We start from the raw sequence: 1,153,433 nt of genomic DNA on the forward strand, positions 1-1,153,433 counted from the left end.
CTAAATGCCAGTGGCAGCATTTTGCATCTTGGGGGTTGAATTTTCAGATAAGGACAGTTCATGCACCATTGTGTAAAGTATTACACAACAATAGACTTGACAATGTGCCAACTGGAATTATGAGGTAGGTGTGCTTACAACAACATACATTCAAATAATATGTGCCAAGCATTAAAAACAGAACAGCACAGTGTTTATCAACAATTGCCGATATAGAAGATGAGATGTTTTTGGGAAGGATCAATGAAGTGGAACATTTTCTGTATGAACAGATGTGTTATTTCTGAGTCTAAAAAAACTTCTGATGAGGATGTTTAGCATGATAAGCAATAAGAACTGTAATACAAATAACTTGACATGATTTAAACCAGTATGCCTCTTTTGTACTCCATTTATATTGTTTGTGATTGTGTAGAGAAAGGAGCTATTAAGAGTGATTGGTTGAAGAGAGTTGTCAAGTTAGTGGCACCAAAAGGTTTAAGGACTGCTGTGACTGAGCTGTAACATGAAGCACACCAAGGGATCAGCACAACTATGCAAAGGATCAGGCGTGATTACTATTCACTGGTAAGGATTTCCAAATAGAGCATAAAATCAGGGAGCAAATCGGGTGTAACAGAAGTGGCAAAGCCTTACATGCACGTAAAGCACTTTTCAATTGAGTAAACATTGCTAACTGGCAATGGGAAAGAGTATGTTTGGCTATTTTGGACCCAATCAACACAAGATGCTCCCAGGAGTAATGCATGTGTTTGAGAGATCATCCATATAAATAGGCAGACTATGGTTTTACATTTGCCATAAGAACAAAGAAACAAATGCCTTTTGTAAGAGTTGTTCCAGAGGAAATAGCATCCCTCATTATTGACTGACAACGGGGTACAGTTGACCTTTAATGAAATGAAAGAATAGCTCAAAGCTAATGATAGTGATAACAAAACCAGTACAATATATCACCCTGAAGTAAATGGTGTTGTAGAACGATTTAATGAAGTTATCAAAGATGATGTCAATGTGGCAGGAATAATGAGCAGTGATTGGAAAAATGAAGAAAAATGTTTTATCACACAGGTCCTGTGAAAAATATTCAGCTAAGTGGTCAAACTTACACAGAGAAATACCTTACACATGTACTGATATTGGTGCTTTTTCTCAAAATAGTCTCCACACTGAGGTTTGTAAATCGCATGAATACAGTGGGATACTTATCTTACAAGAAGCACACTCTGGATCCTAAATAATCATTATGTTGCTTACAAACTTCAACATTCGTATGACACTAAGCATATATATTTGTGGAATAACATCAATACTTGTTTTTTAATGTGCAAATCATGACATTTTTACCAATGGGTTCTTTGTCTTCCACATTAAAAATACATCTTCTTAGAACACATTATACAATGTAATAAAGACGTGTTGGTTTCACCTCGTCTCAACACATTTCTTAATCCATCTTCAGGACATCAAATCTGTATGAATCATTAAGATCCATGTACATTGAGTCTATACAATACATACAAGTATTCTTTCATTATCTATCAAATTATGTTACATTATATGTCATTTTACAAGCCAATAACATTGAGCGAGTTACACAGATATACTTTTCAGATTCCCCCACTTAAATATATGAGTGTATATTTATTTATTTATTTATTGCATTTGTTGATACGCCCAAACACGGAGGTATCACAGCGTAGGTTACAGTATAATCATAGTACTTGCTGGTTACAGAGAAGAAGTAAGCACTTAGGGCATAGAAAGATACATTGTGTGTGTGAAAGAAATTGGCTTGATATATGATTCTTACATTTAATTTGATCCTGTTACAGCTGTCCAAGGGTCTAGGTAATACACAGTTCTATTTTTTCTGCTCAGAGGTGTAATCTTTGGACATGGGTTATGCCACAAATTGGGGGAAGAGTTTTATGCCAACTGTAAAACTTTCCATGCGCCTGGTTTTTCTTACAATTCGAAAAGTGTCACAGCTAGTGTGGGGCAGAAAAAGGGGACTTTTAACCCCAAGACCTTGTGAAAACAGTTACAATATTGCTCCACAGTTTACAAGACTGTGCCACACTTGAAGATGTTGGTGAGATAAAGTATCTTTAATGTATTGCCCTTTGAGGATAACACGTGTTTCGACACACCAGTGTCTTTTTCAAATCAGGGCTAATGGTGAAGCTAAATCAAAAATATCAATCACGTGGTTTAGATTCACAGAATAGGCATATGTTGACCATTGATAATGTGAAAGTGAAGTAAGTGAAAAATGCAAAACATGAATAAATACATAAATACATAAAAAATATATATAATCATAATGTGATGAAAACACAGAGAAATAGGAGGGGGGAAAGGGAGGATGTTGAAGGTAGGTACAAAAAACAAAAAGCAAAAAAGGCCACATTAATTGGTATTCTGTAACAAGGATTATATAAGAAGATCATACCAAAGTGTCTAAAAATGCTTGGTAAAGGACAAATAATGGGCCTTAACTACATTCCAAATCTAGATTTACAATTAGTTGAAGCATAAACAGTCACGGGTTGAATCCCCCTGTGGAAAATAGTGCCAAGAAGTCCCAAATTAGATATCAGAAATTCCATGTAGGTTACATCCTTAGGATTAGATAAACAATGATGTGGTGGCGTGTAAGGCTGTTGGAGACAATGCGCCTAATGTATGGTGTTGTATATAATCTATAGAAATATCAAGAAGGATGGTGGCATGTCAATTGTGCTTACATTGATAAATAATTCAACGCAAAATATGCCGTAATGTAGGCACCAATTAGTAAATGGGCCCTAGATATACTGGTCCCAGTGATATGATCGCCAGTGAGTTATTTGTGTTAATATTAATCCCGCACTATTCATGATGACAGTTTGAATTTGTGCCTGATGTTGACTATTGTTAGGATTATGCTAGTACATGCTCAGCGCGCCCTTCACATAGCCATTTAGCGCGTGTGTTTATATAAAACCGATTGCCTCAAGATAACGGCAAAAGAAAAAGCTGCTTGTGTGATCGCGGTGCTAACAATCATTTGTTCGCGCCCGTGCGATTGCTTCGGGTGTAGGCGAATAGATTCTTTAATAGAATGCATAGAGTTATAAGCGTAGGAGCTTACCTTGCACCATGTACGCAATCTCCTGCCATCTGAGAGAAACGCTGTGGCACTAAGTCTACGTTTACATAGGTTGTCTAGGCCGCAGTAGTCCTACAACCATTTCTATGAAGTCACGTATGGAGGGTCAGACAAAAAAATAAATAAATAAATAAAAACACAGCCGCCATATTGCAGTGAATTCGAACTCACGTTTAGAATGGAATTTGTCCTGGAATAGACGGTAGTGATCCCATGGTTTCAATGAGAATGTTACAAATATTAAGGAAAAACCAAGTTAGATGGAACAAAGGTTATATGGAACTAGTACATGATGATATTTATATTGATATTTAAATTAAGCTGCAATCATCCCACGTGTGCAGCATTGCCGGTTGGTTAAAAGCACAGCATGAATACACATCCCCATAGATTATGGAAGATGAGAGTTAGAAAATTTGTGGGGAAACAAGGGACACATTCCAGAATGCACATCTAGAGTGGTACTAATTAGAAAACAGACACATCCTACATAGCTGGTTTGGGACAAAAGGTGTTGTAAATCATGGTTACTCATTATTTTAGTGCTGAATCAGGGACATGCTGTCAGATACAGTGAGGTATAACACATTGCATTGAAGTCACAAAGAAAAATAGTAAGGAGTATTAGTTTCGTAGGAGATACACTGTGAGTTGTTGTTTTGAAAGAAACAAACAAAGATATATGCTTATACATAGAGGGATTTTTACAAAAAATATGCCATTTCAAGGAGTATTAGTTTCGTAGGAGATACACTGTGAGTTGTTGTTTTGAAAGAAACAAACAAAGATATATGCTTATACATATAGGGATTTTTACAAAAAATATGCCATTTCAAGGAGTATTAGTTTCGTAGGAGATACACTGTGAGTTGTTGTTTTGAAAGAAACAAACAAAGATATATGCTTATACATAGAGGGATTTTTACAAAAAATATGCCATTTCATGGTCCTGATTCAGGCCAAACTCTTTAACTCGGAATTTGCAAATGGTACGGGCATCTATAGGGCATAGGAGGACTTCTCTATCTCCGCCTCTCTCACCCAGAGAAGCCTGTCGAAGTTCAATGAATCTCACATTCATTTTATTGTCCAATTGATGCTTAGTTTGCCAATGTTGGGCAAGCGGTAGTGTGGAATCAGATTTGCTCATTGCATAAACATGCTTACGTATTCTGTATCTCAATTCCCTGATAGTGCTACCAATATATATGCGTGAGCATGTGCATATTATGACATAGACTATATATTTGCTGCAGCAATTGATAGTATCTTTAATTAGAACAGTAGTTCCTCTAAAGTCAGTAAAGGTCTCTGTATCCTTATGCACCATTTTGCACATGGTACATGATCCACACTTCCTAAATCCTGTTGATAGTTTAGGTAACCACGTATCTGGTCTGGGTGTTGGTAACTTCGGCAGTAGGGATGGCTAAGGATGTTTTTGAGAGATCTCGCTTTTTTGAAAATTAATTTCCATTTTTCATTGATGAGGTCTTTGAGGTGATCATCAAGTTTCAGTAGGTGCCAGTTACTATTCAGTATTTTTCTGATTTCAAAGTTATTATGTGAAAAGGTTGTAATGAAGCTGGTTTTGTTGTCTTTATCTGTTCTTTGACAATTCTTTAGACAGCTTTTAGGTATGAGGGTTGTGTCCCTGCTCATATTCTTGACTTTCGTGTGTGCCATTTCAATATCCTTTTTGTTGTAGCCTCTCTGGTGAAATCTGTGTTTAAGAAGGTCACATTCCTGTGTGAAATCATCAGTATTGCCACAATTTCTCCAGGCTCTTACAAACTCACCCTGAGGTATATTTCTTATCACTGATTTTTGATGACAACTTGATGCAAACAGGGTTGAGTTTGCCTCAGTATCCTTGCGAAAGGTTTTCGTTAGTAGATGGCCATCCATCACATATATGGTAAGGTCCAAAAAATCTAAGCTGGTATCACTTGATGGTCCTGAGAGGAAAATCCCTTCTGTATTGCTGTTGAGTCGATCTTTAAATTCAATTAGGTCTTGATCATTACTGTTCCAAATAAGCAAAATGTCATCAATAAATCTGGTCCACATCACGATTTTATCTTGTGCATTGACATCTGTGTAGACATATTTGTCCTCAAATTGGCTCATGAACAGGTTTGCAAGAGCGGGTGCGTATTTTACACCCATAGCCACTCCCTGTTTCTGCTTATAGTAGGTTTGATTAAACAAAAAGATATTGTTTTCCAACGTAATTGTGATCATTTCTTTCAACATAGTCACATATTGGTATTGTGAAGCCGTTTCCCCACGAAAGGTGTAATCAATGGTTTGAATAGCTGTCTCATGTCTAATGGAAGTATATAGAGCTTGGACATCCCAGGGGACAAGTTTATATGTGTCCTTCCAGTCGATAAGTTGGAGTTTCTTAATTACATCGGTAGAATCTTTACAGAAAGCTCTGATTGCAGGTACATGCGGACTAAGTATGTTGTCAATGAACTCGCTGATTTTCTCTGTGACCCAACCCATGCCGCTAACAATCGGTCTTCCTTCCGGAATGTTATCAAATGGTTTGTGCACTTTGGGTAGAAAATAAATGGTTGGGACCACAGGGTGCGAGACAGATAAATAGGCTTTTTCATCAGCAGTAATAAGACCTTTTCTTTCCCAAGATTGGATCTGTTCAGCTATTTGATTTTTAATTTCAACAACAGGGTTTTAATGAAGTTTTTCATAGCAGAGGGGTTGTTAAGTGATTTAAGACCATCCGTATGTAGTCTGTATGATCCATGATTATTATTTTTCCCCCCTTGTCGGCTTCTTTAATTACTATGGACTGGTCCATTTGTAAGTTGTTCAAAGCTTTAGTCTCTTCCAGGGTAAGATTGTTCTGTTTGGTGTTAAATCTGTGACTGGTCTTATTCTTGAGTTCAAAAAGGGTGTTGATATCCATTTGTACTGCCTTGTGGAAGGCGTCGATCATATTATCTTGGCTCAATTGTGGGGTAAATTTGGATTTCATTTTCAAATGTTTTGTAGGTATACTGATAGGTTGGATTCTAAGATCATGAAGTGTTTCATGTACTTCCAATTCTTCTAGTTCAAGGCTGCGTAGTAAATGGATGTTCTCAATATCTTGGATAGATAATGATGTTGGTACTGGCTTCTCTTCTCTAGGACGATATTGTTGAACTTGCGTAGCAAAGAACATTTTCAATTTCCTTGTAAATTTGAAGAGATCAATTTGAGTTTGAATATGGTCATAACTATATGTCGGTGCAAAGGAAAGGCCTTTGTTGAGTAATTTTATTTCATCCACTGTCAGTTCTTTGGATGAGATATTCATCACGAGGTTATTGTTGAGTTTGTTGGGTTTGTTCCCGTAACTAGCCGGGCCCTGGCTCTTGTCAGACGTCTGTAATCTTCCAAAACATCTGGATTGCCGCTGTCTTGAACCCCCCGCCCCCTCCTTCCTCTCCTCCTGTTGTAATAGGTTTGTTGGTAGATTGGTTTGAAAATGGACTTGCTTGATATTGGTTAATCTACTTCCCTTTTTGAATCGTCTAATTTGGTTAAAAAAACCTGAACCTGTAATATTGTGTTTGCCTTCCTTCGGTTCATCCTTGTCGGTCTCTGAGTCGCCATCAGAACTACCAGGTGAAGTATTAGGTGTGCTCTCCTTAGAGGATAGTTTCGATAATTTGCTATATTTTTCTTGAAAGGTATATACTTTGTCTTCACGATAGTCGCGTTCATCACGGTAAAATTTGATTGCAGCTTAATTTAAATATCATCATGTACTAGTTCCATATAGCCTTTGTTCCATTCAACTTGTTTTCTTAATATTTGTAACATTCTCATTGAAACCATGGGCTCACTACCGTCTATTCCAGGACAAATTCCATTCTAAACGCGAGTTTGAATTCACCGCAATATGGCGGCTATGTTTTATTTTTATTTATTTTTTTGCCTGACCCTCCATACGTGACTTCATAGAAATGGTTGTAGGACTACTGTTGCCTAGACAACCTATGTAAACGTGGACTTAGTGCCACAGCGTTTCTCTCAGACGGCAGGAGATTGCGTACATGGTGCAAGGTAAGCTCCTACGCTTATAACTCTATGCATTCTATTAAAGAATCTATTCGCCTACACCCGAAGAAATCGCACGGGCGCGAACGAATGATTGTTAGCACCGCGATCACATGAGCAGCTTTTTCTTTTGCCGTTATCTTGAGGCAATCGGTTTTGTATAAACACACGCGCTAAATGGCTATGTAAAGTGCGCGCTGAACATGTACGAGCATAATCCTAACAATAGTCATAATCAGGCACAAATTGAAACTGTCATCATGAATAGTACGGTATTAATATTAACACGAATAACTCTTTGGCGATCATTTCACCGGGACCAGTATATCTAGGGCCCATTTACTAATTGGCGCCTACATTACGGCATATTTTGCGTTGAATTATTTATCAATGTAAGCACAATTGACATGCCACCATCCTTCTTGATATTTCTATAGATTATATACAACACCATACATTAGGCGCATTGTCTCCAACAGCCTTACACGCCACCACACCATTGTTTACCTAAGGATGTAACCTACATGGAATTTCTGATATCTAATTTGGGACTTCTTGGCACTATTTTCCACAGGGGGATTCAACCCATGACTGTTTTTGCTTCAACTAATTGTAAATCTAGATTTGGAATGTAGGTAAGGCCCATTATTTGTCCTTTACCAAGCATTTTTAGACACTTTGGTATGAAATTCTTATATAATCCTTGTTACAGAATACCAATTAATGTGGTCTTTTTTGCTTTTTGTTTTTTGTACCTACCTTCAACCTCCTCCCTTTCCCCCCTCCTATTTCACTGTGTTTTCATCACATTATGATTATATATATATTTTTTATGTATTTATGTATTTATTCATGTTTTGCATTTTTCATTTACTTAACTTTTACATTATCAATGGTCAACATATGCCTATTCTGTGAATCTAAACCACGTGATTGATATTTTTGATTTAGCTTCACCATTAGCCCTGATTTGAAAAAGACACTGGTGTGTCGAAACACGTGTTATCCTCAAAGGGCAATACATTAAAGATACTTTATCTCACCAACATCTTCAAGTGTGGCGCAGTCTTGTAAAGTGTGGAGCAATATTGTAACGTAATCTTTGGAAATGGTATACTCGCCTTTTTGAGACAGTGGGATTCATTACAAGTTTGCCGGTCCAGAAATAAAGGTGCCGGTAAACTCACCGGCACCCTTGTTTCCGAACTGGCAAACTATGGGTTGGCCTGCCGGTGCCGCTGTGCCCGATAGGTCTGATCCACAAAACCTACCACCGCAACCAACACCTGGTGTGGTACCCCGATAACTACAGACCCTATCACAGAGCCTCAGGCCTGACGAAACCTATTTACACTACCTAGAACCTTGCCAGACCTGAAACCCGAATCACAGTGGCATGCATGTGCCTGACAGAATTTATTCATCACCTCATTGGCAGGAATTCCATAAGCTCGGAGGCCCGAGGATATTTATCGCCATTCATCAGGGGCACCAATAATACTCACGAGCAAGATCAAGGCTATGCGACTATGCACTGCGCAATCAGTACAACAAGGCTCTTGCCTCCTAATTCTACGCACCAGGAAATCCTAGAGCAGAACTAGATACTGCGGGGCCATCTAAGCAGTTATTCTGCTAATTACACCTATCAGTGAAGGTATATAGCAGAACTACTGACAGGTAATTTATCTAGCAGAACTAACAACCAAGCATGAATAGCATATAAACTTGATCATAGCCCTGCAAATATCCACTACGCTATTAATCCAAGAAATTCCCATACCTGTTAATCCTTCACCCCTGGAATCCACGTGGAGAATAACATAGCAAGGAACATTCCAGTGCTTTCTCTTTGCCAATCCTTAATATCTGGGAATGTCCTAGTAAGACTACCAATCAGGGATTCTACGTAGCAGAACTGCCAAATTCGAGCGAGGGTGTCGCTGGCGCCTATACAGTAACAACATGAGTTGAGACAGATCTGCCAGACTGAGTTGAGAGTGAAACTGTCTCCTGCTGTCTGACACCCCTGGTGCCGGTGCTCCCTGGGCTTGGACCACACCCCCTAACATCGAGGGAAGGAAGCAGAGGAAGAGTTAAAACCTCCTCCTGTGGGCCCTTGCAGCGTGGGCCCGATGGAGTTGAGAGCGACACTGTCTCCTGCTGTCTGCCAGCCCCGTTGCCGGTGCTCCTAGGGCTTGGGACACAACCCCTAACATCGAGGGAAGGAAGCAGAGGAAGAGTTAAAATCTCCTCCTGCAAGCCCTTGTGGCATGAGCCCGACAAACTTGAGGGCGACACTGTCTCCTGCTGTCTGCGCTGGCATTTAGTGGAGTGCTAAAGGGTCTGTGAGGTAAGCGTACTGCCCAAACGACATTGAGAGCATAAGAGCATAAGTGGATTTGTTGTTTATTTTTTGCATCGCTTGATACTGAGTGAGGCACAGAGTGTTGGTTTGCCAACCAACGACACACACACTCTGAACCCTGAACTGAACTGCCAAACACTTGAGCTGTGCAAACGCATCAAGTGGGCACAACATCCATTTACCTCACCTTCGGGGAGGAGAGGGGGGGAGAGATGGACTACGGCAGCTCTTTAAGCTGTCGGGAATTCCCTGCCTCCCGGTCTGGTCTGTGACGGACTGTGAAACCTATTTCACCCACTGTGCAAAACATCAACGCAGGAACAGAGGATGTGAAGGGGAGAGGTGTAGAGTAGTGTCCCCATTTAGGTGTCTACGCTGACCTCAACTGTTATATCAACACTCTGATTAATCTACCACTGGGGAGGCTCCTGAGCGCTGCAAGCGTGCTCTCCCTCTGTATGGCTGGCTGGTGGCTAATCGGTAATTGTGATCTGGGACTGGGGCAAATTCCTGCGGACCTAAGATTTGAGACTGGGCTTTTTGTTGTGCTGCTCCCTGCTCCTCACCTGGTGTTAAATTAATGGGACCTCAGGAGTGATAAAGCAGACCTACTGTGTGGCTGGGGTCTAGCAGGATATCAATCATAGTAAAACGTAAAGCTACCACTAGCCTCTTGGCTACCCAGGATCTCAAGAAAGTTAGAAAAACAAGGGGCAAGGGAAAATTCCCATTAGAGAATATTGTGGCATCAATAGAGGGGGCACCCGGGGTGTCACAGGGTCTGAAAGGAGGGGGCGGGGGGACATTGGATTCCTACTTACAAAAAGTCATAGGACTAGATGAGCAGATTAGGGTGGCAGAACAGGCAATTGTCTCCACAAGGAAGTGGGCAGCCCTTCCTCAAACTGCCTGGGCAAACCCCTTAGAGACAGCCGGACCTGTACTTGCGGTGGGGGGTGGCCCATGTGTTGTGGCTGGTACAGGCACGTTGTCTGGCCAGGATGTTGTATCAATAGCCCCTGTCCCACCTCCTTTGATGGGTGGCTGTGCCCAGGCTATCCGCCACAATGTTTCCCAGGAGGGCAACAGTGCTCCTCCCTCTTTAATAATGGACCCACAGGGCTTGTTGGGAGGAGGTGGTGCCAAAGGACTGAACAAAGAAGTGATGTTGCCCCTGAGGAACTTCCTGACGAGCTTTAAAACAGATAGTATGAACACCCTGTCGATCCTGGATGGCCAGGTGGGGTCTCTAATTTTTTTTTAAAAAAAGAGGCCGAGACATTAATTACTGAGCTTAGGTTTTGTATGACTTGTAACATCCCAGGGAAGGAGATTGCACAGGGAACCCGAAACCCCATTGTAGGGCAGATCATAACCCTGGAAACGGGCACAGGGGTGAGTGGGGTGAATGCATTGAGCCAAAAATTAGTGGTCCTGTTGGAAATACACGCTCCATCTAACTGCCCGCCCAGCCAGCATGTGTCTCCCCCAATGTCAGAAGGATTGCAGCCACTACCCCAGCATTTGATACTGCGGGGTACTCAAGGAGGGGTACAACCGCCAGTACAAGGGAGGAAAGATCCAAGGTGTTCCCTAGCTGTAGCACTAAATGTGGCAACTCTGGGAACTGGGCACAGTGAGGACTGCGTGGCTCAGATTAACAAATCAGCACAATGGGTCAACTCACATATCCAAGGGAGTCTTATAGATCCCTGTTCGATCCTAATGGACCGCAGAGTACCGTGGTGGGGCTCCATGACAAATTAAATTGCGGGGGATTGTGTGGTGGGAACCTTTAAGTATGCAGAGGTGACCAAGTTTCTGATAGTTGGGTACGCCTAGCCATGAGCGTAGGACCTGGTTGGTACCTCTAAATTATTTTTACCCCCAGGACAGGTTAAGAGGAGGGGCATCAGCTAGGGGCTAGGGTCATGACAAAGTAAAAATGCCCTTGGGGCCATGTCTTCTCAGTGGATGAAATCGGGAAGGCAATTGGCCAACAGCGCTGTAACCGTGCTCCAGGCCCAGACAATGTGCCGGCTGATTTGTCATGGCTCTGGACTTGTGGGCTCCCATACTGACCCAAGGGTTTAACGCAATACGTGCTGGCAGGCCCATTCCCCCGTCGTGGCTTATGGCAGTTATTCAACCAATTTACAAAAAGGGTCCCCGGGTTTCTCCTGCTTCATATAGACCCATATCTCTCTTGCACTCTCTTTAAAATACTAGGTCGTGCCATTCTGGCCCGACTGGAGGATTGGGTTACGAGTAGCGGAATCCTTTCACCGGTCCAGCTAGGTTCTAGGCCGGGGTTGGGCACAGCGGAGCAGGTACTCAACCTCTACCTGGTAACAGTGCATTCTCTCTACCTGATGGAAGAGCCCATCTACCTAGCATTCATGGACCGGAGCACGGCATTTGACAAATGTAATCATACCAAGTTGTGGGATATGCTTAGGTCCATGAATTGCTGATGGCCTTTAGTAAACTTGTTGGCCAGGTTGCATGCTTCCACGCAGGCATGTGTCAGGAGTGATGGTAATGGCCAATGCACAGGCTCCTTTCCAGTCAAACTGGGGGTTAGCCAGGGATGTGTGTTGGAACCCCTGCTCTTTTCTCTATATATAAATGGGCTCCAAAACCACCTTCTAAAGGCTTCTCCTGATGTCCCAGAAATGGCGGGTCGGCCGTAACCAGTTCTAGTATATGCAGATGACTCTGTCCTGATGGCCCGCACACCAAGAGCTCCAAAGGCACTCATCTCGGAGTATGCCACTTTTATGAAGGTCTGGACTTGGTAGTAAATGCAGCAAAATCAGCGGTGATGGCTTGCTGGAAGGGGAGAAGGAGGATCAATTTTAGGACTATGTATTGCAGGAATACTGTTAGCCCCAGAGTCTACTTTTTTGACTACTTGGGGATCAGATTCTCCGCAAATGTTGGTGCCATGGCACACATACCTAAGCAGGCATTGAAGTTCAAGCAGGTCTTGGGCGAGGTCTCAAGGGCTATGCCTATGTGTAAAGCCAAACCTATCGCCCCGTTGCTGCAGTTATGTAACGTTAAAGCAGCATTGGTGGCCAGATTCAGGATGGAATTGTGGGATCACTCGAATGTTGGTGCGGTCCAGACTCTGGAGAACCAATTTTTTAAGCACTTGCTTGGGTTAGCTACCTCCGCTCCAAATTTTGGAGTGCACATGGAGCTGAGCTGCACACCAATTGGGGATACGATCTCCCTGCAACCAGTATTACATGATAAAGCCACTTTAATGGATGAACTGTTCATCTTCCTGTTAGATATGGATTTGGGAGATAAGATTCCATGGCTGCTCAATATCAAGATACAGTTGAGGGGAATCAATACCATACACCTGTACCCTCTGAGCAGTACACTCTCCCGGCAAGAGATAAATCGATGGACATTATGTCTGTTTGAATCTGTGAGACTAGAGAGAGAAAGTTCAGAAATGGCGAAACCTAAGAATCGTGGCCTGATGACCATAATGTCTTGGGCGTTCAACGCTATTTGCTCTGGGCAGAATTCCCTGCAGATCGTGTGCTCATATCCGGGGTAAGGTTTAACTGCATCCATCTAAGAGCCGTGGTGGCAGCATGGTCGGGGGGAGGGCGGGTGGACTGATTTTGTCCATTATGCGATGCTAACTATGAGGATCTGGCTCACTTGATCTTTTTTTTGCCCTGTTTATGCACTGAAGGCGGCTCATACAACCCTTATTGCAGGAACAGGGTTTTGTACAGTATCGGCCTGCATTGATATACTTTTTGTGGGTGTACTCTCCACGCATGGGCTGATCCCTACTCTCATTTCTGAAAAGAGCATTGCACCAAAGGAAATGTTTGTTCAGTATATTGCCTTGAAATGAGCTAACACACACCGCCTAATGAATTGTACTTATAATCCTTTTTAGCTGTTATTATTCGCTGTCCTTTTTTTAATTAATGTATGCTTTACTGAGTTTTAATTCTTAGATATTCTTGGATTGTGCACCGTTTTTATGGATTGTTCACGCATATCCGAAATAAACATTTGCCCGTCAGTCTTCACCAAAACAATCTGCCTTATCAATATACAGGGAGATACCACGCCCTTGACAGGCACTGGAAGCTGAACAGGACCAAGGTCCCCCTGAAAAAACACACAGACACTCTAACACACCACTATGCTAACCCTTGCCTCTGCACCAACAAACAACAGAATGCAGCTACACCCCTCCAATAGTTTGGCCTAGCTGCACACATACTTACACACCGCCACGTTCACCTCAACAGTCTTTAGAACGCAGCTATACCCCTCAAAACCGTCCTAGCTGCACACATAAGATCACTCTCAAGCACCAGTGCCGCCATAAATGGAGACAACATAGTCCATTGGTCTTGCTGCACACATTTTCATTAATCTTACACAACCACTGCATCACACCTGGCACCAGTATGTAGCTACACGCCACCAATTGCACACTGGCTACACACATACCAAGTGCACCGAAAGCATGTTGAATCACACTACTCTGTCTACTGACCTGGACTGCGGTCCCCGAGGGCATTCAACCCACAACGCTTTAGAATCATAACATTGGTAAAAGGTGCTGTATAGATGCAAAATAAAATAACATAACAAATTCACATGCTACAGGCATAACAGAAACCTCAGATCAGGGTCAGCATTTCTTCTCGTAATTCCAGTGACAAAATCAACCTGTATTGGGCGGTTCCTCCTTCTCGGCCCAAGCACCCACCATCTGAAACTCCCTCCCATTAACCAGCCACTGCATAGAGGACCACCTTGCCTTCAGGAAGGCACTCAAAACCTGTCTCTTCGACTCGGCACCCTCACACACTTAGTCAGGATCTCGTGCCCAGCTCGAGAGCTATCTGCCACCTACCCTCCCTCATGTGGAATCCAAGCGCACAAAAGGAGTCGGTTAGGGGGATGCGCTCCTTCCCACACCTATACAATAGGCACTGCATGTCTAAACTAATATGCCTCAGTCATTCTTTACAGGACCCTCGTGCGCTGTGTCCCTAAAGAATTCGGTCCAGTTGTTTACGTAGCCGCACACCTTTGGGATACACACTATTTGTCTATACCCTGTCCTAAACACATATCACCCTCGACCCCATACACTACAACCCATAGAATACAGCTGAGATCCACACAAAATTCTGTCCAGCAGCTCACATAGCTTGACAATTTGACACAGCCCTCGTTGGTCACGCCTTGGTAATATGGACTGCTGCTGGAGACGTAGCCATTCTCAACCTACCTTCTATCTGACTATAAATGCACACAGTCATTTTACCACTCCTTACATTAATCTCAAACGACTATGGTCTTCTGAAGGGTGTTCACCCTCACAGCGCTTCTAGGCCATACCAATGGCAGCAGGCGCTATACAAATACCACCTAAAATAACATAACATAGAAACAAGCCTATTAAACATTAGTCATTTTACTCAATGTTATTACACCACTACTGAACAGGATTCTGTCAGCAATCGATGCAAAATAGATCACCGAAGATTTGGAAAATATTTCTGTTCCTCTTGCATTCATTAACATTTTAAATTTAATGTATTCAATCATTCAAAGTGTAGAACGTTTCTGAATCTGTATCCGGTAGTGGCCACCTCTCCAGGGATCATCGCCCATCCCAGCCTTTCCCCACTCAGTGTGCGAGGACCATTGTGCACAGAGGGATCCATGGATAGCGGCGCAGCACTTGGTATAGCTCCTCTACCAGCCTCTGGTGGGCGTCCATGTGCCCACGATCTTCCCATCCGAATGGATGTAATAGACAGGGTGCATGGCGGCTGTGGCACAGGACTGGAAAAGCAAAGACAGAAAAGACAACATCACACGTGATTTAAAGACATAAATTATAATACCAACTTGTTTTATACTACAAAGCTCACTGCCACCGTTTTGCAGCCGCATAGTGCCATGAAACAGAGGGAGTCAATGATACTCCTTTTATCAACTCCTGCAAGATGAAAGGTACCGACGGCTTTGGAAATTAATTTCAGACCTCTGCAACAGCAGTTCAGGCAACTGAGCTATTTTACCAGGCCTCTAGCCCTGTTGGTTTCACCAGTTTCCAATGCTAAACATTTTATTTTATTTATTGGGTATTTATAATGTGCCTATACAGCAAATAGTGTTTCGATGCGCATCAAGACAAAGGGGGGGGTAACAGGGGTGAAGAAATAAAAACAAAAGCGTTCCTACTAGGCCCTGAGACATTCGAATTGTGCAAGTGCTGTAACATGAAAAGCAGGAGGAAAAGTGCAGGAAGGGGAGGAAGGAGCAACGCTCAAGAAGGAGGGGAGTGGTATATTAAGTGCAAGTGAACAGGTTCAAGCACACACAAGACTGGAAATGCAGAACTATTGCACTGGGTGCACAATCTGGGAAAACCTAATTTCATGGTGCCGGGGGCTACATCAAAATATGCAGGAAGAAGTAGGAAAAAAGCAACATTGGACTGCCTCTCGTCCTGGTGCGGCGGGCTACATCAAATTATGCAGGGACAAGTAGGTAAAAAGCAACATTAGACTGCCTCACGTCCTGGCGCAGGGGGCTACATCAAAATATGCAGGAAGAAGTAGGTAAAAAGCAACATTAGACTGCCTCACGTCCTGGCACGGGGGCTACATCAAAATATGCAGGAAGAAGTAGGTAAAAAGCAACAATAGACCGCCTCACCTCCTGGAGCGGGCGGCTACTTCAAAATATGCAGGAAGAAGTAGGTAAAAAGCAACATTGGACTGCCTCACGTCCTGGCGCGGGGTCTACATCAAACTATGCAGGAAGAAGTAGGTAAAAAGCAACATTAGACTGCCTCACGTCCTGGCGCGGGGGGCTACATCAAACTATGCAGGAAGAAGTAGGTAAAAAGCAACATTGGACTGCCTCACGTCCTGGCGCGGGGGGCTACATCAAACTATGCAGGAAGAAGTAGGTAAAAAGCAACATTGGACTGCCTCACGTCCTGGCGCGGGGGGCTACATCAAACTATGCAGGAAGAAGTAGGTAAAAAGCAACATTGGACTGCCTCACGTCCTGGCGCGGGGGGCTACATCAAACTATGCAGGAAGAAGTAGGTAAAAAGCAACATTAGACTGCCTCACATCCTGGCGCGGGGGGCTACATCAAAATATTCAGGAAGAAGTAGGTAAAAAGCAACATTGGACTGCCTCACGTCCTGGTGCGGGGGGCTACATCCAAAATATGCAGGAACCAGTAGGTAAAAAGCAACATTGGACTGCCTCACGTTATGGTGCGGGTGGCTACATCAAAATATGAAGGAACAAGTAGGTAAAAAGCAACATTGGACTGCTCCATCTCATGGTGCAGGGGCTACATCAAAATATGGAGGAACCGGAAGGTAAAAAGCATCATTGGACTGCCTCACCTCATGGTGCGGGGGGGCTACATCAAAATATGCAGGAATAAGTAGGCAAAAGCAACATTGGACTGCTCCATCTCATGGTGAGGGGGCTACAGCAGCTATGCAGGAATAAATAGGTAAAATGTAACAATAGGTTTAGTGCACAAAAATTGGGAAAGCCACGCTGCATGGTACGGGGGCTACATCAAATAGGTATGTAAAATAGGTAAAATGCAACATTAGGAAGGGTGCACAAAGAGGGAAAGCCACGCCTCATGGTGCAGGGGCTGCAACGTTGTGGAGAGGACACAACAAAGTCTTTCGGAATAGCTACGCCCGAGCAGCGAGTCCACCTATTTTGTTTAACTTAAAATATGTATTTCCTCGCTACTGGGTCATACAGTGTGGCTAATTATTGGTACTTTAAAGTATGCGGCGGGGCACAGCAACTGTTCTTTGGATGTATCAAAGAGAGGCAAGGAGGTGGCAACGTTCTGGAAGGGCGGTGTTTCTCTGTCATCTGCTTCATGAGATTAACACAAACAGCATACATAACAACACCGGCCTCCCCCAACGCCTACCTGACATTAGACCTCCAACTCCTTGAACACCTTCTTTCTGGAAAGGCCCCACAAGTCAGGATCAAGCTCCCTTAAGCTCACTACAGTGTCGCGGCACATCTTGCAAGAAACCTGCTATCGTGTCCATCTCATGAAGCAGATTACAGTGAAACGCCGCCCTTCCAGCACGTTGCCACCTCCTTGCCTCTCTTTGACACATCCAAAGAACAGTTGCTGTGCCCCGCCGCATACTTTAAAGTACCAATAATTAGCCACACTGTATGACCCAGTATCATCCAACACAGTCTCCTCGGACACAACGTATGCTCCAAAACGTGCAGAAAACATTCTACGCTTCCATAAACTCCTTTTCAGCCGTCTACCCGGAACACAGCAGCACCAATCAGTAGCGTTGTGGGTGGGGGTATGGCGCAGGACTTTAGCGCCATGTCAATTTTACGTTTATTTGCTTTCACCTCATGCACATGATGGGATTGGCGCAGGGATTGTGGCGCAGAGGATTTGCATTTATGTTGTGCATTTCATGGATATTTTGGGGGTGGCGCAAGAACTTTGCCGCCATGACGTTATTTAAAATTATTTTCATGGGATTTATATGTTGTCCTGTGTGTGTGTTCTGTTGGTTGTTGTTTGTAGGGGCATGTCCCCTGGTTATGTGTGGATGATGCTGGTGTTTTAAAGTGGTAGTGAGGTGATGCCTGGTTAATTTAAAGGGTGGTTAGGTGCTGGTTATTTTAAAGGGCAGTGTGGTGCTGTCTGTCGTTTTTCAGGGACTGGGAGGTGCTGTCTGGTTGTTTTTAGGGGCAGTGAGATGCTGTATAGTGTTTTCAGGGACAGTGAGATGCTGTCTAGTGTTTTAGGGGTAGTTGGGGGCTGTGAGGCAGTGAGGTTTAGTGAGCTGCTTGTGTTTTGCTGATGTTGATTTAAGGGCAGGAGGTGATGTTTGTGGTTATTAGAGGTGCAGTGTAGTGAGGTGTTGTCTGGGTCATTTTTAGGGACGGTGAGGTGCTGTCTGGTTGTTTGTAGGGACTGTGAGGTGCTGTCTGGTGTTTTTAGGGACAGTGAGGTGCTGTCTGGGTCATTTTTGGGGGCAGTGAGGTGCTGTCCATCAGGCAGTTAGGTGCTGTCTGGTGTTTTTAGGGGCAGTTTGGTGCTGTCTGGCTGTTTTCTGGTGTATTTAGGGACAGTGAGGTGTTGTTTGGTTGTTTTAGGGGCATATGCGAGTGCGCCCTGGTTGTTTTAGAGTTTAGTGAGGTGCTGTCTGGTTGTGTTCTGGTGTGTTTTGGGTGTTTTAGGGCAGTGAGGTGGTGTCTGTAGGGACTGTGAGGTGTGGTCTGGTGTTTTTAGGGACAGTGAGGTGCTGCCTGGTGTTTTTAGGGACAGTGCGGTGCTGCTTGGTGTTTTTAGGGACAGTGAGGTGCTGTCTGGGTAATTTTTGGGGGCAGTTAGGTGCTGTCTGGTGTTTTTAGGGGCAGTGTGGTGCTGTCTGGTTGTTTTCTGGTGTATTTAGGGACAGTGAGGTGTTGTTTGGTTGTTTTAGGGGCATATGCGAGTGCGCCCTTGTTGTTTTAGAGTTTAGTGAGGTGCTGTCTGGTTGTGTTCTGGTGTGTTTTGGGTGTTTTAGGGCAGTGAGGTGATGTTTGTATGGACTGTGAGGTGCTGTCTGGTGTTTTTAGGGACAGTCAGGTGCTGTTTGGTGTTTTTAGGGACAGTGAGGTGCTGTCTGGTCGTTTTAGGGGCAGTGTGGTGCTGTCTGATTGTTTTCTGGTGTATTTAGGGACAGTGAGGTGTTGTTTGGTTGCTTTAGGGGCATATGCGAGAGCGCCCTGGTTGTTTTAGAGTTCAGTGAGGTGCTGTCTGGTTGTGTTCTGGTGTGTTTTGGGTGTTTTAGGGCAGTGAGGTGGTGTTTGTAGGGACTGTGAGGTGTGTTCTGGTTGTGTTCTGGTGTTTTAGGGACAGTCAGGTGCTGTTTGGTTGTTTTAGGGGCAGTGAGATGCTGTATAGTGTTTTCAGGGACAGTGAGATGCTGTCTAGTGTTTTAGGGGTAGTTGGGGGCTGTGAGGCAGTGAGGTTTAGTGAGCTGCTTGTGTTTTGCTGTTGTTGATTTAAGGGCAGGAGGTGATGTTTGTGGTTATTAGAGGTGCAGTGTAGTGAGGTGTTGTCTGGGTCATTTTTAGGGACAGTGAGGTGCTGTCTGGTTGTTTGTAGGGACTATGAGGTGCTGTCTGGTGTTTTTGGGGACAGTGGGGTGCTGCCTGGTGTTTTTAGGGACAGTGAGGTGCTGTCTGGGTCATTTTTGGGGGCAGTGAGGTGCTGTCCACCAGGCAGTTAGGTGCTGTCTGGTGTTTTTAGGGGCAGTGTGGTGCTGTCTGGTTGTTTTCTGGTGTATTTAGGGACAGTGAGGTGTTGTTTGGTTGTTTTAGGGGCATATGCGAGTGCACCCTGGTTGTTTTAGAGTTTAGTGAGGTGCTGTCTGGTTGTGTTCTGATGTGTTTTGGGTGTTTTAGGGCAGTGCGGTGGTGTTTGTAGGGATTGTGAGGTGCTGTCTGGTGTTTTTAGGGACAGTGAGGTGCTGCCTGGTGTTTTTAGGGACAGTGAGGTGCTGTCTGGGTCATTTTTGGGGGCAGTGAGGTGCTGTCCATCAGGCAGTTAGGTGCTGTCTGGTGTTTTTAGGGACAGTCAGGTGCTGTTTGGTGTGTTTAGGGACAGTGAGGTGCTGTCTGGTCGTTTTAGGGGCAGTGTGGTGCTGTCTGGTTGTGTTCTGGTGTTTTAGGGACAGTCAGGTGCTGTTTGGTTGTTTTAGGGGCAGTGAGGTGCTGTCTGGTCGTTTGTAGGGGCAGTTGGGAGCTGTCTGGTGTTGTAAGGGACTGTGAGGTGCAGTCTGGTTGTTTTAGGGGCAGTGAGGTGCTGTCTGGTGTTTGTAGGGATAGTGAGGTGTTGTCTGGATGCTGTCCATATGCTGTTAGGTGGGGTAGCGAGGTGTTGTGTTGGCTTTAGGTTATTGAGGTGCTGTCTGGTGTTTTAAGGGACTGTGAGGTGCTGTTTGGTTGTTGTGTGGTCAGTGAGGTGCTGTCTGGTCTTTGTAGGGATAGTGAGGTGTTTGGTTGTTTTAGGTGCAGTGAGGTGCTGTCTGGTTGTTTTAGGGGCAGTGAGGTGCTGCCTGGTGTTGTGGGGATAGTGAGGTGTTGTTGGTTGTTTTAGGGGCAGTGAGGTGCTGTCTGGTGTAGAAGGGGCAGTGAGGTGGTGTTTGTAGGGTCTGTGAGGTGCGGTCTAGTGGTTTTAGGGGCTGCGAGGTGTTGTCTACGGTTGTAGGGGCAGTGAGATGCTGTCCACATGCTGTTAGGTGGGGTAGCAAGGTGTGTTGATTTTAGGACAGTCAGGTGCTGTTGGTTGGGCAGCGAGGTGCTGTTGTTGGTTTAAGGTTTATTTAGGTGCTGTCTAGGGCCCGGTTAGGGTTAGTTAGTGTTGCCATTGCTGTACTTAAGGGGTTTTGAGATGCTGTCTATGTTTTGGGTAAGGGCAGCTAGGTGCTGTCTGGTCATTCAAGGGGCAGTGAAGAGATGTTTGGTACTTTTAAAGGGCAGGGTGGTGCTGCCTGTGTCTAGGTTAAGGGGTAGCCACAGCCTGTGTCTAGGTTAAGGGGCAGCTAGATGATGTTTGGTCATAAGTTTTATTTTTGGGTTCCTTTCTCCTTTGTTGTTATTCAGCTGGTTGATAGCGGAGTGCCTTCAGGCTTTGGGGAGGGCCTGTGGTTGGGTTCCAGCTGTGTGTTGTCAATTTTACAGATTATGGGTTAGAATTGTGGTGTAGCACAAGGGCTCAGTTGGGAGCTGTTCGGATATGGTATGAGCCATTTAGTTCGGAGCATTGATTGGCGGTATTCATCCATCCTCAAGGTGGGTGATGTCATGGGTGTTGTGATGTGTCAGTGCAAGGGAGGGAGACATATGTCATAATCTGTTCTGGGCCTGATTATGGCTATTAGTATTGGGTTGGTTGAAGAGAGGGACATATATGTCATAATCTGTGTGGGATTGATTATGGCTATGAGTGTTGTGTTGTGAAGGACGGTGATGTCACTAACATTCTAGGTGGAGTGTTGATGTAGTGATGTCACTGGGACTCTAGGTGGAATGTTGATTTATGTTTGGTGTGCAGGGTTCTACTGATGTCAGTTGGACCTAACATACTGGACCAGATGGATGTCCCAGTGCTTTCTCTACTTTACAACTAAGAGAAATAAACCTACATGTAAACTACTTAGCTTCTGGTGTTCATGTTTGGGAAGGAGGCGTAGTTTATATCAGGAGTCCTAGCCCCTATTAACTCCCATTTCATTTTTCATGTTTCTGGATAATGGGCCTTCACTGTTAAGGTATTTGTTTGCATTGGTATTTATCTATCTTGGGTCACATAGTGCTTTGCACGGAAACACTACGCAAAAGAAACAATAGTAGGCAGAGCTTTGCTGTAGTAGGGTATTGGAATACAGATAAAACAACTTGATGGGGGGGGGGATAAGAGGGAACATGAGACAGTGGGTGGGCAAGACATACCGAGTATGGACGTTTATCTAATGCACATTCATTTCGTGACAGTTCGATTAAATACATATGTTTACAAATATGTAGAGCAACGGGCAGGGAAGATGATTAAAGGGGTGGGAGTAACGCCAATATATGTGTTGGAGACCCTTTCCAGAGATAAAAGGGGCTCTTGATCTTGGAGCATGTTTTATTTTAGGGGGTGGAAGGTGTACTCTAATGGTAGGGAGGAAGGTGGGCGAAGGGATGGAAGCAGACTATATATAGCAAAGGGAGAGTGGGGTACAGAAAGGTTGTGGGGATCTTGTGGCCACAAGGTTTAAGGAGGGACATCCTAGTGGGATGTGGAATTAGGTAGGTCGTGGGCATCCCATGCATGAATTTAAAGACCAGAATAAGGAACTCAAACAGGGACTGGCTGAGAATGGTGTTGGTGGAGGGGCAGAGAGGAATTCCCACTATATAGGCACGCCTACTGATACCCAGAGGAGGGATTGGGGTTCTAGCAAAGTTAACGGCGAGGGAGGGGCAGCTTTTGCAGGTGTTTAGTATGTTGAGCCTGGCTGCTGTAGCCATGGGGGTTGTTATATTATCTTTTGGTTTTGTAGCCTTTCCATCAACATCAATGCAACGGGCAGCATATCAGCAGATGATTTGCCTGACCATGTACTGGTTTTAGGACTGGAGTTCTTTCTCAAACCCACTCCCTGGCTTCACCCACTTGGTTTGGGGGCACTGGTGAGTCCTTATGGCTGCAGAAGGACTTCTTTCTTCCATTTAAATGCAGTTTGAGTAGAAGAACTACTTTATTTCATGGGGACTTCTTCAGGCAAGATGGGTTTGGTCTCACTCTCGACTTGGATCAAAATCAAGAGAAACATTATTTTGTACAAGTAACTGACTCATTTAGGAGATACCCAATATAGCTGGTATGACCAAAATTGGCAAAGGGTACCCCGGGATTCCCCAGGAATCAGGGATTGGGTGATTGCGTGCAATGAGTTTCATGCCAAGATGCGACTGAATATGGACCCATGGGAGAATATAACCTTAGTGAACAATTCATTTGTTAAGAGGGCTTTGGAGTGGGATCGCATTTTCAACATAGAATATTTAAAAGGAAAGAAAATGTTAAAGTTCTACACGGAGCAGTGCTTTCCTTACTCCCTCCCATATCCTTACCTTAGTTTATTTAATAATCCAAAGTTGAAATATTCAACCTGAAACTGCCCTTTAATCTTCTCCCATCATTAATGGCACTAGGAGTAAGGAAGCATATTCTGCAGGCCGAACGAAAATATAGGATATGGAAGTTGGAATTGGAAACCACTAAGCATCTCCTTACACAATGCGCTAAGTTAGGAGTAGCACATGGAAAACTGTACGGTGTACTGATGCAATGGGGGTGAAAAGATGCTGGGAATTCTTTATGGACTAGTATATTCAACCTAGGCTGCTTACTCAAGCTGCATATAAGGTATGGTGTCACGCTATAAATGAGATCACAGAGAACAGTATTGACCATCAATAATTAAAAGTGAAATTAGATACTGATGACCAACTATTGCAGAGAACAAGGAAGGACATGCTCAGAGTTATGATGATTATGGTTGAACACTGATGGATATGATAACAAACAGAGTGAAGAATTGCCTATTATAAGGCTCAGAAGATTTTCTAGATTGGCTTCAATGATTTAATTCATGATTCATTTAGATTCATTTATCTATTAGGTATATGTATTTTATGATGCGGATTGCACCATTTGTATTTTACAGTGACCCAGCAATAGTTAGAAATAAGGTTGGTTTTCAGTAATTGACAGGATTGTAAGGGTGATGGTATGGAGAAGGGTGTATATTGTTTACCTGTATAATGTTTGCATTGTGAAAAGGATTATTTTAACCATATCACTTAATAACTTTTTGAATGGCTAAACTTTGTGCTTTAAGCCTGGTCTTTGTTGTTCTGTCCTTGGTAGCGTTCTTCCTCCAATCAAGGGGCAGAAGGGGCATATACGGCCATGTATTCGTGTAGGGCTCTTGCAAGAAGCCTAGATGCAGACATCCCCAATACACATTCCAGCCACATACTAGGAGGATATCTGAAGCCGCTCAACATTTGACCACAGTAAAGATTCCAAAGAAGAGGCGAGTACATGACAACTCCGCAGGACTGCTTCTGTGAAGTAACGGGGCATATATTGAGAGGAATTAAAGTATATTTACTATTATATAACTAGTAGTAACAATGGTTGTTTTACAAAGATATATAGCTTAAATAAGGGGACATGAACAACAAGCGTCTTCTCTCTCCTTCTTCCCTTCAACCGTCTCTCTCTCTCTCGTATTCTAAAATGGAACTCTTCCTTCTCCAGTCTCGCTTCTATAGCTGTTCTCTCACGTGCTGTGTACTTTGAAGTAAAGACACTACACATCCCCTCCCTTATGGAACATTAATAAAAACACACTAGTTCACATAGTCCAAAAGATGTCTCGGTCGTCTGTATTTTCTTCCAGCTCTAGATTTCTTCCTGAATCCTTCTGAACAGTCATCTGGACAATTTTCCAAGGAAAACGTACTGTGAGAACATCTGGCCATAACATGTCCTCTCCCATCCTCTCTCCATTCACCATCGCTTTGTCTGATCCTTTCCCCATACACATCACCTCTCTTCTTCCTCACACCATTTCACCAGTATTGCTTTCCAAACATTCATCTCCTAGGACCATCACTCTTGTTATTCCATACCCTGCCATCATTGGTTTTCACAGCATGTGAGTACACCTCCACCACCCTAACCGGTTTAGACCAGTGACAACCATCCTCCCTCAAAGGCACTGGAAGTTTAATTCTCACTGAACAGCCAACATGTGGTTCTAGTTTCCTCCTGAAACTCCTGTTATCATGCAATCTCTTGTTACTCAATTGTCTCTGTTCAACGCTCTTTTTCACTCCTTCTAAGTTCACACCATTCCCAGTCACTGCATTCATCCACCCAGGGAAAGGTTTTGTATTCGCCTTTCTGCCCTTCTCAACTCAAAGGGGTAAACCCCTGTGGTGCTGTGAGGGATACATCTGTGAGCTAACAATGTTTCTGTAACCACCACTTTCCAGTCTTTTCCAATAGCCCACGCTAACTTGATGGCATCCTTAATTATTTGGTTGTATCGCTCCACAATGCCGTTGGATTGTGGATGATATATTGCACAACACTTATGGGTTATGGACCTTTCACTCAAATATTTCTCCATCACTTTAGACTTAAACTGCGAACCATTGTCCGTTAGTACTTCTTCAGGGTAGCCTTCCCATTCACACAGTTCTTCCAAGAACCCAATAATCTTCTGGGTAGTAACCTGTGGCATGAAGGCAACTTCTACCCACCTGGTTAACATGTCGATGACCACTAAACAGAAAGTGGAACATCCACTACTCCATATCGGACCAACCACATCCATCGCAATCTTACTCCACGGACTATCAGGAATGTCTCTCAAAACCATAGGATAACTAGCACCCATGCACACTTTATCACTTCTCGAGCAAAGGATACAACTCCTAATCAGTTCCTCGACTTGGCGATCACATCCGGGCCACCAATATGTGTTTCTAATCCTTCTCTTCATTTTTACGATGCTGCGGTGACCTTCGTGGGCCAGCTACATTATCTTCCCTCTGAGACCAGTAGGAGGTACCATCTTGTCGCCCCTCATTAGATATCCACTCTGCAGGTATAGGTCATCCCTGACATCCCAGAACGAACTGACTCCAGTGCGAGCCATCTCCTTTCTGCTCCATTTTCCTTCTTCAACGTTGTTCATGACATTCATCAGTACCTCATCATCTTTCTTCATCTCATCATTCCAATCTTGTTTGGATATAGCCTGGACTGATACCTCACAAACAAGCTCTTGTTCCTCGAAATCATCATCCACATTATTGAGACCAGTCAGACGTGACAAACAATCGGCTGTAACGTTCTTTGATCCAGAGATAAGCACCACTCTGAAGTTGAACTCTTGGAGTCTAGACACCCATCTCCTGATCATGCTGGAGACCTTATCAAGACCTTTCGTGTTGAAGATTTCTACTAGTGGCTTGTGGTCTGTGTGTATGTTAAACTGTATTCCCCATACAAAACTCCTAAACTTTTCTGTGGCCCACTTTATTGCTAGCGCCTCCTTCTCAATTGTGGCATAATTCTTTTCTGCTCCTTTGAGGAGTCTGGATGCAAAAGCAATTACTAATTCTCGCTCATCAAGATATTGAGATAAAGATGCTCCCAGCATTTGCATCTGTTGTAATTATAGTTTTCCTTCCTCTCACATAGCTTTGGAGAGCTGGAGCCCTAGCCAGAGCTTCTTTAATGAAACAGAACTCCTTTTCACTTTCATCATTCCACGCAAATTTCCTATTCATTTTCAGCAAACTCCTCAGCTCCACTGAGTGGTCAGAATAGTTCTCAATTAATTTAGCATAGTATTCCGCCATGCCTAAAAATGTTCTGAGTTCCTCCTTGTTGCTTGGTGCGATCATCAATTTGATGGAGTCGGCCAAATCTTTCTTCGGTGTGATTCCTTCTGCCGAAATTGCGTGCCCCAAGTACTCGATCTCTCTTCTGTCTATCTTAGATTTGTCTTTACTTAGTACCATTCCCGCCTGATGCAGTTTCTTGAGTACTCTGTTCAGTCTCAAATTATGTTTATTTCGATCATTAGCATATACTAGTACATCATCTTGAAAGAACACGACCCCTTCTTCTTCTCCTAGAATTTTATGCATCTCTCTCTGAAAAGCTGAAGCAGCAGAGATCAGGCCAAATGGCATCCTTCGATACTGATAAAGGCCTTCTGGTGTTATAAAAGCTGTCAGATGTTTGGAGTCGTCATGTAATTTTATCTGGTGGTAAGCAGCCGTGGGGTCCAAAGTAGAGAATATCTTTGCAGGCCCCAACGTCGATATAGGTTCTTGTATGTTAGGCAAGGGGTGCCTGTCTGGGATTACGCACTTGTTCAATTCTCTCATGTCAACACACACTCTTACTTTCCCTGAAGGTTTTCTCACTACCATGATCGGCGAAACCCACTCGGCGGCACCAATCTTCTCGATTATGCATTGGTACTCCAGCTATTGTAGTTCTTCCTTTACTTCACTCCTAAGAGCTAGAGGCACGTTCCTAAGTTTTTGGGTGACAGGTCTGGAGCCTGACTTTAACAATATGCGATGTGAAACCCCCTTTAAACAACCCATTACGTTATCTTTAAATATTTCATCCTTAATCTTCTGAATGTTCTCATCGCTCGCTCCATCAACTTGATATACTGTGTCATTGGCATTAGGGTCCAACCACACCTTCAATAGCTTCTGATGAGTCCAGCTAAGCAAGGCAGTCTCCCCTTTCTTTAAGACATAAATGCAACCACTTGCTTGTCTGTCCTTGAATTCTATGGTGGCCATAAACCACCCTATTAAGTCTATTCTAGCTCCACCATAAGCTCTAGGCTTCACATCAACTTCACATAGATATTCCGGGCCACATGTTCTCCACACATCCTCCGGAATAAGGGTGTATTTGGCACCTGAATCAACCATCATCACAACGGGAAACCCATTCACAGATAGCTATGGGACTTTCAACTTGTGCTCCTTCATCGGAGACCATGAATACACATTCCTCTTCTCCATCGTTATCTCCAATCCAATTGGAGGTTGAATCTTCATGTTGACTGCTCCTACAACACTTGGCAAGATGTCCTTTACCACCACATTTCCTGCAGATAATCTTGAGAGCTGGACACATTTGACTATTCGCCCAATGGGATGGGCTACCACACCTGTAACATCCTCTTTGTTTGGTTCTTCCCCTTCCACTATGGGAAATGTGTCCCTTGTATTGATATTCTCCGCCTGGTGTAGGCGCTCTATTTGTCTCGAATCTATCAGATCTTCTCATTTATAGTCTATCGGGTCTCTTCACCGGTGCACGATTTCTGTACATTTCCGATGTCCCGGGATTTCTGCGTTGGAGAGTGTTGGAGTTAAGTGTAGGTCTCTTTCTTCCATCCCTTATTACTCCTATTTCTTCATCTTGATCAGACTGAATAGAACTGATTGATGGTTTGACTGATATGTCCTTCACCCTGCTCTCCAAGGTTAATTCACACGTTTCTGTGTGTTAGACTTCTTTAGCCAGCCTTAAGACCATGTCAAGTGAGGGATCGTCTTCAGACCAGAGTCTCTCCCTGACCTTACTACACCTGCATTCAAGCATGAATTGGTCTCTGATCCTCTCTTCAAGTTGCTGATTGAATTTGCAATTACGGGCCAACTTCCTCAAGGCAGTGACATATTGTTCTACTGTTTCATCCTGTTCCTGGATCTGCTTACCAAACTTATATCTTTCAAGTATGGTACTAACTTTCTTGTCATAGTGCTTGTTAAGTTTCGTGATGGCCACCTCATATTTGTTCATGTCCCCTATTTCTTCGTCTAAAAGATCTGGGAGATCTTCATATTTCTCCTGTCCGGCAGGACCCAAACAGTGCAACAGCAACGATTTCTTCCTTTCAATGCTGTAGGTTGCCCCACAGACAACATGCGCATAATGCTCAAATGCTTATAGCCAACGTTTCCACGGAAGAATCGCTTCTCCTACCTCTGGCAGGAACATGTGAGGAGGTTGAACTCCCTGCATCGCCATGTTATTATCTGAATGTGTCACAGTTTATGCTGGGCTGTAATTTACTACAGGACTGTGAATTGAAACGTAGTAGCGTTCCTACAATTCTTCAATGGTCAATTTGAACAAATGAACCACTATCGAATATTTTATTTAACAACTCACTGGGAAGAGGATGAGCACGAGGAGTTATGAGGAGTATCCCAGCAGAACGTAATATCTGACTGGGATTTGTCCAATGATTCACTGGGAGGAGTATGGGTGCGCACCAATATAGTGTGTATCCAAAGCGGTGAAGCACGGATTTGGTCTTATGCAGAGCACGAGATAATACAGTTGTACGCTTTCTTGTTATATTTTTAACTTGCTGTCGTGCTTTGGTAGTAGCTGGTGTCATGACTAAATAGCAGCTGTTTCTCTCAAACACGTAGAACTCAGTGTGGGGCTTATCGGCGGAGGCCCGCCTTCTTTAATGTCTTTCACTCTCGGCAGCCAGTGAGAAACATTGACGTCTATGACAGTTCAGGTGTTTGGCTCCACAGGCCAATGAGGGACCTGTAGTAGAGTCCACCCCTCCCCTTATTATAGTTCAAAGTGCAGCCCGTCGGCGGGGACACGCCTTCTTTATTATCTTTAGTTCTCGGCAGCCAATGAGAGACCTGGACGTCTGCGACAACACGGATGTTAAGCTGCGCAGTGTTGGAGCCGCTGGCAGCTGGGGACAGAAAATGTTTTCAAAGTGTCCCCGTTACAGAAGTCGATGGCGGGGTAGGGTGCGCACAGGGAGGCAGCAAGCGCGATCAGGTGGACGGGAGGTGGGGCGAACGGACGGCGGAGCCGATCCTACCTCACTTACGGCCGGAGATCCTTCTCAACGGCTGAAATGGATTTGGTGATCCTCGTCGTCCATGAAGTAACGGGGCATATATTGAAAGGGATTAAATAATATTTATTATTATATAACTAGTAGTAACAATGGTTGTTTTACAAAGATATATAGCTTAAATAAGGGGACATGAACAACGAGCGTCTTCTCCATCCTTCTTCCTTTCAACCGTCTCTCTCTCTCGTATTCCAAAATGGAACTCTTCCTTCTCCAGTCACTCTTCTATAGCTCGTGCATGTGCTCGCTGTTCTCTTGCGTGCTGTGTACTTTGAAGTAAAGACACTACATTCTGGAACCACCACTGGCCAAGACTTTCCAGATAAAGCTCTGCTCTTCAATGCCGGGGGAAACCAGTCATTGGTGCCTCCCTTCCTTAGACTAGTTTCATGCTGCTCTGCTGATCCTCTGGCGCTTGGAAGAGCCACTGGGCCTGTTTTAGTTTTGCATCCTCTGGAGGGGGGGGGGGGGGATTCCTCAGCTGCACAGACTTTGTCTAGTGCTCCTGCTAGAAACTTTATTTCTGTGGTTGGCCTGGAACCTTGTTGCTCTGCTGCTGTTGCTCTTTGTCCAAGGGGGCGGTCCTTCCTGATGCCTCAGCCTAATGATCCTGTTTTTTCATGCCTGCTCACCATGTGTAAGGTCTCAACTACTGACCATGCCCGAAGGTGTCATGGGGGTCTTCCAACATAGCGGGAGGTATCGCAGAGTCAGGCTTCAGCAAGGCCCTGCCAGCTGGTGATTTATTCCCACAAGGTATTTAACACAGACCGGAAGCGCTGATTCACCAGACCCAGCCATGGAAGTTGTCATCACAATAAAAACAACAATGATAATGTGTTCTTATATAGTGCTTCACGCCAGTCTCCTCCAGCTTTTAAGTGCATTAATAACAGGTGCTATCAGAAGTGCAAATGGCCAAGTCCGCTCTGCTGCGGGATTTCAACTTGAGAAGTGCAGGTCGCCTCAATGTCATACACCAATGATTTACTCATGTAGCTATCCACCCTTTGTCCGATGAAGACTCTGCAGCTGCGACCCCTAGGCATACGATGACTGAACCAATGGTAAGTCTAGTTGTCCTCAAACTGACTTACTTGGCTTTGTTACTTTTCTTGATCAGAGTTCAAGGGGCTTTGGTGCAAATGTGTTTTTAAGCCCCTCCCTCTTCACCATTCACTCCTATAAGAGTAAAGTCCACTTCTGCAGCTACATGGGCCTCACATTTAGAGGTGGAACCCACATCTGGGCACCCTGTTGGGGTTCTCTTGGATTTAAAAAAAAAATGTATTTGGCATTTGTAGAGTGTGCCGAATCCTTTGGTATCTGGGCGCTGGACAGTACATAGTCAATACAGGCATCAAGCAGGGCATGCAGTGTTCACATAAAATATTTACAGTATTTAGCAGCGAATGAGGATCGTAAATAACAAATTGCGTGAGGTATTACCAGAGTGTGCTGTGGGATCTTAGATCGAGGAAGGTCAAAGGGGAACGCACTGGGCATAAGTTACAGGTTGTGGGTTACGGAAGGAGGAGTGTGAGATACTAAGATACATCGCTGCCCCTCTTCTAACTGGGAAACTTAACTTGCATACACTCCAAATGTTTTGTCCTGACTATAGGACTACCACTGCATCATGCCGCTTGTCCCCTGAAGGACAACTGTGAGTAACATTACAAAGTATCCTAAATGTAATGTGAACTAGGTCACTTACCTTCAACATTGCTGAACCTTTGACCCTAGGATACGTTTTGGACTTGTGAAGCTTAATGCTGAAGATTAGTGTGCCTTGCATCCCTATAAGGACTCCGTGAGATTGCCAACCATCTTTTCTCCCAGTACAAGCTATTGTTACAGTGGTACTGCTCACGCTGTATAAAATGCAAAATTAGTTGTATGTTCCAATTTGGACACCTAACTGTGATGTTGTATATGTACATATGGCTTTTACTTACCTTTTAGTATCTTTGAACTAAAGCATATGTGTTTGTTAATTTTACTTTACACCAAACCCTTGATCTTCTAAATAGCAGCCTGACTGCTTATCCTCATCAGTAGTACCTCTGTGTCAAACAACTAGTGGTTCTGAAAACACCTGCTCTCAAAGGTAATAAACTGTTGGCGGCTACTATCAAAAAGAACCCCCAAATGGCAAGACTTGGGGCAGATTGGCTGAGACAGTAAATTGAAAATGAGATAGCAGTGGGAGAAAGGGTGGGGTTTTAGGAGCATGAAGTGAGATAACATAGCTTTCAGAAGTGCTGAGCATCATGCCATCCCTTGACGGATGGCACGGGGGCTGTTGGAGATGTGTCTGGACAGCATGGGGTGAAGGAGGAAAAGGAGAATATTTTCTGCTCAAATGTGTTAGGAAAAACGAAAGAGGTGATGGTTGGAAGGTTTAGAATCAATCCTAACCTCTGCCATTGCTCTGGTCGGCCCCCCAGACCATCATTCTTCACCTGCCAAGTGTGATGAATCCTGCAGACTCATCATTAAATCCCAGCCTAAAGTCTCCTCATGTGTCCAGGGGAAGGCAGCTGCTACCTGATCCTAACCCTGGGGGTGGTGTCAGGAGGGAGGATCACATGGGAGGAGATGACTGTCAAGGGGAAGTGGTGACTCCTTTAGGAGAGACAATGTATTCATCCTGTATGGAGGATGAGAATCTCATCATTCCCAAATACCTAATGACATGCTGTCATTGTTCAATTCCCTTCCATGAAACTACCCAAAGAAAATGCAATCAAAAGTCATCCAACCAGAAAAAGGTATGCACCTTAGGAGTTCAGGACTTAACTACAACATTGTCTAATTGTCAATTTCAATGTACTATTCTTGGGAACAGTGGTTCACAGAAGGAAAGGTATTTAAACCTTATGAGAAGTCTAAAGGATTTCTCAGTGGCACTGCACTAAAGGTGCTGTGCATTACCAAAAAGTAGATGCCTATGCAGTTTTTCAGACTCCAAAAACAGTGGAAACACATAATCCAAATCAGGTCAAAATACATGGAAGAGTGAGAAAAAGGTCTCACTCATTCCAGGATTAAAATTAAACAGTCTAGCAAAAGAGCTTGGGGTCTCTAGGTTGAAGGGAATTAGCACATACATTAGAATTCTCCCTAACACCCTTCATGCTACCTCTCCGCCCTACAACTCCATCGCAAGAGATAGCAGACGACTGGCAGTCAACCCACATGCAAGAACCAAAATAATTGTTGACACCATCTGGAAGCCAAACCTAGCACTAAAAAAAAAAAAAACATCCCAACTCGGATAACATCTTCGATAATACACCAACAAGAATCAGGAAGAAACTCAAGTCCATAACTTTCAACACGCCCTACATTACCAAAGGACCAACACTCAAACAACTTAACAACCTGTATGAATCTAAACTAAACAACCCTGCCATCAACCTAATCAGACTACTCGACAAAGAGATGGAACACCCAAGATCAACCCCAGCCAGCAAGCACAACCAAGATAGAACACCCAGTAATGGAAACCTGACCTACACCACACTGACTCAGACAGACAAAAGAACAAACAACTAGGGAAAATAGACAAATTAAACTGTAGCCTACAGAACGTAAGATTCATGGCATAACACACATCAGAAATCCACAACCTCCTAAGGGAGGGAGGCACAGGCGTGCTCTTTCTTACAGAAATATGGCTATCATAAAACTACAGAACCACTGCGCACAGTCATACTGGACAGTTTCAAATTAATACACGTCAACAGAAAACCAAAGAGGAGGCAGAATCGCAATGGGGCATAAAGAACACATCTGCACCTCGCAGCTCCCCTCAACAGAACATTGAAGACGGTTAATCCCTCCTCGTCAATATCAAACTCAATGACCAAGCCAACATAGTGTTCCTTCCGATCTACAGACCGCCATCCTACAACCCGAACTTTGCGACGAAACTAGCAGACTCCATCGCCATCCTATCAACCTACCATGACAACCTAATCATATCGGGAGATTTCAACATCAGGTTTAAAAGAGAAAACAAAAACTCAGCTAATTCACTCTGTGCACTTCTGGAAACACTCCACTTCAAGCAAGTAGTAAACGGATCCACCCACAACGCCAGACACACCCAGGATGCAACCTTCTGCAGGGGACTCTGCGCATCCACCCCACCAACACCAATGGTATGGAGTGATCACTACCTGATACTATTCTATATCAAACTCCAAACCCGCATACCAACCAGAAACGCAATACTACACGCCACTAGGAAAAGAAACTGGAAGAGTCTAGACTTGGAATCCTTAACAGATCAGCTAGAATCAAGGCAACAAACACCATGGAGCTGAACGAAATGACCCCAGACTCAGCAGAAAACATATTCGGCAGGTGGATCACAGAGGCCTTAGATCGACTAGCACCAGCAAAACCTTTCAAAGCAACGTCAAAGAAATTGCCACAAGATGGTTCAATGAAGAGCTGAAAGAACAAACAAAAAACAACCGCAAATTGTAAAATATATGGAAAGAATATTACAACTGACTGGACAAAATAAAATACCAAAGACAACTCAGATTATACAAATCAACAGTGCTCAAAGCAAAAAGAAAATACTATACCACAAGAATCGAATCAGCAACCAACCCACAAAAATAACTCTTCAGAATCATCAAAGAGATTTTAAAAAAAACTTCATCCTGCAACAAAGATGTCATCCCAAAACAAGCACTATGTGACAACATCACCAACCACATCATATAAAAAAATAGAACTAATCCAACTGACCACCAAGACAAACCGAGCTAATACAAACACAACCACTGAAGCACGGATAGCTGTCGAAACACTGATCACAGTAAGACTTATTTGCTTTGAACCAATAACTGAAGAAACGATTTCCACACTTATAAAGGACACCAACCTCGCAGGATCCCCAAGCGACCCTTCCTCACTGGACATCTACAAAGAAATCCTCAACCACAAAACCCCAGCGTCACACTTCTGCCACCTAAAAACCTGTCGCTAAGTACAGGAATCATCCCAAACTCCTTCAAATCGGCATAAATCAAACCACTGATAAAAAAGGTAATGGAAAGTGCAGAGGATCCCAGCAATTACAGACCTATATCCAACCTGCCCTACCCGGCAAGAGCCATGTATACAAAATCTTACTAAACTACGCTAAAACAAATGAAATAGTTAGCAACTCGCAAGTTGGCTTCAGACAAATTAAAGGAAGGGAATCAGCACTCCTATCCATATGAGACGACCTTAAGAAAAATGCAGACAACAGCGTTCATCTGCCCTCATACTACTGGACAGCTCTGCAGCATTTGACACAATTAGCCACACAACCCTAATACACTAATAAAAATACTGGTGGTATGCGGAATAAAAGACTGACCTAAAATGGCGAACCTCCTTCCTCACAAATCTAACCGAAAGAACTTACCTACCACCTTTCACCACAAACACCAAGAAAATCTCCCAACCGGAAACTTCAAAAGTGATAAATAACATAGGAATGCTCATGGACAACAGACTATCCCTGGAACTGTGAGTCAATGCTATCATTAAGAAGTGCTTCTATTGCCTGAGACTCCTCAGGGGGATGCTCCCATACCTCTCTTTTCCACATAGAACCCTTAAATGAATATCCCTGATATTAACAAGAATCGACTACGCAAACAGTCTCTACCTAGGAATGCCTGAAAGGCCCACCAAAAACCTTCACTGCATCCAGAACTCTTCAGCAAGTGTACTGCTGAGATTAAACAGAAGAGACCACAACATACCAGCTCCGAGAAGCCTATATTGGCTACCAGTAAAAAAACACATTCAATTAATTCATTTTCAGACTTATTCGGTGTAAACCATCAAGCCAGCATATACAAACATTTTCATAAAATAGACAATGGAATAGAAATAATAAGAAAAAAAAGAATACACAACAATACAATTTGTTAAGAGGATAAAATAACAACCAATATGCATTGCTTAACCAAGACCCATGAATACAGAATATAAAATTACTACGAAATAGTAGCCCCTCTGGCCCACCAGATCGCCACTTTCTCCCCTCATTTCCAGTGTTACGCAGACGACACACAGCTCTCTTTCAAGCTTCCTTCCCCTACCACCACCTCCTCCTCCTCCCTCATACCGGACTGTCTGACTGCTATTCAAGAATGGTGCTCTGCCAATGAGCTCTGCCTTAATGCCAGTATGTTATGGAACAACTTACCGGATATGATACCAGTGAGAAACCCAACTTTGCAATCCAATCTGGTAGTTTGAACAAAAAGTCTCAAAGGTGATCTTCTCCAATTCAAGATGATATAGTTTAAGCCAATCCTTGGTGGTCCCTTCCCCAAGCTTTAATTTGCACAAACCAAACAAAAAGGATCTCTGGAGTTTGTTCCCAAGAGAACAAGTTTAATACCTCAAACCTCAGGATTCCCTTCTGAAAGACTTCACTTGCGTCAGTCTTTTCGAAAGTGTTGCAGTGGTTTTATTGGGCTTTCTTTGTGGTGTCCTTTAGTTTTCAGCATTCAGGGCTCTCTGGTCTAGGCGCATTTATCAGACTGCACGGTGCACCCATCACAGGTCGTGCAACCAGGATCCCTGGGTTCCTTAGCCCACATTCAGGTTTCTTGGCACTGGCTACTGTGAACCAAGTCACCTTCACTTGACTCCTTGTATTGGCCTCTTGGCTTTAGGATGTACTCTTACATTCCTCTGGCTTCACCTTGGTTGTCTCGTGGCTCTGCCACTATGTATCACACACCCCTTTCACTCAATCATTACAGTTCATTGTTTAGGATTCCTCCAGCTTTTAATATATTCAACTTTCAGGTTAAGTATAACTCATTGTGCACCATAAATTCATTATGGTTGAATTTCAGTTCAGTGTTCAAAAGTGGTTTTATATTGCTTAATTATATTTGGTTTGAACCGTACACTTGTTTGCGGCAAAGCCGAACTATGAATGAGTTTGATATTCAATGTCTTTTTTCTGAATGTTAAGTTTTCATATAGTTTGGCATTCAAGATATATTGTTTTTCTTTCAAAGCTAAGTTTTCATATAGTTTGGTATTCAATATATGTTCAATTGTTAAAGTTCACGAACCGTTATTCACTGGAGGTCTATTAGCAGCTTCCCGATGCTGGAGCGTCCCTCCAACACTCTCAAGCCTCCTTTGGGTTCTTCCGATGGTTCCTGCAGCTTCCTTACAGCTCCATAAGCGGAGAAACCCACCGGTACGAGCTACACCAGCTCGCTGCATAGTTTCTCCTTTGCGCCGGCACCTCTGATGCCTGTTCTTAGACGCAGCCCGCATCCTCAGGGTTGCGCACCCTCCAGCAGCTCCTGCTGCTTGTGCCAGGTTTTGGAGATAGAAATTAAAAAGCCCATTCACCTCGGGTGCCACAAGTCCTTTAGGTCTTTTGCCGGCATCTTGGTGCTTCCTCCTAGACCACCACGGCTGTCTCTTTACATGGGTCTCCTGTTGCTCCTCTGCTCTCAGGTCTCCCTGTTGCTCTCCCCTTTTCTCCTTCCCCTTCTCTTTATACACCTGCAGCCTCTTGACTGGCTGTAGGTATGACAACCTGATTGGCCCTGCCTGACCAAGATTAGAGGGCCATGCCTGACTCATGGCTCCTTACAGGCATCTTCTTCGTCCCAGTACCAAAGTGGTGAAAAGAGGTCATCGCAGTTGCCTCTTCTTCGTCTCAGTACTGTCAGGTGTTTTATGTGGAAATATGGGGGAAGCTGGTTTGTAACAGTCCATAAAAGTCGGGGGAGGGTTAGGTTGATTGTCACAAGAGAAGGAGGGATACAATGTCTCACCCAAGGGTATCCCCACTCCCAATCATCAGGGACCCTCCACCCAGGTGATCCTTGGTCACTTCTCCACACCAAGGGTCAGGATCCAAGAGCAATGGTTTTTCCCTGGCCACCTGCACAGAGGATCGCAGGGGAGTAGGAGTGAGAAAAATCTGCTTTTGCAACGTTTCCCGCATTAGGGTTCCACAGTTATCCTTCAGAAGAAAATTACAGACTTGGTGCAGGGTAAATGCCTGGTGATAATTCTCGCTCTTAGGTAGGGCAAGTCTTTCCAGGTCAATGTCCCCGGATCAGCACGCGCCAGGGGATGCAAGACTGCTCCCAACATCCCACAGGAAACCCATAACTGATTCCTATAGTGCTTTAAGTTCACTTGCACACAACCTCATAGTTAACATCTGAGAAGGCTAACAAATCTTATGCGGTGCACACATTTCAGCCACATTCACATTACCGCAGATGGAGAGGCTCAACTTCTCCATCCTCCAGAAATCACTATTTTGCTTTATGGAAGCTTTCTCAGTGTTTGAAAATAGTGCAATTGGAAGCAGGTTGGCGAGAGAGCATGCCCTCTGCTGTACTGAAATGTATTTTATGCCTGGCTATTTTTCTGAAATCTTCCATTACTTTTAGTGGCCCTGGTCCCAAAGTCTCAGGATTAGAGAGAAATTCTACGGTGTCGCCTGCATATTGCATATACACCATCTCATGACAGCGGTGCCAGAGATAATGTCCCTCTGTCCAATTTCTTCAGCAAGTGGCTGGGGGAAGCAGACAGCCTTATCATCCGATTTTCTCTAATTAATCTAGCCTGTGAGGGTAACATTACTCATGATTTTTGCTTATGCTCCATTGTGTAGTATACTAACTGGATCATAAACTTGTCCCCAAATCCGACTTTTCTGTCTGACTGATGGCAACGGTCCAGTCTATTCAATAGAGATCCATATCGGAGTCGAGGAAGACTCTCTAGGCTGGACTACTGCAACAGCCTCTTTCTAAATCGGTATAGGCCGATTTGACCGACAAAAAATGGTCGCAATGACCAAAAGTTCTAAAAATGCTACCACCAAAGGTTCGAACACCAAAAGTTCAAACCTCTGGTGGTAGCATTGTAAAAAAAAAAAAACAGGGGCTGTCATCCGCATCGCCCCGCTCACTACACTTCATGGTATAGTGAGCGGGGGTTGAACCCCTGCAGCCTTCCGTTTAAAAAAAAAAAGAAAAGGACCCTGTGGCGCTGGTTCTCGATCACAGAAGTGAAAGGGAACTGGCGCTGCAGGAACCCAGCGTGAAGATGAAGGTAAGTGGGGTTTGTTTATGTTGGGGACGTGGGTGGGGGTGTGCTGAGGCTGTGGGTGGGACGTGTTATGGGTGTGTTGTGTGTGTGGGTGTGAGTATGTATATGTGTTCGCATGAGAAAGGTGCAAACTTTTGGTAGTTTGCACCTTTCTCATGCAAACGTTTCAGCCGCAGTACTTTCTACCACGGCCAAATCACTTAGATTCTCTAAATCTGCCTGCCTTTACTCTTCGATCTTTACAATTTATCCAGAGCAGGACTGCAAGACCTGTCCTTGGCCTCAAGCCCAGGGATCATATCTCTCCAGCTCTGAAATCCCTTCACTGGCTCCCTGTGGCTGCAAGGATCAAGTTCAAGGCCCTTTGAATCGTCCACAAGGCTTTCTGGGGCCTGGGACCACACGACCTCCAACTTTCTCTTCCTAAACATCTTCTTTCTCGAGCTCTCCGCTCTTTCACCGCCAACTCTCTGAGGGTCAGACGCTTCTCCAAGCGCAGAGTGGGGGGCAGATCTCTCTGCTCAGCTGAGGCCTCCCTCTGGAACAGCCTCCCTGCCTCTCTTAAACTTGAGCAGAACCACATCCGGTTCTGGAAGCAACTCAAGACCTTCATTTTTGCTTCTGCTTTCTCTCTTCCTCTCCCCTGCTGATGTCCCTGAATGTTCTGCGCACTGGTCACTTGGCTACCCTCTGAACTCTGGCCCAGGCTCCTGCATGTCCAGTTGAACGCACACTGCCTCTGGGCTCCCCCAGCATTTAAGAGTCTGTACCTGCAATCCTACAGTCCCTTCTCTCTGCGTTTATGAGCCACCCGCTGGCTGCACTTATTTTGTTACCTGCATTTCTCCCTTCCCCACCCCCTCTGGCACTTTTCCCCTCCCTCTTCCCCGCACTTGCACAATCTGAAGGTCCTAGTAAGATCATTGTTTTGTCCTCCCTTTGTTTCCCCCTCCTTGTCTTGTTGTGCCTAGAGACACTTGTGTACAGGCACATTATAAATGCCATATCATATCATATCATATCATATGGCTGATGGTTCCTTTCTTTCCTTCAAGTTGGGCTATACATTCAATATAGTCCTGACTTTGTGCCTAATTTTGACTTTGGCAGTAACTCACTTACTGTCACTGCCACTCTGCCTCGTGGGATTACATTAAATGGGTCAATGGCGGTGTTAATCCCCTTTTTTGGAAACTAAAAGGACTCCATGGGGATTTGGGAGAAATGACTGTTGGTAGTAATTCCATCTGCTGTAATTCCTTAAGCTTTGGCCAGTAAAGTGGAGGAGATGGCCTCTACTTTACATCTAAAGTCACAATTCATTGGCGCAGAAAAGTGGAAGTAATGTAATTACTGCCACTTTAATGCCACTTTTAACATACTACCTAACCTGTAATGAGGCCCATCGCCTGTATCACACCGGTTAACCATGAAACCAGATTAGGAGTGGCGGATCAACTTCCAAATAGATTAACCTAATTTATGAGCATAAAATTACTAAGATATTTGTGCAAACATCTAGGTGCAAAATGGGTCTATAATTCTTGCCTATGGGATGACACACAGACTTATTAATAAGGACAATGACGGATTCACTCAAGGATTATCACTAGTATCCCTGGTTGATACAGAAGTTGAACATTTTACAGAGAAAAGGTGTCGAGAGTTTCAGAAAAGTCCTCTAAAATTCATTTTTTCCTCGAATGGCCTCACCCATCACCAGGTCCTTGATTGGTTAATCAAGGAAATCCATGCATGTTGGGTCAACTTTGAAAGGGCAGCTCTGAGAAAAAATAAGCAATAATTCATCCAAAAGGTGCACCTTATACCGGAAACTGTAAAATACTACAAAATGCTCAGTAATATCTCCCAAGTCTGTGACAATTGTTACAATCTCTGTCTTAAAATCATTGATTGTGGGAGACCATCCGGGGGCGCGGGCCAAGGTGGCTGCGTAGAGACGGAGCTCCGTCACACACCGTCGGTGTAGAGATTGCCGCCTTACCCCTAGCACCCGTGAGACATTGCACAGCGCTATTGGGCCGGCAGAAATCAGAGGCACATACCCGGAGCAGAACGACAAGCACCCCCCCCCCGACGGCGAAGGTGGCGGATGCCCCGAGATGTTAAGAGCACTGAGGCGGGAAAGCCCCGGGCCCCAAGAGGTGAAATCCGACCCTAACCGAGTCCCAGCCACAGGCCTGGAAATTTGGGCCCAAGGCCCTCCACGCAGCGACCCACAGGCCCAGCAGATCAGTGAGAGGGATTCAGTGAGCTATCTGGGTTATGAGAGGCCCGGGAGATACCCGGGATTCACCAGGCACTTGGGACCGGGTTCCACGCACCACCCCTGCCCGTGGGGCATTGGGCACAGCATTGCGAACAATGTTATCTTGGAGCTTATCCACCCTTCCCTTGAGATAGCATATCGCTGCTTGGATGTCTGTCTGGATAGCCTTCATTTCTTTGATATATATTTTAGGTCGTCTCTGGTAAGGGCCGGGGTGCTCCCTCCCTCAGCCGTGATGTCCTTCTTGCTCGAGATGTCCCCCGGGTCCCTCCCTGGGTCACTCCTGAAGTGCTGGAGGGATCTTATCCCCAACCCTGGACTCCTCTGCCGTGGAGCCAGGCCATGGGGGCTCTCCAGTGTGGCTGGGTATATCAGGGTCGGGTCGGGCCTGTGCCTGGCCCCACTCTCCTCTGCTTGCCTGGGCTTTGGGCAGTCACTTCCCGGCTTGTAGTGTATCCCAGTGCCTAGGGCTTGGCGCTCACCAATAGTGGCGGCTCCCGTGGCCTTATTGTACCCCTGTGCTGTTGGTCGGGGCACTTTGTGTCTCCCTAGGTCAGCGCTCTCAGGGTCCCAATGCGCAGGCTGTGTTGGCAAAGCAGTTCCGTTGGGGGGATATGCGGCTCACTGTTACCCCTTGCTATATAGTTCAGGCCCTCATTTCGTCAATCCATATGCTTTTGTAATCCTGTATTGCTTTAATATCTCCCTAGGTGACAAACCGGTTCCTGTTGGTTGACAGTGCATCACATTGGCAAACGCTCATTCAAATCCAAATTGATTTGGATGCTTAACTAACATGGCTGCATTTGTCAACATTTAGTACGATGTTGGTATAACATTTAAAGTAATAATTAATGCATAATTATTGGTTCATAATTTGTCCTTGCCGTGGTGAGATGTTCCAAAATCAGGAACTCAACTCAGTTTGGGCCAACATGCACTGTAAAAACATACACACTGATTGCATGAACATCTTTGCTAAGTTTGTAGCCAGTTACACTTTTACCCTGCCATAATCAACATTCACAAGCTATAGTAGTTGAAATGTGTGTTTTGACCCACAATAGGTTTACGACAGAATACAATATCTTAATATCTTAGAAAATTGCAAGTATTAGAGGGTGACTTGTACAGCTTGAAATGTTTGTTAGATCATCTAACCACATGTTAAAATAACGAATCATGCATAATTGCTGGCAAATGGCAGCTATGGCAGATCCACGTCTGCCTACTTTTGCCAGCACTAGCAAGGACGGAGCCTCAGCCATTTCCAAAATCTGCTCCTCTATTGGGACTCCCTCCGCTCGCCAATCATGAGCACCCAAACGTTTGGATACACACAGGGACAAGTGTTCAGCAATGCTTTGGGGAGCTATGTCCCACGCCCCACATCAAATGTTAAGAAACTCCAAAGGGCTAAATATAACTCCTGGTTAGCAGATAATTGACTGCTAGGATGAGGGATGTGACTGTCAAATGAAATGAGCGCCAAGCTTGGTGTTCTTTACATGCTCTAAAGGATTTGACTCTTAAATCAATATCATAGACATTTTTGCTGAATATAAAACCGTTTGGCAATTCTGGTGTTCCATAAATGCTCGTTTTTGAATAATTGCATTCACAAATGTGTGACGCTCTAAAGTTCCTTTGCTTGCAGAATAATGAAATGTGACACATTCCTTTTGCATGAAACTTCATTTGTTTTCTAATATTGTACAAGCATAAATGATGGGCTGGTATGACAAAGAGCCAGTTGAAAATGACAGAATGAATTTAAGGTACATTACTGTAAAATGTTCCAAGTAAAAGTGACAAATCCAGCTTTAACAACCATGAAATGTGGAACATTGCGTATACAAATTACAATCTTTTATATATTTTTCACACTGCCGGCCTGGAGGCCCAGACAGCCACCCGCCGGCCACATACACCATTGTCCCTTCTGCATTTTTCAGAGCGACATTGCCTTCATTGGCCTTGCCCAACCCCAAAATATAAAATCGTCTTCCAACTCGCCCATTCCTTCAGTGGACTCTCCAAAATCCGTCAAACCAGCAGCCACCGACCCTTTCTGCTCAGCCCTTATTCCCGAAGTAAATGACACAGCCATAAGCGACCCTATATCGCACTGTATTAAGCACCTGACCCAATGAATGGATATCGGAACAGAAGTGTCAGAACAGATTCTCTTTCTTCAAAGAAACCCATAAAGTCAAATACAAGGCGGTTTCAGACTTTAGTGCTCTAAAGTAGCTTCAAGGCACGAATTAGGCGCCATCCGCCAAAGAAACATTTTGAAAGGCACGTCTTCCTTTTTCTGTTTTCTCCTCACCCTTTCCCGTCTTCCCTGATAGCGCTCTGAAATGGGCCCCTGGGTACTACATAAGTCGCCAAATAAGCCAACAGAGATATGTAAAATTCACATTAAGCATTCACTGGCAAACTCAAGAGCTTTACCTTTTGTACAATGGTATGGTTTTGAGTATGTCTGGGTACTGTCACCAGACTAGTTGCCGCCTGTAGAGTAATTCCAAAGCAGACCTGAAAGAGGCCCTCAAGTGCTGCCTCATTTTGCCTCATTTTGCTCCGAGTCCGTGGACTTTATTTGCTGTCAGATTTACTGTGGTCCGTCTTCCGGCTGGGGCAAATGGAAACGATGCAAGACCTTGCGCAACGCAGTGCTTAGTTATTAGAGACGTATTGTCGTGCATTTTGAGGGATACACACACACACACACACTTATATCCCAACTGATGCCAGAGTGTGGTGCATTTTCTGAGGGGTAATGCTGCTGCATAAAGTGACATTACTCCGCAGCGGTGCCACCGCCAGCAGCAAGGCGCTTCTGCTGTAACCTCGCAGGCGGATGCAGGTTACCGTCGTGCCTTCAGCAGGTAATATCTGCGCCATATCGGATTACTGAGGGGGCGGGGCTCTAACAAACGTGCACACATGAACGCACTGGTAAAATGTGCCCCCCGAAATCACACACACAATCGAGTTTTCCAAGGGCCCCAAAAATACCCTCTCTAAGCCGGCCTCAAACCATGTCTGGAATCTCTCTGGGTTAGGAATCGCGTCTGACTCCCGGGACTCATAGATGTCCAAGCAGGGAAGGCGACGTTGTGATCTCCCTCATTTCCAACCCTTTCCTTCAAATGTTCCATATGGTCCCCAATATGGTATGTTTACGAATTCTAAGGGGGATTCTATCTCTTGGTACCCATAACCATTCTCCTACTGTAGCTAGTTGCAGGTGACGGTTGTCCAGTGCAATCCATTGGAGGTCCCCCTGGGCCCTGAGATGTGGTATAAGAACCCTCAGTTGGGCTGCCTTCTAGTACCTTTTCACATCCAACAGGCGCACCCCACCTTTTCCCTTGGGGAGCACAAGTACCTTCCATGCTATTCTGGCCTTCTTACCATGCCACAAGAAACTCGATAGGGAACGCTTCATCTCCCGGAAGAATGATGTTACGCTCACCTGGTCTCCACAGGGGCGCCGAACGAAGCTGGGCAGCGACTGTCTCCACCAGCGTCACACGTAGCGGAGTTGTGAATGGCTGCATGTGCCCTCTCTGTTTGCCCTTCCGTCACAAATGAAGACTTGCCTAAAATGTTGAAACAAGATATTAACTAGCCATAAGGAGGAGGACCGGCTCCCACCTCCCGTGACCTCCTTGTGCACCCCTCTATGTCTCACCTTCGAATTATGAATGGGAGACTCTACATCCTCCGACTGTATGCAGGGGTGCGTTGCTGTTCAAGGATCTAGTTACTTCACTGATCCTGTGGGTTACTTTAGAGTCCTGAACAACTGTGACTCTATAGGTAAGTCTTTATGCCAATAATTCTTAGTATGGTTTGCTTAGAGTTCAAGTTGCCAAAATGCTCACTACTGTGCTTGTTTCTTTGCAGATGCGTTTTTTGATGCACCCGATGAAGAGTGTCTCCTCTCCACAAATGATGAGCAGAATTCCAAAGGTGAGTTTCAACTCTAGAGCAATGTGACAATGTCTCAAATACGGTATTTGTCCCTCCATGCAACTTACCTGCTGTTCCTTTTCTGTACTGCCGGTGCGGTGACTCCGGAGCGGAGATCGCGTGATGATGTCTCGATGGATCGCAAGAGTGAGCAGCCTTCAGGTGAGTATTAGCGCTGCGTAGTGTTGAAATGTCTTTAACTTTTGCTCTGCGCGGCTAACCTGATGTTTCTTTACTGTTCGGCAGATGCGGCGGCTCCAGAGCGTCTGAAGATGGAGCGTCAGGTAAGAACTTAACTGCTGTGGTGTCCTTGTTTTTCTCTCTCTCTTCCTTTCTTTCTCCACAGGCAATGGTTCGTGAGGACCAGGACGGGCGTGGCTGAAGACCGGGTTAACTGAAGCTAGCAGACACAGTGAGCGTTACGCTGCAGGAGTGCAGAATAACGCGAAGTGTGTTCTGTTCTTAGGGTGTGGTTTATATAGCCTCATACAAGTAGTCCCAAGTGAAGTAGTCCTTCCAACCACACCCTACACAAGTAGTCCTAGATAAAGTAGTATCTCCAGCATGCCTCAGACAGGGCTGAATGTGATTCCTCTTCCCCTGCAAGCTGCCTTACTTGAAAGAGCATTAGGAGCCTGGCGCCAACGGCGCCAGGACAGAGTCCAGGAAGTCTTTAGGCAACCCTTTGGGGCCTTAAAGGTCCCCATAGGTGCCGGTACCTGTGGCAGGCTGGTCTGCTCCTGATGTCTGGGGGCAAGCACCGTGATAAATGAGTCTGGGACACTGATAGGGAGCATCTGAAATAAATACAAAGGTCTTGGGAGGACAACCATTTCTATTGCGTTGAGGTGCCCCAGCCATGACACTGTGAGCTTACTCCATTTCGCCAGGTCCTGTTCAACCGTGGTCTTCAGTGGAGTGAAATTGGCATCAGAGAGCTCTCCTAGGCCTTTGGTAAGATTAATGCCCAGGTATCTTAACTTCCCCCCACTAACCTGCATCCTCAGGGGCGCAAATCTTTCTGTGTCACCCTCTCTATTCTTGTCCCCTGTCCAGAGGAAAGATAATAGATTTGGATTTGTTTATCTTCAGTCCGGCGAGTGCGCCGTAGGATTCTATCTGGTGGACTGCCACTGGTAGGGAGGTCAGAGGGTTCACTAGGTGCAGCAACATATCATCTGCGTATTGGGCGAGTTTATATTCTTCACCTCAAACACATATTCCCTCCACTCTGTTGTCCTCCCTAATCATCTGCGCGAGGGGTTCCAGGGAGAGTGCATACAAGGTCGAACCATCAGGAGTATCCCCCATTCACCGCTAAACAATCCCTTGGGGACGTGTACAATGCCATTATACCGCGGAGTAAGCCACCCCCAATACCATATTTGACAAGGACTGCTTCCAGAAATTCACATTCTAACCGATCACATGCTTTTTCAGCATTGACCGAGAGAAGGGCTGAATCCCCTTCCCCACCACAGGCTTCATGCATCAGGTGCAAGGTCTTCCTCAGTGTGTCTGTGCCATCTCTGCCCTTAATAAAGCCCACCTGATCCGGGTGGATCAAGCGTGCCATGTAGTCCTCAAGTCTTGCCGCCAGTACCCGGGTGTACATTTTGGCATGCTCAATGAAAAAAAATACATCTTCCATCATCCTGTGTCTGCTGCTGGGGACGTGTTCAACATCCTAAATTTCCGAGATCCTAGCATTCTTTGTCTTTTAGGTCCCTAAATGCTCCATCGCCCGGGCCTCCTGCTCCTTGGCCCCCTGTGGGCCTCCAGTGTCACCTAGTAACTCATTTGTGGCCCTCCGTATCTCCTCATTGGACAGTTTGTATTTAGTTCCATCAACTTCGAAAGACATGGAGAACGGGAAACCCCATCTATATCGAATTCCCTTCTCATTCATCCACTTCGTTAGGGATGAGCACAGGCATCTCCTTGCAAGAGTTAGCGAGGACAGGTCTTGGAAAATAGTAACTCTGGAGTTACCATGCATCACCATGCCCTTCTTTTTCACCTTCTCCAGGATCTTTTGCTTGTCCAGGTAGTTATGAAAATGGGCCAGAACCGATCTGGGACCCCCCTGCTGGATCCTCCTGCCCTGTGGATCCTTTCAATTTTGGCCTCATCAATGGTATCGTCCTCAAAAATGAGTTTGGTCACTTCATGGAGAATTCTCCTCAGATCCGTCTCCCCCTCCTTGTCCGGGATCATGAAGAGCCTAAGGTTGTTCTGCATCCCTCAGTTTTCTATGTCATCCATTTTCAGCATGATCTCCCCCTCTCTTCTTTCCATTTCTGACATTCTTACGTCCATTTGCATCTCCGTGGCATCCAGAGATGATTGGTTGTGCTCCACTTCTTCCATTTTATCGATCCTCTGGGTTATCCCGTCGACCCTTCCCCCGATGTCAACCCGCATGCTCCGTATGTAGCCGTTGATTCCTCCCCCCCAGGTCACCATGGTGGAGGGGCGCGTTGGTTCTCCCTTCGGGTGTAACCAAAGCCAGATAGTTTAGATCTCGCTTCCATGTGATTCACCTCTCCACCGGGCGTGTTGTCCCTTGTGTGTGGGGGCACCTCTGCAATGGGTCGACCTGCTCCCAAGTGAGTTTAGACGGGGGGCCTCGTGTCCTATGAGTTGGCCACCAAGCAACTGTGACTCTTTCGGGTAACTCAGCGCAGGTTACAATGCTCACAGGCAGTCAACACCAACTGCCCTCACTTGTCCCCACGCACACCCACTGATGGGGGTAGGGGAGAACACTCTGGCACGTTGTCGGTTGTCCTCCTTGCGCCACCAGAATATTCTCCCCTCCCTGAGGCCCAGGTTCTAATGAGCCTAGCTTATGAGGAGGTGCACGCCCCTAAGTAGGGGGCCCTCAGCTCTATGTTATCTTCTCCAGTGTCTCCATGTGGCCACGGCCCCACTGGGAGCACTTCCTTCGTGCTTTACCGGCCCCACTAATCTTTTCCAGCTGCTTCCTGTGGGGTGAGACTGGGCCGCCTCAGGGACAAGCCCCCAAGAGCTCCTGGGCCCCTCCTGGAGGATCTCGAGGTGCAGATCCTAGTGGGCAGGGCGTGGTTATTGTGGTGTCCCCCTGGCTTGGGGGCCCTCACCTCCAGATGGTCTCCTCTGGCAACAGCACTTAACCCCCAGGTCCCCCGGCGTCTCCTCCTTTACACTCCAGTGGCGCCTGTGTTCTTCCCCGCTGCTTCCTGGGACGAGCGGGGACTGACTGCCTCAGTGGCAAGTCCCTCAAGATTCACCCAGTCCCCAGACTTCCTGGGAAGGGGTCCCGCACTCCTCTGTCCTTTCAGCTGTGGTTGGGAGTGAGGCGTCTGGGTGGAGGGCCCACGCCCCAGTGCTGGGGGCCCACACCTCCCCCTAGCCTACTACGGTGACTCCACGTGGTCCCCCTCCTCTGGGGACCTCCTGTTCCACTCTTCCGCTTCCCTGCACCTCCCCCCATTGTTCAAGAGGGGGCGTGATTGTGCGGTCCCCGGTGGCGGTCGGGCCAAGGCTCTCTGGTCCCTCAGCTCCCTGGGGGTCGCTTGGGCCCTCTGTTTGTTTCACGTGGGGGCCTGCTGGGGGGAACCAGGCACCCACCTCAGTGCCTCCTGCTGTAGGCTGTGGTGTTCCCCCGGCACAGTGTCCCTCAGCTCAGCATCTCCCGTCAGGCCACACCACCCGGATCACCGGTGCCCTCTCTCCAAGCGTCGGAACGCTCTGAGGAGGGGGCCGCTTGGCGCTCCTCCGCTATTGGTGGGCCTAATGCCCCTGGCGTCCAGTGGCACCGCGGCCGGCTTCCTGTGTGCCGCTGCAGGTGCTCTGCCCTTAGCCTAGGGCTGCCGCCTCAGTTCTTCGGTCCGCGATCAGTGGCCATAGCTCGGCTCCCAGGGGGTCATTTCTGTCCAGGTTTCTCTGGAGCGTGCCCTGGGTGCTCCCACGGGTGTCGCTCCAACTCCCATGTTTATAGAGGGGTGTTTAAGCGGGGGCTCTGATCCCTTTTAGACCCAGCATGTGGGGAGCATAGCGCTCAGGATGCTAACATCAGCGCGCCGCGCCCCCGGTGGACCGCATCTGTAGTTTTTAAATCCCACCTTTAACTGCAGTATAAAAAAACTGGACATTAAAGTTCAGATAAAACACAAGATACTTTTTATCAGTTTCCTACTTCCGCTCCCTCCCCAGAATTCACTTGGTGCCAGGTCTCTTTTTGATTCCCTTTCTAGGGTTCATGTGAGCAACCACAGGATGATTACAGGCAAAACTGAAAAAAGGGCACTCTGTGGAAACTGCAATGAGTATTCATTTATTTTAGTCGTTACGGCAGGCATTAGAATGCTGCCGATAAAAGCTCTGACTGTGGCATTCCAGTTTTATCCTCCATAAAGTGGTGTAAAAGGTAGATGTAATAGCTGGTGAAAAGAAGGGGTGTATATGCAGGATACACTGGGCCTCATTATGAGGAGTGAAGGAGTACCATTACACTTGTTTACCGTTAAATCTACCAAAATTATGAGTGGCAGGGTGGTAGTGTTGGTCTTTATTTGGAAATCCCATAAGACTCCATTGGTGTTTGATCAATTTACAGTGGGTGATCATTTCACTCCCGGTAAATATCTCGATGCTCCAAAACCTCTAAATATAGTGTTGCGATTGTGAGGAATTCGACCATCCGCACAGTGGGCGTGCGCTCACCTGGACTTTTATGAAATTTTAAATGAAATTGAAAAAGGGTAGATCAACCTCTGGAAAATGGGTGGGGCTAGTCTGCACACATTTTCATATGCTCACCGCACAACATACGCATAGACCAGGGTACTCTGGGTGGACACAGCCTACTGGCGCATTCTCCCCTGTCATATTTAGTTGGGACATGAGGAGAGGAGTACCTCTGCACCTAGGAGGATCACTTATGCCACCTGAAACAAGTGCGTCAGCTGCTGCAGAACGCAGGTCTGACTATCAAGGCCACAAAGTGCCAGATAGCGGAGGGCACAATGACTTCCCTAGGCCACCTGGTCGGTGGAGATAAGAAACAACCACTCGATGCAAAGGTACAAGCTGAGAAGGATTGGGACATCCCCACCACGCAGACACAGGTGAGAGCCTTTCTAGGTCTCACGTTATACGGTCATTCATCAAGGGGTATGGGACCATTGCCAGGCCCCTCAATGATGTAATTCCAAGAAGATGCCAAAGAAGGTAATTTGGACCCCCGCCTGTCAAACCTCCTTTCAGAATTTAAAGGATGGATTGTGCAAGGCCCCAGTTCTGAAAGTGCCAGACTATGGTCAGGAGTTCCTTATCCAGACAGATGCATGTGATTCTGGGATTGGTGCAGTGTTAGCCCAGTTGAACTCTTAAGGGGTAAAGCAACCTGCTGCCTACATTAGCAGGCGATTGACAAAAAGGGAAAGGAACTGGGCAGTCGTTGAAAAAGAGGCTTATATGGCCGTCTGGGTGGTAAAGAAGCTGAAACCCTACATCTTTGGGTCGCACTTTACTATCCAAACAGACCACTGGCCTCTTAGATGGTTCATGGCCATGCAAGGCGAGAACCCTAAGCTTTTGCATTGGGCCATATCCCTATAGGAATTAGATATGGACATCAAGTACAAGCCAGGCTCCCAGCATGGAAATTCAGATGGCCTCAGCCGGTACTTACGTCTTGATGATGAACCAGACCCTCTGTCTGGTGGTGGTTTACGTGTTGAGGCTGGGGGGCATGTGAGGAATTCGACCAACCGCGCGGTGGGTGTGCGCTTGCCTGGGCTTTTTTGACATTTTAAATGAAATGAAGGATGGTAGATCAACCTGCAAAAAATGTGTGGGGCTATTCCGCACACATTTTCCTATGCTCACCGCAAAACACACGCATAGACTCGCATACTCTGGCTGGACACAGCCTACTGTCATATCTAGTTGGGATATGAATGGAGAAGTATGTGATGCATCTCCAGAAGGGGGAGGGCGAAACACCCCCAATGCCATGGCCAGCCTAATTAACTAATAAAGGCTCCATGGATCGGCTCTGTCCTTTTGTTGGGCCATGCAGCTGGTGGCAGTGATTTGCATACTAATCAGAGTAATTCAAACAGGCCCACATGGGGCCTGGCTGCAGAGGATAACAAATGAGACAGGAAACCACAACAACCTTTCATTTGCAACTTTGTCAACCTGAAGCCAGCTCCCGTCCGCAGTATCAATTGACAGTGAGCTCTCATGTCTGGGACTGCGTGTTTACGGTAGTTCACCCTGCAGGCGGACCCCATTCATAAGGTATGAGGATGTGGTTTGCCAGAGCCAGAGAGTTTGGTCTCGTCCCAGCTTCAAGGGAGACCTGCCGCTTTAATCAGGAACCACCGAGAGCCCCTTCAAACCACAACAGACAGTAAGATGGGTGGGACTTAGTATTATATGTTTTCAACCCTTTACCTTTTCTGTTGCAAAGCACTCTGGTTATGACCTCACGTATACAGGAGATTCTTGGTGGGGACTAAGGATTGGTTCATTAAGGTAGGCTTAGCCTACACCAATCGCTGTGGTCCATTTGGCGTTAAAAGGGGGCGGAGCCTCTCTTTTGGAAGATTATATGAAGGCTTCACCAGAAGCAGAAGGAAGAACTTATAATTGATTGATTGATTGATTGATATTGTATTTCTATCGCGCTCGTACACGTGTTTCAGAGCGTGACAAGGCAAGGGAGGGGAACAGGGGAGAGCGAAACAGCGATCTTACTATGCCCAGTGACATTGAGAACGCGCAAGTGCATGGGAGAGGGGGGAGGGGAAAAGTGCATGGAAGGGGGGAGAGGTGGAAAGTGCGAAGCAGAGGAGAAACAGATAAATAACAATAAATAAATAATAAAGGCAACAAACAGTGGTAATGCAGCCAGCAATTTGCAAGTGCTAGGTTTAAGGCAGCAGACAGGGTAGGTCCGATAAGTGCAGGAAGAAAAAGGGGGGGCTGTATGGGTACAGATAAAGACCCCAGTGCAAGGGGTGGCCCGGAAGCAGTGCGGGAGGGTGGAAGGATGAGCAGGTACCTGGGCCCAAAAGACAGAGGATGGCCAGGTGCACGGTGCCAAGAGAGAACAGATCAGCAGGGGAGAGGGGGAGCGAAGGCAGAAGAGGTAGGTCTTGAGGTGCTTCCGGAACGGGAGATGGTTCTCCTCAAGTTTTAGAGTGGTAGGGAGGCTGTTCCAGAGGGAGGCCCCAGCCAAAGACAGAGATCTACCCCCAGCTCGTTTCTTAGAAAAACGACTGACCCCGAGTGAGTTGGAGGTAGAGGAGCGAAGAGCTCGAGAGGGGAGGTATTTGCGGAGGGATAGCTGAAGGTATTTCGGACCCAGGCCCCAGAAAGCCTTGTGGACAATGCAGAGGGTTATGAATTTAATCCTTGCATCCACTGGGAGCCAATGGAGAGATTTCAGAGCTGGAGAGATACGATCCCAGGGCTTGAGGCCAAGGACAAGTCTCGCAGTCCTGTTCTGGATTAGTTGCAGAGGGCGGAGAGTAGAGGCAGGTAGATTTAGAAAGAGGCTGTTAGAATAGTCCAAGCTAGAGAGAACCAGAGCTTGAGATACCATGAGCTTCTGGGGGAAGGAGAGGAAAGGCAGAGTACCTCTGAGGGGGTGAAGTCGGAAATTTGACTTTTTAGAGACCTCAGAGATGTGGGTGGAGAAGGAAAGGGAGGAGTCAAAGATGACCCCAAGGTTCTTAGCCTTGCAGGTGGGGGTAGGAGGAGGGCCCAGGGAGGCCGGCCAGAGAGTGAGGGGAAAGGATGGTGAAGGTGTGCCGATGAGGAGGATCTCCGTCTTGCTGGCATTCAGACAAAGATCATTGGCGGCACACCAATCTTGAATGGCAGTTAGCCAATCAAAGATGAGAGAGGGAGAGGAGGTGGCAGAGGGCAGCTTGAAAATGAGTTGAGTGTCGTCAGCGTAGCACTGGAAATTTGAGCAGAAAATGGCAATGCAGTGGGCGACAGTTGCCAGGTATTGGTTGAAAAGCCAGGGCGAGAGGTTAGACCCCTGGGGAACACCACAGGTAGAGAGGAAGATAGATGAAAGGAAGGACCCAAGTTGGACCTGGGAGGGTCGATCTGAGAGGAAAGAGGTCAGCCAGGCCAGAGCCTGATCAGTGATACCCAGGTTTTCACATAGACGGTTGAGCAGGATGGTATGGTTGACTGTGTCGAAGGCAGAAGAGAGATCGAGGAGGATGAGGACAGGGAATGTTAGAGTCATGGTTGGTGAGCAGATCTTCACGGATGTTTAGGAGAGCAGTCTCCGTGCTTCTAGCAGCTCTGAAGCCAGACTGGTGGTCATGGAGACAGCCAACAGAATTGGAAGGAAGGTTAAGCTGAGAGATGGCCAACTTTTCCAGGAGTTTGCCAAGAAAGGGAGTAATGGAAATTGGGCGATAGTTCGCTGGACAAGAAGGATCAGTTGTGGGTTTCTTGAGAAGAGGATGCACAAAGGAGTGCTTCAGACGGGAGGGGAAGGATCCAGAGGCAAAGGAATGGTTGCAAAAATCAGTAAGGGCCGGAGCGAGGGTGTCAATGTGGTCCTTGATGGTTTTAGAGGAACAGGGATGAACCTGTTTTGAAGAGGCTTTCATAGATCGGACTTGTCTAGCAACCTTGTCAGGGGTGAAAAGAGGAAAGGGCGAGAAGGATGGTGGGAGGGTGGCTAAAGGAGGGTCAGCAAGCACAGATGGAGAGGGAAGAGGAGGAGTGTGGGTGGAGAGGGTGGACAGGATGTCCTGGGTTTTTGAAATGAAGTGAGAGGCAAGGGCATTGCAAAGAGCCTGTGAGGCAACAGGAAGGGTAGAGACTGCAGCAGGGTTGGCCAGCTCCTTGCAGATTTTAAAGAGTTCAGCCGAGTTGTTAGATGCCACAGAGACACGAGCTTGATTGTGGACTCTCTTCTTGGTGAGGACAGAGAGTCGGTATTGGACCCTGTGTGAAGGTACAGTCTGCCTTACATCTTCTCTGAGTGAAGGAAGGCCAGGACCTCCAAGAGGGAAGCAAGATCACTCCCCTAAACATCTCCCAGGGAGCAGAGGGAGATGCTGAATCCAGAGGACCCTCCAGCAGCTCCAGAACCAGTACCCAGCCAGCACACAGTGTGCCCTGCTAGGCTCTATAGCAAGCTTCCTGGGTGAAAAGTGCCAGAGAGTCTCTGAACCCGAAACCAAGGACAAGGCAGCTGCCTGCAACTCACTTCTCAGCTTTGGCCCGTCCGCCTTAAAGGACGAAATAAGCACAGTGAAGAAGCTAGGGTAAGTGCCTCAACGAGCATCTAACGACGTCCGCCTTAGAGGACATTTCTGAGCCAGTCGAGTTCCTCGAGCTGCATTCGACTGCAACGTTGATGGTTGTTATGTTACAGTCACTCAAAGACATCCGAGACATCTCAACCAGTGCTTCAGAGCTGCCGACTAGAACTGAGACAACAATTCCCAACCCTGAGCCGCTGTGTAGGCCAGCCTGCAGTTGTCTGTCCAGCTTCACTCGCCAAACTGTTTGCTGCCCGATACCCGCAGCTTTCTCCTGTCTTGAACTCTGTCACAGAAGCTGCAAATCGCCCTGAAGCCGACGTGACCCAGTTGAACATCAAGAACATCTACAGCACAAGGTACATTGTGGTTCTGTCCCCCTGGTCCTTCCCAGACGGCCCCTAGAGACATTTTAAGACTCATTGCTCCCTTAGCGCTGAAGCCAAGTAACCTTGAACTCTTGTGATTATTTGCTATACCGACCGCCCTACTGTCAGTATCCAGAGTGCATTCCTTTTTCTTCATTGAAACTGTATGTCCTCTGCATTCCTTTACAGGGTGGGTTGTATTTCGTAGTGTTGCTAAAACTGTGTGTTGTGATAATAAAGTAGATATTTTCATACAACCTGGACTGGACAGTCCCTTTCATCATTGGGTAATAACTGTATTTTCGCTGTGTTGTATCTAACCAACGATCCATGACCTTTCAGAGATAAGCCTGTTGTTCCATCCACGTTACCAAAATTGGACAAGGAGATTTATAATTTGCTTGTGTTTCCAATCTGTTCGAATCCCGTCTGGTGTACTTGAGGCATGTGGCTGATTGATGCTTCAGAAACTGACATTAGTCCCTGAACCACTGGTGCCCCGGAAGTTGATTCGTCACAGCGATAAAAGTGAGTGTAAATCTGTTACCGCCACTGCTATACTAATAATGAAGGTCAGTGTGTTCCCCTGTAAAAAATGAACTAACATAAAAAGGGAACACACAGCTGGCATGTGTACTACTGGCAATGTTTTAAATGTTGCCTTTGTGTGCAGGGGGGATTTGATGGTAATCAGCATCGAGTTCTATTGTGTTGTGTTCTGCTCTTTGGAGAGAGGCACAATGTCATTGGTGGTGGGTTTTGGGTAACCATTTCTTTTGTCAGTTTTGTTGCACAGCACATATCTACACATAGGCACACGTTGTCTGGCGAGCTCCACTTCCGTGCCACCACAATGGGCGATACCTACAGGGTGAAATATTCGATAATGACTTTTTCACTTTCTCAAACCTCTGTAGTTTGCTCCACTTTGGTTCTCAAATGAAATGGTATACTCGTGTTTGAGGTCCATGGTTTCCTTGACACGCAGTCTCACTTCCTGGTCAATTGCACTGCTGATGCCCTGAAAAAGGTCTGTGTTGAGGCAGGATGTCTTCCAGCTTGTCCTCATACACTATACATGCAAAGTGAATGAGTTCTAGATCCTCTGACTAGTCTCCACTAACTAGAACGGATAAGCTGGCTCATAAAACTTGCAGTGTATGCTTATGTCTTTATGGGCAGGTTTGGAGCGGAGCATGCCTTGTAGGGGAATCGGTGTATCACTGCCATTTGTGTAGACTAACACTTTTGTGTTGTAACAGGGCTCGGGCCATATGAGTTGTGTGAACTGTGATTGTCCCATTATGTTCACTGATGCCCCAATGTCCAGAATGGCTAGAATGCACGTTTCTGCGATCTGAATGTGGCATTTGGGTTAACAGCGACAATCCATAGTGTCTTGGATGAATGCCTATATCAGAAATACCTCTTGATTGTCAAACGAGTCATTTAAGGTATTAGTGTCCGAGTGGTATCCCTTTCCTCACCCTCTGAGCCTTTCGCTTGGGTGTGTTGTGAGGGTGGTCATGATCTGGGTAGGTCTGATAAACCTTATCAAAATAATCTAGGCAGCCGCACTTGGAGTATTCCACTCATCTGGTAGGGTATCTACCTTTGTGTGGTAGAATGCGTCCACAAACGTCACATGTATGAGGAGGACCAGTGCTGCAGTAGGCTTTTCACTGCATGGACAACAATTCTGCAACTTTGAGATTGTGGAGCACTGCTTCCACATGTTCCCCTCGTGCAGCAGCGACCGCCCAGATTCCCCGAGAACCTGCTGATGCAACCTTGCCGAGCAATATCCTTGGATGAGCTCTGCGCTAACTTGGTCCGATTCACCAGTCGGGGGGCATGTAGAGACCAGGTGTTGGAAATATGCATGGTAGGTTTCAATGGATTTGTGTGCAAACTATTTAGCTTGCCACAGTTGAAATCGCTCATGGGCTGCGTTTGCTTTCAGATTAAAATATTCTGATAGTGCAGTCATTGTAGCGACATTGGACTGGGCAGCAGGATTCAGAGTTGTGAATATGTTGTGCACCGCAGTACCTTCATTGAGATAGTAGAGAGATATCATGGCAGTGTTGTCAGTCTCCTTGATGGCTGTAAAATACATGTTCACACACACGACCTAGGGTCCATCAGGGACCAAGCACAGATGGTACAACATGTACATTGAATTCTTGGACAGCAGTAGAGGAAACTGCAAATTATGTAGACTGATGGGCTTGCCCGTGTAGACGTGGTTCAATTGGCAATTATTTTGCTCATCACTGGCCATCCTCGTCTGCCATTTGATAGGTGCTTCTCCAGGCTTGATGTGTGGCCTGCTGTGTTAAGCGCAGACTGGGTGAGTCCTGGGGCTGTAAACTGAGTGGCACTACAAATACACAGGAACCAGGGATAATTCAAGTCTTTCTTGCTTCAGAGCAGGAGTCTAATAGTTTATTAATGTGGGGGCGATCACCAGGTCACCATGCGTAAGGGTGTATGTGTGCCTATATTTGGGGGATCCCAATGCTATTTCCTCATAGGTGGGGTTGCCTTATTGAAATGCAGCTGCAATAGAACATGCAATTACAAAAAGTGTGAGCAAATAGCTAGTTCTATTCCCTGGGGTGTTCTGGAGCACTGCTCCTGGGATTCACTAGTCTGCACCCATCCTGGCATGGGGTGAAGGGGAATGAGCGGCAGGGAACACAGATCGGGTGGCAGCTTCAAGGAGTGAGAGGATCTTTGCCGATCCTCTCACTCCTTGAAGCTGCCACCCGATCTGTGTTCCCTGCCCCTCATTCCCCTTCACCCCATCCCATAGCTCCACTGTGGACATTGATCTTAAGTTACACATATTTAACAATGGTCATGAACATAATGTTATACTTATGTAGGTAGTATGCATGCCACCTTCAGAGGTAGGTTCAAATTGGGCAGGGGGACTTCCTCCCTGCATTCTTATGCGGTTGTTAAACTGAGTATCATTGCATTGTGTAATTCTAACATCTATTAGCACATGGAAGTCGTTATTGACCTCCTGTGAGCCTATCAAAATGTTTAAAGTGCAGTCAATACCTCCAGATAATGACTGCATTGAGAACATATGTCTTCAGAAGCAGACGGGGAAACAACAATGCAATTCCCACTCAATACTTTGCTTCAACAAGACACTTCCACTCTAGCAGGACCTTTTATTTTCTTCCTTTGCTACAAGATGCTATTTAACACACGAAATAGAAAGATCCAACATTGGAAAATGCTTTCACTTTCTTACAGAGAAACCATTTACTTTTACATGACACCTAATTTATTTATTTAATTGTTGTTTATAACGCGCCTAATACCATACCTAAGTTCGGTTTCTAAGCGCGGATCCGAGATTCGAACCTCTGTTGCTCGTTGTGGTCTTGATTCCAAAACCAGTGCATTTCCCCTGCTCCAGTTCAACCAAGTTGCAATTAAAATGCTAAACTTACTAAGACAACCATGTTATTTAAATATTACAAAATAATAGAACATTTCATTTACCAACTCCGTTTGTCCGTTTACTTTACTCACTGCTAAATCACCACTTTTTACTTCACCAAGAAAACTACAACACATATATTGCGACTACTACTATGTGCTAATAGCTTTACAGACCCCAGGAGGGGTAATTATCGCTTGAGATAGATAATGACCCGCCACCAAGTTATGACCCGAGGCGAATTACCCCTCCCTCAGTCTATAAGGCTATATTATCATAGCACATGAAAGCTGGAGGAATTGAACATGAATAGCTACACTCATTCACAATATTTATACTCTTTTGTCATGTTTAGGAGCATGAAGGTGCTGTGGGACGGATTGAGAAGGAGAGTGGATCTGGCCTGGCTGGGGCAAATTGCCACAGCCCGATAGATCTTCTGATGCTACAAAATTCAGATGTTCCCACGTGCGAGTTCAACAGTAATAATGCTTCTCAATTTTTAACTTTTACATCCCATCAAAACATGAACAACTAAGCTAAACGGGCAGTGATTAAGTTGCAAAGTGTACCAATTCTGCCTTCAACGGCTAATTTGCCCCACCCATATCAATGGTGATAGTTGAGAGGATGTCCTCAACATGTTGCAGCTCAGATCTAAACAGACGGACTAGGTCTGGCAGTGGAAAGTGCGCAGGTGTATGCATGCACAGACCGGCCTTTGTACGGCGAGTCCGGTTCCATGTTCTGTCAGAAGTCAGATCCACGGTGACCGGCTCTGGCTTTCCGAAACAATGACGGCAGATCGGGAGTGGGTACAGTGCCTGCTAGCCTGGACTAACATGATGATAGCCTCCTCCCATGAGATTATGGGAGCTGCTTACTTAACGAGCATTACTCCACCCTAAATAAAAAGGGGTCTCTTAGTAGGTGTGGCTCCAACCCCATAATCTAACAAGTCTCTGAGGCAGGCAACACTCATTTCAAGCCCTTCACTTAAGGCCTGGACCATAGAGGTATTTCAGATCGATGTAAGTATGTGTGGAGTTGATCTACAGTAAACTAGACATCATACTTTCTACAAGTGAGGTATCAACTTGCCAATCGCTTTCCACCACTTACTCAAGGCTCTTCCTATTTTCTTATCCTTTTAAAGTATTTCCCTTATTTTATCAAATCATTTGACTTCAAATTCTGGAGTTGAAGCACAACTCCCTCAACAGTGTGCCATTATAAATCCCATCCTTGACCCTTCTGATCTGGCATACCAAGCAAATGTCATCACAACCCATAACAAGAACTGTAAATTCAAGGCCAGGGTCTTGGCAGTGTATGCATCCTCCTCCTCTTACAGACATGACTGGTTGCTGCGGCTGTGATACACACAGCTGACATTGACTAGTTATGAAAAAGCCTTCCTTATTTTTGTGTGCAGATTTTTTTTCGCTAGGTTTGTGTGCCGTTAACACCAATTGAGACACGCCCTATAGCAAGCTGGTGAAGGGCCTTCTTACCATTATCTAGGTTCAACACTTACGTGGTAAGGAATGAGACTCAGGAGGCTTCCCAGTGGAAACTTGGAAAAATCCAGCTCCCCGGAGATTGGTTGGATGCGTCCATGTTCTTGGGTCATGCCCACTAGCCTGTCAGAGAAAGCAAAGTGTCAGTGCAAATTGTAGAGATTAGTCCAATCGCGTCTGTTCGCAGCCATTCCCGCTAATTTCTTTGAAATAATCAGGCATGCATCAATTGCCAGGTTGATCTCATCTGAGTGCAGGAAATGGCCTTCAAGTCTTTCCTGTGGGCAGACAATAAGACCCCTAGAAGAAAGGGAAGATCGATCGGCATCAGAACGGAATGAAGCGGAGATGTCATATCTGGGCCTGTTCTCCACCATTCTCATTTTGCCAGCCAAACCGCAGCAGAGCGTACCTCAAAACTGAAAGAGGTGAGACCGTAGTCGGGGTTTTATGTGCATGAGGGGGGATTAAAGGATTGGTGCTGTGATTGGAGAAGGGGGCATGAAGATGTGCGTGTCACAAAATGTTCCAGGTTATTGGGTGTTTCTAGTCATGTCGCATGTCCCCTCCATCATGTTGGGTTCATCCCCGATCCACAACACCTCCGCCTCACAGCACTCACTCTGATATCATATTTGGGACATGCTCCCTTTGCAGTGCTTTTATGCTGTGTTAAATTATTCTCCGGCTTATATGCAACACTATGCCATGTTTTGACATGCAGTTGTGCTATACTTCCCTATGCTAATTTTGCGATGCTCTGCCCTGCTTTAAGTGCTATGCTTTCTGGAGTCTGGTATGCTGTGATGCGTTATGCAGGGTCATGTCATATTACGCTGTTTTGGCAGGTCATGAAATATTGATCTGTCAGGATCTGTGTGTTTTGGTCCGCAATGCACCCTTGCTGACATGTTAAAATGAAATTGTCCTTTTCGATAGACCCCTTCCTTTAGCTTTCATGCGGGTGTCCCCTAAGACAAGTGGGCCTACAGCCTCCTTCTCAACTATGATAATGTTGAACAACTCGAGTGCCTACATATGGGCGTGTCTTGGGTCATGTTGCAAACCCTGTAGTACACAAAAGAGCGTCTTCCTAAATGTACAGAAAGTAACGCCACTGTTCGTTCTGTGCAATGTCACCAAGATTCCCTCCATTATTCGGGGCCAACTCCTTCCATCACTGTGCCCTTGATGCTGTGATAACATGAAATCGTACATTTATGTATGCTTAGGAGTAAAAAAAAAAAAAAAAAAGAGCAGCAAGCAAGACGTTTCCGTATTGCGCTTTAGCTTTTTTTAGTTTGTTTTATTATTTTGATGCAGAATCATATAAACCAATGCAACACATAGAACAACTGTTATCATATTATGCATGGTAGAGCGGCGGTACACATATCAGACATAAAATGCGCAATACGCTTAAATAAATTTGCCAATATCAACGGGGCTATTTGGGAGGCAGGATAGCTCAGGAGCAACGCGTTTGTCTTGGAAACAAGACAACGTGACATAACAGGTTCGAATCCCGATCCCACGCTTAGAAACCACTCGTTGGTATTAAACACGTTATAAATGAACACTTATATAAAACAAATCAACATTGAGAGTCCTGGTCCGGGCTGTCCCACCACCCCCCCCCCCCCCCGCGCCGATGTATAGCTGCTGGAGACAGGGGGGGCGCCAGGATCGTGGTGCAGCACCCCCGGCGGCGATCAGGGGCTCCCGTAGTGGCATGAGAGAGAAGTAGCCCCTTGTCCACGTGCGGCGACCGAGGACCAGTGTGCGGGCCTTCGAAGAAGAGCTGGTGCCCGGTGACTGAACCGGAGTGGTGCGGAGGAGAGAGTGGGGGGAACGGAGGGCGAGTGGGGTGCCGCGGGGCTGCGGGTCTGGGATAGTGCGGCCTCCGCGGGGCCCCCCTTCCCCGGCGGACAGGACACCTGCCGCAGCCCGACTTGCGGGAGGATTAGCAGACCCCGGCGCCGCATTGGAGCTGTACGGTGAGGGGTGGGGAGCTCTGTCTCTTCGCCCTGAAGGAAGTGCTTGGGAGGTCCACGGCACTTGGGGGAACCCGGCCCTATGAACGCTGAGCAGGACCGCATTATCTGTTGGAGCACGCCGGCTCACTTGGAAGATACGTGAGCTGAGCTTGGGGGGGGCTACCCCCACAGAGAGGCGCACACACCGGAGAGGAAGAGAGGAGGCACCCATATCAGTGGCAGCGACGACCCCTCGGGGGTCTCATTGAGAAATTGGTGATTTGGGGAGGCCCTGAAATGGCAGTAGACAGAACCGCCTGGAGGGGACTGGGACTGGGAACCTGTAGAGCGGCCTCGGGCACTCCTCCCCCTCCCCCCTCGAAAATCAATTGGGTGAGCGGCTGCTGGATCCCGCCGGGAGCCCCACAATAGCAAGGGGGCCCCTGGTCGGACACGATATATCAACAGTTTGGCCCTCTGGCGGGGACAAGTAGATAAAAGAACAACATTTTGGTTGACTGGTGCCCCTGGCGAACTGAGACCACCAACTAAACTAAGCGAGTGGGCCCCTGCGCTGGAGAGAAAGCGTGGGGGGCTGAGTGGACCGGGGTGGTTGGCCATTCTTAAGGGGAGGGGTCAAGCGTTTGCAGAGGTGAGAAGGCAAATGGGCCTGTTGTAAGGGAACTGGCGAAAAAGGGGATAAGGTATAAATGGTCTTTCCCCTTTGGATTGGTGTTTGAGTGGGAGGGGACCCAGAGGCGTGGCACTTCCCTCCAGGAGGCAGCGGGTATAATCCGGCTAGAGATGGGGGAGGGCGAGGAAGGTCAGGGGAGTGGCAAACAAAGGGGGAGAAGTAGACCATGGGAGTGGTCCACGGTTGGAGAGGGCCCCCAGGGGGGGAAGGAGGGAGACTTTACAAGGGCCAGCTGTGGAGGGGTCCCGCGGAGCTAAAGTGGGCAACGGGGGAGCCGACGTGGGCTAGAAGGGAGAATGGCTTCACAGTTAAGGGCTTTGTGCTGCGGGTGGTGGGAACAGGGGCTTTACATGGGGGCCTGGGTGGAAGGAGCGGTAAACATCCTGGATCGAGAAAGGGCAGGAGTGTCTGAGGGGACGGGGGGCAGGCAAGGGGGGTGGGGGCGAAGGCACCCTAAATTGGGATTTCAGGGTGGGGCTGGGGAGGGGGGAGAGGGGAAAGGGAGTAGGGGGAAGCTACGGTAGTCAGTGGAGTAAGTCGGTCTCGGGGGGGGGTGGCAGGATGGAGAGGAGGGGGACCTTAGGAGGGGGAGATTGTCAGTGCCCTTGCATGAGGAGAGGGGAAGATCTACTAAGGGTGAACCCTGGGTGGGCCAGGCGAACAGGTAGCAGGAGGGGCCCTGTGCCTGCGCGCAGCCTTTAAGTGGTTACCACGTAATGTGCGGGGGCTAAACTCCCCCCTTAAATAAACAAAAATGGAGCACTTTATCAGATCCCATAAGACGGATGTACTAGCGTTGCAAAAGACGCATTTACTATGGAGGAACAAGGGCCGCTTGCGCCTGAAGGGCTTTACGCAGATACTGTTCGCATCGGGACAAACAAAGAAAGGTGGGGTAGCCCTGGCCTTTGGGAGGAGGATCAAGATTGTCTTAGAGACAGACAGTTGAGATACATCATGCTGAGGGGGGAGATAATGGGCTCGTGTTACACCATTGTCTCGGGCTACGGTCCTAATGTGGGTCAAGATCAGTTTCTGCGGGATACCCTGGGCACTCTTGAAAACTTTGCGAGGGGGCAAGTGATTATAATGGGGGACTTCAATCTTGCTTTGGATGGGAGGAAGGACCGGTCTCAGTATGAGCGTAGTGGAGGGGGCGCAGTGGCCTCTCCCTGATTGAGAGAGAGATGGGAGGATGCCGGGCTACGAGATGTATGGCGTGTTTTAGGGGGAGATGAGGAGGGGTTTACATTCCTCTCCGATGACCACCGAACCCAATCCCGCATTGAATATATCTGGGTATCCGCCAGCCTCCTAGGGGCAGTATAGGCGGTCGAGGCGGGCCCCCTGGGGATAGCCGACCACAAGGTAGTTTAGATGAAAATGCGGCTCAGGAGGCGAAGGCCGGGGGTGTGGGGCTGGAAATTCCCGGGAGAAATCCTGAGGGATCAAGTGGTATGGGTGGAGATAGGAGGCAAGATCCGGGACTTCTTCGAGAGGAATAATGGCCTGGACACAAGTCAGAGCATAAGGTTGGACGCCTTCAAGGCGACTTTGAGGGGGGAACTCATTGCTATAAAGGCGGAGAGAAACAGGCTGCTGAAAGGTTTAGTAACCCAGCTGGAGGAGGAGGTCGAGGCCGCCAGGGCGAGGGTACGGGAGACCCCTACTAGGAAGGTCAGTTGGGGATCCTGAGGACCAAAAAGGCTGAAGAAGCAATGCTGAGGGTGAGGCAAAAATTCTATGCAAAGGCCAACAAGGCAGATTCGCTCCTGGTGCGCCTCCTGAGGGGACAAAGGGACCAGAAGGTTATAACGGCCATCAGGGACGAGGGGGGTAAGAGTATCACTCGGGCAGAAGAGGTAAAGGGGAGACTAGTGGAATTTTTACGAAGCGCTGTTCTCTTCACAGTCCCCACATCTGCGGCCTCAGTCAGAGTTCCTGGGGAAATTGCCTCTCCCGCGATTATCCAGGGAGGAAGGCGAGGAGCTGGGCTGACCAATTACGGAGGATGAAGTGAGGGCCACCATAGTGTCACTCCCCCACAATAAGGCTCCAGAGCCAGACGGCTACCCAGCCTCCTTTTTATAAAGTATATTCACACCTTTTAGTACCCCATCTAACAAATTTATTTAATATGTTCGGCGCGCAGAGCGGAATTGCCCCTTCGATGGAAGAGGCCAAAATCACCCTCATTCATAAAGTGGGGAAGGATCCGGAAGAATGTACCTCCTATCGACCTATTGCTCTTATTAATACAGAGGCAAAAATCTTAACCAAAATACTGGCAAAGCGCCTTGAACAGCATCTACCCTCGCTGATCCATGAAGATCAGTCGGGTTTTGTCCTGGGAAGGCAAACCGCCGATAATATCAGGAGGGTGGCCCATTTGGTGAAGTCCCGTAAGACAACTACTCCGGCAATCCTTTTGGCACTCGACGCAGAGAAAGCGTTTGATAGGGTGGAGTGGTCGTTCTTATTCCAGGTGATGGAGAGAATGTGACTGGGGGCGGGTTTCTTAAACATGGTTACCGCTAACTATAAAAACTCTGTGTCGCGCATCTTGGTAAACGGGGAAATGTCTCAGCCATTCAGACTGACGCGGGGGACGAAACAGGGGTGTCCCCTCTCCCTTTTGCTCTATGCAATTTACCTGGAACCACTTCTCCTGGCAATACGAGAGGCAGAAGACATTCGGGGAATACCATTCGGAGGGGTCCAGCATAAGGTTGCGGCTTTCGCCGATGACATGTTGCTTACGCTAACAAACCCGAAGGAATCTATTAAAGGTATGCAAAGTACTACTGCCCAAATTTGGGGAACTCTCAGGTTTGCAAATCAACTTCCAAAAGTCAGAGTTAATGAATATGTCCTTAGGGGAGCAGGAAGCAAGGGAGACAAGGACAATCTCCCCGTTTAAATGGAGTCCAAATGGGTTGCGATTTTTGGGGGTCAGGATAACTCCCTCGCTGACGGGCTGGTATGGGGCAAACTATCAGCCCATGCTGGTCGCGATCAAAAAAGACCTAAGAAAATGGGGTGCTTTAAAGATATCCTGGTTGGGGAGGGGGCAGTTCTCAAAATGGCGGTTCTCCCCCGGGTACTCTATTTGTTTCAGGCCATTCGCCGGTGAAGTGGCACAGCGAGTAGAGCGCTCGCTTTGACATCCGTGCAGAGCCTGCCAACACAGGTTAGAATCTCGGCGTGGCCAAACTCAGCCTTTCATCCTTCCGAGGTCGATAAATGAGCACCACACACCGTGGGTAATAAAAAGCAGCGCTCAGATACCTGAGGGTTCGTAGCGCTATATAAATGCCAAATGATTATTATTATTATTATTATTATTATTCCTCTGGCGGTTCCAGAAAGTTTTTTTAAGACATTAGACCGGGCGGCCAAGGAATTTGTTTGGGAGGGTAAGAGACCCCGCCTGTCCAACCGACTACTAATGGCGTCAAGGGGGCAGGGGGGGCTGGCTTTCCCCGATTTTCACCGATACTATGAAGCGGCACAGATTTGGGTGATCAGGGAATGGTTTTCGGCAGACTATCTTAAGCACTGGGTCAAAATGGATCGAGCTGTCGCTTGGCACCATCTGGGGGAAGTACTTTTGGCTCCCACGCAGGCTGAGACCGTCCCATTTATACTTAAGTGCGATTACGAAGGCAGTGGTGGACTGTTGGGATAGGGCGTTGGTGAAGCGTCCGATTATGACCTTCCCCTCGCCGTTTACTCTGATCTTCAATAATGGGGACTTTACACTGGGGTTGGAGAAGGGGGCTTTTGCGAAATGGGAGGATGGGGGCTGTAGAAACCTGAGGGATATGTTTAGCGGTGCAAAGGTGATTGCGTTTGAGGAATGTAAGCAAAGATTCGGGGTAGAGGAGCAGGAGAGGCACCGATACTTTCAGATCAGACACTGGGTAATGTCGGCAGAGGTACGTAAAGCTGCGACCCGAGAACTAACTCCATTTCAACGGTTTCTTACAATGCATGAGGGGTCCAGAGGGCTAATCTCGGACTTATATAGGCAGCTAGAGTGTGCCGGCTCGAAAACCGGCTGGGCCTACATGAGGAGGTGGGAAAGGCTCCCGGGAGTTAGAATGGAACAAGAGGACTGGGAAAGGTTATGGAAGCAGATTCCAAAGGTGGCAAAGGTGGTCCAATTGCAGGGGCCTGGTACAAGTATATATTTGGCTGGTATTACACTGCAGCCCGCCTACATGCGATGTACCTGGCAACTTCAGGGAAGTGCTGGAGGGGCTGTGGGGATGAAGGCACTGCTCCCCACATATGGTGGGAATGCCCCATTATCCGGACCTTTTGGGGTGATATCGCACACGCTCTTACCCAGGCACTGGGTGAGGGAGTCAGCCAGGACCCCGGGAGATATTACTGGGTAAAAGAGGGCAAGGGGGTGTCAGGGAGAGGCAGGGTAGCTCTAAGGCGAAAGTGGTGTTCATACTGGCTGCGATGGCCCTTCTTGCACAGAGGTGGAAGTCCCCTACGACTCCGACAGAGCAAGACTGGCTAGGAAAATGTGGGATATAGTCACGATGGAATGGGCAACCTATGCAGCCAATAATACGTTGGAGAACTTCTCTGCAGACTGAGGAGAGACACTGGACTATCTTAAAGGGGAGTTTAGGGAACAGTGGTGCCCCCAGAGACTCAAACTGTTGGACATCTACCGTTAAAGGTGGGAAGGAGAACGTCGAGATGGGAAGGACCATTGGCGCACTGGCAAGGTTTTTTTTTTTTTTGGGAGGTGGGGGGTGGTTTGTTTGTTCTTGGTTGGGTTGGGTTCTTTTCTTTGTTTACTATGAAGAAATTAATAAAAAGAAGATAAAAATAAAATCAACTTTGCATGCAATTTATAAAGTGAAATGTGTTGTCTAAAAAATATGATATAAATAAAATAGCCCATGGGAAGGCATAACATACAATACTTAACACCACAAGGGGAGGGGATGGGCCAAAACACACGGAGATGTAATAGATAATCGTGCAAAGCAACAAACCACATTTTATATCATATTAATAACACCTCCAAAAAGATAATAGCCTTATGCATTCACGAGTTATGTGAGGACATATTTTCAATATGCTAGAAAATCATTAAACATAAGCCATTTTCATTCATATTTAGCACGAAGATTGGACTAACTGGCAATAGAATATTCTAATATAGGTATATGGAAAATATTATTCCACAAACCAACAGTGGTCATATTTTGGAACTGTTTCAAATTAGACGTGATCATTCTGATGGCAATAGCAATAAAAAGATCATACAAAATGCATGAGTAGCTGAATTCAAGACCATTAAATGCCATATTTCCAAGCCAGGCATTAGCCCTTGACAATGGAATATTTACTTTAAAAAATAATGTTCATACATTTCCATACATCTTTCCAAAACCTTTGAACATATATACACTCCAACATACGTATGAAAGAGCCCAGAATGTCTTCACAAGACCAACAGTTCCCATCATCCACACATTTGGCTCTACGTAATTTCATAGGAGTTAAATATGCTCTGTGCATAAAGAACAAGTTGTTCTGTATGATATTAGCAGATGAAGAAACCATTTTAATATTCTTTCATATTTACGACTATGTACATTCATCAAATACTACATTACAGTCTTGTTCCCATTGAGATTCAGATGTGCATTTGTTGCCAGGAACTCTTCTATGCATTATCAACTTGTATATTTTGCACTAAGCAGTGTGTTTGAGCAAAGGCCTTGTAATCTGGAAGCATCTAGAACTAATCTATTCAAATTGAAGAGGTTACATTTGTCTAATCCGTAGTTCACTAGTTCATTATACGACTTGTAACCTGAATTTAATAGTGAGAAGGTATCTTTAAATTCATGGAAAGACATTTGATTAGACCCCGCAAACAAGTGATACACAAATGTAATCCTTTTCTTTAGCCAATGCTTCCACAAAACCGGTCTTCCATTAAAAGCTATATTTTTATTACACTCTAAAAAAGGGGAAAACAATTGTGAATGATCTTTTGTCAAAGGAAATAGAAATTCTTCAAGCTTTGTGAGTGTCTAGGAGTAAGCAACGGACATACGGGTGGCATGTTGAATGGCAAACACTTTTATTCACAAATGAAATAGGGGGACGGAGGCTGGAGGAAATCCTAGCTATACCTAACTCTAAGAGGAGTTTCCCAGCCTCAACAGAACTAGCTAATGAAACTGTCAATGTCGGGATGTCCATAATAACGTTTGCCATCCTGTGTTCAAATCCTAACCTCTCCCTCACAAGATAAACTGAATATAAGGCGATAGGGGAATGTCTCTTGGCTCTCGTCCTACAGCCCAGCTTTCCAGCTTTCAAATAAAAGTTCTAAAAAAAGGTGTAGACAAAAGCAAATGAAATAGTTCCACACGATTTAGGGGTTGATCCCCAGTTCTTCCAAAGTCTTTACAGCTTTACACAAAATGAATCCTGTGTCTTCACTGGTTACAAATTAATCCTTGTCTGTAGCTGGCAGCCTGCTTTCCCAGGTGCACCTCAACAAGGAAAAATGGCCTGGATTCTTTCCCCCAAGTCGTGCTTAGGTACTTGACCTCCTTTATTCAATACTCCCAGTAGAGTAATTGACGATCTCTTTCTCACCGTCTGACCTCAGTCTTACCTAGAGCCTTTGTATACTCTCCCTGCCAAGGTCCATGAATGTTTGTTGTGCAGCTCAATCTAGTATTCCTCTGTGTTAGTGCTCTAGATGCCTTCAATTGGTCAGTTCCGCAATTCTCTGTATCTGCTTTTACCCCCTTCCACAGCCTTCGCTTACTCTCTTGCCAAAGTCTATGCGGTTAGCTTATGTTTGCTAAGTTCATATCTCTCCTTTTCCAAGTTTGGGGTGTGCCTTCCCAATGTAGGTCCCAGACCCCCTTTTTACAGTTCCCTGTGTTCCCTGGACTCGGTAAACATGGGTCCACTTCCGATACAAGCTGCTTACCAGGAGAAGTTCTCTCTGCCTCTTGTTTGAGTCCCAGACCCAAGTTCCAATGTTCAGGGCTTTTCGTAACTCACCCGACAGTGCTTTGTCATCCCAACCCTCTCCTGTCGGCTCACCAGTACTTCTTCTGATGTTCTGGCTTCCCCGACTCTGCGTTGATGCTTTCTCGCCTCCTTCGGCTCTACTCAGGCTTCTCCAGCAGGCAGATGGTTCTCGTTTGGCGTCCCACCTCCCTCGGCCATCAGGAAGTGCCCTTGGCTTGTCCCTGTCTCGGTGCAGCCTCTTTGGAGCTCTCCTGGGCACAGCTGTCACCGGGCTACCGTCTTGCTCCGTTCTGCCTTTTCCGTCTCCTGCGCATTCGCCGGTAGCTGCACTCCCAGTCTCTGCTGAAAGCAAGAACATTGCCATCTCCCATTCTCGCTTGGGTTTCGAATGAACTTGCACCAATTGGGTGAACGAAAAGACTAAGCAGAGCACTTAGGTTCTCGCAAGTATTCTACACTACTCGGTCGCTCTTCCTCGTCTCAGTACCTTTATTCAGCCCGGGTTCAACAGGGTTCTCGGACATCTTGTGAGTGTCTTTGACCTCTGCTGCAGACATGTCACAAAAGTACATTGATGTATTTAGTGAAAGGGTGAGAGAAGGGGTTACAGGAAAGGTGGGAGGGTGTAATCCTTTAAAAAAATGTAATATCTTTGACTAAGAAACATGGAGTCTATGTGGAATGCAATCTGGGTGTAGTGGACATTTTCCTCACGCCTCAGTAAAGGCTTCATTTTAATGTGACCCCTAAATACTGTCTGCATTATTTGAATCGCTAGAAGTCCCTATGCTACTTTGCTGTGTTCAAGGGCTGTTTTGAGTTACTGCCTGATAACGTTGCAGGAGCCGAAAGCAAGCTCTTTCACGCTTCCATGAGAAAAAGAATGTGTTTACCCCTTGTGGTGTTCCACATTTTGGCTGAATGTCCGTGAATGCCAGCACCAGGTGAATTTTCTGGAAAATGCTATTACGCATTTGTGTAATGTTTAAATTGGAGCGCACCGGATTAGGTGGTCTGAGAAAAGGCTTCAGGGCTGGAGAAAAGGTGGACGCATCTTTTCCGGTCTGTCCAGTTGTGAAGATTCTCTCTGCCAACCTGGTCTGGAAGCTGTCCAGTGAAGTACTTGGTGAGATGAAATGGCTCACAGCTTTGCCAACGGTGATGTATTTTATGTAATCTTCTTTTTTATTGCATTTTATTCACTTACGTATGCTTTTGTTTTGGGTTAATAAACAGCCATAAAGAGCCAGTGTTACAATCTAGCTGAGAGTCTGAGTGAATTTTAGCGTTTCAAGTGTACAATGCTTTTCTATTTAGTGTATTGGGGACAGGAATAATAAGTAATATGTATATAGACATCTGTGCACTTCTTGGGAGAGCAGAACAGAGGGTTAAAGGGATACTGCGTTATTCCCAGATGTCTGCACTGTCTCTCAGAGGGAAACTCCCGGCCCATGTGATCTGCCTGTTGAGTGTTACACCCAGGGGAAATATCTGGTAGCAGACTCACTTTTCTGGCATGAGGGGAAGAGGCTTCCCCTGTGGAAGCAGTGACAATGCCCCGGGATTCGTCACAGCTTTGTAGAGGTTGTTTTCATAGAGTTAGAGAGTCTGGAAGTAATATGACCAAACACATACAATATATCACATGTACTTATTGGTGATTCCAGCTCCTTTTCCACCAAGAGCCATGTGGACTGATCCATCAAATCCTTTAAAGAGAACCACATTTGTGCTTGTTTTAATAAGATTGCACTATGATAATTGAAGTCTGGAAAGCAAACTCCCCCATTATCATAGGGGGTTTTCAGTTTAATTAACACAATTCTTCAACTTTTCCCTGTACCCCATAAAAAGTTTAACAAAACAGAATGTATGGACTTAAAAAATGAGGTGGGTTGCGGGACAGACAGCATTTACAAGAAATATAAAATTATTGGTGACACCATCATTTTGATGGTTTCTATATGTCCCTCCCAAGATAAATATAATGTAGACCAAGCTGATACTAAGTCTCTAAGTCTACCTGAGTTTATTTTAATTGTACTAGAGACAGAGGGAGCAATTTTCAAACCAAGATATTTAATTGAGCTGATACCATTTAAGTCTATAAGCATCTAATTCATGCCTAAGGCAATATGTATTAACAGGTAAAACCTCCGATTTATCTCTGGTTAACTTATAACCTGATACTGAGGAGAAAGGGTCTAATGTATGCAATAGGTTTGGAAGAGGTGCTACTAGGGGTTTTTAATAGTATAAGTATATCATTAGCATAGGCAGCCATCTTGGCCTAGAATCCCTTGCATTTAATCCCTGGAATGAGTGCATCATTTCTAATAAACTCTAATATGTACTTGAGGGATAAAACATATAAGATAGGCGATAAAGGGCATCCCTGTCTAATCCCTCTTTGTAGTAAAAAACAACATTGTTTGACCATTGATAAATATAGATGGTCTAGGATCAGAATATAACAATTTAACTAGGGATATGAAAGGCATGCCAGCATAATGATTGGAACAGGTATGCCCACTCTACACTGTCAAATGATTTGTCAGCATCACGAGCAACTGCAGCATAACCATCCCTATCCTTTTAATTCACTTTTATTAAAGTGCTTAACATTAAATAGTAATCTAGTATTAGATGTGATGTTTCTTCCCTTAACAGATCCTACTTGGTCAGGTCTGATCATTTTGGAAAGGAACGATTCAAGTCTATTCGCAAACATTTTACACTCAATATTAATCAGTGATCTAGGTCTATAATGCTTGGGAAGTTCATCTTGGGAAAAAGAATGAATAGTGCCTCAGCAAACGTGCCAGATGACCTACCTACATTAGAGAAATATGAATAAACTGCTTCTAATTTAGGGGACAAGATTGCAGAAAAGTGATACAAAAATTATATGGAAAGGATGTCAGGGCCAGGGGCTTTGCCTTTTCACAGGTCATTGAGGGCTTATCTAATACACTCAAGTCCAAATGGGAGTAGGAGTCTCTACCAATTTTGTTAAAGAAAGAATTAAGATTATTAGGGAAGTACGTTTGTTCAGAGGAATATAACTTTTGATAACATCTTCTAAAGGTATCCATTATAGCCTTACCATTAGATACCGTACAACCCGCATCATTTTTAATGTGCGAGATAGTAGCTTTGTCCATTTTAACTTTTAGATAAGAAGCAATTTCAGATTTCAGAATTATCCCTGAAGCTTGTTCTGTTCATTTTTAATTAATTTGAGTACAAAGGGACAAGGCAGGAAGTAGGCACTGTTCTATAGGATTTTGATAATATATTTTCTTGCAATTATTGGGTTATTGATAAAGTGAATCTAGCTATCTCTTCTGCTCTTTTTTTTGGTTTACATGTGTGATAATATGACCCCTCAATGCTGCTTTATATGCATCCCAATTATTTACCGTGAAGGTATCTTAATCATGATTGTTACCCAAAAATTTGTGATGGAAAGAGAGGAAAGATCACACAAATTCTCTATCTTGTAGTAGGAGATTGTTAAATCTCTATTTATTTGAGTTTTTTTAATATCCATAAGCACAAATGATGTGATCACTGGGGCATGGTCAAATATAATTATGCTGCCAATTTCAGAATCAATTATAGCCCTGATAAAGTTTTAGTAACACACAATCTAAGTGGGAAAGCATATTATGGGGTAAGGATTTGAAGGTAAAATCAGTCTGTGGGCTGAGTCAAGCGTCATGCGTCCAACAATCCTGTTTCTGAGAGGCACTATAAAACACTATGTTTTCTAGAACTCTTAAAGATACATTTCGATTTTTTGTCCATAAAGGGTTCATTACATTTTTAAAGTCACCTAATACAATTCGATTTTTAAGATCTGACTTTTATGTTTTCTACTGCATTTAAATTGGAAATGCATTTTAATATCTTAGGAGTCATTTCAACTGCTATACATTTTAATGTTGTGTGTGCTGTGTGATTGTGTGCTTTGCCCATTTTGCACAAAAGTTTGAAGTCACTGACTTCAATTCCAGCAGACGCCAGGCAGTCGTGCCATTTTCCCAGGCCGCAGGGTCAAAAGAAGCCTGTTTGGGCCTATTCAGGCCAATTCGATGGTCGGCGAGGGGCGCTGCACGTTTATAAGCAGCGGTATGTATTGAACTTAACTTTTTCAAAGTGTTCACTTGTAAATCACGGCAATCGTCAAACTGGCACCACGTCGGCTCATCTCAAAAGTTATGCGATTTAACTGATTTCATATTATCTTGGGAATATCTATGTCGGTTTTGGGGGAGAACATGATGATGCAGTATACAACAGATATTCTGCAGGCACTTAAGAAAAATAAGCATGGTACTACTAGTTTAAGGGCTTTAGATAAAATTAGGCAATTTAGCATCTGCTACAATATCTATGTGTTATCTTTACACCCTGCATTGGCCATGCAGGTGGCTATGATTAATGCCAGATCTGCAGCTAAGAATGCTCTCACACTTAATGACCTTATTATATCGTCTAAGTTAGATATTCTTTTTATAACAGAATCTTGGTTCAATGTTAACTCTGCAGCAGATTTCCATTTATTGGCCACAGAAAAGGTCCAAATTAAATGGGCAAATAGAAAGTCGACGAGGGGAGGAGTTACCATTATTGCAAGGTCCTCCCTGGAGCTACTTAATTTTCAACTGTCAACTTGGGATACAATTTCTCAAATTCTTACCTGCACTTTACATATATCCCCTAATGATTCCTATGGAACAAGTTACTTACCTGTAACTATTGTTCTCCAGCATGGGTCTGGCATGGATTCACATGCTCATGAATATTGGCTGTCGTCAGGCCGGGAATCCTTGGTAAAAGAAAACTGTTTCACTTTCACTTACGAACTGTATTTCTCCTCTAAACCAATCGCTGTCCTCTGGGTCATACTGCCCCCAGCCAATGACAGTCCTCTCCCTAAGCCCCTCCCCTGGCAGCCATCTTCAGTTTTGGTTAAGCACGTAAAGGGGCAGTCTGACCAAGAAGAGCCGCAGAGGGGTAGGAGGGAGGATTCACATGTGAATCCATGCCAGACCCATGCTTGAGAATAACAGTTACAGGTAAGTAACTTGTTCCTTCACCAGCATGGGGTCTGGCATGGATTCACATGCCCATCAATAACGAATACACAGCAGTCCAACATTTTTACAACCACGGGAGGTGGCAAGGATCAACAGAAGAAATCAACTCTTACCTCTGAAACAGAATCACCTCAAGCAAACACATCTTGGGTAGCACTGCTTGGCCGACTCTGGACTCCTCCCAGGAATCCCGGTCGATGCAGTAGAACTTTGTGAAGGTATGCATGGACCTCCAAATAGCAGCCCTGCAGATGTCCAGCAGGGGCACAACAGACAGGAATGCCGCCATTGCTCTTTTGGAGTGGGCTCTCGGACGGCCGGTCAACGGTCGGTTCGCCAACCGATGACAGTGCATGATGCAGCCGGAGAAACACCTTGAGATGGAAGCCTTGGACAAGGCCTTCACATGGTTCGCAGGACCAAAGTTCACGAACAGTTGAGAAGTCTCCCGAAAACTCCTTGTGCGTATCGCGTAGAACTTCAGGGCACAAGCAATGTCCAGCGAATGCACGGCCCTTTCAGACTTCGGGTAAAACCATAGGTAACACCAAGGGGCTCGTTGAGGTGGAATTTCAACGGAACCTTTGGCATAAAAGAGGGGGTGTCCGCAGCACCACCCTTGACTTGTGGAAAGTCTGATATGGCTGTTTGCAGGGTAGGGCCTGGATCTCACCCACCCTCCTGACAGAGGTGATGGCCACAAGGAAAGCCGTTTTCCACGAGAGGAACTTGAGAGGGGCCTGATGCATAGGCTTCAGGGGGCACCCATGAGCCTCGTCAGCACCAGGTTGAGTTCCCACACTGTGGCAGGAGCCTTCACTGGCGGGAAAGATTGAAACAGTCCTTTGAGAAACTCCATGATGAGACAGTGAGACCAAAGGAAAGATCGTCCTGGAGACCTGGTGTAGCGGGAGATAGTGTTGTGTCTTGACTGTCGTGTAGAACGAGAATACCTCCGTCCACAAGTGCCGCACAGAGAGACTACAAATGTCACTCTCTGTACAGCCCTTGGGGCCACAGGTGGGAGATGGTCTTCCGGAGCCACAGACTTCTGGGAACCCCTGGGCCACTGCAAATAAACACTGGTTAAGTAACTAGCCACAACAATAATCACAAACCAAACAACAAGAAAGGAACGGTTTTACCAATGGCTGATAGACGTAATTCAGTTGAACCTAGTGAGGGGTTCCGGGACCCACCAGTGTCTTGCCTTCGATGCAGGTTGTTCCTCCCCAGAAGGTAGGTGGAGTCCTTTGAAGGCACCGGGCCCAACTGTTGATGGAATCCAGCAAGAAGTCCAGAAAAACAAAACCAAGACGAGTATCAGAATGGAAGACCAAAGGCAGTCCATGATTCGTAACCAGAGTTCCAATATCCAAGATCCAGAACACAGGGCAATTCAAAAAACAGTGCGTGAAACAATCCAAGATCGAATTCCAAGCGAGCCAAAGATGAACGTAGCGCCAAACAGTAGTCACTAGAACAGCTGTGAAGCACTGAACACTTGTATTCGAACGTTTAAATAATGGCGCTACGTTTCTTTTCTGGTCACGTGGTCCGAACCCGCATCACGTGATCGTGTTGTTGTTACACGTGAGCGGGAGATGTTGGTCACGTGACGCGGAAGCAGGAAACGCTGTTGATCCCGCAGCCACCACGGAATACGCCAATGGAGTGGGCGTCCGCGTTGATGGGCTGGCCGTTGGCGCTGCCGCCCTGGAACACGGGAGGAAGGCAGCGGTGGGTCCCGGATCCTAGCCTGCGGATGGGGCATAGAGGAGGTATTGGGTCTGGGGTTTTGGGGGGTGACATCGGGATCAACGGGAACTCCTAGGGACGTGGCAGATAGCCACCAGAGGCACCTTGATAGAGGCGTGCACCAGACCGGCCTTGGACAAGGATAACAAGTACGGAAGAATCTGTGGGCCATGATTTTCAAATGGGTGTTCTTCTGCGACCTGCACAACGTAGTGAAACGCTTCCACTTGTGACTGTAGCACTTCAAAGTCGACGATGCACTGGCGTTGGCAAGGGCCTCCCTGCAGTCCGCTGGCAACTCACATCCTCCAAACTCTAGGGCTGCAGGAGCCAAGCCCTCAGGTTCAGCGATCCTTGGTCATGATGCAGGATTGTGCCTCCTTCTCTGGTAAGAAGATACAGGACTACCAGCAGTTTGACCAAAGGCGATGCTGACAGGCTGAGAAGGTCTGGGTTCCAAATCTGCCTCGGCCACGCCGGGGAGATGAGTACCATCCTGCATCGGCACTGTTTGAGTGTGTTGATGACTCGTAGCAGGGGAGGCAACAAAGGGAACGCGTACAGAAACAGGTCTTCCCACGGGAAGGGGAATGCGTCCCCCATGCTCCTCGGATGGTGAAACCTGCTGGCAAACCTATGGCATTTGGAGTTTGCTGCCATCACAAACAGATCGATCTGGGGCCTGCCCAACTTAATGAAGATGCGGTCCACCAGGTCCTGCCGAAGTTCCCACTTGTGACAGGTGTGCAACTCCCTGCTGAGGGAGTCAGCAATGGTGTTCATGACTCCCTGCATGTGAAAGGGGCCGAGGAACATCTTGTGTCCGACGGCCCATTGCCACAAGTCCTGCACCTCTTTGGAGGGCACTGGGAATCGAGTGCCCCCCTGCTTCCTAATGTAGAACATCATGGTGGTGTTGTCTAGTAAAATCCTCACCGCTTTGCCCTGCAGAGGTGGAAGAAATTACTTGAAGGCCCAGAACACTGCCCATAGCTCCAGAATGTTGATGTGGAGATCCTTCTCCTCCGGCGGCCACAGGCCTCTGGCATGCAGACGTCCGGTGTGTGATCTCCAGGCTTCCAGGGAAGCATCCATGGTGACAGTTTCCTGGTAGGGAGGGTTTTGAAACCCTGTGCCCCGGGGCGATGTTGGAGTGAACGCCCCAACACGTTATAGCCTGACGGAACTCTACGTCGAGCAGGACCTTGTCTGCGAAGCTTCCGGACACCTGTACCCAGCGAGCATCCAGGAACTGTTAGTATATTGCAGCGGCAGGAAGATCATTGTGCAAGGTGAGGATCGCGGAAGAATAGCGTTGTTCCCCCTCACATCCCTCCGGTAAGCCTGAAATGTCTAGATTATTATGTCTAGATAATTATGCCTGCGCCTGTTTTCCAACTCTGCATTATGTTTTTGAAGTTCTTTTACAGCTAATTCTAAGCGTGCCACTGTGGGCGACACATCATCTACTTCACTTATCCTGTGCTGCATTTCCCTCATCTCTGCTTCAAACGTGGCCCGCCTGTCAACCAATTGTTGAAGTTTGCAGTTCATGACTTCCATAAAGGGTTTGAGTGATCTTAATTCCTGCAAAATTGCCTCCACACAGCGCGGGGAGGATAGCTCAGCTGCAACGTGCTCGCCTTGGAAGCAAGACAAAGCAGAGCAACACAGGTTCGATCCCCGGGTCCGTGCTTAGAAACCTCTGGGTACTAAGGGCGTAATAAATAACCAATTAAATAAATTAATACCAGGGTCTGACAAGGATAAAGGCGGATGGGGGTCACTTTTAGCCCTTTAAGCGTGGCATAGGGGGTTGGGCCAGGAACATCTTTTACCACAAAGTTTTTTTAACCCCCCTCTCAATGATGCCATTCTAACTATTGTGAATTACATTTTGATTATGCACGTAGACAGTGTGTAGTAGGTTGTGCACTTTCAATACACACACACACACACTCTCTCTCTCTCTCTCTCTCTCTCTAACTCTCTTTCTCTCTCTCTCTAATCTTTAGGCCTTAAAAGACTCTTTTCATCAGATTTTTTAACTTATATTATAGAGCAGTAACCACACAAACTAATTATATAAAGGAGAGGAACAAGTAGGACGTGAAATATGTCTTTCCTTTTGTATATTTCATTTTGTCCTTGTGATGGCATACTTGAGAATGAAGAAAAAGAGAAAACAAAAACAAGGGCTCCGAAAGGACGCGTCCTTCCTTCAGACCCGTTCGCCACGTCCCGGACACCGGCCTCAGTAGAGCTGACCCCGCTCTAGCTTCACAATACTGCCACAGTGACCTGGGTGTATAGTGAAGGAAGCCAATTCACGAGCAATGAAGCTCACCCTCAGTCAGAAAGCATTGTGGTACGTTTTCCGCCACTTAGGGCGCCATATCACACCCCCTTGCGCAGTATGTTAATTTTAAGGTAAATGCAAGTTGTTGCCAAAGGGGAATTTATCTTAGTTATTAAGACGCGTCAACACTTCACTCACAATTTTGTGATGTTCACGTCAAATTTTGATGGAGCTCCCAGCTAAGCAGCAGAGCATGCAGGGAGTGGCCCGGGGTAGGAGTGTCTACAATTGATAAAGGAGTTCACACCAGAAATATGTGCCACGTCCTACTGTTGAACACACAAATGCATCTTACAAAGTTCTTAAAAAAATATTAGGCAACTCTTTCTAAAGCTGCCATCCAGTGAATGTATGAAAGTGAGGTGGCATCCTGCAAAGTCAAGAGAGGGAAGCAGTGGGGAAGAACAGGAGGGTCACACCACTTTGTTCAGGTGTGACACAGAGGATCCCCCTGGCTCAGCCCTCTATCATCCTCAGAGGGTGGGGCAAGCAGTTCCCCTAGCTGGGTGGGACAATCTCCACAAGTTTAAAGCGGTCTGTAAATGTTGCTTATTGGCCATCATCAACACTGGCCAAGGAAGATGGAGTCTTGATCAGAACTGCAAGAACATTGTACAGACTCTACCCTCGCTGTATCCAGGGTGTAGGATGAGGGACCACGCAGTGGATGGCATCCGCCCACTATTTTGAGAGGGCGGACACCGTCCCCCTGAGTGTATAAAACGTTTTAAATAAATAAACATTAATAAGTGGCTGGGAATTGAATCAAACCCTGGCCTCGCGCCTCTTAGACCGAGACTTACTGACAAGCCCATGGCAATAGTTGGTTGCTGAACTGAAAAGGTCTTCTATTGACATGTTAATATACAGGACATATTTTGTTACATGTTCTCGGATTTAAACGTTTATTTCATTTTATATTTAACCAGGAAGGTAATATGAAAATATGTTCTCTTGACAAAAGTTTTTTTGTCTTGTGTGATTTTGTTCAATTCTGAAATGCAAGCCAAAATTAAATTAGCATATTTCACTTTGATGTCCCATGACGTCACTTCCCAATGCTTGTCAGGGTCCCCCCCTCCCGCTTTTAAGACTCAAGCTCTGGCTGTATCCCTCCCTCAGAACCGTCCCATGCAAAATCAATTTCAGTGGCCACTTATGGTGCAAATGTTGGGGGCACGGAGGTACTAAAATAACTAATGTAGAGGAAAATCAGTTTTTGTGAGATTTTCTTGGCCTGTCTCATTGTGCACCTGTGCTCCCTCTGCACATGGTATGTGGTATGGGCTTTGTCTCAAATGTAATTATCTGAGACTGTTAACATTTTGGCTTTGCGCGTGTGGGAAAACACAAGCAATCACACACACACAGCATGGTAATTAAAAATTAATTAGTACATGGGTTTGATTAGCAGCTAGTTAAGATATATTAAGTAGGAATTTGTCAATCTGGGATAATCGCATATGTAGCAGAACCCTTCTTGGGCCCATGAAATATTCGCACAAGCATTACCGCAGAAAGAGCCCCTTGTCCCGTAAGGATATCTTTCCCCTGTGGTGAGGTGGAGTAAGGAGTCTGACAAATGGGTGGTATGTTTCAACAAGTTTTATTTGTAAAGATAAAGAAAAAAATCCTACCTCTCCCTATTTCTACAGGGTTATCCCTACCTTAACCAATATCCACTCGGGTACTTATCGTCAGGATGTTTGTCTAAATCAGAGGTCGCCAAATGGTCGATCGCCGGCGACTAGTAGTTCGCCTGAGCCTCTTCAGTCTCCCGCACTGGGGATACCGAAAAATAAAAACTTTTTTTAGTTACATTTTTTAATGGTCTGTTTTGCAGCTATTTTCTGAGCTTAGAATCCAAACCCTGGTCGTCCTAATTGCAGGCAGGGAGCTTGGCTGTTGTGCCACGTGAAGCTGCTTGTAGATTCACTGGCAGATGTCAGTATTACGTTCTGCTTTTGCAGGCTGCCTGTAGTAACACATTTGGCCTTGTGCGCCCTCACGACAACTGTCTTGCTTAAGCAAGCTGCTCTTGTTTGCCAGAGATGTCGGAGGGGCTGGGGCAGGATCAGGATCATTGTGACCATGTAATAAAAATATCACAGTAGCACTGCCTCTCGCCTGGAAATGTTCAAAGTAATATTTAAAAAATGCTGCAATGTATTTCATGTGGCTTCTTTCCAAACTCCACACTGTACATTTCCAGTTTAAATCACTTCCATGACACAGGTACACCCACTTTTAGTACATTAAGCGATCCATAGACACGCTGTACAGTAAAAGCCTACCAGGGAAGCTCAGCAGGTTGACAGACTGATGCTGAGATGTTATATATTCAAAACTACATGTTAATCGTATGCCTTTTTGCAGTGCCTTATTAAAATAAAGTGTTATAAAATGTGCTTGGCCGGAGCATGGGTTGGGCTGGGTGCTTGCTTATATTCAGGGAGGAGGGGGATTTTTCTGCCCCTGTAGTGAAAATCAAAAGTTGGCACCCATTGACCCACAGTTTAATTTCCTAAAAACTGCTGTCAGCACAACAGAAGCATTTATTTGTGATTAACCAGTTTGACAAGCATATAACATCTTTATAAATATAACCTGTGCTAAAACACAGAGGGGCACACAAATAACAGAGTATGTGTGGTGTCTGACAAAAAAAAACATTTCAAAGAAAACTAGTGAACGCAAGCAGCATTTTTCAATTTGGAAATTACTGTATTTTTATGGAAGTGTGAAATGCACATTTGGAAAATAATAGTGTGCCTAGCATGTAGAAAGCCTGCTTAAAACGCAAAGCAAGAGGCGCAAAAATTACAGGATATTTGTGTGGTAGTCCAACAAATATCTGTCTTTTTGAGACAGCTACTAATAAATAATAATGCAACAAAGAGGTTTTTGAAGTTCTTAATATAATCGTGAAGGCATATGTTATTCCATCTGTTTATAGAGGGTAGATAATTGGGCCCAAAAAATATTGGTTAAAATTCGGAGGTTTGTATACATCCCCACTCTGATATTGCCCGCTAGTAGCTCTCCACTGTTGGCCTCCACTACAAGTAGCTCTAGCTAACATAAAGGTTGGAGACCCCTGGTCTAAATGAAAAGTGTCCGTCCTCTGTGCAAGAACCTACCCTAACCCTACCACTAGTTTATAATAAAGTTAAGCATCCAAATGAAAGTAATACCTTGAGAATGACTTCCTTCTCCTGGTGAACTGGCTATGTCTTCATCTCTTTTGCACTAACTTCTGATTCAACAGAGAAAGTGTGGCCAGGAGAATGACTCCCTTTTCCTGACCCACCTCATACCACCTTGAGGGCTGTCCTGGGATATTCTTTAGCAATTGTCCTCAAAAGTCTCTTCACTTCTTCCACGGGGGCTTCTAAAAGCTTGCTTTACAATTCCAGTAATTCTTCCCTGTCCTATGACGTTATGAAGATTATATCCAGATAGCTCTTGTTGTCTAATGTCCTCTTTAAACGTAACTAGATTACCACTGTGACAAGGGAGATTCCACACGATACACTCTTTACTCTCAATTCTCTGGATGTCACTACTATGATGAGGGAGATTACTCCCAAGGCTTTTTTGACTCTTGGTTCTCTGGATACCACTACTGCAACAAGGGAGATTACTCCTGAGGCTCCTGTGACCCTTGCTTCTCTGAATGTCACATACAAGGGAATGTTGGAGCATTTGGTCCTCAGCCGCAAACAGTCAGGCATACAACAATGGTTTGATTCCGAACAAGCACAAAAGACAGACATCAACTTCCCTGTACAGCTTAACGAGGAGGAGAAAGGGATGCCCGTGGGTCTTGAGGTAATTGGAGCAGGGAACTATCAGCCTTTGGGAGGAGGACCAGCAGTAACAAACACAGCGATGATGCGGCACGTAAAATGGCAGATGGGTCTATTAAGGGCTCGGTACGGTCCATGCCGAGACATGCAGGCCAGCCAGGACAGCCAATTCCTGCAATCAGGTTACTGTTCTACGCATCTGAGTGTGGTTTGGGGGTGTTTGTAAACGCTCCGCCCTGACCACGTTTCTGTAAAGGCCATAAGCGTTTTATGCTGAGAAAGCGTGTTTGAAGGGCGAAAGTTTCAGTGTAGTGAAGAGGGGAACAACAGGAAGAGGAACAGAGGCGATGAGGACCACATGGAAGAGCATGTTCGTATTGATGAGGTGAAGGAGGAGGGAAGTGAAAGGAGGGGACGTAAAGTGAAGAGAACGAGAAGAAATGAGCTGGAAGATGCGAGGGAGGGTGGAAAGGGTCCAATTGTTATGAAGCACTGAGGAGAAAGCAGGTAAGGCACAAGAGTAAGAGGGAGATGAAGCCAGGAGACAAAGGGCATACCCAGAGGTACCTGGCAGTGGGGCACCTGGCAATCCAGTACTAGCCGAGAGTGTGCAGAGTCTGCCACCAGCACCCCATGACCTGCAACACAAGATGATGTCTGGTGCCGCCTAACCGAGGAGTGGAAGCATGGTCAGCCACCCAGGACCATTCAAGCCCAATAGGTGGAAGGGAACAACTAAGAGTCACACATCCTGACGATTCCATGACATGGCAGCCACCTGCCAGGACAAGAAAGAAGTGCATCAAGACACCTGAAACCACACAGTCATTTAACGGCCAGGAGGCAGAACCAAAGGGAAGAGAGGGATGGATTAGGCAAGTGGAACTGACCATTTTTGGTTTCAATTGTTTTGCCACATTCCTACACCGAGTCCACCCGAGGCTCTTGGTACTCCAGTTGTGTGTGGATTCCTCGGGCGCGACAGCCTGCCCCACCACCTGACACCTGGAATTACATGTGAGCCCAGGCTAGGCAGTTGGCGAACATTTCTGCAGCTCGTTCACCTTACCAAGCCAGCCTTGCACCCCTCAGTTCCATAAAGGCGCACAATGTGTCTTTCCCTACCACAGCTGGGCTTGGAAGTCCCAGGATTAAGACACTTGGTTGTGTGTTGGGGTGGAAACTATGCAAACAATCGTCCACGCTTCAAGGGAATGCTTGAGCACATGTCCAGGCCATCACTCAGCCACAAATGTACAATCCACTGAGTACAAAGTATGTGCCCTCATGGCAATGTTGCCTTTGGTTATAGGCCTTCGACAATTGCCCTCCTTTTTTCTGCACTCTCATCTCTTTGAGCTGCACCAAGTCTAAAAGCATCTACTACGTAACAAACACTACCCTCTCCCAAACCTTCCTGACATCGGATGTCCAGTTTTCCCGGCTCTCACTTTTCCCTGCACCTCCATCCTTTTTTTCTTTTCTTTCCTCTGCACACCAGGATATGAATAGGGACAAACTACGCCACTTAAAGAACAAGCTTCTGCTCTGTGAGACCCAACAGTGTGACGAACACATTACAATTTGTCTAGAGAAAGCACAGTCTCCATGAAGAAGTAACAGCTGAAAAATAAGGCCAATTCTCAGAGATTCCGTATCCAGTGCCATAATTCAATAAGAAAACAAAGACCCAATTGCCAACCACAGGGAGAGCCAAGTGCAAAACGTACTGGTTTTCAGTCATGCCACTGGTCTACGATATACAATACACAGGGACAGTCTATGGACTAAGGAATAGCTGTGAACCACAGCTTTAACTGTGGGAAGGATGTGTGCAAGAATACTCAGTGTGCTGCTATGCTGACCCTAGAACTTGAACCTAGACGGTGGCTCAACAGTACGCTAGCCCGCGGCAGGTACCAGCTTCTTCGTTATTAAGTAGCAGTCACTGTACTCGCGCTATCAAGCACACATATAAAAGCGCGTAGTAAATGTCTTCTCGTATTGGTCGGCAAGCAGTTTGTTGCCTAACAGAATTAAGTTAACCAAAACCCTAAATAGGAATTCTCAATAAGAATAAGAACTTTGGTCCAAGTGAAACAAGAATTGTTCTACATTTATTTAAATAACAATAAAACTAAGTGTAGATATAGTAATTGTTGATATTCATGTATTCAAAACCCAGCACAATGTTTACTCAATTTGGGTAGTGTGCCCAAGGAACCTAGGATTCTGTTTGGTTTTTACGATAGGTGTATTCGCATTACACTTAATGAATTCAAGACACAGGGCCTCAATACAAGTTTGGTGGTCCGGAAATAAGGGTGCCGGTAGCAATGTACCGGCCCCCTTTCCAGACCACCAAATTAAGAGTCTGCCGGTAGGGGCCTGGAACTCCCAGCTGGGAATTCAGGCCCCTACGGGCAGTGTTTTCACTGAAGCACCAGTGACCCCAGGCCGATGGAGTCCTATGGGACTCCACAGGAATGGGGATTTACTGTTCCACCGCCTGCCATAATATCGCGTGGCAATGGGATGTCAGGCAGCGGAAATGGTGTTACGGGGTCGGCGGTAGCCCGCCGCCTACCAGCAGGTTCTACTGCCGACCCCCTAATAAGGCCCACAGACTTGTTATTTAAAAGCACTGTTAGTAGTCTATTTATTCTATGACCACGATTAATCATATAGATGAAATAGCAACAGCCATATTTACTTCAAGTCAGGGTGTCCCTCAATGATGGCATAGCCAGACGGAAGCTTCCCCAGGCTGTGTAAGCTTATCCCCGTCCAACCACAGTCTACCAGCAGCTCGTTGCGATGTGGATAGTGACCAATCACCCTGGTCAGCACCCGGACGGCGATATCCTCCATCTTGCAGGAGCCTATCATCATCTGCTGAGCATCTGAGGACAAGAGAGAGAGAGAGAGAGAGAGAGAGAAAACAGAAAGTATTAAAAGGCTTATATGCCATGTAAGCAGATGACAAGGGGTGGAGGAGAGATTAATCTTCCATTCACTCCTCTTCTGCTAACATCTTAAGCAATAATGTGTCCCAGCACAGTACAGCATCCCAGCTGGCACTAGGTGAGGTGGGTATGGGATACATTACTCACTGTTATCGTATTTCTGATGCTTGTATCTGCTTAGAATCACATGCTGTGCATAGGCCGACATCTAGTGGAAGCTGCAGAGTATTACAGTTGTTGTTTTCGAAACTCGGAAAGGGACGTCGACAGGGCATGCCAGTAATACTATCCCTAGTGTGACGTCCACTGTACCTATGATCCCTCACGCGTCGTGGTCCCTCAGATTATTTTTCTGACATGAGGTAGCATGAGGTGTAGCGCGAGTACAGTTGTATCCAAGCAGATACGTATCAGACAAGCTCATAAGCATCCATGCGCCTTCTCTCCCAGGGGAGGAAGGGTGTGTTGCATGTGAATCTAAGCAGATACAAGCATCAGAAATACAATTACGGTGAGTAATGTATCCCTTCTGAGGCTTGTGGAATCTTCTTAGATCACATGCCGTACATAGATCAGCAAGCAGTGTTAGAAGAAAGAGGTGGGATGTGAGAAGGTTCATCAGCAAATAAGTGTCTTAGAACTGCTTGTCCCACTTGTGCATCTGTCTTGGAATGAGTGTCAATGAAGTAATGCTGAGTGAAAGTATGAATTGAGCTCCATGTAGCTGCTTTGCAAATACTGTCTGAGGGGACATTTGCAATGAAAGCCAGGGTGGCTCCTGTGCCTCTAGTCGAGTGAGCCATGGGCGTAAAAGGCAGTGTTTTATCTGGTAGGGAATAGCACAGTTGGATACATCTGACTATCCACCTAGAGATGGCATTTTTTTAAATGTGGTCACCTTCTCTGCCTGGCGCTATGGAGACAAACAGTTGATCTGTTTTTCTTAGCGGTCTGGTCTTGTCTACATAATAGAGGACCACCCTCCTCACATCTAGTGTGTGGAATTTCACCTCAGCTGAGCTGTTGGGTTCCTGGAGGAAAGCCAGTAGCTCAATTGACTGGTTAACGTGAAAATTGGAGATTCATTTAGGGGACAACCTAGGGTGAGTACGTAAAACCAGCTTGTCTTTGTGTACGACAAAGAAAGGATCCTGCACTGACAATGCTTGTATTTCACTCACTCTTCTTATGGAAGTGATAGCCACTAAGAAGGCGGTTTTGTAAGTCAGGTGTTTTAGACTAGACTTGTGCATTGGCTCGAAAGGGGGTCCCCCATGAGCTTAGCGAGTACCACGTTGAGATCCCATCCTGGCGGTGGGTTAGAAATAGGAGGGTGGTGTCTTTTTACTCCTGAATGCCTTGATGACAGGTACCTTCCACCATGACACCTCATTATGGGAAGTGGTGTAGGCTGATAAAGCTGCCAGGTGGACCTTTAGGGAGTTGAATACTAACCCTGCATCTAGTAAATGGAGCATATAAGTTAGAATGTGGGAAGGAATACATTCAATGGGGTTGATTTGTTTAGACTGGCACCAAATTATAAATCTTCTCCATTTGTCAAAGTAACAGTGTCTAGTATTTGGTTTTCTTGATTCCTTCAAGATATCCATGGATCACTGTGGCAGATTAACATGGCCAAACTCTATGACTTCAGGAGCCATGCTGCCAAGTTCTTTGAGTGGGGCTGCGGGTGCACGGTTAGTCCCTCCTGCTGAGCGAGTAGATTGTACGGGCATGGGAGTTTGATAGAATCGCACATCGTCAGTTTGCGCAGATGTGGATACCATGGTTGTCTTGCCCACATAGGAGCAACTAGGATAAGCGTCATCGGTTCCTTGTGGATCCTGTTCACCACCTTCCTCATGAGAGGTGTTGGGGGGAAAAGCGTAAGCATATTTCCCTGACCAGTTCATCCATAGGGTGTTCCCCTTGGAGCCTGGCTGGGGGAACCTGGACGCGAAGTCTGGGCATTGTCTTGTTTTCGCTTGTAGCAAATAAGTCTATTTATATGATGTTATGCTAGAAGGCTTTTATACTACACCAAATCACTACCATAGTAGTTTCAGTGCACCTAGGCTGGTCTGTTGAATGGCACACTATGTTCCCCACCAGGGGCAGCTCTACAGATAAAGGGTGTATCGCCCACTTTTACTCCATAAAAATAGGCAAATGCCTTTCCCTGCAGCCCCCAATTCCATGGATATCTTTGGACCAGTAGTGCATGTAGCACAAGAGTAAGAAATTACTATTACTGCCTGATCAGAAGAAGTAAACATGCATCTTTTGATGTACATGAGTAAGCAGGTGCAGAGAAATAATTATTACAAAAACATTTTTGTTATCCTGTTAAAACATTTTTACTCGCTTATACAATACTCCCATTGGGAAATGGACTTACATGTTTACTCCCCAAAAAATAATTTTGCTCCCAACTTAAAAAAATAGGGAGTAAAACACTACCACTTCAAAATCTTACCTGAAGCACTGGCCAGGGGTATCCAGACCGCAGTCTGCTGGAGGAAAGAGCATGAGCAAAGCGAAAATGAGAGGATGGGAAAGTGGAAAAGAGATGCTACAAACATAAAAGAGGGAGGGATACAGTGGGGAACAATGTATTGTGGTAGCATGGGTGCATGTCGGTCATGAATGGTGGACCATAGTTTTGCAAAAGAGCAGTGCAGGATATGTCCTCGAGCATTGTGAGAATTGGTTTGTGTTTCCATGGCAGATTTTCGAATTTGGAAGTTAGTGGCTCAGGAGAGAGTGCGCAGGCAATCCTGGATGTTTGGTGGCTTATTTGCCCAGGCAACTCCATACATTGTAACACAGGTCAATGAGATAAGTTTGTCAAAGATAAGAACAGACTGTGTACAGAGGTCAATGTTTTGGTAACAGAAAATATGGGACTAGAGTGGTCCAACTAGCACAGTGTTCAAGAGATTGTGTGAAAGGCAGCTGTGGGAGTATGATTACCAGGGTGGGTAGGGAGAGAAGGGTCAGTTGTCCGTCCTCCTGCCTGTATGCAGTTACAGTTTGACACCCTTTTATGTAAAATGATGACAGCAATATGTCTTTGGCCCAGGGATGTCATGCTGTTAAGCCTTCCACAAGACCGGGTGTCCGAGAGCCTGGGTGTGTTGAAATCGTGCAGAAAGGAACAGAAGAGCACATGCCCTTCTGCTTACTCTCAATGCCCCGAATGGCCAGACTGTATAGACAACAACGCTGGGAGGAACTACAAGCACTTTTAAATGTGGGTGGGCATCGAACTTTGGACCTATGCCAGCAAATCCGCAGGCCGGGTTCCTGCAAGATCTTGAGAACTTCTGGACATTCATGGGGATGGTCATAGTTGTGCGAGAGGCAGGATTCTGCTTGTGCTCAGGTTGGCTGGGCTTTTCTGGGAGTTCATCTGCATAATACAGCCTTGTATGACCTCCTCAGTCTGGGGCTGCAGTTACTTTTTCCTGTTAATAGATAGCAGTGTAGGTCTCTTCAGTCCAAAGGGGGTGTAGAGCCTGCGTACCAGCGACCATTTGCAGGTGCACCTCAGGTGTTATGCCCCTTTTCATGAACTGAGTGCCACGCATCTGTGTTATGTATTTATTTGGGCATTTTGTGGAGTACTGCCTCCCACCGAATGCCTGCTTAAAACAGTTGACATTTGGCTTCAACATGAAACGAAGTAACAAAGGATAACATCACAATATAACATCACATACCACTTCCTAAACAGCTACTGCCACAAAATGCAGAGGTAAATAAAGAAAAAATAATACAATAAACGAGTACGAAAAATGAGCAAAACGCCCTTGCAAACCAAGAATATTGAAATTCAGTTACAAGATTGCAATTGGGAAGGGAGAATGAAAAATTAGAAAAATATACAAGGATGAAACAGGATTAGGTTTAGATGCAGTGATGAAAGAAGGAACAAGTTACTTACCTGTAACTGTTGTTCTCCAGCATGGGTCTGGCATGGATTCACATGCTCATGAATATTCCCCGTCGTCAGGCCGGGAATCCTCGGTATAGAAAAAAATCAATATCAGTTTTGTTTCTGATCTGTCTTTCTTAGTAGTAACCAATCACTGGTTTCTGGGTCATACTGCCCCCAGCCAATGACTGCCCTCTCCCTAAGCCCTGCCTCTGGCAGCCATCCTCAGATTTGGTAGCACGTAAAGTGGCAGTATGACCAAGTGAAGAGCCGCAGAGGGGTAGGCGGCAGGGTTCGCATGTGAATCCATGCCAGACCCATGCTGGAGAACAACAGTTACAGGTAAGTAACTTGTTCCTTCTCCAGCATGGGGTCTGGCATGGATTCACATGCTCATGAATAAGAGAATACATAGCAGTACACACATGCACAACCACGGGACACCTTGAGCAACAGGCTCAACATTAAGCAATACAACAACTCAACATTAAGCAACTCTTACCTCCTCACCAGGCTCACCTTAGGCGAACAGGTTGCGCAGCACTGCTTGGCCGACCCTGGACTCCTCCCTGGAGTCCTGATCGACGCAGTAGAATCTTGTGAAGGTGTGCGTCGACCTCCACGTCGCAGCCCTGCAGATGTCCAGCAGGCGCACACCAGACAGGAACGCCGTGGTAGCAGCGATCGCTCTGGTCGAATGGGCTCTCGGACGGCCGGGCAGCTGTCGGTTTGCCAACCGGTGACAGTGCATGATGCAGCCGGAGAGCCATCTGGAAATGGAAGTCTTCGAGAGAGCCTTCCCTTGATTCACAGTCCCAAAGTTCACAAACAGCTGTGACGTCTTCCGAAAACTCTTCGTGCGGTCCACGTAGAACTTCAGCGCTCTAGCTACATCCAGCGAGTGCAAAGTCCTCTCGGCCGGCGACAAAGGCGACGGGAAGAAAACTGGCAACACCAAGGGCTCGTTGAGGTGGAAATCCGACGGCACCTTGGGCATAAAGGATGGGTGTGTCCTCAGCACCACCCTCGTGTCATGAAAAGTCAAGTATGGAGGCTTGCAAGATAGGGCCTGGATCTCTCCCACTCGTCGTGCGGAGGTGATGGCCACGAGGAAAGCTGTCTTCCATGACAGGAACTTCAAAGGTGCCGAATGCATAGGCTCGAATGGGGCCCCCATGAGCTTGGTCAGCACCACATTAAGTTCCCACGCCGGGGAGGAGCCTTCACCGGCGGGAATGATCGGAATAGTCCCTTCATGAATACTTTCACCAGGCGATGAGACCACAAGGACGCCCGACCCGTCGTCCTGGTATATCGGGAGATTGCAGCCAGATGTATTTTGATGGAGGCGTGAGCCAGTCCAGCTTTGGCCAGCGACAGTAGGTACGGCAGTACTTGAGGGGCTGTAATCCGTAGAGGGTTAATCTTCTGTGCACGGCACCAGACACAGAACCTCTTCCATTTATGTCCGTAGCACTTGAGAGTTGAGGACGCCCTGGCCTTTGCAAGAACCTCTCTGCAGTCGGCCGGGATGTGGTACCCTCCAAACTCTAGTGCTGCAGGATCCAGGCCTGCAAGTTCAGCGACTCCGGGTTGTGGTGAAGAATGGCGCCTCCTTCTCTGGAGAGAAGGTCTGTGTCCGTCAGCAGCTTGACTGGTGGGGACGTTGACCAGTCCAGAAGGTCCGGGAACCAGATCTGTCTCGGCCACGCCGGTGCGACGAGGATCATCCTGCACCGGGACCTCTTGAGCTGGTTGATGAGCCGGAGCAGCAACAGCAGCAGAGGGAACGCATAAAGAAATAGGCCGTCCCAGGGGAACGAGAAAGCATCGCCCATGCTTCTCAGCTGGGGGAACCTGCTGGTGAACCTCTGGCACTTGGAATTCATCGCTGTCGCGAAGAGATCGATTTGGGGTTCGCCCCATCGTTGGAAGAGTCGATCCACTTGATCCTGGCGTAGTTCCCACTCGTGTCACGAGCGCAGCTCCCTGCTGAGTGAGTCGGCATTCGTGTTGTTTATTCCTGCCAGATGAAGAGGCACCAGAAACTTCCCTTGGGCGACGGCCCAATGCCACAGATCCTGGGCTTCCTTGGATAGGGCCGGGGACCTGGTTCCGCCCTGCTTCCGGATGTAGAACATCGTGGTGGTGTTGTCGGTGAAGATCCTCACCACCTTGCCTTGAGGGACGGAAGAAAGGACCTGAGGGCCCAGAACACTGCGCGGAGCTCCAAGATGTTGATGTGGAGAGTCTTCTCCTCCGGGAGCCAAAGGCCTCTCGTGTGAAGATCTCCGGAGTGTGCTCCCCAACCTTCCAGGGAGGCGTCCGTCGTCACCGTCACCTGGTGAGCTGGGGTCTGAAAGTCCATGCCCGCCGACAGATGAGAGCGGGTACCCCACCACCGGATCGCCTGACGGAACGTCTCGTTGAGAGGGATCCTGTCCCCGAAGCTGCCCACCGACTGGATCCAGCGGGCGTCGAGGAACTCCTGTAAGGGTCTCATCCAAAGCCTGCAAAGGCGCACCAGATAAATGCAGGAGGACATCATCCCGAGGAGGGACTTGATAGATCTTACCCTGGCCATGTCCGTGGCCAGCAGACGCTGCACCTTGCCCAGAATGGTCCTGGTCCTTTCCTCCGACGGCGAGGCTAGCCGCGCCACTGTGTCGAGCTTGGCTCCCAGAAACAGGGCGGCTTGCGACGGAACCAGGTGGGATTTTGGAAAGTTGATGGAGAATCCCAGGTCCGTGAGCAGCTGGACGGTCTTTGCAGTGTGTTCCACGGTGAGCTCTCTTGTCCTTGCCCGGATGAGCCAGTCGTCCAGGTAGGGGTAGACGTGGATCCCCTGTAGGCGCAGCCGCGGCGCCACCGGTGCGAGGCACTTGGTGAACACCCTGGGTGCCGAAATCAATCCGAACGGGAGGGCCTTGACCTGGTAGTGCCGCCCTTGGACCACGAACCTGAGGAACTTTCGGTGTCTTTTTAGAATGGGGATGTGGAAGTACGCATCCTCCAAAGCCAACGACGCAGGAAATCGCTCTCCTCCAGCTGTCCCAGCACATGCTGGAGGGTGACCATACTGAACTTCTGTGCCTTGATGTACTTGTGCAGTCGTCGTAGGTCCAGGATGGGTCGCCATCCTCCTGCCTTCTTTTTTACGAGGAAGTACCTTGAGTAAACTCCGGAGCCCCGAAGCCTCTTTGGGATGAGCTCGATGGCACCCTTCTTGAGCATCGCCCTTACTTCCAACAGTAGTTGAGGGACGTGATTTTCCTTCCTGGCCACGGGTGAAACGCAAGGGCACTTCTTCTGAAACTCGAGGGCGTGCCCTTGGGCCAGGGCGTCCAGCACCCAACGGTCAGTGGAGATGGACTCCCACACGCTGACGAACCTCGCCAGCCGGCCTCCCACCGGGGTGCTTCGGCGGGGGCCCGACCCCACGGTCAGTTCAATCTTGTTTGGAGGCCATCCTTGCCCCTTTGACCTCCTTGTCGACGACGACGGGCACCACCTGACTTGCCGTGTCCCCTGTAGGCTTCCTGGGACGAAGATCTTGCCGCTTGGCGGTAAGTGGAGGAGCCACTGCCGGATCCCTTGGAGGCACCTCGTCTGCCTCCGGAGCTCCGAAAGGACGGCTGTCGTTGTTGGAGCACTCCCAGTGCCCGGGCAGTCTCTGTGTCTGTCTTGATGGCCTGAAGGGACTCATCAACCGCCTTCCCAAACAGGTTGTTCCCGTCGAAGGGCATGTCCAAGACCTTAGTTTGTACGTCCTGGCGGAAATCTGTGGCCTTGAGCCATCCTCGTCGTCTCAAGCAAACGCCATTGCCCAACTGACGGAAACCGGTGTCGGCGATGTCCGTTGCCACCATGATGGCGTGGTCCGAAGCGATCTCCCCCTCCTGTAGGATTTCAAGGGCCTCAGCCCTTTTGACGTCCGGAAGGAAGTCTAACAGAGGGGCGATTTTGAACCACAACTCCCTGTCGTAGCGGGCTACGATAGCCAGGGCGTTGGCCGCCTTGATAGTCATCGCTGCGGATGAGATGATCTGTCGCCCCATCGTGTCCAACTTCCTGCCCTCGCCGTCCGGCGGGGAAGTTGATGTCGAGGCTGATGCCCCCCCAGCTTTCTTCTTTGCTGCTCCGAGACGACCGAATCCAGGGTAGGTTGTGCCCGAAGGCACAAAGGGGCAGCGTCGGGGACCCTGTACTTCTTCTCGTACTGGTCCCTCTTTGCCAGTGCCGTGGCAGGGTTCTTGAGGAGGGCGAGCCCCTCATCCCAGATGTCATCAAGAAGCGGTACGGCGAGGACCGTCTTCCTTTTAGCCTCGCGCTGTTGGTAAAGGAACCCTTCTTTGTTCTTTTCTTCTGGGCAGAGCTGAAAAAGCTCGGATGCCCTGGAAATCATGGCATTAAAGGATCCAATCTCGTCGGGCGGGGACGCCCAAGCAGGGGGCGACGGGGGACACGTCCCGTCGTTGCCTCCGTCATCATCTGTACCTGTCGTTGCCGTGTCCGTGCCTGTATCATCCCCGTGGGTAGTAGACCGGGGGGAAGGCAGAGCAGGCCGCAGAGGTGGGAGAGGTGGCGTAGGATGCGTCGTCCTCCTCTTATGCGGTGGACTCTCCGAAGGTCCTGGCTCCGGCTCCCCCGTCGGGTCTGGCTCAGGTACCTCCGTTGGGGGAAGGGGCAACCTTGTCCTCATCTCCGAGCATAAGGACTGAATCGCTGACAAAATGGCCGCTGAGGTGTCCTGCGGCACCGGAAACGACGGGCGCGAGGGCTCTTGAGGAGCCTTGTCGGCGACACCGTCGCTCTCGTCGTCACCCTCGTCGGGATCCCTCCCGATGGGCTGGGCCTCTTCCACGACTTCGATGAGCTCTTCTTCAGAGGTCGTGTCCGTATCCACGATGGCCATCAGCCCCTCCCCCACCTTCTCCAACGAGGACTTTGTGGGGGTCTTCTCAATGGGCCTGAAAGACGACTCCCTCCGCTGTGGCAGGGAGACTCTGGGTCCTGAGGGCGCCTCCACTGGTGTAGCTTCCACAGGCTGAGCCAGGGCTGCGGCGACATCCTCAATCGAGGTCTTAGCAGGGTGAATTAAGGCCATCGCCACCTTCTGGACGCCTGGGGCCTTCACTTTGGGGGGAGGGTCCGAGCCTCGCTCCCCCTCTGCCTGAATCTTCGAGATCGACCAGGGCCTCTCCAGAAGCTTCGCCGGGTTCTCGGACTTCCTCTTACCCGAGCCAGAGTGTTGGCTCGTGGTTGATGGTGCCGGGGAGGATGCGCCCTGCCTGGCAGCCAAGGAGCCCGACCGTTCGGCGCCCCCGGTGCCCGCGGTGCTTAGCCTTTTGTTGGGCCCCCGTCGCCGGGGCACCCTCATAGGACTTAGAAGACCGCTCGGACTTCTTTTTCTTCTTCTCACCTGACGGGCTCTTCCCTTCCAGCCAGTTGGCGAGACGGAGGTGGCGTTCCTTCATGGTCCGCTCCGACATGTTCCCACAAAATGCACAGTCCTTCTCCTTGTGCGTCTTGTCCTCATGGAGACAGTAGAGGCATAACAAATGCTCGTCCTCCTTGAAAACATTCTGAAGCTGGCATCCAGGGCAGGTCCTGAACAGCTTCCCGGGCGTCGAGCTTCCTTTCTCCTGGGCCATGTCCGGGGTAGGCCTCAGAACTTCTGGAATCCTCCAAAAGCGTAACTCGACGAAATCTTCACCCTTGAGGGGTGTAGAAAACTCTGAAACGGATCCCCGTTGATCGGATGTAGAAACGGTGGAGCTTGAGGCTCTATTTAACCGAAAAAATGAGAAAAATCTCCTGAAAAAGCACGAAAACGCAGCAAAAGCTCGAGAGCTACAGCATGAGGACTCCCAACACTTGAACGTGCGGTAAAAATCTGAGGATGGCTGCCGGAGGTGGGGCTTAGGGAGAGGGCAGTCATTAGCTGGGGCAGTATGACCCAGAAACCAGTGATTGGTTACTACTAAGAAAGACAGATCAGAAACGAAACTGATACAGATTTTTTTCTATACCGAGGATTCCCAGCCTGACGACGGGGAATATTCATGAGCATGTGAATCCATGCCAGACCCCATGCTGGAGAAGTGGAAGTCCAATCAGGATATGTGTCTGGGGAGAGCGGGTGTGGCAGCGACACAAATTCAAAGGAAAGGTGTACATCAAAAGCACAAATTTAAGCTAACCCTTGCATTTGAGAACAAAAGACACAGACCCATATTGCGCAATATGTTTCCACAGCATAATTATGACATGGCGTAGCACAACGTAACAGTGCAGCATACCAAACCTCTGACAGCTTAACATGGATAAGCAGGGCAGAAAGTAGTGCAGAGAGGTAGCATAGCACACTCACATAGAAAAACACGTCATAGTTTAGCATAATAAACAAATATGATTATAATCCTGAATAAACCCACTAGCCCACCACATAGCTAGCATGTCCCAAATAAGATATCAGTGCGAGTCCTGCAAGCAAACTTCTAGATTTTAGGTCTGTTTCTCTGGAGCTTGACTGTCGAAATGGGAATAGAGATCTGCAGTGGGGGGTGGGAGGGAGGCCCAGAAATCAAAGACAAGCGGTCTCCCCCTTTCATGCCTTTCCTTCATTCCACCCTGGCAAATGATCTTTCATTTCACTACGAGGTGCTAGCTCCTGACTTCAGGAAGAAACATTGGGTGCTCTTTCTGGCAACTTCCTGTTCTTCCCTGGATATTTCTGCAGCCTGGGTGATGGTCGAGTCTCAGGCTCCCTCATCATGGCAGCCCGGGTGAAGCGAAGCCATCGGCTGCTGCCATGCAGAAGCAGACCAGGTGAAGCTTCAGCAGCCCACCTACTGGGAAGCCAAAGCCAGCCGCAGGCACAGCAGTGAATATCACTGCATCCCCATTACCATGGGGACGTCACCTGAACTTAAGATGGTGGCGTGTGGATGTGGCAGTGATGTGGGCTGGCCCCACGGCAAAAGGACTGTCCAGAACAGTTGAAGTGGCTGCAGAGCAGCTTCGAGTGTGGGTAACCCGCCCCAGCCTATGGTGGACACCTCTGAAGATTAGAAGAAGACTGCGGGTGCGATGGTGAGAGCAGGTGAGTCCCTACTCAGGCAGTAGGCCATGCAAGGACAGAAAAAGGAGCGCAGACTGCACGGTGAGTGTGGGTGGCCCCATGTGGTGGATGGGGACATCCAGAAGAAAGTAGCAGTGGGGCCAGCCCCCAGATTCATCAGGGGATAGGCCCCTATCCAGCCACCAGAGACAGCCCTTTAAGGTACTGATAAAAGGGTGGCTGACTGCAGCAGTCACCCCTGTGTATACATATGGACCAATAGATGAATAAAGACAATGTGCTCCAACTACTTTTTCATAAATTCACAAAAAATAATTTTATTTCCTCACATAACATGATATAGCAAAATCAATATCTAAAACAGAGCTCATAACTTTTATCCCATCATTCATACACTTTCATACAAGCAAACTCACAACATTGTTTCAAAACAGTATCATAAACAATGTCACCATATCACACAATTAAGTACATATACTGTGATTGCACCCTTTCTCATTGACAGGTGTGTCCCTCTGTGTCTATTACAAGGAATCTAACAGTCGACATGCGTTTCGGTTGATATTGGACAAAGCATAACATTTCTCGCCCTTCAATTCTTCAACCTTTGTCAGGACTGAGGACAACTACACACTATGTATTGCCTCGCAGGTGTATTGGGTGAGCAACGTGATCCCAACTGCACAGCTGTTGGAAGGGAGTATACATTTTCTGGGAATAGATCCCATATAGCCTCTGTCCGGATTTGCGTTAATTTGTTTGTGTTCTTATTAAATCTTGGGCGCTTTTTCTAGTCATCCAATCATCATCTCATGGGTTTTTAGAATGATCATCAACTTGGTGATGAAACTCCTTACACAGATGTAAGATATCTCTGATGTTTAAAGCTAATAGTATTTCAAATGGCTTCTAGGTCACTCAGCGCATTGTGGCTCTATTGTCGGTGTGCTTTAAATAATTGTCCAATTGCTTACACAGATGTAAGATGTCTCTGGTGTCAGGGCTAATAGTATTGCGAATGACTTCTCTGGTCACTCCGTGCCTTGTGGCTCTATTATCAGTATGCTTTAAATCACTATGCAATTGCTTGCTACTATTGCAAATGCCGGCTCCTCAACAAAGCGTTTTTTCTCTGTCGTTTGACGACCCTGGTTTCATGCCCCGATGACACACGTCCTTTGTCAGGAAACAGAATTTGTGTTCCATTACCAAGCACTTTGATACTAGTTTGGTACTGGGTGAATACTGGAATTGCGTAACCTGGGAGTAGACTGGGTTTGGCCAAAAATGAGAATACTGGCATTACCAGACTTGGGATATGCAAACTGGGAGTATAGTGCCATTGTCAAACTTGGAACATATTGGAAGTGGGCACAGGTGGAATATAGTGGGGTTGCAAAGTCTGAAATATGCTGGGCGTGTCAAATGGGGAATTCACTGTGGCTGTAAAGTTTTTGACTAGATAGTTATTTTCAAACTGGCAGTGCACTGGAATTGTGCAAACTGGGACAATATTGGGGTTGTTCACCTCACAATAAAATAGGGGTTGTCTAACCCTCTCACAAGTAAACAAGTCAACACTTCACACGAGAAATGTCAAAAATGTCCTCATTTTTTCTTGTAGAAAATATTAGCAATTCAGAAAGAAATTCCTCAGTCTTCCCTCTCCGGATGATAATTTTTAATTTTTTTTTTATTTACTTGTTTATAATCAAAGCACAATTTGATTTTTACAAGAAGTCGTTTCACATAAAAGAAACAGGCATAGGAGTATAGAATACAGATAAGATGGAAAAAGAATCGTAGTTGAAAGCAGATAAGCCGTTCTTTGCCAAGAAAGGCAAGAGTAAAACTGCGGTAAGTGATACTGGCTTAATTGGCAGTCTGTTGGTAGTCTAAGTGCAGCTTCCAGCATCTTAACTGCCGCCGTAGACCATTTTGTTTTTTCACCTGAAACCAGGCGGCACCACCATGTGTCTTCCTCTCGGAGCGATGCGTCATACATCAAGGGTAGCAGGTCTCGCAAATGCGCGGTTTTAGCACAGTTCAAAAGTAGATGTCTTATGGTTTCCACCGTTTCCGTCTCTGAACATAGTCTGCAATTTCTTGACACTGATTTAGTCCGGATAGCTATGATTTCTTGAGTTGGCATTTGGTTGAATCTCATTTTCATAACTATTTTCTGCAGTCTTTTGTTAGGGAATTTTATACAGTAATTCAGAGGTAAACTCAACGTGTTTGTTGTTAGGGGTATGTGAGCAAGTAAATTATTTGCTGCTGTTGTCTCACACGTTTGGATCCAGTCTTCTTGGGCTATTTTTGTCTTTATCTTATCAGGATTTTGCATGAGATCCTCAGACGTGCAGGCCAAGTCTGACAGCTTTTTTGTGAGTTTGTGCTCCCACTTGTTCAGTGCGTTACAGCGTCCTTGGTTAAGTTCTACCTGAATCAATTTGTATATCGGAAGAGTGTCTGGTGAAATGATTTTCCAAAGGAGTCTCATCTGACTTTGTTCGACTGATGCTTTCAATGATAACAGGCCCAATTCACGTCTGATAGCTGATATTGATGATGATTTAGGAAGGCCCAATACGGCTTTCCACAGGAAAGCTTCCAATTTCGGCCATATAGTATCATGAATATTCAAGGCCACGTCCATACCGTAGGTTACCGATGGAATCACCTTTTGTTTATAGAATTGAATTGCAGGTAATAGGGAAAATTTCCCATATTTCCGGTCTACTAGTCTAGTTTGGGTTGTCAATGTTTTGATTTTAGCCCACAGCGCTAAATGGATTGCTTTTTCCGATCTTGTTGAGTCAATCATTATTCCCAGGTATTTTATACTAGCGACGGTCTCTACTTTCGTATTATTCAAATAACAGCGTCCGTTGTCTGTAGTTGTTGATCGACTTTTCCCCATGATCAAGATTTTGGATTTGGCGATGTTTATCTCCAGATCGTTTTCATATATGTATTTGGCCAAGTTGGTTAATTGGCGCTGAAGGCCTATTTGGGTCTGGTCCATGAGGATCGGGTTGTCTGCATAGAACTATCTTGATATTGGGGTATTGCCCACTTTGGGTGGGAAGGCTCTTACCGCTGGTTGAGTATGTTGGAAATCTCCCATAAATGCAATAAAGAGAGCCAGGGCGAGCGGACATCCCTGCTTCACACCGCGTTCCGATGAGAACTGGTCCGATAGCATTCCTTGCCTATTTAGACGGACTCTGAGTTTTGTATCCGGGTGCAGTGCAATCACCGGATCTAAGATTTCCGCAGGACAGTTCCAATTGGATAATTAAATAAATGCATTCATGATAAAGAATAAAGACACTTTTTTCTAGCAACTAAGATAAACAATAACTTCTCGATATTTCTTCCTTACTTTCAGCAATGGGTTCACTTTTTCGATTGAGAACGGTTGCTTTTCCGAACATTTCAAAATTGCTCATGTGTCACCATTGTTAAAAAAAAAAAAATCAATCTAGATATGAAGTACATGGCCAATTACAGACCTGTCTGTTCTTTACCAGTGTTAGGGTAGTTCATCGAGAGAACAGTATCAGACAAATTGAACAGGTGGATGTCCGATCAGAACCTGTTCGCACCCTTTCAATCTGGTTTTTGTACAGGGTGTAGAACGGGAACAGCCACCCTGCACATTCTTGATGATATGTAAAGGATACTGGATGATGGCCGTTCCTATTTACTCATTTAATTAGGTTTATTGGCAGCATATGATACCATTGATCATAGTGTTTTGCTTGAGGCACCATTGTACAGGATGGGAAATAGAGGTCACGTATTCCAATGGTTTTACTCTTTTTTGAATGTCAGAAAGCAGATGGTGGTGATAGGTCAGAATCGCTCTGAACCATTCTGTACTCCGTAAGGCGTTCCTTAGGGCTCCATTTTTTTGCCATAACTTTTTCATCTTTCTACGGAGCCTCTGGGCAATTTGATTTCAAGGTTCGGCATTGATATGCACCAATATGCAAATGATACACAATTATATATTAGAATTTCTCCTGAGAAAGATACATCGTCTATAGGTGAATGCCTTGCTGAGATTGAAGCCTGGATGTCGGATCACTTTTTAAAATGAAATACGTCTAAGAATTTCTTTTAGTGTCTCAGTCTGGTAATGAACCTCTTTTTCCAAATTGGTTTTTAAATACGAACATTTCAGGCTCACAATCAGGATTTCCCCAGTTGGTCAAGACGGTGGGTTTTATGCTAGATTCTCGATTCACTTTGATTCCACATATCAATGCAGCTGTGAAATCCGCTAATATTCATCTTTATGCACTGTAGGCAGTGAAACCTTTTTATTTCAACATGTCATTTTCTTATTGTAATCTCTAGTTTTAGCACGCGTTGAGTGTGGAAATTCAATTCTCTCTGGTATTCCACATTCTTGACTTGCTCCTGTAAAGGCTGCCGTTAAAGCAATGCAGCAGCCCGATAGCTGGTGGGAGCGTGGAACTTTGAGCACATGATGCCGATCCTCGTTTCTCTGGACTGGCTTACACTGGAAGTGAGGATTACCTTTAAGTTATTATGCATCACCTATAAAGCAATCCATTGGCAAAACCACATGTTTATCCCATCTGAGGAAGCCTGGCTTACAAGAAACAGGAAGACATACAAGCCTGGGTCAAATTATAGAAAAGAGTGGTATAAAGGACTGCTGAAAAGCTACTATGAAAGGGTTAGAAGAACTAATCCAGAAGGTGGCAAGAGAGTATTTAAAGATTTCATAGAGAATTTTGGAATAAAGAAGAGACGTTTTCCAACAGTCAAACTAGGAGAGGGGAGACATTCTCCTAGGCTAATTTAAGTTAGTTAAAATAATGGTAGGTTCACTTAGAACTAGATTTGAACGGTGGAAATATTCCTTTAGGACTTCCTGATCACTGACAAGCACCTTTAGCCATTGACATAGGCAAGGATGTCCCTCTAGCAATAGGGAAAGATGGGCCTTACCCTTTTTATGAAAATAAATACCATTCAAAATATCCGTTAAATGTCCGCCTCCTTCTTCCGATCCACCACGCTACCTAGAACCATACCGGCACTCACAACTCGGGTACTTCCGGCTTGCGGCCATCAATATCACTGAATTCACAGCATCCTCTCCTTCTATCCCATTAACAACCCCTCTACCTCCTTTCTTGCAGTAACGTGCACAGCAAGGCCCCCAAAATGGCAGAGGTGCTCTATACAAGACCGCTTCACGTTACAGTGTGCAAATAGGAGTTATATTGGTAATATGAAGCGGTAGTATACAGAGGTTATTGCACTGGAATTATATGGGATATACTGGGATTGTACTGGGGGAGCCAATATGGAAATATAAAGATTAAGTGAAACTAGAGTATTAGAGAATTGTCAAACTGGGAATCTACTGGAATTGCGTAAACTGGTAATGTACTGGGATTGTTCAAACTGGGTTGTCATAATGGGAGTGTATCGAGGTTATCAGACTGCGAATATAAAGTAATTCCAAAAGTAGGAATATACTGGGAATTTAAAAACTGAAATTTGATAGGTGAGGTATGCTGGGATTGTCAATCTGGGTATATAGTGGGATTTGGGCAGACTGACTATACTGGAATTGTGCAAACTGGGTAGATGTTGGAATTATTTTACCATTAAACTCTGAGTAAAATTAGACTGTTGAACAGAACAGTAGTAGTATGCTGGAATTGTGGCAACTGGGATATACTGCTCTTACATGTTCCGAAAGCATACAGTAATTGTGTATGCCACGTTATTGTGCACAAAAGGAAAATGCTCAGGTGTCAAAATAAAAATATAAGAATTGCCAGCCAACTATAGTCCAATTTTGCTACGGGATGCCGGGGCAAAATCTCTGCCCGAGCGATCCTCACCCATCTGGAATCCTGGATCAGTGACAATCACATCATCAACAATTGTCAAGTAGTGTTCTGGGGTGGCCTGAGCACGGTTGATCAAAACCTGCAGCTGAGATCAATATGCGACAAGTATGATGTCCTTAGAAAGATGAGTGTCTATGCTATTTTTGACGACCTTCAGACATCATTCGACACAGTACCCAGGAGTCGGCTGTGGGAGGTTCTTGGTGGATTAAAAATTCCATTACAGCTGTTAGAAGCCATCCAGAATGTGTACTCTGACAACTTGGCCATCATCCGTTGCGGCACAGATGGAAGTACCTCACGGTCCTTTAAGATTGCGAAGGGGGTTTGTCAGGGGTGTGTACTCGCTCCCTAGCTATTTTGCATCTTTATCAATGGAGTAATCATTGAGCTGCTGTCCACCTATTCAGATGCCCCCACGCTAGCAAGAGACAAGATCCCAGTCCTGATGTTTGCTGATGATGCCGTTGTACTGTCACTAACACTGGCAGGCGTGGGCAAGCAACTGAGGATATTTGTGGACTTCTGTAAGAGTAATGGCCTGGCTCTTAACATCTCAAAGAGCAAATCGCTGATCTTCAGTGCAAGAAAAAGGAGGAAACCAAGAGGACTAAGGTTGGAGTTGGAAGAGGGCCTATTGAGAAGGTTGTTTTTTATGACTACCTGGGGGTAAGGGTACTGTCATCCTGTAGCTGCAACATGCATTTGGACAAAGCAAGAGTCACCTTGGCATGGTACAGCAGGGCTCTTTCGAGATTCACTAATGAGCAGGGAAATGGTGCTGTCTGTGTCTCCCTAAGGCAGTGTTATCAAACTGTGGGCCACAGCCTCATGTCCAGGGGGTCGCACACCCATAGTGTTACTTTTATTTTTTTTATAAATCTTTTTAAATTTTTTTTAATACCATTTTTTTAGTCTATATTATAGACCAAAACAATCTGGTCTTCAGCATGCAATAAATATTCTGTGTAATGGTACCATTTATTTGCATACGGCTATCATTGCACATGATATTTATTGCATGCTGAATACCAGATTTAGCATATAGTATAATGGCCACAACATAATGTATTGTAGCTCTCTACACTATTGGGCATTGGATCCTGCATGTTCTGATAAACCATACCATTAGTTAAGTGTGTTATTTAAAATGCAGACATTTAAGGAGCACTGAGGGCAATTGCTGCGCAAGCTAAGGGATTAGCACCCGTCAAAGGTCTTTCTACAGGATACCCACCTTTATAAGCTTGATCAAACATATTTAGGGCTTCCTATTTTTGTGTTTTTTTTTTTATTCTCGGGCTGACGTTTTTTCAAAGCTTTAAATGAATGTGAAATCTGCTTCGATTTATTTTCGTCACAAACAAAACATGGCAAACAAAACAAGCTTTGGCAAAACCACTGTCAGCTCTTTCATAGCTATGAGATAGTTTGCCAACTACTGCCATGCATATGCTCAGGTACTCACACGATTCGCCCGCTATCTCCATCTTATGGACAGATACCACTGTTAAGGTAGTGCCTGCAAAGGCCTATCTCCTTCCCACACAAAAACCCCATCTGTGGGCTTAATCACTACGTGTTTAATCATGTCAGCTTAGGTTCGTAAAGACTGCATGTTAGTGCATTGTAAAGGAAAAGGAGAGACATTTATTAAATTATTCATTCAGTTCAAATATTGTACCTTGATGTCGCCAGCAGCCACTTCAGAATGTTTTTTTTTTTGCAAATAAGGTTTTTATTGTTTGAAACGGAACAGAAACCACAGGAAAAATGCATTTGATAACAACCATTATCCATGGATACAATCTTATATTTCTGAGAACATCCCTTCCGGGTCCCTCCCAACCCTCCACCCACCCCGGCAAGATTCCTTGGGGCCTTTTTGTACCAACTGGCTTCATAACATTAAGAAATTCCAACATGGTGCACAATTAGCAAAGACATTTACCCTTGTGGGGTTCGGGCATCTCGTCCCATGCCAGAGCCTCTGTAGATTTCATGAAAATTGAGCCATTCACACTCTATCGCTGCACTCCCCCCATGTATTGCGGCTGTGATCTTTTCCATGAGGTATATGTCCTTAGCTTTAGCAACCCATTCCTCCAGGCGTGGGAGGCTTGTCCTTTTCCAATGCCTAGCTACGCATGCCCTGGCAGCTAGCAACAGATCGTTTACCATATGGGTTTTCCAGTGGTAATTTTCTCTCTCCAAGCCAAATAGCATCAACATCGGGTTCAATCACCGGTCCATCCCTCCACTCTTTGATCCAGCCCAGGATTTTGGGCCAAAAGACCTGAACCCTTCGACACCCCCACCACATGTGCCAAAAGTCTGCCCTTTCCCCGCAACCGTGCCAGCATAAAGGGCTCACATCCGGGAACATTTTTGACAACCTCACCAGATCGTATTGCCATCTGTGCAACAGTTTAACGCCGTGGAGATTAAATTGACAGGCCACTGAGGTCTTGAAGACCCTCCACATCAATCCCCATAAATTGTCCTCCATCTCTCACCCCAAGTCCCTCTCCCATTTCCGTCGGAGTTCCACCATTACATCCTTCCTCACGCCCAGCAATGCCCCATATATTAAGGAGATGAGGGCCTTCATGTCCGCATGTGTGTCCAGAATCTTCTCCATCGGGGTGAGATCCCTCTGTAGCAGGTCCCTCCATTTCTCTGCCATGAGAACCCCCTTAGCCTCAAGTAAAGAAAAACCGGCAGCCTTCCCAGATTCAGAGCTGTATCCAGATACTGTAGCCCAATAAAAAGCCCATTCTGTCATAATTGGTCCACCCTAGTCAGCCCCGCCTTGAACCGCCCCTGGTCTCTCTCAAGTTCGGGAATATCATCCCTAATTGGTGGGGCCCAGATGTGACTCATCGGCGAGGGCCAGGAAGTGACCCCTCTCATACCCATGCCCCGCCTCCACACCTCCCATTGGACCCCCAGGTTTGGGTGCTCTCTGATTCTTCTAGGGATCCTTTCCCGTGGGGCCCAGAGCCACAATTCCGCCATCGCAAGGTGTGGGTTCTCTAAAAAGACCCACTGCTTATCCGAATCCTCCTAGAGGTGCAGCACCATTGCCCTCAGTTGGGAACCCTCATAGTAAAGGGTCAAGTCCGGGAATCCCCCCCCCCCCCCCGGTCCTACGGTAGCACCAAGGCATCATAGGACATTCTGGGTTTTTGCCCTTGCCAGAGGAATGTGCCCCTTCGCCTCCCCCAGAATCTTCTCCGGGACCCACACCGGCAACATTTGGAACAGGTATAGTATCCTTGGAAGGAAATTAATTTTCATAGGCCCTCATTAGGACCTTGGCGGAGGACCATGGCGCTATTAGCACCATGGTCCATGGCGCTAAGCTGCCAACTCCGCCATGGGGGTTAGCGGACTTACCGCCCCATTCCGACCTTGGCGGGGCGGTAAGTCCCCAATCCCCATTTACCCTTCCCCATTCCCATTTTTGCCCCATAGGGTATAATGGGAGTGGGGAAGGCGTTAATTACGCCACCGTAAATTACGGTGGCGTAATTAACAACAAGGTCCCTTAGCACCATGGATTTTAACGCCTGCTAAAAGCAGGCGTTAAAATCACCATGGCGCTAAGGGAACTCGTACTCAGGCGGTAAGGGGCGCCATGGTTTACGCCGGCGTAAACCCCTTACCGCCTGGGTCCTAATGAGGGCCATAGTGTTTAGCCGCCCCATCCATGAAATGCTGTGCTTGCCCCATTTCACCATATAATTTGTTCAGCAGAGGGGGAACATTAGCCCCACTAAGGTGCCCCAGAGCCCTTGTGATGTTGACAGCCAGGTATAGGTATTGCCCCTGAATTTCCATCCCCAGACCTCTCAATGCTTCCACCTCCCTCATTCCGTCTCTAGCAAACGGAAATAAGACTGATTTGTGGCGGTTCACTTTAAAGCCAGAGAAGGACCCATACTGCTCCATTAGCAGAATGTTGTTTTATATAGAAGTGATATATAAGGAGCCATTTGGTGCCAAGCATTCATTTCATAGCACAGGGTACTTGCTCTGTAGGTGTCATACGTGCACACTAGGTTTAGTGGGGCATTTTCCATTGGAAATCAGGGAGCACTGTTGATCACAATTAGGTGCAACTTTAATTTTTCAAACAGAGCTTTCAAAGGGGAAACCTGCTCCGGCACACCACTATTCATCAGGTGGCTGTTGCTGAAGACACATGATTTCAACTCACACCAGAGAGGACACCTCCACTTGGGGTCTGAGACAAGTGTACTGTCATTGCAGGTCCAAAACATGTGAACCTCAACAAGGAAACATCCACCCTGACACCTACAAAGAGATTTGTACACAAGTTGCTTCTTCTTTCCGTCTACGGTCTCACGTGATGACCCTTGTTCTAGAAAGACTTGTTAATAAGCTGTGAAGTTTAGGGATGGGAGGTAAGAGTGGTAAACATGCTTCATTTTAAAAAGGATGCTCTAAAATGCAGCATTTTAACCCATTATTTAAAAAAAATAAAAAAATACTGGGAGCAGGGTGCGGCAACGGTGCATGATAGTTCATAGCCATTTGGACGTACTATCCATTTGGTATTTCTGGGAGGTCCCGGCCTGCCTACATTTTGCTCAAGGGGGGCCAAGGCCAAAAAGGTTTGAAGACCACTGCCCTAGAGGATTACAAAGCTCAAGCAAGACAGGCTGCAATCTATGGGGCAGAGCTGTTGGGGCAGGCAAGTACCATTTCCTTGTCTATAGTAGAAAATAAGTACCTAATGAATAGCCTGGTTTTACCCTACACTGCGCCCAATTTACCTGTACTCCTAGAAATAGGGATGCAATGTATTGTATATATCTTCCGCTTGCGGCGGGTATACTATTGGGCCTGCCTGTGGTTACATTATTCCTTGCTTACGTTCAAAGAAGCTATGATGAATGTCCTTTTATCAATCCGGGGGTCCTTCTCTACCCTGGTTCGTTCATGTTAAGGAAGTGTTATTTACAGTGGGCCTGGGAGAGTATTGGTTGAAGCACAGCGCTATAACTAGTTCAGCTGAGGAAGCGATTAAGGCTGCGTCTGTGCTAAAGGTTGATCGTGATAATTGCATCCAGGCAGCAGGATCATCATTCCTGATATGGTATTGGAGTGTAAAATTGAACCAGGGTTAAGAGGATTACTTGAATTATGTCAATCCCAAATACGAAAGAGCATTGCTTATATACATTGCGCTTAGGGATACTCCGGATTGCTTCTCTTCACAACAAATGGAATTACGATGCATCCTCAACATGCCCAGTATGTGGATGCTCGAATGAAAGCATGTTCCATTTTTTAAGGATTTGTCCTGTAAACTTGCCACCAGGAAAACGCTGCCTAAGGCCACTGCTTAGGGCCCGAGGTTGTCGCACGACCGCCGAGGCACTGGCTGTTTCCACTAATTCCAGTGATGCTCTAGCAGTTTATACGACTTGCACATATCTTGGTGGGCCTGGAGGGTAAAACAGAAGAAGGTACAGGCACATTGGTAATGTTATTATTGTATTGTAATGCTTGCAGCGAATTTGTTTTTATCTGTTGCAAATTATCTTATCAGGAGGAGACCATGAATTGATTTCATGAATTGCAATGTGATGATATTGTTGCTTTTATGGCATTTTGATTGTCGAAATAAAGCATTATGAACTGAACTGAAAAAAATAGGAGGATTCAAAGAATTGGGATATAGTGGCACAGTGCAAATTTAGGATATACCAGGACTGTTAAAACAGGAATATACTAAGGTTGTAAAAGGTAGGATTTTCTTGGGATAAGCAAACCCAAAATATATTGCCATTGTGCAAACTGAGAATTGTGGCATTCACCTACTCTTGTCACTTCTCACCAGGGAGGGGCCCCTTTGCACAAGGCTACGGGGGTGAAGCCGCTACCCAATTGTTCCCCTAGGGGTGGTAACATGCGTGAGGACCTCACAGAAAGGGACTCCTCTCATCGGGTTAAGGATGACTACCTGGGTCACAACATCCACAACACACATGCCCACCATTCCCTTAGGCCAATGCCCCCTTCCTCTGACACCCTGGATATAATCTACATGTGCTATTGTCATCCATTAACTATATCAAGTAAAATACCTACTGAGAAGTAGAAGATTACAGAAAACATGCCGAGTACGCTTCACTAAAATACTGGCAAGAAAAGGATGTGCAGATTTATGAAGACTGGCCAATGGAACTGGAAGAAACATTCTAGTCTTCCATGCAGGAGTAGTCAACAAAGCAACATAAAAAGGGAAGAAGGACTTATGGGAAAGCATAGCCAACCCCGGAGCAGCAAGGGGGGGTGAGAAGGAGAAGAGATTTGGAGCGCGAGAACAAAGAAACGGCAATGACCAGGAAGCCGAAGACCCTGGCAGAAAGCAGAACGTACCTATCTGGGACCTGATGTCGATGGTTCCAGGTGGAAATTGGCGAGGCATTGGTATGACCTCCAGGAGGAGGAGAACCGGGCGGTCCACAAACTGTACCAACACTGCAAGGAGCCACAAGACGTGGGGAGAAGAAGCAGACGGTTACGGAAGGCGAAGCAAAGACAAGCTCCATTCCCTGCAAGAGACACCTCCATTTGGCAAAGCTGGCGGCCCGGACACGGAAGTGGGTAGCGTGAGATGATCTCCGGGAAGCTCGCAATATTATTTGAGGCTTAGTAAGGGCCTAAGAAGGGTCTGGGACCCTACAGCATATGAAGAGTGTGTCCGAAGAGGACATTCTCATCCCAGTGGCATACATAAGGCCACGGACATACAGAAAAAGGGTATGAAACCTTACAGTATATGAAAAGTTCATACATGGGGTGTATCCTTGTCCCAGTGGTCTCTAGGGGACCACTGAAAGACAAAGAAGGGTCTGGGACTATGTGCAGTGTGAAATGAATGCAGAAGGAGAGCCAGTGGAAGGTAACCATTGCCTCTGTTCTAGAGGTTCCAAGAGGAGGGTCTGAGACTCTCTCTAAAATAAAACACAGAATTCACAAGAGTCCCAGAAACCAGGGGAAGGGAGTCATTCCCTGTGGGTTACAATTGATGAACATTTTGAATAGTACATACAGGCCAGGAGAACAGAGTCATTCTCCTACCAGTTGAATTGCTGAGTGTATTCCACAAGGATGCCAGGGCAAGGGAGTTATTCCCCCTGGCCCATGCCTTTTGCTTAAGAGACTTTTTTCCAAGGAAGCTTTGGTACAATCTTTTTAAAGGAACTTTCATATCCTCTTTTCGTCAACAGAACTTTCAACATTGACAAGGGGAAGGGAGTCATTCCCCTGGTGTGAGAACTTTACGTTTATTAGAACTCTTAATTAGAGACACGGGATGGTGAACTTTCAGTTGACGGATGTTCTGACTGTTTTCCTTTCCTTTTCGTTTGGGGGCAGGGAAACCTCTCACAGAGATAGGGATAGGTAGGTTTTTTCAAAGCTCAATAAAGCTTTGTAGCCCAAATAGGACATCTCCTGGCCAGGTGCCTTCATCTGCACCCTTACAGAATGTGCAGGTATTGTGTAAAGCAATGATATACCATCACGCACATATCTTCTGAGACATTGTCCTGGTTTGCCTCCTATCCCTGAGATCATGGCTCACTATGTTCAATTAAACTGGGCACTGTCCCCATCACTAACCTCACTTTGAGTATCCTTTTAGGGCCCATCCTTCACTCATTTACGGTTTGATATTTATATTCAACCTGTCGCCAATATTTTTGTGCCTTGTGCCTTGAGAATCATGTGCTCACTCATTCTCTGCATAGCATTTTCCCATTACTAACCAAATAGATACAACTGTTTGTAATCTGGTATCCACACTGACTCCAAAATGATCCCCCCAAAAAAGAAACCAAATCTCGTTTCTTTGGTGAGAGGCCCGGTTTCAGCAGCGTCACCAGTAAATCTCCTGCTCCCAGGAGGATTGGCACTTACCATAGAATATATAATTTCCAGGGTGCACCTCTGTGAGTTTGCCCATGTCTGGGACAGGGTGACTGCAGGAAGGTGTAGAGCCAATGCTGGTCCGAGGGCACTTCACTCCAGCCTTCTCCAACCTGAAAGTAAAGAGCAAGCAAGAATTAAGATTGAGCCAGATAACAACGCTTAATCAGCAAAAGGGTGTTAGTAGGACAAATCAAATCAGTAGAAGGAAAACCGATAGGGGTTAAAGACTGATGATGGTGCTCCAAGTTGTATGTGGACATTTTACTTGACAAATATGTTGCAATTCCAATAAAGGAGCGTTGCGATTGGTGTTGAGTGCATTTCTTTGCAACTAATGCTCAGTCAAGCAGTAGGAGTTTGATATTGATATTGCAAGCCATCGAAGTTAGAATAGAAATCTGCATCACAAATGGAGTCCAGAATCTTCAAGTTCTGAGTAGTTAGTAAGGAACCCAGACTCCTACCTACAAGGCACTGGACCACACTACAATGTTCTAGCTGATCATCCTGTGAGATTATCATTTACACATGTCTTCCGTGTAAGGCAGGAGATCTAGCCTAGTAGCCAAACCGACGACAGAGAAACAGCTAAATCAGAACTATAATCTCAAGACTGCCTAATAACTTTGTCGGTTTTGCTGTCCGGTTGACCTACTTTAGCTCTAGAGTCAACTGTAGGAATGAGCTACTAACTGTAAATCATAGATCTATTTCATACTCTTCAAGGAATACCCCCAATGCCCGTTTCAAATGCCTTTATTTCCCCTAAAGTTGGCAGAGCCCATTCACAAGGTTGCCAGGCTCTCTGAAATGTGAAGTGTTGTATAGTGCACCACTGCCATTGTTTCATGTAACCCTGCAAGAAAACAGGTCCACACTACTATTCTACTGCTCTCCCTGCCGGCATATCACACCTTCTACAAACACTTCCATTTGCCTTGGGCCAACCCAGAGCCCTTGTTCCTTCAATTTCTTACTGTCTTCATTACCACCTCTTCCTTAAATTCGCCACCTCCTCCAAATATAACAACCTCATCCTGACACGCAACACTGCCTCCTGTACAACCACCGCCACCAAACTATTGCTTCCTCCTCCTATTACAAGCACTTGCTCTAGATTCTCACCACCTTCTCCTGGCTCCTACTTCCCCTCTATAGCCCACCGGCCTCCTCACCCCCACTTCTTTCCTTGTGTCTTACGCAAACTTGGCCAACAGAAAGTCACAATCAGCACCAATAATCCACACTGGCGTGTGGCAGTCTCTTTAAAGTGCTGTATACCCCTCCTCCCCCACTCCCTTGGGCTGGACATCAAGCAATGGTCTGCAGCTGTAGCTCTAAATTGCTGGTGGGCTATCGATTATTGTTCCCAGCCTCACGTGGGCTAAATTGAGGCTGGACAGTCCAGACCAAACCTATAATCAAGTCCATCAGCTGTCTTGGATTTCTGTGCCTAGATGGCTTGTGAAGGCTGTGCGGGAAGAAGACATCCCTAACTCACCATCGAGGGCTGATAAGTCCAGCATTGTAGGGATGTGGGTGTTACTTGATCCATTTTGGGATCTCCCATGGTGTTCATGGATGTACAATGGGCAAATTCATGGGTTTGTGGCCTTGCTAACGAGTCCATGGGCTTCACAGGCAATGGGCATGCCGGCCCGTAGATCCACGTGGGGTCTGCACACCTGCTCACTGGTGCTTTTACTTATTTTGGGCCCCACCTTAGAGCCCAATGTCACCAAGGAGGGAGTCTGAAGTTCCCCCATGTATGGAGAGGCCCTGATGGGCACATAATCTCTGCATCCTGCCCAAATGACTAGGATCAAGGAAGGGTGACCAGAGGGTCCTTCCCCATCACCCCCGGGCCCATCATTAACTAGCTTGCAGGGGCACCCCACCACCTGAGTCACCCCCTTGACAGACTACAGAGTCAGGCAGAGGACTTCATCACAACAGTACAGACTTCTTTCTATTTCACAAACCACTATAGGTTTTGCTAAAGCAAGAGAATACATGAAACATCACTCATCAAAAAGGAGGGGTGCCATCTTCCTGCTTGGCCTCTCGAAGCAAAAAACGACCCCAATAAATTGCCATTTGTTTGATCATAGTCCATCCCAGATAGTGGTTCAAACAAGGCCACTGAGCGTACACCTTGCATCACGCTTCTAGTGTTTAAGATGCGATGAACCCCCCTCTTCAGGGGCACTTGCTACAGAGGAGAGCCCTAATGCCGAGCTCTGTTGCCTATTCCCATGCTGTTGTGACAATGGAAAGCAAACTCTAGCTCAGTTTCTTCAGTACTCCCTAGTGCCTGTTGCATACATTAGGCCTCATTCCGACAATGGCGGTAGCAGCATCTAGCATTGGCGCCAGATTACGGGTACCGGCGTAGCAGTATAGATCTCCATTCATAGAGTCCCATAGGATTCCATGAGGGGATTTGCTGTCATTACTGCCACTGGCAATGCCAGTGGCCGTAACGAGGGCTTTTTTGGCTAGTAGGGAGCCTGGCTTACCTCCTGCATTTAGCTGGAGGTAACACAGGCTCCCCACCGACACTCCTGTAGTCGGGCTGTCCGGTAAAATGCTGGTATCCTATTCCCGGACCACCCGACTCAGAATGAGGCCCGTTATACGGTTAACTCATTCATAACGCCAAAGTGTTTTTGTGCTGTATAGCAGTGAATATAGAGGTCCTTCAAGGACATGAACTTAGAATACAAAGAAACCTTTCTTCAGAAATGTGTCCTTTTTTCCAGGTGTTTTCCTGTATATTTCCTTTCATGGTGATGTGGCAGTTTTTGCTTTTGTGCTGGCAGAGTGATTGATGCTTCTGTTTTATATTATTTTGTTTTCCTGTTTGCCCCCTATTTCCCTTAAGTAGACAATTCTGAAGCCTAATTTCTGGTGCAACTCTATTCCATTTTTAAGGTACAGGATGTGCACAGTGCATACCTGCCTCGCTGGGTATCAGAGAGGTACAGCACTTACAGATGTATGTATAATTTTTAGGACTAGTAGACACAGTGAAGCGTCTTCTACAAGAATGTGATGGCATTTCAGGGGGTTATTTCAAGGGTCACCTGAGAGGGTTCCATGTGTTAAAATTGCTGCAAAAATGGCCATTTACACAAAAAGTGCGGCAAAAAGGCTGTGGTTTTGCCGCCGCAATCCATGTAAAGGATGCAGGGGACACCCCTGCAACCCTCAGACCCATTATACCATTTAAGGGGAGCGGGGGAGGGACACCCCCGCAACTCCCGCTCCCCTTAAATGGTATAATGGTGTAACCTTTACGGGTCAAACCACGGCATTTCTGCTGCAATTATTTGTAAAGGTGATATTTTTGCCGCAATTGTATTACTGCATACCCCTGAGAGGGAGTTGCACAATGTAATCCAGTGGATTTTGTGAAACAGTGAATGCTGTTGCCTCACTTGGGTATTCAGAGCATGTGCCTCCTTTTTAAACCAGTACCTCCAACCAATATTCAATGTCAACAAGTCAAGGCAGAGAAATCAAGCCATTTGTATTCACGTCATGGCCCATGCAGGCAAATACACAGCAAGAGGCTGCTCCTGTTGGTCAGGTTCCTTTCTATTACAGTACCCAGCACTTCCACTCAGTCTCAGTACGCAGCTTTACCTCAACTCTGCGGTTTTTTTGTGCCTTAGCAGAGTGTGTTGCTACAAATTCCACGCAAGTCCCATAAATGCTACGAGCCAACATGTGCTTCTTGCCACAGCTGAGGAGGCACAATGTAAATTGAAGAGCAAAGCTGACCTTCAACTCCCTCACCTGGAAATGTGGTTGTGTCCCTGACTAACCGAGGGTGCCCACCCAGGCCCACTGTCAAAGTCCAACGTCTATCCCGCAATGTGGTTATTATTATTATTTGGGTATATATTGAGTGCAAGGGAGTGGAGAGCGAACAACGGGAGAGTGGGCATTTTGGCAGCATGGGATCTAAAAACAACTAGAAGACAGAAACGGGGGGGTGGGTAAGGGACCCAGTCTCAGGTTAGGAAGGAAGTGGAGGGTATGTGGACCTTGTTAGGAAGGAGCAATTCTTTGAAGAGGAGGGTCTTGAGCTCCCTCCTTTAGTGTTGAAGCAAAGCGAGGGGGTATGGTTGGGGTTATAGACAGAGAAGGCCTGTCTTCTGTTTCTTCCCTTCCTGCACTGGCCGAGTTCATGTCTGCACATGTCCTTACTGCTGATGGATCGCAGGCCTCCACAGATTCAGAGTTTCTCAGTGAAGTAGCTTGGGAACTTCAGGGTGACAGCCTTGTAGATATTGCAGCAGGATTTGAAAATGATACAGGCTTGTAGTGGGAACCAGTGGAGTTCAAGGAGGATCGGGGGGATGTGGTAGAATTTCCAGAGTCCCTTGATGAGTGGTGCTTCACTTCATCATGTGGGATACATCTCTGGGGTGCCATGGCAGTTGTCGGAAGGTCTTCCAAAGGGCAATTCTACCATCCAGGTGTGAGAGGAACAATGTTTGGGCAGCAGATGTAAAGTCTTTTTCAGGGATTAAGGGCATGACTTTCCACAGGAGGGAAAGTTGCTACCAAGCCGTTTGTATCTTCCTTGCTATGTGCTGCTTGAAGGACAGGTGTCTCTCGATGTCTAACTCAAGGGACTTGGCACAGGTGGTCAGCTGGCGTCTGAGGCCCCTGCGGTTCGTAGTGGAGAGCCAGGTCTAGATGCCAGAGTGTTTGGTGGTGTTGGTCAGCAGTAGGAATTCAGTCTTGTAAGGGTTGAGCGACAGGTAAGCACTGGACATCCAGGACTGGATCAATGCTACAAAGAGGGTTCATAACAGTTCAACGTAAAGGTTGAAGATCACAAGAGAGAGGATGAATCCTTGCAAGACTATACAGGTGATGGGTAGTGTTGGCAATCTGGAGGAATCCATTTGGATGACATGGTGACGGTTCGCGAGGTAGGGTTTGAACCAGCTGAGGACGATCTCGCAGATCCCCATGCGGTGACGTAGAATGTCGGTGACTGTCTTGTGGTCTACTGTATCAAATGATGCAGAGAGGTTAAGAAGAGCCAGGAGGCAAGGATGGGCATCATAGAGGATGTTCAAGGTTTTAAATTGCCTGAAGTACTAAGCACTATTCCAGAAACCTATAGACAAAGATGCAATCTTTTCCAGCATACAGCTTGGCAGAGAGGGCACAGTGCCAAATATGAAGCATGGCACTATTTCAGAGTTTTCCAAAGTTGTGCTCCGATATTTCTGTATGAAAGGGCCTGTGTCTTGATTTTCAAGTGAAATCCTTCAATTAAGGAATAATAGGCGCTGAGTGTTGTCAAGCGCGGCTGGACCATGGGGGTGGGTGGGGCAGAGCCAACCATCAATGACACCCCCCACCATGTCCACAAGTAACAGCAAAATCCTGCTACTCATGGGCATGGTGGGAGTTGCACTGCATGTGCAGCGGGGAGCACTAAAATCTGTCAGCCCTGCTGCACATGCGCACTGCAGGCCCTCCCGGGCCAGCAATGAAAGCCGATAAAATAGGCTGGAAAGAATGCCTGGGAGCGTTAAGAAAGAAGACTTTGCAGACCCCAACCCAGTCTTTGCAAGAGATAGGACAGGGGGCGGTGTGCTGAGGGAGGCTCAAAGTGATGTCAAAGTGGGGATCCACTTATGTGCAGGAACTGAAACGAAACCATACAAACTTCATAGGCCATATTTGGTTTCGATTCTTAACTTCCTGCACGTGGGTCTGGCTCCACAGTCCACATTAATGACCGGAGACGAGAGGCAGATGAGCTAGCTGTACCAGACCCAGCACAGTTAAGTGAATGTATTGTCTTTTAAGTCCCGAGTTCTGCAGTGCAGTCTCTGCCCTGCAGAACTCGGGACACGGTCATAGACACCCCTCCCCAGGACTGCAAAAGTCCTGCTTTTGCTTCAGGCTGTGTGAGAGGGGTAGAGCCACTCTCACACAGCCTGAAGCAAAAGCAGGGCTTTTGTAGTCTAGACATTTTTTTTTAAATGTCCAAAGTTCTGCAGTACAGACTCTGCCCCGCAAAACTCGGAACCAAGTGATAGCCACCCAGAGGGTCCCACGCCCAGACCCCCTCTTCTGGATTCCAAAAGTCCCGCTTTTGCTCCAGGCTGTGTGAGAGGGGCTCTACCCCTATCACACAGCCTGGAGCAAAAGCGTTTGCAGTCCCGTAGGGGGTCTACCGGTGCGGGAGTCGGGACGGACGGCCAGGGGCCCATGGTTCACTCGCTGTGAAGTTTGAACACTGGCCTGGGGCACTGCACTGCATTTAAAGTGCAGTGCCCAGGCCAGTGTCCAAACGTAACAGTGAGGAGCGTGTGTGCACTGCAGCGCAGACAGCTGCAGAAGTGAGAGTGGAACGCAGTCTGAGGCACTGGTGGGGGGCAGGTAAATCATTAATGTCTGCCACCCCCATGGGTGCCTCAGACTGCTTTCCACTCTAAGTATACACAGTCTGTGCTGAGCACAGTCTGTGCATTTAAGTGCAGTGCCCAGGCCAGTGTTCATGTGTAGCCGTGCACATTTTAATAAAATCACATGGGCACAGGCACACTAGAGGGATATGCGTGCTGCTTTGGTATGTGTAAACAGGGGCACAACAAAACCTAAATTTCGGGGGGGGGGCGGCCTAACCTTTCAAATGTTGGGAGAGGCGATAACTTCAGAGACGGTGGGGGAGTGGCAAACTTGTCTGTGGGGTGCATCTAACTTCTTTATGCATTCTGTTGAGACTATTCTAGTGCAGCTTAGCAGCTTACTCTCTCCATCGAGTTTGAAAACACCCACTTAAGGACTGCGGTGAGAATGAGCTCTCCTGCCCCCTATCTACCCTTCTACTCACTCCCCTGACATTAAAACACTAACCCAACTTTCATGATTTCGATTGCCTAAAAATGTATGCATATGAATGCAGGTGCTAACAATGAAATGCTCACGTTAGTAATTGCCTGCGCCGTTTATCATGTGTGTCCTATTTTGTCCGGTAAATGTGAACACCGTGGAGACTACAGACAACTAATGCATAATATATTCTTTCCTTACAGAAAAAATGTTCCCTTCAAAATTGTGTGTGCCTCTAATGGTTATGCCTGGGTGGGAGCGCAAGGAAAAATGTATTTACCAAGTCAGATCAGTCCCTTTGTACTTCTTAAAATGAGAGACTGCTGGTAGGTGTCCGAAGTAAATTAATGTGCTACGGTTTCACCTGGGCTAAAATGTTGTCTAGCGTTTTGATTGAGCATATTTTCTTAATGAAATATGCTATGCTACATTGCAAGCATACATTTTTTTTTCGTAGATGCAATATGGGTTTAATGTTGATTGGTTTGACAAACAAGAATGGTGAAACTCAACTAGACTGGCATTTTGGATATACTCTTGCACTGCGGCATGCATTTTGGTAAAGCCAACAGGAGGATGTTGTGAGGGTACTGGCATAAATTGGTAGAACCAGTGGACATATTGTCTTATAGTATCATTATTGACATTATGCGCAAAGCAAACCTGAGTATGTTCTTATATGCGAATACTGACATATATTGGTGCAGCCAGTATGGAAATGTATGGGTACAGCCAGCGTGAACATCTTTGTTATACTTGCGCATATTGTGGGCAAAGGCATCATTAAAACCCTGTGCACGTTGGTGATTTGCATCTATTGGATTTTTTTCACGAGTTACCCTACAAAACCCAATTGCAAACTGTTTCGCTTTTTACCCGATTTTTGTAAAAAGTGTGGTCCAAAATGCACCATTTTCACCCATTATTTTTAAAAAAGTTCTCGGGGGAGAACCCACCAAACCTCCCTTGGGTGGTGTGGGCTTCCTCGCTACGGTCGGTCGGCATATCGGGACAAATACTTACGCCCCTTCAGTTAAAAACGTCACCCGCCGCCACTGGAGTTAACGTTCAGAGGCATTTGTGAAATGCATATCGGCCACCGGTGTAGCCCTGGAGTTCCGTTGGGTTTTCCAGAACCTCTTTGCCAGAGCATTGGTGCGTGGATGGAAGAATGCGTGGCTGGAGTGTGTCCTATGTGGACCCCTGTTGCGTGTCGTGTGTGATTGCCAGAGATGCTGCGCCGATTGTGGAGCTGCGTTTCTATTGCGTGTCTTCAACAATGCTAGGCACATGATAGAAAAGCTCTGTGCCAGTCCAGCCTGATGGATCCAGGGACGGAATCTATGTGAGGTTAGCAGGTGCCGTGCATTATGACGAGATTTGCCATGATTACGGTGCTGTACAAATGTCAATGTTTCATGCTGTTTCCAGGCCCCACTGGAGGTAAAGCCGAGTTGATTCTGAAGCTTGAGGATCTGGTAGAAGAATTAATTCCACAGCCTGAAGAAGCAGCTGTGATTATTGGATACGGAGGCTTGAGCCTCATTACTCCATCCTCTCAGGTGGAGTGTGTGGTCGTGGGTTGGATTTCTTCATGGTGTGTGTGGACTTGTCACAGTAAAGCTGGTTTCACAGGGTCTTTGCCGTGATGGGGACCAGGTCAAGGGTAGGGGTGGGAGTGCATTTGTAGGAGGGTTAAAAGAAAGTACCAAACACGCATAAACATAGAGGAATGACTAGATCCTCCATGTTGCACGAAAGGGTGGTTTGTAAGGTCTGTCTGGGAAGGCGACACCACATACATGCAAGGATGAAGGATAATGAAGATTACCCCTGCTAACTGCGCAGGGAGTATTAATTCTATTAAAGACTAGGAGGCGAGCATTATGCTTCATCTTCATTTATTACTACTCTTCAGCAGTTCAACAAAACATATATAAAACCTTTGAAAAGTGTCCCAAAACTTTCTCCTTTTCAAAACTACAAAATCCATGAGTCTCTGTAGTCCAATACCTCTCAGCCAGTCACAACCCACTTCCTGTGCTTAGACGACGACTCTGCTTTTACTTGCTCTGAAAACTTCATACTTCCATAACTTGCATAACTCTCATAACTGATCTCTGCCAACGATGCACAGATTTCTTTAACTTGAAAACTTAACTGCCGGCAAATCTCTGACTTCCTGAATCACTCTCTTCAGTTATTCTTCTGATCTTCCCCTAAGAGTCAATACAATAGAAGAATATTAGGGTGGCGTCTATGTAGTGTACTTACTAACATAATACAATGCAATTATAGTCAGTACAATACTCTGGTGGGAATTTAATGCTCGCCTCCTAGTCTTTAATAGAATTAATACTCTCTGCGCAGTTAGCAGGGGTAATCTTCATTCTATGACAAGACTGGAGGCGAGCATTATGCTTGTTCAAAGCTTCCCCAGCACTGTTCCAGCTAGACTCTCAGCTGGCTTAAAATAAAACTCTTTAAATGTCTGATCACTTGACCAGTCTGCTGCTAGCATAATCTCACTTAAGGATACACCTGCTCTCGTGGCATTCGAAGCCATTGCTCCTCTCACTGAATGCGCTCCATATATGTCTACGTTCACACCTGCTGCCTTGCATAATTTCTTTGACCCATCTTGCGATGGTAGCTGTAGTAACCGCATGGTAGGGCCTCCTGCGCGCTATTAATAACTGTGTGGTACTTACTGCTCTACTCTCTGCCATCCTGCTCTCGTATTCCTTAATATATCGTGCTAGGCACCATTTTGTATTGGTCGGAAAATAGGGATAATGGACTGTAGTAGTCCTTGTCTTGGTCCTCTTGACTATAGCGAAAGTCACTCCGTCCGGCCCAAAGGATCTACTGTTAATTTCGAGGGCTCTAACGTCGGACACTCGTTTACACGAGATTAAACACAGCAACACGGCCAGCTTCCCTGATAACTGTTTCAGGGAAAGATACTTATCCGACGGCCAATCCGCCAACAATTTTAGCACTGCTGACACGTCCCATGTTGTATTATATCTGGGCTCTGGAGGAGCTCTGAATCTCACCCCTCTGATGAGCCTCACCACTGCGGGGGGTTCTCCTGCCGGAACCCCTTCTATCAGCAAGTGTCCAGCTGATATCGCTGACCTGTACACACCTATTGTACGGAAAGCTCTCCTGTACTGTAGTAAGTTTGCTAGAAAATTCAGTATCTCCACTACAGGTGCTGAAACGGAATGAACACTTCTGTTCTTGCACCAGCTTGTCCATTTCGCCGAAGCTGCATCATAGCTCCTCCTAGTGGATGGAGCCCAGGATTCAGCGATGAGTTGTGCAGCCTGCGCCAAAATTCCTGGCAGTGCCCAACGTCTCCTGATATCCTGCACACGGCTAGCGGGAGTGTCCCTCTCACTCTCAGAGGATGACACGACGCAGCTGGGTCCGTGAGCAGACGCTCTCCTTCGGGAAGGACTCTGGGTATGTCTGTCACCAGTTCCATTAACGTTGGAAACCACACCTGTGACTTACATAAGGGTACAACCAATACCAACTCCGCCTTCTCCCTCCGAGATTTCGCTAGCACTCTGCTCAACATCACAAAGGGGGGAAGGCGTAGTGCGGGCCTCCTGTCCACTCTTGCAGGAAAGCATCGGTTGCTTGCACTCTCGGGTCCAGCCTCCAGCTGTAGTATCGGCTCAACTGTGCGTTGAGTCGAGAAGCGAATAGGTCCATCTGTAATGGTCCCCATCTCGTGTTCAGCTTCTGAAACACTGCTGGATTCAGTCTCCAATCGCTGGAATCTGTCAGGTACTGGGAATTCCAGTCTGCTACTACGTTCAGGTACCTGGCAGATACTCCGCTGTCACTGATGTCTCTGAACTTAGGCAGAAGTGCCATAGGTCCTTCGCTAGCTCTGCTAGCATCTTGGATCTTGTACCACCTAGGTGGTTGATATAGCGCACTGCTGATATGTTGTCCATCTTCAGCAGCACACAAGATTTCACCCTTTCTCTCGTGAAAGCCTTGATCGCGAACGATCCTGCTAGGAGTTCTAGAAAGTTTATGTGAAGGGGAAGCTCCTCTTTGCTCCATTTGCCTCCGGTCTGTACAGTTCTGCATCTGGCACCCCAGCCCTTCCTGCTGATTCTATCACCAAATCTGGTCTGTCTCCGAATATGGCTCGCCCATTCCAGGCGTCCATATTCTTTAACCACCACTCTAGCTCTGTAATGGAGTCTTGATCTAGGGGTACGTGCTGATGGTACTTCAGGCCTTGTTGTAGATGCTTTATCTTCAACCTCTGCAGCGCACGGTAGTGCAGAGGGCCAGGGAATATGGCCTGAATCGATGCCGCCAACAGCCCTACTATTCTCGCTAATGTTCTGAGAGATACTTGCTGTTTCTCTAAACACTTCCTTATTTCTCTCTTGATGTCCTTTATCTTGCGATTCGGAAGCTCTAATGTCGCCTTCTTGGTATCTAACACGAATCCTAGGAAGTCTAATCTCTGTGCTGGCGTGGTATCAGACTTCTCCGTATTCACCAGAAATCCTAGTGATTCTAGCAGCTCTTGCACCCATCTTGTCTGGTATACTAATACTTCCCGATCTTCCGCTAGGAGTAAGAGATTGTCTAGGTAAATTATCAGCCTGACGCCTTTCTCCCTGATCGAGGCTGCCACTGGCTTCATCAGCTTCGTGAATGCCCAGGGAGCTGATGCAAGTCTGAATGGCATTGTCCTGAATTGCCAGAACTGTCTGTGCCATCGAAAAGCTAGGAATGGTCTGTACTCCTTGAGTACCGGCACTGTAAGGTAAGCGTCCTTCAGATCCAAACGCGTCAGCCAGTCTCCCTCTCTCAGAGAGTCTGTGAGCTGATGTATGCCTTCCATCTTGAAGTGCCGATATACGATCCAACCATTCAGCTCTTTGAGATTTATAACTGGACGCACCTTCTCCTTCCTGTGCACCAGGAACATATTGCTGACAAACCTCGGGGTCGTCTCGCATCTCTCTATTGCCTGCTTGTGAGCTAAATGTGCTATCTCGCTGTCTAGGGACGCCTGTTCTGCCTGCGCTAACTTCTGATTCTGCGGCCTGCTCACCTGCACTGGTGTCTCTATGAAATCTAGCTGAAGACCTCGTACGGTCTGCAATATCCAGGAATCGCTTGAAAGCTTGTGCCAATTTTCTAAAAACATGCGCGTCCTCCCCCCTACCGGGGGATACTGCATCGCTCTCACCTGGTGTAAAGCCTTGGCCTCGTCCTTGTCCTCTGGATCTGCGGCCCCTTTGGAATCTCCCTCTGGAGGGGAAGAATGTGTCTTGGCCCCTGTTTTCCCAGTATTGTGCTCTGGGGTTCTGGGGTCTTCTCCCTCCTTGATAACGACCGGCTGCACGACCCCTGAAGTGGCCGGTCCCTCCAAAAACTCTACTTGGGAATATCTTGCGAATCGATGCTTGTGCCTTTTCCAAGAGGCGTATGTTCCGACAAATCATCCCATTTCTTTCCCGAAACGCTCTCCAAACAGGAGGCCTTGGGCTCCTTCCCCCGCTTCAGACGATGATAGATCGCTCAGCTTCGAATCTATCTTGAGCAAAAGGCCCTTTCTTCTTTCTGATGCTATGGTGCAATTTGCATTCCCGAGAAGACAAACTGCTCTCTGAGCCCACCCTGCGAGAGCTTCAGGGTCCACTTCTTCTCCTGTGTCCCTTGCCCTCTCTGCGAGGTCCATAATCTTGGCAAGGGGTCCTGCTAGGTCTAATACCTTTTCCTGGCAGCTTTTCCAAGACCTATCGATTCCTTTGCGGGGGTCTTTGCTCGTTTTTGACACGAAAGTCAGCATCTTCGGGTCGAGCTCGGGTGCTTCCGCGACCTTCCCTGGCAGGTCCGGTCGTGGACACTCTGCTCGCAGACGTTGTCTCACCTCTTTGTCTAGAGGTTTGCGCAGCATTGCTGCCATATATTGCTCTACTCCAGGGGATGGTTGCCACTCAGTGGACCTCGGATTGCGGATGCTGTCCGGGTCGAACATATCGTCTTGCGCTTCCAGGAGGTGTTTCTCCTATCCCGCTCTCTTGCCTCCACTGGGACACGCTCAGTCCTCTTCCTCGGCCTCCTCCTGCGAGGCCTGGTCCTCTATCAGCTCCTCTTCCGAGCCTGGGTCTTCTCCAATGTTGTCATCCCCAGGAGTGGGGGTCGTGAGGTTCGGAACTGCCTGCCTTTGTAGATAAGCTTCTTTCAGCTTAGAGAAAGCATCAGGCACCTCCGAGGCCTTGTCCTCTGCCTCCTCCAAAGAGCCCCTGTGGTCGTCAGAGGCTTTCCTCTTGAGGGCTATCTTACTCCCCTTGTGTCCCTGCTTCAAGGGATCTGTGGGCATGCGCTTCCCGTCTTTGGTGCTATCACTAGGCTGCGAAAGCATAGCTTCCAATGTCTCCAGCCTCTCCTGGAGGGGCCTGACGCCCTCTGCCACTGCGTCAACCAGCAAGCTTCCCAGCACTTGCTTAAAGCTGGCAGTGAGGTCCTGAGACTGGTCCTCCTTGCTCCACTCGAATTCTGACATTTTCTACTGTGCTGTGTGCCTTAAAATACCAGAATCAGGTGTCTTAGCCGCCCACTGCTCCTTTTGCTGGCTGTGTATTCTTTTTTTTTTTTTCAGTGGCTGCACCCTTATATGTACTCTCTTTTGTTCAAGGGGCAATGTCCTTCTCTGCAGCGTCAATCTTCAGCTGCTCAGCAGTGTAGGGGACTTGTATCCCTGAGTTCTGCTCTACCGAGCATGTGTGGTGCTGTAAATCTGTGTGCCCTTCTGCACTCACGGCGCTGCGGCCTTTATGATCGCTGTATTCCCTGGAACTTGTTTCGTGGGTAGGGAACCATAAAACTTTCAGCTCGTATGAGCGTTTATTCAGCAATGCTGCTTCAGAACAAATGTCACGTAATGTGACGAATTTCGACGCGCGCGTGTAGGCGTGCTAACTCCACCCACCCGCGGATGGGGGCTAACGCTCTGGAGTGTAGATCTCTGCCGTTGTCTCGCGTAGGCACGCCCACTCGCGGGTGGGGCTGTAACCGCGAATGCTGCTCCGGCACGCTGCTCCTCTCGCGGGCGCTGGCTCCTCCCACACGAAGTTGGGGGCCTCGCGAGTGCAGCTCGAACCGTGCAGCGTAGTCTGCGAGGCTGACAAAGCCCCTGAGGTGCTGGGCTTACGACACGGGGCCGTCAGCCTCGCGGACCGGCTCCTGAATGAACAGGGAACCTTGAGGGTTTGCCTGCCTGTCACTCGCGGTACTTATAAACAAAAACGCCTAATACTGTACGCGGATGCGCGTCTGTGTCAAGGCTAAAAGAACGTCATATTATATGTGTGTATATATATATATATATATATATATATATATATATACTTTTTTTTTCCAATTAAAACACCTTAGCCCAATCTCTCTCTCATACATGCACTGCGCCTAGTCTGTGCATGATAAACATACTCTTTATACTAATCTTCCACTCAAACGTAGTCAATTGCTCACTAACACACGGAGAGGGAAGAAATGGTACTTATCTGCTTGAAGAGCAGTAAAAGAAGAGGAGGAGTCCAAGCACAGGAAGTGGGTTGTGACTGGCTGAAAGGGATTGGACTACAGAGACTCATGGATTTTGTAGTTTTGAAAAGGAGAAAGTTTTGGGACACTTTTCAAAGGTTTTATATATATTTTGTTGAACTGCTGAAGAGTAGTAATAAATGAAGATGAAGCATAATGCTTGCCTCCAGTCTTGTCATAGAATGGGGTAATGTATGAAGACAGGATCCTTATTTCAATCAAAATAAAACTGCATATAATTTAAGAACCCAGTTTGTCAATTAACTCTCTCATTAGTAAGCTAACGTTTTATCCTTTAGCTCCAAAACAGGCATTGCTGCTACCACTATGTGCTAATAGCTTTTATACCTACAGAGGGGTCATTATCGCTTGGGATAATGATTCCCCAACTTATGCCGGAGGTGAAGGGGTGGTTCATTATCCTGCGATAATGATCCTCCCTTGGTCTATAAGGCTATATTATTACAGTGTGTAGAAGCAGAAGGAATTTGGCATTGGCCCTATATAAAAACCTGATATTATTACAAGATCAATTAACTACCAGGGATGAAACGGTATTAGCTGCCGGTCTCAATTGTTTCTTTCCTTTCCTCCCTCTGGTTTGTGAAAGTTGCTGGCTCGTGCCTCGAGGCCTTGGGGCAGGATGACGCAGAAGGAAGTCCCGGCATCAGCATCTGGGAGCCGGTCCTTCTCGAAAGGGGTTGCACCCCGGCCATTGAGAGGTGCATTCACAGCTGTGTCCCGAATGGGACCTTGATGTGGTTAAAACAAAGGGAGCCAACAATTTAGGCCCAAGAGCCCACAAATCGGCCCTCGGCGGGGAGGAATCAACGTCATCACTTTGCTTCAGCATACATCGCTCTCCTCACTCTGAGAGCAGGCGTGGCATATTGGGCTACTTTCCGCACAATTGGGCTACTTAAAAAACGGAGGGGCTGGGGGCGTGCGGGATAGGCAAAGTTAGGCCATTTGGGGCTACTTCGAAGTTCGAATGGCAGAGGCAAGAAACATCTTTTTTGGCTACATAATAGTTTCATTCCACGTCGCACAAGACAAGGGGGTGAGAGCTAACATAAAATGGCGATGAACGTGAGAGACGCGAAGGACGTCACGTGAAGGTGTGAGAACAGGAAAGCAGTGGAGTGGAGACGGAATGGTGGCACGTGGGTGATGATGAATGGAGACAAGACACCAGAGGCGCGAAGAAACAGTGAGGCGTGTCTTGCAGTACGCACCTGCGTGTGTAACCTCCACCCTCTCCAGCGTTGTTCCCACGGGCTTTAGAGAAACAACGGCAGCAAGCTGTTAGTTTTGTGTGTGTGCATATGGATGAAAACTGTCACCGACCCTTCTGTTTCGACAGTGAGGGGCCATCTCAAGTTTAAAGCCAAATCTCCTGCTCGGCCAGGATAAATTCGGCACTTTCAGCTGAAAACCAAATTTGCTTTGCAGCACTGTCCATTTTAATCACACAGCCCCTAACCAGCTGCACCACAGTTTCAAATACTTGTAAAATCAGAAGATGTTTCCTTGCTAATGCAAACTCAAGTTAGTTTACACATATCTCAAGCTGTCTTATTTCACTTGCATGTAGACCACAAAGCCCTGCCTTTTATTTCATCCCGTCCCAGCCTTGCTTTTAAAATGGTATGGCAGAACTACAAGTACCATAATGCAAAGAAAAAAGTAGTAGAGGAAACAGGCTTGCTCCTCACGCAGGGCACAGTTCTATTATTTGGGTTATTAAATACGCGCGCACATATACGTAGAGTCATCCAGTCCACAGGAAAGGCCTTAATACGAAAACAGACCTGAAAAAGTATTTTAGTAAGCTGAGACTACAGCACTGTAGGACCGAAGGTCCCTCTGCTGCTAGCTTACTATGTCACGTCAGGGTAACTGCAGCCAAGTAAGGGAAGGTGGGAAAAGTCTGGGTTATCTATTGTCACATGGGCGAAGGAACCCACAACTGCTGACACCAGAATAAGCTAAAAGTGTTTTGTTAAACAAAAGTAAAACATACAACTGCCGTATGTAATTAGTTCAGGATGGCTGTTACCAAAGGTTCTCGGGAAACTGTAGTCCTTAAACGTAGGATGACATCAAAACCAGTCTATTTGTATGACACTGCACCTGTACCCTCCCTTTGCATCATCTGCTCTGGAGCAAACATGCTGTCGTTACCCTCATAACTACCTGTATGTATCTGTGTAAATGTAACCACGTAACATGTACCATGTAATCTTGCTGTTGGACGGCATTCCTGTAACCCTGAATTAAGCCTAACTACTCTCTCCTGTAACAGCGCCTCGATGCCTGTGGGCTGTAGTGCGCTCTAGAAATAAAAAAATATAAATAAATAAATATGATGGATAGCACAATAAAAGGCATACTATTTATTTATTATGTGTTTAGTTTACACAAAAACCTTGCACAAACAATACAATTAATACTAAAATAAAATAATGTTAAAAAAGATCCATAAAAACATACACATCATCAAGTGACTGCACAAATACAAGATACAAAAATACAAAATACAGAAGAATTGCTTAAATTTCCTAACTCAAAACACTATCAAAATCACTCCTAAAAATGATTGTTGCGTAAAGTCCTAAATATACTATGGGGGTCATCACGAGTTGGGCAGAGCGGTAACATACGGCCTTAACGCTATTACCGCTGCATTTACTACTCCGCCCAATCCTGTGATTCGGAGCATTCACCTCCAGCTCTGAGTTGAGGTAAATGCACCAGCTTCAAGGTATTTTCTGGCGCTATCACTGCCGGCGCTGTTACCATTGGCGTTAATAGTGCCCCCCCAACCCAATTTGGGTCTCAATGGGAATGGGGAGTTACCATCCACCCCTCCCCACAAATTATGCCAGACTGAGTTACGGTAACGCTAATTGCATTGGGCGGTATCCCGGTGATACCAGCTAACTCATGATGATATTAAAATGCTATATTTAAAATTCAATCAAATGTATACTTAGTAAAAATGGATACCCTGCTTTCCGTAGTTTCCATGAGGCAGAATCATGCAGATGTGCTCATAATGTTTCCCAAGAGGACAATTGCAAATCCTCGACATGGCTATCAAAGCACGTCCTTCTTTTAGGCAGGAGAGAAGGACACCAAAGCATAATATAAGGGTTTCCCCTTCTGCCTTGCAATGACGACATATACCATCGAAGTTAGCCCTTTTACATAAAAAAGCTGTTTTCTTTCGTCAATAGCAAGTTTAACCTAAATCGTAACATAGTGAGACCACATTTTCTTGATGGAAAGCAAATTAAATAGCGAGCACATATACCCAACATCTTATGTACTCTTAATAAGTCAGGCATTCTTTTGTACTTTACTAAGTCTTCCCCAGTAGCACACCAATCATAACGCCACAGACTGGCTTTGAAAGGACGGGCTTCTCAATCACCGTCATATAATCAAAGCCACACGTTTCCAACAGTGAGACCGCCATACAATTCTTGACCTAATAGTTTACGGTAACAGCAGTTTTGACCGCAGCAGAATTCGTCAAAGAAGATTTCGTCGATTTTTTTTTACAATGTATTTTGCTGAAAATGTATGTGGGGTGGGTTTAGGATAATAATGAATGTAGGGGAGATAAGGGGGTGAGTGGGCGAGGGGTCGTCCGCTTATATTTTGGCAAAATCAACCATTACAAAAAAAATCAACGCAATCTTGTTCGATAAAAATAATTCAATGAAATCACACTGTAGTTTACGACATTCCACCATGTTAGTTTGAATCTTTAAAATAAAGATCCACACAGGGATCTTCAGATTTCTTGCATAAAATAATTTTTCTTCCAGAGCACTCGTGTTTAAAGAGAGCAACCCCAATCTTAATGGAATCGCAGCCATGGGCGTAGAGGCAGGCAAAGATAAAACAGCTTTCCAAAATATGCCTTCCAGGAGAGTAAAATCATGAGGGGAAAAAAGAGAATGATGGATCCCCAGCCCATAGATCATGGCTTGAACGACTTTAATCTCATAAAATAAAATGTTATGACAGGCAGCAGGCTAATCGAACCATACCTAGCGTTAAAATGCTTCATCTGCGATGCCAACTGTTTAGCCTTCCTGGTCAAGTGTTTTAAAAGTGCCATTTTACTGGGATGTGCAAACATTTTAAAACCTAGATTCTTAAATTCATTGACCGTATCCACTTTACTTCCATTAAGCCGCCAGTTCTTCTGCTTTAAAAGGCATATCGAAAGTTCCAGTCAGGAAGGCCCCCTGCTTAGTGATTTGTAGAGCTCAGACTTCCTTTCTTTTCCGAGTGTCCCAAAATTCCTCCCCTTCTTGGGGTTCTCCTTTCCGTTAGTTATTCCGTTCTTCCAGGGCAAAGTGGCACCCACCCCTCTCTGCAAGTCATCCCCTCTCCAGGGAATTAGAATCCCACTCTCTCCATCTCTTCACTGTAGCATATGCCTCTTATGGGGCTCCTGGGCTCTCCTCCTACCCCTCGTCAGGGCTCATCGGCTCTCCTCTTTCTCACTGCAGCACACCCCTCGTCAGGGCTCATCAGCTCTCTTTCTCACTGCAGCACACCCCTCGTCAGGGCTCATCGGCTCTCCTCTTTCTCACTGCAGCACACCCCTCGTCAGGGCTCATCGGCTCTCCTCTTTCTCACTGCAGCACACCCCTCGTCAGGGCTCATCAGCTCTCTTTCTCACTGCAGCACACCCCTCGTCAGGGCTCATCGGCTCTCCTCTTTCTCACTGCAGCACACCCCTCGTCAGGGCTCATCGGCTCTCTTCTTTCTCACTGCAGCACACCCCTCGTCAGGGCTCATCGGCTCTCCTCTTTCTCACTGCAGCACACCCCTCGTCAGGGCTCATCGGCTCTCCTCTTTCTCACTGCAGCACACCCCTCGTCAGGGCTCATCGGTTCTCCTCTTTCTCACTGCAGCACACCCCTCGTCAGGGCTCATCGGCTCTCCTCTTTCTCACTGCAGCACACCCCTCTTCAGGGCTCATCGGCTCTCCTCTTTCTAACTGCAGCACACCCCTCGTCAGGGCTCATCGCCTCTCCTCTTTTCCTTTTTCTAACTGCAGCACACACCTCTTCAGGGCTCATCGGTTCTCCTCTTTCTCACTGCAGCACACCCCTCGTCAGGGCTGATCGGCTCTCCTCTTTCTCACTGCAGCACTCCCCTCTTCAGGGCTCATGGGTTCTCCTCTTTCTCACTGCAGCACACCCCTCGTCAGGGCTGATCGGCTCTCCTCTTTCTCACTGCAGCACACACCTCTTCAGGGCTGATCGGTTCTCCTCTTTCTCACTGCAGCACACCCCTCGTCAGGGCTCATCGGCTCTCCTCTTTCTCACTGCAGCACACCCCTCGTCAGGGCTCATCCACCCCTCGTCAGGGCTGATCGGCTCTCCTCTTTCTCACTGCAGCACACCCCTCGTCAGGGCTGATCGGCTCTCCTCTTTCTCACTGCAGCACACCCCTCGTCAGGGCTCATCGCCTCTCCTCTTTCTCACTGCAGCACACCCCTCGTCAGGGCTCATCGGCTCTCCTCTTTCTAACTGCAGCACACCCCTCGTCAGGGCTCATCGGCTCTCCTCTTTCTCACTGCAGCACACCCCTCGTCAGGGCTCATCGCCTCTCCTCTTTCTCACTGCAGCACACCCCTCGTCAGGGCTCATCGGCTCTCCTCTTTCTCACTGCAGCACACCCCTCGTCAGGGCTGATCGATTCTCCTCTTTCTCACTGCAGCACACCCCTCGTCAGGGCTCATCGGCTCTCCTCTTTCTCACTGCAGCACACCCCTCTTCAGGGCTCATCGGCTCTCCTCTTTCTCACTGCAGCACACACCTCTTCAGGGCTCATTGGTTCTCCTCTTTCTCACTGCAGCACACCCTTCGTCAGGGCTCATTGGCTCTCCTCTTTCTCACTGCAGCACACCCCTCTTCAGGGCTCATCGGTTCTCCTCTTTCTCACTGCAGCACACCCCTCTTCAGGGCTCATCGGTTCTCCTCTTTCTCACTGCAGCACACGCCTCTTCAGGGATGATCGGTTCTCCTCTTTCTCACTGCAGCACACCCCTCGTCAGGGCTCATCGGCTCTCCTCTTTCTCACTGCAGCACACCCCTCGTCAGGGCTCATCCACCCCTCGTCAGGGCTGATCGGCTCTCCTCTTTCTCACTGCAGCACACCCCTCGTCAGGGCTCATCGGCTCTCCTCTTTCTCACTGCAGCACACCCCTTGTCAGGGCTCATCGCCTCTCCTCTTTCTCACTGCAGCACACCCCTCGTCAGGGCTCATCGGTTCTCCTCTTTCTCACTGCAGCACACCCCTCGTCAGGGCTCATCGATTCTCCTCTTTCTCACTGCAGCACACGCCTCGTCAGGGCTCATCGGCTCTCCTCTTTCTAACTGCAGCACACCCCTCGTCAGGGCTCATCGGCTCTCCTCTTTCTCACTGCAGCACACCCCTCGTCAGGGCTCATCGGCTCTTCTCTTTCTAACTGCAGCACACCCCTCGTCAGGGCTCATCGGCTCTCCTCTTTCTAACTGCAGCACACCCCTCGTCAGGGCTCATCGGCTCTCCTCTTTCTCACTGCAGCACACCCCTCTTCAGGGCTCATCGGTTCTCCTCTTTCTCACTGCAGCACACGCCTCTTCAGGGCTGATCGGTTCTCCTCTTTCTCACTGCAGTACAACCCTTGTCAGGGCTCATGGGTTCTCCTCTTTCTCACTGCAGCACACCCCTCGTCAGGGCTCATGGGTTCTCCTCTTTCTCACTGCAGCACACCCCTTGTCGGGGCTCATCGGCTCTCCTCTTTCTCATTGCAGCACACACCTCTTCAGGGCTCATCGGCTCTCCTCTTTCTCATTGCAGTACACCCCTCATCAGGGCTCATGGGCTCACCTCCTTCCCACTGGAGCACCCCCTCCTCTGTGGTCCGAGGTGCTTTTCTCTCCCTCACTGAAGAACAATCCTCTTCAGGTCTTTAAGGGGCTTTTCTCCATCGCACCCTCACTTGAAGACACCCCCCTTCTGCGGTTTAAGGGGCCTTTCTCCTCCCTAAATGGAGCACACCCCTCTTCTGGGATTCAATGGGCCTTTCTCCCCCTCACCGGAGTACATGTTTCTTCTGGAGTCCAATGGGCTCCCACCCCCCTCACTGGGTTCTGTGGTTGAAGGAGGCTTTCTCCTGGAGCACACCACTTTTTTTGGAGTTCAGGGGCTCTTCTCTTCCTAACTGTAGAACACCCCTATTCTGGGTCCAAAGGGCTACCTACCCTCTGCTTTGAACCCAAAAGACACAGGGCCTCATTACGAGTTGGGCGGTAGCCCTTAAAATGCGGCAGTAACGCTATTACCACTGCATTTAAGGCTCAGCCCAACCACAACTCTGTCAGCATTTACCCCCAGCTCTAAGCTGAGGGTAAATGCACCAATTTAACGCCCATTTTCGGGCACAATTTTAGCACATGCTAATTGCGCCAAAAATGACCCATTGACCCAATGGGGAATGAGGAATACACATTACCGCCCAACCCTTGATCGGGTGGCGGTAACACTATTAGCCTGAGCGGTATCCCGGCAGTAATACCACCGGGATACTGCCCAGCTCGTGATGAGGCCCACAGTGTCTGTTTCTTAGCCTTAGTTTTAAAGCCCCGCCCTATCTGACACAGAGGATAGCCAGACAAGCTATCGCCAGACCCTCTAGGGCAGCATATGCCAACCGCATCACTGTTCCACACACACAGAGAGTGCGCGCGGGAGGCACCAGCTTCCCCACTATGGCGGCTGCCCTATGGAACAACCTCCCAGCTCAGATGAGGTCAATCGACTCACACACGGCCTTCCGCAAAGCCCTAAAAACCAAGCTCTTCATCTGAAGAGCCTTTTCCTCCTAAGTATGCACTATTACTGTATTCACCATGTATAGGAGAGCATAAACCTAGGCAGGAATACTAGTAACCAACTGTAACAATGTTTTATCATCTGTAACCATGCAAATGTGCTTAAGTGAATGTATTTAAACAGACATTTTGGGGCCGCTTACTGTAACCCTCAAGCAAGCCTTCTTAAAACTTCCTTATAGCGCCTCGTTGCCTTTGGGCTGTAGTGCGCTCTACAAATGATAAAATAATAATAATAATAATAATAATAATAATCTCCTCACCTTCCTCCCATTGGCTGAGGCAAACTTTTGGTTAATTAGCTTCCTATTCCGAGGTAGGCAATAGAAGTCTACAACAGGCTTGACGTCATTTTGGATTTCGTTCAGTTGGCTTCCAGATCAGGAGCAGTGTTAGTCTGCTGCTCTGGCTTCTACTTTACCTCCTGGCTGACCCCCCTTCAGAGAAGTTCGTTTTGTGGGTTTCTGAGGTTTGAAAAGCCATTTTAGGGTCTAGCACAACCTCTGTTAAAGTCCTCACTTGTGCAAAATAATGTTTTCTTTGGGACGGGGGAAAGATGCATTTCTCTCCTTCAATGCTGCAGCTGCAGGGGAAAGGGGGAAAGCGTTCTCCCTTACAAGCACTGCTGCTGGGTGTGGGGTTTGGTTTTCCACTTCACGGATCTCCACCTGTTGTCTAAGTGGTCTCTTTGAATATGCTCGTGTTTCCCCAACGCAAGCATCTCCATCTGAACCTGCGATAGACATTTCAGAATCCACTCTGGGATTTGGAGCTCTAAACATAATGCATCCCAAATAACCTACTTCTTTCAAATCTGGGCCGTCTAACATCCTGGGTGTGATAGAGATCCTTTCTAGAAGGGTCTTCGGTAAGAATCCTGCGGGCTTATTCTGCAAGGGCCTCCTCCCCCTAGATGTGTAGCAATTCTTCGCCTTGCGCCAGAGGATATTCAGGATGCTTCTGAGGTCAGGGACAGGATGCATAGTTGACCCTGTGACTGTCACACTAGACAACTCACTGAGGAGCTATGCCTCAGTCGAGGATTGATCAAGCTTCTCTCCACAATATCCATCCTCAAAGCATCTAGCAAGACTAAAGAACGTTCAGGTCCAGGGCCTTGCTCTCAGAGGAACCACAGTTTGAAGCCCAAATTCATTTAAGAATACCATAGTGCTACACAGGTTTCCTACTCATAGATTCTGTCCTTTTCGGGGTATAGGGAATGAGCAAGAGGGTATTTACTCTCGTGTCTCCTGTAAGTTGCTTCTATAAACTTAGACCCAGACTTTGCAGAAGGCCTCAAAGCCTGACCGCCCCTGCGCCCAAAATGTACTTGCATCGTAATGTAGGGCTTCCAGGAAGTGGCACAGCTCTTCCCCACTGGGAAAATCCAAGGTTACGCACATTTGGTAGTCTTTGCATAGCGCTGGCACAAAAAAAGACCCTTCCCCACGGCCTTGCAAACCTTACTTGCGTTCAGATCTCTGTGCCCCCCCCCACCCCCTAGCATTTCACCGGTGATTGCTTTCCTGGATGGTGGCCTATGGCGGAGATGGGAAGTAGTGGAAGAGTGACAGGAAGTGAAATGGGTTTAAAAGTGACTCCGCCCCCTGGTGATCAGTGTGTACAGGAAGGGGAATTGGAAGAAGGTGCCATAGTAGTCTTCCACTGTCTAATGATCCCATGCCATTCCTGAATAAGTACAATAGCAGAAACGGAACCGGTCTAAAACGCCTCTCAAGTATACTGCATGCTCAGCTTGAATTTCTGAGAAATGCCTTCTGTCAGCCACATTTATAGCAAAACAGAACAGTTAGCACAATTGTGTTGGGGCTGCTTCTGTTTGTTATTAGCATGTAAAGACGCACATTTTCAACAGTGAAACTGTAATTTTTCAGTTTGTACTTTATTATTTATACCCAGGGAGAAAAGATATATATATATATATATATATATATATATAGAGAGAGAGAGAGAGAGAAAGAGGGTGAGAGAAATAGAAAACGAGAAGGACCGAGTGATTGATAGTGGCAAAGTAAGAAGGTGAAATAGGACAGGCCAGCAAGATGGCAAAGGTAGGAGTGCCAGGAGGCACCAGATTCTTCTGCCTTTATAGGGCCTACTTTCCTCTTCCCTCTGTCTAACCAAGCCCTTTCTAAAATCACACCCACCTCTCCCCCCCAAACTCCCATGCATAGCCACCATAGGCCTAGACATCAACACTGATCAGTCTATGACTAAGCTCTCCTGTTTAGCCCCATCTCTCCCCAACATCAACAGCACCTTAGCGCGGCAGTCTATCAGAACTTGGTCTCTTCTCTTCAGATAACGTGCTCTCAAGTGTCTTCGGCTAACCCATACAAGCCGAACAGCACTGAGATCCCAGATACGTCCAATCTTCACAAATCAAGACCACCGGTTTTGCACCTGCCTCTCCTGCTTTTCCCCACCCATGACACCTCCACGCCCCAATTGATCTTACAGAGCCATTTGCGGCGAGGCCAAAACACATGGCGGATGGGCACTATATAAGACCACTTTACATTGTATGCGGGTGGGCTATTTTTGGGTTTGTTCTGAGCTCCATCTCGGGTACGAGATGGTTTCCTTTTCCTGGAAACCCTGCGAGAAGTATCAATCGCAAAAAACGCTATTTGAGAAATGAGCGGTGGGCAGAAGGGAAGCCCGCGTTTCTCCCCCAGGGCCACTGGGCGCACACGTCTCAGGCCAGCTGATTGGCCTCTCGAGTGTCACATGGAAGGATGAAGCAATGTTTCTCATATGCATGAACCCGGAAGTGATGGAGGGGTAGTTCAGGCAACCCGACCACTGGATAAGAGATGCAGGTAAGAGCAGGTTATGAGACGGTGGTGGTTTTCTCATGAATCACTAGGAAAGATGGAGGGTATGAGGAGCATGGAAAGAGTGGGGAAGAAATGCCTTCGAAAGAAGCGGGGCGAGGTGAACGAATTTCTAAACAACAGGAAGAAGGTAGTTCAAGGGGAGCGACTCATGCGAGGTACCCAAGAAGAGCTGCGTTATTGTATGGCTCACCAGCAGCATACGCTTCCAGGTGACCACCTAAGACCCACCTCTCGTGGGGACGAGAGCCAAAGGAAAAAAGGGGTAAACAGGGCATGGTGGAAAGGGACCAAAAACGACACCGCATACATTGGAAAGGTCGGGTGAGAAAGGGGAACGAAGATAGAAAGGAAAAGGGGATGGCAACGACTGTACCGTGAGCAACTGGGACAGGGCACAGAGTGGCCCAACTCACTCTGGGACCCATCCCAAAATGCAGAACAAGAAAGTTGTAAGAGCAGGGGAATTTGTTCAGCACAGAAGGAAAGAGTTAAAGAAGAATGTGATGGGCCACAGGACAATATATCTATACCGGGTGCTGCAAGCTCTGGAGACAAAATCACGTCACGTCCTGCATGGACAGACAATTGCATGTCAGCTTTCTAGATCGATGCAAACGACTCCCGTGAAGCGATCCCATAGAGAAGTGTGGCTGGCACAGATGAGCTTTGGGGGATAACTTGGCTTTGCTATGACAAAGGATTCTAAAGACCTGTTGGGGAGGATCCGCCTGTGACATGTGAAAAGCTTGACACTGATTTGTGGTTGTATTGGGTGGAGTCCACAAAACCCTTGGCGGCTGCACCTACAGCCATTGGCTGGCCTATTTGGGAACAGCATACCAATGAACAGGTGAGGGTGACCAGAGGGCCTTCACGAGGGGCGGGAGAAGCAAGTTAGGAATTCAGAAAGGGGTAGCGTCATGAAGAGAATACATGCAAGTTTCGGCACAAATTATCATAGTATGCTGGTAGACAGCTGGCCACACAATGTTAGGGTCAGGGAAAAGGGCGATAAATAAAAGAGAGCTTGGGTGCGGCAAAACAATTTATGGAAAATTCTCCAACACCAGTTAGCTTAGTTAAAATGTCATTGTTTTTAACCATTAACCCAACAATTCTTTGTTCTTGTGTAGTGTGCAAGGGGAATTAAGCAGTTTTTTTGGATCAATTTGAAGTTATGGCGAACAAATTAAGAGTACTGTTGGATGCAATGGTGTCAGGTCTACTGTTGGCTTGGCCAAAAAGTATGGGGGAGTTGGTGGAAGTAGCATTGAGTTGAAGTGATATTCTAGAGTTCTTCCTTGTCCTAGCAGTGAACTGGTAGGTTTTAGATCAGGTTTGTTTTGCAGCGTCCAGCGAGAGTGAGAAATGGTCTACTGCATCAGAATGGATGGAGGATTTGCAAGGAATGTCTTTGTTAGAAAATGTGATTTTGTACAGGAATAGAAAAAGCAATCTTCATGAAGAGATTTGGGGGAGGTTTTTGAAGTTGTAATGATTGTTTTGTTTGCCAACTGATTAAGAGGGAAGGAGGGAGGGGTCAAAGTGTATATACTGTCTAGGTTTGTAAAATTTGCATCAATATTCAATAAATATGTGAATACAAAAAAGAAGACAGTGGCCAAGCTTCCATGGTTTGGCAACAGTGGAGCAAGAGCGGCCAGTGAGGATCCCACAAAAATTGTGGACTCACAGCAAATGAAGGCCCTTGGGTTGGTACAGGCCGCGTTAGCAAAACACAAGCAAGATGTACAAATGGGCATTGTACAAAATCTTGGCAAATGGGGCACAAGGGAGACAGAGTGGAGGGGTGCATTGAAAAAAGTATTGATGTTATCAGATTTTTGTAGGACGTGTTTGAAAGGAAATTAGCAACGATGACTGGTCGTGCAAAGTGTGTTGTGAAAAATGGTGCTGGGGTTGCAAACCTTGGTGGTTGGGAGTAGATACTTAGTTGGATATTGGAGAGTTGGGATACAATACCAGGCAGGACATTTGGTACAAGAAAAGCAGTTATGATCACGTTTTCGACCAGGATGGCATGTGGATTGGAGACAGCATGTGGGTCACGTTTTGATACGTTTCTTGTAAAGCAATGCTACAATAGATTTTCTGGGAGGCGCTCTGGGTGTCAGAATTATTGGAGGGAGAAGGTGTGAGGGTTTGTGCATGGCAGATGTAAATTGGGGCAGAGGTCGATGACCTTATTGTGGAGAAGGTCAAAGACCGAACAAATGGGGAGAGGTCATACGATCAAAATGCAGGTGGTTCATCTTCACAGGGTATGTCTGATGCAGGCTTTGAGGGAATATTTGAAAGTGAACATGATGGAGGCAAGAGTTTTCTGCAACACCACACCAGTGTGGATTTGAATAGAAGGCAGGGATTAGTGGTATTGTGAAAGTGCATCAACAGTAAGGATCTGGGTGATCATCGAAAGGGCCCAGATAGGTTAACGCCAAGGCGTTTTGATGAAAGTGGATAGCCTGAGGTCAAGGTGGAAACATGGTTATGTTATAGAATACCTGGGGCATTGAAAAATATATCACGCGAAAAATGTTCTCCACCTTATATCGTAAAGAAAATTATTTCTTATATTTCTCAATAGGAATATATTTTTCAAAAGCATACACTTAATCCGATGGTACTGTATTTCTGAGATTCATACATATACCAGCCCATCTTCTGCAACACAGAGAACTAGAGCCCCAACCTTTTAATATATATACATACAACACACATACAAAGGTAACTGCCCCATCACAAATGTAAAGAAGATAGCATTTCAAGAACCTCCAGATACACAGGGACAGGTTATAATGCAAGAGGAAAGAGGGCAATGAGAAGGAAAAACAAAATAAGAAAGACTTTTATTTATAATAACCCACTCGAAGATCAGAACAGACAAATACTACAATACTAGGCAAACAGAAGTCCCTGAAATACATCCCAGAAATCTTTTCAAATGGTGTAAAAGTTGTAAATACCAGAACACAAATCAGTCAACCCCACTCTACTGCAAAAAGACAGCTCCTCCCCTTTTTTAGCGCAAAACTGCGGTTATTGAGACAGCACCTTCCTGATTTCTATAGAGTAGAGACAGCCCATCCTTGTTCATATGCTAATCCCTAACAACCCCTCCCTATACTTGGAATGATTGTCCTTAAAATTGCATGAATATTGCATGCCTGCTATTGCCCTGGCTTCACCATTTAGCGTTTGCAGAAGGCTTTGCAAGGAACTCTGGCAGAGAACCCTTACCTACCAAGGAACCAAGAAACGACAAACTAGAGACTGCAGTGTTCTTGGACTGTGACTGTGCATCCTAACCCCCAGACAAACTCTCTTACTTTCACTCCTAGCATGCTCCTCTCCACCTTCCAGCAGCCGCTGGCCCCTTTTTAGACAAAGGAACGGTGCACCCATAATTGTGGGACCATTTGGGAAATCCAACACCCAACCTACGTTTGCTGCTCAGCTTTTCGTTGTGATGAACACACTGCAGGAAGGTCTGGTGCTGCCTAAACTCCTTGTGATCATGGCTGTCATGCGCAGGGGGAATTTCCTTTTGGCCTGTGGCTGTGTGTTTGTGTGAGAGGTGTTTGAAGCTTGTGAGAGACAGCAGGATCATGGTAGACCTCTGGGAGGAATGAGCAAGGATTCTGGCCTTGCACTGATCTTGATGGGAAATGCCATAGCGGGCTAAAGTCCCAGCAGGCCACTGACCACAGCACCTGAGCATGTTAAGAGTGAAGTTGAAGGCAAGCAACATGCTAAAGAAGATGAACGGGTGCATGGGGTCCTTACATTTCAAGCAGCCCTATATCTCTCAAGCAAAGGTTCTTCTCTCCCATAACCCTTGCATGTAGAGTATGCTAAAGAGTGGAATTTCCAGATGGCTCCCTTTTTTCAGGGGTCAATGCACACATTTTAGTTTTGCTGCACATGTGATACAGAGATTGACAATGTGAATGTGAGATAGTAAAGTGGGCCATGTATGCAAGGGGCTAGCGATAGGAGTGCTGGGTTGCAGGTTGTTTTGCCTTGTCAGACCTGTTCACCGGACTAACCAACTCCCCTAAGATCTCCTACAACCTTCCAATGCACACACAAATCCACCAGAGGCCTAGCCATTAGCACATCAACACATCAGTGGCCAACCAGACTGAAAGCGCTTTAGTCTCTCAGATCTTAAACTCTTCCCTATGGATACCATACTGCCAAGTCTTTCCACCAGACTCATAAAAAGCAGGCTAGCACATAGGAACCATGTGCTTCTGACCTGCACCCATCAACACCACAGGTATCGACTAAGCCACCCTCACAGTCCCACAAATATACCCCTTTTCTGAAAGAACCATGCATAGCGAGGCCACCAACAGTGGCAGACTATTGGTCAACTGAAGATACAAGGCCACACAAAATTTCAATGCAGACGATTGAAAAGTTGGGAAACTTGCAAACATAATCATCACTGGAAGAAGATGAGTTAAATGACATGCGCAGATTGGTATCACAACCTCATATAAGACAAGCGACGAAAGAATTTCCAAACAGGAAGTGCACATCTTCGTTTATTACATGAATGCCTACACATGTTGCAATCACCGTATGTGACAGCACCAGTCTATGGAAGTGTGGAAAACCTTCAACTGGTATTGTCATGATAATAGCTGACAAAGGAGGAAATTGAGCTTTCCTAACAAAAAAGGAACATATTAAAAAGTATTTGTCTCAACCTAGAAACCCATCACTGTTATGTAGAATGGACCTCGGATCCAACTTTTTAGGTGGAGAGAGGAATTTTATTTTTTAAAGAAATCAGTAAGTGAAAAGAGAAGGTGTATAGTTCTTGAATGGCAACTATTTATTTCTTGCTCAAATTACATAAACCATACCCAGACTTACCTGTTGTCAGTCAGACCCATAGTCAGTGGGATAGGTTCCCTTACTGAACTACTCATTCACTACTTTATTGACAATTGACTACTTCCTGCCGTGTATGTTTTGCATTCCTATATTCGAGACAGCATGGATCTACTAAATGAGCTGGACATGTGCCAGCGGAAAGCACATTCTTGGCTGGTGAGGCTGGGTGCATCTGCATTGGATTATTCAATAGAACACTGACTAGAAAAATAAGCATTGCTCTATTTCCATCAGTTTCAGCCTCATACTTTGAGCAACACCAAAAAGCATTCAAGAGATGTTGGATATCCCTCTCCACAATATCTTCGTCATCTTCAAGGGGACATTAAACAACTAAGAGTAGTGGCTATTTGGAGGGTGGGGGCAAGCGCGCCCCTCATTAGTTAATATTTATATGGGCCACTTTGAACAAGCGAATGCACTCAATTACATATTTACATCCAGTGAGCGACCATATTGCTAAATGGCTGAGATACATACATGCTATTTTTAACATTTGGCAAGGCACATAATGAAAGCTCCTAGACTAGGTAGGGGAATTGAACAGACATGAGGTTGGCATCAAACGTACCTTGACCTTTGTAAAAACAGAGGCTCCTTTTTGGACATCAGAGAGAACAAGTAAGTCACTAAGATGTACAGCAAGCCAAATGAGCTCAGGTCAATGTTGCACGCAGATAGTAGTGATATGAAAGATGTGAAAACCAATATCCCAAAGGGGGGTTTCAGAAGAGCTAGGATGAGGATCTCACACAAGCACTCTCAATCATTAAGAATAGCTTGATTCAGTGAGACTGCCAGCCAGTTGTGATTAAGAGCGCTATAGATGGAGTACTTGCACCAAATGAACGTACACAAACAAACACCACCGGCTCAAGAAGTACCTTTTATTGCACAAAACTTAGATGCCAATGTTTATTGAGCAGTCTATATAAGATCTGTTATGCCAGGATTCCGTTTCACATAATAATGTAAAGTAACGACCAAGAATTATGTAGAAGAAAGCAATTTTCTCCTATTCACTTCAAGCCAACACGCGCAAAGGCAAATGTACCTGGTTGACTCCAGTTAAAAGTGGCTTTTACAAATGTGGTACATTGGGCCTTATTAAGACTTCAGTGGCATCTGTGTGGTAAATCTGGCCAGCTGCCACCAAACTGTATTAACGTTACCGCCACCTGGTCTGGGGGTATTTCCGCCGGATCACAAGTGCCGTTGGTGGTGTAAATCCCAATTTTTTGAGTCCATAAGACTCAATGGAGCATTTTTGCCAGAATTACTGTGCCGGTAATTCAGCTGCAGTTATTTTGGCATAATCTGTCAGAAAGCTGTCAGATTTACCTCATAGCTGGAGGTGAATCCTCCAAATTTCTGCCAAGGTTATAGTTGAGCGGTGCGGTACTGCGTCGGTATACAGTAAAACCGCTGCATTATTCCTGCATCGCCCAACTTGTAATGAGGCCATTATCATTATACCCTAACTAATATGACTTGTTTATGCTGTCCTCATCATACGTCTGAGATAAAACAGTTTATCAACTATAAAAGCATGTACGTAGTTTGCAGTATTGATTGTCTATGTAATAAATTGTAATACAACTATCTCAATAAGGGAGTGTCTAAGAATAAGGGATAAAAGGAGTCACCCAATACTTGATTTCTATTATCACCAAAAAAGGGGAAGACATTCTGGTTTTCCAACGTCGGTAAGCTTCCCTTTTTTTGTCCCTCATGAAGAACTGCGCTGTCCCCACTTTAAAAGACTTTTTCAGCCCCTATGATGCTGTGCACCCTATCAAAAAGGTATAAGAGAGTCATACAAACATTTCTAACAAACTAACAACATATACACTTAGAAGGCTGTCAAAAATCTATCATCTATTCTAGCTTGACCTGGAGCATGGATGACAAACAAAAAAGGAATACATTCAGCGGGGGAATTATTTAGGTCTTTAATCTACCCACTCCTAAGTGTGTATCCATGTCCACTACTAACTCAATTAAAACATTATTGGCAAGACAGGGTACCTCAAACATATAAAGGATATCCCATCAAATACAGGTCTACCGGTTTCTGGAATCGCTTCCGTCAGGTTGCATTCGTCGGGACAAAAACTATTCTTTGAGAATTTTCGTAGATCAGTAAGCCGTTAATCTTATACTGGTGTTTTGCTGCATAGCTAGATACTATCTTCATCTTATAAGAGGCAAAATGTTTCAGATCAGAGAGTATCTATATATTTTTGGAATGCTATTCAAATGCTATTCATTGCTGCTAGTCAAGAGTAGGAAAAGATTATTTTTGTCAATAAAATTATTTGGGGCCATAATTATCTTGTTTACAAGGTCAGCGAGTGTTGAATTCACTCGTCCTTCAACTTGATGACATTTTCTTTTTTTTATAACTCTGTTTATTGAGTTTAAACAACACAACTTAAAGGAACAAACATGGATGAGACATGAATCATCGTTATACATAGGATGAAGGCAGCATGGCAATAATAACAACTAGCATGGGCCCCCTGGGTCAAGGGCCGCGGGACGTCAATAGGCCGAGGCCAGCAAACAGTGCTAACAGTACTACCAATGTACCCCCACCCGCAGGTCTCAGTGAAGATCTAGCCATTTACCCCATATTTTTTCAAATTTACGGGGGCAGCCCCGTGCGTTATAAATCGGGCGCTCTGTGGCTGCACACCTGTCCAGTTCGTTGCTCCAGCGGTTTAGGCTCAGTGGGTCGGCAGATCCCCAATTGGCTGCGATAAGTCTTTTGCTTGCCCCCAACGCAATTGCCAGAAACAATTTCTCATATTTAGATAGCTCTACTTCCCCCCCGATGCCCAAGAGTATCATCTTGGGATCCATAGGGATTGGTGTCGCCAGAGCGGCTGAGATTGTTAACACAGTCCACCCAGAAGGCGTGTATCACCCGGCAGTCCCATATCATATGGTAGAAGGTGGCGAGTTCGTTTTTGCATCGAATGCATGTCCCGTCTTCTATTCCACCCCATCTGGCCATTACGGCGCGTGAGTGGTATGAGCGATGGAGGATCCTCAACTGTATTAGTCTGAGCTTGGATTCTATGCCAATTTCTCTGGGGAACATTAATGCTTCCACCCAATCTTCAGGTTCCAGGGGTCCTACGTCCCTTTCCCACTTTGCTTTGAGCCCGTCAAGCTGTGCCGCCCCGAATGAGTTAAGGGCCTGATAGAGAGTGGAGGTGACCTTAGAGGAGATGTGCTGCGGGAGAACATTGGTCTCAATGGGAGAGCAGGGGGGTATGATCGTCATGTCAGGGAATTGGGTGCGGATGGCGTGGGTCAGTTGCGCATGCCGAAACCGGTCCATGGGTGCAAGGTCGAATTGTTCTCGCATAGTTTCAAAACCCAGGATGTGCCCCCCTTGTATCACATGTGCTAGTGTGTGTATTCCCTTTGCTTGCCAGTGATCAAAGGAGCCAATTTTCACTATTTCCGGGAGGAGCGCATTGTGCCATATGGGTTGTCAATGTTGGCTGTCCTTTCCAGCCAATTAGCTTGTGCGCGTCCCGCCAGGCGCGCCGGATGTGGTGGGTCATTTTGGGCAGCGCTGGGAGTTGATCGTGGGTGGCATAGAGGATTTGCAGCGGTGTTAATGGGGCCATGGTCTCCAGTTCGATGCGGGTGTGCGGTAGTGTGTGGTCTGCGTGCATCCAATCATTCACCACCCCTATCTGTGTGGCCAGGTAATATGTGCGTATGCAGGGTAACCCGATGCCTCCCTCCCATACTGATCTCTGGAGGGTATCAAGGGCGATCCTGGATTGTTTCCCACCCCATAGCAGTGTGCGCAGGTTCTTGTCAATGAGTGCGAAGGTTTCTCGAGGGATGGGGAATGGGGCATTCTGGAGGACATATAACAGTCTGGGGAGGGTCATCATTTTGAATAGTGCGGCGCGGCCCATTAGCGACAGGGGGAGTGATTGCCAGTGGGGGGTGTCTCTATTAAACCGCTCAATTACTGGTTGAAGGTTAAGTTGAAGGAACCTTTCGAGTGTCGGATCAAGCCGTATACCGAGGTATTTAAGTTCCCTAATAGAGACATGGTATGGACAGGTCTCCGGGATCGCAGACTCGCCACCCTGAATCGGGAAGAAGATGGTTTTGGCATCATTGACCTTTAGGCCCGCAAAGCACTGATATTCTCTGAGGATGAGGGAGACAGCCGGGCACGAGATGCTCGGGTTACTTAGGTATATGAGCAGGTCATCCGCATAGAGCGAAAGGCGGTCTTCTCCCCCTCCTGGCCAAGCAAAACCGGTCCAGTTGGTGCTAGCTCTAAGTTCAATTGCTAGCGGTTCGATGGCCAGGAGGAAGAGGAGTGGAGATAGCGGGCATCCCTGTCTCGTACCCCGACCCAAGGGGAACGATTTTGAGGATCTGCCGTTCACCCTCACCGTGGCCTCCGGGGATGCATATAGAAGTTTAACCCATGATATAAATGTCTGCCCCAGGTTCATCCTAGCCATGATCTCCCACAGGACATCCCATCCCACAGAGTCAAACGCCTTCTCAAAGTCCACCGCCAGGAGGGCGAGTGGGGCTGGTATTTCCTTTGCCCTGGACAGTGCCAACTGGACTCTGCGTAAGTTCATTCGGGTTGATTTATTGGGCATGAAGCCGCATTGGTCTGGGTGGACGAGGGTCTCAATAACCTGCAGTAGTCTGTTAGCGAGTGTTCTGGCGAGGACCTTTGCTTCGCCGTTAATCAGGGATATTGGGCGGTAGGAGGCGCATTCCTCCGGGGGCTTCCCAGGCTTGTGTATAACTACTATGCATGCCTTCCTGAGGTCTGGGGGGAGTGCTCCTAGTTCTCTGCTGCGTAGGAACATGCGGTGCATGTGGGTAGTTAGCATGCCACCGAGGTATTTCCATGTCTCTGTCGGGAACCCATTGGGGCCCGGGGTTTTCCCGGGTTGGAGCTGTGCCAGCGCCTCTTGCACCTCGGTATCAGTGATGTCCGCATTCAGGAGATCTGATTGGTGCTGTGGGAGTATCGGGATCTCGATTCGGTCGAGGTATCGTGAGAGTTCAACTGACGGGTTCCCGGTGGGTGGGGAATAGAGATGTTTGTAGTAGGCGGCGAATGCCTCCACTATGTCAGAATCCTCTGTCAACAGTGTTCCATCCTGAGATCTGATGGCCCTTACGTGTCCCCTGCTTTGTTCGCATCTCTCCAACCAGGCCAGAGTCTTGTTAGCTTTGTCGCCCCGTTCATATATTTGGCTCCGGACTAATTGGTGCGCAGTCCGTGCGTTATCTAGTGATAGATTACTAAGGGCGTCTTGCGCCGTGAGCATCGCCTCCTTTGCTTCTTGGGTGCTTTGAATTAGGATTTGTCGTTCACACTCCAAGACGCGTGCTTCTGCTTCTCTGACCTCCCGGACTTGACGTTGTTGGTAGGCGGAGACCGCTGAGATAGCCTCCCCCCGAAGGACTGTCTTGTATGCCTCCCAGATCGAGATCGGGCAGTCCACGGAGCCCTCGTTGAGTTCAAAGTATTCCACAGTCTTTTTTTCCAGCTCCTCAGCAATTTCAGGGAGACGCAGATGATATGTGTTTAGGCGCCAATTACGATCTGGGCGGCGGCAGGAGTTTTTGATGGTTAGAAGGAGCGGAGAGTGGTCTGAAATTCCCCTCGCGAGGAATTCAGCGTCGAGAAGCCTGTGGTCTCTTGATGACATTTTCAATGTTCTTTTTATTTGGTGGGGATCAAGGTCATTGCATCGCTATCAACAATACTGCTATCCTCTTTCCTTCAGGGTGAACAATTACAGCCCATCGTCATGATGTGCTTATGGCATAGATTCTACTCCAAATGTTGCAAGGACCAAAAGAGTCCAAGTTTGACTATATGCTGTCTGCATAACTTTTTGTGGGTGCTTTTAACCCGACGGCTGCGGTTCGGCTTGTTATTTTTCCCTTTCTTTCTTTCTTTGTTTCTTTCTCAAATGGCAGTCGCATGTTTTATACATATTTAGATGTGTGCCGGCTCATGCGTATGACATCACTGTACGTGTGACATTAGCCTTACGGGTGTCGTGTACAGCTGGGTAAAGAGATTTCAATCTGACACTTTTCTAATAGTTCAGTGCAACTTGGAAATATTCAATATGATTGTAATGTATGACCTGGGCCCAAGTATGCATATGTGGATACACTCATGCCAGCTATCATATGTTTAACAAGTGCCATTGAAAATCTTCTTTTAATTCAAATCTATCAGGTTTTAAAAGAAAAATACATTTTTGTTTGTTTGTTTTATTTGTATGGCGCTCCAAACCCAAAGGTATCTGGGCGCATTTGTACAAGTTACACACAGTAGTTACATAAGGTAAAGAGTATACAGTAGTTACCTCAGGCAAGGAGTATAGGTGAACAAAGATTACAGTTAGCATGGCTTAGACCTAGCAGGTTGCAAGAAGAGCAGGAAGGATGTTACAGTGGAAACCAACGCAGCTCTGGGGAAGCCAGCTAGAAGCTTATGTTGAAGCTCGAAGTGTTCAGGTTAAAGACAGGGCAGGTCCCAATGTCAGTGTGGCTTGTTGCAGGAAGGTAGATTATTCCTGTGCAGCTAGCCAAGATCTCAGTTTCTTTCGAAAGGAGAGGTAAGCTGTCTCGGATCTGATGTCAGCAGGCAGTGTGTTCCAAGTTTTGGCAGCCAAGACAGGGAAGCTCTTTCTTCCGGATTTTTCTAGTTTGTATCTGGGGATGGTGAGTTGGTTCAGCTGGGCTGGTCTGGTAGGTCTGTCGGAGTGGTTTTTAGAGAACTTACAGTTGGAGTATTTGGGGGCAAAGTTGGCTAAACATTTGTGTGTCAAAGATAACGTTTTGGAGATGATTCTGTTTTTAACCGGAACCCAGTGGACACTTTGACGTGTGACAGTGATGTGGTTGACTTTAGGTATATTCAGGGCTGCTCTTAGTGCGTTATTTTGTAGTACTTGAAGTTTGTTCAAGTTGCGCAGTTCAAGTTGCGCAGACTGGTTCCGTTGTAGAGGGCGTTGCAGTAGTCAACTTGGATAAGATAATTGCTCTGGCAAGGATGATGCAACTGTTGGGTTAGAGGAACGGTCAGCAGGTGGTGATAAGTTTGGCAGTGTAGGCAACTGAGGATGCAGTGGCGATAATTTGTTTGGTAAGGTTGATGTTGGAGTCTAGAAAGATTCCCAGTGTTTTAACTGATTTGGCGACTTGAATGATGTTCTTATCGATGGTGAAGGAGTGGAACTGGGGGGATAATTTGTTTAGACTGTTTTGTGTGCCAATCAGAAGGAGTTCCGTTTTGTCGTCATTCAAGCATAGGCCATGAATGGCCATCCAAGCTTGAATGACTTGGTAGATTTTATTCACGAGTGTGGAGTCTGTGTTGTAGTCGCTGGAGAGACGGATGAGTATTTGGGTATCATCTGCATAGTTCGTGTAGGTGATACCCAAATAGTCTAAGTGGTCAAAAAGGGGCTTTGTAAAGATATTATACAAAGTTGGCGCGACGCATTTTCATTGCGGTACGCCGCATGGAACTGGGGCTGGATCAGCAGTGGCTGTGGTGGAGAAGACTCTTATGGTCCTGTTGGAGAGAAAGGATTTGACCCAGGCGGTGGCCTTGGAGGAGAAGCAGGCAGCAGAGGACAGATGCTCGCAGAGGACTTTATGGCTGACCAAATCGAATGCTGCAGAGAGATCTAGTAGGAGAAGGAGGGCTATGTTCCCATTATCTCTGAGCTCATCCATTTGGGTTTTAAGGTCGATGATTGCCGTTTCGGTCCCATGACCTTTTCTGAAGCCTGATTGGCCGAGGCCCAGAAGATTGTTGTTTTCGAGGTGATTTTGTATTTGGAGGTAGGCCGCCCTGTCTAGGATTTTGAGGAGGAATGGTACCATGGTAATGGGTCTATAATTGGTGGGGATATTGGGTTCATGAGTCTGTTTCTTTAAGAGGGGGAGGGCCCCAACCATATTTAAGGTTAGTAGGTATTATGCTACTTTCAAAATAGGAGCTGATGAAAGTCATGATGAAGGGTGCAAGATTAGCTGCAATTTCTTTGATGAAGGTGGGGGGCAGGAATCTCCCTGACTTCTAGAGGGTTTAAAACTTTCAATGATCTTGGTGACTTCTAGTAAGGAGATAGTTGAAAACTGGAAGGGGGTGACCGTGTTCGGTGCACTGTATAATGTGAACACTGTTCAAGGAACAGACTATGCTTTTTTAGTTCAATTTTACTTTGGAGGAGGGTGATTTTGTCTAGAAGTGCTTTTTGGATGTTAGTGCACCGCAGAGTGTCTTTGGTGCAGTGATAATCTGGAGTTACAGGTGTTTCTAGTTCCTGGATGATGGAGAAGAGTTCTTTGGTCCCTGATTTGGCGTTACTGATTCTCTCGTTGTAGGTATCACGTTTAGTTAGGTAGATGGCATTTTTGTAGTTGTTGGAAGCTAAAGCGAATATCTCTTTGTTGGCGGTGGACAGGTTAATTTTCCAAGCTCCCCCAGCTGCCCTCTTGGTGCTATGGAGTTTTTTTAAGGCTGATTGTGTACCAAGAGTTGAGGTGGGCTGCTTGTTTTGCTTTATGCATTTTTAAGGGGGCTACTTTGTCTAGGGCCGCAGTGAGGGTGTGGTTGTACAGGTCTACTACCTTTTCAGTGTTCAGGTTCGAGTAGTTTTGTGGGTCGGTGATGGGCGAAAGTAGCTGGAACATTTTGTCTCTGATGATGTGTTTTTTTTTACTTGTTAGGGCTGGTGGGGCCAGAGGGGGCGAGGTGGGGGTGGCGGGTGAATCCTGAATGTTGAACATGATCACATGTTGGTCTGACCAGGCACATGGCAGGTTGGATAGGATAATAACATTGATGATACATCGGCCCCTCTTATAGTCGGTCTTACTTGTTCAAGGATAGTACAGGACAAGGTGTTCTGGACTGTCTTTGAACAACTAACACGTCTATTTGGAATTGCTCAGCCTAGATTTGCAATAAAACGAAGAAAAAAAACAAAAGCACTCTGATACATGACGTTGAAACCAGGAGGGACAACATTTCTAGGGGAACCTGACCAAAGACAGCTTTAGACAAACACAAGAGTAATGGGACATCCTCCATGGGGGTGTGTGTGTGTGTGTGCTCCGTTTGTGCACAAACCAAGTGCAATAAAAAACCTGATGTCGGTCTTAGGTATCCATTCCTGGATTCATGTATATTGGCATATGTGTTTGTTTATTTTGTTTATTCATTTGGTAATGCATACCAAACCCTTGGGTAGCTGGGCGCAACAGTACAAGTAGACTCAAAGCTTAGTTACAGTACATATTACAAGCATATGCATACGTGTACATACATACATACAATACAGTGCATAACATTTGCATAAGATTACGTGTGCATAAATACATACCGGGAATATTTATTACTGATGCCACCGGTTACAGTATGGTGGCGGCAGGTGCTTACATATTAGGTGATGCATAGGCAGATACAATAGGTGCGGTTAATCGTGTCAGGAGGGGAAAGTAGCGGTCGGGGATAAGGTGGGTCTGGTTATGAGCCATTAGTGCGGAGCCATTTGAGTACATTGTGTCTGAATTTAGGGTAGGGTTGTTCCAGTCTGAGGTCAGGTGGGAGCATATTCCAAGATTGCGCGGCTTTAACTGGGAAACTGGTTCCCCCAGCCGTAGAGCGTTTGAATCTAGGAATCTCAAGCATGGAGGCATTGGCAGATCTCGTGGGGTGGGTGGCTGCTCAAGTGAAAAGTGAGCTAAAACATGGTGCCGGTAAGCGGCCATTTTGGACATTTGTTTCCAACCGCAGTGAAAGTCTGCATTTTGCGATGAACCCTTTTAGAAGGTAAACATGATTTAGCAGCAGTATTCTGGTGAGAAGCGCATGAGTTCACTGCGTTTAGATAGTTTTGCATTGCTCATTCAAGGACGAGCTACGAGAAGAGGCTGAGACGAGCAAGTGCACTGATAAGGGTGCTGGGAACGGGGGGCGTGGCTAGGACGGCCATGTAAAGGGACGTGCTCCGGAGGACCTCCTTCGAGCCTGTATTGATCCTGGGGATAAAGTGCGCGCACGGTTGCCTGCCAGCGCGGTGAATTAACATCCGTGACTATGAAGGTGGGGGCCGTACTCGCTGAACTTTTGGTGCACATGGGATGCACAGACACAAAGTTCTACCCATTTGCATAACTGCGGGCCCCGACTCGAAAAATGGAAACAAAATGGCCGCGGGAACAAAGGGATCATCGAGGGTCATGGGCGCTCTGCAGCGATAGCTGATGGAAGGATCAGACGGTACCAGTAATGGATTTCAGAGTCCTGTTTTAAGTAATAGACCCGAAGGGGCCGTGGTGTGGAGAAGTGGAGGAGAGAAGGCAGACTGCGAGCCGAGAGACAAGGTCGAGACAGCAAGACGCCCGAAGAGGCGTGCGTCCGGAGCCCGAATGCGCATAGATGGTAACTGACGAGACCTGCCATGAACTCTCAGCTGATGCTGGGCCCGCAGTGAAGCCAGACTGAACTTGGAAGGCGCCCCTGGAGAAAGGCAGAGACCGGGGTCACGACACCGAGAGTGCGCAAGTACGTGGGTGGCCTGGTGCCACGCAGACCTTTGTGCAGGGGAGGTGCAGCTGGCTTACGCCCGGACAACACGGCAGGATGTCTAATAAAGTTGTCAGACCCAGGACAAAACAGCTCACGATAGAGGCTACACCAAGACGCCCCCAGGTGCGGAGGGAGGCAAAGGCAAGGAGACCCCCACGACAGAGGCGGAGGCACCGGGCACGATCCAGGAAGTGCTAGCAGCAATTGCAGACTTGAAAGTGGCCTGGGAGACTAAACTGGGCCAGGCAATGGACGAACTGAAGGTGGGCCTGGACCTCAAGATCGGTGCGGTCCAAGAGGAAGTGAACCTGCTGAGACTGGACGTGCAGACGTTAGAAGGAGATGGCCCCGAATACTGTGGCGTGCGCCGCACATGGATCGGAGCTACATGCCCTCATGCAGCGGGTGGGCAACCTGGAGGACAGAGCGGAGGAGGCGGAAGGGCGGGCCAGACGTAACAACATACGAATTGTCGGTTTGCCGGAAGGAATGGAGGGGCCCAACCCAACAGAATATGTGGAAACCATGCTCCTGAAGGAGATAACTGGCGGGGCGCTGACCCAGGGGTTTGCGGTTGAAAGGGCGCACAGGGCCTTGACAAGAAGACCGCCCCCGGGAACCCCCCCGTGACCGCTGATCGCAAAAATTGTGAACTATCGAGACCGGGAGAAGATACTTGCATTTTTTCGGAAGGGAGGAACGATCGAAAGGGGGTCGGCAAAAATCACAGCATATCCGCACTATACGCTGCACGTACAGCGAAGCAGGATGAACTTTGGGTCGGTGAAAAGAAGATTAAAAGAAGCAGGCCATCGTTATATGTTGATTTACCCAGCCACGTTGAAAGTGTTCTACAAGAACAAATCCCTGTTCTTTGAGACGCTGAAGGATGCGATGGAATGGCTGGATATGCAAGGCCGCCCTCAGGAACCGGATATCCAGATGGGGACTGCAGGAGATAAGTAGCACGCAGATGTGTCCTCCTCGGGGACATGGCTGGGACATTGGGACTTGAATATAGAGTTCAATTAAGCTTGTGGGGAGTGCGCGGCAAGATGAGCTGGCGGGATCCGCTGGGCGCAACAACCCTAAACAGATAAGTGGGAGCACCTAGGAGGCATCCCTTGAACCCATTAGTAGTATACCTAGTTAGGTCACTGTTAAATCGGTGACGCCCTGCAGGGTCCTAGTCCTCGGACGCCAGATAGGACCAGATGCGGGTGGGCCTGAGATCCAGGGATGGAGCTGGGCATTTGTTGGGGTAGGGTAGGGTGGGGGGAGGGGTTGGGTTGTGTGCATTGGGGTGGAGTTGGGGTACAGGGGGGGGGACTGTTGAGGCTGGGAAGGGTAAGAGTCAGTAAACGGGCCATCACGGGAAGCATCTGAGGGAGGAGTGGACTGGGAGCACACCGATTAGATGGCATCGGGTAATCTTAGAGTGGTGACCTGGAATGTGCGGGGCCTAAACAGTTACTTAAAACGCAACAAAGTGATGCTGTATCTAAAAAGGATGCGTATTGATATAGCCTTGCTACAAGAGACCCACCTCACTAAGGAGAAGCTGGAGGTGGTCCGGAGAAAATGGAGGGGTAGTGTTATGGGGGCCACGTATTCGACTTATGCAAGAGGGGTGGTCACATGGGTGGCACCGCACGTGCCGTTCCAGGTGCTCAGTTCAACATTAGACCCAGAGGGCAGAATGGTGGTGGTAACGGGACTCCTGGAGAACAGAGAGGTGCACATCATCAATTTGTACACCCCTAACCATGATACGGCGGCTTACTTTAAGTCCCTATACAGTAAGATTAGCCCCCTGGCGGGTGGCGCGATAGTGTGGGGAGGGGACTTTAATTGTACCCTGAATCCTAGAATAGACAGGTCAGATGACAAATCAGGGAAGCAGTGCTGGGGACAATGTTGGAAGACCTAGGCCTAGTGGATGTCTGGAGGAAGCTGCATCCATTGGATAGACAATACTCGCACTACGCAGCACCACATGACTTGCACACAAGGCTAGACTATGTGTTTGCAGCGTCCGAGATATTGGGAGAAATGATGGGAGCGGAATATAAGGCTCAGGTATTATCCGATCACTCGCCTCTGGTCGTAGAGTAGCGATATCAACCCCCCAGGGCGCGCATCCCGACATGGAGACTCAGAACTGAGGCGTTACAAGACGCGGGGTTTAGAGAGGACCTGAGGGAGGCCATCGAGGAATATTTTGAAACTAACACGGGCAGTGTACGCTCTGTGGGTACAGTGTGGGAGGCGTTTAAGGTGGTGGTGCGGGGGGTCGCTATATTGAAATCTAAAAGGCTCCAAGGGGGCATTGAACAGGCACTTCAGGAATCAGAAAGAGAGCTGGAGGGTCTCATGCAAAATGAGGAGACAACCCGGGAGAACAATGCCAAGATAAAAGACTTACAGTTAACCTGCAGTGGACTCTGGGATAGATTATGCAAATTAAATTACAAGAAATACACAGAGAGGCTACATGCAGGGGGGGATAAGCCGGGTAGATTGCTGGCCTGGCTGTATAAGAGCGAGACCCCCCGCTCAGTGATTAGAGAGATCAGGGATGCGGAAGGCCGAACCCATAACACCCAGGAGGGGGTAAACAAGGATTTCCTCAAGTATTATAGACAACTATATGAGGACACAGGGGAGGATATGAACCAAGACATACTGGGAACAATAGAGGATATAGGGCTGCCCACCCTGGATGACCTAGAACGTGCGGATCTGGATGCTCCTGTTACCTCGGACGAGCTGGAAGTGGTGATCCAACATCTGCCCATATGTAAGGCGCCTGGGTCAGATGGGTTGCCTAGCGAGTTTTATAAGACATACAAACAGGAGCTATACAAACAGCTTGCCATGTTTAATGAAGCCTACGAGCAGGGGGAATTGCCACCGTCCCTCCGCGAGGCAGTGATCATCCCACTTCTGAAACCAGGCAAGCCAGCCATGGAGTGCGGGTCCTATAGACCCTTGTCCATGCTCAATCAGGACAGTAAAATACTCACTGCAGTATTAGCCAATAGGCTAAAGAGGGTGATTGGTAACTTGATACACCCAGATCAGACAGGCTATGTCCCTGGTAGGAATATCACAGACAATCACAGGAGGCTGCACCATATCATTGATTACACTGGGGAAGACACGGGTGAGTTGGCTATCGTGTCGCTAGACGCGGTCAAAGCCTTTGACTCGGTGCGGTGGCCATGGTTGAAAGCGACCATGAAAGGTTACGGGATGGGCCCTGGATACATCAGGTGGGTCCAGATGTTATATAGCACCCCGGTAGCGAGAGTTAAAACGGGATCCACAATTTCAGACAAATGGCAACTCAGCAGAGGGACCAGACAGGGATGCCCCTGGTCACCCATGTTATACATACTGGCACTAGAGCCGCTGGCAATATGCCTGCGACAACAATACGGGGAGGTGGGGATTCGTACAACAAGTGGCATGCACCTGATATCGCTGTATGCAGATGATAGGCTCCTCTATTTGCGCTACCCGTATATGTGCTGGAGGTGATGGATCGTTATGCCACCCTCTCGGGCATATCAGTGAACCCCGGGAAGTCTAGCTTGCTCCCCTTGGGAAGGTACAAGAGTGTCCCGTTGGTGAGGCTGCCTGTCCTGCAAATACCCTGGCAACCTGAGACATTTAGGTATCTGGGAGTAAACATTTACCACAGGACGGAAACAGAGCACGAACATAATACAGAGAAAGCGATCAAGGGAGTTAAGAATAGTATGGTGTTCTGGTCTAGATTACCCCTATCTATGATGGGGAGAGCAGCTCTGCTCAAAATTGTGGTTTTGCCCAGACTCTTACATTTTTTTGTAAATGTCCCGTATCTGATTCCCAGAAGTTTTTTCAAGAGACTTCATGGTATGTGCAGGAGCTTCATATGGGGCAACTCCAGGAACAGAGTGGCCCTGTGGAAACTACAGAACGCGTGTGACAGGGGGGGCATAAACTTGCCGAACTTTGAGCTTTATTATCTGGCGGGGCAGCTGTTGTTTGTGGCCAGGTGGTTGTCGTTAGAGGACTCGGCAGAAGCTAGACTCTTGCAGGGCGACTTGGCTCCATACTTTCTGAGAGAGACGGTGTGGCTACAAAAGAGTAAACTGGTGGGAAGAGGGAGACTATTGGAGCTGGGTTGGGAGGTCTGGCGCAGGACGTGGAGAACGGTGGGTGATCCGGATCCGCTTTCCCAGCAGGTTCTGCTGGTGGCGCTGTGTGGAAACGACTCCCAATTGCTTGAAGTAGTCCGTAGATACTGGGAACCGGTGGGTTTGGCCACCCTCGGGGATATATGGCAGGAGGGGGAGGTATTGGAATTCCAGAGTTTGCAGGAGGAGACAGGGGTGCATAGAGGCCAATATATAACTTATACCAGACTCACGAAACGGGTGAGGGAGAGGTGGTCTGAGACGGTGTTGGCGGGAGAACCTGATGCCGCCCTGGAAACGATGTACGATGTTTCGGAGGGCGCGCACGAGATATCCAGGCTATATGAGCTCCTGAGAGCTAAGGCTGGGAAGGAACTGCTTCAACTGAGGCAGGACTGGGAGGAGGAGGTAGGAGGACCCATGACAGAGGGGCAATGGAAGAGAGCTCAAAGGTACCATAAAAAGGTGTCCCGAAATGCGAGACTCCAACAGATCCAGTTGTATGTCACTCATAGGGCTTATCTGACCCCCGGGAAAATAGCCAGGTTTGGAGGCTCGGCCACGCAGAAATGCCCCAGGTGTGGGGAGGTGGAGGCGGGGCCTGTCCTGAGGTGCACAGATTCTGGGACGAAATAAAGACTAAGATGGCCGGTGGGGGAGTGGTGCTAGATGTGGGGTCGGCTTGGGCATGCATTCTCTGGCTTTTTCCCAGGCCACGCAATCTAAAGCACATAAGCAAGATGAAGGACCTGGCTTACATCCTGGCCAAGCGCAGGATCGCAACGGGCTGGAAGGCGGCCCACAGACCCAGGGTGGAGACATGGTGGGTGGACCTCCTGAGATGAGCGGAAGCAGAATCAGTAGTATGGTTTGAAGCCGTTACCAGGAGGGGTGAGGAGCAAGTGGGCCCCCTGATAGCCTGGCGACAATTAGTGACCTCTATGGTAAACCCCCACCAGGTTAACCATGAAATAGAAGACTCAGATGAGTCTACAAGCACTGTGACTCCCGAAAACGCTCCCGTAGATGACACGGAAGAGCCGGCTCAAGTTCATGGGGTGGGTGGGGATAGGATGGAGAATAACACTGTATAATGTGATGGTTTGATATTGATTATGTACGTCCCGAAAAGCTGTATTGTTTGTTGGTTTTGTTTGTTTAAAATAATAAAAATACATTTTTAAAAAAAGGGTGCTGGGAACGGGAGGAGAGTAACATGAGATGGTTTTTTTCCACTGTCTGATTTTTCCACTCTAAGGGTGCCTCCGATGCTTGCTGTCTGTCACTCTGGCCGGAGACATTCAGTAACCTGTGGAAGGTGGAGACTCTGACCAAATAAGTAGAGTGGGGTAATCCACTGAGGTAGAAGGAAAAGTCTCACTGAGGAGGCGGACGCTCCATTCCAGACCCGTTCGCTGTGGTGTTTTCTCTGCCTACCTGCTTTGGGGCTTTGCAGTATAGTGCCAGGCGAGATTAAGGTTTTTTTCTACAGCTGCACTAATGGTAATGTATTAGCTTATCTTTTTGTCATTTTATGTCTTTATCTGTGATACGTAACATTTATTCCTTTGTATGTTGTTTGTTAGTAACTGTGAATAAATGGCCTGTAAAGAACCAATTATATTCTAACTATTGGTCTTTGTTTGTGTTATTGCCTCCCTGTGTCCAAGAACTTCCATTCTGTACAGTGGTGTATATATTACTAATCTGAGGTCCCTACACATTTTGGGGAGCCAAACGCATGTATGGGTAGGACCCCATCTGAGGCCACACTCCTGCTTGGCCTCACCAGTAGGCCCCAGCATCCTCCATGTTGTTCCCATTCGCCTTTCATCCCTTCCCCTGCTTCTGACCCTCCCCCCCTCTCTCTCACCCTTCTGTGATTGGCTGAAGACTTCCAGGAAGGCCATTCACACTGTGTGTTGTGCATGGCAAGCTCCGTTTGCAGCTGAGCCCTACTGTAAGTAAGCAGTACCCTCCAGCTGTGCTGGTAAGGGTAAGACCCCCATCTGAGATCACACTCCCGCTCTCCCTCACATGTAGGCCCCTGCATCATCTGTGTTGCTCCCAGTTCGCCTTTCATCCCTCCCCCTGCTCCCAACCCTCCCCTCTTCCGCCCACCGCTCTGCGATTGGTTGAGGCCTTACAGGAAGCCCTCTTCACCTAGAGCGCCAGGGCAGTCTTGCCGGGGCAGCCGACTAAGAGCACCTGTTAGACCAGAAACGACCATATAGTACAGGCGATCAGAACGAAACCTCCTCGCAATGTAAGTGAAGGTGCACAACACGAAAATGAAATAATGAAAGAATGTATGGCAATTAATATTTCTGATGATGATTACAGCAGTATGGTAGTTCGGAATCGGACACGTGGTCCGATGAAGACGTGATGTATGGATGATGCTCTTGGTTTACGGCTAAAAGGAGGGTTTGTTAGACCAGAAATGACCCTATAGTATGTAAAGTATGTTGGCCAGAAACCAATCACATCATGTGACAAACATCGCGATCAAAGAATCGTCAATGTAACCAAAGGGCGTCCATTTTGTATAATGCCGGCCATTCGCTTTTTTCCTTTCTGTCAAAACGCTTTGCAAATGTATTCTATGCTTCAAACTCGCACACAGTGCGAGGCCACGGCCTGAATGCTGAAATACTAACACAGACAGGAATGTCAAACTATGCAGAAATACATTGTTTTTCTCGCTCACTAAAGTCCTTGAAGCCGAGCAGACGCTGCAACTAATCAGTAGTCCAGGTGCCGGCCTGTCTTGCAAATGCTGTAGTAAAAGGCAGTTAAACCATGAATTATGTTCTAGTGGTGCTCCTTCGCAGAGGGTGGTATTTTCTGCTTCAGAACTGTCTGATCCTTAGCTCATGAACCGAGACATACAGATAACGTACTAAGGAATGTTTCTCTGCTAAGAACATGATATCTTTGCCAAGCTAAGAGCTCTATGTTCCCCATAACAGAAAGCTGTCCCTGCTGCCTTTGCTAGAATAACTATGTTTAGACTGAATGAAGACTTGTCATAACGTGTCATAATTGTCAATCACCGAACGCTAGCCTGAATGACATGTTTGTGGGCGGATCGAATTGCCTTCGTAAAGATTATATGTAATTTATATATATTGCTGGTTGAGTTTTGCTCGCTCTCTCGCATCTCACGAGGTCTTGGAACACACGTCGTGAGGCGCTGAGATCCAGTCGGCCGACTGAGAATACTTTGAAATTAATCAGACTTATTTGGAAATCGAACCTTGTGTCTGACGTGTCACTATAGTGTATGGTTATTGTGTCTTAGTTTCCATATGCAGTCTTTATGGCCTAGCAAATATGGCGCCCAAACAGGGACCCTCCCACTTATGCTCCATTGTATACGTTGAAGTTTGAAGAAGGCAAAAAACGAGTCGGGGATGAAGCTGTCGAACCGGGATTGGAAGGTGTTCGGGGCGCCCCTGTAGAAGTGATGAGACTCCTCCGCAGATCTGTACAAAGCCGATCCCTGATCGACGAGCAGCGGCCATAGAGCATCAAGGCGAGGGTCCTGGAACGAGGCAGATTGAGCCAGACACGCAGTCACGACGATTCTTGGTTGCGTCTGTATACGGACGAATTGCATCCTGAGTGACGAATTGGTTGATCAGGTGAGTCGTGCCCCGATTCTTAAACGTCCTGATATTGGTTGAGAGTTGGTCTTGCAAGATCAAACGCCCAGGGTAAGAATTAACCATGCCTGGGAAATTGTCTTCCTATTTACTGAGGTTTTTTCGCTGTGGCAGACAATCTTTAGAAACTGGACAGGTCGCGCCACCCGAGGTGTCGCCGGCACATGAAATATATATTAAGTACGGTATAGGGTCAATAGTGTTTAATGTGATTTGGCCCAGGCAGACCAGACGTGTATCAGACCTTCAGTGGCCTAATAATGGGAGCTTTGAAATAGCACGTATAAAACACTTAGAATCAGTATTGCTATGCAAAAAGGCCGGACCAGCAGCGTTCGATGTTGTGAGAGACTGGAGGAAGGAAGCTAATCTCCACGACGAAAGTTTGGGAAAGGAATAATTACAATTAAGAGAACGTTTTGAATGCAGACCAAATAGAATTACGGGAAACACAAAAAGGCAAACGTGGTGCAGTTCTCCTGACATGAGATGGGGAAAACCTGATACCAGACCTGCCATTAAGACTTTATAAATAGAACAAGAGGGCAATTGTGGTCCAATTATCCTGACATGAGTTGCTAAAAGGGAGAATTTAGAACCAGCATTGCCAAAAGCCAAAAAACATTGTAAAGAAGGAAAAGGTTGTGCAATTCTCCTGACATAAGATGTCAGATGCGAGAAATTTGAAACTAGCCTTGTCAAAAGCCAAAAGATATTGGAAAGAGGAACAAAGAAGAGAAAGCTTGTTCAATTCTCCTGACATGAGAGGTCAGTTGGGAGAAAGTTTAAACAAGCATTGTCAAGAGCCAAGAGACTTTGTCAGAAAGTATAATAGCAAGAGCTTCAGAAACCTTCATATAAGCGATATCTGTATGGGGAGATCGGTCCAAGTAATAGTGGAAGTCAACAAAAGTGTGCTTGTGAGAAAACACTGTTGTGTGATACTTGGGAAGAAAGTGAATGTGAAGAGAAGCCTGACAAGTGTATCAAGTAGTGAAACCTTTTTGGAAACAGATACCTAGCAGAAGAGTAAACCAGGAGATCTGAGTGAACCAAGAGGGGGATATTCCTGGCAGGCGAGTAAATCATGATATCCAACGTTTTCATTTTCAGTTGATGAATTTCCTGGCAGGAGAGTGTACCGGGAAATTCATGTTAAATTGTTGTGTTTAAAAGACATTTTGTCATATTACGTTTTTATTTATGTATTTATTTATTTTTGCATTTATTTCAGCGCACAAAATACAGAGGCATCTAGGCGCTAGTTACAGAAAGTGCATAGTACATTACAGAGGTGCAAGAGTATGCATATTGGTTACAGACATGGTGATTGTATACAGAATAGCGAAGCCTCACCTCATGGTGCGGGGGCTACATCAAGTATGCAGGTACAAATAGGTAGGATATAGCATGAGTAAGGGTGCATAGATTGGGAAAGCCTCACCACATGGTGTGGGGGCTACATCAAGTATGCAGCTACAAATAAGCAAGATGCAACATTAATATGTGTGCACAGATTCAGAAAGCCTCACCTCCTGGTGTAAAAAGCATCACCTCGTCCCCAAGATTTACTTTCAATAGTTTACTTGTTTCTTTTGCCTACCAGTTCACAAAAGATCATGGGATCTAGTTGGCCCTTCCTTTGGTTAACTTCATCAATGATTAACTGCTTTGCTGCTTTTTAACCTTTTGTGGTTTTTGGTCTAGGTGCAGTTAACAGACCACACCTTCCACCCATCACAGGCCAAGCAACCAGCAACCACATGTGCTTTGATTCCTGATCTTGAAAATGTTTGTACTGGGAAACATTCTGGTCTAGGCGCAGTTGTCAGGCCGCACGGTCCACCCATTACAGGTCATGCAACCATGCATTTCCCAAAGCTAATGATTAATAGTTAACAAGACAATGCTTTCATTTCCTTGCATGATTTCATATGTCTTTCAGAGTGTTTTCTAATCATGAGACACTTCATTTCCCCAGACTGCTCTTATAGTTTCTAACACTTTGCAGTTTTGTTCAAGTAGCAAGTTTCTTGTCGAATATATCCAGGATTGCAGAATTCACTTGGTTTCCCTCTCACCATGCTTTCCTGTTATTCAATGTTCAAGATATATAGCTTTACGCTGTGTGGGCTCGAAATAATGTAATTTTAACAATTCAGTATTCAATAGATGCAAGTTTTACTTGTACGTCCTCAGCAGCCCCTTTCATCAAGTTTGGCATTCAATATTCACAAGGCTTACTTATGCAGACTCAGCAGCCCCTTTCATCACGTTTGGTATTCAATATGCATTGCTTTTACTTGTATGGGCTCAACAGTGCCTTTCATCAAGTTCAGCACTCAATATTCGCAGGGTTTACCTATGTGGGCTTAGCAGCCCCTTTCATCAAGCACGGTATTAAAAATTCACAAGATTTACTTGTACAGGCTCAACAGCCCTTTTCATCAAGTTCGGTATTCAATATGCGTAAGGTTTATTAGTATGGGCTCTACAGCCCCTTTCATCAAGTTCGGTATTCAATATGCGTAAGGTTTACTAGTACAGGCTCAACAGCCCCTCGGAGTGCCCCTGAGTTCCCAGTCTCTTTGAGAGCCTTATTGGGTTGCTGCTGCTCTGCTCAGCGTCTTCCTCGTCTCCACATGTGAGAAGCAACTTGCCGATTTGCCGGCTGCTTCCTTCCGGGTTCGCTGGCCTTCGTGCAGGGCTCCATCTCCGCTCATCAGCGTCTTCTGCTCTCCGCCTCCCTCCACAAGCGTTCCCGGTCCTGCTCGGTCCATTCGCCAGGACTCCCGGGATCTTCAGCGGACGCCTTAGCGTTTCAGCTTCCTGCCTCTCAGCAAGGCACAAACTTGGCTCTGTTCTCGTTCTGCTCCTGTACCACCTGCATCTCTCACGCCCAGTACACCTCTCTGACTTCCACATTTTATACTCTCATTAATAATGGGCTGCAGGTGATTTTCTGACCTTGTTTAAGCCCATGATTGTGACATGTCTGATCCATCTTCTTCGTCACAGTACCAGAGTAGTGTTGGCCATAGGAAATCTGCACTGCTCCTAGTCACCTCGTCTTCTTCTCAGTACTTAAAGGAAAATTACTGGGGATGATAGAATGAGATTGGTAATAGCCCATAAAAGGTAAGGGAGGGCAGTGTAGATCAGTATTAGAAAGGGGGGATACCATGTCTCACCTTCAGGTACCCTCTCTCCAATCCCCAAAGACCCTCGACTCAGGTGATACTCCCTCGCTTGTCGGGATCCAAAAGCGAAAGCCTTTCCTTGGCCACCTGAACAGAAGATCCCTGGGAAGTGGACGTGAGAGCACCTTCAGGTGTTTCACAATACACAGATGTGGAGTGAACAGTAGAGTGGCATGGTTGTAGTATCAAAACTGCAAGATTCTGAAGTGGTGTGAGTGATCAGAACAGGAGGGGCGACCATTAATATTAGTGCTATAAGAACGATATATTTTGTTCAGTATGCAGACCGTGGGCATGAATACATCGAGCAAATCGAGTGTGATGAGATCATACTTTACGAAGCATTAGGCGGTATAGGTAGGATTGTGATCCCTGTTCCTGTATTGAGCATTGACTAATTTGAAGTATGAGATGACCCGGTGTTTAGAACTTGGTAGAAAATTAACATCCTGGATACTCACCATCTTAAAGCAGCTCTACAACTGGTGAAGTTGTTCGGGCAGTTTTAAGAACAGACCGGTCAGTCCAAGAAAGGACAGATCACAAGAATAGATAACAATTACACCTGAAGAAGGGACAGATGGTCCCAAAACACATAGTGTGGTGTCAACAGGAAGCACCTCATTGAGAAAACTTAGTTTTGCTGATGTGGCACTGCTTGCACTGTACACAGAACTGTTATCTATACTCACACACACACGCGTACAATTTCCTTTGAGTGCTTTAGGAGAAAACTGAAACTTTATGTTTGATGATATCGCTTCCGTATAATGAATTGAGAAGAGTAATATTTTTGTTGATTTTAAGCTTTATTCTTACAAGATGACAGCAATTTGCTGGTCATCCATGAACGATTGATTTTGCATAAATTATCTTTGTATGTTGAAACAATCAAAGACTTATTTTTTGTGTTAAGAAACACTTCATGAAAAATATAAGAAGGGGTTAGCCTTGACCTCATGAGTGACTGGGTTATTCACCAGTGAGGCTGATGAGTTGTGGTAACTCCATGCTAACCACCACAACTCCAATACCCTTATCACACTCCTCCTCTGCACACTGTAGGTCCACTGGAAGCCTGGACAAGCAATCTGCCACAACATTACTTTCTCCTGGTAAGTATGTTACTGCAAAGCTAAAGCCTTGCAGTCCCAGTACCCATTTGGAAATGCATGGCAAAGCATTCATCCATCAATTTGATGAAAACAACTGAACCGCTGGTTTATGGTCGGATCTCACTACACATTCATTGCCCTATTGGTAGAACTTTAAGTTATTCACAGGCCATGGTACTGCCTGGGCCTCTCTCTGAATCACTGAGTAATTGCACTCTGCCTCCTTGGGTGGCACTGAAGCAAACTCCCTCTCTCTTCTCCTGTCAATTCAGCTCGCGCCAGTGTGGCTCCTAGGCACAGTCCATTGGCATCCACAGTTACAATAGTTCTCTTTCCTTCCGTAAAATGACCCAGAGTTAAAGCATTAAATGTATCCTTCTTAATGTTTTGGAATGCTCTCTCACAATCTTCTGACCCCACAAAATAAGCTCCCTTCTTCAATAATTCTCTTAAGGGACTTCATTGTAAAACCTTTACAAACACATGATCGTATTCTGCCAGGCCCAGAAATGAACGCACTGGATCCTTGCCACGTGGATTCACGTGGCGTTGGGGCCAAAGTTATCCCTTCAACTAGCGTCTTCCAAGGTTTTACACCTGCTGCCGAACATTCTGTGTACAAGATACTCTACTCCTTCTACTCCCAGTTTACATTTCTCCTGTTGAATTGTCAGACCTTCTTTCAAGTGCCTCAATACTGTGTGAATACTTTCATCATGTTTCAGATTATCATGTTTCAGGTTATCCTATAAACCAAAACATCATCCTGGAATACCATCCCATTTGGCAGACCTTCTAACAATTTGTTCATTACCCTCTGAAACACAGCTGCAGCAGATGCCAACCGACAGAATTGGTATGCCCCCATGGAGGTAATGAACTAGGTGTTAACAATCTTCAGACAGTGATACGCTGCTGATAAATCAATCAAACTGAACACCTTTGCCATGCCCAATGTAGCCAACATCTCTACAATCTTTGGTGGGGGATACTTCTCTACACAGATTGACTTATTTACATCTGTTAAGTCTACACACATCTGTATCTTGCCATTCAGTGTTACCACAATTACTATGGGTACCAACCATTCTGGTGCTTCTAGCTCTTGTTAAAGAATCAATTATTTTTCCAAACACGCATGGGTGAGTCCTCAAGGCCGCTACATAATTCTCTACTGGTTCTTCTGTACCTTGAATTCTTTGGAATAATTTGAGGCGTTCGAACACTAGTCTTAGGCCCAAAGTATTTTTTTCTAATTTCATAACTGCAATAGTAAACTCATCCACATCACCTGCTTCTATCACAATTTCTTCAGGCAGACCATCATAAATTGAGCAGCATTTACTGCCAAGGTTGTAGTATTGCCTCTTTTCTTGTTGGAGAGAATCCCCCTCCACCTTTCCCCCTCATGGCCACAAGCTATGAATCAAACAGCTTCTTCCACATGAGAACCGGAGTGCCAGGTTTCCAACATGGCCGTTTTCAACTATTTGTTTTTTAACTACATATGTGTTGTGTAATTGGGGCAGAGGATTGGAGGGTGGGTGGTAGGGAGCAGTTGTGGGGCGAGTTGGATGGGGGTTGACAGGGAAGCCCCCCATAAAACAAAATGCAAAAACAACTAAAGTGAAAACTACATCGTTGAAATGACAACATGTAAAATGCCGGCAATGAAAACGCGTCCACCTGCAGCTGCCTTTTTGGGGCGGTTTATAATGCACACAATATTAAAGGTTTAATTGCTTTACTCCTTGAGCACCAAGGAATGTTTCTGTGTTAGGCTTTTATAGAACAACCATCCTTTTGTATATAAAATCATTATATCAAGCTAATTGTAGGATTAGTACCGGGATAGTATTCGTCAAATACAACATAAAACATACAATAAAAACCAACAACTGCATTCCCCATGTCTTGGCTCAGATGGTCAATATGTATTGATTCCGTTGACGTTCCGCTGGATTTTAAGTTTTCATGATTTTCTATGTGGTAGACATTTTACACCCACTTTTGACATAGCTTACTCTTCACTCGGATACTCTTGGGTTTCAGGGTTGGCAGACCCAGGATAATTATTCCGAATTTGCCTTAAGGGAGAATTTAAATGTAACCTAGTGCAAAAAGCTAACACACCTCGAGGACCCTCTTGAGCACATCTCAAGTCCACCACAAAGCCACACACTGCTTGTTATGAATTACCTATGTATTTTGGAACCTGCCTCACATATGCAGTCCCTTTACCTCCAAACACATTAACATATTCAATCGCAAGTTCTGCAATCGTGACCGAGAATCCACTGAACCCGGATCTTCATGCACCCACGCCACCACACACATGCTACCTCTGCCTCCATCAGGTCTCAAGAGAGTTTTTATCTTTTTTTGCCATTTTAACTGTTTTGTCCTATCTGCAATCCCTTTTCCACACCCCTTTCTCTCCCTCCCTTTTTCTTTCCTTCCCCCAGACTAATCTAGCTATCCCGGCAGCGAGCAGGATAGACCAACCGCACGGCACACGGAGACGACTATGTTGGTTATTTGGTTGCAGTAGAATGGCTCTGTCACGGAGGGCATTGTCATACCTTTCATACCGTTGACATGCTTTAAAAATACCAAAGCTATCCCACCAACGTTGCAAGCCCTTTGTGGTGGGATTCAGGGGTGTTACTAGGTCTGGAAAAGATCAGGGGCTAAGCTAATGTTGAGACTGGCGGGATTCGGGGTCAGCTATAGCCTTTTGGTTGTAGCCCCTGAGCTTCTATCTGGGGCTACAACCAAAAGACCCCGGGGCTATAGCCCCTTCAGCGACCCCCCCCCCCCAGCAACGCCTCTGGTGAGATTTCAACTGGAATCAAGACACAAGTGGAATGGATGGGTATGCAAATTATCACTAGCTCCCATGATTCCAATCAAAAGCTAAAAATCTCAAGAATCGAAAAGGCAGGGTCATTTTTAATAGGCCTTTTTTCATCCACGGTCAAACAACTCAAGAAGAGATTTACCAACCACAGGTGCAGTTTGCCAACTTAGCGACACTTTAATGTAGTTCACATGCTTATGATGTATGGCACTCGATGAGTGACTTATGGCAAGCCACGTCAATGTTATGTCGGGTAAAACAAAGGAGGAACAAGTCGCAAATATCCTGCCTGCAAACTGGGGCCTGCCACCTTTGGCTCTCGAGATGTTTTGGACCACAACTTCCATCCGCTCTGCCCAGAACAATCAATTGTCAGGGATAATGAGAGCTGTAGTCTAAAACATCTGAAGAGCCGCAGATGGCAACCCTCGATTTAAGGACACTGGTAAAAGGCTAGACAAAACCACGGCCTGTCATTAAAGACGAGCCTGGTTGCTTATTTAGCAGCCTGACTGAGAATACACGTCTGCTGCTGGTCCTGATTTTCCTGTTGGGCTGAGCACCAGGACAAAGCAGGTATTCACGGGAAAAGGTTTAAGGGCGAGGTAAAAAAAATAAAGACTCTGTGGCTCACCCAACTCCTGTGGCCTGAGGCCTGATCTTAAAATGGTGCATAGGAATGCAGAAAGGGGGAGCAGCTGGAATGACATTAGAACACAACTCATTTATATAGCAGACTCCACAAAATGAATTGTATTGCAATGACGTCATTTTTTTGTCAAGAAAGGCTGACGTTCTACGGGCGACCTACGAACGTTACAGTAGGTTAGATAGCTCAGTGGTTTGAGTGCTCGTTACTGGGATCTGAGAGTGATCTGCAGGTCGCAGGTTCGAATCCCGGTAAAGCCAACTCAAGCTTTCATCTTTCCTTGGTCGATAAATGAGTACCAATTTTGGTTGGGTGATAGTGTATTTAAATATGTGCTACTTAAAGCCCTTTGGCTTAAGGCGCTATATAAATAACACATCATTACCTCCTCGTCCCAGTACTTACTTCATGAGGAGGACCCTGCCTCCGACACAAGACCTTCTTCTATTTCTTAAAATTCCTATAACTCCTCCCCCACATCCACGTCACTCAGTTTAATTTTTCCTGCCTCCGGCAGGTTGGACTTTTTCTTCCCGGTGCGGGGCACTGGGGAGCACCGATTGCTGCCCCCCTGGGGGGGGGGGGCTGTGTGGCGGGGCCCTCGGCTCCCTCAGGTGCGGCGCTGCTCCTGGGCCACCTGCGGGGCTTGGGGTCACAGTTGAGCGGGATTGCCTCGCTCGGTTCTTTGCTGGGCTCCGGACCGCAGCGTGAGCATTGTGTCCCGGGCCCTGCATGGCCCGGGGGAAGGTAAGGAGAGGGGAGGACTGGGCTTGATGTTTTTCCCCTCTCCTCCTGTTTTGGCCATCTTGATTCGACTTGGCAGTATGGGCTAGCCTTCCCTTTTGTTGTGTGGCCTCTCTGCTTCTTGTCGTGGGGTGACAGTGGCAGAGAGTCTTTGAAAGTGCGGGGGCTCTGTTCTGTCGCAGGCATGTCACATAGCACCCGCTCCTCAGACACACACAGCACAGGGTGCACCGGATGTTAGCTGCATTCTCTGGGGGAAGGTAAGGAGAGGGGAGGACTGTGCTTGATATTTTTCCCCTCTCCTGCTGGTATGGCCATCTTGACTCCTTCAACATGCCGTTTCCTTGTGCTCTGCATACACATCTTTATTGGAAATAATGGCAAGCACTTGGCAGTATGGCCTAGCCTTCCCTTTTTGTTGTGAGGCCTCTCTGCTTCTTGTCGTGGGGTGACAGTGGCAGAGAGTCTTTGAAAGTGCTGGGGCTCTGTTCTGTCACAGGCATGTCACATACTACCCGCTCCTCAGACACACGCAGCCCAGGATGCACCGGATGTTGGCTGCATTCTTTGCGTGCAGCCTGTGAAAACGGCGCAGATTTGGACACGTCTGCAAGCGGCCTGAAGGGTACCGGCCTGGCATAGTCTACACTTCGGGTTTGAGTCTGTGCGGTGCTGACTCGGCATTTCATCCTTCCTAGACCGACGCATTGGAACGATTTAGAGCTTGGGGCTACCAGCTACTGGATACAGGGCTCAAGCCACCTCTCAGTAATGTGGCGAGTTAGTGGTGTGTTTGGGTCTGTGCTAGCTATGGACGCAGACTCCTTGTCCTGTCCTCTTCCTCTGAACTGCACGAGGGAAGGTCAAAGGAGATGATTTTCTTTTCCCTTGTCCGGCATGGAATTATAGAAAATGCATCATGGAAGTAATGGCCATTCAGAGGGTTCCCAGTGTCTCTTCTTTTAGGGCCTAGGTCCTCCGGTGCTGACGTGTTGCTTTCACGCCTCCTCTCAGACTTGTGGGAAGTGATATGGCACATGGTGGCACATGTCTGTGCTTAGAGGGGTTCTCAGAGCCCCTGGTGCCGGTGGAGGGAGATGTCACTTCAGTGGGTTTTTCCAGTGTTGGAATACCCCAGGTGGGGGGTTGCCTTTGATGTCTGCTATCCGGGATGGATTGCTTTGCCCTGCTTTGTGACAGTACTCTGCCCTTTTTGACGCCAGCCTGGTGGTTCCTCTGTCGGCTGGGGGGGGCCTGGTCTGCTGGACTTCTGGGCTGTCCTGTATCTTCCTTTTGATAAGTCGGATCTTTTTGTGGGCTGACAAGCATGCTGTTATATTGTGGCGCAGGCATGCTTCAACGTCCTGTGATTTTCCTCTGGTGCAAGTGCAGTGACTGGCGGTTTTCCCTGGCTCCTCGTCTCTATCTTCTCTGAGGTGTATGGGACCGGTGGGGTTCGGCTTCCTGGGTAATGGGCTCCTTCCGGAGGGGGGTGTCGGTTGCAGTTCCTGTCTCCTCCTGTCCAGGTTTGCATGGTTAGGACTTTGGTACCCAGCTCACGGTCCAAGTAGTTGGCCATGGGATCCGATCTCTAGGAAGGATTGTTGTGGGTTACCGTCTTGCCCGTTCCTCTCCCTGTTCAGGGTCAAGTTTTCTACTTGCGGGTGTTCCTGGTCCCTATGCCTTCTAGGATGTGTCACCTGCTTATGGGTCTCAAGACCCTGGACTGCTTGTCTGGGGAGAGTGTACTCTGGATGTTGTGCAGGGGGGGCGCTTGCTGGCTGGTCTGGGCTCTCAGAAGGCAGTGTGTCTCGGCTCGCCTGTTGCTGAAGTTACGGGGCACGTGGCATCTTGTGTTTTTTCGGTTCCTTGAGCCCGTCTTAGGTTATGTCCCCTGGTGTCTTATACTCTCTCCCACTGGTTTCCGACGTCTCGGCTTTCGTAGTTGTGTTTTCGGTGTCCCCAGCGCTGCGAGTCTCCCTGCTGTGGTGGCGGGGGGTTTCAGGTCTACAGGCTGAGGTGTGCATGGTCCATCATCCTGTGGCCTCTCTTACTACCGACGCCAGCAGAAAGGGTCTACATTGGGGGTCCTCTCAGCTCAAGGGTTGTGAGATCTGGGGAGAGCCGGCGATCATCCAATTGGCAAGAGCTGTGCCATTGTCCAAGCTCTGGTGTACTACAAGGAGTTGCTGGACGGTCGGCGGTTTTGAGCCGATCGGACAATACGACGGCCTTGGCATATGTCAACTGCAAAAGGGGTTCCGGCTGTTCCTTGAATGCTCTGGCAGCGCTGATAGGCACCTGGGAGAAATCTCATCTGGTGTCTCTGGTGGCCCCACGTATCAGAAGGGTGGACAATGTTCAAGCGGATCTTCTCAGATGCCGGTTTTCACTCCTTGGCGGAACTGGTCCTGTTGGCCCAGGTCTTTGCAGTGACCTGTGTCAGATTAGGGTCCCCGGTTCTAGACCTGTTTGCATCCCCGGCCTCAGCAGAAGTTCGCCTCTTCTACTCTCGGTTTCAGGCCGGGGGGATTGGGGAATAGACGCCCTCTCTGTACAGTGGCCTTGGGGTTTTCCTTTATGCCTTTCCGCCTATTCCCCTTCTGCCCCAGGTGGTTTGGCGCATCAGAGTGTCCAGGGTGACTGTGTTGTTGTTAGCTCAGTTCTGGTCCCGCCGGAGTTGGCTCCCCTCTCTGTTGGAGCTTCGGTCCTAGGAACCTTGGCTGATTCCGAGGTGGCTGTGTCCCCTTCAAGGGGATCTGCGGTTGGAATTCCACTGGATGCAATGGGCAGTGTGGCTATTGCTCAGTCTAGGTTGATATCTCAGGGGTTCTCAGATCCTGCAGTTGAGTACATAATGGATGCTCTTAGACCCTCCACTCTGAAGGTGTTCTGATAAAGGGCTTCCCCCTTGGGATCTCCCTCTTGTATTACGGTTCCTTCAAGGGCCTCCTTTTGAGCCCTTTTTCCGAGATTGATATCAAACATCTTACACTGAAATCTGCTTTTCTTATTGCCTTCGCTTCTGCCCGTAGGCTTGGGGAGATTGGGGCTCTCTTATGTCACCCTCCTTTCCTGAGGGGGCTGCCAGACTCGGTGCTGCTGAGGTGTGGTCCGAAGTTCCTCCCTTAAGTTGTATCTCGGTTTTCATACCTCTCAGGATCTGGTTCTCCCTGACTTCTTTCATGATCCTAGAATGCATGAGGAGGTGGCTTGGCTTAACATTATGTCCGGCGGGACGTGTTGGAGTATTTGGCTAGGTTTGCTTTTTCCCACCAATCTGATAGACTTCTGATTGCTTGTGGTCCGGCTAGGGCTGGGCAAAACGCATCTGTGGTTTCCATTTTCCGATGGTTCCGGGTTGTGATCCCAGTGCCTATATGGCTTTTGGCCTGCCTGTGCCTGCGCACGATCAGGGGCGGTCCGCCAGGGGTTTGGCGGCTTCCTGGGCCGATGCAAGGAGGGTTTTTCTCTGCAAGAGATTTGTATGGCTGCCGCCTTGGCTGGTCTAGGGATTTCCATCAACTGCTATGGGTTGAGTTTCTCCCACTCGGGGGGTTGGTTCCTTCGTGGTTGGAGTTTTATCTGTGGGGATGTGAATTAAGAGTTATTGTGGGTGTGTTTGCTGCACTGTTTTTAGCTCTGTTTCTCATTGGGACCTTTTCCCCGTTGCTGCTTTGGTATACCTCATGAAGTAAGTACTGGGACGAGGAAGAGTGGACGTGGAGGTAATGCTCTGATTACTTACCTGTAATCTTCATTACTCCTAGTCCTACTCTTCCTCATCACAGTACTGGCGACCCTCCTCACCCTCCCTGCGGGGAAGGTCCCATGCTCTGGCTTGGTAATATGAAACTGAGTGACGTGGATGTGGGGGAGGAGTTATAGGAATTTAAAGAAATAGAAGAAGGTCCTGTGTCGTAGGCAGGGGCCTCCTCATGAAGTAAGTACTGTGACGAGGAAGAGTAGGACTAGGAGTAATGAAGATTACCAGTAAGTAATCAGAGCATTATCATTAAAGGCATGTAGCATGGCCATAAACCCATAGGTATCACTTTCCAGGTAAGGAACATTTTAAGTGACCTATTGTGTTTTAGGTATAATTGTGATGAATCATATGTTTTTTAACATCTGTACATTTTAATATGCATTCTTGTTTTTGTAAAAAGCTGATGATCGGCTAAACACAATAAAAAATGTTTTAAAAAAGTGCCGCATGCACAACTTGTACTGAACATCGTGAGCGAGGTCGGTAAAGGGGACTCATGCATGTGGTTAATCATTTGATCATTTGCTTTCATAAAGCGCTTCCTGCACAAGCGGAGCGTTTCCGCTTCACAGCACTGCCCATAATAATTGTAACCATCACCCGACTCACAGGTACTGCATTTTTGTATGTGTTTTTAGAGTGATGAACACTATCTTCTGGCGGCTTGAAAGCACTGTCCGGTTAGAGGAGAGGAGTGGAGTGGGTGCAGGGTGCGACAGAGGGAAGAAGGGAAAGAAGAAGGGTGAGGTAGGACGAGAAATTGGGGTTCAGGCTTTACAATGAAAAGAAGCTGGGTCTGACAGTGAGTTGGAGCTTAGTTAAGCAACATAGTGAGAAAGGAACTAAACTATGCATGCAGCCCTCTCCTCGTTCCCACATGGTGCCTGCAGGCAGGAGCTCTCGGTTTCCTGTCTCTATCCCTGCATACTCTAAGGGTGCAGAGGTACGAGTCTGACACAACAGTGGCCTGGTGATTGGCAAAGACATGGTCAGGCAAAAACAAAGAGGAAACCTAACCCGAGGGGTTCCCCTGCCTCTAACAAAGAAATAATGAGTCGGCCAGAATGTCCAAGCAAATAGAAAGTGTCCACCTTGTGTCAAAATACCCACCTCTATCCCTCACACTTATAACTAATAAGAAAAAATGATAGTGGGTCTTCTTGGTCCGGAAGAAGGACTCCCTCCTTCTGCACAATGCGCCACCGTTCCAATCATAGGGGGAATTTTTGCATGTGAGAATGACTCCCTTCTCCACGTCTCAGATCCTTTCTGAGGAAACAAAGTTCCAGCTTGTAGTATCTTAAGTGTTCAGTTCCAATGCAAAAGAAAAAGTCCCAACTTAAACTTAAACATTAGTCCTTCTTGAACATAGGTGTCCTTCAATATTGGGTTCCTGGAGAATGCCTCCCTGCTCCAGGTATATGGTTCTTAATGTCCTCACGGAGCCCGGGGAAATGGCTCTCTTCTGCTGGCCTTCTTTTGACTGGTTTCACGTTACCTAATCTTCTGGGAAGACAGCGCAGGAGGTACAGTCTCCTCCTGAGATCTCCTTGCTTTTCAGTTTACAAGGACTAGGCGGAATGACTCCCTTCCCTCAAGCCCTTCTCAGACTTTCACAATCTTCAGGGAGGAATGCGTCCCTTCACCTGGCTTGCTTTGCACTTCAAAGGTTCTAATTTCACATGAGGTCCCAATCTTAAGGATGCAGGTCCCAGGCCTGTGTGTTCATCCTGACTAGGTGCGGCACTCCTGGTTCACTATCCTACCAGGTACTGATACTATGAAGATGACTGTTGTTGATCTTCAAAAGAAGATACAGGTCCCAGACCCATGGATTCTTCCCTTTTGGTGCTGCAACCCTGGTTCACTATCCTGCCAGGTACTGTGACTATGAAGATGAGTTAGGTTACTCTTCATAGAAGGATGCAGGTCCCAGACCCGTGGGATTCTCTCCCCTTGGTGTTGCAGTTCCTTTTCACTAGAGATCTTAGCTTGTACCCCAAGACTTCCCTTAGGCCCCAATATCGTAGCTCCAGCGTCTGTCAGTGCCTTCTGGTACCCCTTCCAACTGCCCCAGTAGCCCTTATGCCTTTAGGGTAACTACTGTCTCGGTCCGCTCAGTCTCGGGGTTCACCGACTTCTGCTTCAGCCTTCTCTAGGTTCTCTGCAGCACTCACAGATTCTTATCCGGTGATCCTTCCTGCAACTGTGCGGCCCTTCTGCTTGGCTGACCGGGACATCTGCTGCTCTGCTTCGCTGGATGGTCCTTCCACTTAAGACCAGGTAAGAGCCTCTCTGCCTGCCCGGTAAGCTCTTCTGCAACTACTCGAGTCCTTTGCTGAGCTGAATGTTCGCTGCGCTTGCGGTTCCTCCAGGGAGGGACTCTCTCTCCTTCCTGGTTTCCTGCTTCAGCTTTGAATGGGTCTCGCCCAATTAGCTTTCGGGAACAACTAGACTGTTCATTCAGGTTCTCATCAGTGCTCTCTATGCTTCTACACTGCTTCTTCGTCCCAGTACTCATCTTTAGGTCTTCCAGTGAGTCAATTGGTTGTATTAGTCAGTGAGTCATCTCAGTACTTAAGGGAGGAGGTGTCTACACTCTTCATCGTCCCAGTACTTCCTATATTGGTGGTATGACAGAGAAATATAGGAACACTAGGGAAAGTGATGGGGGTAGGAAGGTATGTTACGGTTAGGTGGGCTATGGGGACACCATGTTCTCCCCAGGTTGTCACTACTTCTTTAGGGAGCTTCCCTTTCCATGAGATCCACCCTTTTGAGTACCACCCCCAGGGGGACTGTCGAGTGGCGGCGTCACCTCCCTGGCCTCATGGGAAGGGGGTCCTACTAATACATTGACCTGGAAAGTAACAGGAAGATCAGAGCATAAGCGCCCATCTTAAAGTACTGGTTGAGATAAGATCTGTCAACAATATCATGGGACGCTTCAGAGGCAGAGACTATTTTTCTTCTTGGACATTTAAACCAATTGAGCAGTGAAACATGTTCGTGCCTCATCCTCCTTTAAAAAAAAATCAAAATACGTTTTTCAATTTTAATTACTACAGCACAAACTATATGTGGAAATAGTAAGGACTGCACTATATGCTGGCTCCTCCAATGGGAAATCGCGTCCAAGCAGCTCCATGTTTTGTGTGGGTTGTGGAGAGTGGTGCTTGTTGTCCCCCCGCATAAAGAACCTGCTCCTGAACACCTCATGTTTCTACATTACAACAAGAAATACCCTACCAGCCCCAAAGTGACAATCCTCAGTAACCACACCTGTAATTACCGGATCCATATTTTACAGCTGCAGTGTCACCCTGGTCATTAGTGGTCCTCGTAACTACATTTTGGTTGCGAATGATTGGTTTACAGCATTTTGGTCGTGAGTGGCCACTGTAACTGCATTCTGGTTGCTAGTTTACTTTATAATTGCCTTCTGGAAACCAGCGGACTTTTAAATGGCACTTAGCTCGCTAGTGGTTTTTGTACCTCCAACATTTTGGCTTCTCATCTGTTTCGTAACTGCTCTTTAGTGGATAGTTTATCAATACATGACTAAGCTTGCTGATAGAACTGCTCTCAGAACTGGTCTTTCTTCCCTTTTTAATGGCAGTTAATGCAACCAGTGACATGAAGTGTGCCTAAAAAGCCACATAATGATAATGATGTGTTATTTATATATCGCCTTAATCCAAAGCACTTTACAGAGCACATATTTACATACAATATCACCCAACCGAAATTGGCGACGTCCTCTGGGGAAGCTGTGCAATTAGCGATGGAGCAAACCTCAACAGTACATGCAAGCAGAGGGGGAACCCAAGTTTCCTTATCCTGCTTGCGGACGTGGCAAAGCAGAGCTGGAGTCTCACTGGTTGTTGGAGGCATAGAATGCCAGCAGAGTAGGATAAGGAGAACACCCCAGGCGAGTGGCGAGAACCCTAAAGACGTTGACAGTTAGAGGCCCGCAGAATCAAATATTGTAATAGGTATTCTATACTAGCCGAACCACCACAAAGAAACCTGTTTCAATCAGCATAGCCACGAATGAGAACCGAGCGAGTAAAAGGACCCATATGAAATACCACAGGAGGCAACAGGGAGAACCCAAGGAGATCAACTCAACTAAAGAGAGGACTGAGGGAATGAACCTGAGACAGAGGGAGCCAGTTCAGATGACGGAGTAAAGTTGCACATCAGTATCTCGTTTAGGGGCCAGATGCGCATTGGCAAAACAAAGGTCAATGTATTCTGCAAAATGTTGCATGCTGGGACACTGAGTCTTAAAGCTCAGAGCGAGCCTCAGAAATACAGAATGTGCGATAGAGGGAGCCAGTGAAGATCATGGAGTAAAGCTGAACATTGAGATCCGACTCCTGGCGGCAAAAAAAATGTTAATCAATGCTGCAAACTTTGTGCAGGAGAAAACATCCATTACCAGCCAGTCCCCAAGATGATACAAGAGAAGTTCTGATGGACCAGCTTCGCTGATAGCGGACGAGCATTTTGTTGGAACAGAATCTGTTTCCCAACATTGGGCATCTGACAGCTAGGTGAGGGGAGTGCCATCTCTAAGTCTAAGGGATGGCTTACCTTATTGGGGAAGCAGGTTTTACCTTCCGATTGAGAACCAGCAGCTGTGTGTCTTACTAGAAGAGACAAAGTTACCATTAGCTGGTGCCCAGCATATAGCAAAACACTTGAATTGCTTCTAAAGTGAGTGCTTTGGGAGGAAATCAAGCGTGAAATGCTGAATTATGTGGGAACGTGCTTGATTTGTGCACAAGCCAAGTCTAACAAGGGAAGCCAGCAGGACTACTTGAGCCATTACCCATCCTTCTCCGGCCCCTAGCATATCATCTCCATGGATTTTATAACATATCTGCCGAGTGATTGGGGGCATACAGATTTCTTGGTAGTACTTCACTGGCTCACTAGCACACGACATATTCCTTGGATGGGGAGTAAGATCAACTGCCTCATGGGAGGGGTTTCTCCAAAGCATGGTTCGGTTTCAAGTTCTCCCTGAGACAATAGTCGCAGTCGATGTGCCTAGGTTGTATTCCAGTACTGGCAGTCTTTTTGGAGCTGGGAATACAGGTCCAGTTGAACTTAGCCTAAGTGCACATAGAAAGAGTGAATCAGGAGATGAAAAAGTATTTGAAGGTTTTTTTGCCTTTGAGGAAGACTTGGCTGGACCTCATTTGGATGGCATTGTTCTCCTACAGCCAATTCATATGGATTGTATGGCTTTTGTAATCAGGGCCATCACCACCGGTTTCTTAGGGAGTGTAACCTGAAAGAATCCCTGCACGTAGTTGCGGAAGGCGCATGAAGGAGACTTTGGAGCAGACCATGAGGGTACTGCGAGTCGGTGAGGAGAGAACAAATGTGCAGACTGGAAAAGGTCAATGGCTCCCAGGTATCAAGGAGGGGATTTAGTGTGCTGGTCCACCAAAACCATGAGCCTAACAGGCACACAAGTTGAGTCCCCAATGCATCGGGGCCTGTGTAATCAAAAAGGCCAGAAACCGAGTAGGGAAAGTTGAAGCTTCCCTGGCGGCCTCACATGCACTTGGTTTTTCATGCTAGTCTTCTTAAGTTGGTGCAGCCCAGAGTAAGGCTCTCCGGAAAGCCTTTAGCTGACTTCGAGATATGAACCATTCTATATTCAAAACATACCATGGAAAATTACAGTATTTACTCGATTGGAATGGTTTTGGGACTAAGGCACAGTCCTGGGAGAATGCAGGGCAAGCATTTGCCCCTAAGGTGGTAAGGGAATTCCATGCCCCGTACCCTAGTAAGCCAGGCCGCCGAAAGAGGGCGTTAAGAGAGGGTTAATGCCAGGGCTTGCTAAGTTAGAAGGATTGCCTGAGCAAAGTCCAACAGTGAGACGGGTGTGCAGTCATTTTTCTCTCAAGCCAGGAATGAGAAACTACTTCTCATTTAAGAATAAACTACCTATTCATAATTTCTTTTTTAACAAACAATTTCAAACTTTTTTTACTTCACTTCATTCATCATTAGTGCTCCCAAAGATTTCGAGTTAAACTTTTCTGCAGGTGGGTAAGAACCTGAATGAGTCAAATAAAGGAATATCATCTCAGGAGGATAGCTCAGGGGAAACATGCTCGCCTTGGAATCAAGACGACACGGAGCACCACAGGTTTGATCCCTGGGTCCGCGCTTAGAAACCTCTAGGTATTAAGCGCGTTATAAATAACCTATCATATCATAATTTGCAATAGCTGTATGTTTGTGATATATCAAACATAGGCCTCTTGGGCGACACACATTGGACGTCATCACGAGGTTGGCAGTAAATCAACAGACTTACTGCCATAATAGGTTACCATTACCACCACTCAATCCCGTGGACTTGCCACCGGATTCCGAGTGGAGGTATGGTGATGCTATAGTCCCCATTATCAGAGTCCATAGGACTCCATGGGTATTTTGGTGGATTTACTGCAAGTGTTAATTTCGTCACCGTAAATCCGCTCAGTTAAAGTGGAGGATTTACCTCCAGCATTAATTAAACTAGTTCATTGGGTTCCATGTAATTTCATCGCGGGATGTTTTTTCGCAGGTTTTTTTACCGTGAATTTCTTTATGGAAAATGAGTGAATTTTGTATGCCTTACACCCACACCCCATACATATAATTTTCTAAACCCCCCTAAAAAATTCGATGAGATTTTCGTTGAAAAAATCACGGGAAAAAACCCTACAAAAAAACATCCCGCGATTAAAGGACGCTGTACCGTTCATTGATACACAGTAAAAATGGCTTCACATATAAAAAGATTGAAGTAAACAGAAAACATTAATACACTATTAAATCACAGCCTATACTTTATTAATCCATTAGAATAGCACTTTCCTGCAGACTACAAACTAAAATGTCATTCATTTCAATCAGTTTGATTGCTACTATGTTAAAGGGTCTCATGCCTTGCGGACAACCTTTACCAAAATTCATCAGTAGAGAGCCAATCAACATGATGCACAAATCTCTCAGAAAATAGTGCTGCATAAGGAGTTCGGAGCAGGACATTCCACCAAATAATTATGCAGAGATTCAATTGTCTCCACATCCTTGCAGCGTAGGCAAAAAGCTGGCAATGTGTTATTATATAGAGTCTCGGGAGGATAGCTCAGGGGCAAGGTGCTCACCTTGGAAGCAAAACGACACAGAGCACCACAGGTTCGATTCCCGGGTCCGTGCTTAGAAACCTCTGGGTGCGCTTAGAAACCTCTGGGTATTAAGCACGTTATAAATAACCTATCATATTACTACGCATACTAATAATCTCCTGGGTTAGAAGATTTAATTAAAATCACAAAAACGGATTTCTCCAGAATGCGTTGGTAAAATTCAATTAAGTAAGGTAGCATAATTTTGTTAGCCTTTTCTGCACTAAGGAAAACTGCTAATTGTTTATTATTACGTGTTCTCCTAATGATTGCTCACTAATCGGATTAGAAGAGTCTTCTTTAGACAGCTAAGTAATCCGTATTTAAACTAGAGGGTGCTAAACTCAATGAATCCAAGATAGCATCACAAATGTCTTTGTAGTGGGCCACTGGTTTAATTTTCTGATCGTACAATACCTTGTGAAGGTCGATATATAAAGAGTTTTGGTCCAACAGGAGTTTGTATAGTTGAAGCAGTTTCCAATCATAGCAGCATTTCAGTGATTCCAAGCCCAGCTCATATCCAAGGGCACTCACTGGAACACAATTAGGTAAAGACAGAACTTTTTTTCATATTATACTTTCTATTTTGGACAGATCGATAGTGGTTACCTGGTGGCAGACTTGAAGGCCAATAAAAAGTGAAGGTATAACCTTACCTTTGTAGAATCTGATCAGAGTAACTACAGAAAACCTCCCGTATGTTCTGTTTCTTTTTTCCATATTGGAGAACAGTGTAATTGGCTTGTTCTTTAGGTTAATATAAATTTCATTTCTGCTTGGTGAAGCTCTAACCTTGAAGCATAAGTATCTCATTTCATTCATAGGTAAAATGTGCTGGGAGTCCAGTTGCCAAGTGTGACCCATCCATTCATTCAGTGATTTAGAAAATGTAATAATGGTGGTTTTTGGTAGATTTAGTTTCCAATAGTTGCATTTGGTATATAAATGTAACACATTCATGAGGCGCTGGAGACCTACCTGGGTATGATCCATTAAAATGATGTTATCGGCGTAGGCCAACCAGAAAATGCTTATCAGGCCTATGCGAAGGGATAGAAAAGATGCTTCTTGTAAGGAACCACTAAGATCAGCAATGTACACATTAAGCAGGCAGGGGGCAAGAACGCACCCCCGCCTCAGCCCATTATAGGTTGGTAACTCCTTTGTTACAGCACCTTGTTGATTTAGTCTTGTTTGTACCACTGTGTCTTCATGAAGATGAATCGTGATATTCAGCAACCCTTCGGGGATCTTCCATGCCATCAATGTTGCCCAAAGCAATGATCTGTTTACAGTATCAAAGGCCATAGAAAGAGCTACACTAGCCAGGTAAAGAACAGCAGAATCTGTTTCCCAAGCCTGTTGCTGTAAGACATCAAGTATAAAACCATTTAAGGTTTACCAACCTCTGTCTAAAGCCCAATTGGTATTTGGTTAGCCTGCCCGCATTAGAGGCCCACGTTTCACGCTCACGGAGCACTAGAGCTGCAAATACCTTGCTGTCAGCGCCCAGAAGGGCTATGGGTAAATATTTATGGAGATTTTCCCTATCTCCTTTCGTATATATTGGTATTATAAGCAACGTTTTCTAGGTATCAGGAAAGGACCTACAGCAGATAAAATTAACAAAAGGTATGTGTAGAATTGAGCTACATAAGTTTGGATACAATTTAAAAGCATAGTTACTTAATCCATTAGGACCAAGTGCTCTGGAGTTAGACGATGTTCTAATGAAGAAGGCAATGGGCCTTATTCTAAGTGTGGCGGTCTGGAAATAAGGGTAGCGGTCGCACCGAAACGGCACCCTTTCCAGACCGCCACACTCCAACTATTCCTTGCAAGGGCCCTTGTGCCCGGCAGGTCTGATCGGCCGGGCGCAACAGGTATGGGTGGCAGAGTTTTCACAGAAGCACTGGCACAGGTTAACAACGGTGCCAGCGTTTCCATGTACCCATTCCCATGGAGTCCTATGGGACTCCACGAGAGTGGGGACTTCCCGAATCCGCCGCCTGATATCCCCGGCCGCCGGGACTTGTAATGTCCCGTTGGCACTGGGATATCAGGCTGCTGATTCGGGGTTATGAGGACGGCGACAACCCGCCAGTAGCACCGGCGGGTTACCGACGTCCTCGTAATGAGGCCCAATGACTTCACAAGAGAAGTTCAACTCCCAATGTGAAGTTTTAGTAAGAATGGAGTATGAAGTAACGGGGGGGCTTATATAGCTCCCCAATGCGAGAGCCCCATGCGTCTTCTGAAATTGGAGTACATGAACTGTCCAGTGTTTGACTCATGCTATTAATTATGTTCCAAAAATGAGAAGTCTGTTTAGCCATTATAGACTTTAGCATTGCTTCACTGCCCATTTACCTCTTTATTGCGGGGAAGTGATTTTATATTTACAGCTGATGGTGTTTGTCAATGTAATGCATTGTTGATAACAATGGATTTCTTTTATATGACAAAAATAACAGACAAGGCAGCTGATACAGAGGAGGAAGCTACACAAGTATACTCGTTCTTGAACAAACATGGTAACTTATTCAAAGGTACATCTTAAAATACATCCGTTAAAAAATTACAGTATCTAGTGAACAAACACATTTGTGGGACGATGGATGCCATTACCCTTGGAAAAAGCCACAAAATTAAAAGAATTCCACGTGGCCTCCGAATCTTGCTAAAGCCAATGCTTAACAGAGGGACTAGGCAATTTGAAATTAATTGAAATAAATGTTCCTTGGATCTAATGTTTCTTCATTTACAAGAGCTGTCCCAATTCAAAGGCAATATTGACAATTGCAATGAACGATGTGAAAACTAAATTACAAGCAGATAAATAAATATACATAAGAAACGAAAAAATGTAAGTACGATCTGGATACAATTATTGACAATTATACGCAAAAAGTTGTTGGCTACAACATTAAGGAAGTTGCGATACTAATGACTACAACTAAAGGGCATGTCAACCGGTGGGTTGAGAGCAGCCTCGCCCTTCTGTGCACTGGAGCAGTGCTCAGAAGGACATCTTGGGACCACCATTACACTGTCGCTATACAGAGATACCGTCAGGGCGTGTGGCCAGAGCAACTCTGTGTCTGTTTGTTGATGTCCACATTTGTCAACTTGCGAAAAGGCGAACCGAGTTGCTAATGAGAACTGCTCGACAGCTCCTACAGTAAAGAAGGGGGCCCTGTCTGAAGATGTCCAGTATGAACTTAAACCCAAACTCGGGATAGAGGAATAACCCGTTTTCAACCAAGCCTGGCTTTGTTAAAGATCAGATGCAAATTCCAAGAATGCCTTCCCTTAATCACGATTAAAGTGGTAATTAAACTCAAAGGCTTCATTCATTATAAACGACAAAATAAATAAGGACACGCTGTTGTTGAATTCCATATGCTCCTCAGACCTCCTTGTTCAGTGTGGCTAAACTGTCTAGCACCACACTAGAACCCTTAAGAACTTTTTTTATTGCTCCAGGTCCCTCTTCTCTCACACACTCGAGACTTGAAAACAAGTGCTTTAGGCTGTGGGAGATGATATTTCCATTAACAAGCCACACATGTCCTGGGAGGATAGCTCAGCGGCAACGTGCGAGCCTTGGAAGCAAGACGACAAAGCATCACAGGTTCGATCCCCAGGTCCACGGTTAGAAACCTCTGGGTGTTTAAGCGTGTTATAAATTATGCAACCAAAAAAAAAAAAAACATTCTGTAACAACGTCTCGATGCCCGCAGGCTGCATGAATACTCATGTCACAGCACCACCTGGCAGCCATCCCAATAAACTCACCTCCAGTTCAGAAGCCACAGAACAAAGACCCAATTAGCAAGGCCAAGAAGTGGGATTAGAGGGACCTTGCATTCTGGGGTGGCCACCTGCTATGAGATGTGGTATGTACTTGCTCTCAAGACCCCCCCCCCTCCTTCCAGCTAACTTAACCAATTTTAACCAATTCGAAGTGGTATTGGTGCTGGCGGTCTGCAGGCAGGTGCAGCACGAGCAGGGTCAGACTGGGGCATAAAATTGTCTCGGGCACCAATGAAAAAGTGGTCCCCAGTTGCACATTACAAATCATTCCTTTTGTAACAGACTGTTTGAGTAGTACCCAACGGGGAGGAGGTTGTTCATCAAATTGTGCATTTTAAAGAATATTTATTCAGTAACACTGGTCAAAACTACTAGCCACATGGTGAAGTAACTTATCAAACTGGCCCACATGTGCCAAAAAAGTGGCCCACTTGGACCAAAAAAAAAGCCTGCCCCTGACTAGCTTTTTGTGTTTTTGGTTCAGGCATTGCCCTATTGGCCTATGGGCAAGGCCGAGCCTGAGCACCAGAAGGGATGGTGCGAGTGCAGAACATGGTCTGTGCCATGGCGGCAGTAGCCTGACCCAGTCCCAACACACACCAATAGGTCCTCCAGACATGATGACTGAACACCCCTCCCAACAGACATCAAACAAAAGAAGGCTACACCTCTCCAACCGTACATGTCAGTCTCCGACCCATGACGGCACACGAGGCTCCCCTCTGGACACCGAAACCTCAAGTGTTCTCCACAAAAAAAACACTTCGAAACAGGTCCACACAGAGTACACAGCTACTTCTGAATTACATGCATCAACACAACAACAAAGCTCACTTGTAGTTTGTTCTTGCACCACTAACTAACCCCAGCCCCCACCCCCTCATTTCAAATCCACCAGAGCACCAAGATAATAGACCAAACAAATATCATTTGAGCGCAGCCTAAAACCCAACAACATAGAAAAGTAACTTCATGGCAGTCCCGGGAGGATAGCTCAGCGGCAACGTGCTCGCCTTAGAAGCAACAAAGGTTCGATCCCCCGGGTCCGCACTTAGAAACCTCTGGGTATTTAAGCGCGTTATAAATACGCAATTAAGACAAACAATTACGCAAAAAAACACAAACAATTGCTGTAACAGCGCCTCGATGCCCGCGGGCTGTGTGAGCGCTTTAAAAATGAAAAAATAATAACAAATAATAATGGTGGTATAAGCACGGCTCAGCTCATTGGTCATACATACTGTGCCACAATTGCCAACCTGTTGCCCATCTCTGAGTGAGCACCCGGCATAAACAAAACTTTTACAGACTTCTCTCCTGTAGCGCCTCAGGGCGATTCCTCCCCTTGACTTTGAGACTCCTTTGGCTCCCCAATGGATTGGGGGTAGGGAGCATGTGTTGTGGTTGGAAATACCATTAAACCAAGCCCAGTTTTTTTTTTCATCCCCAAACACGATTCTCAAATGAGCTTGTTCTTCGGGCGATGTAAAACTCCCCATTAAACTCGCTGGAAACCCCTTCCCTGCCGCGCCAATCGGGCCCCGGCCTTGCCGAGAGCCATCCGCGTGAGAGGGCGCCTTTGTTGCTGGAATCTGGCGCTGGGCCGCTGCCTGGAACAGGCCTTTACTTAGCAGATAATTATTTTTTTAACAATGCCAAATTCTATTTGTGTTTCGTACTTGGGCACACTAAAGGCTCTCACACAGACAGGCATACAGAAACGAGGGGGTGGCTCTCTGCTTTGGCGCGCGGTCGGAGAGCGCGTGCCTAAAACTGCCAGTGGGCAGCGCCCATCCGGGGAAGTCTGCCGCCTAACTGCGGTGTGCATGCACTACACTGCCTGGCCAGGAACCCAGATGGCTACAACAACAAAACAGATAGCCCAAGCTGACCGTCCCCGAGACCACCACACCCTTTGTGTGTGCCTTGTTTTGTGACTGACAATAACACACGAAGCCTGAATCGCCAGGGCCTTGTAGCGGATTTGGAAAGTGGGGCCACGCTGCTTCCGTGTTCCCTCCTTGTCCAATAAACCAACTGTCCCCAGCCCAACTCCTCACTTTACGCAGACTAAGTTCTGGCGACACTCCGGCTGTGTCACAATATGCCACTTATCGGACAAGGCCGGGTGACGTAAGACTGCTATGACGGTGATGTGATGGCGCAGTATAATTATTGGAGAACATAAACAGATCACATAATGTTATGCTGCGCAGCAGTTGTAAAGCGCCCCTCTAGTATTCACAGGACCATGCGGCCCCGAGGAACTGGACTGTGGAAGGGATGTACTGGGCGAGGCCTGTGGGGTTGGTGGGTGAGGCCGTCAACATCCCCGACCTGACTGGGTTTCTGTAATGACTGGTTGTTGAAGCGTGTGGTCATTTTGTGCTACAGTGGAAAAACTACTACGAGAAGGCGCCGAGGGAAAAACATGTTCGCAAAATACTTCATTGTTAATGTTGCACATTATAGTGGAAGGTGGTCTTACTCACACCTCACATTTTTTGCACTGTAGTAAAACCTCACAGTTTGTAGTTTTGACAGTTTAACACACTTACTGGCTATAGAAATCACAGACAAAAATGTCAATTAAAAGTAAGATTTCAAAAGTTTACAAAGACTCAGTGCCATTAAAGCTGAAAAGGTGAAGCCGCTGGAAACCAAGGCCTTCCTAAAGCCTGAAGCTCCGGAGAATGCTGCTGCCAACATTATGAAAAAAGGCATTTTTTTAATAAAGCCTGAAGCTCTCGCACTTGAGCAAGAGCTTGAGGCTTTAGAAAAAAAAGCCTCAGGCTCCAGCAGCCCAGGCTTCCAGGGGACAAGAGGGAGCTCTGGCAGGTCCCCGTCTCAGAACCATATTTCTAAACCCCGGCTAGCCCCAGCCACGTAAAGCCCTTCACCTGCTACATTAAGTTAGGTAATAACCGCTTTCCCCAATATGCTCCAAAGCAGATCTTTGGAACACGTTCTGTGGAATGAGCGCTTCACACCAAAAAAGGCCTGCTATCCCACTTCACACAATCTGTGCATTGCTTTTGAGTTCAGAGCTTGCCATTGCTGCAGGACTTCTATAGCTGCTCACATCCATTCTCCCAAACTCGGAGATGCGCTGTGACATCACAAAGTGCATCACTGACGTCAGCAATGACATCACTCTTGCCATTCCTAAAGACGTTATCCATAACCTCCCAGAGGCATCACCAGCGTCACCCCAGGCAACGCCATCAGTGGCATTCTGTGCAATAATTAATTGCATCCTACATGGCAATGCCAATGAGACAGACCACCGATAGCATTGCCAACATCATTACTGACACCTCTGATGGCATTAAATGCAGCTTCAGCAGTGTCATAAATGATGACATCACTAATGGAGCTTTACTGTGGACTGAACATTCCCTCGCCCTCTGTTCTATGCAAGAGATCTGTCCAGCGCTGTGATGTTTCTAATTGATATGTTGTGATATGATAAGTTATTTATAATGCGCTTAATACCCTGAGGTTTCTACCCCCAGCGCTGTGATTTCTGTGTTCGTGTGACCGCCATCTGACGAGAAATGTCCATGGGGCTACAAAAACTCACGCATTATTCTGTCTCGGCATAATATTTTCAGCTAGTTCAATAACAGGTATTCAAACTCAGATTATTTGCCTCTTCAATGAAAATGGTGGAATTTTTCAAATGGAGATTGACATCAATTACAATATCCAGTGGCGGCATTGATCGCACGACACATGGCATCCCCGGTGACATTACTGATAATATCAAAAGCATCATCATTTCCATCACTAGCCACATGGCATATGACATGACTACTTTCAGAAGCAGCATCACCCAAGACAGATTGAATCAGCAAAGCCGCCCTCCACTGCATCACCAATCAAATTACAAATGGCATCACCAGTGCCGCGACCAACGGCCTACTGGATATGATCAATCCCCTCACTAATCACACAAGATATCGCCAAAGTCTCGACATCTCATACTGTGTCACAGGTCATATCACACAGGCTATCTATTAGGTTTAGACCAAGGACAGGCAGGAGCCAGGTCCTTCATCTTCATTCTTCTTCTTAGTTGTATCTGGCACCAGGGAGCCCGTGCTAAGGGCCAGCGGCAGCATCCACCTGTCGCCCTCACTGCTCCACATTTCCCACCAACTGGCACTCAAGGAACTCACACAGGTCACAAAATCAGGTTTGCATGCATCGCACCATTCCCTGACTCCCTCACTCCAGCTCCATACACCCAAGCCATCCATCCATGCATCCAAGATGCAGGAAATGCTCCCGCTTTCCACTTCTCATTGGACGAAAGGCAACTGCTGTGGCCAAAAAGCATGAGGGCACTTACCAGAAAAAGCTTTATTTGGCATAGAAAACCATGATCATAAACACATTTCAACAATTATATATATAAAACAGAGTGAAATGTAATCAATACAACAAAACAAACCAGTACAGACACCCTATCCAGAACAATCTCAGCCAGGCGCACCAGAATATGCTACACCAATCAACTCACTGTCCCGCGCATCAACAGGGCTAAAACAGGAGGGATAGGCCTCCCATACTTAGCCCCAAAGCTCTGGAATGCACTCCCCACTGCCTTCAGAGCAGAAACTTCTCTCCTTGCCATTCGTAAAAACCTGAAATCTTCCCTCTTCAACTAACAACTCTCCCTCCTCCTTTTAGCTTCCACCTCACCCATGTCCTATGTAAACTGTTTTATACAAAATGTACAATAAGTATGTCTGTTTATATGTAACTAAGCAATGTTCACTCTCTGTAACAAGCGCAACGATGCCTTCGGGCTGTTGCATGCTCTACAAATATGAATAAATAAATAAATACATTTCAATAAAACAGAGAAGAACCCTATTACAGATATTATGTCATCGTTATCTGCTAGCAGAGCACGCTTGCAGCTTCATGATGGTATTTTCCTGTTTTTGGCTATTAGAGCTGGTCAGCTCCTTTACAACTTCGTCTCAATAGCCCTACCCGATGCACATACCTTGCAGATGCAAAAACAACTGTCCTATCAATTGAGCATATTACAAATCGCATAGCTTCGTTAGCACTATGTATCGTTTGTTCATTTGTCTCAGGAGGATAGCTCAGCGGCAACGTGTGCGCCTTGGAAGCAAGACGGCACGGAGCAACAAAGGTTCTATCCCGGGGTCCGGGGATAGAAACCTCAGGGTATTAAGCGCATTATAAATAACTTATCATATCACAACATATCAATTAGAAACATTTTCAAATGCAACAGCCTTAATTCCAATGTAACAGCAGGAAATTAGCATGTAGCGCGTGTTTCATTAGCAGAACCACACAGTGGACATAAACCTGACCATGAGCGTGTATACCATGCAGTATGGAGTATCCCCAACCTCATTTGTACATACCAAGAACGTTCATAGGGTGGATACATTTCATCCAGAAGGCTCTTTACATTTCCCTACATTTCACTATGCAAAAACTCTGGGCAATTCTTCAAAGATGCCCTTTCCACTTCCAGCTTTCCATGCATTTCCTCTTGGCAATTACTTTAACATCTGCTTTTGAGGTCTTCTAACAATCTAGAGGATTACCCCCACAGGGGTCCTGCGTCCCGCATATACAATAGATATTTTACATGGGCCCGTCAACCACAATTCATGGCCCCCACCAGTGCCAAAGTTCCTTAGAGCCTTCCGATATACTGGCAACCCTGGCATGATCCAGTGTCCTAATCCAGTATAGCACGGGCCCAAGGGCAATCTGGGCGGCTATAGGGAAAACATTAAGGTCCAGTAGAACCAGCAAAGTGGGGGCACCTTTAGGCAACAAAAGTAATTTGTTCATGAGCTTGTTCTCAATACTGGACAGGGGGTTCGGGTTAATATAACTCCACAGTTCTGATCCATAGAGGGCTGCTGGCAGAGCTTGTTTATCATATAAGTTCGAAGCCGGCGAAATCGCCCCACTGCCTTGACTAGTGAAAAAAGAATGTATACCCCCGCTGTATTTCCCCAGGCTATCCTTGGCCTTGGCAAGTTGCTCAGACCAGCCCCCTTTATTCGTGGAACCTAATCCCCAAATAGTCATAAAAATGGACTAGTTCCAATTCAGTGGGGTGCTCTTCGCAAACAGAGGTTTAAAGACCATCACTTTGTTTTATTTTTGCATCCAGTTCCAGTCCGAGCTCAGTACTCTTACTCTTGAAGATAGCCAGTGATGTCTCCAGGCCCTTCGGGGATGTTGTCAGAATTATTGCATCATCTGCATAAAAAATGGTCGGCCATCGCTTTGCTGCAATTCTAGGGGGATCAAGAGTGCCCTCTTCCAGTGCATCTATTATGCCTTGTATATAGATTAAGATGAGGAGGGGAACCAAGACACAGCCTGGCGCACCCCTCTATTCACCGCTAATACATGACATTTACAATAACTATGTGGAAAAATGCATAAACTGCGAATAGAATCATAAAAACATGGAGGTGGAAATTCCTGTCACAGACATTTTAAGGGTCTTCACGGAGGAGGTGCACCTGCTTATGCCCCTGTCTGCTTCTCGACTGGTTGCATGGTTCCTTCCGAGTCTTCAGGACACCAGCCCCCCCCCCCATTCCAGTCTACCCCTGCACTTGGTCTCCCCACACCCCCGCCCCCTCAACCTGCACTGCCCTTCAGGGCCCTGCCCCCCGCACTTGCCCGGCAGGGCCTGCACCCTTATAGACCTTCCAGCCCCTAACCTTGCACTTACCTCATGGGCCTTCCTTCCCTTGCACTCTCTGCTTTCCCCAGGCTCTGTCCACCTGGCCTCCGCCTGGCACTCGTTTTCCCACGGGCTCTCCACCCTGACCGGCACTCCCCCCCCACCACCGCCTTCTCTTATTGCACTTGCACATTCCGAATGTCACAAGGCCTAGTAGGATCGTTTTTTGTTTTCCTCCCTTCTCCCACCACCATGTCTTGTTGCGCCTTGAAACACTTTGTGTATTGGCGTATTATAAATACTTAATCAATAGATCCTGCAGGGTGTCAGGAGCTGGCATGCAAGGGGGAATACCCCAAGATGCTTTTCACCCATCCATTTAGTCATGCACTCCAGAGTAACACCTCTGCATAAATGGAGTGTGATAAGCAATACACGTTAAATCAACGTGTCCACGGCATGAATAACCTGACTGAATCTACCTTCCGCCTCGGTTTGCCAGCTGAGAAATTCCCAAATCAGCACAGTATAACGTCTTAAAACGAATACCTGGCGTTTTCTTACATATACAACCAACAGTACATAAAAACTGCCTGCGATACACTCTTTTTTTGGCAGGTACAAAAATAATGCCTGGTGTAAATATTGACAGGGGTAATTACCGCTGGTGGTTAAAATACACCGTCATATTTCAATTTCTGCGTCTGTCCTGTAACCCCCTGGACACAAACCACTCCTACATCATCACATGCGTGTCACGTGTGTATAGCTCACTCAAGACCCGTTGGTCATACAGCGGGTTCTATCTTTTTTAAGACCCGCTAAAAGCTGGTGTAATTCTGGGCGATAAACGCAGCCAATGCTTAGCTTCCTTTTCTTCCATGCGGGGGATTACCGGAAGTAAAAGAGTTTTGATGGCTGCATACTTACTGGCTTTGGCAATTGCCACTGGCAGTTTTTACCTCCAGCAGTAATCAGATGCAGCGGGTTTCACAGGCGGAAAATAGTTTCACATTCGGTAATAAGAATTTCACTGAAGCTGGCAAACACGGACATTTACTGCCTGGTCTGCAACGATGCCCTAAAGTACTCATATGTTATGATATGATATGATATGGCATTTGTAACGCGCCTATACACAAGTGTTTCAAGGTGCGACGAGGCGGGGGGAGGGGTGGGGGGACAAAGGGGAGACAAGACAACGATCCTACTAGGTCAGGTGTCATTCAGATTGCGCAAGTGCAAGGGTAGAGGGGAAGGGAAAAGTGCAAGGGGGAAGGGAGAGGGGAAAGTGCAGTACATGGGTAGTAGAATAACACGAAAAATAATAAAGGCCAGCTGGTGGCAAGTGCAAGGTAAGTGCAGACAAGTGCTGGGAAGGGGAGGGGCTGTACGGATACAGAGACAGTCCCGAAGTGCAGAGGTTGCCAGGGAGGCAGTGCAGGGGAGAGTGGCTGGGCCAAGGACCGAGATCGGTGAGTGGCCCAGTTGCAGATTCAGTGTAGTTTCAGTAATTTTAGCAGGGGAGAGGGGGAGACTAAGCGGAGGCAAAGAGGAAGGTTTTGAGGTGCTTCCGGAACCGGAGATGGTTCTCCTCAAGTTTCAGGGAGGCAGGAAGGCTGTTCCAGAGGGAGGCCCCTGCTGCGGAGAGAAATCTACCCCCAACTCGTTGCTTGGAGAAGCTGCTGACCCTGAGGGAGTTGGAGGCGGATGAGCAAAGAGCTCGAGAAGGAAGATATTTAGGAAAAGAGAGTTGAAGGTATTTTGGCCCAAGGCCCCAGAAGGCCTTGTGGACAATGCAGAGGGTTTTGAACTTAATCCTTCGCAGCCACTGGGAGCCAGTGTAGCAATTGCAGTCCTGGAGAGATACGGTCCCTGGGCTTGAGGCCAAGGACAAGTCTCGCAGTCCTGTTCTGGATGAGTTACAAAGGGCGGAGAGTAGAGGCAGGCAGATTTAGATAGAGGCTGTTACAGTAGTCCAGCTTCGAGAGAACCAGGTTTCTAGAGACAGTGAGTTTCTGGGGGAAGGAGAGGAAAGGAAGGATACCTTTGAGGAGGTGTAGCTGGTAGTGTGACTTCTTAGAGACGGCAGAAATGTGAGGAGAGAAAGAGAGTGTGGAGTCGAAGATGAGCCGGAGGTTTTTTGCTTTGCAGGTAGGAGCAGGAAGAGGGCCAAGAGAGGCCGGTCAGAGAGCTGCAGGGAAGGAGGGAGTGGGTGTGCCGATGAGTAGAATCTCAGTCTTACTGACATTAAGGCAGAGGTCATTTGCGGCACACCATTCCTGGATAGCAGAAATACAGTCAGAGATGAGGGAAGTAGAAGAGGGGGCCGAGGGTAGCCTGAAAATGAGCTGGGTATCATCCGCATATCACTGAAAGTTGGGGCAGAGAGCGACGATGCGGTGGGCAAGAAATGCCAGATACCGGTTGAATAGCCAGGGGGAGAGGTTAGATCCCTGGGGGACACCACAGGTAGAGAAAAAGATGTCAGAGAGGAAGGACCCCAGTTGGACCTGGGAGGGTCGATCAGAGAGGAAAGAGGTCAGCCACGCCAGAGCCTGACCAGTGATACCCAGCTTATCACAGAGACGGTTGAGCAGGATGGCATGGTTGACAGTATCAAAGGCAGAAGAGAGATCCAGCAAAATGAGAACACATGGAGTGTTAGAGTCAAGGTTCGAGAGCAGGTCCTCACGGATGTTCAGGAGAGCAGTTTCCGTGCTTCTGGCAGCTCTGAAGCCCGACTGATGGTCATGAAGACTACCAACAGATTCGGTATGGAGATTGAGCTGGGAGATGGCCAGTTTCTCCAGGAGCTTGCCCAGGAAGGGAGTGATAGAGGTTGGGCGATAGTTAGCCGGGCAGGAGGGGTCGGAAGAGGGTTTCTTAAGAAGGGGGTGCACAAGGGAGTGCTTGAGGGGGGATGGGAAGACTCCAGAGGCAAAGGAGTGATTGCAGAAGTCAGCCAGGGCAGGAGCCAAGGAGTCGGTGTGGTCCTTGATAGTTTTGGAGGAACAGGGGTGGACCTGTTTAGATGAGACTTTCATAGATCGGACTTGTCTCGAAACCTCATCAGCAGTAAAAAGGGGAAAGGCAGATAAGGGGAGAGGAGGGGTGGCTGCAGAAGGGCCAGAGGAAGAGCAGGGAACAGAGGGGGGGAGGTGGTAGGAGGAGAGTGAGGACAGGATGTCCTGAGTTTTTTAAATGAAGTGAGAGGCCAGTGCCGTGCAGAGGGCCTGGGAGGGGACAGGAGAGGTAGAGACTGGAGCAGGGTTAGCCAGCTCCTTGCAGATTTGAAAGAGTTCGGCCGAATTGTTAGATGCCGCAGAGATGCGGGCTTGGATAAGGGCTCTCTTCTTGGTGAGAACAGAGAGCCGGTATTGCCTTTGGAGCAGGCGGCAGGCCAGTTTGTCAGAGGATGAACATGAAGCACGCCATTTCCTCTCTGCCACCCTGCACTTGCGTTTAAGGGTGACGAGATCCGAGTCATACCAGGAGTTACATTTGGCTTTGGGCTTCAGCCGGATTCTCATGACAGGGGCAAGGATATCAAGAGTATCAGATATAGCAGAGTGGAGCGTGGAGAGGGCTGTGTCAGGGTGGGAGTCAGCCGAAGGGGGAAGAGGGGTGGAGAAGGTGGCAGCAAAAGCCTCAACTGACACGCGCTTCATGGGTCGGATGACCGAGGAGGAGGGTGGCAGTGATGAAGGTGGCTTTGCCTGTGGGGTAGGGAAGGTGAGGTGGGAGGATAGGAGAAAGTGATCACTCCAGAAGAGAGAAGTGGAGAGAGGGACAGAGAGGGGAAGGTCAGAGGAGATCAGGGCATCACGAGTGTGCCCTGCAGAATGGGTCGGCCCAGACGGGAGAATAGAGAGAGAGAGAATCTCCAGTTTCCATACCTCGAACCCGAATTAAAGTTGCCCTATGTGGAAACTGGAGATTATCCACCCGATTGAGAGATTTTCTTACTCCGCATTTTCAAGTCCCATAAGACTGCGTGGGGGAATGGAGATATGACTTTCGGAGGGGATGAGTCCTTTTCTGGAAGAAATACCTATATGCACATGCTGTTGCTCTTCTTTCTCCCTACTCCACCTCCGCTCGTCTTGCTCCTGCACTACCTTCGGTCCCCTTTCCCCGTCCTCCTCCTCTGCTTCGCTCGCTCTCTCTTGTTCTTTCTCCTCACTGCACCGTCCCCTCTATCCTTAAACTCGCTCCAAGAATGTCTGACTCTCACACTTCTCCCTCCGCTGGTTTCCCTTTTATCCTCAAGGTAAGGGACACAGAACATAGTTATTAAAACTTCTGCCCTATTTATATAGTCTAATTTTTAGGAAATGTCATGAGTCCAAAAGGGATATCATCTGAACTGAGAGCAACACAGATCATCCCGGCAGCACCAGATACACTCTTTCCATCTGCCAGAGTCTGCCTGCAGATGCCATGGGGCCTACAAGAAGCATCCAGGGCCGAACTACAGACTGTTCACGTGACCTCTGGCCCCAAAAACGTCATCTTTGAACAATCTTTCCACCTCCAAAAGGGGCTTCAACTGGGCTGAGGGCAACAAGGAGCTCATCACAACAGAACCAACAGGGACTCATTCCATCTGTCTGAGGCTGCCTGCAGAGGTGGCCGCTGAGGCGGCCTGGCCTCCCCACCAGCTCCTGCTGTTAATTTGAGCATCAAATTCCCCTTCCTGTCTGCTCCCCTGAGCTACCTGCACAACCGTCAAGTGACGAACAGGGTGCCTGGGCCAGGAGTCAATCTACCTGCCTGCCCTACTCTCTAGCCGCAGGCTGGTGGTTCCACTTCTCCTTCCCGCCATTGGATGATCCTCATCACTTCCAGTACTCGACTGCCTTCCTTGTGGCGACACAGCCCCAGGCGACCCAGCAAAGGGCAAACAGGTAAGGGCCAACCTCCTCTTTGCCTTTGAGCTAATGCTTTTCTGTGTCTTCCTACTTGCTTGTCAGTATCAATGACGTCTTTGCTCAGACCTGCCCTCACAATGTATTGCTCTTACTATCTCTTCCTTGTTCTTCTACTTCGTTCTTCATTCTCATCTGTTCAAAAACTCAATACATCCCTATCATCTCATTTCCACGACACCAACCCTCTTCTCGCGTACCTACTCTCTCAATTTACAAACTCCCCAACCCTAATTTTCATCAGACTTCATCTTCTCGCATCTACCCCCTGCACCTCTCTACTTCGCAGACTAAACATCAGTACGCTTCTACATCTCACTCTCTTTATTTTGCTCTTTGGAATGCACAATCTGTATGTAACAAGATTTCCTTCTCATCTGACTTCCTTCTTTCCCTTTCTCCCTCTCTTGACCTTATTACTCTTACAGAAACTTGGATTTTTCCCTCAGACTCTGCAACCCTTGCTGCCCTTCACAACCCTGCCTACACCTTCACCCACTCACCCCGTCCAACTGGTAGGGATGGTGGAGTAGGACTGTTCGCATCATCCTAACTTCCCATCTTTTCTACTCCCCTATCTCCCTCTTTTTCTTTCTCATTCGAATACCGAATACACTGTCTACACAATCACTGCTCTCTATGGCATTGATATTATCTCTCTCAATCGCCCACATAGTACTGCTGGTAAATGTATTGACCACCCCTCCCAAATGATTGAATTCCTTCCTTCCCATCATCACGGCATTGTCACTGGTGACTTTAACCCCCCTCTCTCTCCACTCCCCTATCCACTGACCTTAGCTCTCTTTTCCTTAACCACCCTGAAAACAACACTGAGGAAAAACCTTTGCACTTGGTAAAGATCTAGACACTCCTCAGATCTCCAACTCTACATTACTGCTCTTCAAAACTACTTCTCTGCTCACAACTCTGTCAAATGTGACGCCTCTCTCTCTCTCATTTTGTCTCAATCATCTCAACCCAGGCGCCTCCAAACATCTTTCAACTCAATTCTCTCACCTCCTAAACTCTCCTCCATCTCCTCTACTCGTTCTACTAACGATTTAGCTCTCTACTTTGCTTCAAAAATGTCCAACATTCCAAATACCCTTCTATCCACCACCTGCTCATCTTTCTCCACCACCTCTACTCTCCTCTCCTGTCTTGTGGCAATGTCCTTCTCTGCCCCCACTAACCATGATGAGATTCTTGACCCTCCCCCCAGGGCTAACCCTTCATGTATCCCCATCTACCCTCTATCCCCTCACAAACATTCCCACACAAGCACAAAGCTCCCTGTGTTGCTCCATATCTTAGCTCCCTTTTCAAACTCCTCTCTTGACAGTGCCACTTTCCCATCATCCTACATGTTGGCTACTGTCCTCCCCATCCTTAATGAGACGTGGCCTAGATCATAACTGTTCTGCCAACTTTCATGCTCTCTTCTAAATCACAATTCCAAAATCCTAGAGTGTGTCGTTTTCAACCAGCTCACAGAGTTCTTTGACACACACACAACCCCTACGATTCTCTTTAATCTGGCTTCCATCCTCTCCACTCTACTACGTCAGCTCCCCTCAATGTCAGCAACTACATCTCTTCTGCTCGTCATGCTAAACGTTAATCTATTCATATTCTTCTCAACCGCTCTGCTGCCTTCGATACCATAAACCATTTGGACCTTTTCTCAACACTACTTCGTACTGTCAACCATTCTGACCTATTCTCAACTCTACGTATCCTATGCATCAGGGACAAGACCCTCGCTTGCTTTGCTTCATATCTTGCTCCCACACACTTCCAGGTGTCCTGGAACAGCCTTTCCTCCCCACTCACCCCCTTTCTGTTGGTGTTCCCCGTGGGTCCACTTCTCTTCACTCTCAATACCTCTGCTCATGGCACCTTGATCTCCTTCTATGGCTTCTTCTATAAACTCTTCGCTGATGACACCCAGATCTTCTTATCCTTTCCCTCCGTACCTGACGAGCTACCGTAAAAAATGTCTGTCTCTCCGCCATCAAATACTGGATGAAAACTCACTCACTCAACTCCACTAAGGCTGAAGTTCTGCACTTCCCACCCAAACAGGCTATCTCTTCCTCTCCCCCTCTTTGTCAGGAATAGGTTCGCAACCTGTTCCCACTGGCGCAAATGGCAATACAGAGCTCTTTGTTCCGTGATAATCACTCCAAGATGGCAACGGTTGTTGCCGTTTGGAAACTATATGCTGCGGAATAGTGATTATTCAACATGGCCACCGTCTGCAAAGTGACCGGGAGCAAACGCAGCTTCAATCCCTTCTTTAAAAGCAGCCCAAAGGTTAGGACCTGTGCATCCATTCTTTTTCAGAAGTACCAACACTTACTGTCTCTGTGCCTTATCTTACCTGGCATGCTCTCCTTCTCAGCTTCCCCATCGCCCGTGGTTTCCTTCTCCACCTTCTTTCCTTCTTGCCCTGGCTACTTGGTCCTGCTTGAGGCTCGCTTCCCATTTTCTTGGTTTCCCAATCCCTCCAGCCAGCTCTCTCCTGGCTCCACGCTCCTCGCCTCCTTGCTACACCGTTACTGGACTCTCATCTTGCTGCTGCTGTCCTGACGTCGAGCACCTCATCTTCCAGCAATCCTGCAGCTGAACCGTCATCTCGCTGCTGTTCTCCGGGCTGTGTGGTCCTCACCTCACCTTCCAGCTACCTCTGCAGCAGATCAAGGGTTTTCTTCCCCATTGAGGGTTTCCCTAGGGGTACACAGCTCCCTGTTTTTGTCATCAGGGGCTGTATATTCCAAGTTAAGTCTTTGATGTAATCAGCCAACAGCACCTCAGATCAGGTCAGTGGTGGCTTCTCTGACAACTGTATTGCCGCTGTGTTAGGTTAGGTTAGTGCTGTTGTGGATCCTAAAACTCTTGTATTCTTCTCTCCTGACTACCTTCCCATGTCTGTTTCTGCTCGCTTGATGCTTGGTGTCATCTTCAACCCATCTCACAACTTCTCACTCTTCATCACCAAATCTGCCATTGCGGCCAGACTTAATCTCCTCAACATGGTATCAGGTAATAATGTCCCCAAAAATAATGTCCCCATACCGAATGTCGCAGGGAAAAACCATTGGCGACATTATATATGGTGACATTATGTATGGGGACGGGTTGCAGGGATTTCCCAGTTCCCCTTGTAAAACAAACAACAAAAAATATCAGGGGTTGCGGGGGTGTCCCCTGCATGTTCAATGTAATAATGTCCCTGCAAAAAACTGTGACTTTTTTTGTCAGGGGACATTATAACATGGAACCTTCAACATTAGGAAAATAAGACATCTTCTTCCCTTCAACACTGCTAAGCATCTAATCTTGTCTTTAGTACTCTCTCGTTCTGACCACTGTGTCAGTTTACTCTACGGCCTTCCCAACTATGCTTTTTGACCTCTCGACAATGTCCTCAACTTTGCCGTTTGTACACTCTTGGTCCTTACCTGCTTCACCTCCACCTCCACACCCCATTATGAGTTAGGCTATCATAGCTATTAGATAGAGGGCAAAGTATAAACTCATTATCATCTTCAAAACTATGCACACACTTGCCCCACCATACATATCACCCATCTCACTCCTTATTCCCCCCGTCGCTCCCTACGATCATCCTCGGCTCAAATCCTTGCCACCTCATGTGTCTATTGCGCTCCTCTCATTTTGCTCTCTTCCTCTCCTCGTTCCCTTACTCTGGAATGCTCTTCCTCTCCCTCTTCACACTACTCCCGCTCTATCTCTATTTAAATCCAACCTCCTAGCTCTCCTCCTTTCTGAAAAACCTTTTGCATTTCATCCTACGCCACCACATCTCCCTGTTCTCCTCTTCCCCTACCTATCTACAACAACGCCACAACACATGTCCCTTACTGCTTCATCATAAAACGTCGCACTTATTCCACTATCCCATTCCTATATCATGCTCTAGTGTCCTTGTGCCTGGTTCATGTTTCTACCTCTACTGCATCATCTGGTCTTAGATCCACATCCGCTCACGCATTGTTAAGAACACCGATCTTCCGCTCTGTATGTCAATGTTAAAACGTTTTGTAAGCATTTTTGTGCTAAAAATGCATTGTTTTCCCTATAATTTTCAATAAAATAAAAAGTCATCGACTACTCTTCAATTGATAAAGTACACCGTCTTGAAAGATCTCAGATGATGGGCAAGCAGGTTTTTGTTCTGGGGATAGCAAGGAACTTGTGACTGAAATGTTGGATAACATATGATGGATGGTAGATGATGGCTGGAATGGAGTCCATGTGCTGTTGGATATGTCATCAGCTTTCGATAGCATTGACCGCTCGATCATTCTGGCAGACTCCAACGTTTTGGGCTGCCCAGTTCCGTAGTCTGTTGGCTGAAGGAATTTCTACTATATAGATCCCAATCTATATCTATTGACACTTTTAAGTCACCCCCAAAATCGTTGCTACTGAAGTCCCACAGGGTGCCAACATCTCACCTATGCTATTCAATTGCTGTCTGTGGCCTTTTTCTAAACTGTTGCTAAAATGTGGCCTGCTATTTTGAACCTATGTCAATGACACGGAAAATCTACTCCAATTAGATGAACACATTGCAATCAGATTCCAAGCTTTCTGCAGGATTAAAAGCGGTAGCAAAGTGGATGGACACAAAACCAGTTGAAGTTCAATACTGGGAAGACTGCATTTCTTCCCTGTGACTCTTGCTTATCCAAATGGTATCCGTCCATCAGGCCAGAATCCCTAGTTCCCCGGCCACTTCCACTGGATGAAGTCTGCAATTTAGGTTTGACAATTGATGATACTGACAAGAAAAATGGACTTTCCCGGAAACTCCTAAAACTGGTTTTAAAGTGTAAACATGAAACATTACATTCTATCACGTATACCTGTTACATGAACTGTGAATCAGTCTTATTGTGTATGACATTGTGTACAGAAACTGATGTACCGAAACATCTCACAAATGCATAGAAACCTCAGCATCGCCAAAAAAGGAACTAATAGAAAAAAGAGAAAAAACACCTATAAAAGGTCAGTGATGTGAAGCCAAACGACATGCAAGTCCATTCATTCCATTGCTTGATGTGCAGGTAAGTTTCCTAAGCCAATTATATCCGTCTCCGGTAAGTAAAAATACATTCGCTCATAATCTGGGGTTTACATCAGCATCGAGGATGGGGAAGCCTGACATGTTTCATTCCGCTGTGACATTAGCGGAACTTATTCAAAGGAAGGTGGACTTGTGATTAGTGAACTATAACTAATGAGAGGGGAAACTGATGTACTCACTATTGTGTACAAAGGTAGGTAGGTAAAGTGAACATAGTCTACTGGTGGGGGCAAATATGGAGGAAAACATGTTTACCATACCCAAGAAAGGCTTGTAACATTATGATCATTCAAGATACAGTGAGTACAATGGGGAGCCAAGATCTTTTTTCTTTCTTGGCTGCTTCCGTTTGGAACACATTACTTGTCTCTTAAAAGGAAGAAAGACACCAGCTTACATTTTGGAAAAACTGAAAATGTTATTATTTCCACAATACCTCTGATTGTCATGTCTTCAATATAAATATAATTTGAGAGATCAACATCGTTTTATGTCTATATGTGCTAGAATGGTCAGCATCAGCCTGTCCCTATCCTGATGGTGGTGGGCGGCTTTCCTCACTTTAAGTCACCGGTCATGGTCACCTCCTCACTGCTGTAGCGTGTGGACGGAGTTCTCTGAGCTTTAGTTACCCCTCCTTCTTGTGCACAGACAGCATGTGTTGGAATCAGTGGTCTATATGTTGTCGAGCTGCCTGCATCAATTGCAGACTTAGACACAGGCGTGAGGCTGCGCTGGGCTCTTTGGAGCTCCTGCCAGCACTTAAGGGGAGGCAACATAAACAGCACAGCAGCACTAGTTTGGGGTTGTTAACAATGATGAGGGATGCACAGCATGAAGGAGAGGGTATCCTGAATCCACTGGTGCAGATAGCAGCAGTAACACACATGACACACACGGCAGCATTGCACATAACACACTGAGTGCTGCCCTGGCGGTTTATGGAAGCTACCATTTCAACTGGCAAATACCCAAAGCTATTTTTTGAACTGCCAAAAATATATTCCAAACTTCTTTTGGGAGAGTTGTACTTTCCATAGAACTCATCCATTGAAGTGAAGGAGCAGTCCAAGGCAGAGGAGAGCTCTGACCCACTCCCAGGGCAAATTGAGGGTTATACTTGCTGTGGGTCAGGACCTTCCATTCTGCAACAGAATCTCACAGGGCTGGGAGTGCAGACCCTGAAAGGAAGCACTCTATCCTCAAGCTGCTGAATTGGGTCTCTGCAAAGGCCCCCCATTCCGCTGCCTTGCAACTGGTTGGACTGCTGTCGAAGCTTAACTCAATGCCATTGAAGTCGACCTTGATGCCATAGATGCAGAGGAATCCCACCAGTGCTAACATCTGGCACTAGCCCGAACAATTGCTTGCACATTAAGCCGCTCAACAATACATTGCGCCCTAGTTGAGCCTGTCAACTGCCAGATTCAAATCAGCCACTCGACGCCAAGACCTGACTCGGAACTCTGGAGAGTCACTTGCCGACTCAAATCAGGGGTTACGCCACAAGTCGACCCCACTCACCTCTCAAATCTGCTGCTTTGTTGGACCGCACATTGGAGCAACAGTATCACCATTTCGCCCACCACTGACTTGAACCACTGGAGCATAATGTATCGACCCTTCTCAGCAATTACAACCCTATTTGACGAGGCCCGACCTTGAAGAGATCCTGCATCCCCAAAAGCTGCTTTTGAGCCGCACAGAGCTCCTGCATTTGAACCTGCTTGACACCTGCTTCCTGCCTGGGCCCACACGAGCTGGGCCTACATGATCCACCATACCTGAACTGTGCTAGATCTGCTTACATCGCTGCTGAAAGCCGGGTTCCACGCTGCCGACCCGCCACCGACCCGAAACTAGCTATTCTTGAGCAATAGCGGCTGCTTAGTCCATTTGGGCCCTAGACGCTGATTAGGTCCCTTTTGCACCTTTTTTCACCCAAAGACATGGGACCTTATTCCAATTGTGCCGATGCGGTAACAATGGTGCTGGTAAGCCTACTGGCACTGTTGTTACTGGACTCTATTGGAATGGGGATTAAAATTTTACCGCCGGTGCTGTAATGCCCCGGTGTTTCCGGCAAGCCAGTCGCTGGTAAAATTCACAAGTCCGGCGGCAACCTGCCGGTTTTACCAGCATGGTTATCGTTGGACTTGTAACGAGGCCTATAGCCTTTTTGTGGTTAATAATTTGCCTAGCACGGTGGTATTCATACTCTGAGTGCTACATTCTTCTATCTGTTGCATCTTCTCTGTTCTTTTCACAGGGGTAGGTTTTGTACAGTGCTTTCTAGATAGTTCTATTGCGAATGGTGTGTTTGATTAAAGTAAATATATTTTTACAGAACCTTGATTGGACATTCCCTTTATTTTGAACTGTATTAGAGCACAGCCTTCACTTGGCCCATGTTACCACAAAAGGTGAAGGAAGGACAGAAGAAGGGACTCACCTTGCCCCAGAGATCCTGGTCTGACTCTCCCACTGACTGCAAATCGCAGAAAGCAGTGTAAAGCCTGTCTATAGCCATGATAGACTTTTCGAGCTGGCTCGGCCGTGCTCGATTCACTTTGAGCTGCAACAGGACCTACAGTGCTACCTCTGGTACTCTAAGTACTTCGAACCATTTAGCTGCTCTTCAAGCAATCTATATGTGAACTCGACCCACTAAAGCAGAGCACCTCAACTTGATCGCTAGCTGGACTCTATTGAAGAAGCCGATATGCTTTTTGACCACCGACTCAATCCAACTGAAGCACTGGCCTAATTACGGGTCTGGTGGTAACCGTGCCGGTGCTACCGGCGGGTTGCAGCGGGACCCGTAAATATTTACTTGCGCCTGACTTCCCAGTGCCACTGGAGATTACAACCCTGGTTGCCCGGAAAGTCAGGCGCTGGTAAAATGTTGTTACCCATTTCCATACAGTCCAATAGGACTCTATGGGCATGGGGACATGAAAGCACCGGCACCGTTATTCCATGTCGGGTCTGCCTACCGTGGCCGCTGTGCCCGGCAGGGTCAGACCTGTTAGGCACGGCATCTCCGGCAGGCAGGCCTGTAATATGCTGATCCAGAAACAACGGTGCCAGTAAGTTTACCGGCACCCTAGTTTTCGGACCGGCAGGTCAATCACGATTTGGCTGCCGAGTCTACCCATATAAAATGCTGACTCAACCCACCACAAACCTTTGCCTCGGACATCATTGATGCTGGCTCACCGTTGGGAAAGCAGAACTCAACCTTGATTGAAGTAAAGTTCCTAGATGCCTGGCTGAACCCTGTTGTCCCCAAAGACCAGAAAGTCTGCTTTCTCTGTGTTTTCTCTAACAGGGGTGGGCCAGTAGTGTTTTTATTAGTTGTGCACATTTTTGTAAGTCTAAGAGCCTACTTTATGGAACCTTGGTTGGACTTACTTTTTATTCGGGACCCTTGTACGATTGTTGGGTATGTTGCATCTGTGCCAGTTCACACCCCTCCTGAAGAGTACTGTCTACCCTCCGCCCATGTGACCAAAATAGGCGAAGTGGGTATACCCGACTCTTTCACATTTATGGTTGGGATGATTCAGTGGTAGTGTGGTGCTGAGTAGGCGCATTAGCCTCTACTTATCCTAGTACTCCCACGCAGAGTGGTAGTTATTTTGTCACACGATCTGCTACAAAGCGATGGGCGGCTAAGTAGGTTTACCAAGGCTTTCACTGAAGGTGGTGGAGAAGGTGCTTCTGGGGGTGTGTCAGTGGCAAACAGCAAGGTGAAACCTATATGACTCAATCCCAGAGCCCCACAAAGCCTGAGTATTAGGATCAGCCCCAAACCAGTGCAAAGAAAGGAAATGGACAGGACAACCAAAAGGGTCATAAAAGCCGGCTTGCAAGAGCAGAGAGGGGCAGAACAAGGCACTTGAATCCGACACGAAAGTGGAGAGAGCAGAAGCAGACCACAGCACAGCTGGAAAAAGTAGATGCAGTCCAAAGCAGCTGAAGGCTGGGAACCAGTGGTCTAAGGAGTAGGCCTTTTGGGAGAAAGGTCTCTAGGGTCTGTAGTCATCGGGGGAGGCTCATCTAACAGTGGTGGCAGACACTGAGTAGGGCTTCCAGAAGTTGTAGCCCATTGGTAAACTGGGAGAGACATTGTGCATGTGAAAAGGGCACCATATCCCTCATCGGTAAACTGGGGGACTGACGATATATATATATATATATATATATATATATATATATTTGAATGACAAACATTTTAATGTTAGTGGGTTATGGAAAATGAAACGAGTAACAAGCATAGGGTGCATTATGTACTTAGTGATTCAAGCTTACAACCCTTTTAACACAAACATATTTTTCTAATATAAATATCTGTAGTCCTTCTTATGTTCCCAAAATTATCTTTGATTTTATGCTCAGCCTTTCCCCTTTCTCATAGGGGTATTTCAAAAGATACAATAGGAGTGTACCATATCGTCCATCTTGGAATACTAGCCTTCTATATCAGACACTTTATGTGGTGTGGCGATCCAGAAGAAGGACTCAAGACAATTAAGAGTTCATTCTATAGAGGTTTTATTAAAATAAAAGAATCAAAACGCCTAACTAGCCCTTTAGCTATGAGGGAAGTTCCCTACCTAAAATAATAGACGCTAAAGGTGTGCTTTAAAGTTCAAAATAAAGTAATTTGGTTCGAACTAGTCAACTAACTGGTCCTACCACTTAAAACAAACCATCAAATTAAAAAGGAAATGGGAGGCTTTGAACAATAGCCTCGCCAGGGGGGCGTCTGCCTGGTCCAATTTATATTTGCTGTGTTCAGGGTTTCTAAAGTTCATTTTTTAGCAACACTGGATATTCTTCCCAGTCTTTTTTTAAATCAAGTTAGGGTTTCAATTTCTCCTCTTAACAAAGTCACTTTCTCTTGTTGCAAATATTTACATTCCTTCAAGATTTCTGGGAAACAAACAAAAAAAACCTCCTCCTTCAAGGTTTTGGGTTCTGCCCAAAATTCTGTGATCCTCATATATGTTATTTCCTTGTATCCAAGTTGTTTCAGATAGGGCGGCTCTTCACTCTGTCTTATCAGAGTTCTGTGCCTTCTGTTGCTTTCTCAGCCTTAATTCAAAGTGTCCATCTTTCTTTCTCAATCCCACCCTTTTTTAGGGTATTTGCACACTCAGGTTTCTCGGCTCCTGTAACCCAGATAGCTTTTCCAGCCGTTAATCGCAATATTCATATCTTTATCACTACCCCTTTCATAGAGTATTTGCACACTCAGTTTTCTCAGGCTCCCGTAACCTTGATAGCTTTTGCAGCTGTTAATGTTTGTACCTTGTAACGGTATATTCCCTGTTGGGTTTCTCAGGATCCCATAACCTGTTCGGCTTTCGTAGCCTTCACTCAATGTCTCGGTCTGGTTTCTCAGGCACCTGTAACCTTGATGGCTCTCCCTGTTGCTACTTGGCTTCGTAGCTATGGTCTGACATGTGAGGAGCTTAGGGATCAAGGCTCCTTCAGGCGGTGTGGTCTCGGAGTCAGCTACAGGCCTGCTTGCGCACCACAGCTTCTTCATTGTCACGGCACCAGATGAGACAATTGTGTCTGCGGGCCTGCCTCTCCTTCAAACTCGGCTTCCTGTTACGGTAGAACGCCAACTCTCAGGCGTTCGGTTAGCACTTCACTCGCCACAGGCCCTGCAGGCGTGCGTGGCTCTGCCCCTCCAAGACGTCGATTGTGCGAAGGCTCGCCTCTGCGTAGCAGTTCACCTCCCTCGGTAGGAGTCTCCTCTCTTATATAGGTGAGAGGAATACACAGAACAATGTCCTTCTTCCCTGGTTATGGCGATCAGTCTGCGTTCAGCATTGCTTGGCCTTAAAAAGTATGAAAGTATGATAGCTCTGTGTTGTAGTCAAAGAATTTGAGGAATTGTCACCATTCAGTAAATCCAAAGTGAGATCACAAATAAGTGGGTTCTGTTGATGCTCGTTGACGGTGGCATTCAGGAGATCTCCCCTGAAGTCAACAGATAGGAGAAATGCCACTATTCTGTGAATTCAAAACAGAAGTACTAACAGCCTTTTTAGTTTCAATGTAGGCAGATGGCACGTTCCGGGCAGAGAGTTCTGCTCTGGAATGGGAGTCCTTGTCCCAGAGAAGGGAGTCACTCCCAGTGAGGTCCCACTTGTCCAGACCAGGAAGGTCTTGCTGAGCAGGCTCACCTCCCTAGCCTCAAAGCGGGTGGCTCCCCCCTGGGAAGAAGGGACGAATACCCTCGATACATCACAGTGGTTATTCTAGGTTTTGATAATGTGCTTTAGTTAGTAAAGCATGTGAAAAATATTTCTTATTATCAATTAAATATACAGTGGAAGTGATCAATAGAAAAGAACATTGTACAATTTAAAAAGCCATTATACAATGTTAGTGCAATTAAATAACTTCCTTTTTGTATAGCTGCTTTTGCAAGAACATACACACACCCCACCCCAAGATATTTGGCCTCATTACGGGTCCGTCGGTAACTGTGCTGGTAAAACCGGCAGGTAGCCGCTGGACCCGTAAACAGTTACCAGTGCCTGACTTGTCGGGTACGTCGGGGTATTACAACTGGCCGGAAAGTCAGGCGCCGGTAAATTGTTGTTCCCCATTCCTATAGAGTCCCATAGGACTCTACGGGAACGGGGACCACGGAAACACTGGCACCGGTAATAACGGTGCAGGTGCTTCTGTGAAACACTGTGGGCGGGTGCCGGTCCACCCGGCAGGTCTGACCTGCCCGGCAGGAGGGCACCTGCCCTGCAGAGTTGTACTTTGCCGGTCCGGAAACAACGGTTCCGGTAAGCTTACAGGCACCTTTGTTTCCGGACCGGCAAGTTTATAATGAGGCCCATTGTTTTCTGTCCTCTAGCTGTGCAGCTTTCAGGAACGGCTGGGGTGGCTCTAGCAAAACACACCTGACAAAGGGACCACCTCCCCATAACAATTGGCAGAGTGAGACAGAAAGAGGGTCGAGGAAGAGAGAGCGCTATAACAGCGCATGATATGATGGATACAGTTTGTGCTTATTTTCTTTTTTAAAGAATATGACACCTAGTCTCCATTTCCATTAAAAAGAGACTAATCAATGAAATCATAGGGTTTTAATAAATGGTTTTCCTTGATATAATCTTAGTTTATTTGTTTCATTTGGGGGCATTTATATAGCGCTCATAACACTTTGCATCTGCTTCAGAGTACTGTGGTGGCAACAAAAGGGAAGAGTACTTAGGGGCTCCAGTCTCTTGGGGGCCCAATTACCCATCCAGATGGCATGCCATGAAGATGGGCTTGGGCGGCCGATGGCGAGCCACCTTGGCATTGGGCTTCTATGTCACCTCTATATATGCAGTCCCAGCATGGTGGAGATCGCCTCTTAAATTCCTGCAAGCACATTCCCAGTTCAAGCTGTAATGTTTTTCTTGGTACGTGGCATTCAAACAAAGTTTTAAAATAAACTAATTAAACACAGCGGGTTGCTGCACAGATGTGGAAGCACGCGAGCCCCCACTATGGCCAGATACAGGAGGACACAAGGACGAGAGCGCTAAGGAAGCAGCTGCACCCCTTGATCTCTTACAAAAAGAGAACAGCCTGGAATCTTCCAGAAGGTCTTCGGAATGTCCTGCGGCAGGCAGCTTGCTCAGTCCCGCTGACCTCTCCATTCTAAGAAGGGAGCCCAGCGTACTTCCATGAGGAGCCACAGTACATTTTAATGTGCCCACCAGTGCAAGAAGAAAAACATTAAAGCATAGCTCCTTCCACAGCAGACATTAACTGATGCTTAAATGCAAGCGGAGAATATACAAAATTGTAGCTGGGTAGATATCATCTAAAGGGTTATATTGCCACATGTCCATGATATCACTCGGCACGCCAAGATGGACCGCACCCTATAGCTGGAAGCTACCAATCTATCATTGTATGTTGTGTATGGCCCCTTACTCCCTTATCTACTGCATGCCTTCTCTGCATGCACCAGCATGCTGGAGGGCTGTGGGGGGTGGGGGGGTGAGGGGCATGATGGAACTATATCCCATATATTAACGACCAGGTTCCCCCATCCTGGCACCCCACATCTACTCAATAAGGGGAAAAAAAGCCCTGGCAGAGAAAATGCTGTATTCCACTACTGTGATGCCACTGCAGTGGATTATGAATTCCATAATCATCCACCATGACGTCACGGTAGCGTCACGGTTCTCGCAAACATAACTTTCTCATTCGTTCGTGCACTAAAGCACTGCCTGGGAATCCTATGGATTTGTATCAAATTTTTTCTGAAATGTGTGCTCTAACAATTCACCATTTTGATTTATTTGAAAAAATGTTCGAGGGCAGAAATCCACCCCAAAGCCCATAGGTAATATCTGCACTCTTTCTTCACATGAGCGCTTGTGCCAAACGGGGGAACGCGTTTAAGTCCCACCGTCAATATTTCTTTTACCAGCAAAATAGGCCACCCTATTCTTAGGGCATTTTGATACAGCACAGACCTAGCTCTAAAGAGCAGAGGGGCGCTGCCTACATTTATATATCTCAAGCAAATGGTGGTACATCAGTGACGTCACTTGTGATGTCATCAGTGAGCTCAGGGGCTGTGCAATGGGGGCCTCAAAGTTAAGGTGGAATAGCTTCCAACACCAGCCGAATGTATGGGGCTTTGTGGCATTAAATCTTCCCTTCAAGTCAGTTCAAGAAAAGATTTTTCCCTGAATTTCAAGGATTTCATTGCATCAGATTGTTTTAGCTTATCGATGCTTCAACTAACATTTTTCACTACATATATCTATGTTTAACGTACCATCCACATATTTACATGCCGTTTTGAGCCCCACAAAGGTGACAGGATCTGGCTGTAAGCACACTAGATTTGATCATGCGCTGAACAGCTGAAGTAGGATTTAGAACCTAGAAATTGAGGTTCTAACGTGAGCAAATTAACCACTAAACAGGCCCCCCTTTGAGGTATGCAATGACATGTCAAAAGCTGCACCCAGACAACTGTTCATTCATTTGTGGGACTTTTCAAATAAGCATGCGTGCTGTCAGAGGGAAGACGAGCACAAACTGCTTAATCTGTGCCCCTTTGTTTTCATAGTTGAGAAGCCCACACAGAATGGCTCCTAGGCTGGCCTACTAGCCCATGGCGATAAAGGAACCCCCAGTGGGAGCTGAAGGCACGGTAATGCAGCCTCATGACGTTGTGTACACAATACAAATGCTAAGCATCCCATTGTGCCCTGTGAGAAACCTGAAGGTGTCTCACTTGCTAGTCCCCAGGAATCTGTCATCCAGGTGGCCAGGACACGTCCATCGCTATTGGATCCAGTTCCTGGGGGTGGACCAGTGAGGGAGGATCACCTGGAAAGGGGGTCCTGGGGGAGTGGAAGTGGGACACAGAAGGGTGAGACACGGTATCCCCTTCTTTAAAGTACCTTTTACTCATCCTACTCAGTAGGATACATCAACAACTCACCCCCCCTTCCCAACACAAACGCTTTCTCACAGATCGATTACCCTGAAAAACAATAGACTAACACCAGAGCCGTATACCTGACATGTCCCAACTCAAGGGTCAGGCAGAGTTAGGCAATTGCCACTAATTTCACACACCTGACAGCTCTTTCCCTTCCCCATAGGGATAAAAGGCAAAGCACGAGAGCACACTCTGAGCAAGGCTGAACATATGAGGAAGTAGTCATTCAAATAGAGGAGAAAGGGGGTGTGACCTGAAAGGACGTCAAGGAGGGAATTGCCTTTGCCCTTTTCAACCGAGACCCGCAAAACCTCTAAACAAAGAAACGTAAGACTGGGAATCGCAGCTGGAGGATGGTGTGATGTATATCAGCGGTACATGGAACCCACCCGCACTGATAGCCAGGGTGGGGAAACGAGGTTACCATTGTTGTACCGTCCTCGACTACAGCGGCAAAAGAAACACCAATGAGTTCAGCACAGCCAGTGAGTCGGGAGGGAACCTGATAAGAGCCAGACTGTGTTAAGCTTAAGGTAGCAGTGGCAACACGAAAGAAGATTAAAAACACTACAAGTACCAAGAAGCCATACGGAAGGCCGATGGGAGGTGTCCGTCAAGGTGGTCATACAAGAGTGCTGTCAAATTCCTTGTACAATCGAAAGTCCTTGTCATGTTGTAAAAGGACAAAGAATTGTGAAATTGGCGCTTGCACCTGGCTGAGGGCTAAGAAAAGAAGCCTGACTGGGGACTAAGAGAAAGCCTGACTGGGGGCTGGAAAAGCTAAGGGATAGTCTGAGCTCGGCTGCAAGCAAGGTGGTTGATTAAAAAGACATTGAGGTGATTGAACTGTGGAAGGCATGAACCCAACTGAGGGATGTCCACAGTGCTATTGGTTGGTATGAGCCCGACTGAAGGAGACTAACGTTGAAAAACAGATCAGAGCCCGGCTGTGGGGGATCCATGGTTGAAGATTAATCGCCCAAACAGAAGAGAAATAAAAGGAACTTGTTTGCGATACACCAGGCCCTCTGAAGTAAGAGACTTTGCTTGAAATAGTCTTGGACACAGAAGATCCCTGATATTGTAAAAAGGAACTGTAACCTCGTACTGGAGAAGCCCAGGAGTGTGCTGTGCTTAGGAGTCCCACCTTTGTACCATGCTAGAAAACGTGGGCACGGGAGACACCATAACATCCTGATTTATCATTTGTGAACATTATCGAACGTATTATTTAGCGATAAGGATTGACAATAGTTTTATTTTTAGTATAGGCCCCTTTATGTTGACCGCCACCAGGACTGCCTGATTATTATTTGACGGTCGTAGCTTGCTCCCATCTTAGATTTAGGTTAGGCGTTTTTCTCACCCATTTATACAGTTTAATAAACACCCTTGAACTCTGATCACTTGTGTCCATCTTTACTGTTGCCACCATGAGTTCCTTACAGCCCGCCACTGTGTTGCCAGTAGTGTACCTTCTAGGTCCACTACCCACATTGTAATGTTCGGCAGCTGTGCACAAGGCCCTACTTACTTCCTGGTAAAGAGGCCATGGGCAGCCAACTATCAATCTTTTGGCCACAAAAGCAAAGACCCTAGATCTACCAGCCCGACAGCATCAATTGTTTGCTGCACGAAGTGCCTCAATACGCAACAGCACAGGATACCTCGGCCCTCAAACTACAAGCTCTGGGAACATCCCATCGAAGATCAACTTTGTACTGCATACCTGCATGTCAGCTCAGTGGAGGTGGCAAAAAACAGAGCCAGCATGCACACAGATCATAGTCTAGTTAGGGGCTCAACACCAATGACAGTGGTAGACAGCAGGCAAAGTGGGCTGCTCTCGCCGAGGGATGGCTGCAAACACTCCACCTGACACCAAAATGCACCTGCAGGCTGGAAATACTTTCAGGATTGAAGACACTCCTACTCTGTGAGGTGCTGGGTGTCTACACAGCTAGAGAACCGTTGCCACGGTTATAGGTTATAACGATGTAGTGCTGCCCCAAGGAGAAGTCTGGAGTTAGTTGGTAGAAATGGAAAACGACTCTTTGATCTTCAGTTACAGCGTAGTGCTATGTCCGGAGTCAGGCACTTAAACGCAGTCGACAAGCCATTGGGCATCCACCCTGCAGTAGCCTTGTTTCAACGGCCACTCATAGAACACAACATTCCGCTCGATTTGTTTGGTGAGTAAATCAGTCTGCTGCGTATTCGAGGAACCCACTAAAAGAACGGCAAGCAAATGCATGCTGTGCTCAAGTGCCCACACATACATTACCACAGAAAAGAAGTACAACTGATGGCAGTGGATGCACAGTTTGTTCTTGTAGAACATCGGCATGGTGTTTTCCCACCACTAGAAAAGATTACGTAAGAAGAATAATTTAAGAGGACTAGTTGTGTGAGGACAGATTAAACCCAAAACATGTAAGTATGAGAATCTTCTGAATTAGTCTTGTGGATCCTTTCTTAAAGAATTTTTGGAATGGGGTTAGATTGGAATTTAAAAGAACTGAAGTGAGATGAAAACTGCTTGATCATTACTGTGAGAAACAAGAAGGTGTCTCACCAACTAGTCCCCGGGGATCTGTCATCCAGGGGGCCAGGACACGGCCATCACTTTTGGATCCAGTTCCTGGGGGTGGACCAGTGCGGGAGGATCACCTGGGTGAAGGGTCTTTGGGGAGTGGGACACCGGATGGTGAGACGCAGTATCCCTCTCTTCCCTGTTACACCTCTGCCCCCTTTACCCCATCCTACCAGATGGGATATTTAGAAACTCAACCCCCCTTTTTTCTGCATGAAAACCTTTACACAGACAGCCCGCTCTGGGAGAAAACAGACTCGCGCCCGAGCTGTGTACCTGACATGTCCCAGTACCATAATCAGGCGAGGTCAAGCAATTATCGACGATCACTAATTCCTGACTTCCATTACACTTCCCCACGCGGATAAAAGGCAGAGCACAAGAGCACACTCTGAGCGAGGCAAAGCACACAAAGGTACAGCAGTTTCGAGTCGGCAGCTGAACGAGAGGAGAACGTCTGCAAGGTACGAGGGGTTTGTGAGAAGGGCAACCCCTTGATCTTTTCGGCGGGATGCAGTTACTTTGAAGAAACCTTCAAGGCAGAAAGCGTAATACCAGGAAAACAGGCTGAAAAATCCTGCAGTGTGTGTCAGAGATATCGCGGGCCCTTCCGCTTAACTGACCAAGGCGGGGAGGCGCTGCAGATGCCTTGGTATCATCCTTGGCTCCAATAACAAAGAAACAACAGAACAACACAGCCAGTTTGTTGGGGAAACCAAGGCCAGACTGGTCTGTGATGAAGCCAAGGTAGAAAGCAGCAACATTGTAAAACAGACAATTTTGTTAAACGTGTGTGATGAAAGACGTGAGTAAAGCAAAATTGCTGCTGAATGTTTGAACTTGAAAGGAAGGATACGATACCGTTGACAGAGTGGTCCGGCACAGTGACTGTGCTCAATTGAAGGTCTCTGTACAGTATCCTGACAAGAAGGGAAACAAAAGTAGAAGATTGATGTAAAGTGTATAATTGTGTAAAGGAAATGAAGTGGTCCTGCAACGGTTCAAACAAAACCCATCACACATTCGAAAGTCTTCGATACTGGTGTCAAAAGGGATCTGAGCCCGGAATAGGGGGATCCATGATCCGAGCCCAGATAAGGGAGACCAATCGTGAACTTATGAATGTGAGAATCTTGACAAAGGCAAGGAACTTTTGTGTTTTGTTTGCTAAATCAGGCCCTCTCCAATAAGAGACTGTCATTGCGAGAGAGATTTTGGCAGAAGGCCCTGATGCCTATCTGTTGAACTGTTAACTCGTGGCCAAGAAGCCAGAGTTTGTGCAAAGCACGCACGTGCCGCCTTGCCCCGTGCTGAAAACGTGGGGAAGGGAAGCCAACTGCTCAACTATCCTGACATATCATTTCTTGAACACTTTTCTTTGCATACATTGTTATCCCACACCATTTTGTATTTAAAAGTAAGGACTGGCAAAAGGTTTATTAGTATAGGCCCTTTTATTTTGATAGACTCCACTAGGACTGCATTATTATTATTTGATGGTCTTAGCTTGCTCGCATCTTTAAATTTAGGTTTAGATAGGCATTCTACCAAACCATTGAAGTTCAATAATCACCTTGAACTGTGATCACCTGTGTCTGTCTTCACTGTTTGATACCATGCCTTCATTACATTACACAAGTACAGACTTTGGGATAGGAGGACAATACTGTAAATTTATTAACCACGTGCACACCTCATGTGCCCAAGCCCTGCCGAGTGCAGGAGATTTTTGTTTTATTAATAACGATAAGCAAGAAAGTACTCAAGTCCGACATCTTGCACCTCTGACAATTCACAAGTGAATGAAGGCAGTAACACAGTGCTGAGATTTCGGGATTACACAGCAATATTCATAAAGGGCCATGACACAAAGACTGGGTGCAAGTTCCATAGGGGAGCCGTTTTCCTCTACTTGAAGCAGATTGTGCTTACTTTCCAACTGAGCAAACCAGCAACACAAGCATAAAGAGACTCAAAGTGAAATGAAGTGGCTCGATAATCCCCCCCTTAGCAATGAATTCTGGGGAGAACTCGCCTATGCGCCACCATAGACCCACTAAAAAGCGATATACACCAAGAAGCAAGGAAGTGCACGCTTCCACCAGAAACCTTCCATCAGCCAAATGTACCCCTATAACCAAAATGCCACCAATAACAAGTGTAAAGAGACTTATGCAAATTTAAGAGAGGCTCCCCTACCGTATGTGAGGAATCTGGCAATATCATCACTCCTTCCCTGGGGAAAGTCTCTCCCCAGGTGGCCAGGGAAATGCAGAAACGACCTGATCCCGACCGTGGGGGTGGCTATCTGGGTGAGGACTACAGGGGGGGGAAGACGACCCTCATGGGGGTGGAAGGACATCGGCAGATGAGACATGGTATCCCCAGGTCACCTTTTGCACTGCCGCCCCACCCCCCACATGCTGTAACTACAATGTTGCCCCTCCTTTTGAAACTCCTAATATGTTTATTTCTGGAATTAGTGAACACTATGCAGTGAACGGGAGGAAAAGGCACCCACCCATCTCTGAAAAGCCTAAACTAATATGCAACTACAAAAATATACTCATGTGATGTCCTTTTCTCCAGATATGTTAGTCATCGTTCCGCTAAGAAGGCTCAACTTAACAAATTAGCCAACTATAGTTTTTTTCCCCGACAGTACTGAGACACGGAAGAGGGATGGAATAAGGAAGATCACTGGAAGTTGTAAGCTCATGGCACGTTCTAGTCTTTTCGAAAATGTTAAATAATACTGGGAGGTTTAAAACTGACACCGCTGACTAGAATGAGAAAGAGGGGCAGAGACTGAAACTGTCGATAACTTCTCTGACGCCGGTCGGAACGCTGAAGGCGAACAGACTGTAAAAGAGCAGTACAGAGGCTGACACGAATGCGTGTAAGAAGACCAAACTGAAGGAAGTTCACTGCTTGATGGCCTTAAGCAGCTGAAGCTGCACAGAGCGGAAGAAGGCAAAACGAGGGCTAACCGGCTAACGGAACGCACACCGAGTCGTGCTGCCAGAAGAATCTAGGGGAAGGGAGATCCTTTTCCTGGTGGAACTTTATTCTTTCCTTTTCGCCACCTTAAAACTGCATATTTTTGAACTCTGAAAGAAAATCTATAAGTGCATAGCTTATAGAAATCCCATTGTATACATTATTTAGAGTTTAGAGTTTAAGGGTCAGTTTAGGGTTTTTGGATACAGGACGGTGGACATGATTTTGCTTAACATCCTGACAAACGATCCTTATTTTAATTGAGGCATGGAAACCCCTCTTAGGATTAGGGATAGAGAACTAGGTCTCAAACTCACCACTTCAAAGACGTCCTTAGCATTGGGACGAGTCCGACCGCATGTTACTCTTAACTGTGGCCCAGAGGGAAGAAGACAACTAACCCCAACCAGGCTAAAAATTCAGGATAACAGTTTTTGGATCAATAGGTGGACAACAACTGCCCATGCCCCAAAACTGAAGCAGAAAATCAGTACCATGTGTCCCCTATGCACTAAGCTCCAAGAAAGAACCTACTGAGCTGCTTGACAGGTAATTGTGATACAAGACGCGGTCTTTCGTATATTCCCACCTTTCTTAAGCTAGCACTTAAGTAAAGAAGATGATGTGAAATATAGCACTAAATGCACAACACAAGTGACCTTTTCTTTATGTTATCTTAGGTTATCATCTCTTGCAAAGGGCTAGTCAGCAGCGTGATCTAAAAGAGAAAAGATTTCAGTTGACAACAGAAGTTGAGGTGGTTTTCAATAAAATGAAGAAGCTAAAGTGAGAGTGTTCCAGAGAGAAGAAGCTGCAGCAGAAAAGGCACGCCCACCTATTCTGGTGCGCTGAAACCTGGGCACCTGAATAGATAAGGTAGAAGCAGAGGGATCTAACAGGTACATAAGGAGGAAATTTGTCCTGGAGAAACTCTGCGCCATGCCCATATAATGCATGATGTACAATACAAAGTGTTTTCGGATTTAATTCTGGCAGCCACAGGGAGCCAATGCAGACCCTGTAAAATGGGGGAGATGTGGGCACGATAAGAGGCACCAGAGGCCGCTCTAGCGGCCAAATTCTTGAGGACCTGAAGTATGTGGAGGCGGTAAGCCAGTTGTGCAAGATAGAGAGAGTTTCATTAATCTACGTGTCCAAATACTGCCTAAGCAAAAACCTGTGCACGAAGATGGGATGGGATGAAGGGAAGATCTTTCCGAAAAAACCCCAAGTTTAAAGTGACCAATCCGACAGACAGAGCCGATCTAGGACTCCTTAGACATGGAGGCCGAGGTCTGAATGCCAAAGTCTTTCACAGATGACACAGGGGAAGGAAAGGGAGCAAGTGAATAGGGCCAGAACTCTGTGGTCCGGAGTGACAACTCAGTAGGCTGCCCAACCACCAAGCCCTTGTTTTTTTTGTCCACTGTTAATCTTTAGCCAGTTGAGGCACATCCAGCTGCCCATTGACTCAAGACAGGCTCAGAGGTTGGTGGCCGCATCGGATCAGCTAAGATCAAGATGGACCACAATTTGTGTATCGTCTGCATATGTGTAACACCGAAAGCCATCTGAGGTGATAAGATTAGCAAGAGGATGTACATATGCATTAAAGGGAATGAGGGAAGAGAGCCGACCCCTGGGGGACACCACAAGTGACAGGGACAGAAGCCGACTTAAAATGGGGGAAGAGAGGGACTAGGAACGGTCCATAAGGAAGGCTCGAAACCCAGACAGAACATGCCCAGTGACGCCTGTCCCAGACAGCCGGCCGTGCAGAATGGCATGGCCGATAGTATTGAATGTTGCCGACAGAACTAAAAGAACCAGAGCACCCACACCACCACTGTCGACCAGCCTGGCAAGGTCATCAACCACCAAAACTAGGACTGACTCAGTACCCCAGCCAGAATGAATCCCAGATTGAATGGAATAAAAAAAAACAGAGGTACGTTCAAGAAAGGAAGAGAGTAGGGGAGTGATAAGACGTTCAAGTAGTTTCATGGAAAACTGAAGCAGTGAAATGGGTCGATAGTTAGCAGGAAGAGCCGGATCCAGTGAGTGTTTTTTGAGCAAAGGGTTCACCAAGGCGTGTTTAAGCAAAGGTGAAATGCAACCCTAGGATAAAGATTGATTGACTGCAGATGTTAGACATGGAGCCAGACCTCTAAACATAGATTTAAGAACAGAGATAGGAATAGGGTCAAGGGGTGACACAGACTTAAGACGGTTAACAGTCAGAATAACATCAGTGGTGGTAAAAACTGGAAAATGGGACCAGACATGAGAAGGCATTCAGGAGAATGTTGGAGACAAGCCTGATTGGAAGCCATATTGTGATGAATAATCACAATATTTTCAATGAAGAGGACAGCGAGTCACAGAGTTCCTGTGAAGGGGGAATAGAACTGGGCAGGGGCAGACCGGAGGATAGGGACTGCACTACTTTGAAACATCTTTCGATGGATTAGGTGCCCCGAGCATACCGTCAGTGTAGAAGGCCGACTTAACTGCTAAAATGGCCTTATGGTAGAGAAGAGTGGCAGCCTAATACTGGGATTTAGCAAGTGGGCAGTAATTCAGGCACCATTTCCTTTCGGTCTGATGGCGGAGAAGACGAAGTTCAACCAATTGTGGAGAGAACCAAGGTTGAGAATGACGCGCGCAAGGTTTCAGGAGTTTCAGACGAGCATGGCAATCAGCAGCCTCTAGAAAAGACAAACAGTTGAAATCAGTGCATGAATCAGGAGGAAGAGAGTGGCAGGCGGTCTCGTTAGTGGTCAGACCCTTCGATGAGAATGCTCTGCAACAGATGACCCAGACGGGGAAACGGGGGGCGGGTGATGCAACGGCAGGGATAGGGAGGGCCAGAGAGAAAGGAACAATACAATTATCAGTCCATAAGACTTGGAACAAAGAATATACTGTGGCTAGGATGGCAGGAGCAAACAGGAGATCTAATGTATTTTCCAATATATGCGTTGGCTCAGTCACAAGTTGTGGAAGTTCCAAATCAGCCATGGCTGAGTGGAAAGAGGTGGCAAGAGGAATAGAAAGTTGAAGGGAATGGACTTTAACCAAGATCCAGCCCCTAAATCAATGCATGGTCTGGTTCTTCAGAAGATATTTGCTTTTTCCTGTACTTTTCATGTGCTGGTAATGTTACTCACTTTACTTCTCCCCACCCCCTCTCACTCTTCAAGCACTCACTTGCTTTCCAGCTCATAAACTGACACATTATACAGATGGGATTTAACCAAAATCAAGTTAGCCTTAATAAATGGACTTGTCAGCCCCATAAAACTGTCCTTAAAGCAGATTGCAATAGATCCCATCCATTCTTTGTCTTCCTCCCTACCTCCAGGTTTCATGTTATTTCTCACACTTCCTATTTTCACCTTTTTCTTCTTGGTCCTATTGTGTTAAGTACTGAAGGCTGAAAAGTTTCCAGAGTTAAGAAAAATCACCTTTAACTCTAGAAGGTGTACATGCGCGTCAGTCTGTTGTTGGGGAAAATAAAGGAGCTGAAGTTGAATCCCAGCAACAGACCGGACAACGCAACCTCCATATATAGAGAAAGGCATTACTTCTATGGAGAATGGTCCAAAAGAGACAGCCAAGGAAGATTCTGCTGAACAGCTGGAGACAAAGAGTCAGTCAGGGGTCCTGTGCCTGCCAGAGGAATATCAGTAGACATCTAGGCCAAAGACCGGGATTCCTTGTGCTTGCTAAGAATGCTCTCTGGCTTCTGGGAGAAGAGCAATGATGAAATCTGATATCTATTCCCACATCTTGCCACAGCAATCGTCGCACTGTCCGGCCAGAACCTTTTTGGTGCTGCAGCTTCCAATCTAAAGGAGTAGTTGTGCAGGCAACTGAGCATTGACATCCTATTCAGCGCTGCAGAAACTACTAATCATTGTGCTAGGCGCCACAGGGAGCCATCAGTAGACCTGCCAGGGAAGGGGATGTGCTCGGTATTGCTTTTTATGCTCTCATCTGATGCAAAGTGCACCTTCTGCCAGATTGATGCTGCAACACTAAGGGTATCTGGTTGCAAGGGAATTCCTGATTTGTACACCATCCATACGGGAAGAACAGTTTCTAATTTAAGGAGGGGGTGATCTTCTTGCAGGCCAATCCAAATATTGTTGTTCAGGGTGAAATAAAACTTGGATTTTCCTAAAGATTCCTCTCTCGGGTCATCCTCTGGCAGCCGGGATCCAAAGCAAAGAAGAATTTGAATTTAGTGAAAATATCCCTAGATACAAGCGCTTCCCAAATAAGAATAGAACACGTTCCCATTTTTCAAATTTGTATTCCTACTCATAAAACTCAACATACAAGTTTAGCAATTTGAGAGTAAGTAAAAAGTGTGATCGAAATAATACATGTCAGTTCTGAATAAAATATTCGAAGAGATTTGAAGAGATATTTTTAGGGATATTTAGAGATATTTCCACTATATGGTATTTCTGTATGTGCTCTAGGATGTGGACCAATTCCCTAAGGTAGCAGCTCCCAAGACCTTACAAAATATCCAAGTGGCGCAGTCTCATTCGCCCGGACAACCAGCTTTATTCAAGGTCACTGTTGATGAGTCATCTGGTCAAAGGATATGGTACAAGTCTCATAGAAGGGCTGGAGCAGTACAGGGTCCAGAACAAACTAGTATTGATGTCGGGGCAACAAAAGTCATCATTTCAGATGTTACGACTTTCTAAAAGGGAAACACAACTTGGCCGCACACCTTTGGGTCGCAGTCGGAACTGACCGACAGGAATTCTGGTTCCTAGGATTACAGGCATCAAGAGGTCCATAACTTCAGTGGTACACTGGAAAAAGAACCCCACAAAAAAAGAGCATGACCGACATAAGGAATTAAAAAGAAATAACCTTCACTGAAAGTAGAAAAGCTACAAATTGAGAAACCAAAACAAGGACTCGAATATTCAATAGCAGAGGTGTGCTTTGAAGCAGGTGAGGAGGGCGGCAGAGTGCAGGTGGACACAGGGAAGTTTAGCTTCACAAGTGGAAAAGCATAGGTGAATAGGGCAGAGTTGACCTCGATGGAGGGTATTGCTCCCCATTCATGCTATTAAATCACTCAGAAAAAGCATGTTTAAAATAAATACCTATTTGGAAAAAATGTCCTTTTGCATCAGAAAATACAAGATTACATAACGTTTACTTTCATCCTTTAAAATGTGTATGTCCTGCCCAGAGCTGCGCCAGAGGTTAAGATTAATTCAAAACCGTCCAGCCATCCCCTTTTGTGTTGCATAAGTCAACCCGCGAGGGAAGGGTATGCCCAGACGTGGGTCCCAAGCCTGCTGGGCCTAGAGACCCAATGAGGCCGAAACATGTTTGGGGATGCTTGTGGTCTCATGCAGAAGGGGTGTGGCCAAGCAGTTCGGACTGGACTGCCCCTTTTAAGGTGGGACCAAGCCAGGTTTGCTTATAGTTTTCCCCTTCTGTAATGGCCTGGCAGGCTGAAGAAAGATGATCTGGAGGGTTGCCCAGAGCTATGCCAGAGGTTAGGATTAATTCCAAACCTTGCAGCCATCAACTTTTTTGTTTTGCTTAAGAAAATACAATATTACATAATATTTACTTTCATCCTTTAAAATGTGTATATTCTTTCTATTTAAATACATTTTGTTATACTTATTTGCACTCTTCATTTTCTGTCTGGGTTTTTGTTCCTGTATTTCTGGGCTATAATAACACAGATCCGGCCAGGGCAGTGGGTAATACTGGCGGCAGCGAGTACACATGTGATGGCCAATGTGCTGTCAAGAATGGCAGGTGAACATGGCAATGCTGATCCAGAGCAAGTCGGATCTGACTAACCCAGGATGAATATGTTGCCTCCCGGGCAGTAGCACAGATGCAGACGGAGGAAGGTACATAAGTATGGGGACAAGTCTCAAATATAGTGAGAGAACTTGTTCAGTGATGCCAGTGTCAGAGAGTCTCAGGGAGACTGTGGGCCTCATTACGAGTTTGGAGGTAGCCATGGTGCTATTAGCGCCATGGCTGCTTCCAAACTCGGGTTTGGGTTTCTTGAATGGGGAATTTACCAGGCCATTCCAACTTTGGAGGACCCGGTAATTTCTCATTCAAAAAACCCATCCCCATTCCCATTCGAGCCCTTATAGGGCTCAATGGGAATGGGGAGGATGCTAACAACGGGCCCGTTATTAGCTCCCTGGTCCTTTAGCGGGAGCCGCTAAAGGACCTCGGAATGCGGCGGTAAGGGGTTTACAGCACCGGCATCCTTAACGGCGCCGTTAACCCCTTACCGCCGCACTCGGAATGAGGCACTGTGTGCCTCTTTGGTAAAGAGAGACCTGCAAACTACTTGGAAAGGGCCGCTGGCCAAGTACCTTTCAGCCCTGGGTCAGCAACTAAACAGACAAGCATTGGCAATGCCAACAGTTTTGGCTTTTGTGTAGACCTGGAAAAGGTATTTGTAATTGTACTAACTGGCCATTAACTGTAGCAGCTGATAAATGATGAACTTACAGCCAAAACTGTTGGCTTTGACAATGCTAATTTTAACTGGACCTCAGTGAAGGACATGCATAATGCTTCTAAATCAAATGGCTGAAGGCAGAGCCGGTTAAGATATTTTTATTACACCAATCACACGTTTACAGCACTAATTAAACCATTTGTTTTCAGAAGACTGCTTTGAAAAGTCCCTGGCAGACACTTTGAGCGCGAAGTTTGATTTTAAAGCTTGATAAAGGTAGCTCACAGCGATCCCAGGAGGCTGTGATTTAGGGCGAGGAGGGCAGGGAGTGGGTGGCAATGGCCACAGGGACCAGCATGGCCATGGGCAATCAATGGGTGGGTAAATAAGCAAACAGCACAAGCCCTGTGTCCTTTCTCATATGCCATCTCTCCCTAGCTGTACTCTATTAGTCTCGGCTTACAGGTGGCGCTGAAGTGCCACCTTATAGCCTAAACTAAAAATGGCAAAAGAGGAGGGGAAATGGCAAATGGGGAAACGCGAATGAAAGATTGGTGCACATAAGACTGCAAATGTGCAAACGTGGGATAAGGATGGAGTGTTTGAAACTTTGAGTTCCTGTAGAGTCTCATAGGACGATCAATGCATAGCACTGTTGAGACAATGGCATATGCTTAATGCTCTCGCAAACAAGAGTGTACATGTGTGGGCAGTACTTACAGGAAAATACTGAAATTAGCCAGTGAGTGGTTGCGTGATGTGCTGGATATCTGCTACAGGGCACTCTTGAGGTATGCCGGATTGTTTGTCTCTTAGGTGTTACTGTAACAAAGCCTCCAAATTGTATTACTTAAGCAATATTACCCAAGCAGTGGGGGCATTACCGGGCCAGGTAAAGCCCCAGGGCAGCGGTTTCAAGCCCAAACGAAGTGAGGGCTTTAGCGTAAGCACTGGAGCATTACCAGGCCTGTTAATGCTCCCCCTGCTCGGGTAATATTGCTGTTAGTACCCAGACACAACTTAAAAATAAAAAAAAAACAAGATGGCTGCCATGGATCGGGACAGAAGGGACCACTACTGTGATGAATCAGAGGTGATCATCCCAAACAAACCTGCTCTGGAACCCTTCTCATGTGACCAGGGAAAGGCAGCTGCTACCTGATCCTGACCCTGGGGCCAGGAGCCCATGTGGAGCAGCGAGTACTCCACTTACATACAGCGCCAGCAGAAGAAGGCTGACGAGAGTTTGTCAAACGTCGGGAACACCCTAACGTGTGAATCAGAATCAGCAAGTCAGACAGAGACGCCAGGACGTACCAGTGAGTTGGCCTAATAGGGGTGACCCCGGGTGCTCCGAAATAGACCAGAAAGTGCACCATTTGAATTTCGAACCTTTAAACTAAAGCTAAATGGGCGCAACTCTCCTGTTGCAAGATATCAAACAGGAGGCAATAATTAAACAGAGTGAAGGTAACCTCCCAAGAGAGATGTTGTACAGGGGAATATTATAAACTGTATTGCCAAGGCCAAAAGGGGGCAATAATCAAACCAAGTGTTTTCCAAAAGGGGAAGAGAACTGCAAGCTGCATTGCCTATGGAAAACAGATCAATGTGAGAATCATTGTCCTTTTGGACAAGAAAATGCATAAGAAGTTGGAAGCCAAAAGACTTAACCAAGAAGCAGTTGTTGGTTCAATTTCCCCATTAAACAGTTAAGTGTGGAAAATGTGCAGCAAACCATACGACAGAGTACAAGTAGTAGTAGTAGGAGCTTTATCCTGGCAGGCGAGTACATCAAAAATGCGCAACTATTGGTTAGTCCTGGGATGCGAGTGGACCAGAAAGAAGATTTAAAGTATTGTGACTGTGGCAGAAGGTTGTGATGTAAAAGAGGTGGCAATTCCACTATTGTGTTATGATGAACTATTGTATAACCCATCCTGACTAAAGTATTGCTTATGAACAAGAAATGCACTGTGGTAGAAGGTGATTGGTCTTTTTGAGGAAATAACTTTTTTTCTATTGGTTTTTCGATTTGATGTATGAAGAAAGAGTCCTTTTGGTACACCAAATAGAAGTTGTGAAATCTTTAACAACTGTCTTAAGAGTGAGAAACCTTTTTGACACTGAGATAGTCACTTTACCAAGTGAAAGACATACTGGATGAAAAGAACTGTGTATTCCACTTGGAGTGGAACTTGGCTAGTGAAAAGAACTTTCCTACAATTGAATGTCGATTTGAAATATCCTAAATGGATCCAGAGGAAGAGAATCCAACCCTGGTAACAAGGATTCCTATTTTCTTTTTGTTTGAATGTATGTTATTTTTACAAAGTTGAAACAACCAAATGATCCCTGTATGTGTATTAGTGTGAGGGACAGCCAGTTTGGATGTGTTAGGTTAGGGCAAAGTTAGGCATTTGTCTCACCCTTTATTATTTAATAAATGACAATTTATGAGAAAACTCTATCATTGTGTCCATCTCCCATGTCTGACTCCTCACACTACATAGTCCATTCTCCCTTTCCATGGTGGCAAGTAGAGCGTTGGGACGTCTCGGGAACACTACAGTACCCTGCCCGGGTGAGGGTCATGGAAGTGGAAGGTAAGTGTGGCGGTGGTGGGAGGGGCCGAAAGGTGTGCAAATGGGGGAGGGGTATGGGGACACAGGGAAGCACTTACCTAATTAACAAGCGGGGGACGTTGGCAGCCTCCAGCACTGAGGATGCTTGGAGCAGGGACTTTACCGTGTGGTAAAGCCCCCATTCGAAACCTCTTCATTGGCTGGGAGGCAAAGACCAAGCCACACTGGGTACTCATTTTGCATATTTCCAGATGTAGTTGTAAGGAAGGCATGGTATCAAAGCAAGACAGACACAAGTGATCACAGTTCAAGGGTGTTTATTAAACTGTACAATGGGTGAGATAAACTCCAAATCTAAACCTAAATCTAAGATGGGATCAAGCTACGACCATCAAATAATAATAATACAGTCCTTGTAGTGTCTAGTCCAATAAAAAAGGGCCCATACTAAAAAACATATTGCCAATCCTTACCGCTATGCTACAAAATAGTAAGGGATAATGTTCACAAGAAAAGAAAAAAGTGTTCACAAAATGATAAATCAGGATGTTATGGCCGGGATCTCCCTTCCCCACGTTTTTAGCATGGGACAAGGCGGGACTATGGAGCACAGAACACTCCCGGGCTTCCCTGGCACGAGCTTAAAGTTCCTTTTCTCTATATCAGGGCCTTTTGTATCCAAGTCTTATCTCATGCAAAGTCTCTTGCTTCAGAGGGTCTGATATGCCAAAAACAACAAAACAAACGGTTCCTTCTAGTAAGCATCACGTCAGGTGATTACTCTTCATGATAGGATTCCCCTCAGCCGGGCTCCGATCCTTATTTCAGCGTTAGACTCTCAAAGCACTTGCCAACTTGAACACAGGCTTTGGAAGGGCAATCATGTCACGTTGGGTCACTCTTATTCTATGGCAAGTGTGTGTTTCATAATATCATAGTTCGCACAGCATTCCCCTCAGCCGGGCGCAAATGCCTGTTTCACAATTCCCTCAGTTCACAATTCCTGAATCTCATCAGAAAGCGGGGGTCCCTTACCCTAGCTTTCTCTTGGCATCCCTCCATCGGGTTCACATAAGTCTGGGTCTCAGTCCCCAGTCAGGCTTTCTCTAAAGCCCCCAGTCAGGTTTCCTCTAAAGTCCCCAGTGAGGTTTCGCACAGTTCATTCATCACAATGTATGCGCAGGCAATCCGTCAGTCGGGTTCACATCTGCCTCCACAACGTGTCAAGGACTTCCTATTGTACAAGGGGTTGGCTTGATCCTTCTATGACCACCTTGACATCTCACCCCGGCCTTCCCTATGGCCTCTTGGTATTCAATGCTTCTACTGGTTCAGGAGAGGGGGCACCAGCAAGAGACCTACGAATGAGCGCCCACGTGGCGCCGGGCCACTATCTCTGGTGCCAGTTTCTCTCACAAAGTTCACAAGACTCTCCCTCTGTCGGGCTCGGACCCCTCTCACAAAGTTCACAAGGGTCTCCCTCGCTGGGCTCGGACCCCTGTCACAAAGTTAACCATCTTCAAAAAGGGTTTGGGGACTTCCAGTCCCAGAATGCACTGTCAGGATTTTGCTCCCACTTCTCAGCTCCCCAAAACGACACTTGGCATTGGGAGCTGCAGGAGTTAAAAGGGGGTAATGTTCTGAGGTCAGGGTCTCCTCTGCCGACCCTCAGAGACCTGGGTTTGCCTGACTGGCCCAGGGGAGGAGTCTGCTGTGGGTACTGCCAGACAACCCCAACTGCCCCATGTCTTGCCTTCTGGAGGTACAGCTCCCTCTTCACAGTGTAGTCTCCTCTAGACTCACAGGCCCAGTGTCAAGGTAGTTTTCTCCTCCTCCAGGTCTCTCAGGGTCTGTGCAGCTCTTTGGGTCTTCTTCCAGCTTCCCCAACTCGCTCAAAGTGTGCTTTCCTGCCCCGCCTTGTATACTTCCTGGGAGTGGTGATTTGGTTCAGGTGTGCCTGGTTGTAAGGGAAGGCCAGACTTCACCTGTTCTCGTTAGTAGGACAAAATGGTGGTCGTACATGGGAGTAAATGGCTCAGGGATTCCTATGGGTAATCCTCATTCCTCCTTGTTGCTTCCTCTTTTTCACAGTACTTGAAAGACAGGGTGAATGAAGGGGATTCTGGGAAATGAAGTAAGATGTAGATTTTAGGAGAAAATTGGTTGGATATTTAAAAAAAGGTTTGTCAACAAAAGAACGGGGATTATGGGGTTTATAGTGTTTGTCTGAAGAGGAGGGAAGGTTATTGTCAGAAAGGGAGGGAACAGATGGGTCGTTGTGGATAAATATGTTTTCTCCTGTCTTTTTTTAAAGGGAAGTACTGGGGTAGGATGGGACTGTGGTGGCAATATCCCATGAAGATGGAGGGGTTGTCAGGTAGGGGTGTATCACAGAAAAGAGAATACAGTGTCTCACCCGAGGGCTTTCGTTCCGCAGTCCCCAAGGGCCCCTTGCCTAGCTGATCCTCCCTCGCCTGTCCGTCCCCAGGGTCAGGATCCAAGCACGATGGCCCTCCTCCCCTGGCCATCTAAACAAAGGATCCCCGGGGTCTACCAGTGAGCACACCCTCAGGTTTTTCACATAGTTCCGTGTATACATCCCAGCCAATAAACAGTTGTTTTACTGTTTTCAATGTATTGTCCATCCGGGAGGAGAGTTCACTCTTTAAGCACTCGCCTCAGACAAGGGGCTGCTCTGCAACATGCATGTTCCAGTCTCAGCAAGGGAGGCTCAGACCTTTATCCTGACAAGGTTGATAAATGTAGTACCGTTAAAATAGCTAGTAACAGGTATACATGGATGTTATTACTGTCCTCCACTAAGCCAACTTGAAATGCTTGGAATGCAGTCAATAACTATTGGTATTGACTGTATTCCAAACATTCTGGCTTCAGGAACACAGAAAAATGCCATTAAGCGTTTCTCTACATACAAGAAATAGCAATATAGTTTCCCAGTAATATTTCTTTCAACTAGTGTGATATTTTTCACTATGCAAATTTAATGCAAAAACACAAACATGAAAACATTGTTTCTTTTTCATGAAGAGAAATTGTTCACTTTCACATCACTCTAGTGCATGCTCATGTTAAAAACAGTTCCAGTTCAACCAAGCTTAACATTAAAATGCTTACCTTATAAAGACAACCATGCTATTTAAATATTACACTATAAAACCACGTTTAATTTACTCACAAGTTTTGCCAATTTACATTGACTATATTGACTACATTTGTACTATATTTACTATTAAAATTATTTTATCAATGCAATAATGACCCCTCCCCACTGTCCGACTGGGGTTTGATCAAAGGTCATGATGTCATCGGCAAAGGCCAAAGACCCCACTGAAAGATGTTCGACCTTAGGCTGAAAATGACAGATGGTTAAATAAGTCGGACAGGTACAGGTTGAACAGGCAGGGTGCCAACACACAACCCTGCCTCAAACCCAAAAGGGTTTGAATTTCCTTCGTTTTAGTACCGGTCCTGTTGATGTGTACCTGTACCGTAGTATCAGTATGTAGTAAGAAAAAAACTCTTGCAACATTATCATGTGTTTGGTATGCTACGCTCTGGCATGGTTGCCAGTTATAGGGTCGAAAACAAAAGGATCGATCGACAGTCAAAGGACCGAAAAAAAGGGTCGCATTTTTTTTGGGGGGGGTCATGGGGGGTTCCCCCCCATCCCCCTGTTTTCTTTATTAAAAACATTTTTTTTACCAACCCAAACTAAAAATATATATAAATAAATAAATAAATAATCGACCCTTTGTTTTTCAATCCTTTGACTGTCGATCAAAAGGTCATTCGATCCTTTATTTTCGATCCTTTGACAGAACACCCTCTGGCATGTGTTTGCTATGTGGATGTGCTATTCTACCCTATGTCATCTTCGCTATGCTCTGGTGCCCTACTTTGACTTTAAAATGCTATGCTCTTAGATGTGGTAAGATGCTCCGTTTTAGGTTTTGCTGAACAATGTCATGTTTTAGATTTCAGGGATATGTTGCGCATTGTTGATCAGTTAGTCTTTGTGTGCTTTGGCACCAAATGCATTTTTTGTCAGAATGGTGAACTTGAAATTGTGCTTTTAATCTATACTGCCCTTTTGCTTTTAGGTTCCTTCCACCATCAGCCCTCTACCCCCACACAGACACACAAACCCCTGTCTGGACTTCCACTTCCTCCCTCAATTCCAATGCTGCTCCACCCTTGTGTTTATCCTTTGGAAATTCCCCATCCATAATTGCAATCTTGTAATCAAATTTGAATTGTTTTGAGTTGACAAGGGAATTGTGCGCCCCTTTTTCATTTTCATTTATGTATTGACCTACTTTTTTTTCTTTCGTTCATTTTACTTTTTGGCACATGAAGCACATTTTACTACCTGATTATGGTCAGGTTATATTATGTCACGTTATGTTACACCATGTTTCATTTTTTTTTATTTCACAATAATGTCAAATGTCAAGTGCATTGAATCAGCCATAACGAGGCATGCAGCACTCTACAAAAAACCTAAATAAATAAATAATACTTTAGCGTCTCAGGTCAGAAGGAGGAGTCAGACACACTGGACATGTTGACTTTCTTTTAATGAAATTATAAAGAAAATGCTAATGTCTCTCTATTGCTAGATGGGATTCCCTGCCTCGCTAAAGTAACTAAAGGTGATCGTCTGTCCTCAGTCCTAAACCTAACTCTACCTGACCCTGCCACTAAAAAAAACAACTAAAGTCGCCCAAAAGAATGTCTCTCATCTGCTGGTCGTTTCCCTTTGTGCCTTCTTAGCTGTGGCTTTTTCTCAAGGTTTTATGTAGGCTCCTTATATTGTCAATAACCAAAAAGTCTCTGGGCCTCCTTATGAGCTTGCCAGTCTGGAAACAAGGATGCCGGTGAGCTTACTGTTTCCGGATCGCCAAACTACGTGTCTGCCTACCATGGCTGCTGCGCCGGACGGTTGTATACGAATTGTTCGAATGTCAATTGTTCGAATAACAATTGACCTTCTGCACAATTGACCGAATTTAAACGGTCATTTAGGATATATATGTGGGGGGAAACACCCTGCAGCCCCCCACCCAATCCAACCCCCACCCCAACCCCCCTCCCAATCCCCTTATATTATTATTACACCAACCCAACCCATAATATATATTAAAATGACCATACGGTCAATTGTGCAGAAGGTCAATTAGGACCCCTATTATTCGAACAATTGTGTCATTCGAACAATTGTAAACGAACAATTCGGGTAATACTGCGCCGGACAGGTCTGATCCTGCCAGGTGCAGCGGCCACGGTAGGCAGACCCTTCATGGAAGCACCACACCGTTAACAACGTTGCCGCCGCTTCAGAGTCCCCACTCCCATAGTGTCCTATGGAACCCTATGGGAATGCAGACTTACATTTTACCGGCGCCTGACTTCCCAGCCCACCGGAGTTGTAATCTCCCAGTGGCACGGGGAAGTCAGGAGCTGGTAAAATATTACGAGTCTGGCAGCAACACGCCGGTAGCAGTGATAGGGCTACCACCGGACTTGTAATGAGGCCCTCTGTTTTAGAGATATGTTACTTATGCTGATCTTCTCTGACACTCTTGGAGTTTCATTCATGAGCTCTTGTAGCTCATCCCAACTGTTCATCAGTTGTTTACTCTTTTTAGTGTTATGCTTCTAGCAATTCACCTGAAGATACCGTCTCACAGATTTTACTTTGCTTTCAGGTTTCTCACGTTTTTGAGATCCAACCTTTCTTAGGTTTTGTAAGATTTTATCTGTGTTAGGAATCCCCCTCTCCTGGGTTTTCTCAACTGGTTTCTGTCTCTTGTTATGTAATTCACTTGCCAGTTTCAAATCATAATTCTTATTACACTTGTATATGCAGTGTCTTCCCCGACTCCTCAACACTGAGCTCCTTTCGTTGTTTCCACTCTTCCCAGGGTATTCGTTTCGACCTTTCCTCTCTTGCCTACTCAGCCTTCTTTGTCAAGTACTTTATTTTATCTTCACATATTGACTTATTTGGCTTTATTGTTAGCGCCCTATTGTTAGAAGGGTGTCTGGCCTACCACAGGGAGTTCTTTGTCACGCCACCACATCGGACAGGTTTTGTCTTCCCATCCTCACAACGGCTTCCCAGTTGTCTCCTTCGCCGGACCTCTGGCATCTTGAGCTGCCTTTCTTTGCTTTTCAAACTGTTGCAGCTTCAGCTGCTTTCTCCTGGTCCTCCTCTCCAAGGCGTGAATATGCCAGGGGGCTTCCCCTGTGCACTGTACTCTCTCTCCTCTTGTGATATACTCATCCCAGTTACATACATATCTCTTCTTAAAGACATATTCTTTATGGATGGCAGTTCCATACGTGCAGATACGGTGGGTGGTCTAGAAAGACCATGTTCCCTAAGGGGGAGTCACTCACAGTTAGGCCCCACTTGCCCAGACACCTAGGGAGGGTCTTGCAGAGCGGGCTCACCTGCCTAGACTCGAAGGGGGTGGCTCCCCCCTGAGGAGAAGGGACGATTGCCTTTGATTCATCACACATCCGAAGTTGAACTTCAAATGTAAGCTAGTAAACATAATCTAGGCCCCTGTTGGACCTAAGAGTCCAACATTGCCCTTAATTAAACAGGACAAGTTAAGTAGACCAGTTTGAGAAGGGTAGAAAAGGCTGGATTATGGAATGTAACTCTTAGAAGAGCCTAGAATCAGCCCAAGAGAAGTCTTGCCTCCAACACCACTATGACTATCCTCGAAGTTCCTAGCAAGTCTCCAAGGAAGCCTGCTTCAGGGCTTTTCTCCCAGAGGAGCCATAGTTAAAAAGCCCACCCTGATTTAAAGGTGCATGTCGTTCTTCCCAGCTTTCCCATCTATAGAACCTGCGAGTTCGGGGTATAGGGAGTAAGTAGAGGGGCGTGGGGTGTGCTCCTTTTCTGATGTGCATGGTTTCAAGAAACCCAGGCTCACAACGGCACCCTAGAGTTGTGACTACCATTGCGCCAAATACATACACCACCATTTCACCCCAAAGGGGTGCCATACTGCCACAGCATACCGAAGGACAAATACCGGGCCCTTCTCTTCCTATCTACCCTGTCTGTTGTACATCCACATCTGCCTTTCACACAGTCTAACGCGCACAGCCTGCAGAGGGAGCTCAGGGTATACTTTCCCACTGTAGATGTTGAAGCATTACTATATTTTATAGCCTACTCCCAAGTAAGGCACTGCCCTGCCTCACTGGTTTAGCATGAAACAGAACACACTGTTCATAAAAACATTTTTGACATCAAGGTGTCAGGCATTTTCAATTTCACCAGATTAGTTTGAACACTCCATGCCCTTCCATTCAGTTACCAAAAATGCAACTTTATTCACAGTCCATTCTTGATTAGGCTACTCCTGAAGAATTAACATTGTGGAGTTTGACCTGGGTGCAACGTGAGATGCCTGGTCAAATAAGCCACCAAACTTCTAGGATTGCCCGAGCACACACTCAAATCCCAAATGCAGCCAACAGTACATTGTGTACTTACAATTCTCCAAATCTGCCCCGGAAACGCAACCTAGTGATCTCTTTAGGCCCCATCTGCCTCATCCCTTTTGCAGAGCTGTGCTCCACCTAATTCATCCACTTCTCAGTTCTGTGTCCTCTGTGACTCCCGCTCGCGCTCTATTCTTCCTTCTGGCTGGACCCACTCCGCATGTCACACTCTGGACGCCCAAATTTCTGGTGACATCCCTATCCCTAATCCGGTCACCACCCCCCTTTCCTGGTCTGACCACTCTCTCCTTTCCTCCCATCTGGGGCCCCTTGACCCTCTATCTGAGCCACCCCCAGCACTGCCAGCCTGCTTTGAAGTTCAATCTGACCTATGAAACGAGTGTCAGTCGCTGCTTTCGCCTCCACCTTCATCCCCCCTCCCATCAACACTTCTGACACTCCCACTGACTCTGTCCTTGCTAACCTGCACCTCTCCATCTCTAACACCCTTGAAATGCTTACCCCCGTCATGAGGATCTGCCTAAAACCTGCCTCCAATAACATCTGGGACGACTCTGATCTAGAATCTCTGAAACGCAAGTGCAGAGTTGCTGAACGGAAATGACAGACTTCGGGTTTACCCTCTAACGAACTGGCCTGCCGCCTGCTCCAAAGGGAATATCGCTTCTCTATCGCCCACATACAAGCCTGCACCTCTGGGGCCACTAACAAAATGGCCACATTTTTCTAAATCTGCAAGGAACTCGCCAATCCAGCTGCAGTCTCCACCTCTCTTTCCTGCCCAGGCTTTCTGCACCGCTTTGGCCTCCCATTTCACTTCAAAAACTCAGGACATCTTGTCCTCGCTCTCTTCCACACATCACCACTCCCACACCTGCTCCACTGCTTCCCCCCTCCTTTCACCCCTCTCAATGTCCTCCCACCTGCCCATAACACCAGATGAGGTCTCTAAAGTGGTCCGCTCTATGAAGGTCTCCTCGAAACAGGTGCTCCCTTACTCTTCCAGAACCATTAAGGACAAAATCTCCTCTCTCGCCCCGGCTCTTGCTGATTTCTATAAGCCCAAAAACCTTGGGCTCATCTTCGATTCCACCCTCTCCTTCACCCCTCACATCATGGAACTTACTAAGAAGTCCCACTTCCAGCTCCACCTCCTCATAGGCATTCTTCCTTTCCTCACTTTGCCCCAGAAGCTCAATGTCTCCAGAGCTCTGGTCCTCTCCAGGCTGGACTACTGCAACAGCCTCTTTCTCAATCTTCCTCTTTCCTCCCTATGCCTCCTCCAGCTAATACAGAGTAGGGCTGCACGACTTGTCCTTGGCTCAACCCCTGGTACTGTATAGCTCCAGCCCTAAAATTTCTACACTAGCTCCTGGTGGCTGCAAGGATCAAATTCAAGACCCTCTGCATCATCCAACAAGGCTTTCTAGGGCCTGAGACCACACTATCTCCAACTCTCCCCCTCTAAACACTCCCCTGCTAGAGCCCTATGCTCCTCTAACTTCAACTCTTTGACTGTCAAATGCTTCTCCAAGCACAGAGTGGGGGCCACGTCTCTCCTCGGCTGGCACCCCCTTTAGAACAGCCTCACTGCCCCTCTCAGAATTGAGCTGGACCTCCTTAAATTCTGGCATGTGCTGAAAACTCTGCTATTCTCTACCTTTTTCCCTCTTTTCCTTCCCTGTTAACTACCCCACTGCCACAGTGACCGGTGGTCTGATCCTCATGAACCTCTCAGGATTCCAGGCCCTTCTTCCCAGTCGATACCAGCATCCCCCACTACCCCCCCCCCATTGCACTGCCCTTGGTGCCGTGCTTGGCGGCTCTGCATCCCACCCTTGGGAGTCGCCTGCACTAGCACTGAGCCCGAGGTTCTCCTCCTTGGCTCCCCTTCGCACTTCCCTCCCTCGCCCTCCGCCAGCACCTGTCCACTCCTCTGCTCCCCCCTCCCTATCTTCTGCACTTCTCCTCACTGCAGTTGCATGTCCGAATGCCACAAGGCCTAGTAGGACCATGACTGTTGTTTTAATGTTTTTGCCATTGCTATCATTTCCCCTGTTCCCTTCCCATTTAGCCACTTTGAAACACAATTCTGCTGGATAAAGCGCCGAACAAATGCTCAATAAAATAAATAACTAACAGGTCTGACATGCACCCCCATTATCACCAGACTTTCTTCCCCACTACATCCCTTGGTATTCCCCATCCTCTGATCTTCACCTTACTTATTTTCTTTCTTTCCTCCAGCAGACTATGGTCTGCATACTCCTGCTAGAGGTTAAGTACTCCACGATCAAACATAAGTACTGTCAAAGTACTATGGTGTTGATGTTGTGCAGAATTAGTGCGTATGAACATGATATGTAATAACTTGACAAGGACCTCTTGAGATCTGAGCTTAGTTTAGTATTTAGACAAGAGCACTCATTTTGTCCTGGATCCATTATGAACTGGTCAGCCATTCCTTTTTGTTTAGCTCACGTTGCATTGCATTCTGGTAATTGTAGGTCCGCATTCATAATAGCAACATTACTTCTACAATAATCAAGTTAATAAAAACTACATTCTAAACATGCCACGCCTGGCGGTGTTCTTATTCTGACTGCTAGCAGCTTAAAAAGAGGCGAGGAAGCAAATGCCTCTACGAGACGGCCCTAGATCACTGAACTCACTTGTACAGCTTGAAAAAAGGGCGGGAAGGTAAAAGCATTGCTGCAGCCACCTTTAAGGAGAGTTTGTATCTACTGGCATAAGACATGCTGCAGCTGGTTTCAAAGATGCAAACGTCATGAATGAGGACGGGCCTCAGACTGTACCATTCTCAAAATACTTAAGAAACAAATATTTTGAACAAAGCTCGGATGAAACACTCCTACCTTGAATCCCCCTTTTCATCTCGTTAATTACTTTCTTGAATCCGTTTTCCCCTCACAAGTTTAGCAGTATTTTCACAATGTTCCTTTTCCCTTTCTTACAGATCAAATTATTATAGCATTTCAACAAAGCTGTCATCAGTTTGCAGTTGACCTTTGACCGCTAAGGAAGCCTCATGTGCACAAAACACGCCCCAACTCCGTGCTGCATGCTATAGAAGGTGTGTTTTCGGATTTTAAATTGTTCCTTTAACATTTTGATAAATGGCAGTTTTAGTAATACAAGTTCGTTCATCAACCTAAAAGAATAGTATTCCTTTTTAAATTGCTGTAATTTTGAATCAAGTTAACTATTGGCTTATTTCAGCTTTGTGCACAAATTGACCATGCAGCTTCATCTTATGTGACATTTGGACCGGTAAGATAGCTCCGTGGGTTGCCCGCCCACTGCTGCGATCTGAGCGTGATCTGCAGGTCGCAGGTTCGAATCTCGGCGAATCCCAACTTAGCCTTTCATCCTTCCGAAGTCGATAAATGAGTACCAATTTCGGTTGGGTGATATTGTATGTAAATGTATGCTGTGTAAAGCACTTTGGATTAAGGCGCTATATAAATACCACATCATTATCACATCATTTAACTAGCACTGTCATGAATAGGAGTAGGGCATGTTGCCGAAACAGGCCACTACAGTGAAACGACCTGCCAACATCACCAAAGATGTAAAATGCATGTAAAAACGTAGCCAATAAACAACCAACAGGAGAACAGTGTTCAACCCATCTGGATATTCAACGTGGGAAATGGAAGAAAGACTCCATGCTATCCTGGGAGGCTGCACAACTCTACAATGAGCTGTCAAGACCAGAAAATCAGTACACAGAATGTTTAGTGTGGCGGTTGAGAGTGAAGGAAATGAGCAAACTGTTTCTTCTCCCAAAATTAACCCAGAAAGAAAGAGCTTAGCAATTGCTCTGCCAAAATTAGAGGTATGGTTTAATTAATATTCCAATGTAGGTTTTTAGAACCTGAACATACATTCTTTTTGTTGTTTTGACATTGTTTACTACTAAAGAGTTCTCAATGTGTTCACTGTCAAATGGCCAACGGTTCGACGCATGCCGGCTGGGTATACACTGGATGCAGCTTTCGGCAAAAAAAGGTCTGATTACTCGAGCGCCCTGTATTGACCTTCTGCAGAGTGACCAACTCATGGTACCTTTTGTTATCAATGCATCAACACACAGGCTCCCGACTCAGAAAGGACAACCGGCCATCACCAGGAGAAGCGGGAAAACACTAATGGAGGAAATCAAGACGAGCCCTCTCACTTCCCAGAGGAAATAATACAGACGCTCCAGAAGAACATCTTGGAAGCAGGGGACATTCACACACCTTTGAAACAAATCGCCATTGCAGAAAAAAGACAGCAGCAAGGTGCTTTAGCCCCCAGTTACAAACCTTGAAGAAAACCAACCGGAAACTAGAACATGCATGCGGGAAATATTAGAGCCAGCAAAACAAAGCAGCGTATCAATTACAGTTCTGAAACTACAAAGCAGCAACGTGAATGGCTACAAAATGATACCACACAGAGCGCATCGGCAAGGCAAACACCCTGAGGGAACGGTATGTCCGAGATCATCAAGGAAATTAGAAACCCTACGCCCTGCAGCAAAACACTCACTCATACTCTCGCAGAATCATTACAATATCACCAAATCATCCAAAACAAGGGGAAAAACATCCAGCGAGTGAGACACACCACAAATCTGCAGAAATGATAAAACATCTCACATGACAATCCAGCCATAACCCCATCAATCAACCAATTCAAACCAATCACAGAAGTGGACATCAGAAAACTCACAGTTCTGATAAATCACAACGTTCCTGTACACAAAAATGATATGTTCCTCTTGGGCCTCATTATGACTTTTGCATAATGGGTTAACGGGCTCTGCTAATGGAGGCGGACCTGTTAAACCCATTACGCAGAATTCTGAGGTCCTTACCGGGTCCCGCGAGGGGACCAGGGAGCTAACAATGGGCCGGTCGTAATCAGCATGTTGTTAGCTCCCTCTCCCATTCTCATTGAGCCCTATGGGGGCTCAGATGGGAATGGGGAAGGTCCGGGCCCTGGTTCCCAGAGGGAGGAATTACCGGGCCCTCCAAACTCGGAATGGCCCGGTAATTCCCCATTCTGGGAACCCGGACCCGGTTTTGGTGGCAGCCATGCCGCCAATAGCGGCATGGCTACCGCCAAACCCGTAATGAGGCCCCTTGTCTTTCACCCACCTGGCTTTCTTTCACAGTCTCAACAAACCATGCAGCTTATCAACATTGCCTCAGGGCAAAAAGGACACACTCCTGTGCCCCTCCTCACAATTCCAAACTTTACATCTTTCTTCCCTGCGTGTAGAACTTGTTTTGGAATGTGCTCCACTTGTTCAAATGTTAGCTTTGGCTCACCGCTTCAGGTCGATTGTTCCCTGGATGGGATGATTTTTGGTGGTCACGCATGGACCTGTAGATTCAGATTCAAGTGACTGACTAGAGTTCTCTAGCTGCTGCGTGATGCTTTGTTTGTCTGGCCGATCCAGCCCTTTGCCTCAGACGTGTCTCTCCTTCAGAAAGATGTCTTTCACATATACCCCTCTCTGGCTTTTTCCTCCCCCCATCTAAGGTATATGCTGTGCGTTCAATCCTTTGTAGGGATTCCTTTACTTCCTGGTTTCTAATAATCCCCTTTTCTATGTGGGATTCTTGTTCCCCTTCTTTGGGTAATTCAAACAAGTATTCTTCGCTAGGCCAATGGGTCCTCGGAGTTACTCGAGTGGCTTTAGTATTCTGAGTCTCTTGCGTAGCCCGCAGAGCTTAACTGCCCTCCTCCTTGGAGCTGCAAGTCTCCGGCACTCCTGGGCTCGGCAGCGTTGTGCAGGGTCTCTGTGCAGCACGTAGATGTTGTGGTCCTGCTTCCAGGCTGCGTGGGCTCCACAACGTCCACTCTGCGCGGCTTCTTTCTGGTTAGCTGGGTTCGCATCAGCTTCTCTTTCCCTCCAGGTAAGCATCTTGTACGTTATATGCCGGTCACTGAATTGAGAGACACTGTTCCATTGACTCTGGGGCTTCATCTTTAAGAAGGGGTCAAAAGCCAAAAGCATGTGCGAGTGCCTGATTACATTGATATTATCATCTATTCCCATTGTGACGAATCTCAAGATATCATTTCTGCTTCCATAGGGGGAGCCCCTTCCCATGAGGCCAGGGAGGTGAGGCTGCTACCCGATAGTCCGCCTGGGGGTGGTACTCAGCTGGTGGATCTCAAGAGAGGAGAAGCCCCCTGTGGGACCAGTGATGAATACTGTGGGAGAATGCAGTACTCACCTAATCCCTACACCGTTCTTGCTCCCCCACTCTCTCCACCCCTGTACTCCTATCACATATGCTTTTGTAGCATACACGAAGTAGAGAGGACTAAGACGAGGAAGAACCGGGGTAACTATCATGAGGATCCAACACAGGAAAGGACTAAGATGATGAAGAGGCGCAGATCCACAGGGATCGCTCAGGAGAACTTACCCAACAGTCTAGCTTCCAACTACAGACCTTGATGGGAACGAACAAACACTGACAACATACTTACTCTAATGTCAGATGCACCGGAGAGGAACTGCGAGAGGGACTGAGGCTCGGAGACAGGGACAGCAAGAACAGACCCAGGTGCAGAGACGCTGAAGTGGTGTTCTCCACCGGACCCGCTGTGAAAACCGATAGGCTTGCTGCAGGAAGCGCTAGCAGCGCAGCTCTGCTGAGGGCACGTGGTCTGTAGAAGGGAGACACTGAAGAGGGTCTAAAGCCGCAGAGCGCTGGCAAAGCAAAGAAGGACACAGGGAAGCCCCCGCCCGACCAGAGGGCGAAGCCAGGACTGTAAAGGTATTTTGGTGGTGTGAGAAACCTGAGGGTATTCTCTCAAGTAGATCCTGGGAATCCCTTATTCAGGTGTGCAGGGAAGAACTGATCCTCTCTTATCTCAACTGTAAGGGTAGACTAACAGGTAAAGATCACCTTGGTAGGGGAACCGAGGTTATGCATGTGGAAATGCCCCAGGTGAGACGCGGTATCCTACCGGAGAAAGGGATGAGGAAGACTAGCTTCTTGAAGCTTTTATAGGTGGCACCAACTCAACCTCCCTTCCAACTAAAGCATTTCCCTTATCCAAAACCAACGACCCCTCCATATCTGGTGCATCCCCTAGGAACCCAAACCCCGGTATATTCGAGAACCAGAATTTCCAGAATCCCTGTTTTCATGCTGCCCACCAGTATACTCCCGGTCATTCTTTGTCACGTCCTTCTGATTATTATTTCCTGCACTCCCAATCTGCTCTGTCATTTTAAGACAATAATTCCGGTCATTCCAGTTTGCTTCACAAACCCTACCAATCTTACCCTTCTGAATTTTCCAAAACCCCTAGGACAAAGAATATCATTCCTCATGTCACCCCCCCTTTTCAGACACAAACACTTTCTCCCAACACGAAAAACAATGGACTAACACCAGAGCAGTTTACCTGACATGTCCCAATACAAGGGTCAGGCAAAGTCAGGCAATTGACCAGAATCACAAACACCTGACGGCCCTTTCCCTTCCCCACAGGGATAAAAGGTGGAGCATGAGCACAATACGAGCAAGGCAGACCGCACAACAAGAGAGCTAACTCAGCACGGCAGTTGAAGAGGAGGAGAAAGGCGGCGAGAGGCTGACAAGGAGAGATGCGACCTTGCCCTTTCCGACCCAGACCCGCAAGACCTCCGTGGAAGGAATCGTAAGACCGCGAACAATAGCCCAAGAGTGTTGCAGCAGATGTCAATGGTACACAGAGTGTGCCTAGGCTGCTGAGCAGGACAGAAGGCAACACCTGCTACCATGGTACCGGCGTTCACTCACGATACCAAGAAAGCCAAGCGGTTCATCACAGCCGGTGAGGCGAGGGGAGAACCCATAAGAGACCGAACAGTGTTGAAATAAAGTCGCAAAGTGCAACATTCAGGAAAGTTCAAAGAACTGTAAATAGTTATGGGAAGACCAGCTGCAGAGAAGTCTGGCACCACGTGGGTGCTCACTCGAGAAACTCTGGTCAATCCCATGTTTGAAGGAAACTACTGATACCAGAAGGCCAGAGGAGAGGTCATACAGGGGTCTAGCAACATCCCTGTATGGTCAAAAGTCTTTGACCGAAACCCCATTGAGAAACACAAGGGAAGTGAATCCCACATTAAGAGAAAGCACAAGGAATTGTGAAATGGCAAGAGTGAATCCGAGGGAGGGATACCAATAAAGAGGGGTGAAGCATCAAGTCCCAATGAAGAGAACTGCGAGAGAAATACATATGAAGACAGTACTTGGCAGGGGAGCAAACCAAGTCGGTATGTGAGTTCCAGAAACCATAAAGAGAGCTGTGGGAATAAATCAGAGGAACACAGAACTTGGCTGGTGAGTAAACCAAGTCTGTGTTTGGAACTAAGAGACCATAAAGAAACCAGGTCTGCCAATCAGGGTCAAGGACCCATCAGAATTTGGAGAAGCATCCACACTCCTCTCCTTCATCGCAGTGCCTGGTAGGAGGAATCCAGGTCGGTCAACCAGGGTCAAGGACCCACCACAGCTTGGAGGAGCATTCAAGACACTCTTCTTCGTTGCAGTGCCTGGTAGGAGGAAACCAGTTCTTCCAACCAGGGTCAGTGACCACAGAGAACGAGATGAAACCTGAGAAGGGCCAGTTGGGAAGCAGAGACATTTCCCACCAATTGTTGAACTCTGTTATAAGCCTGAACGAAGCTGGGGAAGGGAGACATCCCCAGCAGTTGATGAACTATACTAGAAGCCTGAGGAAGGCTGGGAAAGGGAGACATTACCCCAACACTTGAGGAACTGATAATTCCAAAACTGTATTTTTGTCCAGAGGAAGGGAGTCAATCCTCTGGGATATTTGGTTTAACTTAGAGTGTGAGGGACAGAGCTAGGATTCTGGCATTGGACACCCTTACTGGGACATTAGTTATTTTGGTTGAGGCCGGGAAACCCCTTCTTCGAGTTAGGGTAAGATAGGGGTTTCTTTTCATTTTCTGACTTGAATAAAAGTGCATGCCAACCACCATGACCATTCTGTGTCAGAGTCTTACTTCTGCAGCCTTACACCATCATATTCAGAAAACACTTGGGACGTTGGGGCTAAGGAGGATGTTAAAACCTTGTTCAACTGGGAGTCCTTGTCCACCAAGGAAGGGGGGGGTCACTCCCGGTGGGATTCTGCTTGCTCAAACCCCTATGATGGGTTTTCCAAAGCAGGCTCAACTCCCTAGTCTCACATGCGGTGGATCCCCTTGGGGAGAAGGGACGAATTCCCTGGATTTGTCACAGATGACGTTAAAATAATTGCAGACGTCATTGCAGACTCCTTTTGACAATGTCAACCACAGATCATTAACAAGGAGACTAGATGAAGTAGATCTCCACAACACAATGCCACAGTGGACGAGGACTCTCCTCAGGAATAGAACAGGAATCACCTGGCTTCCTCCATTCCGATCCAACTCACGTAACATAACGTGTGGGGTCCCCCAAAGCCAAAGTGAATCACCTCCCCTTTTCAATATGTACATGCTCCACTTCTGAAGCTCATTGAAAAACACAGACTCACTTGCAACAATGACGCAAATGGGACACAAATAATTTTCAGAATGACCAGCAATAATGACATTAACACTACCCTCACCAACTCCCTCCCACAAGCGAGCACATGGGTGTTGATTAACAACTTGCAGTCTTGACAAAACAGAAATTGTGATTCCTTCACCCAATGCCACCCCAGAAGCGTCAAAACGCTGGCCTGCAGTAATGGGCACCTGCCCAACAACCTTAAAGGTGATCACGATACTCAGAGTCCTTATGGACAATGGACTTCACTGGAACCACCAATAAACATATAGGTAGATAAATGCTTCTTCCTTCTTCGCTTAATCAGACACATTGCTTCAATAATTAGCCTCCCAAACACTCTTGCTGTCACATGACTGTTTTTTAATCAAAAATGGACTATGCCAACAGCCTGGATCTCATCATGCCAAATTACCTCACTAAAACACTACATCACATTCCAGAACACGGCAACAAGATTACTGCTCAGGCCCAACAGAAGAGAACGCATTATGCCAGCTTTAAGACCACTCCACTAGTGTTTGTCCAAAAATGAAACCGCTACAAAGCAATCTGCATCACTCTCAGTGCCCTTCATGGGTGTGGAGGATTCCATCCAAGGAAGAAAACCCAGTACCAACCAAGAAATAACACTAAGATCCAGTGACGATGTACTTCTACACACAACGTGCTACACCAGAAAGGAACAGAGGATTGGCTTTCCTCAACATGGCAGCTAAGCTCCTTACAAACCAGCATCACCTTAACTTCAGGAAAACACTAAAGAGCAGGCGTTTCCACAGCAAACCACCCAAGATACCGCCATGCACCCAGAAGCCCCTCCACATTTCGCACAAACCAGCAACACAGGCTGGCACACATAGTTTATGCGCACCCTTTGAGCCTCAACCAAAAAACAAAGCGACACACTTTCCGGCTACTCTCTACCATAACATCATTTGCACCGCAATGTCACTCTGCTTCCCGTTGTCCCACAGAATACCAGCGTTGCTGTCGCTCTGTGCCACCCTAACTTTCCCATAGTGTCAAATTCGGGCCTCGCTCCATGTGCCAAACCATAATAGAGCACCACCATGTGACTAGCTCCCTGGCTGCTATGCAATGTGAGCAATGAAACTGTATCTGCCCTCTAACCTCTCACTCCTGCTTTTGCTAAGCCCGCCCAGTAAGTACTCAACTGTTCGAACACGCCACAAGCAAACCAACTAAACCACTCTTGCATGGCCGCTCACCAGATGGCAAACAACCGAACACTACGCCTCTACAACCAACGTGCATGCCACAACCTCGACTAGGCACACTGTGGTATAAAGATGCACTGGAGACTGTGGCATGATTTGATGGACTCCTTTATTGTGGCTCCTGATTGACTTTATTGATACAGTTCGCACTACTGTCCATGAACTCTGGGCCACAGGCCCACAACAATGCTTACAGCAACATAAGAAAAAATGTCCATAAATGTCTCAATACTAGTTCTGGAGAGAAGCACTGGGAGCTGAACCTGCTCCGTGCCCTCTGCTCCGGCTTCTGGCGCCTCGCGCTCTCCAGTGCTTCCACTTCCTTGTTTTCGCGGTAGCAGGTAATAAAAATGCGGCAAAAATGTCACTGGGAAAAAATAATTGTGGCAAAAATGCTGTGGTTTCACTTGGTAAAGGTGTACCCCATTATACCATTTAAGGGCAGCAGGGGTTGCAGGGTTGTCCCCCGCATCCTTTACATGATTGTGGCGCAAAAAACCATGGCATTTTTGCCACGATATTTTGTATTCACGGCCATTTTTGCTGCGATTTTAAGACATGGAACCGTTTTTGCGAGATCTCGCGAGACTACGTAGTCTCGTGATATCTCTACACACACAAGCTTTCCTTTCTGGGCTCGATGCTCCTGACACAAAACACTTTGAAGCGCACCCGCACAAGCGCCCCGGCGTGTCTCGTCTGGAGGCCTCAACACAAGAGCAAAGCTATTTAGCATGTTCCCCTCTCCCGCACTAAACAAACCCGACCATTCGGTTTCAGATCCGTGTGCGGACCCTGCAAATAGCAGTAGTGTGCAGCATCCCGACAAAATGACATAACGTAACATTGCCAGGTGCGTGAGTTTAGCCCCCCCCCCTAATTTAAGTGCATAGCTACAATAACAAGGTGCAAAGAAAAACCGACGACTCAACGAGCCACTCGCAGCTGATATGGGTTGAAGGAGAGCTGTGCTTCAAGCAGGGCACTGGTTTCACAGTCGTCTTGGTTACGTTATATTATGTTACGTGGGATTTGTAAAGCGCATGTCTGCCATGTGTATGGCCAGTGGCGGCTGCTATCATGGGGCGGCCGGGCGCCGCCCCCCCCAGAAAAGAAAAAGGAAGCTAAAAGAGATTCAATCAGAGAACTTCTCCGATTGAATCTCTTTTAGCTTAGAAAATGCCTGCATTTCCTTTGCCAACAGCGCGGGGGCGCTGTGGCAAGGTAATCATGTATCAGGGCCGGGCCCGGCTTTAACAGCGGGGCGCGTCCCAATTTAGTTTATTTTTTTCCATAGTAGAGTGCGTGGAGCTCCTAGCCCCACGCACTCTACGTAGCCCCTTTAATTGGAAGCCTGGCGGGGCGCTTCAGGGCTGGCCCCGCCAGTATAAAATGTGCGTAAACAGCGCACTTAAATTCAGATTCCCTCCCCTGCCATGGATACAGTAATGTCATTGGCTGGCAAACAGCCAATGACATTACTGTATGATGACTCACTGGCGGCGCAGGGTGTGTACGTGCGCCTGCGCCGCCTTCACACGTCTGTTTCTCTTTCTTTTCTTCACGGTGCAGTGGGTGCACATCAAACACGACTACGAGTGCTGCTGCAGCGGCGCCGCGGTAAGTACCATGATCCGGCCGGGCCATCCCCATGTTTGTTTTACTTTTTCTTTCTGTTTGGGACCGGGGACTCGGGAGTGTTACTTACACTCCCCTCCCCGGGCCCAAACTATGTGGTCCACCACGGCCCCAGGCCCAGTCAACACTGAACGACGTGTAGGCCTTGGCCTACACGTCGTTCAGTGTTGCTGCCGAGCTGCGAGCCTTGGTGGTAGCGGGCCGCCCGGCCCGCTACCACCAAGGCGAGGGCCGCTGCCCTGGGCCTATTTGTTTTAACCCCGGTCCGTGCCCCATGCCGGACCGGTGCGCAAGGCCCAGGGCAGGCACTGGCCGTGCGCTGCTGCTGCCCACTCAGGCAGCCGCGGCCTGCGACCATGCATCTGCTAATTGTGCCGTTTTATATTTTCGCCATTTTCCGAAAATAAATGCTGAAAATATAAAACGGCACAAATAGCAGATACGTGGTGGCGGGCCGCGCTGGCTACAACACAACTTCCAAGAGAGTCTGGAGAGCAGAGCATTACGTGCCGAGGTTATTTGGTGCATTTAAATGCGATGCTGTACAAGCACCTGGACCTAAGTTACCCCCTAAGAGCAGTGACCACCGAATTCATGTTACTGTAATGCACAGGTTACCCGACGCACACGATTTTGGATTGTGGTAGTTGTCTTTTAGGCAAGATGGGAGAGAGAGAAGTTACTATAATACTCAGTTTGCTCAACCTATTTCTATGAGGGCTTATAGATATGTCAAATTTGTTTATGATTTGTGTACTTTTTAAGTCATTTCTTTGAAACAGAGTGTATTGCTAAGCCAAACATTACACCACTTCACCATTTAACTAAAGTTTGTTATCCTGGATAAATTGTTTTTATCTCACTGTGACATCACTTATAAGTTTTCACATTTTTCACAGCTTTAAAACATTTTTTATCCCTTTACAAAGGGGGCAGATGTAATTAGCACTTTGGGCCTGTTTCTGTATCCCTACAGTCCCCCCCCCAGCTCTTGACCTCTTATGTCTGCACTCACCCCTGCACTTGCCACTTTTACCTACTGTTTTATTTATCTAATTTATTTTTTACTGTTGATCCTATATGTATCGCACTGCCCCCTACCCCACCACCCCGCACTTTCCCTATCCCACCTCCCCTGCAACTGCGCAATCTTAATGTCACCTGGCCTAGTAAGATCGTTGTCTGTCTTCCCTCTGTTCCCCCTCCCTTGCCTCGTCGCGCTTTGAAACACTTGTGTATAGGCATGTTATAAATGCCATATCATATCATAGGGACAAAATGGTCTGTGAGACCGCCGCTCAGAATTGCGTTATTGTGGCACTGCCACTCCCTCAGTGTCACACCACTTGATTTGATAGGCAGATATAGACCCGCCAGTCGGTGTGCCGCAGATGCTCGTATAGCAGACTGACTGCAGCAGAACTAACATTCACATCCCTTGTTGCTGCCAGTCACAGAAGTTGCTCGGACCCCCCAGAGTCCTGCCACCCAGAAGAATGAGGGAATCACTGTACCATGTCATGCTATGCTATTGAGTCTTCTATAGCACTGCTGCTGTTTATACGGTTTCTTGGAGCTTGTGGCTCTGCAATAGGCGGGGTAACCGACTAACATTGGAACATATGTAGCAGATCAAGGTTGCTGTTGTTAGATATTTTGTGAGTTGTCTGGAGCAGCGGTTTATGCATGCTCCGGGCTGCTAATGTAAATCGTTGGTGTGATTATCTGTCGTATGTCAGTGTGGTGTTTAAGGAGTGTGAACCACCATTAGAATGTAAAACCTAATGCTTTTGTCATATCTCGGTGGGTTTTTGGACAGTAAATTGCACATTTTGGAGCCCATTTTCCCAAAAATGTCCCCCCCTTGGGTGTTGTGGCCTCACGCGCTGCGCGTGCTCGCTCAAAAATTCGCCCAGGGAAATGTACGCCCCACCAGCTTTCAAACTCACCAGCCGCCACTGTGTATGGCCTTCGTGGGCATTTTGTTTCAGAATGTCACTTTCCTCTAGACTAAAAGGTTTTCTGCAATGTTACCTGTCCATGGGTGTTGCCGAAAACCATTTTTAAAACTTACCAAAGGATCCATTTACACTCAGTCAACATTTTCCTGGAAATGTAACCTATTGGGTTAATGCAGTCGCAGCATCACCGCCTAAAGGTCTCTGGGTTTCATACCTGATTGGGTTGACTCAGCATTGTAACTGTCAGAGCTTGATAAAAGGAGTACTGCTGAATGAGGTCATAAGACCGCCTATTATCTACCGTGCTTTAAAGCTGAGAACCCACTGCAGAGTTATTATCTTTTGGCTGGTGCTAGTTCTGCCAGTCCTATTGCCCCTTTGCATTCTGATACTTGTGAAAAGAAAGCTTGGAGGCAGTGTTTTAAAATCCCACTAAATTCAAGTTTTGACACCTTTTATTGGACTAACTGAAAATATGATGTCGATAATAAAAAAAAAAATGTAGCATTTATATAACCCTTAGGTATCTGAGCACTGCTTATTATTACCCACGGTGTGTGGTGCTAATTTATCGACCTGGGAAGGGTGAAAGGCTGAGTTTGGCCCTGCTGGGATTCGAACCTGGGTCAGCAGGCTCTGCACAGATGTCAAAGCGAGCACTCTACTCGCTGTGATATCGAACTGGCTATCGGACCCATGGTACAAGGCATTCGCTTTCAACGTCCTACAGACTTCTTCATTAGATGGTAATCGTGGAAAGAATAAGTAACATAGAAAACACACACCAGACATTTCCATCATGTACGTACAAAAATAATTGCTCTTGAAACTTTGTTGGGGGGAACTGATTCACGGCTCGAGCAGTCTTGGGGATCCTACTTCAAGATGGCACACATTATTCCAACAAACAAACAAGCGTTGCACATAGTATTTTCACAGATTGAGCACAGGCATCCCCAAAGTGGGACCCATCGAGTTTGAAACATTGCCCCTTGTGCCCTAGAGTCACACTGAAATGAGGGATTCGAAAACACACAGACATTGAAAGCATGGAATGCTGCTTCCAGCCTTCCCCGCAGGGAGTCGAAGGTTGTTAACAGCTATGCTTAAAAGGTCATTGCTGGAGACAACCTTTTTCTAAATAAAACATCCCCCTGTAGCTTCCTGAAACTTGTAGCCTTGTTGTTACCGGAATTGAAGAACCCCAAGAATACTCATTCAGAAGATGGGTGGCGAGGGCCAACCGCTGCATCAAAACGTGTGGCTTCTAGAAGCAACAACGGGAACTGGGCTACTGCAGAGAGAATTGGCACTTACTGGTGGTCCAAGCCAAAATGCAGCCTCCAGCCTCCCAGAGCTACACCAAGCCACAAGAAACCTTTCAGATCCTTCTGGGTGGCAGAAGCCAGCCAGGACCTGCTGCAAAAGGGAGAGGTGAGCCCATCCCTTCCCCCAAAAGACTACAGCAAATAGCTTCCAATGCCAGAAGCAAAAGCGGACAGAGAACTACTGACAAAAGCAACTGAAAGCATCATCAAACTCCCACCAGTGATCGAAGCAAAGTTCTTCATACATCAACCATGTTGCATGCAGCTTCTCCCAGTCCCTTTGTACGTGTTCCTCACTCTGCGACATGTCACTCAGATTCGTCGCTAGGGTGGGACTATAGGCCCGGGTCTTTTGGTTGTAGCCCCGGATAGAAGCTCAGGGGCCACAACTAAAAGGCTAGCTAGCCCCGAGTCCCGACAATCCTGATATTAGCGTAGCCCCGGATCTCTTCCAGCCCTAGCAACAGCCCCGATTGTCTCTTATGGAATGTTGACCCTTGGTGTGCCATCCAGGACCATTGGAGATCTGTCACCTGGGTGGTGGGCCCGGGTGGGTTCCTCATATAGGTAGCTGAACTTAATAACAGACTTACCTGTAAACTCACCGGAGGCTCAGAGTACTCCATGGACTTCATAAATGCCACATCGCAGAATCTGGCCCACAATATTTGTCTCTGGTTGGATGGCCACTTAACAAGCCAATTCAGGGCACCTGTGCACTCTAGAGGCACCACTGCAGCCTCACCCGAGCTGATTCACAACCAAGTCATTGGAATTGCAGGCAAAAGCTTCCTAGTTTCCAGACACTCAGTGCAGGACATCTCAGAAGATATCATTTCTGGCTATATAGCACATCGCCATCAAGAAGTTGAAAACCAGTCGATGATGGTCGCAGGACTTAAGCGCAGAGCGGCATTGTCCCGCCGGGAGCAGGAAATGTGGCCAGCTATTGGGGGGTGACCAATGGTTGGCATCATCTTTCTTGCTCCCTAGCCTTCCGCGCACACTCCTTCCTGAACTCTTCTTGTGGCATCATGTGACTGCTTTGGCCCTCTGCGGCCCTATATTTTCTTTTCACCTACAATAGTGCTGGCTGTGAGGTAAAGCTTTCTTCCGTCAGACCTAAAAAAAAAGTGCCATTCTTATTTATTTGCATTTTGATAGCGCTCACACAGCCCGCGGGCATCGAAGCGCTGTTACAGGAATTGTTTGTCTTAGTTTCATATGTATAACACGCTTAAACACCCAGAGGCTCTAGGCGCAGACCCAGGGATCGAACCTGTGTTGCTTACTGTTGTCTTGCGTCCAGGGCGACCACGTTGCCACTGAGCTATCCTCCTGGTGAAATCAAAATACATTAAAATTTAGAGACGTGGTGATTATACCTCCATCATGCTTAGCAACATGATGGGGGACTCTAAGAACTTAGAAGGAGCCGATCGGCTGCATTCTGGCAGGGAGTCTTGGGAGGATAGCTCAGGAGCAACATGCTCGCCTTGAAAGCAAGACGACACAGAGAAACACGGGTTCGATTCCCGGGTCCGCGCTTAGAAACCTCTGGGTGTTAAGCGCTTACAAATAATCGATCATGTCATACATAAAACACCAAAACAGAATCGGCAATCGGGTCCCTTCCCTCGCCACCCCCACCTGCTGCCTGGATTCAACCATGGTGGGAAAGTGTGTAGAGAACGCTTAATCGGTGGAAAGCGCTGTGTGTTATGAAGCCATAATTCTATAAAACTGATCTACTGCATGTCGTAATGAAACCTGCACGCGAGTCACGTGGGAAGGGACCTGTGGCACGGGGAGGGGAAGGGCGAGAAAGGAAACAGATAAGGAGGAGTCAGCTTGGAGTGAGGGACACGAGAATAAAGACATGTCTGCTTCTCCGTGCATGGTTTGGTGCGAGTGAGGAGCCGTGTGAGTAATGCGCAGAGCTGACAGCTTGCCAGATATCATACCAGGCCTATCAGGATAGCCCCTGGCATGCTGGTGCAGCTGTAGGCAAGTGGGGCTGCCACGTGTCAGATGCAAACTCCATCCTTTCAGAAGCACCTTCCTTTTGAGAAGCGTTCGAATGATTGGGTTGCAGCCATTGGAGTGATTCTCTCCCAACCCTACTGGCCCCCTGCTCCCATCGAAGCCTTTTCCAAGAGCAGACAAAACAAGCAACCTAAAGAAAGTCAAGTTCCCCACCACGCCCAGCCCCTGCGCACCGTTCTGGAAGAAATGAGCAGGCATGGCCCTTCTCGGCTGAGAGGGGTGTGGGATGCGTTCCCCAATGCAAACAATTAACTGTCAAAACAGAGGCTTCCAGCTAATCCCCTTTGCAGAAGGTGTGAATTGCAATTCCCACACCCAGGCCTGTCAGGGCTCCTCTGCACAGACAGAGGCGGGCTTCCGCTGTCAGGGCGCCAGGGCAACTAAGGGGACCTGAAGGCAGTGGCTCTCGCGAGGCTTTGCCCTGGCGGCTACCTGCCCCCACTGAATGTGTGGCCTTTTAGCCAATGGCGATTTTTAGGATAGGGCCTAAACTGTTGTCAAAAAGGGGAAATTGAAAGCTCGGTCATAGTTAGAAGCAAGGCTTCAAGTGGGCCGGGGCTGGCCAGTGTGGGGTCGGGGCTAGCCAGCGTGGGGTGGCGGCTAGACGATGCGTAGCTCCGACAGGCTCAGAAATCTGGTTCTGGGACGAGGCCCTGACGGGGCTCCCTCTTGTCCCCTAGCAGCCCGGCCCACTATAACCCAAGGATTTTTTTTTTAAAGCCTGAAGCTCATGTGCGAGAGCTTCATGCTTTAGAAAAAAAAGCTTTTTCCATAATGGTGGCGACGGCACCATAGAAGCCCCTGTGCCGGCGTAACAATTAGCCCCCGTGTTTGGTTTCACAGTTTAAAGTTCAAGAAAAAAAAATGTGTCTGTATTCTTCCTCCTCTTCTGGCAGCCGAGTAGCTAGTTGAGCTATACATCTCAAACAAATAAATGAATACTAGAAAGCAAAGACACGCACAAGCCTCAATGGGCAACTAACACTGGAAATGGGACAACTAGAAAGGTTTGTTACTGCATCATGAGCCAAGGAAAAGGCACATTATCTGTGTCTCTCTGCTCCCGACACAGCACCCCGATATCCCCCATGCCACATCAGGCTTTAGCCAATTAATAAGGCCCAGTCAGATGGCAATGGGGGGATAATGGCAGGCAAAACAAATTGTGTTTCATTAAGGCGGTATCACTGTATAAAGGTGAGATTTTCATGTGTGAATGAATGGACACCAACACATCTGGTGGGCCAAAAAGCCGTCAACGGGAAGCACTAAACCGGGACAAAAATATCTGAAGAATTCCAACACTTTCAAAATGTTCGCCTGCTCAGAGGCCAACCACTGGACCACGAGCCCGCGATGTTGGATAGCATAACACCTATTATATACTTTTGCCCATCGAAGCAGGGTCAGACTGGGGCAAAAAATGGTTTCTGGCACCAATGAAAAAGTGGCCCACAATTGCAAATGGCAATTCATTCCTTTTGTGACAGACTGTTTGAGTAGTACCCAAGGGGGAGGATTTTGATAACGCGTGATGCAAATTGTGCATTTTAAAGAATATGTATTCAGTAACACTGGTCAAAACTACTAGCCGCACAGTGAAGTAACTTATCAAACTGGCCCACATAGGTGGCCCGCTTTGGCCCACACTAGCATTTTGCGTTTTTGGTTCGGGCATTGCCCTATAGGCCAGTCCGGGCCTGCATTGAGGTGCACACTTTGCCAAAATGAGTTCTGTTATGTTAGGCGAGTCAGATCTTTCATATGTAACTTTAGACTGGTAGAATATTCTCACCCATGGTGTTTCTACTTGTGTTGTTTTAACATAATGTATATGTTTTATGTACTATGATCATTTTTATGATTGTTTTATGAAATGTATTGAATCTTAATAACATTTTGTGATAATTGATTCCACTTGATGTGGGGAGAGTGTTTAGTGACACCTATTTAAATATCAGGCTTTCTTTTTGTATATTAAAGTATATGCTCACAGAGCAAGAAGTCTGTTTATCCCTACCTGTGACTCAGAACCGTTTTGAGAATAGAGAATATTCTCAGAACCATCAAAGCTCTTTCATGCCCATTATACCTCTTGGGCGCAGCGGCTGTGGTGGCAACTCGTAGCAACGCAATCCAGTAACCAAGTGACTGCTTCCCGGACTCCTCCAAGAACTGAAAAACAAAACTCTGGGAGAGATGCCCTAACCTGCCAGCACGCCGGGTGTCTTTTACTGCACGGCGCCCCTCGCCCCGGGCTCTAGTGCAGACAAAGATCTGGAAAACCGACCCAAGCGCATAAAATAGGAGCTTTGGGGTGTGACAAAAGAGGGCAAGGTCAGACAACCCTGCCCCAGAAACAAAACAGCAACAAAATGATACAAAACATTGCGAATCTGCTGCAGGGATGAAAGACACACCAGTAAGTAGGGGGTGCGGAGCAGCTACCGAAATGATACAACCAGCCCTCATATTCGACTAAAGACAACACTCTTAGGGCTAAGGCCATGCTTTTTGCTTCACATTTCAAAATAAGCTAGGCATTTCTGTACTTGGCGGTTCTGTGTTTGACACTGTCGCCTTCCCAACACAAAGCTCTGACCCCCGCTCCCCTTTGCTTCTCATAACTGGCTCTGTGGACACAACCTCTCGCTGCTGAGCTAGTCCAGGGGGGTTGAATTTCTTACTGCGGCAATGGTACCCTCCAGTAGCCGAAAACTTCCAAAAATGCTTAGGGCTTCCAAATTGGAATCCTGGACCATCTTGCGGGATACAAACACAGTAATGGCACAATAGTCAATTTTCACTTTCTGTAGAATGAACCCAAATCCCGACAATATCCCTTAATCTTGAACTGCAATGGGAAAACGGGAGGCGGGTCAAGCAGAACATTGAAACTCCCCTTTGGCCGTAGAAATCCAGTGGGGAATTTTCAAAGCGTGTCCACTCCCTCACATCTAGTGCTGTATGCCGCACAGTCCAAAATGACAGTAAGGGGGTGAGGTGCCCAGGCAGAAATACAGAAGGTGGTGGTCTGAGCCCCTAATAGAATGATACATACTGATGCAAAGCTGTGGCAAATTTCCAGATAAGCCAGTGCTTCTCAAATGTGGTAGAGTGGGCACAGTGATAACATGCTGGTAGTGAGGGGGTAACCAAAACACACTTACTAGGGAGTGGGGTACCTAGCACTTCCCTTGCCTTCCCAGCCCCCCTCACCCCCACCCCTTTGATGAGCTAGACTACACCGGTGATCAGGCACCCCCAATTTCCTGTAATGTATGACGACCATGTTTGGTCCCTCTTATCCCCCACTCCTTCAGAGTGTTCAGACATCCCTTCTGGCGTAAGGCCAGTCCTTTGTGCTTACGCCCCCCTAATTAGCTCTGGTCTTTTCCATGCCTCCCCTTCTGTGTCCCTGCAAGAGACGCCTGATCCAGTTCAGTCACTCGGAACTCCCGGATTTGGTCCTTACATGGAATCACGGTCCTGGTGAAGATGGCTCCAATTTCCCTTGCCATTGAAACCGGTCGACCCAAGAGGTCATGAGAGCTCTCATGACCCAAAACAAATATCCCCAACAAGAGGAAAAGGATATTGCTTTTCACAATTGCTCTCACGCACACTTATGGTGAAAGTGTGTATTTTTATAAGAGCCTCTTTTACACCTCAAGGGCCCCTAGCCCTTTTATCTTTACCTGTTTCCAGGCATTTCCAATTATTGAACTGCTAGTTGCTCCTTCGCATGTGACCTACGGGCGAGAATAAAATTTAATACGGAAGAAGGAACACATACAGTTGACCTGCTCTCAGGTCTTTCCAGTCACATCCAGCCAGCCACAGAATCTAATCCACAGCTCTGGACTTTGCTGTACATAAACGCAATTGGATCTGCCTACAGTACTGACGACTGTCTACAAGATTGAAGATTGAATACAAATCTTAGCTTTTTGTGCGTTGGGTGGTGCTTCCTTTGAATACACTGGTCACCAGTATAGAGTAATAGGGGCGGCCCTTCTTTCTATTCCTGTTAGACAGGCGCCACCACACATGCTACCTAGGGATAGGCACTCCCGCTAAGGACAGGGTGCTCTTCCTTAGAGACAGGCACGCGGAGTTGGGTGCCCTTTTCCCCGGCCCAACATCCCCTCCCCCCCTCCGCCCCTCCTCCACTCTGTCCGAGTGGTTTAGAATACTGTTCTTTCAATTACAGAACCTCTGAGTCACTTTTTCCTACAAAACCGTTGTTTTTGTGATACCATGTTCACCCTGTTAACGGTGAAAATTATTTTAATGGCTTGCCTGTGTTTTTTTGTTTCTACAATAGCCTATCCTGTCTGTTGTTACTTTGCTTTCAGTTCCAGCAGCACGGGAGGACCCCTGAGAAGCAGCAGACCGGAGCAGTCACAGAAGAGTCCCTGGAAAGGTTCAGCAGGCACTAAGGAGCAGCGCAGTCAAACTTTGTGTTCCAGAAGGCCCTTTGTCTTACTGAGGGATGGCAGCAGCAGGTGGACATGGTCACAGCAGTAGTATGAGGATGCCAGAAAGCTTTCCAGCGGAGAGGCAGGAAGCGCACCATGCCACCATAGAGCACAGGTATAAGCAGTTGCAGGTCAAATTCAGAACCAGCAATGACTCACACTATGGAAAAGTGATGGGTGCAGTGCAGGGCTTTAGATTGGTTGCTCCAAATAGACCAGAGGAGGAAGGAACCTATTTCAGGTCTTCACAGTCAGCTTGAATGTAGATGTCTGAAACGCAGTGGTTGGCTTGGTCAATGCTGGTCGCAGCAGTGCTCTGGTTGGTCCCTGGTGGCCCTTTGTCTTCAGATGCTTTGATCTTGTGGCAGATGATCTTGAATGACTCCAGGTCACCTCCTTTTATCCAGGATTCAGGATGGGGGTTGTACCCGCTGTAAGGAAGGCATGGTATCAAACAGTGAAGACAGACACAAGTGATCACAGTTCAAGTGTGTTTATTGAACTTCAATGGGTTGGTTGAATGCCTATTTAAGCCTAAATCTAAGGATGGGCGCAAGCTACGGTCATCAAATAATAACACAATCCTAGTGGAGTCTGTGTCAAAATAAAAAGGGCCTATACTAATAAACCTATTGTCAAGCCTTACTTCTAAATACAAAATGGTGTGGGGCAAAAATGTATGCAAAAATGAAAAGGGTTCAAGAAATAATATGTCAGGATAGTTGAGCAGATGGCTTCCCTTCCCCAATTTTTCAGCACGGGACAAGGCGACGCGTTTGAGCTTCGCAAACAATCTGGCTTCTCTGCCACGAGGATACAGTTCAACGCATAGGTATCTGGGCCTTCTGCCAAATTCTCTTTCCCAATAACAGTCTCTTATTGCAGAGGGCCTGTCGTAACAAACAAGCACCAAAGTTCCTTTCTTATCAGGATTTTCACATTCACAATTGGTCTCCCTCGATCGGGCTCGGACCATGGATCTCCCTCCTTTGGGCTCGCACCCATTTAGCACTATGTTCCTATTTGGTTTCCTCGATCAGGCTCGCACCCATTTAGAACTATGTTCCTATTTGGTTTCCTAGATCAGGCTCGGACCACTTTAGCACAATGTTCATAATTGGTCTCCCTTATTCGGGCTCAGACCATGCAATCTCACTTTCTTCGTTTTCCTCTTTATATCAAAAATAAAAGACTTTCAAATCTCTGTTGGGTTTTGATTAAACCATTGCAGGACAACTTCGATTCACTTCACTTATCATTCTTCTGCTTTTGTTTTTGTCACTTCTTAGTTGGATACAGGGACTTTCGAATGAGCACCCTTGAGGTGCCGGACCACTCTGTCACTGGCATTATATCTTTCTCCGTAATTGTTCAAACATCCATCAGCAATTAAGCTTTCCTCACGTCTTTCATCAGAAGCGTTACCAATCTTCGTTCTTGCACTCTTTATATAATGTTGCTGCTTGCAACCTTAACTTCAACACAGATCGGTCTTGCATCGGTCTCCCCAACTCACCGTCTGTGTTGATCTCTCTGGTGCTGCTTTAATCTTGGAGCCAAGGAGAGAACCACAGCAGCTGCTGTTCCTCCCCAACTCGGTCAGACATGCAGGAGGGCACCGGGTATCTCCAACACACAATACAGGATGCTTCTGTTTGGTTTCCTGGCCTTACATTTTTTAATCTGAAGGATTCTGGAAAGTAATAGTTTCTCTCCGGAAAGATCAAGGGTATCTTCCTCCTGGCGTGCCCTTCTTGGTTTGCCGTCTTTATTCCTTTGTTCAGCTGCCGTCGGGAAAACACGGTTCCTTTGTGTGCTTTGCCTCGCTTAGAGTGTGCTCTCATGCTCCAACATTTATCCGTGTGGGGAAGGTTAATGGAAGTCAGGTGTGAGTTATTACCAGTAATTGCCTGACCTTGCCTAATCATAGCAGTGGTACATGCCAGGTACAATGAGTCTGTTTTCTCCCAGAGCGGGCTGTCTGTACGAAAGTGTTTGTGTAGGGTAAGGGGGAGGGGGTAAAGTTACTAAATATCTTACAGGGTAGGATGGGGTAAAGGTGTTACAGGGAGGTGGATACCGCATCTCACCATCAGGTGTCCCACACCATGAAGACCCCTCACCCAGGTGATCCTGCCGCACTGGTCCACCCCCAGGGTCTGGATCCAAAGGCTATGGCCGTGCACTGGCCACCTGAGCGAGAGAACCCTGAGAACTAGCGGGTGAGGCACCTTCTGGTTTCTCATACCACACACTTAGGGGCCACTGCTACACCAGTGGTGGGGATCTCTATTTCAGCTGCCCTGTGAGAGGGGAACACCAGAGGTAAGCTAGTGGAGTGGGTGGAGTGCAGGATTTCATCATTTAGATCTAGAGCTTGGGATGTGCTACTACATTTTTTAGTGGGCATCCAACCATGATAAAGCAAGTACGTTATGTGGCTAGACTGGCATTTTGGTGGAGCCAGTCTAGCCATTTCGTACTGTGGCATGACGTTTTTAAGGAGCATTTGCTTCATTTCACTTCGTAATTTGTATAGCGCCTTTCACCATGGATATGGTCTCAACGCTGAAGTATGGGAAAGTTAGGAGGTGCTAGTATGCTTCTGTGCATAATGGCCACTAAAGGGCATGAGGCCCTTGCCGAGTCCTAGCTAGTCACTCATGTCTAATTGGCATGTGTATGGGTGGAGATTTGTACACTAGGGAAATAAGCTGGAGGGTGTGTGTGTAAGGAAGGCATGGTATCAACAGTAAGATGGACACAAGTGACCACAGTTCGAGGGTGTTTATTGAACTTCAAAAAGAGTTAAAAAATCACCTATCTAATCCTACATCTAAAAATGGGAGCAAGCTATGACCATCAAATAATAACGCAGTCCTAGTGGTGTCTTGTCAAAATAAAAGGCCTATACTAATAAGCCTATTGCCAATCCATACCTCTAAATACAAATAGTGTGTGAAAGAATGCTATGCAAAAGAAAGAAGTATTCAAGAAATAATATGTCAGGATGTTCAGACGGTTGGCTTCCCTTCCCTGCGTTTTCAGCACGGGGCAAGGCGGTACACTCGGGCTTAGCACAGTCGCTGGCTTCTCCAGCACGAGGATACAGTTCAAATATTAGCATCAGGGCCTTCTGTGCCCAAGTCTCTTTGCCTTTCAAAGTCTCTTCTTTCAGAGGGCCTGATGCGACAAACAATACGTTCCTTTCCACTTAGGTTTTCACACACATAATTCCTCAGGCGATTCACTGTCCACCTCGGAATTCACCTCAGCTGGGCTCAGATCTTGTCTACACAATGCTCGTTAGATTTTCACGCATCCAATTTCTCAGGTGACTCACTATTCCCCCTGGACCTCCCTCAGCCGGCTCAGATCCGTTTCAACACAAAGTTCAATCAGTTTCCCTCCGCTTGGCTTGGACCAACTTTGATTCTCTTTAACACAAACTTGCTTTATCCCAAAAGCTTCCAATTGATCTCTCTCCTCCAGGCTCAGACCAACTTTCTCTACTGTGTCATTTCAATCAGTCTCCCTCCTTTGGGCTCGTACAGACTTTATCTATGTTGTCATCAACTTGCTTGGTAGTATCAACATTGAAGTCTTTGGATTGTGCACAGGGTTTTACTTGACCCACTGCAGGACCACTTTGATGTGCAGGTCATTTGTCAATCTTTCACATTTCTTAACTCTCAGTTGGATACCCTACAGAGACTTTCGAATGAGCAGCCACCTGGTGCCAAAACTCTCTCAAGGGCATCATCTCTCGGTTTCAAAGTTCAATCACTCATCTATTGTTCACTTTTTACTTGTGTTGGTTATCATATGCGGTTCATACACTGTTCACTTCAGTGTTCACCATACAATGTTGCTGCTTGCAACTTTGGCTTCAACAGATACAGGTCTGGTATCAGTCTCCCCAACTCACCGGCTGTATTGATTTCACTGGTGCTGCTTTGGTGTAGGAGCCACGGATAGTACCACGGTGGCAAGCGATTCTCCCCACCTTGATTATCGATGCGGGAGAGCCCCGGGTACCTCCGACACACAATCAGGATTCAAAATGCAAAAAACGGTGTTACTTTAGCTAGTATCATGTGCCCTTGTCATGGAGGAGACAAAGAAAGACAAACACTGCCTCTTATTCTCCAAATTGTAGGCTTTGAGCTTTTAATTGTGCATTGATTTGAAAGATTGCCCTTTAAGATTACACGTGTTTCGACGTCTGCATCTTTTTCAAATCAGGGCTAGTCAGTTCGGTTTACAATTCATAAGTTGAATAAGGTTTGGTTCGAGCTTCCCCGCTATGTTCGGTCGCTCTGGTATAGTTGTGGGAAATGTTTATGCCCCTCCTATTAATCAAATGCACCAGCCACTACTGGATGAGTGGCTGTTGAGGTAATGGGTATGAATGTGTACATGCATGGATAGGTCCCAGGCAAGGGGCATCGAGCATGGACGTTTTCTGACATATTTTACTGCTGTTTTTGGGGAAAGCCAACATGATGACTGTTATTAATTGGAGGAGGGTTTGGGGTGGGTGGGGTTTATAGCACAATTGGGCAGGCAGACTGGACATTTTCTTTCTGTGGCATGGCATCTTTTACTGGCATAAGGGGTGAGACCAAAATAATGTGTGTTCTTACATGGGGAGGGTGGGGACATTCGTATAGTCGGCAAATAAATGTCTTCTTACTGTGGCATGGCATGTTTTACTGGTGATAAGGGCAAAATCAACATGAGTGCTCTCACGTGATGGGTGGAGGCATTGGTGCAGCCAAACAATTAAATGGTTCCTTACTGTAGCATTGCATGTTTTACTGGCATTGATATGATATGATTGGTTATTTATAACGTGCTTAATACCCAGAGGTTTCTAAGCGCGGACTCGGGAACGAACCTGTGTTGCTCCGTGTCGTCTTGCTTCCAAGGCGAGCACGCTGCTGCTGAGCTATCCTCCCGAAACAATTGAGGGTAAAGTCAAAATTAAGCGTATTCTTACATGGTGTTGGGGGCGCAGGGATGGGCAAGCATTTGTGCAGCAGCAATAACATATTTTCTTCCTGTGACAAGAGATTTTTACTGGCATTCAGGGCAAAGCCAACAAGAAAATGTTCATACATGGGAATGCTGTCATATACTAACAGAGCCTGCATAAACATGTTTTCTTACGGTATAATTACTGTGCGTAATATTACTGGCCATGCACAGAGTTGGCTCGTGAATTAGGGTGTCAGGACTCAGACACATACTTGAATCTTTCACGTAGTGCAGCGTACAACGAGCCACTGCAGCAGCAGCATGATCATCATGTGCAGGGCGGTCCAAGCCGGCGTGGAGTGCAACAGGCCTGTGATTTAGTTGCCGAGTTGAGGGTGGGTCTCAGCATGGCTCCCAGGGGGGCATCCACATCAGCCAGGCTTGCAGGGACGCACCGCATTTTGTGTTACGCCACCATCACCCACTTTAGTAAGTCGGGCCCATCACAAGACAATGCCCTTCCATGCAGAGCTACCCACATGTGGAGTTCCTGCTATTGCCCCCACCGTTGTCTGCCAGGTACCTTCTTCTGCCCACTTTCACACGATGCAGATGATTCAAGCGCTCTCGCTTGCACATTGGGAGGGAGCGTCAGTGCCACCCATGTCCCATTTTCAAGAAACATAGAAGAAATCTGTGTATCCCAGCCACTGTAGTTTATGCAGCGTTACCATGCAGCAATGATATATATGATATGATTGGGTATTTATAACGCGCTTAATACCCAGAGGTTTCTAAGCGCAGACCCGGGGATCGAACCTGCGTTGCTCTGTGTCGTCTTGCTTCCAAGGCGAGCATGTTGCCCCCGAGCTATCTTCCCGAGACAATGTAACTAATGTAAAGTAGGGGAGGAAGGATAGCTCCGAGGCAACGCATTTGTCTTGGAAGCAAGTCAACGCAGTGCAACACAGGTTTGAATCACTATTCCCGCGCTTAGAAACCCCTCCTCTGGTATTAAGCGCGTTATAAAAGAACAATTATAATTGTAATCATTAAATTACCCACACAAAAGAGGAGCCTGGTGCAGAGGCCTACCGGAAATCTCCAGACTTGGCTGTAGACCAGTCCTGCAATGCTGGAATGGGGGCAACTTCCAGAAAAGGATTCTTCACTAAAAGGCGCATCTCCAACTTGTGGGCGTCAGTGCAGAACTCGCCCTCTCTCCACAGAGCTGTTACCTCTATATATGTGTTCAGTTGCAGGGGTACTTGGGGAAGGCCCAAGCACAAAAAGGAGCTGATCCCTCAATAGTAAGGATTTGGGAGCTGCAATGTTCATATCCTGGGGCCCACTAAAGGCTTTTCCCAGAAGGAACCCACCAGAAATGAACCCTGACCCGGAAGCAATGTTTTCCAGAAGTGGAACATCTCGCTTGGAAATAACTAGCAATGGAGCTTCGGGAAGTGAAAGCTTAAGCCTAGAGGTAATGAATTCAGTCAGATAATTTCACAAAGCTGCTATTTGAGGGATTTTCCATAAATGACGTAGATTTGGACTAAATCTGCAGCCTAGTGTATTCCCCTGGAAACAGCGAAATTGAAATGTTTAATTCCGATTCATTACGGCAATTCGAAGTATGCTTGTTCAGGACGTTAACCAATGAAGAGAGTGAGTACTTGTTAATAGTTCGTCGTGCTTGCTTCCCCCGCGTGCCCTCGCCCTCGCATTAGACTCTTGCTTCTATCCGATTCGCAGCCTTGCTTCTCGGATTGTTCTCAACACAGAACGCCATGTCAGAGATGACTGCTTAAGGTCGGTGCTGTCCACCCCCTTGTATGATGGGTCCGTGTATTTCTAAGAATTGTTAGGAACCGGAAGGTTAAGTGACTTGTTGTCCAGTGGCGAGAGCCGATGTCTCCTGGGTCCACAGCGGCAAATTCCCCTGTAGGCCGCAGTTTTTACCGTGGCACCCTAGGGCCTCACCACGGAACTATGGAAATGCTACCCTCTCCAGAAGGGCCAAATACTGCTAGACCATAAAAAGGAATCTGTTCACCGCCGATTTACCAGCACCCTTAATATTACTCCCAGTTTTAAATCTGTGCTACCACCAAAACCCAAACATAGAAAAACGTCATGTGTAAAAACAGCACTAATTACCACCGAAAATAAGATCAGCTTAACCTTGACTTACCAGTTAGCAAGTTAAACTGTGTTACACATAACACAAGTGTTTTGTTTTGCTCTTCCTTCATTCACCCCCTTTTTGATCCCTTCAGCCAGTGTCCTGTTCTGCTTCACCTACCTGCACCCTTACACTGACTTTTGATCCTTGCTGTGTTTTGCACTTTCCTACCCTGCATCACTGTTGGAGATTGAAACTTTGCGTTGTTTTGCTTTTGACCTACCTGCAACCATTGATGGTCTTGAAAACTTGCTATGTCCTGAGCTTGACTATCCTGCAATCACTTTTGACTTTAGAATGTTGCAACGTTTTGCATTTGACCCACCTGCAACCATTTTTGGACTTCCTTGAGGCAAGGCTTTGCCAGTCTATAGCCATTCTTCACTGGTTATTCTAAAACTGCTATCTGCATGCCTGATGTAGCCCCTCATTCCATGAGGCAAAGTTTTTCCTGCCTGTAGTCACTTTCACCTGCTTGTCATAATTGCATTTCTGGTCTTCCTTAATGCAGTTCACATACTTGTTCCTGCACTTGTCTGGTGTTTTTGCTTTTTACCTCTCACCTGCTCCCCCTCCTGCACTCCCCTTCCTGCCCCTTTCCTCCTTTACAAGTCTCAACACTTGCACGTTCTAAATCATCTCACGACCTAGTCATTGCGTTTTGTCTGTTCTGTTGGTCTTCTTCCCCTCTACCCCCTCACTACACTTCCCCAGCTCCCGCTCTTACCTGCTCCCATGCTTTGGCACTTGCACATTCCCAATGTTTCAAGACATTTTAGGAACGTTTTTGTTTTCACCTCCTTCCTCGTCCATACCCCCACCTGTCTTGAAGCGCCTTGAAACATGTTTGCTGTATAGTCTGCATTATAAATAACCAATAAATGAATAAATGTAATAGAGCCCCAAGTCTTAGGGAGGATTTTCATTTTATTGTGCCAATTCCCCTCAACCGGAGAGACCACTAGCACTTAAATTGGGCTCCTGAGTCTTTTTTGCTTTACTCTCCTGAGTGGGACATTTTGCCACTCACTCATTCTTTTGCTCTGAGTTGGGAACCCGATGTTATCTTTATGGAGTCATGCTTTCCTCCGTGTATTTCACTACAGGCATCTATAACAATTTTTTGCAGCACACAGCACCCCAGATGCAGTGCTGCTGAGGAGTCCCTTGGGCTTCCCTTCCTATTCTGTATTACTGTGTCCTTAGAACTACTGTTCTCAAGGATAGTAGGGTACTTTTATCTTACCTTTCTTTTTGTGGGATCTGCACACAACACCTTATGTGTAGTACTGAGGGTCTACATTGTAACTCCTTTCCCACTGCTCCAGTAACTTTTATAGTTACAGAGACAGACAAATCTAAACGGCTGGTGGCAGTGGATACCTTTTGACAATTTCTGGCGTTTGTTGCTCGCATGCTTGTACAGCACCCATGGGCGACAATTTTCCCAAAATGGTCTCAGTCTTTTTTATCACCATTTTTTATTTGTGTGATTCTTCTTGGCCCTTATACTACCATTTTAGGTGGGGACGGGTCCTCTTTGGATTGTGCTTTTGGCAGTATCCCTTTGTGAAGCCCGTCTAGGCACCAATGTGTCTGCCGAGTCAGGAAGTGAGGGAGGATCCCAAAACTTCTCTGGCCTTTGTCTGAGGATATGCCTGGCTGGAACTAGTTTGAACTGGGTGGCTGGCTGTCCCAGGTAATTGACAGGTCCATAGGACTGAATGAATGGGTTCCTGCATAAAAGGCGAGGCTTTTGGGACAGAAGGCTAAGTCAACCACTGGAACTGAAGCTCCAAAGAAGATGACCCGAGACGCCTGCAGCATCTCCAGCAACTGTAATACCACCGGCTGCTGTCCTGACCCCGTTTTTGGATCGACAGGGAAGCTCCGCCAAGGAGGACTTCCTCTTTTGGGCTGGTGGGCATAACCAGCATCAAGACACTCTTCAATTTGAGCCGTCCCCTGACATCATGTGACCTTCCTGGGCTGCAAAATTCCAATACCCGAGGTATCTCAACCACCTTGAAGTGCATTGCCTTGCCGTTGATAAATCTCGCTGGAACTTCGGTGCCATCCGTGTGGATCGCCCGGAACACGAATCCTCTCCTTCCAGCCCCCTCACCAGAGTGCAGGATGGACCAACCAAGAAGATTCCAACCGGCAGTGATCGTTAGCTGCTGGTGCTGAGAAAAAAGTGCAAAAACCCTGAACCGACACAGGAGTACTAAGATTTCTGTGCTGGCGAGTCCCTTGCTGGACTGCTGCTGCAGGAGCCCATCCAAGGTACCCTCTTTCATCACAACAACCAAGGGCTAGTTGACCGGGTTTGCAGCCGTGCATCTAGAAGGGTCCTGCTACATCTTCTTCACTCTCGAGGTTCAGTGAGGCTTAAGGGAAACTTACCTGAAGCCGTTTGTGTCACTCCTTTTCTTTTGGAGCTCTGTTTGGGTGGGCACCCATTTGCAGTCGACCAGGCCTAACAGCCTGTGCCCCTCCAGGAAGGCTTTTCCGAAGCTCCTGACCTTTTTTCCAAGCCCAACTAACTTGTTACTTACTAGCGCCAAGAAGATTTGAATCCGAACTGTCACATTCCTATTGACTTGAGCAATGCTGGTTTCCTAACGGTAAATCCCCTGAACCTCTTGGCTTGGGCGTTGCTGGATTCCCTCCAGAACCTGAACTGAATACCTCCTTTCTTGTTAGGGAAAAGACTGCCTAAACCTTACAAGAATCGCTGCAGGTATTGCTTACCTGTGATTGTTGCTCTTTACATTCTTGAACTTGCCTAAACCTGAATACTTCAGAGTGGATTTAAAGTAAGGACGTTTACTGACCTTAACTGGAGTCACTCCATGTGAGGATAAGAAAAGAATATAACAAATTACTCACCTGCTTTATTTCCATACCATTTTAAATGAACATTTGATGTTGCTAATTGATACAATATTTCTTTGAGTTTATAACTGCCTTGTGTGTATATAAAATAAATATGTGTGCAAGTGTTTCTTTGGGTCTTTGTATGTTCTGATTTCTTTGTACTGATTTACAGTTCACATTCATCCTCCTAAGATAAGCTTGGCTGCTCTGCCCCTCTACCAACCTTGGGTATAGGCCTCTATATTAGAAGTTAGGGCCTAGACACCAAGGGATAAGTCTTGTAGAGTCCAAAATCAATTGGACTGTACAAGAAGGTACCCAACACCTTAACCCCCGAGATTAACCATCATATTTACTTATGGTATTTTACTCCTGAATTACTGCCAGTATATTTTTTCCAGTGGTGGAATTCAAGGCGTTGCAGAGAAGGCTGAAAATATGTGCGCAGATCTGGCAGTATTTCATAGCATCAGTAACACCAAATTTAGCACCTCTGATCAAAGGCGGTGCTTGAAATATTTGTGTAAGGAGGCCCTATATCTTCCGGGCAAGACCTATGGGAAAAAAACTCTTCCAGCTTCCATCTGCTGTGGCGAAAAGATGCACATGGGCGAGCGCGCTCCATTATAACATGTGAATGACGCCATCTTGCCTACAGCACCCTCCTTCAGAAGGCGTTTGTGCAGATTACACATTGGAAGGTTAAACATCGTGGGCTTGTTGTTGAGGGCTGGGGGGCTCTCTCTTACCATTTTCAACATGGATGGCGCCAGAACCTTTCAACCTTTTCAATTGATAAGGGCCTTGAGGCTCAAGGCCCCCCAAGCAACTACCACTGTGTTGCCAGTCATTAGTTGTATAACGCTGATATAACATTTTGGTTCTGGGCTTGTGTGTTTTGCAGCGCTCGAGTTACAAAATTAATTTGCCATCAGTTCAAAGTGGCAGCCTGAAGGACTACAGCTACTGACACTTGTAATGCAAGCTCTGGAAAACGCACATTTAAAACAAAGAAATACACCAAGGGTTAATATCTGTGGATTAACACTAGACGTCCAGCTAGCAGGGAGCTAAAAGACTAAAGGCCCACTGAAAAGCTACAAACCCATCTTTGTCAGCAAGGGGCTGATGAGAACGAACCAGTGTTAAAAGGCAATGAAGATATAATCCATGGGCATTCAGTGTTTCTCCATGATGGCTTGCCGTCTCGTGGTAATCAGCGACTATTGACCACCAGGTGTATTTCTTTGGCTCTCTTATAATGTATGAACCCCAGGTGTGCCCTAGCCGGTCTTCCACTCCAAGCAAAGGGGGCCCCCCAACCATCATGTTGAAATTGGGCCCCTGGACATCTACAGCCAGGCATGACTTTCAAGGTCGGCTTATGCCAGTAAGATAGTTCAGTGGGTTGAGCGCTCGATGCTGCAATTTGTGTGTGGTCTGCTAGTCGCAAATTCGAACCCCAGCACGTCCAAATCAGCCTTTCATCATTCTGAGGTTGATAAATGAATACCAACTTCGGTTGGGTGATATTGTATGTAAATATGTTGTGTGTAAAGCACTTTGGCGAAAGCGCTACATAAATAACACATCATTATGAAGATGATAACTTGTTCAGGTTTGTTTAGAATAACTATAGTAAGAGACGGCTGAATGGCCTCTGTGATAATGTGTATAGGTTGATTCTTCATGCTGAATTGCTCCAGCTTCAAAGCACTCTAATAACAGACTTTATAATTCCCAAAGGCATTGGCACTCAGTTTATTATCCTTGAAAGGTTGAAGGGTCAGCCGAAAAAGGGATTCAAACTTGAGAAGTGTACTATGCGCTCACCCCATGAGAGGCGTGCCTTTAAATCGTCACCAATTCCTCCAGCCTTTGTATATAGATATTTGATGTATTTTTGGTCTTGGCATTAAGTGGGATTCCCTCACCACATTTTATCATCTTTATAGAGAATTTGTATTGCACTCATCACACACCCAAATAACCTGCATCAACAGGCTCCCACTCAAGCACTGAAAGGATGAAAAGCTGGGCCAGCCCACCGAGGATTCAAACCTGTGCCTTTCTGCATACTACTTGCTGGATACACAGAGGTCTCATGCGGGTGCGCGTGGTTGTAATTTTAGGGGGAGCCAAGGGTGTTTGTCCCCCCACCCCCAACTTTTGCGGCACACCATTTTGTCCCAGTCATTTTGCATAATCAGTGGATCCAAGAGACTGTGACTGCTCCCCAAAGTTATGTATAGCCAATGATGACTGAAGCTTTGGGTAAGTGTTGGCAATAAATGGCCATGGTTTTTATTGTGCATACATAATTGCAAAAACATATTTTGTAAAGTTTCTTCATCAAAGTCACACAAAACAAAAAGAAACGATGTACACTTTTGGGCAAAAGGTCCAGGGGCGTGTACCTGGTCTGTGCAGCCACACCTGGATGGGTTGCCGGCCGTCCAGGTTCCCCCAAAAGTTTCTCATCTACATTCCCTTGTGGCCAGACTGCTTATCATTTCCGCATAGAAACTGTCCATTCCTTTGTCTGATAAATGTGTCCCATCGCTGTGGAACAGCTCCGGGCCAGTCAGTGAAATAGCACTGTGCTTGATGAAATGGATTCCCCTACTTATGCAGAATTTCTCCACCTCCCTATTCACTTTTTTCCTTGCAATGTCGATAGCTTTATACGAATTTGCCCCAACAATGCCTTTCAGGGCAGCATTGCTGAGTAAAATATCTCAGTCTCCCTCCAGTTGTGTGCAATGCCTACCAGGGATGCACATGTGTCCGCTAGCAACTGTTTCCTTCCTTGTTCCACCAAGTCATTGCCCCTGAGGTGTATAATCATAGGCTATTCTGTACTTCATCCCACTCTATCACAGGGCGTACCGCCATTAGCATCCTAAACTGCTCGTCATAGGTGGTGAGCCAGGCTTCTCCCCTAAAAACATACCTTACTTCCCGGATTTTATCTAAATAAGCAAATAGCATGCTGCCTTCGTTTGGGGATTTCTCTAAAACGACTGTTGCCATTATGGCAAAAGCTTTTAACCAGTTGTTCCAATTGCGCTCCACCTGTGATTTCCTGGCCAATATTTTCTCTTCGATTTTCTTGGGATCCCTAAACACATCATCCCTTTTTTGTTGAGCCTCTACCAATGAAAAAATGTCTATGTACTCTTTCCTCCAGATTGTTTCTTTAACCACCTTGTCAATATTACAGACTAATGATCTCTTAAATCTGTTTAATACCTTTTTTTCTAGATCTTTTAGAGTTTCTAGCAATTGTGGGGCTGTCACCACCGAGCTTTGGTCTTGTGGGGCGTTTGAACTGGTGACAGTGACTGGCGTTGGACCTGTGGCTTCTGTTAATGGTACCAATACTGGGGCCCCCAACATGGTAGGGGATACTGTGTCGCTCTGGTCGGCGCTGGGACCTCCTACCAATGCCCTTAAATGGCCATGCTCACTTTCCCTTTTCTCATTACTCCTGTCTGACCCAGTGCCCATTAGCTGCTTTGCCCGCAGGTCAGTCACCATCTTCTCTAATCTGTCAAATCTCGTATTCAATAACATTTCTTGCTGCATGAAAAATGTGTTTGCAAAATGTTCCAACATTACATCTATGCGTGCTTTGTCTGCTGTCGCTTGATTCACTGGCGCCGCTGGGCTCTTGCTCTCCTTGACCTTCTTTTTTGGTGGTTCCTCTGCCTCCTCCAGCTCTACGAGGTCGTCCTCTCCCTCCTCTGAATTTTCTCCCAGTCTTTTTCTTACCCAGGCCCAGCCGTGCACTTTTTCAGCTGCTCTCGTCCATTCCAGCAGCTTTGAGCCCTTCTTGCAGGTTGATGCTCTGCCCTTGTCCTCCATTGCCAAGTAGTTTGTTCCTCACAGTAGGGCTCACGCTATGTGACGGTGCTTTTTCCGCCTTCTTACTGCCTCGTGTTCAGATTTTTGGCGTGGCCGTTTGAGTCCGTTATTTCTGCTTCTGGTCCGCGCGTGCGCAGTGCTGTCCGGGCGATCTGCCACACTTGCAAGGGCCCGAGTCACAGAAGCCTTTTATAATGGTGCAAATGCTCTGTGAATAGGTCCCAGGAGTGTAAGCTTCTAGTTAGCACTCTGCTTTTCCTGGGCAGTTGCTCGTTTTGGCCAGAGAAACAAAAGAAACACACCCCTTCCTCGTCCAAAACTCTCCTGTTTCTTGTGCACGCCGCCGAAACCTTACGTTTACGTCCCTTGGCAGCAGGCTGCACTGTACGCTGGATGGCGCCTTCTGCCGTTTCCTCGGCAACGCCGGCCGGGGCTGGCACTTCCGTTCCTCTTTGCTCAGTGCGCCACTGTTGCTCCCTCCGTACAGGGAAGCTTTCCACTCGGTCGGTCGGCCGGCCAGGACCCAGCCACGAGTGCTGCCCGAGCAAGGTGAAGCTCGAGGAAGCGAGAGTCTGACTGGAGCAGCAGGACAATGCTCGACAAGGAAAGTCTTCTGCGTGTGCAGAATGACTGTGGTGCACTGGTGCTCCGTCCGGAGTACCCAGGAAACTGATTCTCTCCTACTACCTGATGCCCCGCTTTTATCCTACTGGACTTGCCCCTAGGCAAGGCATGTGCTGAGGGGGGGGGGGGAGTTTGTTGCCCCCCTTTGTTGTTTCCTTTTGCAACTCTCCCTGCACTTCCTGACTTGGGCGAGCCACTATCTTGGCACCCTGGTGTGCTTGGCCCCAGGTCTCGCATATATGCTAAAACAGCGGAGGCAGTGTTGTGTGGCCTCCTGTTATTTCGGTCCACTTTGCCCCCCAGATTATTCTCCTGCGCGTTTTAGGTGCGGCGCTGGCCAGGGGCGCATTTCATGCAGATGTCAGCCCCCCCCCCCCCAATGCGCGCCCCCCAACATTTCCAGCAAAGCTACTCCACTGCAGTGTGCGCTGTTTTACCAGCTGCCCCTCCCTTATCAAACAAGGCCAAAAGGGGTCGTCCAGCCTGCACACGGCCCTGGAATTGTATACACTGCTTTGTTTCTTGCTCCGTCTTTGCGCTTAGCCCACAGTTATTGCCCTCTCTCCTTCGCCATTACACTGCGTCACTACCCCGCCCCCTCCCCCTCCTTCCAGAGAAGAGTCGGTCGCCGTGCATATATATGACTTGGGAACCACATGCCGCTTCCCCCCGGAAACCTCGCAGGTCGGTGCCAACAAACACCAAGCCCCGCCCCCCTGCGAGGGCAGCCACTTTCATCCCTCGGACTTTTCCCCTCCTCCTGCCTTTGTAGCTTTGAAGAGAGGCTTCAAAGGATGTTAGTTCACCTGAAGGCTTTATGTGTACGTTTTTTTGTTTTACAGGCAAGTAATGTAGAGGTGATGGCTGCTCTGCCCCCAGGGTGAGGGGGGGGGGTCACTGGAGGAGTGAAAGGAAAGCCCAGGAAACGTGATTTCATGGGCCCTCTGGCACAGGGGGTGTAATCTATTATCACACACGAAAACCAGCAGAGAAGCCATCATATATGATATGCTGTCAAGCGCGAAAGTACTCTGACGGCCGCCCTCTGACTGCCTCCTTGTTGGGATGTTTGTGAGAGATTGATTGCGTCGCTGGAAACTCCAGGACATCTGCTGTGGCACATTGCCTCCTGATTCGGGGTGGCAAATGGTGAGCGCAGCCCCATTGCGCCTGTTGCACCTTCCGTAGCTCAGGCGGTTACTGCGCCTGCAATTGCGCTCTCTATGCAACCTGCAGAACACATGTTATGATAGCTCAGTGAGTCAATGCGCGCCCAATGAAAAGACCAGTGCGTAATGAGTCGGTGAATGCGTCAGCCTCCCGAATAATTGTTGCGAGTTCAAAGGTTCAGTTGGAGGCGGTCAATACGTCGACTGTGCGTGCGTTAGAGATCTGTTTTTTTAAAAACTGCTTTTCACAGATGAGTGTCCTTACACGTTGCTCTTGTCGGATAATGCGGGGGTTGGAGTGGCGAACTCCAATCTGCCAATCACACAAACGAACCCTGGAGCTGCTCGCCATGTTACTGAATAACACCCATACACGCCAACCAGGCCCATTCCGTTCGGGGGATGGTTTTATCTTTGCATTTTGGTACTTTTAGTTATGTTCTGTTACTTTTGGTTTATATAGCGCGTGGCTGCCAATGTTCCACTCGAAGCGCTGTGGCTCGGTTATCTGCAACCGACCGCAGTCTGAGCATACATGAAATAATGAAATAAAACTGCATTGCTTTGCATACAAATGAGATGAATTGAAATATTGTTCAATTACAGGCAGAGTGGACTAGAGCGGTAGCATGGGTGTATGGACCGCATGTTGCAGCCTGTGGATTTGCGCTGGTAGCTGGACGAAATCCATCATGGGGTTCCGTGGTACATTGTAGGGCTGGAGCCGAAAACAAACCTTAAGACCAAAAGCAATATTATCAAAGAGAAATACCGGACTACACGCCCCAGAATGCAAAGTTAAAATCCGGACTGGACTACCAGCTCCCGAATGGAATGGGGCATTATGACATGTATGTAAGAGGGGGTGAGGTTGTTGCCAAATATCATCGCAGTGCACAGCCTGGCAACGCAGACAAGGAAGCAAAGCAAACAGTCCAAAAAAGCATCGCTGTCAAACAACACTTCACAGAATGTAAAGTTAAAACCAGGAGTGGACAAACATTTCCCGGCTGGAATCCGGAATGGGGCATGAATTAAACTGTCCGCAAGATTAAAAAATAAAAAAGGCGGCGGTACCAAAAGTAATGGCAGCGAGGTCCGCGGCCGCAGGTGGACGGATGGGCAAGGTGTTTCGACCACCGGACCAAGTATTACATAAAATACGTGCCTTATTAACAGGGCACACCTTGTCCTAGCCTCTGCACGCACAGCACTGTTCCACATCACAGACTGTTTACTTCTTGCGTGAGCTTTGCGTCCTCGGCCTCAGAGAAGGCGTCTGAAAACCGAGCATGAAAACAAACCCCAGGCGAGGGTTTGAACTGAGCGAGGCTGCCAACACCCAGGAACAATGCCCTCGTTATTCTGGCCCGCTCTTCGGGAGCGGATTCCGCATGGTCTCCAGCTTTGACCTTGAGCACAGGTTTCCAGGGTTGTGTTTCACGGCTGATGCGACGGCGAACAAGTGGCTGGATGAGTAATTGGACAGCAGCAGCGCCGGGCCGAGAGGTGGCCGGAGTTACTAGCCAGAGGCTGTAGGACTGGCAGAGAGCGCAGGGCTTGCCGGTTGGGTTCCGGGCTGCCTCTGCCCCGAGGAAAACCGGAACCTTGCAAGCTTGAACCCTGCAAGGCCAGCATCCGCCCGAGGTAGATGGGTTGAATAATTGTAGTAGCGGTTATAACAGCGACTGGAAGCAGGAGGAATAAAGTGCCAAGCGCTTTATACAAATCTGATATAATTTAGGTCTCTCAAACACTTAGGAGGGGGGCAGGGGCTATTGTGCACATGGAACTTGTAAATACATCTGTTAGAGTACAACACCGAGACGGGTTCGGTATACATGACAACGCGGCCCGCAATCGCACACTATCCAGAACAGACGGAGTATTATTCAAAGTTTGTTTTTGCTAAGATATATTGCGAATGCATTTGAAAACCTATTTGCTTTGTAACATTGGTTAAAACGAGTGTAGTAACTTATGAAACTGGCCCACTCTGGCTAAAAAAAAGTGGTCCAAAAAACGAGCCCATACTAGAATCACAGGCTGGCCCTCCAGGCATTGCCCTGTTGCCCCCACAGGCCAGCCCGAGCCTGCACCAACAGTAAGCTGCACTCCTTTCGTGTAAGGGAGGCTGGTCTGCACTGTCAGTTCAGAAAAAGGGGAGATTAAGTGCAGGAATAAACTAGTGGGAAACGTGCGGCCCGAAGAGAAGAGAATGAGGAGCGGATGGGGGCAACAAAAGGGGCACCAGACGGTGCCAGCGCTAGCCAGGCACTGAAGCATGCATGCAATGGAGACCTAGCTTGTGCACATGCATGCTAATAACCAACCCTACTAAAACCTCATCCCTCTCCATACACCTCTTCAACTCTGAACACAACCATACCTCTAAAACCACAGCAACCCGCACGCACTTCACTACACCATAACAACAAACAAGCCACACAGGGCCTTACACATCAGCACACGACGAACACCGACCGTATACCATACCAAAAAGCAGTGGAGTAACTTTGCTGAAGAAGTTGGGGGGGGGGACATGGCATCTGAAGAAAAGGTGCCCCAGCCAAATGAAGGGGGAATGGTGTGCCATGAAAGTTGGGGGGACAAACACCTCTGCCCCCCCCCTAAAATTATGCCCATGCCAAAAAGCTGGGCGAACGGTGTTCACCGAACTGAAGCTGTCAACAGCACATCACAGCTCCCTTGCTCTTTCTCCAAACTTTGTCCTACTAACGTACCCCAAGCTACCCTCGTTTTTTCAGATCCACCAGAGTGCCATGGGACCACTCCGGTGGTGATAGTGTGCGGTATAAATATCCTTTAACATTTACTTCTGAAACCATGCGATAGCAAACCTCGCCACCTGGTCAGTCTCTCCAGAGCAGGTGGTGCTACCTGTGTCTAACAAAACCAAGGAGGTCCCTTGGGTGCCTTGGTTCTTTCAATACAATACCCCATCTATGCTATATCACAAAAATGAAAGAATCCAGTTTGATTCATGAGGGCCCAAATGAGTCACTATCTCTGCCTCCAGAAGTTAGGGTTAGTAGTACACCAAGCACAAAGAACTATATTTGCTGAATAGATCCTGCTTGTCCGTGCCTTTTTTTAACATTTATTTTTTATTTATTGTGTTGTAGCCTTTATCCACAGACCTAGATGAACTTCGAAATAAAGTTGATATGGTCATCATGGATGAGGTGAATGTCATTTTTTATCATTCGATATCACAAAAACAAGTTGAAGAGAGTGGACTGTGTCTCACTCAAACTTATTGTTGGTATTAGTGCAAGCATCTTCTGCTGTCCCATATTTTAGACAGGCGGCACACCAGCAAAACACTAGGGCCAGCAGTTTTTTCTGGAGGGAGAGATGGCTACTTCAGTCTAGCCTGCTACAGCACATTGAAGTCTATAGAGGGCTATGGGGCTTGCAATTAAAAGGGCCCGAGGCCTAATTAGGCAAGGTGCACTAAAGGCAGGTGAGTGGAGCTGTCTGATGAAAGTCCCAGGCAGGGGTGTTGCTAGGTCTGGAAAAGATCCGGGGCTACGCTAATGTGGGGTCTGTCGGGATTCCTGTTTAGCTAGCCTTCTATCCGGGGCTACAACCAAAAGACCTTGGGCTATAGTCTCCCAGACTTCCTTAGCGACGCCTCTGGTCCCATGACTGTCCTCCTGCCTGGGCCGGAACGATATGCTCATCAAGTCCACACGCGTCTCCACTGTTCCCAAATGTCCTCAAACTGACTTTCCTTCCATTGGCTCGTAAACCTCATCTCACACTTCATGCATCCATTGGCGGGCATTAGCTGATAGATTAGCCAGCCATTATGCAAAGTCCTGCTCTTCCTCGTCACAGTCCACACACACAGAAAGTGCTAGCCTTCACTCCAGTCCCCCCTCTTACCACTATATAATAAACCCTCCCCCTGGGTATATATATTACGGCCCAACCCTCTCGTACTCGGGAGGGAGAGGCGGGATGCTAGACCTGTGATAGGAAGAGCAGGCCTATGCGTAAAGATTACCAGTAATGAATCCATGCATTACCTCCATGCCCTCCACTTCTGCGTCCCAGTCCTCACAATCTGAAGATTGCCCAAGAGATCTGACAGAAAGATCCACCCTAAAAGCGCAATATTGCAAAACCCAGAGTAACTAATCCGGAAACCCACATATTCAAGGAATGGCTGCCTGGAACACTGTGGAAGCGAACACCTGATCCATGGTTACATGTGTTTGCAACGACAACAAAAATAACTACAACTTTTTTCAGTGACACCCAAATAATGAAAACATTTCGACTATGTTTCTCTATATTCATTTGGGGGCCTCCCCCAATACACCCGTTTCTACAGCTCCCCCCACCACCCAACTACCCTCACACTTTTTAATACTTTACCCCACCCCTATATATACTTTTACTGAAAAATGTGTTATTTAGGTGTCACTGAAAAAGTTTGTCATTTATTTAACACTGCATACCCTGATCCACCTGCCTCGGGATACACAGCCTATAATCGTGGGAGATGGCCCATTTGGGCGCCCTACAGATGTCTAGACGCGAGGCATTCCTGGTCTCAGCCCAGGAAGTGGTGATCCTCTCGTTGAACGACCCGCCACTTTCCCAGTAAGTAGGACACTCAGAGTAGAGTACCCCAAAGCAGTCGTGGAGTGAATCTATCCGCTAATATTAGGTGAAGAAGCCTTCCAACCCCTTGTTGGCCCCCAAAAGTGATTAACAGACTGCTGGAACATCTGACGAAGGCAGACCTTATCAAATAAGCAAGAAGCCCCTCCCCCACACCCAGCCCAACCAATTGAGACGCCACCTCTGTGGGAAGATCCCCCGGAGGAGCAGGAATCGCTACCTCCTGAGAAAGAGGAAAAGCGGACACCACCTCCAGGTGAAGCGTACGATTAGTTCACAATGTCACTGCGTCTGGAGAGTTAAACAAGAAGGAGAGCAAAGAAGTGCTCCCAACCCCCTCACCTGCAAGCCGACTCCACAGTCATCAGATAGACAGTTTTAAAAGTCAAATACTCGATGTCGGATGACCCCCAAGCGCTAGTGGCAGCTGTAGTAGATGAGGGAGCACCGACCCCCAGTACCCTTACCCATTATGGAGGAGTTGATCCAGCCCAGTGTAAAATCTGAGTGCTCCCTCTGCAGCTTTCTGCAGCTGGGGGAGAGCTCCTGGGCCGACTTAAACTGTCAAAGGAAAACGTGATTTCCCTTTTCCAGTTTCTTTCTCCAGCACGGGTGCTGAATGAGCCATGCAAGGCTGGGGGCATTTTGCTTCCCCATCCTTGCATGGCCCATTGGGGATGCAGACTGGGGAACGAACTGCACCTATGAACGTGCGTGAGGGCACTCCAGCACCTCCCTGCACATTCAATACGTCTGGGCTGGCGATAAGGTAGGGCTCGGGCGTGCATGTGCAGGAAGCAAGAATGGCTGTTTGTTCCCTGGCTCTGGTTTGTGTGCTGAGGGAGCCTGAGGGCTTCTATGTTGCTGCCAGCGCGTGGAGAGGAGCAGAGTCAGGACCGGGATTGAAGGTAAGGAATGTATTACGTATGTGCACATGCGTTCGTGTGTGAATGAATGAGTGTATAATGCATGGCCAGTTGCTGGGTGCACGTATGATGGAGCCGGTGTATGGGTGCCCGAGTGAATGCTGTGTGGATGATTGTGGCGGTCTTTGGTTGTGGCAGGCCGGGCTGCTAATTTTGGGGTGTGGTGCCTGCAAAATCAAAGATGCCCAGGAAAAAACGATGTTAAATGAATGCTAGCAATGCGCCCACCTCTCCTTTCGAGAAAACGGCCACATCTTGTCTACTGCCCGCCCCCTGCCAAGAACTTAGGCCTCGCCAGGTGAGCCCCCCCCTTGATTTCTCAACCCACTTAAAGCACTGGCAATAACTTAGATTTTGAATCAAGAATGCAGCCAATTTTCACCCACATCGCTTTGTCCAGGAGTCCTTTTGCAGCTCAGCTATTTTGAGTAACTTCAATATTCACAGGTGGTCTTTGGCAGTTCGCATGCTGACAATGCAGGTGGGCCATTCTAGTTAACTTCAGAAAAGGGCACCCTTAATCCAAGTGCACATGCATAGATTGAAGTGTACAGAAAGCGCTCTTTACTTGCAACTGGAGCAGTAAGCGGCCATGGACATATTGCAATCACATTCCCAAGAAACTTCCCTTGTATCACAAGGGAAATACTGAAAGAGGATGACCATCCTTTGCCAATCTCAAAAGTACTTTATTTGACTTTCACACCGGGCATATAGGGGTGGACTGGCCTCTATGGAACTGTGGAGATTTCCCGGTAGGCCTCTGCACCCTGGGCCTCTCGTGTGTGTGTGTGGTAACCTATTTTATTTCTAAATGTTCCCATCGGAAAAGGGTTGGGCTTGCTGAAAATGGGCAATATGGGGCCACTTTGAACATTATTTCCAGGGCCTCTTCTGGTTCCCAGTCCACTGCTGCGGACATAGATAGTCCAAGGTTGAAATTCGCAACATACCTTTAAATGTTTTCAGTCCTCAAAGCCGGTGAAAACAGAATGTCGTTTTTTGGCGGCTGAGAGCCCCTTGGAGCACATGGATGGGTAAGGGGCTTGGCAGGTGAGTAAACGGATTATATGGCGGGTGACATCCGCCAAAAGCGTGTGAGTTGGGTGGTAGGCTGTAACTGGATCCAGTAGGAACCATTTGCAACTGGTCAATTGGTATTAATACCGTGACATCTGTCCAGGTGTCTCATCTTTGCCCAAAATCTCAAAGCATAGGTGCAAAAATGTGCACCAGCATAATCGTCCGCCACTGTGCAAAAGCAACACATTTTGCATCAAAGAATGGCATGACAGCAATTCAGGTTGAGCCGCTCTGTAACCTGTCGATGGACATTCTCTGAGCTTGCGCTCCCACGTGCTCAGGAACAGGGCACACAACCTCCCGCTGCCGCTCTGCGCTCCTCTCCCACAGTTTCAAAAGAAGCTCTCAACGTCCCAAGGCCAACCAATGAGTCTATTGACTAAACGTATAAACCTTTTTAAGTGCCAAGAAAGAATGGAATTTGTGGTGTGGAGTATACATGTCTCGGGAGGATAGCTCAGGAGCAAGGTGCTCGCTTTGGAAACAAGACGACGGTCCGATCCCCGAGTCTGCGCTTAGAAACCCGTTAAGCGCATTATAAATAACCAATTACATTTATCTGCAATCCGGTATTACTCTGAGACAGCCACATAGCTCCCAGCTCCCTCTTCGCCTTTTGGAAGGACACACATCCCCTGTTTGAAAACGAAAACTCTCATGTCTTGGGTATTTTCCCGCTTTTTTCTTCAAACCTTACCCGTGCAGGGGTTGTACTCGTGTCTCTCGTTTCGACCCTATAGTGAACCCCCACACACTTTGAACTTTCTGAGGGTGGGAGGGTATGCAGTTCATTTAGAGGAGCAACAAAGAAAATCTACCAGCTTTAGTCAATAGAGAAAATCAAAGCCTTAAAACGCGGCGGAAAACATGATATCCACGGGCCTGTCCGCCACATGTGTTCTGAAAGCAGCGAGATGGCTGTGCTGGGGGAAGGCTGCTTGGGCGTATTATAGAGGCCTTTTCTTAATAAAGACCTTAAAGGGGAAACATGGGACCAGGGGGGCAGGCGAAACAGCCATCTGCTCACCAAGGCCATCCAGGATTTGATACATTTTCAATGTTTTTGTTGTTATTACACATTGGCGAGGGCACCTCTCCTACACCCATGAGGAACCTAGATGGTTTACCAGTGCTAAGTAGTTCATTCTTGGTTACTGCTGCGTAGGGAGGTGGGAAAGCGAGATAATTCATGGGTAGAACCAAGCCAGAACTGCACCAGGTGGTGGTGGTAGGGGATGTGGGTTACCAGGGCGGGCCTAGCTCGGTTCTAAGAGCCAAACACAATCAGTCGACAAAAGACCGATACCTGTCGTCCAGCCTGCACACCTCCCACAACGTGAGGGAGACAAAACTGGGGACGGAAGCCTTCTGCTGGGCTCCCCAGTAGTAGGGTTAGGTGAACAGGGACCTCCTGTGGGCACAGGCCTCTCTGAGGGGACTGGTGGCAGGTAGCCTCTAGTGGGCATACCTCACAATGACTTATCTTTTGTTAATACGTTTTGCACAAGTGGCGTGTCCAGACTGGGGTAGCCCAAGTGGGCCACCGACTTATGCAGGGGTGGCATGAAGTACGAGCGCACACACACATAATGATCATAGTTTAGGATAATCGGGTGGCCAATCAGATACCAGGGGTAGCACGGGCTACTCAGTGCCACTCCCCAGGCACGCCTATATTTTACACTTCACCAAATCACCACCACAGTACAGTGCCAGAGTGCCTAGGCTTGTCTGCGGCACGGTGCACTATTCCCCTGCAAGGGGTGCGCAGCCATTAATCTGCTGGAAGGAGATAGAACGAGCAAGAAGAAGATAATTTGACGGGGACGCAGCAAATAGATGCTACACAGGAAGGAGGCGGTACAGTGGAGAAGAATGTTTTCTGATGGTCTGGGTGCGTCTCGGTACTGTTAAGTGAGAAAATCTATAAAATGGGTATGTGCCAAGTCGGATATGCCTTAAAGCGTGGTGATGACTGGGTTGCGTTTCCAAGGCAGATTTGGAGAATTTTAAGTTAGCAGAGAATGTAATTTTGAAGCATTAGGGGTGTGTGCATGCAATCCTGGGCGTTTGATGGCTTATTTGCCGGGGCATCTCTAGATGCCGTACCCGAGCCTTGGTCAACGTCCAGAATGTTACGTCTGCGGCAGCCAAGCCTGAACCAAGAATGGCATAGTCAAGAATATAAACTGTGTATAAGGGTGTATGTTATCAGAAGAGAAGAGAATGGAGTGGTCAAACTACTAGAGTAAAATTGAAAAAATTCTGGCAGCTTGATGTCAAAAAAGGTTTTTAAGGAGAGCTTGCTCAATGCCATGTCGTGCTCGACTTCATAGGTAGAGTTCCATTATGGGCTCAGACTTCTCTGCCAGCTCCATGTGGTCCCAGGTTCTTCTCTGGAGGCTGAGAGCAACATAGGGGCCATGGTCCTGCTCTTGATAGTGGCCACAAAGGGCACCATGTGGATTCTGGACGGTCCTTTTCTGGAGGCTAGTGACAGAGGGCCACCTGTGGGCCTGGGTCATTCTCTGGAGGCTGGTGACAAAGGGTACTCATAGGTATCAGGATCTAAAAAAGGCATGGGTGATGCCAATTCTGAAAAAACCTGGATTGTCACCCGATCTGCCTAACAGCTACAGGCCTATCACTAATACTGCCTTTTTACTGAACATTTTAGATTGTGTGGCGTATGAACAAATTTCCGCCCATCTAAAAACCTACCCTGTCCTCAATGATCACCAGTCGGGTTTCCGAGTGGGATTTGGTACTGAGACGGCACTCCTTGAGCTTAAAACGAAGCTACTCACTCGTATGGAAAGAAATTAAGCTTCATTATTAATGCTTTTGGACTTATCGGCTGCTTTCAATCATGTCCACCAGGTTAATGGATGTCGCAAACTTTTCACCACTTGCCACTCAATGGGTGTCTTCCTTTCTCTGTAATCGTGAAAGTAGGGTCTACCTTGGAGAAGCCAAATCGATTCTAACTAAAGTTAACTGTGGAGTCCCCCAGAGTGCATGTACCTCACCATGCTTTTATAATATCTTTACTGCCCCACTGTTTGCTAGGCTGGCTCATGAGGGCATAGTTTTTACAAACTAAGCCGACAACACGCAATGTGTCATTCCATTAACTGGGAATCATGAACAGGATGAAATAGAAATTAACAAAACATTTGACTTTATTGAGTCATGGATGATTCATAATAAACTAGCACTCAATAAGGACAAAACCGAGCTGATGGTAATTGGATCTACTCATATGATACAGAAACTGGGCACAGAATATGAAAGCTTTCATATAGAAGCAGAAGTTATTACTCTGTTGTAGAAAGTAAATACTTGACCAGCATCTCACTATGAGACCTCATATAAGCAGTTTGGTATCATTATGTGCATATTACATTAAACTATTGGCTCACTTAAGATCTTTGATTTCCCAAGAGAACGCGGAAACGATTGCCAGAGCTATCATCGGAGCAAAAATCGATTATTGCTCCAGCCTACTCATAGGCATTGATAAGACCATTCGGAATAAACTCCAGGGCTGCCAGAATGCAGCCGTTAGAGTTATAATAGGGCTTAAACGTAGAGACCATGTTAATCGGCCAGACGGTCCCTACACTGGCTCCCGACTGAAGTGAGAATTTGATTCAGAATTTTAACGATCGTCCAGAGAGGTAGACTGGGCATGATGCTGGAATATCTACAGCAGCTATTGGTGACAAGATCTTGTGGCAGATTACTAAAATCTAACAATCAGAACTTTTTTACCATGCCAAAATGGCGAACACAGCCTTCTCTGTAATTGCTCCTAAAACATGGAATAATCTTCACCCAGAGCTAAGAAGTCTGAAGTCTACGGAAATATTTAAAAAGAAATTGAAAACCCTCCTGTTCTCATAGGTAACGTATACACCGACAGCTGGAAATAGGACTCCACTTGGGCCTACTTGTATTTATGTTGAGTGTGTCTGGTTGCACCCTAAAGCCCCAGGGTCCATGGATGCAAGTAATACATGTTTTAAAGTAAAGATTGGGGTGTTTCTTTCCTGGGGGGTTGGTGGCTGGGAACCAGGCCCTCCAGGGAGCTTTTGTGGAACTCATTGCTGAGTTTTAGTGCGTGGGAGCAGGGCAAGCTCTTAAGATTTGCGAAGACGTGTGGCATAAAACACGTGGGTCAGTTAATTTGCATATATTCACATCACAGGAAGTGACATCAGTCTTTGACGCTGGAGGGTATAATTGAAAGTTGCATTTCAAGAGGTTGCCATGAGTAAACCATTATTAGCAACAAATACGTATATTAAACCACAAGTGCGTTGTTCTTTGGGGTTTTAAGAGCGTACACTGGACTGGATCACTTCTAGGGACTCCATTTTGCTGGAGAAGGCATACTGATTTGCCAAGGATCAAACATTTAATTTAAGGGGTAACATTGGGATTTGGGCTCAGTCTGCACAGTAAACCTTTGACTAAATACCTTTGCAACTCTAGTGAGCACAAGTATGTGTTCATGTACTGGCTTCAGGGCATGGGGCGAGGAGGGTCGTGCATATGAAGCCTTTATAATTCGAGCAACTTAATTCACATTTTCCGTTATCATTTTCATATTCATTGTAGTGCTAAAACATAAATCCATATAATGATATTGCATCTTGAACTGTCCAGGTGTTTTGGACTACAGCTCCCATCAGCCCTAGCTACCTTAGTCAAAGGTGAGAGATCATGTGACTCGCAGTCCAAAACATCTGAAGAGATACAAGTTGTCGACCCCTGTTCTAGAGGAATAATTAAAACTGGGATGCTTACGGATTTCAAAATGTCACCCCAATACAAGTAAAACAACCCTTGGATAGGATTGCGAATGCCCATAGCGAAACTGAGCAGATTCTTGAAAACTAATGGGACTAGCTGATTTCAGCTTACCAAGCAACCATCCTATAACCCGACAGCCGTTTTCTGCCCATTGCTTGCATCTCCTCTTCCCATTCTCCCAATCAAGCCTGGATGTGGCTGTTCGTTTTAGATGGCCTCTGTCTCAGCAATCCCAGGGTGCTGACTGAGGGGTCGTGGGGGTGGTTGTGAGGCTCACCCACTTCATCATTCTAGCCACCATACTAAAGGGGAAAGCTTGAGCACACCGTGAGCCCATCATGCAAGCATACACATCCTTAAGAGTACTATTTGAACAAAGTACTGTGAGGGGTCAGAAATGTGAGGCAGTCAACGTTTTGATGATTTCTCAAAATATGCCATTTCATTAAATCATAATTTTCAATAAACGCCTCATTAGTCCTACCCTGACGAGGATTTCCCTTCCTAACATAAACTGATAGAGACACTCTGACAAAGGATATCTGGCCCTTACAAAAATACACAAGAAAATATATGGCAATTTACAACAATTGCATATCTAATGCATTCTCTCTTGATAACCTGGGTGAACTTCCCTTCCGCAGGTTTTAAGTTGGATACAGTTACAATGTTCAACTAAAAGAAACACGGCAATCCGGGTTTACAACAAAGTTCCAACACAGATCTTTGCACCTTCAACTTTTCAAAAGAAGTTAATGGCTTGGTGTAGGTCACTTTCTCATATGCCAGGGACCAAATCGGTGTAGACATCAATTAGTCTGAACACAGGGGAGGGGGCGGAGGAGCCATCACCACTAAATCGCCCTGCTGACAACCCACAACTCTGCACAGAATATAGGAGGGAGACCCCCCACAGCACACCACAATGCAAGACCCAGACAGTGACACGTGGCCAAAGCGGAGGGGGTATGATGGAGTGCCACCACTAACCAACCCACTAAAAAAAACTCATCCCTCTGCTTACACTTTCAAACTCTAAACAGAAAACAACCATACCTTTACAGCACAGCAAACTGTACGCACTTCATTACACTGCAACAAAGAAACAAACCAAACATAGCCTTGCGCAACAGCACATGAAAACTACAGACCGAAAAATCACTCCTACGCTCAGTGAACACCGTTAACTGAACTGAATCTGCCAGCAGCACATCACAGCTCTCTTGCGCTTTTGTCCCACTCAGTCTTACTAATTTACCCTTACCTCTTGCTTTACAGATCTGCCAGAACACCACGGGACCACTCGGGTGGTGATAGTGCGCGGTATAAATACCCTTTAATATAACATAGTGTTATGGTTGATGCTGGTCTGGCCGGGAGTGAGCAGCCTTTGGAGCTAGTGGAGAAATGTGAACCGTATCAACCCCCTACTGTGACCGGTATAAGAACATTCTGGTCCCCACCCCCCTGGTTGGGGGGGTCAGCAGAGTCCAGGAGACTGGAAGAGAGGTATACGGAACTCTGACCTGTTACCTATTACTTGGGAAGTGCTACAGGCACTGACGCACAGGTGGTCTGGTAGGAAAGCGGCTGACAGGAGGCTGTGTGGTGGATCTGAAGGTTAAGGCTATTTGTACCGCTATGGTGTAACGGTGTAACGTGGCTTGTGCTCTTAGATAAATATTATTGCACATGTAAGTGGTAAGAAGAGTGTGCAGAGTAACTGCAGTTTTACCGTAATTTTATCAAAGGTGCGTGTTAGAGTGTGGTGCAGCTTGGTAGTTCGACGTTGTAGCCTTTGCTGAACATTTCAACTTGCCCAACTCTACCTCCAACCAGAAAACATGGAACCAATCGTCAACTGCATTGCTGCACTTGTGATTAAAAACAGTGGGTAGGAAATAGAGAATCACCGGAAATAAGGGGGAGTAGGTGAGTGCCATAATTATCCACTGAGCTGAGTAAACATATGCAATATAGGACTTTAAAATGCAGAGAAATATGTCCCAAACTTTGAGGGGAAAGACTATGCCTTCCCACATTGAGCACCGGGAGATTATACATTCTCTGGCAGGGCTGGCTCCCAAGGAGATCTTACGGGTCTAGCTATGCCAGACCTCCAGATGATTCCCTCGCTTACCCAGGAGGGTGATATGACCTCTTTTGTTACAGGCATGCAGGTGTCCTTGACACTGATGCCTACAGAGAAACTGCCAACATTGAAAAATACAGCTTTGTAAATTACCGCCTATTTGATCAAATCTGCAAGTGGGTCTCGTCCAGTTGAGGAAAAGCAAATAGTCTTGAGTGAAACTCTAATGTCTAGTTCCATACCATCAGTCTCTCCGAAAGGGATCGAGGCCCCCCCTGAACTGTGAAGGTAATGACTCTGTAGCAACGAGTGCATTTACAGAGGCCAAGGGAAACAAATTGGGTCCGGTGGAAATTGATAGCCATTTAGATAATCTACATATATCCCCTACTGGGAGGGAAGAGATGAATTGGAATGTATGAGAAAGTAGAACACTAATGGAGGAACACGGCAGACAGAAGGGCCCATTTGTTACTCACCACTCCGAAATAGGCCCAAGATGTGGAGGAGTGCCCTTGGAGATGACGGTGGTACAAGAATCGATATTCAGCCTTCTATCCCAGCTCCCCTGAGTACAAGACTCAGGCTTCCTCAAAGAGGGGCTCTTTTCTACAATGTACCTCTCTGCTGTTTCAGTTGGGACAGACAGAGGTGTCAATTGAATAAAAGAGCGGGGAGAACACACACCGCCAATACCAATGCTGCAAAGGAATACAAAGATATTAGACAGTGTTGAAATTAAACCAAGTAATCAGAACAGTTGTATTTTACGGGAAACTACCTAGGTAAGTATTGGAGTGGAGCTTCCCCGGGGTGGATCTACAAAAAATGTGAATATACACAATGAGTGGGATAATTCTAAAAAGCCTTCCTAAAGTATCAATCCACCTAAATATCGAACCAATAACAACTAACCTGAATAAGGAGATCTTGAGGAAAGTAGTCCATGAAACAGAAGACAACGAAAGGAGAAAATAACAAACAGGAATGTTAGTATAGGGAAGTAGCCCCGAGCGGCATGAGGGTCGCACTAGTGCCGGGTTGGTGCAGTTTCAGCAGAGCGTTTATATGCACTTGAAGACAAGTTCACAATATAGTCACTCAATGTCCCAGAATCCAACAAAAGACAAATATCCAAACAAGGTCTTGGAGAGAAATAATAGCAGAGACGGGATTTGTCAATGATAAGTATGTACCTGAGCACACACGCATCCAGAGTAAGCGTAGAAAGTTCCAAATTGTTGACAGCAAATCCTCTGCGAGGAAGGTTTTGTGGTTCCGCTCCCAGAAGCGGCTAAATGGAATGTAGTACTGCAAGAGACAGCAGGAAGCCGAATCCAATAACGTTCCGAGTCAAAAGTCAGACGAGCACGACAGGAATAAAGGAGGAGGCAAGCCAATCCAGAAGTCAGGCAAGCGTCAAAACCAGGAAAGCAGATAAGGAATTCGTGTGGAGGGGACACAAAGTAGTAACGGACGTAACCGCTGTAGCTTGTAACGCTAATTAGCAGCAACAAGCCCCTTGAAGGACGGTGGTTTTAAAGCCATATGGGGGCGTGTCTTGTCATACGTCTTCCACGTACAGGACATGTCAGCTGGCACGGAGTCCGTCGTAGTTTGTACAGGCGCCATGGCAACCTGTATCTGGTCCACAGAGGAGCTTGTAAAGAAGTCGTATTCTGCAGGGAAGACCGCAGGGAAGCCCGAAGTGTAACAGCATTATGGAATAGGGTCTCTCGATCGTCTTCACCAGTTTTATATCCTGATTTAATTGCGGATGACACTTTAGAGAATTCGATGTTGACAGAAACTCGACCCCCAATACAAAGACGAACAACCTCGGTCATGCAACTTAATGAGAGCAAGAGCCCAGTCTTCCCAACCTACAATTTAACAATAACAGCTCTAGTAAAATGATACGATTCCTTAAATGAGAAAATTGGCGATCAAGTCGCATTGTGGTCAGGCTTAAATACAAAAATCTCTTATATTAAAGGTTACATCACTGCTTTACAGGCTCAAAATGTTCCACCAAAAAAAAAACATCGGGGACAGGGGTTACACTCTAGACCAGTCCCAGACATCAACACGTCTATCAGAACAGCTTATTATTCCAGAGCGGTTGGGAAGCCCTTTGTTAAGCAGGGTGTTTTTTTTATGTCATAAGTTGAACACATCGGTAATACGATAGATAAACCTGAAGAAATGTTATCACAAAGACCAGACTGTAATTTGGAAGAAACTGAGGATCCTTCAATGGGGGAAAACCTGGCTGGTGAGGAACTGTCTATTCCCAGTGCAATTTCAAGTATGCTAGCCAACCCAACAGATGGTACAGCAATTCATAATCTTTTTCTAAACCGAGGCAAGTCGAGAGCGAGAGGGAAAAAGAAGTCGTCACGTCTGGGGAGGAAATAAAAGTATGAAAAAACTCCCTCCAAAGCCCTCAACAAAGACTAGCTCAAATATCTAAGGGCCTTGGCCGCCCCAACCCACGAGAAAGAATTCACCCCTCTGGGGAAAGGAAAAAGACTAGAGAAAAAGAAACCCGATGATTAACCATCAGGAACTGAAGCTGTTGTAACAAGGGGAACTGATGAATTGAGAGAGGAATTAATTAATCAACTTATTCGATGCAGAAGCCTACAGGAGTGGAGTCTGCCTTAATTGAGCCGGAAGAAATACGCGTCTGTCTAAGAGCTAATGCAGAGGAAAAAGGTGGGAAGCGAAATCCTAGAAATATTTCAAAACTGTGCCCGACCATAAAACAATTGAAAACATCAGAGGCTGCCCGACCCTTTTGTACATTGGAACAAAAAAGAAAACATTTAAACCAAAGTTAAGAAAATTGGAATATTGTTTTAAAAATTGTTATTATGTTTTTAGTGCACAAAGTACATTGCACAAATAGGAAAGCAAGGTAACCAAATACACACTTATACCATCATTAAAAGACAAATATACATTACAAATTATCAAACATTTAAAATATACAGAGAACACTGTCTTTTACAGACATTAATATCTAATGCCCACTCAAAATTGATATACTATACAACTTCAATATTCAAAAATATGTTAAACAGATTTCCAAGATCCAATTTCTAAAGCTCTAAAACGAAATGACCTTGTTCTAATTCTGCCTTCAGTTCTTCAGGTTTTAGAAGACATTTTGACAAAGCCAAAGTAGTTGATATATGAGAGCCTGTCATAAGCCTGTTCCAGAAGCTAATTTACAAATCTTCAGACATTGAATGCACAAAAGGACCCAGAAGTTGAAGCCCAAGTTTATCTACACTTGGACATTCCATAACCACACGATGGAGGGTTTCTAGGCACTCGTTCTTACATAATCTACAACTCCCAAGCTCTTTCCGAATCCCTGATTTTGGTCCAATCACTGCAGGTGTGGGTAGGCAATTTAACCTGAATTTTATAAACCAACCCCTTGGTAATTTAGACTGACATTTTCGAAGATAGGGTCTGATGTCATTGGTAGGTATGTAGTATATGCAATTATTTTTATATATTTTTAATCTTTGAAAATCTTCCACATCCGATATTGTATGCCACCTTTTTGATTTGTTTTTATCACCATCTGTAAATGTGTAATAGATATATCTACTAGCTCCATAAACCTTAAGCACTCGTTATAGACATGTTGCAGGCATCTGATATAACCATTCACCAGCATCTCACAAATGTGAGACGCAAGAGAGAATTGCTCAGAATTTAGCATTTTGTTATATAGAAAAAAAATGTTTTTCATGTGCTGTGCCCACCAAGATACCAGACCCATCTCCAACCTGATGACACTAAAAGGTACTGACTTTGGTACATCCAAAACCTCTGTGAGAATGCTGCCCTTCAGACAATCAAAAACTTTCTGGTTGGAAGCAGCATTAATTCTGATCCATACAGACACATGGGAGTGACCTTCATACAGTAAAAGTCTAACAAAGGGGACAGTGAAAAAGCGCAGAACTTTCAGTAAATCATTTTCAGTAAAGATAGACTTCACCTAACCTTCTCTTCCACTTTCATCTTATATTTAGGAAGTGCGCCTTTTACTGAAAACACGAAGCCCAAGAAAGAACCAACCTCCCTCACTACTCCTTCATTAATGGACCACTTGTGCCTCATCAGTTTTCTCCTTGCACTGACCGTCATCACAAACAATTTGGTTACATGTATCTCTAGGGGATTATTTCCGAGATAAGCAGTTGCTCCATTCAAGCAACGTTGCAAGCCTGCAGGTGTATAGTCCATCAAATTTATGTCATCCGCATATCCAATACAGGACACATGTAGACTCCCACACTTCAGAGGATAACCTGCCCACCTTTTACATTCCGTCCATAAGTCTGCCAAATACAGATTGAATAAGGTTGGTGCGATTACGCAACCTTGGTGGACCCCACGACCAACAATATTGGGCTAGACAATATTCCTGAGGTATTTGACCTAATCCTGGCCACATTGTTCGTTTACAGCAGCCGCATCATATGTAGCAGTTACAGATCTATTCCCCCACCCTGTACATTTATACCGCCAGCGTGTTAGGTCTGCATTATTGAATGTGGAGGAAAGACCCAGGACCGCCGCATTGAGTACTCTGCCCATCCTCTCAATAGCCAAAGGCATACTTGAAGCCAGTGCAAGGCCACTCTCGATAGTTTGTACACCCCTTCTATAGCCTGTCTGAAATGGACTAAAATGAGACTATACACTCATCTGAAGGAATCCATACAGATTAAGGATCAACGACAGGAAAGATGTCTCCAGCTGGAAGAATTGCTTTTATGTAAGACCGCTCTAAGCTTGAACAGAGCAAATTTATTACAGCTATTTGACACCATACCGGCCCAGTCAAGAAACCTTTCTCAGATTGAGTTCTGTGACGATAAACACCTAGATAAGGTCTTTTTGCATATATCTTCTAACTTAATTAGATAGATAATTTTGGGAAATGGTTCTTTGTTTTTGCCTATGGGTTTCGATTAAACAGAAGTTATGAAAGATTCCTTTGTGAAGGGCTTAAACCATGCCAAGCATGCTCAGGCAAATACTACAAACCTTACCTATTATGGCCCGCTTAGAATTACATGCTCAATAGCAAATCCCAGGTGCAGAAAAACACAAGGGCTTCCGGCACCAGACCATTTAGTGGAAAAAGAGGACAACTGGTCAATTAGACAGGTGGGGGTGGGACAACCAGTTATTCAGCTGAGTTCCTGGAACAATATGGGGTTCTCCCATTTGTATAAACCTTGAGAGAAGGTCCACTCCACTAGTGATATAATTCTTCTCCAAGAAACTTGGCTGATGCATCAAGCCAGTTATGGACGGCTATACAGGGATTAGAAGACACCGAAGTCCGGTCTATTAACTGTGGCAAAAACGGATAATGGCCTCAGGATGCAAGTCTTGAAAGCCCCTAATATATTTATGCAGGTGGTTACAATCATTCGAGATCCTAAAACGTGTCCTACCTTGGGTCATTTTACACTGCTACATTTTAATTAGAACCCTGAAGTTATAAAAGAGAAGGCATTTCTTGATGGAGTGGCGGCCTTAATTGATAATAGCCTCTGTGATCCTACAGTGATAGCAATCATCATTTGTGGGGATTTATATATAACTTCTGCCCAACTAGATGCACAATTCCCCCTTGCAAACCATCACAAAAGGAAGCACACATAGAGGGGGGTCAGCGCTGGTGTGAATTAATATAGCACAGAGGCTTGTACTTGTTGAACGGGATGCCTGTGGGTGATATACCCCAGAGACCAGCATGGTACAGGATGAAACAGGCTATGCAATGGAGCTGCATGTAATCCCTACTGCCAATAGTGATCCTACATCTTGGATTTCAAATGGTCTTACCGAATAATTAACACTCTTGCTTACTATATACTCCTCGCTTCGCTGGGGCCTGTAACTATGGGCCCCAGGGAATTACCTGAAGCGGTACAGCCCACCAGCTCAGGGCTTATTGCTTAATTAATAAATCCTATCACTGAGGAAACTTGGGTGGAGCATTTTCTTAGTATATTTAAGCAACAGCCTGGTAATGAGGAATTGGAAACTGTTGACAAGGAAACAGTATGGCCCCTCCATTTTGATCAAAATGATATCATCAGATTAACCCTGAAACGTAGTAGTTCGAGGGTGCCAGAGCTCAACAGACTTTCTAATTCATTTTTAAAGAGGTTTCCTGAACTATGGGCAGAGATTTGTTTTGATATGTTTAAGATCATTATTAAGACAAAGCAAATCCTGTCCTCTTGGAAAGTGCTGGCTGTAGTCATCGCTATCTTTAGAAAGGGTTTGCGAACCTCTATCACAAATTACAGAGCAATTGCGCTCCTAGATGCGCCAGGAAAACTGTTCGCATCACTGGTATTGCAACATTTGAGGAGATGAATTATGGAGACTCACCGCTTTGACAGAAATCAATCAGGATTTGTCAAATGGGTGGGCACGTCCCTTAATAGGTTCATACTAAACTACCTTAAAAAAGGGCTACGACTAATGGCCCACCACTATATTTGCCATTTATTGAGTTTGCTGTCGCTTTCGACAGGTCTGTACTTTGGTTGCAACTCAAAAGATGCACATGTCCGTCAGGTTTACAGTAACACCTGTGAGGTTGATCAGCGGGGCAAGTTATCAGAACAGATTTCTTTTTATTATTTATTTATTTGTAATGCCCAACCAAGCCCTGAGGCAGCTGGGCGCTAGTCTTACAAGTTGCCGAAATTATATAATATACAATAGGCATTATGAAGTTACAGGTTGCATAGATAAAGACTATACAGATATATACAACAAATCAAATTGCATAGACATGAAGTTACAAAATCCCAATGTTCCTGGGGGGTGCGTCATTAACAATGTTTATAGTCAGAACACAGTCATAATTTTACATGATGAGCGTGCATGACTAGGTATGCATGAATGCGCAGCGAGTGCAGAGGAATGATCCTTACATGTAATGCAGTGTGCTGACAGTGTAGGTGAGGAATAAGTAAAGAGATAGAGGCAGGTATTTACAATGCTGATGGAAGTTAGGTAGGTTAGTTTGGCTCAGTTGACTGGTTGTTGTCCTGTACCCGGAACCAGCTTTCTACCTTTGAGCGAAATTGTGCAAATGAGGGTTCTTCTCTGATGTGGATGGGGAGATTATTCCACTTCTTAGCCGCGAGGACTGGGAAGCTGACTCCTCCTGCCCGTTGTTGTTTGAAACGTGGGATGGAGACACTATGTGCTTGGGCAGTTCTGGTGGGTCGCATCGGGTTGTGGCGTGAAAAAGTGTCCTCTAAGTAGGTTGGAGCTTGGTTATAGAGGCACTTATGAGTGAGTGAAAGTGACTTAAGGTCTATCCTTTGCTTAATATTGAGCCACTTTATGGCTTGTCTGGTGGATGTGATGAAGCTTTCTGGGGATGCTACAGGCCGCTCTGACGGCATTATTTTGCATGATTTGCATTTTGTTGATGTTCTGCTGAGATGTGCCCAAGTATAGTGCATTGCAGTGCTCAAGTTTAGATCAAACTAATGCTTTTGCTACTGAGGTGCATTTTGTCGATCCCTACCCATAGAGACCAAAGGCAGGGGTATATACTTGCCCGTTTCCCATTTAATCTTTTTGTAGCGGCTCTAAACGAAACAATGGGGCTCACCAATGCATACCCTCCCAAGATAATGTGGAAGGGTATCCATTGGTTGTTCTACGCATACGATCTTGTGTTGCTTCATCAGACCCGGATTGGGCTACAAAGATCTCTAAAAGCTCAACAGACGTATGACGTGTAGTAAACTGTCAAAAAATGCCTCCAAATTGAACGTGATGGTGATAAGGGCATCGAGAGCTCAAAATAATCCCCCCTAAGGTGGCTCACAATGTCACGGGTGGTGGAGCCGGGATTCAGTGACCTTAATCCCTCACTAACATTGGCAGGGACGGTCACTAGTTTGGTACCCAGGCAATGGCAAAATGTTCTTATAAAATACAATTCTGGTTGTTGAGAGGAAACTGCATTCAAAAGTATAATTTCCTGAAATGTTGTTTCCACGTGTGTACCAAGTTATTTTAGCCATGTGGCATCTAAAAAATAAATAAAACGGCAAGTATACCCAGACCTTGTATGGTATGTAGTCCCTTATAATACTTGCAGCCACCAGCACATCAGAATACAAAAGGGAGGTGTAAAGTGGGGCGTAATTGCCTGTACGGCTCCCATCTGCACGCAGCCATGCATCTAACAGGCAGCGTTTACAATGGATTCTTATGGAATCTGCATGTGTTTTGCCAGTGTAAAAAACACACTGATTTCACACGAATCTGCAGCATTTACGCCTGCATGAAATGTCATGCTGGCGTAAAGGCTGACGCGTAAAATAGGATCCTGCCTAACAAATGCATGAAAATTAGGTTTAACGTAAAATATACGCGTAAAAGTTGTGCTTATGACTTTTGCGCATTCCTTTTACACTGCGCCTCATTCGGCATGAGCCCTCCAGGTATGAAAAAGCAGTCAAAAGATCCCCTTTGATGAGCGGAAAATATGGCCTCTGCTCAAACTGAGGTGTGAACAGAAGGCGAGGCGGTCCTTTCGGGAGTATCTGCCCAGATCTACCCCGCCCTCTGGGCACCGGGAAACTTTGAAGAGTGGCCTCCTGGACATTGCAGATAAGGGACCCGACCCGCCATAAAATGCGAGACTGATAGTAGATTTAACGCAACGCTCTGGATGCAAATGTCGCAGGTCAGCCCCAGAGTCTCATGGCTCAGAGAAGCTACAGCGCTTTATCTGCCCAAATATAGTCATTTCTTGCGAGGCCTGTACACCGCCCAGGGAATTGTTTCCGGGTCATTGGTGTACTTGCCCAGACTCCCTGCTCGAGCCCGCTGTCTCAATAGATCTGTGATAATATGCTGTCCTTCGAATTCTCCAAAACTCGGGTCACCCGGAGCAGTTTCCCAGGGCCATCGGCCCACCCAGTTTCCACTTTACCCTGGTAACCACGGGTGCCAGTCCACATATCTCCATACTTCTGAAATGTGGAGCACGTTTTACCAGAACCATCGGCACCCACGTGATCAAAAAGCAGCTGGCCCTACGTCCCCACTGATGTCAATGCCCTATTCCAGCAAGGGCCTGTCCCTGACCTGCTCACACCGGCCATCGTGCCCACAACCCACTCGAGCCCCTATTGGTGGAAGGCTTCTGTCCATCCACCCCCAGGCTCCTCCCTCCACGCCGATCTTCAAAAAGGTGGGCCTTTAAAACCCCAACCCAACATCCATTTAAACAAAGAACATCGAGTAGTCCCTGCTTAATTGGGCTTTAGACCAGGGACGGCAGTACTAGATTTTTGGGGGACATGGGAGGCACTTCTGCAGACACTCTTCCTTAGCCCGTCTGTGCAACAACTTGGCATTCTAGAGTCTGTCGAACCCGCCAGTCTACAATGGCAACATCTTGAATCAGTCACCCGAACCTCCCCTTAACATGCTTCAGCAATACAATGAAGGCAGGTAGATAACAGGCATTCTCTATGTTAGCTGCAGATAAGGGGGCCCCCGGGGGGAACGCAAAGCGTTTCCCCCCGGGGAAGTTTTTGGCGCTGCACACGGCCAGCGAGTGGCCTTGGGGGCAGAGCGCCTCCCGGGGTATTTAAGGGGCCAGGGAAGGTTCGGGAGGCAGGTGACGGTTGTACTTGGCGATTGTCAAGTCCTGTTGCCTGCTCCCGAGCCTTCCCTGGTAGTAGCTGGGCCTTCAGGCGGGCGAGATAGTAAGGTGAGGTAGGGGAGTGTGGGAAGAGCGGGCGGTTAGGTGTTTAAAAAAAAAAAAAAAAAAAGAAAGAAGTATAGTGCAGATTGGGTGTGCACTATAGGAGGGTTGCCGTAGATAAGACACCCCTCGCTTCTTACCGTGGGTCCCCGTATCTCCGGGTTACATCGCGGGTGCATTGCAGGAGGTCGGGGGGGCTGTAGGGCTCTGGGGATGCCGTTAAGGAGTGTCGGCGTGTCACGCTTCCTCCGTTCGTGTGTCGGCAGGGTGGGGGGCCAGGGGAGGGATTGAGCGCAGGTTAGCGTATTTTTCCCGCAGCTGTGCTGTGTATCTCCCGGCTTCGGCGACGAGTGTGGGCGCGGTGTCAGCGCCGTTCAGAAAGGGGGCAGTGCAGCTCCGTTAAAGGGGCAGTGTTTGTTTTCCCTGGAAAGGGTGCGGTGCTGCTTGTGCACCGCCAGGTGGCAGTGTGCCTGGGCATTTCTACAGCACTAATTGGTGCCTGTGCTGGTGGTTCTGGGCTCTCTTTGTTTGGGGAGCTTTTCAAGGTAGAAGGGTTCTAAAAAATAAATAAATAAATAAATAAATAAAACAAATAAATAATAGATATAAAAATATATATATATATATAATAATTATAATAAATAAATACTTAAAAAAATAAATAGATAAATAGATACATAATTAAAGAAATACATATCTGTCTGGGTTTCATAGTACCAGTGGGTTATTATTTTTTAATTTTACGCTGTGCAAAGTTAGCAGTGTTGGCATTTTTGGTATAGGTCCACGGGTAGGTCTTGGCTCGGGGGCTTAGTTAGCTAGCCTGACTGGGAATACCCTTGGTGCACAACTAGATTGTTGGGCACAATGGTGGGCCGGGGAGCTGGCAAGGAGGGATTGGTCGATGCCAGGGCACTGAGGGAGGCCCTGGCAATAATTAGCAGGGCATCTAGGGCCCAGCTGGAGGGGGCGGTGGGGGAGGTCACGGGTGAGGGGGAGAAAAGTGGGGGTAGGCCGCAGCGCAGAGCGGCAGCCGATGGGGCTCTCGCGGCAGTGGTGGCTTGCACCCCCGCGGCGGGGAGAGGGGAGGTGTGGGAATCCAGGGGCAGGAAGATGAGGAGGGAGATGGACAGGAGGGCGTCCGGGGAAGAGATGATTTTGGGTGGGCAGCCATGTGGGGAGGGAATGAAGGATAGCACTAAGGAAGCAGGGAGTGCTCAAAGGGAGGGGGCTTGAGGGAATAACGGCGGGGCTAGGGATGGGGCACAGAAGGGGGTGCAAGGGCAGCAGGGAAGAGGGGGGAAATACCTGCGTAAGAGTGCGGGTGGGAGAAGGAGGGAGAGGTCCTCATCAATTGAGGTGGATAGGGTGGGGTGCGGAACGGCCCCCCCGGGTAGGAGGAGTGAGGGCGGAGGGCGCTGCTCAGCCCCCGCTGGTCAGGTGGAGGTAGAGGGTTTGGGAACGGCCCCTCCTCGGTCAGCGTACGGAGAGCCTAGAGCAGTGATCCCCAACGTGTAGCTCGGGAGCAACATGTTGCTCGCGGCACCCTAAATTGTTGCTCGCCAGTTGCTCTGGGCCATGGTGTGGAGGCCTAGAAGGAGATGCTAAGGGGATGAGAGCTCAGTAGCAATATAGTCAGGACAGTGCAAGCATGTTGGCCAATGAGCCTACTGTGTTTCCAGCTGGCTTATTTTGATACATACAAGATGTGTGTTTGTTACAATAGTTTTCATCGTTTGATACTCTGCCCATCTGGCACATGGATGATAGGCAGATAGGCAGATAAGGTAAATGCATGCCACATTTTTCATAGTTAATTTGCCCTATATGCAAATTCAATTAAGTTCATGTTAAGTTTACGTTAACAAGCCAATTAATCCAAATACTTGGGTTTCATGTGTTAAAATCGCGGCAAAAATGGCAGTGGACACAAAATATTGCGGCAAAAAGGCTGTGGTTTTGCCACCGCAATCCAAGTAAAGGATGCGGGGGACACCCCTGCAACCCCCGGACCCATTATACCATTTAAGGGGAGTGGGGGACACCCCGCTCCTCTTAAATGGTGTAATGGGGTACACCTTTAACGATTTTTTTGTACAGGCAAGATTTTTGCCGCAATTTTATCACTGCATACCAATACTTGCTTAACACCACAACCCTCTATGAAGTGGTCATCAAATGCTTAAAGTTTTGAAAAATGTTTGCCACTAATTCTTGTGTAAAATCCATTTCGGGTAGAGAAAAGAGGCTCCAAATGCATCAGAAAAATAATATTTTTATTCCCAACCACTTTTTCACCAATGTAACAGGCCTCAGGAGCTTTAAAATGCACTATTTGCCATTACATGCCAAAACTATTCTTAGGAGGTAACCTCCCAACCCCCAGTGAAGTAAACTTTAATACCTACCATGAAATGACCAGTATTAATCAATCAATATTTATTTAATTGTATTTCTACATTAAGTTAGCAACATTTAAAAGCATGTTTGATATTTCATAACATTCACATAGACAGAGCTCAAAATAAAAAAGCAGCTGTTACATACTCCAACAAGCTAAATATTTAATCCTCATCATTATAATTAATTATGTAAAACGGCTCCAATGCATGTCCACGCTTATGCAAAACGGAGCAACAACGACAAACTAACATAAAATGAATCAAATTTTCATCAACTGCTATTTTACAGTTACACTTTGTGCTTCTTTCTGCACACCTGTTTAACCTCATGAGCGGTGGGTATTGTCATTATCAGCCTCCTTCATTCTGGGGATCTTTTTTCACAGATTGCCCCTTGCCATCTTGTATTTGTAATTACGTCTTTATACAAAGCTAAAGAGGTAAGCATATGTATATGTTGCCCATCAGACAAGGTCTTGGTTTAAGAGCTATTTTGAGTTGACTTATGTGCCAAATTTAGTTACATCCCACCCCTTATCCAAATGGACAGTACCGTACAACCCACCGTACCACAACCAGGGGCGGCTGCAATAGCACTAACACTGACAGTCACTTCATCTTTATAATTAGCAGAAAATCCCTAAGTATAAAATCGTAACTAGCCTCACACCTTTAAACTGAACATCCCCAATTCAGCTCATAAGGTGCTACCATGTGTATCTGCAAGGAAACCTGCAATTTGGCACACACATTTATTTTGCAACCCCTCCAGGACAAAACAGTTTGAGTCACCCTAGATTGTATTGCCATTAAAATCATGGAATAGACTTTTGCATTATATTCCTCCAGGCAATCAGAATGCCCCACACTTGAAATAGAATTGTAAAAAGCCATTTAATCCTTAATGATGCCCTTTCAGCTGTCTTCTCTAAATGATTGTCCCAAGCACCGCTGTTTGAGAAGAGTAGGATGAAATAAAAAGGAGACTGCCCCCTCATCTCTGCATTCATTAAGAACTAGCTACAAGATTCCACCCTTTTAACGAACACCATAATTTTTGTTTTTATTATATTTAATTTATAACTATAGTTCCCAAAAATGTAATTTGTTTTTAGCAGGCCCTGTTGGAGACATGCTGAGGTTAAGTCTAAAAAATAGCTGTGTCTTTGGCAATAAGAAGCGGGCTATAAAATGCACCCTTCTGAGAGGGTGGATTAACTTTCCTAAGAGAAGTACTGGAATCAACGTCTGAAAAGAATACATTGGGGCCAACTGACATCCCTGCTTTTCACCTTTATTGATCTTGTATACGGGCAGATGCTGAGATGTCTGCATATCACAGTTGGATAAGATTTTATAAAACATTAGGGACCCCAATAAAATGTAAATTATGCCACACTATGTTTCAATCAAATCAAATTCTCCAAATCTGAAGAAAAAAATAATCTCCCTCCCTTAACCTTACTGTATTTCTCCATGATGGTGCTCAGAGTGAAGCAGTGGTCCACTGTACTAAGCCCTCCCCCGAAACTTGTTTGGGAGGGCTTCAAGATATTGTTACTTTGAGTCCCCTCCTCCAGTCTGAACAAAATATATTTGGAGAATATCTTGCTGGCAATGTCCAGTGAGGAACTTGACCTATAACCGTGGGGTTGCTGGTGGTCCAAGGACTAATTTTCCAAGGAGATGGCATAATGCCTGTCTCGACAACTGCATTAAACATAAAACAATTTGGTGTCCTTCAAAAGGCTCCCATTGTTTCTTAAGAAATTCTTTTTTTGTCTTTTGGAAATTTCTATATGACATTTTGAAACTATAAATCTGACCAGCCATGTGCACACCACTCATTAAATCATGGTTCAATTTTCTTTTAGAGATTCTCCATCCAACCATGAGGCCTCCCTTTCTATAACCTGGAACTCCTGAATTTGGGGATGCCATTTGCTGGTAAATCTGTCCCAGGTAGTTTCAACCAAAGACTCAAACTAGCACTTTCCTTTGTGGCCTCTAAACTGCTTAACTGTTTTAAGAGAATGTCTTAATTTCTTGTGATTTAGTAATTCTATCCAATTGCTGCTTGTTGAGATTAGGCATCGCCAACCAGCCCCTCTGGCTGTCAGACATCTTCTGAGTGGTGCCTACTCTGCCCATTGGAAAATTTACTTGAGAGTATAGTGTTCACTCTTTGTTCAATCAGAAATGCAACATTTCATAACATTCCTGAAGAAAAAACATTCCACTATACAGTAATCTGACTGTGCAACACTATTGCTGATCTTGTATGCTTAGAAGTGCACCATTTGCCACTTAAGACCCAGAAAATCCCCACAGAGAATCCTAAAGAACACCTGAAAATCAGTGCTCCATTTGTGCTCAATTTTTGCACTACATTTCTTTAAATTATTTTGCTTGAGAACCTGAAACCCCTGGTAATGTTTATTTAGTCCTACTATATTTCTGAACAACTTGACTGGTTCGATTAAAAAAAAAAAAATATGTACTACTGATCACTCAATGTCTTCAACATTTCCTGTAAACAACCACTTAATGTCAAATGAAGTTAAGAACTTGCAAATTAACTTTTCTAGAATTGCATGTGGTCTAACTATTATGTACTGCGAATTAAAATGTTCTATAAGCAGCCTTAAGTTTATTACATTTCTAACTTGTGTTAGAATCATTTGTTCACCATTTCAGCACTGATATGTTCTGTTGAAAAATGGATGTTGCTCACCATTTCATTTGATCTGCACATTTTGCTCATTGCGCCCAAAAGGTTGGGGACCCCTGGCCTAGAGGGTTCAGCACGGACCCTAGCAATGAGGACCCCAGGGCGGAGGTCGGAGCGCCTCATCGAGTGAAGAGGACCAGGCAGGGGTTTCTACGGCCCCGCCGAGAAGACGTCAAAGGAGTGGCGGGGTGGACACCCGGGCTCGCAGGAAGGAGATCAACTCGTCTGGGGCACGAGCTCGCAGCCACAATGGTATTGGACGGGTGATGAAGTTGGTTTTGAGGATTATGTGGGGCAGTGGGAGGGGGAAGGTTATAGGGAGGTGGGGGAAAGGGGGGAGGAGAGAAGATATTGGGGGTGGGATCTGGAAAGGCAGGTGCAGGGGGGTAAGGGGGTAGGAGGGCGGGGGAACTGTTGGCTGGGTGAGTCTGCTGACATGTTTTGTCCCCGCAGTAGGAGCCTTCTAAGAAAAAAGATGAGGAGCATTGGTGTGGACGCCAGACCGCAGACGGCCGGTGTGGAAAGAGGTGAGCGGGAAAGGGAATGGTCTTCTGCATGGCAGAGAGGGGTCACAAGAAGGGGGACGGGAAATGAGGGGTCTGGATTGCAAGGGGTAAGGAAGGAAGTTGGTGTGCAGGCCATTGGAGCCTTGGGGGTTGAGAAGAGCAGTTGCTCAGTGGAGATTCAAACGGACAAGGTGGTGGAGCCATTGGGGTTCGAGGTGCAAGGGGGAAAAGAAAAGGAGGTTGAAGGGAAAGGAAAGGAGAAAAAACTGCCATACATGGGGATAACAAAACCGTTGGGGGCGCACTTGATGGCGGCGACCAGGGAGAAGATTCAGGCGGGGGAATTTGTAGACGTTTTTAAATAGCTCCATAGGGAAGTGAGAGCTAAGGAGGGGTCTAAAGAAGAGGAGAGGGAACTGGCTGCGCGACGAAGGGTACCGGTGACCATTGAGAATTGGACGTCGGCATTTATCATTTATGCCAGTGTTTATTGTGAAAAATGTCCTGAGAGGTGTGTGGCCCTACTTATATAAATGGACGTAATTAGGTAGGCTTTCACGAGTTTCGGGGGATTTGCCTGGGTAAGGTATGATGAGGAATTCAGAGCGAGGATGGCGGAGGACAGTCAGGCGGTCTGGGGGGAGATAGATATGGATCTTTGGCTGCAATGGATGGCCCCAACGAGGCCTGCCCCGACATTGCACACTGCAAGTGGGCTGCCGGTGCCCTTCTGGCCCTTTCTTGGTCGCCCCACCCATGAAGGGGCAGAGGGCAGTCCTCAGCAGCATGTTGGGCGTTTAATAAGGATGGCTGCACAAGGACCCTGTGTAGGTTCAGGCATGAGTGTAGCAAGTGTGGAGGAAAACACCCTCTCACTCAATGTTTCCAACAGGGGGACAGGGGGAGGGGGAGAGGTTCGGGCAGAGGGGTTGTGGGGAAAAGCTTTTACGCCAATTAAAGTGGGGGTTCTGCAGAAATGGTTGCAATTCTATCCAGACAGGGAAGGGGCGAAGATTTTGAGTGAGGGGTTTAGTGAGGGTTTCAGATTGGGTTACCAGGGCCCAAGGGTGCGCCGGTGGGCTGAAAATCTGAAGTCAGCCAAAGAAAATGTTGAAGTGGTAAGGCAAAAATTGAGCAAGGAAATAGCGGCGGGAAGGATCGTAGGGCCATTTGATGACTTGCCGGGTGACTTGGTTATATCCCCACTGGGGGTGGTGCCCAAAAAAGCTCCGGGGGAGTTTCGTTTAATACACCATTTTTCTTGGCCAGAGGGCATGTCGGTGAATGATTTCATTGCCCCGGAAGAGTGTGGGGTTGTATATGCAAGTGTTGACCAGGCAGTGGAGCTGATAAGGAAGGTAGGGCGAGGGGCCTTCATGGCCAAGTGTGACATCAAGGCGGCGTTCAGGTTATTGCCGGTGCACCCGGAGGATTTTTGGTTGTTAGGTTTGCAGTTTGAGGACCGCATATACATAGACAAAGCTTTGCCAATGGGGTGCGCAATTTCCTGTGCGCTGTTTGAGCGATTCAGCTCTTTCCTACAGTGGGTTTTCTCATTTAACTCGGGTTGGGAGAGTCTGCTGCACTACTTGGACGATTTTCTGTTTATTAGCGGGGCGGATAGTGAGGGGGAATGCAAGGGAATGCTGAAGTTGTTTCAGGAGCTAATGGAGGAGTTGGGTGTGCCGTTAGCAGAAGACAAAACGGAAGGGCCGGCAGTGGTGTTGACATTTCTGGGAATTGAACTGGACTCAGTTGCTATGACCTCACGCTTGCCGCACGACAAGGTGAGCAAACTGGTGGTGTTGCTGGAAAGGGCGGTGGCGGCCAAGAAAATGACGCTGGTGGACATGCAGAGTTTGGTAGGGCATCTGAATTTCGCATGCAAGGTGGTGGCCCCAGGGCGGACGTTTTGTAGGAACATGGCGAGGGCTATGGCGGGAGCAAAGTGCCCGCATCACCGGATAAGAGTATCGGGGTCAGTGAGGGAGGACTGCAGAATTTGGCTGCGTTTTTTGGAGAAGTTTAATGGGGTGTCGATGTGGTTGCAGGGGGACCCGGTGACATGGAAAGTGCAGATATTTTCGGACGCAGCAGGGGGTTTCGGAGTATTTTGGGGGGGGAAATGGTGTGCGGAGAAATGGCCTGATCGGTGGATGAAGGAGGGAAGGAGTATAGCATTCCTGGAATTTTTCCCATTACTGGTGGCATTGGAGTTGTGGGGGAAGGATTTGCAGGATAGGAAAGTGAATTTCAATGTGGACAATGAATGTGTGGTCCATGTGGTAAACAGGCAATCAGCAAAGGATCAGAGGGTGGCAAGACTCATGAGGGAGTTTGTGCTGCGTTGCATGGAATTGAATGTGGTGTTTAAGGCAACACATGTGCCAGGGAAGGATAATGGCATCGCTGATGCATTATCTCGTTTTCAATGGCAGAGATTCCGTGGATTGGCTCCAGATGCGGATCAGGAGGGGCAGCAGATTCCGGAGGAGCTGTGGAAGATAGGACGATGAGAGCGCTGGATTTGGTGGAGGGTTCATTGGCCGGGGCGTCTAGGGAGTCTTACAGGAGGGCCTGGGACGATTTCATTGGGGGGGGGAGCGCGTAGTTGGAAGGGCAGATGGGATGCGGAAGAGAGGAGGAGGGATGATGTCATGAATTTCCTGAGGTGCATGGACAGGGGCTGGTCAAGAGCAACTATAGCGGGGAAGTTAGCAGGAATTGCTTTTTACGGGAAATGGTTTTGGGGTTTCCAGCCGAGTGGGGGGAAATGGGGAGTAGGATGTTGGAAGGATGGGCAAGAGAGAGTAAGAGGGACAAGGACAGGAGGAGGCCAATATCGGCGGAGTTGCTGCAGAGGTTGGTTAAGGTAGTAGGGGGAGTTTGCTGGTCGGTATGGGAGGGGGAGCTGTTTGCGACCTGTTTTACATGGTTGTTTTTCGGGGCTTTTCGGGTTTCGGAGGTGGTGGGGGGGGGAAGGGGCATCTGGGGGATTGCAGTGGGAGGATGTGCAAGTTACAGAATTGGGTTTGGACATCAGGATTAATAAGTCTAAAACGGATCAGAAGGGGAAGGGTTCCTGGGTTTTGTTGGGGCTGGGGAGCAAGGATTTATGCCCAGTGCGGGCAGGCAGGCTGTGGAAGGAGCGGTGTGGGGGGAAGACAGGCTTGGTGTTTAAACATGAGGATGGGTCACCGGTTTCAGCGGCACAAGTTTTGGGGGTATTGCGGAAGGCTCTGTGGGAGGTAGGAGAAAACGGCGAGGATTTTGGTACACATTCATTCAGGATGGGCGCAGCATCAGAGGGTAATAGGTTGGGTTTCACAGAGGATAAGGTGAAAAGTTTGGGGCGTTGGAGGTCTGGGAGATACAAGGGGTATGTCAGGGAATTTTCATAAAGGGGAATTTTAAGGAAGGGGATAAAAGTGGGCTGACAACAGCGTGGGGGTTGTATGTATTGTGTTGGTAATTTTGTAATTTCTTATTCAGATGCTGTGCGAAAGGAGGGGGAGTTGGCGCAAGTGTGGATTGTCGGCCATTCAATTGTTAAATGGGCGGGGAAGGAAGCAGAGAAAAGGGTTATGGGCAGGCAGCTGGGGTGTAGCTATAAGGATGTGGTGGTAAAATGGCAAGGGTTAGGGGGCCTGCGCTGGGACCAGTTGCTGCCTATGCTGGCGGGGATGCGGGAACGCTACGGGGCGTCGGAGGTGTTGATTATTCACGCTGGGGAGAATGACCTGGTTAGGGATACGGGGGTGGCCCTGCTAAGGAAAATGAAAAGGGATTTAGTTTGGGTGCGGGAAATGTGGCCTCAAGCAGAGGTGTTGTGGACTAAGTTGTTGCCGCGCAGAGTGTGGAGGGGGGCGAGGAGCGAGGGAGCGATAGAGAGGGCTAGAAAGGGGATTAACAGAGAAATGGTAAAGTTTTGTGCCTCTGTGGCAGTGCAGGTGATGGATCATAAGGAAATAGTGTATGAGGGCTTTATGATTTTTAGGGAGGATGGGGTGCACTTGTCGGTTTATGGGAACAACCACTATTTGGCGGACCTGTGCTCTTGGCTGGGAGATTGGTTAAAGAGTTGGAAGTAAAGGAATGTTGTTGGGGGGGGGGGCAGAAGGAACACCTCGGGGAGGGTTTTTCTGGTGCCGGGGGCATGGCCCCTTTTGATGTGGGGGGAGGGAAGCACAATGGGGGAATGACACGGGAAAGGATGGGGTGGTGCTGTTTGCACAAGCGGGCCACCCCGGGGGAACAGGTATTGAGCCTGGAGGGGCATGGCCCCAGGGAGAAAGCGGGACGCCTGGAAAAGGGGTAAGGAGATGGTAGGGTCCAAGGGACAGGTAGGGAGGAAATGGCTTTATTTAATTATTTAATTGTTGGGGGGAAATGGAAAGGTGTAATTAGTTAATCGGTTGTTTAAATATTTCTTTAGTCTGTAAGGCCATTGGGCCAGGTAAGCGTTTTATTGTAAGCTTTGGCCTGTCACATTAAAGCGACCTTTTCCACTTTTAAATGAGTCTGGGTTTTTGTGCAGTAAGCCAAAAAGAGTAGCGTGGGCATTCTTGTTTATTAAGGAAAGTTAATCGTTTTTTTTAATAGGATGCCAGTCTCTCCTCTCTATGCAATTATGTTTTTTTGGGATAAGTGTACCACTTCTTGACGATGAAACTTACACAAGGCTATATACCCCAAATGTATAGAAATAGTAAATTAGATCATCAACTCAATCAAAAACTTTGTAGTAAATTATGCACAGCGCGTATATTCAGCACAAAAAGGTAACACAATCGGGATTTACGTCAGACATTCCAATTGTGTACTTAAATGACCAGTTGTGTGCCAAGGTGCCACTCAGGCCTAACACTAGATCTAACTTCACCCCCCAAAAACCACACACACACACACACATAGCAGGCCAGCAGCTTTCACGGGTGCCGCAGTGGTCAAGGTGGATGCTCCAGGAGCGCTCTTGCTTGTGCATGTGGAAGGGCTGCCCTACCCTCCACACCATTGAACGGGAGCAGCTTGGAGATGATCACTGACCAGACCCATATGGTGGAGGGGAGTCTGAAGATGCTGACAAAGTCCACCTTGGATGGGAAGGAGGTGTGTGATGATGAGGCCCGGCCATGTGGATCGATGCTGGAATTTTGTGGACTCAAGTAAGGGGGCTCAACCAACATTGTGGATGCTCACCAAAGTTACCAATGGCTGATTGGTCAAGCGGACACTTTGGATTATTTTCCACTTTCTCTTTTGTTTGTAGGTCAGCTCGACCCTTGCAAATGTATCTTCAGAAATCCACAGACTGTTCTACCTACGGTATGTACAGTAACCATGACTACAGAAAGGGGCTATCAGCATTATAATAATTTTCAATTTAACATAGTTTATTCACTGCACGATTACTTTGTTTGCTCACTTCACTTGTTTATCCTTATTTTATTTCTACCTAGTGCATTATTGATAACGTGAAATTGGATCTGCCGTCAAACCCATTTCAGAAGTAATATGATTTAAAACATACCAGTATTATCAATCCTTACATTTGAAAGACGTACTTTTAATCCAATGATACGTAGAATAAAATCTGATATCAGCGCTACACCAAGCGAATATCATCAAACTCGGCGCTACAGTCTCTCCACTGTTGTTGTTTGTGTGTTGTTTTTTCTAAAAATTCTGAATTTTGCAGAACCGTTGGCTATGAAAAGATTTGCCTGGGTTGCCGGCTCAGGAACCTTTTGACGGTGACACCCCCTTCCCCCCTCCCACCTATAAAGTGGGAATCTCAATGTACTCTTACCCAACACTTTCATTTAGGATGCAGTGCTACGTTTAGCCCCAATGCCACAGCTCCTCCTCGATTTGTTGTCAATCGGAGGAGCTTGAACTAGACTTCCTGGCCCCGATGACGAGAGAGAAGAACCTGAAGGTGACAGCAGATTTTGCAGAGAGGAGCATGGAGTGGACTTCACCACCTTTGGTGATGAGCGGAAGGATGCTTTGTGCAGCCAAAGCTGATCGTGTGAATGAGATATATGATATCATATGATAGGTTATTTATAACGCGCTTCATACCCAGAGGTTTCTAAGCGCGGACCCGGGGATCGAACCTGTGTTGCTTGCTTCCAAGGCGAGCACGTTGCTGCTGAGCTATCCTCCCGAGACAAGAAAGAGGAGCACGAATTTGAGCCAAACACAGTTCCTGATGGAAAGAAGAAGTGCAGAGGCGAATTAAAGCAACCCGGAAAGGCGAGAGAAGACCTTGCAGGTGTATCAGTGTATAGTTTGGGTGTGAAAAAAGGAGCTTGTGAGTGACTTTCTTTTGCAAGCAGAAGGTCTGAAAATAAAATGGACGTTGTGAAAAAATGACTACTGCTCTGCAGGAGTACAGCAATGACATCTGTCCAAACCGCCAACACAGCCCCATACTACTACTAAACCAGCAGTGACTCCAATCATAAAGGTGAAACAGGCACAGCCGAAAGGTATACATACCACCTTCCACTCTTTTGGTAGATTGGGACGAGGGTAGGCTATTCAAACAGGAGGGATGCGAGTTCCTATAGTTGCAACACAAACAATAGTATAGTGGTACCAAAATAAAAGATTGTCCAATCAAGTGTCTATAAACATAGGAACCTTAATGGAAACAATCCATGAAATCACCAAGGATCCACACCTGCAAGAGAAGCAGATGGAATGCAGACTTTGGGGAGAAAGGGCACTCTGGGTTGATAAGCAGGGGTGGTTAAGGCAGGATATTTCCTCAGCAATGTTAATGTTCAAGGATATGTACTCAAAGTATAAGAAGGGAACATAAAAGTTACCATGGTCCCTTAAAGTGAACCAGAGGAACAGGGCCTCTTTAAAATACCTTTAGTTCTTGCCTTGGTTGCTCGACAGCATTGAGCTGGGCTTCTAGGTGCTAGGTGTGATCTAACCACGTTTAAGATGTTAGAGTCATGCAGTCCCACTGGCGAGTCGGTGTTGACTTTGTTTGAAGTTCGGGTTCCCATTGATTAGAGTCAGCATTTGAGGTGGTTGAGACGATTGCTTCCAACAGTTTGAGGCGGCAGTCGTACTGGCAGCAAAACGATGCTTCTGCTGGGTCAAGTCAGTGTTCGAGATGGTGGCGAGTGGATGGCTTCTAGTAGGTCAAGTCAATGTTCGAATCAGTTGCTTCCACAGAGTCGAGCCGACGATTAGGTCGAGATGAGGCTGTTCACATCAATGGGTCTAGTCAGCGTCTGGATGCCTCGAAAGGCAGGTGAGCTGTTCCAAGGTGTGTAAAGGGCCAAAAGCAGCAGAGCAGCTCCTGTGGTGGCTCGAAGTGCGTAGAGCTTGTGGTTAAACTGGCTGAAATGTTTCTTGAGGTGATGAAACTGGGATCCAGCCACTTCTTAACTTCTGGGTTGCTGGGAAACCCAATCCAGGATCTCCAAGGACAAGGTGAGTTCTTGGTTCTGCATTTCCAGTCCGAGAAGTTATCTGCCCTTCACATCCAGTGAGCAGGATCCTGGTTCCAGTGCCACAGCTATCAAAGGCACCTAGGTCCATAACAGTATCACCACCACTATTTCCTGTGGATGGTTAGGGAGCAAGGCTTGCCTCTGCCATGGATGCCTTCTGTCTTCACTACCTGTATGGCAGAGGACTTCAGAATAGGTTGTGTTCCCAACAAAGGTCCAGTAAATCCTTGAGGGTCCAACGAGTATTCACTTAAGGCAGAGATTCCCCTCATTCTAAATGCAAAATGTCACAGAGGGATTGGTCCAAAGAAAGCCTGCTGTAAGGGGTACAATCCAGGCTTTGCCTTCTGACATCATACGGTGACTACCTTGTCTGCAGGAAATGGTGAAGACATGAAGTTGTAGGGACAGGCAGGCGATGGCTAGCTCGGTGTAGCTCACAAGTGTTTCAATGCAAGAATCAGGGCCCAGAGTTGTTCCTGCACTTCCGTGTTGCTGGGAGTCCCAAACCTCCCAAACAGGGCAAGTCCTTACTCTGTTTTACTAATACACAGAGTTAGGCTGGCACCTGCAGGGTATCCTTCACCTCCAGTAAGGATGACATGCAGGATATCTTGATTGCACCGCGTGCCTCGGTTACAAGGAATGAGAGCTTCTTGTTGATCCACGATGGCTGTGATAACTCCCATTCCACTCATGCGGTATGGTACGCAGTACCACAAACCCATGCCCCACCAATCCAAAGGATTTACACCAGGATAAGAGGGAAGCAAGTTCCTCACAACACATGTCTCACAACACATGTGACACCACCCTGTTAACGTGGTGCGAAGACAATGCAAGCAATGAAGGGGGTTGCCAACGGGGACACTAGAATGAATGAATGGACAAGAATTGGAGACGCTGGTAGGTAGCAGACGCCATGGAGAAGATGACTGGAGATGGGTGGCGGGAGCCGAAGAACATGAAGCAGAAGGCGGCCCAACAAAAGGTAGGCAGTGGGCAAGTAGCAGAAGGAAATAAGCACTGGAGGCAACAGTAAGGTGTAGGAGTTGAGTGCATGAGAGCCAAAGGAAGAAGGGCGAGCAACAAGGTTCAGGGCAGAAGGAATTATGAGGAAAGCATGCTGGAAACAACAGAAATGGTAAACCGCACAAGAACAACTGAGGAAGCGTTCAGACGCAACCTCCACTCGACTAAGGGGAGTTTAAATATGTGCCAGGAACAGGATGATGGGAGCCAGTTTCCTGGGCCCGATTATCATGGTGTTGAGGAGGAGCCAAGTACCCCCACCTCAACCATTTCGCTTATATTGTCTATAGATTGGAAACAGAGTATGTGACTCACACTGAGCAGTTGAAACAACAAAAGGCAGAGTATGAAAACCGTGCAGTATTTTTGAGAATACCAATACCTAAGAGAATCCTAGAAGCAAGATTCCCATTGAGGAAGCCATACCTGCATACGAGAAAATATGATGGTCATTTGAATGAAATCCATGAAGAAGCAGAGCAAATAAACGGCAAAGACGAATGGTGACATCACACAGAATCGAGCTGACGTCGACAGAAGAGTTGCAGAGACCAGAGAATGCAGATATTCTATAAGGCATCAAGAAAGTATCAAGGATAAGTGACACCTTGGGATCAAGGTGAAGAAGCTTATACCACAGAAATAGATGAAGATATCAAGCTAGTTTAAACATGTACAGATGCAAGAGAAACGCAAGCAGACAAAGTAATCATGAGGCTAGCTTTATAGTGAATACATTGCGGCAAAGCCAATATATATATATATATATATATATATACACATATGGACGAGTAAAGGATGGATGTTTCCACTACGCATTATGGCAGTGCTGGCCATTAGCAAGAAGGCCTCATTTCTAGTTTGTCGCAGTTAAAAAACAAATTGAATCACAAAATGAATCTCAGCAGAAAGAGTTGGATGAGCCAAAGAAGTCAAGGTCTTATCAAACTGGAGTAAGCTGACATTGGATACAAATCGTGTGAAAGAACAGAGCTCCTGTTCAGAAGGCATGAATATAACAAGAAAGACGTCGGAGGTTCATTAGAAAATTGTATTTAAATGCACCAGAAGCAAGATTCCATTGTCCACAGTCACGTGGAAGAATGAAGTTGGATGATCGAGGTGGTCACGCCTACGCACGAGTGCAGAGCGTTCCCTCACTCCCTGAATTTCTCAGAGCACAGTACAAACTCAAGGCCGAGCTTCAAAGCCCTAATTGACACTAGACCATTGAGGTGATGATGGATTGATTTGCTAATTAGTGGGAAGCTAGTGTTAAGACGAGCTCACCAGCACCTGGATGTTCGGTCTGCATGTTGCTAGACGTAGGTAGAGAAGTACTAACAAAGGTTAGAAACCAACCAATAGTAGAGGACCGGGTAACTAAGGGTCCTATAGTTTGTGTAGCCAATGGGACGTTATAGATTTAGTGACGTTCATAGTGGCCATTTTGAGGGGAGGGCTTAGTTGCCCCACCTGGTGTTTAGTACCCTATCACTTTCATTCACTGTCACATACGGATATGGAACGTATGCTTAGATATTCACTTAAGAGTCTATCACCACTGTTCATAGGCTTTTGTAGTTTGCCATGTAGGATGACGTTGGTAATGACGCAGGTCAGCATCACTAATGACGAATTTTCTGCATAAAACCTTTGTTTTACTAAGATCCTTTGAGTAAGAGGATCGAGCGAGTGCGCTGATGTTCGTTATACTCCCTGTTTTAGATAAATGACATTAAAACAGTTATGCTTTTGCCAAACTACCTTAGTCGTTTTAATTATTGATGTATGAATAAACTCTGCATCCCATCCATCTCCATGGTATTGCTACTCGTCTTACTGGGCTGGGAATATCCAGTTCAATGGGAACGTCAGTGGTCCATTGGGCTTGTAGGGTGGTCCTATCATGACAGCGCCCCTCTACTGCTGTGTCCTTGTGGCAAATTGACTTCTGCCTTGCAGGAGTACAAGGATGAGACGAGGCTAAAGTGCCTAATCAGCCCTCACACTTCTACCAACCAAGAGCCAACACAATCATAAAGGTGAGACAGGCACAGTTAAGAGAGATACCTCTTTCGCCTTTTGTGGTAACATGGGCCAAGAGAAGGGTATACACTCAGAGGGGTGTGAATTTGGTTCAATATCAACCCAAACAGCGAAGTATTTACAAATGGAGACTAATTCAGTGCAAGAAATACAGTAGCTCTATTGCATCCAAGTTACTTGTCATGAAAATTACACTTGATTGTATGTTCATAAAGATTACTAGTCGACATGTGTTTCAAACCCTAGGTCTTTCTCAAGACTTTTATACTCTCTCAACATATCCTTTTAACCTCATAGAAATTATTATCCAATATTCAGTACCTTTAGCATCAATTCACTGCGTTAGAAAAGCCGATTACTGGTCCTTTCATACGATCAGTTAGATTGGCTGCTGTCCGTGCTTTTTCCCGTAAAAGTAAGTCCCATAGTCTTACGTCCAATCATTCAGGTAAGCTCAGATTACATGTGTTCCTTCATGGACTACCCTGATTAAGGTGTAGTCTTTCTTAGGATCAGCGCTCCCAGGAAAGACTACACCCTAAGAGTATAAAAGTTTTGAGAAAGACATAGGGGTTGAAACACGTGTCGACTACTAATCTTTATGGACACAGAATCAAATGTTCTTTCTATGACAAGTTTCTGGGATGCAATAGAGCTGCTGTATTTCTTGCACTGAATTAGTCACCATTTGTAAATACATTCCACAAATCACAACCATTGGAGTGGCGCAATCATTACAGTTGATGTGATTACTGGTTTTACAATAGATGTAGGGTAACAGCTATATTAACTGGGGTTGCAGCCTTTCTACAAAATATTAGAAGATACCAAAGCGCACGTGCACATTGATTTTACCCTAACGGTATTTGAGTGAAACAGCGAAGTATAACAGTAAAAAATGAAGGAATGTCCAATCAAGGTTCTATAAAAATATATACTTTAATTAAACACACCATGAACAATAATAATTAACTAGAAAACACCAAACCCACCCCTGTAGAAAGAACACAGACATGCAAGATAGCAAGATTCAGCACTGTGGGTAATGAGACAGGGGAGAAAAGCCAATAAAAATCACAATGTTCAAAGGATATGTTCCTGAGCTGCAAAAAGGAATTACTGTGACTTGGCCAGTCTCCAGAGCCCAAAATGGACTGGGGCAGATATCAGTCAATAATACTTTTGCAGAGTCTTGGAGGTTCGACAACAGCAAGCCAGGCTTTTCGGTACTGGCTGGCAGTTCAAAATGCGGCTGGCGCGGAGGTCCAATGGCAAGCTGATGTCAAAGCAGGGTTGAACTGAAGAAGGCTGCAACATGGTGTCTAGTCAAAGGATCGAATCTAAAGGGTCGACAGGTCAAAGGATCGACACCAAAGGGTCGACAGGTCAAAGGATCGAATTTTTTTTTTTATTATATATATTTTTTTAAGTTTTCGTTTAGGGAAAAAAAGTTGTTTTATCAAAAAAATATATATGTGAAAAAAAAAATAATAATTCGATCCTTTGACCTGTCGACCCTTTGGTGTCGATCCTTTGACCTGTCGACCCTTTAGATTCGATCCTTTGACTGGCAACCCTGCAACATTACTCAAGCAATGCGGATCATGGAAGGAATCAGGTGTGGTTCATAATTCGAGATTCAACAGCAGATGGGCTGATGATGGGATGCGCAGGCAAAACAGTTCAGTGCGGTGGCTTGAAGGACGCAGTTGGGGAAGAACACCAGGGTCAGTTTGATCAGCAATTCGTTCTGCTATGAAGAAGCTGGTGGACCAAACAACGTTCCGAGCAGTACAGATGTACCAGATCTTTGTTCGAGCAGACGTAAAGACGTGCTTTCAGATGGCATGGCGCAGCATCAAACAGTTTGAACGTGCAGGACAGCTGCTTGAATTTCAGCGAGTGCCAAAGGCAGCACCAGAGGGGTCTTGGTGGGTCAAACACAAATCATGGCTCGCAGTAGTTCGACAGCAAAATGTCTCTGAGGAGCTGCGAGTCCCACTCCTGGGTCTCAGGGACAATATGAGCCAATTTTCTCAGGCTCCCAAACATGGGGGATGCAGGCCCACACCTATAGTGGTCCTTCAAACCGGTGAGGTCCTGGGCAGCAGTGCGGCTGGCAGAGATGCAGATCTTGTTCCAGCAGCAGCTCACCCCCAATGGTCCCTGGGATGGTTAGGGAGAGAGAGCTTCCATGCCTTGTAACAACACCTGCCTTCATCTCACAACTGGAGGACTTTGGAAAGGACTGCCCACCGAACAGGGTCCAATGAAATCCTCTTGAAGGGTTGAAGTCCAGAGATCATTCAAAGAAGTGGTGAGAGACGCCTTCTTTTAAAGACAAAAGCTCTCAGGTGATTGGACTAATGCTAGGCTGCTTTACGAGTCCAATCCCTGATCTTGGAACAGGTGGACTTTGCCATCTAACATCACACCCACAGTGTTTTGTGCTATAGAAGATGAAGGGGACAGGAAGGAAAGATAGAGGCATAGAAAAACAAGATGGAGGAACCTTTGTCCAGCTGTAAAGAGCTCCTTCTGTCCACACGCACCCTACCCCTTCCCTTCTCAATAGAATTAACGGTCTTTATATATGCAGCACCCTGGTTTGAGGCTACTCCTGTTTTGAAAGGGTGTGCCCTTTGATTCCTGTTTCAAGAACAGCTTCATGTGGAGTGGCATTTTCTCTGGGGAGGGTGTTAACTGCCCTCACAAATGAATAAAGAGAGGCAACCTCCCCACCCACAAGGCTACAGTCCTGCCAGCAATGGCAAGGTCCAGCCTGTCTGGGGAGAATACACAATTATTTTACAGCTGAGCTGGGCTCACATGGCTGACACATGTGATATCAAATGCATGTGGCTCGGATAACTATGAGAGATGATGGCCACCATACCCTAAACTTAGGTATGGCTTATACTTACAGTTGTGTGCACCACCCATACAGCAATATCACAGTTATGTACAGTTTGGAACAGGGTGCATATCTTAAATGCATTCCCTGCGCTGCAGAGGCATAGCTGTCACTACAGCTGTCAAAGGGGCACCTGTGACTTCTGAACCTGCTCTTTGCCACTGGAGAGCAGGACTAAATCTGGGATGTGCTTATGGGGTCTGATTCCGCAGAAATAGAATCACCTGCATAATTTTATCAATTAATACAATTTTTAAAAAGCCAGGCCTTCTATATCCTTGCCAGATGGCAATTCTTCACAGTCCTCCAATGATGACGGCCTGCACTAAGCATGCAGGCCTGGTCCTGGACCAGGATACGGTCTCCACTGCATATAAACTGGCCCTGGTTATCCCTTCCAGGTACATTTGGGGGTCCCGGACTCCTCTGTGATGCGTGCCGCATTGTTGGCTGCATGACAGAGGAGCCTGGTTCCAGTGCATCTGGTAGAGTGGCAGACATTGGTCCACAGAAGGTCTCCCCTAGGTTCCCTGGGGATGCTTAAGGGCGGGGCTCTCCTGTGCCTTGGATCCATCTGTCATCACCTCTGTGGAAAAGTACTCTGGAATGAACTGCAGTGTCAGCAGGCTCTAGAGATGTCTTTGTGATGTCCAGGAAAGAATCACAGAAGTAGTGAGAGAATACTTCCTTATAAACGTAAAATGTCACAGGGGATTGGACAAAAGCAAGCCTACTGTAAAGTGTCTAATCTAATCTGCTGTAACAAGTGACCCTTGTCTTCTTGCATCATACCCAGAGTGCCCTGCTGCAAAACAATGGGAGGGGACAGGAAGGAAATAGAGCCCCAGAGAAAAGCAAGAGGGGAGACAACAAAACGGGGTGAAGCAGTTAAAGATTTAAGAGGAGGGAAGGAGGCAGAAGAGGCCAGAGAAGACGAGGAACAGGAAAAGAAAATCTGCCAGATGAGACAAACCACACAGTAAATAAACACATTAAATAAAGTACTATTAATTTGAAGATTTGTGGAAATTCCCCTTTATTCCCCATTCATATAAGAGCACAAAGGCTGGAGAAGGTGCTTTAAAAAGCTCTTTGAACTCCTTAAGCACTACCCATGTGGCTAAGTGCCCAGAACACTCAGCCAATTTCAGAGTGCGCGATGGAGCAATACATTCAGGATTCAGCACTACGACCATGAACTGGCTGCACAGCCAGGAACCTTTACTTAGTTCAAGTGGCATTTTAGTGCCAAGTCAACCAACGCTCCTCATCACCGCCACGGGTATGGCGGCCCTCCTACCAAGAGGGTAACAATGCTACGGGACACACCACCACAAAACCCTTTTTCCACCCTCTGGCTCACATTGTCTCGCCCTGGCTGTTCACCCTCCATTCCTCTCTTGTTTTGTCTCTGTTCTCAAAACTCCTGCACATGCCGCACGCGCGTCACCACAACCACAGTGTTCACGGCATGTTGAATTCCATAAAAAAAACTCGTATGTGTTGGCAACCTATAACTTGATTGGATACTGTCTGTATTACTCCGAAATTAACTTGGGCCCAGGTTTCCCGCCTTTGCTGTGGTGTACGCATTAGCTGCAAGAATAGCACAGCCGACAGTTAGACCTGCGTCAGAGCTCAGCCGCCAGGCAGATGGTGCGCAGGGTCTGCAGTACCGGCGCGCTAGGTCCCTTCTGATGGTTCCACAAAGAGTGGCTTGGAAATGATTGAACAGCAAGCCCTATAATATCAATCAGAGCGAAAGTTCGTTCTTAAGTAACATGTTCACTTTCACAGTCAAAACTGCACAATTTACATGATATATTATAGATTTTTTATATAGAGGAGCATACCTGCCTACATATAAAAAAAACGAGATCCACATGAACCCAAGGCCCTGCCCATACCCACACAAGACCACACCCACATGGTTTTTAAAAAAAAAGGCAACACCAATGATGCAATACAAGAAACGGGGCAGGATTTGCTTGCACTGCTATGTATCCGCCCACACCTCCATGCGATTGGCCACTAACAGTATGTTTGTAGCCAATCACATACAGGTGTGGGGGGGATTTGCTGTACAGAGGTTAGGCGCCACATGGTACACACGATCTTCGGTGGATGGGGGAGAAATTGATGGGTGCAAACTTATAAACTGGGGTGACAATTACATGGAACCATGTGCACATGATGCCAGTTGGACGGTGTGCAGGTTGCCGAGGGGAGGCCACTCCACGAATTCAAGGGGGTGGTCAGTGGCAGTTTTAAGTCAAAGGGCCCGTGGCCAAGACTAACAGAGGGCCCTGGGTAGGTGGGGCGTGGGGTGGAGCCTAAGGGTGGGAGGAGTTAATGACTGAAGTGAACACACAGAGGAGTTCAGGTGAATACACCTTACTTCAATCATTTTTATGAGGTAGGCAAAAAGCTATTTTTGCCCTCCAACCACCAATTGATGTCCCTCGTTGTATGGTTAGCCCTAGAAGAGCTGGCACGCCAATTAACTAGGGTTAGGGGACAGACAGAAGAGGATGGCCCTAAATTAAAGCAGACCAATGTCTCAAAGAGGGTATCTAGTCATAGCATCAAATGCCAAAGCATCGCATGCCTTACCATCTAAAAAAAGCGTTGAAAAAAAAAAGCATCTAATGCAGTTTTTTTTAAGGTAAAGGGTTTATTTGAATTGTATTGGGTTTTGGTTTGTAAAGGGTAAAAAAGTGGGGTTGGGGGAGACCCCCCCCATTAAAAACAAAAAAAAAATGCATTTGATGCTTTTTTTTTACGCTTTTTTTTTAGATGCTTTGGAATTCGATGCTATGACTATAAACTGAATGTGTTGGTAATGAATACCACACTGCACTAACACCCGGGAAGGCCGCAGCACAGAAGGGAGTCAAACCCAATGTATTTCTCCCCAATTATCTGCTCAAGTATAACATCTCTACACAAGAATAATTTCACCAGGATGTCTGATTAGTAGTGAGGCATTCCGTTTATCTATGGTCACAAGTGCAACAAAGGTTTCATGTTTCTAAGGGGTCCTTTCTACTATTGGAGTTGTGTATTTAGGGATGAGACAGTGTGGTCGCCTCATCAGGCTTTCCTGACAATTTGATTTGTCCAGGATCAATCGATTTGTTCAAGGGGGAAATCGGCTCTCCCTTTCTATCTGCTCATCCCTTCCAAAACCGCATGCTCTACAGTACCCCTTCCAAAATGTTCTGCTCCCCTCTTCCTCTTCCATCCGCTCCTTTGTTTGATTCCATAAGCCCCAATACGTTCACCTTTCATTCACTACTCTCTTCAGCTTCCATCAGTCCCACATCCCTCTCACTTTCCATCTACTATTCTTTTCACTTCCATCTGCCCCCCCTTCTCCATAACGAAAACTATTGCACATCATGAAAAATTAAAAGTGTGTAATGTAGCCCCCTGCGCAAGTTTTCGAGAGTTGAATCTTAATTAATCATGGCCTAATCATGGCCTAAGAACAAAGGTTTGTACCTTTTATTCAATATAAGCAATACTTGAGCTATAAAAACCAGTTCAACCCCAGACTAAATGAGAAGCAAGAAAAATAGTGTGGCAACATCAATCTACTGATCTTCCTTTCCTATCTGCTTTACCCTTTCTATTCCATGTGCATTGAGGGCCACAGCCCTTATGCCACCGCAGATGCATTGCACTCAGCAATGCCACCCGGAACACTGTGGCTACTCCCAGCAGGCCACGAAGGACGTACAGTGGTCAAAAGGCAGAACCCCTGCCCCCACTCCAGAATCCTGGAATGTGACATTTTGTGGCTTACAAAATGACATTTTGAAGCACACAATTTTATTTTCTGTGACTTTTTTTGCAGTACATTTTAATGGAGTTTAGACTTCTTAGGAATGACATATACTGCAAAATGAATAACATCTGGGGGAATCTCACTTTGGCAGTTAAGGCACCATGAGATTAAAGGATTTGCTCAGGATCAAAGACTACATAGTATGACATTTGGGGACTTGACCATGTTTCTTCAATACAAATATGTTAAAGTTTGGGTACTGTGAAAGCATGAAGGCATATTGAAGAAAGAAACAGATACCATTTTCTGAATACAATGGTTTATTTTAAATGTCAGGATGGAGTAAGGCTTAACGTACCCTATGCTAAGGTGGGATTTCACTAGCTAAAGAAACTAAGGATAGTCTGTGTCAGTAAGTCCACCTCAAAAGTCTGTCTGTGTCCTAAAACTAGAATTGCCTTCACAACTAAAGACATAAAATGTGTAGGGATGTCAGCAACAACAGAAACCGTGTTACAAATAAAGTTCCAAGCTCCTTCCAGCTCCTGGCTTATTTTCAGCTTCCCCTTCCCCAAGTTCAAAACAGTTCCAAAAGACCTTGGGGTTCCCTTCTCCAAGAGTTCAACAGAGTTCACAAAGTCTCAGGGTTCCCTTCCGCAAGGAGTCATTTCGGTGTCCAGTCAACTGGTCGACAACAAACTGGTCGACTGCAATTTGGTCGACACCATTTGGTCGAATGCCAAATGGTCGAATTTTTTTTTTTATAAAAGAAAAAAAAGGGGGTTGGGGGGGGGGACCCCCCCCAAAAAAAACCAAAAAATGGGTAAAAAAAAAAAAAAAAAAAAAATTCGACCATTTGACTGGTAACCGTCATTTCTTCCAGCTTCAAAACCACAATCATTTTAAATCTCTTGGCTTTCAAGAACAGTTCCAGTTCGTAATTATCCAGGCTTTTCAATAGTTCACACGGATTGCTCTCTTTCTCATTCCGTTTAACAACTTGTTATACAATACAGATTCTTTAACTTGGCTTTCCTTGGTTCTTCCCAAGCAGGGGTCACTCGGTCTAGGTGCAGTTGTCGGACCACACAGTTCACCCATCACAGGTCAGGCAACCGATAACCCGTGGCACTTTATTATACTTTTGTATCCTTCGGGCTTTCTTGCCAAAACAGGTTTTCTCTCTCTGCACCTGTATCATCAGTTAACACTCAATTCTGATTTGCCTTGGCAGTCTCTTGGCTTTGCCACATGTATTTCACACAACTCCTCCTTGGTGTTCATCCTTTTCCACCACCTTGCTTTCACATTCTTCATACGTGCTCATCACTTGCTTTTCACCTTGTTCATAAATGCTCATCACTTGCTTTTCACCTTGTTCATAAATGCTCATCACTTGCTTTTCAGTTGTGCTGTATTTTCATATGCTCATCATATCTTTCCATTAGTCCGTATTAATACTTGTTGCACTTTTAAAAGTACTGATACTCATACAGGGGGCACTGTTGTGCATGCCGCAAGATGAGTGCTCCAGCAGAGGCTCACTAACATGGTTAAAATTCCTGCGGTCCTGACATTTACTCTGGTGGAAATCTGGCTCAGTGAGGTTTCAGAATATCTCTGGAGTGGGGACTTTCTGTTACCTGTCATCACAAGCCCGTGGATTGTGAGTTACGGGCTGTCTCCCTTGTTATCACTGCGGCTGTTTTTGGCGGGCTTCCCCTCCCCCACCGGCAGCTCCTCTACCCGGCTTCTCTTCTTCGTGGTGTGGAGGGGACCATCAGCGGCAATGGAGTGGGGGCCCATGCCCGTTTCCCCCTTGGTGGCCGGGCTGACTGCTTCTGTGGGGGTCGGTGCGACAGGACCTGCTGGCGGCTCTGGTGGTCCATGGGTCTTGGCCATGCAGCGGCGGGGACGCCGGCTGTTTGGTCTCGGGTGCCTGAGGAGGCGGCCTCTCCTTTCGAGGAGCGGCACAGGCTGGCCCGCCTTCGCCGGAGCCCATCACCCATACAGGAGGGGCCGCGTCCCGTCTGGCCGCTGGTGCTCGGTGCACCTTGGAACTTGCTGGGTCCTCCTTCTCCACCCAACTCACTGGTTCGCCGTCCTGTTAAGCGGTGAGTCGGGTGGCTGCTGGGGGTGCACTTCTACTCCGGGGTGGGGGCGGATGAGACGATGGACCAGGATTACCATGCTTGGGCAGCCTAATTGTGTCACCTGCGGGTCCGTGCCCTCCCCTTCCTTCCTTTGACGGCTGTTGGATTTGTGGCACTGAACTGAGGGGGCACTGTGTGGGGGGCCCTGTGCTGGGGCCGCTGGTTGCCTGTGTCCTGCGGTGCTCTGCGGGCCTTGCAGTGTGGGGCTGGTGGGGTGTATCGCAGGGTGTGGGGTGTAGTAGCCCCATCTGCCCGGAGGTTGCTGGAGGGCCGTTGTCCCAATTGGACCTGGAGATACCTTAGACTGGATCGGCTGATTGAGATACTGAGCGGCTCAATTGTGTCACCTGCGGGTCCGTGCCCCCCGTTCCTTCCTTTAACGGCTGATGGACTTGTGGCACTGAACTGAGGGGGTACTGTGTGGGGGGGCCCTGTGCTGGGACTGTTGGTTGCCCGTGTCCTGCGGTGCTCTGCGGGCCTTGCAGTGTGGGGCTGGCGGGGTGCATCGCAGGGTGCGGTGTGTAGTGGCCCCAGCTGCCCGGGAATTGCTGGAGGGTCGTTGTCCCGCTTGGACCTGGAGATACCATAGACTGGATCGGCTGATTGAGATACTGAGCGGGGACACTCCACGTATTTCCAACCAATCATCGGCAGGAACCTTCTAGATCTGGGACTGCTCCTCTGGGGCTCATAGTGGACCGCCCGACCATCGGGGGTCTACCACTCTGCCTTTCTACCTGGATGGCGGGTGGTCCCCAGGTGGGAACGTTAGGACCCCCGCTCAGCTGCGCGCCCTTGCCCTCCTCCCGGACAGTCTGTGTAACACCTCACAACCTGAGGGCTTGCCTTCATGTGGTTCGGGTCTGCCTCCTGTGCCCAGAATGGGCAATCAGAAGAAGCAGGCAAAGATGGACCAGTATGCCAGATTGGGTTCTTAGCAACAGGAGTCCGAGACTGGCTCTTCTCAATTCGATTTTATGGCTCTTAACCAGACCCTGTTAGCACTGAAAGGCAGTACGGACAGTTTGGGCGCTAAAATTGACGCACTAACATGCAAAGTGGACGTGTCAGCTGCACAAATTGAAAAATTATGTGGAAGGATGTCCGAGGCGGAGCATCGGATTGGGGAGGAGGAAGGACAAGATTGCAGTACATCAGCGCGAGGTGGCGTCCCTACAACAAACGGTGAAAAGAGTGGTGGCTAGGAACGATGACTTGACTTGGAGGGTCGGTCCAGAAGAAATAATATTAGGATCACAGGGTTTGCTGAATCCACCCCCATAGACAATATGGAGGTATTTGTGGAGAAACTGCTTCGCGAGGTCCTTGACGACCCTCCTGTCACAAACATGTTCATGGTGGAGCGGGCCCACTGCTCCCTGGCGGCGAAACCCCCTCCGGGGTCACCGGAGAGAGCCATCATCGCCTGTATATTTAACTATTGGACCGGGATATCCTGCTCCGCACCGCTAGGGAGAAGAAATCTCTCCGGTGGGGTTCTGCTACATTTAGACTTTTCCCGGACTTTAGTCTGCAAGTGCAGGACTTGAGGAAGCCTTTCTTAGCGGTGAAAAGTATTTTACGAAAGAAAGACATCCGCTACTCTATGATGTATCCCGCCAAACTCAGGGTCGTCTATCAAGGGACAACATTATTCTTTACGACACCGGAATCGGCAGAGCAATTTGCCTCTGAACTACCGGATGCGGGGGCCTCCCCCCGCCAGCCATCCTAGTCCACCGGTCTTTGGAGGCGTATCTCATACAATTGCGTCCTGTTCGCGGGATCCTTGGCGAGCCTTGGGGCCTTGCTGTGCAGTTATTGGTTTCAGTTACAAAGAGTGTTATTTCAAATATGTTTACTTAATATGGTAAATGAGCCTCTTGCTATTGGGAGGTACAGCGGCCGCCGGCATCCCCCATGCCCAGCGGCGCCTAAGACTTTGAGGTTGTATGATTGTTGTTAGGTGGGTGGGGGTGGGTTTTGCTGGCCGGTAGGTTGGGGTTTCTGGCGTGGGTGGAGGGAGGAGTTGTTTTTTTTTTAGTTCTTCAATTGTTGGGGGGCCGTGTACGGTTGCTCCCAGTTCAAGGGGGTTGCGGGCGTGGGTTTTCCCTTCTGGGCCTTGTACGCTCTTTACACGTCATGTTTTAGTAAAATGTCTTTGCAGTCCTTTACCAGATGTTTTCCTTGTGTCACAGGTTTTTCCAAGTGCTTCTAATTTACTCTTAATGTGACCGCTCCACTGGGTCCCCACACTCCTGTTCATTCTGAGATTGTTCTACTTACATGGAACATTCAGGGTTTCACCAATGCTAAAAAGACACGTCTCATCTCCAACTATGTGCGGAATCACCATGTCAATGTCTTTTGCATACAAGAGACTCACATAGGCAAGGATCACAAACTCCCTGCCCTGGCTGGGTGGGGTGTTCATAGGTATGGCTCCTCCTACTCGACTTATTCTCGGGGATGGTAATCTATATACACCAAACTTTGGAATTCAAACTACACAGACAGGTCTCAGATAGTGAAGGTCGGTTTATTCTGGTGGCTGGTGAGATCGCGGCCTGGTCTGTTTTATTCGTAAATACGTACAGCCCTAATTATGACTCTCCCGATTTTCTCCTATCATGCTTGGAACACCTCCGGACATTTCCGGGGTACGAAGTGGTTTGGGGGGGGGGGGGGAGACTTTAACCTAGCCCTCTCTGCCACGTTAGACAGGTCAACATCAGCCCCGAGGCCACTTACTCGGGCAGCTCAAAAATGGCACTCCATAGCTACACACTACTCCTTGGTTGATATTTGGCGTTGGCATCATCCAAACGCCCCAGAATATACATACCATTCTAGTGTACATGGGAGTTCCTCTATAATCGATTATATCTTCCTGTCCCTGGATCTATCACGGGTGGTGGACAAAACGGCTATTTTCCCTCACACTTTGTCAGATCACTCCCCGGTACTGGTGACGTTTAAAGGCCCTTCATCCCCCCTAGGCAACTGGAGGTTCCGAGCTCGCGCTCTGGAAGATGGGGCGTTTCGGAAAGATCTGCTCCGGGCCATTACAGAATTTTTTCAGCTGAATGATGGTTCAGTCTCCAGTCCTTGTGTCCTATGGGAGGCTTTTAAGGTCTATTTGCAGGGTTGGTGTATGTCCCAGTGGGGGGCGGAGGGGGGTTCTGAAAGGCATTCACGGGTAAATTGCCTGCATGGAGAAAGACATTAAAAATATTGAGCTCCTTCTGGGAAAGTCCAACTCCCCCTCGCTTCAAGCCGACTTGTCGGCGAAAAGGCGAGAAATCCGCTCTCTAATGGACAGTGAGGAGAGGTTCCTGGGCGACCCAGTGCCGGCGGCGAGATATGGGGAGGGAGATCGTCTGAGTAGGGCCCCTGCCTGGGCCATAAGACAGGAGAATTGCCAGGAACCCATACTAGAAGTAGAATTCCCCAAGGGGGCGGCAGTCAGAGACGTGGAGGGGATAAATGGGGTATTTCGGCAGTTTTATGAAAAGCTGTATACCACCCATAGCTTGGCCGGGCATGATGACATCACCCAATACCTTGATAGGGTAGCCCTGGGTTGGCTCGACTCAGAGGTTGGGGGGCTTCTTAACGATCCCCCCACAGTAGAGGAACTTCGTATTGTGATACAGTCACTTTCGAATGGTAAAGCCCCCGGTACGGACGGGATCACGGCTGAGTTATATAAAGCTTTCCCTGATTTGCTTATCCCCCATTTATGTAACATGTTCGAGGAGGCAGCCTCCTCTGGGGTACTCCCAGAGTCCACTCGGACGGCCTTGATCACGGTACTGCTTAAACCTAACAAAGACTCTATCCTATAGCCCCATGTCTCTGATAAATACGGACAATAAAATCCTAGCGAAACTGCTTGCGGACCGGCTTCTCCCTCATATGCCCGCTCTGGTCCTCCCGGATCAGACGGGATTTATCCCAGGCCGATCGACACAAAACAACCTGTGTAGGTTATTTACTTTAATACATAATGTGAACCCGGACACCCCTATCGCTGCGGTGGCTTTGGACGCAGAGAAGGAAGTTTGATTCTGTTGAATGGCCTTTTCTGTTCGAAGTGCTCCGGTGCACGGGTGTGGGTAACACGTTTCTCCATTCGACTAGGCTTCTTTACTCAGCCCCACGTGCCCTGGTACACACAAATGGGAATAAATCCTTTCCTATATATCCTACTCGGGGTACTAGGCAGGGGTGCCCCTTCTCCCCCCTCCTGTTCGCTCTATCTATCGAGCCGGTGGCCTGCGTCCTGAGAGAGTTCCATTCCCGCCGTGGAGTGATAATCCGTTCTCATGTATCTATTTTCTCCCTCTACGCGGATGACATGTTATACATAAAATACCCTCGGACTAACTTACCACCTGTGAGGGAGGAAATATCCGCATTCGGGGCCATCTCCGGCCTACAAATAAATTGGTCTAAATCCGAAGTCCTTCCACTCACATCAGGGGTCTGCTTGCAGGATGTCGGGGAAGCCTTTGCTTGGTGTCCACAGGGAATTTGCTACATGGGTATAAGGGTGTCCACTTCCCCTGCAAGCCTATTCGAGGAGAACTACATCACGGCTCTGCAACACTTGCAACATAGGGTAGATGCCTGGATACGACTCCCCCTTTCTCAGGCGGCCCGCATCTCGTTATCTAAACTGATTATCCTACGAAAATGACTATACATCTTCAATAACGTACCAGTATGGCCCCCTTTATCCTTCTGGAAACGCGTAAGAGCTCTGATGTCCAAACTGATCTGGGCTGGGAAACGTCCTTGCATATCCCTACGCACGTTGTGCTGCTCATACGCTCAGGGTGGGCTGGAGGTCCACAATCTTTTTCTTTACTATTTTATAGCTCAGATCCAATATTCGACTTGGTGGTGGTCCCCCACGAATAGCTATCCCCATTCTCAACTCGAGAGGGCAGCCGCTCAGACCGATGATTTACAAGGCTTTCTTTGGGCCATCCGAGAGCGTCATGGGAGGGCAGAGGTTCAGCCCCTGGAGATCACGTTGAAGGCCTGGGATCAGCTGGCGAAATGGGCAGGGTTGGGTCCTTGGTACTCCCAGATGATGGCCATATACAGGGTCCGCGGGATCACTCTCACATTCGAGCACATTTTTATTCAGCACTTCCAGACCCTGCGTATCCATACTTTGGGGGATGTTGCGCCCCTTGGTAAATTTATAACTTGGGAGGAACTTAAGTCCAGGGGTGACTGATCCCCGATCACTATACTACTGTACGTCCGTCTTCGTGAAGTGCTGAGATTAAGATGGCCTGATTTTCCCATGGCTCCTGCGGTTTCCCCAATCTTGGAATACGTTACAAACCCGAAGTCTACTAGAAGGGTGATCTCATCCCTGTATGGTATGGCTTGATTGTTGGTGCCCCCTCATCATCCCAATATAGGACTAAATGGGAAGGCTGTTTATCACGTTCCCTGTCAGAGACTCAATGGGGTTCTACACTGGCTCAGTACAAATCGATCTCCATCAACAACAGATTTTGCTTGATCCACTACAAGTTTCTATACCAGCTGTATCACTCCCCTCTGTCCTTGCACACATTGTTCCCACTTAGGTCCTCGAACTGCAAGAGATGTCAACAGACCCGAGATGATTTCCTTCATGTGGCCTGGCTCTGTCCTCATATTCAAACCTTCTGGATGGTCATTGCAGAAGTTATGGAGAAGGTAATTGATGACCCAATCCCATTTACTCCTGAAACCTGGTTGTTGGCATTGGTGGAATTGCAATCTAGTAGTGATAAACGCTTTGTGAGCATGGCCTCTGTGGTCGCTGGGTTTTTGATGGCCCGTACCTGGGGGGCAGCTGCAGCCCCACCTTACACCACTGGGTGAACTCTATGTCGTTGTGTGAATGAAAAGAAACACAGTACAATCAGACACTCCCTCTCAGTGGCAGACCCATGGACTATTGGGTGGCCTTCAGGAGCTACATATCTGATGGACTACGCTGTGAGAGTGTTTCACCATCCCAGGGTGCCCCGGAGACTACTCCGATAATGTTTTGAAGGAACTCAGCCACTGAGTCGGAATGCTCTTTTTGTTTTGGTGTGGGTCAACCTCGGGGTTATAGCCCCTATAGAAATAGTGCACCATAGGTTTTCATCTTGTTGGAACTCTGGCTGTGACTCATACATGCTGACGCATTATTGTGGTTTACATGTGGGGCCCGGAAAGCGGCTCGGTGGGGTGGGGGTTGGGGTCAGGGGGGTGTTATGCCCCTTGTAGGGGGGGCTCTGTTGTATTTTATGGATTGTAACGTAAAAGCCAATAAAAACAGTTTAAAAAAAGTACTGATACAACTTTGCAGTTTGTTCTGCAATCAAAAACCCTCAATTTGGTTTCCAAAAACCAACTTACATAGTTTTCTGTTCGTTTGGCATTTACATATGCCTGCTTCCAGCCCCTGGAGCTCCCCGGTAAGAGTGTTTCCTTCTTGACACTCACCGGTATACAGCCGCTCCTGCGGGCGTCTGGTTTATCCTTTCTGGCTTCCCTTTGCTCTGCTTGTGCTTCTTGGGAGCCCCAGCGAGCTGTGCTCGCCATCCTCGATCCTTGCAGCAGCGGCCTGCATGCTCAGGAAACCTCAGTGTCCGACAGCTCAGGCTGTGGACACACGGCGCAGGGGAATGCAGGTGCCTCAACCATCTCATGGTAGCGTCCTTCCTGCCAGCCCCTCTCCAGCCTGCTCCACGTCTGCCAGCCGCATCCTCCTCTCCAGGAGGGTTGCTCTCTCTGTTTTCCTGGCGGTCTCTCAATTTATGCACCTGGAGCATGTTATATGGTTGCAGGAGCAAGTCCTTTACTTCAGTTGCCTGACCATAGTTGAGCCTATTCGCTGGACATGCCTGGCTATTCCAATGGTACTACTTCACCGTCCTCTTCCTCGTCTCAGTACTTAAGTGGTGTGAATGAATGGAAGTGTGCATGCCTCCCAGTTGCCTCCTCCTCGCCCCAGTCTTAAAGGGAAATGGCTGTGGGACATGTTGTGAGTAAGAAAGAGGCAGGGGAAGGGTAGGGTTCATTCTGTCAAGAGAAAGGGGGACAGCATGTCTCACGCAAATTCTCCCGCTCCCCAAAGTCCCTCCACCCAGGTGATCCTCCCTCACATATACACCCCGAGGGTCGGGATCCAAGAGCCATGGTCTTTCCCGGGCCACCTGAGAGGAGGATCCAGAGAGAGTAGAAGTGAGGACGCCCTCAGGTTCCTCACAGTACCTAAAATAATACTCAATTTTATACAGATTACTTTAAAAGTGCACAAGTCACATGACAACCAACCTGGCAATGTATGTACATCATTGTAGAAACTTGTTGATCAAAAAGAGTAAGGGTGTCATTTTATTTTGAATCCTAAATTGCATGCATGGGGTAACTCCTGTTTGTGCTTTTATACAAACGGGCCCCTCTATGCAATTATAATTGCTTCCATCGTGTAGTGGAAAAGTAAATAATAAAACAGACTAAATTGCCTTTGCTCTTTAATTTTCCACTACGTGGCAGGAAAAGTGCAACTCTAATGCAATTACTGATTGTGGAAACCATCCAAAATGGATCGCTTTGGAATCTGCCTGCTATTAGAGGTGTAAAAAAGTCATGCAAAATCCTGCTATGCATAAACATTAGTGGTAAATGCATTTACCTCCAATTTTTCCACTCCACTGGACTTGGACAATTACTCCCTACAATTGTAGCTTTATTGCCCACATCCTGAATGGATGCGAGCAGGTTCCATCATGCAAATTAATAGGAAACTACATACAATCTCTTACAAAGACAATATGCCATAAAATGCATGGCAAGGTCATTGTTTCACACAGATTGGAGCATGTTCTGTATTCCCATCATTTCTAACCACCCAGCAATCACATGTACATAGCTTATTAAAATCTTATATCTTTTAATGACAACACTACCACAGTAATGGTCACTGCCTGTTCCCATCTCTTGTAAATGGTCTTCTGCGGAGATGTGTTAAAAATATAAGACCTCACTGGCAGTCCCTGTTCCGCCCGGGCAGTTTATCTATGAGGGACCAAGGCAGAGGAGGGGGGGGGGCGTGGGCATTGTTCCCTTTTACAACTGTTATTTCCACCTCCGGTGGTGGTGAGTGAAGAGGGCTATAGTAAAGTTGTTAAGGGACATGGCACATCATAGCTGCTAAAGTAGCTTAGCAAGTTAATCGCCTTAAAGATCTTTGAGCACCTTGCAGTCAATGTTCAATGCATTCCCTGGATAGCTCAGCTCTTCATTCTTCTTTGCAGAGGTGGATTTAGATAGTGGCCACATATGAAAAGCTGGTCAGGCCTGCCCGCCAAGCCACTGTCCTACCTCTTTCTCTTTCGCGACCTCTGCGACTCTCTCTCACTCACTCGCTCTTCTCCTGTCTGGGCCGACTCATTGTGCAGGGCACACTCTTGATGCTCTGATCTCCTCTGACCTTCCCCTCTCTGTCCCTCTCTCCACTCCTCTCTCTTGGAGTGATCACTTTCTCCTCCTATCCTCCTACCACACCCTCCCTACCCCACAAGCAAGGCCACCCTCATCACTGCCACCTTCTTTCTCGGTCATACGACCCATGAAGCGCGTGTCAGTTGAGGCTTTCGCTGCCACCTTCTCCCCCCCTCCTCCTCCTTCGGCTGACTCCCACCCTGACACAGCCCTCTCCACTCTCCACTCTGCTATATCTGATACTCTTGATATTCTTGCCCCTGTCATGAGAATCCGCCTGAAGCCCAAAGCCAAATGTAACTCCTGGTATGACTCGGATCTCGTCACCCTTAAACGCAAGTGCAGGGTGGCAGAGAGGAAATGGCGTGCTTCATGTTCATCCTCTGACAAACTGGCCTGTCACTTGCTCCAAAGGCAATACCGGCTCTCCGTTCTCTCCAAGAAGAGAGCCCTCATCCAAGCCCACATCTCTGCTGCATCTAACAATTCAGCCGAACTCTTTAAAATCTGCAAGGATTTGGCCAATCCTGCTGCAGTTTCTACCTCTCCTGTCCCCTCCCAGGCCCTCTGCACAGCACTAGCCTCTCACTTCTTTTCTAAAACTCAGGACATCCTGTCCTCACTCTCCTCCTATCACCTCCCCCACTCTATTCCCTGCTCTTCCTCTGGCCCTTCTGCAGCCATTCCTCCTCTCCCTTTCCCCTTTTTTCTGCTGACAAGGTTTCGAGACAAGTCCGATCTATGAAAGTCTCGTCAAAACAGGTCCACCCCTGTTCCTCCAAAACTATCAAGGACCACATCGACTCCTTGGCTCCTGCCCTTGCTAACTTCTGCAATCACTCCTTCGCCTCTGGTGTCTTCCCATCCCCTCTCAAGCACTCCCTGGTGCACCCCCTTCTTAAGAAACCCTCTTCCGACCCCTCCTGCCCAGCTAACTATCACCCAATCTCTATCACTCTCTTCCTGGGCAAGCTCCTGGAGAAACTGGCCATCTCCCAGCTTAATCACCATGCTGAATCTGTTGGTAGTCTTCATGACCATCAGTCTGGCTTCAGGGCTGCCAGAAGCACGGAAACTGCTCTCATGAACATCCGTGAGGACCTGCTCTCGAACATTGACTCTAACACTCCATGTGTTCTCATTTTGCTTGATCTCTCGTCTGCCTTTGATACTGTCAACCATACCATCCTGCTCACCCGTCTCCGTGATAACCTGGGTATCACCGGTCAGGCTCTGGCGTGGCTGACCTCTTTCCTCTCCAATCGACCCTCCCAGGTCCAACCGGAGCATTTCCTCTCTGACATCTTTTTCTCTACCTGTGGTGTCCCCCAGGGATCTAACCTCTCTCCCTGGCTTTTCAACCAGTATCTGGCACTTCTCGCCCACCGCATCGCCACCCTCTGCCCCAACTTTCAGTGCTATGCGGATGATACCCAGCTCATTTTCAGGCTACCCTCGGCCTCCTCTTCTCCTTCCCTCATCTCTGACTGTCTTTCTGCTATCCAGGACTGGTGTGCCGCCAATGACCTCTGCCTTAACGCCAGTAAAATTGAGATTCTACTCATCGGCACACCCACTTCCTCCTTTCCTGCAGCTCTCTGGCCGGCATCTCTTGGCCCTCTTCCTGATCCTACCTGCAAGGCAAAAAACCTTGGGGTCATCTTCAACTCCACACTCTCCTTCTCTCCTCACATATCCAACGTCTCTAAGAAGTCACACTATCAGCTACACCTCTTTAGAGGTATCCTTCCTTTCCTCTCCTTGCCCCAGAAGCTCACTGTCTCTAGAGCCCTGGTTCTCTTGAAGCTGGACTACTGTAACAGCCTCTATCTAAATCTGCCTGCCTCTACCCTCCGCCCTTTGCAACTCATCCAGAACAGGACTGCGAGACTTGTCCTTGGCCTCAAGCCCAGGGACCGTATGTCTCCAGGACTGAAATCACTATACTGGCTCCCAGTGACTGCGAGGATCAAGTTCAAAACCCTCTGCATTGTCCACAAGGCCTTCTGGGGCCTTGGGCCAAAATACCTTCAACTCTCTCTTCCTAAACATCTTCCTTCTCGAGCTCTTCGCTCATCCGCCTCCAACTCTCTCAGGGTCAGCCGCTTCTCCAAACAACGAGTTGGGGGCAGATCTCTCTCCGCTGCAGGGGCCTCCTTCTGGAACAGCCTTCCTGCCTCCCTGAAACTTGAGGAGAACCATCTCCGGTTCCGGAAGCACCTCAAAACCTTCCTCTTCGCCTCCGCTTTCTCCCCCCATCTCCCATGCTAAAGTCACTGAAACTGCACTGAATCTGCAACTGGGCTACTCACCGTTCTCGGTCCTTGGCCCAGCCACTCTCCCCTGCACTGCCTCCCTGGCACCCCTGCACTGCGGGACTGTGTCTGTATCCCTACAGCCCCCCTTCCCAGCACTTGTCTGCACTTACCTCGCACTTGCCACTAGCTGGCCCTTGTTATTTATCCTGTTTGCTATTAGCCCTGTACTGCACTTTCCCCTCTCCCTTTCCCGCTTTGCACTTTTCCCTTCCCTTCTACCTTTGCACTTGCACGATCTGAATGACACCTGGCCTAGTAGGATCGTGGTCTGTCTCCCCGTGTTCCCCCCCGCCTCGTCGCGCCTCAAAACACTTGTGTATAGGCGCGTTACAAATGCCATATATCATAGCATATCTTTGGCCTCATGGCACAGAAACCAGGAGCACACAGGTTGACGTCGCAGTAGCCAAGGCTCCATGTTGCCTACTCCAACTCAGGCACACTGTATCCCACCTTCCTTCGCCAGTCACCTCGTCAGTCCATGGATTTCAGGCACTGGGGCCACTGGCTCATGACATTTGCATGAGGCACCAGGGGAGGACCTTGGGAGGGTCCCCTGCCGGGAGCAGGATCAAGTGCTGTCCTTCCCTATGAAAGTTGAATGTAGGTTTTCCCCTCTCTGTAGAGCTCCAGAGGGCGAGTCAGTTGCCAGCTAGTATGATAACTTGCAGCAAAGGCCCACTTCCAACGCTAGGTCTGGATGCAGGGGTTCTCTGGATACCATTGTCTGTCCAAACCTCTGTGATGTATCAGAGAGGAGCCTATGCCTGGAAATTATACCGCCATATCCCATGCATCATGTTTCATTCTGCCCATTTTTGCTTCCTCCTTCTATCCACACTTCTTGTTCCACGCTCCTCTTCCGCGCTCCAGGCACTCGAAGCACATTCAAGTGGGCCTTTCATGGTCGATGCACAAATTCATGCTTGCAGCAAAGTGCCATTTTGGCAACGCCTCTCTCTTAAAATGAGGGCAAATGTATGTTTTCACTTCCAAAATAGCACCCCCTGGTGGTATTATGTGCCTTACACTCTAGGCACCTTCGTAGAACTGCCTTAGTGTAGCACTGCCCGTGGGCACTTTACAAAGTACAAAAATAAAAACATCTCGACCTCCCCTTAACCTTTTTATGTCCTCTACGCTCCCCCTCTTCACTCCCGCACCCTCCAAATGCCCCTTTACCCACCTCTGCTTTGAAACCATATACTCCCTCAAAAATAATTAAAAGGGTTCCTGGCTTCCTTTGACCCCTCTTTGTCTTCTAGTGTAAGGAACAAGTTACTTACCTGTAACTGTTGTTCTCCAGCATGGGTCTGGCATGGATTCACATGCTCATGAATATTCCCCGTCGTCAGGCTGGGAATCCTCGGTAAAGAAAAAACCAGTATCAGTTTCGTTTCTGATCTGACTTTCGTAGTAATAACCAATCACTGGTCTCTGAGTCATACTGACCACAGCCAATGACTGCCCTCTACCTAAGCCCCACCTCTGGCAGCCATCTTCAGATTTGGAAGCACGTGAAGTGGCAGTATGACCAAGTGAAGAGCCGCAGAGGGGTAGGCGGGAGGGTTCGCATGTGAATCCATGCCAGACCCATGCTGGAGAACAACAGTTACAGGTAAGTAACTTGTTCCTTCTCCAGCATGGGGTCTGGCATAAATTCACATGCTCATGAATAAAGAATACATAGCAGTACACACATGCACAACCACGGGAGGTGGCAAAGGCTCAATATTAAGCATCACATCAAACTCAACATTAAGCATCTTACCTCCTCACCAGGCTCACCTCAGGCGAACAGGTTGCGCAGCACTGCTTGGCCGACCCTGGACTCCTCCCTGGAATCCCGGTCGACGCAGTAGAATTTCGTGAAGGTGTGCGTCGACCTCCACGTAGCAGCCCTGCATATGTCCAGCAGGGGCACACCAGATAGGAACGCCGTGGTAGCTGCGATCGCTCTGGTGGAATGGGCTCTCGGACGGCCAGGCAGCGGTCGGTTTGCCAACCGATGACAGTACATGATACAGCCGGAGAGCCATCTGGAAATGGAAGCCTTCGAGAGGGCCTTCCCCTGATTGACAGGTCCAAAGTTCACAAAGAGTTGTGACGTCTTCCGAAAACACTTTGTGCGGTCCACGTAGAACTTCAGCGCTCTAGCCACATCCAGCGAGTGCAAAGTCCTCTCAGCCGGCGACGAAGGCGACGGGAAGAACACAGGCAACACCAAGGGTTCATTAAGATGGAAGTCCGACGGTACCTTGGGCATGAAGGAGGGGTGCGTCCTGAGCACTACCCTCGTGTCGTGAAAAGTCAAGTACGGGGCCTTGCAGGAAAGGGCCTGGATCTCTCCCACTCGGCGTGCGGAGGTGATGGCCACAAGAAACGCTGTTTTCCACGACAGAAATTTCAACGGAGCTGAGTGCAGAGGCTCGAACGGAGGTCCCATGAGCTTGGTCAGCACCACGTTGAGCTCCCACGCCGGGGCCGGAGCCTTCACCGGCGGGAACGATCTGAACAGTCCCTTCATGAACTCTTTCACCAGACGATGAGACCACAAGGACGTCCGCCCCGTGGTTCTGGTGTATCGGGAGATCGCAGCAAGATGAATCTTGATGGACGCGTGTGCCAGTCCAACTTTGGCCAGCGTCAGCAGGTACGGCAGTACTTGGGGGGCCGTAATCCGTAGAGGGTTAATCTTCTGTGCGTGGCACCAGACAGAGAACCTCTTCCATTTGTGTCCGTAGCATTTAAGAGTCGAGGACGCCCTGGCCTTTGCAAGAACCTCTCTGCAGTCGGCCGGTATGTCGTATCCTCCAAACTCTAGCGCTGCAGGAGCCAGGCCTGCAGGTTCAGCGATTTCGGGTCGTGGTGGAGGATGGCGCCTCCTTCTCTGGAGAGTAGATCCGCGTCCACCGGCAGCTTGATTGGCGGGGACGCTGACAAGTCCAGAAGGTCCGGGAACCATATCTGCCTCGGCCACGCAGGTGCGACGAGGATAATCCTGCACCGTGACCTCTTGAGCTGGTTGACGAGCCGGATTAGCAGTGGCAAAGGAGGGAAAGCGTAGAGGAACAAGCCCTCCCAGGGGAACGAGAAAGCATCGCCCATGCTCCTCGCCTGGGGAAACCTGCTGGCGAACCTCCGGCACTTGGAGTTCGTCGCCGTCGCGAACAGGTCGATCTGGGGTGTGCCCCACCGTCGGAAGAGGCGATCCACTAGATCCTGCCGTAGCTCCCACTCGTGGCACGAGCGCAGCTCCCTGCTGAGTGAGTCGGCGATGGTGTTTTTTATCCCTGCCAGATGAAACGGCACCAGAAATATCCTTTGGGCGATGGCCCAATGCCACAGGTCCTGCGCCTCCTTGGACAGTGCTGGGGACCTGGTTCCGCCCTGTTTCCTGATGTAAAACATGGTGGTGGTGTTGTCGGTGAAGATCCTCACCACCTTGCCCTTGAGGGACGGAAGGAAGGACCTGAGGGCCCAAAACACTGCACAGAGCTCCAGGACGTTGATATGTAGGGATTTCTCCGTCGGGAGCCAAAGGCCTCTTGCGTGCAGATTTTCGGTGTGCGCTCCCCACCCTTCCAGGGAGGCATCCGTGGTCACTGTCTCCTGGTGGGCTGGGGTCTGGAAGTCCAAGCCCGCTGTCAGATGTGCGCGGGTGCCCCACCACCAGATCGCTCGTCGGAAACTCTCGTCGAGTGTGATCCTTTCCTCGAAGCTGCCCGTCGTTTGGATCCAGCGCGCGTCCAGGAACTCCTGCAACGGGCGCATCCGGAGCCTGCACATGGGAATGAGGTAGATGCAGGAAGACATCATTCCGAGGAGGGACTTGATGGACCTCACCTTGGCCGCGTCGGCCACCAACATCCGCTGCACCTTGCCCAGGATGGTCCTGGTCCTCTCCTCCGACGGGGAGGCCAGAAGGGACACTGTGTTGAGCCTCGCTCCCAGAAACAGAGCGTCTTGCGCGGGTACCAGGTGGGATTTGGCGTAGTTCACGGAGAATCCCAGGTCCGTGAGAAGTTGGACCGTCCTTGCCGTGTGAACCACGGCGAGCTCCCTCGTCTTGGCTCGGATGAGCCAGTCGTCCAGGTAGGGGTAGACGTGGACCCCCTCGCGGCGCAGCTGCGCCGCCACCGCTGCGAGGCACTTGGTGAATACCCTGGGTGCCGACCGTAGTCCGAAGGGGAGGGCTTTGAACTGGTAATGACGCCCTTGGACCACAAACCTGAGGAATTTTCGGTGCCCCTTTAGGATGGGAATATGGAAGTAGGCATCCTCCAAATCCAACGACGACAGGAAGTCTCCTTCCTCCAGCTGACCCAGGACGTGCTGGAGGGAGACCATCCGGAACTTCTGCGCCTTGATGAACTTGTTCAGACGTCGCAGGTCCAGGATGGGGCGCCATCCCCCCGTCTTCTTCTTCACGAGGAAGTATCTCGAGTAGACTCCGGAGCCCCGAAGCCTCTTTGGGACGAGTTCGATGGCGCCCTTCCTGAGCATCGCTTTTACCTCCAGGAGAAGTTGAGGGACGTGAAGTTCTTTCCTGGCCACGGGGGGGACGCGCGGGCATCTTCTCTGGAACTCGAGCGCGTGGCCCCGGGCCAAGGCGTCCAGCACCCAACGGTCGGTGGAGATGGACTCCCACACGCTGACGAAGCTCGCCAGCCGGCCTCCCACCGGGGTGCTTCGGTGGGGGCCCGACCCCACGGCCGGTTCAATCCTGCTTTGACGAGGCTTTGCCGCCTTGACCTCCTTGGCGACGACGGCGGGGTCCGCCAGACTTGCCTCGTCCTCTGTAGGCCTCCTGAGACGACGAGCGGGCCGCTTGACGGTAGGTGGAGAAACCGCCGCCGGAACCTTTGGAGGCGCCCTTGCCTCCGCTGCTCCGAAAGGGCGTCCGTCGTTGTTGCAGAACTCCCAGGGCCCGGGCCGTCTCAGTGTCCGCTTTAATGGCCTGAAGGGAATCGTCCACTGTTTTGCCAAACAGGTTGTTCCCATCGAAGGGCATGTCCAGGACTCTGGTCTGAACGTCTTGACGGAAGTCCGTAGCCTTGAGCCATCCACGCCGCCTAAGGCAAACGCCGTTGCCCAACTGGCGGAACCCAGTGTCGGCGATGTCCGTCGCAACGGTAATGGCGTGGTCCGAAGCCACCTCACCTTCCTGCAGGATCTCCAGGGCCTCTGTCCTCTTGTCGTCCGGCAGGAAGTCCAGCAGGGGAGCCAGTTTGTACCAGAGCTCCCTGTCGTAGCGGGCCACGATAGCCAAGGCGTTGGCCGCTTTAATCGTCGTCGCTGCCGACGAGATGACTCTGCGTCCCATAGCGTCCAATTTCTTTCCCTCACCGTCCGGTGGGGAAGTCGATGTGGAGGCCGCACCCCCCCCGCTTTCTTCCTGGCCGCCGCGGAGACGACAGAGTCCGGGGTAGGCTGCGCCCGGAGGCACAGGGGGGCCGTGTCCGGGACCCGGTACTTCTTCTCGTACCGGTCTCTTCTAGCTGGCGTCGTGGAAGGGTTCTTGAGGAGGGTGAGGCCCTCAAACCAAATGTCGTCCAATAGAGGCACTGAGAGGACCGTCTTCCTCTTGGCCTTGCGCCGCTGATAAAGGAAACCTTCCTTCTTCTTCTCCTCAGGGCAGAGTTGAAAAAGCTCGGATGCCCTGGTGATCATGGAGTGGAACGATCCAATCTCGTCGGGCGGAGAAGCCCTGGTGGGAGGCGACGACGGTACATCCTCGTCGTATACCTCGTCGTCCGTACCCGTCGCTGCCGTGTCAGTCCCCGTATCATCCCCTCGGGTGGACTGGGAGGAGGGCTGGACGGGGCGCGACGGCTGAAAAGGAGGTGGAGGGTGGATCCTTCTTTTCTTAGTAGGGGGAACACCAGAAGGTCCCGGTTCTGGGTCCCCCGACGGGAGAGGTTCCTCCGTCGACAACTGTAGTCTCGTCCTTATCTCTGAGCATAAGGACTGTATAGCCAACAAAATGGCCGCCGAGTTGTCTTGCGGTGCTGGCAGAGGGGAATCCGACGGGCGATCAGGGGCCCCGTCGGTACCCTCGTCGTCACCTGCGTCGGGGTCCATCCCGACGGGCCGGTCTTCTTCCACGCCGAGGCCGTGGCTTAAGACCTCGACCAGTTCCTCCTCCGAGGTTGAAGCCGAATCTACGACAACGCCCTGCCCCCCCTTTCTCTTCCCCTCGGGGGATTTCACGGGGGTCCTATCGATGGGCACAAAAGAGGACTCCCTCCGAGGTGGCAGGGAGACTCTGAGCCCCGAGGTCGCCACCACTGGTGTAGCCTGCACAGGCTGAGCCAGGGCCGCCGCGACAGTTTCGATAGAGGGCTTGGCCGGATGGATTAAGGCCTTCACCACCTTAGGTGCGCTCACCGCCTTATCCTTGAGGGGGGGGACACCGCCTCGCTCCCCCTCCGATGGGGCCTTCGAGCTCGACCGGGGCCTCTCCAGGAGCTTCGCCGGGTGCTCGGCCTTCCTCTTACCCGACCCAGAGCGTTGGCTCGTGGTTGATGGTGCCGGGGAGGGTGCGCCCTGCCTGGCGCCCGTAGAGCCCGACCGTTCGGCGCTCCCGGTGCCAGCGGACTCGCGGTGCTTGGCCTTATGTTGGACCCCCGTCGCCGGGGCGTCCTCAAAGGTCTTAGAAGACCGCTCAGATTTCTTCTTCTTCTCGCCGGACGGGCTCTTCCCTTCTAGCCAGTTGGCGAGACGTTGATGGCGGTCCTTCATGGTCCGCTCCGACATGTTGCCGCAAAACGCACAGTCCTTCTCCACGTGCGTCTTGTCCTCATGTAGGCAGTAGAGACAAAAAGAGTGTTCGTCCTCCTTGAAGACGTTCTGCAGCTGGCATCCAGGGCAGACCCTGAACAGCTTTCCGGGCGTCGAGCTTCCCTTCTCCTGGGCCATGACCGGGCCTGAGAAACTTCTGGAGTCCTCCAAAAGCGTAGCTCGACGAAATCTTCACCCTTGAGGGGCGCAGACGAATCCGACACGGGTCCCCGTTGATCGGATAGAGAGTCGGTGGAGCTTGAGGCTCTTTTGACCGAAAAAACGAAGTTTTTGAGAAAAAACGTGAAAAAATAGCACTAACGCTCGAGAGCAATAGCACGAGGATCCCAACACATGAACGTGCGGTAAAAATCTGAAGATGGCTGCCAGAGGTGGGGCTTAGGTAGAGGGCAGTCATTGGCTGTGGTCAGTATGACTCAGAGACCAGTGATTGGTTATTACTACGAAAGTCAGATCAGAAACAAAACTGATACTGGTTTTTTCTTTACCGAGGATTCCCAGCCTGACGACGGGGAATATTCATGAGCATGTGAATCCATGCCAGACCCCATGCTGGAGAAACACTTGTGTATAGGCGCGTTATAAATGCCATATTATATCATAGCTTTGCCCATACGTAGTCTTTACTATACGTTTGGGCCTCATCACGAGTCCGCCGGTATCTCGGCGCAATTTCCGCTGAGTGGAATTTATGTATTTTTTGCATTGATACAGGGCGCACAAGGCCCATTGGCTGGGGAAGTTCTCAGTTCAAGATTAGATAGTGGTACATAGGTATTGGTAGGTACAAAGAGTAGGTGTTTAAGCATAAAGGTACAGATAAGGCAATGTTTATCCATAAATGACAGACAGTACAGTTACCATGCCAAGACTGCTGATGTGGGCGGTGATGTCCATCGTCAATTAGTTCAGGTGAACAGCTAGGTTTTCAGGGCTTGTCAAAAGGCCCAGTAAGAGTTTTCGGGCCTTAGGGGCTGAGGGAGAGCGTGCGACTGTTTTGCAGCTAGGACGGGGAAGCTTGCCTCTCCTGCTCTGGTTCGTTTGAATTTGAGTCGGATCAGCCTGTGAGTGTAGGGTGTGCTGGTGGGACTACCAGTTTGGTGGGGAACAATTTCCGGAGCTAAGTATGGTGGGGCCACTTTAGATATGCACCTGTGGGTGATGGTGAGTGTCTTGAAGAGGATTCCTTGTCGTATCGGTAGCCTGTGTACTGCTTTCCTGGCCTCAGATATATGGTGATGTTTGGGCAAGTTTAATGCTGCTAGAAAGGGCATTATTTTGAATAATCTTGAGCTTATGTATGTTGTGAGAAGATGTGCCTGCGAAAAGGACATTGCAATAGTCCAGTTTAGCGCCTATCACTGTTTGTGCTATAAACTGTTATCTTTAGATTGATATGGTCCGGCTGCGATGAGAAGTTTAGTGGCATATGTTGCAGATGAAGATATGGCATTGACTTGGCGGGAGACGGAGAGGGCAGCATCTAAGTAAACCCCAAGAGTCTTCACAGCCGGTGATACTGTGATCATAGTACTGTCAATGTTGAATGCAGTGTAGTCTGCGTTCAGTTTGTTTAGGACTGAGAGAGGACTGACCAGAAGTAGTTCTGTATTTTCAATATAAGGCAAAGGCCATGGGTTGCCATCCATGCCTGGATGGTGATGTATGTGGTGTTTAGCAGGGCAGAGTCTTGAGTGTAGTTACCGGATAGTGGGAGAAGGATTTGTGTATCATCTGTGTAATTAGTGTAAATGATGCCCTGAGCACCTAGGAGGTCGAAGAAAGGCTTAGTAAAGATATTATACAACGTGGGAGAGACACAAGAGCCTTGGGGTACTCCACAGTTGATGGAAGCGGGTGCTGCGCTAGCTTGGTCTGAGAATACTTTCATTACTCTACCTTCAAGGAAGGAGGTGATCCTTCCTTAGCGTTACCGCCAAGTCGTGCTACGGTATTAGCGCCGAATCACAAACTGGCCTAAACGCGCACCCCACTCTGGTGGTAACGCTAATACTGCCTGGCGGAAACTGCACCGAAATAAGGCACACCGCTCAAAAATCCGCACCAATAGCGCTAGCCGAAATAGCGTCATCGCCAGAACGGAAAGCATGGCGGCGACCATCTTTAAAAATACAATCCAACCAGAATCACCCACTTCCTGCAGCCATCCGGACCCACAAGACAGCAAACATGTCTCAGCAGAGGGCTCGAGGCAAGGTGTGCGAGAACCGGCTGCGAAAGGCCAAATTTAGTGAGAGTGAACTAGTGGTCCTCACTGATGAACTAGTGGCCCACTGCAACAAACTCTATGGCAGCAGGCAGAGAAAGACAACGGGCCAGCGCAAGACTGCCATCTCGCATGCCATCAGCCAGAAGGTGACAGCGGTGGCCAGCGTCCCCCATGATACTGAGGACTGCAGAACGCAGTGGAATAACCTCAGGGTGTGGGGACTCCTGTCCCAACACCGTCAGGAGTCCCTGGCAACTGGAGGTGGAAACGTCGAGCCGCTAGTCCTCACGGCCTGGTAGGAAAAATGCAGCACCATCATCGATATCGATGGAGATCGCAGGCGAGTGCCAACAGCCAGGAGGTGAGTCAACCCCGCCCCCCACAACACAACAAATGACCATGCATAAATGTCAGCCCAGCAGAAGACGCCGTAGTGGACAGGGACACATGCCAGCTGGGCCGGCCAATCAGGCCGGCCAATGGGCAAAATCACCTCGCTTCAGTAAATAAATACATTCTAAACAAGCTGTCATTTGCTCCAAATCCCAGGATACCCCCTCCCTCAGCAATCCTCCCCAATACCTTCATTCCTACCATTCCAGTTCCAGCCCGATGTCTGAAACGGAAGTAGCCCGCCTCATTAACGGCCTCAAACCCTCATGACGCAAAGGTGATATCTGCCCCGCCCTACTAGTAAAGGGGCATCGTTTCGGTGCCGGTGCTTCCGTGAAACTCTGCGAGTGGGTGCTGTTCCGCCCACTAGGTCTGACCCTGGCGGGCAGGACGGTACCCGCCCGCAGAGTCGTAGTGTGCCGGGCCGGTAACAACGGTGCCGGTAGCCTTACCGGCTCCTTTGCTACCGGACCGGCACACTTGTAATGAGGCCCAAGGACTGTGCAGAAGTTCTCATCACTGCCATCATTAATGCATCCTTCGCCTCTTGCTCCATCCTGAGCATCCTCAAGGAAGCCTGGATCTCACCAATATTTAAGAAGCCTTTGCTCGACCAAACCATCCCCACCAACTACTATCCCATCACCACCGTCCCCTTCATCTTTAAAATTGTAGATCGAGCAGCCTACCACCAGAAAATTCCTCGTACTCCGACAGTCGGGCTTTCGTCCAGGACATGGTACTGAATCAGCAGTGCTGGACTTAAAAAACAGGTTGATGACATTACAGACTCTCGCAAACTGGCCCTTCTACTTTTACTAGACTTCCCTGCTGCCTTCCTTCTCATCAACCACCAAACCCTCTGCCACAACCTTACCACTGCCTCTAACCTTTCCCCAGAGGTAACAAACTGGATTGCCTCCTTCCTTGCTGAAAGAACCACTGAAGTTTTCGCCGTTGACTCTGCAGCCCCTCCAACCCATGTCTCATATGGTGTCCCTCAAGGCTCCTGCATCTCCTACACTCTCTACAACATATACACAAAACCTCTCTTTGATTACCTATATGCCCTCAGTGTTACATACACTCATTACGCAGATGACACACAGATCCTTCTCCCCCTAACGGGCAAATACCTCCAGCATACTACCACACTCAACTCCATCTATGAGATTATCCAAGCCTGGAGGGCTTCCCACCTTCTCTGCCTAAACGATGAAAAAACTGAACTCCTCGTCGGCTCCCAAGCCCTACTCAATAAATTAGACTTATACTACTGCTCCTTTGTCATAGATGGGACTACAATTCCAGTTTTGCAGACTGTAAAACCATTCAATGTCTACCTTGACGCCACCCTACACATGACGAGACAAGTAAGCGCCATTCCCTCCTCAGCTGCCCACACCATCAAGCTAATGCCTGCAGACCCTTTCTCTCTACTGACCACCGTCTCACTATTGATTGAACCATCATAGGAGCCAAGCTAGACTACTGCAACGCCCTTCTAGCAGACACTACTACGATACATTAAACTGTGCTCTAGCAGTGCTGGGTTGTTTTCCCCTTCTCAAGCAGATGTAAGCGAACAAGAGAACACAAATCCGTACAAAACACTATTTGCTGAAATGACGTCTCACAAACCGATTAATTCCTGGTCAAATGGATGATAGAGATAAGCATGTCATGCATTGCAGGCAGCCGAAGGAGTAGGTAGAACAACACATATACTTCCTGTTCTTTTCTAATTAAGTTTGCTAAACTGCATTTACTATTTTAAAACTTTTGGGACAGATGAAGTTTAGTTAGTTGTATCTGGTCTTTGCAAAGTATGATTTGTGTGTGTTTTGTTTTCTGCTAAATGTACTTTAACCACTAATAAAGTTTCCAAAAGTGACTAGGCATGTTTAATTTTTCATTGAATGTACTTTAGCCATGGGCGCAACTACCAGGGGGAGTAAGGGTGTCTTGACCCCCTCAAAATTTGGAACATTACCTTTAGTCCACCCCAAATATTCCCCCCATCCTTTGCCACCTGTTCCTTACTAATTTTCCAGTGTTTGCATTTGGACATCTGTGGTTCAAGCAGGACAGCCTAAACCTCACAACCAAGAACAAAGGCTGTCAAAATATATATGTCCCAGGATTTGCAGACATTTTACCATTAGGGTGAGAGTTCAGAGCTTGCAAAATCTACTAGGCCACTAGCACTGGAGAGGGGGAGTACCATTTGCCTTGCTGGTGAGTGTGGGGATGTTAGAAACTTTTTTTTCTTCATTTACTGCTAACACAAATTGTTTGCAGTGAATGACAAATACAGTTTTCACTGTGCATGCTTGACAACATTGCAGCAAATATGAAGTGTACTTATGGCGATGCACCGTTTTACAAAGAGCACTGGTAAATATGTTGTCACCAGTCACCTTGGGGCGTGTGCTTTTATCTTAGGTTGATTATTTAAACTCATGAACTTGCCTTGCAGGTCTAGTGGGATTTTAAAGAATTTGCAAGTCCTGTTGTTGTGACAAATGAAATGTGCACCAAATCCAGTGCACATTATGTGCTTAGAAGAATTTCTGCTAAAATCACTATCAGAGACATATTTCAAACGAAAACACCTGTGGTCATTCTGATGTACCCAACATGCCCTTTGATTTATTGCAAAGGGGAAATTAGATATTTGTGACTCATCTTCTTCATATGTGATTTATTTACAGAATGAGGGCAATTTACTTAATGGAGCTACTTTTAAAAGCCATAGGGCTACATAATCAAAAATTAACCTAAATGAAAGGAGCGCAGAGAATGTGCTCGTTTCAAATGCACTGTTTTTAGAACTCTCTGGTCACCTTATTTACAAAGGTGACCTGGGCATTTCAATAGGCGATGGGCAGTGGTGCAAAGATGTGCTGGTCAGTGGCAGTGCAGGTGAGAGTTCTGTATACATTGTCTAAATTGTCAGTACATTTTAAGTATCACAAGATGTTTTTAGCTACAACAATAGATACACATGTGATAATTGACTAGGATGTTTAGGCACAAAGTCACAATTGTCTTTTTGGAATATATGTTTTTAATGGTTGTGCAATAAAGAAGATTGATCCAATATAATTTGTAAAATACGCAGAGATAATTAATGATGGTGACTGAGGTCTATCCGAAATTGACCCTGATCAACAGTTGTATGTGAATATATGGTTCCTGGGAGATCAGGATTATTGCTAGGCAACCCTGTGAATGTATAGAGAGAGTACTGTGGGCCTTCGAGCCTGAGAGATTAGATACTATTTACATATATGTTAATTCCAGAGGACTATTTTGTGTTCAGATGTTCTCTGCTACTAGATTCAAGCCACTGTTTTTGTGTAGCATGTCCTGCTGGGGTTCTCTTTCCTGTGGTAATAGGTGTTATTTTTAGCCAATGTAATAGTATTAGTAATAGTATTCCATTTATAGACCTCAAATTGGCAAAAGGCTGAGTTGGACTTTCTTGCCTTCTAACCAATGTTCTCTAGGATAAAACCAAATGTCTGCGGCAAGTGTTTAACTCGCCAAGCTATTTTATAGGCTTAATAAACCTGAAGCTATCCTTTCTGCATGTGACCAGTTCTATTTCCCCTCACTGGATCCTTAGATGACCATCCTTCTCTAAGGCACTTTTTTTCTTCCATTGTAATTGTGGGTCATTATTCCACCAGCACATCTGGCAGAGGTCTTCAGGTTTGTCTATGCTACCCATGTGTAAACTAGGTGTGCTATGCAGATTAATTTGGCCAGTCTTTGACTGTGGTTTCATAAAAGGAGTGCTGTGGGATATCTGCTTTTGTCATTAAGCTTACAGCCACTCTCCCAGTTTGCTCCTCACAGGTCCTCTCCCTCTGTCTAAATCCCTAGAGGCGTCCCTCTGCCAATTGGCCAATTTCTTTGACTCTGGTGAATACCCAAAACACATCTCTCCCCCAATTAACTAGCGGATTATCCTTGGTCCACTCCATAGAACCAATCCTTCCTAGACGTAACTTGTGTTTCTATAGCTCTTACTTGCACAGTTTCTAATGACCGGTTATTTCTCCTTGTGCTGAACCCAACAGCCCATTCTTTTTACAGGCAGAAGTTTATTTGGCCATCAGCGAAAATCACACACCCATCCTTCCTACAATTGACAGGTTCTTTCTCCATAGGGGAATCCCAGAACCACTACTTACTAACAGGGGAAAGTAGCTTGATCCCTGGAAAAATTCCCAGAATCCACACTTCCTACAAAGGACAGATTGCCCATCCCTCAATAAATCAGAAAAGCCATTTATCCTTCAGATCATGCTTCGTTCCTAAGAAATGCAAATTCCACCGAACCCGCTATTTCAACAGATAAATATGTTCCACATCCTTCCTTCCTTTATGTGAGACAATGCCTAGAATCCAACAGATGAAATACAGTTCTTTAATCCATGGATCAATGGGCAGAATCTATACAGTGCACAATGCTCAGAATCCATCAGCCATTGTGGGTGAAGGGTAATTGCCCATTAGCAAATGCCCAGACTCTATCCTCCAAAAATGACAATTCTCTTTGCATAGGTGAAGTCATAGAGTCCATCAGTTTTTTGCGTGCAAGACCTTGGGGCTTGATGAATCCCCTTTGCTCATGCATTAAAAAAACATATCTCAAAAAACCCATCCTTGCTAAGTGAAAGGCCGTCCTCACTGAATCCATCCATCCTACAGGAAACGGGTACTTCATGTCTGCCAGCAGGCTGCAACCATTTTGTCACTGCACACTACTAATTTACTTTGTAACAATGAATATACAGTGATTGTGCATAGTAATGCTGCTATACCACTCAAACACTGAAATCCTAAACCTACATCTGGCAATATTGGTCTCCAACAAAAATTCAACTGTGGTTGCTGTCCTGAGTTTAGCCAGTAACAAACTTCCCAAATGGGGTTATGCTTCTCTGTTGTCGCTCAGCACAACTGTGTATTTGTGAACATCTGCATGCAATTACGAGTGTGCAAAGAGTTTTAGCTGCAAAAAGAATTGGAGGGAAATGTCACCCACAAAATGGATGGTGCAGGCAAAACTCTTTGCGAAAAACTTCTCAACTTTGTGTAAATGCGAAGTGGGGAACTTTGCAAAATGGACCTGATGGAAAAATAAAATGTGCACATCCCCTGTATGTGCCCGGAGAAACAAATGAAATTTTCTTGGTGGAAGAAAATGGATTTTGCCTATTTGAACTCCTCCCAATACTCTAACCTGAAAGGCGATCATGTGCCAGTCTAAATCCGCCCAATCTGAAGCCAGTCTTTCCAACCCATCTGGACGCAGGAAATGCAACCCTTCCTACCAATCAGGAGGCCAGAATGCTGCATGTGCACCGATTGGCTGGACTAGTACACTTTTCAGCCAAACAGAGCACGTGGAACCTTAGCCCCTCCTTTTGCATCCTGCTTCTCTGATGAGGCCATTTCTACCCATTCAGAAAGGCAGGTTGTATTTGTGCAAAAAAGTCAATACTTTTTTTATTATTATTTTTTATTTGTGTTATTGCCTGCTCTTACCCAACCATACACAATAAAATAAAAACAATTCACATAAAATAGTTGACAAAATCCACGATACAATTAAACCAATGCAAAATAAATCAAAAAACAATAAATACATATCTATACAAGTCCATAAAAAACAGAAAAGAGAAAAAAGAAAGAAAAATAAATAAAACATATCAATCCAGTACATGTTATAGGAAATAACCTTATCATTTACAAGAAAGAAAAGAAGAAGAAATACCCGATCAGCAGAACATTTTCTGCCTCATGCCTAAAATATAACTTCAGAAAATCGCAAGCAGATTCATAGAGAATGAGGTGGGGGTGAGGGGGTGTTAACCAACAATAAACGAGAGCTGAAGGAGATCCTTCAGGTTACCACCTTACCTTGACTAGGCCAGTCTCATCAAGCATCTTAATTACTGCTATTGTGATAACTGTTTCATCCCCACTTGATATACAGATAAAGAAGATCTCATCATCTAGCCCTGCAAAGGTATGTATGAAACTACCCAACAAGAGAGATCTTTGTTCTTTTAGTGCACAGCATTCCAGAATAATGTGTTCTCTACTCTGAACTACATTTAAATCCTTACACAGGTTGCAGCCCGTCATCTCTCCAATCTCTGAGATGTAAATAATTTGATGTTAACCGTTGCATCCATTGTGAAGCCCAAATATGTAACTGCTTGGGTGGGTATTATAGCTAGGTTACCCATCTGCCAACAATAACCCATATTCTTTTTGGGGGTACTTATGAACCTTATAATGGTGGTCAATGTTCTCATTTATACAAAGTTCATTTACAGATGAGTATTCCAATATGGCATTGAGTTCCGTTGTAACCTAACCTGGGTTCTATCAAGGAGCGGGACATTGTCTGCATGCTTTAAGTACAGCACTATCAGGGTTGAACTCCTAGGTGGTGCAAACGCCGACCTCCCCAGGAATTCTGCCAGATCTAACAGGTAGAGATTAAATAGGCAGGGAGCCAAGACACATCCCTGGTGAAGACCCCTCTCTGGACGGAAAGTATCTGTCCGTGCTCCCTGCCCATTCAGTTGCACCTGTAGTGATGTATGGTCATGTAATCTGACCAATATAGATAGTAAATGCCCTGGAAGGTGCCAGTCACTGAGCTTACACCACATTTCTCTTTATACAGTCTACCGCTGCCATAAATAGCAGTTGGCTCCCAGGCGGTTCAGACTCTTGTTTAAGCCAGCCCATGCCGGAAGCCGGTTTGGTATTTCTGTAGGTGACCCGTTGCTGTGGCCCATTCAACCCTCTTTTCCTAACACAAAACCCACAAATATTTTGCTTTCACTTTTGCTATCCGGACTAGCTCTATCTCCCTTCTATTTCTTTTTTTTAATTTGTGTTTTAGTCCAAAGAACTTTTCACAAATTACATATTACATACAAAAAATACTTTTTTTTCAATTATAAAATATGTTAAAAGGGAATGGGAATAACATTGAAATTATAAAAGCATTTGTCTATTCATTTTATACAAGTTTCTATTTGTAGTTGTTTTATGTACTTTGCTTCTGCCACTTGAACCATAGGCAGCTTAGAATGAAACGATCTTCCCCACAAATCTTGTGGTGTTAGAATGGTATATTGGTCAAATAGAGGTTTAATTAGCAACCATTGCTTTATCATGAAAGCATTGCATTCTGTTAACATATGACATTGCGTTTCCTTGCAGGTTGGAATATTGCAGAATCTGCAGTACGACTGCTCTTGTTTTATTTGCCGCCGTTGCCTCATTATGTGTCTAGTTTTGATCACATTAAATCAAAACCTCACATAAATTTGTCTATATTCCGGTGAAGGAAATTTTAGCAAATACTGCTCCAGTGTTTTAAAAGCCTTCTCCATTCTTGTGAGTTCATGATAAATGGTATGGTTTTTACATTGTTCAATTGTACGTATCCAATCCATAGGCCACAATTTAGATGTTGCTTTGTTGGGATTTCCAATCAATGTCTCTGCAGTGATATCTGCCAAATCCATTACAGTTTTTGCAAGTGAACGCCATTGTCACAGAAATGAATGATCAGATGCAAGCATATATTTGGCTATAGCACAAATTAGTCGTTCACCAGTAGATGTCATAAGTAATTTCCTAAACAGGCTTAACACCTTCCAACAATACATGGCATAGAGTGATAGCAATCCCAATTTGTCACGTACAGCAGACATCGATGCACATTGTGGTAGACCCAAGATTTTCTTCCAAATTTACTTTCCATGCAAGTCCAGAACTGATACGACATAGGACTTTTAGAATCCGAACCATATAAGATAATTGAAGTTATCTTCTGGGTATAAAATGTTATTAGCGGTGCATAAGAAAACTTACAGTACTTATGTTTTAGGAGAACCGTCTGTGATGTTGCAGTTCACGTTTTTTCCTGAAGATCTTGATAATAAAGCAGATCAGAGTTTCGCTCTCTTATATTAATTCCAAGATATTTATACTGCTTTTTCTGTTCCAGTTCATTTCCATTAAGTCTCCATTTATATGAGCATTTCCTTTTGGTCATTGTACTTATTAACACTTTTATTTTTCCAGTGTTAATTTCAAGATGATTTGACTCAGCATAGAGTTCCAACTCATTTAAGAGTTTTTGGAGACCAATGGGGGTTTTAGACAAGAGCAACAAATCGTCTGCATAAAATAGCCAAGCTACCAGAGAAAGCCCTAGATGGGGTGGATCTGAAATTATGGAAGAGAATGAATTACTCATATCATGTATTAAGAAATTAAACAATATAGATGCAAGTGCACACCTCTGCTTAAGACCTTGTTCAGTCGGAATTGAAGATGAAAGTTTACCATCAGCAGATAACCGAACCTTAATTGAGGTATCAGTATGGAGTTGTTTTATTAAATTCAACAGATTTGAAGGACAACCCAATAAGCCCAATTTATGGAATAAAAGGGTCCTGCTTACAGAGTCAAAAGCCGACCTAAAGTCAACAAATGCCATATATATATATAGTTTGGATTTTGCTATATGATGTTGTATGGCTGAGACTGCAATTAGGTTAATCGAGGTGCCCATCTAAGGAACGAAACCCGTTTGATAGGGGTGAAACAGATTATCTCGATTGATCCATGCAGTTAGCTCTGGACTGTGATAGTTTACCAATGTGCATCTTAATATCATCTATATCAAATTTCACAGGGGGAAACAATAGAGCGGCAAATACAGTATGTGGTTTCAATGCACTTTGCATGAAACCCGTTTATGCTGAAACCCGTAAAAATGTTTTAGTCCACTTACTTTCAGGTAGTGCATTCACCTGCAAAGAAACTTGCGACGTTAAAGTACATGAGTTGAGAAAATGCCATATAGCACCAGAATTTCTTGAGGCAACAGCTCTAAGCATTGTTTCACCATCGTGTTGATATATTAATGATCTTCTAGCTACTACCCAATTTCTATATTGTGCTTTAAAGCTCTTGATTTCCCGAAGTGTAGCATTGTCATGCAATGTTACTTGCCGTATTGCTTTTCGAAGTTCTGTTTTCTTTAACTTGATCTGTAAATCAAAACTATGCTTATGCTTAAACATCGGTTTCAACCACCTGCTAGATGTCTCTTGAAGTAAATACAAACTTGAGGTATAGTCCTGCTGTGTAGAGCGTGCAGGCTTAGCATTATTACTTTGAATTTGTAAGGTCAAAAGCTATTTCGTTTGGTGTTACAAATAAGTCGATTATGACCATTACTAACCATCACTTCTCCCTCATATCTATGGTGTTTGTACGCAGGGACCCGACAGGCCCATGCCCAAGTAACCACAAGCTGTTCGTGATCACTTTGGTTTTGAGTGTGAACTGAGAATCGACTTGTATGTGGGAATAATTTACAGTCAGTATAGATATAATCAATAACCGATTGTTGTTGGTCACAATGCCAAGTAAACTTAGCTGGTAAATCACCCTCAATGGCTCCATTGAGCTTGACCATCTGTCGGCTATGCATTAAACTGTTCCATCTTTGTGCTCGGGGTGGCTGATTTTGTTTGCTACCATGTAAACTATTTAAATTTAGGTCACCTGCGAGAATGATGGCAGTAACCTCTTTATCCGTGGAAATGAGGTCAAAAACAGTAACTATGTCAGTGAAAAAGACTTCATCAGTGATGTTCAAATGATTCCAGTACACATTTATCATTGCGATGCAATGTTGTTGGAAAGTGATCCTCAACAATTGTATATAACTATTGATGAGAATCCATTCATTCAGACACAAACCCATTGAGTTTCTTGTGGCTACCAGAAGGACGGCCTTTAGATTTGGATATAGCTGGGTTAATAAGAATAGTATGCTCTTCCCAAACTGGGCTTTTTTTCGACAACCAGGTCTCTTAAGTATTATATCAGCACCATCAAAATTGCTACTAATCTCATTAAACAGATGTGATCGGCCACGAGTATTCCAAGAAAGTAACATCAAAGATATGTGTTGAGATTCAGCTATAGGTCATAGATCTGAGGAATATCATTGTTGTTGAGTATGAAAGTGGGGGTGGGGTCACTTACTCGTGATGCTTTTGTCTTTAGAGATGCAGCAGAATACACCCTATTCGGCCCAACTTTCGAACCGATGTCTAAATCAGAAGATTGGCATATAGGTCTTTTCGTATTTTGGACTGAATTATATTGTTCACATGACTCATAGATAAGGGTGAATCCTAAGTCAAAAATTTCTGAGCGAGATTGCCAAATCAGATTCAATATGGCTCCTGATCGTATCCATAATCTTACGTAGGATAGATCAGTCTCATGTAAAAATTCCACTTGATCTATATCGCTAGTCGATATATCTTCAAGAGCCGGTATATCTAACAAAACATTCAGGACTGATGATCGATTCAGGTCATATTTTTATGACTTGTTTGCACGGCAACTTAGGATCACTATGCGATAATGTAATTGACTTGTTTAAGCTTTTTTAATGAGTGGTTCAGCATTTGCATGTTGGATTTTGGGTTGCTGATTTTGAGGAATATTACAAGGCACTGTCATGCTCTCTCCCTGAGCATGTAAGGATCTCTCACCAGAACCTGTAATAAGGGAGCGTTGTACAACCTTCTCTATGTCTGCCAGTCTTGCTTCCAGAATTTTCACAATTGACTTTGATGTCTGAACAACACTTGGTATCAAACATACATTTTCATTTTTTATTTCTGCGTTTACCTGAGCAGACAATTTTTTGGGGAATTCGATAGCTCCTATCAATTCATCAAGTGACTCATGCGCCGTCAATTGATTTTTAGCCAAGTGCAAGGGTGCTTTCACTTTGGTGTTTTGCTTAGCTATTTGCTTATACTTAAAAGTGATTGCTTCACTTGCAATTTTCTTTTGCTTTGACGGTCTAGTAAGCTGTTTTATGAATTGTTTTGACCCAGAAGCAGAAGCTGCACTAGGCAGCATTTTCATGTTCTTAGATTTTTTCATTTGTGGAATTGACTTTTTCTTATCCACTTGTTTAATCGGAATTTTTGAAAATATTCCAAATTGGGTCATTAATTGTGCCTTACATGTCGCTGGGGTTGAATCTGGGCCATCACTCCCCATAGATTCGATGACAGTCTCAACTACTATCACAGAATCATCCACGGGTAATGCTTTGTCGACCTCGTCTAGTGGGGGATGTGACATTATGTCATTATGCTGGGATAAGATATGTATATTTTTTTCATTTTTTTTCCTCCCAATTATGCCTTGAAACACACCTAAAACAGAAACACAAAAACACAACTCGGTGTGCTTGACAGGAACTATTGTCAATGTCCAAATGAAAGTCCACAATTATCAGCGTAACGTGCTGCTTGAAAGTCCAGTAGCAGATGAAAAACGCTTGCATGCAGCAGGAGAATACGCCCCAGCCCAGCCACAGACCAGCCTCAGAACAGCCCTTGCAACAGGGCTTACACACAGGTGCGCGTACATGGGCGCGAGGCCCAGTCCTTAAGAAGGATTGTGGGAAAATGGGTGGGAGGTGTTGAACTAGAAAATATTTGCACAAAAAAAAAATTATTTTGTTTTTTCCTTTTTTTTTCCTCCCCACTTCGTTGGGAAAAGGCAATCATGCCTGGAAACACACCGTGCTGCTTGAAAGTCCAGAAGCAGATGAAAAACGCTTGCCAGCAGCAGGAGAAAACGTAGGAGAAAACACCACAGCCTAGCCACAACACAGCCTCAGAAAGAACAGCCCTTGCAACAGGGCTTACACACAGGCGCGCCTCCCCTCCCTTCTTGTAGATGGGCACAACCACCTCTCTGGTCCATGATGCCGGTATTTCACATGCTCCCAATACAGAGGCAAAGAGAATAAACAGTATTAGTGACCACAACTCTGGGCAGAACTTAAGGACTGCATCGGATAGACCATTAGGTGCTGCCGCCCTAGAACTTGATGATATCCTAATAAGCTTCCCAATGGACTCTGCCGAAAATGACAAATCTCAAGCAGATTCCTCCAATTCAAACCTGATATCTCGGAGAGACTTCCTAAATACATGTTTGAAATGGGCAACCCGCTCACCCTCAGATATCGGGTTACTTGGTTGGCAGACTTGTGGTTTGATCATGCCATTTATCGATCCCAGAACTTCATAGTGTCGTATTGGGTCAGGATTTCAAGCATTCTAGTCTCATCTTTATGTAGCGGAGTGTACTTGTAGCCCCTCGCCCAGTTTTTATATGCAAGTGTGAGGTGTAACTCGATGTGGAAGGGCATATGGGACACCCCGGGGTCGTGGCAGTTAGCCTGGAGGGGCAAAATACACACACATCCCACCGGTCCTTACCTGTGTTCACCGAGGCCGGCGTCGGGAGTTGTAGCCCAGGGTCGGGGCTGGAGACAGCGAACCGACGGGAGACACGGGCAACCGCGGAGCAAAGACCCATGCAGCCCGGCGAGCTCCACTCGCCGCCCGGAAAGATACGGAGAGAGAGGCGGCTTGTTCGGTGAGGCGGGCCGCTCTGCAGGAGTGAGGATGTGTTGGCCCACACGGAAGGAAGGAGGAGGAGCAACGAGGTTATCCATGAGGTGGGGGCATCACGGGACGAATGGGACTGTGTACGGGTCTATCCTGACAAGCGGGAGAATCAGGTAATACGGAAGCAGGTGGCAGCCTTTAAAGCGTGTTTACAGCAATGGCGTTTGGAGGATTATCTGGTGGCACCTGAACCACGACACTCGGCGAACTTTGTGGCTTTGTTGTCCATTTCGGATTGTGTTTGAAGAGTTAGAACTCGACACAATGGCCGATCCAAGGAAAGACCTATTACTTTCTTCAAAGGTTTACTCTCTTTTGGGAACCCATTTGGTTACCGCACCTTTCAAGTGTGTTCTTACTCAATATCCATTGAAAAGGATTATTATAAGCGGCTGAAATCCGGCTGGATGGAATTGTATAACTGACTACATTTCAACAAAATCAAGATTTTTTTTTTTTTTATAACTCTACATTGGATCCTTGGAATACACAAATCCCAAGATTGCATTAAAGATCAAGTTCAGATCCATGCCCACCAGGACTGAAGGGGACGATTATTGTAGAATTTCAAGAAGAGCTACCCCTGCTGTATGTCAGACATCTGAGAGTCAACAGACAGAAACATGTTGGGTTATATGTAGAATGCAACATATGAATTTTGTACTGATGTTTGTATGTTAAACGTTGTTTTTTTAGTTAATGTGGAATGGTTGTTTTTTCATTTTACATTGATGTTGTGTATGTAATCGTCCTGTTTTTTGATAACCTGGTTTTAGGGTTGTTCCTTAATCTGTGGATTATTTAACACAGTTTTAATGAAAATGATGTCTTTTTTCTATAATAAAAACACTGTTCTTAATGATTACACCTTTCCTTCCCATTAAAATGTGAATTTGAACTGTTTTCTTCTATACTATGAAATACCGGTTCCGCCAGGGTTGTAATGGCCCTGTATTTCCCCATTACCAGGGGCCAGAAAAATGTGCAGGTTTGGGGGCAGCCTGTCGGTTTTACCGGCAAGGCTACCGCCAAACCTGTAATGAGGCCCCTTTCTGACAGAATGTGGTGCACCACTACGTTCGATTTAAAATCTAGCTGCACACAATCGGTTCTGTCATCATAAAGAAAGAAAACCCTATCAAGGTCTCTTGAACGAATCAGGCGCAACTGAGGAATCTCATGTAAAAGGATTATGACACTTTTCCTATTAAGAGGTACTTCACGATTTCCACCCTCCAGTCCTTCAAGGAGAGATCTTTTGGTGGACTCCATCTCCTTCGGCTTCCTGTCCACCTGCTTACTAAGAGCAGTTGGGCCTGCTGGACCTATTGTCAGGTGATTGTTTTCTTCCTTGTGAAGGGCACTTCGGCACTCCAGATGTTTCCAAGCATCATGCTTCCTATCAGCCCCCATTCATATTTCGATTTCATGATTCAAGACACCCCTCAGGGGTTTCGGTGGGCTCATGTCTTCACAGGACCAAGCCGGGCGGGCATATACCCATTCCCCTAATTGTTCACTCAGCGCTTCCTTGTTGATACATGGTTTCGGCTGTGGGACACTCAATGAGCATTCAACACAATCACCTGCAGGTTCTATCTCACATTGCAAGTCCATATCATGTTTTCCTTGGTTTAGAAATGGACATGGACATGAAGGGAGCCAAAAGATTATCACTTTGCCTCACAAGAGATGTTTGCGTAGAAATTGAAATCCTCTTCCAAGGATTGGGAGCACTCCAGATACCATCTGGGGCACCTCCCACAGTTCTACTGGAGCTAGCTTTGCTGTTTACCGTCAGCATTTTCCTTCTAGCCCCTACCAAAGCTAAGCTAAGATCCAAGGGGCCTTCTTTCCTGGTTGCTATAAATAGACCAGAACGATCTGCCACAGGCCCTTTCTGCACAATTTCTGGAGCTAGGAACTCTGCAGCCTTTCTATTATCTTTTGAGCCAGAAATGGCCGGTGTTTGCATTAGTCTATCCTGTTGCAAAGGTCCCCGGCACCACACTGGACAGCAATTTCATGTGTCTCACTTGATTGATCACCCGTAGAATGAAGGCCACGTGTTTCTTCTTTTCTGTGTGACTTGTCAAAAATATGGTTGTTTTTTGGCCAGGATAATACTAAGACATCACCCTTATTACTGGTTTTGGTTAGGACCGGCTCTAAAATAAAGTGTTCTAAAGGTGGACAAATGTGATCCTTCTCCATCAATACACTTTCGATTGGACAACTTCTGCTTACAATAACGATTGGTCAGTCCGTGGGTATGTCAATTGCTTCGATATCCTGGTCTGCACAAGCCACCTCCTCGGTAAGGCATAGGTTTTTTAAAAATGTCCTTGAATTGGTGTGTTGTGCTCTTTTACCTTTCTCCTTCTTCCCTCTTCTGGGCGCGGTTTCCAAACCGCTGCCTGTCAGAGCCATGTCCAGCACATTAGCCTCATCAACCATTTTTCCTGTTGACTCTGATGTATCAGGTAGAGAAAGCACTGTTCCCATAGGGCCCCCTGTTTCCTTCAACTCTGATCACAGTACACATTGTCTCTAGATTTAACTTTATCTCACTAAGTTGCAAAGTGTGAGTAGACACCTCAAGGTGAATATTATCACAGAGTGACGAAAAGGAGCTTAGGGCCAAATTCAAGGCAGAGATTTCTGGAGCTGTAAGTCTGATCTGATTATCCAGATCTCGAAGAGTAGAGTGGAGTTTTTCTTGCCGGTCGTGAGACTGTGATCTTGGATTTCTCGTTGTGATCTAAGCTACTATGTAAATGTTCCCGTGAGGAATGACCATTGGTCCTCAAAGGCCATCCCCTTGCATGGGTTCCCGGCTACTTCCATAACTGGGGAAAGCCTTTGGTCAAGGTCGATGTGGGGGCCCATTTCTAGTCAACTTTGATCACTGATAGAATATGAACGAAGGGAGAATATTTTCACCTCCAGTTCTCTCTGTCGCTCCAGGTCTTAGGTTCGTGCTGGTTCTAGAAAGGTCCATACTGTGAAACTGGATGAAGGATGGCAGAATGCCTGGCCTTGTTGCTACCTCCGGTTTTAGAAATCCTGGAGTCAAACGGGCAATATTCTGAACCCTGCACCATCCACTTCTCCTGGACACTCAAAGAAAAAGAAACCAAACCTAGGGAAAGGAGCAGGGTGTGAGGGGGTGGTGGCCTTTTGATGTAGAAGCCTAGGCCATACGGTCCTGGAATAGGAAAGGATCAAGGGAGGAAGCCACAAGTAACTTGGCACCCCCTCTTCCTCAATCCCGAAGTCCATGTGCTCGCAGAAAGCCCTTCCCAGGGCAACAATGGGGATGTAGTCAGTAGTCCTTCCAGCCCTTTAGGTATTCCTTCCACACGCAGGTTTTTCTGCTCTGTGGTCCACAGGTCAATGTATCTATTATTGAGAGAAAGAAGGACCTAGAAGGTTCTATCGAAATTATGAAGAGAAATCATCTGCTTGGGCTGCCTCTGGCCAGCCAGTGCACCCCTCTTACAATCCTCGATCCCCCACAATTCTTCCCACTGGCGCTGCCTCACTTCTCCCCAAACCTCAGCTTCAGTTCATCCCCCACTCTCAGGTTGCCCCCCTTGAGGGTCATTGCTGCAAATTGTTTATTACTCTGAGCACATGATCCACAAACGAGAAAGATCAGCGAGTTAAGCTCTCCCTTCTCACATCTGTGAGCAGGCTGCAGTCAGAGGGTCACTGCCGACAGGGAGACGTTAAGCCTTTATCCTTCTGAGGTCGACAAACTGAGTAACAATAAAATGGGGTGAAACAGGTCCTTATGACAGCTCTCAGTAGCGGTGGCAAGAGTGGCAGTGGCTGGAGTGGCTCCAGAGAATAGCTCAGGGGCAACGCGCTCGCCTTGGAAACAAGACGACGCGGAGCAACACAGGTTCGATCCCCGGTTCCACACTTAGAAGCCTCTGGGTATTAAGCGCATTATAAATAACACTTTACAAGTGCTATGTAAAACATGATACTATTGTTATGTATAAGGTTGTGCAAAATGAAGTGTGCTAATGATTGTCTAGCACGGTCCCAAAAACAGACGCCCTCTGTCTGTGTCTTCAATTTCCCTAATTACGCCATATTTGCCAGCGGCGAGGCCTCGCCCAGCCTAATCTTTGCATCGAGTTCCAGAGGGAGTGCCCAGTCATGATAGACTTCCGACCCAAAAAGATGTTTGGTTTCTTTATGACCCAACCAGAAACACAAATTCACAATTGAGACTTTGTGCCGGCAGCATTGCACACCCTCCACAGGGTTGACACTGGTGCTAGAAATAAGGCCAGAACAGACGTCTAGCAAAAAGGTGTCTCACTGGTGCATTGCTGTGTGGAGATCATACCTATGCTGGCCCAGCAAAACTGCTGGGTCCCTTCTGCCTCCTTCCCAGAGACAGAGCTCAGCGGCGGGCACCCCTTACATGTCCCGGTGAAGCCCCTGCCTCCCATGCTGGCCCACCCAAACTGCTGGGTCCCTTCTGCCTCCTTCCCAGAGACAGAGGTCAGCGGCGGGCACCCCTTACATGTCCCGGTGAAGCCCCTGCCTCCCATGCTGGCCCACCCAAACTGCTCGGTTCCTTCTGCCTCCTTCCCAGAGACAGAGCTCAGCGGCGGGCACCCCTTACATGTCCCGGTGAAGCCCCTGCCTCCCATGCTGGCCCAGCCAAACTGCTGGGTCCCTCCTTCCCAGAGACAGAGCTCAGCGGCGGGCACCCCTTACATGTCCCGGTGAAGCCCCTGCCTCGCAGAGGCATATTTTTTTTGTATTCACATAAGTCTTGTATACTTTATAACCATGGATACTATGTAAGTTTTATTGTACATATTGTATTTCTATGTAAGCTGTGCATTTTCTTACTGCTGCGCCCTGTTACTTACGGGTCTGGTGCGCATTATAAGTGAATAAACAAACAAACAGATGGCCAGACCTGTGTTCAACAACTATGAAAGACAACCCAGCCGTATGTGCTTGTGACAATGCCTTGCACTGCTGTGGGAAAAAACTTGTAGGCCCTAAGCCTCAGGTGAGAGGGTCTTCGTGCCATGCAAGGCAAGGTGTGTGTGCTTGTGCCATGTTGGGCGCCTGCTGCCCGCCAGGCACAGCCTAGGCCCATCTAGATGCATTTCAGGGTGCCTCGCTGAAGCTGGAGGAGGGGAAGTGAGCTGCAGCTGCACCCGTGAGCTGTAAGCATCCACGCTTGAGTGTACCGAGTGTACTGCTTGAAACCCGTCTCCTGCCTTGCCAGACCCAATGTTATATGTTCCCCTACATATTCTAAATTCTACGTTTTAATCCCACCTTTTCCTGAAATCTTTGCTGAAAAAAGTTCTGGGTGTAGAAGCACGCTTCCTCATCCCTCCTCCCCCCTCCCCCCCGACCCCCACCGCCGCCCCGACCTCCACTGAACGGTGAACGCTTCAGAGAAATATAGATGCTCCCCCGCTTGGAAAATTCATCAGCAAACGCTGCCAGGGGGAAGACCCCATACTGTAAAATACCCACAATTCTTCTCAGGCCTCATATCCGAGTGTCCGTGCACCTCAAATCATTTCTAATGCTGGTGACCCCTCAGGAGCCCCCACACTCATGGCTGCATCCTCCACTTGGAGAGCTATGTCCCCAGTCCCCAGGTGTAGACAGGAAAAGGAAGGAGGTCGTTTGCTTGCACCTCACGGCTCCTTCCAAAACATGCCGCCCTGGCCTTGGAGCTAAGCCAGTGAGACAATGCAATGGCGGCCACATCTAGTCAACTCTACGGAACACAACATATAACTTTCTACACCATTCAATATAGTGCACAATCCTTGACACCCCTAACATCCACCGCACACACCAGGCAGTGGGCGTTTCCCTTTGCTTCACTGCATATGAACCAAGCTGGTATTGCCATGCCTTCCGGTTCCTTTAAGCTACAAATCAAACGGGTGCACACACCGGCTGCCTTTTCAGGGGTGATCTCGGAGCAGCAGCTACCATTGTTGCAGAAGCCAAACACTTCTGGACAAAAAGTAGTTTAAAAAATCCCCCCCCCCCCCCCCCCCCCCCCCCCCCCCGCCACAAGTAGAGCCCGTCATTTTTGGCAGCAGGGCCGGAAGAACTTAAAGGACCGGAAATGACCCAGATCAACAGGATGTACATTTCATTCCCAGAGATGAAGGCCTCCTGCATGTCATTGTTTAGGGTGGCCTGCTTCACTTAGCAGCACTGGGATTGCCTGTAAAATGACTTTGTAGAATACAACTGCGGCCTTTTTTACTTCACACATGTCCAGTCACAGCTGTTAGATATGTGTGCCTTCACAGGTGGTCTTAGTCTGGGCTAGCCCCACAATGCCTACGAGCCAAATTGAAGCAGCCAACATAGGGTTGTGTCCAATGTAAAGGGTGAGAGATGTTTTTTTTTAACCAAAAGGAGGGTGGACCATGAGAACACCTAATCTGCCCTCTTGCCAACCAACAGGCATACTATGGACCACCGAGGGGACAAAGTGACTGACACGGGCAGTAAACTACCGAACCACAACACACGCCACAACATCCCTATGGAGAGCTCACACGCCAAGCACTTGACTGAGTTGGGGCAAACCCACAGTTCCCAAAGTTGGGCCGACTCAGCAAGTCCTCTTCTCATTAAAAATGAGTACCATAAAATTGGGCAACAGTAACCATTATTTTTACAGTGCTTAGAAGAGGGAGGAACCTGATATTAGCTCTGTATGAAGATAGAAGTATTATTCTCATTTCTGTTCTCGGGTCGGCCCGAAAACATGTGCTTTAATCCAGAAAGAAAATGTTTTCTCACCATAGTGACTTCTGTACTCCTGGTCCATCGGCCCCTTTCTTCCATACGTATGTGTGTCCGGCTTGGGGACGTGACCAAAGCACTTTCTGTGCAGCATAAAGGATACAATTCCCCTTTAAAAGATTTTGCGTTTGAAAAAAGGCACAGTTGCATGGGCGTGGCCAGCTGTGCTCATGCAACACCCGTCAGTCCTTGGAGCGACTAGGCGAGTCACCTGACTAACATCTAATACTTAGGGGGGCATCGGGCAAGGCATAGGGAGGAAAGGGGTCTATGGACTAGGCGACTAGAAGTCCCTATGGTGAGTAACTTTGTCTTATGCCTTCGTCCCGTCTAATTTTTCCTCCATACTTATGGGAGATTAAAAAGACTACTCAACCCAGGGCGGCTCAGAGCTAATCTTGGGCAAACAGGTTTTGCAGGATCGCCTGCCCAAATGTGGCATATAACCTGGCCACCGTGTCCATGCAGTAATGCTTGCAAAAGGCGAATGGGGAAGACGAGTTAGCTGATTTGCTCACTTCCCAGGGAATATTCCTCTGAAATGCAAAAGCTAGCCCTCACTGTTTGGGCACTGACTTTTTCTGTAGCTTGTAAGTCGCTGCGATACAGGACACGATGCATCGGGCTGCGGTAGTCTTAGACACCTGAAGACTGTGCTGCTGCCTGCCAAAGTTTACAAAAGGACTGTCATCTTTTCTGAAAGACCTTGAACAGTCTAAATAAAATTGACCGGCCCACCACACATCCAGAAAATGTAAAGTTCTTTCTCCCATCAGTTTGAGAAGGAAAGAACGTAGGCAGAATAATCTCTTGATTTAAGTGAAATGGTGAAACATCCTTAGGTAAACATTTAGGAAGTGTTCTAAGCACTTATGCTTATGAAAAGCCATGTACGGTTTAGATGCCGACAGGGCCTGAATTTCACTAATCCTTCTTGTCGCAGTTACTGCATCTAAGAAGGCAGTTTTCCAAGATACCAATGTTATCTCTTAGTGGACATGGGTTTAAACGGCCTATGCAATATTGCTGCTAAGACTACGTTAAGCTCCCCTGCCCGATGAGGTTTAGACACCGGTGGGTGAAGTCGATGAATGCCCTTGAAATGCCTCCTGATAAAAGGATTTGATGTGGAAATCTTAAATTCTGGAGCGCTGACGTAAGCTCCAATAGAGTATAACTATGCATGACAAGATTGAATGTTAACTCCAGACGAAACCAGGAAAGACAGACTATTGTCTAAGGAAGGATGTTAAGGATTCAAATAACTTTCTAGCATTGGCAAGCAAAAGCAAGCTCAACTGCCCTTATCCTGGGACCTCGTACATGGCTTCCTGGTCGCCCGCAGTATCCCCATATTTTGATGTGAATGGCCTAAATGAGCGAAGTTTAGCTCCTCATGTTCCAGGCAGCTACTTTCAGTCATATTGGGGAGGGATGAACCCTCCCAGCCCCCGTTGTGACAGAAGGTCCTGAATCACCAGAAAAAGTAAGGGGCCCTCCATGTTGAGATGTAGACGGTCTGAGTCCCAAATATAGGTTGGCCAGTATGGAGCTACCATTAGTGTGATGAATCAAGGTGCAAAATGTTGCCAGGATCTTTGGGAAGAGCAGCAGGGGGTGCAACACATAGCATGCTACGTTGTCCCACGAGATCGGCAGAGCATCCCCTCCCTAAACAGGAAGAGAAATTTTGCATGCTGTGTTAAGCGTCCAGTCCCGTCGATGCAGAGAAAGGGACTGAGAGGTGTTGTTGGCAGGCAGGGTCAAGGGGCAGTTCGACTGGGGACACCCAATCTTTTAAATGGGAATTACATCTTTTATGCTGTGCAAAAAGAGCCCCAGGCCCGTGCCAAAGAACGCACACCCATACGTATGGAGGAAAGAGGACGGGACGTAGGACATTGCAGGCCGTGCATAGCGCTAGGAGGCCATACCAATGGCATACTGCACTCCACGAGCGCTGGTTACATGACAGAGAAAGGTCAGGGTGCTAGACGGCATTCGCGTCTCTTCCCTCCCAACCAAAGCACAGATGTTAAGGGCAGGCAAAGGGGATTTTGGGAAAATCCCACATGCCAGAAAAACCAATGTTCCATACAACTTAAGCACCACGCCCGCGTACCTCCTCACTCAAGAAGGAGGTTCCTTCCTGGCATGGCTTGCGTGCAAGAATGGAACCCATCTTGGAGAGAGCTTTCGACCACAACAAGGCCCTGTGACCGGATCAGAAGCTAATAGCCGATGAGTCTCATTTCCTGTCCTCATTTCCAGAGTTGCTGCCAACAGACCAAAGAGAACCGCGTTTGTACACCAGTTAAATCCTCGTGAAGCCCTTAAGCTAAGCAATTTAGAAAATGTCCCCTCTTTGTGAGAGTTACACTAACACACTGCATTCTAATCCCTCTTATTACCCCCCCCTCCCTCAAAGCTCTCGCGTGGATAGTCATCACCGCGGGCTTTGGCAGCTGGTTTCCATTATACACTCCTTCCCTTCTATACATACTGACAGGGCCCTACTTGAAGCCACTTACATTTACAGTATGGCATAACTCTGTAAACAGAGCTGGGTGTTAGTTTAAACATTGCCTCGAAATGGAGGAGCGGAAGAACACGGTGTATTTCCCCCCCATTTCATTCTGTGCAGGATGTAGTGCCCTCCTTTGTCAGTTCCTGGCCCAGACCAAGAAACAAAGATGATTTTTTTTGTATATAACTTTATTGATTGAGTGTAAGCTTTCAATCATTACTCGCAAAGTTTGCAGCTGGGCCAAATGAGGCAGAACTTGAGATATGCACATGACCGCACCTTTTTCATGGGGGAAAGTTGGCACACTGCCGATACTAAGCAAGCAATTGGCCAACAGACCAAATCTTGTCCACTGCACGACATGTGATCAGTCCGTTTACTCCAGGAACAGTTAAGTGCAATGGCTGTGTGAACGGATTTTTTGTTTATATATAAATGCGTAATGTGTACTCTGCATGCTTGTAGGCACTATAACAGTTTTAGGGATACCAGCCCCAAGAGAAACGAGAACGGTTAAGGGGGTCTGTGGGTACACAATGGCCAGCAGTTTCCCCCAGGGGAGCGAATGCATTTAGCACCAGTCTATGGGCTCGAATGTGTTGAAAAGCTGTGCAAAAAAGGAAAACGCACTCCATTGGCTTCCCTGAAGAGCGGGATTGCTATGGAAACCTGGTGGCACTGAGATGCCGTGCAGGGGCAGAGAGGGATGCGCGGTCAGGAAGGCCCCAATACGCATGGACAGCACGCCGTAGAGCCGCATGCGGAGGTGCAGCTGCATCGTACAAGCGGGGCTGTCCTTAAGTCAGGGCCGCCAGGTCGACCGCCCAGGAAGCCATTAGCACCCCGCCACGCCAGCTCGGGGGAGTCTTTCAAGGTCCTCCTCAAGCTTGTATGGTGGTAGAAGGCGCGGCAGGCACCCATTTGAAATTAAATGCGCACCGTTCTCGGGAGCGGGGAGCATTTAATAACAATAGGGTGCTGATGCTTTCCCATCAGCGCCTACTGAAACATATGGTCCCCTGCCTCCCGTGGATGACCAAGGACGAGGAGGGAGTACCACATTTTTATTTTGCTACCCGAGGCGCTGGCGCCGCTCAGGCCAGCCCTGCGTGCAAGCATAAGACAAGTGCCAAAATCGGAGGGAGCCATGTAGAAGCGAGGGACGGGGAGCAAGGACCACAAAAGTTCCTCGGGCAAATGTGATCAGCAGGGGTGAGCATACAGGTCATGGTGAGGGTGGGCACCGGGACTGGACACAGGCACAGCTCGGGAACTGCACTGGGAAAAAATGGGCGTACATGGAGGTAAGAAACAAGGAGAGGAGAGGAACACAGGACAGCGAGAGCAGTGGCACAGATTGGGCGGCAAAGCTCGGCCACAAAGGAAGTTCCAGGCAACTACTGGCAAACAATGCCCAGAATTCCTGAATCCTGATTGGTTGAGCACTCATGAACCTTCTGAAAAGGGGTGCTAACTAAACTTTATGGACCCGGTCCGAGGGATCTATCGGGAGTAGACTTCATGGGAAGGACCAATCCCGGGGCCGAACCTGGGGGTCTGACCTGACTCTTACGGCCAAATAAGAGCAGAGCCAGGGAAATGGACGTGCTAAATGGGGGAGGAGCCTGTATCAGGGGGGTGGGGGCAAGACAAAGGGCTGAAGGAGGCATGGGGCAAGAAAGGGGGCTAAAGGGCAACAAAAGGGGTTACACAAGAATGGGGCATCAAAAGGGGCTGAGCGCAACAAAAAAGGCAAAAGGTACGAGACAAGGGGCTAAAAAGGCAAAAGGGACGAGACAAGGAGCTAAAAGGAGTGGGGGTGAGAAAAGGAGCTCAACAGGCCTAGGGGTAACACGACAGGTTAAAGGCGGTTGGGAGCAACAACAATAGCAAAAGGGGCAAGAAAATTGTCTAAAGAGCATAAGGTGAGAAAATGGGCTAATGGGGGCTACAAAAGGGATTGAGGGGCAAAATACAGGGCTACACGGGACTGGGGGATCCAAAAAGGTGCAGGCAACATGGATCTTGCGCAGTTTATTTTATTATTGCATTTGTGAAAGACCCCAGACCCCAAGGTATCATGGCACTTGTACCGTGTGAGGGTGGAGTCAAAGCAGGGTCAAAGTCATACAGGTGGAGGCCTGGATACGTTTGTGGGGCTGAGTAGTAGGGGTGGGACAGCCAGGTTTGTAAGAGTTTCCTGAGGGTGAGGTAGGGTGGTTCACCTTTGACGCGTGGTAGGAGGGAGTTCCAGAGAGTGGAGGCGGTGATGGTGAAGCTGGAGTCACCGGCTTGTTTTCTGTTGAATCTCAGAGTTTGGCGGCAGGTGGAGGAGGAAGAGCGTAAGATGCGCGGGGTGGCTCTTAAGGGGTTAAGGGGCAACAAAGAGAACTAAATGGGACTGGGTAAAAAAAAAGGGCAAAATGGGACTGGGGCAGCTAAAGGGGTTAAACAAAACTGGAGGCAACGAAAGGAGTTGGGGAAACTAAGGGGGCTAAAGGGTACTGGGGGCAAGAAACATAGCTAATGGTTAACAAGGGGATCACTTACCTTTTCAAATTTGCTGCTGATGCACAGCACCACCAGGAAGCGTTCCTGTCCTGCCCCAGCCAATCGACTAGTGGCTGGGGTGGGACAAAAAGAAAGAAAGACCCGCTCCTGGTGTGCCGTCAGCCCTAACAGGAGCGCATCTGCCTGACTTGCGGTCCTGCCCCAGCCAATCAATGAGTGGCTGGGGAGGGACCAGAAGTCAGGTGGCCGATACAAGCAGTTGGGCAGACATGCCCCTGTAAGTGCTGTTGGCTCTACAGGAGCGCGTCTTTTTTCAAGCGGAGCAGTTGGCGGGCACCCAGTGGCGCTCGTGGCTGACCCCTGTTTTAAGCAGGCACTGACCGGAGAGGAGGGTCAGGCCAGGGCCCTAGGTGGAGCATGCGCCTGCCCAGGCACTGCCCGGCTCGCCAGCTCTAAATAGGAACTATGGGCCCTGAAGACTGAGTCAATGGCAAGAGTGCAGCAAGGGCATTACAGAAGGTTTTTGGGCTCATAACTCCTGCTGCGGCCCAATAGTAGGGTCTACAAAGCTATTACAAGACCACACTTAAGAGTTTATAGTATGTATAAGTATGAAAAGATGTAGGGAATTGGCTCCCGGAAAGCTCTGTGCTGTCTGTAGCCTTGGAATGTATCATTCTCAACTATCTGCAGACTATATCAGCTCATAAGAGCCCACATCCTGTCCAATGAGAACGGTCTTTGAAAATGTCAAGGTGATAATTTGGGGTGGGTGAACTGGCTTGATACAAGCCTATCTAAACAACGGAGGTTTGAATTGGGTCAAACGATTCAAACCATTTGGAGGTGAAACTTGAAATGATTTGAAACTTTAAACCGGAAGTTCAAGCTGCTCATATAAAAATAAATATATGATGGTTCAACTTGGCTCAAATAAAGCCTTATCATACTACTGAATCCTGATCTACTGGTGGCTAATGTAATAATATCATAGAGGCAATTCTGTTGCAGCAAGAGTAGACAGACAGACTTCTAAGACTCACCTGCTTCATCTAAAGACATCTTTTTCTCAAAATTCCACCCACTTTAGAAATTGCAGTTCATATTTAAAGTTAAATCCATTTCTTTTAGCAAAAACTGTATTTTGGTTTACTTTTGTTTTAATGCTTCTTAATAGAAAGACATTGCTGACTGGTTCATTGGGGGTCTTATGAGTTTAGTGGTATTTCCTGTGGATATACTGCCAATTGCGATTTGCAAATCCTTTTCTTTCAGCAAAAACTGTATTTGGGTTTAATATATTTTAATGAAAGAATACAGAAATTGGGGACTGGTGTACCGGGGCTCACCTGCTGTGCTGATGGAATGGTAGCATGCTGGCACGAGGCACAGGATCTCAGCCAGGACTCATCACCCTCTCACCTGTCCTTTTCCTTGATTGTTGGGGCCTGGTATGAAACCGACTGAAGGGAGAACCACCCCGTGCCCGAGCCTTTAGGCTTCCATTACCACATTGTCCATCTTCCTCGAGCCAGGCCTCAACAACGAGGGGCTTCCTCTACTGAGACCAAACCTAGCTGTTCATGAGGGTCATTCGAGTTTGGAGGCAGCCATGGTGCTATTAGCGCCATGGCTGCCTCCAAACTCGTGTCCGTGTCCGGGTTCTTTGAATGGGGACTTACCGGGTCATTCCAACCTTGGAAGACCCGGTAAGTCCCCATTCAAAATACCAATCCCCATTCCCATTCGAGCCCCCATAGGTCTCAATGGGAATGGGGAGGGAGGTAATAACGGGCCCGTTATTAGCTCCCTGGTCCCTTAGCGGGACCCACTAGGGGACCTCGGAATGCGGCGGTAAGGGGTTAACGGCACCGGCATCCTTACCGGCGCCGTTAACCCCTTACCACCACATTCGTAATGAGGGCCCATGACTTTACTCTATACATCTTAGTGCAGCAAGATCCTCCCCATCCGGTGGAGGGAATGCATGGACCACCGCCATCCCTACACTTCCTGTTTTGTCTGCTGTCGCGGACAGTGGGTTTCTCACCAACTCTCTCGTAGTTTATTGACAGGCGCACCTCTGGGCTTTGAGGAACCGGCTATGGCGGTTTTGTTGAGGCGATGGAGAGGGTCAGTAAGGTGTCCTGCAAAATGGTTGCCGCAAATTGCCATGAAATGGGTCCAATGGCACGCTGGACTGAGACGCTCTGCTCTAGTGAGCGCATTCACAGTGACGGCACCCCATAGTGCGGTACATTTGTCGCTGAATGAGTAGTGGTGCAATTGAGCATGGTATGCTTTATCAGGGAGGCGGCCTGTTGCTTTTATCTGTCGCGGTTGTCTTTGCACGTACTTCAGAAATCTGAACTACGAGAGAAAGTTCCATGTCGCTTCTATACGAGGCAGTGAGGAGCAAGTAGTTGGATGATTTGGGAAGGCAGGATCATTTGCACGGCTGTGCCCGAAATGAAAATAAAAATTTACAGAGAAGCAAAAATGAATAATAAAAGCGCAAGAGTCAAGCGTAAATACAATTTAAAAAATGTAAAATGTTTTAAAAAAATTTAAAAACTGCCCTGCAAAACCTAAAAAAGTGAGGGGTGCGCTCAACAGCAACACAGAGATGCAAGGATGAGTAAGAGGATATGGCTCAACGCAGCATTATGGAAAGAGGCGCAACTTCAACCGCAGTGAGATGACTCCGATTGCCTTTTCCACATGTATCATGACCCTCGAGTTCTTCATCTGGGCATGAACAGTTCAGAATGTGCGACACCACTGTACATCCTGAACCCTGCGGTTCCTGAAATTCCTTGTAACTTTTTTGTGTCAATTGATGAGTTTGCTTAAGATTATTGTCAGATCCTCCTTTTGGGTCTCATATCTCAGTGCCTTACGTTCTCCTCAAGTTAACGGTTCCCACCTCGAGCATTCTTTCTGGCAGGGGGATTTGGCGTCATACTTAGAACAATGATTGGATGATTAAGACAGATTCTCTCGTTTTGGCTTTAGCTCATGCCATAGGAATTTCTGACCTCGGCTGAGTAACATTTCGCCAAATCTCATCTGTCTCCCGCCTAGAATCTGGAGGTCATGGGGCAGTTTTCAGCTCTTCCAGTTGTAAAGTGTACTTTCCCGGTCAGTCAATCTAAGAAGTTACAAAATCAGCTTAAAATCATCCTTGTTGACCATGCTCATTCAGTCCATCTTTAGTTACATGGCAGGGGTAGTTGGCGTTTTGGGCCTTCACTAACCTACGCGGGTGAGAGAATTCATTTAAATCCACTGAAATGTCTTCTGTACCCCTTACCACGGGTTTGGCAAAGTCCCTCCTTTGATAGTTGGCCATCGACTATTTGTTCAGGGGCATCAGAGATTTGGTCACAATTTCCAGTTATGCCAGTCTCAAAGGAGTGCAACTCTTGCATCTCAGTGGACTCATGGTCGACGCTCTGCAGCTATCACCTTACTTTGCTCTAATCAGGGGGTGGAGATGGTCGTCTCCTGGGGCTCTTCTGTGACTGCTCCCCTGAGCATCTCCAGCATTGAGCTATTTCAAATAAGAAGCATTGTGGCCAGGATATTTGTTAATCACCCTAGAGTAAACTGGTCCAAGAACATCCAGACTTGGCTCAAAGATTGAGAACTTGGACATGCAGCCATCTTGTGCCTCAGGTGGCAGCTTGCATTCCAAGGAAAGGGACTATCTAGGTAGACATTCAAGAGTAGCATTTCCAATATTCCCCTACTTTTGTGACTCACCAAAATGTCCTGTGTCCAGGTTTTTGGGGCCACTCCCAGGAACCACAAGCTTGACCAGAGCCTGACCTATCCTTTTATGGGGCACACCAGCTGATTTTATAAGGACTGGTTCGGCTTCTAACCCGAACTTCATTTAATTCTCTACGGGGAAAACAGCAGAACAATAGAAAAGCCAGCCTCTTGATGTTACGTCAGATGAGTAACCAATCGGAAAGGAGTAGCCACACAGTCCGTGGATTTCAAATACGCTGGGGAGCACATTGAAGAGAGCGACGATCAGAGAGACAGAACTCCAGATGTGGTGGTGCACATGGAGGTCCGCACTGGGAGAGTGCAGCGCAGTCCGGCAGGTGAGAAACCGGACCCATGGGGTGTGGCATCCCGAGGGAGAACAGATTACCTCAGTAGGCTGGGGCAGATCACGCAGAAGGAAGCTCCCAGAAGCTCCTGCACTGAGCAAGCAGGAACCAGGAGACGCCCACCAGTGTGGAGTTCAGTTGAGGAGTCACATAAGCAGCTCCGCAGCAAGATGACAGGCAGTCAACCTACATAGCCCCAGACTCATCAGATACAGTTACACGGTGGTTTCCAAGTAATGGGAGGCGGGCGGCAGAGCCAGAGGAAGGTTCCCGAGAGTGGGCAGGACGGAAGAGAAGAGCCCCAGCGTGGGGAGAGACTGAGAACACCCCAGAGTGGGGAGTACTAAGGGGAAGTGCCATAAAGTGGTGAGTATGACAGAGAAAAGCCCCAGGTTGGGGAAAGAACAAAGAAGCTCCAGAGTGGGGAGAGAAACAGAAAGAAGCCGCGGAGTCCAGAAACAAGAGAGAGAGAAGCCCACTGCGGGTGAAAGAACAGAGGAGTCCAGAGTGGGAAATGAGCAAGAGCGAGCCCCAGAAGGAGCAGCTGCAAGAACCCTAGACTGCGGGGAGGGCAATATGAAATTCTCCCTGAAGGACTGTGAGGAACACAAGTTTCAAAGCGAACAAGAGAGACCCGACTGGAACCCTGGGACGGCTCTCCAGCCGTACTGTGAACATAGGCAAGGGCCTATGTAAAAGAGACACAGCGGTGGGGGTCAGAAGCAAGCAGCCATCCCTTTCCCTTTCCCTTGGGAATCCCTTTTATATTTCCTTTTGAGCAGTAGGGAGAGAAAATAGATTAAAATAGGAATCCTGGACTTCATTTATGTTTGACCATCTTGGCACACTAACGAGCACCCCTTGTTACCTTCAGTTGTATACAGTAGGGCTAAGTATCAGATTTAGGGCACGATTAGGTGTTTTCGAATAAGAAGAGGAAATAAACCTTTTGAAAATCCTGTCTGCTTGTCCGTTTCTTGAATCTGACCTACCACAAAACATAGTACCCAACTCCCTGCCCATCAGCGATCTTGCAGGAGTCAAAGGCACAGACACCAACACAGTGTCGGAGGCAGCTTTTGATGTCTGGTAGACAGGCAGTTCCTGAAGGGGCCCTACCTACCTAGCACTGTACATTAATCAACGTCTGTAGTGACGAGTGAATATTTTTATTGACGGGGCAATAACATCTCCCAGGTAGCACGAGAGCAGAGCACAGCAAAGAAAAATAATTATGCAGGTGGGTTTGGCGAATTGAAATGATGCATTTTACAACACAATATTTGGGAAAATGCAGTAAAATCTGTCCAATTTACAATTGATTCTCTAGGGCAACACAGGGAAGGATATCCAGTAAACACCAAACACAACACAGGAACATTTCACACCATTTTCATGATGCCTGTGTCGACAACATATGCCAGCATTGCATTTACAAGTCACTTTAATGCAGCTGCGCACATACAACATATGCTGATATTGCATGGTCACTTTCATGCAGCTATGCTCAGAATATATGGCAGCATTGCCACTATAAATCACTTTCAGGAATCTGCAGCCACTATCTATGTCAATGTGGCCACCGAAACACTTATAAGATGCTGCAGCCACAATCTATCTATACTGCTACATCACTGTGAATCACTTTGAAAAACCTGTGAACACAATCTGGCTATGCCTGCATGGCCACTGTAAATCACTTTCACAGAGCTAAAGCCACAATAGATGTATGCCGCCATATCGACTGTGAGCAAGGGGTCCATGTCTGGATTACCTTGGGTAGTTTAGGGTTAAGCCCCTAAGTATTACAAAATTAGCAAACGTTGTGGGAGCCCATCTACTAAGAATAAACACAGCCAAATAGTGTGTTGTTTGGGTAGGTTCCCACTCACAAGGGTCTGCTATCACGTTTTAGCTCAATATTCCCTTCACAAAGGAGAAATATCCATTTGCATTTTTGCCTTCCTGAAGCCCCAGACCAAAAGGGCAGTGAGGGCATGTCCACGACAAATAAAGGTACGTTTTGGTTTTTAAAGTATGCGTGTTTGCCTGCGAGAATTTGAATGCCTGCGCGTGTGTGTGTGCAAGCAAGTCTGCGTTTGTGAGTATGCATGCATGTGTGTCTTAGTTTGACATGAGGCCTGCACTGGCAGGATGGTGAATGGTCTTTTGTTCAGAGGCTTGCAGAACACATTGTGGGCACTATACTGAAAGTGTTTTACAGTGGCAATCCTGACTTTATTTGGCCACATCCAGCATGCGCACCTGTCTTATAGGGCCTTGCTGGCAGAAGCGTTGTGAAAATGTATATTATATTTGCATGATGGCATACCTTGTGGGCACCATCATGAAAGTGCTTTACATTAGCACTAGTGCCATATATGTGGGCACAGCCAGCATAAGTAAGGGATTTAGAGGGCCGTAATGATATATATTCTGGACAGAGGTACAATAAAGTGGCATGCGGGCATATATTGTGGACAGCATCATGAAAGTGTTTTAGGGTGCCAATACTGGCATATATTTGGGCTACGCCAGCCTGAACGAGTGTTTTACAGGGCCATGCCAGAACACATTGTGGACAGGGGCATCATGCACATGTACTTTACAGTGATATACTGGCACTACATAGAGCTCCTCTAGGGATTGATGAACCCCCATATACACGCTGCTTGCTCCTCCTTTAGAGCAGCACCCCATATTAGACTGACATAGCAAACCACACAGCACCCAATAGCAAATATAATGTTACTGAACCTGTCACCTCTACCAAAAATAGTCATGTGTCTGTCATGTCCCCTTCCCCTGGCCCTGTCCACCCGGCCGCCCCCCGGCACTCGCCTTTTCACGGGCCCTTCTGCACATTATAAAGCACCAATAAATAAATAATTATAAATGTTCAGTTACATACAATGCTTTCATATACATTCAGCTGCTTCGATTGTCTTTTGCCAACATCTACCTACTGGCGCACGTGCAAATGTTTCGCCCTATGCAGGTTTCCATCTAGGCAAAAACATTACTTCTATTAAAGATTTGCAGAACCAAAACGACATGCATTGTGCAGTCTTGTCCATCAATTAAGTCACACATAATGCACCAAGCTCAAAATTGTTCTTTCAAAGATATGGGCTGGTCCCCACGAGAAAGGCGGCTTTGCGAAAACAGGCCTGCAATCTTCACTGATGCGTTCTTAGAAGTGAGAAAAGTCTGGCCCATCCTCACCCGCTCGTGTCTAATAGGCTCCCGTTATGTCGCATGCCCATTTTTACTTGGGCTTTCCGTGTGATTTAGAACAAGTACCCTGGTTTCTTTAGCACACTCACGGAAAGGATTCCTGGCATCTGCCATTGAGGTGAATAATTCTTTCAAAATGGGCCGGCGTTCCGCGTGTTGGAGGTCTTCTGCAAAACATGTAATTGAGGGCACCAAGACCGGAGGTTTCTCTTTGCATTTTTTTAACGAAAGTATGTGAACCCAATTTACAATGCTCCCGTCTCCCATCGCTATGAACGGCGGCGACCCTCACAAATTCAGTGGAAATATCAATGCACTGACAATTAAAAATAGAAACTGCCCCAGCCCTTGAATTCTTTGTAGTTGAGATTCTCCCTATGAGGAAGCAACGTCACCGTCACTGTCACGGGGGCCTGGAGGTGTAACTCGGAGAGAGGGAGGAAACATTGCCTGGTAGTGGCAGCAAGAAGAGAGGGGGGGGCGGGACAGAGGATGCCGGTGAGCATGAGAGGAAGTTGAAGAGAGGGCTAAAGAGAAGAGGAGAGGAAAGAGGAAGGAAGACAGAGGAGATTGACACCTGCCGAGAAGAGGGGGGGAAGTATGAAGAAGGAGTTTGGAGTCGACATCAAGGGAAAGCAGGAGGAGATTAAGATGGAGGCTTGAAGTGATGTCAAGGGAGAGGAGGTGGAGCGTGTTCAAGAGGAGGGTGAAGGGACAGCGGGGAAGAGGAGTGTTTTGAACAGAGTATTAAGGAGGACGTTTGAAGGAGGCTTAAAGAGGAACACATTCAAGAGGGGTTTGGGGGAGAGACAGGCGAGTATCAAGGGGGGGTTGGAAAAAAGAGTTAAAGAGTATTTGGAAAAGGCTAAGAGAGAGAGACGGTCAGAGGTGGAAAATAACTACAATCAAGAGAAGAGAGGTTCTCACACCCTGCGCCGAGGGGCTGTGGCAGGAGGTTGGGTGGAGATAGAAGCGTGAGGCAGAGCATGGAAGAGCTAGAAGGAAGAAGGCCAGGAGAGGAGAGTTTAGGAGTTGAAGAGGTTCCCAAAGTCACAGGACCATTACAACTCATTGAGGCAGTAGACAATAATGGAGTGCTGGCGACAAAGGACAGGACCAGAGCCACAGATGTGGGAAGGAGACGCAGGTCAAGCATATAGAGAGGGTCAAGTGGCCATCCTCCTGTAGTAAGATGCTGTTACATTGCTCGCTCCTGACATTGCCAAAGCCTGATGTGCAAGTAGGTCCGCAGACCGATAAGTGGGGATCGCCCAAGAGGCGAGGACGAAAAGCCGAGGAGCTGAATATGCAAACGGAGGAGCTAAGAGGGAAGAGTGGAGACTGCGCAATGGAGAGGGTAATCCATCCAGGGAAAAGATCCCAGATTTGAGGAGTACAAACCTCAAAAATCATTTGACCCCAGAGACTTTGTGTAAGCCCCAAAGACTTAGGGTTGGAACCCATAGCCTTTTGTTTGAGGCCAGAACCATTTTTCTAAGCACAGAGCACGTGCCTTTAAACCAAGGAGGCGCCATCCTGTATAATATTGAGGAGAACACTCAAATGCCCTCCCACCACCATGACTACAAAATAAAACTACTTAAAACATACTTTGTCATATGTAGCATTTCCTACACTCCTCAATCCACCGCCCCACTCCCCAGGAAACAAAAGCGGCATCTGCCACGGCAACAACGAGGTGGCACGCATTAAGTGGGATTGATTCATCCAGCGCCCGTCGTGGTCCTTCCAGCGTGCCACGCTCAACCCTCGTCCCCTCCATTCAGGAGAACATTTGAGTATTATTAAAAAAACACACCTCTGCCTCCACGTGAAAGCGAGAGTCCAACACACCATTATATCCTGTACCAAATACATGCAAACGCCTTCCAGATCATGGCGATTGAGGCCCCCTGAATCCCCCAGCAAATCCACAGGGATGCGGCATAAGTGATGACCACTGCCGTAACCGTCATGCTGCTCCATTTTCCGCCCAGTGGAACAATACCGCATTTGGCAAGCCTCACTTTAACCATCCTGGTTTACTTTACTCCACATATCAGGAAAGCGTCTGTGACCCGCATGGCGAGTTTGGTGGTCATGGTAAAAACAGGTGGTACTTGCAAATGGCGCCCATTTTCTTCCAACCACCAAATTATGTGATCAGTGTTATTTGCTGTTTTCAGTATTCATAGGACTAGCTTGCGGTAAATATGTTATTATTATCCCCACCCAAAAGGTGGCTCTTAATATAGCAAAATCCACCCCCCACTCCCAAAATGTTATTCAAATTGTTATTTTTACCTTCTATGACGCAGAGCAAAGGCACTTCCCTGCACATAATTGATAAAATGGTGTTCTTAAGGCCACCTTCACACCCTCCCGCCAATGGAACGTAGAGACGTGTGAACAAATTTACAAAGATCATTCAGCGGAGGTACGATGTGCTACTGCGCGCAATCCATTTCCAGCCTCAACAACGCGGGTTGAAATTGAACGCAAGCAGATTTTCAGAAATACAAGATGTGGTATTTCTGAAAATCCCCAAAAGGTGCTGTCAACTCAGCGGGTTTCTGATCTAAGATTTGCTGCATGTAGTAATGATAATTTTACATTGAAAGTAATGCAAACAGTAAACATAGCCCACTAATCATTTAACTTGTATTTTTCTGAAGAAGGCATTTCATCCTAAAAATATGTTTTGGTTTTAAAAATGTGTTTTTTCATTTTTTCTTCATGTAATAGTATGTGTAGCATCTCCAGTCTCTACTGGGGACAACGCACCACCAGAAGCCAGGACACGTGCAGACTTCAAATGTACCGCAGCATAAAAGGAAAGGACCAGAAAACAAGCCTTCTCTGCCTATGCCACAAGACTATGCAACCTCCTCCCCGTCAGCATCAGACTTGCCCCCACGCTCATACAATTCAGAAAAGAACTCAAAACACCTCTTCAAGGAATCTCTCCTTCTCAACACCAAGGCCATTACGTCGCCCCTCGCACCACCTGACTCGCTAGATGCCACCTGCCCCTCTCCTCCTAGCCACCCAGTACTGCTGTACCCCTCCTCTGAGCCCCTCTGTAGCCTACCCCAGCTGTCTATCTATTGTTACCTCTGTAAAGCGCTCCATCATGCATCTGTACTGTTATATACCTCTGTAAAGCACTCTGTTATGTATCTGTATTGTTGTATACCTCTGAATAGCGCTTTGTTATGCATGCATACTATTGTATACCTCTATAAAGCACTCCGTTATGCATCCATACTGTTGTATACCTCTGTAAAGCGCTCTGTTATGTATCTGTACTGTTGTATACCTCTGTAAAGCGCTGTTATGCAGCTGTTCTGTTGCATACCTCTGTAAAGCACTGTTATGCAGCTGTACTGTTGTATATATCTGTAAAGCGCTCCATTATGCATCTGTACTGTTGTATACCTCTGTAAAGCGCTTTGTTATGCATACATACTATTGTATACCTCTGTAAAGCGCTCCGTTATGCATCTGTACTGTTGTATACCTCTGTAAAGCACTCTGTTATGCATCTGTACTGTTGTATATCTCTGTAAAGCGCTCCGTTATGCAACAGAAACTGCTCTCCTGAACATCCATGAAGACCTACTCTCCAACCTTGATTCTAATCGCCCCCTCTGTCCTCATCCTACTCGATCTCTCTTCTGCCTTTGACACGGTCAACCATGCCATCCTGCTCAACCGCCTCTGTGATAACCTGGGTATCACTGATCAGGCCCTGGCCTGGCTGACCTCCTTCCTCTCCAACCGTCCCTCTCAGGTCTAACTTGAGTCCTTCCTTTCCTCTATCTCATTCTCCACTTGTGGTGTTCCCCATGGGTCTAACCTCTCTCCCTGGCTTTTCAATCAATACCTGGCACCGCTCGCCCTCTGCATTGCTACTCTCTGCTCCAATTTTCAGTGCTATGCGGATGACACGGAGCTCGTTTTCAGGCTCCCATCTGCCACCTGTTCTCCCTCTCTCATCTCTGACTGTCTGTCTGCAACCCAGGAATGGGGTGCCACCAACATCCTCTGCCTTAATGCCAGGAAGAGAGAACCTCCTCATCGATACTCCTGCACCTTCCTTTCCTGTCACTCTCTGGCTTGCCTCCCTTGGCCCTCTCCCACCTGTGAGGCTAAGAACCTCGGACTCCCCGCTCTCCTTTTCCCACACATCTCTGACGTCTCTAAGAAGTCAAACTACCAACTGCACCTCCTGAGAAATATTGTTCCTTTCCTCTCCTTCCCCCTAAGGCTCACTGTCTCTAGAGCTCTTGTTCTCTCCAGGCTGGACCACTGCAACAGCCTCTTTCTAAATCTTCCTGCTACCACTCTCCGCCCTCTCCAACTCATCCAGAACAGGACTGCAAGACTTGTCCTTGGCCTCAAGCCCTGGGATCGTAGCTCTCCAGCCCTTATCTCTCTTAATTGGCTCCCAGTAGCTGCAAGGATTAAGTTCAAGACCCTTTGCATTGTCCACAAGGCCTTCTGGAGCCTGGGTCCTCAATACCTTCAACTCTCTCTTTGGAAATACCTTCCTGCTAGAGCTCTTCACTTCATCACCTCCAACTCCCTCAGGGTCAGTCGCTTCCCCAAGCAACGAGTTGGGGGTATATCTCGTTCTTCAGCTGGGGCCTCCCTCTGGACTGTGAAACTTGAGGAGAACCATCTTCGGTTCTGTAAGCACCCCAAGACCTCCTCTTTGCTTCTGCCTTCTCTCTTCCTCTCCCCTGCTGATCTCTGCCTGTTTCAGCACCAGGCACCAGGCTACCCTCTGATTTCGGGCCCAGATCCCTGCCAACTCAGCCGCATACCGGCACCGCCTCCTAGAAACCCTTGCACTTGGGTCTGGATCTGCAACCCTACAGTCCCACTACCTGCACTTATTAGACACTGTTTGTCTGCGCCTGATTATTGCACTGTGCCACCAGCTGGCCGCACTACCGGTTGTTGCTTAGATCATGTGTTCAGCACTTTCCATTCCCCCCTGCCCCTTGCACTTTCCCCCTTCCCTCTCCCCTGCACTTGCACGTTCTCAATGGCATAGTAAGATCGTTGCTTTGTCCTCCCTTGTACCCCGCCCTTGCCTCGTCACGCCCTGAAACACTTGTGTGTGGGCGCGATATAAAATAAAATATCATATCATATCTGTATTGTTGTATACCTCTGTAAAGCACTCCGTTATGCATCTTTGCTGTTGTGTACTATCTGTAAAGCGCTCCGTTGCTTCTCGAAGCTAGATCCGCGCTCAATAAATACCATCCTAATAATACCCCCAGTTCAACTCTGCACCCCTTATTTGCACAGACCTATTTCCATCTGTGAAGGTATACTTCCAAATCAGGGCGGACCCCTCCCATCATGCATCTTTCCAACACTACACACTACTCTGCCCCCTCACTTACCCTTATCCAGGCTCCTCGTGGCCTAAATTGTTTTGTTTTTTTTAATGCATTTTTTACTTTCTTTATTGCATGGCGCAGTTGGGTTATTTCATCTTTCTTCATGTCAGCATAACTCTTTTAGTAAACGTCTTTTTGTATTACTTTATTTTCACAAAGTGATGTTCACGCTGCACCCTCGGAATACATGACTGTCGAGTGCGGTTGGCCTTGTTTCAATTTCACGCGTCGGGTCATAAAACACGTTTTTTTTCTTCTAAAAATGGTCTTCAAGGAGCGAAATAAACGGTGACAAAAAAAATCTTGGTTTTCCACCATTTCCTCCACCTCCCATCACAGAAAGCCCAAGAGCAGAGGAGACATGAGAGGGCGGTAAATTAAGTTCTCCCCGTGGCCCTGTTCGGCAAACCCATAAATCCTTCGCCTAATCATACGTGTGCGGATAGGGTCGCCCTACAATCTGGCGGGGCCTTTGAACGTCAGAAACAGCAGCTCAGCACTCAATCCCGAACTGTCTGCAGGGCTGGGAAGCCAAATAGGCTGAAATAGCCTGACCCTCCCCCACCCTTTTTAAAACAAAAAACCTGGCCGCGAGCCCACGGAATATAGACACGTGAAATTAATTGCATTGTTCCTCATTCTCCCAAACTGGAACCAGGAGCGGTGTGGGGGGGATGGGGGAGACCCGCCTTTTATCTCTTTGAAGTTGGCTGGGCCCTCTCTTGCGAGGCTCTCGCGTTTCCAGCGTCAGTTAATAAGTGGAGTCAGCCCGCGCTTCAACCACAGGAAGAAAAATGATGCCATATTCGGATGTCAACCCTCAAGTGGTTCAGGCAGTCGTGCTGTGGTGTCTTCCCAAAGCGGCGCTTCTCAAAGTTCAACTTCCAGAGGCAATATCGGAGGCACGTACAATCGGACGCCAGATCAATGCTATCAGGCCTTCCACGACTGACAAGGTCTCGCGTTAGTTGATCACGCTGGCCTCTAACTTTTCCCTTGCTTTCATATGCCTCGCAATATTGTTTGTTTACAGCATGCGTGGGACTTTCAGCTGGGCATTTAGCTCAGTGCCTCGCTGTCTACTACAGCCTAGGTGGTGTTGTGGGCTGTCTCTGGTCCCCGGGGCAGCCCACTGATGGTGTCGAGATCACCCAACACTAGCGGTGCGCCGGCTAGCAGCCGACGAACCTTGCGCAGGGGAGCCCCTACGGCAAGACTCACGGTGTGGGGGTTTCACCCCCGGTTTCCACAGCCGAGGCTCCGAGGGCCCTCGGGCCGCAGCACACAAGAGGCCACGTCCACGTGGCAGGCCCACAACCCAAGGAAAACACAGACACGAGTTGCCACTTCCTGGGGCTCTGCTGCCCTGCCCTCGCAGTGCCAGCAGAGCCCCTTTTATTAAACGAGCACATGAGTGTCATGACGCAGTCACAGCGCTCACGTTGCCAAACAACTAGACCCCCACACAACAGGTGGGCCCCTTGGAGACAGTGCATCATAAGGATAGCAAAATGGCAACCAAAGGTCAGCAACCACTGCGACAGCTGTGTGTGAATTGCAAGTCACACTTCCGGTTTCCGGCAGGCTTGAGGATCACTGAGCAATCATGTCACATTCCGCGGGCATTACCACGTGGCAACGGCCTAAAGCAAGAGTGGTTAACGAGAGCCAAGGCACATTACCATCTGCTAACGGGCTGAGGAGGATGGCATTTTTGCTATTAGAACATTCCTCTCAATGAGGGTAGAATGTTATCTTTAAAACTAGGAGGTACAATTCTCGGGAGGATAGCTCAGGGGCAACGTGCTCGCCTTGGAAGCAAGATGACACGGAGCAACACAGGTTCGATCCTCGGGTCCGTGCTTAGAAACCTCTGGGTATGAAGCGCGTTACATACAAACAACATATCATATCAATTGAGAAACTTTGGAATGTTGGGACAAAGTATGTAAAGGTGCAGAAGGCGGAGACTGACACACAGGTGGCATAGAGTTTGCTACAGACTTTTATTCACCAAAAAAATAAAAGAGAAAACCTAACTTTCCCTATTCATATGAGGGGTTTCCCTACCTCAACTGAAGTGCTAATGGGTCTGTCAGAATGTCCTTATAAATTAAAGAATCCACTGTCATGTGTCCAAATGTCGAATTCTGTCTCTTAGACTTGTAGAGCAGAAAGTGGACCCATTCTCCCTTGTCACCGCCCCCTAACCTCTGCTCTATTGGGATGACAAACAAGGAGCCACAATTGGGAACCTATGCACAGGTTAATGCGACATGTCCAAACCACATTGATTATACGAAAGGCGATATGCACCCAGGCAGTCATTCAGAAGATACCCTCACATTGAAACAGTGGAGGAAAGCTACCAGGAAGGATGCCCCTTGCAGTTACCGAAATGCAGCCATGAATAAAATGCTGCGCGACACGGATGTACGTTACACCAAGTCTAATGACAGCAAAGGAATGTCCCAAAGAAGATATATGGATCTATGCTGAAATGATACGAACAAACTTAAGAATAATGATGTCACTAGAGTACTAAGAAAAATATGTGCTCTATGATACAGTATGTATGAACATAAAGAAGAATTAAGAGACCCACTGGTCAATAACTGTAAGTATCCTGAAACGCAAGGTAGAAATAATACGTAGAAGCTTGCTTATGTAAGGGAGGCATGGTATCACAAATACGACACTGACATAAGTGGTACAAGTTTCAAAACCTTTATTCATTTCTCCTACTCTGCCCTATAGCTATTATGGGAGTAGTCTCTACCATCAACTAATAAAGACACAGTCCTAGTCAGTCTATGTCAAATCAAATTGACCTGAAAAACCTAATGCCTCAGTGTTGTAACAAAGGATCAAGATGGCTGAGTCAGCTCTTCTCCCCACGTTGTACAGCACTGAGTAAGGGAGCCCCTGAAGAGCCCCTGAAGACAGGATGAAACACTGGCTCAGGTTATCAAAAAAAGGCAGTTCAAAACGTGGGTTGAGGCCCGCTTGGCCTTCCACGTTAAAGTCACTTGAATTCACCAAAAAGTAATATCACAGTTCAACAAAATTCACATAGGTCTCCCTCTGTCGGCCTCGGACCTCTCAAGGCATCAATAGTTCATGCAGGTCTCCCTCAGCCAGGCTTGGACCTCACAATCACAGCACTTGTAGGGGTTCCCTTCCCCAAGCTTTATTCACACTCAACAAAAGTACCTGATCAGGTCCGTGCAAGGTGGAGAGGGTCTGGTCAGTTTAGGGCGTCACTTATTTCCCTCATGCCCATCCCAGAGCGTGGAAGGTTGATGGCCACTCTGAAGAGAGAGATAGAGGTGGGCACCACAACAAGTTCATAAATGTTCTTAGACCATATTTCTGATGCTAGAGAAAACTCTTCAGGAGCTATGGGACTTTGAATGATCCTATGCCACCACTCACAGGTTGATGGCCACTGCCACACCACCACGCTCAAGTGCATAATGATGACATAGTTCATGAAGCAATAGTTGAAGTAATGGTTTGTCGCATTTTGATGGTGTAAGAGAAGGAACAATAAATGCAGCCTAATGCCTTCCAAAGACTATTTGTCTCTGGTGTCCCTCACTGGCCCTGGCGACTTCACCACTCACTGTGCTATCTTGCTTGAGCCCGGGAAGCTTGAGGCCCAGTGTCATGATGCCTACCCCCGGAGCACCAGGACAGGCCCAGCACCCCCGGGAGCAGGCATCATGCCCTCGGGTAAAAGCCCAGCGGCCCCTAATAGGGGCTCTTTGGACTTTGTCCTGGCGCCTTTGGCGCCAGGCTCATGTTGGACATCAGTCCTGGCGCCATAGGCGCCAGGCTCATAAAAGAGGGTGTTTGGTGCACTTACCTGACGCAGACCATGCTGCATGAAGCCTCAAGCCAAATGAGGCTTAGGAGGGACTATTTTATCAAAGGAACTATTTTACTTGGGTGGGGACCGTGGAAGAATACTTACCTGGAACTTCTTCCAAGGCTATTTAAACCACGCCCGGACTGCCACACGTGCTTCGCATTGCTCTGCATCTAGCAGCTGAACGCTCACAGTGCCTGCTCCTGCATCTTGCCTCCAGCCACGCCGCCTCGATCTTGGGATACCTGAAAGGAAGGAAGGGAAGAGAAAAGGTGAAAACCAAGAACTTAATCTAACTTCCTACCTGTGTCCGGAACCATCACGCCAGCGATCCTGAAGATAGACATTCTTTAAAAGCATTGTGCTACTTGTTGCAGCGCCGCGCATCACTCACCTGCCTCGTGGGCTCTTCACTATCCACCGCGACCTTCTGGGCATTCCGCCACATCTCTGCACCTGCAGGGGAGAAGAAGAGACAAAAGGTGAGCAGAAGGAACAAATGAGGAAAGCCTGATTTTCCGTCACAAGACTTACCTGGCCATATTTAACGGAACCACTCCTCATTTCGGGTCGGCGCCACTTCTTGGCCTGGTACCGCACCCCGGCCCTTAAGGGGAAAAAAGAAAGACATTACTAGAGGGATTCAAAGACATTTAAAGGGATCATTTTATCACAAACTCACCTGAGTTTATCTCCGGCAATATCTCTCAAAGCATCACTTCCACTCTGCACCTGAAAATAAGGACAGATCGCAGGTTAAGAAAAGCAAACAAAGAGAAGACTCTACTCTGGAACTTTTTAAACTGCATACTTACGGCATTTCGCCTTCCGAAACCAGTGAAGTAACTGGTCAAATACGCGCCCCTGCACCAGAAGCAGGATGGAGAGCTCATCCATTCAAACATTAAGGTGAGCCTTGATTGGGGATTTCGGAGGTGGTCAGAGAAGAGCAAAGGGGAGGTGGGAAGCAATCACATTACTCTGCAGTCAGTTAATCCCCTTTCTCCACCTACAGAAAGATTTTTCTACGGGCCAGACAAGCCAGATTTGGGGGTCCAGTTCAGTCGGTGTTTCGAATCCTGCGCATCACGCTTGAAGCGGTCACAGCAATCCAGACCAGGTCAGCGCCTCCGTGGGAGCCAGGTGAGCATTACAGAACGCAAAGCCTTCCTACAAATTCCCATCCATGCGCTATGGAAACTTCTGAGACTGATATGTTCGCCCAATTACTGGGGGAATTACGGGCCGAAGTACATGCCGCTCGTCAAGAGACTAATGCCCTCAGGAAGGAACTAATCGTATCTAAGGAACGAACTGATGACCTGACTAGGCAGGTATTGCAAGGTCAAGCTGGGCAAACCCCTCTACCTGGTTCTGGGGGGAATTCTGTTCCTGTGGCTTCAAGTAGCCCTGTGCAAATCAATCTACCTGGAAATATACCGCTGGCCCCACCTGAACGCTTTGCTGGGGACCCCAAACGGTTCGCCGTATTCATGAATCAATGTCGTTTGCACTTCCTATGCAGACCTGGGGCCTTCCCTAATGACCAGACCAAGGTAGCTTTTGTGTTGTCATACCTTAGCGGCTGTGCTGCCGATTGGTCAGTACAACTGGTTACTCAAGATGACCCAATCCTCCGGGATTTCCAAGGATTTCAAGCAAGCATGGAGAGATTATTTGCTCGACATTCTCAGGGACAAGCTCTGGATGATGAACCTCTATCCCTGCGACAGGGCAACCAAGACCTCCTCTCCTACATAGCAACCTTTAACAGACTAATCGTGGAAACTGGGTGGCCAGAGGATAAAAGAATCACATTATTCTATCGGGGTCTACGCGGAGAACTTAAAGATGTCTTGGCCCAAGTTGTAAATCCGCCCCAAGAATGCACAGAATATATAGACTTAGTGGTCCAATTGGATCACAGGCTCCAAAACCGAAAAGCGGATCGGTCCAAGTTTGAAACCCGGGTGTTGGTCAAGACCCACGTCACTCCCAAGGGTGGCGATGTCTCCGAGCCTATGCAAATTGGAGGGGTTAGAGGACCTTTAACCCAAGAGGAATGTGAAAGGAGGCGGCAGTTAAAATTATGTCTTTATTGTGGGAACGCTGGACAATTTCTACGAGATTTCCCGGCAAAACCGCCCAAGAAGGTGGTAGGAGCCGCTGATAAAAACCATGAAGACTCTGTTTCGGGAAACGACTCCGCCCGACAAGCGTAGGGGTCCGCTTGCCGAGCTTGAAAACTAACTCTCAGACCTCGCATTTCATTGTGCCAATGGTTCTCGTAGATCCGGAACAGCCTAAGCGGTTGCATGCAATAAAGGCAAATTGACAAGGGGGGTCCTGGGAGTCTCTCTGCCAGACATTAGTCCTGGTTACGAGAGACTTACCCAGAGTCTTTAGCACACTATCTTTCACAGAGAAGAAATATCCCAAACATATCAGTCATATCAGTCATTTTATTCCGTTGAAAGGATTACCTTCAGCTTCTGTCCTTGCTAAGGAATTCCTCGAAAATATCATCCGCTTGCATGGATTCCCGTCCATATTAGTCTCCGACCGGGGAAGCCAGTTTATTTCACATTTTTGGAAAAGGTGTTGTCAACTGGCACAAATCGACGCAAGACTCTCAACCAGCCATCACCCACAGACCGATGGTCAGACGGAGAGAACGAACTAGACCGTTGAACAATACCTACGGTGTATGTTGCACCAATCGGAGGGTAATTGGAAGGATTTGTTATGGGTGGCCCAATATGCATACAATAACTCGGTGCACTCTGGAACTGGACAAAGCCCCTTTTACACCCTATATGGACATCACCCTCGTACTTCAGACCTGGACTCTCCTCTGAGCCTTGAAATGCCCGCAGTAGACCATTTGCATTCCACTATAACTCAAGCATTCAAGAATGCAACTGCCCATTTGCAACAAGCGAAAGAAAAATACAAGAAAAATGCAGATCTGCATCGGAAGGAGGCGCCTTCATACCAAATAGGAGACCAACTATGGTTGGCTACCAAACATTTATTGCTGAAGGGACCTCGAACGTTTAATCCAAGGTATTTGGGCCCTTATTCGATCAAAGCTATCATTAATCCAGTGGCAGTCAAGCTCGATCTGCCAGCTAACATGCGGATTCATCCCGTTTTTCATGTGTCACTTTTGAAACCAGTGCAACCAGGAACCAGATTAATAAAGCCACCAGAACCAATTCAGATAGATGGGGAGCCTGAATTCGAGGTGAAGAACTTTTTGGATTCTAAAATTTCAAAATCAAAACTTTTCTATCTAATTGATTGGAAAGGGTACGGGCCTCAGGAAAGGTCTTGGGAACCCAGCGACCACATACATGCACCTCGGCTGGTAAAAAAGTTCCATCGGGATTTCCCAAACAAACCGAATCCTCCAGAGGGAACGACCTTGGGAGGGGCCTTGGGGGGGGGGGGGGGGGGGGGTGCTGTCATGATGCCTACCCCCGGAGCACCAGGACAGGCCCAGCACCCCCGGGAGCAGGCATCATGCCCTCGGGTAAAAGCCCAGCGGCCCCTAATAGGGGCTCTGTGGACTTTGTCCTGGCGCCTTTGGCGCCAGGCTCATGTTGGACATCAGTCCTGGCGCCATAGGCGCCAGGCTTATAAAAGAGGGTGTTTGGTGCACTTACCTGACGCAGACCATGCTGCATGAAGCCTCAAGCCAAATGAGGCTTAGGAGGGACTATTTTATCAAAGGAACTATTTTACTTGGGTGGTGACCGTGGAAGAATACTTACCTGGAACTTCTTCCAAGGCTATTTAAACCACGCCCGGACTGCCACACGTGCTTCGCATTGCTCTGCATCTAGCAGCTGAACGCTCACCGTGCCTGCTCCTGCATCTTGCCTCCAGCCACGCCCGCCTCGATCTTCGGATACCTGAAAGGAAGGAAGGGAAGAGAAAAGGTGAAAACCAAGAACTTAATCTAACTTCCTACCTGTGTCCGGAACCATCACGCCAGCAATCCTGAAGATAGACATTCTTTAAAAGCATTGCGCTACTTGTTGCAGCGCCGCGCATCACTCATCTGCCTCGTGGGCTCTTTCACTATCCACCGCGACCTTCTGGGCATTCCGCCACATCTCTGCACCTGCAGGGGAGAAGAAGAGACAAAAGGTGAGCAGAAGGAACAAATGAGGAAAGCCTGAGTTTCCGTCACAAGACTTACCTGGCCATATTTGACGGAACCACTCCTCATTTCGGGTCGGCACCACTTCTTGGCCTGGTACCGCACCCCGGCCCTTAAGGGGAAAAAAGAAAGACATTACTAGAGGGATTCAAAGACATTTAAAGGGATCATTTTATCACAAACTCACCTGAGTTTATCTCCGGCAATATCTCTCGAAGCAACACTTCCACTCTGCACCTGAAAATAAGGACAGATCGCAGGTTAAGAAAAGCAAACAAAGAGAAGACTCTACTCTGGAACTTTTTAAACTGCATACTTACGGCATTTCGCCTTCCGAAACCAGTGAAGTAACTGGTCAAATACGCGCCCCTGCACCAGAAGCAGGATGGAGAGCTCATCCATTCAAACATTAAGGTGAGCCTTGATTGGGGATTTCGGAGGTGGTCAGAGAAGAGCAAAGGGGAGGTGGGAAGCAATCACATTACTCTGCAGTCAGTTAATCCCCTTTCTCCACCTACAGAAAGATTTTTCTACGGGCCAGACAAGCCAGATTTGGGGGTCCAGTTCAGTCGGTGTTTCGAATCCTGCGCATCACGCTTGAAGAGGTCACAGCAATCCAGACCAGGTCAGCGCCTCCGTGGGAGCCAGGTGAGCGTTACACCCAGGCAGAGAGGTCTGGCTTTACATAGGATGTTTGCATTCACGGATGAATCCACATCCTGTGCAGTGGCCTGCAAAGAAGCCGGGCAAGTTTAAATATGGTGACTCCCACTAATGAGGTGGCCTCCAAATGTTTAAATTGATGCCTAGGCCCAACCAATTCTCTAAAATCTCGCTAGATCTGCAGGTCGAGTAACTTAGACAAATGCACTCGACCGCATGGCACCAGAATTTTACTAGCATTTCTTGTAAAATGGTGCATGTTACGGTTAGACCAATTCATGTATAGAACACTGCTGCCACCCACATTTGTTTTGCAGTATAATGTCCAATAAAAGTTTCAAACATCCCAGAATTTCATTTTACTCGCCAGCAAGGTTGAGTACCATTCAAACGTTTCTCGACCTTCATAAAAACTACTCGGCTACGCGAGTGGTCATGTATATTTTGCACAGCCTGATGCCTATGTGGAGACTGAGCTTGCACTCAGATTCCAATGTTCCTATACAAATCGCAGAATCTGCATCTAACCTTTATTGTTGCTGAATTGAGTATCAAAGCGCAGTGAAGCAACCTGTACCCAGAGAGGACCTGTGGAAGTTCCTCTGCAGCAACATGCCCAAGATCACACTCCGGTGCGAAAGCACCGAAGGAACCTGCACAGTTCTGAGAGACCAGAGGGAACCATAAGCGGTGCTCCATTCCTCGACCCGGCAGGACCAGCGGAGTTGCAAGCCTCCTACACCCTTCTGCCCCTAGAGGACACTTTGCAACTTGCCCTGTGCAGCCTGGCATGAAGTGGCGGGAGCATCAGATGCTCGGCTTTGCTCTGCCATCTCCTCTGGCCCCTTTAGAGCCCCCCTTCCTTTTTTTGTAGCACGGGCATCCTCACAACCAAACTGCGGACGATCTCTGCCACTAGCCACATTTCCACTCCGCAAACGGTTTCTAGACGTTTTGACAGCTCCCCATTGCTTTCCTATTAGTTTAATAAGTAACTTTGGGGGGGAAATGAAAATCCCAATTAAAATGCAGGGTTTACATACAGATTTTGCAATATACGGAATGAACTAAGCAAGCATCTGCTGGCACACAGCAACTGTAGGGTAGGGTGACCAGACGTCCGGTTTTGCCGAGACTGTCCAGGTATTTGCACCTCCGTCCCGGGATCCTGAGACTTTTTAAAGTTTAAAAACCCTGTCCCGGGATCAGGTGGCTACCATCCCAGTTTTGGGCCAGTTATTTGGCAAAAACCGGGATGGTAGCCCCCCATCCCCAAATGCCCGATGGTTTTTTTTAAATCAAAAATAGACTCGGGACCCCGGCGCTCCAACATGACACTGGACAGGCGACCCACGGTGTGCAGTCATAACATCGAAAAAAAATGTCGAATTACACAAAAATCGAAAAAATAATGTCGAAAAAAAAAGTCAAATGATTTATTTTTTGGGTCCCGCATGTAAAAAAAAAAAGTAAAAAAAAAAGTAATAAAAAAGAAATTCGACTTTTTTTTTTTCAACATTATTTTTTCGATTTTTTGACTTTCGATATTTTGGTTTTCGATGTTATGACTAGTAACCCCCACCCACATAGAAGTAGGACTACAGTTTCACCACTGAATCTGTAGTCCTACTTCTTTTTCAGTGGCCAGTCCCGGTTTTTTATTTTCAAAATCTGGTCACCCTACTGTAGTGCCTGCATTTGAAGCCATGTAAGAGGTAACAGGCAGCATTTAGCCAGCAGGCCCGAATGCTGATTGCAGGATGCGTCAGCAAGGCCAGAAAAAAAAGCGCATACTTCTTATGGATTAAATGTGACATTGTCTCCCCCGCTGCCTATTGAAAGGTTACTCTGTAGCTGGCAGCTTTTTGCTGGATCTTGTTCCAACATGCACCCAGCTTTCCTGTGCACTTAAAAACAAAGTACAGTTACAACACGAGTAGTCCGTAGCAACACAAGGCCCTGCTCCATGCTACCAACGCGGCTGTAACTCCAGTGCAGGTTTTAGTTCACTGCAACAGGACTGTAAAGGAAGTTGCACACCTACATAGCCGGGGGTCAAAAATAGGTCACAAAAAAGTGAAAAATATTAAACGAATTTCAATGAAAATAAATGTAAAACTCACATACATCTACATATACAATGGTAACATCTGTAAAAAAAAAAAAAAAGAAATGAACCAGGAGTCCGAATAGGGCATGGAACCTGTTGTGAAGTGAAAGTGGACAAGATCCCTTTAAGAGGGAAGGGCCCAGGGAAAAGGAGTGGGAGGAGGGAGGAAAGAGGGGGAACGAGGAGGGGACGTTCAGTAGTATGTAGAAGGAGATTAAAGAAGGTTGTATGTAAACCTGGCTCCCGCATTGTATGTTGAGAGGGCAGGGCGGGCCACAACAGAACCCAGGAAAACCGGAAGGCATGCAGCAGTGAGATTAGGGAGGAAGCGAGGTAACAGCTTCTGCCGTTTTGTAACAAATAAAGCAGAAGTGTCAATATTAAAAACAAGAAAAAAGAAACACATTTGGGTGAATGGACCTACAAACATGTCATTGAAATTGCTGCATTGCAGAGGGCACTGGGAGAGAAGATTGTCATTGAATTAAAAGCCCAAGACTGGTGGGCTGGAGTAGAAGGCTGGAGAATGCGGGGCCAGTTCGGATGTATAATTTCAAGCACCTTCCCAGTAAAGGCCATTACATGCATACACGGGCGCCACCAAGGGTGGCCAAGGGGGACCATGCCACCCTCATGAAAACGCTGGCCCCCAACCGGCCGATTCAGTTGTGTGTGTTTGTTTTGGTGTGGCCACGGCACCCCTAGGAACAATGTCTGAGGGCGCCACTGCATGCATAGGACGCTCCCTCAGCTGGAGCAGTGTAGAGGAGAGACAGAGGACCCACCGCAAAATAACTGCGACACACTGCGACACACACACAGGCACTGAGGTAAGTAACGGTTAAAGCGGGAGACTACACTTCTATTACCGGCCTCGGTGCTTTGTTGAGCAGTGCCAACCGTTTCAGCATCAACTAGAACATCGCTCCCTGCCCCCCTCACTCCGCGGAAGTGTCCATGTCATGACGAAACGCCCCAGGGGCTGGCTCCGCTGACATCTGTTTGCACTTGGACTGGCAGACTGGGTGCCAGAAGCCGAGTGCTCCCTTCAGAGGTTATCGGTCCATCCACGAGGCTGAAGGGCATCCTCCAGCAATTTTTCCATCTCCCCCTATCCCCCCCAACCGCTAATGGCCTCCATCCCCTCCATTACCACAGATCTGCCCAAACTCATGTCATTTTTCAAGACATATTGACCTCCACAAATATCCCCCGAGGGAGGGGGGGGGGGGCGGCTTTCCTAATCACGGACAGAAAGGGACTGTGGGGTATTCGTGAGAGAACTTTGATTGGACTGGCAGAGCCGCGAAAAGGAGTCATTGAGCAGGACCTGAAACACTCAGCACAGGTGAATTGTCTACTATTAAATTGAACAAAAACAATATTATTATAGCAATAGGAATCTCAAACATTCTTTAATTAGGGCAATAAAGGTGCCTTCCTCCATTTCTTAACCAGCGCTCTGAAGTCAGATGCTTGGCATCTATGTGCGTGATACATTACCAACAATAATCTGTGTTATTTATATAACGCTTTCGCCAAAGCACTTTACATAGAACATACTTACGAAACAATATAACCCAACCAAAGTCGGTACTCATTTATCGACCTAAGACGGATGGAAGAGTGAGTTGGTCTTGCAGGGATTCAAACCTGCGATCAGTAGATCACACACAGATTACAGCAGCGAGCACTCAAACTGTTGAGCTAGCTTATCGGCTGAAAATAAATATATATATATATATATATATATATATTACACGGCCTGCGGTAGCGGCTGTGTAGTTATGGTTAAGTTGCTCAAACCAGTGGAAGAGCACTCTTTGGGAGGCTTATAACTTTGCCCCCCCGTGGACGAATCTGAATCCTCATGAAACTTTGCAAAAATAAGTATATGGACCGTCAGATGGATGCTGCGTAGGTGAGGTTTCGTGGAAGGGCGGCAAAGTTATAGGAGGGTCCCAAAATGTTTTTTTTTCCCATAGATGCAATGGAAAAAACATTTTGATCATGCCTACAGCCCAAACTGCTGGATGGATTTTCACCAAATTTGCAGCAGGAGCGGCAACTTGGTCCCGAAAGCGTGCTTTTGTAAATTTGGTGTAAATCCGTACAGTATTTTTTTTTTTTAAACTGCCAAAAATTTGGTAAAAAAAAATGTGGGATATCTGGGTTCGGTCCGCGGACTTACTTCCCTGTTCGGTCGGCGGACGGGCCTCCGATTGACTCAGAAGATGGCATGATGTCTGTGGTCATCGGACGCGGCTGCTGATTGGATGGTGAAAAGCATGAGGTGCATCAGATTTTTGGAAACGCCCGCCATGTTGAATTCGCAGACAGCCACCGTTTTTCCGCGAACATCGAGATAAAAACAGAACATTGCACTTGTAAAACAAATGTAACAATCTCTGAAAAGGTGAGGAGTGATGAGGATGGGGTGGCTTTTCGACTCCGATGTCGTAAACCGTCCGGATGCCCGGGGCAGTCCTGTGATGTTCGCGAACCACTGAGATGCATATTTCTGCATTCCAGGGACGATGAAAAGCAGTTTTTGTATGGCTTATAGCATTGGCGCCACTCAATGAAACTGTATGAAATGTTGGGATTTCATTCTAGACCTGACTCTGAACGGTTGTGCAAAGTGTGTGCTGATTTGTCAAGAGGGAACAAAATTAGAGGGGGGGTCCCAAAACATTTTAAAGGCATATACATGTGGTGCCATTTGATGAATCTGCACAAAAGTTTGCAAAAAGATTTTAGACCTAGATATTAATGTTTTTGCAAGGTTCAGTGGGATTTTGTCAAGAGGGGGAAAATTAGAGGGGGGTCTCAACATTTTTAGATGGCTTATAACTTTATTGCTGTTTGACGAATGTGGACAAAAGATTTCAGAAGGATTATAGACCCAACATTGAATCTTTGGGCAAAGTCTGAATGGATTTTGTAAAGTGGGGGCTAAGTTATATGACTGTGCTATGTATGTACATTTTGACACTTTAAAAAATAAAACATGGCAGATTTACAGCAAATTTGTGAAGGAGCATTGGCAAAGACCTAAAACGATGGTTTTGCAAATGTGCCCATGTTTATATTTTGAAAAGTGTCTTAATGTAGGTACAGAAAATAGTGATATAACTTTGGTGACTGAGGTATAGCCTGTAGCCATGGGCAGTGGCCAGATTGTCCGGGTCGTGGCCTAATCTGGCTACTGGCTATGACAACTAGGGACCAACAATGAATGGGGGAAAAAATCTGCTCTGCTCATGGGTACAGGTTGAAATGCTGGATGGGATTGCAGCAAATATGCACGAGGAGGGTCAGCAGGAACTCCAAAGCATGGTTTTGCAAATATGTCCTGTGTTTTATTTTTTTGAAAGTGTGAAAATGTAAGTACACAACACAGTGATAAAACATTTGTGTCTGGGCAATGGGCCTGGCTGCCAGCACGGAGAAATGTGTACTGTAATTTGCTTATTGGGGCATGCAGCATGGCCCAAGCGGTAGGTTTGAATGGGAAAAATATTCTGCTTGTGGTTACAGCCTGAAATGGTGTAACTTGCGTGCCGAGCATCAGCAAGGAACTGAAAGCATGTTTTTGGAAATATGTCTTGTGTTTTATTTTTCCAAAGTGCAAGAATGTAAGTAGAAAAACTAGTGATATACATTTGGTGTGTGGGTAGTAGGCCTGGCCCTGGACAAAACGCAAATGTGTACTCTGATTTGCTCATTGGGGAATGCGGCATGGCCGAAGCCTATGCCCCAAGGATTTGGAAATTGGCCATGGTTGCAAGCCATGACTACTGGCTATTGGTTACATTATTAGGGTATAGTGGACATTGAGCTAGGATGTAGGGTAGGTGCAGTGAATAATAGGGGTGGTTTGGTTGGGCTGGGTTCATGGTTAAGCCTTATGCCGTAGGCAATTGAACAATGATTTGTTTCCCCAGCATGCGCTCCTGATAACGACAAACGTCTCTGTTGCAAAAAAATATGCTTATTAAAAGGAGGTTTATAGTTATTTCATATATATGAAAAGAGGAATTTTTAGTAACTCATATACAGTGATGTAACACCATGAAACATTTTCACTTATAAAAACCGATCAAAATGACAGAAAAACTTTGTTAAAAGGGATGTTACTGTTAAGATGCATCCCACCCTGGGGACTCCTCTGCTCCAGTGGTTAGCCAGTGGCGTTCTCCCTTGGAATTTCTCTCCTAGGTTCTCATGAGCACTTGCCCATCCATACTGCCTCTTCCGGTTATGCTCTTCTCTCACTGCACAATGCATATGTGCATTTATAGGAGCACTGTGTACAATTGTTATGCATAAGTAAGGGAAATGCAGATGCAAAAGATTATTAGAAGATTGTGAAGTGGCAGTTGGTGTGTGGAAGCTTAATATGGTCATAGGGTTATATGTACCGTTTTTGGAAGTGATTGGTGGATGGATGTGTGATTGTTTGAAAGCAGGCATTGAGGGAGTGTTGCAAATATAAAATAAAAAAGGGTAGAAGGGCTGCTCTGTGCGATGGTGTGCACATGCCATCTGGGTCCTTTAATGATCCATGGCCTGGAAAGGGGACTGTGGAGACCACAGATAGTTATTAAGGTCCACAAATTATGGTTCTTATTGTATGCTAGAGAAAAGTATTTGGGACAGAAAATTGTTTCTGTCCTTTTATATTTTTCTCTAGAAACAATTGTCCATTATTCCCATCAGCATAACACAAACTTCCAATTAAAATGTTGGAGAATCTTATTGAGTCTAACCACTTTAATGAGAAATGTAAAGTAGATGGAGTCTATAAGATTATTTTTTTGTTCTATTTTTTAACCGTGAAAGGTGGTTCATAAAGGAACCTGTTTTGTCTGTTTTTTTATTTGATTTTTTTGGTTGCAGCAGAGGTCAGAAAGTAAGGTGGGGGAGGGAAATGAGGGAAGAGGCACCAACCACAAATATGGAGGAGCAGGTGGACAGGGAAAGATGTTGCACGTTTGTTACATCTAAGGTAGGGGGCAGTGTTTCTCATGCTCCTGGATTACAGCTTCAAAAGGACTTCGAAATTGCTCCCCCTGCAGAGTGGTGTGTTGCAGTATATACAGAGTACTGTTGTCTTTGAAAGATATGGATCATGAGCTTATTTTATTGCTTGGGAGGTAGCTGGTGGGATTTTGTGTCCCGCAGAAGTAGGCTGTGTGGTTAAAGTATTGGCCGAGGAAGATGAGGTGGAGGAAGACAGACTAAGAAAGGAACAACCTTTCTGAGAGCATTGCGGTTGTTGGATTTGGTGTGGCGGCACACTGAGGTGGTCCGTAGGAGCACTGTCCAGGTAGTCTGCGACTGTTGCACTCAGTGCTTTTCACTTTGGTAGCTTTATCCTTTGGTACATTCCAACAGTGGTAAAGAACTGCCACACCCATGATTCTCTCTGGGTGCTAGAGGTAGGCACTTCCTCTACCTCATCTTCTTGGTCCTCTTCATTGTCTTATGAAGTAGTGTGCTTTTTTGTTGTGTAGGTCCTCCAGCTGGTGGTGGTGGCTCTTGGGGAGGAGGGATGGCAATAGCTGATGCCATTTTTAAGATAAATAGCAGTTTTGCTTATATTTTTCCAGTTATGTGCTCTGTGCTAGATTGTTAATGGCTAATGAGTAAAAATAGGTGTAGGAGCTGTGCAAGGGTAAATTTTGAGCTTCAAAGTTCTTAGATCAGCAGGGAATGCAGTTCTGAACTGTTTGCGAAGCACAGACCCATTCACGAAGCACATACGCGTTCGCGGATACGTCGTCATGCCGCGCAAGAGCAGGCGGTCACGTGACACTGTCCGAAAGGTCTGTGATGACGTCAGACATTCACGAAAGTCGGCGAACACAAAAACGGTGGAAAAAGTTGCAAAAGGTGTATAGAAGTGTTAAAAATGATGCAAGATGGTGGGGAATTTGTAAATTGGACAAAAATATTGCTATATTGGTGTAAGTATGATATTAGTAAGTTGTAATAAATTAAGGGTGCACTGGTAAAAACCTATGAAATTCACTGAAAAAAACTTTGCTAGAGGGACATTATGGTTAAGTTGCACTAACAAAAACCTATGAAATTCAATGGAAAAACTTGTTTAAAGGGACGTTATGGTTACAAGTAAAACTGAAAAACCTCTGACATCACATATTAAATTATTTTTAATAAACAGTCCCTACAAGGGGTTGAGTTTATAATGTTGGAAACAAGATGTTAGGGGTGATTGGAGAACTATCATTATTATTATTATCATGAACTACTTAATGTATCAAAGAATGTTGTCATTAAACAAATCATTATATTCTAGTGTTGTTAGTAGAGGAACCTAATCATACATGCATATAGGCAATTGGTTGCAGCATGCACCATAGAAGTACAATATTATTAATCTGGTAATTTCCGATAATAAAATAATAAATGCTACCTTATGAGAGTTTTGAGTAATGTTAAACATGGAATAAATAGATAACAAGTGAAAACTTACCACACACTTGTGTTAGTTGAAAAATTGCATATAAAAATGCACAATGCATACAAATTAGAGGCACATACAGAGAAACTAAAGTAAGGAAGAAAGAAACAACAGCAACAAGAAAAATGACAATTACAGAGTTAATCATGTACACAAATGAATTGTGTGTTTGAGGCTTGCTTATTGCCCTATGTATGTGCACTATGAGTTCAGATTAAACTCTAAGGAAAGTACTTTAAGAACATATAAATGGTTAATGTTTAGATTTATAGCATTTTTTACATTTTGGAAATTCTAATTGTCAGTAAAAAGACAAAACTAGCCTAATCATTAAGTAAACAAAAACAAGTGGGCCAGATATGCGATGTCATCAGTGATGTCATCAATGACATTTGTGATGCCATTTATCGTGTCCTGGGGGTTACTCTTAGCAGTGCACGGTGGTGGCGCGAGTTATGGTTGCTTAGTGTACCATAACTAGTGAATTTGTGAGGTTTTTCGTTTTTACTTGTAACCATAATGTCCCTTTAACTAAGTTTTTTCAGTGAATATATATGGGATACAATACTCACCGTAATCTTATCTCTGATTCAAAGAAAAAAACGTTGTTAAAAGGGACGTTATGGTTTCAAGTAAAATCGGGAAAAAAAAACAGAAATTCGCCAGTTATGGTATGCTAAACAACCATAACTCGCGCCACCACCATGCACTTCTAAGACTAACACCCAGGACATCAAAGTTGACATCACAAATGTAATTGATGACATCACTGATGACATCACATATCTGGGCCACTTGTTTTTGTTTGACATATATAGGCCAGGTGGTTTTGTTCACTGGCGGTCAGAATAATAAAATTGAAAAGGGTGCTATATAGCTAGACGTTAACCTTGTTATATGTTCTTTAAGTACTTTCCTTAGGGTTTGGTCTCAGCTCATGGTGCACATACATGGGGAAATGAGCAGGCCTCAAACACACAATGCATTTGTATACATGAAGATAAACTTTAATGTCATTAAAATTTTCTGATGATGCAGTTTCTTTCTTCCTTACTTTAGTTTCCCTGTATGTGCCTCTGATGTGTATGCATTGTGGTTCTTCATATGTATTGTTTGTACTAGCACAAGTGTTGTAAGTCTTGAATTGTTAGCTAGTTATTACATGTTTAACATTACTCAAAACTCTGATACAGTAGCATTCATTATTGTACTATCCAAAATTACAACATTATAAGTAGTGTACTTCTATGGTGCATTCTGCAGTCATTGCCTATGTTTATATATGATTAGGTTTCTGTATTAACGACAACACTCCAATACAATGATATTAGATGAGTACATTATTTAATAGATTAAGTAGTTCATGATGGGTCTCCCGATCACCCCTGACATCTTGTTACCAACAATATAAACACAACTCCTTGTAGGGACTTTTCATCAAAATGTATTTCACATGTGATGTCATCAGTGATGTCATCAATTACATTTGTGATGTCAACTTTGATGTTATGGGTGTTAGTCTTAGCACTGCACGGTGGTGGCGCGAGTTATGGTTGTTTAGCTTACCATAACTGGTGAATTTCTGGGGTTTTTCGATTTTACTTGAAACCATAACGTCCCTTTAACAAAGTTTTTTCTTTGCACTTCATAGGTTTTTATTAGTCTAACATAACCACAATGGCCCTTTAACAAAGTTTTTTCAGTGAATTTCAAAGGTTTTTATTAGTGCAACTTAAGCATAACATCCCCTTAACAAAGTCTTTTCATTGAATTTGATAGGTTTTTATTAGTGCAACTGAACCGTAACGCCCCTTTAACAAGGTTTTTTCAGTGAATTTCATAGTTTTTTTTTACCAGTGCATGCTATTTTCCTACAACTTACTAATATCATACTTACCCAATATAGCAATATTTGTGTCCCATTTATAAAGTGTCACCTTAAAACTCTGCCATTTCCCACCTTCTGGAATCATTTTTAACACTTCTATACACTGTTTGCAACTAATTCAACTAGTTTTGCATCGGTAGCCGTCTACGAACATCTGACCTCATAGCGGACCTTCCAGACAGTGCCACATGACCATACGCTGGCGCGCGGCATGATGACGTGTCTGAGAACCCGCCCGCACTTCACGATAAGATCTCTGCTTCGCGGACAGTTGAGAACTGCATTTTCTACTGATCTAGGAACTTTCAACTTCAAAATTTCCCTTGCACAGCTCCAACACCTATTCCTACTCATTATCCATTAACAATCTTGTACACAGTACATACTTTTAACAAAACTGCTATTTATATTAAAATGGCATCAGCTAAGACCATCCCTCCTCCCCAAGAGACACCACCACTGCTGTAATCAAGGAGCATGAGAAACACTGCCCCTTACCTTAGAAATAACAGACACGCAACATTTTCCCCTGTCCACCTTCCCCTCCATATTAGCGTTTGGTTCCTCTTCCCTCATTTCCCTCCCCACCTTTCAATCTAAGCTCTCCTGCCAAAAAAAATCCATCCAAAAACAGAATAAATTTTCCTTTAGGAACCACCTTTCACAGTTAAAAAATAGAACTAAAAAAAAAAAAAATGCATAGACTCCATCTACTTTATATTTCTTAGTAAAGTACATAGACTCAATAAGATTTTCCAACATTTCCATTTGCATTTTGTGTTATACTAATGGAAATATTGGGGCGATCATCCTCCGTTCCAGGGACTGGAACGTTGGATACCGGCCCAGCAGCCCAAGATATCAGCCCAAGCGAAGCAAGGGTGAATAACGAGGTCTCTGGACCATTATCCCCCCCATTCCAGCCCCTGAAATGGGGGATGAAGGCCATTAGCAGTCTAGGTTCTCAAAGCGGGAACCCAGGGTACTAAAAAAGAGGATTTGTCGTCCTACACCGGCACGCCTGTGGCGTCCCGGTTTAGGAAGAAAAATCCTTTTCCAAGATGGCCACCATGGAAAGGGAAGGCGGGGTTTCCATACCGGGCCCCTCTTCGCTTTCCATGGCAGCCTGCAGAAGGCAAAAAGAGAACCCTATGACCATATTACCACTAGGACATTTTTCTTCCCTTTCAAATCTATCCTAATTTCGAATAACTTTACAACAAAGCCAGTCCCAGGTAGACATAACCACTTTAATCCTATGTTTTGTCCCTTCTGGGCATGGCCAGTACCCAGATTGTCCGGCTCATGACCTTAACTAAAGCAATACCGCTATTTCTTTTAACTAGTCAAATAAGAAAACACTGCCACATTTGCAAAACCATGCTTTTAGATCCTTGCCAATGCGGTTTACACATCCACCCATGTTTTATTTTTTCAAAACTGTCAAATGAATGCACATACAATCGTCATATAAGCTCTGCACAAAATCCCACCAAACTTTGTAAAGTCATTCGAAATCAGGTCAGAAATATCCCACCCATCATCATCACCCCTCACCTCCCCTGACATTATTTCATAAGTTTCACAAGTGCAATGCTCAAAAAATATTATTGTCCCGAGGGTTCGGCCATGTATTTTTATACATACGTTGATCTATCGCAAACATTTCCAATTCACCTTATCTCACTTTTCCTCTTTTAAAAACATACAAAATCTGGCATCAGGGCGCGTCCATCTTGTGCTATTCTTATCCATTGCTGCATCTGCCTAAGGTAAACTGCCCTGACGTCACTAAATCATATGCCCCGCCCCTGACCCTCACATCACCAACCCTACACCTTTCTCGGAGACGTTCCTCTTCAGCATAGCCATAATGCTAGGCGCCCATAATCACCTACGTCACGTGACGCAGAAACCAAAAATCAACACACATCCACTAACAACACAGCACGTCCCAATTCGGAATATTAAACCGTACTTTAAAAGAAAACAATAACACTGTACAATTTGTAAAGTACTTTTATTTCACAATAAACGCTCCGAGAACATCTGACTATTGCCATATTCAATCAAATTGCAAATTTGTTTCTTCGTTTGTGATCTAAAATGTTTATCATGAGGCACACGTTGTTCCTTTTGCGTACACAAAGTGTTAGTTTTCGGTAAAAGAACCGCTTGGGTCGCACAGTGAATTCCAGTGCTTCTGCATCAACCTGGGCCTAGACCACCATAAAGGATGTTATGTTGCTCCTAATCGCTAGTAGAGCGTACGGGCACATGGGCCCTGGGCGATCGTCCCAAAAAACAGTCACTGTGATCCAGGCGTTGACAACTATGTGCAGCTGCCGAATGAAGAAGCCATCAGTCGGCATCTGGAATCTATGACAATCGCAGAAAGGCAGGATGTAGCTAGTTCGAAAACATAACAGAAAATGTGTCTCAATACCCGAACTTTATTACAATGTATCTATTGACTTTTTAATTCGGCATAGAGTTTAAACTAACGATTAGCACACACATCAAACAATCTCAACAAAGAGAAAACAAGGTTGAAACTGATACGCAATTCGATATGGTCATACATGACATTTTAATGAAATAGTAGCGTTGAACCTGGGTAAACCTAGTGCCTTACATTGCAATAAGCAACACAGAACAAACAAATAGAATATAACCCAAAATTAATCTTCAAATAATAGTAAGTTAATGCTCGTTCCGGTATACAATTGTCAAAATCAAACTTACATTATATTCACCATTTCCATTCTCTTGGCGTAAATCAGACCGTAACGCTCACTGCGTTCACGCCAAAGATTCTTCATGAACTGAATTTTACATGTTCCTTACACACTTTTGGAATGCATAACCTTATCAAATGTTCATTATCACAAACCTCCTTTCATTGCAATCCTTATGGAATGATCCCTTTCTCTCAAGGTCAAAAAACAATTGAACTTTATACTGTGTGTTCCATGCGTGGGCTTCCTTAGCTCACAACCAAAAATTCAAAGCTGGTGACTTCCACTCAGAATCTAAATACATTCTCACTTTGCAAAAACGTATCTCACAGACACCATGAGAACTGTTATTCTCAAACACATACAGGGCCGCTCTTTGCATCAGACACTGCAGGTGGCTGCCTAAAATGCCAGACTCTAGGGGCCGCAGTCTGACTCCTTTATTATTTTAAATACATTTTAACACAGACACATTAGTTCTTCGCCTGTACTTTACACACATTATATTGTGGAACACCTCCAAATGTACCGTATGACTTTCGTGACAAAAAAAACGCTGTCTTTTGCTTCTTGTTGCCATATCCCATCCCTTCCCATCCTCATCAACCCTCACCTCCCCAGACAGTATTTGATAAGTATAACAAGTGCAATGTTGTGTTTTTTTTAATATGTTTTTGCGGTGATGTCCACGGACACCAAAACACGGATCCAAGATGGCAGGCAAATCAGAACAATCTGATGCACTTCACGCTCCTCACCATCCAATCAGCGAACATGTCACATGTCCGCAGACATGACACGAGCCGATTAGCCAATCGGTGTCCTGCCCGCGGGGCGAACAGGGAAGCGTCTCCGCGGAGCAGACATAGATATCACTAATTTTGTTAGACATTTTTGATCATTTAAAAAAAAAATACTGGACGGATTTTCACCAAATTTACAAAAGCACGCTTTAGGGACCAAACCGCTGCTCCTGCTGCAAATTTGGTGTAAATCCGTCCAGTGGTTTGGGCTGTTGGCATGTGCAAAGTTTTTCTCAGTCTATGGGAAAAAAAAGACATTTTGGGACCCCCTATAACTTTTCCCCCCTGGACCAAACCTCAGCAAACTTTGCAAAAAAATTCAGAGTGGGCCATTTACTTTTTTCTGCAAAGTTTGGTGAGGATTTGTCCAAGGAGAGCGAAGTTATAAGCCACCCAAAAAGGGCTCTTCCTATGGGATTAGCAATTTAACCATAACTACACGGCCACTACTGTGTATCTGCTTACATTCACATGCTATGCATAGGCCAACATCTAGTGGTAGCTGCGGAGTACTACATTTTTTGTTTTGGAAACTCAAAAAGGGGCATCAACAGGGTGTGCCAGTAATATTAGCCCTAGTGTGACGTCTCCTGTACCCATGGTCCTTCATGCGTCGAGGTCCGTCAGATTATTTTGTTTCTGACAAGAGGTAGCATGAAGTGTAGCGCGAGTACAGATGTAATAAAGCAGATATGAGTAGATAAAGCCAGAAAACATCTGTGTACCTTCTACTCCACAGTGGAGGAATGGGTGGGCACATTTGAATCTAAGCAGATACAAGCATCAGAAATACGATTACGGTGAGTAATGTATCCCTTCTGAGTCTTGAGGATCTGCTTAGATCACATGCTATGCATAGACTAGCGAGAAGTGTCTGGAGAAGGTGGTGGGTTGTGAGAAGGTACGGCAACAAATAGATGTTTTAGCACCACTTGTCCCACCTGTGAATCTGCTTTAGAATGTGTGTCAATGCACTAATGCCGAGTAAAAGTATGTATGGAACTCCATGCAGCTGCTTTGCAAATGTCGTCTAGAGAGACGTTTGCAATAAAGGCCAAAGTAGCTCCTGTAGCCCTGGTAAAGTGAGCTCTTGGTGTGAAAGGCAGAGTTTTGTCTGATCGAGAGTATCAGAGCTGTGTGCATTTCACTACCGATCTGGAGATGGTGTTTTTGAAACATTATCACCTTCCATGCCAGGTGCTATGGAGACAAACAGCTGGTCTGTTTTTCTTAGCGGTTTTGTCTTGTTTACATAGTAGAGAACCGCCCTCTTTCATCTAATTTATGGACTTTTTCTCAGCTGAGTTTGAAGGATTTTGAAAGAAAGCGGGTAGTTCAATGGATTGGTTAACATGGAACTTGGATATGAACTTAAGTGAAAACCTAGGGTGTGTTCGTAGTACCAACTTGTCTTTGTGGATAACAAAGTAAGGGCTTGCACTGACAACGCTTGTAGCTCACTGACTTCTTATGGAGGTGATGGCCACCAGAAAAGCTGTCTTCTATGTTAGGTGTTTAAGGCTGCATTTGCGTATAGGCTCAAAGGGAGGACCTCTCATCTTTGAGACTACCACATTGAGATCCCACCCTGGAGGTGGGTTGGAAATGGGGGGGGGGGGTAAAGTCTCTTTACTCCCTCCATGAAAATCTTAACAGGGACTTTCCACCAGGACACCTTATTTTGTGAAGTGGTGTATGCGGATAGAGCCGCTAGGTGGACCTTGATGGAGTTGAATACTAGGCCAGAGTCTAGTAAGTGGAGCAAGTAGTGAAGAATGTGTGATGGAGTACATTCAACAGGGTTTACATTTTTTGACTGGCACCATATTACAAATCTGGCGTTAGGTTTACGTGCCTCTTTGCAGATTTCCATACACCTTTCAGGTAGTTTTAAATGACCAAACTCTATGACTACAGGAGCCAAGCTGCCATGTTTTAGATTGAGGATGTGGGTGTAACGTCTCTCCGTGTTGGATGAGCATGTTGAATGGGTACAAGAGCTTGATTGGGTTGCATATCGCCAGTTTGAGCAGATACGGAAGCCAAGGTTGTCTCACCCACATTAGAGCAACCAGGATTAGAGTTACTTGTTCCTGGTGCATTTTGTGCACTATTCTGCTGAGGAGCCATGTCGGTGGAAACGCATAAGCACATTTCCCTAACCAGCTCATCCATAGGGCGTTCCCCTAGGATCTGGGTTGGGGAAACCTGGATGCAAAGTCCAGGCATTGTGCATTTTGGTTTGTGGCAGACAAATCAAAAGGAGGATAGCCCCAGAGAGAACGGATATAGTCTAATATTCCTCCGTTGATTTGCCACTCGTGTTCTTCGGGTAGGAGATCTCTGCTTAGAAAGTCTGCTAGAGAATTGAGTTCCCCTGGAACGTGTTGAGATACTAGAACATGTTCCGCTTGATTGCCCACCTCCACATTATTTGGGCTATCCTGGACAGACTTGGAGAGTGTGTGCCTCCCTGCTTATTTATGTTAAACATGGCAGTGGTGCTGTCTGTGGGGACTTGCACTGTCTGACCTGTTAGAATGCACCTGAAAGGCTAGTAGCTCTAAAAGGTTGATGTAATTTTGGGCTGTGATCTGTGTCCACAGGCCATGCACTGTGTGGTGGAGGTAATGGGCTCCCCATCTGGAGAGTGAGCCGTCTATTGTAACTATCGCTTACACTGGAGGATTGTGAAAGAGTTTTCCCTATAACAGATTTTCCTTTGCCTTGAACTAGGGTTAGCGAAACAACCACTATATTGTCCCACTGACTGCTTACCTGAGACCACTGTTTCGCTAACCACTCTTGCATTGGGCACATGCGCAACTGTGCGCGAGCAACTAGGTAAATGCATGAAGCCATCATCCCGAGCAAGAGCATTGCTTTGCTTAAGGTTATTTGGCGACCGGCTAGATACTGAGGTATTTGCAGCAGTATGTTTTGCACTCTTTCGTTTGAGGGGGAGACTAAACCCTCTTCCGTTTTTATGGTAGCTCCTCAGAACTGTTTGGTTTTGCTTGGAACAAGACTTGATTAATTCTTGTTGAATGAGAATTCCAATTGGAACAGAAGATTGATTGTCCTCTGGGTATTTTGCTTGAGGGGATTCCCCTGTTATCAGCCAGCCGTCTAGATAAGGGTACACTGGGATTGATTCTCTACATAAGTGTGCCGCTACTACCACCAATACCTTGGTGAATACCCTTGGAACAGAGACTATGCCGAAGGGTAGCACCTTGAATTGGTAGTGTTGATTCGCTATTTTGAAGCGCAGGAATTTTCTGTACGCTGGGAACATTGAAATATGAAAGTATGCATCTTTCATGTCCAAAGTTGCCATGTAGTGCTCCTGTTTTAGCAGTGGAATTACTTCTTGTAGCGTAGTCATGCAACATTTCTGAGGCTTGACATATGTGTTTGCAGGGTGCAGGGAGCAGGTCTAAGACAGGGAGCATTGTAAGGTCTTTCTTTGGCAAAAGGAAGTACATTGAATAGATACCCTTGTTTACCTGGTTTGCTGGGACGATTTCTAAGATGTCCTTTAGAAGCAGTGCCTTGACCTCTTCCAGCAGAATGCGCTATTCCTCCTGCGTCGTTTGTCTTTTGCTTGGCGGGTGGCTGGGTAGTGTCTGAGTTCTATGCAATAGCCTCCCGCCACGGCACAAAGTACCAACTTGTCTGATGTGATCCCCTTGCATGCATGGGTAAAATGAGAAATGCAACTTCCTACTCGAGAGGCATGGGAGGAGACCTAGAGCGGGTGGTCATTGCTTTGGTGGGGTGGAGCCTCTGGAGGAGGAGGCGCTGCCTCTACTTCTCCACCTTCTTTGGCCTCTTTGAAAAGTTTGTTGGGAGGATTGCACCTGCGAGGAACCCCAGGATGAATGCCCACACTGGTTGTAGTTGGAGGACAGCTGGGAGTTTTGTCCTGGGTATTAAATACACCCATCTGCACAAATTGTTTGTTTGTGAGCTGTCCCAGGGATTTGAGGGTGTCATAACCCTCCTTAGCACTTTTCAGTGCGTTCTCGACCGCTTTCCCAAATAGGGTGTTAGGCTCAATTGGCATATTTAAAAGGGTGGTTTGGGTCTCCAGCTTGAAACCCGATTGACGAAGCCATGCATGGCGTTTAATGAGGGTACCCTCAGGTACTATCCTGCCTGCATTATCTGCCGCGTCCAGATTCTTTTTCAGGATGCAGCTTGCCACCGGTTTACCTCCAGCTACTGTTTTTAAACGCTGTGTTTTCAGGGGCTGTGGGGCAGAGTCTATTTGTTGTGAGATCTCGTCCCACTTCTGGCAATTATAACTCACCACAAGCCTAGTGTTGGCTCTTCTTACCTGGTAAGCAGCGGAGGAAGCTACTTTCTTGCCCAGTGTGTACATTTATTTGCTCTCCTTGTCAGGAGGGGCTTCATCAGAGGCTAAAGGTGTGCCCGCTCTTTTCCTTGTGGTCTTCACCACGAGAGAGTCGGGCTTTAGCTGCCCCCTGATGTACAATAGGTCTGACAGGGCTGGTCCAAACATCTCAATGCGGGGGTTGACTGCCCTTGTCAGGTTGGGGGTAAGTAAAGAAGCCTGAATGTGTCTTTGGATAGATTGGAGCAGGGAAATGAACTGTGCTGCACATCACTTATCTCAGAGGATGTCCTCTTCAAAGTCTTTGTCGACTTGTGCCTCCTGGGTATTGATTTTAAAATGTTCTGCAGCTTTTAAAAGGAGATCATTATCCTGCAGCTGGTTACCCACAGAGGAATCAGCCACAGGTTGGTCAATTTGGTCTGGAGATTGAATGATGTATACATCATCATCATAATATTGGTCTTGGTCTGCTATTGAGCCAGGGTCGGGCACACCTGTAGTGTCAAAGTAGTATAGGTTTTCAGATATGTTTTGATAGATAGAGGTACTAGGATGTGTCCCATCTAGGCGGGGTCTTCAGGCATCGGGCTGCTTATTAAGCGGCTTTGCCTCGAGGGGGCCCCTGGAGGTTGGTAAATTGATCAAAAAAGTTAGCAAAGCTAGACCTTCTCATTACTCTATCAAACTGTTCTGGGGTCCATTGAGTGGAGCTTGGTAAAACTGTGGGAACAGGGGTGGGGAAAGGCACTGGTGCAGGGGGGGCTGTTTGTGGTGCATTGCCCCTGAGAGAGTGCCACTAGGGGAAGTGTGTTTATCCTTTGTAACCAGTGATCTTGAGGATAGGGGTGTCGAAGATTTGGAGTTTGACGTTTTACATTTGAGGAGAGTGTCCGGGACGTGTTTTTTAATGAGTTCTCTCATTTTTTAATTATTAGCAAGGACTGCCACTTTGTCTTTCAATGCACGATCGCTGGTACACGAGGACTTGTCCGATTTGCTTGCGGTGTCGGAAACAGACTTTGGCATCTGTCTTAGGGGCCGGTCATGTAGCGAACGCGATGGCCTTGAGGACAGGGATTTGTCAGACCTTCCCTGTGACACCACGTGTGGCTTATCGGTTGACGACACGGTCATCTGTCGGCCATGGGGGTGTTTAGTGTGGCATGCAATGTGGGTGTTTGAGCCGCCGTGTGTCGTCTCTTAAGCATAACCGCTGTCCTGCCTGTTGAAATTGAGGGCTGGCACGTGGGAATCCGTCGGGTCCCGATCACCCTGAGCGTCACTTTGGACGCTGATGCTGCCATCGCTGGAGGCTCCCTCAACGTCCATGGCAGCCTCGGCCTGCATGGAGTGGTGGGCCGAGCGTTTAGTCTTCCGGTCCTTTAGTGCCTTTGGCCGAAACAGTTTTCAGTACTTGCAGTATTTTTCGGAATGGTCCCTAGGAAGGCAGAGATTACACACCCTGCATGAATCCTTCCAGGGAAACTTCCTGTTACAGGAAGGACAACATTTAAATGGTGTGTTTTCCATTATATGGAAAGATCTCAGCTTGGTGATGTAAAAGGAAGAATAGGGAACCAGGCATTCTCTAAATGAGATTAATTATGACCTCCCCCACTTTCCCTACTGTGCAGAGCCGAGGCCCGTTGGCACTAAGGTAGGCTGCAGAAAAGGTTTGTTGAGACGGGTGAGTCGTTGTCACTGCCAAACGGTCTTGTCCTCGAAAGCCATTGCTGTAGATCTTGCGGTGTTCGGCCGTCGAAAGGATAGAAAGAAAGTCTAAATTTAAACTTCATATAATTAAAGGCGTTAGCCAGAAGAAGGAACTCCACAACTTGCATCTGACTATAATGGCGGACAAAAATAATCAGAGGGACCTCGACATGTGAAGGACCATGGATACAGGACACGTCACACTTGGTATAGTATTACTGGTACGCCCTGCCGACATCCCTTTTCGAGTTTCGAAAACAAACAATGTAATACTCCGTGGCTACCACTAGATGTCGGCCTATGCATAGCATATGATCAAACCAGATCCACAAGCCTCAGAAATATTTATATTCAAAAACTCAGCACATCCTCTAGATGCATGGTGTTAGGAAAGGAAAGGATTCCCGTAGGTGCAATTTTCCCTCCATTTGTGAACCCTCCTAAACTTTTTGATTTTGTTTGGCTTACCTAACCTGACATTTACCAGTGGAGCACAGCCTTCAGCTGTACTCCTCTGGGCTTTTGCTCATTTGTTATGGGGAATCGGACACGTCTTTCAGGCTGTCAGTACTGAGAAACTACGTTTCTCTTAGTCTTCAACTATGTTGCCCTTTCTTGGTAACTTTTTATCTATGTGCCAAGTACCTTACAGTACCGCGCATAGGGGTCCTTTTGTTTTATGACCTTAGCCACCCTCCAAGGATGTTCTGGTGTTTGTACAAGTGTGCCTAGGACGAGCTGGTGGAAGCAGTTTACTTTTAAAGTATTTCTACTTGTGTGTTGTGGGAGAATGCATTGGAGGTAGAGGGAGGAAAATAGAGGAGAGAGCCAGATATAGAGTGGGGGAAAAATGGGAGGAAAAGAAGAGGGAAGGTCGAGAGGAGCTGGAGAGGGAGGGGTAGAGTGAAGAAGGAAAGTGCACATGGGAACCTGCGGCTTGACCCGGGGCATACGCCCTCAGAAGAGGTGGAGTGCAGGGAGTTCAGGGGAGACAGGGGTCTGCAAGCCCAATGTAGGTCTCCCCCACACCCATCACCCTATGAAGTCTTTGGAGATGGGGAGGTGTTTAAGCATGGAAGAGATAAGTCATATACGCACTCCAGGCTTAAGATAAGGGGCAGATCTTATGGCAATAAAATGTTTATGAAAGTACAGGTGCAGGGGAGAAAAAAACAATTTTGGCACAAAGATTATATATAACAAAAATAAAATAAAAGTATCCTATTATGGAAGATACTCCTATCCCCTGCACGCTATCAAATGCTGATACAGGTAAGTAGATATTTCGGATGATTTCAAAAATAATTACATTGAAAATGACATACACGTTCTTAGGTTGATTTAAGGCAAGAGGTTTTTGCAAGTTTAGGATATAAGCTCTACAGTACAATATCATCCAGTAATTGTAGGTAGGTAATCTCTAAGAGGTACATTTATTCATATTGGTATCATACAGAATTTCATAGCTCACTGCGTTTCGGTACAATATTGTCCCTTCGCAAGGAGCTTCATTTTCAAAGTCTGTTAAGTGAAGAACAGATACAAGAACAATGTTTTAGGAAAAGAGTTCTTAGGTAGTACATAAAGTCTTTAATGTATAATTATAGCTTATAAGCTTGTGTGTTATTATTAAGTCAATTAACCTTTTGGAAGAAGACTTTCTATATCTTCATGTAACAGCAATAATAGCTCTTAACATTGGGGTAATTTGGCAAATCCTTTTCAAGTACCAATTTCATTTTATAACACTCCATACACAAGACTAAAATATGAAGCACCACATTTCTGCCATCTGAATGCAGCTACGTCCTACGACAAACAATTTGGTCGAGCTGGACACACAACGAGTCCCTCATACGCGCGCACTCTCATGACCACCTATCAGCACCCATCCACATGCCTGACCATCATTGGTAGCTTACTTGGGCTTGGCCATCCCACCAAACTCCCTATTTTGGCCAAATGCACATACGCATTCTAACCCTTCTGACAATGTTCCCATACCTTGGACTTCAGTCCCCCGAGGGCATTCCCCCACAAGCACTTTGAGGCCATACTAATGGGATAATTGTGCTATACAAACTACTACATCTTATTTTATCATAATCTTGTGTTTACCATATTAACCCACTTTGTCCCTAATTCATTATGTCAATACACTTTTTTGTCATTGTACTTGTTTCAGTTTCAGATACACCTGTCTAACCACGATGACGTCATTGCGTCTTAGGCATAGATATGCCTATCTTATTTCTTTCATTCATTCATTACCTTTATGCTGATATTATTTTATCATCCAGCATCTTTTTCCTTATTTTATTTTATGACCATAGGTCCCTTATTTGTGTGAAGTTTCGTCAGATGTCAGAACGCCATAATGCTTATTGCTATTACACTAATATAACGTCGATACGCAATACAGCTTACGACGCCACACACATATAGCAGCCATACTATCTGACACCCATTACGTGGCGTTCACCATTGGCTATCAGGCCCAGCTCAACATTTGCTTGCTTTATCAGCCCTAATAGATGGAAGTCATTACATATTTTAAGCCTCAACTTCTATGTATTAAATACGTTCTCGTTTTATCACTACTCTAGCCTTATTAGTTCGAACTATTATTTGTTTCAGACCCTTCCATACCGCCTTATATGCATAACATTTGTACCTACATCACCTTGGAGATGTATCTAGGACAATCCTACTTTGTAGATTTTTCCTTTCATCTCCTAATTGGAGGTAAGCCTTGTTTCAACCATTCTTATATCTCCATTATCCATTCACTAATTATTCATGAATTCTTTTGCCTGTTATTCTTAATGCTACAAAACTCACTTAGTCTGCTTATAAGAAATTTGTACTTGAAAGGATTCACCAGAATACCCAAATGTTAGGAGCTATTATTGCTCTGCTACATAAAGATATATAAAGTCATCTTCTAAAATGTAAATTGAATTATAACACACAAACGTATGAACTATAATTGTGCATAAAACAGTTTATGCTACAAGTTTCAAAACCTTTATTTAAGTCTTGGGGTTTGGAAAACTCCTACTTTGCCCTATAGCTATGGTGGGAGGAGTCTCTACCCTCAAATAGTAAAGAAAAGTGAGTCCTAGTCAGTCTATGTCAAATCAAAATGGCCTATACTAAAAAAAAGAATGCCTGCCCTATCTCTTATACAAAAATTGTGTAATGGGAAGGAAAGTCAGTGTTATACTATAAAGGATCCAGGTAGCTGGAGTCAGCTCTCCACCCACGTTGGACAGCACGGAGTAAGGCGGCCACCGTAGACAGGAGGGCACACTCTGGCATACTCTGGCCCAGGTTATCAAAAAAGGCCGTTCAAAACGTGGGTCGAGGCCCAGTTGGACTTAAACGTTAAAGTCACTTGTTTTCAGTTCATCAAAAGTTCTTTCACAGTTCAACAAAAGTTCACGTAGGTCTCCCTCTGTTGGGCTCGGACCTCTCAAGGCATCAACAGTTCACATAGATCTGCCTCAGTCAGGCTCGGAATCTCTCAACCAAAAGTACCTGATTCAACACAGATCTCCCTCAGCAGAGCCCAGACCTCGTAATCACAGCACTTGCAGGGATTCCCTTCCCCAAGCTTCATTCACATTCGTTAGGGGTTCTCTTGCCCTAACTTGTTTTACATTCCAGGTCTCCCTCAGTTGGGTTCGAACATTTCATTGATGTCGAAGATTTGAGTCTGTGAGGTTTTTTTCATAGACCTTCGCAGGACCACTTTGACTTTCATTTCAGCTCTCCCTTATGTTATTTGCCCCAGTGTTTCTTGGTCTTAGTAGTTCCATAACACAATCAGAAAAGTTCAAAGAAATCTTTCTCTTAAAGCATTTGCCTTTTAATTTTCCCTTTCGTCTGGATTAACCTTGACCATTGCACATTTCAGAGTTTGTTGTCGCTTTATAACAAGACTTAAAACATTTCGTGGAGACTTTTCGAGTGGGCTATTTCCTTTCGCAGGTCCACTTCGCTACTCTTCACAGTTAGCAGTAAGTTTTAAAGTTCACTACTGGTTCGCTTTCTTTCACGTCTCATCAGCACACGCGCAACCTTCAATTGTGAGATACACTGTTGCAGCTTAAATCTTTCCTTGACACATACCGGCCTTTCATGTTTTTCGCTAGCTCACCGGTTGTATGCATTCCCTTGTTTTCTCTGTGGCTTTGATTCACGAGTCAAGGTCGATACCACAGACTTTGCCTCACCTCCCCAACTCTGCCGTTCACCTGAGAGGGTCGCTGGCATCCTTGAAACACAACGCAGGCTTCTTCTTGTCTGGGATTTGGCTTTCTCTGTGTATCCTACACGGTTTCCCAGAGGCAACAACCTCTCACAGGCATCTTTAGGGTTTCCCTATCCCTCACTCTGGTCCCTCGATCGGTCGTCATGGTACAGTGGGTTTGCCTTTGCCCCGGAAGATCTGCTCCTTCTAGTGCCTCACCTTGCTCAGACTGTGTCTCAATGTTCTGCATTTTATCCGTGTGGGGGGAGCTAATGGGGATCAGCTGTATGTAACTAAGGTCAAGTGTCTGACTTTATTAACGGGACATGTAATGGGACATGTCCACTGACATATGCAAGTGTTAGCCTCTTCACTCTCAGTGCTCCTTTTCCTCGGCCCAGTGTTTGTGTAGAGAGGGGACTGGGGGAGTTGGAACGTTGGAGAATCCTATAAAATTGGATGGGGTCTGGGCATGGGAAAGGGGGGATACCATGTCTCACCATGAGTTGCCTCACCCGCACTCCCCGAAGATCCCTCACCCAGGTGATCCTCCCACACTGGTCCAGCCCCAGGATCTGGATCCAAAGGTGATGGCTGTGCCCTGGCCTCCTGAGAGAGAGAGAGATCCCCGGGGACTCGCAAGTGAGACACCCTTTGCTTTCTCACACTACCTACAATTGTCAGATGATATTGTACAGTAGAATTTATATCCTAAACATGAAAAAACCTCATGCCTTAAATCATGCTGGTTTGAACCTAAGAATGTATTGATCATTTTCAATTTATGTTTGAAGACATCCGAAATATCTACTGTAAGGGTATAGGAGTAAGACTCAGACACAGAGTAAAGTACACCGTCCTGTGTCCAAATCCTAACCTATCCCTTGCATGCTAAACTTAACCTAATGTGAAAAGGGACAATGTCTCTTGGCTGGTCACCAACAGCCCTGCTCTGCAGATCTCAATCAAGATTCAAAAAGAAGAAGAAAAGGGTGATTTAAAATAAAGTTCAAAGGGGTTTACGTCCCTTCTCGTTTGAGTCTGTTCAATGTTCATAAGTTAAGCCAAACTTAGGAGAACCTCTTGCTGGGTTCCTGGTTCCACTTGCCCACAAAACAAAGTTCCTCAAAATCCTCTGGGAAATTCCTCTTCCACAGTCTTTAGCAAAAAAACAATCCTTTCCTGTCTTTTGTCAGGCCTGGTTCACTTAACTGCCAGACCTCACCGTAGACATTTCCAATAGGGTATCAAGTCTGGTTTACTCGACTGCCAGGCTAGATTTCCACAACTTTCAATTCCCAAGATACTTGTGGTTTGGGCTCCCGGTCGCTGGTTACAATTCTTCTTTTACGGAGGTGGGTTGTCAACACTTATGCATTCCACTGATGGGCTTCGACAGTTTTCATCTGATTCCCAGACCCTGTTTCTTTTGCAGGACCCTTGTCCCTTTGTTACCTAGTGTCTACTTGTACAGACCTGGCATACTCCCCTGCCAGGTACTGTCCATCCTAAGCATACTCTCAATGCTCTTATCTGAATGTAGGGCTCTTTTGTGGTTCCATTGTGTCCCTCGGGATGTGTTTATCCGCTTCACACAGTTGATATTATATTGTACCTTCTTTTTCCCACCCCCTTGTGCTCTTCAGGATGTTCTTATTTGGTTTATAAAGCTTGTATCTATTTGTATGCTACCTTTTATTATTATTATTATTTATTTATTGTGATGTAGTTTAAATTATAAACTTTACACAAAGGATAAGAAATAAATTTCATAAAATTAGCATAACATTAAAATATGCAATAAAATAAACAAAGATAAAATATCATCTTCATGAGTCCAATATTGACCATACAGTTATCTATAATACATATATTGAATTACAATTGTTCGTTCCCTACAATTATTTAGAGTGTTATGTCCAGCCTGACTTCAATCCTCAGCCAGATAGTATACAATGCTGTCAACAAACGCATACTGTTAGAATTGATACAATGGTTCCAAAAAAGATCATCCTTAATATACTCATTGTTGAAAACATATTTGTCCAACAGGGGTTTGAATGTGCTGGCCATCTCAGTGCATTCCGTTAGAAGATGCTTTGCCGTTTCCAACAAATCTAGAACTTTACATAAACGGCATGTTCGCAAAGCAGTTGCCATCTTGGCCTTTCTTCCCGTGACAGTTAGCGTAGGCAATTGATCCAGTCTGAGCAACAGGATAAACCGTCTAAGTCTAACTGATGGACATATATCAAGATATCTCTGTGGTTTCTTAAATTCGTAGAGTCTATGTTGAACGAATTTATAGCTTCTCAGCTTCCCTAGATGCTCAAAGTTTTCAATCCAGTCCCAGAGGTCAATACGTTTACACAGAGCCCTTTGAGCTCTCTCTGAGTAGCCCCCCTCCTTGTTTTGCCACCCAATGTCAGAATACAGTTTAGTCATTTGGTCAATTGTTGTGGTACTCGATTTCTCCCTGGCTATTTCTTGATGGACAGCTGTTAATAAACCATTACTGGTATCTCGAGTCATTTTTAAATAGATTGATGCTCGCTTCTTCAGTACAAGTGCCTTTAGAGAAATCCTTTTTTGGTATGCTACCTTTTTTATCCCTTTGTAATGTTCAGGGTGCTTTTATAAAGTTTGCAAAGTTCGTACAAAATTGTATGGGATCTCCTTAAACCGCTTGGGCACTTCAGGATGTTCTCATACAGTTTCTCAGCTCCCTTAATGCCTCCTGACCTGTCTGGCCCTTTCCCTACCTTTGGGAAGTCTCGGGCGGTCTCCGGTCTCTTCCGGAGACAGAACAGAGCTTCTCCATTCCTGCCGCACGCAGCGCTCTCCCTTTGTTGCAGCTCCACAGCTCCAGCGTCTCCCTCTCTCTCGCTTTCAGCTGCCTACGTCTCTGTTCTTAGTTGGTTTTCCCTCATCTGGCGTATCCTCCTTTATCGCTGTTTAGGCGCGGCCAGTGGGTGAGAGGGACGTGACTGCAGGAGCGGCCTAGAAGGGTTCATGGGTCTAAGTGTATGATGATTCTTATTGATGCGACAATGTTTTCACTGGTGCAGTCCTTAAAAAGATTGGCATGCTATTTACTCTCTCTGTGTGGCCAACCAGGAAGACGTTACTTCCATTAGCACCGCTGTTTAATGTTTGAGGGGAACATCTTTCACACAGAGCGCTCAATGCTTTACTTTCAATAAAACTACAACTAAGATGGCTGCCATCGAAATGGGGGACATGGGATCAAAGCAGTGCTCCTCTTATTTCCATGAGCGACTCTGGCTGTGTAAAGTGGCTAGAAGTGAAGGAATGTAAGTCCTCCCGATTAAATTGGGTACGTGGGTGGCAAGACCTGGGCAACAGAAGACAGGGTGAATCAGGGGGACATAAAGGCAAGCGGGTACAGCCATCAGGCTGCTTGGAGGTTAATTTCATCTTCTGGGCAAACGGGTTGGCTGGATTGATACAGTCCTACACCACTGGAACAGCAATGACTCGGATGGTGTTTGCGATCAGTAGGGTGCAAGCTGAGACTGGGCAAGTTGGGGCACTGCGCTACTTTTAGAGCTATGTGATATGCAGGGTTTGGTTGCTTAGAAGATTCTCTAGGAGCCTACTGTTGGGGCAGCCATCCGGTTTGGGAGTGGAGGCCTCGGCAGGATGCAAGGCCACAGGAGGCTCGAGGTGGGCTTCCATTGTGGGAACTGGGATGGCGATTCCATTAAGGTCATTAGAGGCAGCCCTTCAGCTTGGGAGTGCGCTTTGGGGCATTTTGGGGACCAAGGCACAGGCGACGCGGTGAAGGAAACCGGTTGTAAAGCCCAGGTTTAGTCCACTGTTGCCCCTCTCCCCAGAAGTAGCAGTTCTGGATGAGCTCCTCAGATCTGTACCTATCCTCCAAAGCTCCAGGGAGATAAACCGCTTCCATCTATTAGATAGAAAAATAAATAAATATCAATCATCTGAATAAGTCATGGACATAGCATCAAAGCCCATGTCTGGAGCCCTAGGCTCAGGATGGTGCTCTCCTTCTATCTCTGTTACCTAGAGGTAGGGGAGCCAGAGATGTTATGGTAGAGTGTAGCAGGCTGAGCCAGATAGCCTGGCTGGTCTCTAAGAGCACAGCACCCATACCCGGAGTCCTAGCCCCTCCCTTTCCATTCCAGGACACTAAAACCCTATCAGGCATACTGAATACCAATTCCCCTCACCAATAACCAAAGACGCATACCTGGCACCCACCCGCCTTCAGCACAAAACTCATACCTGGAAGCCTGCCTCCTCACCCACCACAACGCACAACCCACACCTGAAGTCCTGCTCCCCCACCTCCCTCGAAATAGAACCAATGCCTGAGGTCCTGCTCTTTGCAAATGGGATCATACACGTAAGTCGAGGTGAATCTGGGATTTGAGACCAGCCTGCACTTTCGATACTGGACCAATGCTCTTCTCAGCTCTAGCTGATAAAATGGCTTTAAAGAGCTAAACACAATAATCCTCTCCAACCTGACAATTACATAAACCGTCATTTTTAGTGAAAAGAGTAGGATTGTGGTTTTCTTTTCCCAACTTGAACGGAACACTAGAGCACCAGAAAGAAAAGTAATATCCGTGCAACGACAACAAATAAGTCTCCTCTGGGTTTTGCAACTATATTTTAAAGACAAAGCAAGAACAAACATGTGTGACAAGATCAGCTGCTTACAGTCATTATTTGACGCCCTCATCTTGGTATGCGTACTGTGAAAAAATGGGAACACAAAAAAGAAAACTTGTGTGCGTGTCAAGCAAACCATATCAAATACATTCAGTAGACAGTTTACAAAAGGAGGTTTGTTTTGTAGCTCCGTTTAATTGTCACTGAAGAAGGCATATATTAAGTTAACTGGAGCAGGAGTGGTGGGTTTTTAGGCACAGTCAGTTCTAATGACCAGAGATACACACACTAGCCCTCCTTGCGATCTACCTGACCGTGCAGCTAATGAGCTTCCCATTCAAATACCCAACGGACTCAACATCGAGTGCGCTCAAACCTATTAGTACCTCACTGAGAGGCCCTGCTCGGCGTCACTGAGGGCCAAGACAATTACGTAGCTCAGTACTCAGGGCGGCCGTCCGGCACACAATTTTAACATCCATTCCAATGTGTTATTTATGTATTTAAGGCAAGTAGGCAGGGGCAGTGCTCCCGTTTTCAGGGGCCACTGGCTTGAAACTCGAGGGAGGCACTTGGCCCGTGCCATGCCGAGACCCTCGCCGCGGGTTCACCCACCTCTACTGTTCTCCACTGGGCTCCATATTCCGCCCCTCAACCCGGCCAGGCATCGGTGAAATTAAGCCAGCCTCTGACGCTGCTCCACGTGACCACCTTTCGAGCCAATCACCGGGGAGGCGGCCATAGCACTCTCGCCCTCTCTCCGAGCAGTGCGCGTTATCCGGGATGGGCTGGCCTCTAGGGAACCCTGGAGATTTCCCGTCAGGCCTCTGCACCCTGGGCCTCTTTTGCAAGGTAACCCATTTTATTTCCAAATGTTCTCACAGGAAAAGGGTCGGGCTTGCTGAAGATGTGCCATATGGGGCCACTTTGGAAATGATGTCCTGCATAGCTCTCAACCATTTGTGTCGAAAAGGCGGGTGAAATCACCCGATTTTGTTTTTGGCGGGTGAGACGCCCATTGAAATGAATGGGCGTGCAGGAGGCTTGGCGGGTGAGTCAGCTGTTTACAAGGCGGGTGACACCCGCCAAAAGCGTGTGAGTTGAGAGCTATGTGTCCTGTGCCTCTTTTGGTTCCCTGCCCAGCCCTGCACATTGGGCAGCGTGGCAGCATGCATACCGTTTTGCAGACGACATGCTGTATTCATTGAGGGCAATCCATGGGGAGCTCCACTGGGGTTGAGTGCAGTTAAAGTCAGGGTGCAGGGGAGGAAGATGCCTTTACCCTTCAGTTGCACACAAAAAAATGGTGGCTTACAAAGTGAACTTTGATGATGTAAAGAAATACCAAGGTCGTACGTCCGGACTGAGCGCAATGTTTATAGATATCCTGCAAATGAAAACTCGATTTTAGAATGTGATATATGATATGATAGTTTATTTATATAGCGCCTATACACAAGGTGTTTCAAAGCGCCTCAAGGCAAGGGAGGGAACAAGGGAAAATACGACATTCTTACAGGCCATGAACAGTAAGGATGTGAAATTAACTATCGTACTCGGCCTGACGACATTTCAGATAGTGCAAGAGCTAAGACATAGATAAGGAAGGGAGGGGGAGAGTGGGAAGGAAATGGAAACAGACAGGTGACTACCGTACTCGGCCTGACGACATTTCAGATAGTGCAAGAGCTAAAACATAGATAAGGAAGGGAGGGGGAGAGTGGGAAGGAAATGGAAACAGACAGGTGACTACCGTACTCGGCCTGACGACATTTCAGATAGTGCAAGAGCTAAAACATAGATAAGGAAGGGAGGGGGAGAGTGGGAAGGAAATGGAAACAGACAGGTGACTACCGTACTCGGCCTGACGACATTTCAGATAGTGCAAGAGCCAAAACATAGATAAGGAAGGGAGGGGGAGAGTGGGAAGGAAATAGAAACAGACAGACGACTACCGTACTAGGCCTGACGACATTTCTGGTAGAGCCGGAGAAAAACAAAAAGGTGAGGGAGAGGGGTGCCGTGATTTATTTGCGAATAACATTAAAGAATTAAATGAATGAACGTATTATGAATGAGCAGTGTCCCATCACTGGCTTGAGAATGGAAGAATAAAACCAGCTGAATGTTACAGCAATTAAACTAACTTTCCAGTAGCCTGCCGCCTCCAGTTCCACACAAGCACATACTAGAAACACTGCCGCTCACATTATGGCACTCGCCACCATGCCAGTAACTCGCACAGCTTACCTGCAACTCGTACTAACAGCGACGGTGACCTTGTTGCATCCAAGCCTTCGTGTACTGCCTATGCCAATAATTGCTTGGCACTGTGTCTGTATCTCTTGCCCTGTTCTAGGACTGATTATGGTTGCCGACTGTCACCTGCTGAAACTAAACCTTCAACCAGATGACCCTGGGTTCGGTGCGCTTTATAAATGTCAAAATAAATAAAAATAAAATAATATAGAACCGTAAATGAGTAGCTAGCAACTCCTGGGAGTAATATGCACAATTGATCAGGGACTCCACACAGCTCAGGGAATCTTGCAATAAATATTACTTTCATAAAGTTTCACATATAAATGTTAGTGATCAAATCGAAACAGTCCAATACATGAAATGGTAATGAACCAAAATTACACAGGACGGGAACTGTACATAACATAGCAAATGTACATGTGGCTTCCAAAAGAGCCAAAAGTAGCCTCTTTAAGTCTGCTAGCCCAGACAGGATAAGACTGCATTTGCAACCACTGGTGCCCCCCTGGCAAGTGAGTCATGGGGGTGCACGCTAGATGGACCAGGGGGCCGGTTGGAGGGCAGGGGGGACTGGTATACAATAAAGTACCACTCGCAACACACATGGCCGACCCCATCGTGTTTAGAGCTGACCCTGTGCAGGAGGGGCTAGCATCGTTGCCCAAGTGGGATAGTCCAGGGGCAACGTGCGCACCTTGGAAGCAAGACGACACGGAGCAACACAGGTTGGATCCCCGGGTCCGTGCATAGAAACCTCTGGGTATTAAGCGCGTTATTATCATATCATATCGTTGACAATACACAGATTATCTTCAACACCCTCATCGTCCACATTTCCCCTGGGTGCAGCGAGTCTATGGGGGGTATGGGGGGTAAGGGGAGGGGAATAGTGCCAATGTTGCGAAATCAGATTAAAGTCCCTGCCTGATGGTAAGCACGTCATCTTGTTTAACTTTAATGACTATTGGGGCTTTTCCTGCTCAGCAACCCCTCCATCCCCTGTAACCAATTTGGTGGCGCACTGTTCGCGGGGTGGAGGCCTGGTCTTGCCATCGTACTCACGTGTTCGTCTTCATCTATGCCAGTTGTGGGGGTGGCAGGAATGTCAGAGCTGGTCACCGGTTAGTTGTTGGAAATCAAAAGTGAGATAGTTAGAGTAGTGTCATCATCACCCCCTGCGCAAGGGTTAAATCCACCTGGGCCGAAGGACAGGCCCCTGAACCGGCCCTCTAACATTAATAAACCAACAGTGTAATTATCTGTAACGTTGTCTGTCCCCCGGCGCCTACGGCTGCGCATGACGGCGCTGCTACTGCTGGGGCATGGCTTTTTCTTGACTTCTTCAACTTCGTCAGCTGTGTCTTTGTCACCCCCAGACGTCCTGATTAGCACCAAGAAACTGATTAATGTCCTTGATCATGGCATAAGCATCTCCCTTAAGTCTTATGGGACTGTGGGACCGTTTCTCTTTGGCGCCAAATAAAGAGAATTCTGTTTGGATTTTCCGTTGTGGTATCGCGTGACCGGACATGGTGATAGGAGGGTGATATGCGCAGTGGGGTAGTTCTCTTGGAAGTTGACAGTCACGGCACGATGGCGGGGGGGAGGGGCGATGACGGGTGTAGGCCTCTCCTCAGCCCAGCCTCTCAACTGGTCAGGCACAGGGTGTATCACTTCCAGCGGCTCTCTGCCCTCTGCCTTTCTTGCACGTTGTTTTCCACAATCTTGAGGTGGCTCCCCCTGCAGGCGCCAAACAGCCATGTCCTATGTTGGACGCCTCTGAAGAGGAAGGGGGCGTGGCCTACAGGAATCCTGGAAGTCAGGGTCAATGGTAAGACTGTAGTGTCCCCCAAAGAACCCCCCACCTCAATGTGCTATGCACTGTGTGCTGTATGCTGCATGCCAAGCCAAGCACATTGGTTTTGAATTGAGAAAATAACCCTGCGGTTAGAGCAGCACGATTTACAGGCAAACAGAGAAACCGCCACGTCCGCGTAAAACAGGATTGTCCTGTAAGGTGACACCCATTTAGATGGTGATACTCTACCATTATCGTTTACACCAGGGTTGTCCAACTTCAGGCCTCGAGGGCCGATTCCATGCTGGGTTTTCAGGATACCCCTCATTAATATTCATGAGATAAATTTGGATAGAATCATTCTAAATATATGCACATTGGACCTCATGAATATTAATGAAGTATATCCAGAAAACCCACCAGGATGTCGGCCCCCAAGGCCCAGAGTTGGACAGCCCTGGTTTACACCATTAAGGAAACCAAAGCTCAAGAAGTTAGTGATGTCACATGGAACCCCGAGGTGGGACACCCCCACAGGTGTAAAGCTAGCCTTCTGTAATTTTATGTTGCGTAGGTCGCCCCAGCATCCCTTTTCCAATCCATGCCCCGTCTTCATGGTTCAGCATTGTATATAGGAGGCACGAGGGTCTGAAAAAAGGCATACTAAAATACCAGGTCCCAGATGGCAACCCAAAAATGCTGGCAGAGAAAATTCCCCCTTCCCCCACACCCCAACCCACTATAACCTCATGGCATCGATTGTGGATTTCATAATCCTCAGCCATGACGTCATAGTAGGGGGATACAGCCGGCAAATATCTGCTTAAGCCATACACAGGAACCGTATACAAGCCACTGAGCGCATATAGTAAGCGCCTCGCTCCGAGAGAGCACTGAGGAGCCCTTTCAGTAAGTGTCAGGCAGCCAGTTCAATAAATCCTGAGGCGATGCCCAACTGCTGGATTGCATCTCCAGCAGCGGCCCCATGCAAGGCAACACTGGGTCTACGTTACGGTATATTCCGGTCTCATCAATGCTTACAGGTGCGAGAGCACCGCTATAGCATCTCCATTAGCTAGCATAGAAACATACTTCTGAACGGTACACCCCATTTCGTTGACGGACGGTATGGCGTGGCCTGTGGTGCGACCGGTCCGAGCTGGCATCTTTTGGCGCCAGCATGTTTCAGCACGGCAGGACTATTTTTTAATACAATAAAAAAATGAAATATTAATGCTCTCTCAAACCCTGGCCTACAGGGTTGCGAGACCGAAGAGCTAACCACTGGGCTATGGAGATCTTATCAGTTGGAGCTGCACCAGTTACTCATGAAGAACACTCGTAAAGCGCCCTGCAGGCCAGGGTTCACGACAGCCCTAATTCCATACTTATTTTTTGATTTGATTAAACGTGCACTGTTAATAAAAATTTCGGCGAAGTGGCCGCGCCAAACAGGCTCTTGTGGCAAAACATCCACGCCAAATACTGCTCCGACTTCCAAAATCACTTTTGGGGTATTTTCTGTGCTTTAGCGACACACAGTGGCTGAAATGAGAATAGCATCCAAAATTGAACAAAAGAAGATTTTTCTTTCAAATGGAGGTCAACCGGACAATGCAAATACTTTCATGTATAAAATAAATGGAAGGGAAGCTCCATGCCAAGTGCACAACATGCACGTGGGTAAAATAAATATAACACTACCCACCTTCTGCCCTGCCTCTTCCTTCCTGCTCTTAACTCTTAGATCAAAGGTGTCTCTCGCCTGGGCGTCTAAAGGGAATGGCAATTCCTGTTTGGACCTGTTCGGACCAGGAGGATCCAGGGTCCAAACCCCTGCTAAGTCAGCAGGTAAGCATACACCAACATGTGTTTACACCCTCTGTCCCCACAGGTCATCCCCAGCCTATCTGGTCCCCCGTGTTGTTCCCTTGTGCCCCCCCCCACTTCACACACACAGGACCTCATAAATTCTGGTTTGACCATCACTGTCTTGTGGCCAATGCTGGATTTTACTTTATGGACTTCATTGATTCACGGTGCGGCACCCTTTCTCAACTCTCATGCTGGACTTCCTTTGCATCTTGTACTCATGGTGGCCCTGAATCATGCTGTTCCCATCTTCATCTTGTATCCAGGCTTGAAACATTGTTACTACTGACTTCTGCAATTGTATTCGCTCTCCCCTCTTGCTTCTCCACTCTTTTTGACTGCTTACTCTCTGTTCTCTCCTCCTCTTCCTTTCTCCCTTTTCCTATCTCCTCACCGCCTGCCCTTACTTTCTTCTCTGCACTTACTCTATCAGAATTGTCACTGGACCTAGTATGATAGCAACCTTGTCTGTCGCTCCCCCATCCCCTTGCTGTTTCCCCCACCCCCCCTCCCTCCAGCACTATCTGAAATGTCGTCTGGCCTAGTATGATAGTTGCTTGTTTTGTTCCTCCCCTCCCTTTCTGCACCCCTCTCCCTCACCTTTTGTTTTTCTCCGGCTCTACCAGAAATGTCGTCAGGCCTAGTACTGTAGTCACCTGTCTGTTTCCATTTCCTTCCTACCCCCCCCTTCCTTATCTATGTTTTAGCTCTTGCACTATCTGAAATGTCGTCAGGCCGAGTACAATAGTTAATTTCACCTCCTTACTGTTCATGGCCAGTAAGAATGTCATTGTATTTCCCCTTGTTCCCTCCCTTGCCTTGAAGCGCTTTGAAACACTTTGTGTATAGGCGCTATATAAATAAACAATCATATCACATCATACAGTTATTCACAAGGCAGCCAAGGGGGAAAAAAAACTGCACCATATAAAAAGTTTTAACTTGAAAGAAATGTGCCGTTCATCGGGGCTTGGGCCAATATCTACTGTCTAATGTGGTCAGAAACAAAAGGCTCTTGCCATGACAGTCCGGGGGGTAGACGGCGACGTCACCCGCGATCCTACGTCAGCAGAGGGTCACGGTCGCAGACGCAATCTGCGCCGGGCGCCGTGAAGCCACTCGTCGCCTTTTATGGTAATGTTCACTTCTTGTAGGCCAGGCATAGCTGCTCACATCTTTAACTCGTAGCGAGCCCTAGCGTCGTTCACGTGGGCCTCCTACTTAGTTTTACTTCCCCACTGTAGTGGTTACGGCTTGAATTTTATTTTATTACCCAGGTCGACATTGTTTTTGTTTTTCTATGGCATATAGTTGAAATGTCTGCTTCGCATACAATGTGGTTTATTAATATTGTTTGGGGTACTATTTAAGCAAGCCCTGTTCTGTGCTTTGTATTGCTTGGGGTTTTATTAATAATGTGTAATTCATCCTTTTAAATAAAAAAAAAGTGAATTGGCGTAGTTGTTTAATATTGCACTTTTATGGCTGCACGCCGAAATAAAGTTTTATTCACTGAGAAACATTTCCGTTGCTGAAGCAAAATGGAGGAACGACTTTGTAAATCCCCGTGCACAGAAAGCAACCATGATGTGTTCAAAACACGCAGCATAAAATGTGGATAGCGTAGAAAACACCAGTTCAACCGAATAGAGGGAGGTCTCGAACGCGCCCTGTGAATTCACTGCCAGATTTTGAACCCATTTTCTTACTCTTTTGGTGCCAGCTGCGTGCGCCACTTTCCCAGATCAGTTTTTATCAATGAAATTCATCAGCAGCAGGGTACATTCCATTTTCTTGTATGGTCTTCTATAGACTATTGTATAGGCCAGAGGGTGTCCAACCGCTGGACACGGGGAGAGAGGCAGCATGCATTTATCTTTTAGGATGTGTGTGCATTTGGGAACAGAACAAGTGCAAAGTCATCCTCTGCCTGAGACCCGGCTAGGATTCTTAGGAGGGAAAGGAAACCTTTTTTTGTTTAGGAGTGGCTGATGTCGATATCATTTTATCATATGATCCTATCCCCAAGGCTGTCGGAAATCAATGCACTTGGTTCAATATTACGAACATTTCAATGTTAGGGTTAATGTTGTGAAACGTTAAATGAGCACCAAGATCAGTGTGCATTATGTGTGCAGTGATTGAAGCATACAACCCATTTATCACAAACTTTTTTTTAAAAATCTAAAGATCTTTGGTCACTTTTGTTCTCCCAAAAATGCTCTGATTTTATGCAAAGCAGGCTGGAACTCTCAATGGTGCAATTTGCCCCCTTATGTTCAGGGACGTCATTTCACCAAAATGCCAGAGGTAGCGGAAGTGACATCGCACGACCCTTGAACCCCCTGATGACATCACAGGAAGTGATGTCATTTGACCCCACCCTAAAGTGATATCGCGGGTAGCGATGGAACAAGACTTTTCACCCGTTGACAAAACAGGAAGTGGCATCACATAGCATTGTACACTACGAAAAATATAGTTACGATATCACTATGTGATGTACATTCATACAAGAATGGATCGCCATATGTATCATTAAGTTCAGTGTGTATAGGCCCATATTACCAAATTACTGTGAATGTAAGCAGACGTCCATGACCAAATGATAAGTGTAAGTGCTATATAATAACACATCATGAAGCGCTTTATATAGAAAAAATATACATACAATATCACCCAACCTGTGTTGGTACTCATTTATCGACCTCAGAAGGATGAACGGCTGAGTGAGGCGTTTAAGAACAGACTAAATCAGTGACTCACCCCCTGAAGTGTGCCTGAAATAAACCTTTAATGAGTCTAGCAATTATTGTATAGAATTCCAGAAAGACACATTATTTGGTATTGCTATTCTTTCTCATTTAGGGTCAGTGTTGAAAGTGTTAGAAGAAAAATAAGAACAGGAGTGCCACAGGTATTTTTTTAAGGGGCCTGAACAAGAAAGCCAGCCACCCCAGAAGTAAAGAGTTACAGCCCAGGAGCTTGCATTACTAAAAAAAAAAAAAAAAAAAACTAAATGACGTCCCTGCTTATGTTTTTGCATGAGGATCTTTTGAAAGCATACAATAGCAATGTACCAGACTGTCCATCTAAGATTGATAACCTATCAGAAAATTATTTACATGGTTATTTTAAATTTTGAGAACATGCTTTGCTCATTAAGACACATTTATTATGACTACAATATATGTAGGAACTGATCCTCATATTAAAAGGGTGACATTTTAATAAGAACCAGTTTACAATGTTATTAAAATAAATTTCCTTTTTTAATAGCTGCCTTAAAAAAAAAAACACAGTCTCCCCTCCCTCACCCCAAGTACACGTTTTTCACTGTTTGCACAGCGGTCAACAAGGGCTCTAGCTAATGCACATCGAACAATGCAGCTTTCACCCACTTAGAAAGAGACCAACTCGAGTGACACAGAGAAAGGGAGCAAGAGAGAGAAAAAGTGCACACAGTCCGAGACAAGAGCTTGGTGTATGACATGCTGAGTACATCTAGTTTTATATAAAATAATCACTGAAAGTAATAAAAAGAAAAGCAAATAATACTGACAAACTACATACAGATGAAATCTGGAATGTGTAGGATGTACAAATAAAGCCCAGAATCAGAAGGAAGGAAGGCCATCTTGAAATCGACATGATGGAGAATGTTGCTCTTATTGTGATTTGTGTATTTAGTGAGCGTGGTCCTAGCTTCAGGAAGCAACAAAGCACTGAAAGGGATCACTACAAGGGGGCAAAGAGATAACACGGGGCAGGCAATTTGGCAGCGAGGGATATACAAGAAATCAGGGGAGGAAACAGTGGGGAGCATATCACCCAGTCTTAGGTTAGGTGGGCAGTAGGGTGTGCAGACCTATGTTAAGGGAAGAGCCATTTCTTGTAGAGGTGGGTCTTGAGTGCCTTCTTGAAATGTATAAGTGAGAGGGCGAGTCTGGTGTTGATGGGAAGGAGGTTCCGCAGTCTTGGGGCGTAGACAGAGAAGGACTGTCTTCTGGTTTTCTCCTTCCTGTACCATGTTAGGAAAGCTTTCATACGTATATGTAATTTTCCCTCCATGTGTCAACCCTCAAACGTTTTGCTGCTGTTTAGACACCACTGACTGACTTTGCCAGAGAAGCACAGCCTTCAGCTGCACTCCTCTGGGCTTTCGCTCACTTTTTATGGGGAAACTGACCTGCCCTTTAGACAGTCGGTACTGGGAGACTTTGTTTCCCTTAGTTCTTTTCTCATGTTGCATCTCTTGTGCAACATGTAACAAGTGTGCAATGTATCTTACCATACAGCACACTTGGGTCTATAGTCCTTTCCAAAGGCCCTAGATAGTCTCGCTGGACTTTTTATGAACTGTGCAGATGTGTCATGGACAGGACTGGTGGCAGCTATCGTTTCGCATTATTTTTAACCCTTTCCTGCCATGTTAACCGTGTTAACTGCGTTTGCCACAAATAGGTGGCCTGGCTCCAAAATGGCCATGCCACGAGGTTCTTTGTCCTGTTCTTTGGCCATCTTGCCCCTTCACCTTCCCCAGCTGGAGTCGACCCGGGCCAGTCCTTATTTGGCCATGCATTTTCCCGCAAATCCCAATGCTTTCGCTGGCTTCTGCATGCCTTGTGTGTGTGCCTCTAGGATGTGGGCTGGGATGTCCGGTCCCAATACACATCCTGGGTGCCAGAGAGTCTGGAGTGTCCTGAATGCCTGAGACCACCGTGGTCTGTGATTGGTCCACGTATGGAGTGTGTGTTTGTGAGCAGATCTCCCATTGGGTCCTCTCTGTTTTGGCACAAAGGGAACTTTGGATAAGAGAAGGCTGGAAACACCACTACCATGTCGATCTCCTGAGTTCTCACTGAACAAAGGATAGGATCCAAGTATCCTGCAACTACGAAGCCGAGTTGAGAAACCGCTGGTGACCCGCTGGAATGTTTGGCACCCTGAGCCCGCTGTCGCCCCGTGAGACCCCTCTGCATCTGGCCGTCCTAGAAGGTCTGGGAAGATGCTTCGACCCACTGGAATAGTGGGACCAACTATTCTCGGCACCTTCACCAAAACCTGCAAGTAAGCTTTCTCGGAAGTGTCCCTGGGCCAACCAGTGGGCTGACCAGCTTACGCAGGACCTTTGCTCGGTCTCCGCCGTAGTTTTGAGGAGGCCCTCGAAACTTGGTATACTGCTAGCTAGCTCTGTTTCCACGGCAGCCTCACACCGAATTTCGTATACTTGGCATTCCCAGGTCTGAAGTGAGACGAGTGCGCCCAGACCGGATTAAACGCGGTTACCGTGTTGCCCTGCTGCAGCAACGTCCTTTGCAAGTCTGCTGCATTTGCGACCCTCTTGCCCCTGAAGCCTGCTGCATTGAAACTGGGGCAATTCATCCACCCTGAGCAGAGAAATCGCCACTGTCCTGTTTGGGAATCCTCGCTGGATCTCAAGAACTAAAAGATGCCGAGACGTCCTTTTTGCCGCATTCGAACCTGCAACCGAATTGGACTAACCTGCCGAAGTTTGGGTCTTCTTGCATCAGGGACCGGTGAGTAATCAATACCTCAAATCGGTGGCCCCTAGCACAAGAGCCCATCTTTACGCACAAGTGGCCTCTGGGGGCCCCTCTCCTATCCACTGCTATTGTGAAATAGCGACTCCATCCCCAACTGCCTCTGCCTTCAAGTGGAGGTCCTTCTTGAATAGTGGGAACCTATTCTTCATCACCTCATCCACCTTCCCAAGCTGCTAGAGACCCCTGAAGAGACCCCGTTTTGCCCATTGGAACAACCGCGTGCGCTTGCACAGCATGTACTATTGAGCCCAAGGCTCCCCTCTTCTTAGGGCTTGGACTGCCTCTTAGTTAGGAGAATAATTGACGTCGAACTGGGCCTAAAAGATTAACTGCACTGCCGTTTCCTTCCCATCTAGGTTGTCACATATTTCGTGCAGTCACCCCTTTAGACCCCCCTGATCTTGTATATATACTGTATTGAGTGTGATGTATTGGTTTATTTAGTGTTACTGTGATTCTTTGCTATGCTCTATGTTACAAAGGCCTTGTAATAAATGTGTCTATATTTTTGATAGAACACCTGTCTGGAGTAATTTGTAAGTGTTCTTGCTCTGTGTGCTCATTGAGGTCTTTCAGTCACCCTCCCCCTCTTCAGACTTAGTCTTGACCGCCTGCCATAGCTACCCTGATTGGTCTGGCTTGTCCAGAGGTTACCCTGTTCCAAGAAACTAGGTTGGCCTTCTGAACCTCTGCCCCTCCTGGTCAGAGTTCAAAAATCCTTCTGATCATACCAGCAGAGTTCAAGTCTGCACATGCCCTGGCTTGTAGTGGATAGTAGGCCTCGGGAGATGCTGAGCTTCACAGCGACGTAGCTAAGGGACTTGAGGGAGACTGCCATGTGGGTGATGAAGCAGGATTTCAAAGTGACACGCAATTACAACTGTAGCTAGTGCAGTTTGATGAGTCGTGCGATTTGGTCGCATTTGCCGGGTCCTTTAATGAATCGTGCCTTCCAAGGGGCAATGTCACCATCTAGGTCCGAGAGCACCAAGGCTTGGAAGGCAGATCTGAAATAGTTTGCTGAGATGAAGGGCTTGGTTTTCCACAGGAGGGAAAGTTGGTAACCTGCCGTTTGTGTCTTCTTTGCTATGTGCTCCTTGACAATGTAAAACCCCAGTGGCCTGGCACAGACGTCCGGTGGGTTCTGAAGCCCTTCAGGTTTATAGCTGAGAGCCAGGTCTGGATGGCAAGGTGTTTGGTGCTGTTGGTCAGCAGTAGAAATTCAGTCTTGGAGGGGTCAAGCTTCAGGTAAGCAATGGACAGGCAGGACAAGGAAAAATGTGAGGCAAGCCTTGAGGTGGAGGAAGCCTTTTATGGAGGATACAGTGAGATAGAGCTATGTGTCTTCTGTATATTGATGGATGTTGTGTGGATCCAGGAGACTTTTAGGGTTCCACGTAAAGATCGAGGGCGAGAGGATGGATCCTTGCAGCAGAGCACAGTTAATGGATAGATTTGGTTGTCTGGAGGAATCCATTTGGAGGAATTTGTTGCGATTAGCAATGCAAGATCTGAACCAGCTGCGGAAGTTCTTGCTCATTTCCATGCAGCAATGTAGAATGTGGTGAGTGTCTGGTGGTTTACTGTGTTGAACCCGGGTTTGGGCGTATAACAAAACCATAAAAAATAAATATTTTAAAAAAATAAACCCAGCTGAGCGGTTAAGTAGAACCAGGAGGGAAGGATGACCAATGTCATAGATTTTGAGGTTATTGCTGATCAACTTGTTGGGACTGAAGTCACATTTCTAGGACAGATAGTGGTTGCAAGAGTTGCACGGCTACTGCTTTCTCAAGGATCAAGGAGAGTTGAGGTGAAGGGGCCTTGAGAGAGAAAGAGCGGTTGATGATTGCCAGGTAAGGGAAGAATGCTTCAGTCGGAAGGGTCTTCAGTATGGTGGCAGGGAGGATGCCATCCACATATTATGTGGCGTTGAGAGATGCCAGGGTGACAGTCAGGTATTCCATGGGCAGTGTCTTGAAAGTTGCCCAGATAGTGGTGGTTTTGCGAGATGGGATGTGTGGTGTGTGGTCAGCTGAGCTGGGGCGAGGGTGTCTGTGCTGGCGGACCATGCTCATCTTGTTGATGAAGAAAGTTGATGGTGGTGGCTTTTTCAATGGGGTGCAGTACCGGTGGGTCAGGGAGAGGGTTGATGCAGGCTTTTGTGTTGGTTTAGGTCAGGGAAATGTGGTGTAGCCACATTTGTTGTTCAGTGTGAATTTACCACAGATATGCATTCCTTGACACCTCATTTTGCGGGTCACATCTTCATTACAATGCTTTTGGACTCTTTCCCTGTGTTGCTCTCATGCAACATCCCTTGGTCTGGCTTTGTCGCACAATTTTCTGTTCCGCTACCCTCTCATGGCCTATTTTTCCCCTTTTCCTTAATTTCCTCCCCAGTGTCACTCAGCCAAGCCACTGGGCTTGCAAGAGGGAGAACACATTTTCCCTGCGTTCTGTAGTTATTTGAGCAGTTGCCTTTCTGTTTTTTCCCTGAATCTTCCCAATCGCTCTCTTGCATGAGGGACACTCATGTGACCACAGTTTTCGTTTGTTTGCCCCACTACTCCTACATTGTAACCCTTTCTTTTGGGGGCCACTACTCATGCTTCCCCACTCCCCCACCACCTTGATACAGTATTCTGTCCTTGGCCAGCTAATCCACTAATGGCTGCAACAGGGATGGCAAAGGTATGGGGACTTCGGTAAGACAACCCGCTTCTTTCCATGATGGGTAGGCCAAATCCACTACAAAGTGAGAGAGAATAAGTTGGAGGAAAATGAAGTTTGCAAAGATAAGAGTTAGTAGGTAAATATAGAAGGAGCAAACAGAGGAACAGAGAGTAGCCGACAAGAGAATGCAAATCAACAGAAGAATTACGTTCATGTGTGATCAGGGATATGCATATTGTGCCTCCGCGTTGCTCTTTTAAGGACGGAAACAGGGTGACTCCTACCATGCGGAGTCCTAAAAGCACAACTGTTCAAACAATACATATGGTACCCACTTATACATTTACTCATTCACACCCACACCCGGCTCTCTGCTATGCACCTTGAAGGCTTTACCACCCAGCTGGACACCTGCAGCAAGCCCCTTGGGTTCGACACCGACAGACACCTCTCCTTCAAACAGCACATAGCAAGGAACAAACAAACGGCTTGGTACCAACTTTCTCTCCTGCGAAAAATGAAACCCTTCCTCTCATAAAACAACTTGAGATCTGCTGTCCCAGCCTTGGTCCTCTGCCACCTGGAAGGTGGCAGTGCCCTTTTGGAAGGCCTTGCGGCACCTACTCTGATTCCCCTGAAATGTGTCCTGCATGCCATAGCACGACTCATTAAAGGACTCCACAAATTCGACTACTTCACCCAACCTTCATTGATCTGCACTGGCTCCCGCTGCAAGCCCATATCATCTTTCAATCCTGCTGCATCATCTACAAGGCTGTCACCCTGAAGTCCCCAAGCTACCGCACTGAAAAACCCCAGGATCCCCGGAGGCCTACGATCCAGCAGAAGCAAGGACATGTGCAGACTTGAACTCTGCTGGTGCAGGAAGGAAAGAAACTATGCCCCAAGACTCTGGAACACCCTCCACACCAATATCAGACTCGCCCCCTCGCTTTGACAGTTCAGGAAGGCGCTCAAGACCTTCCCCTTCAAGGAATGGCTCCACCTAACACCTAGGCCCATACAGCGTCCACACCCCACCTAACCTGAGACTGGGACAATCTGATCTCCACGGTTTCCTCCCCATGGATACGCGCAGATCCATTGCTGACTATTTGCCCTCCTTCTGCTGTTAGATCCCCATTCCCTTCCTTCTCTGCTCCCTAACCTTATTCTTCCCCCTCTCTAAAGCACTCTGTTTCCAGAACCTAGGTCTGCGCTCAATAAATACCCTAATAATAATAATAATAATAATACTCATTGTTACTTGGGTTTTGTTGAGTGCAAGCCTAACCGCGTGCAAAGAGTGTTGGATTTTCCAAGTACAAAGTAACGCATGGAAGTTAGAAGTCAGGGCTGGAGGTTCCATGGAAGGATTTTTCTAGAACAGGGGCCTGCAACCTAGCCCTCCAGATGTTTCATACTGCAACTCACAGCAGCCCTAGCCAGCATAGGTAATGGCCTTAAAGATGACACATCACATCTTAACTATGATGTAGGCCTGCGAGAACAGTCACAGCACATGTATCAGGGTCAGTGTAATATGTCTGGATTTTCTCTGTTATTCGGCTGCATGTTGGCCATTCTGCAAAGTTGCCAGTGTTATGTTGGGGGACCAGACATCTTGACAACCAGAGCCTAGATCGTGAATCTAAAACCTACGTCTGGTTTTATGTTTCACTATAGAGGTAGCTGAAAACAGACTGTGATAACTTTCTCAGACACTTGGTTCTTGAATGGAGGTTCTTTACCAAAGGTTTAATTTCCTGCATGTTGTTGTGGTGGGGAAAGTAGGGTACGACAATATCAATCAGCTACATCTGAAAAGGTAATCTTTGGACCTGTGCTTGTTTTTTGCTGTTAGTTACGAGTGTGTTGGTGGGGTAGTTGTGCTTCGGATAAGCACCCAATACCCGGTCCTGGATAACCGCAAGACATACCTTGGGCCAATGAATCCCTGCGATTGCGGAGGCCTTGACGTATAGTTGAATGTCATTGGCATATTGGTGGGTCTTGGTACCAGCAAACAGTTCCCCCAGTGGTTCCTCGTAAAGATATTACATTACCACAAATAATGTCACTAATAGTTTGTGTTGGCACGGTAGATAGTGGGATAAGGCTATGGATTGTCTTTTAACCTGCAAATAAACTTTAGTCTAAGGCCAGAGCAAAACATACATAAAATGGTGGAATAATGTCCCTGCCTAGAATTTAACCGGCAGTCCACCCCTCCTGCTGTTTCTGAATGCAGCGTCTACTGGTGGCCTGATGGCTAGCACTGTAAGATTAGAGAAAAGTCCCTGTGGTGCTATCAGTGGAGTGCTCCCCCACCATCTGTAGGTGTCAAGCACGTACCATATCCTATCAACGCTATATGCTGAAAGGGTAACTTCCAACTTCATTTCTGAAGACAATCTTGCCATGGCGCCATCAGATCAAGTCAGATAGCTGGACGTATCTTATCTGGACTACTGTAATAGCAAGCTGGGAAGGACCACCAAAGAAGGACCCCAATCAATTACAGCCAAGCAAAACATCACCCTAACCCGGATGTCCCTTCACTAGCTCCTGATGAATAGAGGATACACTTCAAGGTGTTATGTATCACCCACAGGGCCTTAAAAGACATTATGGTCAAAGATGTGGCCAAGCTATATACACCAAATAGCCCAGCCAAAACCCTGAGATCATCCATGCAGCAGCTAGAATGCATGCAACCAGTTTTACAGAGGTGGGAGAAGACTTGAGCGAGTACTTGCCCTACTCGGCCATATGCTGTGCAATCACTTTACTAAAAAATGAGGTTTTAGAAAATAATTGTCTTCTTGCTGCTTTCCCTCCATAGACATCAATGGGACCCCCTATGTTTTGCTATTGTGTTTAACCTTTCCTGACTTTTGGAGGTAAGTGAATCCTTTTTGATTCACTTACCTTGCTAAGCAAATCTGTTTTGGGGGAACTTATCACTCCCTATGGCTATGAGTGCAGGAGAACCATGGTCTTAAATGTTAAATTCTGATTATTTTTGCGATACAGCAACCCTTATTTTTGGTAACTTTTTAACTACATGCATGATTTATCCAGGATAAGCTGGTGGTGGCGGACACCTCTGTTTCATTTTATTTTTTATAGTCTTGTGCGTGTTTGCATTTTACTGCTTTATACCATTTAGAGTAAGGTACGAAATGTGCGTAGTTTCGGCTGGCTGAGATTAAGGTGGCCATACCGGGAAAGTACCTTTCAAGACACCAGATGGAAAGCAGCCGTAATCTGCGTGGTCTCTGATGTGGGGCCCGGTGGTCCTGGGCCACGGTGGTAGCGGGCCATGATGTGCGGCTCCACTGCTTGGTGCGCAGCACTGGCGCCGTGCATAAATGAGGCACTGACACCGGGAGTTGCTGTGGTGATTAACTGCCGAGCGGCCCTTTTGTTAGAGTTCCGACACATCTCCCGCATGTCCCAGGCCACGTGTGCGCTGCCCGAGCCCAGGAGGGGCTTTGGGCATAACCTCTCATGCCAAGGGTATAAAGTGAAACAACACGCACAACAATTAAAGTATACAACAATACGCACAAATAAAAACTTGGCTGTTCTCGCAAGCAAACTAACTGTACCACAGCTACTATGTGCTATTGGGACTACCTGACCTAGCTATCCTTCTTGACTTGCCATAGCTTAGCTCGGATACGCCAAAGGGCCAAGTCTGCCCATGGCTTAAACTCTATGAACTTATTTATACTGTATATAGCCTCCACTATGTATAGATCTGTGTAATACCATATTCTACTACTGTAAATTCTATTGCATATATTATTGTATGTTGTATAAACATTGTAACCATGTACCCAAGAAATGCGTCCAGATACCTCGAGGTTCGGTGCGCTATATAAGCAAATAAACCAAACCTAAACCAAGAGTACCATAAACTCTAAAATGGCTGTGTACCAAGATTTTCTTTTGTTCTTTGGCCATCTTGTGGTTTAGCCTTCTTCCTGCCCTGGAGTGGCTGCATATTCCATATATGGTAAGCGCCGTCCCGGGGGAGCCATAACTCATGGGCAAAGTGGCGGTCTGGGTGTTGGCCGGGCATTGCGGCCAGGTCTGTCTGGACCCAATCCACATCCACACTTGGGTGTGTGCGCTGCTGGGCAGATTCAGTGCCAGTTTGAATGGTGAAGATCCTTGTCATTTGTGGGCTGGGAGCAACTCCAGCACAGACCCTGAATAAAAGGCTGCAGCCAATCCGGAGATCATCTTTGGAGTCAAAACCCCTACGAAGGAGAACAGCCCGCTGTAGACCCAGAACTCTGTCATTGGAACATCACCAGGAGCCCCTCCTTCAGTTGCCCAGTGAAACCCTTCTTCTCTGCAAACCTCATGAAGGCCTTCATCTGTGCTTCGACCCATGGACTGGTGGGAACAACCAGTCCCGACCTCTACGCGAAGATCCAGCCACTGGAAGTAACCTGACCTATGCACCTGCAGTCCCTGGACATCCGTCAACAGAACCAAGCCCCAAATCCAGAAGGCCCAGCAATTTTAGGAACTCGCAGAGAAACTCAAACAGTGGTCCCTCAGTGAGTCAGATTACAGGGGTGAGCAAAGATACCTAGTTTTGGCCAACGTCTCCATAGGGTTGTTTGGCCGTAAAGTCCTAACTATACCTCTCCTTTGCCTAGCGCTGAACGGTGGTGTTCTGGTCAGGTATGCTCCCCTGGGTCTCCCCTAAGGTGGTTGGATTGGGAACAGGTCTTTTAAAGACATTCCCTTTTGTTTGTTTGTACTTTAGAAAACGTACAAACAACTTGTAGGTTCAAGCCCACACTTGTTCAAACGTCCTAAAGAGACACAGCTTTCTGAAAAGACTTATTGGGACCTGTGACTCTAAGGGCACTAGGCCCCTTCTTTTCTTGCTAGGGAACGACATTTCATCAATAGTACCTTATTTCTAAGGTTTTCATGGTGTTTGCGAACTCCTTTATTTTCAACCTATTTGTTCTAAAAGTTGTGATTACTTACCGGTTCTATTGCTTTATTCACCCGCTTTATTACACATCAAGTATTCTAAAACTGATTCGAACTGTATTTTAAAAGTGAAGTGTTAGCGCTCTTAGCAGAACACACCAATGTGAATGTGTATATATTAGTACTGAATATTTTAGGGTGTTACTTAGCTGTGCTTTCTCATTGAAAAGAGTTTGCCTGAGTCCTAAATAAATAACTGTACTGTATCATTAAAGGAATGGTGCGCTCAAAAATATTGTTGCCTTAAAAGATGGGCAATAATCCAAAACATACATTAAACATATTTTTAATGACAGTTGCTATGTAAACTTTTGAGCATACGAGGCTCATAGCGTTTACATGGGAGCATCCATTTTGTAATTTCAGGGAGCCTTCTCGCTCATGTTAAGCTCTGCCCTGGTGGCACTAAACAAGCAGCAAAAGCCCCCTACTGGGAGCTTTTGCTTACTGCAGCCAGAGCAGAGCTCAACATGAGCTGAGGAGGCTGCCTTCACTTTCATTTTATGTTTTCGGTACTCCCCAAGCCCAGAGAAGCACAGAAAACGTAAAATGAAGGCAAAAAGCAAAGGCACAGCAATTACAAATACAACGTTGTTGTATTTGTGATTGCCGTGGTTGGAAAACCACGAAAAATCATAAATACAAGAACGTTGTATTTCTGACGGTGGCCGCTTTCGCATGGAGTCTCCTGGGCTCCACCAGCTTGGGGGAGCCCAGGAGACTCCAAGCGAAAGCCACCGCAGTCAGAATAACAACATTGTTGTATTTGTAAATACTGCAGCATTTACAAATACAACAATGTTGTATTTCTCACTGCAGCGGCTTTCGCTTGGAGTCTCCTGGGTTTCCTCAGGGTTGGGGGAGCCCAGGAGACTCAAAGTGAAAGCCACGGCAGGCAGAGATAAAACGCGGTTGTATTTAAAAATGCTGTGGTTTTTCATTCTTAGTTTCTCTGGCTCCTCCAGCTCAGAGGAGCGTGAGAAACTTAGAAAGAAAACCGCTGCGTTTTTAAATACAACAACGTTGTATTTATCTTTCCGGTAGCTTCAGCTTGGAGCCCAGAGGACTCCAAGCTGAAGCCACTGCAAACATAAATTCAATGTTTTAAAAGCTGCAGTTTTCTTTCTAAGTTTTCCGGGCTCCTCCAGCCTAGAAAACCTAGAAAGAAAACCGCAGCTAGTGCTCATTTAAAAAAAGAAATAAGCACATACCTAGATGCAGCTTTCCTGCCTGCATTCTCTGGTCTCCGGCACCAATGAAGCAAAAGCCACCCAGTGGTAGCTTTTGTTTATTACAGCTGGCTGGCTTTTGCTTCATTAGTGCTGCAAGGGCAAGCACAGGAGGCTCATCCATTTCACAAAATGGATACCTCCTAGTGCTTCACATTTTTGAGTTTGAGCTTCATTTGCTCCAAACTTTACATAGGGACTTTGTTTAAAAATATTTTTATAGATATATTTGATTATGGGCCATCTTTTTAGCCAATAATATTTTAGAGCACACTACTCCTTTAAAAGTGCTCTGTGTGTGCTTAACTTAGCACTTCACCACTCTAACATCCTAAGTCTAAGTCTTGCTCTTCAGTCACACTGCACAGATAGAGGTTGGCTAGACATTAGTGTTTGTCCCCGTTCATCTGAATACAGTGGACTCAGAGAATCTGTCCACAGAGCCGATTCTGACAATCCATCTGAACACTATGCGTCCTTCCTTGTGCCCCTTAGAAGTGTCCTACACTGGCCGCACGCCTCCTCAAGGGTCTACGTAGATACGACCGCATCACCCTAGCCCTCATCGACCTTCACTGGCTCAACTGCATGCACAAATCACCTTCAAGTCGTGCTGCATGTATAAGGCAGTCGCCCCCAAGTCACCCAGCTACCTAGCGGAGAAATGCAGCATCTACGGCAGACAGCGCACCACCAGAAGCCAGGACATGTGCAGACTTGAAATCCGCTGCTACAAAAGGAAAGAACCAGAAAACAAGTCTTGTATGCCTACGCCCCAAGACTATGGAAACTCCACCCCATTAGCACCAGGCTCACCCCCAAACTCCTACAATTCAGAAAAGAGCTCAATACCCAGCTCTTCAGGGAGTCTCTCCTCCTCAACACCTAGGCCATCACGTCGGCCCCCCGCGCCACCTGATTCGCTATATGCCATCCGCCCCTCTGCTCACCACCACCTTAACTGTACCCCTCCATTCTGCCCCTCTGTAACCTACCCCTGCTGTTGATCTGTTCTGTTACCTCTGAAAAGCACTCCGCTATGCATCTATTCTGGTGTAAACCTTTGGAAAGCGCTCTGTTGTGTATCTGTATTGTTGTATACCTCGGTAAAGTGCTCTGTTGCTTCTCGAAGCTAGGTCTGCCCTGAATAAATACAAAATTAATAATAATAATAATAATATGCATCAAACAAAACCACCTGAAGTTCAAGAAGTCACTAAAGCCTGCCACAGCTCCCCGACCTGACAGCCCTACTCACCAGTCCACCTGCACTAACAGACCAGCCCCTCACCATGGATAGCGCTCTGAAATTTTAGGGAGGATTGGAAAAATCCTTTCTTTGACAGCAAATGGTCCCCCGCCTCATCTTCTCCCTCTCCCTTCCCCCTGATACATTAACTGTTGACTGTAAGCGTGTGCGTTGGTGAATCTCTATTAGCATTGAGTTATTCACTCCAGTTGGGCACCAAGAGTGTAACACCAGCACCTCATATCGATGGTACTTGGGACATCCTCACAGCCGGTTTACATCCCACTCTCTAACTGGCACAAGTGGAGCTAACAACATCTACATGACTCACTCGTGGTCAACCAGAAACGTCAATGACCAGAAAGCTGCAGTTGGTGGAATGTAGCTTCAGCTGGGATAGATGTGTTTTTTCGACACTGTATCAAAATCCTGTGATGAATCCGAGGGTCTCGTCACTGCTTCAGATGGGGGAGCCCCTTCCCATGAGGCCAGGGAGGAAGGCCGCTACCCAAGATTCCCCCTGCGGGTTGTGCTCAGCGGGAGGATCTCCTGGGGAGGAGGGACCCCATTGAAATCGGTGGTGAACCTGTGAGAACGGAGTATGCCCTTAACCCACCCACCTTCCCTCAAAGCCCCTTCAATTCCCCAATACCGAATGTCCCCATGTGTTTTGACAAGACATCTCAGATAGAAACCAATGGGATGCGGAAGAGGCAACGAGTAAGGACGCCAACACAAAAGGAAAACCCCATCCACCACCGTATAAAAAAGATTTTGAAAATATTGATATTATTATGGACAGTGTTACGAAACGTTTAATGTACAATAGTGTTATGTTATGGGTATTTATACTGTACACCGCTGCGATTTGCATGTTCTCCAGGTGCTCTCGTGCTTCTTGTGGGATTAGATAGTTTAACATAAAAAAATAATTTAATATATTTAAATAAAGAATGACGGGTGGGAATTTCTCTAGCAGGTGGACTCTCAAATAGGAACCAAAACGATATTGCTCCGCCCCCATGATGTCATATCACCCATATCTCCTAGTTTTCTTTTTCTAGCGGACATCATAGGTCCCCTGTTCCCTTTATTTTGACCATAGCTTGTTCTTTCCACAAATCATAGGAGCGTGCGCTTACTGATGGATCAAAAAGTTCTGCTTGGCAGAAACTGGTGCCAAGGCCGGAAATTATTATTCCTAACCAAGTTGTCACGGGCGGTGGAGGTGCAGTGACCTTCGGAACTGATTGAACGACCCAAAGCCGTCAAATGATGCCACAGCTGGAAAGGAACCCCGTGAACGGACCTTCCATTAATGAACCAGGTCGTTGTTTTGGCGGGAGGTGGGATAAGTGTGCCGGAAAAGGCTCGGAGTGACATTCTTGAATTTTCTCAGATCAAATAACCAGTATTCCATGAAGGTAAGGGGTATCAAGGGCGGGGTGGTCGGTCAGTCGGGTAGGGTACCGTTTACATGCACTATACAGTTTTTCATTGACTTGCAAGCCAATTAATACATGCCTCCGTTTGCCATTATTCAGTATTGATGTGCGAGCCTGGTTTCTCCAGCAAGAATGGGAGTTGTGCTTATCGCTTGGTGCATAGAGTCAGGAGCAGCTGGTGTCTGTGTGGGTCTATTCTAAGGTGTATATGGATTTGTGCAAAGGAGGCATTTCTAAGGTGGGAGAGTTCATGTGTTTCACTTGTTAGGTTGCTTTTGCCGGTGGGTGAGGATTGCACATTGATTTAAAAGATGAAGATTTGTGAGGGTTTTGGTAGGGGGAGACGGTTTTGTCTAGCTTTTTGTCTTGGTGTAATTGGTGAGCATTTGTTGTGGTAGCGTGGTTGAGTATGATGAGTTTGTTAGTGGGTTCATGTGAGGTTGTTAGTGGGTGAAGCACTTTCTTACGGATAACTAGATGGGAGACACAATGGGGCTTATTACAAGTTTGCTGGTATTCTGGCAGTAAATCAAACAGAATACTGGCAAACAGATTTACCAATACTGCCATTCAGTCCAGTGGAATGTCTGCCAGATTTTGAGTGGTGGTAGACTGTGTTAGTCCCCATTACATGGAGTCCCATTGAACTCTGTTGGGGATTTATGCCAGTGAGGTGGCGGAATGAGCTCCAGCTCTTAGCTGGAAACCTGCACTCATTGCCAAATCTTCGATTTTGCTTGATGTGAAGCCCTGGGATGACGAAACTGATATGGCTATTAGCTGGAGCTCATTCCGCCACCTTAACAGCAAACTAGTAGTTGCCTGGTGCGGTAATCTAGCGGTATAAATGAATACCACCATGTTATTACCACACCAGCCAACTCGTGATGAGCCCCAATATATGGCACAGTATAGAACAAAACAATGCACTTTCACAGTTCACAGGGATACCTCAATGTGAGACATGATATATGGCATAACATACCAATAAAGCACTTTGAGGGACACCTAGATCCTAGATGTGAGATACAATATATGTCACAATGTCAAACAATGCATTGCGCCTTGCCCTGGAAGATTTAGGACTGATCCTAGTTGGGGAAAGGTTTAGGGGATATGGGAGCACGAGTTAAAACTTGAGATAGGTAGGGCCTTAGTAAGAGTAGGAGAGCTCTGGAGTAAAGGTCTTGTCATCCTTACCTGACTGCAGTAGAGTCAGGATCTGAAATCAGTATAGGGCTTGGACACCAGTCAAACAGGCAAACAACCGGGCCCCTTGGCCTCCAGCCTTCAATGGCTGCCCGGGCAAGGCTGCCCTAGGATAACTGGATAAATGGCTCTGGGGAAAGTTAGGCGGCTTCCTCAGCCTATGGCAGGCCTTGATTTCACAAGGGGATTGTGGGAGAGGGGTGGGAAAGCTGGGCATCTCTTTCTAAAGACATACATGTAAATAAATATAGTTTTAAAAGTCTGGATTTCACAAGGGGATTGTGGGAGATGGGTGGGAAGGATGGATGCCTCTTTGTATAGCAACAAACTGGTACACAGCACTGCTTTCATTTCTTTAATCCATAAAGCTTACATGGGTAAAGTGGTGTGAGTGCAGGTGTACATAAGAGAAGTCCACCCCCACTCCACCATGTAAAAAACAAACATTGGGGGCTTCATAAACTTTTTACCTCTCTCGGGGGTGGGGGGGTAAAATTGGCATATTTGTATTTGTACAGTTTTACTCATAATACCGTCTGCAGTATTCCACTGGAATGGCACCAGAGGCATTTCCCTACACACCTCTTAAAATGAAGGGTGGTAAAAACAGCAGTATTTGTCAAATATGCTGTTTTTACCATTATGGCCCAACTAGTAATGGTGCTGTGAGAATCATGCCTTTGCCATTAAGGTCATTGTTTCCTAGAGGTGAGTTGCCTCTGTGTAAGTCTCCTTCACTACTCACTTGTCAGTGACCCAGACTATCAAAGTTTCCACTGACACCTTAAATATTTTGCTACAACAAGAAAAATCATGATGCCATCCTCACTCCCTACCGCCTCTGAATGTGGATTTTCGCCAGTTGCTCATATAGCAACGAGCTGCAAACTGCCCCTGTCCTGGTGTTTTGGATTAGGACTCCTGTGATCCTGGACCATGGGTTACTCTGGCTAATAGGAGTTGTAATACAAAACAATTGATGAGCCAAAGGTTGCAGACCCCTTATATACAGATGCCCACTGCATTTCTGGGTAAAAAGCTACAGGAATGCTAGCCTCCTTTTGAGAGTTTGGCGCACAGTAAGGTGCCAGCTGATTTTCAATTCGCCTAAATAACCATAGTTTCCACTGGGTAGTTCTCAGTGGTTAGATTATTTATTTTATTGTTTCATTTGCAGAGGCGCACTTAACCCATTGGAATCTAGATGACTTGTAAAAGTGGACTGCAGAAAATGTTTAGGTCACAGGTCACTAGTCTGATTGTACAATATGTTCCTTGCAGTCAACACCCTTTCGATTTCCTGTATACACATCAGCTCTTCCTGTTGTCTAGATACAGGAAGGTTGGATGTTGTACCTGTATTTAAATGGGCCATGAGGCCTCTATAGTTCATCGCTACCATTGGATATTTTTTTTGGTCCTCATCAATAGGTATTGCCATTGCACTATTAGTATAAGGAGTTCTTATTCCATTAAAGATGCTTTATTCTCACTTTTTTTTTGCCTCAAAATGCTACTAATACCAGAGCTCTGTCCTCCATTAAGGGATCAGGTCCCCCTACCGGGCCTGTGAGGAGCATCATAGGATGACAATTCCAGAAGTATCCAAAACCAGGCCTGGGTAATTCCAAAGGGGGGGGGGCACTAACAGTACTATTATGCTCCTCCCTCCTACCTTTCGCTAGCATCCATGCTATGAGGAGAAAATCATACTCTGTCCCTTGACTCCATCGGAGTGGGAATTGTAAGTAACTCATGGTGGCAACAGTAAAAACAGACACAAGTCATCACAGTTCAAGGGTGTTTATGAAACTATATAAACGGGTGAGAAAAACACCCAACCTAAACCTCATTCTAAGATGGGAGCAAGCTACGACCATCAAATAATAATAAAGCAGTCCTAGTGGTGTCTTGTCAAAATAAAAGGGCCTATACTAAAAAAAAAACGATTGCCAATCCTTACGCTAAATACAAACAAAGAGTGTGGCACTAATCTCAAAATGGCTAGCCCCACGATGGGGGACTCCCAGCCTTCCTGCCTCGTGGGTATTCACATTAATTCTACAAAAAGGAAGATAAACAATCAGTGTCATCACTACCAATGACAGGGAGACCTATACATCATTAGGCTGATACCCACAATTTCATAATATTTTTTAAAAATACAATTTTATTAGTCAAACAATCAAAAATATGTGTTTTAAAACATTAAAAATAATGCATAAAACCTGCTTTATACATTATTTTTAATGTTTTAAAACACATTTTTTATTGTGTTTATGACTAATAAAATTGTAATTTCTTTTAAAATAATGAAATATTGGTTTCAGCCTAATGGTGTGTACCTCTCCCTGTCATGGGCAGGGATGACACTGATTGTTTACCTTCCTTTAGTAGAATTGATAAAACAGTGTGGGACAATGTTCATAAGAAAAAAAAAAAGAAGTGTTCACAAAAGTCACGATGCTATGGCCGGGGTCTCCCTTCCCCACGTTTTCAAGCACGGGACAAAGGCGGTACTTTCAAGCCCTGCAGACTCCTGGGCTTCTCCTGTACGAGATTACAGTTACTTTTAACAATATCAGGCATCTTCTGTATCCAAGACTCTTTCAAACAAAGTCTCTTACTTTAGAGGGCCTGATGTATCGTCAACGACAAAACAAAATTTCCTTTGATTTCTCTTCACGTTGGGCAATTACTCTTCACCCGTGGATCCCCTTAGCCGGGCTCCGATCCGTTTTTCAAAGTTCGTCTCCCTCAGTCGGGTTCAAACCAACCAATAGCACTGCGCACATCTCTCTGTTGGGTTCACGTTTGTCCGCACAATGTATTTCACTTAGCCTTTTTCACACTGGGGAATTCTCTTATCTTCTCCAGCCCCCAGTCAGGCTTTCTGTTAGCCCCCCAGTCAGGCTTTCTCTTAGCCCACAGTCAGGCTTTCTCTTAGCCCACAGTCAGGCTTTCTCTTAGCCCACAGTCAGGCTACACAGAGTTCGCAATGCGTTCCCCTCAGCTGTGTGCAAGCGTCTGTTTCACAATTCTTTGTACTTTAACAACGTGTCAAGGACTTTCGATTGTACAAGGGATTTGGCTGCACCCTTGTACGACCACCTTGACACCTTCTGTTGGCCCTCCCTATGGCCTCTTGGTATTCGTAGTTATATCTTTAATCTTCTTTATATACAGTTCAAAGGATGTCTTTTCACACTTTCGCCACTCGCAACTTTCTTTTGATACAGACCGTTATCACACAGTTTCTACGGACTCACCGGCTGTATAGAAGGCTTTGCTTGCGTCTTTTTCTTCACCACTTTGTCTCCCGCTGTCAGGCTTGTACCATTCTTAAAGTTCCTCAAGGGTCTCCTTCGGACGGGCTCGGACACCTTTCTATGGTTCAGCAAGAAAGCTTCCCTCAGCCAGGCTCGAGCCTCCTTTCAAAGTTCACAATTTCAAAGAAAAGGTTTTGGGACTTCTAGTCCAAGAATGCATTGCTAATTTTGCTCCCACTTCGTTGCTCCACGAAACGGCATTTTCTGTCGTTGGGAGCTGCAGGAGCCAAAAGGGGATGTTAGTTGGAGGTCAGAGTCCCGCCCTCTGTCCCTCGGAGGCCTGGGTCCGGCTGCCTGGTCCAGGGAAGGAGTTTAACTGTTGGTACCGCCAGGAAACCCAAGCTGCCCCTGGTCTTGCCTTCTGGAAGTACAGTTTCCTCCTCCACACTGCAATCTCCTCTCTGGTAGCAGGGCCAGTGTTTGGGCAGTTTTCCTCTCATCCTCCAGGTCTCCCAGTGTGTCTGCAGCTCACTAGGGCTTTTTCCTTCTCTCAGGCACCTTCCAGCATCCCCAACTTGCTCAAAGTGTGCTCTCATGCTCCGCCTTTTATACTTCCTGAGGGTGGTAATCATGTTAAGGTGTGCATTGTTGGAAAGGGGGGCCTGACTTTGCCTGGCCTCGTTAGTGGGACAGTCTACTGTAAAAAGAGGAAAGTCTGTTCTCCGTGCCTGTGGTTCTATGCTGATAATCCTCATCCTCCCAAATCTCTCTCCTCCTCGTGTCAGTGTGTGATGTAAAAAGGGGGCGGGAGGAGAGTTGAGAAGTCAGCAGCTCCTGTAAAATAGCATGTGGAAGAGGTGTAAATGGAAAGGGGATACCATATTTCCTCACTATGTGCCCCTAACCTGCCGTTCGGGTTCTGTATAGTGAAAATCCCTTAGGTTTTTCACAGAATGCATCTGTCACCACTGTGTAGGGCTCTGGCCTCAATTTTAAGAAAAGCAGCATTTTGGGTCCTGAGTGTTTAGGCAAGGTGGCTTGTGTGAAAAGAGCCCCAGAATGAATAAACTCCCAAAAGACCATCTTGTCTAACTTGCAGTTGCTGGATGCTGGCAAAGGCAATAGTACCTAAAACCTTTCGGCAATTCAGCCAAAAATCTAGACTTCATTGTCACTCACCGATTGATGTAGCGCACTGTGGACACATTGTCCCTCCTAAGGAGAATGCAGGCATCTACCCTTTTGCTGCTCAATGACTAGATCAACAACCCACCCAGGAGCTCAAGGCAGTTGTTGTGCAAGTTGACCTCAGCTTGGGATGACTTTCCTACTGTGAAGACATCCCCGTAGCAAGCGCCTCAGCCCAATCTGCTTGCATCCAACTCAATAACATCCGGCGCTATAGCAAAAAAGGCATTCCCATTTCAGGACGTCATGTGATCCAGCCACCAATGTAGTTCCGTAAGAGCATTCTGGTCTGGGGCACTAAGTCATTGCAATAGAGACCTTTGCACGGTTGTATACTAATTGACCTTTTCACAATTGACCTCGGGTGAATTGACCTAATTTAGAAGGTCAATTAGGACTATATGCGGGGGGAACCCCCACTGTAGCCCCCCCACCCAATCCAAACCCCTCACAACCCCCTAACCCAATCCCCTTATATTATTTAAAATCCAAACCAACAAATACATATATAAAATAACTAAAATAATATAAAGGTCAATTGTGCAGAAGGTCAATTAGGACCACTATAATTAGGTCAATTGTGCAAAAGGTCAATTGTAAAAGGTCAATTTGGGTAATACCCTTTGCACAGCTGCTTTACTTTGCGCCAATGGAAAGGCCTGTGGTAGAGGATCCCAGGAAAAATTGCTTTGATTGCTGAAGCCAACATACCCACAACCCTTGCTAGAACTCTGAGGGACCCACATCGCTAGGAAATCATGGCGCACAGCTCCAACTTTCTCTTCCTCCTGGGGAGCTGCAAAGTACCAGCTACTGAGCCCACTTGAAAGCCCAGTAATTCCAAAAACCTTGAGGGTTTCAGCTCCAACTTCTCCCAGTTGATCAGGACACCTCAGCTCTAAAATGGTCACAGCCATCACTACGTGGAACTTAAAGCCGGCGCCTCTTGTCTAAGTAAAGTCACATGCTGATGCCCTGTATCCTTAGGGCAGCAGCCGCCAGCCACATCAGCTCCGTTAAACACTAGCGAGGCGATGGTGGATCAAACAGCAGGCTCAGGAATTCCCACACCTAAACGCTCCAACTTGATCTGTAGAAAACTCTTGAGACTGGCAAATTAGATCAGTCAGGCAGGGGTTAATTGAGGCAAGGCCAGGTGAGCCAATTTACCCTTTCGATACCTTCCATCTTGAAATGGCGATACTCGGCGCGTTGTATCCGTTGTCTCTTTAACGCTACCAACACTCGTAACTCTGCCGAGTTTACTTTGTTCTACATTCCCTTCTAATCCTTCCCCCCAGACTTCTCTGGTCTGTGGGCTTCCTCCGTTCTACTTCTTATTCCTAAATGTAGTTAATTTGCCTTCCTTAGTATACGTTACCCCCCGTACCTTTCCGGCTTGTTTTCTCACTATCCTCTTTGTATTCCTGCTTTCTAATTTTCGCTGTGTAGGGCTGTTCTTCTTTCCTATTTGTCTAACTACGTGCACATACTTTCCGGCTCTTTGCTTTTTAGCCTTTAGGTTCAAGCAGCAGTGGCAGTCGGTCTGCTTACCTCCTTCCACCGCTGCCGCTTACTTCACGCCATGGTTCCCCGATTCTTCTCCGGTAAGTGGGTTTCCTTTTCTCCTAGCGACATTCACGGACTCCTATTCTTTCTGTCATTCCTCGCTGCACTTCTGTATTCTTCCTGGTCTTGTTTGGATCCCTTTGGGCTGGAAGAACAATCTTCAAGGATTTCCCTTTTTAACCGAGGATCACAATTCAACTGACAAACTGTGGCTACAGCTCCTGAATCAGATTTCTTTGGTTTACACCATCTTCCGGCACTCAGATCATAACTTCCTGCCTACATTGAAAGTGCTCCGTGGATCGGTCACTAGTCTTTCTTGCGGATTGGATTCCAATATACACAACCAAGAACAATATTCGGCTTGAAGACCATACAGGGTTTTTTATTGCCCAGAGGCTTTTTCCCTCGATTCTTTGGGGTCTAGCTCCTCGGGGTTCACCTTAGACAGGTTTCACTCCCTGTCAACGTGGCCTCTGAGGCAGCTAGGCCCTATCTGCACGATAAAAACAAGAAGGCTACAAAAAGGAAGGATTGGAAGACTCCAGCAAGTTCCAAGGACAGTTCATCTGAAGGTCAAGGTGAGGAGGAGGTTGGGGAGAATAGACCGTTACCTGGCAGTTCCCCACAAAAAACAGGGGAAAGAAAACAATGCTGTCCGGTGGGCTTGAGCCGAACGGCACGAGGAGGCAATCTAACACCAGGTACATCCAAGAAGTCCAAAAGAGGAAAACCCCACAGTAAACGCCAATTCAAAAGGAAAGTCCAAAGCCAGTCCAGTGCTCGGTCTGGGGTCAAAGGGAGAATATGTGCCAAATCCTAGGGACAATCCAAAAATCAACCCAAGGCAGAGTCCAGGGTCAGATCCCCGATGGGCTCACAGAGGGGTAACCGCGCAGTCTTCCTGTGATAACGTGAAAAAAAACTGTATGAGGCCGGGTGGGTAGGGGGGCGCTCGCGTCCAGGGTGAATGTTATATGCACTGCCTCCATTGGCACACTGAAACCAGGTGCATGTCTTGGGGGGCCATTGCAGGCAATGCGCACACTGCTGGTACACAGGGGCTCGCTCCCAGGGACTACTATAAAGCTAACTGAGGCCTTGGGAAAAACTCAAAGTGGTGCGGGCATCTCTGCCCTGTGGGCATGATTTAAGGTTGTGGGCAAGTGCTGAAGGCATGCACCTGTAATAAGGTGGTAGCTAAGAGGGGCGCAGAGCGAATTGGCGCTGCTGGCGCTGTCAGAGTAGTACATTTCACAAAATCAATGAGTGGAACCCAGCAGGAACAACATTCATCCTATTTATAATCAACATGAATTAAAAGAGTTAAACATCTACATATATCATATGTAAATATTCATACACATACACATAACCCATGGCAATTCAATAGGAGCATCTGTAAATGGGACATATATGCTGAAAGCAGCAAGACAGATGGAGGACAGAGGACAGGAAATGATGTCATAGAGATGGACCAAGTCATTGGACAGTTGATACCACGTGTTTTAAAATCTCAACACCAGAAATGCCCAGGGAGGAATGGGGTCTGTAGTTTGTTTTTTAGGTGTTCCTGCTGTTGAAAGTAGCAAAGAAAGTGAAGCATTGTGAAGAATCAAGCGCTGCAGTTCTGGAAGTGCCCTTCTTGGTGCAGCCGCGTTGGGTGATCGTCTCCTCTACCATATCCACCCCCCCCAAACAACGCAGTTATTTAGGGGTGACGAAACATTACCAGCAGATTTTCTGAAAACCCCCGTTTTAACATTTCAAAAGGCAGCAGTCCCACAATACAGGGAACCCTCCGATTTCCACAAACAGGAATGGTAGGTACTGCATGCAAAAATCATGGACCAAAATCAAATTCCTAATGAGGCCACAAGGGGGCCCCCTTCATTACCAAAGAAATTGCCCAGATCGCAGGGTTCTATGTGAAAATGTCCCCTGAGAAAAAGTCGCCAGGTAGGCCATTTCTTCCCCCTGCACACCTAAAAGCCTTGCCCCACATATCCTAGGACCAATATTATTTACTATTCTAACTGCATTCCTAGAATATTTGGGTAAAAAGTGCTTGATATTCTTGGAAGTGCAAATTTGGGGAAATGTCGACCCCAGGTGGCCTTTTCCCAGGCGACTTTATCACTGGATACCGATCGGCAGAGGTGGATATAAATATTTTTTTTTTCAACAAGTTGTGTTTAAAAGGCACATGGTTTTAAAGCCAAGGAAATATCACTTACTAAAATTGCCCCTTTAACCTTAATTAAAAAAATAATAAACGAGAAGGGTGTCCTGCAGTAGACGTCGTACTCACTGGCTGGCAAATTGCAGAATCGATGTGGTTGTTGACTGAGCGACCACCTCAATCGCCTGCTGCCCACTGCAGCTATAGGTGTTCCCGCAGTGGGCATAGACTCCTGCCAGCTCGGTCTCCTCCTGCCGGGCAATCTCCTTTGCTAATTCCAGGGCGCCTGGGTCTGTGTGCTTCACACCAGCTGAAAGACCAGAAAGAGACAAGGAAAGGGTGGAAAAGAGCACATTACTAGATGTAGCGCTATGAAAGGCCAAGGTGCTGATACTTTATAACCAATCTTTCTAGATATAGCGCTATGAAAGGCCAAGGTGCCGATACTTCAGAACCAAGCTTTCTAGATGTAGTGCTATGAAAGGCCAAGGTGCCGATACTTCAGAACCAAGCTTTCTAGAAGTAGCGCTATGAAAGGCCAAGGTGCCGGCTGCATAACCCAGCTTTCTAGATTTAGCGCTATGGAAGGCCAAGGTGCCGATACTGCATAACCAAGCTTTCTAGATATAGCGCTATGAAAGGCCAAGGTGCCGATACTTCCTAACCAAGCTCTCTAGATGTAGCGCTATGAAAGGCCAAGGTGCCGATACTTCCTAACTAAGCTTTCTACAAAGAAATACTACAACAGGTACCTTGGCACTTTACCATTTTCCTTGACACTCAACAATTTACCATGGCAGTTTACTAGGCGCCTAAGCACTTGGTTCTTTAACTTGGTACCTTAACAAGTACCTCAACACTTGACCTTGGCACTCAGCCATGCTGCTTGGCACTGAAAAATGTCCCTTTGCAGTTAGGCGTTTAACTTGGTACCTTATCGCTACCTCAAACTGGCAAGATATGTCAGCGACTTGAGCCCTCGCCCAAGACATTTGTGTTCAATCTACAGAACACATGTTCAACTACCACCAATCATTCCTCTGAGGTCCTTATGTTGAGTGAGTAGCAATAAATTAGACAACAGCATGAATTATTGCAGTGCTTAGGTGCGAGCGAGGGTGGGTGGGTTCCGATATGAAGCACTGTTAAAAAATTTGACATTTATAAAACCATATATCTCTGCATTTGAGCATATAGCTGACACACTGTCAGGAAGTATGTCTGGGTGCCATTCATTCATTTTGTCATTTGTATAGCGCCTTTCACCATAATTAAGGTCCCAATGCGCTGTTGGTTGAACGCCCGCGGAGGAACCGCATACCACAAATGAGGGAGAATTGGGAGGAAGGGTGCCCAAGACCCTGCTAGTTACCCATGTCTAAATGGAGTGTGTATGGGTGCAGCAGAGGTATACTATGAACGAAAGGGGGGTTGTGTTTAAGGAGATCAAGGGTTATGTGGGAGACTACAGTTCGAATTTGTCATTAAAACTAGCTTCATTCCTATGGCAGAGGTTATGTGCTTAGGGCGTGTGGAGTGAGCCCGTGCCTTCCACTAAATTGCGAAGGTGCCGTGTGCAAGAGAAGAAATGGGTTAGCTGTACAAACAACAATGTTTACTTCCTGGGTTCCATCTATGGGCAAGGAGCAGTGCTACGCTTCACAGGCGAGCTAAGTGCTAGATGAAATCCCCAAGGTGCTCACCATGAACGAAGCAAGCACAGGTCATCTTCCAAGTGCCGCAGCTCACCTTTGGTAGCTTTGGTCAAGCAGCCAAGGCACACTTCTCTGTAGGTGAGTGAGGTGACAGAAATACAGTATATAAGGCATTGGTTCAAATAAAGGAATGTCCACACAAGGAGACATTTCTACGGTTGCAAGCAAGTAAGAATGTTAATATGCACTTATCAAGCAGGTTTATCCAGTCCCCTTATTCACCCACTACAATGTCGTCAGGCTTTATGCGCGTCATTTTTCTTGTCAACTCATCTCACCCCTGCAGGCAAATTCAACCCATTATCTCCTCACAGTGCAAATGCACGCATATTTTCGTGTAGCTTCACTGCCCTCTGCTGGTCAGTGGGCAACGTGCAAAGTCATTTTTTAGAAATGAGCTTATCTCACACCCTTCTAGAGACATGTGAGGGGTCCAAAATGTGAGGCGAATGTACCCTCGTACTGAAAGAGTGGAAGGATGTCGGCTCACTCCTTTGGACATCCTATAACGCTGAGTGAAATCTGATGAGGCCAGAGTGATGTAATTCAGAAGATATACGAGGACATACTGAAATGATATGAAAAAACGTAAGAATAACGATGTAACTGAAGTGACAAGAGAACTGTGAAGAGCATATATGTAGTGACAGGAGTGTGAGGAACTATTCTAAGGGAAAATACTACAAAGAGAGGACCACAGAAAGCACACACCCAAGAGTTATCTTGAGGAACTACAAGAGTTGATAAGAAAGACTATCAAAAGAGATTACGCTAAGTAGTATATAATCCAAAAGGAAACCTATAACAAGGACTATCCAGAACCAAGGGAAGGCAAGGCATTCTCCGGGCATATTTACTTCAGTTCCATTTAGTGGTAGGGTCAGATAGGTTGCGTTTGGACAGAAAACATAGACACTTTGGACTTCCTGACATCGGACGAGCACCTTCAGTTTTTTTAGATAGGAAGGCTTTTCCCTTTAGCCATAGGGAAAGATAGGCCTTATTCTTTAATTTCAATAAAGAGAGTACAGAATGTCCCCAACGTGTCCGACACCTCCTTCCAACCCACCTCACCTCTTACAGAACCGCTCTACAACTCAGGCATGCATTTATACACATATGCTGACCACACCGAGATTCGAGTGCATCTGTATGGAATGTGGTCATCCTCCAATTTGGCGCTTTTTATAGGCAGAAGTGGGTGAACCAACATCACTCGAAAGCCAATGGGTGCAATGAAGATTTGTGGCCCCCAGATAGTTCAGTGGAGCTCTACCTTCTGGCCAGCTTCTCTTGGGACATTAAAGTTTGAAATGTAGGCATTAGAATCCCCAGCCAAGTCGCTCTAGCACCTCTGTCCAACAAGGTAGTGGGTGCTTCAATTATCCAAACACACCAACTACAGAAATTCCATCAGCTGTTTTCTTTTAATCCCCAAGTCCAGTTAATGAATGCATGTGTAGCCTCTTGACTGTAATATTGCAATTCAGTATACCATGGCCTCCCAAATATTTACCCTTAAAGGAATATTGCGGTCAGAAATAGTATTGTCCCTATGATTCGGCCATGTGTTTTTAACCATACGTTGATTGATCGTACAAACATTTCCTATGCACCTTACCAGAGTTTTCGTCTTTTGAACACAAGCGAAATCAGGCAGCAGGGCGTGGTCATCTTGTGATAATCTTATCATTTGCCGCATCGCGCTGGGTGAACTGCCTTTGCGGCACTAAATCATATCCCCCGCCCCTGAGCTTGACATCACCAAATCATTGATATTCTACGCCTCTCTTCGTGACGTTACTGGGCAGTGTAGCCAAACGCGCCCAGTCATCACCTACACGACTGGACGCAGAACCCGAAAAACACCACACATCATCTCACAACACAGCGTGTCACAATTCGGAATATGGAACTGTACTTTAAAAGGAAACAGCAAGACTGTACAATTGGTAAAGTACATTTATTTCACATTAAATGTTTCGAGAACTTTCGGCGATTGACATATTCAATCAAAATTGAACTTTTTTACTTTTGCTCTCGATCTGCAAATGTTTATCGTGAGTCAGGCGCTGCTCCTTTTTGGTACACAAGGTGTTCGTTTTGGGTAAATGAAGCACTTTGGTTGCACAGTGAAATGCAAGGCTGGTGCATCAACTTGGCACTAGACCACCGTAAAGGTTGTTATGTTGCTCCTAATCGATGGTACAGCGTAAGGGCATATTGGCCCTTGGCGATCGTCCCAAAAAAAAGTCAAATAAATCCAGTGATTGACATGTAGCTGCATCTGGCGGTTGAAGAAACCGTCGGTTGGGGTCTGGAATAAATGACAATCGCAAAATGGCAGGCTGTACCTGTTTGCAAAACATAAAAATAGAAATGTGTCTCAGTAGCCAATCTTTATTACAATTAATCATTTTATTTATTAGCGCAGAGGTGACACAATGTGAACCGAGAGAACACAACGTGGAATATCAAAGTACTCCGCTATTTGCTTCCGAGGATAGTGCAATGGAGTATGTTCAGCTCTAAACGTAAGGCGTAAAATGAGGCAACAATTCGAGGTGCACAATTCAATGATTTATTAGCGTTGAAATAAGGGGGAACCGAGTGGTGGTCTACATGCGTGTCGATGCTGGACTGCACATGTGCCCGGTAGAAAGACCAGCACACAAGGTTGTACTTGCACTTCATTGGAATATGCCACACAGAACGAACAAGTACAATGCAACCCAGCAAAAACGGTCAGCTATTAGTATTTGGACTAGTTCTGTTATAAAATCGTCTAAAGAGAAACTTATATTATATTCGGCATTTCCATTCTCTTGGCGTAATGCAGACCGTAACGCAGACTGTGTTCGTGTCAACGATCTTTCATAAACTGAACTTACATGTAACTAGGTCCAGTTTCGGAATGGACAACCTTATATCTTACGTTATTACACCCCTCCTTCAATTCAATCCCTTTCGGAATGGTCCCTGTCTCTCAAGGTAAAAAAAACAATAGAACCTTATACTGTGTGTGTGATGCGTGGGCCTCCCCAGCTCCAAAGCAAAAATTCAAAGCTGGTGACCTTCACTCACAATGAACATACATTCTTAGTTTGCAACATCCCGTGTCAACACATCCATGAGAACAGGATTTTTGAAGCAGTGGCCTTGGAGAAAAAAAATTGGGGGCAACTTGCCAATGACAGGATGCGCCCTACTCCAAAATTGTAGTCGATGAAACACAAAAACGGAGTCAAAGTGTGTCTAGCAATAGCCCCACCTCTGGTTATGTCACGGCCTCCTACCGCATGGCATGTTTTCACAGTCAGTACTTCTTGGGTGCCTAGTATCTTATGTAGCCTAGGTCTCATCCCTTTTGTGTGACAAGCAGATATTCAGCTGTTTGGGGAACTGTATGGCAAGGCAACTGCCAAAACCCAAAGATTCTTCCACACTGTTATCCATCGGGCACTTACACGATAAATGAAGGTCCCACAGTAGCTCGACTAAACTGAAATGTGAAAACAGTGTTACATTGTATGTCAATCGTAATAATTGTACTATTTCTTTTTTAAAAGGACTAAGAGGAGAGATTTGAAATGAAAAATTGCATACTTTATTTGGAAACTTTATAAAAACATTTTTGGCAAAAATAAATACAGATGGTAATCATTTGTACCGGGATTTGAACTGTTCAACGAGCTCTGCTTTCGGTGGACATGGCACGTTGGCAATGTTTTTTGGCAATGTATGTGTGCTCTGAACAGATTCGCGCGCAATTCCATGAGTATGCATCTCTACGACATTAATAAGATATTTAACAAAATCGAATTCCATTTCCTCATATACTGGTTTCACCACCCATTTTTTGCTTCTTTTCGTAAAGGCCATAGTGTAGCGGAGCATCCCTAAATTTCCTGCAGTCCTAGATTATTCACGGCCTACATTCTCGTTATGCGCTAATACCGCTAGTAATGTCCTATATTTCATCCCTCCGATGCCGAAATGCAATCTCTTTGGCCTGTACTTTAGGCACATATTGTGGCACTCCTCCAAATCTCCTGTGTGACAGAATTCTGTGAGTCCCTTCAGATCTCTTGATAGAGTTTTATCAAACACAATCTTCTCAAGGGCTTTGTGTGGAGGTGAAGATGGAATCAACCACTTCTTCCGTGCCTGCTCCGGGGACAAAGGGCCATGGTCACATTGGTGGAAATGTTGGTTTTCTGTCCAGTGGTGAACGTTGGAACAGTGGTGCATTAGTGACTGCCATTTTTCCAGTAGAATTTCCACTGTGAAATACTTTCCAAACCTTTTTTTTCCCTGCAGCAAATATTTTTTTATTGATTGATTTGGCAACATGCCATACATCAAATTGATGTTTAATATTTGGAAACTGTCCTCTCATTGTCTTGGCTATTGAAACGTGTCTGCCCGTGGCTATGAGGTCGATTTGCATTCCCCTCGATTATAGATCTTCCAGTGATTTTATAAAACCAAGTTTCTCCATTGCCACTGAGGATTTACATTCGGACACCTGCACGACCACCAAACTCACAATTTTCTTACTTTCCATGTTCTGAAAGTGGTATGTGCAGTACTTAGCAGAAAATCCGGGGCTGTCACACTGTCCATTGCCGGCTAGCCTGAACCGTTTGTCGGAGAATGTACTTTGAATAGACAATTGTTCAATTTTCCAAGCTTCACTAATGGCAGGAAATAGATAATCACGTTGATATTTGTAGTACTGCGTTTTAGAAATTAAATGGAGTCCCACAAACTGACAGGAACTGGATAACTTCCTGAAACTAGAGCCACTGAAAAGTAAAGCTGCTGCACACAGTAGATTGCCAGCTGGCAGTTTCCCCAGCATCGGTTGAGCGGACCATGAAAATGTTTTATGTAAATATTGACAGGTGGCATGTATTTTGAGGTTACTGCCTTGTGTTAGACGAGTCACATTCACCAATGGCTTCCCACATACTTCCCCTCTCACTGAATGCACACATTTCAGCATCTTTATAATCTCCATCAAGCTGCTGTCGAATACTATGTATTTGGCCTCCTTTATTAGACTGTCATCCTGCATCACTGTTTCGGACTGAACCGTTGTGGACATAGCCAAACTGGACATACTATAGTTGTGATCTTTGTCTAGTTCGTCGGTCAATTGGGTTGATGCTTCAGTCTCTGTCATTTCAACATCAGTTACTTCACCGTGGATAGGAGAAAACATCAATGTCGACTGCTTTTTGGGTGGAATTTTTTTTGGCGGGCGTTGATTGTGTCAAGTGCTCTGCGACTAATGTAAAACTATCTTCTATACGTTCAGTTTCATCTTCTTCTGGTGGTGCAGTCGCATTGTAGCAATGGTCCAAAAACACTTTGCAGGATTTGCCGGTCACATTAAATTCATTTCCTGGCCATTGGACAAAGGCATCTCGAGTCTGAACACGCCGTGCCTCAATTAATAGTTCCTCCATGGTGAAAACAGTTTGGCAAGCAGCATTTCTCATTTGTGTCGCTGTCTGTGTCTGCATAGTGCGTACTCCATCGGGCAACTACAGGACAGATAGGAAAAAGTATATTCAGTGTAAATACAACATACAGTATCGTACAATTAACATTAAAAAAACATATAATGAAGGCCTCAGCACAAAACAATTGCTAAAAATATAAACTGTTTATAAATAACCTTATTTTTCTTTCTTTTCTTTGAAACCTTCTTTACTCTAACATCACCCTCAGCAAGCTGGTGCACCGACTCAGATCCACATGCCTCCAGTTTAATATACGGATCTTGTATACATCCCTAGAAAAGAGTATCCATTTAAAATAAGTCATTTGGATTACACATAAAATTAGACCGACTTTCTTTCATTAGAGGGTACTGTCGGTACGCATACCTCTGGCTCTGGATCGACTACAAGGTCTGGCTCCGGATCGACTACAAGGGATGATGTAATTGTAGAGGACGCTCCAGCAACTCCCTGAAAAACAGTACTTGCATTAGTATGGATTAAAATATTGGCAACTGAACACACACTTTGGGACTACGACAAAGGTACATATCAATAGCAAACCACGAATGAAACATTGTGTAAAACAATTACACGATATGTAAATATGATCAGATTATCTCGTTCGATCTAACTCTCAGTACCCATACATCTGGATCAACTACAAGGGATGTTGTAATTGTTGACGACGCTCCAGCATCTCCCTGAAACACAGTACTTGCATTAATAAAGATGAAAATATTGGAAATTGAACACACCCTTTGGAAAGACGACAAAGGTACATATAAATAGCAAACCACAAATGAACCCATTGTGTAAAAGAATTACACAATATATAAATATGATCAGATTATCTCATTCGATGGAACCGTCAGTACCCATACCACTGGCTCCAGAGCAACTGCAAGGGATGTTGTAATTGTAGTGGACGCTTCAGCATCACCCTGAAACACAGTACTTGCATTAATAAGGATGAAAATATTGGAAATTAAACACACACTTTGGAAAGACGACAAAGGGACATATCACTAGCAAACCACGAATGAAACATTCGGTAAAAGAATTACACGATACGTAAATATGATTACATTATCTCAAATTCCATGCATATATGATTACATTATCTCAAATTCCATGCATAAAACAAGTCTGGAACAGAATAGCTAAGTAAGATTACCTGATACGCGCTCGAAGTGGTTGGTGATTCCAGGCAAGACATGGATGTTGAATCTTGTTGCTTCATATTCGGTGGATAGTCATGGAGTTGTAAAGGGAAAGTATTATTTGATTTAGAAATGCTAATATTAAAAATTGCCATGTAAGGAGACTAAATATGAGAAAATTATGCTTATGTAAATGCATAATATAGCATAGTTATCTGTGCCCATAAATCAATTTTCTATGAGGGTTCTAAAAACAAGGACTGATGTTTAGCAAAATGGTCATTATTTAAAAAGCTATACAATCATATAAATATCTAAAGTATTATAAGAGACATTTACACCTAAAATACCAATCAATCCATATGGTTACCTGCACACTACCGCAAGGCCTAAAGCTACATCCGGAAGCGTGACAAAGCTGTGGCGGCATGTGAACGAATAAAGTCGTAATAGCATTTAGGAGCAATTTTCGAGTCGTTCTCAATTGATTCTTCTTTGTGTACAAGGATGTGTCGTACATATTCGGGGTAAAGTGCAGGCAGCAGATGCGGTATCGATCACCGCTCTTGTCCTCCAAGACTTTTTTGACTCTACTTTCAAGCTCTGCCGGTGCATATACGCAATATCTGACCCATTCTCTAATTCGATCTACAGTTTTAGGGAATACATGCATTGTAGTACCTTCAGATTTGTCATGGGTCTTCGAAGGGCAACTGAAAATCGAACATAACATGCAGGCATTGTTATAAATTATGCAACAACAAAAAAAAAAAAAAGTCGGTCAACATTATTCGAAATTTACTTTGCGTAAAAATGTGAGAAAGAAGGAATTAGACCATACATTCTTCAATGCAAGCTTTGTTTTGGTCACCACAGCAAAACCAGTGCAGCGTGGGCGGCTATATTATAGGATATCTTTCATAAACAATTCATTGATGTGACGAAAATCAGAACATGTTACTCGTGCCTTGAATGTACTATGGTGCATGAGAAGGAAACATGCTTATATTATAGACACGGTCCGCAAAGGATGCAATTCGATGCCAATTGACACTGATGAAAATTGATATATCGATAATATAAAAAATGAAACTCAAGTCAATATCAATGAGACCAATGAACATAGCACTACTGAGTATGTGACTTCGAAATAGACAGAAATTTACAGATGAAGGAGATAAGATTAGGATACATGCCCTTACCATGACCAACAAACAGTTAGATTCAGCAGGCAGAGTGGCAGGAGAACAGGGAGATGTTCACAGATATCACAACGACGAGAAGATTAGCATTGGTCACTGGGGTTCTCAGGTAGCACGTTCACAAGTTGACTTGCAGTGCTCAAAGATGTTCTCATGATAAATATCAAGTGGTTTATAAAGAATTACAAAAAGGGGTGTGTTTGTGAATGAATGACGTGTATATGTCGTGGTAGTATGTGGATTGCAGGGGCGCGGCCTGCTTCAAGGGGAGCCTGCCTGGAGACACAGGGTTTGAGGAGGCCATGTGAACAATGACCCCTGCGCGAAAGATAGCTTTGAAGTGTACATGGTCTTTGGCACCTTGGACATTCGTGCCCCTGACAGCACCCCTTGGCAGCGCCATCCACTGGTGTGAACTGCCTTTGATAGTGGAGGGGGGATGGATGGGCCTGGGGCGTGCAGGCAAGGCACCGGAAAACACTGCTGAATGGAGACACACTTATGTGGATTGCAGGGGCGCAGCCTGCTTCAAGAGGGGCCTGCCTAGAAACACAGGGTCTGAGGAGGCCATGTGAACAATGACCCTGCGCGAAAGATAGCTTTGAAGTGTTCGCGCCCCTGACAGCACCCCTTGGCAGCGCCATCCACTGGTGCGAACTGCCTTTGGTAGTGGAGGGGGGATGGATGGGCCGGGGCATGCAGACAAGGCACTGGAACACATCTGAATGGAGACACATTTGATTCACTTAAAAACTGAAACAACCATTGATAAAAAATATGTTGTGTTTTATTTTGTTTCTTATTTTGATGGCACAAAACTACTACACATTGTAAAGATCTGGTTGCAGCACAGCGAGGGAAAATCCCCTGTACTGACCGCTGTCACTGGGTAAAGTTTCTCTAATGGCACCAACGACACATGTTGGTATTACTCGTTGAACGTGGTGTCCAAGCCTCCCATGAAGCCACCATGTAAAAGAACAATATGCCACCAGCCGCTACCACCTGTGAAAGAGAAAGATACAAACTGTTTTTAAATTACCAAGATATGTGTATTAAACCTTAGTTGTCAATGACAATTCTTGGATCCAATGGCATTTTTGCCAGGACAAATGCTAACTGGACACTGCACAATATTGAACGACTTTTATACGACGATTACTAGAGAATTGCAAGACTAAATTGATATGACAATGATATATTGAAGTTACGAGAATATAGGAGACAACCATGAAATAGTAGTGGCCTAAGTGACATCACAACCAGAGTATGCTTACTCCTTACTTGGATTACAAGGGCGAACTGTTGCACGAAGTTCGTGCATAAGCACCATCAAAATCCTCAAAACGGACCATGTGAGGCATGCTGCCGTGAAGTCAGGCATCTCGGTAACGCATTGCGGCTGTGGCTCCCCTTACGATATGTAGGACAAGCATCCAGAGTTCTCTCAGCAGCAGCAGCAGTGCTCTTCCTCGGTTGGCATTAGCGCGCACCTATTGCAGGTACACCAGGTGGAAACACCGTCCATGCGACTAGGCCCAGGCTCTTCATCTGTTGAATCGTCCTCCCAACTGTCGTCCGAAGCCCCATCGTTTCCGCATCTTTCTCTTTCCAGTAATTCCTCCTCGGAATACTCGGGCTGGTAGTGGTAGGGCATTATTGTTGCCATTGTGTGGTAAACAAACGAAAATAATTTATAGCGATGGTACTGGTATCTGTTCACACGGGCATCAAGCAACGAGGGTAGCTGACCAGAGCACAGAAACAAGTCACAGAATACTCAAAGAAATACAGTAAGAGCAATGGAATAGAAAATCTGCTGTTGTGTGTTGTGAAACGGTCGGTTTATACTTATTGAGGAAAGAGGCGTCCTGCCATTTCCATGGCGACACGTAATTAGCTGAAGCGCAGAGAATGTTGACACAAGACATGCTTTGGCGTTGTGAAATGGGCGGTCCGCGTCTAGTGTTGTCAGGCTCAGGGGATATGATTTAGTGCCGCAAAGGCAGTTCACCCAGGGCGATGCGGCAAGTGATAAGATTATAACAAAATGGCTGCGCCCTGCTGCCTGATTTCGCTTGTGTTCAAAAGATGAAAACTCCGGTAAGGTGCATAGGAAATTTTTGTGCGATCGATCAACGTATGGTTAAAAACACATGGCCGAACCATAGGGACAATAATATTTTTGACCGCACCATTCCTTTAAGACTCCAGAGAATTGAGCATCTGCTATCTCGAATCTTGCTCAAACTCCCCAAGAAGGCACACACCTCTACCAAGCTTGTGTTGGCTTCCTCTAGCTGAAAGTAAAATTCAAGGCCCTCAGCCTTGGGCACAGTGGCCTCAATCACAAATGCCCTGGATCCCTCACAAAAAGTAAAAATATGTATTCCATTACGCTTCCCTAGAACAGAAACATATTAGTACCTCCTTAGTACTGACTAATGAAATGTGATGGCCAAACCTTTTGACTTATTGTGTAATCCTCTGAAATTCACTGCCACAATCTCATAGGAAGGGAAAAAAAAATCACTGATCTTTCAGTAAAAAAAGCTTACAACTACTCGGTTTCCCCAAAAAGTATGAATTTCTTTTTAACTAGAAACATTTCTGCCGCCACCCTTTTGACTGATGATACCAAGAGCTCGTTGATAGATGTGTCAGGTGCCAAGATGCACTTTGGGGCGTAAGCCGAGATATAAAAGTACATTTAAAATTTAAACTACAAACTTAACTAAGAAATGCACTGTGAATACACCCCTTTTGCTTATGCTGGTGACATAGAAGGCCCAGTGTTGGGGCGAAGAAATGCTTATGAGTAGCACATGGTGGACACCACAGACCCTTTCATTATGCCCCAAGTCGCCATGTCTTCAAAATCAGGCCGAATATGAAAAAGCACCTGCCCACTGCCCTGACATTAGAAGAAGAGAAAGGAATGGCACTGTGAGCTTTACAGAAGCCCCTGTCACATATAACTCCAAGCCCATTGAGCACGCAGACAGGCACAAAGGAAGTATCAGAGAACTTTTGACCGAGTAGCCCTTAGTCCACAGTTATGTTCTGACAGAGCATGTGTTGGTTCCTGCGCCCCACCTACGGGGAAGAAACTAAGAACTCAGTCTCCCGCCATGGATCCCGGGAGGTGGCACAGGCACTTCCACATAACCCAAAATGGCGGCCTGGGTTTTAAACTCTTGGTTGCTGCCAGGAAAGACACAATTGAAACTAATGCCGGAGAGGAGGAAAAGGGCAGTCCCAGGTGGGAAACTTGAAAGGAAAAGCCAATATAGCACAGAAAGCTGAACTTCTGCTGATTGGATCGCCTACCACTTTGGGCAACCTGGATAATCAATACAGCTCCTTTACCATTGATAATATACCGACTGCAGTGTCCCAAACTGTAAAACCTTTGTGCGTCTACCTTGACTCCGACAGGACTATGAATAGACAGGTTAACACCATTGTCTCCTCTTTGGCCTACTTCTCCAAACTACTAAATGCAGCCAAACCCTTCCTTTCCCTACCTAACTGCCATACCATTGCTAAGGCAATAATCAGGTCAAGACTGGACTACTGCAATACCCCGTTTGTAGGGACGTCCGGAAAAAACATTGCCAAACTCCAGGTGGTCCAGAACAATGCCCTTAGGGCCGCTACTGGGATCTCCAAGAAGGACCACATCTCCGATGTGAGAAGGCAGTTCCTCTGGCTTCCCGTCAAAGAGAGGATTGTCTTCAAAACTCTCTCCATCACGCACAAATGCCTCCATGATCTAGCACCCCCTGACTGGCCCGAAGAATTGAGAAGCACTCCTCCTCCAGGCCCACGAGAATGGCTTACTCCAACTTGATCTCCACTCCCAAGACCCGGAGAGTGCCTGCAGGCGGCACCAGCTTCCCCGCCATGGCCGCCTCACACTGGAGCGCTCTTCCCACGCACATCAGGATGATTGACTCCCATCTTGCTTTCCGCAAAGCCATCAAAACAAGACTATTGGTTTGACTGTATAACTCCAGTCCTGCTCTGTTTCTCACATCCCGCCGTATTGTGGCCAGGTGTCAGCACCGTTGAGCACGGATCTCTCCCTTAATGTCTTATTTGCAAAGTATTGTATGCCAACTCTGAAGCCTGCCTCCCACTCTTGTATCATTCCTGTAACTGTCCCCATGAAAGCTGTGTAACCAAGAAAACTTCTCCTTGTAACTCTGAATCAAGCTTACTTATAACTTCATGTAAAAGAGCCTTGATGCCTCTGGGCTGTAGCGCACTCTACAAATAAAATAAAATAAATGTTGGCCCAGGAGAACGACCCACAGTTGGTGGGCGAGAATTTCGCAACCTAAAAAAACACGAAATACGGGGGGAGAAATACTTGCTGGTAGGTTACAAGGTGTTACCCTTTACCCAGGAGTGTGACCCATGGCACGAGGGTGCTAATAGTCAGGCATATGTTGCTTCACTAAGCAAAGAAGGAGACAATGTTTGCTGGTCGGAGTGTGCCGTCAGGTGACTTGGCCAGGCAGAGCAACCCACGGCTAGAGAATGCTAATATCTAGACCCGAGACGTGCCCTAATGCAAGAGGGGAGACATACTTGCTAGTACCTGAAGTCGGGAAATGTACTAAGCACCATATCCCAGGGACTGTGAAGACAAGAAGTGAATGGGGCACCATTAGCGAAGTCTGTGCTGGAGTCGGGAAACCTAACACAATGACTGGTGGTCCCTTAGATGGGCCATCGCACCATTTGGGTAAACCCAGGTCTACTCCGTTAGTATAGTGGTCCGTGTTCTTTGCATCTCTAGAGTCTGTAGGCATTCATCCCAGCCCCTTCCATTTGCAGACTGGAGCTTGTCGGTAGACTAGAGAGCCTAAGGAGAGCAACATCCATGTGTACAAGCGCGATATAAATACATCATCATATCATATCCTTACCTTGCCAAAAAGGCCCACTTCCAGCTGCACCTCCTTAGAGGCATTCCCCCTTTCCTCACTTTCCTCTAGCAGCTCACTGTCTCCTGAGCCTTGGTCCTCTCCAGGCTGGACTACTGTAACAGCCTCTTTCTCAATCTGCCTAAATCCTCCCTTCGCCCCCTTCAACTAATCCAGAACAGGACTGCCTCAAGCCCAGGGAACATATCTCTCCAGCCCGGACCTCTCTCCACTGGCTCCCGGTGGCTGCAAGGATTAAGTTCAAAACCATCTGCATTGTCCACAAGTCTTTCTGGGGCCAGGGACCCCGCTACACCCAACTCTCTCTTCCGAAATACCTTCCTTCTAGAACCCTTCGCTCAGCTACCTCCAACTCTCTGAGTGTCAGATGCTTCTCCAGGCAGACAGTGGGGGGCAGAGCTCTCTCTTCTGTAGGGGTCTCCCTCTGGAATGGCCTAAATGCCCCTCTCAAACTTAAGCCGGACCACCTGAAATCCTAGAAGCAGCTCAAGACACTCCTTTTCTCCTCTGCCTTCTCTCTCTCGCTCTCTTGCTAACTTATTGGTCTGCTATGCCGACTGGTTTCTTGATTCCCTCAGTGTTTCTCTGGGTACCTGGCTCCTCCACGACCAGTCTTCCTTGCAGCGCCACATGGCCTGCTGCGCACTCAGGGGCTGTAGCTGTACCCCTACACCCCACCAATCCCCCGCTCCTGCACTTACCTAGAGCCACGCTGCCCTGACTGCACTTACTCTGAGACATGCTTCCCTGATTGCACTCCCCCTCCCTTTGCACTTCTACTGTCGCACTTGCACGATCTGAATGACAACGCCTAGTAAGATCGTTTGTCTTGTCCTCCCTCGGTCTGTCCTCCCTTGTCTTGTGGCGCCTAGAAACACTTGTGTACAGGGGCGTTATAAATACCATATCATATAGCATTAGATTAGAAACATTTTTTCCCAACACCGCTCGGGGAAGCATATTCTTTTCTGTTACGACACACCCCTTCAACTTTACAGGCATTCATCCACCCCATCCTATTATTACTTGTAAACTAAAGATATTGAACTGCATTTCAGACTTCTGTGCTCTGTTGAGCCTACATCACATTACTTATGCGGCTTGGAACACCCTCCGACTGCCCTTGCAACGACTACAGCACCACTTCCGCTTCCGGTTTGGTGCGTTATGGAACGCCACGTTTCATGGCTGTGCTCTTTGAAGCAGAGAGACTGGAGCCAGCGCCAACAAGCCTTGGCCGACAACTGCAGGGGAACCCCCATCAAAGCCCAGGCAGGTGCTTAATGGGGTAGAATGTCTTAGCGGGCGCCCCCTCACCTGGAAGCGCAGAGCAGGACCCATGAATGAGGGGGTGCCAGAGGATTTACCAAGAACAACCAGACAGGCCAGGAGGGTCATTTGGGCAAAGGGGTGAGTGTACGTGCACTTCCTTTTGGGGGAGCTGACGTGTTGGAGGTTGGTTGGAGGGGACAAGCTTTTCAGTAGTTGTTGGAATATTAAGAACCTTTTGGCTACTAAATTATTGGCCTACTGAGGCGGAAGCGCATTAACAACTGTTATGAGGGTGAGGGAGAAAGGAGTAAGGCTGACAACTGAACTCGAAATTGTAATTTTCAGAAGGCAGGAGCCTTTTCACAGTACCTCTTCCATTTTCACAATCCACCTTCAGCCAGACCAGCCACCGTTTGCTGTTCGCCAGCTTCCTCTGCCTCAACTGCTGGAGGGCCTCCTGGCTGTCCACCAGCACGTGGAAGGCCTCCAGCCTCTCAGCCAGTGCCGCACACTCCTCCACCTTGTCAAAGGGTAGTGGGTACGCGTACAGGATGTCGTCAAAGCCGCTGTCTGCGTAAAAGCGCGCCTCAGCCAAGGTGGACACCACAATGCATCGCCGGGTGCCGGCAGTCATAATCTCGCCACACTCCCTAAAATAGAAAATAGGAATAATATTAGGTTTCCAAATAGCGCGTCATGCGGATTCCCCCACTTCTAGTTGCTGTTTTAACTATTATTACTCAATGTAATGGTACTCAATGGACCCCATTAGGAGTATGGCGTTAATGGTAAAACGTGGCAATTCCAAATATTCCCCTCGATTATGGGTTTATAAACCCTTGAGGCCTTAAAGCCGCCTGTCTGTGGTTTTGAGGCCTTGCCTCCACTCACACTGGGGTAATGGTACTGGTTGGATTACTGCATGAAGTAATACGACCACTCAATGAAGTATGGGACTTCAGAATGAGGAGCAACTAGTACCCATAATTAATTAGTCAGTGAATTGCCATTACCACTGGCGCCAACAGGAATTCAGTCTGGCGGTAGTACCAGTGCTAATAATGCCAAACTCTTAATGAGGCCCAAGTTTGCCAACCTGGTAGGATGAATGGCGAGTCTGCCCTACCAGGATTCAGAGTTGCTAAGAGCAGGCTAGAACCAGTCACGACTGAAGACATGGCGCCAGGGATGAACCAATCAGGACTAAAGACATGGCGCCAGGGATGAACCAATCAGGACAGAAGAACCATTCACGACTGAAGACGTGGCGCAAGGGCTGAACCGTTCAAGACTGAAGACGTGGCGCCAGGAATGAGCCATTCATGACAGAAAGCATGGCGCCAGGACAGGAATGAACCATTTGGCATTATGTATGGCACCAGGGATGAACCATTCACGATAGAAGGCATGGCGCCAGGACAGGGATGAACCATTCACGACAGAAGACATGGCGCCAGGGTTATGTTCTGTAATCACCCAAACCATCTAGGGTCCGTTTTTATAAATGGAGGGAAATGCTAGACGTCATGTGAAGTGTAAAACGTGCACTCCCATTACCACTGGCTTTTGAGTTCGGCTTTGTGAACCCAAATGCCTGCCCCTCCCCGCCCAAAACACCTCCTCAGGGGAACTCTTGAGCTCGCTTCAATCAAGCCTTAACATCAAACTTTGCACTGGAAGTGCCTGCCAGTGTTTTTCCAAAGCCGTGTTCTGAGAGGTAATGACTTCACTGGAGCAGTAAACAAACGACAGGTGTAATACAAATGTCTAAAGCAGATCTGCCTTCAGCCACTGTTAAAAACAAGCATTGGCAAATCCAACCTATTTGGCCTGTGTATAAGTAAAAGGGATTTTCCAGGCACTGATATTATATGAACAGGTACTGGCACCATTTTACATCTGCTCAAATCAATAGCCAGTTAATGTCAATACGGCACTGGCTGGCAAATGTCTTTCCCATGCTTACACAAAAGCCCAAACTCTCGGCATTGCCAATGCTTGTTTTTCTTGTCTCCAGTGAAAGAAGTACCCAGTGCTCCCTTGCCTCGTCTCCGTACAAGTCACCTAATGTGAATTGATTTATAGTTCAGTGATACACTGCATGGAACCAGGACATCTCAGAGCTCCCAACAACAAGGGGCACGAGCAGGTGCCTCACTGGCAGCACGAACCAGTCCCGGAAGGATAGCTCAGCCGCAACGTGCTCGCCTTGGAAACAAAACGGCACCAAGCAACACAGGTTTGATCCCCGGGTCCGCGCTTAGAAACCTCTGGGTGTTAAGCGCGTTATAAATACGCAACTAAGACATATTCCTGTAACAGCGCCTCGATGCCGCCGGGCTGTGTGAGCGCTTTAAAAATGCAGATAAATAAATAAATTAAACCAGAGATTCCAGCAGCTGTGGGGCATGGGCTGTTGGCCTTCCTCCCTTCCTCAGCATCCTATTTCCAGGATGCGCCATTCAAAGGGGTTTTGGCAAAGGCGCTGGCCAGGCCTCTACACTAATGTGTGGTTGGTGGCGCCTCTGGCGACCTCCCTGGCCCGACTAGTCTGATGACTAGTCTGATGCAGTGTGCGGAATGAATAAAGACACAGCAGGGGCGACTGCAGGTTTATAAAGGTTCCGCGCATTTACCCTTGACCTCGAGTTGTCAGAGGTCACAAGATGCATGAAGATGCTATTCCAGTGCTCAGATTAAAACAGCAGAAGTCCTTCTCACAGACAGTGGTTGAAGTCAGGGGTGCAATGACACCTACATTGGGGGGCTAACTGGTGATGGGAGGGGCCACTATCTAAACTGGGCGTGGCAAACTTGGAGGCTCCACCCCCTCTGTTCAACCCCAAGGGTTGTCTGGCATGGGGCCCAAGTATCAAAAGGTAGCAGCCTAGCATTGCCAGGAATCAAATCTAGGAGGGGCACAGAGGGGAGCCAAAGACAAAAGTGTGGGGGGCGCCTATGAAAGGTAATGTGTGACATCACAAGCACTCCTGCAGAGAGACTGTTGTGTGCACCAACTACCCACACTCCACTGCACCTCCCCTCCCATCCCATCAGAATGCAGACACGAAACCATTCAGTGGCTAATGGCCCATCATTAGCAGTTTCGTGGCTACATTCTGGTGGGAGGGGCTGCAAGCTGCTCTGCACACTATGGAGGTCGCTGTGCAGAAGCCGGGCAGGAACACCCGAGAAGTGGCTCGTGCTCATGTTCATACCGATGCCAGAATGCATTCCAAGATCACTGCTAGCTTTGAGAGACAAGGAGAGTGCTTGCCATGTGATATGCAGACATTTGCCTCAGTGAGTGTCACAAATAACACCACGAACAGAGAACACTGTCACTGCTCGCCTTAGGCAGGGGGAGCGCAAGGGGGGGCGGGGGGTAAGGATTTCAGAGGGGGGGCACGGCCCCCCACACACCCCCTAGCGACGCCACAGAGCATTCCATATAGGCGTTCCCGCAATTACACATGCATTTACTTAAACATCCCATTCATCATCATACAATCACGCATTTACATGCACACCCGGCCCCCAGCCTGGTCAGCCGAACGCTGCTGCAGCCCGAGATGAAGTGCACGGGACAGAGGGAGAAGCAGGCAGTGCAGAAGGCCCTTGTATCGCAGACAGTTTCTGACGCCTCTCGGGGCCTCACATCCAAAGGCCCTTCTGCTCGGCCCTGCCCCAACTTCTGTTGCTTCCATACCACCAGATATGGAGACCCGCGCTACGGCAATCTATAGTGGCACCTGGAGCTAATGCACTATTGGACATGTGCTTCTCCCGGGGCCCTTGTGCCCCTTTACCTGTTGCGCCCGAAGTTCCCCTACAGGAAGCTACCCACCATGGGAGGCACTAGGAGACCTCAGGAGCACACCCTTGCAGAGTTCCTTACAGGAGCAAGATGCCCAACAGAACCTTGACCCTCGTGCTGGGGCGGCTCATTCCTAATAGGAAATGGTGCACCCACCTGCCACCCTTGCTGGATGAGCCGGTCCAGTAAAAACACTGAGCGCTCCCCCAGCTACAGCAAGTAGCTGAGGCGGTGCTCCTGGGCTGGCTTTAACAGACAATTTCGGTTCCCCAGCGTGCGCATGCCCAATGAGTGACACAAGACATGGGGCCCTTTTCTTTCCCAGCCTTACATGGCTCAGTGAGGTTGCAGGCTGGGGAACAGCGGCATTACATTCGGATTGTTCTAGCTCATCCAGACAGGTGCAGGAACCAGGAAGCTGTCCCCGCTTCCTGATTCCCGTTGTGTGCTGCGTAGGAGCCAGAGGGCTTTTGTGGCTGGCAGTGTTAGGATGAGCAGAGTCCAGGCTGGGCTTGAAGGACAGAACAAGAAATAATGAATGTGTGTGCATGGGTTGTGTGTCTGTAAGTGCATGTGTGAATGAGAGAGTGCATGGTGTATGGGTGGCTCTGCATGTGAATGAGCGGGTGCATGCAGTATAAATGGGTGTGCGCATGCATTTATGCCAGGCACGGGGGCTGCTGATTTGGGGTTTGGGGGCATTTGACAGTACGGCTATATTTTCGAACTGTGGCATGGGATTTTTTTTTTTATTTTTTACAGGGCATACACAGTAAAGCAAACATAAATGTTATTACATGTCTAGACTGGCTTACATTGGTGCAGCCAGTACGGACATTTTTTTTACTGTGGTATGGCATTTTTTGCTGGGCATCAAGGGTAAAACCTACATTCAGCATGTTCTTACATGGTCATACTGGCCTACAATTGTGTAATCTGGACATGTTTTCTGATTGTGGCATGTTATTTTTTACATGAAATCCAGCAGGAGTATGTTCTTTCATGGGGATACTGCTATATATTGGCAGAGCCAGCGTGGATATGTTTTATTATAGTATCATTACTGACATTAAGTGCAAAGCAAACATGAATCTGTTCTTATATGGGAATAATGGCATATGCTGCTGCATCCAGCATGAAAATATATGGGCACAGCCAGCATGAAATTGTTTTTTATACTGGCATTTACTATGGGAAAAGGCATCATGAAAATGCTCCTGTGCACCTTTGGTGACTTGCATCTATTGGATTTTCTTCACCAGTTACCCTACAAAACCAATTGCAAACTGTGTGGGTTTTTATCCAATTTTTCCCCAGAAAGTGTGCTGTAAAATTCACCATTTGAAGCCAATCTTTTAAAAATTTTCTCGCGGGGACAAAACCCCATACAACCAAACCACTTGTGCTTGGTTCAGGCTCCCTCACTGCGCCCTTTGTCGCTCCTGCATATTCAAGGGAAACATTCCCGCCCCTTCAATTAAAAAATGGACCAGCTCAGCTGCCACTGCACTTGCACTCTTTCTCTGCTAGAGGAGGACAACAGCAGGTATTGTTAGGCAAAGTTTGAATGCAGTACCCGCTGGGAACACTACAAACAACTATGACTACAGGTATAGGTAACCCAACCTTTGGTATAAGCTTGTACTACACGGTTTTGGTAGCGTGTTGAGCAGCCAGGCTTATCTCAAGAGGGGAAATGTGAGCTGTAGGGGAGTTACACAAAGATTCACAGTTATAGATATTCAAATAAACTCTTACACTCAAGGTTTCTGCATAAACACTTAATAATTTATCAGTCAGTTATAAAGCCGTCTTTAGAATGGAGCAATAGAATAGTAACACACAAATATACTTCAATACTGTACACTCAGTATCTGGATCAGACAAGGCCCTTTTGGGATGGCCCACAGACACAACCTACAACCCCAGGTGACTTCAGTAACAAAGGTGCTGGGGACATTAATACCTTACTGTTGCCATACAGAATACTCGCAATGTAAAGGTTATTATAACAAAAGAAATAACAAATATTCATAAGCAGGGCAATTACTTTCAGATAGCACTTGGAAGAGTCATTCAATTCAATAGGCTGAGCCAAAGTCAATGGGCAAAAGTCTTTGCATAAGATGCAGCACTTCAAATAGGTAAATGGAAAAGTCTTTGCACAAGTTCTTAGGAGTCCTTGATAAAAAGAAGAACCAAATGTAGGGCCACAAGCTGATTAGACTTGCGAGTTGCAGAAGTTACAAGCACTTCCACAGTAAGAGGCAAGTTCTCTTAGGGTAGTTTTACAGTACCTTAGTAAAGAAGAAAAAGATGCAGCTGATGACTTCTGTTCCTGTACAGATCTGCAGATCTCACTGTTCCTGGGCCTCAGTCGTGGGGACAAGAGGGAGGACGTCGGGGGACTCCTGCACTGTATTGGCACTATCAAAGCTGGCAACTGGCAAACTTTACTTTCAGTGGCTGTTTTTGCATTTCAGCTCCTTGTGGTACAACAAATAGCAATAAGATTGGTTCCTGGCTATCAAGGTGGAATTTACCCACATCTGAAGTCCTGCACTCAACTGAGGGGGGTCAGGCTTGATCAGTCCTGCTTCGTGGGAGTCCAGAGGATCTTCCAAAAGCTTTAGGCCAGCTTACAAGGAATGCACACAATCTGGTGTCCCTCTCCCTGGTTCTACGGTTTCCTGCAGCAACTCTGAGGAAATTCAACCAGCTCCGAGATGGGTGTCCAGATGGCTTACTTCTGAGTTGATTGGTCCTGCCAACTCAAAAGGGAGCAGTTGTCCTTTGCAGGGCTTCTCTGTCGATGCAAACGTGGCGATTTGGACCTGCAGCAAGGGCTTCACCGGGCAAACCAACAGTCCAGGAGTTGCAGCAGCCGTACTCAAACTTCTTCGTCGGTTCCTTCGTCCAGTGGTCGACTCGGCCTTCCAAGCCAAGAGACTCGACTTTTATTCAATTCCCTACAATTCATTCCAGCCTAGCTGCCACTCACCCAGCAGGGTGGCTGTCCTTGATGGACAGTCAGCCAGCCAATCATCACAGAGTGCAGTTGGGTCTCATAGGAGACTAAGCATAGGGAGTTTCAGGCACCCCCCTGCCTACCAAAGACACTCTGGAGCCAGGGGTGGGTTTCACTCCTGAAGCCTGCCAAAGGCGAATGAACAAGTATACCAAACCTGGTTTGGCGCGCAGAGAAAAACTTAAGGACCTTTCCACAAAGAAATGGCAAAAAAAGAAGACCAGGGACCATTTTAACAAAGGAAGCTCAGCGCCATTTTGAAAAACATGGCTCCCGCGATTTAACTTTACCGGAGCTGCAAACAGTTTGCGGTCAGGGTAAATCATGGTAGTTCATTGTAAAACCACTGCCACCAACCATTTTGAGAGAAAGGGTAACAATGAATGCACCATTCCTGCTCTCTGCACTCAATTCGGCACGTAGTATCACGACTGGCTCACACCCCTAAGCCTGCGCCCAAAACACTGACAACTATACTGTTGCATATCATTTTCTACCACTGCTTAGTAGCATCAAGTTTGCCTACACCTGCCTATTAACACCTATACTGACCCCCACATCTGATATCGTATGGAGCACCTAACTCTGTATCGTAATCCCAAGATTGCTACATTTGCATATTGATAACCGCATTGACCATGGCGCTCGATATTGCTTGTATTACATTGTATTGCAATCCCATGTCGGTTTCTACACCTGCATATTGACAATTGTATCGACCACTGCGCTTAATATTGCATGCATTATATTATATATATACAGTCATTGTACATTACTTCGTAATGTAACCCCGAGAATGCTTTTCATATTTGCATATTGACAATTATATTAACCATTTTGGTATTGCACGCAGCATCCTGACACTGCATTGCAGTCCAAGAGTGGTTCACACCTGTAGATTGACAATTGTCTTGACCATTGCGTTTGCTATTGCATGTAGTACCTGTAGACACACTGAAGACCCAAGATTGTTTTTACACGCCCATATCGACAACTGTATTGACGACCTCTGTGTCCAACCCCGCATGCAGTACCACGACATTGCATGTCCGCAAGCCTGTAGCTCTTGTAGCCTCAGCCCACAGCACCAAGCCTGCCTATGCCCAGCATTCTGATCCCATGCCCCCAAGGACCTGGCATCCTATCAGCTACAACATCACCCCTGCAACTATAGCTATGCTAACTTGGACTATTGCCATTATGTTTCCCTTCTGCCTAATACCCATTGACCTACCTTGCACAGGACCACACTTCTTCTCCCACCCTAATGGTCTTAGCAAACCAGTATGTCCGAGACACCACCCCATCCCCTGCCCATTCTTACCCAATATTGCACCATTCCAGCCTGCCCCCACTGAGCACCACCCCTTGGTAGACACATGCAGTACCCTTAAAATCATGCACACCACCAGCCCTCGCACCCACCACCCCACCTCCCCCCAAGAACAACACCACCAGAAACTCATATCCCAGTATAGGCACATTCAGACTTGACCGCCTCCGATCCAGGACATACACAGCCTTGACCTCTCCCAACACAAGACTAACTAAAAGTAAAGCCAAACCCACACCAGTCAATCACCTCACATGTAGCCCACCAGCATCTCCCGACCAGTCCATTCCTCAATCCAACACCTCCTCACCTTGCACACAACAGTAAACCAAGTCAAGCGACCACTGAAATAATCAAAGGCGCACTCATTAACGCTAGATCTCTAGTCGCACATGCCCTAGGCATAGCCGACATCATTTCTCTTAACGACTTAGACTTCATAGCTATTACAGAGACCTGGCTCCACGCAGCATCAGGCCCCACCCTAGCATTAGCCATCCCCGATGACTATACCATCTACCGAGCAGATAGACAAACTTCTAAAGGAGGTGGTGTAGCCATCATTGCTAAAAGCTCTATCAATATAAGACACTTACAAAACCAATCACTTCCATCTGCTGAAATACTCACTATCAAACTATCCACTTCCAACACTAGCACAATCACCACCCACCTCATCTACAGACTGCCGGGCCCATATCCTCATTCAACGAAGACATAACCCTCCTGCTTTCCAATAACACCAAACCCAACTCACGACTACTTATTCTTGGGGACTTCAACCTCGGACTCAATGACGAAAGGGATAACATAGCTAGTACCATCGCTAATACCATCTCAGAATTAGGTCTTACCCATCACATCTCTCAACCCACACACAATAAAGGCCGCACACGGATTGGATAGCAGACCTCAACTGTAATACCACTATCCTCTCCAACACACCATGCGGCTGGACCGATCACCACCTCGTCACATTCACCATCGACAAAGACAAACAAAAATCTGCCCCCCTCCGTAACGCTCCACCCACATTCACCAGAAAAAATATCACAGTCGACAAACTCCTCCCTCTACTCCAACCCATCATCAACCTTTCACCCACCATGACCAACCCCACTGAATTAGTTGAGCTTTATAACGCCACCATTCTCAAAGCCATCAACACTGTAGCACCACTCAAACCACGTAAAGCCAAACCACGCGCCCACCTCTAATCCTGGTTCACCCCCAAACTAAAAACTCTCCGCAAAATCAAAAGACAAGCGGAAGTAGCGTGGAAACAGTCACCCTCAGCAAACAACAAAACCTCCTACTCCCTAGCCTCCAATACCTACAAGACGGCAATCATCCAAACTAAAAAAAACTTGTACAACGAGCGAATTTGTAACGCCAAATCCAACACCAAAGAGCTCTTCAACAACCTAAGAGACCTCGAGTCCCCTTCTCCCATCCCCGACACATGCATCAAAGATATTGCATGGTGCTCTAACATGCAAGAAGCACTCCAAAATTGCTATGTTACAAGCCAAAATCGAGTTAAAGAAAGAAAGCCTCACCCTCACAGAGAACTTGAACCCTCCCACCCTCGCCTCAGGAACGGACGACTCCAACCTATTCCAATTCTCCTCCATCACCACCAAAGAGGTTGAAGACATAATCAACTCTCTGAAACCCTCCAAATGTCAAGGCGACATCTGCCCAGCGCCAGTCATCAAGGAAGCTGCCAAACATCTCACCCCCTTCATCACATCTTTCATAAATGCATCCTTCACCTCCTGTACAGTACCCGACAACCTAAAGGACTCCTGGGTTCTACCCCTTCTCAAGAAACCCACACTTGACCCTAGTGTCCCCACGAACTACAGACCCATTACCACTGTGCCCTTCCTCCTAAAAATCCTCGACAGAGCTGCCTACGTTCAGATCCAGAATCACCTAGAGAAAAACAATTTACTTGGATTAAGACAGTCAGGCTTCCGCCCCAAACACGGCACTGAGACAGCCTTGATCGACCTTAAAACACAAATGGATAATCTCAGAGATAACGGCAAACTAGCCCTCTTGCTCCTCCTCGATCTGTCGGCCGCATTCGACCTGGTAAACCACGACATCCTCTGCAATCACCTAGCCTCAGCAGCCAACTTTTCCGACAAAGCCAATGCCTGGATTCAGTCCTTCCTGAATAACAGATCTATGAGGTTCTTCGCTCCTACAGCCTCTGCCGAACCAGCACCCGTCACATGCGCGTCCCGCAGGGCTCCTGTGTTGCCCCCACATTATATTATGTGTTTACTAAACCTCTTTGACATTTTGGACCGCCTGGGCGTCATCTACACGAACTACGCAGATGACACCCAAATACTCATCCCACTGACAGGCGACTATGCCACTGACAACTCAGTTCTCAACAACATCTACTCCATCATCCAAGAATGGATGGCTAAACACGGCCTCTGCCTCAACGACGACAAGACCGAACTTCTTCTCCTAGGCTCCCAATCCAGACTCAACAAACTTGACAAACCCTAACAGGCATTCACCATTGATGGAAACAACATCACAGTCTCTAACAATGTCAAAACTCTAGGGATTTACCTTGACTCCTCCCTCACACTGACAAGACAAATCAATGCCATCTCTTCCGCCACCGCTTACACCTGTAAACTCATCAACGCCAGTAGACCTCATCTCTCCACCTCCAACTGCATCACATTAGCCAGAGTACTAGTACTCTCCAAAGCAGATAACTGCAACGCCCTCTACCTGGGCTCTAGCCAAAAGAACGTCAACAAGCTGCAAGTTATTCAAAATAACGCTCTTAGAGCAGCCATGAACATACCCAAACACGAGCACATCTCTGACGCTAGACTTTCCTGCCACTGGCTTTCCATACCTCAGAGAATCAAATATAAAACACTCTCTCTCACACACAAATGCCTATCCAACCAAGCACCTAGATACCTATCAGACAACTTCACCCACCATATCACATCTCGCCCAACCAGATCAGCACAAACACACTGGCTAAACATCCCCAGATTCAAGCTCCAAAAAGCAGGAGGCACCAGCTTCCCAGTGCTCGCCGCTAAACTCTGGAACTCTCTACCAGTCGATCTCAGATCCGAACCATCCTATCACCGCTTCAGACACATTGCCAAAAACTGGCTTTTGACCAATAAAGTCTAAAATTCCAACTCACCCGACTACTGCATTTACTGCCTGCATAGTGTATTTTGCCCAAAGCGTGCAAATATGTAGGATGTGCATATTACTGTTTTTTTTCCTATCTAAATGTATGATGAACATATTGGCTACTTTGTAACTGTACTAAGCGCCTGCATGACCCTGGGCCTGGCGGTGCTATAAAAATAATAAACTAAACAACATGAGTAACTAGACATAGGAGATAATAAGTAACCCCTCCAGCACTCTATTGTAAGATAGGGCGTACTGGGTCTAGAATTGTATAGGACTAAGTGAAGAGTCTCACTCTCTCCAGGTTAAAAAAATCAAGTCCTCAAAATCCAGCAAAGTTTTTGGGGGACTTTAAGGTAGAGGGAATTAGCACATTTTTGAGAATTCTCCCTAACAGGTATGACCCGGCGATGTGAGGGGCTTTCCCTTCTCCTCAGTATCGCAGGAATGCGGAGCCCAGAGAACGCCTTCACACCGAAATTCTAGCCGAGAATGTTCTCGATTGAAACCTTTGAGGAGGAGATTCCCTCTACCGTTTATGGTCGACTCCATCAGACCGAGCTTTGCGGTCAAGACTGTAGCATCTTCCTAAAACGCACCGCCCACAGATAACATTGATAAAATGGCGCAATCCCTCCCTTAAACGAGGGCAGCCTGCCTGCAGCTTTATCATGCAGGCCGAGGCCAATGCTGCTTTCACGGCCCACTCTCTTCTCCTTGCTGGGGCTTCCCACAGCGTCGGAAGAGGCCCTAGCCTCGGGTATAGCCGAGAGATCACGGAAACGCAGCTACACATTTCCCCGGATAGTCCCTTGATGTTTTACGGGCTACAGTGCTGGTCCCTAGATTGGCAGTGGCTGCAATAAGACAATTTTCGCTACAAGCAACAACCTCTCCAAGTTTATTTTTGTTAAACTTCTCTTTATCCCCGTTCATTAATAACTTAGAGCATTTTAGAGCCTCTCATAGGTTCCATCAGGAAGGACGATGAAATAACCGGGACGGAATTGTCAGTCTAGAAATACGGATACCTCTACTTTGAGACCGCAAACGCATTTTGGTGGCCGTGGACCAACCCTCTCATGCACGATACGACAGAATATAGGTTTTCGAGTTTGCCAATGAACGGCCATTTTGATGTAACACAAATCGCCATTTTGTTTTCTAACCATTGCTCATTGCTTTCTGTTCCTATTGCTTCGGCAGTATATTTTCCGCTTACACTGCTCGACTGTGGAACATTGTTGTCTGTATGTGAAAAGGACAAGGCCGCAGGGCCGTGAGGATAACAAGAGTTCGCTGAAACACAAACGTAGGCAGCGCCAGGAAGAATGCCCGGCTCCCTCCCGAATGTAGCCTTGAAGCAGAGCTGCAGGGCATTTAATCATTTCACAGCTGCCAGCCAGTCTCGTTATATGGTAGAATATGTTAGAATAATACAGCTAAAGGCTTGAATTACGCTGTTCTAACGGCCCCCCTTTGCTGAGCCCGCTAGAGCATGTCGGCTCCCAGGACGCGAATAGCACCTGATAGATAGCAAGGTCCGGAATGCAACCCCCCCAGTATGTAGTTCGCTTCCAAGAACAAAAGCGCCGTGTTCTATTCAATAACCAAAAGATGCCTTCGCACCCACAAATTACAAATTGTTACTAGAATAGATGTTTGAAGGTGTCATATTGGTCGGAGATGTCCATCATCACACCAAGTTCAAAGAAACCCAATAAAGGGGGGGGGGGGTGTTAAACATGTCATAGCTGATTGTTTGATATGCATTTTGTATATATGTAAATGATGTACGTAATTCACTCTCTTGCGTCCCTCGAAGTCTAGAGATACACGTCGCGGGGCGTGAGACCGAGTTGGCCAACTGAGATTTTTGCTTTGCAATAAAACCCTAGCATTGGGAATACAACCTCGTGTCTGGCGTCTCTATCGTGTGTGGTGACCCGCCTTGTTTCCATAGACGTCAGGGTCCCCTAGGGGCCCCTTTCAAGATGGCGCCCGAATAGGGACCCTCCCCCACTTGTTCCTTCACGTAACGTTGTAATTGAGAAAGGCAGAGAACGGCAAGGATGGGACGATCGAGCCGGGATCAAGAGGTGTTCGGGGCGCCATGCAAAAGTGATGAGACTCCTTTGCAGATCTGCACACATCGGATCCCTGATCGACGTGTCTGGCTAGAGAACAAGGAGGCGAGAGTCCCGAAACGAGGCGGAAGCCAAGAAACGCAGACACAACGTCCTTTGGTGCGTCAGTATACAGACGACTTGATTTATCAGGTGAGTCATTCCCCGATTCAAAGTATCCTGATATTGGTTGAGAGTTGACTTTGCGAAATCAAACGCCATAGGTAAGGTTGATTAACCAGGGGGAAGGTTGAGATGTATGAAGTATGGAGTGGGTGCGATAATATTCTGTGAGACTTGGCATAGGCAAACCAGAAAGCAACAAGACCATCAGTGGCCGATTAATGGTAGTTTTGAGATGGCGAGGATAGATAACTTGGAAAGGGTGTTGATACGAAAGAAAGCGCGTCCTGCAGCATTTGAGACCATTAAAGACTGGAGAAAAGAAGCAATGCTCCGATTTAAAAGCAGAGCAAAGCATGCGCGCAGGCATAAATCAAAAGGTGAGGTAGCGGAAGAAAAAGAAGAGGAGGAGTGGACTGAGAGTCTAAGAAGGGAAGGCAGGCGTGACCAGTTGAATATAGAAAAGATATACACACAGCGAGAATTGCACATGGCAGATGAATTGATAGAAACTATATTGACCCATACAAAACAAGGCCCAAGATCAGAAGTAAGACCAGACACGTCAGTAGCTATTGCCCAGACCCCCGCCCGTAACCCAAGCTCCCCCTTCGGTAGCTCAAGCCCACCCACAGCCACAGACTGCGCACGTAACACTTCTGACTAGCCAACCAGGCCCACAACAGACACTCGCTGTTCCCATTGTCCCATCCGCACCTCCCGCCTTAGACACAGACTCGGTACCGTCCTTTCCTCCCAGGGTTGAAGTTAAAACCGCGGGGGCAAGAGGCAGGACTGACCAACGGGAGTGCACGAGGGTAACCCGCAGCGCAATCAGCAAAGAAAGGAAGATGGAATTGCAGCAACAGGCAGATATGTATATAGACGGGAATGGTGGGACGGCAACATTGGCTTCGATATATGACTTTCGTAGAAGCAACGAAAGACAGGTAGTGTTGGAATGCATGGGTGAATATTTGGTGGAGAAATGGAAACAGCTAATTGGGAAATTACCACCGCAGCGATTGTTAGATTTGAATGCATTAGCACGCTGTAGGGAGAGGGATGAAAAAGTGAGAGAACATGTGTATAGACTTTTTGAGCTTAAGGATGAATTAGATAATGACTATGCCGAAATGTTTACTACACCTGCGTACAGGAGTAGGGAAGTCGGGAGACCTGGGAAGGGGGAAAAGGGGGTCGCATAAAAAACGACAGCAGTTACCATCGCCGGGGCAGAAGGAGATGGTGAACAAATTATCGTTGCTAAAACAGGTGGGGGCAGACTTGAAGGATTGTCTAATTAGAACACAGGTACTAATGCAGCAAGTAGTAGGACATAATAGAGGACGAGGGAACGCACAAGGAAGGAGTAGTTCAAATATGCATGGGGGAACTGTGGGGGCGAATCAGTGTGCATATTGTAAAGAGGAAGGACATTGGCGAGCGCAATGCCCGCATCTACAGAATAGATAAGGGTCTGGTCAGAGGAGACAGCATAGAGGACACCCAGGAGCGAATGGATCAAATAGGAATAGTATGCGCAGCATCATAATAACGGAGGTAATCAAAACCAAGGCCAAAACCAAAATGCCCCAAACCAGAGTCAGGGACAGCAAAATCAACAACATGGAAATCGGAGTGGGGGGAAATAGAGGGAAGAGTGGAAATGTTTTCGATACACAGCCAAACACGTATTACAGCAATAGTAATGATTACACATCGGACGATGTGTTATTTCCCCAATAGGACAGCCCAGGACAGGGGTCGGAACCAGTGTCTATTCCCGTGAATCAGAGAGGACCCTACGTAGAAATGAGAGTCGGGAATGAGGAGCACCGCTTTCTTGTAAATACAGGAGCACAGAAGTGTTCAATAGACCATCACTTGGTTCCGAATATACCACTGTCAGGGCAAAAGAATATTTCCGTAGGGTTCGCAGGTACACCAGTCATAAACCCAGTGTCCAAACCAGTCCCAGTTACCATAGGACCATTTACCGAACATTGTCCTTTCCTTCTAACAGAAAATTGTGGAGAAAATTTGTTGGGATTAAATTTGTTGAAAAAACTAGGTTCTGTTATACATTGCACGGCAGACGGAGTGTTTCTAACGATATGGCCACACGATGCCCCTGTGTCAGAATTCATGTCCGAAGCGTTACCAGGGGAACTAAGTAAAGTACCAACCTGTATATGGGCAATGCATGACAACGATGTAGGATGTTTAAAGATAGAGCCAGTAAAGATTATTTTAAAAGAAGGTGTTACCCTACCGCAAATACCCCAATACAAAATTTCGGTTGAAGGTGAGAAAGGATTGAAGAGTATTGTTACCGATTTGGTGAAATTAGGGGTAATAGAGGAAATCACAGGCAGTAAATGCAACAGCCCGATTCTTCCGGTTTATAAAAAAGGAGGTAATGAGGTACCATACCGTTTTATAATTGATCTAAGTGCATTGAATAAGATAGTAGATCCGCAATTTCCTCTAGTGCCAGACGTCACTACAATATTGACAATGATACCTGTTTCAGCAGAATATTTTAGTGTAATAGATTTGAAAAACGCATTCTTTAGTATTCCAGTGGACAAGGACAGTAGATATTTGTTCGCGTTCACATTAGGACGACGATCATTTACATTTACGCGGATTCCGCAAGGTTATACGGAAAGTCCAAGTATTTACAGTAGAGCATTAAAAGAACAGCTAGACATGCTGGAATTACCCGTGGGTTGTGTACTTTTGCAATACATAGACGATTTATTGCTAGCTGCAGACACAGAGGAGATTTGTAAAGAAAGCACTGTATTACTACTGTCACACCTAGCGGCACATGGCCATAAAGCTAGTTTGAAGAAATTTCAGTATAATCGAAAGGAGGTGGCTTATTTGGGTTACCTACTTTCGAAAGAAGGGAGAAGGCTAACGCCAGAACGCATAGAAAGTATTTCTTGTATGCCTATTCCAAAGACACAAAAAGGAGTCAGAGCCATAATAGGCATGGCTTCATATTGCCGACAATGGATTGGTAATTTTGCGTTAATTGTGAAACCATTAGTGAATTTAACTAGAAAAGATGCGGTTATGCTTTTGCAGTGGGATGAGAAATGTCAGAGAGCATTTGATGGATTGAAAACTGCATTATGCTCGACTCCAGTTTTAGGTACGCCGAACTATGAGAACATTTTTAGACTATTTGTGTGTGAAAGTGAAGGATGTGCATTGGCGGTTTTGACACAGGAACAAGGTGGAAGAAATAGGCTGGGCGGCTATTTTTCTTCTGCGTTGGACCCTGTAGCGCGCGCACTACCACGATGTTTGCGACCTGTCGCGGCGGCTGCTGCGTCAGTGAAACAAACGGAAGGGATGGTATTGGGGCACACTTTAATTCTGATGGTGCCATATGCCATAGACGTTCTATTAAATATGACACAGACGCAACACCTCACCTCTGCTAGATTGACAAGATATGAGATTATCTTGTTCGCGCCCCATATCCAAATTATGAGGTGTAGCGCTTTGAATCCTGCAGAATTAATGCCACTAACCATAAAAGAAATTGGGAAGAATGAATCACCCCCCCACAATTGCTTAATGGTCACCGAGGAAGAAACCAAGGGAAGAGTTGATTTAAGTGATATTCCACAGAAAGAGCCGGATGGAGAGTTATTTTGCGACGGCTCATGTTTTAAATTACCAGATTGCACGACAACTGCCGCATACGCTATCACAACCCTAGAGAGTGTTGTAGAAAGTAAAAGAGTCCCCTATAATTCAGCACAAGCCGCGGAAATAATAGCAGTAACCAGAGCCTGTGAGATTTCTGAAAATTTGAATGTGAATATATATATACTGATAGTCAGTACGCGTTTTGGAGTGGTTCAGAACTTTGGTGGACACTGGGCTGAGAGAGGGTTTCTGACATCACATGGTGCCAGAATTCAACATGCCCTTTGATTGTACGATTGCTGTCTGCACTCACGTTTCCAAAGCGCCTAGCAATAGTGAAATACGAGGCACATAAAAAAGTAACATGCAAAATAGGAGAGGGAAATGCGTTTGCAGACAGAATTGCGAAACAAACTGCCACTGATTTGAATACCAGGATGATGACGGTTCAGACAGAGGAAGTGCCCTGTATGATAGAAGATGGAGTTGCGACTGCCAAAGAAATGCAGGCCGAGGCTACGGCCGATGAAATACAGGGATGGGCAGAGGGATCTGCTGAGTTGGATTTGGAGGGTTTTTGGGTGGACAAGGGAACTAGAAACTGGATGTTGCCAAATTCGTATGTGACTGCAATGGTCACTATGGCCCACAGCCCTACGCACATCTGTGCAAAGAAAATGATACAGCACCTTTCTACAGTATGTCAGAATGTAAACATAAAAAAGAATGCAGAGAGGTTGGTGCAGAACTGTATCACGTGTTTACAACACAATGTAGGGAAGGGAACAGTGACTCCAACAGGCAGTTTTGGCCTGCCCTCCATGCCGTTTGAGGTAGTTTATTTTTATTTCATAGAGATGGAGAGGTGCCAAAACGTAAAATACGTCTTGGTGGTAATCTGTGCATTCAGTAAGTGGGTGGAGGCATATCCTTTAAAAGATTGCACCGCAATAAGTACGGCAAAAGTAATGTTGAAGGAGTATTTTTCCAGATTTAGCTTGCCCCGGGTCCTATGGTCTGATAATGGACCGCATTTTGTGGGTGCAGTGGTATTACAGATATGTGCTGATCTCCAGATTGATAAGAGATTCCATAGTTCAAGGCATCCGAGTTCTGCCGGTCTTGTGGAGAGGCACAACAGGATTCTTAAATCAAATATTAGCAAGATTTGTGCGGGAAGCAAGTTGAGTTGGGTGGATGCATTACCAATAGCACTATTATACATGCGTACGTCTGTACAGGCTAAAACTGGGCTCTCCCCGTACGAAATCGTAATGGGGAGGCCGGCAAATGTTTGGTGCGCACCTCAGCCAAAACGACTTAGTGAGATAGAACATCCTGTGCTTAGTACTTATTGTGGCCTTTTAATGCAGAAATTGTGTTTGATTCATCAGCAGGTGCAGGAGGCATTACCAGTACGGTATACCGGTCCGGAGCACACGCTGGAGCCAGGAGACTGGGTGCTGCTTTGAAAGAAAGTCATCATTAGCACCTAGGTGGCGCGGGCCCCATAAAGTACTTTTGGCAACGCAGACGGCAATACGGGTGGATGGAAGGAAGTCATGGATCCATGCCACCCATGGCAAAAAGATTCCAACTGCACTGAAAGTCTTGCCTGATACTGATGACCGGAAAGAGACAGCGGTCCCAGAAACAAAAGAAACTGTTGCCAGTGAGCAGCCACCTAATCTGCCAAAACGAGCCGTGAAACTCGAAACAAAGCCTGAGACGATTGCCAAAAAAGGGGAAGGGCAAAGAGTGCCCCAACGTTGCCCAGCAGAATCAACATCACTGCTGACCGACGTGAAATCTGCCTTGCAGATACCAGCAAAACCAAATCGTGTACCCCTTTGGCACCCACCAGCACGCCAAAAAACAGATCTGCATCATTGGCGCGGCGCACACCAGCACCTGCAGTAGCGCCACAGGCTGACTTCAAGCCTGAATCTGAAAGTGCACTGAGGAAGAATACTCTTCCTCAGTGGTCGAACGTCCATCACCTCCCTCAATTTAGAGCAGAGGCAGTTTGCTGTGGAAGTCTGTCTACTGTGTTCATTGCTACAAGGTTTAAAAACCCATTTTGGCCGCGGAGCGGCCGCGGAGAGCTGCGAGGAGGTGCAGTCTGGCAGTCCGGCTACTGGCGCACTGTCCACTGCGTAACGACTATGCCTATCAACCCAAAAGAGGATTAAAACAAAGTGCCTAAATCGCACACACAGAACAGACAAAAGTACTGGCCTCTATCCTATCGACTTTGCCCGATCACTACTAACTCACCTCCTAAGAAAAAAACATCTAAAGTATTGGTGACTGTGGCATCATGGAGGATATCATTGGGGCTAATAAGCCTCGGCCAAATTAATACGAAGAAAAGGGCCGCGTGTTAAGGAGCGGCGTACAAAAAACAAAAGAATCAGCGTCGAGTGAAAATAAAAAAAAAAAAAATCACCAAACAAAGCAACAGAGACCGCAAACTTAGGTAACAGCACAGCCTCTCCTCTTATACCCCCCCTCAGGTCCCCTCACCAATATGAGCCACCTTGGAGAGAAGAAGTTGATCTTGAGCTGGGATGCGTCGGATGTGAGCGGCCGCTGATCTTGGAGGGGTGTGGGCTCCGGAGTGGGTGTCCGCCGTCTCGGTCTCCATGGGGTGAGGCCGGCGATGAAGGAGGTGAAGGATTCCTAGAGAGACCGAGGTTGGCTCCGCCGTCGCCCGTTCTTGATGGGCTGGGCTCAGTCAAGGGGGCCAGCGGTGGTCGAGCGAGAGATCGCGATGAGAAGGGAGAGGAGGCAAGAGGAAATGAGGCGGATCCGGCACATGTGGTTCTAGGGCTGAGCGCAGAGCTCTTGGGGAGCGGAGCCCGTGGGCCCGCCACCGCGCAGGAGGAGGAGACATCCGACGAGGCTGCAACGAAAGAGCACAAGTACACAGACATGGGCGTGGAGCCTGCACGGGTGGTTTCAGGGCTGAGCGCGGAGCTGTTGGGGAACGGAGCTCGCGGGCCCGAAACCGTGCGGGCTGAGGAGACGCCCTCTGGTGGCGCACTGAAGGAGTGTAAAGATACGAACAAACTCAACGGGCCATACACAAAAGATTATAAAGGACTCAAGAGAGCTCACAGACAATAAAGCGACAAAGATAAACAAGAGGCTCGTTCTAAATGATATACAAATATGCAAAAGTGAGGTCCATCCAGTGACATTGCGATCCGACTTACCCAGCCCGGAATGGAATCAATCAGAGTGTAGAGACACTAGCTGTCAAAACATCACTCTATCATACTCGGAGGAACAAGAAATGGGAGATATGGAAGAATTAAATATTCTGAGGGAACACAACTGGGCTAAAACACATACCTACTCGCATTCAGAAACTCAAGAAGAGGAGCCTCACAAAACAGAAATAAAACACCTATTTGAGGACAACAGGAAAGAAAATGAAGTACAAACATTTCCTGACAATAAAGAAAACGAATTTCTAATGGATCAACAAACAAAAAGACAAGGAGCCAATAAATACAATCCAACTAATTCATCGACTCTGAATAACAGACTACCACCAAAACTACAAATGAAAAAAACGGGAAAATCAACACTCCCGTATAACAACCCGATCGGAGGATTCTTTGAAAAATTAGGGAAGCCTCCTATAGTAAATCGTTTTGAACTTTCCGATTTAGAAATTCTGGCAGGAATCCCACCATCCCCTCAAAGAAACAAAATATTCTCATCAAAGTTAGAAAAGTCATCAGAGGGGGGAGTTTTACAATCGCATATACGTTGGCATCCAAGCCAACTCCCCTCACGTCAAAAGCCAGAAACAATTAAAATTGGTACAGATAGTGGAACTAAAGAGAACAGACCACAGGTTTTTGAGGAAGATAAGAAAAATTCAACATTGCAAACAGTAATATCAGAAAAGGACAAAGAAAATAAACAAGAAGGCAAACCAAACTCCGACCAGATGGGAGAAAACAAAAGGACAGAGAAAAAATAAAGATAACAAATAACGAAAATGAAAATCCGGTGCTTACACAACCAGCTAATTCAGGGGAAAATAACATTGAGATTGTACTCAATGAAAATAAAATCGAAAAAGAGGAAAAAAAAGCAGACAGCTCTACAAAGCCAAAACCAACCCAGCTGTGCAACCAAGAAGAAATAAAACTGGCAGAGGCAATATTGAATTACAAAAAAATGCTAAAACACAGAGAGAATACCCTGGGCTGGAACCACCCGCCGCTACACAAAAAACGAGATGTCTCGGCAGATGCCATACGATTCCTGTTTCCCACGCCACACAAAGCGAAATTGGAAAGTGAAACCCCATTGAAAAAAGAAAAAAACTCACCCGTCAATAAGGTGGACATTTTACCTGTTATGTCAGTTGTGACCATCGCGCACTGGCACCTTTCGGGAAATTATACGAAACAATAAATGAGACATTAAAAGACCATACTTCATTATTAGCAGCTTGCAGTATGAAGCTAACACACTTGGAAGGATACATAACAGCCTTAGAGGCATGGAAGGCATCCTCAAAGGAGCAAGGCACCATGACGGACAAAATGGAGGTGTTCCAGTTTAAAAAAAAAGCAGTATCCTCTAGTTCTCAAACTGACCAGATTGAAAATAAGAAAAATGGTTACGAAGATGAACAAACAGAAATCACAGCAAAAATAAACTGGAGACCGACTAAAACCAAAGAGAAAAAAGAAACGAACCTAAAGAAAATTGAAAAAGACTTAAAAGAGGAATACAAAGAAAACCAGTCGATGAGGGACCCAAATGAGAATGACCATCAATCTCAAAGAAAGAAGACCACAAAAAATAGCTCATGCCAAAAAGTAAAACTAAGTGCAAAAGGACCAACTGCAGAGGATAAACAATGCATAGAAAAAATGTAAACTTATGCATGTCCAAGTGGATAGCTGGGACTGACCGAAAAACTAAAATTGCAGAAAGTGAACTAAAAGAAACAAACACGAAATCAACACATAAACATGTGGAGGAGAGTTCGCTTGATTTGGCAGACCTAAGTACATATTCGATCGAAAACTCAGAGTCGGAAATACCCCGCCCAAGTGGAAAGAAAAGAAAGGTGCCCTTTGTGGAAGATACTTCCCCAAGAACAGATCCAAGAGTTACAAATAAGCCGACACAATCAAAGGCATCTGGAAAAGAGAAATATAAAACAGATGACCTAAGATATAGAAGAAGTCGGATAACTCCAGAAAGGAAAACGCTGTTCCGATTGGCTAACACAAAGATAAACAAAACCAAATACGAAAGTGATAAGGATCGCCCTACACAGACTAAAAAGGAAAAACATGAGGACGAAAGGGCTGATAACACACCGAATAGTGGAACCCGTCATAAACAATACTCTCAACACAATCAAAATGCAAGACAAAATAAAACAGAAACATCCTCACATAGAAAAAGTGCAGAAACACCAGAAAACCGATTCGAAAGAAGAGAAAAAACTAGCTCAGGTGACAGACACTCAGAAAGAAAAACCAGAATAAACAGAAGACCATTGGACTACTCCATACAGTTAAACCCCACTCGGACATCAACAATTTTCACTCACAAAAGTAACTCATCACGTACCTTGAAATTAGAAAAAAGTGACAAAAATGGGGAAAGGATCTTACTAAATAGAAAAGCAACTATGAGGCTACTACAAAAAGTGCACATAGGAGATCAAATTAAAAGTGTGGATTTAAACATAGTGGAGTTTGCACACAAAGCCCGGACAGACAGCATCTTCCTGCATATTACATCTTATACAGTGAAAAAACTCCTGTTATCTGTGGCAGGAGACCTAGTCAAAAGAGGGTATACCTTAAGAGAAACTACAGCAGACGAAAGAGGGCATAGAAGAGACGATCTGCACAATGCAAGAGTAAAACGCAGATATGAGACAAATGAAAAAGAAACAAGAAAAACCTCCCAGATAACACCTATAACTGAAAGACGATCTAGAACAAAGAGAAAATTCAATCTAACATTTGAAGAAGATGAGCGAAAAGAATCAAGAGGATATTCGTAAATCACGAGAAACATTAGATCAAAGTGGTTCAAAGAAGAAAAATGACAAGGAAAGAGCAAAGACCAGAGAAAACTCTCTTTCCCAAGATAGCTGGACGAAAAATGACAAGAAATCACAAAGACCATCTCCAAGAAAGCCTAAAGGTCCGCTTCTTACACAGATCACCAGAGAACAAGAAAAACGCACCACCTATGGAAATGTCTCAACGCAGATGCAGACGAAAAAGACAGAAAAGAACCTTAATAAATGGGCATGGATCCCTTCGCCGTTGACAATATATGTGAGGAAATAGCAACCAAATCGTCCCTCTGACAACTTAGATGGAGAGACGTTAAAAGAGCATCAGGCGGCTGAAGAACCAGACCAAAACATCATTATTGGCTCGTGGAACACAAGAGGCCACATCCACCTGACTTATTCAGGAGATGTGAACCTTGGCCTATTTGACCCGATACGTTTACAGGAGACCTGGTTACTATCTCAGCCGAGCCTGGTTGGCTTTGAATTATTACTCTCTCCGGCACAAAAAGGAGAAAGTGGACGTCCTACCTCAGGCCTGTTGACAGCTGTAAAAAGCGGTTGTGCTCTCAGAATAGTTCACAACCTGATATCTCTGACAATTCAGGCAACACTGTTAGAATGGAATAAAGAAGAGTCTACGCAAAAAAAACTCAAGCAGGACCTTATCCTACTACTAAACGTCTATTGGAATCCGACGGTGACAAAGACCAAGAGTTTCATAAATAACGTGGAGAAAATTCTAACAGATGCAACTGAGAGGTACGACATGGACCACACCTTGATATGTGGCGACCTAAATGCCACCTGCCCTGCATTTGAGATGGAAAGGACAACTCATAACATGGGCAATGCACAATCAATAGCAAGAGGTGTAGCATGGACAAAACTGATGGAATCGTGGGATCTGTACAACCTAAATTCCCTAGAATCGGCCGAATCCAGAATTCCAACATGGGAAAGTGCTGGCAGAAGAAGCACAATTGATTATATCTTTGCCTCAAAAGAGCTATATCTCTCAACCAGAAGTTTCAAGGTAGTGAAAACCACGGCGAGTGACCACAATCTACTAACTGCAATGTGGCCAGCAAAAAAAAGGATGCCGGTGATAATGCCAAAAAACCTGGAACTAAACCAACAAGGAAATCGATTGAAAATTACAACAGAAAGCATAATTTCTATCACGGCAGCTTATAATGGACAAAAAACCTCAAACGCTTCAAAAGAAAATCTGGATTACAGCCCTCTTTTGATCCCTTATCTACACCCACAACGCATACGAGCAGATGACAAAACACATTTACATGTTTACAATGAAGAACTGAGGTTAAAGAAATCAAATCTAAGAAAGGCTACTCGGCTTGCACGAACAAACCCAACACAGACAAACGTAGACTTGGCATCCAAAACTAAAAGACTGTACAAATCGTGGATACAATCGACACGCTGGAAATTATATCAAGTGGACGCAGAGAACATGCTGAGAGCAGTCTGTAAAAAAAAACTCAAGATTTTTGGGCAATCATAAAACACAAAACCTCGCCTACGGACACAAGAACTATAAACAGTGTTGCAGAAAAAAATGGAGAACATTATACTGACCTATACAAAGATCCTATCCCAGAAGAAGCAACAGCGACTACCCAAGATGACGCAACCTGGATAGTATGCTCAGAGGAGGATATTTTGACAAAGATTAAGAATTTGAACAACTCCCGTGCCCCTGGCCCAGACGGCATCTCCAACGCCCACTTGAAACAGAATGCAGAAATTTGGGCTCCAATAATATCAGAAATCTTCAGAAGATCAAGGCTTTCGAAAAACCATCCCTGATACGTGGAAGACAGCAAACATGGTCCCAATTTATAAAAAGGGCCCAGGGCACGATCCGAGAAATTACAGGCCGATTGCACTATTAGACGTGCTCGGCAAACCTTTCGGATCCCTGTTGTTGGATGAATTTCAGATATGGCAAAAAGAAGCAAAAACAACTGACCCCTTCCAATCAGGATTTGAAAAGAACTTGGGAACGTCAGTAAACATTATGCTGATCAGTATATTAAAATCAAAAGTCTTTGAGGGGCATCCATCAATATTCATTGCTTCAATTGATTTGGTCCAAGCTTTTGACCGCGTGAATAGGAATAAACTGTGGAGAAAACTGGAGAAACAAAAATGTCCACCATCCATTCTTGATCCAGTGAAAGCGCTATACAGTGAAACGTTGATTAAAATCCGGCTCAACGAAGTAGGTTGGATGTCTGAAAACATAAAAACGGCCAGAGGTGTGAAACAAGGCTGCCCTCTGGCGCCGGCGCTGTACAAGGCCTACATGGCCGACATAGCAGATTCTGTGACACTCGATCATTTCCACCACAAATAGGTGATTCAAAGGTGATAAGACTGCTCTATGCAGATGACATTCTACTGCTTGACCAAACAGCAATTGGACTCCAGAGACAAATAGACAGTTTCACAGCCTACTTGAAAAAAAACGACCTAGAACTTAATACATCAAAAACAAAAATCCTGATCTTAGAAGAACCAACAAGACCAAAAAAAAGATCGCAATGGTTCGCAAATTCTGAGAAACTGGAAACAGCTAAAAGCTGTACTTACTTAGGGGTGAAACTCTCGTCCAGTAAAATCGATAAAATGATGCAAGAACATCTCATAACCAAAACAAAAACCTTAGCAGCACAGGCAATATCGTTGGATAGAAAATGTGGGAAATTTTCAATTCTTCCTTTAATAAACTTCTACAGAGCAAAGGTCTGTCCAACTCTGACCTATGGAGCAGAAGCTATGTTAGATCTGCCGAAGACTCTATGGGCTAAACTTGAAGGTACATTTTGGCGTAGAGTGCTACGACTTCCAAACTCCACTCCCGTTGCAATTATCCGACGTGAACTGAGCCTTCAATCATTGGAATCCGTGGTGACGAGAAACAGCCTATTATTGCTGGGTAAAATCATAAGGCACCCTAGACCAAAAATTCTGGAGATCATACTCCAAGAGATGAGGAGCGAAAAAAACCCAATGTTAACAAGTGGGTACAGCAGACTGTTGGAACAGGTGGCTAAAATCGGATGTTCTGAATGGGATATAGAAAGGATCCCTGGAAAAATAAAGAGAAAACTTAAAATACAAGACTGGATTGAGACTTTAGACAAAGCAGAAGATCTCCCAACTTCCACACATCACATAATGAACACCCAAAAAATAGATGAGGTCAGAAACTACTTAAAAAAGTTTCCAGACAAACGATTGAGAACAACTTTTTTGAGAGCAAGGCTGAATTTACTGAAAACCAATGAGATTCTTTTTCGAAGAAAACAGTCGACTACTAAAAACTGTCGATATTGTGAGATGATTGGAAACAAAACATTACGCCATCTCCACCTTCATTGTTCAGGAACAAAAAAGCTGCGAACTATCTATCTTAATCCACTCAGAGCTCGGCACCTAACGGCAAACGAAGAAACTTGGTGGAACATGCTAATGTGTGGCAATTCCACATCTTTGACTGTGGCAACAGCAAACTTTTTGAAAAAATTGAAGCTAGAGGGAAAAAACCAATAAAAGAAAGCTCCAAACTTTGTAACAAACAGAAAACTACACAACAGTCACAACGAGAAACAACAAATAAAGACAGGAAAAATCAGGACAGAATTTGTAAAAATTGTAATACAATTAAACAAAAAAAAAAAAAAAAAAACAAAAGTGCACCGGCACTGTTCACGGATCATACGATACCAAGATCAAGGCGATATAACCTGCGGCCTCGGAAGACAAAGTGATCCACATTCTTTTTTTTTTGGCGTTTATGTCAACCTGTGGTTCAGCTCATGGACGGAGAAGGAACCAGGGGTGTAGAGGAGAGAAGCATGAGAATTGTGCAAATCGGACAATTCAAGACTCGCGGCTCCTCGGTGCGATCGTAAAAAGTACATGTGTCGGAACCAGAGCGGACAAGCTGGGCGCACATGGTACTATGGCAAGTGAGATCATTGATTAACAGTACATGTGTCTGGAACCAGAGCGGACAAGCTGGGCGCACATGATACTGAGGCGATAACTGATCAAAGGTCCTCTGAGCAGTATAAGAAGGGACAAGTGATCTCGCCTAAAAAGGAATAATCGAATCCAGGCTAAAAAGAACAGGCAAAACTGAACTGTGAGAATTCCACTGAACTTATAGACATCAGAGCAAGCGCGACGAAGAGAGATATCCACAACGAACTGTGATAAGGAAGAAGAAAGACGACGAGAAACATGCCGGGACCGGTTCTAGCCTCCTCCTGCACCGCAACCGCTGAGAATGAGTCAGTTATAAAGACTATACGTTTAAGGAAAACGCATGGTAAAACAAATTGTATACCAGCACTAACGATAATAATGTGCTTTATGAGCGTGGTAGCACCAATATCGACAGCCCTAATATTATGGTGGGTAGAAACAATACACCCATTAGAAATGTTTTTACCAATAATTAATATATCCACTACTGAAAGCCCGGTTCAGGTGATCACTTATACCCTACCCCCAATGGAAGAAAAACACAGAAGGTTTTGGAAATAACACCTTACTACTGATAATGAACATAACACATGCAATCCTGAAGAAAACAAACTGCTGGGTATGTGCCCATTTACCACAGCATGCCAGAAAAGGAATAGGGTGGTATGTGCAGCCATTACCATTAAGTTCTGCATGTAGTGCATCTTTAGGTGCAATGTTCTATGGGAAGTGGAATGAGAGTAATACGGGTCAGTTAGACAGAACCAACATGAATGAGTTTGAGGAGATAATAATGAAGCCTGTGGGTTGTTCCATTTTCCATAAAACACAAGTAATAGCCCCAGAGCCCACGAGGAAAAGTACACGGAAGATAACATGACAAAATAGACGAGATAGATTGTCCCCGCCAGAAAAAACATCTGTAATGACGTTTCATGTAAGAACAGAAGGGGACAAAGATGCAATTCCCCCATCTTACACAGTGAATTATAGCCCAAGAACTGTCCCTTTTTGTCTAAAAAAGAAAGGCTCTTTTTCAGTCGGAACATATACTGGTTGTATGAATACAGTGGTACTAAAATGGGAAATAGAACCAGTATACGTAGGTGATCCAGTTTATTTTATATGTGGAGAGAAGGCATACCCTTGGTTGCCCAGAAACTGGGGAGGTACTTGTTACCTAGGGCTACTGTTCCCAGGAGTATTCCTCTTAGAAACAGCAGCCATGGCCAGATTATCCAGAACTAGAGTCAAAAGGACTGACAAAGGTGTTTTAATAGCAACTGATGTAGCGAAATCTTTCATTCCATTCTTATGACAGATAGTGAACTCTTATAATATAATGCAACTGTCCAGAATCCTAAAGAATACAATAAACACAACAACAGATATATTATTTAACATGACGTTGGAAGAAAGAGGAAACAGGTTAATGACGCTGCAAAATAGAATGGCTCTCGATGTGCTCCTGGTTGATCGTGGGGGAATTTGCAAAATAGTGGGATCAGCATGTTGCGTTTATGTCGATGACTATTCCCCCACGATCTTTGAAGCAATAAAGAAAATGCACATTCTAAGCTCTAAACTCCCCACGGGAGAAGGGAGCTGGGGAATAGGATCTTGGTTTTGGGGAATACTACGATCTTGGGGATGGAAGTTGATCTCAATATTAGTAGTGGTGTTCGGAATATTCCTAACGTGCTGTTGTTGTATACATTGTTTACCCATAGTTTGCGCAGAGGTAACAGAGATGTACGGAAGGATGCATGCATATGATAACAAAGAAAAAACAACCTCATGATCGAACTAGCCCAGACCCAAATGAGATGAGAGCAGTGAAAGAGTTGATGGCAATAGATATTGATGAAGACAATGATGTCCACGATAGCATGCAAGACTCAGACATAACTACTTCAGATTCATCACCACTAGAGGAGGTTTCAATAAATAGATGAGACGTTTGGCATACGGCCAAAGGAGGGTTTGTCAGTCTAGAAATACGGATACCTCTACTTTGAGACCGCAAACACATTTTGGTGGCCGTGGACCAACCGTCTCATGCACGATACAACAGAATATAGGTTTTCGAGTTTGCCAATGAACGGCCATTTTGATGCAACTAGAATCGCCCTTTTGTTTTCTAACCATTGCTCATTGCTTTCTGTTCCTATTGATTCGCAGTATATTTTCCGCTTACACTGCTCGACTGTGGAACATTGTTGTCTGTATGTGAAAAGGACAAGGCCGCAGGGCCGTGAGGATAACAAGAGTTCGCTGAAACACAAACGTAGGCAGCGCCAGGAAGAATGCCCGGCTCCCTCCCGAATGTAGCCTTGAAGCAGAGCTGCAGGGCATTTAATCATTTCACAGCTGCCAGCCAGTCTCGTTATATGGTAGAATATGTTAGAATAATACCGCTAAAGGCTTGAATTATGCTGTTCTAACGGCCCCCCTTTGCTGAGCCCGCTAGAGCATGTCGGCTCCCAGGACGCGAATAGCACCTGATAGATAGCAAGGTCCGGAATGCAACCCCCCCCCCCATATGTAGTTCACTTCCAAGAACAGAAGCGGCATGTTCTATTAAATAACCAAAAGATGCCTTCTATGCAAGAATATGCAAGTGCGGCTTGTGTGCATGATGTCCTGTTGCTCAGTGGCGGTTTGTGTGCATGATGTCTTGTTGCTCAGTGGTGGCTTGTGTGCATGATGTCTTGTTGCTCAGTGGCGGCTTGTGTGCATGATGTCTTGTTGCTCAGTGGCGGCTTGTGTGCATGATGTCTTGTTGCTCAGTGGCGGCTTGTGGGCATGATGTCTTGTTGCTCAGTGGTGAGCCACAGGGGTCCTTGATGGGCCAGCTAGGGCAGCAGGATTCAAAATTGCTGGGAGCCATTTAGCTCCTGCTTCTGGCCTAATAGAGCATGATTCGCTTGAAAAGACGAGTTACCAGGAGCTACATTTGGCTTCCCCGAGCCAACTGGCACTTTATAAACATGCATATGTCACACTACCTTTAAGTGTTGCAGAATGGTAATAAGAAGAATAAAAGCACATGTAAACATGATGGGGCTCATTACGAGTATGGCGGTGCGGGGAAAAATTGGCAGTGAGAGAATTAACGCCACTTTTCCTGCTCCACTAAACTACGAGTAAAGGCTCTGGCGTATGGGATTTACCTCCAGTGTCCTGGTGGAGGTAAAACCACCACTTTCCACCACAAATCGGCACAAACAGTAAAATTACCACATTGGTAATTCCGCCAGCAGTAATTTCAACAAAAATGGCCCATAGAGTCCAATGGGCTCTCAAAAAATGGGAATTAACTCTGCCCCTTGGTCCAGCGGTAATTACGCCAGACCAAGTGGCAGTAACAGTAATTCCATTGGGCGATATTCCAGCGGATTTACAGCCAAAATACTGCCCAACTCGTAATGAGCCCCATTGGGGAATGATATAAAATGGGCTCGTTCCAGTTTCCCTACTGGTAGCTCCTTCCTAGTGGGGAATGCCAGACGGCCAGGAGCCGGCTGTAGCTCCAATTCATCAAATCTCAATTCCAAAGCCTGTGGCATTATGGCAGGATCTCAGAATGTCTCGCTCATTCCATAGAGGTCATCTCGTGGACGCGGGGTTTAGATCGTGTGAAAAGGGAATCAAGTGTCAAAGAATAGAGATTTTGGCGGGACAGCGAAGTGTGATGGTGCATGAAGAAAAACGAAGAGGGAATGCATGAGGTGGTCACTTATCCACTTGCGTTTGTGGGATAGAATAGACATTGACATAAATGTTGCCCTGCGGTGGCAGTATATTTACAGGAGTAAGTAAGCGTATAGTACTGAGAAGACGATGTTCAAATAAAGACACTCTAAAGAGAAATGGGTTCGGGCTCATGGTAGTGTGACCAGATTTAAAAAGTAAAAAACTGGGACAGGGCAACTAACATAAAAGTAGGACTAACTCTTAAAAGTGGCTGTCAAGGCAATACACTTCAGTAGCGTTTGGAGGAGAAGGGGGTTTAAGTGTTACTGTTCAAATAAACACAGGTTATAATCAATTTATACAAACTAACACCATCTTAAGTTGTAAAATGCAGCATTTCTTCTGTGCGAGCTGTGCCTGCCAGCTATGAAGACCTACTACCAAAAACCGGGACCGGTGTAGTTTCCAATGGGAGCCTAATCTTCAGAAAGGGGGACAGAGCAGCCAAAAACGGCGACACTCCTGGTAAAACTGGGATGTCTGGTCACCCTATCTCATGGAGCGGGCGGAGGAGGGTGTGTGGGGTGGCCTCTCTCCCTCCTGGAAACGTTTGAATGGTTTCAGGCGGGAGGCTTTGGTTTCCCAGGTTGGTAAAGAAATAAAAGGTCTTGTTTTTCAAGCAAGCTATCTGAACAGCTGAACAAAGGTCAGTGCAACACGTGGAGGGAGAGAGGAGAGATAGTAGCCTAAGACCCCTCATGGTGAAGGGGTGACGGATGTAGATGCTGGGGTTTAATCTTGGGCACAAGCCACTATTAAGAGTTGGGGCAGGTAGGCGTACACTGGTCTAAAGAGACGATACAGCAGAATGCTTCTTTTATGGCAAGGGGTAAACGACTACAAAGGATGTAATAGATAAAAGGAGGCCCAGTGGCATTAGATCAGGCCCGGGCAGTTGGATTCATGTTGAGCATTTAATTTTTGAACTTTAAGTATAAACTGGGCTATCTGGAAGAGGGGAAGTATAATTTGCTTAAGGAAATTATGGAGAGGGTTTGTGAGGCGATAGTCCAACTCCAGTCCTTGAGGGCCGGATCCATGTCAGGTTTTCAGGATATCCCGCATTAATATTTATGAGATACATTTGGATACTATGATAGAGCAATACTTTTTGGAAGAGGCACAACCAATTCACAGGTGAGTAAATTAACCTTATATATACTTTTCAGAATGGCACAACACACATTCAAGGTAAGTAAGAACTTTTGTAACTGCTCACTCTCAGCGTTACAGTTACCAACTAACTCTTTCACAAGTAAGTGCTTTTCAATACTTGTACTTTTCAAGACAGAATCCTTTTACTTATCCATTCCTTCCCTAGTCTATTGCAGGAGTTCACTCATATGCAGACGAGGGACCCTAGTGGTCTAGGTGCCAGCTGTAGGCAAGGCGAGATAGGGTCCTGTTGCAGGCAACAGAGTTCCTGTGGAAGACTGTTCAAACAAGTAATTAGTTCACTTTAAAGTTGGTTAGGGTCCAGGGACTTCTGGGAAGACACCCTAGGAGGATTACAGCAGGGGCCTGGGTGCGCTGGATGAGAGGACTCCCAATCACAAGAACAACCTAAAGCTTTACAGAAATCACAAAGGCTTAAGGTAAGTAAGTACCCCAGCCCGCACAGTACCTTAGCACGGAAGAAGAGTTCCAGCAGGCAGACTTCAGGATCTGCAGCCAAAAACCTGGTTGTTGAATTCCTTTATCATGAAGATTTAAGACAGGACAATGGAAGGGTTTTTGTAGCAGGGTTCACGGGGAAGGCTCTGGGCAAGAGGTTCTTCACATGGTTTATTCAGCACAGAAGAAGAGGTGGCAGCTGGGGAAACGTCAGGATCTGCAGCCAAAAAACCTGGTCACTGAATTCCCTGTCATGAAGACTGATGATAGGACTGAAGACAGGACACTGGAAGGGCTTCTGCAGCAGGGTTCAATGGGGAAGTGTCTGGATATGGCTCTGTGGTTTTGGCGCCCTTTTCAGTAGCCATAAGAAGACTAAATATCGCCGGTCGGATTCTTGTCATTTCCAAGGTCCAGCACGAGGGTGAAGGGACCTTTAAGACTCGACTCACGTCTCTGGAGGGCCAGCAGGTTGCCAGCAAAGTTTCAGCTTGATTTGGAATTCGGAACACCAAGCACAGCACAATGGCTTGAGGTCTCGGGGTATTGGAGCAGTGCAGCCACGCAAGGTTGTAGCATGACATGGGATTGCTCACAATGCAGGTCCTCTTAAGTTTTGTGGATCCCACCAGGCTCTGGGTCAGGGTCATCATTTTTGGAGTCCCCAGGTCATTTGGAAGGAAGGGTAACAACAGGCTCTGGTTACACAGCAGGGTCTACAGTCGCTGGAAATCATCTCAGCCGCAATGTCTTCCTCTTCGGATTCAGGTCCAGTGGGCAACTACCTCTCCAGCTTCCAGGATCTGACTTTAATCAGGAACCCAGCGAATCGAACAGACGTGAAACATTCAAACTTGGGTGGTTGGTAGTCCTTTCAGGACAGCCAGGCTCCCAGTTTGAACTGGATTCTCACAAGCAGGCTGGAAGACAAAAGTGGTGCAAAGGTTTGGAGTCCTCTCTCGCTTCTTGCCTTCACAGATACTGTGGAGCCGGGGCGGGCTTGACTGAGATCTCCCACCGAAGATAGAAATCACACAAAGGACCTTCCTGCCCTGGAGGGCAGGGGATAATCCAAGAAAGGACAAGGAATGCTAAAATGGCAGAAAAAGAAGACAGGGGGGCCATTTTGGTAAAATTAGCATCCATGGGTGCCTTTACCAGGGCTCTGGAAACAGCCTGCGGTAAAGGTGCACCAAATTAGTAAAAAGGTTCACTGCCACCAGCCATTAAAGATAAGCTTGTCCCTGTAACAACATTGTTACAGTGCTAGTGAGAAAGGGGATACATTGTGTCTTCCCAGGACTCCACATAAGGTGGGGTGTGCCATAGAAAGTTAAAGGGGAGCCCCAAGGGCAACCATGCAACAATCAAAAGGTATATACCAAAAGTTGTCAAAGAGGATAACATTAAAAGGACGCCATGTAGAGTCTTAAAAATGACACCCACAAAAAGAGTAAAAGATTGTGCGAGTGTGGAATAAGGTTCCCACTCACTGAGGTTATATGGAAAAATAATTCACTAGTAAAGCAAAAAGTTTTGGGGTTCTCAGAAGTGAGGTACATTTTGCACCAAGGTTAAAATCTTACCGAACACCAGGTCTAAACATTTTTTAAAGTGTATTTATCTGCAACAACCACTTGCACTTATCTGACCCAGACACACTCTTCGGTATCGATGATCGAAAGGCCCCCCTCGCCACTTACAGAGTCTTATGAGTTTTCATGTGCGGCCTCAGCTGCACCCCGAGGGCCTGGAACCGGTCGATCATCCTCTGGGCATTCCTCTGCACAACCTTCACGTCCACCGTGAAGGCCGGGGTGGGCAGCTTCGTCAAGGTCTGGCCGGCCCACATCGTCCAATGTTAGGCCCTAGTGGGAAAGAAGACAGACAGAAGCCTAATCAACATCGGAGGAACAAGGCTGAACAAGAGGGCCCGACTCAAGCCTGTTATGAGCGGCGAGCTGGGGCGTCCTGAATCCATCGCCCATGAATTGAGCAAACTTAGTCATGACCAGGGGTGGCCTGAGAACCAAAAGAGGCCCTGGAAATAATGTTCAAAGTGGCCCCATATTACATATTTTCAGCAAACCCAACCCTTCTCCTATGAGAAAATGGTGAAATACTGCACAAAAGAGGCCCAAGGTGCAGAGGCCCACCAGTCCAGAGTTGCCTATAGGCCAGACCATGTTCTCTGCTTTTATTAGAATTAGAACCCACAACAGGGAGCCAGCCAATCAGCAAGCTTGGATCATGGACTGTTTTAGCTGGTGCAAGCTGGCGGATTGTCTGCAGTGTCTTACTCTCAGCCCAAACAACAGCTCTCCTTAAAAAAAAAATAATAAAAATAAAAAAAACTCCCCAAAAAAAAAAAGAAACATGAAAACATGCCTCACTTTCTGGCTAATCGTAATGAAGATGGTAAAAAGACTGGATAAATACAGGTGCAGCAAGAAAGGGGAAACATGGCAACAGGTATGTTTTATCTGTTTAACGTTTATTAGCACCAGCCCTCATGATTTTCCGAGAGCCAACTTCACAAATGTATTTGTGGGGCCCAGGTAGGGACGTGAAACCTCCAAAACTGGAAGGGGGGGCCAGGAGGTCTCCTGTTTTATGAGCGCCCAGGAAATTTGCTCCAGCCAATCATCTGTGCATGATCGCGTGCTTTATTAACAGATGCAAGTCCATATGCAAAGCTGGCGCCTTATCCACCGATGCCCTATTTTTTGGCCTTTCCTTTGACCCCGCTGCTGACCCTCTTAAACCGCCGCCCACCTTTCCAAAACGCAACCCTGTGCAGTTCTAGTCTTCAATATCTGTCTCCCTGTCTTCTGCTGGCACCTCAAGGCCCATGCCATGGAAATAGAAGTGGTATTCCGCTCAGATCCCCGGCTTCTATTTGCATGGCAGCCAGGGATGGTTGGTTGTCAAGTCAGAATACCCTAACCCCTATGTTCAAGCTGTGTATTTAAAACAGGCTCAAAACGTGAAGGAATTCTCGCTAGTGGGGATAAATATATCCTGGCGAGTGAATATGAGGCAAAAGACACATTTTATGAATTCAATCACAAAGGTGATGGATGAGGCGATTTGTGAAGTGGGAGAGGTGAAGTGAAGATCTTGGTTGTGGGGGATTTGAATATCAGGTTGATGGCTAAAGGGGGAAGTGTCCTGGTTAAAAGTCAGTGGAATGAAAGTGCGAGGCAATGGATGATGAGTATGAAGCCTAGGCAGATGCATATGGTCAATGGGCAAACTGAAGGGGACATTCCGGGTCGCCCAACGTGGTGAAGTGGAAGCAGGGTGTCATGTATTGATTATTGTTTCGTCTCAGAGAATTTGAAGGAAAAGATTTGTTATTAGACCTCAGAAGATGAGTGACCACGATTTGTTAGACATCTGTCTTAGATGGGAAGGGGAGAGGGTGAAGCGAGAGAAGTTGAGTGAGTGATGTGGTCTTGGGGGAATTGTGGCATTCGCCTATGCTTAAAAGCACAAGAGGTAAAAAGGATTGATGAATGACTCAGGATTCAGTTAAGGGAAGACCCTACTAATATTAACTATAGAGGTCTCCTAAAAGAATGTTCCAGACCGATGGGTAGGGGTCAAAAGACCCAATGGTCACAACAGCATGTTTATGATTTGGAATTAGTAAAGAGACGAAAAGGCCTGAGAACGGCTGTGAAATTGATTAGAGGGGATGCTAAACCCGGTAAATCGGAAAGGATCAGGAAACTCCGGCAAGTGTACAAAAATTGGTGTAGGAGCTCAAGATCTCTGAGGGCCCAAAAGGATGCTGAATGCACCTTGCGTGCAGTGTGTGAGAAAAATTCAAAAAGCACCTGGGAGTTGATTAATAATGGTGGTGTGTTTAGGGAGGTTAATATGTTAGCCATGGTAGCAGAGAGAGATTGGATTAAACATTACCAAACTCTATACACCGATCCTGGAGGAGATCTGAGTGAGAACAAGGAGTGAATGTGCCCAGGTGGATTTACTTATTTGACGAACATGATGCAAGTTCAATGATCGGTAATTTGAGTGCCTCGAGAGCGGCCGGACCCGATGGCATCTCAGAGCAAGATTTGAAAAAAAAGAAAGATATTTGGTGCAAAATCCTTGTGATCATGTTCAAGCAAATTATGAAAAATAAGACGATAACCCCCCCCCCCCCCGTCATGGAGAGAGGCATTGATTGTGCCTATCTTTAAAAAGGGCGATAGGGCGGATCCTAGAAATTACCGCCCTTTCGCCCTTTTGGATTCTATTGGTAAGTTATTTGCCTCTGCACTCTTGCAGGACCTGAGAATGTGGGCTGTGAAGGCGGGGATCCTAGACCCAAGACTAACAGGGTTTGTAAGGGGAGTGGGCACGCCCCGCAATCTCTTTATAATCAACTTTTTAAAGGCAGAAAGACTAGATGCGGGTTCTAAACTGTTCTTGGCATTTATGGACCATGAACAGGCCTTTGACGGGGTCATCAGGGGGCGCCTTTCGGCTAAACTCAGAGCATGGGGATGTCCAGGAGACTTAGTGGATGCCATAGAGGCCCTATATACGGGTACCTCTGTACAGATTAGGTTGTCTAAGAAGGGAACATTAACTAATAAAATCCTTGCATTTAGGGGGCTAAAGCAGGGATGTGCCTTAGCCCCGTTGCTTTTTTGCCTGTATGTGGTGGATCTAGCATCTTCTCAGATAGCGGTACGTGCTTTCCCGCCTTAAATCAATGGACGTGTGGTTCCCTGGATTCTATTTGCTGACGATCTAGTTTTTCTGGATCTTACCCCTATTGCACTTCAGCGCCGTCTGATGGCCTTCGAAGCTTACCTAAATAAATATGGCATGAAGATCAATGCAAAAAAAATAAATAAAATTCTTGCCATTGGAAAGGCAGGAAAAGTAAGAAGGGCAACGTATGCGTGGAAAGTTGGAGGCTCCACTCTAGAAAGGGTTGAATCAATAGTATACTTTGTAGTTACATTAAGTAAGAATCAAAACGTCTCGGCCCAATTGACCTATTTCTGGTCAAGAATGATCTCTATGGTAAATCAGTGTAGAGTGTTTCAGTGTCGAAATGGGAAATTCACCCTCATACCTATAACAACCTTTTATAAGCAAAAGGTTGCACAGAACTCACCTATGGGGCTGAGGCGGTACTTTGGCTATCTTGTGATTGCTGGAAAAAAAATGGAGGGCCACTTTTGGCGTAAGGTAATAAATCTCCCCGATAGTCTGACTGCGTGTGTAATAAGGTTGGAACTAAGGTTACAATCATTAGAATGGATGGTGGCATGGAAAATCGTGTCCTTATACAGGAAATGTTTCCTGTCGGAGGACATGAAGCCCTTTGAGATTTTGGCTCTAGACAAAGGCCTGGTAAAGGGGCCGTTAGAAAGGTGGAGGATGACGGTGGAAACATTTTTGTAAAATAAGGTGGTGCAGATAAAAGACTCTTCTGCACAATCATATAGCGGTTAAGAAGAAACTGCTGATTAGTGACTGGGCCTCTATGGTTGAGCAATGTAATGATATGAATTCGAGAAAATTGGTGAGGGTGGATCCGGGAATGGTTAATGTATTGCCAATGTATTTGAAGAAATTTCCCCCGCCAAAATACTGGGACATCCTGCTCAGATGTCGCCTAAATATTTTAAAGACCAGAGAAGTACAATGCAGAAGGAAAATGCCTGGGGTGGATACGGCAGCTTGTCGGTACTGCAGATCGTCTCTTTCAATTGAGACCCTGCAGCATTTAATAATGCATTGTGATGCCCTATCGGAGATTAGGTCCTTCTTCTTAGAGGAATTTAGTCATCTGGGAAAAACCTTGACTAAAAGTGAATGGTGGGAATGGGTGCTGATCGGAGATCAGGCTAGGTTGATCATTGCTGTTATGAAAATGTTGGCCACAGTTCTGTTCATACATGAAGATCCGTGAAGGTCGAGGATTATAGATGAATTGGAGGATGTGAGATTTTATGAGGGAAATTTAACTAAGTGAATGTTAAAGGTTTTAGTTGACATGTGTGTTTTTTAACTGTATGATTAACCTGTAACCAATAAAACATTTAAATTTAAAAAAAAATATTTGCCTGGCAGCCATATTTCTTTTTTTCACATGAACTGAATACATGCATCGAGAACTTGAACTGTACAAACCTTTTCCTCCGTTATCACACCCGTAGCATCCTGGGCATTTGCCCCAGGATGTAAATAGCCATAATACCTTGTTCTTGGATGCGGGCCATTACCAGTTAGTATGGACCTCATAAGGTTGCATTATTGCTTGAATGAAGCACTGTATTCCCTCCCTCACTCAATGCATACTCTCTTTCTTGGGCACTTTTTAGACAATACAGTGCCAAGGCTGAAACACTGCCATGCACCCCATGTCACACAAACACTGAACTGAAACCCTACCCCGAGATTATAAAATCAGTGGCTGTAAGATATGAAAATATCACCGCATTATCATCATTATCCCACTGTCCAGCACCGTCACCACATAGTTTGGGACTGGAGATATATATATTTACCAGTCCTAGAATATTTTGGGTTTGCAACGAGAGCTGCTTGCAATTAAAGTATTTAAAAGTAATGCATACACACTGCAAAGTAAGCACTACTGCAAAATAAAATGTACATTCATAATGTCAAATATGTGTTATCTAAATCACGCTCTACTAGGCGTTTTATTTGCAAACGTGTCTTTCGCCGCTGCGTTGTCCATTTTTTCAAACATTGTGCTCTCAATTGAAAGTAGAACTAGAGACAATGGCCGCATTATAATTTACTTAAACTGCTCTTACCCATTAGTAACAGCAACTGTCGCTTAGAGCCTCAGGGTGACCCGGACATTTGGAAACAACAAATATATATATTTTTATGGTGAGGTACAACGTTCACTAGTCAACTTAAAAAAGGACCTGGGGATTATTTTTAACAGAGTACAAGAATGCGCCCCTTAAATAAACAAACTATGTTTCCAAAAAGTCTTGACACCTCTTTTTGCTATCACCTATAAGGTCAAGGACCCCTATTTTAGGGGCCAACCCACTGCAGGGACTGTCAGTACCAAGCAACCGGAGAGACACTCTACAACTACGTATGGAAATGACCACACTAAGAGTCAATTTTATAAATATAGACTCTCTAAAATAATTTTTATGAATTTTTTTAAAAATTAATTCATAAAACCAATATGCAAAAAATTCATGTTATCATTATTAAACACATATTAGAAAAAGAATGAAAAACCTACATATACACAAAACCTACTGTGTATTTAGAAAGATAAATAAACACCACTATGAGCTAGCTTTACAATCACAAACATCAAATTAAACGTGTTGGGAGACGAGGTACAACGTTCATTCATCGTCTGTTTTCTTTCCGCAGAGTTTTTGCCAAGAAATATAATAAATATATGGGGTGGGTAAGGGCATACATATAAAGGGGTAGTGGGAGGATAGAGTAAATAAAAGAGAAGGGGGTTTTGAGGGGTAACTCCCCAAATAAAACGAACATTCAATTATTTTTTCAGTGACAACATTTAGGCAGAAAACTGGCTGTGTTAATGGACTGGAGGTCCATTGTAATGCATCGTGTTGTCACTTACTGGCCCCTCTGGCTTCACTGATGACTGAGGTGAGAGAGTTGTTTGGGAGTCTATGTATTGTTCCTTGGGTGAGGAATGCATTGTAACCAGGCAGGAGCAGACACCTGGACCAGATACTTACTTTCCAGCTGGCCGTCGGTTGGGGGGCGGCACCTAGACTGAAATAGTACAAATCCTGATACCAGTGATACCGCACCTTTCCCGATTTATCATTTCAACTAATTACATTTCGCTGCATTTTGTTCTGCAAAAAGATAGATATAGATGGTGGGTTTGTTATATAGAAAGGAGGGGTTGTGTGGGGTCTCCCCCTGCTTTTTGCAGTAAAACCAAGCCCAAAAAAAAAGTACAAAATAATTTGGCTAAAGATTTGAGAAGAACCCTCATAGAGCCATACCAGAGTCAGGAAATCCAGATTTCATCTAAACCCCAGATGGGGAGAATCTGATGTCATACTGTGACTGTGTGGCACACAAACATTTTGTCAATTGGATACTTTGTGATTTGCCGTCCCAACCACATTCTCTTTTAGTACAAACCACCTACCTGCCCAGTCATAAAAGATCTGCTTGAAGCTGCACCAACCAGGCAAGCTTAGCCCAAACGTTTGGCAAGGAACCAGTGCAGTCCACTATAGTTTACACCCCGAATCCCAGTTTGCCATGTTAGGCCTTACACTGAGGGTCAATTCTAAAAGAGGAGAATTGAATTGGTCTGCAACAAGCACTGGTGTGAGAAGCATTAGACCCACAAAGAATGTGGTGCAAGGAATGCTGGGCCTGCAAAGAGAGCTGGAGGAGCGACGCGAGACCCCGAGAAGGCATCCAGTCACTAAACTCTCGGAAATGTAGTTTAAGTGCCCACTGAAGAGTCTGAAAAAAGCTCTGCAAGATTAAGAAGGCGTTGTGATGAATGTGATGGCGTAATCACTTCTTCTCCTGGGGCAGCCTCTTCCGCTGTGGCCAGGGGACAGCAGCCGCTATCTGATCCTGACCTTGGGGGTGGCTACATGAGGAAGGACCACACTGGAGAAGGCGACCCTTGGGGGGAGGACAGAGCGTCGGACAAAGTTGCATACCACCCATTCCCTTTCAGGGATGTTGCATACTTTCCTCAGATTTCAGACACAGGATATATTTTTGCTTTGGACATCTTGACAAAGGACAGACCCATTTGTTTGGGTTGATGTTGGGAAACCCTCTTAGAATAGGGAAAGAAAGGCATTTTCCAACCCCTTTTATCATTTAATAAACGTTTATAGCTAGAACATAAATCCTATGTTTCCGTGTCTCATTCCTGTCTCGTCACAGAGTCAATACAGTGAATTCTGAGAAACGTAATTAAAGTACTAAGGTGTCTGCTGGGAAGACTGAAATGTCTGCCAACTACAGCCACAAAGAGCACAGGAGGTGAGATGCTGGTGATTAAGAAGGCATTAAACCCTGGGAAATGTAAGAAAAATGCCAAAGGGCATGGCGAAGGGTGTGCTGAGAGCATATGATGAGAAGAATTAAACATTAATGAAGAAACTCAACATTAAACTCTGGGAAAGATAGAGAAAAGTACCTACGTGTAGAGTGAAAGGAAGGGGAAGGAGCAAAAAAGAAGTGTTGAAACCAGTGAAGACATGAGAGAGAATAAAAAGGCCTGGCTATAAGATGTGAGTGGTCAAGAAAAAGGCCCAGAAGTCCTTAGATAGACACCAGGAGGCAGTCATTGGGTTGGCTGAGGCGTTAAAGGGGAAGGGAGTGAGAAGTTTTCTCAAAGGTCTAGAACATTCCCTGGTAATGGGAAAAATGTAGCCCAAACTCTGGTGTTAAGAGTTGTGGGACCCTACAATTACTATGCAGCTAGTTAGAGAGAGGAAGTGTGTGGATTGCCATCTGCAATGGGGTGAAAGCCCTCTCCATTTTGATTTTCATCAAACGATGAAGGTAACTCCGTCTCTGTGAGATAGACGGAACAAGTTACTTATCTGTAACTCCTGTACTCCAGCATGCGTCTGGCATGGATTCACATGCTCATGAATAGTCCCCATCGTCAGGCTGGGAATCCTCGGTAAAAAAAAATGTTTCTCTTCGGCTTGATAACTGCATTTCTCCTCTAAAGCAATCACTGTCCTCTGGGTCATACTACCCCCATCCAATGACAGTGCTCTCCCTAAGATCCACCCTTGGTGACCATCTTCAGATTTAGTAAGCACGCACAGTGGTAGAACCAAGAAAGGCCACGTAAGGGAAGGTGGGAGGGTTCACATGTGAATCCCCAGACCCATGCTGGCGAACTGGAATTACAGGTAACTTGTTCCTTCTCCAGTATGGGGTCTGGCATGGAGTCACATGCTCATGAATAAAGATTACACAGCAGTACATATAAAACAACCATGGGAGGCAGCAAGGCTCAATGGAAGTAAAAACACTTATCCCTGGAACAGATTCACCTCAAGTGAACAGGTTGCGTAGCAACGCTCAGAGGCGTAGACAGCATAGGGCCTGAGAAGGCAAGGCCCCCCCAAAATCTATAAATGCCCACTCAGCAGCGCTGTGTGGGCATTTGCAGCGTTAATGTCACTGTGGTGAGCTCAACTACATTAGCTTCAGGCCCCACTTGCAAGACGATCCTGGCTACGCCTCCGGCACTGCTTGGCCGACCCGCGACTTCTCCCTGGAATCCCTGTCGACACAGTAGAATCTCGTGAAGGTGTGCGTGGACCTCCACGTAACAGCCATGCAGATGTCTAGCAGGTACACACCAGAGAGAAACGCTGTCGTTGCTGCAATGCCTCTGGTGGAATGGGCTCTCGGACGGCCAGGAAGAAGTCTGTTAGCCAGCCGATGACAGAGCATGATGCAGCCGGAGAGCCACCTGGAGATGGAAGCCTTTAACAAAGCCATCCCGTGATTCACAGGACCTAACTAGATGAACAATTGAGAAGTCTTGCGAAACCCTGTGTGCCACATAGATCTTCAAGGCATGAGCACTGTCCAGCGAATGCAAAGCCCTCTCCACTGGCAATGACTGATTCGGAAAGAAAACAGGCAATACCAAAGGCTTTTTGAGGTGGAACTCTGACAGAACCTTCGGCATAAAGGTCGGGTGAGTTCACAGCCTCTCAGGAACTCCTTAATGAGTCTGTGCAACCACAGGGAAGGCCTACCCAGTGTCCTGCTGTAACGGATGATAGAGACCGGGTGCACCTTCATGGAGGCGTTAGTCAGTCCAGCCTCGGCCAACGAAAGCAGATATGGCAGTAGCTGTGGGGACTGTGACATGCAGAGGAGTAATCTTCTCAGTCCGGCACCACACGGAGAAGCGCTTCCACTTCTGGCCGTAGCACGTCAAAGAAGCTCTGGCCTTGGCCAGGATGTCCTTACATTCCAACGGCTGGGAATAATGTCCAAACTCTAGGGCTGAAGGAGCCAGGCCCTGAGGTTCAGTGACACCGGATCGTGGTGCAGAATTTCCCTGCCTTCTCTGGCGAGAAGATTGGGAAGTAGAGGCAGTCATATGGATGCGGCTGCCGACAGACGTAGTAGGTCTGGATACCAGATCTGTTGCGGCCACACCTGAGTAATGAGTATCGTCCTGCGGAGACACCGAGTCACTCATAGCAGGAGCAGGAAAGAAGGAAAGGCACACGGGAAGAGTACCTCCTACAGAAACGAGAAGGCATCCCAAATTCTGCTTGGCCGCAGGAACCAGCTGGCAAACCTCTGACGCTTGGAGGTTGCTTGGTTTTCTGTGCAGAGGGGACCTGGCCTAGCAGTTCGGGCTGGGCTGCTACCTTCGGTGGCGGCAGCTGCTGACTGATTTGCACATGGCTGGTCCCCTTTTGCAATGGCGCAGACGGCTAAAAAACGGTGGTGTGGAAGGTTGTCCAGAGCAATTGCCAGTGGTTTAGATTCATTCGAAACCATACACCCATCACTTTTGTGGTCAGTTTGTTTCTCCTTGTGAGAGAGGGTATGCCCAGACGTGGGTCCCTTGCTCGCTGCGCCACAGGGAACCAGGCTGCACCTCACTGAGGAGGTCCAACAAGGCCGAAACATGTCTGGGGTTGCTTGGTTTTCTGTGCAGAGGGGACCTGGCCTAGCAGTTCGGGCTGGGCTGCTACCTTCGGTGGCGGCAGCTGCTGACTGATTTGCACATGGCTGGTCCCCTTTTGCAATGGCGCAGACGGGCTAAAAAACGGTGGTGTGGAAGGTTGCCCAGAGCAATTGCCAGTGGTTTAGATTCATTCGAAACCATCCACCCATCACTTTTGTGGTCAGCTGGACGCAGGAACCAGCTGGCAAACCTCCGACGCTTGGAGTTTGTCGCTGTCGCAAAGAGGTCTATCTGGAGCTGACCCCAGTCGTGGAACAGATGAGCCACTTGATCCAGGCGAAGGTCCCATTCGTAGCAAGAACACAGCTCTCTGTTGAGAGAGCCTGCAATGGTGCTCTTGGTGCCTGCCAGGTGAAAAGGGGCGAGGAACATGTCCTAAAGAATGGCCCAGTGCTACAGTGCCTGAACCTGTCGGAGGAGACCCAGACAGCGTGTCCCACCCTACTTACGGATGTAGAACATGGTGGTGGTGCGTCTGTGAAGATCCTCACCACCTTCCCCATCAGTGATGGTAGGACCGATTTGAGGGCCCAGAAGACCGCCCGAAGTACCAGGCCATTGACCTGAAGGATCTTTTCTTCTGGCAGCCAGAGGCCTCTGGCGTGCAACTGTCCCGTGTGGGCCCCCCAACCTTCCACTGAGGCATTCGTGGTGACCGTTTCCTGGTACGGAATGACTTAAAATAGAGCTCCTTGCGTGAGGTGGGGGGCGCATGCCCCACCAGTGGATCGCCCGCCGGAACTCCTCATTGCGGGGGATCTTGTCCATCCACGAACCCGAGACCTGTAGCCACCTCATGTCTAGTAACTCCTGGAAAGGTCTCATCTGTAGTCTGCAAAGTGGGCCGAGTTTGATGCAGAAGGACATCATGTCCATCGGCGGCTCGTACTGTAGCTGACCATGCTGACGACAGGTGCTACACCTTCCCTAAAATGGCCATCACCCTCTCTTCCGTGGGGGATGCCAGACAAGTGGCGTGTCAAGTCGTGCACCCAGAAACCAAGGTTTCAGCAATGGCTCTAAGCAGGACTCGAATAATTTATGGAAAACCCCAGATCCATCAGCAGACGCATGGTCCTCGCCATGTGGTGGCCTGCCAGCACGTGGGAGCGGGCGCGGACGAGCCAATCATCCAGGTATGGGTAGACGTGGATGCCCTTGAGACGAAGATGCATCGCCACCAGAGACAGGCACTTCGTAAATACTCTTGGGGCCGATTTCGGGCCAAAGGGGAGCACCTTGAACGGATAGTGTCGTCCCTGGACCACGATCCGCGGGAACTTGCAGTGCTTCTGGTGGATGGGGACGTAAAGTAGACATCTTTCAAATACAGCGATGCCAGCAAGTCGCCTTCCTCAAGTTGCTCGGGCACGTGCTGCAACATGACCATCCTGAACTTCTGATACTTCAAGTACTTGTTGAGGCATCTTAAGTCCAGGATTGGCCTCCACCCTCCGGACTTCTTTTTGACCAGAAAGTATCTAGAGTACACTCCTGAGTCGCAGAGGTGCTGGGCATGGACTCTATCGCCCCCTACTTTAACATGGCATGGACCTCCTGTAGCAGTTGCGCCATGTGCTGTTCCTGTCGAGCCACAGGAGGCATACAAGGACACCTGCGTTGGAACTCCAAGGTGTGCCCTTGCTTGAGAACATCCAGCACCCATCTGTCCGTGGTGAGGATCTTCCACGTGTTGAACTCCGCCAGCCAGCCTCCCACTGGGGTGCACATTTGGGGGCCCAAGTCCACAGCCGGTTCAGGCCTGCTTTGGTGCTGGCACCCTGCTCTGCAGGTGGCATCGACGCTGTCCTGTGCTGCTGCTGTATTCCTGCAAGCTGCCTCTGTACACCTCTTGCACCGTGGAGCGGGAAGGCTGTCAATATGGGATGGTATACCCTTTAGAGGACCCGCTGGACTTCCCTCTTGAGGAACAAAAGAGCGACGACCAGCGCTGTTGTAGGGTACCAAACTATTGTGCCGTCTCTGTGTCAGTCTTGATGGTTTGCAGAGACTCGTCAATGGTCTTGCCAAAAAGGTTTTCTCCATCAAATAACATATCCGGCACTTTGGACTGAATGTCCGGATGGAGGTTGGTGGCCTTCAGCCATCCTTGTAGACAAAGAGATACTCAGTTGCCCATTTTGCAGAACCCTGTGTCTGCAACGTCCACCACCATTGTAATGGCGTGGTCCGAGGCCACCTTCCCCTCCTGGAACAGGGCCAGGGCCTCAACTTTCTTGTCTTCAGGCAGGAAGTCTAGAATAGGGCCCAGCGTATACCACAGTTCCTGGTCATAGCTAGACAGAATGGCCAAGGCATTAGCAGCCTTAATAGTGGAGGCTGCAGTATAAATGATCTTCTTACCCATCACATCCAGTTTCTTCCCCTACTGGTCGGGGGCACCACGGACGCATATGATGGATTTGCTGAGCGCTCCCAGGCTGCGGCAGAAACCACAGAGTCAGGAGAAGGCTGAGACCTCAAGCACTTGGGGGCCGATTTCAGGACCCTGTATTTCTTCTCAAGTCTATCCTGCTTGGGTGGAGCGGTGCTCAGAGTCTTCATCAATGCAAATCTCGCCTCCCAGATATCATCTACATTGTTGGTAGAGGAATCCCTCCTTTTTAGTCTCCTAAGGCACCAGATGAAAAAGGTCTGAGGCCCTGGACATCATGCTGTGAAAAGAGCCAACCTCATCCGATGCAGAGGCACTGTGGGCTCGTCCACGACCAACGGCTTGCCGTCAGCTTGTATGGTTATCTTGCTCGGTGTCCGTCACCATAGAAGCCATATCCGTGCCCGTGTCTGTGTCTGTGTGCGGTGCCAGTTCACCAGTTGGAGTTAAATCGCGATGTGGAGAAGGTGTAGGAGGTGTCGGTGGACACCTTGGGCCAACCAGGTCCTTAGACTTCTACTTGCACCAAGGTGGGCTCCCGGCCAGAGGCCTTGGGGTGCTCTGCGGTGGGGCAGCTCCCGGTGAAGGGGGCAGCCTTTGCTGGATCCTCGACACTAGTGTGTGCACCGTTGTTAGTATGTCCAATGACATGTCCATTGGCTGAGAAGTGAAAGGTTCTAGCGGCGTAGGGTCCGGCTGACGCGCCTCCTCTGGTGCCAGGAGGATCAGGGCTCATTGTGGTCTGAATAATAAATGGATAATAGTTACCTTCGTCAGAGCTTGTATAGATGTGCACTCGTTTCTCTGGAGCGGCACGTGGGCCTGCACCCTTCTTAGGGTCTGCAGGAGGGATCCTACTCCATTCCTTCTCCTGGACTTCTGGAGTGTAGTGGCAAGGGGAGTTGTCCCCATCCCTTGGGTGCCAGTTGCCCTAGTCAGTGCTGTCACCACTGCCTCATGCCATGTCAGTACGGACTCTTGAGGAGTAGCCGCTGTCGTGACTGTGGCCCCACCTTTGTGGCCAGGCCCTCCTTCGACAGAGAACGGGGTGATAGCAGAGCTTTCATCAACGGTGTCGTGCTTGTCATCGTTGAAGTTGCTTTGGGAGGCTGAGCAGCCGATGGAGTCGCCGTGGACTATGGCGCTGCCGAGGTTGGCAGCGAATGGCCGCCTCTAGATTTCTCCTTTGTCGGCCTGTCTGCCGATGGTAAGCAGAGCTTTGAAGGAGTCAGGGACTTTCTCTTAGAGGGAGCACCCCTCACAGGTAGGCTCTCTGTGGAATCAGTTGGTGACAGCGACCATGCCCTCCCCGAGATTGGACCTGCATCGGCGGCAAACCCAGTGGGACTAGCGTTGTGGAGCTCGTTCTTCTTTTGGACCCCCATGGGCGGGGCATCCTCAAAGGACCTAAACCTCTTTTCCGAGGGAGTTCCTGGGTGAGGCATGACCATGCACAGAAGCAGAGTCAGAGGACTTGCCTGACTTGAGCCACAGTGCCAGCCTGCTGGTTTTCTTTGAAAATACCCACGACAGACCGCGCATCACGCCTCATCATGGTCCGGATGCAAGCAATACAGACATTTATGATGTCAATCCTCTACGTACACATTCCTTAGACCACACTTGGCGCAGAGTTTGAAGAGGCATCTCTTCTCCTCGGTCATGGTGGAAAGGCACGAAGTAGGACAAAGTCTGGGCCTTCTCGAAACTTCAATGGAAGATCTGCGATGTAAGATGATCAACAGCAGCAGGCCCCGCTGCCGGTAATTGACTTTTTCGGTCGAACGATGAAGCAACAATCGAATAAACATTTTTCAAAATGTGCCGAAACAACTCAAAAGATGAAAAAATTGCTTAGAGAGTAGGAAGAGGACTCGCAGCGTTGGTTACAGGCCTGCTCAGCCCTATGTGTCTTATTACTTTTCTTTCCCCCTCCAAGGGTATTCGGTCCTTCGGGTCATTAGCCCTGTGTGCGATTTGGCCTTGATAACCCCAGTGCAGTCTGTTGCTTCTCTTACCCTGTTGGGATGCAAATCCAATGCCCCAAATGCGAGAGAAAGTACTGGTTAAGGACGTTCGTATATTAAGGAGAGTGGGATATTTATAGGGTCAGTGATTCTGTCTTTGTGTGTGGCTACTTTGCTACATATTAGCTGTGTGCAAAAGGTAGCGCCAGTAGTTGAAAGGCTTGTATGTAGTGTGACAGACAAATAGGGGCAGATTGCTTAAAGAATATTTGTATTTGTATTTATTTATTTGTATTGCGCACCTTGCCCGGAGGCTTGCGGGCGCATGTTTAGTAGGCAGTTACAAGTTGCAGAGGAGAAGTTACAGGTTCCAGGAGAAGAGGTTAACAGTTACATAGGTAGTGATACAGTATAACATGAACGGTGAAAATGACAATGATACAGTATAACATAACGGGTGAAAATGACAGATAATAACAACAAAGTAGCAGTACCCAAGGTTACAGTAGAAGGGTACGCGCTGTGAGCAGTTACAAATTTACAGGATGTCTTGTTCCCGTAACCAAAGTTTAGCTTTGGTTTTGAATACGTGGCAAAGCGGAATGTTCCTTAGTGCATTGGGGAGTGAGTTCCAGAGCTTGGCAGCAAGGACCGGAAAACTTGACCCTCCTGCCGAGCGTAATTTGAAGCTGGGGATGTCCAAAGTGTGCGCCTGGGCAGCTCTCAAGGGTCTGGTGGCTGTGTGATGCGAGAAACGTGATATTAAGTAGGCTGGAGCTGCATTGTTCTGTGCCTTGTGTGTGAGCACAAGTGATTTGAGTGATATGCGGTGCAAGATAGGTGACCACTGGATGTTGCGTCTGATAGTGGCTATATGATTCCGTCTAGGTATGTTGAATGCTGCCCTAATGGCGTTGTTTTGTGTGACCTGTAGTTTGTCCAGATTTCTTTGGCTCGTCCCAAGGTATAGGGCATTGCAATAGTCTATTTTGGATAAGATGAGGGTTCTCGCGAGGGTCAGACAATTGTCTGGAGTCAGGAATGGCCTGCAGGCTGTAATCAATTTGCAGGTGTAGGACGATGCAGAGACAACTGCATTGGTTTGTCGTGTGAGGGACAGGGTAGAATCAAGGTAGATTCCTAGAGTTTTGGTGACATTGGCCACTTTGATGTCAATCCCGTCAATAGTGAAGGAATTGTAGTTGGCGTCAAGTTTCGCGAGTTTAGTTTGGGAGCCCAGGATGATTAACTCTGTTTTTTCGTCGTTAAGGCAGAGCCCATGATTGGCCATCCAGGCCTGGATGACGGAGTAGACCGTATTAAGAGATTTTGAATCGGTTACAAAATCACCAGTGATAGGGATGAGTATCTGGGTGTCATCTGCATAATTAGTGTAGGAGACACCCAGATAATCAAGGATATCAAAGAGTGGTTTAGTAAACACATTGTAAAGGGTGGGAGATACACAGGATCCTTGTGGGACTCCACAGGGGACGTGGGAGGGGTCAGCCGCTGCTAGTGGAGAGAAGACCCTCATGGTTCTGTTGGCAAGGAATGAACTGATCCAAGAAGTGGCTGCTTCCGAGAAGTGGGCGGCGATTTTGAGATGATGACAGAGAATTTGGTGGTCAACCAGGTCGAAGGCAGCTGAGAGATCAAGGAGGAGCAGGAGTGCCAATTTGCCCTTGTCTTTCAGGTCCTCGATTTGGGTTTTCAGGTCCAGTAAAGCTGTCTCAGTGCCATGCCTGGGACGGAAACCAGATTGTCTCAGCCCTAGTAGATTGTTGCGTTCGAGATACTCCTGGATTTGGAGATAGGCTGCGCGGTCAAGGATTTTAAGCAGGAAAGGCACAGTGGTGATGGGCCTGTAGTTTGAAGGGTTGCTGGGGTCAAGATTGGCTTTTTTAATTAATGGTATGACCCAGGCATCCTTAAGGTTGTCAGGTACGGTGCTTGATTCAAAGGAGGCATTTATGAAGGAGGTAATAAATGGGGCGAGCTTGGGTGCGGCTTCCTTAATGATGACAGCGGGGCATGCATCACCTTGGCAATTGGAAGGTTTTAGTTTAGATATAATGATTTCTACTTCCTTGATGGAGAGGGGAGAGAAGCTGAATGGTTTGAAGTTGTGATTGAGTGCTTGTATTTTATAATTCAGGGTGGTGCTCGTTGAACTTGAGAGGTAGTTTTTTTTTGCTTTGATTTTAGTTTGGAGAGTGGTGATTTTGTCTAGTAAAGCATTTTGGATGTTTGTACACCAATCAGTGTCAGGGGTACACTTATTGAGAGGAGCGATAGGGGACTCCAGTTCCTTAAGTATCTTAAACAGTTCCTTAGTGTTAGAGCGGGCTTGGGTGATTCTTTTATTATAAGCTTCCTTTTTGGCAGCAAGGATGGCTTCTTTATAGGCCAGGGTGGCTAGCGTAAGATTATTTTTGTTGGCCAGGGAGGGGATACTTTTCCATGAGGCCTCTGCTTTTCTTTTTTCTTTGCGTAGGTCACGTAGTTGCGGAGTGAACCAAGAGTTCAAGTGGGTCCGTGGTTTTTGTTTACGCAGTTTGATAGGGGCGATAGTATTAAGGGCTTTTAGCATAACACGATTATAAGTGTCTACTAATGCTGTGGGGTCAGTGCAGGACTCTGAAGCTGCGTGCAATAATGGGAGGATGAGTGGTAAGAGTTTCTCAACAGTGATGTCTTTTTTAAGGAAACCTATAGAGATGGGTGTTAACAGCAAGCAAAGGTTCTTGATAACATGGAATAGGCCACTGTGGAGATTACAGAGGACTAGGCCACAGAATGTACTCAGTCACAGCTTTCTGCAGTGAGTTAGGCTTCACTCTTGTTAGTTTTAGCTGGTGCACAGACAGGGCAAGCATTGTTGGAGCTGGTATGAAATGCTGTGCATTGATTGGTTGAGGGGGTAGGGAAAAGTAGGATCCCAGGCGTTGAACAATGGCTGATATAACAAGTAATGTTTCAAACCCATAGCCAACAATCCAGAAGGCGAAGGACACAGGTTGATGAGAATTTGGAAGCCGTATAGGGTGTGACTCTACTGCCCTCACTGAAGGAATGACCGCTCAATTGGTACTGCAGAAACTAAGGGAAACAGCTGATAAATTCAGGAAAATATTCTCACTTGAGTGGTGTCTCAGTAGGGTTTTTTATAAAGATTGCTTGTACCCATGGTAAGAAGAGCTCTAGAATTGCAACGTTTCCAAAATGAAGTCACAATATGAGCTGTCAGTTATACAGCTACATGGGTGAGAACCATCAGGGAGTGGCAAGTGTTCCGGTCGCATGGGAACAGGATGAGGTATTTGATTTTGTTGTCACACTGTCTACATCTCACAAGGGGATTCGTTAAATCTGAGGGGTGAAGGCACACCACGAGACACTCAAGGGTGGGCTGGCCAATGAGAGAGGGGTCCGAAAACAAATAAAGTGAACCTAAGGCCACTGGCCAATGGGTATGAAGAATTGGGTTTTGACCCGGACATTAGAGGACTGCTAGAGGGAATCTACTGGCCTGGTCACGAGGGAAGGGTTGAGCCAATAAGTATAATCAATATATGGTTTTCTGTAGGGGATTATTAGCATCAACCAATGAGATTGCAATGTTTTCATGTTTTGAAACAATGTCAACTTTTTTCTCATGACTCTCTCCTATATATACACACCACCATTTAATAATACATTGAACGAAGCTGGTCTTTTTTCCCAGCCGAGATTGCATGTAATAAAGTTTGTTTTTCTTGCAATTTATGCACACATTTTTGCTCTTTGGATTGATTTTGCTTGTTCTGGGTTTTAGGTCTACCTTACAGCCTCCTTGTTTGGCATTTGGCTTCTCAGCCTTGTGTGGGTTTCAGGCTTCTGTAGCCCAGTTTGTGTGATGGCTTCTATCACCCCTCCTGGGCTATTCAGGTCATTAATCCCTGGATGGGCTTGAGGCCTGCTCAGTCCGTTGTGGTCTGTGGCTTTTGACACACCCTCGCAGGGTTGACATACTCTCAGCCCAGCGTGGGCGCAGTTGCGGCTTCAGCACCCTACAGCTGCTCCTCAGATGCTACCACATACCTTTACTGCAGCAGCACTGCTCTGTGGTGGAGGTGGTCTCTCAGCCCATGCAGATCCGCGTCCTTGCCTTTCCTCCGGTCTGCATTTTCACATTGTCTCTCTCTTCTCTGAGCAGCAGCGGAGCAGGACACTGGTGAATCCTGTTTCAGTCTTCTGCGATCCCTGTGCGGTTGGAACTGTCACCTTCTCATGAAGCGGCAGCGCTCCGCAGGTTGTCTTGGGTCTTCATCCGCCATGCTGACTGTATGGCTATCAGCTTCTGTGCTGGGGCGTCTCCCTCTGTTGAGAGTCAGCGCACACCGGCCTATCTGTCTAATTCCCTCTACCTCTGTTAGCATACAGAAGGATTTAATATTCCTCGCTGTAACAGAGAGGAAGATTCTATTGGTCCTGGTCTTCCTCAAGAGGCAGCAACAAAAACAGGTCAGAAACCGAGCCATTCACTTTAAAGGAGCCCTGGTACCTCCCTAGTACCAAAGGGGGTAGCTTCCCCTTGGGGAGAAGGGACGCATTCCCTGGATTCATGACACCACCCATTGACTATCCATGGCCATGCCAATCCCTATAGACATTCCCACACACTTCCGAACCCTCCCCACCCAAAACAAATCCTCCTGGGATCTCTTTGAGCTAGCTTTATCAAGCCTTACCGTTGAAACGTATGTTCTAAGTGTCTGTCGGTGTTTTTGAAAGCAATCTTCTGAGAGTTAATTACTTAACTGGAGCTATAAATGTGGTACTGGTATAATAAAAAATGTCAACCAGGTCTGCCTTCAACCACTCGATTTATAAGTACTATGTGTGACCTTCACTTAAGTCCTGTTAAAAGCATTGGCTCCATCAAGGATATCCACAGGCTCAAAACCTGCCTCTCGCAGATCCAGTCTTGGATGTGCAGTGCATACTTTCAACTCAACCCCTCTTAGAACAAATTCCTTCTCCTCACCAACAACACCGAACACCCAGACATACAGACCGAGCTATCAACCATGAACCCTGAGGGCTTCACACCCGAGCTCACCTCATGCGCCAAGTCCCTCAGGTTCCACATCAACAAACACCTCTACTTCAAGACACACATAGCTAAAACTCAAATAGCTTGGTATCAGCTCTCCCTCCTTCAGAAAGTCAAATCCTTCCTCTCTCTCGACAGCTTTCAACCCACCGTTCAAGCACTCTTCCTATCCCACCTGGATGGGGCAATAACCTCCTTGAAGGCTTCCTGTCGCTCTCCCTTGTGCCCCTGAGAAGTGTCCTTCACACTGCTGCATGCTACATCAAGGGTCTATGATATGATATGGCATTTATAATGCGCCTATACACAAGTGTTCCATGGTGCGACGAGGCAAGGGAAGTGGAACAGAGGGAAGACAGACAGTGATCTTACTAGGCCAAGTGTCATTCAGATTGCACAAGTGCAAGGGAAGGAGGAAAGGGAAAAGTGCGGTGGGGAGGGGCAGGGGAAAGTGCAGTACATGGGATAATAAAATAACGAGATAAATAAAAAACGGCCACCTGGTGGCAAGTGCAGGGTGAGTGCAGACGTAAGTGCTGATGGGATGGGGGAGGTGGGGGGGGGGGGGGACTGTAGGGATACAGAAAACAGTCCCCAGGTACAGGGGTTGCCAGGGAGTCAGTGTAGGTGTGCAACAGGCAGGGATTGGGCCCGAGAACAGAAGGGTGGCCAGGTAACCAGTGCAGTCTCAGTATCTGCCAGGAATTCAGCAGGGGATAAGGGGAGGGAAAGCAGAAGCAAAGAGGAAGGTTTTAAGGTGCTGCCTGAACCGAAGATGGCTCTCCTCAAGTTTCAGGGAGGCCCCAGCCGAAGAGAGGGATCTACCACCAACTCGTTGCTTGGAGAAGCAACTGACCCTGAGGGAGTTGGAGGCGGATGAGCGAAGAGCTCGAGAAGGATGATATTTAGGAAGAGAGCGTTGAAGGTATTGAGGCCCCAGGCCCCAGAAGGCCTTGTGGACGATGCAGAGGGTTTTGAACCTAATCCTCGCAGCCACTGGGAGCCAGTGCAGAGATTTCAGTCCTGGAGAAACACGAACCCTGGGTTTGAGGCCAAGGACAAGTCTCGCAGTCCTGTTCTGGATGAGTTGCAGAGGGCACAGAGTAGAAGCAGGCAGATTTAGAAAGAGGCTGTTGCAATAGTCCAGCCTAGAGAGAACCAGAGCTCTGGAGAGAGTGAGCTTCTGGGGGAAGGAGAGGAAAGGAAGGATACCTCTCAGGAGGTGTAGCTGGTAGTGTTACTTCTTAGAGACATCAGAGATGTGAGGAGAGAAAGAGAGTGTGGAGTCGAAGATGACCCCGAGGATTTTAGCCTTGCAGGTGGGTGCAGGAAGAGGGCCAAGAGAGGCCTGCCAGAGAGCTACAGGAAAGGAGGGAGTGGGTGAACTGATGAGCAGAATCTCAGTCTTACTGGCATTAAGGCAGAGGTCATTGGCGGCACACCACTCCTGGATAGCAGACAGTCAGAAATGAGGGATGGAGAAGAGGTGGCCGAAGGTAGCCTGAAAATGAGCCGAGTGTCATCCGCATAGCACTGAAAGATGGGGAAGAGAGCAGCAATGCGGTGGGCAAGGAGTGCCAGGTATTGGTTGCATAGCCAGGGAGAGAGGTTAGACCCCTGGGGGACACCACAGGTAGAGAAAAAGATAGCAGAGAGGAAGGACCCAAGTTGGACCTGGGAGGGTCAGTCAGAGAGGAAGGAAGTCAGCCACGCCAGGGCCTGACCGGTGATGCCCAGGTTATCACAGAGACAATTTAGCAGGATGGCATGGTTGACAGTGTCAAAGGCAGAAGAGAGATCAAGTAAGATGAGGACACAGGGGTGTTAAGAGTCAAGGTTGGAATGCAAGTCTTCACGGATGTTCAGGAGAGCAGTTTCCATGCTTCTGGCAGTTCTGAAGCCAGACTGATGGTCATAAAGACAACCCACAGATTCAGTGTGGAGACAGGAAGGGAGTGATGGAGATTGCCGGGCAGGAGGGATCGGCACAGGGTTTCTTAAGATCTTAAGAAGAGGGTGCACAAGGGAGTGCTTCAGGGGGTGGGGGGTGGGAAGACTCCAGTGGCGTAGGAGTGGATGTAGATACAACCACATCACCCCGGCCCTCATCAACCTTCACTGGCTCCCACTGCATGCACAAGGCTCCCACTGCATGCATGAATCACCTTCGGTCTTGCTGCATCATTATTTATTTATTGAACATTTGTTAGGCGCCTATGCAACAGAATGGTGCTTCAAGGCGCCACAAAGCAAAGTGAGGAGGTAACAAGGGGAGAAATAACCTTGGAAAAAACAGGAAGTATACAATTGTGGTCCTACTAGGCCTTGTAGCATTCTGACGTGCAAGTGCAGTGAAGAGAAGAGAAGTGCCGGAGATAGGGATGGGTGGTGGGGTTTGGAGGGAGGGAGCAGTGAATGGACAAGTGCTGCTGGGGGCCCGGGAAGGAAGTGCCAAAGGAAGCCAAAGGAGGGCTTCAGGCTAAGTGCTAGGGAGAACGAATCCCAGGGTGGGATGCATAGCCGCCATGCAGGGGGCCCGCAGGGAGGCAGTGCTCAGTGGGGGTACTGGCATTGACTGGGTGGAGGGCCTCGTAACCGGTGCGATTAATGAGGACCAGGCCACTGGTCTCAGCAGAGTTTTAAGATGTTTCCGTAACTTAAGGAGGCGGGCTCAAGTTCTAGAGGGGCAGGGAGGCTGTTCCAGAGGGAGGCACCAGCCAAGGAGAGAGACCCGCCCACCCCTCTCTGCTTGGAGAAGCGTTTGACAAGCAGAGAGTTGGAGTTAGAGGAGCAGAGGGCTCTTGCAGGGGGAGGATTGAGGGGGGAAATTGGAGATAGCATGGTCCAAGGCCACAGAAAGCCTTGTGGATGATGCAGAGGGTCTTGAATTTGATCCTCGTGGCCACCGGGAGCCAGTGGAGAGATTCTAGGGCTGGAGAGCTACAGTCTCTGGGCAAGAGGCCAAGGATAAGTCTTGCAGCCTTAGTCTGGATTAGCTGAAGGGGGGTTTAGGGAGCAAAGGGGGAGATTGAGGAAGAGGCTGTTGCAGTAGTCCAGCCTAAAGGACCAAAGCTCTGGAGACATTGAGCTTCTGAGGGATGGTGAGGAAAGGGAGAATGTAACTCTGTGCCTGGCTGTGAGTATGCTTCATGACTAACGTTGCTATGTCGTGGTGTCACTAATGATGTCTGCACAATTGTTTTCCGTTGTTAGTCAGTCTGATCGAGGCATTTGAATCCATGATCAGGGTAGTGGTACCTGTCTCCATAAAGACGTTGAATGGATAAGGTTTGAATGGGCGTCTAAGAGAATATCTGTTTGCATAAGTGGATGTCACTGGCCCTCCTGGGGGCTGTCCAAACAGTTAGTTGCTTTGTGCGTTCCTGACTTTTTGGGCTGTCATATTCATGGGGGTGAGAGGGGCATTCCAGGGACCCTCTCTTCAGCCTGTAAGGGGATGAAGCTGGAAGTGGGCATTCTTGGCAAGGGCCAAGATGTGAGGGGTGAAGGAGAGAGCGGAATCTAAGATAACACTGAGGATTTTGGCCTTTCAGGATGGTGAGGGTAGAGGGCCCAAGGAGGGCAGCCAGGGGGTAGGGGGAAAACAGGGCACAGGTGACCCAATGAGAAGGATCTCTGTTTTACTGGCAGTAAGACAGAGATTGTTATCTGCACACCATGCCTGGAGGGCGGTCAGACAATCAGGGATGAGAGAGGAGGAAGAGGAAGTAGTAGAAGGAAGTTTGAAGGAAAGCTGTGTGTCATCAGCATAACACTGGAAATTAGGAGAGGAGGAGATCAGGTGGGCAAGAAGGGCGAGATAGATATTCAAGAGCCACAGCGATAGGATAGAGCCCTGGGGGACGGCAAAGGTACAGAGTGTGGTGGTGGAGGAGAAAGGGCCCAGTTGCAACTGGGAAGGGCAGTAAGGGAGGAAAGAGGTCAGCCAATGCAGTGTCCGGTCTGTGATGCCGAGGGTATGATAGAGTTGTTTTATGAGGATAGAGTGGTTGACCATGTCAAAGGCAGATGAGAGGCCAAGGAGAATGAGAACAGCAGGCGAGTTAGAGTCAAGATTTGCAAGCATGTCTTCACAGTGTTCAGGAGAGCAGTTTCCATGCCTCCGGTGCCCGGAATCCAGATTAATGGTCATGGAGGCAACCAACAATCTATAAGGCAGTCACCCAGCTGCCTTGCAGAGAAACTCAGCATCTCTGTCCGACAGCGCACCACCAGAAGCCAGGACACATGCACACTAGAAATCTGCTGCTGCAAAAAGGAAAGGTCGAGAAAACAAGCCTTCTCTGCCTACACCCCAAGACTGTGGAACCTCCTCCCCGTCAACATCTGACTCATCCCCACACTCCTACATTTCAGAAAACAACATACTCAAGACCCACCTCTTCAAGGAGTCTCTACTCCTCAACGCCTAGGCCATCACGGTGCTCTCCACGCCACCTGGCTCGCTAGACGCTGCTCGCCCCTCTCCTCACCACCACTCTGTACAGCTGTAGCCCTCCTCTGTGCCCCTCTGTATCCCACCCTCAGCTGTATATCTGTTCTGAAAAGCGCTCCGTTAATCATGTGCACTTTTGAAAACCTCTGTAAAGCGCTCTGCTGCTTCTCGAAGCTGGGTCCGCTCTCACTAAATACCATTATAATAAAAGGTAAACACGGACAGGCGTTATTAGCAGCTTTATTTTGGTTATTTTTTTTTACAGCAGACTCATCAAAGCACACGCATTGCTAACTACATCGAAAATTAGACCGCTTTTAAATTAGGTTTCATCTTCTACCCCCGTTTCGATTTTGAACCTTGTTCTTTCTCCCCTCCTCTTTATGCCGAGGGCTCCCAACCTACCACTCCTTTCCCCTCCCCACCAAGACGCCTATCCGCATGACACCCACACATCCGCCTTATTGACAGTGGGCGCGTCCATCCAATTTTGATAAAGAGAAGCTTTTGTCTTGTTCGTTAAGCCTAAACAAAAAAATGCATAATCCCTAGTACTTTAAACCTTTCAAAAAAAGTTACAAACACATGAAATCCCGAAATAAACGTATTCTAATATCATAATTTTTAATAATAATAATTAATATGATATGACATAAAAGCATTCACGTTGAGTTAGAAGCACATTACGGGTGTGGGCACATTTCCTCCTAATTCTGAGCACAGGAACGACTGGCAGAGTCTCTGACCTCGAACTGGGACGGAGCACATATACCGGGACACTAACACGCAGTGCAGCTTGATCAGCACCTTGGAGAGCATCTGCGAGCACTTCCAGGTCAGGGTCCATACAAACGGAAGGACCTGGCCCAAGTGGCGGTGGACATTTACTCGGAAATGTAATTCTTGCTTCTGCTGAGCTGCTGTTCCAACTTTGCTCCTGACTTCTTCAGGCAGCAAAGAGACAACCTTCTAAAGTCGCACTCCTCAGAGACGTGCTGCTCCAGCGGGACACACAAGAAGCACACAACTACAGTACCATGCAGCAGTCACAGAACAGAAAAACCCTCCTACAAAAAAAGACCACATACCCAACTGAAACAGACAACAAACACCAAAGCGTGATACAGCTACAGTATTACAGGCCAATCCGATACACTGGCCGACTGGAGTGGCCCTGCTACAGTAAAACCCTCCAGAGGGCAACATTACAACAGTCGCACACTGATGACACATTGGTGTGCGTGTCACTGTAGCAGAGACGCCGTCTCACTTGTGCACACACTACAGAGGCAGATGGGTTGGCCACTGTAACAGGCCAAATGTACACCTCCCTCGTAACAGACGAGATACACGTTACCAGGGTAACAGTGAGGTATCGCGAGAGGGTGAAGCTGACCCAGCCGTAGGCACAAGCGGCCTGGGAAAAGGTCCAGGGTGCAGTGTTGATGGGTGGCACCTGGACGCATAAACACCCGCCTCATACCCCATTCATTTGTTTATTTCTCCCCCCCCCCCACACCGGACATCCCTATGCTGGGTGCTGCGTCTGCCGAGAAGAGGGAGCGGGGGCATATGTAGTTATGTTCAAGGTGCTTATACCGCGCACTGTTGCCACTTGCGTGGTTTCTTGGCGCTCGCTCGCCCATTCATACTGGACAATCCCGGCTCTCATTCTAACCGCATGATCTCAAAACTGGGGGCGGGGGGGGGATTTGCAATCAAATGTTATGAAGCCGCAAGTGCCAACCTGCATGTGCACGCGTGCGAGCAGGCTTCTGGTTGAGAAGTCCGCTTTTATTTTCAAAGGTAGCTGGAAGCATTGTGTCATTAAGTTTGTCAACTTCACACATCTTAATTCACAGCATGTTTCCTTCCTTGCATTTGACATTTCACTTGGTAGAATACAATAGAGCAATTGCTCACGTTATAACGGTTTAAGTGCACTGCCTTTTACAGATATGTATTCTTCTTTACACTAATTTTCCCTCTAAAAGTGAACCATGCTTGCTGTGCTTAACACGTTTCTTCGTTCACTTCGTGTATGTTGTCAGGTTCACCTCTGAGCCACTGTCCTTCCAAAGATAAAAATAGATGCCAGATGTGTTACTTCTCCAGGTTGCAAGTGTGTGATCCTGGGCACATCGCCTGCTCCCTCTGTGCCTCAGTCCCCTTAAATATGAGAATTTGGAGCGTTATAACACCGTGGCGACCTTAAGAAGGGCTGCAGCAAAACCAATAATTTTTGCTTTGGTCTAGGCATTGCAAAGATGGTTTGTGACGATTGAGGGCCAGTGAGGGAAAAAGGAGCAGTGCGTGGAAAGGGGGCAGCAGTGCCGGATTAAATCCTGTGGATGCCCCTAGGCTGTCGAAATGTCACCCCCCCCCCACGCAAATTATCTCCAAATACGTTTTTAATTTTCTGCACTGCTTTATTTTGATCCGTTGTCACGGGGCCCCTTAAAGGAGTGGGGCCCATAGGCTGGTACCTACTTGGCCTAATGGATAATCCGACACTGGGGGGCATGAAGGGAAAGAAAAGGTATGAAGGCAAGGGAAAGAGGGCAATGATTGGCAAGGGAAAGAGTGAAGCTTGCATGGCGCTGTCTGCAGTTGCACAGAAGGGGGGGACCCGGGGGGAACGCGAAGCGTTTCCCCCCCGGGGAAGTTTTTGGCGCTGCACATGGCCAGCGAGTGGCCGTGGGGGGCAGAGGGCCCTTTCTGAGGTATTTAAGGGGGCAGGGAAGGTTCGGGAGGCAGGCGACGGTTGGACTTGGTGATTGTGAAGTCCTCTCGCCTGCTCCCGAGCCTTCCCTGTAGCTGGGCCTAGGGCGTGTGTGGTGGAGGTAGGGACTAGCAGGGTTTTAGTGGCGGGTGGTCAGGTTATAAGGGCAGGGGGAGGTGTGACGGCAGCGGCGCCTTATATTATATAAACATTTTTTTAAAAAAGAGGGTGGTGTCGCGGGCCCTACATAGTTGGGGGTATCGTACATAAGGTACCACCCCCTCTTACCGGAGCCGCCATCCGCAGGTTATTTCATCAGGGCGGGCGGTTTGGGGCCAGTGATAGCCGCGGTTTTCTTTTCCTGGGAGGGAGCTGGTGTGACGCGGGGAGCCGGGGAAGTGGGTATCCCTCGCCGGCTGTAGTGTGGGCCCGGAGGGTTGTGCAGTTCAGGTGCCGGCCCTACTTCGCGCGTGTGCGTGGGGGGCGCAGTGGTTCGGCTGGGAGGGCCATTGGTTTCGAGCCCGCGTGTGCTGGGCTCCTTGTTCCTCGCGTGCGGTGGCAGCGTTCTGCAGGGAGGGGGCAGAGCGGTCCTCTTAAAGGGACCGCTCCCCCTTTTCCTTGTAGAAGGAGGAAAGGCACTGCGGTGCGGCGGTTGGGCCACCAGGGGGAGGGCTGTGGAGCTGGTTTGGCCCGGAGTGGGGCCTAAATAAAAAAAAATAATAATAATAAATAAATAAATAAATAAATACATTTAAAAAAAAAAGAAATAAAGAAAGAAGGAAAACGCATTGTAGGGAAAGGAAGGGGTTTTGATAAGGGGTCATTAGTATCAGTGGTGGGTGGTGCGGGGGCCCTGTGGGGGTTTTTTATTATAAGTAGCTCGGCAAGAGAATGGTTAGAAGGGGGGGCTATCCAGGTTTGGGGGGTGGTTGGCTAAGTGGGGGGGATTTAAAAAAAATATATATATAAGTATTTTTATTAGATAAGAAGGTTGTTGGTAAGAAGGGGTTATTTTATCTATTTTAGTATTTAGTGTTCAGAGTGAATTTTGTGGGGGGTTTATCGGCGTCCAGGGTTTTTTTCTGGCCTCGGGTAGGTTCTGGCTAGGGGCTTAGGTAGCAGGGTGCAGCAAGGGGCATAGTTAGGGTGCCAGAGAGGTTAGTGCACGATGGTGGGACGAGGTGCAGGCAGGGAGGTGTTGGTGGATGCGAGGGCGCTGAGGGAGGCCCTGGCCATAATTAGCAGGGCATCTAAGGCCCAGCTGGAGGGGAGGTGGGGGAAGTAACAGGTGAAGGGGAGACAAGTGGGGCTAGGCCGCAGCGGAGGGCGGCAGCTGATGGGGCCCTCGCGGCAGTGGTGGCTTGCGCCCCTGCAGGAGGGAGAGGGGAGGTTTGGGAATCCAGGGGCAGGAAGATGAGGAAGGAGATAGACAGGAGGGCGTCCGGGGAGGTAAGGCTTTCGGGTGGGCAGCCACGGGGGGACGGACTGAGGGACAGCACTAAGGGAGCAGCGAGTGAGCAAAGGGAGGTGGCTCAAAAGAACAACGGTGGGGTTAGGGAGGAGGTGCAGAAGGGGGTGCAGGGGCAGAGGGGAAGAGGGGGGAAATACCTACGGAAGAGTGCGGGTGGGAGAAGGAGACCGAGGTCTCCATCAATAGAAGTGGAGAGGGCGGGGATCGGAACGGCCCCCCCGGGTAGGGTGAGGGCGGAGGGCGCTGCACAGCCCCCGCTGTTCAAATGGAAGTAGAGGGCTTGAGAGCGGCCCCTGCTCGGTCAACCTATGGAGAGCCTAGAGGGTGCAGCACGGCCCCTAGCAATGAGGACCCAAGGGTGGAGGTTGGAGTGCCTCGCCCGAGAGAAGAGGACCAGGCAGGGGTTTCCACGGCCCCGCCGAGAAGACGTCAGAGGAGTGGCGGGGTGGACACCCCGGGCTCGCAAGAGGATGAGCAACTCGACTGGGGCACAGACTCGCAGGAACAATGGTATTTGATGGGTGATGAAATGGGTTTGGAGGATTATGTGGGGCAGTGGGAGGTGGATGGTTATAGGTCGGCGGGGGAAAGGGGGGGAGAGAAGAGGTTGGGCTTGGGATATGGAAAGACAGGTGCAGGGGTGTCGGGGGGGCAAGCGGGAGGGGGAAACGTTGGCTGGGTGAGACTGCTGATATGTTTTGTCCCCGCAGTAGGAGCCCGATAAGGAAGGAAGTGAGAAGCATTGGTGTGGACGCAAGGCAGCAGACGGCGGGTGCAGAAAGAGGTGAGCGGGAAAGGGAATGGTCATCTGCATGGCAGAGAGTGGTCCCAGGGGGAGGGACGGGAAACGAAGGGACGGGTTTGCATGGGCTGATGAAAGAAGTTGGTGTACAGGCCATTGGAGCCTTGGGGGTTGAAAAGAGCATTTGCTCAGTGGAGATTCAGACGGACAAGGTGGTGGAGCCATTGGTGCTCGAGGTGCACGGGGGAAAAGAAAGGAGAAAAAATTGCCATACATGGGGATAACAAAACCGTTGGGGGCACATTTGATGGCGGCGACCAGGGAGAAGATTCAGGCGGGGGAATTTGTAGACGTTTTTAAATTGCTCCATAGGGAAGTGAGAGCTAAGGAGGGGTCTAAAGAAGAGGAGAGGGAACTGGCTGCGCGTCCAAGAGTACCGGTGACCATTGAGAATTGGACGTCGGAATTTAGCATTTATGCCAGTGTTTATTGTGAAAAATTTCCTGAGCGTTGTGTGGCCCTACTAAAATATATGGACGTAATTAGGAAAGCTTTCACGAGTTTTGGGGGCTTTGCATGGGTGAGGTATGACGAGGAATTCAGAGCGAGAATGGCGGAAGACAGTCAAGCGGTCTGGGGGGGAGATAGACATGGATCTTTGGCTGCAATGGATGGCTCCAACGAGGCCTGCCCCGACATTGCACACAGCAAGCGGGCTGCCGGTGCCCTCCCGGCCCTTTCTTGGTCGCCCCGCCCATGAAGGGGCGGGGGAGGGGGCAGAGGGCAGTGCTCAGCTGCATGTTGGGTTTTCAACAAGGACGGCTGCACTAGGACCCTGTGTAGGTTTAGGCATGAGTGTAGCAAGTGTAGTGGAAAACACCCGCTTACGCAGTGCTTCCAACAGGGAGACAGGGGGAGGGGGAGAGGTTCGGGCAGAGGGGTTGTGGGGAAAGGCTTTTACGCCAATTAAGGTGGGGGTTCTGCAAGAATGGTTGCAGTTTTATCCTTACAGGGATGGGGCGAGGATTTTGAGTGAGGGGTTCAGTAAAGGTTTCAGTTTAGGGTATCAGGGCTCAAGGGTGCGCCGGTGGGCTGAAAACCTGACGTCGGCCAAAGAAAATGTGGAAGTGGTAAGGACAAAATTGAGCAAAGAAATAGCGGCAGGAAGGATTGTGGGGCCATTTGATGACCTGCCGGGGGACCTAGTAATATCCCCATTGGGGGGGGTGCCCAAGAAAGCTCCGGGGGAGTTTCGGTTAATACACCATTTGTCTTGGCCAGAGGGCATGTCGGTGAATGATTTCATTGCCCCGGAGGAATGTGGGGTGGTATATGCAAGTGTTGACCAGGCAGTGGAGCTGATAAGGAAGGTAGGGCGAGGGGCCTTCATGGCCAAGTGTGACATCAAAGCGGCGTTCAGGTTACTGCCGGTGCACCTGGAGGATTTTTGGTTGCTAGGTTTGCAGTTTGAGGATCGCATATACATAGACAAAGCCTTGCCAATGGGGTGTGCAATTTCCTGTGTGCTTTTTGAGCGATTGAGCTCATTCCTACAGTGGGTTTTTTTCATTTAACTCGGGTTGGGAGAGTGTGCTGCACTATTTGGACGATTTTCTGTTCATTAGCGGGGCAGATAGAGAGGGTGAGTGCAGAGGGATGCTAAAGTTGTTCCAGGAGCTGATGGAGGAGTTGGGGGTGCCGTTAGTGGAAGACAAAACAGAGGGGCCTGCAGTGGTATTGACATTTTTGGGAATTGAACTCAGTGGCTATGACCTCACGCTTGCCGCACGACAAGGTGAGCAAACTGGTGGTGCTGCTGGAAAAGGCAGTGGGGGCCAGGAAAATGACGCTGGTAGACATGCAGAGATTGGTAGGGCATCTGAATTTTGCATGTAAGGTGGTAGCACCAGGTAGGACGTTTTGTAGGAACATGGCGAGGGCTATGGCGGGAGCAAAGTGCACACATCACCGGATAAGAGTATCGGGGTCAGTGCGGGAGGACTGCAGAATATGGCTGCGTTTTTTGGAGAAGTTTAATGGGGTGTCAATGTGGTTGCAAGGGGACCCGGTGACATGGGAGGTACAGATATTTTCGGACGCAGCAGGAGCGGGGGGGTTTCGGAGTGTTTTGGGGGGGGGGGGGAATGGTGTGCGAAGAAATGGCCTGAACTGTGGTTGAAGGAGGGAAGGAGTATAGCATTCCTGGAGTTTTTCCCACTACTGGTGGCATTGGAGCTGTGGGGAAAGGATTTGCGGGATAGGAAAGTGAATTTCAATGTGGACAATGAATGTGTGGTCCACGTGGTAAACAGGCAGTCAGCAAGGGATCAGAGGGTGGCGAGACTCATGAGGGAGTTTGTGCTGAAATGCATGGAACTGAATGTGGTGTTTAAGGCAACACATGTGCCGGGGAAGGATAATGGCATTGCTGATGCATTATCTCGTTTTCAGTGGCAGAGATTCCATGGATTGGCTCCAGAGGCGGATCAGGAGGGGCAGCAAATTCCCGAAGAGCTGTGGAGGATAGGAAGATGAGAGTGCTGGCTTTGGTGGAGGGTTCATTGGCCGGGGCATCTAGGGAAGCATACGGGAGGATTTTATTGGGGGGGGGGGGTGAGCGCTTAGTTGGAAGGGCAGATGGGATGCGGAAGAGAGGAGGAGGGACGATGTTGTGGATTTCCTCCTGAGGTGTATGGACAGGGGCTGGTCAAGAGCGACTATAGCAGGGAAGTTAGCAGGAATTGCTTTTTACGGGAAGTGGTTTTGGGGTTTTCAGCCGAATGGGGGGGAAATGGCGAGTAGGATGCTGGAAGGATGGGCAAGGGAAAGTAAGAGGGACAAGGATAGCAGGAGGCCGATATCGGCGGAATTGCTGCAGAGGTTGGTTAAGGTGGTAGGGGGAATTTGCTGGTCGGTATGGGAAGGGGAGCTGTTTGCGACATGTTTCACGTGGTTATTTTTCGGGGCATTTTGGGTTTCGGAGTTGGTAGGGGGAAAAGGGGGAGCTGCAACGGGAGGATGTGCACATTACAGAAGTGGGTTTGGACATAAGGATTAATAAGTCTAAAATGGACCAGAAGGGAAAGGGTTCCTGGGTTTTGCTGGGGTGGGGGAGTAAGAATGTATGCCCTGTGCTGGCAGGCAGGTTGTGGAAGGAGAGGTGTGGGGTTGAGACAGGCTTGGTGTTCAAGCATGAGGATGGGTCAGCGGTTGCAGCGGCACAAGTTTTGGGAGAACTGCGGAAGGCTCTGCGGGTGTTGGGAGAAAAGGGCGAGGAATTTTGGTAAGCATTTATTCAGGATGGGCGCAGCATCGGAGGGAAAGACGTTGGGTTACTCGGAGGATAAGGTGAAAAGTTTGGGGCGGTGGAAGTCTGGGAGATACAAGGGGTAAGTTAGGGATTTTCATAAGGGAAAGTGTTGCGGGATGGGGGGTTTGAGCGGGGCTGACAACAACGTGGGGTTGGGGTATTGTATTGTGGTAGTAATTTTGTAATTTCTTTTTCAGATGCTGTGCGAAAGGAGGGGGAGTTGGCGCAAGTGTGGATTGTCGGCCATTCAATTGTTAAATGGGCTGGGAAAGAAGCGGAGAAAAGGGTTCTGGGCAGGCAACTGGGGTGTAGCTATAAGGATGTGGTGGTAAGATGGCACGGGCTAGGGGGCCTGCGCTGGGACCAGTTGCTGCCTATGTTGGCAGGGTTGCGGGAGCGCTACAGGGCGCCGGAGGTGTTGATCATTCACGCTGGGGAGAATGACTTGGTGAGGGATACTGGGGTGGCCCTACTAAGGAAAATGAAAAGGGATTTGGTCTGGGTGTGGGAAATGTGGCCGCAAGCGGAGGTGTTGTGGACCAAGTTGTTGCCGCGTAGAGTATGGAGGGGAGCAAGGAGTGAGGGTGCTATAGAGCGGGCTAGAAAGGGGATCAACAGAGAGATGGTGAAGTTTTGTGCCTCGTTGGCAGTACAGTTGATGGAACATAAGGAAATAGTGTATGAGGGCTTTATGATTTTTAGGGAGGATGGGGTGCATTTGTCTGTTTATGGGAACAATCACTATTTGGCGGACTTGTGCTGTTGGCTAGGAGATTGGGTGAAGAGTTGGAAATAAAGGAAGTGGTTGGGGGGTGGGGCAGAAAACACCTCGGGGAAGGGTTTTTCTGGTGCCGGGGGCATGGCCCCTTTTGATGTGGGGGGAGGGAAGCACAATGGGGGAATGACACAGGAAAGGAGGGGGTGGTGCTGTTTGCACAAGCGGGCCACCCCGGGGGAACAGGTATTGAGCCTGGAGGGGCATGGCCCCATGGAGAAAGCGGGACGCCTGGAAAAGGGTAAGGAGATGGTAGGGTCCAAGGGACATTTAGGGAGGAAATGGCTTTATTTAATTATTTAATTCTTGGGGGAAATGAAAATGTGTAATTAGTTAATTGGTGGTTTAAATATTTCGTTAGTCTGTAAGGCCATGGAGCCAGGTGAGCATTAATTGTAAGCTTGGGCCTGTCACATTAAAGCAACCTTTTCCACTTTTAAATGAGTCTGGGTTTTTGTGCAGTAAGCCAAAAAGGGAGATGGAGGGTGATTCAGTGCTCAGGCATGGAAAAACATAGCACTAAAACTGTCTTCAGGACAAATAGTTCCAGTAGAAATAATTTGGAAATAGTAAAGTGGAATATCCACCAGCACGCCTACCTTCAAGTAAACAAAACCCAAGGCAAGGTAGAAAAGGTTGGTTGTGGTCGGAGCATTATATCCAAAGTAGCACTATGGCAGCTACCATTAGATCATGCAAGTGACACTTCTGTTTGAATCGACATCCAAGACATGGCTTCTGCTGGATCCAGGTGTAAAATAAGGATTTTAATTAATGGAATTTTCCTTATGAAATCCTTACGTATTCTGCATTTCTTGTTAGAAATGCAGAATACGTACAGACACCCATCTGTGAGCAACTTGATCCATTAGAAACTAATATCATCGTAGTATGTAATAAAAGGCCAGATGTACGTTTGTCTGAAGCTGCACTACCCGCTTTGTCTGTTGTTTCACTAGAGGGAGCTGTTGTCTAAGGAAACATGTAGTGGTCCTACTATGTGAATGAAAACCTAGGAGACTGCCCAAACGGACAGATGATTGGATGTGTAGTTCTGCAGGCTTTCGGCTATTACAGGGATTGCAATGGACGTTGAAGTGAAAGTGGAACCGTGACTCCAAACGCAGAGGGAGAGAGCAGCCCTGTCACACCGCGCAATGGTTCAGGTCAGGAGAAGAGGAGTGAGGTGCAGAGAGCTCAGGGTGGGAGAGAGCATCTGTGCCACTGGAGCACAGAGCACCAGTGGTGTGACTCCAAACGCAGAGGGAGAGAGCAGCCAGGTCCCACCCATGCAACGGTTCAGGTCAGGAGTATACCACAAAACTTACTGACCATTCTGAAAATGTCTTTCTTCACGCACTTTGGCCCGTGTACATTAGTTGGAAATAATCAACCAGAATGTATACCAGGGCACCCGATGTTCAGTTAAAAAGCCTGCAACAGTAGAGGCCAATTACAGCAAGGGTGAGAGAACTTAGTTGAAACTACTGGATCCAGTTGCAGAAATGTACTTTAATTGACAATCAGGTAAACTGTTTCCAATGGCAGAAACTAAATGTGCAGCCTTTTTATGCACCATCATAAAAGACTGTGATGCACTACCAACACATTCACACTTTGTTCATTAAATGCAGAACACACAGATGGTCAGAAGTGAACATCCAGGCACCTTCAAAATTCATTCAATAAAAGACATTGGGCCTCATTACAAATACAGCAGTAAGTCCTCCACCTGATCACAAAAAAACATCCAAAATACCCACAAAAATCGGTGAATTACCACCAGGGGCAATTCCACCAAAATCCCCATGGAGTGCTATGGGCTCCAAAAATGGGGATTACCACCACTCTGCCACCACTTGAATTCCTGCTGTAAATCCACAGGATCAAGTATCAGTAACAGTAATTAAATTTGGCGGTAACTTGTCAGATTTACCACAAAACTCGTAATGAGGCCCGTTACATTTTACCGAAGTGTAATTTGAGAGCATCTTTGCAATATAGTTCCCGTTTTAATCAATGTTTCTTGGATGCCACCGTTAAACTGCGTTTCGCAGGTTTTTCATTTGAAATATAGCATAGAGAGGCAAACGCAGACACATCGTGGTTTGTCATCTTGATTTAAAGTGTGGCATTGAGATGCTTATCGGCGATTAGATTTTTTTTCTTCCGGTAGTGGTGCCAAATACTGTTTCACAAATGGCACTAGCTGGGCAAAGGCCGGCCCAGAGTTAACCTTTCCTGCTCCTAGAGGCATCGGTGCCCGGGCCAGCCGGGTATATGGCGCTGCCGCAGCTTGGTGCAAAGTCCTGCTTGCAACAGAGCGAGAGTGCAGAGCTCTCAAAGGGCCTGTATTCGGGCCCCAAAATGCCATTCAACCCCGCGTTCCCTCCCCCCACGGGCCTTTGAATTTTAGGACTTGCTGGTTTTTCTTTCCCACTTGATAACTCGAATTCCAAGCAAAAACAGGACTAGGTGACTCTGGAGAGGTCTGCACTTAGTCCACATTTTCAGAACTTGCTTTTGCCAAAATGTTGTTCCTGGTCTGCTCTGGCAGCTCACTTTTTTGTTTGTGCGCAGTTCCATGTCTTCCGAGACATGTGCAGCGGCCCAGAGTGTTACGCTTTTCAGGAAAACAAACCTCGCCGCCGATATTCAAGTAAGCCCGCCCCACAAATCCACTAATGCAGGCATGCGTCAAAGCTGCGTGCCCTGTTAGCAGAGCACCTCTGCGCCCCGCCCATTCGCCCCCCAGTGTCCTACAAGCATCGCCCCTCTACAGACCATTACACTGTGCAACTCTTGCCTCTCCTTGCACTCTTTTAATGCCCACCCCCTCCTCCTCATATCCCTAGATTTGACACAAGTAATGTCAAAAGTTGTTATGCCTTCTGCTGTTCATCTAACCTACACGTAACACGTCTGTTTAACCGGTAAAGCAACTCAACGAACAGAAATACCTTTCTTTGAACTCCTCAGACCGCCTGCCCTGCTCGGGATCCTCGGGTCACCGATGAGGGAGTAAAGTGCAGGTCTTGCCTCGGAGCTGGATGAGTAGTCACGTGGCGTGGGAGTCTTAGCGAGCACCCTTTAAGTGCCAGCATGATTGTCCTGTACTTCCTAGGTCTATTGATAGTAGGGGCTCAAGCCGAGGATACGCGTGACGCCAGTGGATAAGGCCCACCCCACGTTTTTCAGGAGTCCCCCACTTTTTTCAGAAGGCAACCTTGATATGCTAATTTCTGGTGACGCCACATTCAGCCACATTCAATCGGTATGTTATTGATTCGCGCCACTTGTTTGACCTAACCCCGGTTGATAGCTCTTCCTACGTGTATGAACGTGAAAATTATATTTTCGCGTGTACATCATTGAATCGTACATGCTAGAAAACCATCAATTCCATTTTGTAGACGAAAGTCGATTCTCGGTTTAACTTTGAATTCTGGGACTTGTAGTCCTGGGTTTCTAACAGGGAAATCCAAGACGAGGGGTAGGGCTTTAAGTGGGCCGGGTGCCGACAGTCTCCACAAAGGGCTCCCGAGCCCCAGCCAGCCGACACCTCAGGCACCCCGTGTAGAGGCTGCATGGTTACACGAGCTGCCTGCAGGTTTCACCACTTCGTTTTAGAAAAAAGAAAAGGCATTGCCTTTTGTTTTTTCTAAACCGAAGTACTGACAGCCGCAAGCAGCAGGCGTAACCGTGCCTGATGTCTACGTCCTCGAAACAGGAGGAGGGCTGGACTGCCCAGCTCTCCTTTTCTTTCAAGTAACTAAATAGTCATTACCTCCATGTCCACTCTCTTCTTCTTCGTCACAGTACTTACCTCAAGAGCCACTGCCTCCAACACAGGACCTTCTTTTATTTCTACTATCCCCTATAACTCCTCCCCTCCAACCACTTCACCCAGTTTAATTTTTCTTGCCTCCGGCAGGTTGGACTTCTTCCTGGTGCGGGACGCTGGGGAACGACGATTGCTGGCCCCCTGGTGTGTCTGTGTAGCGGGGTCTTCGGCTTCATCAGGTGCAGCAGTGCTCCCGGGCCCCCTGCAGGGCTAGGGGCCTGGTTGAGCAGGAGTGCCTTGCTTGGTTTTTGGCGGGGCTGTAGACCGGCGCGGATCATCACAGCCCGGGGCCAACAGGACCGGGGTGTGGTAAGGAGTTGGGGTGGATCACAATAGCTCAACAGGTAGAGCATGGGTCCACCAGGAACGACGAGTTGGGTTTTTCTAAAACCCCTGATCGGCGCGCATCCGAAGTGCTCCGGAAGTGTGGCTGTTGGGCTGGGAGCTCTTGGACTGGTGATTCCTGCAACTGGTCTCCTGAAACTGCACGGCGTTGGCAAGAGGAAGCTTGCACTGCTGTGAAACGCGCTGCTGAAAGAGCCCGCGTTGCAGAGTGACTGTTTTACACTCCATTGGAATTCATTTAGCCCTGCCCAGATTGCTCCGCCTCCTGTCTCCCGCCCGCTCTCCTCCCACAGCCTCTTCCTCAAAAGCACTGGTGCACGCGCATCTCATGCGCGCATCCGAAGTGCTCCGGAAGTGTGGCTGTTGGGCTGGGAGCTCTTGGACTGGTGATTCCTGCAACTGGTCTCCTGAAACTGCATGGCGTCGGCAAGAGGAAGCTTGCACTGCCGTGAAACGCGCTGCTGAAAGAGTCCGCGTTGCAGAGTGACTGTTTTACACTCCATTGGAATTCATTTAGGTGATTATTGCTAACTTGCAAAACCGTGGGTTTTGCTGTGTCCTGTTGAGCCGTGAGGGTGTAACCAACTCCCTATTCTCTTTCCTTTCTCCCAGCCCTGCCCAGATTGCTCCGCCTCCTGTCTCCCGCCTCCCGCCCGCTCTCCTCCCACAGCCTCTTCCTCAAAAGCACTGGTGCACGCGCATCTCGCGCACGCTTCCAAAGTGCTCCGGAAGTGTGGCTGTTGGGCTGTGCGGCGGAAGTAAGGAGCCCCCCTTTTTCCATCTAACAAGTAAAACCTGTGTGCATTGAGCAACGGGATTGTTAACATCAACATTCTAAAGCATATGATTAATCTGCGGGGCTGTTAAGAGCATTGTGTTCCAATTCATGGTCATCTTCCATTTGTCCTTTCTGTAAATAAGCAATATATTACTATCTTTGTGCTTGATTAGGAATGGTGAATGGGCTAAGAAGTGGTAGGAAACTGAATGATCTACAAAGCAGTGCAATGTCCAGTAATACTGAGCATGAGACTAAGCCTGTACTATCTGCTGCACCATTACTCGAGTCTCCTGCCACGTCATCAGTGGTCATGAGACTAGATGCTGAAGAACAAATAGGTGTAACCTCAATTATGCCACCTTTAGATGTAAGACTTGGGACTCTGGAAGAAATGGGTATTACCTCTAAATTTAACGTGCCCATCCTGATACACTGTCCCAATCATGATAGTATTTTAACAAACAAGAAATGTAAGTTAAAGGACCTAAACAAAAGTAATCAAATGGGCACTTCACAATCTACTCTGTCACAAACTTGAGACAATGGTATGTACAGTCCTACCAATGTAATTAATAATGATGATACGGTTGATTGTTCATTGATGGGCCCGACAATTGAGGCAGAACTAGGTAAACGTATACGTCTCTCTCTTGGCCCTTCCACGCCAGCTAATCAACGACTGGTTGGACGTGAGGACGTTTTTATGTTGACCACTCCTGCCAAAAAAAAATAACAAAAAAAAATAACAATAATACTCTACCTAATTACAATTCTGATGTTCCGGGTGGTGAAAAGTCCAAATTGGTATGGGAAACTGATTATATTTCAGATGCATCACTTATCAAACCCATGGTAAGTTCCCCAAATGCAAGGAGTGCTCAAATTGCACTCAATGAACAAATGACCATAGACATTCAGGAATTTCAATCAAGCCTGAATGATAGAGATAAGGAAATCTCTGCTAACGAGGTCCGCTCAGAGCATGTTACTCTTAATGTCCCATCATTAAGTCCTGATTTCCCGGTATTGGCGAGAATCTTGGACCTACTTGATAAAGGGCATGTGCGCTCGCATTACGAGATAGGCATTATGAGAACAGCAATTGGTGAACTCACTAATAAAACTTACAGAATTGAGGGTCTCTTGTTTGCATGTGATACTGTTGCCACTCTATCTGAAAGACATACTACCAGGAAGATCCTGATTGATAGTGCTAACCAATTTGATGGGATTTTTGGTATCCCACAAAAACAAACACGATCCTTTGCCAGTGTGTTGACACCAATTACACAACACTCTACTTATACACAGACTGAAGGGAACGATGAAGAGATATCTAAAGTGTTAACTTCTGTTCAAAGGATTGAATGTCATCTGGAGCAATTGAAGGTTGACTTTGGCGTTGTACCTTCGCTGAGACAGATTCCTATTCGTGCAGAGGAGGTGAGTGACAATGTTATAGAACTAAATAGTCCCTCCCCTCTGACTGACCTGATTAGTCCCTCCCCTTTGACTGACCTGATTAGTCCCTCCCCTTTGACTGACCTGATTGATCTTTCTGAAGAGTGTCTAGTCAGTAATTCACCTATTCAACTTGATCAAAAAGAAAATGATGCCCTACCTAAGCATAAGACCGTTCTAACTCGTAAAGAAAAGAGACTAGCTGGGAGGGCAATGAAAAGGAGGGCTAAAGCATTGGCACTGACAAAAAAACAAGCAAGGGCAGCGTCAATTGACTCAACAAAAATTCCGACTAGTATGTTAGAGAATGAGGTGGTCATTGACCTCTCTCAGTTGGATGATGAATCAAAAGCTTTATTGGACTTAAATCGTCCTAACACTAACCAGGAATTAAATAAGACAACCAATAAAATAGGGTCTAAAAAGAATGATTGCAAGACCACTACTGGAAAAGGGGGGATAAAGGATTGCAAAAACCTAACACCAAATAGTCCGATCCAACTTGGTATCCTGACTGGGGGGGTCACAGCTGTCTCTCTCTCAGTTTTACCCTATTTCTCATAAGCAAACTTCCTGTAACAAAAGCAAAATTATTAAAAAAGAAACAAGTGAAACTGAGCCGAAGACAGTGGATGAAGGTACAGTTGTTAAGGTGATGAGCCATGGATGATGGGTGTGCTGGGAAATGATCCAGCACAACCAAAACGGCTAACGCACAATATGAATGCATTATCCATTATCAATGAAGTGTCATCTAGTTACCTATGAACATGATGGTCCCGCCTATAGATGGTATAACAACTGACCTAAATGCTAAACAAAATTATATCATTCATGACCTTGATCTTATTAAAGACCCACCTTTTATATTGGGTTGGGAAAGTGATCCAAAAATCAATACTAGACATAACTTGAATCGCTCTTCACTTTTGAAAGCCTTCCATACCATCCCTTGTCTGAGAACAATTGGTTCGGAGGATATCGACTGGGTTAGATTGGCTACTATTCAGAGTGATAGGATGACCTGCAGATTTTATTCTAGGCTGATTATGAAGCTGGTTTGGGAGCAAAGAGAACATTTTGCATATGTAGGCCTAACTCCCTTCCTTCTATACTCTGAATCAGAGGCAAAAAGCTTTTTGGAAAAACCGGTTGCTATTACTGCTATAGTAAATCAAAACATGGAGCAGATACAACCAACTTACATTAGCGAAGAGTTTGTAAAACAGATATTGGCTATGGCTGCAACCCTGTCGGGGTATAATAACCAGAGTACAGTAGTGACTGCACCCGCCTTGGCTGCAACATCCTAGTCCTACGCAGCATGATCAACCCTTTGAATGCTTTTCCTGGAACAGCTGTGGATTAGCTAACTTTAATAGATGGTGGGGTACAGTGGATGTTAAGGCTTATCCCGCTGTTATCCTACTCCAGGAAACTATCACTTGACTCACTTTAATCTGCAAGGATATGATTGCTATACTCAGCCTACGTTAAGAGGGGAGAAGGGCCGACCGTTAGGGGGGCTAGCAATCCTTGTTCACAATGCTTGTAGATTCATTACGAAATGTATATATAAGGATGCTTTTGTACTAGCTGTTGAATTAACTACAGGTACACCATGTAAAAACTCCTTTCTAATCATGTGCACATACTGGAATAGGATTAAGACAATGTTTATTGAAGCTTGTAGTATACTTGATGCAATTCTTGAAGATGCATTTGCCCGTCAAACACATTTGGGTGTTGTGGTTGGCGGTGATTTTAATTCCTCCTGTCTGTATGATGACAAGTGTATGGGGCGGAATTTATTAAATGCTAATCACACTATAAAGAACGGTAAACAATGGGTTGACTTCTTCCAAAACTGGGACATTCAGGTAGTCCCCATTGATGAAAAAGGTCCTGTTCACACATGGTGAAGAGGAGGGTTGTATTCACACATTGATCATTTTTTTCAATCCTCGTCTTTACAGAATTCCCATGACTTAATTAATATAAAAAAGTTGGGTTTTAGTGATCACCATGCAATCTCCTTGAAAGTGAGAATAGACAGTTGGTTTTTTGAATCCAACAAGGTATTGACGTTAGTTGAAAATGATCGTGTTGGCCTTTCTGTAAGATGGAATCCATCTATCTGCCATCAGCTGACAATGAGAATGAAAGCTGATCCGGTGATGAACAGGGTTGTGACTAACTTATGTCTGGATCCAAGTAGTGTCGATACATTATTAGCTGAAAGGATTGAATATCAACTTTCTTCGATGTTAAGGAAAAAAAATTTGATCACGTACAAAAAAACATCATTTACATGTCTTTAATATTGAAGTTTTCCGTTTAAAGCAGAATAAGAACTATAAGATTCGACAACTCGCGAAATTGGTACTTGAACCGCATGACTACTATTATTTATAAAACAATATTCTCTATAGTTATAAAACTGCAGTGAATAATCTAAGAACAAAACTCTACCTAGAAGACAATCGTAATATGATGCATAATTTGCTCAAGAGTGATACACGACAACTCGCGAAATTGGTACTTGAACCGCATGACTACTATTATTTATAAAACAATATTCTCTATAGTTATAAAACTGCGGTGAATAATCTAAGAACAAAACTCTACCTAGAAGACAATCGTAATATGATGCATAATTTGCTCAAGAGTGATACACGGAAAATATGGTCAATATTGAGGACATTGAATGCCTGTAATGATGGTCCAATGGAAAATGGTATATCAGCTGACGTATGGATTCATTTCATCAGATCAAAATATGATATGCCGAATCAATTCCTAAACTATCCCAGATCTGACATGGGTAAGGACATACCTACAACTTCATCTTGGGGACATGAAGACATATCCAGGGCTATTATGAAGCCAAATCCTTCGAGGGCTACTGGTTCCTGATGGCATTCCTGCATGCCTTTATAGATCTGATACCGATCTATGGGCAATAATTTTAAAGTATAGATTTGATGCCATTTTTTTTTACAAGAGATACCAAAATCATGGTGCTCGGCTATTGTCATTCCTATCCATAAAAAAGGTCCAATAGATGACCCTCTCAACTTTAGACCTACTGCTTTAACAGACTCCTCTTCTAAGGTTTTCTGTCTATTAATTCTCGAAGAACTTCAGGAATTTATGACTAAGAATTCCATATTGTCAAATTATCAGACTGGGTTCAGACGTCGTATGGGCTGTTCCTTAAATGCCACCCTATTATCCCATATTCAATTGAATTCAAAACACCATCATTTAGGAGCTGTCTATATTGCAGCGTTAGATCTAAGCTCTGCATTCGACACGGTATTATGAGATTTATTATGGGCTAAGATGCTAGCGATGGGTTTCCCACGTCATTTGGTAGCGCTCATTGTCTTATTACACTCACACACCAGTTATAGAGTACGACTAAATAAGGAGGGTGCTCTTACTGAACCTATTCCATCTGAAATTGGGTTAAAACAGGGCTGCACACTGGCAGCTGTCTTATTTAACTTATATATATGTGATGTAGAGGATTGTTGGGCTAATGAAATTGTCTACCCGATTAAGTTAGGATGCCTTAAAATTAACTACATTGGTTTTGCAGACAATATCCTAATTCTTGACAAAACCCCCTTTGGTCTACAGAATAAGATTAATGCATTTAACATCTTTGCTGCATCTCCTAAATTAAGAGTAAATCATTCTAAGTCATCAATTATTATATTATCTGATGGGGAAAAAAAACAGTGCTCCTATAATTGGTCGATTGATGGAAGACACATTGAAATAGCATCTGAGATCAAATACCTGGGTTATCCTATAACTGATGACTTTTCTAAATCCTGGTGGTGGGAAAAAATACAAACCAGAATCAAACCTTTGATATCACAAATGCGTATAATCATGGCAAAATATTGTGAATTTTCACTTTTGCCGATCATACAGTTTTATCACTTAAAAATTGAGCCAATAATTATTTACCTAACTGATATGTGTTTATATGAGGTTGATGACATACTGGACACAGTTCAAGGGATAATATGGAAAAAGGTACTTGGTCTAGCCCTTGCTGTACCGAATTACATTTTTCAACATGAATTGGGTCTCCTACCATTATCTGCTAAAAGAAACTGGCGATTGCTGAACAACTATGTTAAAATACTTGACCCTCCGAGCAATTCTCTTTATGAAGACTTAAAAAACCTGCTGGAAACAGGGAGTGAGATCAATAACTGATTATGCGGATAAAATGAATGACTTAATGACAGTATTGGGAATTCTAAAAGAAGACTTAATACTGGGACTACCAAGCTGCAAACGCAAATTGCACTTATATTACTGGTGCTGTCAAGCGGACAGAATAGGGCTATATAGTTCTTATTATGAGTATGCCCAGTATAGAAGAAAATGGGGGGAGAGGTTGAAATACATTATACAATTTCCATCCTCTGTTGCTCAAAGGTTATATCTTCGCTTCAAACTCAACTTGTATCATACTAATGAAAAGTTACTCCAATGGGGGAAATGTGATGTAAAGTCTATGTTTGGATCATGTAGATTTTGTAATCATGCCAAGGTCTTGGAGACCCTCAAACATTTAGTTATATATTGTACATTTTTTGAAGACTTGCGTCAATCTAGGTTCGGTCATTTTTTGGATTCTGGTATAATTTTGTCTCGTGAGGCACTATGGCAAAAATGTATGAATGGCAATAGTACTAAACATATTATAAGATTAACACAGATCCTAACAAATATTGATTCTAAACTAAATGAATTGAAATTTTGCGAAATTTGATATTTAAAGAGAGGGGAAAAAAAGAAAATAGAATGTGAATTAGCATTTTGAAACATTAATTGCTCTAAGTTATTGTTTTATATGTTTAATATCATTTTATGGAAAAATAATTGTTTAATGTATGATTTTTTAAATTGTTTTATATTATGTGACAAATTCTGTATTAAACTTGTAAAGGTTTTTTTACCATATACAATAAAAAAAAAAAAACCCTGATTGTCCTGCCGGTGGGGCTGTACGTTCTCAGGCGGCTTCCGGCTCTTTGTGATTTCACCCAACGTTGCTCCGGAGGCAGGTGGTACTCTGCCTCAGGTGGGTAGGAGCAAGATTACCAAGGGGACTGATTGCATGGGTTTCCCTATTGGTTATGGCTTCTGGTCTCGTTGTAAATGGCGGCTGGTAGCTTTCTGTTAGTTCTCTATGATCCCACAGAACAGGGGACTGCAGTGGTGAAACAGTCTTCCTTAGGTCTCCCTTTACAGAATTCTCACTATGGGTAAACATTCTGCAAAACGCAGGCATCTTGTCCTGTCCCCTTCTTCATCTGAGTTGTACAATAGAAGAAAGAAGAAGGCAAAACGTTTTTCCCTGACCAGAAAGGAGTTGAAGAAGCTGCTTAAACATCATGCAGGAGGTCACAGCCATGTGCATGGACACAAGCACTGACGTCCGTCTTCCTCATCCTCCTCTTCTGGCACTAAGTCCTCAGCCTCTTCCTCTTCCTGTTCCTCATCGGCTGATTTAGAAGGGAAATATCTGGACAGGGAAGGAGTAGAGGAGGTGCTTGCTCAAGTTTCGGACTGCATGCAGTTTTCAGAACCCCTGGTACCGGTGGTGGGGGCTGACCCTTCCATTCGCCAGTATAGGCATATCCCTGGGAGGGGGTTACCATTGGTATCTGATATCCGGGATAAAATCCTTCAGGAGTGGCGAGACCCAGAGAAGATTGCGATACCCCGCTTTATGACCAGACTTTACCCATTGAAAGGGGGTGAAACTGTACCGTCTGATCCAGTTGAGGTTGATGATATCCTCGCCAGCCTGGTGGGTCGCTCCTCTATGTCGGCTGAGGAGACGGCGGTCCAAGACCCAGTGGACTGAAGGGTTAATTCATTAAGAAGGTTCATGCGGGGGCACATCTGGCCCTTAGGGCAAATATCTACGGTTCCTACACAGCTGAAACTGAACATGGGTTCAGCAAATTGAAAAAGGCTGTTGATGGGGGTTCTGATGGTGCCCCTTTGCTATCTGAAATGCAGAGACAGGTTGAACTGTTGTCCGACCTGGCTTTTGATGTAGTGCGTGGCTCGGCCATGGCCATGGGGGCTGGTGGGTCTGCCCAGAGGCATGTGCATCTGCGGGATTGGAAGACAGAAGGTTCGCAGAAGGTGGCTGCCCTCAAATTTCCTTTTGATGGGTCCAAACCTTTTGGAGATTCACTTAAGGATAAAGAAAGTGTTTAGGGCTGACAAATTGCAGCGCAAGTCTGTTTCGACGGCCAAGAAGTCATCCTCTGGTGCTGGTACTGTAACCAGCAAGGTTTTCTCTGGCACCTCATATTGTTCTTTTCGGAGAACAGGGGTGGGCCCTCCATGCAACTCTAACCCTGGTCCGGTACAGAAGTCCTGATGGTATGGACATGCCGGTAGACTGTCGCTGCAGCAGTTTTTTTTATGGGACCTGTGGTGCTCAGATTACTGGGTTCTGGGCACAGTTTGGAGGTGTTATCAAGTATTTTTCCTGTCTCCTCCTGTCCAAGGGTGCATGGTTCGGACTGTGGTTCACAAGTGTCGGGCCAAGAGGTTGGCCATGGAAACCGCGCTCTCCAAATTGTTGTTGAAGGCTACCATCATGCCCGCTCCTCTCCCTGTTCGGGGTCAGGGGTTCTACTCACTGGTGTTCCCGGTTCCCAAAACTTCAGGGAAATATCGCCTAATACTGGACCTCAAGGCCCTGAACTGTTTCTTTTGGAAGGACCACTTCAAAATTGAGACTTTGCAGAAGATTCTCCCAGTGTTATACAGGGGGGGATTGGATGGCATTTCTGGATCTCCAGGATGCGTATTACCACATGGCTCTCCTCCCCAGGCACATGAAGTTCTTCCGGTTTACAGTTGGATCCTGCCATTTCAATTCAGAGTGCACCCGTTCGGGTTGCGATCAGCCCAGAGTGTTCAGCAAGCTGGTGGCTCCCCTGGGGGAGCATGTGCACCTGAGGGGCATTCAGATTTTTCCCTACCTAGATGATTGGTTGATCAAGGCGTCCTGCCGGCAGACAGTCCTGACCCATCTCCAATTGGTCTGCCAAGCCTTACAGGACTGGAGATTCCTGGTGAACTGGCAGAAGTCTCAGCTGGAGCCTTCTCAGGATCTGGTTTTCATCGGGGCACAGATTTGCACCAGGATGGGGAGGGTGTTCTTGTCCCAGGAGAGGGTTCATCGCTTGCTGGCTGTTCTGGGCAGGGTTCTCACGAGGCAGTTTGTCTTGGCTCGCCTATTGCTCAAGTTGCAGGGGCACATGGCGTCTTGTATGTTTCTGGTTCCATGGGCCCGTCTTCATTTACGTCTCTGGTTTCTTATCTTCTCTCCCACTGGCTCCCAACGTCTCAATCTTACGAGGCTTTGATTCTGGGGTCCCCAGCGCTGTGGGACTCCCTGCTGTGGTGGTTGGGGGTTCCGAATCTCAGGGCAGGGGTGTCCCTGGTCCTTTCTCCTGTGACCACTCTTGCCACCGACACCAGCGGAAGCGGTTGGGGGGGCAACATTGGGGGTCATCTCAGCTCAAGGGTTGTGGGATCCAGAGGAGAGCCGTCGATCATCCAATTGGCAAGAGTTGTGTGCCATTCTCCGGGCTCTAGTGTACCTCACAGTGTTTTGGAAGGACGGGCGGTTTTGGTCCGGACGGACAATACGACGGCCTTGGCATATCTGAACCGCCAAGGGGGTTCCGGCCGCTGCTTGAATGGCGGCAGAGATAGGTTCTTGGGGGGGACTCGCATCTGGTATCCCTGGTGCCCTCACATGTCAGGGGGGTGGACAATTTCGAGCAGATCTTCTCAGCCGCCGGTTCCCCCTCTGCGGAACTGGTTCTGTTGGACCAGGTCTTTGCAGAGATCTGTGTCATATTCAGGACCCCTGTTCTAGATCTGTTTGCGTCTCCAGCCTCGGCAAAGGTTCCCCTCTTCTGCTCTCAGTTTCAGGCCAAGTGTGATTGGGAGGTGGATGCCCTCTCGATGAAGTGGCCTCGGGTCTCCTTTATGCTTTTCCACCTCTTCCCCCTTCTTCCCCGGGTGGTTCAGCGCATCAGAGTGTCCAGGGTGACTGTGTTGTTGGTAGCTCCATTCTGGCCCTGCCGGAGTTGGTTCGCCTCTCTGTTAGAGCTTCGGTCCCGGGAACCTTGGCTGGTTTCAGAAGTGGCCGTGTACCCTTCAGGGGAATCTGAGGTTAAAAGTCCAACAGATTCAATGGACAGTGTGGCTATTGTACGGGCTAGGTTGATGTCTCAAGGGTTTTCAGGTCCTGTGGTCCGGTCTATCATGAATGCTCTTAGACCTTCTACTCTGAAGACATATGACAGGTATTGGGGCCATTTCCGGGACTGGTGTGGGTGGTCTGGGATCCCTCCCCCACGTTCTGGCCTCCCCGCTATCCTTCAATTCCTACAGGAGGGGTTTGACAAGGGCCTGGCGGTTTCCACGCTTCGCTCTCAACGGGCCTCCATAAAATTCCTATTGTGGGACACTGATGGTCACTTGGATGGGGAGGTGTTGGCGGGGAAATTGCTCAGGGGACTTTTTTCTTCCCGTCCTTGTACTTATAAAGGGCTTCCCCCTTGGTATACCCCTCTTGTCTTACGGTTCCTTCATGGGCCTCCTTCTGAGCCCATTCCAAGATTGACATCAAACATCTTACACTGAACACTGCCTTTTTTATCGCCATCACTTCTGCCCGTAGGCTAGGGGAGATTGGGGCTCTGTTATGTCACCTCCCTTTCCTGAGGGCGCTGCCGGACTCGGTGCTGTTGAGGTGTGATCTGATGTTTCTCCCTTATGTTGTATCTCGGTTTCACACCTCTCAGGATCTGGTTCTCCTTGCCTTTTTTCAGGATCCTCAAACACCAGAGCAGGTGGCTTGGCATACCATTGATGTGCGGCGGGCAGTGTTGGAGTATTTGTCTAGGACTGCCTCTTTCTGCCAATCTGATAGTCTACTGATTACTTTTGGCCCGGCTGGTGCTGGACACAAGGCCTCAGTGGTTTCCATTAGCCGGTGGATCCGTGTTGTGGTCTCCATGGCTATTGTTTGTACCTGCGCACATTCAGGGGCGGTTCACCAGGGGTTTTATGGCTTCCTGGGCTGATGCAAAGGGGGTTTGTCTACAGGAGATTTGTAGGGCTGCCACCAGCACTGATCAAAGCACTTTCATTAACCACTATAGGTTGAATGTCTCCCACTCAGGGATTGGTTCCTTCAGAGTTGGGGTTTTGTCAGTGGGGATGTGAATTTAGAGTTATTAAAGGTGTGTGTTTTTTCTGCACTGTTTTTTGGCTCTGTCTCATTGGGACCTTTTCTCCGTTGCTGCTCTGGTATACCTCATGAGGTAAGTACTGGGACGAGAAAGAGTGGACGTGGAGGTAATGCTCCGATTACTTACTGGTAATCTTCATTACTCATAGTCCTACTCTTCCTCATCACAGTACTGATGACCTGCCTCTCCCTCGCTGCGGGGAAGGTCCCATGCTCCGGCTTGGTTATGTAAACTGGGTGATGTGGTTGGAGGAGAGGAGTTATAGGGGATAGTAGAAAATAAAAGAAGGTCCTGTGTCGGAGTCAGGGGCTTCATGAGGTAAGTACTGTGACGAGGAAGGGTAGGACTAGTAGTAATGAAGATTACGATAAGTAATCAGAGCATCACCCAGCATGATGCTGGGTGATGACTAGTTACTCGAAAACAAAAGGAGAGACTGGGCCCTGCAGCCCTCCTCCTGTTTCAAGTACAGACCTTTCATTCAAGGAGCCTGTGGTTAAAGCGGGCTCCTGGAATGAAAGGGCTGCCTGCTGCGTGCGAGCTGGGGCACACTGGTGTTACACCTTTTGGTGCGCCCAGCCTTCTTTTTAAAAGGAGGGGCTGGGCGCATCAAAGGTAATAATGCCAATGTGCCCCATCTCCAACTTTTACCAGCCCCCTGCCCTTTATTGAGGGGGGGGCTCGTTAGGGGGCGTGTCCTTAGGCCACACCCCCTAGCTAGGTAAGCCTACCAGCACCGTTGTTACCGGACCAGCACACTCCGAGTCTGCGGCGGCTGCCGTCCCGCCTGGCTGGCGGGCCAGCACTCGCCCGCCAACTTTCCAAGAAGCATTATTACTCCATCCTCTCAGGTTGAGTGTGTAGTCGTGGGTTGGATTTCTTCATTGTCTGTGTGGACTTGTCACAGGATGGTTTCACAGGATCTTTGCCGTGATGGGCCACATGTAGCGCTCAAAAGTGTTTGCAGTGGTGGCAGTGAGTCTCCTGATGAGAGGGTCCGCGTTCGGATCAAGTCTTTGGCAGAAGTTCTTGCTCAGCTTTGCTAGATGTTCGTCCAACATCTCTATGTCCAGTTCTCTGTGAAGGTCAGCTGTCCTTGTGAAAAGTGAAGCTCCAGCCGCTATCCACAAGGCCTTGTTCTGGACTCTGAGTGTCGCTCCTGGCAGGTCATCCATGCTGGGGAGGCATACGTCAGCGTAGGTCTGATGATTGCCTTGTAGATATTGCTCTTTGTCCGGAGGGGCATGGTCTTGATCTTCAGAAGGTGGTACAGTGCAGCAAGGAAGGGAACAACCAGGCCAATATGGCGGATGACCCCCTAGCATCACAAGCGAGGGCATTATGAGAAGATGTCACCTCGACCAAAGCTGCAGCAGAAGGCAGTGCAACTAAATGCCTACAGAGGCTCAAAGCCATTACCGGTGAAGGGATCATGCAAATCGGAGCTGACATACAAAGGGGAAAAGTACAGCACCCAGATCTATGTGGTAGATGCAGGCATAGAAAAGCTCCTCAGTTACAAAACAGCTGAGCGCCTGAAGCTGATCCACTTTGCGTTCAAAATACACACCCACAAGATCGAACATCTGATGAGAAGCACTCTGAACTATTTCAAGGTATCGGGTGCCTCAAGAATTGCACCGTCAAGTTACACATTGACCCAACAGTGGAACTTTAGGCGGTGAGGCACAGGATCGTCCCATTCCATATGAGAGCAGCTGTGGAGGCCTCCACATTATCGAAAAGATAAGGGCCCCATGGTAGTGACAGCTAAACCAAAACAACCATATGCTGTCTGCATATGCATTGCCAGCCGGCTGCCCAATTGCCTGGGAACAACACACCACACCCATAATTGACAAACTCATTGTTGACCTAACGGGGGTAAAGTCTTTCAACAAACTAGATCTGCGATCTGGCTACCACCAGATAAATCGTGCGAAAGACTCATGATACATCACAACGTTTTCATCACACCTGGGCCTGCAAATGTATCAGTCACTCAACTTCGGAATATCATCCGCCGCCGAGGTGTTCAAAATAAAATTAGAAAAGTGCTCTAGGATCTACCTGGCATAACAAAGGACAGTGATGAGATTCTTGTATATGGAAAGACTGAGGGTGAGAATAACATCCGATTGGCGGATACATTGCAGCATCTCAAAGACTCGGGGCTCATGCGCCACGTCGATAAGTGCGAGTTGAACAAAAAGGAACTTGTGTTCTGTGGGCACATATTCAATGAAAAGGTTGCCGACATTAAGAATGTCAAATCGCCAAACGCTGCAACGAAAGGCTGCCGTTTGTTAGGGATGCCACATACCGGCAGACCACGCACTCATCAACACAGGTGAGCCCAGCCACCCCGATGTTTGGAGTCCCCATACAGGTTGGCCTCCCCCTTCATCAGACCTTGACGGCTCCAACTATGAACAATGAATGGGTGGAACAAGCACACATTGAACAGGAAAGTTGGGCACGGTACGCCACCCTGAGTAGATTCCAGGTAGGAGGCATGGCCCTGGTCAAGAAGAGGTCAACATGAGGAAAATGGATCTCTCCTATGAGTCTCAGCCCTGGACAATTGTAGGGAAAGAGTATAGTATGGTGACCGCATCGCAAGGGAGTGAAACAGTGACTAGGAACTCCTCTCAAGTCAGTAAAGTACCACACCTAATGTGGAGAGAGAAACAAGATACAATCCCTGTGAACAACAGAGAACCCCCTTCAGAGGTTGAACCACTGCACGAAACAGAAGACACAACTGCTGAGGACCCAGAAATCTGTCCACAAATCCCCCCAGACAGCGAGCAAAGACTACCCGACACGACAGTGACTCCATGCCAAGATGGTCAGCCTTGATACTCCCTTCAGAGAAGACCACAGCCCTCCAACAGGCTCCCATAGTTCATTCTACATTGAATCTATCGACCTCCAAGAACATTGAGTGACCATTGAACTCTGGCACCAGGGGTGGGTCTGGGTCCTATTTGTTGAAATGTTCTCTTTCATCCAATTTGGGGAGGGATGCGATGTAGTCATGTTACAACCATGAAGCGCCATGATGAGAAGCCTCATGACATGTGTAAAAACAAAATGGAATAAACAAGGGAGAAAAGCCCAGGAAGCTCACTTGGTGACTTCCAGTATTACACCTGGTGTGCACCTCTGTCATTTACACTGCGCATTCATAGTGGCCCGCTGGACGCCCGTATCACACTATGTACTCTCTTTGGATCTCTCCCTTCACAGCAATGGTTCCCCAGCACTCCTGGGATAGGTGTGCCCCTCTCATGTCATGTCCTCTGACCTCCTCATCAGGTATCTGTTCCATCCTCTTCCCTGTCCTGGTACACCAAGTCTTCTTCCTCTCTGTTCATTACGTGTCCTCCTAAACTGTAATACGACAAACGTTTGAACAAGCTGCGGTTGCGGGTCACTTCTTCAACTTGTGCCCGTGCTATTACCATGTACCCCTTTCTTCCTGTTTTTGTCTGCCTCATGAGGGAGATCTGTTTCTTAACAGGGCTTCTTCTCGCCCTTGTATCTGGAATGTATGAGATGTCTACACCTCAATTCTCATTGTTCGTTCTCTGTCTCTCACACATTTCTGTCACATCTATATCCGCGAACTCGCTCAATGATTGTTCTGGAATTGTTGATCTGACTTTCTGTTGTACCAACGCTTCCACCGACGATACACCTAAGGAAGTGTGTGGAGCTTCCAGGAGCCATCACGAACATCATTAACGCCTTTTTCGTACCCTTTTCCAACACAATACTGAACATTTTATTTAGCGTGCGTATAAACCGTTCCACATCCCCGTTCGCCATGGGCCAACACAAGTTGATGCAGCGATAATTAATGTCAAGGAACTCCATGAATTCCTTGATGTTAGCACTCTGAAAGGGAGGACCATTGTCTGTGTGAAGGGACTTTGGCAAACCATGTGAAACAAATATGTCCTCAATGACTGGTATTACCACCTCTGCTGCTATGGAAGCCACACATCTGGCCACAGGATACCTGAAGAACACATTGAGAACAACTAAGAAAGGCCTGTTCTGCTGAATTGTGAAGTGGCCCAATGGTCCTACAGCTGCAACATCCATCTTTCTTATCTGAGTGGAGGTTGAAGCTTGACGTATCAGCAGTAATGGTTGTGATCAGTGACCACCGTGATGGGGCGGCCAAACGCATATACACGGAAGTGACGACAGTCCCATAATACCCACCAGTGCCTATTGCTCAATTTGTGAGTACCGACGTGGGAGTCGGAGCCTTTCTGGGAAAAGCGATGGTACGTCTCACTCTATCTGCATTCATTTGGGCTAACACTGCCCACAGCCGTACTGGGATTGCATCCACCAGGATTTCAGAGTGTCGAAGGGGGTCGAAAAACCCCATTGTGGTGTCCTTGGTTAAAGTGGCTTTGGCATCTTCAAAAGCATTGTGAGTGGCTGCATTCCATTGCCACGCAGTGCCCTTGTGGATTAGATTCCTCAGATGTTCCGCAAATCATCGCCAGGATCGAAAAACATCTTCTTTACAATGGGGCAGACTTAATCGTCTTAGGGACAAAATGTATCCCATCGGGCTTCTATTTGTGGCCCCTGAGACCATGATCTAGAATTGTATTATCGTTGTACTAGCTCTCCCTCCGTCCCATAGCACTTGATTTGACAGGCAGGTATATAGTCTCACCAGCATTCAGTGCACCAGAGACTCCATTATAACGGACTGACTGCAGGAGAACTAACATGCATTTCCTCCCCCACTTCCGCCAATCACCGAAGTTGCTTGGATGGCCCAGAGAACTTCCACACAATTACACACCTTCTGCTGTTTTCATAGGTTCTTTGTGTTTTATGGTCGGCAAGAGGTGGGGTAGGAGCCTGGAGTAGGGGAGCAGGCTAAGGTTGATTTGTAGCAATGCTGATATGTGCAGATCTGAAAATATAGGGCTTTCTGTGGTGTGTAAGTTTTAAGTATTTTGTGAGTTGCCTGGAGTAGTGTTTAATATACGCTCCAGGTTCCTAATGTAAATTGTTTGTGTGGTTATCTGTGGTGCCTCTCAGCATAGGCGTCGAGTAGACAGGGCCAAAGGGGGGCAGCTGCCCCTATTCTCCTTGAACAACAAGGGCAGGAGGGTCACTTAGTCCTCCGTGGAGATTATGTAAGTACTCTTTGCAAGTGGGAACAAAAACAAAAAGAAACAAAAACACCTGGATTTTCATGGTCTAATAAACAAAAGACTTCAAAACAAGAACAAGAATACTGACTCTGCTTTAATATTTTTTGGACCAATAATACCCATCCTAAAATAAAACCTATGAGTGACAGCAACGTTGATAATGTGTTTATTAAACAAAGCAGTCATTACCTGTTTACATCCACATTAGCAAAAGGCACATTATCTTATTTCCCTACTCCAAAGATGTTCTAGTAGTCGTAGTTTAACAACTGCTAAATGGTGACCAACTCTGATAATGTATTTCTTTCCCAGCTGCTAGGCGCCCTGGTAGTTGCAGTTGGTCAGAACGCCCTACTTCAGAACTATGATGCAGTCATAATAACAAGATAATTTAAAAATCAAGCAAAATCTAGAAATCCGTTAATTCTCAAAAGTGCGTTGCCAGGATCTCTCATAGTGTAGTAGTCTCTTGAGCATACAAGGAATATTCCCAAAACCGGAGACAGTTTGATGAGAAAATACAGATTTCTTTTATTTGAAACACCACGATCGTGTGCAAAAACAAAAACCTTTAGCACCCTTGCAACAGAAACAAAATAACAATTCAATAAAGATCACAACAGATTTAACGCGATCTGAGTGGCAACAATAACAAAATATAAATTTCAGGGCCTGCGGTAGCGGCCCTGTACTTATGGTTGCTCAACCCGTAGGAAGAGCACTTTTTGGTTGGCTTATAACTCTGCCCCCGCTGGACGAATCCTTAACAAACTTTACACATAAAAAAAGGATATGGTCCCGTCAGAATTGTTCTGGGAAGTTTGGTGAGGTTTTGATAAGGGGGGCAAGGTTGTATGTGGGGGGGGAACTCAACATTACAAGTAAGTTTTTTCCATAGATGCAATGGAAAAAGAATTTGCTCACGTCTACAGCCCAAACCACTGGAACTGATGTTTACTGAATTTGCGGCAGGAGCAGAGGCTTGGTCCCGAAAGCATGCTTTTGTAAATTTGGTGTAAATCCGTCCAGTAGTTTATTTTTAAACGGACCAAAAGTATGTAAATAATGTTTTTATATCTGGGTTCAGTTCGCTGACTCGCTTCCCTGTTCGGTCTGCGGACGGGCATTCTGATTGGCCTAGAGGGACATTGGGCGCGCCCAATGATTGAATGGGAAAAGCGTGAAATGCGTCAGATTTTTGGAAATGCCCACCATGTTGGACTCGCAGACAGCCGCCGGTGTCTGCAAACATCGCTGTAAAAACATATTAAAAAAACACAACATTGCACTTGTCAAACCTATCCAACAATCTCTGGGGAGGTGAGAGGTGATGAGGATGGTATATGGCCGTAAGAAGCCAAATAACTGGTCTTTTTCTTCCCTGAGGTCCGCGAACAGTCCAGATGTTGAGGTACAGTCCTGTGATGATCGCGAACACTTCAGATGTTCGGCGGCATGTTTGCCTATTTCTGCATTACAGGGTTGGTGAAAAGCAGTTTTTGGATGGCTTATAACTTTGGTGCCACTCAATGAAACTGCATGAAATTCTGAAATTTTATTCTAGACCTAATTCCGAATGGTTCTGGAAAGCGTGGAGCAGGAGGTAACAAAATTAGAGTGAGGGATCCCAAAATGTTGTAAAGGCTTATAAATGTGGCGCCATTTGACGAATCTACACAAAGGTTTGCAAAAAAATATTAGATCTAGATATAAATGATTTTGTAAAGTTTGGTGGGATTCTGTCAAGAGGGGGCTAAATAAGAGAGGGGGGTCTCAACATTTTTAGATGGCTTATAACTTTGTTGCTGTTTGACAAATGTGGACAAATGTTTTCAGAATGATTATAGACCCAACCTTGAATGTTTGTGTAACGTCTGCATGGATTTTGTCAAGTAGGGGCTAAGTTATATGACTATTGTATGTACATACATTTTGACACTTTTGAAAAGATAAAACATGTGCAGATTTCCAGCAAACTAGTGTAAGGAGCATTGGCAAGGACCTTAAAGCATGGTTTTGCAAATGTGGGCGTATTTTCTTTTTTTGACAAGTGTCATAATGTAGGTACAAAAAATGTTGATACACATTTGCTGAGGTATGGGCAGTGGCCAGATTGTCTGGGTCATGGCATAAGGTCATCTGGCTACTGGCCATAACCACGAGGGAAGACAAATGGAGTTAAAGTGGCCATGTCCACCCGGGACCCGCTATGTGGTAAGGTTATTCGAAAGTGGCATAGGTTTGAAAGGGAAAAAAAATCTGCGCTTGGTAATATGGTCATAGGGTTCTAACTTTGCCTTCTGCAGGCTGCCATGGAAAGGAAAGAGGGGCTATGTACGGAGCCCCACCTTCCCTTTCCATTGTGGCCATCTTGGAAAAGGATTTCCCTTCCTACAGCGGGACACCGCAGGCGTCCCGTTGTAGTAAGAAAAATCCTTTTTTTATGGTTTGGGAACCCGGGGTGCTAGCGGCCTTCATCCCCCATTGCAAGGGCTGGAACGGGGGTAACGGTCCGGAGCCCTCATTATCCACCCTGGAACGGGGGATGAACGCCACATTATTCCCATTAGAATAACACAAAATGCTAATGGAAATGTTGGAAAATCTTATTGAGTCTATGTACTTTACTGAGAAATGTAAAGTAGATGGAGTTTATACATTTTGTTTTTAGTTCTATTTTTTTACTGTGAAAGGTGGTTCCTAAAAAAACCTTTTTGTTGTTTGTTGATGTATTTATTTTTTTGCAGGAGAGGTTAGAACGTAAGGTGGGGAGGGAAGAGGCACCAAACACTAATATGGAGGGGCAAGTGGACAGGCGAACATGTTTCGCGTGTGCTACTAGTAGGGGGCAGTGTTTCTCATGCTCCTTGATAACAGCTTCAAAAGCACTTCGAACTTGCTTCCCCCTGCAGCGTTGTCAAGTCACGTGGCACTGTCTGGAAGGTGTGCGATGGCGTCAGACGTTTAAAAGTGTAAAAATTGTGCTAGAATGTGGGAAATGGCAGAGTTTTAAGGTGAAAAATTGTAAATTGGACAAAAATGTTGCTATATTGGGGTAAGTATGATATTAGTAAATTGTAGGAAAATAGCATGCACTGGTAAAAACCTATGAAATTCACTGACAAAAACATTGTTAAAGGGACGATATGGTTAAGTTGCACTAATAAAAACCTATAAAATTCACTGAAAAAACGTTGTTAAAAGGGGCGTTATGGTTACAAGTAAAACCGAACAACCTCAGAATTTGCCAGTCATGGTAAGCTAAGCAACCAGAACTCGCGCCACCACTGTGCACTGCTAAGACTAACACGCAGGACATCACAGATGACCTAACAAATGTCATTGATGACATCACATGTGAAATGAATTTTTATGAAAAGTCCCCACAAAGGGTTTTGTTTATAATGTTGGTAACAAGATGTCAGGGGTGATCGGGAGACCTATCATGAACTACTTAATCTATTAAAGAATGTACTCATCTAAACAACTTTGTATTGGAGTGTTGTTGTCAATACAGGAACCTAATTATACATAAACACAGGCAATGGCTGCAGCATGCACCATAGAATTACAATATTTATAATCTTGTAATTTTGGATAGTAAAATAATGAATGCTACCTTATCAGAGCTTTGAGTAATGTTAAACATGTAATAACTAGCTAACAATTCCAAGACTTACTACGCACTTGTGCTAGTACAAACAATACATATGAAGACCCACAATGCATACAAATCAGAGGCACATACACAGAAACTAAAGTAAGGAAGAAGAAACAGCATCATCAGAAAATGTTAATAACATTAACGTTTATCTTCATGTATACAAATGAATTGTGTGTTTGAGGTCTGCTTATTGCCCCATGTATGTGCACCATGAGCTGAGACCAAACCCTAAGGAAAGTACTTTAAGAACCCATTTCAAGGTTAACGTCTAGATATATAGCACCTTTTGAATTTTAATATTTTGACTGTCAGTGAACAAAACCACCTGGCCTAGATTTGTCAGTGAACAAAAACAAGTGTCCGAGATATGTGATGTCATCAGTGATGTCATCAATGGCATTTGTGATGTTATCTTTGATGTCCTGGGTATTAGTCTTAGCAGTGCACGGTTGTAAAAGTAGATGTATTTAGCATTATGATGTTGGCCTAAGCACATACACATTGAACCGCGCCGTCGCGGTTTATGAAAATGCCATCTTGGCTGCTTTGCTCTCATTTCTGAGTTTTCATTCTGAACGCGGTGAGAGCTCATAAAGTCACCGCTTCAGAAGCTTCCCTTAACATGCCCCTACACAGGAATGCTGAAACCGCTGAACACGCTGAACTCTGTAACAAAGAGCCTTGAAACACTGGCACAGACATAGCTAATCTGTAAATTAGGTGCCATCCTGTCTTCTTTAACACTCTTGTTTTCCGCAGCTAATTGTGAATGTGCAAGCCAAAGAATTTTAGCGAGGCACATTTGACAGCATATTCTGTTTCTGAAATGATCAAGCTACTGAGTACAAATACAGACTGACCTTTTAGTCTAGCAATAACATAGATAAAGTAGCGCAAGGAATGTTACCTTGTGCTGGAGAACACAATATCCTCCTGCACCCCTCCCCGCTTTGCTTCCCAGAAAGTAAATAGTCTGCAGGGTGACATGGGGTGTTCGAGCACATGTTGCCATGGTAAACTGCCGACGTCCATAGGTCACAAGTCATTACCACGTGATGAGCTTGCCCAAATCCGTCACAGTATTTCAAAGGTGCATAAAACACATCTACGCCCACACGTTTTTGCTCACTTTTCCTATGCCTGTATGCCATGTGCTGTAAAAGTCGAGTCCACTCCAGTGTGCATAAACTGTTGTTTATATATTTGTTCTTCGTGACAGGTGTGTCTTCATTTATTTGCAGTAGCCTCCTATTTTTGGACTAAGTTTTTGGCGCGAGTTATAGTTGCTTAGCTTACTATAACTGGCGAATTTCAGAGGTTTTTCGGTTTTACTTGTAACCATAATGTCTCTTTTAACAATGTTTTTTCATTGAATAAATATATGTATATTAGAGGGTGGCGATGCCGCCCTATAGTTAAGGTGAGTCGGAGACACAATGGAACCCCTCAAAAGTCTATTGTTAATAACTTTTGATTCAGGTAATGGATTTGGCTGAAATTCCGAAAGTGATTAAAAAGTCTGAGCCCCCCCCCCCCCCCAGACTGCAAAGTTTGGTAAAGAATTGTTACAAAATAAAACAGTTATTAAGTGTCTCCTAAAAAAAATCTTCTCCAAAAGTGCGGTCTACTTCCCATTCATTTTCTCATAGAGAAAAAGGGTCAGTTTTTGCCAAAGCGAACAGCCTAAACCGCTGGACAGATTTTGACCAGGTCCAAAACAACTTGGGCATGAAGCATTGACTTGCAATGCCGTAGTTATTTTAAAATTTGACAGAGAAGGGGGTGTCCCTTCCCCAAAAATTATAGTTATATCTCCCATGGTGCATTGCAGGATCATGGTTTTCAGAACTGAAACGACTGCTATCTTGTTTCTCGATGCGAGAGATATTCGAGGCTATAGGAAAATGGAACACAATAAAAAGCTATTTGCAGGTAAAAAAAAAACAAATGCCATCAGGGTAGAGGTGGTGGGATGGCTAGAAAGCACTGAGTGAAATTTGGGAGTTGGAGGGGGTCCAGGGACTGAGTTCGCAACACAAAGCTTTCTGTAGCCTCAGATAGCCTACATCTGAAAGCAAACTGCATACAGAAGCAGCATTTATTTGTATTTGTTTATTGTTTATATCGCGCACCAAACCCTGAGGTAACTGGGCACTTGAAAAACTTAGAGGTTACATACATGGTGAAGAACAGCACATTACAATCAAGTGTGGAGACAAGGAGAGGGACCCTAGTTACAGGTGGGTCAGATAGCAGGAGATGATATATAATGCAGCAGGAGATAATGTACAACAATATAAATAACCCGGAGATGGTGAACAAATGCATAAGTAGGCAGTGGTCAGATAAACATAATGGTGGCATCTTAGTGAGGAGGCTTATTGCTCAGCCAGTTTTTATTCTGGCTTTGAAGGTGAGGAAGGAAGTTTCCTGTCTGATAGGGATGGGGATAGAGTTCCATCGTTTGGCAGCTTGGAATGGGAAGCTGGCTCCTCTGGCTGTTTTTGAGATTGAATCTCGGTACCACCAGGTTGTGGGAATGGGAATATCTGGTGGTGCGTGCGGGTTGGTGTTTACAAATTTTGTCAGACAGATATTTCGGGGCTGAGTTTGTGAGGCATTTGTGCGTGATGGCCAAGGTACGTAGTGTGATTCTGTCACGGATGGGCAACCAGTTGGCATTGTGTCTGTGATTGGATACACGGCAGGATCTGGGAAGACTAAGTGCTGCTCTCAGAGAGTTATTCTGGAGTACCTGGAGTCTGTTTAGATTGTGTTCAGGGGAGCCTAGGAAAAGTGTGTTACAGTAGTCGAGTTTAGACAGTGCAAGTGCTCTAGCTAATGTTAGGCAGATGCTTGTAGATAAGTACGATTTACAACTGTAGAACAGTTTTTTAGTGTAGGCCGTGGAAGAAGCCACACTACTGACTTGTTTTTTGAGAGAAAGTGTTGAATCAAGGTAGACCCCAAATGTTTTTATCCCTTTAGATACATTAATTATGTTACCGTCAATGGAGATGAGAACCTGGTGTCAAGTTTATTCAATCGTGCCTGAGTACACACGATCATTAACTCAGTTTTGTCGTCATTGAGGCATAGACTGTTGGTGGCCATCCAGGCTTGGATTTCAAGATAGATATCTATCAGTAGTTTGGAATCATGGTCCTAACAGCCAGTGAGGGGGATAAGGACTTGAGTGTCATCTGCATAGTTGGTGTAGATGACACCCAAGTTGTCCAGACGGTCGAATAGTAGCTTCGTAAATATATTGTATAGTGTGGGTAACACACAGGATCCCTGAGGGACACCACAGAGTATGGGTGTGGGGTCTGCTGAGACTGAGAAGACTCCGGTTGTCCGATTTGAGAGGAAGGATTTGACCCAGTCAGAATCTTCACCCCATATGCTCTGGGGTGAAAGGGAGAGGGCAGGAGAGGGCAGGAGGCAGTCTGGGGAACTTGGTGAAGGCCTATGGGGACAGGGAAGCATTTTTCTTCCTCCAGCTGTTAATTCACTGACCAAACTTTGCAAAAAAGAGTATATGGCCCACTCTGAATTTGCAAAGTTTGGTGAGGTTTGGTCCAGGGGGGGCAAAGTTATAGGGGGGGTCCCAAAATTTCTTTTTTTTACATAGACATAATGGGAAAAAACTTTGCTCTTTGGCGGCTTGGTCCCGAAAGCATGCTTTTGTTAATTTGGTGTCAATCCGTCCAGTAGTTTTTTTTAAATGACCAAAACGTAAGGCAAAAAAAATGTGTGATATCTATGTCCGCTCCGCGGACACACTTCCCTGTTCACTCTGCGGACAGGACACCGATTGGTTAATAGACTTGCGTCATGTCCGCGGACTCACAACGTGTTCACTGATTGGTTGGCGTGAAGCGTGAGGTACGTCAGATTTTTGGAAACGCCCGCCATCTTGGATTCGCGGACAGCGGCCAGTGCCCGCGGACATCGCGGTAAAAACAGATGAAAAAACACAGCGTTGCACTTGTCAAACTTATCAAATAATCTCTGGGGAGGTGAGGGGTGATGAGAATGGGATGGAATATGGCTGCAAGAAGCAAAAAAACGGGTGGTTTTTGCCACGAAAGTCCACGAACAGTTCGGATGTTCGTGAACAGTCCTGAGAAGTTTGGGGACACTTTAGATGTTTGGGGGCAGTTTTTGGATGGCATATAACTTTGGCACCACTCAATGAAACCGCATGAAAATTCCCGTCCTGATTCCGAATGTGTTTGCAAAGTTTAGTGGGATTCTGTCAGGAGGGGGAAAATTTAGAGGGGGGTCTCAAAATAATGTAAAGGCTTATAAATGAGGTGCCATTTGACAAATGTACACTTAATTTGGCAAACTGATAATAGAACTAGATATTAATGTTTTTGCAAAGTTTGGTGGGATTTTGTCAAGGGGGCAAGATTAGAGGGTGGGTTCCAATATAATTATAAATGAGGTGCAATTTGACGAATCTACATAAAGGTTTGCAAAAAGATTGTAGATCTAGATATAAATGTTTTCGTAAAGTCTGAATGGATTTAGTTTTTTGACAAGTGTCATAAAGTAGGTACATAAAATAGTGATTTACCTTTGGTGACTGAGTTGTAGCCTGTGGCCATGGGCAGTGGCCAGATTGTCCGAGTCATGGAATAAGGTTGTGGTCCGGACAATCAGGCTATTGGCCATGACCACGAGGGACAACAGAAGGGGTTAAAGTGGCCATGTCCACCTGGGACTGGCTTTGTGGTAAAGTTATTCAAAATTGGGATAGGTTTGAAAGAGAAGAAAATTTTGCTTGTGGTTATATGATCATAGGGTTCTCTTTTTGCCTTCTGCAGGCTGCCATGGAAAGCGAAGAGGGGCCCTGTACGGAATCCCGCCTTCCCTTTCCATGGTGGCCATCTTGGAAAAGGATTTTCCTTCCTACACCGGGACGCCATAGGCCATAGGCGTCCCGGTGTAGGAAGAAAAATCCTTTTCTTAGCAGCTAGCACCTAGAACCTAGGGTGCTAGTGGCCTTCATCCCCCTTTACAGGTGCTGGAATGGTGGGGATAATGGTCCGGAGACCTCGTTATCCACCCTCGCTTTGCTTGGGGTGATAACTTGGGCTGCCAGGTCGGTATCCACCGTTCCATCCCTGGAACGGGGGACAAATGCCACAATATTGCTATTAGCATAACACAAAATGCAAATGGAAATGTTGGAAAATCTTATTGAGTCTTTGTACTTTACTGAGAAATATAAAGTAGATGGAGTCTATATGGTTTTTTTTGGTACTATTTTTTTTATTGTGAAAGGTGGTTCCTAAAGGAACATTTCTTTTATTGTTTTTGGATGCATTTTGTTGGCAGGAGAGCTTAGAATGAATGGTGGGGAGGGAAATGAGGGAAGAGGCACCAAACGCTAATATGAAGGGGCAGGTGGACAGGGGAAAATGTTGCGCGTGTGTTATTTCTAAGATAGGGGCAGTGTTTCTCATGCTCCTTGATTACAGCAGTGGTGGTGTCTCTTGGGGAGGAGGGATGGCATTAGCTGATTCTATTTTAAGATAAATAGCAGTTTTGGTAAAAAGTAGGCACTGTGTACTAGGTTGTTAATGGATAATGAGAAGGAGTAGGTGTAGGAGCTGTGCAAGGGAAATTTTGAAGTTGAAAGTTTCTAGATCAGTAGAAAATGCAGTTCCAAACTGTCCGCGAAGCACAGATCTTATTGTGAAGTGCGGACGGGTTCTCAGACACGTCATCATGCCGCGCGCCAGCATATGGTCATGTGGCACTGTCCGGAAGGTCAGCAATGAAGTCAGATGTTCGTAGACGTTATAGTTAAGTTGCACTAATAAAAACCCATGAAATTCAATGAAAAAAGTTTGTTAAGGGGACTTTATGGTTAAGTTGCACTAATAAACACTTATGAAATTCAATGAAAAAACTTTGTTATGGGGACGTTATGGTTAAGTTGCACTAATAAAAACCTATGAAATTCAATGAAAAAAGTTTGTTAAAGGGACGTTATGGTTAAGTTGCGCTACTAAAATCCTATCAAATTCAATGAAAAAATGTTGTTAAAGGGACGTTATGGTTACAAGTAAAACCGAAAAACCCCTGAAATTCACCAGTTATGGTAAGCTAAGCAACCATAACTCGTGCCACCACCGTGCACTGCTAAGAATAACACCCATGACATCAGAGATGACATCACAAATATGATGCCTGGGGGGAGCTGTTGCACGCCGAACAAGATGGCCACCTGATCTACTAGCTCCACGGCACCAAAAACCCTGAAGCGTAAATCCTGCGGAGAGAGGCGGCTGCTTGCACTTCCCTGCTAGCTGGAGGGTTTATGAATGTCCTCTACATAATCAGAGCCAACTACAGAACCGTCCGAGGCCCGGTTGCTGAGAAATACCGTCTGCAAGATTGGTCGTCCCACCTGATGCCTGCGCGCCAAAATCCTTCCGTAGCCCTTGTCGGAGAAGCAAGCGGGACCCATCCACCCTCCACTGTAACCTCATCGCTCTACGTGCATTGCGTGGAGGCGGCAACGGTCCCTCGACCGCGGCAGGCCAGGACCGCCCCCAGATACCACCCTGCACTACGGGGCACCGGACGACATCTTCCTGACCCAAGCTCCAGAGACGCTGCCGCTCCGGGTAGTAGCGGGCCTCTAGGGCTGGACCGAGTATGTTAATACGCTCAGGTCTCACCGCTCCCCGGAGGGGATAAGAACATCACGATGCTGGAGGCGGACATTGGCTCGGTGCAGCCACTAAGGTACGCGCGTGGAGGAGGGCAACACCGCGGCCCCCCAAAGCACACAGGCCGCGGTCACCCTACCCCACAGCCCTTCCATAAAAAAAAAGAAAAAATCTGAAAACAACTTGCTCCTCTTCATGGCCCGAGTCCGATTGACACTTTGTGTGCCCCATTTCTGCGGTATCTACCCACGGCGCCGCTGGTGGGACAAAGGGGTTCCTCAAGTGTGGCAACAGTAATGATTCGGAGCTGCCTTCACGCCAAGTTATAAAACATCCAAAACTGAAAGATTGAAAACTGGTAAACAGGGCCAAGACAAATCCTTCCTTCCAGCTATACACACTGTCCTACTAAGGTGCTAACACAAAGTCTGATCTCCTAGCACCAGATACGGATGCTGTCCAACTAAATCAGACTACCAACTCGTTTCCAAGCTCAACTATAAATCCATAGGCCTGAGTGACTAAGCTAAAACAACTCACACCCATCACATGATCATGGCAGGCAGCGCCAAAAATAAGGAGAAGAAAAAAGGTCCCATGGACGCATATGCAAACTCCCCCATCAAGAACACAACGCCGAATCCATCAAATCATCTGAAAATCCGCCCCCTGACCCCTCAACACAAAGCACGATCCCCCACATGGCAGTCATGGAAAAAGGATTTGAAGCCATTAATGCCAAACTGGATGACATTGGCGACAATATCGCCTGTATCCGCACAGATATAAAAAAACTAAACACTAGGGTTTCTGAAGCGGAGGATAGGGTCTCTACCCTGGAAGATACAACCAGTACCCAAGGCAAAACCATGGACAGAATGCAAAAAGAAGTTAAGATCCTCCAAAACAAATGTGAAGATTTAGAATCTAGATCTAGGCGAAACAACATAAGGGTGGTCGGGGTGGCAGAACACAAGTCCAATATCCCCATGGAACAATTCCTGGAGGTCCTACTCCACTCACTATTTCCAGATGCGCAGTTCTCAAAACAATTCTTGGTGGAAAGAGCACATCGGGCACCAGTCCCGCCACCTAAACCCGGTGCACCATCAAGAACGATTATAGCTAGGCTACTCAGCTATAGGGACCGCGACCTCATTCTCCGCCTGGCAAGAGAACACGCCCCACTAACATTTGAGTCTAACCGTGTCCATGTTTACCCAGACTTTTCAATGGGAGTACAAACTGTCCGAAGATCCTTTGACCCTGTGAAAAGAACACTTGGGGAACGGAAAGTAATCTACGCAATGTTATTCCCCGCCAAGCTGCGCATCAAGCACTCAGGCAAAACACAATTCTTTGAGTCACCAGAAGATGCTATGTCATTCTTCAAGCGCCACATTCTGGAAGCACCCAGCGAGACTTGACACATAGGCCTCCAACTAAGGCCACAAAAAGGACAACAATTCCTATAAAGCACAAAAAACCACAAAACAGCGATACGTTAATCCACAAGCCAAATGAAGCCGTGGTAACGTAACAGGAAGGCCCACATGGCCCCCCTCCTCCATTGTAGTTAAGTTCCTACTTGCAAAGTTGCATATGGTTTTTGGGGATACATATGTCATCCAGAATCGCTACCGCGGGTGGCGGCTCCTTCCACGTTGGAGGCTAACCGGCAGGTAGAGCGGTATAGTCCTTTCTTTGTGTCTAGTATTGATTAGTGGCCAATCACAGCACTGCCGGGAGTTCACCTGCCCTTCAAGCCCGGCAGTCGCTGCGTTTCAACCTATTGCTGGCCCTCGCTCCAGCGGCTCTGGTTCTTGCGCTCCCCCAGCGTCTTGCCCTCTGCTCGCCTCGGCGTGCGGCGGGTCTTCTCTGTCTGCTTGTCCCCGGCCCTGGGGATAAAGTTTCTTCTACGTACCTGTTGGCCGTTTTTGTTTTCAGCAGCGGCCTCTCTTTTCACAGCCTCTTCTTTGCCGATCCCTCGGCACTTTCCTTCTCGTCTCACCGCTCCGGCGGCGGGCGTTTTTTCTTCTCTCCTCTTTGCCGCTTTTTGCCCGCGGCTCTCCAGTTTTCTCTTTTTTCCGTCTGTTGCTGGTTTTTTCTCTTCTTTAGTTTCTCCCCATGGATTTAAGGTCCTTGGGCCGGTAGTTTTAGGCTCCCTTCACCTCTCATTGGTGTCGCATTGGGCTTCCCTCCCGTGTTCTACCCTGCGGACCTCGCATCTGCTTCCAGTCCTACAGATTTCAATCTTGGATCTCCACCTACCTCGTTACCAGAAGTATCCTAAGGGTTTTTTTCCCACGTGTGGGTTTTTTTTCCTTTGTCCGGCCTGATCCCGGAAAAGGGGCCCCAGGACGGCTGTATTATCAGCAGTCACTGTGGCTTCTCACCGAGACAGGCAAGTGCTACCTAAAAAAGGACAGGACTATCTGAGCCGGCGGAATCTACGGAACACAGGCCACTCTGAAGACTCAGGTGAGGAGAGTGTGGAGGGACGGGAAGACGAAAGGGTTCGACAGCTTTTGCAGTCACAGATTGAAACGCCCAGAAAGGCCAAGATGTCAACCGAAGAACAAGTTCAGGAGTTATGGAAGGCTTTTCAGGCCATGTCACTGGAATTACAGGGGGTAAAGACTGAGAATGCCCTTCTAAAACAGATGGTAGCGGTCCGGGAACCCTCACATCCCCCGGAATTGCCTCCCATGGCTCTATCTTCAGGAAGATTTGATGGCTCACCTAAGAGGGTAAAGGAATTCCTGGAGGCCTGCAATGTGTACTTCACCTTCAGATCACATACGTTCTCCATGGACCAAGCCAGAGTAGGGTTTATGATTTCAAATATGACAGGGAATGCTTTAGCCTGGGCTACTCCGCTAGTTACAAACAGTAATGCTATCTTACAAGATTTTTCGGGGTTCCGGAACCTACTGAAACAGACTTTCGAGCGACCTGAATTATCTTTTACTGCAGGTGAGGACCTGCTGGATGGACGACAGGGTGCTCTAGATGTGCTGTCATACATCTCCTCCTTTAAGACATTGGCAGCAGGAGCGGGATGGTCTGAACAAGCACAATATACTGTATTCCGGAGAGGGTTGAGAGATGAGATCAAAGACGAGCTAGCCAGATCTCCACGCTCCCCCACATTTCCAGACTTACTTACTGCCGCTCTCCACATCGAGTACCGCCTCCAAGAGAGAAGGGCAGAACGCCGGAAGAAAAGAGGATCAGGAAATCCCATGAACCCTCCTTCACACTCTCCCTCTGGACATTTCTCCTCTACTCAGAGCGAAGAACCGATGCAAATCGGAGCTACCAGGGCACCTCTGTCATCAGCGGAGAGACGGCGAAGAAGAGAAAGAGGGTTGTGCGCCTATTGTGGTTCCGATCAACATGTACTGAAGGATTGCTCTGAGGTACCGGAGAGAAAGGCGGGAAACGACTACCCTCGGCGTCAATAGGGACGGGCAGCCGGGGGTACTCAGATCTTTTTCAGCGTCCCTATGTCACGCTTTCGGTGACGGCTTCACAATCCCAAGAGGATTCCAGACTGATGGTACTATCTATTGCCTTGAATCTAAATGGAAGACCAGTGGAAACATTAGCCTTATTGGATTGTGGAGCGGCAGGGAATTTCGTGGACACTCTGTGGGCTGACAAGATGGGACTCACTCGGATAGTTCGCAAGGTGGGTCAAAAGGTGGAAGGAGTGGACGGTACACCCTTATCGTCTGGACTAATCACTCATACCACTGAACAACTCTCCGTGGTCATCAACCAACACACAGAAGCCCTGCAGTTCGACATTATTAGAGCCGCACATTTCCCCATAATTCTAGGCATTCCTTGGCTGCGCAAGCATAACCCGTATATCAACTGGACGGAAAATCGACTAAGTTTTTGTTCCACGTACTGTTCAGTCAACTGTCTTCCTTCCGATACTAGGGAGGATCAACAGTCGGTTAGGGTTCTCTCCAAGGATCATGTGAGTATTCACGCGCTTCCTAATTTTTGTGCAAAGTTCTCCAGGGTGTTCCAAGAGAATCTCCATGCCCGGCTACCTCCTCATCGGCCAGAAGACTGCTCAATCGATCTCGAGCCTAATGCACTGGTTCCATTTGGGCGCATGTTCTCTCTCTCTCAGGCCGAAAAGAAGGTATTAAGAGTCTATCTGGATACCAACTTGGAGAATGGTCTTATTCGACCTTCAAGGTCACCAGCTGGCGCCTCTCTGTTCTTCATCAAGAAAAAAGACACGACTGACCTCAGACCCTGTATCGATTACCAGGGCCTCAATAAGGTTACAATCCGTGATCGGTATCCCATGCCACTCATAACCGACATTATTGAGGCAGTACAAGGGGCTCGAACCTTCACCAAATTGGATCTCAGGAACGCATATCATCTGCTTCGCATCACTGATGGGGACGAATGGAAAACGGCTTTTCGAACTCCATACGGTCTTTTTGAGTACAGAGTGATGCCATTCGGCTTAGTGAACGCACCGGCTGCATTCCAGAGATTCATGGATAGGCTATTTTCAGATCTGCTGTCAGTCTCGGTTATAATATACCTCAACGACATTCTGATTTTCTCCCCTAACATGGAGGAACATATCCAACATGTCACCCAGGTTCTGTCTCGCCTTCAGGAAAACCAGTTGCTGGTCAAGGGCGAGAAGTGCAAATTTGCGGTATCCTCGGTTCACTATCTCGGATTCATTCTTTCCAAAGAAGGGGTGGCCATGGACCAAACCAAGGTTGATGCTATTCTTGAGTGGCCAGCTCCCACTTCAGTCCGAGAAGTCCGGAGATTTTTGGGATTAGCAAATTACTACCGCAGATTTATCTCAAACTTTTCGGAGGTAGTATACCCGATTACACGCCTACTCAAGAAGGAGGCAGTTCCGTTTTTTTGGTCTGACGAGGCAGAGAAGAGTTTCGAATTTCTCAAGAGATTGTTCTGTACTGCCCCCATTCTCCAGCATCCTGATCAATCACAGCCATTTATTTTGGAGACCGACGCTTCTGCGGTAGCGGTAGGAGCGGTATTGCTCCAGACCATCCAAGGAGTGGAACACCCCGTGGCATACATGTCAAAAACCCTTTCTCCTAGCCAACTCAACTATTCAGTCCTGGAGAAAGAACTTCTGGCCATGAAACTTGCCTGTGAAGAGTGGCGCCATCTCCTACTAGGAGCCAGACATCCATTTCTGATTAGGACCGACCATAAGAACCTCAAGGGACTACAAGAATTGGAGTGTTCCAATTCCAGGCAGGCCAGGTGGGCCCATCATTTTGCACAGTTTGACTTCCAAGTCTCGTATATCCCGGGATCACAGAATAGTCTGGCGGATGCCTTATCGTGCAAAGACTCCACCAAGGAACACCTGGAGACCAAAAGGGAGTCTATGTTCAAACGCAACCAAATCCTGGCCTTTGTTGGTTCTTTTATAAAAGAGGTGAAAACTGCTCTCCTTCAGGAAAAGCACCAACTACCCCTACGGATTACCTCTCCTTTTCAACAAAGAGGAAACTGGCTTTTCTACAAACAGAAACTGTACATTCCCAAAGGTTCTCTTTGTGCTAGAATCCTGAAGTGGAGTCACGACTCTCGCTCGGCAGGCCATAGAGGGGCCGAGAATACCCTTGAGCTTCTCTCTAGAACGTTTCTTTGGCCAAACGCTAGAAAATAGACATACGAGTATTTCAAGGCTTGTCCAACTTGTGCCAGAGCAAAATATCGCCTGGGAAAACCTTTGGGTCTGCTCACTCAGGTCGAACTTCCAACACGCCCCTGGGGTCTTATATCTACCGATTTCATTGTCGATCTGCCGGTATCGGAATCCTGTACCTGCATCATGGTCACGGTAGACGCTTTTTCGAAGTTGGCACATTTTTCTCCCCTTCCAGGGCTGCCCACTGCGGCTAAGATGGCAGAGGTTTTCTCTCGAGACATTTTCAAGCTACACAGTCTCCCCGATAAGATAATCTCGGATCGGGGAAGTCAATATATCTCAAAATTTTGGACTGCCTTCTGCAACCGTTTGGGCATTGAAAGAGCTCTCTCTTCAGGGTTTCACCCGGAGACCAACGGTCAGATGGAACGCCTGAATGCGACCCTGGAACAATACTTAAGGTGTTACATATCTCAACAACAAGAAAATTGGGTCTCGCTGCTTCCCACGGCAGAGTTCTCGTATAACAACACCAGGCATTCCGCCACGGGACTCTCTCCTTTCTTCTGCTCTTATGGGGTTCACCCTCGTGCCGTGTTTCCGGAGGTCCCCAGTTACACCAACTCCCCGACAGTGGAAGAGGTGTTAGGGAATATTAAGGAAGCCCAGACTTCAGCTATGCGGAGTTTAGAGGTCAGCAGAAGACGGACAAAATCATGTGCCGATCAACATCGGAGGGAATGTCCGGTATGGAAGCCAGGTGATCAGGTGTGGTTGTCCACCCGGTTTCTTCCCAGATGGACAAGGCCTTCTAAACTGTCTCTTCGTTTTTTGGGACCTTTCACTATTCTCTCTAAAGTCAATCCGGTCACTTTTCGCCTTAGGCTTCCTTCCTCTCTTCGCCGCATTCACCCAGTCTTTCATTCCTCTCTTCTCAAACCTTACTATCCTGACCTTCACCATAGAACCATTCCCAGAGCTATCCTGGCACGGTCCTCGGAGCCTGATGAGTATGAGGTATCTCAGGTCCGTGATTCCAGGTATTATCGCGGACGTCTTGAGTACCTCTTGTCCTGGAAGGGATACCCTGAGTCGGAGGATTCATGGGAACCGGCTTCTCAGGTTCATGCTCCAAGGTTGTTGGCGACTTTTCACCGCCGCTATCCAGGGAAGCCTGGGGCGGTTAGGTGGGGAGGGGGTCATACTGTCATCCGCAATCGCTACCGCGGGTGGCGGCTCCTTCCACGTTGGAGGCTAACCGGCAGGTAGAGCGGTATAGTCCTTTCTTTGTGTCTAGTATTGATTCGTGGCCAATGACAGCACTGCCGGGAGTTCACCTGCCCTTCAAGTCCGGCAGTCGCTGCGTTTCAACCTATTGCTGGCCCTCGCTCCAGCGGCTCTGGTTCTTGCGCTCCCCCAGCGTCTTGCCCTCTGCTCGCCTCGGCGTGCGGCGGGTCTTCTCTGTCTGCTTGTCCCCGGCCCTGGGGATAAAGTTTCTTCTACGTACCTGTTGGCCGTTTTTGTTTTCAGCAGCGGCCTCTCTTTTCACAGCCTCTTCTTTGCCGATCCCTCGGCACTTTCCTTCTCGTCTCACCGCTCCGGCGGCGGGCGTTTTTTCTTCTCTCCTCTTTCCCGCTTTTTACCCGCGGCTCTCCAGTTTTCTCTTTTTTCCGTCTGTTGCTGGTTTTTTCTCTTCTTTAGTTTCTCCCCATGGATTTAAGGTCCTTGGGCCGGTAGTTTTAGGCTCCCTTCACCTCTCATTGGTGTCGCATTGGGCTTCCCTCCCGTGTTCTACCCTGCGGACCTCGCATCTGCTTCCAGTCCTACAGATTTCAATCTTGGATCTCCACCTACCTCGTTACCAGAAGTATCCTAAGGGTTTTTTCCCACGTGTGGGTTTTTTTTCCTTTGTCCGGCCTGATCCCGGAAAAGGGGCCCCAGGACAGCTGTATTATCAGCAGTCACTGTGGCTTCTCACCGAGACAGGCAAATGCTACCTAAAAAAGGACGGGACTATCTGAGCCGGCGGAATCTATGGAACACAGGCCACTCTGAAGACTCAGGTGAGGAGAGTGTGGAGGGACGGGAAGACGAAAGGGTTCGACAGCTTATGCAGTCACAACATAGCCCGATTGGGGGGAAGGTAAGGGTGGGGGAATGAGAACTATGCTGGCCAGTTGCCAGTATAGGGCGAAGTTTTGTTGTCTAAATGTTCACAAAGTTAATACCTGTTTGTACAAAAATGAGAAAACCCTGGCATGGGTACAAAGAAGAAAAGATCACTACAAAATGGAAGAAACAACATGCACATTGCAAACAATTTTTGAATGGCGCAACAGCAAATAACCAGAGGCACTAAACTGCTGACGTAGAACGTTGGAGGCCTCTTGAACCCGATTAAGGTCAGGAAAATAATTGCATATGGACAATCACGTGGAGTCCTAACACTTATTCACTGCAGACTGGGTTTCCTGGTGCAAAAAACTAAACTAGATGAGAACGGAAGATTCTTAATAATATGGGGCTCATTGAATGGCCAAGAACTGATCATTGTGAATACGTACAGCCCCAATGTAGATACACCCCGAATATTACCAACAGATAGTGTCCCTGATATCTCTAACGGAAGAAACAACTGTAATATGGAGAGGCGACTTCAATACTATACTAGACCCCTTGCTAGACAGGACAACCATCACGCCTCGGCCAAACCCAAAATCACCATAAAACAAGCCATGTCCTCTTTACTACTGGCAGACGCCTGGAGAGAAATGCACCCTATCTCTAGAGACTATACATTTCATTCATACATCCATGGGTCGAGCTCCAGAATCGACTACTGGCTCTGTTCCACAAGCCACATCTCGGGACTGAAAGAATGCACAATACTCCTTAGAACACTCTCGGATCACTCACCAGTGGCACTTGAAATCCAGATTGATCCTCCCTTACCAGAACGCCAACTATGGAGGATGCCTCCAGGTCTCTTGCGTGATGTCTCACTCCATGAAGCGCTCCGTGCTGAGGTGCAGGACTACTTCGACCGGAACCATAACTCAGTGAAATCTCACCACACAATATGGGTATCCTTTAAGGCATGGCTGAGAGGACATTTGATCTCCAAGGTCCATGGCACACTGAGAGACTTACGCAACCAGCTATCCCTAACAGAAGACCACATCAAAGAGGTGGAGACAGAATATACTAGAACACCAGAACCTGCAACACTAGCCAGACTACACAGAGCCCTAGCCAAATTCACGACACTTGCTGAACAAGAGGTGTGGTACACTGCGCAACCGATCAAAGCCAGGAAGTATGGAGAGGGTAATAAATCTGGCAAGCTACTAGCTAACCTAATCAAGACAGAACAGGGCTACAGACAAATCACTAGCATCACAGACGATCAAGGAGGGACCGAGGTGGACCAACATAAAGTGAACAAGGTGTTCCGAGATTTTTATTGCAAACTCTACACAAACGCGGACCAAGTAACGGCAGAAGAACTGCAATACTACCTTGAATCCTTCCTGCTCCCCAAACTCACTAACGAAGAGAGCGCCACTATTGACCTGCCACTAACCCTAGAGGACCTACAGCAGGCAATTAAAGACCTAGAGGTGGGCAGAGCCTACCGGCAGACCTTTACAAAATCCTCAGAGATGAACTGGCCCCACAGCTCCTAGAAGTATGGGAAGAATCTCTTGAATCCGGTACTCTTCCACCCACAATGAGAGAAGCCATAATCACAGTACTGCTAAAACCAAATAAATCAGCGCATTGACCCTCCTCATACAGGCCGCTATCCCTTATTAATGTAGATACAAAAATTTTCGCTAAAGCCCTAACCAACAAACTTAATCCATACATGACCAAACTGGTACATCTGGACCAATCTGGGTTTATTACCGGGCGCTCCACCGCCCTGAACCTCAGGTGCTTCTTCACCATCACCTCCCAATTGGATCATCGGGCACAGACGGTAGCAGTCACACTGGAATCAGAAAAAGCATTCGACTCCATCTCGTGGAAGTTCATGTTGGGAGTCCTAAGCAAAATGGGGTTTGGCGCAGGCTTTCTCCGCTTCATAAATATACTACACCATAACCCCACAGCTAGAGTACGAACCAACAAAATACTATCGCCCACCTTCACACTACAAAGAAGAACCAGACAAGGCTGCCCACTCTCCCCGTTGATATTTGCACTGACAATAGAGGGAATGGCAGCACATCTACGGCATAATCATGCCTGGAGAGGAATCTGTATACTGGGAATCCCGCATTTCATCTCTCTGTACGCAGATGAAACGATTATATACATCAGGAACCCCAATACCCATCTCGCACCAGTATTACGAGACATAGCCAAATTTACTAGACATTCCGGATATAAAATTAACCAAGCCAAATCTGAAATAATCCCGCTGACCGTATCCACTATCCAGACAGCAACCATGGAAGGCCTACGCTGGTCCCCTACCACTGCAAGATACCTGGGCATCATAATGGCGCTGGACAGAAGAACCCTGTTTGCCAACAACTACGCCCCATACCTGCTGCAACTGGAATATAAACTCAATGCATGGATCAGGCAGCCGCTGTCTCTCTACGGCTGCATAGCTCTACTAAAAATGTTGGTAGTCCCAAAACTACTATATTTAGCGGAATCCCGATCTGGCCGGGCAAGAAATTCTTTGATACGCTACAAAAGCTCGCTACACGATTCGTCTGGGGGGGACAAAGTCCTAGAATAAGCTGGTCCAAACTATGCGAAAATTATGACACAGGCGGCCTTGCAGCCCCGGATTTTCAACTATACTACTACTCGGCACAAGCACACTTCGCAAAATACTGCAGAAAAATTCGCTGCATCCCCCCTAGAACTCAAAGGTATGATGTTTGCCAAAGTACCCAGAGAAAAATTACTAGCAGACCCGATGGAATCAACAGTGCGAGCATGGGTGCTGATCTTTAAGAGAGTAGGTTGCGAAGCTGTATACTGGTCACACTCACCCCTATGGCACTACCCAGGTCTAGAATCCACAACGGACCGCTCCATACAAGCATCTTGGGATCCTGGAAAACATGCCAAAGTTGGTGACCTATTCCCGGGAGGTCAGTTTCTCAAGCTAACAGAAATTCAAAATAGGGCAGGAAAAGGACTATCCACGACGCTACATTACCAAAGACTAAAGGCTGCCTGCAAGAAAAAATGGCCGACCTTCCCGGACACCGCTCCAACCCACAAATTCCTAACGGAAATCCTTACTCAGGAAGGTTTTATAGGCAATGGTTCCATGCTATACAGGATAACACAATCCAACACACCATCCAAGAATGACATTAAAACCAAATGGGAAAGAGATTTGAACGTCCAGATAGAAGAGGAGCAATGGACAAATTACTGCAGATACACAAAAACGATCTCCCTCTGTGCAAACTTCAGGCTTATCCAATTCAAAATACTAAACCATCTGCACATTAGCCCCAAGCAAATCTCCAAGTTTGATCCCTCCAGACCACAGAAATGCCCTAAATGTGGTACACTGAACGCTGCAGCCAGACATATGTACTGGGAATGTCCACCAATCAATCAATTTTGGAACGAAGTGGCAAAAACTATGAACTCGATCCTGAACTCAAATATTACACCCACTCCGCTGAAATACCTACTGGGAGACATAGGGAAAGCATTGGTCAAGACCCGCAGACTGTTTGCAGTGGGGGGTGCAGTGGTGTCACGACCCTCGCCCAAAACCCCCTCTGGCAAACCCATTGGCCAGGTGGAGTCAGGACTCGGGCCTCAAGAGCCTGGCATCCTCTTCAAAAGCCCTCATGGGGCCAGTTCTGGCACCTATGTTGCCAGGCTCATACACCATGAACATATGCCAACAAAGAAAAAGTTGTCCCCTTTCCCATCGTACAGATTATCAATTGCCCTCCTTACATTGGTGGGGGCATCAACTGGTTCCTGCCTTGTCCCTGTCTGAATCTACACTAAGTCTTGGACAAGGGGACTACTGAGAAACTTGCAACATTCCTCTGCGTTGGTCTCGGTCCATGTCTCTATCTGCAGTTAGTACTACGCCCCTATTGATTCAGGCCCTGTACGTACCAAACTAGAAGACAAATGACCATATATAACCAAGTGTATTGAAAAAATAATTTATATGGAACAGGTGTGTGGTAAAATACTGACACATTCACAGTGACACATAAATACTGTGTTCAAAACAAAAATCAAATATAACCATGTTTCACTTTACATATTCAATGCCAAGGATTTGGTGTACAACATAGAGAGAAGCATACATTTAGCTTTAGTGGTTCTTAAAAAGACATATTCCTTGTGACATAAAATTGCATTTAACAATTAAAGCATAACCGGGAAGTTGTAAGTGATATGAGGAACACTTTTCTTTACGATTAGTCATTTGAGAGGAATTTTATTGACAGGTCTCTCATTTCAGATGCTCAGAGTAATTATTTGCTGAAAAGAGGTCCAAGTCTTTGGACTTAAAAGATATCTCAAATTTTAGCCACCATGAACAACAATGTGCTTGGGAACTACTTTATTGTATTGTCAGCCAACATGGAGGCATCCACATAGCTTGGTTCCTAAGAACCAAGCTATGCAGTCTAGTGTTTTGGGTGTGGCAGGCCTGGAACTACTTTCCCTGGTACTACTTTACCTGGGCTATATAAACCACACCCTGACTGCAGAACATGCTTCGTGTTACTTTGCAGCTTGCAACGTGACGCTTACCGTGTCCAGCTATTCCCTCGAACCTCAGAGAAGCAGAACCTGCAAGGAGACGAAAGGAACATCATTAGCAGCAGCATCTTACCTGCAGTCTTCGTCTTTAAACACTCGCAGCTACTGAGAACAGCTTCCTCGAATCTGCACGCCTCCTGGACAGAACGACATGAAAGAGGAAGATAGAGGCAACATTAAAGAAAGCTGTAGAGACATTTACAAATTACGAACTGCTCAAAAGGCTTACCTGGCTGGTTGCCTCTCGGCTGGCACCACTCCTGACATTCCACTCGCGCTGAAGAACACTGCAACCTATAAGGAAGGAAAACACAGGTTAGCAAAGGCAAGACTTCACAGCGCTGCGCATAGCGCTTACTTACCGCATCATAGCGCTCTTAATGCGCCATCATTTACCAGCGGGGCTCAACCTAGCCAGTTCGCCGCGCTGCAGCTCCACATACCAAAGGGAGAAAAAAGAGACATTTTAAACAAAGAAAGGCATGTAGGATAGCACCAAAACTTAAGAACAGCAATAAGACCTACCTGAACAATATCAAACGGGCCGTCGTCAGTGAAGTAACTGGACCGCACTCGCCCATGAAAGACAACGCGCCCATGCAAAGAAGACAGGACGGAGAGCACGCCTAATTCTACCACAGACAGAACCTTCCCCGCAGACCACATCAGGGCAAAGCTGAGAAGCATACCAGCGAGTAACCCAGCTGGGTGGCGTCCCTGTGGATACCAGGTGAGCGTAACAGAACACGAAGCCTACCATAACAAATCCACCTGGGCGCCATGGAGACATCAGAAATGGACCAATTGGCCCAATTACTAGGAGAGATTTGTGCTGAGGTTCATTCTGCCAGACAAGAGATTAATGCCCTCCGGAGAGACCTAATAGTGACCAAAGAACGCACTGAAGAGATTAGCAGGCAATACTTGCAATCACCGGCAGGACAGACGCCTCTACCTGGAAGCAATCCAACCATGCAAAACCCCGCCATACCACCCACTACGGTACAGATCACGTTACCTGGAACAGTGCCCCTGGCACCACCAGAAAGGTTCTCAGGCGATCCACGGAAGTATGCGGCATTCATCAGTCAATGTCGCCTTCATTTTCTTTGTAGGCCTGGAGCATTTCCAAACAACCAACTCGGGTAGCTTTTGTCTTATCATACCTGAGTCACTCAATGTCTACCACAAGAGCAACATTAGTTCTCACTTTGCCATATTAGTTCTTGGCACCTTTAAAACCTAGTGCCACTAATAATTCTGAATGCATCAAGCCGCTCCTGTGAGGCTGTCCTACTGTGGATGCATGCATACCCTTGTCTTTGTGAAATCATTTCTCATTTCTAAAACCTCTGTGTCACTATTCATTCTGTGTTTGCATATTGTTGAATCTGCATGTGGGTTTATATGTACTTGACCTCTGCAGTAAATCCATTTTTTTTCATACAGTGCACTTTACTTATACAAAATACAACGTATTCTACTTTATTCAAACTAAACCATGCCTCACACTCATTGTGGCATGGTTCTTTTTTATTGACGTACTCAAGACAGTGTAGCTATCCTATCACCCTACTATAATGACTACTGGGAGTCGTAGTGCTTGCTCCCACTGAAATGATATGATATGATATGGCATTTGTAACGCGCCTATACACAAGTGTTTCAAGGCGCGACGAGGCAGGGGGGGGCACAAGGGGAGAAAGACAACGATCCTACTAGGCCAGGTGTCATTCAGATCGCGCAAGTGCAAGGGTAGAGGGGAAGGGAAAAGTGCAAGGGGGAAAGGGAGAGGGGAAAGTGCAGTACAGGGTTAATAGCATACAGGATAAATAACAAGGGCCAGCTAGTGGCAAGTGCGAGGTAAGTGCAGACAAGTGCTGGGAAGGGGGGCTGTAGGGATACAGACACAGTCCCGCAGTGCAGGGGTTGCCAGGGAGGCAGTGCAGGGGAGAGTGGCTGGGCCAAGGACTGAGAATAGTGAGTGGCCCAGTTGCAGATTCAGTGCAGTTTCAGTAAGTTTAGCAGGGGAGAGGGGGAGAGAAAGCGGAGGCAAAGAGGAAGGTTTTGAGGTGTTTCCGGAACCGGAGATGGTTCTCCTCAAGTTTCAGGGAGGCAGGAAGGCTGTTCCAGAGGGAGGCACCTGCAGCAGAGAGAGATCTGCCCCCAACTCGCTGTTTGGAGAAGCGGCTGACCCTGAGGGAGTTGGAGGCGGATGAGCGAAGAGCTCGAGAAGGAAGATATTTAGGAAGAGAGAGTTGAAGGTATTTTGGGCCAAGGCCCCAGAAGGCCTTGTGGACAATGCAGATGGTTTTGAACTTGATCCTCGCAGTCACTGGGAGCCAGTGTAGTGATTTCAGTCCTGGAGAGATACGGTCCCTGGGCTTGAGGCCAAGGACACGTCTCGCAGTCCTGTTCTGGATGAGTTGCAAAGGGCGGAGAGTAAAGGCAGGCATATTTAGATAGAGGCTGTTACAGTAGTCCAGCTTCGAGAGAACTAGGGCTCTAGCGACAGTGAGCTTCTGGGGTAAGGAGAGGAAAGGAAGGATACCTCTGAGGAGGTGTATCTGGTAGTGTGATTTCTTAGAGACGTCGGATATGTGAGGAGAGAAGGGGAGTGCGGAGTCGAAGATGACCCCGAGGTTTTTTGCCTTGCAGGTAGGCGCAGGAAGAGGGCCAAGAGAGGAGAGGATATGTGCGGAGAGAAGGGGAGTGTGGAGTCGAAGATGACCCCGAGGTTTTTTGCCTTGCAGGTAGGCGCAGGAAGAGGGCTCTCTGGTCGGCCGACCAGAGAGCTGCAGGGAAGGAGGGAGTGGGTGTGCTGATGAGTAGGATCTCAGTCTTACTGGCATTAAGGCAGAGGTCGTTGGCGGCACACCATTCCTGGATAGCAGAAAGACAGTCAGAGATGAGGGAAGGAGAAGAGGAGGCCGAGGGTAGCCTGAAAATGAGCTGTGTATCATCCGCATAGCACTGAAAGTTGGAGCAGAGAGCGGCGATGCTGTGGGCGAGAAGTGCCAGATACTGGTTGAAAAGCCAGGGAGAGAGGTTAGATCCCTGGGGGAAACCACAGGTAGAGAAAAAGATATCAGAGAGGAAAGACCCCAGTTGGACCTGGGAGGGTCGGTTGGAGAGGAAAGAGGTCAGCCACGCCAGAGCCTGACCAGTGATACCCAGGTTATCACGGAGACGGTTGAGAAGGATGGTATGGTTGACAGTATCAAAGGCAGAAGAGAGATCAAGCAAAATGAGAGCACATGGAGTGTTAGAGTCAACGCTCCAGAGCAGGTCCTCACTGATGTTCAGGAGAGCAGTTTCCGTACATCTGGTAGCCCTGAAGCCAGACTGATGGTCATGAAGACTGCCAACAGCTTCAGCATGGAGAGTAAGCTGGGAGATGGCCAGTTTCTCCAGGAGCTTGCCCAGGAAGGGAGTGATAGAGAATGGGCTATAGTTAGCTAGGCAGGAGGGGTCGGAAGAAGGTTTCTTAAGAGGGGGGTGCACAAGGGAGTGCTTGAGAGGGGATGGGAAGACTCCAGAGGCGAAGGAGTGATTGCAGAAGTCAGCAAGGGCAGGAGCCAAGGAGTCGATGTGGTCCTTGATAGTTTTGGAGGAACAGGGTGGACCTGTTTTGATGAGACTTTCATAGATCGGACTTGTCTTGAAACCTCGTCAGCAGAAAAAAGGGGAAAGGCAGAGAAGGGGAGAGGAGGGGTGGCTGTAGAAGGGCCAGAGGAAGAGCAGGTAATAGAGGGGAGGAGGTAATAGGAGGCGAGTGAGGACAGGATGTCCTGAGTTTCTGAAATGAAGTGAGAGGCCAGTGCTGTGCAGAGGGCCTGGGAGGGGACAGGAGAGGTAGAGACTGCAGCAGGGTTGGCCAGCTCCTTGCAGATTTTAAAGAGTTTGGCCGAATTGTTAGATGCCGCAGAGATGCGGGCTTGGATGAGGGCTCTCTTCTTGGTTAGAACGGAGAGCCGGTATTGCCTTTGGAGCAGGAGACAGGCTAGTTTGTCAGGGGAAGAACATGAAGCAATCCATTTCTTTTCTGCCACCCTGCACTTGCGTTTAAGGGTGATGAGATCCGAGTCATACCAGGAGTTACATTTGGCTTTGGGCTTCAGGCGGATTCTCATGACAGGGGCAAGGATATCAAGAGTATCAAATGTGGAGAGTGGAGAGGGCTATGTCAGGGTGGGAGTCAGCCGAAAGGGGAGGAGGGAGTGAGAAGGTGGCAGCGAAAGCCTCAACCGACACGCGCTTCATGGGTCGGATGACTGAGAAGGAAGGTGGCAGTGATGAGGGTGGCTTTGCCTGTGGGGTAGGCAAGGTGAGGTGGGAGGATAGGAGAAAGTGATCACTCCAAGAGAGAGGAGTGGAGAGAGGGACAGAGAGGGGAAGGTCAGAAGAGATCAGAGCATCAAGAGTGTGCCCTGCAGAATGAGTCGGCCCAGATGGGAGAATAGAGAGTGAGAGATAGTCGCAGAGGTCGCGAAAGAGTCCAGAGGGGGGACAGGAGGCATCCAGGTGGATGTTGAAGTCTCCAAGAAAGAGGAGGTGAGTGGTAGAGGACAGGAGTGAGGAGGAGAGGTCCGCCCACTCGGAGAGGAAGGAGGAAATTTGACCAGGTGGCCGATAGATAGTAGCCACGGTAAGGGAATGGCTAAGAGAGAGAGAGAGTTGGCAGACAAGACATTCAAAAGAGGAGTAGATCTGCGTGGGAGTAACAGTGGCAGGAATCCACTCAGGAAAGATAAGGGCCACAACGCCCCCAGCACGGTTGGGCCTGGGCACGGAGAGGATCTTGTAACCGTTAGGTAAGAGTGTGTCAAAGCTGGTGACATAGCTGGCCGTGAACCATGTCTCAGTGAGACCGAGTACGTCAAGGTCCACTTCCTCAAGAAGGCGGCAGATATCAGAGGAATGTTTGACGGCAGAGCGAGAGTTAAGAGTGGCAATGTGGAGAAGGTTGCCATCTTTGAAAGACTTCCGGGGAGGTGTACAGATCAGAGGTACGCCCTGTGGAGGTGAAGAAGGAGAGCGAGAGGGTGCAGGGAGGGAGTGTGGAGGCAAGGTAGCTGAGGACAGAGGAGGGGGGCCAGCAGGAGAGGAAAGGAAGTTGATGAGGCGCGGGAAGCGTCTATCAAAGAGGTGAAGGTTGGCCTGACGGCCTTGGACCAAGACAGTCCCATTAGTGTAGACACTAATGATGGCCTTAGAGGAGTGGAAGGAGGCCAAGAGGACATCCCAACGGGTGCCACCATTAATGGGAGAAGAGGAGAAAGGAGAGAGCACAGAGACCATATGAAGGGTCCATAGGTCAGGTGAAGGTACGTAAAAGAGGATGTCAGTGAGAGTTTCGTTGGAGGAGGCACTAGTGTAGGTGTCAGCGATAGGGAGGCCTGGGTTGGAGACTAGGATGTCCTTTTTAAACTTTTTCCTACCAGGTTTAGTGAGGAGAGCAGGATAGTCAATGGAGAAGCAGTTAGAAAAGATAGGTGGGATAGAGAGCATCATGGAATAGGAGGGAGTGGGGGGGAGACAGGACGAGCGCAAGCGGACAGGAAGAGAGCGGCAAGCCCTAGATAACCAAAATTCCGACACAGTGAACACAGTAATGCGTATCAGGTACCCAGTGGAGAGGCCACCTAAGTTTGAAAATCTTGTGAGGGGAGAAAAAACCCTAGTTTACCACAATTTCAGAACACAGTGAACACAGTAATGCGTGTCTTTTTTTAAAATTTTTTTTTTTATTATTGCATCGTTTAGTTTCCAAAGTAAAACTTAAATGCAAACATGTAAGAAAAGAAAAAGTCAATAGTACGGAGTAGAAACAAAAGGAAAAGACAAAAAAATGAACCAACTCTAGGAGGGGAGAAAAAGTTAAAAAAAAAAAAAAGGAAAAGAAAAGTAACAGACAGGGAGAAAAAACCCTAGTTTACCACAATTTCAGAACACAGTGAACACAGTAATGCGTATCGGGTACCCAGTGGAGAGGCCACCTAAGTTTGAAAATCCTGCGAGGGGAGAAAAAACCCTAGTTTACAATGAATAGCTGACACAATGAGGTGTAGACACCCGGTGAAGAAGTGAACAGATACGGGTGGGGTGGGCCTGGGTGAGCAGGTGGAGCTCACTAGAAGGAGCGGCGGAATGGCACCTGGTGTCCCCTGCGGACACCTGCAGACACAATAGGAGCCGCACCCGTAGAAGCCGCCCTTTGCCTAAGGGGCCCTTAGCCAAGGGGGCTGCCGGGCAGGGGGGCTGCCCAGGGTGAACAGTTATAAGGCAGAAGGAGAAGGAGGAGAAGAAGGGTAGGTGGGGTGTGGGCGGGCAGGGAGGTGGGCAGGGGGACGACGACCAGGAAGTGGCTGAAGGGGGAGGGGGAGTGGACACAACGACACACTCGGAGCGCGGTCAACAGATTATGTTAAAAATGCCTACAATCACTCACATGAGGCCCGCAGGGCCTGGAAGGGCTTGGCTGGCCTGCAGTCACCGACGGCTGCTCTCACCCGCTCCACTGAAACAAAGAAGCGAGCGGGGGGAGCAGCCGTCACATAGTCCAGGAGGGACTAGCCAGACAGCCAATCAGAGGGGGGTGTGGGCGGGCAGGGAGGCAGGCAGGGGGACGAGGACCAGGAAGTGGCTGAAGGGGGAGGGGGGAGTGGGCACAACAATGCGCTCGAAGCACAGTCAACAGATTATGTTAAAAATGCCTACAATCACTCACATGAGGCCCGGAGGGCCTGGAAGGGCTTGACTGGCCTGCAGTCACTGGCGGCTGCTCTCACCCGCTCCGCTGAAACAAAGAAGCGAGCGGGGGGGATCAGCCGTCGCGTAGTCCAGGAGGGACTAGCCAGACAGCCAATCAGAGGGGGGTGTGGGCGGTCAGGGAGGCGGGCAGGGGGACGAGGACCAGGAAGTTGCTGAAGGGGGAGAGGGGAGCGGGCACAACAACGCGCTCGGAGCGCGGTCAACAGATTATGTTAAAAATGCCTACAATCACTCACATGAGGCCCGGAGGGCCTGGAAGGGCTTGGCTGGCCTGCAGTTACGGGTGGCTGCTCTTACCCGCTCTCACTGGTCTATATACGCTGCATGCTGCATAGGAGTGCCGCCCACTCAGGGGTCACCCCTCCTTTTCCAACATGCTAGTTTTGCATGTACTGTCGGCGCCACATAGGCGGGGTCACTGTACACCATCACTTCTGGGTCTACAAGATTTCTCTGGTGCGACAATCAGCGCCCCTAATTCAGCAGCCTGTGACAAAAAGCAAAATGGTAGGCATACATTTTGTCAATACCTCAACCATCTCCATTAGTTGTGCCCTTTACCACAGAAGCACCTGCATTTCTAAGTCTATTATCCTGATTGATTCTCAAAGAACCATCAAAAAAAGAGAATCTCCCCAACTGCCACTATCTCTTCCTTTACCCTCTGGGGCTCATCTTAAAATTTCTCAAAATGCAACCATCCATGAGCTTGCTCAGTTTCTGCCAGTGCTTTCCGCTGCACCCTTGGCAGAATTCTCTATTCTATGTCTGACTATTTGATCGCCAGTTTTAACACAACCTCCTCATAGGCAGTAGCCCTTGGAGATGCCAACATACCCTCAGATTTTCCTAAACAGAAAAAACCCTACATGTTCAATACATTACGTCACAAAATCATCTTATCACGGTACTGTCAGCCCTCATAATGGCATACTCAACCGCTGTCATTTTCTGTTGCAAACGGAGTGACCCCTTATTACTGGGTCCAGAAAATCCCCCTGTAGTGCATACGAGGCCCACCCTAATCTGAGTCTGTGCATGTGCATATTTATTATATCAATTCCATATGGCAAAAAGGAAGTTTCCTCAGCATAGTTTGAGCATCTTCGAACTGGATTTTACTCAGTATTTCTTTTCTCATTCATCAAAGGCCCTCGTTGATGTGTGAGCTATACCCTAGGGGGTGTGCTGTTCCCCCATCTCGAGATTTCTCCATTCTGCACGAATCCTTGCTTCTACACATCCGTGCACGGTATTCTGACATACAGCATGTCCAACATACATGAGGTCTCCTAACTTGCCCCTCCCGCATGTTTTGACTATTCTCATGCGTGCTTTGAAACCAACCTTGGTTACTCTGAATGCTTCCCTAACTATTCTGAAAAACCTCTTCCTCGCGGAACAAACCCATTATAGCCCCGATCAAACTGCCTTCGGTTCTTTACCTGCGGCATGCATGCTGCCTACCATGAACCTGAGCCATCTCCACTATTCACATTGTCCTTTCAATGGTGTATTTCAACTTTTTCTTCTGCACTGATTTCACTTTTTCATTTCCTACTAGCATCATTTTCTTACGATTCTTCTCTTACAAGATTCTGCACTAATGCACAATGGTCAGCTGCATCTCTGACCACGGCCTTGCTTCCAAGTCCACTAATTCTTTAAGCTGCGCCAGCACAACCTCTGACAGTCTTTGGCATTTTAATAGCTCTCCCATCTGGTGTGTCTGGATACAGCCCTATAAGTGCTTTCCAGACTGCCGCCCTACTATTGTTTAAACAGCACTCCGTCATGAGCAATAATGCTCAAATGTCCTACCTTTGACTAACTGTCATCGGCTTTGTCCCCAAAAATAGCGGCTAGAAGACTTTTACTGTCTTCTGTAGCTAATGTGCCTCTTTCTGACACTTCTTAAAAATGTATTAATACATGTATCCACTTCTCAGTGCTAGAAGTCAAAACTCGGGAATTTGTCCCTTAAATTACCCTTACCCATCTGGGCTCAAGGTACATACCGTGATCTGACTCGCCCTTTCTCTAGCAAGGTAAATTGTGAAGCCCCAAACTCATTCTCATTTCTCATTGTCTGTCTGTCCATAGCGAGGGCAATGGCTCTGCACCGCCTTCTACCTGTCAATGATCTCAATTTTGCTCACACGAGGTGGCACTTCCCTGCACTCATCATGAGGTTACCTTCTAAGTTGCTCTAACTTAGCCAGTGATTCTGAAGCCCGAGATACAAATGTATCTAAACCTGACCATCTTCTTTTCTATATACTGAAAAACACCCTTCATGGCCACACTGTCATTTTCTCCTTTTCTACACTGAAGGTTGCTCTGTCCTGGCCTGCATGCTTGAGGCAGAACAAACCTTTCGCATTTTCAATCTGCATTGATGCAAGCTATTGATTCAAAAGCCTGCCAGTGGTGCACTCACTTGTATGTGATTTGGAACTCTTCCCATCACTTCTTAAATATTTTCTCCGTTTAATCAGCTGTGGCCTTCGCAAGCTGTTATGTACAAATGCCTGCTTAATTATTTTGTCAGTAATGCGCGAATGCCACATTCTTGAGTCAATTTTAATTTTGCCAGAATTTTGCTCAAGGCAGCTCCATCGTGCGGTATTGTTGCATTCCTGTCCTGTAATCTAAATACCACTCCCTTGTGTTTTGAAACAGCCTTTGCCTATGACTAGAGTGTAACACAATTGCTGTTTTTCATTCTTGCTTGCGCACTACAAGAATCTCAATATTTCTAAATATAAATACACAAATCTCTGCTCTTTTTGTTTTTTTCTTTCAAAAGGGACTAACTATTGTCTATGTCAACTTCCAATTTAACTGAAAATAAAAACCATTTTGTGTACTCACTAGTGTGCACTTTCAAATGTGCGTGCATGTCCTTTTTCTCATGTTAGTGCAACTATATGCATACCTTCTCATGTGCATGCTTTCACACTTCATGCTATTACAGTGCACTTTTCCCAATTATGGGGCATATGAAAAACCCATGTCATTTAAAATCACCTGAGATACATATCACCAAATAGCCTATAATTCTTTCTCATAATGCATTTATCAAAAGGCATCCATTATCAGCTTGTTTTTAGCATAATCAAAATACTCTTCTCATGCTTGGGACACAGCCCACATACCTTATAAAAAGGTATTTGCAGCAATATAAAATCAACCCAAAACTCTTCAAATCTCTAATTTTAAAACATCAATCTTTTCAACAGCTCAGTCCCTTTTAAAAGCGAACTTGCTTCATCTTTAAGCAAAAACCTTCCTGACATCGGTTTCTACATCACTGCCACGCACACAACACATTCCATTCCAAAGACCGTACACTGTGAACATAGCTCCTCTCATTTTAACTGCGTAGCTCGCTTTAGTGTGGGCCTTATCTTGGCCAACTGTCAGCTACGCAGTTTCCTAAATGAATATTTTTCCTCCTTCTTAAGCCGTGTGTGTATCTCAACTCCTATTCTTTAATTAAAGGAATGCACTAGTACAATTACAACTCTCTCTGCTGTGAGTTACACACCCTAAATTAAAGCATAATTTCTCACATTTTTGTCAGTTCTTATCTTCCACTCATTTCTATCAAAATGGGGTTCATTATATAAATTGGCTTGCCTAGTCCATTCAGATCGATGGATTTCATGTCTTTAGTCAAACTACATACTGAGCAGGAACCGCATTTATAATGGCCTTTAACAGGTGGTAGATTCCACAAAGTTAACTGTCGGTCAGGTAGTGCAGAGTGTTCTGTGTAGGTGTTGACTAGGCAATTTTTTAAATTCCTACTGCGCTTGAAGGCGAACCGAGGTTTTGTTGGTTTGAAGGATTCAGTATGAAGGATATCCTAGTGTTGTAGGATGCTTTTCTTGATCAGATTACTCAAAGGGGTAAAAGTAGTCACGCAGGTGATCGTATCTTTACAGACTTTGCGTGGAATACGAGAAAGGCATAATTCTCTACTTGTGTTTTTGGCTCTTTTTTTAGCTCTGTGGATGATGTGTCCTGGGTACCCTCTTTCTTTTAGTCTGGTCGACATGGTCCGGCTGGTTGTGTCGTAGTCTTCTCGTGTTGTGCAGTTGCACCTGAGGCGAAGAAATTGGCCAAAGGGTACATTTTCTTTTAAGGCTGCTGGATGGAAGCTATGGAATTCCAGAAGTGTGTTCTTTGCGGTGGGCTTGCGGTATAGAGTGGTGGCCAGAGTGTTTGAGGTTGTTTTATAGATGGTTAAGTCTAGAAAAGGGATGGATAGTTTATCAGACTGTATGGTGAACTTGATGCACGAGTCTGGGGTATTGAGCCAGGTGAAGAATTCTTGCAGTTGTATTTCATTTCCTTTCCATGTCATCAGAACATCGTCGATATAACAAATCCAAACTCCTATCTGTGTTTTAAAAGGGTTATTGATGTCAAAAATGGATTTAGCTTCAAAATAGTCCATGAAGAGATTTGCTATATCTGGCGCAAAAGTAGCCCCCATGCTGGTACCATGGAACTGTTGGTAGAATGTTGTTTCAAAAATTAAATAGTTTTCTGTTAGAGCAATCCGAATGCATTCAAGTAAAAAAGCTGTCAGTGGTTCCAGGGTAGTTCTTTTGTCGAGGTATGTTGCCAAGACGTCAATGCATTCACGTTGGGGGATGCTGGTGTAGAGTGATTCAACGTCAAGAGTGACTAGCAAATCTTGCTGGTTGACAAATATGGTGTCCAGTTTCTTGATTGTGGATCTTATCTTTACAGACTTCGCATGGAATAGGAGAAAGGCATAATTCTCTACTTGTGTTTTTGGCTCTTTTTTTAGCTCTGCGGATGATGTGTACTGGGTACCCTCTTTATGAGCGCATCTGGCCAATAAATGGTTGTAGAAAATGGTCAATGTAAATTGACAAAGGTTCTAGGACTGATCCTATGCCGGCCACTATGGGTCGACCGGGTGGGATTTTTGTGTCTTTGTGAATCTTTTGTAAAAGATAGAAGGCTGGTAGGATCGGGCTGCGATTGATCAAAAAGAGTTTCTCGTCTTCATCGATCCATCCTTCTTGCCATGCGTGGCACATCACACTTTCTATTTCAGTGAGAAGTCTAGTTGTAGGATCGGTAAGGATTTGTCGGTAGAACTTCATGTTGGTGAGGTGTTTCTGGACTTCAGTATCGTAGAGAGTCTTGGCCCAAAGGACGATGCCTCCGACTTTATCGGCTGGCTTTATAAGAAAATCGTGGTTATTTTGCAGGTTCTTAAGTGCTAGACGTTCGTTCTTGTTCAAATTGTCTGGATATTTTATGTTTTTGTCAAAGAGTTGATTGATTTCTAGAAGGATGCGATTTTCATAAGTAATATCTTTGCAGTGGCACTGACAATTGGGCCTGGCTTTTATTGCTCATTCCGACAGGGCACAGGAATGGCAGAGACCCATGCATGGGTTATCCATCCATGCACATTCGTCCATGATGTGAGAGATTGTGTATTTATTATTTATTTAATTTTAATTTAAATTGTAGCTCCCCCAAAACATGGCCCGGCTGCAGAAATATATTGCTAAATGGGGCAGCATGCAAAAAAGCATGGTTGTGTAATCTTCAATCGGGTCGTTGGTTTACGCTTCATGGTAAGTGGTTGCCGACAGCACATTGGCGCCTGTGTAGCTTCTGGCACGTTTTTCAGAAAGAGGCCAGCAGCCAGTCCATATGTATTCCTGCCTAGTGCCGTGGACTGTGGCTTTGCAGTTGTTGTATTTTATGTTATGATGAAGGGATAATATTTGCTTTGATATGCAGTAATTTTAAGGAGCTGGAGACTGTGTTCGGCCTACCAGTCAATTATTACGCATTGCTATAAGGAGCAAAAACTTCATGAAAGTATGCATCGTTAAAAATATTTGTTTTTTTCAACAAATGTGCATGATCATCACTGACTAAAAACAAACTGGCCAATTTTACTCTGGTTTGTGTCTGTAGCCCAAGGTGTCCCCTGTCCCCTTCCCCCCAGATTTTATGTCTGCTATGCCCTTGATGGCTTACCTTATCTTCCAGGTTCATTTAGTGCTGGAGACATCAGCTCAGGACTCCTGGCTCTAGTGCGCCAAATGTTCTGGATAGTCCAACCACCCCACCCTCTGGGCCTTGGCTTTTCTTGGGATCAGGAAGAGACACTGGAGAAAGCAGGACACTCAGACTGGTTTCAAGAAGTCATCAGGTTTTTATTTCTTCCAACAGGCACATCATACAGCAAGGGCATCTCTGGAATTCTGCTAAAATTACTAGGCTCACCCATCCTTATGTACACATCTAGGGAGGTGAGGTAATGGTCTGGTCACAGGTGCAACCCCTTTCTAGTCTGTGATTCGATGATGTATATGGCATGATATGGCATGATCAATGTGCTGTTCCTCTTCCTACTTGTGATTCACCGGCCTATCTGCCATTCGGACCTAGTCTAAACCGGTTCTAACCACCTTTTGTCCCCTACATGAACTCTTTATAAAAAAGATCTCCACTGGTGTCATCATGACTCGCAGCAATCCACCATTTTAGGAATCGCCTGACCGTGCCTGAGTCTGTCCATTAGTCAACGTCATCCATCAAGGCATTTGGTTCCATAACCACTGTTAAAGCACCTTTATCCATAAAGACATTCACTGGATAATGTTTGAAATAGCTGTCTGGGAGAATATCTCTCTGTATACGTGTCAGTCACTGGTCCTCCTGGGGCCTGGCCAAATAACAAGTGACTTTGTGCATTTTTTACACTTCGGGCTTTCTTGTTCATGGGGGTGAGGAAGGCCATTCCAGGGACCCTATCTTCAGTCCCCCCCTGTGATCGACATGTTGACCAAACCTCCACACTTTGTCACTCTTGCTTTTGGTAGCCATATCTTTGTTACTCCTCCAAGATGTCCATAGTAATTTGCATGGTCATCGAAACTCCAGGTCCTAGAGCTACAGTCTCCTTCAAGGTTGCACCATAACCATTTCGCCCTGTATCTGTTGTTATCGGATGGATTGTCGAATGTTATAATCTTAGTCAGGAACAGTGGACATTCCTTTATTCTTGTTCTCAGGTTATTTTGTTCTTTTTGTTCTTCTACTATCTTGTCTTTTTCTTCTTCCATGTTCACATCCACTAACACAAACGTGCAACAGGAACTCCCATTCTTGGTGCAAACTCCTCCTTCCATTGCTGTGAGAAGGTCTAGAACATATCTGTTTTGGAGTGCCATTAACCTTACTGCTCAGAGCTCTTCTTTTATCACATTGAAGCCATTCACTCTAGAGTTTATTGTTTGCATCAGCTTCCATCTTGTTATCTGCAACCATTTCGCGTTTGTGTACGTCTGGACAGCTCAAGCTATTGACTCAACGAACATTTCTGTCCTGCTGAACAACCGATGCTCGGGTGGTACATCGTCTAGATATGCTTCTGATTCTGATGAGAAATAGTTGTCTCTTTTCACACTACTCACTTCTACAGACCGTTTCATTCTTCCCTTTTATTCCACTTCTACTGATCTCTTCTTTCATTTGTTCGTATCCATTTTAGGGAAGTTGTCTATCTTCACATCCTTCTTTGGCACTACCAGTGCTGGCATATTGGTGTGCACCAGCGAGCAAACTCCTCCCCAGTTGGGTGTAAGCTTCTCGTATGCCTTAGATCCACACGGCCAATAGTGGTCCATTAATACTGCTGTGCCAACCTTCTTTGCTGGATGCTTTTCTGTGTACCTACGCTCTGTTTTATCTCCAACCTTTACTGTACTGTCATACTGGTAACATAATGCTGGTTTCTTAAATGGTATTATGGGCATTGGTCCAGCTTCATTGTCTGCCCAGGTGAGCAACTTGGTGCTTGCACCCCATTCTTCCAGGCACTTGTTGTTTTCCCCTTGCACTGTGTTTACTGGTGCTTGTACTAGGTGTGTGCTTTGCTACCTACTACTCCCTCATTTCATCCTTCTGCTGTGTATACTTGGCCATACACGAGCATCTGTGGTCTTTCCCAGCATCCTGGTTTGCCTCCTATTTCCTTGACCCCCTTCTTCAGACACGGCAATTTCTTCAGTGTTATTGTTTTTGTCTCTCCTTTCTGTGGGCCATCAGTTATGTATTGTATAGCTTTCTCTTATTGCTAGTAATTGTTCATCATGTCAAGAGTCTTTATATAACTGTCTTCATAGGGGAATTTTGCCTTGGAAATCCATCTCAATGTTGCTGTTTTCCCTTGGAATTTTCCTCGGGTTGTAACCATGGATAGGTACATGAGGCATTGTGCTCTTGCTGCTGGTATTTCAGTTGCTATAGATGTTCTGGAGGCACCCGTGGCATACGGGATTAGTGAGCAGACATAGCAGATCTCCCTAGTGGTTTCTTTACCTACTTTGGTCATGTGCTTGTACCACATGTTGTTAGACACTCAAGCTTTGTCAGTGCGATGTAGGTCCACCCCCTGACCCCCCTCGCCAGTCTGTATCATGTAAGGGAGGCATGGTATCAAGAATAGACATACACAAGTGATCCCAATTTAAGGGCGTTTATTGAACTGTATAATGGGTGAGATGAACGCCTACTCTAAACCTAATTCTAACATGGGAGTAAGTTACAACCATCAAATAATAAGGAAGTCCTAGTGGTGTCTTGTCAAATACAAGGGCCTATGCTAAAAACAAACTATTGCCAATCCTTACAGCTAATTTCAAAAGAGTGTGATATAATGTTCACAAAAAACGAAAGAATTGTTCACAAATGATAAGCCAGGGGTCGCTCATCCCCACATTTTTAGCACAGGATAAGACAGGACATTTGAGCACAGCGCACTCCTGGGCCTCACCAGCACAAGGTTACATTTTGTTTCCAAAATATCTGGGCCTTCTGTGGCCAAGTCTCTTTCACCCAAAGTCTCTTGGTTCAGAGGGCCTGGTGTATTTAAACAAACAACCAAAAATTTCTTCAGAACATCAGATAGTTTCTCTTCACCCTAGGATCCCCCTGTGCCAGGCTCCGATCCTTCTATCATTACTATAAACAAGAAACCAAAGTTCCTTTCAAGGAATCTTCATGTTGGGCGATTAATCTTCACCTTTGGATCTCCCTCAGCCGGGCTTCTTTCCTTCTCTCAATATTAGCCTCCCTTTGTCAGGTTCACTACGGCCTTTCATTCACCATATCCCCACCTGGTAACATTCAAGAGTTTCAATGTGTTTTTAGACAACCATTCACTGTGGCCATCCCTCTGTTGGGTTCACGCTTGTCAACACAATGTTCATGGGTGCATTCCTATTCACCTTTATTCGCAGGCATCCCTCAGCCTGGATCACGTTTGCGAAATATATTAGAGTTCACTTAGTGTCAACATCATGTGGGATTCACTTCCCTTGGTTTTCTCTCGGCATCCCTCTGTCGGGTTCACATAGCCATTTTAATACAGTTCATGATTTGCTCAGTCTCATCAGAAAGCGGGGGTTCCCTTCCCCTAGCTTTCTTTTGGCATCCCTCCGTTGGGTTCACACTTGCCTTGATTCACAATGTTCACAATTTCATCAGAGAGCGGGGTTCTCTATCCTGGCTTTCCCTTGGCCTCCCTCTGTCGGGTTCACACTTGCCACAGTTTTCACAACTCACTTGGTGTTCACCATGTATCAAAGACCTTTGACTGTATGAGGCATTTTACTTGACCCTCGTATGACATCTTTGACACTGCTCACAGCCTCCCTTAAGGTCCCTTGGTCTTTGTAGTTTCGTTAGCAAAAAACATTTCTCAGTACAATACTTTCTCTTTCTTTCAGCAATGGAACACCATATAGAGTCCTTTGATTGAACATCCACGTGGCGCCTGACCACTCTATGTATGGTTGCAAATTCACTCACAAAGACCCCTGTCGCCAGGGGACCACTCTGGTGGTGATAGTGTACGGTACAAATATCCTTTAACATTAACATTTTATCCTCTTTTGGTATATACAATGTTGCCACTGCAACCTTGGGCTCAACACAATCCGGTCCGCTATCACTGGCTTCCGAATCACCAGCTGGGTTGACCTTGTTGGCATTTCCTTTTGTCGCTGGAGTCAAGGGCGGTACCATGATGAGAACCGTCTCTCCCTGCCCTGGCAATCAGAACGTGAGGGTTCCTTGTACCACAGACCTCCGATACGCCACTCGCCAGCTGTGACTCCCGGTATTAGGTTTGCTTTCACAGAGGCTTCACAAGTCTGGGTTGAAAAGGTGAAGGGCAATTCTCTTCTGGTCATCCTTTCAAATCGCTCTGCCTTTTTCCTCCTCTTGAAATGCTGGTTCAATATAGCTGCTTCCTTGCGCATTTGGCCTTGCTCGAAGTGTGCTTTCATGCTCCACCTTTATCTCTGTGGGGCAGGGCCGTCGGGTGTGCATAGTTATGGGTAATTGCCCGACTCTGCCTGACCCTTGTTTTGGGACATGTCAAGTAAATGGCCCGGGTGTTGGTCCATTGTCTGTCTCAGTGTAGGAAAGAGGTTGTGTTGGAAAAGGGGGGTAGAACTTCAGAGTATCCTACGAGGTTGGATGGGGAAAAGGTGTTATATTAAAGGGGGTACCGCATCCCACCCGTCGGTGTCCCACTTCCATTCTGCGAGGACCCCTCATCCAGGTGATCCTCCCGCACTGGTCCACTCCAGGAAGTGGATCCAATAGCGATGGCCGTGTCCTGGCCACCTGGATGACAGATCCCCAGGGACTAGTAAGTGAGACACCTTTAGGTTTCTCACAATCAGCACTGCGCTCACCTCTCCTTACTGCGCTTACAGTGCTCCCCTGTCCATTTGACATGTCGTTCCACCTGCTGGAGTTGGGGTAATGTTAGTAGAGGATACAGCGGTAGCACTAGATACAAAGGATATTCGCCAAAAAAAGAAAGCAAAAACACCACTTGGAAATAAGAGACAAGACAAGATGAGCATTTTTTTAATAACCATTTCCATTACCTGTGCTGCTTGGATCCTGGTGCAGCTTGAAGTTATCAGTTGCCCGCCTGAAATGCACAAAAATGAGCTTTAATGTATCAGTAGTATAGTAGTTCAAGCTCTGTAAACCATGTAGTCTGTCATGGCAAAAATGAATAGTCATTCCACACAGCCTTAATTCTAGGGTCTCTGAGGACTGCAAGGACGGATGGATTTCCTCTTTCGAGTTGTAGGTAAACTTGGGCCAGGTATGCTATGAAGGCATGGAAATACACATTAGGCTGGCATGCTCGAGATCTGTTGGACCTTCTAATAAATTGGACAAATTGGCCCTGGGAGGTGTCAGGTTGGGTATTAGTCGGGAGCATGGGAGAAATGCAATGAAAACAGTCCCACTTTCACGATGAATGTGTGCAGAAAGAACAATAACAAACAGTGTACGCTCACTTGGATGTATAGGAAGTCCTTGCCCTAACTCTGCTGCCCCTGTGCGAGTAACCATTGCTTGGCAGTGCTGATTCCAAATTATTCCTCTGCTCTTCTTGCTGAAGATCGTTGGCCCTGTCGATGTCGATGCCAGGTGAGGCCACTGCTTTGTAGGGCTTATGTCACCTAGGTGATTCCAAATGTTCTTCCCAATTAGTTTAACGGCTCTCTAAGTTATTGCTTCTATGGTGTGGTGGCCCGTGAACCTTGGCACACCCCACCTGTGGGAAAAATTCCTCATGAGATCCTGGTTATAAGGGTGGCTGCTTAAGTAAGTCCTTGTGGCTCTCGACGTTGTCATTTTCTTCTCTGGCTTCAGGCCTCTCCTGGTGTCTTTGCAGCTGGCGAGAAATAAAAGAGGCACTAGCAATCAAGGAAGTCGTATACTCATACATTTCCTGACCCAATACATAAGCCACATTCCCAGCATCTTTCACTGCTCTAGTGGGAGTTGCCAGGGGAAGGTACCACCTCATGTCGGGTTAAATGGTGGTCACACCCAAGCTTATTGCACAGTTCAAACAGGGCTACAAGAAGACAATGCAGCCAGCTTTTGTTCAAACTTTTTTTAGTCTTGGCTATAGCTTCTTTAAGCAAGCACACCCTGTTTGCTTGTGGGTGATAGGCACAGGAGAATGTGTGTTGGATTCCCAGCAAGGTTGTAATATGCTGGAACATCTCATTGGCGAAGTGAGGGCCATTGTGAGACTGCAGGACCTCACACATGCTCCATCGTGGGAATACTTCCAGGACCAGGAATTTCACAGATATAAGGGTGTCAGTATGAGAAGAAGGACCAGCCTCAATCCGACGGGAAATGGACACACGACCACCATCATGTAGCGGTACCCTTGGAAGACTTGGATTATGTCGACATAGTTGATGTGTAGGTGTTGGAATGGACCCACTGGTCAAGGTATGGCTCCTCTCACTACCCTTAATCTATGACCTGCAGTATATTGTTTACACACAAAACAATCATGAATTTGGCCACGTGTTCTGCCGAGTTAGGACAGACCCATTTCCTCCAATATGGGTGGCAAGCACCTCCTTCCCTGCATGGGTTGGATAGTGTAATTGTGCCAGCGCTTTGTGCAATAATGCAAGTGGCATGACCACCTTCCCTGTGTTGTTTTGCTGCCATAGGGCGCCTGTTAGAAACACTGTACATCCCCTCCTTAGCCTCAGTTTCTTTTCCTCCTCTGGTGCTGCTCCATGCAGCTCCATAATTTGTGTTGCTGGTAATATGTTGTACCCTTCTTTTAGTATTATAGTTCTTGCAGAGTGGCAAGCATGTGACAAAGCCTCAATTTCTAAAATGGCCCCAAAGTAGGCAGCACGTTTTGCCTCTGTGTCTCTCCTTTGTTACCTCTGCAGGTAGGATCCTCCCCTTTTGTGTGTGCTTTGCATGTCACAATTGCTATTCGCTCTGGGAGATCTATCGTCTACCAATCTGCCCATTAGGAGTGCTTGCTGCACCGGTAACCCATCAGCACGTCTGAAGCCCCTCTTCATCCAACGTGAAAGCCCAGAATGCACTGTGGATTTCACATAGGCTGAATCTGAATACACTGTCACTTCCTTCTTCCTGCTGCATTCCAATGCCAACATTAAGGCTACTAATTTTGCTGCTTGTGCTGAATAATGTGATGGCAGGCGTGCGCTCGTCACTACCTCACTTGTCCCATCCTCTCTCATTCTTATGACTGGTGTCCCAGTATGTCTTTTCCCCAGTCGTCTGGTCAATTTTCGAAGGCCCATCAATATAGAGCACATCTCCCCGCTCAAGTGCTTCCTCCTGTACTGAATTCTTCTAGGTTCACTGTGCAGTCATGTGCATAGTCACCCTCATGTAAAGCGTTGGCGAGAAAGGTCGCTGGCCCAACAAGTTTGCACCTATCTATCGTGAGAGCTGGGTTAGATAGTAACACCTCATACTCTGAGGCTCTCTGTGTTGTCAGTGTGCTCTTCGGTCTTTCCAGTACTGCAACGAGAGCATGGTCCATGTAGAGAGTGGTGCTGTAACGCTCACCTGGTTCCCACGGAGGCGCGGCGTCGAAGGCGCAGAACTCTGAAGATGGACAGGAAGGGCCCCTCTATTCTGGCTTCCCTGGCTCGTTGGATACCCTCCTGTGCGTGAAAAGGGAGTATTACCAACTGTGGAACAATGCTCAAGCCTCCCACTCCCTTCCAACCCTCCACGATACCTCCTCCAGGATTCCCCGTGAAGCCTCACCTTAGGGTTTGGAAGGATGAGCTCTCCATCCTGCTTCTGATGCAGGGGCGCGTTGAAACCCAGTTACTTCACTGGATTGAGGATTGATGGGAGTTCAGGTAAGCTTGACTGTTCAGGTAAGGCGCTGTAAAAGTTCTGTTCAAAAGTTCAAGCTTAATAATAATGTTCGTTGTCTAATTGCAGCAAGCGCTAATGCTTATGTCTTTTTCCCCTTAGGGGCCGGGGTTCGGAGTGCCGGAGATATGGCGCCGACCCGAAGTGAAACAGTTCTGGATGAGCGCTCAGGTAATGTCTTTGCATTCGCTCATTCAATGTCTTTGTCTTTTTTCCCCATAGGGGCCGGGGTCCGGAGATGCCTGGAAGCGGCAGGACCCGAAATGCAGTGGGAATAATCCAACAGGTAAGACTTAAAAGGAAACTGAGCTTTCCTTATTCCTTTTCTCCCTCTCACCTTTGTTCTTGTCTTTTTTCCTCTAGGCGCCGGGGCGTAGCTGAATCCGGAAGATCGCTGCTGAAGATGGAAGCGCCTTGCAAAGGTGAGTAAAATGCAGCGCTGCAGCGATCGAAACGAAATGCCTTTAAAATGATGTCTTCCTTTTCAGGGCCGTTGGAGAAATGACTCCGGGATGCAGATTTAGCAGGTAAGGGCTTTTCTTCTCCTATTCTCTTCCTTTCTCCCCTTGCAGGTGTTCCAGGGTGCTGGCAGGCGTGGCTGAAGTCAGGATGCAGGAGCTGACACAGTGAGCGTCCAGCTGCTAGGTGCAGAACAACGCGAAGCATGTGTGGCTGTTCGGGTGGGGTTTAAATAGCCTTGGAAGAAGTTCCTGGTGTGTATCCTTCCACCAATCAGGTATGTATCCTTCCCCGACCACACCCGGGTGGTGAAGTAGTCCTACAGGTTAAGTAGTCCCATTCAGGCCTCAAGAGGGCCTGGATGAAGCAGCAAGGTCTGCATCAGGTAAGTGTGCACCCAAGCACTTAAACACATATCCTCTTCTATGAGCCTGGCGCCTAAGGCGCCAGAACTGGGGTCCGCTATGAGCCTGGCGCCTAAGGCGCCAGGACTGAGTCCAAAGGGCCCCGACTTGGGCCCGCTGAGACTTCCCTGGGGAAAATGATGTCTGCCTCTGGGGTTGCTGGGCCCGGCCTGGCTCCTTAGAGGTAGGCATCATGACAGTACCCCCCCTCAAGGCCCCTCCCAAGGTCTTTTCCTCCGGGGGTTTTGGTTTGTGCGGGAATCGTCGATGGAATCTTTGAATTAATCGTGGTGCGTGAACATAGTTACTGGGTTCCCAAGATCTTTCCTGAGGTCCATATCCTTTCCAATCAACAAGATAGAAGAGTTTCGACTTAACTATCTTGGAATCTAAAATGTCTTTCACTTCGAATTCTAATTCTCCATCAATTTGGACAGGGCCTGGGGGCTCAGACAGTCTGGTTCTAGGTTGTACTGGTTTTAGAAGAGATGCGTGAAAAACGGGATGAATCCGCATGTTGGATGGTAAATCGAGTTTAAAGGCCACTGGGTTGATAATAGCTTTGATGGGGTAAGGCCCAATGAATCTGGGATTAAAAGTTCGCTGACCCTTGAGGGGTAGATGTTTAGTTGCTAGCCATACCTGATCTCCTACTTGGTAAGCAGGAGTTTTACTTCGGTGCAAATCAGCGTTTTCTTTATACTTTTTCTTGGCTTGCTGTAAGTGGGTTATAGCTTCTTTGAAGGCTTGGGTTATTGTGGAATGTAGGTGATTTACTGCAGGCATCTCCAGGGTCAGAGGTGGATCTAGGTCAGAGGTCCGAGGATGGTGACCATACAGGGTATAAAAAGGAGTCTGTCCGGTTCCAGAATGCACTGAATTGTTGTATGCATATTCTGCAATCCAAAGGATGTCCTTCCAATTCAACTCGGATTGGTGTAACATGCACCGCAGATATTGCTCGAGAGTCTGATTGGTTCCCTCGGTTTGTCCGTCGGTCTGGGGGTGGTGGCTGGTGGATAACCGCACGTCTATTTGTGCTAGTTGGCAACATTTCTTCCAAAAGTGGGAGATAAATTGACTTCCACTGTCTGAGACTAATATGGAAGGGAAACCATGTAACCGCACTATATTTTCCATAAATTCCTTGGCCAAGGTGGAAGCTGACGGCAATCCTTTTAAAGGGATAAAATGGGCCATTTTGGAGAATAGATCCACTATTACGAGAATCGTGTTGTAACCACCACAAGGAGGCAGGTCAGTTATAAAGTCCATTGACAAGGTGTGCCAAGGTGCTGGTGGAATGTCCAAAGGTTGAAGTAGGCCGGCTGGCCTTTTCTTTTGACTCTTATTTTGGGCACAGATTCCGCAAGACAACACAAATGACTTTATGTCTTTTCTCCAAGAAGGCCACCAGAAGTGGCGTTTGATCTTTTCTTCTGTTTTCGCGATACCGGGGTGTCCTTCCATTAATGATTCATGATGACGGGTAATGACAAGTTCCTGCAATTCTTTACTTGGCAGAAATAGCCGCTCTTGGAAGTAGGGTAAATCATCCTTAACGGTGTAGTGAGGACCCTTTTGACTCCATTCCAGTAAGGCAGAAGAGTCAAAAAGCTGTTTTACTTGAGCTTGGATGTCCTCAATGGTTTGCAATGAAGTCAAGCCCAGAATTCTTTGTTCCGGTATGATTGGCACAGGTTCTAAACTCGAATTGGGTTCTTCCATGCCTATCCGGGATAAGGCATCTGCCTTACCATTCTTGCAGCCAGGGCGATAGGTAATTACAAAATCAAATTCCGCAAAGAATAAAGCCCATCGGAGTTGTCGCGAAGATTGAGCTTTGGCCGTCTTTAAATACTGCAAATTTCTGTGGTCCGTAATTACGGTGATGGTGTGTCTTGCACCGAGAAGATAGTGACGCCAAGCCTTGAAAGCTGATTTAATAGCCAGTAGTTCTTTGTCGGTAATTGCGTAATTGAGTTCAGGTGGAGAGAATTTTCTGGACCAAAAGGCTACAGGGTGTAGTTGGTTAGTTTCTGGGTCTCTTTGCGACAGGACAGCTCCCATGGCCGAACTGGATGCATCGGTTTCCACGATGTAAGGGAGATCTGGGCGCGGGTGCTTCAATACAGGTGCAGAGGTGAATTTGGTTTTCAGGTCCTGAAAGGCTTGTTCAGCCTCAAGAGTCCATTCAAAGCATTTATTATTCTTTAGGAGAGCTGTGATGGGTTGAACAGTTCGAGAAAATTCCGGGATGAACCTTTGATAGAAATTGGCAAAGCTAAGCATGCTTTGCACTCCCTTCACAGAGCTAGGAGATGGCCATTTGAGAATGGCGTCCACTTTCCGCGAGTCCATTCGGATTCCTTGAGGTGTCAGGATGAATCCGAGAAACTCCACTTCTGTGGTATGAAAAACGCATTTTTCGAGCTTGGCAAATAATTTGTGCTGGCGCAATTTCTCAAGAACTGCCCTAACATGGTTTCTGTGATCAGATTCTGAGGAGGAATACACCAGGATGTCGTCAATATAAACGATGACACAAACATCGATAAGTTCCCGAAGAACATCATTCATGAAGTACTGAAAGGCGGCAGGTGCGTTGCACAAACCGAAGGGCATTACTTGATATTCGAAGAGCCCAAATTTGGTGCGGAATGCAGTCTTCCACTCGTCGCCCTCTTTTATACGTACCAGGTGGTAAGCTCCTCGGAGATCTAGCTTGGTGTACACACGAGCATCTTTTACTTGGTCGATAAGCTCAGGTATCAGGGGCAAAGGGTAACGATTCTTAATCGTTATCTGATTTAGGGCGCGGTAGTCAATACAGGCCCTAAGGTCTCCTTCCTTTTTAGGTACGAAGAACAAAGCGGAAGAGACTGGTGACTTTGAGGGGCGAATGAAACCATTGGCCAGGTATTGATCCAAATACTGGCGCAAATGCAGGTTCTCAGGTTCAGTAAGAGCATAAATCCTACTACAAGGTAGTTGTGCATTGGGTACCAAGTCGATTTGGCAATCGTAAGATCGATGGGGAGGTAAGGTGTTAGCCTGCTCTTTCTGAAAAACGTCTTGGAATCCTTGGTATTCAGATGGTAGCTGTACAGGGGTGGAAGTTACAGAGGCTAGACCCATAGCTGGATTACTTGGGTAACAGGTTGGTTCACAATCCGGAAAAGTTATCTTCTTTGCTCGCCAGTCTATTCTCGGATTATGTGTTTCTAACCAAGGGATTCCAAGAAGTTCTTGAAATTGTGGGGCCTTGATCACATCAAACACGATTGCTTCCCGATGTCCGTCCTGACCCACCAGAGTGATTTCAACTGTGGAATGCGTTACAGGCCCTGAGGCTATTTCGGTTCCATCAACTGTAGTAATTACATCTTGGGTTACTTTCGGGCGGAGAGGAAGCTTAATCCTGGAAGCCAATTCACGGTCTATGTAATTTCCAATAGCTCCACTGTCTATGTATGCTTTTATAGCATGCAACTGCTGAGGCTGTTTTGGGTTCACAAGCACCATTGGCATGACAAAATGCGAGGTCAAAGAGTTTGTTTTCAAGCTCGGCAAGCGGACCCCTACGCTTGTCGGGCTAGGTCGTTTCCCGAACCAGGTGTCAATAACTCGTTATCAGTGGCTCCAACCACCTTCTTGGGTGGTTTAACTGGACAACTTTGAAGAAAGTGACCGGAAGTTCCGCAATACAGACAAAGTTGCATTTGCCGCCTTCTCTCTCGTTCCTTCTGCGTTAATGGTCCTTTAACACTGCCAATTTGCATAGGTTCGGAAACGTCAGTACTCTTGGAGTTAACGTGGGTCTTGATAGGTACTCTGATTTCATACTTGAGCCGATCTGCTTTTCTATTTTGAAGTCTGTGATCAAGTTGAACCACTAAGTCTATGTAGTCTGCGCAGGCCTGGGGTGGATCTACTATCTGAGCTATAACATCTTTAAGTTCTCCGCGCAGGCCTCGATGAAACAATGTGATCCTTTTATTTTCAGGCCATCCGGTTTCCACAACTAGTCTATTAAAGGTGGCGATATAGGACAAAAGATCCTGATTACCTTGTCGTAAGGATAGCAGTTCGTTGTCAAGGGCCTGTCCCTGCGAGTGTCGAGCGAACAATCTTTCCATGCTGGCCTGGAAGCCCTGGAAATCCCGGAGAATGGGATCATCCTGATTTACCAATGGAATAGACCAATCGGCAGCACAGCCACTGAGGTAAGATAGTACAAAGGCTACTTTGGTCTGGTCGTTGGGGAAGGCCCCGGGCCTGCATAAAAAGTGTAAACGGCATTGGTTCATAAAAACGGCATATTTCTTGGGATCCCCCGCAAAACGTTCCGGCGGGGCCAAAGGCATGTGTCCAGGTAGATTGATTTGTACCGGGTTATTCGAACCCATTGTTGTAGAAATATCTCCGGAAACAGGTAAAGGAGTGTGCTCTGCCTGGCCCTGCAATAACCTTTTGGCCAGATCATCAGTTCTTTCCTTGGATAGGATTAGTTCCCTTCTGAGAGCATTAGTCTCCTGGCGGGCTGAGTGCACTTCTGCCCGTAATTCCCCTAAAAGATGGGCCAGCTGATCTGTCTCGGAAGTCTCCATAGCGCCCAGGTGGGAAATTGTGGTAAGGCTTCGCGTTCTGTAATGCTCACCTGGTTCCCACGGAGGCGCGGCGTCGAAGGCGCAGAACTCTGAAGATGGACAGGAAGGGCCCCTCTATTCTGGCTTCCCTGGCTCGTTGGATACCCTCCTGTGTGTGAAAAGGGAGTATTACCAACTGTGGAACAATGCTCAAGCCTCCCACTCCCTTCCAACCCTCCACGATACCTCCTCCAGGATTCCCCGTGAAGCCTCACCTTAGGGTTTGGAAGGATGAGCTCTCCATCCTGCTTCTGATGCAGGGGCGCGTTGAAACCCAGTTACTTCACTGGATTGAGGATTGATGGGAGTTCAGGTAAGCTTGACTGTTCAGGTAAGGCGCTGTAAAAGTTCTGTTCAAAAGTTCAAGCTTAATAATAATGTTCGTTGTCTAATTGCAGCAAGCGCTAATGCTTATGTCTTTTTCCCCATAGGGGCCGGGGTCCGGAGATGCCTGGAAGCGGCAGGACCCGAAATGCAGTGGGAATAATCCAACAGGTAAGACTTAAAAGGAAACTGAGCTTTCCTTATTCCTTTTCTCCCTCTCACCTTTGTTCTTGTCTTTTTTCCTCTAGGCGCCGGGGCGTAGCTGAATCCGGAAGATCGCTGCTGAAGATGGAAGCGCCTTGCAAAGGTGAGTAAAATGCAGCGCTGCAGCGATCGAAACGAAATGCCTTTAAAATGATGTCTTCCTTTTCAGGGCCGTTGGAGAAATGACTCCGGGATGCAGATTTAACAGGTAAGGGCTTTTCTTCTCCTATTCTCTTCCTTTATCCCCTTGCAGGTGTTCCAGGGTGCTGGCAGGCGTGGCTGAAGTCAGGATGCAGGAGCTGACACGGTGAGCGTCCAGCTGCTAGGTGCAGAACAACGCGAAGCATGTGTGGCTGTTCGGGTGGGGTTTAAATAGCCTTGGAAGAAGTTCCTGGTATGTATCCTTCCACCAATCAGGTATGTATCCTTCCCCGACCACACCCGGTTGTTGAAGTAGTCCTACAGGTTAAGTAGTCCCATTCAGGCCTCAAGAGGGCCTGGATGAAGCAGCAAGGTCTGCATCAGGTAAGTGTGCACCCAAGCACTTAAACACATATCCTCTTCTATGAGCCTGGCGCCTAAGGCGCCAGGACTGGGGTCCGCTATGAGCCTGGCGCCTAAGGCGCCAGGTCTGAGTCCAAAGGGCCCCGACTTGGGCCCGCTGAGACTTCCCTGGGGAAAATGATGTCTGCCTCTGGGGTTGCTGGGCCCGGCCTGGCTCCTTAGAGGTAGGCATCATGACAGGTGCTGCATCCTATGGTAATACTCGCTGATTTGTCCACTGCGGCTGCAGCCAATGCTTGTTTGCATGGATAGTGTCCTCTCATTACTGGGTCTAATTTCCCGCTGTAATAAGCTAGTGGCTTGTGGCCCAAGCTGGTCTTTGTGCCAGTACTGCAGTCATCACTACTCTGTCGGAGTGTGAGAACAGAAATCATTCCTTTTTTCTCTGACACTGGAGCTGTGCATATTGCTTTCTTCAGCTCGTTAAATGCCTTAGTCATTTCTGTTGTCCATTGTATCATCTTCTCCCCTCTCTGTGCTTCCTTTAGTGTATCTATTAAGGGCCTAGTGTAAGTGTTGTAATCAAATACCCATGCCCTGCAGTAATTACATAGCCCCAAGAACTGCTGCATCTCTCTGACTGTTGTGGGTTTTTCTGTCCTGCGTATTGCCTCTGCTCTCTCTGGTGTCACTCATCGGGCATTTTGTGAGATCATCGGTCCAATGTATAACAATTCTGTCTGGCAATATTGTAGTTTAGCCTTGTCCACCTTGTAACCCTTTTCTGCTAGTACTGTCAGCATATGTACTGAGTCATTTCTACACTGTTCTTCTGTCTTGCTGCAAATCCATATGTCATTTTCGTACTGTAAACCGTGCCTTCCCTCTCTACATTGCCTGGGTCTATTTGGAGGACCCTATTGAATATGTAAGGTGATTCACAGTACTCTTGAGGAAGTCTTATATGTTTCCACTTCTTATTTCTATATAGAAATGAAGTTAAGACTTGTGAGTCTGGGTGTAATGGTATAGAGAAGAATGCATTCTTCAAATCTATGACCGGGAAGGGATCTGTGTTAATTGTTCGTAATGTAATTGCTCGTGGGTGAAGGGGTCACGGTTAATCAGACCGTATGGACGATTTGTTCAGAACCGTGCCATTCACATATTAAATAAAACATTACCACAGTTTATCATTTGTATTGTAAAAAGGACACGTATTAGATAAATAAACGGAAGGGAAAATATAATGACTGCATAACGAGTCGAGAGATATAAAGTCTCTGGATGACAAGTCTCGTGAGATTTTTTTTCTCAGAAGTTAGCGTATTGCAGGGGGCGCTGTTGTGCAGCAGACCAAGATGGCCACTGCCTGAAAAGCTCCGGCAACGACGACAAGAATCCTGCTTTGAATATCCTATCCCTCCAGCCCTAGCTCCCTAATAATAACGGGACTGTGGCAGTGAATTATCCGGGCGCCAGCAGACAGAGTATAGAGGCGAACCACTGTCGGGGAGACTGCGGCGAAGAAGTGTGGAGCTGCGACGCTGTTGTGGGGCGAGTGAGGGAGGGACCGCCACCCCGTCCGGAGAGCAGAGCGAGGAACGCGCAGGCTGGTGTGGATCGGCGTGTGGCGGGGACTGCAGGGATGTGCCCAGAGGTGGTGGAGCAGGGCTCTGCGGTACGGCAAATAAAAGACCCGGGAGTGGGAACGAGTTAACAGGGCCATTTGGCTGGACCGCCCCCTCTGGTGGTTGGAACTGCTGCCGCGTGGCTGCGGGCCTGGTTGGCGGTGGCGAGTGACGGTGTGACCCTGCTCGCGTTGCGCGTATTAAAGCGTGCATAATTCCTTCACTCCTGTGCCACCCGCCTCGACCCGCGGTCTGAACTCCCTTGCTCTTGTGCCGCCCGGCTTCCACCACGAACTGGACTCCTTCGCCCTTGCGCCGCCCACCTCCCCAGCCCCTCCCCCCCTGAGGGCAGGAGACCGCGCTCTGGCATCTAAGGAGCTGTGGACTTGGCCTGTTCCCGGCCCCTGGGAACTGTGTGACACCGCAGAAATCTGCCCGGTGCGGTGTTGTGGGGTGGCAGGGAGGCAGCCTTAAAATACCCACAGAGAGGTTGAACTGCACGCTTGGCTGCTGCCAATCCTAAAAACCTTGTAACGGTTGAACATGACTTAGACTCAATCCCCTAGACATCTATTGTGGATCCGGCACCCGCTGTAGGATTGGATATCTATGAGGACCCTGCAGGGGGTTCTCAACAAAGCTGATTAGATGTTGAGCATACGAGTTGGGGACTTGTTGATATAGGGAGCAATCTGCATTAAAGTTAATATTTCCTACCTAACATGGCGCAGGCAGGCATCTGTTCACCATAAACAAAGCTCCACACTCATTTGAATGGACAATTGCAGAGTACTATACTCACTGTTGGACAGTCTGTGGATGGGCTAGTGTCCTACACTCCTCTGGATGTGTTGCGATTAGATTGCAGTATACTGTGAGTAGCTGGTGGAGCAGGACTGGGCGGCTGGGTAAGCCTGTGGAGGAGAGGAGGGGCAGTGCTGGCGGAACCTGGTGTACTGGTGGTGTAGAGTGCCCCCCTGTGGAAAAGCAGACTTTAAGTGCTCCTAAACAGTGCCAAGCAGTGTAGAGTGGATTGGAACACTGTGCTGACGCTGGGTTTACCTAGGTGCTGGTGGTTGCACCGGGAAGCTGGGAGGCGTGGAGGTGGCCTGGTCTGACCTAGGGGTGGCGGCATGGTCAACCAGAAGAAGCAGGCGAGGATGGATCAGTTTGCTTGCACGGACCAGGCTCAGTCCTCTGCAGCTATTTCGCAGTCACCAGTGCCTGAACAAGTAGATATGGCTGCCCTGAATCAAACCCTGCTGGCACTGAAGGGAAGCACGGATATGCTTGGGGTTAAAATTGATGCCCTTACCTGACATCTCAGCTGTGCAGATAGAGAAACTCTGCGGGCGCATGGAGGAAGCAGAGCAGAGTATTGGGACTGCGGAAGATAGTGTTGCAACACTTCAGCGCAAGGTAGCAAGTCTGCAGCAGGTGGTGAAGAAAATCACAGCCAAGAATGAGGACTTGGAGGGGCGTTGAAGGAGAAATAACATTAGAATTCTCAGAATTCCGGAGTCCACTGATATTAGCAACATGGAAAAATGTGTGGAGCAGTTGTTACCAGAGATACTTGACAATCCCTCGCTGTCCAGTATGTACATGGTGGAGCGTGCTCATCGCTCGTTGGTGAGCAGACCACCGCCGGGAGACCCTGAGCGCCCCATCATAGCGAGAATCTTTTGCTACCGCGACAGAGATGCCATATTGCGAGCGGCCCGAGAAAAAGGGGAGTTCAGATGGGGAGGCTCCACTATACGGCTGTTTCCTGACTTTAGTCCAGCTGTCCAGGATCAAAGGAAGACCTTCCAGATGGCCAAAACCATCCTGAGGTGTAAGGGCATGAAATACTCCATGATGTATCCGGCTAAGCTTTGGGTGCAACATAATGGGTCGGTGGTGTTCTTTACTGCGCCGGATGCAGCGGAACAGTTTGCTAGGAATCTGCCGGCAGTGGACGGATCACCGCGGCAACCGTCTTGAGCTGGCCCCAACGCCCTGAGTTACTGGTGCTGCAAATGTGACAGAAGAAAGCTGCCCAAACTGGGTTCTGTGGGGGCTGGGGGAGGGAGGGTGATATGATGTATGCTGGTCCTTTTGCCGCAAGGAGCTCTTGGGTTGCCTTCGGGGCCCCAGTTGCCGTAGACACTGCGGCATACTCCAGGTGTTGGTGGGGGGGAGGGTAAGGAATGCCGGTATGTTCTTGTTTCTGGCGTGGGTGGGAATGGGGGGGATGGGGTTCATGGTTTGGTTTCATTGTTGGGATGGGCAGGGTGGGTTGACTCCAACTTTATCACAGAAGTGTGCGGTGGTCCCCTGGCATGTGTTTTTTCAAGGGGGCAGAGCATTTATAATGTACGCCCATTTGGGTGGGGTCATGGTACCGCCTTTGTGTGTGGGTGGGATGGCCCAGACTACCCGGAGGGATGATCGCAAAATGGTCATATTATTGATGTCCTGAAATGTTCAGGGGTTTACCAATCATAAAAAGACGCGGCTGATAGGCAATTATGGTAAGAATTATGGGGTGAATATATTGTGTTTACAAGAAACTCATCTAACTAAGGGTGTGCCTCCTCCTAAATGTGCAGGGTGGGGCTCGCATAGGTATGGCTCCTCCATCTCCTCCCATTCTAGAGGAGTAGCTACTTATATACCCAGGTCGCTGCAATTTAAGCTGCATGAACAGGTGCAGGACGAGGATGGGCGGTTTCTGCTGTTGGCGGGTGAGGTTTTGGGAAATCGACTTCTGATCATAAATATATATGCACCGAATATGCACTCGCTGGAGTTCTTCTACAAGTGTGCCAGTCATCTCCCCAAATACACTGAGTATGAAATAATCTGGGCTGGTGAATTTTATCTGGCCCTTACGCTATCCATGGATAGGGCTTCGTCAGGCCAGCTTTCCGTCTCTAAGGCGGCTAAGGCATGGGGTAGTATCGCTCAGACAAACGACCTGCATGATGTGTGGCGCTCTTTGCATCCTGATGTTAGGGACTACACGTTCTACTCAGGGGTGCATGGGAGTTCATCTAGAATAGACTATGTGATGTCCACCACTTCAATTTTTAGAGCGGTCATGGAGGCAAGTATCCTACCTCGGACTTTGTCCGACCACTCACCGGTACTAGTCAGATTGGTGCCTAAAACTCGAATTCCCACTGTGTTGCGCTGGCGTTTCCGGGCTGCAGCAATTGGTGACAGAGCGTTCAAGACTGAAATTGGGGTGGATATAGATATCTATTTTCAAACTAATGTGGGTTCAGTTTCAGACCCGGGGTACTCTGGGAGGCCTTTAGGGTTTATATTCGTGGATGTTGTATCTCCAGAGAGGGAGGGGTTTTAAGAGCCATTAGAAGGTTCATGAAGAAGCAGAGGATGTTATTAGAGGGGGTGAACAGCAGCAGAGTATTCAAGATACACCTGAACTGCGTAGTGACTTAAGGGCAAATAGGGAGAGGCTATGAGAATTGGCATGCAATGAGGAAAGGTACCTGGGAGATCCAATACAGGCGGCAAGGTACGGGGAGGGGGATGGGCCTAGTAAGACGCTGGCCTGGGCCATTCGCATGAGAGTGATCGCCTGTTAATTGTCACGGGATGACACCCTGTAAAGAGAGGCACAGGACACCCAAGAAGGGTTTTGGTTGGTTGTGCCGAAGTAAGGTGGACAGATAAGTACACACACAGCTGAAAGTAATGAGAACGAAGAGTAGGCAAATGTAGCAAGGAATAAGGTACAACAGAATGGATTCCCTCTAGGGTTGTATGCAGATATAGGAAAAGAGTATTCCACGAACCTTAGGAAAAACTCTAGCCTTCTGCACAGTTTTCTATAACAGAGGCCCACGCTGTTTGCTCATGGCTTGGAACAACAGCTATGGGTGTCTGTAACGTAGAAACGAGACAAGGGAAGGGGCAGAGGTTGCCTGATGGAAACCAACAGACAAGCTCTGTACAAAAAGGGTCTACAAACAGTACAAGAGAAGATACTTACAGACAAATCCAGGAAAAGGAAGTTGATAGCAAACTAGCAGAAGGAAATGAAGGGAAAGTTGTATAACAGGATTGGATAGCAGAGGATGGTATGAAAAAAGGTTGAGAGCTCATAGGAGCAGGAAAGCAATGAGCAAGCCCACAGGAGCGGGGCTGTAAGGTAGGGAGCCCAGAGGGAAAGGGCTTAGGGCAGCAGAGTAAAGCAGGCTGCACGGCACGGAGCCCAAAAGGGCCGGGCAGCAAGGAGTGAGCCCTGGGGGGCAGGGCCACTGACCGTAGAAGGCTGCAGAGGACTCTAGAGGGCTGCTAGGCTGAGAACCCAGCGGGCAAAGGCTGTAAGTAACAAGCAGCGGAGCGTGATCGGCTGCAAGGTAGGAAGCCCCGAGGACAAGGGCTGTTGGCAGCAGAGAGAAGCAGGCTGCGTGGCAAGGAGCCAGAAGGACCAGCAGCAAGGAGTACGCCCAGAGGAGCAGGGCCGCTGACTGTAGAAGGCTGCAGAGGACCATAAGCTGCAAGGTAGGAAGCCCAGAGGACAAGGGCTGTAGGCAGCCGGAGTGAGGCAGGCTGCAGAGCAGGGAGCCCAGAGGACAAGGGCTGTAGGCAGCCGGAGTGAGGCAGGCTGCAGAGCAGGGAGCCCAGAGGACAAGGGCTGTAGACAGCCGGAGTGAGGCAGGCTGCAAAGCAGGGAGCCCAGAGGACAAGGGCTGTAGACAGCCGGAGTGAGGCAGGCTGCAGAGCAGGGAGCCCAGAGGACAAGGGCTGTAGGCAGCCGGAGTGAGGCAGGCTGCAGGGCAGGAGCCTGGAAGACCAATGCGGAAGGTAGCAGCTGAGCGTGATCGGCTGCAAGGCAGAAACCCGGTAGGGCACAGGCGGAGGCTGGAAAGCAACAGAGTGTGATTGGCTGCAAAGCAGAGAGCCCAGCAGGACAAGGGCGGAGGCTGGAAAACAGCAGAGCATGATCAGCTGCAAAGTAGAGAGCCCGGCAGGGCACTGGATCCAAAGCCGGAGTAAGGAGGAACCGCATACAAGATCTGAAGCTCGAAGCAAAAGAGGTGCGGAAATACTCCTAATGCAAGAGACTGAGCTCCTGCAGGCAGCAACCTTTATACCACCAAGCCCAGCACAGAGGCAGGCTAATTGGGCGCACCTGGCTAAGCACACCTGCAGACAATCGGCCACCTCCCTCTCTGTTCCTGAATTGGTGGAAGCAGAGCAGATCCCTAGGGCTTCTGGGGATTGCAGTTCCGAAGATGACGAATAGGAATGGGCAGGAATAGATGGTTATAGCCAAGTGCATTGTGGTAAGTGTAGTTTGTTGGGAAAAATAGAAAAGCACCAAAGTCTCGCAAATGGGAAATAAGGTCCATATTGATCTTACATGTATGCGCCCATGGCGCAGGCATGACATTAATATAGCTGAAATCGTAGATCGGAATGGGAACCGGGTGCGGGATCCTGAGGGAATCAATGAAGAATTTCGTTCTATGAGCAGTTATATACGTCCTGGCCTACGCCTGGGCACAATGCTCTGCTGCGCTATCTGGATGAGGTGGCATTGGGTTGGCTGGACCCTGAGCAGGGTGCCGCCCTTAATGGGCCTATTACAGAGGAGGAGGTGCGTTTGGCCATAGAATCGCTTCCCAATGGTAAGGCACCCGGTCTGGATGGTATCACTGCCAAATTTTATAAGGCGTATGCGGACCGTGTTATTCCCCATCTCCTTGCAATGTTTGAAGGTGCCATGGCCAATGGCATCCTCCCGGAATCTACACAATCTGCATTGATAACTGTGCTGCCGAAACCTGGCAAGGACCCACACTGTCCTTCATTTTATCGGCCCCTTTCGCTTATTAACACGGATAATAAAATATTAGCTAAGGTCCTTGTGAGTCGGCTCCTCCCGCATCTCCCAGCCCTGGTACTCCCGGATCAGGCCAGGCTTGTGCCTGGATGCTCCACTCAAAATAACCTACTCTTATGCATAATGTTAACCCTAGCATACCAATGGTTGTGGTGGCCCTGGACGCTGAAAAGGCGTTTGATTCGGTTGAATGGACTTTCCTTTTTGAGGTACTTCGCTGGTCTGGCCTGGGTTTGACGTATATCAAGTGGATCAAACTGTTATATACGGCCCGAGAGCAGCAGTGTACACGAATGGGCTCATTTCGGAGAAGATATACCCCACTCGTGGAACTAGACAAGGGTGTCCCAGCTCTGTTCGCTTTAGCGATGGAACCCCTGGCGTGTCATGTACGAGAGCAGCATGCGCACCGAGGTATTCTCGCACGTTCACACCTTTCGATCATCTCATTGTATGCTGACTATGTTCTTCTCTATGTCAAACACCTGTGCCAAAACCTCCCCCCGTTGATGCAGGAGGCTGACCAGGTTTGGAGAGTTCTCTCGGCTCAGGATCAATTGGGAGAAGTCTGAGGTTCTCCCTTTGACTTCGGTAGTTCAGAGAACGGATGTGGGGGATGACTTTCAGTAGGGACCGGAAGGCATACAGTATTTGGGGATCATAGTGTCTACGGTGAGGGAAAGGCTGTATAGTGACAATTATGTTGTGCCTTTGGAGAATTTGGAACTGAAGGCAGAGGCATGGATACGATTGCCGATCTCGCGGGCTGCCCGTATGTCGCTTGCGAAGAGGGAGCTGGTTCCTAAGCTTTTGTGTGTGTATATATATATATATATATATATATATATATATATATATATATATATATAACGTCCCGGTGTGGCCCTCTGCTGGTTATTGGATTAGGAGGTTGTTCACTAGATTGGTGTGGGTGGGTTAACAACCTAGGATAGCCTACGACACCCTAGCCCGGCCATATGAGATGGGTGGAATGGAATATCCAGATGTATATTTATATTACCTTGCAGCTCAAGTGCAGTACATAGCTGGGTGGAACCCTCCCAGATCTGAATCCCAGCATGCAATGTTGGCTAAATCCCTTGCCCATGCAGATGCTCTGATGAGTCTGTTGTGGGGAGGGAGGGACACGGTCCGAGAGATGAAGTCCAGCCTGTGGAGATAACATGCAGGGCCTGGGGAAGATTGTGTCAATTATTGCAGTCTACGCCTCCCTCCCTCCCAGAGTTACCGATGTATAATGTGGTGGGGATCCCGCTAACGCATGAGAGGTCCTTTAGGACCGGTTTCAAGCATTGGGGATACAGACTTTGGGGATCTGATTCAGGAAGGGCGCTTTATACAGTGGGATGAGCTGGGAGCTAGATGTGACACAGAGGCAATGACATTACTACACTACTACAGGCTGAGGGGCACCATCAGGGCTAATTGGCCCGAGTTTCCTCGGACCCTGCCCGCCTGGCCAGCCCTGTGTTATATAGTTCACCCGATGTCAGGGGGGAAATTGTTGTCTACCATCTATAAGCTTGTGAGAAAGGAGAGGGTTGTACAGGAGCTGGCATGTAAGAGTGCATGGGAGGCTGCATTGGGGAAAACACTAAGTGGGGAGCAGTGGAAATCCATTTGCTTACAGACGCGATATATCTCTTTAAATTTGCGATACAGGCTGATCCACTACAAGTATATTCACCAGGCATAGTATTGCCTGCTCGCACCTAGTAAATTCTTCTCTGACCGACGTCAGTGTGTAAAAGGTGTGGTGCAGATCGAGCAGATTTTTTTCATGTCTGTTGGAGTTGTCCTGGTATTAAGCCCTATTGGGGAAAGATTGAGGAAGCCATGTCGGTGATGCTGCCATCTTCCCGAAGTTACCTACCTGAACTTTGGCTTTTAGCTCTGATCGAGGGGGGTACACGTACTGAAAAAAAGCTGTTAGGCATGGCCTCCGTTGTGGCTAGATAGCAGGTGGCCAGGGCTTGGGGGAAGGCAGCTCCTCCCATCTTTTCTAGCTGGTTAGAATGCATGGACAAATGTGAGCGACGGGAGGCTATGTATGCTTCAACACTACCGTGCACCAGCCGTCCGTTGGATTATTGGTCCCCTTACAGACAATACCAAAGGGACAGGATGCAAGCTGCACAGACCCCTGGATCATCCTTGGACTGATATGGGAAATGGGCCATGTATTTCATAGTCCTAATAACTGGACAGGTGTAAAACGTTTCTGTTGCCCGACACGTGCTTGGTTTTTTGAATTGTGCTTGTACTTCCTGGTTGGGGCAGAATGGAATGGTAAAGTTGATAGTCAGGTGTTGGGAGAGGTGGGGGGGTTACAGTAATGTGTTGAGGTTAAAAAAAAAAAAAAAAGTTAGCGTATTGCATGCTAGGTAGTGTGAGAGACCTGAAGGTGTCTCCCTAGCTAGTCCCCGCGGGATCTGTCATCAAGGTGGCCAGGACTCGGGCATCGCTATTGGATCCAGTTCCTAGGAGTGGACCAGTGAGTGAGGATCACCTGGATGGGGGTCCTCTGGGAGTGGGACTCGTGAAACGCGGTATCCCCCTTCCTTTAACACCTTTCCCCCATCCTTTTTCATAGGACGTTCCAAACCACTGTCCCCGCCCCTTTTCCAACACACACAACACAAAGGACAACAGACTTAACACCTGAGCCATTTACCTGACGTGTCCCAGTGCAAGGGTCAGGCAAAGTCAGGCAATTGATCAGAATCACACACACACCCGACGGCCCTTTCCCTTCCCCCACAGGGAAAAAAGGTGGCGCCAGAGAGCAAATGACGACCAAGGCGAGCCCAGCAGACAGTATGACGAGACAGCTAAGCAGGCGTGGCAGTTCAAGCGAAGGAGAAAGTTGGCAGGAATCGAGAGGGTGGCGAGGAGAGAAGTGACCTTGCCCTTTTCATCCCAGACACGCAGAACCTTTGTGGAAGAGAGTATAAGACCATGAACAATAGCACCAGTGTCTTTTAGCAGATGTCAACGGTACACGGGGTAAGCCTACGCGATAATCAGGAGCGAGGGAAGCTCCAGCGATCGTGATACCAGCCTTGACTCCAATGAAGAAGAAAAGCCAAGCAGTTCATCACAGCGGGTGAGTAGAGGGGAGAATCAATAAGAACCGGGCTGTGTTGAATGAGAAGCGCAGAGTGGCAAGTTTGAACCAAGCTTAATGAACTGTGTAAAGAACTGTAAGAAGTAATGATGGGAGACCAGCTGCAGAGGGAGAACCAGTACCACGTGGGTGCTAATTCAAGTGACTCTGGTCGATCCCCCATCTGAGCGAAAATACAGGTGACCAGAAGGCCGTAGGAAAATCGCTAAAAGAGGTCAAAGTGCTCATACAGGAGGTCTAGTAAAATCCCTGAACAATTGAAAGACTTTGATCGACAAACTATGTGAAAGCAAGGGAAGTGAATCCTGCATTGAGAGAAAGCAAGGGAAGAGAATCCCACCATAGGAGAAAGCAAGGGAAGTGAATCCTGCAATACAGGCGAATGTGAAGTTGGCAAGAGTGAGCCCGACCGAGGGATGGTGACGAGAAGGAGGCAAGTCTAAAGTCCCAGGAAACAGTGTGTCGATATTGATATTACAATTGACTCAAACCTAGAGGGTGCGTGCTATGATGATACTGTGATCTATTTCACGCTCAGGAATTGTTCTTGCAAGAATGATTCACATCTAGTAAGCTACTTTAACTCACCTCTTGAAAGTACCCCCTCTGATAGCACTATGACTCAGGTGCATACACTGCACAATTAGAACCGCTCTCGCCCGCTGGACTTGCAACTAGAAAATGCCACCTGAGATAGTTCTATAAATTACTTACCTATGTTTTAGATCAAAACTCAACCCAAACTCTCACCTCCCATATCACTATGCTTACTCTTCTCTACACCATCAATCATTTAGAATGCAGCTATACCCCTTGATCAAATTCGGCCTAGCTGCTCACATACGAACATTAACACATTAAACCCTCATCATTCTAATAAAACGCAGCTATATTCCATGATAAACCGGCCTAGCTGCTCACATAAGTTTCCTACAGGCCCAACGCAGCCAGGACCCAGTCTTGGTGTACACCCGCCAGACTGCACACATTAAACTGATATCAATACCACCACACTGCTAGGATGCAGCTACCATAAGGCAATTACGCCAGCTGCACACATAACTGGTGCACCCAAGCACCCTACAACACCTTATTCTCTCAACTGGCCTGGACTAAGGTCCCCGAGGGCGTTCAACCTACCAGTGCTTTGAGATCAAACCAATGATATATAGAGCGCTATATGAATGCCAAATAACATAACATAAGAGTGAAACCGGTGGAGGGATGTCCACTAAAACTGTTTTGAAAAGACATCAAGATTTGTGAGCAAAGGAGAAGTCGTTGTGAACCCAGAGAAGGGAGGTTGAAAGAGGAGGGGGACCCAGGCGTGAAGCCATCAGCCTATGGGAAACTGTGGTAAACAATTGAGAAGGTTCAGTGCCCCGAAGAGGGGGGCCCAGGGGTGAAGCCCTCACCCTGCGTGTAGCTACAGTAAGCAATTGAGAAGGGTCAGCGCCCAGAAGAGGGGGATCCAGGGATGAACCTATCATCTAGTGAACATTGGAAATAAACTTTCATTTGTTAAAGGAACTTTATTTTAGGAACCAGAGAGGCCCTCAAAAGCGAGAAAACATAGCTATCCCGGGTCTTCATATCATTAAAGAACTTTTCGAGGGATTTGCACCCAGAAGAGGGGAATCCTGGGGTGAAAGTGGTCACCCAGAAAGTCCATGGAAAAGAGACTGTGGCCCTCATTCCGAGTTTGGAGGTAAGTAACGTTCCTTACCGGCATGGCGTAAATAGCGTGTCCGGGCTGTCACCAGTCCGCTAATAAACTACTATTACGATTTTGCGGGCACAAGCTTTACGCCATGCTGGTAAGGTCATTTGCGCCATGCCGTTCAAGATACCCAAAGTGCCCTTAGCGGCATCAAGCATAGCGCAGATAACACTACCAACATTGCCCAATGCGGCATTAGCGGTGACCGTAAATAGCGGTGACCGCTAATAACGATCACCGCTAATTATGGTCACTGCTAATAAGCAGAACCGGAAGTAGCGTCATCACACAGGAACGGGGAGGAGCATGGCGGCCAGCTTTAAAAACACAATCCATTGCCATCCTCACCACACAGGACCCCTGGGACTCTGCTGATTTTTGGAGAACATCCACCTCTAACACCACTATGCCCAAGGCCCTGAAGACGGGAGCTGCCCGTCAGCGGAAAGAAAGGTTCAATGAGGATGAGGTGCAGATGCTGGTAGACAGACTGCAGGAGTATGCTGCCATAGTGTTCTCAAATAACATGAAGAGAGAGACAGTACTTAAGAAGAAAGACACCTGGACACTTGTTGCCCAGAAGGTCAGTGCTGTGGGGAACACCCCCCGCACAAATAAAGACTGTTTCAAGCACTGGGACGACCTACGACTAAGGGTACTAAACATCCTCTCAGTGAACCGCAGTCAGGTTGCATTACAGACACATGCAGATGCCTGGTGCAAGGCAATATCGTACATGACACATACCATACAAAGATGTAAATACCATGAGTCACACAGCGTGCATGGCCAAAAACTATGCATGTCAGATAGCACTGCTCTTGGGCAACATGAGTGACGCCGACGTATGCCTGCACAAACCACCCATGTAACAAAGAACGTGCACATCCAAACACAAATGCCTATTACCCCTAATTGTGTGGATGAGCAATTGGCTCAATGTATGCATGATGCCTATCAAAACATCACTCATGCCGTCCCTCTCTTCGACCCCCACAGGCACTCACCATGACAGCGATGGCGAGGACGCAACCCCTGCACAGGCCACACCCCGGAAGAGGTCCCGGGATGACCGCAACCGGCCTTCGACCTCGAGGGGAGAACCCAGGGGGCACCGTGTACCAACAGAGAAGCCACCCCAGGTACCCATTACACTGGTGCCACCAAGGCCCGTAGAGGGCAAAGCACCACCACCACCACCCATTGGCCGCCCTGATGATTCATGCGAGGCACCACAATCCAAGGAGTCGAGTTTGGCTGGGGAGGTGGCATTCATGGCACCCCAGGCTGTGAAGGACACACAGGATGACATTTGGGCGCCCATGGAGGACGATGTTTCAGAAGTTGTCCATACCCCAACTCCACCGGCATCCCCCCCAAGTATCGTTCCTCGATACAGAGCACACCACCACGCCGCAGCAGTCTGGTCAGGAGCAGACGGAGGGACACTTCAGTCCAATTTACATGACTAGGGAGGCTGAGCAGGCTGGGCAGGACAGCCAGGGGCCGACTACCTCCACAGGTGCACCCGCAGGGCCGCAGTGGTCTGACCTGCTTACTGCCCTTGTGCGGGAGTTTGTCCAGGACAACAGACTGGCCAGACAGGAGTGGCGTCAGGACTTAACTGCTCTAGGCAGGTCCATCACGGACAACACTGCCTCCATGGCCAAATCATTCGCTGACAATACCAGCCGCCTCTGCGAGGAGGTCTCGGCCCTCCGGCAGGTGTTAGGCTGCATAGCGGATGCCATGGAGGCAGGGCATCCCGCTACACAATCACAGCAGGTGGCCACACCGTCTTCCTCCAGTTCTACACAAACAAGCCTGCTCTGCAGGTCGGCATGTACCCTGCACCGGCAAGACATGCCACCCCCTGGACCAGGGAGTGCCAATTAATCATCAGGGCAGCCTCATGTAGGCTTTGGAGACTCAATGGGACATGTGTGGGGGAGTTGTGGGGGGAGGGGGAAGGTTTGTGGGGGTGTTGTGGGGGGAGGGGGTGAGGGTGTGTGGGGGAGTTGTGGGGGGAGGGGAGTGAGGGTGGTGGAGGGATTTTGCACTTAAGTTTACATTGCTACATTTAATACACTGGTTGTGTAAAAAATAAGAGCTGATTGGACATTCATCATTGCGCATGTGTCATTTATTCATTTACAGTGCATAGTGTAAATGTACCCCCACACACCCAGTGCCCTCTGTCCAACCATCATGTCACCCTCTGCAGCCATGTGTGTCAGTAATATTGTGCAATCACATACTGGCGCACAGCACGTCCCTTCTGTGCATCGGCACCGCTATGATGTCCAGCCACATCTTCTTCTTCCCCTTCATCATCACCAGGTGGTAGTAGTTCAATGTCAGGGGGTAGGTGCACGTTCTGGCGGATGCACATATTGTGCAGCATGCCACATTCCATGATGATCTTGGCCACCTTCTTATGCCTGTAGAGGAGTGCCCCACCCGACCGGCTGAGGCAGCAAAATTGTGCCTTCAACAGGCTAAAGGTCTGCTCGATGACCACACAGGTACGGGTATGGGAACGATTGTAGTCCTCCTTGTGCCTGTTCTGTGGATTTCAGACGGGGGGAGGAGCCACGGCTTCAAGGGATAGCCACTATCACCTGCATGAGAGGCAATTAAAGGTATATGTCAGCCGAATCATGATGGACAGCTATACTAGTAACACATGCCTCCATGTTTACGTTGGCCACATGCACATGTCCATGGATGTATTGATGCCTTTTTCAGTCCCTCAATGTGTACTGTGCCATGGACTGATGGTGTGGGTTACATCTTCAAGATGATACATGGTGTGCACTGACGTCTTGTTGCACATGCATCATGTACCCATACAGCTGTGCCAAATTAGTGAGGTGTTGTGTTCTGTGATACTGCGTTGGCAGTAGTCTGTGCAATATTTGGCAATCAGATTTGATCATTCCCATGGTGACATGCAGCACTCCTGAGTGTGCCGGCCCTGTGCCAGACAGTGGATTCCCTAGTAGGTTCAGTTTGATGCACTCACAGGGATGCTTGTCCTGTCTGGTGATATACTGGAGACAGCAACATAGTGCATATGCACTGCATGGTGCAGGATGGCGTTACGGAGGGTGAGGGCCGCCGATGAGTGTTGCACGTGTTGTGGGATGTGGGGTAGTTTCCTGTTAGTCATGTAGTGATAGGTGTCGACCTTAATTAATTCCCATGGGATTTGGGTGTCATGTACCGTTTGTGATGCTCCTGGGGCACAGTGTTCGGTGATGTGCACATCGTGCAGTCACATCAACATTGTCAGCATGGTGGTGTGTGCATCTCTCCCCCCCAGTTCAATGCCATGTGCCAGTCATGCAACTTACCAAGAAGCCAGGCACGTCGTCCAGCATGTCGCTCCATGAAGCGTGGTAGCATGAAGTTCCACAGGACTATAGAGTCATGAGTTGATCCGGGATATCCGGCAGAACAATGTGTGATGATCATGCTGGCGTTGCATACCATCTGCACATTGATGGAGTGGTATTGGTTGCGGTACACCACCTCCATGGCATTCGGGACCACCAACTCCACATGGGTGCAGTCGAGGGCACCTACACAATTTGGCATGCCTGCCAGTGCATGGAAGCCAACTTTTGTATCAAATATCTCCTGGGGAGTCCGTGGTAGGGATATGTAGTCCCTTGAGTGCTTGAGGAGGGCATCCAGCACTTGGTTCAGTATCCGGGAAAATAAGGGTTGTGATATGCCATGCATGTGCCCCACTGTGTGCTGGTAGGTGCCTGTGGCAAGGAAGTGGAGCACAGACACCACCTTCAGTAGAGGGGGGATGGCGGTGCGTATTTCAATGAGGCTCACTATGTCGTCGTGTATCAGGTCCACTATGGCGGTGATGGTGTCCCGGTCCAGACGGTACAGGGTGTGAATCTGCTCAGGGGTTAGGTTGAAAGGACTGGCTCTGATGTGAGGGATTGGGGGCTGCCGGCGTGGTAACAGTGGCTGCACTGGTTGGGCATGCTGGCCTTGTCTCACCCTCCTTCTCCTCTGTGGTGGCGGCTGTTGTTGATGTTGTGGCAATGCAAGCATGTCCTCCAGCTCCAGTAATGCTACTACTGTTGGAATCATGGTGTGGGAGGGGGTGTGGTGTGTGGGTGTGCTCCTTTTGTACTGTGCCAGACTCCATTGCCGCCACCTGTGCCGATTGTGTGCACCTGTGGCAGTTGTGAACACTGCTCATGGCATTTTACGGTAGGTCAGCGATGCCGGTATTTACGGCATGCCGGTAATCACTTTTTCCACCTTCATGAAGCCATTATTTGCATGTCCGCTTCACTTGTGATCTACTCAAGTTTACTGAATGCCGCTAATGCCAGCATGGTGGGTCGCGTGCCCGCGCCCAGACCGCTATTAACGGCATTATACTTTACAATGCCGCTAATAGCGATCGGGCTGGTCAGAATAGCCTGTAGCGGTAATTTATGCCGGTATTCTTTTACTGGCATCGTTGTTCCCTTACCACTAAGCTCGGAATGACCCCCTGTGTATTTGTTTATGTTAGTTGAATATGTCAGGGTCCTCGAAAGGCAAGAGACATTCAAGAAAACGAGACTTGGCTATCGACGGCCCTAAGAAATGCCATTGGAACTGTCGTCTCGTGCTGGAGAAGCCAGAGACTGTACTGCTGGGCTCCAAGCTCCCATCTTGCACCATGCCCAAAACGTGGTCAAGGGAGGCCCAGGCTACTGCATCCTGACACATTATTTGAGAACACTTCTATCCAACACCCCTTTTTGTATTAGTTGTGAGGTTTGGCAATAGGTTTTTTAGTATAGCCCCTTTTTATTTGACACGACGACACTAGGGCAGAGATTTTTCATTTGCTGATCAAACCTTGCTCCTATCTTAGATTTAGGTTTAGAATAGGCGTTTTTCCAACCTGCATACAGCATTAATTGTTCAATAAACACCCTTGAACTGTGATCACTTGTGTCTTTCTTACTTGTTGCCACCATGAGTTTCTCACAGTAGATTAGGAGTAGTGTTGGTGAACGAGAAAGTGTGTGAAGAGAAAGGGTGCGCTTCACAAACCACACGATATACTATTGAAACGATTTATGAAATAAGGAATAAAAATATCTCCTTTAAATACGATCGTTCGACACCTGGAAATGTAGCGCGCTTATACAGTTCCAAGTTAAAAACAGATTTAAACATGGAAAAAACGCACTACATTTAGTGCGTTATAAATGTCAGTTAAATAAAAAATAAGGGAATGCCTACGATAGCCAACTTGTTATTATCATATTTAATTTATGACAGATTAATCATTAAAAAAATGGAAAAGGCAGAGTATATTATGTCAAGAATAGGCAAGAAACAGCTGCGACCTAATGGCCATATCTATAATTTGGAACAAATGGCAAATTATAAAAATTGTGGAAATGTATAGAATACAAAAAGAGTGATTGTAGAGGAAGAGTGTGCACTAAAGGAGAGTACATAGAGCATACTAAAAAACATAACCACGATGCAAATGTGGCACAAATTGAAGTAAATGAAAACATTTATGAACTGAAAAGAAAGGCAAAAACGGAAGCAGGTACTAGCGGATAAACGGTGTGGCAGATACTGGGGGGAACGACCTCCACATTTGGCTGGTGAGATGTCATGTGGCAAATTGGTGAAGAGACAGCTAATGTGCCAAAAAGCAAAACAATTCAGAAAATAAAGTACCAAACCTGCCAAAAAAAAGCTGGTGATGTGGACTACCTGAATACCTGAGAAAAGTCATTACAAGGAGACAACGTCTTGTATTTTGACCACTGGAAAAGAAGAAAACAGATGTAAATGTTGCTACTAATCAAAACATGATGAGATTAGGATTATCTAACAATTTGATGTTAGATGGAGCCCTAAGCCATCCAAGCAGCTCTATGGTATACATGGCGCAATAGAGATTACATTGCTCCTATTAGTTTACATATTGATGGCTGAAAAGAGTGAAAAATGTTACTGAGAGGTATTTGGAAAAGCGAAGGAAGGTTTACCAGAGCAATACGAGACTACCAAAACATGCAGCATGGACTGCGAATTAGCAGCCATAAAAGCAATCAACCATATATATATATATATTTATATATATATGTATTTCTTTTTAATTGGCATTTAGTGAACATTTGTCAACAATACAGCTTCCCCACCCCACTCCGCTGCCCTCCTACCTGAGAGTAACCGCTACCCGCTTCTATGTCTTCTGGCGTGTTTGAGTCTTTTCTCCATTGCGTTCTTGTACATGTATCCATATATCAGCTCATGTCCAGCACCCGTATGTTTTGGGGGCACCATTGTGGCACAAAGTCGCTTTTCAAAAATCTTAACATCTCTCCCCATTCCTTCTGGAATCTTCTCCGTGTCTCCTTGAGCCCTGTACATCATCCATTCCATCGCCACTATGTCCCAGAGTTTACGGTACCAGCTGACCATCGACAGGGGGGAGCTCTGCGTCCAGTCTTTGGCTATTACCATCAACGCTGGTAGCAGCGCCGTTGTTAGGACTCTTTTCTGTGATTTCGAGGTGATGTTCAGCTCTGGATTCACGGCCCCCATCATAGTCTCTGCTAATGTCAGGGGAAGGGCTTCCGGGACTATTTCCTGAAGACTGTTCAACATCTCCTACCAGCATCTTTTGATCTTCCTGAATGAGGAAACTTTTAAAAAACATATTTTTGTGCAATGAAAATGCAGGCAACCCTAACCAGATTGTCTAGCACAACTGGTCTTTCAGAAGCACATGCTTCTCTGTAAATGTCTTTTTCTTATATCCATGTCCACTCTTTTTGACTGCTTACTCTCTGTTCTCTCCTCTCCTTTTCCTATCTCCTCCCCTGACTTTCTTCTATGCACTTACACTATCAGAATTGTCCCTAGGCCTAGTATGATAGCAACCTCGTCTGTCTCCTCCCCCCTCCCGCCTCTCCCTAGCACCCCCCAAACCCTCCTCCAGCACTATCTGAAATGTCGTCTGGCCTAGTACGATAGTCGCTTGTTTTGTTTCTCCCCTCCCTTTCTGCAACCCTCTCCCTCACCTTTTGTTTTTCTCCGTCTCTACCAGAAATGTCGCCAGGCCTAGTACGGTAGTTGCCTGTCTGTTTCCATTTCCTTCCCACTCGCCCCCTCCCTTCCTTATCTATGTCTTAGCTCTTGCACTATCTGAAATGTCGACAGGGCGAGCACTATAGTTAATTTCACATCCTCACTGTTCATGGCCTGTAAGAATGTCATTGTATTTTCCCTTGTTCCCTCCCCTGACTTGAAGCGCTTTGAAACACATTGTGTATAGGCGCTATATAAATAAACTATCATATCTTGGGGCAGCCCCACCAGATGTGCATCCACTCCCCCCACCCCCTTGCATCCCCTCTAGCACTCCTCGGTTGCAGATCGAAACATCTTGTGCAGTTTGCTGGGGGAGAAATGCCACTGGAGCATCATTTTGTACCACGCCTTGTGCAGTTGAAGTGACCTAGTACATTTTGTGATGTTCTTCCATAGCTCCTCCCAGTGTCTCATAGGTATTGCTTCCCCTAGTGAATTTTCCCAAGCGACTTGATACGGCCAAGGTCTTAAATTCGGACATTCTTGTAATTGTTTCTATATATCTGCTACCAGGTGTTTGTCCCCAGAGTGTGAGGCGATGAATATCTCAAATTTCGTTAGTGACTTCAATGCCGCTTGTTGAATATGCTTCTGCTTCAACAATGTCTGAGTTGGGTATATTCAAATTGATCTTCTCTCACTCCTACTTGTGTTTTGCATTCTGCCAATGACATCACTTGCCCTTCCCAAAGCATGTCTATAATCTTCTCGCACCCCCTTTCCTTCCATTTTTTAAATGCACCTTTTGTCATCCCCGGAGTGAAGTTGGGGTTGTCGAACATTGGGGTGAAGGGAGATGGTATTGATGCCAAATGCCCTTTCTTGAGTTTCCTGTACCAAATGCCACGTCATTCGGCGGACCCTGCTCCGGCGTGCAATCGAAGGTCTCTCATTCCCCTGTAAACATAGGAGGCATTCCTGCTACCACCCTATCCATGCGCGCCCATATTTTATCTGTACATCCCGAAAACCATTCCCTAACCACCGTGATTTGGGCTGCTTCATAGTACTGATACATATTAGGAAGCCCTATTCCACCCCTATCTATGTCTGTCTAGGAGACCTCAGTACATCCATGGCTACTCTCAGGCGTTGATTCTGCCAAATAAATCTAGAGATTAGTGTGTTTAAACTTTTAAAAAATGCGCTTGGGATAGCTATCGGCAATGTGTGAAACCTGTACAGTATCCTTGGGAGGGTCACCATCTCAACAGTGTTTATATGTCCCATCCAGGAGATTCGCATTGGGGACCACTTTGCAAATTCAGTCTGTGTCTGAGTAGGTCAGGTAGGTTTGCTTTGTATAATGCGGCCATCCTGCTTGTCAGTTTGATGCCTAAGTATGCTAAGCTGCCCTCAGCTACCCGGAATCGGGAGCACTTCTTTATATGACTGCCATATCCCTTGAGAGTCCCATTTCTAACATCTCTGACTTCCCTATGTTTATTTTTAAGCCTGATAGCAGTTCCTGTTCTTTGACGGTGGTTACTATGGATGGGTCGACTTCTCTGGCTCTACTAACGTAAGTAGCATATCGTCTGCATATGCTGATGTTTTGTGTACCCCCACTCCCTACCCCCTAAAGGGTACCCCCTTAATGGCCTGTTTCTGCCTTATTGCCGCTTACAGGGGTTCTAGGTAAATAACATATAGATGAGGAGATGGGGGGCACCCCTGTCTCGTCCCTCGTTCTATGTGGACTGCTTCCAAGATTTGATCTTTTATTGCCAGGCGGATCAAGGGGGCGCTATAACTTGCTCTAACCATTTCTATGAATTTCGACCCAATGCCCATTTGGATCATCGTCTGAAACAGATACGGCCACTCTACTCTATCGAAGGCTTTCTCAGCATCCAGCGAGATGATCGTGGCCGGTATCGGTTTCATTTCTAATTTTTCTAGGAGCTGTGTCACCCTTCTGGTGTTATCCCACGTTTGCCTCCCATTAATAAATCCTGATTGGTATTGTCCTATTATCCCAGGGAGAACCTCCTTTACTCTCTCTGCTAGTGTCCCAGTGTAGATTTTGGCATCTATATTCAATAGCGCAATAGGCCTTTATGACCCACAATTTGCGAGGTCTTTATTTGGCTTCCCAAAGAGGACTACTTTTGCTTCTGTCATGGAGTTTGTCACCCCTTCGTCCTCCATAAATGAGTTGAACAGCTTTGCTAAGAATCCCTTAACCTCTTCGCAATAGACCTTATAGTATTCCCCTGTAAAGCCGCCTGGCCCCGGTGCTTTATTGCTCGGTACGTGTTTTTATCACCCTCTCCACTTCCTCTTCTATTTCCCAGTGGAGGCTCTCCCTCTCTTCCAGTGTCATCTCTGTACTTCTCAGGAATGCCCGTATCTTTTGTACGGCTGGTTTCCCCGTAGGGTACAGCTCCTTATAGTATGCCTCGAAGGCCTCGGTTATCCCCTTTGATTCTGTTGTTAGCCACCCACCTGCTAGCTTTATTCCTTCTATATGCTGCTGACCCTTGTGTTTCAGGAGCCTAGCAAGAACTTTTGTCTGCTTTATTTGCGCTTACATAATACCTTTGTTTAAGCTGTAACATGGCGCTTTCCGCCTTAGATGTGTTGAGGAGCCGGAGCTGTCTCTGTGCCTCTTTGACTTTATTGTAGTTCTCCCTCAATTTCAGTCCTGCTAATATGCTTTGTGCCTGCGTCAGTGCATCCTCTAGATCCTTTTCTAATCTGTTTTTCTTTTTGCTTTTGGGCTTTTCAAGAGATTAGCGCCCCCCTTCAGCACGGCTTTAAAGGCGTCCGATACACTCCTCATCTGGGCCCCAGCTATATTGTTCAGAGTAAAGTATTCCAGTATTTTACCTCTCACCTTCTCTCGCATTACCAGATCCCTCAATAGTTTGCTTGGGAGCCGCCATGACCATAGTGGACTATTTGATTTTATATCCTCTAGAGAAATCCTCATCAAGGCATGGTCTGATAATTCTACCGGGCCAAGTTCTATATCTTTAAGTGTGCACAGTATATCCCAGGGGTCCCCCATACGTAGTCTATTCTTGAGTATGTCTGATGCACATGCAAGAAGCATGTGTACCCTGTCTCCTGTCTCTTTTTCCCCATACATAGGTCATTTAACGCCAACCCCTCCATTCTATATCATAATGCCTCCGAGGTATGTACGCCCTTATGAGTATTCTGGCCACTCTTATCGATCTCTGGGTCCCAACTCATATTAAAGTCCCCTGTGATTAATAGTTCCCAGACTAAAAATTGCTCTAGTTTTCCCAGGACTTGCTTGAGAAATAAATCCTGACCCGTGTTTGGGGCGTAGATGGTTCCTATGGTGATGGATCTTTGTCCTATCTGCGCCTGAATGAATATGTATCTCCCATTCCGGTCCACTAGCGTATTCATTATTTTTGACCCCAGTGTGTTCTTGAGGCCAATCATTACTCCCGCCGTCTTATTGCTTGCATTTGCCTGGTACAGTTGTGCATATTGCTGAAATTGTGTTTTGTGTTTGTCGTCCTTCCTTATGCGAGTCTCCTGTAGTAGGAATATGTCTGCGTTATGTTTCTTTATCCAAGATTGAACCTTCTTCTGTTTTACCGGCGTGTTCAGGCCCCTCACGTTTTGTGAGAGACTCAATAGTGGCTTCCCCATTGGTCTGTCCTTCCCTGCTGCCCCTTATCATTGTGCGCAATATATATCCCTCCCCTCTCATCCCTATGCCTATATGGATGCAGTTCTTCTTGCCCCCCTTCGCTCTCCCCCCTACCATCCTCCCCCATGCCCCCTTGGTCTGACTCGGTATCCGAGGACTCTTCCCACCTGGTGGGCACCAACTCATGTTTCACCCGGGCCCCTAGGTAACTTAACCTGTGCGATTCCAAGTGGTGCCTCTCCTCATCCCCGCCGGGCCACCTTGTTGCTGTTTCTGCTCCATTATTCTTACGTGTGTCCGAATGGGGGTCCCCCCATTTCCCCGCTTGTTTCAGTCTCATCCGGGTGTCTACCACTGAAGGGCCGCACTCTTGCCTTGAGTCTCTTCTCCTTCATTTCCAAGGTTGGGGCCATTCAATTTCTCACCTCTTTTCCCATGTGCAGTGGACTATTCCTAGGGCTTAGGTTCCCGTCTGCGTTTTTCACTGCTTCACTCTTCTGCGACTGTCTCCTCTGTTTGCATCCCTAGAACTGCCAATCCTTCGTCACAGGTTGTCACCCTTTGCTGTTTCCCCTCCCAGGGGAATATCAATCCAAAGGGCAATGTCCACTGATAGGGGACTTTTCTTTCTTGTAGTTTCCTGGTTACCGGGCCCATCGCTCTTCTTTTTTGTTGGGTGGCTGTCGCTAGATCTTGGAATAGGCTGTCATCCGAAGCATTTATTGTTATTGACTCTTGCCCCATTACTGCTTTCAATATTTTCTCCTTCTCTTTGTACAAAGCTAAGGCTGCTAGGATTTCTCTGGGCCTGTTCCCTTCACGACTCCTCTTTCGGCCCCACTCTATGTACCCGGTCTATTCTTTTCTCCTCTGGGGTGGTGTCGCTAGCAGGGTGGTGAAGCAATGTTAGATCATGATTTTTAGCTCACCATCCGAGGTCGCCATGCCATGCCTTTGATCCTAATGTTAGAGCGCCTTGAGTGGATTTCCAAATCCTCTGTTTGGATCTCAAGGTTGTGTGTGGTTGAGTCAATCTGTTACAGAAGTTCTGCATTCTGGCACACCTCCTTTTCCATTTCTGATAGCCCCTGCTCTGTCATGTCCACTCTGCTACCCAGAGAGCTGATATTATCCCTGATTTCTTTTAATGCTTCCTTTAAGTCCTCTTTCAGACCTCCGATGTGTTGCTGGAAGGAGGCCGTCATTCTTTCCTCAATGCCCAGCAGACATTTTTGCAGATCTTTGTTTAGGGCCATGGCTTGTGTCCCCAGGGTGTCTTCTTCTGGTTCCGCCTGGCATGATTGCTCTTCCTGCGCTGGTTCCACCGGCTCCCTGTGCCAATATCTTTCTAATTGGGCTTTCTTCTGCCTTTTTATAAGAGGCTGCAGGCCCAGGGACTGTTTCCCCTTTGTGCCTGGCATATGCAGGTGGGGAAGCAAGCTCCCAGAACTGCGTACCCTCTTCACTCCCCTGGTGTTGCCTTCCTTGGGAGGGTGGAACTTCCCCATCTCATTAGCTCGTTGTTTGCCCCCGCTTCCCTCTCCTTCCTTGAGGTGTCGGCTGTGCCCACCTAGCGGCAGTCTTTGAATCCTTCTTATCTGCACCTTCTGGGTACACCTTCACAGGGGGTCCCTTCACCTTATGTCTCTGGGCTGATCACAACCTTATGTTATGCTCCATAACGTTTGGTGTCAGTCTTATGGCGGTTTCCCCAAAAGCCCCCGCTGCACGTTTATTTACTTTACACTTACGGCCCCAGTCCAATTCCTGCCGTGCCCCCCTGATGTCGTGTGAGCTCCACTTACTGTGAGTTGTTGGCAACGGGTGTCACATGGCCAGTCTGTCTGCTTAGCTGGTGCTCCTCTGATTTTTCTTTCGTCGCTTCCCCCTCGCTTCACTATTACCGCTGGGTGCTTGATGTATGCTGGGCCTGTGAAGCCGGGTGTAATTGGAGCGGCACGCTCTATCTGCCTATGCCGCCCTTCAGCGGGGAGAGGTTTCGGGCTTTTACGTTGGGAGGGCGCCTCTTCTCTTCCTCTGCCACCCGTTCCTCACTGCACCTCCGGATCTGCCTCTGTCCCGTCTTCCTTCGCTGCATCCACCCCGTTCAGCTCCTTATGGTGGGTCTCTCTGTTGGCTGGGCTCTCCTTCGCCTGTTCTCCTCACCTCCTCCGTGCGGGGTTATTCTGTTGGCGGGGCTCTTCTTCTTTGGTGGTTCCCTCTTCACCTGCTTCTCCATGGGTCCACGCCATGTCTGGGCTCCTCCTCCAGGGCAACCTCCGGGTGTCGTGCCCGTGGTCTGCCTCCTACTGTGCCGGCTCCTGGATCACAGGGCCCAAGGGCTCCCTTCCTCTTCTACCCCACGGGGGTCGGTGTTCCCCACAGCTTCCTGCCGGACCGCATATGCCTACTCTGGTCCTTGCCGCTCATCTCCGCGCAGCCCAGATCCGATCTTCTCTTGGGGATTTTCAGCACCCGTCAGGCGTATTTGCTTTCTTCGGCGGGTTTAAGACAGTTTGTTGTCCCTGTCAGTTGCTCTGGAGGCATGGAGATGGACAGCTTTGTTATATTGCTCCCCAGGGAGCTACATTTGTCTGCCACTGCTTCTCCCTCCTTGGCCGCTCGAATGCACACCCACGCCGGTCCCAGCACTGCCTGGGTCTGTTCCTCTCCGGCAGGTTCTCAACATTCGACCAATGCTTCGTCATCTACTCTAGGCGTTCTGGGCTCCCCCTGGGTAGTTATCTCCTCCTCGGGTGGGGACATGCATTTGTAATAGCCTTAATCCTGCTTATATTTCACATTTGTTAAAGGCCCGACCGCAAGCTCACAGGATTACACCCTCACTCCACCGCGGGCATCTTGGAATCAATCAGCCATATTTTCCCTAAATACAGGGTTGCTATTTTCATTACAGCCAAGCACTGTGGTGCAACTTGCAAAAACATGGATTACAGAAGAAATATTGTTCTAATTGTAAATTTCAGCACTATGTGCTGAAGCATTGTGCTCTTGCATCCCTACCCAAAGAGGATGAAATTACAAGTTACCTGACAATCATAAATGATACATACTAAAAAAAAATGAACTGGAAATGGTAGATTTTTTCAATTACTGTGAGGAAACGTGGCTTGGAGCGCAGACTCGTTTTGGACGCAAAATGCCTAAAATCAAAACAGATTACTGGAATTGTTTCACAGACATATTAAACAGGTCACCAAAAACAAATAAACTGGAAAGGTGGGATAATGAACTTAATGCGGCAATGGGCCATGCCAAGACAACATTAAGGAAATTCAATGTGTCTTGCAAACTGAGCATGGGATGTAAGAGAACACAATAATTCAAGAAATGAGTGGAATCAATATGCAAAAAAAACCTACAAAAGTGTGCAAAACATTCACAAACTAAAAGATTGCAGAAAAGTTTCTTTAATTAAGTTTATGTGATTATTTGACTAGCATGACTTTTGCGGTTAGCTTTATACCATTGTAGCTGACCAGAGCAAGCAAAATGATAAGAAACAGTGTAGACATTTCAGAAAAGCATGCTTTTGAATTACAGGCAATGTTTAATTTTTTGTGTTGATTTTTGCTATCAATTGTTCTCCATTACCAATATGAAACAGTTATTTTTGAAACCGTTTATGAGTTTTTGAATCAATTCTTTAAATGATTTATTTTGTAAAGCTTATTTAACCGAAAAGTTAAAAGAATAAGTATACAGAAAAGTGAAAAGGAATAATTAAGAATGTAAAATGGATCCAGACGCTAAGTGAATAAAAGGTATGTTTTTATGTAGGTCAAAATGGTAGAAGGTAAAAAAAGTACATCAAAAAAACTATCAAAAAGGCTAAATAATAAACAAAATGCAAGAAAATTGGTCAATACCCCGGGAAGTAGGCAGCTTCCATAGGGATGCTGCACAGAATTGTCACCGGGTTCGGAACTAAAGGATATTCTGCTTCTACAATATGGTTAAGAGGGCGCAAGTCCTGTATAAAACACCATGACCCCTCTGTTGCCGTTTTTGACAGTCATTGATGAGGCAGTGGTCCTGTTTGATGATGGGGTCATCGACTGAGCTTTTGATGGCCAACCCGAAGACCTCTCCTTCGTAGACTTGTCCTTGGATGAAGATCTGTGCTTCGAAGGGATCAAAGACTTCCTTGCGGAAGGCAACCCCCGCGCCCCCCGCCCCAACTGGTAGTCTTGGGGTTGACAGAGATGGAGACAGGGAACAGGCCCTACCCAAACTAGGTCCCACCATGCGGTGACTGTAGCAGGATCATCAGCGCAGTGTTTAACCTTCTTTTGGATACCCTGGGAAGGGGCATCTTCAAAGAACCTCAATCTGCTTTTATCAGAGGGAGCATGTTCTTGGGACCGGCTGGTCCTGGACGAGACATGAATGCGCCCGGGGGCTGAGTCAGAGGCCTTCTCCTCTTTAAGCCACACCACAAACTTCGATAGTGGTCACGCTTCGTCTTTGCCAGGAATCCACTGCAAATCTTGCATCCATCCTTGTTGCGGTCTGGATGCAGGCAACATAGGCACTTGAGGTGCCGATGCTCGGCATAAATGTTCCTTAGTCCATATTTTGTGCAGAGTTTGAAGAAACTCCTCTTCTCCGCCGAAATCGTCGCTGTGCGAAGTAGGCCCATGCCTAGGCTTTCCAAAACTCAAAGAGAAGATCTGGCAATGAAGGTAGGTCTTCGCTGACAACGCGTCCCTGCTGCCGGTAGTCGATCAGCGGTGGACGATCGAAAGATTCAGTGAAAAAATAACAAATTTATTTGGAAAAACTCAAAAAATATCAAATACTCTAAGAGCAAGACGAGAGGACTCACAACAATGAAACATACAGTAAAAATCAGAAAGTGGCCTCCAGGTGTGGAACTTAGGGTGACGACTGTCATTGGATTGGGGCAGTATGACCCAAAGGACAGTGATTGGTTATTGGGGAGGAATGCAGTGTTCAGGCTAAAGTGAAACTGTTTTTCTTTTTTTCTGAGGATTCCCAGCCTGACCACGGGGAATATTAATGAGCATGTGAATCCATGCCAGACCCCATGCTGGAGAAAGACAGGGAGCTTGTGCATGAGAGAACGGTCCATGGTGTCTGTTGCTGGCACAACAAAACATTTCCTGTTGAGAAACCTAGGGAGTGGTAGCTTAGGGCACCTGAAGCCGCATCCTGGAGGGAGCCAACTGGAGGTTGAGAGAGGAAAGGCTATTGGAGTACCCTTTCCACAGCCTGACCATAATAAAAACAGTGATTTTGCATTTTGAAAATAAAAACCCATGAACCACCCTTCCTAGTCAGGGAGTTATTGAAGCCATCCGTGACAAAGGCCATTGCTACTTTTCAATGCATCCTACTCCGCAGGAAAAGGGTGTAAAATGGGGCTAAGAAAGCAAGACAAATCGGTTACAATTAATCAGGGAAAGTGTTGAGAGCAGGTGGGTACCAGAGAGAAACTACAGAAAATGTACTTGATAACCATTGTGGAAGTACAGAAAATGTTGCGTTGTGTCTCAATTCATGGTGTAGTCACAGGGCTTTTTCAAAATTAAAATAGGTTTAAAAATAGGTGAATGGCAAGTAGCACTTTTTCATGCATCAAACCTCAATCCAATCCTGGTCTTTCCCATTTCATGCATGGACTTAAAAGTATGGATGAGAAAACCGCTGGCTCGAGGGGTTGTGCATGACACAGAGCAACTTGCGCAGCTACTAAACACTCACAAGTGATGCGTTTCATTTTTTACAGGGAATGGCAAGTTAAGATTCTGTGAGCTGTTATCTTACTGTCTTCTACATAAACTGTCGGTAGACTTTTGAGTTGGCAGAGTTTTGCTCTACTGCTCAATGGGTTCTTCAGGAACCATTTCTTAACATTCCTTCCTAATGGCTAGCTGCTGTTAGTGATGACGGTGGACTCCCGAACGCCAGTTTACCCGCATGTTATTATCGTTATTTACAGCGGCGCATTCCTCTGTGAACTGCAGGTGAAGATAGAAAATATATTGCAACCTACCATCCGAGTTGTCGTACTAGACTAGCAATGTGTTCTTGTTACTTGGTTTCGCTGATAACTTGATTTATTTCTTACTTTGAAATGCTACAATTCACACCACAATGACCAACATCTGGATTGTAAAACAACTTTGAATCATGCAAAGATATTGTCACCAACACATGTCTGACTTTTTTCAATAAGACTTCGGTATTCACAGAAACCTGGGTGGATACTAGAAAAGATGGTTTACAATTTAGGTCATTTTTTTTCATGTGCCTAATGATCACTGTCCCAATGTTATTTTTTCAATCAATATTTCTACTATCACCCAGCGGCAGCAGCTATTTGGAAACTTTTTCTGCCCCCAGATCGCTCCGCGTCGGTTCCGTTGTACGCGCCCCACACCAGACACTGTCCGGCAAGTATATATAGAGGCGCTGCATCCTGTGACCTCAGTGCCACCCTTTTTATCTAGCACTCCAACACTGAGGGACCGCATAACTAAGGTGTACTAGCTACCCCAAGAGGGGCAGGTAGGGAGGGTGATGAGGAATCCTTGGGTGGAACGTCCATCAGAAAGAACATTACCGAGAGGTGAGTAATTTGTTCTTCTTATGGACTCCTACCTCGATTGGATTCCTCAACTATGAAAGACTCCCAAGCAGAACAATGACCTGGAGGAGGAAGGATAGCAAGGACACCACCTTAAACTATAAAACACCGAAGGACAGCTCTGCAAAACAAGCGTCCTGACCAGGCATAGAATCCAAACAGAATTGTAGGATATAGTGAGCTGGGTTTTGCGGGGGACAGCCCCACAGCACACACGACACCCCGCTCACTATACTTTATAGTTTAGTGAGCGGGGGTTGCGGGGGAAACCCCTGCAGCTCCCAAAAAAAACAAAAACAATAAAAGAAAAGGACCCTGTGGCGCCGGTTCCCGATCACGGAAGTGAAAGGGAACTGGCGCCGCAGGGACACAGCGTGAAGAAAAGGTAAGTAGGGTTTATGTTGGGGGTGGGGGTGTCATGGGTGTGGGTGGGGGGTGGGTATGTAGGGGTTTTCAACGTGTGTTTGCATGGGAAATGTACGAACCTTTTGTGGATCGTACATTTCACATGCAAACTTTCCGGCCGCGGGAAAATCATCGGCGGTCAGATCACATAGATCCATCCAAACAGTAATGCTTAGCACACGTGTGCAAGGAAGCCCACTTGATGGCTTAGCAAATATCCAGATCAGGCACTCAGCATTGCAGAGCGAGGTGATGACCAACCCTCTGGTGGAGTGAGCCCAGAGACCCCCAGGAGTCCTCTTGAAGACCAAAATGGCTGCAAGATAACCCTTCACTGCACCAATATGTAGGCCTGTCCGGGCCAAAGACAAAAGAATATCCAACACAGAGGAAGTGGAGCAAGTAAAAGGGTCCAGATCCTTCTCCTGGCACGAAACTGGAAACATCCACCACATGCAGGCATAAATGGACTTGATGGTGCGTCTTCTAGCAGATAGGAGCACGTCCAGAACGTCCTCAGACGAATTCCACTCCTTATGCCTCAGCCTTTCAGCAACCAGGCATGAAGATTCAGGCTGTGGAGGTTTGGGGTCAGGACTCTCCCCTCCGAGTGAGAGCAGAGGACCCTTCTCTGTGGAAGACGCCAGCGAGGGCAGAGGTGCCATGTTTAACAACTCCGGGAACCACATTCTCTGGGTCCAGTCTAGAGCAAACAAAATCATTGTAGACCCGAACAAACACAGTCTCCTTAGAACCAGCGGAATGACAGGGATTGTTTCGCGAACGCATAGATTGTGTCGGAAGGCGTCCCCAGGATCCCCCGGACGAGTTAATTCCCTGGAGCAGAATCACCCGCCACTTCCCATTTACACTGAAAGTGAAGAGGTCCACCTGGGAAGTACCCCAGAGGGGGAAAATCCCCTCCTGACCTACCTGGCAGAGCTCCCACTCATGGGAGGATGAAGACTGTTTGCTCAGTTCCCCAATAGAGTGTTCTTCTTGCCAGCCAGATGGGCCGCAGTCAGTGACAAGCTGTTCTCCAGAACCCCGAACCACAATCGCATTGTTTCTCTGCACAGTGGCAAAGAGGCCATGCCACCACTCTTGTTGAGGTAATGCATGGCTACAGTATTGTCCTTCTGGGCCAGCCTCATCGTCCACAGCTCCAGCAGATTCATGTGCTCCCAGTTATCCGATGGGGTCCACAGTCTGCTCACTGTCAGATCCTGTAAGTGAGTTCCCCAGTCCTTCAGCCACGCTTGACTACAGTCACTTGTGGCCACGGTTAACGGAAGACCCTTTCAGAAGGTTGCCCTTCACGGACCCACTTACATAGGTAGGGTCAACCCCTACTTCCACTGGTGACTGGGGTAAGGCACAAGCCCTTCACGGACCACCATTGTAGGTCGCCGGACACTCTCTCAGGGACCAGAAGAATGTCCGATGTCTGTCCCTGAAACAGACTATTGAGAGTTCAGGAGACACTGTAGCAACCTCATGCACAGACGGGCCTCTGGTGCCACCGAGATGCACAATGTCATAAGACCCAGCAAGGGCAGAAAAGCTAAGGCTGGAACTTTTGTCTGAGGTTGGAAAACCTGATGTTTACCACTCTGTCCTCCGATGGGAAACTCTGACCTAGGTGAGTGTCCAAGACTGCCTCAATGAATCGGAGGGACTTGGGAAACCTGTGACATTTTGTAGTTCAGGGAGAAGCCCAAGCAGTGAAACAGGCTGCACATCTGATACAGATGTGCCGAGGCCAGATCTGGTGAACAGATTTTGTGATGAATCTGATGGACTCATCACTGTTTTCCCAGCGGTGACCTCCTCCCATGTGGCCAGGGGATGGCAGCTGCTAACTGATCTCCTGATCCTGGGGGTGGGTGTATGAGGGAGGATCACATGGGGGGTAGCCTGACTCCATCGGGTGAGACGCATTATCCACCTTTCCCCTTTAAGGATTAATCCCCCATTTGTGACAGTCTAATGACCCACAGTGATATCTTCCCTCTTTCACTCATGGATAGTAGTAGAAAGCTTTGGTCACATTGCGAAAGCAAATTCTCACCTAACCAGCTTTGTAAAATTATGAAAGACACTTTTTCCAGCTCCACATACTCTAAATATAGTTTGACTTCAAAAACTATGGCAAACATTCCTATAATATTCTCACTGTTCTCACAATCCCCACAACACTGGGACAAAGAAGAGGAGTAATGATGATCACTTCCCACTGTCCGCAGTATACTTCTTCCCCAAATCCTATTGGCCAGAGCTAATATAAGAGAAAAGACTCAGGAAGAATGTGAGAGGCCCTTCCTGGAGGACATAGCTGCACGATTCCGTGTGACAGAAGAGAAGAAACTGTGGACTGCTGTTTGGCAGTTGGGGTGCAAGGGTTCCCCTTGGCTCTGATCCAAAGTGGAGTTGAGAAGTGCTGGAGGAACCAAGAGGACCAGTCTGGTCCCTCCAGAAAGAAGGGGAACCCCTGGGCATTAGCAAGGTGTGTAAGGAAGGCATGGTTGCCAGAAGCACGACAGACACAATCTAAGGGTGTATATTAAACAGTATAAGGGTGATAAAAATGCCACATTTCTGCCTAAATCTAAGAGGGGAGCAAGCTACAACCATCAAAGTAAAGAAAACGCTGTCCTAGTGGTGGTGTGTAAAAACAAAATGGCCTATACTAATAAACCTATTGCCAACTCTATACAACAAGAGGGTGTGGGACACTGATATGTATAACCAAAGAGTGTAGTGCAAACTGAAATGTCCAAAAGGGTTTCCATAGTTCAGGACTGCTGACTAGTGTACGCCCTTCCCCACGTTACATCATGGGGTAAGGTGGAACAGTGGCATGACTGTGAGCACCCCTTGAGTCTATAGGCATCAGGAAGCAGTTTCTTTAGAAAAGGCAGGTTCCCTTGATTTAATGTCTTTTGCTTGGCATCACAAGACTTTTTCCCAAGCTCTCATCATGCGAGATTCCCCTCTTCCCTGGCTTCCTCGCGCTACCACTTTCCCTTGCTTTCACTTACCATTCCTCCGTCGGGTTCATTGTAGCCTTCAAATCATCAGTTCTACTATCTTATAATACTCAGGAACTCTTAATGGCTTTTTAAAACAAATATTTGGTGTGGCATCCCTTCGTCGGGTTCACATTTGCCTATCATCTTTATCACAATGCGGGATTCGCTTCCCTTAGCTTTCTCTTGGCATCCCTCGGTCGGGTTCACACTTGCCTTTACAACATAGTTCATTTAGCTTTACTTTACAATTGTTCACTTCGTTTCCCACTTGTCAAAGACTTTTGATTGTATGAGGACTTTGCTTGCACCTTCGCATGACCGCTTTGACTTTCTTTTACTTTGGTTGGCCTTTCCTAAGGCCTTTTGGTATTTGCAGTCTTTCCAACGATCTTACTTTCAATCTAGCAGTTCCACTCTGGTTGCGGAGCCTTTCGAGAAGGTAATATTGTATTACCGGACCACTCCATTATTCTTAACATATTTCAATCTTAAACACATTTGCAATGTTGCAGACTTCCCTCACGGTTTTCTAAGACACGTGCAGCTTCTGCATTCATCGTTCTGGTTACAATGTATTTTAGTTCACAGTTTCACGAAACCCTGCGAGCCTCATCAAACGCTTTGGTATCTTTCACTCGATAACACCAGTCGGCCTCACAGTTCACTCACTGGTAGCGCTCAATACCATTCATCCAGCATTTCCGTGAAGCCAAAGCTATCAGCACAGCATGGCTCGCCTCCTCCCAACTCCCTCGTTCACCCAAAGGAGGGCCCACTATCACCTTGTGCATTAGCGGGAAGGTTTTCTTTGAAAAGTCTGCATGACCTTCACTCTGTAGCTGGCCGGACCACGGACCTTCTCTCGCCTCTTGACCCTTTCTGCTCTGCTTCCATGGTCACTCCAATTTCACAGGATCTATTCTCCTGCCACTCAGCTGTTTCTGTTTGCCTCTCTCGCCTTCACACACGGGTGCTCTTATGCTCCGCCTTTTATCCCACTAGGGAAAGGGAACAGGATTTGGGTGCCAGTCATCAAGATTAAGTGCCTGACTCTGCCTGACCCTGATATTGGGACATGTCAAACGGACTGATTGTGTGTGAGTCTGTCTTTCTCTGAGGCACTTTGTCTGTGCAGCAGAGTGTGTGGAGAAAAGGGGGGAGGGATAAGGTTCCTAGATAGTATATAGAATGAGGGTTTTCTACGGGGAAATGGGTGTAGGGATTCTGCGTTTCTCCTCCGGGTGCCCCCGATGCAGGTGATCCTCCCGCACTTGTCCAACCCCGGCATATGGATCCAATAGCGATGGCCGTGCCCCGGCCACCATGATGACAGATCCCAATGGACTAGTCGGTGAGACACCCTTTCGTTACTCACAGGTGCCTCAGAGATGCATTTTCTCAACCCATTTCCATTTTATAAATATCTTTGATAAAAACATGACAACCCTGTGTCCGGCTCGTATCTCCGACACTTCACAGTTTGGAGCCAGTCATCCAGGTAGAGAAAGACATGAATGCCTTCCCTTCTGAGTCGAGCCACCACTACTGCTAGCCGCTTGGTGAAAACCCTGGGTGCCGAAGACAGACCAAAAGGAAGGACTTTTAACTGGTAATGACAGTTCCCCACTTTGTTCTGCCCTCCCCCCAGTTGGTTGGCGCTAGGGTTTGTGGAGGGCACCAAGGAGGAGGAAGCGCCTCCTCTAGGGGCGCGGCGTCCCCTACCCCTGTACGGACAGCATTGTCCTTGCCTGCCTGGGGAAAACTGACTTCCACCCCTCTAGGAATAGGAGGTGAAGGGACGAAAAACCCCTGCCCCTACCGGCCAGGCTTCCAGGACGCTGTACATGCCAGCCCCAATGACTAGACTGTCCCCTCAGAGGCTTGGAATTTCTTGAGCGACTTCTTGCTGAACAAGTTCCTGCCATCGAAGGGCATGTCCAGAAGCTTCTGCTGGAAGTCAGTGGCAAACACTGACATCCACATCCAAGAAACGTTTCTGGTAGCCAATACGCTAGAGACGCAGTCTGCGGTGTCCAGGCCAGAATGCATAAAATATTATGGGAGGCATCCTTGCCATCCTTAATAATGGCCTGGAAGCTGTCCTGCATCTCCCGGTCTGGGATGTGCTCTGCCGCCTCCGTTATCACTGACCAGAGATAAAAGGAAAATGTAGCCAGAGTGCAAGAGGCATTGACGCACTGTCATGAAAAGCCTCTAGGTTCTTGCGGTAACCTGCATTTGCGTTAACCTACTGAGCTATCTTGCATGTATTTAGAGCTTATTCGAACCATGGAAGAAAATGCTGAATCAGCCAGGACTCTCGAACTGAGTGAGCCTGCATGCTTGCGAGGGGTTAACTACGAAGGCCCTTCTTGAAGACAAACATCTAGTTTTGCAAGAAGCCCTGAGCAGCCTTTTGGAGCCAGGCACTGCCTTGCTCTTCTTCGCTCTGCGAGTCAGGTGCACTGATAATGCAGGAATCCTTCCCAAAACAACGTACACGGGGCCTGGGAGCCAAGACTGGCCGTTTCTAGTTGTAACTTTCCAGGCAAAACATGTTTTGCTGCATGAGAGGTTGGGCCCAGAAGATTCTCGAAGAGCTAGTCCGTCATAGTGATGGACATGCAGCCCTTAATAAGAAAACTTTACCTGGGCCAGTGAGGGAGGGACCCTTCCTGGGCTGTTCGTGAGACGCGCACACGGAGAAAGACAGCACCTGGATGACCAGCCAGCACTAGAGAGCAGAGGCCCCTAGCATCACATCCCCGCTCTGGTGCAGGCTTCTGGGGGCTAGGCCAGTCCCCTCGCTCCAAGGGGTGCCGGGCACACGAGGGGTGCCGGGCACACGGAGTGGCGTGGGTCCTGGGTGTGATCCAATCGTATCTCCATCCACGATTACTAGGAGCGTAAAATCCATAATTGCATATTCATCTGTGAATGACAATTTGTATTATTCAGCTTGCACTTTCATTCCCATATTATTGAAACTGCTGCTTAATTCCGACTAGTCACTGTAGTAATAAATGCAAGCATCAAATCTTCTGTGTGATTGGTTTTCTTCCAGACTGAGCTCATTGTGCTTCGCATAAATACTTACTTGTGTGGTAAAGTGATTAGGTGTGATTACTGCACCAAGGGCTGGCCCCTGGAAGCGATGCCTGGACCGAGCACCCCTGTGGCGTTGCCAGAATCTCCTATCAAAGTAGCACCCGCCTATGATACATTGACAGAGGAAGAACAAAATCTTGCATGGTTCACGGATGGCACAGCAAAGTATGATAAAGGGCAAAGACACAGGCAAGCTGTTGCATTCCAGCCCCACTGAGAAACACTACTGATGAGGGAAGGTGTGGGAGGATCCAGTCAATATGCTGAACTGCAGGTGGTGGCCTCTGTGATTGAACAAGTGAAAGAGACAGAAACTGCATACATATACACGGACAGTTGGGCCACATATCAGGGCCTGATGCATTGGGCACCGGCATGGAGAAGAGACGGCTGGCAGATCAAAAACCCTCCAATCTGGGGAGGGCCGGACATCTGGGAAGAGATGTGGCGTAAAGGTGAGAAGTGCAAAATCTGCTTTGGGCATGTCGATGCACACATGCCCCCCCGACACCTCACTAGCTGCCCTGTTCAACAAAGAAGTGGATCAAATGGCAAAGATTGCCCCAGTGACAACAACTGAAGAAGCTGAAGTATTACAAGGAATGGCAGACTGGGCACACCAAACCTCAGGGCATCAAGGGCAAACAGGAACCTACCAATGGGCTAAGAGGAGACAATTGCCCATTACCATGGATCATGCCAAACAAGCTGCCTCTCAATGTTCCGTGTGCAGTGAAGTGAAGCAATATCCACTGGAGAGGAAGCCTCAAGGCCCTTTGAGAAGAGGTGAAAGAGCTGCTAGCGTATGGCAAGTTGACTACATTGGCCCTCTGCCGCCCGAGAATGGGAAGCATTATGTGTTGACCATGGTAGACACATATTCGGGACTGCTGTTAGCCTATCCAGTCACCCATGCAGATCAACGGGCTACCTTACAAGGAATGGAATACCTCATCAGGCATTCCAGATGAAATTCAATCAGATCAAGGCAGCCATTTTGCTGGACACAATGTGCAAAACTGGACACTAGAGCAAGGCATCAAATGGACACTGCACATCAGCCGGTACCCAGAATCCTCTGCTCTGGTGGAACGCAGCAATGAGCTGCTCAAGCAACAAAAAAAGAAACTGACTAAGACTCACACTCTCAAGGGGTGTTCCAAACATATGGCACAAGCACTGTTTGAACTGAACAATCGTCCACTGGGAAACCGGCAGACACCCTTTGTGAGACTGACAAGTGAGAAGGTGGAATCCACAAAGACTCTTATTGTGCGGAAAACAGACAAAGAAGCAAAGCTGCCTGTGCAAGCCACGGCGGGTAGCATTGGACTTGATTTATCTACCTATGAAGATGATGTTATACCAGCGGGGCAAACCAAATCCATATCACTGGGTATTGGCATCAAATTGCCGGCTGGCACTTATGGATGCATTGCTGCATGTTCCAGCCAGGCGAAAAAGGACATTGACATTTTGGGAGGTGTGATTGATCCTGATTATAGAGGTACTGTTTCGGTACTTTTACATAATGCTGGTGCATCTGCAGTACCATTAACCAAATATGACCGAATTGCACAATTGATTTGTGAGAAAGCAGTCGTTCCCCTAGTGGTTGAAAGTAAGCAAGCCCCAGACACTACACTGAGGGGGGTAGGAGGCTTCGGTAGCACGGGAAAAAGGTGTGGGTTCACCATCCAAACAAAAAGCCTGAGGCTGGGGAGGTGTTAAGTCAAGGTGTGTTAGAATTACTTATGTTGTACTTTTGCAGAATTCTGACATGCCTGTTTATATTCCTGCTACTAGGCTCACACCACGAACGTAGAGCAGTATGAAGGGGATAGGACTTGCCTTGCTATGGGTGCTCCTGACCTGCCAAGCAAACGCTTTCTCTGTACAGAACGGGTTGATGCAAGACGCTACATGGACTCTGAGAATCGCATGCACTACGCCCGATCCTCCAGTCCTGCATGATGCCGACAATCGCACCGTAACCTGTGGGAAAAGCGCTACGAATGAGTTTCCACATGGAACTGCTAATGTGTTAGCTTGGCATATTGTCGGACACCTTTTATCACTGACTCACATGACTGGTGCTTATGAAATCCTAGGCCCAAACGTTTCAGTGAATGGATCCAACAATTTGTTTGATGTTTCATGTTTTTTCTGCCCCAATAACTGCAGCAAGTGTACTCGCCAAGATTTTTTGTACTATAACTTGACTAAATGCATTTCATACAATTGTGCGATGAAACAGCCACTACCGGATGGTAGTATGCTGTTTGTATCTAAAACGAATATTTTATATGGCAGGCATCTCACTTGGAGAATGATGTTTTTTTTTTAATCACACAAGGTAGAAACTGTGAACATGCTAGATTTTCCAGTAGTAAGACAACATTTAAATTGCAAGCATGTAATGCACGCCTCTATCATTACAGAAGTACATTTAGACATAGATTTATCACAAGGCAATGTTTCCTTATTACAACCAAGCTGCTACAAATGGAGTCAATTTCTATGGCCCATCGCCAAATTGCACGTAGCTAGGGGGCTAGATTCCTTGATTGCGGGAGCCGCAGGGGTGGGAAAAAGAGCTTTAAATGCTTTTGATATAGAAACTGTGTGCAATAAGTTAGCCACCATGGGTTCTGATGCCAGCACTGCTATAAAACTACTGGCCCAGTGGGGCCCATTGATAAGCCCTGCCCTGCGTAACACTGCTACAAGTATTGGCAACCATTGGAGATGGCAGAATTTCAGCTATGAAGACATCTTTTCTGCAATAGGGCAGGTCAATAAGACTGCTAGAGACACCCAATGCATTCTATGGCAAACCTTGTTAAATCAGCAGGTGTTGGCTTTTCGCTTCGAGTGGGGGCGACTATCCTCAACCCACTGGCACACAGAGCTACAATTACCAGCAAACATATGGATTAAACCACTTGCTTTTGATTGCATGAATAACAGATGCCATGCTTTAATGCAAGTTAGTAGAACCGCTTATGCTTTAGAAATATGGTGCCCTTTTATAGTCTTGCTATGAAAATAAATGGTTCCTGGTGGTTTCCGCAGATACAAGGGGAATGGTTAGACAGCCAAAACTACACCATCCACAGTCATACCTGTATGCCCTGGGATCAGGGGTGGGTGTGTCCCCGAACTGGGAGGATTCCAGACCCATGCATGCATCCCATAGCAGGGGAGTGCACCTGGATGCAATACCACATTAATGGGACTGACATTTTCCAGATAGACCAGCATAAGGCTTGCGTAGTTGCTAATCATTCCTTGCTTATTAACAATTATAGGTTATTAGGGAACCCACAAGTATTTTGCGTAGATCAAGTTGTGACTATTGTAGACATTGTTACTCATACATTATATTCATTGACCTGGTGGTCTCACACTACTCTGCATGCCGAGCTAACGCAACTGCTTAACTGGACTCTACCCTATGGAGTAATCACTGCTAGGCTTCAAGCCATTAGACAATTTGCTCAAACCGATTGGAAGAATTTCCAAACGTTAGCTACCTCGGTTATCTCTGCAGAGTGCAAGATGATGATTGACAGAAATCAATTAATCAAAACTGCCGATCATCTGCAGTCAGTTATTACTCACCATTGGTGGGATGTATTCACTGGATGGTCACCCTCCTCTACAAGGCTGCTTAATATAATGTTGCATCCCTTGCTATGGCTGCTGATTTCCCTAATACTCATTATTATAGTTTTCATTGGGCTCTTGCGCAGAATGACCTTCCTCTATAATAGAATGACTGCGCTAGAAAAACGTTTGATCGGTCTACAGCACACCGTACACGCTTCTAGGTCATGGAACTGAGTCAGCATTTTTCAGGCCTCACTTCGAAAGGGGTGGAATGTCATGAAAAGCCTTTAGGCGCTTGGGGTAACCTGCATTTGCGTTAACCTACTGAGCTATCTTGCATGTATTTAAAGCTTATTCGAAGCGTGGAGGAAAATGCTGAACCAGCCAGGCCTCTTGAACTGAGTAAGCAGGCATGCTTGTGAGGGGTTAACTGCGAAGGCCCTTCTTGAAGACAAACATCTAGTTTTGCAAGAAGCCCTGCGCAGCCTTTAGGAGCCAGGCACTGCCTTGCTCTTCTTCGCTCTGCGAGTCAGGTGCACTGATAACGCAGGAATCCTTCCCAAAACAACGTACACGGGGCCTGGGAGCCAAGACTGGCCGTTTCTAGTTGTAACTTTCCAGGCAAAACATGTTTTGCTGCATGAGAGGTTGGGCCCAGAAGAGCTAGTGCTTCATAGTGATGGACATGCAGCCCCTAATAAGAGAACTTTACCTGGGCCAGTGAGGGAGGGACTCTTCCTGGGCTGTTCGTGAGACGCGCGCACGGAGAAAGACAGCGCCTGGATGACCAGCCAGCACTAGAGAGCAGAGGCCCCTAGCATCACATCCCCACTCTGGTGCAGGCTTCTGGGGGCTAGGCCAGTCCCCTCTCTCCAAGGGGTGCAGGGCACACGGAGTGGCGTGGGTCCTGGGTTTGATCCAATCGTATCTCCATCAACGATTACTAGGAGTGTAAGATCCATAATTGCATATTCATCTGTGAATGACAATTTGTATTATTCACCTTGAACTTTCATTCCCATATTATTGAAACTGCTGCTTAATTCTGATTAGTCACTGTAGTAATAAATGCAAGCATCAAATCTTCTGTGTGATTGGTTTTCTTCCAGACTGAGCTCATTGTGCTTCGCATAAATAATTACTTGTGTGGGAAAGTGATTAGGTGTGATTACTGCACCAAGGGCTGGCCTCTGGGGGGGTGTGGGTTCCCTTTTTCACTACACGCACCAGAGACCTAGGCTCGAAGAGCGGAAAATCTTCCTGCTCCATGCATTCATGTCTCCCTATCCGGAGGCAAGGGTGGAAATAAGGTGGTTCTTGAGGTTCTTCATAGTGGCGGGCACCACTCCCTGGAGAAGCGTGGTTAGAGAGAAAAGGGGTCTGAAGGAGCCGGCCTGTGCGTTTTGGCCAGTTCACGGTCCACCGTGAGGACTGATGCTGGTTTGGCCCACAGTTCCACCAAGGGCCCCTCCACTGCCTGATTGAAAGACAGCTCGTTCTCCTTCTTGGGAACCTCGTCCAGAATATTGCACCGTACATACTGCACCTTAGGATGCAAGGGAGCATACAGCCCAGGGTGTTGACCATCAGGTGCTGGAAAGCCACTTGTGGTTTTTGCCAGGGGTAGCAGAAGGCAACATGTCAACCTCTGGCAAGGTGTCCATGCCACATGTCTCCTGCAAGTCAGCTTCTAGGTTCACCAAGTCACCCTGTTCCCTGTAAAACTCTTCTGGGAAGTACCTCATCTCCCTGGGGTGGAAGGGTTTCAGACCGAAAGGGACGCCTCCCACCCCTTACCATAAATATCCTCCAAATGTGACATATATTCCCTTCTTGGGAGCAGAAGCAACTCTTTTGCAACACTGATGCCATTGGTCCGGGGCCATATGTGAGGGGGCTGACATCCGAAGATGGAACGTTGTGCCTCTTCTTTGCAATCTTGTAACGTTTTATTGTGGATTCCCTGCCGGCACCTCCAAGCACGGTCGGATCTGCTGGCTCGGCCAAACCAGAGCTGGCAATGCATCAGTGTCGTTCAGCATCTTTAAACAGAAAGTCTCCCATTGCTCTGGTGAAGAAGACTTAGTTGGAAACTGTACTCGTGGTGCCTCTTTATCTTGGTCTTCCTTGGAGTGATGGCGACTCTTCTTCGAAGACTGAAGAACTGGCGGGTGACCTGGACCTCTTGCAGTGCTTTGTTTTGTCCTTCCGGACAGGGGACCACTCCTCGGTGCCATGCTCCTGGTGATCTCAAGTGAGTCTGCATATTCCCTTTCTCCTTGTGGAGAAAAGTGAATAATTTCACATTGCATTCACGGAGTGTCTGTGTTTGTCGACTGCATTACTGTGCAGCCCTGCACGTTGTGGCCTTCAAGGCAGTAAAGGCATATACGTGCGGGTCCGGCATGGACATTGTATGCACACAATCCACGCACGTTTCAAACCTCAAAGACCTAGTCGGATTCAGTATTGCAACAAATTCAAGAAGCGAAGCAACAACTTTGGTTATAATGAAAATGTAGCTAAGAAGGGTGTTTCCAGTAGCGAGCAGAGCGTGTTGAAAAAAGGAACCGAGGTCATGGGACACGGCGCCTCTATATATACTGGCACCAATATCATGCCCAGAACGGGTGCCATGTGAAGCCACGCTGCACCCCCTAGCAGCGGAAAAGGTTATCCAAAGAGCAGCTGGTGCTGGGAGATAGGTATCATAGATGAGGAATCCGTTGGAGGAAGGAGTCCATTAGAAAATAGGGATGTATGCTTAACTCACCAAGTACGTAATATACACTGGGTTTAGTGCTCATTTCATTATTCACTATACTCACCACAACATTTAAACGTTTGTAACATTGAAGCGTATGTACAGGATTTGGCTGTGAGAATAAAATGTGTGCAGTATCAGTCAACGGCAGACCACAGGGGCCGGAGCTGCCGGCCCCTTGGCAACTATGTCAAGCATCATTTAACGGAAAGCCTCCCATTCCTGCAGTGAAGAGGATTTGGTCAGAAACGGTACATGTGGGGCCTCTTACTCTTAGTCTTTTCTTGTAGTGGTGGCACCTCTTCTTCAAAGGCAAGTGATGCCATGAAGAACTGCTGGGTGTCCCCGACCTTTTGCAGTTCTTTTTCTTTTTGACCTTCTGGACAGGGGACCACTCCTCAGTGCTGCGGTCCTGGCGACCTCCAGCGTGTCCGCTTAGCCCCTCTCTCCTTGTGGAGAAAAGTGAATAATTTCACATTGCGTTCACGGAGCGCATTCGGGTGCATCAACTGCATGTTTGCGCAGGTCTTGAAAGCAAGACCACGCTGTGCAAACAAAGGGTTCGAATCCCGGACCCGTGCTTGAAAGAAAAAGAATAACTAGCGCGTTATGAATGAAACTAGCACCTAGATACCTACGGGTTATGTGCACTGTAAATAAATGCAAAAATAAATATAAAAGGAACTGAGGTCACGGGGTGCAATGCTTCTATATATACTGGCCCTGACATGTCCACAAGAGGTGCCACGCGGAGGCTCCATGCACCCTGCTGGCAGCAGAAAAAGTGTCAGGAGAGCAAATGGCACTGGGAGATAGATATCATAGATGAGTCCGTGGGAGCAAGGAGTTCATTAGAAAAAAGTGTTGTATGCTTAACTCTCCAAGTATGTAACACACACTAGGCAAGTGATCGCAAGGACACAAGAGCTGGGAGAAAAACTCCCCTCTGGAGTTCCTCCTATGAGCCCTCCACGTGTGAAGACCAGGGAGGGGCAGTGTGAAAACCAGGGAGGGGCAAACACGGGCAAGGCCCATGGCAGACTTGAGAAAGAGACTCTGTGGGCCAGAAGGTACACGGGCACATGTAGTGAACGTGTGTGCATACGACAGGATTTAGGACAAAGTGCATGAGTCATGGGGCCCTTACAAACGTGGCAAATTGAGGTTGTGTTGTGAATGAAAAGAAACATCTCATCAGTCTCTCCATTTCAATCTATGGGCTGTCCTGAGATAATGTTTCCTTTCCCTGCACAGAATGTTAGCTAGTTCCCAGGGTAAGGATGGTTCTGCACATGCTCAGCTCCCAATGAACAGACATCCTAATAGAATGACACATCTAGGATAAATGTAGACAATTACACATTTCTTTTAAAAAAAAAAGATATTTTATTATTTTTTCGGGTTTTTTTCTCAAAAGACCACAGACACCATACATAGCAAAACCAATAAGGTACAGAGAGTAGAAAGTAAGGCATTTGTATTCAAGTTTAAGGCATTTGCATCTGATTGTGCTTATATTTGGAGAAGACACTGAGTGGATATATAAAATCATGTGTGCTGTTTTTTAATTGTTTTAATACAAAAGCTGAACACCTCGTAGAGAGTTGGCCTTCCTGTACCTCACATTCCTCTTGCTGTGCACGGCCTCTTACCCAATAATACAGACTGTCTAATAACAAGAACATTCCCTTTCCAATTTGGAGCCCTGACAATTCACTGGAAGCACCATGGAGTGTGTATGCAAACTTTGCACTCTTTTTAGGATGGTTAATATTAATGTAATAGTACTGGTCACCATACTAAAATGATTCCAAAATCAAACAGAGAAACAAAAGCATTTGCGTGTGAGAGCACTACCTGACAAAACCAGCAAGATTGGAGTACCTAGAACCAGAAGGTTTCTAATTCCAGAAAAAGTGAGAACTTGCTTCTAGAGCCAAGCAGTAGTTCGGTTCTGGAAATTCAGGCTTCATGGTCTACACCCTGCATCAGTGCCTGCATTGGAATTTCCGTTGTTGCTGCAAAACAAATTCAAAAGGTCCAGACTCCAGTGGGCAGTAGGGGCAGGGTCGAACTGGCCATAGGGCAATAGCAAAAACAAAGCTCTGATGGCTGGAAGGTTTAAACTTCTGCCAATTGCTCTGGGCAACCCTACAGACCATCGTTCTTTGCCTGCCACGCCATCGCAGGAAGGGGCACTGCCCCAAGTGCAAGCCCACGATTCTAGTGTGGGCGAGTTTATTTTTGCCAGAGTGGCCCACTTTTTTTGGCCAGAGTGGGCTAGTAACGTGTTACTGCACTAGTTTTAACCAATAGTAGTAGTAAGCAAATATGCTTTTGAATGCATTATTTGCAGAAAATGTAACAAACATTCCCTTGCGGAGCACTCAGTCTGGTCCGAAAGGAAACTAATTGCAATTTGCGAGTGTGAGCCACTTTTTCATTGGTGCCCGGGCCAATTTTATGTCCAGTCCGACCCGGAGCAGCACTAGAAGGTACCATATAGAGAAAGCGCCCAGTTAGCACTCCGTTTCGTCTCGTGGTTTGCGGACTATCTTCTATCCACAAGATGAGGACAGTAAAAATGATGAAACTGTGATTAACTTTATATACCAAAGATGCGTTCTATCTGCTTATTGAAAAGCCATTTCTGAAAAGATGTTTTAATCTCGTATCATGCAAGCAAAAATAACTATGGAAGACAGTTTTGCCGATTTCCCAGATGCCTTTCAGAACCACTGCATAACTTATTCCAATCAAGCAGGTGCTGTCACAGGCAAACATCTTGTTTCAAAATGTCTACATACCATCTTTTGTTTCCATGGCTTTACATCTACTCCATTGCATCTCTATGCATTTAAATGTGTGCATTTGCATCTTTTCTCTTTTTATTTAAAAAAAAAAATAGAGGGAGAAGGCCTGCTCGCCCCATACCTTTTAATTGTTTCTACCCCATTACCATTCTTACATCTGTTTTACTTGTACCCTGAAAAATAAATGAAATCGAGGTAAAGGGAACAGATGAAAATACAAATGTAAAGACGTGTCAGCCCTCTTTCTTTGAGGCTTATTGACCCAGATTGGGGAAATTCCATTTGGTATTCGATGAAGAGTTGAGCTACAAAGATGGTTTGCTAAGGCACCGAGATGTTCCATTGAATTGGTAGAGTGTGAACACTTGGATCTGTTCCTTCCCATCTCTTGAACAATGAAGGGTTCCAAGTAAGAGGTTGCATAGTGGCCACATTACCTGCTATGGAACCGAGATAAACATGTTCCATTCCTCACTGAAAAATGTCTAACCAGGACGAATGACTTGTTCTCCAGGTGGTTTGTGGGGTCTTATTGTGCAAATTGGAAACATGTAAAAGCGGACTACCAGTATGAAACACTACATAAAAACAAAGCACCGACCATTCTTACTGATCCAAATAAGCATGTTCCGAAAATTCATTATTTGAGAGTTACAAGACGGATCTTATATGAAACCTATGACAGAGGGGTGCAAAGCCAATACAGTAAAAGGGGCTGCAAATTACACAGCATGAAGCCAAACTAGTGAATTTCATGTACACAAACAAAATGTGGTCTATTGGTCCACAGCCAGCTGCAACATCTCTATTTACCCACAAAAACAAATAAGCAAAACTAATGCTAGAGCCACATAACTTTGCCATTCCAGAAACATTTGAAGGAAACAGAATGGTGATGTCATGATGGTGTATTTGTATTTTGTTTGTGTGTTTTATATGGGGTAACAGCAATTTACGGCTCTCCAGATGTTTTGGACTTTCACTCCCAGGATGCCTCATCATTGACTGTGCTGGTTCGGGATGATTGGGGTTGTAGTTTAAAATATCTGGAGAGCCAAAGGGTGCAGACTTTTGCTCTAGAGCAATGGAGTGTTGTATAAGAGTTCAAGGAACAGTAGGGCAGTTCATGTGTCCGTAGTGGTTGAAAACCCAGGGACAGTTTCATCGATCATGCCTGGGAATTACCAAAAGTCATGGGTTTTTCGGTTCTTTCCTGAACTGCACACACTTTTAAGTGTTACTGATTGTCACCAGGATGGTGACCCAGAATGCCAGGGCACAGCAGGAGAAGGACTGAGTCCTTGTCTTCTTTCTATGGGATACTAGTTTAATTTGCAGCCTATCAATGTCCTTGCTCCTAGAGGAGGGCGTACCTTTGCAGAGAAGTATCATCTTTTACATATGGAGTTTTAGGGTTGCTTAGTTGGGATTAAAACATTTAAAACAAATATTTAATTGCACAAATTAGCCATGTGGCATAAGTGTATTTCTGGGCAACCTACAGACAACACATTACCGCTACGGTATGGTTAGCTCTAACACGCACCTATCAAGCAAAATCCACATCTGCTTCTAAAGAACTGTTTTCAGTAGTTTTGGAGCACCAGAGAATTACAATAGGCATCACAAAAACAATACAGGATTTAATGGCCAAATAACAAATCCAGAGGCATACCAACCAGCAGATAGCATTAGTAAGACATTGGATCCCAGCACAGATTCCACCTGTGTCAATAGAAGACAGCAGCCTCTATAAACACCAGGGATGGCCCAATGTCTTGAACAATCCATTTGCAAATTGATGTGCAGAATCACACCAAAAGGACAAAAAGTATGAAATCTTTGAGGCTCAAAAAAAGGAAATTTAAATCTAGGCCAAAATCCGGACATTTGAAATAGCATTCAACATTTGCTATACAAACTCTGGACTAATAGACAAACAAATACCGGTTTTCCTGGCACAATAATTACACCTGGATATGTGACGTTACTGAGATTTATACCGTACACTGCTTCCATCTAGGGCAGTGATTGCCTACTTGACGATTATTATGGTAATTTTTTTTGCACCGATGGCTGTGCTCTGTGCACTGGCCGCGTATGAAGCTAAACAAAAAACACAGATGGCAAAGCACACCTCTACAGCGGGTCAACTATTAAGTCCCAATGCACCGAATGGGCCCACACTGGTCTGTTGAAGAAATCAGTGGCCATTTTGTAACATTACATTGTGTAGACCTGTCCAATGCCCTTTATATGCATGCACTGTCCTGATTTCCTTGGACCATAAATGAAATGTTTTGTGCTATAAGTAAAAAGGTCTCCATTCTAAAATATTCCTATTAACTACACAGGTGGGAGAGGACCTTTTTACATGCTGCACTCTATGATACAGCATAATTTTGATGCACATTCTAGTGTACTCTGCCCCTGATCTAAGCAGGGATTCCTTTTTCTTCCCTGGTTTAATTACTACGTCATATATGCTAGTTCTTGGGAAGAAGAGCGACTTGGCCATAGCGGAGAGCAGTAGGAACCACAAAGAAACTCATGGGCAGGGATTTGGCAGCACACCAATTAGTGGCAGGGACATCATTTACAGATCACCCAGGACTGATCTCCTAGGTTTCCTCAGGGATCTTCTATGTTGTTTCACACTTACAGAAGAATTTTGAATCCACTTCCTCAGATTTCCTCAGGGTCAAAAGACTGCGTGATAGTACTTGTTACAAGGTAATCAAGGTCGATGGTACTGTGATGTCAATTTTTGTGATGGATCTGTTGTAATTCATGAAGCTTTACATCCCTCGCATGTGGGCAATACCACCTCGAAATGGCCTTGAAGCACAATGGATGCTCATGGAGATCACGAGCCGGTGGAGACCAAGGGTGGGGGCTATACATATATTAGTATCCCTGGTACAAGCTATGTGGGACATGGTGGCCCAGTACACAGCCTAACATGGAAGTGAAGGATGAACTGTGGAGAGCATCACTTGACATAACCATGTGCACCGACGACGCAAGGAAGAGGAGGTGGGAGAGAGGGGCGAGTTGCATGAGAGTTTGGAAGAGGGAGCGGAATCTGATAGCCCTGTTCACAATCCGTAAGGAGGTAGGGTTAGAAGCTCTTGGGAGAGAGTAGTGCGCGGACAGCGATGGGAGGAGTGTAGGAAGAGTGTGAGGTGAATAGCACGATGACCAATTTGAAGGCTATACCAGTCTGTTTAGCCCACAGATTGTCCAACATGGAGCACTCCATTCAGCAGGGTTCTAATTTGTAATATTGCATTTTGCATTGTGATTTATAGCTGGTGTTAATTACGGGAACATCTTTTCAAAAGGTTTCAGTGAATTGGCGTATTGATTCATTGTTACAGCTGCATTTGTACAATGCACCTTAATGCCATCACCTGATGATTTCACCATGATGAAGCCTGAGTTTGAGCAAAGGTGATTTAGGCAGACTGCTCAATTAATTAATTGCTATCGTCCAGTTGTGGGAAGCATAGTTATTCCTTCTATTACTATGCATCCCTTAGGTTTCTGCTTCCTATTACCCGGGGAAGTGGAACGCCTGAATGTGAGCATGGATAGAAGGCGCAACAGATAATATTTCTGCGCGGTTATCAAAAGCCAAAGATGTGATTTCGCTTTGTCTAGTCTAGGATTTTGGTGAAATGGTTACAGAGAAATAGGCCGATTTTTAATTCTCTCAACTCTGGAGTGCGAGTAAGGGTGGTGGTCCTTTCTTCACTAGGGTGTCTAGTCTAATTTCAATTATCTGAACAGATGAATTTAACCTGTGATTACTTTCATCTTAGGCTTGTTTTTGCAGGTATGATGTTTGCATGCGCTGTGACATTCTGCCAGCATTGTCTCCTGAATCTGAAATCGGTCATATTGAGGAAAAGCAAATAGGCTGGAACTTTGTGATCTGATATACTCCACACGGAGCCACTTGCTGCATGTCCTCTTTGGGAAAGTTTCTAAACTCTTTATCATAACTCTCGAAAAAGGTTTCAATGTTGTGCTGGTCCAAGAGAAAAAGGATTTTCTGGCAGTGATTATACCTTTTACTGTACCAAAGCAATACCCTTCAGATAGCCCTGGCCCAACTGAAATAAGCTCCCTAAGCCACCCGACCGTGTTCTGGTGCTGTAAAGTGAGTTGCATTCAAGAACTGGTTCTGGGATTCTGTAACTGAGCAAACTAGCCAAAACAATGCTTGAAACCACAACTCAACGGCAACAAATGAAATTCAGAGTACATTGAATGGGTAAACTGTGTGATACTTCAGATTTCCCAAAGCCACTGAGATGGCAATTTGTCCTTGGAACACAAATGTAACCTATGAAAGACATGGGCATGCGTCAAACCTTTATGTTAGTCGCATGCAGGGGAGGAAGCACCAGATGGGATATTAAAGTGGAACTTTTTCTAAAAGGTTTCATCCTGCCCTTTGTCCATTCACAGAAGCTTATGATGGGAAACAGTGCCCCAATGCAAAGGAACAAATAAGGTCAAGGCACATGATGAACTAAATACAAATAAATGAACTACATTTTAAAATCATGTTCAGGACTGAATGTCCTACATATTGTCAAAATGTTGGATCAACCTAAAAGAGCTGGGAAAAGTACAACACTGGTCAGCTGGGTTTATTGATTACCCAACAACCCAACTGAATGCACTATTAAAGCCCAAAAGCTCGATAAGGATGCACACTCCATGGTCAAGCTATCCAAGGATGGTCCCGCTGCCTAGCAGGACTGCACCATCAATGGTCTGACTGCTCAGGAAGGATAGACCTTCAACATACCACTGCTTTGCAGGGATCCACACCCAATGGGTGGCACTACCCAATAGCAACGCATATTTAATTTTCACAATGCCCAGCTTGTTGACGTACTTAATGTTCCTGTTGTTCATTAAGGATGCACTCCATTATCCCACTGGACGGGTGTGATTGCTCCACCTTTAGAGTCAAATGTTCAATGGTCCCGCACACCCCTGTATGCGCTGTTTGACTGAACCACAGGAATGCACAAGGGTCACAAATTGTCAACTAGAGATAGTCAGTGGCCTAACTGCCCATTAGGGATTCACCATTACCCAACAGCATGAACATTCAATATTCCAAGTGCCAAATAGGGATGCACACATAACAGCAGTAGTTCCCAGGAGGAAAGCACACTTGGTCAACCTATTGCCTTTTGAACTACTCCCTTCACCATAAAACAAACTATCAAAAAAGGAATGCATAATGCCAAAGTCAATGCCAGACCATTAGTGCTATAGGACGTAAAGACTCTAGCAGCTCCACACTGTACCGCAGAATCACAAGACTGAACTGCAACACAAAAAACCTTTTAAGTTCATTTTAAATGAAGTTTAGATTCTTTTGTGCTAAAGGGAAGTAAAAACAATGCCTTCCCCATGGTGCACACAAGTTGCAACTTGTGTTACCCTCCCGCCCCAAAGAACATTAAAAACAAAGAATATGGAGTCCTGTTAATTTCCCAGGCAAATTTCCAATCCCTTATGGCCCCACCCAACAACTACCTTTTCGGAAACAAGTACAATATATATATATATATATATATATATATATATATATATATATATATATATATATATATATATATATATCAGAAGCTTTGGTGCTTTAAAGGAAGCTGCCCTTTGGAATTTTGACCTATGGTCCCATTTACCGCTTAGGTTTTTCTCGGATTGTTATCGCCTGCTTGAGCGTAAGGCAATACAAATGGGGTAAACTTCAAACCGTCTGATGCAGCAGAAATCCACATTCAACATAAGTAACAGGACACGTCCAAACTCTCGTAGAAGAATCAGTGTGGTTGGAACAACTCTATACATTGTACAAACAAAGACATTAAAATATGTGCCTATGTAACATAGGGGAGATTTGAGGCGGACTGGGATATAGGAAATAAGGAGACATCTCAAAGCGAACTACCGGAGCCAGACATGTGAACAACTCTGTGCAAGGCACAAAAGGCATTCAGATGCCTCCCCCTGTCGGGAGCATTCCCCATTTGTCTACACGCCCTTCTGCTTGTGGCTGAAGAATGTGGCACTGCGGGTATCGTAGGGATCATACGGTCCCCGAGATAAGCATTTGCAAATTGGGGCATGCGATCCAGTGATGTGACAGTATAAAAACAGGGGAGGGGATTATAGGGACATATGTACATAGATTCAGAATAATCATACAGTAGTTAAAACAGTGGGCAGAGCGGTCTCCGCCACTGGGTACAACAGTGCAGAAGAATGCAACAATCCTCGAAGCCCAGAGTGGACATCCCTTTTTTCAGAAATCTCAGTAGGAGGCAGAGCTCTGCCTAAACAGTGTTTGATCAAAGTGCAAAAATGTTAGATTTTTTCAGAATTGCTGGTTCCCTAGAGCTGGAGAAAATTGACAACAGTTTGTGTTCAGTTTTTTCGGAACGGCAGGGCCCAACAAAAACCGATGCTCCAGACAGTGCACAGAAAGAGCAAAGTCCAACCGACGGGCAGAAGAATACATGCAGGAGCTGAAGGCCCACATGGGAACTGGTCAACCTGCAGAAATTGGAAGCTTTGGGGTAGATTCTCAGAGATAGGCTCTCTGGTCCGCCCCCACTACAAAATCACACATTGAAACATGATCACAAAATACATCTTAAGATGCGACCGCATGAAGAAAATAGCTACATTGCAGACCCACACACCACCAAGTATTATTTTCTCCCTTCGTTTTTGGTACAGTTCCGTTTGTAGTGCAACACGCAGCTCTTATAAAGGTTTTCAATGCGGAATGACAGTTTCACCACACAACATTGCTCTGCACTTGCTTTCTTCCGGACTGTAAGCTGCTTGTGCACAAAAATCCACGGTCTGCTAAGGCACCACCTTGTGAAATCCACTTTAAGGTGACAGACGTAAGTAAGAATGAGGGAAGCAGCAGACTCTGTGCCGTCAAATGGGGCAATTCTTGGTAATGTTTTCTTTTTTTCTCCAAAACCCAAGCCTTAGCACTCCTGTGCTTCTTTGGATTAGTCAAGAACTATTGCAGTGAATAGTGGAGGGTGATCCAACCCCCCCTTATGCGGACCCTGAGAGGTAGGAGGGCAGCCATATGCTGCGGCGGGACCTCGCTGGACCCATGCCTAGCGCCTGCCATCGGACGGTAGGCAAGCTGGGACATGAAGTTTCTCCCCTCCCCCAAACTCGATTGTCATGATGCAGAACCTGTTCAAGACTCTGTCTGCATTTGTCGTTAGACCTCCGGGTGGGTTTGTCCCCTTCTTTTCAATCTATCAAGGACATGTCCATTACTTGGTCTCCGTTGGGTTATATTCGGTTTCCCCAGATGACACTTGAGATATTCGTCTTGTGGAGCCCCAAAGTCGTCTTGAGAACTGACCTGTCCTCACCTGTAGAAAAGAAAGCAAATGGAATCACTGGTTGGGCGATTTACCACTCCAGAAACATTTAACCGCAAACACCCGCTTTTAACTACAGAAAATTAGTTTGGGGATATGAAGATGTCCAAACTGGTGTAAGGGAGTGCTTTTGTTTCATGTGTGTACTTTTCCTTGCAAACTATGCCCCAACCAATCACCCATCAACATCAGAGAGCTAGAGACCAACTATAGGCCTGAGAGGATTTAATATAACAGGAGTGAAAATATTGTAGATTTGAACATGGGGTGATAAAACAGAGGCATTTACACATAGCAGGCAGATAAACACAACTGAGGAACTATGCCTTCAACTCTGCTAGTGTGACACTAGAAAAATTGGTCATGCAATAAGATTCGTTCTGGGGGAGATTACGGAGCAAAATTAGGAAGAGGTTCTTCAGAGAGGGTTGGACACTGTTCCTGCAGGAGGGGAGGGACGGGTTTGAGCCGTAATAGAATTCAAAATAACACGTCAAAAAAGGGCGTAATCACACTTTAAGGGCAGTGACAGAGATAAAGACTAAATAGTGACAAATTGGGTTACAGGTGTGAGTATAGGAACACTAAATGGGCCTGATGGTCCTTACATGTCGTCACTAGAGGTAACTACACCAAAGAGGTGTAAATAGGTTAATTTCAGAATATTTATAATCTCACACTGCCATACTTTCTTCCAATTTTCAGCAAAACATTTAAATGTGGAAACCGAAGTTAGAAATGCAGGGTATTGCTTGGGCAGAAAGGAGAGACTGGGCTGGATTGAGATCAACAGCAGGAGAAAGGCTGATATTGAGTGTGTTAGAAAGGATGCGAGGGACAGAGACACATATAAATATATATCAGGGAAGTGAGAAAGCCCAAGTTTGGAAGGAGAAAGGGTGAGTCAGAAGGAGGGCATTTTAGCAATGTAGGAGAAAAGCTGAGCAAGAGTGAAGATTTGTAAGACAGTGGCAGATGAAGAAAGCGTGACGAGCTTTGAAAGTGATAAAGGTTGAATGAAAAGCGCTGAGTGAGGGGAAAGGGCTCTGTGAGTAAAAGAGACTGGATAAACAGGGTGGGAGTGGAATTATCCGGAAAAAAAACCAGAGAGACCAAGGATGAGGTAATAAGGACCTCTCAACATAAGATGTCCCTCAAGGAAATAAAGTGCCAATGTCGGCTCTCACCTCGGAAGGCTGCCCAGCGCCCACCACGATGAGCTTGCCGTCATCCAGTCCCACAAGGATGTGGCTGTTGTCTTTGGTTACAGACACACAGTGAATTGGAACCTTCATGGGCATCGGGGGCACCGCAGCTTTGAGACTGAAAAGAACAATAGCACACCCATAACAAATCAAGGATACAAACAGCAAGAACAGGCTAAATGACTATCCAGCAATCCGTAGGTTGTACATTGAGTGGCAAATGTGAAAGGGTATTTCGGGGAACCCTAAATACAAGTTCCAGCAGTCAAGTGCAGCCACTGTGGTATGACAAAGCAAGCCAACCCTACACAACTGTATCACATTACCTGATAGGAGCTTATTAACCATAGCATTGCCCCCACTGTATTTATGACACTTCCAACTAGGCACAACCATGGGCCAGTTTAATAATAGTGGTGCACAGCTGCAAAAACATTCTGAAACACACCAATCCTAAATTATCCACTTTTCTGGCTTCATAGAGCACAAACTAGTCCCCCTAAAGGAGTTCATGTTTGGGTTATCGCTTTTTGAAACCCGTTACAAAGAAAATACAAGCATTCTCATGCATCTTTTAACAGTCCAGTGGTGACAGTAATGCACAGGTAGGTTCCTCAATTCATTGTTCTTATATGTGGAAAGTAATGACTGCAAGTGAGGTTGACTACGGATCCCAAAGGCGGCCATAGTGAGCATTCAGCCTGATGGCTCAGCCAGGACCGTATCACAGTGACTTCTCAACGCCGAGAATACACAGCAGAAAACCGGCTCAATATGTCATTAATGAAACCCCTTCAGTAATTAATCAACAAAATTGAAAAATTAGGTTTTTTTTCATGAAAAAATCTGCTGTAAAAAACCCTGCAAAAAAACATCCCGCGATGAAAGCACGTCGTACCATAACAAATACCATTAAGCTTAGCAGCCTTAAGATTTGCAGCTCGAGTTTCAGAGATGGAGAAAGTCTGTGATTTTGTATTGAGAATATATATTTTTATTTATGGTGTTAAATTGTGTAATGAAATTTGGAGTTAATTATGTGTAGAGAACATGTATGAAATATGTGCTTTTATAATAGGAATTGTTAAATGGAATGAGTAAGGTTTCATTTTAACTTTTGCACGATATACATAAATAATAAAATAGGTGCCGTTTTGAATGGTCTCCACTGGCAATGTGGGGTCTTCTTTGTGTTATTTGATGTGGAGTATATCCAGGGACAAACACATTAATCTATTTCGCTTATATCATTAACTAATTTAGGCATGCACGCTTCACTTTGTTACAAACTAATCGCAACTGGTGGATGAACGTGACATCATCATAAGATGATGGCTAATTGGGGTCTGGTGATGTGCATTGCTTTGATTTGTTTTTAGCTCTAGTGAATAGCTGAACTGTGTTGATTTTTGGTGGTTGAATCGCCATCATGTAAAATATGGAGATACCGGCATGGAGAGGTGGGAGTGTGTTTATTTGATTCTGTAGAAACCATGTATAAACCTAATAGATTATGAACTGTGTGGAATGTTTGTACATGTGAAATGTGACAACACATATTCAAGGGAAGCGTCAAGGAAAACCTTTGGTCCAAACCAGATAGTACATAGGGAAAGGGGGCACTGGTAGAGTAGTCTAGAGAGGCAGATGTACACGTCATTTATAGAGCCCATCCCCTCACCTCCGCCATACTAGAAGAACAACAAGAAAGCACTGTGTTTGACACCTGGTATTTTCCAAATACCACATAAGAAGGTATGAGAGATGTTATACGCTCAGACAACCGCATCGAATGTACCCCCCAAAAGATGCGGCAGACATGAGCCTGCAAACACCATTGGATATAGAAGAACTAGAAGTAAAATCTGGTAGATGTAAAGTGACGTAATTAAAGAGAAGATAAGTGGACGACCTGAACTCGGTGTACGGATATCTAAAGAATGAAGATGTGATTGAAGTGACGAAGTAAAAATATATGACAATATGAAAAAAAAACATATACACTAAGATGATAAGTGACAAGAGATGTGATAAATGTATATATGCAGAAACGCAAGGTAGATGAGACACATAGAAGCTTGCTAAAGTAAGAGATATAACATGAGTAAAGCAGCCATGCTAAGAAAATGGATGTCAGCATCATATAAGAGTAGGCAAGAAGTCGCGAGAAGGGAAACTAAGGCTGCAATGCTGACAGGCACTGGAATACAAATATGTGCAAGAACAAAGGCTCAGAATCAAGGATGCAGGATTAAGAGCAACTACATGGCTCGAAAGGAGCCGAAGGGGATAAGCTACATACACAGGACATATTTCTCTTACATTAAGTAAAGGAGTGAACAATTGCGAATGCCATGTATTTTTTAATTAATGATGCTTAAAGCACATGCACCATGGAGCAACCAAGTCTCCAGAGGCCAAGGAAAGTAGTAGCACTCAATATAATTGAATCAAATAGCACAGGATGGGGGTGGAAAGACATAGGTTGGCTCTGGCTGAGCTGCTCATTGGGCAGGAGACCCACGTGTGCTGATGGATGGGGGGGGCTCAACTGGATTTGTGGAATCAGAGCTTCATTTATGGGTTTACCATAATTGTTAGGCAACCCTAGTTAAGGCTTTGTCTGCCGTTAAACCTGGACCAGATGTTGGTGCTCTTTGATTCCCACCTAACAATGATGCGAACCCAGAAATGAAGGTACCATTCCGCAAACCTTTTGAAAGATACTCAGCAGCTGAATTCGGTCTTGGGAAGATAGCTCAGCGTCAACGTGCTCACCTTGGAAGCAAGACGAGACAGAGCAACACAGGTTCGATCCCCAGGTCTGTGCTTAGAAACCTCTGGGTATAAAGCGTGTTATGAAGAACCTATCATATCATATATCATAACCGCTCAGCCAGCTGGGAGATGGGGCGCATTGGAGAAGTCACCCACCCCGTACTAGAAAGATGGATCTAGTACAGGTGAGTCCACTTTTCCCAATCACCGGCAAAGCAGGGGAGTGGGTGGCGTATGGCAGACATTACTTACCCAGTAATAGTCTTTCTGTGGCTTGCATTTGTTTTGGGTCACATGCTTTGCACAGGCCATCTATTGGTTGGCCTGCAGAATTACGAGTTGTTTACTTCCAAACTAAAAGGGCGTTGACAGGGGGCTTTCTTGTCACACTGTTTCTATCCATGTGTACAGGGGCTTACTATGCTTCACAGGTCTACATCCTCAGATCTTTCTGCTATCGGTTGATGGCGAGAGTGCAATTTGATGTCAACGGTGTTAGGAAAGATTTTCCCTTTGCACATTTCCCTCCATAGATTTCTATGGGACACCCCTTCTTTTGAACCCTGTCCTGACTTTTTGGAGGTAAGTAAAGCCTTCTATTTAACTTCTCTTGACAGTTTTGCTCATCCTTATGGGCAAAGTTACTGGCCCCCAAGACTGTCAGTACTGAGAGATGATATTGTTACAATTGCACAGGCCACCTTACATTCAAGTGTAGTTGGATATTTTGTATCCTTATATCTTTTTATATAACAGCTTTTTTGTTACTTTTACAATGTGACAAGACAAGCTAGTGGCAGCTGTGAAAGTTTACCATTTTATTCATTCTGCTTGTGCACTTTTGCATTTACTGCAAACGGCTAGTGAAGCTGGCCGTACCACTAGGTTGTTTGGCCTTCTTCCAACCTTCTCAGGTTAGGAAATGCCTTATATGGAAATCCCTTTCCCAGGGAAAGTTGTGGCTTTTGCAGGCTAGGAGAGGAGAGAGGAAAGAGAAGAGAGAGGAGAGACACCAGGGACTGTCTAGTCCCAACTCACATCTCTGGTGCCCAAAATGTCTGTTGCTGGGCTGATGTGGTGACCAGTGGCTGGTTGAATGGTGCAGTTCCTTACCATTCGTGGGCTTGCTTCCAACCTGAATCTTGGATCAAAGAAGGGCTCCTGCAACTATTCAACAGATCATGGTTAGAACCAATACTTTTACGAAGTAGAGGAGCTTGTTGATGACCAGAAAATGACCCCTGCAGCTGATCTCATGAAGGTCTTTGTTGATGCTTTGACCCCTGTACCAGTGGGAACAACCAGTCGGGAACCTTGCTGTGTGTCAACAAGTAGTCACCCCGCCTCCTAGAAGGAACACAGGTAGGCAGGAGGCGGCTACCCTGAGTTGACAAGTCTCCAATAATGAGGAAAAATCCAATACCGGGTAAAAACCTCACAGTGAAAGGTGGTAGGATCACAGGATACCAGAATCCACGGGCGAGGTAACAAGACCATGGCTTTAGTAGAGCAGAGGGCTAGTCTGCCAGAGTTGTTCGATAGAAGAGGAGAGTGCACTGAACAAAAGACCAAAGATCTCAGGACTCTGACATCACCACTTTACGACATGGAATACATGGACGCCATCTTGGTAAGGGTTGAAAGCCCTTCCAGCGGTGCCATATGTATGCAGACGTGTGCAGCTGCAAAGCCTGGGCCCAATTCCTAACACTGTGCTGCTGCTGAGCCTTCAGAAGTTGTCCTGGACCAACCTATAGACCAACAAGCTCTTTTCTGGGCTACCTCAATGGAGCAGTCTCCTTTCCAAGCAGAGTCTTGGAATTTTGCAGGTCTTCAGCTTATGCCACAAATTGCTGCTCCTCCATTTTCAGCTGTCTCACTGCAAGGGAAGCTGTGCTTGGCATGTTTCTATCTTGGCCACCTGAAGATCGTCTGTCGCCACAGGATGACATTGGGCGAAAAAGTGCTGGCTCTAACCCACTATTACCTGACCTTTGGTGGTAAAACCTGGTTTAAGGATCCTTCCCTAAGCCTAACCTACTGTATTGGATTGAGTTGATTACTTACCTGAACTGGATTTGAACTATCTAATTTTGGAACTGTTGTATTAAATCATAACCACTAGCAATTCTATTCCTATAAGAACTTACCTGAAAAAGTATATGCTTTGGACTGGTGACTTTTGGGCATAAGGCCCCAAACCATTTTACGGTTAGACTTTACAAGAAGTAGAGAAGCGATTTGTGTTGATTCTAGAGTTATGTCTATTTCTATGCATCTGACTACTCACCTATGTTGCACTGGTAATCGATTCATATGCAATTCTATTTCTCCTAACGGCGGATCTATATATAAAATGAAAGGTTTTGTGTGACAATATTTGCCTGTGATTTTTACCTGGTTAGCGTGTGAACCAAAAGTCAAACAACTGCATTTTCAAATACTTACCTATCTAAATGGAATTACTGGTGTTGTTCTAGATGGACTCATTGTAGCCCTTGACCACTCCCACATCCTTTCCGAAACTAAGTCTTGACCGCTCTGCTACCTCACACCTTGTTTGGGTTTGGCTAACCTCTCAATGTCTTCCCTGTTCATCATAATAGGGTGGCCTCCCAATATCCTCCCACCGGGGCTAATTTTGGAAATCCATCTTAACGGCAACACCACAAATTCCCACAGATTGATGAGTCCCAACTCCAGCAAGCTTTGAACACTGCACAGCGTAATAATAGGGATAGTGCGGTGGTCAGGGTTGAACACTTCACACCTTGAGAATGCCTTCTGCACATCTTGTAGACACCTTTTTCACCCAGCTGTAAGTTCACCGGGTGGGGGGCTGCTTCCCAGTTGGTAAGACTTCTGAATAGAGTTTGGTTCTAGTTTTAAGGACTTGCTGGCCGGGTTTTGGGAGGATGGACTCTGAAACCGTGGTTCGTTTATTCCTTTGGTATCTGGTTCAGGAAGTTGAGCTTATCCCAAGGCAAGATGGAGGGGAGATTCCAGCCTCAGCTTGATTGGTACCTTTAGACAATGTAGTACCTTGTTAAGGGGTGCTATAGCTGTCCTTCATGCCTTTTCAGGTTCCAGTTGGGAGCCTAATCAGAATAAAAGATCCAGTTGCATGAAGGTTGTTCCTATCAGCTTAGTGGAACAACAAAACATCAACAGCTGCTCATTGGGACAACTCAAAGAACAGTAGTGTGAGTGCAGCCTTATTAAGGTGCATAAATATTAGATGGACGTTTATGAGAGACTGTTAAACCTCCAGGGTGTGCAGGAAAAGATTCTTAAGAGAAAAGTCTGTAATGTTTGCAGTACTTCCTTCAAGCCTGGAGAAAGGGTTCAGGGTTAACGTGGAGCTTTGCACACACAGGCCTAGCTCAGGCCCACCTGCGCAGTTTTAATTGGGCTGCTACTCTTAACGAGCAGGAGCAGCAATCCAGCCAACTTCCTTCCTATCTGAGACTGCTACACCCCATATTACAGTAAATGTATCTTTATTTATTGATGGGAACGCAAAGAGGTCTGGGCCGGCAGTGATAGATTCAGGAGCCACCGGAAATATTTGGGGTTTGGCAAATTCTTTTGCGATTTGTTTGATGTCCAGAACCCAGAAAGAACAGGCCCGGGCAATTGTTGGGTCACAACTTTCTTCAGTACCAATTAGCCATGAGACACGTCTTCTGTGGATGATATATATGATATGACATTTATAACGCGCCTATACACAAGTGTTTCGAGGCGCGACGAGGCAAGGGAGGGGAACAGAGGGAAGACAGACAGCGATCCTACTAGGCCAGGTGTCATTCAGATTGCGCAAGTGCGTGGGAAGGGGGAAAGGGAAAAGTGCATGGGTGAAGGGAGAGGGGAAAAGTGCAGTATATGGGATAGTAGAATAAATAAAACAAATAAACGGCCAGATGGTGGCAAGTGCAAGGTAAGAGCAGAACATAAGTGCTAGTAGGGGGACTGTTGGGATACAGAATAACACTCCCCAGGTGCGGGGGTTGCCAGGGTGGCAGTGCAGGTGTGCAAATGGCAGGGCCTGGGCCCGAGATCAGAAAAGAAAATAACCTGTGCAGTTTCAACCAGGAATTCGGAAGGGGAGAGGGGGAGAGAAAGCAGGAGCAAAGAGGAGGGTTTTGAGGTGCTTCCGGAACCGGAAAAGGTTCTCCTCACATTTCAGGGAGGCAGGAAGGCTGTTCCAGAGGGAGGCCCCCACCGAAGAGAGAGATCTACCACCAACTCGTTTCTTAGAGAAGCGACTAACCCTGAGGGAGTTGGAGGCGGATGAGCGGAGAGCTCGAGAAGGAAGATATTTGGGTAGAGAGAGTTGAAGGTATTGTGGCCCCAGGCCCCAGAAGGCCTTGTGGACAATGCAGAGGGTTTTGAACTTAATCCTTGCAGCCACTGGGAGCCAGTGCAGAGATTTCAATCCTGGAGAGATGCGATCCCTGGGCTTGAGGCCAAGGACAAGTCTCGCAGTCCTGTTCTGGATAAGTTGCAGAGGGCGGAGAGTAGAGGCAGGCAGATTTAGATAGAGGCTGTTACAATAGTCCAGCCTGGAGAGAACCAGGGCTCTGGAGACGGTGAGCTTCTGGTGGAGGGAGAGGAAAGGAAGAATACCTCTGAGGAGGTGTAGCTGATAGTGTGACTTCTTAGAGACGTCAGAGATGTGAGGAGAGAAGGAGAGTGTGGAGTCGAAGATGACCCCGAGGATTTTAGCCTTGCAGGTGGGAGCAGGAAGAGGGCCAAGAGAGGCCGGCCAGAGAGCTGCAGGGAAGGAGGGAGTGGGTGTGCCAATGTGTAAAATCTCAGTCTTACTGGCATTAAGGCAGAGGTCATTGGCAGCACACCACTCCTGGATAGCAGACAGACAGTCAGAGATGAGGGAAGGAGAGGAGGAGGCCGAGGGTAGCCTGAAAATTAGCTGGGTATCATACGCATAGCACTGAAAATTGGGCCAGAGAGCGGCGATGCGGTGGGCTAGGAGAGCCAGGTATTGGTTGAACAGCCAGGGAGAGAGGTTAGATCCCTGGGGGACACCACAGGTAGAGTAAAAGATACCGGAGAGGAAGGACCTAAGTTGGACCTGGGAGGGTCGGTTGGAGAGGAAAGAGGTCAGCCACGCCAGAGCCTGACCAGTGATACCCAGGTTATCACGGAGACGGTTGAGCAGGATGGCATGGTTGACAGTATCAAAGGCGGAAGAGAGATCAAGCAAGATGAGGACACACAGGGTGTTGGAGTCAAGGTTGGACAGCAGGTCTTCACAGATGTTCAGGAGAGCAGTTTCCAAGCTTCTGGCAGCTCTGAAGCCAGACTGATGGTCATGAAGACAGCCAACAGATTCAGTGTGGAGATTAAGCTGGGAAATGGCCAGTTTCTCCAGGAGCTTGCCCAGGAAGGGAGTGATGGAGATTGGGCGATAGTTAGCCAGGCAGGATGGATCGGCTGAGGGTTTCTTAAGAAGAGGGTGCACAAGGGAGTGCTTCAGGTGGGATGGGAAGACTCCAGTGACGAAGGAGTGATTGCAGAAATCGGCCAGGGCAGGAGCCAGGGAGTCGATGTGGTCCTTGATAGTTTTGGAGGAACAGGGGTGAACCTGTTTCGACGAGACTTTCATAGATTGGACTCGTCTAGAAACCTTGTCTGAAGAGAAAAGGTGAAAGGCAGAGAAGGAAGGAGTGGGGGTGGCTACAGAAGTGCCAGAGGAAGAGGAGGGAATGGAGGGAGGGAGGTGATAGGAGGAGAGTGAGGACAGGATGTCCTGAGTTTTTGAAATGAAGTGAGAAGCCAGTGCCGTGCAGAGGGCGTGGGAAGGTACACGAGAGGTAGAGACTGCAGCAGGATTGGCCAGTTCCTTGCAGATCTGAAAGAGTTCAGCTGAGTTGTCAGATGCCGCAGATATGCGGGCTTGGATATGAGCTCTCTTATTGGTGAGGACGGAGAGCCGGTATTGCCTTTGCAGCAGGCGGCAGGCCAGTTTGTCAGAGGATGAACATGAAGCACGCCATTTCCTCTCAGCCACCCTGCTCTTGCGTTTAAGGGTGACGAGATCTGAGTCATACCAGGAGTTACACTTGGCTTTGGGCTTCAGGCGGATTCTCAATGACTGGGGCAACAATATCAAGACTATCAGATATAGAGGAGTGGAGCATGGAGAGGACTGTGTCAGGGTGAGAGTCAGCCAAAGGGGGATTAGGGGGTAAGAAGGTGGTGGCGAAAGCCTCAACTGACACGCGCTTCATGGGTCGGCTGACCGAGAAGGTGAGTGGCAGTGATGGAGGTGGCTTGGCCTGGGGGCTAGGGAGGATGAGCTGGGAGGATAGGAGAAAGTGATCGCTCCAGGAGAGAGGAGTGGAGAGAGGGACAGAGAGGGGGAGGTCAGAGGAGATCAGAGCATCGAGAGTGTGCCCTGCAGAATGAGTCGGGCCAGAGCGGAGAATGGTGAGTGCGAGAGTCTCGCAGAGGTCACAAAAGAGTCCAAAGGGTGGACAGGAGGCATCCAGGTGGATGTTGAAGTCTCCAAGAAGGAGGAGTTGAGTGGATGAGGCCAGGAGTGAGGAGGAGAGGTCCGCCCACTCAGAGAGGAAGGAAGAAATCTGACCAGGTGGCCGATAGATAGTAGCCACAGTAAGGGAATGGCTTGGGGAGAGAGAGAGCCTGCAGACAAGGCATTCAAAAGAGGAGTAGGTCTGCGTAGGGGTGACAGAGGCAGGAATCCACTCAGGGAAGATAAGGGCTACACCACCAGATCTGTTGGGCCTGGGTGCAGAGAGGATCTTGTAGCCATCAGGTAGGAGCGTGTCAAAGCTGGTGACAGAGCTGGCCGTGAACCAAGTCTCAGTGCGACCAAGGACATCAAGGTCAAGTTCAACAAGAAGGTGGCAGATGTCAGAGGAGTGTTTGACAGCAGAGCGAGAGTTTGGAGTGGCAATGTGGAGAAGGTTGCCATCCTTGGAGGACTTCCGGGGAGGGGCACAGATCAGAGGTACGCCCTGCGGAGGTGTAGAAGGAGCCCGAGAGGGGGCAGAGAGGGAGGGGGAAGGCAAGGTAGCTGAGGAAAGGAGAGGGGGGGGATAGCAGGAGCAGAAAGGAAGTTGATGAGGCGCGGGAAGAGTCTATCAAAGAGGTGAAGGTTGGCCTGAGGGCCTTGGACCAAGACGGTTCCATTAGAGTAAACATTAATGATTACCTTAGAGGAGTGAAAGGAGGCCAGGAGGACATCCCAGCGGGTGCCACCATTTATCGGAGAAGGGAGAGAGAACAGAGACCATATGAAGGGTCCATAAATGAGGTGAAGGCACCACAAAGAGGATGTCGGTGAGAGTTTCCTTGGAGGAGGCACTGGTGTAGGTGTCAGCGATAGGGAGGCCTGTTTGGAGACCAGGATGTCCTTTTTAAACTTCTTCCTACCAGATTCAGTGAGGAGAGCAGGATAGTCGATGGAGAAGCAGTTTGAAAAGATAGGAGAGACCGAGAGCACCATAGAGTAGGTGGGAGAGGGAGAGACACTGGCGAGAGTAGGCAGACAAGATAGCGAGCAGCAAAAACCAAGTAGCGCAACAGGACAGGCTCTCAGGGTTAACAAGCTCAGATGCTCAACTTTAGAATCGGTGAGAGGCAGTGCAACATTTTTGAGAGATAAAAGGTGGAAACAAGGAGGAGTTGGTATTTTTAGTTGATTGATACACCACCATTATTGCTTGTATTAGGTATGCCGTGGCTTACTTTGCACAATCCCAGTATAGATTGGGAAAAGATGCAAGAAATCTTTTGTTCTATCTTTTGCAGCACCAACTGTTTGGGAAAGGCAGGATTTGACTCTTCAGAGATTCTGAGTGATAAGATTGAAAGTTGTTTGGATGAAGTGAGATTTGATGGCAGTAGTATTGGAGGCATGACAGGGAGCTGCCCTATTTGTTACCAGACTTTTTCTGAAATGTTCAAGGAGGTTAGCCACCTCCTGTTAGGACTGATGATGGTAAGATTGAGTTAGAGGCAGGTGCACTATGCCATGCAGTAGAATTTATGATCTTACTGAGAAGGAGAATGAACATTTAAAGAAATATTTAAAGGAACATTTGGATAAGGGCTACATTTGTCATTCGCAGTCTCTGGTGACATCTCCACTTTCTTTGTTCCGAAGAAGGATGGTGTCGTACGGACTTATACAGACTATAGAGCCTTAAATAAATGAACAATCAATAATCTCTTTCCTCTTCTTTTATCATCCTTTATGTTAGATCGAATTCAGGTAGCTACCATTTTCACTAAATTGGATTTACAAGCGGTTTCCCATTTGATTAGGGTGCAAGAAGGTGATGAATGGAAGACAGTTTTTAGAACCAAATTTGGGCTTTTTGAATAGCTGGCTATGGCATTTGGTTTATGTAATGCACATGGAGTCATCCAATTTTTGATCAACTAAGTCCTCAGAGAGTTTTTTGATGTGTAAGTATTTGTAAAAATCAACATTTTGATGTATTCCTCGGATCTCATATAACATCAAGAACATGTGAAAAGATTGTTGCAGAAGCTTAAAGAGAATCATCTTTTTGCTAAATTGCTAAAAAAGCCATTTTCACAGAGGTGGTGGAATTCCTGTGGTTCGTGATATTGCCTAAAGGACTGTAAATGGATGTCTGCAAGATGCAGGCGGTCAGGGATTAACCTTTCCCCTCCAGTGTAAAAATTGTGCAGATATGTTTAACATTGGCTAATTTATACTGACGGTTTATTAAAGGTTTCCCAAAAGGTTACGCCAATCACTAGACTTCATTAGAAGGGAATTACGTTTTATTGAACAGACCAAGTCTGCTTTCCAACTATTGAATAAACCATTTATGCTTTTTTGACAATGCATTTATGGAAGGTGTAAAACACAATCCCCACCCATGGAGGATCTGTCACTGGCTGGGATCTAAACATGGTCCTCAGAAGGCTTATGGGACCCCCTTTTGAGCCATTCTATAAAGCATCTTTAAAGGACTTCACTTAGAAGGTGCTTTTCATCACAGTGATTATGAGAGTAGGTGAACTCCAAGCACTATCAGTAGATGAAGCTGTTGTTCCAATACCCCAACAAAACAAAAAGAAATGTTTATATGGCGCTACTGTGTAGACACACACACGCAGAGAAAGATTTATAGACACACATCAATTTTCCACTGTTCCTTCAGCTCACCCACCGCCATCTTCAGGTACTGCTCACCAGTCTATGCAAAGCATGCAAGTCTAAACAGATTCACAAACCCCAAAAAGCAGATGCAACAACCCAGTAATAGTCTTTCTGTGGCTTGTATTTCTTTAGAGTCGCATGCACCCTCCCTGCCTCACCACATGGGAGCTGACGGGTACATACTGTGATTACTTTGCTCATGTTATGTCCAAAAACATAAGCAGCATGTTCTCCATTAGGAGTGGCAGCCTACAAATGAAAGTGCAAGGAGATTCAAGGTTGTATCATCGAGCACCCGTCTCTGCATTCTCTGTGCTGTAATGCTATGCGGTGGCCGAAGTTTATCCGGGTCAGGCATCATCAATAGGTGTTGATTCTTGGTGTCGAGGCACATGCATTGTCGAATTTTGTTCACCCACATCTCATGCGATCCACGGATTTGGAAAAAACTCATCCTGAGGAGGGTGACAGTGAAGTGTCATTGGTATCTGTACATGCATGATGTGCACAGTGTAAACGGAATGTCCCTGTTGGCACCCTATTAATTTGAAAGTAAACTTGGAATACTCCAGACCAGCCATAACAGGATGTGTGATGAAATCCCATCTGGAAAGTCCTGACTTTTTCTTTTTTATTAAATAATAAAATGATGTAGGTAATTCCATCTCTGAAAGGGTAATCTACTGATCAGATTCCCCTTTCAAAAGCTTGATGACAAACGCATAGTGAGAATCTGTTTCATGCTGCATCAGCACCATTATTTCCAGCGCCTGCTCTACCAATTTGACAGCTAAAATTACAGCCACGTCTCTTCAGTGCAGGGGCAGCAGTTAAGATATGCACCCCTGTGCTAAAACTATGATGATCATAATTAGCCCAAGATGATGGCAGGGTAAACTCTAAATATAGCTATGCCCAAGTTAAGGCGTAGCCAGGATTGTCTAACAAGTGGGACTTGAAGCTAATGTAGTTGGGCCCACTGAAGGGACCTTAACATCTGTAAATTCCCACACAGCACTGCTGAGTGGGCATTTACAGATTTTGGGTGGGCCTTCCTCACCCAAGCCCTACCCCGTCTACGCCTCTGTTAAGGCATGGTGCATGGCACTTCTTATGATCATTGCAGCCATATCAAATTTGATATCACACATGTGTTAGCTTTTATGAGTCAGCTCAGCTATGGAAGGTTATGTGCATTCTGGTCAGGCAGGCTGAGTCTGCCGAATAACAGGACAGGAACCTGAATGGCCATGACCCCTCTTTGATCTCTGGGAGGCAGGTAACACCCTCCACCAGAGACAGCTGCACAACAGGCAGCTGTCCTGTGCCCAGGCATCAAAGGAGCAGACCCATTCAAAGGGATTAGCCTCACACTAGTGTGCTGCATTTATAAAGGACTTTGGATCCTAGGGTGAAGGGTAGGGGTCAGAGTAGATAGAAGGGCTCTATACAGTGGAGGAAGACTTCCACCATCTTGCTTCTCTCTGCCTCTATCTCTCCTTCCTGTCCCCTCTATTTCCTCTAGAGCAAAGTACTTTGGGTATGATGTCAGAATGGCAAAGTCTACTTCTTTCGAGAACAGGCATTGGACCACTAAGGCAGGCTAGCTTTAGTCCAATCACCTGCAGGCATTTGTTTTAAAAGCAGGGGTTGCCCACCACATCTTCGAATCATCTCGGAACCATCTTTTGGACTCAAACCTTTCAAGAAGATTTCAGTGGGCCTCTTTTAGGAGAATTGATCTTTCCAAAGTATTTTGCCAATAAGGTGAAGACAGTGTCCAAGGCAGAAGAATATTCTGTCACCCAACATTCCCTGGGACCACTGGGGGCAAAATGATGCTGGAACAAGCACCTGCCTCTCTGCCAGCCAGTGTACCAAGGACCCAGGCAGTTGTGTGCCAGCCTCTGACATGTCTGGGAGCATGAGAAAAGTACTCATGCTGCCCCTCAGCTCCTGGATTGGCACTCACGGCACCCCGAGAGCCAAGATGGCTGGGATCCTAGTAGTTCCACCATTGAACTGCTTGGAGCTGTGTTTTCAAGAACCGCTTAACACATTCGACCCACCATGAGCCTCCGGTGCTGCCTTTTGCACTCTCCCGTTCTTCAAATCGCTCATGGAGCGCCAAGAAATCTGTTTCGCCAAGAACTGCAAAAAGGCACTAGTGGCTATTCACTGCAATAACGTCTGGTTAGGTCACCAATTCCCTTTTTTCATCCAAGAAACATATCCTTTTTAAAAGGACATTGTGGTTTTTACTTGCCTTATACCCCGTATTCATTACCCATAGTGCAGCATTGTGCTATCCTTGCTTATTCTCGGTTCTTTCCTTCGCGGTGGGTTTTGTGTAGTGTTTATCTAGTTAGTTATTTTGCAGATGGTGTTTTTTATTAAAGTATATCTTTTTTATTTATAGAACTGATTGGACATTCCCTTTCTTTTGGACTGTTATGCTTGGCTGTTTGGATCGCTACTGAATCACATTAACACCCCTCCTAAGAGCGTAGCTTTCCCTCGGCTCACGTTACCACAATAGGTCAATGAGATATCTCTTAAATGTAATCTTCGATGAGTAACCCTGCACCGTGTTTTTCCAGTTTTTGTGATTACAGGTTATTCTATTACGAACAAGTCATTATAGAATGTGAGTGGGGTGCAGACCCACGATTTAGTGCCTCCGTACTTGGCACACACATTGTGGAAATGAGTGAAAGGACCTAGGCTGAAAAGCCTTCAGTGTGGGTTACACACCCCCATCATCCACTATGTGGTTGAATTTTCAAGTGTAAGAGTTCCTTTGGTAGCTGCATACATTTCGTGATGGTTCAAATGAGGTGTAATACATAGCAATCAAGTTTCTTGTATATTTTAATAATTCAAGTGATAGCACAGATGCTAATCAGACCAATGTATTTCGGACATTGCAAGCCCTTCTTCAGGGTCAATAGCTCTCATCTGATGCAGATCAGTCAATCATATAAAGTATATATGAACCCTGCCATTTGTTTATTTTGGTCCCCACCTGTCGGGATGCGGGTCTGCGGGCCATAAAGGCCAGACAGGTGTGTCCAGATTCTTCTGGATGGTTCGTGGCAAGAGCTGTTGCATTGGGTTATTTGTTAGAAGTGGTGTATGGGAGCTAATTCACTATTTTGTTTTCCTTGACTACATGTTACCAGACCTCGCCATGATGAGCCACCCCACAGAGATCTAGGAACCATGTTTACACCAGAACAAGGCTCCTGGTTAAGAGCAAGCCCTTGACATGTCTTACTTTGGACACGTGCTGCCAATGGTAATCTTAATTTTAACAAAGCTTCAGGATCCAGAGCACATGGTGGTTCATCTCTCCTGCTGGGCCTCTCACTTCCCTTTGGAAGAACAATTACATGCCTGCAGCCTTTTTCCGAAGCAAGCTGGGAGCAGAGATGCTACTTCCCAAGGTTTGGGAGAGGCGTACAAATAGATACTTTTTAACTCAACCTGAAGATTAGTGTTCAGCAGCCCAAGCCCTTGTAGATAACTCCGTTTGAGAGCAGTTTCTAAAGTTTGTAGGGATTAGAGCTGTACATGCTTATTGTTTTGGAGGGAGGTCAGGGTCAGAATGGGGCATGAAATAGGGTTGGCCATGAAATTGGCTTGGGTGTAAATAAAATAAGTAGCCCACAGTCACAAATGGTAGTTCATTCCTTTTGCAACAGAATGTTTGAGTACGCAATGAGGAGTTTTATTTGTTCATTAACACTTGCCGTCACACCTACTAGCTACATAGTGAAGTAACTAAAACTGTTCCACTTCGACCAAAAAACTGGGGCGCTCACCAAAAAGATCAGGCTTTGTTTGAGATGCGCTTCGGGCATGGCTCTACTGACCTATACTGCCCTATAGGCCAGTCCGAACCTGCATCTGGCAGGAAGTTACATCCTATTTTTAGAAAGAAACTGGAAGTTAAGTCAACTCAAATAGTTCAGGAGGAAAGAGCCTTAAATACTGTTGTAAAGCTCTCTCAATTTGGAACTGTTCAAGTAGGATCTATAGTTCCTTGAATATGTGTTTTAGGAAAGGTAGAAGTATAAAGTTGGCTACAAGTTTTCTTACCTCGATTAGTGTAGGGACGGGGTGGGTAGATTCCAGCTCTAGGCAGTAAGTTGGGAGTGAAACAGGTATTTAGTTGCCACATAGTATGGAGCTTGTGAGAAACCTGGGGGTATTCTCCCAGGTAGAGCCCAGTAATCCCTTATTCAGGTGGCCAGGACACGGCCATCGCTGTTGGATGTAGTTGCTGGGGGTGGACCATTGGGAGAGGATCACCTGGGTGAGGGAGACCAGGGTTATGCTTGGCAGGATATCCAAGGTGAGGTGTGGTATTGTACCAAGGAGGGAAAAAGAGGACGAGATTCCCCAAGGCCTTCGTAGGTTACAATACATCTGCCTCCCCCCCTCTCTTTAGATCTCTCCGGCCCAGATCCCATAACCGCCCCCATATACAATCAAACCTCAAAGGTCCCAAACACGGTAACACTTGAGAACTGTGATCAAAACTGGGCTAATGTTAAACCTGTTTACCTGACATGTCCCAATACAAGGGTCAAGCAAAGTCAGGCAATTGATCAGAATCACACACACCAGACGGCCCTTCACTTTCCCCACAGGGATAAAAAGGTGGAGCCAGAGAGCACAGTACGAGCAAGACGAGCACGGCAGACAGGACGACGGCACAGCTACGCAGGCGCAGCAGTTCAGGAGAAGGAGAAAGGCAGCAGGAATCAAGAGGATGGCGTGGAGAGAAGTGAACTTGCCCTTTTCATCCCAGGCCCGCGGAATCTTTGTGGAAGAGAGCCTAAGACCCCGAACAATAGCATGAGTATCTTGTAGCAGATGTTAAAGGTACATGGGGCAAGCCTATGCCAATAAGCAGGAGCGAGGGAAGCTCCCGTGATCGTGTTACTGGCCTTGACTACAATGAAGAAGAAAAGCCAAGTGGTTCATCACAGAAGAATACGTTCTGCAGCCACAGACCCAGAATGGTTCACAAGCCCCAGTCCTCCTTTGGTACCAGAAAATAGTTGTGGTACCACCCCCCTTCCTCGTTCTGAGCAGAGAACAAGCTCCTTGGTGCTTTTCGCCAGAAGTTGACAGACCGCCTACAGGAGGACAAGGTCTGGAGACAAGGGGATAGCCAGAGGACCGTGGTCAGGGGGGTGTTAAGGTGTGTGTCCCTAGGGCGGACAGCACCTGTCGAGGCGGGACTCTTGGATGACGTCTGTACTGGAGAGGCCAGGCTGAGGGACTAATCACTGGCTAAGGTACCAGGTAAGTGCACCGATTCTTCTGGAGCGGTGACCACCAATAGGTGGGATAACTTCAAGGGGCAAGGTACCACAGAGAGCCAGCGGAATCCCAGTAGGCAGGAGACCAGGGTATAGGGATTGGCTTGCCAATGGTAACAGGAAAGTCTTAGTAACCAAGGAGAGAATGAATGCAGGGTGAGAATGCAGGGTGAGTCCAAAAGGCAAGAGAGACTGATTCCTGGTAGGCAGCCAGAAAAGGCTCCCAGATAACCCCAGGAGGGCAGGGTTCGGGAGAGCCAACGTGGACCGAACCCAGGAAGGAGAGCAGGCAAAGGGACCAAGAACAGGAACTCAGGCTGGAGGCAAAACAGAAGGTAGGCGCTGCTACGGCTGGTCAGGAACAAACCGCGTTAAGACGCGATTCGTTACCTGACACAGCCGCTATTTACATCCCTCGGCATGAAGCCGAGGCGTGGAACGCAGGCCGCCTTGCGCATGCGCAGCCCGTAAACCCCGGAGTGACAACGAGGCTTGAAGCGCAAGCCGTTGGACTCCGCGGGCCGTGGCGCATGCGCACAACGGATACTATCCGAGGAATCGGGTGCCGGGAGACTCCTCTCCCTGCTAACCGAAACCTCGGATAGATCCTCCAGGACCGGGAGCGTCTCCCCCCCCAGGTAGGTGGCCTAACACCATAACCCCCCACAGAAAGGGCAGGAGAACCGGGTTTCCAAGGATGAGAGAGATAGAATTCCCGAACAAGACGAGGGGCATGAACATTGATGACCGGTTCCCAGGTGCGGTCACAGGGGGGATAGCCCTTCCAGTCCACCAGAAATTGCAATTTACCCCTATAGAAACGGGAGTCACAAATCTCCTGGACCTCAAACTCTGGCGTACCCTGAACATCGACGGCTGCTGGCCGAGAGTGGGAACGACCAAAGGAATCGGGACGATAGGGTTTTAACAGGGACACATGAAAGACCGGGTGAACACGCCAGGAAGCTGGTAAAGCCAGTCTAAAAGCTACCGGAGACACTTGCTTAGTGATACGAAAAGGACCATGGAACCTAGGGGCCAATTTCAACGGAAGGTTTCGGGCCGGGAGATTTCTGGATGATAGCCACACTAGGTCTCCTACATGAAAAACCGGACCAAGTTTGCGATGCTTGTCAGCGGCCTTTTTCATACTCGCCTTAGCCACATGCAAGGCACTCAAAACCTGGCTATGACAACCTTGTATATCGGCTATCAGCTGATCAGCTGAGGGAACTGGACTGGGTTGTACGGGTGAGAGTGGTAGGAGTTTGGGGTGTAGGCCGGAAGAACAATAGAAAGGGCCAAACCCAGTAGCTGAGTGCATGGAGTTGTTATAGGCGACCTCTGCCAAAGCTAGATTAGACACCCAATTGGATTGGGAAGCATTGGTGAAACAACGTAGGTATTGTTCCAGAGTCTGATTGGTTCTTTCCGTCTGCCCGTTGGTCTGTGGGTGGTGGCCAGAGCTGAGAGCCCTGTGTATACTCAAATGGCGACAGAGTTGACCCCAGAAGGCGGATACAAATTGAGAGCCCCGGTCAGATATAATCTTCTCTGGCAAGCCATGTAGATGATAGATGTTCTGTAAGAAAGACTGGGCCATCTGAGTAGCTGTGGGTATTTTCGGAAAGGGAACGAAATGTGCCATCTTGGTGAAGCAATCCACCACTACCATGATGCAAGTCTGACCCTCGGAGCTTGGCAGGTCCACGATGAAGTCTGTGGCAAGTGTGTGCCAGGGGTGAGGAGGAATTTCAGTGGGTTGCAATAGGCCTACAGGTTTCTGTCTAGGTGTCTTGACCTGGGCACACACTGGACAGGTCTCCACATATTGCTTGATTTGTTTAGCCCAGCCAGGCCACCAGAATTGACGAGCTATCTTCTCCTGTGTAGCGCGTACCCCACGATGTCCTGCAACTTTTGAATCATGTAGTCCTTGTAATATGGCCCTACGGAGTTCTTCAGAGGGTACGTACAATCTATTTCGGAAGAGCAGGAAGCCGTCCTTTTCGCACACTTCCGGGTTCTTCAATAAAGTTGTACGTCTTGGGTCCGCAGCAGTCTCCTGAGCGACTTTCTGTAGATAGGGTGTAAGAGCCAGAAGAAAGTGTTTCGGGGCTAGCACAAGCTCTCCCTTGTTTTCTTGTGCTACGTCATCCTCCAGTGAGCGGGATAATGCGTCAGCCCTGACGTTCTTGTTGTGGGGTATGTATGTGATGTGGAAATCAAATTGCGAAAAGAAGAAGGCCCATCGAGCCTGACGTGATGTTCTACATTGTAATGAACGTAGGAACTGTAGGTTGCGGTGGTCGGTGCGCACTTCTACAGGGAAACGTCCTCCCAATAGATGGTGGCGCCACTCTTCGAAAGCAGTCTTGATGGCAAGGAGCTCCTTCTCGATGATGGGATAATTACGCTCACTGGCGGTGAGTTTTCTGGAATAGTAAGCTAAGGGAAGCTCCATCTCTTCGTCTGGATCCAATTGCAATAAAACTGCTCCCACAGCATAATCCGATGCATCTGCTTCAACAATGTAGGGTCTATCCTCCCGTGGATGTTGAAGAATGGGGGAGGTGCTAAAGGCTTCTTTTAACCGCAGAAAGGAAGCAGCGGCCTCCGGTTCCCACAAAAAGGATCTCTTACTGCTGGTCAAGTTAGAGAGCGGGGCTGCCCATTTGGAAAATGAAGGGATGAATCGCCGATAAAAGTTTATAAACCCAAGGAAGCGTTGCAAGGATCGTCGGTCTCTGGGAGGTTTCCATTCTAGGATGGCACGGACTTTCGCAGGGTCCATATGTATTCCCGTAGCACTGATAACATAGCCCAGGAACTCCACTTGAGCTTGATGAAAAAGACACTTTTCAGGCTTGACGTACAGATGGTTCAGCTGTAGCCTCTTGAGAACCTCTTGGACTTGGACTAAGTGTTCCTTGCGGTCTTTGGAATACACAAGGATATCATCCAGATATACCCAGACTGATACTCCGATCAAATCAGCAAAGACGTTATCCATAAAGCGTTGAAATATGGAGGGGGCATTGCACAACCCAAATGGCATCACGCGATACTCGTAATGACCCATCGGGGTCTTAAATGCGGTTTTCCACTCATCACCGGTTCGAATCCGCACAAGATGATAGGCCCCTCTGAGGTCCAGCTTCGGGAATACCCGGGCTTCATGTAACGACTCCATCATGGTACGTATCAAGGGGAGCGGGTACCGGTCTTTCTTAGTGATGTCGTTTAATTGACGATAGTCAATGCATGGCCGAAGAGTGCCCTCCTTCTTCTTAACAAAGAACAAAGGAAATCCCGCAGGAGATGTGGAGGGTATAATGTATCCCTTTTGAAGGCATTCTTGTAGATATTCCTGGAGAGCTTCCTTTTCTTGCACTGTTAAGGAGTAGACCTTGCCATGTGGTATCGTTGTGTTAGGAAGGAGCTCTATCGAACAATCGAAGCTCCTATGCGGAGGCAATGGAATCTCTTTGGGTTCAGAGAATACCTCGTGGAATTCCCTGTATTCAGTTGGTATCGTAGTGACCGAGTAGAGACCAGTCCTGTTACCTACTTCGGTCTGAGTAGAAGACGAGGCCTTCAGAGCCGGATGATAGTGGTCAAAGCATTCCTGCTTGCAATGGACTGAACAGAATTCCAGTGTCCTGGTCTCCCAGTTAATACTGGGGTTGTGATGTAACAACCAAGGCAAACCCAGGATGATTGGATACAAAGGAGTTTTGATGACGTCAAGAGAAATCGTTTCCCGGTGCTCCTCGATTTGAAGTTGTAGTGTCCCAGTATGCTGATGGACCGGTCCAGAAGACAGAGGAGTGCCATCAATGACCTCCACCATGGAGGCGCAACGTTTCTGTAACAAGGCAATCCCGGTCTTGGCAGCGAAGTCAGCATCGATATAATTCCCGGAAGCCCCACAATCCAGCAGCCCAAGGACTTCTACAGGGTCATTTCTCGCCCAGGTAACATTGATCCTCAAGGCCATGAGGACTACTGGCTGCATGGGTTGTTTCTCCCGGTCGTTCTCTGGAAGGACTGATAACAAAGAAGAGGGGCCTGTCGTCGCCTTCCTTACATACGACAGGCCGTTTAGTTTTCCGACCTACGGAGAGGACGTTGTGGGCACGTGGAAAGGTAATGCCCTGAGGCCCCACAGTACAGGCACAACCGGAGATCTCTTCTTCTTTTCTTTTCAGCTTCTGACAGGGGTCCTCTCAGAGCTCCCAATTGCATGGGTTCGGATGCTGGTTCTTGTGAGCCTTGGACTTTGGGAATGTCTGGCAGGATTCTAGGAAGTGGTTTGTCAGATCTGCGTCGCTCATTTCGCCTCTCCGTCAATCTATGATCAATACGCAGGACTTGTTCTTGTAGTGCCTGTAAGGTCTCAGGTTCTGGGATATGTAATAATTTGTCTTTGAACTCTTCCCTTAATCCTCTACGAAAGAGGGTTTTCTGGGTGACTTCTGGCCACTGGGAATCTGTGGCTAACTGACGGAAACGACTGATGTAGGCAATGATATCACTGGTGCCTTGTTTTAAGTCCATTAACTGGTTCTGTGCTGTTGCTGCTAGGTTTGGCGACTGGAAGACGTCCAAAAAGGCCTTCTCGAAGGCTAAAAAATCCTCCAGAATCGGGCTCTTGGCTACAACCAGGGGCGTAGCCCAAGCCAACGCATTCCCAACCAGGTTACCCAATATATATCCAATCTTGGCTTTGTCCAGACTGAAATGGGTTGGGCGACACAAAAAATGAATCCGGCAATGGTTGCAGAACTCTGCTACTCGTCTGGGATCTCCATCAAATTTCACCGGGCTGGTCTGTGCCATCACAGACTCTGGCGTTATATTTGCTCCGGATCCTTGAGCAGCCATCTGCCGTAAGGCCACGTTCTCTTGGTGGAGTACCGTCATCTCGGCTCGTAAGGCTCGGATCTCAGTTCTTAATTCCTCAATGTCATCCATCCCTGGAACAGTACAGATTGGTAGGCGTCTTAATCTGTTAAGGTGTGTGTCCCTAGGGCGGACAGCACCTGTCGAGGCGGGACTCTTGGATGACGTCTGTACTGGAGAGGCCAGGCTGAGGGACTAATCACTGGCTAAGGTACCAGGTAAGTGCACCGATTCTTCTGGAGCGGTGACCACCAATAGGTGGGATAACTTCAAGGGGCAAGGTACCACAGAGAGCCAGCGGAATCCCAGTAGGCAGGAGACCAGGGTATAGGGATTGGCTTGCCAATGATAACAGTAAAGTCTTAGTAACCAAGGAGAGAATGAATGCAGGGTGAGAATGCAGGGTGAGTCCAAAAGGCAAGAGAGACTGATTCCTGGTAGGCAGCCAGAAAAGGCTCCCAGATAACCCCAGGAGGGCAGGGTTCGGGAGAGCCAACGTGGACCGAACCCAGGAAGGAGAGCAGGCAAAGGGACCAAGAACAGGAACTCAGGCTGGAGGCAAAACAGAAGGTAGGCGCTGCTACGGCTGGTCAGGAACAAACCGCGTTAAGACGCCATTCGTTACCTGACACAGCCGCTATTTACATCCCTCGGCATGAAGCCGAGGCGTGGAACGCAGGCCGCCTTGCGCATGCGCAGCCCGTAAACCCCGGAGTGACAACGAGGCTTGAAGCGCAAGCCGTTGGACTCCGCGGGCCGTGGCGCATGCGCACAACGGATACTATCCGAGGAATCGGGTGCCGGGAGACTCCTCTCCCTGCTAACCGAAACCTCGGATAGATCCTCCAGGACCGGGAGCGTCTCCCCCCCCCAGGTAGGTGGCCTAACAGGGGGTCAGGGAGACAATAAACCTGTCAGGTGACCTGTAAGGCCCAAGCATCAGATGTGGTTTTCGACCATTCCGTGCTGAACAAGGGGAGTCTCCTACCACTGGAGACGTGTGGCAAAATGCGTCATTGATGTTTGGCAACCGGAGGTGGGACGTGGACAATGGCCAAACCACCCCTCCTGGCACCTCTTCCCCCTACCTCTCTGGAAGCATCTTCCTCTTCCTGGGGCAAATTGACCACGACCATTCTAGGCCAAAACCCCTGCCCCAAGGTGATGGTTGTGCGGAGGAGAAGTCTCAAGGACTTAATTGCCGCTTTTGATGACTGGACCTTCTGGAGGGCGTTGTCAGCCTTCGTACCAAAATGGTTGTTGCCCTGACATCCTCTATCAGGAGTAGCAAATGACCACTGTGCTGGAGGCCATGTACCCACAGAGTCTGCTGTGTCCAGCCCTGATTGCATTATTTGGCGCGCTGCCTCCTTGCCATCAGAGACTATATAGTGGAAACCGTCCCTCATCTCTTCCTCCGTTATGTGCTAGGCCGCATTGGCCACTGCCATCCAAAGGCCGAAGGAAAACATCACCATGGCGCAAGAGGTATTCATGGCCCGCAATGCCAGACTGCCTGATGTGAAAACCTTCTTGCCCATATGTTAAACCCCTTACTCTCCCTGTCCGGTGGAAGGGATGGGAAAGTGGAGGTCTTCAGGCTAGCTGAAGCGTGTGAGGAGAGAAAGGCTGGGTCCGACAGGCGCATTTCTTTTCCTTGTCTCTGTTCACAGTTGGGACAGAGACAGACTTCTCCCACGCCTCCAGTAGTGGTGCTTCCACCGCCACTTTGAAGAACAGGAGCATCTCTTTCTTGGGCGCCTTCACCAGAATGTCACAACGTTCATATTCAACCTTGGACATGGATGGAGTCAACCATTCTAGAGTACTGGCCACCTTAGCTATCAAGTGCTGGAACGTGGCTTGTGGCTTTTCCGTTGTGGGAGATGGCAATAAATCAATTTACGGGGAGGCGTCAAGACCGCTTGATCCTTGCAGGTCCTGAACCAGTGCCAGCACATCCTAACCTTCCCGGTAATATTCCCCTGGGAAATCCCCCACTTCCCTAGAGCACATAGGTTCTAGCCTAAAAGGGACCCAGTCACCCTCATCATCATAGATGTCAAACATGTTTGACATAAAAGCAACTATAGGGAGTGGGGCGTATTCCCGTTGAGCCGTAGTATGCACGGCACCGATTGGCGCCGCTGACGGTCCCAGCACCTGAAGACTGGGCCTGTTGTTACCGAGTGGCGTTGCTTTCTTTTTAGTCCAGGCGCGAGTCCTCAGGCATGCGCGAGTGGTCCCATGCGTACACCGCCGGGCGCAACATATACAGTGGAACCCTGCGGCACCATGGCCGAAGGGAACAGTACCGTCGCTTTGCACCACAGGCACTGAGGCCGCATCTTCAGGCGAAAACGCTCCCATTCCTCCGGTGTGGAGGATTTGGTCAGAAAAGCTACGTCCTTTTGCCGTTTAGGTGAATACCTGGAGCAGTTGTAAGCAACCAGAAGGAGGAGACTGATACAGGAGTGGCGTATTGGTTGGCATAAACTTTTATTCATCAAAAAGAAAAGGAGAAACCAAACTTTCCCCAATACTAAGAGGGGTTCTCCTGCCCCAACAAAAACTAAGGATTCTGTCAGGATGTGTGTCCAAAGAAAATAGTCTACAGTCATATGTCCGTTGCATGGGGGAATGACTTCCTTCACCAGTTTTGTTAATTTTGAGGATGTAAATGAATTGAAATGGTGTAACAAAAAGTTCCAAAAGTGTGCAAACCAAAGTGCCAAATGATACAAAGTTCTTAAAGAAAACCCAGTTCCAGCCCTTTGCATTGAGAAAATGATTCTCTACTCTTGGTCTGGCTGAGGCTTCTTCAAGTGGCAAGATAATGTCTCCCCTCTCTTGGCTTTCAACTACTTATCAGGATACTGTAAATAGGTTAGGCAACAAGAAGTATTGTGCTTCTCTATCTTTGCCATTCTCCACAGATGCTTCACTTGAGCTACTTCTTCTCAGGATTGGATAATTTTGTCAAAGCCTTAACTTCTGTTGTGGATGTGGGTTTCAGACTCACACTGGCTTCTTGCTGTGTCCTGTCCATCTGGTATACTCACCTGCCAGGTGTTGGGACTATGGTCATTCTCATGGAGGCCTCGATTGTTTCTGTGAGTGTGGGTCCCAGACTCACACTTATTTTTCTTCATAGTCACAATATCTAGCAGACTAATATATCAGGTGTTCTGTCCACCTGGTATATTAGTCTGCCAGGCACTGTAACTATGAAGAAGTTGTTGGAGGCCTTGATTAGATTTGTGGCTGTGGCTCCAATTATGTCCACCTGGTACACTAGCCTGCCAGGTACTGTGACTATGAAGATCTCCTTGGTTGGCCTGATTGTCTCTGTGGGAGTGGGTCCCAGACACACACTGGTTTCTCTTTGGATTCTGTTCACCTGGTACAGTAGCCTGCTAGGTACTGTACCAGGTGAACATGAAGATCCCCATGGAGGCACCTAACTCGCCACGGGTCCAAGACCCTTCTTTTGTGACTCTCCCTTCTTTCAGTCCTCCCGCCAACCGTCCCGGCTTCGCTGACCTCTACGGAAGGGCTACCGGTGAGCTTCGGGTTGTCTGCAGGTGCTTCCTGGCTTCGCGGCCACCCTCTGCTTGCTCCAAGGAATGTGGTAGCTCCGCAGCAATTCCCTACTTCTGGACTGCACCATGCGCTCCAGCCTTCCCATTCGGCTGGTTGCCCAGGAGTCTGCTGCTCTCAGTCTTCAGACTTCAGACCACGGCAGATTGGTTAGGGGTGCCTCTGCAGACTGGCAAGCATTCCACTCCCGGTGTCCCAGCTCTTCCATCGGAGTTCGAATCTCCTGCTTCCTCCTGGGAGGGTCTCTCTCTCTCTACAATGTCCTTCTTCCCTTTTTATTTATCATCCATATTTGGTTAATATAAATTGACTTGTACGTTTGTACTGTTTGTGTAATAATCCACATTACTCTGTACTTCTTCCTCGTCACAGTATTACCGTCATCATTGTACTCAATGTTCTTTCTTGTCTCAGTGTTTCTTAGATAAGTGACATTGTCTATTCTGTGGATATACATGGAAGTGTGTGGGGTTATTGCGTCCTGTGCAGGATAACCGGGTGAGGGACATTGGGGTCTAGTGGAACTATACTCCGTTCTCTCTGGCTTGTCCTCCCCTTTACCATATGGTTTTTCTGAACGCATGGGATCCTTCGATGGTGCACCACCCCCAGGGCGACTATTGGACTGTGGCCACACTGCCCTGGCCCCATGGGAAGAGAGTTCCACCTATGGGAGAAGAGACAACATCCAAGGATTTGTTCACAGGTGGCTCGTCGTCTTTTAAGAGCAAGATGAATGTCGGTGTAAGGACTCACTCGGAGAGCGGGACCTCTTCTGATCCTTCTTCCTATTCTTCTCCTTTTCCTTGCACGGAGCTGCCCGTTCTTCAATGCGCTGATTCGCACCATGTGACCTCGACCGAGAGATCACGTAGCTTCAACCTTGCCTTGTGGACGAAAGTGAATATATTTGCCACCCTCTACCGAAGGGCTTTCGGATGCATGGACTGGCACGACCCACAGTCCTGGTTGTGGTGGTCCTCGCCTAAGCAGTATAAATAGACCTGGTGCGAATCCCAGACCGAAACCTTCCGGCCGCAATCTACACCAGGCTTAAATCCAAATGATTTTGACGGAGTAGGCATGACTTCGGAGAAAACTTGAACATGTTCCCGATTAGCGAACAGAGTGGGTGGAAAAAAGGAACCGAGGTCATGGGGTGCACCGCCATGATATATACTGGCCCCAACGTCATAGCCAGCGCAGGGTGCATAAAGACGTCAGGTGAAGCAGACGTGGTGCCAGGCTCTGCCCCCTGGTGGCGGAAAAGTTTCGAGAGAACAGCTGTGCTGCGATGAGGCATCTGTGGGAGGAACGAAACCATTAAATATAGGGTTCTGCTGCACCACTCTCTTAAGAGAGGTAGTAATGTTGCACAATTTACTTAAATTGGGGACTGGGTAGATTTTCACTGGTAGCCTGCCAGTGCCTCCAAAACAAAGTGAGTTAAGCAAGGGAGTGACGCTTAAAAGTACCTCACTACTGAAATTTAGCCCAGGGTCTCAAAATACAACCCGACTAACACTTGGTAAAGGTAGTGGAAAAAGGAGATAATCACGCAGGCCGAGGATGGATGGGCAGAGATGAAAATGACAGCCCAATATTTCCCACATTTCCCACAATTCTGAACCGACAAAATTTACAGCCTGATTCATGGAATTATTTCCACAAAAAACACAAATTTGCGCGCCTTTCTGCCTGAAAATCCCTGTTTGAAGTATGGGGATTTTCAGGCAGAAAGGCACGCAAATCTGCATTTTTCACGCAAATAATTCCATGAATCAGGCAGTTAGTTGGAATAATTGGTGCAGAGTGGAAGAAATATCACCATTAAAGGCATGGCAAAGTAGGCAAGTTTATGTGTGTAAACCTTACTATGGTGTTGTGTCACTGATAACCTAATTTCAGTGTTCAGGTAAATTAGAAGAGAAGCACAGGGTTGCAAATTGAATGGTACACTCAAAGTCTTAACATGCTGTGGCTTGAAAACATGTGTTTTCACGCAAACTGTAGCTAAGGTTTTAGGAGTGAAACAGAACAAGAGGTATTATATGTGCAGCCACCTACATCTCCCTATGCTCCAAACATAAGTACTTTAGACAGAAAAAGGGAACCTTACCTCTGGAGGTCTCGGATGTGCAGAGAACACTGCATTGTCCCCAGGACCACATACTCCTGAGTGATGCACAAGTCTGTCACCTGTTCTTCCAGAGGGACTGAGGACAAGTGTTTGCCGTTCACAGAGTAAAGGTGCAGGGCATATTTATCCTGCAGAAAATCAGAAAGGGAAAAGCTGAAATAAGTTAGGTGGAACTAGTGTAGGGCTTTGTCCAATCCCCTTTCAGATAACATTTGCAGTATGTCTCAGTAGTCATGCACAGTCCACAAAGAAACACACCGGGTATAGAGATGCTAGGAAACAACCAAAAGCTTAAGACAAACAAGGTGAACTCCCAAAAGACAAAAACCTTGCACTTTATTTAGAAGGGGGTCTGCTGCTCTTTGAAATCAACCTGATGTGTGCTATTCCCACTGCACAAGAGTAGACCTGTCAATATGGTTATGCCTGAATGACAGCATTTTACGAGCATGACATCAGCGCACACGCAAAAGGGAGGTGGAGGTTGCCAGACAGGAAGTGTTTCTTAACTGAGGTTGCCTCGTAGGAGCAGCACAGGTCACTATGGGCTTGATAAAGTGCAAACCCCCACAAGCCTTTACCAAGCATTCTCATTAAGACAAAAACATTGTATATTAATTTGCTTTGGTCTTGGGAAATTGACCAATGTGCGTATGTCTGAAGAAGCCTTCATGGCCAAAAATCTGATTTGCATCTCCAAACTCGCTCAATAATTGAGTCTCCACTCTAAACCCTCTATCAGCCACATCCAGCATCAACAACGGAGGTAGTCTTTTCAAATTGGGACTCCATCAATGAATACTCAGCATTTTCATGCACCTTCTCCTTAACTTAGTTTTATGAGCACATTTCATATTTGTTGCACTGCCACATAACATTGTAACTAAAGAAATGCCCTTATTCAGAAAGGCAAACCCATAACTTCATGCTCCTATTTAGCCACTCAGTTAATGCCTCACTGGCCGGTTCCATTTATATGTATTCATAAGGATCAGACTTTCACCTTAGGGTTTCTCGGTGCTTGTCACAGGTTGGACATTTGGGACCAAGAAGTATGCCAAGACCAGATGCGCAAAGATCAACAATTATTTAGGAACTGTGTACAGTGGTGGGACAACTTAAACATAAATATGATCCTTCACAAAGAAATATAGAAACGTAGAATGGCCTTCTTCCACAACTGTGTCTTGCAGGAGCTTTCCCAATCTTAGGCTGAGTGGTCAGGCTTTCTAATCCTCTGAGAGCTATGTGCAGGCTTTTCCGGTGTCCTGTACCCTGAGACTAGACCAGTCGTTGATGTTCTGCAGGACTCTCAGGGCTCTCAGAGATGGTGTTAGGGTTAGCCAGGAGGAATCACTACTAGCCTTCCATTGTGACTCTTTTCTTCCCACCTGCTCTCTCAACTGTCACTAGGCTCCCTGACCCCCGCTGGAACTTCCTCCCATCTGTTAAACCTGACTAGAGCCCGACTTGGCCCTCCGGAAACTCCTACTTCTAGCTGATGTGAGAAACCTGAAGGTGTCTCACCCGCTAGTCCTTGGGGTTCTGTCATCCAGGTGGCCAGGACACGGCCATCGGCATTGGATCCAGTTCCTAGGGGTGGACCCGTGTGGGAGGATCACATGGATGCGTGGTTTTAGGGGAGTGGAAGTGGGACACCGAAGAGTGAGACGACACGGTATCCCCTTCCTTATAATACTTTTTCCCCATCCTACCAGGTAGGATACCTAGAAACTCAACCCACCCCCTTTTCCGACACAAACACTTTCTCACGGACAGTTGATCATGAGCGACAATGGACTAACACGAGAGCTGTATACTGGACATGTCCCAACACAAGGGTCAGGCAGAGTCAGGCAATTATTGATAATTACACACACCTGACTTCCATCAAACATCCCCAAACGGATAAAAGGCGGAGCACAAAAGCACACTCTGTGCAAGTCAAAACGCACAAGAAAGCAGCAATTCCGAGATGGCAGTTTAAACCCAGGAGAAAGGCGGCGAGACCGGAGAGGACGATAAATTATAAGTTACTTACCGTAGTGACTAGCATACTCTTAGTCCCCTTTCCTCCATACTGCATGGGCGTCCCTTCGAGGGGGCGGGAGACGGAACCTTTTTCACCTTTAAATTTAGAGGCGCATGGGGTGCTGCCCTAGGAGCATGCGCTGCCCTGACTCCGCCCTCCGGCGCCACACCTCCGTCCCCATTGACGCGTCGACAATAGATTTAACATTGCCTAATGACACCAGTATTATTAGGGTGGGTGGATGGTGGGACGTATGGAGGAGAGGGGACTAAGAGTACGTTAGTTACTACAGTGAGTAACTTATAATTACTCTTACGTCCCGTCCCTCCATACTGCATGGGCGATTACAACTGAATGTAGCCCCAGGGTGGAAACGAGGTCCTCCTTAAGCAAATAGGTTCCTGAGAACCGCCTGTCCGAAAGCCGCATCCGATCTAGAGCCGGCATCTAAACAGTAAGCTTGCAGAAAGCAGAGGGAGTGGCCGCCCTGCTTATGACTTGCCAAGGGACATGGCGCTGAAATGCGATGGCCGTTCCCTTGGCACTACCTGTGTGGGCGTGCATGTTGGCCCGGAAGCGGGATGTGCTGGCCCTCATAAGCTTCCTTGATGGGTGAGACCATCCAGTGGGATATGGAGGCCTTGGAGGTCTGATAGCCTGGTCTTGAGCCTCCAAACGTGACAAACAAGCCCTTGGTCCTGTCCAAGTAGAATTTCAGGGCACGCCTGACATCCAGGCAGTGCAGCAATCTCTATGCCTCGTCCTTAGGATCGGCAAAGAACGTAGGAAGGACTATTTCCTCGTTCAAGTGGAAAGCAGACGGCACCTTGTGCAGAATTGCTGGGTGTGTCCGCAGGACTACTTTGTCCCTGTGAAAGGTTATATATTATTCCAAGGCGACCAGCGCCTGGATTTCGCTGACTCTATGAGTCGAGGTGAGGCCGACTAGTAAGGCCGTCTTGATGGTGACGTCCGACTAGACCAGTCGTTGATGTTCTGCAGGACTCTCAGGGCTCTCAGATGGTTTTAGGGTCAGCCAGGAGGAATCACTACTAGCCTTCCTTTATGACTCTTTTCTTCCCAGCCTGATGTCTGCGGACGCAATTGGCTCAAACGGTTTGTGCGCCAGGGCGCCCAAGACTATGTTGAGGTCCCACACGGGGTGCAGCCTCTTGACAGGCGAGTAGAACATTGCAAGCCCCGTCAAATGTTTCTTGATGATAGGATTGGAGGAGGAGAAGATCCCCTCCTCCAAGTTCCTGTAAGCCCTGATTGCTGCAAGGTATGTACGGCAGGTGTCCACCTGCACACCAGAGTGGGCGAGGTAACCTGAGAGGGAGAGCACGTTGTCCGAAGTACATGCCAGGCGGTCGATTTCCTTGTAGTCTGCCCAGTGGCAGAATCTGGTCCATTTGCTTTTATACTGGGCCCTGGTAGCCTTGCTCCTTGTGACCTGTGTGATTTCCAGATTAGCCTGGGAGAGGATGAGGTGCCAAAGCGTTACCTGCTCAGGTACCACGCTGTGACGGCTAGTTTCTCTGGCACTGGGTGGAGGACCCTGCCCCCTGCTGTGCCAGAAGATGTGCTGGGCCTGTCGGGAGGTGAATCAGTGGCATCTCCAAGAGCCTGAGCAGCTCCGAAAACCATGGCCTGGTCGGCCACCATGGAGCTATTAGAATGATGTTGACCTGGTGAGACTCCTTGATCTTGTAAATCACCCTGTGAATCAGCTGTGTGGGCAGGAAGGCGTAAGCCTTCATGCCATTCCACTGAAGCTGAAATGCGTCGCCCAGGGAGCCGGGGCCCTGTTCCTACCAGGAGGCGAACTGAGGGCACTTCTTGTTGTGCCAGGTGGCAAAGAGATCCATCTTGGGATGACCCCACCTGTTGAAGATCTCCTGAATAACTAGGTTGTTTAGCTGCCACTCGTAATTGTCTGCTCCTAACCTGCTGAGCCCGTCCGCCTCCAGGTTTGACTCCCCCGGGTGGTGGACTGCCGTGAGGTAGATGTCGTTTTCCAAGGCCGACTCCCACATGCTGATTGCCAGTCTGCACAGAGGAGGGGATCTGGTGCCTCCCTGCATGTTGACCTAGTACATGCTGGTCGAGTTGTCTGTCTGGATGAGGACAACCTTGCCCCTGAGAAGTGGTAGGAATGCTCTGAGCGCTAGCCAGATGGCGTTCCGCTCTAACCAATTGATGTGGTATTCCTGCTCCTGTCGAGTTCCAGGTGCCGTGGATCGAGAGGTCGTCCACGGTGGCTCCCCAGCCCTCGAGCAAGGAGTCTGTGGCGATGGTGGCCTGCGGGGTGGGCGGTCGAAAGGGCTTGCCCGTCCACAGGTTGCAGTCCCTGAACCACCATGTTAGGTCTGGGTGAAGAGATGGAGGAACGTTGATCATCTCGGATTGAGAGCCCCGCTCCTGGTTCCATGAGGCTGCGAAGTGCAGCTGAATCCTCCTCATCCTCAATCTCGTCTGTGGGACGGCTAACAGGACTGCCGCCAAGAGACACATGAGATGCTGATACCACCATGCGAGGAGGTCACCTCTCTGCTGAGGAAGTGGGTTGAGGCCTTCTTGATGGCCAAGATCCAGCACAACGCTCAGGCCCGTCTGGTTCTTCTTCTGAATGGCGAAAATCCTGGAGTAAAAGCCCAAGCCTCGCTGGGAGGCTGGGACTTCCTCCACTGCCTGGCTCTCTACGAGCAACCGGATCTCCGCCAGAAGAGTTGCTGTCCCAACTTGAGGGAGTGGAGGGGAGAAGGGAGGAGAGGCTGGCATGGGAAGGCGGTACCCCGTGGATACTACGGAGAGGATCCAGGGGTCAGTGAAATTCTGGTGCCAGAAATGTGCATGGAGAGCAAGCCTGCCCCCGCACTGGAGACATGTGGACCCGAAGGGGCGTGTCATGCCTTCTTTCCCTCGGAGGCTGTCCCGAAGGAGGGGGACTTGAAAACGCCCTTACTCCCCCCCCCTTCTTTGTTGCTTGCGCCGGTTCTGAGATGGAGAACGGTCCAGCTGCCTGGATCTCGTTTCCTGGAAGCCACGGAAACCTCCATACGTACGCACCCTGTCAGAGCGCTGCTGTGACTGGGTGTACGACTTGGGTGTGGTCTTTGTCAAGATGGATAAAGACTTGGCGTTTGTGAGCTGTTTTTATTCTTGTCCAGATCTTTGTCCGTGGTGGAGTGGAAGAGGTCTCCCCCCCCCCTCCAACAGTAGATCTAATATGCGTTCCTGGACATCCGGGTTGAATTTCGTCGCCCGGAGCCAGGCTGTCCTTCTCATGACCGTGGTGATACAGATGGCACGGCCAGAGGTGTCAATATGGGCCACGGTGGATTCCATGAGGTCCTGAGCAACCAGATTGGCCTCAGCCAGCCCCGCCTTAAAACGTGATTGGCTCTGCGTAGGGAGTTCCGGGAGAAGTCTGCAATTTCCCGCCATAACCTTTGGTTAGTGGCAGCCAGCATGGCACTGGCCTGACGAAGATACAATGATGCGTTGGAATAGAGTTTCTTCCTGTACACCTCCAAGATCTTCTCCTCCTTGCCTAGCAGCACTGCAGAGGAAGAGGCTGAGGACGACTGAGGCTTGGAGTATAGTGATGACGCAGCAATAACCGAGGAGTGCGGCTGAGGATCGGCCGAGAGCAAGAGTATATTCCCCTCCATCTGCCTGTACTTGGCGTCCAGGCATCGTTTGACCGGCTGGACAGAGTGGGGCTTGAGCCAACCCTTCTTGGTCAGGGAGACTACATCGGCTTGCAGAGGTATCCCCGTTTTGGCAGAGGGGCATCGCGTGAGGACTTCAGCCAGAACCCCCTCTGCCGGCTGCTCGACCTCGGGTTTGGGTAGGCCTAGGTACTACGCCAGCCCAGCAAGACGTTAGTGGAAGGCCCTGGCTGAGGATGGTGTGTCCGGATCCTCCTCCTCATCCGTATCCTGCGTATCAGGGATTCCTGCGGAGGTGGAGGAGTAGCTGGAGCTGGAGGCTGGGGTACAGTGACCGTGGCCGGAGGCTAAGGAGGAAGCAGAGGCTGGCACGGAATCGCCTGACGAGTCGGCTGGGGAGCCAGAGGCAGCGGCAGTGCCGGGGTGGAGGCACCGGCGGAGGCGCTTGTGGTGCCGCTAGCATCGTAGGGAGGACTTCCCTGATGGCATCCTCGAAGATAACCCGCATCCGAGGTGACTTCATGAGCCCCAGGAACCTCTCGAAGAACCCCTCTTCACTGGCCGGAGAGGTGGTAGGGGGTACTGACGAGGTAGCCGAGAGCTGATGTAGCCACTGAACACCCTGCCCGTATGGACACAGTGGAAAGCTGCCCTGTGCATAAGAAGGATAGGCTGTAGGTCACGTACCTGCTTGAGGCCAGTCCCACCTTGACACTCTTTCTTCGCCGAACTCCTGGAATGGCGTCAGGCGGGTGCCTCTGTCTGGTGCGGCAGCCATCTTGTCGAGATGCCTGCCACGTGCCTGTGACGTGTTGCTCGGCTCACTGGGCCCAGCCTCCTCCAAGACTCTTGCGTGTGGATCACAAGGCCTGCCCTGCTCCTTGGGCCTAGGCCCGGTAGGTGTGACACCCTCGACTCGGGGGTTGGTAGAGCTGCGTTTAGGCGCCTCCTCAGATGGATTGCCGGTACTAGGGTGTAGCCCCTTGGCCATATTGCCGGTATAAGGGCAGATCCCCTCGGATGACAATCAGGTACAAGAACCTTCCGGTCCCTCAACACTGCCACCAGGAGGATCCATGGATCCCTCGGCCCAAAGGCCGGTAGCTGGAGCAGCCTCGGTGCACATGCTGGTACAAGGACCTGAACGGTCCCTCCCGCGTGGGAGAGTCCTTGGGAAGGAGTCTCCTTTGCGTGGTGCAATGGAAAATAGCTGCCCTCCCTCGGGCCTGGCTCAGTGTTTCACGAAGTTCTTGCGGGCCTCTGGAGGCGACTTCTGGGAGAGCTTCCTCCACCTGGCTAGTCTGTTCTTCAGCGCTTTCGATGACAGCAAGCCACATGCTGTACAAGCCTGCCAACAGTGGTCTGGGCCAAGGCAACGTAGGCAGAGGGTCTGAAGTTGGGAAGAGCCCGTTGCAGGATGGGCACCTGCTGAACCCTGTGGAAGTCGACATGCGCCGGGGAGGAGCGTGGCGCCTGAGGACAGAGTAGCTGAATGATAAAAAGACAAAGAAGTAGTATCCATGCGTGAAAAGACATGGCCGAAGCCATAACCAGGAGCGCTGGTGAATTCGGCCCGTTCCCGTCGATTCAGAAAAGGGGACTGAGGTGTGGCGCCGGAGGACGGTGTCAGGGTAGTGCATACTCCCAGGGCCGCACCCCTGCGCGCCTCTAAATTTAAAGGGGAAGAAGGTTTGTTCTGGTAAAAAAGGTTCTGCCTCGTGTCCCTTGGAAGGGACGCCCATGCAGTATGGAGGAAAGATGACGGACGTATGAGTAGGAGGAAATAACCCTTACCCTTTTCAATAAAGGACCGTGACTTTCAAAAAGCCCCAAGGAAAAGAAACATAAGACCGGGAATTGCAGCTGGCGGACTGTGTAGTGGGTCAAAGGTACATGGGCCCTCCCGCATTGATAGGCAAGGCGGGGAGAAGCGATTGCTACCGTGGTACTGTCCTGGACTTCGACAGCAAAGCAACGCCAGCGAGTTCAGCACAGCCGGTGAGTTGGAGAAACTGATAACAGACCACACTGTGTTATGCTCAAGGTTGCAAGCGACAACATTGTATGAAGAAAGAGAACTTGTATACAATTGAAATGTATGAAACCAAATAGGTACCAGATACAGAGTGGTCCGGCGTCACATGTGTGCTCACTCGAAGGTCTCTGTTTGGTACCTTCCTGAGCGGGTAAGAGTTATTGAACTGTGAAATTGAAGTGGTCCTGCAGCTAGTTCAGTTGAATCCAGTGCACATTAGAAAGTCTTTCATTGTCTCTAAACTGAAATTGGTCTGTGCCCGGCTGAGGGGAACTAATTGTAGAAAAAGGGGTCTGAGCCCAGAAGAAGGGGATCCTGCATGAACAGTACCACACCCGAGAAGATATTGCTGTGGCAAATGTGAACCCGACTGAGGGATGCCTACAAATTAAAGCTGGTCTGAACCTGACTGAGGAAAGCTAATTATGAAAATAGGATCTGAGCCCGGCTGAGGGGGATCCAAGTTGAAGAGTTAATAGCCCGACTTGAATATTTGAAAAGGAAAAGGTTTTTGTTGTGTCTGGCACATCAGGCCCTCTGAAGTAAGAGACTTGGAACGAAAGAGACTTAGGCGCAGAAGGCCTTGATGTCAGTAAAAGGAACTATGATCTTGTGCCGAAGAAGCTCAAGCTTTTGCTGTGCTTGAGTGACCTGCCTTGTCCCGTGCTAAAAACGCAGGGAAGGGATGCCTACGGCCTAAACATCCTGATTTATCCTTTTGTGAACACTTCTTTCTTTTTGTGAACATGATCCAACACTATTTGTAGCATAGTGGTAAGACTTGCCAATAGCTTTTTTTTTATTTTTTAGTATAGGCCCCTTTTGTCTGTCTTACTTTGATACCATGCCTTCCTTACACTGACTTGCCCCTCTCCACAATATCTTAAAAAATTCCAATCTCTTATCTCTATTGCCTTCTACTTTCTCTTCCAATACACGTCAACCCCTGGACAATCTGCTTCACTCTGCTCATCTGAAGACATATCTGGCTGACCCCCTCCTCCTGCTGATTTGTTACTGTCTCCTTACTACTTACTGCCTTGCCTGTTGTTGCTGCTTTCTACTCTACTCCGGGTCTTACTTCCTCCTGCCTTTCCTCTGCTACTACAGACTTCTACTCCACTCCTGGTTTTTGCTCCTATCTCCTTTATCCCGTTCCTACCACTGCCTTTCACTCTGTTACTGATTTTACTTTCCCTCCTTTCTTTCCCTTTAAATCTAACCACTTTGTCTTCTGTAGAGATCACCACCTCCTCTCCCCTGCTGCACTTCTCCAGCTCCCCTCTGCAGCACACTCCAGTCACCAAAGTCTCTGCAACACATCTTCTCTCCAGCCATCTTCCCTCTCCAGCCTTCTCCAAACAGGAATCCTTTGCTCCTGTCAGCCACCAGACTGGCTTAGGATTGGCTTGTCTATCTCACTTCCTGATAGTTAGACTGAGGCTGAAGGGGATGTGTCCATTTTTTTAAGAACCCTCGTGGACATTTTGAAACTTTGTGTGCAGGGAGAAGCTAAACAGGCTGCTTGCGTGGAGGATATTGTGCTCTGCTGCTATTGGGAAGGCAAGTGTCTTATGGTGACTGCAGAGGGTTTAGGTTTCCCCCAGGTTCACTCTGTCCTTTAAGGGTTTTACTATGGCCTCCCCGTCCATGTAGGGAACATTTATTTTTCCTGATGCATTCTAGGTTTTCTGGTTGGGAGAGAAGGGCATTGTGGTAGATCTAGTCCATCTAAAGGTGGTTTGGCTGCATAGGTTTGATGTTTAGGCCCTGTGGCAGGCTTTCTTGTGTCTTTCCTGTCTTAAGTGACAGGACTGGGTATTGTGATGAATCTGGACTATTTGTCTCTTCTTCCCAGAGGGAGGCCACCCCCTTTGAGTCTAGGGATGTGAGCCCGCTAAGCAAGAACACCCTCCCTCGGGGTCTGTGCAAGTGGGACGTCACTGGAAGTGACTACCTTCATGGGGACAAGGACTCCCATTCTGACAGGGAACTCCCAGTCCAACACATGTTATCAGCATGTATGGAAACTGAAAAGACCTATTACTCCTGTTTTGAAACCACCAAACAGTGACAGTTCTATCACTTTGCCTTCAGGTAATGCTGGATCTAGCCTGAACGCCATGGTCAAAGAGCATCAACAGAACCCCCTACTTGTAATTCACTGAATAGTGTTGTTTTCTCAACCACTTTGGCTTCATCTTGAGCATCATAGTCAAAGAAGAGCACACCCTTTTTGTTTGTGAGCACTTATATAAAACCAAGAGGAACTTTGAATCAGAGAGAGACTTGTGCCGAGGGAGGAACACCACTAAGCAGAGGCGAGTCTCTATATTGCTGACGTCCTGGAGTGGCAGAGCCACAGTGGGCCGTGGAGCCTGTGGCAGCAAGGAGGGCGAGTGAATCGCTAGCCGAACGCCTGGGGGCTGGTGTCCTACCCGACCGGGAAGCCAAGGTCAGAGGAGAGGCAGAGACAGAGACACAATTGTCTCACCTGGTGGTGCAACCATAAAGAAGCTGTGGTAGGCCGGCAGTCCTGCAGCGGACGCGAGACCAGACCGCATGAGGGAGCCTGGGTCCCCGAGCTCCTCACACATTGGACCAGAACTACCAAGCCAAGTAGCAACAGGGAGAACCAACGAATTTATGGGAGCCTGAGAAACTGAAATGAGAATATACTGTTACAAGGTATGAACATTGTGTGTAACAGCTGCAAAAGCTAAGGTTACGGGAGTCTGAGAAACTCAAATATGCAAATACCATATGAAAGGGGGAGTGATAAAGATACGAACATTATGAATAAGAGCTGGGAAAGCCATCAAGGCTACGGTAGCCTGAGAAACCTGAATGTGCAAATACCCTATGAAAAGGGGAATTGAGAAAGAAAGATGGACACTTTGAATTAAGGCTGAGAAAGCAACAAAAGGTACAGAACTCTGATAAAACAGAGTGAAGAGCCACCCTATCTGAAACAATTTGGATATAAGAAAACCTGTATGAGGATCACAGGATTTTGGGGAGAACCCAACACCTCTACGGTAGAGACAGTTTCTTTGGTAAATGGAAAAACTAGAACCCTAACTTGATACAAAGAATGTTCTGTGGTGCCAAAAAGGAATTTTTGAAAGCCTGAACAAACCGAATATAATTGGACCATGCAGACACCCTGGTGAGGCTATCGTGCAAAGCCTTCCATTCCACTTTTAGTTAGATGTTTTTTTCTAAAGTGGCAGCGCCCATTAGTTGGATAGGATTCAGACGGAAGAACTTTATTTTTGACTTTAAAGCACACAGTAGCTTTTATTTTGTTAGGTAGGGAACTTCCCTCATAGCTGCAGGGCTGGTTAGGCGTTTCGACTTTATTGTGTTTAATTTCATTTAGAACTTTTCACAAGCATAACAGTTTACTTTACTTTACATTCACCCAAAGAAACAATCATCTGAATTATATCACAATTTCAATAAAAGCATTAAAAGTATTCAATCATATAACCAAATTCAAAAAGGTCTAAATATATATATAAAAAACATATGTAAAACTTTAAACTTTATGTTTCATTGACATACACCCATCAAATCAATTTCCTTAACTTGTTAGTAATAACGTTCTTTTCATTTATTTAGGCATCTTCATAATCGTGTCCTTTGCTTTAAGTCAAGTATCTCACAACATGTGTCCATAATCGATAAAGTGCTATGTGCATAGAGGTTGAGTCAGTGTTTAGGCAGAATTTCCAGAATTCTTGAGATTTAATCGCTTCGTAGTGAAAAACAAATTTGCACAAAGTACACATTTAAAGTGATCCAAGTTTGATAAACTCTGTAAACACGCGTTTGGATGTTTCTAACTTGTTGGGCATCTTACATATGCGACAATATCTGAGCTCACCAGCCAAATTCAACTGAGGGCCGCATGTTTCCAATAAAGATAGCTGGTTTGTGCAGAGTAGGCACCTCAGCTTTCGTACTGCTGGGTCCGGGCACTGGGTCTGGAGTAAATAAAGCTGTGAATTCTTATAGCAGCGTATTACAGGAATGATGCCCCCGTAGTTGTATAGCTTCGATAGATATAAATAGTTATTACTCCATTCCCATCTATCAAGCCTTCTTTTAAAGACATCCTTCAGGGTTTCATAGATATTCCGCCATTCAAAATGTGGGGTCCAAATGATGCTCTCAGAGTTCAGCGTTCAAGTCATTGAAACTCCTGCCACTAACAACTGACTCATGGTTTTTGTCAATTTTTGTCAATAATGGCCATTTATGGGAAGCTCTAGATTTCATATAGAGTTCCTCTCTTTTTTTCAGGACTTGTCCTGTCAATGAAATTAAGCCTAACTCTAGACGGAGATATTCCATGGAGGTGGATGTGGACAGTCCCAGGAATCTACGCCAGAAGAATTCTTCTAGTTTATTCAGGAAACCAAAATCCTTCATTGACAGAACAACAAGTCCATAAAGTATTGTGGGGCAAAAACATTGTTTGTATAGGATTAAGATACCTTCAAGTGAGTAGCCCACCTACATACAAGTGTAGGTCTGGTCGAGCATGACCAAGTCGTCGGCACTGCAATGGTTCACGTTTGGCAAATATTCGGGGGAAAATTAGCTTTCTTTCCCAGCCGTGTTGGTCGGACAACTAAATATAAGTGGAATAAAGGGGAACCAGCACACAACATTGGTTGACTCCCCCGTTTGCTACCACCAGGCCAGAAAATAGGCCCTTGTTGTCTAAACAGAATTTAGGCATAGTATTACTGTCAGGGTTTTTCAAATAAAGTGTATGTTAGTTTTATATTGGGTGGTGTGTTTGGGCTGGAGAATGAATTGGCAGTGAATGTTTGTATGCAATTCATGTTTTCATGGGAGTTGGGCCTTAACTACCTTGTTTAGAGTGTGGACACCTGCCCAAACCAAGATGGAGGAGCTAATCATTGATCCGATTGTCTGAGGAATTCCCAAAGGCAGTTGGAAAACATTCTCAACTGCCTTTCATTGTCTATGTTCCAGCTGAGTAGGTCAGGAACAAGGAGGCTCCAGGAATTGAGGCCTATGCATTTGGCCTTGTCAAGAAATTTGCCAGAACAAGAACTGCTTCCTACATGAATGTCGAATGTCCTGAGGTTTCTATGAAACTGTCTTCAATTTCAGAAGCTAAGTGAACTCTTAAAAATATTACACGTCAATTTTCAGTAAAAAGTAAACTTTCTGTTTTATTAAATCAGAAGTTAACCCTGTTATTTTCAAAATAAGGAAACGTGTAAATATGTTGGTTCTTTATTATTTTCCTAATTACACAAATAGTAACTGACTTGGCGCTTTGCTTTTGCGCTCCGCGGTATGTTATTTGACAGAATGCACTGTTTAAGTTATTCCATTAAGGCTAACAGAGCGGGTGAGGCGTTTGCTTCTCTTCCGGAGCAACGATATTGACAGACGGAATTAGCTACTCCGTCCCTCATTCGCAGGCCAAACGCTTGTTTTGTTGTCACTCGAGTGTACATATTAATGTTTTGGTTTCCGTAACCGCGGCCTTCTTTTCTTTCCTTTGCCGCTCGGAAACTAGTGAGAGAGAGGTAGCAGAAGATATCTCAATGTGAATTTCATTCGCTTCCATGCGCGAACGACATTGAGCAAGCCAGCCTCCTTCTCATGCGGCAGCATAGCATTTTAGGAGTTGGCTTACAGACGCTGCTTGTTCTCAAAGCAAAGTAGTCAGTTTCTTCCTTTTTAAAAGCAAACATAGAAACTGTATGCTGTGTTACTCTCCTCACCGTACTGCTCATTTCAGGAGCCAGAATACCGATGTTGCTTGGACTCCCCTGTCAGCAACTAGTCAATTTCATTTTTTCTTTTGCTTTCTTTTTTCCCCTTGCAGGAAGCGCAGTGACTTTACTTATGAGCCAGAGGAGACAGGAGAGCGTGGCAGGGAGCGGGCTACTGCAATTCTTCCAGTCAAACTAATGAATTCAGGAGGCCATTATCATTTAACCATGTGTGGGCAAGGTTGGTCCTGAAAACACAAACTTAAATTGCACTGAGCAGGAGGGATCTTGTGATTGCAAAAACTCTTTGGACTCAAGTTAGTTCTGTCCATAGACAGGTACTTTAACCAGATTAAGAAGAGTTGTTTAAAGGCATGGACCTATTGGTTATTTTTGAGTGAAAGTAAAATGACAACAAGGTCAGTGTTCAGGAAGAAAATATAAAAACTCTTCCAGTTCATCGCCTGAAGAGAAAACATTGTTCATCCTCTAAGCAATCAACAGAGGAATAACAGGTATATGCATAATTAATTTTTGACATGAGTGATAAGGCAGGAAATGGTAGTTTGTAAATTAACTGTTAATCTCTCTTTCCTTACTACAGATAATCCTGTGGGCACATAATGAATCTGTTTCTTCTCTTATTTTATCCACTTCCCCTTTCCCCCACGGGTGTTATGCTCCAGGTGTAATTTAGATAGTTGAGTGCTCCATGAGGGTGCGTCAGTGTTCAGCAGCTCCTGCGGATCTTCAATCAAGACTCAGCCTGGCATTTACTAAGCAATGAAATAATCATATTCAATAGCCAATTTGGGCATCCGAGATTTCTCAATTTTCTCCAAAGAATGGTGTGGTTTACTTGGTCAAACGCTGATCGAAAGTCTACACAGGTTACATATGGAGAGGGACCTCTTCTATGCCGGGGCTCATGTGGAAGAGTGCCAAGCAGTCTTCTGTTGCGTGTCGTCGCCGAACCAGGACAAACCCAGTTTGAAAGGGATATAAAATGTTGTTCCTCTCAACCCAATTTTGCAGCTCCTTTAATATAAAGGACGCAAACAATTTCCCAGTGAGGTCCAGCATGGACAGCAGTCTTTAATTCTCTGAGATTGTTCTGATCTCCCTTTTCGTACACCGGGATCAATACAGACTCTTGAGAATGACTTCTAATCATCAGAGTGCTCCTTCTCGTTCCCAACAGTATTTTGCAAGGTTTTCTCTCTTCCCCAGCCCATAATTACCCTTCGCAGATCCAGTCCGGGTTTTATTTCTGAGGGGCATTGTGAGAAATGTATTTTTTTCAATGCTGGCTTATCAAGCACCCAGCTCCCCAAACCTCCTCGCTCATGGTCACTAGACGAATGTCCCGCCATGGGATTTCATCACAGTGCAACAGCAAGAAAAGGCGCTTCCTTCCGGCACGTAGAATAAACAGATCCAGCGGTTATCATGTTACCCTTTGAACAGCCATTTCTTTCCCGGCTTTTGAAAATGTAGCAAGCTCATTAGTTGATCTTATTGCTAGTGGTAGTAGGCACCACGATTCCGCTGCCTGGTATCAGAACCCGTCCCCAAAGCCTGCCTCTTTTAGATCAATGAATTTGAAGTAATTTGCTTTTTCACGTTTCACCCCTTGCAAAATATAAATCAATTTGAATTTACGAGTAAGAAACAGAGGTTTCTATACAAGCCTTCTGGGCTAAGCAGATGGCCTGGACTAGACTCCTAGCAGTCTGCAAGACCCAAGCAGAATGCATTACTAAGGACAAGTCTTGACAAAACAAGGCTGTTCACCAATAGGACTGGGTCACTGAATTAGAAAAAATGTAAAATCCTATATTCAAGCCTTAGCTGAAAAAGCCTGCTTTTGCTACAGCTGAGGTTGGTGATGGTAAAGTGAAGTTGGCACCAATTTACACCCAGGTTTCATGCTCTTTGGATAGGCTTTGGATGCAGACCTATGAATGAGAGCCAGAGAGAGGAAGTCGAGACGTGTGATTTGTCTTTTGATAAAAGCAACCCCAACCTTGTTGCCATTTAGCTTCAGGTGATTTATATGCATCACTGATCCACAGCCATCATACAAGCTTTAATATCTTCGATCTTGTGTGTTTTATTGATTTAATTGAAGAATTATTGGGGTATTAGCTGCGTCATAGTAAAATTGAAAGCCACAGTACTACACAAGTTCAGCTAGCAGGGAAAGATATAAATTAAAGAACCATGAAAGTGCAGAGCTCTGTGGCACTCCACAGGTCAAAAGGAGCTTGCTTGACTCAAAGGTGCATGTACAGACCAATGATCGAGACCTTCTTTGCAAGTATGGCCTTAACCATTCAAACACAGAATCCGGATAGCTGACCTGAGAGAGCTGATGGGGAAATAGTTTATGATGCACCTGTCTGTGCAACTACATTGAGTGCCACTGTCCTATTGCAAAAACAATGTTTATTCACTCCTTCAGTCATAATCACCCATTTACTCATTCTCCCATTCAGCACCCTTTCACCTTCATCCCAGCTCAACACAAAACAACATACTGAAACTAGAGCTTTTTTCCACTTTCCGGGACTCACCTTGAGGGAAGACCGGCCTTCAATGGTGGTTTGGGCCACAATCTGTCCCTCCAGACCAACCACCAGATTGGAGATGGTCATTGGTAGCGTGCTTTCACATGGAGGCCTTAGAGATTTCATGAACTGACCCCGGCGTAAGGTGTGAACAATAATGGTGCCATCCTGGGAAAGAACATAAGATGTAAATGAAATGAAGAATAGGAAGCTTCATTCTGGAAACCAAGGGCCCTACCATGCTACAAGAGTAAATTGCATGCTAGACCCATCCATTCAGCATTTGTGGTAATAATGCTATACAATAATTTGATTCTGACATATAATTCAAACATTTCCTTCAACCTCATCTTTGGGCGCAATCCAACAAAAAAAGTATAAAGTACCCCAAGAATGTTCACACAGTCGGATTAAACATAGACAAGCCCAGCAGGTTCTACGTCATTTCCTAATGAACGTAACTGAAGAGCAAGAAGGAAGAAGACAAGAAAACACCTCCCACAGACAACAGGATTACCATCCCACCCAGAATGCAGCAGAGTTCCCAGTATTACTCCTTCACCTTCCAGCAATATTGGCAAGTTCTCTACTGCCCAGAGTAATGTCTTTCCACATTGCCATATATGTCCCGGGCCACTAAAAGTCCTCCCCGCCACACGCACAATCGATGCCTATATTCTGACCACTTAAGAGATTCAAGGGACCTTTTTTGCCAGTAAAGGGTGACTACAAGCAAGCTTTCAATTAAAAGGTCCAGATTAAATTGCATTTGATGTGGATCGTATATGGATATGCCATCGGAAGGGATCTGGGGGTCTTAAATACATTACAAGAGAGCTCCTGACCGGACACCAACCTAATTCTTACCTTTGATCCAGACACTGTCATATCAAGTTCTGTGCTTATGGCAACACACGTGACCTCTTCATCATGTCCATACAATACTTGCACAGGCTTAGGGGCCAGGCCACAAGAGAAGCCACCCTGATGGAGACAAATACAAAATAGGAGAACCAATACAACTTCTATGTTATAACAAACCATCATAACGTAGGCAAGGTTATGCATCCCTTCTGTAACGTGACATGTATCATTTGAAGCTAAGGTAGGTGGTCAAATGTTTTACTATGCTTTACCACAACCAATGCCAAAGTCTGAAACTAGAGACAGTGTGTCAAGTGATGCAGTGGGAAAGCATGATCGAGACATGTCTAACATACACTTGAACTCAAATTCTCTCTTCTGTCAGTAATTCCAACTCACTGTGGTCACCTCTGCCTCAATGCAGTCCCAGAACAGTGAAACTGAATGGTAACATACTATGACAACAAAGTGTGAGAAAACATTAAATATGAAGTTTCTGCCTTCGAGTGAGAGGTCCTAAAGAACTTGAACTCGGCAGCATGTAGATCAAATTGAAAATATGCAAAGCCTCACATGCTCCCTGTTTGGAGAATTGCCTAACACATGAGCCTATTTTCCACATATTGATGCCAGGCATAGAGCTTCCTGTGAGTTCATTGTTGTGATTCTGGTCTGAACATAGGAGCGAAGCAGTTAAAGATGACTTTGCACTTTCCTTTCGCAGAGGAATCTGAGTGTGTGATATTGCGCTGGATATGTGCATGTGGTAGTGTACACTAGAGTGAACATGTGCATCTTTGTGCGTGTGAGAGACAGAGCCTGTAAGCGAGGGTGTGATTGTATGAGTAAGTGTGAGGTTGTATTTAAATCTTGGAATACCCTTGACAGAAGATTGTGTTTGCCAGACAGTGAGGCTATGCAAGCTAGCACATTTTGCGACAATTCACAAATTTGTGTTTGAGTTCTAGTTAAGTTTTTTTTTTTTCTGTTTAGTAAAAGAAACTGTATATGTGTGTGCACCCACGAGTGGGCATGTCTCCACTGTATAAGAACACCTTTGACTGTAAAGTGTCTTGAAGTCTTGAAATCAGAAAGAAGCAATATCCTCACCTGCTGTAGGACCTGCCACACCATGCAGGTGGTATCCCGTGACCCAGAAATGAGGTAGATTCCGCAAAGGTCAAGTGCTAGGCATGTGACAACATCTGCCAAGAGAAATATAGCATGCATTACTGCCTTTGGTTGAATTATACTGGTTATTGGACAGCGACCCATCAGTTATGGAGGCAGTGTGAATGAAGAGGTAATTCAGAGCCTAAAGCAACAAGCAATTACATTTTGTTCTATAAAGCACTGTTTTCCAACAAGCAGGTAATATGTTATTCATTGATTTCCAGCATAAAAGTAGCACAATTTTGCATGAGAAATGCAAACATGTGCATCTCCGGCCACACTGTGCTTGGGGTTACAGGTGGGAAAGCATGTTATCGAGGACAACATCTATGTGACAATTGAACATAACACTCTCCCCCTGCTTGTCGGCCTTTTGAATCATCAGTGTGTTCAGCAGTGCAGAGAGCTGTGCCACACTAAATAAAATGTGAGAGTGGGACAAGACAGCCAATGATGGTAAGAGAAGATGAGCAAAGCAGTTTGTGAGCATTGCAGTATACGCAGGGGCTAGAGGGCAAGGAAGAATGCTAGTGCAGAAGCAGAGGTGGTCACAAACCATCAACTCAGGAGGGAGACTGACACTGACGGGGCCAAAGCGAAACATCAGACTGTATAACGCACCATGAATGGAAGGATCAAGTGTTAAAAAATGCTCTCGTCAAATACATTTCATGACTTTTCATTTACAATACTCAAGTCAAGCTAATCTATATTTCGGCATACACCATAAAAGCATAATATAAAAAATGCATACCATTCAACATGACTATATAAATACATATTCAAAACAAAAGAGGTGATGGCTGGAAGGTTTGGAATTAATCCTAACTTCTGGAATTGCTCTGGGCAACCCTTCAGACCATTGTTCTTAGCATGCCAATCCATTACAAAAGGGGAAAACCATATGCAAATCAGGCTTGGTCCCACCCCCAAATGAGGCAGTCCAGCCCGAACTGCTTGTTCACATTGCTTCTGCACGAGACCATAGGAATCCCCAAACATGTTTCAGCCTGTTGGGCCTCATCAGTGAGGAGCAGATTGGGTCTCTAGGCCCAGCAGGCACAGGACCCACATATGGACATACACGTCCCACTCTGTGTGACTTAAGCAAAACAAAAGAGGTTTTACATTACTCATATTCACATCATCTATTGCCTTTCACTTTATACAGAATCCATCAAATATGTCTGGTTTCGCCCCATCCTTTTCCAAGGCTTTAAAATCAGTAATAATAGAAGTATGCTATCTGGAGTATTCCGCTGCATAATATGAGAGCACATAAGTAATTAAATAAGGAATAATTGTTCAAAGCATTCATGAAGATACCGAAGAGTACAGAGGAAGAGTAATTTGCGCCTTGCATAAAAGCGATTCATCAAGAGCTCCGAAGTTAACCACAGAAATGGCCAAGCATGCAGATAGTTCCCGTAAAAAAAAAAATTCGGGATCTTATAATAAGAACTCAAGACCATTTTCCAGAATTAATGTCAGTAGGGTTTCCATTTCAAATTAAGAATGCTCCATTTGTGAGATTCAGTCATATATTTGGCCATTTTATTTTCGAATCTGCAAAATTTGTGGCACAATATTTATGTATTGTGGCAAAAAAAATGTATTAAGTCTGAAGTCTACACTTCTCACAGAAACCTTAACACAATTGCTGTCAGCAGTGAAGAAATTTGCAAAAGATGTAAAGACTAATGCAGCTGTTTTGTCTGCTTTTTTCAATTGCAAATTTTGCAGTACATCAAGGACTCCGGTTTTCCCTACCTGGAGGATGAATTAACAGTGGAAACAGTGTTACCATGGCTCTAAATATGGCGCAATGATAAAAGCAGTTTTGACTCGTCAACTCTTTAACCATCTAAGGTCATCAGAATGTGATTTTTTTGTATCTTTCCCGTGGCTACGTCATATCAAAAGACTGTCAAACATGACAAATGTTGAAAATATTTTTCACAATCCTGAAGCCATTACTTCACAGTCTAGTTTGCTCTACAGGAAGAGGTTGCTGCAGACCATTGCAATGGAGTGTGAATCCCGGGAACCAATAAAACCATCTAATCACTTGCATGAAATGTTAAGTACTAATTCTCTTCCAAATTATTTTAGTTGGCCCAAATTGTTATATGAACGCTCGGTTATACCAAAAGCTGGGTTCAAATGCTTTTCCTTTAGCAGCAGTCACTGAAAAATGGTTGCTAAGAAGAGTAAATAATACAAATTACGAAGTATGGAATGATGGTCGGAAGGCATACGCAAGAGTTTGTAAACGTCCCATGACTCCTTTACTGCAGAACTAGGCTGACCAGACCTGCAATGTATTAGATTTTAATGGGAGAAACCCTGTTAATTGCACATACTTTGTTTTCTTATTTAAGAATAGCAATACATATTGGAAGAACATGTGTAACTGTGTGTCTCTGTAATGTTTTTAAAGAAGTCACTTCTGAAATAAACTATTCTTGACTGACTGGCCTCTCAAGTCGAAAATCAACAGACTTGGCAAGGGATAAAGCCTAGGAGTTGGCATTAAAAAGGCAAATCAGGCATCAGGAATTTAAGTGGCTTAACTAGCCACTGTGAGACCACGTCAGTGGTTATAAAAGAGAAATACATTCTAATCTCTAAACCACTCGACAGAGTTTTTATCATGATAAAGTTACCATAGCCTGAAATAACAAATGAAAAAAGGTACCCATTTCCTAAGACACGGCGCATGAAAATGCTAAAACCCTGGGGATATTTTAGGATTTAACCTAAGGAAATTCAAAAGTAAGGTAAAAAATTGCTCGGATAGCTTTTGCAATGGACCAACGAGACCCTTCTTTCGGTGACCTTTGCTCCTACATTTACTCTAAAAAGATGCTTTATTGAGCTCCCAGACCCAAAGCACAGAAAGACATTCTTGATTTAAATGGGATTCATGGACGTTTTTGTCTTGCCTGGAGCTTGGAAAAACATCTTGAGATCCCATACAATGCCATACAATGTTTAGGCTCTGTAAAAGTCCTTTGGAGACAATATGACATGCTCCATTTGCTTGCCTTAAGATGTACCAGGAGAGCCAAAAACGTAGTAGGAGTAGTTTTCCAATCACTTAAAATAATAACCTGCAAAAGGGTGTTGAAGTATTTGTATGTAGGCGAGTTGAATTATAAATGTACTGTAATTGCGCTCTTCTTTTTACTACTTTTTAACTAATTGAAGACTGATTGGATTGTTTTTTCTTTTTTCCTTTAAAACCTACTGTATTGTTTTTATATTCTCAATGAATGCGATTTTCTATTAAATGCGCAATTAAGCAATAAAAACCAAAGTGGGTGGACATTAGTTTGATGGTAATACTCTGGCACGTGGGATTTATTGCTATTTACACCCTGGCATGCTTTCTGGGGGGCCAATAGTCTTTAAGTGGAGAAATAGAGCGGTTGCCATTTTTCCACTTTTAAAAAACTACAAACCAAAATGCCTGCCATGGGCGCAGGGAGAAGGGAACTACTGCCTTCTCACTTTCGATGACACCCATGGTTGCAGGGGGGAAGGCTTGGAACAGCAAGTGTTCTGGACTACCAAAGGACGAGGTGGCCGTAGATAAGTGGGGCCGGATAGTGGGTAGAAGATGTGAAAATGGTGAGTTTGGGTGGAAAGGTAGCATGGGGCACCAAGAGCCTACCTGGTCAGCAGGGAAGACGGGGCCTCCTGCTTCTGAGGATCAGAACACAGACAATATCATGAGGTATAGCCTGCCTTCCGCGCTTCCAGATTGACTGCCAGACCCCTGATCTCTTCACCCCTCTCTGCCTGCAGTGTGCTAATAATAAAATAACATTATGTTGACTTGGACACAGACGTGGCCTGAGAATCAAAATTGGCCCGGAAATGTTTTCAACATGACCCAAAATTACAACTTGCATGATGATCATGTCCCGCTGTTAGCAGTTTAGTCCTTCCCCAAATCTTATTGGCCAAAGCTGGTATAAAAAGGAGGAAAGACCCAGGAAGTGTGAGAGAGGTCCCTGGAGGACCTGGCGGCTGCAGGAAGCCTGTGCCGGAGAAGGAAGGGCTGAAAACTGCTGTGCCAAGAGAAGTAAAGGGTGATCCATTGCCACCCAACTGCCTGTGGGGAGCTGGAAAGCACTGGAGGTGGCAAGGAAGCCGGTCTACTCCCCCCTCCCCCAGGAGGAAGGGGAATGCCTGGGCATCAGCAGAGTGCCCCAACCCAGAAGAGACTGTAGTATCCCTCACTGAGGGAGAGACCCGTTGAAGTCGATAGTGACACCAGTAAAGAACTTTGCTGGCGGGAGGGGGCTTGTCCAGAAACTGCAAGAGGGTCCCTGGGTGTCCTGCGGCCAAGAGAATGTCCTTACCGGGAGCAGAGGAGGAGCCAGCATGCACGAGCAGAGCCACGACAGAAGCTGAAGAGATGTCAAAGCCGCCCAGAGTGGGAAATAAGCATCAAAGGTACACTGCGTAAGCACAAGCAAGCCCGGAAATGCTACAGAGAGCCAGTGAATTTGCCAGAGTACAGTGGGGATCCCGGGGAGTTTCAGCGACCACAGCACAGAAACATCTAACATTGCGAAATAACGGAAAATGAAATAATGAGAAGATTGTTTGGAAAGGGCTGAGCGCCCACCCAAACCCCAATAATGAATTAATGCAAATATGGAGAATGTTTAAAAAGAGCAGTGAAACACAGATATTCCAAGCCAAGAAAGGTAAATGCAACTATGGCATACAGAGGAACTTTAAGATATGAGAAGTCCTGCCAGTAGAGTACACCAGGCACGTGTGAGTGCAAGAGAAGTCCTGGCAGGACAGTACACCAGGCATTTGGAAGTACATGAAGAGTCCTGGCAGGGGAGTATACCAAAAAACGAATGAGCAAGGTCAGGTCAATCTCTGCTGAAGAGTAACCACTGCTACACCCTGAGTGGGTGACCCCTTGTGAGGGTGGTCACAGAGTTCTCATGAAACTGTTCTTCTGCACAAAAGGGTTTTATTTTGAAGTGCAATGGTGTAGTAATACACTGGTATTTTTCAAAAAACATAGGTCATTCACATTTGAGGACATACAAAGTGTAGTACCTAAGTACGAATGATCAAGTAGTCAATATTTCAGACATCTACTTGTACAGTTTGGTCATTCTCTATAGGTTCCTTGGGAAGGAAGCTTAGAGAATTCAGTGGAATCATAAACAGGTGAGGGACCCATAAAGTGTAGGCACAATCAAGAGTTGAACAACAACATATAATACATGTCAACTTGACAGTGTTTCGGCCATTTTGCGTGGAGCTAGGTGAGCTCTAATGGTGTAGGCCTTCATCAGGACAGGAGTGTCTTTACGAGTGGAGGGTCCTATGTGGTTGAATCCGAGGAGCTTAGTGGCTCAGATTAAGAGGTGGAAGGATCCACTTCTTTAGGATGCAGTCGTCATCTTGTCAACAGGCGCGGTCACGTCTATTGTCAGTGCATTCAGCTGCCAAGATCGTTGAAGCAGCAGTGTGACGTCTCGGATGTCGAGGATGCAAGTGTCAGTAGGGCCTGCATCAACTCCAAACAGGCATTTAGGTAGTCACCCCACCACAGGGCCCCTGTTCTTTAACATGGCCCTGGCCTGCACTTAACACACCATTAGAGCTCACCTAGCTCCACGCAAAATGGCCGAAACACTGTCGTGTTGACATGTATTATATCTTGTTGTTCAACTCTTCCCAAGGAACCTATAGAGAATGACCAAACTGTACAACTAGAAGTCTCAAATATTGACTACTTGATCATTCGTACTTAGGTACTACACTTTGTATGTCCTCAAATGTGAATGACCTATGTTTTTTGAAAAATACCAGTGTATTACTACACCACTGCACTTCAAAATAAAACCCTTTTGTGCAGAAGAACAGTTTCATGAGAATTCTGTGACCACCCACACAAGGGGTCACCCACTCAGGGTGTAGCAGTGGTTACTCTTCAGCAGAGATTGACCTGACCTTGCTCATTCATTTTTTGATATTATTGTACCAACCTGGGCAGAGCAAGGCAGTAACCAGGTACCCTTCAGAATACTAGGGGAGTATACCAGGCAAATTGCAAACTTACAAGGAGTGTCAAGTAGAAAGGGTGTTTGTCAAAGAACGAATGAACTTTTGTTAAAGAAGAATTTACAAGGTTGAACAGTTTTCATCCAACAGGATTGTTGTGGGTCAAAGAAGACATACAGAACTGCCATACCCAAAGACATTTGTGATACCAGTGAAGAATCAGGGAAGAGAATCTCCCTTTGTAATTAAGGTATTTCCTTTTTTGGAGAACATTACGTTGGAGCTGTTCTATTTTTATTTAAGAACACTTTTTGCAAATACCAGGTTAAAGACAGGATAGCATGTTTGGAAACAGCTTTTGATTTATGACATCCTGACAAAGGCTAATCCTCAATATTTGGTTTTAGGTATGGAATCTCTTCTTAGAGCAGGATCATAGAGGCATTTTCCCAACCTGTTTAAGTTAATAAAAGTCTTTAACCAAAAACATGACAACTTTGTTTCTGGCTTTCATTTCTGACCCCTCAAACCTCCCAGAATCTACCCAGCAACATCCAAGCACCTGGCGGGAAGAGGATTTTGGGGCTTCTTGCAAGAAGCCTGCCAAAGTCCATGAAGAAAAGGGATATTCCCCCTCCTGGCAAGGTATGACAGGCCTTCTTCGACAGATCTCAAAACACTTAGAGAGGCCATTTTGAGTATATAATATGATCCTTTTAAGTGCATTGTAGCTGCTAAAAAGACAGCACAGGCTAATGCACCTAGAAATAGGGTACAAAAGTAACACCTTTGAAGCCAAAGCAAAGGGGAAGAGGACTCCACCACACTGGAACCTTAGAAGAAGGGTTCAGTGTCCTGAGAACAAAAGTAAACGCAGGAGGTGAGCGAGAAAGTTTCACTGACCTTCAAGTTAAATGAAAACAATCTGAGCAAGTCCAGCAGTAGTGCTGGGAGACTCAGGACAGAGGGTAAGACTTAGAGAAAAAAAAATCTCCCCAAATACATTATTTAAGGATTAGAGTATGGAATGTTAGCAAAACTAATCATTTTGATTTAGTCCTCATCAGTTGTTTTGCATGGGTGAATGTGAAGACTTTTTCTAAAGTGCTTTCCTTAACTAGATTTGCAACCGGCAGTCTGGGACCAGCCCAAGATGGTGAGAGTGGTTCCAAATGCTAATTGCTTGATTAGATGAGAGACTTAGTGCAGGAGTCCTGTAACCTGCTCCAAAGTTCTAAACTGCCTTTCATTGCTTGGAGTCTTGGGAGAAGTTCCCTTTTTGAAAAACTGAAACTTGGAAGAACAAATTAAAGAATAAAGACGTTAGAAAGGAAAGAATTATCCAGCCGTGATTTCGTGGGACAAGATCAAGATGTTCCAGTGGGGACAGACTATTCAAAAACATTATTTCCCACCATCCTACATAGTATTACTGGTATTGTGTCAGAGAACTAGTGCCTTTTGCAAAGATTAGCTAATCTCACCAGAGTTGAAATAAAAGTAAAAAATGTTGCGTGTGTTAGGTTAACAGAGCTAAGGGGACCCGTTGAATTGTTTGTGAGCGGTATGCCACCCAATCCAAGGTCCGCGCATGCTTAGCCGCAAAACCGCTGGAGGGAGAGAAATAAACAAACCTGTGAGGTCAGGCCTGTGTTCAGAGCTTCAAGAACCACCACCAGGCAACCACAGTTGTAAGATACTACTTAACACTCCAGAGAGAGGAAAAGAGGAGTGTTTCAGTAATTAGTGGAAATAGCTCGTTAAAGGTTGTGCAAAGTGAAAGCAAACTTCTACAAAGCCACATGAACAGAGAAATAGAATAGTGATGGAAGAAATAGGGTTTTAGGTTAAACAAATAATACTATGTGATAAATCAGGGAATTAGAGGAAGATTCATGGAATGGTGTTCCCCAGGGAGCATTTTGAGAGTAAGACATGTTTGGAATAAAAGCCTGAAGAAGAAAAGAACCTACTATTGAGAAAGAAAGTCATTTTCAGATCAGTTTTAAAGAAAAAGTAGTACAGAGCATGAACTTTAATCTTATAACTGCTTCAGAATAGAAAAGGTCCATACTTCATTGAACGAATCTCCAAGCAAGAAGTGGACATGTTTCAGGTATAGATCACCGCCATGCAACATAAATAAATAAAAATAAATAAATAAATAAATAAAATAGAAATTGCTGAAAAAGGGCCGTTTTTGCCTGGAACATTGTTACATGGAACATGCAAGGGACACCCTTGTAACCCCCAAACCCTTTTTTTTTTTCAAGGGGAGCGGGGGCCACCCCCGCAACCCCACGTCCCTATATATATGGTCACCTATATAATATAGGCACAACCTTTCCCAGTGATATTATATACGGCGACCATATATATAGGGATATTACCTCCCGATACCGATAATGAGACATAAATGCTTTGCTTTTTTGGCAGATATCTCTTGAGAGGAGGAGTGTCTAAATTTGTTATGTTGTCCCATTCCCCTTTCTCCCAGGGGTGTTGTAGGTGAAGCAAGACACTGAGAAACTGCTCAACATTGAACACTTAAGAGGGTTTGTGGGAACAGTGTCATCTGCAGGATCTTGAAGGGCTGCTCCTGACAGAATGAAAGGCCCATGCTAATTTATTACTGGCTCAGCTGACATGTAATCAGAAACCATTGTGTCAAGTCTCTTAGAGGGTTTGAGGTGATTAGAGAACAGTTGGCAGTGAGTCGTAGAGAAAGACAAGGGTGGAGTCACCGGGAGGAGACACTTAGTCTTAGAGTGAGTGAATGCAGGCCTCGAGGACCCCTCTTCCGTCTGAAATTGACTTTCCATTTGAAGGTCCAGAGTTATTTCCCATGGAGGAGTCTACCAAGGGAGAGATTGGTGCCAACAGACCAGCGTTAAAGGGATGCTCTAGAACTGGGTATGTGGCTACCCCTTTTGCTCCCCCGGAAAGGTTTAGAGGAGAACATTTCAAGTATTCCTTACCTAGTGCGAGTTACATTTCTCATGTAGGCCAGAGACTTCCTATGGAGGCTGTCAGAGTGGCTTTCATTGTATATTACATGACAGGGGATGCAGCTTCTTGTTCACTTTTCTGTTGGCACGAGGAGGACCCTCCCCATACTCAAGAATATCACTCAATTTAAGGCAGAATTTCAGTGAATGTTTGATCAGCTGTACCTGTTGCAAGCGGTAGTTAGGGAATTACTAGACCTTAAGCAAGGGAGTAAAGATTTGACCAACTATATTGCCCATTTCAAGACCCTACTTTTGGAAGCTGGGTGCCCAAGAAGGAGATCATTATTTTATCAGGGTCTAAGGAATGAGGTATAAGATGGCCTTGCCGTGGTAGCTAAAAGGCCAGAATCTTATGAAGAATTGATCAATCTGCTTATGCATTTAGATTTCAGACTAGGAGAGAGAAGGGCAAAACACCAGAAGGTAGCACCTGAGCAAGAAATTTGGCAGATAAATGATTGCCCTCAGGGGGACATAAGCCTCAAGGAACTTAGAGTGCAGGATAGTTTTACTAGACAACCAGCTACACAGACGCATGCCTCTTTATCCAGAGAGGAATAGAAGAAAAGCGGTCTATGTCACTACATCGCCAGTTTTTTTCTTGATGGGTTTTTTGCAGAGGTTTTTGCTGAAAAACGCAAACGTTTTATTTTTTATTTTTGGGTGGGGGATTCCCCCAATCTCCTAATCCTTTCATGTATACTGCCTATTTCCCCCCCCCCCAACTCTACCGCTTATCCACCCCCCACCCCGCCACCCCTGCCCCAGATCTTTCAATTTGTTTTTTTGGCAAAATTTTGGCAGATGGCACTCAGCAGTTGCTCATGTCACCCAAAATGAAATGAAAAGGGCAGAACACACATGGGTAGTTGATGGTACAGAACTCAGGTCTTGAGATACAATGATGACACTAGGGGACACTAGAGGAGGGACCGTTGTCATGGATGCCACAAAATCACTCTGAATCGCTGGGATGGTTCAATGGTTTTTATTGATAAGTTTGTGGGCTCTAGAACCAGCTCCCTCTCTCTTGTCCCTCTTGGGTTCCCTCTCTAAACCAGGCGTCCATAACCCCAAGTTAGTGCTATTGATTGGCATCCCCTACTGGCCAATTCTGGTCTTAGGCTGCTGGAGTATTCCTAAAACAATGGCTATTCTGAACTTTCTCAGGGTATTCCTGGTTGTACCTACACTAGCCAGTTGGTGGTGTTCCCAAGGGAATAGGGAGGTGCCTTGCACTTAACTCAGTTGGACACCTTACCTTTTTCCTCTACTCTTACCGTCTCACTGCCCCACTGTACTCCACACACCACTCTTGTCCCTCCAATGCTTCACTCTTCTTGACTCCGCCCTTTGATGTTACCACTCGTCCTACCCCAAACCACCACTACAACCACGCTGCTCCTCCCTACTACTACCCTCACCCCCACCCTACTACTGCCATAACTCCTCCCTACTACTGACACAACTAATCCTTTTCCCACTATTGGCACTACTTTTCTCACTGCTACCACCACGCCTTTCCCACCACTACTGCCACACCAATTCTCACCACCCAGCAAGTGCAGGGTGGCCGAGAGGAAATGGCATGCTTCATGTTCATCCTCTAACAAACTGGCCTGCCGCAACGGCAATATCGGCTCTCCGTTCTCACCAAGAAGAGAGCCCATATCCAATCCCGGATCTCTCCAGCATCTAACAACTCGGCTGAACTCTAAAATCTGCAAGGAACTGGCCAACCCTGCTGCCATCTCTACATCTCCTGTGCCCTCCCAAGCCCTCTGCACGGCACTGGCTTCTCACTTCATTTCTAAGACTCAGGACATCCGGTCCTCAATCTCCTCTTCTCACCTCCCTCCCTCTATCTCCTGCTCTTCCTCTGGCCCTTCTGCTGGCACCCCCCTCCCTTCCTTTCTGCCTTTCCCCTTTTCTCTGCAGATGAGGTTTCTCGACAAGTCTGATCTATGAAAGTCTTGTCAAAACGGGTCCACCCCTGTTCCTCCAAAACTATCAAGGACCACATCGACTCCCTGGCTCCTGCCCTGGCTGATTTCTGCAATCACTCCTTCGCCACTGGAGTCTTCCCATCCCCCTTGAAGCACTCCCTTGTGCACCCTCTTCTTAAGAAACCCTCTGCCGACCCCTCCTGCCCGGCTAACTACCGCCCAATCTCCATCACTCCCTTCCTGGGCAAACTCCTGGAGAAACTGGCCATCTCCCATCTTAATCTCCACACCAAATCTGTTGGTTGTCTTCATGACCATCAGTCAGGATTCAGGGCTGCTAGAAGCACGGAAACTGCTCTCCTGAACATCCGTGAAGATCTGCTCTCCAACCTTGATTCCAACACCCCGTGTGTCCTCATCTTGCTTGATCTCCCTTCTGCCTTTGACACTGTCAACCATGCCATCCTGCTCAACCGTCTCTGTGATAACCTGGGTATCACAGGACAGGCTCTGGCGTGGCCGACTTCTTTCCTCTCCGACCGACCCTCCCAGGTCCAACTTGGGTCCTTCCTCTCCGATATCTTTTTCACTACCTGTGGTATGCCCCAGGGATCTAACCTCTCTCCCTGGCTGTTCAACCAATACCTGGCACTCCTTGCCCACCGCATCGCCGCTCTCTTCCCCAATTTTCAGTGCTATGCGGATGATACCCAGCTCATCTTCAGGCTACCCTCGGCCACTTCCTCTCCCTCCCTCATCGCTGACTGTCTGTCTGCTATCCAGGAGTGGTGTGCCGCCAATGACCTCTGCCTTAATGCCAGCAAGACCGAGATTCTACTCATAGGCACACCCTCTCCCTCCTTCCCTGCAGCTCTCTGGCCGGCCTCTCTTGGCCCTCTTCCTGCTCCCACCTGCAAGGCTAAAAACCTTGGGGTCATCTTCGACTCCACACTCTCCTCGACTCCTCACATCTCCGACATCTCTAAGAAGTCACACTACCAGCTGCAGCTCCTCAGAGGTATTCTTCCTCTCCTCTCCTTCCCCCAGAAGCTCACCGTCTCCAGAGCCCTGGTTCTCTCTAAGCTTGACTATTGCAACAGCCTTTATCTAAACCTGCCTGCCTCTACTCTCCGCCCCCTGCAACTTATCCAAAACAGGACTCCGAGACGGGTCCTTGGCCTCAAACCCAGGGATCGTATCGCTCCAGGACTGAAATCTCTGCACTGGCTCCCAGTGGCTGCAACGATTAAGTTCAAAACCCTCTGCATTATCCACAAGGCCTTCTGGGGCCCCATTACCTTCAACTCTCTCTTCCTAAATACCTTCCTTCTCAGGCTCTCCGCTCATCTGCCTCTAACTCCCTCAGGGTCAGCCACTTCTTCAAGCAACGAGTTGGTGGTCGATCTCTCTTTGGCAAGAGCCTCCATCTGGAACAGCCTTCCTGCCTCCCTGAAACTTGAGGAGAAGCATCTCTGGTTCCGGAAACACCTCAAAACCTTCCTCTTTGCTTCTGCTTTCTCTGCCTCTCTCCCCTGTTGAAACCCCCGGCCTAACCTGCACTGGTTACCTGGCCACCCTTCTGACCTTGGGGCCAGGTCCCACCCTTTGCACTCCTGCCCTGCCTCCCTGGAAACCCCGCACTTAAGTACTGTTTTTCTGTATCCCTTCAGTCCCTCCACCAGCACTTCTGCTCTACCTTGCACTTGCCATCCAGCCGTTTACCTATCGTATTTATTCCTCTATCCCATGTACTGCACTTCCCCCTCTCCCTTCCCCCACGCACTTTTCCCTTCTCCCTACCCTTACACTTGCGCGATCTGAATGACACTTGGCCTAGTAGGATCGTTTGTCTGTCTTTCCACAGTTTTTTTTCCCTCCCCTGCCTCGTCGCGCCCTGAAACACTCGTGTATAGACGCGTTATAAATACCATATCATATCATATCACTACTGCCACACCAATTCCCACCACTCATGACTGCCAACCTTCCTCCCACCACCGCTGTGCCTCGTCATCCCACCACCGCCGCCCCTCCTCCACCCACTACTACTACTACTACTACTCATTCTCCCACTACTACCACTCCTCCTTCCACTACTACCACTCATTCTACTTCCACTCCCCCACCGCTCCACAACATCCACACCATCCTGTTACTCCCACACCACAAACACCCGTTCGTCAATGTCATTTGGTCCACAATCACTCCTTCTGCTGACTTCTACTCAATTGCCACACATCCACACTCTCTACCTTCTCTTCAACTACTGCCACCATTAATTGCTTTTTCTTTCCTCCTGCTAGTCTCTTGGTCCTCCTAAACCTCCACTGCTGACTTCACCGTTCCAACACATACTTCCTGTTTCCTGTTCCCTACTAACAGTTCCCTTCCTCTGTTCCAATTGGTCCATGGCTCCTGTCCAATCTATGTCTGGCTCCCCCTCCTGAGAACTGTATGTGTAGTTAGAAATCTTTAAAAAGGGTCTAAGCTCCACCCACTCTCTTAATTGGTGCTCAGTAGTTTCCCATGGTGGCTCTGGGATCTTCCCGTTCCCCTATGGGTCTGGGGCCCACGGTCTGTAAATCAAGTCTGGGTTGGAGTTTTGGGATTCCCCTCCAACTCCTGTGGCAATATGCACTCTCACACGGCCAGCCGTATGCCACCAAAGTCAACAAAGGCTACGTGGTGACTGGTTTTGCCCTGCACAACCATTTGGCTGGCTCGGACTGTGCGCGTTTGACTTTGCGTATAGTCTGTTTGCGCTTCGGCAAAAGAGAGAGACAAGGAGTCGGAGTCTTTTCAACCAAACCCCAAGGCGGGGTGAAAACAATCAGACGCCCAAGGTGGGGTTAAAGAAACCAGGCTCCAGGGCGAGGTGGAAAAAACTAAACCTCAAGGAGGGGTGTCAGACTAGAGACCCCTAGGGAGGGGTTAAAACCAGGACACAGCTGAGTGGTGTGACGAATCTGAGGATGTTGCCCCTTCTTCCCTGGGGGGGGGGGCTTCCCCATGGGGCCAGGGCAGTGCAGCCACAGTATAAAAATCCCCTTGGAAGTGGTGCTCTGGGTGAGGATTGCAGTGGAGAGCAAGCCCCTTATGGGATTGGAGACACCCTTCCCCAGAGAACACAGTATCCCTGTGTATCACCCACCTCTAGACCCCCTTCCTACAACTCTAAGAACAACCCCTTCCATAATAGGCTCATGACCTCACACCCTGCCCTTCCCCTAGAAAGTACGGGGAAGAGGAAGAATAGGATTTACCTAAGTGAAAGTCACTTTTCCAGTGACTCACAGGGGAGTCATTCAATTAATACTGTGATGAGGGAGAAGTGTGGAAGCATGAGGAGTACCAGTAGGAACCACATTGAGCAGTCTAGTGTTTCCCCAAGTCCTATTGGCCAGATGTAGTATAAAAGGGAAAAAAGACTCAGGAAGTATGAGGGGAGCCCTCACTGGGGAAGCCATGTGGAAGGAGTGAAGCCAGTCCAGATAAGCCTGAAAAGGGAAGACCAGGACGCTTACCTAGAGGCAGTGGGGTCCCTGGCAAATCCATGGAGGAGAGATTGGCCCAGCAGAAGGAGAGACTGTCATCCAGCTGAGAAGTAAAGTTGGGATTCACAGTCTGCTGGTTTTTCACAGACCCAGGAGGAGAGTGTTCCACTGAGGAGGAACACCGGGAGCAGTGCACAGGAGAAGCGGACGCGAGCAGCAAGGGAAGCCGTAACTGGAGGAAAAGGATAACCCGAACCTGGTCTACGACAAAAGGACTATATAGGTTGCTGCCGAGTGAATCCTCCGAGCGCCCTAGACCCCAACGAAGCGTGAGAAAGGGAGAACGTGCAGCCAGGAAGAGTCAGAACACTGCAAAGTCGATGCAGAACCCCTGGATACTCTAACGCTACTGGAGCCTCGAGAAGGGATGCAGCTACCCGGGAACCACCAGTACCTACGAGAAAGAAGCAAACAGGTATGCAGGTTACCCAGGAGGTGCTAGAGGTCCGGCAAGCAATGGGATGAAAACAGAAGCCAGAAGAAGAGGGTCCGAGACTCTGATCGCAAACAAAACAGGAAGAGGTTTATACTTGGCAGGAGAGTGAACAAAGCAGATACAACTCTGCAGTGCGAGTCTGGGACCCGCACCCAAATAAGGGGTTGAGAATAAGAGGGTCTGGAATCCTAAATGCAAATGAAGTAAACCAGGAAGAGTTGGTATGCTTGGCAGGAGAGTGAACCAAGTGGATAGAATGCAACATTGCAAGTCTGGGATCTGCACCCAAATAAGAAATCAGGGATAAAAGGGTCTGGGTGTCAGGTCCTGTCAAACTTGTCTGCAGGAGCTGCTGGACCCCACAGACCCTCCAAAGTGTTTGGGCAACTGCTGACCCCAAAAACAGCAGAAATCCCTACACTACCGAGGGAAAGGGGAAGTGGAGAAAAAAAAAACACAGACTTCAATCTTCAATTCAGTTGAGAATCTGCAGAGGAAGAGAAAACAAAAACAAGGTTACTTATTCTACTCACTGACACTCCTTTCTTCCCCCAGTTACAACCAGTACCTGTTCAACCTCTTTGTATAGCTGAGATGTGTAGATTTGTATCCAGGAAGTCTGGAAGAGTTCTTTGCACACACAAAAGGAACTTTTATTAGAGAAGACTACTACTTGACTTAACTTTTTCACTCTTAAGAAGATTTTGACGTCTCTTTTTAATATCTATTTAACTTTTCCAGGTTTAAAAATGCTGCATCTAAAACTTAAAATGTCCAAGGTTACTCCTAATTAATTAACTGTTCTTTAAGGAGCTCCTTGTGTCTACATCCAGATCCAATACTTAGTTCCAAGAAGTAACTGTCTCTCAGCGTAAACAGGTTGCTTTAATTGTGTTTCTTCCTAGGATTTCACCACATTTTTGAGTCAGAAGAACAAGTAACTTTCTTACCTGGTAACGTTCTTTCGAAGGGATGTTCCTCCGACGTATTCCACATCTATGACAGGTAATCACCACAGCTGTGCTGCTTTGGAAAACTTTTCAGCATCTGTGTCCTGTGTCAATGACGTCGATACGCTCCCTCGAGGGCCTCCGTCGAGCCGACGTCACTATATGTTATAAGTAGGACGCACGACGCCCGTAGCCTCAGTTATAGTTTTTCCCCAGAACGTGTGACCACCAATCTTCTGCCAGTATGACTACAGAAAGCCTTGCGGAAACGTAAGCTGCAATTGCATAAGAAATTCTGTAGAGGGGCAGGTCAGGAGGGTGCGATGTGGAATACGTCGGAGGAACATCCCATCGAAAGAACATTACCAGGTAAGAAAGTAACTTGTTCTTCGAGGGGATTGTGTCCTCCGACGTATTCCACATCTATGACAGACTACCAAGGCAGTACCAACGTATGGAGGTGGGAAAATAATTTGGAATTTTACAATGCCCAATCAAATTGCAGAATAGAGGACTGTCTTACCAAAGGCCAAATCTTGCCTATGGATAGAATCCAGGGAGCAGTGTTTGACAAAAGTATGGACAGAGGCCCATGTGGCTGCTTCACAAATGTTATGAATGGGAACACCCCTCTGCAGAGCAGTAGAGGCAGCCACACCCCTAGTAGAATGGGCACGTAAGCCTACCGGAGGGTCCTTACCTGCCAAACGATAACATTCAGAGATTGTCAAGATAATCCATCTAGACAAAGTCTGCTTAGTGATAGCTTGTCCCAAACGCCTTCCAGCGTATCCCACCAAGAGCTGATTGTCCACTCTGAACCGGGACATGCGTGAGATGTAGAAACTTAAAGCTCTCCTCGGATTCAACCTATGGAGCCTCTTCCTTCCCAGGACGCGGAGGAGGATAGAACGCCGGAAGATTGACATTCTTGCTCAAATGAAATTCTGACACTACCTTCGAAAGAAAAGAAGGATGAACCCTAAGAACAAACCCTGTCCTTATGGAACTCCGTGAAAGGTAGCTTGGCGGATAGTGCCTGCAACTCACTCACTCTGCGAGCGGAAGTAACCGCAACCAAAAATACAGTTTTAAAAGTCAACAGTCTCAAAGGACAAGAATGTAAAGGCTCAAACGGAGCTCCCGTCAGGAACTTCAACACTAAGTTCAAATCCCAACCAGGTACCTGGAAAGGTGATGGTGGAAACACATTAGTGAGCCCTTTAAGAAACTGAGAAATCAAAAGGAATCTTAAAATAAGAACACTCCTCAGACGAGTGCTTAAATATGGACAGCGCCGCCAGGTAACCTTTAATGGTACCTGCTTGCAGGCCCTTGTGGGCTAATGAAAGCAAAAAAGACAGAACCACAGGAATGGCACATGAAAGAGGATCCACATTCTTTACCCTGCACCAGTCGCAGAACTTTCTCCAACGGCAATGGTACAAGGACCTTGTTGTGGGCCTTCTGGCCGAAAGCAACACCTCAATCACGTCTTCGGGGAGGTCCCAATCCTTATACCTCAACCTTTCAGAAACCAAGCATGAAGGTTGAGAGACTTGACCTCTGGATGGAGAACCTGACCACCCTCCCGTGGGAGCAGATCGTCTCGGTAGGGAAGACGGCATGGAGGGCAGATGGACATGTCGAGAAGGTCCAGGTACCTATTCGGGAACTGTACTTCTGTAACCTCTGCAACACTTGCGGAATGACGGGGACTGGAGGAAACGCGTACAGCAGTGGGAAGGACCACTCCACTACGAACACGTTCCCTAAGGCTCCTCTTGGAGGAAATTCCCACAAGCAGAATCTTTCGCACTTCCTGTTGACACTGGTGGTGAAGAGATCCACTTGTGGGGTCCCCCAAAGGTCGAAGATCTCCAAGAGAACTTCTTGAGCCAGCTCCCACTCGTCAGAGACCATGCTCTGCCTGCTCAGAGCGTCTGCCGCCTGGTTTTCGTCTCCGGCCAGATGAACTGCCGAGATCGAAATTTCTTGCTGTATGGCCCCGAACCAGAGCTGCATCGCCTCTCTGCACAGAGGGAGTGACCCTGCCCCCCCTTTTTGTTGAGGTAGTGCATGGCCACTGTGTTGTCCGTCAGAATCAGGACATTCTTCCCCCGCACAGCCGGCAGAAAAGCCTTCTGGGCTAGCCTGACGGCCCTCAGCTCCAACAGATTGATATGGAGTCTGGACTGTCAACTTGTTGGCATGAGCTCCCCATCCCGTGAGGGATGCGTCCGTCACGATCGTTACCTCCGGCCAGGGTAGCCAAAATGGTGCACCCCACATCAGATTGCCTTCGACGGCCCACCACAGAAGATCCTGGGCGACTGAGGGCGGCACCTTAACGGGATCCGACATCCTGCCGGAGGACTGCGACCACTGCATCTTGAGAGCCCACTGCAGAGATCTCATCCGCAATCTGTCCTCTGGCATCAGTAGAATGTAGGATGCCATGCGGCCAAGCAACCTCAAGAACTCGAACGCCGGGAGACTCTGGGCATGTTGAAACTTGTTCACCATCTGCAGAATGTGATGAGCCCTTACCTGCGGAGGCGAACACTGCCCCAGGGACGTGTCGAGCACTGGTCCGATGTACTGGAGCCGCTGGGTAGGTGTCAAGTGGACTTCTTTAAATTGAGGGAGAAGCCCAGCTAGTGAAGGGAGTGGCAGGGGACTAACAGATGATCCAGGACTTTCTCGGGAGAGCGCGCCCTGATCAATCAATCGTTGAGGTAGGGGTAGACGTGAATCCCCCCTTTCCTGAGATACGCTCCCACCACCACACGAGCTTGGTGAAGACCCTCGGGGCGGATGTCAATTTGAACGACAGGACCCGAAACTGAAAATGCGAGTCGCCAACCGCAAACCTCAGGTACTTCCTGTGCTTGGGATGAATCGGCACATGAAAGTAAGCATCCTTGAGTTTGAGAGACACCAACCAGTCCTGAAGTTGAAGGGCTTGGAGGACTTGAGAGAGAGTCACCATCTTGAACTTGTCCTTCCTGAGGAGCTTGTTCAACCCACGCAAGTTCATGATGGGTCTCAATCCCCCGTCGTTCTTCGAGATCAAAAAATATGGGCAATACCATCCCTTGTTCCTCTCCGCTACAGGCACCAGTTCTATGGCGCCTTTCTCCAGCAGGGATTTGATTTCCTGCGCAAGGAGCGCATCTGGACTCTTCAAAGAGAGCTTCCCCGGTGGATTGTCGTGAGGACTCTGCCGGAAAGGAAGACAGTAGCCGTGGGATATGATCTCCAGAACCCACACATCTGAAGTAATGGCACGCCATTCTACAAGATGCTGCGCCAGCCTTCCCCTAACCGGCAAACCATGGGACATGGCCTCATGACTTAGCTGAAGCGGCTGCGGCAGTGCCTGAGGGCAAAGAGGCAACTGCCCGGGCGGTTTTGGCACCTCGAGTACCTTGTTTTCCACCTCTGGTACTCCTACGTTGGCCCCTTTGACTGGCAGCCCCCCTCGATCTACCAAAGGTAGAGTAGTATCGAAAGGAACCTTCCCTCCATTGCTGTCCCCTAGGACGAAAAGGCAGAGGTTGACGGACTGCAGCGCTCAACCACTTTGCTGCAGCTTTGGAGGTCTGCAACCTCTCAAGGCTCTTGTCAGCCTTGCTGCCAGAAAGATGTTCACCATCAAAGGGCAAGTTGAGAAGCTGGGCTTGTACATCAGGAGCAAACCCAAACCTCCGCAACCACGCAAACCTGCGCATCACGGTGCTCGCCGCCATGGACCGGCTGACACAGTCTGCCACGTCCAGACCCGATTGAACGGATTCACACATGGCATCCTTGCCATCTTGTACAAGGGCAAGAAAGCCATCCCGTTCCTCCCCTTCGTAAACATGTTCAGCCGCTAAAGATACACAATTCCACAAAGTGCGAGTGAAACGTGCTAAGGCACACACAGAGTTGGCTGCCTTCAAAGCCATACCCCCTGAAGAAAATACTTTCTTCGCCCAACCGTCAAAACGCTTGTCGTCCCCATCAGGAGGGATGATAGGGTACGACGCCTGCTTTGCTGGGGCCGTAGCCACCTGCACCACCAAACTCTCCGGAGTGGGGTATGCTGACAAGGAGCAGGGGTCGCCACTGGCTGGACAGTTCTTTTTCAGCAACGACTTACCCACTGCCGGGAGACTCTCCGGAGCAGTCCAAGTTGCTGTCACCCTTCTTTGCAAGGCCATATGAAATGGCAGTACCGGGTCAGTTGGTGGACCATGGTCCAAGATATCTGTCAGGTCATCCTGCAGAAAATCCATTGGTGGCGCAGACCACCCCAATTACTCCGTCACCCTCGACATGAGATGCCGGCATGAAGACTCGGCGTGCGTGCCAGGTTCAGACCTACCGAACTCAACCTACGGAGAGGTGTCCAGACCACTGGTGTTGTGCAAAGACTGACGCAGGTCTTCCCTTTGGCTATGACCAGACAATAGTTTGTCAGGAACCTCATCAGGAACCAAACCTTCATCAGACCCTTCATCCACCTCAGAGATGTAATCCAGAGGCTGGAACAAATCCCTAGATGAGGGCACAGAAAAAGGCTCCAATGCAGGCCTTACTGACTTCCTCAGGGCCTTCTTCAGGGTTTCCACCACTCTCCGGGGCACCTCCGATAAAGCCTCCTCAAAGGGCGTCGACGGCTTCGACACAGGCCTCGAGGCCGGAGCCCTGAGCATGTCCTTCGACGGCCTCGGCACCAATGGCGTTAACGACTTCCCTCGGAGGCGGAGCCTAAAGAGAGTCCCTCGACGGACAAGGCGCCGATGGCGTCGATGTCTTCTCAGAAGACCTCATAGGCTTCGACGGTCTCGAGGGCGTCAAGGACCGGGACCTGGAGCGGGCATGGCTAGAGCAATCTACCTTGTCTGCTCGGGACCTCGAAGGTTCCCGATGATCGCGCCGACTGCCCCAGCCCGAAGGCGTACGAGCGGTGGCCCTAGTGCGTTCCTTGCCGGCTTCTCTCGAAGGCGCGGACGGAACTGAGCCCTGCGATTCAAAAATCTCCATCTCCTTGCGAAAGGCGTCCCATTCCGCAGGAGATGAATGCTTGTTGGGACAAGCTACCCGCCGTCTGGCGGAGTCCTCGGACGAGGACGGGGAAGGCGACCGGTGATGGCGCTTCCACAAGTGCCTAGAAGAGGCAGAGGAATGGCAGGAACCACTTTGGGACCGAGACCCCCTGGACTTACGCCGACACGGGGAGTCGCCCCTCGAATCGTCAGTCGAAAGCCCAGTGAATCTCGACTTACAGGGTTTGTAAACCCTACCGACCGTCAAGTTCTTCTTCCGCTCCCGCAAGACCTTCGAAGTCAAAGACTGGCAATCATCACAGTCATCGGTGGCATGGTCCTCGCCGAGGCACCACAGGCAGACATTGTGCGGGTCTGTAAGCGACATCTTGGAACCGCAGCCGCGGCACTTCTTGAAGCCCAGCCGCGGGGTAGAAGAAGTCGAAGACATGATTCACAATACCAAGAACAAAGAACCGATTCAATCTAGAGAAGAACCGAGGCGTGCCGAGATCTCCGAAGCGAACATGTTCGCGGAAAAAACGGAACAGAGGCTACGGGTGTTGTGCGTCCAACCTATAACATCTGGTGACGTCGGCTCGACGGAGGCCCTCAAGGGAGCGTATCGACGTCATCGACGCTGGACGCAGATGCTGAAAATGTTTCCAAAGCAGCACGGCAGAGGTGATTACCTGTCATAGATGTGGAATACGTCGGAGGACACAATCCCCTCGAAATGTTCATGTTGATTCAATAAGTGCACAAACTAGGAGACTGCTATCGCACAGAAAAATCCCTCCAGACTCTACTGTCGTGCGCAAACTGAATTTGCCGAAAGAGAGACTGGTCTCTCGGCACCATCGCGTTTGAAAATGAGAACTGAAAGTCATTAGCAATGCGCCCATGAGAGCGGTTTCTTTTCAGGACTCTTGCTGGTCTCTCGGGGCAGGCGCACTTGGAATAAAACCAAAGCCGTAGTTCAAAACTATGCGTCCAGGAGAGACGTCACCTCAGGGATCATGCGCACCTAGAATTACTCCGAATGTTACTCAGAGATCAGGCACACCTCGAATTACACTGAACGGAAATTTCGGAAACAAAGTGCGTGAGGATTTATTCACTCCTTTAAATTCAATGCCTACTTTAATTAGTACAGTTACTTGGCACACTACTAGAATCCTAGCTAATTACCTAAACTATTTATGTACAAAGATATTTACAGTAAGTTTCTACGATAACTAGAGCGCTGCGCTCCCACTTATGACTCAGCTGACTTGTCCCACGCAGCTCAAAGCTTGGATGTTTCCAATTTCTGACTCTGCTTCCTTTGTTCCAGAAATTTGGCCTCAAAGTTAAGGGATTTACAACACAAGACCTTCCTACTTGACGAAAGACAATGAAAGGCAGTTCAGAATGCCTGTTCAGATTCTAAGTTCACATTGTACCCTCTAATCAGCTGCCCAGTTCCTCATCTCCAATCAGCTGCTCGGTCCTTCACAGCCATGATAGCTTGGGGAGCATTCTTTCTGCAGACAAAATAGTTAAGGGCCATTCCCAATTGAAGGCAACATTTTGAATTCCCCAATTTCAAAATAAATAAACCCCCCAAACTTCCAAACCTAAATCACTCATGTCTCATGACCCAGACCGGACAGGACCCCCCCCCCCCTCAAGCCCTGACTCTAGGGCCTGGTTTAGTTGGAAACCTCTTGTGAAATCTGGTAACTAACAACAGGGCGTGAACATCTTCAGCAACTTCCTAAGATCTCTCCTCCGGACCAAACACTTCCCAGTTAATCAAATACTGCAGTTTTCCTCTTGATTTTCCAGGATCTAGTTTTCACCTCATATTCTTGAGTCAGAATAGACTAACACAGGTTGGGAAACTGGATCTAATCTAGTTCCTTTAGTCGCAGGTTTAAGCAGACTGACATGAAATGTCGGGTGAGTTTTTAAACTATGTGGCAAGTTCAATTTAAGAGCCACTGGATTAATTACTTTTTCCACTTCAAAGGGACCTACAAACCTTGGACTAAACTTGTTTTTCCCTTAATCTTCAAGAATCTCATGGAAAGCCAAGCTAAATTCCCAACACAATACTTAGGGGACTAGGTTTACGTTTTCTGTCTGCAAACCTTTGATAACTTTCCTTACTTTGTTGTAAAGCTCTAGTCGCCCTTGCCAAACCCTCTCGCATGGTTTGTAATCCATCCGCCACAGCTGGATTTGACGACTCTTCATTTACCAAACCTAAAAGGAATTGAGGATGAAAATCTCTACTGCAGGAGAAAGGGGACATAGAAATGTAATCTTTCTTAGAATCATTATATGCAAATTCTGCCACCCAAAGAAGATCAACCCAACCTTTTCCCTCCTGCCAGTAGCATTGTAAATATTTCTCCAGCTCTTGGTGGACTCTTTCGACTTGAGAGTTCATCTCAGGATGATAGCCAGAAGTCAACTGAATTTCTATCCCAAGTTCCTTGCAAAAAGTCCCCCAGAACTTGAAAACAAACTGCTCCTCGATCCGAAATCACCTGATTAGGTAAACCATGCAGTCATACAACTCCTTCATATAATCTCTGAGCAAGATTAGAAGCTGAAGCCTGCCCCTTACCTGGAATAAAATTACCTTCTTTAGTCAAACAATACACCCCCACTAGAATGGTAGAACATCCCTGATCCCCAGGAGGACCCACAACAAAATCTAAAGGTACAGTGCACCAGGGACGTGGCGAAACAGGTAAAGGTTTCAACAATCCCATTGGTTTTCCAACTGCTGCCTTGGATTTTGCACAGACTTCACAGATCTTTACATAATTGAGTGTCCTCCCTCATATTCTTCCACCAAAAATGTCTTTGCACCAACTCCAGAGTCTTCTTGAACCCAGGATGATCCGTCAAACCCGAATCGTGACATTCCTTTAAGATGCTTTCAACTTCTCGCTCAGAAGAAATAATCTGGTTCCAACATAGGGTAAATTCTCTGAAATGGACCGAACTGGATCATGACGAGCCCATTCTTTCATTTTCTCCATTTACGACTACACAGATATCCAAGAATTCCCTCAGTGAGACTTTGATGATAAAAGAAGGAAACAAGGGAGAGTTGTATGCTTGGCCAGGGAGTGAATCAAGCAGGCACAACACTACAGTGCGAGTCTGGGACCCGCACCTATGTGAGAAAGCAAAATATAAAGTGACGAAGCATAAGAGGTTCTGGAACTCAGAGAGCAAACAAGACAGTCCATGACAATACACTGGCATGGCAGGAGAGTGAACCAAGTCTTTCTGCGAGTCTGGGAACCTCACCCATATGAGAGACTAGGAATAAGAGGATCAAGAATCCTAGAACTGGTAGCAGAGTGTGCCGAGTTGGTAGGATGAAAGAACTACAATCCTACACTTGATAGTGAACTGTGCCAAGTTGGTAAGATACAGAATTGAGAATGAAAGACACATTCCCTTGTGAATTGCCCAGTGACACTTTACCAAAAGGGATAAAAGCAGCTCAGAAGCCCTAAAGGAACAGAAGATAAGCAAAGACTATGGGAAAGGAACACAACTCTAGCATTGGGGTCCTAGGATTGGTAGCGGAGTGTGCCAAGCTGGTAGGATAAAGAACTGTGAAGTCAAGAAACAGTTCCTTATGAGTTACCCAGTGACAAGATAAGAAGACGACAAGGGGAAAAGAGTACAACCCTAGCATTGCAAACTTGCATTTCGGAACATTATTTTGTATCACTTTTTAGTACCAGGGAGACTGGGAACTTTTCTGTTGGTTGAAAACACAAATAACACTTTATTTTGAGAAGAGATCATCCTTGCACAGTTGCTTTAGATAATTAGTGTTGGGGACGGAGGTAGGCTTTCAGACACGACAGTGACAGACTTTTTAGTTTTGGACTTCCTGACAATTATCTCCTTTGTGAGAAACCAGAAGGTGTGTCTCACTAGCTAGTCCCCGGGGACTTGTCATCCAGGTGGCCAGGACACGACCATTGCTTTTGGATCCAGTTCCTTGGGGTCGACCAGTGCGGGAGGATCAACTGGGTGATGGGTCCTCGGCAGTAGGGTTGGGACACCCGTTGGTGAGTTGCAGTATACCCTCCCTTTACCACCTTTACCCCATCCTACCTGGTAGGATATCTTAAGACTTCAACTTCCCCTGCCCCCTTCCCTACACAAACACTTTCACATGGACAGTGCGCTCTGGGGAAAGACAGACTCACACCCGAGCATTACATTGGACATGTCCCTCTAATCGAGTCAGGCAAAGTCAGGCACTTGAATGTAATCACACACATCTGATACCCATTAGCTCTCCCCACACGGTTAAAAGGATAACAGTGACAAACTCTGAGCAAGGTGGAACATGAGAAGGAGCAGAACATCCGGGCCGATTGCGAACCTATTGGAGCAGGACGACCGATCGAGGGACTAGAGCAAAGGTTAGGGAAACCCTAAAGATCCCTGCAGAAGGTTGTTGCTTCTGTGAAACCGTGAAGGAGACGCAGAGAAAGCCCAATCGCAGACAAGAAGAAACCTGCATTGTGTTTCAAGGATGCCAGCGACCCTCCTGTGTGAACGACAGAGTTGGGGAGGTGAGGCCAAGCCTGTGGTATTAACCTTGACTCGTGATTCAAAGCCACAGAGAAAAGGTAGGAACGTGCACACCTGGTGAGTTAGTGAAAGACATAAAAGGCCGATTTGTGTCAAGGCAAGATTGAAGTTGCAACAGTATAACTCACAAGGGAAGGTTGCACACGTGTTGATGAGATGCGACAGAAAGCTAACCAGTGATGAACTTTTAAGTGGCTGATAACTGTGAAGCCACTGATACAGAGTAGCAGAGTGGTCTGGGGAAAGGAAGTAGCCTGCTCAAAAGACTACACAAAATGTGAAATGTTTTGTTATAAAGCGGCAAAGTGAACCAACTCTGAAATGCATAATGGTCAAGATTAACCCCAGCAAAAGGGAAGTGAAAAGGTGAATGCTTGAAGAGAAAGATTTCTTTGAACTTTTATGCTTATGGTGCTGAACTACCAAGACCAAGAGACAAATAACATAAGAGTGTGAGCTGAAGAGAAATTCAAAGTGGTCCTGCAAAGGTCTATAGTAAAAGCCTTGCACATTCGAAAGTCTATGACATCAGTGAAAGGTCTGAGGCCGACTGAGGGAGACCGGAAGTGTGATAAGTTAGGGGAAGGGAACCCCTAACGAATGTGAATTAAGCTTGAGGAAGGGAACCCCTGCAAGTGCTGTAATTGCGAAGTCTGAGCCCGACACAGGGATATCTGTGTTGAATCAGGTACTTGTCGAATGAGAGATCCGAGCCTGCCTGAGGGAGACCTATGTGAACTGTTAAAGCTTTGAGAGGTCCGAGCCCGACGGAGGGAGACCTGCATGAACTTTTTTGTTGAACTGTGAAAAAACTTCGGAATGTTGCAAAAAGAGACTAACGTGGAAGGCCAGGCGGGCCTTGATCCACGTTTTGAACTACATTTGTTTTGAGAACCTGAGCCACAGTGCGTCATCCTTTCTACGGGGGCCGCCTTACTACGTGTTGTCCAACGTGGTGAGGAGAGCTGACTCAGCCACTTTGATCCTTTATGTTATAACATTGATTTTCCTTTGCATATATATTCCCCTGTACACACTTTTTGTAAGGGCAGGCAATAGGTTTTGTTAGTGTAAGGCATTTTGATTTGACAGACACTACTAGGACTGCATTATTATTTGATGGTCGAGCGTGCTTCCATCTTTAGAGACAGGAGTTTATCCAACCCTTTTGCTCAATAAACAGCCTTCAAGAGTGTATCTCTTGTGTCTGTCTTCACTTGTGATATCATGCCTCCCTTGTACCTTTGAGGTAGGGAAACCCTTCTTAGCTTTAGGGATAGCGAGGCCCTTTTCCATCCCTTTCTTAATTAATGAAAGTCTATTGCCAGAAATATGCCACCATTGTATCCGAGCCTTACTTCTGCACCCTTACAGTGTAGAAAGTACCACAAGATTCCCTGGTGGGGAGCCCAGGAGAGTACCTGGTGTTGACTTACGAACCAGGGGCCAAAAGGTAGGTGCCAGGGGGAGAGAGATTAACAAAAGACTGGTACGCAACAGAGGAGGGGAAGGGGACAGGGACATTTGGAACCTTTAATTTAACTATGCAACGGGGCAAGAAACCCCTTTCTGATAAAGAGACATCACATTGGAGTCAGAAACCAGCCACTGTTCTTTTGGTTGGGCAAAGGCCCTTGTTGTACCTTTGTTAAAGTTAGGATCTTTTAAGTGTATAGTGTTAGGGACAGGATTCAGGCTAGAGCAAGTTTCTGGACAGCAGACTATTTTGTAGGGCATCCCGAAAAGCACTCTTTTAAACTCCTTTCTTTTCTAGAAGAGTAGGGTAAAGAAACACAGGGATGGCTTAGGGTTTTTGGTGTTTAAATAAAGAACTATTTAACCCAAAATTCCACCTTACCCATCTCCTGATTTTGATTTACCAAAGTGTTTACTGTTTGTTTTGTATTGGAGGATGTGAAGACATTTTTGTAAAAGTGCTTTCCTGAAATAGATTTGTAACCAGGAGTCACTGCCTCTCTCATGCCAAGATGGTGAGGAAGTTTACGAATGCTTACTGGATGAGAGGAGACTTGGCACATATACCAAGGTTCTAAACTGCCTTTCATTGCTTCCAGTTCTGGGAGTAGGTCTCTTTTTGAAGAACTCTGGTACTTGGAAGAAGAAATTAAAAAACAAAGATGGAAAGGGAAAATAAATCCAGTAGTGACTTTGTGGGACTAGATCCAGATGTTTTCCAGTGGGAGCACAGATGCTAAACTTTTGACAGAACATTTAAAAGCATTAGCTCTCACCATCTTGCACAGTAATACTGATCTTGAGTCAGACAACCAATGATCTTTCCCATTGCCATCTCAGTTGAAGTAACTTATCAATGCCGCATTTTGTAAGGTTAACAGAGCCGGAGTACTGTTTTTTGAGTGGTAAACGTCCCGATCGAAGGTCTGCACATGCTCAGTCATCAACCGCTAAGCAGTGAGAGAAATAAATGGAGTGAGGTCAGTCCTGCATACACCGCTTCAGAAACGGGCATCATTCAACAGCAGTTGTGTGACAATACTTGTAACTCCAGAGAGACAGCTCTAGGAAAAGAGCAATGTTTCAGTAATTGGTGCAAATATCTCATCAAAGGCTCTGCAACATGAAGGCAAATTTCTACAGATCTGCATGAACATATTGATAAAAATAAGTGATTTGGAACAATTACATTTGTAAATAGTTAGAAAAATGGTTACATATAGTTAGAATAGGGAAGGAAAAAATAGGTTTTTAGATTAAACAAATAATTGTGTGCTGATTTAGGGAATTAGAGGCAAATTCATGGAATGCTGTTCCCCAACGAGCAGTTGGGTGCAAGTCATTTTGGAATAAACACCTGAAGAAGGAATAAATAACCTACCTATAACTCCTGTTCTCCAGCATTGGTATATTTCATAGATCCACATGCTGTATGAATATTCCCCGTCATCACGCAGGGAATCCTCAGTAACATTAAAGCAGTTTTCATTTGAATCTGCAGTCACTTTAGTGTTCTCTTAGAGTCGTCGTGTCGTTTTGTGTTCTCTCGCCCCATACCCAATAGGCAGAGTCTCCATTAGCTCCACCCCTGGAGGCCATCTTCAGATTAGCATAGGGCACGTGAAAGTGACGAGATGAGCCTAGAAGACCCATATACGAGTTAGGTGGGAGGGTTGCATGTGAATCTAAGAAAGATACCAATACCGGAGAACAGGAGATAGGGGTAAGTAACCTATTCCTTTTCCAGCATTGGATCTTTTGTAGATTCACATGCTGTTTGAAAAGATTATAAAGCAGTATACACACACTCATACAATGCAAATGGGCAGAGGAAAAAGGTCTTACCTTCAGAAAAGCCCATCTTTTGTGAACAGATGGCGAAGCACTGCTTGTCGGACCCTTGACTCGTGGAATCCAGTATACACAGCAGAACCTTTTTGAAGGTGTGGCCAGACCTCCCTGTGGCTGCCCTGTAGATATCAAACAGTGGGGCAACGGAGAGGGAAGGCCATGTTAGAAGAAAGGGCCCCTGTGAAATGCGCCCTAGGCCGACCAGGAAGCCGACCTGTTAGCGATGCAGTGGCAGTGGGAGATGCAAACCGATAGCCATCGGGAGATAGAGGACTTTAGATAGCCCCTTGCCCACAGCCCTGGGGTGTGATGATTCGCATGGTGTTGTCACTTCTCCCCAGGGGTAGCCCTTTACCATGAGGCTAAGGTGGTGCGTCCGCTACCCAATAGTCCCCCTAGAGGTGGTTTAATGTGGAAGGACCTCATAGGGAGGGACTCCCCTTTGGTGACAAGGATGATCACCCGGGGAACAGCCTGTTGAACCACGTCACTCGCCAACATTCCCTAGCCCCCTCTTTCACACCAAGCCAATTCATAGAGATTAAGCCCTTGTATTTTTGTAGCACATGGGATATTGCCAGAACAGAACATACTGAGACGAGGAAGAACACAACAAGTACTGCCACAGGGTGGCTTACCAGGGAAGCATGAGGAATGCCAAAGGGAATTTACCTGCAGGTGTTGATGCTGCGTTGGGGCAGAGTCCTGGAGATAAGAGGAAAGAAGAGGGACTAAGGAGTGGCCTATCGCAGGGAAGCCAGGAGCCTGCTGGAGCCCAGGAGTATCAAACTCTGAGTGAAGGCTGGAAGAAAGGCTATGCAGGGGATTCCGGCGGCTGCAAGAGTTCATTGCGGGTCATAGGGGAGCAGACCCAACTGTGAGGCCGAAGGAAAGAAGCACTGGTGGCATGATCACAACAAGAGGGACCGTCTGGTCCTATAGCGAAGCCAAGACTGTAAGGTGCGGAGGATCGCCGCGAAGGTGCACTGGGAGTGTCGAAGCAGACAAAAGAGCAGAGGAAGTCGCCAACAAAGAGCCCCATCACTGGAAGGACCTGTGACGTGCTGCATCCGGTGATACGGTAAAGGGAGGCAGAGAAAGGGACAGAACATAATGTTCCTCACCCCAGTGGCAGCTATAGAGCTATTGGGGAACAGAATTGTGTAGAGTGCATCAGGGAGAATCTCCCTTGTCCCAGTAGTAACGAGGTAGCTACTGGACACTGGAAGAGTGAACCAAGCATCAGAGAACTTCCTTGTCACAGTAGCAGCAATAAGCCCACTAACCACCAGAGAAGTCTGGGACCCTAAGAGTGACCAAGCATCCGAGGGGAACCTCCTTGTTGCAGTGGCAGTAATAGTTCCACTGACCACCAGAGAAGGGTCTGGGACCCCAACCAAAAGGAACTGAGCATCCAAAGAGAAAGTCCTCGTAGCAGTGGTAACCATAAACCCACTGACCACCAGAGAAGGGTCGGGGACCCCAACACAGGGGATCTGCGAACCCAAGGAGAACTTCCTCGGTGAAGTGGCAAGTAAGTCCACTGACCAGCAGAGAAGGGTTTGAAACTTTGCTGGTATCAAGAGAGAGTGGCAAAACGGACAGCAAGTTGACAATCAATGACACATAATTTTCAAATACCAGGAGAAGGGAGTCACTCTCCTGGGGAGGACACAAAAACACTTTGAATACAATAGAGGGGGGACACTGACATACTGCTGTCCAGAGTTCTGAAAGTCGAGCGAAGGAGCCAGAGAAGCATAGCCATACCCTAGAAAAGGCCAGTTTGTCTAACAATTCTATGGCATGATATCTCAGGCACTGGGAGAGACCAGGTCAGCAGGAAAGTGTACTAAAAGTCTGCTGAGGGCTATATCTCAAACTCTGGGCAACCGTCTGTGGTGGGTAACATTATTACAGGCTGACGAAAAACCTAGGTATGGGAAAAAAAATACTTACTGTAAGAAGTGTATGAAAATGATTATAATTAGCCCAGGATGGATGACTCACTGCTAGAGGGTGTAAATATCTAGTCCTGGCACATACCCTAAAGCAAAGGAGGAAATGGGGGAGTGGTTGCTGGTGGGCAAAGTTAAAAAGTGAGTGAGCTGGGTGCTAGATCGCTGAGACAGTTAATTTGAGGCAAGAAGGAAGCCGGACGCTATATCTCAGACTGTACATTAGATGTGGGAATTCTGGCAGGGCTGGTGGTCCATTCAATAGGCCTTAGCACCAACTTCAGTCATCTCAAACTAACATTTGATCTAATTAATGTTCAATGTGTTTTAGTTGAAAAATCTCTTGCCCATATGGGCGTTGAACCCACCCGTGTTGACCAAGTTAATAAAAACTTGTCAAAAATGGCATTTCTGACTCTCATGATCGGTTGATCCTACATCACAAAGTATGCAACAGCATCACACTAACAAGCCATAAACAGGCTTAAGAAAATCATTGGGTCAGTAGCGACAGCAGTGATAATTGCCTATAAGAACATACAGAATTTGATGAAAGACATTGGGCTCATTCCAAGTCGGGCATTCCGGTAAAAAAGTGCTGGTATCCAAGGATACCAGCACTTTACCGTACCGCCCGACTACAGGAGTGTCCCGGTGGGGCACCTGGGTTACCCTCTAGCTAAATGCTGGAGGTAAGCCAGGCGCCCTACCGGATAAAAAAGCCCTTGGGTAACAACGGCAAATCCCCTCATGGAGTCCTATAGGACTCCATGAATGGGGATCAACACTGCTCCACCGGCACCCATAATCTAGCGGCAATACCGCCGGACCGGGTGCTGGAAATGGTATTCACATTTGCTGGTATCCTGGTGGCTCTACCGCCAGGATAACGGCAGGGTCGGAATGAGGCCCATTATGCCTAATTAGCAACCGTGGGAGAGCGGCTGAACAATCAGGTGGCTGGAAATGCAGACTCCATTTTGGTTCTGTCATATTTCTGCATTTTAAAGACGGAACACAAAAAAGGCAGATTTGTTTCGGCCGTTTTTGTGTCAGCTTTGAAATGCGGAAATAGGACATATACTCTTCCCCACTCCCCCACCCTCTCCCACTACTTGTTTTCTAAATCGGAGGGTTGTAACCCCCAACCCCTCCTTTTCCCCACCAAACATTCCCTTCCCAGCACTACACACACCGACGAGCAGTTACTGGCTTTATCAGCCCCCACATTGTGGGGTTTATCAATATATTCAGGTTGTATTGTGGTTGCCTGTAGAGTAAGTTCCTCATGCATTAACCCCCCTTACCTATGTGCCGGGTGATGTGTCCAATGACCTTTCCTTTGCTGAGCGAGGTGACCCGTAGGCTGTTGTCCCAGTGTCCAGCACTGAAGAGCAGCTTTCCATCGTGGGAAACGGCAAGGGTTCGGCAGGACAGCTCCACTCCCTGGGCAAAGGGCCCATATAGAAAACGCTGCATTCTGTCAAGACAAAGAAGATGCCGTCAGTGGTTCCATCTTTGACAAACCCTGTCTTCACAGCTGCTGCCACCTGCCTCTCACACAATAATCTCTGTGTTCTATTAACTCAGGGGAGGAAGCAGCAGGTTTCAAAATGACATATTAAGCCACGCTTACATTAGTAGTCTGAGCTTATTCCTGTAATTGTTTTCTGACTAAACTACTTTAGAAAACAATAAGTACATTCGGTTTATTTTAGTCCAAATAAATGACTCTCCAACACCAGTCATGCTGGGTAGGACTTTCGCTCAAATCATTCAAAGGAAATACGCTCTAAAACTACTAAGGTGGCGATTTGGCGCAGTACAAAAACTCATTAACAGAACACAACTTAATTTTTTCATAAACTATTTGAAAGAAAGCATAGTGTAAAGTTTCATCAATGGTATTCAAAGGAAGAATCAGAACTCTATTTGCCACATGTTCACTCAATTGTGGAAAGAGGGAGGGAATAAGAGGTGGAGACAGAGAAAAGGGATAGTCTGTCTACAAATTTGGTTGGGGAATGAGTGAACTCAACTTCTTAGATTTACATAAAGCTAAAGGGCGGGAGAGCCTTGTTCTAACAAAGGACATTGTGTCAAAGGATCGGACATTGCGTCAAACCCAGGGAGTGGAGTTATATAGCAACATGTTATGGGAATATGCAAACTTTTAATAATTTCTTTAAAGGTTTCATTTTATTTTCAGAGCAAGAGGAGAGACTGTTCCAAAAGAGTCATCAGATTGAATGCAATTTAGTGCAAAAAGTAGTTGCGATTGCTTATTTTTTTCTTTTCTTTATTTTGTTTATGGTTTAAAAAATATTTACAAATAAAACAGTTTACACTTTACATTAAATTACAAATCTTGTTAATAATACAACCTAACAGGATGTTATGATTAAGAAGAAATTCAAAGCAACCAAAAAAAAAGCGAGAAACAGTATAAACAAGCCATAAAAGAAATATTGAACAATTATTAAGTGGTTAAGAAATGGTTACTACATATCATTAATAAAATGTTCTAGGATCATGCATCTCAGACGAAAAAATTAAAAGGGGTTGACAAGTGATTTCAAATCAATAGTTTTGAAAAAGGCTGCAACTGCTATTGTGTCATGAACACTATCCATAAACAAACTTCTCTCCCAGTGATGTTCTTCTGTGTGTCAGGTCCCTGGGTAGATTACATGCGCATTAGATCTGTATTAAAAAATTACCTTAATTCTTTTGTACAAATCTTTGCTTTTAAAATCCCTTATGAGTTTGGTTTGGGCATTGACTTTTGTTTCCACAGTGTTGGTGGGTTCCCTAGCCAAGATGGAAGAAAGGAACAGGCTTCCTGATTGGAGGATGAAAGAACAAAGGGAAAAGAATGAACATTCTAAACTACCTTTCATTTTAGATTACCAGTGAAAAGGTCATTTAAAACTCTGTTCCTGAGTTTTTAGGCCTAGATCTTCAGTAAGGCAAACCTTTCTTCAGGAAGTAGTTCTTGAATTCAAATCTGTCAACTTTATGAGGAGGTGAAGAAGATTTCACAAGTTTCATGAAAGAAGAAAACAAAGAAAGAGAAGAAGTGATATATTTTAAGCTAAATAGCTTTACTCACCCTGACGTAGAGTATGGTAAATTGCACTCTCACTTGGTTGGGTGGAATAGTCAGGGGAGGAGATCGGATGCTCATTATGACTCACTTGTGAAAGATAGTCAGTCAGTTCTGTCCGTGATCCAATTTTTGAAGCATCACAAGTCTGTTGGATGACACGGTTTGTGGTCTCGCAGATTGTTGGGAGTAGGACCGAGTCTGCATACTCCATCATGCGTAAGTCTGTTACCACATTCATCTGTGTGCAGTCTATAATAACAGACTTTCTAATTGGCTGGGAGTATTTGACTTTGGTAATAGTCCCTGCAAGTTTAGGAAAGTAGTCTATTATACATTGACCCACTATGGGAAACATTGGGAATGAGGGGCCTAGTTTCTTGATAACAGGTTTTGCTTTGGTGCCCTTCAATTTTGTTTCGGTGGCTGCTGTTACCATTAGGTCTTTTGCATTAGTGTTTGTTACTCCAAGATTGTATCTTAGGGCTGCAACAATATCTGCTTCACTGCTTGGTCTCTCTCTCTCTGTATTTTCAGTACTCAGTTTCTCAACGTTTTCAATACGTGTTCTAGGAGAGTGACAACGAACCTTCATGTTTGGCAAGTCTTTTGGATTGGGCAGAAGCTAGAATGGCTCTGTAGCAGTGATTTGACTTCTAAGATTAGTTCTTGTAGACCTAGTTTAGGATGATGAACAACAGGTCTGTAGAAACAATGTATGGAGGAGAGGAAAAGGGGCTGAAAGGAACAGAGCTGCAATCGCCCAATCCAGAGATTCAGCCTCAATGAACAATAGCAGTAGCCCCGCAGTCACGCAAAAGAACTGAAAGGGCTCACAACAATGCTGCCAATGGATTTTACTTGCAGTAAAAATCAGAGTATTAATACCAAGGGTTAGAAAATTACTCAGGCAGGAGCCTGTGATCGTCGGTTAAATGAGATAAAATAGACGCGGTTCACAATATCAAAACATTTTTTTTTAAATGTCCCTGCAGTTGCTGAGAAAAGTTATAAATAGGAAGGCAATAAAAGGAAGTCGTACAGTTTCCACAGCTAATAAGGGTGATACATGGAAATGCAAAAAGCAAGTTTGTATCGTGGAATGGTGTCAGTGTAGGTAGAGCAACCTTAAAAACGTCTGGGGGTCGTCAGAGTCAAAGACAGTCCAAGACAGGTTGCATCAAAGGGAGCTTCTATGAAAGATTAGGGAAAGGTGCCTCGCATGTAGGGCTGGGTTGCAGTGAAAACCAGTAGGAGGGAGCTGCTGGGAAGGAAAGAAAAGAAAGGGGGAGGCTGCCTCGCACAAGGGGCTAGGCGGGGTGCAGTGTGCACTCACCGCCTATTAGCATGGGCTCACCGACTCAGCCCTAGAGTCTTTCTATATTTCTATTATCTAATTGTACCTCTACCTCCAGAATTCCACGGAACCTCATGGCACACCGCTGCCAACTGCTGCCCACTGCCGCCAATCACCGGCCTCTCGCCAACCTCCCTGGCTCATAGGAGTCAGGCGCTCTATTTCCACAAACAGCGGTGGCGGCGACAGTGAACGGCAAACAGATGTTTGAGGAAATTACCTAAAAGCGTCCTTCGAAAGTGCTGAGAGTTGAGTCAAACCTCACTGCACTTCGACCAACCAAGCAAAACGCAGCCACTTCTGACACACTACCTTATTTGCAAGTGCTTATGCAGAGCTGCTCTGTACTGGTACACAGGACACTTGGGGGGCAGAACCCAGACAGCCCCTTGCCATGCATCTGCCATCCTCTGCTCTTTTCTCAAACTGGGTGCATTGCATCGATTCTAAACACAGCAAGCAGGCGAGCCATAGAGAGAAAGAGGGGACAATGAACATGCGACTGAGGATAGCATAGTAAACAGGCCACCATACTGGGTCTTTTCATGCCTTTCTACTGTATGCCTTCTCGTGCATTATGCCATGCCGTGCCATTCATTTCTGGCCATATTACCCAATGGAAAGCTAACCGATACTATGTCAGGTCACACTAAAGAAGAGCGGGAGTCTCAGAACCCACATTCGGTTTGCGAGGCCACCCCTTCTGACTGCCCACAATGGCACCACACAGATACTAAAAAAACATCACTAAGGTTTACGTGGGATGGCGATATGTGACCGGACACACTGAATTGGCACAATCACTTACATATGCAAGCAAACACCACATTGTAACCAAACGCATTGCAAGCACAGGATTGCCATGCGGAAACGCACCAGTGAGAGATAATGACTACACTCTGTGATTTGGTAGGGAATTCTGCATGCTAATATTTTGCTCATGCCAATTTGCAAAGTTTAAAAATGCCCAAAGTTTACCTTTCTACAACTGCATTACCAAATGTCTATTATTATTCACAGATGGACCACAGATGAAGGGTACAGGTTTCAGCACACCATGGCATTGCCTCGCTCAAAGTCAATACTAATTACAAACCGAACATGTCCATCCTCTCACCCTAACCATCACCACATCCCTCAACACCAGCATAACACCAAAGAAGGCCAGGCCCAACGGCTTCAAAGCACTTGATGGTCATGCATGAATACTACTGATTCATCACACAAACATGCACACGTAATATCAACCATACCCACCCTGGGCTATAACCCGGCCATGTCTAAATGGAATTCACACTTCAAAAAGCACATGGAAATGTTCATGCACACCGGGCCAGGTGCCACTGATCTGCAAGCTCTCTACACTGCAGCTACAGCGGTCTTGCTTGCCCCTCTCTAGTCCTACTAACTTCCCACCCCACTAAACTCATCACTTGCATGCCCCCGAGTGCCAGGAGGACATGAAAGAAAGCTGTTGAACTCAGTGATGGAAATGGACACAAAGTACTGGGGGAACTCCCTCCCAATCCTTTGCGTGAGGATGAGGGAGTAGCTGGGTGGTGGTGGGTGCAGAATGACTTCATAGGCTCCTTTAACAGGAAGACTACTTATTTGGACAGCAAGAACATCTAACAGGAGGTGGAATTTTTTAACAAGAAGCGGAAGCCATTGCTCGTTGCTCATTCCAACATCATTGCCAGTAAGGAGGATACTAGAAAACCTGGAACTGGAACCCCCAAGCTAGCCCCCTCTCGGCCCTCTTCCTCCAACATTGAGTGTGCCAGCAGGAAGATGGGAGTGGAGGGTTCCACTGGTTACATCTGGCTGCCCTCCGCCTCACCCCCACCCACGCCATTCTATGATAATGCGCCAAGAGCAATCCCCTAATTGATAGCTTGAATGATTAGGAGTGTCACACTGTATCCTCCAAATTTTTTGTTTATTGATGACATTTGAACAAGGCTGGTTGCTAATGTTTGTCTTGAAAGAGTGCGAATAGAGATCTCCCACTTTGTTTCAGAGTTAATCACTGGTTACCCAGAAAAGAAAGACTGGATCCTGCCAAACAGAACTCAACCCAGGCGATTGCACCTGTTCCAACCTGACAGCAGCCTGCCGGGCCACTCCAGACCGCACTGTTTCCGGCCAGCAGTCCCGCTGGGCCCGACTGAGCTACATGAGGTAACCTGCCGGGGGACACAGAAAAGGAGTACGCATAGTCACTGCCCCTGTAGCCGCACGCCCTGGGCACATCACTGCATCCATAGTAGATGGTGCCTGCACTGTCACAGGGCACCGTTCCACCTACTCAGCCCAGACCTTCCCACGATGGAGCAAGCAGCACAGGACGCAGGGGCACCACAGGCCACCATGGCATCCAACTCCAGGGCAGCAATCCTCCAAAAGCGCTCCCTTTCACATTGATGCCCCACAATGACAAAGGCCCGCAATGGCTGGAGTGGGTGGAGGATTTTGACGACTTTGTCAAGGTGGCGGGGAGGACAAATCACCTGCACTATTCAAAGTATTTAAAGAACTGCATCACTACGGGAGTATATGTCTGATGTAAGCAACAAAAAAATGAACGTATGCATTCATGACATGCAGGGAACGTTTCCTGATTGTCAGCTAGATCTTAATTTAGCACAATCGTTTACCAAAGTGCATATCTTCAGAAAAGTTAAATGATTCACTGGTATTCAATACAAATGGCCATTAATTAAGCGCTTGACATAATTGTCCCTCCTTGCAAAAAATAGATTGGTGTGCATCAGAAAACTGGTGTTGATGCCACCTGTGATTTAAAAACTATTTTCATTGTAGCCAATCTATTTAGGGCTTTAAGGAAGTTTAAGGCGATTTGGGGAGGTCACTTAAAAAGTTAGGAAAGTTATTTAAGGAAAAAAGAAGCCTTGGGATTATCAGGCTGGAAAACGGAAAATAGATGAAAAGAGGGAAGCAAGTCTTCTGATAGTATGCCCCTTCTACATTGGCACATAACCATGCTCAGCAGTAAGGCATTCTCCCTCATGAATTTTAGGAAAGAAATCAAGACTCTTATTCAAAGAACATCTGGTCAGGTACTGATGCTGAATCCTGTTCAAACCTTTCTCATCCTCTCCTAAACCGTCCTCTTCCAGCCGTTTACTGCATCCTCTCCCTGCACTGTACTCTGCTCTACTGCCTCCCAGCTACAGCCTTGCAATAGAAATTAGCTCCCATGCCATGCCATCAAGGTGTGTGTGGGAGGACAAACGGCTGAGCCCCACCATCTGCTATGTGATCTCGGGTTCCAGAATGGTGTGGGAAGGACTGCCACATTGAATGTACACCCACTACTGCCCTTAAAGGATCTAGCATAAGAGGCAGAGACAAGCCACAGCTTGTTTTCATGTGGATCTGTGAAATATATGTACTGACATTAGTCAGTCACAGTTTCAATCCCTGGCTCAACCTATCTCCCGTGAAAGTAGTGGCCTGACATCAGGACCCAGGAGTTGCAGGGCCCATGGCCTCACCTTCCCGAACTCTGTGTATGTGTTTCCCCACGCATGTGCGAAATGATAGTGGACTGGCCCCTTAAAGGGTTAAGTACCCAGCAAGGGAATCTCTGAAGTCTCACATTGTAACCAATTCCTAGCCAGAAACGAGTACCAGACACACATACAAGTCACAGACAAAAGCCGGGCCCAGACCCGGCACAGGGAGAGAAAGCCAAGCTCTAAAAAAGCCTAGGCAGAGATAGAGGGAGAGGGTGTTTGGAGTAGCAGAGCAGCAAGCAGGGGAAAGGCAGTGGTGCGGAGAGCTGAAGGTTCACAAGGAGGCTGAGGTGCAGAAGGAACTAAAGGTGCTGGAGTTAGTGGAAGGGAATAGAGCTACAGGAGGTGGACAGGCAGAGACCTGAAGGCTCATGAGGAGGCAGAGGTGCAGACATAACTGCAGGTGCTGGAGGAGATGAAGTGAAGAGAGCTGCAGGAGGTGGACAGGCAGAGAGCTGAAGGTTCATGAGTGGGCAGTACAGAAGAGGTTGGAGGAGGAGAATACTAAGGAGGAGAGCTTCACAAAGGAGAGAGAGAAAAGAGGCTGTAGGAGGTGAACAGAGGGTAAGAGAGGCAGAAAACCTGCAGAGAGGAAGGAGGAGGGCAGGGAAGGAGGAATGCTATTAAGGGGCAGGAAGGAGCAGGACATTCGAGAGGATGTGCTCGGACAACTATAGCCAGAAAGAAAACCAACTGAACAGTAAACCCATTTTCTGGGAAAAGTGGGCGGAGGAACATGTTTGTGGCAGAATAGTGAGGAATATAGTAGGGAGCCAGCTCAAGGGTTAAACTTATAAACAGGCCCATAGGCACGAGTGAGCATTGAAATGATAAAAGCTAAAGTAAGACTGGGTTGGATGACCTTCAGATTGGCATCTGGAACAGGAAAGCGAGATGGACAACAACCTGGAACATAGTGACCGTCCTGACATACCTCACCTCCAGAGGAACTATGTGCCTTTCTGTGACAAAGCCTGGAACTTCAACGCAAATATCTGCAACATTTGACAGGGCTATATGCAGTGGTCAATAAGGAAGGATCATTGAGGACCTCACCTATGTGAGCCGCTGTGCACCTAGAAACTGGCACGCCAGGGAGAGACCCAGATAAACTTTTGGAGAAACGTTTTTGAAGCAAAAGGACTGCCATTTTGTTGCCAAATATTGTATATACATCCCTGAATACAGAGGTTGGAAGGAGACCTAGATGTTGCGTGCTCTGTAGAGTGCACCTGACTTAGTAAATATGTATGCAATGTGAGTTACAAACAGTTGGAGTAATTAGTTAGAATGGCTAAAACCTACTTCGGAGTTTAGAAAACGGTGGGTGTACCATTTATTATATGAGTTTTAAATGTGCTGGGACAATTAGTTAAAAAGTAGACATGCTATATAGGACATTTAAACAAGTTGCAATTGTCAATTGGTTATTTACAAGGTTTAATAGCATTTTGGATAGTTAAAACATGTTTTTAAGAATATTATTAGTTACATTATTTGGGAAATAGATTTTCAAAACAAGTATGGTTAATTAACTTTTTTGTGAAATAGTTGAAATAGTTACAAGAGCGGTTTTTATTTTTAAGTGAATAGGTTTTTAGATTGTTAAAACAATTACAAATGAATGAAGCTAAAAATATTTGGGATTTTATCTAAAAAGTATCCAAATTATTATTTTAAAAATACATTCTGAATGCTTAACTAAAATGAGGGTAACAAAATGGAGCTAATACCAGGAATTTTTGAGTGAAGGAAAAAGTGAACTCTCATCCCCGTTTATAATCTTTTAAAGGTAATTCTAAACATGTTAGGCGTCATGGATCCAGAAACAATTTTGAAGTGGAAATGTTTTGCTTTTGGAAGCTGGGAACAAAAACTAACTTTGTCAAATAACAATATTGCCATTTTAAAATGGGGACATTCTGCTGAATCTCAGGAAAGGAGGCGAAGTCTGGAGGCGAAGTCTGCTCGTGGCCATGCAGGAGCCTGGAGGGACATGAATGGATTTGAGCTCCGTCAACTGGGCAGTCCCTGGGAAGTTCCATGGTCAAGCGCCAGGTGTGAGGTGTCAGAATTGCGAGGCAGACAACTTGGTAAAGGTTTTTCACAAGTAGACATATTAAATCATAAGGGTGAGATAAACACCTTGCATTACCTAACCTAACAAATTCTTCCCTGTCTATAAAACTAAGACTAAAGGAAACACTCCAACATCAAAACATCTCAAAAAATCTCTCTCCCTTACACTTATATATATAACAAAATCATACAGGAATTGATATAGCTGTTCAAGTTCAACAAAATAACAATTGTATTCAAACGCATGCTATACAACCAAAATATCCTTGTAACCAGCATTGGATCCCCTTCCCCAAGATTAAAGCAGGATTTTCTAAAATCTTTCTTTTCAATGGTTAAAATCCACTTCAAAGATACCCCAAAGTTCCTTTCAAGTTCTGTTTAACTTGGCACCTGGATTATACAAAATTCATCACTTAACGAAATAGGTTTCTACAAGCTCCTGCTTATCAAATTAAATGTCTTTGTTTCATACATCCAATGAATGTTTCAAAAGAACTTTTCCTCTTTGGAAAACACAACTACTTCACAATTCTTCTTTATAAACACAACTATGTTTTCGTCAGGGTGGTTTTACCACAGTTCATCAAACACTCCTGTGGCCTTGCCACTTTCGTTCCACCACAACCTTGTATCACAATGTAGTACTTCAATATCTCCTTCCTGGTTCACTAACCTGCCATGGCTACCACTAACAATCCCTTTTCTGGTATACTCGCCTGCCAGGATAAAACTATCACTACTTCAAGTACTCTGTGAGGAGGTTCACTTCAAACATTAGCAAAGTCTTTTCAGTAACTTTGAGCTTTACAACTTCTTCCCTACGAATACAACACCCATTGATGGGAATTGTTTCCCCTTCCCTCTGTAACATTCTTTCTTTGGTTTAGCCAAAGCTGGTTGTTATTGGTTTCAATATTTCCCGACTTTGGAAATATGGGTTACAGTTTGGCTTCAATGTTGCCTCCCTCTTGCCTTTGGAAATATGGGTTACAGTTTGGCCTCAATATTGTCTCCCCTGGCTTTGGCAATGATAACTGTAAACCTCCTCCTCTTGTTCCCTTTTAACATAAGGTGTGTAGCAAAAATACTTTCTTTCATTAGTTCGGCATTCAAAACAACTACACAAAGCAAGAGGTCTTTCATGGAGAACACAGGGTTCACCTATCACAGGCATACTTAACTTCTTTGTCTTCACATTCGTAGCTTCCGACAACTCTGGTTGGGTTGCTGTGTCCTACGTCTCTCACCGAAGGAGCCTGCATTGCTCCTGGTGTTCTCTGATGCTCGACAGCCACTGGAGTTGAGAACATGTAACAGAGAGCTTCTGGCTCCTATGCGGCAGCATGTTACTTCAACGCTTCCCGCTGAGCGATCTCTGCAGTTTAGGCTTCTCACTCCTGCGACTCTCTCTGCCTCATAATCCGCTACACAAACATCGGTGGTCCCGGCGTCTTCATTCCGCTGACCCCGCTGCATACAGAGCTGCTTACTGCTTTTCCAACTGCTCCTGCAACCGCTTATACCACTTCTTCTCACTATTTCTAATGGCCTGCACCTGAAGGGGTCTTAAATTGCCAAAGGTACCGCTCAGGTGTGGGTCATCAGACACACTAGACTGTATACTGCAGTTCTGTGCTTATAAGCCCCTCTTCCAGGTCACAGTACCTACGGCATTATGGCACTTGAAGTCCCTAATGTATGGGCTTCTTTTTATTTTAAAGCCCTCAGTTTTAACATTATCTAGCTCACTTGGTTTATGAAAAGTACTTTTAGAAGAGGGCTTTAAAGTAATTAATGGTTGATTCTTGTTTTCAGGGTGGGAATCATATCAGAGGTAATGCAGGCATGTAAGTTTGCTGGTGGTCGTGCAGGTTACTCACTGACCAGGATTCTTCTGCTCTATGAACAATGCTTTGTTCCATCGTTGTGGTATGGACTCGAAGCATTGGCCATGCAGAACTTTTCCTGGCTAAACATCCTGGAAGGTTTATTCTGGCGAGTGATGCTGAACCTGGGCCCATCATGCTCGATGGAATATCTACGCCTGGAACTGGGTCTTTCCTCTTTGGGGGGCATGGCAAGTCTGGCAAAAGGGTGTTTCTATTTAGAGTCCCGTTCTAACCCAGGATGTGATCTGTTGGCGGCAGTTAGTAGGAATCTCAATTCAGAAAAAGTTCTCACAGGATCCAATTTTCAATCATAAACTGAGATATTCGACGAGATTAGCTGGTCCCCTAATTTTAGCTTAGGCACTCCATACATTCATTTAAAGAAATTCTTTGTAAAAAAATGTGTCAGATGGGATTAGTGTAAGAAATATATACACTTGGCCAATTTAACAGGATATGAGGCAGTGTCAAATGTGGTCCACGGCTACTGTAAAACGCAACCCTACTTGTGCTTTGTCCAGATCCGGCCATTAGGACCTTAATACTCAAACTCTGCACAAATCAGTTACCAGTGCGCACAATGACAGGTTCTCGGCTGGGTCTGGTTCTCGGCTGGGCTATATACATGACTAACTTTGGGAGTCATGTGCATAGGTATGAGGCTATTCTCACTGACTCTTTTTGGGACAGGTGCTTGAATACTGACTCCATTAAACAAAAAATTGCACTCCTACGAGTATGGTGTCACGTGCAATCCTTCCTGGTCTAGAAGGGTATATTTGGTCTAACTCTGCACTCAGTCTGCTTTTTATGTGAACTAAGCCAACATAAACACTCCTTTTGGAGTGAATATGGTAATAACGGATAATCTGATAATGACATGCGTGCGATTTCACAGGATGTATGAAAGAATGATGGGAGATCAACTTGACGGAATGTGATGGTTTCACTTATTCAAATCCATGCATGGTGTATATATAGCTAGTTCATCAACCTCATTAATGACGATGTCTAAGTCTATGAGAAGACTAAAGCTAGACCTTCTTATACTTTGATGAATGAGTTAGAGGGTTGTTTATATTATGCCTCAATTTCCTAATGCCCTAATGTGCACATATTTTTATAATCCCCCAATATGATAAATGACTGTGCTCACAATCTATTTAGATTTTATTTTAATCTTCACCACCTACTGACTGCATGGCCCTTGGACAGACTCCAGAGTATCTATTGGGAGAATGTTGGAATTTGGAAATCCCCCTCAGGACCCTCAAGGTGTAAAATAAACAACTCATTTCAATAAATAATTGACTGTGAATGTAAAGCAACGAAATTGGCAGCTCAGATGTTGGTCTTCATATAGACCTAGATATGCACTGCATGTTTTAATTGTTTTAACAACTTATGTGCTATTGTGATATGTGTTTTATCTGGATTTTAATGGTATAGCGACTGTTGTAGATGTTTTATTCTATATTGTTTGATGGATTGTTGAATGTTTGTGTAAAGTTCTTAATTGAAATAAACCACAATAAATAATCTATTATTATTATATCAGAAGTAATGGTATTGACTTTCTGATCCTTATATGTTCCATTCCCATGTTGACCATAAGGGCTTTTTCTACCAACACTTTTGAGTGCTTTTGGAAAGGGGAGCCTGACTATGGCAGCACGCCATTATGTATTTCTGTATTATTGAAGTCTCACCATCCAGAGAAGATGAATACTGCGTCTCTTCTAACGGAGTCACCCTTTCCCCTGGTGGCCTTCTCCTCTCAGGTGATCCACAAGGCAAATACCAACCCCAGCGTTAGGATCAGGAAGAGTGTGCCTTTCACTTGCCACCTGGGAGGAGACTTTAGGCAGGGATTCTGTGAGGACATAACAGGACTCATCACACAGGGCACAGGAGACCGAGCAGGGAATGGGGCAGAATAGTCTGAGAGAAAATGGAAACTTGCTACCCCTATATTGTTGCTCTATTTGGGCTTCCTGTGATAAATGCAGCTCAGTACATCTATAGAGCTAATGTTAAAGTATGTCTCAAATTGGCATAGCTTCACTAAGGGTCGCTGGTGGCTCGCTCACTTTGATCTTTCAGCATCCAGACTAGTTACAGGATCCCTATTGAAAGGGAGACCTGAGCAGCAAGTATGCCTTTTTCTTTCCTACCAAAATGATTTTTGATGTTGGCTGCCTCTAGTGGCCAAAGATTCTAGTAACAAACAACAGAGGCTAAATGTTGGTGGGAGGCATAGTAACTTCAGATGGGTTAGGCTGTCTTCCATGTTACCGAAGAACAAGTTACTCACCCAAGTAACGTTCTTTCAACTGGATGTTCCTCCCACATATTCCTCATCATTGATACATCTCATCAGCTTTGCTGCTTCAGTAAAAAACATTCTGAACGTCAACATCATTGTCAGTACAAATAGCCCATGCAGTGCCCGTTGGCTTCAGTTCTGTTTTTCTATTCTACTTTTTCGAGGAATTAACCACGCGTACCCAAGACCGCAAGCTCTAAGAAAATGCAGAGTGTAATACATGTAAATTGTACAGCGGGATAGGCTGGGAGGGGTGATGAGGAATACGTGGAAGGAACATCCAGTTGAAAGAACGTTACCTGGGGTAAGGAACTTATTCTTCGAATGGATTGTGTCCTCCCACGTATTCCACATCTTTGATAGACTCCCAAAGCAGTGACAATTTGGAGGTGGGAGTATCAATTAATGTAGTCATGGACTGAATGGAGAACGGCCTTAGCAAAAAGTCTTCCTTGAGTAGAGGAAGAGTCTAAGCAGTAGTGTTTGAATAATGTATGAATGGACAACCAAGTGGCTGCTGCACAGATGTAATTTACTGGGACACCCCGTGAGAGAGCCGCAGACGTTGCCATGCCCCTAGTGGAATGAGCTTTTAGCCCTACCTGCGTGTCCTTACCCGCAAGTCTACAACATTCTCCAGTGACCAGTATGATCCACCTGGATATAGTTTGTTTGGTGATTGCCAGGCCCAATTTGGGCCGGTATACCCAATGAAAAGTTGATCATGCCGAAATTTAGCCATTTGTAAAAGCTTAGAGCCCTTTTTGGGTCTAGCCTATGAAGTCTCTCTTCCTCTTTGCCTGCATGAGGAGGAGGAGGAGGCGGATGAAATGCTGGTAGCGTTATCTTCTGCGACAGATGGGAGTCAGAGACTACCTTCGGTAGGAATTATGGTTTTACCCTTAAGATAACTTTGTCCTTATCAGAGGCGTAGGCGGGGCAGGGTCTGATGGGCAAGGCCCACCCAAAATCTGTAAATGCCCACTCAGCAGCACTGTGTGGGCATTTACAGATATTTTTGTCAGTGCACTCGGCCCAACTACATTAGCTTCAGGCCCCATGTGCTATACAATCCTGGCTACGCCTCTGGTCCTTATGGAAAATGGTATGAGGAAGCTTGCAAGAAAGAGCCTGCAACTCACTTATTGTGCGGGCTGATGTTATTGCAATAAGTAGGACTGTTTTCAATGTTAGGAGCCTTAAAGTACATGAATGCAAAGGCTCGAATAGGATTCATGACAGGAATTTTAAAACAAAGTTTAGGTCCCAAACAGGTACATGAAATGGGACTAGAGGGTACACATTAGTAAGTCCCTTCAGAAATGGTACAATCAAGGGTATTTTGAAATAGGAGACCTCTTCACAGGAGCGCTTAAAAATAGACAGCGCTGCCAGGTATCCTTTTATGGTTCCAATCTGGAGCCCCAGATTGGCTAAATGCAACAGGGAAAATAGCACCATAGGTGTGCCACATTGGAATGGATCCACATTCTTATCCTTGCACCAGTTACTGAATTTATTCCAACAACACCGGTAAAAGGATTTGGTTGCTGGCCTTCTGCCCAAAAGCAAAGTCTCCATTATGTCATCGAGGAGGTCCCAATCCTTGTATCTCGGCCTCTCAGAAAACATGCGTGAAGGCTAAGTGTTTTGACCTCTGGATGGAGAACCTGACATTCCTCTTGCAAGAGAAGATCCTCTCTTTATGGAAGATGTATTGGTGGGCAGATGGACATGTGCAGAAGGTCCGGGTACCACATCCTCCTGGCCCAACCCGAAGCTATTAGGGTCATGGATTGTCCAAACTTTCTCAGCCTTATGATCACGTGAGGGATGACGGGGACTGGAGGAAACACGTACAGGAGTGGAAATTCCCCGTCCACTACGAACGTGACCCCTAAAGCTCCTCTTTGGGGAAATTCCCAGGAGCAATACAGTTCGCACTTCTGGTTTGTACCAGTCGCAAACAGCTCCACTTGAGGGGTTCCCTAAAGGGTGAAGATCTCTTGAAGGACTTCCTGAGCTAGTTCCCACTCGTGGGAGACTGTTCTACCTGCTCAGAGCGTCCGCTGACGTGTTATGCTCTCCGGCTAGGTGAACTGCCGATAGAGAGATTCCTTCTTGTATTGCCCAGAACCAAAGCGGCATTGCCTCTCTGCACAGTGTAGTGACCCTACACCTCCTCTCTTGTTGAGGTAGTACATGGCTACTGTGTTGTCCGTCATTATCAGGATGTTCTTTCCTGTACAGATGGAAGAAAGGCCTTCAGTGCTAGCCTGATTGCCCTCAGCTCCAACAGGTTGACATGTAGTTTGGACTCCGATGGAGACCAACGACCACTGATTGTCAGTTCGTTGGTGTGGGCTCCCCACCCCGTGAGTGAGGCGTCCGTCACTACCATTATCTTCTGCCATGGTTGCCAAAAAGATTCTCCCTTGAGAATGTTGTCTTTACAAGCCCACCATAGATGGTCCTGAGCAACTCTGCTCGAAACCAGCAGTTGGTTTGACATTTTCCCTGAGAATTGGGACCACTGAGTCCTGAGAGCCCATTGAAAGGATTTCATTCTCAACCGGGCCTCTGGCACCAGAAAAATGAGGATGCCATGAGACCGAGCAACCTCCTAAAATCGAAGGCCGGAAGATGCTAGGCATTCTGGAATTTTGTTACCATCTGCTGAATGTGTTGAGCTCTCACCTCTTGAGAAAGTATCCAGGACTGCTCCAATGAATAGGAGTCTTTGGAATGGTATCATATGGGACTTCTTGTAATTGAGGGAGAAGCCCAGTCTACCGAGATGTTCTTGGGCTTGTTCGGGTGAACGAGCCCTGATCAGCCAATCATCCAGGTAGGGGTAGATGTGAATGCCCCCTCTCCTGAGACTTGCTGCCACTACCACTTCCACTACCACCATCAACTTGGTGAAGACCCTTGAGTGAAGGTCAGCCTGATTGGCAGAACTCGAAACTGATAATGAGAACCGCCAACCTGAGGTACTTTCTGTGCTTGAAATGGATTGGCACAAGAAAGTAAGCATCCTGAAGGTTCAATGATACCAACCAGTCTTGGAGTTGGAGAGCCTGAAGGATCTGAGAAACGGTTACCATCTTGAACTTGTACCTCCTGAGGAACTTGTTCAAGTTTCTTAAGTCCAAGATGGGTCTGAATCCTCCGTCCATCTTTGGGATAAGAAAGTAGGGGTAATATCAACCCTTGTTCCTCTCCGCTACAGGTACATGTTCTATTGCACCTTTCTCTAGCAGGGTTAAAATGTCCTGCACAAGGAGCGGATCCATAATTTTGACAGAGTTGGATCCCGGTGGATGATCTTGAGGCCTTTTTTGAAAAGGAAGGCAGTAACCCTGGGACACTGTTTCCAGTGCCCAAGCATCTGAAGTAATGCCCCGCCATTCGTTCAGATGCTGAAAGATTCTGCCCCCACCGGGGTCTTGTGGGTCAAGACCTCAGAGTGGCTTAGAGGTGGCTGCAGCAGCGGCTGAGGGTAAATCTGCTGCTGCTGATTTAGCACCTCTTCCTCGTCCACCACAAGGGAATCTTTTTTGTCCCCTTTGTCCAGCCTGTCCTCTTCCCCTTCCAAATGAGGAATAGAAACGAAAAGGACGACCCCTCCAGCAAGATGAGCCTGAATAGGGCTGTTGTTGAGGTTGTCGAATGGAGGTGCTAAAGGATTTAGCTGCTGCCTTGCAGGTCTGCAGCTTTTCCAGATTCTCATCCGCAAACAACCTCGAGCCATCAAAGGGCATATTGAGTAGTCTGGCTTGCACATCCAGTGCAAACCCCGACTTCCTCAACCAGGCAAATCTGCCCAGTACGGTGTTAGCAGCCATGGATCTGCTGATGCTGTCAGCAATATCCAATCCTGACTGGAGACATTCTCCCATTGCCTCCTTTCCATCCTTAACTATAGCCCGGAAGCCGCCTGTTTCTTCGCCTTCCGGGAGGTGATCAGCTGTCATGGCAATACAGTCCCACAGGGTATAAGTGAACCTTGAGAGACATTAGTAGATTTCAAGGCCATGCTGCCGAACGTGAAAATCTTACGTGCCCAGGCATCTACGCTCTCGTCATCTCCATCTTGGGGTATAGAGGGATAAGCAGATTGCCTGGTTGAAGTGGTAGCCTGAACTACCAAGCTCTGAGGTGTGGGGGGCTTGGTGAGGTATTCTGGATCGCTGCTGGTAGGTCTGTGCTTCCTAGCAAAGTTCCTGTTAACAGCAGGTCCAGAATCCAGGGCAACCCAATTTGCAGCAACCTTCCCCTGAAGGACTTTGTGGAAGGGTAAAATTGGGTCCTTCTGAGGACTTTGGTCCAAGAGATCAGTCAAAGATAGGAGAAGCTCTGCTCCAGCCCATATACTCTGTTGCCCTATTCATGAGATTCCTATAGGTGTTATCTGCTTGCTCAGAAGAGTCGGGTCTGCCAAATTCCAGCTCTGGCGAGGTGTCAAGACCACTAGCCAACTGGAGAGGGTCATAAAGGTATCTCATTTTGGATTCTTCATTAATGAGCTCCTCCAAGTGCCAAATTGCAATCCAAAAGGAGGGGAATCCTCTTCCTCTTCATCTCCTACTCATATATTGAGGATACAGACGTAAAGTCTCACCGGAATAGGTCTGTAAACCTTGTCCGGAATGGGTAAAGGCCTTGACAAAGTCAAGGCCTTTACCCTTACCCTTTTCCCCACTTAGCAAGCCCGCCAACCTGGTGCCTTCCTGCTTGTCGCTCTTTTCCCTACTTAAGGAGCCCTCCAGCAGCCTCTTTTCCTTTGCAGCTGGGGAGCAGGTGCAATTGGATCTAAGTCACCTGGCCTAAGCCCTGCCCACCTGGTGCCTTCCCAGCTGCCGCTCTTTTTCACCACTTAGCAAGCCCTGCCCACCTGGTGCCTTCCTGCTTGCCGCTCTTTTCCCTACTTAAGGAGCCCTCCAGCCTCCTTTCCTTTGCAGTTGGGGAGCAGGTGCAATTGGATCTAGGTCACCTGGCCTAAGCCCTGCCCACCTGGTGCCTTCCTGGTTGCCACTCTTTTTCACCACTTAGCGAGCCCTGCCCACCTTGTGCCTTCCTGCTTGCCGCTCTTTTCCCTACTTAAGGACCTCTCCAGCCTCTTTTCCTTTGCAGCTGGAGAGCAGGTGCAAGTGGATCTAGGTCACCTGGCCTAAGCCCCGCCCACCGGGTGCCTTCCTGCTTGCCTGCCTCTTCCTTCTTGCACTTAACTCTTAGATCAAGGCCATCTCTCGCCTGGGCGTCCCAAACGAAGGGCAAACAAAGAAAAGGGCAATTCCTGTTTGGACCTGTTCGGACCTGGAGGACCCAGGGGCCAACCCCCTGCTCAGACAGCAGGTTAGCATGCATCAAAATGTGTTTACACCCTCTGTCCCCACAGGCCACCCCCCCCCTCTGGTCCCCACGTGATGTTCCCTTGTGCCCCCCTTCTCTCACACAGACATTGCTCGTTTTACTTGATTCATCTACCTGGCGTCCCCCCTGATCCCCTCCAGCCTACTTCTGCAGGAGTCTGTCCTGATACATTCTGGTTTCACCATCACCGTCTTGTGGCCAATGCTGGATTTGACTTTTATGGACTTCATTGATTCACGGTGCATCACCCTTTATCAACTCTCATGCTGGACTTCCTTTGCATCTTGTACTCATGGTGGCCCTGAATCATGCTGTTCCCGTCTTCATCTTGTATCCTGGCTTGCAACATTATGTGCTACTACTGACTTCTGCAATTGTATTCCCTGTCCCCTCTTTTTGACTGCTTACTCTCTGTTCTCCCCTCCTCTCCCCTATCCTATCTCCTCCCCACCTCCCCTTACTTTCTTCTATGCACTTACTCTATCAGAATGGTCTCTGGACCTAGTATGATAGCAACCTCGTCTGTCTCCTCCCACCTCAACTTACTGTACACCCCACCCCCTATCCAGCACTAATTGAAATGTTGTCGGCTTAGTACGATAGTGGCTTGTTTTGTTCCTCCCCTCCCTTTCTGCACCCCTCTCCCTCACCTTTTGTTTTTCTCCGGCTCTACCAGAAATGTCGTCAGGGGTAGTACGGTAGTTGCCTGTCTGTTTCCATTTCCTTCACTCTCCCCCCATCCCTTCCTTATCTATGTCTTAGCTCTTGCACTATCTGAAATGTCGTCAGGCCAAGTACGATAGTTAATTTCACATCCTTACTGTTCATGGCCTGTAAGAATGTCATTGTATTTTCCCTTGTTCCCTTCCATTGTCTTGAAGCGCTTTGAAACACATTGTGTACGGGCGCTATATAAATAAACTATCATATCATAACATATCATATAAAGTGACCATCGATAGTGTCGAAGGCAGCTTCGGCAATGGAGCCGGCTTACTCTGCACCGTCGTCGAGTTCGGCATCAAAATGTTTGACTTAGATGGAGTCGACAAAGACGTCAAGTTCTTTGACGACTTGTGTTTCTTCTAAGGTGTCGAAGAAGAACTCGATTTCTGAGTCGACGTCCTCAACGACTTGTCATCGGGTCGAGAACTTTCTCAACGTATTTTGCCGGCTTAATGCTTGGCTTCGAAGTAGTAGCCTTCGACTTCCTTAAATCATCTGAAGGAGCGACTAGGGCATGGCTCTTGCGCGATTCTTTCGAGGGGGTCGAGACCACATTCTCGAAAATCTGCATCATTTCAGATTTGAACGCTTTCCGTTTTCCAGGGGAATCAGATTTAGTAGGGCATTGGATTACCTCAGTAGAGGAATCGGAAGATGAAGAGGGAGACCAATGGCGTCTCTTCTTCGCCTTCTTTGATGAAGAAGACAAAGACTGCCTCGGTCGTCTCCTCGACTGGGACCCCTTTGACTTTTTACGCCGGGATGAAGGTTCACCAGACTTTTTATCTTTCTTTGAAGAAGACTCCGAAGCACCGCTCCCCACCGCCAGTTTACCTCTGCGCTCCCCGAGAGCTTTTTCTGTCATGGCCTAACAACACCCGCAGTCATCGGTACGGTGCCCGGAGCCCAGACACCACAGGCAGACTCGGTGAGGATCGGTAATGGACATCTTCGACCCGCAGTCGAAGCATTTCTTAAATCCAGACTTAGGGGTCGAAGGAGTCAAAGATGAAGACATTTTCTGTGAAGAAAACTGAAGCGCACCATTTTAATTTTTTTTATTTTTTATTTGTCTTTGGTTTGAAACAAACCTTTAATAAAATTTAAGAAAATAATATTCCAGCATAAAACCGATAAAACACCAGACAATCATAAAACATAGATCAGGAATACAGTCCTCAAAAACATAAACGTCCTTAATTACAAAGTGTTTCAAATAAGCATCATCACAAATAGAGAAAAGAAGCGTGCCATTAAACACTTTAAGCAAAAGCTTTCGGAAAACATAACTCAAGAGAACGGGCGCTGCATGCGCTACTTGTATTGACGATGACATTGACGGTCGACGGATCGAGTGATATTGATGCAACACCACGACGTCATCGCATACAGCGCCCTCTGCCGAGAATTTGTTTTCCGAACCAGCAAAGCTGATGAGATATAATATCAAAGATGAGGAATACATGGGAGGACACAATCCATTCCAAGTGGAAGATCTGAATGTGGCCCTTGTAACAACCACCCTACTTGCAGCGCGAAGGGAGAGAAGAACAAGTTACTTTCTTACCTGGTAACGTTCTTTCGATCGGATGGTCCGACGACGTATTCCATATCTATGACAGGTAATGTCCACAGCTGTGCTGCTTCGGAAAATCTTTGGCGTCTGCGTCCTGCGTCGATGACGTTGATGCGCCGTCCCCGAGGACCTCCTCCGACGGCCGACGTCATCCGATGTGATAAGTAGGATGCACGACGCCCATAGCATCAGTTATAGTTTTTTCCCAGAACGTGTGCCACCAGTATTCTGCCAGTCAGACACACAAGGCCTTGCGGAACGCAAGCTGCAATCGCAAAAGAAATTCTGCAGCGGGGAAGGCAGCGATATGGAATACGTCGTCGGACCATCCCATAGAAAGAACGTTACAAGGTAAGAAAGTAACTTGTTCTTCAAGGGGATTGGGTCCTCCGACGTATTCCATATCTATGACAGACTCCCAAAGCAGTACCAAGCAAGGAGGTGGGAAAGAATTTATAATACAAATTTAGCATGCCCAATCAAATTGCGGAATAGAGAACTGCCTTGCCAAAGGCCAGATCTTGCCCTCTGATGGAATCAAGGGACTAGTGACGTACAAAAGTATGTACTGAAGCCCAGGTGGCTGCATCACAGATGTGACGAATAGGCACTCCCCTCTGCAGGGCAGTAGACGCAGCCACTCCTCTGGTAGAATGGGCCCGCAAGCCAGCCGGAGGGTCCTTACCCGCCAAGCGGTAACACTCGGAGATAGCTAAAATAATCCAATGAGACAAAGTCTGTTTCGTCACAGCTTGTCCCAAACGCTTTCCAGCGTATCCAATGAAAAGTTGTTCGTCCACTCTGACCCAGGACATGCGCGAAATATAAAAGCTCAATGCTCTCCGAGGATCAAGCATATGGAGCCTCTCCTCTTCCTTACCAGGATGTGGAGGAGGATAGAACGCCGGAAGAACAACCTTCTGGCTCAAATGAAATTCCGAAACCACCTTCGGAAGAAAAGGAGGACGAACTCTAAGGACAACCCCGTCCTTGTGAAACATAGTGAAGGGTGGCTTAACTGAAAGTGCCTGTAACTCACTCACTCTGCGAGCGGAAGTAACCGCAACCAGAAACACAGTTTTCAGAGTTAACAGCCTCAAAGGGCAAGAATGTAAAGGCTCAAACGGAGCACCCATAAGAAACTTAAGAACAGGGTTCAAATCCCAGCCTGGCACCAGAAAAGGTGACGGAGGGAACACATTAGTGAGCCCTTTCAGAAACTGCGAAATTAAAGGAATTTTGAAATAGGAACACTCTTCAGACGAGCACTTAAATATGGACAGCGCCGCCAGGTAACCTTTAATGGTCCCCACTTGCAAGCCCCGGTGGGCCAAAGAAAGCAAAAAAGACAGAACCATGGGAATGTCACATTGAAAAGGATCCACATTCTGAACTCTGCACCAGTCGCAGAACTTTCTCCAACGGCAACAGTACAGAGATTTAGTTGCCGGCCTCCTGGCCGAGAGCAACACCTCCATCACGTCTTCAGGGAGGTCCCAATCCTTATACCTCAACCTTTCAGAAGCCAAGCGTGAAGATTGAGGGATCTGACCTCTGGATGGAGAACCTGACCCCCCTCCCGTGAGAGCAGATCGTCTCGGTAGGGAAGACGACGTGGAGGGCAGATGGACAAGTCTAGAAGGTCCGGGTACCACGTCCTCCGGGCCCACGCCGGAGCAATGAGGATCATCCGGGAACCGAACCTCCGTAACCTCTGCAGCACTTGCGGGTTGACGGGAACTGGAGGAAACGCGTACAGCAGTGGGAATGACCACTCCACCACGAACGCGTCTCCTAAGGCTCCTTTTGGAGGAAATTCCCGCGAGCAAAACCTTTCGCACTTCCGGTTGACACTGGAGGCGAAGAGATCCACTTGAGGGTCCCCCAAAGGGCGAAGATCTCCAGGAGAATCTCCTGAGCCAGCTCCCACTCGTGAGAGATCGTGATCTGCCTGCTCAGAGCATCCGCCGTCTCGTCGTCGTCTCCGGCCAGATGAACCGCCGAGATCGAAACTTCCTGCTGGATCGCCCAGAACTCGAGCTGCATCGCCTCCCTGCACAGCGGAAGTGACCCTGCCCCCCCCTTTTTGTTGAGGTAGTGCATGGCCAAAGTGTTGTCCATTAGAATCAGGACACTCTTTCCACACACAGTTGGCAGAAAAGCCTTCAGGGCTAGCCTGACGGCCCTCAGCTCCAACAGATTGATATGGAGTCTGGACTCCGACGGAGACCAACGACCGCTGACTGTCAGCTTGTTGGCATGAGCTCCCCATCCCGTGAGGGATGCGTCCGTCACGATCGTCACCTCTGGCCAGGGCAGCCAAAATGGGGCCCCCTTCATCAGATTGCCCTCGACGGCCCACCACAGAAGGTCCCGGGCTACCGAGGGCAGCAGCTGAACAGGGTCCGACAGCCTGCCGGAGGACTGAGACCACTGGAGTTTGAGTGCCCACTGCAAAGATCTCATCCGCAGACGAGCCTCTGGCACCAGAAGAATGCAGGATGCCATGAGGCCGAGCAGTCTCAAGAACTCAGACGCTGGGAGATTCTGGGCAAACTGAAACTTGTGCACCATCTGCTGAATGTGAAGAGCCCTCACCTGAGGAGGAAAACACTGCCCCTGGGACGTGTCGAGCACTGCTCCGATGTACTGGAGCCGCATCGTTGGTGTCAAATGGCACTTCTTTAAATTGAGGGAGAAGCCCAGCCTGTGAAGGGAGTGGCAGGTGACGGACAGATGATCCAGGACTTGCTCGGGAGAGCTCCCCCTGATCAACCAATCATCCAGGTAGGGGTAGACGTGAATCCCCCCTTTCCTGAGATGCGCTGCCACCACCACCATGAGCTTGGCGAAAACCCTCGGGGCGGAGGTCAATCCGAACGGCAGGACCCGAAACTGAAAGTGCGAGTCGCCAACTGCGAACCTCAGGTACTTCTCGTGCTTGGGATGGATCGGCACATGGAAGTAAGCATCCTTGAGGTCGAGAGACACCAACCAGTCCTGAAGTTGAAGGGCCTGGAGGACTTGAGAAAGAGTCACCATCTTGAACTTGTCCTTCCTGAGGAGTTTGTTCAAACCGCGCAAGTCCATGATGGGTCTCAATCCCCCGTCTTTCTTTGAAATCAAAAAATAAGGGGAATACCATCCCTTGTTCCTCTCCGCTACAGGCACCAGCTCTATGGCGCCTTTCTCCAGCAGGGCTTGAATTTCCTGCGCAAGGAGCAGATCCGGACACTTCAAAGAGAGGTTCCCTGGTGGATTGTCGTGAGGCCTCTGCCGAAAAGGAAGACAGTAGCCGTGGGTTATGATCTCCAGAACCCACAAGTCCGAAGTAATGGCTTGCCACTCTACAAGATGCTGCGCCAGCCTTCCCCCAACCGGCGAACCATGGGACCTGGCCTCATGACTGAGTGGTAGCGGCTGCTGCGTTGCCTGAGGGCAAAGAGGCAACTGCCCGAGCGGCCTTGGCACCTCGAGTACCTTTGTTTCCACCTCTGGCACTCTTATGATGGCCTCTTTGACTGCTAGCTCCTCTCGCTTTACTGAAGGACGAGTAATAGCGAAAGGAACCTCCCCTCCATTGCTGTCCCCTAAGACGAAAAGGCGGAGGTTGGCGAACTGCAGCGCCCAACGACTTCGCTGCAGCTTTGGAGGTCTGCAACCTCTCAAGGCTCTCGTCAGCCTTGCTGCCAAAAAGGTGTTCACCGTCAAAGGGCATGTTGAGGAGCCGGGACTGCACATCAGGAGCGAACCCAGACTTCCACAACCACGCAAACCTGCGCATTACGGTGCTCGCCGCCATGGACCGGCTGACACAATCTGCCAAGTCCAAACCCGACTGAACGGCCTCACACATGGCATCCTTGCCATCCTGAACCATAGCAAGGAAACCATCCCATTCGTCCCCTTCGGGAATATGTTCAGCCACCAATGAACACAGTTCCACAGAGTGTGTGTGAAACGAGACAAGGCACATATGGAGTTGGCCGCCTGAAGCGCCATACCCCCAGAAGAAAACACTTTCTTCGCCCAGCCGTCAAAACGTTTGTCGTCCCTATCCGGAGGGATGGTAGGATACGACACATGCTTTGCCGGGGCCGTAGCCGCCTGCACCACCAAACTCTCCAGGGTGGGGTGCCTAGACAAGTAGCAGGGGTCGCTACTGGCTGGACGGTTTTTTCGCGACAGACTTGCCCACTGCCGGGAGACTCTCCGGAGCAGTCCAAGCCGCTACCACCCTTCTCTGCAGAGCCATATGAAAAGGCAAAACCGGGTCAGTGGGTGGACCGAGATCAAGGATGTCCGTGAGATCATCCTGAACGAACTCCCCTGGGGGAGCTGACCAACCCAAGTACTCGGTAACCCGAGACATAAGGTGCCGATATGACAAATGGGCATGAGTGCCAGGCTCCGGCCGACAAAACTCCACCTCCGGAGAGGTGTCTAGTCCACTGGCATCATGCAGTGACTACCTTAGGTCATCAAACTGGATATGGCCCGAGATAAGGTCATCTGGAACCGTAACCGGAACCAGGCTGCCATCAGAGCCTTCATCACCCTCTGAAATGTACTCCAGGTGAGGAGAGGAAGACCTCTGTGGACCAAAGCAGTGCCGGACCTTAGCCATAGCCTTTTTTGGGGCAAACCCCGTGCCATGGGGCCCCTCCGACACCATCGCCTGGAAAGGCGTCGAGGGCCCGAACGAGTTGGCGCCGGCGTCGACAGAAAAGGTGTCGAGGGCGCCGAACGAGTCGGCGCCGGCGTCGACAGAAAAGGCGTCGACGTCAGCTGCAACGCCTCCAGCATCTGCGGCGTCGACACAGTCCTCGAAGCCGGAGCTCCGAGTGTGTCTCTCGACAACCTGGGCGCTGACGGCGTCGACGACCCCCTCGAAGACGGAACCTCGAGAGAAATCGTCGATGACCTCGGCGCCACAGGCGTCGACGTCTTCTTCGAAGACGGCACAGGATCACGCGGTCTCGAGCGCGTCGAGGACCGGGGCCTGGAACGGGCATGGCGAGACCGGCTACCCTTGTCCGAGCGGGACCTCTCTGGCGAGCCGTGCCGACCACCCGAGCCCGAAGGCGTACGGGCAGTGTCTCTTGACCGGTGCCGACCGACCCCACTCGGAGGCGCGGACGGACCGGTGCCCTGCGATTCTAGAATCGCTAGCATCTGCTTCCCGAAGGAAGCCCATTCCTCCGGTGTCGCTTGCATGGTGGGATAAGCGACCCGCCGACGGGCGGAGTCCTCAGAAGAGGACGGGGAAGGCGACCTATGCCGCCGCTTCCTGGAATGCCTAGAAGAGGCGGAGGAGTGGCGCGACCGACTCCTGGAAGGAGACCCACCGGACTTCCGACGACAACGCGGAGAGTCACCCCTCGAGTCATCGGTCGAAAGCCCCGCAGACCTCGACTTCCGAGCTTAGACACCCGGCCTACCGACAGCTTCTTCTTGCGTTCCCGCAAGGCCTTCGCAGTGAGCGACTGGCAGTCGACACAGTCGTCCGTATCGTGGGCCTCCCCGAGGCACCAGAGGCAGGCATCGTGCGAGTCCGTGACCGACATCTTGGACCCACAGTCCCCGCAGTTCTTGAAGCCCGGACGCTGGGTCGAAGATGAGAAAGACATCGCCACGAACAGGTCTTCACAACCAACCAAACAGGTTCACGAACCGAGAATAGAAAACAGCAACTCCAACGAGTCGAGGCATACCGAGATTCACCAAGCGAACACGTTCGCGGAAAAAACGGAACTGAGGCTATGGGCGTTGTGCGTCCTACTTATCACATCAGATGACGTCGGCCGTCGGAGGAGGTCCTCGGGGACGGCGCATCGACGTCATCGACGCAGGACGCAGGCGCCAAAGATTTTCCGAAGCAGCACAGCTGTGGACATTACCTGTCATAGATATGGAATACATCGGAGGACCAAATCCCCTCGAAGAACAAGTTACTTACCAACTGTAACGTTCTTTCGACTGGATGTTCCCCCCACGTATTCATCATCTTGTGATAATTCGTTATCGCCAGCTTCACTGTTTCAGAAAAATGTTTTCAGTAGAGGGCGCTGTGCTCGAGGTCGTGGCGTCGATTGTCCCTCAACGGGATCCATTCTGCGTCGACGTCACTGTTGGTATAAGTAGCTCGAGCCGCGCCCGTTGGCTTCAGTTCTAATTTTTCGAGGAAATACTCGTGGAACATCCAGGCGTATGCTGTGACTGATAGGCCCATCATGAGAGAAAAGTGTAAGAAAACGTAAACTGTACTGCGGGGTAGGCTGGGAGGGTCGATGAGGATTAAGTGGGAGGAACATCCAGTCGAAAGAATTATACAGTTGGTAAGTAACTTGTTCTTCGAATGGATTGTGCCCTCCCACGTATTCCTCATCTTGTGATAGACTCCTGTAGCAGTCATCAATTTGGAGGTGGGAGTGCTAGTTTTTGTTTTCATGGACGGAGTGAAGTACCGCCCTGGAAAATAACCCCTGATTGGAGGAGGCATCTAAGCAGTAATGCTTGATAAAGGTATGCATTGATGCCCATGTTGCAGCCGAGCAAATGTCTTTTGCAGTAACTCCCCTCTTCAAAGCCGCAGAAGTAGCCAATCCCCTAGTGGAATGAGCACGTAGCCCATCCGGTGGGTCTTTTCCTGCTAATCTGTAGCATTCCAATATAGCCAGAATGATCCAGCGGGATATAGTTTGTTTTGTCACTGCTAACCCCAATTTACGACCTGTGTAACCCACAAGGAGTTGGTCATCTTGACATAATTTTGTCATTCTTGAAATGTAAAAACTGAGGGCCCTCTTGGGGTCCAGTCTATGCAATCTCTCCTCTTCTTTTCCCAAATGAGGAGGAGGATAGAATGTTGGTAAAAATAATTTTCTGTGACAAATGGAAGTCAGAAACTACTTTCGGTAAGAAAGATTGTTTAACCTTAAGAACTACCTTGTCCTTGTAAAAGGTGGTATATAGAGGTTTACATGAGAGAGACTGTAGTTCACTAACCCTTCGGGCTGATGTTAATGTGTTAATGCCACAAGAAAGACAGTTTTTAGTGTTAAAAGCCTCAATGTACAGGAGTGCAGAGGCTCAAATGGTATACAAGTTAGGAATTTAAGAACTAAGTTTAAATCCCAAGTTGGAACATGAAACGGTATTGATGGATATGCATTGGTAAGTCCTTTCAAGAACTGTATGATTAATGGAATTTTAAAGTAAGAAACCTCTTCTGAGGAGCGCTTAAAAATGGACAGCGCAGCAAGATATCCTTTGATTGTTCCGATCTGGAGCCCCAGATTGGCTAGATGTAACAGGAAAGAAAGCATCATTCGGGTGCCACATTGAAAAGGGTCCACATCCCTATCTTTGCACCAGTTACTGAACTTGTTCCAACGACACCGGTACAAGGATTTTGTTGCTGGCCTTCTGGTCGAAAGCAAAATCTCCATTATGTCATCCGGAAGATCCCAATTCTTGTATCTCAACCTCTCAGAAACCATGCTTGTAGGTTGACTGTCTTGACCTCTGGATGGAGAACCTGACCTTCCTTGTGCTAGAGAAGATCCTCTCTTTGTAGAAGACATATTGGAGGGCAGATGGACATGTCCAGAAGGTCCGGGTACCACGTCCTCCTGGCCCAGTCCGGGGCAATTAGGATCATGGTTTTTCTGAACTTTCTCAACCTCCTGATTACTTGAGGAATCACGGGGACTGGAGGAAACGCGTACAGCATGGGGAAATCCCAGTCCACCACGAACGCGTCTCCTAGAGCTCCTCTCGGGGGAAATTCCCTTGAGCAATACTGATCGCCCTTCCGGTTTACTGTGGTTGCGAACAGATCCACTTGAGGGGTTCCCCAAAGGGCGAAGATTTTCAGAAGGACTTCCTGAGCTAACTCCCACTCGTGGGAGACTGTGCTCTGCCTGCTCAGAGCGTCTGCCGCTGTGTTCTGCTCTCCGGCTAAGTGAACTGCCGATAGAGAGATTCCTTCTTGTATTGCCCAGAACCAGAGCTGCATTGCCTCTCTGCACAGAGGAAGTGATCCTGCGCCTCCTCTTTTGTTGAGGTAGTACATGGCCACGGTGTTGTCCGTCATTATCAGGACATTCTTTCCCTGTACAGAGGGCAGGAAGGCCTTCAACGCCAATTTGATTGCCCTCAGCTCCAATAGGTTGATGTGTAGTTTGGACTCCAATGGAGACCAACGTCCGCTGATTGTCAGATGGCTGGTGTGAGCTCCCCACCCGGTGAGTGAGGCATCCGTTACTACGGTTATCTCCGGCCATGGTTGCCAAAAAGATTCTCCCTTGAGGATGTGGTTGCAAGCCCACCATAATAGATCCTGAGCAACTGCGCTCGGGACTTGCATAAGATCTGACATAAATCCCCTGAGAATTGGGACCACTGAGTTCTGAGGGCCCATTGGAAGGATCTCATTCTCAGTCTGGCCTCTGGCACCAGAAAAATGCAGGATGCCATGAGGCCGAGCAACCTCAGAAAATCGAAGGCCGGCAGATGCTGGGCTTTCTGGAATTTGGTTACCATCTGCTGGATGTGGAGAGCTCTTACCTCGGGCGGCGAGGCTTTGCCCGAGAAAGTGTCCAAGACTGCTCCGATAAACTGGAGTTGTTGGGATGGTATCAGGTTGTGGAGGAAGTGGCAGGTGATCGACAGATGTTCCTGAGCTTGTTCTGGAGAACGTGATCTGATCAACCAGTCATCCAGGTAGGGGTAGACGTGAATCCCTCCTCTCCTGAGACTCGCTGCCACTACCGCCATCAGCTTGGTGAAAACCCTCGGAGCGGAGGTCAGCCCGAAAGGCAGAACTCGAAATTGATAGTGAGAACCACCAATTGTGAACCTCAGGTATTTTCTGTGCTTGGGATGGATTGGCACATGAAAATAAGCATCCTGAGGTCCAACAATACCAACCAGTCTTGGAGTGTGAGAGCCTGAAGGATCTGAGAAAGGGTTACCATCTTGAACTTGTCCTTCCTGAGGAACCTGTTCAATTTTCTTAAGTCCAAGATGGGTCTCAGTCCTCCGTCCTTCTTTGGGATGAGAAAATAAGGGGAGTACCAACCTTTGTTCCTCTCCGCTACAGGTACATGTTCTATTGCACCTTTCTCTAACAGGGTTAACATTTCCTGCAAAAGGAGCGGGTCTGGAATTTTGGTAGAGCTGGCTCCTGGTGGATGATCGTGGGGTCTTTTTAGGAAGGGAAAGCAGTAACCTTGAGCTACCGTTTCCAGTGCCCAAGCATCTGAAGTAATGCCTCCCCATTCTTTCAGATGCTGAGAGATTCTGCCTCCCATTGGTGTTTTGTATGATAAGACCTTAGAGTGATTTGGAGGCAGCTACAGGAGCTGCTGAGGGCATAGATGCCGTTCCTGAAGATGGCTTTGTAGTCTTTTCTCGTCCACCACGAGTGACATTCCTTTTGCCCCTTTGAAAAGCCTGTCTTCTTCCTCTACCAACAGAAGAGTAGTATTGAAAAGGACGACCCCTCCAGGAAAATGAGCCCAAATAGGGTTTCTGAGGCTGTCGCATGGAGGCACTAAGGGATTTAGCTGCCGCTTTTGAGGTCTGCAGTTTTTCTAGGCTCTCATCAGCCTTACTACCAAACAGCCTCGATCCATCAAAGGGCATGTTGAGAAGTCTGGTCTGCACATCTGGTGCAAACCCCGATTTTCTCAACCACGCAAATCTGCGTAGCACTTTGCTTCATGCCATGGATCTGCTAATACTATCAGCAGTATCCAGTCCAGACCAGAGATATTCCCCATTTGCCTCCTTCCCGTCTTTGACTATATTCACGAAGCCTTCCCTTTCCTCGCCTTCCAGAATATGTTCAGCCGCCGCTGAAATGCATTCCCACAGGGTATGTGTGAACCTGGAGAGGGTACAGGTGACATTGGTTGATTTTAAGGCCATGCTACCTGAAGTAAAAACTTTATGAGCCCAAGCATCAACCTTCTTATCCTCCCTATATGGAGGTATGGTTGGGTATGCCGTCTGTCTCGAAGTAGTAGCAGCCTGAATAACCAGACTTAGGGTGTCTATTCAGATATTCTGGATCAGAAGTAGAAGTTTTGTACTACTGCAGCAATGTTATCAGGTTTTCCCAGTTCCTTTCAACTGTCCTTTTAAGCGCCGTATGGAAAGGGAGAAGGAACAAGTTACTTACCTGTAACTGTTGTTCTCCAGCATGGGTCTGGCATGGATTCACATGCTCATGAATATTCCCAGTCGTCAGGCTGGGAATCCTCGGTAAAGAAAAAACCAGTATCAGTTTCGTTTCTGATCTGTCTTTCGTAGTAATAACCAATCACTGGTCTCTGCGTCATACTGACCACAGCCAATGACTGCCCTCTACCTAAGCACCGCCTCTGGCAGCCATCTTCAGATTTGGAAGCACGTGAAGTGGCAGTATGACCAAGTGAAGAGCCGCAGAGGGGTAGGCGGGAGGGTTCGCATGTGAATCCATGCCAGACCCATGCTGGAGAACAACAGTTACAGGTAAGTAACTTGTTCCTTCTCCAGCATGGGGTCTGGCATGGATTCACATGCTCATGAATAAAGAATACATAGCAGTACACACATGCACAACCACGGGAGGTGGCAAAGGCTCAACATTAAGCATTACATCAAACTCAACATTAAGCATCTTACCTCCTCACCAGGCTCACCTCAGGCGAACAGGTTGCGCAGCACTGCTTGGCCGACCCTGGACTCCTCCCTGGAATCCCGATCGACGCAGTAGAACTTTGTGAAGGTGTGCGTCGACCTCCACGTAGCAGCCCTGCATATGTCCAGCAGGGGCACACCAGAAAGGAACGCTGTGGTAGCTGCGATCGCTCTGGTGGAATGGGCTCTCGGACGGCCAGGCAGCGGTCGGTTTGCCAACCGATGACAGTACATGATACAGCCGGAGAGCCATCTGGAAATGGAAGCCTTCGAGAGAGCCTTCCCCTGATTGACAGGTCCAAAGTTCACAAAGAGTTGTGACGTCTTCCGAAAACCCTTCGTGCGGTCCACGTAGAACTTCAGCGCTCTAGCTACATCCAGCGAGTGCAAAGTCCTCTCAGCCTGCGACGAAGGCGACGGGAAGAACACAGGTAACACCAAGGGTTCGTTGAGATGGAAGTCCGACGGTACCTTGGGCATGAAGGAGGGGTGCGTCCTGAGCACTACCCTCGTGTCGTGGAAAGTCAAGTACGGGGCCTTGCAGGAAAGGGCCTGGATCTCTCCCACTCGTCGTGCGGAGGTGATGGCCACAAGAAAAGCTGTTTTCCACGATAGAAACTTCAACGGGGCCGAGTGCAGAGGCTCGAACGGAGGTCCCATGAGCTTGGTCAGCACCACGTTGAGCTCCCACGCCGGGGCCGGAGCCTTCACCGGCGGGAACGATCTGAACAGTCCCTTCATGAACTCTTTCACCAGACGATGAGACCACAAGGACGTCCGCCCCGTGGTTCTGGTGTATCGGGAGATCGCAGCAAGATGAATCTTGATGGACGCGTGTGCCAGACCAGCTTTGGCCAGCGTCAGCAGGTACGGCAGTACTTGGGGGGCCGTAATCCGTAGAGGGTTAATCTTCTGTGCGTGGCACCAGACAGAGAACCTCTTCCATTTGTGTCCGTAGCATTTAAGAGTCGAGGACGCCCTGGCCTTTGCAAGAACCTCTCTGCAATCGGCCGGTATGTCGTATCCTCCAAACTCTAGCGCTGCAGGAGCCAGGCCTGCAAGTTCAGCGACTTCGGGTCGTGGTGGAGGATGGCGCCTCCTTCCCTGGAGAGTAGATCCGCGTCCGCCGGCAGCTTGATCGGCGGGGACGCTGACAAGTCCAGAAGGTCCGGGAACCATATCTGCCTCGGCCACGCAGGTGCGACGAGGATCATCCTGCACCGTGACCTCTTGAGCTGGTTGACGAGCCGGATTAGCAGAGGCAAGGGAGGGAACGCGTAGAGGAACAGGCCCTCCCAGGGGAACGAGAAAGCATCGCCCATGCTCCTCGTCTGGGGAAACCTGCTGGCGAACCTCCGGCACTTGGTGTTCGTCGCCGTCGCGAACAGGTCGATCTGGGGTGTGCCCCACCGTCGGAAGAGGCGATCCACCAGATCCTGCCGTAGTTCCCACTCGTGGCACGAGCGCAGCTCCCTGCTGAGTGAGTCGGCGATGGTGTTTTTTATCCCTGCCAGATGAAACGGCACCAGAAAAATCCCTTGGGCAACGGCCCAATGCCACAGGTCCTGCGCCTCCTTGGACAGCGCTGGGGACCTGGTTCCGCCCTGTTTCCTGATGTAAAACATGGTGGTGGTGTTGTCGGTGAAGATCCTCACCACCTTGCCCTTGAGGGACGGAAGGAAGGACCTGAGGGCCCAAAACACTGCACGGAGCTCCAGGACGTTGATATGCAGGGACTTCTCCGTCGGGAGCCAGAGTCCCCTTGCGTGCAGATTTTCGGTGTGCGCTCCCCACCCTTCCTGGGAGGCATCCGTGGTCACGGTCTCCTGGTGGGCTGGGGTCTGGAAGTCCATGCCCGCCGTCAAATGCGCGCGGGTGCCCCACCACCGTATCGCTCGTCGGAAACTCTCGTCGAGCTTGATCCTTTCCTCGAAGCTGCCCGTCGTCTGGATCCAGCGCGCATCCAGGAATTCTTGCAACGGGCGCATCCGGAGCCTGCACATGGGAATGAGGTAGATGCAGGAAGACATCATCCCGAGGAGGGACTTGATGGACCTCACTTTGGCCGCGTCGGCCACCAACATCCGTTGCACCTTGCCCAAGATGGTCCTGGTCCTCTCCTCCGACGGGGAGGCCAGAAGGGACACTGTGTCGAGCCTGGCTCCCAGAAACAGTGCGACTTGCGCGGGCACCAGGTGGGATTTGGCGTAGTTCACGGAGAATCCCAGGTCCGTGAGGAGTTGGACGGTCCTTGCCGTGTGGACCACGGCGAGCTCCCTCGTCTTGGCGCGGATGAGCCAGTCGTCCAGGTAGGGGTAGACGTGAATCCCCTCGCGGCGCAGCTGCGCCGCCACCGGTGCGAGGCACTTGGTGAATACCCTGGGTGCCGACCGTAGTCCGAAGGGAAGGGCTTTGAACTGGTAATGACGCCCTTGGACCACGAATCTGAGGAATTTGCGGTGCCCCTTTAGGATGGGAATGTGGAAGTAGGCATCCTCCAAATCCAACGACGATAGGAAGTCTCCTTCCTCCAGCTGACCCAGGACGTGCTGGAGGGTGACCATCCGGAACTTCTGCGCCTTGATGAACTTGTTCAGACGTCGCAGGTCCAGGATGGGGCGCCATCCTCCCGTCTTCTTCTTCACGAGGAAGTATCTCGAGTAGACTCCGGAGCCCCGAAGCCTCTTTGGGACGAGTTCGATGGCGCCCTTTCTGAGCATCGCCTTTACCTCCAGGAGAAGTTGAGGGACGTGAAGTTCTTTCCTGGCCACGGGGGGGACGCGCGGGCACCTTCTTTGAAACTCGAGCGCGTGGCCCCGGGCCAGGGCGTCCAGCACCCAACGGTCGGTGGAGATGGACTCCCACACGCTGACGAAGCCCGCCAGCCGGCCTCCCACCGGGGTGCTTCGGTGGGGGCCCGACCCCACGGCCGGTTCAATCCTGCTTGGGCGCGGCCTTGCCGCCTTGACCTCCTTGGCGACGACGGCGGGGTCCGCTAGACTTGCCTCGTCCTCTGTAGGCCTCTTGCGACGACGAGCGGGCCGCTTGACGGTAGGAAGCGAAACCGCCGCCGGAACCTTTGGAGGCGCCCTTGCCTCCGCCGCTCCGAAAGGGCGTCCGTCGTTGCAGGACTCCAAGGGCCCGGGCCGTCTCAGTATCCGCCTTGATGGCCTGAAGGGAATCGTCCACTGTCTTCCCAAACAGGTTGTTCCCGTCGAAGGGCATGTCCAGGACTCTGGTCTGGACGTCCTGCCGGAAATCCGTAGCTTTGAGCCATCCACGACGTCGAAGGCAAACGCCGTTGCCCAGCTGGCGGAACCCGGTGTCGGCGATGTCCGTCGCCACGGTGATGGCGTGGTCCGAGGCCACCTCACCTTCCTGCAGGATCTCAAGGGCCTCCGCCCTCTTGTCGTCCGGCAGAAAATCCAGCAGGGGAGCTATCTTGTACCAGAGCTCCCTGTCATAGCGGGCCACGATAGCCAAGGCGTTGGCCGCTTTAATCGTCGTCGCTGCCGACGAGATGACTCTACGTCCCATAGCATCCAATTTCTTTCCCTCGCCGTCCGGCGGGGAAGTCGATGTGGAGGCCGCACCCCCCCCGCTTTCTTCCTGGCTGCCACGGAGACGACGGAGTCCGGGGTAGGCTGCGCCCGGAGGCACAGGGGGGCCGTGTCCGGGACCCGGTACTTTTTCTCGTACCGGTCTCTTCTAGCTGGCGTCGTGGAAGGGTTCTTGAGGAGGGAAAGGCCCTCATCCCAAATGTCGTCCAACAGAGGCACTGAGAGGACCGTCTTCCTCTTGGCCTCGCGCCGCTGATAAAGGAAGCCTTCCTTTTTCTTCTCCTCAGGGCAGAGTTGGAAAAGCTCGGAAGCCCTGGAGATCATGGAGTGGAAAGATCCGATCTCGTCGGGCGGAGAAGCCCTGGTGGGAGGCGACGACGGAAAATCCTCGTCGTATGCCTCGTCGTCCGTACCCGTCGCTGCCGTGTCAGTCCCCGTATCATCCCCTCGGGTGGACGGGGAGGAGGGCTGGAAGGGGCGCGACGGTTGAAAAGGAGGTGGTGGATGGATCCTTCTTTTCTTGGTAGGGGGAACACTAGAAGGTCCCGGTTCTGGATCCCCCGACGGGAGAGGTTCCTCCGTCGGTAACGGTAGCCTCGTCCTTATCTCGGAGCATAAGGACTGTATGGCCAACAAAATGGCCGCCGAGTTGTCTTGCGGCGCTGGCAGAGGGGAATCCGACGGGCGAGCAGGGGCCCCGTCGGTATCCTCGACGATGTCGTCGTCGTCACCTGCGTCGGGGTCCATTCCGACGGGCTGGCCTTCTTCCACGCCTAGGCCGTGGCTTAAGACCTCGATCAGCTCCTCTTCTGAGGTTGAGGCCGAATCTCCGACGACGCCCTGCCCCCCCTTCTTCTTCCCCACGGAGGGTTTCACGGGGGTCCTATCGATGGGCACAAAGGAAGACTCCCTCCGAGGAGGCAGGGAGATTCTGGGCCCTGAGGTCGCCACCACTGGTGCAGCCACCACAGGCTGAGCCAGGGCCGCCGCGACCGTTTCGATAGAGGGCTTGGTCGGATGGATCAAGGCCTTCACCACCTTAGGTGCGCTCACCGCCTTATCCTTGAGGGAGGGGGCACTGCCACGCTCCTCCTCTGCCTTAGAGCTCGACCGGGGCCTCTCCAGGAGCTTCGCCGGGTGCTCGGCCTTCCTCTTACCCGACCCAGAGCGTTGGCTCGTGGTTGATGGTGCCGGGGAGGGTGCGCCCTGCCTGGCGCCCGTAGAGCCCGACCGTTCGGCGCTCCCGGTGCCAGCGGACTCGCGGTGCTTGGCCTTATGTTGGGCCCCCGTCGCCGGGGCGCCCTCAAAGGTCTTAGAAGACCGCTCGGATTTCTTCTTCTTCTCGCCAGACGGGCTCTTACCCTCCAGCCAGTTGGCGAGACGTTGATGGCGGTCCTTCATGGTCCGTTCCGACATGTTGCCGCAAAACGCACAGTCCTTCTCCACTTGCGTCTTGTCCTCATGAAGGCAGTAAAGGCAGAAAGAGTGTTCGTCCTCCTTGAAGACGTTCTGCAGCTGGCATCCAGGGCAGACCCTGAACAGCTTTCCGGGCGTCGAGCTTCCCTTCTCCTGGGCCATCTCCGAGACCGGGCCTGAGAAGCTTCTGGATTCCTCCGAAGTGTAGCTCGACGAAATCTTCACCATTGAGGGGCACAGATGAATCCGACACGGGTCCCCGTTGATCGGATGTAGGATCGGTGGAGCTTGAGGCTCTTTGACCGAAAGAATCGAAGTTTTTTGTGAAAAAAGCGCGAAAAATAGCACTAACGCTCGAGAGCAATAGCACGAGGATCCCAACACATGAACGTGCGGTAAAAATCTGAAGATGGCTGCCAGAGGCGGTGCTTAGGTAGAGGGCAGTCATTGGCTGTGGTCAGTATGACGCAGAGACCAGTGATTGGTTATTACTACGAAAGACAGATCAGAAACGAAACTGATACTGGTTTTTTCTTTACCGAGGATTCCCAGCCTGACGACGGGGAATATTCATGAGCATGTGAATCCATGCCAGACCCCATGCTGGAGAACTGGATCTTTCTGGGGTCCTCGGACTATTATGTCCGTCGTATCATCTTGCTCAAAAGAAGGTGAGGCTCTTCCCCAACCTATATATTCTATCACCCTGTTCATCAAACTCCTGTACCCTGAGTCTGCATGTTCTGCAGGATCAGGTGCAGCAAACTAATTCAGGTGATGTGTCAACACCACTAGCAGAATGTAGAGTTTCGCATAGGTCTCTCATTTTACTTTCAGGGTTTATAAGTTCCTCTGGAACTTGTCTAGTGCCATATTTTACTCCAAAAGGAGTGACATCTTCATCCTCCGAGCCAGATTCTTCAAAAATGGAAGGCATGGATCTAAAGAAATCTGACTTGGGTAAGGGTGTAAACATTCTCTCTTTCTCCTGATATTTTTTGTCGAAGGAATAGGTGTTTTCTTTGAAGGGGTCGAAGGAACCTTCGACATACTCGACAAAGTCTTCGATTAGGGCGTCGAAGATAGTGTAGGCTTCGATGTCGATGGCGTCGACGAATTTGCACTCGACTTCGACAACTTCTGCCTTTTATGAGGGTTCGGAGAAACGCTCGATCCTCGAGGATCTCTCGACGAATTGTCGACTCGAGTTTTATGGGTACTACTGGGTTTTACCGCCGTAGTTCCAGACTTCCCAGTGTCGTCCTGTGGAGGTTTCTTTGAGGGGGTTGAGGCCGCATTCTCAAAGACCTGCATCATTTTTCTTCTAAAATGTTCCCATTTTCTAGGGGAATCCGATCTTGTTGAACATCGAACCAATTCAATCGATATATCGGATGATGATGATGGAGATCTAGGTCTCCTTTTTAGTTTTTTAGAAGATGACGAAGAAGATCGTCTCGATCTACTACGAGATCAGGATCTCTTTGAGTGTTTTTTATGGCGTTCCAATTCCTTTGAATCTGACGATTTCTTATGCTTTTTCGACAAGGCCTTCTAAGTGGCCTTTGACGTCTCCTGCCCCACCGCTAACTTACTTTTCCGCTCACGGAGGGCCTTCTCCGTCATCGACTGACAGGAGCCACAGTCGCCGGTTCGATGATCCGAAAACAGACACCAAAGACAGATACGGTGAGGATCAGTGATAGACATCTTCGACCCGCAGTCGATACACTTCTTAAACCTAGTTTTGGGTGTAGAAGCGGTTGATGATGAAGACATTTTCTGACAGAAAATCTCGAAGCGCACCGTTCACGAGAGCAAAGCAATTGGAAAAACGGAACTTAAGCCAACGGGCGCAGCTAGAGCTACTTATGCCAACAGTGACGTCGACACGGAACGGAGCCCGTCGAGGGACAATCGACGCCACGACCTCGAGCACAGCGCCCTCTACCGGAGAAAAAATTCCGAAGCAGCGAAGCTGGCGATAACAAAATATCACAAGATGAAGAATACGTGGGAGGACACAATCTATTCGAAATGAGAGATGTACATCCCTCCTGGGCCCTTCATCGCAATCCGTGATGTATCGCAGATTTGAGAAACATTCACTCAGACAACCATTCAAACCGTACTCAACTGACAATATGGAGGAGATACAGTTGTCATTGATTGAACAAGTTGACTGACTATAACCTCGAAAAGCTGATGACAACACTACTGACATCACAACGTAGATGCATTAGACATGAGGCATATAGGCATCCATGCATGAAGCTTCGAAGACATCTAGTTTATTGCAGATGGACACAAAACAAATGCTTATGACTCATAGTAGAGGACTGACACACTTACACCAGTACATCTTTAGCTTAGCAGAAACAGCAAGATGCCAAGAAAACCTACACATGCTTAATTGCAACTAACATGGACGGCCATACCAACAAAGATGGAAGCCATAGGTGCATTGAAGTGAATGGGGAAGCAAGACGGACTTCGAAAACATGGATAGGCTGACAGCTTGATTCAGCTTAAGGCAGACAAACAGAGCTTCCAGCGCAGGCACGATGCACATACTAGCCAAAAATGTGCACCTTTCGGCTCCCTCTCCTCCTCAAGCTGGATGTAAGTTCGACAGCAGAAAGTCAGGGATTTTACCCTTTAGAGGAATTGAAAGCAGCAGCAGGATACACCAAACCCATTTTTGCACCACCTATGTATAGCAGCGAAGACACACTTAGCGGTGCAAATCAGGTGACTATAAAAGCAGAAGCTACCAGTGGTGAGCAGAAGGAGCGCAGCGACTTTCAAGCGAAACAGAGAGAGGTCGATGAGGGATGGACAGGACATAGTCGGGACATGAGGCGACAGTCCTGAAAAATGAATTAGTAGGCAGACAGATACTGCTTAAACTGGACGGGAAGACCACAAGTGAGCTAGGACATACGGGAGAGGAAGCTCCAAATCGTAAAGGTGAAGAGGAAGAAGCTAAAGAATGGGCAAAGATAATGGAAAAAGTACAGAGAAGAGAAAGGGAAGAGAAGGAGGAATACGACAGGTTGAGAAGAAAATGAAAGCGAGCAGAAGAAAGGGAAAAAGAAGAGAAAAGAAAAGCAGAGGGAGCTAGAGGAGACAGCGATGTGAAAGGCTGAAGAAGAGAAGGAGAGACAGTTGCAAAGGGAAAAGAGAAGGTTGTAAGTCGAGCGACTTGGTAAAGAGCGCCGGCACAGAGAAGAAAGAGGATAGGGGACGTGAGCGCGAAAGACATGAAAGTTTAGAGAGACATTCTAAGAAAACAGCAGGCACTAAGACGGACTTAACATGTCTGAATGACGATGACAGAGATGGGACACGAAGAGTAGGGGAACTTTATAGGAACCGAAGAGACAGTTCAGTTGCCCCAAATGCGATTAGGAGTACAGCAGGGTCCTTGTTGAGCGGGGAATGCGATTTGTCAGATAAAGCAAAGGGAAACAATGGGAGAAACCGATATTAAGGAAGCTCAGCTTTGAGGATGAACGGGAAGGAGACAGTGATGATGGAAGTAAGCCGTGATAGAGACACATTGTGAGGAGAATAGGAAGACATGGAAAGAGACGAGGGAGAACCCGAGGGACGGCTGGAGCATCCGAGGGACAGGTCACATGGTGCAGACGAAATTACTCCATTTGCGCAGAGGCTCAGAGCCCTGCCAGGACAGAGACGGGTAGAGATGGCAAGGGTGTTCACAGTCACTAAAGACATGGGGAGCCATGACGGAGGAAGACAGTTTCCGTTACTAGAAAAGGCTGGTGGGCGACCACAGTATATACTGTGGCAACAGATGGATAAGGATAATTTGAGGTGTAAGCTACCCTTGTTGACTGCAGGGGCTGGGAAATGGACTTATGAAATAGAAAGATTGATAGGAGGGACTACAATGGCAGTGGGTGACATGAAGAGTCTCCTCTCTGCCATTCTTGGGGAGGTAGCAGAGGACGTTTGGAAAATAGAAGGATATCCCAGGGTGACAGCACAGAACATGGTGCACAATGGTGTACGTTCAATAACTGCCGAGTAGCCGCATGGCAAGCTCTAAGGGTACAGTACCCAGACACATCTGACATGAGCACGATGATGGCACGCAAAATGTGCGAGTACAAAAACTCACTGAAATACATTCAGGAGATTCAAGAGGATTGGCATCTTGAGACGAGAGAACCATTAGACAAAACAGTGGGATTATTTGATCACATTATGCCAAGGGCTGCCAGAACAGGTGCAGAAACAACTGAAGAAATTAGTGGGGATGGAGGCTAAGCCATGATCAGAGATCCAGCTAACTATAGTGCTCTATTGTCGGTTAACGCAGGAGAATGCGATAAACAAGCATGAAGAGAGAAAGCAAGAATATGCAAAGTTAGTGCAGAAGAAGTTATCAAAGTGCACAATGGAAGGGGCGATGTTGACCAGTGGAGAGGCAATAGTTGCCCAGAATACACAAAATCCACCGCAGACAGTAGAGGCAGGCTACTGTGAGAAACCAGACGTATTCTCCCACCTATTCCTTCGGGATCCTCTATTCAGGTTGCCAGGGAAGGGCCATCGGTTTTGGATTCCAACCCTGGGGATGGACAAGCGAGGGATGACCACCTGAGTAGAGGGTCATAAGGGATTGGGAAGAGGATGTCTAAGGGTGAAACCTGGTATTCCCCACATTCCCCATAATACCCCAACCTACGCTCCCCAAGCCTTCATGGGGTATTTCCAATCTCACCACATCTCCCTCTCCCCCTTTCCAGCAAACTGAGACGAGGAGGATGCAACTAGGATCAGTGAAGATTACCCATAGAAACAACATGGGGAAAGTAAGGGCAACCTACTATAGAAAGAACACCAGTTGTGTCACTAATGGAGTCAAGAAGTGTCAGGCATTTGGTAATGACCACTCACACCTGACTCCACTTGAATGTTCGTTCAACTAAAAAGGTGTGGTTTTTCACAGGTAAGAGAGCGAGCTGGGGATATTGTCCGGACCAGAGAGGCCAAGGAGCAGAGAGCAGCAGGACCTGAAGCGTGGAGGAGAATGGCGTGTCCACACTGGTGTCCAGTGAAATGCTTGATCCCTTGGGACTGCTGCCTGCCCCAAGGGTGCCTATGGGGCAGGTGGCTAGACCCTGACCTCAACCCATGTATCCAGAGAAACTGCTCATCAATGTAACACTGCCCTGCGAGTTTCATGCCAGTGAGAAAGAAACTCGGGAGCGTGCGGTTGATTGGAGTGGAAGAAAGACAAATCGCCACATTACGGGTCCGGCGGTACCATGCCGGTAAAACCGGCAGGTAGCCGTCAGACCCGTAATGAATTACCGGCACCTGACTCCCCGGTGCCATCGGGCTATTCCAAGTCCGGTGGCCAGGAAATCAGGCACCCGCAATTTTGTTAGTCCCCATTCCCATAGAGTCCCATAGGACTCAATGGAAATGGGGACATGGGAGCACTGGCACTGTTAACAACGGTGCCGGCGCTCCCGTGAAAACTCTGAGTGGGTGCCATCCCGCCTGGCAGGTCTGGCCTGCAGAGTTGCACTGTGCCGGTCTGGAAACAATGGTGCCGGTAGGCTTGCCGGCACTGTTGTTTTCGGACCGGCACAGTTGTAATAAGGCCCAAAGTTTGTAAAGCGGCATGGCACAGAAAAGTGAGGGAAGGCTTATAAAGCGGCACAGAGCGGAAAGCAAGAGGAAGCTTAAGAAAGCTGTTTAAGGAAAGCAGAAAGAAGGAAAAGGAGCTAGCAGCGCAGAGGGAAAGTAAAGCCATTTAAAGAGTGTAAAAGTGTGCAGAGGCATGGGAAGAGAACGAACAGGTGCAAATGTGCACATTAACCAGGTGCAATTGTGCACGGTAAAGAAAGGAAAGTGTGCAAGAGGCCCAATACCGATAGATCAAAGCAGAGGCAGGTGCAAGAGTGCACGAAAAGTAAAAAGAACAAAGGAAAGCAAAAAAGGGGTGCAGGAAGCACTGGAAGGTGTGAGGTTAAAAGGAACAGCAAGGAATAAATAGAGGGGCTGCCAATCAGAGTCGTCACGCCCAGGAGAAGCAAAGAACCTGGCAGTGTCAAAAGTCTCTGACTGTACCGCACACGTGAAATGTGTATGAAAGAATATATAAAAGGAAAGGTACATCCTGACAAACTGTACTTGTGTTTGAAGAGGGGCTTGAGCTTGGGGAAGGGCAACTCTGAGAGGCCTAACAAAGTGGAATACCTATTATTTTGTGACAGCTTAACTTGTGTTTGAGTCCAACAGAAGTGGAGTATTTATTGGTGTTGATGCTCAAGGAGTTACAGCTTGGGGAAGGAAATACAGAGGAGCTTGGAAAGGAATTGTGTATATTTCTTTTGATTGTGTTTTGGAACATGGAAGAGTTAAAACATTGGGAAGGGAATCCCAAGGAACCTGAGACATTTGAAAGTGTAAGACTGCAACAGGAACTATGGAGAAGGTCTGATGAACAACCTTTTGTTGATTGAACTCTTTTGTGAAGCGGACCACCCCACACCTGATGAGTAAGTCACCTGAAACCAACCTTGGTTTCCAATTTTCTGTTGAACTACTATTTTTCTTTTTTGAAGACTTCCGAACACATTTTTGTAAAGAGTGTGGGCAAGCATAGGTTTAGACACAGATGGACTATTGTTTTGGACTCTTAGATATTGGCGGCCCTTAGAAACATCAGTTAAGTGAAACATCCCTTTAGAGTTAGGGCCAGTTAGGCATTACACCAACCCAAGAACCTTAGTAAATAAAGGTGTTGAAACTAACATCTTTGGCCCATGAGACAGGCACCACAAGCACGAGAACATGCGCAGCCACCTCAACCAGCACAGCAAGCACTGATGCAGCAGAACATTGTAGCCACGAAACACACAGACTACACGATGTAGACTCCCATTCGGAAGTTGGCAGGAGTGACTGAAGTGGGGGGCACTCCTTTTACTGGGACAGGGATATATATGATATGATTTGGTATTTATAAGGCACCTGTTTACAAGTGTTTCTAGGTGCCACAAGACAAGGGAGACAGAGATAAGACATGACAAACGATCCTACTAGGCCTTGTGTCATTCGGATTATGCAAGTGCAACAACGAGAAGTGCTGGGGGAAAGGAGACTGCGGAAGTGCAGGGGATAGGGGAGGGGGAAGTGCGGTCAGGGCAACATGGCTCTGAGTAAGTGCAGACAGGGCAGCGCGGCTCTGGGTCAGTGCAAGGAGTTAGGGGGGCTGTAGGAGTTGCAGTTTACATGCCCTAAGTGTGCGGTAGGCCAGGAGGGAAGCAATGCAAGGATGACTGGTCATGGAGGAGCCTGGTACCCAGTGAGGCTCTAAGGGTACCAAGCAACCAGTCAGGGGAGAAGTCAGGTAGGTTAGCAAGGTTAGCAAGGAAGCGAGAGAGAGAAGGAAGAGGAGAAAAGGAAGGTCTTGAGCAGCTTCCGGAATTTCAGATGGTCCGACTCAAGTCGGGAGGGGAAGCCATTCCAGAGGGCGGCATCTGCAGAGGAGAGAGATCTACCCCCGACTCTCTGCTTGGAGAAGCGTCTGGCCCTCAGAGTTAGAGGTAGCTGAGTGAAGGGCTGTAGTAGAAAGGTATTTAGGCAGAGAGAGTTGGATATAGTGAGGACCCTGGGCCCAGAAAGCCTTGTAGACGATGCAAATGGTCTTGAACTTGATCCTTGCAGCCACTGAGAGCCAGTGGAGAGATTTCAGGGCTGGAGAGATGTGGTGCCTGGCCTTGAGCCAAGGATAAGTATTGCAGTCCTGTTCCGGATTAGTTGCAGGAGGCGAAGAGTCGATTTAGGCAGATTGAGAAAGAGGATGTTGCACTAGTCCAGCTGGAGAGAAGCAGAGCTCTGGTGACAGTGAGCTTCAGGGGAAGGTGAGAAAAGGTAGAATGCCTCTGAGGAGGTGCAGCTGGAAGTGGGCCTTCTTGGCAAGGTCTGTGATATGAGGGGAGAAGGAGAGAGTGGAGTCGAAGATGACATCAAGGTTTTTTGCCTCACCGGAAGGTGAGGGTAGAGGGCCCAAGGAGGGCAGCCAGAGTGAGAATGGGAGCGGGGTTCCAATGAGAAGTATTTCAGTCTTACTGGTATTGAGGCAGAGATTGTTGGAAGTGCACCATTCCTGAATCAAGGATAGACAGTTAGGAATGAGCGAGGAAGGAGAGGAGGCTGAGGGACGCCTGAAGGGGAGCGGAGTGTCATCCACATAACACTAAAAGTTAGAAGAGAAGGTGGAGATCAGGTGGGCCAAAGGGGCCAGATAGACATTGAAGAGCAGGGGGAGAGGATAGAGCCCTGGGGGACACCACATGTGGAGAGCGAGGTGGTGTTCCCCAGGGATGACATTATAAACACAATAGGACAGCCTAGAGACAAAACTGATGTGTTCAATCCTATCCGTTACACCCACCCCAAACGAATAACCACGTTTAAGGGTGACAATAGGTGACAAGACTTTCTCCTTTCTCATGGATACGAGGGAAACTCAATCCTGTATAAGGGAAGGACGATACCTGATGTCAGGCATTGCCATAAATGTGCAGGGAATCTCTCGGGCTACAGATTTGGTTCCTTTTACTGATGAACTTCCGATTTCCATAGGAGAACACGACCTGGCTATGCCATTGTTATATTCCAGACAGACAACAGTAAACATAACGGGTAGGGACATGATGAGCCGACTGAACATGACCATCTCATTCACTGATCAGAGGATATTGTGGGACGACTGTACAGAGGGGTGTGACACCAAACCTTGAGATACAAGGCAAATTGCTACGTATACCCAACAAGTTTTTGTTCAGACCAGAGGTTCCCCTAGATGTGAGGGGAGGGCAGGTGATACCAAAAGAACTAGAGGTGGTTATAGTAAAGGACGAAAGAGTAGTATTGCATGGGACTGACAACTTAGGACTAACATGGGGGACAGTAATCATGGTAGGAGAAGGGCACAGACTGACTGACTGGACAGACGAGGAACTGTTTCGAGATGACCGTTCAGATCCCAAGACTGTTTTTCATGAGCATTACTCATTGGGAGAGGATGCATTACAGGGAAGTACCACAGAATAGTTTTGCTGAAAAAGCCACTACCACCATTTCTCGAGGAAGATCTGGCTTGAGTACCCCATGTTCTATGGACTAGCAGTCCATATGACGTTGGCCTGTTAAAGGGAGCAAAAGCTGTCAAAATAAAGCTCAAGCCAGGGGTTATCTTTCTGGGGGCAAGCCAATAGCCCTTATTCTAGGGAGGCAGACAAAGGCATTTATGAGATGATCACTGCTTTAGTAAAGCAAGGCATTCTAGTCTCTTCGGAGTCACAGTGTAATACAGCAGTGTACCCGGGGAGAAAGGCGACAGGGGATTTGTGGCATTTTATTCAAGATCTACGTCCTTTGAACCAAATTGTTGAGGCAGAATTTCCGTTAGTTCCCAATCCAGTGACAATTCTATGTAGTGTTCCGCCAGAAGTTACCCATTTCACGGTAACAGATTTGAAAAATGCTTTCTTTTCTATACCACTCCACGAAGAGTCAAGGGACTGGACTTCCATCCTATATGGAAACCGGAAGTGGAAACACAAAATTACCGCAGGGGTTCTGTGAATCACCCTCATCTTCAATAGGGTCCTTCAAATGGACCTAGGGAACATACAGGGGGAAGAGTACCATCATTCAGTATGTGGATGACATTTTGATCTGCAGTAGGTTCGAAGAGTAGTGTTGAAATGACTCAGTGCACTTGCTGACGATACTAGCAGAAAAGGGTCACAAGGCAGAGAAGGCAAAACTACATTATTGCCAGGAAGAGGTCTTGTACATTGGACAGTTGCTAATCACAGGAAGGCTGAAAGGTAACTCCAGAAAGGGCAGAGGCGATCTTCAGAACAGTGAGAGAGATGCAATTCTTGGGCCTCTGTAATTATTGCAGAACCTGGGTATTCGATTACAGCACATACATGAGACCCCTCTTCAGCAGGCTTTGCGAGGCACAGAGAGGAGACGGTAACCTATCATGGACACACAAAATGACTGAAGCATTCAAGGATCTGAAGAAGGCAATATGCACAGCTCCAGTGTTAGGAATACCCAATTACAATGACTTATTTTATTTGTTCTCATACTCGACGGAGTAGTGATGACCGCTGTACTCACACAAAAGACAACCTTAGGACACAAACCGATGCCTACTATAGCAGACGTTTATACCCAGTGATGAGAGGACATTACCCATGAGAACAAGCTGTGGCTGCTGCTGCTTTCGCAGTAGAAAAGTTGGCGAGTATCATAATCGGGTGCAGCACCACACTTTACGTGGAGCATGCCCTCTTTGCGATCCTCGAAAAGCCCAAAAGCACAGACTACCCAGAGAGTATCTGGATACGAAGTGATCATTTCGAATCTAGTGATAAAGGTAGTGAGATGCAAAATTGTAAACACCAGCAACATTTATAGCTGAACAAGTGGAGGATGGAGACTATGTGCACGACTGTACTACGTACATGGAACACTATGACTGCATTCCTAAAGTGGGGGTGAATACCCTTGAGGGGGGAGAAATACTTCTTATTGACGAGTCATCAACTATAGACCGGACGACGGGAGAAAGACATACTGGGACAGCAGTGGTGAAAATGAAATTAGACGGGAAAGCCGACATAGTAGCAAGCTTGAGATTGCCTTCACATTTTTCAGCACAGGCAGCAGAATAAGTGACTCTTACAATGGCATTAGAAGCGTTCAAAGACAAGGAGGTTACAGTGTATTCCGATTCGGCCTACGCGACGTCTACAGTACATGCCGGACTGTCACAATGGCAGGAGAGGGGTTTCCGACGTGCTGACGGCACACCAGTGCAGCATGCGACCCTATTGGACAGGCTCAGACACGCTACAACTCCCATCAGACATAGCAGTCGTGAAGTGCCAAGCACACATGAAGGGGGAGGAATTAGTCTCCCATGGCAACAAAGCCGCAGATGGAGAAATGAAGCACGCAGCATATTTCACAGAAATAAATGACTTTGACACTCCATCTAAAACACGCATACGCGTATGAAACCCGAGAAATAATTGATATTAAAGGAAGGGTATAGCTCATTACCTGCCACACAAATAATGACATTTCAGGGGAAGGCACCATTAGAAGAAAAGGAATTATGGGTCAGGAGGGGTTGTTCAATATCCCCTACAGATGGGTTATAGTGACAGGAGAGCACCGGCAAGCTAGTGATTCCAGTCGCATTGTTGCAGATTGCACTCACGCAACTGCATCATCCCTCCCACTTAAGTAGAGAAGTACTTGCTGCACACTTTGGGGAAGAGTGGTTCTGTCCAAATATGGCAGAGCATGTAGCTGCATTTATGGAAAATGGTAATGTTTACAAGAAGTATAATGCAGGCCATAAGAAGTGAGTAGTGCGAGGAGCAATACCCCGCCCAATTGTGCCATTTCAACATCTCCATGTAGATTATGGAGACATGATCCAAGTCTGCCAAGGCTACCGCTACATGACAGCAGTGATATGTCCTTTTTCCTGATGGATCAAAGCTGGTCCGTGTTCAAACCCTGATGCCCTCAGGGCGGCTAAAGTCCTGGTTTGATAGGTGATCCCGCAATAGGAGGTGTGCAAGGTCCTGCGGTCTGACAATGGACTTCATTTTGAAAATGAGACTTTTCAACATATAACAGCCCTACTGGGGATCAAGCACAAGTTGTCATGTGCTTTTCACCCGCAAGCGAATGGAATATGCGAGCGCTTCAATGGCCCACTGAAAGAGAAAATAGCCAAAATCAAAGCCACATTGTAAAAAGGATGGCTTCATTGCCTGCCCCTAGCTTTGTTTGCATTGTGCAATCAACCTGGATCCGACCACCATTTAACCCCTCATGAAGGGGTGACAGGGTGACGCATGCGACTCCCACTTACTTCTCCAACTAGAGCACTGACAGACGCCCATAGATCTGCTGTGGGCGTAGGTGATGAAATGCATGATTACCTCGCTTCGATGATGGCTAGTGTCTTTTCTCTCAACAGCTTCAACATCGGCGGAAGAGGTCGATGAAGATTGAGGTAGACAATACACCAGAAACAAACTTTGAACTGCTCAAACAAACAACACTTTATCTAGGGATTTGGTATATCTGCAAACATTCATCGGGCCTTGGTTAGAATCAAGGTTTGGGGGACCCTTCCTGTAGAGCAGGCCACTGATCCTGCAGTGAAATTGAGTGACAAGAAAGTCTGGAATTACATTGGAGACGTCAAGCCCTGCCGAGGCGAGACCTCTTCCCATCAGTACAAAGAGTATTTGATGCAAGAAGAACTAGACAAAGGAGAAGCACAACAACAAAGATTGACCAGATTGATGATTAGAGTTAGGGAAGGCCAAAACACAGAGCTAGATGAGGCACACTATCTTCTCTCCACACTAGGTATTCAACGTGAAAGTAAAAGGACTGCTTGAAACACATGATTCCGTACCTGTATATACCATTTGAGGAGCACTATTAGATTCGTAATTGAGACAGAACGAAAGATACCACCCAGATTGTTCTTTCATGCCTCTCTTCTTTATGTGGCCCAAACGTATACACTATTGACCCACAGAGACCCATCTGTCATCACGTTATTAAGCAGTACCAGAATCAGTTTGGTGTGGGAATGATTGTTTTTTGCAGGTCTTGCCTAATATTATAGAAGAGCTTAACTAACACACTAAAACAATAACCAAGAGTTGAGGCTTTTCAGGTGATTCTCACGGACTTCCAGGACATGCAAAGGACAATTCTGGTACTACAAAAACAGGAACAGTAATTGGAACTGCTGTATTGATGTTTTGTGCCTTCCGTTGTCTCTAACTCTTTACCCGCCTTACATTATGCAGGATTTTATTTTGGCATACACATGCTTTAACTCCTACTAATGCAACCCCTATCCATGTTCTTATGGAAGCCATATCTGAGCGGATGACAAATGCTGCTAAAGAAGTAAAAAGATTTAAACGTAGTGCAGATTCGCCCGAAAAGCTGATGACGTCACTACTGACATCACAACGTAGATGCATTAGACATGAAGCATGTAGGTATCCGTGCATGAAGCTATGTAAACATTGTAGTTTATTGCAGATAGACACAAAACAAATGCTTATGACTCATAGTTGTTAGAGGACTGACACACTTACACCAGTAAGTCTTTAGCTAAGCAGAAACAGCAAGATGCCAAGAAAACATACAATTAGCTTGCACATGCTTAATTATGACTAACATGGATGGGCATACGAACAAAGATGGACACCATAGGTGTAGTGAAATGAATGGGGAGGCAAGACGGACTTCGAGTACATGGAGCGGCTGACAGCCTGATTCAGCTAAAGGCAGACAGACAGAGCTTCCAGTGCAGACACGCTGCACATCCTAGCCAAGGAGAGGCAGAGACAGGTTTCCAGTTTACCAAGACGATAAGACACCGGCAAGGAATATAAGCTAAAATCCACATAATTACAAGCAGGAGAGCTCCATTTTGTGGTCCACACACACGTGACCTGGAAGAATAGGACAGTGCCTATTCATGCAAGGCAGATGGAGGAAAGCTGTTCCCAACTAACCAGAGGTGGAAAGATGCAATTTCTACACTGGTTCAAAGCTGAATTTACGCTCCCAGGGCTTAGGCGATCAGAGATGACAACTTGTTGGGAACACACATCATCTCCGTGATCATTCCCATTGCCTTGAATAGTTTCACTCAGCCTGGTAGCTGTTCAAGGTCGAGAAAGCCCGTTCTGCCCAATCCTTGACTGCCTCTCATGCTAAGCACACTATGTTGCATGAGCCTATTACCTTTCAGGTAACTTGTAACTTTGTATTCCTGACACTTATAGATGGACCTAGGAGGAGCCATCAGCTATGGCGATCCAATAACCAAACGAACCCCTATGGATTACATATATAGTTTACCTCGACTAACTAATTCCCTTCTCTGATATGTTCTGTGGGTGTAACTTGTTTTTATGACATCACTAGCCTTTAAAACGGTCCAACCCACGTTTGGAGGACGAGAACATCTGGAACGAGATGCTGTTCTAGTGTGATCCCTGTAATTTTGATTGATAATAAAGACAGTAAACTTTGCCCTATGGTGGAGTCTTCCGTTCTTGTGGTGGGATTTTGTTGGGGCCCAAGTACCCACTTGCTGGTAATCAGGGTAGCTCTAAGAGTGCCCCTGCCGCTCCTTTACATTGCCATCGTCCCATTTGGTCGAGGTGGATTGATGTTGGGTACAACACAGCATCCCAGGGCCTTATAAGAATAGACCCTTGGAATGTAGCTGGGTTGGAGGCAAGTGGAAGGACCACTGCTCTTTGAGGGAATCCAACATGAATATCCTGCAAGGGATATCAGCTAAGGACCGCCATCAGAAACCATATCCATACTATGTGGAGGCTGACTTACCATGAAGAATAACACAGGATCTACAAGTGTGATGCATTTTTATAGACACACTACTCATTGTCTTTCCCCAGTGGGCCCCTGGGAATGTCTCTTATGATTTTTAATATATACTCACCCCAGCATATAGACAAATGCTCAGTGCCCAAACGTCAATGGAAACACTGGAGTAAATGGTATTAAACCGGCAACGACAGGTAAAGGTGAAAAAGCATGTATTCCAATGAGTGAGGACAGAAAGGCATATTTTGGGAAAAAATAATAAAGTAGGAGAGAAGCAGTTAGAGCATATGGTTTTCCTGATCCCATTACACACTCTTCAGTACCCATGCGTGCAGAACTATTTTTTTTCTGAATGTAAAGTATGACTAGTCAGCTAGGCTTACTTACTTTGGCAAAGGCTGGAAAAGAGTTCTGGAATAATTGTACTCATCAGTACAGGTGTGGGGTACTGTTTTAGACATTAAAGTGACCGGCAGGAACTAGGTCGACCACACACCATTGGTTGTAAAAATGGCCCGTGCACGCCATGCGGGATAGCATTTTTTTTTTTTTAAGAGAAGACCCCGCTCATGAGGTTTTGCTGGTAGTAGTAAGATGGTGAGTGGCAACTATGCTCATCCCAACAGATTAGCATGAACACCAAAGCCCACCGGACCCCGGTTTTGCCCCTTTACTTCAGGAAAGGAAGACATCTTGGTAGCTTATTGATGAATTTGTAAATATAGTTAGGTACCATGTTTCCATGCGACACCGGTCACCTGCCAACGAGTAATGGGGCATTAGGCAGGGGCCTTGCTACGGTGAGTGGGCAAGGCCCGGTCCAAAATCTGTAAATGTCCACTCAGCAGTGCTGGGTGGGCATTTACAGATGTCTCTGCCCATAGCTGAGCAGCAGGGCCCACTCTCCGGATCCTCCATGCATGTCAGGAACCAGAAAGCTCTCCCCGCTTCCAGGTTCCGATTTGCATAGAGTGCAGAAGCTGGATGTCTGGAGAGAAACCGAGGAAGCAGTGGTGTTGCGTCTAGTCTGCGGGGAAACGTTTAAGGAATAATAACCCAATGTTGTCTGTGTGCATCGAGGACTGTATGTGTGCTTGCATGCAAGGGGGTGCTCGAGCTAATGACAGAGAAACTGTTTGGGAGCATGCTGTCTATGTGTGCGTGCGCGCTTGGCCCATGGGGGATGCAGGAGTGGGAGCCAGTGGGCTTGATAATCTCATGCCTACAACCTGGGTTAAGCTGGGGGGGCACTATGGAAGCTCTGCTTGCAGCATCACCAGGCGTTTTTTAAATATTGTCAAGAAAGGTTTTGAATATAAGCACCGCAAGCACGAGACCTAAACCGAGAGCAATTTCAGTGGTTATGATTAATTAAAAACCTTTCATCCATCGCTCTTCTAAATAAGTGGGAGGAGATGTGTCTCTTCTCCAAAGAGAGTGGTGTGGGAACAAGATCTGTGTTGAATCTATTGCTGTTATCAATGTTTTGAGTGACAGCTGAAAAACATAGTGTGGATAATTCAGCAGGGTCGCTGGCCCGCCCCTGTTCTGCCCTATGTAGATAATGTAGAGCTCCTTGCCCGCACTCCCCCTTGGAGCCCGGAGGCATACTGCAGAGAAACAACGTTAACTACAAATAGCAGAATCTACTAGCCTCATCATGGCGACAGGAGTCATGCAGTTATGGGAATTTTACCCTGGACGATAGTCTCCTGGAAATGGCTCTATGGTTTATGTATCTGTGACTTCTTCTGAAGCTCTGGTTAATGGCCAGGCAGGAGGCGAAATCAACTGCATTGGAAGGGAAACTTTGGAGACCTGTATTAGGATTACCTAGTGGTGTACCAATAGAGGCAATACGATGTGAGCTGGGGCTTATTTCCCTGACGACCTTGTGGAAAATAGGATGTTGCAAATTGTACTTCAGAATTATGATGCGGGAGGGGGAGAAGGAAACCTACTGAATCTAATTGTAAAACATATAATTTTTGGTAGGATTTAGAATTCCTATATACTAAGCCTGCCAAACATCGTATTGTCCTTCCTCGAAGACTTAGGCTTGAATGTAACAAAGGAGAAAGAAGATGTTATTAGAATTTTTAAAAACCTAAAGAAAAAAGCTATCATTTGGGACCTATGTGAAAATCAGTCCTATCTTTATACTAAGACACGCTATGCTGTCTATGCTCTTCAGGGACTTAAACCGGCTACTCCAAGAGAATATTTATTAAAAACAGGTAATGGGGAACTGAGAAGATTCATTTTGCAATTACGTATGAACACCCTCCTGTGCTACAAATTTATTGGCGCTTAGGCAAATAAACCCAAAGCAGAAAGATTATGTAGGCACTGCAAAATAGAGGTGGAGACTGTAAGGCACATTCTTACGATGTGCACTGAATTGAAGGAATGGTACCATAAAGGGTATGGAAACACCTGGTTAGGGAACTGAGAATGATTGAATCGGACCAATTTTGGGCAATTATCTATGAAGGGGAGATCAAGGTTTACATTGGGGCAGCTTTTTATATTTGGAAAATAGCCATTTGTTAGGGAATCCTTTTGTACTTCTTTTAAAGGATTGTATGATATAAACTACACTGTTTCGTTTTTAATAATTAGAATTCATCTGAAATTGATCTGCAAAAAGGTGATGAAATGTTAATCAAAGTATTCTTTTATTTCACTGTATTCTTGGTTTACCTAAGACTGTGTTATTAAGGATTTGTATATATCTGTTTTTGCTTATAGTGTATAAGGTTGTTATTAACCAAATTGCACTTTAAACTAATTAAAAAATATATACTGCAGAGAAAGAACTAACTATAAATAGCAGAATCTACTAGGCTCGCCATAGCGGCAGGAGTCATGCAGTTATGGGAATTTTACCCTGGACGATAGTCTCCTGGAAATGGCTCTATGGTTTATGTATCTGTGACTTCTTCTGAAGCTCTGGTTAATGGGCAGGCAGGAGGCGAAATCAACTGCAGATCTGGCCACTGGGGGTTAACATGCGGCGCATTTACAGGGCACAGGTGGTTGAGCTGAAATAAGCAAAGAGTAGCGAGAAATTGAGTGAGGCCCAGGCTGCTTCTTGAGCGCCAGACTCTAGCCTCACTGTTGGCCTAAGGTCCAGGCTCGGCAGGCTGCATTATATGAGGTCAACTCTCATTGCCACAGATTGCGACGAGGTCTGGTCTAGATGGCAGAGGAGGCCTGGAAAGGGCAGTACTTGCCCCTCTAAGGGCTTGCTCATGGGATTTAGCTGATGAAGTGCGAGTTCTGAATCTGTGCTTAGATCTAGCGCACCGCCCTATGATGGAGCAAGCCAGAGCTGGAATGTTAAGAGTATCTCATAGCAACAGGGGCCATGGGAGCAGACATGTGTTTGCATGTTAGTTAAAGGAAGTGCCAGTTACTGCTTGGGAGTCTGATGCAGCAGGAGGGGAGAATCAGCCAGGGACCCACTTCCCCCTTGCTCTGCAAATGGTTGTAGTGCTTGAAGTCGAGAGGACGTTCCCTAGTATGTGAAGCTAGGGGTGTTTGCACTATGCACGAGGCGCTGTTAACGAGGAACCTGGCATGGTCGGCAGGAGACCATGCCTTAATCTAGGCCACCACTTCGGGAGGGCCTGACAGCAGCGCCCTCGTTTGTTCCCGAAAAGCAGATATGGACAGATGTATGCTTAATCTCTAGTGTATTTTGAGGGATGGAGGGACTGGGGAGTCTTCACATGTTGTTTAATTATTATTTGTATTTGGTTTTACAATGTGCAATTTTATTTCTAGGACCAAGTTCCGAAAAAAGGTGCATTTATGATATTTTGAAAAGAAATGCACTTAATCATGTTGCTAAAATGTAGCACTACATGTTCGACAGGCATACAAATCTGTCTTGACTCTATCCAAAATGGACCAGTCGGCCGAAATGGACAGGCCGCATCCCTTCACAAAGGGACCACAAGCAACCCCAGACATGTTTCAACACGATTGTGATCATCAGTGAGCTATAGCTTTGGACTCCAGGCACAAGCAGCTTTCCACCCACCCCTATTTTAGACACCATGAGCTGGGTAGGTATGCCCAGGCGTGGGTCCCAATTCGCTCTGCATAAGACCCCACGCTAAGAATCCTGGTGAAGTGCATAGATGCTGAAACATGATGTGAGTCACTTGTGCAGAACAGATAGGATTCGCAGTTCGGGCTAAATAGCCCCTTTTTGGCCGAGACCAAAGCTGGGTATGCTGCCTTTTCCCCTTCTGTAATGGCACAGTGGACTAAACAGCAATGGCATGGAAGGCTGCCCGGAGACATTATGATTCATTCAGTCGATAGCACAACCCGCAGTTCTGTTTGACAAACGTCCATCTGCACAATACTCACCGGACGTTGGAAATAGTGGGGTCCTTCGTGAAGGTGAAATAGTTGGAGATGTTCTTATCGTAAGGCAGCCATCCATGGATGCCCAGCAGCCCGTTGGCACTCACAGTGACCTGGGGTGCGAGAGAAAATCAAGCCAAGAAACTTAAATAGAAATTGTACAAGAAACACAGTAAATAACGACAGTAATAACAGCAGGCACTAATGTTATACATAGCACAAACTGGTATTTGGTGCTTAGATATGAATGCCACGCAACTGAATGAATGTATTGACTTTATGAGGCTGAGTGGCTGAGCGACGCTTGTTGGGATTCAAACCAGTGACCTGAAATGTACATATAGAAACTCTACAGCATATGCTTAACCTACCACAAGCGCTCACGTCTACTCAGAAAGAGTAACTGGAAAATGCACATTGCTTCAATGAACAAGCATCTGCAAAGCCAACAGTTTTGGTTTTTGTGTAGGCATTTCCCAGGTACTGCTGAAATGGTACTTCCTGGCCTAAAATGGCAACAGCTGCCAGATGGTGCGAGTGCCGGGTCATATGATTGTATTGTCAGGCAAATGCCTATTTAATACTTATACTTGGACAATGCTTGTTTTTATCAGGACTACGAGGCAAGGAATAGATCTAATTACATATACTTTGCTTAAGTATCAACTAAAGGCACAGTTGCTTAAGACATGTTTATTACACCAGGAGCTGATTTACAGCTGTAATTAAGCCTTTACTTTTTAGAAAATCACTTAAATATAAAAGCCTAAAGCTTGATGTTACTGCTTGATAGCCCTAGCTCAAAGAGATCCCAGAAGGGTGCGTTTAGGATATCAATGGGTCGTACTTAGTGGGAATGGTATTAGCATGGCCATGGATGTTCCTTGGTGGGTAAAAATTTGAACACCACACGTGCCTCTCCTTATATCCCATTTGCCTAAGGTGTAATACTAGACTCAGTTTTCGTGAGAGCATCATGTTGGGATACAAGCTTGCAAACGTGTTAGTTGAATCGCTATAACGAATAACCAAGGAAATTGCAGTGGAAACCGACATCCATTTAAATTCCAACACTTACAGGAGTATCAGCAATACGCAACGTTTAAAGTATTTAAGAGTTCCCAACTGGAGGTTTTGATGGGAGGAACATTCAATAATTACGGGCACAAGGGACCTTTGCCCCACAAAAATATCACATTATTATCTCCAGTTTAGTGATGCAAACATTGAGCAAGGATTACATTGCGAACAGAACGACACTCCCTAGACAGAGCCAAGTGGGCCTGTGATACGATGGCTGGCAGTAGCTCGCCATTGGTGGCCATACGTACAAGAGCTTTTGCTTTGAATCATCTACATTAAAACGTGGTCGTCTCCCAGTCAGAATGCCTACCCACAGGCTGCAGGAGGCCGAGTGGCGAGTATAAAGGTGGATATTTATTCTAGGCTGCAAATGATAGAGACTGCATCCATTCGTCTAGTGCTGTCCGGAAGGCGCGGCCTTTGGAGGGACTGGGGCCAGAAGTTCAGTGCAAATGACAATGATCAGAAAGGCGCGGGGAGGCGTGGGTTTGCTAGATGTGCCCGAGTGTGCTAGCAAGTAAAGGGAACCCCAGGGGGGCTAAGGCTGATGTTGTATACATGGTAGAGCCGGAGAGGGTACGGACAGTGGCAGGACAACATGGCAGCATACAGATGTGCACCGTGTACCAAACGTAGTCCTGGAAATGGTTTTCAAAGTGGCACAACTTGACACCATGCAAGGGTTGGGGGGGGGGGGGGTTCTCTTGTAACTTTAAAGCATAATTGTTATATGCAGGGATTACAAAGTTGTTCAGCGTAACAAAGGGATGTGGGGCATAAGGAGAAGGGGGAGTGGGTAGGATGCATGGTAGAGGGGGCAAGAGGATCTAAAAAATAGGGTACACACAAAAGAGACTCATGGTGCAGTGGGCCACTGGGAAATCTCCAGAGTTCCCTTTAAGCCAGCCCACTGCTGGTAGCATAAGGAAAACTGTGGGACCAGGGGTGTTCCTAGGTCTGGACAAGATCAGGGGCTAAGCTAATGTCTGGAATGGTGGCACTCGGGGCTAGCTGTAGCCTTTTGCTTGTGGACCCTGAGTTATATCCGGGGCTACAACTAAAAGACCAGGGGCTATAGCCCTCTTAGCCCCCCCCCTAGCAAAGCCTCTGTGTGGGACCTATTGGCGCGTGTGAGATAACCTGGGTGTGCTGGGGCAGTATTAGAGTGCTAAGAGCAATGTCAATGCACTAGGGGCAAAATAAAAGCAAACAGATGCCCAGGCCATTATCGGAGCACAAGGGCAATGTTAGGATGCAAGGGGCAGTGTTGAGATCCACCGGGGGAGCCTGGAGGGCAAGGGAGAAGAATGCTAAAGGAAAGTATTCAGGTATAAGAGCAGCAAAGTGTTGCTAAGTGTGTTAGGAGAAGTTTCAGTTGCCTGCTGCAGGGTATGGAGTATCTGGGCGTAGGACTGTGGTGCTAGCCGCAGTCAGGATACCGGCAGCGTGGGGTGATAGAGCTAGCACTGACCGCTGGGGGTATGCTAGAGGCAATGCAGGTGTAATAGGGCAACAGAGGTGCTCCGGCAATACTGTGGTGGTGCAGTCAACTATAGGGTTCTTGGGCCAATGTGCAGGTAAAAGAGGCAACTTCCTAGTGCTAGGGGCTGGATCACTGTGCAAGAGGAAGTGACAGTGGTAAGGGAGTATCAGGGTGCTAGGCTGAAGTGGAAAGATTCTAGTGAAAGCCTCAGTGGATGTGTGGATGCTCAGGGGGCAGTGTGGTCCTAAGTAAGGGAGGGGCCTCTCTCACTGACTTACTGGAGTATAAACGTGGTTCTACGAGATGCAAAAGTCCTTACCAGCACATCTGGGGATCCTTGGGTGATGAAGGAGTGCGCCTGGTTTTTGGGTACAACGGCTTGTACCAGGGGCTCGCCATCCATCATTCCCTGCAACAAGTAAACACATGATGGACACTTTGTAAAACCTATCTTTTCCAACAAATCCATTACATTATCTACTGTAGCATTGAGCGTATTTACAAAAGATAGAATGACATAATTTGTCACGAAGAGCTTGAATATTTGGTTTCATTATTAACCCCTGTGGTGCATCAGTTATTGCTATTCTAATAAGACCCTGGTCCTCTGAGTCATCATGCCAAACCTCGCATCACAGGGTAGGGGCACTTGAGCCCCTTCTGCTCTACTTCATCCGTCCCTACAGGAGCCTCGCAGTCCAGGAGAATAGGTGCACGGCAGACCTGGGGATACTAGGAGTCCCACAGATCAACCTTCCACACTGAAGAACCCTCTCTATAGACTTGTACAAGGGATTGTTGCGTCCAACCCCCCTGCAGTTCTGCAGAACAATTACTACGTACACATATTAGAACTTTATAAACCACCCTGCTGTAGTGCAGGAACACTTGTGCTAATTTCTTAAATGTATTCATTCATATCCATAAGATCTTCATTCTGATAACCATTACGAGTGTCTAGAAGTAATGGTCGAGCTCGACAAGGATTGTAAAGCTTGACATTGCTTGCAAAACGCAGCACAACCCGTTACTCTAGAGCAGGGGTCTCCAACCTTTACATTGACAAGAGCAACTTGTAGTTAATGGCCAACAGGCAGGAGGAACGAATGAAGTATATAGAAGGTACTGGTACAGGGCTGTATCTTGTTGTGATCCAAGTGCAAAATCCCAGGCAGGCAAAGATATTTAGACTGCGCAATACATTAGCAGGCAGCCTAGTACTAGTAGTTCTCGTTGGGTGTGGCAGAATGTGCATGCATCCATTTTTAGTTAGTTTTGACACATATTAGAATCATCATTATCATATAGCCACACAGAAAATGCAGCAATGTTATGTTGTTACTTTGCATTTATATAGCGCCTTATGTACCATTGATATGGACTGAAGGCGCTGGTAGGTTGAACAAGGCGCGTGTGAGCACCGGATATGTGTGCAGCTGGTGTTGCATTCGTGTAATAGCTGCTTCTTAGTGGTAGGTTTGGTGGTTGAGAGATCAGGAGTATGTGTTCGTTCTGGCAGAATTTATCCAGACCGAATGTGGCTGCATTAGGCCTGAGGAGAACGCCTGGCTGGGGGGTGTGTAACCAGTAGTGTTTAGAGTGATGGGGAGTATGCAGCAGAATATTAGTATGAGAACAGTTGTACTGAATGGTGTCATAGTATCTCTGTGTTCTAATTGAATGGTGGTGTAAAGAAGAGAGTAAGCGTGGTGATGTGATATGATGGGTTACGTGCTCTTTCAAACTTTCCATGCACTTAAAACATTCCATGTCAGTCACGCACTTTCCATGCACTCTAAAACATTCCATGTCAGTCACGCAATTCTATGCACTCCAGTCCGCCCCACGCACTCCAGTCTGCCCCATGCACTCCAGTCCGTTTCATGCATACAAATCTGTTCCATTTACTCCGATCCGTTCCGGGTATTCTAGGTTGTTTTATGCACTTCATCCACATATTTCACCAGTACCATCTACATACTTAATTCGTTCCATCAATATTTTTCACACGTTCCATCCATATACGCCACCCGTTTCATCCTTATACGTCGCCCGTTCCATCCACATACATCACCCGTTTCATCCACATATGTCATCCGTTCCATCCTCTCTTTGCATTTAGCGGCTCTACGTACTCATCCGCTCTTTGCAATCATCCGTTCTATGCATTCTTTCGCTCTACGCAACTCGTCCGCTCTACGCAACTCGTCCGCTCTACGCAACTCGTCCGCACTAGGCACTCGTCCGCACTAGGCACTCGTCCGCTTTATGTATTCACGTAGAGCGTGCTCTACGCACTCATTCGCTCTACGCACACTCTTAAGCACCCCTCCTTTCTTACGCACACAATCGCTCATATGTACTCGTCTGCGCCATACACTCGTCGGCTCTACCCCCTAGTTTGTTCTACGCAAGCATCCGCTCTACACACTCTTCCATTCTTACAGACTCCTTCGCTCGGCGCACTCTTCCGCTCTGCTCACCCATCACGCTCTGCGTACACATCCACTGCACGCACTCATCCACTCCCTGCACTCATCCACTATGCATTCTTTCTTTCCACGCATTCATCTGCTATATCCACTCATCTGCTTCACCAAGTCGTTCGCTCATACGTGGTCCTCCGCGCTATACACTCCTCCGCTCTATACACTCATTCGGTCTGCACATTAATTTGCTCCAGCGTTCTACACATTCATCCGCTCTGCACATTCATTGGCTCTATGCACTCCTGCGTTCTACATACTTCTCTGTACTTACACATTCATCCGCTCTACACATACTCATCCCGTCCACACACTCATCCTGTCCACACACTCATCCCGTCCACACACTCACCCCGGTCTACACACTCACCCCGGTCTACACACTCACCCCGGTCTACACACACATTCAGTTAGGCGGATGTGAGGTGGGAGTGCGTTCCACAGTGTGTGGCCAAGGCTGAGAATGATGACCCTGCTAACCTGACTGAGTTTGTCTTAGGTATGACTAGGAGGCCGGCTGAGCTTGATCTTAGAGTGCGTGGAGGGTGGTAGGGTTTTAGCTTATCTTGAAGATAATGAGGTCCAGTTTTATGCAATGCTCGATGGGAGATGCATAAGGTTTTGAAAGTCACCCTTCGGGCCACTGGAAGCCAGTGCAGAGTCTTAAGGCCTGGGGAGATGTGGTCCCTTGCGCCCAGTGCAAGTAGCAGTTTGGCTGCAGCGTTTTGTGCCCTTTGAAGTTTATTCAGTTAGTAGGCGTGGACTCCGAGGTAGAGGGGGTTTGCGTAGTCGAGTCTTGATATAACAATTGATTGGACCGCGGAGAGTCTGTTGGGAAAGGAGAGATACGGAAAGATGCTTCTAAGGGTTTTAAGGTGATAGTGGCAGGACTTTGAGACGTTGTTGACTTGGCGCGAGAGTGTTAGGTCAGAGTCAAGGGTGCCTCTCAGGTTTTTCACTGAATTAGAGGGGGTCGGATGGCCAGGGTAGTGGGTGTGGAAGAAGTCCAGAGTTGCCACATACCATGATTTCAGTTTTTGAGGGGTTTAACAGGAGGTGGCTTCGGGTCATCCAGATCTCTATTTCAAGGAGGCAGGAGGTGAGGTTAAGTCGGCAGTTGGGTTTTGAGTTCAGGAGTTTTAGAATTAGTTGAGTGTCATCTTCATAGTTGTAACACAGGATGTTTTGTGAACGAATTATTGGTGGGAGGGTGATCAAGTAGAGATTGAACAGGAGGGCAGATAGGCATGCTCCTTGTGGGACTCCGGTGTCGACTAGTCAGGCTTGGGAGGAAAAGTGGAGAGTATCGTTTTTTGATACCTATCTTTGAGGAATGAAGCTATCCATTTAAGAGCGGTTCCACAAATTGCTAGGGAGTGGAGGCGGTCAAGGAGGATTGAGTGATTGATTGTGTCGAAGGCGGCGCCTAGGTCAAGAAGGATTAATGCGGCGCATCCCGCGGAGTCTGCGGTCATTTTAAGGTCATCCCAGATTGAGGTTAGGGTGGTTTCAGTTGCGCGACGGGCTCTGAAACCTGATTGTGCGGGGTCTAGGAGATTATTGGCTTCGACAAAGGTATTTAGTTGGGAGTAGGCGGTTCGGTCAATGAGTTTGGCAAGGAACCTGGTGCTTGAGATGGGGCGGTAGTTTTTGGGTTCGAGAGGGCCGAGGGAAGGTTTTTTATTAGAGGTTTGACATGAACCGTTTTGAATGCGTCCGGAAAGATACCTGAGGAAAGGGAGTCATTTATGATGGATCTTGCGTGTTCTCCTGCGCAGGTGGAAGCGAAAATTTCTTTGAGGGTTGTGGCCGGGCAAGGGTCTAGAGGAGAGCCGGATGGTTTGCGGGCAGATAGAATTTTGAGAAATTGGTCTGGTGATATTGGACTAAAGGATTCGAACGTTGGTTGCGTAGTCGTCCCAGGCAGTGGGTTGGTCGGTATGTGGGGAGGGTTGCCTGGTGGATTTATGAGAGCCAGTTTAGTGGTTAGAGCATTTGTTATTTCGAGAGCCGTGGCGTAAAAGTGGAGAGAGAGAGAGAGAGAGAGAGAGAGAGAGAGAGAGAGAGAGAGAGAGAGAGAGAGAGAGAGAGAGAGAGAGTGTGTCGCACAGCGATTGTGAGGGGGTCGGGACGGTCGTAGTGCATGCCGGTTTGGTGAATTCGGAGATGATTTTGTGAAGTTCTTTGCTGGGGTTTTTGCAGTTTAGGATTCGGGAGTTGTAGTGGGCTTTTTTTGCTTTCCGGATTTCGGCCTTGTACTGATGAAGGTGTCGGGCCAAGGTGGCTCTGCTCTCATGGGTTTTGTCTTTCTGCCATTTGTGTTCAAGGTATTTATATAGTTGTTTAGTGGTCTTCAACTCAGGTGTGAACCATCTAGGGAACAGGCCATGGCGGGCTGATGGTTTACAAGAGGGTGTGAGTCGCACTACTGAGGTGTTGAGCCATGAGTCTGAGGCGTCAGAGTCTAAGGCGTCATGGGTTAGTTGTTTATTGAGTTGGCAGGTAGGTGGTGGGGACTGGAGGAGTGCGTCTGCTAGGTCAGGAATGATTATTAGTTTTTTCAGCATTTGCGTAGCTTCGGAGGTTCAGGTTCGAGTACGGGAGGGGAGGTTAGGTGAGCGAATGGCGAAAGAAACAATGAAGTGATCGGACCAGATGATAGGGGTGGGGGTGGGGGGTTTAGATGTATCCGGTTGTGTGAGCTAAAGATGGCATCAAGAGTGTGTCCTTTGTAGTGAGTCGGGCCGTTTATGTGGGGTTGGAGGTTTATTGCATCTAGACCATCAACCAGAGAGTGTGTCATAGGATTGGTGGGGCTGTCGAGCCATATGTTGAAGTCTCCAAGGAGGGTGAGGTTGGGATGGTTTAGTTGAAGGGTGGCAATAGAGTCGCAGAGGTTGTTTGAGAATTGTCTATCGTAGCCAGGGGTCTGTAGATTCTTAGGAAGCTGTGTGAGAACGACGGGGAGAGGAATAGTTTAACGAGGAGTGATTCGCAGGAAGGAATGGAAGGTTGGTTGTCGATGATTGAGGCATGGAGGTGAGACTTGAAGACGAATGCTATTCCCCCACCTCTAGAGGGTCGGTTCAGTGGGATGAGGGAGTAGTCAGGGGGGAAGGCTTCATTGGCAACTGGGGCGAAGACGTCAGAGAACCAAGTTTCGGTGATGAAAACCAGGTCCGGTTTGTCAGATGCGAGCAGGTCAAAGATGCAGTGTCTGTTTTTTGCTACGGATCGGACGTTAAATAGGATGCAGTTCACTTCGGTAGGTGTGGTTGGTGTCGGAGCTGGAGCAGAAGGGAGTGGGGGCGGGAGAGTGGAATCTGGAGAGGAAGAGGGGTAGGGTGGTTGATGATCGATGGGAAAAGTGGGCGAGCAGAAAAGTTGGGGGTTTCAGGTGGGAGTGGGTGGATGCGTGTGTTAGGATGATTGGGTTTGGCCCGGGGGATTTGAAGGTGGGGTGTGGGCGGTTAGGAGTTTCAGTTGCAGCTGGTGAGAAATCGAGGGAGAGGGTTTCAGGAAGGGTGAGGGGAGGGGAGAAGGTGGTGATTGGGGGAAGAGGTGGAGGGTCGAGACAGGGGAGGCGAAGAGTGCTGAGAGATTGAGGGAGACCAGGTATGTTTCCTCTTTAGTGTCTTTGTTGCGATTGGTGTCTGAGCGAGGGTAGGAGGGTCAGAGGGGGAGAGGGATGAGGCTTCTGTTCTTGCTAGGGCTAGGAGTGCAGTTTTTAGGGAGGGGAAAGGGTGTGGTCTGGGGGGAAGATGGTGGGGGTTTGTGGGGAAGGCAGGGCGTGGCCGATGGCAGGGCGGGGTGTGTCCGGTATGATGGTGAGGGGAGCGGCGATGATCAACGTAGGCTGGTAGGTGGTGGGGTTTGGGGAAGCAGTGGTCTAAGGGTGGTTGGCTCGCCATCGTGCCCCTCTGGCTTGGTGTTTGGAAAGGGGAAGGGTAGGCGATGTGAAAGGGGGTGGGATGATTTGGGTAGGGGGGGGGGGCGGGAGGCGAGGCAGACCAGAGAGTGGGGGCGGTCCGTGGTGGTTGTTTCCGGCAAACCCTGGTGGGGTGGGTGCACTCATGGTTAGTACGCGCTATTAGGTGTAGTTTCAGGTGCAGCTTACACTTTATTGGACTTTATAAGTTCGGCTATATCACTGGGTGAGATTAGTCTTGGTTTCAGGTTTCAGCTAATCAGGGTGTTGTTATTCACTTATTCTAGGTTTTAGTGTATTAGTTGTACTAGGCTGCAGATATTGGGTCGATTTGAAGTGTAGCTAGACCTTAGGATATGTTGATTAGGCAGACTATTTAGTTGCAACTACAGCACAGTTACGCTATAGGGTAGGGTTTCTTCTAGTAAGCTGGAACACAGGTAAGCTATTAAGGAGAAATTGAATGTAGCAACACCACGGGTATTGCTTTTAGGCACATGTCTAGATTCAGCTTTACATAGATGACATTAGACTATTAGGTACACTTCCAAATTCAACTGAACACGGAGATGATGTTAGGCTATTAGGTATGCTTCTAAGTTCAACTGTGCACAGAGATGATATTAGGCCTACTTCTAAATTCAGTTTTGTACAGAGGGGAATTAGATTATTAGGCAGACTTCAAAATTCTACATTACACTGAGGTGATATTAGGCATACTTCAAAGTTAAACTTTGCACAGAAGGGATATTTTAGGTATTTCAACTTTGAACAGGGAGATTATCAGTGGCACAAGTCAGTTCGACTAGGGAACACTATTGGCACACTTCTAAATTCAACTTTCACAGAGAAGCTATTGGGCGCAATTCTAAATGCAACATTTCACAGAGGATATTGGGCACACTTCTTAAATTCAACTTTTCACAGAGGATATTGGGCACACTTCTTAAATTCAACTTTTCGCAGAGAGGATATTGGGCACACTTCTAAATTCAACTTTTCACAGAGAGGCTATTGGGCGCACTTCTAAATGCAGTTTTCCACAGAGGATATTGGGCACACTTCTAAATTCAACTTTCACATAGAAGCTATTAGGCGTTCTTCTTAAATTTAGCTTTCACAGAGAGGCTATTGGGCGCACTTCTAAATTCAACTTTTCACAGAGGATATTGAGCACACTTCTTAATTTCAACTTTTCACAGAGGCTATTGGGCGTTCTTAAATTTAACTTTCACAGAGAGGATATTGGGCGCACTTCTAAATGCAGCTTTTCACAGAGGATATTGGGCACACTTCTATATTCAACTTTCACATAGAAGCTATTGGGCGTTCTTCTTAAATTCAGCTTTCACAGAAAGGCTATTGGGCGCACTTCTAAATTTAACTTTTCACAGAGAGGCTATTGGGCGCACTTCCAAATTCCACTTTTCACAGAGAGGCTATTGGGCGCACTTCTAAATGCAGCTTTTCGCAGAGGATATTGGGTACACTTCTTAAATTCAACTTTCCACAGAGAGGCTATTGGGCGCACTTTTAAATTCAACTTTTCACAGAAGGCTATTGGGCGCACTTCTAAATGCAGCTTTTCACAGAGGATATTGGGCACACTTCTAAATTCAACTTTCACATAGAAGCTATTGGGCATTCTTCTTAAATTCAGCTTTCACATAGAAGCTATTGGGCGCACTTCTAAATGCAACGCACTTCTAAATGCAACTTTTCACAGAGGATATTGGGCACACTTCTTAACTTCAACTTTTCACAGAGAGGCTATTGGACGTACTTCTAAATGCAACGCACTTCTAAATGCAACTTTTCACAGAGGATATTTGGCACACTTCTTAACTTCAACTTTTCACAGAGAGGCTATTGGGCGCACTTCTAAATGCAACTTTTCACAGAGGATATTGGGCACACTTCTAAATTCAACTTTCACAGAGAGGCTATTGGGCATACTTCTAAATTCAACTTTCACAGAGAGGCTATTGGGCGCACTTCTAAATTCAACTTTCACATAGAAGCCATTGGGCGCACTTCTAAATGCAACGCACTTCTAAATGCAACTTTTCACAGAGGATATTGGGCACACTTCTAAATGCAATTTTTCACGTAGGATATTGGGAACAGTTCTTAAATTCAACTTTTCACAGAGAGGCTATTGGGCACACTTCTAAATGCAACTTATCACAGAGGATATTGGGCACACTTCTTAAATTCAACTTTTCACAGAGAGGCTATTGGGCGCACTTCTAAATGCAGCTTTTCACAGAGGATATTGGGCACACTTCTAAATTCAACTTTCACATAGAAGCTATTGGGCGTTCTTCTTAAATTCAGCTTTCACAGAGAGGCTATTGGGCGCACTTCTAAATGCAACTTTCCACAGAGAGGCTATTGGGCGCACTTCTAAATTCAACTTTCACGGAGAGGCTATTGGGCGCACTTCTAAATTCAACTGTCACAGAGAGACTATTGGGCGCACTTCTAAATTCAAAGGTTATTTTCATGTATTATGAATGCAACTATATCACAGACATGTTTGTAAATGCACACTCCAAGATGTAATGCTACCACAATATGAAGATTTTACAATGGTTTAGTTTCTAGGTTGAGTGGTAGGGTGGTATGGTGGGAAGTAATTGCTTCTGAACCTTCCCTTTCCACACTTACTTATTGTCGGCTTCTTGCTTCTCCTGCAGATACCTGCAGATACGTAGTGGAGTCGTCACTGTAGGAGCCGTCCTTTGCCTTGGGTCCTTAGCCAATGGGCTGCCAGGCAGAGGGCTGCCTTGGGAGAACCAGCAATGAAACGGAGAGCTTCTCGTCTGCATCAATCAGGGCCAAGGAGGAAGCGGTCGGGCCTATCAGGGGTGGAGGGAGGCGGGACACGGGACAAACACAGAAGGGAGACGGTCTGGGAGGAGGGAGAGCACGGAGGGCTGCACGGTGTGGAAGCGGGATAGGGGCATGACCAGTAGGGTCTGCGGGCATGAGGAAATTAGGCCTAGAAGGGTCTTACCAGGCACAAACACTCACTGCAGTGTAGGACAAAGTGGGCAGCACGAGTGCAGCGCGGGCCGGTAGGCTCAGCTGCTCTGCGTTGGAGCACCAATCAGTGCCAAGGAGGAAGCGGTCCGGCCTATCAAGGGTGGAGGGAGGCGGGACGAGGGACAAACACGGGAGGGAGATGGTCTGGGAGGGGGAGGGCTGCACGGGGTGGAAGCGGGCTAGGGGCACGACCAGAAGGGTCTGCGGGCACGAGGAAATTAGGCCTAAAATGGTCTTACCATGCACAAACACTCACAGCAGTGTAGGACAAATCTGGGGACGCTTTGCCTAAGAACAGGTGGATATCAGGTCAGAAGTCCTCATTCCTGGACTACTTCGCCGTCTTGACGGCCTTGCTCTTCCATTGTGAGGAAATGTTAAGTGACCATCACATGAAGTACCTCATACCAGTCTATCCTGGCTCACGAACCAGAGAGGGAATAGGATTTCTAGACATATTGTAAATGGCCAAATATAATAAGGCTGTTTCTGATTTCACATTGTAACAAAAGGGAGACATCATCAAAGCAGCCTCATTTCAAGCATTTTTAGAAAGATTTAACGAACCAGCGGGGAAAGAAAAACTTGTTTGACCCTCCCAAAAAATAAATAAATAAATAAAGGAGGGACGTGCGAAAGGGTCTTCGATTAAGAAATTGTGGCTATAGCCCAGTAACATATGTGGTCAAGTGAAACTAAAATTGACATAATTGGATGAGGGGTTATAAATTCATTCAAGAGCATAAGGAGGGGTCCAACATGCTAGATATTTTACTCCAGCATGACTCCATGTGAATTATCAGATCCCATAAATGTCTGAACTCTTCGCAAGGACCTCTTCAAAGCAATCCTATACCTGAAGGCTCCAATGCATTTACAGAAGGTCCAGGCGTAAAATCGAACTGGCAGATACCTCATGGCACCTGCGACTGGCAACTTGATCTATATAGGGCCTCATCCAACACAAGGACGGCTGGTCCGAATGGTGTATCCAACGCACTATTAAAATCAGATCGAGTTGTGGTTGCTAATTCTGTTCATTTTGTTTGATGTGGTATTGACCTGTGAAATTCCAAGTTCTGGTCTAAAGCTATTGTAGTGCCCACTTACAAGAGGGGAAATAGGGCAAAACCAGACAACCATCGACCTATCCCCTTCTCGATAGCGAAAGCAAGATCTTGGCAGGACGAGTTCTGGGAGAATTGGTTAACTGGGCCACTGAAAGTGGTTGACTCCAGAAATACCAGTCAGGTTTTTGCAAAGGTCTGGGCACATAACTAAATGGAATTGTTGGCTGGTTGAGAGGAATCTGGAGGCTCCCCATAGCTCATGGCAGCAATAGATTATACACAGGCCTGTGACTGCAACAATAGACATTTACTGTGGTGCACATCCCTGGGCATTTACTGGCTATTCTGGAGAATTACACGAACATACTGTTTTGCAGGTGAGATTGAATGGGCAGGAAGCCCTGAGAGAGGGGTCTCCATCAGGGTTGTGTCTTGGCTGCTTTGTCTGTTGAATCTAACTGTCCGATTTTTTTGGCCTTTCTATCAAGCATGGATTTCATTCCACCAAGAATTTCATCAGTAGCCGTCCTGTTTTCCTAGATTGCAGAATAAATTAAATGCTATATCAGAATAAGAAGGATAACAAATTGCTCATGGGTTGAATTATGCTAAAGGCGAATCAGGCGGCCGCTCAAATGAAAAAATGAAAATAAAATCAAGGCTCGCTTTCGTAGATTCTCGATTTCTCCACTCCTAACCTTCTACAACATGAAAGTGGTAGCTACAATTACTATATGGTACAGCGACAGCAGCTGGCCTGAGAGCCCTAGGCTTATGATAAAGTTGAGTCCAAGGTATGGAAGAACTAGTTACTCTTACCTTGTAACGTTCTTTCGATGGGATGTTCCTCCGACGTATTCCTTATCTTAGATAGAAATCCTTCAGCTTTGCTGGCCTCGGAAATTTTTTTTTTTTTCGCCAGAGGGCGCTGCGCGTCGATGATCGCCGAGTCGATGACCCTCGACGGCCTCCGTGCCGACGTCGACGTCATCCTGCCTATAAAGGCCGCGCGCAGCGTCCGTTGCTCAGTTCCGTTTTGTAGTCCCCAGTAATGTTTTTGGATTAGACTAATCACCTTGAAGGAGCATAGGCTGCAAACCCACAGGAAGTCATACTGCGGGGATGGATGGGAGGGTCGATAAGGAATACGTCGGAGGAACATCCCATCGAAAGAACGTTACAAGGTAAGAGTAACTAGTTCTTCGAAGGGATTGTGTCCTCCGACGTATTCCTTATCTTAGATAGACTCCCATAGCAGTGGTATTGTGACTGGAGGCGGGAGTAATAAAAGTTATGTTACCCTTCCAGAATGGACAGAGTGTAACACAGCCTTGCCGAATCTAGTTTCTTGACTAGAGGAGGAATCCAGGCTATAGAATTTGGTAAATGTATGTGCGGACGACCATGTGGCAGCCGCACATATATCTCGAATTGGCACCCCTCTTTGAAGGGCTGAGGATGTTGCGATACCCCTGGTAGAATGAGCCCTTAGATTTTGAGGAGGCTCCTTTCCTGCCAATTTGTAGCACTCCAGAATGGCTAAAATAATCCATCTGGAGATGGTTTGTTTTGTTATTGGAAGGCCCAACTTATGTCCTGCATAACCTACAAAGAGTTGGTCTGCTTGTCTGATCTTAGCCAATCTGCTGATATAGAAGCTCAAGGCTCGCTTAGGGTCCAGCCTGTGCAGTCTCTCTTCCTCCTTCCCCGGATGAGGAGGAGGGTAGAAAGAAGGTAATATAATCTTCTGAGTGATGTGAAACTCCGAGACTACCTTCGGGAGGAAGTTAGGCTTCACCTGAAGAACAACTTTGTCCTTGTAAAAGATTGTATGTGGAGGTTTACACGATAAGGCTTGCAACTCGCTAACCCTTCTAGCAGATGTCAATGCTATTAGCAAAACAGTTTTGAGGGTGAGAAGCTTCAATGAACAAGAGTGTAGTGGTTCAAAAGGGGCACCCTTTAGGAAGTTTAAAATTAGGTTTAAATCCCATAAGGGAACTTGAAAAGGTTTCGGGGGATAAACATTAGTTAATCCTTTTAGGTATTGTATTACCAATGGAATTTTGAAGTATGAAGGCTCCTCTGCAGTGCGCTTAAAGATTGATAGCGCTGCGAGATAGCCCTTAATTGTGCCAACCTGTAGGCCTGAATTAGCCAGGTAAAGTAAGAATGACAACACCATAGGTGTACCACAAGAAAAGGGTTCAATATTCTTTTCTCTGCACCAGCTGCAAAATTTGTTCCAACGGCAGCGGTATAGAGTTTTAGTTGCCGGCCTTCTGGCCGAAAGCAACACCTCCATAACATCATCCGGAAGGTCCCAATCCTTGTACCTCAACCTTTCAGACACCAAGCGTGAAGGTTGAGGGTCTTGATGGCTGGATGGAGAACCTGACCTTCCTTCTGCGAGAGAAGATCCTCTCTGTATGGCAGTCGAATTGGAGGGCAGATGGACATGTCTAGAAGGTCCGGGTACCACGTTCTCCTGGCCCAATCCGGGGCAATTAGGATCATGGTCTTCCGAAACCTTCTCAACCTCCTGATCATTTGAGGAATGACAGGGACCGGAGGGAACGCGTACAGAAGTGGGAACTCCCAGTCCACTACGAACGCATCTCCTAGAGCTCCTCTCGGGGGAAATTCCCTTGAGCAAAATCTGTCGCACTTCCTGTTGATACTGGTGGCGAACAGATCCACTTGAGGGGTTCCCCAAAGGGCGAAGATCTCTTGAAGGACTTCCTGAGCTATCTCCCACTCGTGAGAGACTGTGCTCTGCCTGCTCAGAGCGTCCGCTGTCAAGTTCTTCTCTCCGGCTAGGTGAATTGCCGATAGAGAGATTCCTTCCTGAATTGCCCAAAACCAGAGCTGCATCGCCTCTCTGCACAGTGGTAGTGAGCCTACGCCTCCTCTTTTGTTGAGGTAGTGCATGGCCACTGTATTGTCCGTCATTATTAGGACGTTTCTTCCCCGTACAGACGGCAGAAAAGCCTTCAGCGCTAGTCTGATGGCTCTCAGCTCCAACAGGTTGATATGTAGTCTGGACTCCGATGGAGACCAACGACCGCTGATGGTCAAGTCGTTGGCGTGAGCTCCCCACCCCGTGAGTGAGGCATCCGTGACTACTGTTATCTCCGGCCATGGTTGCCAAAACATTTCTCCTTTCAGGATGTTCTCCCGACAGGCCCACCACTGAAGGTCTCGGGCTACTTTGACCGGGATCCGAAGGAGATCTGTCATCCTTCCTGAGAACTGTGACCACTGAGTTCTCAGTGCCCACTGGAGGGATCTCATTCTCAGGCGAGCCTCCGGCACGAGGAATATGCAGGATGCCATGAGGCCTAGCAACCTCAGAAAGTCGTAGGCTGGGAGATATTGGGCATTCTGAAATCTGATGACCATCTGCAGAATATCTCGAGCCCTCACCTCTGGTGGCAAGGCTTTTCCCAAGGAAGTGTCCAGGACTGCTCCAATGAATTGGAGTCTCTGTGATGGTATCATCTGTGACTTCTTTAAATTGAGGGAGAAGCCCAGCTTGTGAAGGAAGTGGCAAACATAATCTAGTTGTCTCTGAGCCTGTTCCGAAGATACAGCTCTGATCAACCAATCGTCTAGGTAAGGGTAGACATGAATCCCTTCCCTCCTTAGACTTGCAGCCACAACCGACATTAGCTTGGTAAAGACCCTCGGGGCGGAGGTTAGCCCAAATGGCAGAACTCGAAATTGATAATGAGAGCTGCCAATTGCGAACCTCAGGTATCTCCTGTGCCTGGGATGGATCGGCACATGGAAATAAGCGTCCTGGAGGTCTAGAGATACCAACCAGTCCTGAAGCTGGAGGGCCTGAAGGATCTGAGAGAGAGTCACCATCTTGAACTTGTCCTTTCGGAGGAATTTGTTCAATTCCCGTAAGTCTAAGATGGGTCTCAGTCCTCCGTCCTTCTTCGGTATTATGAAGTAGGGGGAGTACCAACCCTTGTTCCTTTCCGCTACAGGTACCAGTTCTATGGCACCTTTCTCTAGCAGGTCTAAAACCTCCTGCAAGAGGAGCGGATCTGGAAGCTTCAAAGGGTTGTTCCCCGGTGGATGACTCTGAGGGATATGTAGGAAGGGCAGGCAGTAACCTTGGGCCACTGTCTCCAGAGCCCAAGCATCTGACGTAATAGCCTGCCATTCCGTCAGATGGTGAGTTAACCTGCCCCCTACTGGTGTTCTGTGAGGGGAGACCTCAGAGTGGTTTTGAAGCGGCTGATGCAGTTGCCGAAGGTAAAGTGGCTCCTGCTCCTGCGGGTGCGGCTTTCTTTCCCCTACCCCGTCCACCACGGGTAAATCTTCCTTGGCCTCTTTGAGCCGGTCGTCCCCTGCCCCTTCCATATGAGGAATAGTAACGAAAGGACCGTCCTCTCCACGATGATCCCGAAGGACGAAAGGTATTCTGACGGATAGCAGCTCCCAATGACTTGGCTGCTGCCTTGGACGTTTGCAGTTTCTCCAAACTGTCATCCGCCTTCTTTCCAAAGAGGGTAGAACCGTCAAAGGGCATATTCAAAAGCCTGGTCTGCACGTCAGAGGCAAAACCAGACTTCCTCAACCACGCATGCCTGCGGATTGTGGTACTTGCCGCCATGGCCCTGCTGATACTGTCAGCAGAATCTAGGCCAGTTTGTAGGGTCTCGCACATCGCATCTTTACCATCCCTGATGATGTTTAAAAATGCGTCCCTTTCCTCTCCTTCTTGGAGGCAGTCAGCCGCTGATGAAGCGCACTCCCAAAGGGTGTGGCTGAACCTAGCGAGCGTACAGGTCGCGTTAATAGACTTTAACGCCATGCTACAGGCAGAAAAAACCTTCTTAGCCATGGCATCATACTTTTTGTCATTCCTATCCTGCGGAGCAGTGGGGTATGCAGATGTGCTGCCTGATGAGGTTGCAGCCTGTACAACCAAGCTCTCAGGAGTAGGGTGTTTTGACAAATATTCAGGGTCAGAACTAGCCACCCTGTATTTTGTTGACAGTTTTTTATTTACTGCCGGGATAATTTCTGGCGTTTCCCAGTTTGTCAAAATCCTTCTCTGTAGAGCAGAGTGAAATGGAACCACAGGATCCTCCTGTGGGCCCTTGTCCAGTATGTCAGTGAGGTCATCCTGCTGAAAGGCAGGAGAAGGTGCAGACCAACCCATAAATTCTATGATTCTAGACATCAGAGCTCTATATGGAGTCTCCGCATGTTCTCCTGGGTCTGGTTTGATAAATTCTGCTTCAGGAGAAGTGTCCAAGCCACTAGCTTCCTGAAGTGCATCCTGAAGATTTTTTAATCTTCCTTCCTCAGAGGCGAAAGTCTCTGGCTCTGGTGATGTGGTCCTCTGTAAATCAATATCTTGGTCTGAATCCTCCCTTTCCTCAAAAATCGAGGTTAAAGGGGGATACATTGGTTTTTGGAATGGTATAAACCCCATTTCCAATGCAGAAGGAGCCATCATCACAGGCCTTGAAAACGTCGATGTCGTCGACACCGACGTGAAAGTACTCGAAGGCGCCGTGAAAAGCGTCGAGAAATGTGTACTAGGCCTCGAAGAACTCGAAAGGATCGGAGTCTTGCTCGAGAACGACGTCGACGTTCTCGGCGTCGAGTCGGAGGTCTTTTGTCTAACCGTTGGCTGTGGAGTAGCCGTGGTTCTTTCCTTCACCGGCGTCGATATCGGCGTCGACGTCGGCGTCGACTCGATCGACTGATGCGCCGATGAATCCTTCGACAACGGCGTCGATGGCGCCGACCTCTGTTTCGAAGGAGTTTTCGACGATGGCGTCGATGATGCTTTATCTCCCGATGGCTCGAGGCGCTTTCGGGTTGACTTTTCCGCCGGGTACTGCGACTCGCGGCGTTTAGATTTTTTGGGTTTTTTACCCGGGGTATCACCCTCAGCTGTCTTCGAGGGGGACGAGGCCGCTTTCTCGAAGACGCTTAGCATCTTTTTCCTGAATTCCTCCCACTCAGCTTGCGAGCTGCGTTTTGTGGGGCAATGAACTCTCTCAGGAGAACTCGACGAAGATGACGAAGGGGATCTCCTACGTCTCTTCTTCGAGTGTCTCGATGTCGACGAGTGGTGGGAGCCACTTCGTGATCTAGATCGAGAGTGTTTTTTATGGTGAGGAGACGAACGTCTCGACTCTACCGAAGAAGCTTTCGAGGAAGTTAAAGTTGACCTACCTCTCTCGAGCTTCCCCCTACGCTCCTTCAAGGCTTTCGCCGTCATGGAAAGGCATTCCTCACACTCCGAACTCTGGTGCGTGATTCCCAGACACCACAAACAGACCCTGTGAGGGTCCGTCAACGACATTTTCTTCCCGCAGTCTCGGCACTTTTTGAAACCGGACCGAGGGGTCGTCGGGTCGGAGGAGGATGCCATCGATATCGAGGTAAATAGTAGTTATTATATACGTTATCTTGACGAGAACTGAGCAACGGTGTTCCGAGGCACAACGAAGCGCGGAAAAACGGAACTGAGCAACGGACGCTGCGCGCGGCCTTTATAGGCAGGATGACGTCGACGTCGGCACGGAGGCCGTCGAGGGTCATCGACTCGGCGATCATCGACGCGCAGCGCCCTCTGGCGAAAAAAAAAAAATTTTCCGAGGCCAGCAAAGCTGAAGGATTTCTATCTAAGATAAGGAATACGTCGGAGGACACAATCCCTTCGAAGCATACTTTGGGTCTGCCAGATTGCATACCAATTTCACCTTTAGGATTTGAACTAGGACACTCGTCATTAAGTTGCAGGCTGGTCTGGAGAATTGTCAAAATGTTAAAAGGTATTTGTACCGCGCACCGTCACCAACGGAGTTGGTCCCCAGGCGCTGTGGCGTATCTGCAAATGAGAAGGTGGGATGGGTTAGTAGGTGAAGCGGGAGTAGGATAGGGAGAGGAGTGCTGTTCTGTTGGCAGCTTCAACTCGGTATACACCGGGTGCTGAGCTTCGTTGCGAGTACTGGATCGGTGTCAGTCCTCGTGTGCTGTTGGTGTTGCTTATGTGTTGTTGCGGGGTCTTTATGTAGAATAATGCTGGTTCCAATAGTAGGCATATTATACGAATACATTGCTGCCATTCTGAAGTCAACATCAATGGATGCAGTTATCAGGCTAAAGAGCAGATCGGGTGTTGACCGGGATCAAGATTGCACAAACGACATCATTGACCAACCGAAATAGGTAACGATTCAAAATATTTGAGAAAATTCCAGAACAGATATTGGGCCGCCCATTCTTGCAATACAGACTAGACCTCTTGCCAGCACAATAAGGTGCTGTAATCTATGCCAAGACTAACATAACAGAGAACACATCCTTCTGAACACAAGACTGTAGATCTCAACGGCCGGGTAGGTTTGTGCACAACACTATTGCTGTATGAGGAAACATTATTTACCCCCATTTCTAGTGGGGAGGAAATTTATTATAACAATTGGTGTAACGGTATTACATCATGCCCGTCTCGTTATGGTGTTGATTTGGACTGTATATTGCATCTTATCTTCACCCTTTGAATTTGCCACTTGGAAGCCTAGGAATGTTACTGTGTACTGGGGAAATCAGATTTTTGATTTTCTCTCAGCTAAAAATGAATAATCGTCCTCTTTTACCATAAGTAGGGAGCAAAGATTTTATTGCAACTTATTAGGGGATTGTTTATATAAGTTTGTTTGGCTTTATGAATTTATTCTGTTTTAAGTACATTGAATATTTTAATGTGCATACATTTTCTCTTTTTTCTAATGTGCAAGGTTGAGTATGTACAGCCAATAACAATTAAAAACAATGATTTGTTTAGCGATGGAGGCTTATTAACATAGTAAATAAAAACGAATTTACCTGGAACTATGTAGCAGGTCTCACTGGATTGCGATGAATGGTAATAAATTCTGCAGAACCGAACGAACATCTTCATGGGGTCGAATCTGGATGCAGAGGTTAAAGATAGGGTGATGTATTTTGCATGCTGGACCGCTCGCGGGACCCGCTAAGGATGCCTGGTAAAACCAGGCGCCCTTAGCGGGTCCCACGAGCGGAACTCGTATTGAGGCGGTAGGAGGTTAACGGGGCCGGCAGCTCTACCGGCACAGTTAACTGCCTACCGCGAATCTCGTAATGACCGCCTAGGTCTCTTGACAAACACACCATTAGTGTGGCGGACCATGTCCGGGATGAACATATTGATATCATGTGTATCACCGAGACATGGCTTAAAGATTCAAATGGTCCGAATACAGAGCTTGTCACCCCGGAAGGCTATGGGCCTCATTACGACCCAGGCGGTAGCCGTGCCCTTGGTAAGGTAATGATTTTTTACCGGGTCCCAGAAGGGCAATGACCGGGTCATTCCGACCTTGGCGGACCCGGTAATTGCCCTTTTCTGGGACCCTTTAAAAAATCAATCCCCATTCCCATTTGAGCACCACAGAGCTCAATGGGATGGGGAGGATGCTAAAGGCGGGACCCGCTAGCAGGCCTCGTACGTAATAGGGCAGCCCGTAATGAACGGTGCCGGTCCCGTCACGGGACCGCCAGGGTTCTAATGAGGCCCTATAGCTTTTATGCTCTACATAGAGAAAATGATTGGGGAGGGGGAGTGGGGTGTATTGCCAAACAAGAAATTGTTTTCTTTCAAACACCCATTTCATGTACTAGGTGTGAAATTATATTTTTGAAAGTTGTAACTTCCCCAAATGAATATCTAAATCTTATTTTGATTTATCGTCCACCATCTGAGATGCCTATGTTTTTGGACAAAATATCAGGCATCTTGTCAAATCTCAAAACACCTAACAGCCCTTCAGATATACTGTGAGATTTAACAAATGGTTGGGCAATGCTAAAGATTTGGAAGCTATAGAATTAGAGCAACTATTATGCAATAATGACTTTACTATCCTGAGCAAAGAATCAACACATATACATGGCAACGCCCTTGATTGGGTTGAAGCCAGAAACGTACACCTACAACTTCTTGGTATTAAACCTTGTGTCTGGTCAACCATTACGCAGTGACCATCGAGTTACTTCTTCGTAAAAAGGAACCTTACAAACTTGATGAACCGCAAACAGTCACTAGTAGGAATTTTAATAAACTCACACCTGATGAGTTACAGAAATACATCAATTAATTGATGACTTCCACATCAGATCACGACCCACCTACTATACTAGCATCTAAGTATGCTCAAAGTACTTGTGAATTACTTGATCAAATTGCACCTCTGAAAGAGAAAAAAGTCAGGGAAAGAAAAAATAACCAGAAATGGTATACAGCGCATCTGGTGTCCTTGAAACAAGATAAGAGGAAAGCTGTATGGCTGTGGATTAAAACCAAATCCCAAGGTAATACAGAGAAATTCAAGGTTTTAGGGAAAAGCCACCGGACATAAATCGTCCAAGCAAAAAAGGGCTTCTTTGACTCCAATTCTGCCAGTGACACAAAGAAGTTATTTGAGATTGTCAAATCACTGGAAAAACCAAAAGCCCAAATAAAATACTTTATTCCAAATAATATGGATTGTGAAGCAGTAAAAAAAGCTTTTTCAGATAAAGTGTATAAAGCGCAATGCACTATTGCTAACGCAAAAGAGACCAATAGTAATTTTATTGCTCAGAGTTCCACCTCTCAATCTCAGTCCCATGTTAATCCTGCTTTCTCGTTTCAGACTATTACAGTGAACTCTCTTATTAAAATTTGTAAGGAAACGCGTCCTACTACTTGTCAGATGGTGTCATAAACTGTAATTCCCTCCTGAAACAACTCCTCACCTGGATCCTCAAATGAACCTTCTTGTGTCTCGGAATCCTTTTTTCTCCGCAGTCTCCTTTGCTCCTTAGTCTTCTTTTCCTTCTTCTGGTGCAGGTACGGGCGAGCTCCCTCGGTGGCCATCTTGACTGGAGTGGGAACCAGGTTCGGGGGACCCCCGAGGAACAAGCCCCCAAAAATCAGGGAAAACGCCTTTAGGCACAAAAAACCTTGAACGAAGATGTAACAGGATCTGGTCTGTAATCCTTGATATGGCTGTTATAGTTCAGATGCTTTTGAGTGGTTTCCCCAAGGGCAAGGAATAGTCTTGCGTTAATATAATGTTGGATTGTTGGAAGAAGACTCCTGAGAGGAAGTACAAGTGCTGGAACTGGCAATGAGGTCACTGGACTCAACACAGTGCTGAATTATATACTGCTATCAAGGAACCATAAGAACGGGTTCCGGCAGTAAGTAGAAAGACAGCACCGATCAATGAATAGAACAAGACAAAGAAAGAAGGCTGCCAAAATAAGGGATACCGCAGCAGCAGTAAAAGCGGACAGAAAAGGAGTAGTAGAAGCGGTAGACAGAAAAGACCAGGGGTAAAAACGAGCACAGATACTAAAGTCTGAAGGGCAAGGAATAGCTAAGCGCAAGAAAACAAAGTGATGGTAAATAATCTGAAGATGGAATAGGGAGAAGGAAAGCTGAATACCAATAGAAAACGGAATGTAAGAAACCAAGGAAAGGAAAACAGAACCGTGAGCGGCAAGCAGATACGTAGAAGAAAACTAACAGAAACGAAACAGAAAGCAAGGTGGAACTTGATGCGGAAGGAAGTCCGCAAACAGAGAAAAAGGAAAGTCAGAATCGTGGGCAAGCAAAGTGGGAAACTCTGCGATGGATTACCTTAAGAGAATTTCACCCGAACGTGCAAATTTAGAAGGAAGGTAGAATGCACAAGTTGGATAGAGGCAGTGGCATCGCCAGGAATGAAATTTAGGAGGGGCACAGAGGGGGCCAAAGACAAAAGTAGGGGGGGACAGACAAATGTAAGGGGAGAACATGGTCACTGCTCGTCTTAGGCAGGGGGGCACAAGGGAGGCACATGGTTTCACAGGGGGGCCCAGGCCCCCCTGTGTCCCCCCCCCCCCCCGAGCAACGCCACTGGATAGAGGAAGGCAAAGGGAAACACTGGAGCACTGAACAAACAGGAACTGGCAGCGTGAACCAATGAGACGGATACAACGCAAAGAGGAAGGGGATTCCTCACAGTATAAAGCATCGGTGGCCATCTTGCAGGAGGACTAGACCGTCAACACGGAACAAGAGGAAACCATGTTATGTGAGTTTGAGTATTTAGAGAAATCAAGCATTCAGCACCAGCGTCAGTCTGGTTTTAGGACTGCACATGGGACGGAGACTGCTATGCTCGATTTACAAACAGAAATGCCAGATATTATGGATGATAGTGGATCAGGGTTCCTGATGCTTTTAGACCACTCCAAACTTCTAACAATCATTCAAGAAATTGGAAATTGTTCTCCCAATACTGTTGAATGGCTTCGGACATTTCTAAGTAATAGAAAGTCTAAGATTGTCTGGGGAAATGCGTCATCTAACTCAGAGCCCATTACATGTGGAGTTCCACAGAGAGCTTGTCTGTCCCCTGCCTTTTCTAATGTCTCCTGTTGATCATTGTGTGATCTATTAGATACTATGGGATTATATTTCACCAACTATGCTGATGACACTCAGCTTCTTTTTAGACTGAGTGGAGAATATGCAAAGGACACAGAACTTATCACATCTGTATACGAGAAAATGTTTATCTGGATGATGGAAAATGACCTCAGCCTTAATAGTCCGAAGACTGAACTCATGATTTTTGGCTTAGTTAAAGCAAGAGAAAAACTAGGAGTGATTTATGACAAGTTATGCATTGACCAACATCTACATACAGTCAATCAAGTAAAAACTCTTGGTGTTACCAATGAGGCATCGCTTAATGCAGACGCTCAAGTTGTAAGTGTGACAAAAACATACAATTTTATTTTTATTGTTTTAGCTGTTTTAAACAACTTTTCAATACAAATTCATAATTTTTCAAAAACATACTAAATATTCAATTTACAGTGTACAGACTCAAGCAGCCAAAATATAACCTTTCACTTAACAGCAGACTCACATATATACATGATACTAGTTATTAAAATTAGGACAGACAATCAGACAGTAGGTAACAATAAAAAGTTTTTACTTGTCCGATAGGCTTAAGTGCTGCTTGAGACTTTGTAAATTCCACTCATAAAGTGTTTCCCAAATCCAAAGCCATTGAAACTTTAGTCAATGCTATCTGTGCCCAATAATTATTAGAACACAATAAAAAGGACCAGCGCATATCATGGTCAACAGTTTCTATGAATGAAATCACTTTTGAGAAGTGCATTAATCTTTGAGCAGTTAATTGAGCGCAATCACAGACCAAATGTTCTAAATATTCAATGGTATTCGGATCTCTACAGAACACAAGTTCCTGAGGTCTCAAGTTTCGCCTTGCCTGGACTTGATAAGTAGGCCACAGATCAAGTTGTGCTCTCAAGAACCCTGCTCTTAATATTACAGATGGGAATTTTAACAAGTCTCAGGACTTTTTACTGCTTTAGACCAGAACCGAAACTTACATGGCTGACGATACTTTTCACATTTATCTATGGTAGTAATCCAGTCTAATTGGTACATGTTTTTTTTCGACTTCACTGGGTTAGTAATTAGCACATGGATAGTTATATTTGCATTTGCTAGATTTTCCAAACAAAAGTCAACCCATAGTTTTGCAAAGACCTTATCTGAAGACAGCATATAGTTGGCAATTGTCGATAGCATATTTACTTTTTGATTTGCCAGTAAACATTTGCGGAGTAACATACAACAACGCCAAGTATAAACTGCATGCATAGAAATCAGGCCTAGTTCATAACGCAGCCATGAGCCGGGAACACATTGAGGCAAGTTAAGCACTGCCCGCCAATATTTTGCTTCAAATCTATCCAAATTTAGATTTTGACAATTCAGGAGTGTTTCCACCCCATATAGGATTGAGGGGATTACTTTCATTGTCCAGAACATTATCACTGGTTTTGCAGTAAATTTGCCAAACTTGTGTAGTATAATTTTGGTCTGTGAAATGGCCGTAGTCAACTTTGCCTCCATGCGTTCCACTTGGCTACATGGTTTAATGGAACCTCCAAAATCAATGCCCAAATAGGTATAGGTTGTCACAGTTTCTAAGGGTGTGTTATCTATTGACCATTTAAACCTGTACTTATGGAGGCGATTTGCCTGGTAGACTACAATCTGGGTTTTCTTAGTATTAACTACCAATTGGTTCTCGGATAGGTACGGGTTAAACGCATCAATCAGATTCTGTAAACCCTTCGGCGTTTTTGATATAAGGACTATATCGTCCGCATAATTCAGATTGGTAATTTTTTGCCCATTAAGGGCTGGGGCATCAGATGGAATTTGCAAAAAAAACGAACTTAGGTCATGTATAAAGTAATTAAAAATTGCAGCAGCTAATAAGCAGCCTTGCTTTAGACCACGTGCTGTCTTGATTGGAGCAGACAGCAAACCCTCCAGAGTTAGTCTTATTCGAATCGATGTTTCGGCATGGAAGGCACAAATGATATCTTGAATATCTGGAGGGCAGCTGTCTCTTGTTAATTTCGCCATTAATAGAGCACGAGATACAGAATCAAATGCAGCGTGTAAATCAATAAACGCGAAATAAACTGATCATTTATGTGATTGACAAAGGGCTTTTATGGCATTCAGGGTTAGAAGATTAACACAGGTGCCTAGACCCGCGACAAAACCCGATTGTTGGCGATCTCACTTGCCACTAGATTCAGTCCATTGATTAAATTCTGCCAATACCAATTTTGCAAAAAAGTTTCCTGGGGCGTCCAAGTAATGCAATCGGACGATAATTTTGAGGGTTAGAGCGGTCACCCTTCTTATATATTGGAACTATTACAGAGCATAGCCAAGATGCCGGCAGCTTGCGATGGGCCATCACTTGTTGGAAAATTGCATTAAGGTTTTTGGCCCAAAGCCTTGGATTGTCTTTCAAAATGGCATTATGGAGACCATCAGGGCCAGCAGCTCTCGATGAGCTTAACTTTTGGATCAGCTCTTCGAGTAAGAGAGGTGAGCATTGGATATTCCAAGAGATGGTGGATTGGATCTTATAGTTTTCAGGCAGAAAGGTTGGATCTCGATATAAATCAGAAAAATGTGATATCCAATCGTCTTCTGATATCGCACTAGTTTGTACATTGCTTGTGACGAATTTGGATGAAAATTAAGAAGGCGCCATATTTCGGCTGAGTTTTTTAAGCATGACTTCACCATCTTGTTGGAAGATCCAAGCTTCACGCCCACGAATCCAGTTCAAATATTTGCATTTAGCCACCTTCATGGCGCTATTTATGTTAACAATATTTGTAGCAATGATTTGTCTCCTTTCTTTGCGGCATTCAGCCTTTCATAATTTAATTTCAAGGTCAAACGAATGCTTATGGGTTTTTACCTTTGGGTTTTGCACAATGGTATTTCGAAATGGTTCCAGAAATCAGTGTATTCAATCAATTTATATGAGCTATCTGACTTGTTTATTGCATGTGAAAACTTCATTAAGTTACCATGTGACCATTTTAGACAAAAACATACAATAATACCTCAGGCTGTTTCTTTCAGTAACAAATTGTGCTACTCTAGTTAGAGCCTTAATCATGTCAAGATTAGACTATTGCAATGCGTTATTAGGCGGAGCAAGCAAACGTTGTGTTAAAAGATTGCAGATCCTACAAAATGACGCTGTGAGAATCATTAAAAATGTTTCAAAGCGCGACTATATATCATTATATAAGATAACTGCACTGGCTTTCTGTAGAAGCGAGAATAGAGTATACAATCAACACCATGACTCACACATGTTTATTTGGTGATGCCCCGATATATTTGAAAACTCGTATCAATAAGATTTCATTAGAGACACCAGATCGAAGGACTCCATGCGATTGATATGCCCTCGACCCTGACGAATCAGCGGAAAAGAAAGGTCATATTCTGTAAAAACAGCCATTGCATGCAATAAACTGCCTGTAAATCTGCGCTGTGAGAGAAGCTTATCGGCATTTTAAAATGTATTGAAGACTTTGTTATTCTTTTAGCCTGACCTAATACTGACGATTTCCTATTTCACATCTCATTGCTCTCGATCTCTCTCTTTCTCCACGCCCTGATGTCTACGGCAAGTTAGAAATAAATAAATAATAAATGCACACAGAAAGCTTCCTGCCCTTGTACATAAATGTATTGGCATCACTTATGCTCCTCCCGTCCCAAGTGACGGTAGAGCCCCAGCACGTCCTCCCACCCCTTATCTCTTTGGGAACTCAGGTATCCATGAATAATGTGATCGAGGCACCACCCTTATGCTTGAATTTCGCTTATTTATTGATCCCTGGAGTGCACGCAGTGCCCGCAGTTCAAAGTGGATGACCGCTCTTTAGTTGAGGGCAGTAGTGCTCTAAATCTTCAGCAGGATTCTTGGCATTGCAGACCCCCATGCCCTCCGCACATGAATTCAAATTGTATATAGGTTTTAGCCAATGGGGAGTGTGGGTCATGTTGTAATCTTTTTTATGCATAGATTTGTTAATTTGTGGTTTTCCACTGTAAAAGTTGTAACTCCTTTGGGCGGGGCAAGCTCTGTGTTAGTTGAGTTCTACGGGACTGTCTGATACTTTTGCATGAAATACAACTTTGTTTTCCTTGCAAACAGTGAGTGCATTGATTATTTGGCCGATTTGGGATTGTTTTTATCATTTAGGTTTTGAGTCATTCACCTTACAATCTCTGGGGCCTCAGATTCCCTGCCACAATCTCCCACCCCCGGGAAGTAATCAAAACACTGTCTCAATTCCGATGCACTACTCACACTTCTAGTGACAACCTGGCTTTCCTGTTCTTCCGTCACACTTCGCAAGAGGACACCCCTTTTTATACTCTGCCCTGTCACCCAGCTTTTATATTGTGCCAAATCATCACTGTAGTTGTCTCAGAGTGCCTGGGCTCATGCCATGTATTTGTGGATTTGCACATGATTTACATCTTCTTCAGTTGGCAGCAAATCTCTAAAGTGCACAGGCATGCCTTTAGTTACCAGTCTGCAATCTAGCAGTCTGACCCAATGATGTGCCAGGCTTAGAGCACAACAAATTGAAACTAGCGTAATAATAGCCCTTTGTACCGCGATGCTTTTCCAGACAACTGGATTCTGAGAGAATACCTGTGTATGAAATTGAACCTAGTTAAGACGCATGAAGTACTGGATGCTAGGTGGAAACAAACTAGAGAAGGTGGTCCTTGTCGACTATGTGGCTCCTGTGAGGTGGAAACTCTAAGACATCTATTTTAAACTGTGGGAGCCTTAGTCAAATACACATAACACCCTTATTGGTCTATGGGAGAACACCCTTACTGGTCTATGGGAGAAAACACTTACTGGTCTATGGGAGACCGTAAGTACTTCATGGTGATACCGAAGAGCAATGGGTGGCCTTCTACCAGGGTAATGATATTTCTCTGATGTACCATTTGACACATTTTTGGCTATTCATTAAGCAAATATTTAAGCTTGTCTGTGCTTGAACGTATTTATTTTATGCCTAGGAGTTCATTTAATGTCTGTTGCTTATTTGTTCTATTGTATGCATTTATAAAAAAAAGCCTTATTGGCTGTATTTATGATAAACAAAACACACACATCAGGCACAGCCCAACGCGCCTCTGTGACGCAAAAGATCAGAAAGAGAAGACATACCTCAGCGAAAAATGATTTCAGCTCCCCAAGATTTTCAAAGACATTGGGGGAATAGGTGTCCAGCCTGGCCAATCGTCTGGCTGCGTGTAAAGCTGAGAGGCGTGCAGGGTGTGGCTCCTTGAAATAGAAACAGATTAGAAAAGTCAACCACACAACAGTGAATTCTGCTTTGGTGAACACTACAGGTAGAAATGATAAATATAGGGTCAAGAAATGGCACATGGCAGCTACACCTGATGCTTTAAAGACATACCTTATACATATTCTCCTAGGAATATCCGCTCAACCAGCCTGCACCACTTTGTGGATGAAACTATACAATGCCAAAAAACAGTGTCCCTTTTTTGAACAAACTCAATCAGATCATTCAGGAACCGTTTACTCAAACATTCAACTGCACTTTTATTGGTAGAAAACAAACATCACTTGCCCAGTGAGAGACGTATTTCTTTTCCCCTTTAATGTAAATGTCCAGATGTAAATTTAAATAGGCCAGTTACCAAGGATTAGCCTGCTTACGCACTCTCACATATTTAAACCCTGGTCAGAAAAGGAACTGCGGCAAAAGCGAGTTTATGTTAATGTTATATTATGTTTATGTTAGATCATTTTTATGCTTATTTAGGAGTTAAATTAGAAACGTGTACACTTGCGCATAGCATGTAATAATCACAAAAAGTGCAATTCAAAATTGAAACCCATTTGACAATAATCAATGTTTTAATAACACAGTGAATTGTTGTGTCCTGCACTCTTATGCAAAGTCTTTTTTATTAATTCTAACAGATATATATATATATATAATTACACGGCCACGTGTACTTATGGTTAAGTTGCTGTTTCTATAGGAAGAGCACTTTTTGGGCGGCTTATAACTCTGCTCCCCCTGGACGAATCCTCATCACACTTTGCAAACAAAGTATAGGGGCCACTCTGAATTGTTTTGCAAAGTTTGGTGACGTTTTGAAATCTGAGGCCGCCACCTGGACTGTCTGATGGAAACAGCGGTTCTGGAGGCGTATGGGAGTAGCGGTTCTCATGATTGGATTCTCATATGTTGTTGCAAAGTGAGAATATATTTGCCTTCTGAGTGAAGGTCACTTGATTTGCTTTTTTGGTTGCGAGCTCAGTAGGCCCACGCATCCAAGTGAATCCATAAGGGGCAATTGTTTTTTGACCTTGAAAGAAAAGGAAACTACAAACGCAATGCAAGGAATGAAAGCTTGGAATAAATACCATTCGATAAGGTTATGTTCTAAAAACGTTTGTAAGGAACATGAAATATCAGTTAACGAAGATTCTTTTGTGCGAATACATTGCTGTACGAATTGGCCAAAAACAATGGAAGCAGTAAATATCATGTAAGTTTAATTTTGACGACTCTACACCGAACCGCGTTTTAATTTTATATTACTGAAACACTAATTGTGACAATATAACTGAAGTATTATCTTTCTGCGCAGTTGTAATTTTCCTCCAATAACGGAGAGTTCTGATACTCCGCGTTTGCAGGCTATGACTGGAGTCACCCTTGTTGACCTTAATATTTCTTCTTTTAAATGTTATGCTTGCCCACATAGCTTTGTGTATCACTTAGCACGTTCTTTTGGTCTTGTTTAAAAAGAAGAGATGTCATTTTTTCTTGCTTGTCCATTCATTTTGGCTTCATAACTGAATTACCATCTAACTGTGTAGTTGCCCTTTTTTTAAACCTTACGGCGAGTGCAGATTCTCGCGTTTGTAGGCTGTCACTATATTTACCCATGGTCAATGCTAATAATTCCTTAAAATGCCATGTTTGACCACTTCGATTTGTGTTCTACTTTGCACAATCTTTGTGTCTTTTTTTAAATATATTGCTAAAGGTTGGGTATTGACACATATTTTCTCTTACGTTTTCCGCCTAGCTACATCTTGTCGTACTGTGCGTGCCATGGTTTCCAGATGCCGAGTGATGGCATCTTTGGACGCCAGATGCAACTGCTCGTGACCGGCTGCCTGTCCATTACAGTGTTGTGGGATAACAGGCCAGGCCCCCTTTGTCCCTATGCTGAACTAGCCATTAGGAGTAACATAACATCATTTATAGTGGTGTAGGGCAAAGGTCATGGCGCCGTCTTGGAAATCACTGTGCAAACAAAGCGGGTGCTTTAACAGAAACACATACTTTGTGTATGGGAAAATAACTACGTGTGCCTCACCATGAACATTTTCAATGACATCCTTAGAACCATTGTTACAATTTAATTGAGAATGGGATTAGTCCGATGTTCTCTGACTGTTTGTTAAAAAACTACTTTACAAATTCTAAAATGCTAACGTTTTCTTTTAAAATCCAGCATATCATTTGAAAATGTAAGGTACCACGTTGAACGTCGCTGTATGTTTATTTACAGGTTCTGCGTCACGGCACGTACTTTTGCTTTTTGCATGGTGTCATGGAAAGCGAAGAGGGGACATGTATGGAACAACCGCCTTCCCTTTCTATGGTGGCCATCTTGAAAAAGGATTTTGTTTTGTAATCGCTGTATTTTTATTTACAGGTTCTGCGTCACGGCACGTTCTTTTGCTTTTTGCAGGCTGCCATGGAAAGCGAAGAGGGGCCATGTATGGAACAACCGCCTTCCCTTTCTATGGTGGCCATCTTGAAAAAGGATTTTGTTTTATAATTCGGCCCGCCACAGGCGGGCCCGATTATAACCAGAGATCCTATTTTTCAGTAACACACATTATTGCTTTGCAAATCTATACTATTACTGGCAAATCTTATTGCGTCTATGTCCTTTACTGAGAAATATAAAGTACATGGAGTGTATGCAATTTTTTTTTTTAAAATATACGTACACTGTGAAAGGTGGTTCTTAACGGAACATTTACTTTGTTAACAGATGGCTTTCTTTTTTGGTAGGACAGCTAATAAGGCAATTTGCAAACCGAAATGAGGAAAAAGGCACCAAACAGTAATATGGGGGGGTAGGTGCACGGCGCAAAAATATTGTACGTTTGCAATTTGTAAGGTTGGGGCAGTGTGTGTCATGCTCCTTCATTACAGCAGTGCTGCTGTTTCTTGGGGAGGAGGGATGGCCTTAGCTGATGTCATTTTCAGATAACTAGAACTTTTGCTAGAAGTATGTAATGTGTACTGCATTGTTAATGGCTATCTACCAATACGTGTTGGCGCTGTGCAAGGGAAATGTTGCAGGTGGACGTTCCTACATCAATATAAAATCTGTTTCCACACTGTCCACGAGGCATACATCTTACTGTTAAGTGTTTACGGATTCTGGGACACGTCACCGTGCTGTACACCAGCATATTGTCATGTGGTATTCTCCGCAAGGTGTGTAAATAAGTCAGAAGTTACTTTACGTTATGGTTACGTGCCACTACTATAAACCAATGATCTTTACCCAAAAATCTTTGTAAAAGGGATGGTATGGTTAAGTTGCTCTACTGAAAACCTGTGAAATTCAGTAAAAATAACTTTGTTAAAGGGACGTTATGGTTAAGTTGCACTACTAAAAACCTATGACATTCACAAAAAAAAAAACTTTGCTAACGGAACATTATGGTTCAAAGTAAAACCGAAAAACCCCTGAAATTCGCCAGTTGGTAAACTAAGCAACCATAACTCGCGCCACCACCGTGCATTGCTAAAACTAACACTCAGGACATCAAACATGACATCACAAATGTCATTGATGACATCACATGTGCATTTAATTTTCATGAAAACTCTGTACAAGGGATTCTTATTATAATGTTGAAAAAAGTGTCAAGGATCATTGGAATAAATATCATGAGCTAATTAGTGCATTAAGCAAAGCATTGATATAAATAGCATTCTATTATGAAGTTCTTTGCAGTATAGTAAGCTACTCATGTATAAATATAAGCATTGTGTGCAGCATACATGATGGAAGTGCAATAATCATAATTTTCCTATGTTCAATAGTGAAATAATAAATGCTTTCTTATTACAGTTTTGCGTACTGTGCAACATGTAACACGTAGCTAATAAAACCCACTTACTACATAATTTCATTATTACGTACAAAACACAAAGAAAAAAACAAACCATACAAATATGAGTATATAAAGGGAAAGTGAACTACGCAAAAAAGAAGCAGTAGAACCAGAAAGTGTTCATAACCTAACTGATTATCTTTATGCACAGAAATGATTGCTCTGCTTGAAACCTACTACTTCCCTATGTATAACTATCACATGATGTGACTGCACCCTAAAGAAAGTAATGCGCATACAAATATGAGCCTATCTAGAGAAAGTATAGTAAGACGAAAACAGCAGAATAATAAGAAAGTGTTGATAACCTTACTGATTGTCTTCATACACAGAAAGCATTACTGTATTTCAAGTGTGTATTTTCCTTATGTATATGTTTCATATGCTGTGAGTGGACCCTAAGTGAATTATTGTAAGAAAATATTTGAAGTATAAGTCTACAAATATAGTAGTTTTTTAATTTTTTGTTCTCAACTATTACTGGCCAAGATATATCACTAAAGGAAAAGTGAGTCAGACATGTGATGTCATCAGTGATGTCATCAATGACATTTGTGATGTCATGTTTGAAGTCCTGGGTGTTAGTCTTAGCAATGCAACGTGGTGGCGCGAGTTATGGTTGCTTAGCTTACCATAACTGGCAAATTTCAGGGGTTTTTCGGTTTTACTTTGAACCATAATGTTCCATTAGCAAAGTTTTTTTAGTGAATTTCATAGGTTTTTAGTAGTGCAACTTAACCATAACGTCCCCTTAAAGTATTTTTAGTGATTATATATATATATACATATACTATTCATGCTGCCTGACAGATATATCCTACGTATTTACTGCTGACATGTGTTTCGACTTAACATACATTTTCAAAGGCAAATTGCAAATAAAAAGGGTGATTATGTGACAGAACCACCCTTTATATTGGTGGTGTAATTAAATTATCAATGAGTCAACAATATCATACACTAGGCATTGAGCCACAGAGGGTTAACATAATGTGCCTTAAAAAAGACCGGTTGGTCGAAACAGGTGTCGGCAGTAGATTCATAGCATATATCTGTTAGAATCAATCAAGAAGACTGTGCATTAGTGTCCGGGACACACCACTGTATTGTGTGAGACAGATTATCAAATGGGTTTCAATTTTGAATTCAACTTTTTGTGATTATTACAAGCTCTGTGCAGGTATGGACATTTGTACTTTAATCATATTATATTATGACAGTTGCAGTAGCATACCTCAAATGTACAGATGCAGCTAAGTAAATATTAGATTTTGCAAGTTGGTTATGGGCAGAGAACCCAAACAGGGCCCTACATGTTTTACTTTTCTACAGTATATGTAGTTATTGTATGTATATGCTATGTTGAATGTACTCACACATGTCTTCAATTTGCATGGTCTTCAGGAACCCTGTTGGGTCTGAAGAGGTTTTCCAAGGATAACACCATTTGGTCAAGTATTGGTTAAGCATGTTCTGCAATTGACAACGCAGCCACTTGATCAAACCCTCCAACGGAGTCCCCCTGGTGAAACCGAGTGTGCCAGTTGACGGATGTGAGCCTTGCCACTTTTAGTTTTGGCTTGCCACTGCAGAATGAAATCATGGCATAGGGGCTGTCTGGAAATGTCTGACTTGAGCAGGAAAAGCAGGCTCTTTTCAACCAAGTCGACTATACCTGAACCACACGGGTGGAAGGAGGGGTTGCATTCCTGTTCGAATGTGTTGTTGTTTGTGAAATGACAATGAAAAGTTAATGAAAAAAAAAAAGAAAGTGCTCATTGTTAAAGCACAATATATTAATATCTTCTCAAAATGATCTTCAAATACCAGCAACACAAAAGTAAACAAGACCCAACCAGGAAATATGGCCCATGTCTTACAAATAGGCTGGTTCACCAGTAGTCTCTCAAAGGATTTAAGCCCACAGTTAGGCCTATCATTGGAGGTCTTCAGAAGAAGATGGTCTTGCTCTTTGGAAGCCTTTTGATGCAAGGAAGTTCTAGGACCCTCAGCAGGATTTTATACCGCCTATCAAAAAAGTCAACTCTACCTGGCAATCTTACTTTCATATCCATCTTCCCGATATATAAAATTCTATTAACGAAAACAAATCTATAAATTGTCCTCTAAGAACTACACTAAAAATCCCTAGAAAGACTTGTAAAAAAGAAAAAGAAAAGACATCCACTCTTCTTACTAACCACCACTACATACTTAGCTACAGTATGGAACTCGGAGAAACCCACAGCTGTAGGACATACATTTCTGAGTAGGCTTCCTCACCCATATCTTTGTGAGCACTGCTTCTCCTAAAGGCAGGGAAGTCTAAAGAAAGGCACAAACCGCCCCTGAAGTGGGACAATGTTTTGTGTTTATTGTGTCTTTTTGGAGGACGACCTTAGACGAGATACCTTTTTTGGGTCTGGGTTAGTACATCATTCTTCCCTCTTCCAAAGAAGGGATTCTTTGGAAGGGGGAGGGTGTCCCACAACTTGGACGGCTGTTGGCCAAAGATCACTTCCGCTTCAGGCGCACGCAGGGCCTTGCGATCATTGTCTGACAGGAACCACAATCTGCAATGTTATTGTCGGGCCTAAAACACCAGAAACAGATCTAATGGGGGGTCGGTAATGGATATTTTGGATGTATACTCCTGCCCCATTTTAACCTGAGATTTTAGCCGCACTCAGCATAATGATGCAGTTTGATTTTCTGCCAGGAGAAAGACCCCTCAGTTGTAGCGTGCGAAGCAAGTGGAAAAAAATAACAGATCATGGGGCATGCTCTGCCTGTTATTTAGGTGAGCTGCCATTACCTTCGGGGCCAAGGAGTGGACCAGTGAAGGGGTTTGGCACCAAGGCACACTCTGCACTCTTCTGGTGAAAAACGTCCTGGTGCCACCATAGCTGTCTATGAAACTGAGGGATCTGTGGGAGGATGCAATCCATTTGAAATGCCACATTTTTAAATAATGTGTGGCACTACCTAAATGCCACCTTCACTCTATATTTTTCCTGCTTGCCTGTCTTCATCCTCACAGGTTATTTTCGCTAAAACAAATAAGAACCCTAACCCACAATCCTAACACTTAACTGATTCAATTTTGACAATGGTTACATTTTGGGAGGCCTTACTTTTGGTTGGTTAACTTGTTGCAGTTTCACGGTCTGTTGATTTCTATTTGGAGGTGACCCTTGATGCCAGATGCACAATGGGCACTAGTACAAACACAGTAAACCATGCACTGCAAAATGTTTGGCGTTCCTTGTTGATTAAAGATTTAAGATGATCTACTGTACAACACCATGACTATCTTTTTGACATACTCATGTACCTTTAGCAGCTGGCATGGAGTTTGGCCAAAGTTACTGATGATTCCCTCCAAAGCCTTCCGTTCCGTCTCATCTGCGATGGCATCCAGGTCCACAACACCTACAGAACAAAGAAAAAAGGTCAGGAAGAGAAGGCAACGCAGCCCATAAAGAAGCCTGAGGGACTGAAGGAGACGCAGGTAAAGCTGCTAGAAAGTAGAGAAGACTGGTAATTGGTGTCCAGTTTTAGCATATTCCATAGCTTCACATGCTCTGTGGAGTTCTTACCCGGCATCAACCCTGGAATGATTATCACATGAAAATCTATGGGAAACAATTTGAGGGATCTATGAATGTTCCTTAGGGCTATGCATGACCACCTCCTACAGCACACACTCACTCGCCTGGAAACTTCCCAAAGGACATCGGGCACCCCATGATGGGGGAGCTACCGCATGCTGTAAACTCTCCAAAATTCTGGAAAATGACCAAAATTCTGCAACACTACCAAAAATAATTCGAGGCATTCCAGTTATGTAAGCATTGTTGCGACAAGGAATGAAGAAGCTCCACTTGGATCCAGCTTTAGCGGCTAATTACCGTCCCATGTCACTTATACCAGTTCTTATGAAAATTATGGAAGTAATCACACCTCTACATTCTTTTTAGTCCGGTTTTAGACCTCTTACGGTTACAGAGTGTCATCTTGCTTTTGGACGATCTGGCATTGCTTCAGGACTGCAGTGAGGTGCGGGTGTTAATCCTTTTTTACCCCTCTGTGGCCTTTGATACAGTCGATCATGGCATTATTCTAGACCGGCTTGAACAAGTTGGGGTTTCTGGTATTCCATTGGCTTGGTTCTCATAACTCCTCACAGATCGCATGCAAACTGTCCCATTTCGCTCCGGTCTCTCTACTCCTTTCTCGCTTTCATGTGGTGTCCCTCAGGGATCTTCTCTGTCCCCTCTTCTCTTTAATCTTGCCTTGAGTCCTTTGGCTGATCTCATTTTTTAACATGGGCTGCATTTCTACACCTATACCGACGATACACAGGTTTATGTCTTTAGCTCACCCATAGCGGATCGACTGCACACGCTCTGCAATTGAGGACTGGATGGCAAATAATGGGCTGAAGCTAAAAGGGGAAAGAACAGAGGCCTGCGTGGTTGGCCCTTCTAATACCAGTGCTTCCTGGAGTTCAGAGTATTGGCAAGACTCCTTGGGCCCCTTCCCTGTTCCCAGTACTTCAGTTAAAAGCCTGGGTGTTAACATTCTGATGTCTGGCTGAAGAGATGCAGATTTCATCAGTATGTAATGCTAGTTTCACTAAACTACAAGTGCTTAGAAACATTCTTCCCGTTCTTGCTGCGGAATGCAGGGCAAAGGTAGTTACTTCTTCCATCATGGGTTCGACAGACTCCTGTAACAGCATAGACCTGGGGCACTCAGCTTATCAGATCTAGCGCCTACAAATCCTTCAAAATTCATCAGCTCAACTGGCTTTAGATGTACAGACTTACCTCTTCCCGATTTGTGCTGCGGCAGCTTCATTGGTTGCTGGTGAAATCCAGAATTGAATTCAAAACCCTGTGCATCGTTCATTGGCTAATTCATAATACAGGTGCACACTGTTTGCAAGCTAAATTAGAAAGTTACCGCCCTGTCAGATGCCTCTGTTCAGTCTCACAAAGCCTACTTTAATTGCCATGCTTTCACAGAGTATGTGCAGGTAGACATGCTTTTTCGGCTCTCACCCCCACTGTGTGGAATGCTCTTCCTTCTTCGCTGCGCAAGATTGATGATCATCTTAAATTTCATAAAGAAGTGTGTTTTCAATTATTTTAGTTGTGGCCTCTTTTCCCACCGGCAACTATCCTCTCCAGCGCCTGGATGTCCTTGCGCCTTAGTTTTGTGCTCAAATCCTATTCCATACCATACCAATCAAGAGACTGACCAAGTGGTGCTGTAGTGGTTGCTATAGACTTTATTAAATGATAAACCAAACCTATCTATCCCCAACTCTAAGGGCGTTTCCCTACCTAAATTCAAGACACTTGGGTGCTCGTCAGGAAGTCTGTTTGAGTCAATACAAAACGGCACCACCCCGGTCACAAAGGCTCCTACTTCATCCCCGTCACTACAACAAAACAACATAAAGTCCAGCTACTGTTCGTAATCCAGGAGAATGACACCCTTCTCCAGGATGTAAAGCGTCCATACGCCTCTCAGGTTGTTCAAAGTAAAAGTTCCACAAAAGTTCTGAGTTCTCTGTAATCCAACAGAAAATAAACAAACAATCACACAAAGTGCTCGTGGGGCTAGGAAAATGGCTCCCTTTTCCTAGCGGGTGCCCAATGTCTTTCACAGCTCTTAGTAATGTTTGTAGCTCTCTTATGGAGGTTTTCACAATCTCTAGGTATCGCACAATTCTTGCAACGCCCCCACTAGGATAAGTCCCTCCCGAATCTCCAGCACCACACTCCCATAGAACTGGACTATAACTATCACAAAAAGGTTTGCGTTTTTCTCTATTTTCTAAGGGTTTACAGTCTCAAAGGGTTTTCTATTCTTCTGGCTTTTCAAGCACAAAGAAAATGACAACGATAATGATTTTCTTCTCATCTTGAGGAAGGCATGGTTAAGGTCATGAGCAGAAAAGATGGGCCTCTTGGCAGGATCTGGTGTTGACCAATCAGCAATGTGTAACAGACTGATGACAGAAGAGGATTGGGGTTTGGCTCGATGGACCAGCCCTGTATGACTCTGGGGTGTGCCCAAGAGGACATTTAAGTCTCTATCAACGATTGCGCTCCTGAGAAATCTGTTCTCGTCAGTGATTGTCCAGAAGACTAGTTGACATGTTTTGGTTTCTTCGGATTGTACCCAAGAAGGTAACCTCTTGACTACATGTCAAGGGGCGTCTGGTTTCCAGAGCAGTACGGACAGACTTTAATCACAACTGCCAAGGTGAGGGTTAGCTTTTTATTGTACTTTGCGCGTGTTCACCGAATAGTCCTTTACACCCTAAGGTCTCTTAGGTTTCCTTTGGCCCTCTCCCGGACTTGACGAATTCCTGTTACCTGGTACTTTGTCTCAGGAGTCTTCCACCGGTTCAGGTTGGGTTTTTGGGACAGTCAATCGCCTTTTCCCACTCTCGTCGGGGTTCGCTTCTCAGAACTGTACAGCTGGCTGTCGGAAGCAGACCAGGGACTATACCTTCCTTCCCTGTCTAGAACATCTAGCTGCCACCACCACTCTGGATACTGTTCAGGTCTGTGTATGCAGCTGTACGAATGGGTAGAGTCAGAGGTTGCAGCGCAGTTGTTGGACCGCCTGGTCCAGCCATTATACGTCATGCCAACCCAACCCAATCTCCGTCCTGGTAGGACGCTTTCCCTGTGTCTTATGAACAATGCACCTCTGGTTAACCAGGGTGTTCTACCACTACTCTTGTTTAGCTTGTCTCTCTCCCACCGGCCACCAGCTTTCAGTTGTATAGCGTTCTGCCTCCATGAAGGACACCTATTACCTTCTTTGTTTCTTCTTTCTCCATGACCAAAACCCCAGTGGCCTGTGAGACTCCTTGACCAACAACCTCTGCGTCTCTTGCTCGAGCTTCTCTCTGTTCTCTTGGCTTCGATCTCGCTCTGGTTCTCGACTTCTTTCTCCACCTTGACTGCTCTCTGTCTTGTTTTCTCTCTCGAGTTCGCTCCTGGGTTCTCTCCCTGGTACCCTTCTGGCTTCATTTGTTTCTCACGTCCTGATGTAGTAGGTCCCGCCCTGACGTAACGTCCATTCCATTGGCTACAGCTGTTTTGGTGTTTTTCCTAGTCGCCTTTAGCATTCAAGAGCTTCTTCGTCTCAGTAACTAAACCATCAGGGTGGTTTGATGTTTCACAGTAACACATGGTTTTAGACATGAGTTTAGACCCATAAGGTTCAGGTCCGATCGTCAGCCAATCAGGTTGGGATTTAAAGGAGCTGTGTTTCCCAATCGCATCCTTATCCCCAGGAGAGGAGTCTCTCCTTCATGTGATTCACCAGCATATTACCACCCCTTAGGGGACTATTGGTTAGTGGCCTCAACTCCCTAGCCTGATGGAGAGGGGTTCTCCCCTGGGGAGAAGTGACGCCATCAGAAGGATCGTCACACAGTCCAGCAAAAACTAAACAACTCCAGGCTCATCACTTGAGCCCATCAACAACCACTCAGAAGGCCTCTGCCAAATTGGCTGTGTAGCCTTACCAGTGATCCTCTTATGTGCCTAAAACAAACATGGCAATGGCAGAAGAAGAGTTTGATGCAGAGGGGGAAAGGGGCTCCTCACTGGTGTAATGAATCCTGAGGTATCATCACTGCTTCAGATGGGGACCCCCTTTCCATGAGGCCAAGGAGGTGAGGCCGCTACCCGATAATCCCTCTGGGGGTGATACTCAGCGAGAGGATCTCATGGGGAGGCAGGACTCAATTGAGAGCAGTGCCTATCACAGGAGAACACAGTATAACTTTCACCCTCCCCCTTCCCTTGAAAGCCCTCCAGTTCCCCACTACCTAATGCCCCCATCTGTGTTTACAGTAAATCTCAGGCATGAACTACTGGGAAGAGGATCAAATAATGAAGATCACTGACAAGAATGATTGCATGTGTTGTAGCTTTGGAATAATCCTATTAGTCAGCTGTCATTCCAAGTCCGCGAGGGAAGAGAAGGATGGAGTCTTCGTTGTCGGCTCTGAATGAGCCCTGGAAAGGGCTCAGGTACAGGAAGGACTGCAAAGCAGAGAGGCAGAGGGTGTCCGAAGGAGGGATGCCCTTGCAGAAGACCCCTGACACAGAAGGCAGACCAGAGAAGAGGAAACATACCCACCAGTGACTGAGGCCGCTGGAGTGCAAGGAAACCACTGCTAAACTGCAGAGAAGACACACAGAAGATCTGGAAAGGTCTCGATGAGCCAGAGAAGCTGCTGAAGGTCCTGGGAGACCTGTGAACAACCGCATGGTGATGGCCAAGGCCCTGCAGGTACAAGGGTGGCTAGTCCCAGGGTTGGGGAGACCAAGAGAGTACTGATGTCCTTAAGCGAAGAACAGAAAGAATACTCACTGGGGCATAGTAACCTAATGAAGGGGGTCTGGGACCCATATCAGAAAGGCATTCCCCGACCAGTAATGAAGGGGAATACGAACTTTGCATATACAAGTGGTACTCGCACACTTTGGCAAGAGAGTAAACCAAGGCTGTGGGTTGAAGAGAGAACAGAGAGAGGGAGAGAACTATAAGCGCAACCAAGCGAAGGGGGTCTGGGACCCATGGCGGGGTCATACAAACCAAACAGTGATTGCAAAGAATACGAAGCTTACATGTACAAGTGACACTCGGAAACCTTGGCAGGCAAGTAAACCAAGGCTCTGGGTGGAAGTGAAGTCAGAGAGAGCAAACTGTGGGAGCAAGAATGTTGAGTACCCTACTTGGCAGGAGAGTGGACCAAGGAGGTGTGAGAAAACTGAAGGGTTCTCACCCGCTAGTTCCCGGAGATCTGTCATCCAGGTGGCCAGGACACAGCCATCACTTTTGGATACAGTTCCTGAGGGTGGACCAGTGTGGGAGGATCACCTGGGTGGAGAGTCCTCGGGGAGTGGAAGTGGGACACCGGAGAGTGAGACGCAGTATCCCCTTCCCAATAACATCTTTCCCCATCCTACCAGGTCGGATACCTAGGAATTCAACCCCCTCACTTTTCTGACACAAACACTTTCTCACAGACAGTTCACCGGGAGCGACAACGGATTAACACCAAAGCCGTATACCCGACATGTCCCAACACCATGGACAGGCAAGGTCAGGCAATTACGGATTACTACACACACCTGACTTCCATCACGCTTCTCTACACAGATAAAAGCCGGAACACGAAAGCACACTCTGAGCAAGGCAATCCACACAAGGAAACAGCAGTTCCAAGATGGTAGTTTAATACAAGGAAAAAGATGGCGAGACCAAAGAGGGTTACAGAGAGGGAAGCACCCTTAACCTGTAAAGACTATTACTTTTGTGAGCCTTGGAAAGTAAGAAACCGAAGACCAGGAACTAAGCCTGATCAAACCTGCATAGTGTGTCGGAGGTACCCGCGGCTCTCCAGCGTCGATAACCAAGGCGGGGAGGAGCGATTGCCGCTGTGGTAATGTCCTTGGCTCCTACAACAAAGCAGCGTCAGAATAGACAGCACAGTCAGTGAGTCGGAGAGACTGCTATCAAACCAGCTTGTGTTTTGAACCAAGGTTGCAAGCAGCAACATTGTACAAAGAGAACAGTGTCTGAGGCGTTTGCAAAGAGCGACGTAAATATAATTGGAACCAAAGGAGTAATTTAACTTTACATTTGGAACTTTGGGAGGCCAACAAAAGATACTGTACTCAGAGTGGTCCAGCGCCACGTGAGAGCTGATTCGAAAGTCTCTGTCAGGTATCCAACTAATGCGGAGTGTGAGAAAAAGGAATAACGAAATTGAAGTGGTCATGCAACGGGTCAAGCTAAACCCTGTGCACTTTTGAAAGTCTTCTATAGTTTAAGGTAAATCACAATTGGTCTGAGCCCGGCTGAGGGAGATTAATTGACCGAAAGGAAGGGATCTGAGCCTGGCAGAGGGACATCCGGGGTGAACCGTGAGTCACCCGAAAAATAATTCTCTGAACTTTGCTTTAAAAGGGATCTAAGCCCGCAAAAGGGGGATCCTACTTGGAGCTTATGAAAAGGATCTGATCCCAGCTGAGGGAGATCCAGGGTGAGCACCCAACTTTGAATACATTTAAAATTCAAAGAACGGTTACGTATTGTTTTTGCACAGCAGGCCCTTTTGAGTCTAGAAATTTACAAGCAGTAAAGAGGCTTCGACCCAGAAGGTCCTGAACTGCGAAGATTGAACTGTATCCTTGTGCCGCAGAAGCCAGAGTGTGCGCTTTGCTAGAGTGAACGGCCTTGCCCTGTGCTGAAAACGTGGGGCAAGGAGGCCAACTGCCCAATTATTCTGACTTCTTCTTTTGTGAACACTTCTTTCTTTTTCATGAACTTCATCCCACACTATTTGTATTTAGCGGTAAGGATTGGCAATATGTTTTTTAGTATAGGCCCTTTTATTTTGACAAGCCTCCACTAGGACTGCATTATCATTATTTGATGGGCGTAACTTGCGCCCATCTCTAGATTTAGCTTTAGATAGGTGTTTATCACACCGCTGCAAAAGTTCAATAAACACCCTTGAACTGTGGTCACTAGTGTCTGTCTCACTCACTGTTGTTACCATGCCTTCTTTACAGAGGGGGTACTGAGAGTAGGAGCTGGGACAAGTAGCAATTGAGAGGAAAATCAGATCACAGCTTGGGGAGAGAGAACCAGGGTATTCATTATCATCGCAATATGTGGGAGTCTGTCTGCCCACCAAGGGGCTGGGACCCTGAAGACATCTTGGAAATGCCGTCCAGGCCATTCTTTCTTGTTGCAGGGCCTACGAGCCAGGCCTGCTAAGTAAAGATAAAGACTTATCCTGACCATTAAAGATACATGAGACAATATGGAATGAAGTAGAAAGACTCAGGGAAAAGGGAGTCAACCCCATTAGTCTTGTAGAACTTTTGTTTGCTTTTATACACTTTTTTGGAACTTTTATTTTTAACAACAAGGCCGGCCTGCAGATCACCAGTCAAACAAACATTTTCCTTTTTCACCTTATGTTGAGTTTAGCTTGTGAGGGATGGGTTAGGATTTGGGCACAGGATGCCAAACTTTACTTTGGACATTCTGGCACAGACCGTTTCATTAGCTAGTTTTGGTGAGGCAGGCAAACCCATGTCTGAGGTAGGGATAGTTAGGATTTCCTCCAACCCGCCTCTGCTTTGGTAATTAATAAAAGTCTTTGCCAATCAACATTCCACCCTTGTGTCCGACTCTTACTTCTACACCCTCACAATGGGCATTGTTCAATGCCATTTCAATATTTTTGTGAAGCAGAAGGGGGTGGGATATCAGAAAACCAACACCACTGCGGACGTCAGCTACCCTACCAGGCCCCCAGGCCAATAGCTCTGACACAGACATAGGGTACAACAGGTCATCTACAAATGACCTTGGCTCTGCAAGCTTAATTCATATCCTGTTGTAATATGCAAACCTTTGTATGCTCGTACATAATATGATACTTTATGGCCAAAATAATACCCGGGAAGCCACAGTGTAAACACAAACATGCTCATCGTTTAGTGAGCAGACAGGGAACAGGCACATGGACACGTTTCTGATCCAAAAACACACAATGAGCCTAAACATGCGTTTTGTGGCAATACCATTGAAATTGCTAGCAAACTCATTTACTGTTGCCGCGCTTCTCTATCTCGTAAATTTACTGTTGGATTATGAGTGGTGGTAAAGCAGTGTCGAACAAATTACTTACCTCTCAGTAATGTTCTTGCTGATGGCTGTTCCTGCCACGGATTCCTCATCTATGAGATCCATGTCCCAGCGCAGCTGCTCCCCGAAAACGTTTCCGTCGCCAGCGTGTGCAGCGCCTGGTCTGTCTGACGCCTCTATGCTTCCCGCGCCAGAAATTATATCAGGGCCAGTATAAGTAGCGGTGACACCATGACCTCAGTTCCACACTTTTCCCCTAGCATTCCGACGCTGAGGGACTGTAGAACTGAGAGTGTACTAATTTCCTGCAAGAGGGGCAGGTAGGGAGGATCGGTGGCAGTAACATCCATCAGAAAGAACACTACCGAGAGGTTAAGTAGTTTTTTCTTCGAATGGATTCCTTCCTGCCACAAATAACTCATCTATGATAGGCTCCCAAAGCAGTAGGTAATCTGATGGTGGGAGGAAAGCAAGGACACCACCTTAAACCAGAAAACTCTGGAGGACTGGCCTACCAAAACAGGCATCCTGGCCCGCAAGGGAATCAAAACAGTAATGCTTAGCGAACATGTGCAGACAGTAATGCTTAGCAAACATGTGCAGAGACGCCCACGTTGCTGCCTGGCAAATGTCCAGGACAGGGACCCCCCCCACCCTATGCAGGGCAAAAGTGGCATCCACTCCGCCTATTGAACGAGCTCAGAGACCGTCTGGCACATCCTTCTCAGCCAGATCGTAGCATTCTGAGATGCAGAGAATGATCCACCTGAGCAGGTTCTGTTTGATCACACCCCTGCCAACACAAGAACCAGCATGACCAACAAAAAGTTGGTAATCTTTCCAAGCCTCTACTCGACGTAGATCTTAAGGGCATGTACCGGGTCCAGTCGATGAAATTGTTCATCTACTTTGGAGTGGTGAGGTGAAGAGAAGAACACAGGAAGATGGATCTTCTGAGAGATGGAAGTCTGAGACCACCTCCAGCAGAAAGGAGGGCCTCACTCTCAAAGTCACCCTCTCCTTGCAAAAAAACAAATAGGGAGGTAAAACAGACCCCTGGCGCTCACTCACCCATCTCGCGGAAGTGATGGCCACAAGGAAAATCACCTTACGGGTGAGCAATCTGACAGAACAGGAATGAAGGAACTAAAATGGATAACCATGAGAAAGGTTAAAACTAAATTCAAATCCCATGCCGGAACCACACACCGGCAAAGAGGAAACTGATTACACAAGCCCTGCAAGTAATACATAGTAGTGGGGATTGCGAAAAACGAGCCCTCTTCGCGGACCTCTTGAACATGGAAATTACAGCAAGGTAACCCTTTACAGTGCTGATCTGAAGGCCTGCTTGGGTCAAAAAAGCAGAAAATCCAACACAGGGGACAGAGGACAGGATAAGGGATCCAGGTCCCTCCCCTGCCACCACAATGAAAATGTATGCCACATGCAGGCATAAATGGACTTGTTGCAGGTCTCCGAGCTGAGAGGAGCACATCAAGGACGTCATCCGTCAAGTCCCACTCCTTGTATCTCAGCATCTCAGTAGCCAAGAATGAAGGTTCAGGCTGCTGACGCTCGAATGGAGGACCCACCCCGCTGATTGGGAGAGCCAGTCGACTCTACTCTGAAAGCGCCATGGGAGGGCAGATGGACATGTCGAGCAACTCCCGATACCATGTTCTCCAAGCCCAGTCCGGGTTGATCAGGATCAGCGTGGTTCCAAACAGACGTAGTCTCCGGAGGACCAGCAAAATGACCGGGGATCGACTGAAGTGCATAGAGGAAGTCTTAAGTCCACTCGATCATCAATGCAACCCCCATCCCCCAAAGCTCCCTGAACAGGAACATTCCCTGGAGAAGAACAATTTGCACTTCCTATTGACACTAGAAGCGAAGAGGTCCACTCGAGGAGTCCCCCAAAGACAATCTCCTCCAGAACATCCTGACAGAGCTCTCACTCATGGGAGGTTGAGGTCTGTCTGCTCAAAGCATCTGCTGTTATGTTCTCATGTCTGGCCACATGAGCCGTCATCAAGGAGACGCTGTTCTCCAGAGCCCAGAACCAGAGCCTCATTGCTTCTTGGCACAGAGGCAAGGACCCCACTCCACCTCATTTGTTGAGGTAGTGCATGGCCACTGTGTTGTCTGTCAGGATCAGCACAGTCCTGTGTTTTAAAGAGGGGAGGAAAGCAGCCAGGGCCAGCCTGATCGCTCTCAGCTCCAGCAAGTTGATGCGCGCCCAAGACTCTGCGGCAGATCACAATCTGCTAATTGTAAGATCTGACAAGAGAACACCCCAACTTGCCCGAGATGCGTCCATGACTACCGTAACCTGGGGCCAAGGTTGCTGAAACAACACGCCATTCAGCAAGTTGTCTCACCAGGCCCCCCACGCTAGGACCAGAGCCCCCTTACTCAAGACCTCCAAAAGGTCCGACATGTGGCCCTGGAACTGCGACCACTGGCAACAAAGAAGCCACTGAAGCGATCTCATGTGCAACCTTGCCTCCGGAAACACTAGGATGCAGAAGGCCATAAGGCACAGAGGCCCAGACTTGTGTCTGTGATTGAAGGACATTGACCATCCAGAAAATGATCACCACTCGATCCTTGGGCAGGAAAGCCCAGCCCAGGGGAGTGTCCAAGACTACCCTGATTATTCGGAGACACAGACAGCAGGAACTGAGACTTTTTGAAGTTCAGGGAACAGCCCATTCTGTGGAAGAGAGTGCATGTACGTAGTAGATGTTGTGACACTAGCTCCGGTGAGCGAGCTCGGACAAGCCAGTCGTCAAAGTAGGGAAAGACATGGATGCCCTCCCTCTTGAGTGGAGCTGTTACCACTGCCAACATTTTGTTGAAAACCCTGGGTGCCGATGAAAGACCGAACGGCAGGACCCTGAATTGGTAATGTTGCTGGCCTACCACAAATCTCAGGTACTTCTTATGCTTCAAATGAATCGGCACATGAAAGTAAGCATCCTGAAGATCCAGGGAAACCAACCAGTCCTGCAGATCGAGGGCTTGCAGAATCTTGGCTAGAGTAACTGTCCTGAACTTGTCCTTCTGAAGGAACAAGTTCAGAAGATGTAGATCCAGAATGGGGTGCAAGCATCCGTTATTCTTTGGCATAAGAAAATGGGTAGAGTACCACCCCCTTCCTTGTTCTAATCACAGAACTAGTTTGATTCTTTGCCAGAAGCTGATGGACCTCCTCTAGAAAGATGGGGTCCGGAGAGAAATTGGTGGCCAGTGGGCTGTGTTCTGGTGGGCATTGGAGCAAAGGAAAGCAATATCCCTGATTGATGACCTGTAGGGCCCAAGCATCGGACATGGTCTCCGACCACTCCCTGCTGAACAAGTATAGCCTCACCCAACCGGTGAAGGGTGCTTAGTCCAACATTGAGGTTTGGTGCCCTGGGGAGCCGAGGGGACACTGGCTGCTGCAATACCTCCTTGCTGTGAACCTCTCCCTCTGCCTCCCAGAAAGTGTCAGTCTTGGCCCTTTCCCAGGAAAGGTTGTCCACAGCGCCACTGGGCAAATGCAGCAAAGGGGTGAAAACCCCCGACCCGTGACGAGGATTGCACGGTGGGCTGCTGGACCACGAGCCCCAAGGACTTGGTAGTCGCCTTAGAAGACTGGACTTTATTGAGGGCGCTGACAGCCTTAGCTCCAAATACTTTGTCCGTTAAAAGGCACATCAAGCAGCCTCGACTGGACGTCGGCTGCAAACCCGGACATCCTTTCCCATGAATGGCACATGACCACTGTGCAAGTGGTCATGGATCTGCCCATGCAGTCAGCCGTGTCCAGGCCTGATTGCAGCATCTGTGGTGCTGTGTCCTTACTGTCTGAGACCAAGGACAGAAATCCACCCCTCATCTTGCCCTCTGGGACGTGCTCCGACGCACTGGCTCCAGTCAACCAGAGGCCAAAGGAGAACTTTCCCATGGCACAAGAAGCATTCACAGCTTGCAGTAGCAGACTGGCTGACACAAACACCTTCTTGCCCCACACGTCCAGCCTTTTGCTTTCTCTATCCGGTGGAAGGGATGGAAAAGTAGGTCTTCAGGCTTGCAATAGCTGTCTGTACAACCAGACTTTCAGGTGATACATGGACGGAGAGGAAAGATGGGTCCGATGGTGCAGGACAGTGCTTCCTCACCAGATCCCTGTCCACTGGGCAACAGAGATAGGTTTCTCCCACACTTCCAACACTGGAGCTTCCACTGCCACATTGATGGGCAGCAGCTTCTCTTTCTTTGGGGCATCGTCCAGAATGTCGCAAAGTTTGTATTGCACTCTGCACCTGGACGGCGCTGAGGGACCCAGCGTATCGGCCACCTTTGCCATCAGGTGCTGAAAAGCAGCCTGAGGTTTGTCTGGGTTTGGTGCTGGCAGAATGCTCAACTATGGGGCAGTATCAAGACCGCTGGTCCATTGCAGGTCAGCTGTTAGGTCCAGCATGTCTCCACTCCCATAGAACTCCTCAGCAAAGTCTCTCTTCACTGGCACCCATGGGTTTAAAAGCAAATGGTCACCTTCTTTGTTGCAAATGTCATACATTTTCGACATAAAACGTCTCTGAAAAGTGTGATGTATTCCCAGAGTCCACAGCGCTGACAACGTCTAAGAGGACGCCGCAGCCGGTGGAGCCTGCTGGCCCTGAGCGATCTTGCTCTCCTCTTGGAACAGGCCTGAGCCTGTAGATGTGTGGTAGTCATTTCCGGAGGTGAAAACCTTCCCATTACTCCTTCGTGGTGGATTGGGTCAGAAAGGGAACATGCGCCGACTGCTCTGGAGAACCCTTAGAGCAGTGGATATTTTACTTAGAGGAGGAAGACGAGTGCTGGTGAGAGGACTCAATGAGAGAGGGCAACCTCTTACAGCGTTTCTTCTTCTTCTCCCTCTGCCTGCACGGAGCCATTCAAGCTTCGGAACAACGATACATGCTTGGCGGCCGAGACCAAGACCGCAGAACCTTTGCATTCTTGATGAAGGTGAATCATTCCGCCGCCTGCTCCCTTCGGGTGTTTGGGTGCATCAAGTGACATGACCCGCAGTCCGGGGTGTCGTGGTCTTTGCTCAAGCAGTACAAGCAAATATGATGTGTATCGGAGACAGATATTGGCCTACTGCAGTCCGCACATGGCGTGAACCCAGGGGCCTTTCACGCAGTCGGTATGGAGAATCACTAGAAATGCTTGATGAGCACGTTCCTGATAAGCAAGCAGAGTGTGTGGAAAAAAGGAACTGAGGACATGGGGCGCAGCGCTGCTACTTCTACTGACCTGATGTAATTTCTGGCACAGGGTGCGTAGAGGCATCTGGCGGGCCTGACGCAGAGATGTATGGTGCCCCCTGGCGGCGGAAAGGTTTCCAGAGAACAGCTGCGCTGGGATATGGATATCATAGATGAGGAATCCGTGCCAGAAACGAATCGATTAGAAAATCCCCATTTTTGGAGTCCATAGGATTGAATGGGAATTATGCCAAATTGACCGCAAGAGTTAATTCTGCCGTGGTTAATCACATTTTTGAGGTACAGTGGAGGATTTACCACCAGTTTCATACTGGAGGAAAATGTTCTACTTCATCTCAAAAGTCGCAATTAGGTGGTGGGGTAAATCTGGCAGTAATTCCATTACCCACTAAAAAAGTGGCAGCAGGATCCACCAGGGGGCGCAGAGATGGACTGACGCATCTCCGCTCGTCTCCTCGACAGGGCACAGATCGCGGGACCTGAGCCCCCCCCCGACGCCCCAGGAGTGAGAAACCGACACCACCCAAGCCTGTAGGAAGGTGTCGGGCACCCCCAGCCCAAATTTGAGCTTCGTAGGTGGAACCAGTCCGAACTTCTGAGCACTTGCTTCCCTGCGGGACGGAAGCCCCTCCTCCCCGCGGCGCCGCGGCTCCGCGGAAATCTACGACGAGCCCGGGCCTGAGCGCGCCCCTTGCCAGTGGATTCCTCCCCCCGCCCGGGTCTTTCTGGTGAAGGTGACCCGCGGCTCGCTCCTTGGAGAAGAGGACAGGCGCATAGCACGACGGGCGGCCAAGACAAGGCCCGCACCGAGAGGAGCAGGGATTCACCCGCAGGAGCAGGCGGACCCCGGTGAGCCCCTTCGGGGCACAAGAGGTGAGCCCCCCACACCCCTGAACGTAACAACGGAAAGGATCAACGCGGGTGGAAACGGGCGGACCTCCGCTAAACCCTTGGCCCGGAGAGCACGAGACACGGGAGGCTATCACCTACGTAATAAGGCCTGGCCTGAATAGTTCCCCCACCATCCACAGAGGGAAGCTCTTTGGCCCCCAGTCCCTCGCGGAACGGAGTCGCCGCTTCAACCTCCGAGGCTGCCTCTAGCACCGCGATTCGCATCCCGGGCCTACTGGGGCTAAGGCCTATGAACTGGAGGGAATCCTTGCAGAAGTTTCATCGCACGCCCCCCGTAATGGCGGCCCAGGTGCAACAGGAACCGATGGACGCAAACCCAGTCACCAGAGGTATGGCGGCCCTATTGGAAGAAATTAAGGGCTTCAGAGCGGACATTACATTACGATTAGACACCCTAGACAAAAAGGTGGATAACTTGGACGATAGGGTCCAGGCACTGGAATCCAACACAGCCTCAGCCGACGTTGAAACCCAATTTGACATGCGCTTGTCGGAGCTCGAGAGAAGGGAAGAAAAATGCGCCCTAAAAATGGACGATTTGGAGAATAGAGAACGTCGTTGCAACCTACGTTTCCTGGGCTTCCCAGAACGCGACGGCGAAACGCAGGCAGACATTATCAAGGCCGTTAATGTGGTAATAGGAATCTTATCTGAAGGGGCTAACACCAGCGAACCCACCATCGACAGAGCCCACAGAGCAGGGGCACCATCCAGAGGCCCCAGATCGGTGTTAGTCCGCTTTCACTACTTCTCGGAAAAAGACAGGATCATCGAATTGGCTCGCAAGAAGGGGCCGGTGGAGTGGGAAGGAGCCCGGATCTCGATATATCAGGATTTGTCGGCCTTTACCCTCGCGAGACGCCGACTCTGTGCTCCCCTGACGAAGATGCTCCAGTCCAGGGGAGTCAGGTATAGGTGGGGGTATCCTTTTTCACTCTCCTTTGAATTCGAGGGCTACAAGTACGCATTGATCACGGAAGACGATATCCAGAGAGTGTCGGGCGAACTATTAGACAATCCAAGTATGGAAACGGAGGACCAGAACTGTGTGCGACCCCCGACAGGCCCGAAAGGGAACAAAGCACCGAAGGAAAGGCGCAGAGTCCGAGGCCAAAGAAAGTACAGGAGAGTGGCCCCAACGTCTCCAGCTCCCTTGAACGGTGGAAACGAGCCACTGGTGCCTCACGAAGCAAGTGACACTTGACTAGGTGAACAGAAGGGGATGTAGTAGTCTGTGAATTGTATTGTAACCGGGGATAGGGGGGGGCTCGAATCATAAGTTAAAAGAAGTATATGAGCCCGGAGGGGGGAGACACCGGTGGCCTGGTTTGGATTGTCCTGACAATGTCACGAATCAACCAGGCGATCAGGGGGGAGGCGGGAGGGGGGTGGGACGAGGGGGGGTTGGGGTGTTGGGGTTACTGCTGTTGCGCGCTAAGTCTTTGGACTACTCGTGCGCCCCGGGGGCTCCTCCGAGCCTGTTGTGGGCGGCAAAGACATTGTGGGAACTGCGACGCTTGCGATTCAGGGAAGGGAGTTAGGAGCCTTGACATCTTTTTTCATGGATGATCCACTCCTATCCTTAACAGTGGGGTCACTAAATGTCCGTGGGCTCAACTCGCCTACAAAGAGGTCGTTGATCCTAAGGGAGTTTGCGAAGTTACGTCTTCATTTCCTTTTTGTACAAGAGACTCACTGGGTTCGAGGTAAAGAGCCTAAGCTCAAGGCCAAAACCATAGAGCATTTGTTCATGGCCTCTTCACAAACGAAGAAGCGGGGAGTTGCCCTGTTGGTAGCCCCTGGGGCCCACTTTAGGTTTAAAGCCTCGAAAGCAGACCCAGAGGGTCGATATCTCATGGTGAAAGGGGAGGTGCGGGGCCGCTTGTTCACCCTGGTCTGCATATACGCCCCGAATGAAGCACAAGACACCTTCTGGGAGGGTATGAGAGGAACAATATTGGCATTCTCCGAGGGCACCCTATTGGTGGGGGGGGACTTTAATATGGTGCTTTGCCCCGAGCGGGACAGGAAGTCTGCAAATCCCTGCCCCAACATCCGTCACCATAGGAAGTTGGCGAAGGCCTTTCAGGAAGTGAATGGGGTGCTGGGGTTGTGCGATACACATGTCACTGTACAGGGCCGGAACCCCGACTACACTTTCTACTCCAAGCCTCACGATGCTTTTTCACGCATAGATTACATCCTGGTGGACTCATCGTTGCAGGGAGAGGTCACAAGCTCAGGGGTAGAGACTGTCCCTTGGACAGACCACGATATGGTGACGATAAAGATTGGCCTCCCCCCCGCCCCGGTAGCTGAAACCCGATGGAAGTGCAATGACCTCCTCTTACAAGATAGGGAGATACGCCAAACCATCCTGGTAGCCATAGAAGATTACTTTGCCCTGAACGACAATGGAGAGGTAGGCACCATGGGAGTATGGGAGGCATTTAAAGCAACCATTAGAGGCACACTCATAAGTATTGGGTCCAGAAGGAAGAGGGTGAGGGAGCACGAGGAGAAACAGCTGAAAGGCAAGATAGCGGCCATCCAACCAGGGGGAAAACTGAAAACGCAGATGTTCCCTGGGCAATGGGAGGAATTGCAGGGGTTGCGAGCTAAGCTAGCCGACCTTCAAGTGGGACAAACGGAAAGGAAGCTTTCTTTTTTGAAACAAAAATATATGGAAAAGGGGGAAAAGGCGGACAAGATATTGGCCTGGAGACTTCGGGAACTCAGGAATAGTAGGAGGGTCAATTCGGTTCGCACCACGGAAGGGAACCTTACCGCGAGGGATGCCAAGATCGCAGAGCAATTTAGGTTATACTATGAAAAATTGTACAGTTCAGAATATACTGGGAATGGGAAAGACATCGACCAATTCCTGGACTCTCTCCCCATACCGGGCCTTCTCCCTGAGAAAGCCGAGGCACTAGAACACCCCATCTCCCCAGAGGAGATAATCGACACTATATCCTCTTTAAAGAGCGGCACCGCCCCGGGAGATGATGGCTTCACAGTCAAGCTTTATAAGACCTATAGATCAGCACTTGCTCCATTCATGGCCAAGATGTTCAATGCCGCGCTAGACCAAGGCACCCTCCCCTCCACAATGATGTCAGCTATGATTGTAGTTCTGCCTAAGGAGGGTAAGGATCCCGCGCAATGTCAATCTTACCGCCCCATATCTCTTCTTAACACGGATGTTAAGATACTGGCCAAGCTCCTAGCGAATAGGCTGGCAAAACTCCTCCCCACCCTAGTGCACGGAGACCAGGTGGGCTTCATCCCGGGGCGCCAGGTGTCCGATAACATAAGGAAAACCCTCGACCTCATGCACGAGACATCCAGGCAGGGAGTGGAAGGGTACCTCCTTTCACTCGACTCAGAAAAGGCATTCGACCGGGTCGAGTGGCCCTAAATGGGCAAGGTCCTCCGGAAGATGGGCTTGGGGGACAATTTTTGTGGGTGGGTAGCAGCACTCTACAACAGCCCCACAGCGAGAGTGTTAGTTAACAGAGGCACCTCGGAGCCCTTTTCCCTCACCAGGGGCACCCGGCAGGGATGCCCCTTGTCACCCTTATTGTATGCCTTGGCAATGGAACCTCTAGCTATAGCGGTCAGGAACGACCCAGAAATCACGGGTATACGATGTGGGGAGTGCGACTTCAAACTCTCTCTATTTGCAGACGACATCCTGGGCTACCTAACCAATATCCAGATATCCCTACCCCGATTGTTCGACCTTATACACACCTTTGGCTCTCTCTCCGGGTTGAGGATAAACACTTCCAAATCAAGCATCATGCCCATCGGCCAGAGCGACCTGGATGTCGGAAGCAACTCCGATATTCTAGGGGTCAGAATCGAAAGAGAATCCACGAGGTATCTGGGCACTACCATCCCCAGAGACCTGTCACAGCTATTCCAGTGCAACTTCCCAGGGATCCTTACCCGTATCAGCAGCGACCTTACTAGATGGGCTCCCCTCACGCTTTCCTGGCTGGGTCGCATGGTCACAATCAAGATGAATGTCCTGCCCCGCCTCCTCTACCTCTTCGCAGCACTTCCTGTTGTGATACCCGAGACTTTCTTTGAAACACTGCAGTCCCGTGTCCTTCATTTTATTTGGAATGGTAAGAGACCTAGAATCAAATCCTCCACCTTAACCCTCCCAAAGACACAGGGTGGTTTTGGCCTCCCCGACTTCCGACTCTATTATAAGGCAGCCCAGCTCAGGGTGATGTTGGAACACATGCGAGATGACATGGGCACATACTGGACGTACATAGAAGACATCCATGCCCGCCCGAAAAAGGTTAGAGATTATTCTTGGGCCTCTCCTAAGGCTCTCCCACTCCAGCTAAAAATGCACCCCACCTTGGCAGCCCTGTGGGCGCTATGGAAACCTAGCAGGGCCAACAAGCCCCTAACCACCTGGCCTTCCCCGCTATCCTCACTCTGGGGGCCCCCTATCGACCTAGACACAAGAGGCTTCCGCGACACACAGGCCTGGTCCGACTTGGGCTTGGAAAGAGTCTCCCAGCTGACACGAGAGGAGGGCTTCATAGAATATGGCAGCTTGCTTGAGGCCCTGGTAGATAAGCCCCCCACGATTTTTGAATACTTACGATTGAAGGGGATTTTGTCCCAACCCCGGTGGTCCGAACAGCTGAACCGCCCCCTCACCCCATTTGAATCCATCCTGGCCAAGAGTACATCACGTAAGGGTGCGCTGTCCAAATTTTATATGGTCTTGATAACGTCCGACCTAGAGGGCAGACAACCCTTTAAACGCATATGGGAGGAGAGACTGGGGATGCCCTTGGATGACCATACCTGGAGGGCCGTTTTTAAAGGTATTTTCGCGGGCTCTCTATACACGGCTGCCATGGAACACAGCTTCAAAATTCTTCATTCCTGGCATCGCCCTCCATCCCTGCTGTCCAAAATGTTCCGAGATGTATCTCCTTTCTGCCCCAGGGGTTGCCACCAAAGGGGAACCTGGTTTCACATGTGGTGGGGATGTCCTACTATACAGGTTTACTGGTTGTAACTACTTAGCTGGATCAAAGATATTGAGGGGTTCGGTCCATCCTTGCACCCACTAGAAGTCTTGCTGGGTATCCCCTTGCCGGAGACGGAAACAAATCTTTACCCCAAAGTCATTGGTGCCATGCTGCGAGCTGGAAGGCTGGCGCTTGCCCAAAAATGGAAGAGCGGCCAGGCCCCCTCCAAGGAAGAATGGCTTCATAAGCTTAGGATGATATTCTCGTACGAAAAGCTTACAGCAATAGCGAATGATACCATGACAGATTTTGTACAAGAATGGATGGCAGTCCTTCTGCACGATGATTGTGTCTCCATGCGCTTATAGAAGGGGCATTGTACAGGCTCATAACAGAGTGCGCCTGATCCGTTGACTCTCAGTAACACTCATCCCACCGCACTCTGCTGAGTTAACCATTGCGGCTAACACCGCCTGTTTTTCACTTCCAAGCTGTATACATGTTTGAGGGTTGAATGGTTGAGTTGCACGAACTGGACCCACTCTGTGCCCACCAACAACTGGAGAACCTGGGAGGAGTGTTGTGTCTCCGCTCTACTGTTGGTCACGCAGACCTGTGTAATTGTATATAATTGGCGGGCCCTCACTCGCCCCTCTTAGACCTGGCCTAGCTTCCGCTTACCTACCTTTCATATGAACCCCACTGTTCCCAGTGCTACTCTTAATAACTGAATGGCTCGCATTTGTACTTCCCGAAATTTCATATACTTGTAACACCACTAAACTTTGCTTGTTAATTGTTTGGGGGGGTGGGGTGGGAGGGGGTGATTCGGGAAAAGAAGTTAAGAAAAATGTAATTGAAAATGTTATCGACAATGCGTTTTTTTTTTTTTTCTGATGTTATTTGCTGATCGGGTCTGATGTTCGGCCCGACCTTATTTCTGCCTATTGTCAATAAAAACTAAATTTGAAAAAAAAAAAAGTGGCAGCAATAGAATTACTGCCAGAAATGTACTGCACCGCCAAACTTGTAATTGGGCTCAATGATTGATTTAAATATAAAGCACCACCTAACACCTAATTGCTTTGCCTCCACTAACCAATTAGTATAAAGTTAAAGGTAATGATAATTAACATCTACGGAATTCACCCCTGAATGGTCGACGAGTTAATGAATGGACTAAGTATGTGAACAATCATGTCCTCTGCATTTCACAAAGAAAGCAGAGGACAAGGTTGTTTACGAACTTACACTGTAGTGATTAATTACAGTGTTGAATACAGCGTACCCTATTCTCGATCTGAGCGTCAGGTTATGTTACAAGACTGGTATTTGTATAGTGAAATTCTGCCACAGATATAACCTCTACGTGCAGGGAGCTACTCAGATTAATATAAAACACAAATGCAATCCTGAAGATGTTTCCAGAGATTTGGGCCCCTATACAAGCATCAGTATTTAGAACCATCATAAACAAATAGGGCAAGCTCGGCCTCAGAGAATTGCTATAGTTCTCCCGATCCTTTAAAAAAGGGGTTAGAACATTGCCCTAAAACTATTGGCCAACAGTGTTGTTGGACACACCAGGTAAACCTTTTGCCTCCATATTATTGAGAGAGCTTAATACTTGTATATGAACGGTCGGACAGTTTGACCAGAACCAGGCAGGATTTGTGAAGGGCGTGGGGATGTCCCTGAACGGGTTCCTGTTCAATTGTCTGAAAAAGAAAGCGTTGGCCGAGGGTTATCCTATCTATTTAGCCTAGATTTTGCTGTTGCATTTGACAGTGTCGACAGATCGCGTTTGTGGTTTAAAATGAGAAATTGGGGATGCATGGAACGTCTGTTGCTAATGATTATAAAGCTTTATACGAATACCTCGATGTATGTGGGATTTAACCAAGAAGGCAAACTGTCCAAGTATATCCCAACCTACAGAGGACTGAAGATTGGGTGCATATTAGCCCTTGCTTTATTTAATCTGTATGTTTAGAATTTTGGAGAAGCAATGGATCCGGCAAGAACTAATCCCCCAAGAATAGGGGGCCATGGGATTCAATGCTTATTCTATGCTGACAACCTGGTTTTCATCAATAGAACACCGGCGGGTCTCCAAAGATCTTTGTACACCCTGCAAGAGTATTCAGTAGAAAATAATCTGTCAGTTAATGCAGGCAAATCAAACATAATGGTTACAGGCACGAAACAGCTACAAAAGAAGCTGAAGTATTAATGGTATGTGGTGGATAAAATCCTTCACAAAGTAGATATATAGAGATATTTCGGATTTCATTTCAACACTGATCCAAAAGATAATAAAAATGCTTCATTTTGCAGATTAAGGGTGGGTTTTCTAGCCTCTCAGGGCGTGTGCATCTCGTGGACATTTTGAAAATGTCCCATTTTACCAGTGTACAATTTGTATAAAAGTTGTACCGATAATAAATTATGGATCTGAAATGTATATGGCTAATAACAAACACCAATTGGAACCTTTTACAATTAATCCGATATTAATTGGGATTATTATCTCTGAAAGCAATGGTTCATTGGAAACAATTAATGTTTCAAAGAAAGTCCTTGATGGTGGATGACTCTGCCCTTTTTGCCATTATTGGGAAGACCTCGAGTATCGATAAAGACCGGATTGTGGTGGAATGGAAAAATGAATGCCTTCAGATAATTAGTGATCTGGATTCTCAACTAGAAACACTAATCGTGAACCCGCAGGAGCTGGAAAAAAAGTTTTGGCTAACTGCATTAGAGCAATGTACGATATATTAAGCTTTTGTGAACTTTAGTAATGAAACTAAGGCCTTTAACCCACTTGTCTCGGGAGGATAGCTCAGGGGCAACGTGCTTGTCTTGAAAGCAAGACGACGCAGAGCAGCACAGGTTCGATCCACGGGTCAGCGCTTAGAAGAGTATTAAGCGCGTTATAAATAACCTATCATATCATAACACTACCACCTTACTTACTAAAATTTCTAGATCGGACCTTAATGAGAATTACATTAGAGATGCTTCTAAACCTTCTACCTACAAGTGAGGTACAGGGTTCTAGATATAAATGGGAAATGGAACGTAGAGGCTGTCACTTTTGTAACCACGTGATTGAACTGGAAACAATAAGACATTTTACTTGTTTGTAAGTTATTGTCTGATAGAAAGGCCTTGATATTTGATCAAGTTTCAGCTAATCATACTGCGCTGATGTCTGAAACATGTTGGGCAATGTTGGCCAGTGGGCGATATCGCTCTCTTACAATGGCAGTGGCAACATTTTTGTAAAATATTTTAGCTCTTGATCAGTTGAGTTTTGTACAGTTTTAATGAATTTTGTAGAAATTATATGTTTGATAAATTGATGGGAATGGTGTTTTTTATATAACAATTGTTTTAGAATGTGATATGAAAATAGTGATTGTGATATAGCTACATGTTTACAATGCAAGCTAAATAGCAAATTATATATATATATATATATATATATATATATATATATATATATATATATATATATATAAGGATTTAAACTCGTATCTGCCCTCAAGACAAAGTGGAAGCTAATAAGGATAAATATTCTAAGTTAAGGTGCACTTGCGATGAGCCAGAAATGTTTGCAATGTAACAAGTGTATTGTCATGCTAGACAATGAACTTGCATACAGTGTCTGCTTTCCACCTTAGTAGGAACACCCAATTGTAAGCAGAGTGATTCAGAAAAGCCCTATCCAAATACGGTGTGGCTAAGAGCCAGAAGAGCTTGCACAAAGCACCAAACCTACTCCCATTTTACAGAAGTGAGAGGCAACTGCATAACCATCCGCAATAAGAGTAGCAGCTTCAGCATCACCTTTCTTCCCTCATGCCGCCACAATTTAAAGCAGCATCCAAAATGCGTTGAAGCATATTTAATTTTAAAATAACTTAAAGATGCAAAAAAACAGGACATAAGGCATCACAATTTCTCCCAATCAAAAAGTCCAAAAGGAAAGCAAGCATCAACATTTCTTCCTATCAAACCATAACACGTTGGAGGATCAAGGAACTCAGGAGTTGGAGCCAGCCAAGGCAATAAAAGTAAAGATTTAAAATCTTCACTGAGATGTTGATTCCCCCATTTTGAAAAATTGAAGGAAGATTTTGAATTCAGCAAGCTGCCCAATTCGAAGAGTACAAAGAGACAAACTTACATAAGTCAAATATACATACATACAGTATGTGATTTTCTGCATAAGTACAAGTATTTACAGGAGGCTAGATGAAAATAAGGAATTTTGAAAAACAGAAAGAGTTCTTAAAATATTGCATAGAATGATCTTCCATAAAGGGCAGACTGCACTTGGAAAAAAACATACAACGAAGCAAATCCTATGTATCTGGAAAACAAGATTCAAAGAAGCCTACCCAGCAACTTTAAAAAACATTTTCAATGGGTGGTTTGAAAATCACTAAAGTGCAATTGACTTAAGGCAGATTTTAAACAAACTGAAGAAGACCAAACTGAATTTGTCCACCTGATTAATGCAAACATCATGGTAAGTTACCTTCAATGTCTAGCTTATAGTTTAAGATGTTCAGTTAAAAAAAAAACATATTTAGTTGTCAGCATTTAAAAAAAATATCCTTATTTAGAGAGACTGATTTTGGGTCTTTGTCCTAGCTTTTTTTATGTGCAATTGGAGACGGATTGGAAGTTTTACTTGAAGCTTTGATTAAACATTTGCTTCCCTCTTAAGTTTCAAGGCTATATACGCAAGAAATAATCAGTGAATAATGTCTTTTCTGGATGCTGCCTCAAGAGCCAAGTGAACTTGGTCTCCCAAAAGGGAACTTGGCAAATTAGCCTATTTGGAAAACAATTGTGTTTTGTTTAAACAAACACCTGGAAAAAACATGCACTATTTTTATGAAAAATGTTGCAATTTGGAAATAAAATGAATGACTTCAACCAATCAATCAATTTGGTCCTATCTAAATCACAAATGCCACATTTGTTGAACTTTCAAGAAGGTTGTCATGTAAAAAAGAATGTAGAAAAAATATTTATTTTTTCAGTGGTTTTTCTCCCTCCCGCACCTTAAAATTTGGTTTAAGGACACTTCTCCTAAAAGTGTTTGCTTTTATTTTGTATGTTATGTTACTTGGCATTTATATAGCGCTGTATATATCATTGGTATGACCTCAAAGCGTTGGTAGGTTGAACGCCCTCGGGAACCGTAGTTCTGGTCAGAAGAGAGACATAGTGTAGTATGGTGCGTGGGTGCACCAGATATGTGTGCAGCTGATGTAATTGCCGGATGGTAGCTGCCTCCTAGCGTTAGGTGTGGTGCTGAAGATATCAGTTGGATGTGTGCAGTCTGGTGGATGGACACCCAGACTGGGCTCTGGCTGCGTTAGACCTGAAGGACGCATATGTGAGCAACTAGGCCGGAATGTGCTCGGCTAGCTGTGTTTTATTAGGGTGATGAGGTGTTCATGGGGTCGTATTTGTATGTGAACAGCTAGGACCAATTAATCAGGGTTATAGCTGTGTTCTAGTTGAATGATGGTATATAGTAGAGAGTAAGCGTAGTGATGTGATATGATGGTTATCTTTAAAGCGCCCGAGACCAGGCTCGTGAACAGGATGGCAGACAACAGGGTGACACACGGACACAGATACATGGGGCTGGGTTTACAGCGACAGGAGGTGGGTATACGGAAATATAGCAACAGCATGTGGAGCAGGAAAGCAGGGTACACAGTGATACACGTGTGGGGCATATTAACATTTACATTTGCATTTCTATCCAGATGCGATTCAGGCTAATGTTCACAGCTCCACCCAAGTGTGGGACCTGCCTACATTTGCATTTCTATCTAGAAGCGACTCAGGCCAATGTTCACAATCCTGTCTGGGTCTGGCGCAGGCTAATGCTGACAAATCTAATACTGCTGGCATTCACAACCCTGTCAAGAAGTGACGCAGGCTAATGTTTACAGGTATAACTAGGTGTGGCATTGCTAACATTCATAAGCCTATCCAGAAGAGACGCAGGATAATGTTTACCAATCTAAGTGGGGCATTGCTAACATTCACAATCCTGTCTGGGTCTGGTAAAGGCTAATATTCACAATTCTAACTGAGTGTGGCACAATCACAATCCTATCTAGATGTGACGGAGGCGAAGGTTCACAATTCTAACTAAGTGTGACATTGCTAACATTCCCAATCCTGTCTGGGTCTGACGTAGGCTAATGTTCATAATTCTAACGAAGTGCAGCATTGCTAACAATCGCAATCCTATCTAGATGCAACACAGGCTAATGTTCACAATTCTAACTAAGTGTGGCATTGCTAACATTCACAGTCTAGCGTAGGCTAATGTTCATAATTCTAACAAAGTGTAGGATTGCTAATCATCACAATCCTATCTAGGTGCGACGCAGGCTAGTTTCTCCGATTCTAAGTAGGTGAGGCATTGCTAACAATCACAATCCTATCTGGAGGCGACGCAGGCTACTGTTTACAATTCAACTAAGTGTTAACAAAGCTAACGGCATTGCTAACATTCATAGTTCTGAGGTAAGGTAATGTTGAGTGGCAGGGTTTTCGGGATTAGAGTAATTGCTCTACTCCCCGCCCATGCCACACTTACTTTTGGGTTGCTGTTGGTTGGCGGCTGGTCGCTGGCTACACCTGCTGATACTTTCTGGAGCCGCCTCTGTTGGAGCCGCTCTTTGTCTTGGGGCCCTTAGCCGAAGGGGCTGCCGGGCAGAGGGCTGCCCTGGGAAGGTCAGTTATACCCAGGTGGACGCACCAATCGGGGACGGAGGGAGGGAGGGCCTGGAGGCGGCGTACCGGGAAGTGGAATCAGGCAAGGGGTGGGGTGGAGAGGGTGCGTGGCAGGCCTGGGGGACTCAAATATTACTAAAAATTCGACCTGCAAAGCCCAAGAGGATCTTCATTGGGGCAAACACTAACCTGCAGTAATTTGGGAGAAAGAAACCAATTCAGCCAGAGCGAGCAGCTAGGGACAAAACGTACAGCGCAAGCACCAATGAGGGACGGAGGGAGGGCCTGGAGGCAGCGAACAGGGAAGTGGAAGTGGGCAGGGGAGGGGAGGGGCTGAGAGGGTGCGCGGCAGGCCTGGGGGACTCAAATATTACAAAAAATTCGACATGCAAAACCCAAGAGGGTCTTCATTGGGGCAAACACTAACCTGCAGTAATTTGGCATACAGCTTGCACTTAACCGGAACTCAATATCACTGCCAATAATTTGAACATCAGATCAGTCAAACTAGAGATAACTCCCCCGTTTGGTTTTCTTCTGCATCTCTCACAACCGTTTTTATTTTCTTCACCAATTCTTGAACAGTTCTTCCCCCTTCTTCTAGGACCCTTTCAATCACCCCCACTATGTCATAGTAAGCCTTCTTATTAAGTTGTAGCTGGTGTGAATTCTGATAAAATGCTGTATGCAAGTGTCTCTTATTGTGTTTTGAGGGCAGCTTTGTATGAACTTTACAAAGATTGACAAAGGTTCTGTTTTGATCTTCCACATACAGACCATTGTTTAATTTAGCACTGAAGTGTACTTGAATTGATATATTTTAAACATTGGATAACCTTATTAAAAGTGAAAGATAATTTTTGAAAAAAATGGAGTTCCATGACAGATACTGCTGTAGTTACCACATGATGAACCTTGTTGGGAGAAGGGCCGCCCAAGGCTACGCATCACCAGTCACCAAAAGAATACATTTGATTATATATATATATATATTTCTAAAAAACGTTAAAAAATCCAAACAGTACAATTGCAAAGAACATGTACATCAAGTATCGCACATCAAATATATGTTTCAAGTTTCACACATCAACAGTTACAGTAGGTAAAAGTAAAAGAAAAAGAAAAAAGACGGAAAAAAGAAAATCCAAACAGTACATCCACATAACTTCAGACTCAAAAAAGAAACTCCAATATCTAAATCTAAAACGGTATCCAGTTATAATTTCCCAAAAAAGTTTCTAAACACAAAACTTTCTAACACAAAGTTTTAACCAAAAGAAATGTGAATACATTTTTTTAAAAAAAAGGGTTTAGTTTAGTTTTGTATAGTAAAATAAGTGTTTTTTTTTTTTAAAACAGGGGTTTGGGGGGGACCCCACCATAAAATATAAAAAAATGCATTAGAATTTTTTTTTCGATGCTTTGTTGTCGAAACCTTTGTATTTCGAAACTTTGACTGTCGAAAAAGACACTATAAACCTCTAAAACATCATCTTATAACCCAATGCGCAGGATTCATTTATTATTTCATAGTTTTTAAAACAACATCAGTAGATCAAAGTTATCGATTTAAAAAAAAAATGTAATCAAATTCATAGTTTTTACAAAACCTGCAACCCCTAAACTCTCTTTAACAGAGACATCTGTTCCAAATATAGTCGCAATTAAAAGATCCAAATGCATGAACCCAATCCGATAGCTTAGGCAGATATTCTATCTTAGTTAAATTTAGCACATCACATTCTAAGACGAGGTGATGGGCGGTTTCAATAGGGCCCCGATTACAAAATCTGTAATTGTTCTCTCGCTCAGACACCCTCCCTCTTAACAGAATTTCTTTAGCTAGAAGTAGATTCCACCTCAATCTCATTAAGATGGTTCTATAATAGTTATTTGGGAACAGGCAAAGAATCATGGATAGACTCTCCCACCTTTTATGGTGCAATACGAGACAATTCAAAGATGGGTACGAATGAAATACGTCAATGGTGCAAACCCAGTCATAGTCAAATAATGTTTTCTTAACTCTTTCTGCATTTGCCAGTAAAGTAACCGTATCCATCGCCATATGTTTAAGGATCGCCAGGCATCTGGTTTCCAAATGAGCCAGGAATTCCGTATTATTCTTTGTATAATGGATTTGGTTCCCTAAAAGCTCAGAGAGAATGAGGAATAGGGGCAATCAATTTTGAAAATAGGGCAAATAACTGCTCTGCACTCGTGCCCTCATGGACACAATCCCCAATTCAAATCTGATTGCAAGCAACGGTATAGCATTTCGTACCTTCAATATCTTATGCCAAATTCACCCCTCAATCAAATCAGGAACCCCAAAGATAGATTCACCCATAAATTCCAAACCATAGGTTAATTTCGGAACAATATTACCCTTGTAGAAAGTAAAAGCTGGTTTGATGGAAAAACGCCTGTACTTCCTATCAATTTTCAAGACCTGGTTGGCCAGGCACTTCCCTTTGTTTATTAGGCTCTCTCTTGTATTAACAGACCCAGGCTGGGCACTTGCATGAAAGCCAAGATAAACCAAGCAATCCACCGTTCCTATTGCCTTATTTTCTAAAGACCAAAACCTCATACCAACTCCCATCTTCTACTAAGCACTTCAGGAATTCTCCAGCACCAAATGACCCAAATCATGCTAACCCTAGCTCCTCCTATCAGCTGACCCCAAACTCCTGTTTATCTAAAAAAATCAATGCAGATACAAAATGAGGCTGAACCTTCTAGGATTCAATACACCAAAATCGAACTCCCTGCCAACCACTTCATCAGTCCCACCATACTCAATTCCAGGTAAAGCATGCATACTTTTTCTAAACCATCTTCATTCTGTACCATTCCAGTCTGACTATCTTGCTTAAATGCCGCTTGTAGTATATTTTAAGGATAAAAATAAGAAATGCCATGAGTGAACTGTAACAGCGACAGATCTGTCTTGAGGATACAACAATGCACAGGATGAAATAAAAGAAAGGGCGTGAATACACACAACCTGATATAGAAAAGCCCACCACCAAGCCCTTCAGCCGCCTATTTCAATACCTATGAAATGGCTTTCACGACTGTGGGTGGAGGGTTGTGGAGTTTGTGGATTTATTTTCTATGGGTCTGCATCCAACAGTGTGTGCTGTTCAATGTTGTAGTGCTCAGGGATTGACACACTGCCCGCTGATTTAACTAGCAGAAGTGGCCAGCGTCATCAGGCTTTCTCCATACCCTTCTGTTTATGTGCCTCGTGAAATAACGCAAAAGCAGCCACTTACCTTCATAGGTACAGTAATAAAAGACATTGAGGGACTCCACGGCTGCCTGACCCCGCTGCTTGTACCCGAATATCAAGTCAATCCACTCATGAAGGTGCTCAGACACAAACTCGGACTCCTATTCAGAGACAAATAAAATTCAGGAATGTTAGACTGGATTTCTATACTCTGGGGACAGATGTATAGGAGGCCAACCTAGTTAGTGAACAGGGACAACTGTGGAAGCTGTAGCCAAACCAATCAAGGTAGCATGGAAGGTAGTCAAGGGTACGTCTCAGGAAGGGTTGAGCATGGTCAAGGGTCCAGAATGAATCCACAAGATAAGTAATCAAGGATTATACTTAGACAGGTAGTTATACAAAATTATTTATGGCCAGGCAAACACTATAAAAATGGCTACAAGCGAGTAATAATATCACACAAACCTATGATAAATTACATATATACACAGTCCCTGTAGCCACTGCAATAAAACCACATTAAGCCCACCCCACAATCCTGAAAGGAAAGGTAATGGTTAGATTAACAATGGCAGTCCATAAGAATTTAACTCTAACTTTAGAAGTCCAACCCCAAGTTAACTGGGGCCTTTTCCCCCGAAAGTTCACAAAGTTCCAAATAGCTTTGGGAGGTGGAAAAAAGTTAGGTCATGAGAATAGGAAATGGGTTCCAAAGGTCGGGTAAGGATCTATCCTAGTGAATAAAACTGTCCTCAGCTTTCAGAGTGCTTGTGCGAATAAGCAATGGCAAATGCAAACTACTGTAAACGTTTTAAAAGTTAGGAACACTTTTTAAAAGGGAACTAGGGGCTCTGGTAAGTACCCCAATAATTCACCCCTCATACTCTGGTTCCTCTTGTGACCTGTGGTAAAGATAAGGGATACCTGGTATTGCATCTATGGTCCTGCAGATAAATACACAACAGAGAGAAAAGATAGGACCAATAGACCAAAGATGACAGTATTCTTTTTCAATGATCAAATCTTAATAGTACATCATACGGCCGCGTTCCGCATGTATGGACTGACTGTAGAATACAGTAGACTTCTACAGCAGAATTCTACCATCAGTCCATACATGCGGAACGCGGCCGAGTCTGGTTTCGAGCAGGAACTTCCCCAAATTGCTCCACAGCGCCTGAAATTATAACGCACGCCTGTAAAGAGCCTTACTACACCGTGCATTCAAGTATATCCCACAAGTGCCTTGTATTTATAACTGCATAGCGGGAGCTACCACCATTGAATGACCTGGCGTGCGACAGCATTAATGCCGAGCATGACAGATGATTCAAACTAAGGACTAGAATCGTGAGAGAGGTGGTACTACTCTGATGCACACCACGACCGATAGAACACACACTAGGGATTTCTCCCAACCGCCAAGCCACCGGCCCTTGGTAATCCAGAGGAGAATTGAGGCTCCACTCATCCCCTTTTTGTGAAGAGGCAACGTGCACTAGATGTTTGCACTCAGTCCTGAGGAAGGTTGATCGGAATAACAGGGCAAGGGGTTTCCTACCCTTGTTTGACAATTCAACCGAAACACATGTCAACGATAGACTTTCAACCCCTGGAGATATACAGAGGGCCACATCTAGAGGCACTAGAGTGTTAAAGAGACATTTATTGGTTAGAATATGATATGGGAATATAAAATTACCCAAGTATTGGAATGTATGTTAGTATGAAAATGGCATGTGTGAGTGACGAGTGAATAGAGTGTGAAGGGATGAAACTTTTTTGTCAAGCCTATTTTACGAGGATTGCTGAATTGTGCACATGATATGTGTAATAAATATGATGTACTATTAAGATTTGATAATTGAAAAATAATACTGTCATCTGTGGTCTATTGGTTCCATCTTTTCTCTCTGTCCTCTTGGGACCTGGCTGGGATTCAGAGGGTAATCAGAGGTTGCGTTTCCAACTGTTTGCTCTGGACCTGGGTGCCCATTAGTTGCACGTTCGAGTGAATCCCTGGTCGTCCAAAGATGCTGGTGCAACGTTTTCCAGTTGCAGAATGCAGCTCACTTGGGTGCAGGCCTCCTCTCAGCAAACGACTAGATGCAGGAAAGCAGTTTCTGGCAATTGTCACCACTGCACAGCGACAGGAGGGGACATCATTGTCACAGTCAGAGTCAGCCTCATATCTTGGGTCCCTTGGATGCTGGGACACTGACATTTTGCAGAGACAACTCTTGTAGGACAAGCTGGCAGTCCCCAAAGTTACGGGCTGAAACATGGATCGCAGGACTGTTAGGTAGAGTTACCTTTTTGGGTGTTATTCTCCCCACTCGTGAGCACCCCAGCACTTTTTGCTGGATTCATGGATTTTATACCAGTTCTCCTGAGTGAGTGGGAACCTTTTTCCACACTCACTCAGTCTTTTACTCTACCTTTTGAAACTTTTGTCAACCCTTTTGGTTGTATCTATTTGGTATTGTGCTTTCCTCTAACTTTTAAGGCATCTGCAATTTATTGTTGCAGCACACAACACGTTCTGTGCAGTGTTGCAGGGAGCTCCGTGAGCCACACTTTTTATTTTTCTTGTGATACCAAATGTTACCAAGGACAGGGGGATACTTTTTATCCTACCCACCTTTTACATTGTGGAATCAGCACACCCCACCTTATGTGGAGTGCTGAGGGGAAACAATGTATTGCTTTTTCCGCTTCTCCTGTAACTTTCTAGTTACAGTGACACGTCTGAGTGGCTGGTGGCAGAGGATGTTCTACCAATTTTGTGAAACTTACATTGCAGGCTGCATTCGCAGCTGCCGTAAGAGACACATAGGGCAGTCTTGTTCCAAAATGATGCCGGTCTTCTTTTTTCCTCAATTCACAACGACTTGTCCTTTCTTGAGCCTTCTTCTGTGGACCTTGGTGGGGAAGTCCTACTCATAACTTTGTCTTCGTCGGGCTCCCATTGGGAAGCCTGCCCGAAGGCACCAGTGTGTCTGGGAGGACAGGAAACTGGGAGTCTTTATCCTCCATTGTGTCTGCTTGCATTCAGTTCTGACTGGGTGCCTGGCTGTCTCCTTCGGAAGGCCACCACCCAAAGTTTGAATGTAGCATGCATGCCGATTGGCTGGGTTCCTGCATAAAAGGCGAGGGTCTTGATGCTGAAGCCTGAGTCGACTACTGGAAGATCCATACCGAAGAAGACTAAAGAAGGAGGACACTGCAGCCACATCCAGCGGCTGCCATAGCCGACTGAGTGACCGCTGCTGTGCCAGCCCTTTCCTCTGTGCGACAGTGAAGAATCAGACCGGATGACTTCTTCCCTTGAACTGGTAGGCCTAACCAGTGTCGAAACCAGCTACAGTTTGTCCCATCCCATGACGAACTGTGACCTTCCAAGCCTGCAATATTTGAAAACCCTGGGACCTCTGGCACTGCTGCGGTGCATCGTCTCGTCAAGCGCAGTTCCGGCTGCAAACTTATAGCCATCTGTCTGGGTCTATACAGACTCCACCCCGTTTGTAGTTCCCTCAGCTGAGTTGCAGACCAAGAGAGGGAAGAAAGTCTGCCAAGCGGCAACCGTTGCTGCCACAAATCCTGTTTTTAGTCTCCACAACAAAGTGCCGCGAAGATAGTCTACTGGACAGAGTACGACTGCCTGCTGCCACCAAAGGTTCCTTCTCCAGCCACTAAGGCCAGAGACCCGAACCCGAGCTGCCGTCATCTACGCTTGGGGACTCGCCAGTTACATTGTTCTTCATCATAGATGGTACTGTCTCACTCGTGGGTACTTACCTAGGCAATTGTGTTGCTGTTTGCTCCTCCTGAGCTTGTAGAGTCACGTTGGGATGAGCGACCCAACCGTGTTCTCCCAGACCTTAGGACACCTGTTCTTTAGGCTGAAATCCTTCAGATGGCCTACCAAGTACCCATGAACCCGTTGAATCCAATTTTGTTACTTACTTGCTACAGAAAGCATCATCTCTGAATTTGACAACTGTGACAGCGCCAGCCTCCCTTTGTTCTGCCACCAACAGGACACTGGTTCCCCAGTGTGACCATATGACCTTTATATCTCTCATTCCCTAGATAGGGTTGGACTTCTAAAGGTTAGGCCTACACACAGCTATCTGACTTGCCAGTATTGCTATTTAGTCAATGTTGGTTGATAAATGATTTGCTAACCTAAAGCTATTCTTTTTTTTTTTTTATTTGAGTATTTAATCAAAAATGTGATTTTTACAACATTTTTGGTGCTTTTCCTCATGTTCAGTCACATTTTGTCTCTTGGCTTTAAGTCTTAAGTAACTGTTTTTTTGTTTGATGCTGTGAGTAATAGGACGTCTATTCCAATACAGAAGATTTATTTTGCTTTGCTTTCTAAGGCAAATTTTTCAGCTATGGCATAGAGGATCTTAAAAGTTGCTAATTGCCATGATGTACGATCACCACTAATCATTCTTTTCCACCATGTATCTTCATCAGCTATTGTTGAATATTGGCAGATGTATTTCATGTAAGGATGCCGAATATCTGTCAGGTTTGGGCAAGCCAGTAAAAGATGGCGAACGGTCTCTTTCTCCTTTGTACAAAATCTGCAGATATTGGTTGGCGATTGATTTCTTATATGACTGATTTCGTTTGTGTCTAAAAGGTTTAGCCTTGCTCTCATTATAAGATTGCGCGCTGCTCTGCTCGGAAATTTTTTGATGTAGTTCTGGAGGTCGTCTCGTTTTTTCCATGATAAGGGTAAGTGAGAGACGAGCTTGTATTCGGCCGCTGCATCTAAGGTATGTATCCAATCCATTGCTTTCATTTTTTTGATTATTCTTGTGGGGTTTTTGATCAGGTCGTCTTCTGTGCACTCGATGGTATTTAATAGAGCCTGATTTTCTTCTTTCCATTGGTTTAAGATTTGACAGTTTCCTTCTAAAATGTCTTTGTTCACTAGCTCGTGGAAGAAGGAAGGATTGGGGATGATGCATTTCCTATAGAGCATCAGAGTGTTGCAGTCCACAGTGCCCTGAAGAGAGAGCAAACTGAGTTCTCGTCATATCAGTATAATCAGGGTTGAGTCTGGTAGGTTGAGAGTCGTCCTCCAGATGTTTGCTTTCAGTTTTGGCCAAAGAGTCTTAGGCAGGCATGACATAGCTTCTGATCCGTATGTTAGACTGGGGACCACTTTTTGTTTGTAAAAGTTCAGTAATGGAATGGTAGAGAATTTTCCAAATTTTCTGTCTATTGCTTTGCCTTTAGTTGCTAAGCTTCGGACTTTGTCGAACAGAGCTTCTTGCATGGCCGTGTCTTTTGATGAGTTGTCTAATGTTACGCCGAGATATTTGAAGCTCTTTACTTTTTCAATTTTGGCTTTTTCCAGGAACCAATTTGGCTTGACTTGTGTTTTGGCTGAGCGCTCCATCACCATGATTTCCGTTTTGTCGGTGTGAATTTCTAGGCTGTTTTCATTGCAAAAAAGTTGTAAATTGGTGAGTTGGCGCTGTAAGCCTATAGGTGTTAGGTCCAATAAGATAAGATAGTCCGCATAAAGCAGTCTACTGATGCTTGTTTGTGCTATTCTCGGTGGAAAAGATCTGATCAGATTTTCAGAGTATTGATAATCTCCCATAAAGGCGATAAAAAGGGCCGGTGCCAACGGACAGCCTTGTTTTACTCCTCTCTTTGTTTTAATTCGGGAAGATAGACTGCCTTGATGGTTTAGTCTCACTTTGATGTTAGTATCCATGTGAAGAGCTTTGATTGGGTTTAGGATGTCGTGTGGGCAGCCCCAGGTGGATAATTTCTGCCAGAGTCTGGAGCAATCGACTTTGTCAAATGCTTTGGAGAAGTCTATAAAGGCTGTGTACACTTTTGGGTACCCTTTTTTTACTTTGTTTTTTAAGATGGTCAGAAGTAGGATGTTGATCGTGGTTCCAAGTGTTTTTTTGAAGCCCGCTTGAAAGTTGTCATTACAAGGGGCGCATATGGCCCAGGATTGAAATTTTTTCAAGAGGAGGGAGCCAAAGACTTTTCTTATGGGGTCAAGTAAGGCGATAGGTCGATAGTTGGAAGGATCCTGCTTGTCGCCTTTCTTATAGATCGGGACCACTATTGCGGACTGCCATGTTGGAGGAATAGATTTTACGGTCATGCATCGTGTAAATACAGTTCTTATAAATTTAGCCCATTCGACAGGATGTGACTTTAGATCGAAATTAGTGATGCCGTCCGGACCCGGGGCTCGAGATTTGTTCAGTTTTTTGATGATGTCACTGATATCATCTAAATCATCCAGCTTTGTCCAGGTATTAGTTTGCTTAGGCATTTTCGCCTCAATCGACGATGGGTGCAGGACCGTATATTCTGATGAGGCGTCTGGTAGTTCAAAAAGCGATTTGAAGTGAGCCCCGCAAGTGAGTTCATCGATTGAATTTGTGATTTCTGGGCCGCTGGTTGAAGATGTTTTGTTGAGTAGCGACCAAAATTCTTTCGAGTTGTTTGAGCAAATGGATTTCAGCATAGCTTCAGCATCTTGCTGGTGTAGGGTCCATCTGTGTCATCTTACCCAAGTTTTGTATTCTCTTGTTAGGTCTTTAATAGCTATAGTTCTTTTGTTCATAGGAAGAGTTGCAGTGGATCTTTTGGCTTTCCTAAAGGCGCGACGTCTCACGACCAAGAGTTTATCATATGAATGGATGGGATCTTGAGAGTGTTTGTTGTGGTTACCTTTCTGCGTCTTGTATGAAATCAGCAAGGGGGCATAGTCCGTGGTCTCCGATTCCGGTGTCTCGTTTGTGTTCGCATATCGATTTGTTAGATCTCTTATGTTTTGCGCCGAAAGCCGTAATCTGTTTTTTTGGTTGTTTTGTTCAAGACCAAACTCTTATCTTGTCCTGGTTTGTATGTGATGATTTCCATGTAGTTAGCAAAATATTGTGATCGCTAGATGTAGTTTGATGGACGTCAAAGGAGGTTATTAGGTGTATGATAGGTTCAGAAACAAAAGTGTAATCAATAGTAGACGCCGATTTATTATTTGCCCATGTTGGAAGGCGGGAGTTGCTTTTATATGCTATGTCCAAGTTGTGCAAATGTCTCGAGTTCATCAATTTAGTCCACGCTTCACCTTGTCGTTCGCTTGGTGTTTTTTCTTTGGTAGAGTTCTGGTTGCATAGGGCATTTAGGTCGCCACATATTATAATGTGGAACGTATTGTAGGTGGTTCATATTTCATCAACTGTGGTTTCTATTAGGCTCAAGAACTTTTTTTGGTCATTTGCAGCTGGGTTCCAATAGACATTTAGTATCGCCACTGGAATTAGATGTTGAGGTACCCCATTTGGAGAAGACTGTTTCCATGTTAGTAATAGTGTGAGCAGTGAGTAGTTTGAGACGACAGTACTTGTTATAGACAGGCCACTGTTGATGCGGCATGCGGTGAGCAAGCCCGAGGACGGACGGCCAATCGGGGGTTTCGATGCTGGTGCCAAACGGAGGTCAAAGCCGTCAAGAGATGGAGTTTTAGTCAGCCAGGTTTCCTGGAAGCACCACAGATCGACTGATCCTAGGTTGACGTCACTGGGTGAGGTTAGGTGCTTGAATCCTCTAGTGTTCCATGATCCGAGTCTAAGATCGTGAGGTGGGTTTTTTTGAGTATTCGTCGAGTCTCGGAGAGTTGGCCTTTCAATGAGTTGCTCTTTTGATCGATGCATTGCAAGAGCATTTGGAAGCCATGCCCAGAAGTCAGCTGAGGTCGATTTTTTTTGTATTGAGTGTTGGTGGTTGCTCTAGAGTTGGGTGGATGGTCTTGGTGAGATTCTTATGTTGGTCATATCGTTCTTTGCGGAAAGCTATTTTTGGATCCTGCTCTTCTTTGGAATCATTGGCGAGCTTATTTAAGGTTTGGATTGATTGAGGTGGAACTTTGGTCTGAGTTAATGGTGGGGTATTTGGGTTTTGATATGCAGAGTCTGAGTTTTCTTGCTCAAGTGTCTGCGTTCGTAGGGGCCTGAATTTGCATTATGTTTTAGTCTTGAGTGGCAACCGTTTTCGTTGTTTTCTGATCGCTTTTTCCGTGTCGATTCAGTGGTTTTGAAACTTGAGCGTTCGGAGATGTTTTTCTGTTGTGAGAGGTGGTATCCCAGAGATCTAAAGTCTCTTTCTTGGTCTATCAGCTTGTTTTTAATCATTCTTGAAGTGATATGGAGTTGGCATCTAGCGCTTCCGTGATAGTGACTTGGTTCGACAATCCTCAGATCGTCTGCTGTGATTTGGGTCAATTTTGGGATGAGATGCATCAAGGTCAGGACTCCTCTTCTGTTTAATATGATTTCGTCTTCATTGTCTTTCGTTTGTTCCAGCTCCAGTACCCATTTTTCCATAGAATTTTCAAACTTAGCATGTTGCGAGTTTGTTGTAGGGTATTTGGATCGTGGAGTGTAGACGGTGGATTTTCTATAGCCCTTTCTTCGTTCGTGACTTCGCCGTGATGGATCGTGCATGTATTTTTTAGTTGGTCTATCCGATTTGTTTGTGCGCTCTAGTTGGACACTGTTTCTTCTTTCTGCTCTTGGTTCACGTTTTTTTTGGTCAACCTTCCAGTTGACGCTTCTGGTTTGCATGTTTATTTCTGTTTTTTGTTTATTTAGCGTCGAGCGTTCACTCTTTTTTCTGCGTTCTTCAAGTATTAGAAAAATCGGTGAGTTTTCTAATAATTTTTTGTTGGTGTTGATGTGGCTCGTTGCGGTCTTGGTTTGTGAGTCTGATTTAGAAAGGATGGTTTTATTTTCTTGTGGATGAGATGGGGTGCCCGAATCGGAAGTAATATCCAGGTGCTCTGTGAGATTCATTAAATCAGAGTTTAGTACGGAGTCCTCAATTCTTTTTGGAGAGCTCCTAGCGACCTGGATTGTAACTGAGATCCTGAGCTCATTTGGTTTTCAGTGTGTTGTCGTGGTTTGTTTTGAAAAGTCTGTTGGCTTGTAGGTAATGCACTAGATTTAGAGGCCAGGTTGGAATTGAGTTTTGTTGTCAGAAGTGCTTTATTTGAGTTGCCAGGGTTAGAGGGGGTGTTTAAGCTTTTGGGTCTAATTAGGTCAAAGATTGAGTAAGGTTGTTCCATTGAGTCTTTTGCTGATTTACTTTTGTTTTCTTCGTCATCGATTATGAGGGCAATGTTGGTGATTGATCTGTTTGTAGGCTGTGATGAAGACTGTTGAAATTTTGAAGGAATTGAAATCGTTTTTTCAGCTTTGATATTTTTGTGTAAATTTTCAGCTGTAAGATCGATCGTTGGTGCAGCGACGTTGGGTTGATTGATTGTTCCATTTACTGATGATCGTTTTTCTAGAAGGCTCATGGTCGCTTCTATTTTCTGGAGGCGTGCATTTATATCGACCAAGCTCGTACAAGAAATTTTCGGTGCATCTTTTTGGGCTGTGATGTAGGCTTCAAGAAAAATAAGTTTAGTGTGGATAATGGATTGAAGTACTGTGTGGTCTTTCAGTGTGTCGTGGAGAGATTCGTAGAGCTTGGTGAAAGGAACCAAGCTGATAGTTAATGCTGACATATATGACAGTAAGTCCGGTTTCTTTAGGGGCGTTTCACTTGTAGATGTGGATGGTTTTCTAGATTGACTATGAGTTGGGGTGGAAGGAATGTAGAAGCTTGATCTATCATTGCGTGGATCGTGGGCGTGGAATGATTTTCTCTTTTTTTAAGTTCTTGGGGCAGGTGATTTGTATGACTGGTTTTGTTGGCTTCTCGTTGTTTTTCTAGCTCCTGTTGGTTAAGGTTCTGCTGCTCGATTAGGGATGAAGGGGGTGAGGTGATTTCATCCTGTAGGGTTAAGTAGAGTACTGATGACACTGGAGGGGAGATCGGGATAACTGTTTGTTTCTTGTATTGAGGAACCGTTGGCACGGCCCCAGACTCCGTGACACGTTGTGGCTCGTTTGTTGGTTGAGTATGGGGGATGGTCGATGGAGGTAGTGAGGGGGTTAGGATTTGAGGTCAAGGTGGAATTTGGCCGAAGATTAAGTAATCCGGAATCACTATGGAGATAGGTTTATCTGGTATACAACCACTTTCTACATCAGTAGGTTTGAGTTTTTTTTTTCCCGTGAGCAGTTGGTTGGTTTTTGAGGGGGTTGATGTAATCTTTTCGTTTTTGTCGGATTTCCTGTGCTTGCTGAGTGGAGTTCCTGGACAGCATCCAATAGTTCATGGCCGTAAAATCATATGGGCTGCTTGTGCAGCTTTCGCCACTTTGTTTTTTTCTTTTGGAAGAACTTTGTCAGTGTAGATACTGGGGAGAGTTTTGCTCCTATAGTTTTCTCACTTGAGGGTTTTCCTTTGTAATTGCTTACTTTCAGATTTGCAGTGTTTTTTTGTTTTTTTTCCTTATTTTGTTTAGTGATGTTACTTTTAAGATGTCTTTTGGACGTCGATTGCGTTTGGCGCAGGCTTTTTTTGGGTTGGTTGAGCTTATTTTTGTGTTTTGGCTTAGCTGCGCTTCTGGGAGGCGGGGGACAGGATCTTCAAAGGTTTCCGGCCACTTCTGCTCCGATGACGCCTCTGGCGGGACGTGCAGTTGACGGTGCGCCGTAGTGGCTACTGGCTCCAGCCCGGGCGTCTTCCCTCTGTCCACACGCAGCTGCGGCAGCACCGCTCCCCCGCCCTCCGCATGTAAGAGGGCGTGGACGACACGAGGAGCCGCAGGCACACCACCGCCTACCGGCTCTGCGGCTGCGGATTGGGGCAGTCTCGAATCTTCGGTGGTCTCGTCAGCCGAGCCCCACGGAGGGGTTCGTACCAGGACAGACGGAGGGGATCAGAAATGCTGGAGGGGCCGCCATGGTCTCCGTTGGTGATTTCAGACGGCAAGATCCGGACCCGCGAGAGGTCTGCTCCTCAACTGCAAACACAGCACCCCCTCCGGGGTGAGCCGGTAAGCGAGCGGGGAGAGACTTGGCGGCTGGGGTCATATTTGCCGGTCTGAAAATAGAGTCTGTATTTATTTGTTCAGTGTTCGTAACCGATGTTTCCAACTCCTCTGTTGGTTTCAGAAAAGGATCAATAAAGGGTTGTGAGCCATTTGACATGGACCACATGCTTTTGGCAAAAGTCCATGTGGATAATTTGGAGACTTTCTTTCCCACTTTATTTCCAGTAGTTTTAACAGTGGGTTTAGCTAATTTAGTGGAGGGTGCTAGACTGCTTGGCGATTTATGAAGTTCATCTTGAAGGAGTTTGCCGCACTCTGGGCGAGGTCGCAAGCTTTTCAAGCGTCCATTTTCGTCCTCTTGAAGGGTCTGGGGGGGGGGGGCAGTCAGTCCAGTCATGTCAGTCATGCCAGCCATGACTGCAGGACTGCCACTCTCCGCCACTCCGCGGTAGGTCCAAGGTTTTATGGTGTAGCTCCTCCTTCAGGTAAAGGTAGACAGAGAAAGCAGACCAAACAGAAGGGAGACTGCAGGACTGCCATTCTTGATACAAGCCCGTTTCTCATCTAACGGTTTACTATTGAACCGAGTATTGCTACAGCAAATGTCCTACAGTATATATGTGTGTAACCTTCCTTACCTCTATTCTTATCTAACTACAGTGTGTAAGTGTTTCCTTGACTATAAGCGTACTCAAAGGTCTTTGTACTCAACTACAGCCCTCCTCCCGCCTACACTAAGCCTGGCTGCTCCACCATAGCTACCAAACCTTTTGGGTAGTTCAGGCCAAACCTAATAGTTGGATCCCTGTATATCTAAGAGTGAGTCTTCTATAGTGCTACCACAGGTAGACTTTAGTAAATCTCCCTAACAAGGACACCTTTTCTCATCCAGATACTTCGGTGAGACAGAAACTCAGCTCACCCAATGGAAGATCGACCCCTCACAAACACATCAGCAGTGGTCCAATCAGGACCACTGATGGTGAAACACATGCATACACTCTAGACATACAGAAACCAGTATGTGGACTAGACCCAGACAGTCCCAGCCCACTTACCAGGAACACACACAAATGGCCCTGCACTAGCCACTGAAAACCAAAGCTTTCCCGGGCAAGTGCATAACCATAAAAGGATTTTCCTGACCTGGCAGGGAAGGAAGAAGGCCACAGAACAGGATGGCCAAAAGAACAAGCAACAACCTGTGGCATGGCCATGTTAGCACACTAGCCACAGTTAGTAGGTAAACGCAGTAGAGCTAACGAAAAGTATTTTAGGCACATCCAAATAACCAAAGAATCCCTTTGAGTCTAGTCTAGGGTCGTACAAAATAAACCCCATTGCACTGCATTGTAAGATGCATTGTGCCATGATAAACAAAGTACCCAAAAATATATAACGTAACAAGAAAAGGGAAACAGTTTCCGAGTACCGACAGCCTTAAGGACGGGTCAGTTTCCCGTTAACAATGAGCAAATGTACAGTGGAGCGAAGCTAAAGGTCCCACTTTACTGGAAGAGGTCAGAACAGTGTTCAAAAACAACCAAAAGGTTTGGGGCTCCATAGCAATGGAGGGAAAGTTGCTAAGAAGAGAAAACGTTCCTAATGCAAACATAACAAACTTTGCTGCAAGATGTTAGGATGGAACAAGGATACAGGGTAAAGTGACTGTGAAGGTAAAGAATGTATTCAATTTCAAATAGATTCACTATTTTTTAACACACATGCCCTATATCTTTACACCATCCCTTGAAATAGCCTACTTTGTTAATGCATATATAAAATAGGTTTACTGTTTATTTAGTTATATAGTAAACACCTCAAACTCAATTGCCTCTAGGTTCTACAATCAGAGTGGAGGTGAAAGGCTCACAGACAATGTATTGGAAAGGAGAAGCAGGCAAGAAAAACAATACAATTTGGGAAGAAGCAATGGCAGAGGAAAGAGGGACAACCAGAATGAGAACTGAATCACAAAGCAGGACATCTACAACACTTGCATTCGGGGCAGTTCTGAAGAAATTGAATTTCTCAGCCCCATCCGCAGTGTGTTCCAGAGACAACAACCATGAACTGAGGCATAGTGTATAATCAAAGAAGACGGACACACATCTTTTCGTGCATAAGATCAGCACACAGTGTGAATGGAGGAGAGACTCCTGCAGAGGGAGAAGAGTCATCGCTATGCAGATTAGAGTCTCTGTACAGGCAACATCCTGATGGGATGGAGCTACGCCAAGACATGGACCCAGCGGTGGCGTGGCCCCCTAGGTAGAGGCTGAAAAGTGGGTGCTCTGACCGAGCAAGAGGCTGCGGTCAGGAGAGGAACAGAGACAGAATGTAAACAGTCTTCCCTGGTGGCGCGACCACTAGAGAACAATGTTGAGCCGGGCAATCAATGCCAAGACCAAAGAAGCTAAACAAGCCTGGGCCCCCAAGCCCCACACAGCAATCGCCTTCACAGACGAGAGGAGTACCGACAGGGAATCGAACGCACCCAAAGCTATGACGCCAGTGAGGGCTATGAACTGTGGTGTCAGAGACTGCCTAATACAACAACAGCACAAGAAGGAGAGAAAATGGAATGGGCACATAGCCCAGGTAAAACAGGGTGAAAGAGGTACAAAGATCGTATATCCAGGCTAGCAAAGCCGCCAACAGTATGAGTGCTTAAGAGAACCTAATGGGCACAAATCCTATGTGAAAAGGAAGGAAATGGAGAGGTTTGCTTTATGCTGAGGCTGGGAAAGCCGACCAATATATGAGGAACTGACAAAGTTGGACGGACATTCATCCCTCGTGGAACAGAAGGAAAGGACTATGAACAATCTGCAAAAAGTTTAGCCGACCAGGTAACGGGAACATGTTATACCTGAGCGGGCAGAAGCCATACATTTATTAATTGGACTGAGAACCAAACACCCTGACAATGAGTCACAGGACTTTGCGGAGTCCCAGTGCCAAGAAGGTGGGATACATAGTAGATTGTTTAAAATACTCCTGGAGGAATGTGACCACCGATAACAATGTGGAGAAAAATACTATAAGAATAATTCTTCTTTTCCAAAGGGGGAAGAGAATGCAAGGAAATGGCCGCCAGAGAGGGTAAGCTGTAAGCGCGAGGGCTTCGCGAACCTAAGGTCGAAAAAGCAAAGAAACTTTACAATGAAACTCCAATCCAGCTTCTCACCAATGTGCAATGTTGGGGAACACTCTGATATTAAGTGGAAGACGGTAGGGGTTCTCATGGGCAGAGTGCTGCTACATCGGGAGAGCAGCCTGGGAAAGAGGGACGCGCTCTGTTGAATGCTGATACCAACCCGCAATGGCCTGACTGAAGTGCTGGCTCTTGGCCCCGGGAGGCCACTGTACAGTGGTGCGACGAGGGACGTGGGCTGGAGGAGGGGCACCCCTATGCTGCTGGCCATGTCTGGATACCAGGCCCGCCTGGCGGGAAAGTTCGCTGAGCTGGGAGCGTGAGGAACAGCACTACTCCCAGCTCCATCGAGACCCCCGCCTCTGGATCTGCCTGCAAAGATTCCTTGACTGCCCCGGGAGGGTTTGGGGGGAACTGAAAGAAATGGGTCCAAGAGCGTTGCAGCACTGGTTGCTCCAGCTGGTCATGAGCGCCGGTAAATTACATTGAGCAAATCACCCCCCCTGCAATTTGAAAGGAACCGGAGCTCAGAAGGGAGCACGGCCCGATCCCAGAAGGCACCTGGAACAAACGCGCTCAAGTGCGTGGCAAAAACGTGAGCTTCGGCCAGGCAGAACCGTTCCAATTTTGGATTGGCAGCATTTTACCGGCTGGAGACGCCAGTGTAAAGCGGGAGCAAGATCAAATGACAGCAACGGCCTAACATTGACAGTAAAACAGTACCATGGGTGAACGATCGTTGCAATCTGCTGGGTTTGATCTGCAGTGGGCAAATTCGAATCACAGACAAGGCGGATGAACCTTTTTTCAGAAGTGTCCATAACCCTGAAGGCAGCATGACATTTTAATTGCCTGCCTTTTGTAATCTATGAGGCATTAGCTCTACTCTTGATTGACAAACTGTATCTACTGGCTGTATTTCAAATGCTATGCCTTCTATCTTTTTTTGAAAGTCGAATCTGGGTACGTTTAGATTTACTGGCTGTGTTTCAAATGTTATGGAAAATCGACTCTAGATGTGCTCTTAATCTGATTTTACCTGCATTTTTCTGACTTCTTACTGTATTGCTGGAAAATCAAATCTAGTGGTGTTTAAAATCTGCTAGCTCTACTCAAACGCTGCATCTTGATATCAAATCCCTTGCCTTAATTCCTTGGGCTGTTCAAAATGCATGCTTATCTACAGAGTGTGAAACTAATTTCAAGTTTCATCTTTAAAATACTGCTCTTCAATTGCTAGGCCTTTTTACTGTATCTTGATTATCTCTGCTGGATGCTCTCGTTATTGGCGGCTGTGCTCCCACATTTGTGAACTGGTCTTGCTCAACGTCTCCTTTTGTAACCTAGGCCCCATGTTCCTCATTAGCCTTGATGTAATATTTCACTTGTTGCTTGTGACTCTCCCTCACATGATTTCCTGCTAGCCTGCCTTTTGAGTTCCTCGTGCCCTGTGCAGTCTCTTCTTCTAAACTTCACCCCACCCTAACCCACTTGTAACTATGGTGCTCTCTATCCCTCCCATCTATTCTAATTGCTACTCTATCACCTTTCCTACCCCTCTCTCGAAGTCTAGCAGGAAAACTTTAGAAAGCACTCCTGCGCACCACCCAAGATTACCCAGAGCTGACACCTACGTCAATACTTCCTCCAGGCAGACTACCATCGACATTCTTTTTACTGTCCCCTCTCCTGACCTATGGATTCCACATATGATGGCTATACTCTCCCCTTTTTCTTCCTCTACCATTAATGGTGGAACCAGATGGGAAGTTCTCTTGCCATACTTCCTATAATCTGGGTGCATCAATAATGTCTACCAGAATGGCACTATCATGGCCCAGGGCTCTCAGCCCAACCTCCTCCTTCTTGACAGGCGTCTCATCAACTTCCTCCTGCCACTCCTCTTTCTGACACCCCCTGGGCCTCTTCACCCCTACCAACGGATGTACCCTGTCCCATAACCCCGCCTTGGAAGACATTTAAAAGGTGACAACCTGCTTCACCCCGCTACCCTCAATTTTCGCTCTGCTGTCAAACACTCCTCTGACATCGGTCACCTCTTTGAAGACTTTGACCTTGACGTACTCGCTCTCACTGAGACATGGTTCAATGCCAGCTCCGTCACTGCTTTTGAGACTCTTCTTTTGAGGGCTACAAGATCCTCTCCAAGCCCAGCTGTAATCGATCTGGAGATGGAGTGGCTCTTGTCTTCCCTGAATGGTCCCTGCTTCCGTCATACCCACTCAATCCTACTCGTCCTTTAAAGGTCTTTTTTATAAGCTTTGCTTCTCCTCTTCCCTCTTGCTACCATCTACAGGACCCCAGGGCTGATCTCCCTCGTCCTCTCCGAGTGGGCCGACTTCGCCTCTTCTCTTCTGTCCTCTACCTCTAAGCCTCTCCTCCTTGGAGACTTCAATATCCACCTAGACTCTTCTTATGCAGCCACTCTACACTTCCGCAATCTTTGCGACTCTCTTTCCCTCACCATTCTTCCCTCTGGTCCATCCCACTCAGCCAGGCATACCCTGGATGCGCTCATCACAGCTGATCTCTCTCTCTTTCTAACCCTCCAACTACCCTGCTCTCCTGGTCGGACCATGCTCTCCTCCCATATTGAGCTCCCTGGAACCCCTGCCTTTACAGATAGTCTCCTTCTCTGTCATTAGACCGATGAAGCGATTTCAGTTGCTGCTTTTGCCGCCTCCCTCATTCCTCCCCCCACTCCTGGTATCGACTCCGACACTGACTTTCCTTGCTAACCTTCACCTCTCCATCTCCAACACTCTTCATATCGTTGGCATGAGGATCTGCATGAAGCCTGCCTCCAAGTGCAATAGCTGTATAATTCTGGTCTAGCCTTGCTTAAAAGCAAGTGAAAAGTTGCTGAGAGAAAATGGTTGGCTTCGAGCACATCCTCTGACAAACTGGCTTGTGGCCTGCTCCAAAGGCAATTCAGACTATCCATCCACTCCAAGAAACTGGCCCACATCCAAGCCCGCATCTCTGGGGCCACAAACACAGCTGAACTTTTCAAAATCTGCAAGGAACTTGGCAATCCTACTTCTGTCTCACTACATAACGATAAAGCCGGGTGCAGTTGCGACAGGGAGAAAAAAAGTGAACGGCCAGCACATGTAGCACGCACCAACAGAGTTGTGTCGGTGTGGCTATGGCTGTGACAGTAGTGTATACAAAGCAGGCAGGGATCAATAGTTACGAGAAACTTTAAAGGAACCTATCACAGAATCAGAACTCAAACACAGCGATCTGTGTTGCTTTATAGAACAGAGCTGGCAATTCTCTTGGTAAGTTTTTCCACAGCCTCTTGTATCCAAGGATTGATTTATATACCTCTGCTGTAGTTGGCAACAGGGATGTCACTGTGGGGTGCTTACTGTGTCTTGGGTTAGCAGGAAGCCTGTGGGGTCTTTGCACCATCCACCTTCAAGGAGGCACATCAGGGAGCAGTCAAACCATCCCAGTCCCTTGTGGCTTGGCCCCCACACAAAAGAGATTGGGCGTTCTACCAACTCAACAAGGTATTTTCCATTCTGTTCCAAACCTGGATAACGAAGGATGTGTTTCAAGGGGTCACCTCATGCCTCTGCTCTTTAGGTATAGCAGAATTATATTGATATGATACGTTATTTATAACGCACTTAATACCCAGAGGTTCCTAAGCGCGGACCCGGGGTTTGAACCTGTGGTGCTCCGTGTCGCCTTGCTTCCAAGGCTAGAACGGTGACCCTGAGCTATCCTCCCGAGACAAGGATTGTATCCCTGTCTGTGCAGGGGTCACCTGTGGGGTTTGAATCAGAATCACAAAAGACTACGAACAGGAACCATGAGAACAATGCAAAGTCCTACGGGTTGACGGAGTGCAGCAAGGTGCCTTTTCAAACTGTCATGAAAAATGCACTGCTGCTCAGAATCTACTGAGATAGATTGTTGTGTCGCCCAGTCTGTAATTTAGCCAAGTTGTTTAATGTACCTGCTGCAGGCGACCGAGTAAAACCTTCCAGTCTTTACTTAAAATCCTTGTATCTTAGTTGGGCCCTTGTACTGTCCATTATGAGTGCTTTCAGTCTTTGGTAAAGTATCAACATCCAGAAAGTTTATTATTCCAAGCACAGGCAACAACAAACATTGAAATATATTTCTTTGCTCTAAAATCCCTACAGACCCCTACCCAATAATCTCCAATTTATTTAAAGTTACAGCTGTTTATGGCTCATAAAGGTTAATCTTATATTTATAAACCTGTAAAACAAGCACATAAAACAATAACTGACGGCCTGTTGATGTAACACCATTTTTAAATTAATTTCTTGTTGCAGAACGCCTGCGACAAAGAAACACGCTCAGCCGAAATAGTAAGGTTAAGCAGTTTAAGTGATAATGTGTACGGGGTGAGCCAATTTAAAGAAGAAAAAACAACCTTCTGCAAATAATGGGACAGTATGGCCAGTTCTTCCCAGTCCTGATCCAGCCTCTATGATGCTGTATGGTCCAACACTATCCCATGTCAGGTCGTCTGTCATTCCTGGCCCTCCTCCTTTTGTCCACTTCTCTGAGTGTTAGACTTTCTATGTTTTTCAAAACACTTCTTCAGTTGGTTACAGAGTTGCAGGATTTCCAAGGTCCTATACCCCAAGGCTATTCTTTGCACACAGCCCTTCCAGCATATGGAGAAGTGGCACAGCCTCCATGAAGACATGCAGAAAGACAAAGGGAGGTAACTCTGTTGGCATGTTCTGTTCTTGATGACATCTGCTGCTTCCCCTCTCACCTCTCTATTAATGTTGCATCCTCCTTGTCCTGCTCTAACTCCTTGGGCCTCCAGGGCTGGTTATCTAGCCTGTTCTAGCAGTCTGGCTACTGCTGTACAATAGCATTTTGAGTTCAGCTTCTTGCACCTGCCCCTTCGCAATGCCCTGTTATGCTAAGCCCTTCTACCTCCTTCCAATAACTTAATCTCTCCCCTTTCTCCTAAGACCTCACCCATCAGGTACAAAGCAAGACCATCCTCTACTGCCCCTTTCTTCCCGACCACCTTGTTCTATCACCTTCAGCTTCTGCTGTTACCAGCCATCCCTTAATCTTGGTTCTTCCTCCTCCACCTTACCACTCCTTCCTCTGTACTCCTATCACTGCTGCGCATTTCCTGTTTTTGAGTATTTATTTTGCATTTGTAAAGTGCTTTATGCTAAAGCGCTGTACAAACATTACATCACAGTACAATATCATGGATACACTTCATGAAGTCAAATTAAAGGAGTCTTGAGAGCAGAGTGAAAAAGTGAATAAGAAGTCAGAGCATAAAGAAAGATGAAGAGCGTTTCAATGTAATAGAGCCAATAGAGAAAAAGAACAAAATCAAGACTGAGCACAAGGAGGACATGGAATGGTTAAAAGAAAAAGAGACTGAGATCAAAATGAGCGTGAAGGAACATAAAAAGAGACCAGCGATGAGGGATAAGGAGGAACCAGATTATAAAGAGGTTTAAAAACCATACAGAGAAAATAAAATTTCAGATGAGAATATAAGGACAACCATCCAAGAGACAGTAGTGACAAAGAAATAGAGTCACACAGTGAAAGGGGACATAAAAGACTAATAGAGGAGTTAAAAATAGACTTAAGAGGAGCCAGGCACAAAGCTGGAAGACCAAAAAGAATAGAAGAGCAATAGAATATGCGAGAGAAGATAAGAGATGAGAAGTTTAGCAGCATAAAAGGTGAGAAATGGCCTAGCCTTACAAATATTGAAAAAATGAAACCGACATGTGCAGTAAAGTAGAGAAATATGGCAAGTCAATGAAAACTCAAAATCAAGAAAAAGACCTAGATAACGGGCAGAAAAGGAAATAGGAAGCGAACAAGTGGGAAAGGAAATAAGAGCAGGAGGAGAGTTAGCAACACAGGAAAGAAGATAACTTCAATTCTATTGAAATTTAAAACAAGATATTGATCATCCATCCAGGATTTCATGGGCAAAAGGCAGGATGACAAAGTGTGATGGATTGCACAAGTAAAATAAGAAAAGGAAAAAATAAAAAGTTGAGTGTCATCAGCATAAAAATGGTGAGACATCCCAAATGAGGAAATAATAGAAGCCAGAGGAGAAGTATAAAGAGAAAAAAGAAAGGGGCCTAAGACCGACCACTGGGGAACCCCATGAAGAAGAGAAACAGATGACTTATCAGCCCAAGACACCGAGTATGTGCGATTAGCAAAGTTGGAACGGAACCAGGACAAAGGCAGAAAACCCAAAGGATGAGGGAGAAAAAAGAAGTAATGTGTGGTCAACAGTATCGTAGGCAGCAGATGAATCGAATAAAATTAAAAGAGGTGAATGCTTTGAATACTGTGCCGAAAGTAAAGAGTCACAGACAGAAAGGAGAGCCATCTAAGCAGAATGGAATGAGCTGAAGCCAGATTCAAAAAGAGGAAGAATGGAGTTATCAGAGACAAAAGAAGACACCTCAGAATAGACCAGACGTTCACGCAGCTTAGAAAGATAAGAAGGAAGAGATATACGTCTAAAATGTGAAGGAAGAGAAGGATCAAGAGAAGGCTTTTTCAAAATAGGAAGAACCGGATCACCACATTATCACCTTCAGCATTGAAGCAGCAGTGCTACCTTCGCCTCTTGTCGCCCCAGCTACCCTCACCAGAAATAAAAAGAACATAACTGCTGAAAAGCTACTCCCCCTTATCCTCCCCACCCTTAATACTGCCACTGACTCCTGCTAGGATCCCACTATCCTAGCCAACATCTATAACGAGACAGTTCTTACTGCCATAAATTCCATCGCCCCCCTCAAACTTAGAAGACCCACACCACAGCTCAGACTGCTAAGCAAAGACAAACGCAGTGCAGAGGCACGCTGGAAAAGTCACCATTCTGACACCCACAAGGATAGCCTTCTATTAGCCACCCTAAACTATAAAGAAGCTCTATTCCAGGCCAAAAAAGATTCATACAATAATACAAAGGAATTATTCAAAATTCTCAAGGAACTTGAGACCCCTGCAGCCCCCCCCTGACTCTTGTCCTAAAGACAGCAACTGGTGCACTAATATCCAGACAGCACTCCTTGGTAAAATTGCCACCCTCCAAACTAAATAAAGCGATAAACAAAAGTCTTTACAGGCTAACCAACCATTGTTCACGTCTACACTTAGCATCCAACACATAGCTAACCCAGCCGGTAAACCATTCGCCTTCTCCCCTCTTACCATCCTTGAAGTAGAAGGAATCATAAACACCCTCAAACCATCTAACTGCCAAGGTGACCCTTGCCCGGCTCCTATCATTAAGGAAGCCTCACACCACCTTGCCCCTTTTATCACATCCTTCATAAATGCTTCCTTCAAAACGGGTACAGTCCTTGATAACCTCAATGATGCGTGAGTTATCGCACTACTTAAAAAACCGTCCCTCGACCCCAACATCCCGACTAACTTCAGACCAATCCCTACGGTCCCATTCCTGCTTAAGATTCTTGATCGCGCATCTTACCTGCAGATCCAAGACTACCTTGAGTCTAAACAACTCCTTGGGCTAAGACAATCAGGTTTCCGCCCCAAACACGGCACCGAAACAGCCCCGATTGACTTGAAAACCCAGATGGAGACACTAAAGGACAATTGGAAGCTAGCGCTACTCCTTCTCCTCGACCTCTCTGCGGCCTTCGATTTGGTTAACCACCAAATACTTTGCCAACATCTCAAATCCGCCGCCTACTTTTCTGACTCAGCTAATGCCTGGATCCACTCATTCCTCAGTAACAGATCTATGCGGGTCTTCTCACCCTCACCATCCGCAGACCCCTCTCCCATTCTTTGCGGTGTCCCTCAAGGCTCCTGTATGTCACCTACATTGTACAATGTATTCACCAAGCCACCTTTCGACGTGCTTGACTATCTGGGTGTATCCTATACTGATTACGCGGATGACACCCAGATACTCATTCCCATTACTGGTGACTACACAGCCGATACCAAAGCCTTGAATAATGTCTACTTGGTCATCCAGGCCTGGATGGCGCAGCATGAACTATGCCTCGACGACGATAAGACTGAGCTCTTACTACTAGGATCCACCATTCCTCTTAACAAATTTGATCATGCCTATAAGGCATTCACTATTGACAGCAACGTCATCAAGGTCTCCAAAGACACAAAAACCTTAGGCGTCTATCTGGACTCCTCCCTCTCCCTGAACAGACAAACAAATGCTGTTAGGTTGGCCTCGGCCTACACATGCAAACTTATCACTGCTTGCAGACCATTCCTTAAACCCCACAACTGCACCACTTTGGCTAGAACACTTATGTCCAAAATCGACTACTGTAGCACCCTCTACCTAGGGACTAGTCAGCCCAACCTCAAACTTCAAACTATTCAAAATAATGCCATAAGGGCAGCTCTCAATATCGCTAGACGGTCCCATGTCTCCAGCATCAGATCTGACTTACGCTGGCTCCCGGTAAAACAAAGAATTGACCTGAAAACATTAGCTCTGACTCACAAATGCCTGAACAACAATGCCCCGCCTTACCTCTCTTCTCGTCTCGCTCCTCACTCCTCCTACCGCCCCACCAGATCAGCACAAACTTGCAGCTTAACCTGGACCAGATTTAAACTCCAAAAAGCAGGTGGTGTGAGCTTCCCCGTCCTAGCCTCCAAACTGTGGAACACTCTGCCAACACACAAGAATTTAACCTTTGTTCCCAACGTTCAAGAACAATGTCAAAGCTTGGCTGTTCACCCAGTAAGCGTAAGGTTCCCCATGCTAGCCTGGCTCCTTACCTGAAATATACATATGGCACACTGCAACGATCATAACCTGTAAATTTGTATTTGTTTATAACCTGTAACTTGGTACTTGTGTATAATTTGTAAATTTGGTATTTTTTTTTATATACCTTTGTAACCTGTAAGATTATGCGCCCGGTTGCCCTTGGGCCTGGTGCGCTTTACAAATAAACTAAACATCAAAGAAATACGAAGAGCAATATTGAAAAGACAAGTTATATAAGAAATTCGATGATTCACTAGAAGCCGGCACTTCTCCCCGAGGGGTGAGCCCTTTCCCATAAGGCCAGGAAGGTTAGGCCGCTAACCGATAGTTCCCCTGAGGTGCGGTATAATACGGGAGGCTCTCATGGGGAGGGACTCCCCTTCTGGGGATAAGGACGACCATATAGAGTACAGCCCTTATGAGAACCTCACACCCCCAGATACTCTAGCCTATCCTTCTGCTACTAGCCTTATTGCAGACAGTAGGCCTATTTAATACTGAGACAAAGAAGAAAAACAGGAACCTAGGCAATCCAACTACTGGGACGAGTTGGTCCTGCGGAGCAATGAAAATCAAACAAGTGAAAGAGACAAAGGACTTATACAATGGCCACCATTGTGAACAGAGGATAGCACAGGGGCAACATGCTGGTCTTGGAAGCAAGACCACACAGAGCAACATAGGTTTGAATCCCGGATCCACACTTAGAAACTAAACTCCGGTATTAAGCGCGTTATAAAAAAAGACAATAAAATAAAAAAAATTTTTAAAAGTATAAAAATCGACAATGGGGTAAACACAAGAGTCTCAGGCAGCCGCAGAAGATAGCATGCGTGCTGCGCTGCAAAGGTGGGAGATTCAAACTTGCGTCACTGATCTGGAAGGAGAGAGCTCCAAGGACGCTGGCAATCTGCTGTGTCTGATGATCGTGAGATCTGCAGACACAGACCTGTGCACAGCAGTGTCGAGCGGAGGAAGGAATGCAGACGGCAGCCAGGAATGCCGTCACACAGCCGCAGTGAAAGCAAGACGCTGGAAGAGCCGAACCGGCGCCCGCCTTCCCAGGAAGTCCCAGCGATGTGCCAAAACCCACAACAAGGTAAAGGGTGGCACGGGAGATCCTGAGGGCACACAAGGGGGCTTATCAAGAGGGCGCATGCAGTTTTCCATTAGCCCCTTTGCAGCCGTAACGCTTGGGTGTCACGGCAGGGGCAGAATACCTACAAACCTTCTCCTCATCGCAGTAGTGGAACAAAATCCATTGACCACGAGGGTAGGGTCAAGGAACCCAAGCACCATAAAGGGAACTTGAGAGGGAGAGTCCCTCACGATACGCGTAATCTACCTCTTGGCAGAACTTGGCAGGGGAGTGAACCAAGTGGGCCAATTCAAAGAAGAGAAACCATGGTCTGGGACCCAAAGCAAGAAAGAGATACAAGCCATCTTCCTCCTGGCAGTATTTATCACAGGAGTAAACCAAGAGGGCCAATTCAAAGAAGACAAGTCTGGGTTGTGGACCCTCCTAACACTTGGAATTGGGTGTTGTAGGTGTGAAGCGTAATGAAGAGAAGACCATGGTAAGGGAGTAATTCCCCTGGTTGAAAGTAACTGAAAACACGATACCAGGAGAAGGGAGTCATTGTCCAGGTAACCCGGACCGGCAGTTGGTCCAAAAAGGCCTGGGGAACGGAGTCATTGCCCCCGGGTTAGCTGAGAACTGATGTCAGGAGATGGGAGACATTCTCCTGGCCCACCAAAAAAGTATTGTTTGGAACTTTACCATCAGGGGAAGGGAGCCATTCCCCCTGACAACGTGTTAGACACAAGACTGTTCTATAACCCAGGAGAAGGAAGTCATTCTCCTAGGACAAGAATACTGCCCGTTTCTTTAGTTTCTAGTGTAAGGGACAGAAGTAAGGTTTTTTTTGACACAGGACACTGGACACTTGAGTTGACAAGACATCCTGGCAGTCACCTTATCTCCATAGTTAAGGGAGGGACACCCCTCTTAGATATAGATAGGTTTTCCCTTTCTTTACTATTAAATTAAAGTTGTTAGCCCCAAACATGCCACCTTTGTGTCAGCCTCCTTCTTCTGCACCCCTGCAGAAACATGAACAGGATGGACCTGAGGAATATGAGAAGAGAGAATTGGATCAGCAGGAGCAGCTCTGGGGTGAGCTTGAGCTATCAACCGCAAAACATCAGAAGTAGTAGCTGGGAGGAAGGAAGACAGTACGAGTAATCAGGAACAGGAGGGGTAGAGGACGAACGAACAATAGCTGCACAAAGGGCAGTTACTTTCGAAGAAAGATAAGAGGCCAGATCAGAGGCTTAGAGAGAAGAATTAAAGGAGAAATCAGGAGGAGGAGGAGAAAGTCTGAAGCAAATGTTGAGGATGAGAGGACAGAGTGAAGAACAACAGAATAGAAAGAAGGCTTAGCAGCAAAAAGAGCTTCATCATAGAGAGAATGGTATGAAGACAAAGATGAGGAATCAGAATCATAGTGGGATTTACGCCATCAACGCTCCAGATTGTGAAGAATTTGTTACATAAAACGAAGCTGTGGCGTAATCCAAGGTTACAATGGTTTCCGTATAGGTACAAAAGGGGAAGCAAGGTACAAAGAATCAAGTGAACAAGTAAGAAAAAGAGGAAAGTAAGGATGCTGCATCATCAGCAGAAAGAGCTGCAAATGAAGGATGTGAAGGAAGACCAGAAATAACAGAAGAAACAAATAATGGAGTGTTAAAGGTGTGAATATTGTGGCAAAAATAAGTAGGATAGGAGGAAGATGCAGCAGGAAAAGAAGCAATAAGAAAAGGAGTCACCACCTTTTTCTCAGTACTCTACACCTCTCTTTTGTCACAATATACTTAGTAAAAATGCCAGCTTCTGATGTTCCCATCTCCTCCTCAGTAGTGTTTCCACCTTATGATGTTACCACCACCTTCTGTCTTGATGTGATCAGCTCCACCTTTCTACCATCTTTGCCTTTTTGGGTTACTACTTCCTGATATCACTTCCTCCTGTTTACCACCTTTGCCTCCTTTGGTCACTACTACCACCTTTCTACCACCACCACTGGTGCCTCCTTCTACTCTTTTGCCAGCTTCCACTTCAACCCCTCTAATCCTCTGTTGCTCCAGCCACCTTTGCCTCTCCAGCCGTTACCTTCTCCAATTATCTCGGCTTGGCAACTGTCTCCAAACTCCAGCCTTCTGGGTGCTAATCCATTGGTACGTCTGTATCGTTCACAGGAAAACCATTGGTCGGAAAACCAAGAAATAGAAGCATAATAAGTGCAGACCTTCAGAGTTCGGGGAGCATCTCTGTGGGTTTCTGAATTAACTTCTCTGAACGTTGCGAAACAGTAGCAGGATACGTGTTGAGAGTTACGTTTGTGTGAACCTGACTGACTATGAATGTCACCAAGTGAGAGTAACCAGAGGTGAAATGAAGCAAAAGAGAGGGACTGGTGGATCCTCCCCATACCACCCTAGGGTCCACCACAGACTGGCCCAGGGAGTCCCCTGGCCTACTGAGTCACCCATTTGATTGTGCCCAAAAACAGGCAAGGGGCCACATTACACACCCTCTCAGTAACTGCAAAAACACACAAACCAAAGTGTTGTAATGATAAAAATAAATGTAGGGATCAAGTGTGGAACACTAAAGAACATGTGGGATTAAGAAGTGATTGGCAAAGTAGAATACTAGGGTGAGAAGATCTCAGAAAATAACCTTTCTCACTTATCTTCTGGAATCAATGATGCTGTGGGTAAAGACTTCTGGATTTGACGTCAGCTTAAGTATTTCACTCAATCTTGTATGACTTGGAATGAGTTGGGACTGGTGACTGTAGGACTCTCTACCACAAAGTATGAGATTCCCGGGAAAAGAGGACGAAGCTAGCATCCTGCTGGGGAAGTATGTGGCAAATAGAAGAATTTCAGAAAGACATTAGGCTGAGTGATAAGGAATTCAGAGATTACTTCTGGTAGTAAAGGAAACCTATACCTCAACTATCCTGCGGACGGTCAAAAAGCGGTTAAAACCAGGTTAATAGCAGATCTTAAGAACTGGCTATAGTGATGGTCACAAAGAAACAGTTGTTCGGTCACTTGGTATAAACAGATGTGCAGGGACACAGCTAAAGCTCCATGAAGTTCAACAAATAAAGGCTTATGTGCATAGTCCAAACAGAATGAATGGGCTAATGTAAAGCCCATTCTGGCTGTGAAATATTGTAGATCTCTGCAATACTTTATTTTTCTGATCTTACCAGTGCTTTCCTATGCTTGTAGATGAAATCCTCCCGTGACTCTGCCCACCTGGGAAGCACAACATCATTCACCTTCCCATTAGACATCTGGAGACATCCAAGATCAAACCCTGCAAATTGAACAAAAGTTAGTGCACTGAGCCACCTTCACAAAAGCTAGAAATATTTACCATGGGTGTACACATGCAGATGTGCACTGATATTTTTATGCTGGTTACTCTGCAATGCCCCAGCAAGAATGTGTGATTATTACCAGGTTACAGCCGTGATACATAGTAATGAGTAGCAGATAGCTAGCACCTGGGCCCCTGGGGTTGAGAATGCGGATCTCTCTTCGACATCAGTACTTGGGGTATTCTGCCAGTAAACAGTGGAGGGGGATTGAAGGTACTGAACCAACCAGTAGCCTATAATATGTCAATGGTGGCATGCAAGGGAGGCAGACAGCTGTACGCCCTCCATCGAGCCATCATTACCTGTAAAATGGCTGCCCTGTACCCCTCCTTACATAAAGAACATATCACTTTGAGATTAAATGGTTTAAGCAACTGGTCGAGGGGAGTATTGGGTATGTGGGGGTGAAGATGTAATTCAAATACCTGCTTCTTCTTCCTTACTCACAATGGTCATTCTGCCTGTAATGGAGAAAACCTATAATTGTACGGGGTAGGTTGTGGGAAGGGACAGGTGTATTTTAGGTCATCATAAAAAAGGGACTGTTTTCTCCCCTCATTTTGGGTTCACTGCTCTGCTGTTTCTTTCCGATTATCAGCTTACTGAAAATCTTTCTAAAATTTCAAGTCATATGCACCACTACAAATGTCATAGGCACAACAACCTGCCACTCACACATTTGCATGGACTAGAAGTGCAAATGTTCTTAATTGCCAAGTGCATACTCCCTGTGCTGTTAGGGAACTGTGTGGGCCTACTCACTGTGCGGTTAGGGAACAGAGTGTAAGGAACAGGTCTTCCAGCAAAATTAATGATTTCCCTTTGCAATCTGAGTTCACTCTGCTGCATTAGATGAAGGATGTATTGTGTTTTCTCTCCTTGTTTGAGCCAAATTGACTTTTTATCACACCCACCCACATGCACCACACACAGGCACACACTCCTACAACCAGGCGTGTACCCCTCACTAATTCTAAATTCTCAACTCTTCATAACAGTTCATCTTATTAGCCCAATAGACTGTTTTACATCACAGGTTTCCCAGTAAATTGGACTTTTGACCTATCTGGAGTCATTTTTCGGCCGTCTAATAACCTAAGTACATAACTGCAGCATAACCAAGGCAAGTCGAAAAGGTGTATATTTGTGTATGAATTACAGGGGTGTACTTGCCTCTACACTATCAATGCAAAATGGACTCTGCCATGGTCGATGGATTAATAAACAACTCAGGACTCAAGAAATATGGTTTAGCAAAGTTTATTCTGCAACAAAATATCCCAGGGTTCATAGTGGACTGGATAGAAGGAAAGGGGCAGTCTACCCCTCACTTACATGAGGTTCAACCTCCTAGCTGTTAAACAATAGTCACCCACAGGTAAAAGGAGTTTGCATGTCCCCTACACTTTACGGTATGGTTGGTTTGGGTTTTCCTGTTGCAGTTGCTGTAATGCGGTTTCTGCCATTGTCACTGTAGTCAGAATGCGGAGATCTCTTTAGGTTGCTTTGCCCACATGGGGTTTGGACTAGTTTCAGGTCTTGCCACTTTGGGTCATATTTCCCAAGCTTTGGGGTTGCGCCTCAGAATACAAGCAAGCAACACTGCCACAACAGTCACCAGCATAGGCTGAACAGGTGTGTCCCTTTGCAAGACCGTTCTTCTTCCCTTTGCAACTTCTGGCACTGTTCCTCATTTGCTTACATATCCTGTTTCCCCTTCCTCCTCAATGCCCTGCAATGATCGGATCTGATGCACCTCCCCTCCTAGTTTCTCTTTTGCATGATTCTGTTTTTCTATCCCCCTATCCCTTCAGAAGGAATATTGTGAAGACATAATGAAGTAAAAAACAGACAACAGATTCAAATTTCTAAATAAATGGTTTATTTTTCTTTAAATGTCAGGACGCAGTAAGGCCTAACTTGCCCTACCTAAAGAAAACTAAGGATAGTCTGTACAACTCACAAGTTTGTGTCCAAAACCTATGCTTGTCTTCACAACTAAAGATATACAATGTCTAGGGATGTCAGCAACAAAATAAACTGTGTCCCAAATAAAGTTCCAAGCTTCTTCCAGCTCTTGACTTATTTTCAGCTTCCTCTTCCTCAAGTTCAAAACAGTTACAAAAAGGCCTTGGGGTTCCCCTCACCACACAAAGACTCTGGGTTCCCTTTCCCAAGAAGTCAGTTCTTCGAGCTTCAAAACTACGATCAGTTCAAATCTATTGGCTTTCAAAATAGTACCAGTTCAATTTCTTAATCAACCACGGTTTTTCAATAATTTGCATGGATTGCTCTCTTTTGCTATTTCCCATTCACTTCAACAACAGTTTTAAAAGAACAAGTTACTTACCAACTGGCAACGTTCTTTCGATTGGATGTTCCTCCAACGTATTCCACATCTTTGACATGCAATGTCCACAGCTGTGTTCTTTGGAAACTTTTTCGGCAGAGGGCATCCTGCGTCAATGGCGTAGGCTCGATGTCCCTCGAAGGCCTCAGTCAAGGGGCGACGTCACCGGATGTTATAAACATAGTTTATGTTTTTTCCTCCATAACGTGTGACATGCCCATATCCAATGCCTGCTTGACTGCACATAGCCTTGCGGAAAACGTAAGCTGCAATCACATAGGAAATTCTCCAGAGGGGCAGGCTGGGAGGGCGATGTGGAATACGTTGGAGGAACATCCAATCGAAAGAATGTTACCACTTGGTAAGTAACTTGTTCTTTGAATGGATTGTGTCCTCCAACGTATTCCACATCTTTGACAGACTCCCAAAGCAGTACCAGAACATGGAGGAGGGAAAAGAATTGAGTACCCAATCAGATGGCAGAATAAATAACTGCCTTACCAAAGGCCATATCTTGACCACAGAGTGTATCCAGGGAGTAATGTTTAACAAAGGTGAGGATAGAAGCCCATGTGGCTGCATCACAAATATTCCGAATAGGAACTCCCCTCTGCAGGGCTGTGGAAGTAGCCACGCCCCTAGTGGAAAGAGCTTGCGATCCTTCTGGAGGGTCCTTGCCCGCCAAACGGTAACATTCAGTAATGGTGAGGATAAGCCACCTGGACAAGGTCTGTTTTGTAACAGCCTGGCCCAATCAGTGACCAGCATACCCCACAAAGAGTTGATCCAACCTATGGAGTCGCTCCTCTTCCTTACCAGGATCAGGAGGCGGATAGAAAGACGAAAGAACCACTTTCTGGCTCAAATGAAATTCAGACACTACCCTAGGTAGAAAGGAAGGACATACCCTCAGTACAACCCTATCCTTGTGAAACACAGTAAAGGGTGGCTTAGATGAAAGTGCCTGCAATTCATTCACTCTACGAGCGGAAGTAACCGCAACCAAGAGCACTGTCATGAAAGACAATCTCAAAGGACAAGGGTGCAAAGGTTCAAACGGAGCACCCATCAGGAACTTCAACACCAAATTCAGATCCCAAACCGGCACCTGGAAAGGGGACAGCGGGAACACATTAGTGAGCCCTTTAAGAAATTGGGAAATCAAAGGAATCTTAAAGTAAGAGCATTCTTCAGACAAGCGCTTGAAGATAAACAGCGCCGCCAGGTAACCTTTAATGGTATCTACTTGAAGGCTCCTGTGGGCCAAATATATCAAACGAATGAGCAAGGTCAGGTCGATCTCTGCTGAAGAGTAACCAATGCTACACCCTGAGTGGGTACACCCTTGTGTGGGTGGTCACAGAATTTTCATGAAACTGTTCTTCTGCACAAAAGGGTTTTATTTTGAAGTGCAGTGGTGTAGTAATACACTGGTATTTTTCAAAAACATAGGACATTCACATTTGAGGACATACAAAGTGTAGTACCTAAGTACGAATGATCAAGTGGTCAATATTTGAGACATCTACTTGTACAGTTTGTTCATTCTCTATAGGTTCCGTGGGAAGGAAGCTTAGATAATTCAGTGGAATGATAGACAGGTAGGGGGCCCCATAGAGTGTGGGCACAATCAAGAGTTGAACAACATATAATACATGTCAACACAACAGTGTTTCGGCCATTTTGCGTGGAGCTAGGTGAGCTCTAATGGTGTAGGCCTTCATCAGGACAGGAGTGTCTTTACGAGTGGAGGGTCCTGTGTGGTCTGTAGGAGTGATGCAGACAAAGAACATGTCAGGATGTACGTGTTCAGCAAAAGATCTAGCAAAGAGAGAAGTTATGAATACTATGTAAGGCGGATGCCGGTGCTTACCGAATCCGGGGAGCTTAGTGGCTCAGATTAAGAGGTGGAAGGATCCACTTCTTTAGGATGCAGTCGTCATCTTGTCAACAGGCGCGGTCACACCTTTCAGGGGATAAGGAGGTAGGATTACTAAAAGGCGCCCCAAGGGTGCGGTTCCTCTCTAGCCCATAGTTAGTGTGTGACTAGGGAAGTGGTGGTGTAGGTCTTAACAGATTTGGTGAGAGTAGACCTAGTGGTGGTCCCACTCAACGTGGAGTGCGCCTAAATGGGATAAAAAGGGCTTCTCTGGAATCACAAATGCCATTTATCAAGTGCACGGAGAAATTAGTGCAAATCTGTATTTAATACAATGCGATTAAAAAGAGTGACCCTTCTCAACGGTCCTGGGGGAAGGGTAGACTGTGATCTATGTGGGCTGTGCAAGTTCTGGATTACGGTGCCACAACACGTATCATGCAGCCTATGGTGTAGGTGGCATGAAGGGCTATGGGCGTTTAAATGTGCAGAGTCATACTGTTTAGAGATTCCTTACAGTGAGGGTAGGCCTACCAGTTTCTGTGCATAAAGCCGCATGCAGTAGAGCTTACCTATTGCCAGTGCATTCAGCTGCCAAGATCGTTGAAGCAGCAGTGTGTCATCTCGGATGTCTAGGATGCAAGTGTGTAGAATGAAGGCTAGGGCCATGTTAAAGAACAAGGGCCCTGTGGTGGGGTGACTACCTAGATGCCTGTTTGGAATTGATGCAGGCAGTCAGTCGGGCCAAAATGCAAGTCATGCAAGGTGTGGCGCAGGATGATGATGTCAGCCCCTGTCAATCCCATTGGGCGTCTGGGGCTAAGGCTGTGTTGAAGAACAAGGGCCCTGTGGTGGGGTGACTACCTAAGTGCTTGTTTAGAGTTAATGCAGGCAGTCAGTAGGGCCAAAATGCAAGTCATGCAAGGTGTGGCGCATGATGATGATGTCAGCCACTGTCAATCCCTTTGGGTGTCAGCTGTCATGTAGTATAGAATCAGGCCTGTGTTACTTCATTCCCACAGGTTGTTCATGACAGGTATATGACATCAATGTTTTATATCAATTTATAGATGTAATTACTTTCAAGCTGTGGAAAAGGTACATCGACGATGTGCTCCTCATCTGGCAGGGGAACCAACAAGACCTAACTGCATTCCAGGAATGGCTCAATCTATGCAATCCTCACAGAAACTTCACGATGCACTGGGACTTCCACGGGATTGACTTCCTAGACCTCCACATCTACAGGTCAGGAGATTATCTACACACTGAACTATTTCGGAAGCCTACAGACCGTGAGAGATCATGCTCTGCCTGGTCAGAACGTTCGCCGCCACATTGTCCTCTCCGGCCAGATGAGCTGCCGAGAACGAAAATCCCTTCTGAATTGCCCAGAACCAGAGCTGCATTGCGCCTCTCTGCACAATGGGAGTGACCCTACCCCCCCTTTTTTGTTGAGGTAATGCATGGCCACTGTGTTGTCTGTCATGATCAGGACACTCTTCCCCTGCACAGATGGCAGAAAAGCCTTCTGGGCCAGACTGATGGCCCTCAGCTCTAACAGGTTGATGTAGAGTTTGGACTCTGACGGAGAACAACGACTGCTGTCGGTCAAGTCTTCGGCATGAGCTCCTCATCCTGTGAGGAAAGCGTCCGTCACTACAGTCACCTACGGCCATGGTTGCCAAAACGCACCCCCTTCACCAGGTGCCCTCGTTGGCCCACCACAGAAGATCCTGGGAGACCGAGATTGGAATCTGAACGGGATCCGACAACATGCCTGAGAACTCCGACCACTGCATCGTGAGGACCCATTGCATGGATCTCATCCTCAGCCTGGCCTATGGCGCCAGAAAAATGCAGGATACCATGAGGCCGAGCAACCTTAAGAATTCGAAAGCCGGGAGACTCTGGGCATGTTGAAAATTGTCCACCATCTGCACAATGTGATGAGCCCTTACCTTGGGAGGCAAGCACTTCCTCAGGGACGTGTCCAAGACAGCTCGATGTACTGGAGCTGTTGGGAAGATGTCAGATGCGACTTCTTGAAATTGAGGGAGAGGCAGGTGAGACCGAGGTGATCCAATGCTTGCTAGCGAGAATGCGCACGGTCCAGCCAGTCGTCCAGATAGGGGTAGACTTGAATCACCCTCGCCTGAGATACGCGGCCACCACCATCATAAGCTTGGTGAAGACCCTCGGGCGGAGGTCAATCCGAATGGCAGGACCCGAAACTGAAAGTGCGAGTCGCCAGCCGCAAACCTCAGGTACTTTCTGTGCTTGGGATGAATCGGCACATGAAAGTAAGCATCCTGTAGGTCCAGAGAGACCAACCAATCCTGAAGTTGAAGGTCCTGGAGGACTTGAGAAAGAGTTCCCATCTTGAACTTGTCCTTCCTGAGAAGTTTGTTCAACCAACGCAAATCCAGGATGCGTCTCAATCCTCTGTCTTTCTTTGGAATAAAACAATATGGGGAATACCATCCCTTGTTCCTCTCCGCTACAGACAACAGTTCTCTAGCACCTTTCTCTAGCAGGGTCAAGATTTCCTGCACAAGGAGCGGATCTGGAAGCTTCAAAGAGAGATTCCCCAGTGGATTGTCGTGAGGCTGCTGTAGGAAGGTAAGGAAGTAGCCGTGGGCTATTGTATCCAGAATCCACGCATCTGAAGTAATGGCTCGCCACTCTTCGAGATGCTGAGACAGTCTGCCCCCAACCGGCGAACCATGAGACATGGCCTCATGACTGTTTTGGAGCGGCTGCGGCAGCGTTTGAAGGCAAAGAGGCAGCTGCCTGAGCGGCTTTGGGTACCTCCATTTCCCCGACCACCACAGGTACTTTTATGCTGACCCCTTTGACTGGAGGCTCCTCTCATTCTACCAAAGGAGGAGTAGTAACGAGAAGAACCTCCCTTCCACTGCTGTCCCCTAGGACAAAAAGGCAGAGGTTGACGCACAGCAGCGCGCCAAGATTTAGCAGCAGCTTTTGAGGTCTGCAACCACTCATGGCTCTCGTCAGCCTTGCTGCCAAACAAATGCGCGCCATCAAAGGGCATGTTGAAAAGATGGGCTTGCACATCCGGAGCAAAACCCAACTCCCGCAACCATGCAAATCTGAGCCTTGTCCGAATGGGACCTCGAAGGTTCCCAATGAGTCGCGTTGAGGACCTGAGCCCGAAGGCGCGCGAGCCGCGGCTCGAGACCATTCCTTGCCGGCTTCATCAGAAGGCGTGGACGGAACTCTGCCCTGAAATTGAAAAATCGCTAACTTCTGCTCCCTGAAGGCAGCCCATTCCTTCGGAGTTGAAGACTTTGTTGGACAAGCCACTTTCCTTGCAGCTCCATCCTTCAAGGAGGACGGGGAAGGCGACAGTGACGGCACTTCCTAGAATGCCGAGACGTAGACGAATGGCGGGAAGCACTCCGGGACCGAGATCCCTGGGACTCCTTCTGACGCGGAGAGTCACCCCTCGAATGGTCGGTGGACATCCGCTTGGACTTAGATTTACGGGACTTACTGGGTTTAGAACCCCTACCTACCTGAAGCTTTCCCTTACGCTCCTGCAAGGCCCTAGCAGTCAGCGATTGGCATTTGGAACAGTCGTCGGTGTCGTGACTCTCGCCCAAGCACCACAAACAAATGCAATGCATGTCGGTAATCGACATTTTAGATTTGCAGTACCGGCAAGGCCTGAAGCCAGACCGCAGAGTCAGAGGGGTCGAAGAAGACATATTCACGAGGAATACACAAGGCGCGCCGAGTCTCTGAAGCAAACACGCTTGCAGAAAAAACGGAACTGAGGCTACGGGCACTGTGCGTCCTATTTATAACATCCGGTGACGTCGCCCTCGAAGGAGGCCTTCGAGGGACATCAACCCAATGTCATCGACGCAGGACACCCTCTGCCGAAAAAGTTTCCGAAGTACACAGCTGTGGACATTACATGTCAAAGATGTGGAATACGGAGGAGGACACAATCCATTCGAATTATGATTTTTTATCTTTCTTTTCCATGGCACTTGTCAAGCAGGGGTCGCTCGGTCATGGCGCAGTTGTCAGACCACATGGTTCACCCATTACAGGTCACGCAAACGATAACCCTTAGCACTTTGTTATACTTCTATATATCTTCAGGCTTTTTGCCAACACAGGTTTTCTCTCTGTGAACCGGTTTCTTTGGTCAACACTAATTTCTGAATCTCCTGGGCCATCTCTAGGCTTTGCCACAACATGCATTTCACACCTTTGTATCTCTGGCCCAAACTTATTTCAGATTCTTCTTGGCAGTCTTTTGGCTGTACCACAACTTGTATCTCACACAACCATATTCTTCTTGGAAGTCTTTTGGCTTTGTCATAACTGGTATCTCACAAACTCACTCTGGGGTGTTCACCCTTTTCCACTGCTTTGCATTTACTTAATTCATAAGTGCCCATCACTTGTTTTTATCTCGTGCTGTATTCAAATATGTTCATCATATCTTTCCTTTAGTTCGGTATTCAAAATTGCTTTTTGCACCTTCAATGTGACCCTCTTTGGCCACCACTCTCTTCCTCCCTGCCTCTTGCTCCAGCTCTTTACTTCTCGGTGAAAGGGGACTCAGGTATGTTAGCTTGGATGGAGATTGGCAGTCATGCTCTGCCCCTGGGGATGGTTCATAGCCCTGATGTTGGACTTGGATGGACTTGTCTCTCCCCTCAGACAGCACTATCTTTACCTGCCTCACCATGGCCCTACCTTCCAGCCTCTCGCCGATGTAGGGGATTTTGGGTGTCTCTCTTCAGGCAGTCGGTGTACGGATTGGCTAGTTGGCCCCCACCCCTCAGGATGGCTTCCAGCTCTGATGCAAGACTTGGTGTTGTCTAATCGGGTTCTATGTGGAAATGGTGTCTCAAAAAGGTCACCAGGGAGGCCATTTTTTGGTTCCCCGACTCCTAAAAAGCCTTCCCTACATATTCTAGGACTGGTTATTTATTATTCTAAACTCCAGTCCTAGAATATTTGGAGAGAGTGCTTGATTGCAGGGAGGTTGCAAATTAGAGTGAATGTTGCCCTCTGGTGAGATTTATACTGGGTATCATTAATCCCTCGTCTTTGGTGGTCCCCTCTCTGGTTGCAATTCCCTTGACCCTGCCCTACAGAGGACTGCCCATCTCGTGTGAAGTTCACTGTATTGGAGTGGAGGTTTTGTGTGATGAATGTTTGGTTGACCGTTAGTGGGGTTGATAATGGTATCCTCCCAATACCACAGCTCAGCCCATCATTCACTAGCTTGTGGAGACACCCGACCACGTAGCAACCCCACTGGAAGTCCCATGAGCAAAGCAATGGACTTTGTCACAAAACCAACTATGATGTTGTCCTCCTCCCGATACTCCTGCTGTACCAAAACCTCCCTCTCTTTCCTTTTTACTTTCAGCACTTTGAGATAGCTTGGATGTGATGTAATGCACGCTGCAAGCACATTACATAGTGTATTTCCACACATCAAGTCGGCCATCATTAGCAGCATTACAGTACCATTGAGCCTACATGGGGCTGTTGACAATAATGGTTATAATTGTTCATTTATAACATGCTTAATACCAGGAGTGGTTTCCAAGCGTGGGATCAGGATTCAAACCTGTGTTGTCTTGTTTCCAAGACAAACACATTGCCCCTGAGCTATCCTTCCTCCCCTTCTTCCACAATGGGCACTCTGTAAGGCCCCTTCCTTGCACCAGTGCCAAACAGAAAATGCAACTCACGTATCTTTCTCAGGATAGTCTGGGGATCTTTCCATTTGTTTTCTGAAGCTCTCTGCTTTAACGTCTTCATAACTCACACTTACTGACCAACCAGCTATCATGCCAGGGTTAACTTTGGATCCATGCCACTCTTGTTCAGGCTTGGAGTCTTTTATTCATCTAATGGATTTCCAATCTTGGCTAGTAACATCATTTGTTACAGGAGTTGGTGATCTACTGCTGCCTTCACATGTCCCCTTCTGCAAGGGAAAGGGAGTCCCCAAGACAGGGCCTAAAAAGCAGTTTGTGGCATGTCTGCAGGTAAACAACTAGCACGCAAGAGGGCATCCGCACACTCTCAAACAGCTCATCTAAAGCACTTATAATTCTCATTGTTTTGCTGAAGCTCTCAAGCATGTTTTTGGTTTGCTAGAGGCGCGAACGCATACCGTACCTCACAATCATCCCAGATGGCTCATGCAGGCCGAGAAGAAATTGGGTCCTGTGAAGAATTCCAGGAGTTCATCAACTCTCCCCAAGGGGGAGCCACCCCCTTTGGGACTACGGATGTGAGACTGCTACACTTAACACAGCCTAGGGGACAGAGTAAACGGGACCCCAAGGGACCCCACTGGAGAAGATTCCCTTTTAGATGGGACAGGAAAACCACACAGAGGGACTTTAATTACCATCTGTTTCTCCACAGACGGACACCTTTGTGGTGTATATAGGAGTAAAGGGGGATGTGAACCCTAGCTCCCTTTTAATGGCTAGCATGAATTCTGCCCCCAATTTTAGGCAGACCGCTTTATGGAAAAAAGGACAAACAGACCAGCCTCTTCGAGGCACTTCAAAACAAGAACCAATCAGAAAAAAGTATCTGTGTGGCCCGTGAAGATCAAGAGCGCTATAGCACACATTAGGAAGTGTGCTATAGCGAAAGAATACCAGACATAGCGACACCTTTTGTAATTTGCACTAGGAAAGTGCAAAGAGAAGGCCCTGCAGGTAAGCAGACGGTGCTCTGCGGCACGGCTGGTCGAAAAAACATAGGATACCTCGGGGGACCTAGGTAGAGACCGGGGGAGCTGCTTACGGAGCTCCACAGCAAGCAAGCGGAAGCAAAGGGAAAACTCAGGTTGAAGAGGAGTCTAAACGATGCCTCACTCCAATGGGTCCGTGGCAGGAGGCCCACATGGACTGCACTCCCCTCATCGTGAGCACTGCTGGACAACCCCCAGGTACTCAGGCGCTGCAGGAGAATAGGAGGATCTACGTGATCCAACAGCGGCTGATTTTCCTGCGGCCGGAAAGTTTGCATGAAAAATGTACTAACCACCAAAAGTTCACACATTTCCCAATGCGAAAACACATACACAACCCCTACATACCCATACCCATACCCCCACCCACAACGCACCCCCACCCACACCCCCAACATAAACATACCCTACTTACCTTTTTCTTCATGCTGAGTGTCTGCAGCGCCAGTTCCCTTTCACTTCGTGATCGGGAACCGGCGCTGCAGGGTCCTTTTCTTTATTATTTAGTATAGTGAGCGGGGTGTTGCGAGGGACACCCCCGCAGCACACCGCTCACTATATAGTGAGCGGGGTGTTGCGGGGGACAACCCTGCAGCCCCCACATTCTTTTTCTTTTAGTTAATACTTACCTACAATGCTACCACCAAAGGTTCAAACCTTTGGTGGTAGCATTTTTAGGACTTTTTGAACATGCGATCGTATGGATACGGTCAAATCGTACAATACCGAATAGGAGGTGGGTGACAACATGAGAAAGGGACAGAGGAGCCCCAAGGCGGGGGAAGACTCAGGAGGCCCCAGATTAGGAAGAAAGACTGAGAAAAGCCCCAGAGGGAGGAGGAAGGGAGATAAACACATCAGAGAGGGTTGAAAAGCGAGAAGCCCAAGAGTGGTGTGACAGAGTGAAAAAAACTGGGAGAGGGGAGAATAGTGAGAAATTACAGAGAGGGAAGAGGAAGTCAGAAAGAGGATAGAAAGTCAAGCTGCCCCAGAGTGGCGAGAGGGCATTAAACAAGCTCCACAGTGGAGAGACTGCCAAGAAGCCCCAGGGTGAGGGAGAGAAAGAACAGAGCCGCAGAGTGGGCAAAGGAGGAAGAAATCCTTGGTTGGGGAGTAAAAGGGGAGGCACCACAGAGTGGGGAGAAAAGAGACTGACTTAAGAGAGACACAGAGACTGCCAGGCCCATGCTATTGTTGGAGCAAATGATTACTGTAGCAGCCTTCTGCACAGCACTACACAAGGCAATATAACTAAGTTGCAGATACTTCTAAATAGCGCTGTTAGAATAGTGAACCAAATGAAACGTATGAATCCTGTGTAGGGCTCATTGCGCCCTACACTGGTTGCCAGTGAAGGAGAGTTTTGCCTTTAGAGTTTACTCTTGCCCATAAATGCCTGCATGGGAAAAGTCCATCCTATCTAAAATCTTGGCTGGCCTTTAAATCCTGTGCTCTGACATTGCGCTCCAGCAACACCAATTTGTTGACCATGCCTCGAGTCAAACTTATAGGAGCTAGTAGACTGGCCTTTGAATAGCCTTCCATTAGACGTAAGAGAAATACACTCCTTTCCTCGCTTTAAGAAGGCGTTTAAGACTCACTTCTTTAAATAAGTTGTTCCTGGATTTGCTAATGCTACTTCAATGGCCTTTCCCCGACAACTTCTGTTTGCTAGTTTCAGTTTCCGGTTTATGAATTTGCCTTCGGCTTGGAGCGTTTCTGCAGTTGTTATCTATATTTGTTTTGCTTGTCTCTTTTTTTTTATGTGCGCCTTAATGCCTGTGGGCCTTTGGTGCATTACAAAAGAATGAAGATCTGGTTTGAGTCAGGACAGCACTTCAGCAATACAAGAACTGGAGACTGTTCACATAAAGAGACAAAAAAGTGGGTGTCAGAAACCTGTATCCATCCACTATTTGGGCGATGGCCCAAATGATGTCTTGGTTACTTTATGTTAAGATGTTAGGTTAGACTAGGATTCGGGATAGAGGGGTGCATTTTCGATTTGAACATCTTGACATCCTAACAAGCACTTCTTTTTGGCTTTCTTTATGTGGAGTAGGGATTATTCACACCCGTTTTGGGAAAGACTACATCTTATTGCTTTAATAAGAAAATAAAAGCTTGTGAGAAACATGCCGCCTTGTCCGTCTCCTGATTCTGACTTCCCACAGTCCCCAATAAGGATCACGTTCTCTAGGATATGCAAACTGGATACAAATACTCAACATGGTCTTGGCTAGCTCTGGAGCAATTATGCTCCTGAGTTGCAATTCTTTAGGACATCAAGATTTATGAACCCTCCACTACAAGTACATTTACCTTTACCTTTTGGTTACCTAAAGGAGTATCTCATATGGTAACAGCAGCAGGTAGCATCTGAAACACTGTAGCAAACACATATTCTGCTGGCTGCCAGTTCAGGGTTTACGCAAAAAAAAAAAAGCACACATCAAAACAAATCATCATTATACGGGTCTGTAAATTTAGGGTGCAGACCTTGTATTCTTATGAAAGGTACTGTATTGCGAGCATCAGAGCCTGAAATCACCAAAACAAACCACCCCCATCATGCATCCTAAGAGAATGGCAGAATGCCCATACAAATGCAAAAACTAGCATCACATGCACTGCGACGCTGAAAAATGATTTCGATAATCATGATCCATTTCCAACTTTCCCATAGAAACTAAAATCCAGGGAAATGCTTTAGCCATCCACTTGCAAAAATATAGCAAAAGCTCTGTTTTCTTAAAGCCAGTCAGGTTTCAGACCAACAATCCAAAATACTGGACAAGGGAAGAAATTCAATAGCAGCCATCAGTACCACTCTTAATCAATGTGTCACTGCAAATGAGATTGACCACAGCATCCTACTACGTGGAACTCCACAACACTACAGGAGTAAGGGAGGGACTTCCAAAGTGCTTGCATTCTTCCTTCGAGAGCATGCATTCTCCTCTCTCTTACAAAAACAAACTTACTGGAATCTCACTTTAGCATCTAAAATTTACATGAGACTGTTGGGACTACTCCTCTAAATCTACTCGATGCTAGTAGATTTTGTCACAACGGCTCAAATTGAACAACTATCTTTTGAAGCCTGACACCTCAATGGCCTACCATTCTCCTGGACCGATCCCCCTTCCCCCTACCTGCCCCACCCACACCCAATGCCAGGTCAAAAAGCTGGGGATCAGATTTAATTCACAAATGTCTATAATCAATGAAAAAGTGCCAACCACCAGCTCCACCTACTCAAAATCTTACATCTACTGGAAATCTGTACACGGTTGACCAGGGGGCATCTTCAGTGTTTGCACAGCTACTGCAAACCCAAGCATCACACATGGAATTGGGCCATAAAAGACAATATCACATCTTCCTGCACTGAAATATTTGCACAGACTCCCAATGCAGTTAAGAATAACCGTCACAGTGCTTTGCAAGCAAAGGACTTGTTGGTCGCCAGATCCCAAATACTGATACACGCTGAAAAAACACCACAAAAAAGGTAAACCCTGAAAATCAAGGACAAGAAAGAGTGATGGAAGAAAAATAAACTTTCTGTGCTGGGCCATAAAATATGGATTGATCATCTGCTGGAGCCAAGAACACTACAATACAGACATTTTTCCAAATTTCAAACTACTTCAAAGACCATCATTTTCTAACGTCTTTCCAAAATGAACAACAATTCTGGCCCTCCACCCGAGCAGAAGGCACAAGCCAGACTTTTACACAGCCGTTCAGCAGAGGGAATGCCACAGTATGATATGTTGTGATAGGCATCTCAAAATACTTTGAAAGTTTCTCCTCTCTCTGCGTCTTCATCCCACCACCCTACCTCCCTTATATTCCCTATACCGTTCAGAGGTTGGTCAATACCCAAGTCAAACAAAGTAGGACACAATCATATCATAACACAAAATAGAGAATATCAGATAAGCAGGCGTGCTTCCTCTTTCTGCTAGCGATAATGCTCTGTTGATGCACTCAGATAATGGTGGCCACAAGAAGGTTTCCTCTAACATCGGTGCTGCCTAATCTGAATGGGGCATTTAAGGGAAAAATTAAGTATAAATAGTACATGCACACAATTTGGAAAATAAAATATATTTGAAGTAAGCATGTTTTTACTCTTAACAAAAGAAAACATTACAATGCTTCTTGAAAATGTAATCTGAAGTCCTGACGACCCCGTTTCCCAAATAATATGAACTGGCAACAATGTAATGGGCACTGCAACTCTGTGCCGAACTACCACGCAATGCTGTCATCTTAATTGGACAAAGACCCATCCTTGGAGTTATGGAATGTGTATTGCACAACCAAGATGTGGCGAACATGAGTTAACAAGGACAGAACAAATGGCGATAATTATCTATTAAGTAAAAAAGCTTCAAACCACTGCACACCACCCTTTAACCCTTGGGTTGTAAATGAAAAACAATTAAAGACAACATTTCTGGAAAAGAGCCCGTGCAGACAAAAATACTGTCTTTACCATTTCCGTTCTCCAAGAATTCTGGGAAATAGAAGAATTCAGGGATTAATTCCTTCACGTCCACAGGGTTCTCCATGCGGGCCTGCCAGGCAGCAGGGACAGAGTGAAACTGGCGATCTGAACAGTCAAACCTTACATCAGAAAGGGGGATAAAAGAGGATAAATCAAAAATAGAGCTCATATCCTTCTGGTTGGAGTCCAACAATGTAAAATGGTGTGTGTGGAGCAGAGATGGGTTCTTGAGAAGTAGTGTAGATGGTATGTGGGGCTTGTTGTGGCAGTGTCTCGAGGTGGTGTGTATTCTGGGATGTGTGTGTGGGAGTGAGTATCTACGTGCATGTGGCGCTCTTTCTTTATCGCAGCTCAGGTGGAATATCCAGACTTGCATTCAAGCCCCAGATAAATAATACGCCTATCTAAGCAAGCATGCAGTACAATTTAAAGGGCCCTAAGCCCACATAGAGTAGATATGGCAGAGAAGCCACACTTCTTCAGATGAGTTGTGCAGTGACAAAAGTAGAGTAGAACGAATGACTGTTTCAAGCAGCACGGGCCACCATTACAGCAGTAGGGTGGGTGGGGCTTTACTCACCATTTAAAACATTCTGTAATGCCAATCCCACTCGGGTGGGGAAGACAGGGCCATATTGGCCACGGCCAAAGGGACAATCAGGAAGTGGGGAGGGGGTTTAAAGAAGCTACAGGAAGAAAGGTAGATTTAGGTTGGGTAGGTTGAAGACCAAGAGACCAGCAGGAGGAAGGACGGTGGAGTGTGCTGTCGAGGCAGTTTTTAGAGCAGGTGAGGCATTGGTTATTGAATGAAAGTGGTACTGGGTTGTGAGTGTGTGTTATGGGGGGCAAGTGTGTTTAGGAGAGGAAGTGTAGGCAGTGAATGTGAAGTGACTGTGTGAGTGAAAAGAGGGTGTTGAGTAGAAGGTGGGCTGGAGTAGTTTGAAGGAGAGAGTAGTAGTGTTGAGTAGAAATTAATAACATCAAAGGTTGAAGCCGAGGCTTTGAAGGAGTGAGAAACATCAGCGCGGCGCAGGAGGAAGATCCAGGGAGTAGAAAGAGTGAGAGGTGGGTGGAGTTGGAAAGGGTAGCGAGACAAGAACATCAGGTAGTGAGAGGGAAAGCAATACATGGGCATGATACACATGAGACAGAGCCGGGGCAGAGCGTCTGTAAGGCAAGTCGCAACACACCTTTAGAATTACTAACCACTGGCTAGAGTAGGGACAGTCTAGGAAGTCCCTGAGGGAGTTTAGAGCGAGAATGCTTCCTACCGTTAGGTCGTCATCTTGAGCAGAAGGCAGCTCCTAGGCAGTAGTGGTGCATAATTGATATACACTAACCACATCATCCAACCTCTCTAGGCATGGGTTGGATGATGTGCTTTTCCAGATGAGAGGAACAACAATGGGGCCCAAAAATCCTTGAACTGTCTGTTAAACTTGTAGTATGTCTTGGGACATCATGACAGTATATAAATAACTGCAACATTAATGAATGAAGTGTCCAGAGACATATTTGACTCCATGTAAAGATATGAACAATAAGAAATATGACTTCAGCCAATGCTTATTCAAAGACCTTTGTGAAGTTGGGTAGGAACGTCTTTTGAAGATTTCAATTGTAAAAATGATAACTGCAAAGAGAAGTATGCATTTTATATCAGCAAGAAGTAAGGAAACAATGTAGAAGCATATTTTCAAAACCTAAAGATTTCAACAGTCTTATGGTCAACTATTTTCCGTTGTCAGCACAAGATATGCAGTAAAGTGTGGAAAAAAACTGATGCAAAATATGTTGAATTCAAGTTATTAGTAGGAGCGATGGATTAGGAATAGCCACAGTAAAATAGTGTGGGCATACCATGCTACACATTACCATTGAGTTAATGTATTGTAAATATTATATCTCTGGAATCTGCATGACACAGTGGACACCACACTGCTGACCGAGAACAGGATTTTTTCATGATTATATTAATGGCCACAAAGAAACAAAGGGGGGAAATGAAGCCTTGGGCAACTATCTTTCCAATTATTGTCTACATTATAAGGTCCACATTTAAACAAACAGGATGGGTACAATGTTGACCATGGAGAGTATAAGGGAACATTTTTAAATTTAAAATGAAATGAATTTCGATCATATTGCAAAGGTATTATAAGTGGGAAATTGGTCATCAAGACAAAGGGCCAAAGTGAACTGAAATCAAACCCATCTTTGGTAGTGCACGTTGAATGTGAGATGCCAAAGTGAAGAAAATGCCAGAACAATTGGCATTTAAAAGTACTTCCATTGCCCAAATATCTTAAGCGCACCAATACATTTCCTCCTCTACTACCATTGAAAGAACAGGCTTTAAATATTAATTGGATTCGGGTTGCCTACAGCTGCATGTTTATCTAACTCAGGCTGAGCTTTTGACATTGAAGCACCGAAACGGTTGTGCTCCCACAACGTAGTGTATTGTACTAGTGATGGGACAGTTCATACCTATGAAATCATTGTACTGTTCCACTCAATTGCATTTAAAGCTATGTGAACAGGATGGTATCAAAGCTGGATAAATCCTGGAGGGGGTTGGAGGAGGTGGCTCATTGGCTGTAACAGGGGTCTCTCTGTCCTTCTCCAAGTTTGTCTTTCACAATGCTTTGAAAATAAAGATAATTCAAGAAATTGACTAAATCTAGTTTGGCATTTGATTGACCAAACAAGAGATAAATGGAACACATTTTAGAGCAAGGACGATGTGCCCAAACGATCCAATTGATATCTGTTACGCTACCATAAATATTTTAAATTGCGATGGCTAGATTGGTGTTGGTGGTGTGATGAACCCAGTGCAGTCATCACTGATTTCCCGGCGGCAACCTCCTCCCATATGGCCAGGGGACGGCAGCCGCTACCTGATCCAGACCCTGGGGGAGGCTATATGAGGGAGGATCACATGGGAGGAGACAACCGCCGGGGATATGCCATGACTTCATCGGGTGAGACATGGTATCCCTCATTTTCCCTTGAAGATAACCTTCCCATGTCGAATACCCTCAAGGTCTACTGTCATACATCTACTAACTTTCCTCTAGTGAATAGGTACCTTTGTCCAAACCTATATACCAATTCTCCACCTTTGGTCTACCTTGTGAATCCTTTGAAAATACTTATTCAAGTTGTCGAATCAATTTGCAACAAAATACTGGGACGACGAAGATCAATCAAAGAATGCAGATTGAAGGAGGACGCAATCCAGCGAGCGCTCTAGTGTTCGCTCGCGTGCACCCGAGCCCGGGAAGTTCAAGAGGCACAGAGTCTGATGTCTGCTGCTGGCGGGAGAGAGCTGAACCTCTCCACGAGAACCGAGATCGAGAAAGGCTGGAGCCGGCGTGGTGGAGCCAGGAGGCTCGCTGATGAAACACAAAGCTGTTGCTGCGCCAGGACAGGCGGTGGGAATGCCAAGAGCTGGTGAGGGACTCCTGGGCATTTGCAGGAAACCAACGGCAGCACTTCACTTATTGGAGCCAAGAAGGAAGCAGACCAGACTTGTGGAAGCCACGAGAGATGGAAAAAAAAGCATAAGCAGTCGCAACAAGGAAGCAAGCAGATATCCGTTACCAGCTGAACGTGGGAGAATCGGGGAATGTCATTCAGAGCCGCGGAGTCCACCCAAAGACATTGAGGATACAGGGGCATATCGGCGAGCACACCAAATGCAAGGTTTTGTATGCAACATGAGAGAGAGAGAGTGAAAGGACATATTCACAGGGAAAGGAACACAAACAAAAACCTTGTGGCTATATGAAAGGGTGCAATGCAAGCACATGGTAAACCTGAGTATGATAATATTTCAAGAAGATACATTATCCAACGCAGTTGATATACAATTCTGGAAAAGGGCACAAGCCCATGAATACAAGTGTTTGAAACAAGAAGTCCTGGCAGGAGAGTATACCAGGCAATTATAGGAGTGCAAGAATAAGAAGCCCTGGCAGGATTGTATACCAGGCAATCACAAGTGTGTAAGAATGCAAGCGGCCCTGCCAGGAGAGTATACCAGGCAATCACAAGTTTGTAAGAATGCCTAAAGCCCTGGTAGGAGTGTACACCAGGCCATAACTAGAAGTGTACAATATCCTAAGGAGTACTAAGGGGCAATATTAGGACTAGACAAGGAATTGTGCTATCAAGGAGTTATAAAGTCAAACAGGTTCTTTTGTAAAAGTGACCGTTGGTCAAGCAAAGCCCAGAGAGCTGTTATTTGTGAAATACTCAAACAACAAGGTAGAATCCAGGGGAAGGAAACCACTCTCTCGAACAAGGAACACTGTTCTTGGAGAACATTTGTGTTGGAGTTATTTATTCTTTCTTTACAAACACGTTTTACCAGACATCCCTGGTTAAAGAAATTTCACCTTCACTTTAGTGTTAAGTTTATAGTGTGAGGGTCAGATGGAACTTTGGACATAGAACAATTTGATTTGGACATTCTGATGCAAGCAGATCCTTATCGTTGGGTTTAGGTAGGGAAATTCCTCTTAGAATAGGGTCAGAGAGGCATTTTCTCATCCCAGTTTTATTTTCAATAAAAGTCGATAACAAAAAACATGGCACATTTTTATCCGACTCCTCACAGTGGCGTTCACTAGTAAAGGAGTTCAGTTGTGGAATTAGTGTATAACGAGTAAGCCCTCTCACATAAATTCGGTCAGGTGCCAGACATTGCAAGTGTGATACCAAAACCGCTATGCAAATTGTGCAATCACTCAATTCTATGATCACCCTCTTTATTCACTGATAAAAGTGTTCAGCCCACTTTCGGCAAAGAAATATTCCTGACAGGTTGCTTTTTCTGAATGCAAGCCTCTTGGGAATAGCGCATGCGTGAATTCACGCGTCGCTACGGAGACCCTGAAGCAAAGCAGGGATGCCCCCACATTAAGAGAGGGGTGGGGCAAATAGGGGCTGTGAGCCTCATGGGGTTGAGGGATGTCCACTGCATCAGAGAAGGGTTCAGGGCAGTGACCTGCAATGCCAAGGCTGCACCGGCGAACCCAGGTTTCGGCAAACACGTCCTGGAGGGAAAACCGTTGAAACCGATAAGAGAATTGCCACTTTTCCAGAAAAAAGGCATTTGAAACTTTGTCCTTCTAGGCAATAATGTATTCACATCATGTGCACAACTTTGACACAAATGTTATCTCCGTAGAATCACATAACCGCACAACAGGATTCAGGAATCCAATTCCTTTTTCAAATGCTACAAATTAGCAAAGAAAAACAAAAGGTAAAGAAAAGAATTCAAAACAACGGCACTATAAATTTGAGACCAGAACAAAGCAACAACCTGCCACCTGATTTGTTCTAGCCATTCTCACTTCCGGTGTGACCGCAAATGTTCCTCTCAAAGGTCTCTGCGTAGGTTATAGGTTAAAGCTTGACATAATTTTTTCATGAACAGAAAAATGGAAATCTCAAAAGCAGAGCTCATCAATATAAATGTTATTATTTGACCATTTCAAATGAAAAAAATCCAATTTGCAAATTCATGCCAGTTGGGTAATAACTTCATAAGGTTTTCACTGCACCCCGAATAATGTAGAATAATGTAGAATGACTTCCATCATAAAACATTTGTGTCTTGGTATGTTTGGGGATTATTTAATGAAAAACTATACGGAATGATTAAGATAGGAGAGACCACAAGAAAAGTTAAAGTGGAAATACTTGAAAGTAAGTCAGATGCATACATACAGAATAAAAAGACAAGTGTTGCAAGACATTTAATTGAAAAGGCTGACAATGTGAGCCAATTAAAATGTGTGGCCCTGAAAGTTATTTCATAAAATACAAGGCAAAAGGAAACAGACTACAGGTTCACACTTCTCAAGGCAGTTTCAATTGTCCCTTTGGGCAGTTCATAACCGATTGGCATCGTTAGGGAAGAGTTTCTTTTTGTTGCTTTCCTCCCATAGACTTCTACGGAATACACTTTTTGTTTTGCTTTGACTACTGTTTAGACTTTTTGGAGGCAAGTAAAGCCTTCTGCTTTACTTCCCTTGTGGTTTTGCTCAATTGTATGGGGGCATTGACCAGTCCATAAGAATATTAGTACTCAGACTGTCTACCTTAATGATTTCTTGTATGTTGTTAAGTCGACACATCACCCTAAACTGTAGTGAGGTTAGGAAACTTTGTATCCTTATAACATTTTCTGCAGTGGCTTTTTGGTTACATTTACAATGTGTCCAGGATGGGCTGGTAGCAGTGAATGGTTTCTACAGTGTTTTGAACTTTATACTTGTGCACCTTTGCATTTAGTGCAAATGTCTACCAAGAGTGTCTAGCAAAAAACTTCCCTTTCTTTTTCCACCTTTCTTTTGCGTATGTTGTTCTTTCTGCCCTATCGGGTCCAGAATTACCCTATATGGGAAGCCCTTTAGGGGAGAAGGCTGCTACTTTCCTGAGCAAAATGGTGGTTTGTGTTAGTCTGGATGTGGGGGCTGGGATAATTCACATCCAGGTGCCCGAATGTCTGTTGCAGATGTTGTGGCCAGTGGCTATCCATGATTGGATATCCACCAACAGTTTGAATGTTGCAGATCCTTACCATTGGTGGACCTGGGCAAACTTCCAGTCTAGATGTTGGATAAAAGGAGCACTCGTACAGCCATTCGACAGATCACCACTAGAACCAAAACCCCTACAAAGAAGTGCACCCTGAGGATGACTCCTGGAGCGGACCAGCACCAACTCCAGTGAAGTTCTAGTGAAGTCCCAGTGAAGCCCTGCTCCTCTGCCTAATCTCAAGACACTCATTGGTGCTTCGATCAGTAGGATCAACCAGTATCGACCCCTGCTCGAGGATCCATGCCTCTGAGCCTTCAGAAGTGTCCCTGGGCCAACCGACTGGGCATCTCTCTATCGTGGATTACCTTACTGTAGCAGTTGCTGTTCTGAAGGCAACCTTGGAACCTGGATTTTCAGCTTGTACTACAAGACACATGGCCCTGCCCTTTTCATCCTTTTTGCATCAACAGAAGCCGTGCATGACCAGCTCCTTTAATGGTCCATTGAAGATTGCTTGTCGCCTTCTGACTGCAGTGACTCCCATTGCAATCTGTCTTCTTCACTCCCCCGAGGTGTCCTGATGCGCCTGCTCTGCAGAAGTCTTAATCTTTCCGTTCCCTGGGTGTTCAGCTGGAAGGTGCCTGGGAGGTATCCGCTCATTGCATCTAAAACAAAGCATCGACAAACCATACCATTGAAAAAAACATTGAAAAAAAACCCATCAAATGCATTTTTTTTCAATGGTAAAGGGTTTAGTTTAGTAAAAATGTTTTTGAAACCATTAAAAAAGGGGGGTTTGGGGAGACCCCCCCCATAAAAATATTTTTTTAAAGAAAAATGCATTCAATGTTTTTTGTTTTTTTTAGATGCTTTGTTGTCAATGGTATGGTTTGTCAATGCTTTGACTGTCGATGCAATCACTAGGAACCGATTCAAGCTCTCCAACTGATGGAAACTAAAGCCAGTGTGTGAAATTGACCCCAGCACACACGACCCCTGGGCCTCCCTTGACCAGACCAAGGACAAAAGATTGTGTCCTCTGAAGTGGTCTCTGGAGAAATCAGACTTTGGGGGTAAGTTAACATACCTGTTTTATTCTCACCCTGTCCTCCATATGGTTATATGGGCGTTAAATCTTGTCCCTCTCTCTCTTTCCTGACTTAGATTGGTGGTGATCTAGTCAAGGATTCCTTTCTAGGCTTCTACTAAAGTAGTGGGATTGAGAGAGTTACTTAGCTGAACTTTCCTTATCTGTTTGGAACTGGCTCGCAGCCACTGTCCGAACAAATAGTAAACCTTCATGAAAAGTAGAACTTTGGAACTGATGATTTTAGGGCACAAGGCCCCAAACCAACTTATGGCTGGAGTTACTAAGTGTTAGGGAATCGTTTTAGTGTTGCTCTAAAATGCTCCTACTGTATTTTGTGTATCAGACTACTTACCTGCCATACACTGGTTTTCAATCATATGCTATTTCTATATTCTTCTACGGATGAATGCATATATGTATTTTATAGTAAGTGTGTGGCAATCTTTGATGAGGGGTTTCGTTGCTTGTGGTGTATTTTAAAGGCCTAATAATTTTAGATTTGTGTACCTCCCTTTCTAACTGGAATTATTGGTGTGAAATCATTGTAGGCGCAGACCACTCAAAACCCCTCCTAACTCTAAGACTAAGGATCTGCTGCCTGCTGTGACAAATCAAATTTGTCCCTTCGCCCCAAGGGGGAAAAATGCCCCCCACTATGAGGCTAGGGAGGTGAGCCTGCTCTGCAACACCCTCACTGGGGGTGAAGGCAAGTGGGACCTCACTGGGAGAGACTCCCCCTTTGGGGACAAGGACTTGCAATCTTGTCAGGAACCCCGTAAGTCACATCCCAATGGTTGCATACATGGGAATGTCAAGTGCACATAACAGTATACAATGCAGAGACTTGGGTGACTAGAAAACCAAAATATACTATTGTCAGCCAGAAAGATGATCTGTCCCTTTAAACATAAATTCCCATTTACCTGGGACAAGGCAACTGGTTAAAGAGGAGTCGCTGGTGGGAGAGAGACACATACACATGCACATGCAAGGGAGGGCCCCCTTGGCGCGTAGCACCTGAGAGGGGAGGAGTACCAAAGAGCTGCGGAGCCACGAGCTTTGAAACTGCTTTCAGAGACAGAGCAAATGAATGCACGCGCTGGATCCACCAACAAGGAGAAATCGATGAAACCGACGGTGGTGGAGTGACCATACCGACTTTGTGGAGGCCAGAGTGCCCACAGAACAACGCCAAAAGCAGTGTGCTGCAAAAGCAGTAAACCGTCTGGATACCCGCAGCATTTCCAGCTCACAAGAGAGTAAACACGAAGAGAGAGTGCCGGAGAAGACCGAGACAGAGAAAAGAGGCAACAGAGCAAACCCTGTCAGGCAAGACCAGCGGACTGTCTGCAGAAGCTGCCAAACCCTGCAGACCCACAAGAGCGTGGCACACTCACCTACACTAAGAAACAGCTGAACATGGAACACCCCTGAAGGAAATGGGAGGTGGATAAAATGATCAAACAGATTCCAGTCTTCTACTCACAAAATAATTTACTGGAGGGAGAAAGAAAAGAGAGGATGCATGGTTAGCTCCAACAATCTCACTCTACCCTCCCTTCTCCCATACATCAACCCCAAAACTCTTTGTCCTCGAATACCTCTCTGCTTGTGCCTAGATGATATGTTTAACCTTGCAGTGTTCTTTTCTTTTTTTAAATATCTCTTGAACAGTGGTAGAAGTGTACCAAAAAAGTAGTGGAACTGTGGTCTTGGTAGAGGAGAGGGTAGGCGAAAGCATAGTGCAACATGCGACAAGGTGTTGCAGATGGGGCATTGTAATGGTCTAAGTGACTTGTAACTAAGGCTCCTATTACAACTTTACACTTGCACAGGGACATATGGACAAATATTCGATAGAGTATGGTGAATATGGTCGTAAAAAGTAGAGGAATGGTAAACAGAAAAATTTTAAGTAGTGGAACACACATTCCCGGCCATTCCCGCTCACTTTGATCACTGCTCTTTAATCCTTTCAATGAATGCACAGAATAAACTATTCAAAACTTTAAGTTATACCAGTCTTGAGAACCTTCTCTGGAAAACAACTTTCTTGAAAACTAGAGTTAAACAGTCTGCATTCCTCCAGTAGGCTTAGCTAGTACTTTAACTTAAAAAATCAGCTCTCCCAAAGCGTACTTGCTGAATATACTTGTAACTGCGCTTCCCGTGCAGTAGTTAAAGTCAAAACATAATCTCTTGCTTCCTGAGTTAGTCACTGCGATGCGTGTGTATATATATAATTTTATTTTGCCTATTAAACACTCAATAGTCACGAAGCTGTCCACGCATAAACATAGCTGTCTCCCGATATGAAACCGCTCTTCCTGTGTCAGCGAAAAAAGGTTGTGCGTACACACTGCAGCCAAGGAAGAACTTTGCACTGAGAGAAGCCCTGATGCTTCCTGGTATCCTTGGAAACGCTACAGGGAAGGTGTCTCCACTAGGGCCTTTCCTCTAAGGTGACCGTTCAGAAGCAACTAACGGTTACTCCCGCACTCGAGCGTCATGCTGGGGAAATTGACACATGCAAGTTAAAGTAAAAATAAAACTGCAGCCACTTTAAGGAAAGGTTTACAAAGGAATTCTAAATGTTTTATCTTTCCATTCTAACCCAGAATATGCACAAGTCTCACTTTTGAATAAACAAGTAGCTAGCAAATAACTTTGCTTTTTCTTCAGGATTTCTGTTGCCCCACTTCTTGTTATTTCCTGCTTTCCTGTCCTGATAAATACCTCCTGAATATTCTTCCTCAGCTATCTTCTTACTGAACAAAGGCCCGTTGTACTGGAGCTCTAAGAGTCTGACCTTTACAGCTGGGCAGTTGACAATAAAAGGCAGTTGATCATGTTTTACAGCTGATGAAGAACCTTCCCCTGACCAAACAGCTAGCAGGGTCAAGACCGACATCTTGGCTTGGGAAAGTTCCAACACTCTGATTGGCCAGAGTTAAGGCCCAACCAACAACACTGACAGGAAATAAATAAATGAGCACACAATTACAGAACACAACAAAACACTCACCAGCCAATCATCCTAATAATGTAACACATGAGGATCTGAAAGGAGTAAAAAGAGGCCCCAGAGACATTTCTCCACCCTATCGAAGGCCAGGTGGTCGAAAGGGGATCATTATGGAATAGATGAAACTTGTCTCAGTATAACTGACGAGAAAGTAACATTGAAGCCGAAGAAGTGGAACTTTAATAACAAGAAAGAGAGATTAACGATAAAGGTTGGAAAAGAGGTCAGAAAGACTGAGATACCTATACCCTGGAAGTGGGGAGAATACTATATATGCTAAGAAACAGACTATAAACCAGAAGGAGAATCCTATGAAGTTAAGGATAGGGAGATCCCTGAGAGTCAAGATAAGACAAAAAAACACCCCAACAGAGGGGTATCACAACTCCCAGGTAAGCATATTGCAGCTAAGGAAACCTGTGCTACCAAAGTACAGAAGGTACTTCATTGTATAGGGAAAGATAAGAGAGACAAAAGCGGCTTGTGGAAAGCAACCCATACAGAGGAGATAAACCACACAGAGCTTGTAAAAAGAATTACAAGAACTGATAACAAGAGTGGCAAGAGATTATTTGAAATTAACCCACTAGTAAGAAGTTTGAAGCCAAGGAGAATACCTTGATAGAAACCTTGATAGAAAGACAATCCGAAGACAGGAGACATTCTCTTGACAGTTAAAATAGTGGTATTTTTGGACAGCAGACCTTTTTAGTGTTTTGACTTCCCGAAGACAGACAAACACCTTAGTTATTTAAATAGGCAGGCAAAATCCGCATAGCAATAGGGAAAGTTAGGCCTTTTTCTAATCATTTAATAAACATTCAATCAGAATGTCAATACAGTGTCTTCGTCCTCCACACTACATTGATTGGGTTTGGCTATCCTTCAGTGCCTTTCCTGTTCACCATAATAGGTTAACTTCCCAAAATCTACTCCAGGGCAGGCATGAACCGAGTTTCTGGGAAATTGTAAACTTGCCCCACGTGACTATAAAAAACACAGACATAGAATTGAGGGACTGTTCAATTTGCAAAGCTGGCAAGAGTATGGGGTTTGCATAAGATGTGATAGTGTCATTATACAGATTGTTTGGATGGTGTTTTTCAATTCACATTGCTGGTATGAGTATGAGGGCGTGCAGGAGATGGGGTAGTGTCATTCAGATTGATGGGTGTTTTTTCATTCGCAAAGCTGGAACCAAGCATGAAGTTTAGCATGTGATAGGGGTCTGAGGAGGTCCATGAGGGTTGTAATGAGATCCATGAATGACTGTCCAGAACACATACTTTTTTAAAGCCAACAAGGGAGGTGATAGATCGGGTACAAAGGGGGATTGAGGGAATTGTCAGTAGTGGTTCGCTAGGAGAGATAAAGGCCGACACTAGGCCATTTAAAGAACTCTCCTAAAGTCTACACTGTTATTGTGAGTGTGGGGGGGGGGAATATCAAGTCTGGGAATAAGGAGAACATGGGAGGGCAATGCTAGGGCCATGTGACTATTAAGTACGTTTTTCTTTCAGTCTTGGCAGGGATGAGTAGGTGCCTGTGTGTGACCACGTGGCAATGGACAGGGGAAAGGCAGTAGGATGTGCAAGTTTGGAATTACTTTGAAACAGAGGGCGGAGGAGAATAAAGTTGGGTGAAAGTGACAGTCAAAGCTAAATCCAGACAACTATGGCATACAGAGTGATGAATAGGGGACAGATGAGCTTTTTCACAAGAACCAAAAAGTACATTTGATATATTTATCACTATTTACAGTGGCTATGTTGGTGTTGACAAGCACTACAATAGAACTGGCCAAGTTGATGTTGGCTAGTGCCAGAACCGCGATGACTACATTTAAACTGACAAGTGTTATGGTGGTCACATTGAGGTTGCCGAATCAGGGTCTGCAGCCTTTGGCTCTCCATATGTTGTGTACTAAAACTCCCATCAGCCCTAGCCAGCATAGTCAATCGTAAGGGATCCTGGGAGTCAAAAACATCAGGGTGCTGACCTCTGATGCAGTGTCCTCAAAATCAGTCTGCCTCATTCTCTCCGACCCGTTTACCTGCCGCTTTGGAGCTGTATGTGGAGGGTGGTGAAAGGCTCAGTCCTGATCATATAGTGCATCACGCCTGCAGCATTCGAATAGTGGGTGCCGTAGTGGAATTTATCAACTGTGCCCGAAGGGTCCTCGAAACTCTCATATCTGGGAAAACAGATAGGTGGTTTGCAATTGAAATAGCATACAACTGTAACAGTGAGAAGCAACATATGCTAATACATATATCCATTCATTTACTGATTGGGAAGAAAATGTACTAAGCCTTTGGGTAACCAAGCCCGAGCCTCAAACACATCAGGTTTTCACAATTAGCAAGGACTACCATTAACTACCATTTACATTCACTCTATCCAAATGTACTTTGTGTCGATAAGCCTAAAATATGGATAACATGTGGATTTGGTTCTTGAGGACTGAACATGGAGGCCTAACTAATCTTCATGTAGATTCATAGTCAGTCCTTTAATGTTCCTATCCATACAACTTGCTTAAGAAATGAGTGCATGCCCCCTTAAGCATACTTTAACTGACATCAGCTTCTTGAATCATTCAATGCACAATATACAAAATAAATTACTGCTGCGAGTTTACAGTTTCACACATCTCCCTTTTTGCACATATGGGATAAAAAGAATAATTCATAATGCAGTTATTTGGCAACAGATGGTATTGAATCAGTGGGGTAGAAAATAAAAAGAGCAGGCATACTCCATTCAGGGATTTCTGTATATAATCAAGCCAAAGGAACACTTATGTGCTCAAATATTAAGGACATCCGCTAGCAAAGATTTAAGGAAAGAGCTGATCAGCCTGTGCCCTATTTCTAACCTGAAACACCAACAGGCACATGTGCATAAGGTCTTCGTTTTAAATAAATTCATGCTCCTGAGGTTCCAATAATGTACCGTATACGATGGCACTTGACATATTCTTTCAACCAGGGACCAAAACGAAAACTGTGCATAAAAACCAAAGCTCAGCCGCACACCCAATAATATTCTACTTTGTTTGCCATCAAGACAGGCTTAAGCTACAATTTGGCAAAGCGGCGATCGGATGAATACAGCCATCTCCTTCATAATACTGCGCCATTGCGGACTTTCGAGGTGGGCCCTTCATTTTAGATGAAGTACATCTGATGCCCAAGTGTCAGACGGCTTTCATCATCCCCATTTTTTGTGCAGCTAGCTCTGTGACTTGCTTTAAAGAGGTATATAGACCGTGTCATTTTTTCAAATTATTTTATTTTATTCATTAATGCCCTAACCATGCAGAGTAGTTCAACTGGATTGCCAAGTAAAATCAACTGCTCTCTGTGGTCTTCTCTGGACTGTGTTATATGCACACAGCAGAAATGTGACTTGCCTGCTTTCTAGCAAAGGAATATACCCAACTGCTGTTTGAAGACCTTGCCGATGCTTCTAGAATATAATCAATAGAGGAGGAAAGTTGAGGGAAAAGTGAGGCACATCCTGGCTGATGCTCACCCCTGCTCTCTACCGAAATACTGCATGGTGGCTGTTACTGGTCCCCCATACTATGGCAGAATTGCAGGATTAAAGCCACAAATTTGGCACCCCAAAGTTTTTAAAAAATAAATGTCAGGCTCTTATAATTTGAATCTACACACAAAGCATCAAGCAACATAAAACCAAAACAAAATAAACGGCTTAAACCCATTTGGCAATTAGCAGGTTGAGGCACTTACATTAATCTTTAGATTAAAAACTAGCCCTGAAAACAATGTGTGCCTCATATAAAAAAAGACTAACAAGAAACACAATAGGCATAACATAGGCATAACTCACTTTTCCCTCACTTCCTTCGCATGTCGCTCGTTCACTACTCCAATTGGCTTAGACAGATCTCGAAACACTTCAGGGTTATTCAGGTCCAATGTTTCCGAGACATAGTCCCGCAATATCCAAGGAAACTAAAGTGGAGGAAGGAAATAGGCTGTTCAGTACAGTTCTACTTACACCTGACACAATAACTCAAGGTAATATTTAGGGCTTCTTAGATTGACATTCGTCCAGAAGATCCTTTAAATTCAAAGCGCATAGTCAACCTACTTTGCATGTTGCCCAGTCCCAATACATCTTTGCAAAGCCAAACCTTTGAAAAGTTGAATTTACACCATTTGTAAAGCTTCATGGAATGCAATGCTAATGTTTGGGTCTGAAACCAACCAATCCGGACAAACCCATTCAGCGACAACATACATCCTGGTGCAAGAATTTAAAAGAAATGGAAAGCAGTAATGTGACCTGATCCCCAATAGCTAGGACATTATTGCTCGAGAGTAAGCAGATCAATTGGCGTTAGAAAACATGTATACATTTTGAAAAAGAGGCAGATCCTGGGAGGATGGCTCGCCAAAAATATTTTGGGGTAATTCTTTGGCGGAAAAGGGCGTTTTAAGCTCCCCACATTGTGAATTAACCACGTCCTGCATGCAAGAGAGTAGTGTCTGCTTTTCTGCACCAAAAAGCAGTTTAGCTTCACTGAAGAAGCTGAACAATGAGCAACCGCAGTGCTCCAGCATTGGGAGTCACATACACGTCAACCCCTTTTCAGTTTATCACACTAGCGAGTTTCAAGGGTGCTGCAATTCACATCCCTCCTTTTTAAGTGTTGAGGAAATCTTAAAGGAACTAAAACTCTGGCTCGCCGTTCTCTTTTGGTTGGGCATGCTCTAAGGCAGCTTGTGTTTTTACTCTCCAGTTCAGAGATATAGTGGGCTTGCCCAAATGCTAGCTTTCTCCAATTCTGTCTTCATTTATCCTCATCTCCCCTTGTGTCGAATGCTACAAGGAAGTCAGAGAACTACAAACCTTCAGTCACTGTGCCTCTAGTTCACCCCCAGCAGCGTGTAAGTGGTTTCAGGTGATACCAGGTCAATTGAACAGGCAGACACACCATCCTTTAGAGGAAACCTAGGGACTTTCCACAAGGTTGCACCTCTAAAAGGCTGGCTGGGCTGGAACAGAGTCTGTCAAATGTTAGGTATGTCTCATATGTGACCGATTCTTCTCCATGAGAATCTGCCTGTAAGCAGCGCTGGTCATTAGCAGAATTTCGTTACCCAAACGGCCAGTGCAGTCTGGACAGCTGACTGAAACGCTCACACTTACTTGACAGTCCATTACAAGGCTGAACATATTTGCCACTGTTCCCATCACTGCTTTCTGATACAGTTTGAAGACTGCTAAGACTAATATAAAACAGAAGCAAACATACAGGGCAGCAACGTTTTTCTAAGTTCTTATTCCATAGGGTCATCTTACCACTGGGTACTGGGAGAGGTCATTGTAGGTCCTGCCTGCAATTGTGTTCAGCTGCATCAGATACTCGAAGTTGGAGATTTCCCTCCAGACCCATTTCTAGGAGAAAGAAGACCATGAAGAGTGAAGTGAGTGCTGTTGAACAAAACAATGTGTACCTCCCACTTTCTGATAAAGGACCATACTTGTCAGCCTAGATGATCCTGGCAAATAACCACTGGGACTCCTCGGATTGACAATTAGTGAACTGATACACTAAATGGGAATTATTCATCACAGCCTTAAACATTGCCATACCCTTAATTGTGCTATAAACCATGCCGTCCAGATTAGTTTCCTGGTCTGAAGAGGGCTTCCAGCCCTTGATCTACATCGGGACACCTCATCCAGATCGTTGACAGGTCCGCATTCTAGGCGTGCAGACATCTGAAATTAACTATAATACTGGTGAGGGCAATTACTTTGTAGTTTCTTCACAGGTTTTAGTCAGTGGTAGGCTACCAAGAAATACATTTGCTTGTTGAAACCTTGTTAACAATTATGGAAAACACCAATAGCTCTGTGTATTTCATTTTACTATGATGCAGCCATGGTTATTCTAAGGCTACATATATTTTAAGAGAGAAAGAATTATTGCATTTGGGTCTATGGCTCATCAATAGGGCCGGAGAAGGACCCCCAATCTCATCATTTAGAGATGCATGTTTGAATGGATACATCATTTCCAGGGCACAATCTGGCTCAATACCACGTACCCTTTCAACACAAAAAGGTCTGTGCAATATTAACATGCATTTATTGTTCATATATTTGCAAACATGCGTATGTTTGTATAATTGAAGGTATTGAAAGCTCAGTGGAATCTCTTTGAACTTTCTCTTTCTAGTGATTTTTACAGAAAGAAAGAAAGAAAGAAGTACCTGAGTAAGACCAGATGCCATCAGCAGCTCCTGGGGAGACCGGCTCCCTAAATAAAATTGGTTCTGTGGCTGAAGACCAAGGATCCGAGAGTAAACTTTATTTCTAACCTGCAGAGACCCCAAACAGATTACAAAGATTGTTTTAGTAGCTGCAATGTTGCGTGAAGCAGTGGACCGCATAATGAACTGCCTATAGCTTATATTCAGTATAGTTTTCAATATAAAAACAGTTTTCCATGTCTTCTTAAGCTCAAAGAGCTCCTGTTAACCTGGAATGGATGACACATTTCCTGTCAGAATCTCCATAAAATCCACACAAATTATAAGATTAGAATTTGTTTTAGATATTCAATCTTCATTTGAGTGGAGTGATTAACATGGACTCCCAAAACTGCATTTTGCAAACATAGGTTGGGTAGGGTGAAGAACAAGTTACTTACCCCTGGTAACGTTCTTTCGATTGGATATTTCTGCCACGTATTCCTTATCTTATGATATTAATCTATCCAGCTTCAGCTGCATCAGAATGTATTTTTATCGACAGGGGGGCACTGTGTGCTGTCTCATCTCGTCGATGTCCCTCGAGGGCCACCGTTCGACAGTCGACATCATCAGTATAAGTAGCGCATGCAGCGCCCGTTGGCTTCAGTTCTGTTTTTCCCCCTCCTGAAGAGGAATTACCAGGCTTACAATGGAACGTAAACTCACAGAAAGCATAAAGTGCAATAACATGTAAATTGTACGGCGGGGTAGGCTAGGAGGAGCGATGAGGAATACGTGCGAGGAAAATCCAATTGAAAGAACGTTACCAGGGGTAATGACTTTTTCTTCGAATGGATTGTGTCTTGCACGTATTCCTTATTTTATGATACCCTCCAAAAGCAGTAATAATTTGGTGGTTGGAGTACGAAATCAATTTAGATCTAATCATGGACTGATTGAAGGACCGCTTTTGCAAATTGTCCTCCCTGACTGGAAGATGAATCCAGACAGTAATGTCTTACAAAGGTATGGATAGACGGCAGAGTGGCTGCTGAACAAATACCATTGATTGGGACACCTCATTGAAGAGCAGCAAAGGTTGCCATGCCCCTTGTGGAATGTCCCCTTAGGCCTTCCGGCTGGTCCTTGCCCGATAATCTGCAGCATTCGCCAACAAGCCAGGATGATCCATCTGGATATGGTTTGTTTAGTAACCGCAAGACCCAATTTGGGGCCAGTGTAGCCAATGAATAATTGGACATCTTGGTGAAATTTAGCCATTCTGGATATATAAAAACTGAGAGCCCTTTTTGGGTCCAGTCTATGCAATGTCTCCTCCTCCTTACCTGGATGAGGAGGTGGATATAAAGTTGGTAAAGTAATGTTTTGTGACAAGTGGAAGTCAGAGACTACCTTTGGTAAAAAAGGAAGGCTTTACCTTGACAATTACCTTGTCTTCATGGGATACTGTATGTCGAGGTTTGTGGGAAAGGGCCTGCAACTGGCTTACCCTGCGGGCTGACGTTATTGCAATAAGCAAAACGGATTTTAATGTCAAGAGCATTAAAGGGCATGAGTTAAAGGCTCAAAGGGAATGCATGTTAAAAACTTTAACACTAGATTCAGATCCCATACAGGGACAATGAATGGGACTGGAGGATATACATTAGTAGGCCTTTCAAGAGTTGAACAATAAGAGGGCTCTTAAATTATGAATCCTCCTCTGAAGAGCGCTTGAAAATGGAAAGCGCCGCTAGGTAACCTTTAATTGTTCCAATCTGGAGCCCCAGATTAGCCAAATGTATCAAAAAGGAAAGTATCATAGGTGTATCACATAGAAAGGGATCCACATTCTTATCCCTACCCCAGTTTCTGAGCTTATTCCAGCTGCAACGGTACACAGATTTTGTTGCTGGCCTTCTGGCCGAAAGGGAAATCTCCATTACGTCATCTTAGAGGTCCCAATCCTTGTATCGCAGCCTTTCAGAAACCATGCGTGAAGGCTGAGTGTCTTGACCTCTGGATGGGGAACCCGATCTTCCTCTTGCGAGAGAAGATCCTCTCTTTGTGTTAGACGTATTGGAGAGCAGATGGACAGGTCCGGGTACCACGTCCTCCTGGCACAATCCGGAGCAATCAGGATCATGGTTTTCCTGAACTTTCTCAACCTCCTGATCACGTGAGGAATGACGGGGACTGGAGGTAACCCAGTCCACCACAAACGCGTCCCCTAGAGCTCCTCTTGGAGGAAATTCCCTGGAGCAGTACAGTTTGCACTTCCGGTTGACACTGGTTGCGAACGGATCCACTTGAGGGGTTCCCCAAAGGGCGAAGATCTCTTGAAGGACTTCCTGAGCTAGTTCCCACTCATGGGAGACTGTGTTCTGCCTGCCCAGAGCGTCTGCCGCTGTGTTCTGCTGTCCGGCTAGGTGAACTGTCGGTAGAGCGATTCCTTCTTGTATTGCCCAGAACCAGAGCTGCATTGCCTCTCTGCACAGTCGTAGTGACTCTACACCTCCTCTCTTGTTGAGGTAGTACATGGCCACTGTGTTGTCTGTCATTATCAGGAACCTAGCCCATTTAGGGTTCCGTCAAAGAAGCACAAGATGTCGACAACTTCGACAAATCCATTCGGCGTCAAAGCCATCGACGCACACTAAATCAGCACTGATTTTGAAGCTGTTGTCGGCAGCTATGACTACTACTTCGACATTGTCGAAGGCAGTAGTTGTGCAGGAAAAGGTTTTCAAACCTTTACCTAAAAAGAACTATTTTAAGTCTTTGTCAGCCATATATGAGGATCCTCCTTCTGATGACAATACACCACCTTTTGCATTAAAGTTCGGGACCCTTAATGTGCCAGAAGAACTAATATCTGATGAGTCTCGGCTAAGAGTTTTATATGATAAGCCAGATAATACAGTCAGCCAGTGGGTTGGATACCTCGCCAGAGTTGGAGTTTGGCAAACCAGACCGGACTGAGCATGCTGATTCATACAGAAAGCTTATGGGAAAGGTTATTGAATTTTCAGGTTGGAGTAGGCCTACTCCTCCTTTTGAGCAGGATGACATGACAGACATCTTGGACCAGGGACCTCAGAAAGACCCAATTTTGCCCTTTCACATGGCATTACAGAAAAAGGTCTCTTCAAGTTTGGAGACAACAGAAACTGCGGCTGCAATAAATAAAAACTTTGCGAGGAAGTATAGACCATCCAGCAGTAACCCTGAGTATCTCACTAAGCATCCCACACCAGAATGCTTGGTGGTTCAGGCTGCTACATCTACCAAGTAGTCAGTTTACCCATCCATCACTCCTGACAGGCATGACAAGAGAGTGGATACCTGGGCGAGAAAGGTTTTCACCGCTGGTAGTATGGTATTGAAGTCTTCAAACGTCACTTGCACATTATCAAGATTTACGTTTACACTGTGGGACTGTGTTGCTATGGCGGCTAACCACATCACGGAAGGAAAGGAAAGAGACGACTTCCTGGCAACTAGCAAGGATGGTAAGGATGCCATGGGTGATTGTCTCCAGTCAGGTTTGGGTACTGCAGACAGCATCAGCAGATCCATGGCGGCTATCACAGTGTTACGCAGATGTGCGTGGTTGAGGAAGTTGGGGTTTGCACCAGAAGTGCAAGCTAGACTAATCAACATGCCCTTTGACGCCTCGAGGCTGTTCGGCAGCAAGGCGGATGAGGGTTTGGAAAAGCTGCAGACATCAAAGGCGGCAGCTAAATCCCTTAGCACCGCCATTAGACAGCCTCAACAACCCAATTCAGACTCATCTTCCTGGAGGGTAGGTCCTTTTGATTCTACTCTCAATGTGGAAGAGGAAGTGGACAAGCCGGTCAAAGGGGTCAGGGAAGATTCCCTCCTGGTGGACAAGGGAGAGGTGCTAAATCAGCCCAAGCAGCTGCAGCCTTACCCTCAGCCGCTGCTTCAGCCGCCTCTAAACCACTCTGAGGCCTTGACACACAAGACCCTGGTGGGAGGCAGACTTACTCAGCATCTGAACGAATGGCGGGGCATTACTTCAGATGTTTGGGCACTGGAAACTGTGGCCCAAGGTTACTGCCTTCCTTTTAAAAAAAGGCCTCAGGATCATCCACTGGGGAACAACTCTTTCAAAATTCAAGATCCGCTCCTTGTGCAGGAAACCTTGACCCTGCTAGAGAAAGGTCCAATAGAACATGTACCTGTAGCGGAAAGGAACAAGGTCTGGTATTCCCCATACTTTCTGATTCCCATAAAGGACAGAGGATTGAGGCCCATCTTAGCTTGAACAAGTTCCTCAGGAAGGACAAGTTCAAGATGGTTACCCTTTCTCAGATCCTTCAGGCTCTTCAACTCCAAGACTGGATGGTATCATTGGACCTTCAGGATGCTTACCTTTCATGTGCCTATCCATCTCAAGCACAGAAAGTACCTGAGGTTTGCGGTTGGCGTTTCTCAGGATCAGTTTCGAGTTCTGCCATTCGGGCTGACCTCCGCCCAAGGGTTTTCACCAAGTTGATGGCGGTGGTGGCAGCGAGTCTCAGGAGAGGGGGGAGTCACGTCTCCCCCTACTAGGTGATTGGCTGATCAGGGGTTGTTCACCCGAACAGGCCCGGAAACATCTCTGCATAACCTGTCACTCTCTCCACAAACTGGACTTCTCCCTCAATTACAAGAAGTCTCACTTGATACCATCCCAAAGACACCAATTAATTGGGGCAGTCCTAGATACTTCTTCGGGGAAAGCCCTGCCACCCGAGGTGAGAGCTCAACACATTCTGAAGATGGTTACCAAATTCCAGAGTGTCCAGCATCTTCCGGCCTTCGATTCTATGAGGTTGCTCAGTCTCATGGCATCCTGCAGTTTCCTGGTGCCAGAGGCTCGCCTGAGAATGAGATCCCTTCAATGGGCTCTCAGAACTCAGTGGTCCCAGTTCTCAGGCAGAATGTCAGACCACCTGCAAGTTCCAAGCAGAGTCTCTCAGGACCTCCTGTGGTGGGCTTGCAAAGACAACATTCTCAAGGGAGAATCTTTTTGGCAGCAATGGCCGGAGATAATAGTAGTGACGGACGATTCACTCATGGGGTGCAGAGCCCACACCAACGTTCTGACAATCAGCAGTCATTGGTCTCCATCAGAGTCCAACTACATATCAACCTTTTGGAGCTCAGGGCAATCAGACTAGCGCTGAAGGCCTTCCTGCCATCTGTACGGGGCAAGAATGTCCTGACTCGTCGAAGCCCTCGATTTTGTGTCAGATCGAGAACTTACTCGACGAAAAACCGGCTTAAAGCTCGGTTTCGAAGAGTTTGTCTTCGAATTCCCTTTGTCGTCCGTATACGGAGTGACTGGGGTATGGCTTTTCTGCTTGTCCTTCGAGGGGGTCGAGGCCGCATTCTCGAAGATTCAAAGCATCTCACTAAGAAATGCGTCCCATTTTGCAGGCGAATCTGATTTCGTAGGACACCTGATTACCTCCGTCAAGGAATCACTGGAGGTCGAAGGTGACCAATGACGCCGTTTCTTAGACTTCTTTGAAGAAGACGAAGAATGATGTGATCGACTTCTCGATCGAGACCGTTTGGATTTTTTGCATCGAGAAGAATCCCTTGACTCATCTGTCTTTTTTTAACTCTTCGAAGGTGACTCCGAAGACAACCTCCCCACCGCCAATTTACTTTTACGCTCCCTGAGAGCCTTCTCAGTCATCGCCTGACAGGAGCCAAAGTCGAAGGTACGGTGCCCAGAACCCTGGCACCACAGACATACACAGTGGAGGTCAGTGATCGACATGTTGGACCCGCAGTGTTGGCACTTCTTGAAGCGCGACTTGGGCGTTGATGGTGTCGACGAAGAAGACATTTTTCAAAAAGAAAATTACTATTTTCACTGAAGAACTGGAGCGTGCCGTAATTCTCTCAAAGAGTTAGCTCAGAAAAATGGAAATGAAGCCAACGGGCGCTGCGTGCGCTACTTATACTAATGATGACGTCAACCGTGGAACGGAGGCCCTCGAGGGATATTGACTCGATGAGACGGCACCCAGCGTCCCCTGTCGAAAAAAAGATTCCAAAGCAGCTGAAGCTGGAGAGATAAATATCATAAGATGAGGAATACGTGGGAGGACACCATCCATTCGAATGGTTGATTTTTTCACATTGAGACGCAAACCTGTAACTTGCAGGATGCTTACGAACACATTAAAAGAAACAGCTCTTCTACAACCCAACTCAATGGTACACAATTAGCACACAGAAGCCATGGAAGGATAGCTCAGGGGCAACACGCTCGCCTTGGAAGCAAGACATGGTGCAACACTGGTTCGATTCCCGGGTCTGCGCTTAGAAACCTTGGGGTATTAAGCGCGTTATAAATAACCAATTACATTACAATTACATTTTACTGAAATCTGCAGTAGGTTTGTGTACCTATTAATCTACCTAACCAGCACAATGTATCAGCAATACCTTTGACATGAGAACCTTTCTGGATCATTCTGTTTGTATTTTGCGAACCATGTTGCCCTGGCACATGGCAGACTATGGACCAGCCTCACCAGAAGGAGGCACAGGCCAGATGTAAATAATCCTGAATTACACGTGGCTCAGGCTACATATGGATACACTAAGGTCTAACCTATCAAGAGGAGGCATACAAACCATTTTCTTGAAGTTGACAAAGTAGTTGGCTTGGTCAATGAAAAAGAACTCCAGAGCCGATCTCCTGAGGTTATACCTGCGAAGGTGGACTTCTCGCAGTTGGGACAGAGGCCTCTTGAAATCATAACCAATTCCTGGATTGTGGATGAGAGAAAAACATATAATCCATCAGTATTTCTTGCATTGTGTTGACCCCCAATGTCTTTTGTTCAGCTGGACTGAAGTGGCACCTCGATTAGGGAAAGGAGTGATGGAGCAATCATTGTATTGAGGCCCAGTCAGTACTGTAACACACAGCCAGTGGGATATATGTGTATTAACAATCAACAGAGGATCTCTGAACTGGGTGAAAACCACAGGTGAGTGACTTGAGTTAAAGACTACCCCTGGCATACAAGGCACACCATGTAATTGGAACATTATTAAGTGGCATCTCTACTGATGGAGTAGGAAAATAGTAAAACATCTTCTAAATAACATATCAAGACAAACGAGTAGAATGAAAAAGAAAAAAGAATGTTAGTGTACCAAATGCTTTTTTTGGCTGAAAGTTCCATCTTTGCCATTGGAGGAAGAGAAACCGAGAAATAGAAATGTTGTAATTTACAGTTCTACTAAATAGCTCCTATGCGCATGTGCCTGCAAGATTAATGACAGTGTCACATTTGTCTCTATTCCCCCCGCCTCCCTAAAAAGAAAACCCTGGTAAATGTAATGGGCCTGGTTTAGCAGAGTCAGGAAGAGAGTTTCCCAGATAGCCTCTTGCACAGGACGTATTCCTTTCAGAGCACATAGCTATTTTCTTCAACTGCCCTTCCAATTAAGGATGTTTGGCCTTTCCCTGAAAGATATCTGGTCTCTATTTTTTCTCCTAGAAATTCCCAAAACGCCACTTATCCCAACTCTGCTTGGTTGCACCCAATTTGTCCATCTGCCACATTCGAGTAATCATGGCATGGCTTTCCACTTTACAATAAAGTAGAAGCAGTGATTAAATTGACAAATGGAAGATAAGGTAGGTCTGCAGTGCAGTATGAGCCATCTTCTATCTGGACAAACATGTGAAATCAAACTACTTGGGACAATCATGAAAGTGACAATCCAGTTGTCATTAACATGCATTTGTGGAAAAAACTTCAATAAACAGCCCTGAACCACAGGCAATGCCAGAATTACCTTCCTCAGTCTCCTCTTTTTCAATGCTGCAGTCGTAGAAGTACACATGCTGAGTGGTGACCTCCAGCCGCCCGGGTATCACGGCCACAATGGTGATCAGCTCGCAGTCCTCTGATATCACAAGTTTCTCTTTCTGACTTTGCTCTTTGGGTTCGTGTCTTGAGAAGAAGAGAGGAATGTATGGGCCTTGTGACATCGGACAGCGAAACCATTCTTACCAAGCATGATGTACGCCTTCCAAGGAATGAAATTTAGCACTCCAGGAAATGGGGACAACCTGAAGATGCAAATGTGCCCCCAATCCAGAAAAATCTATAAAGAACTGCAGAAGTTCCCTAAATACCCACATTCTATAATCCACTGACCAACTTATGTGAGCAGAGTGACAAAGCACACATTTCTAACATCATTCATTCACATTAAACAATTCTGGTTAAGACAATAATAATTGTATTAATTGTAAGAATACTTAATTTGTACCAGTCTCTCACTCTTAATATGGCAAATACCTAGGGCCGGAGTATATAGCAGAATAGGCAACCAATGAGAAAACTATTTGTTCAAGCACAAAACAGCTCATACATGTGTCTTATTTACAGATTTCCGATAAATTGTATTCAGGCGTTTACATATTCAAAAGAGGAGAAGGAAGGATGTGAATTACAATGGAAATTAAGATTGGAAGTGCAAAGGCCAACTGGACAGTGCCCAGAATTAGGGATGTGGTGCAAATTGGGGACCTGAATGAGAGCATTCAGTTCTGGGTGTTATGTACATTGTATATGGTGTTTTCCGACAAGGTTCATCATGTAAGCCAGCTGTGAGAGTTTGTGGATTAGTACACCTTCAGTCATTTCCAAATTCGTCCAAACCACCTTGACATATCCGGACATTAAATGGCTGGCACCTCACCAGAGTTGGAGAAAAAGTGGCTGATCCGCATCACCGCATGGCCACACTGAGGGATCTTGGGCAAGTCAATGTAGCTCCTAGTGGCCCAGTTCACTTGCTACCTAAACATTTGGGATTAGTTTCAACTAATAAGCAAAACCTGAGTACACTAAGGTAGCTGGTAGAGCCAACAAAACACTTTCTCTGCCTCATCCTGCAAGTCTAAATAAATCAGAAAGATGTTTCCAGAACAATACAGGTTACTTTCCACTGCAACCAAGAATGTGGAAAGCAATCAGAAAAGATGGTTTATTGTCCAGGTCTTGCCAGCCAGTGCATACATATAGAGGAGTAAAAAAAGAAATGGAGAAGGAACATTTACAATAAATAACCAAATAGAATAGAACAGTAACTTATAGCAAGTCTTCAGCAATGAAAACCATGTTTGGAGGACTGTGTTGTATATGCAGCGAAGACAACTGTTCAAAAGAAAGAACATCCCATTTAATTTTGTAAACAGCTACTTTTTAGTTTTGACTATTTAGGTAGCACTTACACACCCCCAATAAGCTCAAACTATTGCTTTGGAGTACAGCTAGGAGCGATATGGGATGTGGGGCAGGACAAATTACTTGTGGGTGTTTTTTTTTTTTTTTTTACACCCCTTGACTGGCCATGAGCTTTCCAATCCCCATGGATATACTCAACTGCTGCCTGCCCTCCCTACCCCCATCCAAAACACATCCTTCTGGGATCTCATTGGGGCAGCTCCATTAAGCAGTAATGTTAGATTTTGGCTGGTTAGTGTTATTTCTAAGCACTCTGCTGAGAGCTAATGACTTAATTGCAGTTGTAGATGGGTTACTGGTGTAATACAAATGTCTTAACCAAATGCTCCTTCAGCCATTTGATTTATATATGTTCTTTGTATTGAGGTTGTGTTGAAAACAAGCACTGACAAAGCCAACCGTTTTGCTTGTGTATAGGTATTAGATCGGCATTTGTTGGGCACCGCTATCATATGCCCAGGTTATCGCACCATTTGCCAGCTGTTGCCATCTTATGGCCAGGAAATACCATTATGGCAGAGCCTGAAAATGCCTCTCATACCTATACAGTAGGCAAAACTGTTGACATTGCCAATGCTTGTTTAAAGTGGCATTAGGAGTATGGCGAACAGAATGGCTTACTGGTTCAGGTTGTCCAGAAACTTTAAATCCTCGTCTCCCAGTTGATCGTCCTCCATCTCACTGACCTTTGCCTCTTTGGCTACAGCCAATGGGAGCGACTCTGCGAGGTTAGCCAAGTGGTCAGCACCTGTGGGGAAAGACTTATTGTGACTGCATGAAATACTATTCCGTCTTGGCAGCTAGGCAAGTGCTACCACTTGTGTAGCCCCAATACCCATCCCCTTCATCCAGCTTTAAAACATGTGCAGCCTTAAAGCACTGAATTAGCAGCAAAGTAGAGTGTCCTCAACTAATTACAAATACAAATATGAAACATGTGCCTACAGCATCCATAGTCCATTGAGAGTGGAGCTTCATTGCAGACAATACACTGAAGCAGCAAACAAACATGTGCTGTTTAATGATTTAGGCAGATAATTCAGTGTGATACGGTCATTGAGACCAGAATAATTTAGGGGGTGAGACTGCTTCAATCGGGCTGGTAAACTCAGTGAGCGATGCTGTGTTGCAAGGAGGGAGGTACCATGAGTAAATGTGACTTTTAAAGATTATAATGCCACAGAGCTTACAAGAAGTGAGAGCAATGTCCAACGAGTTAGGGAGACAAGTGAGGTGTAAATACAGACTGTGCAGGCCACTGAGAAGCTAGTGACTGGAATGATTGTATGACAAGGCTGCTCAATTATGAAGTGTATTAAAGACTACGAAAGGCACTTGGCGAATTAGTCTACATTTCTATTAGCATATTACTACATGCTAGATCCAACCATTACTGGACAGGTGGGCCTAGCCTTGGTAGTTCTGTAGGGACACTTTTAAAGGAGCTATAAATGTAGCTGAACTGCAAGAATACCCCACACTCTTCCCCCCTTCCAGATCCCTCAGCTACTGTGAATCCTCACTGGCAAAATAAGTTGTAAACTCAAACTGGCAGTCTAGGAGCATGTCTGGTCGTCCTGTATTCTCCTCACCTGAGTTGTCTCGCAGAGCGCTCGCCTCACTATGGGTGTCAAAGTTGTGATTTGGCACCAGTTTCAACCTCATTCTGGAGTAGGTCTCTGCGCTGGACAGCTTCCACTTCACGTTGGACGGAATCCTGTAAGAGCAGAGAGAGTTTGGGGAGAATGAATGGTAGGATCAGGAGTTATGGTAACCGTAGTCCGAAGCTCCACTCATTTCAAAGATTCTTCACTGACAAATGGAACTTTATTTTAGAAAGGTAACAATTATAATTATTATGTAATAAAAAGGGGGGGGTAGTGAGTATAGGGCAGCGCGCCTTCCCTTTGTCTTGAAAAAGTATGTTTTCAATACTGTTGCCCTGCAGCAGAACCTAGCAATGACTGATACTCACTAGTCAGAAAATATAGGTTTACATTGTATGGGTATGTTAGGTTTGTACCTGCGCCTTAGCTTCCATAGGTCCAAGAGAGTAATTAGTTTTGGTCTTGAAAATGTTTTGGTTTAATACCAGTTTAGTTTCTGATTATACATAGAGTGCCAAAATTCTTGATTTGGAGGCATGTGCAATTGTTTCGCCCTTACCTGGGCTTTCCCAACGCACAAAGCTGTATTCAAGTCACCCAACTGGGAGCATAGTGTCTCTAATACATTTTTGATCATTGAGTTCTACTATTTAAATTAATTGTGCATAGCATTTCATGAGTGTCAATCCTAAATAATGCTTTTCCTGGCATATGTTGCATTCATCACTGTTGCATCACAGTAAAGATCTACAGTCATATCATACACACATCTCTATTCTTTAAACAATTGTTATTGTGCAACCAATAATGAATCAATCAAATCAATCAAAAATGAAATGTTGGCCTTTCTTGGTGTACCTATAATGTAAGTCTTTGGACTTTAAGCTAATAAGCTTGAAATTGCTCCTTCCATCACTCTACTTAGTGTATTGTGTAATCAAAAATAGAACTTCTCAGAATGCTCCTCTGTATCTCACTAGGAACTCTTAAAATAAAATGCTTTTTTTTAATTCCTTTTCTGGCACCTCTGTGTATAATGTTAATTATTAATTTAATTTGAATAGCACATGTGTGCTTCTAAAAAGATAATCCAAAAGAATTGGATTCTATTTTTGCTCGGCTTGATTATACCTGTACCTTCAGTCGCTGACAGATGGCAACTTTTCCTACACCCTTCAGATCTTCTGAGTATCTTCTTTCTTTAGATCACGTAGGTATCATCTCTCTTCAGATTATCTGGGCCCCTTCACTCTGCTCAACCTTCCCTGTTGGCTATGGGGCGGCACCTCTTCCTTCTTCTAAGGTTTGTTCTGATGCTGCCCGCTCAGGCTAATCTTGTGTCCCTTTATATGCTACTTTTGGAGCTCATTAAATGTAATTGTCAGTACAAATTGTAGAGTCTTACATTACTTCATTTCTAACAGCAAATTAAATGTAGTGCCAAATGCATAGGCCTACATTTCTCCACCGGGTACCAACATAGTTGTCAGATCTTGTTGACTTATTGGTCCTTTTTATTTGTAAAAAATGTCCATGCACAATTGGGTCCTTATTATTGGGTCTTATGTAACCTCATCAGACATTTGAAGTTATTCCAATGTCCTGTCTGTTGGTTATCTTATTTGATAAAAAACGTCACAATATTATTGGATCCTTGTCCTACCCGCATCTATCTAGAGCCTCGTCATATGTTCCAACTTGCTTGGCATAACTGATCTATGAGATTAGAGAAGGGACTTTTCCAAACTGGGTTATTTCCTAATTGTGATTCAGCTAACTGCAAAATAACCTTTTGGGACTTTCAATTATGTAAAAAGATGGGGTTTTATTTGGCCGTTAGGCCTTTCTCCATAAATTAAACCTTAGTATAAGTATCGAACCAATATTCTCAAAAAGGAAGCTCTTTATATATGTGTGCATTTATTGCATAGCTGCTTAAGGCCTTGTGTTGGCACTAGAGTAACAATGTATACATCTGTAGTGAATGCCTAAGTGCTTGAGTCCTTGCGCTGGCATTATAGTAATATTATATGTATCTAGTACATTGCTATCTATATAAACTATTGTTCTAAACGGTCTGTTGCCAAACTATTGACTAAGCGTATGCATACCAGGTGTCACATGCATGCTGTACACACCTCTAATCACCCTGTTGGCCTTGTATACCGCTTCTTCTGGTCAAATACTGAATGTTGAGGTTCCAAAGCTGAAGTCTACCCCAGAAAAAGCAGAATACATGACAGTTGGGAGGGACCCAGTTCCTGTCCCCCACTTAAGAGCCTATATGTGCTTGGGCAGTACCACTGTTGATCGCAGTACCACTCTGAAACTTGAGGAGAACCATCTTCGGTTCCGGAAGCACCTCAAGACCTTCCTCTTTGCTTCTGCCTTCGCGCTTCCTTTCCCCTGCTGATCTCTGTCTGCTTGGCACTGGGCAGCTGGCTACCCTCTGATTTCGGGCCCAGACCCCTGCCCACCCAGCCGCATATCCGCACTGCCTCCTGGCAACCCTTGCTCGTGGGTCTGTATCTGCAACCCTACAGTCCCCTTCCTGCACTTATTAGACACCCCTTGTCTGCGCCTTATTCTTGCACTTACCACCTGCTGGCCGCACTACCTGTTTTTAAATCACATGTTCAGCACTTTCCACTCCTCCCCTGCCCCTTGCACTTCCCCCTTCCCTCTCCCCTGCACTTGCACGTTCTCAATGTCACTTTGCCTAGTAAAATTGTTGTTTTGTCCTCCCTTGTTCCCCTTCCTTGCCTCGTCGCGCTCTGAAACACTTGTGTATGGGCGCGATATAAATAAAATATCATATATCATACCATACCTGCTTCACATGATTTTGGCCACGTTTTCTATAACTACTAAGACGCACAGAGGTAAAGAAGCAGACCCTTGGCATGATAGCTGCAAGCTTTGATGCCAGCGAATGGCAGACTAGCCACACTCATCCAGCCTCACCTACGCAATCCTGCAGAGCTGTCCATACAGCATTTGGTTCTACATGACGCTGTAGTGAAAAGGGGTGCAAGCACCATTTTGGGACCATCCCACACACTATAGCACACCTCCCACCTCCCACTAACAGGTTCGACTCTGCGCGACAGCCATGAACACACAACTGGAGAGATGATACTTTCAACATAAACTAAACATTTATTTGACAGAAAGCAAAATATAATTTTAGCAGCAATTGGGAATAAAAATGTAAGTTAAGAATAATCACAAATAATTAGAACACAGCCTCACGTTCCTTGTATATTTAGTGCTGGGGATCCAGGCTCATCTTAAACAAACTGCTACTCATTAATCCAGGTGCCTCCCCTCATATCTTTCAGCCAGTTCTTAAGAGAGAGAGAGCCACAAGGAGTCGCAGGGGTACATCAAGCTCCGGGCACTTGCTCGATGCCAGTCCACGGAAGAATCCCCCCCCCCAGGTCATGTGTGCATGCATTCTTGTACCTTCATGCCGTCAGTCTGCGTGACGCAATATTCTAGAACTTTCTCAGTACAAAACATGTCTACTAATGTAAAAAAAAAACAGCTATGTGAATTTCCGAAAGTGCTCCCTTTTCTTCCCCTCCCAACTCGGAGCCCATCTGCGAAAACACAGGAATGTCTCTTATAAGTAATGGCTGGGTTGAGGCAGCAATTTCTCATGCAAAAGAGGATTTGCTTACGAAGCATGGCAGAGCCACGGTTGCAAAGAAAGAATATTCCAGGAGAAGCCTGAAACAGTATGCATTGCAATTAACCCCTAGTGAGCAAGCTTTACCGGGCCTGCACTCTGCTAGCTAAGGTCTTGATACTACAGGACTGGCTATCTAGGCGCTATAATGCTTTAGGCACTCAAATACAGGTCTCTATTAGTTACTAGACTTGGGCCTCTGCCCTGCCTTAGCAAGCTATGAATGTAACCTTCCACCCCTTTGATGCCTGCACGTTCAATGTAGCTCACCAGGCTTGGTATGTAGGAGCTACTAAGCATTCCTAATCCATCTATAAAGGTCTGTTTCAGATTTTATTACACACGTCGAATAAGCTGTTAGTCTTAGCTGTTAATGCAGCCATCTAAGGACCTAATAAGTAATATGGTTAGCTCAGCAGGCTAATGCACCCGAGGAAAATGCAACTTGCTTTACACTACAGACGCTTACTTATAAAATGAGCCAGAGATACTCAATGTGCCGACCACGGTGTACCATTGTCCTACTTCTGCACCCTTACATGGGTAGTGAAAGATGGGAGTGAGAGGTGACTGAAGGGGTGAAAAGAGGGTGATTGGGAAGGTGTGGAAGAGCAGCAGTGGTGTGGATAGGTGAGCACAGTAGTTTGGAGAGGGGGGAGCATAGTGGTGATGTGGAGAGTAGTTGTGGTGTAGAGAGAGGAGAGTAGTTGTAGTATGGAGAAGGGAGAGTAGTTGTGATGAGGGGAGAGTGGTATTAGGGGTGAACAGTGGTGGTTTCAAAGTGGAAGGGAATAGTAGGGAGTAAGATGGGAGGGATAGAAGAGGAAGCGTAAGGGACGGAGAGGAGAGATGGTTGATAAAGTAGTGGGGAGGAGAGTAGGAGGAAAGAGTGACAGAGAGACATAGGGAGAATAACATCATGGTGTGGAAGTAGAAAACCGACTGGGACTTGAGTTTCTGGAACGCACACCCCAATTTCTAGAACTAACCAGGGCAGCAGAGTAGGTCACATCTAGGAAGTACCTGAGGCAGTTACGTAGATAAGGCTTTTGTCTTTAGGCCACCACCACAGAAAAGACAGAACTTAGACAGTAGAGGTCAATAATATATAACCTGGGAAGGAAGGACTCCTGGCCCTTAGAGCCCATTAGCAACCTGTCAATAAAAACCACTGAACTGTCCTTGGAAGTTGGTGTACTATTGAGGCCATCTGTGACAAACCTCAGACTTTTATGCAGAATCAGCATTTCTCCTCACGTCATGCTTAGCTTACTCCAGATGTCTGACATAATTATTCTCATTTGCAACTATGAATCATCCTTTAGCATATGCCATTTTCTGCTCCTCGTTATACTCTTCCATACCAAACACTACTTTTAAAACAGTTAACCAAAAGGATTGGACTTAACAAAACACTATGTCCTCTTTCCAACACAGAATCTCTTTGCTTTACATCGTATTTCCATGATGCACACATATTCACAACGACATGAGCATCTTACGTTTGACTTAAAGCAGCCTTGTCATTACACTAGCTCTACACTTCATATCTAACAGTCAACAGATCACAAATCCACCTTAATCCTGGTGAAAGCTATTTTACAATCACCCCACCAAGATGAATTACTCTTCATAATAGTTTTTGAATAGCCTTGCATTTTCCACAGACGCTTACAATAAATGCATGGTAATACTCAAAAAGCCATAGAAAATACTACAACTGATCTTTATCTACTTCAATGATGGATTACACCAACTGAACCTTAGAATGTGTCCGTTTCTGGTTGTAGGTGTGTCCTAAACACAATACACACAACATTATTTTGGAGCTTTGTATGGCTAAAGCACATTTAGCTAACATTCTCGAAACAAAATAGAAGTCTGTATCATGATTTCTCTCAAAGGAAAAGCAATACATCACCCTTGAAGTATGACATGCCTTTGTTGTAACCAACAATGCGTACATGAAACTCTGGAATGCAGCAAATACGTGCAGAAATTGGTGAGAAATGAGCTCAAATGGCCCAATGTGGGAAGACAAACCACCTGATACACCAAGTAGAGGCAGAGAGCAACAAGCCACTCTGCTTTTCCCATTGTGGTTAACAGTCCTTCTATATTTGGTAATGGATATCAAACACGTAATGTAAAGTGGTCTGAAATGTTTCAGGCTCTGATATTTGGCAACATCTTGCAATTTAGAGGCCATTAAGAGCCAAAGACCAATGCACATCTTTATTCCACCATTTTGCTTGTGAATTTTTAATTTTTTTTTTAGCTCTGTCTCAGAACTTTGCAAATTGTTTTGGTCAAATTCATCTCCACATTAAGTTAATTGGCTTTAGGGACATTCTGAAAATGATCTAGTATTCCAGTCACAAAATTGAGAGTGATGTTTATAAAGCATAAGCCTTGGCATGCACAGCTTGCTTTTGGATCCCCGAAAAATACTTACAATATTAATGGGTACTCCAAAATAAACTAAATGTGCCGACTTAAACAGATTCAGGATATTGCTTAACAAATGCCATTTATAATCAAATCTCAAATTAAATAAACCATGTAATTCCATGCTATTAATCCGAGTAAAGGATGTTGTCACTTCCTGGCTTCAGGCATCTGACTGTGCTGTGGGACTTCAATTTACACAATGCTCTCAATGCTGCATTTTCTACAGTCGCTCCTTGTTGCAGGGAACACGTGGTGCTGGCCATTTTTTAAGCTCCCTTCTTGGCAATGGCACTCAATGCTAGCCCTTCTGCCCCATTCTTATCCGACTTCTTGACACAATTAGTTGATAGTTCAATCTACCATGCAATACCGAGCTCTTCCTGTGGGGCTGGATTCTTTGTCAACCCAATCACTGTACTTTTAACTGGGTGGTGCTTACCATTAATTCTTCTTGCCTATGTGCTCCATTAACCTCAGTAACAAATCCTCCTCCTATCAGACTTATGAGCATACTTTTTCAACCCTTCTGTTACAAGAATGTGTCCCTGTTAACCAGTTTCCCAGAACCTCTTAAAAAACCCTCCTCCTCACATGGTACCAGGAACATTGTAGAAGGGTTACGTTCAGTGAATTTCTGGTTTGCCTTTTTAACATGTCCAGGTGTATCTCCTCACAGTACCACATGATGGGCATTCTAGGTTGCAACCATGTAAAGTAAATCGTATTCGGTTACACCCACAGCCACCTTCCACAATTACTCATACATTTGCCTTTGTTACGGTGCATGGGGAAGCATGCCAACCAGGTTTGTCATAACCCCTTGGTTACTGTGCAGATCGTTTGTTGCCTAGCCAGAAACCAGTCATCACCACAAGTAACTCTTGTCCAAGTAAACCTCAGCACTGTGCCAACATCATACATACCCTTTCAGCAATGATCACCGTTCTCATGCAGACATATAAAACTGTTGAATGCACCTGTTGCCCACAAAGCAACGCATATCCCTCTGGCAACTAGAAACCAGTGTCCCAATAATATATACTTGCAATGCAGCTCTTAGCACAGCACAGTGCCACCTCCTTTCTGTCACATATCAGAACATTCCCGTTGAAGTTTGTAAAAGTTAATCATGCAGGGTGTAATGCAGGCTGACGGACATTATGAAAATGATCAACAAACTGGCTTACTTCCATTACTAGTCTACATTGGATCCACCATTGATGTTCACATTGCACTATCCAGCCAGCAATCTTTCTCAAACATGTCTTAGATTACTTCCCTTAACAAGCTGTTTGTACGGCCATCTGCAGCATCCTGTTCCCCTAAATCTCTATCCACTGTTACGATTACAAGCAACTGTGCTCTATGACCAACTGCAGTTCATTTAGTGCAGGGCAATCATGAGGTGCCAATCGCAATTTCTGCATCCCACCATTCACTACCTCTTGATGTGATGTCACAGCAAGGACTAAATACAAGCTTGTTACAAATAAGGCACCTATGGTATGTGTGACAAATCTGACGAAGCAGTCACTGACTCCCTGGTAGAAAGTCTTCCCCCATGTGGCTAGGAAAGGGCATAAGCTAGCTGACTGCGACCCTGGGGGTGACTAGCTATGGGAGGACTGCATGGGAGGAGACCAACCTCAGGAGAGTAAGGCGGTTTACCGTGGATAACGCTTAGTATACCCCACTTGAAAGGACTAATAATAATACAATATATCAATTTCCAACCTGCATGGCATACTGTGTATCCGAGAATGTTGAAGGCCATACGTAAATATATATTGATCCCTGTGAAGCCACTGGGATGAAGAAGAGGTCGAGAGTAGAACAAGTTACTTACCCCTGGTAACGTTCTTTCGACTAGATGTTCCTCCAACGTATTCCTCATCTTTGAGATTTAATGTCCAACTTCAGCTGCTTCGGAAAACATTTTTGGCAGAGGGTGCCGTGCGTCGATGGCGTTGAGTCGATGTCCCTCGAAGGCCTCCGTCAAGGGTGATGTCATCGGAGTTTACATGTAGCACGCGCAGCGCCAGTTGGCCTCAGTTCTGTTTTTCCCTCCTTGTGTAGTCCATATGCCCATAAACAAGGGCATGATAGTACTCAGCCTTGGTGGAACGAAAGCTGTAATAGCATGTGTAATTCTACAGAGGGGTAGGTTGGGAGGGCGATGAGGAATACGTTGGGGGAACATCCAGTCGGAAGAACGTTACCAGGGAGAAGTAACTTTTTCTTCGAATGGATCGTATCCTCCATCGTATTCCTCATCTTTGACAGACTCCCAAAGCATTGCTTATGATAGGAGGAGGGTGTAGAATTACTAAATTAAGGATTTCCCAGGGCAGAGTAAAGTACTGCCTTACCAAAGGCAATGTCTTGAGAATGGGAAGCATCCAGAAAATAATGCTTTGTAAACACGCGTATTGGTGACCACGTTGCAGCATCACAGATATTCCGAATAGGAACGCCCCTTTGAAGGGCTGTAGACATAGCCATTCTCCTGTTGGCATGAACACGCAAACCTTCAGGAGGGTCTTTGCCTACTAGCCTGTAGAATTCAGATATGGTAAGAATGATCCATCTAGACAAGGTCTCTTTGGAAACAGCCTGGTCTAAATTGTGTCCTGTGTATCCTATAAAAAGTTGGTCGTCCACTCTCAACTGTGACATTCTGGAGATGTAAAAACGTAACACTCTCCTAGGATCCAGTATGTAAAGCCTTTACTCTTCCTTAGCAGAATGAGGCGGAGGGTAGAAGGCAGGTAGAACCATTTTCTGACTTAAATGAAAGTCCGAAACTACCTTGGGCAAGAAGGAGGGTTTTACCCTTAACACGACAGTGTCCTTGTGGACTATGGTAGCGGGTGGCTTGGAAGAAAGTGCCTGCAACTCGCTCACTCTACGGGCTGATGTTAGAGCCACCAATAGTATTGCCTTAAAGGTTAACAACCTTAACAGACATATGTGCAAAGGTTCAAATGGAGCACACATTAGAAATTTCAAAACCAGGTTGAGGTCACAAACCGGAACCTGAAAAGGAGATGGAGGGCACACATTAGTGAGCCCTTTTAGAAATTGAGCCACCAGTGGCATCTTGAAATAAGAACTTTCTTCTGAGGAGCGCTTATAGATTGACAGCGCTGCCAACTACCCCTTAATGGTACCAACCTGAAGACCTTTATTTGCTAATGAAAGCAAAAAGGAAAAAACATCCAGAGTTTCACACTGAAAAGGATCAACATTCTTTTCTCTGCATCAGTTGCAAAACGCATTCCAATGGCAACGGTACAGAGACTTTGTTGCTGGCCTTCTGGCCGAAAGCAACACCTCCATAACATCATCCAGTAGGTCCCAATCCTTATATCTCAGCCTTTCCGAAACCAAGCGTGAAGGTTGAGAGTCATGACCTCTGTATGGAGAAACCCAACCCTCCTCCGGCGAGAGAAGGTCCTCTCTTTGCGAAAGACGCATTGGAGGACAGATGGACATGACCAGAAGGTCTGGGTACCAAGTTCTCCTGGCCCAATCCAGGGCAATTAGGATCATGTGTTTCCTGAATCTTCTCAACCTCCCGATTACACGAGGAATGACGGGGACTGGAGGAAACGCATACAGGAGTGGAAACTTGCAGTCCACCACGAATGCGTGTCCTAGAGCTCCTCTTGGGGGAAATTCCCTTGAACAGTGTTGCTCACACTTTTGATTGACGCTGGTCACAAACAGATCCACTTGAGGGGTTCCTCAAAGGGTGAAGATCTCTTGAAGGACTTCCTGAGCTAGTTCCCACTCGTGGGAGACTTTGCTCTGCCTGCTCAGAGCATTCTCCGCCATGTTCTCCTCCCCTGCTAGGTGAACTGCCGATATGGAGATTCCGTCTTTAATTGCCCAATACCAGAGCTACATTGCCTCTCTGCATAGTGGTAGTGACCTTACACCTCCTTTCTTGTTGAGGTAGTACATGGCCACTGTGTTGTCCATCATTATCAGGACATTATTTCCTCGTACAGAGGGCAGAAAAGCATTCAGCGCAAGTCTGATTGCTCTCAGCTCCAAAAGATTGATGTGTAGTTTGGACTCTGATGGAGACCAACGACCTCTGACTGTCAAATCGTTGGAGTGGGCTCCCCATCCTGTGAGTGAGGTGTCCGTCACTACCGTAATCTCCAGCCATGGTTGCCAAAAAGGTTCTCCCTTCAGAATATTTTACTCGCAGGCCCAGCACAGAAGATCCTGTGAGACTCTGGATAGAATCTGAAGTCGGTCCGACATCTTTCCTGAGAATTGGAACCATTGTGTTCTGAGAGCCCATTGAAGGTATCTCATTCTCAGGTGGGTCTCTGGCACCAGAAAAGTGCAGGATGCCATGAGGCAGAGCAACCTAAAAAAAAAAGAAGACATTGGGCACCCTGAAATTTGGTTACCATCTGAAAAATATCTCGAGCCCACACCTCAGTTGGCGAGCTCTTTCGCGAGGATGTATCTATCACAGCTCTGATGTATTGGAGCTTTTGGGAATGTGTCATATGGGACTTCTTGAAATTGAGGGAGAAGCTCAGTCTGTGAACAGAGTGGCAGGTAATGTTGAGATGATTCCGTACTTGTTCTGGAGAACGCGCCCAGATCAGCCAATCGTCCAGGTAGGGTTAAATGTGAATTCCCCCCCCCCTCTCTCCTGAGACTTGCTGCCACCACCACCATCAGTTTGGTGAAAACCTTTGGGGAGGTCAGCCCGAATGGCAGAACTCGAAATTGATAGTGCGAGCCGCCAACCGCGAACCTCAGGTATTTTCTGTGCTTGAGATGGATTTGCACATAAAAATAAGCATCCTGAAGATCCAATGAAATCGACGCCAAAATTGTTGACGCCACTGCACCAATTTTGCCAGCTAAACCATTACAACCTAGAGACCTTCCCAAAAAGGCACTGCCAAAGAAAACGTCGACGACTTCGACAACGTCGAAGCCTCTGGTTTCAAAACTAGCAAAAATATATACTCCTCTCCCAAAGGAGGACTTTTTTAAGTCCCTAACTTCCATTTTTGAGGAGGAAGAACGTTCAGATGATAAGATGTCAGTTTTGGGCTTCACTATGGAACACCTAATGTGCCTGAAAGCCTTATTTCAGAGGAAAGCAAAATGGTTGGTATGCCCCATATTTTTTTATCCCCAAAAAGGACAGAGGACTGAGACCCATCTTGGATTTGAGATACTTGAACAAGTTCCTCATGAAGGACAAGTTCAAGATAGTCACTCTTTCTCAGATCCTTCAGGCCTTCCAACTCTCCGGATTGGGGTGCTTTGACAGGTAGCCGGGGTCGCTACTGGAGGGGCGGTATTTTTTGGTGAGATTTTTGTCGACTGACGGAATAGTTTCCGGATTCTCCCAATTCCTGGCCACCTGGTGCTGGAGGCCTAGACCAACCCAAGTATTCAACAACCTTAGACATGAGCTCCCTGTACAAGGAGTCAGCACGCTCCCCTGGTTCTGTTCTTCTTAACTCAAGCTCTGGAGAGGTGTCAATTCCACTTGCATTGTGCAAATTGTCATATAGATCTTGCATTTTGCTTTCCTCTGAAATAAGGCTTTCAGGCACATTAGGTGTTCCATACTGAAGCCAAAAACGGACATCTTATCATCTGAACGTTCTTCCTCCTCAAAAATGGAAGTTAGGGACTTGAAAAAGTCCTTCTTCGGGAGAGGAGTATATATTTTTGCTAGTTTTGAAACCAGAGGCTTTGACGTTGTCAAAGTCGTCGACGTTTTCTTTGGCAGTGCCTTTTTGGGAAGGTCACTAGGTTGTAATGGTTTAGCTGGCAAAATTGGTGCAATGGCGTCAACGCTTTTGGCTTCAATTTTGACACTGGCATCAACGGTTTAGTCGGGGTCGAGGGCCTGATGGACGTTATAGGCACCAAGGTGTCGACAACCTCGATCTCTCCCCATGTCTCGAGTGATCCTTCGATTTTTCAGAATGAGGTCGAGGGCTCTCGATGCGGATCACGCCTTTTACTCGGGCTCGAGAGCGCACCCATTTTAGGCCGATACCTCTCCTTTCCGGCTTCCTTAGCATGCTCGGTCGGAGTATTACTTTGTCTTTCAAAGATTTTTAGCATTTCCACACAGAAAGCTTCCCATTCTGCAGGTGTGGACTTTTTGGATGGGCATGCAACCCTGTCGGGGGAACCGTCAGACAAAGATGTCGACGAAGGCGACCTGTGGTGCCTTTTCTTCGAAGAAGACGAGTGGTGGGAACCACTCCTTGACCTTGCACGCTTGGCCTTCTTCTGTTGAGAGTTGCCTCTCGACTCATCGGTCGAAGGTCCAGCTGGTCGGGGCTTAGGGGACTTGGAAACATTTCCTACCTTAAGCTTCCCCTTTCGTTCCCTCAAGGCTTTTCCCGTCATGGACTGGCACTTGGTACAAGCATTCATATCTTGGTCCTCTCCGAGGCACCACAGGCAGATTCAACACAGGTCGGTTAAGGACATGTTCGATCCTCAGTCTAAAATGTTTTTGAAACCGGACTACATCTAAGGTGTAGATGAACAAGACATAATCGTTGAGTTGTTCTAAAACAATAGAGAATATAACTTTCACAAGTTATGAGGCATGCCGAGTTTCTCACAAAGCAAACACGGTTGCGGAAAAACAGAACTGAGGCCAACGGGAGCTGCGCGTGCTGCATATAACCTCTGATGACGTCATCCTCGACAGAGGCCCTCGAGGGACATCGATTCGCCGCCATCGACGCACGGCGCCCTCTCCCAAAAAATGTTTCTGAAGCTGGACATTATTTGTCAAAGATGAGGAATACGTTGGAGGACACAAGCCATTTGAAATGCAGATTAACAACAGCAGGAAGCACACAATGCAGTCTAGTCATTCTGAGCATGTGACCTGTGCCGAGAACTTTAAAACTCCGAACCAAGAAGGAAGATGGAGAATCTCCTTTCCCAATGCGGTTCGGGAAGCAGGAGGGTTGTGGTGTGCAGAAGAGCAGCCGGTAGGACGCTGGCGGAAGAGACTCGAGACAAGGAAGACCGCTGTCACAGGACATGGAGCAGTGGAGGTTATACTGTGAATGCCAGAGCAGTGATAAACCTCGGAGGGACAGGAGCCGCTGATGCAAAGAGAAGGAAGACCGCTGCAATGAACACCACCCATGGAGGACGCCGAAGCAGCCAAAAACTACGAGTGAGCTCAGGCAAGCGAAGGGGGAAACCGGCACGCTTCGCTGCATGCACCACATTGTGATTGCGAAGGGTGATCTCTGTTCTGAGTACACGAACAAGGGAGCTGGAGCGTATAAGTGAACAATAAATATATTGCAAGCAAGAAACTGGGAAAAGCAGGGAATCCCAAGCAGGGGATGTAATGAAAAAGAACAAGCATTGACAACAACCAAATGGGAAGGATCAGGGACCCAATATTGGCAAAAGAGAAAACTAAATGAAGCCTGGCAAAGGCCAATTGATAGGACTATGCATATGAGAAGCCCTGGTAGGAGAGTATACCAGGCTGGTGAAGAGAATGCAAGACTGTGCAATATAATACAAATAAACTTGAGTAATACCTGGCAGGAGTGTTTATCGGGTACAGTGTTTTGTAGAAATATGATATGTATTTGTTTATTATTTGTATCACGCACCAAACCCTGAGGTAACTGGGCGCTGGAAAACTTGAGTGTTACAGGCATAAATCAAACGTTGACAACAGATAAGGCGACTAGTGGTTACAGTTAGGTCTGAGGACAGGGATTTACAGGTGAATGTTACAGGCATAAATAAAACTATGGCAGGGGTGGGAAGAACAGTGGTTACAGTTCGGTCAGACGACCTAAGACCTCATGATCTAAGATGGTTGAATAAAACCTGGCAGGAGATCACACCAGGTATGTTGTTTTGGGAAACTAAAACTGTACATAACTGAACTGTTCTATCAATAGGGGCAAAATCACCTTTTGACCTTGAGAAGTTTGCGAACAAGGGAGGGGAAGTTCTGTTCTTCAAGAGAGGAAGGGCAATCTCTTGATGGCATGATTATTGTGAGTTGAACTTTGTGAGCCAGAGAACTATAACATGCGATTACCAAAGGAATCAGAGATACATCTCTTGGTGTTGTGAGCTGCATAAAAGAAGGTACTGAAACTTGTGGTTGTCAAGAGAGGAGAAGCTATACCTTAACGCTGAAAGCTATGTGAACGAGGGGAACCTTGGAAACCAGAAGAAGGAAGTGAAGATCTGTTAATATCTTGAGACTGTGTATTGTAAAGGAACTGTGGAAATTCTAGGGTAAGGGAACCCCTTTCATTTCCTTCTAAACATTTGTCATTTATTTCCATTTTCCACCTTTTTTTAACTTTAAATTGAACTTGCAAAGTATAGCTGCAGGACAGAGCCAAAAGAACACGTACCCTTTCACATTATGATTAGTTTAGAATGTGAGGATCAACTTAGGCTTTGGATACAGGACAGCTGACTTTTACTTTTGGACATCCTGACTGGGACACTAGTTATTTTTCTTGAGGCAGGGCACCCCCTCATAGCTATAGAGAAACGTAGGTTTTCGTCAAACCTCTTTCTTGAATAAAGGTTTATAGCAGTCAAAATATGCCACTTTGTTCGATTCTTACTCACGACCCATCACAAAAGCCAGAATTAGGAGACTGACCAGTTGGTATGTTCAGTTTAGGATTTCTTTATTTTCACCAAAATAATAACCCTAAGCTGACCAAAAAGTGCTTGGCCCTCATCTAATAAAAGCAAAGGAGTCTAAGGGTTCTTGTCATGATGACCTAAATCAAATGCAGTCTGTCGTACAGAACCACAAATCTATTGCAGATTCAGCCCCTACCAGGCTAACAGAACAAGCAAACAAGATCCTAACTTCAACCAACGTACAATGAGGCCTTTGCCCATCAAAGGAAATGGTGGCTGGTTTCTGACCCCAACGTTATGTCTTGTGATCCGAGACGGGTCCTGGGTCTCATCGTCGAATTTCAAAAAAATAAACAGTTCAAGTGTCTCTTCCATATTCGCCTCTTTCAGTTACGTCTCAGTCTATTCCTAGACTCTTTCTCCTTCTCTCAACAGGTATCTGGTGGTTGCTCGTGGGTTTTTCTTTAACCATGGGGACCCCTGCTTTGCAAGGCCAATGCAGGCCCTCTACTTGGCCTTCCCACCATGGAATCTCATAGTAGTGTCTTTGCTCCATCTCTCCTGTTTTGTACTTCGTTCTGGGGTTTTGGGTTTTACACCCCTCCCTGGAGTTTGGTTGCATTTAACCCTCCTTTGGGTCTGGTTATTATTACCCCACCTTGGGGTTGGATCATGGTTGCCCCGCCTCAGAGCTGTCTCTCTGGTACCCTGCCTAGGGTTTTAGTGTTCATTACACTACCCTGGGTTCGAGTAGTTGGTACCAAACCTTGGGGGGTTTGGTCATGGTTAGCCTGCCTTGCGGTTGAGTCTCTGATGGGTCATTACGCCCTCCTCTTTGCTCCCTGAGGCAATTGTGTACTTTTCTCTCTGGTCGTGTTCCTCTGGGTGGGCATTCTGTTAGGTTGACGCAATATTGCTTTGCTGGCTCCTCCCCAGTGTTCCATGTCCTTTTGGAGCTGCTGCTCCCTTTCCACTGAACTCCTGCAAGGCTTTGGCATCAGTGTCTCGCTGCGCCGTTCATCCATCACTTGAGTTGATTTGACTGCTCGACAGTTTCTTGGGTCACAATATTCCACATGGTGTCTCGACAGGGACAGTCCACATCCTGTGGGCTCGGCGGCCGTTGAAACCTCTACGCTGGGCAGGCATTAGATTCCTTCTGCCTCACCTCCAATTGGGAGTTATCTGCCCATTTTCAGCCCTGTGGCTTTGCTTCCTTCTTTTTAGCAATGCTCATTGGGTATTCATACTTCGGACAGCGTGGGGGGTGGTTCTTTCTCCAGTTTTCAATTCGAAGAGCAGGACTGAGTCAGAAAAGTGTCATAAACCATGCCGGTTGTCTGTGTCTGCAAGTTAGTATACAAGGTAACTCCCATATAACCAACAAAACTATAAGACTCTTGGAAAAAGGAAGGATAACATTTCCCTCTTTGGGGATTGATTGTCCTCTAAGGAGGGTCACTCACAGTAGGATCCTGCATGCCCTGTCCCCTAAGAGATGTTGAGCTTAGCGGGATCACCTGCCTAATCCCAAATGGAGTGGCTCTCCCTTGAGGAGAGGGGACCAATTCCCTGGATTCAACACACACCACAAATACCACAGCTCTGGAGACAACTGCCTCCAACAACATTTTTAAATAGCCTTTCATGATTCAACCAATTATCACCTCATGAAATTCCCAACACCTGTTCCACACCTAATTGAAAGTTTCCCACTAAACAGCAGGCAATGCCCCTTTCATTTGTTCAAAATTCCATGAATGGAAGAGCCGGTCTCACAGCCTGAGAAAATGTCAACATTAGAAGTTGAAAGGTAGGGTCAGGAGTGACAACACGAAAAGCAAGTTTATCAAATTCCCACAGCTGAACATTGTGCATTAGTTTGTGTCATGTGCACAGGAGAAGGTTTTTTAGCTGCCCAAGCTTTTCGCTTACAAAAAAAAGGTTAGAACAGTCTCTGATCACTGCCATGATTAGTGCATGCACAATTAGATTTGTATTGGGTTAGTGAAGAGAGTGAGGCAGTAAAGGCAATGGTACTGATTTCATCTGGGTTTGTAGTCTCAGTGGTTCATAAGTAGCTGTTGGAATTTAAGAGTCACTAACCCCGTAGGTAACATTGTGGGTAACCAAGAACAGAGGGTCTGAAATGGCATTTTACGGGTATGTCTGCTGCAGGTTCAGGGTAATTCCCTCAGGAACTGCTAAGAACCCCACAGACCACCTTGCATGCCCCATCTGCAACGGCTCTAGCACCCAGGTGCATTCAGTACCCCCATGGGACCATCTAGATCATCATGGAAACCCTTCTGAAAGCAAAACAGCATTCCACCTTATGAAACAAAACTGCCTGGTCCCACCCTTGGGCTCTGGGACCCAACAACACCTCCACCCCCAAGTAAGTCCCTCTTTCCAGGGCAAGGCCTTGAGGGTGAGTGGAGTGAAACCTGGTCATTAAGATCAGGAATTGACATCACTGGCTAACTCCACGACCTTTCTTTAGGACCAAAACATTTACAATCAATTCCGTTCTGCAGTCTTCCTTTAAAGATTCAACACTAGCATTGTGTGAACTTCATACTTCCGTCCTCCCGCCTCAGCGATAGTTGGAGGATTATCATGAAACTGAGTTCCCTCTATGCATTGTTTCAAAAGTGTTGCATGAAAAAGAGGATGATTTTTGAAACTAGTGGTAAGCCTTATCCTAATTATTTCAAAGGGACCAGTTAAACAGGGGCTGAACTTAATATTTTCTTCAATCTTCTAGTCTTTGTTGAGAGTCGCACCAAATCGCTCACCCGAATTTCGAGGAGGAAATTGAGATTGGTCCACACATTTTCTTGCAAAATGATTTCACTACATTGCAAAGCCCCCCAAGCTAGGCAGAGGTAACTTCTCATAACTAGGTCCCTGCTTTCCCCATTTTCATACGCCTCATTCACGAGCTTCAAAAATTTAGGGCGAGTCCCTAGATTACTGAAGAATGGGGACATAGTTGAGCCCTTAACAGTGGTTTTATACTGAACTCTGCCAACCAGATCAAGTCCATCCAGCTCTTTACAGGCCTAAGAAAGCCCCAAACACACTTTCCTAGTTCCTGGTTAACTACCTCCGTTTGCACATTGGTTTAAGGATGATACCCTGAGGTTTATCAAGCATGGATTCCTAAAACCTTGCAGAAAGCAGCCCAAAACCTCAAAACCAATTATGAACCTCTGTCTCAGATCACCTGCAGGATTCGAAATCGAGGGGAGCGGGAGCTATTTAGCTCCTGCTTGTAGCCTAGAAGAGCTTGACACCAATAGGTATCAGGAGCAACTTTTGGCTCTCCAGGCAAACTGATGCAGAACAAACACCCCTATGTTAATGTAACTCTGCATTAGAGGCAATCTATAAATAAACATTAGGACACATTTCAATAACATTTAAAGCATAACGAATCATAAATAAAGGACAAAATGATATTTTGGCATCTCATGTAGAAGTTAGATTTTTGGAATGCTATGTACTAGCTCCTTGTCCGGCGGTGATAGCTCCTGGTCGCTGGATACTGCGAGGGGTCTGAAAATGAGAGTGAGACACATGGGATTCATATTCTCAACTAAAGACATTTATTAAAACAAACTGTGTTGCTAAACTGCCTAGCTGGCCCTATTCTAAGAGGAATTTCCCTACCTAAAAATCAGAAGTAGGGATCAGTCTACGTCAGGAAGGCCGCAACTAAAAAGCCGTCCTTGTGTCCGAAACGTCACATCCTGACCTTCACACCAAAACAAAACAAAGGGTGCAAGGAAATGCATTTTGCTCAATGTTTGCCAAAAAGTGTTCAAAGCCAAAATGAAAAAATTACTCCAGCAAAATGTTCTCCAAGGAAAAGACTTTGGATCCAGAGTGTGGTTCCCTTCCCCTAGTTTCTTAAATAGGATGGGGTGTGGGAGTGAGGGGTTGTTTGGGCCCCCCCTTGCACATTCTGCACATTAAGGGCCACTTGATCGTGCAATAGTGGAAGGACGCCTCCATTGCCCGTATGCTAACATTAGCATACTTGGGGCTATTTCAGGACACAATTGGCTTCCATTTTGTGTGCCCTCAACTTCATCTTTGAACTAGGCCTCACTTCGATAGTAAGAAAAGGCTTCTCTCCCCTCTGCAGCGGCGTGCATAGCGCGCTCATGGCCCCCACCTTTTCCTCCCTGTCTGAAAGCTTCACAACTCCCTTTCTCACGGATGCGCCGGGGATAATTGAAACAAATAACAATGTATCATCTCACCCTTCCTCTGAAAGCACTGTCCTGTGTGAGAACCGGCTCGAACCATGCCTTGTAGCTCATCCATCTCCACTAACCTGCCCCTGCTCCCTTGCCTCTGCTGTTGGAAAATTACTGCCAATGTAACCCTGTGCCCTCTTAGGGTATTCTCTTGATGTACCAGAAGTGTGACCCTGCTGTGCAGTCCACCCCACAGTGCCCCCAATAAACCCAGACCTCTGTGTCTTAATACATTGTGCCCTAAAACCAACACGTCATTACAACTCCCCACTTGCCTTGATGTGCACTAAGAACCACCCAGTCGCCCAGGTTATCACAGAGGACAAACCCTCTACACCTTGTACCCCATAAAAGTCCCAATGAAAGATGGTATAATAGCATGCATGCAATTTATAGGTTTTCTAGATTTATTCAAAGGTATACTAATGATTGTTGTTTATTATATATTGAATGGTAGTTTCTCATGCCAGCTTAGTTAGTGTCAACTCTATCTCGCCATTACCTAACCCTCACCCCTCCCGGACACATGCAGCTGGACTTTGTGATGCTCACCCTCCCGCCATCTGGGGAACCAATCCAGAAGATGCAGCGCCTACATTGCTATATGTATCTTTGCTTGCCAGCCAATCCTGCACTGTTGTAGCACCCTATGTTAGTTGTGTCATCTATGATGCTGTTTTTCTTTATAACTCTCTGTAATTGTAATGTTTGCCATATCGCTCTCGAGGCAGCAGAGTTCTCTGGATGCCAACTTTATATAAACTTGTCTAAATCTTGCAACCTTTCCTCCTAGTCTCATTCCCCACTGGGGTGTATTGTATTTTATGAATATGCATGTGTAAGTCGGGTAGTGAGCCTTTACAATGGCAAAATGTCCACTTTAATTAATTATTCAACTCTGCAGATTGCCTGGTGTACTCCCCTGCCAGGAATCTTCATTCAATCTCAACTACCTAGTATTCTCGCCTGCCAGGATTTCTTTTATAGTTCCTTTAATCAATCTCAATTACCTGGTACACTTGACTGCCAGGATTTCTTTTATAGTTCCTTTTAGATCCCCTAGTATAGTCTCCTGCCCGGAATCTTTACATGACTTCAACTGCCTGGTGTAATTTTTTTAAATGTATATACAGGAGGAACAATGCTCTTTTGATCACAAAAGAACGTACAATAGATAAGAAATCAAATTTAACGGGAAGCAGTGAGCTTCTTACAATGGGGTGAGTTTGAATGACATTCTGACCAGTTTGTGGCGGGGAGTAAATGGAACAGTCATTTGGGACAATACATAAGTGGACATACATAGATTAAGGACAACCAACATTGGACATTTTTAAGTACAGGTACGCGGTATAGCCAGGATGGGTGACGTGCTAGAATAGAGGAAGTGAGAGACAGAGGCAGGTTAGAGGCGAGGGAAAAATTTTAACTAGCAGGCAGATGAGAGGTACGTTAAGAGGGCAACTCAGAGGCGGGGAGGTAGGCTTTTACTTTGGTTTTGAACAAATCCATCAGGACTGTTTCTCAGATGTCCGGGGAAGAGAATTCCATGCAACTGGAGCAAGAAGATAGAAAGAGCGGAAGAGGAAGCACAGGGAGAGCGAGGAGCCAAAAGGGTAGTCAGGTGGGAACTGGATAGGCAGAGGAAGAGATGAGCGAGAGCTTTTGGCAGGGAAGAAGAGTACTTCTGTTTTGGTAGAGTTTAACATCAGAGTGCGCAAAGCCATCCAATATTAAATGGCAGAGAGACATTTGGAAATTTTGATAGAAATCAGAGGAGAGTTCAGGAAAAGAGAAGATTTGGGTGTCGTCCGCAAAGAGTTGGTACGAGAACCCAAAGGAGGGGATTAGTGCCCCAAGGGCAGAAGTGTATAGTGTTAAGAGGAGAACCAACAGTTAGATGAGTGAGTTGAGAGATGATGTTGCTCAAGGAGACAGAAATGGTGAGGTGCAAGGTAGAATTCAATTCAGGCCAGGGCTTGATTGTGAATCGCAAGACGAAAGTGTATTAAGGAGGTCAGAGTGATCAACAGTGTCAAAGGCAGCAGACAGGTCAAGGAGAATTAGGATAGAGGATAGGTTTGAGTGCTTAGCAGAGACAATGAAGTTGGACACATTGAGACCAGCTGGGGTTAGCCTTCATCAATAGAGATAGCACTTAGTCAGTATTAGTGTGACAAACGTGTGAGATAGAGGCAGATGATGATGGAGTAGGCAGAGTGTAAAATGTAAGAGGAGGGAGTGTGAGGAAGGTCAGGAGAGAGTCTCTAATTTTGGTAATACCAGAACTTCTCTTAATTGTTTCACAGTTCATTGGTTACACTAAAATGGCCTATACTTTGAGGTACTTGGTATATTTGCCTACAGTAGCACTTGCTCAAACCTCTCAAGCACCTGTATTGTATTGGGGTTTCTCTTGGTCTGTGTCTTCACTGCGTTCAAATATTCTTCATGCACTCTGTTCATCATTAACAACCTCATAACAATCAAATGCGGGTTGCTGCGCTTGTCGGAACACCCCCCCCCTCTTGGGTCCCCAGCTGCTTTGAGCAGACTCATCTGTCTCTTCCAGCGTCTCAAACAGCCGATTTGTTCGCTTTCCACCCTGAAGTCAGCAGAGGTCTCTACAGCACTCTGTGCGGCTCTGCGGTCACCCGCTTGTTTCCTCTTCCGGTCTGGACTGACAAACGCTGCTTCCATGAGTGGTCCGACACCCAGGAGCTTCTGCGCAGCTCCTTTTGTCTTCAGAGCTTTTCCTGCTCATCTGCGGCGTCCTTGCTTCATCTCCTCCGATGTGATCCTCGCTCATAAAGCCGACCGGTCGGTCAGGATCAGGAAGCTGCTGCCTTCTCCTGGCCAGATGGAAGGAGATCCCCCACTGGGGAACTCGCGATGACTCCACTGGATTCATCACAATACCCAGGAGTTGATTTTGGCTCCCATTTATCCAATCTTAATTTCAATCCCTCACACAAGTAGGGAGACTGCAAAGTTGATCTGCATTCGGCAAGAATAGGTCTGAAAAGTCCACTCTTCGTTTACACTTCCAAACTATGCGTAATCGTTGAGCTGAGCACCCCTTGTTGCTTAGTAGTACCCCAATGAAGTCCATCAAAAGAGTATGCCATGTCCATAGTGCAATAAGTATATGAACAAAAAACCCTGCAAGTTTCTTCCCCTCAGACTGGGAGAGAGCTCAGACTTAGCAGGTCTTTGCAAAATTGGAAGCATCCAATCGCATACTCTCCTATTATACATTGTTTTGACAGACTTCCAAGGTCTCCCTTCAAGCTGCCTCTTTCAGAAATTCTGACGCCAGATACAACCTGGAGTCTACAAAAGGCGGCCTAGTGTTAAATATGCCTGAATGGGACCTTGCTTGCCCAGGAACGCATCTGAGCTGGAGACACTGTTTGTAGGATTTTCTGGCATGAGATCTGACCCACCCTTGTTCCTCCCACCATGAAATCCTCTTCTGAGATTAAGAGCCCTAGATCGTTATTGAATAGTCACTTGCTGCCAGGTAAATGACGAGATAAGGCATCTGCCTTCCCATTCAGTCTTCCAGGCTTGAACGTTATGACGAAATCGTACTCTACAAAACACAGCAGCCATTCTAACTGGTGAGGAGTTAATGCCTTTGCAGATTGCAGAAACAGTACATTTCCATGGTTAGTTTGCATAGTGACAGTGTGCTGGGCCCCGAATAAGTAGTGGATCCACTCCTCAAATGCCAATTTGATGGTGAACAATTATTTATCTAAAATGATACAATGTATCTGACACAATGACCACTTTTTGAAAAATAAGTCACTGAATGCATATGTAACTGCAAGAGTACTGCACTTAGAGCCAGATTTGATGCAAACGCCTCCAAAAGGAACGGTTGATGTATTTCTGGATTTAAGAAGATCAGGTCGGTAGTGAATCGATCCTTAAGAAGTTGAACTTTCTCTCTGCCTCTGGTGTCCAACGGAATCATGCCCCTTTCTTAAGCAATATGGTGCAACCAACTGAGAAAAGTCACAGCATAAATCTGCGATAGAAATTTGAGAACCCCGGGAAATTCTGTATATCTTACGCAAGCAGTCTTAGTCCACGCCTTGATGGCTTGGATTTGCAAGATTAATGCTCCAAACCTCTTGGGGAAATAACAAATCCTAATATGTCCACAATCTCTGCATGGAACTTTCTTCCAATTTGGCAAATAGATGGTTTTCTCTGTGGTTCCTAACACCAGCTTCACATGCTTTTCATGTTGCGTAACATTTATGGAGAAAAGGTATGCTGCTGTCATCCAATTATGCCACTATAAACACATCCAGAAATTACCCCAGGATCGCAATGATGAAAAATTGGAAGGTTGCTTCAGCGCTACACAGACCAAATGGCATAACTGGGTACTCGTACAGATCGAATTAGGTTCTAAAAGGCTGTTTTCCACTAGTCAATATTGCTCACCAACACCAAACGACAGGCTTCTCTAACATCCAATTTTGTGAATATGCTTGCCCCCCTCGATTCTGTCCAACATAACTGAAATCAGAGGTAGCCTGTAACGGTTCTTGACAGTTCTTTAGTTCAGGGCTTAATGGTCTATTCAGGTGCGCAGCGTTACGTCTTTTTTGGGACAAAGAGAACTAGGGTGAAGTTGCTGGGGTATCCAGTGCAAAAGTTGCCGCAAAAAAAGTTGTGGTCGAAAAAGTTTAAAAAAATGATTTTCTTTACTGCTTTTATATGTGGGGGGTTGGTAAGGATGAGAAGTAGCAGCAAGGGCAGTATGGAGGGGCTGCCGGGGGGGCTCCCCGCTTATCAATGAAACAAGACTAGATTGCCAAGGGATTTGACACATGCATAAGGAAGTCACACGAGTAATTCCTATATAGGGAGAATTGTTCTTATGCATTAGCATACTGGATGGGTGGATTTTTCTTAATATTGATATGAAACTATGAGAGCATACATGTCTATTGTGAATTTGATCTGATTAAGGATATATCTTAGCCTTGTGAACGACCTCTGGTCTAAACATGTGTCGGCTACCAGTTGATATATCTTTTCATTTTACCTTTTTCATGGTGCGATGAGATTAAGCAATGAAAAGTTGGGCTGTTAGATTAATTCTAATTGGACTATGTACAATTCTGTTTGAACCATACCTTCAAGTTGATCTGTATGTTGAAAGTTTTGATTAACATTTGTTCAATATAGCCATTTCATAACCAATCCATGGTGTAGAATCTTTCTTGATTGATTACAAATGGGCAGAGCAGGGTTATAGTTATTTTCAGAAAAGGTATTTTGTAACAGGCTTAGGCACTATATAACCAACTCCTGCAGCTTGCTGCATTCCTCATTAAGATAGCATTAATACGTTTTTTCCAAGCTCACTTAAGATTTATCTACCCTAATTATTTTTCCATATTTCAGCAAAGGTCTTGCTTCGTATTTTCTATTTCACAAGACACTAGGAGTTAAACAGTTTCAGAAATATTCACCATTGGACATTGGTACCTACAACTTCTTATGACAGTGTTTGTGAACTGTAAGTACCGAGGCAGGTCAGAAGGAAGACAGTCTCAGATGACGCTGACAGGAAGATTTATTCAAGTAAGGGTTTGAATGCATAACTTTCCCAATCACTATTGGAGTGCTCCGTCTAAACAACTAAGGTGCTTGTCAGTCTGACTTGTAAATTCAACAATAAAGGAGTTCTCTGTCAAAACTATCCTAACTGACCATAGCACTAGTTAAACTAACTTAGGCTTGGGGAATGACTCCCTTCCCCTTAGATACTAGCAGTATCAGTCTGTCTTAATACATGATTTTCAAATATCTTCTCATTATTTCTTTGATCAGTCTCTGTAAATCTTCCAACAGGCTTAAGCAGTCTCTTTTCTCTCTTGGGACCTCGTTTGTAGACTTATCACAGGTTCACTTCCCTTACCGTATCTTTCATTATACACTTGTTTATATTCCTGTTTGGAGGGTTGTTTCCTCCTCACTTGAGTATGGTTCACTTCAGTTGGATCTTTCCCACCTTGTATCTGTGGCTCAACTAGTAGCTGTTTATCAGCTAGGATTTGGATTCTCAAATGATCACACTGTATTCACTTTAGAATCTCTTCCCAGTTCCCATGAGATGGCTTGAGCTTCCACGCTATGACACTTTGTATTTACTTCAGAGTCTTTTTCCCAGGATAGGGAAATCACTACATCCTCTCCCAAAATATTGCATTTCACTCTTTCTCTTGACTAGTTGTAAGATAAATGGTGTTTTCAAATCGACACCGAGATGAGTTGAATCCACAACATAATGATCCCCTCCTCAAGGCCACCCACGACTCCTGTATACCCAGTTACCTTCCTCTTCAATGGAGAACGTCTTCTGGAGTGGGGTACCTCTGGACCTTTCTTGTCAGTTATCGACCGCTGTAGTTTTCCCTTCTCGATAGAGGTTCGAGCGATTCCCCGTTTTCTGTTGGCTTCTTGACGTGCTTCGGTGTTCCGGTCCTGGAACATGAGACCGGACTGCTTCCTTCTCCCACTACGCAAAGGTTTTGGTGAGGTTACTAGGACCACTGGTCCACCACAGATATTTCCCAGTGATCCCACCACCATTGGCGTTTGGGCTCCTGCCCGACAGAATTCTTTCATCGCAGCTGTGCCGCAGCTTTGGCGTTCGGCTTGTTCTGCTGGTGCGAGTTTGAAACTTGCAGGCTCTCGGCTTCCTGTTCCCAGCAATTGTTGCGTCTCTCTGGGGCCTTCCCAGGATGGCGTCTGCTTTCCTTTACCTCTCTCTCCATCACTTGTTGTTACGTTGTAACACGCACTTGTAAAGACTGGAGGGGGTATCTGCACTCCTGCTCTCTATTTGGCAGAGTAGAAGCACAGAGCACCCCAGCCAAGATTCTCTATTTGGTAACGTTGGATGAGTAATCAAGGCTTAAGCACTCAGGAGGTGATGCAGGCAGGTTCTTAAGTACAGTGTAGTCCAAGCCCCCACAAAGGAATGTCCACACGCTATGTTAGTGAAAACACAGTTCTTTATATAAATAGCTTTGATTATGTACAGATACAATAGCACACTTTGTGCTCAGGCAATTCTAAAAATGAGAAATATATACAGTCTCTATGTGGTATCACAATTACTTCCTTGATTCCATCATTAAAATGCATCAACTGCAGTTTCAAATGGCATACAAATCAATTAATAATGTGAACCAACGATAGACTTGAGGAGGAAAACAAGTTGGTTAAACAATGGACAGAATACTGGCCCCTACCCATAGACATTTCTGTGCAAGGATCCCCGCCACCTGGGCAACCTGTAAATAAAGATATTAAACAAGCCCAGTCCAGATATAGCCTATAAGAGTCGTATTTCCGGATATAATGTTCCACCACCCAAATGCACCTGGTTTAGCAGAGTTTGATGTCGGGTCATCGACTGATCCTTCTTGAGTGAACTCCCTTTAAGGCAGGAGCCACGGATCATCGAGATCCCTCAAAAAAAATGGGTGAATGTGTCGAGGAAGCAGCTTCGGTCCTGGCGGTGCTCATCCTGCGAAAGATGAGGCGTGCGGTGCACTTCGACGATGATAGTTTGTTGCCGGAAATAGTCAATGAAGAACTTTGGCCCAGCAAGGCCGTCGGGGTCTTTGTGATCTTCGGGTGGCAGGAAACCCACTAGCGGCCTCTCCTCGGTTCGCCAGTGACCCTGACATTTTCCGGCAGGACAAAGCGGTTGAAAGTGATAAGCAAGGGAGTCCTTGCTTAGCCAATGGAGCGTTGCGGCTCCGGTCGTCGGCAGCATGGCATCAAGATGTCCCTGCTTCTGGGCAACACGGCTTCGACGGGCTTCCAGCGGCTACAGCGATCCTCCGAATCCGGGTCGACGACGGTGGATGGAATGTCTGGGCGCTTCTCTTCAGTTTCCTCAGCGGGTCCTCGTCTCCGGTCGACAGTTTTAAGAAAGGCTGACTTCCAGGTCGCTTCGGCGAAGGTTAGCGGTCTGCATGATGTTCCCTTGTAGCTCGGGTAGAGGTCTCCTAGCCAGGTCCTCTCTCGGATCAGTCCTCGACGGCATAGCAGCTTTCAGATTGCGTCGAAGGTGACCGCAGTCAACCTTCTTCTTTGGGCTCAGCTTCAAGATCAAGCATCAAGTTGTAGAGGAGGTCCCAGATATGGCCTGCACTCCAACCACCCATTTTGAAGTACCATGAATGTACACACCAAGATATGTGACGTATGATGAGCAAATAAACCAGCAGAGAGCCGCACTAGGGCTCTGCCCCGTGCCCATCAGAAGAGCAATACCTGTTGAAGTGCCAATAGTCAGACAACCATGGGCAGTACGGTATCCATTGAGACAACCGTACCAGCAGCTGTCACTAAATGAAGACTATTTGTGAACTGTCTCAGAAGGGACCCAAAGGGCCTTAATTGAAGGCGAATGACGACAACACAAGGGCCCGGACAGACGCACAGATGAACGAAATGACAACCAAAAGACGAAATATTATGGATAAAGATGTAATGGACTTAGAAGAAGAGGCGATGTTGAAATAGAAAGAAAATATGACCATAAAGCGGGATGAAAATTTGCAACTAAGCTAAACGCCTGTAAATAGGCTTGGAACGCAAGAAGCTAAGGTAACTGTACCGCTTGCTATGCTTAAGTAGAAGAATAGAGCGGCAAGCGCCAACTATATAGCTGCTTCAACAAAGCACATTATACAAAAGCAGAATTAACCCAGGTTGCTAGGGGTAAAACAGGCCAGGATTCGTATACCAGCATAAAGCCAGACGAAAGAGCGGAATCGAAACGTAGCAAGAAGCAGCTCATGCCTGGGAATTCGAGGTCAACTCAAGGAAGGGAGGAGAGCAGCAACTCTGAAGAATCGAAACGTAAGAGCACAGCAGCCTACCCCGTGAAGGTCGAGATAAGGAGACCTGGGCAGGTGGCAAGGCCGAAGGGAGAATCAAATACGCAAATCGAAGGAAAATTAAGCAGATTCACGGTGTACTAACACGTGACCAGCCAGACGCATAGAGGTACCAACGTCTGATGTCACCCAGAACTAGAGGATGCCATAACTTTTCCTGATAAGAAGCTACAGTTTCGAGACCATCCTCTACCAACTAAATGACACATAGCCTTAAAGTACTGACTGATGGAAGGGAGGCAGGGTGAATCTTGGGGCATACCGCACCTGGGTGATCATTCTGCATGCTGCTAATTAAAGTGGAGATGTATGCCTAGGGGTGTAACCGACCCAATCACAATGGACCAAATAATCTACGGTCCTATAGCTAGTAGTACCAATGTGACGTTGTACTTTTAGTGACGTCAGGCACGAGTGATGTAGAGGGATGGGCGTAGATGCCTACCTGTTAAGAGTTATCCAATCCCAACGCCATTTTACCATATACAGATATAGTACCTATATTAAAGTTACCTTTTCCAACCAATAGAATTGCATGACAAACTTTTGAGTGTTACATGCCAATGATGACGAGTTTTGGATATAAAAGTTACTTTTTGCATGAAGTTCGGGGAGTTAAAGCGAGACGGGCGATCGCATCACTGTTGATTTCCATGTTTCCCTGTTTTTTGTACTTGTCATTAAACTTTCTTTTGCCAAACCATCGAGTTGTCCTTATTGATTGGTGTTTGAGTAAGAGAATCCCGCACCCCATCCACCTCAAGGTGCAGCTATCTCGTCTCAAAGTACTTGAGGGTGAGCTCTGATCCTATGGGCCCGTCAGAGGTCACTCCGCCCTCCTGTACACTTGGTAGCAGAGGATGTTTTTTGACACATCGGTTATTGATTAAAATAAAGACACCTATTGACCGTCGACACAAAGTAACTCTAGGTCTTCGGCAATATCACAAGTCCTTCGCCATTCGGCTGAGTAGACTGAAGCTTCCTGTGGACAATGATAGTTTAAATCGATCCAGTTTAAATCGATCCAAAACTGCAGTGGGCCTGAAGGGACCCGTTTTAAAAACATAACCCTTGCATTCCTACGGGCAGCAGAACAGGCGAAAGACTGAAAGAGGCGGTAACGGAGTCGGTGATCCCGAGGGTCTAGAGGGGAACAATGCGAACGGTGAGTGAAACAAAAATTGAATGCTTTGGAAAAACAAGTAAGGGAAAAGGTAACGGAGTGAGGTGGAGAAAACAAAAATAGTCAGAAGTAGAGAAGACTATATATATATATATATATATATAAGGGGATATCGACTCTAGAATAAATTGAATAAATAGAGGTCACCGGGTAGGCACCAGAGAAAAGGGAGGTTACCGGGGTAGACACCCGAGAAGAGAGAGTATACCGGGGCAGACACCCGAGAAGAGAAAGGATACGCCTTATTCCTTCGCTTTCATATAGTGGTCAGAAGAAACGTGAACTCAGAGCCCCACATAATAGGGGACGACTAGGCTACCACCACGTTTAAAGAGGTTGTGAATGGAGTTCATTTAAACTCCATGTCGGGGTACAAATTAGAGGCAGAGGTATTTGTATCCAGCTGGTGTCTGTCTAGTCTGTCAAGTGTCTGTCGTACGTGTTTTGTTGTGTGTCACGTGTAAGGAATTTTGTTGGCTGTTTAGAACTGATTAGGATTGTACGCGATTCTATAGTCAAGAGGGAATCGCACATAAATTGATGTTTTGAATAAATTGGTGATATAAAAGGTTTGGCGGGAAAATTGGATTGGAGCTTGTGGTGTTTGGTGCTCGCTCATAGTGTTGACAGCGTCAACGTTGCATGAGAGCATTGAAAGGTGTTGTATAAGAGGAATATAGAACAGATTTAAGCATGGAAGACATTACTCCATTAGCACACTTATGCAAGCAACTGCCGAAACATGCACCCAAGCTTAAGAAATATAGCACCGAGTGGGTTAAGGGTACCGCCCACAAGATGTTCATGCCGTGGCCACAAAATGGGTCCTTATCTAAAGCCGTCTTACAGCATATGACTTACTTGTATGCCACATATACAGGCAAGAAGCTAGAGAAACGCCTTGCTGTTCTAGAACTTTTGAAAATGTTCGAACAGTCGAAGGAGGAAGAGCTACATACAGTCTGGATATTAAATGTATGCACGGAGGGGGGTGAGACGCCTACCATGCCACCTGCCCCACGTGAAACAAAAACCGAGGGAAGCCTGAAGGACTCTACCCATTAAGGGAGCTTAAAGCAGTTACAGGGTACAGCAACCCAGCATATGAATCACCTACTTACAGTAGTGACGAAAATCGAGCAAAGGATCAGGTCCAGAATTCTACCTCCGCAGTCTTGAGGGACAAGGAGAGACACAAAGATGAAAGGAAGGATCAACCACAGACAAGTGCATCTCTCGATAAGGAGAGAGAGGGAAAGGAAGTGAAGACAGAACTGATGAGATAGCATTCGCAAAAGATGAATAGATGGGAGGACAAATATTATTGAAACTCGATGGAAAATGAAATGATGATGTGAGACCTAAAGAGAGGTTAATTGAGGCACAGAGAAAGGAGACAGAAAAGGAGTTAAGGGATGAAAGGATAAGAAGGAAAGATAGGCTGAGGCGAGAACAGCTATATCGCGAAGAGCAAGAAAAACAGCGCGATCGCAAACAGAGAGCAGCCAATGACCACGACAGACAGAAACAGCAAAGGTTAGAAGAAGAGCAAAGGGTACGTGAGAAAAGGATGAGAAAACAAAGGGATGAGGAAGTTCGAAGGGCAGGTGAACATAGAAATTAAATGAGAAGGGAAGAAGATAAGGTCAGAGAAGAGGCGAGGAAACACAAAGAATTTGAGGGTGATATTGAATGTAAGCTTAGACAGAGGGCACACGATCTTGAATATTTGGAGAGGGAAGTTAAAAAACCCGATCCAGTTGTAGACTGGGAAGACATTGAAGAATTATTTCCTGTGTACGACTCAGTACCAGGCACGACCAGGGCAAATATTGAAGATGACTTCGACACCAGAAGCATCGGGGAAACGATCAATAAGATATATGATGAAATGGGGCTAGAGCAAATATCCCAAGGAGAAGGGGAAGACAAGCGCTTAGAAAGCACTCAGCTGTATGACACTGAGGATGTCACCCAAAGTAGTGGGAGCAGGAAACTGTCCCTGGACAGATTAGAAATCAGTAAAAACGTGATGACACAAGGAGTTGCGTGAAATGGGAACGATCAATGTCCGACTCCGGAGAGGAGACAGAGTGCGAGACAAATGAAAAAGGGAGACGGCACGAAAGGCGGCTCCCAAGGGAAAAAGGGGTACGATGGTCAGACGCTAGCGAGTCCGCACCGGAGACATCAGAGTCTGCCACACAGTCTGACCAGCATGAAGGGGTACCTCATGGTCAGAGGGGGGTGTTGTCACTGCCCTATGTAGAAAGATTAAGAACATTGCCATGTAGGCGGTGATGAGGGAATATTACAAGGCCTTCTGGGGCCTGGGGCCTAAATACCTTCAACTCTCTCTTCCTAAATATCTTCCTTCCCGAGCCCTACGCTCATCCGTCTCAGGGTCAGCCGCTTCTCGAAGCAACGAGCTGGGGGTAGATCTCTCTCCGCGGCAGGGGCCTCCCTCTGGAACAGCCTTCCTGCCTCCCTGAAACTTGAGGAGAACCATCTCCGGTTCCGGAAGCACCTCAAAACCTTCCTCTTCACTTCTGCTTTCTCTCTCCCTCTCCCCTGCTAAATTCTTCACCAAAACTGCACTGATTCTGCAACTGGGCCACTTTCACCGACCTCGGTCCTGGGCCCAGTCACTCTTCACTTGCACTGCCTCCCTGGCAACCCCTGCACTGCGGGACTGTCTCTGTATCACTACAGCCCCCCCCCAGCACTTGTCTGCACTTACCTTGCACTTGCCACCAGCTGGCCCTATTTATTTATTATTTTATTTCTGTTCTACTTATTTGTACTGCACCCCCCCCCTTCCCCTTGCACTTTTTCCCTTCCCCCTACCCCTGCACTTGTGCGGTCTGAATGACACCTGGCCTAGTAGGATCGTTGTCTGTCTTCCCCTTGTTCCCCCCTCCCTGCCTCGTCGCGCCTTGAAACACTTGTGTATAGGCGCGTTACAAATGCCATATCATATCATATCATATATCATATCATATCATTACCCCTGCGAAAGACAGGAGAACGATGAGGGAAGCGAAAGAGGGCTGCACATTCCAGTTTCCGCTACTAGAAAAGGGGGGAGCAAGACCACAATATATTCTATGGCCACACATGGCCAGAGAAAATCTGAAAAATAAGCTTCCAATGCTGACGTCGGGAGCCGGGAAGTGGATACATGAGTTAGAAAAAAATGACGGGGGGAAGTCACGCTCGCAATCGGGGTCGCAATCGGGGACATTAAAGGTCTCCTGATCGCCATACTTGGTGAGAAGGCAGACGATGTGTGGACGCGGGCAGGGTACCCTGGTGTAACCACAATCAACACTGCAAACAATGGAGCGCCATTTAACAATTGTAGAGCAGCAGTATGGAAAGCGCTGAGAGTGCTTTACCCAGACACTTACGATATGGGAGCTATAATGACTCGAAAAATGAAGGAGTCAGAAGATCCGTTAATTTATATCCAGAATTTCTAAGACGCGTGGATACTCGAAACGCATGAATCTTGGACGAAATCTATACCAGTGTTTTATCACATATTGTGCCAAGGGTTGCCAGAGCCAGTGCAGAAACAGCTCCTCAAGAAATTGGTAGGAGTGGAGGCTAAACCTTGGGCTGAAATACAGTTGACTATCGCACATTACTAAAGATTGTTGCAAGAAAAGAAAAAAAAAATCGAAAAAAGGAGGGAACTCGAAAGGGGGAGGAAGCGAAGCTGGTACAAAAGAATATCAAAGTATGCTCTTGAAGGAGCCATGCTAACTAACCCAGCTGAACAGAACATGCAACAGGTGGCTAATCCACAGCAGAACAACCAGGGTAATGTAGGACTGTACCCGAGGGGGAAGAGGATTTAGAGGAAGAGGATGGCAGAGTAATCAAGGTGGCTCTCAAAATGTGCAAATGGGCAACCCAGATATGTCAAATGGACAAATATTCGGACCACCGCCAGTATGTTGGCTGTGCGGAACGACATGGCATTTGGCGCGCACGTGCAGAAGCCAAGGCGCATGGCAGAACAGCCAAGGAATGGGAGCTGGCGCAGCGAATCCACCGCGATCCCACAACAGGTTGGTGCGCAGAATCACAGGGTGCAGCAGCAAGCTCCAGGCGCGCAGCAAGGTGCGCAACAAGGGGTTCAACCACCGAACATGGGAAATTTGCCACAAGGATAATGCCAACAAGCACCACAACACATTTTTCAGGGCACAAACTCCGGAAGAGGAGGCAACCCTGGGAATGGAGAAAATCCACAAGCGTACAGTGGACCGGACTTATATATAAACTAGGACAGCTCACTGGGAACCCTGATGTGCTCTATCCTATCAGTGACACTAGACCCTAATAGGGAACCTAGGGTGAATGTCGTCATAGGGGGTAAAGAATATTCCTTCTTAGTTGACACAGGTTGCATACGAGAAGGCAAGTTTTCCTTGTCCGGCAAGCCCATAGATACTCAGAGTTTTACAGGAGAACATAGTCGAGTTCCCTTTACAGACGCACTCCCACTTTCCATAGGAGAGCGCAAAATGAATGTGCCTTTGTTGTATTTGCGTCAGACCCCAGTAAACATTTTGGGTTGAAACTTAGTGACGAAATAGAACATGACAATCTCGTTCACAGAGGAGGGCATAGTATGCTCCACTCCAGGAATGCATTACTCAAGCGTGTGCAAAATGATTAGAGCGTATTCAGGATACACAGCCATGAGAGATATACCGGTGGAGCCAGAAATGTTTGCATATGGCATGCGTGTACTAGTGGCGGGGCTGGCAGGCTTTGCAGACAAGGTCATGAGAACCCCTGATGAGTTTTTATTCAGACCAAGAATACCTATGCACGAAGAGTAGGGGCAAGTATTTCCCTTGATGTTACATGCTGCAGCAGTGATAGGGAAAGTAGCATTGGTCGAAGGCTACGATGATGAAGCCAGACAATGGTGCGCGATTATCACCATTGAAGAAGGGTATCGAGTGACGGACGTCACCGATGACGATCTATTTGAAGAACAACCAGACTCCAAAGAGACAAGAGCGGAAGTCAGTCATCTTTTGGGTAAAAATTATCAAAAGAGAAGTGCCTCAGAGAATGATGTTGGCTCTGATACGTCCAGAGTACTTTGATGACGACATGGCCCAGGTTCCTGTCTCAGTATGGACTACAGGACCCTATGACGTAGGCCTCCTGAAGGGGGTGGGAGAAGTGAAAATGAAACTGAAACCAGGAGCAATTTTACTGAGAGATCGACAATATCCCATGTCCAGAGAGGCAGATGGAGGGATCGCAAAGACAATTTCCGCCATGATAGACCAGGGCATCCTAGTGACGTCAGAGTCACCATGTAATACAGTGATTTATCCAATCAAAAAATCAAAGGGAGGATCTTGGCGTTTAATCCAAGATTTAAGAGCATTAAACAATATTGTTGAAGCAGAGTTCCCTCTAGTCCCTAACCCGTCTACCCGTCCTATGCAATATACCCATCGAGGAAAAATATTTCACGGTGATTGACTTGAAAAATGCCTTTTTCTCAATCCTGTTGCATCGTGACTCACAAGATCTGATGTCATTTACATTCAGACAAATGCGTCTGAAAAACACGAGGTTACCACAGGGGTACTGTGAGTCCCCGTCCATTTTCAACAGAGTCCTGCAGATGAACCTAAGCAATATTGAATTAGAAAGTGTTGTCCTGCAGTATGTGGACGACAGCTTAATCTGCAGTATTACAGAGGAGCAATGCAGGCACAATTTTGTTCAGCTATTGACTATACTGGCTGAGAAAGGTTATAAGGATTACAAGGAAAAATTACAATATTGTCAACAGGTGATGATATACATAGGCCAGCTGATCCCGCATGAAGGCAAAAAGGTGACCCCAGAAAGGGCTGAAGCCATATTGAACATGGCTAAGCCACACATGATAAAGCAAATTCAGAGCTTTCTAGGCCTATGCAACTATGTTAGAGCATGGGTTTTCGATTACAGCTCATATACCAAGCCCTTGCTACAGGCCCTAAAGAAGGCCCAGGTGACAAAGGAAAATATCGAATGGTCTGAAGCAATGGAAAAAGGGTTTGCAGAACTCAAGAGAGCGATTTGTGCGGCTCCAGTTCTCTGGATTCCCAATTATGCAGAGGAATTCTACCTGTTTTCACACACAGATGGCAGTGTTATGTCGGCAGTGCTCGCTCAAAAAACCTTGTTGGGGTACAAGCCCCTAGCATATTACAGTGGGAACCTGGACCCAGTAATAAAAGGCCAATTCCCATGCGAACAAAGTTTAGTTGCCGCAGCGTTCGCCACAGAGAAGGCGACAACCATTGTAATGGGATGTTCCAGGACGTTATACGTCGAGCACTCATTATTTGCCATTTTAGAGTAACCAAAGGGCACATTGACATCCCACAGAGCTTCTGCATATGAAGTGATCATATCTAATCCATTGATCAAAATAATTCGATGTAAAACAGTGAACCGAGCCATGTTCATAGCTGAGCCAGTCACTGAAGGAGAGCCAATACATGACTGTGCAAACTATGAAGAATTCTATGATGAAATCCCCAGGGTGAAAGAAAATGCCCTGGCCGGATTGGAAATCGTTTTCATTGATAGTTCTTCGAGAATCGATCAGGAAGACGGACAAAGGTATACAGTCGTTGGTGTAATGAAACACATAGCAAACAGATTTTCGAGTACTCGTCAGTGCACGAACACCATCTCACTATTCAGCACAGGCTGCAGAGTTATTGGCCTGGATACTCACCATTGAGAATCACGCAGACCAGGAAGTAACAGTGTACAGTGACTCTGCCTATGTGAAGTCAACATTGCATGCAGGATTGGCGCGCTGGAAAAGGAGGGGCTACCTCCGAGCAGACGGCACGCCAGTGCAGCACCCAGCCTTATTGGACAGGCTGATGAAGGCACTACAACTCCCAGTGGGCATAGCAGTCGTGAAATGCACCGCCCACACGAAAGGGACAGATTTTGTGTTGCGCGGAAATCACGCAGCAGACACGGAAGCCAAGCGTTTGGCACCCAAAAGTGAGGCGGTCATGGAAGTGGAAGTGGCGTGCACCCATGAGAGAATGATGGTGGCACGAATCATGCCAGAAGCCTACAGCAATCTGGGACAGACACAACTAATGGAGCTTCAAGGGGAGGCACCACAGGACGAGAAGAACCTGTGGAAATGTCGAGGGTGTTCTTTAAACCCCTCTGACGGATTGTGGCGGCATGACAGCACTGGTAAACCAGTAATGCCTGTAGCCCTACTAAAAATAGCATTGGAACAGCTACACTACCCTATACACATGTCAAAAGAAAATCTAGCAGCATCGCTCGCGGAAGACTGGTTCATACCGAATTTAGCAGAGCATGTTGCATTCTTTATGGTGAACTGCATAATCTGCCAGCAAATCACCGCTGGGCACCCATTAAAAGTGGCGAGAGGAGTCATCCCTCGGCCAAATGGGCCGTTTAAGCATCTGCATGTCGCTTACGTCAACATGATTCAAATGTGCAACGGGTACAGATACTTAATTGTAGTGGTGTGCCCATTCTCTAGATCAGCGGTATTCAAACTGTGGGGCGCGACCCCCTAGGGGTTCGCGGGTGCATCCCTGGGGGGCCCTGAGAGCTCAGCATGAAATTTAAAAAAAAAAAAAAAAAAAAAAAAAAATATTTTTTTAGATTGGAAGAAATGGGCGGGGGTGGCTCACATGGTCGGGATGAAGCATGAAACTGTCTCAGGCAACAATGAAAAAGTGGCCCACAGTTGTAAATGGATATTCATTCCTTTAGTCACAGATTGGGCCTCATTACAACTATGGCGGTATGGTAACAACGGTGCCGGTAAACTACCAGCACCGTTGCTACCGTACCGCCATAGTAAGAGTTGTGCTCGCGGGTGCCTGACAGCCCGCCATGTCTGACCTGGCAGGCCGTGCGGCACCCGCGAGCACAGTTCGTCGAATGCACCGTTATTAACGGTGCCGGTGCATCCGAGCATCCCCATTCCCATTGAGCCCTATGGGGCTCAAGTGGGAATGGGGATCTACCGGTACCGGCACCTGCGAAAGGGCAATTATCAGGTCCGCCTAACTCGGCATGACCTGGTAATAGCCCATTTGCGGGTGCCGGACCCGGATACAACTCCGTCGGCAGTCGTGCCGGTTTTACCGGCACAGCTACCGCCAGAGTTGTAATGAAGCCCACTGTTTCAATAGTACCCAAGGGGGTGCTTTTTGTTAAAATGGAAGTAAATTGTGATATATTCAGCAACAATCGTCAAAATTACTAACTGCATAGTTAAGTAACTCAAACTGGTCCACATTGGCCAAAATGGTGGCCCATTTTGACTGGCCCACACTAGCATTTTACATTTTCGGTACAGGCGTTGCCCTATACGCCTGTCCGAGCCTGGCGGCTCATCCATAATGGTGAGGGGACGCCCACCCAGTGGCCCCTCACCCATTATGGAGGAGCTAAGGAGCCAGCCCAGTGAAACAGTGAGCACTCCTTCAGCTTGTTTTTTCCAGCTAATGGAGTGCACCTGGGCTGGCTGAACTGTCAAGGGAAACACTGTTTCCCTTTGACAGTTCAGTTTAGTTCCCCAGCCACACATGCTCACTGGGCCGTGTAAGTGCTGAGGCGTTTTGCTTCGCCAGCATTCCATAGCTCATTGGAAATGCTGGCTGGGGCACTGCATGTCTGTATGTCCGAGGGGGAGCTCCTGTGCCTCCTCGGACATACGGACAGAGCAGCCTGGAGCAGGCCGTTTCAGCACCCACACGCAGGCCAATGCAGAAGGTACGTTTATGTTCATTGTTTTTATTTAAACATGTGTATGGAGGCGTGTATGCTTATGTTATGAGTGAGTGTATGGTGATGGATGCTCATGTGAATGATAGAATGATTGCTGTATGAATGTGCAGCGCCTTGCATACACACATAATCATGTTTATTGTGTTCGGACCAGTGGGGCGCAGGGGACAGGGATGGTATCTTTTTACTGGACATCTATCATTCAAAACCCTCTGCATTGTCCACAAGGCTTTCTGGGGCCTGGGGCAAAAATACCTTCACCTACCCCTCCACAAATACCTCCCCTCTCGCGCTCTTCGCTCCTCTACCTCCAACTCCCTCAGGGTCAGTCATTTTTCAAAGAAACGAGCTGGGGGTAGATCGGTCTTCGGCTGGGGCCTCCCTCTGGAACAGCCGCCCTGCCACTCTAAAACTTGAGGAGAACCATCTCCGGTTCCAGAAGCACCTCAAGACCTTCCTCTTTTCTTCTGCCTTCACACCCCCTCTCCCCTGCTGATCTGTTCTCTCTTGGCACCGTACACCTGGCCACCCTCTGGACCCAGGTACCTGCTCACCCTGCCACCCTCCCGCACTGCCTCCGGGCCACCCCTTGCACTGCGGTCTGTATCTGTACCCATACAGCCCCCCCTTTTTCTTCCTGCACTCATCAGACCTGCCTTGTCTTCTGCCTTAAACGTAGCACTTGCAAATTACTGGCTGCACTACCACTGTTTGTTGCCTTTATTATTGATTTATTGTTATTTATCTGTTTCTCCTCTGCTTCGCACTTTCCACTTCTCCCCCCTTCCATGCACTTTTCCCCTCCCCCTCTCCCATGCACTTGCGCGTTCTCAATGTCACTGGGCCTAGTAAGATCGCTGTTTTATTCTCCTCTGTTCCCCTCCCTTGCCTTGTCGCGCTCTGAAACACTTGTGTACGAGCGCGATAGAAATAAAATATCAATATCAATATCAATGCCTGCCGCCTGGGCCCCTCAGCACCAATTGCAAACCGTTTGGCTATTTATCCGTTTTTTTGTTAAAAGTATGCTCTACAATGCAACATTTTAACCCATTATTTTAAAAAAATTCACAGGGGGAAACCCCCTCCGAAACCCCCTTTATTGGTTTGGGCTCCCTCACTAGGCTCGGTCGCTATGGCATTTTTGGGGGAAATAGTTATGTCCCTCCACTTAAAAAAATCACCAGCCGCCACTGGCCCTCAGACTGTGTTGGGAATTGGATGGGGGGAACCCATGGACTACGGTGGGAACACAATGGGCGGGAACCATGGGATAGTGGTGGGAGCAGAGTGGGGAGAGCCCAGGGTGTGTGATGGGGTGGGGAGAGACCAGCGACTGGGTAGGAGTGGGATGAGGGAGCCCAGCGACTGTGATGGGAGCAGGTGACAGCGCACAATATATACTGTCCATTTGGCATTTCTGGGGGGTCCCGACCTGCCCAAATTTTGCCCAGGGGGGCCCTGGCCAAAAAAGTTTGAAGACCACTGCTCTAGATGGATAGAAGCAGGTCCATGTACACGCCCAGACTCTACCTGTGCGGCAAATTCTTGGTGAGGGAAGTATTCCCTAGGTGGGGGGTGTGTGAAGTGATGAGATCAGATAATGGGGCTCATTTTGTAAATGCGGTCTTTGAACAGATTAGCTTGTTGCTTGGTATAAAAGCACAAGTTCTCGTCGGCGTATCATCCAGAAGGTAATGGTATTTGTGAGAGGCTCAACGACTTGTTAAAGGAAAGGATAGCCAAGTTGAAGCTTACTCTTAAGAAGGGATGGTTGCACTGCCTTCCACTGGCATTGTATGCTCTTCGGAACCAACCAGGCTCCAACCATCATCTTATTCCGCACAAGATAGTCACAGGAAGGAGAATGAATACTCCCCTAACCCCTCGAGACAGAGCTAGATGTGATGCCCAGCGAACTAGAAGGTCCTGGGATCAGAAATGCAGAAATACCTGAACTGCATGACATCCAGCCTTACTGTAATTTTAGACCAGCTGCAGCGACGACGAAAAGGGTGCAGCGAACCACAAAACACAGAAGGGGACGCTGCAACAGATCCAGCTCAAGGTCTACGTGTTCCACTCGTTTTCCCGGGAGATGCGGTATTGGTGAAGAACCATACGAGAAAAAGGTGGGACGAGCCAAGATTCAATGGTCCTTTCATCGTGGAGGACTGCACTCCATCAGCTGTGAAAGTGAAGGGCAGGAGAGCATGTATTTTTCTCAATTACATTAAGCCCTATATCGGGGAAAGCCCTCTAGCTGCATCCCACCGCGAAGAAACCACAGACAAATGGGGGAAGAACCTCAGCATGTGCAGACGAAAATCCATGATGAGGAAGGACGCATGAGCAGCAAAGCAAAGAAAAAAGAAACTCTTGCAAGTTGTGGCTTAAATTGGACATTTCCTCTAGGAAAAAAAGGGGGATAAGGACATAAAACGGACACTATGTGCATTTTAGTTTATAGACACAAATTGTTGAATCAAGTCACACTTAAGCACTTATTAAGGAAAAGACTGTAACGAACGTTGATCAAGGACTTTAATAGCGAGAGCGAAATATAGTATCCTGAATCATCCAGCACCAAGACTTTGTTTGGCAGCACTTATGGTGTCCCCCAGTAGAGACATCACAAAGGACATGCTTAACTACTTCCATCTAGTATTGGTATCATATCCGTCACTGGTAGGGAGGGTCCCCAGTATCACAGACTTTATCCAAGATCCTGCCAACAAGAGAAGTAATCTGGCAACTACTTACCGTCATCGCGGAAGCCTTCATTGTACTGCATGAATACAGCAATAAGGACACAAATGCTTCCACCACAGGCGATTCTAGATGAACGTATCAAAACGCTTTTCTTTCGCATAATCGAAGAGTGCCCATCTATTGTCGGAAGAATTACCGACACGTTGACATTCATTAGAGATCCAGCGAACACTGAACATTTGAACCAGCTGTGGAATAAACTCAGCTATTTGGTCGCAATCCATGCGTCAGGACAGCGCAAACTTTGTTCCCAGAAAGAAAAGAGCCTGTGATCCTGAAACCCAGCAAGGCAGGACAAATGTCTCCGTCACCCAAAGACAGCAGACTGGCACATAATGTCCTCTTTCGCCTAGTTACCGACTTTCCAGAGATGGTGGGGGAGACCTGTCGAGGTTGACGTCCTCACCTTCATCAGAGATCCAGTTAATGTCGCACAGATGGGAACGCTCCTCCACGGTATAATGTTGCAGGTTGAGCTGTCTAACTTTCAGAGCGATTATATGAGGAGATTCCAGTGAAACTTTCCGCCAAGGGAAGGATCGAGGGAACAGAATCAAGAACTCTAATTGTTGTAATTGTTGACATTTTTTCCCTTTTTCCACACTGTCCAGCATCCAGCATGTCCTCCGGACTGAAGCAGATTTGGGGGGTGGACTGGGAACTCACATATTTTGAACATGCACAGTAAAGGTGATGTACTGAAGTGTTAAACTAATCTATTTTTCCATAGTCTAGCAAGGGAACTATATCCTATATCGAGAGACAATCGACACCCGCAAGAGGGGGAGACACTTGTGAAGCACCAGACACTTTATGATACAAACTGTTTGAGAACAATATTGAAGTGGGAAGACCAATAACATTGACGTTCAATAAATGATTGAGATGGGGGCCCAGAACAGTAACCTGGTCCTCCCACAAGCAGAGGGGCACTCCCGCTTCTCTGGGAGAAAATGTCGCCACCTCACTTACCGTACCATCATGTATTTATGCATTGTGTTTATCATTATTTTGCTGTCATTGACGATCAGAACGGCATTTTTCCTTGGTACACGAAGCGGTCCAATTTCAATGCACCCACCTGATGATGTACACATGAGTCTCACAAAAGCACCCAGACCCTATATAGTAATTCCAGTCCCGAGAAAATCTGATGGTAAGGTAAATGACCCGAGATTGAATATAGTTAGCAGTGACACATACACACTTGAAGTAACAAATTAAGAGAAAAGTTGGAACAGGGTCAGCACGGAATGAATGAAAACATAGCATTGACAACTACATGCACACACACACTGAATGCACACGAACCAGGGCATGTGTCAATGGCCACAGAACCTCAAGCGAAGGCAAGAGAGAGCATGAGACTGCCTACCGAACAACCAGTCCCAGAAAATAACGAGAGACCGGAAAGAATCGAGAGAAAGGCCAACGAAAGACGACTTAACAAAAGCCCTTAAGAAGACAGAAGCGGCTGTAGGAGAATTCACTGCAAGGACACAAATGTTAATAGATCATTTATTCCTGTATATAGCTAGAGCGAAGAAACGGCATGAGGAACTGAAATATAAAACCGCAGAGACTGTATTGATGAGCACACAGGTTCCAAAACGAGGGACAAGTACCGGGCCCAAGTTGCAGCCATACACTGGGCCAGTGACAGGTTGGTGGTTGATAAAGGCACTTACAGAGGGGAGAAAAAGAATGCGAGAAGAGAAGGAGAGAATAGCAAAACCTCCACCTACCTCATCGATGCAGAGAAGGAAACCTACTCCGTGGACCAGAATGCCCGAGAGTCCACCAGTAAGAAAAAGCCATGCAGACGCATTTAGGGATGCAGTTATAACCAACTACACAAAGACTCTAAGAATCGAGAGAAGCCTGCATGAACGACTACCTGGACAGCACATCACATCTAGGAAACAACATTTTGTACCAGCACATGAAAGAAGTCGGAAGAAGACAATCAGAAGGAGAATGCTTCGTTTGTGCACTTCCGCCGTACAGCATGGGAAAATCCAAGATCTTCGTAGCAGTAGAAATTGATGTCGTGACAGCACACTGTCTGGCACACGTAGCAATGTGCAACACCAGAGGCCAGTTCATGGGGAGGGATGCCTCATTGATATGGGCAACTGAAACGAAGTACCCCGATGAAGATGACTACGTCCAGGACATTAAGATGAGAAATAGAGCTCATACTAGGAATCACGTGATCAGGTATGAAAAGCCTGAAGTTAAAGGAGCAGGAATAAGATGGGAAATAAACCCGAAACTGAACGTCCAAGGAAAAACCCCAGAAGAGGCTCAAATTTGGAAGAACAGAGGCCAGATGCAGATCTGGGGAACAGTGCTTTCCCACAATGGATGGGAAGAAGGATTGGTGATCTGCTGAGCATGCATGGTCCTTGGAGCCTGCAAGGAGGCAATAGAAAACTCACAGAGGTTGTGCAAACCTCTATGGCCAAAACTCACAAGATAGCTGACATGGGTCGAAGACAGGGGAAGACTCTTGCAGATAGTTCCACTGGAAAGCCCAAAATTGTGATTCAGGAACAATGGCACAAGGAATATGGGAGAGAATCAGAACTGCAGACACATTTTTGAAGCTCCAGGAATGACTCACGGAACAGCAGTAATTATGGATCATTATTGGGCGTGTGGATTCATAGCATACATAAGACTGCCGAGAAACTGGGGAGGCATATGCACAATAGTAAATGTCCACATTCCAGCACTAGTGATCCCGAAAGGTGACCTGAATATTGACAGTTTCCCAAAAGCAGATGCCCACCTGAGGAAAAGGAGATCTGTGGAACTGACAACACGTCTGAAGAGAGAAAATTATTTTTCTGCCAAATCAGAAGAAGCATTTCATGTAATCCCATATGAGCACAGGCTGTTCAGCCTCACCTCATCAGTGTTTGCGACAATCCTCATGCCAAGATTCCAAGTTGGAGCAAACACTAAATGGTTGCAAATCACCAGATGGGAATTACTGCAGACCATCAACTCGACAGTAAAGGGATTCAATGCAATCAAGGAATAGTTAAGAGCAATTAGACTAATGACTCTCCAGAACAGATATGTACTTGACATGATCACAGCGATGGATGGAGGAGTTTGTGCAAAAATCGGGGAATCATGTTGCACATTTATACCTTCTCAAGACGAAGAAAATGGAACTTTAACCGAAGCCATAGATATGCTAACAAACCTGCAGAACCAGATGATCAACGAAACTGACGTAGTTGATGACGGCTGCTGGTTTGGATCACTATTCTCATGGGTCCCACAATGGATGGCGGACATATTCAAGTTCCTTGGAGCCCTACTATTGATGATACTACTAGGATTTTGTGTTAAGACAATAATCTTGCAATGCCAGAAAATGGCAAAGAAAGCCATAGGGATGAAGATCATGATCGATGTCAAGCTAGGATGGAAGCCCAGAGACCTGATGGATGATGAAATAAGAGACTTTGTGAAGGCCAGCGAGTTTGCGCCAGAAGGAACAAAGTTCCTGTACCCCAGGAATCGTAGAAGTTATGAAGGAAAATGGATCTATTGTAGTCCAAATGGACAATGTAAACTAATGACATAGAATAAAGATGAACATGTGAAAACAGCAGGAAACTGTTACGCTCACCTGGTGTCCACGGGGGCGTCGATCTGAACTGGGCAGTTGTTACCTCTTCCAGCGACACACGGGGCGCCGAAATGATGGACTGGACCGGACCACCCAGTTTAGCTTGTTTTGCCCGTATGAATATTCTTCTGTAATGGAGAAAAGGGAATTAGCCACCTGCGGGGACTGGGCGCCAACCCCACCTTCCCCCACTCCTGCGATCTCTTCCCACAAATTACTTCCAAACTCTTGCTATGTTCTCACCTGATAGTTTGGAAAGATGAGCTCTCCATCCTGCCTCGAGCGCAGGGGCGCGTAGATGACCAGTTACTTCACTGGTGTGGGATGTTGGAGAGTTGCAGAACGGTATTGACTCCGTAAGGAAATAGTTTGAAAAAGAGTTCAAAAACGTCTGGCCTTCACTCTGTCCAAATTCCCTAGGTTGCCTTAATAGTTCTTGAGAAGAGTTCCAAGTGGCAACCAGTAAGATGCAGTTGAGTGTTTATGGATTCTGTTCAGTTCGATAATGAGGACCTGGTCTAACCTGTGACCCTTTCCTTTTGCAGGCGCTGAATCGGTGGAGGTTCCGGTGATTGCGGCCTCAGGCAGTAACCAGGTAAGTCTGTAGCGGAATTCGGTTTCCCCTACTTGCGCTTTTGTGTTGCTTTTGTTTCCCCTTTGGGGCCGGGGTACGGCGGTGAAGCTGTGGAGGCCGCGCCGACCCGAGATGAGGTAAGTAACCCCTGTGGTATCAGTTAAGTCCTGGGGATTGCCTTTATTGTCTGGGAATGCTCCCTTGCTCATCTTATTGTCTTTATTTCCACAGGTGTTGGAGAGCGGCCTCTGGATGCTGAAAAGCGCAATGGAATGCAGAGGATTGCTTCAGGTGAGTTCCTGCGCGGCGCTGCAGGATGCGAAGCGGCGCGCGTCTGATGATTTCTTCCTTCTAGGTCAGAGCCAAGAAGATTCAGGATTCAGGTAAGGATTGCAGGTAAAAACTCCGGTTCTAACCTTCCCTCTGCTTTCTTTCAGGTTTTCAGGAGCTCCGGCATTCAGGCGGGCGTGGCTGAAGACTGGAAGCTGCTGCAGGCACGGTGAGCGTTATGCTGCAGGTGCAGAATAACGCGAAGCATGGGTTGCAGTCAGGGCGTGGTTTAAATAGCCTTGGAAGTAGTTCCAGGTAAGTATCCTTCCGCGGCCCCACCCGAGTAAAAAATAGTTCCTAGGGAAAAATAGACCCTCCTAGGCCTCATTTGACTTCTGGTCACTGGCAGCATGGTCTGCCTCAGGTAAGTTAGCAGCATGGTCTGCTTCAGGTAAGTCCTTGACCATGAGCCTTGCGCCCATGGCGCCAGGACTGATTCTGAACTTATGAGCCCGGCGCCATAGGCGCCAGGACTGCACCCAAATAGCCCCTAATTGGGGTTCATGGGCTTACATTAAATGGCATGATGCCTGCTTCCGGGGTAGCTGGGCCAAACCTGGTTTCCCGGGGGCAGGCATCGTGACAGAAACTTAAAAGGAGTGATGAAAATATGTACCCCAAAAAGACACTCCTTCACACCACTATGTACAAACCCAGAAGACGAAGAGGTGGTTACAGAAGAACAAAGTAAGACGAATCCAAAAGAAAAAGTAGAAGTGGTCGATGAACCAACAAGAGGGGGGGGGGAGTGTGGAGGGGGTCCCAGGTATGGCCTGCACTCCAACCACCCATTCTGAAGTACCAGGAACATACACACCAAGATATGTGACGTATGACGAGCAAATAAATCAGCAGAGAGCTGCACTAGGGCTCTGCCCCGTGCCCATCAGAAGAGCAATACCTGTTGAAGTGCCAATAGTCAGACAACCATGGGCAGTACGGTATCCATTGAGACAACCGTACCAGCAGCTGACACTAAATGAAGACTATTTGCGAACTGTCTCAGAAGGGACCCAAAGGGCCTTAACTGAAGGTGAATGATGACGACACAAGGGCCCGGACAGACGCACAGATGAACAAAATGACACAAAAAGATGACACGCAAAGATTAAATATTATGGATAAAGATGTAATGGACTTAGAAGAAGAGGCGATGTTGAAATAGAAAGAAAACATGACCATAAAGTGGGATGAAAATATGCAACTAAGCTAAACGCCTGTAAATAGGCTTGGAACGCAAGAAGCTAAGGAAAACTGTACTGCTTGCTATGCTTAAGTAGAAGAATAGAGCGGCAAGCGCCAACTATATATCTACCTCAACAAAGCACATTATATAAGTGCAAGCCGCTTAATACAAAAGCAGAATTAACCCAAGTTGCTAGGGGTCAAATAGGCCAGGATACGTATACCAGCATAAAGCCAGACGAAAGAGCGGAATCGAAACATAGCAAGAAGCAGCTCATGCCTGGGAATTCGAGGTCAACCCAAGGAAGGGAGGAGAGCAAAGTGAAGGTCGAGATAAGGAGGCCCAGGCAAGTGGCAAGGCCGAAGGGTGAATCAAATACGCAAACAGAAGGAAAATGAAGCAGATTCATGGTGTACTAACACGTGACCAGCCAGGCACGTAGAGGTACCAACGTCTGATGTCACCCAGAACTAGAGGATGCCATAACTTTTCTGATAATAAGCTACAGTTTCGAGGCCATCCTCTACCAACTAATTGACACATAGCCTTAAAGTACTGATTGATGGAAGGTAGGCAGGGTGAATCTTGGGGCATACTGCACCTGGGTGACCATTCTGCATGCTGCTAATTAAAGTGGAGATTTATGCCTAGGGGTGGAACCGACCCAATCACAATGGACCAAATAATCTAGGGTCTTATAGCTAGTAGAACCAATGTGACGTCGTACTTTTAGTGACGTCGGGCACGAGTGATGTAGAGGGATGGGCGTAGACGCCTACCAGATAAGAGTTATCCAATCCCAATGCCCTTTTACCATATACAGATACAGTACCTATATTATAGTTACCTTTTCCAACCAATCGAATGACAAACTTTTGAGTGTTACACGCCAATGATGACGAGTTTTGGATATAAAAGTTACTGTTTGCATGAAGTTCGGGGAGTTGAAGCGAGACGGCCGATCGCATCACTGTTGATTTCCATGTTTCCCCGTTTTTTGTACTTGTCATTAAACGGACTTCCTTTTGCCAAACCACTGAGTTGTCCTTATTGATTGGTGTTGGAGTAAGAGAATCCCGCACCCCATCCACCTCAAGGTGCAGCTATCTCGTCTTAAAGTACTTGAGGGTGAGCTCTGATCCTATGGGCCCGTCAGAGGTCACTCCGCCCTCCTGTACAAAGGTTCGACTTCAGCTTCTGAACGATTTCCATCAGTGAGAGGTTCCCAGATATACTGTTTGGTCTCTCATTCATTCTGCTGGGTCACACTTAGGCAACCAATCACTCAGAAGGTCATTCATTCAGGCAGGCAGCCAATCAGGCTCACTGTGCATTCAGGCCATTCTTCCCCTTCCAGACACTCACAACAAGGAATGTGGATTGGGACAAGCACTCTGCCATTCAGCACTCCAAACTGCATTCATACCAGTTTTGGGCAGGGCTGTCTCAGTCTTTGTATCACATACCAGAAACCATACACCCATAACATGAAGTGCATATTGGTCACACACTCCATTCACCCAGGTTCCACCCCAAGGGTGTACCCACAACAAACAGTCACTGGGAAGGCTCCAGCCAGTCTGGCCTGGACTTCACCCCCAATACCATATATGGAACTTCCACCCAACAGCCAGTCAGGGGAAGGGACAGAGTCAGTGCTTCCCAGGAATTGGGAAAACAAGGTAACAGGCAATAGAAAGCAAGAGGCCACAGGGACCATCTTGTCTCCTATCATGAATCAACTGATTCCAATGGCAGGGCATGGGTATCCCAAAATGGAGGATAATCAGAGCACCTGTCAAATTAAGCTTGGAGCTGCCACCAGCCCATACCCTGCTTTGTGGGCCACACACAGGTGCCCCCAAAACATACACTAAGGGTACAGGGTTGTACCCCCACCCATGGGTGCCATAAGGATATCCCAAGGGTCTCTACACCTAACCAAAAAGAGAAAGAGCTGCACTGCCAGCAGTCCCACATGGACTCCTGTGCAGAAAATAGCAGAGAACACACATGATAAAACGGGAACAGGACAAGGACATGGAGGTCCTGTCCCTTCAATGCATTTCCAGCATCACAGTATTCGTCTCAGTGGAGTGGTAAATTCTATTTAGAGGGACATCATCTCCTTAATCAAAATAATGGCATCCTTCGTACAGCTTTTTCGTCCCAGTTTATATGTAAAGAGATTTCCTGAGTTTGAGAACATCTTTTGTATTCGATTGTTTTTGCCACTGTAGGGAGTTCCTCATGGGAACGGGAGTCCTTGTCCCCTACGGGGGAGTCTCTCCCAGTAAGGTCCCACTTGCCTCTACCCCTAGGGAGGGTACTGCGGAGCAGGCTCACCTCCATAGCCTCACAGGAAGGGGCTCCCCCTTGGGGATAAGTGACGAATTCCCTCGATTCATCACATACCCTTCCCCTTATCTCTGTGGCTTCCCCTTCTTGTATTTGTATTTCTTTATTTGTAAAGCATGCCTGGCCCTCGGGCATCTAGGCGCGTATCTTACGTTAGGTTACAAAGACATATAAGGCAAGTTCAGCACAAAAATATGAAATAGTGCAGGTATAAACAACAGAGGAAAACATGTAGCGAGCACGGGACGAATTAGGTCATATACAATCACAATTTACATGAGTAGGTATATACAGGTCATATACAATCAAGATTTACAATAGCAGGTATATACAGGAGTGTGCCAGAGTATGGTAGGAAATGGTCAAAATAGGGACTAGGTAGCGAGTAGGGCCGCTACTTAGTGGAATTGTCGCTATCATAAAGCCATAGTTTAGTTTTACATTTGAAGGCGTAAAAAGAAGATTCGAACCTGAGTGTAGTGGGCAGTGAGTTCCATAATTTGGTTGCTAGCACCGGGAAGCTGCTTCCACCCGCTTTCTGCCGCTTGAACCTGGGGAGGGTGAGACAGTTGCCTTGGGCAGATCGCTGCGGGGGAGTGGAAGTGTGGGGTTTAAATCGATTGGAGAGGTATGTGGGAGTCTGGTTAGAAAGACGCTTATGAGTGAGTGTCAGGGTTTTTAGTGAGATTCTTTGGGCTACTGAAAGCAAGCCCAAGTTACGTCTGCTGTCTGATATGTGATTATTTCTTGGAATGTTGAGGGCTGCCCTGATGAAGTTATTCTGAGTGACCTGCAACCCGTTTAGGTTCCGTTAACTAGTCCCCAGATAAAGAGCGTTGCAATAGTCAATTTTGGACATGACAAGAGGTCTGGCTAAGATAATGCAGTTGGCCGTGGAGAGAAAGTGGCGACAAACGGTAATCAGTTTGCACGTGCAGGCCGAGGCACATGTAACGGAATTGGTTTGTCTGGACAGTGACAAGATAGAATCAAGGTAGATACCAAGGGTTTTGGTGTCATTAGATACCTTGATGGTGTTGCCGTCAATGATGAAAGACTTGAAAGCAGGATCAAGTTTGCTAAAATGATAGTGTGAACCATCATTAAGACAAAGCTCATGTTGAGCCATCCAGGCCTGTATATCCAGGTAGACGTCATTCAATGATTTGGTGTCCACCAAATGGTCTCCAGTGATAGGGATGAGTATCTGGGTGTCGTTGGCGTTATTCGTGTAAGTGGCACCCAGATAGTCAAGGATATCAAAAAGAGGTTTAGTGAACACGTTGTAAAGTGTGGGCGACACACAGGAGCCCTGGGACACCCCACAAAGAACAGGTGAAGGCTCAGCGGCCGCGGCGGGGGAGAAAACCCGCATAGATCTATTGTCAAGGAATGATCTAATCCAGGAAGTGGCAGAGTCAGAAAAATTGGCGGATGACGAGAGGTGTTGACAAAGGATGCAGTGGTTAACAAGGTTGAAGGCTGTAGATAGGTCCAATAGGAGCAACAGAGCCAGTTTCCCTTTGTCTTTAAGGTCCTCAATTTGTGTTTTCAGATCGATAAGGGCAGTTTCTGTACCGCGCCTAGGCCGAAAGCCTGATTGCCTAACGCCAAGGAGTTTGTTGGATTCGAGGTACTCCTGTATCTGGAGGTAAGCAGCGCGATCCAGGATTTTAAGCAGGAAAGGAACCGTATTAAAAGGCCTGTAGTTGGTATGTATACTAGGGTCAAGAGTGGGCTTTTTGAGCAAGGGGGTGACCCATGCATCTTTTAGATTGTCAGGGACAATGCCAGGTCGCCTTGGCAATTAGACGGTTTAAGCTTGTTGATTATGTATTAAACCTCAATGGTACTGAGGAGTGTGAAACTGAAAGGCTTGCGAGTAGAGTCGGGGGAGGTGGTGGTGCGAGTGGGAGGAGGTGGCTGGTTGTCAGTCCGGGGACAAGATTTTTTAGCATTAATTTTGGCCTAGAGATTTGTGATTTTAACAAGGAGAGCAGCTTGTATGTTTGTACACCACGTACTGTTCTTACTACAGGTGCCCAGGGGAGTCGGGGTGGGGGGGTTGCAGGAGATTCAAGTTCTTTGAGAATCTTGAAGAGCTCTTTGGTGTTAGATTTGGCTTCCATAATGTGACAGTTGTAAGTATCTTTTTTTACCTGGAAAATCGCTTCTTTGTAGTTAAGGGACGCAATGGTTAAGTTTTCTTAGTTGGCGTCAGAGTGGTGACCTTTCCAACGGGATCCGGCAGAGCGTTTTACTTTGCAGAGTTCTCTTAGGTGTGGGGTGAACCACGAGTCAAGGTGAGTTATGGGGTTTGGGTTTCCTAGGCTTAATTGGGGCTATGGCATTCAGCCGGAGAATAAGAGGGAGCAGTTTTTCCTGTGTTATGTCTCTTATTTCTGGTCTGGATGGCTGGGGCGATGTCTTGTTTGAGGCATTGGTCTATGGCTTTAATATTAAAGATGATTGTGTGATGGTCTGACCATGCACATGGTAGGTTGGCCTGAAGATTGATGCAGCAGTTGGAGTCAGCTAGCCAATCGAGGGTTCTCCCTTTGGAATGAGTAGGTTCCGTGATGTGGTGAGTGAAGCCCAAGTCGATTAATGTGTTAGCCAGATCAAGAGCTGCAGGGTCATTAGGGTCTTGGAATCCAAGATTGAAGTCACAAGTAAGATGATTTGTGATTTAGTTTTGCCTTTACCAGCTATGATGGACATAATGTCATCTGACAAGGTGGATGTCAGGACCCAAGATTGGAAACATTGGTACCGCTGGCGGTTCCGACGGTGATCGGTCTAGTCCTCACCTAACATGGCGCCCAACATGACGCTGGAGCTTATATAATCCGGCTCCACCCACTTTTCGGCGCGTTGTATCTGTTGTTTCACTCTCTCAACGCTCCGACTTTGGATTATCGCCATCCTGTGTATACCTTCTAGTCCTCATTTCTCCTTGTTCCTTCCCTTTATCCCTATTCATTACCTTTCTATTGGCTCCGTGCTCGCTACAGTTCTGCTCTACGCTCACGAGTGCCGCTGTTACATCTGCTGCGGTACCGCTTCCCTATTTCTTACTTTGCTCTAAACTTCAACCTACCTTACTTCAACCTGGTACTCTGGACGCGAGGGTGCTTCTCGCACTGTGTTCCGCGTCCGGGAACAGGAGCTTCCTTACTGGACTTGCTATCGGCTGTTCCTTCAGCCCTTCGGACTGGTCATTTCTTTCTTTCACAAACACGGAAGCGCTGTGCTAATCGCCTCAGCGATTCTTAAAGCCTTTGTTACTTTTCTACCTTTTTCTACCTTCTCGGCGTAATACCTTCTGGCGAGTTGTTCCTTTCCGTTTCGCCGCGGTGGGTTAGCGCTGCTTCTGACTACTTGAGACATTCCAGTTGCCTTCTCCCTGATTTGGTATAGTAGTCCTTTCCCTGTTGCTTCTAACTTCTTTATCCTTTTCTTTTCTATACCTTCCCTTTCCTACCCTATTCACAGGGTCTGCTACCCCTTTACTCCGTACCTTGGCTTTTGTCTCTTGGATTCCTGCCTTCAGCTACACTGACTACGTCATCACCCCTGACATCTTGGAACTGCAAATTATAGATCTGTGCCATCTAAAGGACCTACCTTCCGAACCCATCTATGGACTAGGGTTTTTTCCGCCTTCAGGCTTTTTCCCTAGAACTGAGGCTGGCCCCCTGGGTTCCCCGGTGATAGGTCCACTCTTCTGTCAAGGTGGCCTCCGGAGGGGCCAGACCTTATCTTCACGAAAAGAAGACCAGAACACAGAAAAACAAGGTTCCAAGGACTAAGGAGAAGCCAGGCAAGGTTGAGACTGATCCATGTGTTCGTACCTCGGAGGAGTCAGGTGAGGAGAAAGGGGAGGTGGGCTCGGATCTGGACAGTGGAGATGGGTCCAGGTGGATGGTATATTAGGTGGAGTGTGGCCGTTTGATTTGGAGAGATGGGGAGTTTGACCGAGAGGAGTTCTGCAGATGGGATTTGTTGGTTGCTAATGCTTCTGATGCCAATGACACCTCCGCCTTTAGATTGGTTAGTGTTGCGGTAGCATCTGATAATAGTGTAGCCGGAGGGAATGGCGAGAACTAATAAAGGCACTGCGGCAGCATGTAGCCAGGTCTCTGTTATAGCCAAGAAGTCAAGGTCTTGTGTTGTGATCAAATCAGCAATGTCTGAGGCGTGCGCAGGGAGTGACCTGGCATTAATCAAGGCACCTTTGATCAGAGATGCTTTGGGGAAGTCATTAGGATGTGAGAATATAGCGTATTGAGTGATTTGAAAACTGCTCAGGAAGTCTATATTCCCCTGTTCTTGCCCCTTTCGGTGTTCTACTGAAAACCAGAAAAGCTACAAGTCCAGGAATCATCTCATTACTCTGGCATTAGTATCTTTTCAAAGGTTTATCCATGTTAGAGGGGAGTGATCAGTGATCAATCTAAATCTTCTACCAGTTAGATAATAGCGCAAGTGGGTGACAGCCCATTTTATGGCCAAAGATTACAGCTCTCCTGTAGCATAGGACTCTTCCCGAGGAACATTTATCCGCCTTGCGTACAAGATGCAATGTTCTATTCCCTCCTATTCTTGTGAGAGGACTGCTCCTAACCCAACTTTAGATGAGTCAGTTTGTAACAGGAATTCTTTGTTAAAGTCCGGCATCTTAAGAATGGGTTCACTACAAAGGATGGTTTTCAAACCATTGAAACTTCCTAGTCCTCTTGGTTCCATGTTTGTTTTTGAGACTGTGCATTGTTCAACTTATCTGTCAGTTTGCCAGCAATACTTTAATAATTAGGGATAAATCTCCAGTAGTATCCCATCAACCCCAAGAAGGCGCAAAGTTCTCTCTTGGTCTTTGGAATCGGCGTTCTTACGACTGCTTTTATCTTCTCAGCTTGGGGTTGGATTAATCAATTTACAATGAAAAACCCTACATATTTAACAGCTGATTGGCTGAGATAATATTTTCGTGGATTAGCCCCAAACCCAGCTTTTCTTAGGGCCTTGTGATCTCGTAAAGATGGTGAACATGGTACGCCAAGAATCACTATGGACAACAATGTCATCCAGATAAGCTCTGTAATAGGCTGAATGGAGTTTTAATATTCGACCCATCAAACGTTGAAAGGTAGCTGGGGCCCCATGAATGCCAAAAGGTAAGGCGTTAAATTGAAACAGGCCCTGTGGTGTCGAGAAAGCTGTTTTTTCTAGATCAGCTTGATTCAGAGGAACCTGCCAATATCCTTTAGTTAGATCTAATGTGGATATGTATTTCGATGTTCCCAACTTTTCTATCAGTTCATCAATGCGCAGCATTGTATTAGATAATTATCAAACAGGGAGATGAAATTCAGTTTGCTGAAGTCAATTCAAAAGCACCAAGATCGATCAGGTTTGGCGACCAAGACTATGGGAGAACAATAGGGACTTTCTCAGGGTTCAATTATGCCCACCCTAGGCATCTCTTCTATTTCTTGCTTGATTACCTTTTTTTCGAGCTTCCGGGAAGCTTGAGGTTATAGTTTTTCCAGCTGGGGTCCGAATAATGAAATAAATCAGCTACTCTCCCCGGGTGTTCAATTGATCTAATAGATCTTGAACATCAGCCTGCTGGGAGGGTGACACACCTAAGGAGATCAGGGGATTTTCCTGAGGAGGGTCAGACAGCAGGGCCACCATATTAAGGGTGGTATTTTCAATGGGATCAACTTTCCACTCTTTAAGCAGATTTATGTGATAGATCTGCATTTTCTGGCATCTATCCGGTTGTGCTATTAGATAGTTCAACAGACCCTTCCGTTCCAGGACATAATAAGGACCATGCCAGCAGGAAATCATTTTACTTTCGGAGGTAGGTAACAATACCAACAGGGACTGTCCAACTGAAAAGATTTGGGTGACTGCTTGTCGATTATACCGTTTTTCCTGTGCTTCCCAAAGATGTTTCTTGACAATTTCATATACTGCCTTCATGTGTGATTATAATTTTTGTGCAGTTTGAGAAATTGGCAACAAAGCTTCTTCCCTCTCTTCCCATGTTTCTTTCAACATGTCAAGGACATTGCAGGGTGTCTTTCCATATAGAAGCTCAAATGACAAATATCCCAGAGAAGCCTGTGATGTTTTTCTGATGGTAAAGAGTGCACAGGGTATCATTACACCCCAGCTCTTTCTGTCTGTCTCCACTAGTTTCTGTAGTATTCTTTTCAAGGTCTGTTTAAAATGTTCTACAAGGCCTTTGGTACATGGATGATATACAGAGGTCCTTAATGTTTTAATAGTCAAGATCTCTTTAACCTCCTGCATTAAGTGACACATAAAACTAGTACCCTGATCCAGAAACATCTCTTTTTGGAACCCTACTCTGAAAAGTAATGAACGGAGATGTTTCAAGATTTGTTGCATGGTATTATTTCACAAAGGAAAGGCTTCTGGATATAGGGTAACAGTCAAGTATTACTAAGATGTAGTGATTCCCCAGTGTGGAGGTTTCTATGGGCCACACCATATCCATAGCAATTCGTGAAAATGGTACCTTAATATTGGGAAAGGGTTGCAATGGAGCAGGTGGTACCAGGCTGTTGGTTGTCTTCTGACATATGTAACAAGTAGATATGAAATTCTTGACATCAGCAAAGACACCACGCAAATAGTACCTTTGTATTATTTGGTTCTGAGTTTTCCTATACCTTGATGGGTGGCGGTTAAATGAGAGTGGGGTAGCTCCAATACCATCTGCCTATGATTTCTTAGTACTACTAGTTGTGTTCAATGTACCCCGTCAGGTCTCTTTTTAAAAAGAAGAGCCTAGCCTGACCCCGTCCAGCTTCTTCCGTAATCACCTTATTAAAGGCTTCTGTGAGGATGGGATCATTCCTTTGGGCAAATGCTAAATTGGGCAAGGGAGCCGTCTCTTCAAGATCTTCGGAGGGAGATTTTTTATTATATGTACATCTGCTTCCCGAAAACCTCTGGTACCCTGTTCTGTCTCTTCTTGCTCAGTTACTTCTTGGGGAACTGGAAATATGGCCTTTTCTAATGTACCTTGAGCAACGTTCCCGCCTTCTCTCACAACATATGGGGTTTTCCCATGAATATGTAGGAAGATTTTAACATCCCCTCAGAAATCGGGATCGATAATCCCTGCCATGACATCTCATTCAGATCGCCAGGCAAAACTCAAGCTGGAAGATAGTTGAATATAAGTTCCTTTGGGGGTGGGGTGGAGTTAACGTCAATCCCGGCGTGGGTATTAGACGTCTTTCACCTGGAGGGATTTCAATTTTGTCTGTACTTTGTAGATCAAATTCTATGGATTTAGATGTGGCAACGGTGCGGCGTTTGTCTTTTGGGATTACGTTTTCTAAATTTTATTGGTCCCCAGCTTCTATCAGCTGGTGTCGATTCCTGCAGAACACTAGAGACCAGAACCTGATATTTGTTGTTTACTTGATAGCAATGGCAATTATTGCCTAGTAGAGCAGCTATTCTTGTTCACGTGTAGGTAAAATAACTAGTAACAGACAAGGCAGTCTCAGGCCTGATCCAACAAGGCATGTGCCATACAGGTAATGATGAAAAGAAACAGTGGGGCAGAACAAAATATGTTTGTGCTCCTCTAACGTTTCCCACTCAGGACTCTGAAATTATTGGAATTACCACTTACCGCTCTGCCCAGGCACCCCGCTCACAGGTCAGGAGACGGCGCAGAGACTTCCACTGCCGCAAGACAGCACTGTGGTGACAGCTGATCTGCTTCAGTAGGTTGGCATAGCGTAGGCTTTCGTACTTTGCCCGTTTCAGGACCGGCTCCAGCACTAACTCCTAGGGAAAGAAAATTAGACCAAGTTAAACAAAGGCCGTTTTAGAGTTCATGACAAAAGGATGATGCTTCAGACTTGCTCATGTAGATGATAGGCAACCAAGGTCCAAAACCTGGGGCATGGACTGAGCATGTAACGTTGTTAGCCTGTGTCTTATGCGTCAACAAGGTTATCTGCCATCTCTATATTTGATGTCATGTGCACGTGCTGCCATGCTTTTCATGTTATGGAGTCCTGTGAGGAGTGTGTGTATGTCAATTTAAGTGTGCTTGTTTGTGAGTTTGTTTGTATAAGTACGTGTGGTGCAACGGTGAAGGAAAAAAAGCTATGCAACATCACATGACTAATTCCTGAGCATTGGGAGTTCTAAATCAACTCATTAATCTCCCACCCCACCCCGCCTTAGGAAATTGATGCAGCAAAAAGTGACCTTTAAAGTAGGTTAAGCTGGAATAATATTTTTCTTTTAAATGTGGAAGCATGCAGTGTTTTATACAAAATGGTTCAGGTGCAGATGTTGGTCGGTGCCAAGAGTCATGTGGCATACAAACTGTATAAGAATAAGCCATTTTAGAGCATCAAGCTAGAAGGTGGCCAATGCAACAATCACTAACCTTGTAGTGAAGTGACTCACAGCCTTCTTAGGTTGACTTGCTAGGTTTATTACCAGCTTCATTGGTATCTTTACAAGCAGTCAAACAGGTTACATATAAGTTACAGGTAGGACATATAAAACACTGGCAGCCCATCACCCAGGCCTCTGGCTGAACAACTGACCAGGTTAGAACATTCATCCATGCATTCCATCACTCAAGCATAAACACTCCGCATGACATCACAACATTCCTTCTGCAAAGCCAAGCCATACACAACACTTCTCTTCCCTTTACATTGCACATCACACACAGCAAAGCGTTACACCACACACCTGATCACGATACATAGGTCAGATAGCACATACGAAAGCAGAAATGACCGATCCCCAGGGAGAACTTGTGAATGTAAATGATCCCTTTCAGTACTAAACTTAACAGAGGCAATATTAAACTGGAAGAGGTTGATCCTTGCGGATAACGGCTGTCATCCAAGTTAAGAGCGAAGCGAGGGCGCTGAACGCAGAATTCACAGTGCTTTTACCAGAAGGGTTGGCCCACTCTACGTGTTAATGCTGTATTAACACCCACAAGTAAAAAAACAAACAGGCGATAGTTTAAAAAGACCCCCATGCTCATAGAATGATGCTTATGTTCGAGCATATACTAATGAATGTAAATGTTACCCAAAGAAAAATGGGCCCTATGCAAAAAAGGAAATGGTGCTCTTTACTTGGTGGCCATTCAGCAGAAGAGGAGACCGGTGCAATTGATGAAGGGCGAAGTGGTTGTCCTTTTATGGGAATCATGGAAATCTGGGTTAGGGGTGGCAAGAAGGTGGCAGGGGAGACAACCTAGTGATAAGGACGCACTCTGGCTGCCATTGAGGCTTGGAACATAGACCCAATAATGGTGAATTATGCCCATGTTCCAAGAATCCCAATTGGCTGTGACAGCCACACAGGGTGCTAATCATTTTATCAAGATTCTCAGCAATCCCAATGTTGGCAAGTAATAAACTTAGGGTACCTCTGTGATAACATACAGACACATATCAGATTGACACAATCCCTCCTGCACTTCAAGGAACACCTTGTTGTTATGGACTACCCGATACCCACCACTCTCCCATCACAGCCCCAGCTCTCCCCGTCAGTCTGCAGTATCTCCCTTTTTTGTAACGCTTGATTGCCTGACAACAGGTTTCTGACTGTATATATATTAATACATACATGTAGACAGCCATGCATGCATACATACATACATACAAGCTATAAAATGACTGAGCCAGTCTACTGATTCCACATTTAACTATTTAGCCTCTCGTTTGAGATCGAAGGAACCATTTGCACATGAATTACACCAAATAAAACATTGTCTCAACCTTTAGCTAGATAATGAGCAACCTACCCTCCCAACCATTCCTAATGCAAAGGGCCCACCACAATCCGGAAAAATGGCAAAGTCTATGACGTGACCGGCAGGACGCGAGAAAGCATATTTGCTAGCATAAACTATCTGCTTTCACCTGAAAGCGGGCTCGGCTTTCGGCTTTCTCAGCTTCACGGCGCTGAGAGCTGCTCATCAATGTATCGTAGCAGGAGTTCCAGAAGTTGGACATGTGGTCATGGCTCTTGGCGAAGGTGTCCATCTCAAACTGGGACATGGCAGGCTGCACCTGATAAAGGAACACAGAGGTTAAATCTGCAGCACTATTATCCGGAGCAATGGCACCAGCAGTCTAAGGGGAACTGCGTTCAGGCAGTCTTCAGTTGTTTTCTTACCTTACACACAACAACCATTACTTATCACTGCCTCTAACACAACAGTTTTCAGAACCACCTGAGTGTGAATACTAACAATCAGTAGTTTCCTACTACGCTCGCTGCTGCCGTGTTGCAGCTTTATGACACTTTGTTATGGATCGTCCCATGGTGTTGCTGCCTAAGAGGTAACTTATGGATGGAACCTACTGATTACCCATAAACATCTAATACTATATAGATTGCTATTTTTTCATATCAAGCAGAAGTGGCTAATGTCCTTGTTTTGTTGACAACAAATGTCAATGAAGCACTACACTGTGCACTTGGCTTGTACATTAATAGCTTGCCTCTTCACCAGTGACTTAGTTCTAGCCACCAATTCACCAAGATCCTTTTCTCCTTACACCAGTAATCAGTTCCATTTGATTCATTCCATTCCTTCTGAACTATAAATAGAAAGCACGAGCCGGCCCTTCAGTTGGCTCCCTTTGGTCAACAACCACGTCATTACTGAATAACTACAAGCAAAGGTTTTTACAACAATCTACACTTGTCAACAAGCAGGCTTCATAACTCCAAAAGAAATGGTATTTGGAAAATACCTATTCACCAAAAGTAGAAGCCCCACCACTGTCAAAGTTTAATATAAACAACCATGTTTCTATTCTTTTTTAAAACCGATGATCAATCAGTGTACCTTTCTGTTCCCCCGTAGTTCTCTAAGCACATCGCTATTCATTCAAATATTCACTTTGAGCCTTAAAAAATCCACACAAAACATGCTTCTGTTGAAACTAATAAATCCCTTATCCTTTGGCCTCAAAGGTCTCTGAAGTCACCAGAATCCACTGACAGCATTGGAAGGCTGTATCAAGCAGCAATCTATGTATTCTTGATTTATTTGCAATATGGCTCATCAACATGTATCCAAAAACATTGAGATGACTAATGATGGTTGTATATGTGTGCATATTAAAGAAAATATGAAATTGATGAATCAAGACAAAGATTTCTATCTCCCAGAGCTGGGGGCTACCTACGTGCTTTTCGATGAAGGACCTCCACTCCAGAGTGCGGCAGTACTCCTGGAAGTCCTCGTAGAAGGTGGGACTGCCATTAGTGGGAGGAAGAGAGGGCAGGTAGTACTGCAGCTGCAGGGACTCGAAGCATTGGTTCATCAGTGTACGGACAATGGGCACCAGCCATGAAAACATCTCGGTCTTGGCGTATAGAGACTGCATCAGGGGGGCCTCCAGCTTGCCCAGCAAGTAGCAGGCTTCCTCTCGCTTTGGTATGGAGGCTGTTTGCAGTAGGCTGTGGAGCTTCACATAGGCTGAGGAGTGCATCTAGGAAAAAATGAAAAATATCCTGTAGCCCATGCATTAAAAACAGGAGCTATCTTATATGCATCATATAATGGGACATTAAGAAAGTGCACGGATGCTTTAGAACATTGTAATCTTAAGAAGCAAACACATGAGCTTTTACTGGAATTTGGTGGGGCCAAAACCAATGCAGAAGGCTACAGCATCACCAACCTTGTACTAGAGACATTAGGAGGATCACAGCATCATTGCCTTTACTTCAATGGTGGCATAGCAATGCTTCAGACTTGTGTATCATATCTCTATGGCACAGTTCTACTATATAAGGGGGACTAAGTTTGCTGGATTTTCAACTCAATGTGTTTTGGCTTTTTCTCTGCTGCTTTTCTTGTTTCCTGCTTCCAGTTCATCTCCAGCGCAAATGCCTCTTTGATTTTAGAGTATTCATGGGTCATGTTGTGTCTGGAATACTAGAGTTCCACCTGCCTGGACCCACACCACCTACTGCATTAACCTTTTCTTTGATACTTAATTTATTTTGAATTTGGTTGGCCCCGTGAATTATTGCTTTTTATTTCCATTGTCCCCTGACCCATAAACTACCAAACATCAGATTCTCAAAGTGATCAATATTTCACATTGGAAGCATGGAAGACAAACAAACATGGCTTATTAGTTCTATGTATTATTGACTCCAACATTGTGCTCTCTCATAACACGTTATCACTGTTTCAGGTCGTCACCTGTGGGGCATAGAGCCAAAAGAAACTTTTCTAAAGATCACTTTGGGTTGTCCGCTACTGAACACCCAGCAAATGGCACCAGCAGTTTAGCAATGCCCCCTTGACCGTCACGTCTAAGACTTGAAAACTTGGGCAGGGGGGCTTTAAGATTTCTCATGCAATTAACATTACAATAGACTGTTTCCAGAATTGAACAAGGTGGAGAGGAGGACTCTGGGGAATTTAGCGGCTTCTTGGATAATCGATTTGGCCTCAGCAAGTGCTCTGGAGCCCTGACCCAATCTTATTCAATCACTTCATTGACAAGTAGCTCACTCAAAGTGACAGAGATAGAGCACTGCTATGCTGTCAAGAAAGAGCCTGGAAGCACAGACGGAACACTCCCAAATCCATAGACCAAGGGTTTTCAGGGGGAACCACAACATCTGTCCTAAATTATATAGACCGTTTGCAGCAGGAACGCCCACTGCCGACACTCTTCGATTTGAAGAGACCTTTTAATGTTTTAGTGAGGTTGGGTACTTGAGTGTGGCACTTGTCCCTTCGAATCAGTTTATAAATGGTCTTTGGATAATAGACAATGAGGCATATGAATTAAGTTTAAGAAAAATTGCGTTTATTCTAGAACGTGCCCTTTTGTTGACACATGTTTCGACCACAGCAATAATTGTTATGAGGTCCTGTCACTCAGATGAGTGAGTTCACTGTATGTATAAATAGATTGGGATCCAGAGTCCTAAACACAGGGCGCAATTAGGCTTAGATCCTGCCGTAAGACAGAATTCCTATCAGTACAGGACTTCAGGGATTTTATCCCAATCTATGCATACATACAGTGAATTCACTCATTTGAGTGACAGGACCTCATAAGAATAATTGCCCTTTTTTGATAACGACCAGTGTTGGTCGAAGCACGTGAAGAGGGAAAATGGGACGACCCCTTCCCCTGATTCTCATCCAGACCATGGCCCAGGACGTCACGACCCAAACACCCCCCAAGAGAAGAATTCGACCTGCTCACCGCCAACCCAGATGTCAAGGGAGCCTGCCCATCAATGAAACCATGTGTGGGAACCTCAGGTGGAACTGACATCGACCATATGGATCAACTCGATTAGACAGTAACCACAAAATACCGCCATTGTTAGAGATGCCATGACGACATAGCCAACAGACAAGAACACACGTTCTACCAAGTACATTGGACACCCACACACCAACCCACACGAAGAACATACTCAGTGCTATGACATAGAGGACCACTTACACCTACACATGCATCGTTATGTTTCACATAGGCCACCTACAGCACTGCAGAAACGCAAGAAGCCAGAAGAGCTTGTGTGCATGCTTGTAGACGCTTCTTCGCCACTAAAACCATGAAGATGTAACCTTACATATTTACTAATGCATATGACACTCTGTCGCCCCTCGCGACCCCCATATTATGGACCATGTACCGCCACCCATAAGCCAGGCCAAGGTAGGCCGTAAAGCAAGAGTCCCCAGGCCGAAGCCTCTCAGACAAAACTGCAAGGCGCTGATCACGCAGAACGAGCTCCAACGAGAGCCCATAGCCAAGGCCGCAATGTTGCAATCTACATGCAGCGCTCCCCGCACCAAGGTTACACCTGCCACTGTTAGACGCTCCTCAGAGCTGAAATACAAATCAAATGCTCATATTCCTGCTACAGCCACGGTCTCACAACATGTGGCCGAGCCGACCTGATACGATGCCAACCCCTACGGGACAGAGAAGCGCTGGGGTCTCACGTCTGAGACACAGTCTGCAACAATGAAGTGACAAACAGGACACCGACAGTGATGGGAAAGGCATGCACACCAGCCAATGGTCAGACCTGTCCATTGTCCGCCACTGACACATAGTCATACTTTGTTGCCAGCACCAGGTACGCCGCAAGCTTGGAACAGCGATAGTCGCAGGCTTGGGGGCTCGCGGATGAACCAATCAGAATACGAGGGGCTCACAACAACGCCACTATAGTCTAGCCAATCACTAATTGTCCCCTTGTAACGACTTTCGTGTAACAATTGTTAGGGACAGCCCAAGCGTACCACCTGACCCTTTCTCCTCCACTAGCCGTCTCTTCTATATGTATCTATACTGACCCTACCACTCGGGGAGCCAACCCAAGATGGCGTTAGGTTTTGGGGCCCGTCTTCCTAGGTGACGCACGTAGCCGCGTCATGCAGCTAGAAAAAGGGGCTGCGAGCCCACCAAGATCAAGAGGTCTCTTGGATGTCTATAACCTGTGAGCCCGTCTCTGCTTGTTTCATGTAATAAACAGCAGTAACCCTTTGCTCTTGTGTGTGCCTCATACTCTGTTGGGACGCGGGAGGAGTTGGGGCCTCCCCAACCCCGGAGGTCCACGCACGGCCCTGCCGGCCCCCGGAAAATTACTCCGACAAGTTTGCGGCGCTACTGAGATTTGAGCGAGATCACAGCGAGGCCACCTGTGTCAAGGTGGCCCGGCAACGCAGCCCCCTCTGCCGTTACCCCCTTTGGAGGACTACAGGACCATCGCGGAACTGCGAGACTACCGGACAGCGCAATCTGGAGATTGGCCGTCGGGGGCCGAATTGAGAAGTATCCCGCCCGCGGTTGACGAGTGTCCAGGCGTGGTCCAGACGAGGAAGGCGGCGAGCTGATTGGAAGGGGTGTCCGCAGTCGAGCAGCACCGGCAGGCGAGAGTTCAATGTGAGTATGGCACACACAACAAGCAATACAATGTTGTGAGGGAGGGGGGAGGAAGTGTATTTTGGGTGGCGGGTGGTTGTTAAAGGGTGTTGAAGAGAGATTTTGGCCATTGAGCGGTGATTAGTGTGTAAGTTGTAGCAGGGACTGGCCCGAGGGCCGTCACTTCCAGGGCTACAGAGCAGACTGGGTGGAGCTTTAGGCATCCACGTGCGATTGACGGATCACGCTGATTGGTGATAAATGAATGGATAGAGATTCCTATTGAGTGTTTTAGCTCTATGAATAGATGACGTATTCCCGCAGGAGGTAGCTAGATTGTTTTTCAGTGCGGAAGACAGTTGGCTGGTTAAGCGCCCCTGGAGAGGGGGCGTATCACACGCGAGCAGGTGCGCAGTACGATTGTAATAACAAAGTAATTCATGAATACTCCACTCCAGGCGTGGTGGGAAGACAGCTGTAGGGGTAACGGGGAACAAGGTTGCCAAATGTGGCGCGCATTGATTATTTGCTGAAATTGTACGTACCAGTAAAAGTTCTTGTAGCGATTGGTGACGTCACCCATAGGACTTGCATAGGATGCCGTGGTCTTCCGAGAGTAAGGGGGAAGGGGACCCGCAGTATGGGAGGGGTGAAGGGGGAAAGGCGGCCGCGCATGGAGAACGCCGGCACGTGCTCTACAACTGGGGCCGCACAAGGAGTTGGTGCGTCCGGTGGGAGGGGGATCAAAAGGGCCTACACTGCGCAGGCAGTGAGGGCAAAGGAGGAGGAGGAGCTAGAAGTACGTTGCAGGTGAGCCAAGTAGCGGCAGCACAGGAAAGGCGGGGCAGCTTAAAGCACACCTCACGAGGCACGCAGCCGCAGGGGGCTCCGTGCGCCACAGGTCGAAGGAGGCCCTAGCTCCATAAGGAGAAGCACAAAAGACAGAGCCATTGACATTGTTGTAAAGACAGAGAGGGCGGTGGCATTGCGCACGAGTTATTGTAATAAGAAATTGCTTTTCCTTGCAGCGGAAAGTCGGAAGACCCCAATTTAAGGGGCCAGGTAACGGTGGTATTAAGAAATTGAAGTTATAAAATGTCTACATACTACGGGATAGGGGCAGGAGCAGGGCTGGGGCTCAGGTCCAGCGCCTTAACAACACCACTCCAACACATCTGCGCAACACTAATACCACACAGAGATAAAATAGTAAAGTATAGTATTGAATGGACACAAACTACAGACAACAAAATAAGGATACCATGGCCGCCCAACAGCAGGTTTGATATGTGCACCCAGCACTCACTGTTAGCATATCTACATAACACATACAAGGGAAAGAAACTAGCAGGCCACTTGGAAGTTTTCGACCTCTGGAAAATGTTCCAGGGGTGTTCACCGTGCAGGGAGTAAAGGAGGAAAAGGTGAGTGGAGAGGGCAGGTGCAAAGCACCCCAGAATACACACAGTGCTGAGGAAAGTGAGGAAGTATCAGAAGGATCATTCACAGTTGCAGAGGTAAAGAAGGAAAGTGAAGGAGAGATGCCCATAACTAAAGAAGTGAAGAAGGAGGCAGAAGGGCTGTATCCAATGAGGGAGTTGAGGGAAGCTACCCGATCGCCATTAACGGCTGCCGAGGGATATTCTAACCCCACATACAGCCCACTACCATATGCCAGCAGACAGCTACCAAAAGGGGGTGGGCGCGAGGAGTGCAGCAGAGGCGAAACAAACACAGGTAAGCACCGGGGGCGAAAAAGGGCGCAATTATACTTAGCAAGTATAGGACCATACGAATGGAGAGCAGCACAGGTGCTGCTGAAGCTTTGAGGGACATTAACAGGGGAAGAGGAAGAGGCGGTAAAGAAGGTAAGTAAAGAAGAGACAGAATACACACAGAAAGGGAGCGAAGTAAGTAGAAAGGAGGAATGGAGAATGACACAGGAGGAAGAGGAGATAGATGTTAGAGGTAGGACTAGCGGAATTAAGGGAAGCACAGAGCGCGCTGATCAAACAGTTTGAGCAGGAAGAGCAGGAAAGGAAGGAGAGAAGGAAGGGAAGCAAGGGTGACAAGGTGGGGTTAAAACGACAAGAGGAAGAACAGAGGAAACGAGAAGAGGACCGCATAAGGGCCGTCGCAGAATGGGTGGGACGCATGTAGCGGCGGGAGGTTAGGAGAAGAGAGGAGGAACGAGAAGAAAATGACAGAGAAATGGGACTGTGGAGGAAAAAGATTATATCAGAAAGCGCACGAAAATATGAAGAGGGGAAGGTTATAGAGAGTATACTGGCAAAGGAGGGCGGAATATGGGGCAACAAAGAGGAAGAAGAAAAGATATTAGAACAGGTAAGTGACACAATAATGAATTAGCTTTGCAGAGTACGAAAGGTAGTAGGTGGTGGAGTGGGCAAGCAAGACAATACAGCACAAGGAGAGATATGCAAGGAACGCAGGGCCAAGACGTACGCGTGCAGCAATAAGGAGGAAGCCACGTACACGTGTAGCAATAAGAAGGTAGCGACAACACTGCAGGAGGAGAGCACAGAGAAGAAAGGTGAGTACACAGACAGACAGGGACCGTCACAGTGGGAGGAAAACGCCCAGGCCCAGGATTGACATTTTCAGATGGATTCTGCAGTGAGGAGCAGGAGGGATTGTGTGCAGGACGGAGTGATGGAAGCGGGGAGGGATTAAGCAAATTACACATAACCCATAATGCGAGATGCGGGAAGAAGACGACACAGGGAAGGAAAAGAAAATGCAACTAAGAGAAAGAACGCCACGGCCACTGACACTGCCAGCGCAGCACATGCCATATGTTAGCAGACTCAGAGACCTCTGAGGACGCAGGATGGAAGAATTAGCTGATACACACAGGAAGAGTAAAATGAGCAAACCAAACATAGGAGGAGCAAGAGCACAAGGGGTGATAGAGTAACACAACACATTACTGACTTCATTGAAGAACTTTCTGACATGGAAGAGGACAGCAAATACACTCACACATCTCCGCACAGACATACGAAGTGAAGGAGTACACTCTAATGCCATTACTAGAGAGAGAGGGGGGGGCAAGGCCACAATATGTCTCATGGAAACATGTAGACAAGGAAAATATCACATGCAGACTCCCATCACTGAGCGGAGGGGCCGGGAAATGGATATATGAAATGGAAAAACACACTGCAGGGCAAAAACTAGAGGTAGGTGACGTAAAGGGGTTGTTAATATCAGTATTCGGTTTTGCAGCAGATGACATTTGGAAGAGGGCGGGATTCCCAGGGGTAACTATAAGCGACACATCACATGATGGCAGGCACGGAGGGTGCAGTACCCAGACACTTCAGACATAGGAACAATAACCTTTTACGCAAAATGCGTGAGAATGAAGATCCTGTTGATTACATACAGGAGATTCAAGAGAAGTGGCGCCTAGAAACACGAGAACCGTGGGACGAAACACTAGCAATTTTTTATCACATACTAATACAAGGGCTCCCAGAACCAGTACAGAGACAATTAAAGAAATTAGTAGGGATGGAAGCAAAGGCATGGCCTGAGATACAGTTAACAATAGTACACCATTGTAGACTATGGCAAGAAAAGATGAAACAGAAAGAGGAAGACAGAAAGGCAGAAGAAGCGAAATTGGTCCAAAAGAAACTGTCCAAGTATGCCATGGAAGGTGCACTGATAACAGGCCCCACCCAGGCCACACCGACACCAGACAATACACAACAACAAATAGCATCACTACAACAAGCACAGATGACAACACAACAAATGCCACCACCCCCACCATACACAATACAGATGGGAGGTGGATACCCTCAAATGGGGAACAGCTATACCAACAACTACTGGGGGAGGGGTGGGCACATGAGAGGAAGGGGATTTGGGCCAGCAGCACCACAGCAAGGGGGAGGGTTCCGGGGGCCGAAACAAAATGGGCAACACGGATATTCAGACAACATGGGAGGGTACCCATGGCAAGCACGGGAGCCACCAACGTGTTGGACATGTGGGCTGGTAAGACACATGTCGCGCACATGCAGAGCAAGACAGGCACAGGCAGGCTAGGGAGAACAAGGGCAACAGGGGTACAATGAGGGACAACAATTTTACCAACAGCAACAGCAGCAGCAAGGGACAGCAGCACTAAAACAACAGCAAACACCACCTCTAATACAGCAGCAAGCACAGCAAGCACCACCTCTCATACAACAGCAAACACCACTACCACACCCTCAGCAACAATTACAAACATACACAACACAACAACAGCAAGTACAGTACCAACAACCACAACAACAAGCACAACGGCACAACAACACGTCCAGACAGTACAACAGCTCACACAAATACAGGACGACAAATCAATACCCGCGGACACACAAATACAACAGACACAATTGGGGAGGGTGACAATACTAGGTCACAACCGATACACAGGGAGTGGACAGTCAATATACCCACAATAGGACAGCCCACAGATGTCTCTGATGTGTCCCATCCTATCAGTAACACCTAACCCTGCGGAGGAACCACGCATAAAGGTAGCTATAGGTGACAAAACATTTTAATTCCTAGTTGACACAGGGGCCACTAGGTCCTGCATTAGGGAAGGGAAGTTCAATTTGTCAGGCGAAGCTATGCACACTCGAGGATTCTCTGGGGCTCGAGGGCTGGTTCTTTTTACTGATAACATCTCCTTATCTGTTGGAGATCACGATCTGTCTCTACCACTCCTATACTCAAAGCAAACCCAGTAAATATACTCGGGAGAGACATTATGAGCAGGTTGAACATGACAATATCTTTTACTGATGAGGGAATAGTGTACTCCACACCAGGCATCAACATGCTCACAGCACGACACATACTTCAGGCTTACTGTGGCAAAACAGTAGCGAGGGCAGAGCCAGTACATGGGGACCTCTTCCAATATGGGACGGACATGGCACTAGCATGGTTACCAGGAACTGAGGGCAATGTGTGGAGGAGACCAGCAGCTTACCTTTTCAGACCAAAAACACCAACAAGTGAAAGGGAAGGGGCTATCATATCAGTGGACATAGAAAGCATTGTGGTAACCACAGACTACATAGCAATTCACGCACAAGATGGGGAGGGGAAAACATGGAGAGCCGTAATAGCACTGACAGAAGGATGCAGGCTAACACAGGTGCCAGATGAGGAGCTATTCTCAGATGAAGCAGCAGATGGGGAGATGGTGTTCCAGATGAACGTCTATATTTGGTTGAGAGTGAAATACAAAGAAGTGGCACAAGAAATGGCAATGGCACTAGAAGCACTAACCCTTACCCAGGTAACCTTCTACGAAGAAGACTTAGCAGCAGTGCCCACCTCTCTATGGACCACTAGTCCATATGACGTAGGCTGCATAAAGAGCATTGAAGGAGTAAAAATAAAGCTAAAGAAAGGTGCGATTCTGCCCATAGTGAAACAGTACCCACTATCAAAAGAAGCTGATGAAGATATTTATGAAACAATAACTGCCCTAGTCAATAGAGGAATACTGATACCATCAGAGTCACCATGCAACACTGCGGGGTATCCGGTGCGCAAGGCGAAGGGAGGGTCCTGGCATTTCATACAAGATCTCAGGCCCCTCAACAACATTGTAGAGGCAGAGTACCCAATAGCAGCTAACCCAGCAACAATACTGTGTGGAATACCAGCAGAGGCGTCACAATTCACTGTGATCGACCTCAAAAATGCTTTTTTCTCAATACCGCTGCACCCCGAGTCACAAGACTTAACAAGTTTCACATACCGCAACACAAAGTGGAAACACACTAGATTATCACAAGGGTACTGGTAGTCACCATCCATCTTTAACAGAGTAATACAAATGGATCTAGGAAACAGAGATGGAGAGTACGGTGCTGCAATATGTAGATGACATCATCTGTAGCACCACCGAGGAAAAGTGCAGAAGGGACTCTGTAAAGATGCTCACAGTGCTGGCTGAGAAAGGATACAAGGTTGACAAGGGGAAGCTGCAGTATTGTCAAGAGCAGGTGCTCTATATCGGGCAGATCATTTCACAAAAGGGAAGGAACATTGCACCACAAAGGGCACAAGCAATAACAAATACACCACAGCCACAGACAATCAGAGAACTTCAGCAATTTTTGGGCCTCTGCAATTACTGGAGGGCATGGGTCTTTGACTATAGCTCATACATAGGACCACTGCTCAAAGCACTTCGAGAAGCACAGAAGGGAGAAAGGAAGTTGGGATGGACAAGAGAGGACAGAGGCATTCAACAATTTGAAACACGCCATTTCAACTGCACCAGTACTAGCCACCCCCAACTACGAAGAGCAATTTGACATTCTCACATTGTGATACTGCAGTATTGAAAGCAGTACTGACACAAAAAACAAAACATGGGACACAAGCTAGTGGCATTTTACAGTGGCCATTTGGACCCTGTAATGATGGGTCATTTCCCATGCGAACAGAGCCTAGCCACAGCGGCATTTGCGGTAGAAAAATCCTCCTCAATAACTATGAGGTGCCCCACCACGCTATACATGGAACACGCCCTTTTTGCAATACTGAACAAGTCAAAACCACATTAACCACTCAAAGAGCTACAGGTTACGAGATCATACTCTCGAGACCAGAGCTGAAAATAGTAAGATGCAGTAACGTTAACCCAGTCCGATTTATAGCAGAATAAGTGGAAGATGGAGAGCACGCACATGACTGCACACAGGCAATTGAAATGTACTCAAGTACAAGGAGAGTGGAAAAAAATGCCCTAGAGGGGGAGAGATGTACATAGATGGGTCATCAACAATTGATCAGAGTGATGGGATAAAAAGGACAGGAGCAGCAGTTATACAATTGAGGGACGACTGGACTTACGTTTCAGTGAAACATGTACAATTACCACAACATTACTCTGCGCAAGCAGCAGAGCTAGTAGCACTCATTTTGGCCTTAGAAGAAAGCAATGAGAAAAGAGTAACTATATACTCAGACAGTGCATATGTTACATCAACAGTACACTCAGGACTAATAAAATGGCAAAGGATAGGGTTCAGGAGAGCAGACTGTACCCCAGTACAACACGCTCTCCTACTGGCTGAACTAATTGAAGTAATTAATTACCCGGAAGAGGTAACATTGGTAAAATGTCAGGCCCACACTAATGGGGATGACCCAATATCAAAAGGTAACGAAACAGCAGACGTACATGCAAAATATGCTGCATACTGTGGCGAGACATGGACCCTCCCAGAAAAACAAAAAGATAAGGGGGGTCTAGATATATGTTGATGAAGGATAGGTACACACACATTCCAGAGACACAGGTCATGGAATTACAGGCATCAACAAAAGGACACATTCTAGAATAAAGGCAAGTTTTCTTATTCTTAATTCATATACCTCATTGTCTAATATCCAAAGACCATTTATAAATTGATTTGAAGAGAGAAGTGCCACACTCAGGTACACAATCTCACAATTGCAAATCAGACTAAGGTTTGGGGAAACCTTATGGTACCTGAGGTAGCGAGAGTCCACAACTCACAACGGTTCGATAATTAGCGCAGAGTGAGCAGTTTCCCCCATTTGTTATCCTACTTTTAATATTTTAGAATAAGTTTATAGACATAAGCTCTGACTTTCTATTAATCTTAAACATGCACATTTATACAGAGCTTGGTATTACACATGTTTGGAAAGCTAAGAATCCCTTTTAAGTTCTTTAGTTTTTTTTTCAGACACATTTATACATTCATACAAGAGTCTTTCCTTGTTTGTTGTTAGTTACCATAGTATTTAACTGGATGCTTTAGATGCACATTTGCTAAGACACTATATTCAACAGGAATGCCAACTGTGGACACTTTTATGCTTCACTCTGTACTTTATTGGCAACTTGCCATTAAGCCCTTTGGGAAGAGTAAGGGTGCAGCAGTACGGGTCTGACACAATGTTGTCATGTTAATTGGCCAATACCTATTTTTAAGTACAAAAAAGAAAAAGAAACCTATCTTACCCTATTTCTAAGAGGGGTTTCCCCTGCTTCAACTAAAAATACTATAGTCTCTGTCAGGATGTCCAAAATAAAGAGGCCACAGTTCTGTGTCAGAAAGCTACTCCCTTGCCTTACATTAAATACTAAACTAGGGAAGTGGTGAGTCTCCATGAGGTCCAAAGTGATACTGTATCCCGTGGGAAAGCATCCCTTCCCCAGGTTGCAATGAGGACACAAAGTTCTGGGTCAAAAGTTCTTAAAGTACATTTCAAAGAAACATCAGCATTCCTTATTGCCCATAATTGTCTTCACTATTTTTTTTTTCTTGGCTATGACCTTCTTTCCCTGGCCCTTTGTGCACTTCTTTCCTTAATCTTCTCGACCAGGGGGAGGACTCCCTCCCCTCTGGTCTGTGGTTCACAATGTTAGGAGGTCTCCCTCTCCCTAACCTTTCTCAGGTTTTAGTAGGTTAACTCTTGGCGGGGGAATGTTCCCGTCCTCCCAAAGCGCCATACAGTGCTCAACAGCGTTCGTTGGTTGGTTAAGGGTCTCTCTGACCTCCCACTCAGGCTTCTCAAGGAGCTGCAGCGCCTCAGCAGTCTTCCCCTGTTGTCGGGCTGTGCATCCCCTACTGACCGCGCGTACTAGCTGTTAGGGAGATATATCATTGTATGCTTCATCCCCTCTCCTAGGGAGACTTCCAGCACTTTTTGCTGGACTTCTGGACCTTTTTTTAAAAAAATCCTGAATGACTGGAGCCTTTTTTCACTCATTCATTCTTGTGGGCTCGGTCTTTTGGAACTCTATTCTTTGTATTCTACCTGTACTATGGAGTCTGTCTGCTCCATAGCTCTTAAAGGCATCAGTGTTTTTACTACTGCAGCACACAGCTTCTTATGGGCAGTGTTGATGGGGACCCTTTGGATCCTCCTTTAAGATTATTTTACTATGTACTCAAGTAATTACAGTCCTTAAGGTTCGAGAGATACTTAGTATCTCTCCCAAAACTTTATAGTCAGAGAGGGCACACACCACCTTATCTGGAGTGCCATGGACAATCTCCTAGTTATGGCTGGTGGCAGTGGATGTGTTCTACCAGCTATTGTGTAATTTGTATACCGCAGGTTATGTCCATAGCCTTGGTAGTGCACAATAGGGGCACCCAAGTACCAACTTGGGGCCTCCTTTCTTTTTTTGCCACTACTGGCATGGTTGTCATTTGTTAGCCCTTCTTCTACTATCCTGGGAGGGAGAGGTCAGTGTGTGTGTTTTGCCTTTGGCGGGAACCTTTGGGTATCCCCGCCTATGCTCCAGAGTGTCTTGGCAGGAAGAAAGTCGGGGAGGAGTCTACCACCCCTGTCCTTTGTCTGCGACAGTTCCCGAATAGGACCAGCTCCCACAGGGAGTATTGTTGTCCTGAATGGACAGCCAAACACCCCTTTCTGTAAAATGCTCAGAGAGATTGCAGAGGAGTGTGTGCTGGAACGGTATAAAATAGGCTTCTGGAGTGAAAATCAATCTGACCACTGGAAGCTTAAGTAACTGAAGAAGACGACCAGAGACGCCTGCAGACCCTTTGCAACACCGTGAAGTGACCACTGCTGTCCTGACCCTGTTTTCTATGCGACATAGGAGCTCCGAAGAGGACGACTGTAACGCTCACCTGATTCCCGTAGAGGCGCCGGTCTTGACTGGGCATATACCGTACCTTCAAAGGTGATGTGTAACACACGGCTGGCTCTTTGGGCTGGACCTCTGTGCACTGTATGTCTGACTCGAAGGGTAAGATGTCTGCAGATCGAAAATATGGGATTAAGGAACTGGGTTATTGAATGTCTCTCTCTTCTTCCCTTTCTCTTCTCCTGTAGAACCCCAAAGGTTAACGCTCTCACCTTAGGTAAGTGAACGCCGTGCTCTCCATCTGCCTCGGGGCAGGGTGCTGTAACCAGTTTCTTCACTGGATAAGGGGAGCAGGCCTCTTGACTTCAGAGGACTGCTGTCCGTCGTTTACTGCACGAGCGGTAAGTTTCGAGTAATTCTAATCTCTTTAAAGTCTTTAGTAATGATGTTTCTTGTTTTGCAGGGTTCCGGCGATGGCGGATGACGGGCTGAAGTGAGTTGAAGATGGAGCCCGTGTGATGAATAGAAGCGCCTGGAAGCACGTAAGTAAACGCTTGTTGCCTGCTTCGCGATGCGCTCTAACTGTCTTTTTATTTTGCAGGTACAAGTTCGGAGCGGCTGCAGGGTGCCGGAATACCCACTGGGTTAGATGTGGAAAGGAGTAATGGCTTGTGAGTATTAAAGTTCCCCAATGTCTTTAAACGCACCTTGTTTTGTCTTTCAGATGCGGGATGCAGCGCCGAAGGCCTCCGGAGCGTGCGAAGAGTTGGTAAGCTTTTGTCTTTCAGATGCCGGAATGCAGTGTGAAGACCTCCGGAGCGCACGAAGAGTAGGTAAGCCTTTGTCTTTCAGATGCCGGAATGCAGCGCGAGGCGTTGGTGACAGCCGATGGACCAGGTAAGTGAAGAGCTGTCACTGAAGACCGTAATGCTAACCTGTTCTTTCTTGTCTTTATAGGTGTTGCTGAAGACTGGATTCAGGATGGTAAGCCTTTTTCCTTAGGCCCAGGATCAGATGCAGAAGACACGATGAGCGTTCTGCTGCAGAGGATGCAGAATAACGCAAATCAAGATTCATCCATCGGGTGTGGTTTAAATAGCCTCCTGTAGTGCTTAGGTGTCTCCTTCCACAGCCACGCCTAGGTAAGAAAAGAGTTCCTGCTTTCCAGAAGAGTTCCAGTGTTCTGAATCTAGGGAGTGGCTCCTGCCCCACCCAACAGGAAAAGTAGTTCCAAACAGAAGAGGATCAGAGGCTCAACTGGCAGGCAAGTAAGCAGCATGGTCTGCTGCAGGTAAGTCCACCCAAGCATTATGAGCCCGGCGCTTCCAGCGCTGGGACTGGGCATATTTATGAGCCTGGTGCCACTGGCGCCAGGACTGGGTCCAAAAGGTCCCAATTGGGACTGGTTGGCACTCGGAACGTGGGTTATGGATCTGCTTCCAAGGGAGTTGGGAAAACCCTGACCTTTTGGAAGCAGAGATCATGACAACGACTCCTTCCGTTTGGCTGGTGGGAACAACCAGTACCAAGACGAACTTTGACTTGAGCCATCTCCCGAGGTCCTATGAGTTTCCAGAGCTGCGGAACCCCAATATAAGGAGACCTGCTGCCCATTTTGAGTGCATTGTCATGGAAAGGCCGAACCCGTCCAAATCTTTGCTGAACCTGCAAGGACACTCCAGAGATCCGATCCAACTCGCCCACACCCCATCACCTGAGTGCGGGACTGCAGGAAGTGAAGAAGATTGACCGGACGATCCATGTCTGTTGTTGGAGCTGCAGAAAAGATGCTAAAACCGCAGAGTGAAGCAAGAAGTTGCTGAAAGTCGTGCCCCATGTCCTCCCTCGAGACTGCTGCCGAGAGATCCCGTCCATTGTCTTGCCTTCAGTCATCAACAAGGAATCCGGAGGTCGGGACCCGAACTGCAACATCCCAGAGCATCCAGCACGAACATTTTCTTCAAACCTAAGGTACTGGGGTGAAAGGTATTGTCTACCCGATTCCAAGAAGTCTGTCCAAAGTGTTAGAGTGCACCTAGACTAGAAGTGTCCAGGGTCACCCACCCTCTTACATCCGACTCAAGCCACTGCTTGTGTCCCTTCATCAAGTCCTTTTACAGGTCTCCCTTGTTAGTTGTTAACTTGCTGCTTCTATAACACTAGAGACTGGAAGAAATCCTCTGGAACTCTTCATATTTTGCTGCTTGTTAAGGCTTTGAGCCCTCTCCGAACTGCCTTTAGTGAGGGTTGCGTTTTTGGACTTAAAAGACTTGCTATGTGAAGAAACGCTCTAGAACCTTGAACCAGACTAATGATACACCAACTAACCATTTTCCTCCCTTAAAGTAACTTTACTCTATGCGTTTACAGAGTAAATGTATTACTGTATAAACTGTTAGAAACCGCAGCTGCGCGTAGTAACCGATAATACAATAACATGGTCTTTTCCCTTTCTAACATTGCTACAAATGTAACCGCGAACAAACACAAAAGTGAAAGTGTCCTTTGAAGTGTATTCAAGTATTCCGAAGTGTAATAGTATATACGTCTAAAGTATTTAAAGTGCTTCTGGTGTGTATGGGATACATTACTCACCGTAATCGTATTTCTGATGCTTGTATCTGCTTAGATTCACATGCTGTGCATAGGCCGACATCTAGTGGAAGCTGCGGAGTATTACAGTTTGTTTTTCGAAACTCGAAAATGGGCGTCGACACAGGCGTGCCAGTAATACTATCCCTAGTGTGACGTCCACTGTACCCAAGATCCCTCACGCATCTAGGATCCTCAGATTGTATTTTTTCTGACATGAGGGAGCATGAGGAGTAGCGTGAGCACTGATAATCCAAGCAGATAGACAGAAAGGTAAGACTACCAGCAATCATGCGCCTTCTCTCGGAGGGGAGGAAGGGTGGGTCGCATGTGAATCTAAGCAGATACAAGCTTGTGGAATCTGCTTAGATCACATGCTGTGCATAGATTAGCGAGCAGTACCAGAAGAAGGAGGTGGGATGTGAGAAGAGTCATGAGCAAACAGGTGTCTCAGAACCGCTTGTCCCACTTGTGTATCTGTCTTGGAATGAGTGTCAATGCAGTAATGCTGAGTAAAAGTGTGAATAGAGCTCCAAGTAGCTGCTTTGCAAATGGTGTCGAGGGGAACATTTGCAATGAAAGCCAGAGTGGCCCCAATGCCTCTAGTAGAGTGGGCTCTTGGCGTAAAAGGCAGAGTTTTTTCAGAAAGAGAGTAACACAGCTGTATACAGTTGATAATCCACTTCGAGATAGCGCCCTTAGAGACGCGATCTCCCTCTCTGCCTGTAGCTACGGAGACAAACAGTTGATCTGTTTTCCTTAGCGGTCTGGTTTTGTTTACATAGTAGAGGACCGCCCTATGCACATCTAGGGTGTGTAGTTTCACCTCAGCCGAGCTTTGCGGGTTCTGGAAGAAAGCCGGAAGCTCGATGGACTGGTTTACATGGAATTTAGATATAAATTTAGGTGAGAACCTAGGGTGTGTGCGTAAAACCAGTTTGTCTTTGTGGATAGTAAAGAAAGGATCCTGCACTGACAGAGCCTGAATTTCACTGACCCTTCTTATAGAGGTAATGGCTACTAAGAAGGCCGTTTTATAAGTCAGATGTTTGAGACTACTTTTATGCATGGGTTCGAAAGGGGGGCCCATGAGCTTAGCTAGCACCACATTGAGGTCCCATCCTGGCGATGGGTTCGAAATAGGAGGGTGAAGTCTCTTTACTCCTTCCATGAAGGCTTTAACTACTGGTACTTTCCACCACGATACCTTGTTATGGGATGTGGTGTAAGCCGAGAGGGCTGCCAGGTGTACTTTCAGAGAGTTAAAAACCAAACCTGCGTCCAGCAGGTGGAGCATGTATGTTACAACGTTGGAAGGAGTGCAATCAACTGGGTTGATTTGTTTATTCTGGCACCAAATAACAAATCTCTTCCACTTGTCAAAGTAACAGTGCCTTGTGTTTGGTTTCCTGGATTCTTTTAGGATGTCCATACACCTCTGTGGTAAATTGAGATGCCCAAACTTTATGACTTTCCGGAGCCATGCTGCCAGGTTCATTGAGTTGGGTTCCTGGTGCACTGTTTGACCTTGTTGCTGGGACAGTAGGTTGTACCAGGCTGGGAGTTTGATGGGCTCGCACACCGCCATCCTGCGTAGGTGTGGAAACCATGGTTGTCTCGCCCACATGGGAGCAACTAGGATGAGCGTCATCGATTCCTTGTTCATCTTGTACACCACCTTCCTGATGAGAGGAGTTGGTGGAAAAGCGTACGCAAACATCCCTGACCAGTTCATCCACAGGGCGTTCCCTTGGGAGTCTGGCTGGGGGAACCTGGATGCAAATCCTGGGCATTGTTTGTTTTCGCTTGTGGCGAATAGGTCTATAGTGGGGAAACCCCACTGAGAGAAGAGATCCTCTACGATATCTCTGTGAAGGACCCATTCGTGTTCTTCTGGGAGGGAGTCTCTGCTTAGGGCATCCGCTAGGGAATTGAGCTCCCCTGGAACATGTTGTGATGACAGGAAGATGTTCCGTCTGAGTGCCCATATCCAGATTTTCTGGGCAAGCTTGGACAGATTTGGCGAACGAGTCCCTCCTTGTTTGTTCAGATAGAACATGGCTGTCGTGCTGTCCGTCCGGATCTGCACCGACAAGTTTAGCAGATGGGGCTCGAACGCCCGAAGCGCTCGGAATACTGCCAGAAGCTCCAGCAGGTTGATGTGGTTCTTGGCTACTGAGTGAGACCAGAGACCCTGAGCTGTGTGGTGGAGATGGTGAGCTCCCCACCCAGTCAGGCATGCATCTGTAGTCACCACTGCTTGTACTTCGGGATCGTAAAAGGGTTTTCCCCTTGCGAGATTCTCTCTTGTCCACCAGTGTAAGCTCTGTACGAGTGTTGGCGAAACGACCACTAGATCGTCCCACTGACCACTTGCCTGAGACCACTGTTTCGCCAACCATTCCTGCATGGGACGCATGCGCAGACGCGCGTGGGGGACCAGGTAAATGCATGACGCCATCATGCCCAGTAACCGCATTGCTTTGCGTACCGTTATTTGTTGACCTGACTGATAATGTGGAATCTGCAGTAGTATATTCCGAATTCTCTCTTCCGAAGGGAAGGTCAACCCTTTCTGAGTATCTAGGATTGCTCCTAGGAACTGTTTTGACGTGCTTGGCACCAGACTTGACTTCTTCTCGTTGATAGAGAAGCCTAATTCGTGGAGGAGGTCGATAGTCCTCTGAATGTTTGACCTGCAAATTCCTGGGGTTTCCCCCGTTATGAGCCAGTCGTCCAGATAAGGGTACACTGGGATTGCCTCCCTGCGTAGGTGTGCAGCTGCCACCGCCAGTACCTTGGTGAATACCCTTGGTGCTGAAGCTATCCCGAAGGGCAGTACCTTGAATTGGTAGTGGCGACTGTCTACCTTGAAGCGCAAGTATTTTCTGTGAGCTGGGAGCATGGAAATATGAAAATAAGCATCTTTCATATCCAAGGTTGCCATGTACTCCCCCTTTTTTAGGAGGGGGATTACCTCTTGTAGCGTGGTCATACGGAATTTTTGGGGCTTGACATACTTGTTGGCAGGCCGTAAGTCCAATACTGGGCGCATTGTCAAATCTTTCTTTGGCACAAGGAAGTAAGTTGAATAGATACCCTTGTTTACCTGGTGTCCTGGGACGAGTTCTATCGCGTCCTTTTCTAGCAGAATGGCGATCTCCTCGAGAAGGATCTTCTGATGTTCTAAGGAGTGTATTCTTTGTCGTGGAGGGTGGTTCCGGGGACGCTGCAGTAATTCTATACAATATCCTGTGGACACTGTTGACAGCACCCATCTGTCTGAGGTGATCCCTTCCCAAGCCTGGGTGAAGTTGGAAATGCGTCCCCCTACTGGGGTTGCGTGAGAAGGGACCCTGAACTGAGCGTCACTGCTTTGGTGGAGGCGTGCCCCCTCCCTTGTTGGGGCTGCCTCTGCCTCTTCCACGACCTCTCTTGTTACCCCTGCCGTAACTTTGGGTAGACTGCTGGTTGTTGTTCCATTGTGTACCCTGTCCTTGGGCATAGTTGCCTCTTTGTGAATTTTGCAGATTTAACAAGGGGGGTCCTGGGAGTCTCTCTGCCAGACATTAGTCCTGGTTACGAGAGACTTACCCAGAGTCTTTAGCTCACTATCTTTTCACAGAGAAGAAATATCCCAAACATATCAGTCTTTGTCCTGCCCTGGGGCAGTCCAGCACCGAAATGCGAGGCAATTCTCCTCTGAACAAGAGTACCAACAGAAACCCCAGACACGTGTTTCGGTCTTTGTGAATTTTGGCCTCGTGGGCGACGAAAATTACTGTTCCCCCTCTGGTTAGGGGGTTTGTTGGTAAGCTGGCCAAGGGATTTGAGAGTCTCGTACTCGTCCTTGGCATTCTTAAGTGCATCTTCGACCGCTTTCCCAAACAATAGATCGGGTTCCACCGGCTTGTCTATTAATGAAGCCTGGGTTTCTGTTTTGAACCCCGACTGCCGTAACCACGCATGTCTCTTGATAACAGTACCTTCTGCCATCAATCTTCCTGCGTTGTCCGCGGCGTCGAAAGTTGCTTTTAATATGCAACCAGACACGGCTCTCCCTTCTGCCGAGATCCGAGCCAACTGGCCCTTTAACGGTTCAGGAGCAGAGGCTATGAGCGCCGCGACCTCTTCCCATTGATGGCAGTTGTAACTTGCCAACAGGGTGGTGGAGTTTGCGATCCTTGCTTGGTAGGCGGACGTTGAGGCTACCTTCCTGCCAAACCCGTACAGTCTTTTGCTCTCCTTGTCGGGAGGAGCTTCTGACGACGATAAGGGTGTCCGAGCCCTCTTCCGAGTGTTGGTAACCACTAGGGAGTCTGGTTTAAGATGTCCTCTTATATAAAGAGGGTCAAACTGGGCTGCCCGAAAAAGTTTTTCGACTCTGGGGTTGACGGCTCTGGTGAGGTTAGGATTCACCAGGGATGGATCTATTCTACGTTGGATGGATTTAAGGATAGGGATTGTCTGAGCGACCGGCCTCCTCTCTCCCACCAACTCTTCTGCGAAGTCCCTTTCCTCCTGTACACCGTGGGTGTCGATGTGAAAATGTTCTGCTGCGCGAGCGAGAACTTCATTAAGGAGGGGCTGGTTATCAACTGGCGAGTCGGTAACTGGGGCTTCGCTCTCTACCGGGGAATCTACTCTGTAAATTTCCTGCTCATCTTCTACCTCCTCCAGGTCCTCATCATCCGCATAGTATTCAGTCCCGGTTTGTTCCTCCATAATTGTAAACTCCTGGTCCCCTTCAGGGAAAGGCTGTCCTTGGTATCTGGGGTGTGGAGTAGAGTATGGAGTAGAGTAAGGCTGCACCTCGAAGGGTTCAGGTCTTTCGAACCGGGCCTTTTTACTTAGGGCGATAGGATCTGAGGAGCCTGACGGTGTGGCCCCCTGAGGGTCATACGAAAGGAAATGTTCTGGGTTTTTGTCATAAAAATCAGCTAAGGAAGACATCCTTGACATGACCCTGTCTATGTCTTCACTGGACCATTCTTTGGAACAGGGTATGACTTTAGTAGGCAACTTAGAGGACTTATCAAGGGTACCCTTGCTGGATGTTGATGTCCCAGTAGATTTATGTGTGTCTGTCTGCTTAGGGTGGAAGGATGGTCTTACAGGAGTGGAAGGCTGTGCTGTCCGCTGTTTCCCCCCCTCCCCGTGCGTGGAAAAATGTTTTCCCTGCCCCTTGGAGGCCCCAGAGACTTTCGACGCCTGGCGTCGAGGGTCGGGAGAGGTATCTTGTTTCGAGCGTGGGGCCTCGCTGGTGTTAACTGCGGCCTCGGTCTCCTGGAGCGCGGCCTGGGGGTGGAAGTCGTCTTCGTCTTCCGACGATCGAACTTCCGTTAATCTAGGGAGCGAGGCACTCTTGGCAAGAGTGGATGATTGCCTTGCGTCATGAGGCGATCTCGATCGAGAGCGCCCAGAGGACACCGAGTCGGACCGTTCTATCTGTGCCTCTTTCCGAGAAATCGACGTCGTCGAGGTTCGGTTGGGCTTAGTGTGTTTAGTGTGTGTAGGGTGTGTAGCGCTTGCGTCGCCGGGGGTCTTCCCCATAGCCGCCCTGCCGGACAACCTTCCGAGGTCGGGGACCTGCGCTCGGCAGTCTTTCGACGCCGTAATGCCCTCGCCGTCCGAAAGTACGGCGTCGCTGCCATCGCTGAAGGCGCCCTCCGCTGCCATGGCCGCCTGCCTGGCGCGGTGGGCCCAACGCTTTGTCGAACGGTCCTTAAGTGTCTTAGGCTTAAACCTACTACACGCTCTGCAGTTCGCTTCGGGGTGGTCCCTTGGCAAGCAGAGATTGCACGTGGCGTGCCTGTCGACCCAAGGGTATTTGCGGTTGCACTTGGGGCAGAATTGGAAAGGGGTACCCTCCATACGCACCTTGAGGCAGCGGGCTGGTAAGTGTAGGAAATATATAAGGTGTACCTATATACCAAGAGTGAAGAGTATGTACCACCCCCCACTCTCCCTACTTGCAGGGCCGAGGCCAGCGGCCTACTAGGCCCGGGTCGAGGCCAGCGGCCTTCCGAGGCCCAGATCCGTCGTGCAGCAGCCGACGGTCGATGTCTTCTCCAGCCGTCGTCGAGGGTCGACGTTGGGGTGGGGAAGGATGTCAATAAATAATTTTAAACTTCAATAATTAGCAAAAGTATGGCTAAGGCCAGGGGACTCCGCAAGATGCTTCCGACCAGTATGGCGGAAAAAAACAATCTGAGGATCCTAGACGCGTGAGGGATCTTGGGTACAGTGGACGTCACACTAGGGATAGTATTACTGGCACGCCTGTGTCGACGCCCATTTTCGAGTTTCGAAAAACAAACTGTAATACTCCGCAGCTTCCACTAGATGTCGGCCTATGCACAGCATGTGATCTAAGCAGATTCCACAAGCCTCAGAAATATAAATATATAATTTTATATAATTTTATATAAATTATACGTGTAACAGTTTCTTTGGTGTGCATGTCTAACTAAGGTTCTGTGTACTTACCTTCAGCTCACATCTACCTCTTAAAATAAGCCTTGCTGCTCTGCCACGGTACCAAGGCCCTGAGTTAGTACAGACTTTTACTAAGAGTTGGAGATCTACAAACCACTGGGATAGCTTACTAAAGTCATGCTACCATGTGTTAGGAAAACTCCCCTAACACTAGCGTCCTTGCTCGGCTGGTTGCCCGTGGCCTCTTGGTCTGCCGGTCTGTCCACGGCAAATCTTCCCGGGATGCCTCTGCCTGCGGGAAAGCATCTCGGTTTGTGCTCTCCTGCCCTCTTCTCCTCTCGCCTTTGAACCTCCCAGTTCCTCCAGGATTGTCCGTCATTTCTATTTAAGATGTGACTTTCGCAGGTTTGTCCTGAGCAACTACACCACTCACCATAGTTATTTCTCATAGTGATCTTCATAGTTCTGCGTTTCTCCCTCGTCTCAGTACAAGTAGGACTTTCTACCTGGACTACACATATTGAAGTGTGGGGTCTTGAAGGAGTCTGTGTAAGACAAGAGGTAGAGGGAGGGGTTAATAGAGTCTGGGAATACTGCGTTATCCCTCGATAGTTGTCCTTGTTCCCATAAGGGGAATCCCTCCCCATGCGATCCTCCCGCTGAGTACCATCCCCAGGGGGACTATCGGGTAGTGGTCTCACCTCCCTGGCCTCATGGGAAGGAGCTCTCCCCCAGGGAAGCAGGGACGATATCCTGGGATTCGTCAACGAAGCAGAGAAATTCTTTTAAGTTCTTACGCTTTTCTTTCAGACTTCCTCATACAAGAGTGTTTCTGTGCTTGTTAGTTACCATAGTATTTAATTGGATGCTGCAGGCCAACGTTGGCTTATCTGTGCCTGTCCATGCCACGTTTGAGACCCGAGACTACGCTTCCTGCTCGTGTAACACTGCTGGCTCCATAATCCAACTCCTCAACAGACCTGCAAAGGGTTTGGTCACTGGAACTAAATAATAATGTACTGAAACACTGTTAGAGATCGACATTTTCAAAACTTTCCCAGCTCTTACTCTACCTACAAGGTGCTGACTAAAAATTCCAACTGTAACAAAGGTAAGTGGACTTCACAGAGCACACAACTCGGATTCCATTTAAATGGTGAATGGCAAAAACACTTGGTTCATAAAGCTTCTCAAAACATTTCTTCTCGTCTCTCCCCTGTATCACTCTCAGTCTCCGGTACAAAGTGTCTCTTATGAATGATGTGTTGGGTGGGAGGACTGTTTCCTCCGATAAGTATCTAGGTAAACTGCATTGTCAAGTTGAGCAGCATCACTTTCGTAATTTCTAATTCCGAATGTTATTCGGCTTAAAATGTTTTCAAATATTGGCCATAGTAAAAAATAGTTACTATGTAAAATGATCAACCAATTTGCTCTAAAGTCATGATTTTAAACAACTTGGAGGCATCTATTTTTATACAGAAACCGGCCTCCATCTGTTTTTTTAATTCAATGTTCTTGCAGAGGTAATCAAGCACAAGCCCCCTACTGGGAGCTTGCCCTTGTTACTACTTTAGAACAGAACATTAAAACACATGTTTACAGGACTGGCAGTCCTATGAATGCCATCCTAATACAGCAAACAAACCCTTTTCAGCAATATTTAGCTGAAAAGCATTTTTTTGCTGTATTAGGGTGGCATTTGGAGGACTGTCTGTCCATTGAATGAGGCATATACGTCCTGTTTATTTAACAGGGCATGTTTGCCTTGTTCTTTCAAAGAGATTTGCGTGATCCAGTGGGGTTAGCTCCTTCAGTCATGCGACCCAAGTTCAAAACCCAGTCTATCTTTTTTTGTTTTTTGGGATGCATCACATTTTGTTTTGAAAAATATTTGATGCACCAGAAAAAACAGATTGGGACTCAAACCCAAATAGCGTGGCTGAAGAGGCTAACCCTTCACCACTAAACCATACACGTCCCTTTGAAAAGGACTCGTGTTGCCTAGTCTTTTAGTGGTGAAACAGCATTCACAGGACTGTGATTGTCATTTCACAGCTAAAGGGCTAGAACACACACGTCCCTTTGAAAGGGACCCATGTGGTTTCAAAATCAAATCAAAAGTAGATGCACAAACACCAAGTTTAGTAAACATGTTTTAAATGCCAAAGAGCATTTGGTTAATTTTATGGCCACGTGCAGAGTCAATTGGCCACAGTCATGGCAGAGGGATAAGCAGGGTAAACAGAACAAGAGATTGGGGGAAGGAGGAATTTTAAGGTGGGGCGGAGGGAAACGGATGGGGTTAAAAACAAAGGGGCAGATGGAGATGAGTAATCAGAAGGCAGGCTGTATGGGGACTATTTTCTAATCATGTGATTATAGGTAGTGATGTGGTTAGGAAATTGGTGGGGATGGCTCTATGGTAGGTTTCCCCCTTCCCAATATCAAATAGTACTAAAAAGGGTGTGTAGAAAATCAGGATTGATGCAGGACAAAAATGGGAATTTGGGGCTTGTTAAGGAGAGTATAGACAGTCAAGATTTAGGGAGTTTATCATTCAAGGTTTGGACTTACTTTATCCATGTTCTTAACCTGTTGTGTGCGTTGTGTTTTCCTGGTGTAGCCAGAAAAGCAATCTTTTGGTAAACTGAACCAGTGACAGCTGCCTCTTCCCAATAAGGTGATCGGCTGCTACTGAGGGTCTAAACGAAGGCTGCACAGAAGAAGCTAAACCCTCGAGGAAGTGGTTGATACAGGGCGTTTTTCGGTATTACCCAGCCACTATTTTCTGATCTTTTAAAGTCATGCTAGTGTACAAATACTTTGGTTACACCCTGCAGCGACATCATCAAGGCACTGTAAAAAAGAAAGAGGTCCACACACCTCTCTTTCAGCATTGCAAGGGTTTCAGAGACACAGAACAGTTATGACCCTCCTTCCTCAAGCAACAAACATCTCTTACCTGTGTGTCCTCAAGCATGATGTACCCAATAATAATCCTCACACCGATCTGAGCCATCTCTTTCAGATCAGATGTCCCATTGGACAAGTGATGCCACACTCCTAACTTGTCCAGCAAGCTGTTAATACCTTCAAAGATCTAGGCAGGTAAATAAGAAAGGAATAGCACTTGATTAGCTATCAAAAAAGAAAAGTATGCTATTAAAACAAATCAAGTGGGTCATAATTTGTACAAATGGGATAATGAAAGTGGGACTGTGGCAAGTAAGGTTGCCATTGAACAACAAAACAGTAAAAAAAAACATACAATTAGCCATACAGAGTTTGCCCCATTGCAAAGAATCTTAATTTAGCATTCCATAAATAAATCTATGGAAAATAAATCCAAAGTATACCATTGATGATTTTATGGAGCAACATAACAGATTACTTCCTGGCCTGTTGACAACGCAAACTTGCTCTGCCATAGTTACACATGTAAGCACTCAGGACTCACCTTTATCTGCAAACGCCCTGGAAGGGATATTGACAGATTGCCTAATAAACATGGTGGAAAATTAAATTGGATTTGTTTTGCATGATCAAAATTCTTCAATCACTTCCCATCCCTCTTATAGCAGCTGTTGATAAAACGAGGAACATTATAGAAGTTTCTATAATGACTTCCCAAACGTAAGGAGGTATCACATTGTTTTTATACAATGCCGATGTTGGGTCATGCAGGCTTCTAGCTGTCATACATGGGATGGGGAACCGTCTCTCTTTGGGAATGTCAAGGCCTTGAACTGTTTCTTTGAAATCTGGTTGCATGGATTAGCAATAAGTAATGGGGACCTAGGTGAGTGTCTTTTTCTTGGCTGTTAACACAGTAGCTGCATTCTTTTCCGAACCAAGATGGAGGGAGGAACCCCACCTGAATTGGAACTTCCAGGCAGTATAGAACGAATCATAGGGTGCTACAACTACCTTTCATATCTTTAGACTCCGTGAGCAGGTTCTTGATGCTGGGGCTCCTTCAGGCGAGAGACGATGAGAAGGAACAGGATGTGAGAATTCAGCATGGGACGCTATCTGGAGTAGAGTGGTAGGAGCACAGCGTGACGAGACACTCATTTTTGAGTTATTAAGCTTTGTTACAAGGAGGAAACACGCTAAACTATTTTGCAGTAAATTAAGATAAGGAGTTAAGGTGAACACTAGTTGGTGGGCGCATGCTTTTCCTGGGAAAAACTAGATTGGGTTATATTAATTTTGACACACACACACACACACACACACACACACACACACACACCCCCCCCCCTGATGTGAAGAGTGAAGCTGGTCATGACTTCCACATCCACTAAATTTCAAGGATTATGTTGCATTAAATCTGCGCAACTTAATTGCACTTTAACTAAGGTTTTTTTAACATTTTGTCATAACTGCAGCTACATATAGCCATGATTATCAGTAGTTTTCATATAGCTGCAGGAAAAACTGCAACAAAACATGTTCCCCTAGGTCCCAACTCACTCACCAAGTTCCCCTCTGCTCATGGCAAGGACCCCCCAATCCCACCAACTCACATTTGCCTCCCCAGCCGTCAACCCATACCCCCTTAAACACTTGTACCGTGCAGCGCATTTTCATTTTTCAATCTCTTCTTTGTGGGTAGCCAAGGGTACTGAATACCTGTGGCTACTGGAAAACGTTTGTGCTGCAAAGTCAGCCCCTAGCCCACGTCCAACTCCCACATTTCACATGGTGCCCCCCCACCAACCTCTAGCCTGATGCCTTTTCATTGTTTTTTCTGCCTCCAAATGCCATTTTTGTGCTTTTTCGTTTTTTTTGTTTGTGTACCCTTGAGTATAGAAAGCGATCACTCGCATTGGAAAAAAAAGATGGCAGCTTTTCCATTTCTAAAAAGCCTCATCCTGTAATGCCCCATGGGAGATATAGCTATTTTTTAGGGTAAGGCGAGAACAATTTTGTCTGCAAAATGTCTGCCAAATTCGTCATACGAGTCAAAAGATATTACCGATTCATTTTTTGGATTTCCTATGTAACTCACTACGCTCCTTGACTATAGTGCAGTGACCGCCGCACTTTAATATGCATTATTGCTACCTTGTTGAAGCACTCTTGCTGAGATTTAGACAAGGAGAACTGAGATTCAGAAAAGAATTAGAAATGTAGACTGAAGGCAGAATATTTTGAAACCACATACCTTCTCACTCCAGAGGGTCTGGTTGTTGTGTCCTTCTGAGAACAAAAAGTCCTGGAGTAGTCGCAGAAGTTTAAGTACATTCTGTGTGTGGCTGGGCAAGGCTGCTGGGGTGGACTCCTTGATATCTGTGAATGCGGACTCCAACATCATCTCCAGAAGGCTGAAATAAAGAAGATGCTTCAGGCAGTGGAGGCAATGATTCAGGACACTCTTCTCAATGGGAAGGACATGGGCGCCCAGCATTCCCTCACAGCAAGGTACACCTTTTGGTATAGCCTCCTGATCACCTCTTTTCTAAGATGTTGCAATTTTAAGTAGAGCCATGAACTAAGCTTCCACCTTCATGGTGCCAATAAAACAGATGTTTCTGCATTTTGCAGCGTCTGAACAAAATGTATTCTCCCGTCGCCTTCCTACCCACTTACCATCTTTCTTATGAATGGACCCATCATACATGACCCATTGGCAGACTAGTGGAAGAGAGTATGCTGCAAATAATAATAATGTTGAGCACGATAATCCACGATTACATCAACCTTTCTAGACCATATGGACTTGGATTCCCCTTCCTTGTCCATTCCATGTTGGTGTAGTCATCTGCTGGGTTTTCAAGAGGTTTAAGTGGACAATGTATGTATACGATTTCTAAAGCACAAACCTAGCTGGGAAGCAACTCAGCACTCTAGATCAGAAACAATTAATTCTAGTGAGGCATGAAGGGCCAAATTCTTAAACGTCCAAAAGCCAATCTCAAACATTAATTTACATTAATTTACAGATAAGCTAACAATGTGAGTACAACCCAGTCAAGTGTTTCTAATGTAAATAAAATAGTTTTTTGGTAAATATTTGCAATGTTATGCCTACCCCCAATATACACATCCACGGTTCTTTCTACCTAATTATTCCAATAAAGTATCTATGCCAGGTTACTTTAACGACAAGAGAGAAAGCAAGTGGTTCTATGGTGCGTGCCCCCCCCCCAACCCCCCATCCACCTCATCCATTTCAACTAAAGCCAATTTCAATGCGAAGCTATCTCAATGCACACCTCTAGTTAAATTTAAAACTCAGTGAATATTGGGGGGGTAAAAGGGAAGCAACTTAAAATACAAAAAGAATTCAAATAAGTAGTAAGAATGAAGAAGGCAAGATAAGAAACAAAAGCAAAGGGAAGGGAGAGGTCAGTAGGGCGGAAAATGAGTAAGGACATTTTCCAGTTTTACAATATACAAATGGGAGAATTATAACTAAAACAGAAAAATTAACACCAAAATGCAGTGAAATGGCCCAAAAAGGTTTAATGAAAATAGCTTATATTAAAATGGAGGAATTGATTTTGCTTGACGCGAGATATCTTTCATTGAAATGCCATACAGCAATATGAAGTCCCTTGCCTAACCTTGTTGGTGGATGGTGGTATTCCCATAAGGGCTAGGTACTGCCATTAGCCTGATGATGCTAGGGCCCAGGGAAGGTGAGGAAAGCGTCCCTTGACTAACCCCACAATGCCCCAGTGCGTAATGATTGGGCTCATCACATTGTCTTAAAAGGGACTTGAGCGTCTAATGTGGCAATCGAGTAGGGAAAGATTCAGCAGCAGCAATTGAAAGAGAATGACCTGAACTAGGGCTGTAAATCCAAGAGGCAGTCATCGCACAAGGCCTCAGCTTGCATAAAGTTAATATTAGGAAAGATTTTCTTTTTGTAACTTTCCCTTCATAGTTTCCTACATATCCCCATTCTTTTGCTCTGTTTTTTTATCCTGCCCTGACTTTTTGAAAGTAAGTCAACCCTTCAGCTTCAATTCCCTTGCCTTTTGCTCACTTGTTATGGGGAATGTGACACAGCGAGGGAATTAGTCTTCTTTCAAAGGGTGCGGAGGGGGCTTCCCTGTGAGGCTAGGGAGGTGAGTTTATGCCGTATTTTTATATTGCAGACTGCCTCTTACAATGCATTGCAATGGGGGATACATTTGTTTCACCCTATCTTCTTGCACATGGGACCTTTGGTTACTTTTATATGTGCCTAAAGACAAGCTGGGGGCATCAGTACAATTTTTACTGCTTTTGCATTGTTTTTGGTGTGTATATTTGTGTTTACCGCATATAGCTACTAAATGTGGATAGTGCCCTAAAATTAACGTGCCACAAGATGTTCACTTGTTCTTTGGCCATATTGTAGTTTGGCCTTGTTCCTGACTTCTTAGGTCAGGAAAGTCCTTATACGGTCATGCACTAGCTTGGGAAAGCTGCTGCTTTTGCTGGCTATTGAGCCTTTGTGTTGCCCAGGAAGGTGGCTGGGACTGTCTAGTCCCAGTCCACATCACTGGTGCCAGAAAGTCTACTACTATGGTGGATGTGAAACTAAGTGTCCCTGATTGGACAACTACTGGCTGTTTGAATGGTGCAGATCCTTACCATTGGTGAGCTTGGACTTCCTTGCAGCTCATATTTTGGCTAAGAGGATGACTTATGCAGCTAGTTCTTCACATCTACGTTGGAGCCAGGAATCACTCGAAGAAGAGCAGACCATTGATGACCCAAAGACGACTCCTTACGTGGCCCAGTATACTCTCCAGTGTCAGGCCTGGTGAAGCCTGCTCCTCTGCCTGATCTCTGAAGACCCTAAGTGGTGCTTTAGCCCCTGGATTAGTGGGAACAACTAGTCTCAATGCCTTCGAGGATCCAGCCCTTCATAGCCTTCGGAAGTGTCCCTGGACTGCCCAGTGGACTGACTAGCTATCTCGTGGGCTACCTTGCCACAACCAATGCCGTTAAGAGTCCAGAACCTGTGTCCTGAAGAGGTCTGAATCATTGGATTCTGCATTTCTTCGCCGACAGGGCTTGCATCTTGCATTTGAACCCGACCAGAAGAATCCTCAAACCTGCAACCCCGGGCACTTCTCACCTGAACAAAGGTTGGAAGATCAAGCTCCCAGCAACACCCAGATGATCCATCAAGACATCTGGGAGTCAGGGGGGCTAAGTAAGCATATGTGTGCCTGTCCCCCCCGACCTCCTGCACTCCTTAGAATACCATTGGGAACAAGTCCCTTTGTCTCCCGTCTCCCCTCCAGTCACCTTTGGTTGTCGAACTTGGGTCAGGCATCCTGCCCCTGTGTTAGCTTTCGGCCTGGAAGAAAGGAGAGAGTTTACCTACCCTTGGCTACATTGTTGTTGAACGTTTAATTTGTTTGAAAGTAATCACCACCACAAGCCCATTGCATCATTTTTAAAGAAAACTCATTCCTGTGAGAAACATTGTGCTGGACCCTGTGACTTTTGGGTACAAAGCCCTATTCATTGTAGGAGTTGGACTTCTTAAAGATATTGTACTTGTACTGCATCTATCTACAGGGTTGGAAGTTGCGGGGTGCTATTTAGCTCCTGCCTTTAGCCTAGGGGGGCTTGGTTAGCTTGAAGCCAACAGCTACCAGCAGCTACTTTTGGCTTCCCAAGGCCAACTGGTGCACAAACAGGCATATGTTGTGACATTAACTATGAGTGTTTGTAAAAAAGAATGAGAACATATCTAAATATAATGAATCAAACATAATGGGAAAAACTGAAAAGTGCGCATCACATGTGGAAGTTAAACTTGCAGTGAGCTTCATACTCACTCCTGGTTACTCCTGCCTGCTAGGTGATGCCTGACAATCAGGAGCTGGTTTTAGCTCCTGCATATCAAATCTTACTTAAAACCTGCTTTACTTACCTGCATTGTTTGGTTGAGTTATTTGAAGTATATTAAGTGAACATACTGGTGATTGTATATATTTACAGAGTATTGTATAATAGTAAGACCTGCTAGTTTTATTTTTCTGTGAGTTTTAAAGGCCTAAATAAATAACAATTTTTAGGACTGTCTAATTTGAATTGTGTGCTATCCTGCGTGAACTCGATGAGGGCCCTGTGAAAACCTGAAGGTGTCTCACTTACTAGTCCCTAGGAATTTGTCATCCAGGTGGCCAGGACATGGCCATCACTATTGGATCCAGTTCCTGGGGGTGGACCAGTGGGGGAGGATCACCTGGATGAGGGCTCTTCGGGGAGTGGAGGTGGGACCCCGACAGTCGAGACGCTCTACCCCCTTCCCTGTAACACCTTTTCCACATCCTACCCTGTAGGATACCTAGAAACTCTACCCCCCCCTTTTTCAACACAAACACTTTCCTACACTGTGACAAACAACAGACTAACACCAGAGCCGTTTACCCGACATGTCCCCACACAAGGGTCAGGCAAAGCCAGGCAACTGACAGCAACTACACACACCTGACGGCCCTTTCTCTTCCCCACAGGGATAAAAGCCAAAGCACGCTTTGTGCAAGGCCAACCACACGAGGCAGCAGCTAATGCAAACTGGAAGTTCAAACTGAGGCGGAAGGCGGCAAGACCAGAAAGGATGACCAGGAGGGAAGTGCCATTGCCATTTTCAACCCAGACCAGCAAAGCCTCCACAAAAGGAATCATTAGACTGTGATATACAGCTGGTGTGTAGCATGGCAGATGTCAACAGTACACGGGGGCCTACCGCGCTGACAGTCAGGCGGGGGGCATGCTGGCTAACGTGGTACCATCCTTGACTCCACAGACAAGACACGCCAGAGGGTTCAGCACAGCAGGTGAGTCAGAGAGAGCTTATAGTAAATGGGACTGTGTTGAGCTGGAGGTTGCAATCAGCAACATATTGTGAACGCAAGGACTAGTGAACAAAGGACTTGTGTGTGTGGTTTGAACTTTAAAGAAAGCCTAGATAAGGTCCAGATGCAGAGTGGTCCGATGCCATGTGGGCGTTCATTCGAAAGACTCTGACAGGGACCGGTTTGTTGAAACTACCAAAGCCAGAAGGTGTAATGCTCACCTGGTATCCACGGGGACTTCACTCGGCCTGTTCTGATCACTTACGACCTCGAACCCTTCCCTGGAGTCTACTCGATTGGAGACTGGGCCTTGTTTTCTTGGAAAGTGTGCTCTCAGTCCTGCTTTCAGCGCAGGGGCGCGTTGATCGATGCGGGCTCGTTGCTGCCTAGTTACTTCACTGGCAAGAGTCCGACGGTAAGTATAATGAGTCTTTTGAACAGTTCTCTAACTTCGTTCCTTTCGTTCCTTAGATGATGGCCGGCGTCCGGGGATGGCCACGTGCTGCTGAGATGAGCAGCGCTGAAGGTGAGTGAGAGCGCGATGCGTGATGCGACCCTTTCGTATTTGTATTGAACTGAGTTATTTTTCTGTATCTTTTAGGTGCCGTGACGTTTTCAGTGTGGATGCCAGTTATGAAGAAGAAATGCGGTGAGTAAGCGCGGTATGCAGCGCCTCTAGATGTTTCCACGTTAACCTGGAGTGTCTTTTCCCTCTTGCAGATGGATGAGAAGTTCCGGAGATAGAGTTCCCTCAGAGCGGCTGGGATTCAGGTAAGCGTTTGAAGCTCGTACAGTCTTTAGAAATAAGCGAAGATTTGCTGAATGCTTACTAATGCCTTTTTTCTGTTTTTTTCCCTTTTCCTTAGGAAGTGGCGTGCCGGGATGGGAATGACACCGCCCGCAGAACAGAAGGAGCGATGAATGATGGGCAGAAGCGCCGCAAGGTAAGGCTGTTCCCAACGGTGTTCTTGTTCTTGCAGGAGCTGAGCGCAGAAGAAAGATGCAGGCCTACTGGAGACCGATCCGAACACAGTGAGTGTCGCGCTGCAGGTGCAGAAAACACAAAACATGTTTCTCAGCCTGGGCGTGGCTTAAATAGTCTCTGGGTATCCCAGGTGTCTCTGGGCTGAACCACACCCAAAAGACTAGACTGCACATGCAGTTCTGGGAACCGAAATATGTGGGGGCATCCATCTTGTCCCCATCAATGCACTACAAGTCCAATCCCCAATGTTATCCTATGGGAGTGAGTGAGTCTGGTGCCACAAGTGGGTCTTTAGAGGGATGGAGACGCCCTTGAGGGCCATGTAGGTGATCGTGGCCTGGCTCCATCTTGGAGGGCTGGGGACATGAGGGGCAGGAATCATGACAGAAGGCTGTAAGAAAGCTGCAAGGGAAATGTCAAAATAGGCATACAAGGGTCTAGCAAAATCCTCTGTACAGTCGAAAGTCTTTGACCGACAAACCATTGGAAAACTAAGGGGAACGAATCCCACACAGTGAGAAAATAAGAAGAACTGTAACATTGGCAACAGTGAACCCGATGGAGGGATGCCTGCAGAATGGTGCAAAGCATGATGCCCAATGAACACTGTGTTGACTAAGAGTGAACCCGACAGCGGGATATCCACATTGGATTATTTAAAAAGACATTAAGACTTGTCGAGGAGGATACCAACAGATAAATCGAGTGGCGGAGATAAGATTGAGAGGCCCCGCCCCTGCAGCTGCTTGAATCAAGAACCTAGGGCGTCCGCACGCGCAGACCCGGAAGTGCACCAGGAAGTGCTGTTTGTGCTGAGGACCTTGCCGTTTGCCGTGAGGACTTGTCAACTTTGTCTATAAAATGACTGAGAGGGCCCGCCCCCTGCAGCAACTTGAACCAGGTGCCGGAAACATCCGCGCTGGAGCACTCGGGAAGTGCACCAGAAAGTGCTGTTTGGCTGTTTGCTGAGGGCCTGGGTGCACGGCAGCACCCTATGGAGCTAGCGGCTCCTTGGAGTGGCTTAGATACTCAACCATATTGCTGGGTGATACCATGATGGCTGATTAGGAAATCTTGTAAAATAACCTGGAAATCCTGTTAACAGGAACAATACCTTGTTTGAGCTACGTTTTCTAGAAAGTGCTGTGAAAACACCTTGAGAAAAGTAATAGACCGTCCAGAAATACTAAAACATATTCTTAGAAAAATGAAGGTTGTAACCCGGGACCATGACCGAAGCGGAAATAGGTCCGCCAAGATAATACAACAAATTCACATCCATTACCAGCCCACGAGAAAGCAAAGAACAACGTGTGCCACATCAAAGAGGCTGTGATTGAGAGACCGAAGCGGGCAACTAGTACCTGAGTACAAAAAACTATCACTAAATCGAGCTGTCTCACCACTAAGGACACCGCCGAAATGGCAAACTATTTTTCTCCGAATTATGCGATTTGAGTGTAATGAGAACTGCGAGCCCATATATTTAGAACCCGACACTCTTGATAATGAAAAAAGAAAGCAAAATCAAACCAGCTATCGAGCCTAGAAGAGAAGATTGGACAGATTCTGCATAAGCTTGATTTAACAACCGAAATTCTTCTACAAAACCCCTTGAAAGTAAAAAAAAATCTAAAAATGGCTGACTGGATCGACACAATCACAAGAGTTAGAAACCTAAAATCACCGAACTCCTTCCTGATAGTAGACAGGAAACTTGGAACCATGCCACGTTACCTGGAAAAATTCCCAGATCGTGAGATAAGAAACAGCTTTCTCAGACTACGTCTGAATTTAGCCTACACAGGACAAATATTGGCTCAAAGAAACCAGGGAGAGAAGGCAATAAAATTCTGCGAAATCTGTAAAACTTCGAACCTCCAAACCTTGAAACATCTACTGTTGGAGTGCGAAGGCACATGGGCCATAAGAGTGTCTTTTCTGAGGAGATTTGTCAGCAGAGAAGAGAGCCTAATTCAAGAAGCATTCTGGAACAGACTGATCTCCGGCCAGGAAATCATGCTCACTGCAGCGATAGTAAAAGTATCAGAGGAACTTACTATTCTAACAAAGTATCAAAAGATGACACAGCCTACTGAGCTTCCTGGCCGACACTCACTGGCCTCTCAGTATTCTAGTTATTCCCTGGTTTCCGAGAACCGTTTGTAATTTTATCTAAGGAAATGCACTATTCTTTTGTAAAGGTTATTTTTTAAAACCAAAAACAAATAAATAAAAAAAAAACAAAAAAAAAAAACAGAATTGAGAATGTCACATAAGTTAATGCAAATACAAATGCTACTGAAATTAATGATTATGAAGCAGTAGTGCTATGAATGATATTATAAATGAGCTTGGTGAAACCTTACCAAGCATAACAACAATACTCTTTGAAAAAATGTTAGTCACTAGTCTCCCATATACTATGCATGATAGTAAAACTCCAAATCATGTTGCCAATAAGATACCTTCCACAAATGTGTCAGAACTATCAAATGGAGTTAAAATTGTGTTAAAGGAAAATAATCTACTTAGCAATAGATCTAGTGATGAGACCCCTATCGGGACAGACATGGTAAGAGAAAATCATTAGATATGTGATTCATCTGCACATGGAGATAATCCTATTTTTAAGCTAGTAGAACCAGTGCAAAACAGTGACCCAATGATAAAAAAAAGAAATACTGAATGTGGATTAGCAGCTACCCCCAAATCTCCCTTCCCAATTGGCGCACCAACACATTCTGAACACTATAGTGGCGATAAAGAAAAGGAAAACTGAAACAAGACTACTGCTAATATGCCCACTATTAGTGAAAGCAATGGTGCAGAAAAACGGAATGACACACAAGCAAACATTTATCATTTGTTCCACTAAGCATCATTTGAAAGAGTGAGATAGGTTTCAGCAGTTTTTACTACAGCATTGGCGAACCAAGGACTGATGAAAGCTTTTCATCAGACACATTTTTCTGTTCTGTATTTTTCCAGTGTAGTGCCACTGGGTCACTTGGGTTCATCATTAATCACACAAGGAAAGCTACAAGCTATCATACGAAAGTAAAGTAAATCAGCGGTGCCCGCTCATATTCTTTGTTTTTACACAAGCAAACATGTACACACCACCACAGATGAGAGAAGTAAAACTAATACGATCCATAAGACTAACCTACATGATGTGAAATATGATATCTATTAGGATGGAGAGTGTAAGTTAAATGTGGACTAAAACTTTAGAAAGTAAAGTGGAAGCAGAGAGGAATTAGGAAAATGATCCTGGTGATAAATCTAACCTTAGCACCTCAAGTATCACCTCACTAGACATATTTGAGATGCTTGAAAAAGTGCTTACATCACTCCTAAAAAATAGTGAAAGCATGCAAAGAAAACTTAATGTGCAGTCGCCATTATTACATAAAAGCATCCACAGAGGTAGAAAAACTTTTAAGGAAAGCAGTATGAATACTGATGATCACTTAGAAAAGATTTTCACACTAACTGCTGAAATTGGAATACAAGTAAGTGAAAGCAATGAGATGTAAATTACACTATGCAGTAACAGTCAACAAATAAATACAGACTCTAGAAAACATGCAGTCTCTACATACTGCACAACACAAGAGATCAGAAACACAAAAGGAAACTCCAATAAGTGATCACTGAAGCAAAATACAAAACAGCTTGTTTCTCAAGCAATAATATATGGACCTTCTTGAAAAAATAAGAGCCATAATGGGTGCATTTCTGACGCTAACATGCATGAAATAGTTATGATCGAGACTAATGGTGGAACACCAGTAACATGTAGTAACACCATACAAAACCAAATAAGCTGCATCTAAACATAATAACGAACAACCAAAAATTGTGCTTATTCACCAGCCTGAAAACACTGTTAAGAGTGGGCCAGGCACAACTTTAAATCCTATTAATGAGATCAGAAATGATCGGATAGAAACAAATGACATAATTGAGCTACCAAATGACGAAGGACTAAGCACTAACCAAAACAACCCTAAAGCGAAAACAAAAATCAGGAAACATAAAAAGAAGGGGTGTGTGAGTGTATGTGACTGCGTACTAGAGGCAGTACACACCATATTTGAAGAGGATACTGAGGAAATTACATATGTACTAGATCATAACAATCCTCCACCAGAACATGATAAAGAAAAAGGAACCTGCTCTAAAATAGTTGTAACAATTAAAGAAATAGTAATGCCCACACCCCAAGATGACACAAGAAATAAGTCAAATGATGTACACATCGTGAACAGTAGTAAACTGACTGGCTTGAAACATACAGAAGTAATGCTAGATGCACTACATATCAAAGCAGTAGTTGGAATTGATCAACACCCTCCACTCAATCGTGGGACAATACTAAAAATCTTTCACAACATTGTTCCCCTAAGAGTCATAAAAAATTACACAATCATAGTGGATCAATTAGAGCATCCACATAATGTAACTTCGAACATCTGGTGTAAAAATAAATCTACCGTAGACTACATCCTAAAACATGAAAATTAACTTTTCAGATTAGGGTACATTTGTTTAGAGCTACAAATGAAACTAACAAAATATGACAATAGTGAAAAGACTGAGAATAGAAAAACGAAAGATTAGTGCATCTGAGTGGAAGGTACCCAACAAACCGAACTAAATAGGCTCGAAGCAGCGAGAGACACCGACAACATTTGGCTGAGGATAAGATAGATAAAAACATACATGAAATGTGGGGTTATGAGAGCTACTGGCAATGGCTACCAATGGCCTTTAAGGCTCAATTCACCAAATCACATCGATGACACCGATGTAACATGTTCAGGGAACACTAGGGGACATGCACACTATGAATCAAATGAGGGCCTCCTGGAATACATTCATCTATTCACCATAGTCGCTTTCCAGGAGACCTGGATGACTGAGACAAGTAATATTGACGAGAGGAGCACTCTTCAGGCGAAGGCTATGGAAGGTCCTCTGGGCAGACTTAAGGGTGGTCTGATGATCTCAGTATGACATCTGTGGTCACTAAATGACACCCCCTGTTCTACGCCCATGGTCCAAGCAGTCACCGTAAACTGCAAACCCCCCTGGAACAATCTGCTATTGATAAACATATGATCCACCTAGAGTCATCTCCAATAAAGAAAATATAGCCATAGATAAAAGAATACTAAATGATGTAAATGTGGAATGTCTATTATGATCATGGGTGACTTGAACTCTAGAATAGGGCCCAAATTCAATTGGCACGATGAAGCAATAGAGTCAGGAGCTTATCTACATGCTGATTCCAACAGGCAAGGAAACGCTGCATGTCCTATTCCAGATGTTTAACCGAACAATGATAAATGGGCACAGTGCAGGCGATGCAACTACGGCATCAACGCGAATTAGCGGTAAAGGTTGTTCCACACGATTACATTTTTGTCAATCAAGTAGCTAAAGGGCATGTTATTGATATGGCTGTAGAAACAAGAGACAAGAGTGACCACCTGCCACTATGTGTTCAAATTGCCAACATGATAGCCACTAACCAACATGAGCTCAACAGTGACATCTATCTAATGGAGCTAATTGCATGAGATGGAATCCCACAAATCTAGAAAAAGCTAATGCCATAGCTGAGCTTGAACTCTCCAAATAAGTGAGTCAATGTGGAAGATGTGATCCTTATCAGGCCACCTCTAACCTCCTTAATTTCAGTAAGCCGACGAAATTAATCAAAGATGCCACTGCCACAAAAAGAAAGTACAAGAGCGTAAGAAAGAAACAATTTTGAACACGGTAACAAGTATCCTTATGATCGTGATAGCCAACTAGCAAAAATAAAACTGAGACATGATATCAACAAAATAATGAAAAGTAATAATATCAGTGCCATAAATGAAGCACAAAGTAGTATAAAAATGTTAATTTACAAAATGGATACGTCAACATAAGCACAAAAGCCAGAATCAGCTATGGATATGATTAGCAAACCTAGCAAAAAGTAATAACCATGGAAACGGGATCTAGTAAATGGCACAAAAAAAGGAGTTGCCAGTAAATACTGTAAATGAAGGAAGTTTGGAAAAACATGTAGGCCTTACATTAGGCCTCAATGAACAGAGAGATGAGAAACATGACCATACCACAGCAATGTGGATTTGCAAAGCTAATGTGAGCGACATAATTAAGATAATAGGAAGCCTATCATCTTATAGAGCTGCTGGTCCTGATGGCACCTGTAATGGCTTAATTAAATTAGACGAGTTAGACCTTCTTGAAAATGGTCTCTCGTTTGTTCCATCAGCAGACCATGACCCGTTCCAGACTCGAATAGAAGTGGCACAACTAATCAGAAAAATACGCTTGAAACAGTATTTTGGCTCAATGACCACGACGTCAAGAGAAAAAAGTGCGACCAATCTCAAGGGCAAGTCCACCTTTTATCCCCCACTCAATGGGATCTTCCCTGAGTCAAATACTTTTGAAAAGGCACTGCTGAAACAATTAGAGAAACTAGAAGCTGAACTAGTGCCTGGCTATAAGAACTTCTCAAACAAAAACAAGCTAGCACTACAATCTCTAGCATCCAATGAACTTCTAACCATCAAACCAGCGGACAAGGGCAGGGCAACCGTCATAATGGACACTGTAGCCTATGACCAGATGGTACAGAATCTCCTACAGGATCACTCAAGCTATAAACAACTAGGGGTTGACCCTACAGAGGCAATTAGACAGCTAATATTACCAATTTTGGAAGAACCAAGTGCCGAAGAAGTGATCAGCAACAGAGAATATGACTTCCTCAACCCAAGATCTCCAAAAAAAATGGCGCACTTCCCAAAGTGCACAAAGGAATTTCTCCACCACCTGGGAGACCCATAGTCTCCGGGATTGGCTCCATTTTGGAACCATTGTCACAGTTTGTGGATTTTTTCTTGAAACCTGAAGTAACCAAAATGAGGTCATACCTGAAGGACACGACAGCAGACATCAAATTGCTTCAAGATCGACCATTTAACCCAACCAACAATCTCCTTGTTACACTGGACATTGAATCATTATACACCAGAATCCTACAGATGGCAACTCTTAGAGTCATAGAGAAGATTCTACAAGAAAGGGAACCACCACTCCCGATCCCGGTAACCTTCGTGATGCAATTAGCAGAGATTGCACTAACTAAAAATGTCTTCATCTACAATAACATCTACTATGAACAAATATCAGGAACGGCGATGGGAGCCACCTTCGCCCCAAGTCTTGCCAACCTTTACGTTGCAAACTTTGAGGAAGAAAAGATCTATCACCTCAATAATCCCTGGCTGAACAAAATAGAACTCTGGTCAAGGTATATTGACGACGTACTACTCATCTTCATAGGCAACGAAACAGACCTTGTCTCCTTTATGGAATGGCTCAACATGCAAAACCCCTTCCTCAGATTTTCTGAAACGCATAGCACTGTCTCAGTACATTTCCTGGATCTGACCTTAAAGATAAACAACGGAAGCATCACAAGCACCGTCTATAACAAACCTACAGACAGGAATTTGCTACTCACCTACAAAAGCTACCATCTGCCGAGCCTCAGAAAGAACATACCCTTTGGCCAGTTCCTTCGATACCGCCGAAACTGTACACAAGTTACCGACTACAATCGTCAGTCAACGGCCCTGACTACAAAATTAAGGAACATGGGCTACCCAAAACACCTGGTAAAACAAGCTAGAAAAAGAGCTATGAAACAACTCTGGAACACCATGCAAAGGAAAACGCATCTGCTGAGCAAATCAGAACCGTGCTAAGCTTCTCACCCCTTACCAATAAAATCAAGAAGGAGGTCCTGGGACTCTGGCCCATCCTCAATGTCGGCTCCCAAGGGCTAGGCACTCCTAGATTTGCCATCAAAAGACGGAAGAACCTGAGGGATTCCCTTGTCCATTCATACAAGGACACAACACCCAGAGCCAACACTCTCTGGGGCACATCTCAAGCAACAGGCCACACACCTTGTGGATCATGTAGTGCATGCTCTAGCACTAAAAGATCAACCAGCATTGAGATTGGCTGGCATTTTCCCCGGACACAAAAGAACCTTCCAAACTAACAGCTGCAATGTAATTTACATCATAACATGCCCTTGTACTAAGCGCTATGTAGGAATGACAACGAGACCCATCAGAATACGGCTTGCAGAACATCGATCGTGCATACGAACTAAAAAAGTTAACTGCACCTATGGTGGAACATTTGCTTGAATACCAACACAACTCGGCGGACTTCACCTGGTCCATCATCGAGAAGATGGCAATACCCACTAGGGGCGGCAATATCCATGACCACCTCTATAGAAGAGAACAACTTTGGATCTTCCGTATTAAAACCGATAGGATTGGACACAATGAACCAACCAGTTGGCAAACATTTGCCACAATGTGAACAACAACATAACCAGTTGGCCAACTGGATTACTGTGGCATTTAGCTACTTGGACTCGATCCTGTAGGAAAAACCCATCCTTTGTGTGTGTGTGTGTGTGTGTGTTTGTTGGTCTTTTTGTATGTGTTTTCTGTTGGGTGTATTTTGCCACTGGTAACTCTGGCAGTACCACTTCGAGCATACGGTAAATAGATAGACTGTGAGATTTCCAGTCTCAGTTACATGCGTGCTCTACTATCTGCACATTGTACATACATGCAGTCTGTTACTTGCATGAAAGCGCACTGACCTGGCGCGCATTTGTTCTCCCATCAGAACTCGGGTGTGCCAATATGGACAAACCGTCAATCATCTGTCATGATGACCCATATGTAGAATGCAAAGACGGGCCTTTCATCCCGGTGCCTCCGTGTTTAGACCACACGGCATGTGCATCACTGGCTTTAGAATCACCCACAATAATCTCTAATCTTCATTTCTCATCCATACAACTTTGTCACTGCTGGCACTCAACAGGCAGACAGTGGCTCCCTTTGTTGTAATCAGATGCAGAGCCTGACCCCAAGATGGCCGCCCGAGGACACTCCCGGGTGGCTATGTTGGAGAGCGCGCGTACTCCGTGCAGTGGCGTCATGACAACCATAAACAAAGAGGTCTGGCGAGCCGCTGCGTAGAGAATCCATTGTGCGCGGCCTCCAGACCTCTTCTCGGACGAAAGCAGCAGGTAAACCCCTGCTTCACAGAGCTATTACGATACGCTCCTAGACTCTTCCCTGCACAGCGGGCACACACGGCATGTGCCCGGCCTCGGGAGACAAATAATAGACGGGACCGAGCGTTCGGAACCCATCTGTTGTGGGATACTTGCCATGGGAAGTGGTACGCCTCCGTGCAGCCACCCGCACAGCAAAGCTTGTGCAATTTTTGGTTAATCAATAAGTTTGAAATGAGTGAACACGATGCCAGTATACATTGTGTTATTACTTACATATGCAAACGTATGCACTCCAACCCGTTATTCATAACTGTTTTGGCCCCTAGGTCTCAGGCTGCCTCACCCTTCCGTGCACAGAACTACTAACTACATGGAAAGGGTAAGACTCCCCTTCCATTCTTGTACTGTAAATTGTGCAGTGTGTATAAGATGAACTATATATAAGACCATTAAGGTGGACATTAATTTATTAAGTAATCTGCCCCCCCCCTTTTTTTTCTCCCCCATCCCTCCTGTCACCCCTACAGGGAGAGGACTTTGAATAATGCAGACAACGCTGCCATTGTAAACTAGGAGGCACCCATTTTGATGCCCCCTTAAGCCCTGAGGAATGTGGTCTAACTACTTCATACCACAGAAATCAGTCGGCTATCGGGAGACCTGACCTAGTGCTCAAGAAAAAAGCACAGGCAGGGTCTTCCTCACTAGGACCCTGGATAACAAACATTAAGGGTCCTACAAGATTCTTCAATGCTCAGATGCAAAAGAGGAACCCACTGGAGAATATAATGTACACTCTCCAGTCTTTTAAGAAACATACTTGCACCTGCCTGACGGAGAAAGCTCATTAAAGTTTATAGAATTTCATCCGGACAGTAGCAGACACATTGACAGCCCGGAACGGCCTAATATGTGTTTTTAGCACGATAGAGTGCACCAACTTGCAATCGTAAATCCAGCATAAGATATGTACCCATCCTAATCCACCCTAACAAAGAAACTGAGTTCCTGAGTGTGATCTTAATTAAATTATCACCAGAGTTGTGGGAAACCGCACTTCATACATTATTTCAATATATTGGCCAATTGGGACAGATGCCAAATACCTGAAAAGAGAGCACTATCCTACCGATATACAAAAAAGGGAACTGGAAAGATTCCATGAATTATAGGATGCTAGCCATGCTTGCTGGATATACCAGCAAAAATCTTTGCTAAAGTACTCCTTATGGATTTAAATCAATGGATTTCTAATAACCAAATAGTCCCTCTAACAGACAGGCTTCAAAATGAAAGCATCGACCATTCATAATCTTCTCATACAAGTTTTCTTTATTGAATATGCATGGGAAAGACGCCAACTCCCAGTATATGGAGCCTTCATTGACTTCAGTGCTGCCTTTGATACAGTCATGCGTAATAGAATGTGGAATAAACCCAAAGCCTGGAACATACCGGATGGCCTGTTGTCCACGATTAGGCTTCTTTATCAAAATACCACGGTCCGAGTAAGACTAGATGGGGAAGGCAGAATCACTGAACAAATATCCACTGCTTGTGGTGTTAAGCAGGGATGCATTCTTGCATCCACGTTCTTTAACCTCTTCCTTGCAGATTTTGCAACTACCTTAAGCAAGACAGAAACATGTCCCATAAAATTGGGCAATCTAAATTTCAGTTGGCTAGGCTACGCAGATCTTTTGTTAGTTGACTACACACCAATGGGACTACAAATCAAACTAGATGCATTAGGCCAATATGCGAAAGAAAATGGTCTAAGAATGAACATGAATAAGACAAAGATAGTCGCATTTAGGGGAAAAATTAAAAGTAACAAATCCAATCGCATGAGATTAACCATCGACCAAGCTCATGTAGAAAGTGTTGAATGTTACAAATACCTGGGTGTGCATATTGATAAAAAAACTAAGTTGGAACACCCAATGGGATGAAGTAAGACCAAAAGCCTGAAAATCACCTATGTATTCAGTAATTTCAATGGTAACCAAGGTGGATGTTCAATTAAGACCATAACGATGCTCTACACCGCGAAGATCCTCCCGTGTATGCTATACGGAGTAGAAGTATGGAGTCGTGTGTATAAATGCTTTGGGAAAGCTTGAGGCAAAAATACTAAGACTGCTGCTACGCATACCAAAAAGGCTTCAGATGGAATATATACTCCTGGAATTCAACCTAATGAGCATTAAAGTAATCATAGAGCTGAGAATAACCATGAGTTATGAAAATCTAACAACCTTGAATAATGGAAAAATTAGTAATCATGATTTTGGTGTACTTGGCAACATGTATCGTACACATTGGAGTTGGACGAGAGGGTTTGAAACAGTGAATGTCACATGTACCAACATGAGTCCAAAGAGATGGGATAATAAGAAATTAACATGGTTAGCGAAGGAAGAACACTATCTGGAAAACAATATTACACCCAAGTACATCTTTGCTTACCCTAACAGCAAATCAATACGCCAATACCTGCTATTTACATTTAACGCCACTGAAGTATTGGAAATCAGAGGAGCAAAATTGGGAAAAGCGCGGAAGGATATGTTATGTCGATTATGCAGTGATCTGGTTCTTGAGACGATCAAACATCCCAAGCAAGGAGGATAGCTCAGCGGCAACGTGCTCGCCTTGGAAACAAGACGACACGAAGCAACACAGGTTCGATCCACGGGTCTGCGCTTAGAAACCTATGGGTATTAAGCATGTTATAAATACGCAACTAAGAGACATATTTCTGTAACAGCGCCTTGATGCCACAGGGCTGTGTGAGCAATTTAAAAATGCAAATAAATATCATGTGCCAATGTCACAGTTTCAATCCCCTAAGAAATAAGCACATGAAAGCATACAATAACAAATTTAACTGCGAGGATGTTTTGAATATGTGGAACTCTTTGTTGGAGGGCAATGACATCAATCTGATATACCACATGATGAGGTTTTATGAAATTTGTGTGGAGGTGCTATGGACTCTCTAAGAAGGAGTGTTTTAAATATATATATATATATGCTTTTCATGTTTTAAACGCATTGATGATGCACGACCTTGTATTTTTTAGCTTTTAACGTTTTCGTTGTTTTATATGTTTTTGTGATATGCAAAACCATTAAGTGGTTATATGTATATTACATAAATACATTAAGACTTGTGAAAGCGAAAGGTGAAAATATCTTTGAATACAAGCCATAGTGAACCTGACAGAGGGAGGCTAAGATTAAAGAGGGGTCTGAGCCCGGAAGAGGGGGGACCCAAGGGTGAAGACTCGTCACCCAAATGCAACCAGAAAAGAACTTTTGTTTATTATTTTGAACTTACCAGGCCCTTCGAAGCAAAATACTGAACCCCTGAAGGTCCTGATACCACTAGCCACTTTTTTTGGGATCTGAGCCCAGAAGAGGGGGATCCAGGGGTGAAACGTCATCACCCAACATACCTAAGAAAAGGGAACTTTTTTGTTTGTTATTTTGGCCACATCAGTTCCTTGGAGGCAAGAGACTGTTTTCTAGACAAGAGACTTAACCACCGGAGGCCCCGATACCTGAGAATGGAACTGTAGTCTTGTGCTGGGAAAGCTCAAGCGTGTGCTGTGCTCCGGAGTCTCACCTTGTCCTGTGCTCAAAACGTGGTGAAGGGAGACCCCCGGTCTACCACAGCCTGCCTTATTTATGAAAAACTTCTTACTTTCTTGTGAGCCCTATCCCACACTCTTTTTGTATTTAGTTTTAAGGATTGGCAATATATCTTTTTTTTAATAGGCCCTTTTTATTTGACAGGTCCACTAGGACTGCCTCATTATTCTTTGCTGGTCGTAGCTTGCTCTGATCTTAGATTTAGGTTTAGATTAGGCGTTTTTCCGACCTACCTATACCTTGAACTGTGATCACTTGTGTCAGCCTATTCTTTATATCATGTCGTCCTTACAGCCCCTAGTCCCACTCAATCTCCTGAGTCTAAGCCATGAGTGCTCATCCATGCACTTTCATTGGGTATTGGCTAACCTCTCAGAGCTTCCAGTTCATCAGAACTAGGGTGGACTCCTAAAATCTGTCCACAATGATTCTAGAAATCCATCTGAACAGTTACCATACAGACAAAGGGGGGTCTGGGAATCTCTCTACCAGCACGAACACAGTCCAATGACCTGTTCTTGGGTGAATAACCCCTGGGAGAGACTCTACCAAGTCTTTAGCTCACTGTCCTTTTCACAGAGAAGAAATTTCCCCGCATATCAGCCTTTGTCCTGCCCAGGGGCAGTCCAGCGCCGAAATGCTAGGCAATTCTCCTCTGAACAAGAGTACCATCAGTAACCCCATACACGTGTTTCAGCCTTGTTGGGCATCATCAGTGAGGTGAAACTGTTGCCTCTCTAAGAACAGTGAGCAAGGGGTCCACGTCTGGATTGCCCTGTTAACTTAGGGTGAAACCCAAAGTTAATGTATGCAAACAAAGGGGGGTCTGGGAATCTCTCTACCAGCACGAACACAGCCCAATGACCTGTTCTTGGGTGAATAACCCCTGGGAGAGACTCTACCAAGTCTTTAGCTCACTGTCCTTTTCACAGAGAAGAAATTTCCCCGCATATCAGCCTTTGTCCTGCCCAGGGGCAGTCCAGCGCCGAAATGCTAGGCAATTCTCCTCTGAACAAGAGTACCATCAGTAACCCCATACACGTGTTTCAGCCTTGTTGGGCATCATCAGTGAGGTGAAACTGTTGCCTCTCTAAGAACAGTGAGCAAGGGGTCCACGTCTGGATTGCCCTGTTAACTTAGGGTGAAACACGTGTATGGGGTTACTGATGGTACTCTTGAAAAGGACAGTGAGCTAAAGACTTGGTAGAGTCTCTCCCAGGGGTTATTCACCTAAGAACAGGTCATTGGGCTGTGTTCGTGCTGGTAGAGAGATTCCCAGACCCCCCTTTGTTTGCATACATTAACTTTGGGTTTCACCCTAAGTTAACAGGGCAATCCAGACGTGGACCCGTTGCTCACTGTTCTTAGAGAGGCAACAGTTTCACCTCACTGATGATGCCCAACAAGGCTGAAACACGTGTATGGGGTTACTGATGGTACTCTTGTTCAGAGGAGAATTGCCTAGCATTTCGGCGCTGGACTGCCCCTGGGCAGGACAAAGGCTGATATGCGGGGAAATTTCTTCTCTGTGAAAAGGACAGTGAGCTAAAGACTTGGTAGAGTCTCTCCCAGGGGTTATTCACCTAAGAACAGGTCATTGGGCTGTGTTCGTGCTGGTAGAGAGATTCCCAGACCCCCCTTTGTTTGCATACATTAACTTTGGATTTCACCCTAAGTTAACAGGGCAATCCAGACGTGGACCCCTTGCTCACTGTTCTTAGAGAGGCAACAGTTTCACCTCACTGATGATGCCCAACAAGGCTGAAACACGTGTATGGGGTTACTGATGGTACTCTTGTTCAGAGGAGAATTGCCTAGCATTTCGGCGCTGGACTGCCCCTGGGCAGGACAAAGGCTGATATGCGGGGAAATTTCTTCTCTGTGAAAAGGACAGTGAGCTAAAGACTTGGTAGAGTCTCTCCCAGGGGTTATTCACCTAAGAACAGGTCATTGGGCTGTGTTCGTGCTGGTAGAGAGATTCCCAGACCCCCCTTTGTTTGCATACATTAACTTTGGGTTTCACCCTAAGTTAACAGGGCAATCCAGACGTGGACCCCTTGCTCACTGTTCTTAGAGAGGCAACAGTTTCACCTCACTGATGATGCCCAACAAGGCTGAAACACGTGTATGGGGTTACTGATGGTACTCTTGTTCAGAGGAGAATTGCCTAGCATTTCGGCGCTGGACTGCCCCTGGGCAGGACAAAGGCTGATATGCGGGGAAATTTCTTCTCTGTGAAAAGGACAGTGAGCTAAAGACTTGGTAGAGTCTCTCCCAGGGGTTATTCACCTAAGAACAGGTCATTGGGCTGTGTTCGTGCTGGTAGAGAGATTCCCAGACCCCCCTTTGTTTGCATACATTAACTTTGGGTTTCACCCTAAGTTAACAGGGCAATCCAGACGTGGACCCCTTGCTCACTGTTCTTAGAGAGGCAACAGTTTCACCTCACTGATGATGCCCAACAAGGCTGAAACACGTGTATGGGGTTACTGATGGTACTCTTGTTCAGAGGAGAATTGCCTAGCATTTCGGCGCTGGACTGCCCCTGGGCAGGACAAAGGCTGATATGCGGGGAAATTTCTTCTCTGTGAAAAGGACAGTGAGCTAAAGACTTGGTAGAGTCTCTCCCAGGGGTTATTCACCTAAGAACAGGTCATTGGGCTGTGTTCGTGCTGGTAGAGAGATTCCCAGACCCCCCTTTGTTTGCATACATTAACTTTGGGTTTCACCCTAAGTTAACAGGGCAATCCAGACGTGGACCCCTTGCTCACTGTTCTTAGAGAGGCAACAGTTTCACCTCACTGATGATGCCCAACAAGGCTGAAACACGTGTATGGGGTTACTGATGGTACTCTTGTTCAGAGGAGAATTGCCTAGCATTTCGGCGCTGGACTGCCCCTGGGCAGGACAAAGGCTGATATGCGGGGAAATTTCTTCTCTGTGAAAAGGACAGTGAGCTAAAGACTTGGTAGAGTCTCTCCCAGGGGTTATTCACCTAAGAACAGGTCATTGGGCTGTGTTCGTGCTGGTAGAGAGATTCCCAGACCCCCCTTTATTTGCATACATTAACTTTGGGTTTCACCCTAAGTTAACAGGGCAATCCAGACGTGGACCCCTTGCTCACTGTTCTTAGAGAGGCAACAGTTTCACCTCACTGATGATGCCCAACAAGGCTGAAACACGTGTATGGGGTTACTGATGGTACTCTTGTTCAGAGGAGAATTGCCTAGCATTTCGGCGCTGGACTGCCCCTGGGCAGGACAAAGGCTGATATGCGGGGAAATTTCTTCTCTGTGAAAAGGACAGTGAGCTAAAGACTTGGTAGAGTCTCTCCCAGGGGTTATTCACCCAAGAACAGGTCATTGGGCTGTGTTCGTGCTGGTAGAGAGATTCCCAGACCCCCCCTTTGTTTGCAGTTACCATACAGGATAAGGGAGTCCACCAGGACAGGTTCAGGGTGTGTCCACTGAGAGAGGAACACCCAAAGGAAGGTAATAACCAGCCCAAAGTCCACCACCCAATCACTACACCAGCAGGCAGAAGATATACACCAGCATTTCCTCATCCCAGAGAGAAGCTGAAAGGCAGGGCCAAGGGCTGGCAGGCAGAGAGGGGTTGCCAAGTGCAGGGAGGAGCCAATCCCACGTCACTCATCAGAAATGTAAGACATTGCATAGGTCTGAGTCAGAAAGCCCATCACAGCTACCACACGTAACCCCTTCACCAGAGTGATGGTGGAAGGCAGGGCCTGTGTCTGAATGAAGGAAGAATTGAGATTAAGAATTTATTCAAAGCTGGTCGGAGAGGTGAAAGGAAGGAGCTGGAGAAGTAACACGAGCTGAAGACTAGAGCAAATTTCCCAAAACCTGTGAAGAGCAGGAGGCTGGAAGAGACCACAAAGGCTGCTGTAAGGAGGCAGCAGGTTAAAGGGAAAGTCAAGGAGGCTGGGGAAAGGCATACATTGGAGGTAGGGAACTAGGAAAGCAAGCACGCTGGAAAAGAGACCCAGGCGAGGGATAGAAAGGCCAAGATGGTTGGGAGGAGAGTGCCTTAGAGGTTTAGGTGTAACAGCCAGAAAGGGACAGGGACATTTTAAGGGTTTAGGATTGATGTCTAAGCAGAAGGTTCGAACTATGGATAAGGTAGGAATGATGGAGGGTAAAGTGCAAAGCACAGACAGGTGGAGTGCTGACAGGAGAATATTGGAAAGTTAATAGGATAGGAAATGGGGGCCTACAAAGGGAGTAAGGAGAAGAGATGTGACCACAAGAGTAAATAAGGTGGGAGTTACAGTACAATGCTGGTGAAACCAGACTGCTAAATGAGGCGGTGCCCAAATAGGTGAAGGTGACCAAAGAGGTGAACTTAGAAAGTTGAGGAGAGGGATAGAGCAAGCGAACTCCGACAAGAAGTGGATAAGAAAGGAAAAGGAGATAGTGGAAAGAGATAAGGATTTGGTGAAAGATTTATTGATAGAGGTGAAGGAGTGGCACAACATTGGGAAGGACAAGGGGGAGGTGGTAGAGGGAAGAAAGGGGAGTCGTGGAACACTAAAGAGATAAAAGAAGATAGGAGGAATTGTGGTGAGCGCAAATTATTGCATGGGGGATTAGAAAGACAATACACTAATAGCGAGGGGCAGAAAGTGGTATATCATCCACAGCTACAAAGGGGTTTGCAATTTGTACCCTACGATATGTAGGGAGGAGTAACAAGACCTAACGCAAGATGCTAATGCTGATGTGGGGGTGAGGGGAGAGAAAGAGAGAGTTAGAGAGAGAGAGGGAGTTGGAGCGAGAGATAGAGAGACTTAAGCAGGTATTGGGAAAAACAGAACCTCTGGAGAGAGGGATATAGTGAGAACCATGTTTAGACTCAAGACAGTCAAGTGGCTGTGATCCCTGTGAAAGCCCATCACTCATTACCCCACCTTGAGTCGGTCACCAGGCTCTAGTGCAGAGCTCATCCCAGAAAAATGGAGACTCGCAAAGTATTTAATTATAATGACAAAAATCTATTAGGGAGAGGGTACAGGAGACACTGGGTGGTGGGGGCATCTGCTTGCTACACAACGTGACCACAAAAAAAGGTAAATAAGGGATGACCCCCAAGGCCGTCTAATGAATTTGGGACACAAGATCCCAGGATTTTGGAGGCGAATATGGTACACTGCAAATTGCTATTATAGAGCGAGAGATGAACACTTTGTATGAGTGGTCCATGAGCCTATCTACAGAACCACTCGTTGGCAGTACCAGGAATGGGGGGAGCACACACAGTTGATTAGCTGGTTTGTGAACCATGATTAAAATACCTGGGATGCTTTTGGGGTGCCAGCACATGCACAGAGATGCAGCATGCAGCTGTCAGGAGGCAAAGCAACAGTTCAGCTTCACCTCAAAATGGTGGACATGCGTTGCAATAGCTTCAAACGAAGAGCTAACCCCAATTGGACTCCACAATCACTCTAAGGAACACACCAGTGGGATAAACTTGAGGATAGTGAGCACACCAATCAGAATCTCATAACTTAATCCAGCCCCGGGTGTTCCAATTCACATCAATAACAGACCCTTTCACCACTGGTGCAGAGCGAGCACGAGGAGCAAAATAGGATATTGATATTTTATTTCTATCGCACTCGTACACAAGTGTTTCAGAGCGTGACAAGGCAAGGGAGGAGAACAGGGGAGAACAAAACAACGAGCTTACTAGGCCCAGTGACATTGGGGAGAGGGGAAAACTGCATGGAAGGAGGCAGAAGTGGAGAGGGCAGAGCAAAGGCGAAACAGATAAATAATAATAAATAAATAATAAATAAATAAATAATAAAGGCAACAAATAGTGGTAGTGCAGCCAGCAATTGGCAAGTGCTGGATTTAAGGCAGCAGACAGGGTAGGTCTAATAAGTGCAGGAAGAGAAAAGGGGGTGGGGGGACTGCATGGGTACAGATACAGACCCCAGTGCAAGGGTTGGCCTGGAGGCAGTGCAGGAGGGTGGCAGGGTGAGCAGGTACCTTGGCCCAAAGGACAGAGGGTGGCCAGGTGCACGGTGCCAAGAGAGAACAGATCATCAGGGGAGAGGGGGAGCGAAGGCAGAAGCAAAGAGGAAGGTATTGAGGTACTTCCGGAACCGGAGATGGTTCTCCTCAAGTTTTAGAGTGGCAGGGACGCTGTTCCAGAGGGAGGTGGTGAAGCTAGGTGGCAGGAAAAGGATGGTGCCGGAGAAGGACTGCAGAGAAGAACAAAATTACTTAGATCTGGGTAATGTTCTTTCTGATGGATGTTCCTCCCACTGATTTCTCATCTTTGATATCTATCTCCCAGGACAGCTGCTCTTCGGAAACCTTTCTGCCGCCAGGGGCTGCAGCGTGGCTCTGCTAGATGTCCCAGGCGCCCTGCACCAGACATGATGTTGAAGGCAGTATTTATAGAGGTGCCGCACCCCATGACCTCAATTCCACCTTTTTCCCTAGCACTCTAACATGGATTGACCAAAGAACCAAGGTGTGCTAGTCACCTGCTAAGAGGGGCAGGGAGATGAGGAATCCGTGGAACGAATGTCCATCAGAAAAAAATTATCGAGAGACACGTCATTTGTTCTTCTAATGGACTCCTCCCATGGATTCCCCATCTTTGATAGACTCCAAGGCAGTACAATTACCTGGAAGAGGGAGAGTAGCAAGGACACCATCTAAACCAGAAAACTCTGAAAGACAGTGAGTGACATGACCAGACAGAATCCAAGCAAATGTGTGCAAAGAAGGCCATGTAGTTGCTTGGCAAATATCCAAAACAGGGACACCACTTTGCAGAACCGAGATGGCGGCCAACCATCTGGTGAAGTGAGCCCTGAGACCCTCAGGAATCTCCTGGTCAGCCAGATCATAGCATTCCGAGATGCAGAGAATGATCCATAGCGACAGGGTCTGTTTTGTTACAGCCTTGCCAGTTTGGGCACCAGCGTAACCAACAAAGAATGATCATCTGTTCTGGCCTGCCTTGTCCAAGAAATGTAGAACTTGAGAGCCTGCACCTGATCAAACTAAGGGAAACACTCTGCTGCCTTGGAAGGATGAGGTGGAGTAAAGAAGACAGGCAGATGGATCTTTTGCGAGATAAGAAGCTCAAGACAACCTGCGTAAGGAAGTAGGGTCTAAATCTCAACGTCACATTTTACTTGGAGAAAACCAAGACAAGCTCAACTGACAATGCCTGGAGCTCAATCACCCATCTAGCGGAAGCAATGACGAGCAGGAAAATCACCTTAAGGGGGAGCAATCTTAGAGAACAAGAATGAAGGGGCTCAAACGAGCGCTCCTCAAAAACGTTAACACATTTAAATCCCATGCTGGGAAAACAAACCGGCGAGGGGCAAACATATTAGAAAGACCCCTCGGGAATTGCATAACCATGTGGTTTGTGAAAAAGAAGGCTTGCTCTGGGGTCCTCTTCCATCTGCAAGTATAGATGTACTTAGTGGCAGGTCTTGTAGAGAGGAGCACCTCCAGAACGTCCTCCGACAGATCCCATTATTCATACCATAGCCTTTCAGCAGCCAGGCATGAAGGTTTAGGCTGGGAAGGTTCGGGTGCAGGACCCTCCACCGCTGCCGCACACCACACTGCCCCCCCCTCCCCCCCGAGTAGGAGAGGAGCTCTATCCTCTGCAGCAGACGCCAGAGAGGGCAGATGGCCATGTCCAGCATCTCTGTGTACCACGTTCTCTGGGCCCAGTCCGGAGCAATCAAGATCAACATGGATCCAAACAGGCGTAGCCTCCTGAGAACCAGCAGTATGACAGGGATTTGCAAAAATGCATAGAGCAGGTTGAGGTTCAACTGGACTGCTGAAGAGGCCCCCAGAGCTCCCTGACGAGGGAATTCCTTGCAGCAAAACCACTTGCACTTCCTGTTCCCTTTGGAAGTGAAATGGTCCACTGGACGTGTACCCGCATGGGAAAAAATGTCCTCCAGAATTTCTTGTCATAGCTCCCAATCGAGGGAAGTTGTAGACTGTTTGCTCAGTGCAAACGCCAGCACATTCTTCTTGCTGGCCAGGTGGGCCGCATTCAGACACACGCTGTTCTCCAGAGACCAGAACCACAATCGCATTGCTTCTCTGCACAGAGGCAAGGAGCCCACACCACTCCTCTTGTTCAGGTAATGCATGGCTACCGTGTTGTCTGTTAGGACCGACGCAGTCTTGCCCTTCTTACAGAGGGGAATAAAGTGACCAGTGCCAGTCTGAATACTCTCAGCACCAGCAGACTGATACACTTGGATGGAGACCACAGCCGGCTCACCATAAGGTTTGGTGCTGAGCGCTGCAGCCTTTCAGGCACACATCCATGACTCCAGTCACTTATGGCCAAGGTTAACGAAACAACCCTTTCAGGAGGTAGTCCTTCATGGACCACCATTGTAGTTCTCCAGACACTCACTCCAAGATCAGTAGAAGGTCCGATGTCCGTCCCTGGAACTGCAACCACTGTGAGCCCCTGCAGCGACCTCATGCGCAGTCAGGCCACTGTCACCACAATGATGCAGAAGGCCATCAGACCGAGCAAGTATAGAAAAGCAGAGGATGGAACATCCGTCTGTGGCTGGAAAATATTTCCCATCTTGTTGATGTTTGCCACGGTCCTCGGGTGGGAATCCTCAGCCGGACAAGTGTCCAAGACCACTCCAATAAATTGGAGGGACTGGGAAACCAGAGACTTCATGAAGTTCATGGAGAAGTCCAAGCTCTGCAATAAGATGCAAGTGCGGCACCAATGTGCCGATGCTAGTACTGGGCAGTGGGCTTGGACGAGCCAGATATGGAAGAACATGAATGCCTTCCCTTATGAGGCAAGCCACCACCACTACCAGAAACTTGGCAAAAGCCCTGGGTGCTGAAGAAAGTCTGAAAGGTAGGACCCGGAACTGGTAGTGACAGTTACCTACTTTGAATCCAAGGTACTTCCTGAACTTCTTGTGGATGGCCACACAAACAAAAGCATCTTGGAGATCCAGACAGACTAGCCAATTGTTGAGGTCCAGGGCCTGGAGAATCTGGGCCAGAGTGATCATCTTGAACTTGTCCTTTCGCAGATCGAAGTTCAGAAACCGCTGATCCCGGATGGGTCTCAAACCTCCTTCCTCTGGCACCATAAAGTAGGTTTAGCACCAAAACCTGCCTCGTTCCAAGCAGGGTACTAGTTCTTTGGCTCCTTTTGCCAGAAGCTGAGGGATCTCCGCCAGGTTCCGGAGGCACAGGTTGTTTGCATGGGGGAAGGAGGGCTGGTCTGGAGGGCGAAGGGTAAAAGGGAGGCAGCGTTAAAATGGATATCTAGAATCTGACCTGGTGGAGAGTTTTGAGATCATCCCAGTGATGGTGAACAGGGGGCTCTGAGATTTTAGCCAAAACCCAATTAAGGTAGCAATGGAGAGCAGTCAAGTCTTAGAGTCAGGAGTGTGTGAGTTGGGTCAGGGGTCCTCAATGAGTCCACAAAGGATAGCACACAATAATTCAATTTAGACAGTCAGTTACAGTTATTTATTCAAGGGCTTTGAACACACTGAAAACTGAAACTCAAATAGATACAATCACTATTAGACTCACTTAAGAGACATCAGCAGCAAACAACTTATCAAGCAAAGCAGTTAAGTATTGTAGATGAAATTACATGAGAATCACTAACAAGTTCAATATCCTAACTTTAAAAGTCCAAACCCTAAGATGAATGGGGCCTTGTGCCAAAAAAGTCACAGGTAGGAGTTCTTCTTGTTAAAAGGATGCAATGGGCTTGTGGTGGTGATTAGTTTCAAAGGTGTAAAAAGTTCTACAACAATTTACTAGAATACAGGTACAATTTCTCCTTTCTTCCAGACCCAAGGCTAACCCAGGGGCAGGACCCGACCAAGGTTCGATGACCAAAGATGAGTGGAGAGGCTCACAGATACTTACCACTACCCCCGACTCTGATTTTCCCAGATGTCTTTGCAGATAGTCAGGGTTTGGCAGGGGTTTTGCTGGGGGGCTCGATACTCTGCCCTTTATTCCAGTAAGAGGTGCCCAGGAGTTGCAGGTTCAAGGATTAATCCGGTTCAGTGTAAATGCAAGACACATCCCCTGCCAGTGAAGAAATGCATAATCCAACAATGCTGACCTCTTTAGGACGCTTCACTTGATGGAAGAAGGTGAGCTGCAGCGATGATCATCTTTTTCAGGCAACAACAGGCATCCTTCTAATCACGGTCACAAGAGCTGCTCCAGGACAGGTTGCCTTAAAAATAGAATGCTGGAATTCAGGAAGAAGGTGAACTGTGGCACAAGCTGGCGACCACCAAGTTCCAGACTCTGTGCGGAATGGCAACACTTCTGGTAAGGTAGACCAGGAGAGAGTTGGTCAGTCCACCTGGCAGTCAAGGGACACTTCCAAAGGCTCTGAAGGGCTGGATCATCGAGACTAATTGGTCCCACTAGTCAAAAGGCTGAAGCACCGCTCAGTATCTTCGGAGATCAACCCGAGGAGAAGGACTTCACTGGGACGGACACTCGAGGTGATGTTGGGCCACCTCAGGAGTAGTCTTCAGATCTTCAGTGGTCTGCTCTTCTTTGAGGGATTTCTGGCTCTAGCGTAGATCTAAAGAATAGCTGCAGACATCCTCCTTTTATCCAAAATCCAAGATGGAAGCAAGTTCAAGCCCACCAAGGGTAAGGATCTGCACTATTCACAGAGACAGTAGTTGTCCAATCAGGGACAACTGCTGGTTTCACATCTGCCCCAGAAGCATATTTTCTGGCACCAAGGATGTGACTGGGACTAGACAGTTCCAGCCCACATCCTGGGCCACACACACAACAAAGGCCCACTAGCCTGTGAAAGCAGCAGCTTTCCCGGGCAAGTGCATGACCTTATAATGACTTCCCTGACCTGAAAAGGCAAGAATAAGGCCAAATAACATGGCAAAGGAACAAGCAAAAATCTTGTGTCACAGCCATTTTAGGGCACTAGCCTTGTTTAGTATCCATACGTGGTAAATGCAAATGTGCACACCAAACATAATGCAAAAACAAGAAAAATGTAACTGCTGCCACCAGCTTGTCTTTAGGCACAATAAAAGTAACCAAAAATACTCTGTAAAAATTTTTTTTTTAATGATTTTTATTATTTTTGTATAAACAACCAACCACAACACAGTTACAAATGCATAAGAATCATACCCTATGAACTCCCCAACTCCCCCTCCTGCCCAACACTGTATGCATGCTTCTACGTTATTCACGGTGTCCATTGTCTCGCAGTTCGCATTGGGTGCCTTGTCAAGTACAGTAACTTCGCCTATATCTGGGTTAAACAAGGTCACTGTCACTGTGTAAAAAGGTACAGTGTTACAAAAGTATCTCCATTGCATTGCATTGCATTGTAAGGTGCTATGTGAAATATAAAAACAAAAAGGTAAGGGAAGTGTAATTTCCCAGTACTGATAGTCTGAAGGACTGATCAGTTTCACCATAGCACGTCAGCAAAAAGGCAAGAGAAGTTAAACTGAAGCCTTCACTGCACTTTAAGAAAGTCCGGACAGGATAAAAACAGAGCAAAAAAAATGGGGTTCCAAAGGAAACTATGTGTCACAAGTCGTGGACTTCTGTGTTCAAGAGTCAATAACAGGTGAGACAGCACACCTCCCCCCCACCCGACTTGCGGGTAACTAGGGCCTCTTTCCAACCGATGTATAGGAAAGACTTTCCTCCCAAGAGCGCAGCCTACAGGATAGGAAAAACACCTGACAGGCTAGGGGCTTGAATGGAAAGGCAGGAGCGGCAGCAGAGCTGTAAGATAGGAAGAACAAATACAGACAATGAGGACGGAACCCTTCTTGTTTCCATCAACTCCTCCAATGTGCCCCACTCTTACCTGTTGCTCTGTTATGTGAAGCGGATAACCTGCTTTCTGTGGTGCAACCAATGAAGGCAGAAGGATGTGTAGTGAATATCCAAACAGAACAGTACAGGAGATGGTAAGTTCCTTCAGGTGGGAGTTCCAGAGGGAGACCCTGACCCGGACGGCACAAGCGCGTAACTAAGGGGGAGTACACAAAGTCATCAATGTCCAAGAAAGGAGAAATGTCCCAAAGTCCGTAGCAGTTCTGACGGAAACAGATGAAAACCAATAACAGGGTATGTGAACACAGCAGAGTGTCCTGAAATGGAATCCGTGAACGGTGTACTATTCCTGTATCAGAAGGAGACGGGTGACCTCATCTGATTGCTGCGGAGCGTCCCGAAGGATTAGGCACCGGACTGCCGTACAACATACCAGGAGTTTGTGGGAGATGGAAAGAGGCAATGGAAGCAGGTAAAGAGGAGCTCTGGAAACGCGGAAAGGAACAGCGCGAGCGGGTCAGCAGAAGTCAGGAAGCGCTCACGCCAGAGTAAGGGGGCCAAGGCAAGGGATATCAGAGGACAAGGCAAGTGAGTCACCAGTTAACGCATGGCTGAGGTCAAGAGGGGCTGTGTAAACAGTCCAAGGGAAACCGAAAGCGGGACACAGGCAAGGACTGGAGCGGAGCGGAATCCAGAGTAACGTAGCCAGGGATCAGAAACCAGGAATCAAGGGTAACAGGATCGAAAAAAAAAGAGCAACTGTACCATGTAACTAACAACGGTTTAGGAGCACTGTCGCTCCTCAGAGAGAACACTAAATAGACATTTCCGGGTGAGGATTGGAACACGCAGTGCACTGCGTTCTACGTGGTCGAGGCACTGCAGGACTGATGGGAATTGTAGTTTATTGCCTGCAGCGAAACAGTCACTGTGCGATACGCCACGGCAATCTCCAAGTTCTTGAATACTGCAACGAGGTGATATTGGGAGGACCCAGACGTATGACACTATGGCAAGAAAGTTGCAAAAAGAATATCTTTCCTAACAGGCAGTATCCCTATTATATGGTCTGTAAGGTCCAGGCATCAGAAGTGGCATTTTTCCATTCCTCACCAAACAGGGATATGCTGCCCCCCTAAGGGGACTGATAGCGGAAGTCCACTTCAGAGAGGCTTTGCACAAAGGTCTGCGAAGGGCACGTGGAGGTGGAAAACCTTCTGGCATCTCCCCTTTGGGGATGCGCTCAAACGCTTCTGCCTTGATTGACCAAAGGCCAGAGGAGAACTTTACCAGAGCAGATGAGGTATTTACACAACCAAGACCAAGGCTTGAAGACCCCAGAACATCGTCCTCCCCCTTGCATCCAGCCTCTTGCTATCCCTAAAAGAGGGCAACAATGGGAAGGGCGTGGTCTTAAGATACACTGCAGGGGCCTGCACCACTGAGCTGCCAGGTGAAGCATGGACAGAAAGGAACACCGGGTCAGATGGTGCCGGCCTAGGCTTTATTGCGAGGTTGCAGTCCACTGTGAGGACAGAAGCCGGTTTGGACCACAGTCCCAGCACTGCCCCCTCTACTGTCTGATTGAAAGGCAAAAGTATCTCGTTCTTTGGACCTTTGTCCAGGATGTCAGTAAGCTCGTACTGAACCTTTGGGTCATGAAGAGGACTGACAGCCCTAAGGTGTCGACCACCTTCGCCATCAGGCTCCGGAAAGCTGTCTGTGGTTTGCCCTGGGTGGCAGCAGGGAGCATGTCCACCATGGTGAGGTGTCCAGGTCACTCTCCTCCTGCAAGTCAGCTGCAAGATCCACCAAGCCTCTTATTCCCCATACAATTCTTCTGTGAAGGTGGAGCGGCACCATCCCGAAAGGCACCGGGTCCCCCTCCTCATCATAAATGTCTGCTAAATGGGGCATGTTTCTCCTGGAGAGCGGGAATAATTCCCTTGCAACTCGCTATTGATTGGTACAGCGAATGAGGAAAGTGAGATCAGAGGACTGATGTTTGGAGATGGAATGGTGTGACCTTTGCACATGACCTTGGCTGTGTCTGCTTGCAGATTCCTTGCCTGAAGTCGTCGGCGCATGGGCCCCGGTGCCGAGGCTGTGATCTGTCGGCACTGGTACCTCGGTGAAGATGTCAAGCATCTTCATACAGAATGCCTCCCATTCCTTAGACTTTGTGGTCCGATCTCACTGGTTAATGGTCTCCCTGGACCACTCTACTGTTATACTGAGACATTTCCATTTGGGGACAGCAACTCCGGGTTAGGTTCTAAAGGCCTTACTTAGATTTAAGTCTTCCATTGATCACACTGCATGTGTCAAAACAGCCCGTGTCTCCCTGAACTTGGGGAACTCAACTATTTGTCAGCAATTGACCCACTATTCCAAATGTTATTCTAATGGGCTCAAATGCGGACAGTGCAATTTATTACAGCCTGGATTAATTCTGACATGTGTTTCAACACTGACTTTCATACCCTCCTTCAAATGTTTTTGCCCAAACCTGGACCGTCTCTCAGTTCTGCTGTCCTCCAGGATCTGCAAGTCAAATGAAAGAGTTAGACATGCTGGGAACCCACCTCCTTTTGATCTCATCCGGTGGCCGAACAAGCTCACATGCCATGCCAAGCTTGGTCAGAACTGAAAAGACCTGCCCCCTCTCCTTCCATGCCAGGTCATCGTAGCCTTCCACTCCTCGCCAGGTCACGGAAAATATGATGTTGGTAAGCAGGTTGCAGAGCTCCTCTTCTGGTGTTTGCTGGTTACAAGGGAAGCAATCATCATCATCAGCAGCAGCAATGTTTACAAATCAAACAGAGCAATTAGAAGACAAAATGAATCATGCAACATGGTTTGAGGTCCAAGAGGTGATTGCATTGCACACAGAGTATTATGAAGGACACATGAGAGAAAGAAAAGAAAGCAAGAGAGTCAACTGTCATAAAAGCACCAGCAAGGCTAACACCACTATAATGGACAACCCCAAAATAAGCTAGACTAATAGTTTGCAGGCATGCTAAACAGTAAGCCGCCACCATATCCCAAATGATCCTTCCCCAAATAAACTTGCATTCAAAGACAAATATTTTGCAAATGTTTCACACTAAAATAGCTACCAGGGGTTTTCAAATCTGTTACGTATATACACGGGTACACTAATCCGCTCTGGTGTTGCACTAGCTTTCATAAACCTATTAAACCTGACTTTCCCTAAACACCATAGAACAGAGTCAATATCAAAAGAAGTTCTCTTTGGTAATAGCAAACACAAGGCTTCCATGGACTGTAACACCGAATATTAGCACATGGGATAAAGAAGTCATTAGTCAATCCGCTTCATGAAACAGCAGTCAATAACTGCCCCGTATTTGGCTTCAAACCACATCACTGCAGAGCAAAACACAAAATTGCAGACATAATTTTGGCAAAGAAACATTCACTCAAGTTCAATGTGAAAACAAGAGCAAGAACTTACACCAAATTCTGGAAAGAAAAGACAGTACGTCGAATTTGCCTCTTTGGGAAAATAGGAACTTACCTTATGTAATGTTCTGACATTGATGTGTTTAAAGGCAGTAGAGTGAATATTAAGAGGAGTCCACCTTTAATCACTAACTGTATATTGTGATTAAGTCACACATAGGGGGCTATGGAGAAGTATGATGCAATGCCTGGAGGTAGTAGGGATCTGCCAGTGTCTACCTCGCCTTCTCCAACCCAATCAATAGGGAGACCCAACCTCACCCTTTAAAATCCTCCCATGAGGGGGAAACAAAGTGTTGTACGGGTGACAACTTGGAGGGCCCCAGTGCCTGAGTCCTGGCTAGAGCAACGTGATTGGGATCAGAGACATACATACAAACAGTATGGGAGTGATCATTACACAGAGGGTTCAGTACATGCAGCCAGTAATTCATTCCTTCAGCCCACAATCCACAAGGCATTCACGTATAGGGAGACATGCTTGCCATTTTTCAGAGAAGCTGTTTCTTTAATCCTCCATCCAGACACTGGTAGCATGATAGCACGGGTAGGCCCTGTTTTTTTGTGTGGACTACCTCATAGGTCCTGCAGGAGTTACTCCAACCCCTGTCCTTGAACTCTGAAACCTGGGGGAAATTGAACCCAAAGGGCAGATTTGGGAACCTTGTTAGAGAATGCCAAGCCAGGTCTAGAGAATTAGAAAACCTTTTCTACACTGCCGTTTTGATACCCTGCCCAATTAACGGTATGAATAGTGCAGTTGAGTAGGCTATACTTTTCTGTTGTCTACCCTGGTTTCCCAGCATGTATCTGGCCATTCCAGTGCTTAAAATAATAAACTCACCTGACCTGAGGAGGAGTAGTAGTATTGGAAGAACAGAACAGCAAGTCTGCCACAAGGAAATATTTGAAGGACACCTAAACAGGTGTCAGCACAAGGAGAGTTTCTGATTATGGAAGAGAAAGCACTCAAGAGCTCCAGGCCCGGATGGACTCAACAAACTGCATCATGATAAAAAAAAAAATCCCCCAACATGTGGGCAATGATATTAACAAACATAGTGACAGAAATCAGGAGACATTCCTTTCCTCCCTCTTGGCACACTGCCCACGTGGGGCCAATATATAAGAAGGGTTACCGAGCTGACCCACAAAGCTACAGACCCATCTCCCTTCTTGATGTTAGCAGTACAATCTGTGCAGTACAATCTGTGTGTACGTTTTACTTCCAGAACTGGAAAAGTGGGTCATTTTAAATAAAGTCATTAGTAAATTCCAGACAGACTTTAGATGACATGTGGGCAAAATAATACCAAGAGGGGTTGGGGAAATCCTACCTGTCCCTAGGTCTATGAGGGGTTTCCCAGCCTCAACAAAACAAATGATCGTCTGCGTCAGGATGTTCAACCAAAAAGCGTCCTCCATTCTGTGTTCAAAACTGACACTTAGAAGCTAAACTCAATATAATGTGTAATAAGTATTTCTGTAAGGTATGCACATGTAGCTTTATTTCAAAGTTCCAAAGTAAGTTCTAAGGTGTGGAAAATAAAAGGAATTAATGTTCCACGATAGGAAGTGGTCCTCCCTTCCCCTATGTTTCTTCTGGTCTTTCACTGTATTTCCAGAGGATACTGGACAAAGGGTCAAATAAGGTTCCACTGTTCCAAAGGGGTTCTTCCCCAGCGTCTCTTTCTTTATACAATCACTCTGTAGTTTCAAGGGGGATGACTTTTCCCTTGAGTTCCTCCACTTATTATGCTTCCACAGTTTTAAAGAAAATAGCTCTTTCCCTTTGTTCCTTTTGTTTTCACCACTCAACACATTAACACAGTTCAAGTTTATTCAAGTGGGAAGACCCTCAAGTCTCCTTTAAAAACACAATTCCTTGGAATGTTCAGTTCCTCACACCCTATTTCATTTAGTCCAATAGGGGTATGACTCTTCCCTTTTCCATTGACTGTTCCTCTTTCTGGCTCTGATGTACTCTCCTGCCAGTGTATTGTGACTTTATTATTGACCCTTAAACAGGGTATGATTCTTTCCTTTTGTACTCGTCACCACTGTTCCACAATTTTAAGTATCGGTCTCTTCTTACTTCTGGTTTACTTTCCTGCCAGGATAAACTTTGTTTCTTTGGTGCGGATCCCAGGTTCATACAGTGCCTGTTTTACTCTCCTGCCAGGGCTTTTTATATCTTCTCAGGAGTGTGAATCCCAGAATCACTGTTTGCCTGGTTCACTATCCTGCCAGGGCTTTTCCATTCGCCACTCAGTCTTTCTTTCATCCAGGAAATGGTGCCTTTACAATATTGGGTCATCATCCCTCTTAACAAAGTTCGCAATCACAATCAATTATTCTTTCCATGTTTTGGGTAACCAAACATTTCTTAACACTGTTCGTATTCTGATAAATTCCTCTTTTCCAGTATTGGCTCACCGGCCCAGTCTTAACACTGTTCGTATTCATATAATTTCCTCCAATTACTTTAAGGGGGTTCTCTTGTGCCGGTAATGATATGCTGTATTCACTCTCACGTGCTCCTGTAACTCGTTCACTCTCCCTGGGCTTAGTGGTGGCTTGGGCGTTCCTCGCATCTTTCCATCCTCTTCCCTTTAAGGCCGCTGACTGGGAGTGCCTCCCGTTAGCCCATTGGCTTCCACTTAGCCTTCTAGCGGTTCCAGCTGCCTGTAGCAACAAAGCGGCCAGCTTCTCTGGACCCGGTCTCTCTGCTTTCCACTGTCTGCTCACCTTAGGTAGCCCAACCAGCGTTCGCACAAGCTGCATTCAACTGCAGTCTCTGCCTCTCCCTTCTATTCTGTTCAGATGTGTTCATTTAAAACTTTCTTGCATTTGTTAGTATTTTCCAAAGACTAGATCGCAGCGTTTGCTTGCTGCTTCTGGTCATCCTCAATGCGCCATTCCTCTTCCTCGTCTCAGTACTCACAAAGGGGTTGTTGGCTAATAAAACCTGGGAATTCTTAATCCACGTCACAATAAGCCATACAGGTATGTTACAAAGACACATGGGTGTCATTAAGAATTACAGCTCAAGGATTATTTGTATCCAATATTTTCCTGCCTCTCTGGAGTTTGTCCTCCCCTACATGGTCCTCCCGCAGAAAGCCACCCCTAGGGTCAGAGTCAGGTACCGTCTGCCTTTCCCTGGCCACGTAGGAGTAGCTTCCCTCCAGAGAATCAGTGACAATAGTTCTGTATTTGTCACTATACATACATGTCAACCCTCCCCATCTAGGCGGATACTCCTGATTTTTCAATGAAAAATATTGCTACTTTTCACTTTCGCCTAAAATAATTCTAACCCCAATGAATTCCTATGGAAAAATGTATTACTCCCACTTTTTCTCACAAGGTCTCCGTCCTAGGTGCTTTAGAAAGTATGTGTGTATATAACTAGTATTGACACAAAAGACGCATTCAACCACATTACCCACTCCAATCTATGGAGGAAGTTAGATATTTGGGGTTTACCATAGGATTACTTAGTATCTTCGCCCGCCTCCGAAACGAAATACACACAAGCGTGCGTCTGAACTCAGATGGGGCCTTGAACAACAGAAGTGAGACTCAGAGGTTTGAGGAAGGCATGTGTGTTAGCACCCTGTGTCTTCAACCTCTATATTCCTGATCTAGACCCAGAGTGGTTTAGTATTCACAGTTTCCCCCTAGGCTCGACAACCTGGAACTTCATTGGCTTGCACATGCAGATTACCTTCTACTTCTCGATTTCACTACGGTGGGTCTACAACATCTCCTGAATGGATTTCCTAAATACATAAGCCAACGAATTGGAAATAAATACATGTCAAACAAAAATCATTCAATATTCCAAGTCAAATCAACTGGCAAGATACTAACGGAAGAATAGGAGACTCTAAATTATAAAAAGTGAATCATCTAACCTACTTGGGATTCCAATCCTCCTAGAGATCAAACCGAGGTGTGTTATATGATCTACTGAAGACAACAAATTGTCTATATGCAGCCTAAATTAAATGGATACAAACAAAATTCTGCCAATTTTCCATAATCCCTTTGGTGAATGTCAGGGTCCGGCTTGACTGAATTCCACAGGAGCTGATGCTGGCCCCACAGACCCTCACCAGGAGTTCACCTCTCAACCCTTAAATATAAGCTGAGCTGAAAACCCCAAGAAAGGGAAAGGGGAATTTGGAGAAAATAACAACGGAGACACTGCTGCCCTTCAACCGTCTGGTAGGCTCTGGTATCTCTTAAACCTCAGTAAAGACTTAGAGGTTAGTAATCTTTATGGAATATCTTGTAAATATATCTTGTGTTGTGCAAATAGTTCAAGCCAATCTAGTCTCTTTAGAATCCTAAAGTGATGGCCTTTGCAACATCTTTTCAGAATTAGATATTCTTCTTACTTCAAAGTTCTTTTGACCTTATGTAGTTTTCAATGCTTACATAAATTGCAGTCTTTCTCTGAAAACATTGAGTTCTATTTGCATAGATTACTTTAAATATATTCTTTAACTTCCTGGAATACTGCTTTCTTTCTGCGTGTGAATTGTTTTCCTTATTTACACATTTACACAAGGAACGTGTGCGATAAACACGTGAAATCAGAAGACGTGAAGAATTGTCTTCGCGTGTAAAATACACACGCGATTATTTTACAAAACCCGCGCGCGTAAAAAATACGTAAACGCGATAAAAATAACACGCGCTGATAAAAATGGACTCGCGCTCTATCGCAACCCAACACGCGCTTTCTCTTGAGACGTATTTCGCGTAAGAAAATGTACACGCGCTAAAGTTAACTTGCGCAATTCTTTTGGGCACGCGCTCTATCGCAAAACCACACGCGCTTTCTCAGGAAACGTCTTTCACGTGAAAAATGTACACGCGCTAAAATTCACACGCGCAATTCTTTTTGGCACGCGCTCTATCGCAAACCACACGCGCTTTCTCAGGAAACGTCTTTCACGTAAAAAATGTACACGCGCTTTAAAAAGAACACGCAAACGACAACTTGCGAGCTCGCGCACACATTAAACAGTCTTGAAGAACATTACACGCAGTTAATCAACTTTTAAATCCTACGCACAATCTTCAAGCTTGATTTCCTTATAATAACTTTAACTGTAAATGTCTCTTTTCTCAAATGAACTTGAAACTTGTTTACTCTTTAAGTTTTCTTATAAAAGAAAATGAAAGTTCACTGTGACAATCTCAAAATCTTTAAAAGAACGATCCCACCTGATGACTTCTTGTTCAAATTGGATCAGCAAACGATATTCTTACTTCTTTGGTAGATTTTCTGAGCTCTGGAAAGGCCTTACTTAAGGAGCTTAACTAATATACAACCAGCCACTGAATTTCTCTGGATGAAAGGCAGTTTAGAATCTTGCTCATCTCCCAAGAATCAAACCCATTGTCCTCTCCACCAATCAGGCAACCAAACATATCATTGTTTCTTTAACCAATCAGATTAAGTTTCTTTCGCTCCATCTTGACTTGGGCAAGCACAATGTTAATTCTATGAACAAACTCTTCCTGTTACTAACCCAGCCAGTTCTGAAAGCACAACTAACCCAGCCAGCTCTAAAGGCACAATGTTAATCTTGTTACTCTTCCTGTTATTAAACTAGCCAGTCCTGACAGTGAAATACTAGAATAGTAAAGTGATACCTGGGCTACGTTATGGCCTGCACAAGATCTATACACGAGACACACACACCTTGTTTAAACATATGTGTTAAAGGGCTGAACATATTTGAGACAGTTAATCGGGTGCAGGGGAGAAACATAGGACTCTGGGACCAGAAGTCGTGAATTTGCAATCACGGAAAACTAAGTGTCCTCAGTTGTTGGACACTCCCGTCCCCTACACAACTCATGTGCAGATAACAAGGTCAGTCAACAATTACTATAGCACTCACTCACCAGGTTTGCAACATGGTATCTATAGTACACAGATTGACAAGATTATGTTTAGCAGTTAAAGAATTTTCTTATATGCTTCTCTTTTTTTTCAAAACCCACTACTAACAAAGCTAAGAGGACAAGGAAACTAACTGACCTCATGTAGCAGTGTTCACACACTGCCATCATATAAGGTGATTTCAGCTTAGACAGAAGATTGATCTACTGAATAAACAATGCGCTAGTTTAACATCAGAACAATACTGATCTGACATTTTTTATTTACACTAGAGTGAATGCTTTTGTTGAAGCTAGAAGACTGATTTCAAGTGTTGAATTCTGTGAAATGTATGACACTTATGGTCCTGAAAAAGGGAGGTTAGCTCCCGAAATGTGTCAATCTCACTGCATTTTATTATTTGTTACTCTAATCATGTCACATGAGAAATGCCGTATATGTTAACAGAATAATCTTCTAAAACAACTTGTCAAATATAGTAATTGTTGACTGACCTAATTTATGGCCTGGAAATCTGGAGTTTGTGCAACTGGCAAAAACTGTGTGTACTTGAGAATTTGCTTTGTATGAAGGTGCTATCCCTGCCCAATTCTATCTATAATGGCTTTTCAATATGAATTGATCTACTTGAAGGCACATGCCCAGTGGAACTCAATGCTACATCACAAAATACTAACCCCTCCCCACAATTCCATGTTTTTAGACTTAAATATTATGCTGTAGAAGGGTGCATATGAGGAAATGAGCGAGTTTGTAAAGAATGCAATGATATCCTCTTTGGTCTAGCTGAATATAAAGAGAAATTCATCAGAAACTCGTGCAGAAATAAACACAGATTATGGGAATTATATTGGGTCAATACCAAATCGGCAATTAAGAAATACAAGTTATACAAGGAATTTGCTTCAACTGAAAAAACGTGTAATGTTCTGCATAGTTATTCAATGACATTTTGGAATGATAAATATATAAATATATTCCTAAACTTTTGTTTGAACATATTGCCAATTGGTAAAACAATGACATCAGAAATGTGACTGGTTCAAAGAAGCCTGCATGTAGGTATTGTAATTAATCATTAACAGAATCTTGCAAACATATTTTCTTTGATTGTATAGGTACCATCAGCGTGAGACACCTTGGTGCCTTTGTACACAATGAGAGGTTTCCCAATTCAGAATCATTCTGGCACAAGGCTGGGGCCGGTAACCAGCTTTCACTGCCTCCTGCAGTGGTAACCAGCTTTCATTGCCTCTTGCAGTAGTGATATTCATACAGGCAATTCTATCAACAACGAAAATATGACAGCACTGCATATATTGGGATAGTTGTCTTTCTTATGTCATGATTTGTCTTAATGGCTATCTTTTTAAATAATACTTGAGTTTTATGTGTATACCAGCAAAAAGTACCCATACCCTGCACAAGTTCTGTAGAGACATAACACACTCACCAATTGCTGAAAGTCAATGATCCTGTAGGTCATGTTCGGAGGCGCTTATCGTTGGATGTGCTTTGCACTCTGAAGTGAACTGCAGAGAGAATGGGTGTGTGTGGCTGGCTCAAATACCCCGGAGCAGACGAGGAGGGGAGGCCAGAGTGAACATACTGCAGCATACTGGGACCTTTTGTGCGCTCTCCCCACCCTGTCGATTCATCCTGGCGCGGTGCAGTGCATTGCAAATATCTCAAACGTTGCAGCCTAGAGCCTTCAAATGTCGTTTGAGGCCTTTGAGTTTTGTTCCTTGTGTCGAGAGGTTTAAAATGAGGTCTGTCCGGTCCTTCTACGAACACAATGATGTTTCGCCAATTTCAGGCAACCGTCTCATGTGTGAAGGGGCTGAAATCCGGGGAAAGGGGTAGGGTGTCTGAATTTCATGTAGCCAGTAATGTCCGGAGGGTCCTAACAGGTAACTACGCAAAAGTTGGTGCAGACTGGTGAAACAGTGAGGAATTGTATGAGGAACAAACTAACAGATGTTCTCATATATTGCACTGGTTTGTAGCTGACGTGCATATGGGGGTCTGCTACAGCCTTGTGTTTGTTTCATTGTGTCATAACTTCCTATTTTTGAAATATTGCAAAATCGTCAATCTCCCGAAATCCCCTATACTGATAGCACAGGGCTGGCCCCTGCTACACCCCTGTGCAGGCCGAATGGGTGGGGTTGGTCAAATTTCACTATCCCCAGTACATCCAAGACTGGTATGCCGATATTGTGTCCCAACTTCCTATTATTGGAAAAGTTGCAAAATCGGCAGTCTCCCGAAATCGTCTATACTGATAGCACAGGGCCGGACACCGCCCTGTACAGGGCGAATATGTGGGGTTGGTCAAATTTCACTATCGCTACTACAACCCAGAGTGGTATGCCGACTGTGGGCCAACATTTCAGTCCACCAACTGTTATGGGGCCGGACACAACCCCGAACATACAAACACACTTTCCCAAATATATATTACAGGGCCTGCGGTAGCAGCCCTGTAGTTATGATTAAGTAGCTCAACCCACAGGAAGAGCACATTTTGGGCAGCTTATAACTTTGCCCCCCTAAATAAATCCACACAAAACTTTGCAAAAAAGTAGATGGCCCCGTAAGATTGATTATGCAAAGTTTGGTGAGGATTTATTTAGGGGGGGCAAAGTTATAAGCTGCCCAAAATGTGCTCATCCTTTGGGTTGAGCAACTTAACCATAACTACAGGTCTGATATAGGGCGGGGGGGGGCCCAAAATGTGAGGTGTTTCCCATAGATGTAATGGAAATAAAAATATGCTCATGCCTACAGCCCAAATCGCTGGATAGATTTTCACCAAATTTGCGGCAGGAGCGGCGGCTTGGTCCCGAAAGCGTACTTTTGTAAATTTGGTGTAAATCCATCCAATTGTTTTAAACACAGGTAAAAAAAGAAATTGTGATATCTGGGTTCAGTACGAGGACTCACTTCCCTGTTCGGTCGGGGGACGGGCCTCCGATTGGTCCAGAGGGCAATGTGATGACTTGCAGACATTTTGGACACACCAGCCATGTTGGATTTGCGGACAGCGCCCGTTGTCCGCGAACATCGTTGTAAAAACATTTAAAAAATGCAACATTGCACTTGTCAAACTAATTAAACAATCTCTGGGGGGGGTGAGGAGTGATGAGGATGAGAAATGGTCATAAAAAGCAAAAAACAGGCGTTTTTCTTTTCCGATGTCCGCAAACAGTCCGGGGCAGTCCTGTGGTGTTTGCGGACATCTATGCTTATTTCTGCATTACAGGGTTGGTGAAAAGCAGTTTTTGGATGGCTTATAATGAATTAAATTTTGGAATTGATTTCTAGACCTGATTCTGAATGGTTGTGCAAAGTGTGGTGCTTTTTTGTCAAGAGGGAACAAAATTAGAGGGAGGGTCCCAAAATATTGTAAAGGCTTATAAATGTGGTGCCATTTGACGAATCTGCACAAACGTTTGCAAACAGATTTTAGATCTAGAAATGAATGGTTTTGCAAGTTTGGTTGGATTTTGTCAAGAGGTGGCAACATTAGAGGGGGGGGATCTCAACATTTTTAGAGGGATTATAGCTATGTTGCCATTTGGCGAATGTGGACAAATGTTTTCAGAAAGATTATAGACCCAACCTTGAATGTTTGTGCAACTTCTGAATGAATGTTGTCAAGTGGGGGCTAAGTTATAGGACTATTAAATGTATGTACATTTTGACACAATATAAACTAAAACGGTTATAGGTCAAAGGAACGAATCCAAAAGACCGAAATGCGATTGGGTCGAATCAAAAGTACCTAAAACCAAAGGGTCGAATTTTTTTTGGGGGGGGGAAGGATGGTCCCCCCCAACCCCATGTTTTTGGTCTAAAAACCACTTTTTATTTACTATACTAAAACCAAACAAAATATATATTTAAAAAAAAACATTCGACCCTTTGCTTTTCGGTCCTATTGCCTCGACCCTATTGCATTTGATCGTTTTGGTGTCGAACCTTTGACCGGACACCAACTAAAACATGGGCGGATTTTTCAGCAAACCCGTGTAACGAGCATTGGCAAGGACCAGAAAGCATGGTTTTGCAAATGTGTCCGTGTTTTATTTTTTGAAAAGTGTCATAATGTAGGTACAAAAAATAGTGATTTACCTTTGGTGACCGAGGTATATGGAATGTGGCCATGGGTAGTGGCGGCCAGATTGTCCGGGTCATGGCCCTTCAAAGGGAAAACAAATGTGCTTGTGCGTACAGGTTGAAGTGCGGGATGGGATTGCAGCAAGAATGCACGAGGAGGTTCAGCAAGAACTGAAAAGTATTGTTTTGCAAATATGTCCTGTTTTAAGTGTAAAATGTAAATACACAACACAGTGATATAACATTGGTGTCTGGGAAATGGGCCTGGACGTCAGCAAGGAGAAATGTGTACTGTAATTTACTTATTGGGGCATGCGGCATGGCCGAAGCGGTAGATTTTAATGGGAAAAATATTCTGCTTGCGGTTACAGCCTGAAGTGGTGGACTACAACAAACATGCAAGATGAGTATTGGCAAGGACCTGAAAGCATGTTTTTGGAAATATGTCTTGTGTTTCATTTGTGATGTCATCTTTGATAACCTGGGTGTTAGTCTTAGCAGGGCACGGGGGTGGCGTGAGTTATGGTTGCTTGGCTTACCATAACTGGCGAATTTCTGATGTTTTTCGGTTTTTCTTGTAACCATAATGTCCCTTTAACAATGTTTTTTCATTGAATTTCATAGGTTTTTATTTATGCAACTTAACCATAACGTCCCTTTAACAATGTTTTTCACTGAATATAGATATATAAATAGATATGGCTTTCTTAGTATTTGCAAAATGTTTTTTTACCATAGCACAGTAAATAAAATGAAAGGATATATAAAAAAATGATACCCATGTTTTACAGTTTGATAAACATTCAGTTACTCCTCCACCGGAGAAGTATTTTTGAGCTGCAGCAGAAATGTTGTGTGTGTTTGATAGACTAAAACGGACAATCTTCTGCTCTCTCTTTCCGTTACGCTGAGGTATTTTATGGAAGAGTATTACATTTTGCAAAGGTACAGGTACTAGTGAAAAATAAGTTACATTTTGCTACTACGCAAGTGCTGGTGAACCACAGTGATTACGTTCATGCAAACATATCAGGATGAGAGTAGCAAAGGGGTCACGGGACTTAAATCCTCTATCTTGCTATAGGCACTGAATTTCATTTAACTCATTACATTCATTAGCACCCAGAGAACAGCCCAGGGCCAATCAGGATCTACGGAACTTATGCATGAACTGCCAGTGACCTAGTAACAGCTTGTGATCCGCATTATTCTCCACCTCTGCCCAGGGATAGCCATGTTTCTACCTACAGGCCGATCCAAGGTTTCTTTCCACTTTTCACACCACATCTTCTCTTCCCCAATGCACCTCCATTCCTTCAATTATCTTTCTCCTCCATCTTACATCCTCAGTGGCCCCTTGACTCCGCTGGGCCAGACCTGCTTAACATACAAAAGGAACCATGGCCCTTTCTTATGATGTGGTCGGCCATCTTCAGTTGGTAGCTTTTAAGTGGAATCGGGCACATGCAAAATGCCAGCCTGTTTTCCCTTAAAGAAAAATAGTGGTACCCTGGGACATAAGCCTGGAGTGTGAATAACGTTAACTACATACTCAGGGGCAGACATTGCAGTTAACAGTCCTCAGCCCTCGCAAGTCGCTTGTTGTGCTTGGTCCTACTTGGCTGGGGGGTGTTTAATGACAACATAGGGCCACCTGAATAGATATTTAACTATGCATGTCAAATACAAATGATGGCCACAATTTATTAGTCAGCAAGACTTTTTTTTACATAATGTTTTCTAAAAAAACCTAGCTGGATGACTTATTTCTAATATGACAGTATGACTATTAAAGTTGGTGTAGATTTTAATGAGATTATTATAACAGTAAAAGGGTAGCCATCCTGCATTCATACATTACAAGAAGAGAAAGCCCTATATCATTTTCAATTGCGCCATCAGGTTTTCCTTTCTTGAACCAGTATTGTCAACACACAATAGACAACACCTGTGTTTCCTTTCTTGTATCACCATACTTCTGGGTCTGTGTTCCGACTAGCTTTACTTTAGTCTATCTTAAATTGATTCCATTTGTTTCCTTCCCTTCTATTGAACCCTCATCCCCTGTGTCCCATTGTATATTTAGCCATCGTGCTTTCAAAACAATTTTTCCACACCACTTCCTCTGTGAAATAAGTGTAAACAAATCTTGATCCCACAAACCTCATTCGAACACAATATCCTTATGCTCCAAATACTAATATCTGTCATTTACTGTCCAATTGTTATGATCCATACACAGTTCTTTTTACAATACAATGCTGCAGCAACACTTTATGCATTTTGCCACACCAAAATGGCCAAGTCTGTCAACAAATGAAAATGTTTCTGGCAGCCTTGAGTTAAACAGTTAAAGGAACACAACCTACCTGGGGGTTGCTTGTGTTGGAGGTAGTGTCGCTAGGCAGAGTTTCCTGGTAACTGTTCTCATCCAACACATTGGACAAACTTGAGCTTTTACGAACCCGCAGTCCTGGAAATGGCTTAAAGTTCTCCAGTGGGGATGGGGTTCCCGGGAGGCTAGCTGGTGTCTGGTTCCCACTCTCCACTGTGGTGATAGAGCTAGAACTGACCAGATCCAGGCGTAGGTCAAAGGGAGACATGGAGAAGGGGGAGAGTGGCTGGTAGACACTGTCAAAAGGGAGCGTTTCCGGGGTACTTGGCTCATCCGACCCTGGAATGTCAATGGTATTGGATGAAGAGTGGCTGGTACGATCCAAGGAGTCAAAAGACTTGAAGTTGTAGGGGTGATACTGCTTATCTTTGTCGCTAGGAGACATGGAGTGATCCGAGAACCCTTCTGAGATGTCATTGTTTTCAAAACAGAGGGGCATAAAAATGTCTGTGTCTGGAGTGTCGGGCTGGTTATTCATGTTGTCCAAAATCGCTTTCACTTCATCAGACGCCAAGGCCTTGTTGCGGTTGATATTTCTCAGCAGATCTAGACAGTAGCTATTGGCGGAGCCAGACAGGCTGAGCTGCCGAGACTCGTAGGATTCCTTCACGTAGAGCTTGGTCAAGGTATCCTGCCAGCTAGCCTGTTTAGCCAGATGGCGCACAATGTCTTGTTGAGAATATATCAAGTGGAAGAGCTAATATGGAATAGAAAAAGCACTTCAGGAAAAACCTGTTCAAACATTTTAAAATACAACAATGCATCTCGTTACTACATTCCACTCAAGTTGCTAAATTGGAAGACGGGATTCCCCCCCCCCCAAGCTAGGCTAAAGAAAATGTTCCAAAATAAGGCCCAGCCAAGGATGAGGCACTATTCTGCTAAAGACGGCTCCCAGTATGCACCCATGCCTTATTAGGCCATTCACCCACCCCCTGCCAAGCCCAAAGCCTAGGGAGCCAATATTGGAAGGTCACGTCTGTCTGCTTCAAACATAAACATACAAAAGAGTGGGCATGAGAATAGCAATCGGGGGAGCTGTACTTTGTAACCAACTTTCCCTATGGCAATGTGGCTGTGTTCAAGCCGAAATCTCTGTGAGAAATATTTGAATTTCTATAGTTCCTCTGTCATTAGAACCCTTGCACTAATATTTCATATTGCTACGTTATTAGGTCTTGTACCCAGTTTCATGACATTGTGATGCTTCCGGACCTCAAAGGATGTGCTGGGTTGGAGCTAGTTGGGAAATTAGGATTGGAGGGAGGAGAGGAGAGCAGCTGTAGCTTACGTGATGAATAAGAAAATTGGGTGAAACCGGTATGGGTGTGCAGGTGAGGTTCTAGGTATTTTAGGAGGTGCAATGGACCGCAAAGCCATGGCTAGGCGCACAATGGGTGGGTGTGTTTGAAGTTAACTGTGCAGAGTGGAGTGCAAGTTCATTAATGCAGGCTTTAAAGCAACAATATGTGGATTAAGTAATCCCTCAATAGGCATATTGGCGTGCTTGCTGTATATTGTTGTGATTTAGTTACCATCTGTAAGATTGCTTATTTATTCCAAAACAAACCACCTCAGCTTTGGAAAGGCTTAATTCTAAATATCTTCCTTGAAATATTTTTGTGCATTAATCAGGTGTTACAAGACCCCTCTGGTTGTCAAATTACTAATGGCCATCGGCATACAATAACAATGGATAGATCCTGCTATTTTAGCTTAGGCAGAACATAAACTCCTTCCATCCATTCTCCATCAAAATCATCCAGATATAATGTAAACATATTTAATAGCTGGAAGCAGCACTGGTAGACCCTGTTGCTAGTAGGGAAATGTGTTCTTAATTTACTGTCACTCCACACCCAAGCATGGCTGATGTTAAGGCTTTTGGGAAGCAAATATATTCTATTTCAGGAGAGGCAGCCCATTTGCAGGCATAGCAGACAAACCCTAATGTATTGTAGAAGCTTCCACTACCCCTCATATACAGAATTATAACTGCAAAGTCCAGGGGAGGGAAGTATGAACCACCAGGGGGGAATGGTCAGGAAATGGGTACGTGTACAGCATTGATGCTTAGCATCAAAAGATTAGAAAAGGAGGTCACGAATGGCATCTCTGAAGTGTGTGACCTTGTGGCGGGTTATTTACACCCATGAGCGATGGGTGCATTATCCATGATTAACAAGTAGGAGATGCAGAGAAAGATGTTCTTACCCCACCTTCCCAGCAACAAAGATCTGAACATCAGATGAACCATTGTAAAGCACAGACATCCTATACCCATGGCAGTAAACAATGATGCACACTGCTGTCAGCCAGGTAAACCCTGGCAGACTCACAGTACCTTCCGACAGACATCCAGCCGCACTGTCAACTGCGCTCTGTGGGAGAGGAACACCACAGCCACCAGGTCTTTGTAGTTGGGATGGAAATCTAGGAGATGAAAACTATTTCAGTATTACAATTCATAATGTAATTTTCATTGGAGATAAGGAAATATAAAAAGTGATATAAGAAAATGATTACCAGCATAAGGAATTTGCCCATTTCCCCCAACTATTGAAATACATTGTGACCCCGACTTAGTCTCCGGGTTTACTCACATCCTAACTGCCCTCCATGTTTGTATGCATGCTATGCTGCCCCATAACAGACAATCTGCTTCCAGGGTTTCTGCCCTGACTGACTGTGATCCAGTCTAGGTGGCACCGTATAAATTAAGGATAGGCCAGAGACTGGATCCTCCAGATCCCATACTTAAGGGGATCTATGAAAGATCAACAAAAACATGTTGCCGAATTACAGTTTTGCAGATTCAATTTTTACTGCCTAGCACTTTGCTTTTAACTGCAAAATGTAGGGGTTTGGGAGGAGACCCCCATGCTCCCTCTTACTCCACCAAAGCCCCCTCCTCCTATATTCTGCAAAAGTGTAATTCAGCGAAAGTGGGTAAAACTCACATACGGTTCTCAGCTTCCCGACATACTTCCACCAAGTCCCAGATAGTGGCAGTGGATTTTGAGCATGAGGTTGATACCAATACCCTGGGAACCCCATACAGATATTTCTGGTAGTCCCGTAAGCAGCCACTCTATAGTTGCTACTTTTACTAGTATCAAGCCCATTTTCCTACTAGTAACTGAGAAGTGCAAAGTTCAACAACACTGAACCAGTTAGAACTTACCAATTTGGTTTTTGATGCAAACTATGAAAACAAAATAGGGAAAAAGAAATCACCCAATTAGACTTTCGGACAGGGTCCTGGCGCTGTCAAGGGAAGGTGAGTGTGACGAATCTTTGAATGACATCACTTCTCCCGGCGAGGGTGCCCTTCCCTGTAAGGCTAGGGTAGTGCGGCCCTAGCCAATATTCCTCACAACCCCGATTTCATTGTTTTCCCCATCACACAGCCCATACCTCAATCACAGGGCACTCCTTCCCACACCCACACGTTGTATTACAAAAGTGCAACTTATAGCAGTACTAACACGAGTAGGCCCACAAGGGCAAATTGAATTTGCAACAAAACTCACTAACACTTCAGGGAAATCACAGAGATAACGAGAGGTCTGAGCCCTGACTTCTACCACACTGGAGACTATTTCCCAAACATGCTGGAAAAGCTTTAGGGGCTTAGAAGGTGTTTTAAAGCCTCTTGTCTGTGTAACCCAGCTCCTGGGGAAAAGACAGGCACAGATTTGTTCCCAGAATCAGGTGAGTGCTACAGTCAATGGGAGGGGGAGACAAAACAAGCAGGTGACAGAAGGAAAGGCACAGTGTGGTTTCCAGTGATGAGGTGAGGAGAAGGAGGTGAAGGTGGAGCAAGTAACCAGACGGAGGACGAGCAGAGGAGTGGAGTGCTGGAGAGTTGGTGGGAGATTTTGAGTAAAGGTGAGTGAGAGTGAAAGAAAGGGAAGAGCATAGGGGTAATTAGAGAGTACAAGTGAGAGTGTATGGTGTGAAGGGTAGTCGGAGGAGAGGTGTGAGTAGAGTGAATCAGGAGGGGGTTGAAGGCAGTGGTAAGGGATAGGCGGAGTGTGTGGGGTAAGGTGTGGATTACAAAGAGGCGTGTAGAGAGGGCAGAGTACTAGTGCAAAGAGGGTAGTGTAATATTGTGGAGAGGGGAAAGTAGTAGTAGTAGTGTGGCGAGAGAGATTGTAAGATGGAGGTAGAGAGAGGAGCATCAGAGGGATAGAGAAGGAAATGCCAGGGAGTGTGAGGAGAGACAGTGGATGTAGTAGGAGCGAAGAGAGTAGGAGAAGATAAGGGAGAGTGACAGACCTAGGGAGAGAAACATCCAAACATGCAAGGGAAAAAAACAAGTGGGGCCAAACTATCTGGAAGGCACAAACCCTTATGTTACACATCACATTGGGAACTTAGAGCAGGGACCACCTAGATTGTTCGCAGAGATGGTTTAGACAGATCAGGTTTTTGCCTTTATGCCATTACGACAACTTAAGTCAGAACCATAAACACAGCCCTCCACATAAGTGGGGTATCTATTGTGGCGACAAGGAATGAAGAGACGGACCAAGTGGTGGAAAGTGGTTGCTATAGACTTTTCGTCCTAGGTCACAAAGGCTCTTATTCTATCCTTGTCACTAAAACAAAACACTATAAAGTCCAGCTACTGTTCTTAATGCAGGAGAATGACTCCCTTCTCCTGGATGCAAAGCGCCCAAACGCTAATCAGGTTATACAAAACAAAAGTTCCAAAAAAGTTCTGGGTTCTCCGTAAGCCAACAGAAAACAGTCACAAAGTTCTAGTGAGGCTAGGAGAAGGAGTTCCTTCTCCTAGCTGGTTCCACAATGTCCTGCACAACTTTCAACAAGGTTTGTAGCTCCGTTAGGGAGGGTTTCACAGTCTCTAGGTTTTTGTACTATTCTTGGTCCGCCTAACTGGAACGATGAAGCTGTTCCTGGAATTGCTCCCGACTCCCCATTACCACCCTCCTGAGGGACTAGCCAGGGAACTGTATCACAAAATTGGTTACTGGCCTCTGTATTTCTTTATGCTTACATTAAGGGTTTTGTGTATTGAAGAGGCAAGGTTAAGCCATACGCTGTAAAGACGGTACTCGTGGCAGGACCTGGTGTTGACCAATTATCAATATGTACTAGACAGATGACAGAAGATGATTGGGGTTCGGCTTGCTGGTCCTGCCCAAGACAAATCTGGGGTGTGCATGATGATTCTTTCCTTTGGACGGGGTTTCCCCAGCTATTCAGTGTTTGGATCGAGAAGGAGAGCATAAACTATGTCTGGGCCTGCAACCCTTTTAGGCCCCCCTGTTGTACTTTCCAGGGTCGATAAGACACCCCCCTTTTATAGCTTTTCGGGGAGTTGGGATCTTGGGTTCCAGGACAACATCAAGTGAGGTAGGTGCTCTCTATTCATACTATTCAATGTTCTTTGTTGTTGTGTTTACGTTTCATAAAAATGTCTGAAGAGTTTCTTAAACAGCTCATCAGCTCTCTCCCGGACTTTAATTAACTCCCGTTACCTGTATTTGGGTCAGGATACTTCACTGGGTCGGTAAGATTTCGGATGATGCCATCAGCCTTCTCTGTGTAGGCTGCCAGTTCTTGGAGCCTCCGGCTGCTAGTTTCTCTGATATCAGTGGCTTTGACCGTCCTTCTCATACAGTCCCAGGTGCCACCAGTACCTCCACAGTTGTCCCCAGCTCGTTCTCCCTTCTCTGTAGCAAGCCTGGGGTAGCAGGTTTGGCAAAGTTGTCGGACCAGACGGTCCACCCACTACAGGTCATGCCACAGCCGTACACTATCTGCCTCTCTGTCAGGCCCTCTGCCGGTCCTCTAAAGAGACAAGTTCTTCTCCTCAGGGAAACTTGTCTTGTTGGGGCAAAAGGCCACTTGTTTTTCTTTGCAACCTTATTTTCACCTGCCGGTCACCAAGTATAGTTCTGATAAACGGAGCGTCCTACTACGTTTTCGAAGGTTTCTTCGTCTCAGTGCCTAAACCGTCAGGGTGATTCAATCTTTCACAGTAACACATGGTTTTAGTAATGCGCTTAGACCCATAAGGTTTTGGTCCTATCATCAACCTGCAGGGTTGGGATTTGAAAGGATTGTGCCTCCCAATAGCATCCTTATCTCAAGGAGTGGGGTTTCTCTCCATGATATCCTCCCCCATATTACCTCCACCAAGGAGTCTTTTGGTTATCGGCCTTGTCTCCCTAGCCTCACGAAGAGGGCTTCTCCCATGAGCAGAAGTGACGCCATCTGAAAGATCGTCACACTATGTATCCATCAGTCACAATGGTGGGCCATTGCAGTTTTCTGTATGCTCTCCCTCTTTTCGCATGTAAGTGACACTGCAGCACCTGGCATCCTTGTTTGTAGCCTTTGCAGCTAGCTGGTGCACCCTCTTAGCGTGACCCCCATCAGTACCATCTATTTCGACGCAGTGTGTTCGCCGCAGTTGTCTTTCCAGCACAACCTCTTGACGGAGGCCAGCAGCGCGTTGGGACCCATCAGCACCGGTATGCTAATGCTATTATTACCTTAAATATAGTGTCATCCTAAGCACTAACAAATGCAGTGGTTTGGATGTCAGTATATTTAAGGAATACACTACATGCTCAGTAAACAAAGCTGTACTTTAAATCGGTTGCTGTGCCCCGCATGTCATGTATGCTGCTAACATACATGACATGCGGCACACAGCAACCCATTTGTGAATATAGCATTCAGTTAAAGCCCAGCTTCATGGTTTATACTGTATACTTTTCAAATGATGTATGGAAAGTAGAGTATTATTCTAGATCTTTAAAACCAAAACTTAACAGATGTGAATCAACTAGAGCTAAGAGGATGTGTGCTAAAGTATTTAAAGTGCAGACTGGTTTAAGATCCCAGCTTCATCTCGAAGTGTGTGACCCTAGGTTAATCATTTCATCTTGCTGCAACATATCTGCTAACATTATGACACTGTGTATGGGCTTTGTATTGTGGGAGGTTGGAGGGAGCACAATGCAAAGTATGTTTTTTTGTGCTGGTTAGGCTCACGATTGACACTTTAAGGTGAGGACAGACTCCCACACTCTGCTCTGTCTCAGTTCTAGCCATGGACTCCCTAGCTCCCCCACCTTAAATATGTGTACACAGCACAATGTTTCTGTGCTGCTGCAGATAAGGGACATTTACTTGTATAATGGCGGAGATGGCCTGTGTGAACTAAATATTTGTTCTGGATATTAATAGATGAAAGCTTGTGCACATATTGGTTCCCATTGTATTTGGGAGCTTGTTTGACATATCCTTGAGGATCAAGGAGGAGAGGGTGTGCCCTGCATGGAGGGTGGACCATGCGGGAGCCCAACTGTGGAGAGACAGAAACCAGAATCAGAAAATACGGCCTGTCACATACCCTTTACTTACTTGTAAAAGATAGAACACATTTTTTCTCTTGAAATTGCATTTACTCTCCAATTATAAAAACAGGGAGTAACACACTCCAACCTCCCAATCTTATCTGGAGCACTGCTTAGACAGTAGGGGCTACCGATCTCTAGAGACCATACTGGGGTAGAGGGACGCCTGGGCTAGGGAAGGAACTGCCTCCACTAGACGAGGGAGGGAAAGGCACCCATTAGTATTCTTAACCGGCTTAAGAGGAATACAAATCCTTGAAGGTAATGGCCCAAAATGTCGTCCTCATAATTGTGACAGCCGAAATGTCGGACTTATTATTTTTTTTTAACACCTCCCCCTTACACCACATATATATGTGGGGGTGATTGTGATATTATAGTAACACACTAGCACATTGGGACTGCAATTCGGGCATTGCCCTATAGTCCAGTCCGAGATGAGAGGTATACTTGTTGGTGACATTTTTCAGAGCATCCAAGACAAACGATCGTAAGGAGCAGTTGCAAGCAGATATAGGAGAAATACACATAGGGACTTCTTTGCAGGACGAATATGTGGAAGCGCAGCTTCACCAGACACAAACAATTGATCCTCAGTCATCTGAGGAAAACGCCAGAGATGTATAGATCTACTGTGACATAATAAGAACGACAATGGAAAGACTCAATGAAGACTCAATGAATCTGGTGTTCCATGTCGGCCATCAATTTTTGAGAATTCATAGACTTAAATTTTTAATTTATTTTATTATGTACTTGGTTACAACAATAACCTTTACACAATTAAATACAATTTACATCTAACCATAAAACATTGATATTATCTTATCATATTCCAATATGTAAAACAAAAACACGTTACACAATTTATCAATGCATCAATTCAACGGATTTAAAAATGCATAGACATATGCAAGTAGAATTTCTGCTCTTTACTTGCTAGTGGCCTCACCTGACCCAAGAACCTGTTCCGAGAGGCAGCGAATGAGCAGCATGGACACCGGGACTTCATTTAGGAAAGAAATGAGGCCCTGGTAGCCAATGTCCTTTAGCTTTAGCCTGTGCTTGTGTCGCTCATGGATCTTCTCAAACTTCAGGATCTTGTACAGGATCTGTGGGGTCAAACAGGCAGCCGGCATTACCACTGGGGCAAGGAGCAGGGGCATCAGTTAAGAGTGCTTGATATGGCCATCAAAGATGAAAGTATACATGCTTAAAAGCAAGCATTATCATTTGGCTAAGCTGAAAAAGTGGTTGATTTTATATTGTGTAATATGTAACAATGCACTAGAACCCGTAAGAAGCAGGCAGAGCGCGGTCAGCTACCCCACACTAAAGGCAAGGCAGGGCTTATGGTAAAGAAACCTTAATATTACAGATTATAATTATATGATCAAAAACATAGCTTGGTTTTATCAAATGACATGAATATGGGATACATTACTCACCGAAATCGTATTTCTAATGCTTGTATCTGCTTAGATTCACATGCTGTGCATAGGCCGACATCTAGTGGAAGCTGAAGAGTATTACAATTTGTTTTTCGAAACTTGAAAATGGGCGTCGACACAGGGTGTGCCAGTAATACTATCCCTAGTGTGACGTCCACTGTACCCATGATCCCTCACGCGTCTAGGACCCTCAGATTGTATTTTTTTGACATGAGGTAGCATGAGGAGTAGCGTGAGTACAGATTATCCAAGCAGATAGATAGAAAGCTAAGACTACAAGCATCCATTCGCCTTCTCTCAGAGTGGAGGAAGGGTGGGTCGCATGTGAATCTAAACAGATCCAAGCATCAGAAATATGATTACGGTGAGTAATGTATCCCTTCTGAGGCTTGTGGAATCTGCTTAGATCACATGCTGTGCATAGATTATTGAGCAGTGTTAGAAGAAGGAGGTGGGATGTGAGAAGGGTCATGAGCAAATAAATGTCTTAGAACCGCTTGTCCCACTTGAGTATCTGTCTTGGAATGAGTGTCAATGCAGTAGTGCTGAGTAAAAGTGTGAATAGAGCTCCAAGTAGCTGCTTTGCAAATGGTGTCAAGGGGTACATTTGCAATTAAAGCCGGAGTGGCCCCAATGCCTCTTGTAGAGTGGGCTCTTGGTGTGAAAGGCAGAGTTTTTTCAGAAAGGGAGTAACACAGCTGGATACAATTTATAATCCACTTAGAGATGGTGCCTTTAGAGACACAATCTCCCTCTCTGCCTGTAGCCAAGGAGACAAACAGTTGGTATGTTTTCCTTAGCGGCCTGGTCTTGTCTACATAGTATAGGACCGCCCTACGGACATCTAGGGTGTGTAGTTTCACCTCAGCAGAGCTTTGGGGTTCTTGGAAGAAAGCCGGAAGCTCAATGGACTGGTTAACGTGGAATTTTGAAATAAACTTAGGTGAAAACCTAGGGTGTGTGCGTAAAACCAGTTTATCTTTATGGACAGTAAAGAAGGGATCTTGCACTGACAGAGCCTGAATTTCACTGACTCTTCTTATAGATGTAATTGCTACTAAGAAGGCTGTTTTGTAAGTCAGGTGTTTGAGACTGCTTTTATGCATGGGCTCGAATGGGGGGCCCATGAGTTTAGCCAGCACCACATTAAGGTCCCATCCTGGTGGTGGGTTAGAAATTGGAGGGTGGAGTCTCTTTACCCCTTCCATGAAGGCTTTAACCACTGGTACTTTCCACCACAATACCTTGTTAGGGGAGGTGGTGTATGCCGACAGTGCTGCCAGGTGTACCTTTAGTGAATTAAATACCAACCCTGCGTCCAGCAGGTGGAGCATGTAGGTGACAATAGTGGAAGGAGTGCAATCAACTGGGTTGATTTGCTTATTCTGGCACCAGATAACAAATCTTTTCCATTTGTCAAAATAACAGTGCTAAGTGTTGGGCTTCCTAGATTCCTTTAGGATGTCCATGCACCTTTGTGGTAAGTTGGTGTCCAAACTCTATGACTTCTAGGAGCCATGCTGCCAAGTTCATTGAGCTGGGTTGAGGATGCACTGTTTGACCTTGGTGCTGGGATAGTAGGTTGTACCAGCACGGGAGTCTGATGGGTTCGCACGCTGCTAGCCTACGCAGGTGTGGGAACCACGGTTGTCTCGCCCACATGGGAGCAACTAGGATGAGCGTCATCGATTCCCTGTGCATCTTGTTGACCACCTTCCTCATTAGAGGAGTTGGTGGAAAAGCGTACGCAAACATCCCTGACCAGTTTATCCACAGGGCGTTCCCCTGGGAGTCTGGCTGTGGGAACCTGGATGCAAATCGTGGGCACCGTCTGTTTTCGCTTGTGGCGAATAGGTCTATAGTGGGGAAACCCCACTGAGATAAGATATCTTCTACGATTTCTCTGTGTAGGCACTATTCGTGTTCCTCTGGGAGGGGATCTCTGCTCAAAGCATCCGCCAGAGAATTGAGATCCCCTGGAACATGTTGAGATGACAGGAAGATCTTCCGTCTGAGTGCCCATATCCAAATTTTCTGGGCAAGCTTGGACAGATTTGGCGAACAAGCCCCTCCTTGCTTGTTTAGGTAAAACATGGCTGTAGTGCTGTCCGTCCGGATCTGCACTGACAGATTCAGCAGGTAGGGCTCGAACGCTTGAAGCGCTCTTTAGACTGCCAGCAGCTCTAGCAGGTTGATGTGATTCTTGGCCACTGAGTGAGACCAGAGACCCTGAGCTGTGTGGTGGAGGTGGTGAGCTCCCCACCCTGTCAGGCATGCATCGGTTGTCACTACCGTCTGCATCTCGGGATCGTAAAAGGGTTTCCCCTTGGACAGATTGTCTCTTGTCCACCAGTGAAGGCTTTGTACCAGTGTTGGCGAAACGACCACTAGATTGTTCCACTGACCACTTGCCTGAGACCACTGTTTCGCCAACCATTCCTGCATGGGACGCAGGCGCGCGGCGTGGGGGACCAGGTAAATACATGACGCCATCATGCCCAGCAAACGCATTGCTTTGCGTACCGTTATATGGCGACCGGCCTGATATAGCGGAATTTGCAGCAGTATATTCCAAATTCTTTCCTCTGATGGAAAGGTCAACCCCTCTTGTGTGTCTAGGATAGCTCCTAGGAACTGTTTGGAGGTGCAGGGCACCAGACTTGACTTCTTCTCGTTTATTGAGAAACCTAATTCGAAGAGGAGGTCGATCGTCCTTTGAATGTTTGTTCTGCAAATTACTGGGGTCTCCCCCGTGATGAGCCAGTCGTCCAGGTAAGGGTACACCGGGATTGCCTCCCTGCGTAGGTGTGCCGCCACCACCGCCAGAACCTTGGTGAATACCCTTGGAGCCGAGGCTATACCGAAGGGCAGCACCTTGAACTGGTAGTGCTGACCGTCCACCTTGAAGCGCAAGAATCTGTGCGCTGGGAACATGGAAATATGAAAATAGGCATCTTTCATGTCCAATGTTGCCATGTAATCCCCGTTTTTTAGGAGGGGGATTACCTCTTGGAGAGTAGTCATGCGAAATTTTTGGGGCTTGACATACTTGTTTGCAGGCCGTAAGTCCAATATTGGGCGCATTGTCAAATCTTTTTTTGGCACAAGGAAGTAAGTTGAATAAATACCCTTGTTTACCTGATGTCCCGGGACGAGTTCTATCGCGTCCTTTGCTAGAAGATTGACGATCTCCTCGAGGAGGATCTTCTGGTGGTCCAAAGAATTTATTTTTTGTCGTGGAGGGTGGTTTCGGGGACGCTCTAACAGTTCTATGCAGTATCCTGCGGACACTGTGGACAGCACCCATCTGACTGATGTGATCCCTTCCCAAGCTTGCGTGAAGTTGGAAATGCGTCCCCCTACTGGGGATGCGTGAGAAGGGACCCTGAACGGAGCGTCACTGTTGTGGTGGAGGCATGCTGCCGACTCTACTGGGGCTGCCTCTACCTTTACCACGTCCTCTCTTATTACCCCTGCTATAACCCTGGGTAGACTGCTGGCTGTTGTTGTTCCATTGTGTACCCTGCCCCTGCGAATAGTTAGACCCTCTCTGGGAATTTTGTCCGCGTGGGTGACGAAAATTACCATTCCCTCTCTGGTTTGGGGGTTTATTCATTAGTTGGCCTAGGGATTTGAGTGTCTCATACTCGTCCTTGGCATTTTTCAGCGCGTCCTCGACCGCCTTTCCAAACAATAGATCCGGCTCCACTGGTTTATCTATCAATGATGCTTGGGTTTTGGCTTTGAACCCAGACTGTCGCAACCAAGCATGCCTTTTGATAACAGTACCTTCTGCTATCAATCTGCCGGCGTTATCCGCGGCATCAAAGGTTGCCTTTAATATGCAACCTGACACGGCTCTTCCTTTCGCCGAAACTCGTGCCAATTGGCTTTTTAAGGGTTCTGGGGCGGAATCTGTGAGTGCTGTGACTTCTTCCCACTGGTGGCAGTTGTAACTCGCCAGCAGGGTGGTGGAGTTGCCAATCCTTGCCTGGTAGGCGGAAGTAGAGGATACTTTCCTGCCCAAGCCATAAATCTTCTTGCTCTCCTTGTCGGGAGGAGCTTCCGACGATGACAAGGGTGTTCCCGCTCTCTTACCGGTGTTTGTAACTGCTAGGGAGTCCGGTTTCAGATGCCCTCTTATGTACAGTGGGTCTGTTTGAGTGTCCCTGAAAAGCTTCTCAACTCTGGGGTTTACTGCCCTAGTGAGATTGGGATTAACAAGGCAAGGGTCTATCCTTCTTTGTATTGACTTAAGGATAGGGATGGCCTGGGCAACAGTTCTCCTTTCTCCCACTAACTCCTCAGCAAAGTCCCTCTCTTCCTGAGCACCCTGGGTGTCAATGTGGAAGTGTTCTGCCGCTCTGGACAGCACTTCATTCAAGAGAGGCTGGTTGTCGACAGGGGAGTCGGTAACTGGGGTTTCTTTATCTACCGGGGAATCTAGCCTGTAGGTTTCTGGGTCGTCCTCCTCCTCCTCCTCCTCCTCCTCCTCTTGATCCTCGTCATCCCCATAGTAGCCCGTCCCAGTTTGTTCTTCCAACATGCCCAAATCTGGATCCTTACAAAAGGATGGATCTCCCTGATATTGAGAATACGGCTGTATACCGAAGGGGTCTGAGTAGGAGCTTCAACCAGGGACTTCTTACTAGGGGGTATAGGATTCTTAGAGCCTGAGGGAGTTGACCCGTCGGGGGTATAAGAGAGAAAGTGTTCAGGGTTTTTGGCGTAGAAATCTGCCAATGATGACATCCTTGACATGACTGTCTATGTCATCACTAGACCATTCTCTTGAACTGGGAATGATTCTTTCTTGGAGGCCTTTCCCTGTTTTATCTTGACTAGACCTACTGGTTTGAACAGGGGTCTGTGGGATAACAGAAGACCGAGACTTGTCCATCTGTTTATGTGGAGTAGAATGTTTTTGAGGTGTGGAAGGAGGCTGAGATTGCTTCCTTTGTTGTTTTTCCCCTTCCTCGTGGGTGGAAGAGTGTTTACCCCTTTTTTTCGCCCCTCCGGAGCCTTTCGACGCCTGGCGCCGAGGTTTGGGGGTAGTGTCCCTATCTCTCGAGTGTGGAGGTTGGGACTCGGGAACAGCCGTTGCGTGGCCTGTTGACGCCGACTCCTGGAGTGCGGTCTGCGGATAGAGGTCGACTTCGTCTTCCGACGATCGAACCTCCGTTACCTTGGGGAGCGAGGCACTCTTGGCAACAGTGGATGGTTGCCTGGAGTCATGCGGCGATCTAGATCGAGAACACCCAGAGGAGACCTATTCGGACCGTTCTCTATGTGCCTCTTTCCGAGTACTCGACGTGCGCGTCGAGTCTCGGTTGGACTTCATGTGTTTTGTGGAAGTGCTGTGGGTAGCGCTTGTGTCGCCGGGGGTCTTCTCCATAGCCGCCTTGCCGGGCGACCTTCCGAGGTCAGGGATTTACGCTTGGCTGTCAATTGACGCCACGTTGCCCTCACCGTCCGAAAGCACGGCGTCGCTGCCATCGCTGAAGACGCCCTCTGCTGCCATGGCCTCTTGACGCATGGCGTGGTGGGCCCAACGCTTGATCGAACGGTCCTCGAGTGTTTTCGGTTTGAACCGACTACACGCTCTGCAGTTAGCCTCGCGGTGGTCCCTCGGTAAGCGTGCCTGTCAACCCAAGGGTACTTGCGGTTGCACTTGGGGCAAAATTGGAAAGGGGTACCCTCCATACCCACCTTGTGGCAGCGGGCTAATAAGTGTAGGAATATATAAGAATGTACCTATATACCAAAAGAGTGTAGAGTATGTCCACCCCCCACTCTCCCTACTTGCAGGGCCGAGGCCAGAGGCCTACCGAGGCCTGGCCCGAGGCCAGAGGCCTTCCGAGGCCCAAATCCGTCATGCAGCTCTCGACGGTCGATTCTTTCTCCAGGCCGGCGTCGAGTGTGGATGTTCGGTGACTCGACGTTGGGGTGGAGAAATGTGGAAATATAACAATATTTTAGCAAAAGTATGGCTAAAGGCCAGGGAACTCCGCGGAATGCTTCCGACCAGTATGGCGGAAAAAAACAATCTGAGGGTCCTAGACGCGTGAGGGATCATGGGTACAGTGGACGTCACACTAGGGATAGTATTAGTGGCACGCCCTGTGTCGACGCCCATTTTCGAGTTTCGAAAAACAAACTGTAATACTCTGCAGCTTCCACTAGATGTCAGCCTATGCACAGCATGTGATCTAAGCAGATTCCACAAGCCTCAGAAATATAAATATATGTGAGTGTAGAGTAAGTACCAACCCCCATTCTCCCTACTTGAAGGGCCCAGGCCAGAGGCCTTCCAAAGCCCGGGCCGAGGCTAGAGGCCTTCCGAGGCCCAAAGTCCGTCATGCAGCTCTCGACGGTTATTTTCTTCTCCGGCCGGCGTCGAGCTTCGAACTTCGGTGACTCGACGTGGGAATGGAAGAAAACAGGGAAATATTATACTATTTGCAAAATTATGGCTAAAAGCCAGGGAACTCCGCGCAATGCTTCTGACAAGTATGGCGGAAAAAAACAATCTGAGGTTTCTAGATGCGTGAGGGATCATGGGTACAGTGTACGTCACACTAGGGATAGTATTACTAGCACGCCCTGTGTCGACGCCGATTTTCGAAAAACAAACTAATACTCTGCAGCTTCCACTAGATGTCGGCATATGCACAGCATGAGATCTAAGCAGATTCCACAAGCCTCAGAAATATATCTTTTTTTTATCTGGTTGTCTACAAACAGATGCTAGAATCCAGGTGCATGTAGAGCTCACCAGCATGTGTTAAAGGAGTCAACATCAGTTACATTTACTGGTATATTTATAAAATATATATTATAGACATTCCTCAGGCTTCATAAACATCTTTCAGGGACGAGGGCTGAAAGAAGAAACATCAAACGTGCATATTTAACACAGGAAAAGCAGATTCTGATTTAAATGTAAATACTGTATGGCATTTATGTGCTACTGAAGTGTATGACATCCCTGGGAGATTGAGTTGAAAACTGGCAATTCCAGGCCAAGGAAATGATTGATGAAAGTAACAGATGTATACTATGGACAAACTGGAGTATACATCTATTTTCAAAAAGGTATGCTGACAATTATTCATCTTTTTAGAAATGATAGATATATGGAAATGTGTCAAAATAAATTAAAGCCCATAACAAAATGGCCCAGAGAGGCTTGGAGGCATGACGGAGGAGTGGAACGCCAGACTAGCTAGGGCACTATACGGCCTAGGAAGAGTCAGTCACAAGTCAGACCACCATGAATCAAGAGACATTCATTTGTAATCTGTGTCTTTTCCACAACTTGCCATTTTATACTGCTGTAAGTAACAGTTGATACCAATTACAAAACTCTGTGGTATCAAATGTATCGACCTCAGAAAGATTAAAAGGCGGAGTTAGTTTTTCCTGGATTTGAACCTATGGCCAGCAGGTTGAACAGCCCAGCAGCCAGTGGCCCACTGATTGATCTCTCTTGCACACCTTCATGCCTATTTAATTGCACTGATCACCCACATGGCATTACCTTACCCATGCATTGCCTCAGATAACCTCAAACAGCTTTTGCTGCTATTCAAGGAAAGCCTGCTTGGTAAACTACATGTCAAACCAATGCTACGACAATGCAATAAATGAATGAGGACCTCACCTTGAACACCCTCTCACGCACTTCATCTGAATACCTCTTCTGCACGAGCAACCAGTAGAAGACCTCAACATTTCCCGGCTCCAGGAGGCAGGAGCATAACTGCTCCTGTGCTGGGCTCCCCTTAAGAAGGCTGTGGATTACTTCCAGGATCCCACACACCTGAAAGACAAAAAGACACAACAAGTGTTTCCTGTGTACCAGCACACTACAGAAAAGTATGTATATAAATGTGAAAAATCCACAAATCCTTTTTCACCTAGTTGACACAGATCAACAGACCAGCCAGACTAGAAAACCCTTGGACACTAGTTTATTAAGAATAGATTAGCATATAATGGCTAAATAAATCAAGAACTTGTCTGTACAAACAACATTTGCCAGGATGATTACTCTCTGGGAAGTAGGTAGTATTTTGAGACGGTGTAACAAAAAGTTTCTCGAGGAAATAAGTGTTCCAACAAAAAGTTCAGTCAGGGGCTGGGGCTCCACCAGCAGATTAGAACAGCAAGTGAGATTGATCTCTGGATTAAAATGTGCTACTGCACCTGCTTGCAGATTTAAGAGGGAGGAGCCACTTTCAGACTCTAAACTTCAGACTAGAGACTGATGATGGACTCTGTAGGTGGGGTTGTGAGTGATGGGCCTTTTAACGGGAATCAGAACCACAGGATGACAGGAGGCTACCCTAGAGTCTCGAAAGTATTCTCTATAAACCCTTCACTAATCCCCTCTATCACAGGGATCTGTTTCTCCCGCCACCTGCTCCGGTCTTGCTCTTACACTCAGCATGTTCCCTTAAGTCTTGTACATCCTCCCCACCAAGATGCACCCCTTTGTAGCTTCAGATCCAATACAATCTCCCCTTCACTACTACCCTGCCTATTAGTGTATTGGCTCCCTCCTCCTTCTCCTCAACAATATTTTGTTCCCTCTCCACATTTCCCTCTCCCTCCCTCATTTACCTCTTTGATGTTCCACCATGCCCTCCTTCCCAATGTTTCACCACTCCGCCACCTCTTCTACATCTCATCAGTGTTCTCTTGCCAATTACTCTCCTTCCAACCTTCTTCGTCTCTTTTGGCACTTTCTCACCTATGCCTTTTCGTTCAATTTAGGAATCTACTGTCCTCTACCATCTATCCTACCTTCTTCACCCCTTTGGGCAGCTTCTTTTCCTTAAACTTTGGGATACCGCTAAACTCCTTATTGTGATTCTCATGGGCCCCCCTTTTGCTCGGATTTACCTTTTAAGCATTTTCCAGGTGAAAGCTCCTTTCTCCTCAGTGCTTTCCTTTACCACCTCCTTACTTCCAACCTCTTCCGACTTCACTCCTAGCTCCTCCAAATGTTCCTTCTCCCATTCTGGTCTTTTCTCCCATCTCTATGAGTCACGCTCCTCCTGAGCTTCTAGGTCTTCTCCTCAACTCCTGCATTTCTTTTCTACGCCTGTTAACTATAGCAATTCCCTACCTCTAGGGCCCGTCATTCTCCAGCTTGGTGAGATTCTTCTGGAGCCTCCGGTTTTCCTTCTTATCACAGCCTTCTGGGTCTCTCTTGCAGTGTGTCTTGCTAGCTATTTCTGTTCACCTTGCCAGCAAGCTCTGAATGAGTTCTTTCTCCCAACTCCTCCAGCCTTCTGGCACAGGCCTTGCATTTTATAGTGTGTTGCCACCTCTTGTAGCCTCTCTGGAATCAGGTGTATTAGCTTGTATGTGCTGTCATGCTCTGCTACTGCAAATGGCTTGCAGCCCAATGTGGGGTTGGGATTGACTCATCCCTACCCTTGGACAGTCTAATCCTCCTTCACCCTTCTGTCTGACTCACCTTGGCCCGCCTTCCAGCCTCTCTCTGGGGTAAAGGAACTCAGGTTTTTGTCTTCAGTGTGCTGGTATAGGACCGACTATTGGCCCAGACCCCCCAAAGTTGGCTTCCAGTCGATGTATGTCTTGGGAGCTGGCAAGTCTCTCCTATTGGGCTGTACTTTCACTGGTGGCCATAGCATGACCCTACCCTCATGGCGGACTACCTTAGTCTATGTGTTGTTTTTTCCCCTTGTGTTATAGTTTATTAAAACCTTTTACAAGGTATATAATCATTGTGTTACTCAATTATGACATATACAGTGATATACGCATATAATATAAAGTGCCAATCATGTCGTTATATTATTAAAATTCTTTGTAGTCGTTTAACTCCATTATTATTAATTTGTTAGCTGTTATATCACAGCACCCAGAGTTCATTAATTGTTTTGATACATCTCATTAATGCAACTGTCAATGAAACCTGGGACCCCTCCATCAAACACATCCAGAAGAATTCAGCATCTACATATGCTGCGTTATGTACACATTTCTCAAAATGAATTGTCTTCAGTGGCATTACATTTTAATGCTAGGTGTTAAGTGTTTCTTGCATAGAGGGATACATAGATAAACATTCTCTTCTCTTTATTAATACCCCTCAGAAGATTGAAACAGAATCTCATGAAGATTTATCCAAGTCTATGATCTGGAAATCGTATCAGATATTTAGGAAACAAATGAAAGGGTCTTAAGATGTGTGCATATTCAAAGAGAAGTTTATAGTTCTGAATTTGTAATTGCTGTTGGCACCAGTCATACAGTGTCCTCTTTTCTTTGGATCTTTTCTGAATTTTCCAGTAAAGATTGGTAATTACTGCCCAACTCATTTAATATTGCTTAATGAACATAGACAATGTTACTGGTGTGTCTTTTAGCAGCATCTGATTAAGGTCTGCAAATAGCAAGTTTGTTGGTGGTTTCAAGATTAGTATAGGATTTCCAGTTTATTCAATTAATTTTGGACCCCCACAAATGGATGCCTAGTTCAAAGCGGAGGATGGCTATTGGGAGTGATAATGGTAGACCTGAGGGTGTTTTACTAAACATCCCCCCAACTTGGTCCAAAATGCTCTCCTATGTTCGGTTATCATAGGAATTACTGTCATCTTATACAATGCAAGTAGAAGTAAACCTGCAGTATTTCGTTTTCATTTTACGCATTTGTGCCAAGAGGGGAGTTCATTTTAGTTTAAATCTAATTTCAATGTCTTTGGATTTCACTTTTTCATAGATGGGAAAAGCTATATGTTCTTAACTAATTGTGAGTGGAGACCTTATGCGAGGAATGGGTAGGTGACTGTCAAGTTTCCTGTCCTAAATCAGGTCCCTCTCTTTCCCTGTGTAGTGTTTTATGGGACTCCTGCACTGTGCGAGGAGAGAGAAGATGCAGATTCTGGAGGACCTGCATTCCTCGATTCCCTTAAAAGGGCAGAAGAGTCTGTGGTCGTAATGTAACTATACCCTGCCTTGAGACATGGATTAAGAGGGGGAGACCAGGGAATCCTCTTTATACCAACTCAAGGCAAACAGCTGCTAGCTTGCGCAGACACCTGGCCCCTTGGTCACGCCATTGGAGGTCCCCAGAGTGAGGCAGGGCACATTGTCACACATCCCTCCAATGCCAATGTGATGATCCCCTGGCTTCCACATGCAGCATGGTGGGGGTAGCCAGATGATCCTGCACACAGCGCCCTCAGACTCAGTATCCTCAGACTTGTGGTGACACTTAGCTACGTCTCCATCTACCCACAAAGTCAAGCAGGGGACATTGTCACACCATCAAAATAATGCTCACCATATAATCTAGACCATTTATACATCTCAGACACTCAAGGGGCTAAACACTAGGCACCAATATCAATCGTACTCTTTATTGACCTTGAAAGGGTAAGCGATTGAGTCGATCACGTGCAGATGTTATGTTATGTTACTTGGCATTTATATAGCGCCTTATGTATCATTGGTATGACCTCAAATCGCTGGTAGGTTGAACGCCCTCGGGAACCGCAGTTCAAGTCAGTAGAGGGAGAGAGTGTGTTGCATGGTGTGTCGAGTACTGTTTGTGAAATACTAAGGGAGGGGCTGCAACCGTTGGCTCTTCAGATGTTTTAGATTACAATTCCCATCAGTCTTAGCCAGCACAGTTAACTGTGAGAAATCATGGGTGTTAGTCAAAAACAATTTAACAGTCACAGGTTGCAGAGCCCTAGCCACAGTGCAAACAGACTTACATGAAAGAAGCTAGCAGAACCAATCGAATGCATAATTTATATACAGTTCTCATAAGATTTTTTTTTAACCAGATGTTATTAAACAGTTCAGTTCACAACTTCAAGTAACATCCTTCTCTTCACATCAGCCCATTATAAATTTCCAACAACATTTTAGGTTCCAACTTCTGTAATCCATAACCTCCCCCGCCCCCTCCAGCCCCCAGTCCTTGGGTGGCTCATCATTCATCTCTCCTGCACCGACTCCCTCCGCTCTTCCTCAAGGATTCCCAGTGCTTGTAGTCTCTTCCGGATATATAAATGGAACATGTCCTTTATCGCATACTGTATGTGAGGAGACCAAATTTTACTGAAGGTCTTTAATGTCCCCCGCACTACTGCGGTCATTTTCTCCACATCTATTGTGTCCCAGATCGTGCAGTACCACTGATTAATAGGCAGAGGTTCTCTCTGGTTCAATTTTCTTGCTATACACCTCTTCGCCGCCATCATGAGGTTCGCCCAAAGCCTTCCTGCCTTTCCCATTACCCTTTGCTCAAGCATAGTGCGCTGTACCTCTGCCTCCTCGAATTCCCTATCTACCTCCATTATTCCACCACCTTGGACTTTACCTCCTGCCAGAAATGCTTCAGACACTAGCATCCCCACCATATATGCACCATCGTCCCCTTCTTTCAACATCCCCTCCAGCATAGTAGCCTCTCTGGTGTGTAATGCCACTGATGTAGGAGCTTAAATTGTAGTTCCTGGTGTTGTGTCGAACCACTCATCACCCTATACCACTCTTTATCCGTAAACGCCCTCCCTCTTATCCCCTCCCACTTGACCTTCACAGCCATCCCTTCTTCCTTCTCCCCCTTCATCGGGATTTTGTATATTTCTGAGATCAGCCCTTTATTATTGCCTGCAGACGCTATCAGCCTTTCCCACTCAGTGAGTTCCCTCGTCGCCGCTTCCATCATCGCGGGTGTCCCTGCCCCGTGCCTCAGCTGTTGATAAGAAAACTGGTCGTCTTCCTTTAAGCCCATCTCCCTTTTACAATCTGCAAATGCCTGAAAACGTGTCCCTTCATAGAGATCCACTATCACCCTGATCTCCCCCCCCCATCCACCCCTTGAACCTGTCATATTCTTTACCCAGTGGGAAGTCGGGGTTTCCGAATACAGGAGTCATCGGGGATGGCCATGGCGACAGTGTGAGCTTACTGTTCACCTTTTCCCAAATCCTCATGCTATTGCTCGTAATTGGATTCCTCCATAACCCCCTTGGTCTATCTCCCTTCCTTTCTCCCATCACCTTCCACAGATGCTCACCCGCCACCGCTCGTTCCATCCTTACCCAATGCTTCTGGTTGTCCGGCCTTCCCCAATCGGCCAGTGCTCTTTGCTGCGCTGCCTGGTAATATTTGAATATGTTCGGGAAGGCCACCCCCCCTGCGCCTTATTCCTGAATAGTATCTTCTGTCCAATCCTCGATTTCTTCCCTCCCCATATAAAGTTCATAATGCATTCTTGAAATTCCTTCAGGAGCATCCCAGGTAGTGCGAGAGGGATAGCCTGAAATAGGTAAATTATTTTCAGGAGTACATTCATCTTAACTACAGCGATTCTTCCAAACCAGGATATATAGACCCCCTCCATCTTGCTAGATTTAAGCTGCCTAAGCAACGGATGATAGTTGGTGCCTACGATTCGTTTAAAGGACGTGTTTAGGTTCACTCCCAGGTACTTAACTGGACCTTCGACACATCTGAAAGGGTTTCCTCTCTGCAACTGGGTCCTTTCCAGTTCCCCACCGACAGATTCAATATTTCAGATTTCGCGAGATTTACTTTAAAACTCGAGACCTCTGGGTATGCCTCAATCTCCTTTAATATCACTGGTAGAGACTTCTCTGGTTCTGTGATCATTAGGATCACATCATCCGCAAACAGCCCTATCTTGTGTTGCGTCCCTGCCCAGCTGACTCCCCGTATCTCCTAGCTCCCCCTTATCCTGTGCGCAAATGGCTCCATCACTAGAGCAAAGAGAAGCAGCAACAGCGGGCACCCTTGCTTCGTCCCCCTTCTTATTTAAAATGAGGAGGTTAGGCGCCCATTAACTTTCACTGTGGCGTGCAGGTGTTGATAGATCGCCTTTATCATTCCCGCGAAGATCGGTCCCATACCCACCCTCTGCAGTATTTGTTCCATGAATGCCCAGTTGACCCGATCAAATGCCTTCTCTGCGTCTAGCATCATTAGGCATGAGGGGCTTCCCCCCTCCCCGCTTTGTCCACCACATGTAGAACCCTCGTTATGTTATCAAATGTATTCCGTCCCTGTATAAAACCTAATATCATATAAAATACAGCTGTTAATCCATCTGCCCCTGGACTCTTGTTCATCTTTAGTCGGACTATAGCCCTTCGCACCTCCTCCACCCCTACGGGCTCTTCCAGCTGCTCTTTTTGTTCAGGCGCTAACCTCAACCCTTCCCAGCTCTTCAAATATTCCTTATGCTTCCCCCTATCCACTGGGTCCTCACTATACAGGTCTGCAAAGAAGTCCCTTATGATGTTTATCTTGGACCCCTCTGCCCCCACCCACTGCCCCTCGCATCCTCCAACACATCAATAAATTACTTGTTCTTTAGCCATCAGTTATCTTGCTAATGCTGTTCCAACCTTGTTGCCCTGTTCATAGAACTTTTGTCTACTTCTTAGAAGAGTGCTCTCCACCGACCTATCGTGATTTTCCTCAGCTGACCCCTCACATTTGCTAATTCCCTGGCCACCTTATTCAATCCCTTCTTTTTGTGCTGTTCCTCAAGTGCCTTAATCTCCCTTTCCAATTTCTCCTCCGCCTCTATCCGTCGTCCTCTAAGCCTCTTGGATGCCTCTACAAAGAACCCCTTCATGTGCTGCTTAAAAGCATCTCATCTCTCCCCGAGGTTACCCTCCTTCCCTAAATTCCCGTATTTCATTCTCCACCTGCTGCCACACCTCATGGTCCCTAAGGAGATATTTCTCCAGCCTCCAGTCCCACACCCCTCTCCGGATATTACCTCCTTAATCGGCGCATGGTCCGAGAGTGTCATGAGACCAATACGTATGCCACTGGCTGCCTGCACTACACCCTGTGTCGCCATTACATAGTCTATCCTCGAATATGTCTTGTGGACATGAGAGTAGCAAGTGTAATCTCTCTCTTGAGGGTGTCTCCCCCTCCACACGTCACAGAGCACTTCTTCCCCAATCCTGTTCACCAGTTGCCTGGACATTGACCCCGGTGCATGTCCTCTGAGCCCCCCCCTGATCTATCCAACACGGGATCAGTCGTCAGGTTAAAATCCCCCACTATGATCACTTCGCCGAAGTTCCTGAGGTCCTCCAAGAATCCTCCCAGAAATAACTCTTTGGTTGGGAGTGTACACTGATGCCCATGTGTATGGCAGCCCCCTCACACTCCCTTTTACCATCAAATACCTCCCTTCTACATCCCGCCTAATTATGGGTGCTTCAACTTTACTATATTAGGATCAGCACCCCGGCACGTTTGGAGCCCGCCGTTGCGTGGTATTGCAGCGCATAGTTCCTGCTGTGTATGCGTCCCTCAACAAGTGCTTTTCCTGGAGACAGACTATCTCCGGCCCCTCCTTCTCTAGTTCTCTTAATATTACTACCATCTTTTGGGGCTGTTCAGCCCCCTTACATTCCATGTTCTTAGTTTATACATCCCGCTTTAAGTGAATGCCCCTCTATTTTCTCTGGCACTGTCAATGCCCTCTGTTTTGCTGAGCCATTACCGCCGCCCCCTTCCCCACCTGTCAGACTGGTTATGAATTCCCACTTTATAACAATCCCTGGATCCTCATATAGGTTTGCGACGTGGTCCCTCCTGATGACCCGTGCATGAAGTCACCCCCCCGCTTGTGCCCCCCCCCTATTCTCATCGACCAGGCTAAATTCTAGTCCATATGGTATAAAAACTGAGTGTCCATTCTTTCACGCTGTTTCTCCTCATGTCTTCCGCGTCTTTTTCAACGTCCAGTCCTGTATGCCGGGTCGTACCGCAGACGTTGTTGCCACTTGGTGGTCTTCACTGTCTTCTCTTCCCGTCTCCTTTGCGGTCATCGCCAGGGCCCTCAACCCGTCTCCCACCCGGCTGACTGTCTTTTCCTCGTTGCCCAAACAAAACTGGATCCGCATCGAGTAGAGCAACCTGTATCTTAGCTTCCTCTTGTTAAGTTCCTCTGTCAGTGGTCTGAAGGCGCGCCTCTTCGCTAACGTAAATTGGGACAGGTCTTTGTCTATCAGTACTTCGTGCCCTCTCACCCCGATCTTGCCCTTTGCTCAGGTCGCCCCCGTTAGCTGCGCCTTGTCCTTTTAGTTATGCATCTTGACTACAATGTCTCGGGGTCGCGCCCCGGGGTCCATTTTCCTGCTTCCCATTGTCTAGGCCGCATCCTCTCCCTCCAGCTCTTTCAATATTTCCCTTAGGCAGGCCTCTATATCAAAGTCCTCCACTCCTGCCCCCAGGTTCTTGATCCGGATGTTGTCTCTTCTTGACCTATTTTCAATGTCCTAGCACTTCTCCAGTGCTCGCAGCTGCTCTTCCGTTTCCCTCATTTGCCGCGTCCGCTCGGGCTCTTTCTCACCCAGCTCTGTTAGACGCTCCTCCATCTCTGCCACCCTCTCCCCCAACGAGTCAATGTCTCTTCTATTACTGGTGATGGCCTGAGAGAGCTCTTCTCCCTTGAATTTGGCCAGCGCTGCTAACAGTTCCTCCTTGGTGAGAGCCATTTCGCCTGTGTTTTGTTCCACCCGATAGCCAAACGGAAGCTTCGTTTGTACGTGTCCCTTGGTGCGCCCTTCTTGCTCCCGTTCAGCCAGATTGAGGTTTTTCTTTTTTGGTCCCATCAGCATCACTTCCTCCACTGCTGCCATTTCCTTCTCCCAGGGCCTGGGTGTTCCTTTTGCACCAGCCCATTCGATGTGCACCTCTTCTGCGAAAGGCGTGGTCTTGCGGTGCATCCCTGTCTTTGCCGATTTTCCCCCCTCTGTCCTCCGTCCCATGCAGGCCTTTGTACTGTCCTTTTCCCACAGCCGCACGTGTGCTTTCCATTGCCACTGGTTCGCTGGTAATCAAGCTCTTCCCTCCTCAGAATCCTAGAGGTTTGCGCATGTTTCCGAGGTCCCTGGTATCCCCTTGTAGCCTGACCGTGGGGCCACACTTCTGCCTCTACTGGTCTTTGGGGTCTCTCCCCCCTCGCTGGGCCTATCTGTCGCACCACCGGCTGCTCCGTTCTCATATCCCCCCCCCCTGCTCCTGAGGGTGTTGGGAGACTCCCAGCCCTCCTGTTCGTCAGCCCAAACCTGTCCATCAGGCTGTGCCCCTGTCACCCCCTCACCCCTTATTTGGGTTAGTCCACTATTCAGTCGTATTCACTTCTTATGCAAAGTGGTTTGTTAGTGCCCCCTGCTCTCCCCTCAGGCCGTCGCTTTCTTCTCCTTATAGTTCCCTCAGACTCTCATACGGGCTTCTCCTTGTGGCTCCTTCAGTCTCTTTCCCGCCGAGGTGTAATTTCCAAGCAGGCTCCCAGTTCAGGCCGGTTAGCCCGTGCGCCACCCCAGCTTCCAGGCGCTCTTAGCGGGACTCTTAGCAGCCACACTCCTCCCTCCCGTGACCGTTACCTGGTGTTTCAATGGCTCTGCTTCCTCCCTCTCTCCTCTCCCACGGGTCTTCCAGCCTCCTGGGGCTCTCCTGCGTATCTCCCCGCTCGCTCCTCCTATTTCCTGTTACGCAGTTCTTCTTCTCGGCTGCCTCTTCCCTTGTTGCCGAGCCGTGCAAGCAAAAAAAGTTAACTTGACAGATTGTTGCCATTGTTAATTGAAGGCATATTTTAGGTTACTAGTTTTCAAAGCTACAAATGTTGAATGGTAACTGAGGGATCAGAAATGTGAGGTGGACAACTTTGTAAAGATTTTACAAAAGATGCCATTTTATTAACTCAAAAGGTTGGATAAATGCCTCACTATCCCTATCCTGGCGAGGATTTCCTGGCCTAAAATAAACTAAAGGAAACACGCTAACAAAAGATTCATGTCCCTCACACTTCTACATACAACTTCACAATTCAAAAAGGTAACATATGGCAGTTCAAAACCAACAAATAGAACCGGTATGTTTACATCATAATAACACTGTCTCCTTACGCTCTGTGTGAATTCTCCTTCCACCATATTCAAGCAAGATTCTGTTCTACAGTTCCAAAGGAATAAGGAAATCTTGCCTCAAAACAAAGTTCTAAATGCAGTTCTTCAGATTCCAACTTGACAACAAAAGATCCAGTACTTCAGAATTGTTCAACAAGGCTTTTCCTCTTCCACTTGTGACACAAAGAATTCTAAAAAATCTTATACAGGATTAACAGAAATAGTCTTTCTCATGATTATTCTGAAAAACGTACTTGCTCTGACAATGTTAGGTACTTCTGCAGCAGTTTATACAACACTTGCTTCGGCAATGTAAGTATGTCAGGATGATTCTGTAATATTTCACAAAAACAACTCGGTGGTTCTTCTTTACGACTTTTCACCACCACATCAAAGTACTCCAACTTCAACCTGGTTCACTCACCTGCCAGGCCTACTACAAAGTCCTCTGACCTGGTGTACTCTCCTGCCAGGCCAGATTAAACTACTTAATACAAGTACTTCTGTGGTAAAGGTTAGCTTCAAACAAATTAGCAATGTCTCTTGCTTCACAACATGGAGTGGTGCTGTTTGTTATACCCTTGTGATTGCCTCACGCAATACAGGTTAAGCTCAGCTCCTTCTGAATGCCTTCTATCAGAAGGGTAGCCTTCACGCCACTCTTGTTTCCCCACTTCTGTATTAACCAAATACTTAAATTATTCTGTCTCACTCCGACTGTTCTTTGGCTTTGGCTATGCAGGTTTACGATATTTCCTCTTATGAGCTTCTTCAAATATGGGCAATAGCTTTTACACACATTTCGATTCTCATTTGGCCCTCTTGGCTTTAAACTTGCCTTGTTATAGTTCTCTTTTGGCTTTGGCAATAGTGGTTTGTATTGGTTTCTGAAACATTCTTGCCACCTCTTGTTGCTGGCCTTCAATCTGACCCACATACATATACTCACATCCTTCTGGTCTGGTGATTAAACTCTTATTATTCCACTTGCTTCTTTTTAAGTCAGCTTGGTTTACAAAATAATTATCTGGCTGCTTTATGTCTGTTCAGTTTTCGAAAACACATTTTATTTTTTAATTTCACTCTGCCTGTATTGTTTCTAATGTTAAGGCACCCAGACTTGGCAAGCGAGCGGGGTCACAATCTCTTAGTGAACTCACCGGATCTGGCATGTGCATACGCTTGCATCGCTGTTTTCAGTTCCTCTACTTCTGCTGCTTCTTGTGGTCCAGCAACCTGCTTCCTTCAGTCTTCTGCTGCCTACGCTACTTGAACAAGGATCTCTCTCTGCTCCAGAGGCACTCCGGTGCTCGCCTGCCATTGTATCGCGGGGAAAAATGTACGCTTCCCACTGTGCGACCACTGCAATTAATGCTTCTAGAGGAAAAAACCTTATCAGGACCGGAAACTACTCGGCAGTGGTCCTGGCGTCTCCTTTCTCCTCCAGATTCTACTTCTGCTGCAACATGGAGAGTTCACAACTACTCCACCTCCTACTGCTGCTTTCCTCCTTTTCCTTCCTTACGGCCTGCACCTGAAGGGGGCCTTTTAAGCCTCCCAGTTTCCCTCATGTCCTAAGTCGGTCATGTCTACGAATAAGCTGTGCTTTGCAGTTTTATGCCTCTTCAGCCCTCTTCTTCATCCTAGTACTTGAGGAGTGTGGGACTTGGAGTACACAATGCAAAAACAGCTTTTCCCATAGGAATATTAATACTATACACATTTCTTTCCTAATTATATTCCCCAAAAGGAAGATCATAAGGCTTAAATGAAAAATCTGGCTTTTCAGGGAATTGAAGATCTTCACAGTCTAAATTGGTATTATTTACATACTCCTCTTTACCATTCCTCTGGCAGTCATGGGAAATTTCACTTCTATGAATTTCCATGGTTTTAAAAAGGGTTTCATTCCTCTCAATGTACAAGTGGTTAAACATGTTTTCACCCACCTTTAGATAATCAACTAGGGAAGTTAAAAGCTCTCTTTGACAACAAACCATTACATACATTTCCTTCTGTAAAGAAGGTAAATATTGCGTCCCACCTGACTGAGTCCTCCTGTTCCCTTGGGGCCCTTCTGCTCCCAGGTGACCCTTCCGGCTAATCCCACTCCCAGGGTCAGGATCTGCAAGCATCTGCCTTTCCGGGCCACCTGGGAGGAGACTTTAGGTAGGGTTTTTGTGAGGACTGCGCAGTATTCATCACAAACTCCAGCAGAAGGCAGTGCTGTGATTGAGAAACCTGTCAGTGGAGCCTTAATCACTTGCCAGGACTGATTCACTGTACACAGACATCACCCTTTCCTCCTCTGACCTGGAGCAAGGGATGTAGCTGGCCTTGAAATCTGGGAATCAAAGCTAAACAAAGGTATCATATTTTTAAGACTGCTTACTTTAAAAAAAAGTTTTAATTGAACAGTATTTCCCTCTGGCTACTATGCTATACCTCGGACCAATTTACACGCTTCAATGATTTCAGAGGTTAACATGCAAATTAATATTTAATCGTCCCTTTGAAATATGTGCTCCCACCCCCCAGTTGGGTTGTGTCTCTGACAAATCAATGAATTAACCTTGTTTGGTTGCATGAGGCAAATTTGCCCTTCTTCTATGCATTTGGATTTCGCAGTTGGGAATAAAGAGACTTCCATAAGATTGCAGAGTGTCACTGGTGATGGAGGCGAGACCAAACTGAAGCATTCATATTTCAAATGCAGTGCCCTTAATTGATATCTATTTGGCACCAAGGCTTGAGTTAAGCCCATTGAAGCAACATTAAAGAGGCAATCTAGTGAACATACAATAAAGATGTACTCATCCAATCCTGGATCATCGGCAATAGGGATCCGAGAAAGTCCTTTGTTAAAGTTTTTTGACCTATTGCAATATTATTCATAAAATTAACTCTAACACAGCCTCTGCCACCATTTCCCTCAGTGTACTAATGTGCATAGCTTTCAGTCAAATTCTGCTGAATAAGAGCTGTGACATGCAGCACTGTAGGCATTAATTCATTCAACCACCCCGTCCTCATGTAAGCATATACCTGGTCCTCGTCGTTCACTGCTGTCAGGTAGCTCAAGGTGCATTGCAGCTCTTCGGCGGAGAAGTTTTTGGAGAGGAAGTCTTTCACCAGGCTGAAGAGGGACGTCTGCACAGTCTTCACGTCGTCAGCTGTGATCGGATTTTCCTTGGTGGCCCTGAAAGAACAGAGAAGAGTCCTTCACTTTCCCTACAACACCTCTTTGATTACCATCAAGGAAAGAAAGCGGAACATGCTGTCTCACATCAAACTAAAAAAACCTACATGTCTCCCTTTGAAAAAGTAAGTGTTCCCCCTACAAATACCAAGTGTTGACCAGGGGAGCGTGTCCAATAAAGAAGTCTTTGGCTGGAAATATTTTTCGCCCACCCAATCATCTTACATTGCTGCTTCTTTTTCAATGAATGCATATGAATTAAAACTGCTTGGAGGCTGAGTCAGGAAGTACCCATTAAAACAAAAAACTGTTTTACATGGCAAAACCCCAGGTGTCAATCAGGGCATGGTTCAATCATGGCATTACATATAACCTATTACCCATGCCATAAAATCAGACATGACGTCTCCCAGAACCCTACACATAGTCTTGTAAGCATTGAACAGCTAGTGTGAGATTATTACTTTCAAGCACAGGTGTTCCATGAACATGCCTCAGACTCTTGTTGCACTATTATAATGACCCTCTGGGAATGGCAACTTAACGGCTATCTCTTATTTCGTCTCTCCCTCAATCATCTCTGAAACACCAAGACACTTCCATTTCTGGAATGAAGTCCAAATCACTTTTCTACCTATATATTTGGACGTTCACCTTTTTGTTTTCTACCTGTACATATGAAAAATGGACTATCATACATAAAAGTTAGGAGGGGTCCCAACAGGCCAATGTCTCGGACAGAATGGTAGGGCTGAGGCAGAATGCTTTGTGTTAGAAAGGTCCCTCTGCCTCTACCATTATTAGAGGTTAAATGTGGGACCACTTCTTTAAAAGCTGTTGAAAGACCTCTGCCTAGCTACCATTTCAATTAAGACAGTGTCGAACGAAGAATTCATTTGTATGATTAATTTGTTGCATTTTGTGTGAAAAGTTTTAATTTTAAACTGTTAAACTCTATTTCACAATAAATAAACAAAATAGCATTACTACGCACTGCACACTCTGCCTGGTTTGATGTGGGACTCTTGTTCTTTGCCTGGCCAAGACGACACAGCTCCATAATCCGACTGACATATGCACGCACAAAGCTGAAGTTTAAAACTGCCTAGCCTGAAGGAAAATACTATGGGAATCCTTCATAGTGGTTTCGACTCACCCATAGTGCTTCCTCATGGAGTCCAGTATATACTGCACCCCATATTTTTTCCGAATCTTTTGCTTGTGGTCCTTGATGATGGAAGAGAGATACTGGATGTGACCTGGAGAAGAAAGCATCAAGATGTCTATGATAAAGAGGTGGTTGGAAATGAGAAGTGATGTTCAGGCGCCCAAATCGGTTATCGTATACCATTTCCACAAATGTGGATCAAAATAACCATGTTCTGATTGAGTGTGGGTAGGGGCGTAATTGAGATAGCTGCGCATAAGCAAACCCCACACAAAATGCTCATCATGCATGCACAGAAAAATTGCTTGGTACTGTGGTAGGACAGAAGAAGGAGACCGACTCTGATTAGACATTTCACTAGTAAGTTTATTAAATAATATGAATAAAGCCCATCTTTCCCTATTCTACAAGGCATCCCTGCCTAAGAAAACTAGTTAAGGTGTGCGTCAGTCATCTGTGAATGTCTACAACTGAAACTGTCCACCTTCCAACTCTAACCTAACTGACCCTACCACTATTCTTACCAACTTAAAGTCAGGAGAATGTCTCTCTTCTCCTGAGATTGGTTGACTTCTCTCAGCTATTTTTCAATGAAGGAGCTTCAGCGAGTCTCTAGTGATCACTTATCAGTTGTTACAGTTCAGTTATGATCACAGACCTTTGGTTCTTTCTTGTACCCTCCTATTAGGATTGATCCCTTTCCCCTTGACTGGAAACTTAACCAACAATTGGTTCTACCTTCTGTTTTATTCCTTAGCTTCTTGAATACATCATAGTCTTTATTTTCCCTCTACCCTTTCTTCGGGAAGTTTCTTTACAAAGTTCCACTTGTTCTCCGGTTTCTCTTCTTATAGCCTGTTCTTGTTTTTCCCTTATTCTTTCTTGGTATGAAAGATCATGAATTGGGTTATTCTCAGAGTATTTCTCTTTCACTTCTCTTTGTACTGGCTGTACCGTCCTCCTCTCTAGACTGGGACTAGTAGGAGTATTCCAACAATTATTCTGGTTTATTCTTGTTATATTATCTATCTCTCTGGACTGTGATGAGTGTGTGCATTCCAATAATGATTCTCATTCACTCTCGTTATATTTTCTCTCTATTGACTGTGACAAGTCTGAGCAATCCAATAATGATTTTCATAACCTCCTCCAGGTCTCCCATTATCCCTGTTACCTCTCGTGTTTAGGGATAACGTCACCAGCGTTCTCGTTTGTTGAGGATGGCTCCCTTTCCTCTCTCTCTGGCGCCTCACATCTTCTTGCCCGCTTCCGGTTTCTATGGTACCGGCTTCTCTGGAGTCTGCTGGGGCAGTATGACTTTGGTATCTTTATGAGGGTCTGCCGTTGACCACAATCTCCCTGTGGTAGCGTCCCCAACTCCTGGTTAGCTTTGTTACGCCACGCGTCTGGCTTCTGCTCTCTTGACTCTCCTGCTGCCAATGGTAGCATGCATGTCACCTCTCGGTCTTCTCTGACTGCAGTACGCTGTGCGCTTCACCTCTGCTGCTCTCCAGAGTTGGCGTGTCTCTCTTTGAAACTTGCGGGCTCCCTGTTTATTTTCCCAGGCTCCTCCCCTTTACAGATTGATGTAGCCGTGGGGCTTCCCCTGTGCAAGTAGCTGTTCCTTTTCGTCTTTCAGTTGCAGATTCTCATCTCATCTACATGTCTTTCGTCTCAAAAGAATTGGAGCTTAAAAGGAGGTTTTAAACTTCATGCTGGCAATAACACATATGGGCCTCTTCTTCACAGATATTATCAGGAAGGTTAAACACTGTTACTTTGGCAGGTCCTTTAGGGAGTTCTTGCCCACAAAGGGGGAGTTTCTCCCGGGGAGGTCCCACTTTCCTCTTCCCCCAGGGAGGGCATTGAAGAGCCGGCTCACACCCCTAGCCTCACGGGGGGTCGGGGGGCCTTGGGGAGAAGGGACGAATTACCACGATTCATCACAGTACCCAAGAGTGAAGGCTAAAGCTAGCTATTTTTGTCTGTATTTTTGATTAGACTCTTCAAACATATTCAGAGTTTGGGAAGATTCACATACGCCACAGTTCTTTAGAGAAAAAAAATCTGGAGCTAATCCGAGGCAAACTGACAGTAAAACTAGCTTGATAACAGGATTGGAAAAGCGTTTGGCTATCAGCTAGCAAAAGATAATCCACTTCCCAGGTTTCAAAAACTTCACGATTGCATGGTTCTGTGATGCCAACATTTACATTTTTAATGTCATTCTATAATTCCTCCAGTCTTTGCTCTTGACTACCAACTTGTTTTTCAACCACTTCCATCCCTTTTCCCCTTCACCACAAAGCATATTTTGATCTCGTCTTACAAGAAGTAAATTTCTCAAGGTGTTGGGTAACCTGAAAGAAACTGAATTCAATGCCCCCTGTACATTTGGGGTAAATTACAAAAGTCATTAAAAATTGAGGTTTGTTCGTTCCTACTTAAAAGAGTAGGCCTATCATAGCAGCCTGCTCTCCGCTCTGCCTGGTGGCAATGGGTCAGCCAACGCATACATAGATATACAAATTAGTACACAAGAGCTGTAATCGAAAACTTGTTCCATTCCTTCTTTCAAATGGTTTCAAAATTAACATTTCTCATTACTTAAATGAAAGAGAAAAGTGTTCCTTTAAACTAATCAAGGAAATACCAAGGCACTCCTAAGGGAAAAACTCCCTTACAATCAAATGGTTCTGTATATATAATTAAATAAGTCTGAAAGACAAACAGAAAAACAAAAACACCATTCAATAGATGCCGTTCACCGGTATTCAATAAACAAAGATATTTCTTTTAATAGAAATAAATATTCAAAATGTTTCAAAAAGAGCTATTCAAAACAAGTACAAGGGTTAATAAACACCATAATAGGGAATATGGAGGGAATATTCAAACACACAAGCACACCGATTATAAAAAATATTTTGTATGTCAATTTAAATTAATTGAGTTCCCACAGGACTGATCCCATAAGTTTGAATCTGAGGTATTGTATGCAGAGTCGGGATTCCTGTTCTAACTATGCGTTTTGGGATATTAATCTCCCATCTTCAGGTGAATGGAGCTCACTCACATCCTGTAATTCGAATTATAAATATGAATGGGACCTTGCTCTAAATCATAATGTAAGTGCGAATAATTCTGATATTAAGCATCTAATAGGGATGTACTAACCTTGTTGTGTTCAGGTTGTATATAAAACACACCTAATTCAATTACTGTTGCCACTTCTGAGCCTCAAGTATCAATGAGCTAATAAGAAAAATTGAGAATATAGAATAATCTAAATCTCACTGAATGTTAATATATCAAATCAGTTCAAGGCAATTTGTCACTGCACTTCACTGTATTGGACATGATAGTGGAAATGACTCACTGTTCTTAGCTCCCAATAGTTGTCAGTTGATGGAAACTGAAATATGAAATAAAGGTTGATGGTCATGAACTCAAATAAAACCAGCAAACATTCCCTTCCCCACAGGGATAAAAGGTGGAGCACAAGACAAGCAAGGCGGACTGCACGACGTGAGCGCTAACCCAGCACGGCAGTTCAAGAGGAGGCAAAAGATGGCAAATACTGAGAGGGTGACAAGGAGAGAAGTAACCTTGCCCTTTCCAATCAAGGCCTGTGAAACCTATGCAGATGGAAACATAAGACTGAACAATAGCCAGCGTGTGTTGCAACAGATGACTATGGTATGCAAGACCCTCCTCTGCTGATAACCAAGCCGGGGAAGGACACTGGATAAAGAAAGGCAAGCAGTTCATCACAGCCAGTGAGTCGAGGGAAAATTGTTAAGAAACCGAACTGTCTTGAACGAAAAGTAGCCAATGGCTAATCTGAGCGCTGAAAGACTTAAAGATACGAATGATGAAAGAGGAGGACAACAAGCAACAGAGAAGTCCCGCACCATGTGGCTGCGCAGGCAGGAAACTTGAGCGATTACCCGATGGTAGAAACTATCGGAACCAGAAGCCCTTGGGAAGAGGTGAAAATAGGTCAAAGTGGTCATGCAGAGTTCTTGTAAAATCCTCTGTACCATCGAAAGTCTTTGACCTACAGATGATTGAGAAGCAAAGGGTAATTAATCTGGCTTGGGGAAATGAGCACATGAACAGTGTGTGGTCAAAGTTGGCAAGAGTGAACATGGAAGAGGGAAGCCGAAAAACGGGAACGAAGCCTGAAGTACTGTTTAAAAAGACATTAAGACTTGTGAATGTAACAGGTATTGGAAGACCAGGAGAAGTGAATTGTCCCCCTTCTCAAGTGCGTCATAGCCCGGTCAAGGGAGATCCAGGGGTGAAATGCTATCACCTAAAGTTCATTGAGAAAGGAACTGTTCAATTGATTGGTTGAATACAATAAATGAGGGGTCGGACCCCGAAAGAGGGGGACCCAGGGGTGAAGCCATCACCCAACGTGAACTGTGGAAAATACCTTTGTGTTTGTTTGTTGAGAGTATCAGGCCTCGCAGGCAAGAGACTTTTCATTATAAAGAAACTTAACCATCGAAGAACCTGATAGCTGATACAGAACTGTGGGCTGGTGCTGAGAAACTCGAGTGTGTGCTGTGCTCCAATGTCCCACCTTGTTCCGTGCTGAAAAAACACGGGGAAGGGAGAACCCTGGCAATAACATCCTGAATTATTATTTGAGAACACTTCTTTCTTTATTGAAACCCTATCCCACACTCCTATGATTAGTTGTAAGGACTTGGCAATAGGTTTTTCTTAGTTTCGGCCCTTTTATTTTGACACAACGCCACTAGCCCTGCCTTATTTTTCATTTGACGGTCAACGTTTGCTCCCATCTTAGATTTAGGTTAGGTGTTTTTCCGCCCTGCATTCATTGTTCAATAAACACCATAAACACCCTTGAACTGTGATCACTTGTGTCTGTCTTTACTGTTGTCACCATGAGTCCTTACAGCAGTCAGCAGTTTGGTAAAATAGTCTTAGTGAGAGACTAACTATAAGTTAGTTAGAATTGTATCTTTAAGCGGCTGTAAGGGTGCAGAAGTAAGGCTTGGACACAAATGTGACATACTTTTGGCCACAAACTTTTATCAACCAGTAAAAGGGTTCGAACAACAACCTCTCTGTCCATTAGGCTAAGAGGGGTTTCCCTTCTTCAAAGAAATCAAAGGAAAACATCAGGATGCCACATAAATAGTCAGTCAATGTTGTGTTCAAAACCCCTAATTCCTATACTATTAACTTAAATCTAATTTGCAAGGATGCTACATTCTCAACGAATGTGATGCAGTTCTTTGCCAACAGAAAGTTCCCAACGTCTCATGTTGTCAATAAACACATGTTGCTTATCCACAATGTGATGTTCCAATGACCAGGAATTAGCCGCTTTCCCCTGAGACTGCAGAGTTTGAAACATGCGTTATGACAACAGCTTGGTTTACTCTCCTGCCAAGCATATGTTTCTTTCGTGTCTGTCTCTTTTGCTCTCAGGGTCCCAGACCCTCTCATTCTGCTTGTCATGCATGTTCCCTGGCATTCCCGGACCTCTAGCCCTCCTCGGTCTGGCCGTGTACCTGTGTGCTTGGTTCGTGTCTTCCGAACAGCTAGACATCAGCGTGAGGCTCCAGTAGCATTGGGGGGGCCTTGACTCGTCAGTTGAAGCTTTGTGGATTTCTACGTCTCTCTCGGGATGCCTCTTCTCGATGCAGCAACTCCTGTGATCCCGGGACGCCCAGAGTGTTATTCAGGCAGTGAGCCACATAGTTCTCACATCTTGGTCTATGCGTGGCCCTTCTCCCTCCTCCATGCATGGCATTCTTCTCTGCCGTTCGGCGTACCTGGCAGATCCTCTCAGGAGGGTGGATCTCCTTCACCCAGTTTCCCTCTATTTTGTATTGCTTTGGTCCAATCGGGTACAGCGGAAAACTAGACTGCTCACAACAATTGCCTGGAGTAATTCCTTCTCCTTCTTCCCAGTACTTGCATTAAGAATGCATGGAAGGCAGTTTGATCATCTTGAGCCTTAGTCATGTTTATTGTATTAGGTTGGCTGACTATACAATAAAAGATTGTGCCACTGGTTGGAATGAGGGAAGGAGGGTTTGGCTTTTGCAAAGAGAGGGGGTGTAACAAAGCGGAGGTATACTGTGTTCTCAGGGGATTGTCGTCCCTAATCTGATCAGGGGCTTCCATTTCCCAGAGTGTGCGGTTCATTTGAGCAGACCGTAACTGAGCGCATTTCATCATCTCTGTGGCCCAGCGTGTTTCAGAGATTTTCTGGGGGGCCTGGCTTTGGACTGGCACAGAGATTGACCCATCAAGCAACGCAGGTCTCATGATGTGAGTGCATTCAGGAATTCAGAAGTAAACTGCCAGACACCGGACGTGGCACAGGAGAGGACAGGTCAGGGAGTTCCTACTACACGAACAAGCACATGTTTAGAAATGCAGTGGTGAGATTTTTCAGAGCCTGTGACAGTGTGGAAGCAGCAAGCGATGTGCACTGAATGTGACTCACGTTTGACAGTAAGAAAAACCGGTCAGAGCAACACTGGAGCCACAGGAGAGTAAGAGCAATTTGTTAAAAGAGTAAAGACTCAGTAACTGCACGTCAAGTGACATGCATTCTAGGAAATATAAGTTAAAACTGCCACAATATTAGGCCTTGCAAATTATAAAATATCCCACTAAATCTGTATGGCAAGTTCCTTAGTTTACATACTCAACCTAAGAGAAATGCACTTGCCCCAAGGTGACTGGTGACAAAATATTTACCAGTACTTTTTGTAAAAAGGTGCGTGTCGCCATAAGTACACTTCATATTTGGTGCAATGCTGTCAAGCATGCACAGTGAAATTTGTATGTGCCATTTACTGCAAACAAAGTGCGTTTGCAGTAAATGAAAAATATAAATTTCTAACATCCCCCTACTCATCAGCAAGGTCGAATAGCATGCAAACGGTGCTTACCCTTCCTAGAAACTACTCACCAATACTAATGGGCTAGTAGATTTTGCGAGTCCTGAATATGGACAAATTGTTTTAACAAGTACAACATGTGACATAAGTTTAAATAGATTTATTCCTTTAAATATTTATTAGGGAACAACATTAAACTTCAAGATTTTAATTAGCGGCAAGAAACAACTCACAAGAGTTCCTTTCTGCATCACATGAACTTTTCCTCAAGGTACTAGCTGAGGAAGCACATGCACTTTGATGATGAAAGGGGGGAAAATATATTAGACATAAGGAAGTCCAGAGAAACAAAACACACCGATGTGGTTATTCTTTTAACAGGTGTTCAGCAAGTCAGAAGAAACTGAACCTGTGTATTTTTTATTTGATCCACTTCCGCTTACTCTTCGGGATGAACAGTCCTCATAAGAACTCTGATTCTGGGGGCAGAGCACCTCGACGTGAACAGTGGGGTTCAGCAGCTCCCACTGAGGATAGGGTATGGACCAGAGTGTATGAAAGGCCCAAGTGGAATTTCTGTCTGTGATGTAATGGACCCCACTGGGTTTTCCCTGGGTGCCTTAGGGGAAGTTATGCATGATTTAAGACAGGAGTGGCGGGCCACAAGGAATAAGAATATCACCTTGGGAGAACGAGTGACAGAGTTGGGCCAGAATGTGGATAGGTTACAGAGTCAGCAAACTCTGTTACTGCCAGACATAGAATTGGATTTGGAACCTCTTGAGTTGCCTAGGGAGGAGAATTTGAGTTCTTCATGTAAGAGGCCAGCAGAGGTTTTACAGTGAGGAGTTAAAGAAGTTAGGCGACCATGTCAACTCCACTAGCGGGACCCGAATGTTTCAGAGGTGACCCAAATCAATACACAGTATTTTGGACACAGTGTGAGTTACATTTTCTGTGTAGGCATGAGGCCTTCCCTTAGAGGTTTCTAAAATAGAATTTGTTCTTTCGCATTTGACTGGGGAACCAGCGGCAGCGTCAGTGTTGTTGGCAAGTCAGGGTAGTCCTAGTTCGATGTAAAGAAGAGTTTGGGAGAATGTTTGATCGACGTAAGGTATCACTGGGGTTGATGGTGAACATTTGGACATAAAACAAGGGAAATAGAGAGTTGGTAACTTACATTATGCAGTACAAGTCTTTGATTTTAGAAAGTGGCTTGTGTAAGGAAAGCATGGTATCAACAGTTAGACAGACACAAGTGGTGGAAAAACGCCTATCTAATCCGAAATCTACAGATAGCAGCAAGCTACGGCCATCAAATAATAATAACGCAGTCATAGGGGTGTCTTGTCAAAATAAAAGTGCCTATACTAATAAACCTATTGCCAATCCTTACCTCCAAGTACAAATAGTGTGGGAAACAATGTTGTGAAAAAGAAAGAGGTTCTCACAAAATGATATGTCAGAATGTTCAGGCCGTTGGCCTCCCTTGCCCACATTTTCAGCATGGGATACGACGGTTCACTTGAGCTTAGCACAGTCTCTGGCTTCTCTAGCACGAGCATACAGTTCAATCATTAGCATCAGGGGCTTCTGCGCCCAAGTCTCTGTCTTTCACAGTCTCTTCATTCAGAGGGCCTGTTGCGACAAAACAAATGAAAAGTTATCTTCCTCTTTCAAACTTTCACAAGTGTTCAATTTCTTAGGCTTCTCAGCCGGGCTCAGATCCTTTTAATACAATGTTTGTACGATATTTTTTCTTGGGTGACTCGCGGTTCACCACGGATGCCCCTCAGCCGGGCTCAGATCCCTTTAAGAAAATTAGACTCCCTCAGCCGGGTTCGGACACTTTCACATGAAAATTCTTAACACAAACTTGCTTTAACAAAAGGTTCTTAGCTGATCTCCCTCCGCCGGGCTCGAACAAACTTCCTCTACTTTGTTTATATTCTTACTATCGAAGACTTTCGAATGTGCCCAGGTTTTTGCTTAACCCGTGGCAGGACAACTTCGATTTCACAATTCCTTTTCTTGTAACATTTGCCAGTTGGATACCTAACAGAGACTTTCAAATGAGTACCCACGTGGTGCCGCACCACTTTGTCTACGGTATTGTATCTTTGCTTCAAAGTTCAATCACTCAACTACTGTTTATTCTTGTTCGCGTTGCTTGCCACATACTCTTCATACACTGTTCTCTTCATTTTTCATTATGCAATGTCGCCGCTTGGAAACCTGGCTTCAACACAGACCGGCCTGGTATCTGTCTCCCCAAACTCACCGGCTGTGCTGACTTCACTGGCGCTGCTTTGTTGTAGGAGCCAAGGACAGTACTATGGCGGCAAACGATTCTCCCTGCTTTGATTATCGACGCAGGAGAGTCCCGGGTACCTCAGACACAATCCAGGTTTCTTCAACTTTGTCTTACGTTGCTTATACTTGAAGGTTCATGAAAGTAACAGTCTTTCGCTGAAAAGGTCAAGGGCACTTCCCTCCTTGCAACCCTATTCGGTCTTGCCATCTTTCGTCTCATATTAAACTGCCACCTTGGAACTGCTGCTTCCTCGTGTGCTTTGCCTTGCTCAGTGTACTTTCGTGCTCTGCCTTTTATCCGTGTCGGGAAGTGTGATGGAAGTCAGGTGTGTGTAATGATCTATAATTGCCTGACCATTGTATTAGGACAGGTCAGGTATAAGGCTCGGATGTTAGTCCGTTTTCTCTCACAGTGAGCTGTCCGTGAGAAAGTGCTTGTGTCGGAAAAGGGGGTGGATGGTTGAGTTCCTAAGTATCCTACCTGGTAGGATGGGGTAAAGAAGTTGCAGGGAAGGGGATACAGCGTCTCGCCATCCGGTGTCCCACTTCCACTCCCTAGGAACCCTCACCCAGGAGATCGTCCCGCACTGATCCACCCCCAGAAACTGGATCAAAAAGTGATGACCATGTCCTGGCCACCTGGATGACAGATCCCCCGGGGACTAGCGAGTGAGACAACTTCAGGTTTTCTCACACTTGTCAGAAGAGAAAAGAGCCTCCTTAGTTTCGTTTATTTGCTTATATAGCGCACCTAGCCCATAGGTATATGGGCGATTTTACTAGTAAAAACAACAAAAGCTACATACATGTTATTCAGACCTCTTATTGCAGAGGTGAAACATAAGGATACAGTGTACTGTATAGAGTGTCTATAGAAGGTTAAGAGACAGAATTAAGCACGCTCTGACAGTAATAGTTGACCGACCCACCATATGTGATGAATTAATTAACCTAGCTATGCAGCTAGATTTCCGATTGGAAGAGCAAAGGTCAGAACGCAAGAAAATGTTTCCAGACAATAAATCAGTGGTAAGGTTTGAGGGATCGAAGGTGGATCAGCATAGTTTTGAGTTCAGCAGCTCCACAGCAGTAAGAGTACCAGAGAGTAAAGCTAGAGGTCCCATTACTAAGGAGGAGAGACAGAAAAGAGTCAAGGAAGATTTATGTATTTATTGTGGAAAGGAAGGCCACTTTATTTAGATTTCCATGAAGAACAAATAATCCAATAGCACATGGGTTCCAAAATGATACTGATTTGAATTCAACACAAAAATATTCTTGCTATATTGTCATGTATTGCCATCATGAACATATCCATTAAATCATCTCAAGCTACTATAACAAGATACCCAGTGCCCATAGATCAACAAGATATAATACACAAACACAAACTACATAGACTGAACAGGACAAATCACAAACGAACATACATGCCTGTACACAACAAACCACCAAATAGACAACAACCACATGTTCAAAGACATTTTTTAAAGGAGTGCCCAAGGATTTCTTGCAGGTTTCAACAATCAAGTGGCAGATCACAGCAAGTGGAAAACTCAATTCAAACTACAGTGCCTCATATAACAGTAAACGTATCCTTATTTACAGATGAGAGTTTGAAAGGATCAGGGCCAGCCATGATCGATTCTAGGGCAACTGGGAATTTTATGGATTGGAGTTTGGCTAAAATTGCTAGGCATTCCTCTTATACCAAAGGGAAAAGGAGATCACGAGGGATGCCTGCAGAACGGGGTGAAGCACAATAACCCCATGAACATTGTGTTGACAAGAGTGAACCCGATGGAGGGAGGTACACAGTGGAATGTTTAAAAAGACATTGAGATTTGTGAATGCAACAAATGAAATCTTTTCAATCAAAGCCGTATTGAACCCGACGGAGGGAGACCGACATTCGAGAGGGGTTAGAGCCCGGAAGAGGGCGATCCAGGGGTGAAAGCAATCACCCAATGTATATACGGAAAAGGAACTTTTGTTTTGGTATTTTGAACACATCAGGTCCTCGGAGGCAAGAGACATTTTGTAGAAAATAGAAAGGTCCTGATACCAGAGAAAGGAACTGCAGGCTCGTGCTGGGGAAGCCAGAGAGTGTGCTGTGCTCAAAGGCCCTGCCTTGTCCCGTGCTAAGCACCTGAGGAAGGGAGACCCAGCCATACCATCCTGACTTATCATTTGGTGAACACTTGTTTCTTTTCTTGAGAACATTATCCACACTATTTTGTAATTTAGCAGTAAGGATTAGAAATAGTTATTTTTGAGTATAGGCCCTTTTTATTTGACCCAACGCCACGAGGACTGCCTTATTAATATTTGATGGTCGTAGCTTGCTCCCATCCTAGATTTAAGTTTAGATTAGGTGTTTTTTCCAACCCATTTATCAAGTTTAATATACACCCTTGAACTGTGATCACTTGTGTCCGGCTTTACTGTTGCCACCATGAGTTCCTTATAAAGTGCAAATCACCAAGTGGTGTTAAGCTTTGTCTGAAATGTTATCTACTAGCTAGTCAAGTAACCTGGGTCCTTCTATAGTATTTGGCCATTTGGGTGCATGTGTATTTCTTGTTGGATGTTTATTATAATATTAGACAGTCCTTTGTTTGTCCTGTATTTACAGTATTTTGCACTGGTTAGTTTTGGTGCTATGAAACGTTTTAGCATTTGCCTGTGCCTAATAAATATGTCACTACTGCTATGATTTACTACCACTGCAAATTTTAACCATACGGCCTTCCTCTGAAGCATGTAGAATTTGGTGCTTTGACATGTTTACCTCTGGGAGAGACAGGCACCTAAGTAGAAGCCCTGCAGCCTATGTATAGGTGTGCGTTTCTTGGCCCTTCACGTAGGGCTTAGGGAAATCTTCCAAATACAAACTTTCTGAAAATTAAGTCGCTTCAAACTTGGAAATGTAAAACTGAACAAAAATAATATTTGGACCAGTCATTGGAGGAGATTCCCATCAAAGCATCGAATGTATCCTAAAATATTAGGTTTGCAGTCACTGACCAAATTGTCTTCCATCCCTTTTCTGCCAATAACTCGCTTATGAAATTGGTTGAATGATCTTCTTATACTTTGTGATTGAACAGAGTATTTATTGGTGCTTTCAATGTTGATAATTTCTAGGTGCCACAAAAATAAATCTGACTTCCGGTGCTAACAGCCACAATGCTCCCCCTTTTCTGTGTCCTGTTCTCTGCATTTCCACAGCAAGTGTTTTATATAAGTTGTAACTTTTATGTGGTGTGGCAAAAAACCCAGACAAAATTTTGTCTGCTCCATTTCAGACTTCTAAGCTCAAAGTGACATTTTCAGAATTTGTGTATTGGGAGAAGTTTCCTAAGCCTTATGTGAAGTGCAAAGAAACACACACCTACACATAGGCTGCGAGGCTTCTCCTTACATTTAATGTATGTGTTAATTATTTGAATACAAATCTACGCCAATTAGGACAGGAAATGCCGATCCCACCCATGTCCTACTATTCACAGATGAAATGGTGGTCATCTCTGATAGGAAATATTTTCTTTTTGCTGCCTTCTACCCATAGACTTCTATGGGACAACCTTTCTTTTAGTTTTGTTTAGACTCGGTCCTGACTTTTTTGGAGCTCAGTGAAGCCTTTTGCTTTAATTCCCTTGTCTTTTTGCTTATTCTTCTGTGGAAACATACCAGTACTAGGAGACTATGGGCCTCATTCTGAGTGCGGCAGTCCGGAAACAAGGGCGCCGGTAAACTTACCCTTGTTTCCGGGTCGCCACACTACGAGTCTGCCTGCAGTGGCTGTAGCACCCAGCAGGCCTGACTCTGCCAGGCACTTCGGCCCCGGTAGGTAGAGTCGTCACAGAAGCACTGGCAACGTTAGCAGTGCTTCCGTCTCCCCACTCTCATGGAGTCCTATGGGACTCCACAGGAATGGGGAGTTACCGAATCTGCTGCCTGACTTCCCGCTCCCCCGCGACTTGTAATGTCACAGTGGTACTGGGAAGTCAGGCGGCGGATTCAGTGTTTCCGGGGTCGGCGGCAACCCACCGGTGGCTCTGGCGGTTTGTCGCCTACCTCGGAATGAGGCCTTAAGTCTCTCTTTGTGAATTTCTGGTATTGTTATAATTGCCCACATCACCTTATCACCTTAAAGCGAAGTGTGGTTGGGATATTTTGTATCCTTATAATGTTTTCGATAATGCCTTTTTGGGTACTTTTACAATGTTCCAAGGATGAGCTGGAGGCAGCAGATATTTTTCTACCGTGTTTTATACTTTTTACTCACACTTTTGCATTTACTGCAAAGACCTACTAAAGGTGTCTACCACCCTCATTTGTATAGCGCCTTTCAGCATGGGCATGGTCCCAACGTGTTGTAGGTTGAAAGCCCGCTGATGGACCGAAGTATGGGAAAGTAAGAAGGTGATACAATGCATGTATGCATAGCCTTTAAAGGCTATGTTGGCTTGGCCGAGTACTTGCTAGCCACCCATGTCTAATTGGCATTTATATGGGTGGAGAGGTGTACACTAGGGAAATAAGCTGGAGGGTGTGTACACGAGAATAGACTGTTGTGTGTAGCTACATAGACCGTTATGTGTGTAGCTAAAGTTCGAATAGTTTGCTGTGAAAAGTAGCTACATTCTTATGGGAGACGTATTGTGCATTGTGTGATTCGAGTTGTATGTGAACGCGGATGCGTGCAGGAGTGTGGCTGCACCTTTAGCCATTTCCAAAAGGGCGCAGCGCAAGAGGAAAAATGCATTGGTTATAATCAAATGAAAGCCTAGAATTGGTACATTCGGCAAAATTCTAAAACATGGGTTGATAAATTATGGTCGATATGTTCAGCATGCTTCCTGCTATCATTAAGTGGTTACATTCAAGATCCCACTTAACCGTAAAGGCAGCATTCTGCCCACACCTGCATTCCCTGTAGTGGAACCCATTCTACGATCGCCTAGAATACATAACATGGACTTGAGTAAGTGCAGCACCCAGGTCAACTGCACAACCCTTCCAAGTGCTATAGAATGGCTATCACAAGAGATCCTTTGGTGCAAAGGCTACAGCCTGTGCACTATAATGGCTTCCCTCACAAAATCCTCAGAGCAACACCCAAGTCGCTCTCCTGAATTATTCCAAGTGCAACACAATGGCCAACCGCACAAGTCTTCGAAGTTTAACAAACATGTTGGCTATTCACAGTGCAAAAAACCTTGGCTAAACTTATAGCTTATCTAAGAGCAGAAGCAATTGCCATCTTTCTAATGATGTGATTCAACACGTTGGCCACCCACAGAAATACCTCCAGTGCGATACATTGCCATCCCCCCAAAATCCATCTATGTGCAATACGTTCTCCCCCTCACCCCCCATAATACATCTAGGTGCAAAATACATTTAAGTACAATATGTAGACATAATGTGCATCACTCTATAAAAATGTTCCTAAAATATTTCTGATATGCGAGAAACACGCATTGAAGACATAGTGCACTGGAACCCTGGCCGGTAGGCATATAAACAGGTGAGATTGGAAATCTGCAAAAACAGAACCACAGAAGGAGCAAGGGTTACCTAGCCGCACTGCAAAGTCACTGTTGCTCCAGATGCCGAAGTCGAAAAGCAGGTGTTGGTACATAAGATGCAACAGCAAGGCATTCCCCTCGGAGGCCACCTGGTCCATCAGCATTTGGGAAGCCATCAGCACATTCATGTCCACCATTAGACTGGAAACCTGTGGGAAACAAAAGAGTAATGGGCCAAAGTTGACATCTGGAGCATTCTGTATTCTGAAATCCCCAACACATTAATGCCACTTTAGAAAATATTCCTGAACCAACCAATGGAGACCAGCAGAATGATCCAACAGATCCACCCACTGTTTGTAAATGAGCTGCTGCAGACCCATCATTGCACCTAAAATAGTTCTAGACAAAAACATCGAGGCAAGCAAACATAGCGAACTTTGTTTCCACCAGCATCTGAAATTGGGGGAAAACAACTTCCCACACTTCATGAACTAGCTGGAGTGTTTAATTCTTCCAAACATTTAAAATATGTTCAAACACATTAATATTCCAGTGTTGGGAAAGATTTCGTTTCGGCTGCTTTCCCTCTATAGACACCAATGGGACTCCCGAATGTGTTATTGTTTGTAAACTGTTCTGATTTATTGAGGCAAGTGAAGCCTTTTTACTTCCCTTGACTTGCTAAGCTTATCTGTTTTGGGGGCGCTGATCAGTACCTATGACTGAGCGAAGGAGAAATCTGTTCTCCATTGTAACTTCAGTGTTTATTATTCCCTGCAAACATCACCTTACTGTGAAGTGGGGTAGGGACACTGTTTCCCTATAAATGTATAACTTTATTATTTGTAACTTTGTGGTTACTTGCATGATCTGTCCAAGAAGGGCTGATGGCAACTGATACTTTCCTATCGTTTTTATTTTTATTGTCTTGTGCACTTATGCATTTTACCACTTAATGCCACATAGAGAACCATATGCTCTAAAATGGCTGTGCCAGAAGATTTTTGCCTATCATTTGGCCATCTTGTTTTTTGCCCTTCCTGGCCTCACAGATCGGTACTTGCCATATATGCCAAGTCCTTTTTCCAGGGAAAGCTCCAGCTTTCCTGTGCAAAGCAGTGGTATGTGTTAGTGGCCGCAATCCACATCCATGCCAATGTGTGTCTGTTGCTGGGCAGATGTGGTGGCCAGAGGCTGTCCAGGATAGGACAGTCGCTACCAGTTTGAATGTTGCAGATCCTTACCATTGGTCATCTCTGGGCGACTTCAGCTCGAATCCAGGATTAAAGGATTCCTCCTGCAGCCATTCAGCAGATTTTCGTTAGAGCCAAAACTCCTATGAAGAGGAGCATTCTGCTGAAGAACTGTAATACATCGGTGGAAATCAGCCAGCATTTCTTTATTGAACCGTCACGGCGAAGCCCTGATCCATTGCTGATTTCCAGAAGGCCTTCATCAGTGTTTTGACCCATGGATCAGTCAGAAGAACCAGTCACAACCCCTGGCTGAGGACACTGCCCTTGGAAGCCTTCGAAAGCACCTCAGAAACAGACTGTGGGCTGACCAACTTCTTTCTGGGATACCTCGCTTCATCGGTTGTCATCCCCAGTTGAGCCTCAGGACGCAACGTACGAAATAAGAGTCCTTCCCTAACTCAAAGAAGGGCCTAGCAGGGCCAGTTTCTTTGTTTCTGGCACACAGGTCGACTTTTGACATTTCTTCAAAGAGACCATTGCTGATCACAGTCTGCATTGTGTCCTACGGGGTCTCCCTGAGGTCGCCGTCCGAATGGTGGTCCTCTATTCAGTCTAGTAGAGGTGTCCAAATTGTCCAGTGTTGAGAACCGATCCATCAGAACCCGGAACCGCCACGAGCCAGACCCAAAACAATGCTGAAAGCGACCACTGGACCTGAGGCCCTTGGACTTCCTTCATTGAAACCAAGGCACGAGAAAAGGAGGCCAAGTGTTAAGATGGATTTTTAGAATCTGGCCTGGTGGACAGATTTTAGGAGGCCACCCTAGTTATGGTGAACAGGGAACTCAGAGTTCAGCCCAAACGCAACAAAGGTAGAGTGGAGAGCTGTCAAGGCTTAGTCTCAGGAGAGCGTGAGCGTGGTCAGGGCCCTCAATGAGTCCACACAGAATGAGAGACAATAGTTCAGCTTAGACAGTCAGTTATAAAACTAGTTATTTATTTTAGACCATTGGAACACACTGAAACATGACGTTAGCAGGTAGTATTATCACAACACTCTATAATACAAATATATACAATCACAGTATGTTCACTTAACAAACGTCATCAAATAACACAACCAAGCAATGCAGGCAAGTAAAGCAGATGCAGTAATATGTGCAATATCCTAACCTTTAAAAGTTCAAGATGAATGGGGCCTTGTGCCCAAAAGTCACAGGTTCCAGGAGATGGTGTAAAGACGCAGTGAAGATCAGTGAACATTAGGTGCCTAGTGATCTTAAAGCGCAGGACGAAACCCCATTAAGTGTCAAGAAGGTTAACAAAAACGGCTAACAGAGGACTGGTGAAAAGACCTATCCAACAGTGGGATGGAAAGAGAGCAGGCCGTGGAAGGAACAGAAAAGAATTATATTGTCAGTGGACAGATGCCGAGAGCAAAGAGTTGGGATATACCCCTAATCAACAGTGGGATGTGGACAATCCAGAAACACTAACGTACTTCAAAGTACAATTAATTTTATATGGCACTTAATACCACATGTATGCCGTTTTGCACCAAAGCAAATAACAGGTGTTACCCAATTTAACAGTTATCAAGTTGTCAACCTCGGAAAAGGTTGAAAAGCAGTGTCAGACATACTGGGATTAAAAACGGAAGTATAAAACTGAGGCTGAAAGCAGGTCCCAGTGACAAGCTCTTAACTCACAAGACCTCCCCAATGAACACATTTATTTAATTATGTGTTTGATTACTTTTATATAAAGCATCAAATGTGCTGTCCTGTTACATGAAAACACTTCAGACCGATGACATGCATTTCCTTGTTCAAGTTCCCCCTCCACGTGCTATGAATGCACAGGTGTGATGTAAGCACAGTCGTTCCCGACCACTCATGATCCCATTCTCTTCCACGGCATGGAGCCAGGCATACACAAGAACGCAAGGTTGAGGGCTGTGTGCATATGCCCCTGATAAAACAATGCTTGGATACATTTCACCAGTATACAGCCCTTATACGCCATTGTCTTACCTTCTGTAGCAGAGCACCAATGACAGCTGGACCATGGCACTGCAGCATGCTCTCTTGGTTTACTTGGTGCTGCTGGATAAAATTCTTCACCATCAGCAGAAAGGCTGCCACACCATTTCTTTCCAGCCTTCCTTCTAGAGGTGGAGATGAAAAAGAAATCAGCCAATGGAAAATCACGTGGCAGGTATTCAACTGTGAAGCCATAGGCCAGACACCTTCACATAGGCTTAGCCCAACCAACATCATCTACTTGGTCTCTTTAGTGCAGTGTGTCCCTTAACTACGCACCAAATTTACTACACATTCAAACCTCTCAAACAGCCCATGCTAGCTACAGTCAACCACTCAGTGCCACACACCAGCTGCTGTACGGTTAACCTCTGCTGCCAGGATGACTGCTAAGAATAGTTATAATAAACCGTTATATCTCATGCTGTGCCAGACTAAGGCGTTAACCGCAAAGCAGCTAGGCACAGCCAGATAGCCCACAGTTCTATAAGGATACATATAACAGGATAACGTTTAATAAGTGCTAACGAAACAAAATGATCCAACACAAGTGAAGAAAGGTGTTTGATGCCATGCTAGTTCAGTTTCAAATCAATCTTCAGGTTTCCATGGTCTTCAGTGCACTGCAAAGAATTGTGTAGTAACATTAAACTAGGAACAAGCTCACCAAGTACCACACACTTCTAGAATGAGTATTTTGAAGTCCTAAAGCAAATGCATTGTGTCATCTTGCATCTAATGGTTAACTTTTTTTACAGCATATCTGAATTGAATTTTATGCATGCCAATGAAGGCAAGGAAAGGAAACGTACCAACAGAGTGTAAATATGCATACCTTGTTGTAAGGATGTGTTCCTAATTTTGAGTCAAGATACAGATTCATCCTACTAAATGAATGTCCCTTCATTGCTCACATGCAGCAGCAAAGAACATGAAATAGCTTCATAAAGTAAAAGGACACAGCACTAATAAAATATCTATGGCACTACGTTTCACTTTTTTATAGGCTGCTTTTCTTTCAGTCAGTTAAATAGTACCTAGATTTGATATTTGTCACTGCAAGGTTGAGGGACAGTTTACTTGCCTTAAGAGTCTCTGGGGATTTCAAACGCATGATCCTCGTATGAGAATTGTGGATGGTCAGAAGGAGGAGACAGACTAGATTTTTCCATTCTTAAGTTGGTTTTACTTAAATAGTATGACAACCGCCTAACTTTGCCTAAACTCTTTGCCTAAACTATGTGTGTTCTCACCTAACAAAACTAACTGGGGTGCTTGTCAGTCAGTTGTGAACTCCAAAAGTAATAGTTTTTCTTCCGTCCAAATCTTACCTACTCTGACCCGACCTCTAATACAAAACAACTAAAGTCCGGGAGAATGACTCCCTTTTCCTGGGGCTGCTTTCTTGGCAAGTTTCCTTCAAAATAGGCTCTTTAGATAATTCTTGGCCATTACTTGTATCAGCTCGTTTAATTCCTTTAGGGTATTCTTCCAATTCTCTTGGGGTCTCTTCTCTTGTCTTTTCAAAATCCTCTTTAGAGGTGTTTCTTTTCCTAGAGCTTCCTTCTCTCTAACTTCATCACAACTTGAAAGTCTCTCTTTATCCAACATTCAACTTGTATCTTGATTACTATGAGCAATCTTATTCTTCTCATAGTTCTCATTCCTCTCATCACTTGGCTTTTCACTGAGACGCATATGATTGACCCAGTGATTTTTCTCACTCTTCTGGTTGCTTGGCATCTTACTGAGACAAGTATGATGGACCCAGTAATGATTCCCACTCTTCTGGTTACTTTGCATTTTACTGAGATGAATATAGTATTAGTAAAGCTTGCTACCCTCCCCGGGTCTCCAGCTCTTCCAGTTACCTTTCTGGTGCTGGGACTGCATCACCAGGTCGGAATTTCGCCTCTTGGAGTGTTTGCCGTGGGTCAGGACAGCAACTCCAGTTGTCTCTTTCTCAGACACCCTCCACAGTATCGCTTTGTGCATGGTTTTGCTGTCTGGAAAGCCTTTCAGAGTACTCTTCCCCTCAGTCATCAGGCCTGGATGTCTTTCTAGAGACCCTGCGCAGGTTCTCTCGGTCCTCCAGAGCTTTGCTGTTTCCTGGTGCGACTCAGGTGTCCAGGTTTCTTTCCCGCATAGGAACCTTCCCTTCCTCTCGCATCGCTGCCACAGCAGCTTTGAACTTCCCGGGTTTCTCTCTCTGTGAAGTCTCCTTCTCCAGCCCTTATGACGTTGCACTGGGGTTTCCCCTGCGCAATGCTGTAGTTTATTTTGTGTTGGACTATTATTCGTTATTTTTCAATTGGTTTTATTTGTTGCAGGTATTTCTTCTCAGGAAACTGTGTGGTTGTTGAGTTATGTTGGCAGTACCACCTATTCTATTCAATGGGATTTTTATTAAGCACCAACTCGCCCACAGGCATCAGAGCTCTGAGCTCTTTATATTTTACTGTGTGAGAATCCTACGTTCTCTGTAATATCTTGGTAAGTGAACTGATTGGCATAGGCTGTAAACTGGTCTTTCAAGTCCATTTGACTTCTAGGTAAGAGTGTATTCGTATTCTATGGTCTTTGGTTGGAGCTTGTGGTTAAGGAAACCGATGTGCATCAAAATTCTGCTGTTTCTTAGGTGCGATTGCCTTCCAGAAAATTTAGGGTTCGTGTTCCATTGGCTTCAGATTGTAATCTTATAAATGGGGCTCCGATCGGAGGCCGTTTTAATAAGATTACAAATACTAAAAGGTATTTCTTTTCAGGTTGGATACTGCAGTAACAAATATATAGCGATTAGTTCTTTTCTTTTCCAGAAGCGTTCACTACCATTGGTTGTTGAGTGAATTAGCCAGGGAGTTCCTCATCGGAACGGGAGTCCTTGTCCCCCAAGAGGGGGGGGGTCTCTCCCGGTGAAGTCCTGCTTGCCTCTACCCGCTATCGTGTAGCAGGCTCACCACCCTAACCTCACAGGGAAATGCTGCCCACTTCAGAGAAGTGACGAAACGCTGCGATTCGTCATAGAATGTATTTATATATGGAATTACAAATTAAAAATAAGCACAGAATGCATTATATGATTCATTGCAAAGGGGAATTTCTTTTTGGGTGCAGGGGAACTTCTTAATGTGTAGTTTACTTAACTTTGGAACCTGGCATGCCGCTAACAATGGCTGACAGCGCTTTTCCCAAACTCCTCGCAGTGCCTGCCTCATTCATCTAACTGAAAATAGACACATTCGGCCTGCCTGTGGGCATGGTCTGCAAGGGACTGTCCCTGCAAAACAAGCAATGTGTTTCCTAAAGAGAGCCCCCAAATCCAGAGCGATTACACCGTTTACGCAAATATCGTTTCAGTTGGGTAAAGTGTATACCCTATTTTGGATTCGGGTTGCAATTGAGTTCATAAAGCATTTTTTGCAAGCGGTTGCCAAGCACATGCTGTAAACCCCTCTGTGCTTACCCGAGGACTTCCCCAAAGGGAGAAGCATCCCTTGGGCATTCTTGCAAGAGGTCAACTCTGGGCCCACAAGGTCATGTGTTTCTTGATTTTCTTCAGTCTCTTTCGTCTTGGTTGCCACTTGGTCCAGAAGTGGGAGCAGCACCCCCATGCCACCGACACAGTTCACAACGTCCTGCAAGTGGAGAAGTTGAGGGACCATTAGGAAACCATCCTTAGTAAATTAAAACTCTTTAAGAATACCAGTGTGTAATGCAAGTACAAGACAGATAACGATTCACATGTTTGCCCTTCAGTTGACCAACAAAGATAAATTAACAATGCAGATCCCGGAAAAGAAAAGCACAGAACCAATCATTTCTGTGTCTGCTGCTTTGCAATCAGTTACATATTACCAAGACTTTCTGTTTGGCCTATGTGGCGAATCCTGAGATGTCATCACTTCTCGGAGGGGAGGGGGGCCTTCACATGAGGCCAGGTTGCTGAGGCCGCTAACCGATAGTCCCCCTGGGGATGGTCCCCACCGGAAGGATCTCATGGGAAGAGACCATCCCTTTGGAGACAAGGGAAAACTCCTCTGGGATACGCGGTATGACATCCTTAACCCAATACCCTGCACACCTCCATATCCCCTAGATCCTAACTCTTGTACCAATACTACCATATACCTTTGAAAATCTATGAGTCTTAGAGATGATGAGACGAGGAAGATTATGGATGACCAAAAGGGAGTATATCAGATCAGTACTGGACTAGACGAGGAAAAGGTACAGAGCAATAGAGAGCGCCCCATGTAATTGGACTGAGCAGTCTAGTTATCCATCTCAAAATAAGCGAAGAAGGACTTACAATGTTCCCAAGAGGAACCGAGGACAAGGAAGCGGCTCGTTGCCGGAAGTTCAAGTGGCTGCAGTCCAGGATGCTGAAGAGAAGCAGACAGCATCCACAGCGGGTCCTATGATGAAGGGCCCTTGGCGAAACATTGACCTGGGCGCGCAGGATAGGTGGGCCAAGCATTCTGTGCTGGGTTTGCGTACTGAAAAAGGCCAGAAGCTGCTGACCCGCTGCAGTGCTCGAGAGGCCCGCGGAAGCCAGGAGATACACAAACAGAGCAAAGGTAAACCCAGAGGCAGACTGGAGCCCATGAGAGAAGTCCCAGAAGTTACTGGAGTGACCAGAAAGGCTGGTGGGGTACCATAGGGTGTGGGTTACCACACAACAATATAAAAAGGAAGTGATCTAGAACTCAGGGTTGGGATAGGAACCCTCAGATAGAAAGAAGTGGGGAGAACCATAATGTGAAGTGGTGCCCCAATAAGGGCATAGACCAGGCTCCCCAACCTTAAAGGCACATATGAAGTAGAAAACACAGGTCACCTCCCTCATGGTAGTACTTGGCAGGAGTGCAAACCAAGTTTGCAGAAACAAAGAAGCGTACAAGTACAGGTCTGGGACCCGCACCCAAAACAGAAGGAAACTACAAGCCATATTTCTCGTGCCAGTACTTGGCAGGGTAGCGCACCAAAGTCCACTTGAGAAGACTCTATAAAACTATCCCATGGTATACAGGTCCCCAACTTAGTATAGGTCTGCACTGCCCAAAGGATCCGGCAGAGCAGCCAGGCTTATTTTAGGAGGAGGATGTGAGCTGTAGGCAAGTCCACTGAACCCAGTCAATACAATTATTCAAAGAAACACGTATACACTTAGTTATAACAAAATGTATTTACTTTATATACACAAGGTAGGTAGGTAAATCCTCTTATTAGATAACCAAAACACACAGGAAATAGCAACAATACTTTTCAATGGTGACTGCTTCAATAGTAGTAGCTCGCGGTTACAATTGTTACAGAGGATAACACTAAGGACAGTGATAACCGTGTTACTTGTAAAGAAGCACACTCGCATAGATTATAGATCAACGTTACATTTTTTAAAATTTTATTTTGACATTTGTTAAGCACGCAAACTCAGGGGCATTGTGGCGTTGATGCCATTCAGATCATGGAGTTACAGCAGTTACAGCAGACAAAGTCTGTGGGAGCAAAGGGATGGTTATACACACTTGAGCAGTTTTAGATGTTCTAGTAACACTTTTTTAGGTTTCTAATGCTTTGTAAGTCCAAAACTTAACTAGCAAAAAGTCAGTGCAGGAGTGGATGAAATGTCATGTCTTATGTAGCAGCTGGAAAGGCAAAGTTCACTTTAGTCACAAGAATAAAAAATGCTTAGCAAGACAACACAATTTATAGGGAACCTGTGAGGGACGCCCTAAAGGACACAAGCTGTAAAGCATGGGCAAGAGGTATGGGTGGACACCCGAACACCTTGTAACTCCACTCCAATCAAACTGGAGCGACTCTTCGGCTTAAGGCAAGTTCTACCTTTTGCCCCACAGTACCTTAGGTTAGAAGAAGCAAATGTAGCTTCGTCTCCTTGGTCGGTCTACAGTTTTGGCACCTTTTTATCAGCTCCAACAAAGGATGGTTATCATCCGGTCGATCTTATTCGATTCTGTAGTGCTGCATTCTGGTCAGGGGACTTGGGCAAGTGGGATTGTGCCTCTGGAGGTCCAAATGGAGCTCATCAAAGTTCTGGATGGATTCTGCCTTGCAAAGATGTTGCACTGCAAATGGGTCGCAGGTCTCCTGATATTCACGGTTTACAGCCCTGGAAGGTCAGAGCACCGTGGGAGAGGGCTGGATGTGTAGTTCGTCTTGGGGCTGGTTGGTCCCACCAGCCAAGGGGAAGGAGGAGTCCTCTTAGTAGCTCCTCTGTCAATAAGAAAAACGGGGTGAGGACGGCAGTGCTCACTTTACATTTACTGGAAGAGTCTGCAGGGATCTCTGTTTGTCTTCAGCCTCGGATCTGCTGTTCCAGTGGTCAACTTGCCTTCTACCTCCAGAAGCTAACCTTTTATTCGGTTTTCCCACTCACTCTTCTGCAAACTCTCTCAGCATTTTACAGAAATGGGCGGGTGGCTGTCCAGTCAGGACAGCCAGCCCCCTACTGGGAACTGGTTCCATTCAGGCACTCTGGCAGACAAAGAGCAGGGGAGAGTTAAACTCCTCCCCTGCTTCCTGCCTTTGCAGACACACTGGAGCCTAAGGGGTTCCTCGCACGCACCAGTCTCACAAACACAGACCTCCCCCTCCCAGAATGGTAGAAGGGCTAGCAAACACGAGAAACGGCAAAAAAAGACAGACGCCACCATGTTAGAACATAGGTAACCCTATTGTGCATAACTGAGATTGAGATCACAGTCTGCAGTAAATAATAAAACAATAGTTGGTAGAACATGCCCACTGCCAACCGCCATAACTGTAGGGTTGTCACTGTGACTAAAAAGTCACAGGAGTAAAGAGAAGGCGTATACTATGCATCCCTATAGCACTCCACATAAGGTGGTGTGTGCTAATCTCTCATAAAATAACATTGTAGGAGGGATACAAAGTATCCCTCTATCCTTAAGAACAGTAGTTGTCAAGGATAGTGAATGAATCTCAAAGGAGAACCCAAAGGGTTCCCAGGAACACTGCACATAGGGTGCTGTGCGCTGCAAACGTTAAACACAGATGACTTTAAAGAGATATGGAGGAAAGCATACTCCACAGAAAAAGTAAAACACAGAAAAGTCAGAGCCAATAAGAATGAATGAGGAGAAAAAGGCTGCCCTCATTCAAGATTGAAAGAAAAAGGACCAGAAGTCCAGCAAAAAGTGTTGGGGGTCTCAGTAGGAGAGGGGGGGGTAAGCATAAAACTGATAAATCTCCCTAACAGTCTTGTATTACAACAACTAGACCACCGGTTTCTTTCAATGGCATTTATAATCCTCATTGACTTCTCAGCCCTCTTCGCTGTCGCAGTACCACAAGCATTATCGATCCTGAAGTCCATAATGGGTTTAAGTCTTTTATGCACATTTATTTCTTTGGAATTGTTGAATTGGATGTTATCAGATTTCGGAAACATTACAGGGTCAATCTGAGACTTATTCTGTTTAAAGCTTCCGCCTAAAACATAATCCTGGTTATTAAAGGACATCACATTAGTTGTAGGAACTCCCAAAGTGTGTAACCTATTCTGTCTAAATGTTTTTTCACAGAACCCTCTTTGGGTTTCCTTATGAGAAGGACTTGTACAAAAACATCACTGAACATTCATCCTTGCAAGAAGATGAATTCTGCGTCCCTCCTAAAGGAGTCACCACTTCCCCCCGTAGCCATATTCTCCCATGTGATCCGGCTACATGTTACCACCCCCACGGTTAGGATCAGGTTTCGGCTGCCTTCCCCTGGCCACATGGGAAGAGATCTTAGGCTGGGTTTTAGTGATGACTCTGCTGGATTCATCACAGTGCCAAGAAGAAGTGTTTGAACTTTACCTTTTTTGTGCTGGAGAACAGTTTTTGATTTGGGGAAGGGAGCCATTCCCCTTAAGAAAAGCCAAATCTGAAAGTGAACATGTATTGCCAGTCCAGAAGAAGGGAGTCACTCTTCTGAACCAGGAACATTTATTTTATATTTAGTTTAGACTCAAGTGCAAGGGAGAAAAGTAGGGTTTTGACACAGGACAGGGGACTATTGATTTCTATGGACATTCTGACGACACCCTTAGTATTTTAGTTGAGGCAGGGAAAGCCCTCTTATAGATGGGAAAAGTTATGTTTTCTCTTTATTTTCTCAAACAAATAAATGTTTATAGCAATTGTCATGCCACCTGTTTGTTAGCCTCCTCCTTCTGCACCCTTGCAAAAAGTTGAGGGACAGTTTACGTGACTTGTGAGTCTTTGACACAGGAAGAGCACAACAGTGTGAATCAAAGAAAATAACGAGAACCAACACCCTAAAATTAAGTTTATTTATATTAAGAAACCATCAGAGATACTGAACTATCGTGACAGGGACACAGCACTTAGGATGGCTAGGGAGAAAGGCGCCTTGTCGTACAAAGGTGACGCTATCAGACTATTCCCGGGCTTCTCAGATGAGGTGCAGGTGGCCAGAAAAACCTTTATCGACGTCAAGAAGAGGATGAGGGAAAGGGGCCTGAAATACGCTATGTTGTTTCCGGCTAAATTACGGGTGGTGCATGAGGGCAAATCGTTTTTTTTTCAAACTCCAGAGGAGACATCCACTTTCCTCGACATGTTGCTGCGGACATCTAGGCCGCGGGTAGAAGGTGATTGAATGGGTTCGGGCAGAGTACGATCTCCTGTTGTAGAAGTTACTTGTGTCATTGGGGGCTTCCTCTGAGCGCGGAGGTACTTACCTTGGTGGGGTGTGGGGAGGGTCGGGCTCCTGGCTGCTCCCGGTGCGAAAGCTGGGTGGGTTTAAGTTGATAGGGGCAGGGGAGCCGGAATGTTGGGGTCTTCGGCATGGTGGGTTGGGATTTGGTGGTTGTCGGTGGGGTTAATGGGGTGGTGGGATTGGGTTGGGGGGGGAGTCACCGGCAGGTTGGGGGGTTGCTGGTAGAATGGGGGGGGAGGATGGGGGGCACTGGGGGGTTGGTGGTACACATGGGTGGTTGGGGTGCCTGGAGGGCTGCGTGGGAGCAAATAGCGACGTTGAACTGTATGACTTGGAATGTCAGGGGCCTGAATAGTTGGCCCAAATGTCGGAAAGTTCTACACTACTTGGAGCGACATAGGGTAGGGGTGGCTTTCCTTCAGGAGACCCACTTGACCGCGGCCACCGAGTCTAGGTTCGGTAAGGGTTGGGGATGCCATAGGTATTTCTCTTCCTATTCCTTTTACTCTAGGGGAGTGTGCATTTTGGTGCATAGGTCGGTGGGTTTCCGTCTGGTCAAAGTTGCGAAAGATCAAGAGGGTAGGGCTTTGGTGGTGCAAGGGGTAGTACAAGGGAAGCTGTATACGTTGATAAGTTACTATGGTCCCAATCACGATACGGTGGAGTCGCTCGACTGGGTGGAGAAACAATTGGGGGCTCTCCCTGATGGGGAAATTATTTGGGCAGGGGATTTCAACTCAGTCCTGAACACCTCGCTGGATAGGGTGGGCGCTGCAGTGCGCCCTGGTGGTAAAGCAGCCTCCAGGATTCGAACATGCTCCCGGTGTGGGATATGGATGATATATGGAGGGTGAGAAATCCTGGGGTGCGTCAGTTTACGCACTACTCTGCTGTGCATTGTTCGGCAGCCCGGTTAGATTACTTCCTAGTGTTCAGTGCACTTATTGGTCGGTCTGTGGGGGTCAGCATTTTGGCCCGCACTCTGTCGGACCACGCCCCTGTTCTGTTGTCGATTCTAGTGGAGGGTCGCGACAGGGAGCGGCCCCCCTGGAGATTTAAAAGTGAGGCGCTCACAGATGTGGTCTTTAAGGAGGAACTGCTCAAGGCTATAGAGGCATACCTCGGGACCAATGATGGGTCGGTGTCATCTGACGGTATTCTGTGGGAAGGGTTTAAATGTGTGATCAGGGGCGAGTGTATTGCTAAAGAACTGGGGATTTTAAAGAAGTTGCGGAGGGATCTGGCGGTCACAGAGGACGAAATACGGGCTCTGCAGGAGGAGGCACCGGTTCCAAATGCGGCTCGGAGGGGAGGTATCAAGCAGAAGCTTCAGATGTTTAACACCCTTGCCCAACTGGAGGATAAGTTTATGTTGGATAGGGTAGCCCCTCGGCAGTACGGGGAAGGACAGGTCCCGGGGCGGTCGCTTGCGCGACTCACTCGAATGGGCGGCCGGGGGTATAGGGTGACGTCGATCACAGATGAAGGGGGAGTAGTTCACTATGAGGATAGAGGGATACTTCATGAGTTCCAGGACTTTTACGGTAGATTATACTCATCCCGTTGGTCAGTGGCGCAAGCGGATATAGAAGCGTTCCTTGATGAGGTGGGGCTATATTGGTGTTCGGAGGAACAGAGGAGCTGGTTAAATAGGCCGGTAACGTTCGAGGAGGTGGTGGATGCCATTAGGTCGCTACCGGGTGGGAAATCCCCGGGTCCTGGCGGTTTTACTGCTGAATTTTATAAGTGTTATGCGGAAAGCTTAGCGCCATACTTGTTGCGGGTGTACCAGGAGGCGATATCTCTGGGCCGATTGCCTGATTCTCTTAGGGAGGCTGTTGTGGTTGTACTGCTGAAGCCGGGTAAGCCAGAGGATGACTGCTCATCGTATCGGCCAATATCGCTCATTAATCTCGACAATAAAATTTTAGCAAAGATTGTGGCGAGGCGGCTAGCACCGCTGATGCCAACCCTTGTGAGGGCCGATCAAGCAGGGTTTGTTCTGGGGCGTTCCTCCTCGTTCGGTTTGCAGAGGATGTTTGGTCTGATCGCGGCGTTGCCACCGGAAGATCCAGCGGTCGCGGTCCTATTAGATGCCGCTAAGGCGTTCGATTCCGTTGAGTGGCCGTTTTTATTTACAGTATTGCGCAGATTGGGCCTGGGCAACTTCTTTATCTCCTTGGTTTCACTCTTGTACACCAACCCAGTGGCAATGGTGAGGGTGAACGGACGGACCACGGGGGAGTTGCCAATTGAGCGAGGGACACGTCAGGGATGCCCGTTGTCTCCCCTACTTTTTGCCTTGGCAATAGAGCCATGGGCTGAATGGGTTCGGGAATTTCATTTACATCGAGGTATCCAACTGCATACCCATAAGGTGATAATATCACTGTATGCAGATGATATGGTTCTGTTCATCCGCCATCCTGACATTAATCTGGACCCGATCATGCGGGACCTCCAGCGCTTTGGTGATCTCTCGGGGCTTAAAATAAATACTAGCAAGTCTGTTGTCTTTCCCTTGACGGATGAGGTGTTGCAATTTCTGGATACCTGGGGATTTCAGTGGGACCTGCAGAGCACTCGCTATTTGGGGGTTACGGTTGCGAGGAATGTAGAGATGGTGTATAAGGCTAATTATCTAGAGGTTTTGCACTCGGTTCAGAAGGCGATGTCGGGTTGGGCCTTACTACCTCTTAATCTGTACGGCAGGATCTCGGTGATCAAGATGTCTATTCTCCCCAGGCTCTTATATGTGTTCCTTAACGTGCCCATAAAAGTTCCTCAGAGATTTATTCAGGACCTCTGCTCGTCGATCACGAGTTTTATATGGGCCGGGAAGAAAGCTCGGGTCTCTCTGGGACGGCTTATGGCACCGGTTCGGGAGGAGGGTTTGGCCCTTCTCGATTTCGAATTATATTACATAGTGGCGCAGGCGAGCTATCTTAGGTACTGGTACGGGATGGCGGCGGAGCACAGACACGTGGAGATAGAGAGGTCAATTGCATCGCCTTCGTTGCTAAGGTCGGTTATCCTGACTGCTCCGAGTCGGGCTAGGTCCCCTAGGAACCTGGTGGAGCTCACGTGTTGGGCCTGGTCTACTTTGAGGCATGCACCAGTCGGGAGTGTACTCTATTCGCCGGAAATCCCACCGATATTCATCCCTGATGTCCCTCTGACCAGTGAGGCGTGCTATGTGGCCACTATGAAAAAGCTGGGCATCTCTCGGTTAGGAGACCTGTTTCCGGACGGGAAGTTCATCTCCTTGGACCAGTTAAGGGTGAAAGGGGTCCTGTCAGCTGTGGATGTTTTTCTGTAATATAGGCTGAGGGGGACTCTGCAGCGGCTGCTCCCCTCCTTTCCGGAGTCGCCTGCAGTGGACGTCTTGCTTGATAAGGTGCTGGGTGGTGGTATTGGACGAAGGGTGCTCTCCGGGTTGTACAAACTAGCTTTGAAGACAAAATTTGTAGGCGGAAGGTCGCCCAAAGAGTCGTGGGAGAGGCTGTTGGGCCGGGATATCTCTGTAAATATGTGGGAGTACTGTTGTGAGATGACCAAGAAGGGGGCGGTTAATTCGAATTTTAAATTGGTCCACTTTAAGTTTTTGCACCGGTGCTATTATTCTCCAACTCAGCTAAAAGATTATTTTCCCCAGAGGTCCGGGGCATGTCTGAGGTGTGGACAGGAGATGGCGGGCTTTCTTCATGTGGCTTGGGAGTGTAGGGAATTGGTGCAATTTTGGCAAGGAGTGTTTGCGGTGATAGGGGAAATTGTAGGGCAAAGGCTTGCGTCAGATCCAGCTGCCCTGTTAGGGTATACAGAACAAATACCTAAAGGCACTAGGAAGTTGGTAGGTCTTCTCTTAATTCTGGCAAAAAGGCGGATAGCTATGGTGTGGGGGAGTGGGCGGAGTCCAACAATTGCCCAATGGTCGAAGGACATATTGTACTGTAATGATATGGAAACCAGATGGGAATGCGGGGAGAGGGAACCGCCGAAGTGATAGTCGGATGTGGGATGCATACACGTCATATCTTCTCAGCCAGCCGGGAGGGGAGAGTCCGAGAGCCCCTGCGGTGCAGGGGTCTCCAGTTCGGTCGGCCCCTGAAGTGCATCCTTTATCCCCTTTGTAGAGCTATGCCCAAGGAACCAGTGAGCTGCCACGTGTGTGGTGGAGAACCTAGAAATTGGGTTGGGCAGATCCCCAGGAAGATAATGGTCTTGTCACTCAAGATAATTTTGGTTTGGAACGCTACCTACATGTGTACCGGGGGGAGGGGCGGGGTTGGAGGGAGGGGTCGGTTTTGTTGAGTTGATTGCTATGTTATGTGAAATGCTAAGAAAGAAAAAAAAAAAGAAACCATCAGAGAGTTACCTGTGACCTGCTAAGATCATTCTCAGTGGATGGTGTGATGAATCAAGTGAGATCATCACTGAGACCCCCGGAATGGGCCTCTCCTCATTTGGCCTGGGGAAGGCAGCCGCTACCTGATGCTAACCCTGGGGGCGGTATTATGAGGCAGGATAACATGGGAGGAGACTCATATCAAGGGAATTGAGGACCTCTTTAACTCATGATTCCCCTAATATCCCTGGAGCAATAATGGCGTATTGTAAAGTAGAGAATGTAACTGCTGTGCACTTAACTTCTCCTAACTCTAATAACATCCAGTTCAACAATCAAATAGTAGTGAATAGACATAAAAGACTCAAACCTATTATGGACTTTAAGATCCATAATGATTGTGGTAGTGGGACGAGGAGGAAGGGCCAAGAGTCAATGAGGATCAAAGGTGCCATTGAAGGGAATATGTGGTCTAGTTGTTTAAAGGCAAAGCACCCGAGTGGGGCCTTTAAATTCGAAAATGGACCAGAGCTGTGTGGAAAGAGCAGGAAAGGAGCAGCAGAAGCCGTCAGGAACGACACTGAAGTGGTTAGAGCTGCAACGATAGAGCGAACGCCGGCAGAAGCCGACACGGGGACAGAAAGCGGGCGACTTTGCAGAGTATGCGCAGCAGGAAGTGGAGTCGGGGTCAACAGCAGGGAGAGAAGCCCAGCTGTAGGCGAGACATGCTTCAGACGTGAGGTGCTTGAGGACGTTGCGACCCAGCGCAGCTGGCGGGGCTCACGAGAGAGGCTGTGCAGGTGGTGGCAGGTACAGAAGAGCTGTCACATGAATTACCGATCCACAGAGAGTCCTCCGCAGCAGCCAAGAACTTCACAGAGACGTCAAATAGAGCCAGTGAGTTGGCCTGCCATAGAAGGTTACCCCTGGCCGCTCAGAGAGGAAAGTATATACAATTCAGACTATTTTGAACACTGAGCAAGTATAATAAGAAGGCAAAAAGGGCACAATTCTCCGTTTGTGAAATGTCAACTTGGGCAAACTTGTAACCCACATTGCCACCAGCGGAGTGACTATAACAAAGAGAGAAAGGGGCAACAAGGGTGCAATTCTCCTCTCCTGAGACACCAGTTTGGGGATATCTGTATCCATATTGCCACTAATAGAAGAGACCGACCGTAGTACTAGGGGTTTTCTTCCTGGCAGAAGAGTGAACCAGGAAAGGGACCATTTGTAGTTAGTCCTGGCAGGCGAGTAGAGCAGGAAAGAAACAGTTGATTTGAAGAGATGTCGTTGTGGTAAAAAAGGTGCTGTGGAAAGACATTGGTAACTATCATTTTGACAAACTGTTAAACCACCAAAAGGAGTATTTGTGCTGTCTTGACAAAAGTATTCCATGGGAAGAATAATTGTTATATACTAATATTTGTTTTGCATCCTGGCAAATACATTGTGTGGAGGAAATCTATTGCTTTGGGTTTTGAAACAAGTGCTTGCGAAAGAGACATTTACTTTACAGAGTGGAAGGAGGCAGTGGATGGAAAGAATTGTTGTGTTGAACTGAACAGAACTCTGATGAATCAGAACCTTTCTTAGGGTATTCTTGGATTGATCCAGGGGAAAGGAGCCCAACTCTGGTCACAAGGACTACTCTCTAAGAACTATACATTTGAACCGTTGCATGGTTTTGTTGAACTGAAAAACAGCCAAATACTCCTTGTATACGTTTTTTGTATGTATAAGTGTGAGCGTCAGACTTTTTGGAAACTAGGTCATCCTTTAGTTTTAGTTTGCTAGGTAGTGATATTCTCATTAAGATAAGGAAATATAGGTGTTTATCTCACCTCTTTTAATTTTAATGAATGGCAAACATTCAGAAAACAACCCTTTGTGTGCTTGCATTTCCGACCCCTCGCAATGGGTAGCCAGAATTTCACTAATGTATTGATGGCAAGTGCTTTTAGATGTTAACCTGGAGGTGGTGGTGTTGGTGGGTTTATGTACACTGAAGACATGTCATCAATATGGTGGATAGTGGAAGATTAAGCTGGTATGCAGTTTATTGCATACACATGGAATAAGCACTGTTCACGGTTTCCTCCTGTGAAGATGTATACTGTGAGAAACCTGAAGGTGTCTCTCTAGCTAGTCCCCGGAGATCTGTCATCCAGGTGGCCAGGACACGCCCATCGCTATTGGAGCCAGTTCCTGGGTGTGGACCAGTGAGATAGGATCACCTGGATGCGGGATCCTTGGAGAGACGCAGTATCCCCCTTCTTTCAACACCTTTTCCTGATCCTACCAAGTAGGATATTCCAAAACACTGCCCCCCCCCTTTTTCACACAAACACTTTCGCACTACACGAAAGACAACAGACGAACACCAGAGCAGTTTACCTGAAGTGTCCCAATACCAGGGTCAGGCAAAGTCAGGCAATAGACCAGAATCACACACAACTGACGGCCCTTTCCCTTCCCCACAGGGATAAAATGTGGGGCACAAGAGCACAATACGAGCATGACGTAAGAGCTAACTCAGCACGGCAGTTCGAGAGGAGGAGCAAGACAGCACAAACCGAGAGGGTAATGAGGAGAGAGTCGAGCTTGCCCTTTTTGACCAATGCCCGTGGAACCTCTGCAGAGGGAACGATAAGTCTGCGAACAATAGCCAACGTGTATTGCAACATATGTGCCCTGTACGAGAGACCCTCCTCTGCTGATTACCAAGCCAGGGAGAGACGCTCGTCTCTGTGGTACCAACCTTGACTCTCCAAGACTCCAGAACGCCAAGCAGTTCACTACAGCCGGCGAGTCGAAGGGAGTGTCGATAAGAAACCGAATTGTGCTGAATGAAGTAGCGGAAGGTTAAATTGAACTTTGAAAAGCAAAAGAATACTATTAACGAAGTAGGGGGGGAACCAGATACAGAGGAGTATGGTGCAATGTGGGTACTCACACTCAGGAAACTCTGGGTGAGTACCCCACAGTAAATACTACTGTAACCAGAAGGCCTTGGGACGAGGCGAATAAAGGTCAAGGTGGTCATACAGGGGTCTTGTAAAATCCTCTGTACCGTCGAAAGTCTTTGACCGGCAGATGATTGCTGTTAGGAAAGATTTCGTAATTGTAGGTAATTTTCCTTCCATGTGGCAACCCCTAAACTTTTTGCTGTTGTTTTCACCTTGTTCTTGAAATTACGTAATTACAGCAGCCGCTCTAGCTGTACGTCTTTACACTCGCTGGCTCCATAGCCACTTGATTACAACTAGGATATATTCTGCCCTATAGAGGCTGCGCCCTTTATGTGTGACGAACACTACTGAGAGAGTTACTTGCCGGTCACAAATGAATCTAGCAGACCGCTAGCGGCCACGAAGACGGCATCTGCCGTTTCTTGTTTCTATTTGACCCGTATGCCCGCCTTACAGAGAAGACCTGAGTTCCCTCGTCTTACCTGCTCAAGGGCATCGGGTGAGTACATGTCTACTTTTATTTCCATCGCTGAGTGCTGGATTAGCTTGATATTAATACCGCTGGTCCCACACAGCTAGCATGGCGCTCTAATACGCCTCTTTTGGCCTTTGTGTTACTCCTATTGCAGAGACACATAGCTCCGACGAGTAACCAGCAATCTAACTGCGGCACGCTGACTTTGACATGTGCTGATTTTAGTGCCCAGATAAGCCCATGATTTCAGGCACAGACCTCTATTTTCTCACTTCTGCCATGTATTCCAAGTACATTTGTCACTATTTGGAATTCTGCATGCGGATTTCAGAGAGACACCTATTTTATGTGGTATACATTTGTGTTTCCCTCTAGATAAGTGAAGTGTGTACACACGTTACTGGGTCCTCTGGTCATCAATACCTTCCAGTATACAGATACTACCCAATCCGGTAACACTGCATGTGGCTCCAGACCTTTGTTCGATCGCCCAATTTGAGGTAAAGATACCCCCTCGATACTGAACACAAGATTCCAACTTAGGGGTGATTTCTCACTTGAGGGTGTCACAAAAATGTTCCCATATCTGACTCTACTTAGATCATTTGGCCTCAATATTCATATTTATTTAGTATCTCGGCCTACTCTGACACACGATTGTTTTTTGCTTGATTCATTATTCACACATTGTAATATTTCTTCACGGTGCTGGACTATGCACACATATTGTATCTCGTTATGAACAATATTCCTTATAATTTGGCTCTTCACCCTGTGATGGGTTTGGGTGTTTCCCTCTTCTTTTCTGTCTTTTCTCCTGCCTTTTCTTTTCATGTTCGGCTTTTTCCCTTTACATGTATTATTCGAATAGAAATTGGCACGCCTCTAGTTCTTTAACAGTCGCTTTTGGTTGGACTTTTTAATCTTCCCAAAACTCTCTTTAACATTATTTTTTGTTCCACTTTCTTGCCCTTTCTGTTTTTGCTTGTTTTTATAGGGGCTATAATTCTTACACATCTGACTTTTGGTCCTGAGGAAGGCGTTTTCTGTCCAGATCATTACGCCGAAACGTATTTCAACTACATCTGCCTGACCTTCTTTGGCTGTTTGAGTTGACCACTGGACTTACATCAGCTATGCCAGTTTGCATATACGTAGACCTGAGCAGTACTGTAAGAAACAGTAGTCCAATGTGAATACACAAGTCAAGTTGAAACCAGTCATCTACTCCCAAAAACCCCCCACAAGGAACAAAAATTGGCTCCTGTTTTCCTTTGTCTGGGATTCCTTGGCAAACACATATGTGGATTTCCAGAACCAATATAGGGTGAAAATGAAGCATTGTCAAACCAAAATAGGGTGAAAACTAAGTAATGTTATAATATCCCTCTGTCATAGGAATAGAATTTATTTTCTGTGTTATTTATAGTTCTTGTCCAAATGAAAACATTTTTTATTGTTTTTTTTTTTTGCAAAAAATGTTTGTATGTTCTTTTTGTTTCACTTGTACTTAACTTTTATTGCTCTCCATGGTGCATGATTATTTCAAATGCTGTCATTTTGATCGAAAAATTATATTTTTGTGTAAAATGTCACTGAGGCTCTTGCACCAAAAGTTGTTTTATGTTTTCTATTAAAATAATGAGAATTATAGCCAAGTCTTTGGTCAATATTTAAGCGTTAAATACCTAGCAATGACCCTCTGAAAACAGCTCTGACTTGACCAAATGCTAAGCAGAGGTAAAATACAAAGAGCCAGAGTCAATTAGGACACTCTTTGGAACTAGAAAGTAATATGCCCAATTGAGAGTGATCCTGCAAGGGAACCTTATGCTAGACCTGTTTACTAGTCTGTGGCATTTTTCTTGTATGCTACAGTGTTGTACACTAGTTGTTTGCTTTTTGAGGTTAGAAAAAGTGAGGTGAGTATCAGTAATAGGTATACTACATCACCTGTATTTTTTACACCCTGTGGGGTCACTATTTGTTGATACTTGTTGAATCTTTACCCCAGACCTCTACAGAGTAGGGGATTTACCCTTCAGTTTATATATGTATTCCGAGTCCTTGTCACTCTCCCACGCTTCGTACACTTGGCGTTCCCAAGTCTGAAGGGAGGAGTGTACATTTGGCTCGAATACACACGTCCGCTCCGTTGTCCTGCTGCGGCAACAAACTGTGCTGGTTTCGTCGATTGGGACGTCTTTTTGCTCTACACGACTACGAGGCGTTCCCTGCTCTTCTGAACCTGCCAGCTGCTGAAACTAACGTGGAGAAGCCTGGGTCTGCTTGCTTCGGGGACCGGTGAGTAGTTTAGCTAGGATCTGGTCGCCCTCCTGCAGTATCCCATTGCTTTTCCCTGCTGTGTAAAAACAGCACCCTTTTGGCCGTACTCGCGCTCTGCTTCTGCCCGCTGTGGAGGCTGCGCTTGAGTTGCGGAACCTGTTCTTCTGCTGTGCACTAACCCGAACTGCCTGACTTCCTCCGAAGAGCTTCCCCTTTTGCCCGTTGGCACCGGCGTGGCAGGTACTTTGAGCACAAGGCTCCACTCTTCGCAGGGCTCGGACTTCCATCTAGTTAGGTGCCTCTGAAGGCGAACTGAGTCTAAAGCGTTATCGCACTGCCTGTTTTCCTTTCAGGTGGACTACATATTTCGTGCTTTAAACGCTTGCGACTGTGTATTTGTATATATATTGTGTTGATATGGTATGTGTTGGCTTAGTATTGTGATATTGTGATTTTCTCGCTACGGTCATTGTTTTAAAGGCCTTAAAATAAATGTGTTTATATTTTTGATATAACAACTGTTTGGAGTAGTTTGTCAGCGCTCTTGCTTTGTGTGCTCACTGCGGGCTTTCAGTCACCCTCACCCCTCTTGAGACCTAGTCTTGACCGCCGCGATCGCTACCTTGATTGGTCTGGCTTGTCCAGAGGTTACCCTGTTCCAAGTAATTAGGTTGGCCTTCTGAACTTCTGCGCCACCAGGACAGAGTTCAGAAATCCGTCTTAACAAATTGGTGTACAGCGGTGGGATACGACTGAAGGTATCCAGTGTTGCGCTAAGGCATTTCAGGTTATTCCAACCAGTACACGTAGTGAATTGTTGTAGTATAACTTTAAAAAGGCCATAGTCCTATCAAACAGTATGGAAACAAATACGTTAACTTTAAATGCTTCCAAATCAGAAACGCTAAAAAAGATGTGTGCGGAGAGAGGTGTTTCCTCTCAAGGCACTAAATTGGAAATGATCCAAAGAATCGTGGCGTGGCAAGAAGCGCAGCTTGACGCTATAACTTCTGAGGACAGTGCAGAAGGTGGTGGGGCTGCTCTCACTGGCAGAACCGACGGTTCTGCCGCTGCACTGATCCATCGCGACCACGAGGACAGGGAGGATGTAATGTCTAATGTTTCCTCTGCCAGTGCTGATGGGGAGGCTATGCTTGAATTCAAGAAGCAAGAGCTGCGGTTTAGGCAGCAGGAGCTTGAATTCAGCATAGCCAAACTAAAAATCGAACAGGCAGAAAAACAAAAAGACAGGGATCACCAGTTGGAACTGGCCAAGCTTCAGGTTGCAAATGGGTCCAAGGGTCCTGGACATGGGTCTGGGGCTTCCTCTCATCCACGGTTTCCAAAAGATCTGCTCAGTGTGTATGAAGAAAGGAATGACATTATGGACTGGCTGAATGCGTTTGAGTATGCATGCGAGGTTCAAAAAGTTGACAGTGCTGATAAGATTGCGTGGTTGCTCAGTAGACTGCCCCATTCTGGCTGTAGTGCCATCATGGAAATGTCGAAGGCTGAGCGAGCTGATTTCGCAATGTTAAAGCAAACTCTCATTTTAAAGTTTGGGAAGACTCCGGCCCAATATTTAAAGCGTTTTCGAGAGTATAAGAAAAAGGAAGGTGGTACTTGGGTATCTTATGTCGCTGAATCCTTGAAAAACTTAACTGGCTGGGTCGAAGGTTATAAGGTTTCTACCTTCGAAGGCATGATAAATCTTGTCATGCTGGAACATATTTTTGCTTCTTCTTCCCCGGAGCTTAAGCAGCATTTGGCCGATTCGAAGGAGATAGATCCTAAGAAGCTGGCCATTGCAGCAGACTTATGGGTGTCACATCGAGTGTCCCATAAGGACAAAACTCATCCTGGTAAGCAGGAGGAAGGGAAAAAGTCCAAAGATATGGAGGGTGGGGAATCTGCTAAATCTTCTTCCCATAAGAGCCACAAAAAGAAAAACAAGGGTAAGACACAAGAGAACTCACAGGGTAGTGGAGGTTCGCCTGCAAAACAGAACTCTGGTTACAATAAGCCTCCCTACGTAAACAGACCCACTGGGGCTTGTTTTTCTTGTGGAGCAACTGACCATGTGAAGGGGGATCCCCGTTGTAAGGTTAGACCTTTGGGGGTCCACTCCGCTAATCTGGCCTTCTCCTCCTACGAGGAAGAAGAGATTACAGGAGCATCCTTCTCCTCAGACTCATTTCCCAGCGGAATAGAGGCTGAGGTAGTTTTAGTGTCCCTGGGTTCCTGGGAGCCTAAAGTCGCAGAGGCTTATGCTAGGATTCCGGATAGTACCAAGCACTACTTTAAAGACAGTGTGCTGATCAATGGAGTGGATACTCCAGCTCTTAGGGATAGTGGGTGCAGTCGCACTGTAGTGGATTCTACCTTGGTAGACTCAGAGGAAGTTGCCAGAGCTACTCTGATGCCCACTAAGTTGGCTGACGGCCCCCTCCGTATGTTTCCCGTGATCCCTGTAAATCTTACTTTAAATGGTACAGCAGTTAGGATTCCAGTGAGCATTCAGAGAAACGTCCCGGGAAAGGTCTTGTTGGGTAATGATCTCAGAGCTTTAGGGCTCGTAGGAGACACTGCCGAAAGACCCTACACACGGTCTCAAGCACGGGCAGCATTGGCCAAGTCCAATACGCCGCCCCAGCCAAAGGGGAAACCCAAGGCGAAAGGAGTCTACAAGTCAAAACGAGGGAAAGAGAATATTCCCCCGAGCTCGCCTACCACTGCGGTGGAGGAAGTTGGTCAATCGCCCGGGCCTGACGAGGAGGTGGCGATGCCTGAAGTATTCGACCCCAACGATCATCCTGAACTAAAAGACTTGTTAGTTGAAGGAGGTCCTGATAGGGACGAATTCAGTAAAGGCCAACGTGAGTGCCCATCTCTGGAAGGCCTAAGGAGACAGGTCTGCTCCCAGCTTGAGGGTGAACCTCCTGGGATGCATAGGATTTACCAGGAAGGTGGACTCCTGTATAGTGAGCCCACAGAGTCTACAGAAGGAGACCATAGGAGGTTGGTGGTTCCCCTTGCTGTTAGGCCCTTCCTCCTGCAGTTGGCGCATGAAGTTCCCCTTGCTGGTCACCTCGGTATGAGGAAGACCAAGCAAAGGTTATCCATGCACTTCTACTGGCCCAAGATGGGGGAGCAAGTAGAAAGTCACTGCAGGAGTTGTGCCGCCTGCCAGTTGTCTGGTAAGGTTGGCGCGACAATCCAAGCTCCGTTGGTACCGCTCCCAGTTGTGGGGGTACCATTTGAAAGGGTAGGGATCGACATGGTTGGTCCCCTTGACCCGCAAACATCCTCGGGCAATAGGTTTATCCTGGTGCTGGTCGACCATGCAACCAGGTATCCTGAGGCCATCCCATTGACAACTGTAACTGCCAAGTCAGTTGCAGAAGCTTTACTCGGCATATTTACTAGGGTTGGCTTCCCTAAAGAAGTTGTGTCGGATCATGGCAGCAACTTTATGTCGAAGTATAGGCAGGCTATGTGGAAAGAATGTGGGGTCACCTACAGGTTCTCTTCTGCATACCACCCCCAGACCAATGGTCTGGGGGGGCGTTTCAACAGAACGTTAAAGAGCATGATTGGGGCTCTGGAGGAGCCTCAGAGAAGAAAATGGGATCTTCTTGTTTCATGCTTACTGTTTGCCTACCGAGAGGTACCACAGGAGGGTGTTGGCTTCAGCCCTTTCGAACTTCTGTTCGGTCATCCCGTGCGGGGACCCTTAGCCATCGTCAAAGAGGGATGGGAGATGCCCACTCCCCCTGTTACTACCAATGTAGTTGATTATGTGCTAAGGCTCAGAAAACGGATGGTACTTCTGATGGGCTTGGCTAGTGATAAATTGAAGGCAGGGCAAGCGCTGGTGAAACATTGGTACGACCAGAAAGCTTCCCTCATCAACTTTACACTTGGTCAGCAAGTCCTGATCATGAATCTCATAAGGCCTCGAGCCTTACAGGACAAATGGTCAGGCCCTTGCCCAGTGGTGGAGCCCCTGGGTGAGGTTAACTATTCAGTGGACATTGGAAGGCCTGGACAGGCTCCAAAAGTGTTTCACGTGAATAGGCCGAAGGCTTTCGTCCCAAGCGTCGAAATCGCAGCACTGCTACTGGCTTCAGACGTTGAGGAAGAGGAGTCTGAACCTCTCCCCGACCTGTTCCAAAGCAGTCCTTCAGAAAGCTCTTTTGAGGGTGTCCGAGTGGCCCCTCACCAAAATGGACAAGGCTCAGTGGTTTACCTTGGACATGAAGTAAGTGGAGGGAGGAGACAGCCTCTACTCAGTCAGGTACAAGCAGTACAAGACTGGCCTACCCCCACTACGCAAACCCAAGTGAGAGCCTTTTTAGGACTCACGGGGTATTACCGCACTTTTGTGGCAGACTATGGCACCATAGCTGCTCCTCTGACTGCCCTCACAACCCCGAAGAAACCCAAGAAGGTAACTTGGACCGACGAGTGTGAGAAGGCCTTCAATGGCTTAAAAGACTCCTTGTGCCAGGCCCCTGTCCTTAGGGCCCCGGATTATCAAAGACCTTTTATCGTGCAGACGGATGCCTCTGACACTGGGATAGGAGCTGTACTATCACAAGTAGATGAGAAGGGTAAGGAACACCCTATCGGTTTTATTAGTCGCCAGCTTAAGGACAGAGAGCTCAGATGGTCCACGGTAGAAAAAGAATGTTTCTCTGTTGTGTGGGCCCTAAGGAAGCTGAGGCCCTACCTCTATGGGACCCACTTCACTGTGCAGACTGACCATAAGCCGTTAAAGTGGCTAATGAACATGAAGGGGGAGAATCCAAAGTTGCTTAGGTGGTCCATAAGTCTACAAGGCTTCGACTTCACTATTGAGCATAGGCCAGGTGTCCAACATAGCAATGCTGATGGGTTGTCCAGAATGTTTAACCGACCTGAACAAGAGACTCATCCAGGGGTGGATTAGTTCCCCCTGTCCATAGTCTGGGAGGGGCGAGTGTTAGGAAAGATTTCGTAATTGTAGGTAATTTTCCTTCCATGTGGCAACCCCTAAACTTTTTGCTGTTGTTTTCACCTTGTTCTTGACTTTGCCAGAGAAGTACAGCCTTCTGCCGCACTTCTCTGGGCTTTCGCTCCTTTTCTTACGGGGATACTGACATGCCCTTAAGACAGTCAGTACCGGGGAACGCTGTTTCCCGTAGTTTCTTTTATCGTGTTGCGGCTTTAGTGCAACATGACACAAGAGGGCACTGTAAGCTAAGTTACAGCTCTCTTGGGTCTCTAGCCTTCTACAGGCCCTAGATACTCTTTTAGGATGGTATTTGATCGGTGCAAGTCATTCAGGGACTCGAATGGTGGCAGCGATCGTTTTGTTTATTTTGAGCTCCTTTTGGCGTTCTGAGCACGTTTTTCGCACTGAACCCAAAATGGTGGCCTGGCTCCCAAAATGGCCAGACCACGAGGCTCCTTTGTCTTGTCCACTGACCGTCTTGCTCCCTTCACCTTCCCCAGGTCGAGAGACCCGGGGCCTTCCTTATTTGGGCATGTACTTTCCCGCGAAACGTGGTTGCTTTCGCGGGCTTCTACATGTCGTTTGTGTGCCTCCAGGGTGTGGGCTGGGATGTCTGGTCCCAATACACATCCTGGGTGCCAGAGAGTCTAGGGTGGTGTGAATGAATGGGACCACCGTGGTCCGTGATTGGTCCACGTATGGTATGTGTGTTGATGAGCGGATCTCCCATTGGCTCCCCTCCGTTTTGGCGCGAAGGGAACCGTGGATAAGAGGGAGCTGGAAACACCACTACGATGTCGATCTCCTGAGTTCTCACGAACGAAGGAATACAGGAGCCAAGTATCCTGCAACCAAGAGGCTGGACCGAGGAATCGCTGGTGACCCGCTGAAGGAATCCTCCTTTGCACTGCTGTCGTCCTGTGAAACCCTTTCCTCCTTTGATCGAACCAGAAGGCCTGTACTGGTGCTTCGACCTTTGGAATAGCAGGAACAGCTATTCCCGGCGACTTCATCATCTCCTGCCAAGTAAGCCTTCGGAAGTGTCTCTGGGCCATCCAGTTGACTGACCAGCTTACAAGGGAGTCCTGCTCTGTAACTGCCGCCAGGTTGTGTTGTATTCCGAGTCCTTGTCACTCTCCCACGCTTCGTACACTTGGCGTTCCCAAGTCTGAAGGGAGGAGTGTACATTTGGCTCGAATACACACGGCCGCTCCGTTGTCCTGCTGCGGCAACAAACTGTGCTGGTTTCGTCGATTGGGACGTCTTTTTGCTCTACACGACTACGAGGCGTTCCCTGCTCTTCTGAACCTGCCAGCTGCTGAAACTAACGTGGAGAAGCCTGGGTCTGCTTGCTTCGGGGACCGGTGAGTAGTTTAGCTAGGATCTGGTCGCCCTCCTGCAGTATCCCATTGCTTTTCCCTGCTGTGTAAAAACAGCACCCTTTTGGCCGTACTCGCGCTCTGCTTCTGCCCGCTGTGGAGGCTGCGCTTGAGTTGCGGAACCTGTTCTCCTTCTGCTGTGCACTAACCCGAACTGCCTGACTTCCTCCGAAGAGCTTCCCCTTTTGCCCGTTGGCACCGGCGTGGCAGGTACTTTGAGCACAAGGCTCCACTCTTCGCAGGGCTCGGACTTCCATCTAGTTAGGTGCCTCTGAAGGCGAACTGAGTCTAAAGCGTTATCGCACTGCTTGTTTTCCTTTCCTTTCAGGTGGACTACATATTTCGTGCTTTAAACGCTTGCGACTGTGTATTTGTATATATATTGTGTTGATATGGTATGTGTTGGCTTAGTATTGTGATATTGTGATTTTCTCGCTACGGTCATTGTTTTAAAGGCCTTAAAATAAATGTGTTTATATTTTTGATATAACAACTGTTTGGAGTAGTTTGTCAGCGCTCTTGCTTTGTGTGCTCACTGCGGGCTTTCAGTCACCCTCACCCCTCTTGAGACCTAGTCTTGACCGCCGCGATCGCTACCTTGATTGGTCTGGCTTGTCCAGAGGTTACCCTGTTCCAAGTAATTAGGTTGGCCTTCTGAACTTCTGCGCCACCAGGACAGAGTTCAGAAATCCGTCTTAACAATTGCAAAAGCTAAGGGAAGTGAATCCTGCATGGTGAAAATTAGTACATGAACTGTATATCGAAAAAGTCGGAGAGAGTGAACCCGGCAGAGAGAAACCGACAAGAAGAGGCAAAGCCTGAAAACCTGTTTAAAAAGACATTAAGATTTGTGAAACCAAGAGTGAAAGCAAGAAGTATTGCGAGACAAGGGGAAGGGAAGTGTCCCCCTTGTCATTTGGGATCCGAGCCTGGCCGAGGGAGATCCAGGGGTGGAAAGCTATCACCCAAAGTTCACTGAGAAAGGAACGGTCGTGTGAATTTGTTGAATACAATTTCTGAGGGGTCTGCACCCAGAAGAGGGGGAGCCAGAGGTGAAACCATCACCCAAAGTGTTCGTAGAACAGAACTCTTGTGTTTGAGAGCATCAGGCATTGAAGCCAAGAGATGGTTATTGAAGAACCTGATAGCTGATACGGATACTGTTAGCTCATGCTGGGAAAGCTCGAGAATGTGCTGTGCAAGTCCCACCTTGCCCCGTGCTAAAAACGTGGGTAAGGGCGACCTCAAGGCAATCACATCCTGACTTATTATTTGAACACTGTTTCCTTTGTTTGAATACCCTATCCCACACTCTTTTCTGTAATTAGTTGTAAGGAATTGGCAATAGGATTTTTTAATATAGGCTTCTTGCTTTGACAAGACGCCACAAGGACTGCCTTACTTTTCATTTGATGGTCGACGCTTCTCCCATCTTAGATTTCGGTTAGGCGTTTTCCATCCTGCAATTACAGTTTAATAAACATCCTTGAACTGTGATCACTTGTGTCTGTCTTTACTGTTGTCACCATGAGTTCCAGATCTCTGTGATTTTTCCGTCGCGAAAAAGTTAGCGCCGGAAACGTTTGCATGAGAAATGTGCGAACCACAAAAGGTTCACACATTTCCAATGCCAACACGCATTCAAAACCCCTACATACCCACACCCCCACCAACAACATACCCTCAACACTCCCCCACCCACACCCTCAACACTCCCCCACCCACACCCCCAACATAATCAAACCCTACTTACCTTTTTTACATGCCAAGACCCTGCAGCGCCAGTTCCCTTTCACTTCCGTGATCGGGAACCAGCGCTGCAGGGTCTTTTTCTTTTTCTTTTATTTTATTTATTTTTTCGGGAGCTGCAGGGGTGTCCCCCGCAACCCCCGCTCACTATACCATACAGTATTATAGTTAGCGGGGTGTTGCAGGGTACAACCCTGCAGTCTTTTTTTTTTATACTTACCTACAATGCTACCACCAAAGGTTCAAACTTTTGGTGTTCGAACCTTTGGTGGTAGCATTTTTTGGTCTTTTTGTAAGGTCGGACCTTTTTTTTTCCAACCACAAAACCTTTGCTGATAACTATGTAGCAATGCATTTAGAGATGAATCTCTCATGTGTTCTTTAAATGGCCAATCCTCTAGCCCCTCTGGAAAAAGACCACAAGGTTGCTTCTGAGTTCACGGACATGCTTCTGGAATATAAATCTTTGACTTGTCACATGTGCAGGTCATAGGTATGTCCAACAACCACATCCAACCATGTACATCCTGCTGCTATACGAGATCAGGGTATGCTGGCTCCTAACTGCCTCATGATCACAGTCTCTGGCAACAAGATAGCTTTTCCAGTATGCAAGTCTAATTTAAGACTAGTGAAACCCATCTGCCAGTCCACAGCAAAACACCCAGAAGTGGAGGGGGCTGCGTCTGGCTTATTTCTTAAAATTCCTCTAAAATTATCATGTAACAGGGGAGGCTGTTCATAATGTTTTCCCCCCATTTGCTTGCCCGTTCACTGTCCTCTTCCGAAAGTAGCTTCCTGATTGCACATCTCCTTCCGATATCATGACCTTTAGCTGTCTAATCATGCTTATTCACATTTTTCTTTATTGGTTCCAAACCCTCTCCCAATATAGCAGGCTCAGGACTCTCTGAATAGGTCATTAATGGATTCAACTCCCAACTCTTGAAACAATGGCCCAGCGTACTTCTTCTCTACTCAATGGCATTAATGCCTCTCAAAGTTACTGCCCATAATATATCATTATTTGATGATTCTACTTTCAACTCATGTCCTTTTTCCTGCCACTCAGGCAGGAGTTGGGGTCACAGACGCATGCTCTCCCCAGATGAGGCGTGAACTATTTTGATGTTCAGCACATTTGACATTGGAGCATTCATTGTTAAGATTATTGTGGTGGCCCGCGAACCACTGTTCTCTTGGCTGTAGGTCATGACATCACATTATGTACACTGACCCAGGCGACCAGCACTAGCCCCTGCTGAGCCACAATGTGGGGTGGGCGAAGAAAGAAAATAGGGCTTAGTGTGCGCCCAGGGTCTGCTTCTGTTAGGAGCCGACTGATCAAATGGGAAAAATGAACGATGGAGAGGGACAGCTGAAGTTCCATTTAAAAATGAATAAACGTTTCTGGCAAGGCAGGTCTTAAAGACAAGGAATATCTTTTTGGGGAGGCTGAGGATCTCTTCCAGTCTGTGGAGAAGGAAAGCACAAAAGGTCCAGGGCAGACGGGCTGAGCGTTGAGGGACTACTTCCATTTTATGTTTATGTGAGGGATTATATCATACTGTGCAATTGACCTGCTTATTGGGACATACGGTGTCCTGTCCAGCTGTCACATTTTCCCCATCACGGCTATACTGCTGGACACTTTTAGAAGAAATGATGGACTTTGAGATTTAGTCACTGTGTCATTCCTAGTGATGTGGACCACCAGAGGCCTGTATAAACAGTGTATCTTTTGGTCAGTCCAGTGATCGTTCTCTCCAGTGGGTTCTGTGTCCTCTCAGAACACAATTCTCTTCTATCCTTGCGTGAAATTGTGTTCAAGTCAAAATAGAAAACATTTAAAAGATGTTGTAGCAGACAAGAAGCACCAGAATAACTGCTGTCCCTATGCATACCCTAAGTGGGTACTGAAGGAAGTGTAGACATTTTTTAAAGATTCTGATGTGCTGGAAATATGCACGTTGAAATTTTAATGGTATATCTGAATATTTCAGGGTTCAGATTTCTGACCGAAGGTGAATATGGGTAGTGGTTCATAAACGGTTGCCAGAGAAGGCTGGTATCAAAATAACAGTGTTCCAAAGACTACAAGATTGGTTTATGCTAGCCCGGAGCCACTCAGTAACAGACTGGCATCATAAAGTTATATCACATCACTAGGCTGCAGAATAAAATGCTTCATGGTTTTAAGTCAAAGTATGTGTCAGCCGTATCCACATGTGCACAGTATCCAAAGTTAAAACATACACATTTAGCAAGAAACAGCAGATCGACACTGAATAGGTTTGTGGAGAAAGACGCAGTCCACCACTCACCGACTCTACAGTAAAGATGCTACAATGTGGCAAAAAAATAGGGCATACAAATGACCAGTTTTCTTACATAATCCCACACAGCGCTTTCGAGTTATGTTTGGTCCAGACACAAGGATGGTATGTCTGATGTTGATTAATGATTAACAATGTTGGCCAAGAAACAGTAAAAGCAACAGTAGCATCCACTGCCTTAATGATATGATCTACGATAAACAGAAATACTAATCCATTGTCCCGAAGACCGTATTGAATTCAATATATACATTTTGGAATGGAATCGCAAAGGCACTCTTCCCTTTAATTTGGCAGCATATACTCAATGAGTTGGACCAATAAATGGTGGGTGGAAGAATTTTGGAAGTCAGGTGTGTGCGATTGTCGATAATTGCCTGACATCACCTGATTATAGTATTATTGGGACATGTCAGGTACATGGCTCGGGTGTGAGACTGTTTTCTCCCAGAGCGGGCTGTCTATGTAAAAGTGTGCAAGCTGGAAAAGAGGGGGGGGGTTTGAGTTTCCAAATATACCATTTAAGTAGGATCGATAAAAAAAGTGTTACAGGGAGAGGAATACCGCGTCTCATCATCCGGTGTCCCACTCCCGAAGACCCTTCACCCAGCTGATCCTCCCACACTGATCCAACCCCAGGAACTGGATCCAAAAGCAATGGCTGTTTTCTGGCCACCTGGATGACAGATCCCTGGGGACTAGTGGGTGAGACACCTTGTGGTTTCTCACAACACCGATAGCCTAGTCCCAAGTAAGGCAGCAACCACCCAATCTCACTGTGAACTAAAATAGAGTCCAGCAGGGCATGATATGGACAAAGTAGCCTTAGCATTGTTACCCCGCTCCCGCTGAATCCCTTCCTCCCTCTGTTCTAGCATCCGTTTCCCGCTTTCTGATCCCATTATCTTTCCCTCGCTTATTTTCTTTGTTCCAGCAACCTACGGTCTTGATAACCCAGGCCTAGGCACTGTGAGGAACTCATGGTGGCAACACATAAGACAAACGCAAGTGATCACAGTTCAAGGGTGTTTATTGAACAATGAATTCGGTATGCAGGTTGGAAAAACGTCTATTCTAAACCTAAATCTAAGATGGGAGCAAGCGTGGACCATCAAAAGAAAAATAAGGCAGTCCTAGTGACTTTGTGTCAAATAAATTCTAAGTCACTCACCGTAGTGACTAACGTACTCTTAGTCCATAGTCCCCTTTCCTCCATACTGCATGGGCGTCCCTCGTGAGGGACGGGAGACGGAACCTTTTTCCCCAGAAAAATCTACTTCCTCTAAATTTAGAGGTGCGCGGAGGCGCAGCCCTGGGAGCATGCACTGCCTTGACTCCGCCCTCCGGCACCACACATCAGTCCCCAAAGATGCGTCGACAATAGAATTACCATTGCCTAATGACACCAGATTATTAGGGGTGGGGAGGATGGTGGGACGTATGGAGGAAAGGGGACTATGGACTAAGAGTACATTAGTCACTACGGTGAGTAACTTATAATTAGTCTTATGTCCCGTCCCCTTTCCTCCATACTGCATGGGCGATTACAACTGAAAGCCCCAAGTGAGAGGAAACCCGACGCTTGTAGCGCGAGCATCAGAATTTTCAGGTGGGATTGAGCCCAAGACTAAAAGTGCTTCATTTACAACAAGAACATTATTCTTTGTGTGAACCGTAATGACACATTAAAGGCCCGGACTTGAAAAAGGCGCAGGTTGTACGCCGAAACACGTGTCATCCAAGAGGGGCTGAAAATTAAAAAAAAACTTTATCAAATACAACGGAACATTTGGATTTGTCATTCATAGCAAAAGGAAATACACCAGTAATTTATCTTGGCGCAAATAAGTGCAGGCACAGTTGCAACTTTTCCTACAGTTTACAAACGGAGTAGAGGAACTCAGTTTCTCCGTAGTGACCTACACTCATGCGACAAAGAACCAACCACAAAAGACAAAAACCCTAAAAAGGCTAATAATCACTAAGCAACCCCGATTTGGTCGCGAAGGTACAGGCCTATGATATCTCAAAAAAGTTCCTCAATGTTAGAAATACAACTGAATGTAGCCCCAGGGTGGAGAGGAGACCCTCGTTGGAGCCGGCATCCAAACAGTAATGCTGGCAGAAAGCCGAGGGCCATGTGGCCGCCCTGCTAATGACCTGCCAGGGGACATGGCGCTGAAAGGTGATGGCCGTTGCCTTGGCCCTGATTGCATGGGCATTCATGTTCGCCGGAAGGTGTCTATGCTGCCCCTCGTATGCTTCCTTGATGGCCGAGACCATTCAGCGGGAGATGGAGGCTTTGGAGACCTGATAGCCCGGCCTGGCGCCTCCAAAGGTGATAAATAGGGCATCTGACTTGCGGAAGCCCTTAGTCCTGTCCAGGTAGAATTTCAGGGTACGCCTGACCTCCAGGCAGTGCAGAACTCTCTGAGGGTCGTCCTTCGGGTCCGCAAACAATGTAGGAAGGACGATCTCCTTGTTTAAGTGAAAGGCTGATGGCACCTTCGGTAAAAATGTCGGATGGGTCCGCAGGATCACCTTGTCCTTGTGAAAGGTGGTATACGGCTCCGAGGCGACTAGGGCCTGGATGTCGCTGACCCTGCGTGCCGGTGTGAGGCCGACTAACAGGGCCGTCTTGATGGTGACAAGCCTGATGTCCGGCGTCCCCGTAGGCTCAAAAGGCTTGTGCGTGAGGGCGCCCAAGGCCAGATTCAAGTCCCACACAGGGTGTGGCTTCCTGATAGGTGGGTAGAGCCTAGCAAGCCCAGCCAAATGCCTCCTGACGATCGGGTTCGAGAAGGAGAAGACCCCTTCCTCCGAGTTCCTGTAGGCCCCAATGGCTGAGAAGTATGTGCGGCAGGTGTCCACCTGCATGCCAGTGTTGGCGTGGTGAGCTGAGAATGACAGCACGTCGTCCAATGAGCAAGCCAGCGGGTCGATGTCCTTGGAGTGAGCCCAGTGGCAGAACCTGGCCCATTTACTCTTATACTGGGCCCTGGTAGCCTTGCTCCTAGCCCACTGTATGATTTCCAGGCTGGCTTGGGATAGGTTGAGGTGGCCGAGCCACCTGCTCAGGAACCACGCTGTGAGGGCCAGCTTCTGGAGGGCGGGGTGGATGACCCTGCCCCCCCCCCTGCTGTGTCAGAAGGTGTACTGGGCCCGTCGGTAGCCGGATTGGCGGGACCGTCGAGGGGCTGAGCAGCTCTGAGAACCATGGCCGTGCTGGCCACCACAGAGCTATCAGAATGAGGTTGAGCTGGCGAGACTCCCTGAACTTTCAAAGTACTATGTGAATCAGTGGAGTGTGTGGGAAGGCATATGACGACATGCCGTTCCACTGGATCCATAAGGCGTCGCACAGGGAGCCTAGGCCCTGCCCCTGCCAGGAGGCAAACTGGGGGCACTTCTTGTTGTGCCTGGTGGCAAAGAGATCCACCTGGGGGAAGCCCCAACAGTGGCAGATCTCCAGTGCAACAAGGTCGTTCAGCTGCCACTCGTAGTTGTCCGCTCCCAACCAGCTGAGCCTGTCCGCTTCCAGGTTGGATTCTCCCGGAAGGTGTAGTGCCGTGAGGTAGATGCCGTTCTCCATGGCCCATTCCCACATGCTGATCGCCAGTCTGCAGAGGGAAGGGGACCTGGTCCCCACTTGCTTGTTGATGTAGTACATACTGGTCGAGTTGTCTGTCTGGATGAGGACCACTCTTACCTTGATATGTGGGAGGATGGCTCAGAGCTAACCAGATGGCGTTCAGTTCCAGCCAATTGATGTGGTATTCTTGTTCTTGACAGGTCCACGTGCCGTGGACCGACAGGTCCTCCAGGGTGGCTCCCCAGCCCTCTAGGGAGGAGTCTGTGGTAATGGTCACCTGAGGGACGGGGGGCCGGAAGGGCTTGCCCGTCCGCAGGTTGCAGTCCCTGGACCACCATGTGAGGTTCGGGTGGAGAGAGATGGGGATCCTGATAATTTCGGCCTGAGAGCCCCTCTCCTGGTTCCACGATGCTGCAAAGTGAAGCTGAATCCTCCTCATCATGAGTCTGGTGTGGGGGACGGCCAACAGTATCGCTGCAAAGAGGCCCAGCAGATGCTGGTATCACCAAGCCGAAGTAGAGCCCTGGCTGAGGAAGTGGGACGTGGCCCTCCTGATGGCTGAGATCTTGTCTTCCGAGGGGGGAAGACCCTCTCGGAGCGCGTGTCCCAGATGATGCCCAGGAAGGTCAACGACTGTGTGGGTTGCAGTTGTGACTTCTTGAGATTGAGCGAAAAGCCTAGGTCGTGTAGCGTGTTCATCAGTGCATGGGAGGAGTGGTGAAATGCTTCCTGAGATGTAGCCCTGACGAGCCAGTCGTCTAGGTAGGGGTATATATGGAGGCCCTGAGCCCAGAGGAGGGCTGCCACTGCATTCATGAGTCTGCTAAAGACCCTGGGGGCCGAGTTGAGGCCAAAAGGGAGGACCTTATACTGAAAATGCCATCCCATGATCCTGATATGATATGATAGGTTTTTTATAACGCGCTTAATACCCAGAGGTTTCTAAGCGCGGACCCAGGGATCGAACCTGTGTTGCTCCGTGTCGTCTTGTTTCCAAGTCGAGCACGCTGCCGCTGAGCTATCCTCCTGGGACACGGAGGAAAGACCGATGGGGTTGCCAGATCGGGACGTGCAGCTAGGCGTCCTTCAGAACCAGGGAGCAAATCCAGTCTCCCCTGCATAGTGTCTCTGCAATGAAAGCTGGCGTCACCATCTTGAATCTCTAGAGAGGTAAGGAGAAGTTGAGGGTGGAAAGGTCCAGTACAACTCTCAGGCCAGCCTGGTTCTTTTTCTGAATGGCGAAGATCCTGGAGTAGAAGCCTGATCCCCGCTCAGAGGCTGAGACTTCCTCTACGGCCTGGCTCAGGACGAGCGACCGAATCTCTGCCAAAAGAGTTGCTGTACCAACTTGCGGAAGAGGGGGAGAGGAGGGAGGAGAGGCAGGAATAGGTAGACGGTACCCCGAGGATACTACTGACAGGTTCCAGGGGTCTGCGAAGTTCTGTCGCCAGAAGTGTGCGTGAAGAGCAAGCCTGCCAACCACTGGCGACACGTGGACCCGAGTGGGTCTGTCATGACTTTTTACCCTCTGAGGCAGAGGTGAAGGAGGGGGACTGGAAAAAGCCCTTGCCCCCGTCCCCATTTTGATGCTTGCGCCGACTAGGGGTCGGCGAGCGTTCCGGCTGCCTAGACCTCCGTTCCTGGAAGCCGCGGAAGCCTCCAGATGAGCGACCCTTATCCAAGCGTTGCTGAGACTGGGAGTACGCTTTGGGCGTGGCCTTTGCCAGAATGGATAAAGACTTCGCTGTCTGACAGCTACTCTTCTTCTTGTCCAGCTCTTCCTTCGTCTGTGCTGGAGCGGAAGAGGTCACTGCCCTCGAAGGGCAGATCTAGAATACGTTCCTGGACATCCGGGTTGAACTTGGTTGCCCGGAGCCAGGCCATCCTGCTCATGTCTGTGGCAATACAGATGGCACGTCCGATGTGTGCCAGCGTGGAATCCATGATATCCTGCGCCACAAACCTAGCCTCGGCTAGCCGCGCCTTGAAACGTGATTGGCTGTGGGTGGGGAGTTCCCGCCATCATCCCTGGTTAGCGGCTGCCAGCATGGCATCTGCGTTGGCCTATCGCAGGTGCAAGGAAGCATTGGAAAACAGCTTCTTACTGTATGCCTCCAAGGTTTTCTCCTCCTTGCCTAACAGCGCTGTCGAAGATGATGAGGGCGACTGAGGTTTGGAGTACAGTGATGCCGCAGCGATCACCGAGGAGTATGGCGGAGGATGGGAGGAGAGCAAGAGTGTATACCCCTCCATCTGCCTGTACTTGGCGTCCAGGCGGCGGTTGACTGGCTGGACAGAGTGTGGTTTCAGCCAACCCTTCTTGGCAAGGGAGACTACATCGGTTTGCAGTGGAATTCCAGTTCTGGCAGAAGGGCACCTCGTGAGGACTTCAGTGAGGATGCCCCTGCCGGCTGTTTGACTTGGGGCTGTGGGAGGCCCAGGTATTCCGCCAGGCCCGCGATACATTCGTGGAAGGCCCTGGCCGATGGTGTGTCAGGATCCTCCTCCTCATCAGTATCCTGAGGGTCTGGGGGATCCTGTGGAGGAGGAGGAGGAGGAGTATCCGGTGCCGGAGACTGGGGCACAGGGACCACCGCCGGAGGCTGAGGAAGAGGCGGAGGCTGGTAGGGAATTGCCTGTGGAGTAGGCTGAGGAGCCGGAGGAGGCGGCTGCGCCAGGGCCAGAGGCGTCGGCAGAGGCGTCTGTGGTGCCGCTAGCATAGCGGGAAGGACTTCCCTGACTGCGTCCTTGATGATAGCCCCGATATCTGGAGACTTCATGAGGCAGAGGAACCTCACAAAGATCCGGTCCTCGCTGGCCGAAGAGGAGGCGGAGGAGGAGGAGGAGGAGGAGGGCACTGAGAGGGTTACTAGAAGCAACTGAGGCTGCTGCCGACCCTGTACATACGGACGCAAAGGAAAACAGCCTTGCGCATAAGAAGGGTAGGCCGTAGGCCACGTACCTGGTCGATGCCAGTCCCACCTTGATACTCTTTCTTTGCCAAAGTCATGCAGAGGCATCGAACGGGTGTCCTTTTCTGGCACATCGGCCATTTTGTTGAGCTGCTTACCACGTGGCTGCGACGTGTTGCTCGGCTCGCTTGGGCCAGCCTCTGCCAAGTCTCATGTGTGAGGCGCACGACTTGCCCGCTCCTCGGGCACGTGCCCGGTAGGTGTACCAACCTCGATCCGGGGGTCATTAGAGCTGCGTTCAGGCACCCCCTCGGACGTACTGCCGGTAACAGGGCATAGTCCCTCGGACATGATGCCGGGACAAGGGTGGAGCCCCTCAGGTACAAGCCCGGTAATAGAGCCCAACAGCCCCTCAACCCTGGCACCGGGAGGATCCGAGGACCCCTCAGCCCGAAGGCCGGAAGTTGGTAAAAGGACCTGACCGGTCCCTCCCATGTAGGATAGTCCCTGGGAAGGAGTCTCCCTTGAGAGGTGCGGACGAAAATATAGGCCCTACCACTGGCCTGGAACGTCTCACGAAACTCTTGAGGTCCTCAGAAGGAGACCGCTGAAAGAGTTCCCTCCACCTGGCTAGTCTGTTCTTCAGCGCTTTCGAGGACAGCGAGCCGTATGCCAAACAGGCTTGCCATCCGTGGTCTGGGCCAAGGTAACGTAAGCAGAGGGCGTGGGGGTCTGAAGTTGGAAAAGGCTTGTTGCAGGATGGGCCCCTGCTGGACCCTATCGAAGTCGACATGCGCCAGGGAGGAGGTGTGGCGTCTGAGGACCAAGTACCTATTGAACAAAAGGACAAAAGAAGATATAGAGGAAGAATCCGCATGTGGAATTACATGGCCTGAGCCAAACCCAGGAGCACTGGTGAATTCGGCCCGTTCCCGTCTGTGCGGAAAAGGGGACTGAGGTGTGGCACCGGAAGGCAGAGTCAGGGCAGCACATGCTCCCAGGGCCGCGCCTCCATGCGCCTTTAAATTTAGAAGGAAGTAGATTTTTCTGGTGAAAATGTTCCGTCTCCCGTCCCTCGCGAGGGACGCCCATGCAGTATGGAGGAAAGGGGACGGGACGTAACAGTAAAGGGCCTATACTAAGAAACCTAGTGCCAAACCTTACAACTAATACAAGAAAGGGTGTGGGATAGTTCTCAAGAAAAGAAAGAAGTGTTCTCAAATAATATGTCAGGATGCGGTAGCCTGGGTCTCCCTTCCCCGCGATTCAGCATGGGGTAAGGTGGCATCTTGGAGCACAGTACAGTCTCCGGTTTCCCCAGCATGAGACAACAGTTCTAATGGCAGCTTTCAGGACCGTCGATGGCCAAGTCTCGTTTCACTTGAAAGTCTCTTGCCTTCGAGGACCGAGGTCTTCAACAAACAAAACAAAAGTTACTTTAACAAACAAATGAAGTTCAGTTTCCAATGTTTGCTAGGTGATGGGTTCACTCCTGGGTCCCCCTCTTCTGGGCACTGACCCTTCGCAATTGTTTACCACAGTTTCACGTAGGGTGATGGCTTCACCCCTGGGTCCCCCTCTTCTGGGCACTGACCCTTCTCAATTGTTTACCACAGTTTCACGTAGGGTGATGGCTTCACCCCTGGGTCCCCCTCTTCTGAGCATTGACCCTTCACTCTTCTCTTTAGCAGGATTCACTTCCCCTATTTTCTCAATGTCTTTTCAAACAGTTCACAGTGGACATCCCTCCGTCGGGTTTTACGTCTGTCAACACTTTTTCTTGGGACTTTAGACTTTTCCCCTCTTGGGATTCGCTTCCCTTTCTTTCACTTAGTTTGTAGATCAAGGTCTTGATTGTACGGGGATTTGGCTTGACCCTCAGTATGACCACTTTGATCTATTCCGCTGGCTCTCCTACGGCCTGCTGGTATCTGTAATCTGATGGGTATCGACCAGAGTCTCTTGAGTTAGCACCCACATGGTGCCGGTTTCCCTCTACAATGGTCTCCCCTTATACAGTTCTTCCAACTTGGTACAAAACTTGCCACTTTGCGATTATCATGAACACAGCCCAGTTCTTATCGGCTCTAGCCTCGACTCACCGGCTGTGATGAACCGGTTGGCTATCCTCTTCATTGGCGTCAAGGCCGGTACCATGGTCGCCAGAGCTTCCCTCGCTCCTGCTTATCGGTGTAGGCTTGACCCGTGTACCGTTGACATCTGCTGCAAGACACTTGTACTATTGTTCGCAGTCTTAGGCTTTCTTCCTTGAAGGTTCTGTGGGTCTGGGACAGAAAGATCCCTTCTCTCCTCACCACCCTCTCGATTCCTGCCATCTTTCTCCTTTGTTTGAACCGCCGCGTCTGATTAGCTGTCTCGTCGTCGTGTCTGCCGTGCTCATACTGTGCTCTCTGGCTCCACCTTTTATCACTGGGGGAAGGGAAAGGGCCATCTGGTGTGTGTGTGTGATTCTGATCAGTTGCCTGATTTTGCCTGACCTTTGTCTTGGGACATGTCAGGTAAAAGGCTTTGGTGTTAGTCCGTTGTCCTTTGTGTTGCGTTTAAGTGTTTGTGTTGGAAAAGGGGGCGGGGGCAGAGGATAGGAATATCATACGTGAGATGATGGGGAAAAGGTATCAAAGGAAGGGGGATACCACGTCTCACCCGTCATTGTCCCACTAACAGAGGACCCCCCCATCCAGGTGATCCTCCCTCACTGGTTCGCCCCTAGGAACTGGATCCAATAGCAATGGCAGTGTCCTGGCCAACTGGATGACAGATCCCCGGGGACTTGCTAGGGAAAGACCTTCAGGTTTCTCACAGCACCCTGATACTACAATGGTGGAAATTCGGCACAGTATTAAAGCATTTTGACAGAACACAACTTTCAATATTAAGTTGTATTAAGGCCGAAATACAGACGTTCTACAGGAAACGCCTACAATATTTCTTATATCACATTCAGGATGGCTGACAACAAATTTGAGGATTAACTTGGTAAGAACCTATATTGCTGCCAATCTTTTGTAGATAACACTCTCAGTGCTCTTGCCCCACTGGTGTGGAAATGATCGTATTTCACTTTACAAATAACTAAGTAGTAAAACACTTTTCCTCATGCCACCAAGGGAATTTGATAACATTATAACAGGCCACAAGACAGGTAAACAAACTGGTGCAACTACACAGAGTATTACTTTTCTGGGTGGAAATTATTAAACACAAACCTAGGGGTGGCACAAGAAAATATGTGCCCCACATCTGTGCGCAAATATAGATTCATAAATTGAATACCGTTTAACAAGGGTTTAATGAAATTATTGAATGGCAGCTGTGAGGGATCAAGAGTAAGACTTGCACACAGTAACCCGTTTTGAATTGAATGAAGACTTATCAAAATAAAAAAGATGGTTTTGGGAAATCCTACCTATCCCTAACTCTAAGAAGGGTTTCTCTGCTGCAACAAAACTAAGGAACGTCTGTTTCAGGACGCTTAAAGCAAAAAGAGTTATCTGTACGGTGTCCAAAATCCTAAGCTGACCCTCACACACTAAACCAATATAATGTGAAATGGGAATGTCTCTTGGCTGAACACTTGCAGCTTCCTTCCAAAGTTTCAAACAAAGTCTCTAGGTTGATGAAGAAAAGAAAAAATAAAGTTCCACCAGAGAAGGAACCTTCCTTTACTTTAGGGTCCTTTTGGTTATTCACAATGTCACTTTTGGAGAATTCTACAAACCCAAGGAGGATGGCTCTTCCCTTGAGTTTACTCTGTTTCAACAACACTTTACAGTTCTTTCTCTGGACTCCTGATGCCCTTTTCAGAAAGGGGTATGGTTCTTCCCTTTTGGTCCACAATTAAAAAAAGGGGGATTTCTTCCCATGTATTCTCTGCACTTTCTGGGAGTCTCTGCCAAGTTTCTCCAATCCTTAGTTTACTCACCTGCCAAAGTTTTATTTTGCTACTTGGATGTGGGTCCCAGACTCGCAGAGTGCCTGGTTTACTCCCCTATCAGGGCTTTTTGAGTCATCTCAATATTCGAGCGCAAATTCCAATTCACACTCTTCATTAACATTCACCCACTTGTATCCAGGTAATTATGTCTTTCATATGTCGGGCCACCGACCCTTCTCCAACTGTGAAACATTTCCCAGCTCACTTGTGTGGGCCTTTTCTCTTTACTAACGGTGCACGGCATCTGTCCTGAAGCGCCCTGGTATCCCAATCTCCTTCTCTGCACTTCCCGGTCTTCTCTGGAAGTTTTGGCATCCCCTGCAGCCTGGGAGCAAGTCTCATCGGCTTTTCGGTTCCCACCTGGCCTCCTCCTTTGCTCTGCAGCTCTTGCTGCTCGGGATGGCAACGCAGCAAACACTCTTCCGCCTGACTTCCTGGGACGCAGTCCTCACCAGCTTCTTCGCTCCGGTCTGCAGCTCGCTTTCCTCCCGTGCGCCAACCAGCATCGGGAGGGCAGACTCTCGTTCTGTTTAGGTGTTCCACATTTCAGTGTCCCGGCACCGGTTAACATCTTCCAACGACTAGACGCAGCGTTCGTTTGCCGCTTCTAGAGATTTTCATCACTCCATCCTTCTTCCTCGTCTCAGTGTTATTAAAAGGGGAGGGATCTACATAAGGCTGGTGTTCAATAAATAGTGGAGATTCTATATCCACACCACAATATACCATACAAGAGTAGGGGAAAAGTAAATGGGTGTTAACAAGGAGTGCAGGTAAAGACCTGTTCTGACCCAGCGGGCTAATTTCACCTCCGCGACCGTTGTCCTCCCCCATGTGGTCTTCCCACAGGTAGCCACCCCCAGGGTCAGAGTCAGGTAGTTCAGCCTTTACCTTGCCACATGAGGGAAGATTTCCCAAAGGGAAGTAGTGACGTGCTTGCTAGATTCATCACACAGCCTTTAATTACAGACAATGAACCCCACTTGCATGCATGCACCGGTCTCTTCTGGCACCTTTGGTTTCTCTTGTGGCGGATGCTAGCAACGGCTACGGTGAAGTCTGCTTTGCTTTTTCTTCCTTTGGCTTCCTCTGGCTTCCGCAGTCTCCAATTCTCCCAGCGTATTGGGTAGGAGCTCCAGTAATCTTTGTCCGGCTTGCCTACACCTGCGAATGCCCCAGAGCTTCTCCTCTGCTCTCTCGATGTCCCCGCAGCCTGCTGCTTTCTTGCTGCGGCTCTGGTCAGTGACCCTCCTCGCTCCACCACACCGAAATTCGCTCTTCCATCTCTACACGGCTTCCCTGGGAGGTTTGGCTCTTTTGCGTCCAAAGCTATAAGCTGACACTGTCCGGCTGCATCGCAGGTATTTAAACCTCCCGCCACGCTGATTTACTCTCTGACTACAAGACCGCACATTGTTGGTACTAGAGTCTTTTGTCTTTTTATGTTGCTTCTTCCTCGCCCCAGTACAAAAGTGGTGTGTGTAAGAATGAATGGCAATGAGTAAATAGGCGTCTGACCTACAGAAGCCCACAAAGGCCTGGGGGATTGAGAACACATTTTGAGAGGGGAAAAGGGGGACACCAGGTCTCATCAAGGGTACCTCATCTCCTCTCCCCAAGTCTCTTCCACCCTGGTAGTCCTCCCTCGCATATCTACCCCCAGGGTCAGGATCCGATAGAGACGGCCTTTCCCTGGCCACTTCGGGGGGGGGGCGATATATTGGGGGAAGAAGTGAGGATGCCCTCAGATTCCTCAAAGGAAACTTAAAAATAAAAAGGAACTGTGTACTTTGGGAGAACAGGCATTGGCAGGAGCCATATGAACTAGATCAAGGAACTGCGTGTTTTGAGAGAACAAGTATTGGCAAGAGCCCCAAGAATATGTAAAAGTGCAAAATGTGAATAGCGGCAAACAAGTAATGGTAAAGCATCAAGAGGATGTGAAACGAGCCTGAACTAAATCCCACTGTAAAACTGAAATAGTGGCAACGTGAAGGTGAAGCAGAAGCAAGTTAGGTGTTGGTTGCATAACCTGTAATGGGTGGACCGTGTAGTCCAACAACTGCCCCTAAACCGAGGACACCCACCTATGTAAAAGCCACTTGAAATCTCTGCAACAGAGCTTGTGGGTGAATCTAAAGGACACCTGATGTGAACTGGAATTGAAGTTTGTGAAATTGTTGAAATACTTGAAGCCTTGGACAAGGGAAACCCCTTGGTGCTTTGTGAACTACCCTGAAGCCTTGGAGAAGGGAAAACCACCCTTGGGGCTTTGTGAACTATCTTGAATTGTGGGGAAGGGAGTTCCTTTCCAACCAAGAGCTGGAAGAAGCTTGGCACTGTTATTTGAACACTTATGATTTTGAAGCTGACATACTTAAACACTATATACACATAGAGTATAGGTTTTGGACACAGAAAGTCATTTACTTTGGACATCCTGACAGACTATCATTAGTTGCTTTAAGGTAGGGAAATCCCACCTTAGTATAGGGCAAGTTAGGACTTTTTCCAACCTTCCTTTTAATTGAATAAAAAGTATAAAGAGCCAACTTGAGTTTAGTTGTCTGTGTCTACTTCATGATGCCTTCACACGTTCCCATTTCTGTGGCATTGGAAATTATGTACCACTTAGAACTGACAACACAAACTGTGGCATTAGATTCTTTCTGTCCACAATTCCACGAATAATATATGGATAAGAGACACCTTTCATTGCAATATGGTTGTCCCCTTCCTTTATACACTGCCCCTTCTGACTGTTAAGTGGCTCCTGCATCCATGTCTGAAAGGAACTAGGGTGACATGATCATTCTTAACGCTGCAGCGTGACAGAATGACTGAAAGGGTCTATCATTGAGCAGTCAAATGGTTTTATCTGGGGTCACATAACACAAGTTAGTGATTGTCTTTCCAAACAGCTTCGCCTAGCAGGACAGACAATATTATCAAGTCACATCACATGCTGATTCTATAGCCTGTAACAAGGTATATGCATGTCACTACTGTCATGTCAAAATGGATACCCCAAGCTTATCAAAACAGTGAGTCAGCCACTACACTATTTCTGTTCTGTTGCAGCATGGTACAGACACTTGCAGGAGCCATTACTTCAACGCTGCAGTTAAGATGTCCTGATATATTTATTTTAATTGAAAAATAATATTTGCATGATCTGAACACGTTCTCGACAGAGCATACTGTTTTTTTTCAATGTTCTGTTTTTCTCCAGAGTTTCAAAATACAACCAAACCAGTCAAAATGTAGTCCGACGTAAGGCACCTTCAACAGCCTCTAACAGCACACAATAGGAACGGTATGGGTCTTTCTGAATAGATATTCAGAGTCAAAAGGCACAAAATAAATCTCCTTATACATTTCTCTGGTTTACTTTTTCACCACAGAATGGGAAACACAAATCCAGTTTTCTCCTAATGCAGCTAAAAATATCTTTGACAACACATTCCTAACATATCTCCCATTGACATGCTTGTTCATCCACCAACGGAACCTTGAAGAAAAAAAAAGTGTTTGTACAGCCACAGTGTACAATTATTTTGCCAATTATAACCACTCCCATAACATCCTAAAATTGAAGTGCAACTAATCTAGGCTGTTAAAATTCGTACACACTCTCAATATACAGGATTGCCCTTCCAGCTGTTGAGACTAAAGCATTAGTGACCCTTCACTGGCATCAGTTTTAACTTATAGTAAGCCTGGCTGCATTAATTCCAAAAATGGCCTCTGAACGCGGTCATTTCAGAAATACTGGAAAATGGTTCATATTTCAAATGTGTCTAAGTACTTCCTTGTCTGAACCACCCACTGCTGAAGAAAGCCAACAAATGTAACTGCCCGACAACGTTTTCAAGTTCAAACAGATCAGGAGTCGACAACATGATTCAACAATATGTTAGTCCATCCTCTTTATTCATCATCTGTGCATGTTTTACAATAACTGGTGTTTCATTCATCATTCACAAATGTATACTTGTGTACCACTTCAAATGGATATTTTAGTAAGGTTAGTACAAACACAATTGTTTAGTCACATTAAGTTATCTGGCTTTTGCATACAAACAAAGAAATGGCGCATTATATGGTCACTAATGTAGAGGAGAGATTTTTCAGAAATCATGCCTTTGCCTTATTTATAAATTGGTTCAAGTTGGTATCAATTCATATTTCAACAGACAACTTTAGAAGTACCTGGAAGGGCCCAATCAGAAACATGCCTTGAATGAATGCATAGGTGTACCGAGGAATCTTCCGAATGACAAATAACCAAGACAGCACAGTAGCATAACATCAATGCAAGTCAATTCCTGCAATATTTATTGTCAGCAACCAGAAGCAGGGGCGCATCGCCTACTGAAGATCTTGGAAAGAAAGGCACACAAAAATAGTTTATGCCCAAAACCCAGAGAGGAACTAGGATGATATTGGATCCATATGATGGAGGGACAATCTTGTATCTGGGAGGAGCAGCAGTAGTGGGGCATCAAGCAGGTTGTCATTTACAAAAGGAGCTAGGATAGCTGCCGGTTGTGTAAGGATTCTATAAAGATCAGAATTTTCTGGGTGATAGGATGGTTCAGCATCTTTGGGATAGTTTTCAGATAATATTGGGATGTATCACTGATCATGCCTATGAGATGTAGACCAAGGGCAAGGGATTGACGCTGAACCAGATGAAGTATTGTACCATTTTGACACCCCTCCCTTTATAGTGGCGTCAGCTTTAATGGTTTAGGACAAAAATGATTTCACTATGGTGGAGACAACCTACAATTGACTTATTGAAGCACCAACCCAGATGAGATGTGAGGTGATGGGAAATAAAAACGGTGCAAGTCATAGAAGAAGTCGGACAATCCCTCACTCCCTCTTTTTTAAATTCCTCCATCTTTTTTCTGTGATTGACTGCAACAGGGCTGACAAAACCTTTTAACAATACCGGACCAGTGTTTTCAATTTATATGAAATGGGGACATTTCGAAATAAGGATATCTAACAGGAAATAGAAGCATCTAATGTTTATTTTGCCAATTATGCCTAGAATAAAGAAACATCAGTCTATTTTTTTAAACAAGAGTCAGAAGATGGTTTATGCTCCTTCAGCCCAATGGGCTTTTATCAAAATCCATAATTTCTATAGGAGGAAACTATGTATAGATCTGAAATATGCTACTGTGAGAAATCCTTAATGGAAAACGGATCTAATTTTTCCATGCTGGACCCAACATGTATTAGCATCAGAAGGCTATACATTAAAGTGATTTTACCAGCATGTGGTCTAAGAAATTGTGATGTACTAAGAGCTCTGCTGCCAGGTTCCAACTATTGCAATTCCTTTCGATGTTGATTCTGCTAGACGGTTATAATGACAAGTATTTAGCTGCCGGAATTATCAAAACGTCAAATAATTTGTGTTAACTAGGTTTCATTTATTTGTACATCGTTGGTGTAAGACTCGTGGATATCATGGAGCAAGCCTGCAATAGGAAGTCAGCAGTTAGGCATCCCTTACTTTTGAACAGAAAATTCATGGACTTTTCAATGTTTTGTCATTGAATTAGTATTTTTATACAACAAACACCAAACAAAATATTCTTTCTGTTGGGTACTGGTTTTGCACCGGATGCAGGTTTTGCAAGAATGCTTTTCCAATGCTTCGTGTCTATCCACCTCGGTACTATCACCATCTAACAAGAACAAGGCAACCAGCACTAGAGCCGTATAGACCAAAGGTGCTCAAAGTGACAGTAATCTGAGCTCGAGGGCATGCAACTATACTAAAAATGCAGCTGTTGGCCTCATTCATTGGTAAATGCAGGTGTCCAGGTTTTCCCTTAATTGGGGTTGGGTGGCTTCCAGATGCTCCAGTTTCTGGTAGCCAATTCACTTGAAGAACAGGAAGATATAGTTAATTACAGATAATCACGCATTTTCATCAAGGGTCAGGTGGATGCAGGGATAAGAGATCAAATCTTCTGTTTTGCATCAAGCAATATAGCCACTAAAGTAAGTGAGTGCGTGCATGCGTGTGCGAGAAAGAGAGAGAAAGAGAGAGAGAAAGAGAGAGAGAGAGGGAGAGAGAGAGAGATAGATACGCAGGTGACCTTTGGGTATCAAAATCCATATATCCACCTTTCCAAGCTGACTATCAATGAAAGGTGGCCAGGAACAAGTAAGCAGAGTCAGTAAACTTACCTTGACATCCCAGTTCACAACTTTGTGTCCAGTAAGCCTACCATCAAACAAGTGGTTTGGAGACAGGTCGAGGCAGATGTTATTTTTGCAGGCCTGCACAATGACACAGAAGAGAAACACATGGTAAATGGTTTATTCAATATGGTTTCCTTTTTAGGAAGCTCCAACAGTTTTCAAGCATTTGGGCTAAACATCAGTATGTGATTGAGGACAATAAGAAACAAAAATAAAATCCCCCAAAAGCCATTTAACACTTCACAGATGGAGACGATCTATAATAAGCTTTCCTGAAGAG

The 1,153,433-nt window shown here is 46.5% G+C and overlaps 2 protein-coding genes across 5 annotated transcripts in view; both read right to left on the minus strand.

The window, feature by feature from the left end:
* Positions 1-15,053: 15,053 nt before the first annotated feature.
* LOC138567523 (D-serine dehydratase-like) lies at positions 15,054-531,252 on the minus strand. The gene is made up of 8 exons (XM_069645796.1): positions 531,142-531,252; positions 495,221-495,385; positions 461,127-461,407; positions 445,070-445,250; positions 110,339-110,460; positions 85,197-85,386; positions 59,765-59,870; positions 15,054-15,443 (listed from the first exon to the last, which is right to left on the minus strand). The coding sequence occupies exons 2-8, from the start codon at positions 495,367-495,369 to the stop codon at positions 15,354-15,356; spliced, it is 1,119 nt and encodes a 372-aa protein (XP_069501897.1). The 5' UTR covers positions 495,370-495,385; positions 531,142-531,252; the 3' UTR covers positions 15,054-15,353.
* A 111,862-nt stretch (positions 531,253-643,114) lies between these two features.
* The window catches only part of NBEAL2 (neurobeachin like 2), a 1,179,347-nt gene continuing 669,028 nt past the window's right edge, over positions 643,115-1,153,433 (minus strand). For all 4 annotated transcript variants that reach the window (XM_069645798.1, XM_069645800.1, XM_069645799.1 and 1 more), the window contains 38 exons: positions 1,153,139-1,153,231; positions 1,110,677-1,110,848; positions 1,107,205-1,107,338; positions 1,104,022-1,104,181; positions 1,089,215-1,089,317; positions 1,087,905-1,088,058; positions 1,074,569-1,074,727; positions 1,066,407-1,066,566; positions 1,060,402-1,060,490; positions 1,058,032-1,058,754; positions 1,044,711-1,044,889; positions 1,011,809-1,011,968; positions 1,009,601-1,009,738; positions 984,240-984,545; positions 982,962-983,111; positions 980,684-980,841; positions 924,070-924,194; positions 923,099-923,225; positions 921,018-921,175; positions 919,842-919,975; positions 913,197-913,304; positions 912,280-912,375; positions 910,801-910,925; positions 908,996-909,136; positions 896,255-896,385; positions 880,576-880,685; positions 853,419-853,536; positions 823,795-823,892; positions 816,435-816,551; positions 789,552-789,641; positions 786,670-786,779; positions 731,468-731,640; positions 699,212-699,306; positions 698,105-698,221; positions 697,244-697,405; positions 681,141-681,289; positions 653,201-653,336; positions 643,115-652,004 (listed from right to left, as the gene is read on the minus strand). In XM_069645798.1, the coding sequence (XP_069501899.1) occupies positions 651,903-652,004; positions 653,201-653,336; positions 681,141-681,289; positions 697,244-697,405; positions 698,105-698,221; positions 699,212-699,306; positions 731,468-731,640; positions 786,670-786,779; positions 789,552-789,641; positions 816,435-816,551; positions 823,795-823,892; positions 853,419-853,536; positions 880,576-880,685; positions 896,255-896,385; positions 908,996-909,136; positions 910,801-910,925; positions 912,280-912,375; positions 913,197-913,304; positions 919,842-919,975; positions 921,018-921,175; positions 923,099-923,225; positions 924,070-924,194; positions 980,684-980,841; positions 982,962-983,111; positions 984,240-984,545; positions 1,009,601-1,009,738; positions 1,011,809-1,011,968; positions 1,044,711-1,044,889; positions 1,058,032-1,058,754; positions 1,060,402-1,060,490; positions 1,066,407-1,066,566; positions 1,074,569-1,074,727; positions 1,087,905-1,088,058; positions 1,089,215-1,089,317; positions 1,104,022-1,104,181; positions 1,107,205-1,107,338; positions 1,110,677-1,110,848; positions 1,153,139-1,153,231 (5,760 nt within the window). In that variant the 3' untranslated portion in view covers positions 643,115-651,902. The remainder of the gene's footprint in view (positions 652,005-653,200; positions 653,337-681,140; positions 681,290-697,243; positions 697,406-698,104; positions 698,222-699,211; positions 699,307-731,467; positions 731,641-786,669; positions 786,780-789,551; positions 789,642-816,434; positions 816,552-823,794; positions 823,893-853,418; positions 853,537-880,575; positions 880,686-896,254; positions 896,386-908,995; positions 909,137-910,800; positions 910,926-912,279; positions 912,376-913,196; positions 913,305-919,841; positions 919,976-921,017; positions 921,176-923,098; positions 923,226-924,069; positions 924,195-980,683; positions 980,842-982,961; positions 983,112-984,239; positions 984,546-1,009,600; positions 1,009,739-1,011,808; positions 1,011,969-1,044,710; positions 1,044,890-1,058,031; positions 1,058,755-1,060,401; positions 1,060,491-1,066,406; positions 1,066,567-1,074,568; positions 1,074,728-1,087,904; positions 1,088,059-1,089,214; positions 1,089,318-1,104,021; positions 1,104,182-1,107,204; positions 1,107,339-1,110,676; positions 1,110,849-1,153,138; positions 1,153,232-1,153,433) is intronic.

The sequence above is a fragment of the Ambystoma mexicanum genome, chromosome 2p, assembly GCF_040938575.1.
Source record: "Ambystoma mexicanum isolate Mex_15411 chromosome 2p, UKY_AmexF1_1, whole genome shotgun sequence".
Taxonomy (NCBI): domain Eukaryota; kingdom Metazoa; phylum Chordata; class Amphibia; order Caudata; family Ambystomatidae; genus Ambystoma; species Ambystoma mexicanum.

Excerpts from the sequence above, each read along its gene's own strand:
- LOC138567523 (XM_069645796.1), bottom strand. The coding sequence starts at position 495,369 with ATGTGGGCCGGCCAGACCTTGACGAAGCTGCCCACCCCGGCCTTCACG. Across the intron at positions 445,251-461,126 it reads GGATTGTGAAAATGGAAGAG|CTGGTGTGAAGCACACAGAC; the intron begins GTACTGTGAAAA and ends CTGGTCTTTCAG. Across the intron at positions 15,444-59,764 it reads TGAGTCTCATTCCTTACCAC|TCCTGTGCCACAGCCGCCAT; the intron begins GTAAGTGTTGAA and ends TTGCTTTTCCAG.